This window comes from Microcebus murinus, chromosome 8 (assembly GCF_040939455.1).
Source record: "Microcebus murinus isolate Inina chromosome 8, M.murinus_Inina_mat1.0, whole genome shotgun sequence".
Lineage (NCBI taxonomy): Eukaryota > Metazoa > Chordata > Mammalia > Primates > Cheirogaleidae > Microcebus > Microcebus murinus.
The window spans coordinates 102,351,997-103,421,118 of NC_134111.1; the positions used below are offsets into that span (position 1 = coordinate 102,351,997).

Sequence of the window (1,069,122 nt, forward strand, 5' to 3'; positions counted from 1 at the left end):
CAGACTCCAGAGCTCCAGTGCTCTTGAGGAGAGGCAGGATTGCCCACCAGGGGGAAGAGAAAATTTTCTGAAGTGATTGAAATATTTTACATCTTGATTGGGGTGTTGATTTCATGTTTGTTAAAACCATCAAACTCAACACTTAGGATCTGAGCATTATGCGATACACAAATTTTCCCAGAAGATACTAAGCTATATTTGGGGGGATGTAAAAGTCAAAACCAGGAAAAGAGTTCACCAAAAAACAAGAGCAGTGGGCACTCCAGAAAGGAGGCAGGTGTGCGACCAGAAAGGACACATGGTAGGGTTCCAGAACAGTCTCATTCCCTGCCTCAGACAGGATTGTTGGTTTTACGATTATTTGCTAAAACATGTATTCCTGTTTTATGCTGTTTTCTGTATGCATTTTATATTTCACAATTTAAAAATAATTTTTTAAAATATAATGGCAACATTCCAGTTCTTAGAAGACCTTCATCTATTTCCACAACACAGACTTTAGCAACACGCTTTACATCCCTCATCTCCTCTTAACACCTCTCACCCATTTTCACATAGATTTCTAATGAAGCAGACTAGTGATCTTTTTGTACCTTATCATCCAACGCCCTCAGGGGTTTAGATTTTCATCAAACAGTTTATCAAAGTATTTTCTTTAACAAAGACAACTCCCTTCCTAAGAATAATTCTGGTACTAGTCATAAACTAATAAAATTTACACCTTCTTACATATATGGGAGATGAGAGATGATAGCTAGATAGATGATAGGTAGATAGAGACATTCCTTAAGAACACTGCATTTTCAGCATCCTGGGATAATATGAAACTAATTATTTTACTTTCTGTGAGTCAGAATCTTCTAGTTTCTATGGTGATGCACTACCTCCAGCCATGCTTGACTTGTTCTGAGATCCTTTATAATTGGACTATGACATCCTCAATACACAGCTGAGTGAATAACCCATCATTCTGAAATGCATTTTACAATGAAACTCAAAGGGCTATGCATTCAGACTGCACATCAAACGCATTTATGTGATGTTGAATATTCAAAAAACAGGAATGCAGAGTTAGCACTCTTCAGAGCTCACTCAGAGTAGTGGTGGCCATAAACAGTATCCATCTCTGAGTCTATTTTAGAGGGAAAATTCCTGGAAATAACAGAGGGGCTCATATTTAAAACTTGCTTCTAATCATGATCCCAAATCATAAAGCATATTACTATAATAGAACAGCAACTCCAGTATACTTAGATTTATATTCAGCCTATTTTAGGAAACAAAGTAGGAGGAATCACGAGCATTTTGTAATTTGCTCCTGATCTGCTTTCCATTTCTGTAGAAAACGTGTTCATCTGTATGACTTTTTGTCACTAGGGGATTAAAACGGAGAAAAGAAAAAGCACAAAGCTCAGGTCTCAGGCATCTGCAATAAGCCTCCCAAGTTCTTGAGCTAGTCCTTCAGGAATGTGCCCACGAGTCCCATGCCAGATTTGGGAGGTCACTCTGGCATGAAAGACATTCCCCATGTTATCTGCCATTCTCTATAGACTCTCCTATAAAGCTCAGGGAATGATAAAGGACCAACTCAGTAGAAATCAGCATGTCCATCAGTGCACATGGCTAAAGGCTGCCAGTGGGCCTGGCCTGGCCATATCAGATCCTTGACAGCAGGTGAGTGAACAGCCCCTCGTTTCAACAGTACAATTTACCATGTACCTCCATGGCCCCAATCATTCAGAGACAAACCAACAAAGGAAAAGAACTGAGCCGCTTTGCCACATCCTTAAGTGTGACCCAATGAGGAACTAAGCTCTGGAACCCAGTGAAGGAGGGAAACAGTATGGTGTTTAGCCTCCCATTCATCTGAGAAACTCAAATTGTTAATGCATCCAGGTTCTTCTGCAACATCATCAAAGTGGCCAAAGCTAAAAATAATAATAAATAATAACAGCAACAACATATTTCCATCAACCAAGCACAGTCAGGAGGTGATGTTTTCTGAACCCTTTTTCGAGAGTGAGTCCTGTCTATACAAAGGGTAATGATGGTATTTAATGTCGATTGAATGCTGCCAGCATGCCAGACACTATGCCATACTCTTTTCATTTACTATGACCTTTGTTGTGGGCAGAATTGTGTTCCTGCAAAATTCCTAATCCCCAGTCTCAGAATGTGACTGTATTTGGAGGCAAGGCCTTTAAAGAGGAAATTAAGGTAAAATCAGGTCATATGTATAGGCCCTAGTCCAATACAACTGGTGTGCTTATAAAAAGAGGAGACTAGGATAAAGACACAGGTGGCTCACACCTGTAATCCCAGCCCTTGGGGAGGCTGAGGCAGGGGGATTGCTTGAGCCCAGGTGTTTGAGAGCAGCCTGAGCAGATCCCGTCTCTATAAAAGATCCCGTCTCTACAAAAAATAAATAAATAAAAATAAAAGACACAGGGAGACAATCGTGAAGGCCCTGTAAAGTATAAGCCAAGGAGAGAGAACTTGGAAGAAAATAGCCCTGCCAGCACAGTTTGATCTCAGACTCCTAGTCTCTAGAATTGTTATAAAACAAGTTCCTGTCGGTACTATGTTAAGGCAGCCGTAACAAACTAACACAACACTTAACTATTTAGGGGAAACCTTATAAGGTAGGATTGCTATTATTACCCCACTTTCCCAAAGAGGAAGCTAATGCCTGAAGCCACACAGGTGGGGAACCAGGTGATGGGCAAGCCCCAAGTCAGGCTTCACACCAGAACTCTTAACCACCACACCATACTGGCAACAAAAACAGATTCTGGCTGATTTAAGCAGAAAACTCATTTACAGAAGAATATAGGGAGCCACCAGCAGACAAGCTTGGCTGGTGGGCACAGAACTGGTACCAATGGCCCGGATCACCCTGAGAGGACAGGCCTGTCACTGCTTCTGAGCCCAGGACCCCAAATACTTCCGTAATTATTTGGAAGTATACTTCCACTGCCTGGGCAGAGCATCCTGAAGGTCCTTCTGTGCATCCCAGCTCAAAGCCCAAGTTGGTCATGTGTTGGAGGAGCCTGCATTACACCCTTGGGCACTGGCTTTGAGGGGATAAGAAAGCAAGAATTGGTTTGGAGCAGCCATCCCCAAACTTTTTGGCACCGGGGACTGGTTTCATGGAAGACACTGAGGAGTGGAGGGGAGGCAGAGCTCAGGCAGTGATGTGAGTGATGAGGGAATGGCTGTAAATACAGATGAAACTTCACTCCCTTGCCCACCACTCACCTCCTGTGGTGCAGCCTGGTTCCTAACAGGCCACCGGTACCACAGAGGTACCGGTCTGGCCTGGAGGTTGGGGACTGCAGGTTTGAAGGGTCGAAAGCTGCTCTATTTGCCTGGGTTCAGTTTTTGTAGTGGAAAGTAGGCTTGTTCTCCAAAAAGTATTCCTAAAATGGGATATTCCTCATATATAAAGAGGAGCTTCCAACACTGGGCAGCCAAAAGAAAACCAGGCTTGGAAAACCTTCACCGTGTTGCAGCCACAGGACAAGTGGACTTGGAACGATTTCAAACAGGGTGGGCAAGACAACCTGGTCTTCAGTGAGCCCAGGACAGAAAGGATGTGGGGAGGTGATGATGCCTCCCCTCAAGCAGGAAAAGGGCTCTCATCAGAAGAAGGAGGTCATAGTTTTGTATATGCCCAGGAGTCAGTCAGACACAGCCCCGATGCTAGCAGTCTCAGGGAGGTGAACATCTGGTCAAAGCTGGTGACAGCTGCCTCTAACATGCCCAGACCACCAGGGACTAAGGAAACTCTCACCTCTGCAGGAGTGAAATCTGAGGCTGGCCAGGGAGGTGGGAAAAGGGACTCAGACTCTGAGGGTGTTGCCACAGGCGACCTCCAAGAGTTCTATGAACTTGTGATCTTAAAATCTGTTTCTGTTGCTCTTTCTGAGACAAGGGCAACAAACTGAATTAAAATGTATTGAACTGTATATACTCTACATGGACCATGTTTTTGGCAAAACAGATGGCTCTAGACAGTAAAAGATATAGTCACTATAATTGAAAAGATAAAAAACACACATGCTAAAAGTAGAATAATTAAAATTCTTAATAACAGTTAAAGGTAACAACTGGGTGGTTAGCATACAGCAGTTCAAGAATAATTACCAGGTGAATTTTAAAGATAAAATTGCTATTCAAAGAAAATTGAATTTTAGACTAACTCCCACAGACATCTGGAGAACATATTTTCCAGCAGGATGAATAATCACGGCCAATCTATTAGGAGGTCAGTGTCACTAAATCTTGGTGACATCAATTCTTATTAATACCTTGATAAATTATTATATCTCTGTTTACTTGGACACAGTGTTGGGTTTTGTTTTGTTTTGTTTTTAACCAATACTCAATAGAGGGCATACAGATTATCCAATTTGTGGATTATGACAATAAATACTAAGTTCTGGGCTTCCTTTTTAGCAATTTGGGAGACATTTCCCAAGATTAGCTGGAGTTTGCTCACCACAAATGAGCATTCACACTTAGCATAATACTGGCCTAAGAAAACAGAACTGGGCAGGGCGATTGGTTGGAGACACACAGACACACACTCTAAAGCTAAAAATAAAGACCATTAGGTTGTGGGCCCATTTTGCATTATCATTACCTCTTCTATCAGCACAAATAATTTAGTTTTATAAAGTACATCAAAACTCTTAGGAAAACGTGAATCTGTGATAAACTATTTCCATTATCTCTACTTAAAGATTTCCATTTCCAGATATAGAACGCCTTTCCCAGAACTGTCTCTTTCACTTTAGAGAGAAAGGAAAGAGCTGGAAGTGTTTTTTGAAAACAAGTGACATAATGCAAAAAGTTCCGTAAGCCACAAGTGACCAGATGATGCTCACAGGTTCGACATAGTCCTGGGGAGTTTGCCGGGACACAGGGGCAAGCTCCTGCCTGCTAGCTGTCAGTCACTCCAAACCTTCTCCTTCATCCAATAAACCACACAAATGCAAGCAAGTAAGGATGCCATCAGGGAGGTAACAGCTCTAATTTGTTTTAATTACTTGGAGTAATACACCAACCATGTAGAAAACACCTGTACACTGCAACACCCCAATTGAGAAGAGCTGGCATAAGTGTATAATAAAATAACCACCACTTTTAAGTAATACACTCCCTCTCCAACACCCCCAGCAAAAAAGGTGGCATTTATTTTGCACACTAACTATATACTCAAAACTTGGGTCCACCTCTCCAAGGAGATTTGTGTGCAAACTTGCTTGGGAAAACCCATTCTTTCTTACTAAGTGCTGAAAAGCACCAGTTATGTTGGATCACAGTTTCTTAGCCAAAAACTGGGAAGAATCTGCTACATGCTGTCAGAAAACTGCCTAAATATTTAAATATAATATAATATAAAATTCAGGGGGTGTTTTAGTTGTGCTGTGGCAGAGAAACTATGCTGCTCGACCAAAATGGGGACACAGGTAGACAGTTAGGAATGGTAAACGCTCTGGAAAGGTGGAGAGGAAACCAAGGAATTGTCCTGGATATGTGAGGACATGTGAGAGTGTGTTTGTGTGTGCCCTGTTGTCTAGTGATGGGGACAATGGGCATGTCTGTTGGCCTTCACCAGCTGTGAACCAAAAACAGGGGTCCCATCTGTAACTCTCAGGCTTCACACTCCTGTTTGGGACTGCTACAGCTAAGTCCCCCCCTTGCAGAAAATTCATATGTATCTATTCTTGGATAAGTGTTTTCAACATTAGAACCACACAAAACATGACTGAATCAAATCTATTATTTCCCAGCAAAGCCAAACAAGTATTCACTGTTGTTTTAAAATTACCCTAGTCCTGTGAAGTAAGAGTTGCTCTCACTTTCTCCTAGCGATTTCATAAACAGAACTTTCCAAAAGTGTCCCAAAGAAGTAAATATTTAGAAGGCATGTTTGGCCGATAAAAATATTTCGTTAATAAATATTTAGGGAAAAGAAAGTGTTTCTCTAAATGGTACCAACATGAGCGATTCCTACATCAAGAAGAAAAACGTTTTTACTCAGTAATAAATGGTGAATCTATTTTAATTTATTTTCGGAATCCAAACTTACTCAGCAAAGTTGAAGGAATTCCAAGATCAAGATCTTGGGGAACCAAAATGCATTGCAAAATTTAACATTTTGTGAAGAAAACTAATGGTTGCAGACAACTAAAAGCCTACGGGGGTGCTTTGAGGAGATAGAGGCATCCCTGAACAGTCCTTGTAGAGAAGGTGGCCAAAGGAAACACCACACACACACACACATTTTGTCATTTTAAACTATTTTGTAAATGTATTTAAACAAGCAAATTATTTGGAAGTTGCACATTCTGATGTTGTTTTGTAGCACATGAAGGGCCTTGACTATTACGCTTGGCCTGTTTCCCAAATACATTTCAGAGTTAACAGCTCAATCATAATTCCGGGTTAAAACCATTCTTCATCCGAGAGTCAGAAGGTTGTAGATGAGTTCGGCTAGCTGCTTCTCTAGCGTTCCTGGCTACTAAGGGTAAGGTGCAAATGTAAACCTTGGTAGGTTTCTTTATTCAGGGGCACCCCCATTTCTAGCTGGTGGCAATGAATGAGGAAGGGGAAGGTAAGGCCTCCAAAGATGCTGGCAGACATTAATCCAGATGTGGTGCCCCAGGGAGCAACAGTTGCACCTCTGGAGTTTGTTCCTTGGTCCCTTCCTATCTCCCAAGTATTGAGAAGCCCCTGCTAAAACTTCTCTTTCCACCCCCTTACCCAGATGATTTCTCAGCATTCCCCTGGGTTCATCATTCTATAGAGATCAGACTTTCTGGGCCCTCGAGTGTGGAGGAAATCTATTCATTTATTCTTTTATTCTACCAATACTGATTCAGTCAGTGGCAGACACTGTGGGCAAGGGTGTGAATACAAAGGCAAATAACCCCAAACACAGTTTTTGCCCTCCTTGTACCAGGAGATAAAGGAAATGGAAATGGCCTGGAATTACAGTCTGTGCCTAGCAGCATCGAGCAGAGCAACAGGATGTCCTATTCTCTGGGACAAGAGGGACTCGGGCTGACCAACCATCTGGGTCTTCCTGGGACTGTCCCAGATTATCACTGAACATCTCATGCCCCTTGAAATCCTTCAGCCCTGGGCAAACTGGACTGTCGGTCACTCTTGCAGGAACTTGAGTCAGGCAGAAATGGGAAGCTTCCCCCCAGGAAGAGGTGGTAAGCAGATATCTGGACCTGGGATATAGAGGCAGCAATTGGATCTGGGCCTGAGATGTAAATCCGGGGTCATTAGCATATAGATGATAATTAACTGTGGGAGTGTGGAAGAGATCCCCTGGGGAGCGGGTGTTGATTGCCTGTCTTATCAATCAAAGCAGCTGACCTCCTGCCTTCCCAGGGATGGTTTTCCCTTTGAACTCTTTGGCTGATACTAACTCGTCCTTCCTCACTTCCCTTTTGGTTCTCACTTACCTGATGCTACATGGTTGCCTTGAATTACCTTTCCCTTTGTCATCATGTTGTAGGCCTGACTCATAAGCAGCCTGTCCCGGGATTCTGTGTTTTCAATTCAATTTTTTTCATTTTACTTGCAGAATTAACCCATTTATACTCATCATTATTTCTATTTGGTTTTGCTCCTGTCATCTCGTTTTATGCTCTTTTGTTTGCTTTCTGGTTGTTTCCTTTCTATCCTATGTTGTTTTGTTTGGGTGGCGTTTTCTTTTTCCCCTTTTTCTTTTGCTGCATAGACTTCAGTAGTGATTTGTAAGGCAAATATTCTTTTAATCTAGTCATTGTTACATGAAGAGTGCATTCTTAAACTTAAGGGAAACGGTCCAAGACAGCAAAGAAACAAGCTTTGTAATATCCTTCTACAAGGAAAATGGTGCATTTGGAGATTTTCCTACTGTCCCTGCTCCCCCCCCACACACACAGCCTATGACAAATTAATCTGGACCTATATATACCATTATTTTCATCTTATCCTGCACATCATTCCTTTCAACAACATCAAAAAATACGTTTTAAAATAGTGTTTGAAAAACGACATGGCTTTACCTTGGTCTGCTTACCTGTACTCACCTCCGGCCCTCTCCTGCCATACTTTCCTGGCGTGGGAGTTCTGTTCCACGGCTCATTTGCAGTTTATTCTACAGGGGTTTTTGTTTTGTTTTTGTTTTTTGGAGTATCAGTTTTACTCCATCTCTATTGTGGACTCTCCTTCTCAAATACGATTTTTATCACCATCTTCAGAGCTGTCCTCTCTGTGGTGCTTTGTTCTCTTGTCGTCTACACTCGCTTGTCTGGCACGACACAACCCGCTGTGGCCCTCCTGTCTGCTCCCAGCAGCTCTGGGCCCGGGTTCCCCAGCCTGAGGGCTGCATTCCTGCGTCGCCTCGCTGGGCTGCCTCCGATTTCCCTTCTGTCTGTGTCTGTGTGTCCCGCAGACGACGCTGAGAACAGACGGGGACACGGACGGCGCCGGCGCTCACTGGTCACTGGGCCGGGCAGGGTCCGTCACGCGTGGCACTGGCCTGGTGTCGCGGCCTCCGCTTCCAACCTCCCCTGGCCGCGTTGGCCTGGACCAGCAAGAGGCGCCCGCGTCCCCACAGCCACGACGCGCGGCACCTGACGCCGCTGAAGGAAGGCCAAGCCGTGGTCCGGCCAGGCAGGACTTCCGGCTGTTCCAAAGTGTGAGGAGAGAGAGGCGGCCCTCAAGCAGCGCGAAAACTCAGTTCCGCTACCAACTGCTACATGCAAGACACTAAAAGAGACACTCACGGAGGCCGCTTTTTATGTGAGGAAAGCCGGGGCTTTTTTAAATTTTCTTTATTTTTATTTTTTATGTGAGGAAAGTACGTGAGGAAGCCAGGGCAGCGGGAGGCGAGGCTGAGCCGGAAGCCCGTGGGCGGCCGCCCGGGAGGTGGGGGAGGGGAGGAGGAGGCGGAGCCCGCGCGCAGCCGCCCTCACGCAAGATGTGGCCCCTCCAGGCCACCCTTCAGCCTTCGTCTTCCCGTCTGTACCCCCAAACCAACAGACAACGATTCGAGAAAAACCAAAAACTCTTGGTCCGCTCCAGCCGCTGTCCCGTCTGTATCCTGTCATTCCCAATTTCCGGGTCCTCGCACTCACCTCACAGTTCCCGCTCTTTTCCCGCCGCCGCTGCCCGCTGTCGTCGCCATGGCCGAAGCGGCCGGTGACCCTCCTACTCCTCTGCTCTTCGCTTTTTCGTCGCCTCACTGGAAGCTGAGGTAACTGTCCCTTCTCTCCTCCCTGACACCTTCAGAGGCCCCAGCTGCCCCGGCGTCCCGTGTTTCTCTCATGGCCTCTTCTGTGCCTTCTCCCAACGCCCTGTGATGCCCAGCTGTTTGCCAGGGAGCGTCGTGGCAGGCCCCGCGGGGACCGTAGTGACAGTAGTCTCTCCTCTGGTGGCACTTACATTCCCATGTGGGGAAGAAGGGAGGCAGAGCAAGGAATGAGTGACAAATAAACGAATGGTTACGCGGACCACAGGGTCGAATGCCAGTCAGCACTGGGCAGTGAAACAAAGCGAGGCAAAGCTGACGGGAGTAAGGCTAGGAAAGGATTTAACTGGATTAAGGTGACCAGAGGGTGACAGGGGTGACCAGACACTGAATGGCACAGGGAGGTGGCCCACGTGAAGGCCTGGGCTGGGGCGTGCGCCTGGCAAACGGGGCAGCAGGTCCAGGGATCCCGAGGCAGGTGCCTGCTGGGTGCGTTCGGGAGCAGAGGGGTGCGGTGGGAGGAAGGGGTGCACGGAGGACCGAAGCCGAGGTGGCCAGGGGCAAATGACGGTTTCCACCATTGTCCCCATGAATCTACAACATCAGCCCACGCCTCTCAGTCAAGACTCAGACCCCTGTAAGGTAAGACATCTCTATTTGGATGTCCCATACATATTTCAGACTCACCAGGTCCCAACCTGACCTTGTCATTTTGCCCAGAATGACCCACCATCCTGTGAAAGGAGACAGTGCCCACTGAGTCAGCCAGGCCCACACTGCGGTGTCATTCTAGACTTCTTTTCCCTCGCTTCCTCCACACGGCCACAGACTGGACGTCCCCTGCCTCCGTCGCAGCCTCTCTGCCTGTGCTCTCTGCTCATCCGTAACCTGCCACCACCCATGACTTCGTGGGACAACCATTTCACTGTCCTCCCTGACCCGAGCCTTATCCCCTCCTGGTCTATCATCCATGTTTTGGACAGAAGGGACTTTTGAAGAACTGAAGTCATCATGCTCCTCCTCTGCTTGAAGTCTACAGTTTTCAGTCAAAATCCCTTGTAAAAGTGATCTGTCCTTCATTTGACACTCTTGGGTCATGGTCTTCCCTAACACACACACATACTACATATGCACTCCTCTGCGCTGCCCACCATGGCACCTGCTCTGCCTTGCAATGTCCCTGGCTGTCCCACATCACCTCATCTTCCCACCAGTTCACTCCTCTGCTTAGATCCCAGGAACCCCTTCCATTAGTTTATGCCTGTCGTCCTTCAGAACACAACCCACTTTGTTCAGTCAATTTGGACACATACGATGAAACACTCTCTCTCCATGAAAGAGGAGGTGGCAACACTCTGTCAATTGCTTCAGAACCATCTCCAGGATGTTCTGTTTATGCAGAAAGCAAGGTGCAGTATGGTGTGCATGGGAGGCTAGCATTTGTGTTGAAAAAATACACTATTAGAAATGTAATGCAATTACATTACATAGAAATGTAATGTAATCGGTAGAAAATTTGGAAAATAAAATGGAGGCAGTACCTCAAAAAAGCAGAGCAAAAAGACAAAAAGACAGAAAATAGGTGAGAAAAAAATAATGAAAACAGGGCATCAATCTGGGGAGGTCAAACAGCCAAAAAATAAGAGTCCCAGAAAGAGCAAATAGAGGGGCTCAATTTATTTTTTAAAAATTTCAGGAAAATTTCCTACAATTTAAACACACATGTTTCCAGACTGAAAGGCTGTTAAATTGTCCGTCACAAATCACAATAGATGAAAATAGAAGACAAAGAAGCATCTCAAGAAGTTTCATAATCCTGGGAACAAACAGAAATTTCCAAGGACATTCAGAGAGAAAAAAATCTATTCCTAAGATGGGCTCTGCATGTTAGATGTGAAAAAATTAGTCTTTCTGGATGAAGTGATAAAATTCTTGTCAATAGATAAAAAGTTTATTCATAACTTATTGTGTTTACTCTTTTCTTTGGTTGCCAGGGAGCTCGGAGTTAAATTATATGCTCAGTTGTAGGCATTGTCTTCAGCCAAGATTTGCTGGGGTAAATCTTTAGTTCATGTTACAAAGCTCTGAGACATTTTTTTTTCTTTTTAATGGCTTTGTGGACTTTGTATTATTTACCATAAACTGTCCAAATCTTCCTGGAGATACATGGCATGAAAACAAACCTAAAGAGTCTCCTCTGTCCTCCCACCTCTCCAGAAGTGTCCAGCACCAGCTGGTGCTTGAGGCTCAGTTGCACCCTGGGATTCCTGTTTGTGGTGCCAGCCTCCTCTCCTTCTGCACTGCTCCTTCTTCCCTTGGAACTCCCGATGATCTTTCTCGATGATTTCCATGTTTAGGGAAAGGAGAAAGGAAAATGACTCAGATTTTTTATATGACTATTCATTGTCTGTTTCCCCTCCTCAATTTTAATTCTAGGAGAGCATGCCCACTGCTGTATTCCCTGTGGCTACAACAATGCCTGGCACATAGTAGGCTCTTAAATATTTATTACAGGAATAAATGAATCTGGACTGTGGGGGATTGGGAGGACTTCAGTGATGGTCCAGTCCATCTGCTTATTTGACTGAAACTTAGAGAAGAAAAGCAATATATTCAGGCTCACACAGGTAGCTGTAGGCACACCTAGGATTATCTGGGCCTTACCTGTTGGAAGCAACAGAAGGTGCCAGAGTTGCTGGTGAAGAATATTTGATGCTAGAGAGATCTGAGTTCTAGTCTCTGATGTGCTACTACCCAGCTCTGTGTGATATTGGGCAAAAATATTTAATCAATGAGAATGACTTCTGTAACATGAAAATAATAGAAGGCAACATATGCAGCATAGCATCAGCCTCACCAGCAGCACCCAAGGACTGTTAGTTCAAGTAGACTCAGAGTTTCTGGGGAAGGTGCTACCCTGTATAGTACTCATGGAGATCCTAGGATGACAGGCTGCGCCTGGGCCTGACTCTCTCTGCAGCTGCCCAAGAAGCTAGACCCAAAGGTCAGAGAGCCCTCAAGCCCAGGGAGGGTGATCCACCTGCAAGGTGCAGAATGAAATAAACCGCAGGAAGTGCTTCTCATGGAAACAACTGACAAAGACTTGGAATCCAAAGATCGCATTTTGAACAAGTGCATAAATAGCGTGCCAATCACTGGGCCTGGGAGTTCTCTTTGGAGAGATGCAGTCACAGGTCCTTGTGCAGGTGAAATAGATCAGGTTTCAAAGGACTAAGAATTGGCCCAGAAACCAGCATGCCATTCATTTGCTGAAGTTCTGCACCACTGCCTCTGTGAGGAGGAGCTGGAAATTGATATCAGAAACCAGAGGAAGGGGTTAGTGTGCAGTATAATTATACATTTTTAATATGTTACAGTTCTTTGAGAACCAGTCCCTTTGTTGCTGTCTAAAAGAACTTCTCACATATTAGACATCAGAAAGAGATGACATCCCTCCCTGCCCCTATCTATGAGTGCTGATTTTCTGATGCTCAGAGGGGAAATTAAGGAAGCCCCTCCCCCTTATTTCCAAGCATGTCTGGGCAGAGAGCCTGTCTGATTATGCCCCCATGGCAGCCCTCATCATGCCAGTTACATGGAGAGAGAGCAGGTTACTTCCTCAGACCATCTGCCACCTGCCTACCACCCTCCCCTATCCCAGAACCTCTGGGAAGAGTGGCTGATGCATATAACAGTCAACTCCAAGGGAGGCCCCTGGGGAGAAACCACCCCAAAGCTGACCAGAGGCCACCCCTCAGCACTGTCTCCTGCTGTAGGGGATGGTTCCAGCTGCTGCTCCCTGTTGACCAGAGGGGAGGGGCTGCCTGGCAGCTTCAGAATTCATCTCCAGAAGGGGGCTGTCTGCTCTCAGATGACTGGGGTTGAATGAATTGTGAGGTCCATGTCAAGACTGTCTTGGAGTCCCAATAAAGTGTGAACTGTCCTCCACACCGAGTGGGCTGGAGAGATGGGTCCCTGTGCAAAACAAGCATCCCCACACCTGGGCATGAGTTTATTCTTTTCTTTTTCAAACTATCTCTCAAAGGCACCTGATTCACAGGTAAATGTGAATAAGCAAATCATTTCCCTACTCTTTGCTTTTATAATCAAAATGAGATGGAAATAAGAAACTGACATAGTCCCGTGCCTGCAATTTCCAGGTAGCCTCAGAACAATGGCTGGAAGCTCCGATTTCGGAGTGGGCAGACCTGGCGTCAAGTTCTGTCTATGCTAGCTGTGATCTTAGGGGAGTCCTTTGAATTCTCTGAGCCCTGACTTCCAGACCTTCAAAGTGGGGATGATGGCAGTTATGCCCACCCCAAAGGGTGCTGTGGGGATTGAGTACAGTCACCCACATAAGGCACCTGCACAAGGTCCCTGCCAGGACTTGCTAATGGTGGCAATTAATATTGTCATGATCACATGGGGCCTCCCACATCCCAGGGCTGCAAATGATGCTGCTGGGACATGCCTCTTTCCCTCCCAGACTCCTCTTTCCCCACTGTGGGCTCAGGTGGGCCTCCCCAGGAAATGACAAGATGTCACCAGCCTTCTGTGCAGCTTCTCTTCCAGCAGCCTCCTGAAAAAGTCCCAGATTTGTGTCCCATTGGCCTGATGTGGGTCAAGTGTCTATCCTGAAGGTTCATACGGTCCAATTGTCTGGGGTTGAGTCAGGAGCTGTCAGCCCCATCAGAAGCACACACAGGAGAGTGTGACTCCCTAAAGGAAAACTGGGGTACAGTACACGAAGAAGGGGGGCCGGATGGCAGACAAGGCAATCCAAAGCACCCCAGCAGCCAGTAATACAAAAGTCCCTTGTTAACTTTTTAGACCTTAAAAATTAATAGAACCCAAAACACCACACACTGATTAGAATGTTCCCTCTCCCCAGTGAAAAACATGCTATTTAAATAGCAATATCAAATATATTCTTCCCTGACGCCCAAAAGGACAAGGAGGACAGAAATGTGGCTAAGGAGGCAAAGAAGTAAAGGGAGTTCTCATTACGTGAGAATAGAAGGAAAGAAGGAAGGGGAGGGGAGAGGTGGAGAGGAGAGAATAAAAGAGATGGAGCATGGGAGGGAGGATGGGACAGAGGGAGAGAAAGAGAGAAAGAACACCCTCTCCAACATCTTCTACACAGAAAGAAAAGCCCATTCCACCAGAAGACACAGCAGCAAAAGAGGAGAAAAACTTATAGGTTTGCTATGGAATCTGTGTCCATATCCCATTTACATTCCTGAAAACACCAATTTAATTTTTTCCCAATCATATCTAATTATCGTTTTTTACAAATTGACAAATTATAGTTGTATATATTTATGAGGTACATAGTGATGTTATGATTCATGAATACAATGTGAAATAATTAGATCAAGGCAATTAACATATCCATCACCTCAAATACTTACCACTTTCTGGGGCGAAAACATGAATTTTACTCTCAGCAATTTTGAAATGTATAATATATTACTATTTACTATATTTACCACACTATGCAAGAGATCTCAAAGATTACTATTCCTCCTGTATAACTGAGGCTTTGTACCCTTTTACCATCATCTCCCCAGTCCTCCACCCTTCAGCCTCTGTAAGCACCATTCTACTCTCTGCTTCAAAGACTTTGATTGTTTTAGATTCCACATATAAGTGAAAACATGCAGTATTTGTCTTTCTGTGCCTGGCTTATTTCACTTAGCATAATGTTTTCCAATTGTCAAAAATGATAGAATTTCTTTTTTTTTTTAAGGCCAAGTAGTATTCCATTGTGTTTATATATCACATTTTTTAACCCATTCATCTGTTGATGGACACTTAGGTCAATTCCACATTTTGGCTATTGTGAATAATGCTGCAATGAATATGGGAGTGTAGATATCTCTTCAACACACTGATTTGAAATCTTGTGGATAAATACCCAGAAGTGGGCTTGCTGGATCATATGGTAATTCTATTTTTAGGCTTTGGAGGAGCTGGTTTACATTCCTACTAACAATGTACAAGAGTTCTCTTTTCTCAACATGCTTGCCAATGCTTGTTATCTTTCGTCTTTTCAGTAATAGCCACTCTAACAGGTGTGACTTATTATAGCATCATGGTTTGCATTTCCCTAATGATTAGTGATGTTGAGCATTTTTTCATATAATTTTTGGCCATCTGTATGTCTTCTTTTGGGAAATATCTATTCAGGTCCCTTAACAATTTTTTTTTTTTTTTTGAGACAGAGTCTCACTCTGTTGCCCGGGCTAGAGTGCGGTGACATCAGCCTAGTTCACAGCAACCTCAAACTCCTGGGCTCAAGAGATCCTCCTGCCTCAGCCTCTCGAGTAGCTGGGACTACAGGCATGCGCCACCATGCCCAGCTGGGCATGGTGGCGCATGCCTGTATATATATATATATATATATATATATATATATATATATATATATATATACACACACACACACACACACACACACACACATATATGTGTGTGTGTGTATTTAGTTGTCCAGCTAATTTCTTTCTTTTTCTTTTTTTTTCTAGTAGCGACGGGGTCTTGCTCTTGCTGAGGGTGGTCTCAGAACTCCTCAGCTCAAACGATCCTCCCGCCTTAGCCTTCCAGAGTACTAGGATACAGGTTTGAGCCACCATACACAGCCCCCCTTAACCATTTTTAATTAGATTATTTGTTTTATTTTTATAGAGTTGTTTGAGTTTGTTATATATTTTGGATATTAAACCCTCATTAGATATATGGCTTGCAAATATTTTCTACCAATCTGTAGTTTGTCTCATGGGTCTGTTAATTGTTTCCTTTGTTGTACAGAAGCTTTTTAGTTTGATGTTATCCCATTAGTCTATTTTTCCTTTTGTTACCTGCACTTTTGGAATCAAATTTTAAAAATCATTGCCCAGACTAATGTTGTGTAATTTTACCCTATGCTTTCTTTTAGTAGTTTTACAGTTCCAAGTCTTATGTTTAAGTCTTTAATACATTTTGAGTTGACTTTTGTATATGATGTGAGATAAATTTCCAATTTCATTCTTCTACATATGAATGTTCAATTTTCCCAGCACTATTTGTTGAAGAGACTATTCTTTTCCCATTGTGTAGTCATGCACTTTTATCAAAAATTAATTGGCCACACCTGTGTGGGTTCTCTATTTCGTTTCATTGGCCAAGTGTATCTATTTTTATGCCAGTACAATGCTGTTTAATTACTACCACTTTGTAGTATAGTTTGAAATCAGGTATTGTGATGGTTTGTTTGTTTGTCTTGACTATTTGGGGGTTTTGTGGTTGCATATGAGTTTGAGGATTGTTATTTCTATTTCTGTGAAACATGACATTGGAATTTTGATAGGGATTGCACTGAATCTATAGATGGCTTTGGGTAATATGGACATATAACAATATTAATTCCTCCAATCCATGAAACTGGAATATCTTGCTATGTATTTGTATCTTCTTCAATTTCTTTCATCAATGTTTTATAGAGTTTGGGTCTTTCACCTCCTTGGTTAAATTTTTTCCTAAATATTTAATTTTTTTAAGCCATTATAAGTGAGATTGTTCTCTTGATGTCTTTTTCAGAACATTTATTGCTAGTGTCAACAAATCAGTAGAAACACTGCTGATTTTTGTGTGTTGATTTTGTGTCCTGAAACTACCATATTCATTTATTAGTTCTAGTAGTTTTTTGGTGGAAAATCTTTAAGATTTTCTATATATGGGACCATGTCATCAGCAAACAGCAATAATTTCACTTATTCCTTTCCAATTTGGATGCCCTTTATTTCTTTCTCTTGCCTAATTACTCTGGCAAGGAACCAACACTGTGTTAAATAGAATTGGTGAGAATAGGCATTCTTGTCTTGTTCTGGATCTTAAAGGAAAGGGTTTCAATTTTTCACCATTGAGTATAATGTTAGCTGTGGGCTTATCCTATGTGGTCTTTATTATGTTGAGGTGCATTCCTTCTACACCTAATTTGTTGAGGGTCTGTATCATAAAAGGATGTTGAATTTTGTCAGCAGAGTGGGGGGCGCTCCCTGTCAAAATATTTTAGAACTGGAAGGATAGAGGCTTCCCAGAATGGCAAACAGATCACCCAACATTTTCTGGCTAAAAGAGGACTCTCTCTCATAGGTAGTGTCTTTCTGAATTCTGGCAAAGCAATGTTTTCTGAGCTGCCGGGGAAGCCAGGGAAGGGACACAGGATGGGACAGCATCTGCATGGCCCAGGACTTCCCATTTCCCACAAGATGGCCTTTGACTCCCAGCTCTTTTTCTCTCCCCATCTGGCACCTCATTCTTTTCTCTCCAACCTCACCAGTGTCATTTCAGTTCCTTGAGGGTGCAAAGGTCTTGAGAGCCTCTTCCCACATGCCCCTCCCTATTCCTTTCCCTTTGGGCCTAATGTTACTTTCACTAGGACCTTCTCCAGCCCTCCCACAGGTCTCTCTTATTGCTCTTGGGCACAGCCTCTGTGCTTTCTTTTGGGGCACTCATCACCACCTGCAGGCTTGTGGCTCTCCTTCTGTCTGACACTACACTGGGCTCTCTGCAAGCAGCAGAGCAGAGCTCTCTGTCTTGGGGGGGTACTCCTGCTCTTGGGGCCATGCCCAAGGGCTGGCACATAGTAAATGTTTGATACATATTTCTGGAACACATGCATGCCATTCTGCAGGCTTGTGAATCATGTGAGGAACACCTTCTTCCTCGATGTAAACCCACAGAGGGGTGTGTATCCCAGACGGGTTTTGCCAACATCCCCTCTGCATATTGTCAGTCAGAGACAACAAACTTGAGATTCCATCTGCCCACATTGATGAATCAATACCTATTGCTATGGATTCCTTTTGAAAAATATTGTGTGCCTTAAGCTCTTCTTTGCTCCCTTAGCTGAGTTTTGTATATTTTTATTCTATTTTCCCCCTGACATGAGCATCTTGATCATTATTGATTTCACTTCACTTCACCAATATTACTCTTTTTATTTCATTATTGAGAATGTCCTTGTACATAGAGAGATATTTTCACGATGGGCTCAGATGCAATTTCTATGTCGTTATTTCCTAATGTGAAGTGTATTTTATAGGTAGCCAGAATGTTACGACATATTAGAGAGTTTTGGAGAGTTCAGGATAGTATATGTCACTTGGGAGTTATTCTTGTCTGAGTTGCTGCTCCTGGGAGTGTTGTATGGATTCTGAGAAGCCTCTAGAATGAATCTTTGGTGGTGGTGGTTGGTGAAGATTGAACTATCACTGGTTTTAATAACAGACATGCTGTGTTGACAGTCAAACCTACCCCACTCCCTTCCTCTGTCTTCTCTGTGAGTCTTACATTTCTAGCCATGGGAGATTTCCTAAAATGTCACTTTTACTGTTCACTGAGTACACACCAACTCAGAGGAGTCCATGCCCATGGAAAGACTTGCCAAGTGGCATCCTTTTGTGAAGTCTAAACTTCATCATCTTGGACTTTCTCATCTACCCTTTTTCGGGAAAGCAATGTGGACAGCCTCTTGGAAAAAATATTTCTCCCTGGAGTTTATTTTAAAACTAGGATCATTCTCTTGGGTTTTATGTGAACCAAAGAATAACTTGGGAGTATATATATATATATATATATATATGTATAAATAATAATGATAATAGCTTATAATTATAAATGATGTGCTGTGTGCTTGGTGCTATGCTAAGCAATGTCCATGCATTACTTCAATTAATCCGTGCAAGCATTGTGCCCATTGTAAAATGAGAAAATAGGCACAGAGTGGCCTTGCCTTATGTTACTCAGCTGTCAAGTGGTGCAGATGGCATTCAAAGCCAGGCAGCCTGATTTTGGAACCCACCACAGTCTTTCTCTATATGTGTCTGTGTATGTATATGGACATATACATTCACATTACACACATATGCATCATATATACACATACATACTCATTAACACATATGTAAATGCTTGCAGATAGGTTGTGGACAGACATACAATCGCTGTTAACTGTGGAATCTGGGAGAGGATATGAAATTAGGATCAATGCTTACTTTTGACTCTACACATTTCTCTAATCATCTTAATCCTTTGAAACAAACATGTATTATTTTTGTACTAAAAAAACAAGTTATTGATTTTGCTGTATGTGTTCCCACTGGAAATGTTTATTGAATAATGGAATGTTATGAATAGCTCCTGTTTTTCCTTTTCTCTTACAGACCTTTAGAAGGGCAAGTAACAAAACCTGGTTGACCGAGAAAACATAAATTCAACAGGAAGCATCTAGAGACCCCCTCGCCTTCCAGGACACAAAAGAGAAACCAGTTCACAGACAACTTACACCTAAACACGTGAAGTTGTCTCCCCAGTTCATGTAAGCCAAGAATAATGCAAGTTATTATAGTAAGACTATAAGACAATGTTTTCTTGTCTCTTTTTTATTTGTCATTCTCTTTAAACATTCTGCTCTCTGTAAATTCCTTTCCTGGGATGCAGCTGGTTTGAAAGTGCTCGTGGCATGCCTACCTCATACTGTGCATAATAAGTGGACACCGCAAGGCATGCTCTCTACTTCCCTAGGCGACATGTGCAGATGCTTTGTTTACACACACATGCTTTGTGCCTGGACTGGACTTTGGTTTTCTTATTTGCTGTTTGTGTCTTGCCCTAGCTCTCTCATTAGTGTAGCCGAGGAGCTAATCATGCTTTGGGACATTCATGGTATTTCAGGAATTGTCTTTTCATAACTTTTGTCCATTTTCTACTTGGCTTGTCTTTTTCAATGTTTTATAGGCATTGTTTATAACATAGCATGGATGTTCAGTCATCTGGGATAGCAGTAATAATAGTAGCTAAATTTATGAAAGCTACTCTGTGCCAGGCACTCTGCTGAGCACTTTACATGCTGCATTTAATTTTCATATTCATTTAGGAAACTGAGTCACAGAGAGGCAAAATAACTTGGCAGATATTCAAGCACAGTAGGCTGGCTCCCGAGTTGTTGCAAATGTGCCCCCTAGAAACTCTGTCCAGAGGCTTCTCTGCTTCCTCCACTGGCCCAAAGAGAGCGGCCAGACTTGAGATTTTTTGAGGATTAAGTGTGTCAGTCATGGACAGTGCTTGCCACACAGTAAGTGGTGCATTCATTCACTGGGCGTTTATTGAGCACTTACTTGATACTATGTACCAAGCATGCATAGGCGCTGTGGACCCAGGGCCCACAGGTCAGACGGACGGAACCTGCAGGATTCTGACCTGTTCATTCAACTCTCATGCCGCTTAACAGAGGGCTCTTTTAACTTCTTGCTTGCCCCAACGGCCTCGCCCTCCCCCTCCTGCTGCCTGGCAGGTGCGTGGTAAGAAGCCTCAAGAGGAGGCGCGACCCTCCATGCCCCGCCAACGCCAGCCCAAGGGCCGAACCGCCCGGGGGCCTCGCTGGGTTCCTGGCCAAGGGGTGGGAGGACGGGCGTGCGGGGTACGGCAGCGTGGCCTGCACCGGATCCGCTCGGGACCGGGGACCAAGAGCCGGGCCAAGCCGGGCGGCCGGGATCCCGTTAGCCTGGACGGCGCCAAGAGGAGGAGGAGCGAGAAGACAATGAGGTACGGGGACTGGATCCCCGTAGAGCCCGCAGATACGGCGCAGCCACCCACTCACCAGGCTGCCCCTGCCCGGCCCCGCCCCGCCGGACTCGCCCCGCCCCCGCGCGCGGACCACCCTCCGCCCGCGTCCCGGCCGGTCCCGCCTCCCGCAGCCTCCGCTCGGGCCCGCCCCGCCGCCCGGCCCCGCCCCGCGCGGGACCACCCTCCGCCGGCGAGGCGGGGGCCGCGCGCTCCAGGCACTTTCGGCGGTCCCGGCCCCTCGCCGCCACCGCGGCGGCGATTCCCGCGGAGCCGCGCGCGCCCTCGGCTGGGCCGAGCCACCGGACAGAGAGTGGAACCGCGGGAGCCCGCGGGGACGCCATGCGAGCCAGGTAGGCAGGCGGCCGCGCGACCTGATCCCCTGCGGCCCCAGCCCCGCTGCCTTCCTCGGTGGCTCCATGCCCCGCACCCGAGTTCGGGGCCGTGGGGGTGCCTGGGTGCGGCTGGCGCGGGGCGGTTTCGGGGAAGCCTCGCGCGCCCCTCGCTGATTCCCCGGGCGCACGGGGCTCCCCGGAGCTGGCGGGCGGGGGCCAGGGTTCCGAGCGCCTGGCTGCTCTCTGATCCCCCCGCGTGCGCTTGGGCCGAGACTCCCAGTCCGGGCGGGCGGCCCTGCTGGGTGGCCCCCCAGGCAACCGGGCGCGTCCTCGGGGAGCGAATGGGGGTCGCGCTACGCTCGCTCACGGGGCCGTGGGGGCGCCACCCGCGCGCGGCTCTGGGGAGAAGGGAAGGGCGCGAGGTTCCCTGTTAAACTTGTTGGTGACAATGCATATTTCAACTTCTTCGAAGATCCCTTGTTTAAGGATGGGATTGAAAACTCCGGTTTCTGGCTTGGCAGTCGGGTGCCCAGGCTGCCGCGAGGTGACAGCGCCGGCGGGTGGGGACGAACTGGGGTGGAGGCACGGTGTTCTCGGCGACGTTCACTCGGCAGCCCGCGCCGCGGGTCCCAGCCCTGGGTCCCGCGGCTCCGGGCCCAGGCTGGCCCTTCCCGGTGCGGGGCGCCGGGAACGTGCCGCTCGGCGCTTGGAGTGGAAGAGGGTTGTGGAACTCACGGATCAAGGCGATGTGAAAAGGAATACTATACTGGATTTTGTTCGTACCTATTCTTTCCAAGCTAGTGCAGCCAATTGGTACTGTATGGCTTTTCAGTGATAATAATAAAGTTCGCATAACTTTTGTTCTGATTACAAAAACAATGCATGCTCAGAACAGAAAGCGTGGAAATAGGAATGCAAACAGCAAGACAGAAACCATCCCAAGATCCCACATTTCCTGCCAGCCTTGTCGTAGCCTTGCATGTTGAATCATTGGGTTAGAGCTGGAGTCATTCCTTTTTGCAGCCCTCCCCTCCCCACCCTGCTAAATGTGATCGTCTCTGAGCTCCAAAGTTTGGGTTTTTGTCCTGGCTCCCAACCCAGTCCCTTCCCTTGGGCTGGGGCTCTTCATGAGGTCTGTGGCCCAGATGGAGCCGCTCCTCCTTGTGTGGTTTTGGTTCCTTGCCTTGTAAACATGAAGGTAATGATTCTCAATCTGCTTCCTGGGCCACCGTAAAAATTAATGGGTGGTTTCCAGAGCGTTTGACATCCGTGGATGGACAGCGGCTGTACTTTAGGGTGCTGGGGAGCATTTTGCTGGTTCATGTTGCTGTGGTCATCCAGTACAACAGGCTACATCTCACCTGGCTGTCCTGCCCAGGAAACAGATTCCAGGAACGTACAGTGAAGCTTGAAGGAGAATATTCCTGGGTCTCTGCTCCAGGCCAAATCCCTCAACCTGGAGAGCTTGGAGGGAGCCCGCACTCTGAAACCCCTCTCCGGGCCTCTGCTTTCTGCATGAGGGGGATTTCCTCAAGTAAGGGAGCATTATCAAGGCGGGCCCCAGGTTGCACATTCATTGCCCGATTCTTGCGTGTCTGGAATGCCGAGGCCGTGCTGATCTGGGAGGGAACAGTTAGTTCTGAGAGGACACTTGAAGTGAACAAAACGGGCTTCCTAGGGATTTGTTTTATGCTCACTTGTTTATTAAATGAACAATGACCAGCTGCCTGAGAGAGTTCTGTGAGCTTTAATTTTTTTCCTGTTGTCCCAGGAGTTAGGCACTGCACTTTAGTGACCTTATAAAACAATTAATGGGGACCCATACCATTTGTTAATCCCAGATACCACAAGCCCAAGTGGGGAGAGGAGCCTCACAGGTTGCCTTTTGTTCCTGAGCAGCCCCCTCCCCCAAGCCACCGGGGTGGAAGATCCTCTTTCCATAACAGGTCTCCTGGGCTCCACCAGTTGTCATTTGATAGTTTCATTTTTAATTGTGGCTCCCACCAACACTTCGGTCTGACAAAGGTCTTGCTGCAGATCACAGCTAAGACAGGGGGTTTGGAAAGACCTAGAATGTGGGGGGATGAATTGCTAATACAGTGCCCTTAACCTGCAGCAGCAGCATCTGTTCTTATATTGTGCTCTTAATTTTCTCAGTGGAGGAGGAGGGGGAATCTTCCTGTATTTTCTCCTTTGCTGTTGTTAGCTCATCGGGCAGCTTGGAATTATTTCCCTTTGGGCTGTTTGAATAGACTTCTTATTCTAATGCTGGTTTCTAGTATGATAAGTTATGCTGCAAATGGGGAATTCGAGTTTATGCCCTTGGATCCTGAGAGGTGCTTGCTCCTGCTTTTAAATCCTCAGATCCTGGCCAGTTAAGAGCTCTTGGCTTCCCCAAAATTTAGTGGGAGGTATGTGTGCTCTCTTTTCTTGGGGAGCTTCTTACTGGAGCCCTTGACCCAAACAAGGCTGGGAGCCACTGAATGTAACCCTGCTGACCTCTTCCCTGGCTCTCTGCTCTAGGGCAAGCCACCCATTTTGAGGTGCCAGCCTTGTTTTGACCATGTAGAAGCTGCTGTTTTGCGAGTGGCCAGCCAGGTGGGTTTACCTTGGCTTTGTTATTTTCAAACTAGATACCTGAATTAGGCTGTGTTGTGATATTTCTTCTGAGAATTGGAGTCAGGCTCCTGGGACATATCCCAAGGCCCTAGAGATGGGCACCAGGACTTCTTTGTCTGAGGTCACTGCCTGACAGCCAGGAATCAGGAAAGGTCGCTGACCGGCTTAGCTCCAAGCAGGGAGGAGCTCCAGTGTTTACACTTAGCTTTTCAGGAGCTGGGCTGGGTCTCCAGGCTCCCCAGCTGTTTACACAATAGAAGCCCCACATTCTGCCCCCACCCCATGGAGGAGTGACAGAAAAATAATTCACTAAGCCCCAAAACACTCAGGGAACAATCCAGCTATTTTATTGCACGTTCTCCAGGAAGCCTAAACCAGCCACTCCATGGGCCCCCGAGGGCATCCGCATATTACATAACTCAGCACCTGATGCCATCGCTCTGAGGGGAAGAGTGTCCATAATCAGTCCAGAAGGGGAGAGAATTGAGAATAAAAGGTGTGTGTGTGGTGTGTTTTAAGGTGTGAAGGGTGAAATCCCTATTAGAACATCACAGCCACCCACCTGCCAGGTGAACGGTGCCTCCTTAAATCATCAATCAGCATATGGATTTGAGGGAAGAGGATGGTGTACTGAGTTTCTCTAATTTAATGGGAGATTTGGGGCATTTTAAAGGGTGGCAATAGTTGTCAACATAGCAGGCCCTGTGTGCATACTTTTTGAATCCCCACAAAAACTACAAAGGGTTTCATTTTACAGGGAAGCTACAAGAATTTAAATAACTCCTCCAACCTAATAGTTTAATGAGTGCTTGAGTTTGGTTTTGAACATGGTTCTGTCCAGAGCTCTTAATCACATCTCCCAGTGTGCCGAAGTTAAAGAAATAAGCAACTCTCAGTCACACATTTTGGGAGCATTAAGACACAGGCATGAAAATAGCAGGGTGCCAGCCTCTCTTACCTAATTATAAAATAGCTTGTATTCTGAAGGTGATGAAATCTTTAAAACTTGTGAAACCTTCTCAGCCTCTATGGAAGGCAGCCAGTTTGCACTTTGGTTCCTGAAGCCACTCACCCTGTCTGCAGGGTAAAGCTTGATTTATTTGGAAGATTATGATTTTGAAGACAGGTTCTGCTATGAAGACCGTCCTTGTCCCAAGGAAAGGGTATTTTGGGCAGATGAGGTCACTAGAATAAGATTATAGGAAAGTTGTTAAGTAAATGTATAAGGGTTCCACCTTCCTCTTCACAATCAAATAAATGACTTACTAATGAGATTATTCTTATCTGTGCAATAAAAGCTTGTCTCAGGGGAACTCGATTTGCTGGGACCTGTTAGCCCAACTCTTCTGAACAGATTGAAAAGAATACTTCCTTTGAAAGGACTTATTGGTTCCCAGTTCTTATTAAATCTCACCCCCCATCTTTCCCTGCCCCATTCTTTCCAGCCTCTCCAATGTAGGAGTTCTCCGAGATGGTAGTGTGCTGGTACACCTGCTCTCTGAGGAAAAAGCAGAGCCTAGATTGTAGTATCTACCAATTTCTGTGGTGTAAACACTCCCTCCGTGGCTGATTTCAAGCTACCAGTTTGGGTTGGCAGCATTACTAAATATTTAACAATCTGTGAGCCAATAAGAACTAGCTCCAGCTCACCTTTGGTTGCACGGACCCTGCCAACCCAGCCCCCTTACAGAACAGATGAAATAGTTGCCTACTGCATCTGCTTGGACCATGTCTATCTGGGAGCAGTGCTGAAAAAGTATTTGGACATCATTGAGTAACCTAATTTGGCCAGCAAGAGTAGAGTGTTTCAAAACTCAGACTACGTATTAAAATCATATGGGAGCTTAAAAAAAAAAAAACAAAAAACCCCAATAAACTTTCCAGGCCTGTCTCAGTTGAATCAGAATCTCTGGGTGTGGGGGCCCAGACATCTGTAGGTTTCAAAAACTCCCCAGGTGATTCTAATGTACATCCAAGTTGGACACACAGATACAGGGATGAGTTTGTGTAAGAAGAGAGTTGGGGAGGCAGCTTCAGGCTGGGCATGGCAGACCCTGTATTTGAGGCCAAGAAGGTGAGACTTTTCCTTTGCAGAGCAAGGGCATGTTTTTGCACAGAAGGTTCTGGACATGTGAGGAAGTCCCAGGCTCCCTGGAAAGGCAGGCAATGTCCATTTTCCCAGCAGGCAGTGTCCATCTTTCTCTAGTGGCCCTTTTCCTCTGCAGATGGATAGTAGTCACTTACCTTGCTTTGCTTTGGTTGCTTCTTTGATCCAGAAAGGAGACGGGTCATCATGGAAGGAAAGAGGAGCAGGATGAAGGCAGGCATGTGGGTGAATGTGATGAACTGCTCTCTAATGTTAAAGCAGAGGGCAGAAGTCCCCAGGGGCTTCCCAGGACCACTCAAGTGAAGAAAAGGGAAACCTTACTGCTCATGGACCATGGCTGAGGGTTGGGTGCACACATAAGCTGATTATTTTTTTCTCCATCATAATTAGCAGTAAAATTATTTTAAAATGTGAAAGCTTCCTTTGGAGGCAGTAAGCATGTGGGAGGAAGCATCATTCAATCCCAGAGCCAGTCCTTCTACATGAGCCAGTTGGCTCATGTAGAATGCTGGGCCCAAGGCTTGTGCCCCAGTGCAACTCCGTAGCTTGTCTGGAAGGTGGTTATAGGTAAAATCACAGTGTGGTTCTTACTGCTGTGGTCTGGCTTTACTTTTCCTCCTCCTCATCCCTGTCCCAAACATCCCCTTGAAAAATTTGTGTTTTTGTTTTTGTCTTGTGGTTTCGGAAATCAGGATTTAAGGTGCTTATAAGAGGAATGGTCTTGTACTAATGAGCCGCCATTGGATATTTCATCTTGATAGTGTAGGAGTAGGAAGCCAACACAATTTCACATTTTGGTCCCATTTCAGGCCCATGTCAGAGTGCTGACTCTGGGTGACAGCAGGAGACCAGCCTCTAACTAGTCCTCAAATGAAATCTCAGACGTTTACTTAGTACACATTTTTTGCTTATACATGTATTTTATTGGAACCACCTGTGATTTCAGAACTGTTCAATTGGGGAAAGTGTATTTCACTGTTTGGGGACACACATGCACGTACCTCACTTGCAATGCTCAGTTGCAGTTTTTAACGTAGAGATTTTTCTGTGGTTTCAGATTCTCCCTGTATCTGTTGAGCTTTTCCCAGCCTATCAGACACTGTGACAGTTGTGGAAATAGCTGTTTCTTTGCGGTCAGTCAAATATGAAACAGCCTGATTTGCACAAGTGAAAGTCATTGTATGGAAGAAAATCCTTAGTGAGAATTTAGTGACTGAGCATCGATCTGTCACCATCTATTACGTTCTTCTAATATACTGGTTTTTGTACCTAAGCCATTGTTGGGGAACAGTAGCTGAAGTGACATTTTCACAGACTGGAATCTGAGTCATTCCTTTTTCCAGGGGCTTCTCACCTGGCTCTTTGTTGGGACCAGTTTCATTCTTGGCGGATAGCAGTGGGAAAGAACACACCTGTCTGTGTCCAAATCTTTGGCTTCTCTTTACTTCCTGTTTTGACCTTGGGCACATTTTTGGACTTCTTTGAGGCTTAGCCTTCTGACCTGTAACATGGAGATCATAGTACTTAGCTCCTGGAGCTGGGAGGTTTAAATGAGGTCAAATAAAGTGCCAGCCCATGGTTAGCTGTGCATCTGGCTGCGTTGCGCCAGTGTTGGTTTGGGGCCACATTTATCAGCATGGCGTTCTTCATGACCTGTGGCCTTTTCTGAGTTTTGTGTGCCTCTACTGTAGTTTATTTTTAAATAGTGAGTAAATGGAGAGTTGTGATGTTCCACCATCTGACTTGAACGGAGTATAGGCGTTCGTTACTTTTAGGTGTTCAATCTGACCTTTAAAAAGCATACCAGTGTGGACTAGGGGCATGGAGCCATCCTAGGTGTGTCCAGATAAGGTTTAGGGCCCATAGTGCTGACTCAGCCCGGTTCCTCTAGGGCTTGGAGGGGGTGGTGGGGAGGAGGAGGATGTACATGATGAGACCCAGTCCCCAGACCTGGAGTCCAGTGTGGCTTTGGATGGTAACGTAGAAGGAACATAAAACAGCCTGATTTGCACAACTGGAAATCATTTTTATCAAGGAAAATCCTTGGTGAGAGTTTAGTGACAAAGTAGCGATCATGTTCTTCTAAAATATTGTGTTTTTTGTAACTTTATTTGTACCTGTGCCTTATTTGCAAGAGATCCTTACCTGCCCTTGGGAAAAGTGGCAGGTAGGGAGCAGGTGAGAAGCTTCTTTTGTTCAGTATAAGTACTTTATAGATAAATGCATTGTTTTGGGAATAGTTTCTTATGATTTTTATTCTTTTCTTTAAAGAAAAAAAACCTTTCTCCTTTTTTTATTACCCAATTAATTACATATTCCTTTTAGAAACACTAGAAAATGTAAAAGGAGAAAAAAATTCACATCAGTGGAATTCTACCACTCATGATAACCACTGTGGATGTGTGTGTGTGGTGTCTTTCAGATGTGTTCACACGTAAACATAGAGCTTCCAAACAAAAACAGGATAATACAGTGAGGACTTCACTATGCACTTGACACATAGTAATTTTTCAGTAAGTATTTGTCGAATACTGTGTTTTCTTAAAACAGCTTTTTATCCAAAACTGTTGATATTTTCAGATCAATAACTACAAATTTGCATCCTTACTTTTAATGTCAGATTTGTATAGGTGTGAGCACTGTTATTTAACAGGTGCTTATGAACAGGTTGTTCCCAGTTGTTTTGAAATGATAAACATCACTGCAGTGAATATCTCTGGTACATACATGTTTCAATACATGTTAAGTTCCTCCTTGGAATGACTCTTTTATTGTGTTTGAAATCTGTGAAGAACTTATAGTTATATTAATTGTTGGGTGAATGTATAATCACTACTCAGAAAAGCACCTGAAAAGGGATTGACATTAGGAAGAGTTTCTAAGTCTGTTTGAAACTTGTGAGCTTTAAGATCAGCCTTACTCCCTGCCGCCCATTTTGGGGGCATTGATTTCTGTCCAGATTCTAATGTGCGTTGAACTTTGAGCCTTCAGGGTGGGAGATTGGGTCAAAAGGAAGGGTTCATCCATAACAGCCTACTTCAATTTTAGGATGGCGCCTACATGGCAGCTTTGGAAACATTAGCATGTAGGGGAAACTGTGTGTCCCAGAACCCAAGAGGTGTTTCTGCGGGAGGTCTTCAGGGCCCACTCCCCTCAGAAGGGGGCAAATGATAATTTCCATGTGTTTGGCTTCACAAATTTCTCCAGGGTCGTGTCATCGAGGTTGATTTGTGGGGCTGTGTCCCTTGGTCTGCTGTAACAAGATGGGCTGCTTGGGGATAGCACCCTGTAAAAGCACAGACTTGGTTGTCAGGACCCCGGGTTCATTTAAAGAGAGTTCGTCATGCCGTCTACTGATGGTAAGGCAGTAATTTTGATCTCCAACTGCGGTCTGTGTCACAGCCCTTCTTCATCCTGGCAAGAGAGGAAAGCTAATTCATGGACGGAATGTTTTTTGGCCCATCTCCTGAGAGTGGTTTTGCAAAGGGGCCTGGCTGCCTCTCTGGTCTTGGCACTGCAGTATCTGTGAGTCATTCACCTAATGGTAACATGAGGCAGCACTTTCGGGGCCTTGTGAAACCCCAGCAAGGCAGGTAAGGGATCCCCCAAACACCCAGGCACCCAGCCTGGAAGCAAGTGCCACTCATGAGTTCTGGTTATTTGTTCCGAGCGCTGGGGACACTGTCACAGGACTTGGGGGAGGAGGCCTCGAGATTGCATCTGAGAGCTGACCTGTTTGTAACCCTCTGGGACCTTGTCCTGGCCCTCTTCCCATCTTCTTGTTAACTCTTGTTTAACCTTGATTCATTTCTTCTCTGACTCACAACTGAGTCCCACTCTGTGCCAGGTGGAGGGGATGGGACCCCACCAGGGAGTTTGACAAGGAGAATTCAGGGTTCATGAGGTTGTATGGGGATCGGGACAGGCTCCACAAAGAAGCCCCACTAAGCAGGAGGAGCAAGTCAGGAATCTTGTGAGTGCCTGTGGGGGCGGGGGCTGGATAAGTCCAAGGAATCAAAAAAGGGACACAGTGAAAACTTCCTGGGAGCACCTGGATGGGAAGCCAGAGGCAGGTGGCTTAATGGGACTGGTCCTTCTGGGCTTCCGTCAGCTTTGAACTTTTATCTAAGGGCCCTGGGAAGACTTGATTAGATATGTGAGCATGACTTGAAAGGGGCCGGGGAGGTGACCCATCCAGGAGGGTGACCTGTCCAGTGAGGGTGATCCAGCCAGGGAGGTGACCTGGCACGCCACATATCACTCTGGATCCCATTCTCACAGCCTGGCACCCCTGTGGCTGACCAGGGGTCCCATGACCCTGCATGTGTGACCCACACGTGATCCCTCCAGGCCTATTGCGAGGTTCTTATAAAATCATCTCCTAATTAAATGACTGCCCTGTACAGTTTGTAAAAGTTACTTTTATTACCCAAAAGGACACTTCAGAAGCTGAGCCAACAGTTGGATAATTAAAGGAGTCACAGCATGTTTATATTCCTGAAAGAAAAGTATTGAAGAAGCAGAGATTCTCCAGCTAAAACCACATCAGGGGTGTCCAGTGAGAGACCCAGCATCAGAACACCCGCTGTGGTCAGCTGAGCTCCCATCCTTGGAACAAGGCTATCCCCCTTGGGGGAGGTCAGCAGTCAGGATATGCCCTGGCTTTAATTGTCAGTTCCTGTCCCCTTCTGAAACCACCTTCTCTGCACCCCACCAAACTACCTAGAAGTTGCAGCTTACCAGCCATCCAGAGAGATTTCTGTGTTTAACCCACATTAACCTGGCTAATCCTGTCTCTACTACTGGGAAAACTTGAATACAGCCTGCTGCTGCAATGGGAAAACCAGCTGTCCTCAGCACCCTCCAAGGAAAACCATTATTTTTTTCAAGATTAAAAGGAAATAATAGTGAAAAGTTGGAAAATGATGTCATAAGCACCAGTTTTTTTGTCATTATTGAAATTGTCTAGAAATTTGCTGCTTGCTTAGTCAGGAGTCTGATCACTGTTCTGGGAAGAAGAGGGGCTTATTTTGACAAGCAGGAAAGTAGGAGCATAGCAGTGATTCCCACAGTGCAGGCTGTGTTGGAGGGCGGTAACAGGTGAGTACCACACTCAGGACAGAGCCGGTTTCTGCGCAGCAGGTAACTGTCAGTTAGGCATTTGGGGGAAAACTTGCCCGTGTATGACTCTGCATATGTCAAGTTGTTTGTGGTTGTCCTTTGCCTTCAGACTGGGCTGCTGGGAATTGCAAATGGACAGCTGGGTAGAGCTTTGCAAGTAGGGCTGGGAAGGGAATGTACAAAAATAACAATCGTTGTTTGGGTTGAGATTTGTCCGGTGAGGTTCAGGATGGCCATCTCCTCCTGCCCACCTTTACTCCACCTCCTATTGTCCTTAGAGAAACAAAAACCCATAAATTTAAAACAGTTGGGGAGAAAAAAAGAGGAAGGGAAGTGGTTGCTAAGACTGTACAGCACCTACAGGCAGTCACTATACTAGATTCTTTCCCTTATTTAATCCTCAGGAAAACTCAGTGTGTTAAATGGCGTTCACATTTTATGATGATGAAACTAAAGCCGAGAGGATAATTAATGTGTCTGTGGACACAGCAAGTGTCTGAAACACAAGGAAGTAAAGTGTGTGTGTGTAACTTAGGTCTGGATATTAACTGAGGGGCTTATAGACAGGGGCTCTGGCATGTCATTTAATGTTATGCTGAGTCTATTTCATACTCAACATTTGAGGGCGCCTGTGCCTTTGATACCATTTTGACTTTCTTATCTTCCTTTGAATTATAAGTGTCCTCAGAACTGCAGAAATAGTTATTTTCCTTGACAGCAAATAGCCCTGGTATCAAACAGTTGTGAACATTGCCTGTCTGGCAGAGAAGGTATAAAAGCTCTGCTTAATTAAACCAACATTATGCTTGATAATAGAAGTCTTATAAAATATGTAATCCAGCTTCACTTACAGAGCATGTTTATTCCCTCTCTCCTTCATATTCCAGTTCAGTGTTCATGCATAACACATATGTTATGCTTACCTTAATAATAATAATAGTTACAGTGTCTTCAGCACTTTACCTATAAACTCTTCATCCTGTTGACACGTAGGAGGGAAGGGACTCTCAGTATTTCTATTTAATAGATTGGGAAACAAAGGCACCGCTGGGTAGAAGGGACTTGTCTGAGCTGGGCCGTGCGGAAGCTAGGGTTTCAGTCCAGGCAGTCCCAACCATCATACTGCTCTGTCCCACACCAGGTGCCAGGTCTCCAAATTTCAGGGTGAGCAAGGCACCTGCTGGAACCAGACCAAGGAGCACTGGGGGCGGTGCTGTGGGGAGTCAGGGAGGGATGTGAGGGTGGGTGTGTGAAAGCCAGGTGTGTAGGCAGGGGGAGAGTCCAGTCCAGCAGCAGGAGCCAAGGTGTGGAGGATGGGAGAGACTCCAGCGCCAGGAGGGGGTGGTGCCGGGGTCTCAGTCTTCTCCCCATCTGCACCCTGGCACTTGGGTACCGTCTTCTCTGCCTCCGTGGGAATCTCCCCAGCGCAGTCACTAACTCTCTTTCCAGCCCTGCAGCTTCTGCCCTGTCCTTTCACGTCTCTACACTTGCATCTGAGCACAGTGGTATTTGTTGAAGCTGCCCTCGTGGTGCGTAGCAAAGAGTTGTTCTGGTGGTCCTGTAACCCGCATCCAGCAACCGCACATCCTCTTACCCATCCCTCACTGGAGAGGTGTCACTGAAGCCCGGTGACGCCAGGCCCTCCTCTGCGAGGTGTGCGCTGTGGCAGAGGCACGGATCCTCACCACCGAGTGGCAGGTGCTTTAGAGATAAATGGGCACCCCAAGAAGCTTGCCTCAGATGTCTCCCCTTTGTGGTGCTTTTCTGATTAGTTGTTGTGTGTTCCACTGAGAGTTGATGCTAGACGGGAAGCTCCCCTCCCCGAAGGCGCCTGCTGGCTTCCCGCCACCAGTGGAGACACCTACTTCTCCCCTGGCCAGGTGAGGCAGCCATTTCCAGGTTTGCCTGATGGGTTGAACGGTGGGTGGGGGTTGTCTGGGCTGGAGCTGGGTGTTCAGGGATCAGGTCAGCTCAGTTATAGCAGTCATGACTGGCGGAGTGTTCTTTCTTCTTCAAAAAAGCTTGGACTCTACTCACAGGGAGTATTGGGCAGCAGCGACATCAGTAGAACCGTGGCGTGGAGGACAGAGGGATGGTGTTCCATGCTGAGGCACCACAGAGGCACGTCACCCTGTGCCCCTGTGAGTTCATAGAGCCAGATGGACCCTGGGGTGTCCTCGTTGTACCTTCTAAGGAGTCTCTAGTTTTAATGTCCTCTTTAATTCAAGACGGTTTTTTAAAAAATTCTTTATTTCTCTTATTTTCTAGTTAACTCCTAGTATTATTGCATTGGGGCTAGGTAGTGTCCTATACAATTTTTTACTTTGGGGAGTTTACTGGCCAAGAATTATTCCTTGGATATTTGCAAAAGCAATTGTATTCCTGTAGGACAGGAGGTTTGATGTAGATCAGTTAAATTAAGCTCCTAGGTTGTGCTCTATTTCACGTCACGTGCCATGTGTCTTGTCTAGACTGTCAGATCTCAAGAGACAGATTTACGCTTCCTAGAATGACTCCACACGAACGGTTGTCTTCATATATTTCAGTTGTTCTTTCAATATATAATTGGATGTTTGGGTGCTTTACAGTTTTTGTCAGTATAAAAATCCTCTCGTGTGCGTATTTAATGTTTTTGGTCGTGAATTTTACTTTCCTGATACTTGTTTATCGTCCCCCTTTCTGGGCCATTTTGTTGTTGTAGTTTTATTTCATGAAAACAGTGTCTAAGTGATCTTTCTGCTGAGCCACAGCCCCCCTTTATGGGTTTCTAATGTTTGGTTGTTTTTATCGTTGCCCTTTTATTTTGAAGACTTTACTTTTCATGCCTTCTTGTCTCACTTCCCTCCTTTACGATTTGGAAGTTCGGCCAGCCACCGTGGCTCCAGCCACTTAGCTGTTGGCTTTAGACAAGGAGGAGAACGTTTGAGCTTATCTCAGCCCAGAGCCACTTCCTCCCTCTTCCAGTCCTAGCCACAGGGGAGTGAGTGTTCCTTGAGGAGTTTCAGTTTTGTATTATTGAAGCTGCCAATCTTGGTAGGCGTTTTTATGTTGTTTAGGATATCCAATTTGTTGGGGTTTTTTCCAGTGTTTTGTACGTGTGGTTTTGATTTCTGTGCTTACTGCTCTGATCTGTGGGTGGCTTCAGGGAATGGTGAGAGTCCAGGTCTCAGGCCCCCACCTCAGCCCATTGCACAGAGTCCCCTTCTCTGGAGGTGGCATGTCATTGTGTTGCTCACGGGTTTGGGTGGGATGGCAGCGGCTGTGAGTGGTGTGGCTGTGTCTGGGAGGCCCCCACCCTGGTTCCTGCTGCCCATTCATTCGTTCACGTTTCTCTCAGCAAGCACGCGCACAGTGCCTTTAGCACACTGGACACGATGCTGCCATGGCCTTTGCGCTTTGCCCTTTTCTGAGAACTGAAAACACAGATCTGATCATGCTACTTCCTGACCCGCAGACTCCTGAGTGCTTCCCGGTTTCACAGAGTGAGCCTAGAGTGCCACGTGGAGTCTAGCAGGCTGGACTGGGAGCATTTTGTCTCTAGCCTAGCCCTGTCCTGCACCCTCCAGGCTGGTCCCTAAGATGCCTTGCTGGTCCCCTCTGTGAAGCATGTGTGCACCCTGGGCCTTCCTCCTGCTCCTGTGCCTGGCGAGATCCTCGTCTTCAGCTCTCAAGCTAAATGTCTCAGGCACACACACCTTGTACTCCCCAGTTGCTCCCCCTCCGTCCCCAAAGTGTTTCTGCCTTAGTTCTAGCAGCACTGGTCAAAACTCAAAACGCCTGTAAATGCAGATGCTGAAGGACAGGCCCAGGGTGTCTTGCATTTAAGGGGCTTCTTGGCCTATTTCTTGGCTGGGCTTCTCCTCACTCTGTGGGTCAGAATCACCTGTGAGGGTTTAAAATGTTGCATGGTCTCTCTCCTAGAGATTCAGCTGTCCTGGGGTCATGGCTCCCAGCTTTTTAATTTTAAAAGCATCCTAGGTAGACTCTATATCTGAGATTGAACATGACCAGTTTAGAGTTTCTCCCACTGGAATATGTGTCTTGAGTGGTATCATTTCTGAGATAGCAGTTTTTCAAAACTTTGGGTGGGCTTTAGTCTTTTTATTATAGAGGCAATAATGCCTTAGTAACAGTGACAAATACTGCAGACACGTAGAAAGTGAATTGTGAGTCACACCTTCACTGGAGCAGTCGTTCCTCAGCCAAGCTGGCCTTGAATTCCTAAGGCTGATTCCATCTGATGTGGCGTGTTCTGCCGACTTCTGTCGCTTAGGTTCCGCGTGTGTTTTCCCAGAGGGGGCCCAACTCTCCTTTTCTCTTTTGTTTATCAGCTCTGGAGATGGGGATCGCTTGTGGCCTCATAAAGCAATTGGAGAGGGGGTGACTTTTTTTTCTTAACTGGTTTAGAACTGTTTTGTGGGTTATCCATCCCGAATTGAGAAGGTAGATGTGGGGACTGCTGCAGAGTGTGTTGCCAGCCACAGATTTCTTTAGAAACTCCATGAAGAAAACAAGATAGGCTACTCTATGTAGCTCCCCCTTTCTATTTAAAGCTTTTAAGTGTGGTAAGAGGCATATAGTGTAGATTTTTACCATGTTAACGATCTTTAAGCAAGCAGTTCAGTCTGTTGTGTCACAGAATCTTCAGAATGTTTTCATCTTGCAAAACTGAAACTCTCTACCCATGTTCCCCTCCCCTGTTCTCTGGCAACCCCCATTCCTTTTCTGTCTGTGTGACTTTGACCACTCCAGGGGGTCATAGGGAGGAATCATGTGGCTTTTGTCTTTCTATAACTGGCACATTCCACTTAGCAGAGTGTCCTCGGTGTTCCCCCTGCTGTAGCATATGATGTTACATTTTAAGGCTGAATAATATTTCATTGTATGTTTATATCATTATTTTGTTTACCCATTCACCTGTCCAGGAACATGTGGGCTGCACCTCTTGGCTATTGTGAGTAATGCTGCTATGAACAGGGGTGTACACACTATCTCTTTCAGACCCTGCTCAAGTCTTTTGAATATGTACCCAAAGGTGGAATTGCTGAGTCGTATGGTAAATCTATTCTTAATTTTTTGAGAACCCCCCCATATTGTTTTACATAGCAGTCACTGCATTTTACATTTCCCCCAACAGTGTGTGAGGGTTCCAGTTTCTCCACATCCTCACCAGCGTTTGTTGTTTTCTGTGTTTCTGGGAGTAGCTGTCTTGATGGCTGTGCAGTGAAACATGATGAGTGATGCTGAGCATATATATATATGCTCGTTGTCTGGCCTCCCTTTTTAAACAGCAGTTATGAACTTCGACTTTCTGTAAAGTTTTTCTGCTGGGCTTTTTTCTTTATGGGCACAGCAACTATTTACAATAAAAATGGAAACTCAAATGAATTGTTGTAGATTATCATGTGTTTTCTCTCCTTGCACGTTTGTTCTGGGGAGCTTACTTTGAAAAGACTACGTACAAGGAGGAGTTCCCCCCACGGAAAGTGGGACCGAGCCTTCCTCCCAGTGTTACCTTACCCCTTGCAAATTGTTAAAAGAGTCGACCTAAAGTGTGTGGTGATGAGTAACAAAATATAAGCATCCCTGTGCAGACCTGAAGTCTGAGACCAGATGCCTCCTGGTGACTCTAAAGCATGGCCAGTGCATGTCATTTTGTTTGTTTATGACTAGTACATGTGTATACCAAGAAGATTTAGGAAATACAGCCTGTAGACAAAATTAAAAATCCTCTTGACTGCCTGTAACTCCATTACTGTGAGATAAATCACACAGACATTTGTTTTAAAATGGGGTCATTCGTGCACAGCGCTGCAGCCTGCCTCCTCCACTGGGCAGTCCCCATCCAGCTGTTCGCCCTCCCCACAGTGGTAGGTGGAATGCTGTCCCCTGGGAATTGCTTTTTGTGTGGCTTTCCTACCCCTCCTTGATGGGGTTCACCTGCCCTTGTGCACTCACAGTTCTAACATTTCCCTTTCAATCTTCTCTTCTAAGATTGGAATTTCAGCAGCATCTCTAAGCGAGATAGACAGCTTCACTTTGCAGAAGTAGTTCTGGCACTCTGTCCTGAAATCAAATCACTGGGGAGTCATTGACTGACCACCTTTTACGTGGGAGGCACCAGTCTGAAAGCGACCTGCCTTTCTGGGGAAGTCGTACATGATAAATACTCTCTTGAATAGACGGTGAGTGCTTTCTCTTCAGCTGCCGGCTCCTGGAAAGCTCTTCTCTCCTTTCTGAAGCCTGTATTCTTGGGGGTCTGAAAGGCCGGCTGTGCTGCCAGCATGGAATGTAAGCCAGTCTCCAACTGCTTTTCCAGGTCTAGCAGGTCAGGGGAGAAGTTTCCAGAACTCCTTAGCTTCTCACCACCCTCTGGATGAAATTATCCTCTAGAGATGCATGATGGTCGTGAGCTTCATCCCATTTTGCTGTCTTTGGTGGAGTGGGTGGGGGGAGCTGCCCTGTGGGCCCACTTCCCTGGAGCCAACAGGAATGCCCCGAGTCCCATTCTGGATGTGCTGAGCCCTCTTGGAAGCCCCGGGAAGCATCTGGAATGTTTAGCTTCTGACTCAGCCCTTAAGCTCTTGCCTTAGTGCTGGGCTCAGTGTATCAGTGAGATTGGGGGCCCAGTTCCCTGGCTGCATTTTATAGTAGCATTTGATGTAGCCCACACCTCAGGGCATTGACAAGGTTTCTTAGCTCAGAGAAAGCCAAGGATCTGATGCCAGCTTCTCCATCTCCTCTCTGCTTCCTCCCTTCCCTCCGTGCCCTGTCTGCTCCCTGGCTGGTGGTGGTGGCAGCGGTGGTGGTGGTGGTGGTGGTGGTGGTGGTGGGGTGCTTTTTGGCTAAGAGTGGGAGGAAGGGAAGGACTCTGAGCTAGCCAGCGCGTGCACACCACAGGCCCTGCCTGCCCATGACAAGTGGCGATTTGTAATGGGGATCATAACAAAACTCAGCCTGATCAGAGGCACGTGTGAAGTGTGCCCAGCACATGCCTCAGTCCTGTCCTGGGAGCAGGCTGGGATTTCGCAGCAAGCAGCTGCCTCGCAACCCCCAGAGTTCCAGGAGCTGGAAGTGGGAAAGTTGGCGTGGAATGTATTTCTCTGAATTAGTCTGGTCAGGAATTGAATATTCCTGGTGGAGTTGAGCAGGTGGAGAGCTGGGTTGGGGGCTGGGCATTTGTTCTTGGTTGGGTTGTTATCCCACAACGAATTGGTTTCCTGCCTCTGAAATGGCAACAGCAGCACAGGCCAGCGGAGGCAGCGCCCGGTGCACAGTGCTCTGCCTGGACCCGCCACCATTCTCCCTTTTGCAGGTGGAGAAGCCAGACACAGGGAGGCAAGGTCACTTTGCTGAGGTTGCAGTGACAGGACATGAGCCCAGCAGTTTGGGTGCACCTAAGCAGGCTGTCCCTCCCATCCAGCATCTGAACCTCATTGTCTACTGGGGCACCTCACCTGGGGAACTCAGGACTAATTCTAGAATGCTACTTGTGAGCCAGGCGCTGTAAGCCTCTTTATTCAGCATATGGGGAAACTGAGGCACCAAGCAGTTCACCCAAGCTTTGGGAGTCAAAATTGAACAAAAGTAGTTTGACCAGGAGTATTCAATCTTAACTCCTCCTGCCCCCAGCGGCTTCCCTGCTTCTCTGCTTAAGAGGGTGTTTCTTTCCTCTGGCCTCATCCTCCTATCTGCCGGCCTGTGTTCCCAAGTTCCTACAAAAACTCCGAAGTGAAGGCCGACCCCAGAGTGCAGGGGTCTGCAGCCAGGTTCAGTGCCCAGGATGATGTGGGGGGGGGGCTGCATCTCCTGGCACAGGGTCCACTGTCACCCGCAGACCCCACAGCCGCTACGAAGGGCAGCTCCTGCAGGGGCTGAGGTCACTCCAGCACCAGCCACCTGGCCAGGCTTAAAGGGCCCAGGCAGGGCAATAGTACCTAGGCCCTTCTTCTAGAAATTGCCTTTTTATAAACACAGGCCAGGTTTTCACCTTCACTTATTTATTTATTCAGTCACTCTGACTTTAAACTCGTATTGAGCTTACAGTTAGCTGGTGGTTCTCAGTAGCCAACTTAAAACCTTGTGGAGTGACGGGGCAGGGGCGAGCAAGGTGAGAATGCCTCTCTTACACGTGGCTGCCTGCAGTTAAGCCAGGGCCACTGCCCCTTGGCCCTGGGCTTCTTGTTTTGTACTGAGTGGGCAGTGAGCAGAGAGGGAGCCACGGGGCCTGGGGAAGGGGATGAGAGAGGCTGGCCCAGGTGAGCAAGGTCAGTGTCACAGTGCTAAGTCAGGTCTGCAGCCAGGTTGATGGTATGATGTGATGAGAAGGGCACGTCCCCTCCATGGTCTTCCTCCAAATAACACATAACCCCAGACTAACAGGGAGAAAAACATCAGATAAATCCCACCTGGGGAACATCTTACAACATACCTAACCAGTCCTTCTCCAAACTGTCATGGTCATCAAAAACAAGTGATTTCTGGGGAAATGTCACAGATAAGAGGAGCCTAAAAAGACATGACAAGGAAATGTCATGTGGTATCCTGGGTGGGCTACTCCAATAGAAAAAAGGACCTTAGGGAGAAACTAGGAGATGTGAATAAAGAATGGGCTTTATTCTTTGATAATATCATAGTGACATCAATTCTGACAAATGTGCCGTCCTCATGTAAGATGCTCATGGGAGACTGGGCCTGGCGCTCCGTGCTCATATCTGCCCTGTATGGTGTGACTACGGCTGGTGTCCGGATCCCAGTGCCTCGGGCGACACGCAGCACCCCTGCCAGGGAGGAGCTGCTGGGTCCCATGCCCTGGCCAGCACCGGCTCTTCTCTATGAAGCCTCGCTCGGTGGGCCACGGTGTTGAGGCCCAGCCCTCTCTGCTCTCGGCTGAGGCCTGTCTTGCTTCCTCAGTGTGTTCTTTGTTCTTTCTGGCCATTTAAAGATGAGCCGCTCTCCTGGCCTGTGAGGAGCTTCTGAACACAGACGCGGATCGTCTTTTTGCTGAGTGAACCTGAGAAACAGGGCAGAGCAGTGGGGACAATGGTGCATTATTAAACTGCTCTGAAATTCAGAGCCCAGAGCAACAGGCTTTGGAGAGACTGGCAGGTGTCAGACCTGGGCCGAGGCCCCCACTAATCCCGTTAGCGGCTTAGGGCTGGCAGATGGAAAACAGAATGAGATTGTGTCTTCTCCAAAGATGGCCGATTAAAGTATGTACAAATATTCACTGCCACACCAAGGTGCCTGCTTGCTCGGATTTTTCTGCTTATGCAATTAGTCACTGCATAGAGTGAGCCCCACACGAAGAAAGTAACTAAACACGTGTATGCACGTGCACACACGGGGTTCCTGCACTTGTCTTTCCAATCTCAGGCTAGAAGAGTGTGAACACCAGGGTTTTGCCCTGCTGCTGCAAGTGGCAACTCTGTCTCTCCCAGATGGTCTGTTTATAATTTGGCATTTCCTCACCCCATCTGGAGAAGTGTTAAATTTTTTCATTCATTCATTCAGCAAGTATCTGGCAGCCTGCACAGCGGTGTGTGGGTGCCGAGTGCTGGGTGAAAATGCAGGGTCCCTGCCACTGTTGTCCCTGCAGGGCTAGGTGCCCTTTCCCTGCCCTACTGGCTGTCTGTCCAACACTTGTGCTCGCTGACCAGTGCAGTGAACCCTGGCTGGGATCCTTCCTTGCTGCAGGCATCATGTCTCTCCTTTAAGCTTGCGTAGAAAGTTCTTTTGTCCGGGCAGCACTGGCATGATTGAATCACTGCTGTGGCCAAACAGGATGTGGTTCTGGGCGACTCCCAACTTCCAGCAATCGATTGTTGTTGTTTTCGGCAGCCTCAAGAGGGACAGACCCCCCAACAATAGGGTGCTTCAGGGTCCTGGAGGGGAGCCCTGGCCCAATGAAGAGAGACCGGTTCTGCAGCATTCAAGGCCTGTGTTGGAAACCGAAGGGTGGAGGTAGGGCAAGCTCCCGAAGTCATTCTCCAGCCCAGAGGAGCAGGCTGAACCTCTTGGAGGAAAATCTTTAGCACTGGGTAAGGCTGGAGGCCTTTGAATTCAGTTTGGCAAGGAGAGAGAGCAGGATTTCTGGGTGGTGACCCTGCTTCTGGGTCAGACCTGGTCTGTTTCTTTGCATGGCAAGGTGGGCGGGAGGCGGGGATGCCCCAGAGGAGTCCCACAGGGTGCAGAGCACCTGTCCTCACTGTTTCATGGGGTGCCAAGGGGCCAAGCCGTGTGGTCCCTAAACTCTGCATAGGTACAGACAATATTTGAAAATATTTGGGGATCATTAAAGAATCACAGAAACAACAAACATTTGTACAGACTTGTGTAGCCACAACCCAGGCCAGGAAACAGGACGTCACCCTTATCTTTGACATTCACTGTGCTCCTCGAATCTCAGCTTGTCGTCATCCAATGTGTTTATCTAATATGCCTGAAGTATTTAAGGTATATGGTCCTGAACTTTGTGGTTGTCCTTCCCTACTATGTTTTAGTTTTATTACATAGGTTGTGTTCCTAAGGAACATCATTTGTTTTTTATGTTTTCAACTTTTATATAAATGGAGCCACACAGTTGCCATTTGTGGCCAGCAGACTCTGAGGTAGCCCTCGGTAATCCACACCTCCTGGTGTTCACACCCCGTGTGCTCCCCTCCCTTTGATGTAAGCTGCAGCCTACTTCTAACTAATAGAATTGATCAGAAGTGCGTGATTAGGTTACATAAGATTATGACTTCTTCTTTGATAACAGACTGTCTCCCTTGCTGGCTTTTGTGGGTCAGGTGGCCATACACAGGGGTCCACGTGGCATGGGCTGAGTGTGTTCTCCCACCATCAGCCAGCACAGAGCTGAGGTCCTCTGTCCCACACCCACAGGGAACTGGATGCTGCCAGCAACTGGATGAGCTTGGAAACTCTCCCCAGTTGAACCTTGAGATGAAACCCCAACCTGGGCCAAGACCTCAATGGCAGCCCTGTAGAGACCCTGAAAAGGCTATACCTGATTCCTGGCCTACAGAAACTGTGAAATAATAAATGCCTGTTGTTTGGGGTGATTTGTTACACAGCGCTAGGCAGCTAATACATATTCTTCCCAGAGTTCTTTTTTGGCTAAACATTATGTCCTTGCAGTTCATCTGTGTTAATATGTATAGCTGTAGTTTATCCATGTCATGACTGTGTGATTTCCCATTGTAAATTCCCCCTTTCTAAGGAGGATACCTTCCAAGACGCCCAGTGGATACCTAAAACTTCTGGTAGTACTGAACCCTATATATACTATGTTTTTTTCCTATACATATATCCTATGATAAGGTTTAATTAATAAATTAGGCATAGTAAGAGATTGACAACAATAACTAGTAATAGAACAGTAATAACAATATATTATAATAAAAGTTATGTGAATGTAGCTCTCTCTCTGTCCCTCCATCTCTCTCTCTCTCTCTGAGTATCTTACGTGCTATACTCACCTGCTTTTTGGGCAAAGTTGGCCAAGGGTAACTGACACCGTGGCATTCTGTGTCAGGGGCGCTAGTGTATGTTAGTGCCCTAGTTTACTTACTCCTGTTCCTGAACGACAGTGGGCTGTTGACCGCCCTTTGCTGTCACAGACCACACTTGCTGTGAAGGTCTTTGTACATGGCCTCCAGCTCAGTGTGCACCTGTTTGCAAGGGAGCGCACCTGGGCATCAGCCCCCCCACCCCCACCCCACAGCGGCGTTCAGGCTTGCCCAGGTTCCTCCCTGTCCTCGTGGCAGTCATTGTCGTCTGCCTTTACTAATTTTGAGAGGATGGCTTGGTGGGAGTGAGATGGTATTTGGTTTGTTTTTCATTTATGTCCTTCTGATTATTAACCACAGCCTAACGTTTATTGACTGTTCTGGTTTCTTCCCATGTGAAGATCCTTTTCGTGGGTTTTTGCCCATTTTTCTTATTGAGTTGTAGTAGTGTTCTGAATTTTCTGGAAAATAAACTGTTCTTAGTTATGAACACTACAAATGATTGCCTCTTAGTTTGTCCCTTGCCCCGTAGGCTTTTAAAATCAAATGAAGCACATTCTGAATCCTTCTGTCCCATTGGGTGAGGATAATTTACAGAACTGTGCTTTCGAGGTGTTCCCGGTCCCGGCCTGTGTACCCTCCTCTCTGGGCCTGGGCTCTGTTTGTCCTCATTGCCTGGCGCGGCCTTCCTGAGGCGGAGACTGCTCAGGGCTCCGTTCCATCCTTCGGTGGCGCGCCCGCTGGTCTGGGAGTGCCTTCCTGTTCAGATAGCTCCTCTCAGCCTCTTAGTCACTTTGGAAATCATGCGGTGAGTCAGCACAGGACCTGGAGCCCGGGGACCCCATGGCCAGACCGGCAAGCGTGAAATCCCAGTTCTGGGCTCTGGAGGTGGTTGCTTGGCTGCAAAGGAATTCGTGGTCTGCAAGGGTCTGGGGAGAATTGGCCCCGCATGTTTGGATGGAATGCGTTCCTGGAGAAAGTTAAAATTAGAAAAAGCTGCCACATTTCCTGCCATTCAGTCTCAGTTGACTGGTGTTTGTTTGCACAAGGATTCTTTGGGAACAGTCTATACTGGGTTTCTGGTGGAATGTGAGGTGAAGTCATGATTTTGGGGATGGAGGTGAGCTGTTGCCATGGTGAGCTTTGTTGTGGGAGTCACTGCTTTGTTTCTGAGTTCTTGCAGAGTTATACTGGAATGGAAAATGTTACTGAAACAATCCCTTGTGGTAGTTAGCAAGAAAATTTTTATTTTATTTATTTATTTGTTTTGGAAAGCAGCTCTTTAATGGGAAGCAAATATCACGGAGCGCATCTCTGATAGTGACCTCCCCCCATCACTCCTGTGAGGCTGGAGTTCTAGGGAAACCCTGTCGGACTGGCATAGCCAAGAGGGGTGCTGGGTTTTGCAAATGAAAATTCAAGACACCCAGGAGGATTTGGGACCTATGCTAAAAAATCATTTGTTATGTACCTGAAATTCAAATTTAACTGGGTGTTCTGGATGTGATCTGGAGACCCTCCCCAATGCCCCTGGCTGTACTTTGCAGTCCTCCATTCTGTTCTCTGGGGGCACCCAGGCCTCTGTCAGGTGAGAAGGGGTGTCACGTGCTCTTGGCTGGCTGGTGGCACCAGTGGACACGTGTGGCTTCTGGATTTTGTTCACTTCCCTGTTGGCACACCTCCTTGTGCCGGTGGTGGGCCGGTGGCTGTGGGTCGCTGTGTGCCCATTTTATGGATGAGGAATGGAGATGCGTGGAGGGTTAACAGCCTGTCCAGTACCGTGCAGCTGGTCAGTGGTAGCATTGGGGTTTGAACTCTTGGTCTGTAAGAATCCACGCCCAGGAGCTGGAGGGCACAGGAGAAATGTGTAACCATCATCTTCCCTGGAGAGCAAAGGTGATTGTCAGAAACTCACCTACAGGGAAGAAGTGCCATGGGACTGTGAGTGTGGGTGGGAGGGGGCTGTCACTGAGACCTGGGCTTTGTGGAAGCCCCCATGTGAGCTGGGCTTTGAAGGAGAGGCAGGGAGGGGATGAAGGAGTCTTTCCCTACAGTAGGAAAAGCGGGAGGAGGTGGCATGTGTTTAGGAGAGTGTCAGGGTGGGGCGGTGACCTGTCCAGAGTGAGGACTTGCCAGTGGATGCTGAGGAGGCTGGACACAGGAGTAGGGCCAAACTGAGGAAAACCCCTACATGGGGCAGGGAAGCCTGGCTCCAAAAGGGGCGGGGCAGAGAGGAGCAGGGCACTTGGTGTTCATAAGCCGGGTATGCTGCACTGAAGATGAGGTGGCAGGACCATAAATTTGGTGGAGGGGTATAGCTGAAACCAGCTGGGAGTTAGTGGTTCAGTGGATCCCAAATTGGGCTGCAAAATACGGGTACCTGGGAAGCTTTCTTTTCTGTTGAGGCAACAGGAAATAGTAATGCGGCATGCTTCTGCGTGCAGGGCACAGGCCTAGGGGCTGGGAACACAACAGTGTGCAGCACAGGTACATCCCTGCCCTGAGGACCACATGGTCAGCTTGTTGAACATTGGGATGCTGGACACAGGGGACTTCTAGAGCAACTCCTTCAAGGTGCTTCTCATTCTGCTTGTCCACACACTGGCATTTGAGAACCTCCGAGTCTGTGTCCTTTCATCTGCATTTGCACCTGGACTTTGTGGATGCCCTAGAAGTCATTCATTCGACACACATTTTCCCAGCCTGCTGTATCCCAGGTGGTTCCAGGTGCTCAGGTGAACAGGACACAGCCCTTGTCTTCGTGGAGTGTTTATTCTGGTGAGAGAGAAAGGAAATAAGTGAATGATCGATAAAAGCATGTCCAGAGTGGTAGATGAGCCCTGGTGAGGGAATGAGTGGAAAAGGGACACTGTTTCTGATGGAGTGTGTGGTCGGCTGAGTTATCCCTCCACACACACAAAAATATTCATATCCTAATTTCCAGCACCTGTGAGTATGACCTTATTTGGCAAAGGAGACTTTGTGGATTTGATTAATTTAAGGATCTTGAGATGGGGAGATAACCCTGGATTGCCTACATGTGCCTAAATGTGATAAAAGGTGTCTTTGTAAGAGGGAAGCAGAGTGAGACCTGGCCACAGAGGAGAAGGCCCTGTGAGCGACAGTGCTTTGAAGATGGGGGCAGGGCCTGGAGCCAGGACACATTGCCCACTAGAGCTAAAAGGGTCAGGGAGACAAATTCTCCAGAAGGAGCTTCCAGAAGGAACCAGAAAGAACCAGCTCTGCCAGTGCCTTGACAGATTTCAGATTTCTGGCCTACGGAACTGTAAGAGAATAAATGTGTTTTAAGCCACTAAATTTGTGGTAATTTGTTACAGCAGCGACAAGTAATGCACTAGTCCCCCCTTATCCTTGGGAGATGTGTTCTAAGCCCTATAGAAACTGTTTTCTCCTGTACATACATACCTGTGATAAAGTTTAGTTTATAAATTAGGCACAGGAAGAGATTAACAACAATAACTAATAATAGAATAATCACAACAATATACTGTAATAAAAGTTATATGACTGTGGTCTCTCTGCCTTTATTTTTGGGATTTTCCATTTAGTATTTTTGGACTACCTTTGATGCAGAAAGCAAAACCGCAGACAAGGGGGACCACTGTCCTCAGGGGGCATTCAAGGAGGTGACGTTGGGGCAGAGCCCTCTGGCACATTGCAAGGTAGGCTTCCCTGCTGCCATCTGGGCTGGGACCACGGAGCCTGAGCCCACCCAGATCAGGGCCCCGATAAGGGTCAAGAATCCCTTGGGAACTGTGAGCTCTGCCAGCTGCCCTCTGCCTAGAAGTGATCCACAGTGAATTTATATATTTTTAATGTAAAAATGTCAGTTGGGGTATAAATAACCTTTGCTTTTCTCCAGATTTAGCTGAGCATGAATGTCACTTATTAATGAAATGACATATTTGCTTGGCTTTCTAATTTGGGAATTTCTAATAATACAAAATAGCCTACTGGCTTAGGCCAGAACTTGCCAGGATGGCTCATTTTTTGTCACTCAGCCTAATGTTTGTGTCTGGCCAAGAGACTCAACAGTCGAAGCTGGTTTTACATTTGCCACCTGTTCCGGTTTGTGACCCCCGAAAGCAGAGCCTGAGGCAAGGATGTGGGTGCTGATGTTTTGGGGGAGGTGATTGATCCCAGCAAGCAAGAGATAGTACCGGGAGGGTGAGAAGAGGGAATACATAAAGCAGGTCCAGGGGGAGCTCTTAAGCTGAGGGCCACCGTGACTGGCCACTTGGGCTCCATCATGCCGAGGACCCGCTATAGCAGCAGTCCCCAACCTTTCTGACACCAGGGACCAGTTTTGTGGAAGACAGGCTTTCCACGGATGGGGGGAGGCAGTGGTACCACCTCGGCTCCACCTCAGATCATCAAGCATTAGATTCTCATGGGGAGCACGTGAGCTGGATCCCTTGCGTGTGCAGTTTGCAGTGGAGTTCACACCCCTTCGAGGGTCTGATACCCACGCTGATCTGACAGGGGTGGGGGCTCAGGTGGTGATGGAGCGTTGGGGAGTGGATGTGGGTGCAGGCGGGGCTTCCCTAGTTGCCTGGCTCACCTGCCCAGCACACTTGCGGCTTGCCTCCTGCTGTGCAGCCTGAGGGTTGGGAGCTATCGCTCTAGAGGACCAAGAGAATATGCCTTAGGAGTGTCCCTCTGGTGGTGGGCAGGCTGGGGCATTGATCCCAGGGCTGCCCCGGCAGGTATTTCTCTGCAGCCCGTCCTCTCTGTCCCGTGGGCCGAGCCAGGGCTCACAGCCGTGGTGTGCTGGGGTGGGGCACACCAGCAGATGACACCCAGCATTTGGAGAATATCTTGACAGTGCAGTGACGGGGTAGCTGATTGTGCAAGTGTCCACTATGCTGTGGCCTTCTATGCGCCCTTACTTTGTGACTGTCATGAGAAAGGTGAATATTTCAGTTCCTTCCACCAAAAGTTGAGACAGCTACTGAGGTCTGCCCTAATGACTACAAACCATCCGTGTGGTGGAAGATGTTAGAAGAACATCAGAAAAGTCAGAATCTATGGAGAGTGATGGGGTCACAGAGATGACAGGGATCTCAGCGGACAGGGGTTTATCACTGCTTTATACATAGCATCCTCCTTGATGCATGCTCAGATCCCAGTCGGCCCAACCTGGCCCCTTCTCTGAGGCACGAGTCACTTTCCTCCATCTAGGGCTTGTTTTTCTATCTGGTTCTCCACTTCTCTGAGCAATCTGATGTCTTGGCATCTTCCACTTTTTATTTTGTCTTATATTTAGATACTTGCTTTCTCTTCCAACTTCTAGAGTGCAGGACCCGGGGTTTTTATTTCTCTTACCAGTCTCTCTGTACCGTACAAGGAGTGAGGATTTGCAAGATGACCGAGTGATGGGTTGACGTTCTTTAACCTCATGTCCCTTTAAGCTAAATAAGCACCAGCCATGTGACCTTAAGCTGTGTTTATAGTTGTATTAACCTTTCATGCCTAATTTATTGTTACTGATGACAAAGAGAAGAATAAATAAATATCTAGAGCAGTCACCGGGTGGAGAGACTAATCTGTGAGGCTCCAATGGCTCTGTGAGGCATGGTAGACAGAAACTGCCTTTCATGTCCCCAAATAGCCACCTGGACTGGTGTGTTCTCAGCAGGACCTGAACTGTAGTCAGGAGGTTGTGGAATCACTAAGGGAAATGACTTTCCATGTAGCTGTGCCCTTTGGCCAGCCCTGCTCGTGGGATGGGAGATGTTGGACACCCAACTCTGTGACCACCAATTGAAACATCTCCCAAAATGCAGCCACTCCAACAGGCAGCTGGCCACTGGACTGGCCTTTTTCAAGTTTGCATTTAAAAAAAAAAAAACACCCTTTTTTGAAGATTGCATTTTTTTTTAAATGTCTTTTTTAAAAAGTAAGATGTTCCTCGAAGTTGTGGACTGCCTTGCATTTCTGGATAATATATTGCACTCATCTCAGCGAGGAGGTTTAGAAACTGAGGATTCGTTTTGGGGAAATATGTTAAAATTTCTTCTGATAACTTCACTCAGTCTTGGGCTTCAGCAGATGCTCCAGTGACTCCCTTTCTGACCCAGTCTCTCCACGTGCTCGAGGGCAGGACGTGTTGTCTGAAGGGGGTGGCCTGTGATATGCCATCAGGCTAGTGAGTGATAAGTCACTGGATGCTCTTATAAAGCAAGTATTCCACAAGCTGGCTTTCTAACAGTCCAGCAAGAAGGTGGGGGCCCCTGTGACGCCCTTGCAAAGCTGAGTATTCAAGAAGAGGCTCTCAGTCTGTGATGAGTCAGGCGTGGAGGGGAATTTGGGTCAGTGTGAAAGGCTGATTTGGTGGCTCCGGGCTGCGTTTTCCCTCTGGCCTCTTCACTGTTGCAAAGGTCGGAGGTTGCCAGGGTGAAGATTTGACTGGCAGGAAGGAGAATCCAAGAGGTCAGATGGCTGGGATGCCCTGCCAGCCCTGTCTATCCTGGTGGTCCTTTGTCTGTGACAGCTCTCCATGCGGTCAGGGAGGGGTGGGCACACGGCAAGGACAGCTCTGAAGGAGGCATTAGCCGCATGGGGCCCTGGAAGAAAGGAACCAGCACTCAATGCAGGGACCGTGGCGTAGGTGTCATCTCACTTACTACTCATAGAAGAGGCCCAGCAATTCCCTACCCACCTAGCATTGAAGAAGAAGGATAAAACTTGCCTGTGGTAACAGCATTCAGTGAGAGAGCCAGGATTTGAGTCTGAATTCAAATAAGGTCTGAGTCTTCAATACACCAAGTTTTTCCAAGTGTTTTCAGCCCCTGCAAGATATGTTATGAGGCATAAACTCTTTCAAGACTCAGACACAAACTCTTCTTACTCTGATTCAGGCAGGATTTCTAGCTTCTTCCTGCTCTTAAAGACTTGGGAGGTTTTACAACCTGCCATGAAGAAGGAAAGAAGGAAGGAAATGCAACGTTGGAACCCAGTCTTCGGTTTTATGCCCTCACTGGTCGACATCCTGTCTCACTGCACCCTGTTTTGTGTTCACATTGCTTTCCCAAGTCTTTGCTGTCACTCTGTATATTAAGGTTGATGCTGCTGGCTTTGCAAGTACACTGGATTGTGGTCCCAGCTTCTCACTTTTGATCTCAGGTGAGTCTTAGAAATCCAAGTCAGCCTCAGTTCTTTCATCTGTCAAATGGACATGATGATACCTGTCTTGCCTACCTCATGGGGTTGTTGTGATAAATAACCAAGGTCTCCAGTGGAAAGGCACATTATCAGCTGAATATGTTATACCAGTGGCTTTCAAGGTGTGGCCCCTGTGCCAGCAGCATTGACATCACCTGGGAACAAGTTAGAAATGCACCTTCCCAGGCCCACCCCAGACGTGCAGAATCAGGAACTCAGGGTTGGGCACAGCGGTCTGTGCTGTAATGAGCCCCCCAGGTGAGTCCAGGGCACACTAATGATTGAGAACCACTTCTCTCATTTAAAGAATTTCACAAGTATTTCGAGAAGTTTCTGCTGTGTATTTGGCACTACATGTCTGCTGTTTTATATTTCAAAGGAGAAAAAGACAGAGTCCCTACCCTCAACACAGTCAATGGGCTAGTAGAAAAAGTAAAAGAAAAAAAACCCATGATCATTGGATATACCCTCCCATGGGGTAGAAAGCCCTGTTTTACAGTTGAGGGAAACAAAGTCCAGAAAAGTTAGGTAATTTAGCAAAGGTCATGAAGCTATTCTGAAATGTGACCCCACACACTTGACTCACGGTAATATCCTGAGTCCTCTGTTTACTGAGATGTCTCCCCATGTAATCACGGGAGACAGTTGCGAGGTCAGACGCAGAGCACAGGACTCTTCCTTGAGAAGGTCTTCTTCATTACCTTTGAAGCAGTGATTGTTGAAATGTTGGATTCAAACCTTTCACCCTGCTGGTGGATCCCAAAATTATGAACTGGGTCAGACTCTGAAGGCCTGTAAATAATTGGTCATTGTGCTGAAAAAGACAGTCCAAGCCTAGAAGAATAATATTTTAAAAAATTGAAAAAAGCCAAACATACATGTATCTTCCAGTGTAATTGCTGGGAAAAGGTCTTTCCTGGGTGTGGGTGTGATGACAGAGTTCCTCGTGTGGACCGCAAGCAGGCTGCAGCATCTTTCACTTCCAGTCTAAAGTGGACCACCAGCTCTAGACAGGGGGAGCAGAAGCTCAAAGTGGGAGGAGAAGGCAGCCTTAGGTGCGGCAGGCCTGTGTGTCGCTGTTCCCTGTCTTCATACACAGAGACAAACGGGGGCCTCCTTTGCCACTCTGCCAGAGAGGAAGGGCGTTCAAGAAAGGTGGCCACTCAGTGTAAACTAAATCATCCACTTGACACTGCACAGGTGCCAGGGGGGAGCTGCACCATGTGTGGTGTGGGTGGATAAACGTGGATGAAACCATTGTGGGTGCCTGGTTGTCACTGGTCTTGACAACCCTCCCCCATTTTGTGCTTAGTGTTCAATATTGGTTTAATACAGGTACGAGGAAGGTTGCATCATGTTCCTTGTTGCTTTCTCATCTCTGAAACTTTATGTAATTATTGGAAAGGCAAATGAACCGGTTCTATATTCCGCATGAGAAAATACAACCATATGCATCAGGTGACATTTCAGACACTTTCACTTGCCTGCATCACTCATACTTGCCTAAATACTTTTTAGTGTCTGTTAACAGTTTCATAGTGGGGATTTTGATACCATTCAATATAAAGGCCTTTGGCCAACTACCAAAGCGTCATTTTCTCAGTTTTGTAAATTGGTTGTCTCAGAGTGGTATAATCTTCCCCCATAAACAGTGAAAAACGTGGGGTAAGTTCAGGTGAGGCTGTGAAATCCCAGTGCAGTCTTGGACGTCACTTAGTGAGGACCGACTGTGCTACCTGCACTAAAGGAGATGGGCCTTACCGTGCTGCCGGTGGAGGGCCAGAAATGCCTCCCTTTTTTTGAGGTTGGAGCTACCTCTAGAAACAATTTTGAAATTGATGTTGGGCTCATTCTTTCCTCCCTCTCAGACTGCACCTACCACTGGTTTTCTTTCCTTCCCTGTTGCTATCTCTTCTCTCTTGGCAAACCCTGTGGCATCCAGCCATGCACCCAGGTGAATGCCCACTTCCCTCTGCCCTGAGCCTGATCCCACCTGGCCCTTTGCCTATTGCATGAGTAGGGCTGGTAGAGAACACAGATTGGCAAATGTTTTTCTGTAAAAAGCCAGAGAGTCAACAGTTTCGGCTTTATGGGCTGTAAGATCTCTGTCTACACTACTCCTTTGTGATAGCAGAAGAGTACAGTTGATGGAATGGATGGGACTGTGCACAGTGACACATAGTTATGGACGCTGCAACTTAAATTTCATATAATTTTCACATCATGAAATACTACTCTTCTTTTGATTCCTGCCTCCTGACTATTTAAAAATATGAAAACATTCTGTATTCATGGGCCAAAGACAGGTGACCAGGTTGGCTTTGACCCTTGGGCCATGGTTTGCCTCTGATATAGGACAAGAATTCATAAGTTGAGCATCCCTAATCTGAAAATCCAAAATCCGAAATGCTCCAAAATCCAAAACATTTGAGCACCGACGTGATGCTGTGAGTAGAAAATTCCACACCCAAACTCATGTGACAGGCAACAAAATCCAGTTAGAACTTTTTTTCATACAAAAAATTATTTAAAATGTGTTATAAAATTATTTTCAGGCTACGTGTATAAGGTGTATATGAAGCATAAATGAATTTCGAGTTTAGACTTGGGTCCCATTCCCAAGATATTTCGTTGTGTATATGCAAATATTCCAAAATCCTAAACACTTCTGGTCCCAAGCATTTTAGATAAATGATACTCAACCTGAATTTAGTTCTGTTCCTTTGGCACTTGTGTGTGGTGGGAGTGAGGATGCGAGAGACTGGATTCCGTCCAGCTACAGGAGATGCAGGATGCAGAGGATTCTTTGACCTGTGGACCATAGATGTCTACTCTGGCGGCTCAGAAACCTAAGGAATAGACCTAGGAGTTTTCCAGTTTTCCCAAAAACATCCTAAAATGGCTTCACCTCAGCTCTTCACAAACTACAAACTATGTGCTGGATCTAACTATCTGGTCAGACCATTGAGCCCATACTGAAGTTGTTGGAACAAAGAACGTTTTGTGTGTTCATGGAGGTCAGGAAGTCATGCAGGTCTTGCCCTAATAGGCTCAGCCGAGCACAGACCAGGCTGCAGGACGAGGTGGGTGAGGAGTTTACAGAGCATTCTCAAATCTATCACTTCCTCAGTAGCCTCTGAGACGGGCAGGGCCGTGAGAATTCCTTTTCCCATTTTGCAAGTGGAGAATCCGCAGTATGGTAGAATAGTTTGATCAGGCTGTTGTTGGAGAACCACAAACTTCTGGGTTGCTTGAACGATGGAAATTTATCATCTCATTGTCTCACTGTTCGGGAGGCTGGAAGTCCAGGCTAGAGTGTCCGCAGGTTCCTTCTAAGGTTGTGAGGAAGGCACTGTTTCAGGCCTTTCTCCTGGCTGTGGGTGGTTACTGGCAATTGTTGGTATTTCATGACTTGTAGAAGCGTCACCCCTATCTCTGCCTTCATGTTCACATGGCCTTCTCCCTGAGTGTCTGTCTCCCAATTTCCCCCTTTTATAAAGTCACTTAGCCATATTGGATCAGGGCCCACCCTCATGACCTCTGATGTAGCTTGATCACCCCCTTAAAGACTCTGTCTCCAAATAAGGGCACATTCCAAGGTACTAGGGGTTAGGGTGCCAACATGTGAATATGGGGGACACAGTTCAATCTGTGACATATGGGAAGTGGAGGGAACAGCCGACTATCTTGTTGGTGACTGTCCTGGAACGAGGATTTAAGATGCAGTTGTCATCTTTGTGTGTGAATGTGGTTCCCTGTCTGAATTTAGTAGGATGAAGACCAGGACCAAGAGCCTCCTACCACTGATCCATCGGCTTTCTGCCTGCTCCGTAGCTTTGTTGTCAGCTGAGATTGTAAGCTGCTATGAAAACAGCTACTCAGGTGCATGACAGGGACATAGGTGCTGTTCTCCTTGGACCACAGGAGAGGACACCTGTGTTTGGAGTTCCCAAAGACAACAGGATCTTGCCTTCTTGGCATTATGGTTTGTGGAGATTTCCCACAAATTTTGCCTTATGACAATGTTGGTGTTTCTTGAAATAACCAGAGAATTAAGCATTTTCTAAATTTTATGCTAACTTGATCCATCCACACCAAATCACGTGGCTCTCTTTTGAGGGCCACAAGGACTGATGGGCTCACACTAGTGTGGTGGCTCCCGCGGGAGAACAGTGCCTGGCCGAAAGGTCATGCCCCCTCCCTTCTCTTCTCAGGAAAGCTTGTCCTTGTCCGGAGACCTCAGGCTTCCTGAAAGGTCATGTAGGAGTTGGGGAGGCAGGAAAGAGCCAGCAGTCCTGGGTCCATCCATCTACCCCAGACCTCCCCAGCATGACAGTCACAGCCAGATGCCCTCCTCCCCTCCCCTGCACTTGGCGCCAAGTTGGCAGGTGGTGCGGGGGGCACACCTGTGCCTGCCCAGGGTCCAGTGCGGATGTCACTGAGTCCGCCTGGCTGGGCAACACTGGGCCCTTCCACATGTAGGTGAGAGGTGTGAGTTTACGCCATCGTCCCCCGGGGATTTATGTGTTTATGAGATGAAATACAAGTCGGCTTCAAGACCATGGGACCGTAAGTAAAGGCCTTCTACCTAAAGAACCTGCCAGAATGAATGCATAGAAAGCTCCCGAGGTCCTACAGGGCCCTTTTTCAAAAGCACTAATAGAATGAGTACTCAAAGCTGCAGTGAGTAAGAGTGTTATAAATGCAGCCTCTCTGTTCATAGAGAAAGAAGCCTGGCAACTTTTTGGAGTTAAGACAAGGTGGCAGTCTGGAATGTTCAGCCAACATTTATTTTATGCCCAGGGGTGGGAGTTGAGCAGCCTGGGCGCAGGGGCGAGCAGTGACAGAGATGTCTGACAGAGGCGCTTGACCACCTGCAGGTCATTTCCTGTGCTCATGCAGGACTGCTCTCGGGGAGCTCTGTAGCCAGGTCAGTTGCCACGACAGGGGCCTCTTCCTCAGCCTGACGACCTGTGGGATTCCTCCACAGGCCCACAATGGCTCGATTACTGCCGTCTAGATAATCTGGTGCGGTGGCTTAGGGGACTTGTGGTGGCATCTTCTGTCACTCCCCTCTCTGGTCAGTATTGGTACATTCTGCTGTCACAGACAGAGGCCCTGTAGTTGTGTCAGCACTGTGGGACAGGAGGAGGAGACCCCACTACTGTGGTGCACCTGCAGCTCGTCTTCGGGGTTCAGCTGCTGAGATTATCCTGTTGCATTAACACTGCCAGTTGTTGCAGCATAAGTAACAGTAGTAAGGGGAAACTCAGGTTTGGGGGTGCAAAATGAGCTGTCGTCACAGGCTGAGGTTTGTGAGGGAGCACAGCAGGAGTGGACAGGAGGACAGAGCTGGGATCAGCTCTACACAGCCCGTCTCTGACCTCACAGGAGCTCTGGCCTGGGCTGGCCTGTCACAGTGGTCATGGGGGCAGCCGGCCTGGGAAGGGGCTGACTTGACCTGGAGTAGGTCTCCTTTGGGAGGCAGCTCTGGGTAGGCCCCCTGGGAAGGTCTTTCTGCACCACACTCTCACTGTGGGATTTGAGGGGGCCTGGAGGCCATATGGCAGCCACCCTCACCTGCCATGGAAATGTGCTCAGAACATAGCCACCTTACTGGCATGTGGGGCTGTCATGGAGGGAAGCACAGACGTGAGTCCTTCCCTGAACAAGACTTTGAATCTCACTTGAGTTTCCTTCCTGTCTGGCAGCCCCTCCCCCCCATCCCGGGTGCAAGGCCAGGCTCTTCCTCTGGGTCAGGCACAGGGCGGGGCCAGGCAGGCCATGCAGATGTGGGGTGTGAACGGTTCCTGCACCTGGGCCTGCCCTGTGGCAGCAGCTGTGTTGTGAGCTGTGTGGGGATACTGGTCCCAAACGCATGTAGAGGAGCCGCAGGAGGGAGAAGTCACTTCCAGAAGTTTCTGGTGACACTTTCTGACCTTTACAGGCATTGCAGGCAGCTCCCTCATGGCTCTCTGTTCACATCGTCAGCCCATAGTGTCGTCCCAGCTTGAGAAGGTCAGCTGCCATCGGTGTGATGGCTCAGAAGCCTGGCACTGGGCATTCCCAGAATAGCCCCTCATCCCTGTTTGTTTTCAGTGAATTCCTTTCTGTTGCCACTATGGGATTGTCTCCTTTGCTGAGAAACCGGACTGCCAGCTTGTCCTCTCCCGATAGCCGTGGGACAGAGCCCAAGTTGTCTGTCCTCGTGTGGGCACAAAGGAACCACTGTTCTCCCGAGGGAGGAGGTCACCGGCGACGAGATGGGGCAGAGAGTCCATTTGGCCTCGTGGGTGCAGGTCCCCCACTGGGGTTTCAGGCACATTTGTCCTTGGCATGCGATGGCAGAAGAGGAAGCGCTGGCTGGTGTTGAGGAGGGAGACCTGGATGGGATGGTTTCTGGTAAAGTGTTCGCAGGTATTTTCGTGGCTGCTCTTGGTCTTTGTTGTCGTGGCTGGCAACAGAAGGAATGTTATCCGTGCATCACGTGGTGTGGCCTTCATTTGTTTAAAAACAACAAAGGAGTCTTTCCCTACTGAGTAGAAGGATTGGCTGTAACTTAACGTATCCTCTGGACACTCAGGGCCAAAGAGGGGCGCTGAGAAGCCACAGTAGGGTGGGCTTCCTCTTAGGGTCTTGTCTGAATTTAAAAAAATCAAATGGAACAAGCAGCTGCTTGAATTGTTTCAGATTCTTCTTTAAATCCTTTACACTAAGAGCTGCTGCTTGGATTTTGTTTCTCTTCTGCCCACCTCTGTGTGTCGGAATCTTGTGTGTGCGCCAGGATGGAGAGATGGTTGGGGTGTCTGCAGTTAAGATCGGGGCTCTCATAGCGAGGTGATGATGCAGGAGCTTCCTGGTCCCAGGGTCAGTCCTCCACCTGTGGAGGCCTCGGAGACTTGAAATGCTTCTGTCCAGGAGTGGCCACCAGCAGGCTTTGCCTTATAAGTGCAGCCCCTTGCCAAGGGTGTTTGGGTTGTGGTGAAACCTACTGAAAGGCATCCACATTCCTAGCATTCTTTGGGCCTAGCCTGGCCAGAAATCTAGGGTTTCTGAGATCAGATGGCAAGCACTGCAGCTCTGTTCTTCTCTCCTCTATAAACCTGGTAGATACCGGTGGGTGGGTTGTGCACTGTGGCTCAGTGTGTACCCATTGTGGTCTCACCTTTCTGGGCTTTGGATTTGGGGTGCAGCTTGTCAGGAGCAGGCCCCATCCTGAGCAAGGCAAGAGGAAGTTAAGGAAGGAGGGTGACCCTGGCTCCAGCAGTTCCCTAGGTGGCATGTATGTGGTTTGCTTTTTCTGGCACCATGCCAGGATTACTGTGGCCACAAGATGTCCAAGAAGAGGCTCAGGAGGGTGGGACAGGGTTTTGCCATCTCGAGATGAGCCTGGTGGGCACACAGGCTTAGGGGAGCTCAGTGAGGGAGGCTCGCCTTGGAGACAGCAGGTGGACCATCAGGGGTGGACACAGGTCGTCACAGCACTTACAGAGACTGTCATCCACTGGCTGCGACACTTTGGGCCAACTTTTGCTTTGGCTTTTTTCCCCCAGAAACATAAAAGCCCACAGGGAACCTGGGAATCCGGGCAGATGAGTATGAAATTGGAGCCATACTCCTGGCAGCGCATTAGACTGAAAATGACATCTGCCTTCTGAAAAGGCTGGCGTTTGAGCCTCACGCCTAGCCTGCCTTTCACCCTTCTTAAAACAGGCACGCCTTGAGAACAGAGGAGGAATTTTTAACATACTTGAGGTTTTGGGGATAAAAGGTGTCAGTGGAAGAAAGATTCCCCTATTGTTTATTTCAAGAGCCTTCCAATCCCTTGCTGAAACCTGCTTGACTTTGAAGAACCTTCCAGTGTAATCAGAAAAGCCCTCATTTCCCTATCTCCGTGGCTGGAGTTCCTCCTTTGTTAGTTCATTATTTAGAGTTGGCTGAGCAGACTGCAATTTAGGAGGGGCACGGGGACATATTTCACTCTTGGGTCAGAAACATACCTTTTATACAAAGCACTTATAGCTGTAATCTCGTTTTCTGAGTATAGACAAATTTCAATTATGGGCATAATAGCATGTTGCATAAATTAATTTCCTTAAACCTTAGTTTTCTCATTGGCAAAAATGGAATGAGTGTCTCTGAAGGTTCTCAAAGACTGAAAAGGAATAACATAGGTCCTTGGAAGAAGGGGCAGGATTATTGGAAAGTCCAGAAACGGAGCACAGGGGTCCTCTCAAACTCTGAGAAATGAAACTGCTCTTCAGAAAAAGTGTGTCCCCCTCACCTGTGTACCTGTCACCTGGCCCAGAAATGGCCAGCAGCCAATGCACAGCAGCTCTTGGCTGGACCTATCCCAGGGCCACTTTTGAGGTTCCAGGTCCCACTTCTCAGAAGCAGCTGAGCCGTTCCCAAGCGCTGGCTCACCTGTACCTGGCCTGTTTGCTGGTCCATAGGGGGTTCCCACAGGGGCCTCCCTGGGGGTTGTGCCTGGCCAGGCAGCCACTGGGACCCCCAGGCGGTGTAGGAGGTGGTATGCTCCCTCTCACCTTTCCGCCTTCCCTCAGAATTCCCCACATCCCCGTCGATTTTTGCAAGCCCTTCATTTCAGCCTCTCTGGGCCTCACTGTTCTCGTTTGGTTATTGAGGAACCTCACCCCCACTGAGCGTCAGCTGTGCAGCTTCTTTGTGAGCATATGATCGATGGGACCAGGGGCTGGCCCATCCCTCACGTTTTCCCAGGCAGAATGCCCTTCTGATCTGAGGCTGTCCTTTTGGCCCCAGGGGTCATAGAGGTCAGACGAGGGCTTAGCATGATCCCCTGGCCGGAGTCAATAACATGAGGCCCCTCTTTCCAGGAGGGGAGCAGAAGGCCCGGCAGGCAGAAGCAAACCTGGGTCTTGGGGCCGAGCTCTGATGGTGTTTGTCTCTGAGTTGCTGACAGGTAGGACACCGAGCTGCGATGCTTATGCCCCCACTGGGTAGAGGTCGGTCTTGGACTCCCACGCGTGGTATGCCTGGGATCTCCTCTCCACTCTGTCCAGAACTAGAAGGGACTCCAAAGGCTACAGAGCCACGCTGTGCACTTGGCAGAAGAGAAAGCAAAAACATGAAGGCTGGGGTCTTGTCCCAGGTCTTGTTGTGTTGTGCTGTGGCCACCACCGTTTGCTGCTCCAGACCAGGGTCTGTTACCTGCCCCACGCAGGTGCTGCCTGCTCTGCCCCTGTGTTCCCATCTCCCCACTGCTTAAGGGCAGGGATTACCTTGTTCTGACATCCTGGGGCAACCCTGGCCTTTGCTCTTAGTATATATATACAGATTGATTTTTTTGCTTTCTTTGTCATTGCCTGTTAATCTGTTTACACATTGCTTATTTTCTGTGTGTGAGCTGGATTGTAGAGGCTCCTGTCTGCCTTCAGTTTTTGATGAAATTAATTATAAGCAGTGTTGACAGAGGCTCCAGGGTGACCTGGGGTGGCCACTGCTGGAGCACCACAGACACTGGTCCAGGTCCGGCTTTTGAACATAGTTATTATCAATAGCAGAACAGGTGTATTTGTCCTGGGCTCGTGGCCCTTTGAGAGGGATCTGTGAAACCCTGGCAATATGCAAAATTTTATAGTTATAGCTGGTTTTCTAAAAAGAGAGAGAGCCCACAGCCTTGACCAGGTTCCTCAAAGGATTTGCACCCTCAAAAATGTTCACAGCCACTGACTTGGAGAAGGGCCTGAGCTGAACTTATCAAACTCAAGATAAGATAAGCTGAGGCAGGATCTACCGGGGCTGAGTGTCTTGGCAGGAGTGCTCAGCCGCAACCCAGATGACAATTGACAGAAACCAGTAAAACTCTTCTTCCCTTTATTTATTTTTTTGTTTCATTTGCTTTTCATTAAGTCCAGATATTGTTTGCTCATTTGCAGAGTAGGGAAGACCTGGCTCACAAAAATTATCTTTGGGTTGTCATCAAACTTGGTCTTACCCTGTACAACACCTGAAAATTGAAGGTGGAAAATTGAAGGAAATCCAGGGTCCAGGCTAAGGGGCAGTGTGCAGGTAATCTTTGGACAGATGACTGGAAAGAGTCGTCCTGGTGAGCTGTTTGGGCCTCTCAGCTTTCAGGCCTCAACTTGTTGCCATTGCAGGGGGGATTACAAGTTGGCTCTCAAAGGAGGGTGGGTTTTTTTTTTTTATTATTTTTTATTTTTTGATTTTTTTTCTTTTTTTTTCTCTTTATGACCCAGTCTTGGGGATATGGAGGGTGGGTTTTAAATGGTGCAGTTCCGGGGCCATAGTCAGACTTGGCATAGAGGAAACTGAGGAAGGGAACTGTTACTACACGATGTGTGAGGAATTATTCTCTAGGCTTGTTTCATATTTAAATCTTGCACAGTGTTTTACAGATTGCAGAGTCTCTTAGGTTTATATCTTGCATAATCTTCTCAAGGACAGGTGAGTCGAGCCCAGTGTGCATCAGTAGGCTCCTTTTACAGGTGATGAAACTTGGGCTGCAGAGAAACTGAGCAGCAATTAAACCAAGGTCAGACGCTTGGCAGGGCTGGGCCAAACAGGACCTTTCTGGCCCTGGCACCATCGCACGGGGTCCCCAGCGCAGATGGACTGGGCTCAGATGATGGGGGCCAAACAGGGTTCTGGAACCGTCCTGCAGAGGAGGGAGCTGCCCAACAGTGGCAGAATCCGAGGAGGGTCTGGGTGCAGCTTTGACAGGAAAATTGAACACCAGATTCCCACCTGTCTTTACTATCTTGATTTCAGAAGGACTCAGTGTAACCTGAACCTGGCCTCCACCTGCCAGGGCGGGAACATTGGCCAGGGAGCAGGTCTATGTGTAAGTCACTGTGAACTAGTTTGCCCAACTTGGGACACCGGGTTCCTGTGAAAATCTTCAAGCCTCCACACATGAATAGGTTCCAGGCTGAATGAGACTGGGGCTGCCCTGGGCGGGACGTGGCTGGGCGGCAGGGCTGGCATGACCCAGGGGGACGCTCCCCTGGCAGGGTCTGGTCCTCACACACTGGATTCTGGGGTGCACTTAGATCCCATAGACCCAGGCCACAGAGGCCAGGATACCAATTTTTTAATTTGACATGAAGAAGAGGGATAATTGAGGGTTCAGATAGTGTATCCTCATTACAGATGGGTAGGGGCTTGAGCAGAATGAGGGTTATCCGTGGGATGGAACTGCTGTTTGTTCTGTCTGCTGAGAAGACCACCCCCTTTTCTTCTCATTTCACCTGTGCAGTGCTGATGGTATGTAGCCTGGACTCTGGAGCTACACTGTCTGGTTTGAGGTGGAATCTTGGTGGCTGACAGCTGTGTGGCTCTGCTGACCGAGCTCTGTGGTGCCTTAGTTTGCCCATCTGTGCAATGGGAATGAGAGGCCACAGTTGTGGGTGTGTAGAGCCTTCCCAGTCATGCCCACACCAGGAGATGGGGGACGTGCAGGTGTCCCCAGGGCTAGCCCCACCTTTGTTCTTCCATCAGGTTGATTTTGGGGATCCCAGTCGGTTCCTGTTTTTGCTTAGCCAATTTCAGTTGGGTTTTTGAAGTCCTTAAATTCACCAGAAATGGCCCAAGGCACTGTTCCTGTGGGGGTGCATTGCTCTGGGGACCCAGGGCTCCGAGGCCCCCGTTAGCACCTGAGCCCAACTCCTGCTCCGCTGTTCTGTGGGTGGCGTTTGCCTCCACTCGTGTTCATGGCTTTCCCTTTGCCTGGCCAGCCCCTCTGTCCCCTAGTAGTTTATTCCTCGTTATGACAAAAATACACTCTCAGTGTATACAGTTTTCTTTATGAAGGTATCTTCTCAGATGTCTCAGTGCATATACATAATAGTATCTTAGCCCCAAATGGGTTTCTGACAAGCACGTTCTTAAGTTTGGCCTGTTGCTGCCTGAGTGGCCTCTGGGTCACTGGGCCTCTAAAGGGAGACTTAGCTTCTTTACGGGGTTTCATTTTTTTGTAGAAAATTTTATTGAGTTGAAGGTCACATAACCATATAATTAGCCATTTTAAGGTGTCATGATTCAGTGATATTTAGCATATTCACAAAGTTATGCAACCATCACCTCTATTTCCAAAACATTTTATCAACCCAGAAGGAAACCCAGGAGCAGTCACTGCCCTCCCTGCTCCTGACAGCACTAATCTGCTCTGTCTCTGTGGGTTTGTCTGTTCTGGATGTTTCTTACAGATGGAATCTGCAATGTGTGGCCTTTTGTGACTGGCTCCTTCACTTAGCTTAATGTTTTCAAGGTTCATCCATGCTGCAGCAGGTAACAGGATTCCATCCCTTTCTGTGGCTGCATAATGTTCTGTTGGACAGATACATCATGTTTTGTTTATCCATTCGTCCACTGGCGGACACTTGGGTGGTTTCCACCTTTTGACTGTTGCGACTAGTGCTGCTAGGATTCATTGTATTTCAATGTTCTATTTTTAGTCTAAGAGCTGTCTTCTTTCATTTCCAAGTTCTTTGAGAGCCCTCCAGCTTTTGACTGCCTCTCCCCCGACGCCTACATCCGTATTTTAGGGTTCTCTAGGGAGCCAGCTGCTCACCCTTGGCTTGGACTGGCATCGGTCACTGTCACATAAGGGCCTGAGTTTGGTGCCGTCCCCGTGCAGATTGGCCTATGTGTGAACAGGGGAATGCCAGGAAGTGGTGAGGTCACTGCTTACAGAGAGAGGGGCAGTCAAATGCAGACCTAGGCCAAGCGATTGCCCAGTGTGGATCCCTTGATCACCTATGTCAGGATCACACAGGTGTGTTGTGAAAAGCAGCTTCCTGGGCCGCCTCTGTGCTGGTCTGTCTGTCTGCCCGTCCAAGCCTGGCTGCGCCTGCTGTGGTGCTGGTCCAGAAAGTGGTCTGGAAAGGCTGTAGCGTGGGGGGCTCCCCTGCCTCCTGGTTAGCAGGGGAGAGCAGGGGGGTGGGGCAGCCCCTCCCTGCAGCGTTGCCTGGGGCTGACTCTGGTTCTCTGAGCTGAGGGTCCCTGTCCCCACCAGGTTCCAGTAGAAGCTTCCTCCTCCCACCTCCCTTGGTGTCACTCCTCCACCCCTCGGTGTCCCTACACCCCATTCACTGTAGTAAATTATCCCTTGCCTGTTGGGACCTTCAGTGATATCCTGTCACTACTGAGTCTCTAAGGCAGGGCCTAGGAACCTGCATTTTAATGAGCTTCTTCTGACACCCTGAGCTGCTTAGCGCTGGTGGGCCCCCTCCCAGAGTGGTCGTTGACCTTCTCAGCTCCCTATGTCTAGGCGCCAGGCTGGCCTGGCTTCCGCAGTCTACCTTTTAGAGCTTCAAGGCAAGCAGATGTTACTGAACCCTCCCTGGGATCCAGGCTTTGCATGTTCAACACACGTCTTCAAAGTGTGGTGGGGGCAGAATAGGACGAGAGGCGGAGCATTTTGGCTTTGGGAAGGATCACCCATTCCCAAGCCAGCACTGGCTGCCCGGGGTCCCAGGCAGGCCTGCTTGGCAGGGTGCCCCAAGCACTATTTTAGCTCCTGCTAAACAGTGGAATCCCACTGTTGTGTGCAGGCCTGGGTTCCTGGCCATGGGAGGTGCCGCAGCGAGGTTTGACCCCTGTGTGGGTGGGGTCTGGCCTCGCCCCTGCAGCTGTCCAGCCCCAGCCTTCTGGCTCCAGCCACTAATCCTGTGCAGTATCCACCCGTCCTGGCATGTGCGGGGCTGGCTGAGTGGAGGGACCTGGGATGGGGCCCCCTCTGCACTGGGCACACTCACTGGCCAAGTAGGGAGAGGACAACAGGTGGGGGTGGGGGAGGGTGGTCGTCTTCATCCCTTCCTGCCTTGTTGCAGCAGGGCTGTTTCTTTCCTGTCCTTTTCCTTTGGGCTAGCAGTGGGTGTTTCCGGGAAGGCTCCGAAGTGCTGCTGGCTGCCCGGCAGAGTCACAGCAGACTGGGTCTGGTAAAGACTGGGTAAGTCGGAGATCTGCGGGGCAGGTTTTTATGGGAAACAAAGCATATGGCTTTTATTTCTCATGGACTTTTAGCTGTGATACAAACATTCCAGATAGGACATGGGCGGCAGAGGGTGATCAGGATCACAAGATGCACAGAGCCACAGTGTGTGGACTCAGCCCACCGCACTCTGCTCAGCCAGCGTTTCTGCAGTGCCAGGGTCCCCTAGGTCTGCGACCAGGACCCACAAGGTCAAAGGTGCAGGCCTGGTCCCGAGTGGGCGTGCCCGTCTATACTGCCAGGTAGCCGCCAGACCTACCCTCCAGCTCCCACCCTCCTCTGTGCTCTGCCCATGGGTTCAAAGAGGGCTGGTTGGAGGGAGATGGGGTGCTCAGTGACAGCGGCAGCATAGCAGGGTGGTGCTGTGGTTAATAATGAAGGCTGGGTGCTGCACAGCATCTGTGCACTTGGACAAGTTCCCTCTCCACATCCATCGTCTTCACTAACCATACCTGCTTCAGAGATTTAAATTAGCAGGTGAAGCATGTGGCATAGGGCCTGGCCACAGTGAACGGTGTCACCTCCCTAGTCAGAATGGAAATGATTCCGTCTTCCTGAGAAATAAGGAGAGGGGCTGATTGGAGGCAGCTGGGGGGTGGGCCAGATGAGACAGGTGAGTCCCTGTGCGGGGCAGAGTGGAGCTGGCCAGAGGGACAGATGGCAGGTGGAGTCCAGAGCATCCCCCCTTCCTTCAGGTTCCAATTGAGAGCAGATGGCCCCAAAGCCACCAGTGCTCACTCTGCCCCTTTATAGCGGTGGCTCCCACCTGGGGTGACTTGCCCCACCGCCTCCCTGTGAAGTCTGGAGACATGTGGTTGTCACAGCTCGGGGAGGAGAGTCTAGCAGGCGTCTGGTGGGTAGAGGCCAGAGACACTGCTGAACATCCTACACACACAGGACCCAGGACAGCCATGGCAAAGACAGATTCTCTTTCCCAAAAAAAGGTTGCTGTTTCAACTAAAGAATTGATGGCCTTTTTAGGGAGAAGGGAGGAGTTTTGGATGACAGTTTCCAGGTGGTGCCTCTTGATAGGATGGGGAAGATGGGTGTGTGGGGCTTGAGGGGCTGTGGCCATCAGAGCCAGGTGTGGGGGCAGCTGTTAGGAGCATGGTGCTGGGGGGACAGGATAAAGACACAGGTTTCAGCATTGGCAGAGACTAGGTGGCCTTTATCCCATTCCTGAGATGGCCGTGGCTGTGACTCAGGCCCCCAAGGAGAATGCCCAGAAAGGGGACCAGCAGAGCAGGGGTGGACATTGGGGACACTGAACACCGAGAGCGGGCAGAAGAGGGACAGCTCTGAAGGAAAGTGAGAAGGACCTGCGAGTTGTGCCCTTAGGAAAAATGGAACAGCCACAGCTGTGTGGCTGGGAGGTCCCAGAGGCTGTCAGAGGTGCAGAGGAAAGCCCCTGGGTGAGAACGGTGCTGCGCTGGAGGTGTGAGGTTTGCAAGCTGGAAGGAAGGAGGCCCTTTGCCCACCTTGCCTCCTGGGCCAGCCGGGGCTCAGCCCTGGGCTGGGGCAGTCCCTCTGTGGGAAGGAGGCCCCAGCGCCGCTCTGGGCCGGGTGGTCATCTATGTACATGATGCTCTGCACAATGGCCTTCCTGTAGCAGACCTGAAGGGCCAGGGAGAAGATGCCAGGAAGGACCAGCCAGAAGGCTGCTCAGGGGCTGTGACAAAATAAAGCAGAGGACAAAGAGACGTTGGAGGTGGAGGTTCTTGTAATGTTTCTCCTTGCAGGTGGTATTTTCTTCTCCTGGTTCTTTTTCTCACCCATTGTATAGAATAATGCTCCTCTGGTAGTTTTTCGTTGGAGACAAGAGAAGCTTCTCCAAGTTACCCTTGGTTCTGGCTACGTCCCCTGGCTCTGGGTCATAAGCTACTACTCTTCACTATAATAGCTATAATAACACCAAGGAGAACAAGCCAAGAATTATCCTAAGGCCACAAGCCTGGTGAACTCACTCTCCCCAAGCGAAACTTGTCGGGTAGGTTGCGTTCCATGTTGTCTCTGGTACGGACACGCAGCAGAGGCTGTACTGAAAACACAGTGATTCATACAAGATTTGCTTTCATGCTTTGCTTTAAAAAAGAAAAAATGGGAACCTATGGCTGCCTGGTTTTGTCTGACGGTCCTGTTAGCTCTGCCTCACCAGCAGGGCTCTGGGCTCCACGAACTGGGCTGAGGTTTGCCCTCTCGGGGCAGGTGGAAGGACAGCTTGTGGTCTCTGGGATTGTCTAGATATCAGCTGATTTGCATAAGACTGTTTCCCCATAGCTGAGAGCTTGGTCTTCACAACTGACCCATGGTTGGGTTTATTTACATAGAAATGGTTCCGTGTATGATATACCTGCCTCCTTAGCACTTAGGGACTAATACTTAGGGTAAGCCCACACCCCAGGGTGCTCTCTTTCCCACCAACCCAACTCTGCGGATGATATCTGTGTGTGAGGATGCACGTGTGTCCTGTCTGCCCTGGACCTCCGCTAGGCAGAGACACTTGGCCCCTCCACTTCCAAGGAACAAGACTCAGAGGCTCGCTCCAGTAGGGTGGGATTATTGAAAGGACAGATGTGCGGCTAAGTGCACCAGGGGTAAAAGAATCCAGGGAATGGAGGAGAAGGGGCCATGAGGTTGGAGCCCTGGGGCGCTGCGTCCAGGAGTGCTTTGGGGCATCGCTCCTTGCTGTGGTCCACTATTATTTCTCAGCCTTTCTCTTCCCCTCTCTCCACATCTTTCTCTGTACTTTGCTGGTTGGCCCACCTTTAGTGGCACCTGTCCTCTGGGGTCCTGCCCGTGACCTTGTCTGTGCCCCATGTCTTTGATCACATCTCCTCTCTGTACAGGTATCTCCCAAGTTGTCTACTTCAGACCTAGCCAGGATTTACCTGTCACTGCCACAGCGTGTGTATACTCCTACCCTGTGGACACCCCAGGCTGGCACCTCCAGGAGAACCTCCGCCTTCCTTTATCTCCATGCTGCCACCTTTAGCCTATGTTGAGGTCCCAGTTTACAGCATCCCTGTTTGGGAACCTCCTCTCCCCGGCCTCTCATATACCCCCTGAGCCCTGCCTCTTGCACCTGGAAGAGCAGTTAGCTGTGCCTCTTCCGAGCCCCCTGACCTGTTGGAGATGTCAGTCCTCTGCCCCAGGTGAGTGGTGAAACCTCCTGGAGGGTCTTCTTGCCTTCGTGGTCACCTCCTGCCTACCTACCTTTCACCCCTCCCTGAGATTCCCCCCACGCTGCTTAGTTGCATCACCTCCCCCAAAATCCCCACCTGTAGCCTGATGTGCAGATTAGAGACCTCTCCTGTGATGTGCACAGCCCCCTTTCCCCATGTCTCTCTAAACCTTGAGGTGAGCAGCCTCCTCCCTCCCAGAGACGATGGTGGTCCTATAAACCTCCCTTTGCTGCTCCCTGGGCTTACCCCACCCCAGCTCCACCCAGCCGCCTGAGTCCTGGGGCGCTGACCTCCTTGTGCTGGGCTCTGCCTGCTTGGAGGGGAGGCCAGACAGCGTGGGGTCTGGACAGCAGGCCCCAGGACGACCTGTCGCTGCCATGCAGTGGCCAGAAAGCCTTGGACAAGTGACCTGGCTCCTCTGAACTTCAGACTCCTCGTCTGTAAAGTAGAGGTAGTAACTCTGTATGTCTCATAGGCACTGTGTTGCGTAAATGCACACACGGAAAGCCCTTAGAGGGTGCCTGGCACACCCTGTATCCCACAAACGTTGGACGTACTGGTTTCCTGGGTTTGGGGCAGCAAACTACCTTGGACTGCATGGCCTCCAGCAAGTTCATTCTCCCGTAGCCCGGAGGCTAGAGCCTGACATTGAGATGTGGGCTGGGCCGCGCTTCCTCCTGGGGCTCCAGGAAGAACCCTCCGTGCCTCGTTGGGCTTCTGTAGTCGCCGGCCATCACCATGGGTTCCAGGCTGCCTCGTGCCAGTTTCCGCCTCCATCTCATGCAGCCTGGGTGCTCAGGGATGCTGACAGCGGCTCAGAGTACCCTGAGGGACAGCGGGCCGAGAGCAGAGGCAGGAGCACTGACTGGGTTGGGAAGGGCGGGACCAATGTGCACACAGCGCAGTTCAGTGATTGGCAGCCACAGCAGTGACCCAGTGTCTGGACCCCACGGGCAGGTTGTGCTGACAGGCTCCATCTACGCAGGGTGAGACTCACCACTATGGTCTGTAAACCTCCATAAACCCGAGTTATCTGCCAAGATTTTGTCCTCACTGCTGTCGTGTTTGCATACATGAGTGTCCCACCTGAATAAAGTGCACCTGTGTCGGAGCAGGAACTGACTCTCTGCGCTGCAAGGGAGGGCCCTCCTTTTATTAATACTTCCAGGGACCCAAGTGCCTGTAGGCCTGGCCGGACCCCACTCCACACTGATGGTTTCTCTCTTTCACATGCCTGCCCAGCGGGGCAACGTGCCCACAGGCTGCTGTGGCGCAGCCTGCAGCCCTCTCTCTCACTGCCTTCCTTCCTCTGTGTGCGTCCACACTCCCATCCGGCTCCAAACCCGTATTTCCTTCTTTGTGCCGTGCCACCTCCCAGCTTAGTCCTTGCTGCAGTCCAAGGAGCAGGAGGAAGGAGACATTGACAAATTTTTAATATTTTAGCAAGGATTAGGTGAGAAAGCCAAGAACTGCACCAGAAGGACGTGAAGGGCCGGGGGAGCAGGGCTGTGCCTCTCTGGGCCTCAGCCTCGGGGCCAGGCAGGATGCTGAGTGCACGCTCGCTAAATGCAGGTGATGACATAGCTTACCTCCCGGGCAGCAGAGACGGCCAGCCCACTGGGGAGGAGGCTCCCAGGAAAAACAGATGCTTCCAAAACAGCTTTTCTATTCCCTGGTCTCTCAGAATTACTGTTTTTTGAAGACACGTTGAAACTCTAAATGTGGATTAACAGGGCATGTCTGGCCAGGGTGGGAGGAAATGAGATCTCAGGCCTCTGCTGCCCGAGTGGCTCTTCCTGGCCTGCATGATTTGCTGTGGTGCTTTCCCCTTCCCGCACAGAAGGTCCAGCCCGTTGTCTCCACCACCCAGCAGGAAGCTAGGATGTGGGGCTGTTTCTTCCCTGAGTCTCTGGGCAGCCTGGTGTCCTGCCCTCAGCTGGTTTTCCACTCAGCTTCTGCTGGCTGCTGGACGTTTCTGTTCAGGGAAATTTTTGATCTTAGCACTGTGACTATGTATGGGAGTTTATTTGCATTAGTAATTATTTTGTTAGTTGGTGCAGACTGGTTGGGCCCCCCTCAGGAATTTGACTTTCTGGCAGGGTCAGCGCTGCCTCGAGACCTCCCAAGGCAGCTGCTCTGAAGGGCTGAGAGCCTCTTCTGCCTTTGCCCACAGTTACTAAGCAGGCCCCGTTCTGCTTTGTCCCATTCTTGTCCCATCCTTGTCCCATCCCAGGAGAGTTAGTTAACCACCATGTTCAGATAGCTCCAGTATCTTAGTGACGATTTGTTTGAGAGCCCCAGTCATTCGGTTTCCATGAAGAAATGCCTTTGCGTGGCTCTTGAGGTGACGTGTGAGGTTTTGTAAATCACACCTTGGCTGTGGAGCATAATCACCCGCTGCCTGCGAGGTCAGAGTCATCCTTCAGGAATGTGAGCGGGACGGTGAGGTGGCTGGAGATCTGGATCGTAGGGAAGCGTGGTCAGGTGTGCAGGCAGTTTGGGAGGGAGGGTCCCCTGTGTTTCAGGTGCTTGCCTTTTAGGTGCTGCATGGGGTCCCTGTCGTATTCACTGTGACCCAGCGCAGGGAGTGGCTTGCGGGGGCAGGGGCCACACACACTGAGGAGGCATGAGGTTCCCAGAAGGTGGATCTATGTTCAAACACGTTTCTGTTTTAGCCTCTAGGGAGGCATGAGAGTTTCCTGGGGCTGCCACAACAAAGTACCACAAGCTGGGTGTCCTGACCTGTGGAAATTCATTGTCTCACAGTTCCGGAGGCCAGAAATCCAAAACCAAGTGTCGGCAGAGGTGGCTTCTTCTGAACCTGCCCCACCCTTCTCCCCTTGCTTCCAGTTCCTCAGGCCTCCCCTCTGTGGTTCATAGTTGGCCACCTCTCTACTCCTTACATCACCTGCCTTCTGTACAAGTCTCTCTGTGTCCACATTTCTGCCTTTTATAAATGAAGATTCCAGTCGTCTTGGAGTAGGGCCCACCCCAAGCACTTTACTTATCATCTGCAAAGGCCCTATTTCCAAATAAGGTCCTGTGTGCAGATATTGGGGACCAGTAAGGTGCACTGAGCATCACTAAACCATCACTACACGCAGCCTATGGTTGTCATAACTACCAGTGGAGGTAAAACTTATGAAGTGATCAGTGATTTATAAAGAAATCTGCTACTCTGTTTAATGAAGCTCCTGTAAACCCAACCCAACCTGGTTTAATTATTTGCTTTCCAGACTACAGTGGGGCACTTGGGAAGCAGAAAGGCATCGTAAAAATAAGGGTGTGTCTCAGGCAGACTCAGAGCACTTGTTGAAGGAAAGTATGGGGCCCGTGTGTGAGCTGGGTCACAATGAACAGCTTAACTCTGACCTCTGTGGAGTAGTCACTGTGCCCCAGGCCTCACACTGTGCCGTGTCATCTCACTTGGGAGCCCAGCTGCTCTTGTTCACCCCCCGGCGGGTCAGGACAGTAAGCCACAGAGGTCAAGTGCCTTCTCCAGGTCACGGAGCCAGTAGCTGCAGCGCTGCCCTAGCTCCAGAGACCTGCGGCAGTGCTCTGCAGCCGCCCTTGGCAGTCTGAGTCCTCTGCAGGGCACTGGGGGGAAGGCAAGGATGGTTTGAGTCACCAGTGACATAGTCATAGTCATACAGCATCACCAGTGACAGTGTATCAGCAACCGTGGCAGGCACTGTCCTCTCTAGAGGACCCTGAGTCCTCCACGGTGGGAGGGGGGGTAAGGAAGGTGGGGCAAGAAGAGCTGGAGAGCAGCTTCTTGGGGACCTCAGTGGTGGGCACCAGGACGATGGGGCGGGCTGAGAGCAGACAAAGGTGCAAGCTGTCGGAGAGTCCATCATGTCTCGGGAGTAATGCCTCGTCCAGGACAGCTCTTCCTCGGGTGCCCTCACACACTGTTGCCCAAGAGAGACCACAGCCGGACTGTGAGCTGTGCAGGGGCAGGGAAGGTACAGACAGGTGGGCCCAGAGGGGTCCCTGTGCTCCTCAGTGTCAGTCACATAGAGGGCACATTACAGGGATTTGAGGGGCACACATTTGGCTGAGATTAGAAGATGAACTCAGATTAGAGCAGTAGTTTGGGGGTGCCCCACACCAGGGGACATTTGGTAAGTTCTGGAGAGGTTTTTAGTCATCATAACTGGGGGATCAGGACAGGAGCAGGGTCAGCGGCCTCTGTGTTGGGCCTGGGGAGTTTGCTGGGGTGGACGCACCCACACGGACAGAGGCTTGGGCTGAAAACACCAGTGCATCTGAGGAATAAAAATGAGATGTGCCTTCATGTTTGCTTCTATGTGTAAGAAGAGATTTGGAAGGCCAGGCAAAGTTACCCATGGGTTGCTTGGGCTCTATGCTTAGCTGCCATGAAATGTCCTGTTGTGCTTGGAGCGAGACACCTTCCTCTGTGAGCAGCTGTCCAGTGAGGCTGGAAGTCAAGCATGGGCTGGGGGGCTGCCCACCCTTGGCACCACCCTCTGCACCACCATCCACCCATCCTTCCGTTCGTCCATTCCTTCAGACTGGGCACAGAGGCAAGGTTTCTGTCTATGGGGGAGGGGTATGCCACCTAACATTTCCCTGGGGGGAAAACACATTAACTTTGGAAGATCTAGGGAACACAGAAAAAATTACAAGTAACAGCCTAAATTACCCAGGTCTCACTTCCACAGCAAGTTTCTGTTTGCCTTTTGTGGGGGTTATATGTTCTTCTCATGCCCAAGAAGAAAATCGAAACTATGCTATATATTGTTTGGTAAAATACTTTAAGACTTAACACATTAACGTGTCTCATGTTTTAAAATCTTCTCTTAAGACCTATTAATGGCTGTTTGGTGTTTTGTCATCCATAGATCGGAATTTATTAACCCACTTTCACCCTGGTGCACTGGGCTATCACTGGAATTTGTGTACAACCCTCCCCATAATTCTTCCTAGAATGAATGGCTGGATGTAAATTGCTTTGTTGATATAGGTGGCTTTCTGCAAGCTGCCTGTGGCCACCCCACCCCTCCAGAAGGGCCATGGTAATTCAAACCTCCTGTGGCAGTGTGGGGGTACCACATGCCAGGTCCCCCTCAAGTCCCCCGCTGCCTTTTCTAATGGGCAGAGTCTTGCCTGTCTGTCCCCTGCTTTAAAAGCTCTCTTAGGAAATTATAGGCAGCACCACATTTAAGAATAGGTCTATAGTGAATTATTTTAGAATGTGGGTTTTAGGTTGGCCCATATCAAATTGCCAATATTCAATTTATGGTTCTTTCTGAAACACAACAGTGACACTCCGTGTGGTCCATTCGAGCAGAAAGCACTGGGTTCTGTCAAACGCCATCTGCGTAGAAGTCTCCTGTGTGAGCTACGGGGTCTAATTCTGAGAGTGAGCTACGGGGTCTAATTCTGGGGTCCAAGGCCAAATCTCGGTGGCCCAGGGAGGGTGGGGGCAGAGGAGAGCTCACAGGGTCACTGTGTTCATGTGTCTGGGTAGTTTATGTTACTGCCAGACCCTCAGTGGGAGTGTGGGAGGAGGGGAGAGACAAGGGAGGTGATTCTTCCCTATCATTTAGATCAAGTCATGTCCTTGAGTTCATTCCACAAGAGTTTGAGTGCTTGTAAGGGTGAGGGGGTGAGAGCAACTCGTCAAACTGCAGTCCCTGCGCCCCTTCGAGTAATGGGTAATGGGGATGGGACAGGTCAGTCCTCCCAGGTCAGCCTCTGGGCAGATGGAGGCAAAAAGCTGCCTGCCACCTTTCTCTTAAATGCCAAAGTTACCGTAGCCTCTAATGCAATTCTGGGGCAAGCTTGCCTCCTTTGTTGAATATGAAAATCATTCCTTCACCCCTCCGTGATTTTTGTAAGCAAACATTCCTGACATTTTTAAGCAAAAAAAAAAAAAGATATGCATCTGGCTAATTTAGATGGCTTTTGATAGTTTCCATTAGTGAAGTACTTCTGGGACAAGGGAGGTCAGAACCAGGTGTTCCAGAGACGCCCGAGGTATGGGATACTCTTTTCAAGTTTCAATTACTCTTTTTAACCCGTCTTCTGTAGTGATTTAAGTCATACCTGGCACGCATCTGGGAACAGGTAGAGTGTGTTTATGGGGCTTACCTTCCAGAGGGAGTCGGGAGATAGATAAGACCTAAAGACAAAGGCGATAGAGTCAAGTACCCTAAAGAATAAAACAGAACAGGGTGAGTGTGGCTGCATTGGTGAGTGGTCAGGTGGGCCTTTCTCAACGGGTGTCATCGGCCTGAGAGCTGAGTGGCAAAAGTCAGCCAAGTGAAGTTCTGGCTTACCCGCCAGAAGGAACAGCCAGTGCCAGGGTCATGGGACAGGAAAGAGTTAAGCTGTGCACCAAGGAGGAGAAAAGGTCATGCAGGGCCACCAAGGCTCCAGGAAAAGGGTTGGGGGCATGGGTGTGGAGGGAGTGGAGCCAGGCAGGTGAGGTGAGAGATGGGCGCTTAAGCTGGGACCAGGTGGTAGGGAGTCTAGGTTGGACTGAGATAACTGGAGACGGCACTGACTGAATTGATGGCTGGATTTGGGGACAGAGGGGGAAAGCGTCTTACGTGAGAATGATGGGTTGATGGCAGCAAGGATGAATTTTGTTGTCACCGCGCTCTGCTGCTGCTTCTGCCATCTCATACCAGGAAAAGGCCTGTTCCCTGGCGTACAGAGATGGATGCGTCTCGAGGACCATGTCACTCAACTCCCATTTTCCAGATGAGAGTTCTGAGGCCGGAGGCCCCAGACTGTGTTCTCGAGACTAATTTTTTTTTTTCTTTTTTAGAATAGAATTTTTTAAAAAGAGAAAAATAAAACAAGTTAAATATTCTTTTTGGAAACGTTGTTGTGGCATTTGATATTTTTAATTGATTATTATGGGAAAAAAAGTAAAGGGGAAGTTTTCTGAGGGAGACCCTCTTGTTTGAGACAGCGAGAAGGAACCGGAAAGGCAGTGACACAGATACTCCCTGAGCTGGGCTGACTCTGACGTGCCCCAGAGTGGAGGATGCAGGTTTATAGGAATGGGTTGTCTTTAAAACAAGATTTTAGTTGCTGAATTTAAAATGCCTAGATATAGAAGTAAATCACTTTGCTTTTCTAGCAGAAAAAATCCCCTGAAAATATAATGGGAAAAAGACATGGCATTCACAATGATGACAACATCAAAACCCAAATTTGAAACTTTTTAATCTTCTGGAAATATTTTCTGGAAAGAAAACACTTAGAGTTCTCTTCCTTCATCTCTTCCTACCACTGCTGAGACTGCTGCTGCTACAGTTGTTGCTAGTGGAAGTGCTGGTGTTGGGCAGCAATTATTGTTACTGCTTTTAGTTGACATTGAGGAGATGCTGATAGTGCACACGCCCTGTAGTGAGTGCCTTTCCCAACTGTATTATCTCATTCCATCCTCATAATGGATCATTGTTTCCATTTTGCAGTTGAGGACACCTTTTCAAGGTCAAGTGGTTTTTGCCCTAAGCCACCGAGCTGGTGACTGGTGGTGCCAAGCTCTGAGTCTGCCAGCCAGACTCCAGACAGAGCCTCCATCCTCGTAACCTTGACACCAGAGAGGGGCAGCCTGTGGCTCACCCTTTGCTTCTTTTATAAATAAGGTTTCATTGGAACACGGTCACACCCATTTACTTAGTGTGTTTGGTCTATGGCTCCTGTAGGACCGCAGGGCATTGCCGAGTCTTTGTAACAGAGAATGTGTGACCCCTAAAGCCTAATTTACTCTGTCCCTTTGCAGGAGACGTTTGGCAGCCTCCACCCCACACTGCTCTGGGACTCATTTCTGAATCAGCGGAGACCTGCCATGTTTCTGCAAGAAAGGATGAAAGGGTATAGAGATTGTTCTTACCAATATGATACCCCAAAAATCCCAGTGGGATTACCTTTTTGAGGGAATCAAGTGGTGGCAAGACATTTTATTACATTATTCTGAAGTTCATTTGGAAGAAAAAATAGCTAAAAATAACCTGTGGGACTTTGAAATAGATTGGTGCATGGAAACTAGTCCTTCCATGTAGCCAAACATGGCAAAACTACTGTAGTTAAATAAGGGTTAATGTTATAAAAATAGAGAGACTAATGACACAGAACAGCCCCAATTCAGACCTTACTGTCTATACTCATTTAAAATGCATTAAGATGACATCGCATCAATCAGAGGACAAATTGTTCAGGAACTCATGCAGGAGTAATTGCTTATCTGTTTGCTAATTTATTTTGTAAAGTTCCTCACTGAGAAGCAAAATAAATTCTTTGTACATTAATGTCAGTACACAAACCATTTTTTAAGTAAAGGAGAATATATGTGAATATTTATCAAATTTTTCATTAAGGGAGGCCTTTCTGTGCTTCCAGAGGAAATCACAAAGGAAAGATTGATAGGGTTACATAATTGAGACTTTATCGAGTTAGCAAATGGATTATGGTGGAGACAGAGTTGGCAAGATATTTGCTGCTGATTTGATGAGGTTTTAGAATGTAATTGAGCAAAGGATTCAAAATTACAGTCTATAAGGTATGAAATAAGTAGAGATTTGAAAATTTTCTGACTAATGGTCAAAGAAAACTAGATTTAAGCTTTGATATTCTGTCCCCCACTTGTCAGATTAGCAAAGCGTCTCTTGAACTGCTGGCCAAGTGTGGGAAGTGGACACCTCTTGCTGTCAAGTATAAATTGCCACAACCTTCCAGGAAAGCGTTTGGCATACTTCATACTGTACTAGAAAGTTGTCCTAAGAAAATAATCCAAAATGCGAAGTAAGGTTAGCTATAAAGATGATCACTACTGTGCCATTTATGGTAGCAAAAATGTTGGAAGCCTGCTGGGAGGAGCAGGGTCTGGGAGGTACTTGCTTTGCAAAGTGGCAGGTAAGGCCCAGTGGGTGTGGCTGGGCCTGGCCTTCCTGCCTCACCTCTCTACCTGGTGGCCCCTGTCTCCTACGTAGTGGATAACAAGGCCAGTAGAAACAGATATACCTTTCACTTTCATGTAATGATACAATGACTTGCCCCAAATCACAGAGCTGGAGCTGGGAAGCCCGGATCGAGGTCTGCTGGGATTGATGCAGCATCACACAGGTGCTCAGTCAGGTGTCTGAAAGCATCCAGAATCAGATGGCATTCCTTTTCTTATGCTCAGAAGAGGGCCTGGCAAAGTTGCAGAGAACCTGCTGGAATCAAGCCTTGATGTTTGGGACTAAGAATGGGAGTTTGTTTTATAAATGTGTTTCTTTTTATTATAAAGAAATAGAAAACTTAGGAAAACTAAGAAAATTTTAAAGAAAAAACATTTTTGTATACTTGCCACCTAGAGATAATGCAAGCATTTAGTGTGAAATTTACTCTTCTTTTTCTATCAGGTGTTCTTGTTTTTTATTTATTTATGTTTATATGTATGTATATATTTATTTTTAGAAATGAAGTCTCCATTTGTTGCTCAGGCTGGTCTCAAACTCCTGGGCTCAGGTGATTTTCCCACTTCAGCCCCTGAATAGCTGGGACTACAGTCATGTGACACCTTGCCCAGCTCAGATGTACATGTTTTTAAAACAATGGAAGAAGATTTTATTATAAAATTTATGGATTTAATTTTTTTAATATCACATTGTGTGGACTTCACATTCTATTGACTTGTCTAATAAAATATATTTTTATGGCTACGTCGCCCTTCGTGGAAATACATACAATGCCCTCAAGCTTGTGTGTTGCGTAATTACATTGCTTCCATTTTTCTATCATTGTAAACACTTTATCTGCATCTTTGAGTTCCTAAGGACAGATATATTTGAGAGACAGTGGGATGGAAGGAGGGACAAGAATTCTGTCCCCTTAATGAATGTTGGTGAAATATAGATTTGTGATTGGTTTATTGCTCTAGGTATTTTGGTTAGTGATTCGTGAACATGGTAGCTCTTTAGAAATTCACTCATTCATCCCACAAATTTATTGAATGCTTACTGGGCTGGATGCCAGATCCTGGGTAAACTGGTGGGTAAAATTGCAATTGTTCCTTTCCATTGCGGCCGAAGGTCTGGCTGAACTAAAATGGTAACTAAGGGAATCTGTCCTTGCAGAGTCCTCTCTCCTGAGCAATCCCTGAGGCCACCGACAGTTTGCATGGGGTTAATTTAGTATGTCAGGCCTCCCGGGTGTCTGCTGGCTCTTTCTTAGCTGTGCCATTGGGTGGGCTTGGCCTGCTCTCTGCCTGTGGGGTTTGGGAAGGGCCGTCACACACACGCATGTCTGCTTTGGTTTCAGGGTCTCCTGTCTTGTCACGGTGTTAAATTCCTGTCTTGAGCATGAGCCTCAAACATGGCATGTGTGTAACTACCGAGAACTGTCAGGAGAATTGGGGATAGCATTAACCCTAGAAGCTGCTCCCCCTCTCTGACTGGTCCAAGTCCGGAATTTTAATCTGAGTCTTACAAAGGAAATTTAGGGAAGACCCATTTTAATAAGAAACAAACCTGTTTTCTCATTGGTGGAATGAGTGGGGCCGGCAAGCTCTGCGTCTCCCAGGGTGGTATCTATGAAGCACTTAATTCTTTTAAGTTAACATTACAACAAAAGATTTATCAAGATAGTCTATCTAAGGTAGTGATAGAAAGCTTCCTTTAAAGTAAACAAGTTGTAAAAAGTGAGTTGATTTAAAGAGAATTATTAAATATTTCATTTCTTTGGTTCCATACAAAGCGTAAAATTATTTTTTCTATATCTGTGAAGAATGCTGATGGGATTTTAATAGGTATTGCATTGAATCTGTAGATCAGTTTGGGTAGTATAGACATTTTGATGATATTGAGTCTGCCGATCCACGAGCATGGTATGGATTTCCATCTGTTTACATCCTCTGATATTTCCTTCCTCAGTGTTTCATAGTTCTACCTGTAGAGGTCTTTTACGTCCTTGGGGAAATGCAAATCAAAACCACAATGAGATATCACTTAACCCCAGTGAGATTGGCCTTTATCAAAAAATCTCCAAACAATAAATGCTGGCGTGGTTGCGGAGAGAGAGGAACACTCCTACACTGCTGGTGGGACTGCAAACTAGTTCAACCTCTGTGGAAAGCAATATGGAGATACCTTAAAGCGATACAAGTGAATCTACCATTTGATCCAGCAATCCCATTGCTGGGCATCTACCCAAATGATCCAATGACACTCTACAAAAAAGACACCTGCACTCGAATGTTTATAGCAGCACAATTCATAATTGCAAGGCTGTGGAAACAGCCCAAGTGCCCATCAATCCAAGAATGGATTAATAAAATGTGGTATATGTATACCATGGAGTACTATTCAGCTCTAAGAAACAACGGTGATATAGCACATCTTATATTTTCCTGGTTAGAGCTGGAACCCATACTACTAAGTGAAGTATCCCAAGAATGGAAAAACAAGCACCAGATATATTCTCCAGCAAACTGGTATTAACTGAGTAGCACCTAAGTGGACACATAGGTACTACAGTAATAGGGTATTGGGCAGGTGGGAGGGGGGAGGGGGGCGGGTATATACATACATAATGAGTGAGATGTGCACCATCTGGGGCATGGTCATGATGGAGACTCAGACTTTTGGGGGGAGGGGGGGAAAATGGGCATTTATTGAAACCTTAAAATCTGTACCCCCATAATATGCCGAAATAAAAAAAAAATTAAGGACACAAAAGAAGTCCTTAAATATGAAAAAAATAAAAATATTTGATTTCTTTTCAAAAGAAGATGGTAAATCAGTGACTAGTATTTGTTTGGAAAGCACAAATCCTTCTACTGCTGACGCTTTGCGGTCTTGATTGATGTGTCAGGTGGGAGCCAGGAGCAGACTCCAGCCCCCTGGCCAGCCCCTCACATGGCTGGACCTCTCATCTTCGGAGATAATGGCACTGTTTCTTCCTGTGTCTGGCTGGGGCCCAGAGCTTTTAAATGTTTTTAGTCTGGGCTGATCACAAGGTCCCACTTCACAGCCTGTCTGCTGTCAGCCATGCCGCACGGGTGGGTGGGCTTTTCCATGTGATTCAGACCACAAACCATCGTGATGAGCCTCCTGCCAAGCCCCGTGCTTGGTGAGCGCTTGGCAGGCTGCATGCTGGGTAGTCTCTGAGCTTGCTGTGGTTTCAGCAGCAGGTGGTGCACAGAGGGTGCTGTGGGTGGAGAGCACCAACCTTGGCACATGATGGACAGCGAGTGGAGATGTCTGTGGGCTTTGGTCTCATGCACGCCCAGAAGACAGGCTGGGACTCCCACCCTCTCTCCCCTGTGGTGTCGGTTTCATGTGTGTTGTCTTAAATTATAAGCAGTGGAGGGAAGAGACTGGGTCCTGCATTCCCTTGTGGTTTTGGTTGTCTGTAGTGCACATGATGCTGAGTAAATGTTTGTAGGAAACATTCATCCATTCAACAGATGGCACCAGGCACCAGTGTGGGCCGTGCACTGGGCTCGTTGCTGGGAAGACAGAGCAGCCCAGCACCCAGCTTTCAAGGAAACAAGTACAGTCGGGGAACTAAGAAAGAAACAACAGCAAAGTAACAGCTATGATGCTCGGGGCAAAAGCAGTAAACGCCCAGAGAAGATGATGGTGTGTTGCAAGAGAGCTCAGAAAAGAGATGGACTCCACTTGCAAAGGTGCTGTTTCAGGGGGTCATGCTCAAACGGGAAGGCTTAATGGAGCAGAAACTGGGAGCCCTATTGGGTCTTCAAGAAGGGGAGGCCAGGAGAAGGACAGGCACAAGATCGGAAAATGTTTTGAAAGAAACAACAGGTGTGTTTGGCAAGCGTGCAGGGTATACAGAGGAAGGTGTGGTGGGCTAGAAACATGAGCCATGCAGTTTGGGTTGTCTCCTGCATGCTGTGGGAGCCTCAGAAGCGTCTGGGATTGTTGCTTTGAACTTGGGGAAGTGGTAGGATCAGTGCAGCACACTTGGAGGAACAACCCTTCAGCCAAGGGAGGGGGGAAGCCAGGTGAGAAGAAGGTCTGGGGGACAGGGATCCACCCTCCCTTCCATCCACTCCCTGACCTGCCTGGGAGATTCCCCAGATGCAGGTTTTCTCACTTTGTCACTGGCTGCTGAAAACATCCTAGGTCATTGCTCTCGACCCCTTCCAGCCATCTCACTCCCACAGTAGACAGACAAGGAACAAGGAGTGCCTCTTGTTGCTCAGGCTCGTGCCTTCTGTGAGTCTCTGTTGGGTTGTCTCCGGCAGAGATAGGTAAGCCTTGAACATGTACAGGTCACTATCCCAGTGCCCAGCAAATAGAACCTTCACTATTCTTCCTCTCCATGGCTCTCATTCTTTGTGTGTTTCTCAGGTACGGGTTCCTCAAAACCAACTCTTACATTTCTTCCTGTCCCTGGTGCTGAGCCAGAGCCTTGTTCCTAGAGATTGGTACTCGGTAGATATTCACTAAGGTGACGGCTGTGCAGTGGTCCCAGGTAGATGGGAAACCCTCGAGAGGCCCACCTTTCTCAGTCTTGGCCCTGGGTTGCACGGTTCTGCCTCGTACCTCGTTTCTTCACCCAGACGGCACAGCTGCCTCCATGCTGCTGCTGCCTCCTGAACGGAACTCAGTTGTTTAGGCAAGTGCACCCCACATGGGCACTGGTAAGAGAGTCTAATCCCCGGCGTGCCCACTGTGCCCTGCAATGGCCACGCTTTCTCCTCCCCACAAAGGAGGCAGCCCACCTTGGAGGCCATAGGACAGCCCGTTCCTCTTGTGTTCCAAGGTAGATAAAGAAAGGTTCTGGCCACCGGATTTCTGTGCCAGGGAGGAAGTGTCCTGCCAGTGTGGTGGGGAAGGTTTGAATTTCATTGTGCAGGTTGGTCCTCTCCCAGATTAGGGGCCTGTGCGTTCCTGCCAGGGCTATCCTAGAAGTGCCCTACAGAGACATCAGTCACATGGCAGCTCTCCACTTGGGTTGTTGCCCAGACCAGCCAGGTCAAAACCTGGAGGCCAGTTTCTGTGGCTTTCCTTTCAGAGTGAGAGAGGGATCTAGAGTGTCAACCCCATGGTCATCAGAGTGACTCCTTGAAAACCAGGTGTCTCTGCTGTCCCTTGTCCCCAAAGGCATTCCCAGTACAACAATTGTGTCCAAAGCCTAGGAAGTTGGGTTTCAGGGAGTTGCTTACAGGAGAAACAGTCAGCTGGCACGGGGATATCTTTGGGTCTTGGGGTTCTCTGGTGCACACTACAGCTGGGCAGTGAGTGGGGCAGAGCTGATAAGTTTCTGGCAACAGAGGCTGGTGGCTGGAATCACAGGAGCAGGTCAAAACTCGCCTTTTTTTCCTAAACTGGAGAAATTTGATTAAATCAACATGATACTCCAGCAATTATAATGAAATGTGGAGAATGAGTCATCTTAAGGCACGCACGGATTGCAAGGGAGGAACCAAGACCAGTATTTATGCCTGTTCCTCCCCCAGGCCCTGGCTTTCCTTCTGCAAGGTCATGGCCACAGCAGCCAGAGAAGCATCCAAACGTGCTCACCTTAGGTCGTTTTTTCTGAGTTGGTTTGTTGTTTATTTCTCAAGGCAGATCATTGGCAGCGAGGCCACCACAAGAACGCTCTGAGATTCTGGAATCTGAGAGTGTTGAGGCGGCAGCTGTGGCCGAGGGGTGTTCCCGGGTTCCCCGAGCTTGCACGGGAATCCATCAGTAATTGTCTCTGGGTGCAGCAGTGCCGTGCACTCAGAGGCTGACCTCCCGGGTCCTGGAGAGGAGCCAGAAGCAGCGACTTCTCTCTCTAAATGAAGCAGCCTTCACACAAGACAGGGAAACGCTCATCAGCTATGAGTAGGAGACAGGTAAGCTTTAACACCCTTCTGTCTTCCAGACCCACTCCCACTGGGAGAGTAGAGGGTGGCTTCCCCGCTACACGCAGGTATGGTCTGGAGGGGAGGGGACAGGGTTGCTGCTGGCTGCCCTGGAGACGTGGCCACTAAGACCTACTGAAAGGAGGGGCCAAGCCTGCAAGGCCAGGCTGTGCAGGTGTGTACAGGGTGCCCACCCAGGAAGCCCACCAATGTTGTGGGAATGTGTAGCTTAGATTTTAGGAATTGAGCAGAATTCCTGAATTCAGCCTGCATCAAGCCACTTCAGCCATTCAACTTCTTAGAGATTATCCCAGAGATACTACCAAAATTCCTCTGAACACTGTCATCTTTATTGAAATAGAATTCATTCATTTGTATTTGAGAGCCGATCATGTGCAAGTCCATCTCAGCAGTGGGAACAGAAACTGAACCCCATGCCCTCAGAAAGCTTGTGTTCCCATGGAGCAGTCAGGCCGGGGACAAGTGAGTGTGCGGTGTACCCAGTGGTGATAAGGTAGGGAGAGGATGGGGTTAGGGATGTTCCCGCTGCAGTGGCGTTGGGGCAGAGACCTGAGTGCAGTGAGGGACCGAGGGTGGTGGATGTCTAGGTTGCACCTTCCAGGTGAGGGGACAGCGTGTACAAAGGCCCCTTGTGCTGGCAGAGGCATGGTGTCTGGGGAACCGCGTGGAACCCAGAGCAGTCGGGTGGAGGGAGGGAGGACAGCGGGAGATGGGATCAAGACGCAAGTGCAAATAGTGTAGCACAGTGGAAGCCCCCTAAGAGCTCAGCAGCCTTTGGAGGGTTTTGAACAGAGTCCTGAGGGTGTCTGACTGACTTCAAAACATTGTGGCTACTAATTGAGGGGTGGATGCTGGCAGACCTGCTGGAATGGCGCCGATTACTGTAATTCAGCCGAGAGACCATAGTGGTGTGGAGGTACTGAGAAGAGGTCAGACGGGGGTTATGTTCCGAAGTGGAAGTGGAGCCGCCTGCCTGTGTATGCGTGTGCAGGGTATGTTCATGTATGTGCATGTGCAGGCTGTGTGTGCGTGTGTAGGGTGTGTGTGTGTGTGCAGGCTATGTGCATGTGCAGGGTGTGTGCATGTACACACCCACATATTTGAGAGAGATTGGGGGAAGATCGGGGAGGCTTTGGGGCTGGTTTAATGGAGCTGCCCTAGCTGAAAAGGGAAAGTGGCGGGTGGAGGTTTGAGGCACTCCCACAGTTGGCTTTTGGCCCAGAAAGTTTGATATGCCCGTTAGGCACTGAAGGGAGCTCTTGGAGGGCAGGTGGGTATCTGAGTCTGGGTCACCTGTCAATGGAGTGGGAACCCAGCCATGTCCACCTATCTTTGAGGGGCCCAGGCTGCCTGGGCATTTGAGTTGATGGCTTCTTAGGGGTTTTCCTAGTCGAGGAGAGATACCCACACTCACACATATGGTAGGTGGGTGGGGCCCCTTATGGAATGATCCATAAGGTATGGGGCACTGGTGTGCCCCAGTTGCCTCTTACAGCTGATACCTCCTGACTTTTCCCTCCTTCTCTGCCGTAACCCGTTGCTGACTCCCAGAGGCATAGTCAGCCTGAGACTCTGCAGTAAGAGCTGTCATTGTCACATGTGAAAGTCCCCCGGGCCAGCACAGGTTGTGGGTTCTAAACTGTCCTTAAGCTCCCCTCCTCTACCTGCTCATACATGGCTGTTTTCTGTCTACCTTGGTTTTCTCCAGTAAACAATACTGACCCTTTTGGACCAGAAGGTTTTCATTCCTGTCTCTCAGCCTGGGGAAAGAGTGGGATAGGCACAGCCCAGGTCCCCCGCCCCATGCAGAAACTCCACAGAGGGTGGTGTCAGGGCCTCCAGGTCTCTGCATGGCAAAGGCAGCATGCCAGGTTTGAAGCCACGGTTCCAGCTGTCACTGGATAGAGCAATTGAGGGATAAGGAGCCTCAGACCATCTTGGGTGAGCCCAGTTATTTTGGGGTGGAGTTGGCCTGCTCTCAGGTCCATGTGCTATGCGCCAGCTGTGGACAGGTGTGGCAGTGTCTGACCCTTTCTCTTGGATAGCATGTGAAATTCACCTCTTTGAAATTGGCTCTCAGCCGTTCCTGTTTCCTGCCCCAATGAAGGGTCCACTCAGAGCCAGTTACCTCATTGTATCTAGAACCCCCCAATGCTTAAGTCCTGTCTGTGTGTCCCTCCCAGGAAAAAGCAGAGGCTTTGGGGGTGATCCTTGTGCTGTCTCCCACAGAAACATCTTTGCTGGCTTCGTAACAATACAGTGGTTCAGTAAATATGCCCCAGGTGTGTCTGCATAAGTTACACCAGGAATATTTTATGGCCAGTCTGTATTGTACTCACAATGGTCTGTTTGGAGGTTTTTAGGAGGATTTTAGGAGCAGGTGGGCAGCCACATCGCCTCCCTGCCACCGCAGCAGGATGTGAGCACCATTGCGCCGAGTCACCATGATGGCTGCTCCTCCTCAAGGACCAGCTCTCTCTGGACAGACGGAGGCTGGCGCCTCCTTTCCCGTGTCCTGGGACGAGCAGTGTGCTTCCTGTGCCCTGGACGAGCAGCGTGGGCTGCACAGTCCCATTTTGTCTTCCTCTTTGACTGCAGTGAATGGGCTGGGCAGGTGCTAGAGACGATTTCACAAACCCCACTGTGCCCCCAGGAGGAGCAGGTGCAGGCGGCAGCCAGGAAACACTGCCCAGGCTGTGTGTGCCCAGGGAGCCGATGAGCAGAGCACAAAGTAGGCACAGAGGCTGCGGCAAGCACATTCTGCTCTCGGAGGCCAGGAGAGAGGGAGTGGGTCTGTCTTCACTGCAGCGGCCTGCAAGAAGGTGGATTCCCACTTCCCATAAAAGTACTGGTGAAGCTATGTTCCACTTGCTCAAGGGAAACTGTCTTTTCCTCCTTTCCTTTCAGGAGGAAGCACGTTGCCAGGTTGATGCCATCGTGCAGCGTGCTTGCCTGAGACAGAGGCATCAGCACCCGCTGGAGTAACTTCAGGAAGAAACATGAGGCCTTAGCAGCTCACGCAGGAGGCGAATTTCGAGATGGCGGCTCAGCGGATCCGAGCTGCCAACTCCAATGGCCTCCCCCGGTGCAAGTCAGAGGGGACTTTGATCGACCTGAGTGAGGGGTTCTCAGAGACGAGCTTTAACGATGTCAAAGGTGAGCATCTGGGGACTGAATTGCAGCTGAGGGAAGAGATGAGATTTGCAAGTGCCCTCAGACCTAGAACTTTCTACTTTAAAGACTGCCAGTTTAGCTTACAGACAATTAAATTTTAGCTCTCTACACTTCATCTTGTTGTCAATTCAGCTCTGGAACAGTAGTCACTTGTCTTGTTTTCTGGTGGGTTGGGAGGAGGTTTTGCATGTGTCGTTAATAATGAAGCCCCTTCTCTCTGAGGAATTTAGGTGACAGTTAGGAAGGGGTCTTGGTGGTATAGAAACCTAGGGGAAAGGAGAGGGTGGTGAGTAGTGACACGTTGAGAACACTAGAGAAAGTTCGGCTGGGACAGGGCTCAGCAAGCTTTCTCTACAAAGGGTCTGATTGTAACTAATTTAATCTTTGCAATCTCTGCCATGGCATTCAGCCCTGGTCTTGCAGTTCGAAAGCAGCCCTAGAAGTAGGCAAACAGACATGGTTGTGTTCCAAGACAATTTTATTCACAAAAACTGCCCGCCACCTTTGGCCAGGGGCCATGATTCACTAACACCTGGTCCAGAAGGCAGCCCCAGGGTTTAGCAACCCCTCTGCTCACTGCTGCCAGCGGACTCATAAAATTGGGTTGAGGAGAAAACCTGTCTTTTGGACACCAAGGTGGATATCTGTGCGTCATTCTCTTCCTAGAGGTCTACCCTGACTCGGCCATGCAGAGTCTGTCTTGCATGCCTTGTGCAGTTGCAGCAGCGGCAGCATCACCATCAATGCCATCGTTAGTTTGTTTTGTCATAGCATTTAGCACATTCTGTTGAAATCACCCCCTGTGCTACCTGGAGCACAGCTGCACAGGAGGAACTTACCTTTGCATCCTTAGCCGAGGCACAAAGTCAGTGCTAAATAAATGTTTCTTGAACCAAACCGCTATCCCACAGATAAAATTGCAGGCTCTCCCCTGTTATACTAAAAATCCTACATGGTATCTTCATGTCCGACTCATTGATTGCTATGCTTCCCATCTCTGGTTTGTGTGTGCAGTCCTGAGCATTGTTGTAAATGCTATTTAAGAGAAAAGACTAGTAAAAAGACCATGAGATTTTATTAATAAAGTAACAACAGAGTTATCGGGTGTTGCTATATATAAGTAACGGAAGCATTTATTTTTCAGGTTCCAGTAACGCACATTGTTTTCTTGCTTTATAGCCCAACTAATCAGAGTTAAAGCTAGAAAATGTGAGGGTAAATTATGCAGTTTGGGTCTTAAGGCCAGGGGCAGAGAGTTGAATTTTTAAAAAATAATGATCTGGGAGGAAATACTGGCTGTTATTTCTAAAAGAATACAGACAGACAAGACAGCCTCAAATGTGAGGAGGAGGGGCACGTTCGCCTGGGAAGAAGGGTGTTGGGAATCTGAGATTGGTGGATTGGCCAGAGACCCTCAGGACCTGACTGCCAAGGGGCAGCGCATGACCCCAGAGGCATCCCATGCAGCATCACATCCCAGTGATAGACAGACTTCAAGGTGGGAGTCTATTCCTGCCACAACATCTGCTGTGGAATCTTCTGCTCTGATGAATGTTTTGCCTGCATAAGAACTTAGGCAGAGAGATGGGAAATATATTATGCAGGGCTTTCAACTTCCTAACACCCAAGGAGGTTTTTTGGTATTAAAGTCAAGGTAGCTGTGAATCTGGGCTATGAGCCCCAGAATTCATTAAGGTGGAATTCAGTAGAGATTTTCTGGTGTTGGATGGAGCGTAAGCCCTTCCCCGGTGTCCCCAGGTGCTTGGTAGCAGTTGACAGATGGAGGTCCTCATCTCAAAGGGAGGCCACACCACATCCACCTCCTGGGGGTCCTGCAGGGAAGGGGGGCAGTTTCCCCCTTCCCTGGATGAGCCGGATACTTGAGTGAAATCTATGTGATCACTTCTAAGGAAGGTGCTTGGAATTTTAAGTAAAACCCTTGTTACCTTCAGTCTGGTAAAAACAAAAATAAAAAAGCTGAAATGATCATTTGCATTGATGTGTTCTAGGCTATGCACAAAGCATGCTTAATTGTTTTGATTTTTTTAATTTTGAAAATATTACTGAAAGGGAATTATTCTGGGGAAGCATCATAAGGATTGTTTGAAGGATTCTAATAAGATTTTAGTGGCTAGCAAGCTTTATTGAATTTTCATTTGGTTTTAGTTTTTATGTGACATTTCCAGTAGAGGATTCCCACATCCTTGTGTCAAGGATACAAAACAGTTTATGTTTCTGAGGACGAGGACTAGAAAACAAGTGGAGAGAATTGCTGGTGAATCCCAGCCTTGGCCCAGCCCACAGCCCTTCCTCCCGCCTCTCCCCCAAAGCCGTTTTCTTTCTCTGCATTGTTCTTGTTCACTCCTGTGCCATGCCAAGTGATTGTCTTATTGTGATTTCACAGCGTAAGGGCACAGCCAAGGGAATGCAGATTTTGCTGTGGCCGACACCATGATCCAGTGACATGGGTGTGGCCTCTCTGTGCCTACGAAGCGAGACCATTCCTCCCACAATTACTCATTGAGCCCAGGCCATGTGCCAGGCTGTGCGCAAGGCACCGGGGATAGAACAGCAAACAAAACAGGCTCTCGTGGTGCTTATACCCTGATGGGGAGATGGAGACCCTCCCCCCCAAATCAAAACAAATATGAAAGGTACATAACGAAGGGAAAATGTTGGTTTCTTCTACTCTCTGAGTTCTTGGCTTGGGCCCCCGCAACAAAAGATTACTGAGAGAAAAGCATGAAAACTTTATGAACATATGTTCTGTGTATTATGAAAATATGTATATATCCCTTCATAAGGAAATGAAGACCCAAAGAAACAGTTGAAACTGAGTGTTTTTATCCTAAATCTGATAAAGTGTGGAGTCACGGAGAAAAGTGACAGGACAGCAAAAGCCCCAGCCGAGCGTAGCGAACAAAGGGGAGCAGAAAGGGTTGTGTGTTCAGATTCCCTGTGTCCTTGGCGACGAGGGTACTCTGTCCTCCAGCTTAGGGAGGGCACCTCTCACGGTGTAGGGGGGGGCGGATCTGAGGACCTGCTCCAGGGGAAGATCGGGAGATCGGGGAGTCCTCCCTGCACCTACTGTTTCTCAAACTCCTTCAGCTTTAAAATATTCATGATGCCATAGTTTGGGGTAACATGTTCCAAATCCCCTCAGGTACATGACAGAGTGGCTGGTGATAAGAGCTATGGAGAAAAATAACATCAGGAATGGGGTGGAGGTTTCTGTTTTCACATGTTTTGTGAGTCCTTTTGTTTCATCCTCACCAAAGCACACAAGGAAAGACGCTTGTTCTCCATCATGAAGAATCTCGTGCTCCAGAGATCACAAAGCTTTTAAGGGCCTCAATGCATTCCAGATCTAGTGGTCCCAAAGCTGGGTTCTCCGAAACACTCCAGAAAGACGACATAGTTTTACAGGAGGGGGTAGGTGAGGCTTCAAGGGCCAGGTATGCCCCCAGCCAAGCACATCTCTGCAGCCTAATTAATGTAAATTAATAGAAACTTCCTGCTTGATTTCGTAAGACTTTGCCAATGAAATATAATTCAATTTTCATTATCCTTTTCCAAAGGGAAAGGAAACTGGCAGATGATTTTTTTTTTTTTTTGGAGGGCCAACTTGATGGAGTAGGATGACTGTTGACTTAATTACATATTGAAAAGATGTAGGTTTAGTTCAACTAAAAATTTAATCTTTTGTTTGCTCATTTGCATAGGCAACTTAAAAACAAGTTTCCTTTCTTTTCATTATTTGATGCAAGAAGACAGATACCAGCAAACTCTGTAAACAAGGCAATTGAGGTGGGGTAGGAGGTCCTAGGCAGAAGTGTTTGGGCTTATTTTTGCCAGAAAGAACTTTCTTTATCCTCTGAATACACTTTCTCATGTATGGGAGGGAGAGAAGGCTTGAGTTTTTACTTATATCCATTATTTTTTAAAACACACACCAGTTATTTAGATGGTTCTTTTTTGTTGTTTCGCTTGCTGTCTCCTTTGGTAACATACATAGTTTAATGCCAAGAACCATAAATTAACTCGATTCACTTTTTATACTGTTGGAATTCTCCAGACCGCTCACACACTGGTTTAATAGCATTGTGAATGACAACCAGGCATAATTTCTGATTTTCAGGGTCTGTGGATGGTCCGTTTTCATGTAGTGATTTTGAATGATTATTTAAAAGAGGTCCCAAGAGACTGACCTCACACTGTTTGTTTCCTCTAAAGAAAACAGTTTAGTTTCTGTGGGGAATAGGTTGAACTTGGGGATTTAAAAACCAGGCCTGTTTGTCAAGGGAGCCTTTTCCTCCGTGACATATTCCACGTTAAGGCAGAACTTGGAGTGGGCTCCTGCACATGACTGAGAGACTGTTTTCGCAGCTGTTCATTTCCAGTTCTGAGTTGAATGCAGTGAGTTGCCTAACTCATCACATCCCTTTGTTTTCTAATACATTGCATTCAGCTTCTCTTTTAGTGGTTATATTAAGAAGGTATGTAAAGAAAAATTGGGTCCTGTTGGTTGTTTGCCTGGTTTGTGGTCCACATCTCTCACACCACCTTTCTCCCTATTCTCTGAAGTGTCCCGTGGCACCCGCTGGCCTCGCCCTCACCCTCTGTTTCTCTGTTTACACAGTGCCTTCCCCCAGTGCCTTGCTAGCGGACAGCCCCACACCTTTCGGAAATGCTAAGGAAGTGATCGCGATCAAGGACTATTGCCCAACCAACTTCACCACCCTGAAGTTCTCCAAGGGAGACCACCTCTACGTGCTGGACACATCGGGTGGCGAGTGGTGGTACGCACACAACACCACCGAGATGGGCTACATCCCTTCCTCCTACGTGCAGCCGCTGAACTACCGGAACTCCACCCTGAGCGACAGCGGCGTGATCGACAACCTCCCCGACAGCCCAGACGAAGTGGCCACAGAGTTAGAGCTGCTCGGGGGATGGCCGGATGACAAGAAAGGGTTGGGCAGAACGTACAGTAACAACCCTTTTTGGAACGGGGTCCAAACAAACCCGTTTCTGAATGGGAACCTGCCGGTGCTGCCCAGCTTGGATGAGCTGAATCCCAAAAGTACTGTGGATTTGCTCCTTTTTGATACGGGCACATCCTCCTTCACGGAGTCCAGCTCAGCGACCACAAACAGCACCGGCAACATCTTTGATGAGCTTCCGGTCACCAACGGACTCCACGCAGAGCAGCCAGCCAAGCGGGACAACCCCTTCTTCAGGAGCAAGCGCTCCTACAGCCTGTCAGAGCTCTCTGTCCTCCAAGCCAAGGCCGACGTCCCCACGTCGTCAAATTTTTTCACGGGATTGAAGTCACCTGCGCCTGAGCAGTTTCAGAGCCGGGAAGATTTTCGAACTGCCTGGCTGAACCACCGGAAGCTGGCCCGGTCCTGCCATGACTTGGACTTGCTCGGCCAAAGCCCCGGTTGGGGGCAGACCCAGGCCGTGGAGACGAACATCGTGTGCAAGCTCGATAGCTCGGGGGGCGCCGTGCAGCTTCCCGACACCAGCATCAGCATCCACGTGCCCGAGGGCCACGTGGCCCCTGGGGAGACGCAGCAGATCTCCATGAAAGCCCTGCTGGACCCCCCGCTGGATCTCAACAACGACAAGTCCAGCAGCATCAGCCCCATACTAGAGGTCAAACTCAGCAACCTGGAAGTGAAAACCTTTATCATCTTGGAGATGAAAGTTTCAGCCGAGGTGAAAAATGACCTTTTTAGCAAAAGCACAGTGGCCCTCCAGTGCCTGAGGAGCGACTCAAAGGAAGGGCCGTATGTCTCCATCCCACTCACCTATAGCTACGGGGACACCATCCAGGTACAGCTGGACAACCTGGAGCCCTGTATGTACCTGGCCGTCGTTGCCCACAGCCCGAACATCCTCTACCCCTCCACTGTTTGGGACTTCATCCATAAAAAAGTCACCGTGGGTCTCTACGGTCCCAAACATATCCACCCATCCTTCAAGACAGTAGTGACCATTTTCGGGCATGATTGTGCCCCAAAGACGCTCCTGGTCAGTGAGGTCACACGCCAGGCCCCCAGCCCCGCCCCAGTGGCCTTGCAGCTGTGGGGCAAGCACCAGTTCATCTTGTCCAGGCCCCAGGATCTCAAAATCTGCATGTTTTCCAACATGACAAATTACGAAGTGAAGGCCAGTGAGCAAGCCAAGGTTGTACGGGGCTTTCAGATGAAGCTGGGCAGGGTGAGCCGCCTCATATTCCCCATCACCTCGCAGAACCCCGGCGAGCTCTCCGACTTCACGCTGCGGGTGCAGGTCAAAGACGACCAGGAGGCCATCCTGACCCAGTTCTGCGTCCAGACTCCCCAGCCACCCCCAAAAAGTGCCATCAAGCCATCCGGGCAAAGGAGGTTTCTCAAGAAGAACGAAGTTGGGAAAATCATTCTGTCCCCTTTCGCTGCCACCACCAAGTACCCGACCTTTCAGGACCGGCCCGTGTCCAGCCTCAAGTTCGGCAAGCTGCTCAAGACTGTGGTGCGGCAGAACAAGAACCACTACCTGCTGGAGTACAAGAAGGGCGACGGGATTGCTCTGCTCAGCGAGGAGCGTATCAGGCTCAAGGGGCAGCTGTGGACCAAGGAGTGGTACATCGGCTACTACCAGGGCAAGGTCGGCCTCGTGCACGCCAAGAACGTGCTGGTGGTCGGCAGGGCCCGGCCCAGCCTGCTCTCGGGGCCCGAGCTGAGCACCTCGGTGCTGCTAGAGCAGATCCTGCGGCCCTGCAAATTCCTCACCTACATCTACGCCTCCGTGAGGACCTTGCTCATGGAGAACATCAGCAGCTGGCGCGCCTTCGCCGATGCCCTGGGCTACGTGAACGTGCCGCTCACCTTCTTCTGCCGGGCAGAGCTGGACAGTGAGCCCGAGCGGGTGGCATCTGTCCTGGAGAAGCTGAAGGAGGAATGTAACAACACGGAGAGCAAAGATCGAAAGTCCTTCCAGAAGGAGCTCGTGATGGTGAGTGCTGGGCGGCTGCTTGGGTTGGCGGGGACGGGGCTCAGTTCAGCCTCTCAGACCCTTCCTGTTACACCTGGGTGAGGGACGTGGGGTGACAGGTTGCTGGGATGGTGTCTTGGCCGATGTTCAGCTGCCCGAAGTGCACAGACGGGGTTTGAAATGTACACCTGGAGGCAAGAGTCTACATGGGTTCCTGAGGGCATCCGGCAACCCAGAAACCCCCACAGAGAGGAGTATCCCAGTGTCTCTTCTCACTGACATTGGGGGTCCCCAGCAGTCTCAGAGTGGAACCAGTGGTACAGAGGGGCCTGTGTACCCACCGCCTCTGTTTAGGTCTCTTGGGAGCAGATTCATGGTTAGTCAGGTTCCCAACAGGATCTCTGTGAACCAAAAGCTTTTAAAAGCTACTGCCCCAAAGCCTGACTTTATCTCAGTGTAAGTTTTTCTCTCTTTTTATTGCCTGAAGCTTCCAACTTCTGTGTGTTGTTGTTTCCTCTCCCCTTCACATAAGTTTGAGTGGTTTGAGTAAGGAATGAAAATGGAGAAGTGAGTGTCACACCTGGGACACGCCCTGGCCCGGAGCCCCTGCTGTGGCTGTGGCAGGTGTCTTCTGCGATGGAGCAGGTTCAGCCCCAGCCTACTGAGGGGCACAGCACTAGTTTTAGTTCCCATGGGGAAGCCCTTGTCACTTTGCCACCTACTTTCTGTTCTGCCGGCCCCATCCAGCATTTCTTGCCTCCTGGCTTCTGTGAGACGTGATTCGCGGTGGCCCTGACTTTATGCCAGCTCTGCCACTCCCCTTCCCCACCCGACACCCGTGGTTCTGTGAGCCCACCATGGAGTGGTGAGCCAGGTACATGTGGGAGGACCTAGGATGTGCGTCTCAACACAGGGCCGAGGCTGAGGAGTCTGACTTCACACACACCTGTGTCCTTCCTGGCTGTCTGATTTGAGCTAGGGTGACGCGGACAGGTCCACCGAGGCACAGCTGCTGTGTGCAGTGTGTGCGTGGTGCTGCCTGGTGCGAGTGGGACATGAGCAAGACCCTCTGAGCACAGCCCACGGTAATGTGTGGCGCCAGACGCGTGCAGTGGACCAAGCCTGGTGTTGCCGGGTGGGGAGACAGGGCAGGAAGTGGCGGTTAGAAGGGGAGGTCAGTGTGATTTTGGCAGAGAGGAAGCGACAGGGCAGCAGAGGTGCCTCCCAAGGCCCCACGTGGGGTCCACCCTCAGGGTTGACTTGTGTCCCTCTGCTCAGCCACCTCCCACATGTGGTTCAGAGCACACCTCCTGGCCCACCTGTAAAATAGCTTTCCAAAAGCTGTGTGAGCCACATTGCCTGGTGTCCCCGTGGATGGGCCCAGCACGGTGTGGGAGGGTGGGCCTGCCTCTCGTGAGAGCCTTCGCCGGTGTGTCCACGGGTCAAGGCACTATGCTCTCATGGGCATGCCGAGTCCATTGTTCTTTCACTGTTTCTGAGAAAAGCTCACATGGAGAGGCCAGAAGCGAAATACACAGCGACCCAAGCAGCCCTGGCCAGCTACGGCAAAGCACTGAGGCGGCGGCTCTTACGGTCATTTCCCTCTAATGTTTTCCAGAAGACTTAAATGATCAAACCCTTTTTATTTGATGTGGCGAATCTTGGGAGAGGGCGTTTGGGTGGCTTCATTGGGTCAGTTGAGGCAGGGAGGGGTCCTGGGTGCCCCTCTGCCCAGGAAGGAGGAAGTTGGAACTTGTCCTTGGCCAGAAGTTTCCCTGAGGCAAGGTTAGCTTTTGTGGCAATAGAGTGAAACTGGCTTTGCAGTTTTCCCCGCCCCCACCCCTCGCCACGTATCTCAGTCATCGTCTTGGCCAGGCTTCTAGAAACCACAGACCATTTGAGGAGTCACTGCAAACCCCGTGTTTCGTTTCTACAGATTTGTCATCATTGAGCAGTCAAGTTTCCTACGGCCTTGGCCACAGTCCTCCCTGCCCCTTCCTGGCGAGTCTCAGCCTGACCCCCCCCATGTCTCCCCATCCTATTTTCAGAATAGCTTTCTGTCTGGTTGTTAGGACTCCTGCCTTGGAAACCAAGTATTTAATGCATTAGAAAAGGTGAAGGTTTGGGACAGTTTGCAGGGAGATGAGAAGGAAAGAGGAGTTGAATTGTCTATCTCCCCACTACCATGAGAGCGGCCCGGTTCTTGCCCCACCCCACAAGGCCCTGTAAGGCGTCGCCCTGCCCAGACCCAATTGAAAATAGTGCTCCAAGCATGACTGCACCGATGCAGGGGAAGGCCCCTGTGCTGTGGTGGGACCAGCAGGCTGGGAAACACTGGGTTGTGCACCTCAAATTTAAGAGCTTTTGAAGTCACATTCATGGTCAGAGGCAGGACAAGGCTGACTGGGTGGAAGGTCATGGCCGTGGCTTCTCAGCAGACCAGGAGTGGGCATTCGGCATCTCTACAGGGCCTGCCGGTGCTGCGTTTCCAAAGATAAGGCTTTCACCTGCAGAAGACAGGGAGTGAACCACCTTGGGACAGACTTATGAAGGGCCACAGAGAGACAGGCCTCCTGGGTGTGGGGGGCTGGAGCCTGGAGGATGCGTAGGAGCCACTCGTTGGGAAAGGCTGCAGGGTCAGAGGCACAGCATGGGCAAGGACCAGGGGCCAGAGGCACCATGGGTGATTTGGGGAGATGGGGTTGGAGTAGTAGAATGAAGCCTCCTGGGCCACGTAAGGCTTGTGCTTACCCTGTGGGCATTGGGAGGGTTTGCGGCGGTTAGGGGAGTGATGGGGAGCCGGTAGGATTCCCTCCCAGGCCAGCGGCATGTGAGCCCAGGGGTGTCTCTGCGCTGCTGCCTCCCAATGCTCAGTGTCTTTCCCGCCGAACACTGGGGGGAGCTGCAGGAAGGGGCTCGTTTTCACACTCATCCTCTCAACCCCGGATTCTACTCTTGCTCAGGCAAAGAGTGGGCAGTTCGTTTTTAGCCAAGGAAAGAGGTGAGAGGTGAGAGGTCCGGGTCAAATCCAGGGGCTGCCAGGTTGGGAGCACCCTGACAAGCTTGTGCAGAGACTCTCTTGGCCACTTCCCCTCCGCTAATTTCCAACCTGGCAGTCAGCGTCAGGAGGGACAGACTGTGGCCAGGCCTTCCGTTCTGGGTGCCTCCCAGCAGGCGGTGGGGAGGCACAGCCCCTCTGTGTACTCGAGCGCTGCATGTGCATCAGTGCTGGCTCCAGAGCTGCAGGATCTCTGGGTTTGCTCAGCGGCTTTGGCTCATCCCAGGTGTTGTTTTTCTCCAGGATAAGAATAATCTCATTGATTTATCTATTTGTAAGGGCAGCATATGCGTTTGCATCGATATTCTACAATACCGCAGAACAAAGGCAGAGAATAGAAGGTCCTCCCAGCCCCGCATCCCAGAGGCAGCCTCTTAACAAAGCGCACACACTGTGGTTGTCGACTGAGTTCAATGGGATGTGTGATGCCGCTGTCCCTAATCGGCTTTGCTGCACAGGAGTGTGCACAGGTAGCTTTGTGTGCGGCGGAGGCTCAGGATCTGCGGTGTGGGAAGCCCCCCATAGCTGGCTGCGTTGGCCTCTCACCGTCACCGTCCCTGCTGCGAGGCATGTCCCTGTCCTGCTGTCTCTGTGAGCTGCAGCCCACTCCGGAGACCAAGCCATCGACTGAGTACACAGTAACACGTGTCACTTACAGGAGAGCCAGGCCTCAGGGTGGCAGGGAATACTGGTGACAGTGTCCAGCGCTGCTACAGTGATTGCACTGAATCACGTTGGTGAGTATGCCCGCCTCGCTTCTGTGAGCCTTGCTTGGGCTTTGATGTCAAGACCTTTTGTTGTTTTTATAATGTGGAGAACCTACAAAATATGTTCTTTGTTTTTAGGGCATTGAAGTCCTTTAGTGTGTGTTTAAAGTACTCTGTGGGTCTTAGAAAGGGTTTTCTGTGTGCAGAAGCCCAAGTGGAAAACATACACATATTGATACGTATTTGTGCTGTGAATTAGGAAAACATCGAGTAAAGAAAACAGTTTGGCTCAAGCTGTGTCTGCACCTGTGCGGATTCGGGTGACGGCAAGAGTGTGTGTCTGGAGGGTGCTAGGAAGAAGGGTGAGGCAGACAGACCCTGGGGGACCAGCTTTTAAGAAATAAAAAGACAACATCCTTTCCATCTAAGAAGTGACTCCTGACTTTCGGGGTACTGTCACGAACAGACACAGACTCTGTCTCATGGGCAGGGAGGGGTGGAGATGACAGTCAGAGATGGGGCAGAAACACTCCATGGTTTAAAAGCCAGGGGATGCTTTACTTCAGGGGCCGGGCTGGCTGTCAGAGCTGGTCCTGGGGCCACCACCAAGAACAAAGCCCTTGGGCTTGGCCACCAGGAGCCGTTGGTGAGGGGGTCATAAGGGTCGTTTCAGTCAAGTGGTGGAAGGTAAACGGGGGTGTCATTGGCTCTGTGGAGAAGTTTCTATGATAAAGAAAGGGTAAGAGTCACTACAGGATGCAAATCAAGGGAGGGTGGTTGTTTTTAGAGTGGGGTGAGGGCTGAAATAAACCCAGAGAGGCTGGAAAACTAACAGAAATGAGGGGGTAGTGAGGGAACAGGAGACCTAGGTCTGGAGAGAAGGGTATGGGGGGTTCTCTGTTGGAATGAGAGAGAACCCACCTTGTCCTCCAGAAGAGGAGGCAGTTAGCTGACAGCTGGGCATTAGACAGGATCCTGGGGCTGGGGCCAGGGGTCCTCCCGCATGGCCCCAGAGCAGGGAACTCTACTCCTGTGGCTGTGCAGTGAAGAGAGGAGGCAGGTGGCCCACAGCCCCTGGGCGTCCCTTCTAGTGATTGAACACCTTGGGAAGGAAGCAGGGTGGGACAAACATACAGCAAAAATCTACATGTACTTCTTTGGATTTTCCTTCTTAAGAATATTCTTGACACAGCAGTTGGCAAGCAATGGCCCGTGTGCCCCCGTTCATGCACCTGGTGCTTGCTGGGATGCAGCCAGGCCTGTGTGTACATGTGTTGTCTGTGGCTGCGTCCAGGCCAGGTTGATAGAGATCTTGTGGCCCACACACCAGAGTATTTATTGTCTGCTCTTTATAGATATAGTTTGGTTACGCTGACTGAAATCATAGTTCTCACAAGTTAACAAAATTCCAGTTGAAATCAGCATTATGCATTATTTCACTGGGTATCTTCTGGTTTACCTGAGTATGCACAGACATTCAAGAGGAAGCTACAGGAAGAAGACTCTCAGAGCTAGATCCTCCTGCCATGACGTTTTTCTCTTGCTAAGACTTGGTGGGCACCCAAAATTTGCCCTTTAAAAAATGCATAGATTATCCCTGTTGATTGTGTGGGCAGCTCTATAGCAAATGGACTGGCGCTGGGGCTCAGTGAAAGTTGTGCAGTGGAGCCAGAGTGAGGGGGTGCAAGATGCCTCAGTTCTGATGTTGGAAATATCGATCTCTTCATTCAAGGAGTTCCGTGGAACTACAACCTGGGCTCCTCCACAGCCAGGGCCAGAAAGGCAGCCTGCATTTCTCAGGACTGCTGTGTCCTATGGACGGAGCAGTTTTGATTGCTTGTGCCAGGAATGACTCACATCAGAAGCAGGTGACTTGGACGTGTTCTCTTCCCTAGAAAACGAGGCTGTTCCGGAGCCAGGCAGCTGAGCACATGGCCACGCGGGTGTGTCGGGGGTGTGGTGGGAAGTCGCAGGAGACTCAGTGCTCAGCCTGCCATCTGGCACGCCCTCCCAGGATGGGGCTCCCCCAAAACTGGAGAAATTAGACTCTGACAGGTTTATCACACTTCTCTTTCCCCACACACATGAACATATACATGTGCACTCTTTAATTCTGAAGCACAAATCTAGTAAACATTTAATTTTTAAAAAGTAATTTTTGAATATATCCAAATTCGAATCGAAACAGGCCATTTTCTGAATTATATACATAGTCAAAAGTAAGCCTAATCCAGACCAGTATTTTATTTGGTTCTAGTCTGATGCCATGTGGTGCTCACAGACTTGGAAAGGCCCCTGGCCGAGTCCCAAGAAGTTTGCATCTGCCTCTGTCCACTCCTGTCACTTCCAGCTGTGGGACTCAAGCAAGCAACGGCCTCCCCAGTGTCACTTGCTTATCTGTAAAACCGCAGGGTAGCCTGGGGCAGCTCTGGCTCTGCCATCACTGGGTAGAGAATTAGAAGCCACACTTCCCTCTGTCATCTGTACCATGGGCTGACTCAGTGCTTGCTTCATGGGGTGGTTCTGGGGAGTGGACGAGCCCAGTGCCTGGCTGGCAGCAAGTGTTTGGGCACATAGTAGCTTATACCAAAACAGAAAAGGACCATGTGGTCCTCAAACCCCATCCTGGCCAACCACATTGGTAGCCGCCAACCTCTCTGATCCAGGGAGGCCTCAGATGGATCTGTCGTCACTCATGGGCTTTTAAAATGGCACAGATCAAGATGCAGGCCAGGATGCTGGTCCAGCTAAGGGTTTTGCCTCACCCAGTGCACGTAGCGAGTCACCGAAACATCTCCATTCCTCGTTGTGGTTAGGCTGCCCCAGGCAAACGTGAAGTAGATATTGGAACACTCAGCCCAGACCAGCTGTGCTTGCTTTAAAGTGCAGCCCAGCAGACTGTCTGCACACCACTAACTCTAGCCTGCCCTCCCGTCCTCACTGAGTAGCCACCCAAAGAGTGCTGGCACCAGATCTGCAGGGGGTGGGGTTGGGTTGTTGTCTTGTTTTTTTAAAACGCTTCTTCAGAGTTCTAAAATGACAACCTTTGGTGCTCGAACAGCGCATGGAGAGAAAGAACGCCAGGCCTGGTGACTTTTTTCTATCCTAGCATCTCTGTGGTCTTATCCTCACCTGTCCAGGTGTGCACGGGAGACTCGGAAACCATCTCTGTGCGTGCCTGGGAGCCCACTTCTCCCAGGAAGCCAGGTCTTTTCCCGTCTTCTCCTGTTGCAGGACAGCAGAAAGTGTTAAGGGGGAGGGTGGGGAGAGCTGCTCTCCTGCCTTCCTGGGGCTCCTCCTGTTGGGTGATGTCATCCTGGCCAGCTCGGAGCTCCATGCTCACCGTGTTTGGCCTCCTCTGTAGCTGTGATCAGCCAAGGCCGCCTGTGTGACACCCAGCACAGTCTCCTGGCTGAGAGTGGACAACTCACTCCACGTGGTGTGCAGACTCGCCTGCCTGCTGGCTTCTGCCCGCTGATTGGTGTGTTCCTTTAAGTCAGAAATGTCCGTGTGACCCCAGCTGGGCTTGCACAGATGCGTCAAGCTGTCGAGGCTTCTGTCGGGTGCCTGTCCGACCCAGCCCCTTTTCCAGATGGTATTGAGTACCAAGGCAGCCACGTGCTTGTTGGGGGCTGAGCTGGGACTGCACTGTCCAAGCAGAGCTCTGTCCTGTGGCCTCCTTCCCAGGTGAGGGTCATGTCCCCTGAGTCCTGCCGTAGTTATAACCCTTATCCTAAAGACACTGGAAAATTCTTACAGCATTGATGAGGGAGTATTGATTATGGAAGATGTTTCCTGTTGTTTCACAGTTCTGGGAAGGGTCTTCTTCGCTGGTCACTGAGGTGCTTGGTGGTGCCCCTCCATCTCTGCGTGGGCTACTTCTGTCCTCACTGTTCTCCCTGGGTGGTACCCATCTGAGCTCGCCCGTCTGAGGCTGGTCTAGCTGGCTGGTGGCGTCAGCAGTTCACGCTCAGCAGGTGTAGCTCCTCTGTCCTCTGGGCTCAGGCTGTATCATCTGTTTGGTGAAAGGATCTCTTTCTCTCCAGTGTCCCCAGTGGGAGCGGGAACAGGATGAACAGCTATAATCTATATTCACTACTTTCTTGGGGCTACCACAACCTGGGGAGCTTCCAACAATGGACATTTACTCTCTCACAGTTCAGGAGGGCACAAGTCCAAGATCAAGGTGTCGGCAGGTTCATTTCCTCTGGAGGCTCCGGGGAATCTGTTCCCGGCCTCCCTCCTAGTCCCTGGTAGCTGCATTGCTCCAGTCTCTGCCTCTGTCTTCACCTGGCCGCCTTCCCTCTGTCTCAGTGTTTGTCCTCTTGTAAAGACACCAATCACTGGTGACCCCCTGCTCCACTAGGACCTTATCTTAACTACTTATATCTGCAAAGACCTTAGGCCTTCCAAGCTAGGTCACACATTCTGAGGTTCCAGGTGCATGTGGGTTTTGGAGGAGCACAGCCCATCACCTCTTCCCTCCTCTGGGTCCCAGCTGTGCGGGACATCCGAGGACAGGCTTGAGATGTCCAGGCTAGGGAGCCCATCGCCCTCTCAGCACCAGCTGTGCATTGGAGTCCCCGTGAGTGACACCCACACTGTGCCCTGCCTCACGCTGTGCTTCCTCCTCAGGCCTTGCTGAAGATGGACTGCCAGGGCCTGGTGGTCCGGCTCATCCAGGACTTCGTGCTCCTGACCACGGCTGTGGAGGTGGCGCAGCGCTGGCGGGAACTGGCTGAGAAGCTGGCCAAGGTCTCCAAGCAGCAGATGGACGCCTACGAGTCTCCCCATAGGGACAGGAATGGGGTTGTGGACAGTGAGGTGAGTGGTGACCAAGCTCTATGGTCACTCGGCCCCTCTGTCCCCCTCTGTCCCTCAACCCTCATAGCTCAGTAATAAAAAGGTCTGCACAGCATTCCCATTAAGATGAGTTGGCACATGTGAGTCTGTACCCAGCATGCAATGCACCCTCACTGAGCGGGAGAAAGCCCTTGCTTCGGGGTGGCAAGCCATGCCCCCACGACACGGGAGGGCCCCCCCCGCCCCCGCACACAGGACTGCCTGTGTCGTACTGTTCTATCCTAAATTACCTTCAGTAAGGTTGAATAATGCACAGACAATGCTTTGTGACCCGGCCTGGGTCTCTACCCACGAGCTGGGTTGGAGCAGTACCTGGTATTCTGTAACCTTGGCCACACCCGTGCAGGTGGGCCTCCTGCTCAGAGGCTCTTGTGTTCACGCCTGTTGGTGGAGGTCTCCATGGTGAGCCTCCTCAAAAACATTCAGGCTTGCGAGACCTAGGAAGCAGGAAGTCTGAACAATAAAGGTGTCTTTGATTAGCACAGTGAATTTCTAAACGAGTGGCCCAGGGAGGAAGTGCAGCAAGGATTGTAAGGGAAGAGCAACCGTTTCTGTTTACACGGAGCCATTGGGCGCACACTTGCTGTCACGCAGTGTCGTCCTTGCCCCTGATGTGTGCTGTGCCTGCCCAGAGGCGGTTCCACCTGTTTCTCCTGCGGGCTTGTTTCACTCTTGGAAGAGTGTGGTGAACAGTGGCTAAGGCAGCTGTGGCAAGGAACAGGAGCAAATCTCTCACTGTCTCCTAATCTTCTGTCCCCCTCCCTCCTTTGTTTCTTTATGGCTCCACCACCCAGGCCATGTGGAAACCCGCCTATGACTTCCTACTCACCTGGAGCCACCAGATCGGGGACAGCTACCGGGACGTCATCCAGGAGCTGCACACGGGCCTGGACAAGATGAAAAACCCCATCACCAAGCGCTGGAAACACCTCACAGGGACGCTGATCCTGGTGAACTCCCTGGACATCCTGCGAGCCGCCGCCTTCAGCCCCGCGGACCATGATGACTTTGTGATCTGAACGAGTTCCCTGCCATCCCTTGCTGCTCTGGAGCACGAGCCCCCAGCTGCCCTGCTGTCACCTGGGGCTGGGACGGAGGAAGGGACAGCTGCTCAGACTGACCCAGGGTCCACCCGCTGGACCCACACCCAGGGACCACGTCCACGTGATGCTCCACCCTCTCCCCCATCCGGGGAGAGGCCCGAAGGGATTTTCTACTGCTGATCGTTGCCAATCAAATAGCTTTCTATTTGTTAAGTATAAATTTAAATGTAAAATCACTTTTATAAAGAATGGGGGGAGGGGACATATGAGAAAGGTGGTATCTAATTTTGTAATGGACCATAAAGGTTAAAAAACAATTTAATAGGGGCAGATGCTGTTGAGGTTTTTATGTTGTTTAAAGACCTTTTTAAATTATGTTACAGATGTATATAGGTATTTAAAGGTCATCGGGCGTTTCTGATTCCCAGACATACTTTGCATTTCAACACTGCACAGAAGGATCTTGTTCGGGTACTGGACCTTTCTCACTCCCTGCTTGTAAAAAGGTAAATCAAACGGGAGAAGCGGGTTTTCAGTAAATGGACGCAGCCCATACCTGTTCTTCCTGAGAAGCCCTAAGTCCTGCGCCTCTTATTTTAATTGTCTTCCGTCTTTGCCTCATGCTGTAGTCAGTGGTCATCCACGGAACATGTGAATCTCTGTGAGCGTTAGAGGGCAGGGTTAAGTCCCACATTAGCAATCAGGTGCTGGGAGGTGTTTCTGCCACCAGAGTAGAAGGCAGTCGGAGGTGACATTCTTCACAGCCCCTGCCTGTGTCACTCGCAAGAACAGTGCCATTGACAATGAGGTGGTCCCTGCTGCTCTCAGAGCCATCGTACTGTTTCTCCCTTTGGGACAGGGGGTGCTTCCTGCAAAGCTCACTGCCTCTCCTGCGGACAGGAAGACAACTTCACCACCACATCAGAGCTCTGGTGGCCACCGCTCTTCCCACACCCTTTGCAAATACCATGGTCGGCCCCACAAGCGACACTGCATGCTGACGTGCAGAGGTGCCAGCTGCCATTTGCCAAACTCTACATTTCATTTCATTTCATCTCATCTCATCTGAAATTTAATCCCTCTTCCTTCCCAGTGTACCTTCTTGAAAAGAAATAGTGTCAGTGAAACCATTTTGTGTACAACATAAAGATCATCTGAGCAACATGAACATTTTCTAAAAGTGAAAATGTTTCTCACATAAAATTGGGAAGTTGGCAAAGTGTTGTATTAGTAACCCGTAGGGTGCAGGCATGTGTGCCGAATTCTACAACTGCACGGTAGTGGTGGCATCTCAGACGGGAGCAAGAGGCAGGGCTGATACCTGGCCGGTCCGCTGAGTGAGGCGATTCCCAGGAACGTGCCGGGACATGCACCGTGTTTGTTGGAAGTGGAGCTGGGCCACTGGGGGTCCCTGAATCTCATTCTCTAAAACCGCTTCTTGCAATGTGTTAATTACTTAGTATAATCAATGTGTACTCCCTTCCTGGGCCAGAACATTGTTATATAGCTACTGATTCAGATACTGAAGACCAACTGACTAAAAAACAGACACTAGACGTTCGTGCTACAGGAACCAGGACACACAGTTCCCCACGCACCACACGTGACAAACTCGATTCTGCTTCCCAGAACCTCATGCCATCTCTCCCTTCTCCCCAAAGAAGAAACAAAACCAGTTGCACCTTAAAACCATGGATATTTTTCCTCAGGGGCTTTAAATAGTTTCCTATGCAACATGTCTTGTAGCACAAATTAAATTCTACAAAAGTTGCAGTAAATTTTATTTGGATATTTTAACTCATTAAGTGTATGTGGTTTTTTTTGTACCCAACCAAACTTTAAATAAAATAAAAATGAAACCTAGTGTAAGTATCTATGCATAGACCAGGGGCTGCTTCCCCTACTGGTATTTTCTGCTACAGGCTAGCAGGAATGGTATTTGTAAAGCTTTGCCTCTCTGAGGTAATATTCTGCCTAATGGAGGAGAAGGAAAACTTGAAGAAATTAATTGGTTGTGCCTGTGACTTTTAAAAAAATTTTTTTTCAGCATATTATGGGGGTACAAATGTTAAGGTTGGGTATATTTCCCTTGCCCCCGCTCCCTCCTCAAGTCAGAGCTTCAAGCGTGTCCATCCCCCATCACACTCATTGTGTGCATATATATCCATCCCCTTGTGACTGTGACTTTGTCTAAAGTCATCTTTCTTAATTTCTGTTTCAATTGGTTTACTTTTTTAAGGAATTAGCTCTGAAAACCAGGCTCCTCTGGAGTCTCTTCAGATGCCCCATCTGGCTAAAGGCCCTTCCTTCGTTTTCCGGAGGCCCTCGCCCCCCAACCACGAACATCACCTGAATCTCCCTGTGTCACGGCTGTGTGTTTGCTCTGTGCGCCCCACACTCTGACCTGGGCAAGGAAGATACTGCAGTGTCCGACTCACTCAGTAAATGCAAACTCACTCTCAGTACAGTCTGGGATGAACGACGGATTGAATGAAAACCGCGGGCTGTTCCTTTGTGGGCACAGAGGGCAGGGACTAAGGCCTGAAGAGTTTCGTGTATACTTCATAGTACTCTCTCTCTCAATCAAACAAACACAAGTCTTGTGGGGAAAATATAATATTCCATATGTGTAGCTCAGCTGAAGCTTATACTTTAACAAGTGCCTGCTCTAGTTTTCACACACCCACATATTTTTCTGCACTCCAAGTGCAAAATCAGTTCACACCCAAGGTGTAGATGGCCCCACTGAGGTGAGAAAAGCAGATGTGGGAGCACTTGATGAAAGTCTGCAGCCTCAGGTGAGCAGCCTGGGTGTTGCAGATTCTCTCAGGACAGTGGGACGGTCGCCCTGACACCCAAGCCCAGCCCAAGATGGGAGGAGGGGCGGGGTGGTTGCCTGGCAACTCCATCACAGAGTCGTCCTTGTCTAAAGGAGAAGAGATTTAGAGAATTGAGTCACTTTCATTTTTGACTCTGAGTTTGGTTAAAACCAACGCACACAGAACGAAGAATTTATAGTAAAATGCATGCTGATGGTTCAGCATAACAACCTGTAACACTGAAATATACAAATGCAGCCCTGTGGTGTTTATAGAGGTGCCGTATGGAGGTGGGTTCTTTGTGCAGCCAGTGAATTCATAAGAATATAATTATGCATTAAAAATCTCTTCAGAAAATCAGATTACAGCTCTCCAAGGCATTTTGCACAACACCTTATATATTCCTAATTATCACATTTTCCATGTGGTAGATGAGCTGAGAAATTAAAGACAGAAAAGGTGGCGAATGTGTTGAGGGACTCAGGGCACTTGACCTACTTAAAATCATTCGCACAAACCCTGGAGATTTATGTGTCACCTCAGGATCTGGGAGACAGCTGTCGTTTTTCAAATACTAGGTTTGTACAAAATGCATAGAGATACACTGAAGGCAGATGTCACCCTGCCATGCACACGATATCTAAAGCTATCAAAGCAGGAATAAATTTGTTTCGCATTCAGAGAATTCATACGCAAGTGTTTGTGACATGCATGTAACATATTCCAAAATTCTGCTTAAAATATTATTGGATGCGTTTGATAAAGTCAGGCAATTTTCTCTCCCTCCATGAAAGAACTTTTTTTTTGAGACAGAGTCTGGCTTTGTTGCCCAGGCTAGAGTGAGTGCCGTGGCGTCAGCCTAGCTCACAGCAACCTCAAACTCCTGGGCTCAAGCAATCCTCCTGCCTCAGCCTCCCGAGTAGCTGGGACTACAGGCATGCGCCACCATGCCCGGCTAATTTTTTTCTATATATATCAGTTGGCCAATTAGTTTCTCTCTATTTATAGTAGAGACGGGGTCTCGCTCTTGCTCAGGCTGGTTTTGAACTCCTGACCTTGAGCGATCCGCCCGCCTCCGCCTCCCAGAGAGCTAGGATTGATTACAGGCGTGAGCCACCGCGCCCGGTTCATGAAAGAACTTTGTATTATACTTACATTTCACGTCAAACAGAGCAGTTTATTGGTACCATTATTTTCAAAATGTCTTCAAAATATGTTTTCTTTACATTATTAACATTTTTATAAAACTGTCTAATTTGCATATTTTGCAAGTCAATCAGACCACAACAGAGCTCTGGCTGAAATATAATTATCTTGGATTCCCATATATTTTCTTAGACGCTCAGCTCTGGGAGGACGTAGACTGGGTACCAGTTTAGTAATCCGGAGAATATTAAAACATTCGACTATGTAATATCATCTTGAAAACATAACTGCTGTGACCACTCTCCTGTTTAAGTGCAGTCCGTGGAGCACCAGAGTAAAACTCACTGGGAGGAAGCGTATTAAATGCAGGTTCCAAGGCTTCCCAGCCCTCTTGAAGCTGATGCTCGTGGGGGCCCAGGAATCTGCATTTTAGCAAGTTTCCATCTGATACTTAGGTACCTAAAGTACGAAGACAAGCTCAATTTTTAATTTTACGGTAAAACACTAGGCAGAAAAGAAACAAATGATTTCCATTCCTGGGCAGGAGGGGACAGGTGCAGATTCTGTTCCGTGATTTCTAAATATTTCAGCAGCGGCCACTCCAGACTCTTCCCTCTGCATGGCCCAGCTTCCAATCGTTGTCCTGGTCGCAGTCCCCTCCTGCTGAACTTTAATTAAAATCCAGGCAGCTGTTTTCAGGGACGTCTTCTCTGATGCAGACTGTGCCACCAGGGCTTGTTGGGCTGTCCCTGCTGAGAGGGAGAAATGGACCAGGCGGGCTTAGCAACAGAGTGACCTCTATCCAGTGTCCATCTCCGGCTGGCTGTGCATTGGGAAAGTGACTTCTATCCTCTGCTGGAACCTGGCCTCAGGCCCCAGGGCCGTGTACTCAGGGACTAATGTCCCCGTGGAAGGTGCCTCGTGGGCAGACTCACAGTTGCCACCTTTGCCTCTTGCTGGTCCTCAGACTGGCCTGAGCAGAGGCGCCTCCCGCACACATGCTGGCTCACCAGGCCTGCGCAGGAACCCAGGAGGTACGTACGTGATGCTTTCTCATGTGCATGTGTACACGTGTGTGCACATGTGTGTCTTGCACTGGGGTCAAGGAGGTTCTGAGACAGGCCTGGCTCCTAGCGTTCCCTGCCTTGGGTAACAATCCCAAGCAAGCAACCCCCATTTTATTTCAAGGCCACCTGGACTAATGACAGCCAGGACTTTCTTAGTGCTTATTCTGAGCCCATCACAGTCCTAAGCACTTTAGAGATTTTAACTCGTTTGATCCTGGCAACATGCTATGAGGTAGGTACAATTGCTATCTATATGTTGCAGATGAGAATGCGGGGCACGGAGAGGTTAAGTAACTTCCCCAAAGTCACACAGCTAGGAAGTGTGGATCCAAACCCAGGCAGCCTGGCTCCAACTAAGGTTCTTGCTGTAGCCTGTTGCCAGCAAGCCCAGCAAGAGAAGGAAATGACAACAAGTGCTAAACCGCAAAAACTGTAATTCATGATGCGTTACCTGGAGAGGGTGGTTAGAAGTGGAGAAGGATTTGCCATTGGCTCTCTGTTTTTAATTTCCTTTGGCCGGGCAGATATAATCACTTTGTATTCCCTCCGCATACTCCAATGGCTGGCATGGAGACGACACGCGGGCCTCCAAGAGTGATTTTAAAATTTGCCACAACGTAAATGTCCATCAATGAGGGGGCAGTTAAATTGCAGTACATTTATACAGTGGCACCATCAAAAGGAAAAAGGTAGCTCTATAATTATTGGTGTGAAAGAACCTCCAAGATATAGTAATGGGAAAAAAAATAGAACAGTGAGTAAAAAATTGTTTATATTAAAAGGAAAAAATACAGCCATACACGAAGCACTTCTAGAATGACACCCAAGAAACGTGGCCATGGGCTTGCTGGGACCTGCACATCAGCATTTGGGAAAGGACTCAGTTTCCCTGGTGTACCCTTTTGCCTTACCATCTTACTTGTGCCGATGTTATTTTTATAATTCCACATATTTTTTTTCTCTACAGATAATAATTTACGAAATGAGAGCAATTTAGAATTGGCTGTGAAGTACCAAGGAATAGAGTGAATGCCCCAATTTGCAAAATTAAAAATCAAACAAGTACCTCATTTACATGTTGTTAATCAACAAAGTGGGCATACATAGGCAGATAATCAAAATGGATTGTGTGTGCCTACAACAAGCCTTTTCCAGCCAGGGCCCATGGATGGGCATTAGGGGGTCTGTGAAACCCTCAAAATGGTACACAAGTGTTCTGTTAATTTTGGCCTGTGCAGCTTCTGAGGAGGAAATCCTGAGTTTTTAATAGATTTTCATATAGATTCATGATCCACAAAAGTTTAACAACCACTAGCCTGGAGTCCAGGGAAGAGAGGATGTCAGTATGAAAGACTTTATTATTCAGAGCTTTAGCAAGCATTAGCAAGGGACTCTGCAACCCAACGCTAAACAAAAGTAAGGTGCAAAGCTCTTAGTCTCCAGGGACCAGAACACAGGCTGTGACGACCCCAGGAACCCCCTGCCTGGATGTTTTCAGCAGATACACATCAGATAGGTATGCCATGTCTACGGCATGCGTCATTCTACCAATCTGCAGGGTCGCGTTAGGCCAAGCACAGCAAGAACCTGACCTAGAACAGCCGTGCTGAGGAACTGGGTTCTCTTCTCACCTCACATGTCACCCAGGGTGGGTGCGTGGTCCGGGCAAGGCCTTTGCTCACGACACCAGCCTCCTGCACAGCCACCCTTAGGGGGTGGCTTTGTCCCACAGTTGAGATGGCTGCTGCAGCCCTGGGCGTCAGGTCCATTTTCCAGGCAGGAAGCAGGGGAGAGGGCCAAGGGTCCGGGGCCTGCCAGCTAAGTCTGCCTCTTTGTAAAAGGGAAACAAGAACTTTTTGGCCAATTGCTCTAAGACTCTCAGGAGGGTTCTACTGTGCTTCATTCCAGAATGGGCCACAAGGTCACCCCCTGGTTATAAGGGAGCCTGGGGCCGGGTAGGGAGCGTCAGGTTCACTGGTTGGGGACAATGTAGCCATAAACCACTGGTGGTCCCGTGAGTCCTAGGAGCCCACGGAAATTGTGCAGGAAACGCAGGGAGCTTGCGTGCATGGCTGTTTCCCCAGCTGACGAGCACCGACTCCCGGGGCCATTGGGCCTAAAAACTGGCCGAGCGCCCCCTTGTGAAAGCGCAGCCGGAGGGGACGACCGGACAGGCACCCGCCAGTGCCATCGTCATCCAAGATGGATATGATCACGTGATTTTTAACTATTCAAGTTTCATTCCGATAAAAGCCGTGACACAGCTAGGGTAGCATAAAGGATTCCTGGCGAAAGCAAAACGCATTTTCATAAAACTGAGATATCCGAATAAAGTGAATCAAACGACCCGAATAAATTGAGCGAGACGACCAGCTGTGCCCGATCCGCTTGCAGACGCAGCCCGAGTTCCCTTTCTGAGCGTGGCCTTTCTGTCCACCTCAGTTGTCACCGAAGACCTGATGCTCCTGCCCTGTATGCAGGTCGCTGCCCAGGCCCCTCACCATGAGAAAAACGAGATGCCCTTCTCCGAGCTCTTTCCTCCGCCCCAGGACGCCAGAGCAACGGGGATGGAGTTTTCCTAGGCTGCAGCAAGGAATGAGCCCGGTCAGCAGGGAAGTGTTTGGTGGGGAAGGGGGAGCAGAAGGGACCAGAAATAGTCTCGAACCAAATGACCCAACAGGTCTGGACGTGTGCAAAGAGTGACCGTGTGCAGAGGCAGTAGATCTCCATCTACGTAGACCTCGATCGACTTGCTCCTGTGAGTTTCTTGAATTCTGAGCAAAAGGCTTCTCCATGCCGGGTCCCCACTGCCGGCCTCCGAGGACCACACCCACCTCTCTCTCAGGTGCCCACACAGCCCCGGGCCCCGTCTGCACCAATCCAACCACCTGCGCTTCCTGGCTGAGCTATCTTTCCTCTGGAGAAGCGTTGGGGGGATATTTTTGTAATATGAAATTTTTGTAATATGAAATTTTTGTAATATGGTGTTATTTCTCCAAAGGCCAAGAACTCACTAATGGCTAGTGACTATTATGGACATAATCTTAAAAGCATTCTCTTCTTTGAAAATCTTTCATGTTCTGATTTATATTAATCCCAAAATTTTAATTTAAGAAGCTTGCATTTTAAACAGATGCTGGCAAGTGTGGTCTTCAAATTGTCCCTCTTGTTTATTACAATAGAATATGATGGTTGTACTGAGCATGGTGGAAGTTGTCAGGATCAGAATTTAATATAGGAGGAGAAATGATTGAGTATGTCCTTGCAGACACCCACAGTCTAAGAAAAAAAACATAATATTTCCTTAGTTTCCAAAAGAGAAAGCCAAAAATACATGGATACTTGCTAAGCCTTTTATGAGAAATTATTAGAGAATGATTTCAGATCACAGCTTCTCTTTCATGGTTACGCAAGACGGTATTTTTTAAATCATCCAAAGTACCTTTGATTTACGTTTTCTATAAACCCAAAGGAATAGCTGTAAGGCAATTCAAAAGCTGTAATTTTGGAAAATATCAGTCCTTTCATTAAGGCTCTGAGGATAAATTGAAATCCATATTTCTTTAACATATTCTTTGTTTATCGCAGCTCTCTCTAAAGTATTTTAAAAGAGGTATATTTCATGTAGTCACATTCTTTAGACTATCTTGAAGCATCCTCTGAACAGCCTGTAAATCTCCAAAATGTCCCTGTGGGGGCTACATTAAAAATCAAAGAGACATGCGATAAAAGGTGCAGGGCGCTGTGAGTGCTGCTGTTGAGGTCACCCAGCGAACTGTCTCCTGCGTGTCTGGCCCGGCCTGGTCCCTTGATAAGAGGCAGCCTGAAGGCCTTATCTGGATGGACAGGAGGACTCAGAACAGCATCCTGCCCACTGGGATGCCACCTCTTTAGCAGAGGCCTCTGGGAGGACGAGATGAACGGGTGGGTCACGTTTGACACCGGAAAAAGCACACCTGGGAGCTGCTCTCGGCTCTGTGGTTCTGGGGCCCCTCCTCGGAGATCACTCTCCCTCGTACCCCCTCCTGCCTCCTTCTGACGCTTCTCCAGGGGTGCCCTCCCGAGCCCTGGCCTTGGCCGGGTGTCTTTGCCAAATGCTCACAGGCCGGGGACCCAGGACCCTTTCTTCCAGAGAACCTACCTCACTTTGTGGTGACACCACTTTTAGTAGGGTTATCTCCTTGACGCTACGCCACCACGAGAGGGGAGGTGCCCCTCCGGCTGTGCCAGGCACTACACCCCAATGGTAGTCAGGATGAGGGCCGGCACCCCAAACCCTGTGGTAGCAAAGAAGGAAGGGAGGGGAAGGCAGGGAAGGCAGGAAAGAAGGAAGGGAGGATTCCATCGCTGGCTCATCCCAATTCCCATGTGGACAGTCTGGCCTGGCAGCCCCGCCGAGCTCAGAGCTGGAGCTGGGCACGGGGTTCGTTTTGCTGATCTTACCCCAGTGCAGACAGCCGGCCATCACGGTGTCGGGAACCCCCCGCTGGGAGCTGCAGCCAGCTGCTCCTCGGTGCTTCCCCTTTCTTAATGTTGCTTTTAAGCAGCATCTTCTGTTGTGCTTAGAATTGCTTAAAGTGACAAAACTGCCGTCATATTTTATGAAACCATTTCATACACAGGGACCTGGCTGTATGGTAGGCTCCTGAAAATTGCCTGCAGACGTCTGGTTCTAACGTCATTACCTGTGGCTTTATAGCCCAGCTTTGTCAAAACGAAAGGCTGCCGAAGACCACGAGGAGCTCAGCTGAAGTTCCTTTTAGTCTTCTAGGAAAACTCGTGGCCTTTAACTGCATTTACCACATTTTGCTCTGCAACAAATACAATATATCCATAGCTGGTTTTTCTTCCTGAGTTATGTATGCATATCCAAAGTTAAATGAAGAAAGACAAAACCATGTCTAACCTTGGAGACGTCACCCTGAACCTCACACGCAGGGAAAGATTTTGGTTCTTGGTGCTGCAGGCAGAGCCAGCGAGGAGGCAGGCTCAGCACGGGGGAGGGGAGGCAGCTGGCTGCAGTGGGTAGCAGCCTCTTGGCCTGAGCTTCCTTCCAGAACATTCCCTCTTCACCCCGGGAGAGCAGCCAGGCCAGTTGCTCCCCAGCACCAAGGGAAGCCTGCTTTGCCTCGCACCTGAGGGCTGAATGAGAGGGCAGGTGGGCAGTCTCCTTAAAAAAAAAAAAGTGTCTGGGATTTTAGTTTCCCTCCTCTCTGTCTCGGTTCATTGCTCTTGAACAGGCCCATTTGTTTTGAATTCACACTCCATGAAAGTGGTCTTACGCCAACGCCTATCCACTCAAGTACTGGGCTGGCAAAAACGCAAAGCCCCCCAAGCATGTCATGGGTGATGCACGTTTATCAGGTGTTGAATCCAGACGCGATGGTACCTGGGTAGTGGACCCCGGCCTCTGGCCCTGCAGTTGGGAGGGCTGGGGAGGGAAGATGCTGCAGCCTTTTGTCTGTTAACTTGCCCACTATTCATTCGGAACATTGAACTTCCTTACAAAGTCTCTCTGGCTGATACGCACCCGTTCTCTTGTTTATTTATTTTTTTCTTCTGTTTTTCCATGTGTTTTTTTCCTGCAAAGATAACCACTGAAGAAATAAGACAATATAATGAGTAATAGTCATTTCTTCCCTTAGGTATTCCTCACACTGGCTGAAAAACACTGATTCAATTTTTGTCAAAACCTAATTTCTGCTTTGATTCATTTAGTAGAAGTTTCTAGCCTAGTGAAATAATTTTTTTTTTTTTTTAAGAAATGGTAAAGTTGGAGTCTGGCTTCAAGCCCTGGAGAATAATAATTTCATCACCCCAGAAAGGCTCCTCCTGGCCCTGCCATCAGTCCTATTCCCCGACCCCAGCCCCAGGCAACCGCTCATCAGCTTCTTGTTAATACAGTTTGAAATTATCACTCGGAAATTTTATGTACAAGGAAACATTATTTTTGCTCAGAATAAAGTTTTTGAGTGTCACCCGTGTTGTCACATCAGCCCCTTTTTTTATTGGTTCGTCTTTGTTGATGTCCTTGCTGTTGCTCTGTCTGCACAGGCACATGGCAACGTGCTTGTCCCTTCCCCCGACCGGCCTTGGAGCGCTTCCGCGTCGAGGAACGGAGCCAGGAGCGGAGGCGCCAGGGACGCCCTCGGGCGGGTCCCTGTGGGCAGGCACGTCCCCCTCTCGGGCGACACCGGGGGTGGAGTGCGGGTGGTGGGTCCTGCCCTGCGCCCTTTTCACTCTCGCCCTCTCCTCCTGGCGGTGCTGCGAGTGGTCCGCCTGACGTGTGCGAGCCGCGCGGCGAGCAGGCGGGTCTCAGCCACGGCTCTCTTGGCGCGCGGCCGTGGGGAAACTCAGACCTGGTTTCTCCCACTGCGTGCGCACCACACACAGCGGCGCAGAGCAGCCTCGGGACACATTTCGAAGTCCCCTGAAAGGGGATCCGAGAGCCTGAGCTTGCATCGCGCATCGTCTTCTGGTTCCATTAGGTGGTGTGTGTGCGTGTGTGCACACACGCATGTGCGTGTGTGTGCGCGAGTGTGTGTGCTTGTGTGTGCGTGTGCATGCGTGTGTGCACGCGTGTGCGTGTGTGCGTGTGCATGGGTGTGCGTGCATGTGCGTGCGTGTGCGTGCGTGTGTGCGTGTGCGCGCATGTGTGTGCGTGTGCGTGCGTGTGTGTGTGTGTGTGCGCGTGCGTGCGTGTGTGTGTGTGTGTGTGTGCGCGTGTGTGTGTCCGGGAAGGGGTGCTTCGTGAGCTGTGAGCAAGGCGGTTTCTCTAAGAACACGTAGGATGACGGACAATTCTTGTTTAACCCCTTAACGCCTGTGGGACGTCACCAGCAGCCAGCAGCCTGTTATGTCACTGACCGCCACCCTGTGCATGCTAGCAGTTTGGTCACTAATAGTGTAATTGATCCCGCACATAATTAATTATTGAAAAAGGGAGCAATTCAAAGTTAATTTCACAAAACAGGGTCATTAGGAAAGATTCCTGTCTCTAAGGGAACAGGTACGAATAGAGCCTTCATAGGTCCTTGACTGATGTTTGAGTCACACTCGATCCAATCCCGAATTTTCACTGCTGCCTGAAAGACTCACAGATGCTTTTTTGTATGTTCATTCTGTATATTTTTAACAGTTTATTATTCACATATCACACAATATATCCATGAAAAGCGAACAATCCAATGATTTTTAGTATACGCACAGGCATGTACAACTATTAGTATCACTATAGTCAATTTTAGAACATTTTTACCACTCCAAGAAGAAACCCCATAAATTTTAGCCGTCACACCCTACTTGCCCAGGTCCCTCCCCCAGCCCGAGGCAACCACTAATCTGCTTTTTGTCTCCATAGAAGTGTTCTGCACATTTCATCGGAATGGGGTGGTATCATGTGGGGTCTTTTGTGAGTGGCATCTTTCTCTTAGCATCATGTTTTGAGGTTGGTCCATGTTGCAGCGTCAGTAATACTCGGTTGTAGGTTTGTGTTACATCGTGTTGATTCATTCGTCCTTTGGTGGACAGCTGGGCTGCTCCCACCTTTGGCTGCTGTGCATAAGGCTACTGTGAACCTGGGTGTGCTCATGCCTCTTGGAAACCCTGCGTTCTATTCTTCTGGGTGTGTACTCGGAAGTGGAATTACTGAATCATATGGCAATTCTATTTTTAGTTTTGTGGAGCTGCCATACAGTTTTCCATGCCTTCTGCACTATTTTAAATTCCCACCAACAGCGCACACAGGTTAAATTTCTCCACATCTTTGCCAATACTTTTACCATCTGACTTTTTTATTCTAGCATACTAGTGGGTGCCAAGTAGTATCTCTTTATGGTTTTGAGGACTCGTAGGCATTTTAAAACATCTATGTCCAAAACAGAACTTTTCCCTCCTAAAATCTGCTCCCCTCCTTGTGCCCCCCATTTACACTGTGGGCCTCAGGACTCCCCCGGATGTCCAGGCCACAGCCAGTACTCGCCTCTCTCTTACTGCATACCCACCTCTGTGCCTGAATTCACGCCGGCACCCCGCGCTAGCCCTGCTCTCAGTTTTCTGGGTGTTCAGTTAAATCAGAAAATTCTACGCCATGTATCTTCCATTATTTCCCTTTAATTACAATACACACTTATTGTAGAGAATTTGCAACTTTATATAGATGAAAATTTAAAGTCACCTATACCTCCCTTACTTAGAGAAAACAAGTAACCAGTGAGTGTAGTTCCTAGCGCTGTTGCCGTGTGTGTGTGTGTGTGTGTGTGTGTGTGTGTGTGTGTGTGTGCTCCATGCACAGGATTTAAAAATAAACACTCCAGCTCCCTTGCCCCTGCTAGAGGCGACTCTAAAGTGTGAGTGCTGCTGTCCCCAGAATTCTCCTTCAGGTGGAGCCAAAGTTACCCTCCAGGGCACTTTTCTGGATTCCCTCCCCCTCCTCTCCCTGGCCCCACTTCCCCTCCCCCAGCAGTCTTTTCAGGCAGGCCCTGATGCCCTGTCCTCACGTGAATCTGCTTCTCACCATCTGCTACAGCATAGCCCAACCGAAGACAGGTCCTTCCGCACCTTTGCCAAGCCAAGTGACAATTTGTTTTTCAACTTTTTATTATGAAAAAATTTCAAGCATACACAAAGTATAAAAGATAGTATAATGAACCCCCAGTACCATGGCCCACTCCAACGAGTCTGTTCTTCATGTTTCATCCGTCCTCCCGAAACTATCTTGTTTTTCTCTGGAGCATTTTAAACCAATCCCAGGCCAGAGCATGGCTCACACCTATGATCCCAGCACTTTGGGAGGCCGAGGCGGGAGGATCACTTGAGCCCAGGAGTTCGAGGCTGCAGTGAGCTGTGATCACACCACTGTACTGCAGCCTGGGTGACAGAGCAAGATCCTGTCTCTAAAAAAACATTAAAATAAATGAATAATAAATAAAACTAATCCCGGATATCATTTCACTCATAAATACTCCAGTGTTTATCTCTAACAAATAAGTGATTAAAGCTTAAATACACATGCACACATGCAATACCATTCTCACACCCAAAAGATTAGCAATAATTTCCTAACATTATCTAATAACCAACCTATCCTCAAACTCCTCCCCATTGTCTCAAAAATGTCTTTTTATGGTTCATTTACTCTATTCATTGTTTTTGGCAGTTACGTCTCTTAATTCTCTTGTGATCTTACAGTTCCACCACCTCCTCTGGTTTTTCCAAGCCACTTATTTGTTGGAAACAATCTTTCCAGGCCGTTTGTCCTACGCAATGTCTCACTTCTGGGTCCGGCTGGTTGAACGTTGAGAAATTGTTTCAGGCTTTCTTCCAACCCTCAGATGTCCTGTGCGTGGAGAGTTAGATCTCGAGGCTTGATTAGCTTCGGGTTCCGTGTTTAGACAACGATACGTCCCAGGTGGCCCTGGGGACTTCTCACTGCAGAGCGTCAGCAGGACGCGATGTCCGGTTGTCCCACTTTTGGTGACGTTGAGATAGACGAGAGGAGGCAGGCGTTGTCAGCCTGACCCATCCATAGGGAGTTTCCCGTCAGCTTTTCACCTAACAGTTCCAGCTCTCCCTGGGGGCTACAATTTTAAAATATCGTTGCCAACTGGATAGCTGGAAGACGGGGCGTATCTGTTTTAGGGGGTACACTTTGCTGGTTGCTTGTTTCTCAGCTCAGGGACCCTTCCCTGATGCAGCTCACGCCTGCTGGCCAGGCCCCCTCGCCAGGGCTGGTCCCATCCGCTCCTCGGCTTCCCACCTGGTCGAGCCCTGTGGCCTGTGCCATGCAGAAAGTGCCCCACGCGCGGCCCCCGGAATTGTGCCCCCGTTGCAGGCTACGGGGACGGGTGAGATGTCAGACCTGGATTCCAGCTCCCCGCTGAGACGTCAGCTGCCCTCGTCAAGATCAAGGACACCTTTGAAGCTACCTGTGCTGCAAGGAGCTGCTGAAGTCCCCGTGACGCCTCTGGGAGCTGGCCGCCACCATCCAGCATGCCCCCCTCTCCTCCTTCCTGCTCACTTGTTCTCACTTTGTCCTTTCAGGTCCCTCTTCCCAAGGCGTGGGCATGACCGTGTGCTGGGCCACCAAACAGTTTGTGGGGCAGACACTGTCTGTCATCAGAGCGACCCCTCTGCTCACCAGCTGGCTCGGGGCTCGCTGTGCTTGCCCTCGCTCCTTCCTCTTAGGATGAGCTACTTCCCAGGAAGTCTCTGGGCAAGTGTATGGTTGGTAGGGTCAGCCCGTGGGCCGTGTAGACAAGCCACAGAGCCCTGCCCAGACCCATCCGAACCCTGGGACAGGCACAGGAGAGCCCGGCCAGCTGGAACCGGGCCCCCAACTCACGGTGAGACAAGGCAGGGAGGTCAGGACCTTTGGACAGGTGTAAACAATGTGCCACCAAAGGAATGTTCTTCCAAAAGATTGCTAAAACAAAAATATGAACAATCTTTTTAGCAATCCAGGTACTTTCCTTGTGTACTATGTCGAACATCCCCCTGGGATGGGAATTGTGTGGGAAAGAGAGACTCGGACAGCGCTGCGGCACCTGTCTGCAGCCCCCGGGGACTGGGGACAGCTCTCAAAGGGTGCTGTTCCATTCAGCTCCCGATAAACTCCCTCCAGGCAGGGAATGATCAAGGACACCTCTTGGAGTTTGGTGTGTTTTTGACCAGTTTTTGTCATTCACGGAAGTGAGGAGAATCTCAACACACGGTCGCCCCGTTATCTCGCGGTGAGTCACTGGGAGGGACCCACGCTAGATCCGTGACCGCAGCCGCAGTGCCGTCTAACCGTGCATGCGGCGACTTCGGGATGCTCTTAAGCTGGAATTTTGCCTCAGCCCCGGATCCCAGACACCTCTCTCAGGAAAGTCCCCAAAGGAAATGTATTTATACCTTCAAAAGGAGCAAAATGAAGAAAGGCAGTATCCTCTTACTAATCATTCACATAATACTTTTGCTTTTGGAATAGCAATGTGGAGGTACGTGTTCCTATTTTGCAATTAAGAAACCGTCAGTTCCTGCCCTTCTCCTGGCCCCACAGCTGCATTGAGCCCCCTGGTTCCCCCACCCCCACCCCCACTCTGGCCTCTCCTCTGTCAGCTGCCCTGCTGCCGCCTTCTCTCCACCCCAGGAGCCAGTGGGCCCCAATGCAGTGGTATCGAGGTCGGCAAAGATGCTCTTCCTTCTCGTCAGAATGGATTCCAGGTGCATCCCGCCCATCTGCTCCCACTCGGGGAGGAGCTGCCGAGCCCAGCGACAGCCGGTGAAGACGCGTGAGGGGACGACTGTATGGCTTAGCAGTTCTCCACGTGAGGCCGGGCGAGAGGTGCTGGACCCCACTCTCAGGTCCTGTGGGAAGGTGACCGTGGGCACCAAGTCCTCGGAGCCCTCCAGGCCACGTGCGATGCTGGGTGACTTCTCAAGCCAGGACAAAAGCAACCACGTGGCCACACTCCCTGGAACGTTTGCTCTTAAAGTCTTGGCTGCCATCTCAGACATCCAAGTACTCTGAGGCCGCCATGCTCTGAGGAACCCAAGCCACGTGGGGAGGCCGTGTGGAAACTCTCTGGTCAGCCGTCCCAGCTGAGCCCAGCCGTGGAGGCACCAGCTTCCCTCTGTAAGGGAAGAAGCATCCAGAAGATTGCAGTCATTCTTTCACACTGTGGAACAGAGACAAGCCATCCTGACAGTGCCCTGCCCAAATTCCTGACTCACAAAACCCAATAAAATGGTTGCTGTCTTCCACCTCTAGGTTTTGGGGAATTCTGTTCCGTGGCGACAAACAGAACTGGAACGTTGCTCGACAGCTCTGCCCCCTGACCTCCGCACCGATGGAAAATCCTTATTTATCAATGTTTCCTTCTCGTTCACCTGACATTTATTATGTTGGGGGAAACCCTGAACTCTTCCAGTAGCTTCTGGAAAAGCCAAAGAAGCATCCTTTACTGTTGGTTAACAATAATCGCTCATTCGCAGGTCTGTACAGACGTGCCAGGTAGAGAGGCATGGAGGCAGGCGCGGTGAAGCTGGTGGAGGGTCTGCATTTAGCCTTTTGCTTCACTTACTCCAGTTTGCGATGACCTGTGACGGCACAGAGAGAAAGGAAAAGCGAATCAAATACGAAGGAGGATGCGTCATCAGGACACTCCTGGCAGGACCTTTTGCATCAACCATAAGTCATGCTGTAGGGCAGCGTACCCAACATTTTTGGCACCAGAGACCACTTCCATGGAAGGCAATTTTTCCATGGACCGGGAGTGGGGTGGGGTGCAGAGCTCAGGCAGTGATGTGCGGCCTGGTTCCTAACAGGCCATGGACTGGGGGTTGGGGACCATAGCTGTAGGGAGACCCCAGGTACATGGCTATGTCCACATGATGGAGCACCTGGCCACTGAAAATGAGGGCACAGAGAACAGATGTGCGGGAAATTGGCCATGATATTCATTTCTTGGGGGAAAAAATAAAAACAAGACATATGTGCATTGAAAATAGTTCTGGATAAAGTAACTTAAAAAGAAGAGAGACAAACCCAGGAGATGTCACCACATGCAACAGGAAACATGCACAAGAATGTTCCCTGCAGCCATGTTGGCCTCAGCAAAAACCCGGAAACAGCCTCACCCAGGCAAAGGAAGAGCCGGCAAGTGAACACTGTCACACACACAGGTAACAAAGCTGTACGGAAAGGCAAGCAAGGGAGTGGGGACCCGGGGTTCAGGTGATGATCGGCTCAGGTAGATGAAGGCAGGAGGGTCTGAGGGAAGGAGAGACATCTGGACACACGAAGGTCATTGTCAAAGTTGGAGCTTTTGTTTCAGGTAGCGACTCTGTTCTCTGGTTCTTAAAAATAAGTAAGTAAAAAAACCAAGTGTGGGCCATGCGTGGATCAGCAGTGAGGGCATGTGAGGAAGCAAGACTGTGGTTGGTCCGGCTCTGGGTCCGTGAGCTAAGACAGAGCGAGGCTGGCGGTGGGAGGGAACAGGTGCAGGGAGCAGGTGGGACAGCCCCTCCGGGAAGCCGCTGCAGAGCGGGAAGGAAGCGAGGGCAGTGGCCAGAGGGGCGTGCACGCATGTGTGTGTGTGTGTGTGTGTGTGTGTGTGTGTGTGTGTGTGTGCGCACGCGCGCGCGTGCATGTTTGGTTTATTTGCTAATGGAAACAACCCAGGAGCTGGAAGAAACGGATGACATGGGCTCGAGGGGGAGTTTCAGGACTGAGCTGTGAGGAGGGCAGGGGGAGTGTGACCTAGCACCAAATGAGCGTCCGTCTTTGGGGCCACACTTCCTCTCCTTCTCCGTGCGGGGAGGCACTGCTGCTGGCTCAGGAGTCATGTCCCTACCTGAAGCTACTTGGCAAGGCGTCGTCTCCGGTAAGAGGGACGTTGAGTGGCCGGTGTTAACCTAAGACGCCCACCTCGTACCCACCCGCACATCTTACAAACCCACCTACGTTCTTCTCATTTGCAGGGAAAGCCACAGACCCAAACTGTCCCCCTTTGCCTGCCTTTCTTCAAAATCCTGCCTTCGTCCCCATTCTCCAGGGAGAAGGAAGGTCCCCACGTTTTCCATGGGGGCACATTCAGCAGCCATCACGCCCCACTTGCTTTCTGGACTCCCCTGCCAGTCAGCAGTGGCCGGGGGCTCCCTGCACCTGCTCGGGCCACCTGTGGCTGCCACCTCCACAGACTCTGAGCTCCACATGGCTGGATGTTCAGCTCCCCTGCCTGATGACCGACACCCCCTGATGACTCATCTTTATGTGCCCAGTGGCAACCAGGCTCCCAAAGGCCTCTCTTGCCCTCCCGAAATCCCTGTCTCCCCTGAGAGAGGAGCTGGGGGACCAGGAACCCTGCCCAGCCCAAATCCAACCCATCAGGCCAAATTGAGCCCAAGTTATGCATAGTTTTACTTTCCTGGAAACCTTTGTACTTCCTCTAAAAAGTAGAGTCATGTGTTTGTGGGAGGACTCCACCCCGCGAGGCTACAAACTGATGACTCCAACTCCTTCTGGAATACTTGCTCTGGGCTCACCCTGGGAACACCCTTCCCTGCTCCCTATGGAGCCTCCACCGCAGAGGTCTCAGCCCTGCGCTGCTCGCTGCGCTCTCCCGCACGCACGGTTCTCTCCACCTGCCCCCACCCCCCATGGGACAGCTCTTCAGTGGGCCTGGCCCACCCAGCCCCTGGGACCTCTGCTGCATCCTCTGACCAGACGCTGACCTGGGGTGCTGCTCCCACTTCTGCTCCCTGGGGACTTGCGGGAGGAGCTGAGCCCTGGCCGGAGGGCTGGGAGAGGCCTCCCCTCTCCGGGCCAGCTTTCCTTTCCTCCCGGCTCCCCCAGGACAACCAGGGAGCTGGGCTGGCCACAGGGCGGGGGCGAGCCAGGTCCGCGTGCTGCGTTTCCGCTAATTACCTGGATAGCAGCAGCAACTGAGAAGAGAGAGACAGAGACGGAGACAGGGAGAGACGCACGGTGCTGCGCAGCATCTCGACTACTGCACGCCTGTGCACCCTCCGCGAGTTTCCATCTCCAGCTGCTGGAGGAGGCTGGCCTTGGGGCAGAGACCTCCCACCCTGCCAGTGGGGCCCCGCACAACAGGTGGTGGGCAAGACGCAGCAGGTGGCGGGGTGGAGACACCTGAGCATCCTCTTCTTCTGGGCTTATCTTGTCTTCAAAAAATTTTAGACACTGTTTTGCTCCTGGCATAGGAATCTTCATTCCTTCCAGTCCCGGAGCCAAAATAAGAGAGACGGGTTTCCTTGGCAACAGGGGAAACATCTCGAGAGAACGGTTATATTGTTGTGAAGTGTTTTGAATCTTATCAATGGTTTCCAGGGAAACCCAGGGTGATGAATAGAGGCCTTGCTAGGTACGTTTGAGAAGCAGCGTGGGGAACGCATTTGCATTCACAGCATATGAGTGTTCAGATGTTTATTAAGGGAGAAAAGTATATTTCACTCTCATCTGACACTTTAATTTTATTGCTGGTTCAGCTTACCGTAAAGTAACTCCTCGGGGAGGTCAGTGTTATTTGAATCATGATTTTAAAAATTACACAAAGTTTTAAAGCTATGGAATTTGTGAATCCCACGAGCATCAACATTTTAATTAATATTATGTATTACACTCAGGGAGAATAAAGATTTAAAGTTGCAGCTGAACTGCCAAACTGCGGTAGGAACAGTTTGTAAATCAAGGGGCAGCGGTGTCCGGAAGAGAGGTGGCCCAATGACAAAGAGGCTCAGCGGGGAAACGGACAGAACCCGGATGTGTCATAGCGGGTCATCCTCACAGCGCCTCTGACTCAGTCTCTCCGACCTGTTGGACAGTCAGAAAACACCTGGCAAGTCTGAATGGCCAGTGGACACCTGGCTTTCATCCTTTTTTGGTTGTGGTGTTTTGTTTTGTTTTGTTTTAATCTACTGCGGCCACCAGATGCTTCTGTGTTCCTTTAGCAGGCAATATTTTTCTTTTCCTGGTTGATCTATGATCATATCTCAGGGGTCCATCTTTGCCCTTATTTATGGTGTGACTCTTTAGGAGGTCTCTTCTAGCCCTCTAAAGGTTGCTCAGAAAAACAGTGAAGGATAATGAAAGTGTCATCATCCTCTAAGTCAAATTGTATAGCACTACATCTCTTGAGATGCATCTTCTCTTTAATTGAAATTAAAATTTGCATTTTAACACCTTGAGTATTATTTTCCATTGTTATAGTGCTCCATTCGTGCTGTGGATAAGGTGGCCCTCTTCTATTTTCCTTGGCTTTTGTTTTTGGAATCAAATACAATTGACTACAAGCAGAAACAGATGTACCTAACTGTATATCACATTGATATTATAACCACATGGGAAAATAACAATTCGAGTAACTTTTTTGAAAAGTTTACTCTGACTGTGCGCCTTCCAGTGGGATATATTTTAAGGGCAAAGGAGCCATAAATAAATGCTGAAATTTACTTAATAGGTTTGCTTTCATTAGTGATATTGGTGCAGTAATTACAAAACTATTTTGTCCGTATCATAGGATTGGCAAATAAATAAACATGTGGATGTTGGAAACCTGGGTTATTGTTGTGAGAGCAGAGAGACAAACTAATATAAGATGTGGGAATGTGAGCAAGATCCCACTGATGTTGGGCTGAAGGTAGGAGGTAAAGGTGTCATCATATGAACTCATGATGGTTTTTTTTTTTTTTTGAACTCATGATTTTTTAAAAAACGTGTTTATATCTCTGCCCAATGAAAGGATACGGAAACAATGGCATGGTGGCAGCAATGAGCACACCGGGCACCTAGACCTTGGCTTCTAAACACCACTGTCCACCAGAGGGAAAAATGATGATTCCAGCCCCGAAGCAGGGAAAATACCAGGTCAGTCTGAAATGGCTTTTAGTGTAGGAAAAGAGGAAATGCCCAAAGACTCACTGGGGCATGTGAAAATAGCTGACTTAAAGCCACTGGACAAATTTGGGACAATTAGAGTGTTTTTAAAAATGGAGTATAGCATATTGTATTTTTTTAAAGAAATATTTACAGATTCAAAATAATACTTTAAAAATGTGGTAAGGAGGTAAGTCTTCTTTACAGAATAATGCCAGATAATAAATAGAGAAGAAACAATAGAATTTAAAAAGCACCTCTTTGGAGGCACCAATGTAATAATATATTCAGGCAAGAGTCATGTTGGTGCACTGGGCGGAAGGCTGTTGAGGAATGGGATGGCCATGTGGACTCAGAATGTCCCTCCACGGCTTGTCTGCTACGGGGAATGCGTATTTACAAGTGGTGACGTGACGTCACCGGGATGGGACAGACTCACATGTGTCTGGTGTGCTTCCTGGTGGCACGCACGGGCCACACAGCGTCATCCAGGGGGAGTTCCTGCCGGAATGTTCACCCTCAGATCTGTCGTGAGAAAACAATGAGACAAACCCAATCCAAATTATGAGGCATTAAAAACAAGAGAGAGCCTGGTCTGGACTCTTCGAAACTTAAGTCGTGAAAGATAAAAAGCTAGGACTGCTTTAGATCAGAGAGGGTGAAAGACGTGGCAGCCAAAGCAATTCATGGTGCTTGATTGAATCATGGATTAAAAAAAAAATCTATGAAGGATATAATTGTGCCAACTTGGGAAATTTGAATATATAGATTGAATATTAAATAGTATTGTCTTAAAGGTAAACTACGTGGGTGGGATAGTGGCATGATGGTTATATAAGAAAATGTCCTTATTCTCAGTATTTAAGAGCATAGAGTTAGGTAATGTACAACTTGCAAATAGCTCCAACCTCCAACATTAAATTGTTCTGGGGGTATATATGTACAAAAATAAAAATAATATATTATAATGCATATTATCATATAATATATATCATATATTAATAATATACACATACATATATAATAATATGAGTACAACATATATGTATATATTATGAGTACAACATATGTATATGTATATGTTATGAGTACATGTATGTATATATGTGTTATGAGTACAACATATATGTATATAATATATATCATATATATTAATAATATGCACACATACATATATAATAATATGAGTATAAATATATGTATATATTAATACTTATATATGCATATATACACATATAATATGTATATATAAACATGTATTATGTGACTCTATAAACATATTATAACATAATTTTACATACTATAAATGTTTATATCTACTATAAATATACATGTGGATTATTATATACATAATATATGTATGTGAATATAATACATACATATACTATATGTGGCAATATATTATGATCTATTACATATGTATATAAGAGGAAGACAAGGAACAAATGAAATGAAATGTTAATCGACGAATCAGTACGTAGATGTGGAGACTACAGATGCTCATTGCCCTATTCTTTTAGCTTTTCTATAAGCTTTAAACCTTTCCATATGAACATGTGGGGAGAAGCTGAGAACTCTTTCATCTTCCTGTCCCTGCCACATCTCCTACAGGTCAGACTTGAGAAAATTCCTGCCATGGTTCAGAATTTTCGGCTCAGGAAAAAGCTGAGAAAGGAGAGAAGCTTCCAGGTGTGGCCCGGGCCTGCCTCCCCTGCTCTGGGGTCGCCCGTCCCCTGTGACAGGTGCCCAGCAGAGGCCGGCAGGTGAGGGGGCCAGGCGTGTGTCCAAGGCAGGCGCTAGGCTGACGAAGAGACGGAGGGGTGCAGGTAAGAGGTAGAGGCTCGCCCAGTGGATTCCTCTCTCATCAGAAAGAACAGACTTGGGCTTCCCCGTCCTGAGAGTCCGAAAGACAGGAGCTCCGTCCCGCCACATACGCTTCCAGGGCTTATCGCTGACAGCCTTCTCCTGGAATGGTTATTTTTCAGAATCGAGTCCTGACACTCAAGTTCAACAGCATGGAGGCTCAGTGGCCAGGCTACTGGGGCAGTGTGAAGTAAGGGCTTCCAGAGCAAATACATTCCCCGTTAGCCAGCACTTGGCCAGAAGGTGGGCACAGCACAGCGGAGGGCGGGCCTGGTTCTACACACCCCCAGGAAGGCACCTGCCGCAAAGAAGCAGGGCCTGGAGCGTAGGCAGAGAGTGGCTTTGCAGGGAGCTGCTGCTCAGCTCCGAAATCCCATAGTCTGTCCTCTCCAGGAGCGACCGCGGAGCCCTGGCCATTTGCCCAGGAGTGCGGGGGGTGGGGGCCCCCTCTGAGAGCCTCAGCAGGCAACTTCCAGGCCCACTCAAACCCCCACCACGACTCCTCTCAGTTTTCTTAGGACTCTGTGTTGGCAGAAAAGGGGCAAGATCTGGACACATAGTTGTTGAAGGCCGTGCACATTCCACAGGTTCAATAATTTTGCAAAGACTTGGACTTCCTATGTCGTTCATGAACACAACGCTCCTTTCTCCTCCCTTGCAACCCCCAGGATGGGCAGTAAAAGCCCATCACCTTTGCCGCTCTGTAGCTGCACATCGGGGTCAGGCGAATGAGGGGCTTGGGGCCCCCCCACCCCACAAGGAGCACTGGCCTTGGAGACGGGCCAGGTTCTAGTCTCAGCTCCAGAGTGACCTTGGTTGGACAAGCTTTTATTTAATCACTGGTGCCTTAGTTCCTCATGTGGGATGAACACTGTTATCTGCCCTTTAGGATGATTATGAGCAGGAAATGAAATTAAAAGTGTGCAAAAGAGTTTGCAATTGCTCCCTCCTCTGTAGCCAGGCTGCAGTGAAAGCCTGCCCCTGGCAAAAACGACAGTTAATCAGACAGAGTTTCCCTTACTTTGAAGGCTTGCAACAACCCACTGGGACTTGGGGGTAATTGCAAGTATTCTTCCACTGCTGGGAGCCAGGGTGATGTGACATAAAAAAGGAAAAGTGTCCTCTGGGTGAGCTGTTGGCAGCTGCCAGGCCGGCTGGCAGGCGCTGCCGTCTTTGCCGGGGCCCTGGCAGTTCTGTAGCCAGGCACGGCTCCCTGCGGGTGTGCTCCTGCTTGGGCACGAGGCGTTTGGATAGATCACTAGAGATCTGCCCATGGCAGTAAGAAAACAAAGTACTGTTATAAAAAAAAAAAAAAAAAAAAAAAAAAAAAAAGCACAGCTTCCTCCCTCCAAAGTCTGCATTTTTCGTTTCGGAAAGCCTGCACGGACGTCAGTGGAAACCTGGGATGCCCATCGACAGTGTTGCGAGGTTCCGCAGCTGTGCCAGCGCGGTTTTCTAGATGCCCCGAGTAGATCCGGGAGAATCCACACGCTGGACGTCATTAGCCACCGAGGCAGCAAACTTCAGAGATTTCCCAAAACATGAGGAGGAAGAGTTTGAGACATGTCAGAAGCCAGCTGGAAGTGACATTGGGGAACAAGGCAGAGGGGATTTTAAGGAACAGGAACCTAATTGATTGCATTAGGCCGTGTTGGAGCAAGGAGGGTGCTGGACACAGGCGGAAACCTAGACACAAACACTGGCAGAGCCCTTGCAGGTTCTGCTGGGGCCGAAGGGGGAGTAACTGAGGGGTTTCTTGCAGTCAAGCGTCCTTGTTCCTTGGTCTAAGCTGAGAGGAGCACCCTAAGACCAGCCTTCCTATTCTGTGTGAATCAAGCAGGGCTGTCATCCAGCTGTCCTGGAAGCCAGCCTACGGAATGAGAATGTGCCCGAGAGCAGTGTCACACCATCCTGTCCCTTCAACAATTGCACCTCTCCTTACTGATGGATAAATCGGCGTCAGGTTTATACATCAGTCTCTGTGAGTCTGGTGAACTTGCATCTGTCCTTGAAAGACAGAACCACCGTCAGGGTCACGCCAAAATCAGGTCTCTGGAAACCAGAACTGGGCTGCAGAAATTCACTCTGGTGGGAGCCCCCCAGGGGCGCCTGCTTGTGTGGCCAGCTCAGCTGCACTTGGGCCAGCTTGCCCTGAAGCTCAGGGTGTGTGGTCGCAAGCAGAAGAATCACTGTTAAAGAATTAACAGTGATTTTAAAGAATAAATTCTTTCTGTTACCATCTACGCTTTTTCTTTGCTACCTGTCTTTATTGTCTCCTTTATTTTTACTGTAAGTACAGATTAAATGTTCAATAAATGCTAATTTATTTGATAAACGGGAGGGTGAAGAATAGGCTCAATATTTTTGACTGAAGATGAATAAATGTCTATGAGGACAGAAGGCAGACTGTATGTGAAGGCACCGTAAGAGAAATACGCGTTATCGATCTACGGGGGTTGCAAATTGCGCAGGAAGGGCTAGAGCCAGGTGTGGGAAGCCCGTGGTCGTCTAGGGAGAAAGTGACTTTCACCTTTTACTTCAGTCTTGCTCCTTAGCAGGGTCAGGCCTTCTCTGTTCCTCAGTCCTCATGGTGTATAGAAAGCGGCTGTCCCCAGCTCCCAAGTTCACGGGTTGTAAGTTCAGGGAGAAACTGCCCTCTTGCATGCTGTTGGTCCCAGACCCAAATTCCCCAGGAAAATGTTCTGAACGGCTCTCTGGGGGCCGGTGCCATCTCCACTGTGGCCAGAGGACAGGTGCGTTTGGCACAGATAAGGCCAGGGCCCACCAGAGTGTGACAGTCTAACGGGGTCATTCTGAGCTGAACAGACACCCCCAAAATGTGTCTATCACAAAGTCTTTACAGCGCCTCACATTCAGTTCGATATCCTTATTAGAGCAATAGAATTAACCCCGTTTTCTTTTTCAAAAGGGGAGTCTCTATATGTTTCCAAGGGTCACATTTGAGAAAGATTTTCTTCAACAGGAGCTGAAACAAACATTTAGATTGGCTTTTATATAAAACCAGAAAATTGAGTCAATGAAAGCATCAAATCCCCAAGCATTCTGACAATCAGGGTTTTATTTTATTATCCAATCCAGGTCTATGCAAGCAAAAATCATACTCTTATGGATTGATAACAGTTGTTCACCCACAATCCCTTAAGCTATCTAAAAATCATTATTTATTATGTTGATAAAAATGATTTATCTGGTGACATGCGTAGTAGAATAGCACAAAGCCATTTTCCTTTAACAGAGAAATACTGTTTCTTCTTAGAGACGCACACGATAGTAAACACAAACATAAGCAGATTGTGGTTGCTGTCTGGGAGGTCTGCTGTCACAAGTGGGTCACTGCTGGGAGTCAGATGACAGTAACTTGAGCGAGAGACAACTGTGAGCTTCAGAGCCAGGTGTGAAGCATCAAAGTAAAGCCTATGAGACCGGGGACAGGAAAGCGGACTTCTCTTCCCTTGTCTTGTGTAAAAATCTCTTGGAGGAGGATTTCCCCTCTTGTAAGAGCATTTGTGGAGCCGAGTCACAAACACACACAGGCACCTGCTGAACAAATAAATAGGTCGCTGCGGCATCTGCTTCCTAGGTTGGGGATTTGTTGATTTAATCCTATAGTTGTGCCTCCTGGTGATTGTTCATCAATCAAGAGCTCTAGAAACAAAAGAACTTGCTATTCTTTAATCACGGGATTTTCAAAACATCAAAGTGGACAAAGAAGTTTCTAGAAGCTCTTTGATTCTAACCCGTCTTCCTCCCCTTCAGAGCATGCACCATTGAAGGTGGCTAACGGATGGTCAGCCCAGGGAGGAGGGGCCTGAGAAGCAAAGAGGAAGAGTCTAGAAGTTTCACAGACAATTTCACCAGCAAAGGTGGTGGAAGGTTTTTGGAAACAAGAGCTTTGGGCGAGCCCGAGAGATGTCTCTGCCAGCGTTTGGCAGTTGGGTGTGGATGATGTAAAATGGAATCACATTCCGAGCATGCCATTGCTGGTGGAGAGGAAATAAATTCAGTGAAGCCAGGTTCGAAGAGGAATCTGTGTCATGTCTGAATGAAATAGGGTTAAGTGGTGGTGAAATATCCAAAGGTCAACTTAGAGAGCTTTACAAATTTGTGTGCAGAAGTTCTGTTCATACATCACATAAGAATTGAACTAAAAAGAATTATAAAGAAATGCTATTGAACATGAATGGTGTGGCAGGCAGAATGCAAGGGCGGCCTTGGAGATTCCTGCCCCTGGGTATATTCACCTTGTGCCTTCCCCGTGAGTGCCACCTGGGAATGGGAGGTCACAGCACTCCTCGGATTAGGTTTTGTTGCATGGCAGGGGTGATGGGCTGGTCACTCCTGTGATTACGCTACGGCATGTGAGGCTCCAAGACCGGCTGGCTGGCCTTGAAGATCAACCACACAGCTGGGGGGTGAGCTACGCCGTCCTGACAGGGCCTCATGGCTGTGATGCCAGGGAGGCTGCAGGAGCTGAGAGCGACCCCCAGCTTGCAGCCAGCAAGAAAATGGGGGTCTCAGTGCCACAGCCGTGTGCCTCTGGATTCTGCCAACAGCCACACAAACTTGGAGGACCCTGAGGCTTAGGTGAGAGCCACTGTCCCTACACCTGAATTCAGACTGGGGAGACCCTGAGCAGAGCACCCACTTAACCCACCTGGAGACCCCTGACTCACAGCAGCTGTGAGATAGTAAATCTGCGATGCTATAAGCCACTGAGTTTGTCCTGATGCGTTACATAGCCGTAGAAAACGAATACAGATCATATCAGAAAAGCAGTATAATTGATCTCAGGATGTTTTTAAAATAAATTAAAATTGTATGCATCTATTGTAGCATAGAGGATCGCTGCCGTTGCATAAAGAACTTGAGAGACCTGAATGCATCGTTTAGAAGAAGGAGCACTGGGATGGGAGCCCAAGACTGTGGCCTGGCCCCGCTCCTTTCTGCCGGGCTAATGGGGCAGGTAACTTCGGTGTTAGTGTTAGGCCTTGTTCATTGGGGAGATGCAGCAAAACCGCTCCTCAAGTTTCCTGTTAGTTTTAAAACACTACACAAATAATTCCCAAGTTTGTCTCTTCCACTCTAAAAGCAGTCGATACTGACATTCACTTCCCTGCTTAAACACTTGGAGTAGCTGGCTTCTGAGGTTGATTTTCCTAAGTCCTAGTGACGTGGTCTTGTCAATGTCTCTGTCCTTTCTCCCTCCATTCGCACTTAAGCCAGCTAAGCTAACGGCCTGGGAGGGGCCCCCTCACACACCTGAGCATCCGCCACTGGGCCATGCACACAGCTAGTGGCCTGGGACGAGCTACCGAACCCCTCTGGGTCTCACCTTCTTCTCTGTGTAAGCCAGTGACAACGTTGTCTTATTATAGGATCCTTCATTCCTCCCGCACACATTTACTAAGGACTTGCCGGGTGTCAGCCGCTCTTCGGTTGCTGGGGATACAGCAATGGACAAACTGCACAAAATTGCCACCCCCTGGGCCCATGTTCTATGTAAAGTGGGCCACGACGCCTCGTTGAGCAGGTGAGATTCAGGACAAGACAGGAACGAAGTGAGGTCGGACACCTGGGTGGGAGCACCCAGGACAGGGGAACGGGGGCTGAGGCCGGGCTGTGCGTGGCTGGCTGGAGGCGCAGAGAGAGGATGCTGGGCAGGCCGAGGGCGGCGAGAAGCCGCGGTGATTTCCCGGGAAGCGGCTTAACTCTGTGCTGAGCACAGACAGGCCCAAGCACTGGACAACTGTCCTTGGCAGAGTGCTTATAATTTAAAAGGCCGGAGTCTGTGCATGACTTACTCTGTTGAGAGATAGTTTTAATGTTCAAAGGAGGAAAAGACAGCTTTGCCAAATCACAGGATGTGGTTCAGTCCTAAGCCATCATTGAAAGGCTATAATCAATGCCACCGGCTTGCTGTGCAACTCTGAGAATGGCACTCTGCCCCTCTGGGGCTCCTTTCTCATGTGTGTGAGAATTGGATTTAGTAATTAATGTTCAACCTGGACATTTAGGCCTCCAGTGGGTCCCTAAGGAAAGTAATGCAGGCAAGAGGCCAACTATCTATGTTGAAAAGAGCCATTGTCACTCCAAGGCAGTTGACCTAGCTCAAGGGGAAGCAAAAATCATATGTCCAGAGCTTCTCCTCCACCCCCATGGTTGAGATGGGGGAACGGGGTACAGGCGCTGTGCTAGGAAGGTGCGGTGAGGACCCCTCCTGCCCTGCAGAGCTTCAGATACGGCCTGGGCATGAGGGAGACACCCTTGCACCCCTGCATAGTGCTGCAGACCCTGCTCCCCTGTGGGGGAGAGAAACCTGCAGTTCCCGCTGCCTTTAGACAAACGTTTCTCTTCCTTAATGGGAACTCTAGACTACCTGAGTTCTGCCTTTCTGAGAGGGGTGTGTGTGTATGTGCATGTGTATGTATGCTATGCGTGTATTTGCATGTGTGTGACCACATGTATTTTTGCATGGGTGTATGTGTGTGTTACGTGCGTATGGGTGTGTACATGCATGTGTAGATATGTGCGTGCATGTGACTATGTATGGGTGTGGATGTGAGCATGCGTGTGTGTGTGTGTGTGCATGCATAGTGTGTGTTCGTTCCTCTAGTTGCCCACAAAGGACCAGGAACCAGAGGGAGATGGAGAGGGTCTTGGCAAACCTCCAAGGAGACTGGCCCTGGAGGGCCAGGCCGGGGAGTGGCCATGCGGCAGGAAGATGCCTCGGTGGATCCCTGAGTGTGTAGCTCAGACTCTGGGGCAGGGCTGGCGTGGCTGCTCCGGGCCTGTCCTGTCCCACAGGTGCAGGGAGGGAAGCTGCCCGAGGGCAATCCCAGCCCCAGAGGGTGGGAGGCGGCACATCCCTAAAGAAGGGGACAGTCTGAAAGGCAGAAGGGAGATTCCTTAAACTCCGTGAGGGCTGACCCATTTTTATTCTTTTCCTGGACTCTGGGGAGAGTTATATTTGGAATCCAGGCGGAAGTACTTTTCTATATTAAAAAGTCATCGCAGCACATAAAGTCTGCCACACATGCGCGGCCCAGTGTCTGTGATGCAGTGGGACGTGGCGAGGCCCGCCCTCCCACCTGCATTCATTCCTTCTACACCTGTCATGGAGTGCCCACTGCACGCCATGCTCTCCACGCTGCGAGGGCCAATCTCCATCAATCAAGCGCTCCAAGTGAGGCCACATGGTCTCCAAGGAGACCCTCCCAGAGCTCCAGGCACCCGGGCGGGGCTGAGCTGAGCTGGGGCGGGAGGGATGGGAGAAGGGCCACCTGAGCGCAGCCACAGGTGGCAGAGCAGGGGGCCCGCCCTGGCCTCCCCTGACACGCCAGGAGGCAGCGGCATCAACCAGGGCAGTCAGGCCCTGCACGTAACGCAGATGAGGACAGCCCAGTGTCGACAGCTTCAGTGTGGCGTTTGGGATATTTTTGGCTGAAATCCTGTCAACTCTCTGGCACTGGTTACCACGATCTTCAGCTGTGTGGCTGAGGAATTAAAGACGGGAAAGCAAGTATTCCTTAGTAAGAACACGTTTGCAGTGGAGGCTCTTTCCAAAGGGAGGCTCACGGGAAAGGGACTTGGGGATGGCAGGGCCAGTGAGGCTCTTAGGTCCCCCAGCCCAGCCGCCCCCTGGCCTCCAGCCTCAGGAAGAGCCGTCTGCTCTCCAGCCCAGCGCACCATCCTCTGAAAACACGTCTTAGTCCCGATGCAGATGCTGTCTGTGGGCCGAGGTACCTCCTTTGCCTGGAGGGCTTAGCTCCGGGAGAGAAGCAGGCACCGCCCCACCTCTGGACCTCGCAGGGGCTGCCCACACCCAGGGAACGCTGCTCTCTGGCCTTTAAATCCTGGTTTCTGCAGCGACTGGAGTCTGGGAAGGAAAAAGGAGGGACATTGCTTCTAAACGCCCTGCCCCTCTGCCTTCTCGACTTTCCCGAAGAGGCAGAGACTGAGAGTCCACTAGGGAGATGCCGCATCACCCCGGGAGTTGAGACCCGTTAGCAGGCGGTCTCCACGGGGCAGCACGTTCTGGAAGCGGCGGGGAATTGGAGAGACCCATTTCTGTCCCCAGGGACATTGTCACCTGCATTCGTGTTTCCTGGAAGATGCTGCAGGCTGAATCCTCTAGCCAGGAACACGATCCCATCTGGGAATGTTCAGGGACCATTTCTCTCGCGCAGCTTCCTACTCGAGCCAAGGAATTGCCCCAGGCCAGTGTTCTCTCTCGGGATTTTTTTCTCCGGTTTTTAGAAATTCTGTCTTACACTGGGCTGATAGAAGATTGAATCAGGGCCTTTCAAATGACTTCAAACAGCTGCAGAAATATGGGAGCCTGTTTCAGCTGCTGCCTGGGCCCTGGGCGAGGGAAGATAACATTTCAGCCGGTACACGCTGAAGTTTGGGCTTTGCTGATAAATGTTTCTATTTAAGGGAAGGGGCCATGGAGGAAGCCGGCAGCTACGGATGGAGGAGGATGATTGTAGAGCAGGAAACACATTTCCGAGGAGGCCGCCTGTGTGTGCAGCTCCCCGGGCTGTCCTTGGGACTCCAGGCGGCAGGCCACCGGCACACAGCCGGGAGCAGGGCCACCAGCTGCCACCCCAGCCCAGGGACACCCTGCCCAGGAGCAAACTCACAGCGCTTCAGCTTTCTGAACTTGCATTATCTGAACCCAACATGCTAGCTTTTCTTTCTCCCTGTCTTCATTTCTTAAATTGCTTTTCCAAAGACATTTTTCCTCCATGAACCACAGGCTGATATTTCTACTACTAAACTTTTTAGTCTTTTCCAAATTTTTTCTTTTTTAACCATCCTTTGAATGATCCACATCCTGGGTGCCCCAAATCCTCCGCACAGCACACGTTGGTCTACATGACATGTAGGAATCACAGCCATGTGCCGGGGACCCCTAGTTTGAGGCCCCGAGATCCACTACTGGAGTCCCTTGCGCAGTTCTCCAGCAGGGTCTTTATTTGAACCCCAGTATCTCAGGTAAGGCAACTGAGCCCAGAGATGTTAATTCCACAGCTAGTTGGTGGTAAGAGGTGAAGTCCTCCTCTAAGCAACATTTCTAAATTGGGGGGGGGGGTCCACAGACCACCTGCATGGGAATTCCCAGGGGTCCTAATGAAGCCAGGAATTTACATTTTCAATAAATTCCCAAGATGATTTTTAAATAACGTTTGAGTCAACATCCTAATGGCCATGCAACAATTAAACAACAGCCTGGCATACCCCACAGGAGAAGGGCTTTCAACTCCAGGCCGGGCGCGGCGGCTCACACCTGTAATCCTAGCACTCTGGGAGGCCAAGGCGGGCAGATTGCTCAAGGTCAGGAGTTCGAAACCAGCCTGAGCAAGAGCGAGACCCCGTCTCTACTATAAATAAAAAGAAATTAATTGGCCAACTAACATATATATAGAAAAAACTAGCCGGGCATGGTGGCGAAGGCCTGTAGTCCCAGCTACTCGGGAGGCTGAGGCAGGAGGATTGCTTGAGCCCAGGAGTTTGAGGTTGCTGTGAGCTAGGCTGACGCCACGGCACTCACTCTAGCCTGGGCAACAAAGCGAGACTCTGTCCCAAAAAAAACAAAAAAAAAAAACTCCAGCGAGCGTGCGGGTGCAAGTGTGGTGGCCGCTGACTGTGAGAAGCGGGTCATCTCCCTGGACTAAGTGGCACTCGAAAAACAACTTCTTTAAACAGGCGAAACAAACATGCCCATGGACTAAGTCAAAAGGTGCAAAAGAGAAAACGGCGGGAAGTCTGCCTGCCTCTTCTCGGAGCAGCCACCTTCCCTCTCTGGAGGCAGCCACGACTGCTAGAATCTGCTTAGGAGAAAAGACTTTTGAAAACTGGGGAAAATCTTGCAGGCCATGCCCAACCCGGAAATAATATTTTTATCATCTGAAGAGAGCGAGGTCCACAAAACCTCCCCCCAACCCGCCTGCCGGCAGAACGCCCTCCCGAGACGGCCACGCCGTGACCCACAGCACCGCGGGTGTGTGGCAGTGCATGGCAGGAGGGACTTCGCAGATGTGGTCAGGACCCTGCAACAGAGAGAATTCCCCGGACGCCATGAGCGAGCCCAGTCTAATCGCACGAGCCCTCGCAGGGGAGAAAATACAATTTCTTTTCTTTCTCATTTTTGGGTTCTAAGTTGAGATACTTTGCAGAAAATGAAAGTCAAATTAACAAAAGAAGAAACGAGCAGAAGTTTATCGCCACAAGCTGTACCCATGGGGACAGCGTGGAGAGGCGTCAGTTCACACGTGTTTCTCTCTCAGGACAGTGGCTTAGGGGCTCCTTGCCTGGACAGTATTTAACAAAGAGCCATAAATCCTGCGTGGTGACAAGACAAAAGAGAGAGCAGCTCTAATCTTGTAAAAGGCGGGAAAACGTGGGAAGACAATGAAATCTGTTCCCGGGTTCTTCTGGCGCCTTCTCTGGGCCGTTAAGCAAGTGACGTCTCCAGGGAGGAAGGATTTATGTCCTGCCATCGTGTAGACAGGGGCGTTTGCAGCGTCTTCAACTTAACAGTCCTCAATAGTTGGGGCGGAAGTATTTCAGTTTCCTTCACCCTTACAAGCAGAGACCTTCCTCCAGCTGCAGCTCAAAGATGCAGCCGTGGAGGAGTTTGGAGGGCTTGGAGCGTGAGAGGCACTGACCTGCCGTGGCTGGAGGGGAAGCCACGTGGGCAGGAGGAGGAGGAGGAGGCAGGTGGCCGCCCCCAGGACACTGAAAATGCAGGGAACACCCTGCCCAGGAGCAAAGCCTGGCCCCGAAGAGGCAGCAGGGAAACCGAGACCTCAGTCCCACGGCTGCAGGGAGCTGGACCCTCCTCCCACCCGGACGGGCTTGGAAGCCCAATTGCCCACAGAGCCCCAGGAAGGACTGCAACTTGCTGACACCTTGCTTTTAGGCTTGTGACACTCTCAATACCGCTGTCCTTGGCCTTCTGACCTATAGAACCATGAGATGGTAATAATAAATGGGTGTTGTTGTTTTAAGCCCCGGAGTTTGTGCTGCCGGATATGCAGGTGCACCCAACACGCGCAGAGAGGGTGGCCTTGGTCGTGAGTTGTCACGGGTGGCACCTGTTGCTCCTCAGGTGGCAGATCCAGCCTCGCCTGCAGGACAGTGGGGACGCCCAAATTTCCACGGTGCTCCTGGGGAGGGGCAAGGAGCAGAGCAGGGGGTGGGTGGAAGGGTTGGGCGGCGCACGTGCCCGTAGCTGGGCTTGAGCAAGCTCTGCTTCGGGCTGTGCTTGGTCAGACTGGACCCTGCTTGGGGACGGGATGCTGACGGAACGTGAGTGTGGTCGGCTCCCACCCAGCCTTGCCCCACAAACTGCGGTCCCACTGTCCCAGCCGTGCACCGCTGCTGTTGCTGGGGTCCTTGTCACGGCTCTCCCCACACGTGTGCAGGGGAGCCCTTAGCTTGTTCGGACGATGGATGGGCTTTGGAACTGATTTTAATTCTACCTGGGCCATTTAACCAAGTCCTTAAGCGCCGGTGACCTCACGTGTGAAATGGGGTGATCATAGAACAGGGTGTGTTTCACGGGGCTGGGCGAGGCCCCTGAAGAACACCTGTTTGTAAGGCACGCACCTGGAGCCGGAGATGGCGGGCACGGGGGGACACACACGATTCCTAGCACACCTGATGCCCTTGTGCTGGCGCGTGATCCTCAGTGGACCACAGATGCTTTCACGTGACTTGGGGCCCAGCTGGTCCAGAGCGTCCTAGGGGCACGCTCGCAGCCTGGCCTTGGAAGCCCAAACCCAGCCCTCACCCCTATAGGCCGCTTCGTCTTCCTATGAAAATGTTTTTTTGTTTTAAGTACTGTCTTTGCCTCTGTTTCGAGGGACCCCAGGAGAGGAGCTGCACGGGGCACTGGGGTCACACTGGCGGCCTCCAGCCCGGGCCCGTCTCCGGGGCAGCAGGGGGGAGCCCTGCCCGCCTTGCAACGTGCTGCTGGGAGTTCACAGGGCGCCGGGCAGCCTCGCAGCGGCGAAGTCCAGCAGGGATTTAAACCAGTCAACGATCTCACCCCCCCGTCCCCCCCCCCCCCGCCTTCCTTTCTGGGCTGGGATCTGAAAGTTACCCCGACAGCCGTGGTCAGGAGGTGGTTAGAGCCTTCGGTTGGAAAACGAGTGCCACCTGCTGGCCCCAAAACCCGCATCTTGGGTCGGTTTCTGTGCTGAGGGACAAGAGTCTGAGAGTCCCCCAACCGTCTAGCTCTCAGACTAAGCGGCTGATCGAGTCTGCCTTTGGCACGGGCAAGAGGAGCCCCTTCCTTTGGCACCGCGCTGTAGAGGGTGCAGTTGTTACAGACGCCCTCCCGGTGAATGTGTTGAAAACCACACAGGCTCCCCCTTTTGCAGCACTCGGCTCCGGCACAGAGTGACCCCAAACTCTAAACATCTGTTCTGGTGACAACTACCGTGCAGGTCCCAGGGAAATGTTTCTCCATAGGTCTGTGGCCTCGAGACCAAAGGTGGCTTCATCCAAAAGCTGTGAAGGTTTGCAGGTCGTGCAACTGCAGCTCTCGGAGATGGTCGCTGCACTGGGACCATTTAGGGCAGAGAAGACACAAAATAGTTCGCTTGTCAAAGTCTTCTTTGCAGGCAGCAGGGATGCAACTGATGCTTGGTAACCAATTGTCACTTCCCAGCAGTGCAGGCATCCAAATCCCCAAAACACGGATGAACAGAGTGCTCAGAACACTTGCACCCGGTGTCTGAAGAGCATTTTTGGATATTAAACGATTTGTGTCACTTTTACATTTATATATGCATAGGTCTAGATATAACGTGTGTGGCTCTAAAGCCAATTCTTTATACTTCTCTGTGAATCTTGATACTGCTTTAAAGACTAGAGGAAATCGTTAGCGGTGTTGATTTAAATGATAAAATTAAAACATTTTGTATTATTTCATGCTACAATGATAATATCCTTTACGCAGCCCTATTACAATGTTTGAGCAAGATATGTAAATTCCTGGCACATTTCCAGGCCTAAGTATTCCTCCAAGAAAACTTTTATTGACTATCGTGATTGCTTTTTATTTAGCAAATCAATGTTTCTTTAACATGAAACTAAGAAAAAACAATCTAAGTACCTTAGTGGCTCTAGAAAGTTTAACTCATCATTACTATGAGCAGAATGTGCATTATATGAAATTATTGATTATAACAACATAGTGTTTTTGCTGAAATGAAGAAAAGACAAAAATGTATGGATGATATGTAAATTATGAATTGTGTATGTTGCTATTTAATTACTTACTCAAACAGCATAGTCTATCCACATGACGTTCGGGCACACACAGTAACGATTAAACGCAGATGTTTTCTCTACATATGCTGCTCAATTTATGCTGTTATGAAGGTATGTTTTCAAGCTAGGGTGATAGAGCATATTTATTAGACTATATCTGCAATTTAATGTGTACTTTTTAAATACCCATCTCCTATGTTACCTACGCACACACGTACGCGCACTTTGTACCCTTGCCCAAGGCCCCGCCCATGGTAGCGGGAGCCTGTTGTTACCGACTTGTTTTTTATAGTAAAACTTGCTTAAGTCGACTTTAATGTTAGACATTCAGGTTTATAAAAATGTTGGGTTAAACACTGAGATTTATTAAAATGTTAGGTTAGGGGCACTATCTCTAAAGGGGACTGTCTGACTTGGGGACGAGAAGGCCAAGGAAGGCCAGCAAGACACTGTGCAGCTGACAACGGACAATGCCAGGATAAAGGGGTTCAATCAGTGGGGTGTCCCCGAGGGGAGTCCCTCGTGGGAGGCTGGGAGGAGGGGGCATGAGCTCTGCTACAGGAGCCTGTACTGAGCTCGGGAAGTCTCACATCAGCATGTGGGACGCTCTCCCCTCTTTTCTCAGCAGAAACGTGGAGAGCAGCTGACGCCAGCCACTGCTTCACCCTCCGAGAAGAGTACTCAGCACGGGAACTCGGTCCCTACCCCAAAGAACTCTTGGGGTCCAGCTCCTCAGAGGAGCACCCCTTCCTGAAACAACGTTCGTTCAGAATCACTTGTTACTAACCAGCATGATGGTGCCTCAGAAAGTTAGAAATAGAATTACCATTACGATCCCACAATTCCACTTCTGGGAAAACACAGCAAATAATCGAAAGCGGGGGCTCGCACAGATATCTGCACACCCGTGTGCGTAGCAGCGTCATTCACGGTAGTCAGCGGCGGAAGCAACCCAGCACCCATCCCTGAACGGATAAACACAATGCCGCCTGTGCAGACAATGGAAGAACAGTCGTAAGAAGGAAGGAAGTTCTGACGCAGGCCACAGCTTGGATAGGCCTTGAGGACGTTATGCTAAACGAAACAAGCCAGTCACAAAAGAACAAATTCGGTACAGTTCCACTTACAGGAGGCACCTGGTGTGACAGTTAATTTTATGTGTCACTTACCCGAGTGCAGGGGTGCCCCGATAGCTGGTAGAACGTTATTTTGGGTGCATCTCTGAGGGTGTTTCTGGCAGAGACTAGCACTTGGATAAGTAGACTGTGTAAAGAAGATTGTCCCCAGTGGTGTGGCAGGCAGCGTCCTAGCCCTGAGGGCTGGAACAGAAAGGAGGAGGAGGGTGAATGTGTTCTCTCCGCTTGAGCTGAGACATCCATCTCTTGCCCCGGGACATTGGAGCTCGCGGTTCCTGGGCTTTGGGATTCAGGCTGTGACTTATGCACCCAATGACCCTGGTGCCCAGGCCTGGCACGCAGGCTGAGTCACGCCACAGGCTTCCTGCTCTCCAGCTGGCAGGCAGCGGGTCGTGAGGCTTCTCCGCCCACTAATCACGTGGGCCCATTCCCATAATCAATCCCATCTATTTGATCTAGCATCTGTCTATCCTCACGGCTCTGCTTCTCTGGGGAGCACTGAGTAACACACCTGCAACAGTCACATTCACGGGGATGGACGTAGGGTGTTAGGTGCCGGGGCTGGGCGAGGGGCTGGGGGTTACTGTTTAATGAGTACGGAGTTTCAGCTTGGGACGAGGAAGAGGTCTGCAGACCGATGCGGGTGACACTTGCACAACAATGGAATGTACTCGAAGCCACTGAGCTCCCACTTAAACACGGTCACCATGGTAAATGTTATGTTACGTAGATTTTACCACAATTACAAAAAAAAACTACTTGCTACTAATTCACACGTTGACCCCCTCTTTCCTTGATCAAAAGGTGTTTTTTTTTACGAGGCCTGGTGGTGATCTGAGGCAGAGGGGTGAACGGGGAGGCCGGGCTCTCTGCTCCCACAGGCTGTGACCCCGTGAGGGAGATGAACTCGCAAGTGACAAGCGACCCGGATCTGAAGGTGAGGGATCGATTGGCTTCTCTCCAGGACCTAGAAGTGACCTCCAGGAAAGTCCGTTCTGAGAGCTGGGACTGGCGTGGTTTGCAGTCACTGGATCTCGGAAGCTGAGCTGTGAAGGGTCTGCAGATACTGCTCCTTGGATACAAGAGCCCCAAGCGAGCGGGCCTTGGCCCCGAAGTCACGCTCTCAGCTTCTTTCTAGAAAGGCATTTCGGGGTGAAGCTGGCATTTCAGCGTAGGCGGCCAGCAGTGATTTGTGATCTTAATAAAACCGAGTGTCCTTTTACTCCCGGGAGGTGGCAGAGATTTTTCTGGTGTGCAGGATAAAAATGCAAACGGCTCCTTTACACTCTCTTAAAATAGAAATTTGAGAAACGTATTCGGAAGCTGCGGCTGGAGCAAGCTTACCTTAAGCACAGCAACCCTCCTGGCGCTTTCCAAAATCCTTTACTCATTTTTCCTGAAGTCTGAAAATTATGAAAATTTAGACAGAGGATATGGGACTTACTAAATTAAAAAGGATCAAAAAGTGACTTTCTTCGTGTGATGGTTACTTTTACGTGTCAACGTGTGGGTCAGCGCATGGCTGTTGGTTTGCATATGAACTTCCGTGAGCAATGGTTGGGTGGTGATTTTGACATCGTTACTATCTATCAGGGTTGTCCTCCGTTACCAGGTGGTGGTACCAGTGCTGGACAATACGTGACAATCTGTCCTTGAAACAGAAGTCAATGGCGATAGATGCTGTTCAGAAGGCCAAGGAAGCTCTATGATCTGCCTTGCTGTTATTTTGAGAGAGGCTACTAAAAAATATTAATGATGCTGCTGAAAAAAACTAAGGTAGTATCGAGGTAGTTGAAGTATTACATTTAAAATATTATGTAATAGGCCAGGCACGGTGGCTCACACTTGTAATCCTAGCACCCTAGGAGGCCAAGGCGGGAAGATCGCTTGAGGTCAGGAGTTTGAGACCAGCCTGAGCAAGAGCAAGATCCCGTCTCTACTAAAAATAAAAAAAGTTAGCCGGGTGTGGTGGCGTGGGCCTGTAGTCCCAGCTACTTAGGAGGCTGAGGCAGGAGGATTGCTTGAGCTCAGGAGTTTGAGGTTGCTGTGAGCTACGATCATGCCACTGCACTCCAGCCTGTAAGACAGAGCTAGACCCTGTCTCAAAAAAATGTTATATGATAATGTAAGGGTAATAAAAAATTAAAATAGCATTGGCTCCATGGAAGATGCCATACTTTCTCTGAGTCAGATCCAAGATCTCATTGGTTGCAGAGAATTTAACAATGGTTTTATAAAGGAGAGAAACCTAAGGGAAGGTAGAAACAATGATGATTTACATAATGAGGAGCTGACAGGTGGGGACAGGGGAGCAGGAAGGGGGAATGGGTGGGTGTTGGAGAAGTTTTGGGGTTTGTAGAGAGGCAGAGCAAAGAAAAGAAGAAAAGCGATGTTAAAAAGGATTGCTGGGGTGAGTGCAATGTATGCCCCTAATGTTCTTCGAGAGAGGAGACTGTGGTTGGCATCAGCGTTACTTTGTATACTTTGGATGGCACCGTGGGGAGATGGACCACGTGGGGCACGGAGACATATTCGGGTTTCACGTGGCAGAGCACATCAGCTGAATAGTCACTGAGACCCGTGTCTACTCTTTCATGTGACTGGCCAGAGATGTGAGCATGAGAAAGCACTGGCTGAGCCTGGCTCTCTGGTTTGAGACTCAAAGATACTTGGCTCGATCCTCTCCCCGCCATACTGCCCACCTGATGCCACTGTCACTGGTCCACATCTGGCCACATCCTCCACCCCTGGCCGGGCCCTCAAGGCCGTCCACGACATGGACTGCCTCTGCAGGCCTGCCTCACCTCCCGTTGCTCCCCTCACACTGCGGTCCTTCCTGGTGCTCACGCCCACGCTGAGCCACCCTCTCCCGGGACAGGGACTTGCACCTGCTCCTCTGCTTCCAGCCACCCAGTGTCTGTCTTTTTGGTGACGACTCCGGCGCCTCCGTGAATCTGTCCCAGACACTTTGCTTTTTTCTTTCATTCCTGCCGCACTAGCTCAGGCCTTGACCGTTGGTGCCTGCTGGGCAGCAGCCTTAGCCGTGTGTCGTTTGCATTCTTCCCTCACGGAGCAGCGCTTGACAAATTCTAAATTACTTAAATTAACTTGTGAAACCCCCAATTACTATCATTCAACTCTGACGCCAGGCCAGTTAGCCTGGACAAATTGTAATTGGTTTTCGTTGAAAATGACGTGTATTTTAAAAAGAGGTAGTGCAAAGGTAAGGTTTCTGTCAATACCTATTTTATTTTTTTTTTCGAAATTATACTATGAAGTTTTTTTTCTAGAGAAGCAGGACAAGTTTCACTGAATTCCTGCACAGGAGTGTCTCTTCTCCTTGTCACGTGGTGCCGGAACTGGGCTTGAAAAGTTAATCCACGTGGTCTCAGAATTGTCTCTTCTCTACGCTCTCTCAGCAAAACCAGCAAACAAACAAACAAACAAAACACATTTTGAGTCCATAACTATTTCATTACCCTACTTGTTAAATTATTTAACTTTATTTGCAATGCTATACTTCCCCCTGGTGGAAGCAAACAGGCTGCACCAATTGTCATCTTTCTCTCCCCGAATCCATTGCAGCAGGTCATGGAGAGCCCAGGGAGGAAACGCCAGTCCCCCAGTATTTCCAGACTGAGAACTCCCTCTCCGTTGTTCCCGTGTCTGGAACATGTTTTTATTCTTTATTTTCCTTTCTATCTTGTGATGTTGTATTAATATATGGTCTTGCAACTTAAATTCTTTTTGTAATGTTATTCAAATGAAAAGGCATAGATTTTGAAAGATCTTTTAGCTCCTAAAATCTCATGTATCAAAGAATAAGGCTTTGACCATTGGGCGCCAAGTTTAGAGAGATAACCAATCAATCTCAGCTGATCAGCATCAATTAAATAGCGCCTTTGCTTGATGTAATTCTAGCCAAAACTAAGACACCTGCTGCTTTAGCCATATTGTGGGTATTTTTATTAAGAAAACAAAGCAAAGCAAAAAAGCCTAGTGGAATATATATATATATATATATATTTCTACCTTTATACTCCTAGTGATTGAGTCATTTCCCTGATTGATTTGTTTTACAAGGGACATAACTGAGGACTCAAAGCATAAGAGTCTTACCTGAGATGACGAAGGTAGTTAAATGATAGGCTGTGATTAAAATGTACGAATTGATTGCAAGGCAGGGAGCTGTCCCCAAACTACCTCACCTGAACCTTAGAAGGTGACACTAACAGACTCAGGAGTAGACTGTGTGCCTGGCAACCGGTTTTATATTAATAAATGAACCGTAGGTTCCTAGAGCAAATGGAAGAACAAAGAAGAAATATCAAGGTTACAAAAAAAAAAAAAAAAAACACAAAACCTGAAAAATTATAAGTACTATTTATTAAAAGGCAAGAGCTCACATCTTCTACTAAAACATAAAATCATAATGGACTGCTACTTAGAAGAGAACTTACAATTAAACAATATTAAAAGGTTATTACATATGGAAAATCTAGCTGGCAATGATGAACAAAATAGGGAAACATTTGAATGGTTTGTCAAAGACAGTAAGAAACAATGTGGTGAGCAAGTAACTCCCCCTCTACTACTGTCTCTGACAGTATCATCATCCCTATTTTTTTCTGGGCTATGAACCATCAATGAGATAAAGAAATTTTATGACAACAATGGCTATATAAAACACTTGAGACAAAATTGGACATTTACATTTATAGAAAGTGTTATCTACAGCTTTAAAAATACAGAATGCAAAAACTGACATACAAGGAGAAATTAACAGAAGCATGATAGTAGTAAATACATATATTTTTTTCTACTTCTATATACTATATATATATATATATATATATATATATGACACAAACATTGTGTTTTTCAATCAGGTATATAAAAAATGAGGCCATAAAAACTTTGCAAAATATGTCTAAGCAAGATAAATCAGATGTCTGGTTCCAGACATAATGTAGAGACTTAATTGGACTTTCATGCCAAGAAAATAAATCCTATTAAAGCTGAATAGAATATACAAAATGACTGCTTAAAGCAGTAGGCAGTAACTAACGTAGACAGTATCGAAGGGCACAATTGTGAGGGAAAGAAGGGACATGGGGTGCTTTTCACATTAACCCCAGTGCTTTCCCTGGGGGTATTTTTAAAAAAAAATTCTTGCATGAGGAATAGAGACCAGCTGTACTGAAGCTGAAAAATCAGGCCTTGATAAGATCAAGGTGTTCCACTGGCAGAGCACTGCCTAACAGAACAAAGACCGTAAACTTCTTTGAAGAAAAGCATTATTTTCGGAGCCTCTACAAGTTTTCATCTATCATGAGCAAAATAAAAGTTTAAAATCACAAGACATGGTGGAAAAAAACCCCACATAGGGACAACATAAATAAAAACTAAAAGAAAAAGTTATAAACATTCTATGTAGTCTCACAGTGGAGTTATAAAAGGGGAATTTTAAAAAATTGATTATCCTGTTCAAGAAAATAAAAGATAACATGGAAAAATATGGGAACTGTGAGGAACTTCAACAGAATTGAATGTATAAGAAAGAACTAACTGGGTAGTCTAGAACTGGAAAATACAATGTTTAAAATGAAGAATTATCAAGTGGATTTAGCAGCACATTGGATATAGCAGAAGACATGAGTAGAATTTATTCAAACTGGAGCAAAGGGAGAAAAACAATAGAAGAGCAATATGGAATAAAAGATATATATAATTTGTGCCCCCAAAGGAGAGGAGGGAAAAGAGCATAAACAATATTTGAAGCAAAAATGGGTAAGTATATTTTTAAAATAACAAAAGACATCAACGTGTAGATTCAATCTAACCAAACCCAAACTAAGATAACCAGAATAGGTATATCTTAGTCAAATTGCTGAAAACTAAAGACAAGGAGAAAATCTTAAAAGTGGGTGGAGGTGGGGGAGGGCACATTACTTCAAAGGAGCAAGAACAAAACATACAGCTGACTTTGCAATGTAAATCATGGAAGCAAGTAAACAATGGAACGGCAGCTATACAGGGCTGGGTGTCAGCCAATCTAAAACTCTATACACATTGAAAACATCCTTTAAAAATAAAGGCAAAATAAGGAATTTCCAGACATATGAAAGCTAAGAAAATTTGTACCCAGTAAACCTGCACTACAAGAAATACTAAAGATCAGAGAATATTTCCATGACTTTGACGTAAGGACAGATTTCTGAAACAGCACAAAAAGACACTAACCATAATGAACATAAGTTGATAAGTTGAACACAAACTGATAATTGACATTAAGCATTCCTGTTCATCAAAATATACCTTTAAAAGAATAAAATGCAATACTAACATAAATGTATATGTTAATATGTGTTAAGTGTGTAATTGCCCAAAGGCTTATATCCAAGATAAACAAAGAGGAAAATGTGCAAGAGATTTGATTAGGAACTTCCCAAAAGAGTATAAGAAGAACCTTAACTTCATTAGTTTTCAGGGAAATGCAAATTTGAAAACAACAAGGTACTACTATTTTACTAGCCAAATTCTTAAATACATTCTAGGTTAGCTGAAATTAAAAGACTGACTTCACTACATGTTGATGAGGATGCTGAGTAACAAATTCATGTGCATTATTGTGGATGTGTAAATAAGTTGGTGTAAGCACTTTGGAACTGTTCAGTATTTTCTATTAAAATTGAATATGCATGCACAGTTAAACCAAAATGCATGTGCACAAGTGTTCATAGCGACATTAGCCGTAAAGCCAAAAATGCAAAAGCATGCAAATTTCTTTAAAAGTAGGATGGACATATAAATTGTGGCATAGTCATACAATGGAATACAATTAATTATTCTGTTAATAATCCCAATAGATTAACAAAAGAGAAAATAAAATAAGCGATTTATTTTGTTTGGGAAAAAATAATCCATTCTTGATACAAAAAATTTGTTAACTAGAAACATACTGATACCTTTATTTTTCCTTTTCTTTTTTGGACTTCAGGGACAGAAGTTCAAGTTTCTTATCCTCTGTGGTTCAGGGCACAGTGTCACCATGACACGGCCCCCTCTTGGCATTTATTTATGCTTTCATTTATTCCCTTCTCCCTGTTCTCCAATTCTACATTGCTTACTCCTTTCCTCAGATGGAACTGCCCTAAATGGAACTGCCCTGTATGCTGTTGGAAAATAAGTTTGTGAATGTGTGCATGTGTATGTATTTGCATAAATTATATAGTTGCTTGCTTTAAATTAAATGTTTTTTTTTTAATCTTTTCATTATATCTTTTAAGATCTGTGTATGCTGCAGCCGAATTATCTGGCGCATGGTTACTGACCGCCAGCTGTTTCTTAGTCTGCCTCCACCCTGTTTTCTTATCAATCTCCCTAGTGATGAACACCCAGGGGGCCTCCAGCTGCTCCCAAGACACTGCCAAGAACATCCTGCCACGTGTCTTCAGGTGGATCTGTGTGGGAATCACGTTGGGATATATATTTACCAGTGGGATTGTGAGGCGACAGGGTGTCTGTGTGTGTGCACATGTGTGTGTAGCTTGGCAAATACTGAAGATTGCTTTTCAGAATGGTTACCTCCATCCCCATTTCATCAAGGAGCCCGGGCATGTTCCTCTTTTCCCACAGCCCTGCCAAATATAGATGTTATTCTACTTTGTCATATTCTCACAGCACTTTTTTCAGAGTTCTCATGTATAAGGGAATTCTTTGATATATGGCTTCGATACTGTTGTGAATTTTATCTTATTTTCCATTGTATTTTCCAGTTATATTTTACCTATGTAGAAAAATGCTCCTGAGTTTTTGTGATTTGATCTGGTATCTAGTAAACTTTATAAAGTCTCTCATCATTTCTAAATAATCAATTCTGTGTGTTGTTTTTAAGTATAGTGTCAAAGAGAAATTGTTCCCCAGACTTTTGATTAAAATGTCAGGGTAGATTATTTTATGCAGATGACTGCAGTAGGAGGGAGAGAATTCAGTACAGAACTGAGCTCAACGTGCCTGTGCAGAGGTGACCGGTGTTTTAAAGAAAGAACAAGGGAGGCAGGAGGGGACTAGGCGGAGGCTCCAGCTAAGTCAGGAGAGTGGACGATCACGGAGAGGGTGGGTGGTGGTGCTGCGCCGTCTGCGCCTGCGCACTGGTGCTGTCCGCCGCTGTAAGCTGCTCTCCCGCAGAGACTGGGAGGCAGAGGCTCCGTATTCCTGGCTGGTTACACGTCACGGGGTTGGCCTCCAGGTCCTTGAGAAAGACATTCCTGGGTTGTAGAAGATGCATCTCAAAGGAACTGAGACAGGATTTATGACTGCACGTTTCTATAGCAAATGCTCTGAGAGAAGGGAGGTCAGGTTTGGGTGGAACAAACAGTAAACCCTTTTGGCATGCGGGGCCTTTTCAGTCAGGAACCTATGGAGGCCCAGCCGTCACCCTGGGGAGACAGCCTTGGGCTGATAGAAAGTATGCTAGTGTTTGTTCAAGTGTCTTAGTGTGGGGCAGACAAAGCCGTTTGTGATGAGAGTTCACAATTCTCATAGGCCAAGGTCATGGCCAGGTAGAGAAGAGGGCTCAGAGGAGTCTGACCAGAGTCTTGGTACATGGGATCATCTGCAAATCACAGTTTGTGTCATCCCTTCCAAGTCTTACACCACTTATTTTTTATATTTGTCCTGTGTGTCAAAGCACCAGTCAATAGCAGTCACCCTTTTTCTGATCTATATTTAAAAGCCAATGTGTCTAAAGTTTTTACATCAAGTAAGATAAGATGTTTTCTGTAGGTTATGGAGTTGTCTACATTTTTTAGTTTCCTAAGAGGATTAAATAATAAATAATTGTTGAACTTTATAAAGGTGTTTTCTGACTCTATTGAGTTAATCCTAAGGCTTTTTTCATTTAATAATGTGGTGAACTACATTCTTAGATTTTTCCAATGTTGAACCATCCTTAGAAAGCTCAGATAAACTCACTTGATCAAACTATAAGTTTTAGATATCTTCTTAGATTAAGTTAACTGACATTTTATTTGGGATTTTTGCATGAGTATTCAGAAATGAAATGGAACTATAAGTATCTTTTCTTGTACTACCTTATCCAATTTTGGAATACAAGTTACACAAGCACCATAAAATCAATTTGGCAGCTTTCCATTTTCTAGACTAATTTATATAACATAGAAATTATCTATTTCTTGGAAGTTTTGTTACCTGTCAAATTGAAACCTAAGGATTATTTCCAGCAGGGGATGGTCTTTAGTTTCCATTTCAAAATTTTAAATTTTTCTTGTTCTGTTCAAGTTTTCTATTTTTTCTTGTGCCTATTTTCACATGCTATATTTTTTCCAGGAATTTACCTATTTTTTCCAGCTCTTAAAATTTATTAGAACACTGTTGTTCATGGTATTCTTTAAAAAAAAATCTGTAGTTTTCTATCTATTCATTTTATATATTGTTTATTTACATTTTGTCTTTAATTCTTAATTCATCTTGCTAAGGTTTATTTAATTTTTTTCATAAAACCAACTTTTTGTATGTTATTCTCTATTCTTATTCTCTATTTCATCGATTTCTGGAATTATCTTTATTATTTTGCTCCTTTTTGATTTGTGTTTGATCTGTTGTTCTTTTTAAAAATTTTCTACATAGAATATTTAACTTGTTTGTTTGCAATCTTCTGTTTCCTAGTAAATGAATTCACACATCTTTCCATAGTACGGATTTCTCGGATTTTTTAAATGTTGACTCATAGAGTCTTTATTATCATTCGGTTCTAAGTATTTCATTACTTTAAGGATGTTTACTCCTAAATTCAATCTTTATTTAGAAATATATTGCTTAGTTTTTATTTCTTAATTCGAAGTTTATTTCACTGTGGAATTTATGACGGCTTCTTTTTGTCTAAAACATTGTCAGTGTTTTTGTGGATATTTTATGGGTGCTTGAAAATAATGTGTTCTCCCTGGTGCTGGGGAAAGATTTCAAGCTTAATTGTGTTGTACAGCTCTTCTGATTAAATTTGACAAATGCGTTTTCCTTGTTCCCAAATCTGTTTTTATTTTATTGTACTTGTTATAATTAAGAAATTTATCAAGTAACCAAGTGAAATATGACTAGCAATATGTTTCCACGAAATCAAAGATAAACCCTTTAGACAGACAGACAAAAAGCAGTCTCTCTCCCTGTTCCCCATCGTGGCACAGGATAGGGGTGCAAAGGGGACCCCATACCCCAACACCTGTGGGGGGGAGAGTAGAGACAGACTGACCAGGCAGCCGCGGTATTGGGTCAGCTCACGGGCCAGACCCCCGTGCTCCCCAAAGCTGGATGCTCCCTCAGACCCTCCGGCATCAGCGGAAATGAGAATATTGCCGTCCCCCGCACCGTGGGCGCGCCCAGGCGGAAGAAATCCCGGGGAAAGGTCTAAAAGTGCGGGAATGTGAGTTTACAAAAAATACCCTCTGAGATACGGGAAACTTGGGTCGTGGGACTCAGAAACACATTGATCTGGGCATCAAATATGAGCCCTGCCTTGGCGTCTATGGCCCGGACTTCCGTGTGCTGCCGGGTGCGCTTCCGGGTCGCAGACTAGAGGCGCCCGCAGGCTGCAGTCCGACGGTGCGCGGTTCCGGCGGAAGCATGACGGCTCCTCACCCCGGGCAAGTACGTTCCCATTTCTGTCCAAAAGGACAATAAAAAAAATTTGCGGTGAAACAAATAAATAAAAGAAAAACAGATAAAAGTGACTTGCTTTATTCATGAGTGGATTAATAAAATGTGGTATATGTATACCATGGAATACTACTCAGCTTTAAGAAACAATGGTGATCTAGCACCTCTTGTATATTCCTGGATAGAGCTGGAACCCATTCTACTAAGTGAAGGATCCCAAGAATGGAAAAACCAACACCACATGTACTCACCAGCAAATTGGTATTAGCGGATCAACACCTAAGTGGACATACAGGAGTAACATTTATCGGGTGTTGGGAGGGTGGGAGGAGGGAGAAGGGGATAGGTCTGTACAACCACAACGAGTAAGATGTGCAACTTTGGGGGATGGACACGCTTGAAGCTCTTACTCGAGGGGGTGGGGGGCATGGGCAATATAAGTAACCTTAACACTTGTACCCCCATAATATGCTAAAATTAAAAAAAAAGTGACTTGCTTAAAAATGTATATGAAATTCAGTGATGCGGCATTAGTGAGATAATTGTATAAAGGCTGGGAGAAAAGTGTAAAATCTAAAAAGATTCTGAACTTAGATTTTTTATGAATGTCCTTAAGGACTGGCTCACCTTTACGGAAAACAAATGATACATAATAAAGAATGCATTCTGGGTGTGGTTTATGCAAGAAAAATGACTCAGGATTCCAGTCAGAGCTGAGGCATTGCATTAGAATATTCCCTATTTTAATTTATTATAGGTCTTAAATTGAAATGAAATATTTAATGTATATGTGTTTTAGTATTTTATACTTTCCTACTTTTAGTTTTTTGATTAACCAATTAAGTAATCATTTTAACTGTTTAGATAAGGGGGCAGCTACTACATATGCGTGAATATTAGTGTATGTGTAGAAAAGATTGTTGGTACATGGCCTAAAATGTTAGCAATAGTTAACAAACTTTTGTGGTAAAGTTATATTATTCTTGTAACTAGAGGGAAAAGTTTTTCAATCGAAGAAAATAAGGAATGCTAATACGGTGAGCAGTAGGAAAAGGAGGAGCTGGTGGACAAAAGCAGCGAAACTCACGGTACTTTACAGATCTGAAAGCGCTTTTATTTGGTATTCACAAACCCTGAAGTGCAGGCCAGTCCAGAAGATCCTTCCCTCTTTCTTTGTAACAAATGCAAAAGCAGGATCTGAGAAGATGGGGGGCCAGCCCAAAGTCCCCGTCTCAGTTATCTATTACCCCACAGCAAACCGCCTCAAAACTTAGCGCCGTGAAACAGCAATTTATTATTATTTCTCACGGCTTTGTGGGTCGACTAGGCTCAGCTGGGAGGCTCTCACTTGGGGGTCTCTCATGCAGGTGCCGTCAGGTGTCAGGTGGGGCTGTGGCCATCTGAAGGCCCAGTCCGCTGCCTTCAAGACGGAGCACCTGCGGGGCTGGCAGTAGATGCTGGGGCCTGGGCCAGAGAGCTCACATGAGCCTCTCTCTCAGCACGGGGGGGTCAGATTCTTAGCGGCAGACGACCACTCTAGAGCCTTCCAGGAGCCTTGGGCCAAAGCTATCAGACTTCTACGCCAGGGTCCCCAAGCTATGGTGAGTTGTATAATTATTTCATTATATATTACAATGTAATAATAATAGAAACAAAGCATACCATAAATGTAATGCACTTGAATCATCCTAAAACCATCCCTTCCCACCCCCAGTCCATGGGAAAATTGTCTTCCATAAAAATGGTCCCTGGTGCCACAAAGGTTGGGGACACTGTTCTAGGCTGTCCTCAGAAGTTCCAGAGCTTCATTCCCACCATGTTCTGTTTGCCTAGCAGCCACTAAGACCGGCCTGGATTACAGGGGAGGGGACTTAGAGCCCTCCTCTTGGTGAGGACATGAACGTCAGGACACAGAGGAGCATGTGGAGCGAGAGGTGCTGTCGAGGGTGTCTTTGGAAAAGAGAACCCACCTAGTCACACAGCTAAAGATTGCCCGGCATAGGATGACGTCTGTGTTCTCGTTCCTGGCAAACACCACCTCTCAGTGAGATTTACTGATGTGAATTGCATCACAATGTCTGAAACGATATGCATCTGGTAATGATTTTATTGAAAATAAACAATATTTGAGGGCAGTTTCCCTTTCAAATGTAGCATCAGGACTGGCGCTTAAAAGATTGCAAAGCCAACTGGAGCCTATTTATACTGTGTCAGGAGGCAGCAGTCTATTTACTGCCTATTATTAGCGGGGCTCAGTGGGTTGTGAACTGAACTGTCACTCCACGACTCAACTGTTTCTTTAGAGTAGAAGTCAGTCTGTTTTGGTTGCTGGTAATAGAGCTGTTTTCCTAGACATAAAATAAGACCTAGAAACTGTTTCCTATATTAAAGTTGTGAATTGCTCAGAGCAGCTTCCTGCCCCTCCAGGAAATCTAAAACAAAGCGCTGAGTGATTTTTATATCCTCCTTCTTCCCCCAGAGCCCACAAAAATTATTTTCTTCTCTTCTATCTGTTTTCTTTCCCCAGACCATAATTTGCAGTGGAAGCGTCTGGGGCACCCAGCTCACTGGAATATTCTGGAAGGCAGGGAGGACAGAATGTGGCAGTGCAAGGTCAGAGGTCATCACAGGTACTAAGGAAGTCATGGGCCTGCGACAATTGAGTGTTTTTTGCTTTAGAGAGGCGTCTATTTGCTTTGTTCCTCTTCGGTCTTACCATGATTAAAGACCACTTTCAGTGAGCAAAACCAGAATCTTTTTACAGATCTCACTGGTAAGAAGTCTCGCCAGTCATCTGCCATATTCTCTAGGACTTTAAATCATACTCAATATTTGTTCTATTCGTTACTGTTTTGGGTGGTTGCTGGATACTGGTTTGCCAATTACTTTTATTAACTGTTATTAGAATTAGAATTTCATAGTGGCTTAAACTCTATGCATGATTGAAAAGTAGCTGGATTCTTCCTTTGTCCAACCCCAGCTTGGCCAGAGCTGCCGTAATGGTGTCCTCAGCTGGCCTGCTAAGGACGCCTCCGTGCTTCCCTCAGACCAGCTGTGTCCCCTGCTCCTCGGAATCCACGGAGAGAGATGTCTAGGAGCGAGCAGGAAGTGTCAGGAAGCTGCGCTGCCCTGACCACCAGGAAATGGGCTTAACAGAATGAAGGGTTTGAGCCAAGTAGGTTTCCTTTTTTGGTGCCGGATGGAGTCACTGTAGGGAGGGTAAGAGACTGAGATCACGGCAAGAGCTGTGGGGAGCCAGAGGGGTCATAGAGGGAGGGCAGGACTGTTGCTGGGAGTTGGCGACACTATGGCAGACTGGGCTTCCCGGGGTCCCCCAGGTGCAGCCGTGCCTCCAGCACTGTCCTAGCAATGTGCAGGGCTCAGAGACAAGCCCGAGCTGTGGTTTGGGGGTTCCTTTAAGCAGCTGCTCCCTCTTGCTAGTGTCCCTGAGCTCTGCAACCCCTTTTCCTTGTTTGCATTGATCGATTTTTAGCCTGTTTATTCCTTGGTTTATTCCTTTTTTTTGGCCTCTTTTCCCTCTTGTACTGCCGCCTCCATTTCTGATCTCCCAAAAAACTGCCATCAGAGACTTCTTTCTGCTGACATTTTTCTGGATGCAGTATATTCTATTGATCAAAAATGATGGCAGCTCTTTTGAAAAAGCAAGCATGTTTCTTGCTTAAATAGCTTAGTGCCTGGACACTCAACAGTTTTTCTAGAAATGGATTTCAAATGGCTAAATTGATTAGCTCCTGGAAGCAGCTCAGCGCTGTGGAGGGTTATGTTACTGGGATCTCACTGCTTCGGGGGCTGGCTCTGTAATTTGTGACCTGTGGTTTGCTGTAGGCTTTGCTGCTAGAATACAGATGAGGCCACATTGACATTTATGTCCAGACTCTAATGGCCCCACTGGCACTTCTGAAATGGATCCAAGCCCTTTCTGAATATCTTTCTGCTCAGAGATTCCCAAATAAGCCTAGAGGTGTGTATGCAAGTCCGGGATCAGCCCAGCTTGCCACACAGGTGCCTGCTCTTCTCGATGGTGGAGTCGACCACCCCTTGCTATAGGTAGTGGTGGTTCCTCAGGAGGAGGAGGACATGCAGCCAAGGGTGTCCCACAGAGAAGCTGTGTGGGCCCCAAGGGCAACATCTCCTTTCAAGTCACCCTTGGACAAGTTCCTTTCAATTCACACTCGGACAAGCATCTTCTACCAGGTGCAAATGGTATCAAGGTGGCTGTGTTCATGTGGTGCCCCTTGTCACCGCCCAGCTGGCCCAGAGCTGGCTTTCAGACTCAGAGCTGCAGATCCAAACTGCACCCCAGCGGCCTTGGAAAACCCCAGTGAGTAACTGGGAGTTCTCTCGTTAGCTCCCGTGCAGAGTCCGATGTTTAGTGAAGTCTGAGCAATAACAAATGTGCTCATTTGAAGCTTAGATATATATTGTTACAACAATGACCGGGACAATCGTTTTCGACTTGGACCAAAATAAGATTTTTTTCATGTCGGAGTATTTTTACCATTGCCATTGTTTAGACTTGCTGGCACATGGGGAGGATCAAAAGCAGTCAGATTTTAGTGGAGTTTATTATTGTTTTTCAACTTGTTTCAGACAATCCCCAGCTGCCCTTATTGTCAGCACCCGGCAGGCCCCCCTGTGCCTTGGGGACGTGGCCTCCTGCTTTGTAGAAACAAAGGAACAAACAAATCAACATGAACCCGCTTGAAGGAGCTGGTGACGACAAGATTGCTTCTCAGTGTCCTGCCTGAAGGGGGCCTGTCGTTTTTAGTGTGTGTTTGTTTTCCAGAACACCAGGGTCTAAAAAATCCTTCCTGAACCTTCCAGGGATAATGCCACAGACTGTTGGCCCAAAGTGGTCACCACAGTGGCTCTTGAAATCGTCCCAGGAATTCCTTGTGACAGGTCTTCAGAAGAGGCTCCAGGCTCAGTTAATGTACTTTCTGCAGAGTTGCTGAAAGGCCTCATGTGACTGAACCCAACTGCTGTCCCCTCCCTGCCTCCCTCCCCGAAAACCCCAGGCCAGGTGTCCATACCTCCACAGTCTTTCCAGTACTCCCAAATCCCCACAAAACAGTAGCCTAAAAACTAGTCATCATTAGTGGCATATTGAATTTCTTTAGAATTAAAGCTAAACACAAGCTGGAATAAATTGTTCTAGTTTGGGAGACAGAAAAATAAACACCCAAGATCAAACTTTTTTTAAAAAAATTGAATCAGTTATTATTTTCCAAAAGTTGCACCAGAGGCCTTTGGTGCATAGAATAATAACCCCCCCCCCAGATGTGCACTCTCTAATCCCCGGGCTGTGAGCATGCAGGAGGCCGGGCTGGACTTCGGAGGACAGGGGCCAGCCCCGGGACCTGAGACCCCTCTGCCACAGGCAGGGAGGACACGGCCCTGGGAGCAGGAAGCCCGGACCACAGAAACAGCTGCACCTCCAGGGCCCCAATGCTGGGTCAGTGTCCCCAGGGTCCCTGGGTCCTTCCAACCTCACAGCGCAGGGAGTGAGCTGGATGGAAAGCCTCCCATTCCAGCCACTGTCTCTGCACTGCGGCTGGGACCAGTTTCCAGGGAGGGGAATGTCCTCAGTGGCTGGCAGTCTGGACAATGCACCAGCGCCTGGGGCCAGAGAGGAAACTCGATCTCCGTGAACTGGGAGTGTGGGACCAGTTTGGAGACGCTTGCCACCGTTCAGGTTAGATATTTTATACCCAATACGCAGGGTCATGTCAGTTGCCTGTCGCTGCCATGACAAACTACCACAAACTTAATATCTTAAAATAACACAAACTTACTATCTTAACAGCTCTGGAGGTCAGTCTGACATGGGTCCTACAGGTTAAGGTGTTGGCAGAGCTGCGGTCGTCCTGAAGGTCCAGGGGGAATCTGTCCCTTGCCTTGTCCTGCATCCCTTGGCTCATGGCCTCTCCATTCTACTGTCTTTGTCATCACTTCTTCTCTGACTCCTGCCGCCCCTTATAACAACCCCGTGATGACATCAGACCCACCCAGATGTCCCAGGATAATCGCCCCTTCTCGAGATCCTTAGCTTGAGCACATCTGCAAGGTCCAAAATATAAAGTAACATATTCAGAGGTTAAGTTCCAGGGATTAGGATGTAGACATTTGAGAAGCAGGGTGGTAATTCTGCCTGTTATTAGGCTGTCTTGCCATTTTTAAAAAATAATTTAAAATTTTGGATTTGGCTTGTTCATTTCTCTGTGTTTCAAATTAGAGCAATTTGTTCCAGTTTATGTTTAGCTTCAGTCCCAAAGAAATTTAATATGTAACTAATAATTGCCGGTTATTAGGCTAATATATCATTTGGGACTTGGCTCTACTTATTCACGGAACTAAAAGGCAGTGGCGAATCTGTTTGTTATTTTTATTTAGGCTCTGTGTAGGATTTTAAAAATGATTTCAGGCTGTTTGCAAACTTAGAATGAATAAAATTAAAACCCAAATAAGACTCAATTAAAGTGACAAGCAGATTTTACCAGGCACCTCGGACACAGACTATGGACATGGCTTCAAGGGGCTTTGGCTGGCTGGTTGTTGCAGTTTGGATTAAAAGAGGAACCGTTATATGTTCTGGTCATGCCATCTGACAGAGGGAAGTATGCACGAGGTTGGAAGGGAAACGTGTGCCCAGCCCCAGACTCTGGGGGTGCCTGTGTGTGTCCCTCTCGTGTGTTCTCAGGCCCCGCCGGGCCTGCCTGCAGGGACTCATTGCAGGTAAACCCACCTGTCTCCCCGCTGTTCCCAGCTCAGACCCTCCTCTAAGCTCTCTTCCGAGGCTGCCCCAGCTCCCTCCTGCTGGCCCTTGTCCAGTGTGACAGAGCAACACGCTGAACCCTCCTGACCTCCTTGCCGCCTCGCCTGGCTGCACTGCCCAAGTGGGTCCAGCACCTGCCCCCAGCCCCGCTCTTTCCAGTGGGGGCCCTTCGTTCTGCCAAAGCCCCCTGGTGGGGTTGGAAGTGAAGGATGGGAAATTGTCATCTTCCTGGCTTGATGTGGGTTCCAGATCCTTCCCTGCGAGCCCCGTGCTGCCTGGCAGTGCCTTGGCACCGTGCCCAGGGCCCTGAACAGGTCCAGTGTGCAGGGCAGAGCCCCTGCCGCATGCCTGCCTGCCGCCACCTCCCTCTGCCTGCGCTGCTCCTTTTCCCCGGCCTGGCCCGTGCCCTGCCCAGCCCACATCCTCGCCCTCGACCCATGACTCGACCCATGCCTCCCCACAGCACCCTGACTTCAGGCTGCCCAGTGGCTCGCATCACACCCAGGTGCGCTCATGCCCCCCCACTCGCCACGCTGACACCGAGGGGGGCCGCAGGGGGCCCCCGCCAGCACCGCAGCCCCCGCCCCCACTCCGTCTGCGGCTCTCGCCGCTCAGGGTGGACAAGCCGCTGCCTGCCCCCCCCCCAGGTGGCCCCTGCTGCTCCAGGCCTTTGCTTCTCCCCCATACCACACCCGCGTCCCCCCCGGCTCTCTCTGAGGACCCCACATCCGACTCCACAGGGAAATCCCAGACACGGGAGGATCGTCTCCTTTCGTCCCTAGAACCCAGTGTTTTTGTGTCCTCACGTGGCACCATCTGGGTAGTTCCTCTCACTGGTTCTCCCCGGCTCCCTGGATGCAGGGGAGTGTCCTCGTCACAGGGGTGGGCCTCGGCCAGTCCGTCGAGAGGCCTTAAGTTCGAAACTGAGGCTCTCCCACAGAAGAAGACACTCTGCCACATCAGCGTCCGCCTGAGTGTCCAGTCTGCCGCCCTGTAGATTTCGGATTTGCTAATCCCACAGTCACATCACAAATAAACCTCTTTACGTGACACACACATGCATGCATACATGTGCGTGTATGTGTGCATATGTGCGTATAGACAAAGGCTGATTTATATCCTACAGGTTGTTTCCCTGGGCAGCCGGGACTGACACGCCAGCTAAGCCCAGCGTGCACACGCTGGCGTTGCCTTTTCCACGTCCTGCTGTTTTTCTTGGGGTTAGTGATGGTCTCGGTTCTGTTTGCCTGGTTTCCGACGTAGGCAACTCGACTTTATCCCCACACGCCCCTTGTTGCACGCCTCGCGTCCGGGCTCTTGCACCCCAGCGTCCTCCCACCCCTGCCTGGTGCCCCTGCAGGGCTGCCCTCCCAGGCCCCTGGGGCTGCTCTGTCCCCCTCTCTCGTAGGACACCCCCCTCCAGGACTCCGTGCCTTCTCTCGGCTGCTTTCCTCCCTCGATTCAGTAGAGCATGTGCTTCACAGGAGCTCTGCAAAAGGCGACTATAAAATAGACTTTCTGAGATCTTTAATATCTGAAAATATCTTTTGCTCCCCTCCGGCTGAGGGCTGTGGAGTTCTAGGCTGGAAGCTCCCTCTCCTCAGAGCGTCACGGGCATTGTTCTGTTGTCCGCCAGCTGCCAGTGTCGCTCTCGACAAGTCCCAAGTGCGTTCTGACGCTGGATCCTCTGTAGGCGCTGTCCCTCCGCCTTTCTGAAAGCTGGGAGGTGCCACTTTTGTCCGTGAGTTGGGAAATTCCGAGGCAACGTGCCGGGGGATGTTTGTACCCACTGTGGGGGCCTGCCTGGATTTTCCCGTCTGGAAACCCACGTCCTTCCGTTCTGGACTTTCCTCCTGCCTTCCTTCGGTCTCCTTTTAAAACAATGTTTTATTGATACGTGATAATCGTGCATATTTATGGGGTACACGTGATGCATGCGTACAATGTGTCACCATCAAAGCTGGGTAATTGGGTATCTGTCACCTCCAACAGTCTTCATGTCTGTGTTGGGAACACTTCAAATCTTCTCTTCTGCTTTGTAATGTACAATAAGTTACCATTGACAATAGTCACTCTGCTGCGCCATGAAGCACGGGAACTTATTTCTTCCAACTAACTGTGTTTTTGTGCCCATTAACCAACCTATTTTTTGAAACTCCCACTATTTGGGTGTTGGCCCTCCTGAGCTGCTTCTAGAATTCTCTTATCTTTTCTCCCCTGACTTCCATCTCTTTTCTTTCCATGTTGAGCTGGGATTTTGTTTTCAAATTTTAATTTCAAAATGTTTACTAAGTGTTAAATTTCTACCATTTTTTTAAATTCCAAAAGCTTTGTTGTTCTGTTACATTATTTTTTTAAAGCATTATATTTTTATTTCATTGAAGAATTGCTCTTTAATCCTTCCTAGTATTTTGATAGTTTTATTTTTATTTTTTAGAGTTTTTGTCTCCCTGCATATTCTAAAAAGCTGGTGGTGCAGGGGAATGGGGCTTGGTAAAGCACTCGTTGTGGGTGTTCTGCCCAAGCTGCTCAATTTGGGGAGCTGCCTTCTCATGTCGATTCAGGTTTCCAGACTCCAGCAAACTCATTCCGGGAAGCGCAGAGCCTGAGGTTCAGGAAGATACGTGGCCGCAGCTGGGTGGATGCTGTCTTATTCTCCTGCGTGGCTTCAGGACAGTGCCCCTGCCCTGGGGGTGCTGGTTCCCCAGTCCAGAGACCTGCTTCCACTCTCTCCCGGGACGGAGGTGGGGTCAGCCGGCTGGTGGGGGCAGGGCAAGGAGATCTGGGGGTCTCTGAACTTTTAATCGATTTTCACCCCATCCTCCCCCAGAGCTTCCATGGTGCAAATCCAGCTACTACTTAGTTTTCCTCACTGACAACTGAGGTTTCCCCGTTCTCTCTCTGGATGGCTCAGTTACAACTGGTGCCTCTAGTCTTCAGCTTGCAAACCTTTTTTGCTATTGTTTTCTGTTCTATTTGCCTTTGGAGATTTATGACTAAAGAACAAATAAAACAAACGATGAAAGTAAACACCTTTGTGACATTTTAGTGGGGTTTCAGGAGGAAAACGGGGCAAGTGCACGCGTGCAGTTCTGTGACTTTTACGGGCTGCCTCCCTCGCCCACCACCGCACGCTCAGCAGCCCCGGCCTCCCGAAGCTTGTGCCTGGGGGTGGCCCCTGAAAGGACCCTGTTCCCCGCAGGAGAGCACTTTGGGACAGGGAGTCGCTCTGGATGCGAGGAATTCTCATTCCACCTTTGGGTGCTGGTGGCTGGTATCTGGGAGTCAGAACCTCCTCCTGTGCTGAGTAGCCATCCTGAGGCTCCGAATTAGCAATGGCTCAGAGCCCCCCACTGCTCCTGGGAGTTTGCTCCCCCTCAATCCGACCAGTTAATGTTCGATGCCTATATTGGGCCCCTGACTACGAGGGCGCCTCCCCGGATGTCTAGTGGGCTCAGCCGTGTCCCGAGAAGCGAGGGTCTGCCTATTAGTGAGAACGGGTCCCTCTCTGACTTAGGGATGCTGGGCGCCGTGAGCATCCGAATCAGAGCGGGCTGACCTCCTCGCTGCTGTGCCCAGGGCGGGTCCGGGCACCGGCCTGGCCGGCTGCACCCCTGCCTCTGGGTCCAGCCCGGGGGCACCGACTCCCATCCCCTCAGGCACTTCTCTGTGCCCTGGCGTTGGGCCCACAGGGGGCGTGAAGCGCCCAGTTCAGAGAGGGCAAAGGCAGCTCATGAGATGATCGTGTCTGGCCTTGGCTCGACTTCATTGTAACACGTGGAACTAAATTCCAAGCATGTAAGTTGTTTCTTGGAAAATCATTTGTATTCTTCCAAATCATGATCTCAAATCTACCCACACCTTGGCTCTTACTTAGTGTTTTCTGTGGTCATCAAAGTAGGTAAAGAGCGGCATAATAAGGGGGCCTGTGGGAAATGAATTTCATAATTTTCATTTTAACTGCTGTACAGAATTTTTAAAAGCTAGCTTTATGGATATATGATTTACATAGAATGAAATTCACCAATTCTAAGTGTATGCATGATAGTTTCATTACAACGGTATACAGTCATGGAACCAGCACTACATTCAAGAAATAGAATATTTCCAACCCTGGAAAAGTCCCTGGAGCCTCTGGTCAGTTCCCCCTTCCCTCACAGCCCCCCCTCTGCCCCCAGACAACCGCCCGTCTGCTTTCTGTCCCTGCAACTTTGCCTTTTCTAGATAAATGGAGTCATAAAGTCAGATAGTCTGGGGGCTTCCGCTTAACCAATGTAATGTTACATGACTGTATACTGTTGTCACAAAACTATCAGTGTATCAGAAGTATGTTTCTTTTATTTCCTTTTTTCTTTATCTTTCTTCGTTTTTTTGTTTGTTTATTTTTTGTTTCTTTTGAGACCGGGCCTTACTCTGTTGCTTGGATTAGAGTGCACTGGCGTGATCATAACTCACTACAGCCTCAAACTCCTGGGCTCTAGCGATCCTCCGGCCTCAGCCTTTTGAGTAGCTGGGACTACAGGTGTGCACCACCACACCCAGCTAATTTTGAAAGTTTTTGTAGAGCTAGAGTCTCACTGTGTTGTGCAGGCTGGTCTCAAACTCCTGGCCTTAAGTGAACCTCCTACCTCAGCCTCCCAAAATGCCAGGAGCTGATGTAAGCCACCATGCCCAGCCAGAAGTGTGTCTGTTTTAGGTAATGTTCCATTATATGGATATACCACAATTAGGTTTTCCATTCATCAGCTGACAGACATGTGCTTGGTTCCCATCTCTGGCTATTACAAATGAAACTGCTACAAACGTGAATACGGTTCTCTGAGTGGATCCTCACGGGCTCTCATTTCTCTTGGGAAGCACTGAGGGGCAGGCTCCCTGGCTAATGTGGTCAATGTGTGTTAAAATTCATAAGAAACTGCATAACTGTAAAAGTCATATAGATGACACATGTGGCTATTCATAGTTAAATTAATTTAAACGAAATGAAATTTAAAAGTCAGTCCCTCAGTTGCAGTAGCCACAGGTCAGGTGCTCAATAGCCACACAGGACTAGCAGCTATGCGTGGGAGAGCAAGGGATTTTCCGTCATCCCGGAAACTTCTATGGGACAGCGCTGGTGTAGCATTTAATACCTTGAGTTGCAGAATTTGATTTGGGTGCAAGGTTTTTTAAGAAGCCGTGGATACTCTTTCTCACTGTGGTTTTACATAAACAACAAGGTCCTTGCGAATCTAGGTAAGAGAGGAAGCGCCCATCCCGTGTTAGCTTTGCAGAGCAAGTGTTTGCAACAGCCCAGGGGCCTGGCATCCTGAAGAAGTCATTGCTCATCCTGGGGCGGCCGGCTGTCCATGTGGAGAAGCCACCCACGGGGACCTCATGCCCTCTGGTCTTGTGAAATTCCTTTAAAGGGCTTCAAGATCCAAGGGCTCTGCAGAACAGAGAGGGAGCTCTGCTCTTAGCCGGGAAAATGCCAGAGGCTCCGTGGAAGGTACTTAAGGAACAGGTTGGAGCCACACTCTCAGAATAAGTCCCCTCCCTTGCTTTGCAGATGGTCTCTTCATTCCTCGCTGATGACAAAGGGTGCAGAGCCCACCTGGCAGCGCAGAGTACTACGGCTCGGCACTTCCAAGGACTCCAGTTCCAGCGTCCTTGGCTCTCTTTGAGCAAAGACTGTGGGATTTGACAACTAGAATTTCTTTCTGACTGTGGCCCAAGTGGGCTAGTTTCACCGTGGCTTTTCCACGTGTGGTTCTGATTTCCTGCCAGCTGCGGCTGTGGTGAGGGATCCGGACCCAGGACAGCCGGGGCGCTGGCTGTGGGCAGGGCTCGGCGTCCTCGTGTGTGGTCTTTCCCAAGCAGGGGAGGCACACCGCTGAAGAAGGGTTTTGTGTTACCGCTGCGGCAATGTTGCATTTTGTGAAAGAAAGTATTTGAACCTCCGACTTGAACAAAGCCAGCAAAACAATAGTTCCTCTTGTGGTCTTAGCCATTAATCTTCTTTTATGCAGGGGGGCATCAGATGCCTTAAGGGTGTCTTCATTCGGCCTGGAAAAGACCCAGTGGCCCTAAAGGGTCCCATTGTTCCCTGACACAGTGGCTGAGGGGACCGCACTGGCTTTCACAGTGCCAGAGCGAGGAGGCCACATCTGCAGCTGGTCACGAAGAGACGTGGCTGGGATCTTAACATCGGGAGAACTCGCTGGAACAGCTTCATGGATGTGATTCCTCCAAGGAGGCTCCTGCACCTGTCACATGCTTTCCTGCCACCCCAAATGAAAAGAAATCAACGCTTTTCACGGTAAATCTAGCGTAATGTCCTGCCCACCCCAATCCCCACTGCTACTCCATGGTTCCTTCCTCTCTTCCCCATTGGTGGAAAGGTGATTTAGGGCAGTAGGGCCAGGGGGCTCTCCTATGCGAGGGGCCCAGAACCGTCAAGGGGAAGACGTGTGTTGTGGATACTCCACATGGGGCACTGAATGGCACGGCCAGCCTGCTGCTGGGGCTTGGCGGGAGGGAGGGCAAGAGCGAGGTGCTGTCCCTCTGGGAACTAAACTCTTGATGGCCTTTTGAGAACGGGCTCCTGGGGAGGGGGCAGGGAAAGAAAAGACACATGGGATAGAAAAAGGAGCTGTTAACACGTTGGTGAGTATCCCTGACTCATCTCACGGCGTACGGGCACTCACACAGTGTTCCTAAGTAGGATCCTGAGATTCAAATTTATGCCCTTTAGTCTTCTCAAATTACAAAACATCACAAGCTCATTGCAGACAAATAACAGGGAGTGTCTAAAGTCAAATCCTCCTCTTCCCTGTGACCGTGAATTTCTTCCAGGTCGTATTGTGACGCCGTCCCCTTTGTAACCTTGCTGTATGTCCTGTGTTCTAAAACACTAACCTGTTTCGCAGCCATAGCCATTTCACCACCCGGTTATCCCACGGAGTTCCTGTTCAGATTATTTGTCTTACTGTTTTTAATTTCCGAGAACTGTTTACTGTCTTCTCATTGATCATTTTCATAGTTGCCTTTTCTTGTTTAATGAATGCAGTATTGACTCTTAAAATTCTCCACAGGTATTAATTAGGCTTTTAAAAAACTTTTTTTCTCTTGTGTCAACCATTTTTCCCTTACAATCTGTTTGCTGTGCCTGCCACTTTCGGGCAGTTGGTTTTCCCTGAATGTCTTATGATTCTTGTTTGTGGGTTTAAGTCTCTAGATGAAGATCTAGATTTAATCAGTGTGTGCACCTTCTGAAAACATGACGGCCCCTGCTTCAGCTCTCCGTTACGGATCAATATATCCCAGGAGCACAACACTCGGCTGCATGCTTGGGGGTAGCTTGTTCGTGGCTGCAACAAGGCGATGTATTTGCCACTAGGGGCTTCTCTGTAGTTTGGGTGGACAGAGAAGTGGCTGGCGGACTGGAGAGGCTCTTCGGTGAGGAAGAAAGAGAGGAGGCATCCCAGGAGCGAGTGGGTTAGTTTCAGGGTCACGAGGAGGGTGTGTTACAACAACTCCGCCCGCTGGGCCCCACCTGCTGAGCTTCTGATCCAGAGGGTCTGGGGCAGGGCCTGAGAATTTGTCTTTCTGACGTGTTCCCGGCGGATGCTGATGCTGCTGGTCCAAGGATGGTGACCAGAGAGACACTGGGTCAGGGGACCTCGGGGCTGTGCTGACCCCGTGTGCTGGGTGCTGGCAGGAAGCTGCCTGGGGCAGCCCCCCCTTGCATGGACCTGATGCTCTCAGGCGGCCACAGACCTGCGGCAGACCCACCTGCAGCACAGTTCCGGGCCCTTCTAGAACCCGGCTGCCGACTCAGCCCCCGCCTGCTCCTGGCACCAACTACTTTGGAGTTTGAGAAGTTGCCGAGCCTGTGCAGCGCCAAGTGGTCTGCCCCCTCTCCTGTAGCCTCTGTTGGGCTGTGATTGTTTCGGCTCTGACCAAATTTCATCACTGCCATCCCTCTGCTTTACATCACTCACCGATGTCCAGGACGTCCCCGTGTTGCTGCCGCCCTGCCCGGCTTCCCGGCATTGCCGCGAGCATCTCCTCCCCCCCTTCTAATGTTAGTGTGCCATTTCCAAATGTGCCTGAAAGTAGAGAAAATAATATAATAGACCCCTGTGTACCCATGGCTACATTTGAAAGGCTTTTGCTATTTAAATATTTCTCCTGTCCTTTAAATAAGATTTGGAGAGGAAGGCTCATCAACCGAGAGTTTAATCTGCCATCTGGAGCTGGTACCCCTGGCTCTTGGGATCTTAATTATTATGCAAGCTTGCTTATAAGTTTCCATTCTCAGTGTTCCCGTGAACCGAGTTATTCTAGCCACATTGTGTTTCTAGAAAGTATTACCCATGTAGCACAGTCAGTTCTCGATTCATGAACAGCCATGAACAGAGCCAAGCATGTGACAAAGGAAACCAAATGGATACAAGAAGCACCATCTCCTCCACCAGCCCCACAAACCTTTAAACCTGAATACAAACATGAGTCCAATCGTGGATATTAGCATTAATATCGGTCACGTAGGAGGTCGGTGACTTGTTCATTTACAGGTGAAACTTTTTCCTATGCTTACCTGGTGTCTCCAGCCAGACTCCTCCACCTGTCCCCAGCAGGCAAGCCTGGGCCGTGTGTGGGGAAACTTCCAGGCGAGAGTGATTTACGAAGGTGGAGACCGACCGTGTTGACCTTATTGAGAGTCGATACTCTTCTGTATATGTAAGAAATGCGCAGCTGGACAAGGACAGCGGCAGTTTAGGACAAAGTTTTCCACAACCCCTGGTGTGTGCTCTTGGGCACGGCACTTAACCTCCCTAATTCTTGACTCTCTCACCTGTTAAAAGAGAACCCTAATGTCCACCTCACAGAATTAGTGGGCGGATCAAATAGGATCAGGCACGAAAATCTCACGGGGCTCTACCTGGTGCAGCACAGGTGCTCGATGGAAGGTCCCCCCTGCAACCTGGCCTGTGCCCTGGTGCGGTCACTGCACCTTGCGGTGCCAGGTGGGAGCCCAAGAAGGAGTTGGAAGTGCTAGAACCCTCTTTCCCATGCAGGTAACCAAGGACGAGGAAGACTTTGGAAAGCTTTCCCTGCAAGTATCAGTCAGGACACTTAAAGTTATAAATAACAGAGACCCAACTCAGAGTACCTGAAGCAAAAAGGAGAAATTTGTGGCTCTGGTGACTGGAATGTCCAGGACATGGGTTGGATCGAGGGGCCTCCTGGGCCTTAGCCCATCTCTCTTTCTGTCCCCGTTTCTCAGCCCAGCCTTCCCTTCCTTTTCCCAGTGCGATCTCACAGCCCTGGGCTGGCCTTATTTTCAGGTGTGGTCTCACTGCATGTTCCCCAGGTTTTCATCAGTCTCACGGATGACAACTGCAGTGGAACTAGCGGTTCCAACAGCGCTCCGGAGTTTGGGATCATCAGCTTGGCTTGGGCCGTGTGCCTGTCGGCAGCAAGAGGGATGGAACGCACCGGTCAGTCAGGCCTGCAACTGACCGGCCCGAACCACAGGGCTGAGACTGGAGTGTGTGTGTGGGGGGTCCTCCCAAATGGAAATTGACATGCTAAGGTCGGAACAAAGGGGAGTGGATGTCGGGCAGGCGAAATCAGAAGATAAAAGCTGCACTGAATGAAGGACTGTGCAACTGAGCACGGATCTATAGGGCAGATTATTATTTCCAAGTTTTGAAGAATGTGTCTTTGATAGTAAATGGAGTGAAACGTGTTACAACATCTTTTTAGGTTCCGTGAGGTTCGTTTCTGTGTTCCTTTCTCCTGCGCAGGTTGTGCCTGACCCTGTCACCAAAAACAGGCCAAGAACTTGGGCTAGCAGGGAGCTTGCCCACTGCCAGGGAGAAGGGCAGGGAAAGGCCACTGGCTCTCAGCTCCCGGGCAGTTGGCTCGTAGTTTCGATAGAGAGCAAGTTAACGTTCAGATTCGGATGGTCCAGCAGAGGGCAAAGGGAAAACTCAGTGGTGGGAGAAGGTGATGATTATTGGGACAATGACCTTGCTTGGAAGTGGGTGGGACATTCAGTGGATGTGTGCAGGGTGTTTCATTGTTATGTTAATTATTAGGGATGCTGAACATTTTCTGTGCGTTCATTTCTTGGTGTTTGAGTTTTCTGTTCATTCCTCTGCTCGCTCTGCCCGCTAGCGTCCGTTCCGATTGTCTACGTGGGTTGCGTAGACTAACCCATCTGCCCTCTGTTTGTGCCGAATGACAAGGCTGTTGTTTCCCTGTTTACGCTGTTTATTTGGCCACCTGGATGGTGAACTTAGCTACACTGGATAAAACAACATCCAATGCTGGAATGCTTTTGCTGACCTGCTTTAATTTACAGTTAAATTTATACATAATTTCTAATAGATAATTGTGTTCCTGAAGACCTTCAACCGTGAACAGGCCCCAAGCAGGCACCGTTGTGGGTTAGCAGTTTGTCTTCAGTGCCCTTTGGTCCATCCAGGCACTCTGTCCAGCCTGCCTGCAGCTTCTCAGGCCAGAGCCACGGGAGGCTGGAATATACGGTAGAAAACTGGACCTCACTGCTCGGACTCTGGGGCCCTCGCCTGGGGGCTGAACGAACGGTGCCCCCCAACATGCCCCTGCCTGAACCCCTGGCACCGTATGTTACCTTATGTGCAAAAGGGGACTTTGTAGATATGTGAGATTAAAATAAATGGCCATCCTCGATGATGCAGGTGGCCCCAGTGTCACCACAAGATCCTTAAAAATGGAAGAGGAGGAAGGACAGACCAAAGTGCAAGAGGGACTCAAGCCACTGTTGCTGGCTTTGAGGACAGAGGACAAGGCTGAGGGCCAGGCCCACTGTGGCCCTGAGAAGTGGAAACAATCCCTGCCCACAGCCCGCAGGAAAGTGGGACCCTCCATCCCACGGCTGTAACAAACCGGATTCTGCCACAGCCTGAATGTGCCAGGAAGCAGACCTCTCCCCCTAGAGCCTCCAGACTCAGACACGGCCTGCCCATACCCTGATTTGGGCCTCATGAGACCCTAAGCAGAGACCCAGGCAAACCCGCTGAACTGCGGCCCTGTGGAAACTGGGGATAATGAGTCTGAGCTGTTTTAAGCCTCAGAGTTTGCAGTGATTTTACGGCAGCAAGAGGAAAGGAACACACCTGGGGTCCTGGCACGGAGCTTCTCCGGACACAAAACACCAGCGCTGCCCTCCCAGGAATCCGCTCACGCTGCCAGGCAAACTCCACTGAGCGTCATTCCCGGCGGGGTCTCCTCTAGACAGCGCCACGCCCTGCCTGGGCCGGCACCAGAGTTTTCCGAGCACAGGCGCCAACAGCGCCGTCCAGAGTGGGGCGTCTGCTGTGAGCGGGGTGCAAAGATGTCCCTCCAACTGCCGCTGGTGGATTTGTCTCGACAAGCTCGTAAGTTGTGCGGAGGACTATTTAAAAAAAAAATTAGTTTTAAGGCTCCTGGGAGAAAGCAGGTTTTAATAGAGGAAGAGCGCTCTGCTGGGGCTGGGGCTGGGGCTGGGGCGGGTCTCATCTGCAGGTTTGCCTGGTCCGGCAGTCGCAGCCCCGAGCCCGGGGGTGTGTGCGGGAAAGCCAAGGGCAGCGTGGGCAGAGCCCGGACCAGCACAGGGAGGACCTCGTTATGGATGCTGAGCACGGGCTATCATTTCTCGATCATTGCTTTTTTTAAAAAAAAATATGAAGCTATTATTGTCCAATGCAGAGGTGTATTAAGTAAATATGAAAGTGCATCTTCCCAATCTTACAAACCAAAGAGCCACTGTTACCAGTTTATGGTTTTTCATTCCAGACATCTACGCATACAAACCTGCTCTCTTGCTCTTTTGCTTTCTTGCACTCTTTCTCCATCCTATAAAGCAGTACTATAGATATTTCCCCAAGCTTCGAGTTACAAATCAACATTCTTTCAACAATTGCAGAGTTTCCTTTACACAGACATACTGGCCGGTCGAGGGTCATGCATAGGAGGTTGTGGTCGTGTCTCTCCACTGCACATGTGTGTGAGTGCACCTGCGAGAGGAGCTGCCAGGTCGCGGGGCGTCCGCATTCGAGATTAGACAGATACGGCTGGAACGCCCCCACCACTGCTCTTCTGAGCCTTGGCACTTCAGTTCTCTCCCTTTCTGACTCCCTCCTGCAGGCTCTGGGCGTGTCACTCCAAGAGTGCCTGCTGGGATCTCCACTCGGACTCTGCTCTCTCATCCTCTTAAAACCTCAGATATGAAGCAGATTCCTACTAAGCTCCAAGCTCCATCCCATTTCATCCCAGAGGATTGCTACTGCCACAGATTTCTTCCCAGTCCGATGTGTCACCATCAGCCACTAAAGCAGTCCTCGCTCAGCATGCAGGCTGGTCTCCAGGCCTCAGGACCCCATTGGAAAGGCTGTCCCCATGGGCCACCAGGCAGGGCACACCTGCTCCTGCTGCCGCTCACACGTCACCTCCTTGGCTCCTGTCCCCGCCATCCTAGGTCTGCACTGCCTGGCACAGCACCTGCCGGGCTGAGCTCACTGCGGATGGAGGGCTGCACATTCCGGGGAGGAGGGACCTTCTGTGATGGCTACTCCAGGAGGCCGTCTGCTGTCTTCTGTGCCGCTTCTTCCCTGCGGCCAGAAGGGCAGTTGCAGGGACTGCCCAGTGTGCATGTGCGATGCAAGAAATGGGAGGGAGCCCAGTGCCAGCCGGCCATGTCAAAGGGCTTCTCCATCCAGAGGAAGGTGTGTGCATGTGTGTGTGTGTGTGTGTGTGTGCGTGTGCTTTCTCACACATAAACTCCCCCTGCTTCTATCTACCGCACTTTTTCCCCTGCATGGGCCACAGGGAACATACCATTCTGTCCAGTCTCTCACTCCCCTCTGTGCAGTCAAGTGTGTGTGCGTGCGTGTGTGTGTGCGTGTGCTTTCTCACACATAAACTCCCCCTGCTTCTATCTACCGCACTTTTTCCCCTGCATGGGCCACAGGGAACATACCACTCTGTCCAGTCTCTCACTCCCCTCTGTGCAGTCAAGTGTGTGTGTGTGTGTGTGTGTGTGTGTGGTCAAGGGCAGTGGTTTGCTGGTGAATGTCAACCAACCACCTTCCTGGGGTGTGGTGGGGGAGCCCTGATAAGCGTTGCCTATTTGAGTAGTGTAAGCACTTCCACCCTGGCCAGTTTCAAGCTACCAGCATGCCAGCTCTGAACTGGGAGTTGGGAAGGGTGCACCCTACTCACCGTTACGCAGGATGCCACAACGCAGACACAGATGCGAATAGTCCCAGGAGCGCTGGAATATAAGTAAGATAAGCAGGAAGTGATATCTTTTTGAGTATGTATTACTATATTTTTAATGTGATCTAATTCTAAGTCTATATATTTTCATTTTTAATGATGGTTATGTGTAGCAACTAGCTTGCAGATTTCCTAAAACTGTCACAGCCAGGTCTCAGGAGCTCATAAAAGCCAGTGTGCTGCTGAGTGGCCCTCAGCGGGAAGCAAAGGCCTGAGACATTTCAGGCATTTTCTTACACATTTGTGCTCAGCAGCTCCGCTTTGTCCTGCACGGCCCTTTGGGGCTGAGTGGCAAGGCCTCTGGGCAAGCGGCAAGTGTCTGGCAGCCGTGTCTCATTTCTGCACCGTTCCACTGCAGAATCCTGCTGTTTTGGTTACGAGCCCTCCCGAGTGCTCTAGAACGAGTGCTCCTGGGAGGTGTTTGCTCTGCACGTTCCCCACAGCGTGAAGTGGGCCTCGATTCTGACGCACAGACCTATGCTTGTTGTCTTTCCCCAGTCTCTCGAGTGCCTGCACAGAGAGCTCTCCGTGGGCACTTTTACGGAAGAAAACCAAGAGGGCCGGTTTCCCTGACTCCCGGGGAAGCACTTACCCGAGACCAGGGTAGAAATTCCGCAGCAGGAGAGTAATCAGTGAAGAGTCCAAGTGAATCTGTGGAAGGTTTTATTTTCTTACATAAACTCCCTAATTTTAAATTCCCAGTTAAAGGGCTAGAAGATCTCTTTCCACTGATTAGAGGTCCCAATCCAGTTTTGGTGTTAAATCCAACCCACCCATTTAAGTCTCCACATTGGTGCAATTCGCAAATTCATCAATAGTAGCCGCGGTGGCAGTCAGTAGCTGTGTATGTGATGCAGGACCCCTCGGGCTCGCCCACCAGGGGCCAGGCAGCGGGGCTTAACTCCCCCCAGCCCGCCTCCGTCCTTTGCAGCGGGATGTGCAGCTCTCCGCTGGCTCCCCCGTCTGTGCCCGCGCCATGCACTTCCCTCCGACGCCGTTTCGAGACCCCCCTTGTCACAGCCCTCCAGGGAGCAGCTGTCACCAGAGGAGGCACGAGGGAGGAAACAGATGCATGACCCTGCCATCACCAAAACTCACATGCACACACACACACACACACACGCACATGCACGCATGCACACACACGCCCACTTATATAACCGCACCACTTGCAGTCTGTGCTCTAGGAAACCTTTTGGCCACCCCATTTTTTGCCGTCCTGCCGCTTACCTCTATTTCTCCTGCCTTGCCAGCTTCGCGGGGGCGTCCTATGACGAGTTGCCCTGTTCCATGGGAAGATGTTTACGTGTCCTGGGTAATATCTGGGTTTGAGTGTACATCGACCAGAGCAAAGAATCATGGTTTGAGCATCACTGACCAATAGTACCTGATCTTGACTTTACTTTATCTATTCGATAGTAGGACTCCCCGTCACGAGGGCGGAGCGTGTTCCTGCGTGCACACGCAGACGCACGACCTTCAGCAGAGGAGCTGTGCCATGGGGGAGGTGCAGGAGCAGGTGCCACCTGGCGGGGTCTTCTCACGCTCCCCAGGCTTGGGGCACAGGTGAGTTCCCTGGGAAGGCGGGGGAGATGGGACACAAAGCCCCGGCGGGGCATGAGTCTGAACAGGTAATGAGACGACAGCGTCTTGGTCACCAGTCTTATTCCGGGGCCACTTGGGCGGGCAGGCCCACCCCCCACCCCCGAGGGGCGCAGCCCAGCACCTGCAGTGGAGCAGGAGGTGTTGGGGGCAGGGCCGCACTTCCGTGGTAACGGGCAAATGACTGACAGCTGCTCTCCAGAGGGGACAAAACACCCTGTGGTGTCTGCCACTTTCCGCGGTGTAAACGCCCTCCCCACGGCTGGTGTCAGACTCCCCGTGGGTGTTCCCTGGATGCGGAGCTGGGAAGAAACGTGCGTGGTCAGCTCTCCTGAGCCAGAGGGAGGGAACCGCACACCGTGAAATCCGCACTCTCCAGAGGGCTGTGCCCAGCCGCGCGGTCGCCTGGGCCTTTGAAGTGGCTGGAGTGTGAGGTTCCCAAAGGCTGCGAGTGGAGGGTGGAGGGCGGGCAGTGAGGGCTGGAGGCCACACGGTGCCTTCCTGTGTCTGCAGTGATGTCACCAAGGTCACAGCATGCTGGGGGGACCGCGTTATCCTAGCAAATAGCGGGCGTGGAGCTTGGGGAAAGGGGACTTCAGGGGCACACCCCTGCGGACTGGTGCTGAGTCTCCTCCTGGGTGAGGTCGCGAGAAGAAAAGGCCGGGTGCTGCAGCCCAAGGCGCTGCAGGAGCAACCGGATAGGCTGCACTTGTGTTTGTGTCCCACGGGCCTCTGGGAAGCATTTGGTGACTGTACTACATGCTATTTTAAAAACTCTAATTCCCTAATAAAGAATTAGATAGAAGTAACTTGAATTATATGGATTGGCAATTTTTTAAAAGAATGAATACTTCCCGATAATTTCAAAATAAAACCTCCCGAATAAATGCTTCAAATGCCTGGAAAGGTGGCTCCTCACGCCCTTTGACCTGCAGCATGCAATTCGCGATCTTCGCCGTGCTGCACTGAGCTGCGAATGTGTCCGTGGGGCTGTGATCCACGGCTTCCATCACCAGTCTTTCGTTATCTGACATTTCCTGAGCACCTGCGGCCTGTCGGGGCCTTGCTCACGTCGACCCATGTAATACAATGGTCGGTACAGTCGCCGTGTTGGGAGACAGGCCCTCAGCGGCGCACACGGACCGGCAGATCCGCTCGAGGCTCTGGGCCCAGGAGCTGCCCGCACAGTGGCTTCCACCCGGCCCTCGAGCTCGGAGGGTGGACATGGGTGCCTCTGCTTGGGGTGGGCGAGGCTGGGGTCTCTCCCCCCGTTCCCGCCCTGCAGGTCCCCGCAGGCCGGCTGTGGCCCCAGCTGTGGGGTGTGCTCTTCTCGCCCTCCCCGTCCGCCCCTCTTCCGGCAGCTCTGGCAGCTGCCCTCGCTCCCCGCTCAGGGCCTGGGATGTGGTTGGTGGCCCCCGAGCCTGTGCATTAATAAACAGTTCCTCCGCTGTGTTGGTTTCCTATCGTTGCCGTAACAAATCACCACGCATTTGCTAGCCTAAAAGCAGTTCGTTCCCTCACAGTTCTGGGTCAGCAGTCCAAAATCAGCACCGCCAGGCTGCAGTCCAGCGGTCAGCACAGCCACTCCCCCTGGGCAGGCTCCGGGGATCAGTCCCTCTCTTCATCCCGCTGCTGGGGGCTCAGGGGGTGCCCTGGCTCGTGGCCACCTTGCTCCAGTCTCTGCCTCCCGGCTCGCGTGGCCTTCTCCTCTTCCATCTGTAGTCCAGGCTCCCTCGAGCCCTGTTGTATAAGGACACTGGTGGTAGCATGTGGGGCCCACCAGGATAAGCTAGAATAATCTCCCCATCTCAAAACGCTCATCGCATCCACAAAGTCTTTGCCATGTAAGGCAACATGCACAGGTTCCAGGGATCGGGACCTGGTATCGTTGGGGACCGTTATTCATCCGGCCACAGTCATCATCCTGCTTGGAGCGGGCAGTCTGCCTCCCGCTGGGACTTGGCTCATACAGCCTGGGTCACTGTATCTGAAAGAGCACACATTCAAGCCACGTGAACAAGTTAATTGAAGAACTTGCACGTGGCTTTAAATACCCTTTACATGCTAATGCCTCCCAGATTCATGTCTCTGATCCATTCTTTTCTTCTGAGTTCTAAGATCGTATGTTCAATCAACAACCTGATCTTCCATTTGGATGCTCCACAGGCCCCTCCTGATTGGCACAGCAGGTCATCGTCGTTTCCTGCGTCCACCCTGCTCCTCCCTGTCTTCCCCATCTCGGCAAGCTGTACCACCCCCGCCAGCTTGCTCAGCCCCGTGACCTCCCGACTACACCCTCCGAACCATCCAGGGCTGCGTCCCTGCGAGTTCCACCTGCACGTCCACGCCGCGTCCCCACCGGCTCTGCCTCCATAGCGACCGGGGCTCCCTCTGCTCTCCCCATCTCTGCCGCCCCCATCTATGCCGGGCACCATTCACACACCTGGACGGCAGCAAAGAGCTCCTGAGAGTCTCCCCACCACCCAGTGCGGTCTATACAGCAGTCAGGCGGGTGTTCTACACCTGGGTTGGCATGTGTCACTCCCCACTGACACCCTTCGCTGCGTTCGATTGCAGTCTGGCCTTCGCCCACTGCCCTTTCTTCTGAGCGCGTGCTCCCTTCCGCCCTTCCCGCTGACGTCCCTGTGCCTGGAGTCCTCTGTCCCCCAGTCTTCCTCTCGCTGGCTTGTTCGGTGTTGCACACCCAGCACTTAGCACAGTTCTCCACGCAGCAGTGACTCCACTTCTTGATGGGACAAGCTTCGAAGTCACCTTGCAAAGGCGAGAGTGCCAGGAGGCACGAAGGACTGTGGCTGCTGGTGGGGTCTGCCAGGCGGTGGGCAACGTTGGGAACCAGGCCGACCTGGGGAAAGGGGCCCACCGTCTCTCCAGCGGTGTTAGGACCAGGAGACCGTCCAGGTCCTGCATCCGTCCTGGGCTGGTCGTCTGCCCCTCTGGGTCCCCGGGAGGAGTGACGGCCCTGCTCCCCCTGGGGTCGGGGGGCCTGGCCTGCCAGGGAAGATTCTGTCTGTGCCATTTCCCCCACGTGTCCCTGCTCAAGTCAGTGGGGGGGGGGGCTGATCAACAAAGGTGACATCACCGTCACTTGGCTATGTGACTGCTTGTCCCGGCACTCTTAGCTCCGTGTTCAGATCCCTGCGTCTGCTGTATCGGCAGTGACAGACAGCGGGAAGAGGTAGTGTGGATTCCCGATGGATGTCAGAGGAAAGCCGACCTGGAGTGAGTCACGAAATAAAAATTCGCACCTGGACGGTGCGAAGATCGCCATCACGAGCTGAGCAGGTGCAGGAGCACCTTCCAAAATGCTAGTGTGGCCAGAAGCCATGACCTGAAACAGTCACCGAGCACTTTAAAATGCCTAAGGTGGCCCCATAGCACTGAGAGAGGCAGGTGCCCCAGGCAGGTCGGGGGCTGGGGGGCGGCTGGAGTTGGGGTGCTCGTGGTGGGATGTCCCAGCTGGAAGCCACGTCTGTGTCTACTTTCTGGCTGTAAATGTCATCGTCAAGGCCTGTCACAAGCCCTTGGGTTTTTTTCCCTGTGGTTGGTCACTAGATGTCACTACAGGAAAAAATCTGACCAGAAAACAAATGCAAGGGAGAGAGATATTAATGTTTTGGGTCCTGAGGAAGTGGTTGCCTTGGCAACGGGGAGCACGTGAAAGAACTTCCTTCTCTACGGGCAGCTTGTGACTTGAGTGACCCTCCAGCCCGTGGCCAGAGGAGGAGATGCCGCGGGGCTGAGCAGGACAGGAAGCGAGGGGGAGGGAGTAGCAGAGAAATGGCGGGGGGCAGAGACCCAGAGCGCCTGGCAGAGTGTGAGCGCTCAGCAACCCTGTGTTGAGTCTGAGTCTGGATCCCAAAGACACCCCGGCATGACAACTTCCCTCCAGATGTTCATCTGTGAGCAAATCCAGCCACCGCCACGCCCACACTGCGGGGACGAGCCAGGGGACCCCACGTCGGCCACGGTCCAGTCTCCAGGGACAGGGGCCTCCAGGCACAGGAACCCGCAGAAGTGGGGCCACCGGTAAGGGAGTGGAGGGCGGGAACCAAGTGTCCCTCTCCTGCTTTCTTCACTGTCCCTCTGCGCTTTGCAGGAAGGATGCCACCGCAGGGTGTGAAGGTGGGAGAGAGAATGGGGGTGGGACGCTGGGCGTTGGGACGCTCCTGCCACAGTCGGGCATGCCAATGGAAGCCTCACCAGCCTGAATGGCAGGCCGCCAGGGAAGGCCCAGACCAGAGTCCCGCTGCCCTGGAGCTGCTCAGCACAGTGGTGACCGGGGCACCCTCGCCCTCCGCTCCTCTGCTCGCCCTTTCTCCTCCTGCTCCTGCCTCCCTTCTCTGGCGGTGCTGTGTCCTGGAACTGCCCCGCCTTTCCAGAACGACCATTCTGCTCGGGGCTTCCTTCCCGCACCCATCAGAGCTGGTTCCTGGGCCCCGTTGACCTTCGGATATTTGAGTAAAGTAACTCGCATCTGGGCATAGCTCTTCCAGGGATGTTAGCGTTTTGAAGGAGAGCCTCTCGTCCAAATGCATCCCCCATTGCTAGATTATTTGCAAATGGGAGAATGGAGAACTGCTAGACTGGGCAAGGCCTTGGGCAGGGGCTTCCATGAAGCCTGATTGGGGGGGGGGGGGCGCTGGCCAGGGGCCCAGCCTGGAACACGGGAGAGCGTGGAGGCACCGAGAGGGGCTGGTTTTCCTGGATGCTGTCAAGCAGGGGGGCCAAAAGAAACGGTTCCCCTGGGAGATCAGGACAAGTTGCAAAAAGGCAAGAGAAACGTGCTCTCGTGACTGGGGTCTACACAAAGCTAAAGTCCAGACCGTCTGACTGGATCAGCCACGGGCTGATCACACGAAGGCCCCGCAGGGGCGATGGGCGGTGGAGCCCAGGAGGGGCGGGAGGGGTTTCCCAGGAGGAGCAGGTGCGGGGTCCTCTCACGGGCGTCCCTGGGGACAGGCCTTCGGGGTGAGCCGCCGGGCCCAGGGGACCTGTCTCCTCTTTCGGCTTCTCTGTACTTTTATTCTTCTACACAAGCATTTGTTATTTATACTATTTTTAAAAAACAAAACCATTATTTGGGCATGTTTTGCACATAGCAACGAGCCGGTTTCCATGCTATTGCAAGTATTTGCTTTATTTCGTGTTTTAATTATTACTAAATCTATGTAAAATATATTAAGCTGCTGTTCAGGTGGCATGTTTTGGGCTCTGTCTCTGACACGCATGCATGCATGAGAACATCGCGTGCACATGCAGGGGAGGCCTGCGGTCTGGCCGTCGGGCCCGGGCTGCCATCTGTCACGTTTCAGGGGTCCCCGGAAAGGCCACCATCGGAGGGTTGGCTCCTGCCTGCGGGCTTCGGTCTGCCTCCTCCCCAGCCCCAGCAGGAGCCGCTTGGCCCACATGCACTCTGCTCTTGCATGGAGACTGGGGACACGGGTCCCAGGGGACGTGTGGCACATTTTCACCTGCATCTGCTCTGGGGAAGGGTCGCCTCTTTGGATACCAAGCCCCAAGACCATCCACGCTAAGGCAACACATGCAAATCAGGGAGAGATCCCACATTTCGGTTACTGGCAAATGTCAAGGCCTTGGTAGCGCTGCCTGGAAATACCGGGGGCCCAGTGCTTGACCTCCTTGCGGGATGTTCCAACTCGTACTCAAGGCTGGCGTGAGGGCCGCCCCTCCCCAGCACGGCAGGCGGGCAAGTGTGCTGGCACGATCTCTCCTCGACTCCCACTGCAGGCTGCCCCCCACCCAGCCACTCTCCCTTCAGCACGTGGCTCTCCGCACCCTGCCCACGGTGGAGCCGGGAGGCTTGGGGTCTCTCACCCAAACGCTCCTGCTGCACCGTCCTGGCTCTGCACCAGCAGCTCCGAAGTGTGGTCTGTGCATCTGCTGTGCCGGCGTCACCTGAGAGCTTGTTGGGGATTCAGAGCCTCAGGCCCCGCCACCCAGACCTGCTGAGTCACACCTGCTCCTTCACCTTGTGCCTAAGAGACACCAGTGCACGCGAGGCCGGCACGCTGCGGCCGCCTGTTCATTTCCGCAAGGCCCACGAGCATCGAACAGTCTCTACATCTCTAACTGGTTGGGGAAAACATCAGAAGACAAATAATGTTTTGTAATATGTGGTCATCATATGAAATTCAAGTTTCAATGTCTATAAATAAAGTTTTATTGGAACATGGCCCTTCCTGTTCCTATTGGAACACTCGTCCCTTCCCGTCTTCCTGCAGCTGCTTTCACACTGCCACAGCAGAGCGGGTCGCTGCACCAGGGACCACAGGTCGGCCGCCACGCCGGAGACATTCCACTACCCGGTCCTTCACAGGAGGAGTTCGCCCAGCCCTGATGGGTAGACTCCGCATACGCACCTCACCTATTTCCTGTGACTTCCTGAGACTTGTTCCCAGGAAAATGAAACTAGAGCTTCCCTCCCGACCCCCTCAGCCCATCCCACAACTAGTGTGACTTCCGCACCATTCCCTGCCCCCCGACCCGCACCCCACCTTGGATGGCGCAGGACACAGGGTTGGCCTTTTCCAGGGCTCGCCTCTGCCAGGGTCTCTCGCTGGCCTCGGTTTCTCCTTTTCTTAAGTCTAATTGCAGCCTGGTGTCAGGACGCCGCAGGTCACTGTGCGACCGGACTCGGCCCGGTTTTATCTGTGCTTCCGAATTGCTAGTCCGAGTGTCCGGACCGGTCCAGCTTTGTGACCCCCAGCAGTCAAGGCAGCCCTTGGCGCAGAAAAGGCACTCGGTAGGTTGTTTATTGAGCGAACGACTGAATTAACGGCCACACCATCTATTTCTGGGTGTTCTTCACAGGCTTGGTGCAGCGCAGGGCCCAACGCAGCGATTAATTGATGGATTGATTTTCCATCAAGAGGTCCGCAATGCCTGTCTCTCTCGTTCACCCATTTATTCTCTACAAATATATTAAGCATCGATGCTCTGCTAGTTTCTAGGGTTGCAAAGATGAATTCAGATAGAAACCACTCCTTTACCGTCTTATGAATCAGAAGAGGGAGACGTGGACTGCAAATAGCCCTGGTACTAGCTCCTTTCTGCTCCTGCACCTCTCCCCTCCACGCACCTCTGGGAGTCCATGATGGCCCATGTGCACACACAACGTATCCACTGCCAGGCTCATGGATGGGGGACAGGTGTGTTCCCACTGTCACCCTGCCGAGCCTGCGTTCCTGGCTCCAAGGTCCCTGCAGTGGCTCAGGGCCAGTGAGAGCCACTTTGCAGGACACAGCAGGTCCCATGTAGCCCTCAGGATTCCAAAGGTACAGCGGCTCTCTCCTGGTGGCTGCTCAAGCCTGGGATGCCTGGTGGCCTGGGGTGGTGTGATATGCACACTCCCCATCATAGAACACAGGAACTCACCTCTCTGAGTTTTAGCCTCTTCTCCTGTTAAATGTCATAATTACTCCTGTTGTATTGCCTAAAGGGTATTGTAAGGATAAAATTAGATTAGAATATTGCATAATACTTTCTAAATTGGCATAAATATAAAGGGGTATCAGTGATGATGATCTTGATGATGGTGATGGTGACGATGGTGATGGTGGTGATGGTGAGGGTAGTGATGATGGATGGTGATGATGGTGGTGATGATGGTGGTGATGATGGTGGTGGTGATGATGGTGGTGATAATGGTGGTGGATGGTGATGATGGTGGTGATGATGGTGATGATGGTGATGATGGTGGTGGTGGTGATGATGGTGATGATGGTGATGATGGTGGTGGTGGTGATGATGGTGGTGATGGTGATGATGATGGTGATGGTGGTGATGGTGATGATGGTAGTGGTGGTGATGATGGTGGTGATGGTGATGATGGTGGTGATGGTGATGATGGTGGTGATAGTGGTGATGGTGGTGGTGGTGGTGATCATGGTAGTGATGATGGATGGTGGTGATGGTGGTGGTGGTGATGATGGTAGTGATGATAGTGATGGTGGTGGTGATGATGGTGATGGTGGTGGTGATGATGGATGGTGATGATGGTGATGGTGGTGGTGATGATGGTGGTGATGATGGTGATGGTGGTGATGGTGATGATGATGGTGATGGTGGTGGTGATGATGGTGGTGATGGTGATGATGGTGGTGATGGTGATGATGGTGGTGATGGTGGTGATGGTGGTGATGATGGTGGTGGTGATGATGGTAGTGATGATGGATGGTGATGATGGTGGTGGTGGTGATGATGGTGATGGTGGTGATGGTGATGATGATGGTGATGGTGGTGGTGATGATGGTGATGGTGGTGGTGATGGTGGTGGTGATGATGGTGATGGTGGTGGTGATGATGGTGGTGATGATGGTGGTGATGGTGATGATGATGGTGATGGTGGTGGTGATGGTGGTGGTGATGATGGTGATGGTGGTGGTGATGATGGTGGTGATGGTGATGATGATGGTGATGGTGGTGGTGATGATGGTCATGATGATGGTGATGGTGGTGATGGTGATGATGATGGTAGCAATGATGGTAATGGTGATGATGGTGGTAATGATGATGATGATGATGGTTGTGGTTATGGTGACAATGGTAGTGATGATGGTGATGGTGGTGATGATGATAATGGTGGTAATGATGACGCAAAGGTCCAGCAAAGGAGTGTTTTCTTCTTCCTGCAAGGTGGTTTAGAAACCCTGGGGTTTCCTTCCTACCTCATTTCTTGGAGGACCACATCCAAACTGGGGCACTTTGGGAGTGTTATAGATATTTACACCAAGACAACAGAGCATGAACAGCCCTTAGTCTCACCTTCATTTCACCACAAATGAAAACACTGATGGAGTAGGCTTTCCAAGGGTCTCCAGACAGTGAGTACGGTTTGTGCTGAGTGCTCAACATTTCAGCCTGGTTTTAAATTTGGGTCTAAGATACCCAGAAAGAGGGACTTGCCGAGGGACACAGAAAGCCAGCCTGTCTTTCCTTCCGGGCTGTTGGGCCTTTCGGCTGAGCGACTCTCTCACGCTGCCCTTGATACCACGACCCAGAGGGAACTGACAGGTCGGCAAATGCAGGCAGAGCCGCTCTGCCCCCAGGTATTGCTTCCCGTCCATCAGAACGCAGACATCCACGGCTCGCAGACCCTCCCTGACTTTCATTCGGCAACTTGTGCCTCGCACGTGGAGGGAGAGGGGACCGCAGGGGCACCTCCCCGTCTGCAGGAGGAATGAGGGGTGAGCAGCACAGGACTTCCGCCTTGGGGGGTGAGGCTGGATTAAGCTGCTTCTCGAAGCCCGATCCACTGTGTGCTCCCCAGGGGCAGGCTCGATTTAGCCAGCGGAAATGGAAGCTGTGTTCATTGCTGAGAATTAAAAAGTGATGAGCAGTTCTCTGTCTTAGTCATATCCCTTTACCCCTGTCCTAGAAATCTGAGGCGTGTGAGAAGGAAAATGCTGCCACTCAATCTGCAAAGGCCTCAGCGCCTGACTCAGCAACTTCGGCTTCCCAAGGGCATTGAATCTTTTAGAGGTTATCACTTGCAAGCTGAATATTTTTGGTTTACTGCAACAAAAGCGAACTTCTGGAATATTCTTTACAGTCTGTTCTCTGAAGCAGGTTCAATCCAAGGAGGAGAATGAAAAGCAACTGTCTGATGACCCACGGTGAGCCATGAGTTAGGACAAACACACGTCTTGCGAAGACGGCAGACGAGAGCAGGAGTGCTTCCTTCCATGCAGCGAGCTCTCCCCGGCAGGGCGGGGTGCTCGGCCGTGGACAGAAAGCCTCTCCCAAGGCAAGCCCACGGGGCTCCGCGTCAGAAATCACACCGGTCACTTCCCAAGCTGCCCACCCCAAGCGGAAGCCCGGCCCACAGCATTTACAGTCAGGAACATTATTAAAAGTCGAACCAAGCAATTCTTGCCAACCCCCAGGAGGAAAGTTGCAGGGAATGAATAATCGGAAAAGATCCCGGGCATCTGTGTGCATTAACCACAAATGGCCATTAAAGTCGGAGAGCGAGGGAAGGGGGAGTCACAACTCTTCTCGCCTTCCGCCTGTCTGGGAGGTGCCCAGGCCTGGGCCTCCACCCACGGTCTCTGCCTGGGGGGCGGCCTTCTCCCACTTTTGATCTCTAGAAAAGAACAAGCAAATTCATCCTCAGCAATTTCACCAGAAGGCCGCAGCTGTCACTGCCTCGGGCTACCCGAAGGCCCCTGGGGCAGCCCAGGAGGCCGAGACTGCTTGCTCCAGCACACAGTGTCAGGGAAGAAGGAGCCGCAGTCTGCGCCAATCTGCCGTGCGGGGTGGAGCTCGGGCTTTGATCTGCTCCGGCCTGGGGTGGGAACACCATGCACCCGGGGAGCTCAGTAACGCCTTCCCCACCCTGCCTCTCGCTTTGCACTCCGCATCGATGGTCCCATTCTAGGTGTTGCCACATCAGCATGCCTTTACCTTTATCTTTACCTTTATCTTTAGGACATGCCTGTTACCTAGGCAATCTGAACCTCAGTTTTCTCATCTGTCAAATGGGAACCATCCTCTTCTGGTTGCAAAAATAGGCTCATTCAGGTTATGTCAAAAGAGGTAGGGAGACCCTTGGAAGTAAGGATGGCAGAACATCGGCCGTTCTGCTGAGAGAAGGACTCATGTGAGGCTTCAGGAGATAATTCTGAGAGTCCCGGAGCTCCAGGTGATGTTTCCTCACAAGGAGACATCTGCTCATCCCAGTCCTGTTGCTCTAGTCCGTGTCCACACTGCTTTGCTAAAATGAATCCCACAGTGTGGTGTCCTAAATAGAAAGAGAAGAATCTATGCTTTGAAAGCATTTTAGGTTAGTGGCTCATAACTCGTTGGGGTCACTTGGTAATTGGAATGATGACTTGCCTTTGAGTACTGGTGTCCCTCAGGCTCCTCAGGATGGTGTATGAACAGGTGCAAATGGGAGAAAGAGTCCAGGTCCAATTGCGTGAGTGAACCTTGTTCTGCTATTCCCTCTCCCACAAATAGCAGGGCTGAACTGTCCACACCCTCTGGATCCTAGATGCCTCGGTCCCCAAAGAATTGCAAGCTGCTTCAGAAATGTGTGTGGCTTAGACATTTAGCTGGTGCTGGGAGGGACAGACAGCCATCAGCTCTTAGAGGAGATCCTGTGGCTTTAATAAGTTGAACAAGTCGTAACCTGTTACCCCAAGGAAAAGGAAGGGACAGGACAACTGCTAGGAGGAGGGCTGCTGAGATGAGCAGACAGAGCTCTGGGTGGAGGATATGGAGAGGAGAGGGAAGGTCCACTGGGAAGGCTACTCTTCCCCCAACAGCCGAGATGACCGGCCCTGTGCAGCCTCAGGAGAGCCGGATCACAGCCTCAGAGCCTGCCGGGGAGGGGAAGGTGTGTTGGGAACCCCGCCCATCTGTGGGCAGTACGTGAGTTGGGAGCAAGTACCCCAAGCATAAAGGGATAGATTGTTGTGGTCTTTCTGGAGTCCACCTGTGTGCTGCATTGGTTGGGAATAAGGGTCTTAACACACACACACACAAACACACACACACACACACACGTGCACACACGCACACACGCACACACACGCAGGAGCACGCACACACACAGCAAAGCAAAGCCAAACAGAAACAGCTGCCACCCCTCGCCTCCATCCCCTAAGGAAGGGGCCAGCGGGAGACACTTGCCTGTCTTCGGGCGGAAGACCACTGCTGCTGCTTCTGAGTAAGGAGTCAAACCTGTGAAATGGTCCCTGACAGTTGGTCTCAGCATTTGATTTTGAGACCGATGAGCTGAAAACCGTGAGTTAAGAAAGCACCTGTTAGCAATGGACTCAGAGCTTCCATGAGCTCACTCTGCGAGTTGAGGTTTCCATTTTGTCAAAGAATTCCAGAATTCTCCAAGGCTTCTCGAGTTGAGTCCATGTTGCACCATCCCTTTGTCCACAGGGCAGTGAGGTCACGATTTCCTTGTCTGCTCTGGCAGAGGAAGGATTGTCCAACCTCATCTCCTCTCGAAGGGCCCGTGAGGACCGAAGTTGTCAGCAGAGTCCTGGGGGTTCCCTGTGCCCACAGACGTCTGCCTGCAGGAGCACGGACAAGGCCTGGTCACCCTCACTCCAGCCTGTCCCACGTCTACACCAGGACTGGAAAGTTCATCCACTCCCAGTCTTTTCTTCCAGAGGAGCTGCTTGACCAAAACATCTTATAATTTTCTAGTAGCATCTGTATCTCCTGCAAACTCTTGGTGCAAAGATTTCTCTCCCTGGTTTGTTCAAAAAGACCCACCCCTCCTCCTCCCCCTCCCCCGGAGTCTGAGCCGTGAATGAACGCTACGTGGTCTAACACGGTTTCCCGCTTTCTCTCAAGAAAAGGCAAGCTGCCTAAACCTGCACTGAGGGCCAGTTAACTACCTTCTCTTCGTCGTCCACGTGAGACAGGGTAAGTGGGGGCTGGGGGGGGGAGTGCCAAGGGGAAACTGCTGTTGCTGAAGAGGAGGGAGGAAGAAGAAGAGGAAAGAGGAAAAGGGCAAACAAAACGCAGCCGCAGAGCAAAGCCAGCCTTGCTGGCGTACAGATGGATGGTTAGCAGGCAATGATACAGAGAGTCGCACGCCTTTGGCAGTAACGGGATTGCAAAGGCTCGTTCGGCCACACGGTGCAAGGTCTCTGCTCTGGGCAAGGAGGGAACGCCAACCCCAAAAGCTTAAAATTCCACGGGCAGACACTGCCTGGCAAGGAAATACCTCTAGCCTCAAGATGATTTGCAATGAGCATTCTTTCCAGCGGCACAGTAACTGCTATGGAGATTAAATAAGGTACAGCTTGAGAAAGGCCCCATTAAACCGGAACATGCTATTCCATTTTAGGTATTGTTATCTTCACAGTCATCAAATAAAATTTGATTTGTGTAAAAAATACTTACTGCGGTCCTACTAACACGCCGGGTACCTTAAAGTTGGGATTGTATTTAATCCTTATGATGACCCTGCAAGGCAGGTATTGGTCCCATTGATTTTGTTTTTAAGCGAAGGTAACTTATAGCTTGTCTGTAAAAGATGTGCCTGCAAGTGTTTAGAGTTTGGGTGAGATCTCCTGTGCATGCAAAGTAGCTCTAAGTGTAACCCTTGAATACCATGAGAGGAATACGAGTGTAGAGTTTGGATTTAGCTGGACTGCATCGCTAAGCCTGGAGTTGGGTATCAAACACCTACGCCCTTGGATCTTTATGGCAGGAAGGGAGTTGGGGGTCAGCAGACCTTCACTCTCCAAGAAGTAAATACAGAAAGACAAGAGCGCACTCTGGAGAAGAGAGAAAGGGCACATTTCTCAGATTGCCTTGGCTGCTAGCTCCCACCTAATCGGCATTAATGAGAGGAAATGAGCTAGGTCTTCCCACGGTTGCTCTCAATCACTGGTCTGGGAGAACGGGAAGAAAGGCTTACAGTGGGGGTGGTATTGGGTGGAAATGCGGTGTGGACAAGGGCAAGATGATACCAGACTCCTCAGAGGAGCTGCGGGAGGCATCCCTTCTCGCATCATGGGCTCAGAGTGCCCTGTGCCAAAAAGAAGGTCCAAGGGGAAAGGAGAGAGAGAGAGCGAGCCAGGCTGGGAAGGACTGCAGAACGCAATCGCAGGAATAAACGAGGAAAATGTAGGCTCCTGGCTGACTGATAGGTATGCCTTTCCAGAATGGAGTTCACTTTCAGTATGGCACTAGGACTCCGAGTGCGGAAGAACTTGGGCCACACCCTGGAGGATTCCCTTATTGGCTGTGTAGGGTGGGCCAGGAGCTGTTCGAGGGGCTGGGATTTTTTTTTGTTTTTGATAGTAACATGTTTATTATAGCATCCAGCTGAGGATAAAAACACAAAACACTTCTTAATTCAAGGAGAATAAGAAAACATCAGGCAACTCCTAGAGTTCTACTACAAATATAGTCTTCAGCTACAGTAAAAATTAAACCATTCAACCTTTTTTGTCATCATCCCAGTCTTTCTCCCACTTGGAGTCTTGGGCCCACCAGCTGGTTTGGCCATGATGATCTGATCCACTCTAAGTACAGTGACTGCAGCATTAGTAGCAAGTGTGATAGTGCAGTATTTTCCCAGGTAAGTGTCAAGAATACCAGCTTCCAACGTGTCCTTTTACAGCAGGGATAGGATCCCAGCACCTGCCCTCACATTGGTCCCTAAAGGCAGGGAGCCAGATGGGTAAGGGTGGGTTATGGGACCAAAGGACAGAGCTCTGACAAGGAAGATCAAGACTCCGAGAGCCCCAACAGCCCAGATTGAGCCTGGCATGCAGCTGCCTTAGTACCTGGGCCACTGACCCCGGATCCCACCCCTCTCCTTATTTTACAGGCAGGGGAGGGACAAAGATGACATACAAATGGCCAACAAATGTATGCAAAGATGCTCAACATCTCTGATCATTAGGGAAATGCAAATCAAAGCAAACAAACAGAAAAACCCCAGAAAATAACCAGTATTGGTGAGGATGTAGAGAAAGTCAAAGTTTTGTGCGCTGTGAGTGGGAATGTAAAATGGTGCAGCCACTATGAAAAACGGTCTAGCACTTCCTCAAAAAATTAAAAATAGAATTACCATATGATCCAGCAATCTCATTTCTGAGTATATATCCAAAAGAATTGAGGCCCAGTATGGTGGCTCATGCATGTAATCCTAGAACTTCGGGAGGCCAAGGTGGGAGGATCACTAGAGGCCAGGAGTTCGAGACCAGCATGAGCAAGAGTGAGATCCCCCATCTCTCCAAAAAATAGAAAAATTAGCCGGGCATGGTGGTGCATGCCTGTAGTTCCAGCTACTTGGGAGGCTGAGGCAGGAAGATCGCTTGAGCCCAGAAGTTTGTGGTTGCTGTGAGTTTTGACAACGCCACTGCACTCCAGCCTGGGCAACAGAGCAAGATCCGGTGTCAGAGGAAAAAAAAGGCAAATGATAGGAAATGGGAACTGAAGAAGTTGGGATGCAGGACAAGGTGTCTTTGCTCACGGTGCCGTGCCTCTCTCCCCTTCTCCAGGGAGGAGCCCCACCCCCACCCACTGTGGGTGTGTCACCCTCCTGAAGTCTGGGGATGGCATCTTGGGGACTGCTGTAGGGGTTCATGTTAACCTGTTTTTCACGTGGACGAAAATGTTCTCCAAAGAGAGGCGGGCCACACAAATGATCTAGCGGGCCCTGGCACCCTGACCCCAAAGGAATGACAAAGACAGGTCTATGCTGATGGCTCCTCTGGCTCCCGCCGGGGGCCTGCAACCTGCAGTCAGGGTTGGTGACATCACACACGAGGACAGATACCCGGCGACCCTTTCCTTAACCTCCCCCGTTCCCGCTCCTTGGGGTTGTTGGAGATCCAGGGCTTTCATTACTCAGAGAGGGAAATGAACCCTGTCATTATTACATTCTGGCAATGACACATCAGACTTTCGAAAAGTCCCTGCTAGAGGACTTGCGACAGACCACAGTGTCATGTTACATGTGAAGAAAGACCACTCGGTTTCTCCTGTGCTGGAGGTAGGCATGTTCATTCGCCTTCGGAGGCCTTGAGCACTGAAATACACACATGGTTCCCTCCGCCCCTCCCTCCAGATGAAATTAAATCACAAAGTTGAAAAAAAAAACAACCACCCAGAACTAGTATAAGAACCAATGTTCTTATTTTTTCCCATGATAACTGCTTAGATGACCTTTTTTAAAAAATAATTTTTGTTTAAATGAATAGACTTTATTTTTTTTTTTTTATAGAAACATGCAGTGAAAAGTCCGGGTATATTCCTACGGCCCCAGGCACACGTAGCTTCCTCCCTTAGCATCCTGCGCCGGAGGGCCACATTTGTAACAGCTGATGAGACAACACTGATACATTATTATCAACTAAAGCCCTCAGTTCACACTAGGTTTCACCCTTTGTGTTGCACATTCTGTGGATTTGGGAAAACGTGAATCGAAATGCATCCGCCACTGCGGGCTCTTACAGAGTAGCTCCACCGCCCTAAAACCCCCACCCTCCACTTAGTCGTCTCCCACTTTCTCCCCCAAACCCCTGGAAACCGCCGACCCTTTTACTGTCTCCATAGTCCTGCCTTTTCCAGAATGTCTCATGGTTGGAACCATAACAGTATGTAGCCCTTTCGGACTCACTTCTTTCGCCTCCGCTGGGATTCCCGGTGGCTGTCATCCGCCCTCACGAAAGATGGGGTCCACCCGAATTATAGGAGGACGAAGCTGTTCACAGAATGCAGAAGCCGCCAGCTCGGCCCTCTCCCCTCCGGCAAAATTGCGCTTACATGAGTCTAGGGAGAGAGTTATGTATTCATTCTTAGGGAGCCTTCCGAGAATAAAACTCCACAACCTCCCTTGGTCACCGTCATCCTTAAAATTCTTACCTGTTACAAATGTCTCTGGATCTCACACGGGTTGAAAAGTCAGTTCATGGGGTCCTGGGGTCCCCTCATAGAAATGCTAAACAGCACCTTGAGGGTCAGCTGGTCTTGCCTCAAATTTGACAAATTAGAGGCTAAGACCCAAAGAGGTTGAAGAATGTGACCGAAATCACACGGCTAGTAGGGGGCAGGGCAGGAGGTCTCCCAGAGGCTACTTTCTGCCCGTTCTTCTCTGCCCCCTTCGGATGTCCCTGGCCCTGCCGTTCTGCCTGTTGACTGTAAGGAAATATTAGCAAAGGGGGTAACAGAAGCACGACATTTCCCTGCCCTGTGTGGGGCCTTGAAAGCACCCAGCCTCGAACATTGGCTCTGGCTCTCCCAGGGACCAAGCCTGGTTCGTTCCCTCCTGCCTCTATGTCGGTATAAATGTCACACGCATCTGTGCACGGCTCTGTGTTTCCCCCCTGAGTGGCAACGACACTCTTACTATCCTCTGGGGGAGTCCACCCAGATGTCAACTGGGTCCCCTACCCCTTGCCTCTGGGTCCGACCCACTTCCAGGGCAGGGAGAGCCAAAAGCTGCAGCAAATCTCCACTTTCTCCTCCTCCTCCTCTTCCTCCTCTTCCTCTCCCTCCTCTTCCTCTTTCTCATGCACCACCGCCATCCCTGTTCTGCCCTGTGGTCCTTCGGAGCCAGGCGTTTCAGGGACACGGGCTCTTTCCTGACAGCTGCTGGTGGCCAGGAAGGGCTCCCCCGTGGGCAGCTCCCCGACCCTCTCCACCCCACGAGTCTGTGCTCCCAGCCGCCTGGACACTGCTTTGGGAAGGGAAACGTAGGCTAATCCTGAATCTTTTATAACTGCAAGCTGCGAATTGGAGAATCCTTCCTCCTTGAATTCTGCCTGGGGAGGATGGGGGTAGGGTGGGATGGTGGGATGGCTCCCTCCTAGATTCTATTCCACAAACTGAGATGTGCATTGTGAGATATAAGGAGTAGCAGGAGGGAATCAGGCTGAATGTCTCAGCCCCATGAATAGCTAGAAAGCCACTCCAGTTGTGCAGGCTGAATACCCCTTATCCAGAATGCTTGGGACCAGACGTGCGTCAGATTTCTGATTCTTTTCACATTTTGAAATATTTGCATATACATGATGAGACATCTCGGGGATGGGACCCAAGTCTAAATATGAAATTCATTAATGTTTCATATACACCTTATACACATAGCCTGAAGGTAATTTCATAGCATTTTTTAATCACTTTGTGCATGGAACAAAATTTTGACTTCGTTTTGATTGTGACCTGTCACATGAGGTCAGGTGTGGAACTCTCTACTTGTGGCGTCATGTCAGTGATCACAAAGTTTCAGATGTTGGAGCATTTCGGATTCTCAAATTTAGGATTAGGGATGCTCAGCCTGTATTTTCTTCCTGCTGGGGGTCAAAGGTCCCGAGACGAACGCCGTGCCCCTGTCTGAAGTGAGGTGCAACTCCAGTTTCTACTCACTTTCCTTCTGCCCCTTTCTGCTCCTCTTCCCTCCGGGGGGATTCGACCCCCTCCCAGCCGCTGCTCTCCCGGTCTCCCGGCGCGGCACCCCCAGTGCAGGCACCCAGGGACTGCTGCTTCTCCACCCAGCCACAGAGCAGGGTCCCCATGAGCACCCATTCTCTGCAAAAACCCAACAGTGGACATTTCCTGTCACTCAAGGAGTAGGACCAAACCCTTCCTTTCGGCCTGGCCTCTGCCTCCGCCCACCTCACCCTCCAGTGGCTTCCCCTGCTTTGGCCCCAGGTGTCCTCCCTGGGTGACAAGCTCACTCCCACAGCAGGGCTCCGTCCCCTTCCTCCCAGGGAGCCACCGTGTGGCCTGTCCCCCCTTCCCCTGCTGCGCTCAGCTGCTGCCCTTCCCCACCGCCCTGCACCCTGTCTGTCTATACAGCCTCGTACACTCACACAGGTACGTGCCTATATGCATATCACCGAATTTCTAAAAATCAATGTATTATATCAAAACCACTGAATCGTATGCTTTAAAATGAACGAATTGTATGGAATGTGAATTACACCTCAATAAAACTGTTTAAAAAAAAAACAAAGCAAGGATTCTTACTCTCCTGAGGGTCATGTCCGCTCCATGAGAATGTTAGGGTTCTTGGTTTGTCCTTTGAAAGAGAACATAGAGAACTGTGTGGGCTCTCTGTGCCCCTCTGTCTCTGGGTGGCATATCTGCGTCCCACCCCGCTGGGGCACTCTGGCCATGTCATGTGATGCGCTTATGGCTCTGCCGAGGCTGGGGGTGCCAGCCGCCCTGCCAGCCGCCCTGGGAGCCACCCTGGGAGCCACCCTGCCAGCCGCCCTGCCAGCCGCCCTGGGAGCCAGATCGTGGGGGGCCCAGAGGTCAGCGCCAGCCCGTAGACCCCCCAAGCTGAAGCTCAGGCAGCCCTCGAGGGCAGGGCTATTTCACAAACGTGATTTCATTTCAGTGTTAATCCGGGGCTTAGACACCGCTGTGTTCCTTCTGCTGGTTCTTTCATTTCAAAGCTGCTCCACGCACTTTGATCTACAAAGGTCCAGTCTGTCCAGGTGGGAGTTGTTCATCTTAATTAATGATTTGCTCCTTCCTTGCGATTTGTTCTAGATTTGTTGGCTTTCAAGCTGCTACTTGGGCACCTGGTCTATTTCCGGCACGGGAGGAAGGGAAGCGTGGGTTATGTCACGTGGTTTCTAGGGGCACAGGACCAGCGGCTTCTCCTGACTGGCACCTTTTGTCTCTTTCTAAAGCTGTCCCTCAGGGAGCTGGAAGTGTGTCATAGGGGCAGGGGAGGACTGTGGACAGGAGGGCGAGTGACTGGGCGCCCACGCCTTCGCAAGGCCGGCGTGGCCTTCAGGGAAAGGCACCTTCCCAAGAGCGCGTTTAGCGCGGGAGTGACCTACGGCCCCGCTCACCTGCTCCTCCTCTGAAGAGCTACTGAAGCCAGTAGAGCCAGTGTTTTACTGAGATGTTTGTACTTACTCTAAAACACTCATTCTGGGGACAAACAGCCGTTTCTGGAGAACTTCCAATCCTCGCTAGCGTCGCACACCTCCACGGCAACCCTCACGAGGACACAGTGACACATACCCACGTGCAGGTGTGCTCGCACACAGAATATCCCCCAGCTTCCTCCTGTTCTTCCGAGATTGCCTCTGGCCCCCAAACCACCAATCCATCACGATCAGCCCCCTGGAAGTGGAAGAATCTCTCTCTACATCTGATTGAATTTAGAGCCTTTACAACAAACAGTGAAGCAGGCGACACGAGGCCCATTTGACAGGTGAAGACGCTGATGCTCAAAGAGGAGGAGGAACTTACTCAAGGCCACCAGGCTGTGGCCTGTGTACAGCTGTACAGCACACGCTCTTTCCGTGAAACCGAAATGCCTTCCCACTGGTGCAGCGAGGGACCGGAACCGCAGGGGACCAAGTACTACCCTTGCAGGGCTTACAGTAAGATACACGAGCATCCAACACCCAGCCTCTTGGCATAGAAATTAAAGTTCTGTTACTACGTGCCCGTGTGTCATCTCGTGTACAAAGCAAAGATACACTAGGTCCTGTGGGAAGATTAGTAACGCTCTGGCATAGCACCGTTATCACCGCGAACCGTGGCTTCACCATGGGAACAGAGCCACCCACAGAGACACCAGCCGTCAGGGACAGAAGTGTGGTTTTCTGGGCTCATGCGATGATCCTGGCAATTGGACACTTTATATCTGGTTGTCATATAGGTTATTATACACAACAGTATATGTGCGCGTGCGTGTGCGTGTGTGCGTGTGCGCGTGCATGTCTGCATGTGTGTGTGCGTGCATTTCTGCATGTGTGTGTGTGTGTGTGTGTGCTGCTACTGATCGGAACACTTGTATGCCTGCACCCACCAGTCCCCTCCTGCCTGGCAAATGCTGACTGCTTGGCTATTGAGGACCCATGCCAAGTGACAGGTCAGTCGTCGGAGGCATGGGCCTGTCTGATTGATCCCTGTTTATACGCTCAACACGTAGGATGCCTTCCTCCACAGAGACATCGGCAACGTGCCGGATTCACCGGCCTCCGTATTGAAGCTTGAGTTGGGGATCTTGGTAAACGTGCCCCAGGGAGGGTCTTCCGCTGTGTCCCCGCTTCCCTGTGCTCCACATGGTGGGCTTGGACCCGTCTCAACTTCTGGAGGCCCTGGGGAGGACTGGCACGCCCAGTCCTCCCTGGCGCGGTGCCCTGAGCTTGCAGCAGGCCAGGGGCCAGGGGGCCAGACCGTGGCCCCAGGTGCCAGCGCAGGTCTCCAGGCCAGCTGTCAGAGCAGACAGCTTGATTTCTCACGTCCCCCTTTCTGAACCCCGTGCCTGTCCTCCAACTGGCTCGGGATCTGACGTGAGCTAAATTGGAAAAGCGGCACGTGGGGCCAGAATTCGTGTGTGGAGGCGGGAGCTTGTGGCTGGGGCAGGGCAGTGGCTTTGAGCTTTGCTGCCCCTGATCTCGGTGGTGTCAGAGGGACAGTGCTGGGGTCACCAGTGACAGGCGAGGACGTGAGTAAGAACCCTGCCCCGGTCTCGCCTTGACCTGGCTCACCCAGGTCCGACTGTGCCCCAGCAGGGACTAGAAAGCCAGCAAGAGCCTCCCTGGCCTGGCCACGCGGCGCTGCCAGGTGTGGGCTGTCGGGCGGCGGCAGGCGGGCGCTTTTATTAGTTCTCCTGGTTTCACAGCCAGGTCATCATTTACACTGGGAGATATTTTGGTATTTTCCTCTTCATCGCGTCTGACCTTCCTCTAAGGTGAAGAGGGAGTTATGTGCCGTGATGTGGCTTCTCCTCATTCGCCCTGACATGCAGAAATGCTCTCACTGCGACTCTGGGTTTTGGCAATGAGAGCGAGGCTTTGCCCACAGGACGCAGATTTTATTTATAAACAAACGGAGCTGTGTAAAGAGCCGCCACACTGGAGGGAAATGGGGAAGAGACGAGTCGAGCGACATCCGTGTAAATCTAAAGGCCCAGATAATCCTTACCTGAGACTCACATCTGGAAGCTCCAAGCGTGGGGAGAGGGTGGCACAGGCTCCCGGGAGTCCGAGTGGCGGTTGGAAAGGCCCCGGGATGCGAGGGAACCGGAGGAGGAGACGACTCCAGGCCCAGCCCCTCCGGCACTGGACCTCCAGGTCTGCAGCGTCCATACTGAGAACAGGCAGGGCAGACGGCAGAAGCACCCGTCCCACCAGGTCACTGGCACGGCACAGCCCCAACAGCAGCCGCTATTCAGGAATCTGCTGAGGGCGATTCTGCTGTCAAAATGGATGCTGAGAAGAAGAGAGAAAGGAGCCTCCAAGAGTTGGATCCTACTGGCTAGTGCAGTTCTGCGGCAAGAGGCAGTGGCGGCAGCAGCAGCGTGGCCCCAGGTGCTGTCACCAAACAGCCCACCCCAGGCTCAGTGCAGCACCCAGGCGCCAGGGGCACGAGGCTCAAAGAGAAGTGGGAATTACAAGTCTTTGTATACTCGGAATGTGCAAAACAGAGCCCAAATGAACCTAAGACCTGGTGACTGGCGTCGTGTCATCAGAGCTCCCTAAATTTTGCATGGATATAGGTATATCTCAGATGTCACTCTTTGATAGAGGAAGCATCTGTGTTTGGCTTTTGTTCTTTGTATAAGACAGCTACTGCTGCAAAAATGCTGATTAAACGAGACCGGAACCTCAGTTCGTATTTCGTGTTCGCAGAGCCGCCTGCGGGTTTTGGCTCAGCTGGGCTCAGCTGGGATGGGATGGGCTTGGCTCTGGGCAGTGGTCTTGGCTCAGGTCTGCTCACTGAATCTCCTCATTCTGCTTGGAACAGCGGCTAATGGGGCATGTCCCTTTTATGGCAGAAGGGCAGGAAGCCAAGACAAACCATGCAGGCACTTGGGAGGCCTCTATTAGCATCTTGTTTACTAACATTCCATTGGCCACCAAAGCAAGTCATGTGGCAAAGCTCCCAATCAACTGGAGATTGATTATCCCCACATTTTCCACCGGGAGGCTCTCACCAATCACATGGAAAAAGTTCCAGACGTATAATCTATTATGGAAAGGAGGTAAAGGGTAATCCAATCTACCACTTTCCCAATAGATTTTGCCAAGCGTGTGGGGCTGTAGGCTCTCGTTATGCACACCTGGTCATGCACACCTGGTTACACACACCTGGCACAAAGGCCTGGCAAGAGCCAAGTCAAGAGCTTTCTTTCTGTCATTCCCTCTGTCTGTCCACCTTCGTTCAGGTCCACGAGTCTCAGGATGGCCTTTGCAAGTGCTGCTGGCTTTGCATTTTTGGAGCATCTTGGTGCAGTCTTCCGATCACATTGCAGAGCCTCTGGGGAGCTCTATCGAACGTCTATCTAGCCGGACATAATGGAATAGAGAGTGTATTTTCAGTCTAGGGCACAGTATGTCACGGGGCAGATTTGATTAATGCACTGTTCTGCACCATGTCACAGCCGTGCTGGGGAAGAGGCTAGACTGATCACCAGCAGTCCCTGGAGGATACACAAGGGAGAGTGGTTGGAATTAGGGAGTGGCCTAGAGGACATGAGAGGGCACTGGCCAGTGGCTCTTCTCTGGAGGGTCCAGCCACAACACCCTGGTGGACCACAGGCCAGATTGTAAGCCCAATAGGCTGAGAACACAACACGCGGGGCGAATGCCTGTTCTTCGTGCACCTTTTCACGGAGGGGAGATGCATCGGTCAGTGTGGGCTGTGTTACGCTGCAGTGACAAACAGGTACAAAATCTCAGCCTTGAGACAGCACAGGTGTACATCTCACTTCCTCTGCATGCCAGGCCAGGCAGCTGCTCTGTTCCACCTTGCCTTCATTCACTCAGGGGCCCAGGGAACAAACATTTCGGGGTGTGTGTCTTTGGCGAACGTTCACATGCATTTCTGCTGGGTGCCTGCCTGAGGGTGCGGTACTGCGGGGGAACAGGGTGTAACTGGGCACGTGGCCATTCAGCTCCAGAGTGGCCGCGTCCACTCCCCCTGGCAGTGCTCGAGAGGTTCAACGGCGCCAAACCCTCACCAGCGCTTAGTCTCTTACCTGTTGTTTTTGTTGTAGCCACTCTGTGGGTGTCTTGTGGTTCCTCAAGGACTAAGAAGGATGAGCACCTTCTTGTGTATGTATTGGCCTCTTTCGTGACAAGCTGGGTCATGTCTTTTGCCCACTTTTAATCGGGTTTTCTCTTTTTCTTATTGATATGTAAGAGTGCTTCATATTTTCTACATGTGAGTTCTATGTCAGACACACATCTTGCAAAGGTTTCTTCCACCCCATGACTTACTCTTCTCCTATCACCCTTTGCTTTCCCGCTTCAGCTAACGATGTCTCAGACAGAGCTAGCTACCTCCCCACTCCCTGGGAGTGGCCTCTATGCATGGGTCTCTGTGCAGCAGCTGTGGATTAATACCCTGGTCCTACCTTTTCGGGTTGTCACCCAGCGCCCTACAGATGGGTTTGCAGACAGGTGGGAAAGCCCTGGCACTCCTCCTGCCTCACTAGTTAATGCCTGTGGTTCGCTAAAATGTGTAACTGCCCGAATGGGAAATAGACCTCTACTCAAAGGCATCATCCGCAGTTCATATCAACCTGCCATCATCCAGGTGTCTTTAAAGATAATTCCATCGAAATGACTCTGTTTCTCTCACGAGAGGCTGTGAGGCAATCCGGATCACAGATAAGAAGGAAAAGCATTTCCCCTCGTTTGGAACCTTCCTGGAGGTGCCCTGCTCACCTGTAGGACCCCCAGGTCACATGCACAGCCAAAATGGGACGATTTTGGTTCTACAAGGGAGGGGCCAAGGAAGAAAATCATTTCCCTTATTTTAACAGCAGGCGGGAGCCACACAGGCTATTCGAATGCAGAGTGGGCGTCTGAACTTGAGCACTTTCCACGCTGAGCGTGGGGCAGGGAGCATTCCAGTCTGAGACCACTGTGCCTTTTCCGAGAGGGTCCACCCACTTAAGGAGTGTCGACTTGGAAGGTGACAACCGAGACAGCCACAGACAGCAGATAGGCTTGTGAGGAAAGTGGATGGACGCACAAACTGCCCCTTGGGGGTGGCTAGCAGAGGGGAGCCTTCATGGGGTGAGCCCGGAGGGCCGTGGAACACACCGGGGGCTCCTCCCCAGCGGCTTCAGAAAACCAGCCTCAGCCCCCGGGCCCAAGAGCGCACTTGGCGGCTGCTGTTCTGACAAAGCCCACAGCCGGTCCTGGGGATGCCAGCTGGAGGGAGTGCCGAGCAGATGTGGCGTCCCTGCCTTGGGAACTTCCGAGGCTCTTGTTTCTCTCCCAGGAAGCCCAAGACCCCCTGCCTGGGCGGTGGGTGTACCGGGCATTCCCCGAGAGACGGGGTGCTCCACCCCGGCCAGATCAAGGACACGTGAAAGAGGGGGGTGACCGGGCTGGTGCCACCCCTAAAGCTGCCCACAAAACGCTGCTTAGCATAAAAGAAAGACTGATTGAAAAGCCTACGCTGGGCAATACTCTAAGTGCACATGTGATTTCCACCTCCTATACAGACCTGGAGTAAATAAACAAACACATTGAATTGCCAAGTGTGAGGAAGTGGCTTTTGAAGAGTTCTCAAAGCAAGTCAGTGAGCCCTGGACGGAAAACGGTCTCTTTGGCTCCGCCGCGCCGGAGGCGTGTCCCGCTGCCACACACGCGGCCCCGGGTGGACGGGAGCATGCCAGGGATGGAGCGAGAATCGCACTGACCAGAGGTGCCTGGGAAACTCTAGGAAAGTGGGAAACTGAAGCTGCTGTGCCCGGGTTCCTGGGCCTGGAGCCACCGTGGGAATGAAAGGAGAGAGAAGGAAGCCCCCAGGGCGCTGGACCAATGGGTTCCTCGATGGAACGGCTCAGAAACGCAGCGGGAGGAGCAGATCAGCTTCTGGGTGGGCAGCCGTCCTTGGCCGGAGTGCAGACCTGTTCTCTCGGGTGCGTGTGTGTTCTGTGCCACGGGGCTTTGGCCGGCTCAAGTGGGACCTAGCTGACGTCTCCCTCCGTGAGTGCAGTTCCCTGTACCTGCAGGGGCTGCAACCCCAGGACAGGCGACCCCCGAGGGCAGGGGACCCTGGGCTGTCAGTGCCGCACAGCTCTCGCCCTGCCTCAGACCCAGCTCGCCCTCAGCTCCCTCGGGGACACTGCCTGGCGGCCTCACCGGAAGTCCCTCCGGAGTGACAGGGTGTGTAAATCCAGACACAGCTGCAAATGGACACTGGCCTGGTTTTACACGGCATCTGCAAATCCCCAATTAAGATTCTATCTTGGGGTTACAAATGACATTTACTAGAGCAAGAAAATAAGGAAACTAGATTTCCTTTGCAGATTTTGCACTTGGTGGGAGCCGAGTAGCAGGGGGGAAAATACGTTTTTGTCTAATCTAATAGAGGCCTTGATCCAATAATCTAGGCCCATCTCTACGTGTCACGTGGTCTCGGATGGTCCCTGGCTCCCTGACCCCCGGAAGGCTGTTTATGAGTATAAGGGTGTAAATGACACTGCGGCCTGGGCAGAAGGGCAGCCCAGGGCCTGGGGTGGTCCTCAGGGTGCATTGTCTGGTGGCCCCTGATGTGCGGTCAGCCCTGGCTGTGTCTCCAGGTGTTCTAACAGATGCTGCAGTCTCTGGATGACACAACCCGAGGTCTGTTCCCAGCTTGGCCATAGCCCAGTGGCTCTCTCTGCAGATGGTAACCCCTTAGCCTGCTCGGCATGTCCCCCTGGGTCTGACGACGGGGCACATGGTCTTTAGTTCAGGTGTTTGGCCTCGTATCTGCCCTTAAGGTCCTTTCGCCCCACTCTGGCCGCCCCTCTGGGAAACTTCCCGGCCAAACTTCAGTGACCTGTGAGTCCCCCCACAGGTGTCGACAGAAATTTCTAGCTGCCTTCCACACCTGGAGGGAGCCAAGGGCATCTGGGAAGTGTTGGTCTTTCTGGGGTCTTTCTCAATGTGCCCATACAGTCTCCTCCAAAGTCCTTAATGGGGAAATGGGGAGTGACAGGAAAGACCCTCTGCTTCTTGCTTTATCCTCACTCCTCACTCTCCTTTCATTCTTTCTTTTCTTTTTAGACAGGGTCTCTCTCTGTTGCATGGGCTAGAGTGCCGTGGCAACAGCCTAACTCACAGCAGCCTCCAATTCCTGGGCTCAAGCAATCCTCCTGCCTCAGCCTCCCAAGTAGCTGGAACCACAGGTGCGCACCACCACACTCGGCTTAATTTATTTCTTATTTTTTGTAAAGACAGGATCTTGCTATGTTGCCCAGGCTGATCTCAAACTCCTGGCCTCAAGCAATCCTCCTGCCTTGGCCCCCTGGAAGTGCTGGGATTGTAAGCATGAGCCACCGTGCCTGGCCCATCCTTTCTCTCTTAAGGACGTATGACCCCCACACCTCTAGCTTTAGTCATAACGCATATCTGACTATTTTGTTCTCCCCTTCTTGCCATTCTGGGGGGGGGCATCTACAGCAGAATGGCAGTGCCAGCTTGCACTGACTTGCACTGACAGATTTTTCAGGAATTTTGCAAGCTGGTTGTTAAACACAGGAATTATTAAAAAGTAAATTACATAAATTCACAATTAGATAAATTGTATTAAAAGCAAAGGCAATAAACACTTAAAACTCATCACTTCCTGATTTTTTAAACTACATTTTACTATTTTTTACTATTGCTCTTTAAGTTTCATCTATTGTATTAATATTAATATCTTGATGGTAGAATGCTATAAGTCAGGGCTTGATTTATTGTTTTCTTTATTGTTCAGATTTATGGGAACAAATAGAGGAAATGTTAATGATGCAGATTAGACATTAAAAGCATCTCATGTCCATAGCCCATTATATTGTGAATGGCACAAAAACTTGAGGATATATTCTTCCAATGTTGGAAAATGGAGCAATTCAGCAAAGAAGTCACTCCATTCATTCAAGCCATCTCCTGCCTCAGCCTCCTGAGTAGCTGAGACTACAGGTAGGTGCCACCACACCTGGCTAACTTATCTTTAGTAGAGATGGCTCTTGCTCAGGCTGGTCTTGAACTCTTGAGCTCAAGGAATCCTCCCTCCTCCGTCTCCCAGAGTGCCAGGATTACAGGCGTGAGCCACCGCGCCCGGCCTGATTATTAATTCTGATCCGATTACAACGACTGTAGTTCTAGGCCCTATTATATGTGCCTGTTGATTTCTTTTATGTTTTTGTGTTGCCTTTAATTAAATTATGCAAATAAAAGATTTACTTGTGCTTTTAGTTAAAATTCACATAATATGGAAGTGCAAAAGTGAAACTCTTCCTTCCCCTGTCAGTGTTAACATATTTGTGATGTTCTTTTCCTTGACTCGCAATAGTTGTCAAATGCATGTATCATAGTTTATTCAAACATTTCCCAATGAACAGACATTTACATGATTCCTGGTTTTTCACACTTACAGAGTTGCATTGTACATTTCTGTGCATGTGTTGTTTTGCACACATGAGCATTTCTACAGGGTATTTTCCTAACAGTAGAATTATAGAGCCAAAGGGTGTATGTCTTTAAAATGTTAGCAGATAATGCTAAATTGCCCCTTAAAAATACTGTGCCAATTTATAATCTTCAAACTAGAGTGCTTATTTCTTATATTCTGTTGGCTGTCATTGGATAAAATCAAATTAGATGAGCAAAAATGTTATCTTTATTCACATTCTTCTTATTTCTTAATAAATTTCCAGTTTTTGAATATTTTTCTCTATTTTTATTTTTCATGTTGCTTGTTTAACATGCCAAAGTGCTATTTTTCTTTTAATTTCTTCCAACAATGATGACATTTATTTTATTAGGTGCTTTATTCTCCCCTTCTATGATCGTATTTTTGTTTAAAAGATGACATATCTTTTTATCTCCTCAAAAATAGAAAACTACCCCTTTATAAGATTTTCCTTTGCTCCATGAAAGAAATTTCAGGGAGAAGGATGAATAGTTTCCTCTTGGTTGTCACAGCAATGACTCTTGTACGTTTCAAATATTTATCCTAGGCCCTGTATTGCTGTTCTCTGCTTGCCTCATTCTTAAAATTTGGATGTTTTCATTCATTCATAGCTTAGAAATATGGAACTGCCTGCTTGTTTTATTATGAAAACTATCAAACATCACTAAAGTGTCCCTACAAAGACCCTATTTACCATCACCCAGACTCAAATATTACCAGGAAATTGCCGTAATTCATTTATTCATTTTCCTCCCTCCCTTCCTCCTTTCCTCCTTTTCTTCCTTCTTTCCGAAATATTTTAAAGCAAATTCTAGATGTCAGACCATCTCATCCTTACCCTCTTCAATATGCATTTCTTTTCTTTTTTTTTTTTTTTTTGAGACAGAGTCTCGCTTTGTTGCCCAGGCTAGAGTGAGTGCCGTGGCGTCAGCTTAGCTCACAGCAACCTCAAACTCCTGGGCTCAAGTGATCCTTCTGTCTCAGCCTCCCAAGTAGCTGGGACTACAGGCATGCGCCACCATGCCCGGCTAATTTTTTCTATATATATTAGTTGGCCAATTAGTTTCTTTCTATTTATAGTAGAGACGGGGTCTCGCTCTTGCTCAGGCTGGTTTCGAACTCCTGACCTCGAGCAATCCGCCCGCCTCGGCCTCCCAGAGAGCTAGGATTACAGGCGTGAGCCACCGCGCCCGGCCAATATGCATTTCTTTTTTTAAAAAAAATGGGCATTTTCCTACATAATTAATAATAATTCCTTAATATTATCCAATACCCATTATGAATGTCCCTAATTGCCTCAAATATGACTTTTATGAAGTTGGTTTGAAAGGATCTGCTCTTAAAACCTGTTCCCGGTTGCCTGTTTGAGTATCCTGGGCTCTGCTGTGATGGTCCGGGACTGGGGAAGAAATTAAGCATGTGGACGGTCCCGCCCCCGATTCCAGCCAGCTCAGCCGCCGCACCTCTCTTCCTGTGAGTGAGCTGCAGAACAGCACTAAGAACGGTACCAAGTGCCCGGGGGCATTCCTAGGATGCATGTTCCGTTTGCCAGCTTCGTTGACTGAGTAATCCCAGGAAGCCGCCTCTGTCCCCGCTGCCCTGCAGCCCCACCTCCCCCCTCCGGAAAACCCGGCCACGTGGCACGCCCGGCGCTTAGGCTGGCGAGGATAAAGCACCTTTTTTTAAAAGTTTATATCACATCCGCTTAAGAAATGTCTGAAGGCTGGAAAACACTTTCATTGTGCAAAAGGTTAAGAATAAAGAATTCAGGCGTAGTAGCTAGCATTTTTCTAAGGAGAAAACAAGCCTGCAGATCAAAGGGCAGATTGTGCAAATCGTAGTCATGGACTTGGTATTTCCCGTGGTGATCACAGAAGCCTGGACGCGGAGAAAGGCGACCACGTGTCTGAAAATACCCTGATTAGGGACCGACAGTGTCCACGCAAGTAGAAAGGTATCACCTCCCTTAACCCACCGAGGTCCTTTGAAGATACCACTGCTGTCCGCAGCCGTGCTATGGAGCAGGGTGCTGGCGAGGGCAGGGGCCGGGCAGGGGCCGGGCAGGGGCCGGGCAGGGACGCGCCGCTTTTCAGAAGCATCGGCCAGGGCTCTAGCTAGGAACTAGCAGCTGAAACCAGCTGCAGTGAGGACCAGTTCCCACACCCGGAGTTGAGAGTTCCAGGTTCATTCTAGGCTCTGCCCCAGCCCCCATTTTGGTTTTAGACGCATCATTGGAATTCCTCTGTGAGTGTATTCCTTCTGACTCTACTTCCCTCTTGTGCGTCCCCTGGCCACCCAGCAGGTACAATGCCATCACATCCGCAGAACCCGGGGACCATAGCAACGCTTTTGTGAGTCTTAGGAAGTTTAACTACTAACTTGTTAAAATGCCGCTCTCTCTTTCCCCCATCTCTGCCTAATTAATTCGAGCAGATCTAATGGGATGAAGAAAGAACAAGCTTTTCCTGGGCAAATCATAGAATTCCTCCAAGTCCTTGCTCCGTTTTCTGGACAGCAGGGACAACAGTCCCTACCTTCCAAATTCTTCTGAATAGTAAATGAAATCCTACTGGGTGCTTGGTAATAAGCCCTGGTTCCCTCATTAGTTTGCTCTCTGCCATTTAACCTGGACTGCTCATAGCTCATGAATCTCATGAATCATATGAATCATTTAATTTCCTTACACGCAGGTGTCAGGTGCTCTGTGGCTCATCGTCTCTGTGGCCTTACAGCAGGGAAGCCAGGCCACCCAGGTGGGGACTTTCTATTATATTTGTTCCTGATCCCACTTGACCAGCCCTGCAAAGCCAGGGCCTCGTCTGACTTGGAGGTTTAAAAATATCCGCTGCCCTGACACTGCCCAGTGCCTCACCTGGTGCCCACGGGACAGCCAGTTCCACTGGTAAGAACTGTCCACTCTTGGTTTTCTCTTCCCGGGGGCTTTAGGCTGGGTTGGACCCACAAATCGAGACTGGGGGCATCAGGCAAATGTCCCTCAAAGGTTGGAGGGGGTGCAGACTGTAGTGTTGGTTCACGACTCTTTCTTCCCCTCCTGCCCTGGACAGCGTCCGTGGGTGGGATGTCCCTCCCCCTTAGCTGGGCTCAGCCACGGACTCGCTGTGACCAGTGGGACGTGAGCAGAGGCAACAGTGCGTCCACTCTGAGCAGAAGCTGTGGGAGGCGTGGGGTCAAGCACTGGCTTTCTTGCACCCCTGCAGTTCTCCTGCTGGTCAGTGTCCAAAATTCTCACACTGGAGAAAGAGCTCTCTGCCTTTGTTCAGACGACAGTTGCCACTTACAAGTTATCTGGCCCAAATTCAGCACCAACCCCCACTTTTTCATGCCCCTTGGCCTGGGTGGGCCCCACCAAGTCACCTCTGGAGTGGCTGGAACTTGAGCCTGAGGCCACCTCCCAAAGCCCTCTCTCCTTCTCCCTACCTCATCCCTGAGGCCCTGAGTGACCCTGTGAGTGACCTTATGATCTCAGATGAGGTCTGAGATACAAGGGCTCTTCCAAAGTCCTGTGAGGTTCCAACACCCACCGCCTCCTTCCAGCGGGCCACTCCCTCCCTGACCTCCTTTCAGTCGCGGACTCCGGGCAGGGGGCACTCTGTTCTGCCGGGTGACACCTTTGCCTCGTGCGGTCTGGGGCAGCAGAGTCTGGGTGTCTGAAGTGGGTCCTGCTAGGCTGGGGCAAGGGCGACTCCCAGGACCTGGGACCCCTTCTCCGGTCTGCACTGAGCTGGCTCTGAGGCGCTCCAGGCAGGGTCCCCTAATTCCTGCTCACTCACCCCGTCCTGGTCGCCCCACCCGGGACTGTGCCAACCCTTTCAGAAGCACGTGCCAGGTTTCTGGTTCTGCTTTTCCAGCACTGAGACTCAGAGGGCAACGTGGCACCGCAGCGTTGAGAGAATCACACACCACATGCCACATGCCATCATATGCCATCACACACCATCACACGCCATCACACGCCATCACACGCCATCACACACCATCACACGCCATCACACGCCACACTGCCAGGCTCCAGGCCGCCTCCTCCACTCACTGGCCGGGTGACCTTGGCTACCTGACCTCTCTCTGCTTCAGTTTTCTCACGAGTCCCACGGGAACCGTGATCGCAGGTAGAGCGAGCGGGTGGCCCGGGGCCGTGTCCTGCTTTCTGCCTGGTGTCCCAGCACGGTCCCTGAAAACCCCTTTCACGCTCAAGTGCACCTGCAGTTGTCAGCGGCCGTTAGGTGAGAGTCGAGGCCCCTACCGCTGTCTCCGGCTGGCAGGAAGGGCTACTTCCTTATCCCACTCCATCTTCGCAGAGCCTTAGGAGGTGAGGGTGCTGGGCCAGGTTGGACATCTCCCCTCGGAGGAGGACGGGAGGAGGTGCCCTGGCCCCTGCGTGCTTTTGTGAGTCGTTTCAATTATTTTCCTGCATGAATCCTAATTAAGGGAGTGTTAATTGGGTCTGTGCTTGGAAGTAAGCGGGCAGAAGAGGGACAGATTATTTGGGGCGTGAGAAGACGGGCAGAGGGGGCAGGGGCGGGGGGCTGCAGTGGACAGAGGGGCAGGAAGGGAGGAAGGCGGGTAAGCAGGCCGAGGACACACGGAATGCCATCGGCAACCGATGAAAGAGGACTTGAAAACCACCCCAAGTCACTTCTTTGGCTTGCAAAACTGTCGTAAAAATTGCCTGAAAGGAACTCGTGTCCAAATGTGTGCCCAGTCCCCAGCCTCGAGGTCGGACCCAAGAGGCACACCCGATGGCATTCCCAGTCCGGCCAGGGTCACCCTGGGAGAGGAGGGAGGCCGAGGACCACCTGCCAGGCCGCTGAGCAGGCGAGGACGTAGGGACTTCGGGAAGCACAGCCCTGGAACCAGGATGACAATTCACAGACACAGACGTGTCTCTGCTCCCCAAGAGAGCTGGATTCGGTCTGGGGAGAGGCGGCAAATCAGGAAACGAGATGCGTGTTCCGTTAGCAAGATCAGTCGTTGCCCACCTGGGCGATGAAGACCGAGGAACTCGTGCTCCGGGCGAAGGAGGGGTGCGGGCGCCTGGTTAACACTGGCAGACTCTCACAGGGTGGGTGAGCAGGGCTTCCTCCGAAGTCGCACCTTAGCGAGGAAGGGACAGAAGAGTTTAAATACATTTTAAAGCAATCTGTACTTAATAATAGTATTTTAACCCTTCAAAAGAAAGACAAAATATAAGGTTTGAAATGGGGGCAACACATAGGAAAAGTGCTACAATAATGAAGGCGACCTGAATTTAAAGGTCTGGTTGGTCAGCCCCTCCCGAGGCAGGGTCCTAGAATGCTGCTGTCGCACTGCTGTGACAGGATGCCAGTGTGGCACCGCAGTGAGCTCAAGGTCACCTTGACACTCTGCTCAGTAGGGGAAAGGCGCTCACCGGGCACCAGAGGCCAGGTGGAGAGGTGGGGTCTCCACTGTCCAAGGCTGAATCCTGATGCTGAGGCCTCTGTGGGCTTGGCTCTTTGATCTCCAGGTGAGGGGTGATGGGCAAACGTTGTGGGTCAAGGGTGATGGGTCATAGGTCATGGAGGTCATGGAGGTCTCCCAGATGACCCAGCAGGGAGCCGGGACCTTTTTCTCCCTCATTTTCTGTATATAAAGGAAAAGCCACATCGGAAGGGGACAGTACAAGATCTAGACTCAGGGTCTATATAGCTTTTAGGGAAAATCTCCTAAGAATTTCTCGAGACATACACAGAATTGGAATTAAAAGTATAAATGCTCCCACTATGTCTATTGCTGGCTATTTATTAACAATACAATTACGCTCTATGCGTAAAAGAAAAACAGCCGTTATCTTTGGTTCTAACTTGTAGTTAATAATTTTTCAATGTCCAAAAAATGCTCTTTTTTGATGTTTGTTTGCCTTCCAACATTTGATGTTTGTTTTTCAACATTCTCCATAATAAACAAGGACAATGGGGAATTATTTTTTAGAAAAAAACGTGGAAGTCATTGCCACATGCTTTTTGTTGTTGTTCTTCTGACAGTTCTAGGGAATTAGAGATTATTTGTGGTCTTGTCCTCACTGGACACCATTAAAGAAGCATATGGTCCACACTCACCGGCTGCCAAGTGCACCCAGTGAGACCCCCCCACACTTCAGCCATGGCAGAAATTTATATTGGAGGCGGGGCTCAGTGGCTCTCACCTGTAATCCTAGCACTCTGGGAGGTCCAGGTGGATGGATTACTCAAGGTCAGGAGTTTGAAGCCAGCCTGAGCAAGAGTGAGACCACGTTTCTACTAAAAATAGAAAGAAATTAATTGGCCAATGAAAAATATATGAGAAAAATTAGCCGGACATGGTGGCACATGCCTGTAGTCCCAGCTACTGGGGAGGCTGAGGCAGGAGGATTGCTTGAGCCCAGGAGTTTGAGGTTTCTGTGAGCTAGGTTGACGCCATGGGCAACAGAGTGAGACTCTGTCTCAAAAAAATAAAAAATAAAAGAAATTTATATTGGAGCTGACTAAGCCGCCTAATTGGCAGATTCCGCCAGTCACCGTTTTACTCACTGTCGCCCCAGACGCCGAGGAGACAGTGCAGAGGTGCATGGCCGCAGTGGGACCTGACTCTCCCTTAGACCCTCAGCGTCCCTTGTACTAGATGTTTCTTAGAGCTGACATGGGAGAGGCCGTCCTGAAAAGCCTCACAACCGGCCCAATAGATGGCGGAAGAGTGAGCACATCTTGGGGAGAAGTTTTGCATTTGGAAGTTATTATATCACGGATCTTGCCTCACTCAGGTGTAACTATAGCAACTGCCTGCAATTGCAGATCAGTGAGGAGTGATCTCCCGTGAAAATTTGCTTTGCCTTAGGCCATTTTAATTAAAGTATAAATATTTTGAGCAAGGAACAAGTTGGACTTTTTAAAAGGGGAGAGTACAAGGTGAAGTGTGTGTGTGTGTGTGTGTGTGTGTGTGTGTGTCTTTCTTTCTCTTCTCTTTCATGGGCCATAAAGCTAGGAAAACTTCAATATGAAAGAAAAACACATTCGGAAAAAGAAACATTTAATCACATTCATCTTTAAATGCAGTATTTAAAGACATAATATAGTTGTTCTTACCTATCTATGCATGGACTCCAGCTATTACGAGCGATACCAATTTGGGGAATGAAATAACATTCCCCGTTACTCCTAAGGATTGGGAGGCAGCGCAGAGTCTTCCGGGGAGAGGCCTGGCTGGTAACAGGCACGCAGCACTGTGGATGCCGCCACGGGGCTCCCATCCCACACCACCGACTACCGGCCAGGCAAGTGTTCCAGCTCTCCGAGCCTCGGTTTCCTTGACTGTGGGAGGAAGGGAAGCTACGGTGCCAGCTTCGCGGCAGTGTTGGTGGAACCCATGGAGACAGCGGGTGGAAAGTTCTCGGCACCGGGGGAAGCGCATCACGTTGGCTGTTAATGTGGTCACGGGAAGAAGGAGGGTTAGTGGTTTGGAGACTTGGGTCCTACTACACGTTGTTCTAGAACTAACACGGAAGTCTCTTCCCGCCTCTGTGCGGCAGCCCCCCACACACCTGCAGTCTCGGGAGATGGGACTAGGCAACACGTAAAGTCTATCCAACGACCAGATCCTGTGCTTCTAGCTCAGCCTCCCGTCCAACACCTTTGGCCTTTGTCTCCTTTACTTTCCTGAGAGCCCGATGAAGTGGAGGCGAGTGCATCTGTTTGTCCCGGGCGGGGACATCGGCGCGCACAGAGGGTCGTGGGGCCAGGCTGGGGAGGGGCTGAGCGCTGGCCCCACTGCTCCTCACTCCTTTCCGGTCCTCCTTCAAGTGCTGAGTGCGTGCAAGGACAGGCCACCCGAGGCTCCCCGCGCGTCACCAAGCCGAGGCCTCGCTCCAGAGCTCAGGCGGGCGCCCGGGAGCACGCTCCAGGGCCTGCCGCCCCCACGCCCCGTAATCCCGGCGCCCCCACCCCGGCACCTGCCTGCCTCCTTCAGCCTGGAAAGGACGCCCGGACGCTGACGTAAGGGGTGATTCCACCTGAGCTGCGGACGGTGGCTTTGTGGACACGTGCACCAATATTCGTACGAAAGAAGTTTGATTTGTTTCAGATTTTTTTTTAATCAAAATAAAATGTAAAAGAAATCACATCCTCCCTCCCCCAACACAATTGAATATTTAAAGGGCTAGGGCGGTTCCATTTATTCGAATCACATGGGGAAAATGTACTGAATCTGTTAAATTTATGGTTCTATTATGGGTTCTATTATGGATACATCTATTAAAGGAAGAGGAGGAAAATGTATCTCACGAAACTTCTAATTTAAGCCCAACAATTCCATAATATTTATTGAGAACGTAGAGTGCGCAGGGAAAATTAAGGCAAATTATTGCCCCAGAGTTTACGCCAGAGGAAGGGGCCGGGTGCCCCGTTGTCCCCTCAGAGCCAGCTCTTGCCTGTCGCCCAGGCAAGCCCAGGAACGGACGGAGTGACCAAAGGGCTCGGAGGGCGTGTGACTGCTGGGGGGCTCAGGGAAGCTTTTAGAAAGCACGAAATGTTTCCCCTGGGGATGAGTAGAGCTTGCAGGGTCAAGAAAAGAGGGTCTGATTGAAGGCCGTGGCTGCAACGCAAAAGTCAAACACATCCCGCAAGGGTTAGGGGGTGTCTGGGAAAGAGACCTGACAGGCTTGCCGGGCGGGTTCTTCTGGAACAGACACTCAGTTAGGAGCACCAGAGGGTGGTGGGGACGGCGTCTGGGGAGCAAAGAGACGGGATATCCGGCCGGGCGAGGAGCGCTCAGCCTGGGGCGCGGACCTGACGCTGCCCCTTCGCGGAGGCCACGCGGCCCCACCCCACCCACCACGCGCAGGCACTGTCTGGGACCTCCCTGAGGAGGTGGCCTGGATTCAGAAGCCAAGGTGGGCTCCAAGGAGGCGACAGGTGGAAGCTGTCAGGCGACCGGCCACCTGCTGGGGAAGGCGGAGCTGAGCGCGCACCTGTGTCTGCCACCGCGAGATTCTAGCATCAGTGACGGGAGTGGAGTTTACTGGGGGCACGTGTACTGCCCGCTGCTAGCACGTTACCTTGCTATTCCATCCCACCCTCGGGGCAGCCGTGGAATGGAAGTACTGTTGGAAATGCTCCCTTTTCCCGACGAGGTGTGCGGCTCAGAAAGGTAACGCTAACGGCCACGTGCAGAGCTGGTGGTCTCAGCAGTTCCACTGCTGACCAGGACACTGGTGCGGAGACAGACAGACCAGGGCCAAGCTCCCCAGACGGGAGGCCTGTCAGAGTGCTGTCCGTGGTCCGGCCCGGAGCAGTGGCAGGGCTGGGTACAGACGAAGGGAAGACTTTGAAAAGGCTCCCAGGGAGAACATGCCCAGCACTGTCTCCAGGCAGGTGCAGTAGGTAAGAAAGATGCATCACTTGACAGGGTGGAGATGCCTGGCAGGCTTACTCTTCTTTGATCAATTTTAGCAACTTATCATTATATATTGGAAAGATGTCAACCACAGCTGGATGCTTAAATGTATTAGCTTAAATTTTATACACAGTATATTGTATTTTATTTAATTTGTTGAATGAGTAATACATTCTCAAGTTTCGAAGGGGAAAAAGTGTATGTACGGTGAACACCTCCCTCCTTCCCATTTCCCACCTGATCAGTCCCACTGTGCCCTACACCCAAGCACATATCCAGTGCCAGCAATTTCTGACGCCTCCTTAGAGATTTTTGATGTATACGGAAGCAAAGAGAACAATTTTTTAAACACAAAGCATTCCATATACATGGTTCATAAAGATTCGTTCTTTTTCATGGCAGCGTACTATTTCACAGAATGCATATATCATATTTGATTTTCCTCTTGATGAATATTTACTTATTTTTTACTATTAAGAACACTACCACTATGAAAAAAATTTTTCCTTAAAAGTTTTAGTTTTACGTCTACAGTGAGATCCTTTCTAATTCCAAATGCTATATGTCTGAATTTCTTTCTTTTTCCCCCTTAACCACACTTCCTGAAAGTGTCTGTACTTTGTTAACCTTTCCAAAGAGCCAGATCTTGGTATTATTTATTATTTTAAATAAACATACATTTTATTTCTAACTTACTGTGTGTTTTTATCATGATGAATGCCTCTTTTGCTAGTTTTTGTTCTTATGTAACTTCTTGAGCTGAATATTCGGTTAATTCTCTAAAAAATCTTTCTTCTCTAATAGTAAGGGTTTTAAAGCTTTGACTATGAATTGACAACAACCTGTTTGCAGTTTTGATTTGTAGGTTTCATATGTAGTTTTCTCATTTTAATCAATTTCTAAACAATTTGGAAATTTACTTTGACAATAGATTGATTTACTCTTTGACTCAAAACTATTCGAAAGATTACTTTGAAAATGTCTGAGTATATTTAGAATTTATTTTTTAATTATTTGCATCCTCATTCTAGATTGAATACATTTTGATTAAATAATGAGACTAGTGGGATTTCTACCTTGAGCTTAAGTAATCAGGTTTTCCTTTAGCCTACATATAGCCAAACTTTATAAATATTCCATGACTATTTGGGAGGAAAGCCTTGTTTCTATTAGCAGGGTATGGAACTCAATATGTGTGTTAAAATAGACAGCTTAATTACAGTGCTCAGAACGTGTCTTTACTTCTTATCTCTGGCAAATTCTGAGTTGCACTAATGTCTTGCATTGTTACTGTGTTTTGAAAATTTCTCCTAGCAAGTCTAACAATTTGCAGCCAAGCATATTTCACTGCTGTTCTGTTGTGGAGCAAAAGGTTCATGCATGACTTGACACAAACCATAGCATTTTTATGGAGTATGAAAATAGGAGCTAAAGGGCAGTATTAGCTTTTCCTTATTTGTAGAGCCGGCTGCGGGGCAACTGCCTTGACTCCAGTATAATGTCTTTAACCACCAGATTTGACCAAACCACACATGATGCATAGATACCAATTTGCTCAGTAATTTCACTGATGCTTTCAAAAATTCGGCCAGTGTCATTTCCCTGAATGCAATTCAGTCATTTTGTGGAGCTCATTAACTCTTCCAAGATATTAGCTGACAATTTCTTAAATGAGGAGGTCCCCATGACAACAGGAGCAGGGGCTGGTTTGTACGCAGGCAAGCCTTTCTCCTCTTGGCAAGCCTTGCCCTTTTTCTTCCCAGAAAACTTACTACGGAGATGAAAAACTCAACCACAGTTGGGAGAAAGTTTCAAGTGAGGTCAAATCAAGCTGCAAATTCACATTTTGCCTTGCTAAATAACGTTTCATCCCACACAACAGGGGGGAGAAACTTAAACACATTTCAAAGTCTGGGTTCATATGTATCCGTATTCGGAATTTGATATTTTACAGAATTTGGAGAGGTAATAAAAGGGATTTTTTTTTTTAATTTTTTTTTTTTTTTTGAGACGGAGTCTCGCTTTGTTGCCCAGGCTAGTGTGAGTGCCGTGGCGTCAGCCTAGCTCACAGCAACCTCAAACTCCTGGGCTCAAGCAATCCTTCTGTCTCAGCCTCCCGAGTAGCTGGGACTACAGGCATGCGCCACCATGCCCGGCTAATTTTTTAAATATATATATCAGTTGGCCAATTAGTTTCTTTCTATTTATAGTAGAGACGGGGTCTCGCTCTTGCTCAGGCTGGTTTCGAACTCCTGACCTTGAGCAATCCGCCCGCCTCGGCCTCCCAGAGAGCTAGGATTACAGGCGTGAGCCACCGCGCCCGGCCAAAAGAGATTTTTTGTTTTCCTTTTGACATCCCTTTTCCAGCAAAATCTTTTAAAAAAATATCCTTATTTATATACCTGTATGCACTTGAGCTACCATTTCATAACCATAAACTCCTAGAATGGAATTCTCCTATTGACAGATGAGAAATTTAAAATTTAAGTTTTTAAAAATAAAATACATAATTAGAAATTGCTCTTTGAAAAGCTTATTTTAACGCACACATTTAGTGCATGACATGGTCTGTTCCCCACTCCCTGACTGCGCCGGATATTATCAATGTCTCACATCTCCAATCTGGCAGAAAAATGCTTCCTCATTTTCATTGGCATTTCTTTAATTGCCAATAAGCTTAATATTTTTTCTAAATTTAATAGCCATTTGTATTAGTATTTCTTCTGTCAGTTGCTTATTCATATGCATTGCTCATTTTTCTCTGGTATTAGTTTTTTTAAATTTCAGAGCTGTGTATAAGAATATTAATATTTTTGTCATGATGATGAGATTTTTAAAACTATGCTATGGTTTGTGTCAAGTCATGAACCTTTTGCTACACAACAAAACAGTCATGAAATATGTTTAGCTGCAAATTGTTAGACTTGCTAGGAGAAATTTTCAAAACACAGTAACAATGCAAGACATTAGTGCAAGTCAGAATTTGCCAGAGATAAGAAATAAAGACACATTCTGAGCACTGCAATTTACCTGTCATTCTATATGTCATGCATTCTATATTCCTTATGACCTCTCTGAGTTTTTCTTACCACTCATCTCTCAATATAAAAAGACATATTGCGAAGTAGATTGGCATTGCTGTTCTCACTTCACAAATGATAAGAATGAAACTCAAGGAGGTTAAGTGCACGTAAACCAACATAAAAACCAGGGTCATGTTCTGAAATTCCATCCATATTTTGTCTTCAGTCCCCCAAAGCCCTGCTGCACAACTCTGTTGCCAGAGCTTCTGTTGCCCCCGACTTTCATTTAACCCCCCAAAAAACCTACTGCTTCAAAAGGCCTGAACTCCTGAAATCCTAATCTAGGACCAACTTAAAGTCCTGCCTCCTTAAATTCATGGAATTTCAGTTTTCAAGAACAGCCATGCTCAACCTTAAAGGAAAATGTATGATTTTTGTTTCGGTTTGGTTTGTATTCGAGAAGCCAGAGCGCAGTCAGTTCTGCGGCCTGGGCCGGTCCCGAGAAAGTCTGGTGCTTGCCGTGGACACCGCGAGCTCTGACCCTGATCACAGAGCCTTCACTGCAAACTCCCCTCCAGAGACCGAGGCCGACCAGACACGCGTACCGTGTTATTAGCAGTCTCTCCCGATGCCAGCCTGCCGGACCGCTGCGGCGAGCAGCCGGGGAAGCCAGAACACACACGGTGTCCCCTTTCGCCGCCGGGGCACAAAACCGACGTCTCTCTTTCGGAAGCGCCGCGTCTCTTTGGTGATGGACGCTTGTGGACTGGGGGCAAGCTGCCCGCCCCGCCGTAGAAGTCAAGGCCAGCAGCCCAGTAAAACTGCAGGGTGGCAGCCCTTGTCCAGGGTGCGCAGGCCACGGAGGCGCTGTGTCCAAGGACCCCGTCTGTGGGCGTCCCTGCCCGGTCTCCAGCGGTAGGCGGTTTGGACCGTTCCCCAGGAGCAACCACTGAAGCTCTCCCCGACGTCTCGTCTTATGTGTGTTACTCTGGGCTTTAGAGACTCGAGGAAGTGGCCACAGTGAAGCAAGAGAGACTCCGGGCAAGTTGAATTTCCGCACGGCGCAGGCCACGAGTGCAGGGAGGAGTCGCTCCCTAAGGGAGCGGCTGCCCGAGAAGCGTTTGTTGAATTCAGTTGACTCTACGTAAGGTTTACTAAAGAGGCAACGGCATAAACTCGTGCATTAGAAAGGGGTATTGGGGGACAGAGATAGAGGCACGCATGTGCAAACCTGGAATCAGGGCGCCGGCCTGAGATGCAGGCTACACACTCACAGGGAAGTCTTGGGCAAGACGCCCCGGCTTCTGTTTGTACCTCAGTTTCCTCGTCCATCACAGGTCCCACCCCTGAGGATGAAACTGCATCGCACACTCAGGGCCCTGCCTGTGCCTAGCAAGCGTCAAAGACAGGCCACTGCCACCACCGTCACTGTTGCTGCAGTGCCTGCCCCTCACCGGCACCCGCTCCGTGGCATGGGCCCTGCCTTGCCCAGGCCTCCGCCTGCGTCTGCCCTGCCTGGTCCTCTGCTGGCCCAGCTCCCTTCGGCTCCAGGTTCGGGGCAATCAGACCCCCTCTCTGTTTTGCTTACAATCCATGTATAAACGCTGGGGTTGTGAGTTTAAATGATGCAAATTTGAAATTGCGTGCCGCTTAAATAAAATTTAAACATACGCGAAGATTCGAAACAATACAACTCCTTCAAGTACAAACATCCAAGAGACACCTAATTCCAAGGCTGGCAAGCTGGACTTGGGAGGCATGTCCTTGCCACCGCTGCACGGTGGCCCTGTGGGCTGGTGGCAGCCGCCCCCACTCCGCGCAGGTCACTGTGTCAGGCAGATGTCAATCACTCCACAGCTGGGGGTGCACCCTTTCCACAAAGGCCTCTTTCCAGCCTGTGTCGCTGTGGCTGCTCCTGGAGATGCTTCTATTCCTGCTACCGAGGCTTGGTGCGAGTAAGGACGCTTATGGAGCCATTACTTTGCACCAGGTACTGCGCCGGTTGCTGGAGGTGTAGCAAGAAGACAGACCTCAGTGGAGAGCTCGTGCTCCAAGGTGAAGAACGGCCATAAATAGATGGCCACGTCATGTGGCAGGTGTCAGCAGGACGCCCGCAGGTGGCCCAGAGGGGCTGCAAAGGCTTCCTGAGAAAAGGACCAAAGGGGATTAGCCAGGGGAAAACGGGGAGGCCAGAGAGGGCAGAGAAAAAAATTGAAGGCAGGTCTGATGGGAAAACAGGCTTTTCCCTATTATTACACTCAACACGGAACACTTTACCTCTGGTCCCCAAACTGTGTGTGGGGATTTTTCTCCATCAAAACCAGTTCCGCAGCAGACACCAACTGGGCGTCCTGTAATTCAGTTCAATTCGACACCGTCCACCTGGAGGTGGCATCGGACCCCACAAGACCGACCAGTCTCAGATGCCAGTCACAGGCAGGAGGTTGTCACCTGTGCTTCTGGTCGACCAGCTATAAACTGGGGTTCCCACGACCCCCTCCTCAGGGTCGGTTAATTTGCCAGCCTGGCTCACAGAACGTAGGGCAACACTAAGGGAGTCACGATCACCTACGTATTATAAAGGACATCACAGAGGATACAGGTGAATAGCCAGGTGGAAGGGACGTGTCGGGCAGGGGACGAGGAGGGGGCAGGAACTTCCACAGCCTCTCCTGCATGCCACCTTCCAGGTGCCTCGCCTGTCCCGCTGTCTGGGGGCTCACAGTCCTTTGAGGTTTGTGCGGGCTTTCCTCTCGAAAACTCAGGAATCAAGGATATTTTCAGCTCCCACTGTATGAACAAGCATGGCCTTCCAAAGTTCGAATTTTGTTGCTTTTTTTAAAAAAAAAGATGTTTAGCCCTGTCTTTCCAATCCCATGTAGGATCATTTTAAGAAAATGTACCTAAAAGCACACATTCCTGCCTGTGAGTCTTTAGGCAGCTGCTGCGTTCCATGCCACTGTGGGTCCCCGCGTGCAGCCTTCACCTGCTGGGCCTGGTGCCAGGGACCCACCTGAGATCCTCCTTGAGCTTCAACTGCAAAATAAAAATGAATCTCATGGCCAGGTGCGGTGGCTCACACCTGCAATCCTAGCACTCTGGGAGGCTGAGGCGGGCGGATCACTCGAGGTCAGGAGTTCAAAACCAGCCTGAGCAAGAGCTAGACACCGTCTCTACTAACCATAGAAAGAAATTAATTGGCCAACTAATATATATAGAAAAAATTAGCCGGGCATGGTGGCGCATGCCTGTAGTCCCAGCTGCTTGAGAGGCTGAGGCAGCAGGATTGCTTGAGCCCAGGAGTTTGAGGTTGCTGTGAGCTAGGCTGATGCCACGGCACTCACTCTAGCCTGGGCAACAAAATGAGACTCTGTCTCAAAATAAATAAATAAATAAAATGAATCTCGGGTCACAGATTTAAGAAGAATTAAATCTGAGATAACATCTGTGAAACACATAGCACAGTTCTTGGCACATAGTATAAGTAATAGGAGATGCAATGATTATAAATAATATTATTTTTCCATCTTTAAAAAATATTAAATATTTACATTTACAGCCTCTTCTTTTTCATATGGTACAGAGAGTTTTTTGTTTTGTTTTTTTTTAACAAGGTTTTAAAGAGTCTTTAAAGGAGTCATAGTGATCCTGGCCAGCATGGAGCACTGTCTCCTGGCCACGAGAAGTCCACTCTGATTATCCCAGTGTCAGCCCTCGGCGTCCGCAGTCTTGCCGGAGCATACGTGAACTGACAGCACTGCAGCTGTTTTTAGTAATAGGTTTTGCTAGAGTCCCTCCGAGGCTGGTTTCTGGCCCTGACGACCACAGATCCCATGGGGTCCGGGCCGCCTTCCGCCTCTCTCTCCCCCACACACGAACCACAGGGGACAGTCATTTTAGCCCCGAGGGAAGCTTATCAATGCTTTCAGATTGGTAAACCAAAACCACTTCCTACTCAACTTAGGGTTTTTACATGTGCCATTTCCTTCGAGTCTCTGGAATAAATAGGACAGCTTCGTTCTCATGAACAGACGAAGAAATCGAGGCAGAAGAGAGGTGTGAAGGCCCACCGCGCTGGGCAGGGGAGGGCTCAGGTGAGGCAGTCCCTGCCCTCTCGCCCTGTCCAGGTGTCGCTGTGAAGCTGCGGCTGCCTGGAGGTGAAGCTGGTCTCTGTCCGACGGGACGTGACCCGCCCAGCCACACCTGGGCCAGATTTTGACCTCAGGATTATGACGTGAAATGCAGCTTGGCTGGCCAGGGAGTGGCTGGCCATGCGCCTTGTGAAGGCCGGAGTGTTGTATTCCACGCAGGTGGGCCGGGGAAGCAGAGCAAGCCGTCTGCAAAGAGAAAGCAGAGGCAGCCCGAGGCCCGAGGGCAGAAGAGAAGAGCCAGGGAGAAGGTTCTCCCTCGCATCCCCCTAGCCCTGCACCGGCTCATCCCCGGCTCATCTCACTCCCGGAGACACCCCTGAATCCATATAATGTAACCCCACCTCTCTCTTAACCTATCTAAGTTTTACTTCTGATCCTTATAACTTAAGAACCTTCCACTTTCCCCTTAATCTACCTAAATGTATTTCTGGTGCTCATAATTTAAGAAGCTGAGCAAAGACACTATATGAGTTCCATATGATCTGCATGCCCCAATCTCCAAATATTCCATGGAGACCTTTCTAGTGCCCCTTTGGTGATTAGGGCACCTGAGGTTGCAACAACAAACAGGTCAGGCTTAGCTGATTCCGTCACAGCAAAGAATTACAAAGTGAAGCATTTGCTTTTCCCTATAGCACAGAAATGCAGACCCCTAAGACTGAGTAAATGATAATTATGAAAGAAAACTGGGGTCTCAGATGGCACCACCCCAGCACACACAAGAAAACAAACCAAACCAAATCCTGTATTGCCGTGTAAGTGAAGCAAAGTTCCAATTACACAACCAACTAAATACACAGTGCTGAGCCTTCTAGAACGATCTGATTTCTGGTCTACAGCAGAGACGCCAGGCTGAGCCTGGTGGGAGGCGTAGGATTCAGGTGGGGGGCGGGGCCCTGTGGGTGTGTCTGAAGCCAGCACAGAGGCGGCCCCGCCCGGGGACTGGGAGAACCCGGAGACCTGGAGACCTTTTCCTGTTGTTTGTTTTTTAATCTGCTGAATGCACAAACAAGAACACAAGAATGTAAACTCCACCTCGCTGATTATCTAAGTCGTTATTATTGCCACTTAATTTTCCAGGGCGGCCCTCTTGATCTCGAACCATGAAAATGCCAGGCGAGAGGGGGCAAGGCCTCCCCAGGAGGGGCCGGCTTCCTGCCAGATTCTGACAGCCTTCTCTCAACACGGTCCAACTCGGGACATGGAGGCAGAACCCCCTGTGGTCCACACTGGAGACCACCTTATCTCATGACCTCAGCGTTTTAGGGCGCTTGGACCCGGGTTTGGGAAACTCGGCTCAGGAGGTGCATTCCACGTTCATCCACATCCCCAGGCACCTGTAACAAGGGGCAGAGGCTCAAGGTTAGCAGGAGATGAAGATGGGAGGAAGGAAGAATTGGAAAGGGGTGGGAGAGACAGAGGACTGGAACGGGAGGAAGGGGAGCCGAGGAAACAGGACAGGAACGCGGGGAGGAGGCACGGAGGCTGCCAGGACATGCAAGGCCCCCGGAGTCCTCCTCGGAACCTCGGAAGCAAAACCTCTCTTCTTCTCTCTCCTTTCTTTCTTTCTCTTTCTTTTCCCCTCCTTCCCTTTCTTTCTTTCTTTCTTTCTTTCTTTCTTTCTTTCTTTCTTTCTTTCTTTCTTTCTTTCTTTCTTTCTTTCTTTCTTTCTTTCTTTCTTTCATATTTTTTTCCTTCTTCAGATCCTCGAGGAAGAGTTGGTAATGCTTCATCCTAAGGAATTATGATAAGGTTTAGAGCCCTTGGAATGTGCAAGGTTTCAGAAGCGCAAAGAATTTATCTATTTTCCAAAACGAAGCAATAGTTAGATCACTCCAGATAACTAATATCATGTTTTCAGAAGCTCTGAGTAGATGATAAACTAATATTTGTACAATTGACCTTAAAAATGGGACAGCTAAGAAGATCTTGGAGAGATGCCCAGAAAGGCACCGATTATTAAAGGATTTAGCCATGCTGTGTGGAAAGGAACTTTCAGGGTTCTTTTAAAAATACATTTTCGGATTTGTAGATCACTATGCTAGAGTAACTGTGAAATTATTCCATGACAGTATAATTATGTTTTAATTGCATAGCAATTATGTGTTCAATAGTAATTAAGGGGAAATACAGTACTTACCGTCCTGAGATATAAAGACTTTTCGGTCCACATGGTGGAAGATTTCTGTGTCCCGTGGCCATGCCAATCTTTGAGTTGTACTCGAGCATGTGCAAAGTTGCTGAGGACTCTCTGAAATGCATTTGAGCACTGAAATACCCCCAAAGAAACAGCCATTGTCTATCAAAAATATAGCTAGAGGCTATTTTACAAAATGTTCCAATGACAATTTTAGGAAAATATTTCTTGTTATGCAATCGGCTCCCATGGGACAACTCCGTCTAGAGAGAAAAAAGGAAGCATTTTGTAGGGGACCAGGGTGGGTGCAGGAACCTCATCCAAAATTCTCCCTGGATGGTCCCATTTAGCACTGTTCCTCCTTTCTTTCTGCTCTAAATGTTAAGTAATTCAGACTGGAAACCGCGTCTGGCACTAATGAGCGATGAAATGGTCCTTCATCCCAAAGATCTGCGTATTATTCACCCCCTCCCCCCCATTTTTTCACATTTTGTATTTTCCTCACAGATCTGCTGTCTGGGCTCCGAGGACTGTAAAAATGACAGACAAACCTTTTCACTGTAAGCTATTTTCCAAAACGCTAAGTTTCTCAAATACTAAATGTCATGTCTCCATTGTAACTTTTAACCCACGTGTAGGGATGTTCATTGCATCTAACACAGTAGTCGTGGCCTGTGGACAAACGGGAAGCTATTTAGAAAACTCGAGTCGGTTTTTATTATGGATCTGGATAGTTACTATGATAAATTAAATACTAACTGATCTATATTCTTAAGGGTAAGAGAAACAAGTCATTTCTGAACTTGAAGGCAGGACCAAACTAAAAACTCGTTCAGATGCCAGAGAAGGGGAAGGGATTAGCTGAGGAGGTTGTAGGTGAACTTGACCTCTCGAGATGATTTCAGCAAGTCCGGAGGAGGGAGCTTCTCGTTGCTGAAAATGTCTAACAAGCCAGCTGTCTGGGGCAGTGGGGGTGAGGGTGGGGCTCGTGTTTGCCAATTCCTGTGGTGTAAACACTCCTGCCATGGCCACTGTCCGGCTCACAAGGTGACACCACTGAGTGCTCAGTAGGAGAGAGATGCACCAGTTTGCTTTCACAAAACACACACACACACACTCCCTCTCTCTCTCATTTCTGGATTATCTGAGAGTGAGAAGAGAGTTTGTGTCCCCCTAAATGTTTCAGATCACCCTGTCGGATGAATTTTAACAATAGACAGCCAGGTATAATGTGCCCTTCGATTTTGCACTGCATGGGCTCCGTGACACAGCTCCTGCCCGTAGAAGGTCCCCGTGGTTACTGTGGCCACATAGTCTTACGTTACTGTGCACAGCAGCGGCTCGGGCCATCTAACAGCTGTTTGGAGAGAAGCAGTGTGTTTATCCTGTAACAGAAACGACGCTTTACAAAGGCAAGTTTCAGGGTTTTTACAATGGCGTGGTAGAGCCCCCCAAAAAGCCCCCCTGGTGTCTGTGGACCCCGAGGAAGAGTCCATTCTGCAAGCAGTTAGCGAGATCTGGATTGATAACTGCAAGCAGAGGCGTCTGAACTCTCCCACCTGTGGCCTTCCCCGGGGAGGGGGTAGCATTTATTGCCTGGTTGCTAAACGTGGCCGCCACGAGAGGGGAACATCAAGGACCTGAGAGGTTGTGTGACTGGGAACGTGTAGTCGTAGAGCCTGAGTTAAACCCGGATGCCTGGCTTGGAAGTCTGTGCCACTTCCTCTCTGGCAGCGGAGGATTAGCCGGACTTTTCCAGACTCTGTGTGTGGCGTTGGTGGGGGAGGGGACGGTTGAGGGGAAGGGTGTTGTTTTTTTATGCACAGAGAATGGGATTATAAACCAGGATGGTTTCTTTCTATAAAAAGCGATGAGGTAATATGCCACAAGGGCCCTCAGATTACCCACAGTCTTTGCCCAATTCTGCTTCCAGGAACCTACCAAGGGGACCCAATCAGAGATACAGTCAACGCTTTTAACTGCAAGGTTGTTTATTTCAGCTTTATTTATAAAAGCGAAAATTGGGAAAAACCCAGATAACTTGAAGGGTGGAGGTGATTGAAAAACTATAATGCTACCACTGTGCAGCCACCAAAATCCATGTTTTCAATGGCAGAAGAAATCGCTCACCAACGTTAAGTGAAAGAAAAGGACATAACACTCTATTCAGTGCATCCATTTTGTGTGAAACAGAAAATGTTAAGAATGACTCTCTCTGGCTAGAGGGATCATTGGTGATTTGCAGTGTCTTCCAAAATCTCTACAATGAGATTTTTGTAGAGAATCTATGAAATTCTCCAGTGCACATTGTAATGTATTAAAATAAAAATGAATGTGTGTAGTGATGAATCTATGTAGTCTGGATCCCACTATGAAAAAGAAAATGTTCCGCTAATATTGGCTTAAAAGCAAAAATAAGCCGGGCGTGGTGGTTCACGCCTGTCATCCTAGCACTCTGGGAGGCCGAGGCAGGAGGATCACTAAAGGTCAGGAGTTCGAAACCAGCCTGAGCAAGAGCGAGACCCTGTGTCTACTAAAAATAGAAAGAAATCAATTGGCCAACTAAAAATATATAGAAAAAAATTAGCCAGGCATGGTGGCGCATGCCTGTAGTCCCAGCTACTGGGGAGGCTGAGACAGGAGGATCGCTTGAGCCCAGGAGTTGGAGGTTGCTGTGAGCTAGGCTGACATATGACACCATGGCACTCTAGCCAGGGCAACAGAGTGAGACTCTGTCAAAAAAAAAAAAAAAAAAAGCAAAAATAAAAAACAAATTCTGCCGAGCCCCCTAACAAATGACCAGACACGCTGGGTAGAAACTCTGGAAAGCAAAAGGAGGCAGACGTCGAATACGAATAGAGGACAACGTGGAAATCTGCTCAGAAGAGGAACCTTATTGTGAGAAATCTCGTCATTTTAAAGGAATGAAGCATAGACTCATCAGGGCAGGACATCTTCAGACCTGTGCCCGGGGCGCCGTGGTGGCCAGCCTGGAGTTGTGGGAAAGTGGCTGCGAATTTGGGCTGGAGCAGTGACCTGCTGCAGTCAGCCAGAGGAGTCTGGGGACACCAGCACCTCCCTGCACCGTTTTCTCTGTCTCCGACAACGGAAATACCACCAGGGTCGTCGTGGAGTTAAATGAGCTGTGTGTGAAATCGCTCACACAGCAGTGCTTATAAACAGCAGCTCAATAAATTTCCTTTTTTTTTTTTCATGTGCTGAACAACATGGCAACGAAATATGTAAAGAAAAATTTATCGGCCGTAGGAGGGAAATGGACAGAAATGCAGTCGTTGCATGGGCGCGTGGCTCGCTGGTGTCCGTCAGACAATAGCGGCCTCTCCGATGGCTGTCTGGGGACCACGAGGGAGGCAAGAGGGTTCTGCAAACTGGGAGGCGGCAGGAAAGTGCTAGTTATTTTGCCAGATGCAACATGATATTTATGGGAAGTGATTATGTTTTTTTTTTCCTAAGGTCATAAAGAAAATTCGCAATACATTTTAAGGTAGAAATACATTGATCCATAGTTATAGCTTCAATATACTGTATTTTAATATTAGTCATTTATATTTAAAGTAGGGAAATTCCATCTTCTCTAACATTTTCAAGCATTCTCTTGAATAATACTCATACAACAAATGAAATAAAGAATGTTTAATAGTAAATTATTGGGAAAATATAGAAAATAAGCCACTATCTATGGAAACAAAATTATAATAATAAATCAAATTACACCTGAAAAAATGGATTTGAATATTAGAATTTGGATGCAGGATTAATTTATGAGCTTTGATGTAATAAAAAAAAATCACAAAGGGGATGTTCAAAAGATTTGGTAATAAAAAACGTTTAAAATATATACATGAAGAACAGGCTGAGATTAAAATGCTACCAGAAAATATTAGAGCCCATAAAGAACTCACAGAATTGATGAGAAGAAAACAAAAGACTCGAGATAAGTGGACAAAGGATTTCACCCCACGGAATATACTGTGTGATTAACAGATGCAAAGGTAAGCAAAAATATTTACTTAAATATTTTGAAAGTTGTCAGCATCAAAATGGAGTCACTAAATTGAGAAACCCTGACAAATAGAGCCAGGGAAGGACAGGGAGAGAGAGTTCTCATGCACGTACGCTTGATAACAAAGAAAGACTACCCAAACCACAACTTTGCACAAAGGTCCCCGCAAACTTACACAAAAAATACTTCTTCTGCAAAGATCTCTGCCCAGCAACCGCCCGTCCAATCTCGGGCTGGTGTCACCCTTGTTATTGGTCTTTGTAGCCAAGGATGATTATTTCAAAATAATTATGTAATTCTCACTTTTTCTAAAAGCCTTTGTCTTCCTTTACCTCCCTGAATGCACACATAGTTTTCTATGGCATGTGTATTCCCTCTGCAACGCCCGATTCCCATGTAAACACCTGTTCTTTCAGAGAGCCTCTGTCTGTTATTTAGGTTGACAGTAGCAACGTATTCCCCCATGTTCTGGGCCATGTTCTAAGCACTGGTGCGCTGGTTCCTCTCACCCTCACAGCAGTCCTTTAAGGTAGATAATGCTATTGTTCTTTTTTTTTTTTTTTTTGAGACAGAGGCTCGCTGTGTCACCCTGGCCTAGAGTGCAGTGGCATCATCGTGCCTCACAGCAACCTCAAACTCCTGGGCTCAAGCAATCCTCCTGCCTCAGCCTCCCAAGTAGCTGGGACTACAGGCATGCGCCACCACGCTCAGCTAATTTTTCTGTGTTTTGTAGATACATAGGGGGTGTCGCTCTTGCTCAGGCTGGTCTTGAATCCCTGGACTCAATCCATCTGGGGAAGTTAATCCCAGGGAAGTGAAATGGTTCAGCCGTAGTCACACAGCCCGGAAGTAGCAAACTCAAGATTCGAGGCCAGGGCCTGTTTTCTCTTGGTCACTTTATTACACAACCAAACTCAATGGTTGTGTAATAGCTGTGTCCATAAATATGTGAATACGGCAAGATTTATGGTGGTTAAAACAATAGAAAAAATCCCAACAATGCAGGAATGCTGAAATAAGTTATACCAACTGCAGAACGTTTATACTGTCACTAAACATATAATTAAGTCAACTTTGACCAGCATGGCAGATAAGATGTTAAGTGAAAAGAACATAACTTGCATATGCAATATGTTTGCAATAACGTAAAACATGCATGCATATAGACGGGTACAGGAAGGATGCACGGAAAGTGAAAACAGTAGATGTGATAAATTGTTCCCATATAATGTCAAATAGGGGTAGTGCTTGGAGGGGGAAGGTTAAGCAGTGTTTGAGACTCTGCATTTTCCCCGAAACAGCACCCCCTGTCTCATTGCAGAGGCTTCCTGGGGTTCAGGAGCCCGCTACTCATCCCCTGCTTTGAGGCTGCCTGCTATCCATGTCCCCTTTGGGATGACTTCCTGGCCATCCTCCGCGCTCTGCAGCAGCTGGCTCCTGCATCTGGCAGGGAGCCCCACTGCGAAGGGCAGGCCCTTTCCTCGCCTGCAGCGCCCAGCAGACCCTGGAGGCCGCATCTTCTCCATTGTGTGGCCTCAGCGCCTGCCACGGTGCCTGGCCCAGAGTCAGCGCCCAGGGCATATTTGTTGAGGAATGCAGACAGCTAGGGCCCGCAGATGAAGTTCTAATAGCTGCATAACATTCATGGGAAAATGCACAATTTCCCTCCCAGAATACTGCAGATTTCAACCCAGAATTCTGCATTGTAAGTTAAGCATTCCAGAGCATCATGCATGGGAAGATTGCTAGGTCATCTTTTCATACTGAAGGCAACGAAAGACAGCACCTGCCTGTTAAAACTGATTTGCACACTTTTCTAAATAGCAAATTTCGATATAAAACATTTTAGTGAGACTCTGATCTGTTAAATGGCCCTGGGAAGTACGTTTTTCACTTGTCTCATTTTAGGTCTGTGGAGCTGGGGGCTCAGGACGCTGTTATGGGTGGTGTCATGGGCCTCAGGTTGCTCAACTTCGGGGGGAAAAAGAAAACCCTTAGTATAAACCAATGGCACTTAGGGAAAGCATTTAGAAGTGAATTACGCAGAACGCAGATCACTCCAGCTCTTGCAGGGCAGTAACAAAATCAGCGGTGGTTCACACACGCTCGGTACTTGGTCATTTTCCAGGCGGCGTCCTGCGTCAGCTGGGTTTCCATGTGCAGCCTCTGCAGCATGGGGCTGCATCCACCTTATTTGGCTGGGCTCTGACGACGCCAAGGGGCTGGGAGCCATGCCCAGTGATCACATGGAGCCTTGCCAGGTGTCAAGCACGGCCCTCTTGGCTCTCCTGCATCCTCCCCTCTCATCTCACAATAGCACCTTGAACCGGGCGTGTTAAGATGCCAATTTTAGAGATGCAGGAAGGGAAGATGAGAGAATTTAAGTAGCATTCCTAATATCGCAAAGCTGGTAAACCAAGTTTACAGTTCTGGGTCTGAATCCGGAACGCTTGGCCACGAAGGCAGTGGTTCTCAAAGCGTGGCCCCTGCCACAGCAACACCAGGACCATGCGGGAACTTGCTAGAGGTGCAAGGATCCCGGGACCGCTGGAGGTAGAGCTCAGAAATCTGGTGATTTTGTTGTTCTCATCCAAATATTTATCTAAATCTGAATGTATATCTAGCTATGGTGCTCTTAACTGGTGGGATGAGGTCTCTAGCCCAGGTGTTTGGATTCCTGAGTCCATATACTCTTTCAACAGACTGTATCGGCTACTCTCAGTCCCCTCTGAACATTGAATCACTTGGAGAGTTTGAAAGCAACTCATCAACAACAACAACAAAAAAAAAACCAGAAAGAAATAGGAAAAAAACAACAAGCACAAAGAAACAAACGAAACTCATTGTCCAGACCCACCCCAGGACAATTATCTCAGAGTCTCTGGGGGTGGCACCAGGCGCTGCCTTTGTTGACAGCTCCCAGATGCCAAGCAGCTGTTTCCTCCAGGCTGTCTGATAATCCTTGGCAACCGGTTTGTTTCTATGCAAGAGCCAGGCCTGGAAAGCAGACTGCAGGCTCTCAGCGCTGTGTGGGTGGGGCTGCCAGCGGTGGGGTCACTGTGGGGATCAGCCTTCTCTGGAGGGTTAGGGCCTGGGCTGTGTCTTTGGGGAAACTCCAGTGTTTGCACCCTGAGTGTTGTCTCAGTGTTGGTAGCCTAAGGTGGATATTCTAAATATTCCCCTCTGGCTGACCAGAGTCCCTGGAGAAAGTTCTCCTGACCTCCTTCCTGGAGAAGGAATAAACCCAGGGCCTGGGGGTGTGAGCAGCCTGCATGAACACCCTTTGGGTAGTGTTCATGTTCAACACAGAGCCTTTGGAGCTACAGTGTGCATCAGATTGCTTCTCCGCTTCCCCTATAAAGGTCCACCCTCTTATACAATTCTATTGCTGTTCTGTCTTCTTTCATGTTATCCTTGTGGGTTTATGCTTTAAAAAAAAACACCTTTTTTTATTGTTTCAGTGGTATTTCAGGAAGGAGAGTTATTCAGTGCATGTGCCACTTCTAACCAGAGATCTGTACAAAACTTACCTCCAGGGTCCTCCTTGATCCCCTTATGCTCTAGACAAGATTCTTTCTACTCTCATATACTTATGTTGCTCTTTCCTGCCACAAGGCCTTTGCACACACTCCCTCTCTGTGAGGAATACCTTCCCTTTGCATTCTGCTTGCTTAACTCTAATCCTTCAGAGTTTGTTCCAAGATTTATTCCCTGATTGGAGCCTTCCCTGCAGCATCTGGAGCTGTGCTTGGTGCACAATGCAGTGTGATTTAATTATTTGATTAATGTCTATCTTCCCAAATAAACCATAAGTTCATGAGGCCACAAGCCTGGCTGATTGTGTGTACCATTGTGTCTATCTCCTCTATCCAATAATTACCTTTTGAATGAATAAATGAATGAATGGGCAGGCGGGAGCTTGAAGGTATCCCAATTTGGGCAGTAGTGTGAGTGTAATATGAACTGCCTTCTCAGGCTGGTGAAGCTGGCACATCCCAGAGCTGTCTCAGCAGTACAAGAGCTGTTCAGAGCTACCTTGATCTACAGTCAGAAACTGAAAGCAAACTAAACCAGGCTTTCAACTGAAAATACCTCTAAGACTAGAAATACGTGGGTAATTAACACCCTCCCCTTACACTCCTATTGAATAGTTAATTCTACCATTAGCATCCCAGGTACAGCAGAGAGTCAGGTCACCTACATGTGATCCTTTCTGTTACTTCTTACCAATAGCATGGCCATCTGCCATGTCAGGACCTCAGCGAGAAAAGAAGCGAAATCCACGGGGCGTTGGTGAGCTGATTTTTGTGGCAAACTCTAGGAACATTCAGTAAAAGCCGTAAAACAAATGAAGCTGAAGCTGTCATGGATGGGAAAATCCTGCCACTTGCAGTGATGAGCTGTGGGTGGTCGAACGCCATCCTCTGAGTTGACTTCCCTTGAACAGCATCCTGTCTAGGAAGCAGTGGCTGCAAGCGACGGCCCCGTTCTCTGATACAGACTGTGAAGGATTCCTCCATCTGCTGCAACGTTACATGCACACGGCCCCCGGGCAAGTTCTCTACGGCCAGCCTTCCTCTGGACTGCGCCCTGCCTCACCCCCGCGGCCCCCAAGACCGACATTCTGAATCTGGACCTTTCCCTAACAAAGGCTTCCTATTCTTCCACTTAGCAGCTAAAAGTAGACTGGACAAGAATCCAAAAACCTGGAATTGTACATCACCACGCTATAAGGAGTATGTATCAGTTCCCTATTTCTGCATAACAAATTGCCCTAAATCTTAGTGTCTGAAAACAACACACGCGCATTTCACGGTGTCTGCGGATCATCAGTCTGAGCACAGCTGTACCCAGTCCTCTTCTGCAGGGTCCCTAACCAGGTGTCAGCGAGATGCTCAGCAGTGCACCGAGGCCTGGGGAAGGCTCTGCTTCCAAGCTCACCTGGTTGTTGGCAGGTCACCTGGTGCCTGTGGCTCACCTGCTCCGGGCCTGCCTCTGCACTTACGGCCTCAGAATCTTCTGTGGCATGTGCCAGTGACCGTTGTCTGGAGGTCACTGTCAGTTCCTACTGGGCCTCTGCAACACGGCAGCAGCACGCTCCACCAGCGTGTGCCGGCTGAGACGCAGCGACAGTCAGTGACACGGCAAGGTGGGTTCATCTAACCCCAGCAGCTTTGCCACCTCCTATTGGCCAGAAACCAGCCCCCCAAACCTGCCTGAGGGTTAACCCTAACCCTAACCCTGGACTCCCCCCACTGGCTGCCCCTCTGGCCTGAGCCAGGGCACCTGCTCAGTAACCGCCATTCCTGTCTCGAAATGCTGTCCTGCCACGCTGGAGATTGACCACGTGGGATTCTCAGGGCTCTTAACCAGATGGGCTCCAGAGAGGGGGTTTCAGACGGGAGCCCCAGCTCTGCCGTGAACCCCATTTCCAGCGCCTCCATGTGGCACTCGGGAAACGACACGAGGGGACCGTGGGGAGAGCTCGCGTCCTTGGAGTGCAGGGCATGCCTCGGTGCATAAAGCGACGGTGCCGAGAAGGAAACGGAGTTAGACATCGAGAGCCGAAGGCACCTTCGGGACCGCCTCGTCTTACATTCCTGCTACGAGAAACGAGTGTGGCCGTCCCGGCACTCCCGTCTGGCCTGTCCACCCAGCCCAGACCCCAGGCTGCGGCGGGAGCCCCTCGCCCCCGACAAGCTGCCCCCACGCGCGGTCGGGACAAGGGGGCAGCAAAGAGAGACGCGGCCGTCAGACAAACAGGACTTGTCCTGGTCCCGGCGGCACAGATCCGCAAGGACATTTCCGGGCGTGTATGTAGATCAGCATCCCGCAGCACAGAGTGCTTTTCAAGGGCGAATTTCACAAAAACGCCAGTCCGTGCGGAGAGAACAGAGGGCTTTCAGAAAAAGAGGAAACCAGAATGGCTGAGCATCTCTGCTGCCTTTGAAAAAGCACAGAAGCCGCAGCGGGAACAAATGTGACAGCTGAAGGCTCTCTGCCAGTCGAGGGAGGAGGACAGAGCTCTCCCCTCTACAGCTGGGACAGAGACCAGGCCCCTCCCAAGGACGGGCCATTCCCACGGTCACAGAGCACCCTCGTCGTCCACGAGACCGCCGGGCGGCCCGCCAGCCTTCGGCGTGTGGACCGCCGCGGCCCAGAGCTGTGCCGCAAAGGGTCATTAACAGTGGGAGGGCAGCTCCATGTGATGTCACCCCGAGAACTGCTCACTCAGCTGTGACCATCGACAAGTGACAGCAAGAAATGGCATCTATTTGCTAAAAACTAAACAGTTTGTTTTTTTTCCTTATCAAGCTTTACCTGAAATTCAGTCCTGTAGGAGATGTAAAATATCTCAGGAGCCATACATTTGCTTCTAGCTCCTGTTGGGTGGGTTTTGGTTGCAGCCACTGGTCCCAGCCAGCGGCTCAGCCATGGTTTTGGCCGCTTGGAGGGCAGAATCCCAGGTACAGCCCTTGTTGATTAAGTAGCACCAACGTCCTCCAGCCCTACAGCTGGTGAGCTCAATTTATGAGCAGATTACCATGGCCGAAGGAGACCCAAAGGATATTTGGAGAAATGGCTCATAAAACACATTCAGATAAACTAGAAATAAAAAGATCCCAGGAACCACATTTTTTTGGAAACACCACCAGGAGGAAGGAAGGGGAGCTGAGCTGACATTTCACAGATTCACCCCTAATTATATCTCACATTGTTTTTTTCTTTGCACTTTTTTTTTGTTCATACCAACAGTAGTAATGGCTACAGTGTTCTCAGACAGAGAGATAATGATGCAGCTATTTTAAAATGACAATATATGTAAGAGAGCTTCAAGAGCATTTTATCCAGGTTGGACTACAATCTTGAAGACCCCTCTTTTGAGCACCAGTTTAACGTTGCAGGCTTGGAGAAAAAAAAAACATTAATAAGTTTGGGACAGTTAACCAAATTGTGTGTCCGGATCTCTCCCAAAGAAAACATGCTTCCATACTCAGCACCCCACATATGGTCACAGAATTAGCTTCAGACGGTAGCATAGAACAACAGTAGATTAAAGAAGAAAACAATATGTGATCATCTCAACTGATACAGAAAAAGTATTCAGTAATGCTCAATGCATATTAATGAGAAAAAAATTCCTAGCAATAAAGGAGAAGAATTGAACTTCCTTAACTTGATAAAGTTTTACGCCAAACACTTGGCAGCCAATCTTATTTGAGTTGGAGAAACTTTAGACACATTTCTTGCTCAGATGACAATACAAGAACGCCTATTTTTACTGGTTCTGTTGAAGCTATTGTCAAAGGCCCTAGCCAACAGTACGCAGAAAGAAAACAAATAAAGAATCTAAGAATGACAGAGCTAAAAACAATCGTCACTGACTGATCTAGAAAACCTAACCGACGCCTCACAGTATTAGCACTAAAAAGATTGACCATCAAATTTTTGATTACTTGATGAACCTTCAATAACGTTTCTCTGTTGTTCGGCAGCACAACAAAAAGTATAATAACAAAAAAGTGAATAGTCCATTCACAAGGACAGCACATTCTTAAGTATTTAGAAATTAGCTCACCCAAAGTTTCCGTGGTGAAACTTGAAAACTATGATGAAGGAAATAGAAGATGACATAAATAAATGGAGTCATGTCCTACTTTGGGGTGAGATCATTTAATGTCGTGAAAATGTCAAGTATCACCAAACTAATACATAAATGCAATGCCATTCCAATCAAAATTTATTTGTTGTTTTTTTCTAAGAGAGTCATTAACTTACTTAAAAATGATATGGAGAAATAAAAGTCCGTCAATATTTAAGTCAATCTTACAAGGGAGAAACCAGGGATTTGCCTTCACAGATATTAAGACATACTTCAAGGCCACAGGAGTGTGGGGTTGGCTCTAGTGTAGACCAATGTGTGAAACAGCTCAGGGAAACACAGTGCCGTGGGGATTTAATGCATGCTAATGACACATATCTGTGGAGAAAGGACAAATTCAGCAGACCATCCTGGGAAAACTGGCTCCCTACATGGAGAAAAACCAAAGTGGGTACCTAGATCAAACCACATTTGAGAGTGGACTCTACTCAGATTAAAAACCAGGTGTGACCGGTAAAATGATCAAGTAAATAGAAGAAAATGTAGCATGATATTTTTGTGACTTGGGTTAGAAAAATACTTCTGCAACAAAACTCCAAGAGCACACATTGTATGGCTAAATTGATCAATTTGAGTGCATCAGAAATAAGGACTTGCATTCACAGAAAGACAAAGTTATTTGATGGCAGAATTGCAATGTCTAAACCTGACAGGGGATGCACACGTAGAACGTACAAGGGATTCTTACAAAGCTAGTAAGAAAACGTGTCAATAAACAACAAAATGGCAAAAATATGAACAAGTAAATTATGAGGAGAAAACTTGAAAAGCTAAACAAAAAATATGATTGCTCACATGCATTAGCTTGTATCAGAAAAATGCCAATTCGAACAACTATAAGAAATCACTCTACAACTATATATAGATGAGCACACCCTAAAAGCTAAAAAATATGGGGTCATAGGGCCCTTGATCCGCCGCAGAGAGAGGGCAGAGTTAACCAGCCAGTTCAAATCTCCTGGCATTACCTGGTCAAATTAGACAACACCACACCATACGAGTCAGAAATTTAGTTCCTGGGCAGATACCTCAAAGAAGCCTTACACAGCTGTATGGGAGCACAAAGATATTCACTGTGGCATTACGTATGGGGTAGGGCTTAGGAAGCACCCAGGTACATGCACCCCTGCGCACATTACCCTTCAATGGGGTGGACAAAAAGAATTAGAAGAATATTTACTGACATAAATGAATCTTACACACATGAATCCCTGTGAAAAATAAGAAACAATATGAACATTACATCACAATACCATTTATACATACAGTTGGCACTGTGTATCCACGGGTCCAACATCCATGGATTCAACCAACCACAGATGAAAAATATTCAGGAAAAAAAAAAAGGTCTGTACTGAACATGTTTGGACTTTTTGTTCTTCTCATTTTCCCTAAACAATACAGTATAACAACTATGAATATTAACATGCCGTTTACACTGTACTGGGGTGTATAAGTAATCCAGAGATGATTTGAAGTGCATGGGAGGAAGGGCATAGGTTATATGCATCACTACCCTATTTTATATCAGGGACTTGGGCACCCAGGGGCTCTGGTTGCAGCAGGGAGTTCTGGAGCCTGTCCCCCAGGGACACCGAGGGTGACTGTGTTAAAAGATGCATTCACAGAGTTCACCTTCCAGCATGTTCTCATTAGGTTGCTTCAGGTCAACCACCCCACTGAGAAAGACTTTAACAGTTGAAGAAACATAGACACCATTTGTTTGAAGAAGGATCCAGGAGAACAAAGCCAAGAACGCTGAACCCAGCATTGGGCTGCATTTGGCCTGTCCAGTGAAGGCGGAAAGCTGAGACCCCAGTAGAGCTTTTAGAAGTCCCTCCCGTGCGGGGACACAAACTGGTGTTCTGGGCCTAACCGCGAGGAGGGACGTTTTTGAATACACCAAGCTTTCAGCTGGGACCCAGGCCTGCCCCTGCAGGAAACGTGAGCAGACAATAGTCAAGTTCGCACAGGTACTGCCCTCCAGCTCACAGTCCTCTTAATGCCTTGACCAGCCGAGGGAATGTGCTGCTTCTAGAAGCTAATCAGTCAGTCAGTCAATACAGCCATCTCTCTGCTAGGAGATAACACCGTTAAGAATTTAGGAATATGGTTTGTGGCCAGGTGTGGTGGCCCAGGCCTGTAATCCCAGCTGAGGTGGGAGGATCGCTCGAGGCCAGGAGTTTGAGATCAGCCTGGACAACACAGTGAGATCCTGTCTCAACAAAAAATTTAAAAATTATCTGGGCATGGTGGTGCATGCCTGGAGTCCTAGCTACTCGGGAGGGTGAGGTGGGAGGATGGCTTGAGTCCAAAGTTCCAGGTTATAGTGAGCTTTGATAGCGTCACTGCACTCCAGCCCGGGTGACAGAGCAAGAGCAGTCAGATTCTGTCTCTAAAAACAAATAAATAAATACCATTTGTTCTTTTTTTCTCAGATTTTGTTTATCTGGAAATATCTTCGTGTTCACTTTTAAGGGATATTTATTCTATTTGAAGAAACTCCACTTACACATGACCTTTATACCATGCCCCTGCTGTTTCTTAAAACTTTTGCTTAATGTTTTCAATGCTTTAACATCTATGTGCTTGTTCTAAATATTTTCCTCCGATCTGTCTTCCAATTTGCTAATTCTTTCTGCCCTTCAACCTTATATGTAGAATTCCGGTTGGCACTTTGAAGGTATTCCGTTGTCTTCTGCCTCTAGTATCAGTGGAGAAAGGATGAGTCAGAAGCAGTCCTACCTTCTGTTGAGAAGTTAGCAGTCTCATTTTTGCTTCTTTGAAGCACGTTTGTCATGTTTCTGGCTGTCTTCGTGCCTAAGGTAGAGAGTAAATAATTCCGTACAGAACTCAGAAGTGCAGGCGGGAATGCAGAACAATGGAAACGGTGAATAAGCAGGTAGATGAAGATGAATACTGACCGCATAAGAAAAAATGATTGTGGGTTTTAAAACAGATGTAGAAGAAAATATAGGACAGCAATAATGGATAGTGGGGAGAGTGGCAAATAAATTAGAGCATTCCATGGTCCTTACATTGTTTTGAAAGCACTAAAAATACTAATTTATGTTAGACACTAAAAAGTCAGGGGTGTATGTTGAAATCTCTAGGTAACTTTACAGTACAAGAGTGTATAAATAACAAGTTAATAGTGAAGAGAGGGAAAAAAATTTCAAATACTTAGAAAAGAAGAAAAAAGGAGAGAAAAAGGATCATGGGACATGTCGAACAAATAGAAATACAATAGTAAGAGGTAGAGTTAAAATGAAATATATGAGTAATTTATCGCATGCACACAAATTAAATACTGCAATTAACAAAGATGTTGAAGGCGGAGGGAGGGAGGGGGAGATGAGTAAATGGAATATACAGAAATTTTGAGTCAGTGAAACTGCCCTGTGTGATACTGTGATGGTGGATATGTCATTATACATGTGTCCAAACCCACAGGACATGCAACACAAAGACTGAAAATTATGTCAGCCCATGGATTTTAGTTCATAAGATTGTATGAATATTGGCTCACCGATTATAACAGGTGTAGCACAGTAGCTCAAGGTGTTAATAATAGAGCATACGAGGGCAGGCGGGGGGAGTTTGAGGGGGTACACAGCAACTCTGTACTTTCCACTCAATTTTCCTGCAAACTTAAAACTTCCCTCAAAGAATACAGGCTATTAAGACAAAGCTATTAAACTGGATAAATATCAAATGCTAACTATGTGTTTTTTACAAGAGACACATCGAATACAAAAACACACAAATATTGAAATTAAAAGGATGAGAAAAGATATAACCTGCCACCAATCAAAAGTAGGCTGGTATAGGTACCGAAAGAAGCCATACTATAAGAAGCAACTGGAGGAAAGTGGAGATAGTTCATAATGAAGAAATGTTAGTCCACTAGGAAGATACAAGCATCCTAAATTTGAAATATATCAGATAGCATAGATTCAAAATATTAAAAGCAAAAATTGACGGACCGAAAGGAGATACACACAATCCGAGTGGAACACTATAGAAAACCTTGCTCAGTATCTGCAATCAGACACACTCTTTTAAAACCTGTAAGGATATTGATTTGAACAATATTAGTAACAAATCGGAGCTAATTTATCCCAGCAACTGTGGAATGTATACTCTTTTCAAGTTCATGTGGAACATTTCCCAAAATTGACAATTAGCTGGTTCATAAAGAAAGGTTTAAATTTTCAAATGAATTAACTCATATTTTCTGTGCACAGTGGATTTAGGCTAGAAAATGGTATTGAGAAGATAACTGGACTCCTACAGGTTTTTAAAACAAGCAGTCCACTTCTACATAATCCAGCAGTCAAGCTAGAAGTTAAAATCAAAATCAGAAAATATTTTAAACTGAAGGTGATGAAAATACTACAGATCAAAACTTATGGCATGCAACTAAAGATCATCTTTGTGAGAAATTTATAGTTTTAATCCACGTATTAGAAAATCAGAAAGGTTTAAAATCAGTGCTACCGCCCGTCTGAAGAAGTTCGTAAAAGGATAACAAACTAAACCCCCCCAAAAAAAATAGAAAGAAGGGAATAATAAAAAGTATAGACATTAACCAACTAGGAAATAAGTGGGCAAGAGAGAATTGATAAAGCCATAGCTAGTTCTTTCAAAATATTGCTAAAGTTGATAAACCTGACCAATGCTGTTTCAGAAAGAATACAGGGACAGGGGGAGAGTAAGCAACACACACACACACACACATCACAAAGCAGAGGAAATCACTGTGGGAACTTCAGACATTAAAAAGATCTTAAGAAAATATTTTAAAGCAACTTTATACCAATACCTTCAAAAAATTCAGGAAAAAATTGACAAATTTCTAGGGGAGAAAAAAAACCACCCAAATCAATAGAAGGTAGAAAAAATAGAAATAATTTTCTATCCACTTAAGAAATATAATGCATAATTTTTAAACTATCTACAAAGAAAATTCCATTTTCGGATGGTTTCGCCAGTGAATTCTTCCAGACATTTAAGGAAGAAATAATACTCTACAAATTGTTCCAGAGAACAGAAAAAGAGATTTTTAATTCATTTTTGGGCCCAGCATAACCTTGATACTCAAACCTGAAGAGGGCATGACAAGAGTAATATTACAAGTCAATCTCACTCAAGTATATAGAAACAAAAATACTTTTTAAAGAAGTTTTCAAACCAACTATAGTGATTTTCAAAAGGCTAATGTATCATGGCCAAGTTGGGTTTATTCCAGGGATGAGTTTTAAAGCCTATGGGAGCACTTCACTCCATAAACAGAGTAAGGAGCACAATCGCGTGATCATCTCACTTGGAAAGATCCAACATTCATCCGTGTTTAAAGCTGGCATCAACCAACAATTAAGGAAACCTCCTCAGTTTTATAATCTACACACAAAAACAATTTAAAAAGAAAAGAAACCTTCTAAATCTTGCAGTTAAAGGTGAACTGTTGAAAGCTTTTCTTTTGGATCAGGAGCAAGACAAGGATGCCACTTGTCTCTCTAACCAATGCAATGCAAACGGGAAGTTCTAACCAATGCAATAAAACGAGGGACGTGAGGACATAAAGATTGGAAAGGAAGGTATAAAACTGCCATTGCTTGTTGACAACGTGATGCTATTTAGAAAAACCAGACTAAGTGTTAAAACTAATAAGCAAATTTATCAGAGTCATTGGGCACAAAGTCCATATTTTAAAACCCAATTTTATTTCATTCTGTCAATAGCAATTTATTAGGAAATTAAATTTTAAAATATTTTGAGTGACATCAAAACTAATAAATAACTAGGAATGGATCTTACAAAAGATATTCAAGGCCTTTATAATTAAAACTAATAAATACTAATGAGATACATTTAATAAAACACAAATAAATGGAGAGATATACCATGTTCATGTATTGGAAGGCTCACTATTGTAATGATGTTGGTTTAATTCAAACTGATCTGTAGAGTCAATGCCATCCCACTCCAAAGTTTAACATGTTGTGTGTGTGTGTGTGTGTGTGTGTGTGTATGTGTGTGTGTGTAAACTGGCAAGTATTTTTAAATATATATAAAGAGCCAGGAATAGGCAAAATAATCTAGAGTAAGGACACCACTGGAGGATAAACTTCACCATACCGAAGTAAGGAGAGGCAGAAAGAAAAAGGGAACCAAATAAAGAGTCCAAAGACAGATTCACACGTAGGAAGATACTTCATGTATGGCAAAGGTAGCATTACAGAGCAACAGGAAAGTGGGGGTCTTTTCACCGAATGTGCTGGATCAGTTAGATGCCTGTATGGAGAATAATGAATCTCCATTCTTTAACCATAACTTCCATTCCAGGGATTGTAACTCTGTGAAAGATAAACAATAAAACCTCTGAAAGAAAACAGAGAGTATCTTCATGATCTTGAGATTGCAGCTTTATTAAACAGAAACCAAGAAGCATTAACCATAAAGGAAAAGATAAATTACACTATCGTTTAATTCAGACTGTTATAATTCAACAACTGACACCATTAAGAGATTAAAGAGGCAAACCACCGAGTGACATAAAATATTTGCAAAACATATAATCGGCAAAGGGCTTGTATCCATAAAAATATAAAGTATTCTTACAAATAAATAAGAAAAAGACAAACCAAAAGAAAAATGAAAAGAATTTCAACAAACACTTCACAAAATAAATTATCAAAATGGCCAGTGAACATAATAACTAGGTTCTCATTCTCATTGGTTATCGGGGAAATGCAATTAAAACAACAATGAAATTTCACCCAACAGAATGGATATAATTAAAAATATTTACAGAACTGCTGATGACAAAGATGTGAAGTGATAGGGGGAACTCTCATATATTGCTAGCAAGAAATATAAATTCTACAACCACTTTGGAAATCTATTTGGCCATGCCCTATAGCAGTGAACATAACCAGTGATTGCACTTCTAAGTTTACATCCAACAGAAATCCATCTATATGTGTGTAACCAGACATTTCCAAGAATCTCCATAGCAGTATTATTTGTAATTGCCACAAAATTGTAACAACCCAAATGGCTATCAAAAATAGAATGGACAAATAAATTGTGGTATAGTGATACAATGGAACAGTATCCAGCCAGGAAAACTAATAACCTGTGTGCATCAAGATCAATGATTCTCAGAAACATATTACTGGCCAAAAGAAGCCAGCTGCAGAAGAATGCATACTGTATGATTTCACTTACATGAAACGTAAAAGCAGGCAAACTAACCTTCTGATATTGGAAATCAGGATAGCAGTTACCTTTGAGGACAAAGTAGGGACGAGTGATTCAGGGGGTCCCCCAGGGAGCTTCTGGGGTCAGGTAATGTTGCACTTCCTGACATGCTACTCACCACTTCACAAAAGTTGATTGAGCTGTGCTACACACTGAGGATTTTTGTAACAACAAACTGGAGGAAGATGTCTGCAGCCCACATACACATAATGGAGTGGAATCTAGAATATGTTTTTAAAATAACCCCAACAAATCACTTTGGAAAAAAATATCAACAACAAAAGAACAAAAAGGAAAAAAATACAAACAGACATGTCACAGGAGAAAAAATGGAATGAAATACAAGAACATAAAAATGTGAAAAGATGTTCAACTTTGCTAAGAAGTGCACTCAAAACAAAAATATGCATTTTCAGGAATACATGTGCACAAGAAGGTAGACATTGAATACATTAGAATGGTTGCTTATAGGAGGAGGAAAATGGGAAATTTGAAATGGGGATAAAAGGATAATAAAACAGGCAGTTTGCATGAATTAATAACAAAAATGTGCCACCATGAAGCAAGAAGTATTACTAACACTCTTGCCCTGAGGTTAAGAAACAAAAAGAAATCAAAAGATAACAGAGGACCTCCCTGTATCTGCACAATGTGAGCATCCACCAGATGCCTCAAACATCAGTAACTTGGTTTCCGCATCTATCACGTGCCACGGGTGGTCACAGACTTGTCACATCTCAGTTCACAAACAGTCACATCTTCCTTTAGTGAGTGCAATTTTTCATGTATTTCTTTATTCTCCTCTTCCAAAAAATAAATCGAGGTGATTTACCAATTACTCATGATACAAAAGATAAGAATAAATATTCGAGGAAGGTAAAGTGATTGTAAAATATAACCAGGAAGAGAATACAGATTATTGCACAAAAATACCACCATGTCCTAGTATGTTGATGGAGGTGGTCACTGATTTGGCCCTGAGCTTTTGGCAAAGAAAAGAGGAAAATCTGCCACTGCATACACAATAAAAATATAACTGTTATTCAGAGCAAGTCCAGTGAGGTTTTTTTTGGTAGTTACAATTCTATGAGATGGAAATATGCAAGTAAAAAAAAAAACCACTTAGAACTGTATATTGTTGAATATTCCTTTCCTTTTCAGTTCTTAATGATGTCTTCAACAGAGCCCAACACTTCCCAGTTGCTTTGGGGTATGAAAACTCAATCCAGGGTAAAGCCTCAGTCTCTGGCGGGATTCCCATCTTCTCCCCTCCCTGGGACGAGGGTTCGAGCCCACACTCTGTGGGTCTGGGCTGGAGGACAGGACGTGCTGGTGCAGAAGAAGAAGCGGTGACTCCTTCCCAGCTGTCAAATCCATGTCCGTGAGTGGCTGTCTCTGCTGGTTGCTTGTCACCGTGGCTGTTGTACCATCTGTGGGGCAGGGGTGTGAATCTGGCTCTCTCTTTGGGGTCCACGGCCTTCCTACACCATCACCCCCTCAGGTAGGAGTGCTGGCTCCCACTCAGCCCCCTCCCCACTCACTAGGACCCCCCAGCACCCTGCTGGGCCGCCCTCGCACCATGACCACGGCTGTCCCATGGATGGGACCAGAGCCCTGGGTGCTGGTAAGTGTTTAGCAACCACTCTCAGAAAAAAATGTATGAATACACACACATACGGTAATAATACATAAGGCTATTATACATTTTACTAATACAGATGTGTGACACACAATGTACAACACTAATACAGTATACAATACTCTTTATTGTACACTCTATGTAGTCTGTTGACCCAGACAGAACGCTTTCTTGGTTTCTGGTGAACTCTTGTATCCATGGCCAATCAATGCTTCAAGGGACAAAGCAAAGTGTTGTTTTGAGGTAAGTGTCGGTTGATATTTTCGGGAGCATTAAAGAATAAGACAAAAAGAAAACAATGCAGTTATAGTTTGAAACTTAGTTTGTTTGTCAATGGCTTGGGCATCCTTTCTGGTATTAAACACTAAAAGAACATTTTCTCAATTTTTTGTGCTCTTCATAATATAATGGCAACAAACACACCACACTTTTAAATTTATTCTACACCGTTAGCATATTATCCATCAATTTCTTAAGTCTAGACAATCAACAAAAGAGTAAATTAAGCCCTGGTTTGTAGCATTCCGCAATTTCCTCGGTGTAAATATCCCAACACGGCCAATGTCAAGGTACCCACCTGGCATAGCAAATGTGTTACTGGGAATAGAGGCACCAGTACATGGGATTTCTACCATGAGGATAGGGAATATCTATCATTAGGCATAGATATCAGTACAATGTAGTAAAATAATTATAAAATAATGAGCTTTGTGTGTTTATTACCTTTGCTTTTAATATAATTTGTCTTATTACAAATTTACATAATTTAATTTTTAATCATGGCTATATTTAATAATTGGCTCACAAAATTTCTGACAATTTCGCAATTGGTTCTCGTGAGCCCATACAAGGCAGTTCCAGCCCATTACTGGATTAAGCAACTGAGCGAGATGCATCCTGGCGTGCCAGCCTGCCCACACCCCTCCAGAGGCACTGTCCTATGCCACAGCCCTGCTGCCAATGGGGCCTGAGGGCATGCTGGGCCCCTGTGACACCCCCAGCCCAGAGCTGCTTTGATCAGATAGACGCTGAGAAAGAGTCTCTGTTCTGGATTAGAACCAAGATGCAGAGAAAGTGGCCAGCAGGTAGCAGGATAAAAAGGAGACCCATGGAGTGAAACTGAGTTTGTTAACGATGAAATGCCAGCCCTGGAAGGAAGTGTCACGAATGATCTTTGCTGAGATCTAAGGCAGCTGCCAGGCCGTTCACTTTGAGTCCCCTGATGCTGCCTGTACACAGAACGAGCAAAGTACCACCGCCCGGTTTGAGGAAGGCCCGTGGCACAGTCCTGGTGGAAACAACGATCAGTTTGATTGATATATGGGCTTATGTTCTTAGTCTGTGGGTCACACACAGAGCCTGACTGTATACACTGAACAGAGACTGAAATACAGCTCGCGGACAGGGTCGTGAGGAGCCGGCTGCCAGCCCCTGCCGTTGCAGAGAGCCTTCATTGGAAAGCCAGTGACATGTCAGGAAAAGCAGGACCACGAAGTTCCGTTTGGATGCCAAAACCCCAGGGCCAGGCTAATTTCAGGTAGACCACATGTTTCTTTTGTTCTGTAGCAGAAAGCATACAGCAGGCTCTGACTCCAAGAGGACATTTGACCTTGGTGTGGTTTAATCGAATGAATGAATCTGCGGTCAATTTTGTGCAAATCGAAAGTAGCTGAATGTCTTTGTGCATTTGCTTCCTGAAACTGCTTTCTTGGTACCACTTTAACCGAAGGGAACTCCACCATCCCAGCTCAGAGAAACTATCAGAATAGAAAGTAAACGTAGGTCAATATATGCATGTATGCAATACATGTCTGTTTCCTTCTCTGTAAAATGAGGATACCTCACAGGGAAGTTGCCAGGCTCATATAAGATCATGGGTTCATTCATTCATTTATTCACTTACTCATTCGCTCATTCAATACTCGGTGATGACATACTGATGTGGCACAAAGCCCTTGGCAGCTGCTGGGCTCCAGGCTCCAGGCGTGAAGAAGTTCTGTTAACTGCAGATCATGACGCCTGTACAAGGTGCTGTTTCTCATCATTGTTTCACATGGAAATAGGCAGTTTATAAATACTGTGATTAGAGAATAAAGACAATTTAGACAATTTGTACAATTTAATTGTACAAAATTGCATCACCCCCCTGGCCCAGGGCCTAAAGGAAATATGCCTTGCTTGAAAGCGACCGGACCTGAGCCCCCACGCTGAGGGACTCAAGTCTTGCCCCAAAGACCTGAGGCACCTGCCGCTTCCCAGACTCCCATCTCCATGGACACAGGGAAATCACACTTGTTGCAAAGTTTGGATTCTGGAAGGCCTTGCATAATTCAAGGCCAATTTTCTCACAAAAATGATTGAAAGAAATTATTTTGTCAAATTTTGTGCATAAGGTAAAATTAGACTTAATAATCTCATATTGTGCTACTCCAAATAAAATCACGTAATCAGATTTATGTAAAACGTCTCTGCACTTACATTGTCTGGTCCAGCCTCCCTGATACTGACCTGGGGGTGAGCCCTGACACCCCCCACCTCTGGGGGGCAGCCCTGCCTCTCCCGGCTTGGCCGCTCCTTCCACCAATACGGTCCCTCGCCCCTGGGTGAAGGACAGCTTCCGGCTGAGCCCCGGTATGCACTTTCTGGCCAGGGACCCATCCAGACTCTTCACCTTCTCACGCAGGTGTGGGTGGCTCTGAGTCTGTGTGCACACCGGGCTCTGTCCTGCCTGCTCAAAAGTACACTTGCTGGACACTGACCACCGCCTTCCTACCTGACCGTTTTTCAGGTCTTCGCCCCAGTGAGTAAGTGCAGTGTGAGAGGAGAGCCCAAACCCAGCCTGCAGTCGGGGGGGCTTCCTGGAGGAAGCAGCCTGGAAGCTCTGGTTTCAGTTTTAATTGATTTTTTCTTAAAAAAAAACAAAAATCCCTTTTTCAGAGCATTTTCAAATATGTGCAAGTATAGAGAGAACAATGTAATAATAACTAGGTACCCACAGTCCAGGTCCAACAATTGTCAACGATTTGCCAAGCTCTAAGGTCGTTTAATCCCCAGAGCCCCAGACCTCTCCGCCCCGCGCATCTCCCCCACTGCGCCCTGGTGACTCGTGGCTCCCGCAGAGCTCCGAGCCTGGACGCGGCCTCACGGCGGCATGCCGTGGCCCCAGAGGCAGACACGTCTCCCGTGACGCTGACGGCACCGTGGGCGTCTCTTCCGAGACCCGCAAAGGAGCCCTCTTTCCCTCCCTGCTTCAAATCCCCCTCGCCGCCCGCTGAAGGCCCTGCCTCCTCCAAGGAGCAGAGGTGACCGGTGACCCCGTGACCAGTGCAGCCTCCCCGCACTCGGCACCGGCTCTCTCCACTTCTTCCGGGAAGGGGGCACAGTCGCTTCGACCTCTCGGGAGGACGGGCCCGAGAGACTCAGGACGCGCCCGGAGCTGGCGAGGAGAAAAGATGCAGTTCAAATGGCTTGCCTGCGTTGGGGACTGTTCGGCATTCCGCGGCGAGCTGTGTTTTTCAGTTTACATGGAGACTCTGTCCGGGACCATAACCGCTCCCATTGCCTGAACGGACAGGAGCACTCTCCTGTGAGAGGTCCTTGTGCTCGCAGTTGTCATGACTGCTCGGGCGCCGCTGGCCGTGCCCCTCCCACCCCACCACGGCAGGACGGAGGGCGGGCGGCTGCCCTGGTCCCCGCGAACAGCTAATTAATTTGTGTCCGGCAAGGCAATGCTGGACGTGAAGCAGGGGGACAGGTTTGGCAAAATCGTGTTGATAATTATTGGACCTGGACCATGGGTACCTAGTTATTATTACATTGTTCTCTCTCTATACTTGCACATATTTGAAAATGCTCTGAAAATGATTTGGTTTTTTTTAAGAAAAAAATCAATTAATTAAAACTGGAATCAGAGCTTCCAGACTGCTTCTTCCAGGAAGCCCCCCCCCCCAACCCCCCCCCCCACCCCGACTGCAGCTGGGTTTGGGCTCTCCTCTCACACTGCACTTACTCGCTGGGGCGAAGACCTAAAGAACGGTCAGGTAGGAAGGCGGTGGTCAGTGTCCTGAGAGTGCTGGTGAGTTCTGAGAGGCTGCCGTCTGCAGCTGAGGGATCCAGGTGGACGCCAGGTGGGCAGGGCCAGGTGGGCAGGGCAAGCAGCTGGGGAGCAGAGCTGCCGCGCTGTCCGAGCAGGAAGCCAGCTCTAAGCGGAGTGGGGGTGGGCAGCAAGCAGTGAGAACGAGTGGGCCGGTTCTTCTCAGGGCTCCAGACAGGTGTCTGGACAGGAGCCCAAGCCAAAGGCCACAAGTTTATGGAGGGTCTTGCTGGGGTCTGGGGGGCAGGGAGGAGGCAGAGGCCCAGAAGAGGCACCAGTTGCTGACATTCTTGAACGTAATCTGAAAAGAGAGCAAAATATATTTATTTCTCATGTTTAAAGAGACATCTTCACATTTTACAAAAATTGGACAATACAGAAAAAATAAAGGAAATAAACAGTTCCCCGAGTCGGAGCCGTGTTCTGCCAGTCCTGCATGTGCACGCCCGCAGGTGTGGGGGACACTGAAGGCCGCTTTGTAACCCTGATTTTATAGCCCCAAATAGCAGCACGAGCATATTCCCAGTGCTTGCCATTCTGAAGCAAACCAGGATTTGCTTTGGAAGAAAGAGGTTGATGAATTGAGCTAGACGCTAATCTGAGATATAACTGCAGGTATCTTCAATTGAGGCAGTTGGGAAATCTCAGGGAACAAACCCGACAACAACAGAAGGTTATTGACAGCCCATGTATGGATATAAAGAATCGCGAACATATCTACTAAATTGCTAACTAATGCCAAGGCTACACAGCACCCTTGAAAACCCTAAATTTTCCACTCATATATATTCTAATCTTTTAGAATTCCTTGAGAAAATGAAGTAAATATTTTATTTAAAAAATAAATTCTGAGGTTCGAAAATAAAAGCAGATAATTTTCTTGGGGTAAAGAAAGGACAGTTTCTAAGATACTGAAATTTAAACTTTGGAATCGTCATTTCAAAGAGCGGAGAATCGAATAAAATATGTGTGAAAGAAAAGTGCTTTGAAAATATAAATTATATTCCGATATTCGTTTGCTGGGATCACTCACTTATTTACTTGTCAAAATAACTTTCCCAAGGCGGAGACTTTCACGCGAAGTTCTGACTTATTACAAGGCCCTGGTTTGATGTATCGGTGGATCCGACATGATAGAATGGCAGAGGTAACGCCGATGATTTAATCATGCCCCAGCCCGGTGAGTGAATTCACTCTCCTGTGACATGCATAATTTACAGTGAGTTATCAGGAAATGTTTGCCAGAAAAAAAAATTTACAGCTGGAAGTTAATAACTGCAGTCCTGCACATTAAGCATTTTAACAACGTGCAGTTTCTATAATGCTCTCACACAGCCTGGAGTTGACCAACCAGCTCTGCTTTGAAGACAAGCATGCACGCAATCCTTGAGGTCCTGCAGGGAAGCTCCTTGCCCCTTTTGTTATACAAGTGCAGAAACTTCTTGATGGCAAAATAGAGTACAAGCACACAAACCGCTATGGTTTATGTTTATAAATATTCTCTCCATTCCCTTATTTTTCTAAAGCAGGATGCTGCTAACCGGAGCTGCATGTTCTCAGAAGCGTTTGTGAACATCGTAAAAAGCTCCTCACTGAGTTGCGTCTACACTCGTGGCCGAGTTTAAACAGCTTCTAGACGAAGGCTCGATTGCGGCATCCGAAGCTGGTAAGTCCTGTCTCATACGCAGATCTCACTCTGATGTCCAAGGCCACCGGAGTCGCCGGGGCAACTAGCCTGGCTGGTAAGTCCTGTCTCATACGCAGATCTCACTCTGATGTCCAAGGCCACCGGAGTCACCGGGCGACAAGCCTGGCTGGTAAGTCCTGTCCCATACGCAGATCTCACGCTGATGTCCAAGGCCACCGGAGTCGCCGGGGCAACTAGCCTGGCTGATAAGTCCTGTCTCATAAGCAGATCTCACTCTGGTGTCCAAGGCCACCGGAGTCGTGGGGCGACAAGCCCGGCGTGGCTGAGAGCCCTTGACTCTGCAGCACTGCCCCTTGGACGCTTCTCTTCCCTCGGGCTTCTCTGCCGCCCCTTCCTTGCCCTCGGCCCTGCCCACATTTCGCTTGGCTCGCTCCTCCGCACCTCTGCCCACGCCACACGCGGCAGAACAAGGAAGCGGGTGCTCCAAAGGTGGAGAGTCCCGGCTGAGTCCCCGCTGGCCCTGGGCGGCCAAGAGGGCGTCCTGGTGGGTTCTCGGTATTTGCGGTAGTTACGGGCTATAAAGCCACGGTGGACACTGAGTTCACGAATACTGCACCACCGCTCCTAGGGAAGATGCGGGGTTAGGTTCCTGGGAGCCTCTGGTCACAACATTTTTTGCCAACCGATCAATATATAACCTTGTCTCACGTTTCTGTTTAAAAGACACCTTGTTTAGCATGCCCTGCTGACGCATTAACGCTGAACGCACAGCCCGCAGCGCTGCCATGCTCGTGGAGCAAAGCGTCCCTGACACACGGATCTCCTCCGTGCGGCACGCCACAGCCCTGCGCGTGGGGACGTGCGGCGGCATGGCAACGCTGCGCTTGGGGCCATTTTAACCGCTTCGGGACCAGCGTCGGCTGTAGCCGACAGCCACAGGTGAATGTGCACAGCCCGGCGTGGACTGTAGCCGACAGCCACAGATGGATGCGCACAGCCCGGTGTGGACTGTAGCCAACAGCCACAGATGGATGCGCACAGCCCGGCGTGGACTGTAGCCGACAGCCACAGGTGAATGTGCACAGCCCGGCGTCGACTGTAGCCGACAGCCACAGAAGGATGCGCACAGCCCGGCGTGGACTGTAGTCGACAGCCACAGCACACAGCGACTTTAGCCGACAGCCGTTATATGACTTTTCTAACTTTTCATTTATCAAAATAAAATTGTGAACATTTAAAAATAACATAATAGGCCGGGCGCTGTGGCTCACGCCTGTAATCCTAGCTCTTGGGAGGCCGAGGCGGGCGGATTGCTCAAGGTCAGGAGTTCAAAACCAGCCTGAGCAAGAGCGAGACCCCGTCTCTACTATAAATAGAAAGAAATTAATTGGCCAACTGATATGTATATAAAAAATTAGCCGGGCATGGTGGCGCATGCCTGTAGTCCCAGCTACTCGGGAGGCTGAGGCAGAAGGATCACTCAAGCCCAGGAGTTTGAGGTTGCTGTGAGCTAGGCTGACGCCACGGCACTCACTCTAGCCTGGACAACAAAGCGAGACTCTGTCTCAAAAAAAAAAAAAAAAAAATAACATAATGAAAACATATATGTATATGTTACCTATCCTGATTTACAAGTACAGCTGCCTGTAAAGTAAAACAAGCTTTCAGTGCTTTAAAGCTTTCCTCATCACACAAGAGCAAAACAGATTTGTCATCAATGCGCAGCACAAACTATCATGCGGACTCCCGAAGTGGTTAAACAGCAAAATCACCAACAAAAAGGACAAAGTGTTAAAAACAGGGCACTACCAGCTGAGTGGCGTGTGTGCCTGTAGTCCCAGCTACTCAGGAGGCTGAGGCAGGAGGATCCCTTGAGGCCAGGCGATCGAGGCCAGCCTGGACAACACAGCGAGAGATCCTGTCTCTCTCTCTCCCTCCCTCTCTCTCTCTCTCTCTATATATATATACATATATATTTAATTATATATATATTTAATTTTAAAAAGGTGCTAAGTAGCCTGTGAAAGGGACGCTTACTTCCAGTGTGAGAGCTGAAACAAGAAGGCAGCGTTGCCCCTTTCGCCCTTAGCTGGGAAAATGTGCACAGGACGACCCAAATTTGTCACTGCTCTGTGCCTGTCTGCCAATTACCAAAAAAGTGCTGGAGTCATTGATTTTAGGGTTACGCATACATTTTAGCAAGCAGGCAACTTTCACAAACACGGAACCAGTGAGTGACGAGGATCAACAACTACATTTCAGCGTCTTTACTTGCAGAATACACTGGAGGAGCAGGGAGCAGGGTGTGGCGCCAGATGGTTTTCAGACCGTGGTCTGGGGTCCCCGGGATGAGGGCCGGGAGCCTGGGGAGCCGGGAAGTGGGGAGCGCTACCACTCCTCCCTTTCTTCCCGGGGCAGCCCCTCCTTCCTGCAGAACCGCTTCTCACCTGTGCCATCCACGCATTGCACCGCACAGAGGTTTGCCGTTCACACCTCCTGCCGGCGGGGGCACCTGACCCAGTGTGAGCGATCTGAGGGGCCTGCCTCCCTCTGCTGCCGGGTAATTAGCCTGGGGGGGAGGTGGGGGGACAGCAATGCTGCAAACAGGGGCAGAGAGGGGCCCTGGGAAGGAAAGCCACTGTTGTTTTTTTGTCTGGATCTCACCACAAGGACATTGTGCGCCCAGCGACGCTGTCGGCCACCTCCTGCCTGGGAACGATGCCATCGCGGAGAAACCCGAAGCCAGCTGCCGGGCTGGGGGTGGGGGCGCGGGGCGGGGGAGGGGAAGCCCGCACAGGCGGGCAGCGGGGTCCAGGCCCAGCTCGGCCGTGCTGAAGCCAGTCGACCCTTCGGACTGCCCGGTAAACACATCTAAAAGAACGTTTCTCCTTACTTAAGTTAGTTTGGGATGCATTTCTGCCACTTGGAGAAAAGCGGAGCACCCCGCTTGCCCAGGGGGCTGAACACGTCGGAGCTCACTGAGGCGACTTCGTGACTCTTCCTCTCCGTGGTTTTCCGTGTTGCCTCTTTTTGGCCCCAGTCGCCCTTGTCTCCTTCGACGCCCACAGCGTGGGGTTGCGGAAGCCAGTTCGCCGTGTGTCGTGTGTTTGCAGCCGAGTTTCAAGTCCATTTTCCCCGTGTTGAAAAGCAGAGGGGCAAACGATTTCTCTACCTCCTTTATCAAAACCTCGGGAAACTGGATTCTCCTGGAAAGCCGTGGTTGATTTCTTCCTCCCCGCCACCACCACCACGGGCGACTGTTCTTCAATTTTTAAGCAGGCATGCAACAGCTATTTGCCCGTGTGATTAAAAAGAAAAACAATTTCCCGGCTCTGAAGGGCGGTCGGGGTGGGTTCCGGAAAGCGGCGGGCGTCCCTGGCCGGACCGCAGGATGCCACCGTCTCCACGTGTCCCAGGGGGCAGATGACAGCTGAGCGCCCGGCTCGCTCCTGACTCATCCTTCCTGCAACTCTCACGCCTCCGATCCCCGCGTGGCCCCTCCGGGCGGTGTCTTTCTGATGCAGGAGCCACGGATCCGGCGCGGAGCTTGGCGGCCGCTGTCGCCACTCGCTCCCGCGGAGCTGTCACGAGACCTGTGATTTGTCAGAGCCGCGAGCCGTCCCTCTCACACCGCTCCCTCATTTTTAAACCAAGGACTTTTGCTCATCCACCAAGGCTATTTGACATCCTCTTGTTGACCTGCCGGACCGGGAGGACCTGTGCTTATCCTCAGCAGACACGGGCACTAGGTCTCATTCACACTTTACCTTTTTTTTTTTTTAATTCTCTGATCTGCTTCTCACCAATGTAGAACAATAGCTACCATCTGCTGAGTTCACATGGAATATTAGATATACAAATTCAATCAATCATCACAAGCCACATAAACAGAAAGTATGTTTCTAGTACTTTAAAGACTAAAGTATTGAAGCTCAGAGAGGTGTAAGTAACTTTCCCAGGATCACACAGCTAAAGATGACAGAGCTGGGACTGCAACCCAGCCCTGCCTGACTCCAGAGCATACAAGGTTGGGCGACGCCACTGGTGCCCCCCCCCCCCCCCCGTGGACTACGGGGAGAACAATTGCCCTTTCGCTTTGAAGGAAGAGAATGGAAAACTTGTAGGGATGCAAAGAATTGATCTCCTAATTACATTTTTTTCCCTCAAAGAGGAAGAACTCAAGGTGTCCTTGTTTTCACCCTGGCTTAGCTGCTTGGGTTCCAGCACAGCCAGTACTGCAGGTTCGAGTCCCAGCTAGGTCCATTTCGTTGTTATTTGGTGCCGCGGGCAGGGATGGGGGACTCTTGGCAAGGAGCCCCGCTTTGAGAGTAGCCCAAGCAGAGAAGAGCAAGGCGGGAAAGTGCGGTGCAGAGGCAGGAGCAGAGCTGTGCCCGGGCATCCAGGGCAGCAGCCGCCAGCGCCTGGGGAGGCTGGACGCCGGGAACGTGGCTCGTGTTGCCCGTGTAGCCCACACGCCAGGCTCTGAAGACGTAGCACAAAAAAGAGACTGTAAACTATCTCATCAGCAACTTCTTTCTGTCGATTACGTGTCGAAATGATATGTCAGATACACTGGGGTAAATAAAATGCATCATTAAAATGAATTCCACCTGTCCCTTTTTACATTTTAATGTGGCTCCCCCTAGATGCTAAATTACATGTGTGGCCTCCATCTGAGCCTCCCTTTACATTTCCATAGGACGGCCTCGACCTAGACAGATAAACACGCCGAGCAAGGCAGCGTGACACCACCAGGACCTTCCGAGGCTTAGAGGGTTACAGGCTGCGGGAAGAGCAAAATTCAGAAGAAAGGACCCTCAGGATAGAATAGGGCACTTTTATGAAATTCTTAAATAATTAGACAGTATCAAATTCATAATATGCTCATAAGGCTCTGAGGAAGAATCTGTAGCAAGTTAGAATGAAATGCATGATTAACGTCAGAACCTAATTAAAGCTGTAAAATGATTGGATCGATGGCATAGCCCTGAAGGCTGCCCTGGTCTTCTCCCAGTGAGTCCAGCCCCCAATCTCCGCGCTGACTCTGCCCCAGCAGGCACAGGGAGCCTTGTCTCGCTGGGCCAGGTCCCCAAGACCACGGCTCCTGGCAGATGGCCACTCCTAGAGCCACAGCCAGCTCTCGGGCCAGTTCCTCTCTTAACCCCGGGGACCGCTGCCACACCTTGCTGCCCTCCCTGAATGCCGCCTGCTTCTCTTACGCTCCCCTAACCGGTCTCTTCTGAGCAGAGCACCGCCCCGATGGATTCCAAGCCGAAGACGGGGGCCCACGTTCATCTGGGGATGGATTCGACCACGGCCTAAGCAGACGAGAGAGGAAGCAGGCGGCGGGGGGGGGTTGCTTTGCAACATCAGGAGAGACCCCTGTGCAGAGTGGGGAGTGGAGGGAGCACAGAATGTACCAGAAAGGAGAGGGGTGGGTGCTTCTCGGCCCAGCACACTGGGGTCTCGGCTACACCGGCTGGGGCCACCTGTGTGACCATTTCCACCGCCCTGCTTTGGCCCTATTTCCTCATTTGTAAGATGGGGACCGTCACCTGCCACTCATGATGTGCTGAAGTCCCCATCAACTCCCCGTCAGAATGCTCTCAGCACCGTCTCCCTCACTCTCTTCCCTGGGCCACCCCACGTGGGCGCTGGCTGATGTCTCGGAGGCCCCTTCTCTCGGGGTTGAGACCTGGGTGTGTGCCCCTTCACCTTGACACATCCAGCCAGCGTCCCCCCAGCCTGGGAGGGGTGTGCCCGTCAGCCTCTTCCTCCCCTGCACACGGCTGGTCTGCTGGAGAGCAGCCGGCACTCGGCAACTCCCTCTCCGTGCCGCTGCCACCGTCATGCGGGCTGGCTCCGGCCCTGACACAGCCCGTCTCCTCCTTCCGTGAGCCCCTCCCCCCCAGGCACCCTCCCTCTGCGTCTCCACTCCCTACAGACGGGCCCTCCTACTTCACAGAGAAGCCGTGAGCTGGGGCCTCTGTGGGCGCCCCCTGCAAACCTACTGACCTGGCCTCTCCACCCCCCACCCCCACGTCTGCGCCCGAGGGGGCCTGCCCGCCCCCAGCCCTGCCCTGCCTCTGCCTTCCAGAGCTCCCCCATCTTTCTCTCTCTGTGTCTTGGCCTTCCCCACTGCGCTGTCCCCCGGGTTGTCTGAATCCGCGTATGACGCTCAAATCTCTTCGATCTCAACACGAAACCGCCACGGCCCCACCTCCTGCTCCAGCCCGGCTCCAGAGGAAGCTGTCGAGGGTCACCGACCGTAGCCCATTTGGGCAGAGCTGGAGGCTCCCCTGGGCCCCCCGGAGCCCACCTAGGCAGCTCTCTGTGGTCTCGCTGCAGGTGGTCACCTGAAATTCCGCTTCTCTCCGCCACCACCTGCCGCCACGCCCCAAAGCACCACCACCGTGAGGCCCACAGGTGTCCCCCACCCCAACATTCCCAAATCCCGTACTCCCCACCACAGCACATCTCTCATGACCATGTCCTCTGATGTTTTGGGGAGGCCTTTTCCCTCCCCTTCCCTCCTCTCCTCCCCACCCTGGACCTCCTCCCACCTGGGAGCCCCGGTCTCCCCAAGCGCAGGAGTCCAAGCGCAGAGTCCGAGGGACTGAAGGGCAGGGCTTCAACCTGGAATTCCGGTGGGCACAGTTCGGCTCATAGCGGATGTAGTGTCATTCCCTACCGCGGCTTCAAATACGGGTGGAGCCACTTGCTAATTGTATATCCATGGGCAAGTTCTTTACCCTCCCTGAACCTCAGGCCCCACATCTGCCAAGCATAGGTGACGACAGCCACCCTACAGGGCACGGAGAGGACGAAACGAGACAATGTGGGTGAAATGCCGGTGCAGCCACCGTAAGTCCCCTCCCTGCGACCCCTTCCCCCTTCTGTGTGTGTGCAGACCGAGCCTGCCTTCAGTTCTCACAGGGGGAGGGTCCCTTGTCACCACAGTGACAGGTTGCTAAGGCACACACACTCGCTCCTCCAGGTCTCTAACCCAGCTAACGACCAGGTCAGATTCCCCACAATTCAGTCCAAACTGCGGAAGGTCAGAGGGAAGTCGCCGCACTTTGTTAGGGCAGGAAACCTCGTTTACATTCTGGAGCTAAAGAGGAAAATACAGGCATTATTCTAAGTTCCTGTTACAAAATGCATGATACCAAAAATCCCCGCCTACTCGAAGTCACTGAAGGGTTACAGACAGATATTCTAGTTGTTTTTCTGCTTTTCCATTTCCCGGCTACTATTTTTAAGGTGACTTTTCTGTGTTTTCAGATTTTTCTTCTTCTCTTGGCTAAACATGTATCCATAATTCACAGATTCTCACTTAGCAGATTTATCTTTGTCAGCATTGTTTGTGTCCATCCCCTCCTCTGCTTTTACAAACTGAGAAATGAGATATTTTTTTCAACTGGTTAAAAATTATTTTAAGATTTTTATTTCACTACCATAATTTGATGTTTAAAATGTTTACCCTATTTTCTCCAATTCTCCTGCTTTGTTTTCAGTTTTCTTTAAATGGACAGAGGACTTTGAGAAAATCAAAATGTTATTTTACAAAGAATACAGTTTCTCCTCTACCCTTAACTACGTATTAATAGTATAACTTGCTTCTCAGGATCTAACTACTCTGATATGTTTAATCTTATTTCTACCTTTTAATAAATCCCTTCTGCCTGGGCTCATAAGCATTTCATTAGTTCAGTACATTTTTTACAGCACCCCACCTGGAAGTGCTGCGTGGCCTTGCTCTTGCATGTATGAGTCCAATCTGGGTCACTGCTAAGTAGAGACACCTGCTAGATGATCACTGTCCCTGTCCCGTGGCACCCACCAAAGACTCACCACAAAGATCTGTGAAGGGGCGTGATCCATGCGTCCAGTAGTACTTTGCACTAAAGGGCAGGGGAAGCTCTTTTCAGTCCTGGGGTTTCAATAGCCTATAAAATGCCTCACTGTCTAAACTAAACTGATGTTTTTCTTTGCCACGGAGTACGTCAATAATCCATTATCTTATGGTCCAATACTGCCAGCTTTTTAAGGTATTCAGCACCAAAACTTTCTTCCAGAAAGAGTAAGAAAATAATATTAACTAAACATAGAACAATTCAGCTTTAAAAATGAAGAAAAATTGCTTCCTAGGGCTGGGTAAATCCAATGACGTAAATCAGACAATTAAAAAATAGGCCATCAGGAGTTTTGCTCATGCTTCCAGTGATTCTCAGACTGCTACAGTGGAATTCAGAGGATGCGGTCCCAGGTTCGCAGGTAGTTTATCTCATCCTGCTAGACAGGATGGGAGTGCCTGGCAGCATCCCACACGGCGGGTCTCCACGACCTCATGCTCAGTGACTTGCAGTCTAGTTCTGATAGTCAAAATGTGGTAAGTAGGGCCAGGTGCCGTGGCTCATGCCTGTAATCCCAGCACTCTGGGAGGTTGAGGTAGGAGAATCACTTGAGGCCAGGAGTTCGAGTCCAGCCTGAGGGAGAATGAGATTCCGTCTCTACTTAAAAAAAAAAAAATGTATTAAGTGAATAGATGAAGGAGTGAATAAAAGCATGGTGGAGCAAGTGGCTCATGTTTGTAATCCCAGCACTCTGGGAGGTCGAGGTAGGAGTATCACTTGAGGCCACGAGTTCGAGGTCAGCCTGAGGGAAAATGAGATCCCGTCTGTACTTTAAAAAAAAGTATTAAGTGAATAGATGAAGGAGTGAATAAAAGCATGGTGGAGCAAGAGGAATGTTATCTCTCTATGTAAGTACGTGGGCCTGGACCTCCGCTGGACAGCATCTGCGTGTCTGTATCTTCTCCCTCTCTGGGAGACAAGAAAACTGAGACTGAAAAAGATCGTGTGACTCGGCTGCTGTCCACAGTGGCAAGGTTCTATTTTCTGACCCACGAGGTTTTCCCAACAACTCTATTCCCCGCTCAGCAGAAGGGAGCCCAGACCAGTCGTGGAACCCCAGCTCTGCCTTATCCAGTCCACACCAACCCCTTCCTCACCTGCAGATGGGACGAGCTGCCTGCTGCACCCTTACCTCACTGAAGATGGGGGCGAGGGGTCCGCCAGTGAGACCCCGGGGAGGCTTTGAAACAGTAAAGCAACATTAAACCCCAGATGCCCACGTTATTTTACTAGCAGCTGCTTTTGTGTCAACTTGAAGCTACTTAAGGTGATATTTCCTTCTTAATTTTAGTACAGCTGGGTATTTGTAGGGAAACTTCCTCCTGGTTGCCTCCGAATTCTTTGTTTCGTGTTTAAAGACCTAAGCATGGAAAGAATGTAGACTGACCAGTGAATGTTAACTTCTAGGGGCACTGTACCATAACCGGGGATGCCAGGGAAATTACAAAACAAAAGCTGTGGGTGGCCAGGACACCCGTCACAACCTCAGGGGCCAGCCGCAGAAACATAAAGAGTCTTGGAGGGAGTTAGATTTTGGTTACACATAACCACCAGGAACTTGGTACCACCAGTTGCCACATGGCTGTCATGCATCTATTAAGAGGCAGATTTTCTCCAGGACTCCTGAGTCATTGTCCCAAATCTTTGTTCTCCTCTTGACGGCATGTGAAATGAGATTATTTATTTATGTGCTATTCTTTTTTCTCTCTTTTCTTTCTTCTTTTCCTTTATATTTTTTGTTTATTTTACTCGTATTATTCTTAAAACTCTAGAATAATGGAGCCCATGCAAGGCGTGTGCTTCATTCACAAGCTTTTGGATTCCTTTGTCTGAGCTCAGTGCTGCCAACTCATTAGTTCAGAAAGCCTGAGCCCTTCCATGGGACTGTGTAAGCCCCACAACCCACCTCTCACCTATCAGATTGGCCAAAACTCGCAAACTTGACGATTCACTTTGTTTACAAAGCTGTGGGTAAATAAATGCCCTCATGCACTGCTGGTAGGAATGCAAAGATGGTGTGACCCCTATGAGAAAGAATTGGACAATATCCAAAAAAAAAAACTACCTATGCATTTGTCCTTTGACGCAGCAATCCCTAGGAATTTACCCTAATACACCTCCAAGTTTATTCATGGAAGCATTGGTTTATAATGGCAAGATATTAGAAACTACCAAAATGCCCAAGCGAAAACAGAAAAAATCTATTGAACCAAGGAAATTGGTTCAGTAAACTCTGGCACTTATATATAATGGAATAATATGCAGTTGTTACACAGTTGTAAAAAGAATATACGCATATATTTCCTTGCTCTTTTAGTCAAGAGAGCCCGGAAGCAATGACACTCCCGTAACAAGAGCATGCCCTATTGTCAGATCTTGGTTTATAATATTGTTATCCAGTAAAAGGAAGCTGCACTCCTTGGAGAAATGGCTGATTCTAGGACTGGGGCAAGAAATGTAGAAGACAAGCCTGAAACATCTTCTAGTGCCAGAAAGTAAGGAAGTGCTCAAAACCAAACACACACACACACACACACACACACACACACACACACACACACACACACACAGAAACGCCACCACAATAAGGACATGTCAAAGGGACCACCAGTCCAGTGCAAGAGCTCCCAATGACTAAAACCGGCATAACTTAGGACTAAACTATTGTAGTACTGGATTATAACCCAAGAATAAAATAAATATCCGTGAGTCCATTGCTTCATCGGTGGACTTGTAGGCAAACAACCGAATCCCTGCTCACAGATCCATCCCACTACGACCACAGCCCGTGGAAACTGCTCGGCCAGCAGGAACACCCGTTGGAAGTACAGGAAAGGATCAAAAGTTATGTCTGGGCCTTTGCCCGTAGGCACAAAAGTAACTTGGGGCCACTCACGTAACCCCTTAGCAGAGAGGCTGTGGATGCTGACCCCAAACAACAGCATCAGGACATCACGCAGCACTCCTGCCCCACGCGGATGCCAGCTGCACCAGGCTCCCTCCTACCCCCACGGGGCCACTTCTCTCCAGGACCAAGATCTGGTGCTCTGAGCTCACCTTTTCTTATCTTTAATTCTTGCCGAGAATGAAAACTTTTGAGATGACAGTTTCGATGTCGAAATTGAGTTATTTTTAGGAATTGGGTTATAGATTTATTTTATAATCTGAGATGTTTCGTGAAAATTGTAGTGTTTTAATTTCTCAAAGATCTTTGGGAAGCCACCCTTTTCTGAGAAATGCATACATTTCGGAAAAAGGATTAACTGTTTTCCAGGCAAAGCTATACTTTGGATAAAACAATGGCAAATAATTGTCTAGACACGTGTGAGTCACTCTCCCTGGCTCAGAGATTTTAAGGAGTCTGGCCTGTTTTATTCCTTCGGCTTTGCTGACGAAAGTCAACTTTGCTGTTTCTCTACACACTCACGCTGTGCAGCAGCCTTTCCGCCTTAGTAGAACATGTGCCAAGCGTGACTAATTAACAAAGAGTTTTAGCAGGATTTACTTCTCATCCTATTTTGCATTTGTTCTTAGAACTCCAGTATGATAACAAGGACATTTACTTTGCATAATTATTTGTATAGCCGATGATTAACTCTATGTTGCATGCAAAAGTGTTAGAATCAGGGCAGGGCCTCATGCTCTTAAAGTGGGAGGGGTGTGAAAACCTTCCCCAACATATCCAGGGAATTCAGGGTTTAAATGCTATGCTCAAAGGTGGACAAAGTCGCCCTATGTGTTATCCATGGTGGTATGACGAATTATCACAAATTTAGTAGCTCAAAACAACATACATCTATCATCTCATGGTCCCTGTGGCCAGGAGTCTGGGCATGGCTCAACTGGGTCCTCTGCTCAGGGTCTTACAAGGCTGCAATCAAAGTGTCAGCCCAGGCTGAGGTCTGGTCTGAAGGCTCAGTGGCAGGATGATACTCTTCCAGGCTGGCATGTTGGTGGCAGGAATCAGTTCCTTGCAGGTTGCCGGACTGAGGGCTCAGGGTTTTGCTGGCTGTTGGTTGGGGGCTGCTCCCAGGTCTTTGCCACATGGGCCTGTCCACATGGGACTTCATCAGAGCCAGAAAGGAAGAGTGTAAATGGAGCAAAACTGCTAGCAAGACAAAAGTCGTAGTCTATTGTAACCTAGTCACAGAGGTGATATCTCATCATTTTAGCTATATTCTGCTGGTCAGGAGCAAGTGAAAGGGCCCAGCCCACACTAATGAGGAGGGGATCACACGGGAACATCAGCAGGTGGCAATCGTCACTTAGTGGCCACCTGCCACACCCTCCAAAATTGCGTCTATCTGCAGCGTCTTTACAAGGAACCTGCAAGGTTGCAAGTTCTTAAAACTTACCTGTGGACTGGGATGGCTCTGTCCAGAGTCAGGATGCAAGAAACGGCAGCAAGGGTAGTGGCAGCCGTGGAAATGAGATCTGCTGCAGGGGGCGTGACTGCCCACAGGCCACCCCTCTGACCCACCGCCAGGTTCCTGTAGAAGCCACAGGTCCTGTGGCTGCTCCCAGTGACGGCCTGAGCACCGTGGGGGACCCAATGCAAGCTCCTCCCTGCCAGAGGTGCAGCTCCTACAGCAGTCACTGTGGGCTCAAGGAGTCCCCATGAGCCTGGCCAAATGATTCCTAGGACAGCACTGCGGTCCGGGGCTCTCCCCTGCCTGTCCTCCCTCCTGCCTTCTCCTTCCAGGGGGTCAGATCTTCACAGTGACTGATTATAAAGCTGCAGTTATATTTGGGGATCTTGAAAGGACTTGCCAGTACATACTAATATTTCCTTTTTTTTAGATTGCAGTAATTAACATTTTTGATGATGCAAGGGACTTCTAAACATCACACACCATAGGAAGAGTCTACTGCGCTCACAGTCTTGTTTTAAATGTGCTACACAAAATTAGCTTTTCACCTCCTCCTCAGTTTTATTTCCAAATAAAACAAGGCAGGCTGAAAATATCAGGCTAGTGTTAAGGAACTGCTAGCACTGTCTTTCCAGACAGTCCCGATGCCTCGGATCTTTCTGCTCTCAGAGTCAGCACGGGAGTCCACAGACCCAGGGTGCTGCCCTGGCCGGCGGCCATGGTCCCGATGAAACCCAGCGCGATGGAAAGCCTTTCGTCTGCGTGACTTGTCGGCAGAAACCACAGGTCAACAGAGCTGACAGCTATTGCCCTCCTCTTCCTCCCTTGCCAGCCTCTACTGCAGAGGCAGGGCTGGCTTCCTGGGTGTGCACCAGCGCAGTCACATGGCATCTTGTCCTCAGAAGGGACCCCTGCATGGGGTTTAACCTTCTGTGGTCATCACCTTAAAATGCTTAATAATTTTCTCTTTCAATGGATGTGTTTTGTGAGCAAAGTCCAGTGGGGCCATGGAACCTGTGGCTGGGGCTTAAAAGAGTCGGGGCTCCTGGGCTGCCCTGCCCCCGTCACCAGTTCTCAGCACCTTCTCCCCCACCCCGCCCAGCAACTGCAGCCGGGTAGCTGGGCTCGGGCGTGGGGAGGGCCGGGCAGGTGTGCCCCGCACTGAGCAGAGCCCGGGCACCAGGAGCACCTGCACTCACTCCACGAGCGTCCCCACCTGCGAGGGGGTGCGGCATTCACCTGCAAACAGAAACACCATGGCAGGTAGGGAGAGTGACTGCAGAAGAAAGGAACACTCTTCCCTTGCTTTTCGAGCACCAGGCCCTGGATTTTCATTTGGCATCAGGGCCTGCAAATTCTGTGGCCAGCTCTGGCCGTGAGTGATGTAAACTCTATATCCCACCCTTCCGCACAGCTCAGCATGGGCCGAGTGAGGCAGATCCGGCCAAAACAGCCCGTGTGCGGCACGTAGCTTCCTGAGAGCTAGAAATGTTTATGTCTTCTTCATTGCTAATTTCCCAGCGTAGAACAGAGAGCGGGTGCTCAGCATCATTTGATGGAACATTCACATTGTGTGTTGGTGTGCTTGCCGATATATTTATTCAAGGGTTCGCATCACCTTTTCTGTTTGATGTGTCCAATCTTGGCGATGAGGTATTATCTTCCAGTGTGATAAACTTTCACCAGGCTCTCCTTTTAATTCTCATTATGCTTTCTGTATTAGACAGCTATGTTCAATACAAAAAAAATTATATGCAAAGTGCTTTCGGATTGTACCTTTTATAAATATAAAAATTCCTTTATCCTTTTAATGATTGTTGCCTTAAATTTAGGGTAAAAATTTAGGGTAAAAGTTCTTAAATTCTAAGTAGAATATATCAAAATAGAAAAAAATATATATGAATGCACAGCCATGTGTGTGTTTAGCTCATTTATCTTTGTCCATTCTTCACTGGCAACTTCTTCATAATCTTGATGGGTCACTTATAAATAGCATATGGTGGAACTTTTATTTTTTTTATACCCACTGTGAAACTCTTTATCTTTCAACAAGGCAACTTATCTAATTTGCATTTATTATGGATACAGTTGTGTATGTGTTTCCTATTGCTGAGTTTTTAAAAATTGCCTCTTTTTCCTTTCCTGACTTTTGATGAATTGTTAAAAGTTTTTGATATCGAACTTTGCTTGTTCTTCCTCTTGTTTTACAAAAGTGTTAGGTCCTTAATTTTGTTTGCAACTTAATTTTTTACAAGTATGTACACAAAGTCTATCTTTCTCTTTTAGTATCAAGAATACCAATAACCTCCTCTCTTTGAAAGACAAATGTGTTGTCATAATTTCCTTTCTCAGTTTCCGAGCCAGCCATGTCCTTACTGCCCCACTCCGGGTTCTGTGGAAATCATCTGATTTTTACTGCAAGACTGATCTTTTTTTTAGTACTCTTCCTTAAAAATTGCATTATCAGGCCGGGCGTGGTGGCTCACGCCTGTAATCCTAGCACTTTGGGAGGCCGAGGCGGGTGGATTGCTCGAGGTCAGGAGTTCGAAACCAGCCTGAGCGAGACCCCGTCTCTACCAAAAATAGAAATAAATTAATTGACCAACTAAAAAATATATATACAAAAAATTGGCCGGGCATGGTGGCACATGCCTGTAGTCCCAGCTACTAGGGAGGCTGAGGCAGTAGGATCACTGAGCCCCGGAGATTGAGGTTGCTGTGAGCTAGGCTGACGCCACGGCACTCACTCTAGCCTAGGCAACAAAGTGAGACTCTGTCTCAAAAAAAAAAAAAAAAATTGCATTATCAAATATTATTTAGGCATTTATCAATTAGATTAGTTTCCTTGTTTATACTGTTTCTTTCATATTTTCTCCCCTTTGTGACATTTTTATTATTTATTTTTCATCTGCTTTACTGCTTCCTTCAATAGTCTTTTTATAACGAGAACAACTGTGGTGTATTTTCTGAGCCCTTAAATATTTAAGGATAACTGGACCTTCCATATGAACAATAATTAGACGGGGAATAAAATTCCAAGGTCACAATTTTTTTCCCTAGAGCCCTGTCAAAGTCACTATGTTTTCAATCTGTGTTGCAATTGAGAAGCTTAACAAAAATTTCTTTCCTTTCATTCCAAACAACCTCTTTTTCACTAACTGAAATCAAGACAGACTGTGTCCCTATGATGAAGAGATAGACATGTCACCAGGATGTGATTGAGTGTATCTTTCAAAAATCCTCACTAAAAACTTCTTTTATATGAACATTGCAGCTCCCACATCTCTCCCTACATTAGTTCGATATTTTCTTTGATGAATTTTTTTGTCCTTTTATCTTTCATGTTTAAGGAAATTTCTCCACTTACTCTTCTAAATTCTTAATTCGGTTTTGACAGTGCCCACCCCACCTACACTCTCTCGGTTGAGACTTTGTCCTGCTTGTAGTAAGCGATCCAGTGAGCTTGGGCACATGACTCATCACCGCTGTGTCATCCGCACCAGTGGGAGACTGCAGGCTTCCCGCCAGTGGGACCACACCAAACGCTGGAAGAGACAGACCGAGAGTAAGTTTACCTTTCCGAAGGTGTGGGTGAGCCGGGCGAAGGACATCAGGGTGTGTCACCATGGACCAATAAGACAGGTGTGTTCAGGGGTGGTTGGGTTATCAAGGTCCCTGCAAACCTGGTTTGCTACCTATGCTGAGTTAAGAATGCCTACGGGGCGAATGTTTCCATCAGCTGTTTCTATGTAGGGATTTAGTGGAACCCCAGAGGCTTTTTTCTTACTCAGCCAACCACAACCACCCCAGCCATCCCTCCAGCTTCTGGTGGAGGAAGTTTGGGTACCTGGGTCCACCCACAGTGGAATCACCAGCAGGAGAGAGCTGAGAGGGTGCATTCAGGCTGGGGGGTGCCGTTCCTTTGCCCTTCCTGGAATTTGCTCATTGAAGCCACAGTGAGTGGAAACAGCTGCCCTTCTTTTCCGTCTGACCCCATATTACAAATCTTTGCCATGGACTCCACCAAGCCCCACTTCTCCTTCCTTTACTCACCAAAAAGTCCACACAAAATTAATTTCGAGATCGTCAGTCTCTAGTGTAGGGCACTGAGGCTGTTCTCAACCTGAATCTGTCAGTCTTCCCTTCCAGCCCCTCTACTGCCCCGCCCTTGGTAAAAAGCTTGCTTCCCTGGACTGGAGGTTCTCTGGGAGCTAGCCCCTCACCTCTTAGGCAGGTGCCTCACGGGTTGGGTGTCTTCTCTATCCTGGAACATGCTTGCAATTTTATGTCATTCATTTCTTCACTGGGCGACTGATGGACACTTTCCGTCCCATTGACGAGTGGCCAGCACATGTGCCGCAGCTCTCCAGATTGGTACCCTTGGCAGACATCACTAATCAATCACCACTCACTTGGTCTGAGTCTAAACATGGCCCTGTTTTAGTTTTCTATTACTGCAATAACAAATTACCACAAACGTAACCACTTACACAGCATAAATGTATGAGCCGAGGGTTCTGTAGGCCTGAGGTCCAGCACAGAGCTAAAATCTAGGCTAAAATCTAGGTGTCGGCAGGCTGCATTCCTCTCTGGAGACTCCGGGGGCATGGGGGGGGAGGGGTCCCTGCTTATTCTGGCTGCTGGCCTGGCCAGAATTTAATTCCGTGCTGTTGCAAGACTACAGTCCCCAGCTCCTTGCTGGCTCTCAGCCGGGTGCCACCTTTGTCACTCAGTGGCCTCTCTCGGGTCCTAGCACACAACTCCCCACAGCTCAGCATCAGGGTGTCGAGTCTTTCTCACTCTGCCCTCTCTCTGACATCCTCTTTTGCCTCCTCTCCCGCTTTTAAGGACTCGTGTGATCAGATTAGGCTACCTGAATGATCCAGGAAAATCTCCCTTCTCAGGGTCCTTAATCACATCTGCAACGTCCTTTTTGCCATGTCACGAGTTCCAGGGGACTAGAGTGTGGACATCTTTGGGGGCCATCCCTCTGGCTACCGCACACCAAATCCAAATCCTTTTCAAGCTGCACTCCAGGAGATCACTGCAAATTGAATGATGCTGGCGCTGAAACGAAATCTCCTGGACACATTCGGAATACATGGATGGGTATGTCCAACCAATCGGCACCCTCCACCCAGCATGAACTTCTAGATGCTGATTCTTCCTGGAGTGAATTGTAAGAAGACTGACACTACCACGAAAGAAGACGGTAATTAGATGGCCCTTGTCACCACGGCGGCGCCTTTCTGGGTTACATCTGAGCCTTCTTGATTGGTGCCACCCCAGCTGGGAGCATCCGATTCCCACGGCGCCAGCTGCAGCTGCCAAGCTCCACTGACACTGCCTGACTTCGAGCCGTTTAGGGATTCGGAGACCATAGCTACCTGACATCAAAATGGCCCGTCAGTTTCAAACACTAATAAGCGAAACAATTATACACAAAACAGCTGTTTGAGCAACTGTGCTTTTTAATCCTTTAACTGATTGTTCTGTCCACTGACAACCTAGAAACAGCCTTTGCGAATAAAAGATGCTAGTTAAATAATGGATGTTTTGTGCTGGGAGTGACTTCGTGGATAGGTGTGATTGACACCTCCATGGCTCTCGGATAGACAAGGACGCAAACAGGAAGCCAGCTGACGTGGCCGACTAATCTCCTTCGCTTGGGAACACTGACGCTGGAATAATGTTTATTCTTGGCAATCGAACCAGCTTCCAAATGAATCATCTCCCTCACTTTTCCCCTTTGTCAGTGTTGATTCCTTCACACTTTTAGACATGATTTCTAGTACTTAGGCTTTAATGGGTTATCTATGAAGGGATTATGTATGACAATGAATCTGCATCTCTATAACTTTATGTCTTTAACCGATTTGTTGTTTAACAAAATAAAACCTGTGTTTTGGTTTAAAGAAATAAAAAAATTCTGCAGGGGTTCTAGGCAACAAACTCCTGCTCCATTCCTTCCTCCACAACTTTCACTCTGGAGGAAACATGGTTAACTTTTGTTCTTTTTTTTCCTAGATACTGTGCTTATACCACTCAGTCCCGCTTCATCCAACTCTCTCTGCCGGCGGCTTTCTGTTACCATGTAGCTCATAACATCGTCACCGTCCCCTCCCCTCCATCCCACAGAGTCATGTCACTACCATTGACAAGCATGACCCCCCGCCATGACCTCTTCCACTCCTACTTCTATCTCCTGATTCTGCCTCAGCCTCTGCTTCCCACCTAGCATGGTGGTGTCTGAGAAAGCAGGTGGTAAGGTGAGCTTTGGACAGGACGATCCAACATCCCGAAGATCTAAGTTCTCCCCTAAGCTAATTTGTAAATGTAACAAAATTCCAATAAAAATATCAACAGTTTTATGATGCTAGAAAAGTTGACACTGAAACACATACGGAAAAGTTAAACATGCAAGAATAGGTAGGGAAACGGAGGAAAAGGAAAAATACTATGATGAAGGTTTGTTTTTCCAGATATGAAAACACTAGAAGGCCTCTCTAAGTAAAACAGTGTAGCCTGGGGCACAAATAAGCAGCCAGACAGGTGGAATGAAAGTCCAGAAACAGACCCAAGTATAGATGGAAATTTAGTACATGATCAAGATGGTATTTTGAATCACCAGAGCAAAGATGAACTTTTCAATAAAAATGGTGCTAGGGCAGTAAGATTCCATTTTTCCATTTGGGAAAAGCTAGCATTAGACCCATACCTCACACCATATGCGAGAATAAACCCCAAATGGATTGGAGATCGGGATGTAAAGTGTGAAGCCATACACATACACGTGTAAGCATGGTGAACTCGTTAGCCGTGGTGTGTAGGAAAAGGCTTTCTAGACATAACACAAATTGAAAAAGCAATAAAAGGAAAAGGTGATAAATTTGATTCCATAAATAAAAAAAAAAATCTTTTGCACAGCAAAATCATCAGAAATAAATTGAAAAGGTAAATGACAATCAGGAAAATATTCACAACATCTATTAGGGACAAAGGGTAATTTCCCTAATATAAATAATTATTTACAATCTACAGGAAAATGACCAAAAAACTGATAGAAAAATGGGCAAAAGACATGAACAAAACAATTTATAAAAGAATATAAAAATGACCCACAAACATGAGATTATTTTCTTTGTCAATCATAACAAGAGAAACACAGATTAGAACTACACTGAGATAGTGTCACGGATGCATATGTCCAAACTCATCAAAATGTAATCATTAAATATGTGCACTTTTGTGTATCAATAAAGCTTATAAAAGAAAGCAAATTTTTTCCTAAAAATAAAAAATAAATAAAATTCCCTAATTAGTAGGGAGATATTAATATATCATGATCATGCATTGAAAACTCAACATAGAAAAGTTCTTCATTATCTCCAAATTCATCCATAAAATGTCAAAACTATATAGAAAGAGATTTAGGAAAGAATAACTAAAAAGAAGATACACTATGTTTAAGGATTTGAATATTTTATATTGTATATATGTCCACTATTTCTCTGTTGTTCTATGGAATCAATGCAACTATAAGTGAAATGCAACAATAAAAATAAAGAAATAGCATAAGTTGATAGAACCCATGGGATGATTTTTCTGATAAAGACAGAGTTCTTTAAATTTTTCTAAAAGGGTAGAGGAGTCAAAGTCAGATATTTTGGTAGAATAGTAATATCCACACAGTGAGAACTAAGGTTATATTGGAAAGAGGTAGCCAATTGAAGAATTGGAGGTGGTGTTCCATAGCCCTAAATGCATAACTGGAATGAATATTTGGGGGAAAAACACTTTTTAATTTGGGAGAAAACCTAATGGATTACCCATACAATTGTGCAGGGACTAAAGGGAAAACTGTTGAACCGATTTCTTCAAAATACATATCTAACACTTTGCAGCTCATAAATAGGGGAAAATTGGGACTCTCCCAAAACATAAAGAGGAGGAAATAAATGCTTTGTGATAAATTTAACAAACTGTGTGCAAAACTTGTACACTTCAAACTATAAAATGTTGCTATGAGAAATTAAAAATCCAAACAGAGATACACATTACCCTCCAAAAATAAAAATAAATGAATGAAACCACACTAAGATTCCACTCCTCACACATCAGATTGACAAAATTTCAAAAGCATGACATCATGTTCTACTGGCAAAACTGAAGAAACAGGCTCTCTCCTATATTGGTGACGAGAACACAAATTGGTACAACCCTTGTGGAGGGGAATTTGGCAATACCTGACGAAACCACTATGTGTTTATCTTTTGATCTGTAAATTCGAGGACACGGTTATTCATTACAGCACTGTTCGTAATGGCCAAATGTTACCACCTGAAAGCCATAGCAAAGACTGTGGATGCTAAACCATGGTACAGCCACAAAACAAAGCACTGTGAAACTGTGCAAAAGAAAGACAGAGATTTCCATAAAGGGATATGGAGAGATTCCCAGAAAAAAAAACAAAAAACATTATTAAGTTAAAAAAAAAAAAAGATAGAAGTTCAAAAGAGGACAAAGGGGAAAAGGGAGAATAGAATATACATATGTTGGCTCATTTGTGCAAGAAGAAACACAGGAAGGAAAAACCAGACACTATCGGCATTGGTCACATCCAGGGAGTGGGGCAAAAGGGTAGGGGAGAGAGTTTGCCTTCTAGAGTTTAGTTCTGACTTTTGGAACTATATTAATGTTTCATATATTCAAAAATCATTAAGAATGATAACAATGATGGCCACAATGAAACACACACAGGAACAAATAAACTTAATTACTATGTGATTTCAAATGAATAACGTCACCACCCCGAAGGAGGAGGAGGAGGAACAGATCCAAATAACATCTGGACCCAGTATTGGGTCCATGCTTAGGCTCGGGACAGAAGGAACAGTAAGCAGACACTGAACTCGAGCTGGAAGTTTGCTTTTTCTCAGTGGTATGGGTTAGCGCTTCTGAAACGACTATATTCCAGCATCGTGGGGCCACACAGTTCTCATTGTCTGAGAAGGAAATTGCAAGTATGGAGAGAGGGAAAGTTGGAGTGAACACTGGAGGAATGTACTGGAGGTTTCAGTCACATGATTTTTAATATAGATAGGTGGGTAGGTAGACAGATAGACATTGATATGCATATTTCTTTTTTACTGTCTATTAAGAGAACCTAGTGAGCAAATCCTAGATCTTGGTTTCTAAACACAAAACAGAAACAAAACCAAAACAAAACAAAAATTCCAGAGTGTCTTAGAGAAATGGCTGGTTTCTGTATTGAAGATGAAGAACTCTAAGCTCAGCCTGGAACACCTGGTGCCTGCAGGTAAGGATGAGAACGATGGGAACCTGTGAAAGGACATGAGACTACCTTGAAGGCTCTCCCCAGCCAAATCGGGGACAATGTGAGCATCAGAGCAAACAATGATAAAATACTAACATAAGCAAACAAACAAAGGGAGAAGAAAAAATAAAAAAATCTCTTCCTTACATGTAAAAAAAAAAAAAATCATGAAATTAGAAAACCGCCATCTGGGGACCATCATCATAAATCCCGATTCAGGATGTGACCAGTGATTTAATAGCCTGTGTCACTGCAGACGGAAACACCGCGTAAGCCGACGATGACTTACAGGACAGCTAGCAGAGCAAGACGGAGGCTCTTCCACGGGAAAACCCAAGCCGGGGCGGAGCGCGGCCTGACGGCTGATGGGAGCAGAGCTGTCTTTGTTCCCTGTACTCTCGGGTACCGCTCGGGGCCGGTCTCGGTCGGCCCGTCAGATGAGGTGCCCTACGTGGGTCTGAGGGAGTTGGGGGTGCGTTCACCCACGAGTCAAGGACAGCCCGGGTAGCAAGCTGGTGCGGACACGGCAGCGTCCCTCTGCAAGCCAGCAGGTCGATGAGGCTGGTGCAGCGGCCAGGCCTCCCCCTCGGAAACAGCCGCAGGGGTGCGTTATTAGCACCCGCGGCCTCGCCTGCCCAGAAGCACGAAGTCACGGCTCTCAAATCACGGGCTGTGCGTGCGTCCCCGCAAGCAGAGCCCCCTGTAACTCGCAGGGTCTTTCTTACGCTGGGCGTTGCTCCTCGCGGCTGCCCGAATGCAATGCTTCGAGACAGTCATGGTGTGGGCACCGCAGGCGTAGCGCCCCTGTCCCTGGCAGCCCTCCCGAGTGACACTAAGGAGAGCAACGACATTCTTGCAGACCTGGCGAAATCGTTTTAATCACATAGAGACCGTAAGCACCCCTGCTGCTAATCCCGGCTCTGGGCTTCCCTGCTTCTGAAGTCAGCCTGGTAGGGAATTCAATTAATGATCCACCCTGGCGGAATAATTTACTCCGTCGCCACATCTGGGGCAGGGACTCACAGCAGAGAGAAAGGGAAACTGTAGGTTCCGCTCAGCCCCTTTGTGCCTCCTGACCAGCGGCCCTGCCCCTCCCCGGAAGGACGGCGGTCCTGTCTTGGTTCCTTTCTCAAATCAAAATTCCCATTTTCTTGTCTATTCACTGGTTACCATCTGTTTAGCAAAGGGACTCTGAAGACTTTATAATCCCATGTTTCGTTTTTTGGGATGTTTATGTGTCTACTTAAAGAGTTTTACTTCTTAACTGTTTTTAAAGAAGGAAAACCGAATCTGAAGTGTCTGACCGAAGCACTTTCTTCCTAAATTATAGAAAGAAAAGCAATTCAAAACTTAAAAGTTTTTGTTTTAATGTAATATGAATATAGTTTAGAGATAGTATCCAAATAGACTCTCTTTTATTTAATGATCTGAAATCCTTTACCTCAATACCTTTTGAAACTGTCAGTTTTACAAATCTTATTTATTTCAGAAAAATTAAAAATGCTGGGGATTTTCCCCTCTCTTTTTTAAGTGAATGTATGGAATTCTTGGAAGAGTTGCATAACTACATTGGAGAAAACAGAGAAAATAGAAAATATTATCCACAGCCCCAATGTCAGAACACAAATGTTCGATATTTGTTAGAACTATTTTGCTCCAGTCTGTTGTTTTACCTTTTGATTTTTGCACTCTTTTACATTCACAGGTTTTTAATTTTTATTTATTTAGATATCACTTTTAAGCTTAGAAAGTGTTAATGAAAAAATCAGAGGCATGATAAAATTTGGAGTAAGAAGCAATTCATGCGTGGAAAGCACCAGACTGAAAGAGGTTTTGTGTTCCAATGATAAATTGTCAGGGGCAAGCATTTATGGGATAAATGTGGAAGCAAAGTAAAGAAATTATTTGATTGGTTTGCAATCACAAAATCGCCCTTTTTTTAGGTACATCACTGCAAATTCCCTATTCACGTCATCAAGCTAGTTGGCTGTTTATGATTGGCTGGCGTTTTGTTTGGTTCTAACATACTCGTTTTTTAAGAAATGGCCCAAGTTATGTTTCACTTATGTTTGCAATTTAACCAAAGTTAAGGTTATTTTTAAGGCCTAGTTGGTTTGGTTTGCTCAGGGATTTTTCAGGCCAAGTCTCCCTTTTACTTTTTTTTTTTTAAATCAATTCTCCCGTTTTGATCATCCTCCCAGCAAGCTGAGAGTATGACCAAATAGCCTGGCATTACTCTCAGTGACCAGAGCTGAGGGAGCCACTGGGACCAAAAGTCAGGTGGACCCTGTCATCATTGTTGAAAGATACTCTGCAGTCACAGGGCTGCTGCCAGGAATGACACAGTCAGCACTGATTTCCTCGAGTTGCCTGAGCCCATCGGAAACCATCCGACATGCCAGTGGCTGCTGGACTGCATTGAAAACGTTCGAGAGAATACCGTGCCCCGGGGGTGCACGCAAGAGCCAGGAGGGGAAGAACAGCCAGAGATTAGAAAACTTCCTCTGAGCAGAGATTTCCAGCAGTCAAGATTCACCCAACTGAATAAATCCATGGAGGAGGCAGTTAGAAATTTTGTTTTCAAAACAAAACAAAACAAAAAATCCCTTATAATCGTTCTTTAAGATCTTTTAGATTTAGAACAACAATTTCTAATTTATTAACATAGAAACAAGATTTTTTTTATCAATAAGAGAACAAATTTCTCCTTGTTAAGTTGTGAAGGTATCAAGAACTTCTAGTTTGGAGTACTATTGAGAAAAAAAGGAAAATGAACTTGGTGTTCAATTTCAGATTGTATCGCTTGAAGCGAATTCAAAATTTGCTGTATAAAAACAAAAGGAAAACAAAGGTTAACATTTGGAGCAAATTATGATCATTCTCAGCCTTTGATTCTGAAGGGCATCTCGTAAAGATTTTGAGTTTGAGTTTGAGTTTGAAGCATCTGTAGATGGTGGAACGAAGACAGCAGTTGAATGTTTCTCTAGATTCAATCCGGTTTACAGGGAGGTAAAATCTCAAAGGAAATGATCAGGACTAGAATTTGACAATGGTTGCACTGCAGTTTCTATTGAAATGCAATCTTCTTTATAGTTACTTCCATTTTTACCAAAAATAATCACAGTTAATTCTCTGTGAAAAGGGAGGTATGGATGGCTCCCATCTGTAATCCTAGCACTTTGGGAGGCTGAGGTGGGAGGATCACTTGAGGCTGGGAGTTCAAGACCAGCCTGGGCAACATAGCGAGACCCCATTTCTACAAAAAAAAAATTTAAAAATTAGCTGAGTGTGGTGGCACGCACCTGTAGTCCCCGCTACTCAGAAGACTGAGGTAGGAGGATCTCTTGAGCCCAGGAGTTCGAGGCTGCAGTGAGCTATGATCATGCCACTGCACTCCAGCCTGGGCAACAGAACAAGACACTGTCTCTAAAAAAAAAATTTGAAATAAATTCTGTGTGATATTAGTTCCCCTCTTACCGGCACATTCCCGATGGCCTTGGTGAACAGTGTGTTCCCTGTGCCTTCCCCTGGAACAGGGAACGTAACACTCCGGTGAGTCTTCTGTCCTCTGCCAACACAGCGGGGAGCTCATTAGAAGAGCCCCATGTTGGGCAGAAATCGACAGATCCTGGTGCCCCCGGCATGCTCAGTCGCTGGCTGGGGGCTGTGCAAGAAGAACACGGCCTTTCCTCCAACGCCCACGCAAGTCCTGAAGACGCCAACTGCTGGCGCCCAGCAGCCAGCTGCCCTGTGACAGCGAGTTCTTTCTAGAAGCAAAACCGAAGCCACACACGCTCCAGAGCTGCCACATGTCCGCTGTGATGACAGGTGTTCTCATAATTACCTTCATTCTTTTTGTAGTTTTCATGTGTTCTCAAAGAGTACGTGTCTATTCAGAAAACCTTACGAGCGCATTTTGTAAAAATCAATTGATCAGTTCGGTGTGTTTCCCACTGTACTTTGCACTCGCCGGTGACCTTAGAGAAGGCAGACTTGTAGGAACTGAAGGCGAATTAAAAGGAGCTGCTGGGCATCGATTCCTCGGTCCGTGACACGGCCGTGCCATTACTTCCTCGCAGACACGTGAGACATCCTGCGATCTCTTCCAGCGCCGTGACCTGCACGTGGCAGGTTTGCAGTGTGGGGTCGGGGAGCTTGGACCCCCACACAGGAGGGGACCCGGGCACTGGCGAGGAGCCATCCGCTATGCCAAGAGGGAAAGCCGACAGGGTGGGCACATGGCTGGCGCTGAGGTCTAGAGGAACTGAGATTAGATGGGGGAATCTCTGCAGATGCCCCTTGGGAGACGGAAACAACATGAACTACTGAAAATAATCATCATCACCCTGCAGCCAAGTCCCCCCTTCCCCTCACCGGTCTGGAGGGCTTGTCTGCACGGCGTCTTGCTGGGAACCCCTCGCGTCCCCGTCACTGTCCTGCCTGCGCACTCTGGGCAGCGGGCATCACACCCCCCTCCCTGACCTTCACTCTATGAACAGGTGAGCCAACGGAGAAGCACCAAGTCATCTGCTTAAGAACACGTGTTGAATAAGCCCCCGTGTTCCCTCCATGGCCACGTGGACATGCTACTGGTTCATCTCGGGTACACGAGTGGAAAATGGAAGCCCGCGTTCCCTTTCTGCTTTTGTGGTTAGGAATCTGCACGCCAAATTCAGCCCCCTCGGCCGTAGGGATTAATGCATCTCAGATTTTTATCTCCTGTTACATGTATTTCTAAATTTCTTTCTAGGTACTTATTTTGCCTTATGACTTTTGACTCTTAAGATGCCTTAAATCTAATGGAAGTAGGAGGAGTGTAATTCTCATTAAAAATAATAATAATAATAATGGTCTTCTGCAAGGAATATAAAGATTAACGACTTAATATTTACACAAAACTTTGAGATCGTTGGTACGTAGTATTGTTTAATATCAAACCATCACCAGAAGTATTGTAATATCCTCTTCCACTCTGCAAGCTGGAGAACCCTTGCTTGCTCATTAGTTCCCAGTTAAGGAGAGCGTGGTTTACACCTGTCACATTGCTCTGAGGCAAATTAAGTTTCCCTGGGAAACTTCCAGTGGGTTCTTAAAAAACATTCACACAACGACGAGGGAAAGAGCCATCTGACCGAGGTTTTGTCCCTCACCTAGGCATTGAGATCACCTGCCCATAGCAATGTCACCTGACCTGTGCTCTTCTTGGGCCGTGATCTCTCTGTCCCCAGCGAGAGGGCTGGGGAGTGGATTTTAACCGGTTTAAGGTCACATGTGTTGGGAGTACCCGATGAAAGCCACAGATCTTCTCCCACAGGAAACGAGACACACGGCATTTCACGGACACCACCAGGGAGCCTGCGGAACCAGGGAACCCGCTCCGCAATCCTGGCTGAAGAGCCCAGTGGTCGCTCGGGTCCCTCCCAGCTCTCCAGTCTTGAGATTCCAAGAATAACTCGCTTCTCTGGAGGAGGGAAAACAAGGGGCGTGTCTCAAGCATCCAGCTTCCCCGGGAGTACAGCTGCCCTTTTGACGCCTCTCCTGGGTCTCATTCATACTTTATGTTTTTCTCTAAGAATACACATATTCCCATATTTTGAAATTGTCATTCCTTTGTCCTGGTGTGAGCTCGAAGTGTCCCCTGGAGGTTATGCCACCTGTCATTGTAGTCACTGCAGTTTCACATCTAAGGCTTCCTGGTGGTCACAACCCTGGTTCTGTGCTTGAGTCCTTAACTGACCCCATGGATCCAAAGGGCACTGATTGGAGACAAGTTTTAGCCGATGGCTTTACAACCATTGCTCATGCAGAGCAATGTCACCCCTTGAATGTAGATCACACAGGGACAGCTTGACTCTAAAAGGGGGTAGGGATGTGTCTGCTCAGGCACTCTGGTGCCAAATAGAAGCAGACAGCTCTGGCATCTGGGGGCTGTACTCTGGGTCGAGGTTCCCCTCACTGACAAGACTCCTGGGATTATTCTCCTATCCTCCTTCGTAGGCATGACGGCCCACCCACTCCTGGCCCTCGGCACCCCCAATTTTCTTGTCCCACCCTCAACAATCCCGACCTCACAGGTGCACCACACGGGGCCCCTGTCGTGTGCCCTGGTGAGCAGTCCTCCTCTGGGTGGGGCTGGGGTCTTGCCCCGGACTAACCTGACATTGAATGTTTTGAAGTTTCAACAGTAAAAATTCTTTGGTTGCAAATAACAGAAACCCGACTCAAAGACATAAGAGAACAGGGGGATGTATTAAAGAATCCTGGGGTGTCTCAAGAACTCAGCAGTAAGAATCCAGGTAGACTCCAGAGCTAAATGCGTCTCAGGGGAACCGTACTCTCGGGAGTCTCTCTCTGTCCCTCACCCCCATGCCCACGTGGCAGAGGCCACAGTTGCAGGTGAAATCTCTGGACACCTGAAGGAGGCTGACTTCTCCGTCTCAATTCCAAGTCCAAAAGCCCCGCAAAGCCTTCTTGCCCACCTGAGTCAGGTGATCCAGGTGGATGGACGAGCCAGTCCATGCAGTCCATGGCGCCAGCGTGGCAGGCGCCTTGTGAAGTGAGAAAGGGCACAGAGGACAGAGGAGTGAAGTTCCCAAACACGGGGTGGGAAGGTGATGGATGAGGAACTCCCTCCTCCTCCTCCTCCTCCTCCTCCTCCTCCTCAAGTCCTGTAATCACCAACCCACTGTTCTTCCAACCCCCTATTTATAGTTATATTTATGTAACTCTCTTAAAAGAGGTTTAGTTCCCCCAAATTTGTCTAACTAGGACATCCCCACATAGACTATAATAATGGGCACTAAATAGAAAATCCAGGTTCGTGTACCTCTCTCCCGAGCAATGTCTTCATGCATGAAGGCAGCCAGGTGGCCCCACGGGGTGGGCTCTGCCACCTGAGCTGGCTCCTTTTACCCAGCCCTCTGCTCTCAGCTGGAAGCAGAAGTTTGGCAAAGGCCATCAATGTCGGAATGAAGGAATTCGCAAAGCCAGTGAAGGAAACAAATTCAAAGGAGACACTGAGCCATTGCCTTTGGCGGATCATCCCTGGTGCTTCCCCATGCTGAGCAGGTCGTGCTGTCCCGGCCACTGCCCAGCGCCCACCAGCAAGAGTCCATCCTGCCCCGGCGACCACACCCCACCCCAGGGAGCCGGCAAACAGCTCTCTCCAAAAGATGGACAGTGCGATCAGCGCCGCTCTGACTTCCGCTCTGGACAATGAAGTTGCCCTGACCGTGAGGCAGTTCACGGTTTCTCTGAGCAACAGAGAGTTTGCACACATGGCCCCTCTGCCATCTTGCTGGAAAAGACCCTCCAGGGTGGCAGCTCTTCACGTGGGATCTTCGCCCCACGAGGCCTCTGGACGGTGTCCCTGGGAACCTCGATACTGTGGCTGTTATGTTTAAAATCGTGCGTGCGTCTCTCTAGGACGTTCTTTGCCCTCGTCAGATTTTCAAAGTGATCCGTGCACCGTGGGCTTGGTCTTGGCTGGGACGACCACGGCCACCCTGGCCAAGCCCCAATTCCAATGCGAGAGAAAGAACAAGTAAACAGACTCACACAAGGCATAAGGGGTGGGCTGGGGATCAGAGGCAGCACCTGTTCTGGAAGCCTCTCTGAGAAGAACACTGCAGACAGAGCCGACGTTGGTGGGTGGATGCACAGGGATGCTCCGCAGGGCTGCTCGTGGGCGGACGTCGGTGTCCAGTCCCCTCTGGCTGCTGGTGGGACGTGGCCAGAACAGGCAGGAGCTGCCGCAGGGAGGCCAGGTGCAGGCTGGTGCCGTGGCCCAGGCCACCACCGGGGGCAGCCCGTCTAGTCCTGGGCTCAGGCCAGGCCGAAAACCGGCTCCCACCCTCCCTCATGCCTCCTGACATCCCAGCACTCTTACATTTTTTTTTTTCTATATATATTAGTTGGCCAATTGATTTCTTTCTATTTATAGTAGAGACAGGGTCTCGCTCTTGCTCAGGCTGGTCTCGAACTCCTGACCTCGAGTGATCCACCCACCTTGGCCTCCCAGAGTGCTAGGATGACAGGCGTGAGCCACCGCGCCCGGCTTCAGCACTCTTACATTAAACCCAGTCTCCCGATGACACCTTCTCCCCAGACCACAGCTGCGGCCTGCTGCAGACACCTGAAGGGAGGAGTTAGCATTCTGGGAAGCAGAATCCGGGTTCGAAGAAATCAGCTCTGAGACACCAGGCTGCCCTGCACTCACCGGCTGCGTCAGCAGCTACTGCCCCACACGGCCAACTCCCAGTCCCCAAAGAGCACCCCCAACGGGCATTTCTCTTTCCCAAACCTTCAGTGACCCAGTCTGTCTGCACCATCTCTCCATACACATATATTTGGGGACAAAGCAGAGAGCATTTAAGGGAAGATTTTGTTTTTAATCATCTGTGGCAGGTTTCATTTGTTAGCAATGATGCAAAAATCAAGAAGGCAGAATACAGACACAAGAGGGACAGTGTTTTCAGAAGATGTTTTATGAATTTAAAATCAATTTAAAAATAGATCAATTTAAGGAAGATCCCTCAGGCTGTATTTATGCACCAAATCCTTCATCTCTGTGTCATTTGATACCGACGGCGTAACTGTCATCGCCTGGAGTTTTGCAGGATAAGTGAAGAGAATTTCTTTCCTCCTCTTTCATTGCATATTGTTCCGTTCCAATCTGTAAGCACTGGAATATTGCATCATGGATGAAAAATGAACAGAACGATTTGCTTGTTTCTAGCGAGGAAAACTGCTCATGAAACAGCAGCACTCAGCTCTGCAGTGGGAAACAATACGAGAAGCTGGCTTTCTTAGCCACGGCCCTCTCTCCTCAGCCCAAACTATGAAGCTTTGAAAGATTTTATGTCTGATATTAATAAGCACAAAATACCCTGATTGACCAACATAATGGGGTGAAAAAATACTGTCTTGGAGTGCAAATATGTCAGTTACATAAAAAAACTTAGGTTCAAATACAGAGCCATGCTCTCTAATTATAAAATTTTTCTAGTGACCCTCCAAAAATAATTTCTCAAATTATGCTAAAGTTAGGCATATTTTTTTTTATCTCTCCTAAGCCAGTTTTCCCCCCTTTAATCCTGGAGTTCTAGTAAAACAACAATTTAGAAAAACGCTTAACTAATTTGAATAGAATCTGCTAACGAATTTAACTAGGTTGAACACAAAGTTTTCTAGAGGTTGAATTCCCTGTCTTCTTGGACACAGAGTGTCACTCTCACTCGCCAACGGGCATTTCTCTTTGGTCCCATGATCTATCTATCCCACGGGACACTGGGCTCTGTCCAATACTAAAAAATGAACACAGCCTCTATTAAAGAAAAGGGAAAGTGCTTCGTGAAGGGTGACGGTGAGGGTGGTTTGATGACCGGGGTGTTCTGATCAGGACGGGGAGGCTGAACAGTCCACAGCTGCCTTACAGCCTGGCGAGGGGCTGCCGTGAGCTGGGACGTCTGAGTTCTTGCCTTTGCTGGCCAGTAAAGCCATCTTTCCAGCCGTCATCTTCCAGGCCACCGTGGTTGTCAGAGCCACTGTCCGTGAACAGTCCATGCAGGGCTGCTGTGGGTCTGGTCTCCTCGGCAGAGTTTTGTCCAAGGTCTCGGCCAGCCCTCTCCCTTGTGTTCCATTCGTGGCTGGTATGGTTGGTGCTGATGACCGCTGGTTCATACTGGCAGGGTTTGCAGAGGGGGCTCTGAAGCACAGGGGCCGGAGAGGAGTGAGTGCTGTGCCGGACAGCTTGCAGCCGCTCTTGAGAGCCAATCTGCACATTTTCAGGAATTTTGCAAGCCAGTTGTTAAGCCATTGGTAGCTTGAAGTCAGGCACAGTGGAAACATTTGCAGCACCCAAATCAGCAAATGCTAACGATTAGGGCTTTGGTTGCTTGTTGTTGTTTTTCCCCTCCCATGGAAGCCACTGTTGCACCATTGTTAAACATTTACCAGCATACCACTGGGGCTGGGTCACGTCTTGGCTAAGGAAGAGACTGACACAAACTTCCTAATTGCTTTCTCAGGCTACCGAAAAGCCCAAGAAGAGGGTGCTGAAAGAGACCAGATTTCCCAGAAGAAAGTGCGATTGAAGCCAGAGGTTAGACCAGAGATGCTTCTCCGTTTGCCACTTGAAAAACGAGAGTCCCTTCTGCTGCCTTTCACAGAGTAAGCTTGCACAGTGGCTGTCTGGGACAGCTTGAAGACGGCATCTTCCTTTTCTTTCATTTTCAATATTGCTTCTCTGAGAATCTATGGGATGGCCTTGAAGGAAAAGGTGTCGTGGAAGTACACGGCTAACGAGGCCACTCTGCATTCCATTTCCTGGGAAAGAGGTGAACTTCTGGGTGAACACTTAAATGACACCAAGGTGAATCGCAGGAAAGGAGGACGGTGGAAATGCATTACAGGCAGACAGACTGTATGTTGCATGCTCTCACTGTCGGGATGCCCCACACCCACCCCATACAGCCTTGGACCTTACATTGCAGGGAACCCGCCTTACCTTTAACCCTGCAGCTGCATCTCTTTGTCTGAAAGCTTTCTGCTGGAAAGATTAAGCCCCCAGGGAGCAACCTTCTACCAAAGACTGATGGGAGTCGGTGTGCAAATACCCCAGCACCTAGGCTAGCATATCTCTGAGGCACATTCCATGCTGTCACTCAGGGTTTCTCAGCACATTGAAGGTCCCATAAGGTTTCGAGATACAAGATCAATTATGTTTCTTTATATTAGCAATGAACAATCCCAATATGAAATTATGGAAGGCAATTCCATGTACAATAGCATAGAAATTAATAAAATATTAAGAAATAAATTTAACAAAAGAAGTGCAAGACTTGAACACCAAAACCTATAAAATATTGCAAGAAATTAAAGAAGACCTGAATAAAAAGATAATCCTATGTTCATGGATTGGAAGATTTACTATTGTTTAAATAAATAATAAACAATAGTTTAAATGGCACTATTCCCCAAAGCAATCTACAAATTCAATGCAAATCTTATCAAAATCCCAGCTTCCTTTTTTTTGCAGAAATAGAAAAACTAATCCTAAAATTCATATAGAAATTCAAAGATCCAGAATAACTAAAACAATCTTTAAAAATAAGAACAAAGTTGGAAGACTTACACTTCCCATTTTTCAAAACTTACTACAAAGGGATAGTAATCAAAATAGTGTGTTTCTAGAATAAAGATAGACATATAGATCAATGGAATAGAATTGAGAGTCCAGAAATAAACCCCTACATGGTGATGTATTGATTTTTGACAAAGATGCCAAAATATTAAATGGGGAAAGCCTTGTATTTTCAACAAATGGTGCTGGGACTAGATATTTACAGGCAAAAGAATGAAGTTGGACCCCTACCCCATATCATATACAAAAGTTAACTCAATGTGGATCATAAAATTTAATGTGAGAGCTAAAATTATAAAACTCTTGAAAGAAAATATAGGACTAAATCTTCATAACCTCTAGTTAGGCAAAGAGTTCTTAGATAAGCATAAGCATAACCAACCAAAAGAAAAACTAGATAGATTGGACTTCATCAAAATGAAAAACTTTTGTGTTTCAAAGATCACTATCAAGAAAGAGAAAAGACCACCCATGGAATCAGAGAAAATATTTGCAAATCCAATATCTGATAAGGGTCTAGTCTCCAGAATATATAAAGAACTTCTACAACTCAACAATAAAAAGAAAAGTAGCCCAATTTACTTTTCAAAAGGTTAGAATGGACAATTCTTTTAAAAAGATGTACAAATGACTAATAAGCACATGAAAAAATGTCAATATCGTTAGTCATTAAGAAAATGCATATCAAATGACATGGCACTTCACACTCACTAGACAGTTAAAATCAAAAGGATAATAGCAACTGCTGGTGAAGATGTGGAGAAATTTGAACCCTCAAACATTGTTGAAGGAAATAGGAAGTGATGCAGTTGTAGCAGTTGACCCAATTTCATTCCTAAGTATACGCCTAAGAGAAATGCAAACGTACATCCACACAAAAACTCGTACCTGGATGTTTATAGCAGCACTACTCACACCAATCAATGAATGGATAAACAAAATATGGTATACCCATTCAACAGGATATTATTTGGCAATAAAGAATGAAGTACTGGTACATGCTACGACATAGATCAACCTTGAAAACATTGTGCTAATCAAAAGAAGCAAGCCACAGAAGACCACATCTCACATGACTCCATTTATGGAAATGTCCAGAATAGGCAAATCCATGGAGAGAGAAACAGATTGGTGGCTGCCTAGGGTTGAAGGCTGGGGAGAAGTGGAGAATGACTGGTAATGGGGGTGGGGTTTCTTTTACAGGTGATAAAAATGTTCCAATATTAGGTTATGGTGATGACTACACAGTTGTGTGAATATGCTGAAAACCATTACATTCTACACTCTAAAGGGATGGATCATACGACATGTGGATTACATATCGATAAAGCTGTGCTTAAAAGTGGAAGGACTGGGCTGCCCTTGGGGAGAGAGGTTCAAAGCATGCACGGGGTTCATTGCTGGCGTTGGAGGCAGAAGGATGCCACCGAGAAGGAAGGTAGCTCTAGGAGCAGGAGGCAACGCAGTGGGCAAGGAAGCAGGAACCTCAGTACTACAACCGCGAAGAGCTAATCCAGCCAATAACCTCAGTGATCCTAGAAGCAGATTCTTCTCCAGAACCTCTGTGGCGATGCCCTGACTTCTGCCTCCCCAGCCCCTGAGCAGAGAACCCCACTAGGGCCCCCTAGACCTCCGACCTGCAGAACTGTGAGTTAATAAACGAGCAGCTGTTTTAAGCTGCTGCATGTGTGGAAAGTGGTTCTGCAGAGACAGAAAACAACGACGACCTACTGTTCTATAACATAGGTTGTCTCTTTCCTTCAACGCATGTCTGCAAACCTGTGGACAGAGAGTTTTTACAAAGATGAAGCCGATCAGCTCAGAAAAGGCAACTTTAAGGGAGTACCCACATTTGCCAATCTGAAAATACATAAAAGGACATGACAGAAAAACAAAATTAGAATTGATGAAAAGTAAAGTCAGAAAAAGATAAGAAGTGTTACAGTGAAGGGGTAAAGGACAAAGCAGTAAAATGAAATTTAAATATTTTATCAGCCAATATAAGAATAATAAATTATGATATGATGGAAATCAAACAGAAAAGATTCTAAAGAATAACGTAGCATACCAAAAGGCAATTTTTAAAAAATTTACAAGGTATAAAAATCGACATTAAAAAAGATGACAAGAGAAAATATAAAAGAAATGGTTAAAACTTTAAAGTAGACCCATTTTAAAGGGAAGAACAGGAGCTCTAAAACTTCCTGGTTCAAAAATAATTAGAAGTTCAGTGAAGCACTCAGTACCAAATAATCAAAATCACTACACATCGGTGGAACAGTACGAACACCCCACAGGCCACTCAAGACTGAGGTCATTTTTTTTTATTTCGGCATATTATGGGGGTACATATTTTAAGGTTTCAATAAATGCCCATTCCCCCCTGCCCCCAAAGACTGAGATCATTGAAACCTACAACCCCAAGAGGACACTGGAAAGAGATGAAACCGAGGCAGGTGGAGGCTGCAGTGTGCCCGGCCCTCAGGCTGGGTACCCGCCCGAGTGAGGACCAGTGGGACCCTGACACCCAAATCCCCAACCATTTCCCTTTCTGGAACATTCCTGCCTGCTAGTGCAGGGTCGTCCAGGACAGCAGGTGCCCTGATGAGCCCTAAGTGCTCCGAAGAGTAGCTTTTGCGGTCAGCCACCCTGGGCCCAGCAAGGCCCTCACCGTCCCGGCCTCCACCGTAGCCCGGGGGTCTGTGTCCTGCTGGTGGGGAGCCGGGAGCTGTGCAGCACGTCTGTGCCCTGCCCTGAGGGGCGGCCCCCCAGCCCCAGGCAGGAATCTAGAGTCCAGCCAGCATCTTGCATCTGCCCTCACCCAGACTCCTCTGCTGAGGCCTCTCCTGTGTGCAGTCTCTCCCGCACACTGCCTGCCCTGGCATCGAAATCCTTCTGTGGGACTCAGACTCCCCTGGACACAAAATTCTCACTACTAACCAGGGCCTAACCCTGACCCCAGGGGCACTCAGACCATGCCCTCCACAGGCAGGAGGAGGAGGAGACCCAGAGACTTAAGGTGACCCAGACCCCCAGAATGAGCAGAGCTTGGTTGGTTTCCACGGAGTAAGACAGGACAAAGCAAGTCCACAGCTCTCAGTTCATCGCCACTGGGGCAGCCACTCTAGGGGAGTCCAAATCGCACGAGTCACACATGAAAATGAGCACGTGTGTGCATTCCCTCCCCACGCAGATGTCCATGTCCACAGCCCTGCTGGGTGCTCACTGGGCGCCCGCCCACCATCACGCAGTGCCAGCAGTGGGCCCCCCTCCTTGCTCTTGTGCAACCGTCCACGGTTTCCTCTTTGCAGGATCTCTGTGAGCAGCGGCAGAGGAAGTGGGGGAGCCATTCTGCAAGGTGTCCAAGGTCACAATCAGAGAGGGACCAGCTTCTCCTGCAAACGTGCTGGATCATTAACGACCAGCATGGGTCAGTCGGGGCGCAGGAATTGCCCAGCCCTGCCGGGCTCGGATTCTGCTGCTCAGGGCCATAGTCGTCAGGTGCCACCAAGCCCTGACCAGAGGAAGATAAAACTGTACTGGGCTGAGTATTAGACCCAGTAGACGCCCGATAGCCAGAGCTCAGCCACCTCCAAGGGGAGGCACTCAGGGTCCCGGCCTTCGCATGGGGCATAATTCCCAAAGAGGGAGGAGAAATTGGCACAAGAACAAAAGAACACAACCATGGGAAATACCTACACTGGGAGAAATATTTAAAACATATACATAATTACAAAGCAAACAAATGAAGGCATCCCCATCTCAGCAGCCAGCTGCCAACCCCCAAAAGTCAAATCACTTTTGTCTTCTTCTCCATCTCCCCAGTTCTTCATGCAAATAAAAATCTGGGTCAAGGCCTCGTGGCTGCGGGATGCAACCATATCACTATCGTGTCTGGAGACAGAGTCACCTTATCCGCGGTGGGCCCACGTGAGCCTGGTGCGGCAGAGATGCAGGACAGGATGAAAGACGAGCTGGCACTCTGAACGAGGTTACCGTGCCCTGCAGTTAATGAAACCATGGCGACTGGATCAGTCAGAGTCTTGGCAAGACACAGAGTCCAACTCAGATGGTTTAAGAGCAAAATGAATGAAGCTGCCGTTTACAGAGCTGCGGGCAGAATGAGGAGGCTCATCAAAGGACGCTGTGGCACCGAGCCCATCCACGGTGGGCGCTGTTACCATACGCCTGCCTGGGACAAGGGGACAGGGAGGACACAGTCCAGGTGTGGTAAGAGCCCAGCAAGAGGGGGAGCCATGGAGAAGGTGCTGCCCGAGAGGAACGTAACCTTGCAGGGCGCAGCCACTACCAAAGCAAGGCATCCGGGAGCAGGGTGGGAGATAGCCAGGCCCCCTCCCTGCTCCAGAGGTCAATTGCTGCCTCCCAAATGCCAGAGCGACAGCTGGCAGGGGACAGATGCTGCAGACTGCGTGGGGGAGAGGAGGCAGACCCACAGCGGTAACTCGTACTCAAGCCATTCCTGCAGCACGAGGTTTCCCAGCCACAGCACCCCGAACGTTTGGGGCCAGGCGGTTCTCTGTCGTGGGCATCATGGGGTGTTTAGCAGCATGGGATGCCAGAAGCAGCCCCTAGTTGTGGCACTAAAACTGTCTCCAGACATTGCCAATCGCAGTGGGGGGCGAAGTCACCCCTGGCTGAGAACTGTGGCTGTAGGGTCAGAGTATTCGATACAACAAGACAGTGAGGCCAACGCTTCCGACGCTACATCAGCAATAGGGAAAAAGACACCGCTGAGCCCCCCACCCACCTTGCTCAGTTACTGCATTTCAGAGAGATGACCAGAGTGGGACCTGGACTAAAGGCACTTCTGTCTCTGGCAGGACGGCTGACAGAGCGAATGTGAAAACTCTCCCGCTAAAAGTGCAAGAGCTAAAATGAAAAGCAAGCATGCCCAGCTAAGCCAGAACAGCAGCTGCAGGTGTGCGCAGGGCGGGGGCTGAGACGAACGCTGAGGCAGAGGACACGCTCCAGTGAGTCTCCGCGTGGGGTGACACAGGAGCCGAGACCCACGAGTCACGTCAGGGCTCTTCATAGGCGGCAGGAAAAAAATGTGCCACCACCCCGGGAAAGGACCGGGAGTGTGTGACTTGCTAGAATCTCCGTGGGGAGAAACGGCTCCCTACCTCTTCCTCCTGCTGGTTTAGAGTTTGGTTCCATAGTTACGGGAAACTCCAAGCTGTGACATTAATGGCTAAAAAAAAAAAAAAAAAAAAAAAAAAAATTAGTGCAGGGCCAGGGACACCCCTGAGGCTCTGGTAGGAACAGGAAGACCTCATGGCTGCCTGGGCCTGGGGGAGCAGGGAGAAGGTGGTCAGAGGGTACAGACTTGCAGGATGATTAACTAAATTCCAGAGGATCTGATTACAGCATGTTGACCATAGTTAATGACAATGTGCACCTTGCCTTAAATTTGCAGAAAGAGTAGATCTTTAATATTCTCACCATAAAAAATGGTAACTATGTGAAGTGATGGACATGTTAACTAACTTGATTGCGGTAATCATTCCACAGGGTCTACAGACATCAAACCATCACATTGCACACCTTAAACAGATACGATTTTGCCAATTATATCTTAACAAAGCTGGGGTTGGGGAGAATAAAGCCTCATGGATTCCACAGGAGGGAAGGAAAAAAAAAAAAACACTGAAAATGCATTTAGAACCCAAAAACTATAAAGTAACCTCCCACGATGGGAATTCAGCAATGGGCGTTTCAGCATCCTACCTCAAACCAAAGACGCAGTAAGAGCAAGAGGAGTCAAACTCATCAGGAAAGAACAAGACTCTGAAATAAAGAAAAACAGGCGTAAAGAAAGAAATGAGCTACTAGAATTTAATAATATATTTCCTGAAAATCAAAATTCCACAGAGAACTTAAAACGTAGGTTAGATGCAGCAGAAGAGCTTCACTTCTGAGCCAACTGTAACACGTCAAAGTTCAGGGGTAACTGATTTTATCACGGAAACACTATTACAGCAGGAAGGTCTGTTCCCACGGGGCCGGTGACGACTATTGGTAGAAAGGAACCCAACGCCAGATTTGATGAGCTATGGATTGCGCACCTGCCCCGAGCACAGGGCAAGGCTTTCTTTGTAGGGTCACGGATCAGTTCATCAGAGCCAACAGGATAACTAGTTGCACAAGGTTGTATTTCCTGTCCTAGTGAGGGTCCCTGTGCAGGGCTGTGTCCTTACCTGCCTGCTTCTCTTCACTCTGGGAAAAAGCCGCACACTTATGGGGTCAGACAGGTGACAAGGGCTTCATTGCCCGTGAATCCACGTGTCGCCTGATGGTCTCTGAGAACCACACCGACGCTCATTCACCCCACTGATACTCTCTGGGCATCCACCCCACGCCGCCCCCTCTTCCGGGTGCTCAGGATCCATCCGGGGCACATAGCTTCAGCTTCCCACGGCACCCCTGAGACGTGTGCGCCAATGTTATTCTCTCCTTCCAGATCCGAGAGTGAGGCAGAGAGACGCCAAATAACTCGCGCAAGGAAACACGGCTTGTCGTCCCGGGAACTGGAATTCAGACCCCGTTGATTGGACTCGCTCCTGTTTTTCATCCTTACACGATTCAGCTAACAGAAGAAAGTGTAACGGGAAGCCGCAATGGTCATAGTTTGTGTTTTAGTGAGAAAATCGGGTAATAAAACAGCATGCGCTGCATAATCTTAATCAAGTAAACAAAACTGTGGCATTTCTTTTCCCGATGTAATCCTTTTTCAAAATGTATTACCCCTTTATAGCACAGATAAGCCCCTGTCTTATACTTTGCAATGTCATGCACTTCTGAGAGTCGATGTCATCTCTCACAGGCACAATATCTGCCCCCAGGGTTCGGGGCAGGGGCCTGCTCTCCCCATAGCCTGCACTTCCCCAGCACTGTGCTGATGGACACCAGCATTTTAAAAGAGACTTGGGAGGAGTACAGTTCACTTCAATGCCCTCCCTTACACACTCTGTCTTTATTCTCTACTGGCCACGTTTTCGTAACCATGAACATAACTTACACACGTGCAGAGAGTGTGATCAAGTTCCAAAAAGATAAGAGCGTGTCATCAACCACCCACGGCCCGAGCTCCCTCCACAGCTCAGCCCCTGGGGTCTGACCTGGGCCTGTCTGCAATTTTAAATGCTCCCCAGGTGATTCGGAGGTTCACCCAGTGGGGAATCCCTATATTAAACTATCTCTGGGAGGGACACCCCTTCAAATGGAGGCGTCAATCTTCCAGAACCACCCCCAAGAGTCCTACGGCACAGAGGACGCAATCCGCTCGGCCTGCTGTTTGTGTGCAGAACAGCAGTATGCAGGATTTTATTCCTCGTGGGATTATAGAACTGCTTGAGGCAACTTCACTGCCCGGAGTTCTTTGGGGCTGTCAATGTCAGCATGGTACGAAAAGATGCTTCCCCACCTTCCACAGGTGAACAGAAGCAGATGTTGCCAGGCAGAGTTACCGTGGACGCAGTGGCATCACCGAGATCCACACTGATGGCCAGAAAACCCAGGTCCACGCTGAGTGAGCCCTCTCGGGGCCAAGGCTGAGGGCTGGGGAGAAGTGGACAGCACCAGAGACTCGGGACGCGGAGCCCTGCCCTCAGGAGCCCTGCGGGGAGCACTCTGCTCTCCGCTCTTCCGAAGCACTTGCATCGTGGTACATGGAGGGGCTGAATAGTGACTCACAAATTCACGTCCACGTGGAACCTCAGCATGTGGTCTCATTTGGAAATAGGGTATTTGCTGTTGTGATTAGTTAAGAAGTGAGTTAAGATGAGGTCTTAGTGGATTAGGATGGGGCCGAAATCCAACGACTGGTGTCCTTATAACAGGAGAGCACTCGCGGCGACACACACAGGTAGGGAGGCCACCTGAGGACGGAGGCAGAGATGAGCGTGGTGCGTCCCCAAGCCAAGGAACGCCCAAGCCTGCCGAAACCACCAGAAGAAGCTGGAAGAGGCACGGGATGGATCCTCCCAGCCCACCTCCAGAGGGACCAACCCCACTGAACACCTTGACTTTGGACTCTGGGCCTGCAGAACCAGGAGGAAATAAATCGCTGTTGCCTGAAGCCGCCCAGCTTGCTGCACTCTGTTACGGCAGCCCAGGATGCTGGCATGGCTGCGTGTTTTCCTAACTTCTCTCTGTAAACTGTCCACGGTGCCTGATTTGAGGTGTGGGGAGGGGCCATCCATGAACATTTGTGAAACAGTTGAGAGAAATAATTCTTCAAATTGCAGCATGTTCCAAAGACCCACAGCAATTAGTGGAGGCAGAAGGCAGACTTGGTTTTCTGTGCACAGAGCGCCTCTGCGCTGGTCTCCTGAGCCTCCCCGGGTCCCCAGCAGCGCCTGACACTGTCCCTGTCGCTGTTCCGAGCTGCTGGGGCTCCGCAGAACTGGGAAGCAGATAACGTGTAAAAGCAGCCTGAGTTTCCAGAAGGGCTCCGGGCTCTTGCTCCACGACAACGGATTGTGGATCAAGGTCACGGAGCGACTGTCCTTCCTCTGCCAAGGCCTGGCAATGGGGTGCCCACCGTCTGAGGGCTCCCCCCAAGAACCCCTGCAGGAGAGGGCACCTGCAGCCTTGGAAACGGGGGTAAGAACGCAGGAGAAATTAATTAGCAATTTCCCAAATGGGTCCAACATCTAAAAATCGACCATAACCCGAAGTGCTGAAAAGCCACCATCCCTTTTTTATGTCATCGTCGTGTTTGGAGAGGAAGAGAGCCTGAGGCACAGAGACCAACTCCGGCCCTCGGGGCAGCCGGTGTCTGCATTTACGGGACCCACCCGGCACCCGTCTGAGGGCTGACAGTCCCCGAGCCAGGTGTCGCAGGCGTAGGGCAGCAAGTTCTTGGCATGAGATTCTAGGGGGCAGTTCTCGTAAAGAACTGCTGGGAGACGTGGAGCGAGCGAGGAGGGAGAGTGCAGTCCCCAGTGGCAGGCCTCAGAGTCTTCCCCGCGGCCGTCTGAGGTTTGGCTGAGCCGCCGCAGCTTCCCCCTTGGTCTGCTGGTGGCGGCCCCCACCCGAGAACGGCAGCACCAGGCGAGGGCCTGAGAAGGCATCCGGCCCCGCCCACGCATCCTGGGGAGATTCTAGAACAGTACGCTTTTCTTCCATGGTGGACGCTCCCTTTCCTGGGAAGAGAAGTGCCTCAGACTCGGCAAATCGCACCTGTCAGGTGCCGCCGTGGGTTGAGATAGAACGCAAAGTCCCCCTCGTTTGTATGTCGACGGCAGGTTAAAGATGCCCACTAGTGGCCGGGCGCTGTGGCTCACGCCTGTAATCCTAGCTCTTGGGAGGCCGAGGTGGGTGGATTGCTCAAGGTCAGGAGTTCAAAACCAGCCTGAGCAAGAGCGAGACCCCGTCTCTACTATAAATAGAAAGAAATTAATTGGCCAACTGATATATATATAAAAAATTAGCCGGGCATGGTGGCGCATGCCTGTAGTCCCAGCTACTCGGGAGGCTGAGGCAGAAGGATTGCTGGAGCCCAGGAGTTTGAGGTTGCTGTGAGCTAGGCTGACGCCATGGCACTCACTCTAGCCTGGGCAACAAAGTGAGACTCTGTCTCAAAAAAAAAAAAAAAAAAAAAAAAAAAAAAAAAAAAAAAAAACCTGCTTAAAAAATAAAAAAAAAAAGATGCCCACTAGTTCTCTGGCACTTGATCTCCATGGGGACCAAGGAGGGCAGCTGTGTCCTCTCCCTGGAGTCTAGGTGGGCTCCGTGACCGCTCGAGCAGGAGGCGTGGCAGAGCAGCGCCGCCTCGTCCCAGGCTCGGCTTCCACGTCCCGTCCCGTCACTCTCCACACTGGCTGTCGGAGTCCCGCCACCTGCCTGTGAGACGCCAAGCCACGTGGAGAGGCCATATATGGACGGCCCTGACCTGCGTGGCTCCACTTAACACCACGCCGACGCTGTGATGCTGCGAAAGCCACGCCATTCAGTAGAAACCGTGCTTTGAGTTCCGAGCTTTGATCTCTCCCTGGCTGGCGAGGTGCAGCGTGATACTCTCGTTTTGAGCCACAGCTCCCGGGCAGCCACACGAGCGTCAGGGCAAACCACCACCACCGACGCTCTACGGCGTACTGCGTTGCCAGGTGATTTTGCCCAGCTGTAGGCTAATGCGAGTGTTCTGAGCACGTGTAAGGCAGGCTACGATGCTCGGTAGCTTAGGTGTACTAGGTGCATTTTCAACTCTTCGATTTACAGTGAGTTTATCGGGATGTCACCCCATTGCAAGCCAAGCGGCATCTGTACGATGCTGTAGCCAACAGCCCCAGTGAAGCCCCCAGCTGACAACCGGCATCAACCGTCAGCCATGTGAGTGTGAGTGTGCCCTCCTGCACGTCCAGTATAGTCAAGCCTCCAGATGGGCTGGGACCCCAGCTCCAGCCACGCAGACTGGAGGTGTGAGCCACCCTGCCCGGCTGGATTATGCATCTTTTAATAATTCACACTTTCATGTTTATTGCAATGATTGATATATTTTAGACTTATTTCTTATATATTGTTCTTATTTTTAACCATGCTTTTTTTTTTCCATTAGATAATTGAATCTCCTCTATATCTCCAAGTTTCTCCCCAAGCCTAGTTTTCTGCTTAAACATCTCCAGTTTAAGGCCATGAACCTGTATGAGAGATCCCAAGCAAGAACCACCCCGCTAAGCCCAGTCACCCCACAGAACTGCAGGAAATAATAGCAAGTTGGTGTTTTAAGCCGCTAAGTGTTGGGGTGGTTTGTTACACAGCACTAGGAACCAGAACAAGGGCCAGTTCCTGCATCCTCCATCCTAGAATTTCAGTACTCAAAAACATCTCAGGAGTCATTCCTTCATTCAGCAAATATCCACTCAGCACTAGCTATGGCCCAGGGAATGTTCCAGGCACTCAAGATTCAGCAGAGAACAGAACAAACAAGGTCCCTGCTCCCACAATATTTATTGTCTAGCATGCAGCAGAGGAGGAGAGAAAATATCCGTGAGAAGTGCTATGCAGAGAATTAATACAGGGAGATAAATGCAACCTTGGATTGTATTTTTTTTCTGGTATTAGTATTGTTACCTTCTAGCTACAAGCTAGTTGCTCTCATTTCATTAATATTTATTTGGTATATTTTTTCTACCTCTTTAATTTTAACCTTTTTGTGTCAGCTCATTTTTCACTCTTATAAACAACATTATTTGGATTGTGCATCCTTTTTTGTTTGTTTTCTAGAGACAGGGTCTCGCTCCGTCACCCAGGCTGGAGCGCAGAGGTGTGATCATAGCTCACTACAACCTGGAACTCTGGGGCCAAAGCGATCCCCCTGCCTCAGCCTCCCGTGTGGCTGGGACTACAGGTGTGAGCCATCCCACCTGGCTGCATTTTGCATCTTTTAATCATTGCTTTCACACTTTTCATGTTTGTTGTAATGATTGATATACTTTGGACTTATTTCTTCTGTGTTGTTCTCCATTTTTTAACCTTGGTTTTTTTTTTTCATTCTAGTGAAGTAAATCTCCTCTACATCTCCAAGTTTCTCCCCAAGCCTAGTTTCTGCTTAAACATCTTCAGTTTAAGGCCACGAACCTCACATGTAGTGGTTAGCTATTATATTGGTAAATAATCAAATTCCCCTTAATTTCCACCTGGTGGTCTCCATGTTACATCCCATAGAACGAGTCCCATCTGCCATCTACCTGACAACACGGCCGATGCCTGATAAGCCCAGCGTGCTCTTCCTCTGCAATACCTTCCGTTTCTCTGCCCCTTTCCCCCAGGACACAGTTTCAAGAACCATTACTCCATCCCCTTTAAAGTGCGGTGCCCACATCTGAAGAATTAGCCCTAGAGGGATCTGTCCCAAGAAAAATGAAATGACCCGTCCCTGCGTTTCAGACAAAGCCCCACCATGAAAGGGGCTCAGCCTTCCCCGGCCCCGGGGGAGCTGCGAGGCACAAACGCGCTGCCAACCAAGCCTCGGTCTCCCCTCTGCTGCGAAGCCAGGTCTCCTTCATCTCACGTTTTACAGCTGAGTCGTCCTAATGCGAGGACCCCACTGAGCAATTATCCCCAATCAGGCTTCATCTCGTTAGACTCCGTCCACTGCTCAAGGCTGTCAAGATATTTTTGGATTTCTCCCAACGTTGTGTCACCCCCAGAAGTAGATGTTTTCTTTGTTCAGGTTTTTCTCTCTGCAATTTCCATGGCCCCAGTTCAATAATATCCCTCATATTCCTTGTCTTATGTGCAACAACTAGTCATGTCTGTTGGCAGTTGGTGGAGGGGTGGGAGGGGAGGGGAGAAAGGTGACCCCAGGAATTTGCACTTGGGCCTCCCCTCTGGGCTCGGTTAGCAAAGCTCTCAAAAGAGGGGTGTGACCAGCCATCTGCAGAACAACAGGAGGATGCTAATGGGTGATGGGAAAGTTTGGGGACACTCAGAGGACCCCCATGGAAAGACATCTCGGGAAGGGAAGGCAGGACCCGCTCGTCTGTATGGGAGCACGTTTGCATAGCGAGGGCAGCCCAGCCACGGCCGTTTGCGGGGAGAGCCTGGATTCTTAGGACAAAGGCTATTGGGGTCCTGGATTCGATGGTGGTGTGGGCGGAATTGTGTAACCCCCCAAATTCATATGCTAAAGTCCTTACCCCCAAGACCTCACAACATGACTCTACGTGGAGCTAACGTATTTAAAGAGGCAATTAAGGTTCGACAAGGCCACTGGGGTGGGCCTTAATCCAGTAGGACTGCTGTGCTTATAGGAGGGGGAGTCAGGACACACAGAGCCAGAGTTGAGGCCGGGTGAGGACACGGGAGAAGGCGGCGTCCACCAGCCACGGAGAGAGGTCTCAGGAGAACCCACCCCTGCCAGCCCCTTGATCCTGCACTTCCAGACTCCAGGACTGGGAGAGAGTGAGCGTCCGCACTCTGAGCCACCTGGTCCGAGGCCCTTTGTGACGGTGGCCCCAGCACACTGGCACAGACCCTGACAACAACGGTGCGGTGAACGCACCACTGGGCACACCTGCGTCTGCATCCCACGGCCTTAGCTTCGGGTACAGACATGTACCAGCCTCGGAGAGAGAGCCAGTCCCGCAGCTAAGGAATCCCACCCCCGGTGCACTGGCAAAATCGAGTCTCTGAGCAAGTGAAGGACCAGCCCTGGATGTTAGTGAACCAGCCAAGATCCCTTTGCCACTTTATGGGACCATCTAAATGGCCAGAAGGTGATGCTCAAGTAATATCCTTCATCCTGTCACCCAAGAACTTAGAATGGCAGCAACATTGGTGCAACCTACAGGCTTGCTTCGTTTTTTTAAAAGCAAAAAGATGTGACAATTTAAAAATTCTGATGGACACTAGGCTGACTCCACGGCACTCACTCTAGCCTGGGCAACAAAAGCGAGACTGTCTCAAAAAAAAAAAAAAAAAAACTCAGATGGACATAAAGGGAGGGAGGGAGGGGGCCAGCGATCCGTGGCCTGTGGGTCTGTCTTGATGTCTGGGTCCACACCGAGTCCTGCCCGTGGCTTCCTGCAACTGGCCCAGTGACAGACACTCCTTGTCGCAAGGGTTCTGAGTGAAAGGAGGTCTTATTCGCTTGGTCCTCCTTTGTTTTACACAGTGAGTTAGAGGCACGATCGAGGTCAGAAGGTTTAGTTCTTTCCCTCTGGCTCCCCTCAGCCTCCAGGTGCTGGCAAGGAGGGGCAGGTGACCAGGGAGGCCCTGTCCCCAGCATGGGGCTGAACCCAGGGCCTTTGAGGAACATGGGCACTCTCTATGCCATACAACATCGGGTCCCCCCACCCCCTCCCCGGGCTCCTTCCTCCCTCTGGCCCTTCCTCACGGGTGCTCGGAGGCCTGGCAAGATGCAAGATGAGTGCATCAGTCTCACTGCCACCATCCCTGTGCAGACACACAAGACTCTCCAGGGCTTCCAACTCCTCCCTGTGGTCTGTGGTGCCCCACACCATCTGGCCCCGAGGCACACCCCCGTTCCTAAGTGGCTGTGGGTGGAAGCAATCGTATTAGCCCTCGAACACAGCTGGTGTAAGTGACAGCATCGAGAATCAAGGCTAATAGGGTGACAGTAAGAAAAACAATATCAAAATAAGCCAAAAAAAAAAAAAAGCATGATTCTCTTGATGGCCTAAGACTGCCACTGGACACACGGCACACAGCGGTGTCCTCAGGGCTATTGGCAGCGTGGAGATGTGTGTCCCCACACTGCACCGCCAGTGGCTGCTGTTTTTCTTGTTAAGTCGCATGATTGTCTCTGTTCTCAGCTTACAAACATAGGCGGTGCATTCTGGAAGGATTTCCACCTCAAATCATTACAGTGTTTTGGTGCTTCAGTGATCTAGAACAGGAATTGGCAAACTTCCTCTTTGCGGGCTATCCAATCTCTGCTGCAATAACTCAGCACTGCCACTGTAGCATGAAGCAGCCGCAGACTAAGTAAAGGGGCGTGGCTACGTTCCAATAAAGTTTTATTTACAAAACCAAGTGTTGGGCCAGATTTGGTCCATGGCTATCGTTTTCCAGCCCCCATCTGGAGCATTCGTACTGGGGTGTCAGGTGAAGTGTCAGGTGAAGGAGTGAGGGGCATCTTATTCTAGGGCCTGTGGGTGGGAAAGGGCCTCAGCTGTCATCTCACCAGCTCCCTGGGCTGTCCCTGCCTTCTGCACTCATGGGAGCCAGGGGTGAGGTTCAGAGACTCCTCCCTCTGCCCCGGCCACCTTCCCAGTCCCGCCAGGCCACGTGGGGTCCTCGTGAGTCATTGGGATGAGATCATCCTCGCTGCAGAGTCCGTCCTCTCCCAGAGGAAGCCCAGGGACAATGAATTGTGCACTAATGGGTCTCGTGCCTAATGAAGAGCGCTGCTCAGCTCTTAACAACACTGCTAATTAAAGCCAACGCCTCAGTCCAACGGAAGCAGCTTGTCTTGCCACTTTAACCACGGGCCTTAGTCTAAATGAAAGCTCCTCGCACGGAGAAGTGATGTGAAATATTCCTGCATGAACTCCTCCTGCTCACCCTGGCGAGCCCCGCAGCTGTTCTTGTCCTTTGCCGCGATAAGCCCCTTCCTCCTCCTCCTCCTCTCTCCCCTCTTCAAACTTCAAGCATCATTGCCAAGCCCAAGCTGAGGTGGTTAACACCAGAATTAATTAGCCGTAAGTTAATTGCCTTCCTAAATAGTCAGTTCTGGAAACGATCCGGTGGCCATTACATTCAGACTTGAACGGGGCTCTTCGAAGGCTGTGTTTTACGAGGGGATCGGAGGGCTTGGGACTGCCATCCGCACAGGACAGTGATGGGGCAGTGTCCCTCTCTCGGGCTCCCCGCTTGAAGACACAGCGAAGTGATCTGCGCTCTAACAGCAGAGAAAACATCGTTCAGAGAAAATTGCCGGGAGAAGCAATTTTCCGTTAGAGGACATGAGCCCCGGCTTTGGAATTCCGGAACGGCCAGGCCAGTGAGGCCTCACTGATGGTCATTTCTGGGTAGTTAATTTTGGTCTAGGTTTCCCAGAATATCTATAGTTCCAAGAGGACACATTTAGACAATAAAAGTCGGACTATTTTGTACGAGCTGGGGACTGGCATGAAGGAGGACAATGTCAGATTTATTTATTTATTTAGAGACAGAGTCTCACTCTGTTGCCCGGGCTAGAGTGCCATGGTGTCAGCCTAGCTCACAGCAACCTCAAATTCCTGGGCTCAAGCGATCCTCTTGCCTCAGCCTCCTGAGTAGCTGGGACTATAGGCATGTGCCACCATGCCTGGCTAATTTTTTCTATATATTTTTAGTTGTCCAGCTAATTTCTTTCTATTTATAGTAGAGACGGGGTCTTGGTCTTGCTCAGGCTGGTCTCGAATTCATGAGCTTAAGCAATCCTCCCACCTCTGCCTCCCAGAGTGCTAGGATTACAGGTGTGAGCCACCACGCCCAGCTTCAGATATTTGTTAATCAGATCTTGTCACAACTGGGCAATAAAATAAGTCAAACCGATCAATAGAGTTTAAAAGAAATTTAGGGTCATCCCAAGGCCTCTCATTACATGGTTCAATTGGCTATGAATTTTAAGACATTAAACTCAGCCACAGGGGCTTCTCTGTCTTCAGCACAGAGGCTCGGAGGGCCTGCAGAACTGACGCTGCTGCCAGCCCCGCTAGTCCCAGCTCTGCACGCTGGGAACACTTCCTCTGCACTGGAAATCAAATTTGGAAAGAAATCGGGATTTTTTTTCCTTCGGAACTATTTAGAGGAAAAATCCCAAAGAAAGAGAATAAATGTGGCTCTCCGCGTCCATCTGAGATGCAGAATGGTAGAAAGAGTGTCCCGCCCGCCCTCGTGATGAAAAAGGCCAGGCCAGTTACACAATCATAGCATTGCTGGACCTGTCAGAGACCTGTGGGTCCAGCCAACCAGGTGTCCTGAAACCCAAAGAAATGCAGGTAGCTCCAAGCCGGGACACAGCACGTGCTCACCTGTGGCACAGGGGAGAGGGGGAGGTGCTGGTTGTCAGGCAGGCAGGTAAGAAGGATTCTGCAAAATTCTAAGGCTGCGGCATGTGGGTTTGCAGGGGAATACGGAGCCCCGGCAGACACAGGGGAATCCGTGCCCGGTGGAAGGCTCTTTTCCACTGAGCTCCAGCAGACACTTAAAAGAAAGAACAGGGCTTGGGGAGATGGGAAGGAGCTTCCTCAGTGGTACAGGCCTGGAGAAAGGGAGCAACCACAGACACAGGAAAGATTTGCCTCTTCGAAGAAGATTGCTTCTGCCTGCACCAGGACCTCACTCCACTAGGAACAACAACAACAAAAAAAAGGCTTAAGCCTTTGGAGGAGGCACAGCCAAGAGCAACTCCCATAGAGCGCAAAAGGGGGGCCACGGGGGCTAGGAGAAAGGTGAAAACAAAAATCCTCTACTCCTCTCCTTCTAGGGAAGAGAACCGTGCTGGGCCCATGACCCTGTACCAATACCACTGAAGGCTCCCCCATAAAAGTCTCACTCACCAAAGACATGAAGCAGAACAGGCCACCATGGGGAGAAGGGACAGCATCACTTTGAAAGCCACAGACTAAAAACCCTGGCACATGCGCCTGCCTAAGACCGAGACTTGGCCAGGACAACAGAGAACACAATTACCACAATCACCAGGCTACCGAGCACCAAGAAACAAGAGTCCACCCTGGGAGGAGGAGGGAGAAGGTCTACTCTGGGAGGGCATGGAGAAAGACCCTGTCTGTAACAGAGACACAGAGAGAAGGCCTACAGCTGAACGCGGAGCAGGTACATTGAGAACAACTCTCCAGCCCCCAAGACCCCTCCATAAGTAGGAGGTAAAACTTAAGGAATTTAATGAGAATGATGGTACATTGAACATAACCACACCAAGAAGAAAACCCAAACCCAGCTCAACTTCTGACCACAGTGACTCAACCCCACATTAACACTGTAGGAGGAAACGTTTGCCCAACCCAGGCACAATACCATTTGCCTCAATCTCTGCCAGTCTACACATGATGCCCAGCATTAACACAAAAATTCTGAGACACGAAAAAGCAAGAAGAGGCCATCTCTTTCCAAGAGAAAAGAAAATCAACAAAACCAGACTCAGAAATGACTCAGATATTATTATTATTATATAGGAAATTTAAAATAATTATAATTAATAAGGCAAAGCTCTTTGCACACGTCTTCCTTTTATTTTCCCCATACCTTCTTTGCCCTTAAAAGCCACAATTGAAGCCAACCCAACTATTTCACTCTTCATAAAATTTAGATAGCTGTTGAAAAGAACAAATATTAAATATGTAAAAATGTTAACAATAAACCCTCTTTCTAGATAATTTTGCCTCTCTAAACCTATCATTCATTTGGTTTTGCATTTTTTTTCACCCTTAAATAAGATAAAACACATCAGCCGAGAGTTAATATTTACATCAGCACCACTCAATGATTGAACTGTACAAATGCCAGGTGGCTGCGTGTTAAATAAAAACCATTGAGGTGGTACCCATAAGATGCCAAGCAACCAGTTGTAAATTGACAAAACTTCAGTCTGTTCGCTTTGTCGGATGTAACAGTGTAAATGCCTGGGCTGCGTCTGCAGAATCAATGGGATGTTCTATCCTGATTACCCAGGAAACCCTCCCAGGGCGGTGGTACCCCATGCCACCCTCGTGGCTCCCACAGAGCAAGCAGGAGCAGAGTGCTGGATTTGGAATTGCACACCTAGTTTTTCTCCAGGTCTACCGCTCAGAGCTATATACCCCAGGCAAGCCACTTCCCCCCACTCAGACTCCACATCCTCATCTGTGAAATGAGGAGGCGGACTATACTTAAACATCTCAGCACCTGCCATCTGCTACACTTCTCATTTTTGGTGATTGGCCATTAGATTTTTTTGGATACGTTCATTCCAGGTTAGCTCAAAGGCGAAACGAGGAGAGTTTGCCTTTGGCTTCCCTGGTCTCCCCGTCCAGGCTCCGGTGACTCCCCCAGTCTCCAGCCCAGAACCTCTTCCCCCCTCTTTCCCATCACAACCTCTCTTGAGAGAGAAAGGAGGGGAGACTGCTGAGCAGCATCAGGGGCTGGGCTCGGAAATCAGAAGTGCCTGGGGCCCCTCTGCTTCTTCCAACTTATGCCATAGCAAGTCCCTTAAACACCGCGCCAACGTCATAGCACGTTAAGGAGGATTAAATGAGAACATGTATATAGAGTCCGTAGAACTATGTTTGCCATTAATAAGGACTCAACAAAAGTTAAATATTGTTAACGTGATTCCCTCTCAGCAAGAAGTGACCAAAACATTAAGATAATAGAATTAAGTTATTTGATTGCCCGAATTATCATTCAGAAATTGTTCTCTCTTCTCCCTTCATGCTGTGGATGGCGGCGCACGAAGCCCATTGAGCTTGGGCGTGGCCATGCACCTTCCTCTGCTCAGGGGGTTGCTGGAGGACACAACATGTGCATAAGCTTGAAACGTGCTTTCACAGTGTGCCTCGGCCTCTGATCTCTGCCAGGAGAAGAATGAGCCTCAGGTGGCCACCACCCACTCAGTCTGGGAGCCAAAATGAGAACAGATCCGAGCTCAGCCTGCAAAGTGTAGGAAAATATCCAGCCGAGCTGTCGTCAGCCCATGAGTGTAAGAGTAAACGATTGTTGTTTTAAGCTGCTGAGTCCTGGGGTAGCTTGTTACACAGCATTACTGAGCAATTGCTGACCGATGCATGTCACAATGAGTCAAAGCCTAAAAATAAGGGAAGCTTTGAGATGTCAATCATGCTTCCTGTCCTTATTTCCATGCATCTACTTCCTTTCTGGTCCTCTGAGCTTGGGTACCCCTCCTTCCTGACAATCTTCACTGCGTACCTCTGCCAGGCCCTAGGAATACAACGTAAATGACACGTTATCTTTGCCCTCTTAATGTCTAGTGAGAGCCATGAATAAGTTAACAAGAAATAGTAATTCAGTGAATCAGGGGACATTATAGAAAAATGCCAGAATGCTATGGGACCAAACGGAATGGATACCTGTCCCTAGGCTAGGAGGTCAGAGAAGGTGGCAAAGGATGAACGGAGAATGAGTAGGAGCAACGAGGCTCGGAGTAGAGGAAGCACCTCACTCTGGGAGGCACATAATGGGACACAAGCCCGCCGAGACCCCAAATCCATGCTTTGCTCCCCTGGTGAGCTGGGTCAACCACAGAGAAACCTGAAGACAGATTCGTGCTTGCCTCACTCTCCCCTGGGGAGCCATGTGGAAATACCCGTGCTGGGACTCACTTCTGGAAAGTCTGGGCTTGCACATCTTGGAAATGGCTTGGGTGATCTGCTTTTTAAATACGCTCACAGATGACGCCAGCACTCGCCCAGTTTGGGAATCACCGGTGAGCTGCCCTCGCCATCTCTCCCGCCCTGGGGGCCTAGAGGGGCCCCCCCACACCCACCACCCCAGGCCAGTGCCAGGGAGGAGGAGAACAGGCAGGGAGGCTGGGGACCCAGCACAAAGCTTCCTCCCCACAAAGCGGACAGCCCCCGAGGCCCCGGCGTGGGAGTGACCCCTGCTCTTCCCACCGAAAGCTCCCAGCAGGGGTGACGGAAGTTTCTGCCACTGCCAAGCTGCCCACTTCCACGGGGGCCGTTTGCAGCTGGTGTTTGTGGCTCCCACACGCAGAGCCTAAAAACAGAGTCTGGACAGGAAAGGCTCTGAATTGGGCTCGAGGGTGTGGGAAGACGCTAAATCTGGAAATCTGATATCATGCTGCCTCTGGGCTTTTAAACCCAGATTTTCATAGAGAACGTATTTTTGCAGATTTACTCAGACACATTCCTGGAAGCCAAAGAGTCTCCCTAAATCATTTAGGAAGCTGACTGAGCTCAGCTCTGTTCCCACACGTGTGATTACTGTCTCCCACACCCCTTCATCCGCCCGCACACTCGCACACACTCACACCCGTACACTCACACCCGTGCACTCACACTCAGGAGCACACTCACTCGGCTGCAGAACCCTGAGGAAGAAACAGAGGTCAAAGCTACCACTCAGCTTCAGCAAACCCAACATCTGCTCGCACCTCGGTGCCGGCAGCATGGATGGCCGTGAGCGCTGCACAGGGGCCTGGACGGCGAAGGTCTGTGGTGGCTCGGGCAGCTCCCTCTGGGTCCTGTCTCCCAGGGAGAGAGCAGTCACTCGGCGGCGCTACGCTGGACATCCAATTCCCGCGGGGCGTCTGGCTTAAGGGAGCAGGGCAGTGGGAGGAGCAGGGAGGTGGTGGTTGCATGTGGTGTGTCGTGTGATTGTGTGCGTGATTGTGTGTGTTTTGATACATATGTATGTGGCATGCTATCTGTGCGTATGGTATGGGATGTGTGGTGTGGTGTGTGTGTACATGCACACATGTGACTATGTGTGTGGTTGTATTGCGTGCTGTGGTATGTGTACGATTTTGTGTGTGTGACTGTGTATGTGTTTAAAATATATGCCTGTGGTATGATGTGTGTGCATGTAGTATGGTGTGTGTGGTGTGGTGCTTTATGTGTGCACATGCACGTGACTATGTGTGTGTGATTGTGTGTGTGGGTGTATGTATGTGATTGTGAGTGGTTATGTCTCTGTGGTTGTGTGTGAGATTGTGTTTGATATGTGGTATGATGTGGTGTGGGTGTGGACCACATGAGGGGTGCTGTCCTCTGACCCAGTGGGGCCGGCAGTGGGGCCAGGGCAGGAGGCGGGGGTGGACTCTGCTCTCTGGGCTGGTGTCACAAGGGCTGGCTGCCTCCCTCACCTGGGAAGCAGCCCCTTAGCAAACTCTCCCCCAACGACCCACCCTGAGCACACCATCCGCGTGTAGCCAGGACTCTCCCCATCCATCCAGGCTGCACACACTCCTCCTCTCTCAATTCTCCATCTTTCAATTTCCTTTTTGCCCAAGCTCCGGGACACACGGGCTCACTGAACCAACTCCCAGGAGCATGCCTCCACCTGTAACCCCCCAAACGCGCAAGGCGGGGGTCACAGCACAGCTGTCACCCTGGCCACCCCCCGTGCCAGCGTCTCCGGCCGACCCCTCCCTTTCTGCTCTGTCTCTGCTCCCCCAACACCCCTCCCCTCCAGGACTTCCCCGTTTTCCTTCTGGAACCTTGTTCCATTGAGAACACGTACCCCAACATCACCGTGCCCCGCAGAGCGCTCCTACCGCCCGGCTTTGGTGACACCCGGCTCCACAGACACACGGGCCACCAGCCGGGCTAGCAGTGTTGGTGGCCCGGTCCCCACCTCCCCTGCACACGGAACTGCTCTCGGGAACCCCGGTGGCAGCCCACGCCACCGTGTCCAGAGCCCAGCGTCCTCTCTTAAGGCAAGTCGCCAACCCTGAGCAGTCTCACGGATCCCGGACTTCGCAGCCAAGCTTCAGCCTGTCTTTGACAAACTCTCCTGGTCAAGTTGCATCCTTGAGGGTGGTGAGTCACCAGGCCCCGAACATGCCAGGGTCTGTGACTCACAGCCCAGCCGGGGAGCTCTGAAACGGGAGTCATTCAGCGCCCAAAGCGCCAGCTGAGACCCTGTTTAAGCATTAAATCAGAAGGAAACATTTCATCAACGGACTCTGGACAGTGTCAAAGGCTCGCTCCACGCCAGGAAACGAGGCACGAGTCAGAGCCTGAGAAAGAGATCGGCCGTTTCGGGGAACAGCGTGTTACCGACTCCAGACGGTCATTATGAATTTGGTTTAAGGTAAATGCCTTTCCTTTTATCTGGGATGGCGCCGCATTTAGGAATATCTAAAAATAAGATAAAAGGACAGAAGTTCCTGGTTTTATTGTTGGGACCGGAGCTTGCCATGATTTATTGTGACATTATGAATAAAACGATGCTTTGCCTTAGGAAAGCAATTTTTCTCCTCGTGCCCGAAGAGAAGGCTGTGCCGTCAATAAAGAAAGAAGAGGAAGGAGTCTCCGGAGTGGGCCGTGGCTCCTGGCGATTTGGAGAAGGTTGCCACCAACAAGCCCCGGCAGACGTGCAGCAGGGGAAGCTCGGAGCCCCTCAGCCCCACTTCACATTGTGCTTGCCGTGGAATCCAGGTCGGAAGGGTCTTTTATGGGTTTCGGTTTCGGACAGAAGTTAAGGGCAGTAACATTAATAATTACTGTCTACTGAGTACTTTCCACGTGCCAAACACTGTGCTGAGGGCCTTGCATGCCTCTTTCTCACAAAAACTCTTCGAGAGAGTTATCATCTTTAAGGAGCTGAGACTCAGAGAGGTTATGTAACTTTTGCAAGGTCACACAGCTAATGACACAGCAAGTACCTAAACTCGAGTCTGTCTGTTAAGACTGACGTCCATAACTACAACCTGAAGCACTAAACAGTCTCGAGACTCAATCCACACAATGTCGAGGGTGCTCCATGGCAATTATTTGGCATTCGTTCATGCGACAAGTATTTCTGAGGCCTATTACTCTGCAATGCGCCATGCACACGGCACAGCGAGTTAAGAAGCAGTGTCTGGTGCATAGACACCAGGAACAGAGGGCGTCCCTGTGGGTGGGTGGGCTGAGAAGTCCTAGGAGAGGGGGCATCTCTGCAGCTGGGAGCTTGGGGAGGGGGAATAGGGGAGATGGGAGGAGGGAGGCACACGGTTGGGGCGCCAGGCAGCCGAGGGGGATGGGAGATGGGAGATGGTGGAGATGCGTGGGGCATGCACAGGGCAACCGAGCTCCCAGTTGGCACCAGGGCAGCGTGAGTGGAGCAGGACACCCCGACATGGAAGGAGCACACCCACACAGGACCCCTACGGAGCTAAGGAATGGGAGCGTCACGTTCCTGGCAAGACATCTCTGAGCAGGGGAAACAGCTGGTCCTGAGCCTGCCTCCGTGCAAAACTCCAGCCAGGGAGTCTTCAAGAAGCACGGGTGGGGCCATCCCTACTCGCCCACTCTTGTCCTGGAAAACCAGCCGGACCCTCTGGACCTCAGTAAAGAGGGTGACAGTGGGTGAAGTGCAGCTGAGGGTTAAAGATGGCACCACGAGGTCTCTGATCCAGCCCCAGAGCTTTGATAACGGCCCGACGGCAGCAGAGACCCGGCGTGGGCGGCAGAGGGTCCGACCGCTGCGGGCGGGAGGGCAGCTTCCCAGCACCCGGCTCCCTCTCTCTCCTACGGATCTGCCCCTTCTATCACAACACTGATCGGCTGTTTAAATAATCAAGGAGAAGGGTAATCAGGCCAAACGTTCCCTCTCCCTCCTGCCAGTGATTGGAAGACGAGAGCACAGAGACCTCAACGGTTCCCGATAGGGCCCATCTCAGCCCCTCACGCCAAACAGCCCGACAGAGAGAAAGTGGTGACTAGCTGTGGGAAAGACTTTGCCAGTTCCAAAGGAAAGACCGAGTCCATCACATCCAAGCCCAGTAAAAGAGTTCCTGCAAGCACAAGAACAATTTCCTTTTATAAAACTCTAGTATTCATGATACAATTTGAAGGGACTTTGCATCCTTAAAATCAAAGCGGGCTCCCTTGACGGAAGAGTCACCTCAAATCAAAAAGGACGCCAGCGTGAAAATGTGATAGCTTGAACACTTTCGCTTCATGGTGGCGGCAGACGGTCGACTGCGTATTTCAGAAAACAAACGGCCACCGGAAAGGGCAGATGGAAAAATGCTTCCAGAACTGAAAAGAAAGAGAAAACGACGGGAATTGGGAGAGAAGAAATGAGAGATTTGGCCTACTCACGCACATGCAGGTAACAGACACCCAGGTGAGCACCCGCTGCGTCCCGGACTCTGTGCCGGGCACTTTGACGCATCAGCGGGCGCAGGAGACAAAGCGCCCCCGCCCCGCCCCCGCCCCTCCCCCGCCCGCACAGCCCCCATTCTGAGACCCCATTCACAGACCAGGAGGAGGGGCGAGAGTATGTTAGAAGTCATAGACTGTCACAGGAAGAGGAACCAGCAGGACAGGTGAAGGGACCGGGAGTCCCGGGGTGAGGGGGGCAGGCTGAAGTCATGAACAGGGTGGCCAGGGTGGGCCAAATTGAGGAGATGCCTTCTGAGCAAAGACGGGTGAGCTCGGGGTTATCCGGGCACGAGGATCGCAGGCAGAGGAGCGGCAGGTGCGCAGGGCCGGGCACAGTAAGGCACCGGGGGGTGGTGACGACGGGGCAGGCAGCCGACAAGGCCTATGGGGTGAGGGGGGCAAGATCCATGCTGGACCTCGGGAGGGTGGGGGAGCAGCATGAGAGTTTTGGCCTCTTTCCTGATGAAATGGGAAGCCACCACCATGAGTGCATTTTTGAGCCAAGGCCTGATCATATCTCATCTGTAAAGATCACTCTGTCTACCACGTTGAGAAAAGACGAGGGAGGGGCGGGGAGGGGAGGGGGCGGGGATGGGCAGAGAGGCCAGCCCAGTCACGGAGGAGAAAGACGGCAACACAGGGCCCTGACCTGGGAGTGATGGGAAGTGGTCGGGTTCTGGACCTGCTCAGAAGCCAGTCGGCCACCGGTAGGACTTCCCGATGGTTTTGGCGCACATGGAGGGTGACAGAAAAAGAGAAGTGAAGGAGGTTTCCGAGCTTTGTGGCAGGGGCCTCTGGAAGCTTCTATCACTGAGAAGGGGGGACGCTGGCAGAGCAGACTGAGAGGGCTGCGTCTGATTCGGTCTCGGACATGACCAGGTTGTGACGGCTACTGGGTGACCAAGTGGGAATGGCAAGTTGGAAGTCTGGAATTCAGGGAAGAGGTGGAGGCTGGAGATATGCACTTGGGAGTCTCAGCCTCTAGACAGACCTCAAACTCCCACCTGGCTTAAAGTGAGAGTGTTGTACTCTATGCTGTGTTATGGGAATATGTTCTATTTAATGAAAACATAGTCTACACAAATGCACAACTGGAGTCATGTTGTGCTTTGGGAACTTCATTTGCAGTCTTCTTATAATTGGATAGTGCCCATACTTACAAGAACCAATTATGAGCTATGCAAAATGTTTTAAATGCCCATGGATAGCATCACCTCACTGCAAGAGTGGCAACTGCAATCTACCATCTAAATTTGCATCTGGCCAGGTGTGGTGGCCCACCACGCCTGTAATCTCAGCACTTTGAGAGGCCGAGGCAGGAGGATCGCTTGAGGCCATGAGTTCCACACCAGCCTGGGCAACCGAGTGAGTCCCCATCTCTACAAAAAATTTTAAAAGGCCGGGCGCGGTGGCTCTCGCCTGTAATCCTAGCTCTCTGGGAGGCCGAGGCGGGCAGATTGCTCAAGGTCAGGAGTTTGAAACCAGCCTGAGCAAGAGCGAGACCCCATCTCTACTATAAATAGAAAGAAATTAATTGGCCAACTAATATATAGAGAGAAAATTAGCCAGGCATGGTGGCACATGCCTGTAGTCCCAGCTACTCCAGAGGCTAAGGCAGGAGGATTGCTTAAGCCCAGGAGTTTGAGGTTGCTGTGAGCTAGGCTGACCCACGGCACTCACTCTAGCCTGGGCAACAAAGTGAGACTCTGTCTCAAAAAAAAAAAAAAAAAAAAAAAAAAAAATTAAAAGACTAGCCAGGTGTGGTGGTGCATGCCTATAGTTCCCAGCTAATGGGGAGGCCAAGGCAGGAGGATCCCTCGAGCCCAGGAGTTTGAGGCTGCAGTGAGCTATGATGATGCCACTGCACCCTAGCCTGGGCAACACAGTGAGACCCTGTCTCAAAAATAAAATAAAATAAATTTGTATCTCCCGCCAATACTCAGAGCTTTGGTACCACAAGGAGAAGCACCTGTCAGCACTAAGCCACGTCCTGATGACACACGGGTTCTCCACTAAGCCAGCCCGACTACTGAAACTGCGAAAGAAAACTTGAGAAGAAACAGATCTGTCCGTTAGCGACTAGTAACAAAAAGAACAACAAAAACATCAATCGGTGGGGAAGAGGGTGATGAAAATGGAACGTTCCTATCGAGTCACACAACGGGACATTGTAACACTTGCTGGGTGGTTCGTGCCCGTGACTGTCAGAGCTCGAGCCCCGCCCGCCTGTGATGTCAGGAGGGGCCATCGTGAGCCGTCAGGACAGAGACTGTCGCTTCCAGGTGGTGCCTCGTCCAAGAGGGACTAACGCAGACTCTGCGCGGACTGGGAAGGCGGAGCAGTCTCAGCCCCACCGTGTGCCAGAGACCACGTGCGTGTGGTGCCACAGACATGAGCATAAGGATGGCCCGTCTCTCCCCTTGTCCCCCGTCCCTCCCGGGCTCCACTCGGACCTTTTAGCCCTAGAAGACTGAGAACAGATTCTCCACGAGGGGTCACACAGATCCCACATCACCCCTAAAGACGAGGAGGAGAGCTGCACACACCCTCCCTCTGTCTTTGGTCACTCCCCCCTGCCTTGCACTGTTGCCATCTAAATCCTGCAAAAATGATGCCAACAGATTGGCTCTATTGACCTTGAAACCTCCCTTTCAAGGGGAAAGGTAAAGGAGGGTGTCCTCCAAGAGCAGGTGGCCACCGCGGTCCAGAGCCGCGGTTCTGATCACAACCCCCTTTCCCCAGGGCATTCGGCAGTGTCTGGAGACCTTTCCGGTTATCTCAACTGGGGGTAGGGGGTGTGACCAGTGGGTAGAGGCCAGGGATGCTGCTAAACATCCCACAAAGCACAGGACAGCCCCTACGACAAAGCCCAAAGCCCAAAAAGTCACTGGTGCCGAGGTCCAAAGAGATTAAGCTGGACAAGAGATCAAGACAGACCCACACTGTCCCTGGGGAAAAGTCAAGCAAATGCTAATTCGCCAATACTGTATTTTCTGATGAACTCACTCAAGCATTGCTATTCTTGCATTCCTTAGGCCCACTCCCAGAGTCGTGGTGTCACTTACACGTGTGGCATGCCGTTCCACCTCGGCGACGACCTTGGTGAGCAGAGGTCAGAGTGGGGGAGGAGAGCCCGGCACACCTTAGGCGGAGCTTTTTCTGACCCAGCTAAGAGATCGCACTAGATTTTTATATAGACCTTCTGCCCCGTCAACTTGCATCTCGTCTCGTCCAGGCTGTTCTAGAAACGATTCTGCTCCCCAAACACAAGCACCGCCAGAGATCCACACTGTTTTAAAAGGAAAGCTGGCCAATGAAATTCTTTAAAGGATTAGTAAAAGAAAATACTACAGGCACACGTTTTACATAGAATAATGAGTAGAGAAATTGGTTGGACATTTTAATCAGATGTCAAGCTTGATTTTTTTTTTGAGTGTTTTATTGCTTCCACAATAAATGGAATCCAAATTAGAGTAGATAGAAAGCCAGAGTCGATTTTTACATTAAAACTGCTGTATGTGTTCAAAAAGCTCCTTGTGAAGGCTCCCGCCTCCCCCAGATATCACCAATGTAGGGGAATGTTAAGAGAGCATTTGACTGCGAAATTCTCTCTCCTCTGTTCGTCCTGCTGCCATTGCAGTGGCCCGGCCCCACTGTTCAGACAGTCCCGGTTATGACCCGTGCCTGGTAGTTTGAGGATTTTTTTTTTTAGGTTTGTGGGTTGTATGTGCTTGGTCTTGTCTTTCGATTTTGTCGGCCGTAAGAAATAACACGAATAGAAACGTAAAAGGAAACGTTTCCTTTGGCGCTGCCGGGGAGAGTGCCCTGTGTCTAGCAAGCGTCATTTGATGGCTCCCTTTCCATGGCCTGGGCTTCCCCGAGGGCGGGATCTTAGGGACGCGGTAGTGAGGTCCCATCAGGAGGGCCCCCGCACCATCCAGTGTGCGTAACACCAGCCCGGAGACAGGGCGGGGGAGCGTTTGCTGACAGGCGACAGCCCTCTGGCCCGGGGATGGGACCAGTGCTCGCTGTGCACGAACCGGAGTTTCTGTCTATGTCTAAGCTGTAGGCACAGTGGCTGCGGTTGTCGGCAAAGAACCACAGGCAAAGGACATGGGCTGCCAGCGGTCTGATCTGCACATCGTTTTCCTCTCTCCAAACACAGAGGTGACAACTATTTAATACAATGCATAAGAGAAGATGCAGGAAAGGCCTGACTGTGGGTTTCAAACACTCGAAGGCTTTGGGCTCTCACAGGAGGCCTTAGCCCTGGTCTGTGTCCCCTGGAGGCTGAGCTAAGGTACCAGGAGCAGATAAAGGGGGAGAGTTGCTTGAAGCAGGCAGACAGGCCGGGATGGAACCCAGCACCCCACTTCCCAGCGCGCGGCCCCGAGCCATTCCCTTAGCCTCGCTAAACCTCAGTGATTTTATCTGCAACCTGGGGGAACAGTGGTGGTTACTTCAAACTCTTGTTGCAAGGACTAGATGAAACAATTCCTGCTCTGGGTGTGTAACATCCTGCCGGGCAGCTGAGACGAGAGGTACCGAGGCCAGCTGTACCCCAGGAGGCAGCTGGGGGTCAGTAAGCACCGAGAGGGAGGGAGCCACTGCGACCACAAGCTCTGCTGCAACCTTCTCAGAGAGGCTTATCTGGCATCGAGGGCATCCAGAGCAGACCCAGAAGACGTGGAAAGTTAAGGTCAGAGGGCAGCACAGCACCAGGGTCATAGGACCTGGATGGATGAAGCCTGCAATTCAGACGGAGCTGCCCTGGCCGACGTGGCAGCCGCTCGCCCCAGGTGGCGACTGCACACCTGAAAGGCGGCTGGTCCAAGAATCCAATGTATACCAGATTTTGATGACTCGGTAGGGAAAAATGTAAATGTCAATGGTTTTACATTGATTACATTTTGAAATGACAATGTTTTAGACAGAATGGGTGACATATGATATATAATTGCATGTTTTATGCATAATTTTATAATATATAATAAAACATGGTATTAGAATTCATTTCACCTGTTTTGCTTTTATTTTTTTAAATGTGGCTACTGGAAGATTAAAATTGCAAACGTGGCTCACGTTTGAGGCTCACAACACCTTGCTACTGGACATCGTGAAGTCGCGATCATTCCTTCCGAGGCAGCACTTCCCAAAACGTGATCCTGAGACTACGAGTCCACAGGGTGTTCTCCACCAACAGGCTTCCTCGGGCAGGTAAGTTTGAGAAGCGCCGCGTGTCCCCTCCCTCCTTGGAGGATGCATGTGCGTCTGCAACAGCGAGGGCCCTGAGTAGTCCTGCCATGAGGAGACTGTTTGACCAGCAGGTCCCAGGTAACTGCACTTTCCTCTCTGTCCACAAACAGCCCCCGGAACCATGGGTGGCTCCGTGCTTTGAGAAATGCTCGGCCAGCCCCGCCACGGGGGGACAGGGCCCCGGGGCAGTGGAGACCTTTGCTCGGAATCCGTGAGGCTCCGTGCGCACAGCACAGAGGGGAAGGCGATTTCACCGCTCCGGGTCAGTAACGCCCAAGACCAGAGTTAACGTCCGTGGAAGGATTGATGACACCGGACAGATGTTCCAGCTCTTCAGTCACCAACTAAATTGCCTTAATACCCTAATCACAGCCTGCCTGTGCAATTTTCTTCCACGGGCAAGAAAATTACTTGGGGAGGGAGCGAGCGTGATAAACACTCAACACACTACGCAGGAAATAGCCACCTCTGCGGTTACAGGCTTAACATTGTAGGCCAGACATGGTGGCTCACGCCCATCATCCTAGCACTCTGGGAGGCCCAGGCGGGCGGATTGCTCAAGGTCAGGAGTTCGAAACCAGCCTGGGCAAGAGCGAGACCCTGTCTCTACTAAAAATAGAAAGAAATTAATTGGCCAATTAAAAATATATAGAATAAATTAGCCGGGCATGGTGGCGCATGCCTGTAGTCCCAGCTACTCGGGAGGCTGAGGCAGGAGGATTGCTTGAGTCCAGGAGTCTGAGGTTGCTGTGAGCTAGGCTGATGCCACGGCACTCACTCTAGCCTGGGCAGCAAAGTGAGACTCTGTCTCAAACATTGTGGCTATCTCCACTCATCTAGTAAAACGGTATTTGCTCTCGGAGGCCATCGGCTGCTCTCCAGCAGGGTAGGGCGTCTGTGACTTAAACGGTTTGTCAAGCCCTCGGAACTGTCAACTGACAACAGGAAAGTTAGCGACATTCCACTCTCTGCTGCCTGCTGTGGCCGGGGCCAGGAGGGTGGGAGAGGACCACCGTTAGCGCCACCACAGCTTCCCTGACTCGGTGGACAGCAGCCACCTCGGGCTCCCCGGACTGACTTCTTTGTCCTGGGGAGAATCACTCGCGTGGCTTCTCCCATGCCATGGAAATAGTGTCAGCAACCAGCCATGGCCTTGGGGGACGTGGCGGCGGGACCCTTCTGGGTGGCTTGATCGGGGCTGGGACGAAAGATGCTCAGACCCGGGCCTCTTCCCTCTGACACTCTGAGACAGCCACCAGCCACAGCGTCTGCCCGCCAAGGCGCTGTCTGCTCTCGGAGCACCTGTCGCATCGTCACAGTGATGGGCTTGACCGCAGCAAAGCAGACGTTTCTGGACACCACAGACAGAAGCCAGTTAAAGGACCTCCTCTGTCCCCCGTTTCCTATCTGGCAGCCACACAGAGGCTGACAACCCGCCCCGGCCTCTGCCCCAAGACGCTGGGGGTGGCCTAAGCCCCAAAGAGTGTCTCTGAGAGTCAGAGGCTGTCGCGCAGCAGGGGTGAGGAGGGGTGAGCCCCACGGGACGGCGAGGGTCCCCTCCAGCCACAGGTAGGGAGGTCCTGAAACGCCCCAGCCACGCCCTGACACAGAGGTCACAGGGCCATAGGTACCGGGCCAGTGGTCACTTCCTGGGTCCCTCTTTGGGATGCAAAAGATAAAGTTTTTCATAACCTGTCCGTGGAGGCGCCCATATAGAAGACAGGAAGGAAAGAAGGAAGGGAAGGAAGGAGGGAAGGAGGGAAGAAAGGAAGCCGGTCGTTTAAACACAGTTCCCTGCTTGGGGCACCTGAGTTCTGGGATGTGCTCGTCTTTCCTCGATTGAGACCCAAGCGGATGGTCTGGGCGGCACACGAGCTGGGCGTCGCTTACTCAAGACAGTGTTCCCACTGTTCGTCTCATCTGTCCCAGTCAGAGGGTAAAATGGAATACTCCAGGGGTCTCCTAAGTCCACCCCTCGTGCCCTGCCAAGGCTCCCCATCAGGGGCCGGGGAGGGGTGCGCCGTGGGGAGGGTCTGGGCCGGCAGCCCCACCCTGCAAGGAAGAGCTGTCTGGGAGGGCAGCACTAGTGCGGGAAGGTGCCCCCACCCAGCCACCAGGCAGGACAAGGGAGTGTGACACACAGAAAGGTGGAAGCCCACAAGCCCAGGGCTGGGCCCCACCAGCCAGACACGCTGTAGGAGGCAGGGCTGTGTCCCCGGACACACGGGAGCATGGCAGCCATGGCCAGGTGTGCCAGGGACCTGGACTTCCTAGCTTCCCTCCCTGGAAGTGTTCAGAAGCAGAACTGCAAAGAAAGCCCCAAGATTCTTGGCCAACACAAGGTGGAGGTCTACTTTCACTTGTAATGTAAGGATTTCTCAACTTCATCTTCAAGGCAAGTAGGGCTATAATTACTTGCCATTAATTATTACAGGTGGTTCCTGCCTGTAATCACAGCGCTTTGGGAAGCTGAGGCCAGAGCTCGGCCTGAGGCCTCGAGTTTGAGACCAGCCTGGGCAACATAGTGAGACCCTATCTCTATAAAAAAATTTTAAAATTAGCTGGGTGTGGTAGCACACACCTGTCATCCTAGCTACTTGGGAGGCTGAGGCAGGAGGAGACTTGAGCCCAGGAGTTGGAGGCAGCAGCGAGCTGTGATCATGTCACTGCACTCCAGCCTGGGTGACACAGTGAGGCCCCATCTCTAAAAAGAAAAGAAAAGAACCTAGGCAAATACTACCAGTGCTTTGAAACTTCCTTTTATACAGGGGACAATTCCCCCCAGAAGGTGGGACAGTGTCCAATTTGTGCCCCAATGTCCTCTTCTCTTGCTATCCACCAGCCCCGGACCTGCCCAGTGAGGGCTCCGAGGTCTGGGCCAGCCTGGAGCAGCAGCTCCTTCCCCTTGAACCGTAACCCAGCACCTGCGCTGCAGGGAAAGGACAGGAAGTCCAGGAGGGACTTGGCGGTCGTGGGACTTGGCCGGGCGGCCCAGGTGCCTGGCATGGGGGCCCCTGCACCTTGCCATTCGCAGCCCTGACACTGGGAAGTCACCCAGAAACTTTCTTTAGAACACTTTGTTTCAGAACAAGATGGAAGAGCAATTGACTACACGAGTTTTTAAAAACAGCAACCAAGCTCACCCTTTGGCCTTATTAGAAAATGATGGCTCGGGTGGGAGTGGGGAAGGACCAGGGGATGGGGATGGAATAAGCCAAGCATGTTCACACCCCAGCTCCTGGCTGACGCTGTTGCCACCTCACCTGGCCCCGTCACTGAACAAATCTTTCTGATTCTTCGTGGCTCCAACTCACACGCCTGGATCTAGCTCCTGCAACTCTCTGCTCCCAGGACGTTGAAGCGCCTTCTGGCTCCCCGTGTAGGGACAGCTCCTGACCACCCAGCCAGAAACAGAACAGGGACAGGGGCCGTCCCGTGCAGCCATCAGCAAGTTGGGAATGGGGAGGAGGGGGGTGCCAGCAGCCGGCTTTGCAAGGCCAGTGCAAACCCAGGACGCCCTTGGCACGTTGGCCGAGACCCCTGCATCTCCTTATCTGGGAGCTTGCCGCACGGAGGGAGGAGTCGCAGAAAGCAACCCATTGAGGGGCACGGAGGAGCTAATTGGCTGGCAGAATGCTGAGCAAGCATCCCCTGTGCTATGGTAGTCAGGGGGGTGTATCAGCTTTAACGAGGCGCCTCATTTAAGCCCAACAGTGCTAATTAACACTGTCCCAGTCAGGTTTCCTCAAGCAGGACCAGCACAGGCCACCAGGGGAAGGAAGCAGTGGGCAGGCCCGGGATGAGGGCCACACGCTTGATGACCTGTCAGCCTCCCCCCCCCCACCCCAGCCCATGTCCCTGCCCTGTGTGACAAAGCTCTCGGAGAGAGTTATCCATCCAGGTGCCTCTGCATCCTCACCCTCCACCCACTCTCCACCCCGTTCCGACGAGGTCTCCTTCCCATCACGCCACCAATGCGACCTCCCAAGCCACCAAGACCTCCATATCACCAAACCCACGGGCAACTGACTCCCACACGCGTGTGTCCTGCGCAGTCTCTCCCTCAGGTTTCCTAACACACATATCCAACGGTCCACTCGGGTGGGAGAGGGGAAGGACCAGGGGATGGGTCCTCAGCATCTCAGACCCACCTGGGCCCAACACAGACCCTTATCCTCACTCCTCTCACCTGCGTCTCCACCGGCCCAGCCCACAACAGTAACCAACCAATGGGGCCACAAAACAGCCTCCTCCTTAACTGTCTCTTTTCTGTGTCCAATCCCTCAGCAAAGCACGCCGGCTCGCCCTCCGCATTTACCCAGAACCAGAGCAACTCTCGCCCCCGCCCCGCCCCGCCACCCGCCACCACCCAGTCCAAAGCACCCCTACCTCTCCCAGCCTAGCAACACGCCCTCACTGGGTTCTCTCTGCTCTGTCCCCTACCATCGATTTTCAACTTAAATCGGATGTTACTTCCGTGCTCAAAATCACCGGATTTTAGTTTCTTCGTCGATAAAAAGGCTTCGTCTGTGTCGGCTCTAACAATGCAGAAGCTGAACATCCACGCCTGTGCTCTGCCCCACAAAAGCACTGGGGAGGAAGAGGAGCAGAGGAGATCACAGGAGGACCTAACGTTTCCTAAGTCTCAGCTTGACGGGCAGGTGACAAGGCCACGACAAGCCTGGTGACAAGTGGCACTCAGTGGTTATAAAAGCCACCGAGGGGAGTGCTAAGAAAGGAGACGACCCCGGCCAGAGTGGGGGACCGCTCCTCTCCCCCGAGTCCGCCAGCCAGGCACCGAGACAGAGAGTGGCGCATGGATGACGGGCCGGGGTCATTTTTCACATGCAGTTGAGGAAGTGACTTGGAATAAGGAAGGAAGTCACTGAGGAAAACGTGCTTCACTAGGTGTCAGAGAAAACACCTCGGGAAAATCTGCATAACACAGCAAGGAAAAGCACCTGTGAATTTCCACGGCTAAATCAGAAAATACTGTTTCAATTTTTGGAGCTCTGCAATAGATGCGTTTTTCAAGGCTGCGGCGTCAGTTTTAGGCTTCAGTTTTTGCAAAGAAACATAGCAGCAGACTAGATCTGTGAGAATTTGCACCGAAGCAAGAGAAAAGGAATTGACTCACTTGGGTCCTTGCTCATTTCACAAACTAGGAAGAGCGTGTTGTCGCGAGGGGCTCCAGGATCGCGGCTTAAACACACCCCGCGCTCCAACGTGGGCTCAAGGCAAAGTGAACTATCACATTTCCTTTCAAGAGTCATCACCGAGGGGAAGCGGAGGAATGCCGAAATAATCGAGAATAATTCAGAGTAGAATGAACAACTTGCCTCTCTGCTCAAAATTTGTAAATAAACTCTACTTGCACCTTACACACTTAGGCAGCGCCCGGGGCAGAGAGACACAGACGTCTCGTAATCAGCCTGGAGAAATGTAGAAGCTTCTCCAAACCTTCCTGCAGAGGCCCAGCCTTCTCCAAGCCCAGCCACCCCGACACCCTCCTCCTCACCCTCCCACGCTGCCCACCTACCGATGGCAGCTCCTTTCCCCGTCAGACCTCAGCCCTGTCCCGGGCAGTGTGCACCAGCCCCAAGGAAGAGCATGGAAATTTCCCTACAGACAGAGAGCTCACCCCAGTCTGGAAATAAAGTCAGGGATGACCCCTCCTCTCCTGGCAGGTGGGGGAAGATATGGAAGAGGCTCAGACAGAATACAATGGGGGAAAGGAAGGTTCCATTCGGTTACGGGGATGCAGGAAGATGACATGATGTCAGGGAGGTGACATTTGGACCGGGCCTTGGGGTTGTGAATGTCAGAGGTAAGGAGGGCTCCTGAGAAGACTGTAGCACTTGCAAAGATAAGGGGAGGAAAAGCACATTTAGGTGACAGTGGCTGTCTGGCCCCACTGGGAACATCAAGGAGTCAGACGAGAGGTGAGGAGGAAGAGGAACAGAAGAAGGCCGGGGGGACTAAATGGTGCAGTGCCATAGAACCTGGACCCAAAGCAGAGTCAAAAGGCCTTACTTCTCAGAGACAGCTGTCCGAGCACCCCAGAGCTTCACTGCAAAGGAGACCAGAGACCCCCTCCGGCATGGGGGGGCATCTCCACACTTCTGGGCCGATACTGACCCCAGCTCATGGAGCTGTTTCTTTGGCAAAACCTAAACTAAGCAGAAATCAGCCTTTCTCCTCCAAAGACCCAAAATGCATCCTATGTTAAGAGTTCCCCAAACCCTTTTAGGGGCACCCCCCACCCCTCCTGGCTTCCCTGGACTGGACGGTGGCGCTGCCCCGGGGCGGGAACAGACGCTGCGGTACGTGACCAACTGCACAACAGTCAATGGTAGGCTGTACCCGACTAACCTGTGATGCTGGACCAGAATAATCAAGGAAAGTAGAAACAATTATTTAGAGATTATGTTATAATTGCAGTAAGTATTGCAATTGCTCCCATTATTGTCACTTAATGAAACCCAAAGGCAAGAAGCAGCCCTGGAGCACACTGTGGGCCCCTGCGTCACCCGGGAGGTGTGAGGGGTGATGGAGCCCCACCAGGCCAGTCCTCCTCACCAGCCCACCTCCATCCATCCCCACAGCTCTGGTCCTGGCACTTCCAAACTTGCTGGCAGACCAGTGTCCCCCTGTCTCACACTTCCCTGTTAGGAATGGTGGGTCCCCATCAACTTCTCAGCTCCACTTCGGAGCCAGCCGGGAAGCCACAGTCTCGGGGCAGAGAGCAGGGCAGGAGAAAGTAGCCTCAGCTCAGAAGTTACCAGCTGCTCCCCAGCACCCTCCTGCAGACTCTGAACAGCCGCCCACGCACCTGCCACGCACCTGCCACGCACCTGCCACGCACCTGCCACGCACCTGCCACGCACCTGCCACGCACCTGCGGGTGCTTCCCGTGGGCTCCCCCACTTCTACCCAGCTCTACTCGACGCCTACTCAGCCCAGGGCCTCCCAGGGTGGGGACCACTCTTAGACCCAAATTGGTTTGGCCACATCATCCTCACCTTCCAAGGAAGTTTAAAATACAGACAGTCCCTGACTTAACGCTGGCTGGACTTGCGATTTTTTGGCTTTACAGCGGGTTCACCAGGATACGAAATCCATCTTCACCTTGCAATAGGTCTGCAGCACGAAGCCCCACCGCAAGTGGAGGAGCATCAGTACAGATCTCCAGACCCGTGAGTGCCACGGGTTGGAGCCCGGGGACCACTTCTTTCCCAAGCACCTGTCTGCCTCCGACCGGCAGTCAGGTGTGGGAACGCCGCCCTCCTACGAACCCTGGCTGCCAGGCCCTGTGCCCTCAGCGTGGCCGGGAACTGCAGTGCCACCTGCATCCTCATTTCTCCAACACCACGGCCCAGTTCTTTCTGTGGGCCAGGGGTGCGCTGGGGCAGAGAGGTGGGGAGGCAGGGGAGGGAATTTATGAGAAATTAGTAAGACAGGATCCCTGCAATTAAAATGCTCATTGTCAACTACAAATAACAGAAATATGAATAAATCATGACTGCTCCTCATGGAGCAGGTCTCCATGAACGTGCTACTAAAGTTCCATTACAGCTCAGCAAAGGGGAGGCTAATTCTGCCTAAAGGTCAAAGGTGGCTGCCCAGAGCTGCATCTTGAAGGACGAGCTGACCAAACAGAGAAGGAGAAGGGCCATCTGCTCGTGCCAGCCGGTTTCCTCCTACCGTCACTTTCAGGGCTGTAAGGTAGGCCGTTGCCAGGCTGGCTCACAATTTCTAAAATCAATTTCCTATAATCGCATATTTAAGTTACTTCTGATTTTTTTTTCCTATTTTAAACCTATTGCAAACTTTCAGAATTAAAAATAATACTTCTCCCTGGAAAATTCCACAACATACAACTGCCAGGTCAGAAGGTTATACTTGGTTTTAACATTTTTCCTAATCTGTGTCAATTTCAAAGGTGAAAATTTAAATACTACTTTAATTTGTATCCACGAGATGATTAATAAATACATAATTTTAGAAATGTTTATTAGCAATTTTTATTTCTTCATCTGAGAATTTTTCTAGTCTGTTGATCATTTGTCTATTGCAATGTTTGTCATTTTCTTACTAATTTCGAAGAGTTTTTTTAATCTTAGGAAGATATTGGCACTTTATTGCATTATATGTAACGCATATATTTAAATATTTTAAAATTTGTACACAATGTGTTTATTTTTATTTTTGTATATGATGCATTTGGGGACCTAAAATTTTTTATGTGTAATAAAATCTGCCAATATTTTTGCTTATGATTTCTGCTTTGGTTGGCAGTACCTCATAGCTAAATTACATTTTTAAACTACTGTGTATTTAATAGCTTTTGCTATGTTGTCCTATATTATATGCCTTATCAGTATATATTATAATTAAATATTGATTGAGCCCATTCTTCATGGACCATTTCAGTGCATCAAAATTTTTTATCACTGTGTAAGAAGCACTAGTTGCTCAAAGGAATCAATCATCCTACAAATATGAAAACACCTACCTTTCGGATGGGTTTAAGTCAAATGTCCTTTCTAATAGCTACAACAATCATCCTTAAAGAACGTATGCTTAAACCCATCAGTCTAGCAGAAATCTTTCTTTTTCCTTCTGTAATTGTGTTGCGGGAATGTAGTCACCATTCAGTGTAGCGCTCCGTGGAGAAAAGAGAACAAATTAGAGAGTCCTTGCCCCGCAGCTAGCCTCGTGCCCCTTGGTGTCAGAGCAGCCTCTCCTTCCCTTCCTGGCTGAGAACTAGTTTCTTCACACTCTCAAACCCACAAACCACTGAAATAGCTTTCCAATGACCAGACTCAGAAGGCGCGGCCCTGATCCGTCTGCGTTGTGTTTAGCTCGGCCGTCCAGTCCGTCCTCTGCCATTTCCCGGGTCCCCCCTCCTGGGCCTCTGGGAGCTGCTCTTGCTGGCTTCTTCCCTGCCCCTCCCACCCAACTGCATTGAAAGCCCTCCCCACCACCTCCCTTCCCCACCTCCCTTCCATCTGAGGATCAGAGCTCAGCTCCTCTGCTCTGCCCCAGCCGTTCTCCAAGTAAGGTCCCCAGACCAGCAGCAGCAATCGGGAGCTTCAGAGGAATGCAAATTCTCAGGCCTCACCCCAAACCTACGGAGTCCGAAATTCTAGGGTTGGAGCCCACAGGCGCTAAAGTTTGGAAACTGTTGCCCGCTACATAATCTCATGGAAATTTCCAAACCATTTTCTCCAGGTGAAATAGGTCTTAGGGGATCCAGACCAAAAAGCTAACACTCCCCACAGGATGCCTCCTTTTCTGATGTCTAAGGTGGGGCTGCGTGTGGAATCACGCCATCGTGTCACCCCCAGCCCACCACCCTTCCCACGGTTACCTCCATTGTCACCTTCCTGGGCGGGTGGCACCCGCAGTCTCCCTCCCTCCTGTCTGCTCATACCTCACCTCTCCTGGGTCCCGCCCCATCACTGCTTTTAAGCCGGCAGTCTGCTATCCTCCTGCCTCCTGTCCCGAGCCCTCTACCTGCCCGTTGCTCCCCCCGCAGCACTCACCACCCCTCTACACAGTCACCGCTTCGTCACGCTCACTGTCCCTTGTGGAGCACAGAAGCTCTGTATAGGGCGGGATCTTTGGATGTGTGTTCACTGTGAGCCCCACAAGCCCGGAACGGTGCGGACACCCGGGAGGCCTCGCTACCTGCGCGAACGAGCGAAGGAATCTGTCCGATTCAGACCACTTCCACCAAGTGCTTGCGGCATGAAGTCAGGCCGAGAAAGATGACTAAGGCCTGACTTCATGAGTTTCACAACGTGTTGCTGAGTGGGAAAAGTAGATCGCAGGACACTTCGCTTAATGTGACACATTCCTTTGCGATGTGTGCACAGGGAGGCTACCCGTGGCAGCCTTGGAGCCACGTCCAGGAGGAGCGTCACCAGAACATGATCTCATTCTCACTCCTCCTCCTGCACGCGGCCTCCAACCCCCACGGGGCCGTGAGCCAAGGGTGAGCCCCTCACCGCCAGCCCCTGATGCCACGGATCAGCTCCGCACCGCCAGCCCTTGATGAGATGCCCACTCGTTATCTCCAGAGTCTCAGCTGCCTGGCGTTGTCACCTCCTCTTAGAAACACCTGCGGGCTCTTTTCTCCATGGTGTTCCTCTTCCTTGGTCCCCTTCCTCCCTCCCTAGTGTCTGTCCTCCTCTGCCCCCAGCTCCCCCGTCACCACCCACTGACACCAGCTTTAAATGCTGGTCCGTCCTAGGGCCTCACCCACCCCGTGACCCTCCTGGGAAGGCCCACCTGTTCCAGAGAAAGCCCGGCACTCCCAGTTCTACCCACCTGCGAGGGGCCATCAGGACTGCTGGGCTGCAGCCTTGCGCACCCGATTCCTGGCAGCCCAGGTTCACCTGAACGCTCAAATCCGTGGGCACGAGAAAAACATTTCTAAAATGAAAATCGTTTTCAGGATGTTCCTGACTGTTCTTGTTTGTTTGTTCTTCCCAATGAACTTTATAATCAACTTATCTAACTCGGGGAGGGGGGAACTATGGTTATCTTTATTGGGATTATGTTAAATGTATAAATTAATATGTAGAAGTCTCATCTTTAGGTTGTCAAGTTTTTCTATCCAAGTAAATGTGCATCTTTCCATTCATCTAAGTTCTACTCTTGTGTTTTTCAGGAGGGTTTCAGGGCTCTCTTCGTGCAGGTTGTAGGTATTTCCTGAGTTTATTCCTGGCTGTTTCATTCTCCAGCTTGCAGTCACAAATTGGGTCTTTTCTCCCGTTATGTCTTCTGCCTCGTTCTGTTTGTTTATACAAGGGATTGATATTTATATGTTAATTTCAGAACTGGCTACTTCACTGAATTCTCTTTTTTATAGTTTCACCACCAATTATTTTGGGTTTTCCAGATATGAAAGCATATCATTTTATATGTGCTGGAAGATTTTTCTTCCGGTGCTGATGCCTTTTATTGCTTTCCCTTATCAAACACACGGGTTAATCATTTGACACGTTGTCAAATAGTAGTTAAAATAAGGCAGACTTGTCTTATTGTTCTCTTTAGTGTTTCCTAATTAAGTAAGGTGCTAGATTTGGGATACACACACACACACACTTATAATCATGTTAAGAAAATGTCTTTCAAGTCCTAATTATTGAGAGGGTATTGGCTTTTGTCAAATGCTTTGGTTTGGGTTTTGGTTTTGCATCTTTTGGGATGATTTTGTGGTCTTTTTCCTTATTTCTCTTAGCACGATGGATTATATTAATGGATTTCCTAATATCGATTCAACATTGCTGTACTAGTTATTTATTGCTACACAACAAATTATCTCAAAACTTAATGGCTTAAAAGAACAATAAACATCTATTTTCTCACAGCTTCTGAGGATCCAGGACTTGGGAGCAGGTTGTCCGGACCACGGACAGTTATCAATGTCACCGAAGCCGACCATCGGCACCTTGTGCCTCCCGGCAGCAGAGGACACCACCACCTAGTAGGAGTTTTGTTAAAAAGCTGAACTCAGGTCTGATCAAGTCCTGACCCAGCCAGCACTTTATGGGAAATGCAAAGGACAGAAGGACGTGTAAGCAACACCACAGGGAAGCAGTCAGCAGAGGCCAGACCACAGGGCACTGTGACAGGTAGTCTAACTTTCCAGCACACACAAGCATAAAGGAAAAAGAGAGGGGGGTGTAGGGAAAACCTGTACATATTATTAAAAAAGAGGTTTGAGAGACATACGATGCAATCACAATAAACGGATCATGTTTGGATCCTGACTCAAAGAAACCACAAGAAAAAAAATCATGAGACAATTGAAAGTTTGATCACTGGCTGAATATCAGATCAGATTAAGGAATCATTAAAATTCTTTTAGCTGTAATGACAGCATTTTGTGATGGCAACTTTTTAAAAAAACTTGTTATCTTTTAGAGACATGTCCTAAACTATTAAGGACGGCGGGCTGTGATGTCTGCGATTCGTTTTCAAATGCCATGGGGGTGGGAGGTGGACAGGGGTGGCAGAAGCAGTGCTGGCTGTGACTGGCCGTTGTTGAAGTCCAGTAATGTGTTCATGGGGCTCCGTCACCTACTCTGGGTCTCTCAGACGTGTGAGGTTTTGCCTTATCGACAGCTTTCTAAACACCTGCACACGCCATGTTCTCCTCCCATTCTGAACTGCTCCTTTCCCTGAAAGCTTTATTGCAGTTGATGGCATCACCTCCCGCCCAGGGGCCTAAACCAGAAAGCAAAGACGCCCACCTCTCCCTTCACAAAGTCCCCCGAATCCTGCATCCCGATGTTTTGTATCTTCTACGTTTTTTTTAATTGAGGTGAAATTCAAATAACGTAACATTAACTATTTTGAAGTGTGCAATCTGGTATCATTTAGCATTTTCACAATGTTGTGCGTCCACCACCTGTCTCTAGTTGCTAAACTTTTCATTGCACCAGAAAAATACCCTGAGCCCACTAAGTAACCGCTCCCGTTCCCCACTCTCCCCCTCCCCCGGTGACCGTGACCGTGGCTTCCGGCCCCACGGGTCTGTCTACTACGGGTCTGTCACAGGAAAGGGATCACACAACCTGTGGTCTTTTGTAACTGGCTTCCTGCACTTAGCGCCATGTTTGTGAGGTTCACCCAAGTTGTGGCCTGTGTCAGTACTTCTACATTTTCTTAATTGTCCCCTTTATTTTCATCCCTGCCCCCTGCTCTGTTTACACCAGGCCTTCATCCTCTCTTCCCTGGTTCATCTCTCTTCCCTCTGCCCTCACGGTTCCCCTGAACAGCCAGGTGGGCTCCCTGCCTCCCGCCTTTGCCCTCCAGCCTGTCCTCCCCATGTCCCCACCACGTCCCGCCTCCGGGTCAGCCAACCATCCTTCCTTCAACCTTCGTGCTTAAGTCTGCTTAAATTAAAACACTTCCCTCCATTGTTCTTTCTTCTCTCTCTTGCTTTCTTGATCACATTCAGTCTAACTCTTCTTTTAAAAAAGCCTGTTCCCCAGGCTGGAGCTCATGGTAACCTGGAACTCCTGGGCTCGAGTGATCCTCCCACCTCAGCCTCCCAAGGAGCTAGGGCTATAGGCCTGCACCACCATGCCCGGATAATCTTTTTATTTTTGTAGAGTCAGGGTCTTGCCTTCTTGCCCAGGCTAGTCTAGAACTCCCGAACTTGAGCAATCCTCCCACCTTGGCCTCTCAAAGTGCTGGGATTACCGTCATGAGCCGCCACCGTGCCTGGTCCGTTCTATTCTAACATTGTGGCGCTCCCTGCCACGTTCCTTGCAGCGTTGCTTTCATCAGCCCATCCACAGGGCAGGGTTGGAGCCGTGATATCCCGTCCGCAGGAGGGGCCGTGACACCCGTGCAGCTGAGAAAGGGAAAGAGGCTGGAAGAGACCGACTTCGGGAGCCTCCAGACGCCAGGCGCCGGGGAGAACGCAGCACCGCGCGCGCAGGCTCCTGCCGAAATGAACCGCCCGCCTCTAACAGTGAGAAACACCCAGACGAACTCCAGTCGAGAGACGTTCTGCAAAACAGCTGGCCTGTATGCTTAGAGGACGTCAGCATCATCAAACACAGAGAGAGGATGAGTGACAGCCCCAGGCTGAAGGACTAAAGAGAGATGACAGCCAAACGCAAGGAACAACCCGGGTTTGCATCCCGAATTAGAAACATTGATTGCAATCAGAAACATTACTGGGACAACTGGCGAAATACCGGTATGGACTACGTCATTAGATAGCAGTCTTCTGTGGGTGTTGAATTCCCCGAAAACGGTCTGTACTCTGCACGTGTAAGAGGACGTCTCTGCTCTCTGGAGCTACTCACTGAAGTATTTAGTGGTAGAAGAAGACGATGTCCCCAACTTGCTCCCAACCCGTGGCGCTGTGCGAAGCCCACAGCCGTTTGTGGGGGGCGGCTGGCCGGCTGGTTGGTTGGCTGGTGTGTTGTTTGGGTGACTGGGAAGTTTATTTTCTCAAAGCCGTGACTAGACTGTCTGTCCATCCCTCCCCCTTTGGCTCCGGCTCTCCGTATTAGAAATTTGGCATTTTCCCTGGGCGCTTTCCGCTTGCACCCTATCTTTCACGTCGGACCAAGGTCTCGGGGGGTCAGCACGTCAGGGAAGAGCACGCTGCAGTCAGACCTTTTCCCCGAATGCATCCGGAAACCCGAGCTGAGTTATTCTGGGAGCAAAGGGTAGCCCCGAGTTTCGGTCTGTGGCTGACATTGCTCACGGCCGGCGGGACGGGAGAGGGCGAGCGTGATCGCGCCACAGAGAACACGCCTCAGGCCGGGCTGTTGCGGTGTGAGTCCTACACGCCAGCCCGACCGGGCCGTGGGGCGCCCAGACATTTGGTCAGATGTCATCATGCATGTGTGCGAGGGTGCTTCTGGATGAGATTAACACCGCGCTCGGCAGACCGAGTGAAGCCTGGTCTGGGCCTCCCGACGCGGTTGGGCCTCGTCTAATCAGCCGACGGCCCGACCTCCCTCAAATAGGGGGGTTCCTCCTGCCTGGCTGCCTTTCAGCCGGGACATTTAGACTCAGACTAAGACATCAGCCCTGCTCGGGTCTGGAGCCTGCCGCCGCCGTTGAACCGGAACCGCACCCTGGGCTCCCCGGCCCTCCCGGGCTGCGGCTGGCCAGCGTCAGACCCAGGACCCTGTCAGACTCCACGGCCACACGGGCCGGCTCATTATATGCGTGCGCGCACCCGTCCGCTCTGCTTCTCCGAGGAGCCTGGGCCCACACGGGCGGCTAGAGGAAACGAACGCACTCATTCTGCAGAGGAGAGATGCGGTCTAGAAACGCACGGGGAGTCGGCAGCGCTCACGGGATTCGGGACCAGGTTACACCTGCAGGGCGTGGACTCCCCACTCAGTGCTCGTTCACCGCGTCACACTGCCGTCACTTCCTCGTCCGTCCTGGCTAAGGATCCATGTAAGGCAACCACTGGAAATGGTTTATACTAAAGGTGACGACAGGCCCAGTGAGAGAATGTCGATTTCCTCAACAGCGAAAAGTCCCCCACATCTGGGGGTGTCCTGATGTGCTGCAGAGGCGGGCGGCTCCCCACACCTGGCAGCGCCCTCCCTGCTTGTGGGTGGGGCAGCCACTCTTGCGCAGCCCAGGGTGTGCAGCCCCGGGCTTCTAGAAAGCACACGCGGGGCTGTCTCCTGCCTCCGGGACACCTGGTTCCCCGTCCCCCTCTACGGACTGTGCCTGTGGAGCCCTGTCCTTCCACCACAGTGCCAGGGACCCTGATGCACTCGGCTACTTAGCTAGAAAAGCAAGGGACCTGCTGTCCTGATGATGAGGGGCTGGTATCTCTTCTACCCTGTGCATCTCTGCAAGACGTGCCGGGTTAAAGCCCTCGAGGAAGGCCGGCAGTCCAGGGTCGCCGTACTGAGACCCTCCTCCTGCCACATGCCGAGGGAAGTCACTGGGAATCAAACCCTAAGGAGCCCAGCGTTGGGGAAACGCAGCATCTGTCCTCTGGGGCCGCAGCTGCATGGGTGCGCCACTGCCGGCTGGCTTCCACGGCTGCGGCGGGACACCGGCCGGACAGGGGCCGGTCAGTGCCGGTGTGCAGCGGCCGAGACACGGACAGTCCCGGGTCAGGCTGTCAGAGAGTGATGGGCCGTCTCAGAGAGGAGCCACCTCTGGGAAGAAAGGTCCCTGCCTGCCCCGGGGAGAAGGAGGGGGAAGGGAGCAGGCCAGACAGACGGTGAGCTGAAAAGGAATTAATTGCTTCTGAGGCCAGGGCACAGGCTGGGGCAAGACCCCCAGAAGGGGTCGAATTTTTCAGCTGGGTAAACCATTGGGACATGGGCAGAGAAGATGCATTATTGTTGACACAGGGGCAGAATCACTGAAACTCGGTGATAAAAGATCTGCCCGTTGCCGTAGGTCGGTGAGCGCGTTGCCTGAACTGTCTGAGTTCCGACGTCTTCAACAGTGACGTGGGCTAACAACGGCTCCTAACCACCAGTGTGGCTGTCGGGACTAAAGACGAAAAGTCACTTTGTAAACTATTATTAGATTGCCTCCGTTGCTATTAAGCTCTACTTGTCTGGCCCCTGGTAGAGTCCCGGGGAAGAGTCTGTTGAAGGATTCCTAACTTTCATTTTATTGAGGGCTATCATGTGCTTGATGAAATTTAGTCCTGCAGCCCTCCCATGAGGGGGGCGTTGTGAGCCCCTGGGACCACTGAGGCGGCCGTCCCTGAGAGCACCCAGAACCCGGCCCGTGAGCGCTGGCCCCGCCAAGGGACGATGGGGCCCTGGGCCCGCACCCAGCCCTCCCGCCCCGACCCGAGCCCACCCGCTACCTGGCTTCACCGTAGGCTGCTGCTTTCCATCCCCGCCCCTTCCCTGGGGAGGTGTGGAAGGACGCAGCCCCTGCCGGCTGGTCGCTGCTCAGGGAGGGCGTTTGTGCGCGGCCGGGCGCAGCGTGGCCGGCTTGCAACCGGGACCTTCCCAGCCCCGTCCTATCAGGGCCCCTCCGAGCCCCTCCCCTTCTTCCTCAGCATTGTCCCAGGCCGGGCAGAAGAGGGGCTTCCCCACGCTTCCTGCCGCCAGGGGACGTGTGTGAAGTCACCCACCTGCGAAAGAAAAGGCCTCTGTCTCCCCGGGCGCCGGGCTCCAGTCCGGGACGTGCGTGGAGCAGCTCCGGTCTTCGCAGATAAAGTCCCAACTGTGTGGTGCGTGTCATCTGGCCCGGCAGCTCTGAGCGGGGACGCTCCGTTTCTGCTCTGCGAGTTCCCTCCTGCCCCCGGAGCGGCTCTGGGGCTGCGAGGCCACACGATGACCCTGCCGGGATGGCGTGGGCTGCCAGAAAGGAAAGCCCAGGTCAGCACTTCCCCCTGCAAACCACGCCGTGGCGGGGTGTCCGCCGTGGCAGAGGGGCTCCTGGCAGCCGTCTGGGTCCACTGCGGCTCTCGCCGAGGCCCAGGCGACAGACACGCTCTTGCCTGCTGGGAGACCAGAGCCGTTGCCGGGTCTTGGCTCCCGGGGCTGAGGCCGAGGGAGCCGTGGGCGCGGACCTGGGGTGCCAGCCCTGGCGGGCCCAGAGAGGCAGGCGGAGGGTCCGACACCACGTCACCAAGCGGCCAGTCGTTGGGTCAGCACAGAGCAGGCGGCAGATCTCAGCGGGGCAAGACTGAGGCCACTCAGACCGAACCAACAATGACGGGTCGTTGCGTGAGGTCAGGAGTTTGAAACCAGCCTGAGCAAGAGCAAGACCCCCGTCTCTACTAAAAATAGAAAGAAATTAATTGGCCAACTAATATATATAGAAAAAAATATTAGCCGGGCATGGTGGCGCATGCCTGTAGTCCCAGCTACTCGGGAGGCTGAGGCAGGAGGATCGCTTGAGCCCAGGAGTTTGAGGTTGCTGTGAGCGAGGCTGATGCCACGGCACTCACTCTAGCCTGGGCAACAAAGCGAGACTGTCAAAAAAAAAAAAAAAAAGAAAAAAAGAATACACAGTCCTGGTTCCCATCCCAGGCCAACCTAAGGAAGCCACAAAGCTCTGGCCCCGGAACCCCGGAAGCAGTGTCGTAGGAAGAGCTCTGGCGGGACGGCTTGAGCTCACGGACACTCGAGCCTACGGGAGTGGATGCAAACTAGTTCTCGGGCTGCTTTTTCTGGGCAGTGGGGAGACCAGAACCTCCTACGGTATTAAGAAAACACCTCCCTTCTCTCATTTGACTGATTTATTTTGTCCCCCTTTTACTTCTCACGGCTTTAATGACTAGCGCCTCGAGACAGCGACTCTGGTCTCATTGTCACAAACGTCCACGCCCTGCTCCCTGGACCCTGGCGCCAGGCCAGGCCCTGGGTTCCTGGGTGTCCCCAGGTGCTGTGGGCAGGACGGAGGCAGAGGGCAGTGCCCGGAACACGGCGTGTCTGGACGGTGGCAGGCCCTTGGGAGTGACCTAGCATGACCTGTCTCTTTGCAGATGAGGAGCCTGCACCCCGGGAAGGCCCTGGAGGGCAGTTCAGTATAACCCTCTCAGCCCGCAGGCCTGTGAAGACCTCGCTCTCTGCAATTGTCTAGCGTGGCATCATTTTGAAAGGACATTTACTCGTTATTGCATTACACCCTGAGTACTTTCCGATGGAGCGTTCGAGGACCCCGCTGTTAGCTCCGTTCTAACGTGCAGAGGTGGCATGTGCTGCCCATCACCCCGTGGCCCGTGAGCGATGGGTGGAGCTGTGCAAAGACCTCAGGTCTCTGCCCTACACCCTGTAACGGTATCAGTCCGCCGGGTCTGGACTGTCCTGCAACACCCGACAGACAGGCCGGCTTAAACAACACACACTCACTGATTCCTCGCAGCTCTGAGGGCTGGACACCCGGGGTCAGGGCGCGGCAGGGGTGGCTTCTGACGAGGGCGCCTTCCAGGCTGGCACGGCCGCTCTGTCCCTCCGTGGTCTTTCCTCTGCGAGCACACGGGGAGAGCGTGAGCTCTGCGTCTCCTCCCACAGACAGGCCTATCAGAGGAGGCCCCACCCTTACGACTTCACCCAACCTCAGTCACCTCCTGAAGACCTCATCTCCCGGGACAGCCACTCGGGGTGGGGCTGCCACCCAGGGCTGGGAGGAGGGGCGCGATTCCGTCCACAGCACTGCTGTAACACGTCGCCACAGAGTCGGAAATCGGGGTTTCAGCAGGGAGGCCTCCCTTCTGGAAGCTTCGGGTAGAATCCACTTCCTTGCCTTTTCCAGCTTCCCGGGGCGCCTGCACTCCTGGGCCTGGGGCCCGCCCCGAACTCCTGTTCCACCGTCGCACCTGTTCCTCACTCTAACCTCATAAGGATGCCTGTGACCGCCTGGAACCTTCTAGATGCCCCAGGACAGTCGCCTGCATCTCCTTGGCCACGTCAGGGCGCGTACTCACAGGCGTGGAGGATGCGAGCTCAGACCAACGCTCGGCCTCCACCTTCCCTTGCCCTCCTGGACCGCACGTCTCTCTTCCGTAAGATGAGGACAGAGACTCGGAAGGCCCGGAAGGCCTCTAAGACCCTCGCAGACTTCCTCCCGCTCTGGCGTGTGGTCTGCCGTGCTCAGAAGGGCAGGTCCTCGTGTCCCTCACGCATGTGTGGCACCTGCAGGCTGTGCCTCCCTGGCTTGGCACACAGATGAGGTGACTGCTCTGTCAGGTCCGAGTCTTTCCCCGAGAACGGTCTTGGTGCCTCCTTAGGACTCCTCCGTGTCGACCCTCTCATCCTCAACGTTACCGTCCAACTCCAGAATGGGTCCACCCCAAAATGGGTGCGTGTTGCTCAAACGTTAGGAAACATTCCCAGCTTGGGAATTTCCCGTCTCTTCTGCAGGCGCAGAGGAGAGTGTGGGCGAGTTCATTGATGCCTTCTACAGCATCCACCAAGCGCGAGTTACCACACCAAGTGCTGGGCTGGGACACCCACAGGCTGCACAGGGACGTGGGGACAAATCGGACGGGGATCAGGGACACCTGGCGTCCCCATCTGGGAGATGGCAGGAAATAGGTCAGAGAAGAAACTCCAGGGAGAGAATGCTTTGCAGAGGTGTGGGCGGTGTAGGGGACCACAGAAGAGACAGTGGGCGCCCTGAGACGTTCCACAGCGGGCAGCACTACCGTCCCTGGGGCCAAAGGGACAAGGGAGGACACACTCGAGCCGGAACACAGAGGAGAAAGCTGCGTCACGAAGGGCCAGAGCTGCTATCAGAGACTGGATGTCAAAACAGGGGGCCGGTGGGATGCAGGACCCTGGCCTCCCTCTACCTGCCCTCCTACCTGTGCCGGGTCTCTCCCACCCGACCGGAAGCTGACGGGAAAGGGAAGCACGAGACGCAACTGCAGGAGTTGGTCTCGGGGGACAAAGAGCAGGCAGAGAAGGGGGATGGAAGTTGGTGGCTGAGCACGTGTCCCTCCTGCTCTCCAGCCTGGCTCTGTCGCCAGAGAGCTTTGCTTCCCTGGGCAAGTCATTTACTCTCCCTAGGATTTTTTTTCCCCCTCACCTAAAAATGAACTGCAGAATGGAAATCTTCTAAAAGATGGTCTCTACCATCTACTTCAACTTTAATAATCTATGGTTTTAGATGGAGACATAAAAATAGAAATACAAGGGTAGGCTATACATACATAAAATATATTCAACACTCGGCAGAGCCATATGTTTGTTTTCTGTAAATATATGCAGTGCTGTTAAGTCGCGTCTTCCTAGGCATCCTTGTGTGTAAATATAACGACTGGGTTTCCCCTGGTGCACATAATTTAAAGCCGGCTTCCACAGCCTAAGAGAAAAATAGACCAACTGCGGTGTATGCCAGCGTTCGGTCGGGCCAGATTTCTTTGGTGGGGGGTGGGACACTTACGTGAACAGCTGTCATAAAAAAATAATGAAGCCCGTGAAGCGAACTGCACTCCAGCATGACAGTGTGCTCCGCTGACAGGCCGGGAATTTACTGCAGGTGCACGCAGACGATTGCCAACGTCCACACGAGGAGGAGTTTTCGCAAAGCTCAGTGGTGGTGCGTGCCTCCCGGGGGAAAGGGAGTGAAACGGAGCCTCTCGATATGTCCCAGACAGGCCTCGGATCTGACAGTCACTAGCACGGTGCTGCTTCCATCCGTGTGATTGTCTAATGATGCCCTTGAACGGAGATTGACAGCCATTGCCACCAAACGAAAATGCCACGATGCATTTGAGGGTGTGATGGAAGCTGGCTTTCTGCTGTCGGATCATTTCCTCAGTCCTTAACCCTGTGGCCCTGGAGCTCCGGGCTGCTCCCCCTGCCGGAGACGCCTTCTGGACTCGTGCCATGTGGCCGTTGTCTTCCTCACCGTTGCAGCCGCGGTGTGTTCACCCCTCCCAGCCCGACGAGTGCGGCCTGCAGGGCCGGAAACGGAGGGATTGACCCCTGGGAGCCGGGACTTTGCTCTACTCTAAGTGACAGCACCCGAGTGTGTCTCTAAGAAAATGTCCCGGTCCGTGTGAGTCTAAGTCCTGGGCAGAACAGGACTACACACTGGGAAGCGAGGCTAAGTCCCCCAGACAGGCACGTAGCTGGAGAAAATGAATTTTTAAATATTTGGAAAGCAGTATTGTGGTTTAATGGCCGGCAGCAATGCCAGCTGTGACCACTGCAGTTAGAGAAGGTGACAGATTCAGAAAGAAAATCAACCCACAAGGGGAAGAAGAGAATTTTCAAGAGGATTCCTGGCAAGGACGGTCCACCAAAGGCTCTTCTCGCCGCAGAGAACATGACAGTCATGATGGGCACCGTGGCCAGGTTTTGAGACAGTTAACAGAGGCAAATATAACAACTGATTGAAAGGGGCTGGTTGTTAGATCAAAAAATGAATATATGCATGGAAATTCCTGGAAGGATACACAGGCAACAGCAAATCCCCTTTGCTGAAATGACAAGAGCTCCCAGGGGAAGGAAACTTGAAGTCTTGAGGTAGGAGGAGGAATTTTATCTTCATTTTATATCTCTTAGTCCCGTCTAAATTTTTGACCCATGTGTGTATGACTGTTTCCGTTACTAACACCCGTCTAAGACATCCGACCATTCCACAGGCTCCAGTCCTCAGATTTGCAATGAGAAGATGTTTGCTACAGAATAGTTTCCAGAGAATCTGCCATGCGTTTGCACATGTCATACAGCCCTGGTGAAGGTTTGATGAATAAGTTTGCTCAGAACTTATAGAATCAAAATAAATAAAATCAAAAGGCTGTACAACATCAAAAGAAAAGCCTCTCTCTGTGTGCTGAAAGGCACAGCTTGGGGCATCCGACAAGCTCAGCTTGCAGTGGCAACTGTTGACATCAAACAGAATAGAAGGTCCCGCCATCAATGAGCTGCATAGGAGAGAGGACTTTCTCTGGCAGGAGAAGACATTATTGGGGGCACTGTGTCCTCTGCCAGCTCTTCCCGAGATACACACGAGATTTCCGCTGGTGGATCCCTTCTGGTGTCAAAGCCTTCCATCAGCCCCCGGCATTCTTCCAAAGAGGAGAAAGATAGCAGAGGTGACCTCGGAAAGCCTGACCTTGGATTTGGATACTGTCTAGCATTCTCTCCACTACCTTATGACTCAGGGATGCCACCCACGGGACGGAATTTAAGGCTTCCAAAAGCCATGATTTTGGAAATACTGCACCTTGCCCATTTGACCTTTGTACCCCAGCCCATGGTGACCTGTGCTCAGAGGTGCCTCTGAACCTTTCATTTCAGGCCGAAATGGCCCTCTGTATGTTTCATTTTTATTCCAACATCCCAACTCCATCCTCTTTCCCAAGCTCACAGACTCTGGCTCCTGATCTAACGCTGGCATTTGGTCACCTTCTCTCTCTCTTTTGAGATGCCTCAACTTCTTGGAACAAAAGTTCTAAACCACCTGTCTTCCCACATCTCCAGCTGATCTAGCCAAGAAAATTCACTGGATATGATTTAGAAATTTTAAGTAAATTGAACGAGGAAAAAATTCTGAAAAAAGAAAACTGGTGCAACACACTCTTTGTGGTGCAAGAAAATTACCAATACTCAAACTATCACAGGCTCTCATTGTTGACAAAACTGTTGTCTCCACTGATTGACCGACTTGCTTTCCAGCAAATGGCTTTGAAGTGAGTTGTTTCCCGCTGTGTCATTTGTTATCCTGCCCCTCAGCCTAATCTGCACACAACTTTACCAAGTCACAGTTCCACCCAGAACGCTGCCTCCCCAACCCACCCAACTTTCCACTCCTGCATCTCCCCGTCACAAAGCACCCATCAACACCCGTCCTGTGTCAAGCCGGTAAGACACCCTACTGCATCCCCTCCTGTGGCTACACCCCTGCACCCCTCCTCCAGCCTGGGAATAAAAGCCCTATTAAGTCTCCACCAAGCCCCCTACGCCAACGCCCATCCTACCACCACTCTATCCCGTGCATTATTTGATTTCTCTCATTTTGGGGACCTTAACACCCTCATACAGCTGTACAGTTCTGAAGGTGGCCATCGAGGAACCATGGCACCTGTGATGCCTGTGCAGGGGCCACACACAACACCCTCCACCCTGCAGAACCTTCCCCAATGCGGAGGGCAGGTCCCAGAATCAAGACTTTCTGAAATGTCATTGAGGACAATCCTGTGGGTCATCACCATCTCATGGAGTGCTCTTCCCTCTGGTCTGTGATTTTTGTTGAGGGTTGGAATCCCTCTAGCATGAATTGAAAGCTAGAGAGTGAAAGTCATAGAGGAAAGAGAGAAAGGGAGATAGAAACCTGGATCATCGGAGTTTGTTTGCCACGGAATTTGGGACACACAAATGACCTGCAGCATCAGGTCCAGCTGCTGCCAACATACGATTTTCCTTACAGGCCCCTCCTGGCAGACCTGTGAGCTCAGGAACTCGTTTTCCCATTTCAGCACTTTCTGCTCTTTGATTCTTCATGTCTTACTTATTTTTCTCTATTTTACACTCAAAATGTTTGGGTTTTCTGTTGCAGCTTTTTGCCTTCCTTTTAGCAAATGCCTTTTTTTATTAACAATAGTTTCCTCTTGCACATTGAGTCTTCATTTCTACATATTACTGACGATTATTTTACTTGCTAGCTGCAAAAGCCTACTAGCTGAGAACAAAGGGAGAATTCACGGGAAGAACACTGTGGTGGCTCATGCAGGGGAAGGAGAGGCTGACCAGCTTGGGAAAGTCGGGGTACACCTGGAACTACCAGAACCCAAACCCAGATGGCCCGTGCCTTCCTCACTCACCCTCATCTCAGCCTCATCTCTGCTTCCCGGTTGCATCCCTTGGCCCATGCTGGCTTCCCGCCTGTGGCTGGAAATACAGCGGCCAGCGCCTACCGAGGTTGACTTCTTGGGTCTCCCACCATCAGAGACTCGCCTTGCAGGTGCATTATGAAAAGTCCTAGGGAGCTGTGCTGAGCGGCCTGGCTTGGGTCAGGTTCTCAGACGAGGTCAGTCAGCCTTGGCCTGAGCTCCTGGCCCGACTCCTCTAACTGTAGGGGCTCAAGCCCACTCACACATGGGAAGGGAAGTGCTATCGCCGGGAGAGAGATGGGCAGGCAAGACAATAGGTCTTCCCTACATAAGTGCACATTTTATGGAATAATCATGAGAATAGCTAGGGCCGCAGTGGGGAACATTGGCTGGCTAAAGCAGGCCAGATTCCTAGTGTAGACAACAGTGCCTTCTACCGGTATTATTGGCGTCTAGAATTGCACTTGTGTAGTATGAAAGGGAGAATAATAGCCCCCCGAAGATGTCCATGCCTTCACTCCCAGGACCTGGGAGTAGGTTACATGACACAGCCAGGGGGAATTAAGGTTGCTTACCAGCCAACCTTACAGTAGAGAGATTATCCTGGGTCATCTGAGTGGGTCTAATGTAATCACCAGGGTCTTGCGTTGAGTGAAATTGAAAGTGTGAAATTGAGAGGCAGAGGAGTCAGGGTCGAGTGACATGGTATGAGAAAGATTGGACATTGCTGCCTTTGAAGACAGAAGAGGACCACAAGGCAAGGACTGCCAATGACCTCGAGGAGCTGGGGAAAAGGCAAGAAAATTGGTCCTGCCCTGGAGGCTTCATAAGGAAAGCAGCCCTCCCGACACCCTGACCTTAGCCAGCGAGGCCCATTTTGGAATCCCTCTGCATAGCTTCTGGCATGTAAGAACTGTGAGGTAATAAGCTTGTATTGCCTTAAGCCTCTGGGTTTGTGCTCATTTGTTACAGCAGCAATAGGAAACTACCACAAGCCACTCCACAATGTATACCTGTCTCAAAACTCACATGGTGCACCATAAATATATAAAATTTTTATTTGTCAATTAAAAATATACAAAAGATACAAAAACAGGAATTAGTGCATGCAGAAGTAGGGTTACAGAGGGAAGATTCTGGTTCAGGGAAGAGGGTCTTCATAGCAGATCCGGTTCTGCAGCCCTGCCCTTTGGGGCCCTGTGCTCGCCCGGAGGGTTTGGGCTGGGAGCTGACGGAACTGCTCTCACGAAAGGACCCTGTGAGCCTCTGGGCAGAGCAGAGCAGGGAGACAAAGGAGGTGGGCGCAGGCACACAAAGCATGGCAAACAGCCTCAGGAGGAGCCCGTGCAGTCCTCCCAGCCCAGCACCCCAGAGGAAGAACCACTGGGACCCCCCTTCCTTGCATTCTCCCACCAGACCTGCTCCGATCGGTGGGATGCACACAGCAGCCAGAGAAGGAAAGCTGGGGGCCTGCTGAGACCACCACGGCACCCGCTCCGACTTTCTTTGCTTATCTCGGCCTCGATCTCATGCTGAACTCCTAATCTCTGGGATTTTAACGCTGCAGTCTCTCAACATTTATGCGTGGAGTTTAACCACCTGACCCCCCATCATTTGAATCTCAGTTTTCTATAGCATTGCCTCCAGTGAGATTCTGCCCCCTCTCCAATACGCTTCCCTGTCCTCAGACCCTGGACTGGTGCCCCAGTTCCAGGCAAGCCCAGCCCTCCCAGGAGATGGGGACTTGCAGTAATGAGTAGGCTTTGACCCAGATACTTGCCGCTAACTCAATTCCTGGAGCCATTAGAAGCAACGGGGAAAAAAAAATCGCCCAAATTTAAAACAGTCCACGACTTTCTTCTTTTCCAACAATGACTGATAGTATTAAAATATCTAATTTTAATTTGGTACGTTTATCAATATTTCTTAACTCTCATGAACCTATTCCAACCCCATTATGCAGAGACATAGATTAAAATACATCTCTGTAATTTACAACAGTTAATTCCTTCCTGAATCCCGTGCTTCGAGGCTAAACCTGGCTTTGTGATGTCAGAACCGATTAGTGACAGAAAGCTAATGCTCGCTAAGTATGAATATTTCAGTTCATTTCTGCAACTGCTCTCCTTGCCATTTTTATCGGAAATCATCTCCCAACAATTTTCCATTCCTCTAGGAGAAGGACTAACACAGAAAGAAAACCACAATCTTTGGCATCGGACAGACATGGGTTTGAATCCCAGGCCTGCAGTAACAGCTGTAGGATTTGGGCAAACAAGTTACCATTTCTGAGCTTCCTTATGTGTCAACGGGAATGTGGTTATTTGCCTTTCAGGACAGTAGCGAGACTTAAATATATCTGTGAGCGTCTTCGTCTTGCCAAGCTCGGTGCCCCATGTGTTTCCCACCTCCACGGGCCCTAAACCCACCCACTGGCTTTCCAAAAGCTCAGGCAGACTCCTGGTGGGGCAACCCTGAGCTCCACCTGGATGGCTTCCAATCAGAAGGAAAGAATGTTCTCCTACCCTTTAAAGGAATGCAGCATTTTCTTGCACCCATCGATCACTGCTGGGTAGATTCTATTAGAAACTTGATGTTCCTTAGCAACCCCCTAGCAACAGAACTTTACCTGACATTTCATGAGGCTTTCCAGAAACTGTTTTCTAAAAGGACGTTTATACCTTCCCAACAGTTTTGTTTTGCCCTCAAGAAAATAATTTCTCTTTATTGCTTTTCTTGATTACAAAAGCAATACAAACTTGCTTTAGAAAATTCAAGCAATACACACAGAAAGTAAAAATTCTTGACGGATACTACCCTCCTCCCCCACCCACCCAGCCCACCCCACCCCCAGGAAAACCAAACACTATTAAACAAGACTGGGGGGGAGGGGTTGTTTGTGTGTTTGCTTGTTTTAGTAGAGTTTAATTACTTTCATGAGCAATGGGTAACAAAACTTTTTTTTAGGTATCAAAAAACAGAAAATAACGTCTCTTTCTTTTTAAGGAAGTTACTACCAGAATGCCTGAATTCTGGGTCGTTTTGTTATTGCCGTTGTTTTCCTTTCTTTCCTGGACTACAAATATTTCCTTTCTCCTGAATTTCAATTATCTATCCACCAGAAGTTTTATTTAATAAGAGCAGATCAGAATGAGACCCACAAAAGCACAGGCTATGTTGAAAGACTGTGAATAAGCCTGTCCAGTTCTGGAAGCCGCGTTGGAGCGTGTGACAGCAGGGATTCATGTGACGGCCAAGATGACATGCCACTCAGCAGCTCTCGTGCCAGGAAGATGAGCTGGAAGCTTCTGTACCTGAGAACAACAAAGCTGCTTTTTAAACAGTAATGAGAGTCTAAATGGATGCAATTAAAGCTGGAAGGAAAATAGTTTCTCTCTACCTCACATACCTTCTAAAACACACCAGAGTTCCTCTCTTTCAAGCTTCAGGAAGACTGAGCTAGTGGAATTTCATATCAACTAGCACGGAGGAAATCTGTATAATCTATGAAGGTCTAGCCTCTGACTTTACCAAAACTGAGCATCTTAACTCCAATTTTTTTTTGTGTGTCCAAAATAAGTCATTTTGATGGATAGCTCCACTGGGGGAAAAAAAGATAAATTAAAAAAAAATAAGTCAATATTAAAGCTCATGTATTCTACATGAGTACGGACAAAACTGACATCATGTTTAAATCATCATAGATTTCTCAAAAGAAAGGAAAAAGCCTGCAGTCGTTCATTCGTTTAACAAATATTCTTAAGAATGAATTTTTGGTCAGACCCTTTGCTAGGCTTTGAAGATTCCAAGATTAATAAGAAGAGACAAATAGAAGATAATACTCCGGGCACTACTAAATACACGCTGCAGCCACTGAGTATTGTATCTGCAAGGCAGGGAGTATAGGCTCAAAGGGAGCGTAGACTGGCACAATGCACAAACCTCCACAAAGGTGTCAAGGTGCATTTTCCCGCTAGGAACGGCTGCACGTTCCTCCTGTACCCACTGGATGAGTGGATGCCTATAATGGCATCACATGGCCGCAGTGGGATTTCCTGGGCTTCCAGAAAGTCGAAGCTCTGGAGCCCTGCTCCTGCAGGTAACACCCACCCTGTCTCAGACCCGGCATGTTATCACATCCGAGATTCATTTCTTCTGGATCTTAAAGGCAACCGAAGTTTGAAACGCTCCTCAGTGCAAACGACCCTGGGAGCTGCAAGCCCCGAAATTGTGAAGTGCGGCCTCAGGAGGGGCTGCCGGGCTCGTGCTGCAAAAGGCCCTACGAGAGCCAGCAGAGAGGCCGAGGGCATGAGACTCAGAGGTTTCAGATAAAGTCCAGGAGTACAGATGCTACTATATGAAACACATTAAAAAAACAAAAAACAGGCCTGTCATATCGAAGCAGGTAGAAGAGTTTGTAAATCCCTCATACGGAAGAGAATAAACAGTATTTTTTATCTCACATCCTGACTCCAGCATTCGTATCTCAGGGCAGGCAAGTCACGTAATCTCTTTGGGCCTCAGTTTCCTCAGCTGTAAGATGAGAAAAATAATCTGTGCCTCCCAGACTCATAGGGTTGGTACAAAGCACGTTAGGTGCTCCGAATCTCGAAAGCACCATTTAAGTACAATGTGTTGTTACGAGAAAGGACTAGAGGGAACTTCATCTACTCTGCTGTCCGCCTGCAGCATGGTCAGAATGGGAAATCAGTTCGAGGACTTCGGAAACTCAGTCCCACTGCCTCCAGCATGCCTTACAGTTCTGAGATTGTGGATTCCTTCCCCGGGTGGAAATAATCCTTGTAATACCCACATCATGTTTAAGGCTTTATTCACATAGGTTTTGTATCAAAAGGAAATACCCTATATATGCTCATTATAAAAATTTCGGGTAGGACAGAATACAGATAAACGTTGACCAAAAGAAGAAATATTTTCCAGCTCTCACGAGTTACCTGTCCCAAAATTACTTTTAACAACTGAATGTTGGCCACCACGTCTAAACGTGTTTGAAGTGGCACTCGGACTTTCGCGTCGGAAAGGCCGTAGGCGGCTGAACGGCTGTTCTGTGCCGTCACCTTTGAGGGCCTGACACCACACTCACCCTTCCTGTGCCACGGAGGGGCTCTGGTCCAGGCCTCGTGTGGACGTGAGGACTCAAGTGAGGAGCCACTGGACGGCCAGTGACCCGAGGTTCTCGGAGGCTGGAGCGTCCTCCCTGCCCTCTGAATGCCCATGTGCATTTGCGTGGCAGCCGTGTGGAACCCAGCGCTTGACTTGCCAAACACGCGGCGGCCAGCACTCCATCCTGGTCAAAAGGCTTAAAGCCTCGCGCAAATGCTCTGCCCCAGCCTCCAGAAGGGAAAAAGTCTGCAACCACTGCAAACATGACTCCGAGTCACCACTCCCCGAGTGGACTCCAAGCAGGAGTGGTGGTTTGCAGTCACTGCCTTTGGTTGTCGTCCTTCCCTCCCTCCCTCCCTCCCTCCCTCCCTCCCTCCCTCCCTCTATCCTTCCCTCCCTCTTCCTCCCTTTCCTGTCAATCCAGGGGAATGCTTCCCTTGGATGAAAGCTTACGTGGGAGTCCCTCGTCCCTTCTTGCCTTCCCAATCCCTATGGGAAACACTCTCACAAGGACAGAACCTCGCTGGCCTGACGCTGAGTCAAAGTCATGCTTTAAGAGTTGGTCAGTGCACTCCCACTTAGAACTGGAACCAGACAATGTTGCCCACTATCTCCACTTCTGTTCAACATAGTGCTGGAAGTCCTCGCTACAGCAAACAGACAAGAGAGTGGATTTAAGGGAGTCCAAATGGGAGCAGAAGAGATCAAACTCTCACTCTTTGCTTATGACATGATATTATACCTAGAAAACCCCAAGGATTCAACCAAGAGACTCCTTGAATTGATAAATGAATGTGGTAAAGTCTCAGGATACAAAATCAATACACAGAAATCAGAGGCATTATATAGGCCAACAACAGTAAAAGTGAGAACCCACAGACTCAATTCCCTTCAAAATAGCAACAAAGAAAATAAAGTACCTTAGAATATATTTAACCAAGGAGATAAAAGACCTCTACAGGTAGAACTATGAAACACTGAAGAAGGAAATAGCAGAGGACGTAAACAGATGGAAGAATATACCATGCTCATGGGTCGACAGAATCAACATTGTTAAAATGTCTATACTACCCAAAGTGACCTACAGAGTCAGTGCAATCCCTATCAAAATACCATCATCATTTTTCACAGATATAGAAAAAATAATTTTATGCTTCATATGGAACCAGAGAAGACCCCGTATAGCAAAATCAATCCTAAGCAATAAAAACAAAATAGGAGATATCAATTTACCAGACTTCAAACTATACTACAAGGCTATAGTCATTAAAATAGAATAGTACTGGCACAAGAACAAGGACATTGACCAGTGGAATAGAACAGAGAACCCAGATATAAAACCATCCTCATATAGCCAACTAATCTTCAACAAAGCAGACAAAAACATACACTGGGGAAAATAATCCTTATTCAATAAATGGTGCTGGGAAAAATGATAGCCACATGTAGAAGACTGAAACAAGACCCACACCTTTCACCTCTCACAAAAATCAACTCACGCTGGGTAACAGATTTGAACCTTAGGTGTGAAACTATTAGAATTCTAGAAGAAAATGTTGGAAATACCCTTCTAGACCTTGGTCTAGGCAAAGAATTTATGAAGAAGACCCCAAAGGCAATCACACTAGCAACAAAAATAAACAAATGGGACCTGATCAAATTAAAAAGCTTCTGCACAGCCAAAGAAACTGTCAAGAGAGCAAACAGACAACCCACAGAATGGGAGAAAATTTTTGCAAGCTACACATCTGATAAAGGGCTGATAACTAGAATCTATTTAGAACTCAAGAAAATCAGCAAGAAAAAATCAAACAACCCTATCAAAAAATGAGCAAAGGACATGAACAAAAACTTCTCAAAAGAAGACAGAATAATGGCCAACAAACATATGAAAAAATGTTCAACATCTCTAATCATCAGGGGAATGCTAATCAAAACCACAATGAGATATCACTTACCTCCAGTGAGAATGGCCTTTATCAAAAAGTCCCCAAACAACAAATGCTGGCGTGGAAGCGGAGAGAGAGGAACAATCCTACGCTGCTGGTGGGACTGCAAACTAGTTCAACCTCTGTGGAAAGCAATATGGAGATACCTCAAAGCGATACAAGCAAATCTACCATTTGATCCAGCAATTCCACTACTGGGCATCTACCCAAAATATCAAAAGTCACTTTATGAAAAAGACAACTGCTCTCGAATGTTTATAGCAGCACAATTCACAATCGCAAAGCTGTGGAAACAACCCAAGTGCCCATCAATTCATGAGTGGATTAATAAAATATGGTATATGGGATACTTGAAGAAACAGCTTTAAGAAACAACGGTGATATAGCACCTCTTGTATATTCCTGGATACAGCTGGAATCCATTCTACTAAGTGAAGTATCTCAAGAATGGAAAAACCAGCACCACATGTACTCACCAGCAAATTGGTATTAACGGATCAACACCTAAGTGGACATACAGGAGTAACATTTATCGGGTGTCGGGAGGGTGGGAGGGGGGAGGAGGGTATGGGTATATACAACCACAACGAGTAAGATGTGCAACATTTGGGGGATGGACATGCTTGAAGCTCTTATTCAAGGGAGGAGGGGGCATGGGCAATGTATGTAACCTTAACACTTGTACCCCCATAATATGCTAAAATAAAAAAAAAGAAAAACAAAAAAAGAAAAGAAAAAAACCTGTTTGCCTCAGCAGTATTTCTGTCTATAGAATCTGAAGGACCTAAAGTTTCTTCCAGGGACCCCAAAGAGGCGAAGGTGTATTCACGTGACAACACTATGTAGTCATTTTAAAAATAGATCTTCATGGAAAGATATTCAAAATCTATTTTCAAAGTTAAATGGCAAATGATTGAAGACTATATTTAGGGTAATCTGAATTGTGTTTTGTGGGTTTTTTCTTAAAAGTGCTTATAACTGGAGAGAAGATCTGCAAGGAGAACTATCTCAGGACTTGAGCTATGTTTACGAGGGGAGGGTCATTTCTTCTTTTCAGGTTATTCCCTTCCACGCTCCAACGTGTTTTTGCCCTAAGCATGTGTTGATTTTACAACATGAAGACTAGTATGGAACAATCCTCAAGCCTAGAGCATCAAACTGTAGAAAATACATCCACTGATAGTTGGTACACTGCGCATGTTCTGTGTGTCCCACACTTCCCCAAACCCATCTCTGTAGGCAAGAAACCACTACCGTGTCATCAGTGTGGGGTTTTTTGTTTGTTTGTTTGCTTAGATAACACTTGAGGAATTTCAAAGAACCTGAATTAGTCAGGATGGACTCAGCTACGCTGCAATAACAAGCTCCAATACAGGCTGATTTCCGACAGTGCGGGTTGGGCAGCCCCCTAGCTTCTGTGGCTCCCAAGGTCATTATGGCAGAGGAAGGGAGAGAACTAGAGGATGTTCTTAAAGTCGTGCTTGGAGGAGGCTCATATAACTTCTGCCCACAGCCCACGAGCTGGAACCCAGCCACCACCTAACGTCAAGGAAGACTGGAAAGGTCGGGAAGAAGGATATTGGGCAATCGCTGACAGTGACAGCAGGGACACCCTAGTGGGTGACAGGCCATTTGCACCTGCTAAGATCCCTGCGAAGTAAAAGGAGAAGATGTTGTTATCCCCTTTTACAAAGAAGGAGCTGGGTGGTGCATTCAGCACACAGATGACTAGCTTGTCACATGCCAGAAGGTCTGCACCAGGGACCTGAAGTCTGGGACCTTGCGTAAGTCTCACGGGAGGCACTTTTCTTCTTCCCACTTTGCAGGGGAAGAAGCTTGCTCAGAGAGGCAGGAAGTTCCTGGAGAGTGGCGTCTGCCAAGGAGAGAGCTCTCATGAGCACCCTGGTCTCCAGACCCCTGGACCTGGGTGTGATCTGCCACTCCGAGTGGCCAGCCCCCACCTTCCCCAGTCACCTTGCAGCTGCCATCTCAGCCCATCCAATCCTGGCAGAGAAGAAGTTATTAGGGGCCTCAACCCTACCAGCGTGTGGGGAAGACACCTCCTCCCTGTCCCCTTCAGCCTTGTGACTAAGCAGCAGCCGATCTTGGTTTCCTGCTGGGTCCTGAGCCCGTCTCTGAGTCCCACCCAGGCTGAGGGCCTAGAAGCCTGTGAAAATCTGCCTGCCCACGACCCCTCTGCACACTCCCCCCATAACTGCATCTCTGGACAGGCCGATGGCCAGACCCCCCAGAGTCCCTGGCCCAGCAGTCCCCAACTCTTGACCTCGGGGTAACAAAGCCCCACCTCCCTCAACGTCAGCCCACAGGCAAGCAGGGGCTGTGACCTTTCCTGGGTGTGATCCATATCCCATAACCACATAAGGCTGGGCGCCTAGATGCTATGGAAGCAGAGAAATGCCCCTTTCTCCCCTCCCGTCTTGCTGACCAGCCCTCCAGGCTTACTCCTGGTTCCACGCCAGTCCACCGTGGGGGATGCAGGCCAACCTTGGATATGGTCTGAGATCTGAGATCTCAACACCCACTGTGTCCCATCGCTAGCTAGCCCTGCCCCTCCAGAGGGTCTCCGTGGAACCTCTACTTTTCCACGTGTTGCCTATAAAATAATCCACACTGCAACTCAGGAATTTATAAATCGCTAGGGAACAATGCACCTTTTCTTAAGGATGTGGAATGCAAAAAGAGTTTAGGGAAATTTGGTCAGAATAGTAAATGATCATTTACTGTTACTGAGCTGCGTGGAAAAGAGTTTGGGGACACTCTGGCGTGGTTGTGGGGAAGTGGTGTCCAAGGTGCTGAGGAGGAGCCGGGCTCTGTCCCTGTAGAGAGGACCCTACTGTCCTGTCTGCCCACTGCTGGGGTGAACCTGCCTTCTGCTGGGGCGAGCCCTGCGCCGTCTGTCTGGCTTCCTGTGTCACACTGCCGAGCACCTGACCAAGCCAGACCGGGAGCTCTCTGTGTGGGGAGCGCAGCACCATTTGTGTACTTAATCTCTGGCATTAAGGAGGGTGTGTTTAGTCTGAAACTTACCAGGATCGAGTCTACAAGTGCATGCAATCTGGAGGTGAGCCTGTTTCCATGTCAGCCTGACTCTCGTCCTGCCTGGAGCCACCTTGGTGGCTGTTGGGGACACCATATGGGGTCTTGATCACCAGGATGCTGGGTAGCCTTTCTGCAGCAGAGGAAAGGCTGAGGCAGGGACCCAGGAAGAGAAACCAGAGTCCCTGGCAGTGGTCGTCTGGAGGGTCCCATTGAGCTCCAGGGCCTGGCTCCGTTCCTCTCTGAAGCTCAGTAGCCTCCCAGGCCTTGGGCTCCTAGAAACCCCTACGTCTTTAGTGAATTTCTCCTCTTGCCTAAGCAGTCCACACGACTTTCTGTGCTTTGCAACCCAAATTCCCAAGGAATACAAACTGTAACTGAGGCAGGCCGGCACTGACCAATTTGCAATCAGAATTTTCTACCAATACTGTCAAGAACCTTCATAGCGGCGGTCCCCATCCTTTTGGGCACCAGGGGCCGGTTTCATAGGAGACAATTTTTCCACGAACTGGGGAGGGGGTGGTGCCATTGTTTGGGGTGGGTGGATGGTATGTAGCTCAGGTCATGATGAGCAGCCTGTTTCCCAGCAGGCCAAGGCCCAGGGGGTTGGGGACCTCGTGGCTTTATAGAATGTTCCTAAACTGTGATCAAAATAATTCTGCATTTAGGCAGCAAATATTTATACTCTGTGAAATTATTTACTACTCTGACCAAGCTTTCTCAGAATTGGCTAATGAATTAATTATTATAATTAATTATTCCATTAAATCAATTTCACTTACTGTACGGAAGGCAAATATATCAGTAGCATAAGCTAAGTTGCTGTTTTTAAGGTAATTGTCTTGATATCTCTGAGTAACATTTGGGTCAGTAACTACAGTTTTCACCGTTGTCCTCAGTAGCCCATGCACCTGCAGGGTGACCTCACGGGAAGGCTGTGACGGCATTGTCACTAGGTGACAGAGACAGCTATTGTATAAGTTAGAAAGAACCACGGGGGAAAGGCAGAAGAATTCCTACGACCACTGACAATTGAAATATTTTATCTTCTTTTAAAAAAATAAGTAAAGGAGAAGTATTTTCCTACCAGAGTCCTGACTTGCAGGAATTGGGGTAGAGCTTCCGACCAACGCATCCTGTCAGATAAGATAACGTTGCAGCTGATCTACCAACAGCACTACAGGGAGGGCGTCCTTGCTCAGCTGACAAGTCTCTGTCTTAAGGTAATTGCCTTTGACTTTTTTGGCATTCTACCTTTTTTTTTTTTTTTTTTTTTTTTTTTTTTTTAGCAGAACCTGCCAGTCAGCCTTGGTTAGTAGAACCCCCAGTTTCCTGAATCTCAAACGTGGGCATTATTTTTACCACCATGGGAACATGCACACCTGATCACTTGCCCAAAATCTAACAGGAAGGAGGAAATTGGCTAAAAAGAAATTCAAGGAATCCTGCCCTGGCTTTTCCCCAGGGACGAGTGTTTACGGGAGGTGCCCGGTGGCTGCGTGCAGCTCCCCTCCGCACGGCTCACCCCTCCCTGCCGCCCGCCGGGCTCCGTGCCAGCTGCCGGGAACCCGAAGACGAAAGCAGTCGTGCCCTGGCCCTGCCTGGGCCACACCGGGCCGCCAGGAAGAGGGACAGGTGGCCGGGAGCCGTGGTGCCGTGCGACAGGCCCAGAAGAGCTCGGTCTCCGGGCACGCGGAGGAGAGAGTGCGGCAACCTGCCAGGCCGCGCCGTGGAAACCGCAGAGAGGAGCGGGCGTCGGGGAGCTGGGCCTGCGGGCGGAAGAGCGGGTCTGCCAAGCAGACAGAAGTGGGAAGAGCCTTCCAGAAGGAACGCGGAGAACAGAAGCTCAGTGCTGAGAAGGGGCCTGGGAACGTGAGAAACGGCTGGAGGGCCCGTCTCCTGAACGACCTAGACCCCTGCCCCCTGTGAGGACAGGGACTAGAAATGCCTGCCTGCCGTTCTTCCCTTTCATTCCTTCTCCATCTCTTTTTTTGTTTGATAACAGCTTTGTTGAGTTCACACAACACAAAATTCACCCATTCCAGTGCATAATTCCATGCTTTTTTGGTACATTCATAGTGTCGTGCAACCATCAGCACTATCGAATTTAAAAATACTCCATCATCCCACAAAGAAAATCCGCACCCATAAGACAGTGAGAGTCGCTGCTCTCCATTCCGGCCCCCGGAAACCGCTCGTCCACTCCCCATCTCCATAGGTTTTCCTATCTTGGACATTTCATATACATGGGATTCTACAAATACCTGGCCTTTTGTGGTGACTGGCTTTTTCCACTTAACATAAATGTGTTCAGATTTCATCCATGTTGTAGCATGCGTCTGCACTTTATTTTTATCAAATAATATTCCATTGTTTGGATATATCCCATTTTGTTTTTCCACTCTTCCACTGATGGATATTTGGGTTGGTTTCACTTCTTATGTATTTGTGTACTTATGTATAAGGTAGGTGCTGCTGTGTACAAGTTGTGTGGACGTATGTTTTTCTTTCTCTTAGTTAGATACCTAGGGGTGAAATTGCTATGTCATATGATAACTCTATTTAACATTTCCAGGAACTGCCAGACTATTTTCCAAAGTGAGTGCGCCATTTTACATTCCCACCAGCAATGAGCAAGGGTTCCATTTCCTCCACATATTTCCCAATACTTAATGTTTTATTATTATTTTACTATTATAGCCATCCTAGTGGATGTGAAGGGCTATCTCATTGTGGTCCTGATTTGCATTTCCCTGATGACTAATAACATTGAGCTTCTTTTCATGTGCTCTTTCTTTCTTTTTAAAGTCCCTCCTTAAGTTCAGTAGGACTTTGAGGACTTTGAGCTGAGGGGCATCGCTTTAAAGATTGGGCAGTTGAGTTCTCACCGAGAAATTACGTGAGTGTTGATCACAGATGTCAAGCTGGGTGAAGACTTGCTGCACAATGTGAAGGAGAGAAGCTCTGAGAGCCCATTAATTAGAACCCATCGATTATCTAATTCCTGGTATTAAAGAGGATGTTTCTAATCTGAAGTTGGCCAAGATTAAACATCTTATACTTGTATATGTATAATGTGTTGGAAGGTCCTTTAATATATGAGAAATGGGCTAGATATGGTGGCTCATGTCTGTAATCACAGCACTTTGGGAGGCCAAGGTGGCAGGACCACCTGAGGCCAGGAGTTCAAGACCAGGCTGGGCAACATAGCGAGACCCCCATCTTTACCCAACAACAACAACAACAAAAAAGCATAGACTTAGAACTCAAACAAACCTAAGTTTTAGCCCTGTTCTTCCATGTGTTCATTATATGACTTTGGGCAAGTTATGGAATCTCCATAAAGCTCAGCTGTAATACAGGGAAAGAAATACCTGATTCACAGACTTACTGTAAAAATTAAATTAAATAATATATTTAAAGGACCTGTCACTTGGCAATCACCTAATAAATGTGGTCCCTTTTTCTTTTATCTAATTCTTGAGTGGGGACAGTCTTGCTGCAGCACGCTGTCATGAATCTCACATTTGTTGCATGTTTCATAACAGGAAAAGGCTCCCTTGGTCTAGGAGAGAGGAATTTCCTATCCTATTTGCTTAATCGTTTGTCGAGGGCTGATGCTGGGGCCGGGAGGGGCGGGGAGGCAGCCCGAGCCCGTCCAATCAGCGAACATTCCGGGGCCTCCTGGCCTGGCTCTCAGCAGCTGGGCAAGGTCGGGGAAGGACCTAATTGCTTTTTCCCCTGACCTTAAGGACCTCAAAATCTTAGTGTTGACAGCACAAGGAGCGGGTGAGATGGCTCGGATGGTACAGGGGACACGTGCCACGTGCTCGGGGAGAAGGTCCCTGCGAGCCCGAGTTTCCGGGAAGGTCGTGGCGAAGCTGGGAAGAGGATGGAGAACCGGATGGTTGATGAGGGGCGCCATCGCCCCCGCCCCAAAGAGAAACTGCTGTGTGACCGGGGCGTGGGCTGGGAAAGCGGTAGGGGGCTGTGGGCAGAGTGCACGTGGAACAGCGTGTGAGGTCCGGTGGCGGGAAGCAGCCTCTTCCTCCTCTCGTGGCTCCCTTTGATGAAATGTGGTTGTCAGGGGTGTCCTAGGTGGCCCTGCTGGTGCTCCCAGGGACTGTCCCGTGGACGGTCAACTCAGGACAGACCAAAAGAGCACGGACTTACCAATGCCCTCGTCCCCCACCACACCCAGACATTCTAGGCAGGTCTGGGGGGTGAGACAGGGGCTCCCCAAAGCTGGCCCTGCCGTCGGTGCCAGCCAACGCCCACTGCCAAGCCAGGACAATAGATCTTCGTCACTTCTGCTCCTCCAGCCCCTCTCTGCAGCCCCTGGCTCTGGCTGGGTGTCTGTTCCTGACTTTCCCGCCGGCGGGATTTAAGGCAACAGCCGAAAAACCACAGCTTTTGGAGTGAATATATATACAGAATATATGGTGTGAACTGAATATTTGTGTCCACCCAAAACCCATATGTTGATGCCCCACCCCCCAGCGCGATGGCGCTTGGAGATGGGCCTTGGGAGGGGAGCAGGGTTAGGCGAGGGTGGGGCCCCGTGATGGGATGAGTGTCCCTACAGCAGAGACACGAGGAGCCAGCTCTGCCCCCACGCTCACCAGGAGGTCGCGTGGGCGCACAGCAGGGCACAGCAGGGCGGCAGCTGCCGCAAGCCAGAGAAGAGGCCTCGGAGCAAAACCCACCTCCCCCACCTTAATGTTGGACTTCTCAGCCTTCGGAACTGTCAGAAATGCATTTCTGTTGTTTTTATAATTAATTTGCCAGCGTTTAAAGTAACAGTTAATTTTTCACGTTGCTTTTCGAGAAGCACATGCAGCATATGACAAATGACCTCTTCTGGGACCGCAGGACCGGGGCATTGAGCGAGTTGATGGCATACGCTAACATCACGGCTCCTCGCGTCTCAGATCTTCTGCTCTTCCACGCGTCTGCGGAACTGGCCTGCCTCGTTATTCCGAGCTCTCTCGCTCCGCGTGAAGCACTGTGCTTGTACTTACCTATCTGCACGAATGCTTCGACGTTTTTAGAATTTCAGAATATTAACGGGGTACAAAACACAGATACACTCTATAATGTTGACATCGGGGCTTTTGGGGCGCCCACCACCAGGACTGTGTTCATTGTCCCCAACAGGTAAGTTTTTAATCCCTCACCCCCTCTCACCCTTTTCATTTTTCTGTTTTTCAACTGCCCCCTAACTCCCAAAATGCTGTAATAATTTTATAGCATTTGGGGACATGTGTTTTTCCAAATAGGATAAATTTGTAAGTCTCCTGGCAAAAAAAAAAAAAAAAAAAAAGTTTTTCAGGTGAGTCTGTTTGCTGCCCAGCATGTCCGGGAAATGTTGAGCTGGAGACCTGTTTGGCTCCCTCCTTGTGGAGAAAATTTACCAGGTGGGAACAGAGGGGGGTGGATCGAAATGTGCCTCTCTGGAGCTATTTATGCAACATATCGTTTCCCGACAGGCACTGCGTACTATGTGAGTGTGAGCAATATCCTCTGCCTGGATCCAACACGTCTCATCGTCCGGCTCTCTGTTGACAGCAAGTCACTGGCCATGCACAGTTTACATCTTACTTTTCTAAGTACGTGAAGGTGCACGACACTAAACTTCAATGTCAAAGTCTTTGGCCTACTGCTTGTGTATAAGGAGATTTCCATAAATGCCTTCAATAGCTATGTTATTAAAATTATTAGAAAAATTATATAACTAGCCACCCTGATGGCTTGAGAATCGTGGAGTGCCGAGGGACTGGTTGTCCCTTCATTTGCGCCTCTCTGCTGTGCCAAAACCATTTTGCCAACGCCAGCCTGATGGAGCCACGTGTGGGCGCCCCACCCCCACGCCTTGCCAAGGCGTCCAAGTCTGCGTCTTGTTCCCTCGCTATTCCCGCCCTCTCGGCCACAGATCATTAGAAACCAAAGGAAATCCCAGACTCAAAGTGTCGGCGATGAAAGCGACCTCAGGGGTCATCTGTCCTACACTTTTACAGACGAACACATGGAATTGCAGAAACGTGGAGTGACCTGCCAAGGTCATTCAGCAAGTTAGAGACTGATCCGGGCCGGGCTCCCTCCTGCAGTCTCCCGCCCTCCTCCCCACCCTAAGAGGCCTGGTGCTGACTTTCCTCTTCCCATCGTCATGGCGTGGCACGGGGAGAGTGACAGGGGTCAGGTGCGGCCACGGCACCCTCAGCAGCCCAGCCCTCCAGCTCCTGTTACTTCCCCAGCAGCCGGCACAGGTGGGGGCATCCTCCCCACGAAGTTCCATTTAGCTAATAGCTGCGTTACTCACTTAATTAAGTGGGAAAACACAGCCGCCACCCTTGCCCTTCAATTACTTCAATGCATCCTGTTCCCGTGGTGTTTTAACACCTCCTCCCTCCCCCTGCTCCACCCAACACCCACGCCTACCTCTTCTGCAAGGAATAAGTGTACACACTGGAGCTGTCTTCCCAGGAAGAAGGCAGGCTTCGGAATGGGAGGTGCAGCGATTTAAAAAAAAAAAAAATGCTTTTGCCGCATAAGAAGAGCCAGAGCTAACACAGACTCAGGATTCATGTAGGTGATCAGGGAGCGGCTCTTGAATGAGATTTGGAAAGCGAAAGGAACAGTCCATTGTGAGAAATAAGAGCATTTCACTTTGGTTTTCCCGTTCGATCCAACAAATATTTAATTAGCACCTACTGTGTACAAGTCTCTGGCTGTTTGGGGGAAATAAAAGATGAAGATATATTATTCATATTATCTCTGGCTTCAAAAGACCATATAGTCTTGTGTGGGAAGAAAGCATATAAAACAACAACTCAAGGTATTGCTAAAAATAAAAAACGCATGTATGCAAGCAAAATGTGTTCACACCGTGCTCATCATGAATGTAGTCAGGAAGCATTCTCAAGCAAGCCGAGCGGCAGAGACGACATCGTATCTGCAGGATGGAGTTCCATGTCTGCGAAGGGCAGGACGAGGCCCTGCACCCGTGGGACACACGCAGTCTCCTCCGCACGGTGCTGAGCCCGGGTGCAGGTCCCCGGCCAAAGGCCCAGGTGTGGCTTCTGTGTTACTGCAGCACCCCTGTCTCCCACCCACTGTCACCATGGGTGGGAGACAAAGACATCATGGGCCCAAGCACATGGGTTTGGACACATCCTCTAGTGGCCACAGCAACGAATCCTGCCTGTTTTGAGTGCGTGTTTTCCATTCTTGATCATTTGGGGAAACTATGGGTATAACTTGGGACTCTCCTTTGGGGTCAGATTCAGGGACTGTGGGTGTCCTGAAGCCCCACTTGCATAAGAAACCCACAGTGCCAGGAAGAGCACCTTAGAGGATGTAGACCTCAGGTTAGGTCACCCGCATCTAGGTGAAGACCCCTCTGGTTTTGACACCCAGCAGGAGGAGATGGCCAGCTCCCAGCCAGCCCGGTGGGACACCTGGAGAAAGAAGGGGCTCACTCTGAGCGGGGGAAAGTTAGAGACCCACGTGCTGAGCGGCAGGAGCCCAGCGGCAGCTCTGAGGCCTTATACGGTCCACCGGGCTCTCTCCGACCAGCCGGTTTGCCCCTCACCCACTGTGCCCAGTGCCACATCGACCTGGGCCTCTGATGTCCCCTCCCACTCACGGAGTCCACCTCTGTCCCTCCCAGGCCGATCTGCTCGGTGCTCCTGACTGGCTCCAAATGCTCTGAGCACCAGCCTTGTGATTCTCGTCCCTACTGTGCCCTCCCACCCTCCTCCCCTGAAGACGCCCTGGCTCGAGTGCCAACTCTCAGGCTGACGACTCTGCTTTAACAGATTGCCGCGGTTGCAAGCGTCAGGCTATTTCTGCGTCCTTATAGCATATCAGCCCCTACACGTGCTGATTTCTAGAGAAAAAAAGATCAGCATAAGTGAGGCATAAGTGACCTGCAGGTGTTTCCCTTGGTGAAGGAAAAACCTAAATATAGAGCATTCGACTGTGAGAATGAACTCGCCCCGGTCGCTGATGTGGACGCGAGCAGGTTTTCTTCCTGTGCTATTTTTCAAGCGAGCCGCGCGTGCGGCGGAGTCGTCCGGGAGGCGGTCGGGCTGCGAGGTAGTTTTCCAGCCTGCGCTCAGCCCGCTGCCTGGGTTTCTGGGTCATTTGGCACCCGCATGCCCACGCCATCCTGCTGGAAGGCGCCCAAGGGAAAGGACCACGGTGGCTGGGCGCACAAAAGCCAGTCCATGCCAAGAACAACAAGCGCGCCCTTCCGACTGCACAGGACGCGACTCGGCGTGAGGAGACAGGTTTCTCCCCCAGAGAACACGGCCGAGAAAGGCGGGTCTTGCCCAGGACCCCCCGACATATTCCCGGGACTCCCAAAAATAACTCCCCCAAAGCTAGAAGGGACGTTATTCACACGCGAGTCCTGCTCCCAACTGAAAGTTGGATCTCAGCCCAGGACGTCGTCTCCAAAGTGACCTTGAAATGCTTCCTTGTACATTCACGACTTTTTTCAGGTTAAGTGGTTACAGGGGAAATGATTTTGTAATTTCCAAAAAAGAAAAAAAAAAAGGTTTACGTTGGGTAGCATAATTCAGTTCTAAACAGTTTTACCATGGTTTAAATAAGAATTATTCTCATTCTCCACCGCAGCGGGAGCTTGCATGGAAACTGTTGGCTGAGTCAGGCAGCACCGGGCGCGTGCAGGGGTGCCTGCTCCTGCTCCCGGAGAAAGAGCGGGATCTGATTTGCAGGGGGGAGGAGGGAGGGAGGAGAAGGCTGGCTCCAGGAAGTAAAGAGGAAGGGAAAGTACCTCGGGAAGCGTGGCCTTTCCAGGTAGGTGTGTGATTCCGTCGTATGCCTAAGTCACCCCACATCATACGTCCTAAGCCATCCTACGTCTTACTTTCTACATCACAAATCTGCCACAAAAGCAAAGTGTGCTCTGAAATACAGGGATGAGCTCGGCGTGCCCCAGGAAGAGTCTCTGAGAGCTTCCTAGCTGGTTTCAACCGCAAGCTCACTGCCGAGAAGGCAGCCAAGGCCACCAGAGGACCCGACACCGCTGGCGACAGGCTGAGCCACCGCGTGGAAGAGCTGGCTGAGTGACGCGGCAACAACAGGACCGGGAGACAGGCCGTCCTGTGTCCATCACAGCCCGGGGGTGCTGCACAGGGCCGGTTCCACAGCTGACCTAAGCTGAGGGACTGTGAGGAGGACAAAAGTCCCCAACGAGGGACAGACTCCTACTAATGAGTCAGGGGGCTTCAGATTGTTTAAGTGCTGACCAGGACAAGGTGAAGCGCGGCGGGAAACCCTCCCTTGTGTGCACGTTGTGCAAGTAACCAACATTCTGTGGGCATCATTTCCCAGCAGCTCTGCGAGATCGTATGAATATAACCCGGATCGCAGAGTGAGCTCTGTGCCCCGAGGATGTCATGAAGATTTCAGGAACCTCCTGGGGACATGCATGGGACCCCACGCTCTCCTCGTCTGCTCCCCAGTCTCCCTATCGGGTGTGCACAGAGGACCTGTTGTTATATTCGAGATTCGCAGGGCCACAGGACGGGGAGACAGAGTCACCGAGGCTGTAATTATCAAAAGGAGTTTTATTGTCTAGCTCGAGCTAGGGTCCGAGCCGCCAGAGCACCAGCACAGTGGCCTCTTCTTCGGGCAGGGACCCCCCTTTGTGTGCTAGCGACCCTTTTATAACTAAGCTGTTTACATACTGATCGTGCATCCGCCCCCACAGTGACTCTTACGTCATCCTGCCCCTGATAGGCTCTAACCTGTTCCGGGTCCTCGCTGAGAGACTCCGGTCTCCGCGTTCTTTGTCTTTCTCCTCTGCATCCCGTAATGTACTCATAATGCCTTGCGGTTAGCAAACAAGCAGTAAACAGAAGCTGGGAGGTGTCCATTGTCCTTATAGCCCAGTATCTTACACTGTTTGAAGAACACTCGCTGCTCCCTGGTGTCTGCCTCACAAATAACTCTCTAATAATAAGATCTTCGGTTTTGCAGAAAGCATGCTAAATTTTCTGCCATTCCACACCCCTTCTCTATTTCAGATGTTTTCGCTTTGTACCTTCTTCTGTCTTCGGGCACACACCCGTTGTCATCGTCACCTCCAGCGCCAGCCAGAGCAGCCCGTCTTCACTGCTGTGATGCAGCCCTTCGTTCTGCTTCACTCCCCTCCACGGACGCTGTGCTGAGGACAGACCGCATCGCCTGGTGCTGAGCTAGGATCTGGAGACAGAGGAATATACAATCAGGAGGCCCCGTTCTCCATAAACTTACAGGAGGGAGAAAGTCTCCGTGTACCCGGATGGGCTGTAGTCGGAGACGTGAGTTTCTGAACATCACTCGACATCTGGTCTTGGGGGGACATGCCCCATGGGGGACAGAGGACAAGACAGTGGCCAACATCTCAGCCTCCAGCTATTGGCATTGGAGTGGAAAGTTGCACCTGTGTGGTCCCCTCTGCCTGAGCGTGGGCAGCACCTGTGCCTTGCTTCCAACCAACAGAATACGGCCAAGGTGATGGATGTCACCCCTCCACCACACAGCGTTATATAAGGCTCCGTCTCAGCAGCCTGGAGCTGGAGACTCTCGTTAAGCGTTGGTAAAGCCCACATTGCTGGGAGCTTCCAGCTGGCCTCTAGTCGTGAGAGTGGCCTCTAGGATGAGCACAGCCTCTAGCCGACAGCCAGCTCTCTGTAAGGCTAGCCCCCTCCGCCCTACAGCCACAGGGAAACGAATTCCACCCACAACACGAATGATTGGAAGTGGATTCCTCCCCAGCCAGGCCTCCGGATGGAAACACAGCCCGGCCGCTGTCTTGATTGCAGCCTTGTAGAACCGAAGCAGGGAAACCAGCAAAGCCATGCCAGGATTCCTGATCCGCAGGAACTGTGAGATAGTAAGCCTGAGTTGTTTGAAGCTACCAAGTCTGTGGGATTTAGTTATGTGGCAGAAAACTGGTACACACACCTGGCCAGCATGAGGTGGTGACAGCCAGAGTCTGATAACGGTGTTGTCCTTCCGTTGAGTTCTTCTGTTGGAAAATCAGGAGTAGAGAAGCTCTGGTAAAAGGCTACCTCAGTCTACACAAACACACACACACACATACACACAAACACACACACACACAAACACACACACACATACACGCTACAACACAAACTCCTCCGTGAATCATTCTCTTTTCCATGGTGTGGAGGGGGAAGGGAACTAAAATAAAATCCTAAGCCCCACAGCTGACCGATGGACCCCTCTTGGCCGAGGGGACCCAAGGAGTACCCACAGCCAGAAGGGAGGCCAGACAGGCCTGGTGACGCCCCCTCCCTTCCTGGGGACGTCCTTTGTAACTCACTAACAGGCCTGAGCCTGTGCGAGACAGCGCTTAAACACACCTACAGCTCATCAATTTACTTAACAGATCACTTGAGTCTGTGTACCCTGACTCATCTCTGATTAACAGACTTCCTTATCTTAACTTAAAACATTCAAGCCTTTAGGCAAAGCTTCATTTCTTTAGCCAAATCAAAAAATCTTTAAATCCACCTTTAACCTGTAATGCCTCGAGAAATCCTGCCTTTTGGGGCCAAATCTATGTAGGCCTGCCGTGTATTGATTTATGACTTTACAAGTAATTCCCACCTCCCCGAAAGGTACAGAATCAAACCTTAACCCAACCACGGGGAGTCCACTTGCTCAAGACGTCTTGGGGGTGGCTCTCTGAGCCAGGGTCACATGTATTCACGTATTTGGCATGGAATAAAACTCTTTATTGTACCGAGTTTGGGTTCTTTTCTGTTGACAAGGGACAACACTTAACCACAGATCCAGTGCTATGGCATTTTCTCCAGAATGAGTATAGTATTGGGACTGGAGCTTCATGAAGCTCAGAATAAATCAACTGTCAGAGCACAGTGCTTTTACTCAAGAGCCGGAAGATCTGCTTGGACCCTAAACATGGGGTTTTTACATTTCTCTTGCTCGGATTTTGTTAGTTTCACCCATCTTCTAGTTTATTGGAATAATTTTAAAGCTCTGGTCATTCAACCAACCTCTCTTTCTCAGATCTGTGTCATTAGCGATGTGCAACTGGGAGTTTTCAAATCACCTCCACGAGTACAAGGTGCGCGACTTAGCTGCAGCTTACGTTGGAGTCGGCAAGTTCAAAGACAGGGCTGCCACGTACCCAAATATCATCTTGGGCTGTAACGACTGGAGTCCAGCATTCATCTCGTGGCAGGCATCAGTGTTTGGTGTGGTCAGACCACGCCTGCTCCGTGGGGCCTGTTCTGGGGAACATGTTTGAAGGGAGACATTGAAAAGGACCAAGAGTGTGTGCTAGGGAAATCCAACCCAAGCATGTGAAGCCTCCTTCAAATGGAAAATGATGGTTGGAACTTGTAAGAAACCAGGAAAGGACAGAGTAGCTCTCTTTAAATACTCGAAGGGCTGCTCTTAACGGTAGAAATTCCAATCACAGAGAAGAGACTGCCCGCCCAGGCTCATCCCCACCCTCGGCCATTGCACGTGCTCCCCTTGCCTGCAGCGCTCCTCCCCCACCTCCTCCAGACTCTGACCAAACGTCACCTCTTACTGATGCCTTTTCTGACCGTCCAGCCTCACGCCCTCCCGGTCTGGTACTCCCTGTCTCTCCCCTACCTTAAGGCCTAGCATCAGCTGCCATTCCAATGTTTTACATGCATATTCGTGTCTTAGCTGTCCCTCCTGAGCAGGGTGCTAATCCCCCGGGGGCAGGGACTCTGCCTGTTCACTGACATTTCCCCAGCACCTCCATTTGTTCACTGAGTGCATGTGGTGGGCATTCAGTAAGTATTTACTGAATTACTAGGCTAATTAATTGATTAATCGATATTATCAATAGTATCCTGACCTCCAATGGAGCCATTTGTCATCCTCATCTCTAGACTACAGCTTATTGAGGGCAGGGGCTATGAGGAACCTGTCAGATTCCCTAAGAACTTAGCAAACTGATGAAGGACTGAATGCATGAATGAGCGAAGAAATAAACCATCCAGGGTCCAAAAGGCAAACAGCTTGTTAGAAGAAGTGGGGACCCATTTGGAAGATTTTGAATAGAGGCTCAGAATTTCTTCTTCTTGTGGCTCACGCCTATAATCCTAGCACTTTGGGAGGCCGAGGCAGGAGGATTGCTTGAGGCCAAGAGTTTGAGACAAGCCTGAGCAAGAGCGAGCCCCCTTCTCTACAAAAAATAGAAAAAATTAGCCAGGCATGGTGGCATGAGCCTGTAGTCCCAGCTACTTGGGAGGCTGAGGCAGGAGGATCCCTCGAGCCCAGGAGTTGGAGGTTGCTGTGAGCTATGGTGATATCACCACACTCTAGCCCAGGTGACAGAGCAAGGCCCTATCTACAAAAAAAAAAAAAAAAATTTCTTCTTAAAGCAGCAACTTAAGCTTACATTCCAACTGCTCATAAAGGAGTGGGCCCAGCTATTTATTTATTTGTATTCACAAAAATGCAGAGTTTTTTCAAACTGAATGGCAATTCTTAAAGAAAACTTTTCCTAGAGTTAAGTAGGTTTGGAAAACTCTAGGTTTAACATTGCAAAACAGACTTCTTTGTAGCAAAACTTATAGAAGTCTTTAAAATGCTAATGCAACTGGCTCCAAGAACAAATTTCCCCCACTTGTTTTTTATACTCCTCTCTCCTAATTACTTGACCTTTTGTTTTGGTTTTGTTTTTTGGTTTTTGGTTTTTTTTTGAGACAGAATTTCACTCTGTTGCCCCGGGCTAGAGTGCCGTGGCATCAGCCTAGCTCACAACAACCTCAAACTCCTGGGCTCAAGCCATCCTCCTGCCTCAGCCTCCTGAGTAGCTGGGACTACAGGCATGCACCACCATGCCCAGCTGATTTTTTCTATATATTTTTAGATGGACAATTAATTTGTTTCTATGTTTTTAGTAGAGACGGGGTCTCACTCTTGCTCAGGCTGGTTTCGAATTCCTGACCTTGAGTGATCTGCCTGCCTCCGCCTCCCAGAGTGCTAGGATTACAGGTGTGAGCCACCAAGCCTGGCCTGACCTTTTGAATTGTTTCCCAGACTAACAGAAAGGAGCTGAGACTCAGAAGGCCTGGGGGCAGACTTTCTGATGTCAGGACTCACCATCCCTCTCGAACCCGCCCAGGGCACGTGGCCCCTCCTTAGAAAGCCCTGGATCTCCCTTGGTCAGAGGCCGATTTGAGGCAGCTTCTCCTGTTCCCCCAAGACGCCTGTTGTACTAAAACTTCCTTTCTTCCTTGGCAACCCTCATTGTCTCGATAACTGGATCTTGGCGTGATGAGCAATTGGCCCTAGATCACAAGCCCCTGGCAATTTTGACAACCCTAATCGTCCCTGTGAATGAATCACCAATATCACAATTTATTTCTAGTTTTTTTTAACCACAGGGTGCTCTGCCCCTGGGATAGCCATGAACACCTTCCACTCCTAGTGCTCCACAGAAAAGTGTTTGGGAAATGCCATTCCAATGTGCGGACTCTTTTCCTCATGGCCTTGTTAACTCTTCTGGCTGCAAAAGAGCTGCCGTGTAAAAGTAAAAAAATATAAAAAATAAAAAGACAACAAGATCTAGAAAAGTTATGGGCACAACCTCTGAATCAGGTGGTCAGGAAGAACCCAACACTATTTTTAAATAATAATAATAGTAAGCTTCTCAAGAGTCTGTAGACTTCCAGGTAAGTCATAAAAAATGCAGACAGTGAAGAAAGTCTGAGACCTCCGGGTACAAATAGGCAAAGGAAGAATGAAACCTCTCTCCTTTGAGGGTAGAGCATGTCTCAGGTGCTGGGGAATCTCTCCTCCTTCTCTTATTTTTTCTCAGGCTCGAGCAATAGCCAACGTGAAGAACAAGCTTCAAGCCCAGCAGACACATGGCTTTGCTTCAAACCTGTCTGTGCCCCCCTCAGATCCCACCAAAATCATCCCCAATACCATGTGGGCCCCCCCCATGCCACGTTCTGAGTTAGAATATGATGGCAGAAGGGTGAGAAATGAAAGAAAGCCCAGCAAAAGGTCTTTTCCCTCCCAACTGGTCATTAAAAAAACAAAACCAAAAACAACCAAGGTTCAATGTCACCGGACATCTTTTCCTGTTTCTACAGGGAATGTATTTTTGCAAAACTGTGTCACTTCCGGCACGTGGCTCGGTACTGGCACTGCCACCCTGCTTCTTTCCAGAGGGGTTTGAAATATCGAAGTCTGCCACCTCTATCGGGAGAGGGAGGCTTGGCTGAGTTCTTCTATCAAAAGCTTTAATCAAAATAGCACATTCGAGTTATATAAGCAGATATATGCAGAGAGTTTGGGGGAAATGTAAACCAAAACGCTTGCTGTGGTTTGGTGGTAAGTCTAAAGCTCTTTGGCGGTAAAAGCTTGTCCTGAGCAAAGGTACGGGGGAAGGTTCACAGGAAGCAGCCCCCTTGGGCTAGGCTGCAGAGGGGCCGTTAGGAAGCGGGAAAGGCAGGCTGAATCCAAACCAGAAGATTTGAGCTATTAGGCTAAAAGTTTGATTCTGTAATTTTTCCTTCTATCTCCTCTCCACACTTTCCACACTTTTGACAATGTGCATAGTCTGTTTCTGTATTTAGGGAGAAAAGAAAATAAGGGTTTTTTTGTTTTTTTTTAATTGGGAGGCTCAAACATATCATTTGTACAATAACAAAATAATATTTTAGAATAATGTATATACCATTATGTCACTTACATTCATTAGCTCCATAGTAAGCTCAGGAAAATTGACCTAGTTATGGAAGCCAAAAGAAATGCAATTATTCCTTGCATTTAATAGGTTTCCCGTATGCATCCTTGGCATCTGGGCTCATCTGTGGAGATTAATTAAAGTGCATAGTCACGCCGGTAGTCTTTTCAGTGGCACAGAAAAGACAGAAGGCACGAGCCCGTGTGCACACGTGATCTCTCCCAAAGAAGGGAACTTGCCCTGAAAAGCAGAAGACTGAGAAATCGGAGTGACGTCAGGGTCATGAGCAGGTGGAAGCACCTGCAGGGGCAGAGGTCGTGAGGAGGAGCCCCGGGGGTCCCCACAGAGATTGCAGGTGCCTGAGAAAGGGAACCCTGAGCTCATTCCTTCTTTGGACGTCTGCTGGTGGGGCAGGCCTGCCGCTCCCGCCCCGTCCACCCAGGAGGACAGGAGGATCAGGATCAGAGCGGGCGGGAGGGCAGAGGGGAGCAGCAGCAATTCTCCCGCCACGTCTCCTGGCAGGGTTGCCCCAGCTTCCTGAGAGCCAGGTGGCCGGCCGTCACCTGGGTCCTGCCGAGAGAGCCGCCTGCCCGAGAGGCTGTGAGGTGCGTGGCCCGGGCAGCCTCCGAGTGGGGAGAGAGCAAGCAGGAGTCCAGAGATCTGGGCAGTGGCAGGCCACAGCCAGACAACCCCCAACGTCCCATGCATGTCCCAGGAGAGCGGTGGCCTCTGGGGACACACGGGGTACCCACAGACCGCCAGTGCGCCCATAGCGGACCACGGCAGCACCAATGAGTGGAGAGACCTGGGCCCGCTCCTCCCTGCCTCCTCCCAGACGCACACACTGGAAGGGAAAGAGAGACCCGGGAGATGGTCCCATCGCAGGTGGCCCAGGACGGTGGCCGGCTGGCGCTGGAGCTGGCTGTGAGATTGCAGCTCCCCCCGGATATCTGTGAGACTGGAATGCCATAGGCTCGTCCCCAAAAGCTGCGGAAGGGTAAATCAACACAGGATACAGTGACCGAAAGTCAAACCAAATTGCAATTTGCCCTCAATATCACACTTCTTAATGTGTGGAGTGTGAACCTTGCAAAAGAAAGCCCCCATTCCTCTGTCCCGTCCCTATGCGCTTGTGTGTTCACTTTACTTTTTTTCCCCACATGCCACAAATACACAGCTACGTTGCTGCCATTTTCACTTTAGACAGTCAATTACCTTTTGGTATTGAAAAATAAGAAGAAAATTTCCTTTTTACTTTCATGTGTATTACTTTAGCACTCTTCATTTCCTCACAGATCCGAGTTTCTATCCCTTCGTGATCCTGTTTCTGCCTGGAGAATTTCCTTCAACGTTTCTTTTGGTACAGGCCTCCTTTTAATGAGTTCCCTCGGTTTTTGTTTTTCTCAAAAAAGTGTTTCTATCTTCTTCATTTTTGAAAGATATTTTCCTAGGTACAGAATTCAGGATTGACAGGTTGTTTTCTTCTCCTTCTTCTTCTTCTTCTTCTTCTTCTTCTTCTTCTTCTTCTTCTTCTTCTTCTTCTTCTTCTTCTTCTTCTTCTTCTTCTTCTTCTTCTTCTTCTTTTTTTTTTTTTCTTTCAACACTGCAAAGATATCACTTCATTATCTTCTGGCTTTCTTATTTCTGGAGAGAAGTCTTCCACAATTCTATGCTCTGTATGTGTCTCTCGCCCCATAGCTGCCTTCAATGTTTTCTCTTTATTCTGTAGTTTTCAATAGTTCAAATATGATGAGTCTAGGTGTGGGTTTTTGTCGTTTTTTTTTTTTTTTCATTTATCCTACTTGGTATTAACTCTGAGTTTCTCTGATGTTTAGATCTTTGATTGTTTGTGGAAAGTTCTCAGCTGTTATCTCTTTGCATATTTATTCTGCTCATTCTCTCCTCTCTTCTCTTGCTGGGATTCCAATAACACATGTGTTAGGCCATGTGTTATTATCCTACAGCCCTTGGATGTTCTCCCCTGTTTGATTTTTTTTCTCCCTGTGTTTCAGTTTAGGTTAATTGTTCTTAATTCAAAAACCTACCTAATGGGTACAATGAACACTATCTGGGTGATGGGCACACTTATAACCCTGACTCAAGCATAACAAGATAGATACATATAACCAAAAACATTTGTACCTTTGTAATATTTTGAAATAAAAAATTAAAAAAAAAATTCTTAACTTATCTCTAGGTTTACTGGGGTTTTTCTCAGCTATATCAAGCTGTCTGATGAACCTGTCAAAGGCATTCTTCACCTCTGTTACCATGGTTGGTTTTTCCCTGACATTTCCACTGGATTCTGTCTTATAGTTTCTACCTCTGTGCTGAAATACCACATGCGTTCATGTATGTTGTGTACTGTTTCGATTAGAACTTTCATGTGCTAACCATAGTTATTTTAAATTCCCTCTCTATTAGCCCCAACCCCTGGGATCATCTCTAAGTCTCACTTTAGTGGTTGCTTAGTTTCTTAGCAGTGAGCTCCTCTTGAATTTTTATGTGTCTTGTAACGTTTGGTTGAAAAAGGAGCCTCATCAGTAGCCAATGGAGACCGAGGCAAATCTTATTTAGGCCCTGAAATACACACGCCCCTTCTTCCAGGCCTTTGATGCGGGATGCTGAGCCCGTCTAGTCAGCTGAACTGGGTTTGAGCTTTGAGCCTTCTTGTTGCCATGGTTACCCTCCCGGGCACTATCGGCTTGGAGTTCCTCCAGGGTTACCTGATGTCAGGGTGCAGGCCAGAGAGTTTGACTCCTTGTTCCTGCTCCATCCTCAGCGGCAGGCTTCTCCTGCCAATGTGCCTCGCAGGATGTCCCCCCCTCCTCCTTCTCTCCTGATGTTACAGCCTGGGAAGGGAAAGGTATTTTGGTTGCCTTGGTTCATCCTCAGCCTTTATCAGACCCTGTGCCCTCCCACCCATTCTGGGGGCGTGCTGGGGGGCTTCTCTGCATTCCTGCCTTAGCCCCACCTCCTGCCAGGAAAGATCTCTTATGTTCTGGTCTGAGATGGTTTCCTGTCCCTCCCCCAGGGGTAGAGGGCTATTTGTTCCTGCCCCTTTCCTCCAGAGAAAGTGGGTCTCCACCTGTGCCCCAGGTAGCAGCAGCGTGTGCTGCTCTTCCCTGCAGTCTACAGCTCTCTTTCCCGTGTGAGAAGGTCCTAGGGGGAGGGAGAGGGGAGTCTTTGGGCCTTTCTCTCAGCGGCAGCTGCACCTACCGCAGGCCCGCACCTGATCCCCTGCCCTCAGCCCGTCCTGCGGTGCTGAGCAGCTGGTAAGGGCTGCAGAGAGCCTGCGTGGGCGCAGACTCGCCCAGGTGCTCACGCCCGCAGAAGGGCCCACACTCAGCCTCTGATGATGACTCAGAAGTTTTGGCTGGAGCCTTCTCTCCTGCTGGTGTGTTGGCCCTGTCCTCCTCCCGCGCTCTGGTTCGGGTAAGCGGTGCTCACGCCCGGGTCTTTCCTGAGATTTCGGGCTGGCTGTTTGCAATTGACCTCAGCACTCAGATAGGTTTGAGAAAAGCTACACTTTGTAGATTTACCCGTTGTTGGGGCGAGAGCACTGCTCTTCTTACCTTTCATCGTCCCAAGCAGAACCTGGAAGTCCCTACACCTTTTCCTGAAAGGAAAAGAAGTTCATTAAAAGGATTCAATGTAACACATTTCTGCAAGCGCTCTCTGAGTTTATCTTGCTTAGTTTTCCTTTTCTTGAATGTGATAGGATTTGGGGGTCGTGTAGCTTGTTTCGTATGATGCCTTTGCGTATCTCAAACAAAAATGCCGAACTCCTGTGTAGTGTCTTACCATTTACAAGAGGCCTTCCCTTGAGAACATCATCCGTTGATCTTCCCAGCAACCTGAGGGGCTGCTTTCTCCACCGTCTCACACGGGCAAGCGCTGCTGGCCCAGCAGTCCGAGGCCAAGTCCCGACTGCTGTCTCCGTAGCGCGCTCGTCCTTGTAGCAGCCCCGAAGGTGAGACCAGTCACATGCTATTTTTCTCATGTTATTGTAATTAATAAGAAACCTAAAGCAGCTAAGGTACTTGCTCAAAGAGCAGAACTGAGTTCAAGGCTGGCTCTGGGACCTCACTCTTTGATGAGCAGTGATGCATTGTGTGCCCTGTGCTGAGCATTGTCACGTTCAGAATTAGTGTTCACCGAGCCCAGCTTGAATTTGGGCATCGGCTAGAGTCTTTCACTGCCAATTCATTTCATTCCTAAAACAGCCCTATGTGACAGAGACCATTGCATCCACTTAAACCATAACTTTCTGTTTTTTTAATTTCTTAAGTAATGACCATTCATCTTCCGTTCCAATTCTTGTGTTCCATAGGTAACCACAAGTAAGTTATTTTTATTTTATTTTATTTTATTTTATTTTATTTTATTTTATTATTATTATTTTTTGAGACAGTCTCAATCTGTTGCCCGGGCTAGAGTGCTATGGCGTCAGCCTAGCTCACAGCAACCTCAAACTCCTGGGCTCAAGCAATCCTTCTGCCTCAGCCTCCCAAGGAGCTGGGATTACAGGCATGCACCACTATGCCCAGCTATTTTTTTCTATATGTTTTTAGTTGGACAATCAATTTCTTTCTATTTTTAGTAGAGATGGGGTCTCGCTCTTGCTCAGGCTGGTTTTGAACTCCTGACCTTAAGCGATCCTCCCACCTTGGCCTCCCAGAGTGCTAGGATTATAGGCGTGAGCCACCGCACCCGGCCCACAAGTAGGTTATTTATCCTACATGGGTTTCCTATATATTCTTCCAGATAATGTCTACACACCCAGAAGCATACCCATACATGAATATATTCATATTTAGTATATTTGAGTGGGTTGATACTGTTTTTCCACTGATTTTTCCCCTTAATGATACTTATAGGATATTTTCCTTCACACACAAATAAGCATCAATGTTATTCTTCCAAGTAGCTATGTAGGATTTCATTGAATGACTGTTCTAAATGACTGATTATTTAGCCATTTCCCTAATTGACAGCTATATAAGTTATCTCCAGATGTTGCAATTATCTCCAGTAATGTAATAAATTAGCTTTATGGTTTATGGGCAAGATACCAATCCCTCTGTATCTCAGTGTTCTCATCTGTATAATGGGAATAAACATAGTACCTCCCAATAGGTTGCTGTGAGGATGAAATGAGATCATGAATAGCACTCAGAACAGTGCCTGGCATGTTGTGCACACCCAGTAATTGCCAAATATTATTATTATTAACCGCCCTTGTGTTCTTTTGCAAGAATAAACAAAACATTTCTGTAAGTAACATTCATATGTAAAGGAGTACGTGTAGTTTTGATAAATGTAGTCAAATTGCCTTCCTAAACATTTACTCTAAAGATGTTTAATCTCACTCACAAGCAAATGCAATCAAAACAACAATGCAGTACCATTTGCTACCTACCTGCTCTCAATCTTTATTAAGCAGGTGGGAGATAGCCAGTGTTGGTGAGGATTTGGGGGCAGGCATCCTCATGCTAAGTGGCGTCGTCTGTAAGATGCTCCCTGCTAATTTGGTCAGGCTGTTCTTGGCATATCTACATGGTTTAAAAAAATAAAAAAAAAAACAATTGCGCAAAGTCTAGTCCGGCTTTCAGTGGTTCCAGCAGCTGACAGGGGCACAGGTGAGAAAGCCCCTCCCAGGTGCCCTGGGCTCAGTCCTGGAGCCAGGTGGTTCCCCCTGAGAGAGTCTCACGTGATTTCAGCTCCTATAAAGCTTGGATTTGCCATTCCAGCCACATGTAAGGTGCACATGCTGTAACATGGAAGGTGCACATGCAGTAACATGGAAGGTCCACATGCTGTAACATGGAAGGTGCACATGCAGTAACATGAAAGATCCACATGCAGTAACATGAAAGATCCACATGCAGTAACATGGAAGGTCCACATGCTGTAACATGGAAGGTCCACATGCAGTAACATGGAAGGTCCACATGCAATAACATGGAAGGTCCACATGCTGTAACATGGAAGGTCCACATGCTATAACATGGAAGGTCCACATGCTGTAACATGGAAGGTCCACATGCAGTAACATGGAAGGTCCACATGCAGTAACATGGAAGGTCCACATGCTATAACATGGAAGGTCCACATGCTGTAACATGGAAGGTCCACATGCAGTAACATGGAAGGTCCACATGCAGTAACATGGAAGGTCCACATGCTATAACATGGAAGGTCCACATGCTGTAACATGGAAGGTCCACATGCAGTAACATGGAAGGTCCACATGCTGTAACATGTAAGGTCCACAAGCTGGAACATGAAAAGTACACAGGCTGTAACATGGAAGGTCCACATGCTGTAACATGGAAGGTCCACATGCAGTAACATGGAAGGTCCACATGCAGTAACATGGAAGGCCCACATGCTGTAACATGGAAGGTCCACATGCAGTAACATGGAAGGTCCACATGCTGTAACATGGAAGGTCCACATGCAGTAACATGGAAGGTCCACATGCAGTAACATGGAAGGTCCACATGCAGTAACATGAAAGACCCACATGCAGTAACATGGAAGGTCCACATGCTGTAACATGGAAGGTCCACATGCAGTAACATGGAAGGTCCACATGCAGTAACATGGAAGGTCCACATGCTATAACATGGAAGGTCCACATGCTGTAACATGAAAAGTCCACATGCTGTAACATGGAAGGTCCACATGCAGTAACATGGAAGGTCCACATGCTGTAACATGAAAGGCCCACATGCAGTAACATGGAAAGTCCACAAGCTGGAACATGAAAAGTCCATATGCTGTAACATGGAAGGTCCACATGCTGTAACATGAAAGATCCACATGCAGTAACATGAAAGGCCCACATGCAGTAACATGAAAGGCCCACATGCAGTAACATGGAAGGCCCTGCTCTAGCGCCATGGTCAAGTCCATTTCTGATCAATTATTGCTTATGCCTTACCAAGGCTGAACAATTTGAGCCTGAGTCTTGCCTGTGTCGTGGGGTTATTGCGGACGTTTGGTGGGATAACATGCTGTGACCCCCTGGCACCTGGTACGAGGCCACCGCCAGTTATGAATGTGGTTATGACAGACCTGAACTCTTAGTAAAGAACAGAGACTAGTCCCGGTGGGAGGCCGTGCTCAGTCTCCTCCCTTTCTAGTTCCCAGGGCGAATAATTCTTGCTTGCAGTGCCTTGAAGGGAAAAGCCAAGGAAGCCGGAGGGTCCAAGGCAGCGCCGCAAAGCGGAACTGGACGGCAGGGGTGGGAAGCGGGGACAGAAAAGCGGGCCGGCCAGGTGATGGGAAGTAGCAGCATGGGGTTTAGGGATCGGAAGTGACAGAGAGCCCTGGTTTCAAGAAATGTCAGTTTTCACTTGAAGGGGGAAGCCAGAGGCCGGCGGGGTGAGGGTCCGGCCTGTTGGCTTCAGGGGCCCTTCCAAGATGCTGGGAGGAGCCATGTAGCGTGTTGACAGGGTCATAACATGTTTTTGAAAATTGTGCAAAAAGTCTTAACAGCAGCTGGTTACAACCACTGTCCCTCCCCACTGCCCTTCGCTCTGTCGAAGTCTCCTCGAGACGGTGGCATTAGAGTGCCGTGGGCAGCTTGGGGTCTGACTGAGAGCAGTTGCCTTGGTGATAGGCTTAGCTGGGCTCTGACGGATATATTAATCTGGGTCGTGGTTGCTTTCGTGTGCAGTTACAATACTTCCAGGCATCTCAGCGTCGGGCTGGCTGCCAGGAGTAATCCTGTCCCCCTCCGTGACTCACCTGATGGATGGACTGGGCGATCACCTTGAGGCATGGAGGTTTATTTGGTTTCCAGCACCAGGAGGACGTGGGCAGAAGAGTAAACACAAGTTTAGGGTAAGAAGCCAGTAGCTAGCGATCTGCGGCAAATCCAGTCATTACGGGAGTGAAATTATAAGCTGGGGGTTCCATTCTCAGGATGTCTAAAGTGGCAGTCCTCACTCACAAGGAACACACCCTGTCAATGGACCATATTTTTTTTCTTTGTTGGCGAATTGTGTAAACAGAACTTATCAGAGTTTGTGCAAGTACGCACCAACCTGCAGCAGCCATGCAAACAGTAGGCATATCTGTGTGTAAAGATGCAGCTGGTGCGAACTTTGGAATCGTGTTTTCACATACCTGACACATCCTGTCCTTACGAAGTCTACGGCTCCGGATGAAGCTACGTGCAAAATCGCTACCCACTCAGCAAAAGGGCCTCAGTAAATAAGGTTTTCATCAAAAAACATAATAGTTTTCTATAAGTCAGTATTGGTGGTATGAGAGCAATTTAACTATAAAACTACGTATAATCAAAAATCTATTGCAATTTCTTTACTCTTTTAAAGCATTCATTTTTAACCTAATTTTATATTCATAGCTTTGTTTTCTTCTTAAGAAGGCCCTCCAAAATTGTCTAAGCGTCAGGCTCTACAAATTGGGGTCTGCCCCTGAGTGAAGTCATGGGGAGAGGACATGTTTTCCTTTCAATTTTTTATTTTGAATTAATTCTAGACATAAAACAAAGTTGTAAAAGTGGTATGCTGTGCTTCCAACTTATGCTAGCAAAACCCTAGTTTGATCAAGAACAGGACATTACTATCGCTATGATATTAACTAAACTGCAGTCCTTATTAGAATCTCACAAATTTCTCTGTGAATGTCCTTTTTCTGCCCCAAGCTCTCATGCAGGAGCCCAGGCTGCTGCAGTCAGTTAATTCTCACTAGTCCTCTGCAGTGTGTAACAGTCTCTTCCTGTCTTTCACAGACTCGACACTCTGGGAGAATATGGGTCAGTTATTCTATAGAATGTTCCTCAGTTCAGGTTTGCCCAATAGTTTCTCATGATTGGAGCAAGGTTTAGCAGGAATGCGGCAGAACAACATTGCATTCTTCCAGTACATTTTACCCAGGGGTTCATGACACCGTGTGTGATACTCACCTTGATCATTTGGATAAGCCTGAGGCTTTCTCTGTTGTGAAGTTACTGGTTTTCTCTTCTTGGTAGCGGAGATACTTTGAGGGAGATAACGTTGAGACTCTGCAAACCCTATTTCTCCTCAAACTTTCTAATTTTACTTTAAAACTACTTAGTTTGGAAACTTCTAAGTTTAGTTTAGTAGCTTCTAAAACTACTAATTTTAGCATCAGTGGATCTTATCTGCAACAATTATTAATATTACTGAGATGATTGCTTAATGGTTTTCCTCTATTTCCTTCTTTTTCTCTTAGTAATCAAAATTCTATTTCTCCCCTATTTATTTGCTTATTTATTAAACCATTTATTTATACCAGCATGAACTCGTGATGGCTTTTTATTTTATTCTGATTATTAAAGTGTAGTGCTGTCATCATTTGTTTTGTTGCTCAAATGTTTCAGCGCGTTCTACTGGCAGTTCCTCTGGGTTGACTACCACGTTCTTTGGACAAGCTCCATCTTTTCCTGAGTGCTTTCTTACTTCCTGGCATCACAAGACGTTCTGGGCTCATCTCGTATTTTCCCTGCCCCAGCGCCACTTCCTCTGCTGCCTTTTGTTGGAGAATGATGTAGCGACCAAGATACAGGCACAGGCGTGCTCACCGTTACTGGGATGTCACTGATTCTAGGCTCTCTCAGTGGACAGAGCTAGGAAATATATACATGTGTACTAACCCGTGCATATATACACATTTATATTTCTCCATCCATCTATTATCTAGTGAGCTAGCTCTACAAAATCAAGACTTTATGCTGATATGTCTGATTCTAATCCAGCACCACAGAGTTCGTTGAGCCTTCTCAAGGTAAGTACATGGGGAAGGTACCAGTGTCATGGAAGTGACAGCAAAGCCAATCCTCCAGAAACCTCCAGTCCACCCTCTGGCCCCAGGGGCTCATGGACACCCCCCTCTCCCCTGGACACTTCACTTGACCTCCTCCTCTAGTGCCCCAGCTGAAGACAGGTGTAGGGGCTCAGCCTCAACTGGAAACAAGTATATAACCTTTGCCTTTCATTTTCATCATACAGCCAGGGACACAAAGAAGAACGACAGTGGTGATCCCATTACAATTGCCAATTCTCCAAATGTTATGACTGACAAAGAGTCAAAGAAATTAAGATATTTGTATGATGTTGAGCTGAATTTTATCTCTCAGTGGATATTAGAAATTATTAGAAATTATACTCTCAGTGGATATTAGAGCTCTACCAATCCACAGCAATTAATTGTGTTTCAGGCAAAGGGTTCTATATAATTTGAGCTAACACTTCATTAAGGGCGATTGGAAACCCTAGGGTTTAGATGGTCATGTGATGCTTACTGCTTGCGAGCTATTACAAGACTTGTCAACAATGACCCTCAAATAGTGCTAAAACTCCTCCTTGATAATAATAACAGCGTTTGGAATCTTCATGGCTACACTGGTTTCCATGAGAGGAACTCTCCCTACACACTCTGGTTCCTTGTCCTACCCCTTACTTTCCCCAAAGGAGTTGGGGTCAGGAAAGTCAGGGAAAGAGATTGGCAGTCATAGCTCAGCCCCGCCCCTCCGACCAGCAAAAGCTGACCTTTGGTCTGCACCTGCCAGCCTGGAGCTTTCCAGATTGCTGTTCTTTGTCTTTGGCTGTGGTTAAGCAGATAGCTCTAATTTCCAGCCTGGTGCTGCAGCACACCCAAGCCATGATTTGGTACAGCAGTCCTTTTGTGGGTTGCAAAAGGCACAGGTCAGCTGAGGCAAGGCCTTGCAGATTTTTGATATTAATGGTTTCTAGTAACTTCTGCATCCTAGATAAGCAGATATAAGAGAGTTCAAGTGAGATTTGATTTTGGAGAGTCACTGTAGCTTTGGGTAGTTTTGTTTTTAAACTGGAAGGACAGCAAGCCCTGACCTTGACCAAGTGCAGGCTACCCACACCTTAGCAAATGCTCCCAGTCTGTCACAGCCTAAGCAAACTTGGGCGGGTGGTATGAGCCACAGGGAAGCTGCACAGACCCTGGACTTAGCAAAGGAGTGTGCCATAGGGACCAAGCAGGTGCATTAGCCAAACACGAGGGTGGGTGGCCTTGGTGTGCCAGCTGCTATGGCTTGACTTTGAGCTATGCTGTGCAGACACATTGAAACATGCACATGGTGTCGCAGGTGAGGCTAAGGCTAGAGGAAGTCCTCCTTGACCTTAGTGGATGGAACATTTTCTGCTTTCAAACTGTGAGGCAGCTGAGTTCTGCCTTCACTGCACAGAGATAGTTCTAGCTTTGGAATGTACCCAGGTACATTCCCAATGTGCCAAGGGACCAGGTACCCAGCCTGGGGAGGTGGACAGTAATAGATATGCTGCCCGATTGCCCGATTCTACTTTGCATGTGTGGCCAAGGAGAAAACCACAGGGGTTAAGCTGAATCGTGGGCTCCTCCACAGGGTCTCAAGCTGGCTGTGTTCATTGCAAAACTTCTGATCTTGGCTTTAGACTTCAGAGACCCAAACTGACTCACTGTCAGGAGGTGATAGATTTTTAGTAATAAACAAATTTTAAAAAACCAAGGGTCTGTGTTATTATACACACACACACACACACACACGCACACACACATGCACACCTGCACATGCACACACACTACCATTTTGGGTTAAGGTAGAGAAACACCTTGTGAAACTGTTGCCAGACCAAAAGCTGGAAAGGCCTGTGCCTATAATGTGATGTCTCTAGGAATCGTATTTGCTCAAAAAACAGGAAGAAACCAGTGTGACACTTAAGAAAAAAAAAAAAAAAGCTTTAAGCTTCAAGTCAGAACAGCAGCTTTGGAGAAATAAAAATAAAATAAGGCTGATTGAGAGGATTCAACCAGAGACAGAAATTTCTTTATGAAACAAGGGAAAGGGTAGGATTTTAGCCAGACATCCAAAAAAATGTTACTGAAGGAAGAATTGAGGTCTAAGGTCTAGGAAAGACAGGTACAAACAGGAAAGAGCAGGTGTGACTGTTATTACGGGGAAAACAGGGCAGATGCTGTTGCTAACAACCTAATCTTCGTCACTACAGATCAGAGACAGTGATGGCGGCCATGAAGTCTAACCGCTCTGCACTCTCGGGGGCTGCGCTGGGAGGACCTCCTTTCCCGGGGGGCCACCTGGAGCTCAGAGTCTATGGTAAGAGCAACTGGGACTGCCGTTAATGTTTGGACAGCTGTTCCAAGTGGCTGCAGAAAGTCTGAACGGATTGGAGGGAAGGCCACCTCTGAGACGAGCGTGGGACACACACAGCAGCATCCTTAGGTGAATTTCGAGATGACACAGTCAGCCTGGTACAGGTCCTCCCTGTGCCCTGTGAGAAGAAGCCCCAAGAAGAAGCACTCTCGGAGCAGGAACAGTGAAGACGTCCTGAGCCAAGGAGGACCTTAAGAGATCAAGTCCAGGCCTGGGTTCAACATTCACTTTGTGGGAGACCATCCCCTGGGTGGAATTAGCCCACTCAGGAAGGGAGTTGCAAGGAGACTAGAGCTGTTTGAACAACGGATGGTGGTAAGAGACCTAGAACATTTTTTTTTTTATTTTTCACTATGGCAGCCTCACAGGGAAGAGTATGGAGGAATTAGTTAGAAAAAAACCAATGTCACAGGAAAATGGAAGGAGGGAAGGCACTTAGACCAGGCAAACGAGACTATCCTTACATGCCTTAATTTGGAAATTAAGAAAAAAATGAACAATTAAGGAATCAGAAAAAAATTAAGAGAAATTACATGCTTAATTTAAGAATTAACTAGCAATTAACTAGAAAATCAAGGGTGCCCTCCTGCAGGACTAGGACAGCAGCAGGAAACCACACCAGCCAAACCCTCGGCGGCCGGCCCTCGCAAAGGGAGCATGCGCAGTGGAGCTTGGGCGCAAGGAGAAGGCAAAATCAGAGCGCTCCTCACGCAGAACGGGGAGAAGAGCTGTCTCAGATAAGACTGGACGTGGGGTGTGCACCCGCTGTAAATGTGCAAGCTTTGCGGGAGGCAGCAAAGTCTCGGATGTGCAGACAAGGCAAGCACAGCATCATGCAACTGCTTTGACACAGGTTTCTTCAGAGGTCAAGGAAAGATTTGTGCCAAGTGCCATGGACTGATGGGCACTCTCAGAGGTGAAAGCAAGGAAGCTCAGAATGTGACCTTATTTAGAAATAGGGTCTTTGCAGATGTAATTAGTTAAGGATTGAGATGAGAGCATACTGAATTTTAGGTGGGCGCTGAATCCGATAGGAGTGTCTTTATGTAAGAAATGGAAAAGACACACAGAAAGGTGTGGGGAGGCGGAGGCAGAGGCTGGGGTGACCTGTCCACACCAAGGTTGGCCAGTGACCACCAGAGGCTGGAGAGAGACCTGGGACGGTTTCTCCCTCGGAGTCTCTAGGAGGAACCAATCCTGATGACATCTTGAACTTCTGGCCTCCAGAGCTATGAGGGAATAAACTTCAGTTGTTTCAATCCACCCACTTCGTGGCCCTTTGTCACAACAGCCCTAGGTGACTGCCCTCCGCGGCCGGGGTTGGAACCCTGCCCTTTCCTGCGGAAGACAGCCACCTGCACGGAGCACCCTGGGTCTACCTGTGCATCCGCCACGAGTGTTTCTAGCTGAGCTGGGGAGCTTGATGTTTGGTCTTCAATTTCTTTGACTTTTAACTCACAAGGGCAAAAAAAAAAAATTCAATTCCAACTTTGATTCCCTTGGACTGTTACTTCTTTGAACTTTAACTCGCGAGGAAACTTAATCTTCTGGTTTTAATTTGTCCCCAGGAACTTCCTAAGGAAGAAAGGGCTTGCATTCAACTACGAGGCAACTTGTGGCTGCCTCTTACATTCTGGAGCACCTTTGGGATGCCGTTTGATGGTGTCGCAGAGCCCCTGAGACGTGATGTCCAACAGCATGGCTCGCTATGATTCGAGATGAGACACAGAAGACAGAGTGAGGGTTGGGCCTTGGGGGAAAGTGACCTTGCGTGGATCTAACTCCTGTGACGTCCCGCCTGGCTTCAGAGCCCTTTGTTCGAGTCCCCGAGAGGCCAGTGCTGGTGCTGGTGGCGTCACACGAAGGTGGGTGCAGAGCCGCCCGGCATACCGCGGTCCGTTTGCTCCCAGAGGTGGGGTTTGCCCTTGGCCAACCACCGGCTTGATGGGGAAGCCCGGCGGGTAAAGAGGACAGGAGACCGGGAGCAGGGAAGCCACCCCTCCGGCTTTCCTGAGAAGGGTTTTTCCAGAGCATTCCAGGCCTGCTGCCCACCCACAGCCGCAGGGCAGGCTGCCCGCACGCAAGGCCCAGCCCTGCTGCTCTGCCGCTCGGAGCTGACCCGGCTCAGTCTAAGGCCCGAGCCTCGGTCTCGCCGCTTCTCCTCCACGCAGACCAGCGCGAGGGCGGGACGGGGTGCAGGCGTCGGCTGGGGGCGGACTCACTCTCCCCCGCAGGCCTGTGCTGAGCCTGGACTATGGGCAGGGAGCGAGCGGGCTGTTCCTTGGAGCAGGCCTGGAGCTCCCGTCTGCTGACTTAGTTTACTGTTGCTGAGAAGGCAAGGGGAAGGGGAGTGACATTTATTGACCCTGAAAGGCAACACTGCAGACGCTTACCAAGGGCCGGCTCTGTGCTGGGCTGTGCCAGGGACATAACAGGCATCGTTGTGCTGAGTCTTCCCTACCGCCTGAGAGACAGGCAACCCATCAGGGCCATTTCACAGACGAGTTGACTGAGGCCCGGAGAGGCTGAGTGAAATCACACCGATGGCGAGTGGAAGAGCTGAGAGTTGAACCCAAACACCAAAGTTCATGAAAGAAGGGCCCATCTGGATAGCACCAAACCCATTTTTTGGCAATACGTATCGTATGTATCTAGAATATATATATATAATCATATGTATGTTATGAGTACATGCATACTCATAAGTCTTTTGATACATATATACTATATAGTAAATATGTGTGTGTTTGTGTACCCAGCATTTTCTCTTTCAATAATTTATTCTAAGAAACAAAGAGCTACGTAAACAAAAATGTGCAAGGCTGTTCAGTTCAGCTTTGTTGTAACAAGGAAGGAAATAATGGAAATATCTAAAACAATAGTTGATCAACTAAATGTATGACAGTAGAGGCACACAACAGCAAAAGGCTTGTTTCAAGGCATATAAATAAATGAAGTGGAAGACCAGACAACCGCAGTAAGACGGGGAAGTTGGAAAACAGCCCGGTGAGTGGCGAAGACGCAGCAGAGCTGGGGAAACGTCTCCAATGAGGACGCTCAGACCCGAGGAGCAGAGTCCCCTAGAGGTCTGGGGACTGAGGGCACCAGGTGCCCCTGGACGTGGGGTGACCGGGGGCGGGAACTGTGGAGCTAAACCAAGGGGAACTGGGTGCGAATTCATGTAACCACCACTCCGCTGAGAAATGCCTCTTCCCACCTGCAAAGCCAGGACTGGGCGCACCTGCTCGGCCGGGGGCAGGGCCCCGACTGCCGTTTGTTTGGGGGACGCTGAGACCCCACCCCTTTCCTCTCTGCTGCAGGGCCCCAGCTCCAAGGGGGATGTTGGAGGCTTCCCCTCTAAAGATGGCGCAAGGATGCCAACATCAGGACTTCCAACCAAACCCCGCCGTCCGTCTGGAGACCGAGTCCGACAGTTGGGATTGAGTTACAGAAAAGGGAAGGAGAGGTGAGCTCAAAAGGACGGCTACCTGCCTGCGGGGGGCTCCTGGGTCACACCTGCCTCCCTGTTTCCCAACACTGGCCAGATTGAAGTTCTCAAACTGAACATGCTGAGAGTCAGACAGAGGAGCTGGGGCAGATGGAGGGTTCCATGAACACTGGTGGAGATTACACCTTCTCTGAAGACACAGCTCAGAGTCACGCTGCTGGGGAGCGAGGGTCAGAGACAAGCTGCTGGTCTTTTAGCACAGGAAATGGGATGGGTGCCAGCACCAAAGGACCAGGATTAAAGGGACCAGAACTCAGAAGAAATAAGCATGTGCTTTCATGGGGGAAATATGTCTCAGATTTATATCAGAAGGAAATAAATAGAGCAAGGGAACAAGTATCATAACTCAGGTGGACCAAAGGCCAGTGGTTAGAAAGAATTTGAGACTGTGGGGAAGAGATTTAAAAAGATCTTACTGCTTTGGGCCAGGCTTGGTGGCTCACACCTGTAATCCCAGCATTTTGGGAGGCTAAGGCTGGAAGATCCGCTTGAGCCCAAGAATTCTAGACCAGCCTGGGCAATATGGCAAGACCCTGCCTCTATGAAAAAAAAAAAAATTAGCCAGGAGTGTTGGTGCACACCTACAGTTCCAGCTACTCAGGAGGCCGAGGAGGAAGGATCACTTGAGCCCAGGAGTTTGAGGCTGCAGTGAGCTATGCTTATGCCACTGCACTCCAGCCTGGGTGACAGAGCAAGACTCTGTCTCAAAAAAAAAAAAAAAAAAAAAAAAAAAAAAAAAAAAAACCTTGCTAGTTCAATTACTAGTGTGACCCTCTCCATTTGCTTTTATGCATCAGTTTGGGTTTTGTGCGACCAAATGAAGAACACTAATTACAATCATTGGTCTGCTGTTAGCAGCCCAGGGATGCTTTTCAAGGGTACCAGGGAAGAGGTAGTGTGGGCTAGCTAGATATGGCCAGGATTCTAGAGAGCTTCCTTGTGACTCTCACAGTAAATATTCCAACGGTGGAAGCCAGGGTTGGAAGGTGTTGAATTGTGTCCACCAAAAAGACAGGTTGGGCTAGACACAGTGGCTCACGTCTGTAAGCCCAGCACTTTGGTAGGCCCTAGGCAGGAGGACCGTCTGAGCCCCAGGAGTTCAAGACCTGCCTGGGCAACATAGTAAGACCCTGTCTTTACAAAAAAATTTTAAAAATTAGCCACCATGCTGGCATGTGCCTGTAGTCCTGGCTACCTGGAAGGCTGAGCCAGGAGGATCATTTGAGCCTGGGAGTTGGAGGTTGCAGTGAGCTGTGATTATGCCATTACACTCCATCCTGGGCAAGGGAGAGAGAGACCCTGTCTCTAAAAAAACAAAAGAGAGGCTGAAGTCTTAATCCCTGGTCCCTGTGAATATGACTTGAATTGGAAATAGGGTCTTTGCAGATGTAATTAAGGTGTTAAGATGAGGTCATACAGGAGCAGGGTGGACCTTTAATCCAATATGACTGATGTCCTTGTAAGAAGAAGAGATGCAGAGACAGACACAGGAACGACACCCTGTGTCAACAGACACAGAGACTGGAGTGATGCACCTACAAACCGAAGACCGCCAAGGATCACCACTAGCAAAGCTGAGAGAGACATGGAACAGATTCAATGTCTGAGCCCCCAAGAAGGAACCAACCCCGCTGACAACTTTGATATCGGACTTCCAACCTTGTAATTAAGAGAGAATGAAGTTCCGTTGTTTTAAGCCACCTGGTCTGTGGACTTTGCAGACCAAGGGTACTAACACGAAAGGGCTCAGAGGGGGACCCAGGCTTGGAACCCACAGCCCCAGCCCCTCCTCCCTCCACCTGCCTCTGCTCCCCTGGGAGCCCCTTATCGATGCTTCTCCAGGGGGCTGGGTCACACAAAACCATTGCTCCACTGGAGAGAAAACACCGAAGCATGTGGATTCAAAGAACTGGATGTGAAACGGAGCCATGCTTGGGCATTCCGGCATTCACAAGGCGGCCAGGCCAGCTGTAGCTACAGATTTATATTTCTGGTACTTAAATACAACTCCAAACGGCCTCCAGCGTGGTTTTCAAAATCCAATATCGGCAGAGGGAAATCATCCTTTGTGTTTTATTTGCGCAGAAGATTTCTCTGTTCACAAGCAATTCAAAACGAATGTGGAACTGGCTGGCAGCTATTTCTCAAAGCCCCATTTCTGATTCTAACTGTGCTCTGCTGCTTGTCAATGAAGGACAGTCAGGCCTGCTATGACAGCGTGGTCCCTGAATAGCCATGGGTCTGTGGGACTCACTGCAGAGGCGCAAACTGGGCCTTCTTTAAATTTCTTATTAATTAGATACCTCTTATCTGAACACAGCGTAGTTTCCCCCTGTCCCCGTGGGAAGACCTAGCAGCTGCCCTAAGCATCTCGGGGTCTCTGCTGCCTGTGCCTGCAGTCTACGGGGCCGCGCCCAGGTGCAGCCACGGCCAGGCAGGATTCCCGCCGCGTGCCAGCCCGCTGGGACAGGGAGCTGGAAGGGCTGGTGCGAAGTCCACTTCTGCCAAAGAGGGGAAACCGTCCCAGTAGCGCTGCAAACTGAAAGAACTTCCACGTGAGTCTGAACACCTGCCAACTTCTTTTCTTTATTTCTCTTTTTATTTGACTAACTGTTGTTCCAGTGTTTTGTCCTAAAACAATCTCAGAAACTCTGGGGAAACATCTTTAGGATGCGTTAAAAGAACGAGAAGAAGAAAGGAAAAGAAATTAGGGACAATTCAAAAGCAGGTCCATTCTTTGAGTGGATGGAGGGGGCTCCCTGCCATACGTGCAAGATTCTTTTTCCTCTGTTGTCTAAGAATTTCAGGAACGATAGAAAATCAATAGCTTCGGGTTCTAAAGTACAGCTTCAAGACACATCCCCATGAGACTTAACCTGAGTTGATCGGACAGGTTCTGCAGCCCTCAAACTGCTCCTGCAAGCCGGCTAGCTAGGCAGACGCTGGAGTGTATTATTTGGAGATAGTTGGTAGGAATAAAAAACAAACTGCAGCAGGATGGGGGGATGCTGAGAAAGTGCTTTCCCATGACTCCCACCTCAAAGCCCAGAAGTCTCCAAGAGAACCCTCCTTACCGACGGCTGGTGCCATACCCACCGAGCAGTGGCTGAGCCCCAGAAGCTCAGGCCATCCTGGTGCACTGGGATGGTGCTTAGCTGGGCAGCCTGGGAGAACTGGAGTCTTCTCCCCAATGGAGGGCTCTGATGGTGGGGCCAGCTGGGGCTCTCGTGGCGGGCGAGGGGAGAGGGCGGCTGCACACATGCGCAGACCCCCGACATTTGATCTAGTAGGAATGCATGAGTTTGGGGGGTGGGGAGGCGAGTGGATGCTGAAAAGATAGGCTGATGGGAGGCGATGTAACGGGAACCCACGCAAGAGGGCAGCCCTTCCAGGGCGTGGGGACCTCAGCCGTGAGCGGCTGTGGGGTTGTGCCCTTGGGTGGGAGCAGAGGAGAGCAGCAGTGAGTTAGAGAACCGGCCCTCCTAAGAGCTACACCTGGACATGATCGAAGAGCCGGCATTTGGCTGCCTGCCATGGCCGAGGGCTTTGCAAGCCAAGAGAGAGCTACCAGAGAACACCTGCAAAGTGGAGGACTTAACGCCTTTCTGCCAGACCCTCCTCTCCAGCCCTGGACCAGAAGGCTCCGACAGGAGAACCTGTCTTGAGAAAGGAGTGGGAAGGAGGATAGGGCAGGGTTCGGCTGGGGGAGCCAGTTGGAAGTTCTGATATTAGGCTGGCCTGGATCGTCCAACCCTAGAGAGGGAATCAGTGCTACCTAAATGGGATGGCCAGAAAGCTGTGGCTCTGCCCAGCGGAGTCATCTAGGGCAGGGAGATGCGGTGAGGCAGGGCTGGGACAATAAAGACAGACAGTTCCCGATGCTCCCCTTGGAGTTCGCCCCTCCCACGTGCTAGCTACGTACCTAAGAGATGGACCTTCGCAGCAGACAACGGTGGCTTAACACCCCTAACTGTTGGTTGCTTCTCAGCGGTGGCACCTGAAATTCTGCAGCGATTTGTCTTTATCATCATTATGATGATGATGATAATAAAGCCAGAGGTTTTCTCCCCTTTGAAAATGCAGGTCACTGTGGGAGGGTGTGCAAGCTCACCCCTGGGGCTTTCTTGTGACAGGGAGTGAGGGGGCAGGGCAGGCGTGGGAGGCTCAGGGTGGGTGAGAGTCGCTGCTGTCTGGGCTGGGGTGGGCAGGTGCGTGGCTGGAGGGGCCAGCGCTGACCTCAACCCCAGCCCCGTTTGCCTGGAGCCGGCTCCCCACGAAACCTTTGGAAAAACCTGTGAGTGTGTAATGGGTGTGTGTGTGTGTATGAGTATGCGTTTAGTTCACAAACGTCACACATGTCAATCCTCCAACTGTCTTTCTATGTTCTCTGCCATCATTGTTAATTTGAGTTAAATATTAATGTCAAAAATAGAATGGGAAGTAACAAGGAAACAATTGCCACCTCCTGTGCTAATGTTAACGAATAGATGCTTCTGCCAAGTAATCCGAGATGCTATAACTAGAGAATTCCCTAAAAGCTCTCATGAAGATACAGTTTCCCTGCAATCTATGGAGCTCAGCAGAGCATCCAGAAATAGCCTCAAAGATGCATGGGGATTGAACCCAGGATAACGGTGACATTTCAAATCTAGGGCGAAAGATGGGTTCAGCAGGTGATGTGGGGACACCAGGTATTGGGGGCAGAGGGGGAGTGATCCTTACTGCCATCTTACCACCAAAATAAACTCAAGATGTGTGGTTTGCAATAGCGTAGCTGCTAGTCACATGTAGTTCTTTAAACTTAAATTAACTAAAGACAAATAAGAGTAAAAACTCATCCATTCAGTTGCATTAGCCACAGTTCAAGTGCTCAAGAGCCACATGTGGCTGGTGACTGGCACATTGGACAACACAGGACATTTCCATTGTCACAGGAAGTTCTACTGAATGAAACTGCTCGAGATGGTTCAAATGCTTAAATGTAAAAATGTACCTTATTAAAGCACTAGAAGAAAAATAAACATGAATTTTAAAATCTTCAAATGGAAAAGTAGCTAAAAATAACTCAATAACCTAGAAACTAGAGAAAAGGCATTCAAATTGCTAAATACAAATTTTAAATGTTCTCTATGTGAAAAATAATCTAATAAACAGTTTCCAATCATGAAAAACCAGAATATGTATAACCTACAAGCAGATTAAGTACTAATTTCCTTAATAACATAAAAAAGGACAAAAATTCAACAGAAAAATGTGTCAAGGAATAGACATTTTATAGAACCAAAGATATAAATGACCAAAAAGTATATTAAAAGATGTATAACCTCATAATTAATAAAATGCAAATTAAATAATGATAGTACCACCATTAAATAATGGAGGAGACCACTTTTCAACTATCATTGGCAAAACTGAACAGTTTGCATACATCATTAGCTAGAATGTGAAAAATCTGGTGGCTCTTACACTGTTAGTAGAAGAATAAACTAGAGCTACCTCTTTGGAGGCAGTTTGTCAGCAGAAATCAAAATTTTAAATGCATGTTACCTTTGACCCAGTATTTCCATCATTAAGAATTTACCCTATAAATATACTTGCAAATGTGCACAAAACAGTCACTTGCAGCTTCATTGGTTACAGCAAAACAAAGAAAAAAAAACCCCTGAAATATCTATTAAAGAGTCTATTTAAATAAATTATGCTATAGTCATAAGTAGACTACTTATGCACCCATTAAAAATATATGTGCTGATAAGTAAGATCCCCAAGACATATAATTCAGTGAAAAATGTAAAAGCTAGAACAGTGCATAGTACGGTCCTAACTTGGTCTTGTTTTTACGGTATATACAGAATATTCATGTAGATTCTGCATATATGCAAATACTGTAAACACAAGGGCACACAAGAATCTGCTAACAATTACTCCCAACGAGTAGAACTAGTGGGTAGAAGCATAGTTTTTGGTCTTTCTCTTTGGATCTTTTTGTGCTTCTTTTGCCATATGCATCCATTTGTTTACATTAAAGAGAAAACAGATTCAAAAAATAAATAAAGATGTTGTATAAATAGAAAATATTCATCACTTCCTTTTCAAATTTAATTCCAAAAGGATGGTGTGCCCCTGAGGAACGTAGATCAATAGAGACACCGTAGGAGTTTAAGGGCCGTGAGAGGGCCCTCTGCCCCGGGCACGTTGGAAGCAGGACACACAGCAAACCAGGCCCTGGGGAAGCAGGAGCAGCCCTGCTCCTGGTGTCGCAGTGTCGAGGCAACCAGACCAGGTATCGCCTACCTGCAGCCACCGCATACGCAGTGCGAGGGCTCAGCTCTGATTCAGGGAAGGATCTGGTTCCAGGAAATCCTGTCGTGAAGAGCAAATCACGTGACAGCTCAGTGGGAGAAACGCTGCTGTCCTGGGTAAAGCCGTGGAAATCCGTGTTGGTCTTGGCTCCGGGCTTCACAGAGGTTTTTCTATTAACCAGAGGCGAGCTCAGGTGCGAGGTTAATGGAAAGGTGCGGAGAAGGCTGCCAGGGACGGCAGTGACAGTTCACACTCTGTGCAGCTCCTGTGACAAGTGGATGTCCTCTGCCATTATCAAGCAGAGCCCCTGGGACCCAGGCATCAAAGGCCTCTTGTGTGCCTGGGGATGCTGAGCCCAGAGGCGACAGGGAGCCCGCGAGGGTCAGCCACGCTCTGTTCTCTGCAGAAACAAGGAAACTTCAATGCAAAGGAAAAAATGTTTAAATTCCCTAACATCCTAACTACCACCCTAAGTCAATTAATTTTGACACATTCTCTTCCTATCTTCCTTTACATGGGTACATACTTCTAATTAAAATACCCACAGCATGTACCATTTTGCCTTTTAAACCAAATAATATAAAATATATTTTCCACATCTCTGTAGCACCTCCTACTTACAGTTTTACCGCGGCAGAATTTTACCAGATTGACACCCTGTTCCCTGTTGTTGGCTAGTTCCGAACTGTGGGACACTTCTGATGGGGTAACCTGAAAAGATATTGTTCCAGTGAGCATCTCTTCAATGTATACATTTTTTTTTTTTACCTCCTGTTAAATCACTTTCTAAAAATACTCAGGACTGAAGTTGCAAGGCCAAAGGCATAAACATTTTTGCAACGTGTTCCCGCATTGCTTTCCAGCTGGGCTATAATAGTGTTTGGTGCCTATGAGTTGCTGGGAGGAATTGCTCAGACAAGGGTGGAGCCTCCAAGCCAGGAAGACAGGTAGCTACTGTAGTGAGCTTGGGCTGCTATCACAAAATGCTATAGACTGGGTGGCTTAAAATACAGAAATGTATTTCTCACAGTTCTGGAGGCTGGAAGTCCAAGATCAGGGTGCCCTCGTGGGTGGGTTATGGGGAGGGCTCTGTTCCTGGCTTGTGGATGGCAGCCTTCTTGCTGTGTCTTCACACGGCCTTCCTGGTGTGTGCACTCAGAGACACAGCAAGGTCTCACATGGGGCCACCAGTCCTGTTAGATTAGGAACACATTCTTATGACCTCCTTTTAACTTTACCTCCTAAAAGTCCTTTCTCCAAATTGGAGGTTTGGGCTTCAAGATATGAATTTGGGGGGACATGATTCAATGCACAGTGATAGTCCTGCCCACAAGGGAAGCTCCTGGACCATTTGAGCCCAGCTCCATCCAAGACTACACCACGGTACCAGCCCCTTCTCTGCAGGAAAGCCAGTGTAATGTGTGAAGAGGGAACATGAGCTCTGCACCTTTAACAGAGTTTGGGGGGAAATCAACAAAACACAGGGGTGGGCAAGGTTGGATTTCCATATTGAGATCAGGAGACCAGGCTTGATTGTAATCAATGACTACAGGCTATGAGCTCAGTTGAAGCACATTGGGGGTGATGTGATTTCATTCTAGACTGAAATCTGCCACTCAGCAATCACCTCCCAAGCTCCTGCCACCTCCAGTCTTTTGGGATCCTAGTTCAACCTGATACCATCACCAGGACCGTGCCAGCTTCCCTGGCATCCTGGGGTAGGGTAGCACAACGAAGACAGGTTTGTTTGTTTTAGAGAATCTCTAAGAGCGTTGCTAGCCTCTTGACATCTCCAGCACCTTGGAGACAGGTGATGCAATCCCTGAGGCTGAGCTCAGAGGAGCAGGCTTCACAAAGGCCGGTTCCTGTTGCATCACCTGCTCAGTCTTCACCCCCCAGCTCCGTCCTCACCCCCTCCTATCAGCAGGACCAAACAACCTGTTACCAGCAAGAGGCTCTTGTTTTCAGGCGGGATGGGGAAGTCTGCCTGCCAGCGTGCCCCTCCCCCACGTTCTTGGCCTCTGCAGTGCTGGGCGGCTCCAGGCGGGTCAGCACTTTGGCCAGAGGGATTCTTCCGGAGAGCAAACATACTGCACCTGAGGCCAGAATTGGCGGGTGAGGCTGCTGGTGCAAGCATGGCCGCCCGGAAGCCCTGCTCTGACCCCACCTACACACCTGCACGGGGAAGGCGGGACCTGTGAGCAGTGCTGCCTCTTCTGCCACTCAGCCTCAGCGCTCCTTCCATCCACAAGAAAAAATCCACATCCATGTCCAACGCATCTGCAAGCCATGTAGATTTTATTGATTTTCTATAGAAAGAAAAGAATGCCATATTTGTTATTTAAAAGGATCACATGCCATACAGCAAAATTTAATGAAATTTCCCCATTAGTCATATTGTTTCTCTCTTCAGGTTCTAGACCTGACTACCCATTGCTAGGTCTCTTCTCTCCCCATCTCTTCCCGCAGAGCCTACGGGCCCCACCTCTTAGCATCTGAGTCTTTTAACGCCTTTCTGCTGCAAGCATTTATTCCCTGTCTCCAAAACAAACAAAAACCCTGTCATTTGCCAAAACTCGACCAGCTTCTGCTCCTCGGTCCTGTCCCTGGAGCTTCAACTCACCACGTCCATGAAGGTCAAGGTCAGAGGGAAGTCTGGGTGCCACAGGGTAATAAATGCACGGACCAGAGAGAAAGGAAAACAGAAATCTGGCCCCAGACCCTTGGGCTGCAGACACCAAAGCAGACATAAAGGGTGACTTAACCTCAAGTCCACCGGGGCACACTCTTGGAGTTAGTTAATTAATGGTGAGGAAGTATTACCTTCCTCTCCATCCGCCCTGGCAGCTCTGAGCAGGAAGTGCCTCTTTCCCTCTCTTTTGCCATGGTCCCCGAGTCTCTGTGCCTCACACAAAGCAGGGCTCAGGAAACAGGGGACAGTTAGTGGACTGGCCCCATTGTTATCCTCACAACAACCCAGCCTAAGAACGTGCATACCTTGACAAACAAAATAAGATTCCAGAGGGCATATTCAACCTAAATTCAGTTAGATATACTTCGAGTTTGGGAATAAGTGTGAAAGGACATTAAACATTGTAATTCCATGTGTGCGAAGTCACTAATGTTGCTAATGAGATTGTGGGTGGGATCGGTTCCTAGAGACACAATGATAATTCTGCGTGGGGTGGGCGTGTTAGCGGCTCGAGGTTACAGAGGAGGAGATCAGGGCCTGCAGGGGAGAATGCGTTCACCCCGGGCCGACCACGGCAGAGCCAGGTTTGGAATCAAGCGAACTAGCGCGTGCAGCGTTCTGTTTGTGGCTCGACTTAGGGGTTCCGCCAGAGAGGGTGGCAGAGCAGTCATCTTGTCCTACTGCCACCTCTGCTGCTGACCTCGGGTGACCTGAGGCCAGCTCTGAGCCTCTTCTGGAAGAGCCGCACAGCTCTGGCTGTGTGGAACATCACAGCATCAGACGGGTTGGGATGACTTCACTTCCAGGAAGAGCGAGCCCTGCTGTGGCCCAGGCAACTCGGAGAGCAGGTGACACCCTGGAAGTCAAGGCCCACGAGGCTCTACTCCAGGTCTGGGGAAAGAGAACTGGCTGGACGTTCCCTCACCCCAGCAAGGACATTTCATTCCATAAACCTGGCAATGAAAACTGTCTGCTTCTAATCACCAGGCGGCCAGCGTGAGGCAATGGCACAATCGGGGCGTTGGATCCCAGAGAAATGCCTTTCAAGGGAAAGAAATAGGGTTGTGTTCATTTCTACGACACTTCTGGGAACTTCTTTGGTTTTCAGGAAGACAGGAAGCTTCCTCAGACAGGGCTGCGGTCTAAAACATTTTAGAGAGAAATTTAATAGCAAGGATTAGTGCAGAAAACCCATTTCCACTGGCAGCTCCGTAAGTCATAAGAGCCCGGTATCACCCTGCCTGACCGGAGATTTCTGGTGGACTGGCACCTACCACCTGGCTGCCCGAGAGCCACACACTGCCACCAACAGCCTCACTGGGAGCCTGTCAGAGGTGCGGAATCTCAGGCCTCGCCCAAGACCTACTGAGTCAGAACCTGCATTTTAAATAAGCCTCCAGGTGGCTTGTGAGCTCAGTGACGTCTAAGGAGTGTGGCCTACAGGTCCTCTGGTCCAGCTCACACTTTCCAAGTGAGGAAACTGAGGCCCAGAGAGGAAGTCATTCACCCCAGGGGAGAGGAAGTTGGTGGCCGTGCCAGGGTGTAGTCCCTCACCCACCATGGACCGGCCAAGGCAAGGGCCCCTGCGCCTCCCATCACCCCAGCACCTGCTTTGCAGTTACAAGACTCTTCTCCTCCTGCAGCCCCAGAGACGGAAGGGCTGGGCCGGCTGGCAGCCTCCCAGAGCAGCAGTCTGCGAGGGACACCTTTGTCACGAGGGCTTGGGGAAAGGCTGGACAGAGGCGAGAAGAAAGAGGCTGGGCCCGGCCAGGAGGCTGCAGGGTGCAGGGAGCACTCGGCGGGGGGAGCAGGGAAGGAAAGCGGCATTGGAGGGAGGTGTCAAAGGGGAAAACAAAAGGAGAGTCTTCCTCACAGATTCCGCTCTGCCCTGTCATTCCTTTACTCTGTCACCCTACGTGCCCAAGACAGCAAAAATGTCCCAGGTGGATGATGAAGAAGTGTCACGGGCTAAATGCATTTAAATATCTAGGCAGTAGTTTAACACCCAGTACTGGAAAGATTCTCTTTCTCCCCAGGTGAATGTAATGGGGAACCTCATATAATAATAAGATAAAAGTGGAGCTTTTATGTAAAGGGTGTCAGGGTGGCAGGGCTGGGAGCTGTCGAGTGGCCTTGCTGTAGGTACCCGCCCGCCGGAAATCTCTACCAAGGCAGGATTGATGCAGGAATGGGGTCTTCCAACCTACACAGCCGTCGGTGGGGAAAGGTTGATAAAATCCTCGCCCCCACTTTGCTCGGGCTCCCGGGCGGGAGGAGCTCCAGGGAACGCAGTTTGATGACCACTGTTCTAAGAAAAGGAGAAGTCCAAACGAACGGCTGCTCTCCCTTTCCCAAAGGCATGCACGTTCTGGGGCTGTGCGAAGAAAGTCAGCCAGCCTGCCGTGTGACGAGTGTGGCCGTGCATCGCTGGGAGGGGTGGGAGGAGGCGCTGGGGGGTCCGCCGCGGTGCAGACTCACAGCCTGAGCACAGGGGTGCGGTGAGCTGGCACGCCGAGCTGCGTGGGCCCTGCTTCGCAGTCGGAACCTTCGCCTGTGAGAGGAGAGAGCAAATCTGTGGGAGTCAACGCGCTCTTCAGTGATGCAGGAAACTGTGCACGTTAATCTGCGTGCGCTTTCTGATGGGCTTGTCTTCCCCGTCGCAGGAAATGTCTCTCTGATTATCCTGACGGCATAGCCCATGATGTTCTTAAAATTAGGAAAGACGCTTCAGTGACGATGGAAGACACGGGTGCCCACACTCAAAAAATCGGGCGTTAAATTCTAGGAGTGTCTTTCCGGCCGTAGCCTTGGGCAAGGTCGCTGCCCCCCTGACCTCCAAGGCCCAGGTGTGGACCGCAGGAGCCCCCTGCAAGGTCTTGGAAGGTTAAATGAGATGACGGTGAAAGCCCAGCATAGCCCTTCTCGGCAGTTCAATAAATATTTAAACTGAACCTATTTTTGGAAACCAGGTGAAAATTGAAGAACAGAAGAGCAGTCCTTTGTGGTAGTGGTTGTTTTGTGTATAGTCTACTCAGAGGATCCATCAGAGAAAACCCCAGCTTATCAAATGCATTAAATCCTGAAGTTTACCAATAACCCCAAAGATATAATAGCAGACAAGATACAAAGCAAGTGAAAGCTAAAGTGCAAGGACTTGAGCAAAAATATATGACAAATGTGCTGAGAAAAATAAAGCTGATAAACATTACAGAAACCCCCTGTTTTAGCTGCCTCAATAGATCCTTTCTAAATCAGTTTCTTGGTTTTCACATGATCCGGGAGACGATTATATAATTTCAAAAGTGTCTGTAAACTACTCATTTGCATCTGATTTCTCAATGTCTAATTTGTTCATCAGCCAAAGCTATGTGTATAAAACCAGTTTTTAATCAGCTCACAGAATGTGTATAAGCAAATTAATCTTCCATTTTATGGGAGAAGAATTCATACACTCAGAATTATCATGCATTTTGCACTTGATGCACAGAGGAAACGATCTACCCAATTGTGTTAGCGTGTGTTTCTATAAATACCCACTTTGAACACTGCTGCAAAGCCAAGGCGGGTGTGCAAATTACTCATGCATTTTAAGTTGCCCAGTGGATGGTGTCAACATGGACCGGTGTTTTCATGGCACACGCAGAAGGTGGTTTGAGGAGGCTGAAGAATAAGTCCTCTTTGCCCATGACCTTGATTTGAAAAGAGAAAAGGAAGCAGCGTCCTGCCTCAGTGGGAACTTTGCAGGGAAACAGTCCTTGCGTGGCCCTATTCCTATCTGACAAGGGACAGGGTCATCCCCCGCCCCCCCCCCGCGGTGGAATTTATTCATCGCTTTTTCCTCTTCCTCATCACTGAGGCTAGCACCACCCTCTGCCCTTGGTGACCGGACCCCACAAGCCTTTGGCATCTACAGCCAGCTGATTTCCTCCCTTGGTGGCTTCGCAGGCTCAGTTCTGCTCCTGGGTCTGTTTCTAACTAAAGATTGGTATGATGTTGGGTAAGCCACTTCACCAGAGGGCACTCAGTTCCCTCATTGGTTTAGAAAAGGAACTCGGAGGTCCCTTCATGGTGTCGATTCTGCGACACTCTTCAACTGAACACATCCTTCCACTCTCCCGCACAAATCTTAGGAGCTTTTACCCTGCTCCAAATGGAGATGATTTGGAGAAGCCAAGCTCTGAGGTGCCACTAAAAGGACTTGTCTTATCCAGCAATGTCACTTCTGGGTGTATACTCAAAAGAATTGGAAGCAGGATCTCAAAAGGATGTCTGAACACACATGTTCGCAGCAGCAGTATTCACAACAGCCAAAAGGTGGAATCAACTCACGTGTTCATTGACAGATCAATAGATAAACAAAATGTGGCGCACACACACAATGGAATATTATTCAGCATTCAAAAGGAAATAAATTCTGGCGCATGCTACAACATCAATGAATCTTGAAGACATTATAATCAATGAAATAAGCCAGTCACAAAAGGACAAATGCTGTATGGTTCCATACACATGAAGTATCTGGAATAGTCAGATTTATAGAAACAGAAAGCAGAATGGCGGTTGCTAGGGGCTGGAAATGGGAGTTGTTTCATGGGTGTAGAGTTTCAGTTTTGCAAGCTGAGAAGAGTTCTGGAGATGGCCGCACAATAATGTGAGTACACTTAACATTACCGAACTATACACTTATATATGATTAAGATGGTAAATTTTGTGTTATGTTCATTTTGCCACACTTTAAAAGAAAAAAAGGACTTGCCTTAGAAGACCCGAACCCTCTGCTTGGCCTGGGTACCCTCCTCTCTGCTGTGGCCTTAAAGCAAGTGGTTTGTGAACTTGAATGAGAAAACATTTACACCTCTAATTTCACTCAACTCTTATTGAAATGTAGCATTTCCTTCCATCATGAATGTAAAAAACAAACCACAGTATTAGCAGTATCTGCAACTTTTCACCAAGAGGAATCAGATATTTTCCTATGGGCCGGGCGCGGTGGCTCACGCCTGTAATCCTAGCACTCTGGGAGGCCGAGGCGGGCGGATTGCTCGAGGTCAGGAGTTCGAAACCAGCCTGAGCAAGAGTGAGACCCCGTCTCTACTATAAATAGAAAGAAATTAATTGGCCAACTTATATATATATATAGAAAAAAGTAGCCGGGCATGGTGGCGCATGCCTGTAGTCCCAGCAACTCGGGAGGCTGAGACAGAGGGATTGCTTAAGCCCAGGAGTTTGAGGTTGCTGTGAGCTAGGCTGACTCCATGGCACTCACTTTAGCCTGGGCAACAAAGTGAGACTCTGTCTCAAACAAACAAAATATATTTTCCTATCATGCTCAAATATTACAAATATCTTAAAATATTGTTTAAGCTCATCAATAATTCAAAGTTACAGTAGATAGAACAGCTGCTACATCTTGTTAATTAATTAGTTATTAAAGAAGCTCATATATTCCTGTATCGCAAATGGCTAAATATCTTGATAACTCCATTTCAGTATAATCGGTTTCCTTAATCATCCTATGCATTGTATTAAACACATTTTAAAGCATTAAATTAAATTAAATCCCTTACTTTAAATGAAAACAAAGAAATTCCTCCATGCTTGACTGTTCCACAGACAGGCTGGTTTTCGATTAGTCTGTCACCAAGTATGTGCTATGTGTGGCTATGTCCAGGGACCATCCCATGATGTCTTTTGGTGGCATATGCTAAGCCCATGTCTGTTCCTTTGTGTTCTCAGCATGAGTGGTAGACAGAATAAAGGCTCCCCAAAGATGTCCATGCCCAGGGCCTGTGAAAATTCACCTTATGTGGCAAAAGGGACTTTGCAGATGTGATTAAATTAGGACTCTTGAGGTGGGAGGTTATCCTGGATTACCCGAGTGGCTCATTGTAATCACAGGGTCCTTATGAGTGGAAGAGGGAGCAGGTGGGCCAGAGGGAGATCTGAAGTTGCCACGATGCTGTACAGGTGGGAGGGGGGACAGGGACATGAACTGATGACCTTGGGCAACCTCTGAACGCTGGAAAGAAAAACGGGTTCCCCGCTAGAGCCTCCAGAAAGCAGCACAGCCCTGCCCAGCACCTTGGTTTTAGCTCAGTGAGACCCACTTTGGACTTCTGTCTTCCAGATCTTTAAGATGATTAAATACGTATTGTCTCAAGAGACTAAATGTTCGGTAATTCGCGACCGCAGCCGTAGAAAAGTGATATACCACGGGAACTCCAGAATAGTTATCCTTAGCAAAAACGCCCAGGTAGAAGGCAGGGTGGAGGGTTAGCTCATATGCTTCCCCTCTGAGAAACGGTATTTCTTCTCCGTCTTGCTCAATAATGAAGTTTCGCAGAACAAGCGTTACTCCGCACTGTCCTGTCCTCTACGACGGGCAACACGCCATGAGCCCAGCCTGGCCTAGGTATTGATAGGATGGGTTCTCACCCTATTAACAAATTATGACCCACAATGGTCATCTCTGAGTAATTCTGCTTAATGTAGGAAAATCATAAAATGTAGGTGAGTATCATAAAAAAAAAATCATGGTTTGGGGCAAATTCCTTCTTGGTAGGTCAAGAGGAGGAAACTGGGGAAAGAAGCCACTGCTCTCAGGAAAAGGAAGGGGACAGGTCGGAGGGTAAGAGCCGGGTCATTGGGGCAAAGGTGAGGCATGAGATAGCTGCGACCAGATGGCCATGACTAAGGAACTTTCCAGAAAAGCAATGTCTAATATTTGGTTTTCATTTGCCCCTTCCATCATGAACTCTAATGTACCCTCACCCTACTTTCTGTTACCCTCTAATCCTTTCTAGGGGTCCTTAAGATTCACAAGCTCATTTTAGTGATACCTGAAGGAATAAAACTTGGATTTCACCCAGGCATCGTTTGCATTTCACAAGATTTTGAAAATCTTGATAAAAGCTACATATAGTGCATTAAAATAATTTTACAGATATCCAATAAATGTGAAAATATTTTAAAAAGTGACCTTGAGCTATATGGTAGCACTGCTCAATTTGTTTACGTTGCACATCAGGAAGATATTCTTTTAACCTACAGATGAGTACTGACTGACCTAAAAAGCTAAGTGCAAAAGAAATCAAAGCACAAAGGCTTTTAAAGCTCCTTGTGCTCACCTGTGTTTCCATTGCCATCACTTTGGGCTGGACACCGAGGTCCTGCTGTGGGATTCTGAACATGTTGGTGGAAGGTGACTTACCAGGTCACACAGAGAGTATGAGCTCCGAAGGGTGGCCTGGCACCAAGGGGTAGGGGGTCCAAGGCTGATTCTGGCAACCCAATGTTTCTTCTGAGTGTTCTTCTAGTTGTGCGTAGATGTGGACTGAAATGCAACTACTGTCACACTGGACAACACCAGATAGTCAACAGGAAATGCACATTGGACGGTGGCAAGAGTTTATTAATGTGTCATAGGCAGAATAACGGTCCCCCTGCAAAGAAGTCCACATCCTCATCTCTAGAACCCATGGGCATGTGACCCTCCATGACAAGGGGAATTAAGGTTGCAGATGAAATTAAGGTTCCCAATCAGATGACCTTGCCACGACGGGGTGACTACCCAGGATTATTAGGTGGGCTCGGTTTAATCGCAAAGGGTCCTGGAAAGTGGGCCACAGCCAAGGAGTGCAGGTGGCCTCCAGAAGCTGGACCGGCTGGGAAGCAGAACCCCCAGAGACCGCAGAAGGGAACGCAGGCCTGTCACACCTCGGTTTTAGCCTGGTGGGCCTGGCGACAGGCTTCTGACCTATAAAACTGCAGGAGACAGACCTACAGAGCTTAAGCCACTTTGTCTGTGGCAGCAACAGAAAACTAATAATACCATTTCAGAAGATGAGGATGGGTGTGGTGGCTCACACCTGTAATCTTAGCACTCTGGGAGGCTGAGGCAAGGGGGTTGCTTGAGCCCAGGGGTTTGAAATTGCAGTGGGCTATGGTGAGCTATGACGATGCCACTGCACTCTAGCCGGGGTGACAGAGACCCTGTCTCAAAAAAAAAAAAAAAGAAGAATAAGAAGAAAGAAGAGTTTGGCCATCAGATAAAGGCTGCCTAGAAATGACAAGCAGAGCCAGTGTAGGAAACAGATTCTCTCTTAGGGGGTCCCTTATTTGGGGTAAACCTGTGGCCTATTACAACATGCAAAGCTTGATAAATCAAGAAGTAAAGATGTCTTACACTTGCAAATACTCTCACACATACCCCACAATTTTCACAGGGTTCCAGGAACACTATTAATATCTATTACTGTAGAACAACAATTATTCCAACAACTGGCGGCTTAAAACAATGATAATTACTTATCATATCTCAGAGTTTCTATGGGTTGGGAAGGAATTCAGAGAAGGCCCAGAGGGGACAGTTTGTCTCATTCTACCACGTCTGGGGTATCAGCCGGAAGACTTGAGGCTTGGGAGCTGGTATCACCTGAAGGAACTTTTACATACAGCCTCTCACGTAGCTTGGGCTTCCTCACAACATGGTGGCCATGGGTAAGTACAGAGTGTGCGGGGGGAGGGAGAGAGAGAGAGAGGGAGGGAGGGAGGGAGAGAGAGAGAAGCTGTATCACTTCATGTGCCCCACATCATTGCTTTTGCTGCATTCTATGGTTGGAGAAGAGACGTGCAGGGAAAACGTGGACACCACCGCTCTACTGCTTCCCGTAAACCATAAAGAAGTGGAATAGAACAGACAGGGAATCAAATCCTAGCTCAGGCACGTATTAGCTATGCGAGTTGGGGAAGCTGACGGCAGCTCTTTAATCAGTAATAATTGAATGTTTTAGGTGCTATGCTCTATCCTTTACACGTCAGAAAGCTGAGGCTTCAAGGGCTCCATAGCTGCAGTGCTGGGATAACGTCTCCAGTTGAAAAAGCATCAGCACACACGTGCCGTCCAACGCCACCCTGTGAGATGTCATTGCTCTTTGCAGTGGGCTGAAGTACTGAGTGAGGAACACGGTTCCAGCTTAATGGCTTACGTGCACGGCCAAGGACGGTGTGACAGCCTGGCCCGGCAGCCGGTTCTGCACCACCTCTCAGCAACAGGACCATACACCCACGCCTTTGCCGGGTCACTTCCACAGGTCCCTCCGCCATAACGGGACGCGCTCCCCTCCCCCTGACTCTGGGCCCCATCTTGTCACTTGCTTTGGCCAAGGGGACATGGGCAGACAGGAAGGGTGCAGACACATCGAGGTGTGTTCTCCTACACTTCCGCCCTGCTAAGAGACGTGCAGCCTGAGAGAGGCAGGAGCAGAATGAGGGCTCCACGAGGCGCAGCTGAGAAGCCCAGCAGAGCCCAGCCCAGATCAGCTGACTCCCAGCTGGCCCTCGAAGTGTGAGCAAGACGAATGCTTAAACCTGCTAAAGCTGCGTGCTGCTGCTGAGATTTTTGTGGGTGTTATGCGGCATTTTAGGGGAAACGCTAATGGATGCAGATGGCTTGTGATACCAATACCTAGTCAAATGCCCAAGCCACAAACGGCAAACACACACTGTGAGTGTGTCTGTCTTCACTGCAAAGTCATTTCTCCAAAGAGGGGCAAAATGCGAGAGAAGGACATTTTCTCTGTGGCACTTTCTGAATTCTTCCCCCTTGCTCCCAATCCCTCTCCTGCCCCCACATGAACCTCTCCCCTTTACCAGGAGCCCAGAGCCTTGATGAGACACCGGGTGGCCAAAGCTGCCACCTCCGAGCTTCCCCAACCCAGTGAATCAAGCTCTGGCCTATGACAGTCTACATACGTGTCAAGTAAAAGTCTCATGGAGCTCTTCAGCCAAGCGTGGAAAGGAGTCTAAGGAAATCAGTGCAAGCTTGGTCAAACAGATAAAGCACACAGAAGTCCACACGCTCATAATGTTTCATGTGTTTTCTAAAGCACTTCTTAGAGACCGTTTAGGTGGAATAGCTACGTAGCTGTGTATAAGTGCAGTTCTTCTGCTTTGGGGAATGGGGAGCGTTTTGATGTTTAAAGTAGTGGCCGTAGAGTATTCCTATGAAGGACACAACTCACCCTGCTGTGCTTGAGGACTGTGGTCCCTAACTCCCAGGCTGAAGACCGCTACCAGCCTGTGGCCTGTTAGGAACTGGGCTGCACAGCAGGAGGTGAGCGGTGCAGGTGAGCAAGTGAAGCTTCATCTGTATTTACAGCCGCTCCCCACCGCTACCATCACTGCCTGAGCTCCGCCTCCTGTCAGATCGGCAGTGGCGTCACATTGAACTCTCACGGGAGCTCAAACCATACTGTAAGCTGTGCCTACGAGGGATCTAGGTTGCAGCTCCTTACAACAATCCAATGCCTGGTGATCTGAGCTGGAGCCGAGGCGGTGATGCTAGCTCCGGGGAGCAGCTGCAAATGATTAGCAGAGAGGTTTGACCGCACAGAGACCATATAAATCAATCGCTTGCAGACCCATATGAAAGCCCCATCAGTGAGTGGCAAGTGACAATTATGCTGCATCTGGTGGAGGGTTTTACAGTGGCGAGCGAGCATCATACGTCGGTTGTGCAGCTGCACCTGGTGGCAGGCTTTAGGTCAGAATCTGACACCTATTTTAGTCCGTGCATGACCTGCCCATTATTTTATTTAGCACTTCTGTCCGTGCCTCTTTCCCATACTGTGCACTTATCTCAGCCTCAGTTTTGATAAGCCCCAAAGCTAACCCTAGCAAAAATGAGTGAAAAACAAACGTCCCTGGAGAGCTTCTTTGAAAAGGGAAAAAGAGTCAATGACGAGACAGCAGAAGACTCTAAGACTGCCAACAAAATGAAAGCCGCATTTAAAAGAAAATACCAAGAGTCCTTCTTGCATTATGGGCTCATTGCAGCAGGTGATTCACACTCTCCAAGCCTGCTTTGTATAATACATGGCTACTGGTTATCCAACAAAGCCATGGAACTTTCAAAACTGCTTCGCCACATGGAGACCAAGCACCCTGCTTTAAAAGATAAGCCTTTGAAGTTTTTCAAAAGGAAAAAACATGAACATGAAGAACAGGAGCAATTACCGAAGGCCACCACTTCATCAAACGTGTCTGCACTGAGAGCATCATTCTTTGCGGCTAACCGCATTGCTAAAGCTAAGAAGCGGTTTCCTATTGGTGAAGCGTTGGTCCTGCCTGCTGCTAAGGACAGTTGCTGTGAACGTTTATAAGAGGCTGCAGTTCAAAAGGTGGCACGTGTTCCTCTTTTGGCTAGCACCATAACTAGACGAACTGGTAAAATAGCAGAGGATATTGGGGCACGATCGTTAGAGAGGACTAATGAGTCACCACGGTACGCAATCCAGGTGGAGAAGTCCACTGATGTTGACAACAAGGCAACAGTGCTTGTTTTTGTGCCGTGTATTTTTCAGGAGGGTGTGTATGAAGGTACGTTATGTGCACTTTTGTCGCCAACACCACAGCCGCAGAACTATTCAAGTCTTTGAACGATTACGTATCAGGAAAGCTGAATTGGTCGTTTTTGTGCCAGTATATGCACGGACGGAGCGGCTTCGCGGTTTCACTACTCAGGTCAAAGAGGTGGCTTCTGAATGTGGGTCTACGCGCTGTGTCGTCCATGCAGAAAGGCTGGCGAGGCGAAAAATCTCACCTGAACTAAAAAACGTGTTCGCAGGATGTGATTACAAGTACCAACCACATTAACGCGCGTGCCCTTAACTCGCGTCTGTTTGCGCAGCTCTGTGAGGAGGTGGACGCGGGGCACACACGTCTTCTCTTACACACAGAAGCGAGACGGCTTTCTGAAGGTAGATCACCGGCCAGCGTTTTTGAGTTATGAGAGCCACTTCCAGAGATCCTTTTCGAAAAAAGCTGTCGCTGGCAGCGCATTTCAGAGACGCAGAATGGGCCGCAAAATTTGCTTGCTAGCGTGACATATTCAACCTGCTCAACGCGAGCTCAATCTGTCATTTACTTCAGGGGAGAACGACAACTGCGTTCAAGCCAGCAGATAAAGTGGCTGCATTCAAAGCCAGACTGGCATTACGGGGGCGGCGAGTGAACACTGGGGTTTTTGACATGTTTCAAACGTTAGCGGAGAGTTTGAAAGAGACTGAGCCAGGGCCTTCTTCCTCCCAGTTGGTGCATGATCACCATTTCAGCTTTCCCAAGACTTTGAGCATTACTTTCCCACCACAAAAGACCCCGGACTGGCAAGGAATGGATCTGCGACCCATTTGTGAATAAGCCAGGTGAATCCACTTGATCTGTGTTAGAAGACGATCGACTGCTTGAGATTCCAAATGATGGTGGCCTTAGATGTATGTTCGGGACAACTTCAAATCTCTGTATGTTCTGGATTAAAGTCAAGGCAGCAGAATATCCCGAGGTTGCCACAAAAGCACTGAAAACCCTGCTTCCATTTCCAACATCCTATCTTTGTGAAGCAGGGTTCTCTATGGGGACAGCAACCCAAACAAGATTATGGGGTAGAGTGGATGTAAGCACTCTGCCCTGTGGGAATGGGGGCTCCGTGAACTGGTGCATGAAAATGCTGTTACTTTGGCTGCTGTTACTGCTATGAATAATAAAGTCCTTTGTTTCTGACCCAGGAGTCTCCTGTCTTCTGCCAGCATCCATGACATCGTGACAGGCTAACTTGCCGGCTTACAAGGAGGGGGGAAGCTGAGCCCCTGCACAGCTCTTGATAGAAGCTTATGCCTGCAGAGCTTTGGAGGCCAGATGAGATGGGAGTCATTGGAGGGTTTTGAGCAAAGGCATGACATGCCCTGACATGTCTTATAATTGTCACCAGGGGTGCCTTATTGAGAATAGAACAGGTAGGGAGGGAGAGATCAATTGTTAGATCAATTATCCAGCAATGCCCCAGGGGCAGAGTGGTGAGAAGTCCTGTGATTTCAGATCTTTTGAAGGCGGGGCTGACATTATTTCAGATAGGACAGAATGACAGGCAAAAAGGAAGGCACCAGACTCTCAGCCCAAGCAAACAGAGGCCTGAAGTTGTCCCTGACTGGGATGGAGAGGACTTTCAGGAGAGACAGGTGGAGTGGACAGCAGGAGTTCAGCCCGAGACAAGCTGGGTTTAAATCACCAGTTGGGCATCCAGAAGATGGGAAGGAGGCAGGTGGGTACAAATTGGTTATTCAGGCATGAGTTCTGGGCTGGAGATAGAAATTTGAGGTTCATTAACCTGTACATGATATCCAAAGCCATAGCACAGAGAAGATCACAGCAAACAGCAAAGACAAGAGGGCTAATGAGGAGTCCGGGACCTCTGTAGTGAGAGGTTAGGGGGGGTCAGGAGGGAACCACAAAAGAGGCTGAGAAGCCCAAAGTGGAGCTGGAGCACCTGGTGAGCACGTTATCCCAGCCACCAGGAGAAGAAGGGGTTTCAAGGAGGAGCAGTGATGAGTTGCTGCTAATAGGTCACGTAAAATGAGGCCACCTGCCCACATCTCGGTCACTGCAGTCACTTACAAGTGTGAAGCCAGAGGCATATCACGGATGCCTGTGTGTGCAGCAGGATGTGAGGACAGGCCCAGAATGCCATTACAAAAATGTCAGCACATCTCTCTGGGAAATTGCGGACCCCAGAGGCAGGAACTCCACCAGGCTGGATCCCAGAGAGTCTAGGCCATAAGCAAGCTGCGTGAGAACCAGGTGAAGACTCAGCAGGCTTTAAACTGGGATGCCCCGTGGCCGAGTCGTTCCAAAAAGACCGCTCTGTTCTTGTCCTTTGCCCACTTTTTAATGGGGCTGTTTGATTTTTGTTGTTGATTTTCCTGCGTTCTATTAATATATAGATTCTAGTTATCAGCCCTTTATCGAATGTGTAGCACGGAAGTATTTTCTCCCATTCTGTAGGTTGTTCTGTTTGTACCCCCGTAATATTCTGAAATTAAAAGAAGGACCACTGTGGTGGCTGGGGCAGGAACTCGGCCAGCGCGCACAAACCAAGGGCCCTGCGGGGCCACCCTGGTGCTTATGCAAACCCGCCAGTCGCGTTCGCCCCCTGCTGCGGGACGTGCCCTCCACGGCGCTGGGCCGCTCTGCAGTGTTGTCCAGCTCTGCGGGGGCCCCCGGGGCTGAGCTCGCGCGGGGACCCGCGCGGGGCGGCGGGCAGGGGTCTGTGGACCCCGAGGAGCAGGTGGTGGCGCTCAGGACGCAGCAGCTTGAGATCCACAGCTTAGGGATTTAAAAAAAATTTTAATAGAAAAAGGATGCCTAGGAAGGCTCCGTGGCATTTTGCCGCACCTCGCACCCCTGTCTCAACTTCAGTTTACTGGAGGAGTGGAAGCCCCACGCCACATGGGCTCAGGGGGCTCTTCGCCTTTGGGAAGAAATCTAATTGATTCAGAGGAAGCGCGCGTGCCTCTTTCGGAAAAGGAGGCCGAAAGTTAACGAACGGCGGAGGGGGGCCGCCGCCACCAAGGCGAGGTGGCGGAACGCCGGCCACTCTCGGAGGCTCCTTTGGCCGGAAACAGACGGAAGCGCCGGCGGCCCGCAGCGCCCCGCCGCCCCGCGTGCGCGCCCGCGCGTGGGCCGGAGCGCCGAGCGCACTCTCCCGCCGCCCGGCGGGCTCCGGCGCGGCGCGGACTACAAGTCCCAGGAAGCCCAGAGGCGGGCGCGGGGCGGGGCCTGGCGCAATTCCCGGGATCTGGCGCGCTGGGAAGCGCCGCGGAGGACGCAGCGGCGGCGGCCGGGGCGCGGGCTCGGGCGCAGGCGGGGGCGGGGCCGACGTGGGCCGGAGCCCTGCGTGCCAGGGAGGGGGCCGGCCGGGCGGGCGGCGGGCGGTGCTCGGAGCGGGCTCCGCGGCTTGCACGGCGCCTGCGGCTCGGTCCCGGCTCGGCAGGCATCGCACGGCGGGCACGGAGCGGGGGCCCCGCCGCGCCGGGCGGCACAGGACGCAGCGCGCGGACCCTCGCCGCGGCCCGGCGCCCGGAGCGGCGCGGCCACTGCCCGGGGGCCGGCCCTGGGCCCCGGCGCTCGGAGCGCGGCGGCTGCCTGGGCTTTAATGGCTGCTCGGCGGAGCAGCGCCTAGGGTGGAAGGCGGCTGCGGCGGAGGAAGGCGCCCGCGCTAGCCGCCTCCCGGGCCGGCCGCGCCCGCCGCGGCGCGCTCCATGGGGGCGCGCTCCCCCTGGGCGGCCCGCTGACCCGGGGCGCCGGGGCCCGCTCGCTCGCCCGCCGCGCGTCCCGGCCATGAACTGAGCCCGCGGGCCAGCCCCGCGCCTGCTCCGCCCGCGCCTTTCTTCTCGCGCCTCCTCTGCCCGTCGCGGGCAGGCCCGGCTCCCCGGGGGCGGCGTTGCCCCGGGCTCGGCGGCCCGCGGGCTCCGGGGCGCGGGGCGGCGGCGGCGGGGGGCTCCCGGCTCCGGGCGCGGCGCCTGCACCATGAACTACCAGCAGCAGCTGGCCAACTCGGCTGCCATCCGGGCCGAGATCCAGCGCTTCGAGTCGGTCCACCCCAACATCTACTCCATCTACGAGCTGCTGGAGCGCGTGGAGGAGCCGGTGCTGCAGAACCAGATCCGGGAGCACGTCATCGCCATCGAAGGTGAGGGCCGGGCCGCAGCGGGGCTTCTGGAAGGCGCTGGGGAGCGGGCGCCCCCGGCGCGGCGGGGGTGTGCGCGTGTGTGCGTGCGTGTGTACACACGCGCCGGGCCGGGGCGCGCGGCTGCCCCGCCGGGGGAGCACTGCGGTGCTTCTTGCCCTGCAAGGCCGGGCGAGTGTCGCCTGCGCCCGGCGCGCCGCGAGCTCTGCCAGGAAGATGGATCTTAAGCGTTAATTTGATAATGGACAATAGAGTCTCTCCCGTGAGAAAGTGGCTCCGAGCCGCCGCGTCCTGGGCCACCCAGTGTCCCGGCCCAGCTGACGCCAGGGGCAGATGGAAGGGGTTGGCGCCACCCGACCCGTGACAGGTTGCCAGGCCAGGCCCTGAGCGTCTTGCTGGACGTTGAAGGTGTGTTTTGGGAAGCGCTGCTGCGGGGGCTGAGGCTCTGGCCAGCGCGTCGAGGCGGTGCAGGGTTGCTCTCCTTGGAGTCTCTGCCCAGTTCAGGGGTACAGCGGAGACAGGTGAACTTAGCCACACACAGAGCCAGTTAGGGCGGCAGGAAACATGGTGTCCAGTTGCAGGTCCACCTGCCCCTGGGCAAACGCTGGCCTCCATAGCGTGGTTTGTATCCAGAGTCCTGGCTCAGATTAGAAGAACCCTACCAGGAGTGTTTAAACCCTCCAGTTTAAGGGTCTCACTTTCATATGCCTGGCACTTGGGGACCTTGGGTGTAAGCGTTTGGGGAGTAGGGAGGGAATGAGGAGGGTTCAGGTAGAACAGCCCACACCCCGCAGTGCCAGGCAGGGCGGAAGCTCTGCAGGAGAGGGGCGGCCACAGTCTGCCTTTCCTGGGCTGCGTCCGCTCTGGATCACCAGTGGCTCTCATTTCTCTGATTCTATACTGTTTGCTTGCTTTGTCCCTTTGGTCCTGCCAAGACTCACCTGGGGCACCAGGTGGCAGGTAAATGGGGAGTGTGGAGTTGTACCCTAGCCACTGTTGATTAGCACTCTCCCAGCATCACAATTGGCCAGTGACGGCACAGGCTTGCAGGGTGGCTTGTCCGGGATGCACACCGTCCCACCCAAATACCAGTAAGACTTCTACTGAAGAACACTGAGAACGTTCCAAGGCCTCAGGGCTGTGTCCAAAAGCCCGGTGTGGGTGTTGCCCAGCTTCCCTCCACCTGTGAGTGAGGGCGTCAGCCCACAGGATGGCTTTGTCTTGGCACTATGCACTCTGAACTACTAACCCCAAAGTGTTTTGGTTTGAAACTTGGCCAGTTAGGTGGAGAAGGTGGATGTAGTGTTGCTGATCCCTTTGGCATTTGGCAGCCCTGTGGACTTGAACCACGTCCCAGCCAGGCTGGCTGGCTGGCTGGCAGAGTATAACCGTAGGGGACTTGCTAATTCCAGGGGACGATCCAAACAGAGCTCCAGCCTTACAGGGGACTAGCTCTTAGCGTAACTCGCTCCCGGACCCCCAGTACACCTGGCTGCCCTGTTGGTGACTTAAGATGCTTCCGGATTCCTCAAGAGGCAGAGTCTGTGTGTGCCTCCAACAAGACGGCGAGACCCGCACCCATCTGCTGGTGTTCGGGCCGTGCTGCAGAAGGGCTCCTCCAGGGCCCCGGCTCTGGATCTGCGGCAGCGCTGAGAGGTCCACTGTGCTTATTTCACATGTCTCGTCCCAGCTCTCCGGTCGCATCCGCAGAAGTCTGATGAAACACTTTGAAAGCCGGTGCCAGGCATTGAAGGCACCTGGCTCAGAGCCTTTTTGCTGTGTGGAGACTGCTGGCTGGGTGCGACTCCCGTTCCGAAAGCCGAGCTCTGGGGTCTCCGGTGAGCGCTTCCAGCAAAGCAGTGTGACTTTCTAGCAAGAGGATGTGCTTACATGTCTTTCCCTCTTTTCTCCCTTCCCTTCCGTTTTCCCTTGTCTCTTTCTTTCAGTGTTTGTGTGGTTCCTAGACGATGGATGGTTTTGATAGTTTGATGGTCTAGCCTTTGGGTGAGGCTGGAGGCCCCTTCTTGGGTAGAATCCTTGTCATTTTTTTTATAAGGCTGCAAATCAATGGGTGAATCCTGTTTGGGGCTTTGAGGATGCTGTCATTTAGGAGTAGAAATGTCTACAGCGTGTCAGGGCTGTAGTTACTTTAGTGAGGCTTAGGAACCATTCAAATATGCCTCCGTGCTTTGCACTGTAGCCAACAAGGAGACCACCTTTCATTTGCATAGAACTTTAACGAAAACACTCTTGCGTTCATAATCTCGTTGTGTGGCTGTGAGAAAGGGTGGAGCAGCTTCATTACCCTCATTTTACAGAGGAGGGGGATGGTGAGCCCCCCCAAACATTTGATTGGGATTGTTTACAGTCAGGTCGGGACCAAGGGACCATTCGAGTGGCGTGCAGGTCTGCAGACTGCACCTGCATTGTGGGAACCCGGAGCTGGTGACTCAGCCTGTGTCTGCAGAGTCACATCACTGTAACCGAGGTGGGCTCCACCCCGGGAGACTTACCCACATCTCTGCCCCTGCCTGTGAGGGAAGCTTGGAGGTGTGGATGGTACGTAGCAAAAACCTAAACCTTTCCAAATTTTAAAATAGAACCATTTCCAGTCGGGAAAGTATATGCACATCACAGCCATAGTTTGAAAATCCCTTGTTCCACCAAACAGAGAAAACTGTCCTAATTTTAGAGGGTACCCAGCAAGGGTTTCCCCCCCATCTGTCTCTACATACACAAAATTGGGGTCCTACTTACAAAGCTTCTTGATTACTGTAATGCGAGCGCTTTTTTAGTGTTTTGAGAAACTTTTGAAGATATGATTTCTCTTGTTGGCACAATATTCCAGCATTTGGCTGTTCCATAATTTATTTAAGTTTCCCCTGTCTTCTAGCATCTTCAGGAATTTTTGCTGTTGGAGCGAAAGGAGAGGTTGTTTTGGCTAATGCCGATTCCAAAGCGTGTCGAAGTGGGTCTAGGTCGGAAAAATCTCTTAACGATGGACTACATTTAATTTATTTTAGTTGGAAGAGCCCACCAAGATTCCCAAAGAAAAATAGGTTGGTAATACTGTTTGTAGGCATGGGATATATGTGATTTTGCCCTCAGTCTTGTTTTAAAATATTAGCTTCTCAGAAGTGTTTTTTTTTTTTTTTCTTCCAGATCTTTATTTTATACTTTGAGAGATTTATTTTTTTCCTCTAGACCTCTGGAGTTTAAGGAAGCGTTGCTGATTGATTCAGATTTACCTGATGAGCTCTCTGGGATGTCCCATGGGGTGTGGCATGCTGGGAAAGGCAGCCACGCAGCTGGGGCCGTCTCCTGGGCCTTCCCTGCCACCATGCCCAGAAAGGAGCCTGGGACCCACCCCGCTGCCAGTTTGAACAGTGTGCCTGAGACTTCCCCTCCAGTTCTCCTTTAACAAGTCAGTCTGGGGTTGATGGGTTTGAGGTAAATGAGTCAGCTGCCTTTCTTCTTAAATAAAGCTTGCTCTTCTTTCAAGGATAAAGCCTCTGTCGGCAATCGCACGCTGTAATCCGGGTCGCGGGTGCCATCACCCCAGCCAGCTCCTGCAGCCAAGGCGGGGTGATGCCCAGATTCCCGGGCACCACCGTGGAGTCTGGCCTTTCCCCGAGGCTGAGCCCCCGGCCAGTTCCATGCCTCCATCCATCCTCACCTGCTGGCTGGTTTCAGAGGAAACCCAAGCTCTCCACTGGCCCGGCCTGGTCCCTGGAAGCAGAACGCTGCCCTACACCTCTTGAGGGCATTTTCACTGGGGAATGCAGGGGGCTTCTTAGTAGCCTGGGAAGATGGGATGGGGCCGCTTAATCCCTTGGTGTAGCTGCTTTGTTGAGACTCTCTGCCTGGCAGAGTGTTCAACCTGCGTGTCTCGGTGGTGATCACGGAGGTGCCACTGCTGAGGTCCAGAAAGTGTAGAAAACTTGCCCAAGAGGGGTGAGCTGGGCCCATCCGCCCTTGTGCTAGCTCTCTGTCACCCCTTTAGATAGAAATGGGGGCCCCGTTATTCGTGGTTCCCACAGGCCGTATGCGCAAATCATCCCAAGCTTGTGTTTCCTCGACCCAAGATGAGAATGCCCCAAATAACCCAAGTATCCTCTTCTCTGTCGAGTTGCTTGCCTTGGCCAAACTTTTTATAAGAGTTTGTTTCCGTATAGGAATTTATATAGTCTGCTTTCTGCAGGTGCGTGTGTTTAGGGAAACCAGTATCTTCTTCCTGCCATGGATGAGTGTCATTTTTCTTTGTCACTATCAACCATGTTGGTAATATTTCACGTTTACCCAGAGGTTGGCAGCTTGCAGCCTCCTCCTTAAAACTGAGGCTCAGTTGGCTGTGAGTTGCCTCCAGGTCTCACACCTCACTGGCCTCCAAGGCCCTCCGCCGCCCGGCTGCGCCTGACCAGTCCAGCCTCGTGCCTCTTGGTTGTAGCTCGTGTGCACCTTTGTAATGCTGCCTCTTCTGCCTGCTGCTCGTCCTGCAAGGCCTGGCTGTGTCCTCTCACCTGTGAGGAGCCTCAGCCCATCAGCATTAGGCCTCCTGCTCCCCCCGCCCCCTTCTTACCCCGCCCCAGCTGGAGGACTGGCAGGTCTTTGTGGGCAGAAATCAAGTCTGTTCATTTTTATATCCTCAGTAGTTCACTGGATCATGTCTGGCCCTTGAAGGTTGCCCAGGAGTTGTTTGTTGGCTGATTTAACTTGCCGGAGGGGCTGAGGTTTTCCCTTGAGTGTTGGTTGGTCCTTTTGCTCCTCACCCTCATTGGCAGTTGAAGCAGTGTTTGTCCTGTGGCAGAAGCGAGGGCGTTTTGAGACTTGTCTCCTGGGCACAGAAGTTCGGGCTGGGCTCTTTTGCATTTGGTGGGTTAGCTTGGATAGGTGCTCGATGTCATGTGGTATTTGGGGTGGAAGTGACATTTTCTTTCGTGTAGGTAGAGGAAGAAAAAGATCTGCTTGCTGAATCTTGGCAACTCTTTCACGTCAGCTAGCTGCAAAAGGTTGGCGTTTCTTTGTGTTGGGTGCAAGTGAGTTTCAGACATAGAATCAGTATCATTGAGAGGAACAAGTGAGTGACAGACTGCGTTGCTGCCATAATATAGTGCCTTCAGCGTCGTGCTGAGAGCAGTGATTCTCAGACTTGAGCATGCAGTCAGATCGCATCGAGGGCTTGTGGAAACAGATTGCTGCCCCTTGCCCCCAAGTTTCTAGTTCTGTGGGTCTAGAGTAGGGCCTGAGAATGTGCGTCTTTAACAAGCGTCCAGTGGGTGCCGCTGCTGTGGTCCAGGGACCACACTTTGAGAAGCATTTCTGCAGAGGGCAGGGTGCGATGTCTTCTCCAGGTGACCTTCATGCACGTTCACAGTCAGCAGGAAGGGTCTCCTGTGAGCCTTGTCCGCAGGTTATGGGTGAAGGCGCCAAGGACCAGCGGCGCAGGGAGTTGGTTATGGCCACAGTTCATCCCTCGTGGAGGAGGGATTTAAACCCAGGCCCGAATGGCTTCAACTCCTTGTTCACGCCACCTGTGCAGTGCTGTTCGAAGAGGAGCTGAGCACCTGTGAGGGCCGGTGTTTCTGGGGGGTGGTCAACTGGCGGGTGGACATTGCCCAGGGGTCCAGGCGGGAGGTAGAGCCAGCTCGGAAGTGTCAGTGTGTGCTTCTGCAGGTTTTCCTTCCCGGCTTTTTTGGAGATCGTTGGTATTCTGTGTAGTCTCACATGTACTTAGATGGGGTCTTCAGTATTCACTTATGATAACCTGGCAGATGACTCGTTTGGCTGCTGATGCTTCCAGGCTCACAGAGCGTTTCTGTGAGGGGAGGAGCTGGAAGTTACCGGTAGCTTAAAAGAGCTGCTGGAGGAGCCCGAAGGAAATGACTCAGGAGGGAGAGGAGCGGCAACAGCAGCTGCAGAAACCTTCAAAACAAAACCTGTGGCCCTGCCGCTACCTCCTCTGTGTTTTCTCCAAGGCAGACTTTTTATTTTGTTAAGACTGAAATCCACAATTTTGCATCCTCTTTTTTTTTTTTTCCTGTGGACCCTGCAGGTGTTTATAGTTTGTGAGTCTTGCTCTGGCTTGTTTGAACCCCTGATTTGGTTTGGTCTCCTGTTTCTCGACACTCAAACCTGTGTCCCCCCTCTCTGCCCCCCCCCCAATCCTCCAGAACCTCCCAGTCCTCAGCTTCAGTGATTGAGTTGGCAAAGCGGATGAGGCTTAGCTATTTTTAAAATCCAGGGTTTGAGGTTCTGATCTGGTGCTTAGCTACATAATTCCTCCCCTTTGTTAAGTACCTTTCTGTGAGAAACAAAATGCACCCTACAGATGTTAATCTCTAATCTCTGCGGCATCTGTTATTGTTGTTCAGGGGTACGAGTGCAAAGGCTTCGTGTGTGCTGTACAGTAAGCCCTGGCCTTCTGGAAGCTCTGTGCCTCTGACGGTCTTGGGGTCCCATTCGGTAGTGTGGGCAGCCTGTACCCAGGTTTGTGCCTTTCCCGAGATGCCGTGATGTGACCCATCTGAGGGCAGGGCTGGCATTATCCTTTGGGTCCAGTCCTTCCATCTTCCAGAGCTCTTTACTCGGAACTGACCAGGGTCCAAAGTGGGTTATCTTGGCTTTGTCTGGGGTCTGGGGAGGGAAGGAAAACAAATACCACCCCCTGCAGAAGAGATTGTTAATGGATCCTTTGAATAACCAGCCAAATAGCTTGTTTGTGTGTGAGGTCGGGACATTTTCCATAAAGAGCAGACACTAAATATAGGGCTTGAGGGTGGGGCCCAGGCCCCAAGAGGGGGCTGTCACGTGCACCAGCATTGTTTCTTTCGTTGGTAATCAGAACTCGCCACCAGCCCAGAACAGGTGGCCACCCTGAGCTCTCTGGGAACAGATTGGTGTTTTTGTTTAACCAGGGGCTCATTTGCAAATTTCACACTTCTCCCGCTGTTTGATAGGGATTGTCTTTTTTTGGGCTGCAGTGTTGGAGTATTTGTACAGTGTTTCTACACAAGCAACTGTCTAATCTTTAAAACTGCTCCTGCCGTCTGGTTGTCATTAGCATCATGGTTAGAAGCGCTTTTTATTTTTATTTTTTTTTTTAAGGGTGGGAAAAGACTTTTCATGGTTGTGGGAGAAGAATTTCAAATAATTACCGGCCATGTTCACAAAATGATTTATGTTTGGTCTGAGAAATGTCAACATTCAGCAGGCTCTAGCAAACAGAGCCATGTTGGTTTCCAGCTTAGGACATGGCCTCACGGAAGCTACTGTTACCAGATTCTCAGATAATAGTCTTAAAGGGAGAATAGTGTCTTTGGGAAGTGAATTTGGTTTTAATTCTGTGAGTTTTAGTTTTCGTTGTTACAGACTTGCAGCATTGAGGATACTTGAAAGGAAGAAGTTAGAATTTTTTTTTTATTTTATTATTATTATTATTATTTTTTTATGAATGCCTATAGCAAATAACCACAAGAACTTAACTTCATTTCATGAAAGGGTTTTTACTTCTTAAATGTCAGCCGGGGCCATGCTCTTGGTGGCCTTTATTCAGCAGGTTGGTTGGTGTCCCTGGAAAGTGCTCGCTAGCTTTTGTAATGAAAAAGAAGCGGATCTGGAAAGAGCTGATCCTCTGAACTTCCATGCTGTTTGCGTGTTAGGCTGCCCTTTTCTGGGACGGAGGATCCGCTGTGTTTTCCGGGAGGGCACTTCCGGAAGCCGCCTGCCCACCCTCTGTTGTTGTTTCAGAGGTCGGGCGCTGCTGGGAGCTGAGATATACTCTCTGCTCCTGTTCCGACGCTGCTGCTGGAAGTTCAGGCTGGTGAACTTGATTTTTTTTTTAAAAACACCAACATGGTTTTAATTTTAGCTTCAACAGGCAGGGCTGGATCTCTGGGTATCCATGTATCATTTGAAGTTGGAGTTTGGGATTGGTGGGATCGAGGCCACTTCAAACGCCCTCATTTTTTAGGAACTCTTTTTTTCTTTTTTTTGACATATAACATCATTGGGGGAGAGATACCCAGGTCCTAAAGGAGGAAGTTTTCACAAACCAACCGCCGTGTGTGCAACCAGCATCTGGATCGAGACATGAAACAGAGCCGCACGGCGCGAGACTCGTCTGTAGCGCCCGCGGTTAGAAATTACTGCCTTTGTCTGTTTATCTCCGCTGCTGCTGCTGGTGGCGGGCGTCAGTGCCTGTTTGGGCTGTCACGAGCCGCGCCGCCGTGCACCTTCCAGTCCGTGCCTCTTGGTGCCCGCGTGGCCTGGTCCCGCCGGGTCTGTGCCCGGCGTGGAGCGCTGCGCTGCGTTGCCTTTTCTCTCCTGGTTGGACGTAACCGCTCGTGAAACTGCTCCACCAGGCCAGAGGCCTTCATCTGCAACGACTTTTCGTTGCTGTTCAAGGTCCACTTTATGACACTCAGGGTGGCGGTTTAACACGTTGCATACGGCTCTGGCGCTGTCTTAGAGACTAGGTTTTGTAATTTTAGGCTTGTCTGCAGGCTATTAATTCCTCGTTAGTTGAGCTCTGTTCCATGAATGGAGCTGTGTGAGTAGTCCTTTCCCTTAAAAAGTGGATGGTGCAGGTCCCCTGAGACTGGAGCTCGGGGGAGCCCCCCGTCCGCCGTCCCTGGCTCCTGGCGGACATCCGTAGGCACTGGGAGACTCTTTCTGGCTGAGCCGGAACCAGCCCCAGATCCCTCTCTGCGATGGGTTTTAGATAACCCTGTGATTTGCCTTGGTATTTGAAAGGAAACTGTTTGATGGTCTTAATAGTTACATATTAGCCCTATTCAGTTTCTGCTGTTTGTAGCAATTATGCCGAAGACACAAAAGAAAAAAAAAGAAAAGCTAAGCGTTGCCAACTCTGCTATTCCCAAGGGGTTATTTTCTTTGTTCCTGCTGCTGCGTCCTGGGAGCTGCCCATCCCCCTCCAGGGAGGCCAGCGCCAAGCAAGGCCAAGCCCGGGAGGGACTTGCAGGGCTGGGGTCTGGGGGCTGTGTGTGCGTGCGTGTGTGCGTTTCTCTGGTGGCTTTGCAAAGGCAAGTGTTTATTTTGAGGGATGGTGGCGGGAGGGCCGAGTTTATACGCACTTTGTCTGGTGTGGGAAGTGGCTAACTTGAGAAGCAATGAGTGATTTTTTTCGGGCCCTGCGCCGCCGGGCAGAGCTGGGAGGACACGCAGATGTGTGGGACGTTCAGGGCCCTTCAGATCCCACCCAGGAGGCCGCCGATACACAGAGGCCGGCAGCCCTGCAAGGCGGGTGGGGAGGGCCTGAGGGGTGGGGCTAACCAGGTGGGTGGAGGTCCCTGAGGTCAGTCTGGGTGGGTGCAGGAGGGTTTTCCAGGCCAGAGTGTCATGGGAACGGAGCATCCCTGGGAATGCAGCATGCCTGGGAGCGAGCCTCCCAAACAGACTCTCCACGGCTCGAGGGGACCTAGGGAGGGGGAGAGGCCAGAATGATGGGGAGAGCCTGACAGCCTCATGGGAGCCTTTTTATTGGGCAGAGCACCGGGAATTGTTGGTTATGGATTGCGGCTTGGAGAGGGTGTGCTTTGCCGCTCAGCTGTGCCGCGTGGGGTACAGAGGTGGTGGCTGAGGGGCTGGGTGTGGTGGTGGGGAGTGGCAGGGAGCGTTTAAAGCCAGGAACAGCATCAGGGCTGTTGTAGGGGGGTGGGGAATGGGTGGGAGCCTGAATGGGGGGAGGACTGGGAAAAGAGGCAGCCCCAGAAGATCGCAGGGAGGTGCAGGCTGGATTGCAGGTGAGCCTCAGGGTGGAGGGAGGAGGCGCTGAGGTTTTGTCCTGGGAACACAGGAGTGGGGGCCATGCAGGGGATTCCACCTTTGGATGCCCCGAGGTTCGGGTGGACATGGTTGTGCAGGACTTGTAGAGGTGGCCCCAGTCCCCGTGGGATGAGCCTGATGGGTAGGTTCAGGAGTTCCCCTGTCTGTCGAACCGACTGAGAAGCAGGCACGGCAGGAACAGTGTTACAACCCCTTCCCCATTTGCACGTTCTTAAAGGGGCGTCCGAGGTATACATCAGTCTCTTGTGAGCGTGGCTAGTGTGCGTCTGTCTCCAGGGGCCGAGTCAGCCCAGAGGGGACTTAACGTGACTGAGACTCTGCATGCAGACGCCGGACTGATGGCCCCTGAGCTCCTGCACTCCTGCTCGTGTGGCCAGGTTGTCTCCCGGCCAACTCTGCCTCCGTCCGAGCAGTGCGGAGCGCGTGCCCCGTGCTGTGTGATCGGTGCGCCTGTCTCTGTAGCCATCTGTTAGGTGTGTGCGTACCTTCACATAGTGGCTTTAATCCACGAAGTCATGGAACCAGGTGCTGGGACTGCGGAAGTGGACAGGCCTTCGCCCTGCAAGGGTAGGGCAAGTGCACGCCTGGTGCCAGGCGTGTGGTGGGCTTGGAGGGCGGCGGGGGCTGGGGAGGGAAGAGGCCCCCGGGGGCTCCTGGAGGAAGCCCTCTGGGCCCCAGCAGGAGGGAAGCTTATGTCGTTGTGGGGTGGTGACAGGCACCAAGCATGCCACCTTGCCTCCTAGAGAGGCTTGGAAAACTCAGCTCTGCCCGAGGAAAGGCCACCGTCTTCGTGCAAAAAAAAAAAAAAGTCAGTTTTCGTTTTTTTTCACTTAGAAATTTGAGTTTTACCCGAACTGTCTCAGTCTGTACTTATCGTTCTGGTCATCTTATGCTGGGGAATAAAAAATTATACAGCATATTGCTGTCTGCCCATAGTCTAAATCTAGACGGGTTTTTCCCTCCCCCGAACTCCCCAAGCCCCGCAGTCTTTCGCAGACTTCCGGCCTGCCGGGAGGGTCCGAGGTGGTGCTGGGATGGGGGCGTTTGCGTTTCGTGCATCTCCGTGTGTGTCTTGCTGCCCAAGTCCACCTGCCTGGAGGGCGAGCCGGGCTCGGACTCAGTGGCTGTGCTGCTTTTCCTGAACACAGTTCACAGTCAGTGGAGCCGATGTGTATTTCTAGAATCCCAACTTCCTCTACTTCCGATGGGATAGGCCGGGCTGTAGTGACGCACCTCAGATTTTTGAATTCGCGGGCTGCCTGTTTGGAGGTTAAAGAATCTTAGAGCGATGCAGTCTTACTCATCTGAGAAGACCTCACTGACACAGACATTGGGGTGCTCAGTGCTGGTTGGGGCGTGTTCAGGGTGCCCTGCTCACCTGAGCCAGCGGAGCCCCACCCACCTGTGTGCAGCGCCAGGCGCCCTCCCCAGCACCCGCGCCTGGGCTGGCTGGGCGGGGGCGGGGCGGGCGGGGGTGTAGCGTGCCACTCGCCTGTGCTTTGGGAGTTGTGTGAACTAGAAATTCACTGCTAAAAAGAGGTTACATTTGCTGGTTAATCCAACTGGAGGGGACCTTTTTGTCCCCCCCTCAAACTTTTATAATGAAAAATTTCAAGCATGCTGAAGGATTGAAAGAGTGTACAGAGTGAACTCTTACATACCTCCCACTTTGAGCCTGCATGCCAGCGTGTTGTATATCTCCCTGTCCACCCAGAGGATAATTCGACTAGCATTTTCAGTGAAACGCAAAGTTCTCCAAGGCTGATCCAGTTTGGCTTGGAATTCAAAGGGTTTCTAGAGACGGTGCAGTTCAAGGTGTGGTGGTGTCAGATCCCAGGTGGCAGTGTGAGCAGCGTGGGGACAGGTGCTTATTAAGTGTGTGTCGAATGTCACCGTGTCTCGTTCTGTAGGAGATGTGGGTTTAACTTGTAATTTGGAAGAACAGCTTTTTGTCTTGTTAATCTTGATAAGAGTTCAAAAGTCAACTCAAAGGGAAAATGTCTAGCTTGATTGTTTTTATGGCCCTGAATGTATGTGTGTGTCCCACAAAGTCCTGTGTCCCGGGACTTTGTTTTTAGGGATGATGTATTGATACGGAACACAGGTGTTTTCTTGTCATGCTCTGATTTCTGGAAGCAGAATGGTGTGAGGTGGGATCGCAGCCTTGCTGACTGTGTGTCCTGTAGGGACAGAAAACCCTGGCCTGGGATTCGAGACAGGTTCCTGCCTCACTAACCTGCCACAGGACCCCTGGGGAAAGTGCGTGTCCCTTTGGGCCTCCATTCTAGTCTAGAATTTGTGGGGCTGAACTTTGGTCTCAAGGGTCCTCATGACTCTAAAGTGACTGCCACTGCTCCACCCATTACTCCTCAGTTCCTGAACTCAGGACCAAACTGACCTGGTCTGGGCAAGGAGGAGAGTAGCAGTCAAGGTCAACAGAGCCGAGATTGCCCCAGTGTATTTTATTAAGTTGTTTCACTCACAGTCCTCTTCCTTCCGACACATGCCTTCAGAGAGCGAGAGAGTCCGCTTAGCAGAGTGAAGAGGAAGGAAGCACATTGTGTGTCTGTAATTTGTGTAGTGTGTGGCTGTTGTGGTACAGTGTGTCTTGTGTGGCGTGCACACGCACCTGAGCATATGAATGGGTCTCCAGGAGGAAACTCCCGGACGATTGTTGCCAAGTGACACACTGGTCCCACCCAGATATAACCATGGATGGTAAAAAAAAAAACAAACGGGTGTGAACTTACCTGTCCGTGACCCCAGGCCTGGCGTTCATGTTATCCACAGGGCAAACACTAGGTAGCAGAGGCCCCTTGACTTACAACCGGGTTGTGTCCTGTTGACCCTTTGTGAGTTGACAGCATCGTAAGTTGAAAGTGGATTTAATGCCCCAACCTACTGGACGTCACAGCTTGGCCCCGCCCACCTTACACGGGCTCAGGACACTTAGGTCAGCCGACAGGTGGGCAGAGCCATCTGACACGAGGCCTGTTTTATGACGGAGAGTTGACCGTCTCACGTCATTCTTGGACTGCCGTGCCGCACGTAGGAAACGGAAGGGTCACACAGGCAGCGGAAGCACCGGTTCCTCCGAGTGCTCATTGCTTGTGCTCCGACGCAAAGACTCAGAATTGTGAGTCCAGGACCGTCTGCACCGTCAGCGAATCTGCCTTGCACGTGCCTATGGTGTGGACGGGGCCGTGAGGCAGACCCTAGAAGTCTAATTCATCCCCGAATCGTGTCCGCGGTTCACCAGTTTTAGAGCGTCGGCCTCCACGCCTGTTGCTGGACTCTGGCGCCTCTGCAGTTGTGACTACAGGGTTCGTCATGGGACCCGGTGAGGCCCACGTTCCTGTGCCCATACCTGACGCAGACGGGGCCCGGATGGGGCACATCTCCCGGGTTGCCCTTGGGCTGGTGAATACCTCACCTCGGGCTGGTAGTCCTTCACCTGGGCCCTAGGGCTCTCCCCGCCCTGGCCAGCGACGGCCTGTGAACAGACAGCCTTTCTTAGTGGTGCAGGGTGGGGCGGGGCGGCACTTAACTGGCAGCATCATCTTGCGTGTCTTTGCCGTGCTCCGTGCTGCTGTCAGGCATCTCCCTGGGACCCCAAGCCGTGCGCCCCGTCTTACGGCCAGTGGGACCCCCCCTGTTCCCCACAGCCCAGCCCATGCTTCAGCACCAGATTTCCATTTGAATGGGCTTGTGGGTCTAAAATCTTCAGCCAAAGCCAGGCCTTTTAATTTGCATGTTGTCATGATTATCTCTTCAAAGTCCAGGGCTTTTTAGCTGAGGGGCATCTATGGGAAAATCGTTTCAGTTGTCACCTCTTTAATTGCAGGTAGGGTTCCCATCTGTTTCTGACAGGTCCTGCCTCAGAGTGTCTTCCCGGTCCCCACCCTGCCCTCTCACTTTGGCACGATTGGCTGCCCTGCCCCAAGGTGAGAAAAGCTTAATTTTTGATCACAGCATCTGCTTCTGAGACAGGATCCTCGCGTTCCGACAGTTCACTTTATTTTAATAAAAAAGCGTTCCAGCCTCCTCGGTCATGCATTTTCATGGTAGAGGGAGTCATCGGAGGATTTGTGTGTCCTCAGATAATTTCAGTGACAGGCGACCAAAATTCTCCTTTCTAGGTCCTGGCTTTCTCCAAGTTGTAAAAGTCCCCCAGGGAGGGCACCTGGGCGTTGGCCAGCCCAGCTAGCCGGATCCCTGTTCCTTCTCATTCACTCCCCACCCAAGCCCCCGTAGAAGCTTACCGTGTTGATGATCACATGTGTGCATGTGTTAGGATGTCTTCCCCATGAGAGGGGCACGTCTCTCTTGTTCTCAGTTTTATCCCTGGAGCCTGCCCCAGAAGCCTTGGCAGATGCTTGTTAGCACGTGAAGAAATGCACGACCCATCTTGGTTGGGGTTTGTACCTTCTAGTGTTAGGGGGCAAAATTCTCCATCCTGCTGCGACCACATGTTGATTCACGTGGGCTCTTAACACACAGCCCCTCCCCCAGAAGTCTGTAGGAAGACACCGTGCAAAGCTAATTGCGGTGAACTTCTGCAACTTGTGTTTAGAAGATCTATTTTCCATGGTTACTGTTACCTTGGCTCTTATTATATAACCCATTAGATTCAGATACTGTTTTTTTTTTTTTAATCTTGGGTTCCAGTATTTTAAAAAAATCTCACTGAAACCATGATGACTATGCTATTGTCTTTTGGGGGCATTCTGGACATAAAAACATGAATTTTACTTACAAACGTGAGTTTATTTGACCAGGATTTTCTCTCTCTCCGTTTGACAGTCTGATGTCACTGGGAACGTTCTTGGTCAGGAACCTCCAGAAACGGCGTTTATATGAGCGGGACCCCTGGGGCTCACAGCCCAGCACGTTTTTGTTTTCTTCAACCCAAATCCATGCTGATCTTCTTTCCTCTGTGGACAGTTTACAAAAGTGAGAGGAGGTGAGGGCCGGGGTGGGCAGGGGAGGGAGGCGGCGCTGATGGAACAGCACGCACGGCCTGCCCGCAGGGCAGCTGGGTAGGGTGCTCGCTGCTTTCCTGCAGACCTTCAGCACGAAGCTCTCCAGCAGGACTGCAGCCCTTCTCCCCAGCGGAGGACGCTGGAGTTGGAGTGGCCCTTGGGTTCCTTCTCCCTGAAGCCCTGGGGGCAGCGGATCACACTTGTGCTGGAGAGACCCTTCCCTAACGCTTCCTGCTCTTTCCTTGGGGCATGCTTTGCTGCAACACTACTGGCCTGGTTTTTTTTTTTTTTTTTTTTTTTTTTAATGCTGAGCTGCCGTACCTGGGTGGCTCTGAGTGAAGCAGCTGCTCAGAATCGGTCTTGTCATCAGCAGAGGGACAGCTGCCAAGTGTCCTGTGTGCCGGCCGGGCCCAGCAGCTGATGCTGAGCCGCTGAGGAGTCATCCTCTCCGTCCCCTGCACTCCCCTGTCCTTCCATTCTGATTTCAGTTTCGGGTTCATGTTTAGGAGGGGAGGACATGCGTGCTGAGGAGGGTGAGTGGAAGGCTAGCGGGGGGGCCCCGGCGGTGACGGACGGGGACTGCCGGCAGGGGAGTCCAGGGTGCCCGCCGCATTGGAGAACGGCTCTGTCCCAGCAGCCCCCGTGCTTCTGCCTTGTACATGACACCATTGCCGGCAGGCATCTCTGACAGCTGCTCCTGCTCCAGATTCCAGAAATTTCTGTTCAGCACTTCACGAGCCATCCTTTTGGTTTCTCCCCTTCCTGCCTTTGATAAGACCCATAACAGCACCTACTGTGGATTGAGCGTCTGCCAGATGTTGGGATCCCATGCTGAGGGCCGGGCACACTTTGTGTCCTTTTGTCATCCTGGTCACCCCAGGGCAGCGTGGTAAACTCCTGTTTTGCAGGGCAGGAGCCTGGGTTTGAAGCCCTGCCCACATCCACTTACTGGTGCCTGAGTCAGGATTTGAACCCGGGACCCACAGACATCGGCCGCTCACCGTTTTGATGTTTTCAGAAAGCAAAAAGGGAAGCCTCTGGGCTCAGCGCGAGAGTCTGCGGAGTACTCGGAGAGTTCTCTCTGCTGTGTGCGGCTCTCCTGCAGGTTTCATTTCATGATGTGAAACTCACCTTCACACTCAGTCTTTTACTCAGCAAGGCTATAAAGAAAGGAACAGCTGCTGGCTCCCTTTTATCCCCTTGCTGAGGGTTGGTGGCGGCTGGACGCTGACTGGGGTTTGGGTTGCGCGAGGCGGCTTCTCGGGGCGCCCCGGCTGCCTGGGAGGAGGGAGGAATTCCAGACAGCGTGACTTTGAAATTTCACCTCAGTTTGAAAAATCTGCAGCACCTTTAATCCTGGCCGGCTGAAAATACAGCTCTGAAATTTAAGCCACACAAATTCTGTGACATTTTAATAATGGAGATGCTAGCAAGCAGTTAATTTTTTTACATATATAAATAGAAGTTACTTTCCCCCTATGCTATAATTAGCATAACAGGGAGAAATTGATGCTCTGAGAGTCAAAGTGATTTGCCTGAGGTCGCACGAAGGACGGTGGCAGAGATGGGAGTGGCAGAATCCCGTGCATGACATCAGTGGGAAGAGGAGGTGGCGGCTGCACCGCCCTGTCCTCACAGTGTAGGGAGTGTGGGTGCTGCCCAAGAGTGCCCACCTGGAGCAGGGCTCGCCTTACCTGCTTGAAGCAGGATTTGCCTGGAAGGTGGTGTGAACGCCTGTGATGCCAACCATCACCAGCGTTACCATCTGAATTGCCGGTGAGTTTTATAGTTGCACTGCTCTTTCTGCGCTCACTTGATCTTTTTTTCCCCTACAACTTTATATAGAGGTATGGTTTGCAGAAGGTAAACTGCAACGATGGAAAGTTTACAGTTTGATGAGGTTTGATGGACGTGTGCACCGGGGAAACCACGACCGTGCCCATCACCCCCCAACATGTCCTTGTGACCCTTTGCCACCCCCTCTGCCCATGTCTGGTCGCGCTGGTCTGTTGCCTCTCGCTGTGGATGGGCTTGCGTTTTCCAGAATTAAGTAAAATGAGATCATGCACCAAAGGACCCTTTCGTTGTCTGGCTTCACTCCCTCGACATCATGGTTTTGAGCTTTCGTCCAAGTTGTGTGTCGGTCAGTAGCTTGTTCGTTTTCATTGCTGAGTAGTATTCCATTGATGGATTTACTGTCGTGCGTCTGTCCTGTTGATAGATATCGATGGGGTTGTTTTCAGTTTGGGGCTTTCACAAGTAGAGTTGCTGTGAGCATCCACATAGCAAGTCTTTGTACAGGCATGAGCTTGCATTTCTCTCAGCTGGATACCCAGGAGTGGAGTGGCCTGGAAATGTGATCGGTATATATTTAACTTTTTACAAAACTGCTGAACTGTTTTCCACATCAGCTGTTTGATTTTACACTCCCAGCGGCAATGTGTGAGAGTCTCTACTTTGGGTCTCAGTTCAGCAGGCTTTTGGCAGAGACTGTTTGGGAGCAGGTGGCACCTGTCCTTGAGAAAGAGGGTTTGCTGTGCGCGTCCCGGGCTGCGAAGGGGAGCGGTGTGGGGGGCTGCAGGGGTGAGGCTGAGGAGGGGAAGAGGTGCAGACTGAAGACCATCTCAGGGTTGCAAAGCCCAAGGGAGAGGAGCCAGTGCCCCTCTCAGTGTGACCCCTGGCCTCAGTTGCCCTGTCTGTAAATCATGTGCTTGGCCAAAATCATTGATTTTCAACAAAGTGGGTTTGAGGGGAGAGCAGTCACTCTTGTCCCCAAAGGACACTGGTGGCGTCTGGAGAGAATTTCCCATTGTTCCAGCTGTGGGGGAGGTGGGTGGTGGTTGCTGGCGTCCGGCGGGTGGCGGCCAGGGGTGCTGCCAGGGGCTGGCCCGCAGTGCCCAGGGCAGCCCCGATCCCAGCGGTGCTGGGCTGAGGGGCGCAGGTCAGGTGGGCCCTGCGGCCCCCCTGGGCCTCCGCTCTGCAGCCCAGAGCCCTGTGCTCCCCGAGGGCTTCTCTGGCATAGCTTTCTGTTTCCAGGGAACCGGTGGAATGATCTATAGGAGGTGTGTCTGCCTGGGTGTCCAGAGGGACCCAGCCCTTCTTGGTGAGCAAGGATGCCCGTTCTCCGCAGGGAGGAGACCAGGGGCTGCGTGGGGCTCAGTCAGCTCTGCTCCCCAGTTCTCTAGGGAACCAGCCCCTCCTCAGTGGGGATGTGACCTCCCCCCCCCTCCTTCAATGGCCCAGTAGGCAAATTCCACCTCGCTTTTTATGACCAACCGCCAGCAGCCTGGGCTCAGGGCTGTTCTTAACGAACTTCTTTGATTATTAACCTTTGCATGGCGCAGGGAAATTACTTGTTCTCTGGCCAAGAGAAAACCTCCTGGAAACTTTTATGTATAAATCTTTTCGACAACCCCACATTTAAGAGAGTTCCCCTGGCAGTTCTTGTACTTGCAGGGTGGGGGTGAAAAGCCCCATGTCATTTCCCCAGACTGTGGATTTTGTTCCTGCAAAGCTTTCCACAGAAGTGCTCACAGTGGGGTCGAGGTTGTGTGTGTGTGTGTGTGTGTGTGGGTGACAGTCTGTGTGGTGTGACTGTGTGTGTGTGTGTGTGTGTGTGGGTGACAGTGTGTGGGTGTGAGTGTGTGTGTGACTGTGTGTGTGAGTGTGTGGGTGACAATCTGTGTGTGGGTGTGTGGGTGACAGTGTGTGTGTGTGTGTGTGTGACAGTCAGTGTCCACATCCACACATGTGGCCGCTCCTTGGCCCGACTCCGCATCAGCGAAATGCTGGAGGCTGACTTGAATCTTGGGTGGGCGTTCAGGTACCTGGGTTTTTATTTTTGGGTCGGGGTGGGGGAGAAAATACCAAGGATGGGAGATGCCGGTTTTGTTGACACAAGAAAATCTAGAACAGGCTAGGCTGGTTTTAATTAAAAAATGAAAAGAAAAGAAAGATCAGGAAAGTAATTTGTACACTTTCTCCTCCATCCGTGCCTCGGTGTCCCTGTTAGGGCTCGCCATAGTGTGCTCGGCTGAACCAAAAAGTCGTAGGTGACGCCCTTGCTGGTCCTCCCGCCCTGCCGGCCCCTGCTGAGCGGCTCCTGGGCCCTGCAGGCCACGTGGCCTTTGCTCAGCGGAGAACCTGCACTTTGCCTTCCTCTCCAGGAAGTTGTTAAGAGACTCGAGTGAAAATGTTATTCTTTTAAGTGCTTTGGATGGCATCAAAAGGCACGCTGTGCCGTTAATAAGTGCGCAGGGCTCCTGGCTGGCCGGGCCCCTCTGCGGGCGGGCGGCAGCGATTGTCTAGAGTTGAGCACACCTCGTTCTGGTCAAGGCTATTTCTCTACTCACTTTGTGTCAATTCTGGTCCCTTTTCAGAAAAATCTAGTTTGCTGTTTTAGCGGGCCACTTTTTGCTTTTCTAGTTCAAATGTGATTTTGTTAGCTTTTTCTTGATACCGGGTCTGTCTTAAAGGTTTGAGATCAGGGGTTCAGAGACTCCAGCCTGCCCCGGGGCCACCCGGAGGGTGTGTCAACACACACATCCCTGGGCCCCACCCCCAGAAGTTTGGTGGGTCCCAGCTGGGGCCTGAGGACTTGGCTTCCTGCTGAGTCCCCCGTGCCTATGCTGGCTCCGAGAACTGCTGCTCTAGGGTCTCCCCACCCAGGTGTCGTGGCATGAGGAGCGGTGAGTGAACTGAGTCCTGGGACCCGGACGATCCCCGTGGACACATTCCTGGCAGGTGCAGAGGTGACCCTCCTAGCTGAGTGCCTGGCAGGGTCGAGAAGCGTCAAAACCGATCTGTTGTCACAACGCCCGTGAGTTTGGATCCCTCTTTGAGCTTTTCTTCATTAAAAAAACCAAAATACCCAATGAGACCCGGCCGCCTCTCGTACCCCACGCTCAACTGACTTCTTGGGACTGGTTGAGCGCTTCCAAATAAATGGTGATTTTGTGGCTTTTCAAGTTTTAACAGTTTGATAAGCTGTCGGATCTCGTGGAGCTGTTTCATGATGAGCATCCTAGGTTGTGCGCCTCCCCTGTGTCTTTGATTCGGGTGCTTCCTGAAGTGTGTTTGTGCGTTTATGTGACGAAGGGCAGGCGACCCTGAGTCTCACCTCGGTGTGTGCCGGCGCGTCCCCCGCACGCACAGGTGGACCTCCTCCTCCTGGAGAACGACCGTGTGGCAATTTGTGTGTTTGACGGCCTGGTTAACCCGTAAATCGCTTCCAAAACAGAAGTCTGGCCAGGCCTCGCCCTGCTTAAGCCTTTGAATGGCTCGCTAGGTCTTTCAGAACGGAGTTGGAGTTCCCCCGAGCCTTTGTAGAATGAGTCTTGGAGTAGATGAAGAAATGGAGAGGCAGTTCTTCCTTTCAGCTCCACAGCCCCTGGCGATGGGCCTGCAGCTCTGCAGCCTGGTCTTGCCCGCCTGTGGGTGCCGTGGCTGCGGAGGGCGCCGGGCACCACTGACCCAGGGTTCCTGGCAGGCCGGGCATCTGCCGGGGGCCCTCGGGGGGCTCTTGGGGGGCTCAGTCCTGCTGCTTCTCTTAACCCAACTGACACCTTCTCAGTGCTTCCTTGAGGCCATTCCCATGGCTCCCGGTGGTGACGCCAGGCAGGGCCTTTGGCCCCGTGCACTTTGCACCACCAACTGTGGACTCACGTGTCTCTCTCCAGCACATGGTCTAAGCGCTCAGGGACTGTGACTGTGAGACCAGACCCAGGATCCCATCCGGGACGGGACGTGCGGTGAGAGCTCCGTGGAGCTTGACTGCCTGAGAGCCGATGGCCGAGCTCTGGCCTTGAAGGCATTTTCCCTGGGATGAGTCTGTGTATAGCAGCAAGGAACATGCCAGATACTTAATGCAGATATTCAAGGACTGCGATCCCAGAGAAGAGGTCCACGGCTGTGACACTCAGCTGGCGAAGCCGGGTACCCAGGCAGTTGAGATTGCCCTGGCCACCATCTGGGGTGAATCCTTTCTTTGGAAATTACCATCAGGATTTGAGACACTAAAAATGTCCTTCAATTTAGGTGATCTTTGCCATAAGCAGGTGGTCTTTGCCTTTTAGAACTGTCATAATTTGTTTTCTGTTCAAGCTGGGGACTGTGGTAGGTCTGCTGTTTGGGTCCTTGGTTGAAAACATCAGAATGTGGTTCTGGCTAACCCCAGCAGACATGGAATTCATCAGAAGGATGTGGCGGTGGCTTTGAGCATGGAAGTCCTGGGGACGGGCTGAATTCGGGGGTCCAGGGCACAGGCACAAGTTGCTCCTGTCTTCTGGGCACCACTTGGGTTCCCATTCTGTCACCTCTTGGCCAGGAGAGGGGCAGGTCACTCAGATTGACAGTCCCATCAGGATGGTAGCAGAGAGAAGAGAAGCAGACCCTCAAAGGAAAATTGCAAAAGTTCTCTGCAAGACGGGGGTTTAGGTACTGTGTGGGCCAGAATGGCACCGGGCCACCCGGGTGGGGAAGGCACACGGGCTGTTCTGCCAAGTGTTCATGGGGAGTCACGGGTTTCACTTCATGCCTCTGCCCTACTCCCGCCTTTCCTAGTAATTCTGCGTGAAAAAGTCTGCTTATTGTTGAGCCAGACATTTTGCAGTATTTCAAAGAGGAGGCGATGCATTCGTTGGTGACTTTTGACACAGATGCCAGTCTTGAAGATGTGCAGATACCATGTGCAAACTGAAAGATACTTCGAACATTTTGAATGACTTTTTGCAGGTACGAAGGATGGAAATGAAATGCACAGACAGCTGGGAAAACAGCAGAGGATGGTGTTGCCTTTTGAGTCTTAGTGGAAATGAGATAGTTTTTGTGCGGGGGTTGCGGTCAGCGACAGAGTGACATAAGGGCTGGCTACGGGCAGGAGAAGTCACAGGGCTGCGTGTGGCCCCTGTAGCCCAGTCGTGCTGCCCGTGGACCCTGCTGTTGCTGACTGAAGCTGGGTGGCTCCCACGGGCTCCCCCTCGCAGGCCCTGCAGGGCAGAGCCCCTCGTCGAGGCAGGCTGATTGGCAGGGGTGCTGTGTGGGCAGTTGGCTCAGGCAGCCATCACGAATGGTGCAGACCAGGGGCTCGAACAACAGAAGTGTGTTTTCTCACAGTTCTGGAGGCTGCAAGTCCAAGATCAAGGTCTTGGCAGGTTGGTTTCTTCTGAGGCCCCTGCAGATGGAGCCTTCTCACGGTCCTCACCAGGTGTCCTCACCTGGCCTTTTCCCTGTGCGTGCACGTCTCTGGTGTGCCTCTCCCACTTGTGTGAGGACGCCAGTCGCCTTGAGCTAGGCTCCTTCCCTCATGACCCGATTGCCTCCTTGAAGGCCTTGTCTCCAACTGCAGTCACTTTGGGGTGTTAGAGCTGCTTTATTTTTTTTTATTTTTTATTTTTTTTTTTTGAGACAAGAGTCTCACTTTGTTGCCCAGGCTAGAGTGAGTGCCATGGCATCAGCCTGGCTCACAGCAACCTCAATCTCCTGGGCTCAGCGATCCTACTGCCTCAGCCTCCCGAGTAGCTGGGACTACAGGCATGCGCCACCATGCCCGGCTAATTTTTTGTATATATATTTTTAGTTGGTCAATTAATTTCTTTCTATTTTTGGTAGAGATGGGGTCTCGCTCAGGCTGGTTTCGAACTCCTGACCTTGAGCGATCCGCCCGCCTCGGCCTCCCAAAGTGCTAGGATTACAGGCGTGAGCCACCGCGCCCGGCCTGCTTTATTTTTTTTGAGACAGAGTCTCACTCTGTTGCCCAGGCTAGAGTGAGTGCTGTGGCATCAGCCTAGCTCACAGCAACCTCAATCTCCTGGGCTCAAGCAATCCTCCTGCCTCAGCCTCCCGAGTAGCTGGGACTACAGGCATGCGCCACCATGCCCGGCTAATTTTTTTCTATATATATTAGTTGGCCAATTAATTTCTTTCTGTTTTTAGTAGAGACGGGGTCTCGCGCTTGCTCATACTGGTCTCGAACTCCTGACCTTGAGCGATCCTCCCGCCTCGGCCTCCCAAAGTGCTAGGATTACAGGCATGAGTCACTGCACCCGGCCTGTTTGAGCATCAACATAGGAAGTTGGGGGGTGCAATTCAGTTCATACAGTGCCCCCCACGCCTCTGTATCACCCGTCTCTGACATGGCATCATGGGTGTTTCGTTGCTCTCCCATCCTGGGGCTTGACGACATGGCTGTGCCAGGTACAGGTGGGCACGCAGCCATTTAATTCCAAGGTGAGAGGAGATAGGGCGTAGCCAGTTTCTGACCCTGAACTGAACTGTTTTGTTTTATTTTCTGTGTTGGAACTTCTTACTATTTTTATTTCTCTATATTGTTTTCATATTATATATTCATTTTACAACGTCTGTATTTTTATATCTTTAATTTTACTTCGAGGTTGCAGAGACTAATTTTCACTGGGGAAAAAGGATTAGCCGTGAGGTTACTGCTTTGTGAAAAATGGAAAGGAACCTGTGTATACATCAGAGTAATGTTGTTAAAATATAAAACAGATTATGAAAAAGTATATAAGATTTGGTTTAAAAAAAGAAACCCGATGAAGAGTGGAAATAGCAGCTGACATGGAGACTTATGTCGCAATGCCCCACTCCGTGCTCACGCTCAGGGTTGCTGGCCCCACTCGTGGATGAGGATGGGGACCCCCAAGCAGGCCGAGACCCCCGACATCACGAAGTGGGGACTCCGACCCAAGAGCTGGCCTGGAAATGCCGTCCTGGAAGAGGCAGCAAGGTGTGACTGTCTTCCCTGTGCCTTAAGGCGACTGTTCTGCCACATTCCTTTCACTGTGTGCTCGGTTCTTTTTGTAACTCTGGCTTTCAGTCCAAGCAGAAACAGTTTAAATGTTTATACCGTTTGATGGATGGGCAAGGTAGTATCCAGAGTCTCAAAACACAGCTCTGGGCAGCCTGACGGCCTTGACTTCTCCTTTGTCCGCTGGCAGCGATCTTTCAGTGCTCTTACAAAGGTTTTTAGATAAAGAATATACAAAGTGGCAGAAATAAAATCGGCAATCAGGCAAAGCCCACACCTCCAAAATGACCTCTTCTGAGGCTTTTTTTTTTTTTTTGTGACAACGTGTGCACCCCTCCCCACCTTGGCAGATGGCTTCAGAGAGTTTGCTTCGATTTCCTTTTTCTGACATAAGCGCCAGGACGGCCGTTGCAGGTCAGCAGTGTCAGCTGCTCCCCATGGGTCGGCTTGGGAGCCCGGGAGTGGCGCTGAGCTGTGAGCCTGTCTCCGTTGTGCTTCTGCTGCAGTACAGAGAGAAAGAACGAGCACGTAAAATTTTGAATGTTTTTATAGGAAAACGACCTCCACTTGCACACTAACCAAGAAAAAAAAAATTAACAATTGGATATCACTTTTTAATCCTTAAAGTAATATTAACTTTCTGTATGCTAAAGCAGAGGGACATCATAAACCAGAATCCAACATCTCGAGCACACTGGGTGGTGCCTGCAGGTCCTTCAGCGGAAGGGTCCCCCGTCCCTGGGCCTCCGAGACCGAGTAGCAGCAGGAGGCCATGGCTAGCCGTCCCCACACCGTTTTGGGACAGCAGAATGGTCAATGAGCATTGACACGCTTGAAACAAGAACCGTGTATGACAGCAATTTGCAGGGTATGTGACAAGCTTCATGTTAATTAGTTTATATGTGTTCTTTGGTCTAATCCTTGCAGTAATTTAAAGATATAATTCCCAATTTATAGGCCTCAGAATTCGAGACAAAGGGCACTGAATGATAAACAATGTATTCCTCACCTCTCTAGAAAAAGTTCTAAGAATAAACATAGAAAATACAGAATTTTATATATGTATGTTTGTGTGTACATGTGGATTTGTACTGTGTGTGTGTAGAAAGTGAAGGCAGAAGAAACATTGAAGCTTGAATTTTTTAAGCTAAGAATTATTTTCTGAAAGTTACAAAAAAAAAAAACCCAAATGTGTAAGTGTATATAGAATAGTGCAACGACCTCCCGGGTACACATCGCCCAACCAGCTTCAACAGTTACCAACCTGTCCCAATCTTGTTTCCTTTATACTCTGCAACCTACCAGTATTATTTTGAAGTGAATTCCACTCTACCATTTCATCTATAAATATTTCAGTATCTATTCTAGAAGATGGGAACTTAAAAAAAAAACAACCCACACACATGACCACATTACTATTATCACACTTAACAAAAGGAACAATTCTTTAATATCATCAAATGTCCTGTCCGTGTCCAAATTTCCAACTGTCTCATGATCATCATAATTTTTTTCTTGAGTTTGTCTGTTAGAGTCAAGATCCAGATAACGTCCACGAATCGCAGTTGGTTGGTACTTCTAAATCTCTCCTAATGAACAGGTTCCACAACCATTGTTCTTTTCTTCCCAGGTAATGTTATTTGTTAACAAAGCTGGATTGTGTTCTTGTAGTGTTTCCTGTCTTTTTTTTTTTTTTTTACTGTATCTCCTTGGAGTCATTTAGCACGCTCCTTTGTCTTCTGTATTTTCCTATAAAATTGGTGGTTATTTGGAGGCTTGTTTGGACTCCAGGGTTGGTTTGTTTGGTTAGACTGCTTCCTGGGTGGTGGCGTGCACTTGGGGTGTCAGGAGGAACGTACCTTGTGTTTGTCTTTCTGTCGATGTTAGCAGTGTCTGACGGTTGCGATCCGGACCGGTTAGTGCGTTTGCAGCATGGTGATTTTGTAATTCTGTTGTTTATTATTTTTTGTTGTTTGTTTAGGATGAAATACTTCTGTAAAGAATACCTCTCGGGTTACATAGGAAAGGCAAGGGGACTCCCTTTATTTACTAATTTTAAAAATAACAAGTTTTGGTTTAGTAGAATCCTCCTAAGAGTGGCTGATTCATTCTATATCATTATGAACTCACACAATTAAACATTTGATGCCTTTTAAATGAAGTTATTGTCCTTATTAACGCTCAGATCGTCCCATCTTTGGCCCATGGAAGCCTTTTCAAGAAGGCTCCAGTGTCTGACGTGACGTTGACAGCTCCCTCACTTTCTGATGCTCCAGGTGGGCTGGAAAGATGTTCCGGGCTCATTTGGTACGAGGGCCACTTCTCCCCAGAAGTCAGGGTCTTCAGGAACATGATTCCTCATTGGCTTTGGCCTTCCCCACAGACAGTCTCAGCGTAACAATACCAGCACAACTACCAACAGTGCGATTACCAGAACTAGTTTAAACTTTTTTTCATTTCTTTTCATCTTTGGGGTGTATCTCACTTTGGGTTATAAAACTGCAGTTAATTGAGTTTAAAGTCAACTGTAATCCATCTTCTCTGGGATTATGTTATCCTGGTGGGTGTGTACTTGGGTTCATTTCCTTAATTTGTTCTCAATTTTTAGGGATAATTTTTAAAACAGTCATATATAATCAGGTAAACTATTTATGCGGCATCAATGTCAGATCATCAAAAGGAATTCTAAGGATCCAGGCTTTGATTTTTAAAGCCTGAATTCAGAGAGTCCATCTTTGGTCACCTCTCCACCCTATTTTCTTCCCTTCACCTACAAATAAAATATTTTTAAAAAGCACTGTTTGTACTTATCTCTTAAAATAAGCAAATATGTGTGTGTGGGTAGTCATACAGCCTCCTCTTAGATGAAGGTAGCTTTCCGTGTACTTGCTTTTCATTTGCCTTTTTTTACGTAGGAGCGTGCTCTGGGGACCATGCTAGTCCAGGCTCCAAGGCCACATGGGACCTCCAGATTCCCAAATGTGGCCCTGTGACTAAATCCGAACTTCGCTTATTATTAAAAGGATTTGTTCTATAAAATTTGGATTCGGTCAAAGGCCTCCGTCAAGGACCCGGAAGGCCACAGGTGGCCCCAAGGTGGCAGGGTCCCGACCCCTGCTCTGGAACATGCCTCCTTGTGAGACTGCTCCCAATTTATCAACAGGTGCCCTGTTGATAGACTTTGGGATATATCTGGTTTTCTGGTTTTTTTTTTTCCCCAACTGCTTAAAAGTAGTGCTGTATAGGGCACATTTGTCTTTTTTGTATTTCTCGTCAATACATTTTTGAGATAGATGCCCAGGGAGCGGGATTGCTAGGGCGGAAGGGCCGAGTGCCTGTCGTTTTGCCCGAGGCTGCCGCGTCCCACCCGTAACTGGCGGGCGGCGGTGTCTGTGAGCCCCTGCCTCCCGCAGCAGGGCGTTGTCAGACTGCTGGGCGTTTGCCAGGCGGAGAGGCTTGGTTTTTGAACGCGCCGGATAAAATCAGGGCGTGTGATCTTTTCAGTTCCTGGAGGTAGGCCGAGCTCCGAGCAGCCTGCGACGTTTCTTCTAGAAGCCCGTGTCTCCAGGCGAGACGAGTCTCCCGGCAGTATCAGACGTTGTTCCCGTGTTCACCTCCTGCCTGGCTCCGTGGTAGAGGCCGGAGATGTTGTCTGCAGGGAGCCTGGATGGAGGGTTGAGGGTGTCGTCGGGGTGGTGAGGATCCCAGGTGGCCTTGGTGAGGGCAGGCGCAGCGGCTTTTGGAGACGGTGCCAGCCGAGCGCAGCTTGTGCCCAAGCAGCAGGGTATGGCCTCGAGGGGTGAGGGCTCTCGGTCAGACCTCCTGGGCTTCTGGCTGGCGGGACCTGTTCGAGACCCCTCTGCGTGGCAAGGCGTCAGCCCCTCCATGCCATGGGGGGGTGCGTTGATAGCGCAGCCAGTGCCAGCCTCGCTTTGTCCTGTGAGAGGCGTGATGTGCGTGGTGGTGAGGGTCATGGCAGTGGCAGTGACGATGACAGGTGAGGCGGAGCCGCAGGAGCAGCCGAGACCCCTGAAGAAGCAAGCTGGGGAGGAAGGCAGGTGTCTCAGGTGGGGGAGCCCTGAGCCCAGGGTGTGCTTGGCGAACGCCGGTCTTGGCGAGGGAGAGGTTGCGGGGATGGGGGATGCTGGTCCAGTGGACGGTGTGAGGGTCTCAGGACGCTGGCTACAGGGGGGAGGGTGCACCGCGCTGGGAGGGGCGTGCGAAGAAGGCCTGCCAGGTGGGAAGGCAGGCAGAGTGGGGGGTCCACGGCCTCCGAGCCTGCACCTCTTGCCTCTGGGAGGCTGGAATGCCGAAGGTTATGGGCTGGCTGCCCGGTGTTGCCGGGGTGATTTGTCCTGCGTCCCTGGGCCTCTGCTGGGCAGAGGAGGAGGACGGATCTTCCTGGTTTCTTTTGCGATTGTCGGTCGGCATGGTGGATGGCACATGGGAACAGGAGGGTGACGTAGCTCATCCTGCTGCAATGAAATACCAAAGACTGAGTGGCTTAAGCAACAGACATTTATTTCTCCCAGTTCTGGAGCCTGGAGGGTCCGAGATCAGGGTGCCGGCGTGGTCGGGCTCCAGTGAGGGCTCTCCTCCTGGCTTGCAGACGGCCGCCTTCTTGCTGTGTTTTCACTTGGTGGAGAGAGAAAGCTGTGGTCTCTCCCTCTTTATGTAAGGACACTGATCCATCGTGGGGGCCCCGCCTCGCAACACCATCACCCTGGGCGTAGGGCCTCAGCACATGGACTTGGGGGGCACAGACACCCAGCCCCCAGGGTGGGGTGCTTCAGGCGGAGCCTTCCCAGGAGGCTCTTGGGAAGAAACCATTTATTTCCCTTTGCTGGTCTGGTCTCTGCACATCTTTGGAGAGCTGTGGTTGTTGGTGCATTTTGGGGGGGGGGCAGTCTCCTGCCAGCACCTGGGACAAGGGCCACACCCGACAGACGGCACGATGGCGGTGGCCCTTCAGCATGCAGGCTGTCTGCGGCACTCCCTCGCAGCCCTGCGTGACCCCCCCCCCCCCCCCCGTGCTGAGCCAATTGGGAGAAATGCTTTATCGAACCCAAGGACGGAAGAGCATGTGTTTGTCGAGCCGCGCGTAGGGGAGGACTGGGCGTCCGCAGGGAGGCTCCACGTGGGTGTGCACACGGAGGCTGGGAGCGGTGGTCACATGGCCCCGGGTTGGGCGGCCCTCTGCCCGCTGTGTGACCTGGCCAGGGCGTGGGATCATGTTCTCCTTCCCCATTGTCCATCCAGTGGGGATGTTGCCACTCACTTGCCCTGATACCGTGGCGAGGTTGAAAGGGGTGAGTCACTGCAGACACTGTTCCCGATTAGCGTTGTCACCGCAGACGTCCTTGGAGCACCGTGCTCACGTGTCCTGCCCGAGCTCGGGTCCCGGTGGCGAGTGCCGTGGACCCCAGACAAACCCAGTGACAGCTGGGAACTCCAGCTCTGATGGGAGTGAGCGGGTCGTGTCGGGGTCAGGTGGTGGTGGTGGGGGGTGCACAGGCCTAGTGTGGCCCCAGTGTCACTTTAAGTCCCTTTTCACTTTCCGGTTTGGCAAGAAAAGTACAGGGTGGTTAGCAAACTGCAGTGTTGTGGGAGGTGAAGTATCCATTTGTAGCCAGCGATTCTGAGCTGGGCTGCGGTGGGGGCACGTTTAGAGGTTTCGAGCTGAGACTCCGCAGAGAACAGTGGGCGCAGGTGGGCAAGTGCTCATAGCTGGCGTTAGAAGGGGGGCTCCAGCCGGCTGCCCCGTGTAAGTACGAGCCCCCACCCCATTACCTTCCCCTAAGGCCTGCCCCCAGTGGGCCAGCTGGGCTGCACACAGCCCCACACCGTCTTCCAGTGGAAGTACTTATCCTGTAAAGTGGGAAAACAGAATCTCATCACTGGAGAGAATGTTTAACAACCGTTCTTGCTCCCGGAGTCAGAGAGGGACCCCGTACCCAAGAGAAAGCCTGGTGGCAGGTAGCATGCTGCCCTTCCTTTTTAGGGACCCTGTTGGTTTGCCTTGGACCCGAACATGATGAGTGGGGGTGGCGGGTGGGGAGAGAAACTCTTCAGGGAGCAGGTGTCTTGGGGCGATTCTTGGGTGTTGGTCAACTAGTTATTTCATTGTAGAAAAGTCTAGATAAAATGTCTCCGCCGCAAATGAGAGTTTTCATTAAAAAAGGTTTTAAAATGTATCATTTGCTCCTTAGTCTGCAATCACCTTAAAATGTCAATGTTAAGTTTATCAAGGTTAGTAGATGAGGCAGTCATGAAATTTGGCAAAGAAAATTGAGATTGATTTCTTTTATTTACTTTCCCTTTTTTGGAGTGGTGAGTATTCTTTGTTAAATTTGTATTTTAGGTCAGTGCCTCCTTTGAAACTTGAGAGTTTGATGTGATTTTAAGCAAATGTCTCTGTTACGAGACACTGGATTATAAAGTGATTAGACTGAAAGGCAGTTATCTCTGTTTTTTTTTTTCTTTCTTTCTTTTCTTGGAGACAGAGACTCACTCTCTTGCCTGGGTTAGAGTGTTTTGGCATCAGCCTAGCTCACAGCAACCTCAAACTCCTGGACTCAAGCGGTCTTCCTGCCTCAGCCTCCCGAGTAGCTGGGACTGCAGGCATGCACCACCATGACTGACTCATTTTTCCCGACTGATTCTTTCTATATATTTTTAGTTGTCCCAGCTAATTTCTTTCTATTTTTAGTAGAGACAGGGTCTTGCTCTTGCTCAGGCTGGTCTCGAACTCCTGAGCTCAAATGATCCGCCCACCCTGGCTTCCCAGAGAGCTAGGATTACAGGCGTGAGCCACCGTGCCCAGCCATGTCTCTGGATGGCTATTTTTCAAAGTTAAGGCCACTCAGCCAAATGAATCCAGATGCATAGCTGGGTCCTCTTGATTGACAGGAACCTGTGGACCTGCCGTGTGCTCTCTGTGCTGTGCCGTCCGTGGGGAGGGGCGTGGGAAGGGCTTTGGTGCCTCACACCTGTCTGGACCTGTCTTCTCCCGTGGGAAGGTCGGGCATGGCTGTTGCCTTTGCTTATGATTCATCCCTGTTTACTTGGAGATTGTGAATTAGATTTTCATTTTTGCAGCAAGAAAATCACTTGAAATTGCAGACTATCCCTTGCAATCCTGTTACATAACAAGATTTAACAAGCTTCTTGTGAATAAGTTAAGGTGACAGGGAATGAATTATTTGGAGATGAAAAAAGCCTTAAAAATAATAATAATAAAAAGAGCCTTACAAGCAAAGGGAGTTTTTACAGGATTACTGTGCATACATGAACGTCCAAGCGAGATACAGATGAGGGCTTGAACAATGTGGATCATGTGGAAAAGGTCATTGCTGTCCTGAGGTTGGACATTGGAGGCGCTTGTTTCTTTAGGTTCAGAATAATTACGATTTATAATAAACCTAAAAGTTGAAGTGACACTGTTTTCTCTCAAATCACAGGTGAATGTGGGTGAGTTGTGTCCAAAAACCTTCAGGCAAACTTCCACAGATGGAATGAAACGGGAACAGATAACTGTGGTTTTTGTTTTAGGAAGCAGTTATCTCTGTCTGCACTTTTGGGGTGGAGGTGTTCTGGTCTTGTTTTTCTTCTGAAATGGAAATACTGTCATGCTTGGAGTCTTCCATGAAACTGTATCAAGCAAAAGTGAAACAGTTGTTCTGCGTCCAGTTAGTATTTATCCATGACGAACAGTGATCGGCAGAGACAGATATGGGACGAGATACCGGGAAGTCCCCTGGAAACAGGAAATGGCGGGTGCTGTGTGATCAGAGGAGGAGGAATTGGGGAGGAACGCGAGGAATTGGGGAGGAACGCGAGGAATTGGGGAGGAACGCAAGCCCTCGGCCAGGCATGCTTCTCAGTGTGGGGGTGTGGCTGGCTGTACATTTAAATTGACCTAAACCAAGGAGTTATTAACAAGTGGGGAAAATGCCTGAAAAACAGCCCTCACTTGCTATTGTCTGTAAGGGCTACCCTATTATTTTAAAACAGACTTTCCTTACTTTAAACATCTATAATTTGTATTCATCGTAGGATTATTCAAAGTAGACAGGAAAAAAAAGAATGCATGTAGCCTGGCGTTTCAAGATGCGGTATTTAGGTTTTTGTGTGTGTCATTTCAGATGTTCTTCACTTCTATTCACATCTCGCAACAAAGCGGCTCCTTTGCATGAAGGTGTGCAGAAAGCCTCACCCGGAGCATTCTGCCTGTGTCATCATTTTGAGTGAATGGGTGTTGGGCATTTGAGTTGCTTCTCAGTTTCTGCTCCTGTGAATCCTGCAGTGAGGGCGTTTTCATCGTAACCTCACCGAGCCCTTCTTTGTGATGTTGTCCTGGTGGGTAACCGACCCGTCAGAAATTTGTCTTTGATAAAAATAATACTGTCGCATTAGCTCCAAAACGTTTGTACCAGTGTACCCCTGTGCCCCCACACTTAGGGGTGGCACTTCAGAGGGAAGCCGCCCGGGTGGCCGTCACTCCCGCGCCATGCCAGGCACCTGGGGGGTGGGGGGTGGTCGTTCTTTAGCTAGCCGGTCGCTCCTCCATCTGTGCACTCAGCCCCTACCTCTGCCACCCCTGCCTTCCACTGGCGATTTTTATTTCTTAGGTTTCATAAGGATATTGGTCATGGGCTTTCGGTTGCCTTCAGATCTAGATAGAATTAGAGAGAGATGGAAGAATGCCAAAAACACCGGGGAAAGTTGGAGTGCAATGTGTGGGAGTTGCATGCAGAGAGACGCCTGAGAGATTGTCATTTTTTAGTCCGTTAAAAGACTGGCTTCTCAACAAGTGATGTTTGTCAGCCTTACATCATGCAGTAGCTCTGGAAGAACACACTTTTCCAGCCTTCACTTGTGAGCTCTGGTGCATGTGATTCATTTTTTTAGAGTCATAGTTTGGCTACTGGTTATTACTTGATCATCCAGTGCTGTGTTTTTTGTTTGTTTCCTTATCTGTAGTGCTGGCTGTTTTCGAGGGCCACAAAACACCCAGTGCCCCTGCTCAGGAATCTAACTGTGTATGGGGAGTGGTCCCCAAGCCACAGCTCTGCTGGCTGGTGGCTTTTCTCACTGCTTTCTGGGAAAGCCTGTGTGTGTGTGTGTGTGTGTGTGTGTGTGTGTGTGTGTGCACGTGTTGCCTTGGTGTAGGTATGGCACCCGCGTGTGGTGGAAAGCAGATTTTTCTAAGTCCTATCAGGGAACTAGTCATTCTAGGGCTCCAGAGGCCGTTCTGTGCTGGTGGGCATCTGCTGTGTGCTGAGACTTTCATGTACGTTGGCCGCCTCTCCTAATAGTCTGCAAAATCCATGCTATCATTGCCATTACAGGGATGAAGAGACTCACAGTGCGGACCTCACTTAAGGCCCTGCAGGTGGCAAATGGTGAATCCAGGTGTGGTGTCCAGGCATGCCTGACCCCAGAGCCTGTGGGCGGGGATTGAACTGGCAGGAGCTGCAGATCGTGCAAGCATGCCGAGTGTCCTCGGGGCAGGGGCCAGAGGCGTGTAGCCAGCGTAAGGCTGGCCAGCTCCAGGGAGTCAATGCAGAACACGAGAGAGCTCAGGCTCCCCACATCGCAACATCCGAGATGAGAAGGGGAGCGAGGAGTCTCTGCACTTAGGTTATCTTTGTCGCTGCGTTAGTTTGTCTCCACCTGGGTGATCCCCTATGAGAGATGCACACGTTTGTTTGTGTGTGAGTGCTCTTTGGGACCGTTGTGCATTTCGTCCCCTTGGCCTAACCTGTGAGCCAGGGCTGCTGGGCAGTTTGGAAGCAGCGGTCAGGCGGGTGAGGAGAGAAGTGAAGCCCAGTAGGCAGAACTCCGGGCCCCCGGCCTGTCTGCGCAGTTGGGAGCAGGCGCGGCGCCGGCCTTGTGCAGGGAGCGGTCGGGCTGGGCAAAGGCTGCGTCCACCTTATTGGGGGTGGGCATGGGATTCGAGAAATGAGGCTCTCTGCAGCCTTTTCAGTCTCGAGCCTCAGTGTGGTTTTGGGGTCGAAGCTGGGCTGGAGAGGCAAGAACGAGCCCACAAACACTGAGAAGAGAAGGCACAGGGCGGCTTCCTTCCCCCGCTGTCCTGAAACTGACAGAACCGGCGAGCCGTGTACCACTGGCCACCACAGTGCCACCAGGAAGAGGCGTCCAGAAGATGCAGGTCACGTTATCGCCGGGTTAGGGGACTGACCGAAGCAAACCTCTGCTGGGGCAGAGCCTGTTCCCGGTCTCGGTGTTTCCGAGCTCGTTACTGACGGGTTGCGATGCTGCACTGTGGATTTGCCACGGGCAAAATGTAACATCCCACGAGACCGTGCTTGTGCTTCATGTCCAAAGGTGCGCACAGGGTCCCCTGCGATCTTGGTCCCTGTGTCAGTTTCCCTATTGCTGCTGTAACAAGTTATCCCAGGTTTAGTGGCTTAAAATAACACACGTGTTCAGTTCTGGAGGTCAGAAGTCCTAAAGTCCAGGTGTGAGCAGGGCGGCGTCCCTTCTGGGGGCTCCGGGGCAGCGTTTGTTTCCGCGCCTTTTCCAGCTGCTAGAGGAGGCGGCTGCCGCCCTCCTGGCTCGCGGCCCTACCTCCGTCTTCCAAGCATCCTCGAAGCATCCTCCAGACTCTCCCCGACTTTGCTTCCGTCCTCACATCTCTCTTCCTCACTCTTCTGCTTCCTCCTTCCATTTCCTAAGGGCCTTTGTGTTTGCACGGGGCCCGCCTGGATGCTCCAGGACCGTCTCCCTATTTCAAAATCCCTGACTTCATCGCATCTCCCAGGCCCCTTTATCTCGTAAGGTCACGTAGTCACAGGCTCTGGGGATTAGGACGTGGGCATCTTTGGGGGGCCCTTGTCCTGCCCGACTCAGTCCCCTTCCTCTGTGTTTCTCCCAGGGCCGATGCTTCCCTCGCCGTGGCAGGCCGTGCACGCCTGTCGTCCCTGGGGCCGAGCCAGCCCGCACTGGTGGGGGCCAGAGGGGCGCGGGTGAACCTGAAGCTCTCTGGTGGTCATCACCTTCTTGCACTTCGGTTCAGGAAATGCGCTTAGAAAGCCAGCAGCTGAGTAAAGAGCTGGGGTATTTGCACAGCGCTGCTAATGCACGTGTACACAAAGCTAGACTCAGCACGAGGGGCCGACACCGGGCTCACAGCTTGTTCTCCGGGCCGGAGCGATGCCTCTGGGCGCTGTCCTTCACCGGCTGGAGCTCCCCTTTGTGTGGCGAGGCGTCGCGCCCTCCTGTGATTCGTGGGGCTGCTGGCCCTTTTGCAGCCAGCCTCATGCCACCGAGAGGTCTCGCTCCTTCCCGCCGCTTTCCTAGCTGGGCAGGCTCTCCGTCCGGCCTGGGAACATGGCCCATCCTTTTGGCCCTGTGCAATGGCTGCAGCCCTCGGTCCCGTAGCTGGTGAGTCCCCTCTCCCACATCACCTGCCACTTCAGAATTGAAATTCAGTAACGATTCATGCATATGTCCTTGTTCATGCACATCCACCGTGGGACGAGGACATTGGGAGACTCCAGGCTCTCTGCTAGCTATTACCTCTGAACTGCAGGCAGGAGCCCCAGCCCAGAAAAGGGGCTGCCTCCACCGGACAAAAAGCCTGGCAGAGGCTTGCCAAAGTTTTAGGGTTATAAAAAGCAAAAAGAATTCAGGAGAAAAGGTGGAGTTGATCATAAAAAGTAGATTCTGCAGGAAAGAGTTCAGCTCTTTTAAAATTATTATTAATGTTTTATGAACTAATACAGAGAAATGGGAAACTGTAAAAAAGGAAAACAGTCACCCGTAATTCTTCCATCTGGAGGCAACTGCTGTTACTCTTGGGGCGTTTTCTGTTTTCCCACCTTTGTGTTTCATGAGGACTGAACGGTGGTTTGTCCAGGGTTTTACCTACTTCATCTTTGGTGCAGTGACATTTTCCTGTGTCCTCTCCTTTTCATAAACTGTCTTTTTTTTTTTTTAATGGCTGCATAATATTTAATCATATGGATGTTGGGATTGACTCATCCTAAATTAGATTTTTTTAAAAAACTTTTGGAATGTTTTAAATAAAAATGACAGAAGTTAATGTTTTAAAAGAAATGAAGAGAAAAACAAGTGCCCCTGCCCCAGCTTACCTGTTATTTTGTGCCTGGGTGCAGCATGGCTCTGGGGGCGGTGGCCTGTGTGTTGCCAGTCCTTCTGGCAGCTGGTGTCTGTCTGCCAGGACCCTTGGTATTAACTGTGGACGGCCGAGGTCGCTGGGGCATCCAGCTGATGCTGCTTTTGGAAGCTAGCAAACACGGGTTCTGCTTTCCTTGGTTGGATTCTGTCCTTGATGTTTCAGACTAGTCATGGAATTATCTTCACATAGTAAACCAATAAATTGCTTTTGATTTTTAGAAAGAAAAAAACCCCAGCCCATAGCCACATGCGTGGTGTTGGCCATGGTGGGAGTGAGTTGGTGTAGAACAAGTCACGACTGTGATCAAGGCAAGAGTGTCAAGGGTGTATAGACTTAGAGCCCGCTGTGGGTGTTTTTGTTTTAAGAAAAAGAAAGTTGTTTTTTTTTTTTTTTTTAACCTAGTAATAGCTCATTAAAATCCAGAAATGATCAAGCTCACTAAAAACCACACACTAAAAACCTTCCACGTTCTGATGGAAGGGGTTTTGACTTCCTTCTTGTTAGAATTAATGAAGTTTCAAATGTTTGGGGCAGGCAGGAAATCAAGCGGATTTTAATAGGAAATTATGTAAGAAAGCTTAATGACTAATTTTTCTGGATCAGACAAGTGGAGAACCATCTTGGGGAAATGTGTGCATCCAAGACTCATCAGTTTACTATATTATAATTACCGTTGTATGGAAGCATGTTAGATAATTAGGAACCGGCAGCATTTTGTGCTAAGCGTCAAAACAAAGATTTTACTTGGAATGTCGAGTGAAATTGTGCTCTGGCTGAGATGAAATGCATGGCAAGCATGCGACTCCAGTTTTTAAAGTCATCAGCTAGGCTTTATTGTACTCTCTTGTTCTTTTGTCTTTTGCTCTAATGAAAAGGAATGCTTAGAAAATGGCATTGGGAGGCCAGCAGGAGGGCTTTTCGCATCTGTGAGGGACTGTTACTGCTCCTGTCCCTTTGGGTCCCTCTTCTGCCCTGCACACAGGGGACCCTCCCCACCTGCCCCTGCGTGTTGGAGGCATCTTTGCTAGGCTTGGGGCCAGGGATGAGAGTTGGTTGGTTTGGGCTGCGGGCCGGGGCAAGGGCTAGCTGCTTAAACTGTGTTGACTGTGGCCTCTTACCTGCTGGAGCAAACCAACATTGCATGCAGAGAACTTCTCTGGGGAGCGAGTGAGTGGGTCCAGGTGGGCTGCTCGGGCAGTCCCTAACCTACTTTTCTGTAGCACTTCCTTGGAGCCTGAGGTTCTCTCTCCAGACATCATCGCCGTCCACGCCATAGCAGTGCTGTGGACCGCAGAATGGACACTGTATGTTCTCGGTGATTTTCCGTCTGCCCGTATGTTCGGATTCCAGCCTGGTATGTTTGGATTCCAGCCCTCCCTGACCCCCTGGGTGGCTTGAGCGGAGGGCTTAGCAGAGACTCAGTGCTCTTTGCAAAAGGAGACAGATACGTGCCAGTTGTGGGGAGCGGAGATGAGAAAGTGAAAAAAAAGTACCTGCTGCCGAAGTACCTGTGTGCAGTAAGTGTTCAGTGTTACAAAGGTAGCTGCTCTGATGATGACGGGGGGCTTGGCAAGACATTTCTACTCTTCCAGAAGCAGCACCCCTCTGAGGGCTCGTCTGATGAAACATGCACCTGGAAACAAACGTGGCCCCCGCGCGCAGTGCCCGAGGCTGTGCCGCTCCCAGATCCGTGTTTTCTGAGGATGCACTTTTGGTGGTTCAGCGCTGGGCGGGTATTTTTGTCTCTGTAACCTGTTTCAGCTTCAAGGTCGTTTGCCTTCTCTGATCAATGCTTGAAGCTCGATTTAATCAGAAGTTTATTTATATGTGCACATTCATTACTTAGTTTGACCATAATGTACATCCACTGGAAGTCATTTCATTTAATGTCAGGGATGTGTTGTGCCTCAGTTTTCTCATTCGGTAACAGGGGTAGTAAAATAGCACCTCTTCAGAGCAGCGCCGGGAAATTGAAATGCAGAAATCCACGCACGTGCTCACAGCGGCCGCGTGCGTGGACAAGTGTCTGAGGAATGGTAGGCGGTCTTTTACTTTCCTCCGATTGTCAGGGCATTTCGTTTTAGCCTCATGCTGCCCTCTCTGGGGCTGCTTGGATGAGTTGACAGTTGTGTTGACGTTTTCTTCAGCAGTGTCACTGAAGTGAGTGACGGTGGGAAGCAAACACACCGGCCCCTGGGGAGCACCCGGGAAGGCTTTTGCCTGCCGGTGCCTCCCGCCCATTTCCCTGCACCCCCCGCCCCGACGTGGCCGGTGTGGCCGCCCTGCCACCCAGGTGTGCAGATTTCTGCCGGGGTGTGTGCAGGAGCCCAGGGCAGCCTCCTGCCGCGGGTGCCCAGGCTGGGCGGCTCCGCGTCCTTGGCAGCAGCGAGAAGGCTCTGGAAAGCCCGGCGGTGCCTCCCGTTTCATGTGTTCGCCGTCGCCCGGCGCGTGTGCACGGGACTGCCGGGCGGGACTGAGTGCGGGAGAGTGGAGTGCCGAGCCGACGGGCGAGTGTGTGAAGAGGGTGTGGGGGTCGCGGAGCCCGACCCTCGGTATGTGAGCCGCTGCCAAATGAAATTAGAACCGCGCTGTCCGTCTGCCCCGCCGAGACTCGGGCGGAATTGATCTTAGGACAGCATTTTGGATTTAAAAAGCCACATGAAATGAATCCTCTGACCTCTTTATCCTCCCCTCTCTCTGTTCCGCTCGGCGGGGTGGAGAGGAGCTGCGTGGTGGCGCAAGGTTTCCTCAAAGACCCTGGGGGCCGGGCGGGGCTGGGAAGGCGCCAGCCCTGCTCACGCGCCTGCCCTTTAATGCGGGCTGCCATTCAAGCCGCCCGCTTTCATTTCTGCAGACAGGCCTTTCTGCCGCCTTTCGCTAAACTTGTATTTTCATGCCTGATAAGTGAGCGTGTGACATGCAGCGGGCTCAGGCAGTCTCCACATGCCCCGCTTTCCGGAACCTTCTGGGAGTGGGAGGCTCGCACTTGGAGCCCACGCCCGGCTGTCCTGGCCTGTGCCGCTCTCCCGGGTTTGGCCGCCGAGGCCCTTCCCACCCCGTCCTGCAGACGTGGCGGCCTCTGCCTGCCTCTCTGTGCCGTCCCTCTCTGTGCCGTCCCTCTCTGTGCCGTCCCTCTCTGTGCCGCCCCTCTCTGTGCCGTCCCTCTCTGTGCCGTCCCTCTCTGTGCCGTCCCTCTCTGTGCCGCCCCTCTCTGTGCCGTCCCTCTCTGTGCCGTCCCTCTCTGTGCCGCCCCTCTCTGTGCCGTCCCTCTCTGTGCCGTCCCTCTCTGTGCCGTCCCTCTCTGTGCCGTCCCTCTCTGTGCCGTCCCTCTCTGTGCCGCCCCTCTCTGTGCCGTCCCTCTCTGTGCCGTCCCTCTCTGTGCCGTGCGCGCGCCCAGCCGGCCTGGCCTTTTCCAGCTTACGTTGCTGAGCTGGGTCTTGTTTCTCCTCGCTTGTGACGTTTTATCCTTCAACCAGAATAATCTTCCTTTCCATTAGTTGGAGTCCCGATAATCTTTTAAGGACAGATCAAATATTAACTTTTCCGTGAAAACCTTCTCCGTTAGCCCCGGGGGAGGGTGTCTGCCTTCCGGTTCTTTCCTGTGACTTCCCCGCAGCACGCACGGCGGGGACCTTGGCGTGAAACCCCCGGCCAGCAGGTCTGTTCCCGGTTCCTCCTTGCTCCCCGTGCTGTATGCACCCTGGAGGTGTCACCGTGCAGTGACGGGGCAGCTGGGCATTCGCTGGGGAGCGTTTGTTTGAGCATCACAAACTCTGAGGCTGGTGGGTCCAGTTTGAGCGTCATCTTTCCTTAGCTCCCAGTGACGGTTTCTTCCCCGTTCTGCTCCTGCATGCCTGCTCCCACCTCCTGTTGGATGGACCAGCAGCTCCCAGGTCCCATGACAGAGGCAGGGGTGGGAGCCTGGCCTGCCCCTCAGTCCGTCTGTCTCAGTCATTCATTCCTCCGTAGCTCCGCAGGTCCCTGTGCCGTCTGTGCCACCCGGGCTGGGGGTTGTGGTTGCAGTAGTGACCGAGAGAGACACAGACCTGCCTTCTCAGAGCAGATGCTTTTGGAGACAGGTGGAGGATAGAAACACGAAACACAATTCAGCAAGATAGGTATGGTATGAAAGCTAGCGAAACCTGGCAGGGAAAGAAAGGCAGCAGGGGAGGGGTGTGCGTGCGCATGGGTGTGGATCTTGAAGATACAGGGGGACCACGGGAGGCCTGGCTGAGAAGGGGCTCCAGACTGCAGGCTTGCAGGAAGGGAGGGTACCAAGGATGGAGCCATCCTGGCTGGCCTGGGTGGGGCTTCCAGGCCAAGGAAGAGGAAGGCAGAGGCCTTGAGGAAGAAGGGAGTGTGCAGGCAGAGGGCTGGCATCAGCTCAGAGGAGCAGAGCAGCCGGCTGTGGGGCCGGTGGAGGCTGGGAGCTGAGGACGCTGGGCTGCTTGGGCTGCGGGGAGAGAACAGCACCGAGTTGAGCCTACACTTGGGCTCGCGCACAGCTCAGCGGCCCCATTGCCGGGCACGTGTGAAATAGAAGGAATCTTAGACGGTTGCAGCTGTCCATGTGAAAATTATCCATTTGATTCTTATTACTACTGCTAGTAGTATTGCTGAACCTGTAGTGATTTCATGTCCAATCGTCGAGCTCTGAAGCCTGCCCAGCAATTGTCTCAGCAACTGAGATACCATTGGCTGTGGGTCATGGATGTTTTCAGGCTAAAGTCACCGGGTGATGTGAAGGACTTGCTGTTGGCAGTCACTTGGTGTTTTTTTGTTTTTTTTCTCTTTTGCCCTCCATTTTTCTGTGCAGTATTAAGTCAGCCACATTTTGAATTTTGTGCTTCTGTCATCAGAATATCTGGCATGCTCTCCCCTAAATTGCAGGCTGGAAGTCTTTTTCTCACATTTTGTACCAGCCACACTCAGTGGCTTCATGTTCTCTTCTAATTCGTATTTTCTGGAGCTGCTAATATTTCTGATGCAGCCGTAACTGTTGCACAGTCAAGATAAAAGCTAATCTCAGCTTACACCCTGTTCTCCCGGGATATATTCAGAGAATCACTATAAACTCTAATCCATATTGTGATGTTGCTGAAAAGAAAATAGGGTTTATGGGCTTTATTTGGAGCCTTTGAGTGTTTATGGTTGTACAAGTTGGGTGTTACTGACTTATGATGTAAAATTTGAGTTTCCAGGGCAAGGACAAGATTATATTTTGGCTGAGGCATATACTGTGTCTGTGGGACTGTTGAAGGAAAAAAGAGCATTTATTATTTTTATGTGGTTAGTGTTGTTGGATCCCAGAATCCACCGGATTGTCTGAGGATGTGCTTGCCTCTCCCGGGCTTTGGAGACAGCTCCTTGGCCTGTGTGTGTGCATGTGTGTTTGTGTATGTGTATGTGTGTGCATGTGTGGGTGTGCATGTGTGTGCATGTGTGCATGTGCATGCCTGCGCACCTGTGTACAGACGGTGGGGAGGGGGCTGCACCAGGGGTCTTGTTGAGTTCTCTGCATAGGTGTCCACATGCCCTCTGTCCCTTCTGAGGGCGTGGAGCACATTACCACCTGGTAGTCCTTCCCTCTGCAGGAGACCACACTCTGCCTCTTCCATCCAGACCGAACCAGTTTGCTCATCTCGCAGAGTCCCTGCTTTCCATGGGTGTCCCCCGTTGAGGACATTTAGAAGTGTGTTGTCCAAGACAGGATTGTGTATGCCAGAGCAGGGCTTGGGAATCCCAGTGTGGGAGAATTGGATTACCAAAAGGAAAAACTAAGAGGAAAGATGATGGTCTTACAAACTTACTTTATTACAGCATCTTAAAACGATTTTTTTTCCAAGAAAGTGGAAAAATGTTTTTTGAACCTGTTATTACTTTATTATAGCATTTAGAACCTCCCCCCCCCGTGGGAGGCAGAAAGAAAAACTCGGTCTGTCTCATTTACTCCTTTCTTTAAGTGAGAGTTTTATATCATGCTTTGTTGTGCACAGCAAAGTAGCAGCTACATTTTAGCATACAGACTTTCGGACAGAGTAAGGAACCACAGAGGAGCAGTGCTGAGATGGTGATGGGTCTTGCTCTGGAAGACCCGGTGCAGCACCGCAGAGATTGGTGTGTCGGCATCCACTTGCATTGGGTAACTACTCTTTCTGTAACCTCTGCTAGTAGGAGACTTTGTGTCAGGCATACTTGTCTTCTATGGCTGCACTTTTATGACACACTGGATTGTCTCTGCCTTAGAGATATCTTTAAGGGTGTAGAGCAGTAAGTCTTACAATGTGCCAGGTAGCTGACCTCTTAGGGAGTTTGCTGATTGCATCCGCACCCATTCTTGAGCTTTGGGGAAGGGCAGTGGGTCTCGTCCCTGTCCAGTGGGGCTTCTGGCCCGATGAGAATGAGGGATGCTAGTCTCCTGCCTCCGGGTTCCTGCCCCTTTTTAGGAACCATGCTGCCTCCTTCGTGTTGTGTCTGTTCAGTAATTTTTCTCTTCCACCCCCTCCCCACCTGAGGAGACTCAGGTGTGAGGTGGCGCAGTTTGCTGGTGTCCCAGAAGTCCTAATGAAATAGGGATCGACTTCTCTTCCCATCGGTCGTTTGTTTCTGAGAGGAGAGGCTTAGAGGAAGCTGCATCAGGGAGAGCTACCTGTGGGACCACGTTAGTTCTGGGTGCCAGTGTTGGGGACGAGAGGGGCAGGGAGGATGGGAATGAAAATGAAGAGGTATTAAGGGAAATTTAGGCTTCCTTTCCACTAGTGTTTTGGACATAGGAAATTAAGGCCTTGTAGTCTGGGGCAAGGAAGCATTTGTGCCTCCCCCTGGTGATCCACCTGGGTCCCCTGGGTCTCTGTTCTGGCAGATGGGACTGTGGACCATGCAATCCTGCCCAGGGAACCAGGCTCAGTTCTGCTTCTGTCCTTGGGAAGTGGGGTGGGGGTGGGGCAGGCAGGGGATGGGTAGTAGCAGTTGGATGAATGGGTAGTAGCAGGTGGGAACACTTCCATTCTCATCGTCTTCCCTCTCAGTCCATTTCTTATTTATTTTTTAGAGACAGGGTCTCACCTTGTCACTCAGGCTGGAGTGCAGTAGCACAATCATAGCTCCCTGTAAGCTCAAACTCCTGGGATCAAGGGATCTTCCTGACTCGGCCTCCAGAGTAGCTGGGACTGCAGGTGTGCACCACTGCACCTGGCTAATTTTATTAATACTATTTTTTTTTTTTATTGTGGTGGGGTCTTGCTATGTTTCCCAGATTGGTTTTGAACTAACTCCTGGCCTCAAGCAGATCCTCCCACCTCAGCCTGCCAGAGCGCTGGGATTACAGGTTTGAGCCACCATGCCTGGCCTCAATCCATTTCTTTATTCTTATTGAGGAGAGAACATTTTTTTTTTTTCATTTAATAGGATCAAAAAAGAGAAAAGAGCCTGACTGTCAGAAATGCAAAAGAACTGAAGTTTTTGAAGATGCTGGAAGGCTCTGCTGACTCCCTGGTCCTCTCTCTTTGGAGGGTGAAGACTGGAGAAAATCTTTAGAAAATCTTCTTACAGTGGCTGGGAGAGAGCAGAAGATAAGCAAATGTGTGTTGAATTGAAAGAGGCCATTATGGAGGGAGGAAGCACTCGGGGATACAGGGTTGTAGGCAGCCAGCTCGCCCCCCTCACCTGGGCAGTACAAAACGTGAGGAGGAGGCAGTTCAGGGCTGCTGCCTGAACTTCATGTTGGAGAAGGAAAGGATTTCTGGTGTTTCGAGGACCTGGAATTAAAAAGTTGCCGATTTGGGGGGGACGTCTGCTGCCGTTTTTTATCCAACAGGGTTTTCTACGTGGTCATTCAGTTGCTTGCACAGGGTCTAGGTAGGCACAGACTTGAAGAGAATTATTTATTTATTTATGTATTTATTTATTTTTTGAGACAGAGTCTCGCTTTGTTGCCCAGGCTAGAGTGAGTGCCGTGGCGTCAGCCTAGCTCACAGCAACCTCAATCTCCTGGGCTCAAGCAATTCTCCTGCCTCAGCCTCCCGAGTAGATGGGACTACAGGCATGCACCACCATGCCTGGCTGATTTTTTCTATATATATTAGTTGGCCAATTAATTTGTTTCTATTTATAGTAGAGACGGGGTCTCGCTCTTGCTCAGGGTGGTTTCGAACTCCTGACCTTGAGCAATCCGCCCGCCTCGGCCTCCCAGAGTGCTAGGATTACAGGCGTGAGCCACCATGCCCGGCCTATTTATTTATTTTTTTAAAGAGTAATATTTGCTTATAGTAAAAAAAAAAAAAAAAAGGGAACATAAATATCAAAAGCAATTATAGCTAATGATTTTGGACCATTGCAGGCATTTTCTGTTCTTATGTGAGCATGTATTTTGCCTACTCCAAGACAGTGAACAGTGATTGTGTTTAATACTAACCACTGGGCGTGGCCCTGCGCCACGTGGATGCACTCCTGTCGCACAGACTGGCGTGAACACAGTGTGTGCACCTGCCGCCGCCTCCCTCCGCAGAGGAAACCGCCTTCCCGTGTCTTCTGATCATTGTTCCTTTTTTCCCCACTTACAGTCTTAACACTTAATATACGTGCCCCTGAAATAGATATTGCTCAGTTTTGCCCGTTTGTGTCAACTTTGCATAAATGTGATTTACCTGTATATGGTTCCGTGACTCGCTTTTTTGGCTAAACATGATTTTTGGATAATGAGTGACAGCTGTAGTGCATTCCTTTTCACTGCTGTGTAATATTCTGTTCAATGAATTCCACGGGATGACCACCCTTGGTGTACTTGTCTTGTTCTTCCCAATGGCTACAGTTATCTATTTTTTTTTTCTGTTAAAACTGCATATTATCTTGACATTTTTAATTGAATAAGGGCCTGGACTGTGAGTCATCAGTTCGTTCCAGGAATGAAGTTGGGGTTCTTTGTGAAAGCAGAGAGTTGTGGCTCTTCGCGCCGGGACTGTTTGTGTGCCGGATCTCTTTTGCTTTCATTTCTGGCGGCAAGACTTCCGAGCGGGGCCAGGGAAGCAAAGGCAGTTCCAACAGTGGGTCCCTGGGGGGCCCAGTCGTCAGAGAGCCTGGGGCTCAGTGTTGGAGGCCAGCGAGCAGAGACCCACCCGGAGCACGGGGCCGGGGCACGAGGTTCTCGGCCGTGGCCTTCAGGGAACCCTCCCTCATGTGCACGAGTGGAAGCGGATCCTTAGATGAAAAGCGAGCAACCAGTGGAGCTCACTTCCTCCTGCGACTTCAGGGCAGCGCCGTCTCTGTCGGATCAAAAGAGCTCGTCGACTCACAGCCTCCGTCACTGCGAAATGAGACCTCGCTGCTCTCAAATACCGGGAAAAATCCCCAGTCTGTAAATCCTCCTTACCTACCTGATACTAATACACGAGTTTGATGTGTCCATTCAGATAAAAAAAAAAAAAAAACTTATGCTAAAACTACATATATCTTACATATGAAGTCATTTTTAAAAAGTACTGTTCTGAGAATTTTTTTTCAATAGGATCTTAGAAAGATGATTTTGACACTTTTAAAAAACCAGTTTATCACATTTGCTCTGTCTGCCTTTATGGACCTAAATTTACATGTTGTTGCTAAACTGTTTGGGAAGCTTGCAGGTGTCGTGCTACCTGGGCCTCAGGTGTTGCTGCTGCTGCGTGGATCTCCTGAGAACGAGGCCCCTCTCCGTGACCGCTGACCCTGGGACGCCAGGCCAGGGCCCCTGACTCCTTGGCTGGCCCAGTTCACACCCCTGGCTTTCCCAGTAATGGTCCCAGTGGCTTTTACAAGAGACTTTGCATCTTTCACCTGTGTGGGTGGGACCGTCAAAGTGGAAGGGCCCAGTTGCAGTTGGGATTTTGTGCTTTTTCCCCGATCCGGGATGCTCTCTTTGGACTCCTCACCTGGACGTCCTGTGTGCCGAGGGGGCTGGCTTTCCTCCTGGGCCCGCTGGGCGGGCTCCCTGGCTGTCGTCTGACCTGCCTACTGCGTGTCCAGGAGCCCAGGCTGCTCCTTCCCCGCTGGCGTGCAGGCCGGTTGTCATGACAGCCACAGTCACTCAGTGTCACCTGCAGGTTCCTAGTGGGGATTTGACTGAGCCGCGCGGGCAGCGGTGTGCTGAGGCATCAGCACGACATACCTGCAGTGAGAATGTAGCCGTGCTTCTGGACGAAAGTCACCTCCTCACCGCTGTTCAGTTTCCGTGGAGTCTGCTCTGTAGGGAGTCGTTACATCCCAGCCTGGAATCTTGGCGTATGTTCTCTGTCCCAGTTATGGGAAGAGCTGCTGGTGACGTGCCAGAGCGTCCTGACAAGGAGTTGGGGCTTGGCTTGGCCCCGCAGGAGGAAGGATGGTGCTGGACTGGGCTCCACGGCAAGGGCTGTGGTCGCCCGCGGTGTTTTCCGGGCCTCTCTGCAGCCCTGTGCTGTGGCCCCGGTGCCCGAGGACAGTGGAGGTGTGAGCAGGAGGGCAGGGAGGGGGTCGGCCTTGCCCTCTACAGGGGTCTTTGTGTCTCCTGGACCCCGACCGTGTAGAGCTGGGAGGCTGGGCGCAAACCACCCTGTCGTTGGGAAGCCTTGCTTATATGTCTGCAGGGTCAGTGGTGGGAGGCTTGGTGTGAGGGTGTGGAGGAGGCAGCCATTCTGAGCCCACGCTGTCCGAGGGGTGTACCTCAGGGTATCCAGAGGCGAGACGCGCCCCCCGAAAGCATAGACTCAGAGGGAGTCGCAGGATGATTCTGCGGTGACGTCTGGCCGGGGGTTGCTGCAGATGGGAAGACCCCTGTCTGCCGCTGACGAGTAATAGCTCCCACGTGACTTTCTCTGGTTTTCAGGAGGGGGCTCCCCCTGTCCGGCGGTGCAGCTGGTGGGGGGCGGGGGGCGGGATTGGACAGTGTGGCAGGGACCAGCCCGCAACTTCCTTTTGTTAAACGTGTGTGAGAACCTGCACCACTTGGGTTTGTGCCGCCTGGCATTGCCTTACAAGGTCCTGAATTCCGCAGGGGTTGACTTTCTTCCCCTCCGGACGTGCCTCCGTTTAGTCTCTGCCGTGTGAGTTTCGGGAGGAAACAGATCCTCTCCGGGACCCTCCCCTCCCCTCGGGGTGAACACGTGATCCTTCCCCAGTCGCCGCGCCCGAGTCGGCTTCCGTCCCCGGAAGTCCAGCTCTCAGCGCGTGGTGCCCTCCGGGCCGGCCACGTGAGCCCCTTGCCCGGTCGGCTCTGGGTGAGGAAACCCAGGAGTCTGTGGCCCACCAGGGCGGGGCAGTGGGTCCTGGGCCGGGCCGGGGTGCAAAGGCCGGCTGCACACCCTCCCCCATTGCAGGTGCCCCAAACACAAGGGCTCCTCTTCACCCCAGCCCTGTGCTTGAGCACCCCCCCCCCCACACACACACACTCTGCAACTGTTAAACTCGAATTTCCAGTTGATCGAACGGGAAAATCTATCTCCTTACTGGAATGTCCACTTGAGGGAACCTTTTGTCTCAGTTTTCAGAAGTGCTTTGTTTCCTCGTGGTTAAGGCTGGTCCGACGTCACTCATTGAGTCTTCTCAATTGTCTCCTATTCTGTGGGTGGAAGTTTTTAAATTAAATTTTAAGCAGTTTTTAAATTTTGGCTCGCGTTAAACAACATTCTGACGAGGCAAGCAGTCAGTTCGACATGGTGATCGATCTTCCACGCCTTTTGTAGTGGAGTTACCGATTCCCTAAACCTTCCCTCCCTCGCCCTGGTCCTCGCCAGCCGCTCTGCTGCTCCGATCACGGTGTGTGTCGGGGGAACCGTGACTCCAGGCAGGGCGTGGACACGTGCAAAGCTGTTCTAGTGACAGCACTTAGGGTCAAAGGGCATGTTAATAACAGTGCCGTTGGTTAAGATAGTCCTGGCCGTCACTTCCTTTTCATGTTGAAAATAGTGGAAGTATTGAAGGATGCTTGGCGGAACAACTTAATTCACCCATGTAGCCTGGGTGTGGGTGAGTTGCCCTGGGGAGGAACGGTGATTATTGCCAGGCTGTAAAGTTCCAGAGAACCTCGATCCGTCCCGGCTGCGGTTCTGCGGGGCCAGTGCATGAAACCGTAGCTGGAGTTTATTTAGAGGAAGTTTGAGCCACCACCTTTCTGGTCTCTTGCAACTGCAGAGAAGGAAGCAGGGTAAACAGTGTGCGGAGTTCTCTGGGCCTAGCGCACGGGCAGGTTCGGTCAGACTCCACCGGCGTTTCCCGAAGCCATGTGCGTCCCAAAGGCGCTGGCTGTCTGGCTGTCCCGCCGTGTATGTCACCGCCCCTGGTGGGGTTCTCTCCTGGCAGCTCTCCCTGCTGCATCAGCGGCCCCTTGTGCTCCTCCTCCGCTCACCTGCAGCAACGCTTTTTACTCTGGGCCTGCCAGATGTAGATTTATGATGCACGGAGCTGGACTCTGCTTTGGCTCTGCTGGCCCTGCAGGTGCCCAAGGCCCAGGACCAGCGTTTACATGCCCCGATATCTGCTGGAGCACCCAGCGTCACTTGGCACTTGCTGAGGACTTGTTGGACGATTGGCTGCTGGGCACAGAGGAGGAGGGTCCCAACACAGGTGGGGCAGGCAGGGCCCACAGGGAGGCAGCCCCTGGCCCCAGAGGACAGGCCCGGCCGTAGATGGCAGGCACCCGCCAGTTGGCAGAGTGAGCCCCGTACTTGCTACTTCAGCCGCTCCAGCTGTTTATTCCTTTGTACCTCCCATTCCCAGCGGGGCCGTATCACCCCTAAGGAAGCAGAGCTTAGTTCTCCGGAGGGAGAAAAAATCCTAGGTGATACAGTGGTTTGCGGCCCTCCAAAGGGCCCAGGACATAAACAGGTGTGCAGTGTATCTGTGCTATTAAAATTTCACAGAGTGGGGGAGGAGAGCAATCAGGAAGAAAGTCTGCAGAGGCTCCTTAGGGCAGGTGGTAATGAGAAATAGGTTGAGAACTCTGCTTGCGGCCAGGTGAGTTTCTCACCTGTAGTTTTACTCACCCCTCCAGGCGCCCGAGGGCACCTGCCCTTCCACCCTCATGCTTCAGGATTGGGCCCAGCCCTCGCCTTCTGAAGGGAGCAAGGTGGGTTCTGCAGTGCCCAGTTCAGCCGTGTGCCGCGCACACTGGGCTGTGACTGTCTGCGAAGGAGCAGGGGTCAGAGGGCAGAAATTCAGGGACGTGGGAACAGCTGTCACCAGAGCAGATCAAACCAACCCGGGCTGTTCCTCCGGAACTCGGTTGATTTCTCATCGTTATGTGTGCATGCCGCTCATCGTGCCAAGAGCGCAGTGGCAGGAACCCCATGTCCGAGAGCCCAGCGGGCCCACAGCCGCCCCCGGTGGAGGCCGCCCTGCTGCTTCAGGGCCTTGGCTATCCCGAGAAGAGAAACGGCTGGCTTAAGTCTTTTTCAGAGTCAGAGGGGACAGGAGAAGTGGAGGCTGCAGTCTGGAAGCAGCCTGGCTTTCACTTAGCCAGGTTGAACGCCTGGTGGTTCCTCGCGTGCCGTGGTGGCCCCAAGCCACGCCTGGTGTCCTCCCAGGACTGAGGTTCTGCAGTAGCTGGTGGTGACGGGGGTGGGGGGTGGGGTTGGGTGGCGAGCATGGAGGGGTCGCTCTGAGACCTCTAAGCTAGCGAGTTGTTTTACCTCTGTCGTCTTCGGTTTCTTCCTTGACTTTATCTAGGTGCTGCTGTGAATCTTGAAGCAGATTAAAAGGAGGTTAAGGAAAGCTTGTGGAGGCGGACTGAGAAGGCAGCTTCCTGTAGTACTGGGCTCGTGATCCGTGTGGACCTGCGGTGCCAGCCGTGCTGCTGTGCAGAGGGAGCCACTTAAGCAAAAAGACGCCACCCACAGAGATCTAGGAGCCTTTGACTATTTATGTGGCAGGAAACCCACGCCTTTAGGATGGTGCTGTAAGGCCCTGCAGCAGAGAGGTGCTCCCTCCCCTCCCACGCGGAGCAGGGGCCGGCAGTGGACGTGGGACATTGTCAGCTGCAAGGAGGTGGCTTCGCCACCTGGCACCCGCTTAGAGTCACACACTGTTCCTTCCTGTGATTCTTAAAGGCTTTATGAAATCTTTAGCAAGTCTCTGCCTCTCTTAATATTGTTTTTCCCCCTCTCAACACCTGAATAAAACTCCCAGCAGTAAGACACTACTTACGGTGCCTTTCTGAACGGTTTCCCAAACCCCTGTCGCTCAAGAGAATGTTCCTGGGCTCCCTTTTCCCCCTGGTTTCGATGATCTGAACATTGTTTTTCTGCTTGGGGCGTCTATAAAATAATAAGAGGAACAAGTCCCATCCATCCTTTCTGCACTTCCCTTCGGCCACCGTAGGGAAACTAAACAAAGGTAAAGGAGATGTAAGGGCTCATGAAGTCAGATTTTCAGCCTAGCACGGCCAAACCCGTGGCTGCTATGAAAATCTATTACCACGTAGATGAGCGAACTTTCGCTGAGCATGTCCTGAAGTGTTCCGTCTCCTCTGTTCCCGTTGCCTCCCTTAATATGATTTGTATGTCTCCCTCCACCCCCGCCACCGGCTTCCTTGCAAAAGCATGTCGGATGTGCTGAGATTCCGCACGGCGCTGGCTTGAAGGGGTGTGACAGTGAACACGTGTCTCGTGTGTTCTGTTGAGAAAGGAATCTGCTTCCTCCAGGATTTGCACGGGTCCCTGTGATGCCAACCCCCCGACACCTCATGTCATCGCTCTCCCGGTCTGTGCGTGGACCGGGAAAGAGCCCGGTGAGATTCCAGCCTATCCGGGTTTAACACCCTGTTCTTGAAAGGGCTTGAGAACGCCTGTGCAGTGGCAGCAGGTGAGGTAAACATTGGTTCGCCAAGCCTTGGGCAGATTAGCCTGTGGCTGCCGTTTCTCCCCAAATGTCGAGAGAATTGGGTATGATCGTAAATAGAGCAAGAAAGCAAACAGCATGATTGTCCACGGTTCCTGTAGTTCCAGAGCGAAGTCAAGCCCCTGGGGCTAGTTCAGTGCTCGGCGGACTGACTCTTGTCTCCCCTGGAACGGTGATGGCAGGTGCTGCCTTGTCCCCGGGGTGGGCCGTCCCCCGCAGTCCTGCTGTTCCAGAGGTGCAGCGGGTGTCGTAAAACACGCTGGGGCTGGTGCCTGCTGGGCTTGTTTCTCCCTTTTCCTGTCTCTCCACTTTGACTTCTTTCACCTCCCCCAGCTTACTTTCAGAAACACTGATACGTAAAGGCTCCTCATTTCTGAGCACGTGCACTTGGGACCAAGATCTGAGGTGCGTGTGGGGAGGCTGCTTGCTGTCGTCGCGTGTCTGTGCATGTGAAGGTGCACGTTTCACCGCACACACGTCCGTGCGTTTGATTAAGGTGCGCTCCAGAGTGGCAGTGCCCAATTTTGGTGCTAGGGACCGTTTTCATGGAAGACAATGTTTTCCACGGACTGTGGGGGGAGTGGGAGTGGAGGGGGTGCTTTCAGGATGATTCAAACGCATTACACTTACCGTGCACTTCATTCATTCATTCATTCATTCAGACGCTGTCTCACTGTGTTGCCCAGGCTAGAGTGCTGTGGCATCAACCTGGCTCACAGCAACCTCAAACTCCTGGGCTCAAGCGATCCTCCTGCCTCAGCCTCCCGAGTAGCTGGGACTACAGGCATGCGCCACCATGCCTGGCTAATTTTTTCTCTAAATATTAGTTGGCCAATTAATTTCTTTCTATTTTTAGTAGAGACAGGGTCTTGCTCTTGCTCAGGCTGGTTTTGAACTCCTGACCTTGAGCGATCCACCCACCTCGGCCTCCCAGAGTGCTAGGATTACAGGTGTGAGCCACCGCGCCCGTCCTATCGTGCACTTTATTATTATTACGTTGTAATGTGTAATGAAATAATTGTACAACTCACCGTAGGTTGGGGGCCCCCCACTCTAGAGTGCGGGTCAGCAAACCTGGGCGCACGGGGCCTGCTTTTGTACATGAAAGCACAGGGACACAGGCACCGTGTGTTGAATGCATGTTGCCTGTGGCTGCTTTCGAATCTGGCCCTTTACAGAAAAAGCGCCTCCACCCCTGCCCTAGAGAGAAGCTGCCATGCCTGCGAGGTGACCCACGTCTGCCTGGAAAGGGGCGTGGTGGGCCTTGCGCAGGAATGTGACTTTTCTCTGTAGAGAAACAGCCTCGGGGTCCTTGGAGCTCGTGCTGGCGGCTGCAAGTATTTCAAGGCTTCCTGTCATTGCTCGGAGTTGCATTGCTGGTCAGTCGTACGCATGTCTGCGTGCAGCGTTTGTTCCTTTGGATTTTTTTTTTTTTTTAAACTTCTTTCTACCATCTAATTAAAAAAAATGAGCCTGATACTGTTTACATTTTGGCACCTGGTGAATAACATTAATAGTATTGACATTTCCATATCAATACTCGCGAGTCCATTTTAGGAAAGCCCTCAGCAGTTCCCGTTCTATATAGAACCATTTTTTAAACCACTCAGAATGGTTAGTTCAAGGGACAAGGCAGGAAATACGGACAACCCCCTGGTTGCGTCTCACGGCGGCCCCAGTGTTCTCTGGGAGCATTCGGGGCGGTGGAGGGACTGTTCCCTGCCCAGGTGACGAGGCTAGGGTGGGGGTGGGTTTTCGGGGGTCCACAGGTTGAAGGGGACCTCGTGATGGAGGAGCAGGGTGGGCGCGGCCCTCGGCTTGGCTCTCGTGGACGCAGCAAACTCTTCGGTGCTCCGCAGCTGTGCACATTGATGAACGCCCTTGTATTTGTGTTTACGGTGCTGTGTGAATTTTTAGGGAGGACTGGTAGGGCTGCTGCCTTAGAGATCCGGTGGCGTGGCCCAGGAGGGGCAGGACCAGCATCCCGACCGCACCCCTGCGCACTCTCAGCCCGTGTGGGTGGCAGGTGTTGCAAATGGGTCATTACTGCTGCGCACACAGGTGGCCCGAGAGACACGTCCTCACCACAGTGTTCTGGGCAGCCCCGGTCGAGTAGGCGGGCGAGGCCCCACATTTATGCCCCACAGTGGGGTCTGCTCCGCGTTGTTCCCGTGGTGCTCTGTGGTTCCGTTGCCTCTCCGGCCCTCTACGAAGCTGCTGCTGGTGCCGCCTCCCCGGCCGGCCGTCAGTAGGAGTCAGCTGAGCGTGCGTGAGGGCCGCTCAGCTCCTGGTCCGGCTCTGCCTTCTTCACCCCACAAGCCGTCCGTGGCAGCATGGCGCCCCGGGAGAGCGTGGGGATGCGGTTCCCGGCCCCACCCAGGCCTGCGCCCCGGGGCTCTGCGTGCTGAAGCTCCCAATGCTCGCGCCGGAGAGCCGCGCACAGACGGCCTCAGCGGTGGGGTCGGCCTCCTTCCCTCCCGTGCCTGAGACGGGGAGCTCGGGCACGGTGCTGAGTCGGGGTGAACCGTGAGGCTGCTTGTGGCCCAAGAGTGAGCTCTTTGATGCAGGTGAAATAGCGTTTCTTAAAAGCGAGTTTGCGGGAAGAGAAGCGGCAGGCTCAGGGGCCGGGGCCGGGGCCCGGGCTTGCAGTCCTCCGCGTCGCAGCAGTTGATTCTCTGGGGGTGAAGAGAGAGGAGCTGGGCAGGTTCTAGGGACCCCTTGTGAGATGAGTTAAAATGTGTTTTCTTTCCAGGGTACTCGGCAGGTGGTTGCTGCTTACTTCCTGGAGGGCCCGTGCCCTGCACTGGCGAGTGGGCACTTTTAGGGAGAGCAGGACACGCTACACGGGGTTTCTCTGGTGTGGCCTTCACTCTTCACCTTGCCCAGCTGTCTGGGAGGTTAGGGGGTCTCTGGAGAGCGCAGGTGAGCTTTGCTGAGTACTGGAAGCTTCACGGGGCACCAGAAGGGGGCCGCACAGTCCCCAGCTGCGAGGAGCCAGGAGGTACCCTCCTGGGTTGTTTCACCTGCTTTTAAGAAGATACAGGTAGTTTGCAAAGTTTCTTGAAAGAGCTCGGGTTGTGCAGTTAATGGCTTTTCTCTGGCCGCTGCCACCCACCCACCGAAACAGGACTGTGAGGAGCTGTTTAAGTCACCGTCCCTCTGGGCACGCTCCTCTGGACGTGGCTCCCGGGTCTAGCAGCTGCAGATCTGTGCGTTCGTTGCTGGGGTTGAGGAGTATAGTTTCTTCGGGAAGGGGAGAGACGGTGGTGCAAAGAAATTCTATCTGGGGGCATTTTGTAACTTGGAACGCTTCACTCGTGTCCCCATAATGCAAGTGGGATTTCCTTGTGTGCGGAAGGCTTGGCGTTGTTGGGGTTGGGAAGACCACCTGGGTCAAGTAGAGCCGGGGGCTGCTTGAGTACAGTGCAGAGCACCGGGCAGTGTGGAATTTCCCCCATCACCTCTTCATTCGCACCTTCATTCAGGTACAGTCTTCAGCGCCCTGGCAGCGGTGGAGGCGCGGCTCCCGCATGCCAGGAGGTGGGGACGGGCAGGTGCGCACACCTGGCAGAGGTTTGGAGATGGGTGTCGCTGAGAGGTGCGGAGCTGCCGTGGGTATAGAGAGGCTCAGCCCCGTGAATGGGGGACGAGACACGGGGACAGTTCAGAGAGTGCGGGGAGAACGAGAGGAGGGCCGAAATAGTGAGTCGTTTCAGGAATCAGGCTGCAGGACGCAGTGCCCGATGGAGGGCGTGATGGGCCCCGTCCCCCTCACCCGAGCCAGGTTCTGGCTTTGCGGAGCGTCAGGGCCTTGCCGTGGACGCAGAGAGGCAGCCCCGACCTCAGTACTGATTGCTCTCTCTCTCTCTCTCTCTCTCTCTCTCTCTCTCTCTCTCTCTCTCTCTCTCTCTCTCTCTCTCTCTCTCTCTCTCTCTCTCTCTCTCTCTCTCTCTCTCTCTCTCTCTCTCTCTCTCGCGTCTCACTGTGTGACCACAGCGAAGCGTGTGGGGACAGCCTCCTCTGGGTTTCACTCCGTCCCTAGCCCTGTGTCGTTCCTGTGAGCCTATTTTACTTAATCTGCAAGTGGCATTAATACCTGTCTTGCAGCGTTGTTAGGATTAGTTCAGAGCTGATCTGAGGTCACTGGCACACGGTCGGTGCTTGGTGAATGGCCGCTGCTGGGATCCCTGTCGTCTTCACCAGCGTTGAAAAGGCGGGTTGAGTCCTTGGTGTGACTGAGCGTCTCCTGTCTGGCTGGTTGACGTTTGGAAGCAGCGGGGTCGGCGGCGTGTGAACTGGCCAGCCCTCCGGGGCCCCTTAACTGGGTGCACACAGGCTTGTTTCCTCTGAGTCACCTCTGGCCAGAAATTCAGGGCTCTGGGGAAAGCGATCTTCAGAAACAGAAAGGTTTACTGGAGGCAGGGCTTTGGGGAGGAGGAGGAAGGCGCCTGTAAGACAGCACACTAATTTGGCAGGTAATTAGGAGCCCTGATCTCGAGCATCTCATTTTAATTAGCACGGTCCTGCCTGCCGTGCAGTGTCCACGCTGAGGCCGGGAGTGTGGCCTGCTCTGCCTCTCCTCACCATATATTTGGGTTTCGTGTGACATTTGTTCCGGGACCCATCCCCAAGGCACTGGGTGTCAGGAAGCACAGCCCCAGGTAGGGGTGGGGCACCAGGGCTCTGGGAAGGAAAGGCCGCCCCCCCCCCAAAAAAAAAAAAAGGCTCGGGCTCCAGCTTTAGGGAGGGAGCAGCCTGTGGTGGGAAGTTCCAAGTGCCTCATAAAACCCTGATGCCATTTGGAACTTTCTCCAGTTTTCCAAACAATGCCTTGTCTCCAGCCAGTAAAATCGGTTCAGGAGGGGTGGTGGGGCTGTTGGCGTCTCAGCCTCCTGGACCTGGAGAGCCAGGGAGAAGGTTGGGGGCCAAGAGCCCCAGTGCCCCAGGCAGAGCTGCAGGGGCTGCCGTGACCCTTCTCCTCCGTGGGTGTTTCCTTAGCTGTCTGAGCCAACAGCAGCAGTGTTTCTTAAAGGAGCCAGAGGTGTGCCTGCTATGTAAGGCCACTCACTCCTCTCGCTGTCCCGCCCCTTCTGGGATGCAGAGAGCCCGCTGGCCTGCTCACAGCTGCCGTCTCCTTGTGCCCGTTGGACTCTAGTGTCTGCATAAAGGCCAGCCCCAGTCCAGTCTGCGGCCATGCGCACAGGGAGGTGCTCACGGATGTTCGGCCTCTGCCCTGACACACGCAGAGCCCAGGGCACAGGCGTGTGAGGTCGGCGTGCTCCGCAGGTGCATTCAGGGCCGGAGCCAGAGCGCTCGCCAGCTGCAAGCCGAGAAGAGACAGTCACGTTCAGAGGCTGCGCTGTGCACGAGCTGTTCATCCTTGGCTCTCTTCGTCAGATTACTTTTGGCAAAATACGAGGAGTTGACCCAAACCCCATTTGTGAGCTTCTGCTTTGATCTTGGCGGTCTCCCCGTGTGATCTGCACCAGGGTGAGGAGTGGAGCCACGCCAGCTGGAGGGCGCAGGGGCAGAGAGCTGGGAGCTCCCTGGTCAGGCATGTGCCCTGTGTCTGAGGCCAGTGCTGGCTGGCGTGTGAAGGAGACGGTGGGTGGGTTTGTTGATTATGTCAGGGAACGTTCGGGGCGTCCACTCTGTGCACCTATTACAGCAAGGCAAAGCAACACAGGCCTGAACAACAAAGCCACGAGGGACCTGGCCGCTGCGTCCTTGTGTTTCTGCCCATGGCTCAGAGGGAGCTAGGAGGAAGAATGGCGTGCTGCAATAGAGCCTGGGTGACAGGCTGTGGCTTAGCTTCTGGAAGTTTCCCAAAGGACGGGCAGGTGGACTGAGACCTGGAGGAGGGTGCGTGTGTGAAGGTGGCAGGCGGGGGCAGCCTGGTGGGGCCGCCCCTGCACACCTGCGCTGACCAGCTCCCTGGAGCTGCCTCCTGGGGAACTTGACCCATCATGGGGAACTCCTGTCCAGCCCGGATGCAAGAACAAGCCTGTGACAGCCAGGCCCCCTTCGTGCTTGACCTACACCCACCTTCTGCACTCTAAGGGTCACTGCTACTCCAGGGGCTGCAGAAAGGGGTGGGGCAGGCTGACCCCAAGGCCCACACTGGTCTCATCCCAGCTTCCCTCCTAGGCCTGCAGGCCCCAGGCTCCTTCTGTAGGCGAGCCTTGGGGAATCTGTGGCCACATAAACCAGAGAAGGGCTTCAGTAGAGAGGCCATGGGTGCCTGGACTCTTCTTACCTGTGCCCCGGGCAGACTGGGCACCTGGGCCTGCCCTGACCTCTGGCTGGGGGGCAGTGTCTGGAGCCTGCAGCTGAGTTCAGTGGGAGGTGGGCTTTGTTTCCAGTGCTTTGGTCTCCCTCCCCCTGTGTGTGTTTAATACAAACCAATGTGTATTAGTTATATTAATATAAATTAGTTCACCAACTGCCTTAGAAAGTGCAGTAAGGTGAGAGAGTATTGCAGGTCACTCTACCAGACCATAAGGTCCAGAAGCCTGGACTTTAGAAGTCATTTCTCGTGCAGTCGGGCAGTGGCACTTGTTTACCCCTGAGTGAATGTGTTTCTGGAAGTTCGTCTTGGCTGGAACTGGGACACAAGCTCATGTGGTCTTTTGCTCTTGTTCACTGGGAACGTAGCAGTTAATTTCGAACTGAGGGCTGTGTTATTTTGGATCTGGGCTTGACCCTTTTCCGGGGGCAGTGGGCATTTAGTGGCCCTGTTGTTGCCCCGGGGCCTTCTGGAGCTCGAGGGTCAATGGAGACGGCCGGGCTTGTCTTCCGGGCTGGCGCAGTGACCCAGGGTCTGGGATGGGGTCCTGGGGGAAGGTCTGCCTCCTGCTTTCAGAGCAGAGCCTCAGGACGTGAAGCCCACCTGTTCTGCTCCCGAGAAGCAAAGCCTTGAGAATGTTCCCACTCGGGGAACTAGCCAGCAAGGTGGGAACCGGGCGGCCACGGGGACACCCAGACCCTCCCCGGATCCTTGCTCTTCCCGTGTGATTCCCAGACGCCTCTCCTCTTGGATGCTGCTGTTTGCCGTGTGCTGGTTTTATTCCGGGCTGGAAAGCCTTGCTCCTTACTGCAGCTGGGGGGGCCAGTGGGGGAACTACAGGAGTTAGGAAATAACCGAACACTGTGATGCCAGGTACAGCCTTGGGGTCACTTTGATTTGGTAAAGGCGAGGAGTCTGAATTCATTCCACAGATTCTGGCATTTGAGAACTTATAAAAAGAGAACCCATGGAAAATGAGAAATGATGATGATGTCAGTGAAGATCTATTGTCTCTTTCTCTGTGCCAAGAACTCTAAGTGCTTGATTTAAAGAAGCCCATTTAATCCTCCCAGCATCCTGTCCTAGAACTTCCCTGCTGCCTTGGTAAGGAAACTGAGGCACGAACCTGCCAGGGTCCTGAAGGTTCATGAACCTGCCAGGGTCCACCCAGACAGCCTGGCCGCAGAGGGGGCACCCAGGTCCTGCCCGCCTGCGTGCACCCTCGTGGTGTGTGTTGGGCTGTACTTTGTAGAAATGACTGACTCGGCTGCATGTCTGAAAGGCAAAACATCTTGGGTTTGCAGTTAACACTGATGGCCACATGCCCTTTGAGCAACCTGTGGTGCTTCCTTTCCCCATGCAAGTGAGGCTTTGCGGCCCTGGGTGGGCTAGTCCCCCCTCCAGAGGCCACCTGTGTGTAAAGTGACAGGTTTGGACTAACAGGTGGGGTCCTCTGGGACAGATGTGCTGGGGCAGAGTCCCAGCTTCACCTGTGTCTGTGACTGTAGGCTAGATGCGCAGCCGGGCCGAGCCCGGGCCTCCCGTCTGTAGGTGGGAGGGGCACGCTTTGCCTGACGGGGCTGCGGGAGGGGTGAGGAGGAGGAGGAGGCAGCTGAAGGCCTTCCCTGCATGGAAGGGCCTAGCTCTGTGCCTGGTCCACTAGGGTGTGCAGTGAACGCCCACGTTCATGGGGCTCCTTCCATTCCAAGGAGGCCCCGTGCGTGTGTGTGTGTGTGTGTGTGTGCGTGTGCACGAGTGCGTGTAGAGGGGTTTGTGGTGGGCGGTGGAGATGGGCCAGGGCCGTCCTGTCCTGTTGCCTGCTCCTTCTGTCACCTCTTCCTTGTTACCATGAAAACGCATTTGCTGTCTGTCTCTGACAGCAGAGTGTTCTCTCTGGACCTCTGTGCGTCTCCCTGGCCTTGGTTTCCCTCCGTCCCAGGATCTCTGATGCATAGGATGGAGTCTGAGAATGAAGTGTGACCAGGAAAACCACATGTTTTGAAATCTGACCTTTCAAGCCCTTGAAAATACTCAGAGCCCTTCCAGAATGTTCTCACGTCTCCATCAGCTTCCTCTCCCTTTCTGCTTAACCCAGCTACCCCTCCAGCCTTCACCTTCTGGAGAAATGGAGAGACCCCGGAGAGTCCAGCCCACTCTCCCCCACGCTGAGTTCCGGGAAGCCTGGTCCCGTTTTCCCATAGGAACCCTGTTACTATGGGCCGGGGCTGCATTCCTCGCCGGGGGCTCTGCTCGCAGTGTTCCATCGGAACGACGCAACCACTTTCGACTGCCGACTGTGCAAATTGATTACACGAGGAGCCACGAGGTGCTGTGGGCAGGAGCAGAGCACACACACATTGGAGCTCTGTGAAATAATTGCCATAGCCTCAAACAGGTCTGCTTTCAATAAGGGTAAAAAAAAAAAATTCATTACACATTTCATTCAAGATATATATATATATATATTTTGATTTGCAGCTTAGACTTAGTAAGACACGATGATGGGGTGATTTGGGTGTCCCACGGCCAGAACGTTGTTCATGGGAGCAAGAGCTGGTGTGTGGTGTCCTGACCCATTTCCCTCCGGCAGGCTGAGCGGCCCCGCACCGAGCACACCTTCCGGTTGCTGGTGGGTGGTCATGTTAGTGGCAGGGTCTCCCTCACTGTAAACATTATTCTCTAAGATTTTAAATCACTTTCTCATTATGAACATAATGTATACTCACTGTTAAAAAAATGAGATAGCACAGGAAATACACAGCTAAAGAATATACCTTTTCCAAGTCCCCAGATGAACCACTATTATGTGGTTATGAGTAACGTTGGATCCTTCCAGAAATTTCCTATGCCCATGAAATTCAATCTGTAATCTTTTACTCTTAAATTTTAATTGAAATGTAATTAATACACCATAAAATTCACCCCTTTAAGGTGTGCAGTTCAGTGATTTTTTTTTTTTTTTTGGATATTCACAAATTGGGCAACCATCAACCCTATCTAATTTCAGGACATTTTTGTCACCCGCCCCCAAAGAACCCTATATCCCTCAGCACACACTCTTAATCCCCCCTCCCTCCAGCCTTGGCAACTTCTAATTTTATTTCCGTCTCTCCGGATTTGCTTATTCTGGTCATTTCATGTAAATAGAATCATAGACTGTGTGTTCTGTCGTGACTGGCTTCATTCGTGTTGCAGCATGTGTTAGAATTTCCTACCTCTTTAAGACTGAGTGATGTTACGTTGTACGTACAGGCCACATTTTGCTCATCCATTTGTGTGTGGACGGACACTTGGGTTGTTTCCACCTTTTGGCTGTCGTGTGTAAGTCCCCACTGGCAAAGTATGAGGGTTGCAGTTTCTCCACGTCCTTGCCAGTCTTGTTACTTGTCTTATAGCCAACTTAGAGGGTGTGAAGTGGTGTCTCATTGTGGTTTTGGTTTGCATTTCCCCGATGACTAACGGTGTCGAACATTTTTTTAATGTGCTTGTCGGCTATTTGTGTATCTTCTTAGAGATATGTGCCTATTCACATCTTTTGCCCATTTTTAAATTGAGTTGTCTTTTTATTGTGATGTGTAAGAGTTAATTATGTGGTCTGGATCACAGACATGTCTCAGATATATAATTGGCAAATATATTCTTTCATTCCATCGTTTGTGTTTTCATATTCTGGATAGTGTTTTTTGATGTGCTAAAGTTTTTAATTTTAATGAAATCTAGTTTACCTATTTTTTTTCCTGTGGTTGGTTGGGCTTTTGTTGTCCTATTTAAGAAATCACTGCCTCGATCCAAGGTCACGAGGGTATAGTCCTCTCACGTTTCATTCTTGGAGTTTTATGAAAGTTTCTCTTACATGCAGGGCTTTGATCTGTTTGAAGTTAATTTTTGTGTATGGTGTGAGATGGGGTAGTTCTTCGCTTTTCAAAAGAAAAATGAAATCCTTTTAATATTGTTTTACAGTTTGGTGTTTCCCCTTCGAGGTATGTTTGGCCATCTTCCACATGAGTATGCTTAGATTTTTTTCTTTCTTTTTTTTTTATAGAACCTGTGCCTTTCTGTCACATGGCTATGCCATTGTTTGTTTGACTGGACCCTCTTTGAGAGCTGCTTGCTCCGTTGCCCCCCGTTTTCTCCAGTTACAAGCGGTGTAACAGGACTTGGACTTGAGCGTACGTCAAGAAGTACTCTCAGGTGTGAGAGTTACCCTGCTTTCTCCCCGCCCCACTCTTTGTGGCAGAACAACGGCCCGAAGAGATGCCCGCGCCCCAGTGCCCGGAACCCGCGATTATGTTCCACGGCAAAAGGAACTTCGCGCGTGTGATTGGGGTTAAGAACTTTGGGATGGACGACCTCACGGGCCCCATGTAGTCACGAGGGTACTTAGGAGTAGAAGAGGGCAGGGGGGGGAGAGGCAGAGAGGGAGCCCTGACTGCGGAAGACCCTGTGGGGCTGGTGAGCTCCAGAACCGTAAGGTGGGAATGAACGCTGTCCCCAGCCACTCGGTTTGTGGGGCTTGATCACAGCGGCCGCGGGAGATGAACGCACGCCCTTCTCCAGTGCTTTCAACTTCAGGTGTGGCGTTCTCCACCAGGCCAGGTGATGCTCCGGGAGACCTCTGGTCACGGCTGGATGCTCCGTTGCAAAGCCATAAAAAATGTAGACCAGACTGTCGGCACAGACAGAAAACACCAGAGCGTTTCTCCGAAGTGCGTGCTGCCGCCTTGTGTTTGGGCTGTACGGGGAAGGCCCGTGGAAGGACGGGGACCCCGGAAGGTGTGTTGGTGCTGGGGCGGCCCCACCCGCGGTCCGTATTCTGAGCACCCTCGGGGGGTCAGTTTTCCGAGTCTCACCGTGACTCCACTTCTTAGTCTGTGTTCTGTACATGAACACGGTATTTCCGCGTCTTTGTGGGTGCAGGGGGTTCAGCAAGATGTCCGGGACCTAGTCAGTGTTTCCAACATTAGTGTTTCCGTGGGAAAAGCATCCTGAATTCCGAACCACCAACAAACATGTGACCTGTAGAAACCCTATAGGTGGGGACTGCCAGCATGTGCGGGGGAGGGGCAGGGGGCTTAGGAAGCTGCCACTGATTTAGGGGTGAGTGTGGGGGGTGTTTCCTGACATGATAGAATCTTTGCCAATTCCTGCCAGTTGATTCAGGTGTGCAACTGCTTGCACCTTTTACCCTGGGCTTCCGCTGGCTGCTGGGGGGCTTCTGCGGGGTGGGGGGCTGCTGCGGGGAGAGGGGGCTGGGGCTGGGCCTGGGTGTGCCTGGCTTCCCTCTGCGGCTTAGGGTCTGACCCCACAGGCGCGGGCGGCCCCAGGCAGGCGTTCTTCGGGCTCAGCCCTATCTGCCTGGCTGGCGGGACGGTGAGGGGACTGCACAGCTAATTCAGGATTTGGGAAACGTATCCGTAAACTTAAATAAAGGCCCATTAAATGCCTTTTTGGATTAGAACTGTAATTGGCTTCGTGTTTAAGGCGGAATCGAAGGCCTTTGATTTAAAAAACTGTTGACAGATTTGAGCCTAAGCTGCTTCTGTTTGTAGAAGAAAGCCGCTGACTTCCAGTCAAGTTGAAACATAACTTCCTTTCTGCCCTCCCGAGTTTGAGTTTTGGCATATTTTGCAGAATATTTTGCTTTTAATTTTAACTCATATTTCTGGCTCTTCCACGGACTAGCTTGAGGTTTTTCTCCAAAGCAAACTAATACCGTGGCGTTGTCAAAATGAGCGGAAACACAAATCTCAACAAATGATGATAAAATATTTGAGCTGAGAGATTGGGGTGTATATATAGTATTTACATTTGTGCATCTATCAGATCATCTCATGCAGTCTTCTTAAAGGAAATCAGTGTTTAACCTTTAAGTCTATTCACCATGATCTAAAGTGGTTCCTTTATTCATCTGTTACGTTAAGAGCAATTGAAACTGTGCCTGGATGTTCTCATGCCCTAATGAGCTGCAGTGTCTTGAATCCTAAAGTATTGGGACTGTAATCAAGCGATCATAGCGTGCGATTAGCACTGTGGGGCTTGAGGGGTGGTGAGGGACGGTAGGTCTTCTCTTACCCTTGGCCACTCACCGTGGGGAGGGGTGTCCCCTGAATATCTCTCCCTTCTGCATTTGGAGCAGAGGCCACTGCTTTCCGGTAGCATGGACTGTTGTAGGTACCCAGAGCCTAGCGGCATGTGAGGATCAGCCTTCCCCCTCCTGCAGCCATCCCCTGTTGCTGTCTCCCCTGGTCCCCTTCTCTACCTCAGTTCGTTCTTTCCTGCCCCTCCTTTTTTCTGTCTCTGGTTTTTCTTTCTTTCTTTTTTTTTTTTTTTTGAGATAGGGTCTTGCTCTTTCTCCCTGGCTAGAATGTAGTGGTCTCGTCACAGCTCACAGCAACCTCAAACTCTTGGGCTCATGCAATCTTCCTGCCTTAGCCTCCCAAGTAGCTGGGACTGCAGAAGGGCACCACCATGCCTGGCCCAATTTTTCTTTTTTTTTTTTGTAGAGATGGGGTCTTGCTCTTGCTGGTCTTGAACTCCTAGCCTCCAGTGATCCTCCCGCTTCGGCCTCTCAAAGTGCTAGGCATGAGCCACCTCGCCCAGCCTGTCTCGGGTTCTTTTGTCGCTTGTCCTGTCTGGAATCTGTTGCAGCCCCCGGGCCCTCCTCTCTGGGCAGCAGCTTTCCTTCGCACTTGCTGTAACTCTTGCCCAGATGACTGCAGCGGCCCCGAAGGAGCTTCCCGAGTCCTTGCTAATAATCAGTCCTGGTATCCTCCGCCACGGCAGAAACTGAGATGCTTTGGCTGCTTCTCTGTAGGAAATTCATGCGTTAATTGGATCCAGGGTCCTTAACGAACGCTGTTCTACTTTTATAATCGGACGAGAAGTTGTAGTTTTATAACTTTCTCTTGTGTAAATTATAGCCCCGGGACTTGGATTGTTAATAAAGCAATCATCCTGTTCTTGGGTAGAGTGATTTTTGCTTTCTGGGTAAATTCTAGGAATTTGCTGCGTTCTCTTGATTCTAATTAACTTTGCTGCAGCTTGGGAAGGGGCCTCCGAATGGAGAGAGAGAGAAGGAAACTCGAATTTATTGAGTGTCTGGTATGTGCTAGGCACTGAGCCGGCTGCTTAACTGTGTTGTTTGATTTAGTCCTTGTCATGACCCCTGTGAAGTCAGTATCGTTACCCTGTCTGACACATGAGGAAACTGAGGCTCCGGTGGGTTAGGCAGCTGCTCCGGGTCACATGGCTATAACTGACTGGGAAGCTAGGCCATGGGTAGGAGTCTCCGATTCCCAAACCCATGGTCTGGGGCTAGGTGCCTCCCATAGCTGGGCCTCTTCATGTGTGCGTCATTGCTACTCTAGCTCTCCATTTAGGGGAAATTATCTCTGGAGGAGTCCAGAGGTCTTCCTCTTTGCAATTACCTTTTGTTATGCACATTTTTTCCCCAGCCCACACAGCCTTTTAAAATCTATTTATGATCATGACCCTGGCCTGTATCCATTGAATCTTAAAGTGGTCCAGCTACTAATGACCAACATGTGACAGCACGTGGTGCTTTCCTTGAACCGATAAACCTGATTTAAATTAAAACCGTGAGCCTTGCTTTCGAGCGGTCAGACTCTCGGGGGGGATGCTGTTACTATTACTGAGCGCCGTTTTCCACGGACATTGATTCCGTCTGACATACAGTAGGCCGTGGAGGCCTCAAGGTGCCTCACGTGGGGGAGGGATCTCAGTCCGGTTGCTCAGGCTGGATACCTGCGACCAGCTCCCAGCTCTCTGCACGTTCTGTGCAAGCATTGCTGCTTCCGAGCACACCTTCAAGTGCTGCTTCTCAGTTTAAGGTTCTTGCACCTTCCGGCCGTTTAACACGTAGTTGAGGACGTGCCCACCTTGAGCCAGACACAGGGCCCAGTGGGCGCCTGGCGTTGGCCCCCGGCTGCGTGGAACTTTGTGCCCCTTGCCAGGATTTAAATGAAGGTGAAGGGGGTTACTTAGCGTTGCAATGTCTGTTTTATGGGAATCAAGAAGATACTTTAAAAGTTCATCTTCTGCGTGTTCTCTTCACTTTGTGTTGCAGTTGCACAGTCATGCCTGATTTAAATCAGCGTGATTTACAGTGTGACATACAAATGGGGTGGGTCAAAGGAACTAACCAGGGATTGCTTCTTGTGTTTGAATGTTATTAGGGAGACACTTTCCCTAGTTATTTGTAATGAGAATGACCTAAAAAGTCCTGTTTTAAAGTATAAGTAACAGGAGTTTCTCATGCTACTGGTATTTAAAAATCCTGTAGGCATCTCTTGGGGGGTACAGGAGTTCGAGACCAGCCTGGGCAATACAATGAGACCCATCTCTAAGAAAACTTTAAAAGGATGTTTTGCCGTTGAAATATTTTTTAAAGCATTTTATTATGAAACATTTCAAACATACAGAAAAGTGGGAAGAATTTTATAGTGTGCACTTGTACCCTGACTACCTACATTCTACAAGCAATGTCTGACTGTGCTTGTGTTGTCTCTTATTTGTCCATCCCTCAAATTGTTTTATTTTTGTGATGCTTTTTAAAGTCACTTGCAGACTTAAGTACTGCTGAATGCATATCGTCTGTCTGTTATTAACTGGGATCGATACCGATTTCCTGTTCTGCTTTTTTCCCCCCGAGATAAGCATTCATAAACAGTGAGATGCACAGACCAGGAGCGCGCCGTGAGTTTTTACCGCTTTATTTTGTGAAACAGAGGCCTGGATTCTGCGTGTTGCGAGTGAGCAGGTGCTGTTTCCTGCGTCTCGTGTGTCGTGTGCCCGGCACTTCCTCACCCAGCGGGGCCCAGCAGACCCTCGGGGAGAGATGTGGTGCATGTCCAGGCAGGAAGTTGTTACCATCAGACACGAGGGAGCCCTGGAACTCCCTGCCCACAGGGCCCCGTGTTAGTTTCCTGTGGCTGCCACGGACAGGGAGGCTCAGGGCCCTTTATTCGCTCACAGTTCTGGAGGCCACAAGTCCAAGGTCAAAGTGTGCACAGTGCCGTGCTCTGTCCGGAGGTCCTTTCTTGCCACTTCCAGCTTCCAGTGTCTCCCAGCAGTCCTGGGCGTCCCTTGGCTTGTGGCTGCATCACTCCCACCTCTGCCTTTGCTGTCCCATGGCCTTTGTCCCTCTGTGTGTCTTCTGGATGGGTGGGAATTTGGGGAGGAACCACGCTGGCAGTGTGCCCACCCCCAGGCCAGCGGGCAGGCGTTGGCAGAGAGAGTGCTCAGAGCTTGGGTGTGCGGGCTGGGAGTCTTTGCTTCTCTGCTTTCCTGTTAGGGCTGAGGCAGAAGGGAGTTCAGAAATGCAGATCCAGGAAGGAGGTGGAGAAGTGATGTGGAGAGGCCTGCCCTGCCAGGTGCCCTCAGCTGACCCACCGCCCTTTCCTTTGGAGCCCTGTGGCTCCCGCCCTCAGCTGGGTGATGGGCAGCATTTGGCTTGTCCCACCTGTGCCCACCCCTCCCACCACACCTGTGCCCACCCCTCCCACCACACCTGTGCCTACCCCTCCCACCCACACCTGTGCCCACCCCTCCCACCACACCTGTGCCCTTGCTCCTCCTCCCTCCGGTGTTTTCACACTGCATGTCCCTACGGGGCTTTGTGAGAGGGAAACTGAGGCCCAGAGAGACCCTTGGTGGCCCCCTAGGCAGTAAAGGCAAAACAGAAAGTGACCTTGGCATCTCATGTCTCTGAGTCTGGAGTTCTGCCCTCCTGCCTCCTGAGCGCAGCCCGTGAGCAGACCTCTCTGTGGATGTTCTCGGGGGGTCTGGGGCAGCCCTGGGGGAGCTGTGCACAGGTGGGGTGTGTTTGCTGCGCCGCTGCGCAGGGGTTTGCCATCTCACCTTAGCTCAGCCCTTCTGGGTTCCACCCGTCACAGGACATGCGGGTCTGTTTGTGGAGCCTGTCGGTTCCGAGACTTGAGCCACGGGCAGCTGTAATTTCTCAGGCTTTCCAGAATTCTCTACAAGTGCCATTGCTAATCAGTAGCTGAAAGTGCAGGCTGTCATTTTTCGGATTCATGGATCCTTTACTTCCTTCGTCAGACAGTATACATTCGTCCATGTGTATAGAATTGAACATTAAAACCAGATTGTGCGTCTCAGGGAAGAACGGTTGGGTGGCCCTTGTTGAAAGATACTTGGAGCCTGTCGTGCTGGCTCTCGTCTCTCCCAGTCCTCTTCTCCTTTCTTTCCTTCTCTCCCATCCTGTTAGTGTGTTTGCTTTCTAAAGAGAAATCCAGTGGGAGACTCTCATTTTGTCCGGAACGAGTCCCCAAGGCTGTGCTTCCATTCAGCCTTTGCTTTCCTTGCTGGGCTGAGCCCGATCAGCAGGGACTGTGACAGTTGTTTTCTTCCGGAAGCCTTAATCCACGCTTTCGCCCCTGGCGGGGAAGGCTCGGGCTGCCTCCTGCCAGCAGCTGTTGCCACGACCAGCCCCTTTATTTATAGGGCCTTGGCGGGGGCTGTAGGTTCCTTTCAAGAAAACAACAGCTTTTTAAATGCTGGCCTCTCCCTTGCTGGCCAAAAGGAACCTTAAAACTAGATCTTTACATTATAGTTGTAATGGATGAGAGAGTCCCTTAAGGGGACGAGGACAGTTTGGTGGCTTTAATGTGGGAAGCACGTTTCACGCAAGCACCCACTCGGTCCCCGTGTTTCTTTGCGGAGACTTTGAGGAGGAAGTATTGCGCTAACTGGGAAGGGTTTGTCTCCCTTTCTAGCTGTCATAGTGTGAGGTCAATGTTTTAGCGCTGACCTTTGGCCAATGCATTATAAACTAGTAGTTTTTTTTTTTTTTCAAGTTGATTTTCTTCCCTATGATTCTTTTAAATCCAGCGATGATTTCTTCACCTGTACAGTGGAGCCCTTGGCAGACAGCTCAGGGCGTTTTCATCGGGAGGAAGCGTGATAATGCGCAGGCGGTTAGGGCGGTGACTGGCAGGTCCTGCTGCTCAGGAGAGCCTAGGTATCCTGTCCTTGACAGGAAAACGCTTTACACGTGATTACCAGTGTTTCGTAGCTCTGTACCCTCCAGCAGGGCAGCCACTAGCCACAAGTGGCCATTTAAAGATTGAATTCTTCCAGCCAGCCACGTGTTTCGTCTGACAGCCATGTGTTGCTGGCGGCTGCCCTACTGGACGGTGCAGGTATGAGACATTTCTGCCCCTCCTGGGAGTTCTGCTGCACGGCGCTGGTCTCGCTAAGGTTAAAATATTAACTGCCTGCACTTCCTTTTTGCCTAAACCCATTTCCTTGGCCCCTTTCCAGTACTTACTCTGCTTGGATAGCTCTGTGTGTCATAGGGAAATTGGGGATCTTTGTTTTAAAGGCAGCTCCTCTGGAAGATGTGGATTGCTTGAAGGGAAGAGGCAAAAACACGCCCCACTGTGTCGCCAGCGCTCGGGGAAGGAAAAGGCGCTTCCTCTCGGTCCTGCAAGTCCGAGGGTCTGAGTTCTGCTCGCTGTTCTGCTGCTGCTGGCTCTAGTGGGGTTAGCCTCCGTCTGCGTTTGAACTGTACTGCGCTTTGCTGGCAAGTGCAGTGAAGACGCATCAGCCGCATAGCACTGCCAAGACCGCCGGCGGGTGAGGGAGAGCGTGCAACGTGCCCTGTGCGTGTGTCTGGCCCTAGCGTGTGCCGCGTGGCTCAGGACTTTCCACATTCACCTGAGTCCAGGAGTGACGTTTGGCGCACACGGAGCTCCCTCGTGGACCACAGCCTGGGGGCCTCCCTGGGTGTCCTGTCCCTGAGGGCCGGGGTAGTTCCCTAGGTAGCAGGGGTCCCGCCAGCCAGGCTCTGCCACTGGGTACCGCTGTCCTGCCCGGCTGGTGCTCCTGTGCCCTCCAGGTGTCCTGCACCTGCTCGTGTGCTTCCTCACCCTGGGGACTTCCTGCCCTCTTCTCTGCACCTGGGCTTCTGCCTATGACACATCTCGCCCCTGCGGGAAATAGTGACCTCCTTCCTCATCACCTTGACCCCAGAGCAAAGCAAAGTCACATCTCAGCCTTTGCAATGCCATGGCAGTTGCCCCTAGAGCCCCCACATCCCTGCCCGGTTGGCTGCCGTGGGCGTCACTGCACTGGCTTCAGCCCCCCAGCAAGGACTGCCTGCGTGCCGAGCAGGTGCCGGACCCCGAGGCTACACAAGTGAACAGGACAGAAGCCCGGCCTGAGGGAGCTCCCAGGACTCGGGGTGGAGGGAAGGCTAGCTGACGCTCTGCCCGATCCTCCTTTTGGAACATGACTAATTACATGTGAATAAATGAGAAACAGCATAACAGCTGCTGTTGGACACTCCCTCATCTTTGGAGTCGTCTTGCACACACTTTCCTAAACATTTTTTTTTTTAAAAAAGGCAACTTGATTGAGACTTCCCAAAACATTTAACTTGACTTTCATAGGAAAAAAATCTTCTCATTTAAGTTCTTATTTAATCAGTGTGTGTAATGTTTAATGAAATGATGTAATTATAGTTACTCTTATTAAAACTCCCATTTAATCGATCTATGTGATATTTAATTAAGTGATGTAATTGCAGTTACAAGTAATCGGGTGGAAGGAGGTTTGGAAACAACACCGCGGGCCCTTGAGGGCTGAGTTCCCTGCTGGTTAGAGTGGAGGTGGTAGGTGAGCCCCCCCCCCCCCCAGCTCCAGTGTGGACGGCGTGACAGGTGTGTTTTAGGAGAAAAACACAGCCCCAGCTACCCTGGAGAGTCAGGTTAGGGGGTGGTTGGTCAGGACAGCTTTGCCATATGGAGTGTGCACCCCTAAAATCTAGACGCTTCCCTCATCCCCATCCTCAGACCGGCCCGCAGGGGCTGGGGGCCCCGGGTGTTCTCGTGGTGGCAGCCGTGTCCGGGCAGGACCTTCTGGCTGGTTGGCATTCTGCTCTGTTGTCCTCGCTGCTGGCACCATCTCTTCATTACTCAGCTCTTCCTCTGTTGGCCAAGAGCCCTCCGAGTTCCCCAGGCCCTGACTGTGGCCTTCTCGTGAAGGCAGGGCCTGGGGGCCTCCGGGCCTGGTGTGGCAGAGAGGCCCGTGACCTGCAGGGACGTCGTCTGAAAGCCTCCGTCACCTTCACGGCACTCAGACTGAGCTGGGCGTTCAGTCTGGGAATGGGCTCTGCAGCCCAAAGTGTGTTTGGGGCTGCAGGAACCCCTTCAGATTCTCAAATGTAGCTGGTAGGATCATTAATCTAAAAGTACCTATTGAATCCACTCCCCACTCTTGCTACCAGGTATTAAAATCCTCTGAACGGAAAAGCTTAAAAATGTCCCCTTAGTGAAAAGGCCTCAATAGATTGATTTAATTGCATGTATGAAGCATTGTTTTTTCCTTAGCTAAACACACAAACTGTTTAACAAAATGTAATCAGTCAAGGTGCGTTATTTGAAAAAGCGAATTTCAGCCACTGCTCAGGAGCCCTTTATGGCGGTGTGGTTTCTCGTTTCCATAGCAGCGATCAGATCGTACCTTTAAATCTCTTTGAACATTTCCCACCACTGCAGTCTGTGGTTTCCTTGATTTGAAAGTTCATATCAGGCTGTTCAGAAAGCCAAGCAACACCCTTTTGGTTCCTTTCTGGTTGTGGGTGACAGTTACTGGACAGTGGTGCGTGTGACCCTTCTAGCGAGGGTCTGTGGCTCTCAAGAGACTGTACCAGAGCAATAGTGGCCTAAGTAAACAGGGAAGGAAGGAACAAGAAAAAAAAAAAATCAAACAAGACCAAATAACCAATTTTGAATGTTTTCTGGGATCTTTGGCTTAGAATCTAAACTTCAGATACGTGACGTGAAGAATAAAGAGATGGTCTGGACTTTTGGATTTGTTGTTTTTCCAACTGTCTGATAGTTGTATAAAATATAGCTTGGTGTGCTTGGGTTTTCCTAAATGGGTGTTATGTGCGATGTTTTTTGATTACGTTTTAATGTGTATTAGGAAGACATTAAAGGTGTGAGTTTGTAAGTATTATTACTTAGGGTAAACTTAAGGTTTAGAAGAACTTAAAGTTGCTCTGAAGAGAGATTGAGCAGGTGACAGTATAGGCCGGCACTGGTACGGGGCCTGTTGGGACCCGGGCTGCACGGCAGGAGTTGAGCGTTGGTGGGCCAGGGGAGCTTCACCTGTGGTTACCTGCTCCCTGTCACTCACGTCAACGCATAAGCTCCACCTCCTGCCAGATCAGCGGTGGCATTAGATTCTCACAGGAGGGCAGACCCTACTGTAAACTGCACCTGGAGGGAGGGATCCAGGTTGCACACTCCTTATGAGAACCGAATGCCTGGTGATCTGATGGATCAATAGATTGATTGAGCGGATCAATAAATTGGAGCGGAGGTGGTGATGCTAGCACTGGGGAGCGGCTACAAATACAGATCATCGTTAGCAGAGAGGTTTGACTGCACAATAAATGTAATGTGCTTGAAATCATCCAAAACCATCCGCTTTCTCCCCCCGGAAAAAATTGTCTTCTGTGAAACTGGTCCCTGGTGCCAAACAGGTTGGGGACCGCTGGCGGCGGCGGTGGTGTTTGAATGTGGCAGAAACGACAAAGGTGGCACATGAGTGCTTGAGGTTTGGGAAGCGCATCCCAGGGCACTTGGTTCAGGCTTGGCGCTTGGAGGACCAGGGTGAGTCTAAGCCGTGAGGGCAGTGTCTAGTAGCTCTGCGTCCCCTGGTGAGCTGTGCTTGCTGGTGACCAGGCGTTTGGTAGCAGCAACCCTGGGACACGCTCAGACACACGCCCTCGAGCCTGTTCTTGCAACCTGGGAGAGTGGGCTGCCTTAGGGGAAGGTGTGAATGCGCATCTGTACATTTCAAGTCATAGGAGTTTTCTGTATCAGAAAGGTTCTCTTTAGCTTTTTTCTTTTCAAATGTAGATTTATCTTTTTTTTTTTTTTTTTTGAGGTAGGGTCTTGCTCTGTTGCCCAGGTTGGAGGTCAGTGATGACGTCATAGCTCACAGCAGCCTCAAACTCTCGGGCTCAGGTGGTCCTCCTGCCTCAGCCTCCGGAGTACCTGGGACTACAGGTGTGCACCACCACGCTGGGCTAATTTTTAAAATTTTTTTGTAGAGACAGGGTCTCACTGTGTTGCCCAGGCTGTCTGAAACTCCTGGCGTCAAGCGATCCTCCCACCTCGGCTCCCAAAGTGCTCGGATTACAGACGTGAACCATCGCACCCAGCCTTGAATGTAGATTTATCTTGACTTTCTTCTGTTTCTGGTTTCCTGTTTCTTTTCTGTAAAATAACTCTCTGCTGAGATTGGGAAGCAGAGTCTGTCTCCTTGGAGTTCTCTCTCCTGTTGACATAAGGTAAAACATTCTCTTCTTTCTGTTCTCTTTTCAAAAGAAGAGAAGAGGTAGGAAAATGGCATGTTTTATAAGACAAGTTGTACCTTCACGCAGCTCCTTGGGCACCTTCCCTGTGTCCTAGGGGCCTAAGTTTCCTCGATTGTCACTGTGCTCAGCCTGTGATAAGCCGCTGTAATGCAGAGACCAGCAGTGGGTGATCTGCTCCCGGAGCCTTGCCGTGGCAGGCAGAGCGCCAGTGTGCATCCAGCATGACCTGGGCCTCAGGCCCCCACTGGCAAAGGCAGGACTGGGGCTTTCTTGCTTCTGTGCTATGAGTCTTTGTTCAGTTTGTCAGTTGCCATATTTATTTTATTGTGCAGTCTTTCCTACTAAACTGCTGTTTAGGGGCTGGGAGTTGGGAACTGGGTTTACTAAGAGTTTATCAAGTGCTTCCAGGTGTGCTGTGCCCTCATTGGCCGTTTCCCCTGAGGTTTGGCGACCACGATGTATTCTGTCGTGGAGGCAGACAGCTTCGGGAGTGTTTGCTCTCTGCATGCCCCGGAAGCAATGGCTGATATTGATGAGTTGACTTAGCATCTGGTTTTAAGCACTTTGCTGAGTGTGTCATTGACTGCAATGTTCACAGTGGTCACCCTGCGCCAAAGGCTGCTAGAATCTCACAGGCCATCGAGGGCTGGCTCGACCACTGTGGATGTCGAGGTAGAACTCTATAGAGAGGGGAAGGACGGCCCGCCAGTCCCCCTCTAATGACCGTTGCCCCAGCTGCGGGGAGCACCGTCGACTGTGGCCCCTTCGGGGAGGGATGCCCGGCTCAAGGGCACATCCTTTCATGCCCTCCTGCAGTGACTGATTCTGCCAGGGTGTGACGGGCATGCAGGGGGCAGGGTGGGGGCATGCAGCGGGCTCTGGGGGGCATTCCAGCCCACCACGGGACAATTCTGGTGGCCACTCATGCTCAGAGCTCCCGGTGGTGTCCTGGGCCTGCACCACGGCTCAGCCTGTCTCTGGCCAGTGCTGCTTCCTCCCTCCCTCCTTCCGCAGGGATCTGCCTCCCGGTCATGCTCGGAATGCCAACCTCCACCTCCGCATCTGCACCCGGGAAGGAATTTCTGCTGTCATGAAATATGGTCAGGACTTTCTCTAGGTCCCCCAGCACCCCTGTCCGGTGGAAACAGATTATAAGCCGACACAGGTTGCTTAAAATGTTCTGGGAGCTACATTAAAAAAGTAAAAAAAAAAGCAGGTGAAGTTCAGTCCTACATAGCCGCACCATGGTCCTCTCCGTTGCAGTTATGCGGCATTTTTTGGCGAGGTGTGTGACATTCCTTTTTGGTGCTAAGTCTTTGGATGGTGGCGTGTCACGTGCACTCGCAGCGAAACTCGGACCAGCCACGTGTGAAGTGCTCAGTAGCCACACGTGGTAGCGGCTGCTGGGCCGGACAGCACTGCCTCAAGGTTTTAATTTAAACCCGGTTCTGTTCTCTTTTTGGGACGAGACGTTGCCTTTCGCCAAGTGCCTGCGTGGGGTGGAGTCTGTGTGTTTTGGGAAATCGTCTGAAGTTCCCATGTCTCTGGCCGCTTGCGGAGGGTTGTTGGTGGCCAGGAGTCAGTCCCTCGCTGCCCAGAGCGGGGCTGTGTAGCTGGTGGGCAGGCCGCGATCTCCGTCCCCTCCTCCCCCGGTTGTTTTTGTTTGGCCAGTTAACTCTGCGCACTCCGAGCACTCGCTGAGCGCAGAGCGTGTGCCTGTCGTCCTCCCCTCGAAGGCTCCGCTAATTGAGCTGGTAAACAAAAAGTGCATTCAGCACCGGCCTGTCTGCTGCCCGCCCCCAGGAGAGAGAGTAGGTTTGCTATTCCTGAAATGTAATCCCTCTTTCAGCCCTGCACAAAAGCCCCATGTCTGCGGGCTCGGACCTGATAGATTGCCTTTGTACTGATGGAAAAAAAACCAAAAACTGAGCCTGGTCTGAGCAGGGCTGTTCGAGGGGGCTCCTGTTGCAGAGAAGGGGGGTGTGCAGCGTCCGCAAAGGGGCCCGGACTGCACCTGAGTCCATCTAGGTGCCTGCGTATGCTGGTCCCTTCAGCCGGGACTGTCCTTTGTGAGAAGCGGGGTTCTGCTGTTAGCTTGCCCGGAGGAGGCCGGGGGGGCCTGAGCACGATGGGGGTGCAGCAGAGAGCTCCAGAGGAAGCCTCAGTCGTGGGACGGCCGTTGGTGGCTGGAGCTGGGAAGGACACGCCGTCCAGACAGGACTTTGTCACTCCCTGCCCCAAATCACGAGGCCACCACTGTCAGAGCCAGACGGGGCCATGCGATGCCCAGTGCCCGTCTCCTGCCACTCGCACTGTGCCCCGTGCCTTCCTCAATGAGGCCCTCTGCTTCCTGTCCTGCCACCCAAGGACAATGCCTGTCCCCCTCACCACCCCCAGGCGTTTGGGGAGACATCAGTGACATGATTAAGACCTTTACAAATTATAGGAAGCAGACAACAGTACGAATGCACTTGATGCCACCAAACTGTGCAGTTCAAAAATAGTCAGAATGGTAAATGTAACGTTACGTGCATTTTGTCATAATTTTAAAAAATTATAGTAAGCTATTTAAATAAACATTCGTGTTATAGCGCAATAGTTTTTCAGCGTTTAGGGTGGAAACGACACATCTGTCTACCTGCCTACCCATCTGTCAGTCGTAGAGACGGATGGAGTGCAATTTGAATAATCTGTTTCTTTCCTTTGATAGTCTAAGCCTTGGGAGAATTAAGGGTTTTATTATTACTGGCCCACGTTGAAAGGTGCCCAGTTTAATAATCTTGGAAAGAAAATCAGGAAACAGAATTATCGTCATGCAACAGCCTTCCTCAGCTCTTGTCGCGGCAGAGCCCTGGTTCTCGTGGTTGTTTACCGTCATAGAACCTCGTGTGAAGGCGCGCTGTGTCCGGGTGGCCCGGGGAGGACTTCGGGAATGAAAGGTCCTTCTGTTCACGCCCAGCTGGCTTCTGGCGCACCGGGCCCCCTTCTCCTCCCGGGGCGGCATCTGGGGAGCCCCTCAAGGTCCGGCCCTGGGGCCAGATGAGGAGCATCCCGGGGCAGTCGGGCCACTCGCTGAAGCAGCCCTTGTCCGTCCTGGAGGGTTTCCAGGTGGTGCTGGCGGGTTCCAGTCAGTCCTTCCTGGCAGGGTGACCTTTCACTGTCTTTCCCAGGCCCCCCGGGCGCCAGCCTTTTCATTCAAAATATCTCCTCCGGGCACAGCTGGTCTTCGTGGCCTTCCATGAAGCTTGTGGGCTGGGATCCCCCGGGGGTGAAGGGGCCCTTTTTTAATTGTCATTTTTAAGGACATTATTATTGAGGCGAAATGCATATAACATAAAATTAACCATTTTAAACAACTTTACTGGCTTTTAGTACATTTACACTATTGTGTAACCACTCACCCCTGTCTACTTCCCAGTTTCCTCATCCCAAGAGACCACGGACCCATGAGCAGTCCTTCCCTGTTTGTCCCCTCCCCAGCCCCTGGCAGCCACCAGTCTGCTTCCCGGCTCTGTGGAGCTGCCTATTCTGGACATTCCATATAAATGGAAGCAAACGGCATGTGGCCTTTTGTGACTGGCTTCTGTCACTTGCCGTCCAGGCAAAGGTAGCTTCGTCAGTGTCCGTTCCTCTCCGTGGCTGGCCGGCGCTGCAGAGTGTGGAGGGACCAGGTTGTGCTTCTCCATGCCTGGGTCGACGGGCACGTGGCTGTGTCCGTCTCTTGGCTACTGTGAACATTGCTGCAATGAACACGGGTGTTGAGTCACCCGTTTTCGGTTCCTTGGAGTGTATCCTTAGGAGCTGAGGGTTGGGTCATGTGGCAGTTCTGCATTTTTTGTTTGTTTGTTTGTTTTTAAGACAGAGTCTCACTTTGTTGCCCAGGCTAGAGTGAGTGCCATGGCATCAGCCTAGCTCACAGCAACCTCAAACTCCTGGGGTCAAGCGATCCTCCTGCCTCAGCCTCCCGAGTAGCTGGGACTACAGGCATGCGCCACCATGCCTGGCTAATTTTTTTTTTCCTATATATATTAGTTGGCCGATTAATTTCTTTCTATTTATAGTAGAGACGGGGTCTCGCTCTTTCTCAGGCTGGTTTCGAACTCCTGACCTCGAGCAGTCCGCCCGCCTCGGCCTCCCAGGGTGCTAGGATGACAGGCGTGAGCCACCGCGCCCGGCCACAGTTCTGTGTTTGGCTGTTGGAGGGGTCGCCGCACGGTTCTCCTCATTGTTTTTGTTGGTGGTGAGGGTATATGTTAACAGACATGCTGGCCTTTCGTCGGGTTGATTTCTCTCCTTGTTTTGCTTCGTCTCCTTCATGGCGGCAGCAGCTTCTGCACCCGTGCTGGGTAGCGGCGGTGGCGGGGCAGGTGCGCTTCCTACTCGGGCTCTCGGGTGTCTTCTGGAGGCCGAGTCGAGTGGGTCCCAGGGTGCTTCGCTCTTGGAGTGAATGGCACTTGCATTTTAAAGAACAGATACTGGTGTGCCTGCGTTGATGGGCATTTTCAAGTGCAGGAATCATTTTGGGGAGCTCATCTAGAACGGTTTTATTCCTGGATGATAGCTATCGTTTGGGTTGATTTCTTCTTGGCTTCTCTGGCCTCTAATATTTTGACAGTGGTACTTAGATACCAACCAACAGTTGCAACAGCAGACGAAAACCACATAGCTCAGCTGCAGGGTGGAAGGCAAAAAAATCTAGAGAGAACCTTGGAGTCAGCCTGGGTGTGGGAGGAGAACCACCCTATTTCTGAGCAGCGGGTTCTTGCTCTAGATTTTTTATTTTTAAAATTTTTCTTGGTCTAGATCTTAATGGAGTAATATAGTCCCACTGCTTTCATGGTGACTCACGACTACTAACTGCCAGTGACAACATGACTTTCTAGTTTGCAAAGCACTTCTGTGCGTATTGTTGCATCCTGTGATCCTTAAAATACACCTGTGGGGTAGGGGTGAGGATTTCCTATTGAGAAACTGGTGCTCAAGGAGATGAGACTGATGTCACACACTCTAAGTGGAGGTGCTAAGACTGAAAGCTTGTTCTTGGTCTCCAGCTTTATAAGAATCTGATCGTGCAATAAGATTGCTTACACTGTTCTGTTTTTAATGGATCGAGTGTGAAACTAATAGAAGTACAGCCATGGAGGCCATTTAAAAAGAAAAACAAGAGTGAGGTTACCATGGATATCCTGCAGTCACACGGACATTGTTGAACATGACAGTGAGTGGTGTCAGAACCGCAAGCATGCAAGAAAACTGTGGACTGTGACTGTTTGAGTAGCATGCGGGGGGGGGGGTAGGTATTGTCCAGTGTCCACCCCAGGGGATCCTTAAGGCCAGAGACCTTTAAAGCAGCCTCGAGGAGACATAAAATGTTCCTTCCGTCCAAGGAAGACACGATGGCAGCAGCCGATGGTGATGCCATGGCCCCATGGGCTGACAGGGACGTGGGCCCAGAACTCCCCATTGTGGTTTTGATCCATTTTGGCCCCACCCTGAGCCTGACCTTGGGCAGGTTGAGGAGCGGGCTGCACTTTGCGGCTCGGCGGGGTGGTGGCGCCCTCAGAGGCAGTGTGGCAGGGCCAGGATCTCCCGACCCTCGCCGCGTGCCGGACGGGCTGCGCCGTGGAGAATTTTCCTGCCCGGAATGGCAGAGGTGCCTCTTTGAGAAACCTGGGGTGTCTCCTTGGGCACCCTGGCAGCTCGCTGCACTGACAGAGCCCTCTGGGGTCGCGCCTTGGGGTCAGGCAGGTGTGTAATTACATGGTTTAGGTTTCAGTTGGCGTCTTGTGATTGAAGGGACACCAAATTTTTAGCTTCTCAAATAGAAGGGAAGCATCCTTTTGGGAGGACCTGTGCGTATTTCTCAAGTGCGATCTGTCACAGAGGCGTGGAGTGGACTTGAGGAGGAGGAAGTCAGCTGCCGGAGCGACGGGCTGACGAGCCCCAGAGATGCCAGGAGGAGCTGGCTCATGACCCTCAGCTCGTCTCGCTGTTGCCGGGAGTGGGGGCTGGCGCCCTGCCCTTCCTCCCAGCTCCGAGCCCCTTTCCTACGTTTGCTTTCTAGCACTGATGGCCCCAGGAGGCAGCCGGCAAGGGTCTGGGTAGGTCTTTTGATGGAGTGTGTTTCTCGAGTTAGGTGGAGACATCTAAAACAGCTTTCTGTTCATTTTTCACGGTTGGGGGTTTGGCTCCGAACCTGCCCAGCGCCTCTGTGGCTGTAAGTGGAGATGGTTCTCTAGTGACCTGGCCGTCTCCAGATCCACTTGTGCGTCTTCCGGAATAATCCGTGTCTATCCTTGATTCGCAGGGTGAAAGGCCCCAAGCCGAGGGCCCTGGGGCACCTCCACGTGGGTCGGGGTCAGGCGGGCGGCCCCCGCCTGGGTGTCGCGGGTCTGTCCCGAGCCTCACGGTTGCACAGCCCCGGCCAGGGGAGCGTGTTGGGACGCACGTGACTGTTGCAGACTGGTGGCTATCAGCCAGGAAGAGGGCAGGGCAGTGTGGCGCGGACTTCTGGCCTGCGACAGGAGCTATGTGGCACTCGCTGTCCCCGCCCCCTGCCATGTCCCCCTGGGGGACCACCGAGCAGAGCCGAGGATTTGTCCTCCTAGTTTCCTCTAAGTCCCCTGGCACCTCCTTTTCCATCCCAGAAAGTCCAGTGCTGGGTTTCACGCAGGGCCCTGTTTTATTTATTTATTTATTTTATTTTCCAATCATAGTATTTTTATTCTTTAGTTACTTTTAAGTTTAATTTTTTTTTATTTCGGCATATTATGGGGGTACAGAGGTTTCAATAAATGCCCTTTCCCTCCTCCACCCCCCTCAAGTCTGAGTCTCCAGCATGACCATCCCCCAGACGGTGCACATCTCACTCATTATGTATATATGTATATACCCCCCCCACCTGCCCAATGCCCTATTACTGTAGTTCCTATGTGTCCACTTAGGTGCTGCTCAGTTAATACCAGTTTGCTGGTGAGTATATGTGGTGGTGCTTCTTTTTCCATTCTTGGGATACTTTTTTAACCGTCCTGTTCTCCATGCTGAGTTGGGGGATTGGGAGCCCAGGCATGTAGTGCAGCATCCTGGAGGGTGTGAACGTGGATCGCGACACACTCTGGGCCAGCCCTGCGCCTTGTCCCCTGAAAACGAGCGGTGTGACTTCGATAGATTATTTCTTTCCTGTGGGTCTCCGTGAGGGGTTGCAAAGGCCGCGTGTCCAGGCTGTCCTTGCAGGTAGAAATTAGAGTCACAGGTGAGTGCTTTAAGCACGAGTTCTTCCTGCACCCTTTGTTCCTGGCAGTACAGGGGGAGAGAGACCGTGTCCCCCTAAGAAGCTGCATTCCGGCCCTAGAACCCTGGTAGCCGCGCGTGTGACCTTACTTGGAAGTGGAGTCTTTGCAGGTGTCGTCAGTTAAGGTGGTAGACTAGGGTGGGCCCCAACCAGTGATCAGTGTTCATCTAAGGAGAAGGAGATTGGGACCAGGATGCCGTGGGAAGGGACAGGTGGTGATGGAGGCAGAGTCTGAAGCCGGGCAGAGGCCAGGGGGACCCTCCCTGAGAGCCTTTGTGACGAGCACAGCCCTGCAGACGCCTTGGTTTGGGACTTCGGCCCCCAGAACCGTGAGAAGGGGGTGCATGTTTATTGCTTTAAGGCCCCTGGTCTGTGGAGCTCTTTACAGCAGCCGTAAACCTGCGCAAAGTCACCCCAGCCTCTGCATCCACCTCTTCTCCGCCACTCGCTCCTCCCGTTGGCTGTGGTCTCTGCTTTCATCACTGTTCCCGGCGGAAACTTTGAGGTCGTTGGCTGTGTGGTCACCACGTCCACCATGGCTGGGCCATGACTTTTTTTAAAAAAAAAAACAAAAACAAAAAAACTCCTTGCAGACATTTTTTTTACCCCCGTAAGTCCAGTGCTTGTGCTAATCTCTCTGGCTTCTTTTCTTGGAACCTTCTTTCCGGTCCCTTGGTGGAGACGCTGATGGGTTTCTGTAGCTCTGGCCCTTTTCCGCTCTGCTTTTTCTCCTCTTTGGCTGTGTGTGTGTTTCCTATGGCTGCCCCGTACCAAATTCCCACACACTCAGTGGCTTAAAACAACACAGATTTATTATCTTAAAGTCCCGGAGCTCAGAAGCCCGACGTGGGTCTTGCAGGGCTAAGATCAAAGGCCGCGCTCCTTCCGGGGGCTCCGGGGGAGATCCGTTCCCTGCCTTTTCCAGCTGCTAGTGGCCGCCTGCCTCCCTTGGCGCGAAGCTCTGCGTCCCTCTGCCCTGCCACCTCCTAGAAGGATCCTGTGGTCACGCTGGGCCCACCTGCATCATCCGGAATCATCTCAAAACCCCCATCGCAAAAATCCTTAACTTGATCACACGTGCAAACCGTCTTTGCCGTGTGGGTATCACTCACAGGTGCCAGGAATTAGGGCTGGGGCTGCTTTGGGAGGCCACTGTGCAGCCTGTTCTCCTCCCCCAGGGCTCCGTGTTTTGTCTTGTCTTGTATTTCTGCATTCAGTTAGATTCTTAGATCATCACCTGGAGGGAATAGGTAGGCGATTTTCAGTGTAGGGTTTGGAGGAGTAACTTAGAAGGATACCACAGAAATTTGAGCCCTGTCTTTACCTAAGTGTACTTTTACTTTTCTAAAACCATGTAGGTGGAAATCAACAGGTGCATTCTCGCCGCTCACACACCTACTTTGAATGTCCACCGTGGTCTGACTTTCTGCAGCTGAGTTGGCTCATTATTTTGTGTAGTCCTGAAATAAAGCCAACGCCATCATTTCTGTTTAATTGGAGAGTGTCTTGAGATCGCAGGTGAGTTGTTAAAAAGCTGCCACTGAATGCCGCACGGATTTGCAAACCAAACTAAATGGAGGGATCGGTTAAATGCTCAGGTTTCCAGATAGCAGCTGCCACGGAGGGGCGTATTTGGACAGGCTCTGGCACCGGATGAGGTGTGGGCTTGAGTGCGAAGGCGGGTTCCAAGCTTAATTGGCTAGTCAGAGGCAGGTTGTGGAAGTGGTAGCTGAAGAAACGCCTCCTGGAAATAACAGTGGAAGTAAGGGTTTTAGCCGACTCTGGGCTCAGGGCGAGTTGACACTGCAGCGTGGGTGTGTTCGGTGTGGGTGTGTACAGGTACGCGCACACACAGGAGTGGGATGAGCGCTCGGCTGCTGTAGGGGCGTTATCTAGGGGAGGGTGGGGGACCCTGTGCTGCCTCAGGCCAGGCCACCCACACTGCCCTCTGCAAACTCACTCCAGGAAGGATGCAGGCAGGCAGGCAGGGATGGCGGGCTCAGCCCATACAGCCCCGTGGGTGTGGAATTGGGAACAGGATGTTGAGGCTGAAGGACAGGCAGGCTGTGACCTCCCCAAATACTTGGGCTCTCCCGTGGGAGGCAGATTCCGTGTGGTGCCCGGCCTCGAGTTCACGGCAGTCAGGGCTGCCTGATGGGGACCCGGAGCAAGCGTCTCGTGCTCTCTGCGTGGCCCTGTGGAGTCTGGACGCCAGAGGACGCTGTGCATGGGACAGCGTGACCCAGAGGCCCTTCCCGGCTGGGGCTTCTTGGTGCTACGTTCCGTCCTGAGTCCTGGCTTTGCAGCCTTTCTGTTTCGTGTTGCCCCAGTGAGGCTGTGCCGGACTCTTCGTGTAGAGTATGATTTTTGTATGTGAATGGAACAGACCACTAGCAAAGGAGGGAGCAGTTGGCAAGGGATGACCCAAATGCTGCTTTTCTTGGGGACGTGTTTGGTTGGAGTGTAATTCACATACAATGCACAGCTCGTCAACATACAGCTGGAGGGAACTCACACGTGTAGCACATGTGTAACTGGCATCCAGAGCAGGACGCAGGGAATTTACTGGGTGATACTCTGGAGTCCTCTGAAAACAGACGTGTTGACCGTGTTGCGTTCCATCGCTAGTTCGTCCTTGCGCGGTTTGGGGGCCAGTGCTCACTAAATCCTTACTTGAATGCATGAGTCAGTGGCTTGAATTGATTTGTTTTCGAGCCGTTTGTAGGGAGCAGGTAGTACCCAAATACAACACGATAGACTCACTTTCACTTGTTAACTAGGCAGACACCCGTTAGCCCCTCATTCCGTGCTGAGCGTTCCGGGTGGAGGAGTAGGGAAGAGTTTGTGAAGGAAGGAGGAGCCCACGTGGATGGAGGGCGAAGGAAGAGCAGAGGGCGGCTTGCCTTCAATGCGCACCTGCCTCGTAACAAGGGTCTCGGGTGCAAAGCTGAGATTCGGGACGGCGGTCAGTGGGTGCTCACCGTGTGCTTGGCGCACTTCGAGGGACAGCAGGCGCATCATTTCCTTTAAGTCCCAAACTGTTTGACCAGAGGCTCGGGGTGGGGGCACCACGGAGGTGGGGGCTCCTGCCACACACCCCACCACCTGCACCTTCCCAGGAAATGAGGGAGGTCTTGTGCTGCTGGGTGTTAGAAATGCTCATTTTGCTTCAGCGATTTTGTTCTACCATTTTTTTTTTTTTTTTTGGGTAAAGTTTAGCAGGCATTTATTTTCTTCTTCATACATTTTATTAATGAGTTTTGGGGCTCGGTGTTGGATTCGGGTGTTGCGGTTGGCTGTGATCGAGGGACAGACGTGCGGCGTTAGAGTCGGCCGTAGACCACTCCAGAAGCACCGGCAAGCGTAGGTGGGTGCCGTCGGTACCCGTTACCTAAGATGGGTTCTCTGGGTCCTGTTTTTAGTGTATGCTGGGAATACTTACCATGGATGTTTTATTCCATTATGAAGTCATTTAGTCTATCTAGAGTCAACTTGCTAAGCAATCTACACAGCGCACACTGGTGCCTTGGGGCAGGTGTAGAGACAGCACCTTCACCGTTAGGCGGGACGCGTGTGATGGCTGTTGGTTCTCTCTGCGTGGTGGATGCCTTCCCTCCCCCTGGGCTGATGGGGCATCAGCCCTGTGCCAGGCCTCTTACCCTATCTGGTAAGGAATATTCTTTTTTTATTTTTTAAAAACTTCTTTCCATTTATTTTTTATTGTATATACTCATGGGGTACAAGTGCCATTGCGTTGCATTGATGAGTTGCATTACGGTAAACTCAGGGCCTTCAGAGCATCCATCCTTGGCAAGCATGCGTTGTATCCACCAAGCAACCCCCCATCCTCCGTCCCCCCATGCCCCACTGTCTCCCACTGTTAAATGCAGATCGTTACGGGGAGGGTAGACCTCAGGATGCATCATGGGTAGAATGTCACAGTGCAGAGGGGAGACTGGCGTTTCTTTTCCTCCTACCTCTCCTCCACGCTTCACCCCTCCGCCCTTTCTCTGTTGAGTGCCAGCCTCACCCCTGCGCCAGTCACCTTCCCAACCCTCGATGCTGAGACGTTGGACCCCCTGGGAACCCGTGGATCGCTGTGGCCGATGCACCCCAGGCCTGTCTGGCCTCTAATGCTTAACCTCTACGAATAGTAAAATGTGGACAAAAAATAATAATTGGCCTTTTGTAGAGCCATTAACAGCCCTCTGCAGCCGAATTATTAATATTAGCAAATTATACTGTGCTTTGATTCCTAAATTCCTTTTTGGGACAATTTCTGGATTTCCTTAAATTCACAGAGTGACACCAGTAGTTCTTTTTCTGTTCCTTTTAAATCCTCCTTTCATTTGGAGATTAGTAGTGTTAATTATAGATCAAGAGTACCAGACATAAGCTGGGTGTGGTGGTGCACACCTGTAGTCCCGGCTACTCAGGGGGCCGAGGTGGGAGGATCGCTTGAGCCCCGGAGGAGCATGAGACTAGCCTGGACAACATAACGAAACCTCATTTCTTTTTTTTTTTTTTTTTTAAATTGCCATAAATGTTGTTATTAATTAAAATTAACTGACAGACTCTGCAAACAGTCGTGCCCCCTGTACTCAGAACGCTGGGGATTTGTTACTCCTGACGAGAGCTTTAAGGGTCTCAGGTGTTTTCCTAGCTCATTCCAGGACTTTAGCTGGCCCTGGGTCTGTCAGCAGTTTGGGTTTCCTCCTGTCGTGCTGGTGCTTGCTTGTTTCCCTGTCGAAACGCAGCTGCGTCCCACTGACCTTGAGCATCCATCCCTGCGGCATTTCCCAACCGCTGCTTCCTCTGGGAGGCCCTTCCCCGGCCCCTTTTGGGAGGCCGGGCGGAAAACCCACTGTGAGATTCTGAGAGGCACCTTTCCATCGTGGTATTTCTGAATTTTCATTTTCAGTCCCGCGGAACTTTTCAACTCCTGGCTCTTCAGGAGCAAGAGGACCCGTCGCCTGCCTTTGGTGGCGTGTGCTCTTTGGGAAACCTTTCTATTTTGAAATTATTTTAGCGTGGAGATGGCGGAGAAAGAGATGGCCATTTTCGTGTTTGTGGTGTAGCCAGGACAGAGGAGGAGGGCAGGGCGTGAGCTGGGCGCGCTCACGTGGGGCAGACAGGATTCCCGAGCACCTGCGGCAGGGAGGAGGCTGAGTCGTGGGGAAGGGTTTGGGGATGGGTAGGAACATTTCTTCTTTCCTCTCATGGTTACCAGCTCTCGAGCTTTTACTCAGTGGTAACTCTTTTAAGGTTCCAGCTTCAGAAACTAGTTTGCTTCATTTTTCTCATAACACAGACGGAACTAGAGACGCCCATAATGTCTCTGCCCAAAGATGATGATGATGATGATTAACCCTTCGGTGCCCATCGTTTACGTGGGGTGCCGGGTTGGCCAGGGAGTGCAGCTTCTCCTGGGTGATAAGGAAGGAGCCCCGGGCCCCGAGGGTGGGGTGGGGTGGGGTGTGGGGTGGCGTGGGTGGTGGTTGAAGCCGGAAGGGAACGGTCGTGGATAAAAAGTGGCGCGAGGCTGGCGCTGACCAGTGCTGGTGTCAGGAAAGCTGAGCCTGGCTGAGAAGCTCGGAATGATTTTAGGACCAGGACGTTCATCTGTTGCTTTTGGAATAAGATGCAAAGAAAGGGGCAGCCGCCTTGCACAGGGCTGCTAGTGGGTGATGGAGTGGCAGCCCGGTGCCCGCCGGCCCCTCACTCTCCAGGGCGCCGGAGTACCCTCTGTGTCTCTTCGAGCTGACACTGGAGGCAGGGACCAAGCCTGGAGTCACTGCAAAGCCCAGCGCTGCACCCTCAGCCGCAGCCCGCCCCCGAGTTGAAAGGTTGCAGCCCCTGGCAGGGTAGGCTGCGCTTTTTTTTTTTTTTTTAATTAATTCCATCAACAGCCCCAGGAGTGACTTGACCCAATGGGATGGAATGGAGTAGCGAGCAATGTGCCGCCTGGTCTTGGGTCTAGAACCCAGCGGCCCGTGCGAGAAAGGCGCGTGGGATTGGGTTTGGGTTTAGAAACTTAATCACGCTTTTTCTTAGCGTGCTGTGGTTCTGAAGAAGCACATGTGCCCAGGCCATGCTGTTGTTTGGCCTCGAGTCTGAGATGAGAGTACAGCCGATTGCTGCAAACGGAGGTGGCTCCAGTTCCCAGGGGCCCAGGCCTGGCTGGACAGTGGGCAGCTGGGGGGGTGGGGGGCAGGACTTGCACTGAGCAACCCCACTCTGGATCGGGGGAGGCCCTGCCCTCACCGCCGAGGCCACTTGGTGTTGCATTGGATCCTGGACACCAGGCTGCCGGAGGGGATGGAGACTCGCCGTAGTTCTCAAGGGGGAAATGAGTGAGACGCAGACCCCGAGGAGAAGATTCCGCCCTCCCAGGCTTTCGGAGGGCCGGCCTCCAGGGCCGAGAGGGGGCTGGGGGGACGTGCACGTGCACCCCGAGGGCCTCCAGAAGGAAGCAATCTGTCCACAAGGTGATTTCGAGCAGGCCCCCCCCCCAGTTTGCAGGCATGACAAGCCTGGGAGGGGTGTAGCAGGTAGAGTGACCACATCGGAGTGGAGGCAGCAGACACCTTCACTGACCCGCCCGGGGCGTCCGTCCGGAAGCCGGCGTCTGGCCGGGGTCGTTTGGGGCCGTGATGGCAGGAGAGGCCGTGCCCTCGCAGGGTGAGGGTGCTGGGAAGGCTGCTCACCTGGGAAATAGAAGAGGGGGTGGGCATCTCCTGCTGGCCTCCAAGGACGTGGGCCTCCCAGGGAGGCACATTGTGTCTCAGAGAGAGGAGAGGCTGACAGCTCCAGTTAAGGATGATCAGGTGTCCGTGAGGGTGGCCTTGTCGAGGGCTGCTAAACTAGAATAATCGTCAGGTGGACCCATTCTGCCTTGGGCCCCTGTTCACCTGGCCAGGTGAGAGGTGGCCAGAAAGGGAAGGGGGCATCCTGTGTCGGGATCAGCCACCCTCGGCCTTCGGCGCGAATCGGAAGTACCTGTGACTGCCACGCTGGTGCCCGGATCAGCAGCTTTTCCTGAGCTCCAGGCGGGAGCTCTGTGCAGCTGACGGGAGGTATTGGATGCAGGCGTGGGCTGTCCTTGTCCGTGGATGGGTGGCATCCCTCCAGAGACACGAGACCCATCACAGTAATCAAGAAATGGAGCAGAGCAACAGCCTGGTTTCAAAAGCAGTGGCTTAAAATTTATCCTAGAATGAGTTACAGTGATATTAATGAACTTTCGGGGAAGGGCAGAATTTGTTTTAGACCACAGCATTTTTTTTTCTTGCTTGATTTACGTGTTAAATGTTTCTGATGAAGTTTGTTTAAAAAAAGTTTTCAAGGTTTTTGCTTCATTTAAGCAAATGATGGATGCTAGCTGTACAAAATAAATGGGCTTTTCTGCGTATGTGGACGTATACTTAAATATACGCACTATGTGTTTTGGCTTTGAGGTTTTCAAACAATGTGTATTCAAATTGTGTGGGGAAGCACTAGGCTCATTAAAAGATGAATCAGAGTCCAAGGTGAACTGGAGTTTACATAAATTAAAACTATTTTGTAACAATCACAGACTCACAGGAAGGATAATTTTCCAGTGAGACAAAAGAAGTGGAGATTGAGATGTTTAAATGGAAATTTGTAGGTTTTGAGTTTTGCGATGGACTTTCAGCATTTGATCTTCTTACCCTTAAGAGACAAAAATGTTCTCACATGGCCTTTAAGATGCCGCCCCCTTCTGGTGATTAGAAAGATTCTAATATTACCTGTTCTTCATGGCAAACAGGCATTCTCGATTTTGTTTTCATATTTAAATATTTTTATTGTTAAACCACAAAAGCAAAACAAGGATCCAAGGTGGTCCCCTTGCTTTGTGTCTCTCCTTTTCTAACCTGAGACTCAAACTTTCAGGTCTTCCTATTGCTCTGGGTTTCTTAATCACGTTTCCTTTCTTCCTTCAGCTGGTGTGTTGGAGCCTCTTGGGGTGCCAGGCACCGTGTTTGGCATTCCGTGAGATTTAGAAATTTTGCTACTTTAAAGAAGAATTGAGAATATGATGTGTAGTTTTCCAGATTGACATTTTGTTTTGTTTTGTTTTCATGATATGAACATGGTAGTAAAAGCATCAACCTATTTTTTTTAAAAGAAAATCTCATCTCACCGTCTCCAGAGGAGACATCTGGAGTCAGGACACTAGGTTGGCACTGACCGAGAGGAGAAGGTTGCATCCTAGGCCATGGAGGGGACAGCCCAGGTGAGGCAGGTGTGTAGCCAGAGGGGGGACCTATTTCAGGCCGCAGAACTGGCTCTGATTTCTCCAGGAAGGGGGCAGCCTTTAACAAGAGGCTCTGGAGAGAAATGGAAGTGCAGCCTAGCATCCTGGGGAAGAGGTGGAAACTGAGGCTGTGTGAGGGGCCTGGCCGGCGTGGTCCTGACACCTGGTGGCACCTGCTCTGTGCTTGTCACTCAGCACTGAGCATGCTCCGAACGGCAGGCTTCTCGGGGCACTTGCCCCTGTAGGGCCAGAAATGGTGAAATGAACCCACGGCACCTGAGGTCTCGCGTCCACGGAAATACCTCTCAGAAAGTAAACGTTACTGGCGTCCAGAATTCACCTTTTCTCGCGCGCGCTGGTCTGCGACTGCCTCCACGTGGCTGTGACTTTGATAAGTAAGCACGTTAAATCACGTTAAATCACGCAGCTATTTATAGCTAAGTGAGGCTGTGTCGGTTTGTCAGTGCCAATTATTTAAAAACGGAAGCCTGGAGTTTTTTGGAGCCGCCAGCAGGTGGAGGGAGTGAGACGCGTAAACAAACTGGCCGGCTCTGCTGGGTGGGGTTTGTGTGAATCCTCCCCTAGAGCTGGCCGGCTCGCCAATAAATGCCCTGCTGATACGGGCGGGAACGTTGATAGCTGACGATTGATGTGAAATCAGTGAAAACTAGCCGTGGACAGCAGCGTGAGGTGGCAAGGGCTATTTAAGAATGTCTCAAGGCGCCTTTGAAAATTAAGGAAAATGTATACCTTTACTTGCTTTCTTAAGAGCCATTTAAGAATAAATCAGCATACACTAGGGTAAGGTTATTAAAATGTGATGGAGAACCTCAGGGTCAGAATGTTTGCGATTCAGAAGGAAACGGTTCCGTGTTGCGGTGGATGGCAGGTGTTCGCCACGCTCATGAGGTTATGTTCTTGGAAGTGGTTGTGAAAATCCCAGTGGTAGGGCCTCATCTCCTGCTGTGCTCTCAGAGGGGGGCGTGAAGGCTCCAGACTCGAGGTCTGGAGTAGGGTAGGATGTCCCTGCAGCCACCAAGGCCGGGGCCGCCGTGGGGGTCCCCTGTCAGGCCGGTCTCCAGCCTGCAGCGCAGAGCTGGGGCGTGGCAGGTGCTCGGAGCAGGCGGGGCGGAGCTGGGGTGAGCGGGCTCCGTCCTGCCTGCAGGTGCAGCTCCCAGAGGTGAGGACGGGTGGGCACGGAGTGTCGGCGCTCAGTGCTGAGTGACAGCCACACACCTCGAGCACCCAGCGAGCCACCCTTGCTTTGCTGCTCTTCTGGTCACTTTCGTTCCTTCTACTCCGCTTCTCCTGGGAGGAGAGTCCCGAACCCTGGAATGGTCCGGATCCAGAGCGGCGGCTGCAAGTCCCAACGGTGTCTGTTCCACACGCCTCGCCGCACAGTTGACCCACGTTCTTGTTTTATGGTCACTTAAAAGTGTCCAGCAGGGTCCCGACAGTGCCGTTTTGCTATAATGTTGAAGAGAGGGGAAAAAAAATCAATTCCCAGCCAGGGCCCACGTCTGTGTGGGTTTTCTCTGGATCCTCCACCTTCCTCCATGTCCCCAAACTGCCCGTTGGGCTGTGTTCCTTGACGTGTATGATTGTCTCAGTCTGAGTGTGCCTGGGGGTGTGTTTGAGAGTGTGAGTTTCAGTGTGTGAGTTTGAGTGTATGTGTGAGTGTGTGTGTGTGAGTTTGTGTGAGTTTGAGTGTATGTGTGAGTGTGTGAGTTTGTGAGTTTGAGTGTATGTGTGTGTGAGTGCGTGTGAGTTTGGGGTGTGTGTGAGTTTGGGGTGTGTGTGAGTGTGGGTAAGCGCGCCCTGCCATGTGTCCTGGCCAGGGCGGGTTCTGGCCTGGGGGCCCTGAGCCGCCAGGTGGTCTCCAGCCACCCTAAGCCTGACCTGGAATAACAAGTAAATAGCTATCTTACTTGTTCTTATTAATCATTCCCACATGTGTCTATAGCTCACATTTATTTCAGCGTTTAGTATTGGAAGTTTGATGATGTTTTTGTGACCAGAAACCTGCCGCAGGAACTTCACTCTTGTTTATCTCAGTTGGGCTGTGACATGAAATTGGTTCTGTTCTACGTTGTTTTGCTTCAAGTCACCGTTGCCAAGAACCTATCCACGGCGTTCAGGGAGGACTTGACTGTGCTACGTAAGACTAGCTTTAACTTTCTTATACTCATCGCTGTTGGATGACTCAATTAAAAGCTCAAATTTGCCAAGTTAAATGCAATGGCATGAAAAGGAGCTTCTTTGTCCTAAATGTGACAGGTGTGTTTTTGCTGTCACGAAGCCACCCCGTGGGTGGTGACTGTGGCTCTCAGCATGGTGACCCCCGTTGTGTGTTTGGTGCGCTGTGGGACGTCTTAGTTCCATGCTACCTCTGTTAGACTCATGGCAGAGTCTTTAGATTTTTGAGATAATTTTAAGATTCTAATCAAAATGAAAACATATTTTAAGACACACATAACCCCCGAAGGCTGTTGAGACGGAGTCTGCCGACCATCTTTTGAGAAACTTTCTTTAGGGAACTTCCTGGGTAGCGTGGATCAGTCTTCACTCCGAGCATTGCCCCGTTAAAAACAGGGACCATGCTTCAAAAATAAAGTTACAGGGGGCTTGGGTGTGGCAGTCCGAGACGTTGCATCGGGACAGAAGAGCCGTGGAGTGTGAAGCCCCTAAGGAGGGGAGTGACATGCTCCTGGTAGTTACGAGGAGGCCCACGTGCATGGCTTTTGGGGGGTGTCACCACGTGCAGGTGTGTCTGGGCTGGTCTGGGGGGGTCTCAGTGCAGCTGAGGAGTTGGGGCGTTTTCCTGGGACAGGTCAGGAACCGTTAGCTCCCATCGGGAGGCAGGTGTGTGGCGGTCCGGGGCGGGTGGGAGAGACGCATCAGAGTACCCTTGGCGTCCCTAGAGAGCAGTTCTCCCTCGGTGAGACGCACCTGCCAGGGGAGGGAGGAGCGATTGGTCATTGCTCACGGATGGTCAGCGAGAGGAGCCGGGCCCTGTGCCCACTCTCTCGCTCGCTGTGTGCACCAGAGTAATGGTGTTATTTAGAAAGCACATGAGCAACTACTGATCTAAATATTTAGGGCTGTGGCTGGGCTCAGCTGCTTTAAATATTTGGCTGGGCGCAGTGAGTGGGAGCCTGTCTGCCTCTTGTTGACATTTGCCTGCGTGGTGGTGTACACAGATGAGCTCACTGTTTTCCTCGGCGCAGGTACAAGTGCACTTACTGGATGCCTTTGCATGCACGTACTGACTCAGTTTGAAGTGCTGCATCTAGTCTCGCTGGTGAGCTAACTTAGGCCAGGGTGGGGATCTCTGGCGGGCTGTGGAGGGCGCCACAGCCGCGGGAGCCTCGAGAACGCGGCGGGGATCTGTTTTCAGAGACCGTGGGCCTGTGGGCTGGGGTGTGCGCTAGGCCGTGTGGGGCGCCCAGGAGGAGTCGGGTGATGGAGAAGGGGGTGGGCGGGGGAGGCTGGGGAGACGGGCTGTGCGGTGGGCTGTGGGGGGCCCAGCAGGTGGTGTCGGCTGGAATCGACCCGCCAGACATGGCAGCAACGTGTGCCGTGGGAAGTGACCACGAAGTCATGTCACTCTTCTCCTTGGCTACAAAGATAAATTTAGAAACAGCCTGCACCAGGTCAGGTCTGTGCAGAGTGGTCATTCTGCTTTGGAAACCGCACGTGACCGGCGATGCCCTGCCGTGGCTCCTGTGTGCCCGGAACCTTCTAGAAGTGGCTCTTAGAGTTTGTTCGCCATCCTCACGAGGGGCACTTCTGGGCCGTGTGGGCATCGCTCCCGCTCGGTCTCCACTTGATGCCTGATGATCACGTATGTGCTCCCTGGGCAGACGCGGCTTAGACCGGGGCGGCTCTTCCCCGGGACTCGGCCGACCGAGGGAGCCCCTGCCAGGGCTGGCGGGGCCTGTGCGCACAGACAGACCTGCGGGAGTCAGGCCGAGAGCGTGGGCCGGGGTCCCGGGGCCCGACTGCACCTTAGCCATGGCGTGGGCCGTGCAGGAGGAGGAAAACAGTCGTGTGCAACTGACTCCGGGAAGCCCCTGTGTTCAGGGCGAGGGGCACTGCCGTCCAAAAGCAGGTAATTCCGCCCGACAACTTGGAGGACCAGTCGGTGCACGCTGCAGCCACAGCGAACTCGGGGTTGCCGACTTCAGAGGAGCATGAACAGCTCGGGGAGCCCCCTACAGCCCCCACCTTTGTGGTCCTTCAGTTTTTCATTCTGCAAGTGCAGTTCAGGTCCCCCATTCAAAGCACAAAAAGCTGTGACCGTGGAATATTCTATAACTCATTTGGCTGCAAGCCAGCACTGGGGATCTACCACTTACGGCCTCTGTTTACCCACCTTGATGTGGACATTGACCTTTCCCTGCTATCGCGTACTTGGTCCCCGGGGGCTCCCTTTCTGTCTTCATGCGACTCTGCGAAACGTTGAGCAGCCACTCAGCGAGCCCCCACGTGAAGCCCCCACTCCCCACCCCGTGCGTCCCACCTGCAATGCCCCACCCCGGCCTCCTCCCCCCATGGCAGGTGTCCTCACTTCATTTTCACAGTCAAGAGTCCAGGCCCCCGAGCTCAGCACCATCCTTAACGCCTCTCCTTTTGTCTCCGCCTCCCGTGTGCCCTCACGCCAGGAGGTGCCGGGGTCCCGCCGCCTCTCGCCACCTGCGTCGCACGCCCTTGCCCTGGTCCACCTGGCGACCACGACACGAGACCACCTGGCCTGGGAGGCGTATACAACAGAAATTCATTTTCTCATGGTTATAGAAGTTGGAAGTTCAAGACCAAGGTGCCGTTTCTGGAGAGGCCTCTGCCTCTGCCTGGCAGGCAGCTCCTGTCACCGTGTCCTCACATGGCCTTTCCTCTGTGCTAGGGGGAGGGGAGGAGAAGGTAGATCTGCCGTCTCTTCCTCTTCTTGTGAGACTGCCGCCAGCCCTGCCAGATCAGAGTCCCCTCCCCCCCACCCTGGTGGCCTCGCCTAACCTTATTTACCCCCCTAAGGTCCCCGTCTCCAGTACGGCCACACCAGCGGCCTGGCAGGGTTCAGTCCCTGGCAGTCACCGCATCTGACCTCCCAGCTGGTCTCCCTGCTTTCCTCCCCACCCCTAACCCGACGGCCCCTTCTCAAAGAGCCCACTCCCATCACTGTAACACTCACAATAAACACCGAGGGCCTTCCCGCGGCCTGCAGGGCCCGAAAGCAGGCGTCAGCAAACTATTTGGCCCCCGGGCCGGATCTGCCCTGCCACCTGCAATGCGTGGCTCTCCAGCTAAGAACAATTTCTATGGTTTAAATAGTTAGGGGGAAAAATCAAAAGTGTAGTTGGTGGTGCATGAAAGTTATGTGAAATTCAAATTTCAGTGTCCATAAATAAAGTTTTGGTGGCTCACATCCGTGCCTGTTCGCTCACGTTGATGGCTGCTTTCACGCTACGTCGTAGAGTTGAGTAGTTGCTACGGAGACCTACGTAATTCCCTTGTTGTGTCTCTTGGTCTGTGCAACCTAAACTGTCTACTCTCTTGACTTTTGACAGTACAACTCTGCCAACCCCTGCTTAGGTCCCTTCCTCCCTCACTCCCTCTGCTCCAGCCCTTCTCACCTCCCTGCTGTTCCTTCAACAAGCCAACCACAGGGCCTTTGCACTGATTGTGCTCAGGCCTGGAGTGCCCGTCCTTCTCCTGTATCTTCCACTTCTTTCAAGCCTTTGCTCAAATTTCAGCTTCCCAACAGGGCCATCCTGTTCAGCACTGCAATGCATCTTCCATTGACCCCCACGGTTCCTCTTACCCCGTTTCTGTTTTCCGTAGCAGAAAGTATGGGCAGCCAGCATACTTCTTACTGCATTGGTTTCTCGCCTGCCGCCACTGCCAGAGCACGGGCTCCCAGAGGGCGCTGGTGTGTGCCAGACACCAGGATCAGGATGGGTTATGCTGCAGTGCTCAGTACATACTTGTTGGATGACTTAATGTAGAATAGATTATCACACAATTTAGGTGCTTAGAGGCAGTATGGAAATCAGAGCAAACTCTTTTAAAAAAACTATACACCAAATCATGTCCTTTTTGTGAGATACCTTCTCTTTGGTGTGTAAAAAACATGATAGATGCTGTTAAGTATGAAACTTTCAGTGACTTGTTTTTTAAAAGAAGTAGCTTTTTTTTTTTTTAAATCTTTTCATCTTAATGGTGTTTCTCTGTGTGTGAAGTATTGTCTTCTCTCGTATTGTGAAGTCCTGCTTGTGAATGTTTTGGCTGTGAAATGTTTTGTGGCCGTTTGAGTGCTAGAATTCTTGGTAGTTACTTAGGTCGGTTTTATCCTCATTTGTCAGACAGAAATGCATGCAGTTGGTTTCCGTCTCTGAGTCACAGGTGGGTGTGCGGAGCCTCAGCACACGCGTCCATCAGAACAACACGCACTGGCGTTCTGGTTTTTTTCTGGCATGCGGGAGATGGAGGTTTTGTTTCAGTGCTCATTCCCATGTTGATTTTTCTTTTGCTTTTGGAAAACTTAATAGATCCCTAATCTAAGAATTTAGATGAGAAAAACCATTGCATAACAGGTGGATCTTGTCAGAAGCTCTCTAGCCATGCATTTAGTTTATATTTGTTCATCTTGCCTTTTCCTTTAAGATTATGGCCCTCAGAACTGATGCAATTTCTGAGGCATCAGGAATGGAATTTAAAAACTTCTTTTGGTTTACATGTATCATTCCTTCTCTGGTCGGTATGCATAAAAGGAATATTGCTTGCCCCTGCACTTTGTATGCTGGTTCCTTTGTTTTAGTTTACACATTCATCTCTCTCCTGGCAGCTAATATTTAATAATAATAAGTACATGGGGCTCACACTGAGTGCTTTCCATGTGCCAGGTGCTGTGCTGGTATGCGTTTCACGTTTATCATCTTCATTAATATTCTGTTATCCCTATTTCATGAATGAGGAGAGTCAGGCTCGGGGAGTTTGTGACTGTCCACAATTGCACAAGTAATAGCCGAAAGAGCAGAATTTCTGCACCTGCAGTCTAGTCCCAGAACCTGTTCTTGACCAGGTGATGCTAGCCCTCCATACCCTGACGCTTGTATCGCTGTATCATTTATCTTCTCCTTGCCCCGTTGCCAAGGTAAGGTGTGGGTGCATGATAGGGAAACCCCAAATATTCCAGACACACCTAAGGGAGAACATGAGGAAAGCAACATTTAAGAAATGTAAGTTCATACGCAAAAACTAAAAAAATTTTAGACTCACTTCTCCATCAAGAAATGGGGAGGTCTTTGAAGATGCTGCTTTTGTAAACATTGCCAGCTCTACCTGAGCCGCACGGTTTTGTTGCCTAACATTTCTTCTCAACCAGCAATTAGTCAGTGACTCCGGAATTTCAGCCGCAGATCTGAAGCATGCAGAGGATGCGGGGCGCACCCTGCGTTACTACGGCAACGCAGGCTCGCAGCATCCCCTTCCTCCCGCAGCTTCAGCGTGGTGGCTGAGGGAGCTCGGGTTGTTTAAACGTTCTCTGCAGACAAAAAAGGATGTGTCTGCCTGGTGGAATTGCAATGTTTTTCTTTCTTTCTCTTAAGAATTTTCTGGAATTTGTCTAATAAGCGTGTCTCATGATGAAAACGACAGTCAGCAAACGTGTTTGCGTGTCTGCAGAGAAGAGGGGTTCTCGTGGGCGTGACGAGTGTTCCTTGATTCCCGAGGTTGGCCATTTCTCAGCCTTTTCGTGGGTGCGAAGTGAGGCTTCTGCTCTGGCGGCGGCTCCCTTGCCGATCGTCACCCTTGACATTGCCATCCAGATGTGTTTGCAGCTGCTCTGCCAGCTCCCCTTTTTAACCTCTTGGGCAACCTGGTGTAGGAGGCAGGAGAGAGCAGTCTGGTTCCGGGCGGCCTCTCTGGGAGCCTGTGGGCCTGGCTGTTCACCGTTGGGGACGAGAATGACCCCGGGACCTCTCTCAGCCTTTGCTCCTCTGTATTCCAACCCTTGCAAGACCCCTTCAGCCTGCATGCTGGGGGTGGGGGGCAGTTTTGAGTCCCCTTGGGGACTCCATGGACCCCGCTTCGAGCGCAGGTTTGGGTGTGGGAAGCTGCACGCCAACCTCCCCGGCAGCTTCCTGGAGATAGAAGGGCGGGAGGATGGGAGACGGCTGTGCGGGGGGAGGTTCCCAGGCCCCAAGACACCATAGTGGGAACATTCTTTGAGGTTTTATTATTAATAGCATTTTATCATTTTTTAAGGATAGATAACATCTAGATGTTGTGTTCCACCAAAACAAATATTGTTCTTTTGAAAACATGTTAGACTAGAAAAATGCACTCAGATCTTCTCGTTTTGACTTGGAAATGCACGGAGTGAATGCCCACTGTGTCCCCCACAGCAGGTGGCCAATACGGGCTGCCCTCATGCTTTGTAGGGTGCCCTGTCGTGGGGTGTGGGCAGGTTGGCATCTGCTGCACGTAGACCTTGTAGTTTGTAGCTTTGCTCACTTTTTGGCGTCCTGGCTCTGTTCCTCCGTTACGTCCCCCTGCTGAGCCTCGGCGTCCCCCGCTGCCTGGTCCGCGTCTCGCGTGCCTGCTCCTCCTCGGTCTCACGGGAAGAGCGTTGGCAGGCGGTGCCGGAGACTGTCCGAGTCGGAGCGGGCCGGTCTCCCGGCTGTATTCTGTAAAATTCCGTTGTGTCTTTTTTCCCTCCCCTTGTAATCTGGCTCTGGAAAGAAGCCTGCTGGTCGCAGACCAGCCGAGAGGGCTTGGCTGGGATCCGCGGGGTGGGGCCTTCGGGAGGTGGAGCTGTCCGGGCCTCGGAGACCTGGAGCTGCTCGGGGAGGGGGGCTGGTCTGGCCCTGGGCCCCTCGGCCTCTCCATCCGTGTGGCCGGTCCTGCCCCTTGGGTGGACGTGTGACAGCCGATGGGGCTCAGAGGTCACGTGGACGGGACTCACCTGGGCCCTGGACCCAGAAAACAAAGCCAGGAGGGGGGACAGGGGGTCCCCTGCTGCTACTTGGCCTCCACCTGAAAACAGTTGTTGTACTTACGTTTTTAGCAGGAGAGAGAAGAGCAGTTTTCCTCGAGGTGTGACTGATGAGAGGCGTTGGGGTCAGTCTCTTGGAGGCCTGGGGCAGCAGGGACGAGCATTAAACCACTGGAATGGGAGTAGCATTCATCGGGTGTCGGGAGGGGGAGGAGGGGATGGGTCTGTACAACCACAACGAGTAAGATGTGCAACGTTTGGGGGATGGACACGCGTGAAGCTCTTACTCGAGGGGCGATGGGGGCATGGGCAATATATGTAACCTTAACACTTGTACCCTCATAATACGCTAAAATAAAATACAAAAAAATAAATAATAAAAAAAACCCCCACCCCACCCCCCAAAACAAAACAAAACAAAAACCAGTAGAATGTCAGGGAAGGCTTGGCCCGACATAACCTACCCTGGGTCATAAAACCTTTCAATGTTCTCCTTGTTTCCCCTCCATCCCAAACCCTACGCAAACGATAGTGGTAGCAGTGGCCATGGTGGTAGTGGTAATAGTAATAGTAATAATCACAGGAGAGCTAATGTAAGAGACCAGGGAGGAAGGAGGCGGGGGGTGAGTTCTGCGTGGAAGTGGTTTTGCACAGAGCTGTGTTGTTTTGGAGGATGCTTATGGCAGAGTTTCTTTCTTTCTTCCTTGCCTTGCTTTTGGGGGTTTTCTTTCCTGATGGATGATGGGCACGGAGAGAGAGTTTGTGACCCAGGTCCTAGTGAGGAAGTTCTCCGAGCACTGTTTCTTGATTGCTTGTTCTCACCATAAAGCAAGCTGTGGGAGGGGGAGGGAAAAATCCAAGTGGCCAGCGTCACTCGGAAGGGAAGACAGTGGACTTGAGTCCCCGGGGAGAAGCCTACGTTGAAACGGTGGAAGGATCGGGACACGGGGCAGGGTGAGCTTTGGAAGGAGCAGGAAGCCCCAGCTGCAGGTGGGCTTCCGGGTCCGGTGACTTGAGATTTAGAGAAGCAAGAAGAAATGGGGGCTGGGGGTTGGGTGGGGCAGTGACGTGGGGGAGGCCGTCAGGGCAGGGCGGGCTGGGTGGCTGCGGGGACGGGCCGCCTCCACGTCTGGGCTGGGCGGCGCGGTGTCTGCGTTTGTGCATGGTGCTGAGGACAGCAGAGGGGCTTCTCCTGGCCTTGGTCCCCGGGGTCCCAGGCTGCCGGAGCATCTTCATTTTCAGCATCCCCGGTGCCGTGCCAGAGGGAGGGGCTGCAGAGGGCCTCGTGTTCGCAGTCGGGAGGGTGTGGAAGCTTGGAGCATGGCAGGGTTGGCCGCAAGACTCCTGGCCGCCTGTTTCAGACGTGGGCAAATGGGGACTCGCTCCCTGGTTGCACGAGGTGGAGCCCCTGGGCTGGGGGCAGGAGATAACTGGCCGCTACCTTAGCGTAACTGGACATCTCCTCCTTTGGGTGCAGGTTGGCATTGGGTGACACCGCCATTTACCGTCAGGGTACGATGATAAGCGTTAAGGTGTTAGCAGGAGCAGTGCCTTTCCTGCTTTTCCCTGAATGTGCGCAGGGCCAGCACCTTGAGCTCTAGGTCACAGATGGTAGACGGCGAGAAAGACAGGGCGACAGGCTCATCCCCACCTGTGGAATACGCCTCAGCCGGGCTCCTGGCCGCTGATCTGCGCTGACGTCCCTGCCTGACGGGACCAGCTAACCCTGGGTGCCCTGCGAGAGCTGGCACGTTCCCACGTCCGCTGAGCGCCATGCAGGCTTCCTGCGTGGTTGGGCGGGATCCGCCCTGCTCTGACGCCCCATCAGCTCAAGTCCTCCTCCTGTTAGCTCGGGCTGCTGTCACAGAGTGTCACAGACCGGGCGGCGTAAACAGCAGACGCGTGTGTTCTCACAGTTCTAGAGGCTGCAGGTGCGAGGCTGTGCTGCAGCTTGACGGGGCTCCGGCGGGTGCTCCAGTCCTGGCCTCCAGACGGCCCCCTTCCTGCTGCGTCCTCGAGGGGCGGGGGGGGGGAGGGTGAGAGAATGAGGGAGTGCACAGTGCTCTCTGGTATCTCTCCTTTATTTTTCTGTTTTTAAATTTACATTTAACGCATTATTTTACTCCCCCACCCCACCAGGGACGGTATCCCTTCTCATAAGGGCCCCAGTCCCATCACGAGGGGCTCACTCTCATGACCTCACCTAATCCTAATTGTCTCCCAGAGACTCCATCTCAGATGCCATTGCACTGGGGGTTAGCGCTGCAGCACGCAGTTTTAGGAGGACCCGATTCAGTCCGTAGCACAGCACTTCCCGACAGACACACCCATGCAGCAGGTCTGACTTCTCCAGGCACGCTGGGCTTCCCTGGGCTCCCTGCCCTGGAGCTGAGACCAGGGCATGGGAGGAGGTGCCCTGGCCTGGGCTGCAGGTGTCCTCTGGCGCAGAAAATTCTTGTTGTCCTACTTCCTGCTCGGCCCCTCCCCTCCAGCCTTCCCATTCTTGTCCTGTTGCCTGTTCTCGCCCCACCTGCCCCACCTGCCCCACCTGCCCCACCTGCCCCCTGCCTGGTGTTCCCTTCTCTGCAGCCCCTCTGTAAGAGCCACTCAGGAGGGTGGTTGACTGACTTTCCCTCGGATTTCTTCCCAAGGCCATCTTATGGCTCTGAACCCAACGTCACCTCCTGGGGGCCACCTCCCTTTGGTCCTGTAGCCAGGTCAGCTCGCTGGACGTTGTGTCCCCCGTGGGCTAGTGTGCTCACCCGTGTTGACGAGGGGAGGACTCTGCCCTTATTCGGGCCTCCCACTTCCTTTTGCCCATTTAATGCTCCCAGGCCCAGCTCAGGGGCCACCACTTCCACGCTGTCTTCCCAGAGCACCTTCTCGGGCAGCCGCAAAGGTCGCTTGGTTTGGTTCCCTGGTGACCCGTGTGACACTTGGTCTGGAGATGAAGTCTCTCCCTTTCAGACTGCGAGCCCTTTGAGGGCAGGATGCGGCAGTGAATGTGGGACTAAAGGATGTTCCCATGTCAAGGTCATGGTCTTCTCCAAGGCAGCCTTAAGCATTTTCATAACGGATAGTTGTCTTTAAGGAGCTGATCTTTGCAGGAGGGGTTCACCTGCAGTTGCACCTGTGTGTGACAACACGGGGGAGGGGGGGGGATGGGCCGAGGGAGTCCTGATTCTTGTCCCGAGGCTGTGATTTATGAGGCCTGTGTGCTTGGCTGCGGTGCTCAGTTCTGCAGATGCGACTGGAGTATAATTAGGGAATCCCCCTCCATATGCGTTCTCTGAGCCAGGCGCCCGAGGGTGCGTGGGTCTCCCGATTCATAAGCAGGGTACTGAGCCAGTTGTGAGGAACATCTGTATGTACATTACAGTGAGAGCAGAAAAATACAGTCCTGAGTTCCTGCTAAAATCTAGATTTGGCATGAATGTCTTCTTTTCTTTAAAGGGCATTCACCAATTATAAATATAATTTGAACTTCATACCTTTGTAGGAGTGTTCGTATAAACATGTTTACATATGAGACAGAGACATCCTCCTCTGCTCCAGTTTTGGAACATGTGGTCACCGTCCCATGTCTGGAAGCGCTGCCGTCTTGCGTGTCTGTGGGTACACCTTGCGGGGGCCCAGGTCACATCTGAGGCCACGGACACACACCAGCACGGCAGCTTCCCTCCCAGGCAGTCCAACATCAATATTGACGTTAATAACTATGTAAAATTATTCCAGCCTGCAGCCTCACTGGAGAACAATCAGACTTGCTTTATTTTCTAATTGTAATCCCAATCCGAGCACGGTTTCAGGGCTTTTGTTTTCCGGATTGCTTATTGTTTCATACGTTTGGGTGGGTGGGGGGGCGGCTTGGCTGTGCTGGAAGGGAGGTTGGGCAGATTTAAGACCAACATTTATTTCCTCATGTCTCAGCGGGGGCTTGTCAGTTGATTGCACCTCTCGTGGGGCGCAGGGGTGGTGCCTCTGGCTTAGGTGGCCTGGTTAAAGTGGGGCCCAGTTGCCCCATTCCCCACGTACAGTGCGTGTGCGCAATCAGAGGGCCAGGGCTGCGGTGAATAATTCATGTCAGCTGGGGCTCTTGGCTCTGGTAATGAGCTCTCAGGGGCAACGCCTTGAGTGCCCGGACCCTTCCAGATGATCTATGGATTGGTCTTTGCCTTTGTGCTTATTCAAACTGACAAATAAATACATCCTTAATGGCTAATTGTATCCGGGTGCTAAGGGGAAAGCATGGCTCTGCGTGGGCTTCCCTCTGACTCTTTGGAACCTACAAATGCACGCAGTTAGTGTGAGAAGAGTCGCCGTTCAGACGGACAGAGTTGGGGAATTCTTGACCAGTGCATCCAGGGTCACTTGGGGGGTAGTGGCCACTCTGCACTGGGTGGCCGGACAGCCACGTGCAGGTTTGCAGCGGGGGACACACTCCCAGCCCCTGCTTCCGGGTTGTACGGCCACCAACATTGCCATCTTGTGGAAGGTCCCAGGTCCTGGCGTCTGTCTGCCTCCCTGTGAGACCCTGAGCTCAGGCCATCTTGGTGAACTGTCACCTTTCACAGGTGAGGCGTCTCTGACTACGGCTAAAGGTGTTCTTCTGTTGTGCAGTTGACTCTTGTTTCCCAAGGTGAGGTTGGCAAATGAATGTAAATTGTAAGGAAACAGTTTTTGCATTTAATACTCTTTATGTGACATTTTTTAGGCAAACGGTCCCAGGGTTCTAAGTACCTTATAATTTGGCAGCTTATTTTATAAGAAAATGGGCTCTACCTTATAATCTAAACTTGTTTACACTTAATGCATCTGTTCGGAGCCCTGTGTCCAAACAGTGCGGCTTCCTTTAATTAGAAGTATTGTGTTTATTTGAATAGAAACTGTGAATTCAGAAACCAAATACTGTGTTCCCTTTAAGGAGATGAAAGGCAGGGTGGGAACTCTGAGCTAAATGCTAAAGTGTTCTTGCCTCTGGGCATCCCCTTTCTCTCCCCGTTCTCCCTAAAACCTGCTGGAAATTGTAAGGAAGGGGAAAATAAATCCCAGGTAAATGGAATCACTTTATTGCTTATTATTCCAGGTGATCTGCTGATAAATGAAAAGAAGGATTAAAATAAACTGGTAATTACTTTAAAATATTCCTTTGTGAGTGTGCCTAATTGGTGCAGCCCTCCCTATAGGGTGGTGCTCCCCCTGCAGCTCTGGGGGGCGGCTGTAATTAACAGTGAATTAGCATATAGCCAGGCTGGGCAGTCCGTGGGGTGGCCTTGCCCATCTGCTGTGTGGGGAACTTGGGTGACACCTGGCTAGCAGTGATGTGCAGGGATCCTTTGTTAATTGGGAATGTTATGGATGAGTCAGAATCTTTGGTATGTTTTTTTTTTTTTTTTTCCCTTGCATGTGTGTGTATTCTGGCCAAATAATCATAAAAGCACCTAAGTTTTCTCTCTTGGTGCCTGTTCATTTATTCACTCGTCAGATATTTATTGAACATCTACCTACTGATGCACAAAAGCAAGTGAGGTCTTTGGCCTCTGGGCACTTGGAGTCTAGGAGGGTAGGTGACATTGACCAGGGTCACCGCAGTAGCCGTAATAAAGTTAGCAGCGGTCAGTGTCGCTCAGAGGGGAGGTGGCAGGTGCTGGGCTGTGTGTAACAGAAGTGGCCGGGAAGGGCTGCAGGGAGGTGGGAGTTACCTAGTGAGCTGCTGCTCTTCCCTCAGCGGGGGTCGGAATGCGTGTCATCTCCAAAGGGGAACAGCATGTGCAAGGGCCCTGTGCTAGGATGGATGGATGCGGGCAGGTGGAAGAAGACTACTGCAGCTCGAGGGAGAGAAGGAAAGGAGAAGCATGGTGAGGGGTGAGGGGCTTTGCTGTGTGGCCCACGAGCAGTGAGCACTCACTGCAGGATGCTGGCGTGCAATCCTTTGTCAGTTTCGCTTACCTCCAGAGCACCCAAGGTCCCCGCAGGCATGCGGATCAGCTCCCCCACCCCCGTGGCAAACCGGTTGGCTTGGGATTCGGGATGTGCCAGGCTCAGAGGCAGACTCCTTGTCCACACGGCTGGGGAGGAGGCTAGACTGGGAGGGCCAATATTCACCATGAGTTCTTTTTTGTGAAATAGACCAAACTATTGGGTGCCAAGAGGTGTTATCCCATTTTCTTTGCCTCTTAGGGAATATCTTCCATTCCATGGCTATTTGTTGTTGAGTTCAGATGTCTTCTCTGCTTAGAGCGCGATGCCATATGTGATATTTTGGAACAGATTTGGTTCACTGGTGCTGACTTGGAAATAGTCAAAGCCCAAGTGCACGTCTGCCTGTGTGTAGTGTGCTCACATAAAGACTGCAATTTGAAGAAAGTGGTCTTTTGTTTTTTTTTAAAGTTTAATTTCTAATCAAATGCAAACGGTCTTGAGCCTCTTCCGTGAAGAGTACCAGTGTCAGTGGCTCCTCCCTGGGGGGAACGCGTAGCCTCTGCTCCTTGGATCATCACAGCGGCCCACGGAGGCTGGTCTTGTCACTTCCACTCTGTCTAGCTTGCATGGTCCAGGGACATTCCAGCTTTAGTTGGATTGCCCGAGGTCACGGGGCTGGGACTCGGAGAACCGGACTTCAAAGGGCATCTGACTGCAACGTAGGTCCTCTCTCCGCTGCCTCGCATCGTCTTTTAAACGGGCCCCACGGAGGAGCTTGCCAATGTTGTTAAAAGTGGTGGAATGATCTAACACGACCGAAAGTTGGAATGATCCCGTTCTTTTACTCACAGCCTGAGATAGTTTTTCAAAGCATTATCTCTCTAGTGTTTCTAGGCAGAGAATTTATTACATTTTGCCTAAATTTATCTGCAAGCGTGGATCAAACGTACATCTGGCACTATTCTCGACTCTGAGCCATTGTAGCCTATTTTCTATGCCAAGGAAAAGTATTTTAAGGAAGCAGGGTCAGCCCTCCTGCTCCCCTGACTTCACAGGATAGCTATGCGATCTGCCTCTTGGGGAGCTGGGTTATTGTGAAACTAGGTCAAATTATTGTTTTCTCTTTTTGCCTATAACCATTCCAAAAACAGAATTCTTTACTCAAAAAATTGAATCTTTTTGGATGTTCATATATTCTTGGGGTGGACATCAAATGCAGAAAATAAATGAAAGAGGTTGCTTTGACAGCATCTGAACAGCACGCTTTTTAAGCAAAATTAAAAGGCCAATAAAAAAATACCTATATGATGGAGGATTGTCTTTTATATGTAAAGAGTTCTTATGAAACAAGAAAAACAAATTCCCCAGCAGAAGGAGATGGGCACGAAATTCATAAAAGAAGAAATAAAGAGGCAATTGCGATGTAAATATGTTTGGCTTCATTGATTAAAGAACAACAGTTAAAATGATGGGGTGATGTCTTTTTACCTAGCTAAGTTCAGCGTTAAAAACTAAGACCCCATATTGGCAAAGATATATGGAAATAGGTCTGCGTTTATATTAATAGAAGGAATATAAATTGGCGTAGCCCTCTAGAGAGAAATTTGGCAGACTGTAATAAAAGCCTTAAAAAGGTGTTGGGCCTTTGACCTAGCGATTCCGTTTCTGCCCATCTACTCATAGCCCTAGATGAATTCATCCCATTAAAGAAAACGTGTATATGGCTTCCTGACCCACCTGAGGTTTCATCCTGCCCAGTTGTGTTGAACTTGAAGACACTCAGTGCTTAGGTGCCTGGCACAGAGTAGACCTTTAGTTAATTTTTTTTTTTTTTTTTTTTTAATTTAATAGTGAAAAAAGAATTCCGAATGTATAATTTAAAAAATTATTTAGTGGCTTACCAAAAGCTTGGGAAAGATGTACTTTCTGTTGCATGGTTGAAGTGAGGGGGATATATTGTGTAACTTTTAAATGCCATTATTAACTTCCCTAGAGATGCTTGTAAAGTGAACACATGTGAATCTTTATTTTTAATTTTTATTTTTTTTTTGTTAGCTTCGAATGAATGGAAAAGTCAAAGTCACACCAGCTCTCCAGGGATTGGGCTGGGCTCACATTTTATGAATTTGCAGTGAAGAAGGGAAACATTTGCTTTCAGTTTTGGTGTGCTGAAGTGGCCTTACCAGGGGATTGTAACTTTAAGGATGAGTTGTAATGCAGGGGGAAGGACATTTTTAGAGAACAAATATGTTCAAGTAGACAAGGAACAGCAGTTAAAATAATAATTTTTAAAAACTAGGTTAAAATGTCCAGAGAATTAGATTTTGTTCTAGCCAAAGCACAGCAGAGAAAGAGTATTTTCTACATACATTTCTGAGAATGCTAGATTTTTTTAAGAGGAAGGTGAGTATAGTGGTTGAAATTATTAAGCCCTGAAAGCTTTTTAGGTATAATCTCTATTTCTGTGACCTGGTTAAAAGTTTCCATAAAAATCTATTCAAGAGGTTTTTTTTTTTTTTTTTTTTTTAAACACTCTGAAAACAGATGTATTGAAGTAATGCAGTGAATGCAATGGATAGTTTTAGGGTATGCATGCATGCACCTTTGAATGTAAATACACAGTAAGTTGGGGATTTGGGGACCTGAGTGTCCTTTGTGGTGTGTGGGTTGTGGGGGGGGGGAGGGGAGCGACTTCAGTGAAATGAGTTGAATAACCAGCATCCCACGGAGTATCATCTGAGAGCCTACAGGTTATCTAGTTTTGAGAAAATCGGCCTTGGGAAGGTTCCAGTCTACATGTAATCATGCATACGTGTTTTGGATGGTTGTATGCAGTTGGTCTTGGATGCACACCATCTTTGCTTCCTTTTACGGGTACCACAGTTGTGATCTGTAACTCATCATATCTATTAGTTACTGGGATTTTGGGCTTCTGTTCTGGTTGGAGCTCAGAGCTCCAAATACACAGGGTGCTAATAATCGGTCTTGTTACTAAACCACAGGAGCTGAAACATTCCAGTAGGTTTTTGTGGGTGATTTTTGGGAGCAGGGGGCTTTTTTAGCCTCCACACCTCCTCTGCTGGGTGAATGTGGGTGTGTGTGTTCTGCAGTCATGGCACCTGGTCTGTTCTGGCTATTTGAGGCCTGTGTCTGCTCAGCTTAATTGGCCCCCTGCAGGTCTGGTCCCCTCCTTCCCTCCCTCCCTTCTTCCTTCCCTTGTTTTATTTCTAACCTTTACTTTCTGGTAGACCCATTTTACATTTGCATTAGCAAAAATTTTCAGGCTCAATTCGGGGACAAAGCTTCAAGTTAAGGATTTATACACTAAAGTCGCTTTAATTATTTTATCTTTTCATTAATAAGATCCACCCTTAACCTTGTATTTAGATAATGTGCCATAAAAGCTTAAAATTAGGAGACTTTACATTTTTAATAGTGACTGTTAATCACTATTAGTAATAAGCTCTTGCTCATAATATTTGAAGTTCACCGAGCTCTTGTTATGTGTTCGTATGTAATCTTATTTAATCCTGAGAACAAAAGCAGAAAACCTGGGTGGGTAGATACGGGAGACAGAATAATGGCCCCTAAAGATGTCCCCGTCCTTATCCCTGAGCCCTGTGGGTATGTCACCCTACGTGGCTATAAAGGGATTACGTCAAGGGCCTTGTGGAGGAAGATTATCCCGGATTATCTGGGTGGACACAACGTAATCACAAGAGCCCTTGTTGGGGGAGGCGTGAGAATCAGATTTTGGTCGGACTCAGAGGAGAGATGTGAAGCCGGAAGCAGAGGGGGGTGAAGGGGCCGCAAGCTCAGGTCCCGGAGCCCGTCTCGAGAAGCGGGAGAAGGCGAGGAGTGGATCCCCGAGACACCGGTGTTGATTTTAGACTTGGGATGCCAATTGCGAGATCTGTGTTGTTTTAAGCCGCCCAGTTTGCGGTGATTTGCTGGAGCAGCAATAGGAACTGATGCCGTGAGCACAGGTGTCATCCCCCTTTGCAACGAAAGGAAACCAGGTGAGTGATGTGCTGAGGTCACCCGGTGTGTTGTGCCGTGGAGCTGGGATTCAGTCCTGGGGCTGAGCCACCCTGGGGGCGGGGGTCGCACTCTGTCTCGGAGGAGGGAAGAGGCTCAGGGCCCACCAGGCAGTCCTCCTGTCCCCAGCGCCCACCCCTGATTTTGTGGGTATCCCCGGCCGGCTGCTGGCAGTGCTCCAGACTGCGGCCAGGCAGGCAGCACCTCTGTCTGCCGTTGCTGAGACCCTGCATGCGTCCTGTCGGTCAGCTCCGGCGTCCTGTCCGTCGGCTCCGGCGTCCTGTCCCCTCGAGCTCAGACGTGCAGGTGGTTCTTGCTGCAGCGCGGCCAGGGCCCCCGCTCTGCGTGTTTTCTGTGGGGCTCGTCCGGCATGCGTCGCTGGAGTCTGTGCCGGACATGGTTTCCCTGAGATTTGGCGGCCGCTGGACCCCCAGTCCTGGGCTGGTTGCCGAGCTGTGGCACTGCCTTCCTGGGCTTCTGCAGCACCTGCCCTGGGCGCTTACCTGACACACCTGAAGCCCTTCCACGCTGGAGATTTGTCCCCGTTCTGTTCTGGCAACAGAATCACCTTCCAGGAATCAGCAAATCCCCAATTCTGCCTTTGGAAGTGTATCCCGAATGCGATGGCGTCATGCCGCCTGGGCCGTTAGCACCCTGGCCGAGGCAGCGGTGGCACTAGGTGGGTCACTGCTCTTGGCTTCTAGGTGATGCTGCTGCCCTCTCGGACGGTCTGCTGCTCATAGCAGATGGGGGGGGGGTCCCACAGAATCTAAGTCAGGGCGTGGCACCCTCTGCCAAGACCTCCCCTGGCTGTCAAGGTGTGCTGTGACCTCTGGCCCCGGCACTCACCTCCGGCCACTGTCCCCTTGCTGATTGTCCTGCTAGTCCTTCGACAGACCACAAAGCTCCTGCCCATCGTGTCTGTGCCCTGTTTCCTCTCCCTGATGTCCCCGCACCTTACGGCTCAGCCCTCACTTCCTCTGGCCTTGGCTCCAGTGTCATCGCAGAAGCTGCCACCTCCACACCCAGCTCTGCCCCCCCTCCCCCCGCCTTACCTGCGTCCTCTTTCTCCATCACACTCACAGCCGGACGTGTCTTGTTTCTCTCTCCCCCCACGGGACGGGGTAGGGCCTGTGAGGGCTGGTCACGTCCCCAGCACCCAGACCAGGGGCCGCCACAGCAGGTCTGTGAGTGTTCGTTAGGCGTGCAGGTGAGGAGTCACCTGGAGTTTGCTCTGGTTTCCTTTAAGTCATTGTGAGTGACACCCGAACTGTAGCTCTCCAGCTTTGATTGCTCCATTCGAATCTTGACTCCACTGCTGAATTGGCTGGGCGACCTCGGAAAGCCACTTATTTGCGCCTCAGTTTCCTCATCTGTTTCAATACAACAGGTATGCTGACAGCCCACCTCCTGGGGTGGTCGGGAGGATTAAATGAAGTAAGCGTGTGGAACAGTGTCAGCTACTTGGACAGTGCTCAGGGAGCCAGAGCCTCTGCTGCTGCCATGTTGTTGTTATTTTGGGTGCTTGATAATCTTACGAGTCTGTCATGAGAGTGTTTGAGTCCGGGGATCCCACCTGAACCCTCAGGGACCTTCTCATGCCTCTGGTCTGGCCTCTCTGGCCACTGGCTGGGCTGACCCCGATGGTCCCTGACCATTGTGCATTTGGGGGCTTCTCTGCCCCTGAATGTGAGCAACCCTCCTGTTCTCTCCGGCGCAAGGGGAGAGAACGTGTCCGTGTCCGTCGCTGGTTCTCGTGTTGGAAGTTGGAGTGCCTGCTCTCTGCCCCGGGTCTGCGTCCTGAGGACTTGGTGGTGGAAGAGCCATAGCTGTTGCTTGGGAGGTGCTTGAAGTCTGACAGGAGGGAGCACCGTGATTGACACACCCCTGCTTTCTCTGGCCAGGGTGGTGGGTGGCGCAGGGGTGCGGCCTGAGGGGAGTGTTGCTTGGACCAGCCCGCAGGGTGGACTTTTCCTATCCTTGGCTCTTACAGAGCCTGTTCCTTTTCCTGCAGCAGGTGGAGTGAGATTTACACACCTCTAGCCAGCGGGCAGCTTGCTGCTGTCCAGCGTGAAATCACGCTCGGCACTTGAGGATGTTTTAGCTCTCCTTGTTGTGTTGTGCATAGGTTACATGTAGACAGAAAGCCATCCAAAGCGATTAAGCTTTTTTTTTTTTTGGCTGCACAAAATTAGATTTAAAGAAGTTTGGGCTGGGCGTGGTGGCTCACACCTGTAATCCTAGCACTCTAGGAGGCCGAGGTGGGAGGATTGCTCAAGGTCAGGAGTTTGAAACCAGCCTGAGCGAGACCTTGTCTCTACTAAAAATAGAAAGAAATTAATTGACCAACTAAAAAAATATATACAAAACATTACCCAGGCATGGTGGCACATGCCTGTAGTCCCAGCTACTCGGGAGGCTGAGGCAGGAGGATCGCTTGAGTCCAGGAGATTGAGGTTGCTGTGAGCTAGGCTGATGCCAGGGCACTCACTCTAGCCTGGGCAACAAAGTGAGACTCTGTCTCAAAAAAGAAAGAAGTAGTTTGGGTTAAAATCTGGTGTTCTTCATGCTCTTCGCAATTTTGGGAAAGCAATTTGTCGTCTTTTGCTTCCTAGGAGTGGCTGGCGTCACACCAGCCCTCACGCTGCTGGCTTTATAGTGTTCACAGAGGAACGGAGGGTCAGCAGGCCCTGGGATGAGCTAAGCATTGTCACATCTTGGGTGGTCTCTGGCCAGCCAGTGCTCTGTAGCCCCCTCTTCCTTCAGAGGTCCCTTGGCCCCGTGGTGGGTTCTCTCCTCAAAGGTGTGCGCCGAATGGGTCTGGAGCTTGTGCCTGGACTCGTTCTGCAAAGCCAGGGTTGTGGGACCTAAAGACAGTTGTTGGGGAGGACACTGTTGGCTCCTGCTGTGCTTGCTTTAGCTGAACTCTGGTGGCCCAGTGGTTCCTATTTGTGGACTAACAAAGTCAACTTTGACCCCTGTAGCCAATGTCAGTTTTGAAAACCTGAGCTGTAAAGTTGGGACACCAACCAGATCTCAAGCAGGCTCTCTGCCCACGGTCACCTAGGTGTCATGGATGGTTTGGCCCACGGTAGCTAATGTCTGTTGAGCACTCACATGTGCCAGGCTCTGTTCTTAGCATGAAGCCATCTACCCCAGACCCTGCTACACGGTGAGATTTCAGGGAATCTCACACGCACACTGGACAGTCATTGTGGGAAGTGAGTCGTGGTGTTTGTAGTCTCTTCTGGTAGTCAGCATTGCTTCAAGGAAGAGGATATAGGACCAGTGAATGCATGAAGTCATGGTGGCCTGGGACCCATGCTCTGAGCCCTTCCCACCTGCACCCAGAGGGAAGCAGGAGCGGAATCAATAGAACGTCAACAGCAGTGACCATCCCTGGATTTGAGTATAGTCAGGGGTTGAAAAGCAGAAGAGGTTAGAAGTCAACGTGCACATCCTTTTGGGGGTAACCAATGTCTTTCTTGCAGCCCGTTTTCCTGTTGATTGCCTGATGGTCCCCAGGCTGCTGCAGCTCTGATATTTTAAAATAAATGAGCCTTTCCTTTCTTTTGGAACTTTCAAAGCAGCTGCAGAAACAATGAATGCATCAGAACGGAAGGAGTGCTTTGGGCCTTCGCGCACGCTCTGCGGGCTGACCTCTGCGTGGAGACTGCAGCGTGTTGAGCACAACAAAGGAATCCATGGGCGTCAGCCTGCAGACCAGGGTTTGCTTTGCTTCGTCGTGTAAACATTAGCAGAGCGTATTTTGGAGATGGAAAATTAGTTAATTTGGAAATGGTGGGTTATTAGACTTCGCTTGTTCTGCAGGCGGTGACTCTGAGATTTGCTGCTTCAGGGTTTCAGGATGACACGAGCCATTTGGTGCAGACCGTTCGCCTTTGCTCCTCCCGCCATGCCTCTCCCTGCACTGCCAGCTCCCGGCCCAGCTGCCAGCTGCCAGCCAGTGCCGTGGGCTCTGGAGCCGGGCTGGGAGTGGGTGGAAGGCGAGGGCGCCCGTCTCAGGCCTGCCACGAAATTGCGATGCATTTCTTGACTTTTAGATCTTGATGACTCCCCTCATTTTAGACGTTTTCTCAGAATGAATGACACATTTTTTTTGCTTTCAGCCAACCCTGTGCCATTAGTTTCCATGTCAGATTTTTTTTTTAACCTTGTAACTTTTTTCAATATTTATGCAACACTTAGTATTTATAATGTAACAAAAGATGATATTTAATAAGGTATAGTGCCCAAGAGGAATATTTTCTGTTTCCGTCTTAAAGATGGTTTCAATTTGAGCTGTCTCATGGATAAGTCAGATCACACCCAGCGCGCCTGTAAGCGGCCTTGGGGGACCCAGCGCAGCTGATGACTAACAGAAGGACGCCCGAGCGCGGCCAGCCTGCTCCCAGGTGGGGTCCAGGAGCACTGAGGGTCCGGTGTCAGCTCTGCACCCACCACCCCAAGTGATGCTGTGCTGAAAGGAAACTTCTCACTGCTAAGTGAACCTTTTAATGGTTGAATGCATAAAATGCTTCCAATACTAAAAATCAGAGAGAAGACCATGATGGACAAATGCCATTTCTTCCTGCTTTAACATTTGACTATATCATCTGTATGGTGTGTGTGTGTGTGTGTGTGTGTGTGTGTGTGTTTACGAAGGGAAACATTACAGATGAGTGGGAGGCCCGGCACTGCCTCCTCAATTCTGTTGAAGATGGTTTGCATCTTTCACCGGGATGACTTGAGCGTGTATCCTTAGGCAATAAATGGCATTCTGTCTGTGTGAGGGGTCGGAACCTACAGTGGGAACGTCCTGGGGAGGTCCTCCTGCAGTTTGCATGAAAAGAAAAATTGTTACGTGTTGCTCCGCTTCTTTCTTTCTTTTACCTGCTGTAGAATATTCCAGCTATAACTTAAAATATTTTTAGATCCAAGCATTGTGTTTTCCGCTGCATGCGTGCGCCGTATGTACAGTGTGCGTGTGTGCACGTGTGCTGGTGACCGTGGTGCTGTTGGTGCCTGTGTGTCGTGGGGAAGGTGCAGGGGTTCCGCCGCAGCCCCCTCTGGTCGAGGCAGGGCAGGTGTGGCCATCGGAAGGGCAGTGCTGCCGGAATCGCCCCCGGCGCTCGATCCTGACTCTTGACGCGGCTGCCTTTTCCTTGGTGACCCTGAAACCTCTGACCGCGGCAGGCAGTCGGCTCGACGCAGACCCGAGCTGCTTTGGGACACCGCACGGGTCACTCAGACCCTCGGCTCCGGGGACGACGCCTTTATAACAGCCGTGAGCGGAAGGCGACTTGTGCCGACTTGGAAGAGGTGTGAGGACCTGCAGGCCGTGCACAGTCGGACGTCTGGTGGAGACAACTGCAGGAAAATCGTGGGGGTCCCAGGTGGCTGAGGTCAGGGCTGGCTGCGTGTGTGGTGTTGGGGAGAAAGTTGCGTTTCCCCTGGTGGAGGGAATGGCGGGCTCGGATGGTCCGAAAGGGAGAACTGTGCTTTGTGAATTTGCTGTTATTAACCCGGCTGGACTGCTGATTTTGCAAGTCCAAGTTGCCAAATATTAGTTCTTTATGAGCTTCAACCAAAAAAGGGAGTTAAAAGATGACAACATAAACGAGGGCGGGTGTGTGTTCAGGAGGTCCTTGTACTGTGTTTCTAATGCAGAGTTGGCGGTGACTCATTCTGCTCGAGATGGAATAGGTAGTAGTCCGACAGACGTCATGAGGTTTGTTTTTAGCTTCGGCTGGGTCTTTTCATTGTAATCATGGCTTAATGAGGTTTCCAATAGAAGATTATAATAATTTAGGAGGTTGTCACATACTACTGGTAGGAGCATATGTTGCCCAGTCCATCTGGAAGGCATTATGACAACATGCGACCAAAACATGGACACTGTTCCCATATTCAATCTAGAAATTCCACACAGAGAAAGGTTTGATGGGGAAGTAGAGCATTAGCAGAGGTGTTTGCAAAAAGAATGCACAGGTATTTGTTGCTGCATTGCATAAGAGCAAAAAATTGGGAAAAATGTAAATAACTCGGTTGGTTTCCATCTTGTGCAGTGGGCAGGGATAACTCAATTTGGCCAGCACTGTCTCTCGTAAGTTGGTTTGGTAGATTATTGGGGAGACCCAGGGGAGGTCTGGGGTACAGTGTCTGGCACATGGCAAGTATGTGGCACAAGTTAATGCCAGTGTTTTTTGAAAACTGTCTATGTGTATATTAATAGACACCTGGAAAGACGTATAGCAGAACGTTTAGGATGTGACAGTGAATTTTATGGGTGATTCCCCTCCCCTCCCCTCCATTCCTCTTCTCTTCCCACAGGGTCTTGCTCTCTCACCCGAGCTGGAGTGCAGTGCCATCATCATAGCTCACTGTAGCCTCCCTCTCCTGGGCTCAAGCTTGTCCTCCTGCCTCAGCCTCCTGAGTTGCAGGAACTACAGGTGCATGTCACTATACCCTGCTAATTTTTGTGAAGGTGGGGTCTTGCTATGTTGCCCAGGCTGGTATCAAACTCCTTGCCTCAAGTGATCCTTCCACCTTGGCCTCCCAAAGTGCTGGGACTACAGGTGTGAGCCACTACACCTGGTCCTTTAAATTTTTTTCATATATGTGTGTATATTTCTCTTTTCCTCATTGAACACATATTATTTATATAAACAAAGTTATTTAAATAGAAGTAACTTGAGTGATATTAAAAGGCTATTTTTGAGGGGGAAAGTGTAGTTGAAGGAAAAGATTTTGTGGAGAGGTCGGCACACCTTTCTGGAAGGGCAGGCAGTGAATATTTTCGGCTTCAGGGATGGTACGGTCTCCCGTGTTGTAGGGAGAAACACACAAATTGGCATGGGTGCGTTTCAGTAAAACCTTACTTGCAAAAAGCCACACGGTGGGCTGGGTTGGCCCCCAGGCCACGCTTCTGACCTTGGTTCTAGCATGTTCCACCGTGGACCGTAATACTTGAAATCCCACTGTACTGGGCCAAACTAGCACGTTCATTTTGTTATTTTGTTGGGTTTGTTTTCATTGTCTACATGAGGTGAATTTGAAACTGAACTGTTGAAGAGTAGGAAACAACGTGGGTCGTTGTTACTTTTGTTATCTCATTGCACACTGTGGTGTCCTTTTATCCGTAAGGGACGGTGGCACCACCCTCTGGTCTTCGTGCGCTAGCCGGGGCCGGTTCTGAGTTCTGTGTCACGCGCTGTCCTCCGCAGCCTCAGGTTCTGGTCGTCGCGGTTCCTGGCGCCGTGCGGTGGGCAGCAGCAGCGGCGGTCCCTGCTCTTGTGGTCCGCGTTCCTGAATTTCCCGGTGTGGTCACAGCCCAGCGCCCCGTGTCCGGCAGAGCCTTCAGTCCCCCGTCCTGGTGTTCCCGTTTGAACACTTGACTCGCTATTGGGGCTCACGCTTATTGCAGAGAAAGGGAAATGGCTTTTCTTGGCTGTTTTCCTCAGTGGTTTGGATGTTATTGTTGAGTTCTGGCCAGAGGGAGACGGGACGAGGTCAGAACTGGGAAAAATATGTCCTGGGATCTTATCGAGGGGAGAGAGGGAGAGGTTCACGAGGAGCGTGAACTTAGGAAAGGAAACGGTGTGTCTGGTGGAAGGGGGGTGGCGGGAGTGCCGGCTCTGGACTGATGCAGGGAGGGGTCCCGGCCCCCTGCTCGTTGACTGGGCGGTTCTCCGAGGCAAGGCAGGTCTGCAGGCGGTGGGAGGCGAGGGGAGGCTCAAGACCCACAGGGAGCCAGACCCATCCGCTGCATGGGGGAGCTTGGTCGTCTGGGGGTGGGGGAGGGCAGAGCCAGCCCTGGGCACCTTTGCGTTTCGCCTGCGGTCCTTTGAAAGGCAAGGGGCGGGTTGAGAGCCCTTCACTTGCCCGTGGTAGAGCAGCTGTTGGAGCAGGGGACACTGAGCCTCACCGCCACCCGGTGCTCCTGCCTACGTTCCTAGGGGCACTGAGCAGGGGTGCGGGGGGCAGGGAGGGGCTGGAGAGGGGGAGTTCTTGGTGTGGATCTCTGGCAATGGGCTTGGCAGAAGGGAGGCCTGGCAAGGAGCTCCAGGCATAAGAGCAAAGCAGCTGGAAGTGCCCGGGGCCTGGAGAGCCCAGTGGAATCTTTGAGGGAAGGGGGAGACAGGCTTGGGTGGGGCCTTGGATGCTCTGGAAAGATGAGGGAGCTGCCATGCGGTCACACTTTCAAGGGGGTGGGGAGGCAGGCAGGTGGGTGGGGTGCTGGGGCTATAGGCAGATGCTGAAGGCCAGGAAAAGAGCAGGACAGACGTACAGATCAGCAGGTGAGCACCACTGTCCAGTGTGGGGACCAGGTGTCCAGCCTGGGGCCATATGAGGATTTTCAGGAGTAGGAAATCATTGTGGTGTCTGATGCCTGTCATCCCAACACTTTAGGGAGGCCAAGGCGGGAGGATCACTTGGGCCCAGAAGTTTGAAGTTATAATGAACTATGATTGTGCCCCTGGATTCTAGCCTGGACAACAGAGTGGACCTTGTCTCTAAAAAAAAAAAAATCACTAGCGATAATGTGACATCAATAGGCTTCATAGAAGGCAAGAAACGACCATTCCTCAGGGGATTTTTTATGACGTCTTATTAATTAAAAGCATTATATTCCAAAGCAGGTATTAACCACTTCATCACTGTATACAAAATACCTGATTGCATTTTTTTCCCCAGCAGGACAGTAATGTATGAATATGAAGCTTCAGAATACCTAACTATAGAAAGATTTTGTGCCAAATGAAACACACATTGTGAGGAGGGGATGATTTTTTTTTTTTTTTTAAATTTGGGAGTCTTATCACACATCCTTATTAATACTGTGGTGGAATTCCTCCTAAACGTTTTCTGTACATTATTTTTTAAAGATGTTTGAGTTCATAGCCTGATGGCACAAGCATTTTCCCACGTTGTGTTGCAATGTAGCAAATCCATGTTATTCGGGAGCTGTAAGAATCAGGGGCTGGTTTGGGGGAGAAGTGGCAGGTGCATGCTTCCACTCCCGCGGCCATGACTGCGTCCTTGGCCGCTGGGTGTGCCGTGCCGCTCATCACGGCTCAGGTTCGGGTTTGTCCTTCGTTGGAACATGACCACCTTGCCTTGCCTTGCTGCCGCCGCCGCCATGGCAACGCTCAGCCCCGCCGCCTGCATTCCTGGTCCCTCCTAATTATTTGAACCGAGGCCTGTGTGCTGGCCCAGCCCGGTGTGGGTTGCATAATGTATGGACGCGAGCGACGACAGCCAGCCGTAGCCCGATCAAAACAAAGAGCCGCCGTGGCGACGGGCAGATTGCGGAAGCATATTGCGAACACGTTCTCTGGTAACTGTGAACCACATCGCAAAAACGCATCTTTGGCCTGTCAGGAAATATTTTGACAGGGCCCGCAGTCTAGCTCCTTCTCATGCAAATGTGCCGGGAAAGCCTGGGTGCCCCGGTGACAAGCCCAGGGGAAATCCACGGGGCGGGCGGCTGACGTTGCCGGGGTTCATGACTCCTGCGGGTAATAAGGCACGCCGGAAACGCCGCTCCCCGTGGGGCGAGCACGCCCGGGGATGCTGGTGCCCTCAGATCCCGGGGCGGGAAATGGGGGGCCCCGGAGGACTTGGGAAGGCCGGTTAGGAGAGTCACACGGAAGCACAAGGAAGGGCGATGGCCGGGCCAGCCCTGACCGCTGGCTGTTGGGGTAACCCAGGAGAGGCGGGGGAGAGGGGACCCAGGGAGGAAGGTGCCCAGCGGCTGGCTGGTGGACAGGGAGCCTGGGTTCAGTGTGGTCCTGGTTGTGCCCGCGGAGGTCGGTCTGCCAGGCCCCTCTTTGAGGAGAAGGATTCTCAGGGCATCCCCCACCCCCCTTCCTAGCACCTGCCTTCTGCTCTCTGCTGCTTCCCAGGAGGGCCAGCCCCGCTGGGCTTGGTTTCTGTGTGAGCCTGGGCGAGTCACTTACCCTCTCTGTGCTTTGCTGCCCTCAGATGGAAAAGGGGGTGGTAACAGCTGGTCCACATGGTTGAGGTGGAAATTCACCGTGGGGACGCCTGTGGCAGGTGGGGATGCTGATGACATTTGGGTTGTGTGTGCCGGTCCTCGGCCACTGTCAGGTGGGGCCACTCCTGTGGGATGATGCACCTGTAGGTGTTTGTGGCAGCTTCTGCAAGAGCTCATTAAAAGCCGATGGGTCCCTTCGCCCCTCCCCCTGCTGCTTCCATCTGCTCCTGCACACACGGCGATGGCAGCCACCGTCCCAGTGAGGGCCACACTGGCCTTGGAGGGGGTCCGGGTTTGTGGAGTTGCCCGCCTCCAGGGACAGCCCACCTGGAGATTTTATTAATGTCTGAGTGAAATACCTCCTCCCTTGTTTAAACCACTGTTCAGGGGTTTTGGTCGTATGTGGCCAAATGATCCTCATTAATACTCAAAGCGAGAGTGTGTTATCTGCAGGACCCGAGAGCTTAGCCGCCCTGGCAGGTAGATGGCTTACGGGGAATTAACCAACTGGCTTCCTGGCTTCACATCCCACCACCCGAGCGGCGGTCCCAGCAGGCAGCCCAGCCAGCCGCGCCCACGGGCTGGAGAAGCCAGTTTCTCAGCTCCAGAGCCACTGGCCTTCCTCTGGGGTGGGGAACTGTGTCGGGCAGAGCCCCAGCCTCCGCTCCGCCTGTGCTTTCTCCACCGCAGTTGCAGCAGTGAGCAGTTGGCGTGGCGAGCTCTGCGTGCCTTGTGGGCTTTGGTGAGCCCGAGAATCTGAGCTGCACCTGGGGTCACCTAATGACCATCTGCTGATGGCCAAGTTTGATACGGTATCTTTCCTGAGCTGAAATCAGGTGGGGGTTGTGGCTGCAACTGGGGCACGTGGGCTGCATCAGGAGCTCGGTTTGCCTAGTTCCACCTGGCCTCTCTCTGGGGATGGCCGCTCTGTCGCCGCTCCTGCTGTCTCAGTGGTCGTGTTTCCCGTGCAGAGCGGTGCCGGCCGATTTAATCAAGACCTGCTAGCGGCCGCGGCATTCGGCTGCCCGGGTTTGCTTTCCTGGCACCTGGTGGCGTGTTGGTGTGTGGTTTATAAAACGTGATCTGTCGCTTTGATTTTCCTGCTTAGATTTACATAACTGTCCCAGGGAAGGTGTGGGGGCTTTGCTGCTGGAAAAAGGGGGGCCAGCCGCCTTGGCCCTAGCTTCGTGGGCGGGGGTCTCAGCCTCCTTAAAAGCCAGAAACCCAGGGTGCAGCCTCTGAACCCCTTGCTCTGGAGAGCTCGGTGAGCTCTTTTGAGTTCTGCTTTTGCTTGAGGTTATAGGGGCAGAGGGAGTGACCCCTTTCCTCTCCTTCATACAGGTCACGGCTGGCACCCCACAACAAAAGACAGGTTAGCAAGAGAAAAGCATGACAGATGTACTTGATCATAATTTAACGTGGCGCAGGAGCCTGCAGAATGGGGGCCCAGAGATGCAGAGGCAGCCGTCTGTATGCAGGGGTTCTGCCAGGCAGGGCCAGCGTGCACACCTGCAGCTGGACAAAAGGGGGTGGCACTAACGGCAGCAGACCGAGCGGGGGACCCCCTCCAGGCCTGTCTGTGCAGATTCTTCTTGGCATCTTTGCTGCTGCAGCATTTCTTCCTCCTTTTACGGGGTGGGAACTCTCTGGAATGAGGGTCTTAACTTTTTCATGGCCAGCTGTTAACGCAGGAAGGAAGAGGGGGAAGGTTGATATTTTAGGCTTTATGTGACTGGCTTTGGAGAAAAGAGGTCCTGGTTTCCGTGACCTGCCTTGGGGAAGGGGAGTTCTAGTTTCTGTGGCTTAAGTCAGGGGAGATGGGGCAGGAGAGGGCCAGAGAGAGACTTCGCTCCAAGGCTGCCTCTGAGGGAGGCCTTTGCTTTGGGGTGTCGTTTTCTGAGCCCCACAAGCTGCTCCCTGCAGGGCTGCGCCCCGTGCCCTGACTTTCTGGAAGCTTCCGGTAGGCAGACCCCTGGGTGTGGGATGGAAAGCTGGAGCCCGGGCTTTAAGGCAAGTTCTGGGGCTTCTCACTTGATTTTCCCACAGTCAGTCTCCTGAATTTCTTCTTTGAGCCCTGGGTAATTGTTTGTTGTGTGTATTCCAAAATACATGTTTGAGTCTGTATGGGTGCATTTGCTAAATAATGAGAGCTCTGCTTTTGAGAGCTCTGTGTATAAACAAGGCAACTGTTTATCTGTGTGTGTTTATGTTTCATCTACACATCTTTTGGAGTCTTCGACATGAGCACTGTAACAGTCACATGCCCCGTGTGTGGCACTGTTTACTCTCAGACGTGAGATTCCCTGGGGCGTCCCTGAGATGGGGCCCTGTCCTGCCACAGGCAGCGTCAATCGGAAAACTAGTTTTTGTGGCAAAACTGAGCCTCTCGGGCTGTGAACTCAGCATGTCTCTCATCGGCTCAGCGCCCCGCCCCTGTTGCCCACCGGTTGTGCCGGAGAGGCCGGGCCGTGGGGCGATTCGGAACCACCGGCACGTTCTTCCTCAGCACCGCAGTTTAGAATGAGGGTTGTGTTCTGTGTTTTTGTGGCTTTTTCCTCCTCAGATTTCTCCACGTTCCTGCTTTAGTTTGATTCAAGACTGAGCACGCTGAGCACGCTGTTTTTTGTATGTGTTTTTTTTTTTTTTTTGGTCAAAATACTGTCGTCTTTTCAAAGTGTTGAAAAGTTTGATTTTCGGCAAGAATCGAGCTCACGTCTGATGGGGGAGGAGGGTTGGTTTGGCTCAGAAACACTGTTCGGCTGGTTGTGGGTGTTGAATGGTGTCTGTGTCCTGTGGCGTGGGTGGAGTGGACAGTCCCTCGTCCACCTTCCCCCCACCTCGCCCTTGCAGTGGTGGCCAACCGTGTGTCCTCAGGATGCATGTGGGGTTTTCTGTGGCACTTGCCCAGCTTGGGGACCAGTTTCCCTCTGACGCGTGGACGGTTCTTCTCCAGCTGGGAATCTTGCAGGAGGTTCTGGCCCAGGCCTGGTGGTCAGGAGGTACCTTGGTGGCAGGACGTGGAGACAGGTGTCCCAAGGTGGAACGTGCCCCTGACCCTGCCGTGTGGCAGTGGGTAGGGCGGGCAGGCCTTTCCAAGCCCCCCCTTCCTCGTCCGAACGTGGAAATGAGGACCTCTGCCAGAGAGAACCCGGGAAGGAAGTGCTGTTCGTCCACGAGCGAGGCGTGCACGCCGCCACCCCCCCGCGATTGTCCTTGCAGGACGTGTCTTCCATTTCTCCTTCCCACTGTCTCGCAGGATCGACTTTCACCTTTGCTTGCTTTCATCCACCTGGGAAAACACGTTGCTCTGAGAATTTATTATCTGGGTCTAATAGATTTATTCTTTTATCTATCGTCGAACAAGTTCCGTCGTCTGAGATCATTCAACACGATCTGAAGACCACGGGTTAAGTCTCTGGGGAACAAAACAGAAGAAAGAATGCACTTTGGTTTTATTTGGGAAATCTGCTAGATCCATCTACGAGATCGACGACTCTTTCTGGGGTAGAGATCGATTATCCGTGGGGTCTTCTCCAAAGCTGAGCCGCAGAGCGCCGTGGTTGCCGAGAAGTGTAATCGCGAGAGGCCGGGAAGGTTGGAAACTGGAGATTTGGAAGGTTTCCCGACAGATTGTTCTGGGTGGGACACATGTTTTCCTTTCAGTGCTTGGAAAGTCTCATCTTGTGGGCAGAGGAGTCTAAAGAAAAAAGCTGGTCCTGAAATTTCATCCACCTCAGTTCTGTTTTCTTCTTCAGTGAGTGTGCTGTCCTCCCACGCCCCCCTTGGGACACCTTTCCAAGAGTTTACCTGGCCACGTGCAGAGAGACGGGATAGTGTCCCCTGTGTGGTGGTTTTTTTGGGGTGACCTTACTACAAAATGAACTCACCCCTTCACTGAGTTTTTGTGGGGTCACTGAACTCAAAGAATGTGCACCAAGGAGGAAGCTCTTGGCTGTGGGAAGGGAAGTTGGACATCCCGCCTCAGGCTCTCTGGATAAATATTGGGGACGTCAGGAGCCCTCCCCTATGGAGGCCCCAGGCACCCACTCCTAGACACCTCCCGCCTCGGGGACCCTCCACGCAGCTTTGGGTGACATCAGGCCAGACTCTAGCTCTTCCGGGACTCTGCCGGGTGGGAGGGGAGTCGGCCCGACCAAATGCTGTGCCATCACTTGTGTTGCGTTATCCCTCCTCCACATTAACATGCTGCGGTCCTAACATGCGGTCCCTCAGAGTGTGACCTTGGGATGTCATTCTCAGAACGGAAATGAGGTTGCTGCAGAAGCCGTTAGTTAGGATGAGGTCATGCCGAAATAGGGTGGTCCCCTAACCTGTGCCCTTATAAAAGGAAGTTTAGCTGGGCGTGGAGGCTCATGCCTTTAATCCTAGCTACTCGGAAGGCTCAGATGCTGGCCCAGGAATTCAAGACCTGCCTGGACAACACAGCCAGACACTCTTTAAAAATAAATTGACCAGGGGTGGTGGCTCGTGCCTGTACTTGTCCCAGCTACTCGGGAGGCTGAGGCAGGAGGATAGGGTGAGCACAGGAGTTTGAGGCTGCAGCGAGCTATGGTTGTGCCACTGCACTCCAGCCTGGGAGGCTGAGTGAGACCCCATCTCCTTAAAAAAAAAAAAAAAGTGGGGGTGGGATTTAGATGCAGATACACTCAGGGAGAGCGCCGTGTGAAGTCAAGGCAGAGACTGGGGCTGTGTCTCCACAAGCCAAGGATGTCGGGGATCACCAGCCACCACCCGAAGCTAGGACAGGACTGCAACAAGACTCCCTCTCGGCCTCGGAAAGAGCCAGCTCTGTTGGCACCCGGATTTTGGAGTTGTGGCCTCCAGCACTGTGAGAAGATATGTTTCTGTGTCTTAAGCCACTCAGGAGGTTGTGTTTTGTCACAGCAGCCCAGGAAGCCGAAACATCCCCAGCTCATGGACGGACTCGTTGTTGTACATGGCAGCTCCCCAGATCCTATCTGTGAATTGAGGATAAGGACCTGCCTCGTAGGGTGGTTGTGACGGTTTGCCCACTACCCTGTGAGCACTCAAAATGTAATTTTTAGGAGGAACGTGAAGGAAGGTGGACAGTCTGGAGGGCAGTCCATTTCAGACCTTTCCAAACAGGCAGAGGAGGAGGAGGTACCAGGTTACAGGAGGCAGTGAGTGTTGCAGCAGTCAGGTTCTCCAGGGACTCAGAGCCGGTAGGAGACGTGTGCATGGGAGGAGATTCGTAATGGGAACCGGCTGGTTTGGCGATGGGTGTTGAGAGGTCTGGTGATCTGCGGTCTTTGGCCTGCAGAACTGGGAAAGCTGTGGTAGGATTCAGTCTGAGTTTGGAGGCCCAAGAACCAGGAGCACTGACGTGTGAGGGCGGCACAAGGTGGATGTCCCGGCTCAAACAGCGAATTCACTATCCTCCACCTTTTTGCACCTTTGGGCGCTCACTGGGTGGGATGAGGCCCACCCACATTGGTGAGGGAGGTCTCCTTTTTATTTTTTATTTTTTTTGACACATAGTCTCATTGTGTTGCCTGGGCTAGAGTACCATGGCATCACGCCTCCATGCCCGGCTAATTTTTTGTATATATTTTTAGTTGTCCTGCTAATTTCTTTCTATTTTTAGTAGAGACGGGGTCTCACTCTCTTGCTCAGGCTGGTTTTGAACTCCTGACCTTGAGCGATCCACCCGCCTCGGCCTCCCAGAGTGCTAGGATTACAGGCGGGAGCCACCGCACCTGGCCGAGGGAGGTCTCCTTTACTCCATCTGAAATGCTCTCTCTTCTGGAAGCACCCTCACATATTTCTGCACGTGCAGAAATATCGTTTTACCAGCTACCTGGGCATCCCTTGGCTCAATCAAGTTGACACGCAAAATTCACCATCACAGGTGTGGACAGACAGGAGGCCAAGATTCTGGTTGGTTTTGTCACATGCTGTAGCCTTATGGCCTGGGTACATTCCTCTCCCTGGGCCTCAGTGTCCTTGGCTGCAAAGTAGGAGGTGAGACCAGATGACCCTGTGCAGCCCCCGAATGTCATGACTGTGAGAGGCGAGTGCAGCCCCGTCCCAGCCGCACGCACTCTTGAAACGGCAGCCGCCCGGACGTCCCAGGCCCTCGTCCGGTCAGTTGCTCTTCACAGAGCAGGTGTCGTTTAAGCACGAGCTGAAACGGTGAGGAAAACTGGAGCGTGCTTCAGAAAAAAAGTTGTGAGTAGAGACCGGTTAAAAATAAACATCAATGTGATGATGGAAAATATTTAAGTTAAAACAAATGACAAAATAGGTTGAATATTATCTCAATTTCGTAAAACAAACAAAAAAGTAAATACACTTTTTCTGAAAAACTGTTACTATATATTCGCCCAGAAAAAAGGCGGGAGGAAGGACACCACAGTGCCGATGGTGGTTGTCAGTGAGTGTGGGTGTTGCGCGTCACCGCTTTGCTTTCCAGGATCCAGGGAGGAGTAACATCTGGGGGAGGCAAATGACAGCTCTGGCTTCCCTGTGCAGAGCAGGCGGGAACCTGCTAGAGGGCAGGTGTGGGCCTGGGACAGGGCTCTTCAGCTTCGGCACTGCTCACGGTTTTTCCAGATGGTTCTTTGTTCTGGGGAGCTGTCCTGGGCACTGGTGGAAGTTGAGGAGCGTCTCTGGCCTCTGTCCACTGGGTGCCATGTCCTGATCACATCTCCACCGTGGGCACAGTCGCCTGTTGAGAGCCACTGGCGTGAGATAGGGGCTGTAGGATGGACAGAGGGGCCGGCGGGTTCTCAGAGGCATTCGAGAGGAGGCTTCTGCGGGACTTGGGGGTTGGTGGATTTGGTCGCCCGAGGCCGGGTGGGGTGGGTGTGGGGCTTGGGGCGGGTGGTGGTGGGGTGCTCGGGTCAGGGCCGGCACCCGGATGAGTTGAGCTTTGGCCGTGCTGCTGTCGTGCAGCTCCTGTTGCCTGGGAGGCTGCGGGTGGGTGGCTGCCAAGCTCAGAGCCGGGCTGGGGCCTCCCTTTGGGGGTTATCTGAAGAAGGACAGCACCGTGGGGGTGGCTGAGCATCCAGCTGCTGTGTGGCCGGGCGTCGGTCGGGGAATCCCAGCGTTTCCAGGGTGGGCAGAGGAAGAGGAGGCTGAGAAAGGGATTTCATTCTCCGGCCAAGGCTGTTGCTCAGCGGTTCCTGGCCAGCAGGGACGAGGCTCTTGAGCAGATGTGGACACTAGCCGAGGGCTGATCTCATTCGGGTGGCACTTGCCCCGTTACCCGCCCCGTGCACCTCCAGCCTTCACTGGCGGGGCTTTCTGCCGTGGTTCCGGGGGGTGGGGGGGGTCTTCTCAGGAAGAGTCGCAGGGAGTCTCTTTCACTCTTCCAAAGCGGCAGAACTCGGCCACTACACCTGCAGTCCCACGTGCCGGGCACTTCCGAGTCTCAGAACTGTGGGAGAGACTCGAAGTGCAGGTTAACCTGTTCCGGGACTTCCTTTTTGGATTATTTGCAAGGTCTTGAGGGCTCCAGGCACCAATAAGGTCATCAGGAGTAGACAGTTTCCCTTTTGGGAAATCCACATCTTCCTGGTGGGATTCAGAGACCCACAGTGGCTCAAAAGCGGTCCCTGTTTTCCCTGGCACGGGGATCCCCACTGGTGTTTGGTTTCCCCTTAGGTCTTGGCTATCAGCTCCCAGGGCAACCCGATTGCATTTCTCTGTTTACAAGCACTTGAGCTCCTCCCTCTGAGGGGCACACGAAGGCCATCGGTCATTAATACTGTCCATCTCTGGGGGAGGGGGTGCTTGTAGTTGGAGACTCACCTTGCTAGATTCACCTCAGCTAGATTCCCAGGCACGGAGGGACAATGTGCTGTGCAGGCTTAAGACCCTATCGCATTCCCTGCCCTCTGGTTCAGACTGGCCCATCTCTCTAGCTCTGGCTGGTTTACCCTGCCATTAAAAAAGAAAAGTGAGTTAAAAAAGAAAAAAAAAAAATGATTGCAAACATCCAGACGGCCTCAGGCGGGGAGGGAAGGTGCTGGCCCAGCCCAGCACAGGGCAGGACTGTCTTCCAGAAAAGGAGTGAACTATGCATCACCCATCTCAGAACTTAGGAACAAGGAAATCCTAAAACTCCAAAGTACCATATTTTTCCATTGACAGGCCCGGCCTAATTAGAGACCAGTGAGGAGTTGTGTTTCCTGGTTGTTTACTGGCTCTTTTAGTCCATAAACAGCTCTGCTCTGTAATTAGGCTGTCTGATTGGGAGTGACTGTGGGGAAAAGCCAGGATGGGTCAGGCTGGCCTTCCTCTCTTTAACCCTTCTGTCTGCTCTCTGCTACCTGCCACTGGATTTCTTTTTCTTTTTTTTTTTTTTTAGTCCCCTGTCATCTTTTAAGAATGTCTTGGGGTCAAATTCCAAAGAATAGTGGCAGGCAAACCTTTTGAACTTCACGTTGGTAAAAACCTGCCTGAGAGTGAGTCTGGGAGGCAGATTTCTTTTCTTTCCACTTGAAGGAGAAGTGCCAGGAGCTTGGTGGATTGGAAGAGATTGGAGAGGGAAGTCCTGAACTGTTTAACTCGATCAAGGTGGGCCCCCAAGCAGTTCTGACCACTTCCACGTGTTCTCCTGCCGAACAGCAGTGTCTCCGACTCTTGCCTTTTTGCAGTGACTGGCCTTACGCCTTGGCCGACAGTAGTTCTTTTTTCTTCTGGGAGTGTAACGCAGCTTATGATTGGAGGGTGTTTCCCGTAAGTCGCCCACGCACGTGTCCTGCCCACCAGCCCATTACAGAAGTGCAGTTGGGCAGACCTACCTACACGTTGTCTGAAACAATGTATAATGGGAGTTTCGAACTCCAAGAGGGTGATCTCGATTCTTAACGGATATAATTCAGGCAAATAAAACCGTGCGGAAGTACGTGTAGGTCCCCGATATATGGGATAATTCCTTTTCTAAAAAAAAAAAAAAAAAATGTGTCCTGGTTGTATTTCAGAGAAATTTGTGATTATGAAAGAAATGCCTCCACCCCCGGCCCCCTTTTTGGGTGGAAAGCCTGCCTTTCCATTCCAAGGCAGTACTTCCAGCAGCACTTTGGTAAATGTCAAAAAGTTGGAGCCGCGGAGTCGGCTGCGTCGCTGCCCGTCTGTGCTCGTGGGGCTCCTCTCCTGCCCGGGCCGCTGCCTGTCTCGCTCAGGGGCCTGCTCTGCCTGTCTCTGTCCAAAGGCTTTCTGACGTCGTCTCTTAAATTAAAAAAAAAAATACTTTTTATTTATTTCATAAACAGCGTTATTGCTGTAATACGTTTACTGCACTATGGGAAATAATCACTAAAGAATGATTTCCTATGATCCAGTTTCAACAGATGACCTGTTTCCCTTGTTCTCTGTCCTCTTCCAACCTTTTTTTTCTCTGTGTAGAGAGGTATGTATGACCTTAATCGATGCCTTTTAGGAATTGTCGTTAGCATTTTCTGCGTTCAGGATTATTTTAGTAGCGGCACAAGAGTCTCTCGGATTGTTCTTCCGTCTTCATTCTCCTGTTGTTTTTAGGTCAGGCGTTCTCCAAACTGCGGTCCGAGGGCCACATGCGGCCCGCTGAGGACATTCATCCGGCCCGCCGGGTTTTTTTGCCGCCGCTGCCTGTCCTGCTTAGCAGCCGACTGGTCCCGGGCCCACGGTGCGCACGTGTGGAATGTGTGCCGCATGCTCCAGCGGTCTGAGGGACGGTGAACTGGCCCCCTGTTTAAAAAGTTTGAGGACCCCTGATTTAGTTTGTTTACTGCTGAGCATCCGTTTTTTAAGGTATCTTCTTACATCCTGATTTTTCACTCAGCGTGAAGCCCCGGAGTTGATTCCTGGGTCTGAGGCAACACACACTCCTGGGTTTTACGTTGCTTCCCAGTGGCTCGTCCGAAGGGTGCCCATTCACGCAGTATGCCTCGCCCACGTGACCTGGGCTCATTCCTGCCACTGGAGAGTCACCTCGTACGGCTTGCTAGCCCATTGCAGGTGCAGTGAGATCTGCTTCCTAAGTGTGCACTGGTTTCATCGCTGAGGTTTAGGGCCGTTCAGTGGGGAGGATTTGCAGAGAATTTGACACTGGGGGCCTCCTGCACCCTCCTGGGGCCTTCAGGCTGTGACCACCGGCATCGTTTAGGAGAGAGCCTGGCCCCAGAGATCGTAAAGAGCCTCCTGCATTTCCCTGCTGGGACTGTCCCTAGTGGGTCCAGGAGAGCCTTTGGACAGCAGCCACCCGGAGGAGTTGGATCTTGGTTTTGCCGAAGCTCCCAGCGGGCAGTCTGCCCGGACCTGCCCTCCCCGTCCTCCGTTTGTCCCAACAGCTGTTGGGAGAGGCATCCTCGGGGGCCAGCTGTCCGCAGGCAGACCCGCCCTGGCCAGCACTGCAGCCTGGGGTGAATCATCGGGTGCCCTCGACACCACTTTCCCAGGATCATTTTGCTTCAGGACGTCACAGCAGTGGTTGAGGACTGTGTGTGTGAGGGAAGTGTAGCCATAATTCCTGCTTTTAGAAGGAGGGGGGAAAAAACCAGGAAGCCCCTAGAGAGGTAGTAGCCACCTCACTGTCTTGGAATACAATCATTTTGCTTTGCAAAGCTCAGGCACATCCCAGGTTGCTGGAGTTTGGCAGCATCTCCCGTGGCCCAGACTCTGGCGTCTGGGCTGCCGGGATGCGCTGCTCTGCGGTGGTGGTGGGGCTGGGTGAGCTTCAGGGTGTGGGGGTGGGACTCGGGGGCTTGGTCTCAGCTGTCCAGCAGGCTCCTTCGGGGGACTCAGAAAGACATGGAGTAGGGATAGGCCGTAGAAACCAGCTTCTTCCCACCGCCTTCTGGTGCAGAGCAGGAAACTGAGGCTCAGGGAGGGTGACTGGCCAGGATTATGTGGGATCTTTGAAAGCGTAAAGGGCACTGAAGGCTTCCCCAGGGTACCTCTCAGTGTCTGTCAAGGGGCGGTGATTGCTGGGGCACAGGGGCGGTGGAAGAAATGGGAACACCCCCTCGGTTCGACATGAAGGATTACGGCTAGCTGTTGAGTGTTGCCAGAGGAGACTCAGAACATCTCCACGGGGGAGGCCATTAGGATCTGCGTATCCATCTCCGGGGGCCCAGGGGGAGAACCTTATCTTGTGTTTGTGTGTCCATCTCAGCAAAGCCCTGTTTCTCTTTCTTTGAATAGGAAGCCAGAAATTGAGCTGCGCACTGTTGAAACATAGCTTAGTTATAAGTTTGTTTAAAAAAAAACAACAAAAAAACACTACTTTCCCATTATGCTATCTATCTCCTAATAGGGCCCCTGGTATCTGAGCCAGGACACACATTTGGTTCTTCTGTGTCCTATGATCCCGCTCTGAGTGAAAACCGATTATCTAATCAAAGGAAGCAGATGACAGAGCCCCGTGATGTGCGCTGCCCTCGCTTCTCGCCTCTGCAGCGAGGGAGGTCTGGTGGGGAGAGCAGAACGAGGGCTCCCCTGGCCACAAAGGGGGTGGCCGCAGGACTGCAGAGCGGCCTCAGGGTCTGGAGATACAGGCAGCTGCGTGAGCCGCAGAAGGGCAGACCCGCAGGCCCGCGGGCGTCACGGGGTCATTCGAGCTGCTTCCGCTGCAGGTGGCTGGGAAGTACCGGGTGGAATCCTCGGAGGCCAGATGAGAGGATGGGAGAAGAAAGTCCGGAGGAACCGTTAGATTTCTTCCCGATTAGATAATAGAGTGGGAGGGAGGCCGTCGAGCCTCTTGCCAGTACGGCCTCTTCCCCGGTTCACCGTCACTTGGCCTGCTCACAGATGCGTGTCCGTGGGACCCCTCCGAGAGTTGCCGTTGCTGTTTGTCCCTTGGACGCGCTGGTGCTCGCACGTGCGTTTCCAAGGAGTCTGTCCCCTGAAACCACAGAGGAGCGTCCCTGCTCATCCGAGAGCAGCTGGCCCTCGGTTCTCCGCTCTGGGATAAACAGCCGCTTGCAGGATCTTAGTCTGCAGAGTTGGTGGCCGACCGCCTGTCTCCACTAGCCGGGGGTCACTCGGACGTCCTCGTGGCGTGAGCGCGAGGAAGGGCTGTCAGAGGCTCCAGCCGCTAGAGGAAGTTGGCCGAAGGGCTGCGGGCCGCGTGGCGTAGCTGACACGCGCCACGGCGGTGACCTGTCCGTCGGCACACCGCGAGCTGGTGGCGGGGGACGCCTGTTTCTCGTGTTTCCACTCCCGGGGAAACGCTTTGGAACGTCTGTCAGCTTCGCTCTCTTGCAGGCATGACTTGCGTGGGACACGCTGAGGTCTGGCGGGGCGGCGGCACCAATCCAGGCGCGAGACTCCCAGCCTTAGACCCTTGCGTGTGCTGCCATGAGCAAGCAGAGTCAGAGTTGAAAAGCAGCTGACTGTGTGTGAAATAAAAAAATACGAGGCGGGCGGGGGTGACAGTTTCAGAGTCGCTCAGGAAGGCGGATTTAGCCACCCTAGTAGGGGAGGTTAGGGGACGGGGTTCGTGAGAAGTGAAATCCCTGGCCTGGAATTTATTAGGGCACTGTTGTTAGTAGCAGATAAAACCCCAAACCTCAGTGGCTTGGCCAGACGTGCTGATTGCGCTTCCACGTCAGGTGTGACAGAGGCGTTCTGGTTTGGTGGGGGCTGCTTCTGGGATTGGGCTCGGCGGTCAGGGTCACCTTGAAAGGAGAAGAGGTCGGGGGATGGTGCACTGGAGGGTGTTATGCTGCAGGCCTGAGGGGCACACAGCACCTCCCCCACTGTTCCATGGGTGGGACCGGCCAGGTGACCCCCTCTCCCTGCAGAGGGAGGCGGGCAAACACGCTCCCAGGGTCCAGGGGAAAGAGGAAGCAGGTGCGGGAACACCTAGCCAGTCTCTGCTACCTGTTTACTCCCTTCATCATGTCAGAAACGTCAGAATTTATGGGACGGTGATGCTTTAACTGGCTTTTATGATTTTGGGGTGATGGTCTGGTCCGAAAACGACGGCTCAGGGTAATAAGGGCTTCCAAACCCAACAGTTCTTCGCTCCATCGCTGCAGTTTCTGCAAACCGGAGGTGATGCTCTCAAGCTTCTGGGTTGACGTCTCGCGAAGGTGGTTCTGTTTGGCAAACAGAAAAGGATTCATCGTGAGGTAAAGAGTCTTTATCTAAAAATTTGTGAATGGACGCCAACAAGATGCAAGCTTAATGTATTGAAGGAACTAGACGTGTTTTCTGTGCCAGCTTATTAGCAGAACTTGGGGTACAGGTGATTGAAATGCAAGGGATTCTGAGTTTGTGCCTTGGGAATAATTTTATTGACTGAAACCAGGCGTTAACTTGCACTCCGGTCGATTAAGTCTTTCTCTCCAGTTTGGCACGGGGGGCATTTCAGTTATTAGCTGGGTTCTGCCTAGCAGAAGTTTAACGTGATATGCCTGCTTCTCCTGCGTGGGGGTGTTGGGTCCCCCACGCAGACTTTTCTCCCTGCCCTGTGACGTCTCCATCTCTCGTTCTCCTAAACCACGGCAAGAGATGTGTTAGGAGTCGGTGCTGAAACTGGGTGAACGGCCACCCCCACGCCCTGGGGGCCGCAGGCGGAGGCTTTGCACACACGCCCCTGGCAGTCTGGAGGGGCTGGGCTCCGAGGGGGACAGGACAAGGTCAAGTTCATCCTCTTCCCGCAGAGTCCGGGGTCCTGACTCTGGCTGTTGTCCAGGAATGGGAACGGCAGCTTTCTGTGCGATTTTTTTTTTTTTTTTTTTTTTTTAGGGTGCCAGTGAATTGTCTGGTCCAAAAGGTTTTGTGATTATCATGTTTACAGTTGAGCCCAGTCTACTCACCATTAAGGTATTTGAGTGACCTGCTGAGCCGTCTACCTGAGGGCACCTGTGAACCGGGACTGGCTCGTGTCTCACAGAGGCCTTTGAACTTGCTTTGTAGAGGTTTCCGGTTAAGGAATCACGTGTTAATAGCCTAACAAAAAACCCTAGTCTAACATTGTAGACTTTTAGGCGTGGAGTGAACGTCTGTGGTGGTTCTAGTCTAATGTCGCTGTTATTTTATCGTCCAGGCTCACGGCTGACCATGACCCGGGAACTGGGGTGGGAACCTGGGGGTCCCCTCCTTGACTCGTAGACCACCACACTGCCACTCCCCTCCCCCACTAGTCTGGATTAGAACTCACTGCAGTCATTTCGGATAAATTTTAAACCAATCGTAGAAGGAAGTCAGGAGGATTGGGGTGATGGAGATGAGTACACGTGGATTCTTACCTTAAGGACCTCCCCTCCCCCATTATTATTGGAAAGCCAGGCAGCTGTGGGCTACTATTGCAAAGCTTTTGCCTTTAAATAGCGGCAATATGGGAGAGACTGCAGCGACTGCAGTGTCGATCCCGTCTGCTCAATGCCAAGCCCATCTCCTTCTCCTCCTCCTCTTCTGGGCGGCTTCCAGGTTGCTCGGCACCTGCCCCTCTACCGCCTTGCTTTGTCCCGCTGGTGTTTAGGGTTGTGAACTGGTGACACTCCACCCATCCCTGCATTTGGCTCTGGGCTGGCCCGGGTCCAGCTTGTGTTCCCTCCCTCATCGATGGAGAGGTGGACAACGAGAACCACTCCCCCACCCCACCCCTTGCACCATGAGGGCTGCAGATGACAGCCCCAAATTTGCTGGAGTTCGACTGCCTTAAGTCAGAGGCTCCCTCTCCCGCTTTGTGTTCTTCCCGTTCTTTCCGTCCACGTTGCGCCTTCAGCCACAGCCGGGAAAGATGGACTCGTAATCGTGATCTCAGTTCCCAGGACTGGAGAACCAGGGCACCCTCTCCTGCACCCTCGGCCCCACCCGGGAGGTTCTGATTCTGTGGGGCTGGGGTGGGTAGACCCCGAGACTCCGTGTTGCTGTCATGTCACGGGCTGTGCAGATGCTGCGGTGCGGGGACTGTCCTGGAGGGATGCTGTGCTGTACGTGCTGTAATCGTAAAGGGACAATGACCGAGACAGGGCGTCAAGTGTCACTCGTGTAAAGACCTGCATGTGCCTGGTTGTCCTGGGGTCGATGAAAATGAAACCAATTAGAGACGACTTGGGCTCCTCCATCCAAGCATGAGCCGGCTTCTTGTATTTTTACTGTGGAAGGGTCTTCTACATCACAGCAGTGGCTTTTAAACATCTAGTTTGGGTTAATTTATGGCATTTCCCAGGCGACAGAATTCAGTAAATCAAACTGGACCAACATGCTGTGTGATCAGAAAAATATCTTTTTAATTGGAGGAGGATCTTTGGATGGAAAAGATAAAAATAAGAATGGATTAGACCTAGGGCAGCGAGGAGGTTGGGCGGTAGCCCCTTGCTGCTGGGAGTTAGGTCTGCTGGTTTGTTTCCTCATCCTTCCATCTGCCCTTCCATCCTTTCACCTGCCCACGCATCCCTCCTCCTCCTCTTCCCTCCACCCACACGTCCATCCCTTAGACCAGGGGTCCTCAAACTTTTTAAGCAGGGGCCAGTTCACTGTCCCTCAGACCATTGGAGGGCCGGACTGTAGTTTAAAACAAACTATGAACAAGTTCCTATGCACACTGCACATATCTTATTTTGAAGTAAAAAAAAAAAAAGGGCAAAAACACCCGCAAGTGGCCCGCGGGCCGTAGTCTGAGGACGCCTGCCTTAGACGTTAGTTGAGCTCGTTCTCTGTTTTGGTCCTGGGCCCTGGGCGTGCCGCAGAGAAGAAAGAACAGGACACCCTGCACTCTGCGTGCCGTGCCCCAGCACTCGGGGCCCTCTCAGGTCCTGGGGCTGCTTGCAGGTGAGCTCGCCGCCCTCCACCCTGTTCCGCCGAGGGAATAAACCTGGGCACATGGGGCACAGACCCTCAACGTGAAACTATGTACCCGTTTTCAGAGCAGGAAAAGGCATGGCTTTTGCAGGTTACAAACCTACAAGCTTAGCTTCTACGAAGTTAAAAGTCCAGAAAGACGTAGTAAAGGAGTATTCCAGGGAGAGAGCTAGCGTGTGCTGCTCTGGAAGAACCGGGGCCGGCAGACCTGCCGCTGTGACGTGTGGCACTGTGGGGAGACGCGGAGGCAGAGACGTGTTTGCGGCGGCGGCTGTTACGGCCAAGGACTCTGGTGGGCGAGATGGAAACGACTCCGTGGATGATGCCAGGTGGGAACGAGATCCGGTGCCGCTGAGGAACCCTCGCTGCAGACACCTGCTTCCGTAGTGTCACGGCGCTCTGTTGCTGATGAACTCCCATCCCCATTCTGGAGCGTTTGAGGGAAGCACGTTTGCCGTGAATGTTATTAGACACGTGGCTATTCCTGATGGTTGAAGACCTCGTGCAAATAGATTTCCAAAACACAAAGATTCCCGTGGGCAAATAGACAGAACCCGGTTAATCCCAAATGCTGTTACTGTACAAATAAGCAAAGATTAATAAGTAGTGATGGGGACGTTAGCAATATCCGGTCCTGTGGCGACAGGGTGTGCATGACGTGGGCTGTTAGCGGAAGCCTGTGCACTGGTGGGTAGGCGGGGGGCGGGCAAAGGTGAGCCCCCTGAATAATGATGGTGGGAATGGAAACCGTTGACCTTTTCTGAAAAGCAGCTTGGAAACGTGAACGTATGGAAGGTTCACGTACTGTGGCCAGGAATCGTGCTTCTAGGGATCTAAGCCAAAGCGATCTCCACAGTGATGGGCGGATTGGTTTATGTTTATACCCGGCCTTGTTTCAGAAAGGGTATAAAGCGGACCACAGGGATAGACAGGTATCTAAGGGCAAGATGCTCTCTCTGAAAGAGTTTTCTCTTAATGAATGAAAAGTAGCCACGTGTCACACAAAGTGTCTTCTAGTATGAAGTTCTTAGGGCTTGGGGCATCCCTTATGTTCTTGGAACTCTTAATTGTTTAATGGTTATTTAATTGAGAGAGAAATACAGAATGTTGCTAACCACAGATTGCACCGAAGGGAGTGGGCTTGCTTTCATTTGAAGGGCCACCTGGATTTGCAGGAGAGCAGCTGACTGGCTTTCCAGAGGTGTAGAAGCCTCGGGACTGATCTCCCGATTGCTGTGCTGTACGCGTGATCCAGCCTACAGGGTCCCTCTGGGAGCAGCCTACCCGGCACGGCTGTGGCCCCTCCCACAGGGCTCTGGCTCCCGTGGCTATCAGGGGACACAACTGTGGCCATGTGGCTACTCTCCAACCTTCTGCACAGCGGCCCCGAGACCCTCTTGGGCCACCAAGGCCAGCAGGTGACCCTCTGGCCTTGCTGTGCTACCTGAGAGAAAGGTGTGCAGACTCACGGGTGTCGCTCCGGTCTCCTCTGCCTGGTCCATCCCAACTCTCTTCGTTACCGGATGGATTGAGTAGTGATGGGGAAGCTTTCCAAGACAGATTGAAACATGGTCAGCTTGGCCGGGCGCCGTGGCTCATGCCTGTAATCCTAGCACTCTGGGAGGCCCAGGCTGGCGGATCGATCAAGGTCAGGAGTTCGAAACCAGCCTGAGCGAGACCCCGTCTCTACCAAAAATAGAAAGAAATTAATTGACCAACTAAAAATATATATACCAAAAAAAAAAAAAAAATTAGCTGGGCATGGCAGCGCATGGCTGTAGTCCCAGCTACTGGGGAGGCTGAGGCTTGAGCCCAGGAGATTGAGGTTGCTGCGAGCAAGGCTGATGCTACGGCACTCACTCTAGCCTGAGCAACAAAGTGAGACTCTGTCTCTAAATAAACAAACAAACAAACAAACAAACAAACATGGTCATCTCTGAGTAAACCACAGAGAGAGATGTAAAGATAGGTTTAAAAACATCATTTATATTGTGCTGGGAACAAAAACAAAATTCTTGAAAAAGCCAGTCTACATGCAAGTTTAGAAATTAAAACTATCCTTTTTTATTAAAACCAACGCATGTGAATCTTAGGATATGCAGACCAAGAACCCGAAGAAAAATCTCAGTCATTTAGCGGCGATGGCAATCGGTGTCTGTAGGTCCGTTTGTTGCTTATGTCAGCCTGGCCTGTGCTGAGGTGATGAAGCACAGTGGGAGGGGACGTCATTGGCAACCATGGATTTAATGTCATCTGGGTGTTTGCTTTCCCCCCCGTCTCTGTAGCATGTGAAGCCTTTGACAGGAACCCCAGTGGATCTTCCACACTGGGTGATGTGTTCACTGCCATGGTATTTCCTGGACAGCTGGGGTTGCTTAACCATGTAGCTGCAATAGCAAGATAAAGGAAACGGATTTTCCAATCGAATATTTTAATAAATGATGGATTGGAAAAGGGCACAATATTGCACGCTGTGGATGCCGCTGATGGAATGATGACGAGAAATATTTTAATTAGGGGCATCCTTGTCCCAGCGTGGAGACAAGGAAAGAGTGGTCCGTCAAGGTGAAGGTCATTGCAGATATCCCTGGGTGTCTGTTCCTGGAGATAAAGTGATCTCAAGACGGTGACACATTGAAAGTGACATGAGCTGGATCATTAGCAGTCGGTAGTCCCCCCCGGCCACTCCGAAAGAGGACGTGCTTCTAATCATACCCACAGGATTTTTTTAAGACCCCTTTTTTCCTCTTCATAAATGACAGTGCTTGACGATAATTTCGTCGGAAAGGTCTCCGTCCTGACTCTCTGACTCTCGGCTTCCTTTTCCACGTAGGCAAATGGTCTCGAGAAAACTGAGAATAAAAATATCCAAAACATTCTATCAGCATCTCTGAATTGTTCGTTGTTCTCAGGATGGCTGGACCCAAATCTAACAATTAAAAGGAGTAAGCGGTATGTTTCCAATCCGTATGTTGTCTTTGTTACCATGATTTGCATTCATATGGGATGCCCCGCAAACCCAGAAAGAGAATGACTTTCTGATTGAATCATATCATTTCAAACAAAGCTCTTTCATGAATAAAGCATATTAATTAGTATGTCCAGAATGATCCTCGTTTTTTTTTGGAGTTGTGTGTTAACAGAAACATTTGTGCGTTTGCTCCAAGGTCAGCATAGATTTAAAAGCAGACGTAAGCTTTGAAAATGTATTCCTGCTGGATTGAGAACATGGATTAATTAAATGTGCAGAAGCTTGGAAGGTAGATGGATTGTCATCTCCATCTTTTTAAAGCACTTTATTGGGAGATCACCATTTGGTAGCCGGGTATATGCATTTTTTTTTTGTGGTGTATGTTAATAAATTGAATAGGTAAAAAATAATAGATATAAAGTTGGAAAGTGCTCTGACCTGAATTTCTTTCTAGGTAATTTTAATATTAATGATGCCCGGGGATGTCTTTCAAAGTTACAGAATGATACCTGGACAGCCCAGTCGCCAGCCCTTAATTGCATGGCGGTCTCCCGTGTCTGTAAATGTTGGTCCCTTGTCCTGTGTTTTACCATTACTGTGCTTCCGGCACCCGATTTCCAAAGTGAGCATGGATGGGGACATCGGACCTGTGTCGAGTGCTTTTGTCTGATCAATTAGCAGCGACGAGAGTGTTTCTCTGGCAAGGCCGCCTGGGAGTTGGATCCCAGCTGAGCAGTTGCATTCCCGCAACGCAGGCGCCTTCTGTACTTCCCTGCAAGGCGCCTTGGAGCAGGGCTCCTCGTCTTGTGAGGGAGGAATCTGTAGTATCATGCATGCATTTTTAACACACTTCCCAAAGTGTGATTTATTCATGCTTGAATTTATTCAATGCAGATTTCCAAGATTTTTCTTTTTTTTTTTTTTTTTTAAAGTGAGGCAGCCTGTCCCGCATGCCATGTGCCGGGTGTCTGGGTTGGAATGAGACCCTGGTTTTTGATCTGGAGATTTATAGAAAAGGGAGGGGACGGGGACAATGCATGCCGCATGCAGCAAGGCGGTTATTGGAGCTCTGATACTTCCAATAAGCGACGAGCAGGGCTGCACAGACTCTACCAGGAAAGCCAGGAACATGTGGAGTCCAGGGAAGGCGGTCCATTGTGCTGCTTCTCTTCCTTCTGTGCAAGGACATAGTGCTGCCCTTCACCCGGGACACTGCAGACCCCGGCCGACTGGCCTGGGGGCTGCTCCTGCTGGTGACTGCTGATGAGGGCAAGCCGTGGAGAATATTGCGCTCATTCATTCTGGTGCTTTATGCCCCTGTGGAAGCAGATACCGGGGTTTCAAGAAGACACCCCCTTTTTTTTTTTTTTTTGCAGGGCCAGGCGCGCATTGTGTGCTTGTTCTGATGCTACTCTAAGAAGAAAAAAGAACAAGAAATAACAGTTTCAGTTCTGAGATATTGATTTACAGGAAACTAACGATGCAGTCCTTTAACATAATAGTTACAAAGGAAAAGGAGAAGCATCCCGTCCAGTTTTGCGTCAGGGTAATCTTAGTTGAAATTGCTGACCACGGTCTGTGATTTAGTATTTGAGCAAGACACGCATGGTTTTAAGTGAATCCAGTACATATTCCATGCAGATGTGGAAACCAGAGGTTACAGGTAAGCTGACCCCAACCTGCACGTGTGCAATTAATTCTCCTGCTTTCCCCAAGAGTTGGACAGTGAGATTAGGCCTCGAGGGACTCCGATCTTCCCAGTGGGAAGAAGCTGGACTTCATCCTTAGAGGTTGGAAATCTTGCCTCTCTCAGTCCTGCGTGTCTCTCCAGCTACTGATTCCAGTTGCAGGGTGCTGGGTAGCTCAGGAGTTGAGCTGTGCAGGGCAGGACCTTGTTTATGTGGCTGTTTCTTTTTTACTGAGAAATGGGCCTTTTGTGAGTCCAGATGTGGCAGTCGAACACCGAATGCTCCCATTACTTTAAGAATAGCTGCTGTTACCCAGTGAGCTGTGAAGATGACTTCAGTTGGCTAAGTCTGCGTCCCCCAGAATTCACAGGTTGAATTTCTTACCCCTGGTACCTCAGCATGTGAGTGTACCTGGAGATGGGGGTCTTTAAACTCGTGATGGAGCTAAACTGAGGTTATTAAGGTGAGCCCTAATCCTACATGACTAGCATCCTTATAAGAAGAGGTTGGGACACAAACACAGGGAAGAGACAGCCATCCACATGCCAAGGAGAGAGGCCTGCCCACAACAGGGTTGACCAGCCCTGCCAACGACACCTTGAGCTCAGCCTTCCAGCTTCCAGAACTGTGAAAAAATCTGTTGTTTAAGCCCCCCAGCCACCCCCAGCAAACTCATACAGTGATGGCTTCAAATATTACTATGAACATTCAAGTTTTTCTCTTGATAGTCAAAGTCATTAACACCTTGGTGGCCAATTAAATATTTATGGAAATTTTTGTTACACTTTTCTTGATCTCTTTTAAGAACATTTTTTTTTTCTTATTTGTATGTACCTTTTCCTGCTAGCCAAATGTCTTCCGTTACTAGGAATGACTAGATCTCAACTTAGAAATAACACCCCTTGGAAGGTCTGGATGTCATGTAAGAAAAAGGCAATTTTTCTAATGCCCAGGCCTTTGTACTTACCTAATTATATCCGGAATGCTCCTGATGGTAAGAATTTATGGCTTTATAAGTGAGTATTTCCGCTTTGGGGAAGGGAAGTCTACAATTGAAAGACTTCCCTGCTGCCTTCCAGGGTCAAGGTCAGGATCCTGGGAGGAGGAGGAGGAGGTGGAGGTGTGGAGAAAGGTAGCAGGTGGGGCTAGGAGGCTGGGGGCATGCACTGGGCAGGCTGGGGGTGGGCACAGAGACTGGGCAGTGGACTTGGCCACTTGGAGCCACTGTTGGGCTTCCTTGGAGTCGTGGGGGGGAGCAGAGCCAGCCCGGAGTCAGTGTGGGGCAGAGGAGGGAGCCCCGGTTTTGCTCAGGCTTTGGGGAAACTCTAGGAGGAAAGGGGAGAGGACTGAGTCTTAGGGGTGGGGCTTGGGGGGTAACCTGGGTCTCTGGGCTGATGCTTTGTCCTTTGAGATTCAAATGAAATGGAGCCTATTTTACCCCAGTCAGCCTTGAGCTTTTAGCACCCTACCCCTTGGAATTCCCAGGAGGGGCCTTCTGTTTTTGTTGATCCCCACCTCCCGCCCCCACTCCCTGCTTTTATCCACCATTTCTGCCCAAAGCTCCTGGACCACTTTGTGTTTCTCCCTTGCTCCCCTCCTCGAGACCCCTTCTCTCTCCACATGGAGCAGACTCTGGCTTGCTTTTGCACATGCCTTCCTCGTCCCCTCCCAGTCCCCACTTCCATGCCAGCCTTCCCCTGCTGGTCCTGGGCAGGTGCCCAGCTCTCTCTGGAAGGCCCTGGGGCTGCCCCCACCTCACCCCTGGCCGGAGTCCCTGCTTTCCTGTGGCGGTGGGCTGGTGGGCTGGTGGGCTGTGGGCTGCAGTCCAGCCCTGCTCTCTCCTGTGAGATCCAGGCACTCTTTCTACCTGGGACTTACTGTTTAAAATAGGGTGATAGTGGTACTTACCTCACCGGGACATTTTGGGGATAATGCTATGCCTGGCCATGGCACATCCTCCTCAAGCATTGGCCTTGGTTGCAATAGGAAGGGAGCCTTGGACTGGTCAGGCTGAGTCACCTTTCATGTCCCCAAAATTCTGACAAGTGTGTATTGAGTTCTCAGTCAAGGCCGGGCCTCTGCAGATAAGCCCTGCACCCTAAGTGCGAGTGAATCAGCCAGCCACCTCCGATCGTGGGCCGGTCAGGGACTCTCGGGTGAGTCAGCATCTGCCTCCCTTGCATGGGGGCCTGGCGGGGGCCCAGGCCAGCGGGGTGGGCAGGGAGGAAGCAGCCCCTCAGGGGACTTCTCCACCAGGGCCTTTCCTGAGATGCTGGGCCTCCTCCCCTCTCACCCACACCCACTCCCTGGAAGGGAGCAACTGCCTTAGGGCGTCCTCCCCAGGCAGGCACATTCTGGGGAGCCCACGGCCCCCCGACATGCAGGGTGAGCCTGCTCTCATGTTTTCCGCTGAGGGAGGGAAGCACAGCCCTGCTCAGGGGGCGGCCACCCAAGATCAGCTGCAGCTGAGGATTTTTGTGGCCAGGGGAAGAAATGAATCACCCTGTTCCCTGTGTCTTTCCCTGACCGCTGGAGACTTCGTAGATAAACTCGCGGGGAGGTGTGGGCGGCACTGTGTGGCGTGTATCAGTGTAAACGGGCATCGTCCGGGTTTAGCGCAAGTCAGACACGACTGAGACACTGTTCCTGTCTTCCAAATCTCAAATCAACTACCTGGATTGATAGTCAGCGCTGGCAGCATTTATTAAGCAGAAGAGCGATAAGGGCTTGGGGTTTAGAGATAGCAGTTGCCGTCCACCGGGGGAGGTGGTCTTGAAGGTGGAAGTGTCAGGCAGGGTGATTGATGCTGAGAGGAGTGCCCAGGTGTGCACAGGTGTGTCCAGGTATGGGGGGCGGGGCTGAGGCCAGCAGGGAGAACATCAGACTGGGGACTCCGGAGCCCAGGCCCCAGTGCTGTGTAGGGTTTGGTTTCATCCAGCTGGTCCCAGCAGGAGACGGAGGTGAGACTGCGTGTGGCCTGGCGGGAGCTGGAGGGGAGGTTGGTGTGTCCCAGGGAAGAGTCTGGGATGCAGCAGACAGCACACGTTTGTTTTTAGCACTGGAGCCAATGCTTCATACAGGCCGTCACATTTGCTTGTCACAACGACCTTGTAACCTGACACAGAGGCCCAAGGTGACTCTCCTGAGGTCATTCCCCGAGGTCGCACGGGGTCTGCAGCATGCAGGCGGTACGGAGCCTGTCGGCGGCCTTGAATGCTAGTTAAGGAAGTGGACATTTTATCCTGCCCGTGACGGGGACTCGCTGAGGGGTCTGATTGAAGCGTACCCTAAAACTCCATCCCAGGGTGAGGGTGGTTTCCGGGGAGCAAGCCACACCTGGGAGTGGGGCAGCCGGGACCTGTCTGCTGGGGGTCCAGGTGCAGGGTGAGGAGGGTGGGAAGGAGAGGAAGGAGGTGGGATCTTGGGGAAGTGCAGATGCCCTGGGGGCCGGGGGCGGGAGACTGGCCTTGCAGGTAGAGCAGAGGCGCCTCACTGTTTCTCATTAAATGGGACATCACTGAGTGTTTGCATGTGCTGGTCAAAGGAGAGGAGACGATTGTGATTGATGGTGCAGGGTCCATTTGCCAGCTCTGAGTGGGATGTGGGCAGGAGACCTTGAGGCCTTTGAACGCAGGGCGTGAGGTTATGCTCATGGGGGAGCGGGCAGTGATACAACAGTTTCAGGGAAGGCAGTAGGATGGGAAATGGGCGGCCAGGGCTGCGGCGGAGCCATTCCCAGCGTGTGAGCAGCTGCCGTGGGACCTGGTGGTGCAAATTGGGTGCTCCCCACACCTGTGCACACCCGGGAGCCTCCAGAGATGCGGGGCGGCGGGGTGGGGGAGTGGGTCAGGCTTCTAGGTGATGGCCATGCTGTGCGTGTGTCCAGCACTGACCCAGTGGGCCGGAGCGTGGATGGACCCACCTTGCGGATGCCCAGGTGTGGGGGCTTAGAGGAGCCGGGGCGGGCGGGGTAGTGTCTGTAGTAAACAGGGTCGTCCCTTGGTCTTTGCTGGACAGAGAAAGAAGAGCCAGGAGGCGGATTGGGATGGATGGAAAAGATGCTTGAGTGTGAGCCTCCCAACAGCTGTAGGGAAAATTCTGGAAAGGAAAGACGGCCAGCCAGGGAGCTTGTGGGCAGAAAATGGGCTATTGGAGGCCAAGACTGCAGGGTGACGTTAGTCCTGGGTAAGTCAGGGTGTGGCAGTGGGAGGAGGCCCTAGGAACTTGGTGAAAAAAGACCACTGGAGCACTGGCGATGAGGCAGGTGTGGCTGGGGGGCGAGGGGGGGTGATCAGGAAAGAAGAGACCCGGGGCAATGGCACGTGAGCCCTGGCTTTGTGCATTCACTCATTGCTAAAGCCAAGTAGCAACACTGAGATACATTGTGATGGGGCTTTCTAGTTTAGAGTCTTTTCAGACTGCCCCGATCCCCTGACAGTGCCCAGAGCTGGGAGATTAGCAGTTGACCCATTTCCAGATTTGGACAGTTTTGTCTTGGTATGTGAGGAACCAGGTCACCACCTTCAAACCACACTCCTAGGGGCAGAACGCAGCCTGGGAGGGGAGGATCTGTGCGGGTTTTGCAGTGCTGTGAATTGCGTGGCCCTCGCAACTGAGTCCATTGCCCCCCTCTCGATGGACGATTCCAGGGTTGGTCGTGTATTTTGAAAGGAGGCAAAGGTAGCTCATCACCATAGCGCCGTCTGTGAAGGTGCCCAGCAGCAGCTGCGGGGGTTGCCTGGGCTGCAGGTTGAGCCTCTGTGTCCCCCACCCCACGCTCATCCGGCTGCGGGAACACCACACCCTGCTCTCCGCTTGCCGGCAGCTGGCGGCCAGTGCGTGGCGAGCGGGAGAGAAGACGTGGATGTTTTATCCCATTTGCTGTGTCAGATGTGATCCCGGGGCCCCGGCTCTGCTTTCCCGAAAGCCCCGATGCAGATCGGAGCTACCAAGCGCTGTGGCACCGGCGGCCCCCGGTGTGTTTATTCTCAGCCTGGGGAGCACCGAGCAGGTGACAGGCTGGCTCCTCGAGGCCGGGGAGCGATCACGTGCCTCCCTCCCCCGAGACAGGAAAGGAGGGTGGGGTTGGGCTTTGAACAGGCACCGTAGACATTTTGTTTCTGACATTTAGAGGGGGCAGAAATCACATATTCCAGTCCCCTGGGCACAGATAAAAAGATTTTTCAGATATCTCTGCAACCAAATCCCGAACGGATGCACAAGTGACAGCGATGCAACAGAATGCTTTTCCAGATGCTGGGATTTGTAGCGGGGCCGATAGAGTCCCAGGGCAGCATGTGTGGCCTTGATTTCGATTTTCATGTAAGTTATGGGTTTTCTAAATCTTCGGGGTCAGTGGTTCTAAAGAAAAGCTTGGCAAACAAACACCCAGATGTTGTCAAACACACTTAAAGTCATTGTTCTCTGGCAGTCCGTGGTGGAAGTTTCCAGTCCAGGAGACTGTCAGGGGGACCCGAACCCGGCTCCTCCTTCCCCGCGCTTGGACGGGAACGTCTGTGTGGGGGCGAGCGTGTAGCTGTGATGATCAGAAGAGTCCCCTCCACCGAATCCCGTGGAGGGAAATGTTACCAGATAAGCCCGGTCCCCATGCACGCACTGCAAGACGAGGAAGATGAGGTAATTCATGGGAATTTCACGGCTTTTCTGCACACGAACTCTGGGGCCGCTTCGCAGCTGTCTAAAGGACAGATGCAAAATTGTGTGTCGCCCTTGACCAAATCCCGCCAAGTCCTGACTCTTCCCTGGGTTGAGGTCGAAGGCTGGGTGGAGGAAGGGAGGCATTCTCTGGGGATGCCCTGGCTGTGGCCAGTGCCCGGCACCCAGCGAGGGGCTGTACTCGGGAGCTGCCGTGGCGTGTGGCGTGGCTGCCAAGCGTTTGTACACATTCCCATAAAGTGACAGCTAATAGATCTGATTTTAATATCGTAAGTCACTTTTGACGCTTAGCAAGAACAGACACCAAGGAATTTCTGACATTTTCCCTTGGGAGTGAGAGTCTATTCGCAGTGGACACTTACCTGGGGTATTTTGAAGCCGAGACGTAGACTCTCTTCTCGCTGACCCGCTGCAGAGAATGTGGAGTTTCGGCGCGGGTGGAGACACTTCTGCTGGCGCGTCCTGCCAGCGGGACTACATTGGCAGGGACGACGTCTCTGTTGTTGCCCATGCACGGGTCGGATTAACGTCCCTTCCTCTGTGACGTGGCGTTTCCCTGGCACAGAGGCGGTCTCTGTGCGAGCGATGCCACCTCGACCTTGGCCAGGATGCCACCTCGACCTTGGCCAGGATGCCACCTCGACCTTGGCCAGGATGCCACCTCGACCTTGGCCAGGATGCCACCTCGACCTTGGCCAGGCGCAGGAGTAAGGTGGGAGCAGGCTCGGCGGGACTGTGCCCGGGGGGGTCCGTGGGCAAGCCGGGAGGCCTGGCTGCGCTGCGCTTGGTCTCGGGCGCTCTTGTTGCTGGTCGCTCTTGGCCTGGCCGTTCCCCAGTGTCACGTGGCACCTTCCTGTACCTCGCTTGCATATATTTTCTCTGTAAGACTCATACAATGTTGCTTTAGGCGTAGGCATTCCCCCCCACACTTGCAGCCTTTTAATCGTGTCCATGATGTTGGCTCATTTAAAACAATTTTAACCAATGACTTGTCTGTCACAGAATGAGGACTGACAGGTGGCCTCATCTATAACTCTCGCTGTTCTTTCTATTTTGGGAAGGATTACTGGAAATAATTGCTTCTCTTCTTATGGAGAGACCTTCTGGAGCTTTTCATTACTTTATACAGAGGCGGGAAGGGGATGGTTGAATTTAAAGAAACAGTAAAGTGGAAAATGGGGTGTGAATGGCTTTTCATTCCCATGTTTTGGCGGGGCCGTTGGAGCAGGGGTTCCCCATCTGTGGCAGTCTTGCCCTCCAGGGAGCATTTGGCAAAGTCTGGAGACATTTTTGTCGCAACTAGGGAGGATGCTACTGGCACCTGGCGGGTAGAGGCCAGGGGTGCTGCTGAACAGCCCGCGGGCGGTGCACAGGACAGACCCCACGGCGAAGATTTACCCAGCCCCAAACGTCAACAGCACTGAGGGTGAGGCAGCCTGCTCCCAACACTCCCTCCCTTTGTGAAGCCTTTTTTGAGTGTTTCAACTAGAAATAGTTGTTTTTGGCTCTCTTCTTACCTGCCGCCTCCTCACCTTTCTTCTGGGTGTTGGTTATGTATGGCACAGTTGATGCCAGCTCCCCCTGTCCGCGAACAGGGAGATCCGGGCACTGTCGGTGCCTCCCACCCCCGCTCACCTGCCGGACCCCAGGAAACGGCACATGCGGGCGGGCTGCTTGTTGGAATACTGAAGTCGGCGAAACCTCAGGATTCCCATTCCTGCTCTGCCTTGCAGATCAGGTAAAGGGCGAGGGCCCCAGGCTGCCGCTCCACACAGGTGTGTTTGCTGATTGTCAACAGCACGTGGCAGCTGTCTGTCATCTAGGAATTCGTGGGAAGGCCTCCCGGAGGAGCCTTCTGACGGCAGGATATTGAGCTGGACTCAGGGTACCGCTGGGGGTGTGGGGAGGCTGAAGCAGTGGGTCCCCCACTCCCCGCCTGCCCTGCCTGCCAGGGCACCCGGCTAAGCCCTCCTAGATCCATGGACGCTGAAGATAGGATCTGGACGAGGACTCCCCCTCTTCGAGGTCATACCACGTTCAGTTTCGATGAGTATTCCTGACCTGCTGCTGTTCAGTGTCTAGAATGTGGAGCGAAGAGTGCTGCCCGAGAAGCAGGCGACATCGTGGGCCCTCCTGTTAAAGCTGAAAAGGGCGTGGAGGGTAGGCGCTCCCTCGTGGCACCACGCCCGCGGCCGCTCTGTTGGCAGGGATGCTCCTTACTGGTCCCTGGGGGGATGCAGAGGAAGGATGCAGGTGTTCAGAGGACCTTCCGGGTCTGTCTGTCTTGCTGGGTCAAAAGGACAGCAGCGTCAGCCCGCCCTGGGGGCAGAGTATACTTGCCCTTCCTCGACTGGCAGATGAGGGTCAAGTCCTCATCTCTGTTATAGCTCCACTTTTAATCTTCAGCTTTTAAAATAAGAAAAACGGGGTCCCCAGTGAGTTCGCCTGGAGTGTCTCAGGCGGAGTTGTCTGTGTGTAGGAGCCGAGTGTCGTGGTGAATCTCAGATCAGAAACCCTACCCCAAGCTTAATGACCCTGTCTGAGTCTCACCCAAAAAGGTAAAATATAAAATTATTAATAAACCATCACTGTGGTTTCTTTTTGGTTCTTACATGTGTGTGTCAGTCACCCGGCTCCCAGAAAACAGCCTTCAGAGCACCCCACGGCGGGGTTCCAGGCCGGCTCCTCGGTGGCATGGTAGGGCCGGGGCAGGATCAGTGGTTGAATGGTAGGGCCGGGGCAGGATCAGTGGTTGGCTGGTCTCGGTCCTCAGCAGATGTGGCTCTGCTAAGATGCGGGGAACGTGATTACTAGCTGTCAAGTTCTGTTATTTGGAAAGTCGGCTTTCACAGCAGATGGCTCTGCTGACTGACTACCAGAAGTTTCCTTTAAATGAGGCTTATCAGCTCTTAGTAACACTTGCGAAATAATATTCTCATGGAGCATGTTTGATTTATAGGTAGCTAGAAATGGTCCAGGACGGAGGATTCGTGGGAGGGTGGCCAGAGAATCTCATGAACTTGGAACTAAGGGAGTGAAGCCAGCTGCGGAGGGGACAGGGGTGGATGGGGTGAGGGGGGCTGGCCCTGCACCCACCTCCGCAGTCCTTCCCAGGGGGCCGGGGAGGGAGCCCCTGCAGCACGAGGCACTGCCTGGCTGCTGCTTGGTCCTGATGTAGCAGCGAGCTCAGCCACAGGCTTTTTGTTTGTTTGTTTAAAGCCATAATGGTGATGTACTCCATGGCATGGAAAAATTTAAGAGCCGATGGTCTAGTGGGGGTCAGTTTTAAAAGCCACAGGAAAATAAAGCTTAATGCCACCTGAAGATAGGTATTATTATTATTATTATTATTTTCCTTTTCAGAAAAGGCAGGGCTGGCTTTGTAAAGGGATCTGGATTTTGGAGTGACAGGTTCTGGGGCATGTGTCTCCTTTGCATGGTAGAGCCCATGTCTCCAGGGCGGTGGGGAGAGGCAGTTCTCGGCCACCAGGCTTTTCAACCCTGACAATCGGGCCTGACTCTGGATCACTGTGATTGGCGTGGAAAGTAAGTGCTTCCTTCTGAGGCGGGGAGTGCTGAAAGATGGCAAACACACTGGCTATGCCTGAAAGAGGTTCCCTGGAAGATTCAGTGTCATCTAAGGTAGATCAAATGGATTCTTCTACTCTGCAGCCTGCATCCTCGTATGGCAAAGCGCAAAACCTGGGGTGGATTTCAGACAAAGGTACGGCAGCCAGCAGATACTAACAGTCCAGTGTTGGAGTTCTAAAGGAATGCTGTTTTGTTTTATTTTTTTTTTAACTTTGGGCTCTATGAGTGGCTCAGATAACAAGATAAATTGACATATCTTAATTATGGACCAGTTACTTTCACATTACAGTTTATCTCAGCATTGGAAAGTTGCTGCCGTCTCAAATAGGGAGACTGGGTCCCCAGCTAAGTTAAGGAGCCCTGGGTCTGGTCCCATCATTGCTCCTAGCAAAGATCTCCGCCTCCACATGGTGCCCAGTTTCCATTTCTCAGCTTACAGACCCGGTGACCTTTAGGTGGATGGACCTTCAGCTGTGAAGTTTTAGACTGTCCCCAAATCTTAGTGGTGCTTGTTCATTAGACAGTGCTGGGCACTGCAGCCATCTCTGGGATTGTCACCAACACTTTTATCTCCCTTACTGTCTTTTTTATAGTAAAATTACAGCCTTAGCGGTTTTTTGAGAGTTTGTGAATTCTTTGAGGACAGAGGCCCTCCCTTGCCACTATATAGCATTGCAGTAGGTACACAATGTATACTTTATGAATAAATGGGCCAATAAGACAATGAATAATCAGTGCACATTTGCTAAGAATGCTACACGGTAGTGGAGAGAGATCAGTGGTGCTTGATCAGCCTGGAGTTCAGTAATACTCACATACTTGCCGTGCTCTTCGTTCCCAACAAAGCAGAATGCTGATGCTTACTAAGAGGAAAGAAACGACGTTGCGGTGCTGGGATAGGCAGTGTGACCCCCAAGACCCCAGGTTTCGCTCTCACTGATGGGCTGTGCAGCCTTGGGGGAAGCGCCCACCCTCTCTGAGCCTCTGCATACCCCTAACCCAACGGGCTGTAGAAATGTCGCCCTGATAGATGATTTTAGAAGTTGGTGGTTCTTGGGTCTCATCAAAAAGGGCTTCTTTATTGAAACTCAAAAGGTAGGACGGTTCTGTCGTGGCCTTTCAATGAGAATATACCGTACATTTCCAAAGCCCTGAAGTTTGAGGAGCAAGTGGACCAAGCTTGTGGCCCTGTGATGGTGGACATTATGTTGTTGAGGTGGAGGCCACTGAGGATGGTCCAGATGTATTTTAAAGTATCCTAAAAAAATAAAATGAATCACCTAGCAGTCTCTCTGATTTATTTCTGAATATTTAATTTTACTCAGAGGTAAAATCCAGAATTCCCAGGCTATATCACCTCTTTCAAGAGACCTTACCTGATTCATCTTTATGCCACTTTCTGTGCCATGCACACAGCAGGTACCCTATGATGTTTGTTACGGGACTAAAGGAGGGAGAACTGGCGCTTGACCGTCTCTGCCTGCAAACGGTGGCCACCAGCATCTCGCCTAGAAACAGCCTTCAGCAATCCTTGGCATTTCCAGGCCTGGAAAAGGCCGTGTAAGCGTCTGGTTCTATTAGTGGACATTGTATTTACTATATTTTCCTTCTGAAACTTTTAATCAAGCAAACTCTAAAACAGTAGGTCTATGTTTGGGACAGCATGAGGGACCAATATGCTGATCAACTTATGTACAAGGATTATTCTGCATCAGATAATATCCAAGACCAGTCAGTGTATGTCAGGGTCAAGAGGTAGCAAGTGGGGAAATTTGATGGAAAAGAAATTCGCCTTTCAATACAAATGGTGAATATTTAGTGCTGACACAGAATGCCCGGCATGTAGTATTTTAACTGGTTTCCTCCTTACTAGGAATGGTCAAAGTGTAGGTGCTATTATCTTTATCCTTGTTTTACAGGTTGAAAGACTAGTGGGCAGTAAGTGGACAAGCCTGGCTTGGATGGGCAGGTCTGTCCTCCTGCTCTTACCTGTTGTGTTTTCCATTCTGCTGCCACGGGTGGCAAGTGCTTAGCCATCCGCAAGGAATGTTTCCCCACACATTGAGAAAATACCCCTGATAAGTTATCTTGGGAGAGGAACTGTGGTCCTCCACTGGGAAGGCACTGGCATGCACAGCACCAGCCGGGTCTTTGTTCTTGTCTTCTGGAAGCCCACGTGTTCTGTGTGAGGTTGGGGGGAACAGGTACCAAGGATACCTTATTTCTCAAATGAGTCATTTGAGTTGCGTCTTCAAGGCTGCACGGTTGGGAAAGATGCCTCCGATAAACCCGCAGCTGGTGAGAGATGCCCCTTGTTTTGCTTTTGCAGGCCAGGCCTGGGAGTGTGTGTAGGCTTAGGGTGCAGGCGGGCGCCTGGGTAAGCCCCTGGAGGCTCCGGTCCGCGCACCGGCGATCCATCACGGCGCTTGGGCCTGCCCGCCGGCCGCGCTCGCCGCCGCCGCCGCCGCGCTCCCGGGACTCGGCCGCCGGGCTGGGCGCGCGGCCCGCGGTCCCCGCACGCCGGCCCCCGCCCGTCCGCCCCGCCCCGCCCCGCCCCGGCGCGCATTTCCATTTTAAACCACCGCCCGCCCGCCCCTCGGCCGCAGCCGGCGCAGCTGCCCGCGCGTCCCTGGCCCGGAGGGTGGCGGAGGCTGCGGAACGGCCGAACTGTGCAGGAAGGGGCCGAAGATGCGAACGGGCCCCGCACCGTAGACAATGAAGCCGCGGGCGCCGCCGCCCGCCCTGGACCCTGTGCGCCGCAGCCGCACCTGCCGGCGAGCCCGCCCCAGCGCCTGATCGCCCGCCCGCCGCCCCACCTGGCCCCAGCCCCGCCGGCCCATGGCTTGGCGCCCCGTGCCCAGACCCTGGCACTCGGGTCGCGCGGCGCACGGGCCGGCGGGTGCCAGGGGCGCCGTTCCCGCTGCCTGAGCGCGGTCCTTGCTGCGAGCGGGGGGCGTGGGCCACACTCCCGGCCCGCCCGCTGTCCCCGCCTTGCCCGGCGACCGCCCCGGTCGCGGGCTCGCTGGATGCGGCGGGGCCCCGGTGGGCGGCGCGGTGGCTGCGGCCACGACCTCGGGCGACATGTACTTGTTGGACGGCAGCGGCGAGCCCGCGTCGCCGCCTGCAGACGCGATGCCGCGCGGGACGCCCCCCAGGAAGACCGTCTACCGCATTTCCGTGACCATGGTTAGGAAGGAGCAGCTGGCAGCGCCAGGCCCCGGCGGCACCGACCTGCGCCCGGCTCGGCGGCCCCGGCCCGCGCGCTCCCCGGACGCGCCCGGGCGGCTGGAGGAGGAGGAGGAGGAGGCAGAGGAGGAGGCAGCGGACGCTGAGGACCCCGAGGGTCGCCAGCCCCACGCCTGGGACTTCCGCACCTTCCGCGCGCGCAGCACCGGGCAGCTGGAGCTCGGGCGGCTCCGGCCATGCGCACGCGGCCGGGAGCCCGCGGACCTGGCCGGCAGCCCCCCGGCTGTGGAGGAGGGACGCGGCTCGCCCGCGCCCAGCAGCCCCGACGAGGAGGGGGCCCTGGCCGCGCCCCTGCGGCGGAGCCTCAGCTTCAGGCACTGGAGTGAGTCCGAGGCGCCGCGAGGCCTGGCGCTGGGCGGTGGGAGGCGCCACAGCAGCTCCGGGACTCTGGCCTGTGCTCCGGGCGACGAGGCCGCGGCCGGCCCCGGGGCCGCCCTGGAGCCCTCGGCCGCCGCGCAGCCCGCCTCGGAGAAGCGCAACACCCTGGACGTGGGCGAGGTGCTCAGCAAGAACGACGCGCTCTCGGACCTGGAGCGCTGGGAGCGCAGCAAGAGCAAGAACCGCACGTTGGACAACAGCGACCTGCAGCGGCTGGAGCGCGCCCGGGCCGCGGCCGCCGGCCCCGGCGCGGCCTCGGAGCACCGGCTGCTGCGTTTCTTCAGCGGCATCTTCGCGCGCAGGGACGGCGTGCCCGGCGGCGGGCCCTCCCCTCGCAGCGGCGCCTCGCGGCCGCGCGGCTACTTCAGCCTGCGGCGCGCCCCGGCCGACGCGCACTCGTCCAGCGCCGAGAGCATCGACGGGTCCCCGCGCAGAGGTGGGCCGCGTGGCCTGGGGGCCTGGGGACGGGAGAGGCGGGCACCGGCGGGCTCCGCGGGCGCCTGCTCTGCTGGGCACGCTGGGCTTGGGAGCAGTTAAGGGACACGCCCTCCCAGGTCACAAGTGACCCCGTGGGGGTGAGCTCGGTTTTCCCCAGCGATGCGCGGCGGTCTTGAAGCGCCTCACTGCTCCTGCCCCCCGCCGTGTGCGGTGGTGCCCCTTGGGCCCGCCATCTCCCCGCTGTGGCGAGCTTGACTGGGAGAGGTGGCTTGCCTGACCGTGCCTTCCCCGGGCAGGTGCCGGCTCGGCCTTCTCCAGAGCGGGCCCGTGAGCCCAGGGCAGCTCCAGGGAGCCGGTCTTGGCCCTGTAAGCTGCCGCACAGGTGCAGCTGCCTGGCGGGGAGAAGCCGGCATTCATCCTGGTTTCTCTTCCTGCCCAAGGCCAGTCTCCCTGTTGGCGCCACCGTGCGTGAGTGGCTGTGGTGCGGCCTCAGCCCACGGTACAGACAGTTCACTGCGGTGGGGGTGGGGGACGAGGGGCAGGGAGTAGGCCTTTCTCCCCACAGCTAACCTGCCGAGTGGCATCTTAACGGGGAAAGCAGGTCTGGGGCAGAATTCTTAGTAATGTGGGCCGGCAGACAGGCAGGAGGGTCACAGCACCGCAGCCCGTTCTGAAACCTCAGCTCTCTGTTCTCTGAGTCCTCTGACAGGGACCTTGCAGGGAAGGCTCCAGAGGCCGGTACGACGGTCTCCTGCAGGAATCAGTTAACCTTCTGGTAGCATTCCGTGATTAGAGGCTCCAGAAACAGCAAGGCATGGCCCCCATCTCCCCATGCCACCCCAAAGGGAAAAGGCTGGGGGTGGGCAGTGGGGCGGGATCTTACAGCCTGCTCACGTGGGAGGGTCCTGTCTGCCTAGAGGGATCCTAGCCGCAGACATGTGGCCACATGTTTTACCACTCACCAAAAAATCATTAACCATACTTGTTATCCTAATGACCCAGCTCTGCTGCTGATTAGGTAGTTGAAGCAGGGTTTCGGGCTTTTGGTTAGCGGTTCTCACCTGCTATTTTGCCATCCCTGGAGAAGGATTCTTCCCAAGTGGACTTAACAGGTTAGCTGACTGCCCTGTATACATGTTAAAACCAACCAGGGCAAATAAATGACTGCCCTTATTTTGTTAAAACAGATGAGTTATTTTGTTAAAACAGTTGGCTTGCACAGAGCTGCTGCTTGTCATCATTTGTGATCAGAGGAAGTTCCAATCCAAAAGTCCCAGTTCTCCCTCTAATAACAGGCTTACGTCCTTGTTCTTGTGGACTTTGTAGAAAATAGTAATTAGCTGCCTGGGTCCCAGACAAGCTCACATCACAGAGAGCGATCCACAGGCACGGTTTACAATGAGCGAGTTGCATTGTGGTACTTATTGATTCAAGTTAAAAGCATTTGGGTTTGGAGTATTCTCTGGTCAAATAGATTGATAGTAGATTTGGAATAGTAAAGGTGTGAAGTGTGCTGGCATTTTCCCCTCTAGGGCTGCATAAAATAATAGTAGTAGTGGTAATAGTAATGTTCGGTTTTGTCCCTGTGGTCATTCCTTTTCAGGGTTGAATGACTTTGGTCTGACACATAACAATACTAGTAGCTTTGTGGGTTGTGCAGAAAAATGGAAACTTGATGAACTAGGTTACAGCACCCAGGGTCAGAACTCTAGGGCCTCACTTGATTCTGAAGTTCTAGGTAATCACACAAAAACAGCTATGTGTTTCACCTGGATGAAATCTTTGCTTTTGGCTGTAACGTCTGCAATGTCAGTGTTTTTAGGATTTTGGTAAGGTAAAAGGTGTAGTCCCACAGCTCTTACAACTTCTTATTTGATTATACTCCTCTGGTGTTCATATATTTGCTTCCTAAGGCATAAATTATTTAGAATTCAGGTGCTCTTTAAATGAGATTTTGAATTTTTATAAAAGTCTCTAAGGTCACATTCGGAAGCATCGGCCATGGGGTGCAGGTTCACAAAGAACTGCCCAGACCACTGGGGCCAGGTGGGTTTGCAGGACTCAGAAATTTTGGATTTTAGGGGGGTGAGATGGTGTGTGTTATAGAACATCACCTGTGAGGTTGGGCAGCTCCCTGTAATTACATGATAGAATTTTGCAGCAAAGCCTGAGATATTTACACTCAGTGAAATAAATAGTGATTAAAAATAGCCTCCTGCCAGTTCAAGTCTAGTTTTGCCACCAAAACCATTTGCCACACATTCTCAGATCTTTTGGGATTTCAGAATTACAGACAAGGAGTTACAGACCTGAAATGTGACATACATCCTGGTGGGGCATCACTGGCTTTCTTTATATCTTGGCCATCATGTATTAAAATTTGGAGTTCTTGAAAATATAAAGTAATTAGAGGTGACATCGGCTTGAGCAGGTTTTCTTTCTGTTAGAATCTTTCTGTCTTTTAAAACAGCTGTTATTACATGAAATAGTCTATTTGGCTTGTTAGAGTTAAATGCTTAGTCTTAGACAAGGTATCTCTGTTAGCATAGGGAAGCAAGATGGCTAGAGTCTTGTCTTTTTTTTTTTTTTCTTTTTGAGACTGAGTCTCGCTCCTTTGCCTTGACTGCAGTGGCATGATTATATTACAGTTCACTGCAGCCGCGAACTCCTGGGCTCAAGCAGTCCTCTTGCCTCGGCCTCCCGAGTAGCTGGGACTACAGGCGTGTGCCACCATGTGGGGCTAGTTTCTCTTATTTCTTTTGTAGAGATGGGTCTTGCTGTGTTGCCCAGGCTGGTCCCAAACTCCTGGCCTCAAGGAGTCCTCTGTCCTTGGCCTCCCAAGGAACTGGGATTACCACGCCCGGCCACAGAGTCCCACAGATATACACCTTTGGTTTTCCTGTGTTCTTAACTCAAGGCATTTAGGGTGAAAGGATTGAAACAACTACCTTTGCAGGATGATTCTCTTGTACTTTCTAATCCTTGTTGGAATTTGTCTACTTAGGCTCTTCCCAGTTCTTCCCCCTGATGTGTAAGGTCGCCTCCCTGAGTTCCAGGGCTGATCCTTCTCTGTAAGGCTCACAGTTATTAGCGAACCAGCAAACATCTCAGAGAGACCTGGTGTCAGATCAAGGGCAGTTTCGTGTGACCTGATACACATGTATTATGGCAGAGTCTGTTGACACAAGTATAATTTAATACAAGAACAGATCACATAGTAAATGATTAATGACATCGTAGGGTGTCACTTTCCCATAGTGCATGTTCTCTGCATCCCGGTGGGTGCTGTCTGAGCTGGCCAGCTAACACTCTTAGAACCAGCCGCTGGGTGCAGTGAAGCCAGTACCTGCATTGCCAGTCCAGAGCTTTCCCTGTCTCTAGGGTATTCTCTTGCTGTCTGGGAGGATTGATTACAGCAATAAAGTGATTCATTGGTACCTCTTACTGAGGTTAAGTTTAAAGTAGCAATTTACAACTGATTTTTGACAGCATGTTTTATGAGTGCCTTCGTTTTTTTAATTTTCAACTCCCTTGATTTGTATCACTCAATTATTGTTGGGTGATGATGGACTTTTTAAAAAATATATATAATTTAAAATACAAACCTTCGGTGGAGAAAATGAGGAAACAGCAATTAGATGAAAAAAAATTACTGAAATAACTTGATACATTTTTATTTTTAAACTTGATTTGTTACTGAAAAAGACTGGTAAATTGTAAAGAAACTGTGTAACTCAGTGTCGAATTTGAAACATTTTGAACTGACACATACTGACTCTTGTTATTAAAAATAAATAAATCCTGCAGGAGTGGTGGCTCACACCTGCAATCCTAGCCCTTTGGGAGGCCCAGGTGGGAGGATCACTTAAGCCCAGGAGTTGGAGACCAGCCTGGACAATAGAGAGATCCAGTCTCTGCAAAAAAACAAAAACAACAACAAAAAAAACAAAGCCAGGTGTGGTGGTCTGCACCTTGTAGTCCCAGCTACTCAGGAGGCTGCGGCAGGAGGATCACTTGAGCCCAGGAGTTTGAGGCTGCTCTGAGCTATGATGACGCCATTGCAGTCTAGCCTGGGCTACAGAGCAAGACCCTATCTCAAAAAAAAAAAAAAAAAAAAAAAAAACCAAAAAAATCTAGACAAAGCTTGCTTGCTTTTTATATAAGCGACTCCAGATAGCAATTTAGGAAAGTCACCATTGTTTTTGTGGGCTTAAATGCCTCTCCTGGAGATAGAGCAGTTGCACTGGGGTACAAGAAAGATCTGCCCTGAAAGTCAGCCAGGGAACCTTTTAGACAACCACTGGGGGCTCAGCTCTGTCTTGCTGTGTTTATTTCCTCGGGTTGGAGCCCAGGTTTCAGCACAGGTCACCCATTATCTAATCTTTCTTCATGATGAGCCGGGCTGGAATATCCTGTATTCAGAAGTCCGTCTGCTGCCAGCGGCCCTCCAGTTTTACAGGCACATTGCAGCAAACAGTTTGCTTGTATATATAATTAGCAAGTGCCTTTTGTTTGGAAGTGGAAGGCCCAATTATAAAGCACTGGTAGTATTTTTTTTTTAAGTCATCTTACTGGTGTTCCTAAGGCATTAACAAACGTTTATGGAGTTTCTCTGGTGTGTTCTGCATTTACTAGGCAGCGGGGAGCTAGAGCTAACTAAAGCGCTGTTCTTGTCTTCAGAGGTCAATAGCTGCTGGGGGAGATGGAGAAGTTCCAGTGACTCACAACCTCGTGGGGTACTGGGGGAAGATATGACTGTAGTTCCCTGCACGGTGCATCTCCATTAGAGCACTAATCCCTGTGTGTAATAACAGCTGCCTCCACTGTCTGCCAGTTCTGACAGTCCTTCATGGGCACGAAGCATGTATTATTCCTCTACGTACCGCAGAGTTAACCCTTTGCGCTCGCTGGCTGTTTTCTCATTATCCACACTCGACATCCGAGTGTAAAGGGTTAAGGGCACTGTGTTTGGCACTGGACTCTTTGTAAATTTTTATGGACAGAATTAGTGAAAAAAACTTGGGTGACAGAGAAGATGGAGCACATGCCCTTGAGCTAATGGGAAAGAATTAAGGAATGCCTCACAGCCGGGTAAATGAGCTGGATCTTGCAGGTTCAGTAGGAGTTTACCAGGTAGAAAAGACTCTCCACCAGCAAGTTGGTTGGGATTTCTGTAGTTAGCTGCTAAGAACTCATTTCTGTTCCCTAGATCTATGTGACTAAGGCCAACACTAAGCATAAAACAGGATGTTATTATTTCCACAATGAGCTTTTTTTCCCCCCCTGAGAAAAAATATATTTTTAACATAAGGCTTTCGTTTCTAATATGAATTGTCATTTAGGCTAGTGTAAATTTTTGTTTGTAGATTTGAAGCCGTTACATTAATTTAAAATGATGTCACGACGAGTAAAATAATGAAAGAAAAGGTTTTATTTATTGAGGGTAGTCCCATGATGGAGATAAAGTATGTTCAGCTGTGGCGATATGTCCCGGTGATTAAGAGCAGAATTGGTATTAAGGTCAACAGATTAGCAAAAAGAGGAGAGATTATTGTCTTTTCATTATTTTGAAAGAAGTACCATCTGCCCACGATCGTTTTGGCTTAGGTTTTCATTCAGTCCAAATTAGAATCCACTGTGGTGTTGATTTTTACTTGTTTTTGTAGGTGACAGCTTTAGAGTTCTGTTTCTTTTTATAGATTTAAGTTGATTCATGTATTTATCTCTGTTCTCCTGTTAACTGAACGCATTAATGTAGATGCTCCTGTCATTTAAAAAAGGTTAGTACACACATGTTCATCGGGCTAATTTTAATTCAGAGAGGGTCTTGGCTCTTTATTTTCTTATAATCTCTCATGATTGTCATGTTCCTACTTGATTTTCAATTGTCACATCACTCACAGATCTGAAGACACAGTTTACCAAAGAGTTAAGCTTCCCTGGCTCAGAGGGCGGGAATAGCCTGCTCGCTCACTCGGTAACAGGGCGTACCAGTGAGAGCCTTGCAGAGGGATCGTTTTGGCTTCTCCTTATCTAACAAATGAAGATAATTTTACGATGTGCATTTTGACGTGCGGGAGTGAAAAGGAAGACGATGGTTGCTTCCTATACTGTCCTTTGCTGGGAATGGCTAAGAAGTACTGAATCCATTCCTGGTGTAATCCTTAGGTCGAAGATTTTACATGACGTAGCGTGCCGGTTGTTTTGGTCTTTGTTCAGTGGACTGCCCTTGGGGACCAGCAGAATACAAATTCATTTGAGTGGATGTTCATTTGTTTGAGACGGTTGTCAAAGGGAATCTTGTGTTCCCTCTTGCTCTGTGTGCCTGTCGTCGCAAGGGCTTCTTTGAGAGGGTCTTCTGACTGTCAGACACTTGAGAGCTGACTCTGAAAACAATGCCACCAGCCTCTCTGGTGCAGCCCCTGCCCTCTCTCATTCTTGCACAAGATCAGAACTACTCTGATGCCACTTCTTCTGTTGGTGGACACGAGGGAGGGATATTTATCCAGTTTTTTGCCTCTGTGCTCCCTATTAGCTCAAAAAGCAAAACCAGTCCTGTGAAATACAGAAAGCATGATTTTGATCTTAAGGATGCATGTGTGTCTCTTGCTTTCCCGCCACTTAAGTCCTGCGGCCTTTGGCAAAGGGCACAGTGGCTTGTGGTGCTGCTCCTGGCTTGTGCCACGCCAGTTCTCTCTCCTCCGGTGCCGCACAGCCCATCGGAAGCTCTGGGACACTTGGATGTTTCATGGATTCTGGTTATTTCAGTTTCCAGACTAGAATCCCAACTCTCTGAAGGGTCTGCTCTCTTTTGGGTTTATGAGTAGGTGCCTGATCTGGTTCACGGCAGACTCTGGAAGCCAAGTTCATAGAAGACACAGGGATTTTTTGATTTGGAAGAGAACACTGGGGACTCGAGGGACTTCCCTCCCTGTATCTGAGAAGCAGGTGCAAAGGGGACGCAGCAGTTAGTGCTGACTAATGAAACTTAAAGGGAAAGGGATTTTGACTCAAAATTAGGAAGTCCTTTCTAAGAAGCAAAGCCACCGCTTTGGAATAGGCTGGCATCTTGGGTGGAGGGTTTCTGAGTGCTGGGGGCTTCGGGGCACATACGAGTCAGGGGGTGTTGGGAGAGGCAAGGTGGTGGTTGCCTGGGGGAAATTTCATGGTCTTCAAATCCTAGCTCGGTTTTTCAAGGTCTAGAGTCCTTTCCAGATCGAGCATTTTGAAAATGTTTGTGCCTACTCTTCTCCCAGGGAGTTGCTTTCTCCTGGACTTAAAGGTTAAGGTACATTTGTCTAGAATTTCTTTGGACTGTCCTCGGGCCTCCCTCCCGGCCCCACTTTTGGATGTGGTCTTATTCTGCCGGCAACTCTGGGACTTGGGGTTCTGCTGCCAGCCGGAGGTGCTGGTGGAGTTAGTCTGCGCCTCCCCTCCCACGGTCAACAGCTGCCCCCAGGTGGTGTGTCCTGGGCTCCCGTGTGCACATGAAGCCCCTCCCAGCACTGATGCCATTTGTTCTTTGGGCTTCCAGGTGGTGGGGGATGGCCCGGCATGACCTTAATCTGATTTTCTTACAGCCTTTCGTTGGATGATTTCTGGTAGTGCTTTGACTCCAAAACTGGTTTCAAGTGTGCAAGGAAGACAGTGATGGGGGCGGGAAAGAATGTTCTTCTGTTAATGTGGGGACGCTTTTAACTTGCCACGTGGAGAAGTGGAGGAGCGTCTTGATTCGGTGGAGTGGGCTTAGTCTTGGCTGCAACACGTAGGGTTAGCAAGGCGACCCTGACAAGTCGTTTCGCCTCCCCAAGTCCTGTCTCCCTCATGCGTTTAAGGAGGTGTGTTTCACTGTGCACCTGGGCGGATTCCCCAGAAGGTGCAGGAAGGACGCAAAACCAAATTCTAACCTGTCGTGTCTTTGCTTTACTTTATTTACCTATAATGTGTTTTGCAAGAGACCTGAAGCCAGAAACATCTACTCTGTGGCTGTGCTTGTTTCTATAATTACTGTGAGGTATACATTTGCCCAGGTGGTTATCTTATATCCTGAAGCTACAAGTATAAGTTAACCTTGTATTTTGTTTTCACTACTTTAACCTGTATTTTCCCATCACCTTTGCTACTTCTTTTAAAATTGTTAACCATTTTTACCTTAAAACTATAAAAGGGGAGAATAGAGTCATCTTTTTCCCTTTTGGCTCAGGCCCCTTTGTTCATGTAACTCGAGGAGCGGCTGTTACCTTGCAGGATATGGGTCCGTGGGGCAAGCCCAATATGCGTGCATTTCAGAAAGCTCGTCTGAGCGCCACGTCCTGACATTACCTTTCCTAAACCCGCCGTGCTTTCTTCCCGGAAGGATGGCAGCCAGAGAGCTCGCTGCCTGAAAAGCTCAGTGATCAGTGTGCTTCAGATTTTAGTGAGCAGTGATTGATGCTCCTTGCTGGGAGTGACTTGCAATATTCAGAGTAATAAACTATCACCGACACAATGTATTTATCAAGTTTGTTCAGTGAAGTGTAATGAAGATCATTTGGTGAATTCCACATTTTCAGATATTTAGGTTTTCTAATGTGGTGATGCAAGTGGTGGTATTTGGATCTGTGTTTTGCGGAGGCTGAAATGGGACCGTTGTTTGTATGTGAAGTACTGCGGAGGATGAAAGCACCATTGAGGATAATGTTATAAACCCCTGTTCGTTGTCACACCATCCAGTCACCCGAGTGGGGGGGACTCGAGATTTACACGTGAGAGGTCAGAGCCCAGGGAGCTGGCCCCATGACTGGGCTTCCCTGTGGGGTCCCAGCCTCGGACTGAAGAGTGACGATTACATGTATTCATAGAAGATTGATGAAATCTGCGTTGTCATTGGAAAGGAGCTCAAATACTAAGAATCGAGCATCTTTGGGCAGGATCTGGGCTTTGGTCTGGCTGCAAGGAGAAGTGCTGGGCCTGAGCTCTGTGGGAGTGGGGTGGGGCTGGGGTCTGAGTGCGAATGCTGGTGTCCAGAGGGGTGGGGTCCCCACATCCCCTCCTGGAAGCTGCAACTTGGGAAGTGCCCTTGGGTCCGTTTGGACCAGTCTTGCATAATTCGATAAGTGATCTTCCTACCTCTTCTCCGTGGCTCTCTGTGGGCCAGTGAAAAGGGGACCCAGGCAGCCTCTTGAAGCCATATATAGAGCCACCGAGGCTGGCTTCTCCCAGCTCCTTGTCTTTGGAGGGGCAAGTCACGTACACTTTGGCAGGTACTGACATGTGCAGCATGCCTAGATCAGTGCATGCAGCTGGCTGTAACCTTCAAGCAGCGTCCCCATGCGTGGCACGTGTCCCCCACTGCCCCAGCTTCAGCTTGTTGGGAATGTTATCTTTATGCAGACCCTCATCTTCAGGCCTCATGGGGAAAAGTGCCTGGCTTCCTGGGAAGAGTGGCTGTGGGCTCCCAGAGGCTCGGCTCAGGGTCACAAGCTCCCCGTCCATGCCCTGGGCCGAGAGCGGGACTGTGAGCCCGGATGGGGTGAGCCGTGCCCACGGCTGCCATTCATGCGCAGGCAGCCGTGTTTTCCCGCCCTCCCTCCAGCCGGGCAGTTGGCCGGCCTCAGCACATTTTAGCCCCTTCCCCACTTACCGCGAGATTTCACAGGCCGCCTCAGTGGAAAGCGCATGCTGGGGCAGAAGGGAGACATTTCGACCTAATGCTTTGGTCCTGAGCTCGTCTGCACTCCACACTAGTTCACTGCCTTGCCTGCCCGCCTCCCCCGAGACAGCCGGGCACGCAGGCAGCCGGACACAGCTGCTGTCAGCACCGGCCCGTGCTCACCGTTAGCTGGCCTCGTGACTCCGACGTGCTCTCTGACTTTGGAGCCTAGCTGGTTACTAGATGACCAGGTCCAGAGTTACGGTCGTGGTGGAGTTTACTCCCCCCCCCACGTGTGCACGGTAAGTCCTGTCCTAGGGAGGGACTCATTTAGTTTGCATGCTTTACACTGACACTGCATTGCTGGGTTGTGTTGGTTTTTTTGTTTTGTTTTGTTTTGTTTTTGAGACAGAGTATCGCTTTGTTGCCCAGGCTAGAGTGAGTGCCATGGCATCAGCCTAGCTCACGGCAACCTCAAATTCCTGGGCTCAGGCAATCCTGTTGCCTCAGCCTCCTGAATAGCTGGGACTACAGGCACGCACCACCATGCCTGGCTAATTTTTTCTATATACATTGGCCAATTAATTTCTTTAGTAGAGATGGGGTCTTGCTCTTGCTCAGGCTGGTCTCGAACTCCTGGCCTTGAGCAATCCGCCCGCCTCGGCCTCCCAGAGTGCTAGGATTACAGGCGTCAGCCACCGCACCCGGCCAGTTGTGTTGGTTTTAATGTATAAATAGCCAGAAATACACTGTGAACTCCTCCATTCAAGGGGGTCATGATTCATTTTCACTCTGAAAACCCATGTAGCTTGTTGGCTAAGAATGAGGCATTTGGAGCCAAAAATCCTGGTTTTGCCATTTTCTAGGTATGTGACCTTAAGCAAGTTACTTAACCTCTGTGCCTCAGTTTCCTCATCTGAAAAACAGGGATTAACTCTAGCACTTAGCTCTGGTGTGACATGTGGGTGTGTGTGCTGGAGCGTGCGTGTGTGCACATGTGACTCACGTCAGCACGGGGCATAAAGGAATGTTCTGTACACATTGCCTGCCGTGCCGTGCGGTTTTACGTTCCTCCTTGCTGGTGGACTCATCCCACCCCCCTCTAACAGCAGGAAATGTTCTGGAAGGAAGTGCTGCCGCTCCAGCTGGCTTGGAAAGCTAGGTCCTACGTGTGTGGGAAGTCCTCCTCTCCTGGAAAATGAAAAATAATTTCTTCCCTTTCAGGCGGAATGGGGAAAAATAATGATCCCTTGGAGAGAAGTTAACTATTTTGGATTCCATTAATTACTTTTTTCTTTTTGGAAATGTACTTGCCTCTCTCCCCAAATAAAGATTTTTTATTTTTATATATATATATTTAAAAATTCAATATATTAAAATTTAATTTGTATTTGGCATCTATAAATTACACAAATACATAAAATTTACAGATTATAAAATAAATTTAGTATCGTTAATATTTAAATTTGCTAAATTTAAAGTTTTAAAATTCACGGATAGCACATCAGGCGCGGAAGCTCTGAATGGAAGGTGCTGTGCGCTGAGGTTTAGCGTCTACCTGCTTTCTTTACGGCCCCCGTGACACCACCTCCACCTGGGCCTGATGAAGAAGAGGTCCTAGGATTTGCTCCCAGTTGGGTAAAACTAGCCACTGTCCAGGAATCTCCTTCACGTAGTCTTAAACGTAATTACGGGGAGCTCGGGGTTCTCCGAGGCTCCCTTTTGAGGATTTGGCGGCTGCTTATGTCACGGGGAGGGGGGACCCTAAGTTTTGCAGCAGCTTCCGTTGTTTGCATTTGTCAGATTCCGAGCAGCATCTTAAAAATGAGCGAGTCCCAGAGATTTCTCAGAGCCTGAGTAGTTGGTGCACACGTTTTTCTCTCTTTCTGAAGTATAGATGGGGAGCCCTGGCAGAGAAACGAAAGCACAGCCTCTTTTTTCTATGAAAGAGGCCATCGTTTGCTATGCATTTCTGCTTTGGGTATCAATGAGACCGTCAGCGTCACCTCTCGGTGTCAGAGGCCCTGTAAGAGATGAGGGATGTGACCCAGTCCAACAGACTAGTCTGTAGGCACTACCTGGGGATGCCGGCCGTGGGGTGGCGGTGTTATTTTGAATCATGCCGTGGTGTTTAAATAAGTCATTAGACAGTCAGGGGCCCGTCTGGTCTGGGAGGACTGGTGTGCATGTCACTTGTGACCGTCATGTAGCCCTAGCTCTTGGGGACCTCGTGGCCCAGGCATGGCTGGTGAGAACCTTCAGAGGCCCCAGGGCGTGTGAGTGCCTGGGCCGTGCGGGCTCTGAGTGGGCCGGGTGTAGAGTCGTGGTGCTGAGAGGACCCCCCCTGCCTCTTGCTGGGGAACTCACCGCTGGGAGAAGGCCTTTCTTTGTCGCCCTGTTAAGGACAGAGAGTTCCTATGAGGAACCCAGAAATCCCTCTCCTGGCCAGGTTTGGCCATTGTCTGTCTTGCCTCGGGGCGTTGGTTCCTGCGTCTGTAAGTTCATTCGTTCAGCAGATACCCGGCAGCGCTTGCCTTGTTCAGGGGCTCAGTGGGGTTCTCATCTCTCTGGGTCGTGCTGAGCCCAGTTAACCCGCTGCCATGTGCCTGTCTGCCCACCCCCAGATGCCCAAAAGTGTATGGGCTCCTCATCACCTTGAGAGTCCTTTCCTGTTTTCCTTCTGGTTTTTAGAGGCCCCCGTTTCGTAATGCTCCCTGCGACCTGGCCAGGGGCAGGGTGATACGAGGCCCCCCAGGACCCTGGCTGCACCCCGCTTAAGCAGGGTACTTGTGTCTGGACAGCTGAAGGCCTGTGGGTGTTATGTTTTCATTCTGAAAAAAATGACCGGCTGTGCCATATTGTTAGCGCCATTTGGTCTTTTTCATTGTGAAATTCAGAATGAAAATATTTACCCCCAGATCTCTTTTTAGGACGTTTAAAGATGCATTAATAATCTGGTAAAGCAGAGGCCCCTGCTTGTAGCTGACATAGACCGAGCCTCTGCTGTGCTGGGTCCCAGGTTGGGGGGGGAGGGGATGTCCAAGGTGCACAGAAGGTCAGACGGGCCATGACAGTGCCACCCGCTGCCATGGTGGTGGGTGTGACTTTAGTAACAGAATTCGTTCAGGAGTTTGTCTTTGTCCATGGTTTGGGAAGCCATACATTCTGTATTGGAAAATCTTTTGCTTTCAAGAATAAAGATTCTAATGCCACCTGCATTGTATCGTGAGGATTAAAATCACCACACCTGTAGCTAGACCCAGGTGCTCATGCTTGGACACAACCGCTGACGTATTCAGATTCGACATCCAAATGCTGATGTAGAGGAAGGCATTTCGAGTAAGTGTCTTCCTCTTTTTCCTTCTGCTCAGTGCTCGTGCAATCCCAGTGAAACCCGCGGACTTTATCACGTGTGAGGTTGCTCATTTCTCATGCAGGTTGAGGACCAGGTTGGCGAGGGTCTGTGACACCCTCTCTTGGCCTCAGTTTCCTCATGGGTTCGATGGAGGGAGGCACTCTAGCTCTGAAAGTGAACGTTTTCTCAGCAGAAGAATCTGGGCGTGTGCTATCAGAGACATCGACATCCTCGAGGCAGCTGATTTTCCACACTGCAGGAGAAACTTGTGGCTTTTCCCCTTGCGTTAAAGTCTGAGATGGGCATTGATCCCTTGGGAGGAGGTTAAGTCCTCGGGTTCCGTCAGGTGTAATGATGTCAGTTTGAATGCTCCAAGGTGGTAAGTGTCAACCAGTACCTTTTGTACCTGGGCGTTTCATCCCCATGCAGAACTTTGGGACTTTATTTGTAGTTGGCGTGCCTTTGGGGGTGACAGGCTCATTGGTGTACAATAATGCCAAGTAAATCGTGACATTCATTCACCTTAGATATCAGTTTAGGATCCGTTTTAGGTTGAGTTTCCAGGTAGATTTATTGGACGTGTGTCAGTTTAATGTGACAAAACATGGGGATGAAAACGTGTTATATTCAGTGTCTTTTCTTCACACGAGGTCCAGCGTTTGAGAGGAAGGTTGTTTATGTGACCTGCCAGCTTTTCATTTCATCTGTTTCATTAGATGGGAATGCCCCCCTCCTCCAGACCAGATCTCTCTTCATTCACAGGACATGGCCAGAGATGGCTCTGGGGTGTTGGCAGGCGTGAGGACAGGCAGGTGACGTGGGTCATTCAGCGTCTCTTCTGCGGGGAAAGCACACGCTTCCCGGGGAACCCGGCGTTCTGGGACAAGGTTGCTTCCTGGACTTCTCCTCTCAGCCTCTGTCCTGCTCTTGGGCGGCCAGGCCCGGACCTTGTGTTTACCTCCTGGTCTGTGGATGGGCGCAGGGGCCAGTGTCGTAGGCGTCCAGCTCCTCGTTTTGCTTCTTGGCATTTGGGGTGCTGAGTGTCAGTGGAGCCCGTGCGGAGGGAGGATTCTGCTCCTCCCACTGTTCCCATCCCGGCCTCGCCCCTGCATCCTCTCTAGGGGGTCACCAGGGTCCCCACAGCTCACATTTCCAGCCCCTCCACCTCAAACCCACTTCCAGCGCTTTCCGCCTCTCCCCGGGTCCCTCGCGTGTCCTGCACATGCAGCCGCTTTCAGGAAAGGCCAGATCCCCCACGTCAGCGCCTAGCCCTGCCAGACAGAGTCTGCTGTGCCCAGTGTGTCTGGCTGCAGGTGGGAGGGACGGGGGAACTGGCCTTTTTCCCTCTTGTGGAGATTCTTGTCATGAACGCGTGCACCCCTGTTACACAGCTGGACAGGGGCTCACCCTGAGGCAGAAATCATTGCTCATTTCATTGTGCGTTGGAGGAAATGGGCGCTGGAGAGCTCTGGAGACGGCTCCGGGGAGCAAAGTGGGGGAATGGCAGGGCCAGGCCTGGGTGCCTTGTCCTGTCCCCTCTGTCACCACGGTGCTATTGAGGAGTGGAGCTCCCGATGGCAGTGTGCACCACGGTAATGCAGCCGCCACACCTGTGTGACGCTTCCCCGGCCGGGCACTGTTGGAAACGCTCAGCACACATTGGTGTGTTGGTTCCAGCAACCCCGTGTGGGGGTTATTGTCCCATAGGTCAGCGGGACGGAGTGGTGGGGCATAGAGACACAGGTACAGGGACACATGTGTACAGAGAGAGCAAGGAGTGAGCCCCGGGCCACCCATCAGCCAGGAGCTCCAGGGCTCCCGCTCCGCCTCGGGCACTCCGCTGCCCTCCCCGGCCCCAGACGGTCCTGGGCGCTCGTGGTGGAGCAGGAGGGATGGAGGAGCGAGGTGCCGTGTCCACACGCCGCTGCAGGGCTCATCGCTGGCCCGGCTGGGGCTCACCGCCCTGCACGGATCCTTGGAGTCTCCGGCACGACGGCCGGCACCTTCATTAACGAGCAGAAATTACTGGACTGATGATGTTTCCATACAGCCGCAGAGCTCGAGGGGTTTGGGCGTGGGGGCCGCTGGCCTGTCGTGGCCAGGTTCTGAAGGTCTCAAGTCCGTTTCGCTAGCCCTTCCCCCTTCCGTTGTCATTTCCGACCCATAGTTTCCGAGGGACTCACACTGGCGGGCCACCCCAGGGTAGGGCCGTCTCTAACCGTGCCCCCGAGGCATTTCCACTCAGGTAAGACCCCCGCTTTGCAGAACCACGCACCTGTGCCTGAGACAGGGCCAAGGCGGGTCCCGAGAGGGCAGCTGGACCGAGAGTGGGCTGTGGTCTTGCACCCCCTTCCGGAAAGTTCCCGTGGTGTGTTGAGTACTCACTTCGGGACCTTTCGTGGCAGTCACTGCTTTTTTTTTTTTTTTTTGAGACAGAGTCTCGCTTTGTTGCCCAGGCTAGAGTGAGTGCCATGGCGTCAGCCTAGCTCACAGCGACCTCAAACTCCTGGCTCAAGCAATCCTCCTGCCTCAGCCTCCCGAGTAGCTGGGACTACAGGCATTCGCCACCATGCCCGGCTAATTTTTTGTATATATATTAGTTGGCCAATTAATTTCTTTCTATTTATAGTAGAGACGGGGTCTCGCTCTTGCTCAGGCTGGTTTTGAACTCCTGACCTTGAGCAATCCGCCCGCCTTGGCCTCCCAGAGAGCTAGGATTACAGGCGTGAGCCACCACGCCCGGCTTCAGTCACTGCTTTTTAAACAATGCTTCTCCTTTATTTTGCATGGAGGAATTTCTTTCCGATGGTAGATTTCTCATTGCTGCATGTATGTGATGAAAACGGTATCATAGTAAACGCAGGGGTGACGGGGAACCCCAAGCCAGGGCCTCGCTCCTCGCGGGTTTTCACGCAGTGTCGACGGTGACTCTTCCCAGGCACTGAGGGGCCGGAGGTCTCGACCTCTGTCCCTCGCTTCTGCCACGCACAGGGCTCGGTCCACACTTCTAACCAGCGGCCCCGGAATGTTGAGACACTCTGACCCTCCCCACCTGCCGCTTTAGGAGAGCTGCCTGGGGGGTGGGGTGGGGTGGGGGGCTGGGGCGGCCGCAGGCAGGGACAGGAGGGGACCCGTCCCAGGCACCCTCACCCCAGGTCTGGCTCTTCAGGGTAAATTTTGTTCCAGAGGCAGAGCCCACCCTGGAGCACTGGGTGTTGTGCATTTGAAACATTCAGCTTCTAGTTTAAAATAAAAGTGATGACCAAGAAGAACGGCGTGGTGTGATCCCAGCTTCCAGGTGAGGGAGGGTGACCAACTCGGACACCTCAGCTCACAGGTGGGGTGCAGATCCCGAGGCAGGACAGCTGTTAAAGTCCGGGGATCTCAGCGGACGTTTGTCACTGGTGGCCGGGTGCCCCGGGGCAGTTACTGTCCCTGGCGGAGCTGTGCCACCTTCCGGGCTAGTGGAGGAGTCACGGCTGTTGGGGGCGGGGCGTTGAGCTCGGCCCTCTCTGTTGTTCTTCAGTATCTTTGCGTGAAGTCGTTGTGTTTCTTCGAGATTTATTTTTTCCTCCAGTCTGGTCCGTAGTGTTGGTTTTGAGAAGTTGAAATCAATGGTTTTTTATTTTCAGAATTCTAAATCCAGCCATGTAAAGACTCTGGGTCTGGGCTGAGGGTTTGGCACAGATCTGTGCCTGCTATTTTGGATGTGCCAGGAGCCTTCTTGGAAGTTGCTCACCCCCAGGTTTTCTCCAATTAGGCTGCAAGTTTTGGGTTCTAGGAACACTCAGATTGGCACCAGGAGCTCTGGGAGGTGGCTGTGGACGAGAAGATTCTACCTCCACCGGATTCTGTTTCCTGGGCAGGGGCGGGGCCCAGCAAGGAGCTGGTCCTGTGGCCTCCATCCCTTTCTGAGAGACCCCGGCTCTGGGATACGGGGCGCTGGGTGCCTTCCTCCCCGCCGGCACCCAGTCCAGCGCTGCACCCAGCCGAGGGGCTGTCGTGCGCTGCTGTCCATTGGGTGGGGAGGGGGACGCCTGTTTAAGGTCCTGTTGTTGCCAGTGCTGTCTCTCAGAGGTGGGGATTGTCACACCTTTCCGTTGCAGTAAGAAGTAAATTTAACACATCTTACAAATGTGCTAAAGACCCCACATTAAAGGTAATCATTTGAGATGTGCCAGCATTGGTCGGGGTTCCAAGATTGGCTCCAGTTCCCTCCCCTTCCGCATGGCAACACTGTTCTAAGATGACCACGTGACCGCAGTCTTCTATGAATGTGACCGCAGCAAGGTCACATGTCGACAGGTGCTGGACAAGGGCCCCCCAGGGAGGCCTCGGTACGAGTTACCTGCTGCTCTGGGCTCACCCATTGCAAGGGCTCCGAGGGGACAGAGCTGTGGCTCCCCCTCCCTTCCTTCTCTGTCCCGGATGGGGGCTCCGTCTTGTCGACCCTCCACCCCTGCCCTGACCCCCTTCATCCACCGGGATGAAGCCCTGGCTTAGGGATAGACTTGGGGAGGACGGCGGTGACCTCTGGGAGCGGGCACCTCGGGGCAAGGTGGGGACGCACAGTTCAACTGGTAGGGACACACGTGCAGTGTATGGTGACACTTCCCGGAGATGAGCGTCAGGGCAACTCGTTATCCGGTTGCTAGTTATCAAGTTAGCTAATGGTAAAGTAAGGTCAAACAAGTTACTATTTGCCTTCTTCAGAGGATAAACCAAATAAATCTGTACCCCAAGTGTGCATATTGGGTTTGATTTTGAATATCCATCTAAGAAGCTCTTATGTGTTTTGTGTGTCCACAGCCAAAACCAAGGGGGGCATCCCTGGCGGATGCCCCTGTGCGCCTAGCGGTCATCTCCTGTAGGTGTAGACACCCCACGTAGTTGCCCCTGCTGCCCCGCCCCCGCTCCTCTGGCCTTGTCCCCATAGCAGAACATGGCGCCAGCGGGCACCTGGCCTCCGAGTGCCTCTCCCCCATGCCAGCTGCTTCCCCACCCGGGTCCACCTTGCATCTTCTCTAGCTCAGCAGGTGGGCCTCCCACACCGGCCAGCAAGTGTGACTCATGTCGCCTCCCTCCAACCCTTAAAAGCCACCAGGTGACTTTGCTGTCATTCTAATAAAGCCCAAACTCTGTACCCCATCGTCAAACCACTCTCTTCCTGCGCCCTCTCCTGCCCTCCTCAGTTGCCCCCCTCGGCCGGCTGTCCTTTCTGCCTCAGTGCTGGCCCTCCCCTCCCAGGTCTCAGCTTTTAAAGGGCAGTGCCTTGGAGAAGCCCCTAACACATGACCCCCCTGGCCACCTCCCCCAGTCATCCTTTACCGCCATCGCCCTGTGTTTCTCGCATGGCATTCGCCCCAGTCTGCAGTCACAGATCCCGCTGTGGGCTTGCTGGCCGCACGCTCCGGGCTGACGCTCTGCAAGGCGGGGGTCAGGCTGTGCAGGTCACGGATCTCTCACTCGTGCGTGGCACAGCGCCCGGCTCCGGAGAGGCGCTGCGTGAATGCGCGAACACTGCCTGCCGCCGTGGGCGGGTGCATCGGTGGGGTTGGCAGGTGCGGTGAGTGGCAGATGCCGTTGCCTGCAGGCCGGTGGCCAAGACCCGGTAGTCTGTGGACTGTGGGATTCAGATGCTCTCCAGTTTGTGCTGCTTAGGCTTCCTGTCCTGGGAGACTTCCTGGTGGTGGTGGGTGGGGAGGAGGGCTGCTCTGCAAATGCTGAGCGGCAGTTACTTTTGGGAAAGGTCGTGCTGGAGGTCAGCTCCTCAGGAAGCAAGTTCTAGAAGGACAGCGTTGTGGGCCCCACAGGAGGGTGCACGCAGGATGTTTCCTGACGCAGGACTGAGAGGAGGGTGGTTCTGGCTGCAATGCAGTCTCCACAGAGGGTGCAGGGACCCTGAGCTGGTGGTGGGGACTCAGGAGCTGGGTTAGCTCTCAGAGCTGTCCCCAGTTAAGCAAGGGGGGAAGGGGTGGGACTCTATGCCCGTTGTCCGCTGGAGGTGGTCTGCACTCCAGGGCTCTTGTCCTTGGGCTGCACCACTCCTCAGCCCGGGCAGTCACTGGGAGGGACTCCGCTTAGAGGGGCCAGTCACCAACACTGCTTGTGGCCAGGCCCGAGGGCTGCAGCCGAGCCCACCAAGGCCTGGGAGGGCATCGTACGGCCGACACTAAAAGAGCATTAGGAGCAGTAGTACTTGCCATTCCAGTAGGAGGATGTAGAAATTAAATAAAAAAGTTAAACTTAGAATGGATTTTAATTAGCTTTTATTCACACACAAAATCGTATTTCTGCCAGAAATAAACTTGATTCCTCTGCCATATGCGTTGGTCCCTGGCACTCTGTAGTTAATGGTGTTTCCCTTTGAAAAACGTGACCGTTTCAGTGGCTAATTTTGCAAAGCGCATAGTGCACATTTTATAAAAAGTAAGAGAAATCACCGTCTGATTTGGGAGGCCTCATGTGATGGTTAACGGTCTGTTTGTCTTTAAGTTTGGCGATGTAAAGAATAAGCAGTAAGGACACTGGGGATTTGCTAACTTCTTCCTTCCCAGGGGCATTTGTTCCTCTTCATCTGTCTCAGGCATCTCCTCGGGACCTCGGGGAGCATGTCCTGCTGTCCCCGTGTGCCTTGCTTTGTAAAGACGGGGGGGGGGGGGGGGCGAGGGGGGGCGCTGTTCTCCCCTCCTGAGGACTTACGTGTGATTAGAAAACAAACTCATCTCAGAGGGGGAGAACAAACCGCTGGAGGTGAAGGAGGCACCAGGATGTGTGTGGGGGCTCAGGTTTCGCCTTCTGGTTTGGCTTGAGTGGTGGTGACAAGGACACCTGGTGGGAGGTGGGAGATGCTGGGCCCCCCTCCATAGGTGGGGAGTATGCTTGTATTAAAAAAGCATGTATATTCATGTGTGTATGTATATAACATGTATTTTACTGTTAAATAGACCCTGTAATTTCAAAACCACGTAATACTCTTTGACATGCGTGATGTGCGGAAAGAGAAGTAGGAAGATGATGGGAACGTTTTCCTTGTGTTTCCTCCTTGATTATGCTTTTCAGTGTTTTTAACGTCCAGGCCGGCCTCTGCAGCCGGTCACCAGGTGCGCGAGTCATCTCACACCGTTCCGGTTCTTAGAGGCATAAAAAGGAACTACTTTTGTCCATGAAAGTACCTTTATTGCCTTTTCTTTCTTCTAAAAATAGTAGATGCTCTTCGTACAGACTTAGAACAGGACGGAAATTGATAAAAGAGAGAAAGAAACCCCCCCAGCATCCTACTGCTCAGAGCGAGCCGCTGTGGTGAGGTCGGTCGCCCGTTCTTCCAGCTTCCTTGTGGTCGTTTACACACTAATTGATAATTACTTGTTGTGCACACATGGGCTCAGGTTTTGCACATGGTCTGTACCCCAGGTTTTGGGCTCAATACGTTATATACCGAGTCTTCAGACGGCTTTGCCGGGGCGTAGTGTTTTGCGGGGGGCGAGGCCGCCTCTGGGGTGTGCCTGCCGGCAGAGCCTCGTGCCGGGCGAGAGAGACGGCGGGCGGGTGGCAGGCCAGGCAGGGCACAGAGACCAGGTGTCTGCGCGGGAGCGTTCTCGCACCACGCCTAGGCGGGGAGCAGGTGACGTGGGCTGGGAGCAGTGACTGTCCTCCCGAGGGGCTGGAAGAGCCGTGGACGGACGCCATGCTGTGTTGCCGGGGAGGTGCTGGTGGTGGTCGAGCCTTGCCAACCCCTCTCTTGTGCACCCCGGGTTTTATGCACCCCCTCCCGTGAAGCAGAGGCGACTCTGTGGGAGAGCAGAGGCGGGCAGAGGAGGGCCTGGCGTGGGAGTGAGGGCTGAGTGGCCGTTGCCCTGACTGCAGCCTGCAGGGCTGTGTGTTCTGCAGTTTTCAGCCTGTGGCCTGTGAGCGTCCGCGACGGGGACCCCAGGAGTTCCGTGAGGCCCCGGGGTGCACGGTGGACACTGCATGTGAAGGACAGAACTGGTGTCTCGGCTTCTGCCCAGCTCCCGCCTGGGTCACTGTATCTTGTGAGGCCACAGACCAGCCCCGTGGGACTGGGGGTGGCAGAATCCACCTGCTGGGGGTGGTGCGTTAGGTTTGTGGGCATCACAGCCCAAGGGGCAGTGTTTGTCTCAGTCGTGGAATGCAGCCACAAAATCACCAGCAGCACAGTGAAGTCACCACCCCTTTCCTGCGCACGGGCTGCAGATTTATTCGCTGACTTGAAAAATCCCCCCCCCCCATCCTCACCCTGTAAAGGAAAATATCCTAACTTTCTCTGTTTTTATTTGCATACACCTACATTAAGTCAAGGGTTGTTTGGCTCAAGGCCCATGTAAGGCCGTGGGAAGGAGCCAGGGTCCCTGAAGCCCTGTGGGCAGCGCCAGCCCGTCCACCAGCGAGAAGCTGGGGCTGCCCCAAGCACCCACCGGAAGTGTGTTCCTACTAGGAAGAGGGACCGGGTGCAGCCCTCCCCTTTCACAGATGAAGAGATTGAGGCACCAAGAGACCAAATGACTCGAGGAAGGCTGCCCAGGTGTTCCACGCAGAGCATGGATTGGAACAAGCATTGCCGCATCGAGATGGGGAAGTTTGGTTTGCTTACTGAGTGTCTTGTGTTTGCATGTAGCTGGTCCCCATTCCAGGTCTGCAGAAGTAGTTCAGCCACACCAGCACCCACCTGCCCGCAGGGCTCCTTGCAATCCCAGCTAAAACAGTCCTCTGTGATTGACAGCAAGGTGACTGAGACCTAGTGGACTCTCTGTTGTACCCGGGGGCCCCTACGGACCACGATGCCTCCACACTCTCCCACCCCACTATCTTCTTAACACATTGACTGCCACACACACACAAAAACCCAGAAACTTTTCCTTGGTTCCACAGTGTTTTATTACAAAAATAGAAAAAAAAAAAAAAAAAAACTTTGAGTGTAATTTAAAGGTTAAACACAAACAGAAAAACAAAATGTATTGACTTCTATTCATTTAATCCACGTTTTTAGAGTGAAACTGTCAATAAGAACATTGACAAGGTTTTGCACAGAACTAGATTGAGTTAAATGCAAGTCTCATGGCAGTTAACGTGTTAATCTGCTGTTTTGGCCAAAATTCAGGGGCAGCAGGAAACAAGTCAATGCTGATTGCTCTTTCTGTAGCAATCTTCTGTATTTATTTTCCTCTATTATAGAGCCATCCCTTATTATAAACATTAATTTCACCATGAATTAAAAAATATTACTGACTGTGTTTATAATTCTGTATGGAACGGAAACTGTCAGGTCCAATTAATATCTAGCACATGACTGACAGAAATTGGGCACATGAATTGTAAACATCTTCTCTCCCATTTTCTTTAGCATTTATTTTAACCAGGGGAAATTTTTCTTGTGTATTTCAGCCTTAACTTCTACAGAATGGCTCTTACATACCCCTGGCATCTACACTGCATAGTAGAAATTGCTTTTTAATATGTATCTCCACTCAAACTTCAGTAAGACAAGTGGCTGTCTACTCTTCACATCTCAATAAAAAATGGCTGTGAATTTAACCTGCAGGTTTTGTTTTCTCTAGCAATTTCTAACTCATTCTGTTTCATGAAACACCGTTATTTGAACATTTTCATTTTTAAGATCTCCACAGTTTCATTTTAGATGTTAAAATGTTTTAAAAAATTATTAAGATTTATTTAAAATTTTAAGTCTTATAAAATTTAGGATTCTGGCTTTGGTCTAAGGTGACAGTGTTCTGCTGCTTCCTGGCAGAAACCCCTGGCAGGAGGCTGAGTGTCCTTAGCCGTGACAGCTGGTGGTGGGGCTTGGTGTCGTCTTGTGACCACTTCCTCAGGTACTTGCTATTATAGCAGCTTTGTTGGTTTGTAGTTGTTAATCACGCCTGCCATAATTCTGTAATTCTCGTTACTCTTCCCAGTTTATATATAGAAACTCACTCACTCCGGGGCTCAACAATAAATCCTCTTGCAGTGCAGGTTCAACACCTTCCCCGTGGTGGGCTTTAACAGGCTCTCAAAGGTAGCTTCTAGAGAACAGAGTGGAGGGGGCATGAGGGAGGCCCGGCCCCTGCATGTGGTCTGGCCCCAGGCGGGAAATGGCGGCAGCCTGGACTGCTGTGACATCGGACAAGCCCTGACCCCTGGCTCACATGAGAGGGATAGGAGGATGGGAGAGAGACAACTTCAGTTGGACAAGACCATCCCAGAGCCTCCGAACTCAGACCCCTGCCCTTCCTGCCCCTGCAGATACTTCTTTCTTGGGTGGGGGTGGTCGTGGGGGGGGAGGTCAGGTGTTGCTGCCTGGTCATGGGCACTAAGGACAAGCTGAGTCAAGCTGGTTTGGAGCCGAGGGTCTGCAGACACAAGCAAGCAGTACCTTAGGCTTAGGGGTGCCGTGTGATCAGAAGGCCTGCCACGTTTATGAGAAGATTCAGGAGGTTCCAGGTGACAGTGATCGATTGGGTGGTCAGTCACTTTAGCAAGGGAAATTGGGGCTGCCTTTTCATGACATTGTATCTCACGATACACCTTTAAAGTTGAATGTACTTTTCTCCACTGGTTCAATGGGCTCCTCAGGTACTTACCCCTCCTGGAACATTTCATGGCTAAAATTGACTTTTTAGAGTCATGACATACCCTCTAAAAAGTGAACAACCACATATACCGTGTTTCCCCGAAAAGAAACCCTACCCATAAAATAATCCCTAGCAGGATTTCTAAGCACTTGCACAGTAGAAGCCCCACCCCGAAAATAAGCCCTAGTGACAGGCGTGGCCACGCAGCGCATCCGCACAACCCATGCATGTCGTCGCGGAGCGGGAAAGAACACGAGCAGCCCTTCTCATCTGCCCCGTGAGAGCTCTAGTGCTCGACGTGAGAGATTTGAGGCCAGTGGTTCTAAAGGAAATAGAGTCACAAGACATTCAGGATGGGATTTGGGGTTTGGAGAGTTATGATGATGTTCCAGAAGAAGACGACTTAGCTACATTTGAATAAATGTGGATTGTTGTACCGTACTTAAAAAAAAAAAATAACACATCCCCTGAAAATAAGCCCTAGGGTGTCTTCTTGAGGAAAAATAAATATACGACGCTGGTCTTATTTTCGGGGAGACACAGCGAATGAAAAACACACCTTCGGAAGCCTGTCTTATTTTTGAAGCGGTAGGGCTTGGAAATGAAAACCGGAAGTGAGACCATGGTGTAACAAGGAAGCGGTGAGGTGTGGGGCTTTGCCGGAAGCGCCAGGGGTCGGCGGACAGTGTTTCGGAGGCCTGCTCCGGGGCGGCTCTCCCGGGGACCTCGGCGTGGGGAGGCGGCCCGTTAGGGGCGTGGGGTGTCGCCTGCGTGCATGAAGCGCTCGTGTTCTGTCACTTGGCTGACAAGCCGGGCTAGAAGGTCATGCTGCGCGTGGACCCAAAACCTGCCCTAGGAAGGTATGTGCAGCAAAACCCATTATCGCTCGCCTCGGTTTTATCACAATGAGATGGAAATCGGATGGAATTAGGACACGGGTTTCAGGACTCTCAAGTTATTATTTGTGAGTAAATTACTCTGAAACAGCCTCAGCTAAGGAAACGCACGTCCTTGAAGGAAATGCAGGACAGGAGAACCCCAGTGCTGCACGGGAGAGAGAGTCGGCGTAGGGTGTCCTTGCCTCACGGCGGCAGGTGGGCCTCTGCGTCCACATTTTAGGAAAGAAAGGGAATTTTCTTCCTTTCTCACTCTCAAATCCTCACACCGCCTGCTTTGCTTCTCTCAGACACGAATCCTTTAAACTATTCCTTCCACACCCACGGCAACAAGGGTGCTCCGGGGATCACCGTGGTTCTAGAGCAGGGGGCATTGGGAAACTCTTAGGAATGTGCTCTAACAAAATGCAGAGAAAAGGAATCCCACATCCTCTAAGAAGTTTGACCTTGCAAATCCTCAGAGCTCATCTGGGTTAGCAATGGCCTGCCTTGGGCTGTCCTGAGGGGAGGAGAGAAAGGACCGGGTTAGACACTGGCAGTGCTGTGGAGGATTCTGAGTTTCATCAGCTCTCAGGGAAGGACGCTTGGGATCGCAGGGTGGGCGTGGTGGCGCCTGGGTGGCCTGGCGTTAGTCCCCCTGCACTGAGAGGGCCTTGTGAATGTCAGGGGTGTGGGGTGGGAAGGCACCTTGTACGTGGATCTTTGGGGCCCACTGGAAGGCAACCTAAACTTCCAGGGAAGGACTGAAACTGATGTGGAATCCCAAAGGCTTGTGCTGTACTCCATTTATCCTAGAAATCCGAGGATTTTCAGATGGGAAATTAAATCATGCCAGTGAAAACCACGCCAATGAGCTTCTGTTAAGTCCTTCTCTTGCAAGTCCTCCTCTTGCAAGTCCTCACCGTGCTGTGTCGTAACTGGTTTGCAACGTGCTTTTCTCCTGCTGCACCGAAATGGATTTATCGGCACGGAACCGATGTGGGTGGCCACAGGGGCCGGCGTGCCCTGCCTCGGTGTGGACGTGCGTTTTTCCCACTGTTGTTTTATATTTGGGGACTTTAGGTTGCATTAAACTAAAAATAAATGCCGCCTCACTTTTCCGTTGCTAAAAAGAGCAGTTTCTCCCCCTCCCCCCCAAAGGATCCTTGAGAAATTTTAAGGTTTTCACAGAAATTGTCCCAATTCCTGAGATAATAATATGTTGTCTTAAAAGTTCCACCTGTAATTTCAGGTTCCTTTTTGACCCTTGTGTATCGCGTCGTCTGTTTTGTCTGGAGCGTGTGCTCATGGTCGGTGGATAATTTGGGGGAGGAAGTTGGAGCCCATGGCTGTCCCCGCGAGTCAGCCCCACCGGCTCGTGAGGGCGGGTTCGATATGGGGAAGATGTGGTTTCGGCGCCTTCACCTAACGGAGGATGGGGAGACCCTTTACCTGCGGGTTCTGAGGCCCTGCGCGGGGACAGGGTGGGGCTGGGGCCTGATTAGAAAGTCACCTCCCTGGTCCCTTCATAGCCGAGATCCTACAGGCTGGGAAGGTGGAGCGCTGTCTTCTCAGTTCAAGTCCTCTGAAAGACCTTTTCGCTTGTCATGGTCCCCTGGCCCCAGTCCTTTGAAGCTGCCGGGTTTTTTTGCTAAGATAGGATGCTAAGATAGGCTCAGTGGAGGCATTTTCAGGATTATTTTCAACTCTGTAGAATTTCTGACCTATATTAGCAACCAGACCACATGGATGACTTTTTTTTCTGTGCATACTTATGTGCTGTGGGTTGAACCGTATGAAATTGCTGTTATTCAACCACTTACCGCTTTCAAAACAGCGAGTCGGTGTGGTTCAATGTAATAAATTGGCCTCGGATGAAAACTGACTCCAGTAATACCTTCTATTAATAGCTTGTTTTGCTCCCTTTGGAGTTAGTGGGTCTCTCTGAACTGAATTTCTCTCTCTCTCTCTCTTTTTTTTTTTTTTTAAATTTGCGACAGTCTCACTCTGTTGTCCCGGTTAGAGTGCAGTGCGGGCGGCTAGAGTGCATAGCTCACTGCAGCCTTGAACTCCTGAGCTCACGTCATCCTCCTCCCTCAGCCTCCTGAGTAGCTGGGACTACAGGCACAGGCTACCACACTTGGCTAATGTTTCTTATTTTTTTAGAGACCGGGTCTTGATATGTTGCCCAGGCTGGTCTAGAACTCCTGGCCTCAAGGGATCCTCCCACCCCAGCCTCTTAAAGTGCTGGGATTACAGGTGTGAGCCTCCACACCCAGCCAGAACTATGATTTTCGGTGGCTGTGATGTGATTGCTTGATCAGGACTTCTCGGGCGTCTGTGATTGAATACTTGAGGCTTGCCTGCGTCCCGTTGTCACCTGTGGCCCCAGCCCCACAGTGAGCTCAGGTAGCGTGTGCCCACGTGTCTCCAAGCAGGTGCAGAGCACCCAGGAACCAGGGCATCAGATGCCTTGCTCTTTAGTCTCACCCTCAAATGCAGGTGAGACCCCACACCCCGAACGGGCCGCCTCCCCACGCCGAGGTCCCCGGGAGAGCCGCCCCGGAGCAGGCCTCGGAAACACTGTCCGCCGACCCCTGGCACTTCTGGCAAAGCCTCACACCTCACCGCTTCCTTGTTACACCATGGTCTCACTTCCGGTTTTCATTTCTGAGTCTTGACAGCAGGGGAGAGAGTGTAGCCCCACCCCTACTGAGAGACGTTGGGGAAACGTGGTCCTCGTGAAGCCCGTGGACAAAGAACGGCGAGCCCACCGCGTGGTCCAAGCGCTACCACTTCAAAAACAAGACAGGCTTCGGAAGGTGTGTTTTTCTTTCATTCACCGTGTCTCCCCGAGAATAAGACAGGGTCTTATGTTTATTTTTCCTCAAGAAGACACCCTAGGGCTTATTTTCAGGGGATGTGTTATTTTTTTAAAGTACGGTACAACGATCCACACTTATTCAAATGTAGCTAAGTCGTCTTCTTCTGGAACATCATCGTGACTCTCCAAACCCCGAATCCCATCCTGAATTTCTTGCTACTCTGTTTCCTTTAGAGCCACTGGCCCCGATCTCTCATGTCGAGCAACAGAGCTCTCAAAGGCAGCAGGACGGCTGCCCCTGTGCGTGGTCCGGCCCTGTCCCAGGCCCCAGGCCGCGTTGTCTTGAGACCTCCCGGGATCCCTAGGGGAGACAGACTGCGGTTTTGCGGGCAAGGAAATTCAGTGTTAGAGACCAGGAAAGTTACCCGAGGTCACCGTCAATCCTGTGGCTCCTGCCTTCCGGGTCCCTCACACGGGTCCCCTCTGCCTGCTCTTGGCCTCCCTGGGCCGTGGGCCCGTGGACACTGGGCAGAGAAGCCGGGCGCACGTCCGTGGTCCGTGTTACAGTCTCCATAACTGCAGCACTGTTGATGACAACCCACGCTCCTTTGTCACATTTCCTGAGAAATTCCTGCTCTCGGGATTGCACCTTTGCACTTAGCACTTAGCAAATTTTGAAACACGGAAGGCATATAGAGTGATGGGGTGTGGGTAAAGGCATTCTTTGGAGCTCTCCTTAGAAGTGCAGATTCCGAGGTTCTCGTCTCTGGAGTCCTGGCCGGCGCTCACCTGTTGCCAGCCCAGCCTGGTGGCCCAGGTGAGTCTGGGGCCTGCACACTTTGAGAAGCACAGCAGGTAAAGAGGGAGGGATTTGGAATCTGGCACTGCTGGTGGGACCTCTCCCCAGTGGCCCACTCCAGGGCTGTGGTGGTGGTGACTGGGCTGGCAGCCGTGAGCTCTCAGGAGATGACTGTTGGCATCACCAGGGTCCGTCATCAGACACACTGAAACGTTCTGGACATGGGGGCGTCTTCTGTGATACTGTATCGTGGCTGGTCCTGTCCTGGACCACACGCACGCACGCACACACACACACAGCTTGTGTGCTCACACTGGCACACACACATTCACACACGTGCCCAGGGTGTTCCCTGAAGCACGTGTACACTTCAAGTGTCCCTGCCCCATGGAGCTCGAAATGAAACAGGGCACTGGCCAGGCCGGGTCCCTGGCACTCTGTCCCCATTGTGGTGTGATGTGCTGGCCCACGGAAAGGGTGGGGTGGAGGACTGTTCTGGCGTGTAAGTCTGTTGCTGAATGATTTGTTGTTTTTCACGTACCCGTGTGTGAGGCAGCTTTCCATTCTAACTGGGCGATGATGGAGGAGGTGAGAGTTTTTAAGATATATTCTTTCTAGTGGAAGATGAAATGCTTCTCTTGCCAATTAAGTCAAGCGTTTATTTTATTAATCTAGTTGCCATAAGCGTAAATATATTCCATTCAATTGAGGATGCATTTGAAAGTAAAAAGATGTGACACCTTTTTCCAGTGTTTCTGCAATCATGCATCTTTGTTTAATGGGGCCCTGTTTCATTTACAACCAACGTTTAATATTTGTTGTTATAAACTTCATCTTTTGGTGGTGTGTGTTTAAAAATCAGCAGTGCATTAATGAATTGACCTCATTTTGATTCACACTTTACCCTCTTTGTTTTACTATTAAGGTTCATTTTTCAAAACTACATTGTTTAATTTCTCACATGCCAAATGGTGTACAATTTAAAAGGTACCAGAAGGTAGCAGTGAAGGGAAAGATGTCTCATCACCCCGTCCTCAGCCACCTTGCTCCCTAACCCTAAATCAGCGACTGTTAACGTTTTTAATCTTACCGGAAATGCTCTCAGTCTCGACAAGCTATGTGTGCATTTTACACATAAGCCTTCCTCCCACCACACCCTTAAAAAAGGTGTGTGTTCGGATCCTGTACGTCCGGGTCACACCTTACTGCCATCACTTGGTGTTAGCTTGGGGGTCCGGGGGCTGGTTCCGCTTCACACGCTGAGACCTCAGTCGGTTTTATTGCCTGTTTAGTATTGCGTTTGTGGATGTATCCAGCTTTGCTTCACCGGGGCTGGCGTTTGTTAAAAGTGCAGCAGCAGGGTGACCTTCTGAGAAGCTGGGCATTGTCAGGACATGCATTTATGGAGGGTGACTGTCATTGGCCTTTCAGTCTTCCTGGGACCAGCAGGCTCACTCTGCAGACCCAAGGGCCATATATACCCATTTTCTCTAGAGAGCAGTTGGCGGGCGGATGATCAGTGGTTTGCGACTTGATTGGCAAGCTTACCACTAGTGTTAGAAAACGATGTTGTGACCATGGACCGAGCATCTACTGCGTGTCCGGCCTGTGCCCGGCAGCGGCCTGTGCTTCGTCTGTTCACGGGGATGTTTGGTCTGTGGCGTGTTAGGCGGGTTCGGCCGGCCACAGGGTGGATGTTCAGGGGCACAACTTAACCCGTACCCCCGGCATTCAGCCCCGAGGAGGAGTGGGGAGGGGTGATGAGTGGGCGTCTTGGAGGACAGTGCAGGGGGACGCCGCCTGCCGGCCGTCTGCTCAGGACCCTTGATCTTGCTCCCAAGCCCCTGTGGATGGGCCTCTGCAGCTGAACAGGAGTTTGTTTCGTGCCCCAGAAGTGCAGCGTCTCTGCTCTGGGACACCCCTCCCTAGCAGCTTGCAACTGACCCTTCAGGATCATCCAGACTTCTTTATTGTCCTGTGTCACTCCCAGCTCCCTAAGGCCAGCCGGTCTGGCCTACCCCGCTGTCCCTTCCCCCAGCAGGAGCGTCCTCCTCTGGGGCGCCTCACCTCCTCAGCATCCGGAGACCTTGTCTCGGTCATTGCAGCATGGTGGCATCTGGTGGGCTATGGTCACCCACCTGTTTTGTGTCCCCGCGGGCTGTGGTCCCCTAGCCTGCCCGGCCTCCTGGATGCGTTTGTTGTCCTCCTGCGTCACGCGCGTGGTGGAGCCACGCAGCCAGGCTGCCGGCTTCCGTTCCTGCGTCCCACGCCTGATTTGAGTGTCACGCACCTGTTTGAAGGTGACGGCTTTTTCCTTTGACCTTTAGATGGTTTGTCAATCACGTTACTTCTTGGACATAATGTAAACAAGTGTCAGCATTCGAGGAAAATGTGTTGGAAAGGGAATGCCATTTGGAAGAGGCGTTTGCTGTCCCCGGGTGGGGTCCGCTGCCCTCTTCACAGCCCCGCACCCCGTGCTGACGGGGCTGCCCTGTGGTCGTCAGGGCGTCTCATGGGTGTCACTGTGGGGTCTCATTCGTGATAGGAAATGGCACGTGGGGGACGTGGAAAATCAGATGGGGAGTGGAGCCGTGGTTGTTTGGGTCATCTGAACCGGTGGGTGCCCTGGGGAGGGCCGGTCAGTGGAGGTGGGGCACACGACCCCACAGTGCCCGGGACCCCCGTCTTGCTGACAAACCCTGTCCCGGCTGGATCTTCAGCGTATAATATCTTTGTGAGGGTGAAATTCCGGTGCCAAGTCTGTCTTCTAAACCCTAAAGTGTTGCTTGTATTGTGACCATTTAGATTTTCAGAATCCAATCATCATTTCTCATACTTTTTTTGGTGGGATTTCTGACAAGTGACTACGAAAGAAAGAAAGAAAGAGAGAGAGAGAGACAGAGAGACAGACAGAGAGAGAGAGGGAGGGAGGGAGGGAGGGAGGGAGGGAAAAAGGAAGGGAAAAAGGAAAGGAAGACTAACCACAAGTTAATACCAGGGTCACTTCCAGGAAAGCCAGGCGCCTCCTTAAAGACCCCACGCTTGTGAACGGGCGCGGTGAGGAGGGCCTGAAAATGCACGCTGGGCAGCAGGACGGCCTGCGGCCTGAGCCGGGGGACGGTGGTCAGGCCGTTCACAGTCACTGGATGGAGCGTGTGTGGCAGACCAGGCGTGGAGTCGGGGCGTCAGGCCAGCCTCTGGCAGAGCTGCGTGACCTTGGGTGAGCGGTGACCTCTGAGTTGGGAGTGACAGGGGGAGGCTCGTCTGCACCGTGTCCAGTGGCCTTCCGGTTGGAAACATGGCGCGTTGGGGACATTTGGACTCTGCCTTTCGGTGAGCCGTGGCGTCTGACCGTTTTGCCTCCTCTCTTACAGACGCCTTTGTGAACAGCCAGGAATGGACGTTGAGTCGCTCTGTCCCGGAGCTCAAAGTGGTGAGTGCTTCCTTCCGGCCTTGCCGGTCGCGGCCCCCCACTCGCGGGGAGGGAGGGGCTCTGCCGCATTCCTGGGCCTGGTCCTCCCCCGGGCCCACAGGTGATGTGCGGCTGTGGGTTTGTCCCTGGGAAGAAGGGCCAAGTGTAGCTGATGGTTTGGGGCTGGAGCCCCGAGGGTCTGTGACAGCCACAGCAGCCGCCCAGCCAGGGTGGCGTGTGTCCGTGTGCAGGGCAGGAGCCATCGGCCTCCTCTGTGTCCTCCCTGTGTGTGTGTGTCTGTCGCTCCCTCACTTACACGCATGCACACGTGCACACTCACTCACAGCCACGGGTTTATTCACCCTGTGCAGGATGTCATGGAAGGTTTCTGTAATGAGCCGTTGAGCTTTGAAAAAGTGACTGTTTACCTGTTACGGAGTATTATTGGCATAAAATTAAAAGAAGAGTTTTGTCTTTTATTATAAAGTTTATCTTTTCAATGAAATTATTTAAAGCTTAAAATTGGTGTCAGTAAAAAGTGGTCTAGCGCAGCCGCCTCTTGGAGCCCCTCCCGACTGCGCTACCCCTCCTTACGACGGAAGGGAAGATGCAGCTTCAGTAATCATATTCTTTCTATGAGCTACGTGGCATTTGTGTGTGTGCGTATGTATGCATGTATATCTGTGTGTCTATGTACATGTGTATGTGTGTCTTTATGTGTATATTTGTGTGTAAGACTATATGTGTGTATGTGCATGTGTATGTCTGTGTATGTATGCATATGTCTATATGTTTGTGTACATGTCTTTCTGTGTGTATATCTATATGTGTGTATATGTATGCCTCTATATGTGTATGCCTCTTTATGTGCATATATGTCTATATGTGTGACTATATCTCCATGTGTATGGGTGTGTATGAATATATTTGTGTATATACACATATGTTTCTGGATGTGTGTATGCATATGTATATATGTATCTGTGTATGCATGACTGTACGTGTGTATATTCCTCTATACATGTGTGCATATGTCTGTATGTATATGCATGTCTATTTATGTATGTATATATTTGTGTGTCTCTATATGTATGTGTCTCTATTTGTTTATGTCTATATTTGTGTATGTATGTGTCTGTGTATATGCGTATGTCTATATGTGTGCATGTCTGTGTGTATGCCTGTCTGTATGTGTGTGTGTGCACATGTCTGTGTGTGTGCATATGTCAGTATGTGTGTGGTATGCATAGGTCTATGTGTGTGTGCATATGTCCGTAGGTATGTATGCATATGAGTGTGTACATGTCAGTATGTGTGTGGTGTGCATGTGTCCATATGTGTGTATGCATATGTGTATATGTGTCCATATGTGTGTATGCATGTGTCCGTGTGTGTGCATATGTCTGTATGTACATATGCCAATATGTATGTATGTGCATGTCTGTATGTGTTTATGGGTGTGCATATGTCAGTGTATATGTGTATGTCTGTGTGCATATATGTCTCTATATGTACATGCATGCATACTTACTTTCTGTTTTGCTGAGTGAGGGGCCCTGACTGTGAAAGCACGGCAGATGAGCTCTTGTGCAGCAGATACTGATGAAACGTGGCTCCGGTATGTCCTGCTTAGTCCCAGCGTCTCTGTCCCCTACATTTATGTTCACGGCTGCAGTCTGTCTTCCCAGCAACCCAGCCGGGCCCCTGGAGGCCGTGGACTTCTCCTTCCCTCAGCCCCAACTTAGAGAATGGGACAAGGGCCTGGGGACCACTCAGGTTTCTCACGTCTGAGGTGGATATACAGAACTCTCAGGTCTTTGAAGAGAGCATATAGGACTTTCGTCACCAGGAAGAAGACATGTTTGTAGACCTAGGAGATACAGGATGATGAGTGGGGGGTGTCCTGAGAGGGGAGGGCGCTGGACCCCACCGGTGTCTCCATCAGCCTCTGGCAGGCCCGTCCCCGCCACGATCGCTGGTGCCAGTGCCTGCCCCCCTCCTTCCTGCTCCCCCGTCCCTCCTCCTAGGTTGCTGCCTTTTCCCCGTGGCACCTCCCAACGGGCTCCTTGTGGGAGACAAAGTGCCCGTCAGTGCCCCTGCCCATTGCAGAAGCTTGGGGTCCCGAAAGACTGGCCTAGGGACAGCACCTGTCTCGTGTGTGCTGTGACTGCTGTGCCCACGCAGTGTTGATCCCACGGGAGACATTTCAGGAAATACCCGCCCAGTGGATGGTATGAGGTTGGCAGTGTTGTTACCGGGCGGTTTTCACGAGATTTGTCAGTTTCAGATACGCCCTGTTGGGACAACTTGAGTACCACTCAGGTCCTGCGTCCGGCATAGAGCGGCAGGAATAGTGTTTCATGGATGGTGACAATGTTTGTGAAGCACCGATTTTGTGCGGAGGCACGTTCTGAGTGTCTTACAGAATTATCTCCTTTAACCCTGAAAACCACCCCACAGGTAGGGACCGTTATTACCCCCCTTTCACAGACGAGAAAACTGAGGCTCGGTGGCATTAAGAACTTGCCCGGGGAGCCGCAGCAAGGAAGTGGCAGAGCTGGGACTGGACCTGGGGCTGGAGCTTCCACCCCGGCACTGCCAGGAGAACGTTCTCAGCAGCGGAAACCTCCTGTGTGCGCCGCCCGGCGTGGTAGCCGCTGCCCCGTGTGGCTGTGCAGGGGCTGCAATGTGGCCAGTGTGACTGAGGAGCTGAATTTTAACATTTTATTTAAGTTTTTTTTTAAGCTCAGACAGCCCTGTGGGGCCAGTGGCCACCCGTTGACAGAGCCTTGCAGACCGACTGTCCAGCATCAAACCTGCCGATCTAGACCAGGTTTTGGCCACTCAGGGTGTCGTGTGTTCCGAGAGGGCCCATGGGGTCATCCCAGTCCATAACGGAGGATGCTTACTAGCTTCTCAGCCAGGGTTTCAAAAGCATCTAATTTCTGGAGTGTCTGCACAAAGGAGCGAGAGGCGGCCACATGCACAGGCAGCGTGGGTCCTGGAGGCGTGACTGTCTCGGGCTCGCTTGCATTTGTGCAGGGTCACCTCCGCTCACGGACAGCTCGGTGGTCACAGCCCTGCAGTGCGCTAGGAGGAAGAGTCCCAGCCCCTGACCTGTGCATGGACATGCAGGACCCCGGCAGGACCCCGGGCCGGCCACCCTCCCGGCGTGGCGCCCGCAGGCTGCGTGCACATCCTCATCGCCACCCTCCACCGGTCCCTCGCGTGCCGGGAGCACTGCCGGGGTCAGAGGAAAGTGCCCCTTTGTTCTGCAGGGCAGCCCCGAGTGCCCACAGGGCTGCGACTGTCTCCCCCAGCGCAGCACCCCGGGACAGGTGGCCCCTTAGGTCAGCGCCGCAGAGCCCCTGTCTCGCAAGCCGGCGACGGGTGAGGTCATGGCCGCCCGCAATGGGCTCTTTATGCAGCACTTCGCAGTCAGTCTCCTGGAACCCATCAGAGAAAAACAAGTTCAGTGTTTGGTTTCTTACGAAGAGTGGCAGTGCCATCCTTATGTTTTCTGGAGTTGAGCTGTGGCCCGATTGTCCGTGGCCAGTCAGTTGCTTTCGGAGCTGCGGGGGGTCCCGGGGCTGGGCGCTGCAGCTGTGCCCGGCAGCCCGGGCTCCACGCGTCCATCTGTTGGAAAGAGCAAATGTGCCTTAGACATCCTACCCTTTAGGGGACCTGGGGCGCCAACACCTCACGCCCCCTGTGTGTGTCTCCATTGAACTCCCAACTGGGATTTTTACTTAAACCCTCAATTTCCTTTCCAACTATGCTCCAGTTTAGCAGGTACGTGCTGGGGTGTGGGGTGCCGGAATGAAGACACCACGCTCCCTTTCGTCCCGTGACACGGAGGTGCCGGGCTCGGGCCCTGACCGTCCGTGCCCCTGCAAGGATGGCGCGGGGTCCGTGGCGACGACCGCTGCCACCCAGCACGCAGTTCTGCAGGTCTCAGGGCAGCTCGTTCCCCCCAGAGCCCCGGGCCTGTGCCGGGTTCGTACCCTGCTCTTTGCTTGACGTCCAGCGTCCGTTCCCAGCTTCACAGCTTAAGGGACATATTTTGGTCCCATATTTTATCTCCTCCTCACAGTCAGCTGTTCGCTGCCACCAGTGTTTCAAATGAAATAGTGCTCATCGTGTATGGATATAAGGTGGTCTGTGAGGTGGTCGTTCAGACCGAACAAAACCCCTTCCCGCCCCGTCCCCAGGCCGACGCCTCCCCTCTGAGCAGGGAGCCAAATCCTCGCCCACCGTCTACGCGTCTACACGGCAGAAGGGAGGGATGTTGCTCCCAGAGAAGGCGCAAGGCTGAGCAATGTTTGATGGCTGAGCATTTTCTTCTTTGGGAAAGGAAAGCTCTAATCTTAATTAAAAATTTAATTCTGTGCCGTACTGTTGTGGATTTTCTCAGCACGAAGCTGACACACAGCAGGTGCCCTTGAGCAAAAGAATAATTAGTAGGTAGCAGTTCTCAGATTATAGAGGCCCAAGGTAAAAGAAGACGTGAGTCAAATCGGGAGGAGAAACAGCTTTATTTAGGATCTGTCCACGGAGCCTGGCTCTGAGCCCGGCTCTGCGCCGTGGCGGTGAAGCGTCTCATTCATACCCGCTGGGCGGGCACCAGGCGTTCCCTCACTCACGTGCTCACTCTGCCCGTGCTGTTGAGCGTCCCCCGGGGCTGGGCATGTAGGGAACAAGGTGAATAGGACCCTGTGTCCCTGAGAGGCAGGTTGCTGTCCTCCCCATCTGGGTGCCCCTGCCACCCCCCACCCCACCCCCACCAGTTCTCTCCAGCCCACTCCACTGCTCCTCTGCCCCTGCCCGCCGTCTGTCCCAGCCACAGCCTCTCATGGTGCAATGCGCCAGGTTCCCACCACTGTCCCCACGTTTCTCTGCACCTCCATCCTGTGCCGTCTCACCTGGCGCCTCCCTCAGCCTGGGGGCGGCCCACGGTGAATGTTGGCGGCTGACTCAGCATACACGGCCCCCACGCTAGCCGTGCCCTTGTCGTCTGGGTGAATGCCCAAACAGGTGTGCATGCCCGCAGTCCCGATGCCCTTGCAGCTGCCAAGGCTGGTGAGGACCTGAGATGCTCTCTGAGGGTGCCGGACTCCCTCTCACCCCAGCAGGAGTGTTTACTGAGCTCGTTGTCGGCCTTCCGGCCAGTGCTTGGTCATGTCTATGTTTAGGGTGGCTGTGCATTTGAACTTCTGTTTGCAGAATGCCGGAGAGAGCCGTCTAATCATCCGTAACGCTTGTCCGCTTCTCTGTTGCAGGGCATTGTGGGTAACCTGGCCAGCGGCAAGTCGGCGCTGGTGCACCGGTACCTGACCGGCACCTACGTGCAGGAGGAGTCTCCCGAAGGTATGCCGTTGGGCAGGCGCTGCGGGCTCAAGAATGTAGTGTGCAGAGCGTTTCCTTAGCATGTTCCGAATCATCACTTTGATGAGTCACATGTCCAGAAAGTGATAACACGTACCAGGCAGTGAAAATCCTTAAGTATATTGTCTCTCCTGTAGTATTTTTAGCAAACCCATTATATTCGCTTTGGCATTGGGAGTGAGTAGAACCATGGAATGCTGTTGAATTTATTTCTTATCCAGTAGTTCTGTCCTCTCAAATGCCCTTTTTAATCCACCGTTAGCCCTTTAAATATTGGCCGGACATTTCTCTGATCTGGATATTGAACGTAGACATAAACACGTGTGTGATGTTACTGAGTCATACATAGGCAAGAGCTGTTGCAGATGGTTCTTTGAGCTCACCGCCACCATACGTTTGAGCATGTTTCCCCCTTATATTGTATTATAAACATTTAATAATCATCTTGCATGAGAATGAGATATTTCTTTTGCCATTAGGCATTTACTTCTTCCGTTTAAACATATTCATGTTTTGTTTTTTGCTTTAAATAAAATTATGGTGGTGACGATGATGGTAGGAAGCCATTAAGTCCCTATGTCCCCTGATCAAGGTGTAATTCACCAGCAATTTTCTGTATTATATTTTCTCTCCGTGTAACCTTTTTGAATCCAACTTTGAGACACTGAATTTCTGGTTCCTTCTTTTTCTTACTGGCTGTTCCATTCTCTGCAGACATGGACGCAGGTAACTATGCACTTCCTTCGTGGCGGAGCTTGTCTTGTTTTGGAGAGAGAGGAGAGGCGCAACTCTGTACTGTAGCGTTCCCTTCCCTCCTCGTTCTGTGTGCCATCGGTTTTGTTTCATTTTATCTTTTTTTTTTCTTTTTTTTAAGTTAAACATTTCACCCTGTTTTGTCCCTTAGATGTCTTCTTAGCAGTCAGTAGTCCTTGAGCAGCTTCACATGTTTCCCGTAACACCTGTTCTGGTATTTAACTCTGTCCCGGATGCCGTGGAACCATCCAGAAAAGTTCGGGATTCTCTGGCGGGCTTTGCGCGTGGGGCCGGGTCACTGTGTCGCAGGATTCTGTAATCGTGCAAGCTCCTCATGGTGATCACACCAGGGGGAGGCTTCCCTTTTTTGGTTATCCGTACTGCAGTGATGATTTGGGAGGATTAGAGGGTTAAAATTAAGGGCTTGGCTTTCCCATGAGAAATATAGGCGGGTGCAAGAAAATTGCATGGTTTGGAGAAGCGAGAAAAGGTGGCATTTCCCCCGTTGTCGTTCCAGCTCCTTTCCCGAGATCTGTCCCTGGTCTGTGCTGGTTTTCTTGGTTCCTTTGTATCTGAGTATGAATTTTAGCCACAGCCAGTTCGATTGCATGTGGAGATTCAGAGGCTCTTTCACGGGTTGTTCACTTACAGCTCAGGGCTAACTATTGCAGAGGTCATGTAGAGGTTAACTCAGCTGCAAGGGAAAGGATCTCCTTTTCCAAGCACATCTGGCTTCAGGCCCCACGATGTCTCTGGATTTCATTCTGGGGTTGCGGGAGGGCACGTGGCCGGGCCCCAGGTTAGGGTGCTGCTGCTCTGGCGTCCCTCGCCCTGGGGTTCGGGAGTCTGGTGTGGGTGGTGCTGGTGTCCCTGGCTCTCTGGAGTAGGAACAAGGACCGCATGTCACTCAGGACATCCTTGCCCCTTTGCTGTGTTTTTGTCATTATGGTGGCTTTCTGCAGTTTTTCCTTTGGGCACTCACAGTGTGTTCCGTCATATTCGGGCCCAACTGTGGTCTCTCTATGACACATGATGGGCCCTTAGGTTTTGATTAACACAGAGGCCTTTATTTCCCTTGAATGCTCACACGTCGAAAGTAAGAATTGTATCCATTTTACAGCGCCGACATTGCATAGTATCATATATGGCTTTAAAATATGTTACTTTTAAGGGTAGGAGCATAGGTGAGTGCCATGAAGGACACTCCTTTCTTCACCTGCAAAGTGGGACTGTCTCGTCCCTCTGTGGGACCCGGTGCCCCGGCCTCCTGGTTGGGGATAGGATCTCCCGTGATCTTTCCTCACGCTCTGCAGGAGCTGTCCCTGGCGCTGTCCTCTCACCCTGGGACTGGAGTAGAAGGGACCGTCCGCGGGGCGCAGGGAGCTTACAGCAGGACGGTGCTGTGGTGCACAGTGGTGTGCGCCAGGACCCGCCGGTGCTGAAAGAATTGAGTCCAGGCCCTTCGCAGGCCGGGTGCACTCGCGCTAACCGGTGCCGAGCCGCCTGCCTGGAACCAAGCTGGTGCCACCGTCTTTTTCTGTCTTAACCAGACCACTCCACGTCCACGTGGCCTGTGAGTTCCGTGGCAGTGGCAGGAGGCGGCCGTAATTGGCTGTTTCGGAAAGAAAACAAGTGAGAAAAGCCACCTCGATCTTGCCCTCCTGAAATTCTCCCTCGAGGTCAGGGAGCCCGGAGCTGGAAAGCGATTTCGGTGCTTGTAGAAAGAGCAGATGTGAACCGACGACCTGGGCTGGTTAATTGCGAAGCTTTCTGCGTGGGGTGCTGCGGGTTTGGGGTGTGATTGACTGTGTCGTCATCGTCCCGTGAATGGAGACTCAGGGAGACTGTCCCGTGAGTCACCCCAGGCTGCAGCCTGGCCTCACCTGTGCTGGTCACCACGAGGACACGAGGGCGCGGCCGGTGGGGGGTGTGGCTGGCGCCTGGCTGAGGGCCGGGGTTTTGAGTGAGCGGTGCGAGCTTTCTGCTCTCGGTGGTGGTGTTGCCCTGTGATGCCCCCTCCGCTTCTCTGACGGCTGCCGGAGTGACAGGGGGCAGCTACCTCCAGGGAAAGGCATTTTGCTGCTCCCGTGCCGGTGTGACCTGCCTGTGCAGACGGCTTCTTGGCTCCCCCTGCCCTAATTAATGCCTGTGCAGGACTGTTCTTCTGACCTAACGACTGCGCAGACACCCTCCGTCGCGGTCCCGACGGTGGCTGCCTTGCTGAGATGGTGGGGAGGGGGTGGCGGGGCGGGCCGTCCTGTCTGCAGGGAGAATCCTCTCTGGTGGAAACACTGCTGGTGCGGAACCGTCCCCATACCCGAGCCTGCGTTTCACCAGATACCTCGGATGCATTTCGGCTCCCTCCCAGAGGGCAACATCTGTTGTCTTTTAATTGTGTGCTACGTTTCGGCTGATATTTTATCCTTGTAGGGAAGAGAGCCAACTCTCAAGATTCAGATAGTTTTAAAGGTGCAGGTCAAATGAGGGAAGGGTTTAAATATTACGTGTTTTTCGGTTAGCGAATTCACAGTGCAAAAGTGGGTAACTCAGTAGGGGGCCTGTGATTCCATGAAAAGGCAGATAACCTGTTAACTGTGTGTGCTGTGTATTACATGCATGCGTGTTGTGTGTGTACACGTGTGTGTACATGCATGTATGTGGTGTGTGTGTGAGAGAGGCAGGCCTAGGTGGTGCCGTAAAAAGCACCACAAAACTGGGTGGCTTTACAACAGGGATTTATTATCGTCTCTGGGTTCTGGAGGCTGGGACCTGAGCTCCAGGTGCTGGCGGGGTTGGCTTTCAGAAAGAGTCTCCCGGCGTGTGCCGGAGGTCAGCCTTGGCCGTCCTTGGCTTGAAGCCATCTGACCCTGGCCTCGATGTTGCGCTCAGAACTGGTGGCGTCGGCCCAGTCGCTTCTCGGCGGTCAGGGCTCTCGCTGGGGACGGCCCCGCGAGCTCTGCGTTATCTCGGAACCTCGCAAGGACCACATCAGCTCGAGTGTGACCTCCGGACCTCGCGTGTGACCTCCGGGGTGCGGAGGAGAATCTCACAGCCGCCATTCACTTCCCGTAGAGAGAATCAGGAAAATCGCTCATTCGCCATTCGTGCCCCACAGTGGCTGCGGTTGGGGTCGGGAGTGACGTTTCGGGCATGTCATTTGAGTTTCCCTTCCGTGTGTGTGTGTGTGTGTGTGTGTCTGTGTGTATGCGCTCGGTGGTCACCGTGCGCCCTGCCTTCCCCCACACAGACCCCCTGGACACCCCTTGGTTTTTAACTCTCCCTTCAAGTGAAAAAAGTCAGGCAAAGGGAAGAAAGCCAGGCTGTCGAGGATCGATCAGTACGGGGGAATTTGATAGGCGATGGGGACCTGCCCTAGATGCTGCCCCTTGCCAGTGGGGACGCCCTGGTGTCCTCTGGAGATCTTTCGAGCCGCAGTGCTGAGTCACCGCTTCGAGACCTTACTCCCAGGGACGTCTCTTCCTTCCTGTGTTAGCGCCTGGGCTCCCGTGCACCGGGGGTCGTTGGCCCCACCGAGCTGAGCCCCGCAGCCCGTGTGGCAGGCGGCAGGGCCTGGGACCAGCAAAGCCGAAACCCAGCAGCCATTCGCAGCTGCCTTGATGATGACGGCAGCGTATCTAAATTGGGCGGGAAGGCAGCTCCCCCCGCCAGCGCTCCAAGACGTCTTTCTCAGACGGGACTGGGCCGTACGGGAGATTGAGTGCAAGATTGTAAGGTTGGTGGAGATAAACTTAAGAATGTTCATGGACCGTCTTTCCAGTGATTATAAAATGAACTGCTCGTATCTTAATTTTTCAGGCAACCGAGGGCTACCAAATGGGGTTAAGAGTGCCGGGAAGAAGTTGTGCCGTCTGACGGCCTCCACTCACCCCAAATCTGAAATAAACCCACGTCCAGGTGTGAAGGTGCTGAGAGGTGGGCAGGGGCCTGCCTGCCACCAAGGCCCAAGGCCGTCCGGGAGAGTCAGCGAGGGAGTGAGGAACAGTGAGGGTTGGAGGTGGCACCTGCTGCAGCCACTCGCAGGTGTGCAGGGGGAGGCCTTAGCCAGGCGTGGCTCTGGAGCCATTGGCTCTGTCATTCCCGGGTCCTCCCGGGAATCTATCAGGGCCTCGTTCTTTCATTGATGGAATCTTGCGTTTCTCTTTGGCTCTTATCCAACTCAAATTTTGGGGCAAAAAGCTAGCTCCGAGACCGTGGTGGCCCTGAACCTGTATAGGCCGGCAGCCGGCGGGTCCCTGTCCAAGAGCCCGGGGTGCCTGTGGAGGCTGCCCTGGACCTGCCCCTTCCCTCGGAGGGTGACGCTCCAGCCCCGCGGCCAGGCCCTCCCCTTCTTCCCAGCGGTGACCACACACGGGCCACAGCACCCTCTCTCCCGGAAGTGGAAGCTACTGACCGTGACCAGGAAGCGTGCCGGTCCTCGTTCACTCTGCCTGTGGAGTAGCCTCGGACAGCTCCAAGAGTGTGGGAGAATTAAGGCAGACCTTGTGCTGGGAACTTGCTGCAGAGCAGAGGGGGACCCAGCGCCCTCCCAAGTGGAAACGGCACACGGGAGTTTTTCCCGTATGAGAGAAGCGCCCGAAATAGATGAGGAAACCCGCGTGTTCCGTGTTAGGTAGGAGAAGTTTTAGGAGGAAACGTCAGGTGCTAAGAGTGACTGTTACTGCCAGGTAGGGACAGGTTTGGGGTGTGGGAGGTGGGTGAGGCGGTAAGGTAGGCAATTCGTGCAACTCGAGATAGGAGAGTGGGGCTTTGGGGCGTAGGTCATAGGGGATTCTGAAATGCACTTTCGCTTTGTGCCTGGGTAGCATGAAAGTGCAGTGGACGGATGTCGTCTTACGTCTCTCTGAGAGAAGCCCAGAGCTCGCCTGCTTTGCTTATTTGGTTTGCGTCAGAGTTGGATGAAGACTTGGGGTTCTGAGGGAAAGTGGGGGTGCACGCTCTGGGGGAAGGCGCTGTCAGGCGGAGCCTGCTCTTTGAGGACGGGGCACTGTGACTCCGTGTGGAATTGTGACTGGTTCCAGGAGCTGGGCCTGGCAAGAGGGAGACAGGGTGGTGCACGGTGAGCTGGGAGCAGCCTGCCAGAAGGTTCCAGAATCCTGGAGTGCAGGTTCTCAGGGCTGGAGAGGCTACCCCCACCTCCACCCTCCACATCCCCACCAAGGCTTTTCCTGCCTGGACTTTTGAGGTCCCCTGTGACGGGCTCAGGCTGGCCTGGGCCTGTCGGAAGTCGGGGCTCCCAGCCTGCCTCAGGGACTCACTGGTCTTGTGACCCCGGGCAAGTCACCCGTCCTCCTGCACTATGCCGACTGTTCTCTGCCTCGCGGTTGTTGCAAGGGCAGAGTGACATAATGTGCGTAAAAGACATGGCATCAGCTCCAGGCAGTGAGGTGTAGGGCTCAGTGAGCAACACCTTTGGGAATATTGCTCCAACTCGTCAGTCTCTGGGTAGCAAAACGTGTCCCCTCCCGCGTGTGGGCCTGCCAGCGTGGCCGCCACCGAGAGTCCTGCTCCTTCGCTGCTTCACATCTTCTCCACCCTCAGCTGTTCCCAAAGTTACGATGTCAGGTCCCGGTTCCTCTGCTCTGACCATGTGGCGGGTGTCTGTCCCAGGACCCCAACACAGAAAAGTCAACACGCGTGAGGCCGCCTCTGCCCGTCAGCGTGGTGACTCCCGCTGCCCAGGGCGAAGCTCTTATCAGTGAGAGCAGAGCCTGCACAAGGTGCCCGGGCCGCAGTCGTGTGATTGACGAACCAGAGAAAAGAATAGAGCGTAACGTGGGCCCACCACCCCCTCATCGGTCTTCCTAGACTGGGGCTGGGCTCTGTGGGGTTCTTCCCATACCCCTGGGGTTTGGGGTGCCGTGGACCCCACCGACGCCTGTTGTCAGGAGGTGCTCTGGCTGGAAGGGCGCTGAAGGCCGGTGCTGGTTGGGCCACTGACTTCTGGCCGCGGGGCCCCGGGCTGCGCAGCCCCTGCCCCGTTGGCCTCGTTCTCTGCAGGGACTCGGCCCGGAACTGGAAGTGAACGCGTTCTCAGAAGCACGTGTACCTTAAATATTTTGTTTAAAGAATGTTTGTTTAGCTTCCTAGAAACAAAACCATGTGGTAAACACCCAGCCGTATTCCCAGAGACACGTGAAATGCATTTGAGCTGTCAGCTCCAGAAACCCTTTCCAAATCAGATAAGCTTAAAAAAATTTCTGTCAGCTACCACTGCTTCACAGATGTTAAGGCTTATTTCTGAAACCGTTCTTGGGTGCTGTTTAATGTTTCAGTGAGGAAAAAAAAAATTCCATAAGACTCTAATAAAATCTGATGAGTTTTGAAATTTAGCTGTTTAAATTTTTCAGCATGAATTTTTACCGTGTTATTTGCAACCAAGTGATTGTTAACCACATGATAATTTTTTTTTAATGAGGATGATCTGTAAACCTCGAGATGACGAGCCTGCTGGCGCGCGGGCCGCGCAGATAAAACGGAAGTCGGTTCGGCCGCCGTCTCCGGCGATGTCAGGTGTGAGCCCGATCTCTGCCGCGGAGATGCCGCCTGCCGTCGTTCCTGTGACATCACTAGCTCCACCCCTTGCCACGGAAGCCGTGGGAGGGTCAGGCGGTGTTGTCTAAAACAGGCGAAGGATTCTAAAATTATTGCCAGAGCTTCAAAGAAGCAGTGAAAGGGAAGCATGTTCTGTTTCATTGTGAACAAGGGGGAGAAGCTGTAAAACCAGAGTAAGTAGGCTGTCATGTTTTTGGCATTGACAGACTTGGCAGGACAAAATGCGTTTTCGAGTGGGTTGTTTGGAACCCAGAGCTCATCCCCGCGTATTGTTGTGATTAATTCAACAGGAAGTCCAGGGCTCACCGAGAGCCAGGCGGTGGGGCGTGCGTTCCGGGGAGAAGTTTCTGAATAAATAGCCGTGAATCGAGGCAGCGGCGTCCACCCGGCCCGTGCGCACCCTGCCGAGGGCAGGCACGCGGGCTTCTGCCCGGACACTCCAGCTTCTCGGGGCGCCCACGGGTGCTCGTTTGCGTCCCGGAAACAGACAACACATGCTGTTGGCACAGCCGTAGCTTTGCTAAGAAACCTCATGACGTCAGAGGTTTCAACAGAACCTTTCTTCAGTGGGGAAAAAGGAGACTAGCGTCTCGGTTTCACCTTTGCCGTGTACAAGTCATTTTTCCTGGAGACATCTCACCGTGAAGGTGTTTTAGAGCCGTACGTGCGTCACCTTTTACTGCAGATTCACTAAGAGTCATTCGCTGTGTCTCAGCCGAACCCTCCGTGGGGGCTGTCGCCTGGGTCCCTGGCTCGGTCTGCCCGTGTCTTTTGGCCTCGATGGTGCCGTCTTCTCTGGAAGCCGGGGTCCAGCTCCGGTCTGCAGCTTGCCAGGCAGCTGCTGCTCTGACCTGGAAGCCCCAGGCCACGTTCACCCTGCAGACAAATACAAGGGTGGTAAGGAGGAGCTGACCAACTGAAACCAGCTTAAACAGAAAGGAGGGAGATTCACTGACTTGCATCCGTGGAGCAGCTCGACGGGATGGAGTTAGCTTTGGAAAGGCCCCAATCGCCTGGTGCACTCAGAGCTCACGAGGAACCCTCTCTCCCGCTTCCTGCCTGTGCTGGGCTTTATGCCCAGCCAGGCCTCCCCAGTTGGTGGCAACCCCTTCATGGTGGCTTCGTGACCACACGGATGGTCCTTAGCGCTCACACGTGATGCGGAGGAGGAGTCGCATGCTTTTCTCGGCAGCTTTGCAGAAGACTCACAGGCAGCTCCTGCTGGCCTCCCTTGAGGCTCGCCCTTCTCCCCGAAATGGCCAGTGTCGCCAGGGCCTGGGGGGGAGGGTATTCTGATTTCCAGTCCCTTGGGTGGGGTAATGAGGTCAGCCTGATTGTTACGGACTAGGGCTGGGGAGAAGGTGGACCCCTGAAAAGGAATGGGGGGCAGGTCAAACCCTGTGTCCACAGTATCTTTTCGCTGTTGTGTTATTTTATTTTATTTTTTTGAGACAAGAGTCTCGCTTTGTTGCCCAGGCTAGAGTGAGTGCCGTGGCGTCAGCCCAGCTCACAGCAACCTCAAACTCCTGGGCTCAAGCAATCCTCCTGCCTCAGCATCCCGAGTAGCTGGGACTACAGGCATGGGCCACCGTGCCCGGCTAATTCTTTCTATATATATTAGTTGGCCAATTAATTTCTTTCTATTTATAGTAGAGACGGGGTCTGGCTCTTGCTCAGGCTGGTTTTGAACTCCTGACCTCGAACAATCCGCCCACCTCGGCCTCCCAGAGTGCTAGGATTACAGGCGTGAGCCACTGCACCCGGCCTAATTTCTTTCTATTTATAGTAGAGATGGGGTCTGGCTCTTGCTCAGGCTGGTTTCGAACTCCTGACCTCGAGCAATCCGCCCGCCTCGGCCTCCCACAGTGCTAGGATTACAGGCGTGAGCCACCGTACTCGGCCTCGCTGTTGTGTTTTAACTAGCAGGGCCGTGTGGTGCTGATCTTTCCCCTAAGTGACAGGGCCCAGCAAATTCCCTGGCGCTGCAGGATTTGGCTGCTATACAGGAAGGGCCTGGGGCACTGTCTCAGCTCTCCCCAGAGCTGCCTCTGGGAAATGTCTCTCTGTGACTTTTGCAGTTTCACTCAGGCTGTGGACCTCTGACTTTTTTAAGGCAGTTTTTTCCCTTCTTAATCTTCAAGGGTGGAAAGCGCTTGGTCTTTGGAATGTTCTGCATCATTTGGATCTGAAAATGTCAGCTCACAAAATTATTTTGCTGCATTCTCCCCCAGCATCGTGTTTGCTCGCCACCGCTCCTTCCCTCCACCGGCCTAGTTTATTGGTCCCAGGGACGGGGAGAGACCAGCTGCTCAGAAGGCACCTGTGCTAATCCTGACATAGCTAGTCCAGCCAGCAGGGTGAGAGGTTTTCTGTGGAGGGCAGCATAGAGCGGAGGGAGCCGGCCTCTGGATAAGCCCCAAGCAAAGGCAGGGTGGGGATCCTGAGCCGGTGGTGAGATTTACATTTCAGAGGAGTCCAGAAATTAATTTGAATGTTTGGAGTACACATTCTAGTCGTGCCTGGTTAGAGGTGGAATTGCCAAAGTTCTCGTGCCACACTGTAGATGCGTGAATACTAAGTGCAGCTTCCTCTTGGCTCACGGCAAACTCCCAGGGGCCGGGACACGGAAACAGGAGGTAGACGTTGAAAGAAAGCACCGACAGCAAATTAGGTCAAGTGCCAGAAGGAATTACATAAGGAGAATCTGGGATGGGAGGAAAGTGCCCGTCCCTCCATCCCATGTGTTCCTGCGGGAGTCGGCCGCCAACACCGGAGAGTGAGGCCTTGGTGGGTCCCCACCGTAGGGTCTGAGGTCTGGGCCAGACTGCGTGTGTGTGTGTGTGTGTGTGCGCGCGCGTGCGTGCTGGCGCCAGCCGAGTCTGGAAGCTGCTGGTGGTCTGTTCGTGCGGCCCGAGGGCAGCCCGTGTGGCCAGCGTTTGTGACCATTTTCTGAGCTCCATTTCTTACTGTTTTGCTTATTTTTAAAAAATTGCGACAACCACAAACAAAAGAAGCAGAGAGCCCAGCGCTAGGTCTGTGAGGACCAGGTGCTGTTGCAATGAAGAGACGCACACAGTGGGGCCGCTGGGGCTCGGGAGGGGGAGCCAGCCGGGCGCACCTTCGCCTCTGGACACCAGGAGGAGGGGAGAGGGTTTAGGCTGCGTGAAGAAGGGAGGCTTGCAGCCTGGACGAGAATGGCATGTGGGGAAGAGCTGTCAGAACCGGGCGTGGTGTCGCCGTGGCTCCTGGAAGTGGGGCAGGGAGAGGAGGAGCCCAGTGGGGGGCTGATAGGGGAGGCCAGGCCAGCGCTGGCTTTGGAGGAGACTTGAGCGGACAAACAGGAGGGGCCCCCAGGCCACCTCTGGACCTTGGAACTGACTTCCACAGTGGTGGGGATGAGCTGCTGGGACCCTCCACACCCGGCTCTCCGTGCCCCACTGGGAGTGGCAGCTGCTTATCAGGTCTGAGAAGAACTGGCTGCAGGGAGTGCTTGGCCGGGCAGGGCCCTGTGCCGGGAGGGTCTTGGTTGGGGGGCCCCGGGGAGCCTGGCCGAGCAGCAGCAGCAGATGCAGGAGGTTCCTGGAGGAGCAGTAACCCCTCGCCCAGCTGTGGTGGGAGGAGGATGGGGTCTCGCTGCTTTCCGGCTCAGGGCGCTGGTCCACTTGTGTATTCTTGGGGACCAGAATCCCCACTCGGATGGAGGGAGAGGCCTGGAAACAAAACCTGCAGGACTCCTTCCTCTAGAGTCATTGCACTGTTACCAGAGTTTTGTAACAGTTACAGGTGCATTTCCCAGAGCCCCAGGGGAAGATGGAAGATGGCAATTAGGACAATAATGTGCAGCATCCACAAAAGAAATATCAAAGGTGAGACTACAGCTCGGATCTGTCACCTCACCTGTGTCATTACTGCCCATGAGCTAAGGAAGGTTTTCACATTTTTAAAAAGGGTTGTAAAAATGAATAAATACAAAGAAAAATGCTGCCCACAAAGCCTAAAATATTTGGCCTTTAGCAGAACAGTTTGCTGACTCCTAGTCTACAGTATGGAAAACAACATGGAGTAGTAAAATTGCACAGGATTTCTTGGTTTCTCTGTATGCTCTAACAGCAATACCCTGTTCTAGTTTCTTGAGAGAAACACCTTATTTATAGTCAGAGAACTGTATGTGAACAAACAGCTTGTAAGCCATCACTTTTACATATTTACTTCCCAGAATTGCAGATACAAAAATAGCGTTTATATAAAACCCATTATTTTTTAATATGAAGTTATTTTTACACGGGGAGCCCTGGTTTAGAACAGTAAAATCAGAGGGAGTAAAAGCCCATTCGCCCTCCTGTTGGCAGCTGAATAACTGGCCGGCCGGGGGCTCCTGGGGAGCGCTTGGCGGACTCGCTCTCCTGTCGTCTCCGTGGGTCTGCTGGGCGTGCGTCTCTGGCCGTGGTGGTGTCAGTTGTCAAGGAGGCCTTCTTTAAATACCCTTGATGAGAAGTTAGGCTCTTCTCCCAATCCTGCAATACTCTTTAGTTTACTTTTTTTTTTTTAATGCTTAAAATAAATGTGCAAAGTATTAAAAATAAACAAATAAGCATAGGTACCTTTTAGAACCAAATGTACAGGACTAAATATATTAAGTTTGCCATGCAAGCTATTTCAGAGACAGTGGGAGATGCTGAAATATTCAAGTACAACCACAGTGGTAGGTGCTGGAAGATTTTCAATCAGCAGTTTATTTATTTGGTCGTAAGTTAGATGTTATTGGGTGGGGCCCATCGTTTTGTGGTAACTGAAAACCAGCTCACCCTGTTGCTAACTATTCGTTGACTGGTGGTTCAGATGAACAAGATTTTCTTGGCCCAGTGTACGGTGGGACTAGGGAGAAGCTAGCCCTGGGCCTCATGGCATAGTTGAAGACAAAGAGCCCACGTGGGAATCCGCTTGCTAAATATTAATACTGATAAGAACTAAACTGTTTGATTGGTTGACTATAGAGCAGATATATTCCCTTTATTATTTTATCACTTATCTCTGGAAACTCCAGTCTGAGGTTAGAAACATGCCATGCACTTGGATAAACACTGAGACTCCATTAGTAGAGACTGTCAGTAATAGAGACTGCCTCCCATTTGGGAAGCACTTGTCCAGGCTTTCATAGGCTGTCTTGTCTTGGGGTGGGAGGAGAAGGAGGATCCTGGATCATCCAGAAAGCATAGAATTATGACTTTAAGTACTAGAGAAAGGCCCGGTTTTACTGTGGGAATTTGAGTGAAAGACACCCATCTTTCATTATCTGGTCGTTGCAGTCTTGGTTCTTCTCGTTCATTGAATTGGTGTTTTGAAACTCTCCTGTTATGTGTGAGTTTGCATTTGGAAGTGATAAAGTTGACCTTACAACATGGCGATCGTTAGATTTTTTTTTTTTATGAGCCTCTTGAAGCTGGCTGACAGCTGACATGGATTAGCACATTTTCACCTAAGGAAACTGAGGCACCAGAGGCCACGAGAGCTACTCAGGGTCACCCAGCCCAGAGGTGTGGGCCCGAGGTTGGCCTTGGAGGGCAGCTCTGAGCCTGTTCCTCCCCACTGCCGCCCAAGAGGACCACCACTTAATCTGTGGGCCAGCACATGGGCCGAAGGGGCTCAGAAGGACCTCTGCTTGCCCGTGGGCTGGGGCTGGACTCAGGCACTGGGCCGTGCAAGGCTCCAGAACAGCTGCCGAGTTATGGAGAGAGTGTGAGTCCTGTGGCGTGTAGCATGGGGGCTCTTTGGGAGTCTGGGGCTTCCTTCCATCAGCGGACTTGCCGGAATTTCGCAGTGGGTGAAGCTGGGGCACCCGAGATAGCCAGGGGCTCCCAAGGAGGCCTGCTGGGAGCAGAGGTGGGACCCTGTGGCAGGCAGCAGGCCTGGGCTTAGCAGCCCAAGGAGGTGAGCGGTCTTTCTCAGGCAGGTTTCTCTTTCCAGAGGGCATTCCCTTGTTTTCAGGCCCTCACTCTCAAAGTGAAGTCCGTGCAACTTCACCAGAAAAACAAATGCTTTGGGCTCTGTGCACGCTTCCTTCTAAGGGTTGGCGCTGATGCAGGGCATATTATATTCTTTGCAGTGCAGTCATGTGCCACTTAACAACGGGGACACATTCTGAGAAATGAGTTGTTAAGCAGTTCCGTCCTCGTACGAACATCATAGAATGTACTTACAGGACCCTGGACAGCGCAGCCTGCTCCACACCTTCGCCGCACACCTGTACAGCGCGTTACTGTACTGAATGTTGCAGGCAGTTGTGACAGTGGGAAGTGTTGTGTGTCTGACACATCTGTACGTAGAAGGAGGGCAGTAAAAATACAGTATTGCAATCTTATGCAGCCACCGTCATCTGTGCTACCATTGATGAAACGACAGGAGGAGGCACGTGACTGTATCTGAGATTCTGCAGCTGCTAATAGAGAATGTTTTGTTCAGATAACGGTATTTTATAGTGATTTTAGATAGTGTTTTTTATAGGGGGAAAACCTCATAAAATTTAGTGAAAGTGAATTTGTTTTTGCTGACAGTCGAATGTCTTTGGATATTGATGTGAATATTGGCCCACGAGAACCAGCCTAAACCACTTAACCGGAGTTTTTATTTTAGTTTTAAAAAAAAGACATTATTTGGAGGAGAGAGCTCTTCATGCATTTTATGTGTTAAACTGCTAATTGATGTTTTCCTCAAAGTTCTTGGAAGATAAAAAGAAATGGGATTTAACTGTTTTTTCTAGTTTCTTTTGTTTGAGCAGCAATGTCATATATTTCAAAAATACTTTAAGTCAATCTCTAGTACCTAATGATATTTCATATAAAACTTTTATAGGTTCTGACTTACACATTTCTGACTCATTGCTTATAGAAGATGACAATGAAGGTACTTTTATGAACACAAAATAGGACCTTAGGGTTCCCCAAGTTTCTGTTTTATATCTGCTTTTATACCTAGTTAATTTCTATTTTGTTTACTTGGTATCAAGAATGCCTGAGCTTACTCAAGTGAGTCCTCCCCAACGTATCAGCCTAGTTGCAGTTTCCAGGTACTCTTCAGTTAAAGTAACAGGAGTAGTGGGACTTCAGATATCCCACGTTGAATCAGTAAAAGCAACCACTCCTGTTCCTGAGAAGTTTTTGAACAGAAGGGTTCTAAAATCCTGGTAAGCATTAAATCCACGGTAACATACTCCAAAGAGTCAGCTGGTTAGCAGTTTAGTCAGCTGCTCACCTGACTGTGTCAGGTCACACGGAGAAGCTGAGTTGTCACGCATGGAAAGTGGGGTGCCTCCCATAGCAGCGTGCTTGTCTGCGTGATTTTCGGGTGCAAACAAGGGCAGGATGAGGTGTGGTTAAAAGGCCAAGTTTAAAGCTGCAGCCTTCCCAACAGTCCAGCCTAAGCCACGGCAGGTGGGTTCTGTTTGCACAAGAGTTTCCCTGACACAGCCATGTCCACCTGTTCTTGGTTTCTCATTTAGTGCGTAAGATACTTGTGAGTACGGGGTGGTTTCTGTTATAATTTCAAAAACAACTATACAAAATTTAAAAATATTTAAAGCAGCCATTTTTTAAATTTCCTGGAGGAGTGTTCCTTGGAGCACGCGTGGACGCCTGCCCCAGACCCGGGCAGCTAAGAGGAAGCCCCACCTGGGCCGGCAGGTGCGGGTCTCACCAGGCCTCGGTTTTCCTGTTGGGTGTATCACACGCCTTTCGACCTGAAGGTTCAGATCTTCATGCATCTCGGGAACAGTCGTTTTTGTCTTTTATCTTTGAATCGTCTTTTGTTCTTTTGTTGAGAGATACCCTTTATCCTTTTGTTTAGGTCCGCTGTCTGGCAATGAACTTCCCTCTTAGAAACTCCCTCTTTCCTGTTTTTGACTGTGCCCGCGTCAGGCCTTTCCTCTGTGTCAGAGACTCGAGGGCAGCCTTGCCGCTCCTCCTCACTGTTTCTGATTTCATTCGTTCGTTCCCCAGTGTTGGGTCCTCAGTTTCGGAGGTTTCCTCTTCATCCCATGTGGTTCCAGACTCTCATCCGGATGTCTTCTCGCATCCATTGCCTGTTCTCCGTTGAGTGGCATCAGAGTGCTTTTGGGGATTTCCTTCTGCTCTTTGGGTTCTGTCTTCTTCTCCATCAGCTCCTTGCCTCTTGTCTGTCCCCTTTGACGCCCCCTCTTCCCCTGGTCCCCTTTCCCCTCCTGTGGCAGCTTCGCATGATGTCCTTACTGTTTCTCTCCAGCTTTCTCCGCTTGGATGTCTCTTCCCAGATGTTCTCTGCTGAGACTGGTGCTGGCCGCCGGGAAGGTTCCTCACTGGCCCTGAGTCAGATCTGGGCTGGAGAGGACTCCCCACATCTTCTTATGGCAGGAGAAAGTGGGGTGGCGGAGGTGCCCATCGTCTGGGCGCCCTGGAGCTTCAGGGCCAGGCCGTTTGCATTTGCTGCACTTTGACCCCCGACCCCTGACCCCCGGTTTCGTCAGCCATAGGGAGCACTTGGGCTTCTGCTGGGCCTCGCCACCCGCATTGCAGGACCGGGAGCATGATGTCCACCCCTGGGGAGTCCAGCGTCTAGTGAGTGTGTCGCGCCCCTCTGGTCCCTCTGTTGTCTGAGGCATTGGCTCCAAACCAAGGTGGTCCGCTCTTGATTAGGGACCACTGACCGAATGAATGTGTGTCACCCATCCTGGAGGGTGGGGTGCACGTGTTATTATTCCCCTTGGGGCGCCAGCTGCAGGGGGCCACTTTTCCAGCTTACCCAGAGAGCCTTCCCTGGCTGCTCACTCCCAAGGCTTCATACTTTCCACTTCCTGGTCAGGAGAAGTGGGCCGTGTTTTCGCCTTCTGTTTCTTCCCTGCACGCTTTGGGGTGACTCGATCGGGAAGCTGTGGGCTCAGCGTGGGGGTGGCATGAGCTCCCGTCTTCCCTTCTATTCCTCAGGGGCGGCGTTTTCTAGGTTGATTGTGTGAAGCCATGCCCCTTTTTCTGTTGGAAGATGAGTTTTCTTGCTTCTGGATTTTATTTTTCCTGCCCCTCATTTTACTAGGAATAGAGGGAAGGAAATTCAATTATAGTGAAGGTAGCATCTGCCGTCTTAACCTGGAACTTTGACTTTTTCTTTCCCATCTTCCTTTTTTGACTTACTTGGGTCTGGGTTAAATGAAGGAAGCCAGGGGAGACCATGGCCTGCCCAAGGGAATAGCGACTTAAACGTTGTTTCACCTCAAGTCAGAACCGGGGAGTGTTTCGCCCAGAGATAGTTAGCAGTTTCCATGTGTTAGATCCTTACTCACCATTAGAATGTTTTTTAGAGTAGTTACATTTTATTTCACAATGTAAGTTTAAAAAAAAAACAACTGGCAAAGGAAATGAAATCTGATTCAGTTAAATTCTGTAAACTAATATGTTACCAATAAAACCTTTTTCCCAGTGTAAAAATAATATGTGGTCCAAAATTCCTTTTAAATGTCACAATACAAAACTTTTCCAAAACCCCAATGTTAATAAGTTACTGGTTTCAGTATTTTTTGCCAAAGTCTAAAAGGCTAAATTAATTTTTTAAAAAAATTTCTGGCACATTGATGATTACTTTAAAAAAAATTTTTTTTTCTCTTAGGGAGAAATAAGGTTCATAGTCCTTTTCACTATATCCCTCTCCTTAACACTTTGTAAAAATAATTAGGAAGCCGTAAAGTTTGCAGAGGTTCTTCCGGTTTTGTCACGGCACCATGTACGAAAGAAGAAAGGTTTAGGTGAATTTTGAAAATGTTTTCATGGAAGAGAATCTAACCCATGACCCGAGGAGACCCCCACCTGCCATTTAGTCTCTCTCCTCTGTCTCTCTCCCTGCCAGCCTGAACCCACAGCGCTGCACCCCTACAAGGCCCGGCCGGCCTGCACCCGCCCAGGGACGCCCAGCTGCACTGCCTCTGGGTCAGGCGCAAAAATAACGCCCCTCCGCTTTCCAATGGAGAAGGGAAATTGTGTGCTCTACAAACGCAGTTTAAAACCCAAGGATGATTGTCATCCTTTGCTTGTGCACAAAAAAGCAAAGAGAAAAATCCACAGTAAAAAAAAAGAAAGTTCTAGGCAGGTGTCTTTCTTTTTGAGCACAGTGATGCTCTTTGGAGCTGAAGATAGGGGCAGCCATTCCCCAGCTGCGGGTGGAATAAGGACAGGACCAGCCCTGGGCATCCTCCGCGTCGGCCATGTGGACGCTGGACGATGACTCACTGCGGCTGCTTGCTGGCCGGGCGTCTCGGTCCGCGTCCGAACTTCTTTTCCTCCTGACAGCGACGTTTGCATCATCACAAGGTGTGTGGTGAGGGGTGACAGCGATGATATGGGAAGGAGAGTGACACTTTGTAAACTAAAGTGTCATAAGCCATGCCATCATCGCCATCGCTGTTGCCTGGGCAACTGTTAATGATACGTTGATAGCTTTCAGTCCAATTAGCCAACATGACAGAAACAGGAATGTCAAACATCTGTTGCAGTGTTTACTCCCCGAAGAGCTCTTTTTTTTTGGAACAGGAGAATGCGGTTTGCTCTTTTTCCCCCCCTACTACAACAGAAATGACAGCGTAGATGAGTCACTGTCTGTCTCTGTGTAGACAGCACTTGTATTCTGGAGGGCTCCACTGCAGCTCCCACCTTGCTTGAGGCGCAGGGCGTGAAGGGATCCAGTTGGGTTGCTTCTCCAGCGTCCCAAATCTGACGCTGGTTCCCCCAGCATGAGGCCAGGACTCAGAACGGCAGCCTTGAAATTGGCTATGGGTGGACTGTGAAGGACACCCTTAGGACTTTAAGAAAGATACTTTAAAAGCAGAAGAGCACGACTCAATCCTTTTTTTCCTGGTGTGCTGTGGGTGCTCAGGGAGCACAGCCACTTCAGCGTCGTGGCGGGCGTGTTCGGTACCACCTCTCACACGCCTTTCTCTCTGCAGTGCTGGCTTTAGAGACACATTAGGACCTTGACTTACTCAAAGATGCAAGCTCAAGGGCAACCAAAGGCAACCAGGGCAGTTTTCAGGTTTTCCAGGAACGCTGAAAGCTTGCCTTTCAGGTAAACCAGACACCTAATAAATTGCACTTGAGGTTGAGTTCAATTAAGAAGTCTGCACCGCTCTGTGCTGAAGTAGCTCAAACGAGAGGAAAGCCCCTAATTCTGCTGTGCAGTGGAATCCAATTCGGAAAGTCCAGCCCAGAGAGGGTGCTTAGTTCTGTTCTGCACGGACCTCTGCCTGCACGCAGGATGCTCAGCGTGGAGCTGTTGGTCGCTGGTGGCCTCCCTGCGTCCTGGGGAAGCACAGGTTTCAGTTTCCCCGTTCCTGGTACCACCTCAGGGTGGGGCAGCCGCGGCCCGTCTGTCGGGTTCTCCGGGCGGAAGGCCAGCTGTACGGGGGCGGGGGGCTCTGCATCTCCAGGGACAGCCTGCCCAGCTCGCCTAACACCTACACACAGGTGTGCCGAGCCAGGTGCGTGTCTATGCCTCCGACGCAGAGGTCAGGTTTGGGGAGACTGACCACCCCTTTGGAAAATAAAATTATCCCTGATGTGATTTAATGTTAAGTCATGATGATTGGCAGCAGAGGAGGGTGAACGTCACCCCTGGGACAGGTTGACAGTGCGGGCCGTAGGCAGGGCTGTGCATCAGGTGCTGGGAACACATAGTTGGGGAAAATAGACCAGGAGGGTGAGTGGCAGTGGGATATATAAAATAGGCATTTAAAAATCTAATTTAAAAATGAAATTGGATGTGGAGCGTGGTGGTGTCCTGTCAAATTTTAGTGGGGAAATGTGGTTTTAGAATTGGGAGAGGCCTTTTCTCTGGAAGAAGGAAACACCCCTCCTTTCAGAGGTGATGAAGGTTAGGTCTGGGGTCCTTTGCTCGGGGTCACAAAGCCAGAGACCAGAGGAGAGAGTGAGTGAGGAGAGCTTGGTGCCTTCCCAGGAAACCTGTCCTGACTTCAGTGCTGCGATTCCACCACCCAGAAATACCACTTGTGTAGAGGATTCCGCAAAAACATGTCGGAGGAAACGGACGTGTCAAATTCATCCAACTCGTGCTTGCCCGGCTCCCGTAAGACGGGTGGGGGTGCAGAGAGGCGTGGGAAGAGGAAGAGAGCCACCCTACATGGGGTCACTGTCATTCCAGGAGAGCCAGGTGGGGACGCCCACCAGGTTCCTGCCCCCCAGAGAGGCGGGGCAGCCGAGGATTCCCCAGCTGTGCAGGGAACTGGGGTGGCCCCAGGGCCAGGCTCCACGCCTCCCCTCTCCATTTGGAGGTGACCCAGTCTAGCGATGGAGGGTTGGGGCCTGGGACCGGCACAGCCTCATCGAGGTGGAGCCCAGAGTCCCTCAGGCAGGGATGGGGCCTCCACCTGTACCTGTGTTTGGGGAGCTGCTGGGAGGGCAGGGCAGGAGCGGGGGCTGCCGGAGACATGGTGTCTGGGGGTACAAGTGTGTGTGGGGGGCTCAGGACACCGGTCAGGGTGGCGTCTGGCTGTCGGGGGCCAGGGGGAGGGACCAAGCCTGGGAGCGAGTGCAGGACAGGCGGAAAACCTGCGCAGACACCTGCTGGAGAGATGTGGTTGGTTTCGCTGAGTACAAGCAGGAGGGAGAGAAAAAGGAAGAATATGAGAATGTTCTGGAAGTCAGATAGTGGGGGTGGGGGCTGGGCTGGGGGCGGGGACTGCTATGATCTGAGCTTGCTGTGTCCTCTGTGTGCCAGGCAGGGTTCTGAGCGCCCTTTCTGTGTTAACTCATTGAACAAAGCTGGATGTGTTCTCCCCGTTTCCCAGGCGGGGAAACAGAGGCCCACGTAGTCCAGTGGCTTGGCAGAGGCCACCCAGCTGGGAAGGGCTTGGCAGGGCTTCACACCTGTGCGCTGATGCCCGTGCAGGGCTGTGCTCACTGGGTTGCTTATGAGAGTGAAGAAAGGATGAAGCCCCCACCTCCCCCAGCCACCTGCTGTCCTCGTCCTCCAGGCTGGTCCCTCGCCCCGGCCCCCACCCTCCAGCCTCACCCAGCCCAGCCACTCAGCCCAGTCACTGCCCCCCACCCAGTGCCTCCTTTTCTGACTGCTGCTTTGCCAGACATCTGCCCCAGCGAAGCATCTCCAGATGGGCCTTCCAGGTGGAACTCACTCCTGCGTGCCCCATCCCTCTTTTCCTGGGAGTATCGAAACTTCTGCCTCCCCTGTGGGACTTTGCAGATGGCAGGAGCCCATGTTCCTGCATACAGCAGGCGCTCACTAAGGGAGTGAATGTGTACACAGAGCCGTGGGCCTGGCTCGGGCATCTGGGTGGGTAGTGGAGTCTCCATGAGAGGTCAGGATGGCCAGAGTCTGGGACGGAGATGAGGTCACTGTTCGCGGGATGTCCGGGGGTCCCCCGCCCCAGTGGTGTTGGTGACCAGATGTAGGGGCTGGCCGCAGCAGCGCTGACTGGGAGCCGAGGGCCTGCGCGGCTGGGTGGAGGCCGTTCCCCAGGCAGCTGCGCCGTGGCCGTCACCTGACTCAGGTTCCCCTCAGAGGTAGAACTCTCAGACCGAGAATGGTCGGAAACATTTTTAGACCTTTGCACAAATTCCTGTGGCTTTCTCCTTGCTCCTGGCAGGTGTGACTAAGCACACCTCTGGGAACAAAGTGTGAAGGGAAAGATTTTCCCCCAAAATAAAGAGAAAATGAAGATTTCCTTTTCAAATGCCACTTTTCCTAAAAGGTTGAATTCAGTCCATCTCAGCAAGAAAGAGCAGGTTTCCAGCATCTCTTTTTTTTAGAAGAGCTTTTAGCAAAGGATGACAATGTCAGTTACTGTCCTAACTTTTGCACATTTTCCTGTTTCGAGCAGGCTCGTTAAATATTAAGTGCGTCTTGGATAGAAGCGCATGTTCTGAGCAGCACTAGAAACCCCTGCTGGCGTGGCTCCCGTGGGCACCTTTCGGGGTGCCATGTCTGCTCCTCCCCCCGTCCCACTCACTCGGGGGACACAGCTGGGAGAGGCCGCACAGCCGTGGGCTCACACCACTCATTCAGACGGAGCTGGGCCAACGCCAGGGGACGACTGTCCGGTGGCCATCACACCCCAGGGGCACGTCTGCTGCCTGTCACACGCTTCCCAGCTTATTTCATAGTCGCGGTGGCTCTGCTGGAGGACGGGGGTGTCCTCGCCTTTTACCCGAGAGGGGTCTGCGATTCAGGATCCTTAAGTCATTTCCTGGTCCGGCGTGTCTGGGCCCGGCGGCCCGGCCGGTGGACCCACCTAACTGTTGTCTGTGGGCTCTGCCCTCTGTTTTCGTTGATGGGGACGCCAGAATGTGAGTGTACCTGCAGCATTGGAAGGTTTTCTGTTTTTGTCACCGAGCGAGCGGAACTCCGGCCACAGCAGGTGCGGTAGCCCGTGCCGTGGGCGTAGGCGTGGCGCGTGCGTGTGCGGGAGAGCGCGGAGAGAGGGCAGTGTCCCAGCCAGCCCTCTCTGCCCGCGGAGGGCAGCGCCCGTCTGCTGGGCCAAGGGCTCGTCTTCAGGTTGGGAAATGGTGGGCCGAGCACTCGAGTTTCTCTTTCGTGGCCACTGACGTGGCCCAGACCCAGGATGCCAGGACGGGAGGTTCGCGTCGCAGGGCAGGGGGTCAGACGTGGCCCTGGGTGGCGGGTGGCAGAACGGCAGGCATTGTCCTTCGCAGCCCAGTTATCTGGGGTCTGGGCGGGGTTTCTGGAAGGCGTTTGCATAGAGCAGCTGAAAACCAGGGCAGGAACTCTACGCGTTCTTCTCTCAAAACTAAGAATTGAGCGTCACGTGAGGGTCGGATTCCCGACGGGTGGTTTGTCTTTGGAGGTGGCAGAGGACGACCCCAGCGCAGAATCTTGCTCGCTGTGCAGGAAGGAGAGGGTCTGGCGGTCCCACCCGGGGTGCCGTGGGCGGCTGGGTGTCCTTGCACCCCTTGCGTGCCCGCCCGCCCGCCTGTCTCTCTGCCCCCCGTGCCAGCAGGGTCCCGGTGGTCCCGCTAACCCCGTGTGGTCTCTAACGCCCCTTGTCAGCCGCTGCCCTGCTCTGTGTCGCCCTGTGCCGCGATCCCATCCAGTAGTTTCTGTGTAACCCGTGTGTAGTAGTGAGCATCCTCCCTGCCCGTGACCTGTGACTGCAGAAACGCCATCCTCATGATGTTCTGTGTTTCCCTTCCAAGAACTGGGTTTCTCTTGAGGAGAATACAGGTCTCAGCCCTTTAATTTGCCAAGCGGTTGCAGACGAGGGCCCTGTGGAAGCCTGGACGGTTCGTTCCGGCTCCGTGAACCCGACGAGAGAATGACGAGTCTCGGTGTTCTCTGTTTCCCAGCGAGTGAGAATCCCTGAATTCGCACGTAAAAGCCAGCACTCGCAGATCCCTCCCCTCCTGGCCGTGAGCGCCCGGCGCTGCGCGGGAGGGAGGCGGTGCCTTCTAACTGGAAGTGAACACGGTGCCTGAACACGGTTATTTAAATCTGAGTCCAGTTCTTTTAAAATGCGGTGGTTGCTGCAGACGTGGAAATCCACTGCTAAATACGCACAGCTAGCTCCCTCCAGGGCGACGGCCCAGGGTGTATTTTTCCACAAGCGAAGCCCACGTCTGTTTGCCCTTCTTCACGCTCTGTGTTCCTTTTGTAACGAGGTTCTTTCTGTGTGTGGCAGGTGGCAGGTTCAAGAAAGAGATTGTGGTGGATGGACAGAGCTATCTGCTGCTGATTAGAGATGAAGGGGGCCCCCCGGAGGCGCAGGTGGGTATTACGTGGACGCTGGTAGCTGGCTCTTTTTTTTTTTTTTTGCCTTTGTTTTTCTTTTTAAGGTTCTGATTGAACAAGTGGCTCTAGAAATCATTGAAGCGCTTTCCAAACAAAAGGGGAAATCCCATAAAAGCGCTTTCTATAACTGCAGTTTTTCTCATCTCTAAGAAACAAATTCTATTGGTTTTTTTTTCAGACTAAATCCTAGAGAGAAGTTGGGTCTATGCAGCTGACTTTTTTATTTTTTACTTTTTTGTGTGTTTTTAAGAAGAAAGGAAGAGCAGGCTCTGCCCTGATTTGTCGACCCAGTTTTTGTTGGTTTTTTGGTCTTTTCCTTTAAGTAGTTTGCTCCCTAGAGCACCTCGGAAGTGTGCCGGGTGGAATTTGGGGTGACGGCAGTGGGCGCCTACGTGCCACTGTGGCCACCTGGGCCCAAGGAAGTCTCCGCTGCAAACTGTGCGGCCCGCTGCCATTTCTTTGGGAATTCCTTGAACAGTGGGCATGCTGGAAATAAAAAAAGCACAAGTGTGGAAAACCTCTTTCTTTGGTTTGCTTAATGCAAACCAAATAGTAAGCATTTCCCTGGCATTCTTTCTCGAACTTACCTTTTTGTGGAAGCAAAGCGTAGGATTATAAGACGGTGAAAGTAAAAGGCACTGCATATAGGGACTGTTACGTACCTAGTACTCCTCACAGTGGAGGACTGCAAGCCCTTCAGAGAATGTCATGGATTTGCCACGTTCCGCTGAATCTAAAACACCACTGCTTGTAAGATGTACCGGCATTTAAATGAAAAATGCTGCCAGCTATACTGTGAGGCATCAAAGTTAAGGTGTGTTCTGATTTCCAAGATGTTAAAGTGTGAAAAAAAATTTTTTTTTCTTAGCATTGACCATGCCATATACTTCGTCATGATAAGGAAAGATCTCGAAGACACATTAAAAGGGGAAAAGGTTGTTTACAAAGAAGTTCGAGCCCAGGAAATGCATCTTTTATAGAGCCCGAGATGCTGAGAATATGTCATGTCATTTGATAAAAATAACATTTTCCTACCTTTTCACCCACTGGGGGTGGAGCCAGGACCCCCAGGATCCCACCCGGCCCCTGGCTGGGAGAAGGCGTCTACTCCCTCTCCCAGGTGATCACCTTGTTCTTGCAGAAGCTTGCTTGTTTTTAAAGCGCAGATTTCTATTAAATACTTCGGGGAGTATCAAGATGAAGCTTTTCGAAGCTATGGACGGGATTCCTTTCTTTCCATTATTACAGATCATTTAATACGGTCTACCTAAAGACACTGACTTCACAAAAGACGTCGCAGGGCTTGCGGCTACCACTGTCATTTTAGGGTGGTGTAAAACTCTGCCAATTAGCTGGCAGTTTTCTTTCTTTCAAAGCTTTAGTTTTCTAAGGAAAAGGAAGCCATGGGAGGGGGGCGTTATCTGTTGATGCCACCACCCACGAGGTGCTGGGGAGGTCACCTGCACCCTCAGGAGAATGGCTGTGCTCCGAGCATCCTCTCTGTAGGGTCAGATGTACCCCAGCTTCCGTCTTGGGAGTTGAGTTCTGGCCCCGGGACAGGACAGCCGGTGCAGCTCTGATTGCCCCGTTCTTGGAAGAGACGTTCTTGGAAGAGACGGGCAAACATCCCTCCAGGCAGAGAAGAGGAAAAGGAGAGACTGCTGTGGCCCGGGCGCTGTGCTCCCTGGAGGAGCCCTCGGGTTCCTAGGTCTGCCCCAGGCTTCTCCTTCCTGAGCTCTCTTCCTCACTTAGTTTTATATTTATCATTCGAACTTCAGGTTTTTTAAAAGTTTTATCATGTAAATGTTTTACGTATAACCGACTACCATTTTCAGTTACATGTGGAAGTCAGAGTTTAACCCATAAATAATTTGCCCGCATGTATTCATGATACCTTGGACATAAAAACTTATCTAGGAACTGCGGAACTGCAGCTGCTTTTAGAGGAAGCAAACGGATACGTGTTTTTTTCCACTTCCACTTGGAAAGAGAAGGGTCTTGGTGCCACACGGATCTGATCTCGAGTCCGCCGTGCCGGTTGTAGGGAGAGCGCGGGAAGCTGCTCACCTGCAAGGAGCTTCCGTTCGCTGAGCTCTGGCTCTGCAAGGCGGTTTTCAGTGCTGTTAATAATCAGTTCACACACGCCTGACCGCGTGGGTCCTTGTCAGGAAGGATTTGGTGTGGGGTTATGCTGGGCACGTGCAAAATAAGAGCAGAATAGCAAGAGCCAGGCTGCTGTGAGGTTTCCCCCCTAATTTTTGTTCATCTCCCTAAGAATAAGCAGGCTTCCCTGGCAGGGCGCTGCAGGAGTCTGTGTCCCATTGGCGACACACTCCTACAGCGTTGGGCCGGCAGCCGGGGTGGGGCGGGAAGGATGGTGGGGGGTCCCTGTGCTGGCTGGGGGGCCCAGCAGGGTTCCCGGAGTGTCTGCAGAGGAGGCTGCATGTAAAACAGAAGGCTTCTGGGGGTTGAGAGGCTGTGCTGGGAGGGGAGTTGGCCTTCTCTCTGCAGGACTGTGGGCACCGGTGTCAGGGCAGCTGCCGTACGTTCCGGGGACATAAAGACAGTAGCCCGGTGGGGCAGCATGAGGGCCGGTTCCCGAGGGCGACACGGAGGCCCTCGGGGCCCAGGAGGAGGGTCAGTGATGCCGCAGTTCGTAATAACCGAGGTCAAAGGTCAGCATCGGGCGGGTCCACCCGGGCCACGCCGGCTGCGCTGCTCTCGGGGTGGTCCGGGCCCTTCCCGCCGTCTCCGCCAGCCTCACTCGTCTCTGCCCTCTCCTCCCTGCAGTTCGCCATGTGGGTGGACGCCGTGGTGTTCGTCTTCAGCTTGGAGGACGAGATAAGCTTCCAGACCGTCTACCACTACTACAGCCGGATGGCCAGCTACCGGAACACGAGCGAGGTCCCGCTCGTGCTGGTGGGGACGCAGGGTGAGTGGCGACCGCACGCGGGTCCCTCCCGAAGGGCTCGGATGGCTGGGCAGTCACCGCACTCTCGGTCTGGGTTTTTGGCAGGGAGGGATTTAAGAAGGGTTCAAGGAAGGAATAATCGCCTGCCGAAGCCTCCCTTTCTACCACGAGAATTTATGAGACTGAAATTAACTGTCACGTTTCCTGACTCGATTCTGAAACCACTCGACAACCTGAAAATACACACCCCCCCCAGTACTTTAGAAAAATAAGATCTGTTTTCTCTTGTTTTCTCATCTACATTTTGATATTTTTAATTCTCTGTTGTATAAAATAATGTGTAAGCAGTCGGAAAGCTTATTTTAACTATTGGTGCATCTTTTAAAATAGTGTTGATTTCTGACATACAGCCGAGTTTCCTTGTGTTGTGTTCTGTTCTACTTGTCAGTGTCCTGTGATCTGTATCTTATTTTTAATCTAGCAGGTCCCTTGGGATAGAATAACACTGGGCACGTTTCTTGTTTTCTTCTAGGTCACTTAAAACTTCTTCTTAATAAAGTGACCATCACATGGGATCAGAGACAGCACCCTTGTTCTTGGTCACGCAGTCAATTTTATCTGGGTGTACCATTGGGGTCTCACTAAGATCTCCCAGGGAATGTTTTTAAAAATGTTTTTAAAAATCAGGTGAAGCTTAACTTTAAAACTGTTTTGTCAGAAATATGGATAACTTCAATAAGCATGTCAAGAAAAATTGTATTATCTCTTTTTTTTTTTTTTTTTTTTGTTTTAGTTACTGCTAGTAACTCCTCTTGCTAGTTCCTTCAGAATTAGCATATCTAGTATGCCCTTCCCAATGTAAGCCTTTTCTCACTAAGAATTAGCTATGTGGGGCTGGGCGGGGCGGCTCACGCCTGTAATCCTAGCACTGTGGGAGGCCGGGGCAGGAGGATTGCTTAGGGCCAGGAGTTCCAGACCAGCCTGAGCAAGAGCAAGAGAACCCTGTCTACGAAAAAAGGAGAAAAACTAGCCAGGCACAGAGGAATTTGAGGTTGCAGTGAGCTACTATGATGCCACTGCACTTTAGCTGGGGTGACAGAGCGAGACTCTGGGGGTAGGGGTGACACAGGCATTGTACTAATCGATCAGAAGTGTAGTGAGCAAGAGACCAGGCTGGGCAGTTGGCTGCAGAAGCCCCAGTCGCGGAGGTGGGCGTGTATGTTGAGGGAAATAAAGTAGCGTGAAGTAAACAAAAAGCATTTTCTCAGTGTGCTAGACGTAACATGTTAGAGCTTGGTTTTCATGGAGAGCAGCCCCCTGATTTTGAAAGCAGACACGTCGTGGCTGGTGGTCACTGTCATTCCTGCAGCCTGGGAGCAGGAGGCGTGAACAGGCGGACAGGTTGGTTCCTAACCTGGGCCGAGCACAGGTTCTTTGTGCCTAGAGCGCCCTCTAGTGGCTACTGGGAGGCAAGGCCACACAACAAAAAGTCCTTGGTTCGTTCTTGTTACAGATACACAGAATTGTCATATTTGCGGAGGCGTCTTGCAGATGCCTAGTAAGTAGTGTTTTCAAGTGGGTACTTCTCTCAGGCGGATTCTGCTTAAAGCTGCCTTGCAGTTGTAAAATTAATTCTAAACAAGCGGCTCTTGCTGCGGCTTGCCCGAGACATTTCTGAGCAGAGTCAGTCGCCGTGGAGAGTGGCAGTCACCTTCCGAGTCTGGGCTGGAAAGATCCGCTTTGATGGGTGTGTTCTCTCAGCGCCGATTGGGGCCACCTGCACCTGGGTGTGACCTGTGCGGGCTGTGCGACCTTGACCTCTGCCCCTCCGGGCGCTGGTGGGTTACATAGAGGAGCTCGTGGGGCCTCAGTGGGCCCGTGACGGTGTCTGCCGCGAGTTGCTCTTGCTCCTCATCTTCCAGGGTGTGCTTTCCTGAGGTCCTGCTCGGGCTGCAGAGCACGGCTCTCCGTCCCTGCCCCAGAGAGGAGGGAGGCTTGTGAATGCGGAGAGGAGGCCACGAGCGGCTCCTTAGGGACTTTGGGGGAAACCCTAATGAAACTGAGGTCCCTGAGTTAAAAGAAATGGCTCCCTTTCATTTCCACTAATTCCCCGAACATCTGTCTATCAGCTGTGGAATGCCCGGGGAGGCCCCAGGTGAGGCTCTGAGTCCGGCCACCCCATGCTCGAGGATGGCCCTCCCTCCCGGAAGCCTGGATGGCAGGAAGGTGGGGTGAGCGTGGCCTCAGGGGTTCCGCGTGCAGGTGCTCGATCACGGTGAGACCTGCGTTCTGGAAGCCTGTGCGTTCTTGCTGCTGTTGCACCTGCTTCTCGGGGTGCCGGAGACGAAAGGCAGGCCAGGGTGTAGACGGGACCTGCGGTTTCCCTCCCTGCTGGGTGGGGTAAGTGGCTTTAGGGGTCAGAGGTTATCGGATGGGAAGGAAAACGGAGATGGGTTAAGTCCCTTCCTTAAGGACGCCTGGCATGGGGCCAGGCCAGGTGGGGAGCGGCCCGCAGGGCGAGCGCCCATCCCTGCAGTCCTCAGGGAGCTGCCTGGACGTTCATCGCTGGACGGGAAGTGACTGGTGAGCCAGTTGTCTAGTGCTTGTTAAACAGGCTCTGTTTTAAAGACTTGCAAACTAAATTAATTTGAGGGCACGGCAGTATCTATAGACAAGCTGCAGAGTTAAAAGTGAAATGAATGAAAAATGAGACTGATATAGAACTGAAACTTGGAGCACGAGTCTAGAAGTCTGTCTCCTTGCCCTGACAAAGGCGAGCTTAGTGCCCCTTGGAGCCAAGATTTGACAAGTGGGGTCCCACTGGGGACGGAGGGCCTGCGGGATCGCTGGGGCCCAGGTCAGGATAAAGGGGGCGCTGTGGGCCCGGGCGTCTCCACATTGCGCTAAAGCGTCGAAAGGTTGTGGGCGTTTAACTGTTCTCCTACAGTTTTCTTCAAACGTGTTCATGCCTTTAAAAAATACTGATATTCCTTAAATGCTGTGAAATGCAGGTCAGATTTACTAATTGGGAAGACAGGAGGACGTGCTCTTTGACCCTGTCCCCCTGGTGAGGGGACAGGCGTGCCGGCGCTGTCGGTGAAAGAGCCATGACTCGCAGAGTCAGTACACCTGCGGGTCATCACGAAATGTCAGTTCAGACCCACTTCACAGGGTTAAAGGGGAAAAACATAGGAGAAAAGGGATGATGGAGGGGGAAAAAAATGAATCAGTTATGTCCCCAAGATGTCACTTTTTAAATATAGTTCAGACACTGGAGTGCGGAATGCCCTTCCCACGCAGAAGTAAATGAGGTTTAAAAGGTTGTTGCTCTCTCGTGTCGCTATCTCATATCACCTGTGTTGTTCTTCCTCTGAATAACAGGGAAATCTGTTGGTGGATTTTTGTTTAAAGAATTGCTGTTTTTGTCTGCATTGAGGGCCTTCGAGCCCTCTGAACAAGCCTCAGGTTGGAAAGTCTCTGGCAGGTGCCTGGGCGCAGCGCCGTGGACATTTGTGTGCGGCCCGGTCGTGGTGGGGCTGGGGCAGTGGCTGGTGCCGAGACATCGCTGTGCACAGATGCACCCAGGTCACCTGAGACCCCAGGAGTTCTGTCACAGCCTCAGGGGCTCACCCCACACGTGCTGGTGGCCCTCGGGGACTCCCCCTCTGCACACCTCACTCCCGCCCCCTCCCCCTGCATCTCCCTGAGACACACCTATCGCCCTGCGTCCCCTGCCTCAGGTGCTCCTCCCAGGTAGTGCCCAGCCGCTCTCACCTGCTGCAGGTGAGGGGGTTCCTTGAGCCCTTCCTGCAAAGCCAGAGCCGCCCCAGCCTTCGGAGCGCCTTCCCTGCCTCACTGAGCACCACGCGTCTCGTCCCTACTCACGCATCACACGTGGCTCGCCTGGGCTCTGCCCCCTCCCTGGCCAGCGGGAACGTGCATTCCGTGACAACACGGTGCTGTCTGTCCTGTTCACTGGGCCATCCTTGTGCACAGAGCAGGCCCAGACTCCTGTTGGGGCCCGGCGAGCATTTATTAAAAGGGTCACTGGATAAGGGCCCACACCTGGAAGAATACGCCCGAGTACAGAGTGCATTTAGCAGGGTGCTCTGCGTAGAAGGTGACCTGAAAATAACGACTGTGGTTTCTTTCTTTCTATTTCATTTAAGTAGTTTCCTCTAGAGGCAAATTCAGCTCTTACTCCTACCTGCTGGCCTTTCTGGACGTTGTTTTATTTCAGTTTTCAGAAGCTCTCCCCTAAAACAAATTTCCACCAATAAATGGACGACTCTTCTGGTGTTCCGGACTATATGGGAGCTAAACTGTGTTTTAGAAACCCCAGATTCACAAAAGAATCGCGTCTCTGCCGAGAAGCGGGCAAGTTTTTTTGCGACTCGGGGACCTGAAGTCGTAGGAAGTGATTAGAGCTGTTTGCTGTCACCGTGTTGTGACTTTTGGGTCTCCTCTTCCAGATGCCATCAGTTCCACCAACCCGAGGGTCATCGACGACGCCCGGGCGCGGAAGCTGTCCAACGACCTGAAGCGTTGCACCTACTACGAGACCTGCGCCACCTACGGGCTGAACGTGGAGAGGGTCTTCCAGGACGGTAAGTGCTGGCCGCCGTGAGTGCGCTGTGACGTGGGGGTGCAGGTGGCGACGTGGGGGTGCAGGCGGCGCTGCAGGGCAACAGTCCTCCTGCACGGGAGCGGCAGGAAAGTCGTTGGGCAGCGGGCTTAGGATGGAGATGTGAGCACTCCCTTGGAGGGGCGCTTGTCAGCTCTGTTCCCTGCAAGATGGCATGCCAAGCGGAGACAAGCAGGCATCTGCCTTAAAATGACCCTGTGGTGGGGTCTGAGTGTCGAGTTACGTGAGCTTTCTGTTTGCAGGATGCAAATTCTAGAGTATTTATTCGCCTGCTCTGTGAGGCCTGCACATACATGGCCATTGCTTTATTGTCGTCATCATTTATCCAACCCTGTCTTTAAGAAGCATTTACATATCTGATGTTAGGCTTTGAGGAGAATAAACTGAAGGGAGAGAGAGCCAAGTGGGGACCCTAAAAAAAGAAAGAATCACAGGACTGGACTGGTGGCAGAGAGCGGCGATGACCAGCACTTAGGAGTTGTTTCATGTTGTCGTGTTCCTCATCGACCGCCCGCTCCGGGGACCGCTGTCCCCCAGGCAGGAGACTCTCCTAGCGGGCGTGAGGCTCTGCAGCGGGGTGACACACGTGCGTGGTTGCCATGGCAGAGGCCAGGCTGTGCAGGGTTTGCGCAGGGCTGTGGGGTGGGCTGTGCGGGGGGTGGTCGGGGGCAGGAAGGTCCTGGATAAAGTGGCTGTTTCAGAGTCGGACACTGGGGAGAAGCCTGCCCCTGGCAGAGGGTCCTGTTTCTGATGGGAGTCACGGTAAACCCGTGGGGGCAGAGCCACCTGTGTGCCCTGCTCTGGTGCCAGGCGGGCTGCCAGGGAGCGGAGCGGACAGCCAGGCTGGGGCTCTTCAGAGGCTGCCCAAACCGCTCGGAGGTGATCAAGGCCCCCCTGCACCGATCCCAAAGACGATTCGTTAATATTAAAGAAAACACAGGCTGTAAAGCTGCTCCTGGTGGGACTCCCCCCAAACTGGGCAACCTGTGCTTTGCTTTTAAACATGTGAATTAGTTTTCTGGTGAAATCATAGGCATGCCACATTTTCAGTATTTTGCTAACGATCGTGTGGGTGTTCAGGCTTTGCGTTTCCTCCCCTCCTTTAGCCAGCCAGGTTCCTTTCTCTGCCCGCCATCCCTTCCCGCAACTCCGCGTCCCGGGCGGTTACGTGGTTTCCGCACGTTCCCTGTGGATCCCTTCTCAGCTCACCTTTCTTCTCACCTTTCTTCTCACCTGTCCCAAAGCCAGGTCTGAGGCAGAATGAAGTCCCTGGGCTCCTGCAGCCCCTTCTTCCTCCCACTTGGCGTTTGCCCCGGCCCCTTGTGCCGGCAGCACTGGGAGCGCCCCGTGGGTAGCCGGCCCGCCTTCCAGCCTACGCGGCTCCTCGACCGTGGCCGGGACCGGTGGAGCCACGTGGGAGGAAGCACCTGGCGTCCCCGGGAGGGGCCCTAACAGGGCAAGGTCACCCTTCGTGGTTGCGTAGCCCGAACCCAGGGGGAAGTTGCAGTGAAGTGTAGTAGACGAAGGGTCCCCAGGCTGGGGCCCACCGACCAAATGTGGCCCTGCCCGTCGTTGTGAGTACACTTCCCTGCAGCACAGGGCCCGTCTGTCACGGGCCGCAGCTGGGTCCAGGCTGCTCCCCGTGACAGCGGCAGCGTCTCGAGGTTGTAACAGGCTTTACGGCCTGTGAAGCCCCAAACAGGCACTCGCTGGCCCTCTGCAGAGTGTGCCCGCCCCGATGTGGGTGGGCGAGCTGAGCTGTAGGGACGCGTTTATTCTCCATGATCACTGGCTTCGCTTTTACATTTATCGTGGTCAGCAAATACGAATTTTCCACTAATAAATGAATTCGTCTTGTCAAAATAATCACATAAATTAATACTGGGGGCTGGCGAGGGTACAGCGCTTGCCTGCCGAACGTCCTGTCGTCTTAGCCCGTTCTGGCCGCTGTGACGTGTGACCATGGACTGTGTGGCTATAGCAACAGAGATGCGTTTCTCACGGTTCTGGGGGTTGGGAAGTCCAAGGTCAAGCTGCAGATCTGGGGTCTGGGGAAGCCCCCCCCCCTTCCTGGTCTGCTGTGTGTCACGTGGTGGGAGCACGGGGCGGGAGGTCCCTGTCTCGTTTCTGCTCTCGTAAGGCCACGGGTCCCATTTGAGGGGGCTGCGCCGTCATGACCTAATCCCCTTCCAGAGCCACCGCTGCTAACACCGTTGCACTGGGGGTTAGGATTTCAATATACGGCTTGGAGGAGGGAGGAGGGGACACACAGACATTCAGTCCGTAACACACCCAGAATGTTCCAGGCAGTGGTCAGGCTGTCAACTGTGTATTGGAAGCGTTTCATCGCCCTGTTCAGACTGGGGTGTTGGCAAGAGGAGGGGAGTAAGGAACGGCACTGCCAAATGTCATCGCTTTAACGTATTAAAGTACTTCCCTTGCTGGGGTAGCTCACGTGGCGATGCTTTGATCAGTGGTAGCTTCAGAGGCTCGGGAGGTTTCCATTTATTATTTTCTTATTTTTAAGAGTAAGACATTCCCGTTAAATATTTGGAATTTATAGAATCTGAAAAGAAAGTGTAATACCTGTGATGCTGCAGGCTTCTGGGATTCTTGTGATTTTATTTCTTCTTAAAATATTTTTATTTATATGAAGATAGTTTTCATCCTACATGTTTTATGTATTTCCTTTTTTTTTTTTTTTTTAAATTTAAATCACAAAGTCTTTCATTGTCAGTGATCACAGTGGTTGCTAACGAGGCAGGGGCTGTAACCAGGACTCAGCCATCCTTAACAGTAAGTGTCCTCAAGGGGAAACTCTAAGGTTTATGGTTGAAGAAATGGAGGCTCGGAGAAGTTCTGGGACTGGACAAGGCACAGAGGCTGGACTGCGTCCTCCGTCGGGACCTGAGCGCCTGGCCTTGGCCACAGCACTGGGCCGATTTGTCGTTAAAACAGAAGCGAACCGGGTCCTTGGGCCCTGAGGATGTACCAGCCCTGCCTGCAGGCCGAGGGTGCGTCTAGCCGCAGGGTCACTGCCCACTCACAGTTAAGTTTATTTAGATTTTGACTTTGATTTTGGCTTCTTTTATGTTCTAGGGCTTATTTGTACTTACTTTTATATCTTTCTCTTATGTCTTTCTTTATATCTTCTCTTAATCTTTATATCTTTCTCTTATCCTCTTTCTCTATAGAAAGAGAAATAAAAGGTGTGTTACTTCTATGTAACATTTAGCCTTATATATAAAAGAAGAAAGCAAGCCAGGTAGCCCCTGGGGCATCCGAGCTCCTAGTGGCCGGCCACCCAGGTTTACTTTAGGAGACAAGGACCTCATCATTCTTTGCTGCTTTAACTTTTCACTTCTTAGTGTCCCACAGCAGAAGGAAAATTGTAAAATCCATGGGGAAGCGTAGCATCTGTTTCCTTTTCTTTCGTTCATGGGGTTGCCAAGTGGCCACTGGCACGTGGCTTTTGGGTCCCTCCCAGGGAGATGTCTGTTGGCGTCCCGGGTATCGAGACACAGACGGGCAGGCTGGGTCATCGCCCACTCACTGGTACGTTTGCTCGTCTGAGCACCAGCTACACGCGCAAGTGGGTGGGAGGTAGAGGCAGATGGGGAACCACAGGTGAGCTCTCACCTTCCACGAAGTGAAGGTCCACTCCGTTAACCTGGAACCCACACACAGAGACGTGAGCTCGTGTCTCGCCCGAGGGTGGAGACACCGCGTGCCGGACCAGGCTGCTTTCTGGTGGTCCTTCCCATCAGTCTGGGGGCGTCCTCCCTCCTGCCCGCTGCCAGTCTGTGTGGCTTGCAGGGCAGGACGGTCTGGTCTCCGCAAGGAGGTTCCTTTAAATAAGATTCACCTTTAGAGAATTCACGGACTCCCGGTTTCCACTTGACCTGGGCAGCAGACTCTGACTTGGGACGTGGTCACTGTCTGTTTGTCTGGGTCCCCAGCAGAGCGCTGGGGGCGGTGGCAGGCCAGACTTGGGAACTGCGGGCTGCGGCGCCCTCGTTCCAAGACCCAGGCAAGCCACTGTCTCAGTCCGTCAGATTCTGCACAGTGCTGCTCACGGTGTCTGGGAGATGAACTTACACGCAGGCTTCTATATTTTCAAAGCTAGAATGCTGATTACTGTGTTCTGCATTAAATTTCTTGAAAGCCCCTGGTCGTTTGTCTCTTAGAGCCAGGGTGCAGGAAGATAAAGGATTTCGGAAAAGAAAGTTCATTCTTGTGGACGTTGTTTCTCTGGTGCTGATTTTTTTTTTTAAAGACAAATTTCTCCCACTTTCTGTAAAGGAACCAGCTTTCTGAGTGGCAGGGCTTTTCCGGGAAGCACGTGTGGGTCCTGGTCGGGTCTCTGGGAAGGCCAAGAAAGAGACTGTTGCCGATGGTATTTTGCATCCCGCCTGTTCAGCAGTGACCTAAAATAGTTGTAACTTGGGGACAAAACTAACTTCTTGGGTGGGGCGTGGTGGCTCACGCCTGTAATCCTAGCACTCTGGGAGGCTGAGGCGGGAGGATCGCTCAAGGTAAGGAGTTCGAGACCAGCCTGAGCAAGAGCGAGACCTCGTCTCTACTAAAAATAGGAAGAAATTATCTGGACAACTAAAAATATATAGAAAAAATTAGCCGGGCATGGTGGCGCATGCCTGTAGTCCCAGCTACTCGGGAGGCTGAGGCAGAAGGATCGCTTGAGCGCAGGAGTTAGAGGTTGCTGTGAGCTAGGCTGACGCCACGGCACTCTAGCCCAGACAACAGAAGTGAGACCTCTGTCTCAAAAATAAAAAAACTAAGTTCTTCCCAAGCCCCAGGCGGTGCTAAGGTGGTAGAAAGCAGCCGGGTGCCTCGGAGCCCTGCACACGCCTGCCCCGGCGGGAGAGACTGCGCTCTGCCCGCGGTTTCCTGCCCACGCCCTCAGGATTTCGGTTCCCTGCAGTTAGATTCCTAGGGGGTGTGAAATTTAGTCTCTTTTCAAACGCTTTAGAAGTTCTCCCCGGACCGAGCGCGAGTGTCGGGGGCTTCTTTGCTTCAGGTGGCGGAGCTGTACAACGGACACGGGTGAACGCAGCGATTGGCGTCACAGTGTCCCATTCGACCTTAGGATGGGACAGAGTCTGTTCTTTTTTTTTTTGTTTGTTTGTTTTGACATTTTGTGGAGTAGAGCCAACAGACCCTGGGCTTTATTGGGGATGCTTTGCGACTGTTAAACTGTGGTGTGGGTGGGTATCGGAGGGGTGTGTGTGTTCCAGAGCCCCCAATGCCTGAAGCAGAGTGGGTTCCCGTTCGCGCGGCGCACGGGCGGAGTAGAGCCAGGGAGGCGTGCGGAGAACTGTTGTCCACGTAGATTTGTCTGAATCGTAAACGGTGTTGTTTTACTAAGCCTCCCAACATCAGTTTTGTATACAAAATTTGGTATTCTCATGTACATTGTCAGCCGAAAAAAAAAGCCAAAGTCTGTAAAATAATTTTAAAGAGATTTATTCTGAGCCAAATTTGAGGACCATGACCCGGAGCCACTGCCAAGAGGCCTTGGGCAAGTGGGCTCGCCGTGGCTGGGTTACAGTTCAGTTTTATACATTTTCAGAGAGACAGGGGTTACAGGCAAAGTCACAAATCAATACATGAGAGGCATATATTGGTTTGGCCCCAAAAGGTGGGACATCTCGAAGAGGGGGGGCGAGGCGTGTGCTTACAGGTTATAGGTGGGTTTAAAGATTCTTTGGCTGGCAATTGGCTGGGAGAGTTAGCCCTTATCTAGAAGACCAAAAAGGATATACTTATTCTAAGATAAGGGTGTGAGCACTCTGGGAGGTCCAGACAGGAGGACGTTTTAAATTTACAATAGGCGCCTGCTAGGATGCTTTAAATTTATGATAGGCATCTGCTAGGATGCTCGAGTTAAGACAGGGGCTTCTTATCTTTTAGGTGATGTTCATGCCATACCCGAATCAGGTTGGCAGGTATCAGCTTAGTGGGAATTTACCGTTTTTGCCAGCCTGACCCAGCCGGCCTCCTTAGGAAGGAGTTTTTAGCAAAAGAAAAAGACCAGAGTTCAGTCCTCATCAGCATGTTTTAAAAAGTCTAGTTATTTGTTACACCCCAATTTTTAGCGTCACATTATACACGTGACAGGCATGCTCCCCACTGAAACTTTAACTTCGTAGCTTCTTACGCTTGTGTTCGTAGGACAGTGGGAAAACCTACATGCAGAATTTTGCTCTGATGATAGTTGTTAGATCACAGGACAGGTCTGTGTTACTTATATTGGGAGGAGTAGGTGTGCGAGGGGGGGAAGCTGGCCGCGGGGTCAGCAGGGTTCTGTGTGCCCGTTGCTAGTGGGGCCCCAGCCCTCCTGATTATTGGGGTTTCTCTGACTACACGTCACGGGCACCACCCTGCGGGACGGGCGTGTCTCTGGTAGAGTGGCCCCTGTTCTAGAAGATCTGTGTCGCTCCTTTGACGCCATCACCTCGGCTCTTCGTGTTTGTGTTGCGATTAACATTCTAGGAAGCACTTTTATAGAAGCCATTCCGTTTGGTTCCTACCCCTGCCCGGTGACGGCTCACCTGGGCGTTTCTAACCCCTGCCGAGAGTCTGAGTTGGGGCGAGGTCACGCGGGAAGTCGGAGAGCCTCAGCTCGCCCCCATCCTTCCTTTCCGAAGGTTGAGATCCTGGTGTGCAAAGAATTTCCCATTAAACGTCTGCAGCTGCTTGGTGCTAATTACAGGAGTGCCCAGAACAAGGGTAGCTGTAGTAATGAGCCCGTTTGTACAACCTAATTGCATGTGCTGGAGCATCATTAAATGTGAACAGTCTTCTGGGATTTTTCTCCCGAGTGCTGCATCATCCCGTACCATTTAGTTTTGCTGACACCGCAGTCTTTTGTTTGTGCTGTTAAAAGATACGTCAATTAGGCCTATTCTATTCTTTCCTGAAACCGGCTTTATTTTCATCGTTGGGGTGACCTTCTTTATTTGTTTTTGTTGCTGTTCTTTTTCTCCCTTATTATGTTGGAGATTAGATTGGAGCTAATGTGTGTGTGTTTGGCTAAGGAGTGCTACCAAAAATGAGATTTTGCACCTTTGAAAGCAAGCCCTATGCGTGTGTACATTAGGCATTGGATATAGATTGAAAAGGTGAACTAATGAGTGTTCATTAAGTGTTAATTTTTATCACTTATAGTAATGGCTAATAATTATATAGTAGTTTAAGAGCTTAAGATGTAGGACAGTGGATCTTATCGGGCCAGTTTACAGCTAGAAACCACAGTGCTGGATGGGGTTTGCCTCCCAAAGTCCCAGAGTGCGGCTGGGCTCGGGTGACGCCAGCACTGCCAGTTGCCACCTGGGATTTTCTCGGTGCACCTGTCCATGTCACTGTCGCCGTATTCTACATCCCCTGCCCCCACTGTGTTAAAAAGGCTCACTTCTATGACCTCCTGGCGCAGATGGGTGGTTGGTTTGTATTAGGACAGTGCAAAACAGGTTTGGCTGCTTAAATTATATTTTGTTAAAGGAGTTTTATATTTTAAAACTTTCTAAGAACAAAGATGACATAAAGTAAGGTACTCATCTATGTAGGGCTCCAGTGGCACTTGAGTGGTGGCTGTGCTGACATGCAGAGAGAAAGAAAGTGACCACTCCTTGGCCTGGAGCTGTGGCTCAGGCCTGTAATCCCAGCACTCTGGGTGTGTGAGGTGGGAGGATCGCTTGAGGCCAGGAGTTCAAGACCAGCCTGAGCAAGAGCGAGACTCTGTCTCTACAAAAACCAGAAAAATTAGCCGGGCGTGGTGGCGTACGCCTGTAGCTACTCGGGAGGCTGAGGCAGGAGGATCACTGGAGCCCAGGGATTTGAGGTTGCAGTGAGCTATGGTGATGCCACTGCACTCCTGCCCAGGTGACAGAGTAAGACTCTGTCTCGGAGGCGGGCGGGGGGTGGGGGATAGTGAGCATTCTTCAGGTTTCTCTGAAGTTACTTGTCTGAGTCTCGTAAGGTGGTCTTGATCCTGGTTGGAGGGCCTCCCTGGTGTCAGCATTAACTTAAGGGTCATTGGCTGTCCTTGCCTGGTAGCTTCTAATGTAGCATAATCCAACGGAAATTAGAATCTGCAGGTTGCCTCCAAAAGGGCCCCATCTGGCCCCTGGCTTATAATCTCTCAATAAATGGGAAAGATAGCTATCTGGTGTTGACATCAAGTAACCTTTGATTCAGCCTGTTGATGAGGGAGTATGTGTGGTAGATAGGGTTTGTGAGGCTCTCTGTGCTGGAGTCCTGGCTTATGTTTGGATGGGAGCGTGCATAAATGTATTATAGTGATTACTTTTACAAAGCATGACATTGCCAATACTCTTTGCATATGCATTTTCAAATTCACTCAATTGCTTAACCAAACAAGTTTCTTTTATAACAGGGTTAAGTCACAAATTGAAATGATACCAAAACTAAAATAAAGCTTTTTGTTACAGTAAACCGTATATTCAGAGGTTTTAAACACACACACACACACACACACACACACACACACACACACACACAATGAAATGAAAACACTTTTCAGTTGGTATTTTTAGAACTACATTAGTCTGGGTTCAAACATTCTTATAGTTGTGAAGCTGCAAAAAGCACATGGCTTGCAGATGAGCCACACATCTGGCACATAATCGGGGACAAAATCTTTCAAACACATTCAGTAAACACAAATATATTAAGATGAAATTAGTTACTGAGCTGCACCAAACATTTTCAGGACTAATTCGAGAACGTGTTTGAGATGATTATCCTTGAATAATCCAAGTTTTTTAAAAAAATATCACTTCAGTTATTTCATATTGCAAATTAGATTTAAGATGCACTTAAAATCACCCCTCTAAAATGAAAATTTTTAGGTCGGGGGTGAGTCTGAATTGTCATCGTGCTCCATATTCTGCAGAATGCCAGCGGCCTTAACGACATGGAGTCAGGTATGAAACTTGGTAATTCTTGAAATAGCCCGTGATGCAGATAGAAGGAACGTATAAGGAAAGGCATTTTGATTCTTTCAAAAATAGGAGGAAGAAGTCATCTTAAAATTGTAATCAAGGTGATATTACGAACGCCCAGAGACGACAAGTAATCTTTTATTTAGTAGTGTTGTAGAATATTATGTTAATAGAGGCTTTGATCTTTTCTGGCAGTTTCTTACCCTAAGTCTGGGATCTTTCACGCTGCGCTTCTCTTCCTGGGAGCATTAAGTGTGCATGGATGCTCGTACGTGTGCACGGAGATGCCCGAATTAACTCTCTCACTGCCAGAATTAGATCCGTAAACACACTGTTAGTAAATGCTCTCTGTTTTGATTTTCATGTTAAGACTCATCTCTTTTGCTCATAGAATTAATTTTATCAATGACACAGAAAATGGTTGTTTTAATACTTTCCTGCACGGTGGCATCCTGGCTGTGTTTTGCCCCAGGATCCCTCTCTAATGACTTTAGCCAGCTTGAATTAGCTTGATGTATCATTAATGCATACAAATGGCTTTTATTTTTGTTCATAATCTGTTCATAATGCCATGGCATTCTGCTCTTGCTAATGTTTTTAAAATGATTAAATGGTGATGTACTTTTTGACCTATTTAACCCTCCATGGAGCCTTTGCTTAAAAGAGTAAGACAGTATCACTTAACTAGGATAGTCAGAAGTTGTCACAGGCTATCGCGGATGTTTCCTAGTTATTTTGAAGTCTTTTATAATTTTTTCCCCTTAGATAATGTGGACATAGCCATATTTTGAGTAACTTTCACTCATTGTTAAGGAGCTACCCACAAACCACTAGGTGAGCAGCACTGAATTTTGTTCAGTTCATGAAAGACTAGTAAAAGCAGTCCTTTTAAGTTCTTTGACATGAGAAGGGGTGGCTTGGCCCTGTGGACTTTGATATGTTTCACACGTTACGTGCAGGGGGAGCCTGGCCAGGCCTTTGCTCCAAGAGTACTTGGGGGAGTGAAGCTCGGAGCAGATTGGGGACTTCCCTGAACGCCAGGCTCTGAGCACTGAGCTTAGTTTGTGTAACTAGTGCACAGCCATGGGAAATGAGGTGACAAGGAGAGCAGTTTACTAACAGCCTTATCAGTCTTCCCTGATGTAGGTAAAAGTGAACTGTGAAGAGTGGATTTCAAAATCATTTGTCTAAAAGAAAAGTATATTGTGAAAACTTGGAGTCAGTTGGATTTTTTGAAAGTTGCCAAAGAGAAGAGAGCCATGATTTTTAAAGGATATGAAATATGGAAATAAAAACGACTCATATAACACTACCACCCGGTGGCAATTAGTGTCAGGGCCTGGGTGTGTGCGCCAGCCACATGCTTGAAAGTGACGGCTTGTCGTGATGGTCAGTTTTACAGCCGCCTCTTTTACATACAGGGAGGGCAACCCTCCTCCAAAAATCCATAATTGGAAATGCTCTAGAATCTGAAACTTCCTGAGTGCTGACGTGATACTCAAAGGAAAAGTTCCTGGGAGCATTCTGAGCTTCGGATTTTCAGTTGAGGCACGCTCAACCTGGAAGTAGTCTGCAAATATTCCCAAATCCAGAAAAATCCCAAATGCAAAACACCTCTGGTTTCGGGCATTTCAGATAAGGGATACCCAACCTGTAAATACTTTTTCTGCACTATGTAATTACTGATTTTTGCATTGCATCTCACTGAGTAAATATAACAACTTTTTGGCCCAGTCTCCTATTAGACATTTAGTTGGGTTCTTCCCCTGTATGTTTCATTTAGGACTGGTGCATCAGTGCATGGCTTTCTTTACAGATATGTCAGTCCTTAATCATTTCCTCAGATAGGTCTCTAGAAAGGAGACTGTTGAGTCAAGGGCTTGCATAATTTTAAGGCCTTGGATCCTTGGTGTCAAATCGCCTTCTATGAGGCTGTTCCAATTCAGGGCTCCTGCAGCACCTGGACACACTAGGTATTTTCATTTTGAAAACCTTTATCAGACAGGAAACCTTTATAGACAGAAAAAAATCAAATGTTATTTTAAGTAGGTCTTCGCCTAATATGAGAATAAGTTCACCTTCTGCAGACACCAGTCTGTGCCAGGTGGGAAAAGTTCCGGCATATTGAGGACACGTGGGGACCAGGCGGTCCTCGCTGCTCTTACAAACATGCCTTGTTGGGTTCATCCGTGGGTTTGCTAAGGCTGAACAGCCCGGCCCCCCGTGCGAACGGCCCCCGGCGTGGGTCTTGAGGTCTGTGCGCCACTGTGGTTCCGGGCGGTGAGCAGAACCAGAAGCAGCTTCCTTCAGCTCTTCCAGCTCTGGGGCGCGGTCTGATCAACACAGTGCTTAGTGTCACCGTAGACCAATTTCTGGGGTGAAGTATGTCCTGAGGGAAGCAAAGAGAAAGCAAAATTCCCGGTTCCCTGAGTTTGGTCCTGCCCCATAGCTATGCAGCGTGCGACAGTGCTCTTGAGGGCCTGAGAAGTCCTCTGACCTCACTGCTCATTTCCATGCACAGAAACCGAGTTCCGGAGAAGGGCGGTGGCCCGCTGTGGTCGCCGTGCATGTCACTGGTGACCATGGCCTCAAGTTTCCCCGGTGGCTCACCTTTCTTCCTTTTCTGGGTCTCCATGCCGCCCATCTGGACACGGGGTCCTGGAAGGTCACCTAGACCCGTGTCTCCCGAGCACTTAAACATATCCCCCCTTTGGTGAACATACAAATCGCAGTTTGAGCCGTCTGGGTCACTGTTGCCTTATCAGCCCGGGGGGGGGGGGCACGAGCACAGCAGGGCAGGTGGCACCCGGTGCGCCCCTTGTCCCTGGGCTGAGGGGTTGCGTCCCCAGCAGAGACGCTCAAGGCGGTGTCACTTGCAGGTGTCTGCATCTGCAGTAGGGGCTGAGAATTATCCCCAAGTGCAGCCATAGTTCAAGGGAATTTTATTTTTTTTTTTTGGTATGTGAATTTTGGAATTTCAGAGAACTCCCTCATATTTAGTGTGTAAACTGTAAGAAAACAATACTGAACTCCGATGCAGTCATCTGCATGCCAAGAGATTACCCCCATCCCTGCGCCAGGATTTTGATATTAAGTGAAAAATCCAGGTAGTGCCTGCATGTACGTTGCTTTCCTGCCTGACCGAAAGACTTGGAGAGTTTCAGAGCTGGGAGCACTGAGACCCTGTCTAGCTCGAATCCCCCATCCACAGAGAAGCAGACGGTCCCAGCAGAGAGCCATTTGGCAGCAAGGCTGCTGCTAGAAATTAGGTCTATATCTCTTGACTGCACAATCTTATCTCTGTTTTGTAAATGTTATACTTAAAAGGCATTGATTGCATTTTAAAACCTGGTAGTGAACTAAAATGGTCTTTTAAGTTATAACTATTTTTAATGCAAGCCATTTTAACACTGAGGGTTCTGGAGTAAAATGCAATACTGTAGTCAACATATAGATTATTTCTGATAAGCTACCTAATAAGATCTCACACACACAGACTATCTTCTTCCTGTGATAAAATAAGTGGGTCACCGAATGAGGTATGTTGAAGTGCTTCTGTAATTCAGCAAACAGCCACGAGGGGGCAGCGGAAGCCCTCGTAAGGCGTATTCTCATTCCCCATATTTTTTTCTTTTTGCTGTCACCATGGAGAATACAGATATAATAAAACTAACACCCTGGTTTAAGAGACCATCTAGACCTGTAATAAAGCACACTCCATAAAGCGTGTGAAGTCACTGGATCATCAGCACACACACGAATGAAGAAGTAAAAAAAGTTTAGCTGGAATTGGGGGTGGGGGGGAGGACAAAATTCAAATGATGAAATGACACACTCTCTGGTTAAAGGGTTATGGTCCAAATTCCTTCTTCCTCTTGGCTCTGCAAAAAAAAAAAAAAAAAAAAAAAAAAAATCAAAGAAAATTTGGCCAAAGGTATTTCCTTCTAGAGTATAATGAATAGATTCGTCATAATGCAGTGCATCACTCTCGTATAATACAGCCCACCGAGTGTCCCGCTGGCGTGGGCGGCGGCCCAGGCCTCCTGCTCCAGTGTCTGCATCCCGGACTCCGAGGGCAGGCGGGGCACAGGCCTCTGGTCCACGCCAGGGACCCCCGAGGCCGGCAGGGAGGCTGTGTGGCCCCGGGCTGGGGCGTCAGCTATTGTCCGTCCACACTGGCGGTGGGCTGGGGCCCAGCAGAGGTGAGACTCGTGTGTGCTGTATTTGGGTAGAATATGCTGGGTTTTTTTCCTTTTCCCTCTTAGTTTTGTTCCCCCTGAGACGGCTCCTCCCTCTGACGCTTTCCGTTTTTTTACTTTTTGTTTTCACTCCTTGTTTTTTTTTTTTTTTAAATACATGAAATCCATTAGGATTTCAGAAATTGTAGCATCTCAGATTTAAAAAAAAATTCAATTTATTCATAAAAGGGGGCTAATTACACTTTTTGCTACATCAAATGAAAAATATATCAAATCACAAACTAAATATTTTAAAATCAAGTTTTCTTTCCTGGAATACTTAACAAATTGGTCGTCTAGATTCAGAATTTATAAGAAAGGAAATATGTTTTTGGGGAGCTGTACAGTTGTCAGTCCCTGGAAGAGTGAACAATTTGGCAGGGAAATCCTGAGAAGGAAGAGGAGTGGTGCAGCGGGTGGTTTCGTCAGAGCAGACGGGGACACCCCGTGGCGAGGCAGGTTTCACACGGTGGTGTCTCAGTGCCACGGAAGAATGTTGCACCAGCCCCTGGAAGTCGGGACGTGGAGGGGAGCCCCCGGGCGGAGCCGTGGCCCCGGCTCCGGTGTTTCAGTGGAATTCGGGGAACACCGACTTGTTCAAGGACGTGCCAGGCACCGAGAGGAGCAGTCACGGACCCGCAGAAGGTGAGGTGCCCCGCTGTGGGACGAACACCTGCTCTCAGCACCACGGACAGTGTCCCCCGAGCACTTGGGTTAGGAGTGGGGACGAGGCCGGGTCAGCCAGAGCGGCTGGCTCCGCCTTCCGAGTTCCCCGGAAGAAGAAAAGCCTGCTGCTAAATGGTTTTTTTCTTTCTTTCTTTTTTTTAATTTTTTTTCTTTAATTTTACTTAATTATATTTTTTTACTTTTTTTTCATATTTACACCTGTACTTCTCAGTTCTACACTAAATGGTTTGAAAAGTCATATGACCCCCAATTACAGCCCTCAGCAACTATCCCAATGTTAATAATTATACTAAAATGTACTAAAGACACCAGTCATTCAGAATAAACGTGAGTGAAAACTGTAAAATCAGATCAGAAGTTGACAGCATCAGATCCTTTCCTGGACATGGTGTTTTCCTGAGTGTTTTCCCTCTGGGCTCTTGGTGCACCTGTCTCTGTAGCTCCCCCCAGCCTGTCTTGCTGCTGCCTGGGGTTGGGGGCGGCGATAGGGCAGACCCTGCTCTCCTGCACACACGGAGCAGCCAGGTCTGTCCTGTCACCCAGGAAAAGCAGCACCGCCTGGCTGCTGAGCAGGGCGAGCCCAAGTCTTTCCGCTTCGGGTTTTCTTCTTCCTTCGCTAACGGCAAGGTTTGCCTTATCTTCGCCCCTTTGCAGAAGATCGTTTGCCTTGAGTCACTGTCCTGTGCTGCTGGCTGGTGTTTAAAACAGTAGAGCTGTGCGAGAGAGGGTGGGACAAGCCACCCCTCTCCTCTGTTTTCTGCCCCCTTCCTTGGCAGGCTCTTTGCCTGCGTGGTGGTTAAAGAAACACAGTCAGTGGTTCCAGTTCACGCTCTTGTGTGAAAAAAAAAACAGTTGGGAAGCTCTTGAAGAAATTTAATGAGATAGAAAGGAAATCTTTGCTGCATAACATATAATTGATTGAATTGCCATAAAATAGGGTCAAAATAGGGGCGAGGTGGAAAAGCCAGTGCAGTGAGGAGAGGGTGGGTACACATGGCGTGCCCTGGCTCGTCACTGTGGAAGTGACAGCGGAAGTCACTGCAGGCTCCGTTTGTCCCGTGGCCTGGCTGGCTGGCCAGGGTGGGTGGCGCAGAGGCAGCGTGGCTCGTGCCCGAGCGAGTTCTGCCCTGGCGTGCAGGACAGCCATACCTGGGCCTGCCGAAAGGTCACCCAGTCCTGTCCACGGACTTCCCTTTCTCAGAGGTTCACAGTTCACAGCTATTTCTGTTAAAATATGCGCTTGTGTATATTTTGCATGTTATCTACTTACCTGTATTTAAACATTCATTTTTGATTTAAATGATATGTTTGTAAAAGTACAGAAAACTATAAAAAAAAAAGCCAGTAAAAATCACCTGTGATCCCACCTGCCAGCGATAACTTTTTATTATAGATTTCTATCTAGTCAGTTCTCAAACTTTTGATGTACAATTGGGTCTTTATTCTCTAACCTTTTTAATAACTTGCTTTAAAAGGGCCTGAGACTGCTTATTTAATGTTGGCTAGTTTCCACTGGAACCTGTTTCTGTGACTTCATAGTGTCTGCGGCCATGCATGTCCCAACCCCAGAGGCGGCTTCACCAGATTCCCTCTGTCCATCCTTGAGCGCCTGCCGGGGGTGGGGGGTGGGGGTGGGCAGGGCGCCCACCTTCTGCTCGGGCCCTTACCCTTCGGCTCAGGCCCGGCCAGCGGTGCGCGTCCTGGGCCTGCACAGAGCATCTGCCACGGGGAGAGGAGCCGGTCCATGGAAGTCCCCCCCCCGCGGGGTGCTGCCGTGGCCTCTCGTGGCTGCTCTCCTGCACCCCTGGTCACCAGGGAGCTTCCAGGTCGACTTTACCGCAAGGAGAGGTTCGTAGCCAGAGGATGGTGGGATTTCTCATCGGAAATAGTGGAGTCGGTATGATAAAACACACACACATTTGACGAAGGTTACCCAAGACCAGGCAGGCTTTTTGTGGGGCTCCACCTTTTGCCTGCAAATTACACGACTAAGCCAGATTTTGTGATGACCCACTTTCAAATCCGTGTATTTACCCGATAATAAAGTCACTTAAGATTTAAATAACGTAGAAGCTTAAATTGAAGAACAAGTCTTCAAACACTCAAAATCATTTAAGAATTTTATTAAAACTACTTAGAAAAGCTGATGGATTTAGAAAAGAAAATTGCCTTCGGTGGATTATCACAGTCGATGCCAAGATAATTATTCTGAAAGTGACAGATTCCAAAGCTCTTCAGGAATGCCTGATCCCTGTAACCAAATTGATGGTGGTGGGGGGAATGGGCCCCCAAGAGATAGTCATGTTCTGATCCCTGGACCCTGTGAATATAGTTCTTTTAGGGCCAAAAAGAGGGTCTTTGCAGACTTGATTAAGTATCTGGAATGTGTCGGGCCTGGCATGCAGTCCCACGTGTCCTTATACATGGGGGCAAAGGCAGCTTTGTCACACAGGGCGATGTGGAGGTGGAGCAGAGAGATCCCAAAGATGCCCTGGCGAGGGTGGGCGTGATGTGGCCGCAGGAGCACCAGCAGCCGCTGGAGCAGAGAGAGGCAAGACTAGATTGTCCCCGAGGCCTTTGGAGGGAGCTGCCAGCACCTTGATTTCCGCCAGGCGGGAGAGATTGTTGACTTCAGCCTCCAGAACTGTGAGGGAATGGTTTCTGTTGTTGGCGGCCGCTGGTTTTGTGGGAACCTGTTAGAGCAGCCTGGGGAAGCCAACACAGACGGTGAGAGGCAGGGTGGTTCGGGAAGGCTTCAGGAGGGTGCCGGTCTGAGGGCTGTGCCGCAGGTGCAGGACAGACCTGAGCAGCTGTGCGGCGGCTCTGGGAATCCTGCTACGCACGGGACACCGGGAGCAGCCACACGGCATGGGGGGGGGGGGCAAGAGGCTGCAAGTCAGGGTGAGGGACTGCCCAGTGGAGCTGGCGGCTGGTGCTCACGGAGACCGGGGGGCAGCGGGAGAGCTCCCTTTGGTCTGTCTGGCCTTGCCAGGGGCACGGGCCCAGCCCAGAGAGCTGAAGCAAATGGGGGATGCTGTGAGCCCACCGGCTTCCTTCTGGCAGTTTCTGTCGATCCCCTCATCTGGGTCAGTTCCCTCTTGTTCGGTCAAGGAGGGGTCTCCCTGTCCCGGTTCCTGCCTCTCCCTCTCCCTTCTTAGCTCCCCGCTCCAGCACTACCCGTCTCTCCCAGCCTCGCCAGGGACCTTCGTCCCTAAATCCAGTGGCCCCTGTCCCTCCCGCCGCCCTCACCCCTCAGGAGACCGTGTCAGGCACCTTCTCCCTCTGAGCCGGCTTGTTCTTCTAAACCAGGGGTCCTCAAACTTTTTAAACAGGGGGCAGGTCACTGTCCCTCAGACTGTTGGAGGGTGCGCACTGTGGGCCCGGGACGAGTCGGCTGCTAAGCAGGACAGGCAGCCAAGGCGAAAACACCCGGAGGGCCGGATAAATGTGCCAGGCAGCCCGCATGGGGCCCGCGGGCCGTAGTTTGAGGGCGCCTGTTCTAAACCCAGGGCAGCTGCTTTTTCTCCCCCTTTGTAGGTTTCTCCTCCTCTTCCTGGCCTTTCCGGGATGGGATTTCTCGAGATCCGGTCCTAGGCGCCGGATCTCACCCTCTGCAGTGGTCTCAAACAGAGTCCACATTCACGTCAGTGATCTAATACGTTTTGTGTGCACAGAACCCCGAAAAGTGCTTCTGCCGCGCAGCGTGGAGAAATGCGGTAGGCCCGGCCGGCCCCTCGGCACGTGCCCGCCGCCCTCCTCCATGCAGCAAGCATGCGTGTACCCCTGTGTGCCCGCCGCGTGACACTGCTCTCGTGTCTGCAGCCTAGAGAGGGCAGGCAAAGGACTTAGGCTCAGGTGGCATCGGCCCTGAACGACACGCTCAGCCTTACTGATGCCCCGCTGAGCGTCGGCCCCTCCAGCCTTTGCACAAGGGGTAAAAACCACATCGAAACCAGAGCAGCTGACTCCAGGTCCTTGTAGACCACTGGAAAAATACTGACTGTGAGTCCGGGAGTCAGAACCTTTCCTCGCTTCCTTGTATGTTATATGTTACTCAGCCTTTCTGCTTGTTTCAAAGTAAGTGTGACAGAAGTGGAAACAGATGCAGCCAGGTTTTCGAGAACTAACCTCAGGTGGAACGATTTAGCCGTTCTAGTTAGCACATAGTCGAAGTCAACGAAACACCCCCCAAAGCCCAGATGATTCCTGTAACTTTGCTAATGGCAAGGCAGGCTGAGCCAACGCTCATGACGTGACGCTGAGAACCTCTGATTTCTGTCGAGAAGCTTCCGCACGGACAGCTGTGACCCAGTAGCAGCGGCTCACCGGGAGGCAGCGGGATTCGGTGCTCACCAGATCCGCATCTCGGACGTTGCTCGGTAGCCAGGCAGCCAGCACGCCCGTACCTTAGCCCGGGGATGGACAGATGCTGGAGGACAGAGTCATCGATGATTCGTGACGATTCAGCGTCTCACTTCCTCAGTTTACCCAGATGTGAAATGGAGACCTCCTTCTCTTTATTTCCTCCTCCTGGGAACGCCCATGGTAGTGGAAATGCACCCGTAGCCGGGGCCCGGGAAGGCGGCGTGAGCAGAGCAGAGGCAGCGTCGTCACGGGGTGCAGCAAAGCCGAGCACCCGAGATGGGCCTTACGCCAGAGCCAGGCGGGGGCCGCCCGCGGGGAGCAGCCTCTGTGCGCTGGCCCTGCTCTGCCCCTGGGGAGGTCCCCGGGTCCCTCTGCGCCTCAGGCATCCCTCAGCTGTCAGATGAAGATGTTGGAATGGCTCCGCCTGGTTCTGATGGGTTACAGGACAAGAAAACACCACGTCCTTTACAGCCACTTTTACCCCTCTGTTAGGAAGCCGATTAACTTATCATAAAGTCTGATCCTTTTAAACAACAACACTGGCCCGTTCATTAAGAACAGTTGCCGGACCTGTTAGGTGAACCGAGTGGTCAGTCACGTTCTCCTGTGTCGACGTTCCCTGCGTTGGCAGGGCAGGCTGTCTCTGCAGAGCCACGGTTGATCTGCTGATTGATTACTCGAGTGCCCTTTGTTTTCCTTGTCCTTGCCCCTGAAAAAGAAATTAAAATTCTTCTTGAAAATATCGCCAACATTCATTCACGAGATAATTATTTTCCCTGCTTGAAGACGTGTTTTCTGCTTGGGGACAACCATTTCTTCGTCTAGCCTGCCGGCCAATTCAGCCACTCTTCCCCCCAGGATTTTTAGTAAAAAGAAACAAGACCAATCGCTAGCAGTTACTCGTGACTACTGTTGTGACTGCCGCGAGCCGATCTCGCGCACGTCGTTTTAATGCCCCGATCCAGGAGCCAACTATGTTGTAGAGAGTCTTGGAAGTTCAAATGATGGACAGATGTCTTCATTCCTAATATCGCATGCATTCCCCCTCCCAGTACGGCGTACGTCTAGTTAGGAGTCCACATGGGGAAAACGTGTAGGGCGGAAGAAGTGCCAGCTGCCCTGGGCACAGCCTGGAAGGAGTCCTGGCTGTCACTGACTCCGGCCTGGGCTGGGAAGCAGAGCCGCGTTCGAAGGGGCTTCCCGGAACTCGCCTGCCCCGGCGCTGCGGAGACTCGAACCCGCCTATTCCGGTTTTTATAAAGGACGGTGTCTGTCGCGTCCAGTGCTTCCCTTCAGTTACCGCAGCCCGTCCCCCAGAAGCAGTGTGGGTTTGGGCACAACAGGTAGGCTGATGGGAAAGTGAGAATCAAAAATCAAAACCTGCAAGCTCAGTAGCCTAAAAGTTGCCGACAGCAAAGCGATGGAGGGCTGAGAAATGCAGCGTTTAAAGTGGAACACAGCCCGAGCTCTGAAGCGGAGGGGCTCGGTTTACGTGCGGTAGTTGAAACTGTTGTGAGGCAGCGCTCTGTCGTCGGAGCCACGGCAGCCTTTATGTGCCCGGCGGCGCTTTGATTGCAGTCAGATTTCAGTTGAACTTTTATCTCGGTATTTCCAGCACAGTCTCAGGGTAGAAAACAGATGCAGTCCCAGGGTAATTACTAACCATTTTCATCCTGTGAAAGAGAATTAAGATGAGAGAGAGGCGTGTGGAATGAGAAAAAATCCCAGTGAGGGGATCTGAGCGAAGGGAGGCGTCCGTCCGTCCGTTCGTCCATCCATTCACCTCCTGTGCTTGTCCCCGGCTACAGGGTGACGTCACCGCCGCTTGTTGGTGGCCTGCTGACACGTAACAGTGACAGTCTGGGGTGAAATTCAGAGCTGCTTTCTGAGAGTCAATTTTTTCGTGGAAGGGATTGCCTGGTAAATTCTGGGGGAGCTTGAGAGAAAGTTCCAGGAGCAGTGCTAACAGTAAACAGGGGGTGCAGGAGGGGTGTGGGAGTCCGTCTTGCCTGCCTGCAGCCTGGGGGTGCAGTGGGACCAGCGCCCACTGAGCTGCGGGTGTCCGAGAGTGCCCCGGTGGCGAGATGGGGACGCAGCGTAAACGTGCATTCCCACCCCACACCGCGCGTGCCCTTCCGCTCGGGACCGGTCTGGGCTGGGTCACCCTCAGCGAGAGGAGGTGTGCTCCATGCAGCCCGTGTTTGGTGCACTCAGGACTGAAAGTGTCGTTGTGAGAGTGTTCTGAGCCTGCAAAAAGATAACTTTATGAAGGGGGAAAGAATACAAGCAATTCTCTTAAATCATGGCTGTAGTGACCTTCTTTCCAGCGAAACGGGAGCATCCTCTTTAGGGTCTGAGCACGGAGCGGGGCGAGCTGCCGTGGAGGCTTGATACAGTGTACTCTCCTCTTCTCGTCAGCCTGGGTTTCCCTGTCGGGATAGATGCTTAATAATTCAGGGCCACCGAGAAGTGTCACAGTCCCTCTCCCTGCCCTGCCGCCAGGGCGTTAATCCCGGAGCGTTCCTGGCTACGCTCCAATTTGATAATGATCGTGCTTTGCTGTTACCAGTCTTCTCCGGGGATTTGGGGGGATGGAAGAGCCTTTACTTTGTCTTAAATTCTACATACATGCAATTAATCAAGACATTGATTAATACTCCTGGAAGCATTTCAAAGATAGAAAAAAATGTTAGAACTTTAGGGATTCGACTCAGTTTTTCTAGCAGGTGCTGTCGGACCGGGCTGGCGATAGGAGCTGAATTTGAAGGCAGCCATGGATTGCTTTTACGCTCGTAAGTTTGACCGTGCCTGGCATTGCCTTGTGGGCGGCCGCTAGGTCTCATCCTTTGAAGGTTTTCCTACAGTGTTTCCTTAGTTTCCTAGAAAAGTGTAGACACGGGACATTGTACAACTTAGGAGACTGCGTTTTGTTTTGAATATATATTAGACGGGGGACCCTCCCTCTTAAGAAATGATTTTACTTTGACTAGACCTACAGGGGCCGAAAGAGCGTGTGTTTCAAAGTTCTGGTCACACCGTCTGGCACGTGGTGAATTCTCCATAAACGCGGTTTCGTGAGAATGACAAAGGAGGAGGGGTGCCGAGGCCATGTGTTGGGGGTCAGGGCGGGTCTGTCACCCTCCACTGGTGGTCCTGCCTGCAGGACACACCTGCCTCCCCCCGACTGTTGCTCCGGACCCCCTCCCCAGCCTTCCCGCTGGGAACCTCTCAGTTGGGCTTGCTTTCCTGCTCACCGGTGACAGAGCTCAGGTAGGATTCGTTCCCGCTCCGGGGCCTCTGTGACCCCCTGGCACCCACCACAGTGGCTTCCAAACTTGTTTTTGGCCTCGAACCCGCCGCCAGGGTTTGCTAAGTGGAAGGCCAGTGCGCGGGGCAGCAGGCCTGAGGGGAGCCCAGGTTCCTGCCTGGCTGCAGCACCTCTCGCACGAGGGGAGTCATTCATTCATTCATTCATCCACCCAGGGGCTCTCCAGGGCTGCCTGTGTCTGGGTGCCCTGGCCCCCTCGCCTCCCCCATCGGGGCAACAACCCCCCTACCCCCCAGCCTCCCCGCCTCCCGTCCCCTCGCCCCTCCCCTTGCACACCTGGCACTGCAGGTACACGCAGCTTAGCCCCTGTCGCCTGCTCCACTGAGCAGGCCCTCCCCGTCCCCTGGGCCCCTCCCCAAACCCCGGGTTCCCCGGCCTGTTCTTGGCCCAGAACTCCCTCTGCCTTGGCCACCGAGCCGGGAGCAGCCTCGGAGCAGAAGACAGGGCTGTGCTCACCTTTGCTCCCCTGGCCCAGCGAGTGGCAGGTTCTCGGCGCGTTTGGTTACGTGCCTGCTCTCGGGAGAGGGCGGCCCGAGTCCCACAGAGAAACAGGGAAGTAGAGACAAGAGTGATTTCCTGAGCCGCTCCGACGGGCAGCCGGGAAGAGCCCTCAGCTGGGCAGGCCCCCCTGCAGACACAGATACACCTGGGCACAGGTGGGCGCCACCACGTCAGGTGAGAAGCCGCCACTGCCCACCACCAGCCACGTGCTGGGTGTGCTCGCCCCGCCCTGCCAGGTGGAGGACGCGTCCCTGCTGTCTCACCTGTGCGCCCCTCCCCCCACCGTCTCAGACCCTGACCCCAGCACGACATGCTGTCCGACACGTCCAAGCGTCCCCTCCACTGCGCCGTTCCTGGGGTGTCCCTGTCACAGCGGTCACATGGGTCACATGTACCTTATAAAGGTACATGTTCAAGTATTCAGGGCCCAGATGAAATATCTGTGACTTAACTGGATAGCTCAGCTAATAAAGACAGAGACAGGCCGGACTCGGTGGCTCACACCTGTAATCCTAGCTCTCTGGGAGGCCGAGGTGGGAGGATCGCTCAAAGTCAGGAGTTCGAAACCAGCCTGAGCAAGAACAAGACCCCGTCTCTACTACAAATAAAGAAATCAATTGGCCAACTAATATATATAGAAAAAATTAGCCAGGATGATGGCGCATGCTTGTAGTCCCAGCTACTTGGAAGGCTGAGGCAGCAGGATCGCTTGAGCCCAAGAGTTTGAGGTTGCTGTGAGCTAGGCTGACGCCACGACACTCACTCTAGCCTGGGCAACAGAGTGAGACTCTGTCTCAAAAAAAAAATAAAAATAATAAAAATAAAGACAGAGATAAACATGGAAACCTACTTGGATTTTTTGAGGCAGGTGGTGGGTTTATAGGTGTTCTCTGCACCGTGCATTACATTTTTCATCTGTGTGAGGTGGTCGGGGGCAGGGGCTTCTGGACGACCCATCTCCATCTCCCCCACCTCCCCCCCGGGCCCAGGCAGACCCATGGTGCCTTTCACCAAGGCGCTCGGGTTTCTGCCAGCTGAGATCACCTCTGGGATCGAGCTGCAGGTATCAGCTGCCTAGTGGACGTCTCCGCTTGAGGTGACCTTCGCGCCTGGCCCCTGCTGGGTGAGGAGCAGCTCCCGGCTCCTCCCCCTAGTTGCGCACGAGGCCCGAGACCTCACATGACCCCTGCCCCAGCGCCCTGGCCTGACCCCCCATGCCCCTGCCTGGGTGTCTTTGTTTCTGCAGTGGGGACCACCCAGCACGGTGCTGGTGATAATGGTGAAGGTGATGAAGATGTGCCGTGTGCAAAGGGCCCTGAGCTTGTGGGGCTTACCGTTTAGGCCGAGGACAGACAGGGACATCGGACAAGTCATCGCCAAGCCATGCTGAGGCCTTACCCTGTGCGCGCACCTGTTTCAGGTGTTCAGCGAGTGCTCTGGCGTCAGCCCGGCTCCCAGGTGGGGACCGGGTACTGCAGCCCTGGCCGTACGTACTGGGGTGTTTACATTCAGGTCTGATCAGAAAACACCTCCTTAGGGTCTTTCCTAGACCCCCCTGCTGTGCTCAGGTGGAGACCCCACTCTGAGTCCTGAGACGTGCATTCCCGCTCCCGTGTCCCCGCCGCATGCCGCCTCTCCGTCCTTAGAATCCGCGTCCCCGTCCTTCCTGCCCCATGCTCGTCCCCCTTCCCCAGGCTTCTCGGTCGCTCTTCACCCTTGAGGCTGCAGCTCCACGCCTGGGTCTCAGGACGAGGTTTCTTCCCTCCTCTCCTCCCACGTTCAGTTCCTGGCTCTGACCTGCTGGCCGCTGTGCCGCTCCTCGCGGGGGCTGCGGCACCAGGTTCCTCACCTGTCCACAGCCCCTGTCCTCCGCCTAGACGGTAAACCCCACGAGCCCAGGGACCCTCGCACGTGCCACCACGTCTTCATCACCTTCGTCTTCATCATCACCTGCACCGTGCTGGGGGGTCCTCGCTGCACGAGGCCGGCGCGCTCTCTGTGCCTCCTCCCCCCAACACGTGTCCTGCGTGTAGCGCTTGCAGATAAGGAAACTGAGGCACAGAAAAGCCAGGTAACCGGCCCAAGACCCTGAAGGGCATCCCCTGCAGAGCTGAGGAGGGAGCCCCGGCACCCGGCTCCTGCGTTCACACCTGTCCCTCCTGCGCCCCGGCCCAGGTTAGGGGACCGAGGTGGAGTCACCTGCTAAGATCCTCAGTAACGTGAGCCACAGGAGTGGAAGCACTCGAGAAGAAAGTCCTGACGGGAACGTTGATGGGTTTTTGTCTCATTTTGTTTCTTAGGTAACGGCTTTATTACTGAGATATAATGCACATACCATCAAGCTTTTATGATTTAATTCTGTTTTTGAGGTTTGTGTTTGGCTTTTTATTTTTTTCCCTTGCCTCAACTTCTCTTGGGTTGTTTGCAATCCGAAAATAATTTGTGATTAATGTCGTTGACACGTCATGCCATATGGAGCAAATACTCTTCTCCACGGCTTATTCCCTTCGGACTCTTGAAATGCCGTATCTGGCTGTGGGGTTTTATTCCAGAAGATGTCAGAACCCAGAACCCAGAACGGCAGTTCGCCGTTTGTCTCCTGAACGCTGCCCTTTAACTCGCGAGTACCGCCGCGGTTCTCGGGAATGCTGCCCGGCGCTGGGCCGCTCTGGGGGGAGCCGGGAGATGGCGCCGGGGCCACTAGGTGGCAGTGCTGTCGTGGCTGGCGGTGCCCTTGGGCCAACATTCCCGCCGCCGTTTGCTTCAGGTGAGATAATCAGCAACCTATAGGCTTGGCGACTGAAGGTGGTAGCGAGTTAATGTGCTACATCAATTTTCATTTGAAAGACACAATTAATTAAATTAGGCATAAAGTGGATGTGATGGAAACCTAGAAGCTCATGGCTGAAGCACGGACACAGGATGGAATAGCACAGCCCGAGGCTCGGCTGCTGTGCTGCCTGCTTGGTAACACATAACTGGCTGCAAAACCCCGCCGGCTGCTCTCCGTACAACGTGAAGTTTGCACTGCTCGGAAAATGCATAAGGAGTCTGTGTTTCGTTAAAAAAAAAAAAAATTGGGCTGCACAATCTCCTCAGAGAAAATTTGATAAAGCTGTTCATATGGGATTCAGAGTGATGTTATCGCTGTGTTAGCCTTGGAAAAAAATGTTTGGAATAAAGGGGAACATTCCTGGAGGGGTGTCCCTCCCACACACCCCCATTTCTGCCATCTCTTGATAGGGTTGTGCCCAATCTTATTTCAAAAAGAAGATAGTGTGTTTAATTTTTTTTTTTTTTTTTTTTTTACAGCTTTGAAAGGTAAGTCGAGGAATTTAGGTTTAAAAAAATTAATCGCTACAGGTAACTGCAAAAGATATCGGCAGATGCAGCAAAAAAATATATTTCCACAGAAAATTGGATTTCGCACATAAAACTTAGTAATACTAATAAAGACAGGTCATTACCAGTTTTAAGCCAAATAAGCAAACTCAAAGAGATCTGCTGTCAGTGTGATTCTTGGCGGTGGTTTATTTTTTGGGGGACGTGTAAATCAGCTTTAGTGTTGGCAAGCGCGCTAGGGATTTGCTCCAATCACGCCTGCCCCTTCCGACGGTGGGTAGAGTTGCTCGGCCGGGTAATTTACAGCCCCGTGGCAAGGTGTGTTTATGTTTAAGCTGTGCCACGGTGTAGCTAATGAGAAAGATAAGAAATTTATAGTCGTTGGTGATTGATAGGATTACTGCCTGGGCATTAATTGAAATCTGAGGGATCACAGCTGTGGGTTTAAGTTGGGGGGGGGGGGAAATTACTTCAAGTGAAGGAAAACTTCTAGATTTGCTTCTTAACGTTTTAAAGAGGGTTTTCCCGCTGCCAGCCTGGTTGGTGGTGAGAGCAGCTGACCCTCACCAGGGCTGGGGGGTAATGACACTGAGATTATGACGGTATTTGCTCTGTCACCTCCCCGTGGTAGGTGGTTTATAAGTGTGGGGAAAAAAAAAATTAAATACTGTGAGGTTTTTAAATGGCTTTAAAATTTTACATGTGTAACATTATAATAAAATTCTCTGTGGCTACTCTTTGCTAAATATTCTCTGGACTATTATTTAAGACATTCAGGGAAGGAAACCCAAACTAATAATGACAGAGGCAAGCCTGTGATAATAGTGATTGCCTTAAAATTCCCACTGATTGCATTTAATCTGGGTATGTCTACAGTCATCTCGAAGACCTTTCCCTACCTGTCATTTTTTAAATGTACCATTCTTGTTGAAGCTCAGCCTTGTGAAAATGTCTAAATTTTCCCATTAAGTGCTTAAAAAGTAATAAAACTAAAGTCATTAGACTTCACTCATCAGAGCTATATCAGGAGAAATATTCTTTGGTGCAATAAATCTGACCAAGGGTTCGACATTCATATCCTTGGATTCATTCCCTGGAAATGGACGTTTGAAGGTAAATTGCTTAAGTAGGGCAGTTTAAATTTTTAATACAATCTTATTGTAACTGTTAGCACATGATTAAAGTGCAAAGGGGCCTTATATGTTTTGTAAGATTTATAATAAACGTTCCGTGATGCCTTTTCTATGCTGAGTTATAGATGTTATGACAGTTAAATGCTTATAAAGGCCAGAAAGGCACAAATGAAGAGTTGAGTCTTTATTGGAGACTAAATCATGCTTTCTGAATGCAGACGTTTTTTTCATTGGACACCTGTTCATTCCTGCGTTCGCAATCTCTTAGGCATCTCTAGAAGCTCTCATAAGCCAAGCAGTATCCGATGCCTCTTTGTTCTGGTGCAGTGGGCTCTGGAAAGGGAAGACCTGAGCCAACGGAAGCTGCTTTGAAACGTACCCAAATAGCAGTATACTGTGTCCATCACCAGTTGGCTGTTTTAGGATGCAAATAATCGTCTCATCAGATAACTTTTGTCTAATGGGATGCCTCCGGTTTGCAAGGGGTTCCAGCATTCCTTTCGTAGGGTCCAGGAGACTGTGTCTTTATGAGTCACGAGGGCTGTGATACCTTTTCACTTTCAGTGAAGCAGCGTGTGATTCCTTTGATCGTCTACTCTTTGGCCACAGTTGACTGGATTTGTTGTTGTAAGGCCTGTACCTGGGCAGCAGCACTAGCTCTTCCTTGGGGAGGGAGGGCCTGCAGCCCAGGCGGGTGATGGGCTCGGGCAACTGCCCTCCCACAAGAGGCTGCAGGCGACGTGCGGAACACTGAGAGCATCAGCTTCTGCTTCCGAGCTTTGGTCGGGTAGGTTTTTAATATATTTAGAGGATAACGTTAACTACTGTGTGATATTTACACTCCTGCCCATTTTTTTTTTTTTTTGTATTTTTTCCATCATAAGAGAAGTCTGTTTTGAAAACAAAGGCGATACCTTTGTCTTCTTTTCTTGTTCATATATATTTTTTCCCCCGAGGGAGGACATAAATGCCCAATTTTCTAAACTTTGACAGCGTGGGCACTTGCCACATTAAAATTTCCAAGCTATCATCTGCCTTTTTACGAATGTGACTCACCCACAGACATACTTAGGGTGTCTGCAGTGTAGCACCACTTCCAATTTACACCACTTCCAAATTACTTTCTCTAACTCTTAAGATAGATGCTAATGATTTGGGTTATAGCAAAAATTAGAGTTCTTTTTATCTACCCCTGTTGGTTTTTTGCCTTTACATGAATATCCAAAAGCTTCACTAGGAAAGCTTATATATACAAACATATGTATTATTAAGAGATAAAATGTGATGTATAGCAATATAAGTGGAAGAACCCCAGACCCCAGAAGAAAAATCTACCTTATTTCAATAACTTAATTAAAAGTCATAATCAATTATTACTTCTTTCCTTTTAAGTTTCACCCTCAAATGGTGTTAAAGTAACAGTATTGCATGCTTAATTTTCACAGTGTTCGATGTCGAGGTAAACCTAGTGCCGTGTTGGAGTTGAGGTGTACCTTTTGCAAGTAGCTGTGCACCTGGCAGTGGTAGGATAGGCATCTGTTGGTATACAGATGATATCTTTGTGACTTGGAGAGGTGTGTTTCTGTGTAGGTTGTGCTGTGAGGATCCTCATCCCTGATTGTATGACTTGTTTTCAAATTGTCCACCATGGAATTTTTTTAATACCATTTTTCACAGTGAGTTTGAACCATGGTGTCACCATATATACAATATGTATTCCTCAGTTGTTGTTAAAGAAGGATATTTTTTTAGGGTAGATTAAAGCAAGATTTTGGGGTAAAGAAGAAAGGATTTTGAACTTAGGCTCTGAAGAGTCGTCATAAACTTATATCTACAGCTAACACTTGTATACCCCAGGTCAAATAAATTTAGAAATAGCCTTAATGTTCTAAAAATAAGAGCACCTTGTTCCTTTCTCATCCTTGGCAGGACCAGAGAAGTTATTGGCAACCAAGTATTACTTTTATCATGCTAGATCACCATGTTCTCATAGAGTCCTGTTAAGGAGGTGAAGGACTGCGGTGTTTCACTGGGAAGAGAAAAAGACATCGTAATGTCCCTTTCATCGTATGACTTTAGTATCTCGGTGTGCCAGTGGTGAAGTTAGTATGAAAACTTGTTATTATGGGTGTATGTACAACACGCTGTGCTGGTTGAGAAGAGGCATACACAGAAAAGAGAGATTCCATTTATATGAAGTTCCGCAATGGGCAAAACTGACCTGTGATGAAAACAATCAGAGGAGTGAGGGGTGGAAATGGTCTATATTTTTATTGTGGTTTGGGTCGCACAGCATTTGTCAAAATCCATGGACTGGTACAAGTAAGATTTTTGCATTTTGTAGTGTGTGTATTTAATCTGGAAAAAAGAACCTTGAATAGTTAATGGACTCCAGTTAATCCTGTGCATGCCGGAATGTGTACAGGTGAACTGGTGCCCGCACCCTATTTGAATTGCATCAGATAATGAGCCAGAGGGATGGATATGTAACACAGCAAGTGTATGACAACATGTTACAATTATAAAATCTAGGTGGAATGAAAAGGAATATTCACTTTCAGCTTTTATGTATGGCTAAAATATTGTGTTGTTAAAATTTAGGAGGAAACCAAAATAATTGTTACTGCGTTTAAAATTTCATTGTAAGTATCTTACATTAAGATGGGCCCTGATAAACTCAATTTAATGTGAAGTACTTTCTCACTCACAGGTGGAAGTGTATGGAATTATTGTGAGCCACAATTTTTAAAAAAACGAGACTAACCAGAATTAAAAGACACATACTATACGTGATTCCTCGAAGAATTTCACTAATTCATAGAAACTGCAATAAACAGAAAGGGACCTTTGACTTCCTCACTGCTCCTGAATCACAGCAGATTACAAATTCAAAATCAATCAGTATTCTTTCCTGAACTCTAATTAACACTTAAACATTATTAGTCACAAATGTGAAATCTTGATCGGAGATGACCTCAGGTATTCTAAATGTAAATAAAATTAGATTTAGATCCCTTTTAATTACCCGAGGTGCTGTGAGTAATTACAATGGCAATTGATAAACTTAATTTCTTATTAAAGGGGAAAAAAAAAAAAAACTTAACAAAGTTTCTCTCCACTGTGTACTTAACTCTTTGGTAGCCACGGCCTATGCAAAAAAAAACCAATTATCTAGAGTTATGTGTTAATTATTTAGAATTATTCATCACTTTAAAATTTTTATTTGGGCCCTCGAATTCATCATGTATCTCATAACTTGAATGGCTGATGCTACTGTAATATCACAAAAGGCAAAACTTCTCCAAAGACGTTTTGCGCATTAGAAAAGGTAGTTTCTGGGAGGTAGTGGCAGTTAAATAATAATGGATGGGCGGTGGGGAGAGTGTTACAATGACTTAATGCACAAAGCCCTCTTGAAGACCAAGTGGAAATCTGTTTTGTCATCTCATCCTTCTTCCTAATTGCATCACAATACATTGTATAATTCAACCTGTGTGTCACTGTCACTCCCTCAGAGGCCTCCAGTGCATGGGGCCACCGCTGCTGGCTCATTATTAACAGGGCCTGGGAGGAGAGGGATAATCTTCTCAGGTTCCAACCAAGACGTCTTCTCCCTACTTTAAGGGGAAAATGTCTTTTTTATGGAGATTGTTGTAAGGATAATTATTTCTGGGAATAGGAAAACAGCTTCGGTTGTGATAGATAAGTCCATTTCTCTTGAAAGTTTTAGAAGATATCCGCAGCAAAATACGCTTGACAGATGGGAAGATTAGAGAAGTTTTTTAATCCCCTCCCCCCTTTTTTTTTGTTAGCATGTGTATCTTAAAACAGGAAGCAAATTAGACCTGATAAATTTGGTTAAGCCTATATTAATCAAACTACATTAATTTTTAAAAAAGAAAACCAATTATTGTACTTAACTGTATCTGTCTCAAGGTTCCTGATTTCAAAATCTACTTACGGCTGTTTATGTCTTTTGTATTCTCTTGTTTAGGACACTTGCCGTCTTCCGTTCCTCATTTATCTTGATCGTCTCATCTATTTTTCTTTAAAATTTAGTTCAATTTCTTTAGCTTGAATAGTTTAGTATAATCAGTTTGGTACTGTATCTTTTTTGTGTGTGATATCTTCTCTTTTTGTGTTTTAATATCCTCATTGCAGTCGCCTTTTCTCTATACTGTCATGGTATATTTTATTCATACTCTGATTCAGTCGCTCCATTTACCTGTGTTTATCTTAGGTATTTCTGTCATTCCACTGATAAACCGTGTTAATTTATTCTGTAACCCATAATTTGGCCTTTTTAAAAAGTAGTGGGTCAGAAACGTGAGTCCCGTAGCCCTCCCTGGTGTGGAAAGGATGGTGAGGGCCTCGCCGTGCAGATTAAAGAATCACTGGCAGAGCCTTCACCTTCAGGGGGTGTCAGAAACATTTCTGCTCCAGAATCATCAACTTTCTCTGCGAAGACAGCTTGATGAGTTGAGAAGAAGTGACAGGTTCATTTTTCCCCTCTTTGGTTAAGCCATTTATCTTTTAGATCCTTGCCTGCCATCTAAATTGTATTGCCAATTTATTGGGATATTCACTTGCTCGTCTTGGAAGACGCTGATTTGCATCCAAGTTGAGAATAAGTGAGAGAGAAAGTTAATCATCTCCTGGCCTTTTGAGCAGATTTGTACCAGGTTTAATTGTAGCCTTTGAAATGCTACGTGCTTTGCAGTGAAAGTCTCTACTCAATTCCACGTTAACCTGTTATCACGGCGAGAATGTGTCCTAATCCATAAAGCTTTGCTCTTTGGAAGATCTTTAATCTATATTTTTTGCATGTCTTTATACTTCAGGTTAATCTAAGCTACGTTAGCTGCTTTTAAGCCCTGCCTACTTGTTTTAATGATTTATTCAATGAAGTAGAATAATTAATGAATGCTAGCTGGACACTGAGTGAAATGATACTCTCAGCCTTCTCATTGTACCATATGATGAGAAGAGTAAAGCCCTCTTACTTCTGAGCTGATGGGGTCCTGAAGGAGCAGCCCATTTGTCCATGAGGTCCTGGTGACCCTCTGGAGTTCCAGCCAGTAGTAGGAAAGCATGTTCCCTGAGTGCCATGCCCTGGTCCTTCTGGGCTTCAGCACCAAGCCCGCCATTTGCTTCCTTCCTTGTTCTGTCTGTCTTATTCTCTTTGACATCTTTCCCCAACATATTTTTTCTTTCTTTTTTTTTTTTGAGACAGAGTCTCACTTTGTTGCCCGGGCTAGAGTGAGTGCCGTGGCGTCAGCCTAGCTCACAGCAACCTCAAACTCCTGGGCTCAAGCGATCCTCCTGCCTCAGCCTCCCGAGTAGCTGGGACTACAGGCATGCACCACCATGCCCGGCTAATTTTTTCTATATATATTAGTTGGCCAATTAATTTCTTTCTATTTATAGTAGAGACGGGGTCTCGCTCTTGCTCAGGCTGGTTTGGAACTCCTGACCTCGAGCGATCCGCCTGCCTCTGGCCTCCCAGAGTGCCGGGATTACAGGCGTGAGCCACCGCATCCGGCCATCCCCCAACATATTTTGTCTATATCAAACATCTTTTGAGGGAACCATTGCCCCCATCAGAGTCTTGGCATCTGTCAGAAGTACCAGCTCCTGCCACCTCCACCTATGCTTGCACAGTGCTCGGAGTTGAGCTGTCCTGGCGCTCAGGGCCACCTGGGCTTGTGACCAATGGTTAGCAACAGCTTTCTACTTCTTGCCTTTTGTGTGCCTGTGCAATATTCATAATTTCTCAGTATTTCCCTCATGAAAACTACTCCTATTTGTTTCTATCTTAAAATTTGTTCCTTTTTTTATAGCACTTTGTGTACTGCCACATGTTGTCACTTAAATGACACATTGGGAGGGGAGGGGCCAGTACCTGGAATGAAGCGTTGAATTCTAAAACAGGTGAAGAAGAGTGAGAGATTTTGGGGTTCTGAGCCAAGATTGATGAGTGCTGCTTCTTGAAACCTTAGTAAGGTTTCAAGTCCTGGACAGTAGTGTGAAATGTCTCTTCCACAGGGTGCTTTGACAGGGAGGGTGGGAGGTGCACTTAATGTTCTGGTTGTTTGCAGCCGGCAGCTTTGTCTGGATTTCACAATCTCTTCCATCTCGTAAGTTGCCTGGCACGTACTAGTTACTCAATAAAGCAATGAACGAATCAGTGAATGAGTGAGTGACAGGTGGTGTAAAGCCTAGTAAAGCAGCCTCCCTTGACACATTAAAGGGAAAAGCAGCCAATTTCACATTTTAACATAGAATGGGTGGCAATCTGCTTGTTTTCTTTGAGGCCTTGCTTACTTCTGGTCACTGACCAAGAGCATTTGGGACCCTGGAGCATGACCAAGAGCATTCTGGGACCCAAGAACATGACCAAGAGCATTCTGGGACCTAGGACATTACCAAGAGCATTCTGGGATCAAGAACATGACCAAGAGCATTGTGGGACCTAGGACATTACCAAGAACATTCTGGGACCAGGAGCATGACCAAGAGCATTCTTGAAGCAGGAACATGACCAAGAGCATTCTGGGACCAAGAACTTGACCAAGAGCATTGTGGGATCTAGGACATTACCAAGAGCATTCTGGGATCAAGACCATGACCAAGAGCATTGTGGGACCAGGAGCATGACCAAGAACATTTGGAACCAGGAGGATGGCCAAGAGCATTCTGGGACCAAGAGCATTTTGGGACCTTCCTGAGTCATTGGCATCAGTGCTGTACCCTCTGGGTCGTGCATGCCTTGTAGACATCATCCTGACCTAACCTGCACCTGAGGTGTAGGTTAGGGCACCTAACCTCATCCTTCTCATTCTAGTAGAACAAGAAGTTTAGAAAGGACACGATCATACACAGTAAATGGAGCACCACGCTGGGAACCTTCCTGGACAGCAAGCCAGAGACACAGGTTTTCAGACACAGAGGAAAGTCCTGCAGGCTGCAGTTCCACTTATATGAACAAACTTATTATCCTTACGGATAGTAGAAGACCTGGAAGATTTGAAGATTATTATTATCTTAGAGACGGGGTCTTGCTATGTTGCCCAGGGTGACCTTGAACTTCTGGGCTCTAGCGATCCTCCTGCCTCAGCCTCCTGAGTAGCTGGGACTACACTTGCACATCACCACGCCCAGCAGATTTTAGATTTTCAGCTGGGGAAGTATGCAGAGAGGAAAACCAGCCAGGTATGGTTGGGTTGGAAAACTGGAGACGGCATGAACGTGAGTGATGCTGACGGCGGGGAAGGGGAGGGGAGGGGAGAAGAGTTGATTGGGGACTGACATCTAGGGCATCCTTTTTAGCGTGTGGGGTGGCCCAGAGACCCTGGAGGGGACTTGAGCCAATATCGATTGGAATGCCCTCTTTCCTCCCCACCCCCCAAGTGGGAGAGTTGCTGACGGCAGCAGAGTGGAGCCCAGGGAAGGCCACGTTCAGACCGGAGTCAGACAGACCCCTGAAGGGCAATGCCAAGTGCGGGCATTGTGAAGCTCGTTTTTCAGAGAGGTGAATGTTGCAGTTTGGTAGGTCTGGACAGTGGGATCCTGCATCCCGGGTGACTGCGGGAATCAAACATTCCTGATTTCTGGCAGCCCAACTTTGGGATTCAATTTTAAGGAACTATTTTGCTGTGAAGAAATGCATAAAAGCGAGAGGGATGCCCATTTCCCGCAGCATGATTTAATCTCCCCCTTGCCACGAATAATAACTTTATATCAGAATTGGATACACGTATAAAAAATGTCGACTAGATGATATTTGCTTTAGCGCTTTTTTTTTTTTTTTTTTAAACATTTTATGTTCTTTCCCTTTTTCTTTGGAAGGAAAAGGGAGATCCAGCTGCCTTGGACACGGTAGAAATTTCCCCTCATTCTAAAATTCTGAAATTAATGTCCCAGCCTTGACTTTGCTCCATCCTGAAGGTAACTGTTTATTACAGTCGGCATTTAAATCCCCCGATTAATAGGAGCAATTAAACAATAGCTTCATTTCCAGCAAATTAACAACCCTAATAGGTAATTGCGACATAAATGAAGATAAATTTGTTTTAATACAATGAGATAAAAAGAATACAGACAGGAACTGAATCTCAGATTAAGAATTCAGACTTCATTACTTCAGGGGAAAACTTGAAAGCCTCCCTAGAAGGAATTAAATAAAGCAAGTTTGGCTTTTTAACCCTGGCCTGTCTCAGATTTAGGGGGTTGCTTTAAAATATATATATATGTGTGTGTGTGTGTGTGTGTGTGTATATTTGATAGGAATATTGTTATATTTTATGCTAAGATACACATAAGGTAAGTCATCGAAGAACTGCCACCCACCAAAACCTTTCTCTAATGACTTGCTTGGGGCACGGCGAGTCCTAATGACGTGCTTGGGCAGTTGATTCTTAGCCAAGGCCTCTCATTAAGTTTTCACTGACAAGGAACCAAAAAGCAAATGCACACAAGAGCATTTCCTATTTGCACACCCCTAAATTAAATTTATGGCCTGTTCCGTTGCAGGATGTCTTACCTTCCTTATTAGTATTTGTTCTAATTGGAAAATTATTCTGATGGTTTATAGTTTGTTCTGTTGAAATGTGGAAGTGACTGGGCCAGACCTGATTTTAGAATGATAAACATGGTGTCTCTGCAAAGGATGGTTTGGAATGGGACGAGACTAGATTCAGGGCGAATAACTAAGTGCTGATTTTAAGATAGTGGCCACAAAAAAAAAAAAAAAAAGGATGAAAGCGTATTCCAGAACAAAGATAATGAATTTCTCCTTGTGGGGTCACTGTGCCCAGGGGAAGATCAAACATATGTTAAAGAAACTGTTGGGGTTTAGCTAAAACTACGTCATGGAGCTTGTATCACCTTATAAGAACTCTTTTTGGTAGCTTTGAACGATCAAATGATGTGTAATCAGCCTAGAATTCTATAACCCCCCCCCCAAAATATTAACAAGCGTAAGGGTGTGGCAACAGCAGTCTTAGATACGGGAATCCCAAAATAAAATACCCGGGCGCCATGGGAGTCGGGCTCCTGCGTCTACACCCTGCAACTCTGTCTCAGCCTCCCCCCACCCCCGCCCCACACGCCGGTTCTCAGCTGTCCAGGGAGATGTGACCTGCGTCTTGCAAACCGCAGCAGGTAATTTTCCAAGGCCCAGATCTTGTCACTTGAACAATTTTGATGGCCCCCTATTGCCTTAAGGATGTCCCTCTCTGTGTCCCAAGTCCTTAGAGATGTGTTTCCAGTTGCCCTTTTCAGCTGCTCCTCCCGGGCCTTGTCACAGCCATGCCTGGTCCCCACGGGTGATTCATCCGGTCACTCACCGGCCCAGTTGGTGTGAGCTTGTCGAAGGCCCCAGGAAGGTAAACGGCGTGGCCTCTGGCATTTCCGGAATAGTTCCCAGCTCCATGGAATTGCCCGGTTGTCGTAGAACATGCGCTGACTGTATTTTCCAGTGGACAGCACGATTTGGCAGGATGTCCCTGGGTGTTTCGGTGCTGGGCGGTGCTGTGGGTCCCATGGTTCACAGATGGTCATTCAGCAACATGTTGTAGCCAAACAGCCCAAGAGACCTCCGAGAATGTGTGTGCCTCCCCACAGTCTGTCTGTGTCTGTCTGTCTGTCTGTCTGTCTGTCTGTCTGTCTGTCTGTCTCTCTCTCTCTCTCTCTCTCTCTGTGTGTGATTTTATTTAGTTTTTCTGGTTCAGTTTCCTTGACACTCAAAATATAGACAATATGCAGACACATCTAGGAGGGTGAGTTTGGATTAACTAACAATACAGCCTACACTTCCTTTTAACATTCATTAACTTTGGGATTTTTCGTGATGAGGAAAATTTCCACTTCAGAGTTCTTTTCATTCCGAAGTCACACACAGTCTGAACTATGTGGATAATTTAGTAATTAATTTCTTCTTAATTAATAAGATAGTTTAATGATCACTGTACTGTAATTTAAAACTGAGTCGAGACATTAGGGGATCTTTTATTTGTTGCTGGAAGATTTACGTCTGTCGCGGTTTCCGTTATTTATGGGAGTTCTGCAGGTAGGGCCCGCGCTTCTCACGGGGGAGCCTTTCTGCGAAAGGTGCAGGGAACGTCACCTCTGGGTGGTCACGTCAGGCCAGAGATGGAGACAAAATGTGTAATGACCCTCACCTTCATACATCGTGCTTTTAAAGTGTTTTTGAGCAGACTCGTGTTTTCGTAAGTGTGTCCGTCATGGACATTTTGAGTGCTGTTGCAGAGCTGCCCATCGCGCGCTCGGTCCCCCCAACGCTGCCACCCAGGGCCGCCCCTCCTCCCGGGCTGCTGGCCGCAGTGCTCCGGCTTCCCCCGTAGCAGAATTCTCTGCCTCAACCTTGGCTTGGTTTACACTAAGTCACCAGTTGGCATCTAATTGTGGCTCTTCACGGTCACTCAGACCAGTGCCCTTTCCGCATTGCCGTCCTCAGCTCCCTGCCCCCCACTCTGCCCCCCGCGGCCTCTGGTCCCCAACACAGCTCGGACGTGGGACGCACCTGCGATCTCTGCTTACCTAGCCGGGTCCGCGGCGCCTACATGGTGGTGCTGACGCGGGGTGACCCCCGGAGTGCGGAAACCATCCTAACAAACGTGAGCGAGCCCCGTGCTGCTGGGGAATTTCGGGTTTCAGGTTCAGACGGCAGGACTGTGAGCGGGGCGCCGCGATACGCCTTGCCTTTGCCAAGGGCGCCCTGCTGTGCGTCCGGGTGTTTAGGCTGCCATCGGGGGGACTTCTCTGGAAGCTGCTTTGGTCACCAGCCACGGAAGGAGAAGTTCCTGTTCCTGGGTCGAGGCAGTGGCAGGGAAGAAGAATGCAAGAGAAATCCTGGTGGTGGGATCAACGATCTGTCACGTCTTCCCTGCCCGTAGCTTAGGGGCGGGTTGCAGTGTCCACTGAGAAGGGAGAGGAGGCCCAGGCCAGCCGGCGCGGCCGTGCCATGCCTCGCCCTGTGTGTCCGCGGGGAGGTGCCAGAGCGGCCACGGGACATGCGGCTCCAGGGCGCAGGAGGAATACACGCCAGGGCTGTTCGGGGCAATGCTGGGAGCCCCGGGCGTCGAGGTGGCCACTGGGACAGTGGCGGGCGGGGAGAAGCTTGCCGTAGCCGCTGGGCTGGGCCCTCCTGGCGTGACCCACGGCCGTCCTCCTCCTCCTCACTCAGTGAGAGCGGTTTAGAGACAGGGCGAAGGTAGGAACTGGGCATTCGGTCGGGATTGAGCTGAGAGTCTTGTCCGCTAATTAGAGGTGCCATGTATCTTCTGTCCAACAGAAAATCTAAAATTCGTGGAGAAAATAAATGTATAATGCACTTTTTTAGTTGTATAAGTTCTTAAACTTCTTTTTGATGGAAGAATGGAAGCTCATACATTGAAAGCATAGTTGGGCTTTAAAAAGTATCACAAAATCATCCCCATGCCAAGAAGAGGCTGTTTCCTGCCCCCGGAAGACCCTTGTGCCCTCCCCGAAGATGGGTGCCCTTTGCCCTCTGACCTCAGCAACTGGGCTTGTTTTTGAACTTTATGCAGCATAATTGTACATATATTCTCTCTCTCTCTCGATTAAAGGGGCTAATGAAAAGATGCCTTTTATGTTATCCAAATAACTATTTTTAAATAGTAGAGAAAGTGACTTTTAAAACAACACTGAGCATTACCATGGAAGTACCAGGAGGGCAATTAAATCGGAACCGTCACCGGCAAGAGAGCAAACATTTCAGCGCCTACTGGTGACACCATTGTGGATTTAGGAGGAGCCCCTATGGCAGATTCATAGTAAAGCGTGCCCCCAAATTGGAGAATATACCAAATCTCAGTAATGAAAGATCCCAGATTTTTCTGAGTGAGTTCAGGTGATTGTGTTTCTGATATACATGTTTACATTAAACATATGTGCGTTTCCATATGTATTTATGTGAAATAGATATAGCAAATTCGTATTTGATCAAATAAAGATAAAACCCGAAGGGTCGTAAAAATTGCCCAGCCAGCATAGTATGGGGTGATATTCATGTTTTAAACCCATTGACATTTAAATGTTCTAAATATCATGAGTAATTAACGATTATAGTTACAGAAGAATAGCTCCCTCCTCAGCATTCCATTTCCTTTGAGTGTTTTTTTTTTTGGGGGGGGGGAGGGGTTGTGAGGGCGTTTCATCTACCCACACAGACCTTCCCAGGAATTCTGAATTCACCCAGACGTTTGCATGGTGGTGTGAGGCGTGGGCCACCATACTTTCTTAGATGGCGGTTGTCACTCTAGTTTTTTTCCCACCCAAACCGTTCATTTAGGGATGTCTTAAGTGAGGTATCCAGAGGTACAACCCCCTCCCTGGGACATAAGTAACAGCAGCAGTTAGCAAATCTGTGGCTGTTAGTGAGCCTTTGACTCATGGGGGGGGAGAGATGGAGAAGACTTCCAAAACAGTCCCTCACCCCCTTTCCTCTTCCTCCTACTCTTCCTCTTTAAGTCAACTACTTTTTGTTTTTCGTTAAATAAGTTTTCCCTTATTCTTATGGAGTATCCTATGGTTTAAAGCAGTCTATATATTTTTGAACAAAATATTTATAAATCATTTTCTTTCCTCCATTTGTGTAAGGGGGTAGGAAAGATGTAAAAATTATGGGCAGAAGGGAAGTAGGACAAATATGAAAAAAAAAAAAAAAAACCCATGGTAAAGTAGAAAAAAATGCTACCAATCACTGGATGTTGTGACTTCATTTTTTTGTAATTAATGTGGTAGAACAATAAATGAATGGACAGGAGAATTTTAGCAATTAACAGGTGGCTCATGCTTTGTATATCCTGTCTGTAGTTCACTGAGAGGCTTTGTTGTGAAAATATTCACTTTACTCATGAATTTGCTCTTCCTGATCTCCAAGTAAGAAGGACAGAACATTCACCTGCATTTGAAGTTTCATAAGATGAGTGTTTTAATAACGTCTTTGACTTGTCTTTGGGAGTTTCTCAAATCTTCCCTTAGCATGGGAAACATTTATAGAAAATGTCTACAAAGCTCCCAAAGCATGCGTTCTAGTCCTGTTTAATTCTGACATTTGTGCATTTCTTATGAGTTTAAAGGTTAAAGTCAGTGTGGCCATCGAGCTGAACAGGAACTCTGAGGCTGGAAGCAAACAAGAATGCAGTATAGTTGATAATCAAAAATCCCTTTTTGCTATTTAAAAAAAAAAGAAAGAAAGAAATTGGCAATCACCAAGCAATCAAGATTTTCAGTTATAATTTACCTTTGGTCTTTGGAATTTCAGTACACCTATGTGATGCTTTTTGCCACACTGTTGAAATCTGATCTTAGATTTTATTTTTGAGTTCACATAATGATTTTTAAAATATTCTAATATACGTCTTCAAAGACCCAGATCAATATGCCAATGGTTTTGAAATGACAGAGTGCTGCGATATTCCTCTGTAATTTAAACATGATTAGCTGATGAAGGTTATGATCAATACACTACGGGAAGATAAATTAATTGATATCATCCTTTCAGGATGATAAGGAGCCTATTGGAGGTGGGGTGTAACTAATGAAGCTGCTGCTTCGTCTCTGTGAGCCATTTTTTACATATTGCATTTTCACTTAATCATATTTATACCGTCATTCATTTACATGAAAACCGTAAGCTGCGGACAAACCAGTTCCTTATTAAAATTGCGTTCATTTGGAAAAGGAATTATCTGCAAACACGATGTGGGCTCCTTCCACGTTATAACCTATTGCTGGGGAGAGATGATGTGTTCCCGTTCGTGGGCATCTTTGAAAATAGCAACGATATAGGCCAAGGCAAGGATTGAATATCACTGCGCTTAATTACAGCTAGTCCCCGAAGACACACATCTATTCAAATAAAAACTGTAGTTATTCTGCGGCAGTGACACCTATTGGTGTAGGAAGAGTTTTCTAATCGTTGACTTCCTTTCCAATTAAATTCAATATGCTTTATCAGCCAGCCTATTTGCCAAGAGAAGTTATGGCTGGTTGAATTTAGCTTTGTATTGATTAAGATAAACTTCCAATGTGTGTAGTAATATATTTAAATAAAAAAAAAAAAGGTCTTTGATATAATTACACATCCCTGAATATAATTCTACACGATAGCTTGTGTAAGAGTGGAGAGTAGTTTTTTTAGGCTTTGCTAACAAAAAGGATTTTTTGGCTTTCATAGGGGTTTAGTTAAATTTCCCTGTCTTATTCAGGATTATTTTTGCTCCAGGTAACTGGGACAAACGTCATTTTATAGGAATAACTTAAAGGAGACAGGTGTGTGTTTTGGGTTTCCCATTCCCCTGAGGCCTCCGTGTAGTCAGGGGCTGGCTCCTACACCCAACGTCACCTCCTGGCCCCAGGTGGCTGCAGGTGACCTATAGTGCATTTCAGGCAGCAAGTAGGAAAATGACAGAAGAGATGGGCCAAGGGCAGCCTCTCAAGGAAGGGTGCGAGAAGCTGCGGCGTGGTCCTTCTGCTGGCGTCCCGCTGGCCAGAGGAGCTTGCCCACACGTCCACAGTCAGCTACGGCAGGGTGGGGGTGGGACAAGGGTCTGGGAAATGTCATGTTTATTCCGGTGGTCATGTGCCCAGCTAAAAATCAGGAGTTCGATTTGACTGTGAAAGAAGGGGAATATAACGGATTTCAGGAATGACCAGCGGTCTCTGCAGCGTTCCTCATGTCTGATATCGGTTCACACTGATTTCTTTTGTCTCTCTGCCCACTAGTTGCCCAGAAGATTGTTGCCACAAGGAAGAAGCAGCAGCTGTCCATAGGACCCTGCAAGTCGTTACCCAATTCTCCAAGCCATTCCTCTGTCTGTTCCGCACAGGTGTCCGCCGTGCACATAAGCCAGGTACGTTGGGTGACGCGAGAAGTTGGGCTGAAAGGCACGCTGGAACCAAGAAGCAGGTGTAGGTGATGTTCACAGACAAAGCCTAAGTCGATTTTTTTTTTTTTCTTTTCAACTTAATAAATAACAGCATGTTGTAATTGCCTTAGCATTTCCTTCAGAAACTGCTGTGGCCAAGCGGTTTTTATGGGAATCCTTCTTTAATGTTTTCTGTCTTCATGCTGCCTGGGCTGCGGGGCGTGCTGGCTCTGGTGGCGCGGCGGGTGTGTGCCACGGGCTCTGCTGTCCATTTAGATCCCCCTGCTCTGGTCCTCGTCCTAGTCTGCTCGTAGGTTGGACGGTTGTGAGTAAATTTTAATGGCTGATCCCACTATATGCTTAAATTCCGTGGCGGCACTCAATTATAATTGCCATCTCCCTTAGGTCCCCTAGAAACCGTTGTCTTTTTATAACAACATTTTGCTAAATTATTTACTCAGAAGGAAACAAAATAATCGTCACTCTTAAGAACCCAACCCAAAGCCCGGTAAGGAAATGGTTGGCTTTGTTTTGCCCATACTTGCTTTGTGATGAACGTTTCTTGGGCAGTAGTCTGTTGGCACTTTTCTTTTTCTTTTTAGCATAGAGTGAAAAGGTTTGGTGTCACGCTTTCAGTTTGATTGGGAAGTCAATCTAAGTTTTTATTTATTTGTTGTCAGGGCCTATGCAATCAAGAATGTTAATGTCTTCACTCTTGGTATCTTTAATTGTCTGTGACTTTCGAGGTATCCAGAAGCCCTCACGTTTTCAAGGTGTCGGTTTTCAGGATGGTAGTTGTGGTTCCGCTGGGCGAGCAGCCCTCTCTGCGCACCTGCTCTAGGGCAGCGAAGGAGCCAAAGAATCCATCCGGTTTAACCAACCCCTTTGCTTCTCAGAGGAGATAGAAAACGACTACATGTTAACACTCACAGATTTTTTTTTGAGTTAAATAGTAGAGACCCCTTTTCCTTAAGCCACTTTTCTTAGGCAGAACAGCGGGAGGAGGTGGCGGGTATGTTCTAGAACGAGATGGAATACTTGGCGCTAATACAGCTGGCAGAGTTGGAGAAGCTGCCTGGCTTGTCAACCCCATGAATCTCCCCCGTGTGACTCGCTAACTCGTCGGTTGTGACCCTGCTGAAGTGGTGGCCTTTGGTTCCCGGAGCATGCCGTTATTAAAAACTTTGGTTTTTCAATCGTTGCAGACAAGCAACGGAGGTGGGAGTCTAAGCGACTATTCCTCCTCCGTGCCGTCGACTCCGAGCACCAGCCAGAAGGAGCTGCGGATCGACGTCCCTCCCACTGCCAACACGCCCACGCCCGTCCGCAAGCAGTCCAAGCGCCGGTCCAACCTCTTCACCGTGAGTGTCAGCCGGGCCGGGGTGATCTGGGCGTGATGCCGGGGGGCGGGGGAGGCTGCCGTGGGTACGGACCCCGGGCCCAGACGGTTCGATGCTATTTGCAGAGTTCAAACTAAGTGAACGTGAATAGCGTTATTTTCTGCGGAAGTCTGAGAAAATTGGGAGCAGCAGCAAAGATTTGGCTATCGAGTAGAATGGGAATCTCTCAGCGTGGGCAAGTACTGACCCGTGTCAAAAATGAAGAGGGAGGGGCGTGTTCAGAGGTATTTGTAATCCTGTGACTTTTGAGGTCTCTCGCTGAAGATGTGTTGCCTCAGATACTAAGAGGTGACATGGCTCTGCCAGGATTCCCACGTGTTAGTGTAGCTAACCCTTCAGGGGAAACGTACAAGCCGGTACGGCCCACGGGCCGCTGCTGCTCCCTGGCTGGGCTGCCCGGGGACTCAGCTTTCGGGGCTGGAGGTGAATGTGGCTTGTAGCACCGAGAGCCTCTCGGGCCTCCTGGAGGCTCGTTGTTGGAGGGGAGGGGGGCTTTCTCCTGGGTTTTTGCCAGAGCCGCCTGTGGAGCTTTTCAAAACCAGAGATGGGATATCTGGGCTCAGATTGGTGAACCTAGACCCGTGGCTGCAGCCCAGGTGTGTGGGGCTTTTAAAGCTTCCTGGCGACTGAGATGCAGAGAATCCTTGACCCGCAGAGACAGCGGGAAGGCTGCCACCCTGCCCCTTCCCTTACGCACAGCAGGCATTACCAGTCGATCACGGGGTCTTCGAGGTTGAGCCCAGAGCTCCAGGCAGCGCTGCTGTCCTGAGACTGAAGTCATTTAATGAGAAGAACGCTCCACCACCCCCCTCCCCCACGCCCCCAGACCAGCTCTGTGGATTGCAAGTATGTGCTTTTACACAGTGGTGCTCAACCAGGGTGGTTTTGCTTCCTAAGGACGCTTGGCAATTTCTGGAGAAACTTTGGGTTGTCTGGGTGGTGGGGTATGTGGGAAGGGCACTGCAGGCGTCTAGCCAGGGGTGCTGCTAGCATCCTGCAGTGCACAGATCAGCCCCGGATGTCAGTGGTGCCCTATTTGGTTGACCCCTGTTGACTTAGACACAAGGAAGTCTAATATTTCCTATCTTGAGCTAAAGGAGGACTCCAAAGGGGTGGCCCGGAGTCTTTTATCTGATCCGCCGCCCCTATTTGATGACGGCGTTCTTGGTGCTGTGGCTCCCGCCTTCCCCCGAGCCTTTCCCGCCACGCCAGGCGTCTCCCATGGGGCGGCCATCACGTCGAGGCCTGTTGCCAACAGCACGCTCTTTCTCCTCCCCACCCTCCCCTTCGCTGGTTGCCCGGCGCCACGCCAGCCCCCGCAGATGCTGAGTCAGAGCGGACGTGACTCACACACACCAGGCTCTGACCCCGACCCCCACCACTGCCAGCTGCTGTTTGACCTTACGCAAGTCACGTAACCTCTCTGAGCCGGAAACCATAGTACTGCTGCGAGGGGCAGAAGAGACTTGGTGCTTCCATTATGACAATGATCTCTGCCAGTGTTAGGCAAAAGTAGTTGCAGGACCACTCGAAAGACTGGGAGGTCAATATTTAGGTTTCTGCAAAATATGGGTGAAAGTCTGATACGCTTAAATTTGTACCTGAATAAAATGTTTCCTTGTGGGACTTCTTCAGACACTCACAGACTGACGGCAGCCACCCGCGTAGCTATTACACTCCCCGGCTCTGCCGATCCCACCTGCAACCCCCTGTGTACACCCAGGCCGGGGGCTTTCGGGTGAGAAGGGCCAGCTTGCAGAACCGGTTGCGCACTCACTCATGACTCAGTGGGCTCGAGAAGCCAATTCCCAAAGATGCCGAGGGGGGGGCAGAGGGTGGACTGCTGCTTGTTACCGTGGTGACGAGATTGTCCTCTGTGTGTGTCATTGCCACCCCGTCCCAGCACCTTTCAAGGGCCACATTTACTTTGCTTAAGTGGCTTTAGTTTCTATTCTAATGCGATAAATAATAAACCAGGAAGTATTTTTAAAGTGGGGCCGTTTAGAAGGAAGCCACGGCACATCCTCGTCCTACCCTTTGTAAGGGCAGCTCTGCAGTTGCCACCAGCCAGGTGATTCTATCCTGGACCCTGCCCAAGGTGCCGCTGACAACCCAGGGGGCTTGCAGAGGAGAACGCTTTGAGGCAGAGAGAATCAAAATAACAACTCGGTGAATAAATAAATATTTGCTTAACCTCCGCTCTCCGCAGAGCCCTGGTTTTGCTCCGTGCCCAGGAGGGACACTAGCTGCCGGAGTCAGCCCATACTCAAGGACAGTGGTTTAGGGCCGGCGTGGTGGCTCACGCCTGTCATCCTAGCACTCTGGGAGGCCGAGGCAGGTGGATTGCTCAAGGTCAGGAGTTCGAAACCAGCCTGAGCGAGACCCCATCTCTACTAAAAATAGAAAGAAATTAATTGACCAACTTAAAAAAAATATATACATATACATATTATATATATACACACACACACAAAAAAAACTAGCCGGGCATGGTGGCGCATGCCTATAGTCCCAGCTACTCTGGAGGCTGAGGCAGGAGGATCGCTTGAGCCCAGGAGTCTGAGGTTGTTGTGAGCTAGGCTGACGCCACAGCACTCTAGCCTGGGCAACAGAGTGAGACTCTGTCTCAAAAAAAAAAAAAAAAAAAAGGACAGTGGTTTAGAGGGAAAGGAGAGGGGCTCTGCTGAGAGGGGGCAGAGGACTGAGAGATGAGGGGGCCTCTTCTCGCTGACTCAGCGGCAGACGCGCGAACGCGTGCGTGCTCGTGGAGTGGCCCAGCGAGAGGGCCGGGAAGCCTGCAGGGCAGGTGCAGAGCCAGCACAAGCTCACTGTCGTGGTGATCAGATTCACCATTAATTACATGGTCGTTAACGTGTCTTGTGGTATGATGGCCTGCCCGTGAGCGAGCGTGTCACCGGTGTTTGTTCTCTTTCTCCTTGATCTTGGAGAGCAATCTGAGAGTAAACCATCACGGAAATGGATGCCAGCTGCTCAGATATCATCAGTGGGGGCGGAAATGAGGGTCAGGAAAGAAGCTGATGGCACGATGGATTTGCACTGTGGCGGGTGAGGGAAAGACGGCCACAGTCCCGGGCAGGGGCCCCGCGTGGTGGCCGTCACTGGCTTGACATTGCACAGAATGATGGCGGCGGTGGCTCTGGGCAGCCGTGCTGGCTGTGGATGGCGGCGGCGGTGCTGATGCGTGAGGTGTGTTTTTAAGTTGAAGAGCTTGGAAACATTAACTCCACTAGATGTCAGTGTCATCCAAGGAATGAAAAGAAGGCAAATTAATTTTGAAGTCATAGCAATTAAGGAATTAAGTTCTTTCCCTTACCAGTTTTCTCCTGTTCTTAAACATGTAGAATTTCATAGACTCTCAGTGCCTGGTGACCGTTGGTGATTATTGTCTTAAATTGTCAAAACATGTATTTTTTTTTTAGGAGTGTCCAGTAGGGATTCAGATGCACCATATTCTGACAATCTTAGTGAATAAAAATTCGTATAGACTAGGATTGTAACACCCAGATACCATAGGGCACTGTCCACCACGTTTATTAACCCTTTGCACTCGCTTGCTTTTTTCTCGTTATCCACTCGACATTATCCACACTTGACATCCGAGTGCAAAGGGTTAAACCATCATAAAGAGGCCATAGTTAATTAAGTAGTACACATGTCATTTTTCAAATATCGTTCTTATACATTTTATAAAGTAGACCTGTAATATACCAGTCTGGGCTAACACTTTTAACTCCAAATGTTTGTTTCCAGATATATATATTTGTAAACAAAAAAAAGTCACATGTACTTTTTACAAAATATTACAAACAAAATCTATGTCATAGTCTAAATTATTTGTTATACTTGCAGCGAGAATTATGCTTAACTAATCAAAAGCTGAATTACATCTTATTTCACTTTTTTATCTGAGAAATCATTGTTTTGGGCAAATATACATTAAAAGACTATATCCATGTAATCTCTGGTTTTATAATATGGGTTCTTAGAACTATTGGTTTAGTAGCCCTAGTTGACATGTGGTTACAATGTTTCCTTAGAAAATATTTCCGAACACACAGAGAGAAACATGCACACTCACCGTGCACCGCACCACATGCAAGCCTTTTCCTGCCACGCCAGTGCCGTGACTGCTTGTTGGAGAAATAAGCGAATCGTCAGCTGCAGCCTCCACATGAGCCTCCCACGTGCCTTCTCCGGCCTGTGTCCAGCGATCAGCTTTCACCTGAATTTCACGCATCGCATCTGCCTCCCCGTGTTTTAAACTCAACTCTAGCGCGTGTCCTTAAATTGTGCATGGCATTGCTCTGCCCATTTTCAAGCTAATATCATTGACGTGATATTTTGGGGAAGCTTACTGAATATTGCTGATAACCATTAAATAGAGCCAGACATACCCAGCACCCAAATGATACTGGGTGTTACTGTGCATAAACCTTGCCCAGCTCACGGAAACTCGCAGTGAAAATAAGGCAGCCAAGATCACAGTATAAATGGAATTGTTGGACGGTATTTTGGGTTTCTTCAGAGGAAGGGTGCCTGACTGCCTATTGTGGTGCGTTCCAGCAGCCTTTGGTTAAAGGGGGAAAAGCAGGTTTCTGTTTGACAGTGAGGGCTCTCGGGAATGGTGCTTCCGTCCCCGTGAGCGGGTGGGTGCTGGGGGTGTCCCTATGGCTTCTGTCTACATGTGGCAGGGAGCTAAACATTTCTGTTAACCAGGTGCTAATTCGATCATCTCAAGCTTTCCTTCCTCTGTATCCGGTGTTTGTGGAGGCTGAGCAGTCACTCGTGTGGCGTGTTGTGCACGGACGTTGTGTGATCAACTCTTGCTACCTGTCTAGCGTGCGAGGCAGGCCGGGCACCACGGACATCGTGCCTGACGTTGTTGGTGGGTACCACATTATTGGCGGGTACCACATTGTCGGCGGGTACCATGTTGCCAGTGGGTACCACGTCCTCGGTGGGCACCACGTCCTCGGTGGGTACCACGTCCTCGGTGGGTACCACGTTGTCAGTGGGTACCATGTTGTCCAAGGTGGGTACCACGTTGTCGGCGGGTACCACGTTGTCGAGCAGGTACCACATTCTCGGTGGGTACCGGGGCTGCTCCGTGTCTGATGACTTCACGGCCGTTTCCGCAGTCAGGGAAGGACGCGCCGTTAGTGACGAAGTCTCCAAAGTTGGCAGAACAACAAGGAGACCCCACTGGGAATTTATATGCGCTGCAGTGTTTTACCTCCAGTGTTTGTTTGTTTTAGTCTAGTTGTTGGATGTCGATTTTATGGGTCCAGCCTGTTGTAGAGCAAGTCGTCGTGGGGTGAGCCGCTACAGAAAACCCTGTCGCCTCACGGCTCGCGGCTGCTCTTTCCCCGATGCTTCCGTCTCGTGGCTCTCTCCACCGAGTTGTTAGGGTTGTCAGGAAATGTTTGTTTTATTTTTGCAGTGAAGTCTTACCTGACTCCCAGCCGCCTTTGTCTCGGAGTGTGTGGCCGCATAGCGAGCTCGCTTCTCCGTAGTTGATTCCGAGGTGCTGACAGCGGCGCAGTTGGCCGCTTCTTCCCGTCCCCTGTGCAGTGGGAACCTCTGCTCGGGGAGCAGGGCGACTGTGGGGACAGATTGCCGCCTTGAGGAAGATGTTAATTTTTTTAATGTTTGTTTTGTTAATTCCGGTTAATAGAGAATAATGAAGATGGATCTTCAAATTTAGAGATTTAGCATTCGTAAAATTCCCAAAGTGCCGTTCATATTCTTTGTCAATTAAAAAAAAAAAACATTTTCAGATGTTATCGCTGTGAGCTTTGAAGTTTGTTTTACAACTAGAAACTCCGAGTGCCAGCTTCCTCGTGAATCGAGATGTGAGGAAGAGAGGATTTGAGGCTACTGTGTGGATCTTACGATGCATTATTAATTTGAGAATTAATTAAAGGGAAAAGTAAGCCCCCAAGCCCTAGCTAAAATTCATGACAAGGAGTTGATAAATACCTCTATTTCCCTCCTCGCCCAAAGAGATAAGCCTTATGTTTTATATTCTTCTACAACTTTCTATTTGTTGCTTGCTTTATTTCCTGTTGTCTCATTTCTGCGTTCTACCATCGTAAAGGAAAACTCGGTGCACAGTGCCTGGCACATAGCAGGTGTTCAGTAAGCGCCAGCTCTCGGAAGCGTCCGCAAAGCGTGTTTCCTCGGGAGCGCACCTGTTCGGGAGAATTAACACCGTTTGAAGTACTAGATCTGAGTGTACGTCGTGGGGACTTTTCTCCTTGCCCTCCTCCCTAATTTGGGAGGGTGACCTCTTCTGGAAGCCTAAATCCCGCCCCATAAGGCCTTGTTTCCATTATGTCCCGTGACATCGCCCCTTTTAGTAACTAAGAAACAAAAGTCAGCCGCTGCGTCTCGCGTCCCTCTGAATCCGATTCCGTTAGGTTTTCATTGCAGCCCTGGACACCACAGAGCCTTTTCATTTCATATATCATCTCAGATTTGAAAAGCACATGAAAATGTTTCTCCATTTTCAATATTGCGTGAGTAATGTTCCCATTGAAAAGTAATGGAGTGAAGTTGTCACTTGTCGGCACAGTTATTAAGGAGGACGAGTCTCAGATCTTTCTCTCATAATAAAATAAATCTGTCAGGAAACCGTCGAGCTCACACTTTCTCATGCCGTCGGGGGCTGGCGACTTGGACGGGGAGCGCCTCCCGTTTTCCCCAGGCCAAGGTGCTTCTGCTCCGGGCTGCCGTTGTTTGAGGAACTTGGCAAAGAAAGCTGCCCATTATTTCCCAGATGCTGACGTTTTTGTCAGAAGGGTGTCTTCAGTTTCTCCCTTCATTATTTTTTTTTTTGTGGTAGTGAACACTATTTTGTGAATTTGCTATTTCCTAACAGTCCGGAAGTGCAATAAAAGCAAACTGTTAACTGCACCTTGACACTAATCAGGGGTGTACCGTGAAATCGCACAGCTGACTTAGTTAATGGAATTTTTTAAATCATTCAGATATTAATTAAATATATACATTTATGTAGTAGGTTTCCAAGTAAATGCTGAGGATTCCTTTTCTTCCCCGGCTGCATTAACCGCAGCTCTAGAATGGCGTTTTCCTGTTGGGCGTTACTGTCCTGTATGGTCCATTGGTTTCTAGTAATTGAATTTTGAACCCTTTAAAAAAGAATTAAAAAGATAATTTTGCGGTGGAAAAGTCGGAGAAAGTTTAGAAAATTTTTCTTTTAAGTGATGAGTCCGTGGCGATCTGCTTAGTGGTCTGCTTGCAGGAGGACGTGTGTGTGTGTGTGTGTGTGTGTGTGTGTGCGCATATACACACATACGTGGTTTCTCTGTGTGTGTGTGTATGTGCGCATATACACATATACGTGGTTTCTCTGTGTGTGTGTGTGTGCATATACACACATACGTGGTTTCTGTGTGTGTGTGCCCGTGCGCATATACACATACATGGTTTCTGTGTGTGTGCGCGCGCATATACACATATATGTGGTTTCTGTGTGTGTGTGTGCGCGCGCATATACACATATATGTGGTTTCTGTGTGTGTGCGCGCATATACACATATATGTGGTTTCTCTGTGTGTGTGTGTGCGCGCATATACACATATACGTGGTTTCTCTGTGTGTGTGTGTGTGTGTGTGTGTGTGTGTGTGTGTGTGTGTGTGCATATACACACATACGTGGTTTCTAAGCATGCCCGGGCAGGCGCTGTGCAAACGGGCAGGGCCCCCGTCTGTGAACTGCAGCCCTCGCCCCAATGCCAACTTTCCTTTTGCTTTGCAGTCTCGGAAAGGGAGCGACCCGGACAAAGAAAAGAAAGGCCTGGAGAGCCGCGCGGACAGCATCGGGAGCGGCCGAGCCATCCCAATTAAACAGGTACGCTGCCCCCCACCACCCCCCCGCCCCCACCCCCGTGGCGGGGGACACAACTCCGGTCCTCCTCGAGATGCTGCAGGCTCGCGCGCCGAGGTTTGTTTGATGTGCTCTGTTGATGAAGGTAGAAGTCACTCACTTGACATCAATTAGAAGAGGTTCCTGTGTGCATTAAAATGGGATCATTAGAATAGGAAGCAGGAACGGCGACAACAGATCTAATGAAGTGCGGCCTGCCCGCCTGCAGATGGAGTGTGTTTCGAGGCTGAGCTGGCTTCAAAGGCCGCCTTTGTGGCACGGCTTTGATTGGGCCGCGGGCCGCCGGGCCACAGGGGCGAGTCGGATCCCGTGTGAGCGCCTCTCGTGATCACGGGAGTGGCCCCGCGTGGCCCTAATTTGCTCTCGCAGACGGACATCTGAACACCGTTCCAGGCTGGTTCGCAGCAACGAGGCAATTAGTTGTGATAATCATGGCCGGTGTGTCAGCTGCGCGCTCTTGTTTGTAATTTGCTAATGAAGGAATTGTAACTTTGATTAGGTTCAGTTTCATTTAGACCTTATTATATAAAGGAACATTTACAGCTGTAATGTGGGGCCTTAATTAAACTTCCTCATTACACAACAGGACTTGAATTCAAGCATTTGTTTTGGCCTGTGTTGCGAGCCTGGAATAGGTTTTCATTAGCCCTGCAACTGGATATTAAATTACTTGATGTCGCAAGCGAAAAAACGCTGGAATTCACAAGTGACGTATTCTGGTGCTATATTTCCAAGGAGAGTAGAAATAAAGAGTTCAACCCTGCATAGTGGCTTCTGGAAATGTCATCTTTTAGTTGGACGCCAACTGATTGAGCATGCATTCTGCCCGAGCAAAAGCGACACTGTGGGCAGGGTGACGCTCTGCCTCTTAAGGACGCGGCTCAGGACCGATGAGCTCCTCGGGCTCCTCTGGCTTCTCTGCTCTGTCCTGCAGGCACCTGGACTCCATAGGTACTAGCTGCCCCTAAAGAGGGTCGAATCTTTCCGCAAACACAGTTAGATTATTTCGTCCGTGCACATTTCGCCCGTTTGAGACCTAAGAACGCAGCGTTAGCAGGGGCTGGGCCATTTGGGCGTGAAGCTGGGGGAGAGAGGCACGGGTTTAAACAGGGCCGTGTCTCGGGTAAGACCAGAGGAGGAAGTCCACAGGTTTCCTGGGAAGTTGGGGAACTGCAAAGACCACACCTGCTCCGGCAGCATGACCGAGCCTGCCTGCGAGTGAGCTTCCTGCCTCCTTGCCCACAGGGCGGTCATGCCTCTGCCAGGCGAGGAGAGATTGGTCTGAAAGTAGTAACCAAGCCGCCATGCCTCTGTATAAGACACGCATTCAGCTGCTGGGCCACAGGTGTGTGCATTGGCGTGGGGCGTCTTTTGGAGACATTCTCTTCCTGCCATATATTTTAAAGCAAAACAGCAGTAATAAACAACTCTCACCTTTACAGGTGGGTGGTGTTTTCACTATAAAACTGTTTCTTTACTTTAGAGGTCCATGCACATAATTGTTTGTTCTTCCTTTGTACACTTATTTATAACCTCTCTGAATAAGTAATTGTAAATGTATAATTTTTATGCTGTTGACGCTATTTCAACTGGAATTATAAAAATTATTTGTTGTTGTTGTTTTTCGTTAAACAAACTGGCATCAAGACATTTACTTTTCAGAATGTTAAAACTTAATAATAGACCATTTCCTTAATTCGTGTCTGTTGTTGATTTGGGTGGCAGTGCTAGCACGAGCCCCTCTGTACAAACCAGGCAGCCCCCCACCCCCGCCCGTGTAATTGAAACCTTCACTCAATTTGTACCCTGCTCATCTGTGGAGGGGGCTGGCTTTACAGGCTGGATTTTCAATATGTGTGCAGATTGGAGTTGACCATCAAGCGTAAAATGAGTATTATCCAGTCCTTGGAAGCCTTTCGATTGTGAATGTTCAAAATAAGCTCGCTGAAATCTAAATCATGCTCTGATTTCCCAGTGACTCCTGGGCACAGCAGCGGCCTGTCCCCCATCATCGCTCCACCCCCACCCCACCTGCAGCCACAGCCCGGCGCCTTCCTGGGGTCCACACCTGGCCCAGCGGAGCCCCACCGCGGCAGGCTGTTCTGGGCCTCGGGTTCCTCATCTGTAAAATGGGGAGCTGCGTGATGTCTGAATCCCTTGAAACACTTAGAAGTGAAGGGTCCACGGAGCATTTTTAAGTTCTAGCAAAACTGGATTTTTAAGTTAGTAGTGTCCAGGGAACCCTCGTCAGAGCCTTGCTGCTCTTGGCGAGGATGGGTGCGGGTTTACAGATGGTGGCGTGGCTTCATCTCGCGTCCCTGTGCGTGCCACGCTTCTAAAGGAGCATGGGTCACTGGACGTAGTCTGTGTCTCTACCCTCCTGGTGTGATGACTTCAACGTGGAAAGGACTTGAGAGGATTGCAGGGGACGGAGCTGGACAGGGTACCGCCTGCCCGGCATATTCTAGAAACTCAGCAGATTTATTTGTTGACTAGATGAACTATCAAACGGGTACTTACCATGTAAGTGCTTTTCATGCGGGCTCCCATGCAATCCTCAGCATGGCTGCAGTGAAAGGAAGCAGCTGTGTCACCCTTGTTCTAAACAAGACCAGCGGGTGTGAGGGTTCCAGACCGGGCAGCTTGGGACCGACAGGGCAGGCCATTGGCCCCAGTGGTCTGCTCTTCCCACTGCCGCCGACGAAAAGCCTTCAGAAAGCTTAGGAAGCAGAGTTACGTGTTTTCAATTAATTATGTGAGCCCTGACAAAATATCTTATGACCGTGTAAAGAAACTTCTGAGACTGGTGCCTGCAGCAGCCTGTCTCTCCGGGGCTCACGCAGCCCTGCTCAGCTGCCCTCTGGGTGGGAGGGGCCGTTTCACTCCCACCCGGATGTTGTTGGCCAGATCCATGTCCTCTGCCCCTCTCACCAGCGGCAGAGGACTTTGTCCTAACGCTCGGACCATGCCAGAGACCCGGTCCGCGTGATTGAAGCCCCACTCGCTGGCCAACAAACCCTTTGCCTGAAGGCAGAGGAATCGCTTTAGAACCTCAGCGGCCTTCTTGGAGTTGGTAATGGTGATCCATGGTTTTGGGACTGTCCCCTGTTTGATCACTGCAGACGGCCCCCACCCACCACAGGAGCCTTGCAATGGGTGGCTTAGGACCCAGGCAGGGCGGTCTTCAACACTGCCTGCAGCCTAGCTCCTGTTTTTACAGACTGCGCCCATGCCAGTGGGTAATGTTGACCAGGTTGCTCTTCTTCTCGCCCATTCACTGTGGGCAACAAGGCTTCTTCCCCTCTGTGTGGGAGCTAGCCGGATCAGGATGGTCAGGGACTTTATCTTTCTTTTTCCCCCTAATTAAAGATCTCTCACCAAGAATATGACTCATTTCCTGTAATGTAACTTCATTTCTTGTGGACCTGGGTCCACTGTGCCTTTTTTGTCCTTTCTGGGGTCTTGGGGAGGAGATTGGTTCAGAGAGTTCTGTTTCTTTCTTTCTTTCTTTTTTTTTTTTTACTAATAAGATAAGGTCTATTTGAATAAAAATTAAAAAGCAAAGCTAGAAAAATAAAAGCCAGAGGCCCGGCTCAGCGGCGAGTGGGCTTGTCACGTATTAATTTTTCATTGCAGTGGAGAGTTGTACATACATAATCACTTGATTGCAGTGGGAGTAAGGGAGCTCCTATGGTGTCATTTGCATAAATCTTGTTAAGTCAATGGCAGTTAATGAAGTACAAATGAGCCCGGAGAAGGTGACATGCAAATCGTGGGTGGCAGATGGGAGGTCTGTTTGGGGGACAGCAGCTGTGTGCTCTCTCCTTTCTTTCTTTCCTTTTAGCATTTTTTAATCTCTATATTTGAGTGCAGATATACAGCCACAAGCCTGGGCCTCCCCCGCCCCGCAGGCTCCTGGCCGGGCCGGGCCCTCTCCTCCCGCCCCGGCGCTCACGCTGCGGGAACAGAGACCATCCGGCCTCACCTGGCACTGAGTGGTCTATGCTAGAGCGTATCTGAATTAAAAAAAAAAAAAAATCTCGGTCACTTTATCTTGTCATACTTGCACGACTGGAAATGTCTTATTTTTATTTGATGGGGACAGACAGAAAAAGCCCCTGCACGCTAGGGGCTTTTGAGACAGTGTGTTTTCTCGTAAGGGTTCAGAGGGTGAAAGTGAAGAACGCCATCGCAGCTTTGCTGTGCTTCAGTTTGGGGGCCTCTTCTTCCCTCTTCTGGCAGTCGGCTGTGTGTAGCCGTCGTCCTCCACCGACTCGTGTTGGACGACCAGGGGACGGCGCGGCCAGGGCCAGAGAGGACTGAGAAGTACCGGAAGTGTCCGGGGCCCGCCGTGCATGCCAGGCTGCAGCAGAGACCCCTCCCCGTCAGTGCAGACCCCTCAGAAGGGGCCCCCGGGCCTGGCTCAGCTTTGACCAGGCTGCCCAGCGCTGCTGTTTCGTGCTCAAGGATTGAAGTGCGTGCGGTCCAGACTCAGAGCGACCTCTCGGAGATCCACGCGCAAAGCGCCGCCTCTGCCTACCACTTGGGAAGTCTCCTATTTGTCTATCTCATCCCCTGGTTGATATTTTCAGAGGAACAAGTCTCTGTCCCCAGAGGCGTGAGCCGCCATGATAGCCACGAGGGTGACGCGCTTGCTGAGGGTCCCTCCTGTCTCACGAGCCACCCTCTCCGTTCGGTTCTTACTGCGAGTGCAGGTGCCGGCGACTCGCCGGTTCTCGGCCCTTGGGGCTGCGAGGTGCAGTCGGGGACCTCAGGTCAGGCACGCTTACCTTTGTGACTCCTTGTGGTCGAGGCACCGGAGCAAAGTTGGCCGTGTAGGTGGGTGGCCGCGCGTTCCGTAAGAAACACGCAAGACGCTTAAGGAAATGACTTTGGCCAAAATGCAAAGTCCGTCCCTTGAATACAAATCTGGGAATCAATTTAAAATACTGCTTCCCTTGGTCTTGGTGATAGGGAGTAAGGTGCTCTGGACACCGTGAATGCCACACCGACGACGTGTTATTTCCGAGAATGGAAGTCAGTTTTGAGACCCACTGTGTCCTCTGTGTATCCATCACCCATGAGCTGGGATAACACCCAAGTGATTTGTTTCGGCAAAGTATTTATTTTCTTTGAAAGTTCCACAATGATGTTGAAATCTGGTTCCCTCTGAGCCTAGAAATGGAAACCAACATACAAATAGAGGAAAGTTTCTGGAAGCTAACGTTGGCATGTAGGGCCAGGATTTATTTTTGCCTTGAAGAATCAGTAAGATATTTATTCCTGGCATTATTTCTTATCAGACTTGCTCAGCTTGTAACAACTGGGGCTTATCCTTGTGTGGACATGCCGTGGGTCAAAGGTAGCTTCTCAGGGCCGTGGGCAAATGCCAGGTCTGCAGCTGGGAAAGACGGGGAAGAAGCATTGTCATTCAGCAGGTGCCCAGCAATTCCATCAACTGGGCCCCGGGTTGCTATGATAATGGCCGTAGTGCTGTGTGTTTATTAATTTATGCTGAATATAAATGGTGATACCCAAATAAACACATACTTCCTTACTGAAAGATAGGGCAGGAGCTCAGAGTCCCCATGTCCAACTCGTCAGGCCTTTCACCTTAAAGATTACAGTCCCAACACATGATGACTTGCTATAATTACCTACCGTAGTCTTCACACGTTTGTAGATACTGCATGGAAACACGTTAACCAAGACTCCTGAGCAAATCGTATAATTAAAGTCCTACTTCATTTTTGCAGTATTTAACAGTTCCCGATAGAAGACTCAGTTTCTCCTCCTTTAAGAACACAGGCTTTGTAGAGTATGACGTCTTCCAGGCTGGGCTTCGGTCTTTGCGAATAGAGAGTTTGAAAGCACCTCGCCCTGCGGCAAGAAGAATCCCACCGGCTGTCACGGTTTCCTGTTTTGTTCGGAACCAGCAGCAGTGGAGCTGCCCGGGGCATTCGGTGTGGCTCTTGCACTGGACACTTTCTCCCAGAGGTGGTGGGGAGCCCACACCTGCCCTCTGGGACAGCAATTGCTGCAGGCTCCGTCCTCGTCACTGTGCACCCTTCCTGAACGTGGTCCACCTGTTGTCTGCCCCAGAGCCTTTCGCTGCAGAAGCAGTAAAGAAAATGGCATCTTAAGAATCCTTCACAGTCCTCTTTTTATAGGCTCTTCAGGAAAGTCACCACACAGTGACATTTTTATCAGACAGTTTTGAGTAGCAAAAACACATTTTCCTTTCCTACCTCTCACTAAGGGAATTTATTTTCAACTCACTGATGGCCAAGTTTTAAAACCAAAGCCACCATAGTCCCTTGGCACCAAAGCTGATAGCTGTCACTAAATTAGTAGAAACTTGGTGAAATAGAAAATAGGCATAAGAGAGCCTCTTGTTTGGGAAATGCATTCACGGTTAGAGATTTTCTATAAAATACCTAATATGATAGTTACGTTTGCAGACTGGTGAAAATGGAAACATTAAAAAACACCACTAACGTCTTAGGACCATCCCGATTCTAGTCTTCCCAATACAGTCAGACCTATGTACTGTCATATTTACTTCCTAACATTTCCCTCTGCTTAAAAAGTCATTAAATTAGCCAAGTTACTGTGTGAGCTTTATAAAAAGAATGCTGGCAGGTATGTGCTGAGTGCTTGTTCATTCCATTAGATGGTTTGGTAACAGGGGCTTCATTTAATTCTCTACCAATCTGAGATACGACTTATGCCGTTTTGCGGAAGAAGAGTCTGAGGCTTGGGGAGGTTAAGTCACGAGGGCAATGTTACAGAGCTAGTATAAGTGGAGAAGCTGGGATTCAAATCCGGGAGTCCTCCAGAGTATGTTCTAGAAGTCTTCCCTGTTGCATTTTCCCCGATTCAATCTGTACTCACCACGACTGTCTTTCCCTCACAAGGTTAGACATCAGGGACATGGTGCGCTCTCCTCGAGGGGTGCCAGGGGGACGAGTGTTTCATGGGGGGGCTGTCCTGGAGAGCCCGGCTGTCGGGCACCTGGACCAGATGAAGTCCTTGAGCTTTGGCGTGCATCAGGGCCCCCTTGTCGTCTCATGAAATTGCATGTCTGTGTTCCCATTGGATGTCCTTTGCTGCAGTCCGGGAGCCCTGCTTTGAGATCCCCGGTCTAGGCACATGGGGTCGCTTGGGGCTTCTTCCCTTTCCTGCCTCACGCATAGATGGCTCCTGACTTTGGCTGGTACTGGTCCCTGTAATCTGTGCCTGTCAAAAGCTTCCTGTCCTCGAGGCACAAGTGAAATGCCTTCAGTTCAGGAAAACCTGCCTATGCCTGACACATACGGCGTCCTCCCTCCTCCCTCCTCTGGTGCCATGTCTGGTCTTGGCGTCGTGCTCGTCTTCCCCGTTGCATAAACGTGTGCGTCCTTCACGCGTCTCCCCTTCCACGTGCTTCCCCACGGTGCACACGCTTAGATCGTGTTCTCTCTTCCAACGTGTGGACAGAGCAGGGAAGGTCAGTGAGACGTGGGGAGGTGGGGGTGGTGGTGATGATGATGATGGGTGCGGCAGTAGTAAAACAGTGTGAAATATTTTTTTTCGCGTAAACAAGTTTTATGTTTAAAAGAATATGCTGTGTTGGAGAACTTGCACTCTATGTTAAGTTACCTTTTAAGAAACAGTATAATGTTAAATTTGATAGCCTCTAAAGTTAACTGCTTCATGTATATCAGGTACTATATTTAGGTTACACAAAAGGAGTCACTTTTTTTAATCTGGAAAGAATAAAACCTTTATCAATGGCCCAAAATCGTTTCAGAAAACTGGGTTCTTCTAAAAACTTCTCTACTCTTCAATATTCATATGAAAGAAGTTTCATCTAAATATCTTCATTGTATGTGATTTTGTTTACAAAGAACACTTGAATATTAAACCCACAAATTCTAATAACACTGGACTATTTTTGTGATCGCCAAATTTTCACTCCATCATTCGATATATATCAACCACAGTCTTTATTATTGTAATTAGCCCTAAAAGCAAGAATATATTTATTGTCAAGAAATTCTGTAGAAAAAAATTATTTATGTTTTTCATGTACAAATTAATGTTACACAGATAAATAAATATCAGACCAGCTACGCAGAAATACCAGTGGAGATGTGAGTAATAACAGAAAGAGATAGAGATAAAGAGCAAATAAACACAGGTGGATGTCTGGCCTTCCTTCACTCATGTCTAAGGCAGTGGAAATTTAAGACAATGGGAAATCATTTTATACTAAGGTTTATCATTAGCAGAGAATGATAAAATCCTTCTCCAAGGAAAGTTAGGAGAAACAGAGTTTTAGAAATGTACTGCTCTAATACTGCAAATTGACCCAGTCTTCTTAGAGGATAATCTAGCAGCAATATGTAAAGGACATAAAAGATGTGATTCTCTTCGTCCCAGAAATCTGTCTCCTAGAAATGTATACCCAAGGTAATAATTTACTAGGAGAAAGGGAAAAAAAAAAACCTTAAGTGTAAAAAAAATGTTCATCTGAGTGATCTATAATACTAAAATCTCTGGGAGCTACAAATGTTCAGCAAGCAAGGAGTTTAATTAGTGATTACTAACTGAATAGTATCAGGATGTACAGCTGTTAAAATGGTCCATTCGAATACTCTCTAGAGATGTAAAAGTGTTTCTAAAATAGTATGAAAGCATAATAAAACTGTATATTTATAATAATTAGAACATGAAATTTTGTGTACATTTGGCTTGAAATTGGATAAATAGAAACATAAACAAGTGAATTGGGATAGGATTACAGGAGAACTTTAAAAATTTTAACTTTTTGTTTTGAAATAACTTTAGACTTGAAGGAAAGTTGTGAAAAGTAACAGAGAGAGAGTCCCCACAACAGTAGAACAGTCATCAAAACCAGGAGATTAATACTGGTGCACTGCTAGTAACTAAACTACAGGCCTTAAATTCAGATTTCCCCAGTTTTTTCCTAATGTCCTTTTTCCTCTCGGGGTCCAACCCAGGGTCTCTCCTTCCATTTCATAGCTTTGTTTACTTCACCTCTGCCCTGAGACAGTTCCTCAGCCTCTCTTACCTTTCATGAGCTTGACACTATTTTAGGAATATGGGTACGTCGTTTTGTAGAAAGGCCTTCAATCTGGGTCATCTGACGTGTTTTCCTGAGTAGACTGAGGCTGTGCATTTCTGGCAGAGACACACAGATGCAGTGTGCCCTGGGCACTCTCAGCCGGAGCCTGGTGGTACCCACCTGTCTTACTGTTGGTGGCTCAGCCTTGGTTATCCGGTTAAGGTGAGGTCTGCCGGATTTTCCCCTTGAGTTACTATTTTCCTTTCGTTGAGGATATCTTGGGGGAGAGACTTGGAGACTATGCTGATATTCTGTAAATCATATTTAATGATATAAATTATATTCAATAATAAGTAGGCTTTAAAAAAATGGAAATGGTTTCCTTCTGATAAATGTGCGCAGTCTTAAATGAAATGCCCTGGGTAGCCTGCGTGTGCATGCACGCGTGTGCGTGTGCGTGTTTGCTTTGAGTAGAGCAGAGCTTATTTTCCCCTCTTCTATGCTGGGTAAATAGAAGTCTCCATACCATGAAAGGCCCCTGTGATCAAGGGAATGTCAAGAGTGGTTGTTACACATAAACTAGTATTTTTAACCATTGATCAGGTCATGTTGCAACTCAAAAAGATTTCATAGCCTGATTGTCCCAGTGTTATTTTTTTCTTGTTGCATTGATCTCTCAGAGAATAAATATATATATATAATGTATATATGTATATATACATGTGTATTTATGTAATAGACATGTACTCCTGATTCTATAGATTAACCATAAGATTTATTTTTCCCTGTGGGCTTCCCATGTTTGACCAAATAACCAAATGCTCTCCTCTTGTGTTCATGCTAGGATTAGGGTCAATTTAGCCCAACAAGCGTGTCATTTTTAAAGCTGGAAGGGATCCTCAGTTGATTCACCGGGAACTTAGTTACAGGAAAGTGGAAGAACTTGCCAAAGGTCCTTCCTGGGTGGCAGGATCCAGAGCCCATCCTTTCAGTAGGGCATCCCAAGGTTCTGTAACTCTTCTCGGGCATTTTCTTCTTCCTTGTGCACTTTAAAAATAAAAATAAAAACTAATGTTTGCTTATTATTTCAACCCAGATATTTTAATTGTGTTGTTACTGGTCAGGTTTTTTCTAAGTTGACTCTTTAAGCTTCATACTATTTTATCTGTTTTTTTTTTTTTTTTTTAAAAAAAAACTAGGAAGGGAATAATAAGAAGCATTACGTTTGAGAGGATCTGGTGCCTAAGAGTAGACACAGCTGTTGTGTGTTTGTTTATCTGGGCAGCCTCCCTGATCTGCCAGCAGCCTGTGAGCTGGGTGGCATCATTCTTTACATTTTACAGATGAGAAAGCTGAGGCTCCCCTTGCATGATGTTATGGAGTCTGGAGGAGGCAAAGATGAGATTCAAACCCAGGTTTACTTGTTCTCCAAACCTGTGGTGTGCACATTGAAGGGCCTCATCTACTGCTGAGCTCCCAGTTTGACTTAAAATATATCAATATTTTAAAGATATGTTAAAAAACTCAGGCACGCGACAACACTCAGAGACTGCTGCAGAAATGTTTAGTGCCAGTGCCGAGGGGTCTTCGGTTGGTGGCATACGTGTTCCGCGGTACAGCGAGACCTTCTGCAAGATCTCCTTCCCCTTAATGCAGAAATCCTCTAAGTGTGTCTCGACAGCAGTTGTTTGTAATTGGAGTATCTGGAATTCACTGTGGTTTTAATTAGTTGATTACTAGTTCTTTAAAATGTACTGTACTCACTGAGGATCTTGCAAATTGGTAACTGGTAGCTACCAGTATAATTAAATATTTCAGAGCACTTGGCTACAGTAGCATTGAACTGTGAAAAAATAATGTTGTATAGCCAATCAAAAAGAGATACTTGTAAACTCATTTACAGCGTCAGTGTGTGTTAGGACCATCATAGAGATGCTTATTGCAGGAGAAATTAAAGATACAATTTTGTGCTAAGAGGCAATATAGAAATTAGTTCCTGAATTACTTGTTAATTGATTTGGTAATTCCCTGGGGTCTGCATGCTCTTTTTTTCCCCCTTTTTGTTGTTGCATTCAGTTAACAGTGACTATTCCCAGAGCAATAAAAATATTTTCCACACTTAGATTGGATGTGCCCTCACATCAGACTGCCCACATTCGTATTTGCGGCCCCAGAAAGTACCTGCCTTAAATACAGCTGTTCTTCTCAGGCATATTGTTGTTTTATGTACACCCATCAAGGTAACCGGTGGAAAGAATGTTTTTATGTCTCATGTTTACAAGCACTTCCCTGATTTTTTTCTTTTTCTAATGGAAACCTTCCTTTTTACCAACAATGGAGGAGATTCAGTAGACTTGATTTATGGAAGTCTTTTCGTATTGTTTGCAATTCAGCAAGAATAACCATGCAAAAGACCATTTGTAGGAAAGTGCAAATTGCTACTGGAAATGATATTGGAAGAAAATGAGACCGGTTTCTCCTCGTTGAAATCGAGTGTGGATAAGAGAAGCCACAGTGAGCCACAGGCTGGTCCCAGAGAGCCCCCGGGCCTGGCCTGCCGGCCGTGCTGCCCTCTCCCCTCCCCTTCCTGCCTGGTGACCGAGGGGAAGTGACATGGAGTTCATGCATACCTTGGTGCAGCTTATGTGAGGGACAGAAACTGTTAGCCTTCTGAACTTTTGAAAGAAGATCAAACCACCCTTTGGTCAGCCTAGTGGCCTTGGTTCCATTTTGAGGAAGACATTTCTAACACCTTGTTGGCTGCACTTGTGGCCTGAAAAGCAACATGAAAGGCTTTTTGTAAAATGTCATTACGTTAATTTTACGCCGGCCTGTTATTTTTTTCTACTGGCCTCCTGGAGATCACTTCCATGTATAAAATCATTGTGTCCGGGGTTAATTAAGGCACTTTGTGTGCATTGTTTCAGTGTCCACTTTTAAAAATAGGTGGTGATATTGTATTTTCAGAAAATGTATTCACCAATGTCTATTAAAAAGTATAAGGTTCTGGCTAGAACGAATTCTTTTTAAATGCGACACAACTATTCATTTGTGTATCGAGTGAATATCAGATGGTCAGCGTCCAGGAATGGAGGAGGGTGCTCACTGTGCCGAGGGGGCACCGTATACGCCCTTTGGTGAGAGTGCTGTGCCCGGTTGTTGGCTTGGGACACAGAGAAGGGACGTGCTGCTCCCTGGCAGTGGTTGGTGGCACTTTATTACGGACAGATTCCTCTCAGCTGCACCCAAATGGGGTCACTTAGTTTCCTCCTTAACCTGGGTTGGTAAGAGCCCGTGAAGCCCAGCCTCTGCCGGGTCAGGCAGACTGCTCGGGCAGGTGCAGTGTCCGACCAGGGCAAAGGAAAGGTGAGCATTGCCTCACCATGCTTTTTTTTTTCTTTTTTTGAGACAGGGTCTCACTTTGTTGCCTGGACTAGAGTGAGTGCCGTGGCGTCAGCCTAGCTCACAGCAACCTCAAACTCCTGGGCTCAAGGCATCCTTCTGCCTCAGCCTCCCAAGTAGCTGGGACTACAGGCATGCGCCACCATGCCTGGCTAATTTTTTCTATATATTTTTAGTTGGACAATTAATTTCTTTCTATTTTTAATAGAGACGGGGTCTCGCTCTTGCTCAGGCTGGTTTCGAACTCCCGATCTTCAGCCATCTGCTTGCCTCACCTCGGCCTCCCAGAGTGCTGGGATCACGGGCGTGAGCCACCACCCCCGGCCTCACCTTGCATTTTGTTTTTATTATTCCGCTGCTCCACATCCTCTTATCTTTTTTAGATGCCTTTTCACGGAGCTAGCTCTCCCGAAAGTTACTTCACAAAGTTCCTATGGAGAGCCCTTTCTTCATCACTGCCCCCTACCGGAGGACTCCAAAAGATCAAAATTTAGCCAAACAACCCCAAAAGCAGTGGTTTTATAACCCTCCCCCACCCAGTTTCGCTAACAGTGATAACATTAGGTCAGCGTTCCTTCAGTTTTCAGGTGACATGGGTGGTGGGTCCCCTTCTCGGGGACTTCACGCCAGACCTAACCCTAAGGCGGCCAGGGACGCGGCCCTACAGCACTGGGAGGTTTTATAGTCCGGGCTTAATGCTGCTCACCAACTGCCAGGGTAGAGGAAATAGTTCCCCTTTCAACATTCAAAGGACACGGCTGTAAACATCTATTTCAAAAATATATGTGACTGTTGCCTTCTGCTCCATAAACATAGTTTGTGTTTGAACACCCTTTCTGCCATTGATCAGTTAAGTTGCTGATTGTTTTTCTCTGCATGTTTGAGTGGAGCTGGGTCCCCGAGATTCCTCGCTCAGGCTGTGGTTTCCGGGCTCGGACCACAGGGCGCGTCTCCTGCCCCCACGGCCGAGGGGCTCGCAGCAGGAGGTGAGGCTTGCCATGGGAGCTCCAAGGTGATGGGTAGTTCTACTTGGTATTTCTCACGATATTTCTGCACTTTAATGACTATTTCTACTAATACTGGTACTAATAATTTTTAATGGTTCGCATGGAGTAGGTGACATTTTGATACATTAATGAGCCTTATCAGTGACTTCTAAAAGTTCTTTCGTGTGCCTGGATACTTTGCCGTGGTCCCCCAAAGGAAGGGGAGAGGGTGTGGCCGTGGCCACCATCCCTCCCCTGCTCTGTCTCGGAGCGTCCGTCAGGGGTGCCATTCCAGAGAGGAGCGTCCATGGCTGAATCATGTCACAGGCGTTGGATGACACTGCCAAGGTTTGCCGTGGGGGTTTCCCTTCAAACGGTTTGCCTGCACTGAAAATCTGCCAGAGTACTTGAGAGATGTGAGCCTGGCAGGTGGAAGGGTGCTTTCAGCGGTGGCCGCAGCCCGTGCTGGGATGCAGAGGACATTGCTAGCCTGGCTGGGGCGGGGCCGTGAAGGAAGAGCTGGAGGGAGGCTGCCCTGGCTGGCTGGAAACGCTGCCCCCCGGACCGCAGGCCGCCCAGGCCTCTGTGGGTCCAGAGAAGCGGCAAATGCAGGAAGGATGTGGGTGTTGACAGCGTTGCGACAAGCGTCCCCAAGACGGACCAGAGCGGATCGAGACCTTGTGTTCTGGTTTCTCAGGGACAAGTGTTTCTGGGTTATCTTCAGGTTTCTGGGAATTAGTGGCCTTAATTCAGGTATCTTTCTCGGGTGCAGGAATTGATAGGAGAGGATGCGTTTTGAAAACAGTGAAATAAATGCTAATAATTTATGCTGCGTTACCGTGAGCCAGGCCCTGGGCCCATCCCCTGTGGTGTCGGGCCGCTGACTTGTAAGCACCACTAGGGCCGGGTTTGTTTTTTATTTATTTTTTTAATATTTTTGGCTGTTGGTATATTCCAAGCCCCTAGAGCAGCTCTCATTAAGTATCGTTAAAATGAGAAACTTCAATTCTTAGAACCACCTTAGGGGAGGGATAATAGTGTGATCCCCATTTGACTGGCAGAATGCAAGCTCAGAGAAGTCGAGCCACATGGTTCAGGGTCACACAGCCTGGAATGGTGAAGCTGACATTTAAGCATCATGTGGGACTGCCCGAGAGTCACATTTGTTCTGGGAGAATAGCAGAAAATACCTGGGGAGGTGTTGCCGGTGGAGTCTGTGTCTTCAATGATACACTTGTGAAATTGGAAACCTAGACAATAGCCTAGAGTAGAATTTAGGCACAAATTTACTTTGAGGTCATATTGTCCTAAGAGTGGAAGGTGAAGGAGAAAATTCCAGAATGTTTCACTCACCCAGCATTTCTCAAGTACACTCTAAGAATGTCAGGTCCACCCGCGACTTGGGTGTCACTTGGTGTCCCCAGTCAAGGACGTGCTGGGCTGCACAAAGATCGCAGGTGACTTTTTGCAGGACTCGTGGGATCTTTTCCATTCTAACGTGCAGCGGAACCTCCGAGAAAGGACAGAGCTCACGTTCGCTTTCGCCAGACACATCTCTCAGAGGCTCTGGCTCCGAAGCGCTGATCCCCAGTTTGGGGGATCAGGTGTCTTTGTCTTAAGCTGCAGTTTCATGGCCTGGTGGGGAGGTCAGTTTAAGGCAAATGCCTCCAGTTTGTTCCCTGTAGTCATTCAACATCTGGGCCACTCGTGCATTGTCTGTCCTGCCACGGGGCTGGAAGCAGAGCTGGGCCATCCTGGCCTGACGTTGTCGTGGGCCTTGCAGAAGCCCTGGCTCTGCGTCCCGCCTGCCCCGGCCTTGCTGTTGGTGACGGGACATTTTATTCTCTGAACAGAGCGAGCTGGACTGCTGTGGCCTCTGTCCGAATTTCAGCCTGTGGATCAGGAATTCATTTCTCCATGTGTGTTATACGGGGGGTGGCACTGGCAGTCTGCCACCTGGATTTCCAGGGACAGAAGCAATTTCCCAGTGGGGATACTCTGGTTGTGTTGACCAAGGTCTAACTTTAATAAGAACTGTGAGACCTTGTGAGCAAGAAAGGGCACAGTGTTTGACGTCTGAGTTCATGCTGGCCACATACCGTGTTCCCCCGAAAATAAGACCTACCCATAAAATAAGCCCTAGTAGGATTTCTAAGCATTTGCACAATATAAGCCCTACCCCAAAAATAAGCCCTAGTGATGGGCGTGGCTATGCAGCACATCTGCACAACCCATGCATTTCGTCTCAGAGTGGTATAGAAGACAAGCAGCCCTTCTCATCTGCCCCATGAGAGCTCTATTGCTTGACAGGAGAGATCGGGGCCAATGGTTCTAAAAGAAATAGAGTCGCAAGAAATTCAGGATGGAATTCGGGGTTTGGAGAGTGATGATGATGTTCCAGAAGAAGATGATTTCACTGTATTTGAATGAATGTAGATTGTTGTACTGTACTTAAAAAAAATAACACATCCCCTGAAAACAAGCCCTAGGGTATCTTCTTGAGGAAAAATAAATATGAGACCCTGTCTTATTTTCGGGGAAACACAGTACATACAGAATTGCTCCTAGAGAGTACGTTCATATTCCAGGTGAAGCCAGTTTGGGAGTTTTTCCCCCACTTTTGAGAAATTAATCATGATTTTAGCTTATTATATATTATGAAGAGTTTTTTTTTAATGCGTTTTAATCGTTTTAGACTCTGTATATTTCCACATGGTTTTCTTTGTGGGAAATCCTTCAAACTGCACGATGGTTTGTTCTCTTAGCATGACGGTGAGTCCGTCCTTGCATTTCAGGGTGGCCACTTTGCACCGGGCCGTGTGGCAGACACAGGTGGACAGGAGGCTCCTTGGCCCCTCTGAGCTTGCCATGCAGCGGGGGTGACAACTTGCTCAGAGCCACCGACGCGTGGGTAGGCGGGAGGGGAGGGGAGGCGCCGTGTCTCCCCGAGGGGCCAGAGAGGGCAGCGTGAAGAACTGGCCGAGGAGAACGGGTGGGACTGGGCTGGGGCAGAAGGAGCTTCAGGAAGTGACAAGCAGTTTGTGGGGACAGGCACATCTGGACTTGAAGGACAAGAAGAAAGGTCAGGGACTGTGCTTAGGACCGTGTCTTGCAGAGCTTCGGCGGCTGGTGGAGTGATGCCTGCTTTTGAAGACATTGTTTGGGGCCAAGGCCATAATTTGCAGTGCGGGGCCACCGTGACCCAGGCCGGGGAGGCCCACAGAAGACGTGGGCAGGAGAGGTCTCCATGCGGTAGGGTTTCTCCATGACACGCGGTGGACTAGACCCGACTAGAGTCTCCGTGTGGGTGCCCGTGGTGGATTGGTTTGCTTAGTAAATTAGTTGTATTTAAAAAGTCTGCTTAATCATTTAACAGGTTGATTTTTCTGTGCACTTGGGTAATCTCAACGAGGAAATACATGCTGTCAGTTACCAGCGGTTGCCTTTCCTCAAAGCAAAGCCGGCCGGTGAGTTTTCTGGTTGCAAGCACTTTAAAGCAGTCTATGCCATTCATTGTTTGGCTTTCCAAGTATTTGTTTTATTAAAGATCTAGTAATTCAGAAAGCCACTGGCAAAGCGTACTTCGCTCAGGTCCATGCACGTCGGGGAGTTGTCTATTTCGGAGGTGCTGCGTGCCGGACGCTCTCTGTGAGATGCTTTGGGGGCTCAGGAGGCTCAGAATCCATTTCTCGGGAGCAGTGATGTTGGGAGGAGCTGGGGAGGGGCGTCTAGGTTCCAGGTGAGCCCAGGCAGGTGTGCTGCCCCCATCGCTAACAGGGGGCTCCCAGTGTACCTCACCGCAGGTTGGAGAAGCCACTTACAAAAACACTTCTTCCTTGGAATGTTTTAACCACTTCACTCCTGTCGGAGGGTGTTGAAGCCTCTTGCTCTCAGGTGCACCTGTCGGCGAGTCCGGTGGTCGCTCCAGGTAGAGCCGTTATCAGCTGGTGAGGTGTCTACAGCTAAATCCCAGGGGACTGGGCGAGGGGACTGCTGATGGGAACCCCAGTGGGTTCTGTGTCCTCACCTGCCTCTCCCAGCAGGGAGTCCCAGGAAGCACCCCCCCCCCCCAGCTGGCCTTTCCTAGGGTTATGGGATGTCCTGTGCGTGGCGCGGGAGCGTGCCCAACAGGAGATGCCAGCGGTAGGTACCAGGGCCTCCTGGATGCTCTGCGGGGTCACAGCTATTGGCATCACATTCAGGATTTGTTTGATTGGTCCGGAGTGTTTCATTCTTTCATTCTTCCTCTTTTTTTAAACTTAATAGATGTTATTTTTTAGAGCAGTTTTAGGATCACAGCAAAGTTGAGCAGAAGGAACAGAGATATCCCGCAGGACCCCACCCCCACATGCACAGCCCTCCCCGTTGCCAGCATCCCCCACTGGAGTGGTCCATTCGTCACCACCAGTGACCCTGTAGCAACACACCAACGCCACCCCCAGTCCCTAGTTTACACTAGGGCTCACTCCTGGTGTTGCACGTTCTGTGAGTTTAGACAAATGTGTGATGACACCTGTCCACCGTTACGGTGTCATACAGAGTCACTGCCCTGGAATTTCATGTGCTGCACCTGTTCCGCCCTCCCTCCTCCTCAACCCCTGGTGACCGCTGGTCTTCTTGTTGTCTCTGTAGTTTTGTCTTTTCAAGGATGTCGTGTATTTGGAATCATATGGTGAGTAGCCTTTTCAGATTGGCTGCTTTTGCTTAGCAACGTGTGTGTTAAGTCCCTCCACGTCTTTTCATGGCTTGATAGCTGATTTCTTTTTAGTGCTGAACAGTATTCCACTGTCTGGATGTGCCACAGTTTGTTTATCTATCCACCTACTCAAGGACATCTTGGGTGCTTCCAAGTGTGGGCAATCGTGATTAAAGCTGCTGTAAATACACACCTGTGTGTAGATTTTTGTGTGGACCTACGTTTTCCATTCATTTGTGTAAATACAAAGGAACGTGGTTGCTAGGTCGTATGCAAAGAATAATCTTAGTTTTACAAGCAACTGCCAAGCTTCTTGTTCCCCAGCGGTGCAGGAGGTTGGTTTCCTGTGGTTCCACGTCCTTGCTGGCATTTGGTGTTGTCAAGTGTCAGATTGGGCCACTCTGATAGATGTGTAGAAGTGTCTTCTTGTTTTAGTTTGCAGTTACCCAATGGGATAAAATGCCGAACATCTTTTCATGCGCTTACTTGCCATCTGTATATCTTCTCTGGTGGGATTTCTGTTCATATCTTCAGCTCATTTTTTTAATGGAGTTATTTATTTTCTTATTGTTGATTTTAAGGGTACTTTGTATGTTTTGGATACTCTTCCCTTTTCCTTTACCAGATATGTGTGTTGCATTTATCTTCTCTTGATCTGTGGTTTGTCTTCTCGTTTTCTTGATAACTCTTCCTTTTACTTCTAACAATTTCTCTTCTTAAGTGTTCTGAACCGTATTTATTGGTGTGTCGTTTAACTTTGATCTTTGGTTTGTTTGATTTTGCCTGTCATATTTCAGTCCCATTTTCTTCAACATTTCGGTAGAATGACCTTCAACCAAATATTTCTATATTGTGCTCACCTTTTGAGTGAATATGTCCTAAAATCATCAACTTTTTGGATAAAATAATTGCTCAGGAGCATATACATTTCTTAAAAGCACTTTTTAACATTGTATTAAATTTAGGATAGGGCAGGGCGCAGTGGTTCACATCTGTAATCCCAGTGCTTTGGGAGGCTGAGGCAGGAGGATCGCTTGTCTCTTTTAGAAGAAATAAAGTTTAGAATGGTTGACTCATTTTATAAGTCATATATTATAGACATTCTGAACTTAATTATAGTTAATCAGCATTCAAAATATGTGAAGTTCTTATGAATAATAATTCTCCCTGTTCTGTGTCAGTGCTAATAACATCTGTAATTCACAGCTGGGGGGGGGTCATCACCTGTTGGCTTCTGTATTTCCTGGCTGCAGTGCAAACCAAGCCCACCTGAGCCTTGGGGAGGCAGGTGTGAGGGGGGATGTTCACCCACAGATAAGAAGGCAGGTGGGCAGCCGGCACACACATTCCAGGATCAATACGGGGCGGGGGTTAGACTGGGTTGCCAGGAGGCCGCCACCCAAGGCGGTAAGTGCCCTGTTCTCCTGGCACTGGCCCAGGACTGAGACCTTGTCACATCTGACTGCCAAGGTATGAACCTCATGGCAGGAAGCAAGTCCTGGGCTTGCTGACGGACTGGGAAAGGTGGTAGGAGAGAGAGGCAAGCCAGAGAGCGGGTGGCTGTACAGGGAAGGGTAGAGGGTGCCGGCAGCAGCATGCTGTTGGTGCAGGGGCTCTCCCTTGGAGCAGGGGCTCTCCCTTGGAGCAGTTGGAGCAGGCTGTGGGCACCGTAAGGGCAGGGCAGAGGCTCACCTGAGCATGGGAGAGGGACCACAGGTGGCTAGAATGGGCGGGAAGGAAGGAGCTGGGCAAGATTGCTTTAGAAACTTAGAAAAAGTAATGCCTGCTCATTGTAGCCAAATTAGAAAACATGCATGGACAAAAATGTGAAAGTCACCCCCATAATGCCATTACTCTAAAGCGGTCACCCCCATTTTTGGAAAATATTTTATCTGGAACGTCAGTTTTTTGGGTGCTGTCTGCTGGAGTTTGAGTTCATCTTCACCAGTTATTCACTTAGCAGATTATTATGAAGGAGGTCCCCAAGAGAGGATAGGAAAATGTCATTTAAATAGGAGGTCACCCAAGAATGAGAGGCTCTGACATCAGTCAGAAGCCTGCTGTGACAGGAGGGCTGGCTTTCTGGGGACCCGTGAGGATGTCCAGGCCTTGCTACAAGCCCTGGAGGCCTCGGCTTCTGGCCATGGAGCGAGCCCATCTTAACCCCGCTGAGCAAGCGGGGCAGACTCGACTCGGAAAACTGTAAGAACCATTTACGTAGCCTCACAAGAGCATTTGATTCGTAAGTTGAACACTAATGACCTTCAGAAACTGGAGCTGAAAGAGCCTTGCAAAGCCTTGGTGACGCCTCCCCTCCCTCCCTGACTGCACCCCTCCCTCCTGTGCACACCTGCTGCGCCCCTGCCTGGGTGGACAGTGTCCCTCTGCGAGGTTCCCACGCTGAGGTCAAAGGTCGCTTTCAGTGAACACCAGCTGGATCCTGTCACCACCCAGCCCAGGCTCTTCAGTGGCTGCCCACTGGCTGCACGAGAATGTCCAAAGCCTTCGGCAAGCACAGGGCCCTCCGCGGGCCAGCCCTGGTCTGGCATCAGACGACCGCCCAGAGCTCCTGGCCACCTGGGGTCGTTTCTCGGTCTCCAAACACTGGGTCCTGGTGCCTCCACACCTTCCACCGCAGGGAGGTCCTTCAGCTTCCAGCATGTTCCTTCCTTCGTCTCCCTCTCGTCTGTCCTGTAAACTTCTCGTCCTTTCAGCTGCTGCTCATGCCAGCCCCTCCCTGGGTATCTGAGTCGTGGGTGGGTGGCCTCCTGCAGCCTGCCCAGCGTGGCTCTCTTAGGCTCCGTGCATCCCTTGGCTACGTTACTCGGCGCGTTGCATGAACGTCTCAGGGCGTGGGAGAGGCTCACGTCCGCCCCTCTCCGCGGACAGTGAGCTCCTGGGGATCTCTGGGTCCGTGACGTCTCGTTTCGCTCTGTGCTGGGAACGCCGACACAAGATCTCATCTCCATTACGGAAAGTTTGCATCGTGTTAAATTAAACGTTGTCAGTGGGGTTTGCTAATGAGTATGTATAGAAAATTAAGGTAGAAAGTAATGACTTTGACACCGCTTCTCCGTAAGACAGAGGAGCCGGCTGAGAGCAGCCGGCCAGGGGCCGCAGAGGCTGGGCTGTCGCCGTGATTATTAATACGCAGTGAAGACGTTTTGGGGATTCCGCCATATTTTGTATGGTTGCCAACAAAATGTTGACAGTTGTATTGTGGTTAATAAATTCATTTAGATTTATAAGCATTGTTTACAGAACCTGTTCGCCTGCTGAAACTCTAACAGCATCTGTTCCTTCTTACTAATTAACTGCTAATTACGAATGAGCTTTGTGTGTTTGTCAGTATAACTGGCTCATGCATTTTGTAAGGAACATTAACAAATTGATTTACATAGTGGCAAAGCAATCAGAAGAGTAAACTGAACAGCACGCATCTCGAGCCCTTTAGCCGGTTTTCGAATGAAGCAAACTTTTGATGCTGTAAATACTGTCATAGATCTTCCGTTACCTCGATTCCTTGGTGAAGGTACAGCCATCAAAAGCAATACTGAAGGAGCAGTAGTCAAATTAGAGCGATGCAGCAGGTGGCTAGGAGCGCTGGCAATGGCAGCCTTCGGATTCCTTGAGGGGTTGACAGAGAAGAAAGGTCCTAGGGAAATGTACCAGTCCCTGTGGGAATCTTGCTGATTTCTTAAAAACTTCATTCTTCGAAGAGATCATTCCACCAGTGCTTGGGATTGCTTACGTTCGGGTTTGCATTATAATCCCAAAGTAAATGTTTCATCCAGGGGTCTGCTAGGGGCTTGGCCAGAGCGTTGAAATCTGGTGTCCATCACACACTTTTTTTCTCCTCTTGTGTTCTCAGATTTCAAGCCATCTCGATATGCATCATATGCATCATATGCGCAGACATTTAAAATGAACCAGTTTAGATGGGCAATTCCAAAAGTCAGTGCTCAAGAGTCTGCAGGGGGGACGAGGAGGAGGAGGCAGGTCCCTGCCTGGCTGGGCCTGTGTGTGCCCCCTAACAGCCCCGAAGAGTCCGGCCCCTCGGGGTGTTTTCTAACGCTGCCTGTTCGGCTAGAGCTAAGGGACAGAGACATGAACCGAGGCAAGAGAGACTGGAGCACACACAGAGAAGGAAGAAACCTGTTGCGCTGCCACACGTTTATATTCATGGTAATGGTGCAGATATTTCTGAACACCTCTGTACAGCTGGAGATCACGATCCGGGCAGGTGGATGGGTGGTTCAAGGGTCTTGAAATGGCTCAGGTTCAATGCGGGTAACGGCGGTTACATTAAACAAAGTACTGCTAAGTGTTTACTGAGGTACAGCGCTTACTGTGACGGACCCGAGCACACAATGCTGGCCTTGGCACCCGTGTGCGGGGTGGAAAGGGCTGCTGGTTACAAGACCCTGAGCCTTGGAAGGAGACCCTACTTACCAGCTATGACCGTGCACAGACCCCAACCTCTCAGGGCCTCAGTTAGTTCATCTGTAGAGAGAGAACAATAGAACAGCCTTCTTCTCCAGGACAGTTGGGTGGATTAATAAGATACTAGATAACACCTGTGAAGCAGGTGCACATAACACCAGCTCAGTAAATGCAGTTACTGCTGTCGTCATCTCTGTGAAAAGTAGCCATGTGTAAGCACTGTACATTGAACTTCAGCTCACAGAACTCCATGTGGGAGGAGGGTCTCCTCATCAATGAATGTATTAGTCTTAATTCAAGATAAAAGTAAAAAAAATTAAGCTTAAAAATGGCATAGGTGTGGAGTGCAGGCATAAATAAAGCGTTAGAAGGGAACATCAGTTATTTTACAAAGCTGGGTGTTTGTTTAACACGTTTAACTGACAGATGCGCTATCTGATGAGTGTAATTAAATGGGACTGTTGATGAAGAACAGGCTGACATTGGTGAATATTTACTTTTAAAATAATTTTGGTAAAGAAAAAATTATTTCCTGTAACATTTCATATGGTAGGAGGAAGAGCAAGAGCCATGCTGTCTGAAGTGTCTGTTCTTCCTTGGAATTTGTCCTAGGAGTAAGTGTTCAGAAAATGTAATGAAGTCACAATAGTCTGTCCCAAAATATCAAGAAATGATTAAGTATACTATACAAATCATGTCACCTAACACTTGCGGTGTGAGCCACTATCACCAGTTGCAAAAAAGTTGATTTGAATGAGATACAGTCTACACCCTAGGAGCTCACAGCCCAGCAAGAAAATCACACTCGTCTCAGTAACTCCAGGAGGTGTGTGCCGGGCAGTGCCAGGGAGCCCAGAACACTCCGGTTCCGTGTATTGTGTCCTCTGTCCCCAGCATTTGATTGTTTTCCGTAGGTGGCAGTTCGTAAACAGAAAGAGTTTTTCTTGGACCCTAACTGCTTAAAGACTTAAAAAGATAAAAATTTAAAAAGCGCAAAATTAGAAGTGAATATAATTTTTTGGACTTGTAATGAAAATCCAGTTTCTAAGACATTCAGGTTATTTTGCCACTGGGGAATTTGAGTTTGAATCATAAAGCCCTTCTTCCTTAAGCTAACTCAGATGAATGTAGGATTTATTTAGAGAAGAACCGCTGACGTTTCAGTATTTAGCCAATCAAACACGTGGCATATTTAATGGGAACAGAGGTCTAGCTATCCGAAGACATGCCCGTGGGACTTCTCCCCGCAGGGACCTGAGTCTCCCTTTGGCACGACGCAATCTTTTATGGGAAAAACTTAACAGCAGTAGAATGAATTTGAAATAAAACGGTTGAGAACACAAGGCGGTGCTTTTCCGTTTAAATATTGCAAAAGCCTTTGGGCCAGTGGTTTCCACCCTCGGGTGATCCCCATGTGCACATGCGTGTGCACACAGGCAAAGATACACGCTCCACCTGCGGAGGGTGAGGTTCAGATCCATTTGGCCTGGGCGGGGTCTGGGCACCTGTTTAGGTGTTTGTCAGTCACAGGTGTTCCTTGGAATCACCTGCAGTGCTTAAAGAAGCAAAACCGAAATGTGTTGTCGGGTGAGCAGACCCCAGGCCCTCCCGGGTGGGGCAGGTTTGTCTAGAAACTGGTTTCCCAGCGAGTCCAGCTCCACGCCACGCCGTTAAGAGCCACGACTTCGGGGGAACATCAGACAAGTGTTGGGGGGCTGCTATTGCTTCCCATCTGGGAGTCAGAGGGAAGAAAGGCATATTTGTCTTTTCATACATGAGATGGTTCCTTATTTGCAGATTATTATCATTTGAAAGACATTTTTGTAGCTTGATTTCCACTCAGAAATAGATGTCACCAACACAGGGTGGGAGAAACTTATAAAGAATTATGAACTTCTTTTAAAATGAGAAAGTCAATGAAGGGAGGCGGCATACCCAGAAAAGGGGAAAATTAAAATCTGAAATAATTTATGAACAAAATAATTTTCTAGCTAAGAGTATATTAGCTGTTTACTCAAAACATTGGAGAGGAATGTTTGTAATTGGGTCACGCTGCGATCTTTGGGGGAGTCACTGTCTCCCTGCAGCCCGCGTTTTCCGTTTTTTCCCTTCCCGGACTTGGGGTCAGGCACCCACCAGGCGATTCTCCATGGAGGTCACACACCCGTGACGGCCAGTCTTCACGACAGCAGATTGCTCTCCAGTGGCAGCCCCTCCGATGGCTTCAGCCATTGCAATGGACATTTAAGAGGCGGCTTAGGGACACGGCCCAGTGACAGTTATGTGGGAGAGAGAGCATGCCGATCTTCCTTTCCTGTATCTTCGCCTTCGCCCAGAAGGAACTGGAAGCGCTCCTCTCTCCCAGCCCCTTTCCCAGCCCCCCTGTTCCAAGTCCTCCCTGCAGAGCCGTGCACTGTGGTGGGGCAGACCTCAGCAGGCGCCGGGCCCTGTTGTCCCAGTCGCATGCAGACATGATGCTTCAGAGCTGTCCTCTGGCCGGTCAGAGGCGGGGACCGGTCGGAGGAGGAGGTCAGGAGAGCAGCCGCCCAGGGGGGACCCCTACCGGGCTCTCGAAGACAGCGGCCGCAGGAACAGGGAGAAGAAGGCATACGTGGGAAGGTTTAAGCACGTACAGTGGACAGGACTGGTGGACGGCTGAGGGCGAGGGCGGAGGAAGGCGGAGCGGCTGTGGTTTGGGGGTGGCCGGCTTCACGTAGCTGGGCCCCCCGTCCCGAGATGCGAAGCGCGCACAGGAGGGGCCGCAGGGGAGGACTGCGGGGTGCTGGCCGCATCCCCGCCGGGAAGAGCCTGCAGGAGCTCCAGATCAGGCCTCCGCGGGGCATTTGCATAGACGGGGGAAGCCCGGGCTGGAGGTGTGAGTTCGGGGGTCATCAGTACAGAAACGGCCGTCGAAGACACGAGAGTCTGTGAGATCCGGAACCGCCCAGATAGACAATGGGGGCTGAAGGACGCTGAAGTTCCAGGAGGGGCCGAGGAGGAGGCGGCACCTAAGCACAGGGCCAGGACCAGAGAGGCGCGGCCACCTGGGAGACCGCTGTCACAGGAGCTAAAAACAAAGAGCTGGGCTCTTTAAAGAGGGAAAGGACTAAGAAGCATCGGTTGGTTGGGGGTCAGCGAGGTCGCTGTGGCGTCCGTGAAGCGATGGAGAGGAAGAGAGAAGAGAGGCTGCTGGCGGCTGTGGGCAGGAGGAGCCCTGGGTCGGCACGTGCAGGCACCACCCACGAGGTCCTGACCGCGGCGGGAAAGCGGAAAATAGGCGTCGACGTTACTGGCCGGTGTGATAGACAGTAGATGACACAGTGGCCAACTGTTGTGACTTCCTGTTCCGAAAAGCAGTCACTACCCCTCTTGCTCACTGCAAAACCCTTGAACAGACAGACATTTGTTTTAAGATTACTAATGTAACTTGCTTATCATTTAGCCGTTTGTAAATGATTACCGGCATTGATGGAGCACTTGCTACGCGGGAGACGACGCGATTTGGCCGTACCTTTGTGAATGCATTCAGTTTTCACCAAGGGCCGATTCCTCCCGCACAGCTGTGGGTTTCTGTCGTCTTCTGTGGTCAGTCGCTGAAAGAATTATTCCAGGCGTGCATCCCTGCTGACAGGCTCGGCCAGGTGTCATTTCCTGACAGTTACCTGCTTCCTCACCCAGGTGCCCACTGCTCTCGTCCTTCCTCAGAAGCTCTGTGAACTCTTGCCTGCACGCTCCTGTCAGTGAGCTAAGGAGCTTTGACGCACCTCCGTTTTTAAAAGAAACCCTAGGGTCCCCACTCCGCGTCGATGCTTGGATGCTAATGCTTTTATCTGCCCCTTCCTACGAGGTGTGGCCGGCGTGGCGGAGGAGCTGTTGTTGGAGCCCAAGCTCACCCCACGGGTGCCCTTCTCCCATCCGCCCAGCGTCGGGCTCGTCTCCTCTTCTTGACCTCTTCGTTCCGGAGCATAGACCACACATTCTAGAGCAAGAGTTCTTCGCAGGGGTTCTGTAGTGTACAATTCAGGGATCCACCGATGTGGGTAAATCCGCTTGCATTTCCACTAACCTCAGCTGAAATGGAACATTCCCTTCAAATATGAATGTAGGCAACGGTCCACGGTGGTGTTAGCGGAACCTGTGACTTTGCCACCCACAGAAATCAGGTATTTTCACGGTACGTTGCAGTTGTCACAGGTAATTTAATAGGTGGCTGTCACTTCACTGTTTGGAAATATGCTGGGTGTTAAATTTGCCGTTAGGTCTGAGCATGTTAATAAAGAAGTGAGTTTATTACTCTGCACAGGTATTTCTTGTATTTTGATTATTGTGTTTCAACATAGTGGGTCCTTTCATGACCCTATGAATTCAAAGACAATATTATGAGAAGGAATCCTTTGGGAAGTAGCAAAAAAAAATACCCAGCTGCAGCAAGCCTCCTAATGGATTTGAATTTCCTACCCTATCAGTTCTATTAACTGAATGATTTCATGTCTTACAGAAGATTTTATATGAAGTTGAGGACGCAAGTCTTCAAAACTGAGTAGAAATGTGCATTGCCCTGTTGTCACCGTCTCAGGTTTTCACCACAGAGCCCTCGTCTGCCAAGTCACTGTTGATCCCCCGGGCTCCCTGCACCCCTCGGCTCCCGGAGCCAGTCACCAGCCCCCTCCTCTCGGGGAGCAGTCGGGGAAGACGCGAGCTGTGGGCCGCCACCTGCCAACCCGCCACCGCCCGATTTCTCTCTCGACGGTTCTCTCTGTCTCCTCCCTTGGTCCCATGCTGCCCCCCATTCAGAATTCCTCCCACCCTCCCTCCGCCTCTTCCACGTCCCCCCCTTACCAGCGCGCTGACATCAGATGGGTCCCGCTGTCTTAGTGGAACCACATTTCCGGGGCCAATGAGTGACCTTCCCATTTCCAGAAAAGCAGTGATGCTGTTGCAGCTCCTCCTGGGAGGAGACACCCTTCCTGCTCCCGGATCCCTCCGTTCTCCACCCAGGACCCCCAGGTGCCGCCTCCCTGCCAGCGTCACCCTTCCCTGCTCTCTTGCCCCCTAAACGTCGTCATCTTTGGGCTTTCTGCGCACGGGCCTCTCTTTCCCCTGGATCTGAGATCTCAGTTTTGGGGCCTTCTAATTCTTTCTAGATCCATAGCCCGTTGGGGCCCTTTTTAATCTCGCAAGTGCAATTCCCTGTGGGAATCTTTCCATCAGACTTTCCAGGATGTCGGTGGGCAGGGTAGACCAGGACAGGGCAGCCTCTGGCCAGGATCAGGAATCGCTGCAGCTTTTGGTTGCCCTTTTGTGTCCACACTTGGCCAGAATCCTCTTCCCGAAAGCCTTCTGGGCTGCTGCTGCCAGTGCTGTGGCATTGGCAGACGGGTGGAACCTGCTTCCCAGCACGGCCTCATGCTGTGTTTGTCATCGGTGTCACTCAGGACCTTGCCCTTCAAGTGGCCTTCCTCTGTACCTCTCGCCCTTGCCCACTGCCCTGGCTCAGGGGGAGAGCTTGAGCCTCCCCTTCCGAGAATTTGGCGGGTGTCCCCAAATGCCGCATGGCCACAGTCTTAGCCTCTTCCCTGCTGAAAGCCTGTCTGAGGCCATGTGCTGTCTGCACACAGAGGCCTCCCCTGCGGTCTGGCGCTCCAGGTCACGCAATTCCCCATAAGCTGACTGCTCCATGCTACGGCTTTTAAGTAGTGCCATTCCCCCCGACCCCCAGTCCATCTTGAATGTTCTAAAGCATGAACTAAAATGTATGATTTTACTGCAGGAGTTGCAAACACATGCATTACAGGTGCCCAGCAGGTACTTGTGATGAGTGGAGTTGGGGAGATACGGGTTTTGGTGAACAGGGAGGGCAGCTCTCACCCACGGAGACAGCTGTCACTCACTCCCACGCTCCTCACGCTCAGTGGCTCCCGTGTTCCCAGATGGCCCTAGTGTTTGAGGAAAGCCGGGAATCTGGAATTGCATATAAAATATTGGCAACTATTCCAAAAATTGTTAAGCACTTGTAGGGCTGATGGAAATGCTTCTCCAGCGTAGATACGGCCCCCAAGTCAGCAGGTGGGATCCATGCATAAGCCCCGCCCTCCACACCGCGACTTCCCCAGCAGCTCATGCAGCCTGGCACGGCATTTAGGGCTCGGCTTGACCTGTGCCTGTCGCCCTGTCCCAGCATCTCCCCCAGCCTTCCTGTCCCATCCAAGCCCCATACCCTTGTCCCTAGATACCCATGTGGCCTCATCTCTGGGCCTTTGCATGGTGTTCCTTGACCTTCTCACTCCTCCGGGCCTGGCCTGCTGGTCCAAGATGCAGTGTAGTGCTGCCTCCCCCCAAAGCCTTCCTGGCTTTCCTCTCCATGGCCCAAGAGGGGCCTCTTTTCTGGGCCCACCCCTCAATTCCCCAAATGGGCTTCTGCAAACTGACACTTTAGCACTCACCACACCGTGCAGTGATAATCTAGTACCTTTTCCACCTCCTCCACTAGATTGTGACTTTGGCACAAGCAGCAATTATAGCTTCCTGTTCAACATGTCCCAGGACCTAGGGGGTCCTGGGCCCTGGGCTTAGCGTGTGTCGCATGACTGAGTTGAACAGTCAGCAGGGCAGCTTCCTGGCCACGAGTCCAGTTTTGGCAGGTCACCCAAACAGGGACAGAGAAACATGGACCGGGTGGGCTAAAGCTTGGTCTCACGATGGAGCATGTCAGGGAGACCTGGAGCAACAGCTCGGCCATCCCAGCAGTGAGCTGCCTGGCAGTCGTGAGGCTGGTTCTGTAATTATTCCAGCTCAGACCATGTTTATGATGTGTTCAGGGGCACCCAGAGCCAGGTCAGATGCAGGTGTTTGCAGACATGTAAGCAGAAAATCATGCAAGGCCCTGATATTCCTGAACATTATAGAAAAGTGGAGTGGGGGCAGCTCAGCCAGCTGACAGTCTCTCGGCCTGGGCTTCCTGGGGACACTCCTGTCCTTAGCTGCGAGTTACCACCAGCCACTTCTTGCCCCACCGATGTGCAGTGGACCTTTTCTCCTTCCTGACCTCCCAAATCTACTTGTCTTTGCATCTCAGCGGCATCGTCCATGTCACCAACATCGGACTCCCCTTGGTCTTGCAGATTGTCCTTCCCCACCTGCTCCCCAGACCTCCAGGATAAAGCGCGAGCTCCACATCCAGCCCCTCCCTCTCGTTCTCCACCTGTGTCTTTGGGCCCTGGGGCTCCTGAGCTCTCCTGAAATGCAGCACTCGCCCTGTGCCCTGCCAAGCCCCCCCCTACCTGCTGCCCACCTGCCCTGCTCCCAGCTGACTGTGCAGGAGGAAGGTAGCACCACGGGCCTGAGACTGCTGTCCCTGGAATGGGCTGCTTGCAGGGTGGCCCTCTGTTGGCATCTGGGAACTTGGATTTGGGGCGGGCTTGCCCATCATTCCCTGAAATGGTAAGTGTCTCACTGTGCCTAAATTCTTTGTCCAAGCAGAGTAGTTTGGGCTGAATACCTGATTTCCTTTTTAGAGTCTGGAAACGTGGTGTGTGCCAGGCAAAGGGTGCCTGTGGGACTGTCCCAGTGAAACTCCGAGGAGCCTCCCTGGTAGACCACATGGTACAGTGTTGTCACGACTCGCTGAAAATGAAGCACGCCCTTGTGGTGGCTCTGCTGGGGGGGGGGGGGCCTCGCACGCTTGTGCCGGGCTCCCCCAGGTTCACCTGGCACACCTTCCCCTTTGCCGATGGGGCTTTGCATCCGTTTGCTGTCGCAAATCCTAGCCGTGAGGACAGCTATGTGCTGAAACCTCGGCAGCCTCCTAGCGAGGACAGACTGGGAGTGGTTTGGGAGACCCCCAACACACCAGCTCTTTCCAGACTAAGGCCGGCTTTCTCTTTTCTAGCAGCTTTTTCCGTATGTCACTATATTCCCAGACTTCTCGCCGTTGCACTTACCACGTTTTATTGGCGTCTTTCTTTCTGTGAGCTGGTGAGTTTGAAAGAGGTGTCCTGTGAAATAGTTTACTGGGTAGTTGGAAATTTGGTTCTAGGACTCAGCAGTTACCGGAGAGTTTGAAGAAAGCCATTTGTAAGTTCTTGCCCTGAAGTTTATAGTCCTCCTTGCAACCTCCAAAAAAGAATGTAAATGTTCATACCTACATCTTGGAAGAGGTTCCACAGTTGGGAAAAGGGCTCTCGGCCTTCCCCTCCTCCCCACTCCGAGAGGTTAAGAACCATGGATTGCTTTACATTGCCCCACAGGGTGACAGGAAGCTCTTGCCTCTAGGGGCAGGTGGGAGTCAAGCAGGTAGACCGGCACTCCAAGACCCAGCGGATTTTTGGATACGGCGGTTTAAAGGTGGAATGTATTATGAGACGTTAGGTTTGAGAGTGGGTGTCTGTAAGAATGGTGGTTTCAGCAAGCCAAAAAAAAAAAAAAAGAATGGTGGTTTCATTATCAGACTAGGAAACCAAGGAAGAGAAGATGGTTCAGTTCAGGAAAATCATTGCTTTGGAAAGGAAACTGTGATTGGAAAGTGATCGTCCTTTTTTCTCTAGAGGGTGGACAGTTCTGGCCTTTGACGGTACCCGAAATACAGAATGCCGTTCCCATTCACACGACTCTTGCTTTCAGTTTTGTCCAAAAGAAAAATGACTCCCAGCAAAAACGATGCTGTTGCACAATGTACATACTCTGTATTAGATTCATAAGTAATGGGAACCACTTCATAAATTATTTAGCTCGAAGTTCATTTTGTACAGAAAATTACATCTTTGAAAAGATATGACAGGGTTAAAATGAATCAAGTTTATCGTAAAACTGTTCTAGCCGTGGTAATTTAATCTGTGTCATTTTATCAAACAAGAAGAATTTTCAATATTTTGAATACTCATCACTCAAGTAGATCAGCTGTTATTATTACTGAAGAGATCGTTCGTTCCTACCATTTCTGTTACGTCCGTAGGTCCCAAAACACATGCCTTTCTGTGCGTGTTTGCCGTGACAGTCACTCTCGTCCACTACTCCTGTCCTGTCCTGTCATGTCTCATATGGGAGGTGCCGCCACTGGAGCCCAGTGTCATTGGGGCTCTGCTCTCTGTTTCTTCTGCCCATGGTGGCAAAATCCCCATGACGTAACCTTGCTCTTAGCATGGGTTCTACAGGATGGCTTGCTTTTATCATGGGGCCTTTAAAGCCACTTCCCTCCCCAGTCCTGTATTTTTTCACAGCCTGGTCAGTACAATGGGGACAAACTGTTAAAACCTTTAGTTTTGCATGGAACGATTTTTGGCCAATCGTGTAAGCAAATGCTGCACAGAGACTCCTGTGTCCAGGCAGCCCGTAGCTTCTGGGTGTCCTGCGTGGGGGAATTCTGCTGGTCGCGATGTTTCTTACTCTTGATCACCCTGAGACGTGTATTTCGACAAGCCATGGCTTCCCCCAGCTGTCCCCAAGGTGGGTTAAGGGCCCTTGCCTGGCTCCGCCCAGCGCCCTGGTCTCGACCTGTCCTGGCCTTGCTTCCACTGACCTGCAGGTGTCTGTCCCCCTTTCAGAGTGGCCCACCCAGCGTCCGGCCTTCTCAGGGGATGGCCTATGTCACCAGGTCTCGTCCCCACCCAGCACTGCACCGGGACAGAGTCCACGCCTGGTAAATAAATATCACATGGTGTCATACTCGGAGGAAATCGCTTCTTTCTAATGCTGGGCGCCATCAGACTGCCTGTGCGATATCAGAACACGGCTAAGAAAAAGAGGGAGAGAAATTACTGTCTAACAAAGATTTGGATTTAGCAAAAAGTGGAAATAATGCACAGCCAAACTAATAATCCATTGATTGTGATGTCCGTGGTGAGCTCATTACTCTTGAGAATGATTTTCAAAGTGCTTTTATATTTTCCAAATCCTGCTGTCGTGGCAAAGTGTACAATCACCCACAGCACCCAGATAATCAGAGGATTTTCCTGATCCTCTTAGCAAAAGAGAGCGAGTGAGAAGACACACTTGCACCTTGATATTTTATTTCTGTAACTTTTTCCCCCAGCCTGTGAGCGTTTGAGGAGTTTCTCTCGTTTTGGGCTGTCAGTGTTTTTTCTGCGTTGGGGAAACTTTGGGAACTTGCACCCACAGCTTTCTGCCCCCTCTTCCACCTGTCAGAGTTTGGGGTCTGCAGCATCCTGGGACCAGCTTTTCTGTCCATCCCTGGGCCGTGGAGGTATCCTGGCCATGTTGTTCCTTAAAGCTCTAAGTAAAAATGACTTTGTTCCATGGCGCTATGTTAAATTGGCTGGTTAATTCTGGTGTTATTTACCCTGTAATTCATTAGCTTCACCCCACCATTGGCAGCTGACAGGCTGTAATTTCACGCCTTGCAATAAAAGATGTCTCATAATCTGCTTCATTTAGCAGCAAGAGAATTTAATGAAATTAACTGCAGTCCTAATTATGCCAGTGAATACTAAAGACCGCCATCAAGTTTTCTCAGAAAAGGACGAGGTCCACCTCGTGAAGGATTTAGAATATAATTTCCTGGGAAAAGTTGCAAATGTCTTCCTTCTATTGGCCAACAAGGGCCAATTACGAGTACACATATGACTATAATTAACTTTTTTTTCCTGAGTATCTCTGCAAGTATTCACTGTTTCCAATCAAATTTAGAAGCCATTCCTCTATCAAAGTGGTATAGATCTGCAGTCTCCAGCCCCTGGGCCACAGCCTGGTACCGGCCCATGGCGTGTTGGGCACCGGGCCGTGCGTCGCCCCCTGAGCTGCACCCTGCCACCCTCATCCGTGGAAAACTTGTCTTCCATGAAACTTAGGAACCTGGCCGCACAGCAGGAGGTGAGCGGCAGGCAAGTGAGCCTTCATCTGTATTCGCAGCCACTCCCCATCACTCGCGTCACCGCCTGAGCTCCGCTCCACGCCCCCGCCTCTGTCTGTGGAAAAGTTGTTCCGTGCAACCGGTCCCTTGTGCCCAAAAGGTTGGGGATCGCTGGTATAGATGACATAAACAAGCTAACGTTGGGTTTTCAGTCGGTGGTCCTCCCCCCGTGGTGGCCGTGTGTGCATGTGTGTAACGTCACAGTCTGGGAGCGGGTTTTCCCTGTGTGGTTCTGGAAGGCTTCCTGGGTAAGTAGAGGCACCGTCCTGTCTTTCTGCCGCGTGCACTCAGAGCCCAGCCTCTGCGGCCACGACCTCTCCCTGCTGTGGGGGTCCCAGCCCTGGCGGGGGTGCTGCCCGGCTGCAGGTTGCTGCCTGTTGGGTGTGATGTTTCCAGCCTCCCTGACCCCTCCCCCAGCCCTTGTCCATTTCCCAGGGCCGCGCCCCCCCCCGCCCCCCTTTCCAGGACAAATTGTCTTTCCCTGCTTCACCTCCCACCCCCGTCCCTGGAGGGGGGAAGACAGGTGTGTTGCAGGTGCCCAGGGCCCCTGCCCTCGGCCCCCACACGTGTGCCGCCCAAGGCCCTCCCCTCGACGTGCTCCTCTCTTTCCTCCCTCGGGGTGGCCTTTCCTGGTCCTGCCTTTCTCACTGCCCCCCAGTCTCCCTCCCGGACTCTTCCACGGGGGGCAGGTGGGGAGCCCCCCGAGATGCCCCCCGAGAAGGCCCAGCCCGGCGCCCGCCCACTGCCCCGGGGTCCTGGAAACTGGCGCTGCCGTCCGCAGGGACTCTCACCAGGCAGCGGACAACAAGCAAAGCTGGGTTAGTGACGCCGTCGCATGAGAGACAGACTGTGGAAATGTGCCGAAGGAACGGAGACCCGGGAAAGAAGAAATGCGTGTTCTAACCCTGCGCAGAGAAACAGCCGGCCTTTGTGGAGGGGGGGGAAGTCCTTGCTGTTTTATTAAGCACCATAGAAATCTCAGTAGCCACAAGTTATAGACTGATAGACTGCTCTCTGTCTTCCGAACCTCCTTTTACAAATGAGTGGCCCTTCTTGAGTTCTGAGAATAGTGGCTTCCCCAGAGGCAGCGCCTGACCCGGTTTTCCCGGCCCCGGCACCTCTGCATCACGGCCCAGCAGACGTCAGCTCACTGACTCTGCCACGGGCATTAGCGTCCTCGGACCTCGGCGAGGAAGTCAGCCTATGGTCTGATGTCGGAGTCCCCGTTTGGAAATGGTGGCGTGGTGTTTCTTCTTCGCTGCTTAGGCTGCTGGCCAGTAGGCATTTGTGGAAGAAACACTTTGGGCCAATTTGCACAGTTAGCCTCTGTGTGTTCTTACAAAAATAGCTTGTTTGCAAAGAATATTCCTGTTCCTGGTCACCGTTGGTCTTCATGCTGTCCTACGTGATGGGGGTGATGAATTCGCAGTTTAGATTTGAAAGAATAATGATTGTACTTTGAAGCTGGGGGGTTTCGAGGCCCAGCCCCAGCCATTCTTGTAAGTCTACTCCAGGCACCAGTGGATTTCCAAGTCCATTTTGGGGACTGTAGCCTGCTGGGGGTGTAGGGGCTGCCTGACCACCCAGGGGGTTCAGCAAGGTGACAGAAGCACCAGGACCTGGCCCAGGGTCCTCCCTCTGCGCACAGCCTTCCTGCACAGCTTGTAGCGGGGGCTCCCAGGCTGGCGTTCACTGGGTCGTCATTCACAGGAGTCTCCCTGCAGTAGATGCTGGGCCGGGAGGGAGCCAGGAGACCTGGTTTCTAGGCACAGCCCCGTGTCCCAGACCTCTGAGCTCACGGCCTGGCCTCCATTGCAAGGAGCCAGTGGCTCCTCAGAAGCACCCGTCTAGGTTGTCAGTGCCGAATTTGTTCCATGGACGTCCACCTGGTGCTACGGCTGTGGGGCTTGGACCTGGAGGCCATGGAGCCACGAGCACACCAGGGAAGGCCGGCTCCTGGGCGTGGCAGAAGCAGCCTGACCGTGGCTCCCATGTTCCAAGCGTCCCCACCATCACCCCCTTTCCGTTATTAAACCTTACCCCTCAAACCAGGTGCGGAGCACAGGTAGGCAGTGGGGGATGGCACTGGCTTCGGAAATTTTTTTTGAAGGCAAGGTGTGCCGTATGTCCTTGCAGTTACCTTGCTGCCGGCACCGCTCCGTCTCCCCACCTTGGGGGACGTGCAGCTGGAGGCGGGATGCGCGCCGGGCCGGTCTCCGTGTGTGGCTCTGAACCCGGAGACCGCCCGGGAACACCAGCGCAAGGAGCCCGGGAGCAGAAGAAGGAAGGGGATGGGGAAGCACTTCCCGAGCGCTCGCCATAAAAATAATTGCGCTGATATTAAATCCGGGGGTTTTGGTAACCTCCTGTTAGGGGAAGAAATAAACCTCAGTGTTTTGATGCACAACCCGCACATCTCATCTGCACTACGCCAGAGGTAATTTTGGCGACAAGCAGTAAGGAAACCTGAAGTATTTCTCTCCCAGACCCTCCCAGCTTATTAAAAGAACTTATAGACATGAAAATACATTAAAGTGGGCAAAGCGGAGAGAGGGTGAAAGAGATTAACAGCCTTCCCTGAATAGAGCCTATTGATGAAGCAGGCCTGTGAGCTGCTGCAGACTCTGAAACAAGGTGCTGGGAGCTGAAAAAGAAGGTCAGGCCTGTCCAGAATTTAGGGGGGGGGGAGAGGAATGGAAATTGATATTTAAAAATAATATATGCCAGAGCGCTCATTTCTTCCCTTTTTCTGATTGGAAAAATTTGCTCGGGAAGAGGAGAGACGGTTCTGCAGCGGATTACCCAATGTGAGCACCCAAATTAAAAGATTCACTTAAAATGCAGCAGTTAGGAGCAAAGCAGCGGAAAGGGGCACGCGTGTGCATAATGTCTATTGTCTGCGTTTGCCTTTTAGTGCCGGGGCGCAGCGTGGGAGCGGGGCCCTCCTAGCGTGCGCAGAGGGGGCTTTGGGGGGAAGGGGGGACCCCGAAACAGGCCGTCTTTCGACAGGCCCGCCTCGCAGCTATGGGTGCCTTTGGAGATCTCTTTAGGAAACGGGGTGCCGAGAGTGTAAAGGGAAGCGAGCCCGCCGTGCGTGTCTGTGTGCGAGAGAAAGTTAGCTGTCAGTCAAGTTTTATCTCTTAATGAATAGAGACTGCTGAAGTAAGGGTTAGGTAATTGAGTTTATAATTAATTAGCCATAACCCTCATCAGATAAAGCAGTTGTGGAGAATTTTTTTTTATCTCCTTTCTCTCCCCAGGGCCTGCCCTTCTTTGTCCTTGCGCTGACAGGCAGCACTTATCTGGGGCCGGAGCCCGTGCCCGCCAGCCCTCCCCCGGGCCGGGCGGCGGGGTGGTCAGCCGCCCGCATTGTGCCGGCGCCCACAATCAGCCCAGCTGTCCGGGCCATGATGAATTAGCGGTGGGAGTGAACGCCGGGAGCCGCAGATCTCCCGATAGCTGGCAGGCGCCGCGGCTCGCCCGACTTCAGCCCGTCTCAGGCAGACCTTTGACACCTCCCGACAAAGAGGTTCGGGGAGGTAGCGCCGGAACCGAGCTCCTGGAGGAAGTTGGGCAACTTACAAAAGACCCCTTAATTTCTATAGCGGGCAATTCACTCGACAAAGGACTGAAATCAATGAGAGTTTGCGCTCTTCCTTTGAGGAACCCTTTTTTTTAAAAGAAAAACGCTGTTTATTGGAGCTTTGCATGTGACGAGCACTAGCCGTGGTGAATACGGAAGGAAGGCAGTAAAATCAGAGATTGAGGAGCTCGGTCTCGACTGCGTTTGACAGACTGAGTCAGGCTTCCCCTGCTCTGTTTAAATATTTGAAATCTGATTTAGGTAGATTCGGTGAGGAATTACTGTAGGGACAAGGTTGTGACTTTATGACTTATGGCTTATGATACTGGATTAGGAAAATTCTGGACTTACAATGTCAACTTCCTTGTGAGGTTAGTTGTTTCTTTCTAATTAGCCCCCAGGCAGGTGCTGATAGATCTCTCAGGTCCCCTGGGGATGTGGGAGAGTGTGCGTCTTCCTTTTCTTCCTCTGCAGTTGGTATCTTAGATAGAGTGAATGCCAATTTTGTGTCTCCTTTGTTAGTGAGTCTAGATGCCACTTTTCGAGACTGTATGGTAATTTTGGGGGCCCTCAAAGCTAGAATGTTTTATCAGACAATAATGATGATTTTGAACGTTAGTGAAAATTTAATCACGAACATATTATGCAACTCACTTAGGGAGGAAAGCATGATAAGTGCGTTTACAAGTGCTGGAATTTGCAGAGCAAACTAGGGCGTTGTGGTGGGGAGTAAGATGAGCAACGGGCAGGCGCACGTGTCATGATGGGGGAAGGATGGTTGTTGGTTTGTTTTGGTTTGGATTAAAAGTAAGTGTAGACTGTGCCCAGTGTGGTTTGGGAAGAACCGTTATTAGTGAAAGTTCCTAGCAATTGCAGACTCTCTTCATCAAGCTTCTGGTACAGAAATACTAGACGCTGTGATTGAGCCAGACCTAATGACTCCAAGTTGTGAATGAAGCAAATACAGTGAATTTGCTGGTCCCGGGCTTTCTTCGAGTGGAGAGAAAGGAAGTAGCTGTGCAGGCCCATAGAATGGTGGAGCCGTAGACGCGAGTTGGAGAAAGTGAAATTGCAGCATCTCCACCCACTCGGCTTCCACTTGGCTTCCAGGGTTGGCGGGGCCACCTCCCGCAAACCCAGCTTGAAAACCAATGTCACAGCTGGGAAAATGTAGGCTCCGTTTCCTGCTCAAGGTCACACGGGTAGGGAATATTGGGTGGGGGGGGACCCTGCTCCTCCTCTGCCTCCCACTGGAAGGTGCACTGGGGTGTCACTGGCTGCCCCACGCCTCGTGCTCGCTCCCTTTGGGTGGGGTTCACGAGGCTGGTCTCCACGAGGTGCAGGCAGGCCGCCCCGCTGGTTGCGTGGCAGGGTGCTGCAGAGGACATCTACCCTACGCTCTACCTCCCGTATTCGTTACTCCTGAAATCTTAATGTCAGTTGTTTTGAACTAGGATGACCCACGGACTCCAATTTTATGAAAGAAAAGTAGAAAAGGTTTAAAGGAAGAAAAGATGAAGGTATTTGCGTGCGGTGATTAACAAACCGGCCTTTCTGGGGCTCCAGGTGGAGACTTAACGTGGCTGACACGTGTGCTGGCGTCCCTTGGGGTGCCACGTGGATGTAGGAAGGTAAGATGACCCATGCAGTGCGTAGCAAAGGGCCACCTGGAAAATGGCTGCTTTGATTTTTCAGGGAGTTAAGTGTGTGGCAAGCGTTTCACAATCAGTCATTGGTAGATGGATTCTAAATTAAATGTCAACTAAAATGTTAAGTTCTCTTTGCTATACTCTATTTAAATATCATCCCCATGATTTTTTAGACATAGCTGTTCAAGTCGATTACAGATTCAACGTTTTTCAAACCAAATTCTAGACTTAGGTTACCGTGGGTATGTGTTTGAGGTCATGAAAGAGGTGCACTAAATTGCAGATAGGGCCATCCTGGTTTGGATACAAGTTGTCAGTCTTTCTTTCCTTTAGATTCAGTGCCCCGAACTTCTGAGTGTTGTGCTGTAAACGTGCACCCCCTTGTATATCCCCTCCTCTCCTGTCTAGAGCGCTAGAAAGACGCAGCAGCCCAAGCGGCCCTGCCTAATCCAAGTCAGAGGCTGTTCGTTGGAACTGGAGGGCCGGGGTCTGGTAAACGGATGGCAATGGCAGCTTAGGAGGGCAGGACACGTCCTCGATCCTCCTGCCTTACGGGGATGTCTCGTGCATCCTTCGGGGTCTCTGGATGCACAGCGGTGCTGCATTCCCAGGGAGCCTTGTCTCAGAAGTGCCGAGAGCATTTTTATTTTTTTATTTTAATTTAGCGTCACTGAGGCCATGGCTCCTCCTTATCGGTTTGTTCTGATACCTGTGGTCTGCCCAGAATTTGGGTTTTCCATATGAGAAAGCCAGGCCTGGTATCAGGAAGGGAGGGGTCTCTGGTCCATGGAAGCCGAGGGGTGGCCCCGAACAGTAGCATCAGGAGGCGTTTCTAGAGTCATACGTCCTGGTTGGGGCCACTGTTGAGATGTGCACATTCTTATCATCTGTGTGCCTGGACTCAAGCACTCGAGGTTTGTGTTCCTTCCCGCATCTAAGCGACAGACTCAAACCAAAGTCCGGGAAGTGTTTCTGATTAGTTGTGGGCAGTCCCATGTGGACCACCTGCCTGTCCGGTACTGACCCAGTCCCTGGGCCTGGGGCCGAAATGGGCTGGTTGCTTTGGCCTGGGCCACGTGTGGACCCAGAGTATGCAGGGCAAGGTGGGGTGGCCAGCTTCCCACACAAAATCCCACACCCGTGACCTTGGGCACAGGTGGTGGATGCAGGATAGTCACAGTTAAGGGGCCCCTGCCCTGTTATCATTAAATTTCAAAACTTCAGGCGGTGCTGCCTGCTGGGCACTTGCAGACCCCCTGCAAGTACTGGCTCGTGCTGACCGCCACCATGAGCTCAGACATCTGAAAACACACTTGGTTCCTCTGGTCTCGTCTGGCCGAACACGGTCGACGTGAGAACAGCGCCCAGAAGAACACTCCTGTAGAGAAACAGAAACACACACAAACTCCGCCGTGCCGTATGTAACGGGCCCGGATTTGCTTATGTGGGAGCCGAGCGCTCCGTGGGAAGCACCCTGGCTGGAGCCCACCCAGGTCACGATTAAGGAGACCGTCACTCAGACAGACCCAGGGGCGCGTGTCCCTGAGGTGTGCTGCAGTTTGGAGCTTGACATGAGCGTCTCCAGGGGGACCTCCGACACGAGTCCCTCCCCTTTCCTGTGCCTGACTCCCCCAGCTTGCTCAAAGCATGCCCATCCACCAAGGAGCCTTCCACCCTTACTGCAGCCGTGACTGTTGAAAGAGAAACCGCAGAAGTTGACATGCACACAAGCATGGATGCAGTTACATCACACATACGTTGTTGTTCCACGCATACGCCACACAGAGATGACACAGAAGAGCACCTCCTAGGTTTGCCAACTTGCTCTTGGGGAGTAGCAAATTCAGGGTCGATTAGCAAGAAGGAAAGACTGGAAGCAGCTAGTAGACAAGGGTTTTCTGTGTGTTTCTGTAACTGATTTCCCAGAATGTAGCACAGTCAGCATTTGAGAATTGGGCATAAAGAAAGGTTTTCCTGGTTAAAAGCACTTGAAGAACCCAGAGTATGCTGAATACACGCTTCACTCTGAGCCAAGTGTTTTGCCAGACTGTCCGAATGTGTTGGGTATGTGAACCGCACTTAGAACTGCTGCCTGGTTTTCTCAGGGAATTTTCACGCTCTGGCACGGGACTGGAGAGTTTGTAAGACACTGTGACTTTGCAGCATTTCATTTAGCGTTGCCACTTTGAGAAAATGTGTATCTTAATTGCTAAAACCTTTAACTTTGTATAATTTCAAATCAAACATAATCCGGGCTGTACAGCAATCTTTAACGGATTCCATCATCAACATTACTACAGAAAGGGAAGTTAAGCTGTGCATATAAAATTGTAATCCATTAAATTTTTTCTTAGTTGGTAAGCAAATTACTATTCATTGCTAAGATGCATTTTTATCCAGGGTTTTGGTAGCATTAGTTAAAAAACGTAAAGATAGTGCTATAGAACAGGAACATAACATTTTTAGAGAAATCATTGATCAAACCTTTTAGTTGCAAATTTCAGAAGGGCTTTTTACTGATTAAAAGCATTTTTTTTCTATAAAAAGTAAGGCTTATCGTTTTAAAAACAAGACACTGAGCTTTCAAGGTGGCAAATTGATGAGTAGAACATATGTATCCTATAAATCCCTACTTGAATCTGTTTCAGATATGGTGGTTTCAGGGAAAATTATTTTTAAACTGTATAAAATTTAGGAAACAGATCTTTTAAGTAATTATGATTGTTATCTGAAGATGATAAAAAAAAATAATGTGAATTAGTTCACAGTGAATTATGTTTTGTGTGCGTGATTGTCTGTAATCATCACTTGGTGTGTACTTCCCCTTTGTCAAAAGTTGTAACGTATCCATCTACCCTGAGAAAGGTCCGTAGAACATGAAAGGTGGTTTCCCTACAAGCCTATGAAATTGATGAGTTGATGAGCTGGGAGAGACTCACTCATATTTTAATGCCAGCGGTAACAGTGCTCACACCCAGAGATCGGGCATCAAAGTTTGTGGTAGCAAGGAGTATTTGCCGCTGTAATTGACAAATAATACCCCTCATAAATACTGCCAGTCTTTTCAATTAGTTTTCATCTAAAATTCGGGCTACAAAATGATGGCCTGTCAACTGACAATGAATGGCAAAAATTAATAAATTGTCTTCTAAATAGAACGGACACTTAAGAAAAATTGGGCAGCCAATTTAGCACAGCATGAAGCGAGGGGAACCTTTTGTACTGGTGCCGGGCACTAATGTTGTCTCGATCTTTATTAATGGTGCTCGGCGGCTGCTGACAGTTTTGTTGCTACTGGCAACTTTCTTCATTAAAATTAAAGCCAGCATCAAATTCCATTAGCCGTACTCTGGGCACCTTGCATTTTTTTTTTTTATATATACATATTGTTTCTTTTATTAACTCCCTCCCCACCTATAAGAAGTTTTAAAAGAAGTTGAATGGGAGGAATTCTTTGCTAAGGCCAGAGAAACATTCTCCGTTGCTGGGGGGAATGGCCGTTACTGGCCGGGCTAGAGCCACGTCCTGAAATCTGCAAGCCCCTCTATCTGCCCCCTCCCCTTTCAAAATGGGACTACATCACCTCTAAAATCTATATACTATTTTGGGTCTGCCAGCTTTCAGATAGGAACAACTAATTGGTATCAGGCCTTCTAGTTTCTTATTTTTTTTTTTTTTCTGAGCAGTTAAAAAAAAAAAAAAGAAAAAGTTCTGGCTTCCCGTTTCTAACTGTATTTCCATAGCCGACTGTACCTTCACACAATAGTAACTTGATGCTCAGAGAGGACTTGCGTTTGTCAGGAAGGCCTTAGAGTTATTTTCCCAAAGGCATTACTTTTATCTGTAGAACAAATTTCAACCTTTGAAGGGAAAAAAATCGAGCTTTGCTGAATAAGTTCTGAACTATTGTCTGAAAAGCTGTTGCCTGCCCTTCACAGCACCGTACGCGGTTCAAAAGACTCTGAAATGCCTAAGCCCTGGAGCGGCTCCGCTTTGGGCAGCGAGAGGCAACAAACAGCTCGGATTCTAGGACAACTCGGTTCTTGCCTGTGAGTAGCACCGTCCACCGGCGAGCAGAGGTTGCCCGGCTGCTCCGGTGCCTCTTGAAAAGGACCTGGGCTGGGGTCCCATCCCCATGGGTCCCCTTCCCTTCCCAGCCCACTCTCGTAATTGCTTTCTTATGTCCTCAGTAATGCTAAGTTTAGGGGCTAAACCTTCATCTCCGGTGTGTGTGTGTGTTTTTTTTTTCCTCCTTCTCCTTTCAACCTTGTATCTTAACGCTGAAAGAAACCCAGAGACTTGTTGAAACAATAAAAAGTTAAGTGTCCAGCAGCAAAAGAAAGGGCATTATACCAGGAAACACACACTCAGAAATTAAGATACAACTCGGGTCTGAGCATCCTGGCACTCAAGGCAAAAAGGAAAATAATCGTTCTGAGCTCTGCTGAAGTTACTGAGCTTTCTGTATTGCCTTTTGCTAACTTGAAACTATGGCTTGTAATTACTTTGTTGTTTTTTTTTTGCCTCAACAAAATGGTTTATGGATTCGATATGTGAGAGTTACCTTTTTCCAACTGCACAGGTTTCAAACCTTCCAGGGACCACCGTCTCCCCACACCTTCTGGTCTCACACCACCGAGAAGTATTTTATGAATATCATAGTATCTAGGATGGTATCAAATAAAAGGGACTCCAACAAGTGAAATATCCTTCTCATCTATCTTTCTTTCAATTTTGGAATTTTTTTTACCTATAACAAGTGACTGAGATTCTCAACAGCTCATTATTAAAGACTGCAGTTTTTGGCTTTGCAGAGAGAGGTGGGTAGTAGTGCAGACTCTGTTTTTTCTAATAAATGTTTCTGACATTCTAGTGGTGGATGGGAATCAATCAGGTAATTGCAGGAAAGGCCCTGCTCTCTAGTCGTCCTTTTGAATAAACCTTAAATAATTAAATGAAGAGCAACATACCAAGTGATGGTTCAATTAGCTGTGTATAAAAAAATAAGTTGTTTACTGAGATCACATTGCTTGCTAAAATAGAGATGGGTGATTGTTTAATAACGTCGACAGACCCTTAAAACGAAGAGTACCGGATCTCTCCGTGTGTTTGGCGACAGCCTTCCAGGGCTGTTGTCCCGCTGCAGCCACCCCCGCCCCCTGCAATATGGGAACCAGGCAAGGAGACAATTGTTACTTGATGACTGAACCCACTAATATGTTACAGCAAATGGGGCATGAAATACAATACTTTGTATATAGTATATACTAAGTGATTCTTACACTGAAACAACAAGGCCATTTTTAACTTGCTGACACAATATTTGCAGTGTTTCATCATTAAATTGTCCTGATTAACCATCAACTTCTATAGAGGGACCACTCAAGTAGTTTTTTTAAAAAAATGTGATGAATCAGAGGATTTGTTAAACACTTCATCCTCTTTTTTAAATGGTTATTGGCATTTGAGGACTTTGGGTGAAATAAGGTGTGGTCTGTTTAATGCGGTCATTTCCAGAAGCGCATTTTTGCTGCTGTGAGCGTTTAGATTTTCTTTAATTAGTGGAGTGTCATAGGCATCATGTCCCTGAACTCCGTGGTCAGGGAGCACGTTCCTGTGGTGGCAGCAGCATGCAGTCCCTGTCACATCCTCCGAGTTGGAGCAGAGGTTTTCGTAGAGGACGTTTGGTACAAATGGAGCACATCCAAGCTGCCCCACGTTAACTGTCACCTGCATCGCCCACTTACTGCTTACGTCTGGCAGGGTAGTGTCCGCCTGCAGTTTGCAGGGCGTGCCAGCTGACGGCTCCCTTCCCTCTGTTAGTTCCAGGAAAGTCCAGACGGATGAACTGACCATGTGTCCATAAGCACGACCCACCCATGTCCCCGGCAGGCAGCTGGCTCCTTGGCTGGTGGGTACCTTGGCTCCTTCTCCTCAGGGAGTGATTCTGTGTGTGATCCTTCACCTTCTGTATACGCGTCTGTCTTCGTTAGCGCTTATATCCATTTGGGCACCATTTCCAGCAACTTGGCATTTCCTCAGTTGAAACGCTGGACTCCGTAGAAAAGATCTCTCTGATATTTTAGACGTAACACAACTTACAGAGTCCCACTTGGGAGGAAGAGAACCACCAGGGACCCTACCCGTGAGGGTCCTGAGTGCCCTGGGGACCGTTTGAGCTCACTGCCTTCCTTGGGGGCCAAAGCAGGAGTGCCTTCTTCCACTCAGACTATCTGATGGCTTAGCGCCTTGCAGGTGACCGTCTCTAGAGGGAAAGGAATACAGTAGCGTAGTGGACCACACAGGGCCCCGCTGCCCTGGGCGTTCACTGACAGCTTCATGTACGCACCGCCCAGGAACATGACACTGAGTAGGTTCACTTTTGTGTTCCAGAAGCACAGTCTGATTTTTTTTTTTTTTTTTACTTCTCATCAGTTCCTGGTGGCATTTAAATTTTTAAGAAATTCAGTAGTTGTAGTAGCAGCAGCAGTAGCGGTAGTGGTAGTATAAGGAAATATCTGCTTGTTCAAAAGAAAATTTCACATGTCGTGTTTCTGGAGGTCGGGCTTAGCGCTGTCGGGGTCGGCTGTGGGTTTCACCGCCGGTGCCGATTCTGATGGGTGGCGGAGGCCTCCTGGAGCGCTGTGTTGAGAAGGCTTCCGAGGGTCAGCCCTTGCAGGTGCCGTGTGCCGTTGGTGCGGGGAGGAACCAGAGCCCACTTGCCGTGTATGCCAGGTACCTTTTAGCTGTCCCTGGTTTAAGGTCGTTAAGTCTAAAGTTGGCACATGGCTAGTTGTCTGCACAAACCTTTTTCTATTCTTAACTGGGAGGAAAGTGAGTAATCTTCCCTCTGTGGATTTCTCTGGTGTAACCTCTAATCCACTGTTTGAATCGCTTTCATCTGGCTGTGTACACGTCTGAACTTCCGTAGCAGACAGGAGAGTCCTGAGGGGCAGGCTGGGTGTTGTTTTTCTTTGTGCCCCTGCTCCCAGCCAGCGTGCCCTGGAATACGTGCGTCAAGATGGGTTGGATTGATTTGTCTCTGATGACGTCTCTGTGTGCCCGCTCTTTCTAACCTACTGTGGTATGTGTGCCCAGTAGCGTGTGCGCTTTCCATAACGGGATGTGGGGCCTACAGACCACACGGATTCAAATCCGGTCTTACTACTCACCAGTCTTACTACCGTGCCACAGTTATTTAACTTCCGTGAAACTTTTTACCATTCACGGCAATCGTTCGGTAATGCATTCGTCAGATACTTCCCGAACACTTGTTATTTGCCAGATTGAGGGGATACCGACACGGGCAAGGCAGGAATGGTCCCGGCCGTCCTGCAGCCAGTGATCCGGAAACCGCGGAGCCGGACGGTAGGGGATCATACTTTTTTTTCAGCTGGAAACATAATGCCAACCTCATGTAATTCCCAGGTTCCGATAGGTATGTTAGTAAACGTAAAAAGAAACAAGGGGCAAAGTAAATGTAATATTTACTTTAATATTTAATATGCAATATTATTTGATCATTTCATCATGTAATCAGCATAAAAAGTTATGGTTTGTCCTACCCAACTTCGAAATCTGGTGTGTGGTTTATGCATACAGCGCATCTCGGGACTGGTCACCCGTCGAGTCCTCAGTCCTCACATGTGGCCCGTGGGGCCCTGTTGGTCGGTGCAGGTGCGGGTGCAGCCGCCTCCCTGGGCATTTAAGCTGACCCGGCGCCACCGGCTGAGGAGGTGGAGGCAGTGTGAGGGGGGTCCCCTGGGGCTGAGAGCGCCGAGGTGCCGGGCTGCAGCTCGCTCGCCAACGCCAGGTGGCAGTGCGGGAGGAAGCTGTGTGCGGGATGAGGGTCTGTCTCCGTGGGGACAGGTTGGGGGTGAGTGACTTCAGGGACACCGGGCAGTGATGTCTGCGGACATGGGCGAGATCTTCTAGGGGAAGAGTTAGCTTGAAATGAAACAAACTCCGAGCGCCAAAGAGTCAGGTGGATGAGAAATTGCCGAAAATGGAAAAGAGAAACCAGAGGGAAGCAGGAATAGAGTGTGTTCTAAGAGCACGCCGTAAGTGTGTGTCGGGGAGAAAGGACACATGCCCCTTGCGGAAGACGGCTCAGCGTGTTATATAGATACCCACATCGCCCTCGTAGCCTTGCCTGACGTCCTGGCTTTTGGCTCCTGGTGGCCCTGGCGCTTGGGCGCACAGGCACGCCGTCCCCGCGGGGTGGAACAGACTCCTGCCACAGCAGGTGTAGTGCTTGCAGTGGTGGCTGTCTGGAGGGACCGTGTGCCAGAATAAAGCAGCAGCAGGTTGTGATGGCCGCTGCTACAGAACCCGTCCCCGCCACGTGCATGTGCCACACTGTGCGGTCCTGGGAACCGTTTGCGTTTTCGTGAGGTGCCGCGTCCCAGGGAGGGGTTGGGCCCCCTCCGTCCCGGGCCTGGCTGCCGGCCTGGGCGCCTGGGCGCACTCCCCGGGCAGGCGGTGGCACTCAGTTTAATTTTCTTTAGCTACAGGAGAGATGGAGTCCATTTGCAGACCACAGTAAGTGCCCGTTGGTTTTGTCTGCGGTCCGCGCCTCCGGGGGTCTGGCGGGGGGAGGGCGGGCGGGCGTGATCGAGCGGTTCTGCTCCGCCGCGTGGCCCCCGAGCCCCCGCGCGCCGGTCGGCATTGAGGGGCGGCCCGCAGGGGTGTCACCCAGCAGCCATTAAGTGCAGATATTGTTGTCCCTGGTGTCCTCCCTGAAAACCCTGTGACAGGGAGAGACAGAATGAAGGGAAAGAAAAACGAGGCGATCAAGAGATATTAACTAGAAAAAAATCAAGAAGGGATCTGTCAGTCCTGGTGTAAAAAAAAAAATTGTTTTTCTTAGTTTCTTTTTCCTTGCTTTTCTTTCCTTTGGATAGAGGAGATTTCTTTGGATTTTTTTTTTTTTAGTATCCCAATATATAGTGTTATTAGCTTCAGTGGGTTTTTTTTTTTTTCCCTGCCCATATTTAAAATTCCTTTGATTAGCATTTGGTTGTGGTTGGGACTTAATAATGCTAGCCAGACCGAACGTGAAGTGCAAATCTCTTCGGGGTTACCGGTAGTCAACATGGTTTGTAAAAAGGGAAGGAAAAAAAAAATACAACAAACTTTTTTTTTTCCTTCCCTGTCATTGTTCTTGGTCTTGTTACTCGGTTGACGCCGTATTAAATTGGATTCTGTGTCCATCATTATTAAAATGTGAAGTGTGTCGGTCACAAAACATACATTTCGGGGCAGTTAGCTGAATAATTCTTTTCTTTATTATCCCAAATTACTGCTGAGCTCTGGAGAGGGGAGCAGTTTAGCCAATTATTGCCATTTGAGCTGGATTTGTGGGTGATTAGCTCCTGGCCGAATCCAGTCCCGGCCGGGGCTTTGAAGCCCGTGCCGTGTGATTTTCTCAGCGGTGAGGTAGGAATAGACGCGGCTAATGACAGGAAGGTCGCGCGGGTGAGCTGACCTGTGTGTGGCACAGGTTTGGGCTTCGCAAATAGGGCATCCACAATAACAAGTGTGTCACTAACCCCGCCGTGCATAATCGGGGCTTTACAGGATTGCTGGAGATGCTGACAGCTCAATTAAAGTGTAACCCTTTGTACCCTACAACCTGGCAGAATGACAGAAATATTACTAACCAGAAAGGGGAGGGGTCACCAGGGAGCTGGTTAAAGATCCAGAATCTTCTCCTTATCCCTTTGCCCCTCCCCCAGCTCCCTCCGCTGTGCGGAACGAGCTGGGAGAAGAACCTCCGCGAGTAAAATAATAGGTCCCTCGGAAGAGGGGCGGGTGGCAAACACGACTATTTTTAAAAAGCTCAGTTAAGGGGGGATTCCTGCTGTTTCTATGGAAACACTTTAAACTAGGTAGCAAGTGGAAAGGGTTAGCCGCGGCAGCGCCTGTGTCCGCTGGTTGAATTTTCTGGCTCGTCTCCTTTTACCAAAATCTACATCCGAGCATCATCCCCGTGAATGTGCCGGAGGTTTTCCAGTTGGGCAGGGTCTGGGGAAGCCAGTTAATTGGGGTTATTTTTCCGGCCTGCAGTGAGTGGTTTCTGTGTGACCGACTCACTTCTTTCCCTAAAGAGCGTTTGCTGCACCCCGAATGACAGCCGCCTCCCTCCACGGTAAGTCTGTGGCCGCGTCATTTGTGCCACAGCCCCGCACCCCGTGATGTGGGGGTCGCTCATCCGGATTTGCTCAATGCCATTTTAATTATTCACCCCCTCCCCTCTTCTTTATTTTTGTTTTTAGGTTTTTAACAGTTGGCGTTGATTTATTTTTTTTTTTTTTTTTTGAGAACTAGAGATGTCTATAAACTGGCAGGATCCTTGTCTCAGGACGAACCACGTGCCGGCTGCCAACCTGGAAACCCGAGAGCCTGGAAACCCGAGAGCCAGAGCCGCCTGGGTCCTGACCCACCAGGACCCCCGGCCTGTGGGGACGGCAGCCCCTGTGGCTGGCAGGGTGTGCCGGGTGCAAGGGGCCTGGCAGGTGCTCAGAGGAGGGTGCCCAGCAGGGAAGGAGAATGAGACCCCCCGGGGCAGTGAGAGCTGAGACATCGTGTGACACGGGCACCTGCAGCATGGACATGCTGCGGTGGGCTGGGCTCTGTGCGCCCTGGGCCGGCGCAGTGGCTGTGCCAACAGGGGACACCAGCTCTCTGTCCTAGAGCGGCTCACGCCCTATTCATATACCCCCGTGTTCCTCTGCTCAGGCCGCCGCGACACAGTGGCTTAAACAAAAACTGCACTTTCTTGTAGCTCTAGGGGCTCGCGGTCCTGGACCGAGGTGTCCATAGGTCGGCGTCCCCCGAGTCTTGTCTCATGGCTTTGGAAATTGCTTTCTTCTCCTGTGTCTTCACGTGCTCTGTCTTTGTGGATGCTTGCGTCCTAATCTCCCCTTACAAGGACTGCAGTCCTGTTGATGCAGGCCCATCCTAGCAGCCTCATTGTCACATGGTCAGCTCTGGAAAGGCCTGTCTCCAGACAGAGTCACCTTTTGAGGTTCAGATGCAGCCTCAGAATTTGGGAGCGGACACAGAGTGGCCTGTCACTGCCACCGTGTGAAGGACAGGCTGTGCTTGTCCCAGCAGAGGCTGTGGGAGCCCAGGGCCCGTTGCCCCCACAGCCCAGTGTTCAAGGCTGAAGGGGTATGGACCAGGCTGGCTGGGAGCAAGGGGAAGGATGGGAGAGGGATGTCGGAGGGAGAAAGAATAGGCTTTGCCAATTAAAAATACAGTTGATGGCTGCTGATGGATGCTGCGTGGTTTCATGTCCTATAGCAGGACCCAGAAATCTTTTTTCTACAAAAGGCCGGAGAGTAGATATTTTGGGCTCCTCGGGTCATAGGTTCTTTCCTGCACTACTCACCTCTGCCAGTGCAGGGAGAAAGCAGCCGTCTGGGCGCATGAACTTGGCTGTGTTCTGATGAAACTTTGCAAAAAGAGGCAAGAGATCGGATTTGGCCCACGGGCAGGAGCTTTTGGGCCCCAGTCCTGTAGGGTCCCCCGTGCTGGCAGTCTGTACTAGGGTACGCAGGCCCTGGGAGTCCCTGTCAGTGCAGGAATGTGCCGACTGCTCGGGACCACACGCCTGACACCCGTGTTGCGGCGTGAGAGTGCTGGTGCCGGCGCCAGTCCTGAGCGTGAACTGGGCTAGCGTCCGGGAGCCGTGCCCATGCTGATGTCACCCCCACACGGAGCTTGGGGCCGGGGATTTCCACCACGCCGGGTCCAGAGCTGTTCCCAGAAGAGCGTCGTCTGCAAGGTGCAGCTTAGCGTAATGAGAGGCGAGAACAGGGTGGAACGAGATTTCATTCTGGAAGTGTGGGCTGCCGGGACAGACTCGGCAGGGAGCGTCCTCCAGACGGGGCCTTCCCTCGTGGAGCAGGTGCCACGGGAGAAGAGCCCTGGCTCCCTTTGGTGCTTCAGGTTCTACTGGTGAAATTCTTGGCCGGGCGCAGTGGCCTGTACTCCTAGCACTCTGGGAGGCCAAGGCGGGAGGATCGCTCAAGGTCAGGAGTTCAAAACCAGCCTGAGCAAGAGCAAGACCCCTGTCTCTGCTAAAAATAGAAATAAATTAACCGGCCAACTAAAAATATATGGAAAAAAGTTAGCCGGTGCATGCCTGTAGTCCTGCTGAGGCAGGAGGATTGCTTGAGCCTAGGAGTTTGAGGTTGCTGTGAGCTGGGCTGACGCCACGCCACTCTAGCCCGGGCAACAGAGTGAGACTCCGTCTCAAAAAGAAAAGAAAAATTCTTTTCGCCTACGACCCACCTGAATGCACTTTTCCAGTTTTTTATTTTAAAGTCAATTTGGTGTAAATCGGCCATCATTCTAATACATGTTATAGGAAAACTCTTCATGAGACTAAATGTGCTAAGTGCACATGTGAAAATTGGTTGATTGGTGTTCGTACTCTTTGGATCTCAGTCAAGGAGGCCAGCTTTTCTGTGAGACATTGTAGAAATTCAGAGAATCCTGCCCTTTCACTGCTACAGGTATCTGTTCTACAGCGTCACGAATGCGCACAGTAAAACCCTCAGGGAGAGATTAGCAGGTGTTCACCGGAGAACCACGGAAGTACTCAAACGTCACTTGTTTTTAGCAGCACAAGCATTAAACATTTCTGAACTTGTGTGGATCTTTTAAGCCGGGAAACACTGTTGTCTTTTTAAACTTGGCAGTGGGGAAACCGTCGGCACCTGCTCAGGCGCGGGACCACGCCTTCACGCGTCGCTGCCGAATCACGCACAGACGCCGTCCTGTGCTTTCGGTCAGTTGCACGCATGGCCCCCAGTGTCTGTGAAAGCAGATGAGAAACTCGCTGGCGTGCCTGGCGACAGTCTGGTCTTCACACGGAACAGCCGTGTCCCCGTGTCACGGCCACTGCCCGTCGCCACGCAGAGGAGCCCAGCCATTCAGTGTGGCCTCCCTGTGTCACGGTGGTCCCCGTGTGAGCAGAGCCCGTGCCCGCTCGGTTCCCCACACTCAAAACAAAGACCGATTTGCCTGGTTGAGACCCCCAGTCTCTAATGCAGTCAATAAATCTTTGTTGGTAAATAATTGCTATCGAGCAGAGTTTTAATATAAATTTATGAGTGGTGTTTTATCACAGCTTGGGGCCGCAGCAAACACTGAGTGATGGATTTCGGATAGCACTCACATTCATTACGTTAACTTTGTAAGTTATTTAAAGCTTGTACACTTAACATTGCTTTTGGCTTTCGATGACCTCTCGGGACTAGACAAAGAATGCACATGACGGATAAAGAGATCGCGGCCAGTAGATAATTCTGCGCTTTGTTCCACTGTCGGAAAGGTTCCTTGAGCGAAAAAGCAAGACGTGCCTGCCTGGAATCCTGGTATTTTGGTGGTAGATCATTAAAATCACAGTCTTTCTGATGTGTCAGTAAATTAACTAAGTGGTAGCAATTAGAGCAAGATTTGCCATTTCCAAGTAAGATAAGAAGAATAATTTGAGGTGCCACAAAGCCCTTTAAATTTCTTGCTATGCAAACAAGCAAAAGATGTTAAAGTTTTAAAATTGGTCTGGTGGATGAAATGATTCACAGAGGAGCATCAGAGGAGCTTGCGGGCCCCAGATGCCTCACAGAGGAGCATGCTTGTCACGTAGCATCCGTGACAAGTGCCAAGCAGTGCTTCTGCTTCTGCCCCTGACTACTGTTTGGTATCTGTTGCCAGGTAACTAACCCAAATCATAGTGGTTTAAAACAGTACCATCTTATTATTTATGGTGATTCCGTAGGTCAGGACTTTGGGCCAGGCATATTGGGTCAGTTCGTCTCTGCTCCGTAAGGTGCCTTCTAGGCTCAGAGCGTCCAAGGTCATTTCTTTGCTAACATATCTGGTGCCTGAGCACAAGCGGCTCAAGTGGCTGAGCACGGACGTGAAGAGGTCATTAGCGGTCACAGATCTGACGCCTCACTTCTCGCTCATGCGGTCTCAGCGTCTCTCCCTGTCCACGCAGTCTCCCCAGCGGGATGGCCTGGCGTCCTACGCAGAAGCTCAGCGTTCCGGGGGCCTGAAAGCAGGGGTGCCAGGCCTTCTCAGACTTAGGCCAGAGTGGGGACTGCATAATTTCCACCACATTCTATGAGTTAAATTGAGTCCCAGGGACCACACGTGGCATGAGCCACAGGGGGACCGGTTTTTGTGGGTCATCTTTGGAGACTAGCTACTTCACCCTCTCACATGCGGATTACCCACAGCCTGTCCCCAGACCCCCAAAGGCTCAAGCCATTATGGCATCAGGCTCAGGCTTGAAGTTCGTGATCTTGTCGTCTACGCTAAGTACACATGTAGATAAGGCTGCCTGGATATGGTCCTCTCCATCTGAAGACTAGGGACAGGAGAACTGCAACAGATGTCGTTATCCTAAAAAGGTGGAGGGGGGACAGGAGCCATGGAGAAGTCACTGATACAAAGCAATTCTGAAATCCAGCCAGGCACTGTTGCTGACTCACCCTGGTCCGGGCATAGCAGCTGTGTATCTTCTCCCCTAGAAGTATCCTCCTTGGCCCTTGGCTGTGCTCTCTTCCCTCTTCCTTTCCCATAGGAATTGGCCCGTGTTTGCCACTGTGCAGCTTTCTCGGGCTGCTTCCTGCTGCACTTAAGGTTGAGGGCCCAGAGGCCGTTTTCATTTTTAGCTTTGTCTATGCATTTTAGACCAAGGCGGTGAAAGTCCTTTAAAAATCTCATGGGTGTCCTTTGTGTCAAATTATAATGCATTCCAGTAGACAAAAGCCAATGCACAGAGCTCTCTCTCATCCACAGATCCGTAATCCGGGCTGTGGGGCACTGCCTGAAGTCTGGGTTCTGCAGCAAAGGGTCTGACTGCCACACCCTGGGAGGGGTTCTCATCCTGAGGTCACAGCTACTGGCATGCCCTGGATTTGACCCTGGTTCTGCGGCCAGTTCTCACCCTGAGAGTTTTTTGCTATCAGGAGAAGCTGAGAATGAAAAACTGTTTTATGATCAGTCCAGCAAGGTTTTGAGTTGGAAGTATTTTCTCTGATTCAGCTTGAAACTCTCTGTAACTCCTCTCCCTCCCGCCGTACTTAGCAGAGCCTGTAGCACTTGTAACATGCAGCGCGGCACCTGTGCGCACAGGTGTGCGGGCTCACGGGGCACCCTTGCTGCACGGCAGGTCGCCGTGGCAGTGGGTTGCTGGTCGCCCCGCCAGTGTGTGTCCTACACCCCCACCCCCATCCTTGGGGAGCGTTTTCCTCCCTGTCCTCACAACCCCCACTCTCGCCTGTCGGTCCCTGCCAACCGTGGCCAACTGCCTGGTCCCAAAGCCACTTGCCACGTTTTTTCTCTTATCTGTTGCTTCATAAGAATCCACCACCCCAGAGCTCAGTGCTGCGAGAAGACAGTCACCGGGTTATTTCTCATAGCATTAAGGCTGAGCACTGCGGACAGAGCACAGCGGGGCCAGCTCGTGTGTCAGAGGTCCCCACGGCGGAAGCCACCAGGCTCTCGTGAAGCTACATGAAGGATAGATGGCATCACTCCCACTGATGCTGTTGGTTAAAGTGAGTCTCGCAGCCCTGAGTCGGCATGGGATGATGTTTTCACGGTGCACAAACGCCACAAAGTGTGGACCCTGAGATCGGTTACTGTGCACGTCGGAAGGTGCGTACCCTCTCTGCGTTCCAGCGGCCTCGTCTGTGAAATGAGGACCATCACGGTAGCTACCGTCCAGCTGTCGTGAGCTTGCGGTGGGTTAACAGCTGTAAGTCACTGAGAGCACCACCTGGCTCTGAGTGAGCCCAATATTATTCTGAAATCAAAAGGCTTTAAAGTAAATGTGAAAGCCATCTAAGCCACACAGAACACGAACTGTGATCGACGCCTACACATCGTTTGTACACGTGCAGAAGCGGCATCCGAGAGAGACAGAGCACGCATGTCAGTATTCTGCCACGCGGTCTCGCCCTGGGTGGCATGGGACCAGAGAGGCATAGAAGCCCGAGGTCCGTTTGCACCCACTGGTGGGGGCTGCCTGCCTGCCTGTGCATCTCAGAGAGCCTTCTGGCCTCTGCCGTGGCTTCGTGTCCTCTAAAAGTTTCAGACGAACTGTTCTTAGGGTTTCCGTGTCTTGGGTACTTAGAGAAGCGTGTGAGTTTGGGCCGACAGGAGCACGGGAGACGCCACCCGAGGGCTCGGCGTGCGGCAGTGGGGGTGCCGGGAGGTCAGCGTGGGTGCCTGGCTGCAGCTCCTCCTAAAGGAAGGCGACGGGCTCACTCTCTTCCCAGCTGGTTTCCATGGATACTCAGTGTTAAGAGGAGCATCCCACAGTGGCCGAGGACCTGGGACCTTTGGCTTTGGAAAGAGTCTGGACCAAGAAGGGTGTTGGCTTGTGCAGCCACACGAGAAGACGTCTCACAGGGCTTTGCCGCAGCTCCCCTTGCTCTGGTTTCAAAGGGCAGCGACACCTGCCCCACAGGGAAGGTCACGCGGGCAGCGCTGGCTGGCGAGACCACGGGCCCCGTGTCCCCGGGGACGCATCCACGGGCTGGGGACCCTGGGCGGGGCCGGGCAGAAGTAGTTCTGTAGCAGGCTCGGCAAGTCAAGCTAAATGGCTTGACTTCTACAGTCGCTTTAGACTCTGAAATTCTGTGATTCTCACTTGGTACAAACACTCTCTAAACATCAGTGTTCAGAATTAATTTAAGCTGTTTCCCAAGTCTCTCTTTTGTAGTTCAGTTGAGCCTCTGATTACGAAGGCTCGTCTCGCCTGCGCTCTGGAAGCTTCCGCCACGTGCCTCAGCCCATCAGAGAGCTCCGTCTAACCATGCTGTGGAGGAAAGGCCTTTTAAGATTACTTACAGAGAGACGATACGGAGTTCTGTGGTTTCTCCTAGGGTCTGAGCAAACCACTCTTGAAGGGTTTACACGCGTGAGCGCGGAAGCGGGCTGTGCCGTGCGCAGTCCGTGGGCCTCGAGTCCACGGCCGGGGCGCCCTGGGCTTCCCTGGGACTGGGGCCCTCCGGGGAAGTGCCAGTCTGGTTAATGGGGGGGGGGTCCGAGTAGCCCAGACGTGGGAAGGCCAGTGCCTTTGTCTTGTCCCCATGTTGGGGGACATTGATGCCAACCCAGAACCACGTTCTGGAGCTGAGCTGCTGGGGTTGCCTGGTGATGTAGGAGGAAGGTTCTTTTTTTTTTAATAATTATGCTATTTTTCTACATCTTATCATGTTTGCCATAGCTGACTTTGTTTTTTCAGCATATTATGGGGGTACAAATATTAAGGTTATATATATTGCCCATGCCCCCCCTCCCACCTGCCTGACACCCGATAAATGTTATTCCTATGCGTCCACTTAAGTGCTGATCTGTTAATACCAATTTGCTGGTGAGTACATGTGGTAGGAGGGCCCACAGCAGATTCTCAGATGGGGCTGCCCTCACCCCTTCCTGAGGGATGCGGGGTGGGGGGCTACAGTTGCTCCCCATCACTCCGGGGGCTTCTTCCTATGCAGAGAGACCGGCGTGCACTTTGCAAAGCCCGGACGTACCTGTACGGGGGCAGCCTCCTAAACGGCAGGTGGGCTGGGGTTTGGCCAGGGGTGTGCCCCAAGATGCTGTGGGGTCACCTGCCTTCACCTGCCCTGGGAATTGCCAGGAGAACCTGGAAAAGTGAAAGCAGAAGAGTCAAGCGTGGAGCTCATCACAGCGATAGCATCGCTCTTAGAAACAAGATAGTGTGCGTGTGCGTGTGCGTACATCAAGGCAGATAGGATGTGCTTAGACAGAATTGTGGTGCTGAAGTACCCACTTTCCAAAGGAAAATGTCAGTAGTCAACCCCGAGTTTCCATCGGGCGAGCAGCAGCCTGGTGAGATGGAGGCACGCCAGGAACGGTGGTTACAGGCACGAGCAAAAAGGGAGAACTGGAACTTGCTGGCGACCGCATCCGAGAAGACCCTGGAGGTCCCGGGACGGGGAGCCCTTCCAGCCCCTCTCCTCCAGCGGCCCTTGCTGTGAGGAGGGCACCTCTGTTTACAGCTGCGGTCGCTTCTCGGCCTCGTTGCTTCCTGGCCTGCCCTGTTCTGCCTCTGCAAACCAGGGAGCAGCTCGCTGTGTTTGCGTTTGCTCTTTTGGAATTCCTGGCCCTAGCAGTGGTCTCAGTAGGACTAGCTGGTGTTCTCAGTCGGGGCTGCACAAGCACCGTCTGTCCTCGCGTGTAGCCATCGTGCCCCCCCTCCGCTGCGTGACCCGACGCCCACGTGACGTTTGCCACGGCTAAGACCCGTCGGCGCAGGTCTGCTGTGCCCTCAAGGCTGTGCTGCTTAGGGACAGGTAGTTTTGTTGCTGTTGCTGTTGCTTTGTAATTGGCGTGATGTGCTTACTGTGTGGAACACCTGTGTTGCGGTGGCTGCCACTGCAGCGTGATTCCCGGAGTGTCTCCCGTGGTTCCACCTTGAAGTCTCGCCTGGAGACGGAGGTGACCTGCTTTCCTTGGTGTGCCTGGGAGGGTGTGGTCTCACGTTGCCCATCCGTGTCTGCTTACCTGGCTCCCGGAAGCCAGCGCAGAGAGCAGCCCGATACTTCCATGCTAGCCGTGGGCAGATGGACACACATCTCCTTACCCGACAACGTGTGCAATTATTTTTGTGACTTTCTGATTAATGCTGAGTAATCAGACCAAAAATATCTTCTAAAATACATTATAATTGCACTAGGGACTTCCAAATTTTTATTCAAATGGTAAATGTCTTTTTATTGCGTTTTAAAAACTCGGTGCATTATTTGTCTATATTTAACAGGGATTCATTCAGTGAGAATTAAGTTTTCCCATATTGTGGACTGTCAGACGCAGGACGAGATCTCGTCGCTTGTTTCTGGAGTCAGGGCGTCTCACGCAGATTAACTCTTCATCGGCAGTAGAGGTGTAGGGTGCTCTCTCTGCTCACGTCCCTACCGCATGTCTTCCTCATCTGAAATGGCAGATACTTCTGTCTGCTGTTTTCCTAAAGTGTTCAACAGGATGCTTTTTACTATCAATTGCTATAATTTTAGAAACATTTAAAACATTTTAATTTGTTTTTAAAGAAGGAGAATGAGCTAGTCACCCTGTTACAAGATGGCATCATTATTTTAATGATTCTCAGGAAACTTTTGCTGCCCCTTGGATGATAATTCTGCAGAGTGGGATTCTGGTTCTGTTTTCGCCGATCAGATTATATAGCCCAGCCCTGGAGCGCTAAACCGTAGGTGTGGTCCTTCCTCCCCTTAAGCTTCTTCCTCTCCCTCCTGCTCCCCTTAAGCTGCGCCTACTGTCACGGGTGTGACGCTCTGCACAGTCTGCCCGTGTCGCCTGCTGGGCCACAAGCACCTCCAGCGCCGTCCGGCTGGTCCCTGGTCTTCCTTTCCCTCCTCTGCCCTCCCCTCCTGGCCAGTGTCTCCTGTGTCCCATAGCTCAGCGACTGACACCGCAGGGCCACTACAGCAACAGCCTGGCTTCTCCCAGGCAGGGCTCTGCATGTCCCTTGCCATCCCCGTCTCATCCAGCCCCTCGTCCCTATTTCACGTGCGGAGTATCTCACACTGTCTTCTCCTTCCCACCCGTCCCAGGCCTCTCCGCCCCAGCTGCGTCCCTGCTCCTGTCTGCTCTAGGCCAGGCTTTCCCGGACGTGAGCAACGTAGAACCCTTGAAAAGAACAGAAATCTCACGGATCCTCCCAAGATTGACTTACATTGTTTTCGTGATAATAACACATAATTATGTGCAAGCATAAAGCTAAATTTCAACTCCCTGAGTTTGTAGCTCTTAAATAAATATAAAACCAAAGATAATTGAGTTAACTACAACTGATGATTTTTTTTTTTTTTAAGAATGAAATTTGAATGAACAGCATTAAATGAGCTTAACGTGAAGGATGATATTGTATTGTGGAAACGATTGCCACCGTCACAGGAAGGTGGGGACCGACTGTTGCTGTGTGGGGTTTTTGTGGGTTTTCAACTCGCCTCTTGCCCGTGTAGTGTGGCAACCCCAGTCCCTCGCGTTTCTTCATTCAAACTGAGAAACCGTTCCGTTTTGTGCAGCATGCAAACCGGGTTTCCTTGGTCAAAGAGCGAGTTATTTACATCTTACGTTTCTCTCTCCAGCACCGCTGGCGACCTTCGAAGTTGCAAATGTCAACTCAGGCAGTGAAATCCCAGAGCAGTTCTCAGATGGCTTTTTAGGCACAGTCATGAAGATAAAAACTCAAAACTTAAAGAATTTGCTTGGACAAGTTGCTGGTTCCTGGGACAATGTCAGACTTCCAGTGCTTCCCAGACTTGAACGTGGGCTCAGGTCGCCCGGGCAGCTCACCAAGCTCCCGAAACTCGCCCCTGTCCGTTCATGTTCTGCAGGCGAATTGGCGTTTCCTGGGAGTTGGAGAACATCCTCTGCGAGCCGTGCAGTGCGGCGTGAACACGAAACGTGAGCGGCCGTGGGCTCTCACTTCCCTCTGGGCGGGGGACGCAGCATACAGAGGTCCTTCCAGACGTATCCTGTGCGACCCGCCCCTTGGTGTTTTGGAACTAGGAGCTCATGGTTCAAGACTGAAGGCGTTGGGTCAGGCAGTGGCTGGGGGTGCCCGGAAGTTCCATCCGGGGAGCAGGTCATTGCCCACAAGCAGGAACTGAAGTCAAGATTGAGCAATCCGGCGTCAGGGCAGGAGTGAAGGAGGCAGGAGGGGTGGCCCTGCCACTTCCCGTTAGGTAACAGTTCGCTTGACTTCTGTGGCTCAGAGTTTAGTTGGTAACTCAAGACTCTGGCAGCCCAGCCAGCGCCTGACATGACACCTTCAGTCTTGAACCACAAGAGAGCCGTAGCCCTGTTGCTTTGGGGACACAGGGAGACAGTGAACGTGCCGTGCATGGCGAGGTTTAGTGCTCAGAGCATTTATAGAAGAGGGCCCCATCAGTGGCCCGGCTGGGCCACTGGCATGAGGTGGGGAGCAGCGGGTGGGGGCTCAGGTAATAAACTCAGCTGAGGCCTGGGCTGCCCGGCAGAAACACGGCTCCTAGGACGCCAGGGTGTCCTGCAGGCCTGCTGACTTCTGCAGCATTTGAACACTGCATGTAATCCAAGATTATCCTCCTAGGTGGTGAGCCATAGGGTTTATTTAAGATTGTCAAGATTTGGATTTTCCCTGCACCAAGACATTAAGATTCCTTACCATCGGAATAAATCAGCCTGGTTTATTAATAGTTCATCAGAAAACTGTGATGCCATCTCTTCACACACTTCCTGATTGGACTGTTTCCCTTGTTTCCTGATAAATAAGTCCTAGTGGCCTTCACTGGGGAAGGGTAATTTCATTAAAGTGCCCACAAGCCACCAGAAGAGCTGCCTAAGTCCCTCTTGCAGGCCGCTTGGTGTGAGCTGGGGCTGGGGCTGGCCCCGGTGGGCAGGGGCAAAGCTTTCTGAACAGAGCCGGGAGTGGTTCTGATCTGCCCGTGACACCAGTGCCCCCGGCCCTGGCGTTGTTGGCATTCCGTCTGAAATGGAAGATGGGAAATGTGAGCCCACAGGAGAACCATGTGAGGTCTTGTTGTGCTAAGTTCTAAAGTTCATGAATCCCACTGGGGAAGGATATTTCATGATGTGAAGCAACTGCTTATTTATGATGGCATCGCTAATGGTAACTGTCCCTCTCCCACTAATTCATACCAGGCCACGAGGCTTTTATTTTACCTTAATTTGTAACTTAGTGACATTTTCCTATGGGCTTGGTTCAGTGCCATGTTTGGTTCACATTTGTTTAGGTTCCAAGGCATCAAGGAATGCTGCTGCATGTTGCCACATTTACCTTAAATAATAAGAATTTGCAGAGAAAGCATCTTCCAAAGGCTCGTTTTTGAGTTGTCTCAAACTCTTTCTAGTATTTTCCTCCCAGCAGCAATGTCGTACGGTGGTCAGAGCCCCAAGCTGCCTCATAACCTGTTCTATTCGTGAAACGTGGCTGTGATCTGAGTAAATACAAAACAGGACTGTCACAATGTCAGCAATGCATCGAAACCTGAACTCAATTATAGCACAGGCTAACACCGAATGTTTTCTCCTATGGTGATTGCTAAGGGTGAACAGGATTTCGGAGGCTGGGGGAGGCGACTCCCAGGGGTCTCTGCTTTCTCGAGGTGTCGGGTTGTATTTCAGCCTCAGCCCCGGGACTAACTGCCATTCGTCTGAGGCTCTCCCTGTCCCTATTGTGGTCAGGGAAGCTCTTGGACGGGCGGCAGCCAGAGGCAGAGCAGAGGAGAGTCTTGCCTTGTCCATATTCTGCGCGGAGAGGAGTTCAGAGGCGGCCTCGGGGAGCAGAGCAGAGGCTCCCGGAGTGGAAGCGGGAGTCGAAAGGGACTCTCGGCTGGGAGTGTGGGAACGCCGGGAGCCGGGCGGGTGTCAGGCCTCCGTGTCGGCCGCCAGGAGCCTTAACCCGGGAGAGGCCATGAACAAGGAGGAAGGCTTGCTGGGAAGTGGCGGCTGAAACAAGAAGACATTCTCACCAGCCGTTCTAAAAACAACCGGATTAAACATGGCTTCCAACATGTGTGGGTTTCCAATTCTGAGTGGTTTTCAAGGAGCCCTAATATGATTTCATTAAAAGTGGGTTAAAGCACGTCACACACAGTTCTTATATTAAATAATGTTACTAAAATTTTGCCGATGGAATTTCAGGTTTTAATAAGTTAAAAGTAGGAAGTGAAAGAAACTGCAAAGTAAAATATGCTTATTTATAAAATATAAGGTGAGAATACAGTTAATGTACTATTTTCAGGAAAGGAAATTAAGGTTTCTTTCTTTAAAACATAACACCTTTAGGTGTTTCCTCTGTGCTTATGACATAGCTATGCAAAAGGCCTAAGGTAGCACATCATGGATGTTTGGTGTTAGTTGCATTTGCTGAACTAATGGGCACATCTTTTAGCATTCACCTGCATCGCAGAGCTCTGCACACACACACGCACAGAGAAGTTTGTTGAATGTGTATGTTGTATGTAAAAGGAGAAAACCAAATTAACAACCTAAAAATAGGTGTCATCTACTTAAGGTGGCAAAGATACAAGGAAAGATTAAAAATGTAAAAATTACTTATATACCCACTTTCTCTCTCTTTTTTTTTTAAATTTACGTAAGACTTTCTGTTTGGCTGTGTTTCCTCGTAGGGCATGCTGTTGAAGCGGAGTGGCAAATCATTGAATAAAGAGTGGAAAAAGAAATACGTCACCCTGTGTGACAATGGCGTGCTGACCTACCATCCGAGTTTGCATGTGAGTATCGCCCCCCCGGATCGGTTAGCAGGCCACGGGCCTCAGCTAAACACTGGAGAGGGGGCGCTGACAGCAGCCGGGCCTCTCGGCTCTGTTTGAAGTTAAAGTCATGTTTGGTGTCTGCCCACTCATGAGATAAATAGCACTGTCCCTCACGCTCCATGAGACCACAAACCACATGTCTGTCCCTTTCCTCTCCTCCATAATAGTCTGTGGCTTACTGATTCTGCAAATTACCATAAAAGGCACAAAGTAAAATTTTAAATGAGAGCAAAAAGACAGGGGCAAGGATTAACAGAAAGGAGAAAGAAGAGGGATCTGTCTGAACATCTAGAATGAAGGAAACAGTTACACCGAAAACCAGGATTCAGCTTTGGAAAGCTAAGAGCAAACACAAGACATTGAATGCAATTCATGAGTCGGTCTTTATTACCAGATAAGAGCACGCTCCTGTTCACATAGGGCATGAGAAACTTTTCTCTCTGTGTTAATCTGTTCTATTGGTCATTTATATGAGACAGATTTTTTAAAACAGGATAAACTTTATTCTTGGGGGGGGGGGGGGAGTATAGACACCCTACCAGCAGTTATTTCTTTTTGCAAGCCTTGATAAAATTTAAAGTTAGAGTGTTAATTATAGTTCCATAGCAACATTCCATGAATCTTGCCTGGTGCAGAGAAATGTGTAGGTTAGAACATACAGCGTTTGTTGGTGATAATCACAGCCATCCGTTGGTATTGGCAGGGGACTGGTTCCAGGTTCCTTGCAAATACCAAAATCCAAGCACGCTCAAGTCTCTTGTGTAAGACGGCCTGGCATTTGCATGTAACCTGCGCACATTCCCCTGTATACTCTCAGTCATCTCTAGGTCACTTATAATGCCTCACACAGTGTAAATGCTGTGTAAGTAAGTAGGTGTTATACTGTTTGTTTGTTTGTTTTTTTTTAATTTGTATTCTTTTTATTGTTGTATGGTTATTTTTTATTTTTCTCGTTTGAATATTTTCAACCCGCAGTTGGTTGACTCTCTAGATGCAGACCACAGATATGGAGGGAATATATCACTGTTAACTTTTAAAAATTTGAAATGCTTTTTAAATTTTCACAGTTATTGACAATAAGTTAGAAATAAGCATATTGGAGAAAATTAACATCCCTCCTAAAATACCACCTAGAAAACATGCCTGTTAACATCTTGGGGTGCATATTCCCAGCTATTTCTGTGCATAGGTGCTTTTCCCTTCCACAAGCGTGTGGTCACCCCGCATACTCTGCCTGCAGCCTGCTTTTCTCACTGATGGTCGGTCTTTCCATGTCAGCAGATTTACCTGCACACCACCATTTTAATGGCTATATAATATTCCGTGGTGCAGATAATGCCTTTAAGGGATTCAGCAGTATCTCAGAAATGGACATTGGGCAAATAAATTTACTTTGAATTTTTTTCCCCATTACTCTAATCAATGTCCCTCTGTTTATTTCTCTGTGCCCTTGTCCATTTCCCCAGGATAAATGCCTAGTGGCCAGCTTCCTGAATTGAAGGTTATGTGTGCTGTTATGGCCTTTGGTGTATGTTGTCAGATTCCTGGAAAGATCGTATCAGTTTCTCTCTTCCAGCAGCATACACAAGAGGGCTTTTTCCCTGCATTCTCCCGTACACTTATCTTTAAAAAAAATCTTTTCCAATATTATAGATAACAAACGGTATCCTTGGTGTTGAATTTGCTTGCTGGTGTGAATTGCCCTTTGTCTTATAGCAGTAGCTACACCTTTCAGAACCATGTCAGAAAAAACAGGTGTTTCATTAGGCGTCTCTGCCTTGTTTCTGATGTCAGTGGAAATGCCTCCCCTGCCTTACCGTTCAGTAGGCATTTGAGATATAGGCATATAGACGTAGGTAGATATATCCTTATACAGAAGCAGATACTCTTTATTGTAGTGGCCAAATCCCTTTGTGCTCGGAGCACTGCTAGTGTATTTTTGGAATAGAGTCGGGCTGGGTCACCAGGTGGGCTCCATGTGAGAAGAGTCACAACACCAGTTCCAGGAGGCCTACCTGTGACCATGCCGCACACCTTTTCCAGGACTGCCACACATTTAAGTCTTTCTAGTTCTGCACCCCCAACCCCACACGCCCGGCTTCTATCAGAACACCAGAGCGAGCCGCCCATCAGCAGGGGAGGCTGCCCTCTTGGCGACTTAGTTCTTCCTAAGACCCTGCCAGGGAGCAGAGGTCTAATTATTGACCCAGTTGCTTTATGTAACTTAGAGAGAGAAGTGTAAGCAAAATATTCTCCTTACTAGGACTCGCCATTAAAAAGTGAGATCTGATTGATGATACATTTCAAGTCCCCGCATTCCCACCCGCTGAGCCCACGCTCAGGCAGAGGGACGTTTGCTGCTTCTTGCCAAGGGGCTAAGACGGTAACAACGGTGTGCACTGGCAAATTCCTGTGGGCGGGCTGATGCCTGCTTGCTTTTCATCCCAACCTCTTGGTTATATAATCACAATCAGTTCTTCAAAAATTCTTCTATTCCCAGGCTCTTTCCTGTGTTTGCCAATTCCGTCTTTTTTTGTTGTTGTTGTGAAAGCATGCATGTATATTATTGGAGCACGGAAGGGGGGCTGGTGGGGCTTTGTTATATATTAATAATTGTGTAGCAAGCAAGAGCCAGTGTCATTTTCAAATGCAATTCATTTCAAATGCAAGCCACTCTCCTGGGAACTGAAATTCTTGATGCGGGTACATAGTTCCCTAAGGGAGTGGCTTAATCCAAGAATGGATTTGAATTACTAGAGCCTGGAGAGATGTTACGACCTCCAATGTAATCCTTCGCTCATTTTATTTTCACAGCCAAGCTTTGGATAAAAAGTTTGGAGGGGCAGTGAGTCCCAGGTTTATTCTCTGAACGGTGTCTGGAGTGGATCTGTTCTGAGCTGTGAGGGGAGCTGCGGATCCCACCAGCCCGGTGGGTCTGGCATTCCCAGTTCAGAATGGCAAGAGGTGTTCAGGGGACACCCGTGGGCAGAATCCAGACGTTCTTCCTTGATAAGAAAGTTGGAAGTATGCAGATGTCTTGCTAGTTCAGGTCCTAAAATTCTGCACCATAGAGAGTGGCCCAGCTATTTCAGTCTGGGAAGTTTTCAAAGGCAATAGAACCAGATGATCCCAGCTAAACACCCATCTCACTATAACACCCACATCCTAGGTTCCCTCCAAGGTGTACTGTGGCAAGGAGACCACTAAGGTGGCTGCACAAGCCATTGGCCACATGTGATAATGGCATAAGTGCTTAACTATTGGGGAAATTTGCCAACATTGGTGGCTTTGGCCTTTCAGAGTCATTGTCATTGGCCATGGCCATACCGCTGGCCACACTATGGGACGCAGGCTCTCCTAGCTCACCCTGATAACACTGTGTTGTCTGACACCAGACGCTGCTGCCTTTTCTGTTCTCTGTGGTTAGGGCCTGTGTCTAGCCTCCTTAGACTTACGCAGGTCAACAAAAGTGGACATTAACCTGTCAGTGGACCAGAATGCCTCCCTCTTTTGTGCTACAGGGAAGCGTTAGTCTAGTTAGTGGGAACACCATCCTTGCCCACCATTTCTCTCCAAGGCAGGCCGGGTCCGGGTTCTATACGTGCTCCTGGAGCAGGGCTCTGCGTGGATCTCACGTCGCTCAGCCTGCAGCCCATTTCTTTCCATGGAACCAGGGCAAAGACTGGACTAAACCACCTGATATCTTTTAAATAGCGTTTTCTACAAATACGTGTTTATAAAAAGTGAGATAACTGTGCCAGCTCCTGGTATAAACCACTAACTTAAGAAGCTTAGGTCATTAAGTTGCCAAAACGGAAACTAGCATGGTTAATACTTCTGTTGTGGGGTGGGGGCGAGGGCTTGAGAGTCCTGGCTTGAGGACACGTCGGACACTAAAGATTCAGACGGAGGTTAGGTGGGGCCACGCAGCAGCCACGTTGAGACCAGCGTTCACACGTGGCTGCGTGGCCGTCTCCGTGCTGGGACAGACGCTTATTTCCTGACCACGTGTGTGCTGCTCACTGTCCCCATCAGCTGGACCCTGATGCTGTCACTATCCACCTTCCATTCGGTTATGCTGTTCAACTCGAGGAGCCGGAGGGGAGGGTCTTGCACACAAAGGATTGGAGCAAGACCGAACAACCGAGTCACGTTCAGAGGGAAACAGGCCAGTGGCGGGGATGGGGCTCACGGTTTATGGCAGTCCCTTCGCCGTGGCCCCTTCACTAAGGATGCAGAGGAATCCCAGGGTGCTTTGTCTGCTCTTCAGGATCCAGCCCGGGAAGTGGCACCATGGGGTCTCTGCCACCTTGTCCTCCTCCCTCTGTGGCACAAGGATGCTCGGGAGCAGTGTGCGGTGTCAGAGGGTGGCCTGTGTGGGATAGCAGGGCTGCTCTGTGCTGCTCCCGTGTCAGCCAGGTTGAAGTCCCAGATGAGCTCGTCAGCCAGTGCTCCGAGGGCAGACGGGCAGGCCAGGGCCAGGAGTCGGCAGGGGCAGGTCCAGAGTGCTGTTGGGGGGAGCGGCCACCCCAGCCACTCCCCACGGCCGCCTTCCCCGTGGCCGCTACACCCCCTGCGGCCCGGCGTTCCCCTACATGTGCTTGGAGAAGTTGCCCGAGCAGCGGTGGGCTCGAGCCTGGACCTCCTCTGGGCACTGTGGAAGCAGAAGGTAACCGTTTCCCAAACGTGCTCAAAACTCCTGGGGAGGATTTTAGATGTCGTCCTTGGTTGCCCTTGGGAAAAGCTCTCCCGGAAGAGGTCAGTTGGATTCCTTAGGTAAATGAATACGGTTTGCTTATTGGGCAGGTGTCCATGGGAGTGTTTATGTAAAAGATCATCCTCTGGACACGAACCCCGAGTTTCAATCCCAAACAGATGTGTTCTATATACTGGTGTGTTAGAAAACACACCCGGTCTCGTCCCAAAACAAACAGTCTGTGTGTGGCCCCAACACGTGGAATCCTAGCAGGACGACTTGCTCCTTGAAGCTGTGGCTTCAGAAACAAACAGCCAGTCACGAAATTGGGGACACCTGGCCTTGCAAGACACAATGGGGTTGGTGTGAAGCTGAAAGGTTTCCCGGGTGCCTAGAACGGGTCGGATGACAAGGAGGCTCTCAGACACCGGTCCCCACGGACTGCCCGTCTCCCGCAGAACTCAGGCAGGTTTCTGCACACAGAAGGTAGTGGCAAGGGACCTCCGCTGGCTGGTGGCCCCTGGTGGCACTGTCTGTTCATCACAGTTCCTTCACATTTATCGCCCTTTCCCCTGGTCACATCTCCTTCCTGAGCCCTCAAGTCCTGCCCACTGTGTAGCGTCGTCCCCTGGAAGAGTCTCTGTTCTGTTCCCCTGAGCCCCAAGTCCCACTCTCACGAAGACTATCCCTTGACGGCAGCTCAGCCTCACCCTGTCCTGTCCTTGGCCCAAGCAGACCTGTGCCCCCCTAGACCACAGGTGGAAGGTATGGAAAGAAACCTCCCACGCCAGGTCTGTTTGCTGCTGAAAACCTTACATCTTTTTCTCAGGGAGGCGAGAGCCTCTGATTGATTGTAAGCAGTGGAATAGAATTGCCTGTGAGTGGCGAGATTATAAGAAGTGACAGTTTCTCTGGAAATCAGAGTGGAAAATGGGCAAAACATTGAGCCAACTTAGAAAGGTCCCTGGACGTTTATGTTCGTGCCACCTCCATTCCCCACATCTGCTCGACTTGGGTTCCATGGGGTCTCGATCCATACCTTCCACTCACTATCATGTCCCCAGCCGCCTCCGGCTATTCCCCAGGCTGAGAAGGTGGAGCATGGGCTGCCTTGGGGTGACGGGGTCCCTGCACCCCCATGCTCTGGAAGTAGAGAGGGGGAGGTGTGGAGAAGAAGTGATGGTGGGTTTCAACTCTAGGGGTTCCTCGAGACCGGTGGTTCCCAAACTGGGTGCCCGAGATAGTCACAGGAGTCTGCTGGTGGTGGGCAGGATAACAAGGACAGTGGCCAGAACCAGGAGTGTGAATCAACAGCGCTGTTCCTGGAGCAGGGCATGTCCAGCAGCGGCTTGCAGGGGACTTGGGCTGCCCATCCCGACCGGAATTTGGAGCGTGCCCGTGCAGCTCGTGCATCATACATAGGTGGCCCGGTACGATCAGGCCACATGCCATTTCTAGTTGGGACAGTTGAAGGTAGACATTGAGAAACTGGCTGGAAGATACCTGTTCTGGAAACCTGGAGAGAGGATTCTCTTCACTGGGCAGGAAGTTTAACGATATTGTCTTCTGGATCTCTTCAGACTAGGAAGAGAGTGTGCTCTGTGAAATGTTCACCAAAAACTCTTAGCAAACTAAAGCCAGTGGAGCTAGTTGGACTATTAAGGAAAAACCCATCCTGGGATTGAAGGTGCTAAGCGGTTACTAAGACTCAGGCCCAGACCACCCCAGTCTAGTTGATCCATCTTTCTCGAGATGTTGTTACTTAATTAAGTGACGCCTGTAACAGTTTAGGTAGCAGATGGGAAGCCCAGCCAAAATAACAAATGAAGCTGCTCTAATAAGGTGGTTTACCCAGGATGAGGGACTTCCCAGGGTGCAAGACTTTCACCGCTGAAATCGGGGAGGTCCCTGGCAACCTGCGCCCAACTGGTCACCCTTGAGCCGGGACCGACCCACCTAACCGCTCCTCCTGTGTCTCCGCTTGGCATTTTGCAAGGATGACGCTGCACGTTTAAATGAGACTGAAATGGCACCAAGTGAGCGTGTCGGCTTGTGCTGCTGTTCTGTGGTCTTATGTTTTTGTTTCTTTGAAAAGCTGTACATCTGCAAAACCTCTAAAAAGCCCTAAGTGCTTAGCTTTCTCGGGGGGGACCCGTGTGAGTGTCCGGATTCCAGCTGGGGCGATCGATGGAGGGCGGCCTGTGCCACGATCCTGAGATTCCCTTTCCGTGCACTTAAACGTGAGCCTCAGGGAGCACCTGAGTAGAAAAATGAAGGGGATAATGAGAAAGAACTGGGACCCCAGGGCGTCACAGTTGAGCGTGGCTACCTATTCATCTTCCGTGTCCAGAGTGCAGCCGTGGAGGGCGCGGCTGAGGTTCCCGCTGACAAAGGCATGCGCGGCGGGATTCCTGAGTGGACCTCTAAGAAGGAGCTCAGCGGCCACCTGGCTGGGCCGAGGACTGTACAGCAGCCGTGTCCAAGAGGGCTACTCTGCGTCCTGGCCCTGGCTCTCTGGGTTCCCTGCAGGGACGTTTGGCAGGGCTGGTGGACCCTCCGCTACGGCCTCACCTGGCAGGTGTGTGCTTGGGCTGCCCCTGCTTTTACGAGTCTCCTCCTCTGGTTTGCGTCCCACTCTGCACGTCGCCCACTCGAAAACGTCTGTGGCTCTGTCGTTTCTCCCTCACTCATGAACTGGACTTTCCTTCTTGAAGGACATTCGTTTCTAGGCAGATCTGTTTCCAATCGAGCAGCTTGGACGCCGCTGCCACACACAAGGCCTTCCATTCTGGTGTGTTGCCGGGGCTTGGTTTTCTTTTTTTTTTTTTTTTTTTTTTTTTTTTTTTTGGATTCAGCAGAGTCAGACTTGGACTCTCTAAAATTGACATCAGAAAGCAGATTTCGGACAGTTTCTAGTTTCCAAATCGGACAGAAGGTCCACTTCTTCACTGATACAAAAACAGCAGAAACATCTGAGATGATTCCTAAGTAGGTATTCGCCTCAAAAGAAATCATTCAAGAAAAAGAAGACATGTATGTGTGAGAACCGCAGCGCTTAACTGGACTCACTGCTAGCAATTGCCGTTGCAAATACACGTGACGTAGGGACGTTTTACCTGAGGACTGAGGGGTCACTACGAATCTGATCAGTCCACTCACCCAGCCTCTCGCGTCTGCTAGGGGACCTCACATTTCTCCAGGGGATGGACATTGAGAGACACTCGGAGAAGCTCTTCAGTGGCTTCCCCAGAACATCGAAGATGGCAGAAGGCTCCTGTCTAGGTGGTTAGATCGCCAGCTGCACAGCCCAGCTTCCAGGTGTGAAGCCGACCGAACCAGGGAATGGCTGGTAGCCCTACAAAGGCAGGCCTCCCTTTCTCACCGAGAAGAGCGTAGCCATTTCACGTCTGTGGCGCGCTGCCGCGGTGAGCATGTTTCGCCTTGCACTCAGCAGCTGTTTTCCCTCGCTCCCCTTTGGTGAGCCGCAGTGCTGGAAGCAGCCCCCTGCTCTTGCCAGCCTGGTGCCTGTGTTTCCATGTGCTATACCTGTGGTGCGGTGTGCCATGTCCCCTGCAGGCAGGTGTGCTGTGTCCATCCTGCAGGTGTGCCTCCATGGCCTTCTGCAACAGGCCCTGCTGAACCCCAGGCCCCATCTAGTGGACCTGTTTGAGGACAAAGGCTGTGTTCCCCCACCCCCACCCCCGTTTGCCCAGGGACTGGCATGTGCTTGGCACATGGGTATTGCTGAGCACTTGCAGGTCACAGCGACTTGAGTGCGGCCACACCAGAGCATCAAGTCACATGACTCCCGTGGTATCTTTGCCCCTAGACCACATGGGTGCTGAACCTCACCATCCACAGTCATGACTGTGCTTTAAAAATCCTGATGAGATTGAGACTGAGAATACTCACTGCATTGCACAACATGAGCCTCCTAAGGGTAGATCAGGTTAGGCAGGGGGAGACACCACATACGTGTGCATGTACACACACACACATACACGAGGCATTATACAAATACAACAAAATCTTGAAACTCTACTGGAATCCAAAAGCACAGTCCATTTAAAGGTATATTAGGAAATTATATGTTAAGTATCAAAGAACAAACATCTGGCATTCTGTGGCAACAAGTCAACATTTCTGTTCTAGTCTGAGCCTCCTGCTCACTGCTGCACTGGGAATGGGGTCGTAAATGATACGTCAAACCACAGCAGGTGTCTCTTCTAGTTTCTAAGCCTGGCAGGAGTCAGCCCTGGGGAAGCAGGAAGAGTCCGAGCTTGCTGGCTGTTGCTGGGACGTAAGACGGAGCCTTGTCCACACGGGGACGGAAGCCCACGCACTGCAGTCTGCGGGTCTACTCGGCTTCCCTGGAAGCGGCCCAAGTCCTGTTATCCCAGTGAGTCCTGGCCCCTCCAGCCAGTGGCGCGAGTGTCACCTTAGGGACCTCGAGGTGTAGATACTGTCTACTGTAAGTCATATGTGATGCTGCACCTTGGATTTGAGGCAGCTCCCAGCAGACAGTTGATGTGACAGTTTACCGTGGACACACTCGTAGGACCACGCGTGCACAGGAGCACGCAGAGCAGCGGGCACAGCTTCATCACACGCTGTTTCATACGGAGAATGAAATAATGGTGTTGGATCTCCGTGACCCCCAAAACTTCATTACCTCCTTCCGTCTTATGATTCCTTGATTTCCAAGGTGCCCGGTCGGCTCCTGCAAGCTGACCGCTCCCGGCGTGCAGGTGGAGGGAGCACCAGGCGGCCGTCTGCAGCTGCGGTTTCAGGTCCTGCCACCACCCCACCCGCTCCACAGTGGCCTCCGAGGTGGCCGGGCGGAGCCCTGGACTTGGGGCACGGTGTGCCAAGTTGCCACGCCTGTCTCAGTCATTATGGGGTGGTTGCTTCCCTGGCTGCTCTTCCTCCATCTCGACCTTGGCCTCTCCTGGCCGTGTGTCACCTTACAGAGGTGGCCTTCCCAGCCCAACGACTGCAGACCTGCCGCGCTGCTCGGCTCGGCCAGAGCAGGGCCCTGCGCGTAGAGTGCTCCAGACCTGCCGGCGGCACAGAGCAGCGGTCCTCCCCACGCTGCTCCGTACCGTCACCTCCTGATGCTCGTCGTGTTTGCGTCTCCCTCCGTGTTGTTCTTCCCAGGATGTTTTGAAGATGGAGGAGAGTCCTACCTTGCCTGCAGATGAAGTCCTTGCTCCTTGAAGTGACGTGTCGGGCGCTGCCTGCCACCCGCATCCTGGGCCCCATGCCCACTCTCTCTGTTTTCTTTTAGTTTCTCCGTCTTGCCGTATCCTGGGGCCCCGGGTCTTGGCGGTGCGGCTGCCCCTGTTCCTTTCTGCTTCTGCTCCACCTTCTTGCCATGCTAGCTCCTCCCTCCGGGCCCGTCTTCAGTGTCACTTCCTCTCTCGGGAGCTCCCTCCCCGAGACCCGTCGGCACCTGCCTGCCCTGTGAGCCCTGGCGGGCTCTGCGGGTCGGTCCTTTCCGTTCTTGGCTTATTTCAAGGCCCGAGTCTCCCACAAGACTGAGGCCCTGTGGATCTTGTCACCACTACAACCCTAGCATCTGGGACATGGTCTTGTTGCTTGAATGAATGAATGAATGAGGGCACAATCAGAAAATACGCTTGGCCTGCTAGAATCTGTAGGGCTAGAATTCCCGAAACCACGGGAAAGGGATCTACCAGGCGATGCTCGTAAGCCACGGAAACACGCCCCAGTCGTGTCCAGGCTCCATTTTGCTACAAACTGAAGAAAGGATCTCCATGGTGTGGGAGGTGCTTGTGGGGGGTTGTTGTTGGGGGCTTTGGGGGGGTTTTTGTGTTTTGTTTTTTTTTTTACTTTTTGATTGTGGTAAAATACTCGCTACATAAAATTTGCCATCCTAACCATTTTAAATGTATAATTTGGTAGCAGTAAGTATACTCACATTGTTGTGCAAGCAATCTCCGGAAGCTTTCCATCTTGCAAAACTGAAATTCTGTCCCTATAAACACCAATTCCCCTCCCCCTCCTCTCAGCGCCCCGGTAGCCAGCATTTCACTTTCTGTCTCTATGGATTTGTCTCCTCTGGGGACCTCACACGTGGAATCATACCATATTTTTCTTTTGTACGACTGGCTCATTCCACGTAGCATTATGTCCTCAGGGTTCATCCGTGCTATAGCGGATGTCAGAAATTCCCACCTTTTTAAGGCTGAATAAGAGTCCATCGTATGTACGTATCTCATTTGGTTTATTCACCCGTGGATGGACACTTGGGCTGCTTCTTGGCTCTTGCGATTAATGCCGTTGTGAACATACGTGTGCAGACACCTCTTCGGGGCTTGAGGTTTTAAATGCAAAACCTATAACATGGGAGAGCTATAGGGGAGGGCTGAATTTTAAAGCTGCCCAGCCTTGCCAGGGCCCTGGTTCAGAGAAGCCCCTGGAACATTTGCTGGGCCCAGTCACGAATATGGAGAATTGTGGGCGCGTAATGACCTGAGTGACGGTCGGAACCCGTGCGGCATGGAAACAAGCGCCCGGCAACCGTGTGGCCACTTGGCTCTCCCCGAGTTTGCCGAGCGCCCGTCCCCGGGTGACTCTGGACGCATTTTTGTGATTCCTCCAGCCTGTTTGAGAGAGTATGATTAATTGTTTCTGCCATGTGTCAACGCTTCCAAAGCCATGGCTTGATACTGCCGAGATAGTAGAAATATTTTCAGGGAATCTCTACAGCTTTTGTTGGGGAAAAGTGACTACTCAAAAGCTCATTCCTTTTGCACATACGCACAAAAAGTTAGATCCTTTATCAAAGTCTTATTTCTGTCTAAAGAATTCCTTGTTTGCTCTGTATAGCCTCCAGGGTTTGGAAAGTGTTTCGGATTTAGAAATAAATAGCCGAAATGTGTCCTCGCTACATTTCAAGTTGTCTGGATGCAGATAACACGTAGTGAATGGAAGTAGGGCGAGACTAGTCAAAGTAATGTCCTCATGTTTCTATAAAAATTAAACCGCCAAACAGCCTAGCTAACCTATTTTCTACGTTGGAACACTCTGCCTTCCCGCATTTCTAAATGAAATGAAAAAAAAAAAAAAAATAGAGCATATGTGTGTGTATGTGTGTGTCTCTATAAATGTACAGATTGAACGGCGTAGCTTATGGGCTGAGTCTCTAAGCTTCTAGCGGAGTCCGTGGGAGGTTGCTCTGTCCGTACACAGCACGGCGTTTCCGAGCGTCGCTGGCCATCCTGTGTACCCGACTGATGTCATTTTCCATTTCTCAGCCTTTCAGTGTTACTAATCGAAGCCAGAAATTCCTGCAAAAAGGTAAATAAATCAAAACCCTCTGTTTTCCTCGGTGACAGTTAGCCACAACCCAGGACTCTGTGGGAGAGGATGGCGGTGGGGGGGATGGCGAGGAATAGTTTTCCACTTCTGCTAAGAAATGGGATTTCATTATCGTATTTTATAAATATTTTCCCCCGTGGTTCGCACCCTGATTGCCGGCTTGTTGCCCAGGCCTTGCGAGGCAGGGAGGCGGAGCCGGGGAGGCCTGCCTCCTCTCAGGTGTGCCTGTGGCCCCAAACGGAAACCAATCAAGGTGCGATTTATGTTCATTAAGTGCTTGTCAAAACTGAAAAATTTTCTAATCAACAGCAATCTAGCTGCGGCCCCCTCAATGGCTGGGAGGGCCGCCTCTGCTGCATCGGCTATTTGCCTGTTACAACTCTAGGCTAAAAATCCGCTGATGATTACATTAGGCTAAGCTGCGAAGTAAATGAACCATGTCTTATTTAGGTGCCACTAGCTTCAGAGTAGTCCTGCCCCGCAGGGCACTTGATAGCGTTTTATGGCTTTAAAATTAGTGTAGCTTCCCATTTGCTGCAGGGTGCTGCATGTTATGCCTTTGAACTCAATAAGCAAAGGGAAGGGGGCCTTTTGTTTTTCCCCCTTATTTTTTTTTTTCCCAGCAATTTTGTTTTGCATCTTTTCCAGACGGCATTTTGCAATAAAAATGTCTGACTACCATAGACGTGCCTCCCCCACCAAAACAAAAAAAAAAAAGAAGAAGAGGAGGAGATTGAAAAAGGAGAAAATGTCATGCATGTGCAGAGGGCCAATTTTTCCCCCTATGCTGCAAAGTGAAAAATAGCTTTGCAAGTCAGCCTTAATGGCTCATGATGTCAGAATTGCTACCTCAATTGGGAACAACACCTTTGGCTCATGAAATAGCCACCTAAAGTCAGAGGAAAAATATTTTCACTATTTTTATTGGACAAGAGTAGTAAGAGCTAACATTTATGGAGCCCTCTGGTGGTCTCTTAAGCGCTTTATATATTATCTCAGTTAATCCTCACAACAATAGCATGAGGCAAGAACTATTATTCTTCATACTTTTAAAGAAGTGGAAATAGATACCCAGAAGGATGACATAACTTGCCCCAAGCATGCAGCTGCTAAGGGAGTGGAGCTTGAACCCCAGGCTCTTTGACTTTGAGGCTCCCTCTCAGACCAGGAGCAAGTTGAGTTTTGTCTTCCGAAGTCGTCTTTAGGAAATCAGAAAGTCAACAGGTATCAGTGAACTGGCTGCTATTCATTTGAACCCCATCTGATACAAGGTGAAAGACATGAGCTTTAGGAAAATAGAATAATTACTGTAAAGGCAATGCACGGAGGGCAAAATGTAGGCAACTTCTAAATAGGCCTAAGTGAAAGTTTAAATATAAGAAGTACTTAAAATTTGAGATAGGCAAAAACTCAAGTGGGAATTATTTTTGTGTTTCAAAGGGCAGAAGGCAAGGCATCGCTGTCTTTGGTGCCCCCAGAGAGCAGATGTGTGTGCTCTACTGTCTTAAAAATGTACTGTTTCTTTTAGTGACACTTATTCTAGCAAATTCATCCAAAGACATCTAAAGTTTTAAAGAGATACAGACAGGTAATACCACTATGATGAACATTTCTACACAACTCAGAAATTTCCAGGGTCTGGTCGTTTCCAGCCAAATTTAAATATTAAATCACTAGGATAGCAACGGAATGGTGCTGGCTCCTTGAAGTTCCTTGTGGTGAAATTCCACTCATGCCTGCCTCCGGAAGAGGCCTACAGCGACTGAAGACAGGCAGCCGTTTTCCTACGCGAGGCATTCATCTTGTATGGGCTAGGTTTGAGCACGCATGGGTTACAACTGGGTAATATTCAATTTAACCTAAAATGAGAAAAATCTTTCTTGCAGTGTATAAGCTCAATACATATAACAGCAGGTCAATCAAGACAGATACAATCAAGAAGCAAAGGGTACATCCATAATTTGATTTGGAGTTTTCTCCTATTTTGATTTATATTTTAATAACCCATCCCCCTGGGCTGGTGTTGGACAATAGCCCAGAGATATTGGATGCGAGCGGCCACGGCACATGGGCTGGAGATTTCGGCTTTTGTTGTGGTGTTGCAGCTTTGCGTTGCATGTGAAGCCACCACGGGTCCCGGACAAGGCTCCCCCAGCCTCCTCTTTTACCATGTTTTCCATAGTTACCCAGACCCAGTGAAGCACTTACCAAGTAAAGAATAGCCTCCTAACCGTCGGCCTGTTCCTGCGTCACCATTAGACCTGTCACCGTTAGACCTTGTCCCTCTGCTGGCCAGTGGTCACTTTCACAAGCACTAGTCGGTCAACTGGTCTTTCCCAAGGCAGTTCTGCACGCGAGACGCCGGGATTCTGTTGGCTGTCTTAGGAAACAAAATTATTTCTCATAGGACTTTGCGCTTTGAAGCTGCCTCCTGCCTTGCTATTGTGACTGCCATCCTTTGGAGAGAGGGAGAAATTGTCTTCTTTGAGTTCTGTGATCTGAAAGGTGGTGGCCAGAAGATTTTTCATAGTTTCACAGTGTTTTCAGGAGTGTGACTTTCTTCTGGGCCTGTGACTATGTATGAGGCTATTGTTTATTATTCATGAATGTTGGGCTTGAACGTTTGCTTGATCTTTTTGAATGGATGGTACTCTATGTGTCTTTATAGATTAGTTTCCTTTGAAAATAATATTAAATGGAGTTTGGCAATAGCAATGCATCTTAACAATGGCTTCTCTTATATACTTTTTTTTTTTTTTTTGAGGCCAAAAGTGAGGCTTTTTAAAAATAGAACTTAAACTACTGCTTCCTTTTTGAGCCAGGACATTCATGAAGGACAGTGAAAATGGGGAATAACGCGTCATTCTTTTCCACCAGAAGACAAACAAATGTGAAAAACGTTTACAATATCATTGCGAGGTCCAACACTTGGTTCTTCCCCCAGTCATGTGTATGCAATCACATACATTAAGGTAGACCAGCGGTTCTCAAATCTTGTGGGCTCTGGACCTCTTTACCTTCTTAAAAGCTACTGTGGAACCCCAAAGAGCTTTTGCTTATATGGCTTTTATCTGTTGATATTTACCATGTTAGGAATTCAAATGGAGAAAAATCTTTAAATGTTCTTAGAATCCATTTAAAGTAACAGCAATAAACCACCCATTCCGTGTGAATATAAATACTATTTTTATGAAAAGTATACTTTCCAAAAGAAAATCATGAGACGAGACAGCATTGTTTTATATGTTTTCAGATCCTTCTGGTACCTGGCTTAGTAAGAGAGTTGGATTCTCATATCTGCTTCAATCTGTTGTAATATGTTGTTTTGGTGAAAGTATGGGAAGGAAGTCTTACCTCAGACAGACGTGCAGTTGGAAGAGGGAGGAGCATTTTAAAAGACATTTCTGATAATTGTGGATATTCCCCTTGCATACTTCACCAAAACTCAACATGTGGTAGTTTCTTAAAGCTTAGTGATACCATATGGAATCACATATTTTTTCCTTCTCTGCTACATTAAAATCCATCAAACTGACTTGTACTTTGAATGGTATTTTATTCCTGTTTTATCCATGCATGTGACATCATGTGTCTGTCATTTCAAAAATACCGTGTTTTAGGCCAGGTGTAATTTCTCACACCTGTGATCCTAGCACTTTGGAAGGCCAAGGTGAGGAGATCACTTGAGACCAGGAGTTCAAGACCAACCTGGGCACAGGGAGACCCCCATGTCTACAAAAACTAAAAAAGTTAGCCAGGCATGGTGGTGGCACATACCTATAATCCCAGCTGCTCGGGAGGCTAAGGAAGGAGGATACCTTGAGCCCAGAGTTTGAGGTTCCAGTGAGCTGTGACGGGGCCACTTCATTCTAGCCTGGGCGACAGAACAAGAACCTGTCTCCAATAAGTAAATAAATAGAACACTGTGTTTTGAAATGAAGTATGCAGATTTCCAAATGGCGACACTTTTTTCCATATAATATCCAAAAATTCCATTCATTGACATCACCACCAATCTTGTCAGAAAAGTTGCTGCTAAGTCTTTGGAGGGTATCAAGCTCGTGGTAAGAGATGCAGATGTTTTAAATTCTCATTTTCTCCAGACAGCTCAGATGTCATCACTGGCTGTGAACACTGTCAGCTGTTTCCCTTGAAGTGCGTGCTTTGTTTATTTTCAAGACAATACCTGCCAGATACCCAAGACTGAGTGACCATAGTTGGTCTACCTCTGGCACAGTCTCTCTTTCAAGTAAAAATATTGTCCCACCAAAAAAGTGGCATACTTCCCATGTCATAACCCAGAAAATTAAAGAGATGTGTACTCAGTTGTTAAAATTTTTAAAAATAGCTTGTTTGGGTTTATTAAAAATTTGTAAGTGGAACTGGTTTTATTTGTTTTTACTCAGAAATCATGATAATGAATAATGACAAGCATTGCAGTTCGGGGCTACCGCCTCGATTCATGCTAAGGTGTCGGCATTTTTACCCATGATCACCTTTGCACCAACAAAACAAATTTCAACACAGCGATAAAGAGGCAAATAATGCTTTAGAATCGTTTTGAAAATTTTATGGAATCAGAAACCCCCTGATAAAGGTGTCAAGGACCACACTTTGAAGATTGTTAAGCTATTTTATGCAAAGAGGAAAAACTCAATTACATTGGCCATGTCAAAAAAAAACCCTAACGAATTTCAGTAAGTCTGAAGAGTTATCTTAGTCAAAATATTAAATAATAAAATAAATATTAAATTTATTAGCATATATGTGCAATCAGAAACCAGAACTTATTGGGAAAACCTAACTGGGACAAAGATTTCTATTGTTTTTTTCCATCACTTAAATTATGGAGATTAAGAAGTATATGTAGAAATGGAGTGTGTTTATCACATTATCGATACTTGAAGAGAGTGGGGCTTATGCACTGACAGATTTCCAAAGCCTTGTGCTTTTTTTTTGGATGGTCTAATTCTGAGGTGCCAGTCATATCATTTATGCGTTTCAGCTTAGCTTTAAGATCTTGTTAACTGCTTTTGGTACCCCTATGAACACATCAGCAAACCATCTTTCACCAGACAGCCAAAGGTAACCTCTGGACGCAGGCGGTGAGAATCAATATACTAAGAGTATTTTTAGGGACTATTGATGGATTGCTGTATTTTGAGCTTAACTTCAAGTGCCAAATGCCCCAGAGCTGACTAAGATGAACTCACCATTTACTGAGAACCGTATAGGCCATCAGGCATGGAGAGGGCTCCGGGATTGCCAAGACAAGATGTACGCACCTTTTCCCTTTGTGGTTTTTGGGGAGATTTCTTGTGTGTTTTTTAGTAGCCTGATGTGGATTTGAATGAGGACTTTGCACCACTCCTTGCTGGAGCAAAGTGTTACCCGTTGGACAACCTCACAGTCCTTCCTGGGAACACATAACTGTGAGGTTCTAGGGCAGCATCGTACAGCAGCAAGTCAATTAATTCTGCGTATCAGGAGTGATCTGGTACACCGAGGCACTAATGATTCCGCGTCCTGCTCGGAAGGCAGCCCCGCGGAAGGCAGGAGCCAGGGTAAGCTGTGCTGCTGTCAGCAAGCTGAAAGCTGTGGGTCTCTGACACAGCTCTCAATTGCTAGCAGGTTTCTCTCATTGCACCTCATTTGCATCTGGGACATCAATTAGCATGTTTGTTGAGGCTAATTGAATGAAACTCAATCATAGCTCTTAATTGCTTGACTATGTGAAAAGAAATCACATTAATGCAGCTAATTAAGTGTACGGCAATAGATGCAACATAATTAGGAGCGAAATGTAAAAAACAAGGGATGGCAAAGGTGCCTGCGTGGGGTTGCAGGGGGACGGCAGGGCTCGGTTACCGAGCGATCGGCGCGTTCGAGAACGGGTCCCTCTGCTCCGGCGCCTGCTTGCAAAAAATAATCCGCATGATGAGCATGGACAACTTGAGAAGAAAAATGCAAATAGGTTTGCAATTACTACTTTTTCAAGCTGTTGAGGGGCAGGAGATGGCACCTCTGGGGGGCTTGGCTCCTGAGTGGGCCCCGGGGACTTGTTAAGTGCTGTTTAAAAGTACTTGGCTTTGAATTACCCTCATGCCTTGTTAAAGGGTTTTTTTCCCTCTTTTATCTTCCATCAGCATTTTCCACAAGAAACATGGAGAAGGGTAGTGCCCGTGGCATTTGCACATCAAAATCGAGCTTGCTGTCTTAATTTCACCCGGGTCCCCAGCTCAGACCCATCAAGGGGCTGCACATCCCACTTCTGAGGAGACGACATTGTTTCGTGGTTGTAACTTTAATTCCTCAATAACCAAGCCGAGGAGAGATGAAAAGGATGGGTTCTTTCAAAACCAGAAAGCTCAGGGCAGCTTCTCACGGGAGAAACTGGCAGCCGCAGACCCTGTGTCTTTGCACCCCCCTGTGCAGAAAGCGCTGGGTTGGAGGGCTCGTGGCGACTAGGAGACGTGTTTTGCAGAGTTTTAAAATTTTTTTCAGTGGCTCGAAACATAAGAATTGCCAAATTCCTATTCTGATTTTTTTTTTTTTTTTAGAGCTAGTTCTTGTGAAGTTTCAGCGCCTGTAACTCAGGCAAGAAAACAGATCCGCCGGCCCATGCTGCGCTCAAGATAAATGTGTTCCCTTGCCACATTCCAGTCCAGAGAGCAGACACCGGGCACATTTCTATAATAATTTTAAATAAAATATCCTGGTTATTGTATGTTAAAACATGCCTATTAAAAGAGCCCATGCTGAGGCTTAGTCACTATCTGATTAGCCTCATTTTAGAGCCCATAAGCAATAAATGCTCAATTACACTCCTGTTATTGTATTTTAATTTGTTAAGAATTGGCATTAAAGAAGAAAGTTATAGCAAGTTGATATTTTTAAAGGAGTAACTATGCAAGAAGGAATTCATTATTTACAAGCATTAACTTTCGGTTTTGAAACTTGGGTTTGCTTGTTTTCGGTGGATATCAGTGGAAGTAAATTCGAGATGTTTAAGAACAACCCTTTTTAAAAAAAAATGGCCTGCGCTAGCCAGAGATCACTTTCTTCTTCCATGTGCGTTCGTTTGCCGTCCGCAACACGTACCACAGTCGTGAGAGTCCCTCTCTTCCAGCCTGCCTCTTCCTTCGCTCTAATTTAGTATAATTAATTTAATAATAACTCTGTGCCGTCCTTGGCCCCCATGCTTTCAAAACCACAGCTTGCTTCACGGTGGATTGTAATTCGGGGAGTTCACCGGAGTCTTCTGTCAGGGGCGGGCGAAGTCAGATTTGCCGTGCCCGGCCTGGATACAGCCTGCCCCTTCCCCAAAGCCACAGCCAGCGACTGCCCTGCATACATTGGAGGTTCTGGGCCTCTGCCGCTGGCCTCCGGGCTAATGTCAGATGGGTGCCTGCCGGGGCTTCCTTCCCCGCGGTTATCCTCTGCGGAGGAGCGCCGGCCTCGCCCCTGCTCCCCCGAATCTGCCCCACTGGGGCGGCTGCTGGGCCTTTCTCCCCTTGCCCTCCGCTGGTGGTTCTCCTCCTGGTCCGACTCAGACTTTGAGCCTCCGTGCTGCACCAAGAGCTGGCGCTTGAGGTCTGTCCTCGGGCAGTCACGTGGACCCTGAGGCATCGTTTGCTCCCGGGTGCTGGTGTTGGCGACCCCCTTCTGGGCTTGTGTATCCCTCTGTCAGCATGTCTCCCTCCCGGCATGGCTGTGTCCTCACCGTGTGCACTTCCTCCTCCCGCCCCCCCTTCTTCCCTGGTGAGATGTCCTACACCCCTCGTCCTGGAGTCTGGGTTGACTCCCGCGTGGCCCCCTCTCACTTGCTTGGGTTGGGGGAAGGCCTGCGCTGTGGACACCCCGTCCCCAGCCCCCGCACGCGCTCTCCCCTCCTAGGGGTGGGTGGGAGAGAGCAGCCCTCTCACCGTCTGTCCTGCAGGGCCACGTTTCCATCCCCTGAATTGGAATCTTGTACTTCTGGTTCCTTCTATCAGCAGACTTCCTGCTTGTTGATGCACCAGGGACCCCATCCCAACCCCTTCGCCTGCCAGAGTGTGGGCACTGTCCTGTGGTTGAAAGAGGAGTGGCCTGTTTCCCAGGACCCGCTGGGGTCCTTCTTCAGATCCCCCCTCCCAGCTCTCTGTGTCCCCTGCAGCCCCCTCAGTGCACTCTGGCCGGCTTTCCTCGTCCCACAGACAGGGGCCTCCAGCCCGTGCACTTGGCTTCTAGAAGGAACTTCATCTCGTTGTCTGTCTGCACCACTAACTGTGCCGGTTGGCAGTAAGGAGCAAGCATCTCACTTTTCCAACCTGCCTGGGTCCCTTGCAGCGGGCACGCGGGTTTGTTCGGCAGTTCTTCTAAAATACGTTGACCTGGACTTAATCACTTACAACAAATAACAAACTTACTGGTATTAGAGACTAAAGGAAATTCACAAGATACTGCCAAGGAAAGAATGTGTTTATTCCCACTTCCTGCTTAGCATTGAAACCTTGACATGTGGTTTATCCAAGAGTGGTATTGTATGCAGTTGTCCCTCGGTACCCATTGGTGGCTTGGCTCCAGGACCCCTGAGAATACCAAAATTCTCAGATGCTCAAGTTCCTTATATAAAACGACACGGTATCTGCATATAACCTATGCACCTCCTTTCATAGACTGTAAATTATCTCTGGATTACTTGTAATACCTAACGCAATGCAAATGCTATATAAAATAGTTGTTACACTGTGTTTTTTATTTGTATTATAATTTTTTGTTAGTTTTTCTGTTTTTGATGTGTTAGTTGGATCTGCAGGTGTGGAATGAACAGCTGTGGAGGGCCAGCTGTATATTCTTTCTTAATGTGAAATATCAATTAATGTGTGTGCAGAGTCCTTAGAATACTGTACTGGCAGACAAGGAGGGTTGCTACCAAAAAAATAAAATAGTTGCATTAAAGGGTCAGCAACTCTCAGTTGGTCGTCAGGCACCTCAGCCTGGCTCTCGGTGCCTTTTGCCTTCCCCCTTCCCTGCTCATCAGCCAAGTCTTAGGTGGCATTTTGCTCCACAGTGAGTTGTTAAGTGACCAGTGCAAAGAACTTCACTGTCAACCTAGGCTTCCCTGTAGTTCCCTGATAACTGTTGGTCATTTGCCTCTAAGAGGAGAAAGAAGAACAGTCTTTTTAGGAGGGCAGTGAACCTACTTGGAGAAACATGATACTTGAGTGCCAACTAATGCACTTCTTTCTAACATTGCGCTTTTGCACATCCATCCCAGAGCTCTGTATTTTTTCAGTGCCACACCACGAGCCTCCCAGACATCGTTCTCATCTTTAATAAAACACTTGACCTTTGCCTACAGTTGTCACCGGAATTCCCACGGAACAGCTTCAGTCTTGTCTAGATATTTCCTGGTATTCCTATCTGAGACAGAAAGGTTTTTACAAAATAATTTCCTACTCCATGCATGGAATTTTACCTAGAATTTACAGGAGAAGCCCAGGTTCCTCACGTGCCATGTCATTAGCAAGAATTCAAAAAGTAGGACTTTATTTGCATACTTATTTTCTGATCCCCCATGAAGGAGACATCTACCGTGTCTCCTGTTTCTTCTAGTGCCTGGGTTAGTTCAGGACACAGAAGCAAACTATGATTTAAATATGATGGTGATGCCACCAGTACTAGACACATAAAAATCGTAGTGTTTTTAACGTGATTCCCACAGTGGAAGGGTCTTAGGATTACAACTCATGATGTCTGATAGAACCTTTTGTCCTAGATTGTAAAAGGTCTTCGTGTTAATCTCTCTTGGATGTTTAACGTTTCAAACAGGATTACATGCAGAATGTTCATGGTAAAGAGATTGATCTGCTGAGAACCACTGTGAAAGTCCCAGGGAAGAGGCCACCCCGAGCCACCTCAGCCTGCGCGCCCATCTCCAGCCCCAAAACCAATGGCCTGTCCAAGGACATGAGCAGTTTACACATCTCACCCAATTCAGGTAAGCTCACAGCACGCATGCTAGGAAACCAGGTTCAGCAGCAGTAGCAGGTACCTGGCTTGAGGACAAGGTGGAACTCTTACGGTCAAGTAGGCGATGGTAACTAGCGCGTTGTAAAGTTTGGGAACCTCGTCCCTTCTGTGGCTGATTATTTCCTCCATATTTTTGGGTTCTGTGAATACTAACAAGCAAATGGTGGTGCTTTGAGTCACAGCTGCACAAACCAAGCATCTAGGCTGTCCCAGGGCTGGGGGGTTGAAAGTAGAGTTTTATACGTGAATGGACATTTAAGGGCCTTATAGAAAACATGAATTGACTGTTAAAGTATCAAGGAGTAATGGATTTCTCCTAACTATGTATGTGAAATTGGGAAAACAACTTGGAGCAAGACTCAAAGGAAGCCATTTGACCTACATAAAATTTAAATCCTGGGCTGAGTACGGTGGCTAAGCCTATAAAGTCAGCACTTTGAGAGGCCAAGGTGGGGGAATCACTTGAGCCCAAGAGTTGAAGACTAGCCTGGACAACATAGCAAGACCCCATCTCTACAAAAAAAATTTTTTAATTATCCAGGCGTGGTGGCCTGCACCTGTAGTCCCACCTACTCAGGAAGGTAAGGATGGAGGATTGCTTGAGCCCAGGAGTTCAAGGCTGCAGTGAGCTATGACCACTGCACTCCAGCCTGGGTGAGACCCTCATCTCTAAAAAACATAAAAATAAAAATGTAAATCCTCTCAGTCTTACATTTTTAACTGTCATCTGTCACTTTGTTAATGCAACTTTAGTTTTTATTCTCTTTTAAAGGAGAATTTTTTTCATTCAGGATTAAAGAAAGAGTGTTGTCTCAAAATTTGATGTGTTTAGAAATCCTTGGCCTCTGCGTCCAGTGCAAGCCATTCTGAGTGTCATCGATCACTTGCTTAAGAGTCTTTGCACGTAATGGCACTGTGGCCTCAAGTGACTACTTATCAGAGAAAAGGTATTAAAGACCCACCTGAGTCCTCCCACCAACAATCGGACTCCTTCCACATACGGGTTCCCTTCAAGACTTTTTGTTGTTTTCTCCCGTAAAAAAGTCACTTTCTTCTCTCCCGCCTCCATCCAGTCTTCTCAAAACATTTCTTTTCTTCAGTAGTTTCTAGCATGTATCTCTGCCTCTCAAAGATGCTGCGTTTTCCCTCTTCTGAAACGTTAAGTGCTTCTGAAGAGGGTCGTGATGCTGACTGCACAGTTCCGTGGCGTAAATGACGTAGGTTGGCAGGAGTGAGGGTTTGGGGTCGACTGTGCTGGGCTCTGCCATGCGGTTTTGGGTCACGAGCTGGTTCTTTGCCACGGCGTTGGGCCGATCTTGCCCGTCTGTGTTGCAGAGAGTGGTGTCAGGTAAGGTAACATCAGAGTGCTCAGGAAACATAACACATAACATATGGCACAAATGCAAGCTGTAGCTACCAACTTAAAAATTGTCCTTGTGCTGAAGGCAGCGTGGTCTCCTGGGAGCCTCTGAGCTTCATTCTAAGACTCCCGTGCAATTGCCCTTGTCCGGGTGGGGTGCTGACTCTGGGGTAGGGACAGAGGAAAAAAGTGCCCAAGAAAGAAAAAACATCTGTAGTGAATAAGAAGCTAAAGTCTTCATTACTTTATCGTGTTCCATTATTTATTCATTTATTCAAAAAATATCTGTTGAGCACTGGTTTTGTGCCAGGAAGTGCACTGTAGACATGGAACCCCTGACCTCTGAACTCCTGTGCAGGGCAGTCACCAGCTAATGTCCCACCTCCTCTTCTAGCCTGTCTCATCACATCTACCCATGTATTTATTTAGTGAGTTCTGTTTTTTAATTGACAAATAAAACTAGTACATATTTATCATCACAACGTGATGTTTTAAAATACGTACACTTTGTGGAATGGCTAAATTGAGCCATCTGTGGAGCTTCTGAGCTTCTAAAATGGGCCAGCCACTGCCCTGAGCCCTGGGGTCACAGGTGAGCAGGATGTAATTCCTACCTGCAAGAACCTCACTCTCTCGAGGAGGAGAAAGACGATGAGACAGCTGCAGTGCGGGTAGCAGGCTGCAGCGGGGAGGCTCGCTCAGGGGGAGTGTGAAGACTCACGACAGTGTGGTCCGTGGTCTGTGGTCGGTGATCCGTCTGCCTGGCTCTAGCCCTGGCGGTGGGGCCAGGCCTCGGGGAATGGGGGTGTCTATGCTGAGTTTTAAAAGAGGGTGAGGGAAGAGCTGCGTATGCGGAGCAGCATTGAATATGTAAGAGTAGGATTTTGAACTTCCTCATCTTGAGACTTACGTTCTTTGGTGCCGATGCCACTTGTTGTCCTAAGGAAAATATAACGGGTGATTATGAATAGAAAACACAAAAGGCCGCCTAAACCGCAGGGCCCCTCCATTTGAGGGGGTGAGTTTTGTGTGCAGTGCTCGGTTTTGTTCCCTTTAAGACCCTTGCTTGTTGGGCGCATGAGAGAGTTTGGGACAGGGTCGAAATGCCTTTCCGTGGTCACACCCCTCAGTGTAGGGACGGCACCTCTTTCCAACCCTCAGCCAGGTTAACACCGTGTCAGGAGCCTGTTTGTCCTTTTTCTCTGGAACCTGAGCAGGGGTGTGGGCTTAGGGGTGTGACATTAGCAGGACCACAGAGCAATGTGGGAGGAGAAAATGCCCCCTGGTCACTCACAGGAGTGCTTGGGGACGTGGCACCCTGACCCAGCATGCGGGGAGGTCACGGCGGGTGTCTACGAAGAGCGCAGGGGCTCTCAGATGACCACTCCTGTTGCTTCTCAGCTCAATCCTCAGGTTATGTGGCTGAGCCGCGGGGGAGGCGCTTCCATGAGAGGCGGTACTTCATTAAAATATCGCAGAATTTAATCTGCATTGACCTCCCCTAAACATGCACATTAATCTGTAAAATGACATGTTCTTTCTTGCTTAAGAAATTAAAGCTTTTGGGGATTCGAGGTTTTATCCTCTAAATTACTCTTTGGAAATTGAGTTTCCTGTATTTAAAATCATTATTCATAAAATGCTCTGTCATGTGAAGAATTCAAACACAGCAGATTTAACTGAAATAAGTTGATGCTACATTTAAGTGATGGACTCTTAGCTAAAAATAGGTGTTCGTTATTTTAGAGCCATTTGCCAAAAAATTTAATATGCAACTTAACCTTCTTATTCTTCACTCTCGACTGCTTTGAATTCTCCTATTTTGTTTAGAGTTCTAGGTTAACTGGAGACGTTTGTTTCTTTTTATGTTTCCTTTTTAAATTCATTTTCTTATCTTTTTGTGATTGAATTAGATCAGTGTTTTATGCCTCCCCTTCTAGTGACTTTTTCATTTGCATAGACCTGGTATATATATGTATGTACCTGAATCTTTGTACAAAACACTTACTAGTGCTTTAGAATCAGTGTCCGTAAGTGGAGTGACTCAATCAGCAGATATAATCATTTGTAAGGTTCTTGATATATATTTCCAAATCAACTTCTAGAAAGACTTCATATAAAATACTCTTCCAAGCATAAAGCAAGTGCCCATTTCACCACATACACTTGCTAGTGCTGTTATTAAATAGTATTTTTAGAAGCTAAGCTCATCTGTGGAGCAATAAAAAATACATCGTGCTTTGATTATTTGGAGATTTCTTCAATGAGTAGTTAAGGTGAACATCTCATGTTGACCATGTGTATTTTTCATGTTGTGATTGTTCAGAAGTATCCTTGGCCCATTTTTATACTAGGTTCCTGTCCTTTTTTTATTGATATGTAAGAACTCTTTGTATATTTAGGATGTTAATACTTTATATTTTACAGATAATTCCCCAGTTTATTATTTGCTTTTTAAATTTTGTGGTCTTATTTACATGTGTAATGTAAGGTTTTCCCTCTTTTTTATTTATGATTAAATCATATCTTTTACTTCTGTGGTTTCTACTTTAAGCTATTTGCAGAGTTTTTAACAATTCTGAAATTACATGACAGTTCATATGTGAATATTTCTAAGTTTTATAGTATCTTTATTGGTTTTCAGTGGGGTTTTTTTTTTTATTTTATTTTCCTTTTTTTTTTTCTTTTTCTTTTTTAAATATTTATTTTTTTAGTATTTAACCCCTACTCCACCTTTAATTTGTTTGGGCCTACTGTGTGTGACAGGAGATCTAATTAAATTTTTTATTCAAATAAATTAACCAATTGTCCTTTTGCTCTTTTTTAAATTTTTTCTTTCCCTGTTAATTCTATGTGTCTCCTTTGTTGTACAACTAAATCATTTAATCACATTGGCTTTTTCTGGGCTCTCAAATCTTTTCCACTGACCCACTGCGACTACATTGCCTTCCCTTGTGTGGAGCATGGCTCAATTTATATCTGGTAGCATAACACAGTTTAATACTTGTTATCTTCCAGCTTTTCTTGGCTGTTGCTACCCATTTATTTTTTTCAAATGAACTTCAGAATAACTTGAAGCCTTCCCCTTCCCATTGTGACCTCAATTGGCACTGTTCTGAAGCTGTCGGTTAATTGCGTTGGAACTGACACCTTCGCTATGTTGAGCTCATCGTGGGACAGTATTCCTTCTCAGTTTATTCAAATTTTTTTTTACCCCCCGGAGAGTTTAGAGTTTTTCTTCATGTAGATCCTGGATGTATCTTGTTAATCCACTCTGTTAGCTTATAATTTTGTTGCATCGCGAGGCTAATCTTTTTTGGAGGGGTAGGGTCTATTATCTCATCTAATCGGTAAGAAGTAAGAAAGCTCTTGATTTTTATGTTTTGTGTATCCAGCCATCTTACTGAACTCTCTTTGTTGTAATGGCTATTTGGGTGTTTCTCTTGATTTTCTAGTATATGGTCGTAATGCATTCTATATTTCAAATATTGTAATGTGGATATTTCAAATATATTTCAAATGTATTTCAAATATTTCAAATATTGTCGATGTGGACTTTTCATTTCTATCAACCAGTTCACTGACTCGGATACCTCATTGCAGTGCCTCTTATGCTGTCCATTTTCCGTGGCCACTGACTCCACCATGCACCTGTCCCTGGTTAATACTGTGGAGGTTCGGGAGGATGAGGAGCAGTGCAAAACCGTCCCTGTAGCAGCCTTACACTCCAGTGAGGGTGGAGGAAAGTCAGAAGATGAAAACACACATGAGATCATTGTAGGCAGTGATAAGAGCCACAGGGACAAATGGGGCAATTGCATAGGAAATTCCCATGTGTGGAAGTGTTTTGTTATTCCTAGAATTCAGAAGTGGTTTACCAGTATTGAAATAATGACTGCATTTCACAGGTTAAAATGCTGAAAATGTGGTGATCTTAATGTCCGTTTTTGCCATGGGCTTCGGCAAGAGGAAGAAAAATGCTTTGTCAGTAGGACACCTACTCTGTGTCCTACTGACACCTACTCTGTGTCCTACTGACAACTAAGCTCGTGTCTCACTTCTGGGCTCTTGCAGTGACCAGTGCAGAGCAGCTGGTGGGGGGCGGGGGTGGCACCAGCCTCCCCACAACTCCCCACATTGTCGGTCTACACTGGAACCTACCAGTCAGCATGGGCCACACAGCTGCTCCAGCCTTCTGATTCAGGAAGGAGTTGTCCAACGCTGCAGAGAAAACCCCTTCATCTGCCTCATCAACCCACGTGCTCTTATTCATAAATGTGAGTGGACGACCAAGATGTGTGTGGAATCCAACAGCAAAAATGTGAAGGACCGAGATGAACAAGAGGGGACAGTTGATCTCAGAAGAAAAAGTGTGACCATTTGTGGAGAACAAATTTAAAAGGAAATTATAACTGCTACCAGAAAGATTTAAAAGGCTAGTTATCATACTCATAAAGTGAAGCAAAGCAAAAAATACTATATGAAAAGATTATAGGAGAAAGAGTTCTTGGAAATTGAAGAAAAAAGATTGCAAAAATGAAAAATTCAATAGGTTAAATACCTAAAGAAGCAGGTGGCTAAAGACAATGTTGGTGATCGAAGATATAACAGAAGAAAATTTGCTAGGGGTGAACAAGGACATCTGAAGAGTCAAGTGTCAAATTGGATGGGAGAGGAAGCTCTGTAAAAAAATAAAATAAAATAAAATCCTAAAAAACATCCAAAATAAAAGAACAAGGTTATGTGCAGACAAAGAAACCTGACAAACTGCAGGTCTCTTAAGAGCAACACGGCATGCTCAAAGATAATAGAAATATTCCTTTCTAAGGACAAATAATTTTGAACCTAGAAGCCTATGCAAAGCCTATCACCAATCAAATGAAGGTAGGAAAAAAAGATGTTTTTAGATGACATACACGGCTATAGGACATTTCCCTCTTCAGGGGTCTTTGAAAAAATTACTTAAGGATCTACTCCAGAAAAAAAAAAAAAAAAAAACTACTCCAAACTATGTTTCTTTATTCAGCCCTGGTTAAATCCTGCCTTCCTCATCCAAGGTCTCCCACTCCTCAGAATGTCCGTGGCATTATGCATTTCCATAATTTCTTTTGGCATGGAACCTACGTTGTCTTCACGTTGCCATTCTAATGAGGATTCACCAGGAGCCACATTTCAGAGCATCTGCCCAACTTGAATTTCAAGCATACTTCCAGAGAAGGAAGTAAAATGCCCAAAAAGTATTTTCTGGTGTGAGTTTTTGGCAAGGCTGGCTTGGAAAAACTATATCCACATATAACAGAATGCAGAGTTGTTTTAGCTCTGACAGTTATTTTGACATACATGTGTATAGCAGAGAAATCATAATGGCCAAAGAGTAGGGGCCTCACAGTCAGAAACACCAAAGTGACTCCCCCGCCCCCCATCCTGGGGTCTTACGAATTTGTCTCTCTAAACCTCAGCTTCCCTGTCTTCAAAGTGGGAAATGGCGTCTGTCTGCCCCTTCACTAGAACTAGTGAGAATAGCACATGGCGTGCCTCTTAAGAGATTGGCCCAGGGTGACTTTTCAGGATTACATCATTAATTCATCATCATAGTTACGATAAAAGCAAGGAAGGGGGGAGAGAAATTATGTTTTGAATTAATTTTCCAAATGCAATAAAGCATCTGTGTAGCCTTTGAGCAGATAGAATGAGCATCTCTGGCTTGGACTCCGTACACCCGCGCTCCCCAGCAAACGGCATCGACTGTCATGGCAGTGAGCGGTGCAGGCAGAAGAAACGCCCCTCGGGACTTCCGTGCATCTCCATGGAGCTATCTGCTCCGGTTCTGTGTCCTGTGGTCACTTTATTCTATTAACTCCTGGCTGCGACATTTTTGTTCTAGGATGACAGATATCTTCTTGTCTCTAAAGTGTGTCTTCGTTGGGTTTTTGCAACTATACGGGTATGTTTTTATCCTAAACCAGATTGATGCTTCGATCTTTGTGAAAGGAAACCTTTCCCCTTCTCCTCCACATCCCACCCCCTCAGCACCGTGGGCCCCCCGTTGGTCGCGAAATATTAAAGCCTTCGGGAGGGTTGGAGCTGATTTTCCGTGGCGGGGGTGCGGGGAGGCGGGCACAGCAAATGTGTTTGGAGTATTGAACTGCGGTTGACATCTGAAGCCTCAGCCATGCTGTTTTCTCCACACTTCAGCAATCAGGACATCCAGCAAACCCATAAAAAAAAAAAAAAAAAAAAAAAAAAAACCAAACTAATAGCATGAATATTCAGTGACCTAGAATACTAATTATCGTCATGAATATTAATGTGATCGGACTTGCCTTTTCCTCTCTTCTTTTCTCCCTCGTCCTCTTTCTCCCTCTCTCCCTCTCTCTTTTTTTCCACTTAGCCAGCTCTAAAGATGGGTCATAATGAGAGCATTTAAGAGGGAGCGCTCTCCGCCGTGACAGGGACCGGGGTAATAAGGAGAGCTTGATTAACGCGGAGCACTTGGGGGAGAGATGAGAGGCTTCACGTGGGCCTGTTCGGGGGAGGCAATGAGGCACCGGCGGCTCTGTTGCTGCTCCCGGAGATTAATGAGGCCTAAGAGTGCATTAGGAACAGTGACAAAGGTTTGATCTAATGGGCTCAGTCATTTTTCCTTTGAGTGACAGACGCACAGAAGTAATTGGCTGTGCAGAATGGCAGCTCATTGGCGGTACTTAAGGATACATTATCCCCGTTGTGTGGCCCGCAGAGGCTGTTTATCAAAACTGCTCACACTGCACACGCAGAGTCGCGAAGCTGCTGTTACAGTGGTAATAGCTATTAAAAAAAAAAAAAAAATAACGCGACATCAAAACTAGATCCGCTGTTGTCTCGTGGAAACAAAGTTTTTCTTTGTTTAGTTTCAAATGGTCTAGAAAACATGTTAATAACTGCAGAGTCTGCTCCGCGCCCGGGATGTGCGCCCGCCGATCCACGCGTGCTCGGCGGAACATGCCGGAACACCCGTGTCGGCCGTGGTCACCTGGGAATTACCCACACTGTGGACCTGGGCTGCGACGTCCAGTTCTCTGATGTGTAAACTGGGTGCTTCCCCTCAGTACACTTCTAGCAACTGGGTAGAACACTCGCAAAAGGGAAGCCTTACTGGGTGAGAGTTATTTTTCTGAAAAACTAATCCCCAAATTAGTGTCATGTGTTACCTGCTTCTGCAAACCAAGTTTTATTGGAATGGATTGTGATAGACATTTAATAATTGTCCTAGGGGGAAAAAAAAACCTAATGTTTCGTGAGGTTTTCTCTTAGACTGAAATTTCAGGAAGTTAGCTAAATCTGAAATTAAAAGACACTGAGGCTAGTATTTCATCATATGTAAGAGTTGTAGCATCTTCAGCCCTGATGAGAAATGCATTCTTAGACTGTTAGTTGTTTCGGTGTTGATACATTTCTCCCACTGAGGGTCAGGCAAGTTTGTTTTTCTCTTGTTTCCATCACTAAATTGTATACTCTTCAAGGCTTAGGCCATTATTTCTATTTCTTTGTTATCCTCTTTCAGTTTCGTGACCTGGCAATTATTTTTTCATCGAGGAAATATTGCCGAGTATTACCCATCACGTGAAACCTAAGTGGTAGATACCGAGGATGAGGTTAGCCTTCTCCTTTCAGATGGCAATTCCTCCCCAGCAGCCTCGGTGGCCAAGATCCACGGACAGTCCAGAAATAAGTGAGAATCATACACCCGATTTAAGGAACGCTTCAAGTATTTGAACTCTAAATGGAGCGTTGTTTTCTGTAAGAACTCATAAAAAAGCAGCTTGATTCTTGATGATTTCAGCTCAAGGCACAAGAGGGGCGTTGAGGAGCTGAGCCGGGCGTCTCTGTGCCTGCAGGCGCACCTGTGAGTAAAAAGAAGTTGCTTGGAGGACTTTTTCTTTTCCTCTCTAAAGTGTGTTTGTTGAAGAATAGTGTTTCTGCTGCTGAAATGGTGCTTTCGAGACAGTGACAGGGTCAGCAGGGGAGGGGCTGTAAGGAAGCCACAGCGCCGCCGGGAAGGATCTTGGCCATCCTCCCTGCCCTCGGCGTGCGGGGAACCTAACCGAGCTCGGGCAGGAGCTCCGCCCTTCCAGTCTGCAGCCGGGCCTGCGACTTGCCTGCCTTCTACTGTCCGAACCCACGTTGGCAGAGGAGAGTGTTTAGGGTGGTCATGATGTTTTTCCGTCCCCAAACCTGTGGTCGGTCGCTTGGTAGCGACCACTCAGACTGAGAACGTTTGGCTTTCTGGAATATTCCTAATGGGCAGTAAAACCCAGGAACATTCCAACCGGCAAACAAGTGACCCACCTTGTGTCACCAGGCTTCTGAGCAGGGGCCTGCTTAGTGCTCCGTGTTTTCTACGTCATTGCTCTGTGCAGTCGTGGGAGATCGTTTTATAAGAGCTGAAAGGGAGGGAGAGAAAGAAGCAGAAGTGGCCATTTCTGAGGGTAGAGCCATGTGGCCACCATGGCCTCCTCCCCGAACGGAACCATAAAACTCAGTAACAACCAGAGAAAGCACCCCTGAAAACAGTATGGTCAAGGCAAGATGGAATTTGTGTACAAAGTACCTATCGTGTTTATCATATAAAGGAGAAAGAATATTTGAAAGATGGAACCATTATGCATGGCAAATGAAGAGGGTGAAGAAACAAGAACTCCTTAGTTTTATCCTCCATGTCTATGATGTTGTCATGCCTCATCATCACTGCACTGCATGTCTACAGTTCACGCAGCCCACACCAAGAAATGATTGTGGCCAAGTGACACAGTGGTGTTCTCTCCCTGAGCACCTTCAGAGTCAGTAATCGTGAGATAAAAATGGGAAGGTGAGACGTCATTGTGCAAAACTCACTATTGCAAAATAAGAATAAAATTAGCTATTTTCACACTTTAGGAAATGTCGGTGAACTGTCTAGATCCAGGATTTTTAATTCTGAGCGTGGCCACGTGGCTGTATTTAGTGGGAACTACATTCGCCGTTGGGTCCGGGCTCTATACTTTCTTTTTCTGTTCGGTGTTGAGCTGTATGGCAGTAAATGCTTATAGTTATTTCTACATACAATCACTTCAGTGAGAACCTACCTTCTGATGCGCTTTAACATTTTATCTTGAATTGTGTCCAATGCCACGTTGTGTCCACCCCCAAGACAGAGAGCAATGCTCCAGTGCTGGGCCGTGAGCCACGATTCTAGTTCTCTGGCTCACCGCCACCTGCCGCCAGGTGATGAATGCCCTTCATCTGCATGCGTCACGTCCCAAGCACGTGGTTTCTTTCCTTTCTCTCCTCCCTTCCTTTTGTAAACTGTACCTTTAACATTGGCGTAACTCTGACCATCAGACCTTTGGAATTTTGGAACGCTGGGTGTCGGCTGAGTCGGCCACAGCCCTAGCTAGCGCTTCTCTGGCTGATGTCAGGTGCTCCGCAAACACTGGCCGAGTGGATGCCTGGGCCCCTGCGAAGGGATGGCAGCGCCAGAGCAGACAGGCAGGAGGCAGATGACATGCAAGAGTCACACACGAAGAGACCCCACTACAAAAAAACACGAGGAAAACATTCAGACTCTTTAGATTTTAAAGACAAACAAAATTAGCAGTATTCCATTTTAAGCGTCTGCTAAAAAAATAAACTATAGAGAAGAGGAAAACCCACTGTTGACGAGATTAATAACAACTGATGTCTGCAGAGGCTTTGCAGTTTACAGAGTGCTTTACATAATTTGATCATTATATTAACCACATGGGGCACATTATTATCATCATTATTATCACCATTTCTTTATTATTATCCATTTTACAAATTATGGACTGAATTGCTTTAAAGATGCCCAGGTTCCATCTTCTTTTAGCCACTGGTCATTAAGAAAGTTAATTGGCAACATTTATTATGAATCAGAGAGATATATATGCTGTTTGTCTCAGTAGTAACTCTTCTGAGAATTTATGCTAAGGAAAATTTAAAAGTAGAAGATGTCCTTTGCAGTGTTGTTTATGATAATGAGAAGTTGGAAACAACCAAAACTATCCAGAAGTAGGAAAATGCTAGTATAAAAATGTCTACACTAAATCAATAAAATGTTACATATTTAAAATTATTGTGAAGATTATGTAACACCGTAAGAGAACGGCTGAGAAGTTCTTATTGAAGCATAATATAAAATTACATCTTTACTATGGTTGTAACTAAGAAAAATACATGCAAATATTCAATAACAAATTGATCTATTGGTTGGGATTTTATTTGTCATAATTTACATTATTTGTATATATCCGTATAATTTTGCAAAATAAGTTTTAAGACGTTTATACAACAAAATAGAGTCCTGTTATTTTTTTTTCCTTGACATGATAATTAAAATGGGAAAAATCACAATAAAATGAACTATTTCCACATTTTAGGTAATAACCGTGAACTATCTAATTCCAGCATTCTGAATTCTGAGCTTAGCCACATGCTGTATTTAGTAGTAGTCACATTTGGCATTGTGATTGGGTCTGGACTCTGCAGTCTTTTATCTCTGTTAGACAAAAGGTAGAAAATACATGGCTCCAAAAAGTACAGTATAGGGAGACACCAGATTCGATTCTCAACAGTAGGCGTGTTGAGCTGCGCTGTCGTCCGGAGCGCGTACCATGGACGTGGTCCCGGAGGCCCGCACGTTTAAGATGCCAGATGTGTCCTTGGAAAAGATCTTCTTAGCCTGAGATCCCGGATACCAAAGGCGGGGCCGGTTTCCAGTGCAAAACGCTGACACGAGCGGGCCCTGCTCCCGGCCACCGAAGTCGCGTGCATCTCGCTTTGCATGGTAGTGTTGTGAACTGTATTCTTCCTGGGTGTATAGCGAGAGTGCGGAACAGACGCCGAAGGCCTGGCTTGGAGCGACGTGACCGTTCGGGCAGCCTCCCTCGCCCGGTTGCGAATCAGGGGAACCCGGTTTTCTCCACACGCTCAGAACGGGGTGCGGCACAGCTGCGGGTTTGCGAGGCAGCTGCTCACGCTGAGTTTTTGTGACATTGGAAGCTACATATGGACCTAAAAATCTGCATGTTTCTAGATTTTTCTCTGGATGTTTCTAAAGGCAAGGCCTCTGAGAGGGGAAGGGTGAGCTCCTATCAATCATGTTCCTGTCATTATGATTTTTTTTTTTTAAGTTATATACGGTTCCACATGGGGATAAATGTCTGTTTTACACTGAGGTTCTCACAGAATTCTCCTTGGGGTCCCCCACCCCTGCCAGTGTTCGTGAAAATTCGGTGTCACCTAGCGCCAGTAGTTACTGCGTTTTTCGGGGTTATTGAGCCAGCAAGGCAAACGCCAAATCTCGTCTTCCTACCTCAACCCTTTGGTACAGTTCAGTCTTGTTTGCAAAGACAGGCCAAAATTGGAAGGTGCCGTGAACAAAACTTTGCCTTTTAAAGGAAATTATTGTTGTATCTTTATTTGAATGCTATGAAAAGTCATTTCAGAGTATATTTTTAAAAATCAGAGCAGGCTATTTTTAATGTAATAAGCCTATGGCTTAAAAGAGGAATTCTGTCTTTGATGTCATTTGGTGGATGAAAACATTCTTGTTCAATAGAAAACCAGCATCTTTTTTCATGCTCATTTGAGATCAGATCAGGCAACATACTGATGTGCATTCAGATATAAATGCCATATTCACTTTGAAATGCAAATTGTTTAAAGAAAAATAGCATATGGTGGAGGTAAGTACCTTTTCAAATCAACTCTTACACTTTAGGGATATAAGTACAGCGAAAATTATTCTTTGGAAAGATCTGGCGCTTTTGACACATGGAAGCTTGCACTAATCAAGGCGGCGCAGTGAGCACACGCGAACATCCACATCAAGGAAATGGCGCTGGGCGGACGCGGATTAGCATGGTAATGCGGCCGCCCCCCGCTAATCTGGGCGAGTGCCAGCTGGTCCGGAGATGCCGTGTTGGGGAAAACACTCTTTCTGAGTTCGTCAGGGGCCAGGTAGTCAGCCACGTATTTCATGGTATTGCAGAAAATACTTGGGGGGAAAGACGAAGACAAATGCCACATAGGTCCTTTTGTGACCGCCTTCCTATGGAAGCTGGCGTCCCGTGCTGTTTAGGGTGGAGCCACGCTTTAAGGGCAATAAAAAACTGCCAGCTCGCCCAAACCGAGTCCATCTCTTATACCTCCTGACCTGACCTCTGCATTTATAAATCATCGAAATGACATTTTTTATCTTTTAGGGGGAAATTTTACTGATATAACATACATGCAGAAAGCACAAAATCCTAAGTGATAGCTAAGTGGACAGGTGGCCAGCCCCCCTCCCCGGAACCCCCCTACGGGCCCCTTCCCCTCACTGCCTACTACCAGCCCCACACACAGGTGTGATCATCTGATTTCTCGCTCTGGAGACGGCTGCACCTGTCCCTGTGCGGGACGCTCACAGTTGGGGCTCTCGTGTCCGTCTTCTTTTGCTCTGCGTTCCGTCTGTGATGTCCACTGCCGTGGTGGCTCAGGTCGGGAGTCCGTCTGTCCTTGCTGGTATGTGACGTCCCACTGTACCACGGCGCACCTGGGGCGAGTAGGCATTCCAGTCGTTCCCAGCATGGAGCTGGTACGAGCAATGCTGCTCTGAGCATCCTTGTCCATGCTTTCTGATGGACATGTTTATGGACATCTGTCTGATTCTCATCTGGAGGGATGTGAAATGCAAAGAATCTTGAGAAAGGAAGAAATAGATGGGACCGGAAATGTCTTATGAAAGCTTTACATCTGGTAGGTCAATGAGCAGAGCAGTGTAGGTTGTCCTGGGATAATATAAAGTAGCATCTCCTCTTCCTACCTGTTCTTTATCTAGATGAGTCTAGTTCCACAGTCTAAAATACATCTGCAGTGTCTCCTGTACCTTCCAGCAGGGTGAGCTCCCTGCCCCTCATACTTTCTTGCGGCCCTTGCATTTTGGCTGCATGCAGACTAGCCTGCTACCTGCTACCAGACCAGATTGTAGGTGTGCTGAGGGCAAACCCTGGTTGTGCCCAGCGCAGCAGGGGCTCCAGGCCATGGGGCAGTGCGCTCTGGAGGGTCAGTGTTACAACAGACGGCAATCACCGGGCAGGGTCCGATTCCCCCTGTGAGCTAACAGGTTAGCCTGCCACGGGGTCCTGGGTGCTGAGACTCTTGGGTCAAGATGAAGGTCAGTCTGTTGCAGCGGCAGCAGCCAGAGCATCAGCAGCAGCATCCTGCACTGCTTCCCTAAGCACCAGTTCCTGCGAGGTGACACCAGCACACACGGAGGCTTCCACTGCAGGAGAAGAACCCCGGGCTTAGGAAAGCCCGGCCTTTTATAATGGGATGTAAGCAAGCCTGCCCAACCTTGGCCGTGGACAGTGACAGTACCTTTATCATCCCAGACAGCAAACAGATCTGCCCTCCTCTGGAGGAAGACACTGTCCCTGTCACCCAAGTCTGTCCACTCTGGCTACATCTCTGAAAAGATAAGAGAACAGAAGGGTGCCAGCACCCATGCTCGGAAGACGTGAAGAAGCTGAGACCCGTGGAAAGCTGTCTTCGGGCAGCAGGGTGGGGGATGCACCGGCCACAGGGACAGCGGAAGGGAGGGGTGGGGAAGGGAGGGAAGGAGAGCGTGGAAGGACCCACCGCGAGGAGGCCGCTGCCCTGTCCTCATCCCCGGGGCAGGCAAGTTTGCCCTCGGCTCCCGTGAGCAGCAGCTTCCCTTCAGGGCCTCTCTCCATTGCCCCTGACTGCAGGTCAGTGAGTGGGAACCAGCTGTCAGACCCACTTCCCCCGCACCGGGAAAGAGGCGTGCTTGCAAAGAAGGAAATTCCTGCTATGGCGCTAAGAGTTCCTCCACATCTAAACCATCCAGCTTCATCGTTTATTCCTCAGACACACAAATGAAATTCTAAAGCAAAACAGGAATGTGTCTAGGGGGTCCCTTGCCAGGGACAGAAGCAAGAGGCATTCTCTCTGGGCGTTACTAGGGCCGGGGCCGGGGCGGGCTTGTTGCAGACCCTGGCATTTCTGGTCCGTAGCTCCAATGCTACTTACTGGCCATCGTGCACTTGAAGCTCTCCTGGCTGGTGGCAAGAGCCGGGGTCTTCTCTTCAACACACCCTTCAGCTGTCGGGAATAGAGGTGAGAATTCGACTTAACCAATTAATGCAGCAGCGGCAGAGCCGGGTGTCCTCACCGACTGGTGGTGGCCAGCTGGGTGGGTCCCCAGCCCATCAGCCTGCCTGCCGGGCACGGTGGCCCCCACGCGGCAGGGCTGTCTCCAGCTGAGCCAGGTGGCCTCATGGGTCCGGTGCACTTGGGGCCGACCTTGACCCAGTTCGGAGCCGTGCTCGGGCGCACTTGTGTCTCGGGTGGTCTCGGTGTCAAGATCTGCAGCTCTCAGGCAATCAGACAAAGTCGTCGGCTTCCCGCGCAAGTGAGGACTTGAGATCCTCGGTCTTAATTAATAACTCCTTCACGCGAGAGGAATTACCATTCGGCGAAAACCCCGGCCCTCAAGTACCGTGAGCGGGAATGAAGTGCTTTTAAACAAAGCGTCTCCCTTTTATGCTTGAAGGTGTTTCCAGAAGTGTTGGAAACTCCCTGTGTGGTAGCACACGTGGCAGGTATTGTAGACGCCCACAGAGAAAAGACTGGAAGCAGGCAGGGGCGGCATTATTTGGCCAATGAATGAGTGACGTTCATTCAAGAACAAAAATGACATTACATATTAGACTGTGTGTGTGTACGTACAGATAAGCATCACAAATTATGACCAGCTGGAATTAGGTGGGAAATGTTTGCATTATTAAAAAATATTCCCTAAACCAGGCGTCCTCAAACTACGGCCCGCGGGCCATACGCTGCAGGTGTTTTTGCCCGTTCGTTTTTTTTTTTTTTTTTGCTTCAAAATGAGATATGTGCAGTGTGCATAGGAATTTGTTCATTGTTTTTTTTAAACTATAGTCCGGCCCTCCAACGGTCTGAGGGACAGTGAACTGTGGCCCCCTGTTTAAAAAGTTTGAGGACCCCTGCCCTAAACTTTTGAGGGTCGCTTATTCCCTTGACTGACGATTTACTGAAATTAAGCATAGAAACGCCCAGAAGTGTGAGCACGAGCCTGCACAGCTCACACTGGGGAGAGGGCTTCACAGCCCTGTGACACCAGCACGGCGGTTCCCTGGTGACACGGCTCTGTCCGTGGGCCACTGGTTTGCCTCCCAGTCCAAGCACGGGTCTTCACGCATTTGCATTCCAAGGCAACCTGTTTCTGATCCCTCAACTGTATGCTTAGGGCAGAAACAAGACTTCTTACCCTTCGTAATTTTTTTTTTTTGCTTTCAGTTAAACGGATACATTTGTGCGTCGTCACAGGAAATACTTTTGTTTCCTTACATCAGGATTAGTTTGGTTTTTCCAGAAAAAAAAAATGTAAAACAGATATAAAATAGAGTGAATGCGTACATATGAAAGAGATTTACTCTGTTAAAAGAAAATTGGAAATGATTTTGTTTCTGAAACGAGAATCTTCCTATGCATATTTTTGAAAGGTTTTGTAACTCAAGGTAAGCAAAGATCAGAAGCAAGGTGGGCAGGTTGTGGAACGCGGTGGGTGCAGGTCGTGGGCAGGTGTGAGCCCTGGAGACAGGGCTGTGGGTTCAGATCCCACTTTTGTTAACTATGTGTCCGTGTACACACCCTGAGTTGGCCAGAATTCATTCGTGTAGTTTCTGTTTTAGTCCCCGGTTGGGAATCGAGTGTGGTTGGGATAAGGGGACCCTCACAAGCCTCAGGGATCGAAATATCTGCTCTCTGCGGGGACCAGGCTCAGCTGTTTTCGATTCTTCCATCTGGACACCAGGAGCATGTGGTCCTTCCAGGAGGTTCTTTACCCCAGAGGTCCTAGTTTGGCTCCTTGGAGACCCTCCCAGAAGGCAGACTCTGAACCGTACCCCAGAGCTGCCCCACCAGCATCTTAAGGTGTTGGACTCGTGCTTGAATTTCATCGGACAAACAGCCACAAGTTTGGAAAACAGTGGACCAGCCACGAATCCATGAGCAGCAGTACCCTGTTGTCTCTCAGTGTGTACGTTTTGAGGAATCGCCCCCTTCGTTCTGCCCCGGTGTGATGTTTGGCCTCAAGATGAAGATCTTATAAAAAGTAAGATGAGTTCTTTTATCAGTTACCTCCCTCCGAACATTTTACATGCCCCCTCCTTGAGTTTAGATGGATTTGGACATCACTACGTGCATCTCGATGCTTGTTTCTGGAGTTTTATTTCAAGCAGTGAGCGATAGATGCACTAAAGCGACTTCCTCTGCCTTTTAAAGGAAATCATTTTGGAAGGTTTTTAGACTGGTTGTCCTCAGGGAACCACTCTCTAGGGAGAATGAGGAAGGGAATTGGCGCTATATTAAGTGCCCTGTTGTCATTGTCAAAGCAAAGATGGATGGATGGATGGACGGGCAGAGAAATTATTTTTTGGTTTTCAGGTATTTGGACCTTGTGTGCCTAAAGCTGGTATAAGATGAAGTTCGTGGACGGATTCCACAGTTGATAATGACTTGTGAGAGGTCCAGATGGGCATTATAGTGAGGAAGGAATCATCTCCTTGTTGACATTTTAAGCACCTGGCAGGTGTCCCTGCCTGCAGGTGGGACGGGCTCAGAGGGGCTGCATAGCAGTTGGTCACAGCAAAGGTGGTGTCTCATGTGTCTTGCATATATTTTCTCATTGTTCTTTTCCATGATTCTATTTCCTCCTTTCCCATTTCCTTTCACCCGTGAAAATGTTAGCAGTGTCCTGGAGTCCTGTTTGCTTGGAATTCAGGTGATGAAAGCAGGAACAGGCCACAGGAGCCCTGGGAGCCACTCCTGGGAGGCGCCAGTTCGCTTCAGTGAGTGGGAGTATGGTGTCAGGGTCCCCGTACACCTGGGGAAGGGCCGCGTGTGGGACAGTGCAGCAGCAGGGCTGGCAGAAGAGGTGCTGGGACCACCCACGGGCCAAGGAGAGAGAGGGGCACGTGAGCAAGGCTGCGCAGGGAGGGAGCCCAGGCACCAACCCCCATCTCGCTCCATTCCCGCTGTGCTCCCCGTCGCTTGCGCCCAGTGAGAAGCCAGAAGGTTCTGGAGCTGTTGGGTGACTGCCCCTCATCAGGGTGCCTGCCCGGGAGGGGAGCAGGCCAGAGAAGGGGTGCAGCAGGAACACGGGGGCACAGCTGCAGGAGGGGTCCCAGCCGCGCCCTGCAGGTGGGAGCATCCTGTCTGCCCCGCAGGGCTGCTGCCCACTGTGGGGTCTGAATGCCCTGTCGTCGTAATACGGACCCGGCCCAGGTGCCCCAGACCCGTAGGGCGGCTACTGGGTGGCCTCCGTGGTGCACGTGGAGAATCTGGGAGGAACGCACGCGTGGTCGTCTCCTAGTGCCAGGCTCCTCGCCCACCTCCCACGGCTGCTGGGGGCTCGGTACGAGCACAAGAGCGGGAGCATCCGAGCAGGCCCGCCACGCTGACGTGGGACTCGGGCCGGCCCTGTGCGTTTCCAGGGTTAGGGCTCGTCCGAGCCCTCGAATCGAGCTCTTTAAGCATGAGAGCCGCGTGGGGTGTGAGGGTGCGATGGGGGATGAGCAAGCACCTGAGCGGGGGCCAGACCTGACGCCGTTGGTAAAGGCGGTCCGTGGTGGGCCAGAGCTTTGGTTGGTTGTCGTGCCATCTCAGTAGCTGTTTTCTGGTTTGAGTGCTCGTCGTTTCAATTAACCTGAGCTCTGTAGCACGTCCTCTCAGACCCCAACGTGCACGCGGTGCCCCTGGGGATCTCACGAAGAGGCAGGTGCCGGGATTCTGCGTTTCCAGCGCGCCCCTGCAGTGCGCTGCGGGTGGTCCGGGGACTGCTCTCTGGCTGGGAAGATCCGTGGCCTCCCTGGGCACCACTTGTGGCTCTTTTCTGGAACCAGGTAGACCACCTACGAATAATTTCCCTCCTGACATTCAGAATGTACCCAGTCAGACAGCAGCATAAAACAGGGCTCTTTTTTTTTTTTTAAGGTTAGGAATGTGTTTTTAAAAGCTAGACCCTTCCTTCTCGTCAGTCGCTTCCGTGCTGTACTGCTGGCATACGCGCGTCGGGGCCCGGTTCTGTGGCTCCCGGCGCTGCGCGGGACTACAATGAGGTCGCTCGTGTGCGGGGAGCCCTGGTCCCTACCCCTGGCTGCTCCCCGAACCGCCTGAGTGCTTTTGAAAATGCATATTCTCCCCCAGCCCCAGATCTTCTGAATCAAAATCTGTATTTTTTGAAGCCTCTATTTTTTAAAAAAAAGCTCCGCGGGAAACGCCGGTAATTGGCCGCATTTAGGAACAGCTAATGTGGCTGCGTATTTAAAATCTTGTACTGTGCAAAACTTCTGTGGAAACAGTTTAGAACTTAATTAATCCTGGACTAAAAACAATCGGAAGAAAGTCAAAAATAAAAAAAAATAAAATAAAATAAAAAGCCCTACTACCGGTCCTTGCCTGTGAGAGTGGCCACTGCGTTGGTGCTCTGGGGCTTGGACCCTGGCTAGCCAGAAAATAAACCTCCTCTTGTGTGATTGCAAAAAAAAAAAAAAAAAACCCTACTACCTCTGAAGATCTGCATATGGATCTAACAAACTAATTCCCCCCCCCTCCCCGGCAGCAAGGTGTGACTGGCTGGGCTTTAGAGAGAGGCACTTAATTATGTTTTTGAGTCTAAAATTGGTGTGGCCAGATAATAACTCATTTTGATGTTGAGCAACTGATTCAAATCATTAAGTATACAATGGAATCATTTTTCATCACGGCCCATGTGCGCTAAGGTTATTTTTCCTCTGCTTAGTCCTTCCAAGGTTAAGAGTAAACTTGTCTGGTGGAAGAGCCTGCGTCCCCTCCGTGCAGTGTCCGGGGACTTTGATTTGTGTGGACCGTAAAGTCTAGCCTCGCCAGGAAAGCAATCCGTGGGCACTAGGCAGGTGACTCCGAATCGGTCGGTGACCATTTTCGGCGCCATCCATAAGGTGACAGCGCCGGGCTCCCGCCTCGCCCTCTCGCTGGCCTGCGGGGTGCTTTTCCCAGGACGGGCGGGGCCTTGTGTCTTCACCTGCAGGCGGTTTAGGGGCACGGCTGGGCCGCGTGTCTCTGTTTGGGGTTGTCTCGTGTGCAGTCACCGGAGCTTCAGGTCCCCTCCCCTTTGCCCTGTCAAGCGCCAACGAGATCTGTGTGGCCCTCGCGCTCCTCTCGGATGCTCTCTGTCTGTTGCTTCCACCGCCCAGGTAGGCAAGACGAGGGCGGCTCTAGGGGCTCTAGGGGCACGCAGAGGCCCCAGACTGGCGCGTGCTGGCGTCTGTGCTCTGCAGTCCGCCGTGGTGTTCACCCGACTTGTTTATTCCTAGGGAATGTCACTAGTGCATCTGGGTCTCAGATGGCAAGCGGCATCAGCCTGGTCTCCTTCAACAGCCGACCCGACGGCTTGCACCAGCGCTCCTACTCAGTCTCCAGTGCCGACCAGTGGAGTGAGGCTACGGTCATTGCAAACTCGGCCATCAGCAGCGGTAAGAGGGGGCACAGCCCCACGGACCCGCGGCCACTCCAGCGTCCTCTGTTGTCAGCCGGGGGCCGGGCGTGAGGCCCCGAGCTCTCGTGCTCCACTCGGAGCTCAGCGCCTGCCGGGCACGTCTCGTCTCTCATCCGTGGCGCTGTCTTCGCCCACCTCGTCATCTCATGTGTTTCTCTCTAGTGCAGGCAGTAGGCGTTCATCCCCATTTGACAGATTTGGAAATTGAGGCTGCACACGGGGCACGTGGCTTATTTACCCAGGGTCACACGCTATGGAGGTGGTGGGGGCTGAGCAGTAACATCCGGAGTTACGTCCCCGATCACGCTGGCTGCCCTATGCGGCGTGGCCCGCACTCACCCTGTTAGCGCACATCTTATATCGTTAGGGTTAATTCATTCTCCTTGTCCACTTTCCAGAAATTCCTGCATGCCCTCTACATTCTGGAGAGTCCCCTCGGTAATCCCTCGGCCCTAGACTTCATCATTTTTTCCCCCCTGAAAAACGTGGCCAGCTCCTCGGGACACGCACGTGCACGCCAGCAACTGTCTGGATGCGTGTGTGCAAACACGAATTAAGCAGCGTCGAGGGCACTCTGGCTGGCTGCGGCGTGCTTTGCCTGTGGCGTTTTGTCTATGGCCTGTTCACCGGTATTTAAAGGAATTCCCACTGTTGTCTGTAATCTATCAGACAGGGTTTGAGAGTAATCTCAGCATAATTTGTTCTAATTAAAAGATTCAGCATCAGGTCTTCCCTGTAGACCCACCAGCTGCGGCAGCAGGACGTTTGCTCTGGGTAAACATCATCCTTATTTCTGGTTGCTCCGCTCTCCTCCGGCAGATGCTGCCGCGCGAGCCTTAGAGGAGGCCGTCTGTCCTCCGAGCGAGGCGGGCCGCGGGGCGGCGGCTGAGGCTGCCGTGCGGCAGTGCCGGTCTGGAGCGGCCTGGGGCTGGGGGCGAACCTGGGCGTCGTCCGCTGCACTGGGCCCGGCCGGTGCCCGTTGCCAGCTCCCGCTCGAAAGACAGTGCTTTGGCAGGTGGCAAGGGTCTGCCTGCAGCCTCCTCTCTGCCTCTGCAGGCGTGGTGATGCCTGGAGAGCCCCCGTGGAGGGGATTTCAAGGCGTTATAAATTAGCCTCCTACAGTTTACACCCTTCATAACCCTCGCCTGCCCCAGAAGGCCCGGCCCGCCTTTCCTTCGCCCCCTGGGTGCTTCAGCCACAGCCCCTACCCACTGGCCCACCCAGTAGCCTCGAGCAACAGCCCTGACCTCCAGGAGCCTCAGTTTTCTCATCTGTTCAGTGGGCGTGTTTGTCCCTCCCTGGAGTAGTCATTGGCCATGTGGCACGACACACACTGCGTGGCTTCCTCTGCCTAGTATCAACTGTGAGTATTATCACAGTTACTATTTTAGGAAGAGCAAGGAGTTCACATATTTAATTATTTCGCTATCAAATACTTTATAATATTGGTTATTACTCGATATTGCTAGTAAGGTTTACTTCTGTCACCACCCCCCTATGAAGGTGCACTCACGCCGAGCCCAGTCCCAGGGCGTTAGGTTGCCGCAGGCCCGGCCTCCCCGGAGCCTGATGCGTGTGAGGCGTGGACCAGTCCCAGCCTTGCCAGGCGGCTTCTGTGTGCTAAGGCTTCCTCCTCGCAGAATCTCCGAGGCACTATCACAGTCTGACCAGAGTGACGGCTTTTGGTTCTGCTCCTTTGTGCTACAGAAATTATATTCAGGAAGGGGGACTTGAAGAACAAGTCCCTAAAAGCGACTGTCACCCCGAATCTTTGCTTCCTGCTCTCAGAATGTTTTTATAGAAAAGGCATTTGAAGTAGCATATTCATCTAAAATGCATTCTGTACAAGTGTTCCTTTTTGCACACTCCTCTCTTAGATAAAGACTCATCGGATAACTTTTCCTCTACAGCCCTTTGTGTCTAGCGCCACATGTAAACAGTAGGCATTTCCCCACCGACAGATCATGACTGCGTTATTTCCAGACCCTGGGTTTGCTGGGTAGTCATCTTGCACGAAAGCGGACTGCAGAGGTCTGTACTCAAATATTTCTGCAGAGCCCACATGAGACTGAAGGCACCTGCATTTGGACGCTGTTTTTGTATTTACAAAGCAATTTCTTGTCTATTAACACACGTGTGTGTCCATTAAAGACCAGGCTGCTCCCTGACCTCACAGATCTTGAACCCTGAACGCAGGAGATAAGGAACACGCATGCGTACACGAGTGCGTGCCCACCCCGGGGAGGCAGCCCCAGCACGGTAGGGAAAGCCCAGGGCTCTAACTGTAGCATGAGGACTGATAGAGGTAATCAAGGAAAACTTCCCAAAGAGAATCAAACTTGAGCAATGCTTGAAGAACCAGATGGGGGTTTTTTTTGTGCGAAACAGCGGGAGGAAGTTATTATCAGCATTGGGGCAATTTGGACAAAGGCTTGGGGAGGAGGGAAGGGAAGTGGAGCCACGGAGGAACCCCAGCGCGGTGGAAGGTGTTGGTTTGGGCGCCGCACAGCGAGGAGAGATGAGAAGAGATGAGCGAGGAGAGGCCAACACTGCCAAACAGGCATCTTATTTTAAGACTCGGAGCTGACATTTTAAAGAACAAAGATCCGGAAAGACAACAGAGCGGCACACAGAAGTATAATATAACCCCCTTCGGTTGTGCAGGGAACTTCCTTGGTGTCTGCATTTCCTACTGACTAATTCATGTCATACCCAGAATATTTTTGCAAAGGGAAACAATGACAGTAATAGCAGTAATAGTGAGTTGATATTTGCTGAGGGCTTGATGTGGATGATCTCACTGGATCATCACAGCGTCGGTCCTGCCGTCGGCTACATTTCACAGGCGAGGAGGTTCCCGCAGAGAAGGGCTGGATATTGCTCGTCCAGAGTCACGTCCTGGTAGCGTGCCTGGCTCCAGGCCCCACTGTCCGTCACAGCTCCTCGGGGAGTGCTCCCTGGACAGCAGCGGCAGTCCTGGGAACTGCTTAGAAATGCACGTTCTCGGGCCCCGTTCCGGACCCGGCGTCCAAAGCTCAGGTGACAGGCCCCAGCGGCGGTGAATGACCAAGCCCTCTGTGGGATCACGTTGCACGCCAGCGTTCGAGAACCGCTGCTCTGAACCCTGGCTTCCCGAAGTGTGGCCCGCAGACCCGGGTGCGTCCGGCAGCCCCTGGGACTCAGCTAGAAACGCAGAGCCCCGGGCTCCAGCCCGGCCTGCCCGTGCCAGGTGTGCTGCCCCGGCCTCTCTCGGTTAGCACCGGCCTTGCCCTCCGCGAGTGGCCCAGCAAGTAGCCCCAGCCGTTTCCAGTGAGCACCAGGGCGCGGGATCCAACGCGCAGCTTCAAGAAAACGTGTTTACAAACGGGTTTCAAGACCTCAACTTTGGCGTCGGCATTCCCTGCGGTGCTTAGAAAATAATCACAAAAGGAGCAAACGTGATTAAGGGCTTTCTGTCATGCTTTTTCTTTTTCAGTGGCAGTTGATACATGCCCCCTCCCTTCCTTTTTTAATCATTTTGTCTCCGCCCCCCACCCCTGCCCAATCTCGGGTTTGGATTTCGGAGTCTTGCAAAGCTCGCTCTACGACGAGCAACTGAGAACACCGGTGCCCACGTTCTGGCCCGCGTGCCTTCCCGTGGCCGCATGCTTCTGTGCTATAAAGCATGATGATAGTGACAACATTACGATCCAGCGTCTCCTCGCCCCCTTGTCCACCCGAAATTAAGACTTTGGCTCCATAGAAGTCTTCAAAGTCTTCCTCCCTAGACACACCGGTTCCCCCTAGGGCGTCTGTCTTGCAGGCCGCCGCGAGCGACTCCCAATTAGATAAATTCCTTTGTGGTGGGCAACCCACAACACAGGAGGTGCCGGTTAAATTAAGGGGAGAAGAAAAGAAGACCCCACTCTGCGAGACGGAATGCCCCCTGCTTTATGACTACTACTGCTGTAAGGTTTCACATCTGAGTACCTGAGGTTTAAAATTAAATGTCTAATATAATTTGGCGTTGCTAACATGAGGCCCACATCTGCCCTTAGAGAAAATCCAGACAGCTCGGTCCAGGGTTTCAAATTGCTGTCTGTCTGCTCTGGGGATGGGGTCCCTCTTCCACTGAGCACCACATGCTGCTCGGCGTAATTTTTTAAGTGCAGAAACATATTCATCTTGAAGCCGCTGCATTGAAAAAGGCTGTTCCAGGAATACATGAAAAATTAATTTTTTTACATTTTTTCTCACTCTCCTAAGTGTTTGACAGAAGTAATTTTTGCAGCAAGAGAGAATAAAAACTGGTGGCTGTAAATTCCTGTCCTGGAACCTCTTGTGTAGATTCTTTATGGAGCCAGAATTGATCTACATGTCAAATCCTGTTGTGGTCTAAGCTGTTTATCACCGTAATGGCAGTAGTGAGCCCGTGAACACCAACTTATAATCCCAGTGAAAGAAATTGGTGTTCGCAGTCAATGAAGGGGCAGCTTGGGTTTATTGATAGATTCAGAACAATTATCTCTGCAACAACTATTGGCTGAGGGTTTTCCTGAATCTTATTGGAAGACTGTGATTTTTTTTTTTTTTTGATTAATCATTTTCTCCATAGGTAATTTTCTCCAGAAGTGTTAGCCAAGAGTTAGCATCCCTGTGAGTAGCAGAGGCTCTCGGGGGTCATTTGTAGCATACTTGGTTGTCATCTCTCTCTTCAAGGCAAGACGCATGTTTAGACGCATCACACCTGTGCCGAGGGACCAGGCTGGTGCCGCGGGCCCGTGCATCTGTCTGCCTGCCCACCTGAGCGTCTGGGCGAGCCTGGCCAGCCCTCCCCACCGTCTCCCGCAAGTGCCAGCCTTGGCTGCAGCCTCAGCCCTGGCCGTTGCTGCTGTCGTGGCAGCCTCGCTCCCTCCACCTCTGGACTGTCAGGTTGTCCTGATGGCTCCGCCCCTTCCCTGATTGCTTCAATCCAGCCGTTTATCTTCTGCCGCGCCGACCCGCCGTCACTGTTAATGTTGCATCTCTTCACATGACTCTTCCGTGAGCTCTTCAGCCTCCCCTCACCCGCCTCCCCCAGGCCACTGTGCAGCCGCGCCAGCACCGAGCACAGACACCGGATTCATCCTTCGCTCTTCCACATGGAAGACGCGTGTCACACTTGCACGTGTCTGTGTGCGTGGGTGCGCGCGCGCGCCTGTGCTTTGGTTCCTGCTTCCTTCTAACCATTGCCTCATGTGTCTTCCCACTAGACGCTGTGGTTATGGCACAGCCAGTCCTAAATTGAAAGCACTGGGGTTTTTGCTAACTGTCAGATATTTTCTTCCCATTAAAAATTTTTTTGCACGGCTGTTTTAATGATGGAGGGTTAGAAACATGAGTTTCCGTTTTGGTAGCTGCCTGTCCTGTACTTCCTTTCATTGCTCCCATCTGCCGGCCAACCCAGAAAGGGTGGACAGCCCTGCATTTGAGACCACAGAGTTTACAGCCCTCACACTGTAGCTGTGGCTTCCCAGGATAATGACCGTCAGTTCATCAATTTCAGTTTTTATATTTTGAGCATTTTTTTTCCTCTCCTTGGATGTTATGCTGACAATTTTAGGGCATGACCAGGAGGTGGCAGTAGTGTGACACTACTGCTCCCTGACTAGGAGGCTTAATTTGTAGGAGGATTTTAATTGGCTGGGGGCTGGGGGTCGGGGAAGTGCCTGTGTCTCCTGCCTCCCTTGTCTCGGGCTTCTTGTCTCGTGCTCCTGCCCTAAGAATCATCATCTCTGATGACTGAGGTTCAAAAAGGCTGAGAAACTAAGACCACACTTGTAATAATTAGCTGAAGTTCGGACCCTGGTCTTTCTGATTTCAAAGCTTGTAGTCTTCTCCTCTGCTGTTTTTTTTTTTAAAGGAGAAATGGATGCTTAGTATTAAAACATTGTATCATGAAATTTACTCGTCTTTTTGTAGCACTTGCTTTTCAAGGAAGTACATTATAAATACGGATGCACATTTTCTCCCCTCGCTGATCCCGAAGCTTCCTGTATCAATTCCTCCCAAATCTTGGCTGGCATTCAAAGAGCCTTCCCTGGGGTTTGTCCTCAACCTCAGCTTAGCCTGGTGCTAAAGGGCCCCGGGCTGTCATCCCTCAAAGCGGGCCCTCCCTGTCTCACCGCCGGGGGCTGTTCCGCGCTCCAGGCTGGTCGGCCTAATTAAAGGAGCGACCCCGGTTCCCTTCTGCGCGCGGAGCCCGCTTTGCTCTCTCTGCGTGAGGCCGAGGAGGAAGCAGAAGCGTCCTGGGGTGACTGGACACGGGGGGCGAAAGGTGGTTTTCTTCCTCCCCATCAGAACGTTGTGACTTTGTGCTTCGCTCGTTCCCGCCAGCTATTTTCAGCAGCAGCTGCTGACCAGGAGGAGCAGGCTATCGGTGCTGCCCTGGCGAGCAGGGCCGGGCCGTGGGTTGCGTGGCTGAAGGCAGTCACCCCATTGTCCCTGGGGCAGAGATCTGGGAATCGTCGCGAACAGACGGCAGAGCAGGGCGCTGCTGCCGGGGCACCTGGCCGGGCCCCTTTGCCTCCTGGCCCTCGGTGTGTCTTCACCTAGACCAGTGCTGCTCAGCCAGGGGGGATTCTGACCCCCAAGGGGACATGTGTGATGCCTGGGGACACTTTCGGTTGTCACACGGGGGAAGAGAGTGCTCCTGGAATCTGGTGGGGAAGAGCCACGGTTGCTGCTGAGTGTCCCACAGTGCAGAGAGGAGCCCCCTGCAAGCAAGGGTTACTCGGCCCCAGACGTCACGAGTGCCACCGTCAGGAAACCCTAGTCTGGACTTTGGTCCTGCGGCCCCTTCCAGCTGCCCTTGCCACCTTGCTCCGTGAACTAACTAAGAGCCCTTCCCAAAGAGAGGGAAACCAGCTTCCTTTTCCAAGAAGGTTACCGTAGACACCCCAGGTCCGTGCCTTGTCCACAGGGCTCCCCAGACGGTCCACCCCGGCTTGGGGCACAGCCAGCCCCAGGCAGTCCTGCTGCTGCTACCAGTGATGACAGACGTGGCAGTCATTGGACACTTGCTGCTCGCTGGCACAGCACCCCACGAGATGAGGGCCGGCGTGACTCCCGTTTCATGCGAGGACAGGAAAGTAGAGGGCAGTTATGCTCAGCGCGCCAGGTCACTGGATTCAAACAGGCTGCGTCTTAACTGCCACTCAGCTGTTCCCTCGGTCCCTCTGCCCAGCTGCCCCCAAGCGTGCGGCGGGGTCAGGCAAACCCTGCAGGAGACCCGTCTGCTGCTTCTGTAGGAAACGGAGGGCGAGGGCGCCAGACGTGTAGACTACACACGTCGAGAGACATAATCTAAACCTCCAGATTGAGAGAATACAAAATGGGTTGAAACCAACAAAGTGAAACTTGGAGATAAAATCTTGAATTCAGGCTCAGCAAACCAACCGTAGGAACGATGGGACGGGATGCTGAGCGTTGCCCGGGGGAGGCCCGGGCGCAGCTTGTCTGCAAAAGGGATGTCAAGGCTCAGTCTTCACCACGAGGGTGAGAAAGGCCTCCCCGTGCCCTGTGCTGACCGACACGTGGGGCCTGCTGGCTGCTCTCGTGGGGCCAGGTTTTGGGGAGGACGTTGGCAAGTTGGGAGTATCCGCTGCAGAGGGCCGGGGTGTGGGGAAGGGTCTGAAACACACGTCCAGAGCGATTGGGAGATTAAGGGGAGGAGCCCCTAGGGGAGGGGTTCTCAAGCTGGCTGTGCTTCGTGTCAGTGCTCTGGGGGGTGATTTTTAAAAGTGCCAATTCCTGGGGTCTCCAGCTAGCGACGTGATTCGTTTGGCCCGGGCCGGAGCCCCACAGAGGCATGTTCCCCTGGGGTTTAGAATGTGCGGCCAGGGTCGAGGACCCCTCTTTCAGAGGGACCTGGATGATACATGCTAACGGTGGTCGTGAGTATGAAATATCAGCCTTATTTATTATAAGTCCAGGGAATCGAACTAGCAGCAATGGATAGAAGTTGCAGGAAAGACGATCTTAGCACAAAGTAGCACACAGTAACGTGATATGATGTAGTGTTTCAAATTGCCCGCTTCCTGCTTTTTCCTCTGGTGTCTTGTACTCTCCTGCTCACCTGACGGTCCTCTTCTTCCTTCACCCAGGAAACGGGAGGCCCTCACTGTCTCCTATGCCCTGACCCATGGTCCACCGGCGTCTGGAGCTACTGCATTGCTCTGTGCTGGCTTGTACAAGGGGCGGGGACCCCTGCCCTTGAGGAATGTGCCCCTTCCACCCCTCAGCCCGTCACTGCGTCTTCCAGGGGACTCTGCTTCCACAGATACGCTCTGTCCTGTCCCATCGGCTTCTCCCAGTCTCCAGATTGCTCCTTTCCATGCACACACCTGCCCTCACAGCGCTCGTCCTGACTCCTTGGCCCTCTGCAACTTCCATCCCTCCCCTATCTGTGCTCAGTGTCTCCGGCTACTCACCTCCCACGTCCTCCCTGACTTGTCCCTGTCTGTCCTCCACGCCAGCCTCCACGAAGGCCGCTCCCGTCCTTGTCATCCCCGTGGGCCTGGGCATGCCTCAGTTCCTTGGCAGTCTGCTTCCTGGCAGCGGGGGCCCTGCTGACTGCCCAGCTCGAGGGAACCCTCCCTGCTCCAGGGTCTCTGGGCTTCCCTGTTGTTCTCTGGCTGCCCCTCCCTGTCCGCTTCCTTCACTGCCAGACCTCAGGTGACAGACGTGGCCCAGCTCTGTCCTCTGCTCCATGGACTCCTCTTGGAGTAGGCCGGACCACCCATCTAAACTTGGGAGACTCCCGAGGTCATGTCCCCAGCTGTGACCTCTCTCCTGCTCCAAGGCACACATGCAGCCAGCTGCCTTCGTGGAAGGCAGCTGGGCAGCTCACAGTCAGTATTCGAAGTAGCACTCAGATTTCATCCTGAGTGTCTGTTTTCTCACCTGCCTTTCACCATCTGCCCTCCGTGTTCAGGACACAGACAGAGAGAGTCGCTCATACATCCTGTGACCTCTCCCCGCAGAATCAGTGCATTTGCTTGGTTTGCTCCGTTGACCTCCAAGAATGCAAGCTGGGTCTGCCCGTCTGCCTGCATCTCTTCTGTGTCCGCTCTGGCTCTGCTCCCTCTCTGCCTGCTGGTCCCAGCGCCCCTCCTGGCCGGTATTCTCGATTCCCTAATGTCCTTCCTCACCTCGGCCATACTCACCTTTAAAAAAAAGAAAATGATGCGTGATGAGCCAGAAACAAACGAGATTGCCACCTCCCTATACCAGCACAGGGGATATGTCCCTGATGCTTTATTCCGCCGGACGAGGCCCGGCTGGTCTGGCCTGTGTCTCCCCATCCCCTGTCCGTGGCTCCAGCCCGCAGCTCTGCTGAGATCTGGGGTGAGTCATCGCCCGGGTCATCCAGGCTTCTGCTCAGAAACAGGGTCTACGCATCCAGGCCACCTCAGATGGCCCCGTCGGTCCCTTCCTGGCTGCCCAGACTTTGTTGTTCCCCAGCATTTGTTATGTCTTGGCTCACCTGGGACACAGTCTTGTCTGTCTCCTACCCGGTCAAAGTGGTCCCCGTTCCCCCGCTGTGTTGTCTTGTTCTCCTAGTACTTGTCCCCGGCTGAAATGATCCCGGCCTGTTTTCTTATCTGTCCTCTCATGCAGTAACATCACCTCCCCGAGAAGAGAGGCTCCGGGTCTTGTTTGTTTCCATGTTCCTGAGCACCCGGAGCCGTGCCCTGCACGTTGTCATGGTGTCATCACTCAGTCATCGTGCTGGGTCAGCGAATGAGCAAACCTGGTAGTCACTAGAGCATCCCCAAAAAGGAAGGGGCCGTGTGGTGGTGGGCGGGGGGTGACCTGTCACTTGCAAAATGAGCGCCAAGGCCTCTGCCAGTTTTATGGGATATAATTCTTTCAATTTTTAAGAGTAAGTGTCTTAATGCCTTGCGTGTTGCTTTGGAATCTGTTGTGTAGCCGAGCTGGTGGCCCTTAAGCAGAACAGAGAATGCTGGTCACAGCATCAGCGCCTCCTGGCAGAAAACTCAGATGGTGGAGCGTTGGCAGCATGTTTTTAGAATCAGTACTGGCAGTTGGAGTCGAAACTGAGTTTGCTACCTTAGCTTACCCCAACCCGTTTCTGAATCATCAGTAAAGTCATTACTAAATTAAGTAGGGTTATCTAGGTCAGGTGCATCTCACAGCAGTGATTTGACTTCATGTGTAACCTCATTTATTCCACAAGAATTTGTTGACCACCTACTGTGCGCCACCCACTGCCCTGGCCCTGGGAGTGGAGCAGGGACCCGGACGGAATTCCTGGGTCTCCCTGGGTGGGGAAGAAGAGGCAGATAATCGATAACTAAATACATTGAAGTGTACTTTGTCAAGCAGCGAGAAGTAAAACGAGCCTGACAGTAGCCAAGATGCGTGTGTTTGTGTTGTGAGATCAAGCCGTGCACAAATGGGTGAATCCCTGAGCGTGTTTTCAGCTGCGACGATCACAGCAGCTCACCTGTTCATTCATTTGTTCATTAGATGAATGGTCAGCAAGCCCTTTGCCATGTGCAGTGGAGCCCCACGTACATGTGGACACGTGGCCCCGGAGGAGCCGGACACACCAGTCGGGCCTGAAATGCTGCCAGGAACTCGGTAGACTCAAGGGCACGTGGCACGCACGGGAAGGGACGAGTGCATGCGAAGGCCGGGGAGCACTCGGTGCACCCGTGGAGCTCTGTGGGGGTTACCACGGAGCGAGGCGTTGGAGGAGGGAAGGGGGTGACAGCCGGCTCACAGGGGGTGAGAAAAGGAGCCTACAGAGGTTTGCTTGAGCCCCAGCAGAGCGTCCCCCGGCGCCCAGGGAGGAGAGGGTGCGATTTGAACGGCTCGCTCTCCGGTCAGCGCGGGTTGTCCTGCAACTGTGGACAGACCACAGACCGGCAGAGGAGGGCTAGGAGAGAGTGGGGCGGTCCAGTGCAGGCAGCCGTGCTTGCCCTCGCTGCAGGCAGTCTGAAGTCCCTGTAGCACGGTCCCCTCGGCTCACGTCTGGTCCCTCAGTCCCCCTGTCCCCGTGTGCTTGGCCCAGTTTTCAGTCAGGCCGTTTCTCATTAGCCTCAGTGCAACGTTGTGCTATTAACTTATGTTTTTAAAACTTCCTAGAATACAGAAGTCTACAATTTTACAAAATTACTTAGCATTTTATTATTATTTTTTTAGTCCCTTTAGTCCCTACATTATTTTCAGCTGAAAATTTTCGATTTTAGAGTGATTTTTTTTTTTTTTAAAGATAGAAAGCATCATTTACTACCCTGGCATCACAAGTAGGTAGCGTAGGATAAAAAGATTTGTCGAATATGTATGCTGCTTCTCCAACTGCAAAGAAAAGTTTGTGATCTTTTGTATTTGCAGCATTGAAACATGAGCTTATAATGTAGGTTCTTAAGCGCTATAGGGCTTTTCCTCATGGTTTCATACCACTCTGGGGTCAGGAATATATATTCGCTTTGTCTTTCTGTGGTTTGCTCCGGTCCTCAACCTAGGAATCTGGGAGATTAAGAAACTGCAGTCATACTGTCTCCCTAGTGACTCTGTCAACTATCAGAATAAAATCAGTCAAATCTTTTTCAGTCCCTCCCTTGCATCCTATTGTAGAATTGGTAACTCCATGCAAAAAGGGAAAGACCTCAAGGGCTTCAAAAAAGGTTGAGGTACCAAGAAGAAAGAAAGGAGCAGATGTGGGAAGAGTGGCATATGAAATGGACAAGTCCTCGTGGGATGGCTTGAAGGAGTTGATAGAGACAGACACACATCCAAAGACGGGTCCCAGACGGATTCTCAGGAAGCTAGTTGTGCCGTCCTCATTCACGCCGTCCGGTTTCTCCTGTAGTATTTGTGTGTTACTTTGGTTTTTGCATCTTAAGCTTCTTTCAGCGAACACATCTTACGTTACATCTTTGCTTTATTATCTGACAGATAAGGTTATTAACAGAAAGCGATATTAATATTAATTATACAATGATACTAAAAATTTCATATCACAGAAGCAGATGGTTATTTGAAATGACTTAAAATTTTACTCTTTTATGTGAAGAAACATTTTAAACATATTTAGTTATAAATGCTGTTTTAATTGCAACATTATTTCTGCAGTGGGATTTTCAGAATCGCATTACATTTGCAGGGGAATGTTTCTGTGTATATTTCAGAGTCTCTTAAAATATGTTCTTATTTACAGCAGTTATAATTACATTTGAGAAACGGAACTGGAGGGGGGTTAAAATTGTGGATAAATGCATCGTACACTTCTCACACCCAATCTTTTCATCTGGTTCAGGAATTCAGCCCTAACAGGAGAGTTGCTCTCTGTTAATGTTTGTCAAGTGCCCACTTTTTAGGTGGGCACTCTGTCTTTCACAGTGTTTGTAAATAAACAGTCATTGCTAGCCTCCGAAATTATAACTGGCATAAGCATACTACTCTAGAATTATTTCCTATCTATATCGAATTCCTATAAAATTATAAAACAGAATTACTTTATGTACTTCCAGATTTTAAGCTTCATTTCCCAAGATTGGCAACTGAACTTTAAACCAGCTGTTGATCCATTCTTCATTTCACATCAAGCTTTGCATTAATGTAAAAAGTCAAATAGGCATGTCTGCTCCCCAGAGTCACACCTCTGAAATCATCTGGCCAGCCGTTCCTTTCCTCTGTCATCAAAATGTCCCGGAAAGCCTGGGCCCAGAAGCGGCGCTTCAGCGTCTCTGCGCAAGGCGCCTTGATGGGGGTGGTGCCGGGGGCGGGGAATTGGAGTCTGGGGCACGCCAGGCCCCCATCAATCAGAAGGCAGTGGCAGCAACGGCCAGACAGGCGGGTCAGGCCCCCAGATGAGATTTGTAAGGCTGTGGCATCCGTTCAGACCACAGGTTCTGGGAAAATTATCACCGGACGCCACAGTCTGGAGCAGTCAAGGTTTGGGTTAGCACTTCAGCCTACCCCCAACTCTTACACATGCCTTTCTTCTGGGGGACACTGGCAAGATCACGCTAATCCGCCTTCCTGGACAATTAATTTAAAAAAAAAATGATTTTTCTTTTTAAGTAATTTTCCATTTTCCTTAAAATTGTGTCTGGTTTTCATTTTTAATTTTTTTTCATTTTTAGAAGCATGGATAGTTGTACTATGGTGTCTGTGTCCCACCAGTAAACAGACGTCACACTATTTGGAACGCAGTGTGGCGTTAGCATCAGTTACGCATATTTTAACCTGTTTCAGTAAGTCTGACTTCTTTCTTCTAGCAAGTGGGTTAACTGCCATTTCCCTTTGCTTATTTTTACAATATCTTTGCTTTTTTTCCCATAGTAAAAAAAATTGGATTTTAGAAAAATTAAAAATGCAAATAAGCTTCTTGCTTTTTAAAAAAAGTCGGTCTGTACAAAGCTGTTAGTTTTGGAGGAGTATGGTTATTTGTGTATGTGTTTTTATTTATTCCAATTTGTGTGTGTGTGGTTATTTATTCCAAATTGTGTGTGTGTGGTTATTTATTTATTTCCCCAAATTGGATTATATCATAATGGGCTTTTTTCACTCAAATATATAGCCATTGAAAATTTTCACATCATAGGATATTATTCCCATGTACTTATTTAATGTTATTTAAAAGAAAGGAGCTATAAATAAATTTCCACACACTCTGAGAACAGTTCAGAAACTAGAACCAACTTACATGACCACAAGCAGAGGGCTCATCACTCATGGGCGACTATGCAGGGGGACTATGCAGCCGTTAAAACGTTGGTTTTTGGTGGTAACTTGGAAAGATGCCCATAGAAATCCCCAGGTGGCATCGTCCTGTGTACCAGCTTCAGCAGCGTGCTGTTGTGTGATCTCACCCCTCTGACGTGGCAGGCATGTCCCTGCCACCCCAGGGTCTTTTCACACGCTGTGCTTGGGGACCTCTCCCCATACACATGTGGCCTCCTCTGTCCTCATGTTCGACCAGATATCACAGTCCCAGTGAAGCTGTTCCGAGCCCCAGCTTAGACCTGGCCACATTCCTCTTCCCCGCTTTACTTTCTCTAAACCACTTACCATTTTCTTACAACCCTTGTCATTTACTCATTTCTGCTATTACCTGTCGTCTCCCGCTCACGCACCAGAATTCAGGCTTCTTAAAGGGAGGGGGCTCTGTGTTGCTTACCTCTGTTCTCAAGGCCTAGAACAGGGTCTCCATCAGGAGGGCAGGGTCCGTGTCTCCCGAGCGCATTTTCCAAGTGTTACACGCTGGTACGAGGAGCCGGATGTCACTGAGTACTTGCCGTGTGCTGAGCCCCGGGTTAAATGCTATAATTATATGCATCACGTGTGAAATCTGTGCCGATATCCTCACTTTTAAGCGAGAAAACTGAGTCCTAGAGAACTTGAATGGCTTGCCCACGGTCCCACAGCGAGTGAGGATCGTGGGGGGGGGTGCAGCGTGAAGCCTGAGCTGTGGGCGGGGCGCCCCGCCCCCCCACATGCAGGTGCTCTTGTGAAGGCCACACGAATGAAAGGACATGGGAATCATGGGAGATCTTACCTTCTTTCAGCCATGAGTACATAGTCATCTAAAAATGTTTTGAATGTGTTATTTTCAAATACAGTTTCCATAGTTAGAGCACAAATTAAGAGGTGGATATTTGCAAATTTCCACTTGAACTCTGCCAGTAGAGATATTCAGTTTGAAACTTTAATTTATCAAAAAAGCAAGTGCAGCGGGTCTTCCTTTGTGGTGCTGGAAAGCAGTCTTCAGCTGCCCAGGACAGCGTCGAGACGGACAGGGCAAAAGGCAGGCATTCGAGGCTCGGAGGGGCTGGCGGGGAGCAGATCGATGCCCGAGTCAGGGCAGGGTCAGGACATTGGGTCCCTGCCCCTGTTCTGCCACTTGCCACAGTGGAGAAAAATACAGGTGTACGTTAAGACCCGATTCGATACAGAGCTGCCAGGTAGAATCGCGGTGCAGTTCTGTCTGCACGCTTTCTGGAGTAAAGCGTGCAGATCCCAGCGCTGCGTGGAACTACTTACAAACACGCCATGTCCGCAGTCACATGACCCACAGCTTAGAGCTGAATTGGACTGGGCACATTACCATTTTTGACAGTCAGTGAATATCCTCATCTACCTGGCTGAGGAGCAAAGCTCTGGATCCAGGTGTGCCCCAGCCCCTTCCCCGAGGGACTACTGACACACTTGAACCAACAGGTCTGGTTTTGAGAAGTACCAGCTCCCTACTTTCATCCATACAGGATGAATACTCCAAATCCAAACATCCCGGATCTAAGGTGCTCCAGTGAGCATTTCCTTTGAATGTCAGTTGGTACTCGGAACACTGTGGATTCGGGAGCATTTGGGATTTTTGCATTAGAGACACACAACCTGTAATTTCGTTTATACCTTTCCATGGAAACGTGTATAAGGGTGAATTCGTGAGAAGTGCAGCCACACCATTTAAAAGTGGGAGCGATGGCAGGGCTGGGCTCTTCCAAAGGAGCCATGGAATACCATGAAATTGCTAATTATGCCTCATCTCGGCCTGCTCCTCTGCACGTGCCTCCTCCTCATCATCATCCTGTTCTCTTTCTTCACCACTGAGCAGAGCTGCTCAAATCCCCGGAGAACCCAAAGCTCTGTGGATCTGCTGCTTTGAGCATGCCTAGCGAATTCCGTTTTTGTGTCCATTTCGCATAGTAAGCTTACGAGCACCCCGCTCCTTCCGCCAACATCAGCATCCTTTTTCCATCTTCCACATGTCCTCGTAAAACAAGAGCAAAATGCAACGTGCCGCTCCGGCCGCATCGCCACCCTGGCAGGACCGAGCGCAGCCCAGCCACACTCCGCCCGCTCCCCAGACCCCCGCGGGGCCGACGGTCACGTTCCGCAGAAAGGACAGAGACCCTTCACCTAGGAAGAAGCATCCTGAGATCTGGAAATGGGAAACCAACTAGTAGCGTTTCGTGGAAGAAAATACACTTGTTAATTCCTTTTCTGTAGCCAAGGCGGGGAGACACGAAAAACGGGATGAAGCTGGAGCCCTTCCCCGTGGGAGAGGGAGGGCGAGGGGGCTGCTGGTAAAAGCTAGCGAGGAAGGGTCTGTGCTGGGGCGTGGGGAACAGGGAGTATGCGGATGTTATAGCCCCAAGGTTATAGCCCTGGTGGGCCCAGGTAGAGGGAGCGAGAAATCCCTTCGAGCCTCATGTCCAGAGTAGCTCGGGAAAGGTCATCATCCCCGTGGTGACTCCGGGGTTCCTCCAGCCCAGCGAGGGATTCGCTGGCAAACTGCAGCATCCCAAAGATGAGCAAAGCCAGCCAGCCGGTCCCGGCCACGGCTGGACTGGAGCAGACGGAGGGGTGAGCGGGCAGGAACACGCGAGAGCAGATGGGAGAGAAGATTCCGGGTTGTGGGAAGCCTGCAGGAACGGGAGATGCAGGAGCGATGTGCTCCTGAGGCCGGCAGAGCTGCTGGAGGCAGGGAGGGCCCCTGTTCCGGCTGGGAGGCTGGTGGGTAGTCGCTGCTTTTAACCTCACCCCGGGGATCAAAGGCAGCCGTGGGGAGGAAGAATAGCAATGAGCTGGTCTTTGATGGAGACAGCCCAGGCTCCCACTTCTCTCTGCACCCACCACTGACCCTTCCCGCAGCCACGGGGGGCTGGGGGCTCTGCTCCAGGAAAAAGGGAAAAATCTCAGTTATTATGTTTTGGAACACAATCTTATCTTTCATTTTATTTTAAAGCAATTTCCCCCAAAGATCCACTGTAGTATCTGACCGAACTATATTGACAAAATTGTAGCAGTGCTAAAGAAAATGCTTTAAGCTCACCACAAATCTGACTTAGAAGCTTCAAATAATATATATATATATATATATATTTTTTTTTTTTTTTAACTAGGACAAAGCCCAAATTCCAAGACAGTGGTAGAAATATTATATGATGAAACTCTGGTGGTATAAACAAAGTCATTTTTTTAAAGAGCGTTCTAACATTAATGCCGAATTATTGATTGCTTTGTGGCAGAAGCGTAATCCTAGTTTTTAAACATCGTTGTTAATTCCAGGGATCCCCCTGTGAATGATTTCTCATCTTTGTTGAAAAGTCAAAATAGGAAAGGCACATTTGGTCAATATTATTGGACTATTTTAAAAGGCTGTCCTTTAAACGACACTTCAGAGATGAAACGATCTTTGGTCTGCGGTTGTGAAATGTTATTTGTGGTGTCTTCATCGAGGAAGGTCTTGGTGGGGACGGTTATCCCAAGCACAGCGCTTGACAGATGTCCAGGCAAGTTCAAATAAATTATCTGCCGTGCTACAAACTTTTCCATCATTTCCCAGTCTCGGGCGTGTTTAATGATAATGCTCTCTGGGCCGTCATGGGACCCAGTAGCCTCAGAAATTTAGAGCAGGTTCTCCGAGGGGCCTTTGCGTTTTTATGAAACCTCTTACTTGACTGAAGCTTAAATAGTCAAAATCGAACTTTGCTCTTCTCATCATTTTTGGAGTGATTACAGGGCCAGGTTAAGATTGACTATATGAGACTATGGTCACAGTGACTATATGTTAATAGTTACACTGGGAAACAGGCATAGACTGGGATTGTCCCAGCTGAGACAGAAAGAATGTCACCCTAGTGAGGGTGACTTTTGTCCGAGTACCCTTACCCTTAGATACAGCCTTTGTTTCTCACCGATGGCGTCCCTGGGACTCACTTGTGTTCTATGCTGAAATAAACATTTCCTGACACCCTGGAGGGTCCAAATCATGGGCTGCAGCTACATCGCACCACGCCGGCCTGCCAGTCCCTTCACGGGTGGGGCAGTTTGTACACTAGCAGGACACAGCTTGGCAAATGCAGGAAACTGTCAGTCTCCTTTCCAAGAGGAATTCTTAGCTGCAGGTTTTTGGTGGAAACCGTTGGTCCACTCCGATCGACTCATTTAGCACCTGGTTTGGGGAACTTTCCATCATCCTACCTCTTACACATGTGTGACCTGGTAAATTATTTTAAATACAGTTATTTAATAGCATAGTCAAAAATGAAAGGTCATCAGCCTCATTTTCTCATTAACGCCACACCAAATTGATTCCAGTATTCGATGCACAGACGACCTCAGTGTTTCACCTTCTTTATTCAGATGAAGGTGCTGAGCAGAGCTCACCTGCCACTAGTCAGAGACATGAGTGGGTTGGTAATATCTGGTTTCCAGGCAGAGGAAGTTCGAGGTTAACACCAGCCTTGAGATCTACATAAAATGTGCAGCACAGTCATTAGTCGTTAGCAGCAGGTTAGCAAAATTCTAAAACAGCAGGAGAGAAAAATATTCTCTTTTTGATAGCTGTCAAAGAAGTCATCACACATTTTTTTTTTAATTTCATAGGACAGGTCCTCAAACTGAAATGTGGGGGTTTTCCTATATTTTTATCAAAAATGTTTATATTGTTAACAGGTTATGCAGGTATAAAATAGGCACCCAAGGCAGCTCATGATGCAAATTTAGGTGAATATCTTTGTGCCTGCATGTCGATCTGTAGCAATATAGAATTAGGACTGGATTAGTTTGTTAGGTTTTTGTGCTGTAAACTTTACCTGTTTTTTTTTTTTAAACCTGAAATGTCACTGTTTTGTTCCACTACTGTCTCCCCAGGCCTGTAACAGTGCCACCCACTGAGCGGCACCAGGTGGTTTTTTGTCAAATCATTAATATCTGGTGTTTTTACACATACAATCCTCGATGTGCTAAGTCCCTGACACTGGGCCTCACTGTCCTGGGGGTCCTGAGTGGTTGCTGGTCTCCCCTTCAGCTCCGGGGCTTTCTGCTCAGGGTCGTGTGGATGAATTACCAATGGAACCCAACCCCCCCCCCCAAAAGCATTCCTAGGGCCTGGGGACTCCGGAGCTGGATTCCTGCTGAATGACCTCCAGCCCTTTGACCGGGCACTTGTTAGAGCCAGGTGTGGTGGAAGGACCTGCCTTCCTTGTGAGGCACCTGATACTCCGATGCTATCACTCCCCTCCGACTGGGCCTGGCCACCCACCCTAGTAAAGGCTTGGGAACCACCAGGATCCCTTTTCAGAGTCAAACCTCCTTCCCCACAGTTAGGAGGGAGTCATGAAATCATATGGAACAAGAAGTATTTCAAACATTTTAGGTGTTTACAAGATACTATTTCTATGAGGACAGACCAAAAAAGGAGAGGGAGCAGACTTTACAAATTAGCATTTGATTTTACCAAAAAGAAAAAAAAATCTTGATGTTTGCCACAGGTGACTTAAAACATAACAGAAGGTTGCACGTGATGCCCAAGAAAAAAGAAGGTATAATTTATTGTCATAATATGTTGATCATTTACTCCCCGAAATGCTCAAGCTGTAAGGATACGTGATGCAGAGTTTTCAGCTAGTGTTTGAATAGTATTTAAAACTCCTAGGTCTCAAATGTACAATTACAGGGATGGTGGATTTTTTTTTTCCCCTTCAGCACTTCAAAGACTTCACTCAAATTTAGTTCTTTTTCTTTGCACTGCGATGGCCCTGGCTTCACCTATTCTCTTTTTGACTCTTTTACCGACCAGCTGTTCTGTGTTTGGTGCCTACTTGCCAATGGGCGTACATAAGCAAGTTGGAAAAAATCCCAGGGACACAACCACGTAAAGAAAACGGCCACAGGACCAAATCAGAGCGCACAAAAGGCCATGAGGGGGTGCAGTGTTTGGGGGGAGCTGAGAAGAGGGGTGGCCTCCTCCAGCGTGGGGGCGGGGAGGGTCTCCTCTCGTGCTGAAGGGCGGCCCGTGGGCCGTCGCCGCGGGGATGGGTGAGCTGTCCATCACTCTCACTGCGGTCTGTCCACCTTTCATCACGGCATGTCTAAAAGTCAGTTTCCCAAGATCTTCTCTGATAGTTATCAGGACTTTTTCCCCTCAATGCCTACTTTTCTCTTGGTATCAGTAATGTATGTTCTTTGTGTTACAGTTCTCTGCTGAAAGAACTCAGTTTTGACCGTGTTGGGTGATGGTTGCTTGGAAAAGCTGGGTTACCCCTTGCAGCCGCGTGTGCAGGGCCTTCAGGAGTGAGGGAGGCCGCGTATGCCAGCCCCGTGCACGCCGCCACCTGCCTCAGTGCTGCCCATGGTTGTCGCTGTCCCTCTGATACCTGCATATGTCTCTGACGTTGAGTCAGAACATGAGGGCTGCAGGGCAGCAGGTTTGTTTTATTTACTGCTGTTTTACAGCTCCAGTTAGAGTGCCTGGCTGGTGACCGGGCCTGTCTGTCCATTTGTTCGTCTGGACGTTGTCTAGCCCCACAGAGCAATGGAAGGTAGAAGGGAGCCCCTGGTACCACACCGTCTTGGAACGGCGGGCAGGGCAGAGCGACCTGCGTCAGTCCTTAGTTCAGCAGGGGCTTGGCCGCCTTAGTTGGCCAAGACAGAGAAGAGAGCAGGTGTGAGGTGAGGCGCGTCGAGAGTTGGGGTTCGGGATGCTGTTTTGCCCGGGAAGAAATTGAAGTCAAAAGAGATGACTGGTCGGGCGCGGTGGCTCATGCCTGTAATCCTAGCACTCTGGGAGGCCGAGGCAGGCGGATTGCTTGAGGTCAGGAGTTCGAAACCAGCCTGAGCAAGAGCGAGACCCCGTCTCTATTATAAATGGAAAGAAATTAATTGGCCAACTAATATATATAGAAAAAATTATCCGGGCATGGTGGCGCATGCCTGTAGTCCCAGCTACTCGGGAGGCTGAGGCAGGAGGATCACTTGAGCCCAGGAGTTTGAGGTTGCTGTGAGCTAGGCTGACGCCACGGCACTCACTCTAGCCTGGGCAACAAAGCGAGACTGTCTCAAAAAAAAAAAAAGAGATGACGTTCCCAAGGTTGCGTGGCCCGGTGGCTAGGCTGGGATTGGAGCTGCTTTTCTGATGCCACGCTCTGTGGCTGCTTGTCATGGAACCCAGCATGTCGCTCTGTCCCGGCCTGGCTCTGCTTCCTTCCTGCACCTCTGGCTGTGGCCATCCTGCGGGCCGGGGGCTCCCTCTCCAGGAGGTGGGCAGGATGGGAGCTGGGCTGAGAATCAGCCGGCACACCGTGTCCAGGCTCCCAGGACAGGACGGTTTGGACGTCCTCACACACGGTTGGCGGGAGAAGCACAGAACTTGCAAGTACCCGGAGCCCTGCAAGTGCCCGTTTCTCCTTGCATCCGTATCTTGAGAACTGCCCGAAAGTAGTAATTCCAAATATAGAAAATAAACAGAAGTGTTGACTTAAGGTCGAAAGTTTGAAATCCATCTAAACAGTAGGGAAATAATTAAGCAAAACCAAACACATCCTGTTCTTTATGAGGTTAAAAAAGGAAGGAATGCCTTTACTTACTTTTTTATGATGTTTAACCCTGGATTGATGGGGTACGATACGTCACAACGAAATTAGCTCCTTCTTAAGTCGGGTCTTCTGCATGTCAGGTTTTCTAAAGGCTGGGGACACCATCGCTCTGCCTGTTCAAACCGCACGGAGAGCAGGGCTGCGCTGGGGAGGAGCAGCCCGGCGTCCGTGTATTTCTGTGCCTTGAGCAGAGGGAAATGGCCAAACGCTTTCAGGACCCTGGACAGAGCCCTGCGCGGCCTGGCCTCCCCAAGGCCAGCCTTTCCGCCTGGGACAGGACACCTTCCTGTGCGGCTGTTGGTGATTCGGCTGCACGTGACTTCTCAGGGAAACAGCTAAGTTTCTAAAGATGGGATATTTATGTTATCAGAGACGGACCGTACATCTAATTAACTTCTTGATTTAATTGATTTTCCACAAGGCACGCTCAGTCTTTGCGCATGCAGCCTGCTCAGCGCAGCCTTCCTCGTGAATCAGAGTCTCTGTAATTTAGCAGCTATGAGCGCCAACCTTGAGGAACGGCCAGGCCTGATTACGTAAAGGGAGATGAGGCAGGAGAGAGAAACGGGAGTCTCCTGAAATGATTCCGTTTCCACCTTACAGGACTGCTCAGCGTGCCTTTACATTTTTCGAAGTGCACTGGATTGATTTAAACTTCGAGCAGCTTGCCTTCAGCTGAAAATCAGCGAGAGAACAATGTGGGTTTTGACCCTTCAGTATAAAATCCCGACTCGCGTACCCGAGGGCCTTCCTCTCTGGCACGTTCTCCCACCGGCTACCCCAGGCTTTCCGCCTGCCCTGACCACGCCACGTTCTTCTGTCGCTCCCTGAAACCAGAGAGTAGCAGAGAAAGTGACCAAGAGGTCTGAGAGCAGGGGAACGAGACTTGGGGCGGGCGGGGGGGACCCAAAGGAGCTCTTGGAGTCCGGGCTATTCCACCGGGGCACATGCTCTGCTCCTGGGAAGAGCCGGGGACGCTGCCTCAGCAGGCGCTCCCCGAGAACTGCCATCGGCCAGCTGTGCAGAGCCGGTCCCCGGCAGGTGGCTGGGGGCCAGGCAGTCACGTCCCTCCCCCATCCCCACACTCAGTCTTGTGGTGGCCGTTGGTGTCAGTCCCCGCATGTCCCCCTGGCCACTCCTGCCCTACCTCTGTCCCCTACCCCCTTGCCAGGCTGCCCAGTGGACAGACTTGTCGCCTTTGTTTAGTTGCTTTGTAGCATTTAACACAATGACCTTGCCCAACTCTCTCTCTTTTTTGTTGTTAAAATAGCTTTATCGAGGTGAAATTCGCATAACACACACGTCACCCATTTAAAGCGTGCGATCCGATCGTTTTTTAGGACCCTCAGGGATGCGGGCAGCCGTCGCCGGTCAAGTTCAGAATATTTCCATCACTTCCCAAAAAGAAACCCTGCGCCCTAATTAGTGGTCAGGACGCGCGCCCGTTCGGGGACGCTTTATTTATGCTTCTGTGCATGGGAAGGTGCGTTTCAGGAATCAAGGGCTCCGTCTAAAGGAAGATCAGATTTCCTAAATCCCAACTTGCCCGGCTCGATTGTTAGAGGTCTCTTGGTGTCGCTGAAAATGGCCCAAGTAGGAAATTCTTCTCCCCGGTGTTTCCCCTCAGTTCTGGCCCCTCCTGTTGTGTCCTTTCCTCCCCGTTTTTGTAACTCAGTCCAGCGCTGTGTTGTCTTTTCCTTTCCCTCACACCTGTCATCTTCCCCGGCCCCCCGCCGCGTCCCCGCTGCCCCTTCTGACATTGTGTACCTCCGTGTGAGCGGCAAAGGGAAAGGGACAATAATGCCAGTCTCTGAAACATCTTCAGAGATCGGGATTCAAGTAAACCTCCTCCCGCTGAAAGCTCCCGTCAAAAGAACTGTGAGAAGGGGTGAGGTTTTGAACTTCACTTCACACTCACCTTTCAACAGAGACCCAGGATGTTGTGATTTCCTTGGATGGCAAAGGTGGCCTGTTCTTTATTTACCAGCCTACACATCTCTGGGAGCTTCAGAAAGAACAGAGCCCTTATTAAAGATCCAAATTAGCTTTATATGCCTGGCCTTGTGTCAAAGGAAGTGTGTTTTAATTTACTAGTTCCTGCAATGACTTCATCTTGAGTTTATGGAAGGTCTTAGCCCTCCACTGATTTTCCTCCTGGCACCTACAAATGGCCCTGTCTTTGATAATTTTGAATTCTTTTAATACCGAAAAAAAGGGGGGCTCTTTAGTAATGTATTGTACCTGACACTGCCAGAGAGGTAAGTTAAGGTACGTGCAGAAGCGGGAGAGGAGGGCTGATATACTTATGCCTGGCCTCTTCCTTTGTCTTTCCTGTTTTGTTTTGTTTTTTTTGTTTTTTTTCCCCCACATAGATGCATGCTACTTAGGGACCTGTGCTGTAAAGCATTTTGTTTCTTTAATGAACACACAGAAAATTAACAGGCAGCCAACCCTTCGGAAACCCTCGGCGGCTCTTGCCAAGTGTGGGGGGGCTCCTTGTAGCAAATCCTTGATGTCTGCTCCCCCAACCAGGCCCACCGAGGAAGAGAGGGTGCAGGGGGAGGGGTCCCACTGGACAGCCCAGCACTCTCCAAAACACGGGTGCGAGGGTCAGGGAAGGACTCCACCTCACGGGGGATTGTGGCCATTGCCACGGCAATGCTTGCGGGGGTCAGCGTGCTATTCCAGGGGACACATCTGAGACCCTTGGGGGCAGGAGGGGCACGGGAATCACGGGCACAGAGCCTGGTCTGTGCGAATATCACCGGGGACGTCAGGAACCGCTCAGCGCACCTGGCCCTCTCGCCGAGACGAGCTCCCTGCACCAGTTCATCAGGAATTGCCCTGCTAATGATCGGCTGGGCAGATAATCGGGGGAGAGTTAATTGTAAGGTTCGATATGGCATCTTGTCAGCAGAGATAAGTTGTCACGTTTTCCACTTGAGCTGAAACTAAATGATTGTAAAATAAGTTATGAGTGTCCTTGGGCCTGTCTGCCGGAATGATAGCTAAGAATACATTCCTGGCCCATCAGTCTCAAGCAGGCTGCTTGATATTTATGCGGACGGAATGTTATTTTATTCCCCCTCTAGTCACGCTTGTCAGCCCTGCGAGTGAAAAGTGAAACTGCTTCTTTGACTCATGCTTCACGTGCCGAGGCTCGGAGAGACTGCAGATTGCGATCATCACTGTCCACGTTATATATTCTTTGGGGTGTGCGTTGAACATTGATGCCCGATTGGGAAGAACTAATGGCCGTCGCTGAACGCGCGGGATGGTGGCCGGCCCATCCCGGCCCCGCGCCTCGCGTCTCCGGACCCCAAGTCCCTCTGTCAAAGCTGCTTTGGATGTGGAGTAATGAGGCGCTTGCTTTTTTAATTTGGCGTGCCTTTCTTCCCTTCTCTTCTCCCCTCCCACGTCTGTCGACAGGAGTCGTCCGGCCCGGTGCCCGGTAATTGATACAAAATAAAACGCGATGCCGCGTGCAGGCGGGAGGAGCGGGCTGCGGCGGGGGCTGCGGCGGGAGCTCATTTGCAGTGTCTCGGGCGGGGCTGGGGGGGCCTCTTCAGCTTGAGGGACACCTTGTCAGGCGAGAGGAGTATCGGAAATGGAAACGCGCAGCGTGGAAACCCGGCGCGTTTTGATTGCTCATATTTTAAAGCAGGGGAATGTTAAGCAACTCCTCCTGAAAGGGAGGTCTCAAGATCTGCAAGCCGGGCGTTAATACCCCGGCGGCGGAGCTCAGCGCCTGCAACTGCAAACCCGAGGCTCTCTCCCCATGCCCCCCGAGGGCTGCAGGGCGGTCAGGACAGGCCTCTCTGCTGTCGAGCCCCAGGCCACTCTGCCTGCCACGCACCCCTGCCCCTCCTCCACCCTCACCCGAATTCCCCACCACCTTGGCCTTCTCTGCGCCACGGCTGCAGCTTCCTCGTGCAGCTGGCGCTCCTGCTGCCGGGCACGTGCCTGGCCCCGGCGGCAGAGCCTCCTCCTGCAGAAGGAGGGCTGCCTGCCCTGGCGGCGGGCACCCACTCCTGAGCCGTGCCCACTCCTACCCGCCCCCGCCCGGGGCCTGTGGCCTCTCCAGGTGCCACGTGCCTCCCTTCCGTAGCCCATTGTAGACACCTGGCCTCTAAGCGGTCACGGTGCCGCTGGCTGGTCCCCGCCAGCCAGACAGTGGGGGTGACGTGCCCAGGGCCCAGGACATAGCGTGCTGGAGTGTCCCCATGGCTGAGGGCTGGGGGTTGGGGGAGGTGGGGAACGGTGACAGGGGCGGCCCCACCCTCCCCTGCAGCCTGACCCGGAGAGTCACTTACTGCCTCAACGTGCATCTCTAAGCTGGGGCCAGGATGGCTGTCCTGGGCCCCTTGGAGGACCTGGGCCCTGTGAGCGGCGAATCAGAGGATGGGCAGGCTGTGCCGCGGGGACCCCCAGGCGCTCTGTGCACCCCATATCTCAGGACAGATGTTGGCCTTGCCTTCCGTGTTCATACTGGAGACCACCATTGTTTTTATTGTTACGTGACAGCCCTGTGTCCTAAAAGCCTCCGTCTGCTCCTCGTTCTCCAGCGGCCAGGACAAGGCTCACAGCGTCCTGTTCTCCCTCCCCAGCCCGCTGCTGGGCCTCCTCCCGGCACCCCGGTGACACTGGCATCTCCCTATTGGTCTGTTTCTCCCGGTGGCCACAGGCCGGCCGCATGTGCTCGACCTGGTGAAGGTGGCCGTGCACGAGGCTCCCTGCCGTCCGCAGACCCGTGCCGCCGACACGCCAGCACGCCTGCACAGATGTGATCCGCTTGTTCCGCAGCAGGGCCCACGAGCACAGTCTCTCACTGGAGGCAGCAAGCACGAGACCAGACGGGCATTGTTTTCACTCCCTAGAACCACTCGGGGGACGGAGCTTGCCCTTCGTCCTTTGCACGCCGTGGAGCACGCTCAGTGCGTGTGTGGGGTGGATGTGGGGGGACTTTCTCCCTGTCAGTAGGCTTTATTCACGGACTTAGCTGTTTACCTAAAAGTAGATCCCAAACAGCTGGGCACTTACAGGACAGTGGTTTGGCCCAAAGGTGTGCTTGTGGCTAGTTTTAAAGCGAAGCCGCCAAGTTGACAGCATTCCTCTGTTATGCACCAAAAAGCGGCTCCGTCCACCCGTGTAAGCACCTCTCGGACGGGCAGAGGTCAGCTCCTCAGTATATCGAGCTGCCTTCATTCACCCCGAACACGTTGCAGGACGTGCCCTGGGGAAGAGGATGAGCGAAGCCTCCCTCCAGGAGGCTCACATGCTCGCCGGACGGCGTCAAACAGGTGCACGGGGAGCCAAGTGTCCCCCGAGGGGCTGGGACGCCCAGTGGAGCAGGGCTTCTCCTGGGGCCCCCTCCTTCGGCTTCTGAGGCCCAGAACTTCCTGATTCCCTGCACCTGTCAGTACCGGACCTCCCCACGAACTCCCGCCGGGGCCGGGGTGGGCTGTGTGGGTGCTGCCAACCTGATGCGACCCCACCCAGACTTTTGTCCGACATCCCTGGGGAGGCCACAGTGGCCTAAGCCAGGACATGCCGGCGGCTGGTGGGATGTGAGCCGGAGAGGGGTGAGATGGAGCGTGAGCAGGAGTGAGGAGGGCAGGTTTGGGAAGTTGGGCTTTAAAGAAAGGCAGACATCGCCCAGTGCAGGGTGGGGACATGGGGTCAGAGAAGGGTTTGCTGACAATGGGAGATGATACAGCGTGTCTGGTGCCAGCGGAGAGGGTGTGAGATGCCAGGGCCAGAGGCCCTGTCCGAGCAAGGAAGTGGGATCCAGCCCAGGGGCCACGGGCTTGGAGGGGGTCCGCCCTTCCGGGGGATGCCTTTGTGGGGTTTCTGTCTTCGGTGAAGTGAGCAGTGAGGTCACCACGGGGGTGGAGGGAGGTGTGCGGCGTTTGGAGAGGGAGGAGCAGCGGGCAGACAGCCTCCCGGAGAGCGAGAAATGGATTCAGGGCAGAAACGCGGCAAGACGGAAGGGCAGGCCCATCCCCGAGAGTTGCAACCTCGTCCAGAGGAGGCTGCACACGGCGCGGTGCTGCCCCCAGCCCTGCGATTCAGGGCGCAGAGCAGGCGGAGGTTGGAATGAGGCTGGGGCCTCCCGGCCAGGAGAGATGGAGGAGAAGGGAGCAGGTGCAAAGCTCCGTCCTCACCCACCCTGGTCAATATCCTTCTACTGACACGGATGGGTATACAGAGGTGCGTGCTCAGAACCGCCGAGAATAGCCGAGACTATTGTGAAAAATAACCCAGCGTAGCCGTCGGACACAGATGGACGAAAAGAATAACGGGTTAGAACAGAGCGCCGAGCGCTGGGCCCGGCACACGTGTGTGGAACCTGTCACACCGACAGCGTGTGCATGTGTTCCAAGTGTCTTAGAAAGAAATTCTGGTACACACTGATTTTTTCCAAAAAGCCCACTGGGCAGTGGCGGTGGCACGGAGTCGGCACGGAGGATGTGGGCGCCGGGGACGGCCACGTGGGTGAGAGTAGATGACGACAGACAGAACGCAGAGGCCCCGGCTGCGGGATCGGCAGGACTGCAGGGCGAGCGATGCCAGTTCGGGATGGAGCGTTCAAACGTGAGCCACAAGGGAAGTTGGGAACCACCGAAGACATTCAAGGGACAGAGTGAAATGACGAAAGGGCGGCCCCAGGGCAGCAGGCGGTTGTGCTTGCCCGTCCTGCCCATCGGCCTCCAGGGCTGGGCCTGCACCTCTGAGCACAGGGACGGTCACGGCGACATTGTTTTCCCGTGTCCTGGCCCCACGCCTGGCACCAAGCCGGCTTCTAAGCCCTCAACAGAGAGGGTGGGACTGAGAGGGTGAAGACTCGAAACCTGGGCAGGAAATGCTTGAAAGGAGAAAAACATTCAGTACGGGGTTTGCGCCCTGACTAACACGTAGAAGGGCTGTTTTAGGAACAGGTGATGATCTTGGGGTCTCCAAACCACCTCCCCCCGGAATATTGCGTGGCTTCTAAATGCTGTGAAATCATACATAAAATTTAATTAGTCTAGCCTTTTTTTTTTTTCCAGGATATCTATAGCTTTTATGTGATATTCAGTGGGATCTGGTGTTTTTTAAATATATGCAAGAACTACTACCTTAAAGAGATTAGTGTAACCTGGGGCCAAGGCAGGGAGGAGCCAAGGCTGGGGGCCGACCTGTGGCCTGGGTGTCGTGTACCTCGGGAAGGCCCCTTGGGCGCTGGGAGAAGACAGCATCTCGGGGTCAGTACAGGAAGAAGTTAAGGGAACGGGAAGATAAAAAGGGCTTTTGGCCTCGGCACAAAGGACATTACGGTAAAGCAGTGACGAGGGAAGCCAGGTTTCGAGGAGTCAGGAAGAAAACGGATGTGTGAACCACCTGTCCAGATAGAACTCTCTTCTGGAGCAGGCAGTCTAGAGGTTGTGAGCTCGGGAGCCAGACTCTAGCTTTGTGACTTGGATGAGTTACTTACCCTCCCTGTGTGCCTCGGTTTCCTTGTTTGTAAAATGCAGGGGATAAAATAATAGCACATACTTCAGCGGGTTGTTTAGAGGACTAAGTTAATGTATGCAGAGAGCTTAGAACAGGACCTGACTGGCAGTGGCTTCTATAGGAGACTTTGCTGTTAGCACTGTAGTTTACAGTTAAGGAAATACCTTTTTGAAGAATGAAGTTAAGGAAAGGGTGTGGGGAGAGGGATGGATGAACGTAAGTGATCTTGGGGCATCCCTACACCCCAGGCAGAAAGGCTGGTGGAGAGGGAGGACCTGGCCAAGATCACTTAGAGGACAGGGGTGGGGCCAGGACAGGCGGGAAGGTCAGTGTGAGCAGGAGAGGGGGCTGTTCCTTGAGGAATGGGGCAGAGGACAGCTGGAGAGAGGTGGTGGTGGGGGACCTCCATGGGGGCACACGAGGAAGCACACGGCCAAATCCCTGCTATCGACGCCACCTCCTGTCCTGCCACCGTGACAGTAGCCCGTGTGCATGGGGACTGCATCTGAGGACGGAGGTCACGCACGGGTATGAAGCCCAGTCTAGCCTGGTGGAAGGAAAGTCACTAGGACAACACCAAGTTGCCACGGTTCCTGCAGCTCCCTGAAATGGCCATCAGCACTGCTACCTTTTGTGAGCAAGGTCCACCCCCAAGGCACTCACCCTGCTGTCACAGTCTTGGGGTCTTGCTCCAGCATGTGCTGCCCAGGCTGTCCCACAGGAGGCCCAGGCTGTCCCACAGGAGGCCCAGGCTGTCCCACAGGAGGCCCAGCCTATCCCACAGGGGGCCTAGCTTGTCCCACAGGAGCTCCAGGCTCCCTGAGGTCTCCTTCCTACGTGTGTTGGGCACGCAGAATGCAGACTGAGCCTTCCCGCTGTGCAGAGAGGGGCAAGGGAGCTCCGGTCCTAGGATGGCCGCGGAGGTACATCTGGGGTGTTCTTGAAACCATATACATGTCTCAGACACCTTCAGCTGTGTGTTTTTACATTTCTCAGTACGTGATAACGTTTTCTAGAACTTCACAAAGTAAAAATATTTTAAATTCAGTTTGATGTCAAGCGTCTTAATATTTGAAATCATGTCACCCATCTGCTCATAACCCTGCAGCGGCTCCCCCTTTCCCTCAGCGTAGGAGCCCCCTCCTCTCTCCAGCACCGTCTCCTGCCCATGCCGCCCTCCCCCTCCCACCCCTGCCCCAGCCACCCTGGCCTTCACTGCGTCTGGAACTCACCGGGCTTGCTCCCTCCCTAGAGACCTCCCTAGTGACCTTCTCACTCTGTTATCATTGTCATGTCTCGGTTCAAATGTCCTCTTCTCAGCAAGAACCTACCCTGCCCACCCTATTTAAAATGGTCCCTCCTGCCCAGCTTCCCAGCCTCCACGCCACCCCCCACGCCACCCCGACAGGGCTCTTTGTCTTTCCCAGTCGGTGATGGGTGCCAGGCATCTACATAGAAGGGCTGCCGGCCCACAGCAGGTGCCCAGAAAATACCCGTGGAATGAATGCGATATGCTGCATAGAACTCTGTGTTTTGAATGATAAAGATGCTGAATTGCGAGGGTAAAGAATTTTCAGGGCTTTGGAGGTTTAGACCACCCGTGTTTCATCATTTTTTTCGGTGTAGTTTTCTGTTCTGGTTGAATTACAGGTTCATCCCTGGTCATTTAGTACCACTTCAGCCTTGTCTTTGATAAAAATAAAAGTAGACATAATAAATCGAGGGTTTCACTTGTAGTGAATAATCACATTTGTATACTGGTTTTGAAACCTTTATCAGTATCTTCAATGAATCAAAAATTGGCGGGTCTGTGACTTCTAAACCCTGTTGCCGGACATGAGTGAGAGAGAAAGTGGAATGTAGCATTTCACCGATAATGAAGTGAAATACAGTTACAGTCACGTGCGATGTCGCGAGGAGAATAAGGGAATCGGGAATGCTTTACCTGAGCACGCACAGAATCAGACCCTATTTGGGGTGACACTTCCCTCTCTGTCCTTAAGCGTCTTTATTTTATTTCTAAGATATCAAGGTAATTACGGGAAGAGAAAAACAAACAACTAAAAAGCCTAAACTCACAGCTTTCCTTCTGCAGACTCCAGTCCTGCGAAGTAGAGAATTTTAAATTCTCCGCAGCAAAAGGCGAGGTAGAAGCGAGTGCGGGTTTGACTGTCGGGCGGCACGAGAGCAAGGGGCGCGTGGTCTCCGGTCCCGCCGTCCCGCGACAGGACGTCACCCGCGGGGCCGAGTGGGATCGGAGGAATGTTGCTTTGGTGTTTCTGCAAAACCTGCTTTCTGCGTGCTCACCCTGTGCATTCTCTTGCCTTTTCCGGTCCGGCGCAGACACGGGGCTGGGCGACTCCGTCTGCTCCAGCCCGAGCATCTCCAGCACCACCAGCCCCAAGCTCGACCCGCCCCCCTCCCCTCACGCCAACAGAAAGAAGCACCGAAGGAAGAAAAGTACCAGCAACTTCAAGGCCGACGGTCTCTCCGGCACCGCTGAAGGTAAGGCTTCCCCGGGACGCCCAGGGTGAGGGTCCACACTTCTGAGTGCTGGGTTTCATGTTCCAAATCTGTGAAACCAGACCCCCCAGCCCCAAGCCACGGATGCACGGCAACGCAGGGCACCTCTTGTGCCTTCTGTCTGCACGGTGGCACACGGGCCCTTGGAGCCTGCTCATCCCTGGCTGATTCTCAAATCACGCAACCACGTCCTTCCTCTCACCTCTGGCAATCGCCGCCGGTGGGTGGCGATGCCGGTTTCCCATCACAGGCCTGATCGGACCCTGTCGCCTTGCCCGGCCTCGGCAACCTGGGCCGATGGCGTCCTCGCCGGCGAGGGGGGCCGTTGTCGTATTACTCTGATAAAAACCATCCCCTCTTCTAACTTGAGAGTCATCTCTGGTATTGGCTAGTCTCAACTCTAATGAGGTAGCTGCCTCGATTCTGGCTTTTAGCGGCGCGCTACGATAAGCACCTCTTCTGTCAATACCCGCCACCTGCTCTTGTCCCGGTGTGCTGTCGACATCCCGGCTGTCACAGTGTGTCTCCGTTCCCTCTGGACTTGTTGAGTCCTTTCTTAGTTTTCATTCCCAGGGACGGCCGCTCGTGATCTTTCTGACGTGGCTCCTTCAAGTGGAGTTACTGTTTTCCTGCCGCAGGTGCACGTGGAGGTGCTCGAGCGCGCTTGCACGCGGTAAACTGACTGCATTCATTTTACCTCTCCGGTTAAAGAAATGCTCCAGAGGAAAATCACCATCTCAAGGCATTGTCGTCCTCGCGAGCACTATTACTTGCGAGACCAACAATGGCGAGAGCGTAGCCTCGGAGAGGGTTCCGCGTACTCACGGCCTCCCTTTAGTGCTAGCGTCCTCCTTCCTTCTCTCTTTTTCTGAATGCTGTGCTTGTTTGAGTGTGCAGAACGTAAACCGCACCTTGCAAGACGGCCGCGTTAGAGACAGCGGCTTGTTCCCTCCTGACGCCCGTGTAGCTCGCCAGGAACGAACGCCCTTCTCCTCCACGTTCCTTCCCGTTGCTCCCGTTCCTTCCTATTCCATCCCGTAAGCTCCCTGGCTAAGAAGTTTAGCCAGTAAAAGCCGATTTCCTCCTGTTGTGATGAATGAGGATGGTTCTGCTATGTCGGCAGTAGCGGAAAATAACGGTCATGGGTCAGAGCACCCACCCCGATGCCACCGACCTGCCCACTGAGAGGGGATTTGGCCGCAGATGCTGAGCGTTGCCGAGACGCCCGCAGAGCCACGCCCCTCCCTGACCAGAGGCCGGGGCAGAACCGGGCGGCAGCCTGGCCTGTCCGCAGGCGGGCAGCGCGTGCCCAGCACACGGCACGCCGCACGCGCAGGGGAGGGGCGGGATTCCCTCTAGGGAAAGGCCACGTGCGCGTTTTCACAGATAAGTGTCTTCTGTAGATGTCTTTGTGTTTCCAGCTGATGCCTTCGGCTTTCTTTAAAAAAACCCAACCTGCTAGAAACTGATTACCAAGTCCACCTCTGACGCCTGCGGACGTCTCGGTCATCCCGCCTACCTGTGTGGACTGCCGCGGAAGGCGCGTGGGCGAGGCTCAGCCCGCCCGTAAGTTGGTAGCAGTTGCGCGTTTAGCTGGGCAGCTGGTCACACCCTGTCACATTCAGCCAGCAGGGAGTGTGACGGAGCTTTGGGAGGTGACCGTGAGTGTTTGGACTCCTGAGGTGTTCGGGGTCCGCTTCCTGAGTGCCTACACTGCGTGGGTGACAGGTGGCAGCGTGTGTCACCAGGCTGCCACAGGGAGGGTCTGTCTGAGCAGCAGCCGTGCGCCCGTCACTCGGGCGGCTTAGTCTTCCTGCCCAGGCGGTGACGCCAGCAGACAGTCAGGCTCCGGGCTGCTCCGGGCTGGCTCCCGAATTAGAAACCACAACACGGTCCCCAGCGGGGACAGGCGCGTGGGTGACATGTTCGCAAGTTCAAGGCCAAGCTCAGAAGGGAACTGCCGCCCGCTCTCTCATTAGGAGTCTGATCTCGGTGACATCGTGGCCATGACATCCTGGGGACAGAAAACAAGCAATGAGTTCTTTATAAAAAGAGAAAATGTATCATCTTTTTCCCCCTCCGAAAAGTTACATATCAGACTATACGTGAGTCATTTCTGTGAGACTCTCTGTATTTCAGTAGTCGAAGGCATAATTTTTCCTCACATTTTAACACTTCTAAAATCAGAATAATACCCTATCATTCGTGTCATTTCAGACGCAATGATAATATGATATTTTTAATAGTCTTAGTAACTGTTAATTCCTTAAAAGTGTATTATATAAACCAGCAGTCCCCGACCTTCTTGGCACCAGGGACCGGTTTCATGGGAGACAACTTTTCCACGGATTTGGGGGGGGGGGTGAGAGCAGAGCTCAGGCGGTGATGGTAGTGATGGGGGGCGGCTGTAAATATAGACGAAACTTCACTCGCTCACCTGCCACTCTCCTCCTGCAGTGACCCCCAAATTTCAAGGAAGACAGTTTTTCCATGGGGTGGGGTGGAGCTCTGTGCCCAGGGTTTGGGGACCGCAGGTATAACATCAGATTAAACATTCTGTTGTTAAAATTAAATCCAGTTGTTTATATGTTATTTTTTGAGGATGCTGCTTAATGATAAGAAAATATTTCTGCTTCTCTCCCCTGCGAGGTACTCTGGTCCAGTGTGTTCTCTGTGGTTTGACTGGGTGCCGAGAAGCCACCGCTGCAGACACCAATATGAAAAGTTCTGTAGACGCTGTCTGTAAAGTAGTTGAGTTTTATAGCTTTGGCATGCCCTGTTGGAGGAAATGACCAGATTCGAATCTCTTTATCATGTAAGAAAGTAAAATGCCACTGAAGGTCAGCTAATCCAATCAGGGTCCCGGGGACCCGGGGCTCCCTCAGGCTGGGTGGCAGAGAACAGTCTCCACCAGGACTGTCTGCAGAGGTGCAGGGAGGGCCACAGGTCTGGCGTGGGACCCAGGGGTGTGACACGGTGGAGAGACAGGCACTGTGACCATCAGCAGAGGGACACATCCCGCCGTGGTGACCTGGAGGGTGGGGGCCCCAGGGAAGCACCCTGACCTCGCTCTCCCCGCTCTGGTCTTCTGCTGCCCCTCCACCCCCGCCAGCCCCGGCCACATCCAACCAGAAGCCAAAGGGCCCGAGAGCCCCGGCTGCGGCTATAGACGTCTGTTCCCAGGGTGGAGACGCTCTGCCTTTCGTGGGGCAAAGCCCCGGGGAGGTCTGTGCCACAAGCACGGGCCAGAAGGCTCCGGAGCCCAACCCAGCCTGCCGCGGCAGCCCTCGAGCTCCCTGGGTGGACTTCCGTGGCCCGCTAGCTGCGGGGGACGAGGGGCCAGCACACTGCGTCTTCCTGGACTCCCGCCGAGCGCAGAGGTTCCAGTGCCAGGTGTTTCCGCGTCTGGGGCGCACTTGTTCCGGAAGGAAAGGTGAAAAGCACCTGTCAGTGCTGGTGTGCTCAGCCCCGGGACACTCTGTCCCCACACAGAGGCTGAGTGCGGCTCACGGAGGTGGGGTGTCCCTTCCGTGGGGGCTCCTGCTGCGTGGCTCCCCGTCACGCCCCGTCACCGAGGCTCTCTATGCGGAAGAACAGTAGCTAAATTCTGCGCTGTAAGGCAGAGGATGCCAGAAACTAGCTTGAAGAGATCATTTATTTTTTTTGAGACAGAGTCTTGCTCTGTTGCCCAGGCTAGAGTGCCGTGGCATCAGCCTAGCTCACAGCAACCTCACACTCCTGGGCTCAAGCGATCCTCCTGCCTCAGCCTCCCGAGTAGCTGGGACTACAGGCATGCGCCACCATGCCCGGCTAATTTTTATATATTTTTAGTTGTCCAATTAATTTCTTTCTATTTTTAGTAGAGACGGGGCCTCGCTCTTGGCTCAGGCTAATTTCCTTATGTTTAGAATTTTAAATGAATTGGATGAATGTAGTCAGTTACAGAAGCAGAGGATTTCTTATCTTTGGAAATACGCTGGCTTCCAGCGTGGTGGCTTGATTGACGCACGTGTCTGATGATGGACTGAGATGTCGCAGGATCCGGCCAGCCACGGCTCGCTCTCACGTATCGAGGTCCGGGCGCTGTGCTTGGTTACGACTGTGGATCAGTGGGCGGGTTTCAGGTGTGACCAGGAAGGGCGGTGCTGGGGCTGGAAGCCCACTCCTCGGAGGGGACCAGAGGTGACAGGGCAGAGGAGTGTGGCGAGGGCTCGAGCCACGGCATTGCCGCTAGTGACCGAGCGGTGCAGGCCTCACTTGTCCTGCCTGGCACAGGTGGTTTCGGAGGGACGGATAAGTGGATGCTTCAGAGAGATGGATTTTGTTCAGGTTTAAACGGAAAACTCGAAGAGCCAGGGCTGCCCCAAGAGGGAGTGACCCTGGCCCCGCCGGGGTGCAGCACTGGCAGGGCCTTTGTAGAGGACTTCGGCACCGAGGCCCTGGATTCCTGGCAGGACCAGTTTTAATTATACGTGCCAGGCACGGCTCTTGGGCAGCGTAGACTTCCCAGATCTTTAATGACTTGTCATCTTTTGGCATTGTCTTTGAATTGCAATGCTTTCTGGGTATCTTCTTATCCGGGGTCCAGTGTTGAGGTCGTCATCGCTAAAATGAAGCAGCAGTCCCGGCAGCCCCATTCCGGGGCCCCGGATCTGGTGGCTCTCGTTAGTTTTCTAACATTCATGCAAGTTTGCATCAAGTGCTAATTTCCCTGTTTCCCCAGTGAAAAGGCTGAAGTAGGGAGAGGTTAAGTGGCTCTCTTGTCCAGGGTCATGTTGCTGGTAGGTGACAGAACTGTCTCTTAATTCTCTACCGCAAACTCTTTCCACCAGGCAAAAAGCAAGTCTTTGAGGTATGTGGAGCGGCTTTTGAATCTAGGAGTGGGGCAGACTGAATAGCTTCCTTGATATTTCTGAGATTCCATGTAAAGACACTGACTTTTATATGGCTCATAACATCTCCAAGTTGTGTAGCAAAGATCTTTCTTTTAAAAATTCAGGGCCAGTCCGGATTTACCCGATCTTATTATATAAGAAGGCATGCAGAAATCCTGGTGTGTTTTTCCCCCACCTGGGTCCGTGGCGCTCTGTTCTAAAGGTCTCCGAGGGGAATTTATTTCATCTCTCTCATCTTGTTCCTTTGCTTGTTCATTCTGGGTCTCTACCAGACCATTGTGTGGTCCATCCTGGACGGATATGGGAAGATTATCTTGCGGATGGTTAAGTTACCAGCCGCCTTCTTTCTGTTACGGCAGAAAATGAGCTGCTCGTCACAGCTGCCCCGGATGGCAGCAGGCAGGGAACTGTTGACAAATTTCGTCAACTCCAGAGTTATAAAGGTGTTACCCAGGACTTAGGCTTCCTTCACCCTTTCAAAGGAGAACGTGAAACTGTGGACCATTTTATTTTTTCATCAAATGTTAAGCAGCCACCACAGGGAAAGCACCATGTATTTAGTGTCATGGGAGAAACTGGGAAATAGAACTCAGTTCCCGTCTCTCCCCAAGACGTGCGGAGCCTTAATATGGAGAAGAGACACACGAGGAACTACACCGTGGATGCCAGGCAGAGTAGCTAAGAAAGGCATAGGTGTTCAGAAGAAGGACAAAAATGCATTGAATTGTAAACGTCAGGGAAAGGTAACCTGTGGCAGAGTTTAATTTTATATTCTGCAGATTTAGGCCATAATGATTATCTTATTTAATAAGACTGCAGAAGGCATCACTTTTTCATTAAATGCGGTCTATTTACAACTTAAAACACCAGTGGTGGCGAATTAATTAGTCACAAAATGGAGTTTTTGTTTTCACTTAGATGCTAAGAAACAGATGTTGCTACTCTTGATCAGTTACCTTTTTTACCTTAGGAAATTTTTTTATTAATCAGTTGATGGTTTGGAAGACACTTTGGAGAGAAAATAAAGAATTGTGCATGCGTAACACACAGGTTTTATTTTTCCCGCATACTCATTTATTACAAAAAAAAGCACTATGTAGGTGCATGCAAGCTCTCAGTTAATCTGGAACCATCCGGCTGTGTTGACTGTCACGCAGTTTAAGCCATCTTTGGGTGATTTGGGGGTTTTGCATACCATGCTTGGGAGGCCAGCGTGTTTGCTTTTTTATTTGGACTGCATAACCAGGCCGTGAGTGTCTCATTACCATGAGGTTCTCATCTCTCCTCACTGCTTGGGCACAGCCAGCATGCATGCATGGGAGGGTGCACGCATGCACATGTGTCAGAAGTCATGGCCCAGGAACTGTCACCGTCAGGGTTTATTTCCTGCCCACAGGGGCTTTCTCATTTAATTCCTCGCTACTTGGAGGTGGCTGGAGGGGAGCGGGAAGGAGGATCTGTGAGAGCTGGTGGTGCCCAGGTCCCTGCCACTCGCCACACCTGGGTTTCCTCCTGGACGGCCGCCATCTCCCCACGTGCCCACTCCTTGTCTTCATTTTGGCCACAGCCCTGCACAGGAAGTCTCTGCAAACAGCTCCACGGAAACTCCATGATCAACAGGAATTTTCGGTACAATAAGGGCTTCTTAATTAAACTTCCTTATCATTGAACAGTTGGTTAGTGCATCTGAATAGCTGCCTTGAGCAGTTCATTATAGTGGATGTGGAGAAACCACGTATCAGAACCTCTTCGTGTAAGGTGCACCCGAAATGCAGTAATTTTGGCTCTGCCGGGGGTGTCAGAGGAACTGCCCCGGGTGTTGTCATCCTTGAGCTGTCGGTGACAGGAGGCCCCATGTATCCTGATGGACTCCATCCCCACAAACCCGATCACTGTCCCAAAGAGAGTGAGTTCCCAGGTGGTGTGGACTCCAGCTTCCGAGAGAACTCGCTTGCTGAAATTGAGTAGATCCGGGTTTACTCTAGACATTGACATTGTAGATTAGGCACAGTTGACTCAAAAGCCATCCTGCCGTGTACAGTCCGGCCGCCACAAACACACGCAAGCTGTCAGCGCTCTCAGATCCTTTGTGGAAGTCGGCAGGTCGGAAATAAACAAAGATGAGTCGATGGCAGCAGGGGCAGCCGGAACAGAGGATTCCCATCATGATGCACTGACGGACAAGAGGAGGATTTGAGTAGTTGTGTTTTTTTTTTTAAGTACACGCAAACTAAAGACGTTAGACTCTGGTCCACGAAAGTATGTTGAGCACCCACTGCATGCCACGAGCTGTGCCTGGTCCCGGGTGTCACGGCAACGGGGTGGCCCGGCCTCCACGATGCCCTTGGTCCCGCAGAGAAGGCAGGTGGGCAGCAGGCTGGTGCGGGGAGCACTGGCTGCCTGAGAGCCTCTCGGGGAGGCTCCAACGAGGGGCCGGAAAGCGCGCATCTCGTTCTGTGGAGAATGAAGTATCTGCTGGTCCAGGAAGAAATCCAAAAAGTTGAGTGCAAGCTAAATCTCATCACGAGGTGGCCTAGAGCGCCGGCCGGGGCCCTGAGGCCAATCCCCAATGCAACAGGACAAGCGTTCGGGCTCCCAGGCCCCCTGCCCTGCAGAAGCGTAGACTCACCTCTGAAGGATGCAGACTGCCTGCGAGGCTCCTTCCTGCGATGCAGGTGTGTGAGGGCCCCGGGCGCCTCCTTTACCCGGAGAGGTGCTTTTCCTGCCGGCGCGGCTTGGTCGGCACGAGCCGCCCACGGCCTCCGGGGTCCCGCCACAGAGAACGTGGGACAGCGTTCCTCCGCCCTGGGGTGGGAATTCGGCCTCGCGTGGTGGGGACCCTGAGCCGGCTGACTTTCAGGAGAGCCTAGGATCTGTCTCTTGCTGGACTAAGAATGTTTGAGCTCTCGGGGTCTCTGAGTACCAGGTCCGCGATGAAATCGTGCCTGACTCAGACCAGGGTCCAAAGCTGTGAGAGGCGGAACTGGCTGCGGTGGCAGTGCTGCTCCACGCATGTCTTCTTCCTTCCTGTTCTGATCCCCATCTGCTTTCCATGCTCCCCCCGCCGCGTGTGTTTCATCACGGCAAGTGCAGGGGTGCAAACCGAATCACAGCGTTGAGGAGAAAGGTGTGATGCCGTGTCCGAATCTGGCGTGTGAGGATGTTTTGTCTCGGCCTTGGCAGCCCCCAGATGTTGGTGTGTCCCCGTTGGACACGTATGGCCGGGGCCTCGGGCAGGAGAGATGCCGGGGAGGTTTGTGTTTTCACGTGCTCTGGCCGAGCACGCTTCGCCTTTCCTCCCCGCGCTGGCGACAGTGAAAAGGGGCAGGGTTTTATCACACGCTCGGCGGAGACTTCGTGCCTCTTCCTAAAGATGGAAAACTAAAGGACATGTTGACGAAAACAAAACTTGGTCTACGTGAAAGCAACTTGGAGAATAGAAAGGATAAAATAAAATTGCACGCACCTTTTCTCTTGGCATAGGAGGCTACGTCCAGACCCTGGGTGGCTCGAGCGGCAGAAACGTATTCCTGGTGGCTCTGTGGGCTAGCAAGTCCAAGATCACCGTGCCGGCCAAATCTGCTCCTGGTGAGGGCTCCCTTCCTGCCTTGCAGGTGGCCTTTTCCTGCTGTGTCCTCACATGGCCTTTCCAAGGTGTGTGCACGCAGGAAACTAAAGGGACAGTTAGAGGGGCCCTGCCATCATGACTTCCTCTAGCCCTGATACCTCCCAAAGGCCCAGTCTCCCAATACCATCACACTGGGGCTTAGGGCTTCAACACATGAATTTGTTGGGGGAGAGACCAGCATTCAGTTCATAAGACCATGGAACTTTCTGTTCCTGTCCATGGGAGTTAATGCGCCCGTGGCCACCACCCACCCACCCTGCGCCATTTACGGAGAATATGTCATGCACTGTCCCTGGTCAGAAACTACGGAACAGATTGAGACTGTTCTGTCCCCGCCACTCTTTCTTCCCCGGGTCTTGGATTCGTCGTTAGGATATGTCGTCAAACAAAAGGAAGGAAACCGGGATTGGCTCACTGTTCTTAAACCTGTGTTATCTCATTGCATCCTCCAGACAGCCCTGTAGCCTTGGCGTGTGAGCAGTGGTGTTTCTGTATCCACAAATGAGGGGAAAGGTGGAGCGAAGTTGAGTAATTTGCCTGAGACCAGCAGTGAGCTCAGGATCCCCACCAGGGCCTCTGGGACTTGGAAGTCTATGTTTGGCTTTGTACCTGCGCCATCCACCTGGACAGGCTTCAGGGCCTGGGGCGTGCAGAGGAGCCGTCTGCAGGCTGGTGGCTCTCAGTCCTGCAGCTCCCAGAGCTGCTCCTCCCTCTGCACCCCTGTGTCTCTGCAGCACAGCAGGGCCATGCCCACGGCCCCCCGCCACTGCCCTCAAGAACTGGAGAGTGGGCATTCCTCTCGCCATCCCTGGCTGGTCTTGGCCCCCTTCTCAGGAGCCGTGTTGTGGTGTTGCCATGGGGCTTCTTTGCAGACAGATTTCTTTCTCTCTTGCAAGTGCATGCACACTCGATCATTCAAAGAAAAGATGTGATTCTCTGCTTCAGCCACTTTGCAGACAGTTAGAACATCCAGGATTAGACAACAGACTGCGTTACAAAGGGACATCTCTCCGGAAATTTTGGGGGGCTTGTGGATATTTAATTCAGATATAATAAAACCCAGTTTTGAGGTTTTTGTGTTCGTTCTAAGACTGATATGTTTTCTCTTTTCTTCCTCTTTTTTTTTTTTTTTGATGAGGCTAGTGACATTTGTCTTTTAGAGACGGGGATCTTCCTATGTCGCCCACACTGAACTCGAACTCACAACCCTCCCCTCTCAGCCCCCCCTAGTAACTGGGATCGCAAGCGCACACCACTGCGCCCAGCTAGAGTGAGCATCTTTGAGGGCAGTTTGAAGTTGGAAGGAGGAGGGTAGTGATTGATCAAGCCGCCATCGTGCATTTGAATCCTGCATTGCTGATTTCAGTATTCATCAACCCTCCGACCCTCTGGGCTGCCGGGGCTGTGCGTGGTTACCGGCTGGCTCTGGTTTTATTGAGATGTGTCATTAGTGCCCTGGAGAAGGCGTGGTTTGAGACGAGCGCCGCGTGTTTGTTTAGTAGTCTTTGCTCGTCCCCTCCTGCCTTCCCAGTCCCCTTGCTCCTCTCAGACAGGCCGTGCCAGGCGTGGAGCCCCGGGTGCGCGCGCCGCAGGCATCGCCGTGCACGCGTGCAACTTCACGGGGGCCTCTTGTGCACGTGGGACATAGGGAATCGGCCATTTGTCTGTGGGGTAATGGGCTTTGCCGCAATATGAAAATCTATCAAATGGTTAAATTCAATGACATTATATCAGAGTTCATGAAAAGTGCCTACTGCACACAGTTTAATTCCATTTAATTTTTTTAAGGGAGAAAAAAAAGCAAAGGGAACATGTTTTAGTTTTCTCTTAAGCTGATTTCTCTCTGCTTTTTCTTAAAAGTGCCTTTCTAGTTGCCACACAGTGATGTGATCATTATCTGCTACCTCGTCGCCTAGCTGCCTCTACATGCAGTAAAATACAAAAAAAAAAAAAAAAAAGAGAGAGAGAGAAACCAGGGGAGCTTGTGAAGTATGACTCCCCATCCCAAGACTCATTGCCTGCGATTCGTACCGCTTGACAGTAATGATCTTATTACAGTACTGTGGACCTTGAAGAGATTTCATGAGGAGAGTGAAAGGACGAACCTCCGTGTAATCAAGTGGCGCTGAATATTCCACGCGTTTTTGATCACACACTGATTGGGCACAGTTTTAGCCCATCTTCTAGTCAATTATGCATGGCCCCTGTGCTCCTCGGATAGTCGGAAACATTGATGGCTGTTGTCTGGGTTTTGGCAGGCGGCCAGGGGTTTGAAGTGCCTTGCACACCGCCATCCCGGGATGAGTGCTTTTTAGTTGGAATTGATTACCTTCCTTTGGGTCTTGCTTAATGGCAAAGCCACGTTTGGAGAGGGCTTCAGGTGGAAAACGGGCACGTCAGCCGCCGAGAGCATCCGGACTCCTAGTCAATTTTTAGGTTTCTCTTGTTTCCGTCTAATTTCTATTTAACGATACGATGTTTGATGATGTTTAAGGTATCTCACCGCATTTGCCGCTGAGCACACATGTTGAGCGTCGTGGGCAGGTTCAATTATGTGGCCGCCATGTGCAGATTCCCGGGCGATCCCAGGGACGCTCCGAGCTTTGAAGAGATCTGCCGCCGGTTGGTTTCCGTCTTGGCAAAAGAGCTTTAATTATCTGAAGGCATGTTCATCTGCGGGGACATCGTGGATGCTTCCGACCTGGAGCGGCGTGGAGCACGTGTCGGCGTGGCTGGGGTCGGGCTCACGCTGCTGCCGGACACCCCCAGGGACTGCCACCTCACAGCTCGTCCCCTTGTCTGCTTCGTGCACTCGGTCTCGTAGTCTAGACATTTGAAAGGGTGGGCCCTTTCCTCCCGGAACGGTGCATGTGCATGATGCCGCCCTTGGTAAAGATCAGGCACGTAAGCAAATAACAATATGTGTAAGAGAAAACTGTCGTAAACCCGAGATTTTTACTTCCTCTTATTGTGCTCAGATTCTTTTCTTACAGACTGTCTCAGAACCATTAGATAGGAAAATTTCTAAGTTCTTTCTTTTTTGCCGTCGTGTGCAAGGCCAAGGACCTGGACTGGAGGAAGTGAGCGCTGTGAGTGGTTTCTGGAAATCTGTCTCGAGAGCATGGGGCGTGGTGGCATCCGGCCACGGAGCGGCCACGAGGGACGGCAGCCCTGGCATTGCTCCAGCGGCTGCTCCAATGACCTGACTTGACTCTTCCTAATTAAGTTAAATAGCTACATTTGTTCTTTTACTTGATTTTCGTGTGGGTCTGTCTTGCTTTCTGCGGGAAGGAGTCATGCCTCCTTCAGCTGGCTCTGCAGAATCCCTGGTCTGCTGTCGGCATGGTTGCCAGACAGCCCTGAGAGAACCGACCCGAGTTGCTAGCCTAGTCTTCCGTAAACACGCCCACTGTACATACACAGGGTTGCTGTTTTTCTCAGTTTCATGAAAATATTTTCTATCAGTCTTTAGGATTAGCAAAGCCTCTTTCAAAGAGGAAATCAGTCTATTACTAAGACCTTCTGTTAGCAATGATATTGCCACCAGGTGTTGGCCCTTGCCACGTGTCGGGCTCTGCGATTAAACGCTTTGCGTAACCCTCATAAGGACCTGTGGGGTGGATGCCTCATCCCCGTTTTTCATAACTGAGGCAACCGAGGGCCGTCAAGTTTGACTACCTTGCTCAAGGCCGCAGACGTAGGAAGCAGCAGATCCGCCCTCCATCCAAGCGAGGGGCACCGTCACCTGTCCCCACGGTGACCTTCCTCCCTTGGAGGGTTGTGTTTGTCTTTTCATTGGTCGTGGCTCCAAATATGGGCTTATCGAGGACTTTTCCAGTTGACCAAAATTTATATAAAATGATTTTATAATAGCTTATAAATTTTATAATAGGTTACCCGAAGGATATTTCTTAATTTTTATGTTACTATTCAAACCATAAAAACTTTTGACGTTTTACCCATGGCTGTGCTTCAACAGATTGACAAAATGTATTTTTACAACACTGGGAAAACATCAAACCCACAGCTAACAAATGATCGACATTTGAAAGGCTGTCATTGTAGAAAGCTGGCACATATAATGATGATCTGTTTACTGCCTGGTAATTTTACCTGAACAAGTAAATCTATTTCTCACATTTAGAGAGAGTCAAAGAGTCAGAAAACTTGAAGGAACGGTTTTATCTGCGAATGCAGAATACTCGTAATGAACATAATAATTATCCCGAACAGGCCCAGTAATTAAACAGTTTAAGATCTGTCAGTTTGTTGACCTCCCCACAAGGTGACTTGATCCCTGACACGAGGGACATCAGCTAGGAAGACCACAGCCAGAGGGGGGAGGGAAGTTTTCATCTGCCCGCACAGGTCTTGGTCACACACTTGGGTTAGTAAGGAGCCACCACTGTGGTGTGGTGGTTTGAAGCAGTTGTCTTGGACAACTTGGAAACAGTGAACATCACCTGTGTTGCCATTGGCTCCAGGGACGTGCTGGGGACAGGTGTTCTCAACCTCCCTCGCCCTCCTCCTGCTGTCCCAGGCGTAGGGAAGGGGCAGAGTGGGTTTGGGCCCCACTTCCCTTTGGACAGCACAGAAACACCCCACCCAGCCTGCTGGTGGACGGGTGGGGACAGAGCCAGCCCTTGGCATCATCTCATCCAGACTTGGCACTGTCTTATCCTGAGTGGTTCCAGAATGTCATCCATGAGCAACTGATTTTCTTTCATTCCGCACATTTGAAGATTAAAATGAGGCCAGGCACAGTGGCTCATGCCTGTAACCCCAGCACTTTGGGATTCAGAAGGATTGCTTGAGGCCAGGAGTTCAAGACCAGCCTGGGAAATAGTGAGACTCTCTCTCTGCAGAAAATTAGAAAAATTAGCCAGTCATGCACCTGTAGTCCCAGCCACCTGGGAGGCTGAGGCAGGAGGATCACTTGAGCCTGGGAGTTGGCAGTTGCAGTTAGCTTGGGCAACAGAGCAAGACCCTGTTAAAAAAAAAAAAAAAAACTTTAATAAAAAAATAAAATGTTACTATCAAAAATGACTTGTAACCTTCTATTTACGATTGCCAGCTAAGCAGCTGAGTTTGCCCAGGATACAGGATTTGAAACCCATTAATTTATAGGCCAAATGTAATTCTTGCTTTAATTTTTGTCCCAACCCCTAAAAAGTATTTCAAAATACTGCTCCACACTGTCAGGATCAGTGACTTTTAGCCCTGTTTTAGGGTACAATTCAGTAGCAGACAGAACATGCCGTGAGCCGTCCGGGTCTGGGTGAAGGTGCTCACTGCGGCAGGACCATTAGCTCAGAGTCGGGTCTGCCGGGATGCTGGGACTGGGGGAGACCCCAGGGGGGCCAGCGGGACAGGGCTGCAGCAGGAGCTCGGGTGCTGGGGTGGCGGGGCGCCGGCATTGCTGCGGGGCGCAGGGCTGGGCGGGCCCGGGGTGCCTCCCCTCCAGTGCTGGTCTCCCCCCTGCGCCCCGAGCCCTGGCCCCCTTCCTCATTCAGTCTTCCTTTCCGGTTCTCCTTTTTTCTCTAAGACTTTCTCCCATTTTCTCTTTCCTTCTTTGCACATCCATACCTTAATCTTTTTTCTCCGTTTCTTATTTTTTTTTCTTTTTTGAGCTTTTTAATTGTGTCACGCGCCACATAAAGATCTTTCAAAGGTGGCCCACACGTATGATGGTGGTCCCATGAGGCTGTAAGCGCTTTCACTGTACCTTAGGTTAGTACAGGTGCGCAAATACGGAGCCACTGTGTTGCCGCCGTCTGCGGCGTTCGGTGCGCTGCCGTGCCGTGCGGGCGTGTGGCCGCAGTGGGGAGGCATGGGACCACACCATCTCGTGGGTGCGAGTACACTCTGTGACGTTCGCACAACAGTGAAATCGCCTGAAGATGCCTTTCTCAGAACCACCCCCGTCATTAAGCAACTTGTGACCGTATATGACATGACATTTGCCATTTTAGCCCTGTTTTTAGGTACAATTCAGTAGCGTTAATTATATTCACACATTCTCAGTGTTATACAGCCATCGTCACTATTTACTTCCAAAACATTCTCATGCCTCCAAACAGAGATTAACCTCCCAGTCTCGTCTTCTCCCAGCCACTGCAACCTCTAATCTGCTTTCTGTCTCTGTGAACTTGCTGGTCTGGGCGTCTCATATAAATGGAATCACACCGTATTTGTCCTTTGTGCCGGGCTTCTTTCATTAGCACAGTGTTGCACGTCGTAGAGTGTCTCGGGACGCCCTTCCTTTTTATGGCTGAATAGTATTCCATCGTGTAGATTTAACACGTTTTGTTTATCTATCTATTGGTGGACACTTGGATTATTTCCACCTTTGGGCTATTGCGAATGATGCCGCAATGAACATTGGCACACACGTATCTATTTGGGTCCTTGTTTTCAATTTTTTTAGCGCATAGACCTAGGAGTGGAATTGTGGGTCACGTGGTAATTCTGTGTTTAGCTTTTTTGATGAACCTCCAGATTCTCTGTTTTCTTACATCACTGTCTGACTTCACTTATTCCTCATCCGGAATGTGGAATTAAAGAGGCTCCTATAACTGAGCAAATCAACTCTTAGGCCCCCCCCATTAGTTACAAAAATACGTGACCTAAACACGTTAAAATTTCCTTTCCAAAAAATAAAAACAAAAAGTGCTAAATGTTCTTAGTTACAACTCCTTCTTATGGGTATGTGAGTGACGACGGTTCCTGCCTGAGCTGACCCTCAGAGTTTCCCATCATCAGATGCTCTGAAAGCGGTTTCTATACTTGCGGGTAAACGTTCTCTGCAGAGCGCGGCTGTTTTCCCCGAGCGTCAGTTGCTTAGTCGGGGCACGTGGGCATTTCTCATTGTTTTGGTTTGCCTGCAGAGGTCGGCTTTTTTCCATTGTCTCTGAAACACTTGCATTTTTTCTATAACTTTCCAGTAATGAGTGGCCCAGTGGCTAAATGGAATCTTAGAGGTGAGAGATTATTATTCCTTTTTTCTGCCGACTCCACTTTGGCCGAGATGAGCCTCCCGGATTTCACTTTGGAATCTGTGGCTGGCATTCCTTCCCTGGACGCCCCCCCCTTTTTGATGTGATCGACACGCATTTCCCAGATGGGGTGTTACTGTCGCTACCCCAGTTTTCATCACTCAGGTGATTTTCCAAAGGGTGGTTTGTTGTCACCCAGGGTGGTGGTGGTGCTCTCGTGCCCATGCATCTTTGCCAGGGGGGTCCCACAGGCATTAGTGCAGGTGTCCTGAGGAGCAGGTGCAATCGCCGTGACCATGTTCCATGGCTTCCTTGGCTGATGATGATTGTAGAGTTTTTCTAATTTTCCTGTTCCTGAGAGTTTGCATCCCTGGGGACGTCCCTCAGATAGTGCTGTAGGGTAACTGTCATTCAAGACGTAGGCAACGCTAGATCTTCATAGCTTGCTACTTCCTTGGAATTGAGGTATTTTTGACTCAAGCTGATAACAAGCATCACTGGCCGTGCACTACACAGGGGACACTGCTGTGCACTGCAGCCCCGCCCACCAGGGCTTGCGGTCCAGGAGTGTGGCAGTGATGCTGCTGTGTGCGGCTTCACCAAGTTCCTCGGCACTTCCGGGGACTTTGCAAGCCAGGACGTCCTGAATAAAATCCTGGTTCCTGAGACCTGCTCCCAGCTGGTACCGCGGGGGTGGAAGAAGAGCAGAGCCAAAGAAGACATCAGGATGGTCCTCAGCTCAGCGGTGATGGGTGTGGGGGGAGGTAAGGGAGAGGAGAGGACGAGCTGGGCTGCAGGGAGAGTCTGTCCCGGGCACAGTGGGCGGCGTGTGGCTGGGGGTGGCCTGCATGGAAGGAGGACGTGAGGCTGCGCGTGGAGCTATCGGGGAAGATGCAGGAGAAACGGGAGGGAGCAGGAGAGTTAGGCTCCGCCGGCTCCTACGGGTAGGTTGGAGGAAGAACAGTGAGTCCAGCAGCCCTGGGGGGCGGGGAGGACCCAGGGGAGGACTGAAGACACTGGCAAGCTGTCAGTCCCTGCAGGAAAGGCCAAAGAGTGCCAGGGTCAGATCAGCCACCCATGGGGAGGGACAGGCGGAGAAGGGGAACCGCGTGTCTCCTCTGGCGCAGAGGGCAACGAAGAGGGGGCGAAGGGGTGGCTGGCTGGCCAGCTCCCAGGATAATGTTTAAACCACTGATTTAAAACTGAGATGTGGATTCATTTGGCCTCCGGGGTGAGGGGTAGCCTGAGCACCAGGGGATTCAATTGTGCAGCCAGGGTTAGGATCCAGTGGTTTGGGTTAAGGTCGACAGGACTGTGGACAGGACCAGCAGGGCCAAGGGCTTGAGGCCCCAGAAGCTATGCTTACGTTGCCCAAGGCTTCCACCATGGGATTCCTCATCTGTTATGACCTTTTCATGTTTTTACTACCTTGTTTTGTTGTTGTTTTGAGACAGGGTCTCACACAGGCTAGCGAGCAGTGGAGTGAGATCATAGTTCACTGCAACCTCAAATTCCTGGGCTCAAACGGTCCTCCTGGCTCAGCCTCCCAAGTAGCTAGTACTGCAGGAGTTCATCATCATGCCTGGCTGATTTTTTAATTTTTTTTTTTTTTTGATAGAGATGGGATCTCACTCTGTTGCCAGGACAGATTGCAAACTCCTGGCCTCAAGTGATCCTCTCAGCTCAGCCTCCCAGAGTGCTGGGATTATAGGCATGAGCCATTGCACCCAGGCTGTTTTATTGGGTTAAATCAAATTTCAGACAGGGAAAGCTCAAATATCATTATCTGTTCTGTTAAAACAAGATACAAAGTTACTATTTGAACAGTAGCTGCTGCTTTCAAGACAAGTCCTCCTCGAAAAGCACCCATCCCCCTCCACTGACACGTGCCGCTGTGTCCAGCCGTGCAGACCAGCAGGCGTGCGTCCATCCGCCTGTAGAGCAGAGCTCCCCCAGAGACGTCGCCCACAGCCTCTGCGGGCCAGGAATTAGGACGGTGCAGCTGGGAAGGCTGCTGTCTGCTTCAAGGTACCCGCAGCCTCCCTGGAAGGTTGAGAGGCCATGAGCTGGCAGCGTGGAGAGTCCCAGTCACTCACGTGTCTGAGTATTGCCTTCTGGGTGGGACCTCAGCTGGGGCCGTCACCCGAAACACCTGCATCCGACCTCTGCGTGTGGCCGGGGCTTCCTTCCAGCATGCTGGCCGTGCTCCAAGGGTAGGCATCGCACGGGGGAGGCCCAGAGCTGGGTGGAAGTTGCGTTTCCTCTGTGACCTGCTCAGAGGAGGTGTCTGTTCACCCCGCATGTAGTCAGCACAGCCGTGGAGTCCACCTGGGACCCAGGGCCGCAGAAACAGACTCTGCCTCATGGTGGAGCGTGGCAGGGTTCTGCAAGAGCGTGTGGACCTGAAATGTCGCCATGGCCATTCCTGGAAAATATAACTGGACGCAAATACAGTAAGAAAATATACAGCTAGGTCAGACCGTGATGAATGCAGTGGAACAAAATAAAGCAGAGTGAGAGGACTTGGGACCACCAGGGTGGACGGGGTGATTTTCTGCACAGGCGGCGGCCAAGAAGGGCTTACTGAGGACAGCGTGGAGCAGAGACCCCAGAGAGGCGAGGCTGCGGCCAGGTGGGCCTCAGAGGTGGGCACCTTCCTGCCAGGGGAACTGTGTTTTCCCCGTAGCTGCGATGGCCACGTCACACTTGGCTCTTGTCCTTAGTTAATGTCATGTGCTGTGCACTCATTTGTGTTCTCCTGTGTTGTTCAAAACAAGCTGACTTTCACCTTGATTTCTGTGTTGTCATTGTTCTCTGATAATATCACTGGAGGAACATTACATTTTATTTTCAAAGAATTATTATTTCTTATTTCTTCATCCTTTAACTTAGAAGGGTCAGTATAAAAGTATTTCTATATCTTCTAACTTGTTCTCCACATATAATTATATTCCGGTATGTATAGGATTCGTTATATCCAAGCAGGATGATGAATCAGAAAATTGTATAGCTTTAAAAAGGGGTCCAGAGAACCATCAAATACAAAGGGATGCTAAAGAAAAATGGATGTTTTTATGGGTATCACTGGCAGTTTAAAGGGAAGAAGGTCTACTCAGCCGGCTGAGCGGGGAGGACCACGCAGTGAGACCCCAACTCTTTAAAATAAAAAATGAAGGTGAAATACAAAAAAGTTTTTTTTAATAATTTCATTCCATATAGTTATTTTCAAAGGTTGGTGAATGGCATCAGAATTTTCCAAAAATTGAAAAAAAAAGACATGCACATTTATTACTGGTTATTCTCCTTTCTAGTATACTCTTAAAATGAAGGCAATCACATAAGGTTATCTTGCTTCATGGGTAATTAAGGCATTTCCTTCTGCAGTTCCCGATCCTAATGAAGAAGAAGAGATTTCTCTTTCGCTGAAATATTTCTTGTAAGGGTTTTATTTCTTCTCATTGCTCTGACTTCGGAAAATGTTCTTTTTTACCTCTGATTGTCTCCTATAATGTCTTCTTGAATTGTGAGTCGGGGGAAAAAAAAAAAAAAAGAAAGTGAAGGTTCTCCACAGATTCAGACTTTTAAAAAATGTCTGGAATCTTGCTGTCCATGAAAGTGAGACACCCAACCATGCGAATGTCCGGCTTTCTCCCTCATCTCTCGGGGTCCAGCAGGAATCTGCTCACCTGGCGTCTCCTCTGTCCACAGGACGTGGCAGATCCCAGGCAGGTGGCCGTCAGTGGACAGCACTTGTGATGGCAACAGGAAATTAGGCAGGTAGAGGCAGGGTGGCCAGGCACTGAGGCTTCCTGGATTTGATCGCAGCTTCACCTCCTACTACAGGGTGGCCTGGGTAGGTTCCTCACCTTCCCCTGCCTCAGTGCTCTCAGCTGCAGACTGGGAGCAGTTGGGTCCTCTCCCTCCCGGGACTGCCGTCTGGTTCAGCGAGCTCCCATGCTACGCACACGCGCAGGACGGGGCCTGGCGCCGGGCAGTGGTGGGCCCTCCACATAGAGAGAAAGCCCGCCACTCATCCCTTTCTCGGGATTCAATTTGTGTACACCGAAGTATCGTTCTTGGGAGCCAGACTGCATGCAGTATATTTACAGATTTTATTTTCCTGCCTAAGAAAGGCTCGGGGACATCGTTGTGTTCTGACATAAGAGATCACTTGTTTAAATTGTGCTTTTGGAATGTTGAAGACAGTAATCCTCAGAGATTATGCATTAAGTGGCATTGGACCAGATTTTTAAGGTGACTCTTCAATTCACCCAGAGCATCCCGGCCACTGGGGTCCTGCGCACCTGGGGACAAGTCCGTGTGGCAGGCATCCGTGGAGGGTGCAGGCTGTGGGGCAGACGGGCTTTTCCACACAGACACAGGGCACTGCTCCAAGACCCTTGTCCCGGAGCTGATCTCAGCCTCCTGACGGTCGGGTTCCTGTGCACGCCTCTCCTCCAGACCTGCTCTGGGCACTGGAGGGCCTGCCTGGCCACGTAGTCAGACTGGAAACGTCTTTGCACTACCGGGACAGCCTCTCACGCCGAAAGTGCCCTGGTAAAATAGTAGCAAAAGTTAGTTCTCGTTATAAGTGAAGAAAAACCACTTTATTTTAAGTCATGATTCTTTTCATACGTGTGGCCTGAAAATGACTTTAGCAGAGGCTCTAGTTAATTTCTGAAGTTCTTTTTCCTAAATATGGATAGGATAAATAGGATATCTACCTGTTTACCGTTGTACAGTAAAACACCTGACTCTTTTTTGCTGGGGTGGTTGACAGTACAGATGATAATTACGTTATTGGGGCAGCCTGGTCTGCCTTGTATTGTGACATGCTACAGTTGCTTGAAACATTTTGCTTGGGTTTTTCTTTACTTTTCAACTAGATTGGAAGCCCAAAAGAGCAAGAGACTAGTCTCATACGTCCCGAAAGCCCAGCATGGCACAACACACACGTGGTGTGTGCTGGATGGGTACTAGTTCTCAGAGCAGAGGAGGAAGGGTGCCTCCATGAGCCCACGTGGGGGTACTAATTGCATTTCCAGTGTATTTCTTTTCTACAAGTGTGGTTTTATGTGATATAAACCAGTGTTTCCAAATGTTTGCATCGTGGAAGCAGAATCCAGCAAGGTACTCGGAAAGAAAATGTTTGGAGAATGTTGCATGGTCTTGTCTCCCTCTTGGAGCTTTAGATGTTCATTACCAAACGAAAGGCTCCGAGAAGCGAGAAGCTCTCCGCTAAAAAAACAACACTCGTTTACCTTACTTAAACTCTTTGTTACCAAACTGGTTTGCCAGTCTGCACCGTTGCATTTTCAAACACGCTTTGGGGAATGTTGGGGCCACCAAAGAACACCGTGTTTTCGTCACTTACCCGGTTTCCTGAAACCTCCTCGCCTCTCATTTGGGAAAGAGTCAGTGGACAAGTGGGATTTTGCTAATACGGAAACCCGGCATGTTCCAAATGTCTGTAGGTATGTAAGTCTAGGTGGCGTTTCCAGCTTAGACAGTTATGATGAACCTTAAGGTTGCCCCACGGGACTGCTGCAGTGCGGACAACTTCCTGGGACCCCAACCAGACACCCACTCCCCAGCCTCTCGTTGCTGTAGAACTCCAGGCTCAAGTTAAGACACCCTTGGCATATCTCCAGAGTGACGTGTAACACGGTTTCCATGGGTCCTTTTTAATAACCATGTAGCTTCATTTTCTCATGTCAGCAAAACAGCATAATCTTAGTGTCTAAATCCATTTTTGTTGGAAATCCAACGTATTGAGCATTTTTTCCATACCTGTGCTTTACGCATACCTGAAAGTTGGTTATATTTAGGGATGATCTCTGTCATTTTCATGCTGTACAATAGTGGATGAAGATAATGTAATTTATAGGGCACAACTCCATGCTTCTTTCTTTTCACATAACTGATGTCTTTCAGTGCCCACACTTGAGTGGGTCTTGAATCCACCTGTGGATACAACAGTAGTATGAGTAGAGGGTTGTTCCTTTCTATCTTGAAAGTTGAAGAGTAGGTCCTTACCGTCATCATCCTAGCTAGTATGCATCGAGAGTTTACTTTCTACCAAGCTGTGTCCCAACCGCACCCATGCATTATCTTATTTAATCCTGACTTCTGCCCAACCCGATGGCCTACGAACCACACAAGAATAAAGAGCTCACATGCCAAGTTGTTTTGGTTTCCACGTTGCATGAACTTCCCGGGGGAAGAGCACAGTGAATTTAATTGATTTCTTTTTTTAAACCAAAACTAGAATAAGATCCAACATACAGTGCCACAGTAGGAAATGTGTTATTTGGAGTATTGCTTATAAATAAGTCTTTAATTTACTCCAAGCTGCACTACCCACCACATTCCCACAGTAAAAAGAAACAGGTCTCCTCGGAGAAGAAATGCACTCTGCGCATCCTGGGTGGAGGCAGGTGTGCCGGGCACGGCAGCCCTGCACGGGGGGCTGACCGACAGCCTCCACGGCACTTGGGGCGGAAGGTCAGATTTTGCCATAAAGAAAATCTGTGAGCCATACAGAGCCAGCCGGAAGTCATTTCTGCTTTTCTCCTGTTGGTCATTCTTTTTCTCTGTCTTAGAACCATGTTCTGCATGCCTAACTGCAAGCTGTGGCCTTAGTGTCTTTGGTGGTGGTGGCGGTGGTGGTAGTGGTGGCACGAGTGGTGGTGGTGGCAGTAGTGGTAGTGGTGGTGGTGGTGGCAGTAGTGGTAGTGGTGGTGGTGGTGGCAGTAGTGGTGGTGGTGGCAGTAGTGGTGGTGGTGGCAGTGGTGGTGGTGGTGGCAGTAGTGGTGGTGGTGGCAGTGGTGGTGGCAGTGGTAGTAGTGGTAGTGGTGGCAATAGTTGTGGTGGCATGGTAGTGGCAGTAGTGGTGGTGGTGGTGGCATGGTAGTGGTGGTGGTGATGGCATGGTAGTGGCGGTAGTGTTGGTGGTGGTGGTGGCATGGTAGTGGCGGTGGTGGTGGTGGCATGGTAGTGGCGGTGGTGGTGGTGGCGGTGGTAGTGGCAGTAGTGGTGGTAGTGGTAGTGGTGGCAGTGGTAGTGGTGGTGGCAGTGGTAGTGATGGTGGCGATGGTGGTGGTGGTAGTAGTGGTAGTGGTGGCAATAGTGGTGGTGGCATGGTAGTGGCGGTAGTGGTGGTGGTGGTGGCGGTGGTAGTGGTGGCAGTGGTAGTAGTGGCGGTAGTGGTGGTGGCAGTGGTAGTGATGGTGGTGGTAGTGGTGGCAATAGTGGTGGTGGCATGGTAGTGGCGGTGGTGGTGGTGGTGGCATGGTAGTGGTGGTGGTGGTGGTAGTAGTAGTAGTGGTAGGGGTGGTGGTGGTAACGGTGGTGGCAGTGGTAGTGATGATGGTGGTGGTAGTGGTGGCAATAGTGGTGGTGGCATGGTAGTGGCGGCGGTGGTGGTGGTAATGGTGGTGGTGGCGGTGGTAGTAGTGGTAGGGGTGGTGGTGGTAACGGTGGTGGTGGCAGTAGTGGCAGGAGTGGTAGTGGCGGTGGTGGTGGTGGTGGTGGTCCTCTTTCTTTCTTACCTCCGGCTCTTCTCTTCCTCACACATTGCCCCCCCCCCAAAAAAAAAACGCATCGTGCAATGCATCTGGAGGCCAGCCTTGATGAACTCCCCGTTTGCAGCCCTGGCCGCCCGAGTGCGGTGTCATCAGCGATTGCTCATGGTTTGCATGTGCGAGTCGAAGCCGCCACGGCGGGCTCGGAGGTGTGCGGAGATTAACTGGAGGCTTGCCAACCGTTTGTCACCCAAATAGCAGTGCCAGTAAACTGAGCCACGATAAATCATTTTTCTCAAGATTGAAATCTTTTGTCTGCGTGTCAGTTTCATTATTCAATAAGCGATTAGCAGCAGCCATTGTCATGTAGTTCCCCGTAGTTACAACACGGAGCTCCTGCTGGCGGGCAGCTGCTGACCTGCACGGCGCTGGAAGCCCCTCTGCTGCCCAGCGCTCGGGGAGATTGTGCCGGCCTCCCCGGCCCTGCCGCTCGACAGGCCAGAGCTAGTACCTGACGGGCGTCTTCTCTAAGTTATGCTTTGACACACAGTTAATGTCTACTGTAGTTGTGAGAACAGTAAATGAGTGGGCATTTTTCTTTACCTCCTACTGGGCCTTTTATTAAAATATTTTTGCCCTTTAAATTCCAACCGTCTTGATCAGAGAAGCACCCAAGTCCCACCGTCAGCACGAGCTCGTGTGAGAGCCAAGCCCGGCCAGCCCTTTGGCCACCTGCTGGGGACCTTGTGTTCATCGTAAAGCCCAGCTCACCTGGACCACGGGAAGAGGGTGGAGTGACAGCCCCCAGCTCTCAGGTGGCAGGGCTCAGGAGATGCCCAGGCCTGGCATCCACGTGTGTGTCTGTGTAGACAGAAGTGCCTGTTGATACTGCGATTAATGGGAAACAAAGTCATTTTAGAATGTTGCCAAATTGCAGTCATCAAAAGATGCCTGGTTTTTAAAAAAAATTTTTTTAGAGACAAGGTCTCACTCTGTCACCTGGGCTGGAGTGCACTGGCTGGTTTGATCATAGCTCACTGCAGTCTTAAACTTCTAGCCTCAAGGGTTCTTCTGCCTCAGCCTCCTGAGTATCTGGGACTACAGGTGCACACACAAAACTCAGCTAATTTGTGTGTAGGGTGTGTGTGTATACATACATATGGACACACATATTGCCTTTAATGAAGACCTTTTAAAATATTATAACTCATAATTTTATAAATCATTCTGAATTGTATTTCTAATATTTTCAAACAGTATATATTTCTGTACTATCTTAAAATTAATCTTCTGTATTTTTTAGCTTGTAATACATTTTCGTCAGGGCTTGGCCATATCTCGTGCCTTCAGTTTGTGCCACATTTTGTGTCGACGGTGTGCCGACTGCCACAGTGTGTGGCAGCAGGTTTATCTGTGTCGATGCCTGTTAAGGTGTCAGAGAAATCGTTTTTGAGAGCTGCTGAGCTACCCTAGCTTCCCAGTGCAGTCAGTCTCCCGGGTAACTAATAAAGATCTATCTTCTTGCCAACTGAAAAATTTGAAGTTCATTCAAATGGAAGGTTCTGGTCTGCCCTTTTAATCGTAGTGGCTCAGTCCGTTCTGTAGGAATCCTTTTTTAAGGGAACCCCTGAGTGCATTTGTTTATGGGGCCTTCCCTGTAAGCTGTCAGCCAGGGTCGTCTTTTACACGTAGCACTCCAGGGTCTCTGAGGCCACTGTTTTACATGACAGCCCAGCAGTTTGGGCACGATTACTTCGTGATTGCTTGTTATTAGCTAAAAGTGGACCCGGGGCATTTTTAATTTCAAGGATTAACAAATCATGTTAATGAATTGGGGGGCTAACTTCATTAGCCAACTTTTAGTTTCGCCAGGCAAGGATATTTCAAACAACAACCGCCATCTAGTGTCACCATCGTTTCATAGAAGAAAGATGCACAAGCACCAAAAGCGGAGGAGGGACATAAGCTCTGGCTAAAGTACGGTTGACAGGCTGATGGGGACACTGGTCAGGAAACTTCATTTGTATTAGTATTTAGGAAGCTCTGCTCTGTTACCCCTGGTGGAGAAGGAGCTAAAGATTACTTGGGGCGTGTGTAGAAGCTCCCGCGACTCCAGGGACAGGAATGAGAAGACAGATGTGTAGAAGGCAGGCCAGCAGGCTCTGGAGTCCATCTGTCAGGGCCCCACCCACCTTCAGCACGTGACAGCTGTGGGGCTTCAGCAGAGTCCTTCATCTCTGACATGGAGATAGAACGAATGGTCCTTCACTCGGGGGAGGCTGGGAGGGTTGGATGAGATAAAGCTGCCGTGTGTTCTCAGCACAGTGCCTGGCTCAGCAGAAGTTAGGGGTGGTGGTAGAGCTGGTGGTGGTGGTGATGGTGGAGATGGTGGTGTGATGGTGATTATGGTGTGGTAGTGATGGTGATGATGGTGATGTGATGGTCATTATGGTGTGGTGGTGATGATGGTGGTGGTAGTGATAATGGCAGTGATGGTGGTAATGATGATGGTGATGGTGGTGATGATGGTGGTGATGGTGATGGTGGTGATGGTGATGGTGGTGATGAAGATGGTGGTGATGATGATGGTGGTGATGATGGTGATGATGATGATGATGGTGGTGATGGTGGTGGTGGTGATGATGGTGGTGATGGTGGTGATGATGATGGTGATGATGGTGGTGGTGATGATGGTGGTGATGGTGGTGATGATGATGGTGATGGTGGTGATGATGATGGTGGTGATGGTGGTAATGATGATGGTGATGATGATGATGGTGGTGATGGTGGTGATGGTGGTGGTGGTAATGATGATGGTGATGGTGATCATTGTGTGGTGGTGATGCCAGTGATTATCATGTTCAATGGGAGCAAGAAATTATGTGCAACCTGCACCTTTATAGTTCCCTGAATGTTGGGGTCAGCTCTGAGCTGTGCTAAGCTGGGCAGCTTTCTGACTTATCATTCACTTCAATGTGTATGTAATGATTTGAGTGCGTTTTTGAATGACCTTGATGCATGCCCAAAGTAAACTTCGATACAACGAATATAGTTTTATAGCTGTGAATTAGGAATAGTCTTATAGACCATCATTCCTGCCTCTCATTGCCATCAGAAATAATGTGTAAGCCAACTTCTAAGTCATTGTCACCACATGCAGATGTCCTTAAAAGTTAGTTTACAGCCATGAATTTATTGTGCCCATCAGAAAGAGACACACCCATCTAGGTCAGTTTTCATGCCATGATCACTAGAGAATTGCATGTTACATTCTTTTTTTTTTCCTTTCCAATGATAGTAAGTCCTCGTTTAACGTCAATAGCTTCTTGGAAACTTCAACTTTAAGCAAAATGACATATAACAAAACCAATTTTTTTCTCATCAATGTTACCTTGAAATAATGTTGAAGGAAACTAAGTTGCTTAAAGTTGAAGTTTCCAAGAACCTATCGATGACATTAAGTTAGGACTTACTATATAACTTTTTCCCAGAGAGTTCAGAAAGAAAGAACATGAGAAAAACCTGAAATAATACATATGTGGTATAGATTCATGTATTAGAACCAGCAGGTCCTGAACTCAGTATTCCTGTGGAACCAGGCAGTTTCTTTAGTATTTCTTTTCCTTGCAATTTATTTTGGGGGTTTGTAGATGAAATGAGCTTTGGTGGAAATAGTTGATGTGCACTTCGTATCTTGTACCCAAGTAAGATATTCCTATTTCAGACAGTTTTTTTCTGGATGTGTTAGTAGCTATTAATACAAGCTTTTTCTTATTATATAACTTTATCTCTGTTCCTCTCTATTTAAGGAAAGGTGCCCATTTGTCCCTGCCTGTGGCAGTTGGGGGTCTGGAGGCCATTCCTGGGGTCAGACCTTCCCAGAGGAGATAAGTTACCACAGGTGTGTCTCAGGGCATTTCGTGAAGCCAGCTTAGCGTGACTCCAGGCTTCGATTCTACTGAACTCTGTCACTCTTCTTAAAAAGATGTTTCTGCACTGATTAGAAGCTGGGATCTAAATCCAACATAAGCACAAACATTTCTTTTCAGTGGGTCAAAGCTCACTTCTAATCATTAAAAGCCGATCCTGAAAATTAGCTGAAACTTCATTCAAGCGCAGTACGTTTTGGTTAGATACACACTGTGATCTGTTAAAGGGGGGAAAATAATTTCAGGGTCAACAATTTCAGATGAAACACAAGGAGATAACACAGTATCCAGAAGAACTGGCGTTGATAAATTATTGCCTCCAAAGAATATTAGTTAGCAAACACACTCAGAAGCCGGTCTTCACAATCATGAATTAAACAGCACGTCTTTCAGTCACAAATAAATTCCAGCTGGGGTGGCTGTTCTAAGCAGTTCTGTAGCTCATGACATATGCCGTGTATGCCGTGGTAAGACTTGAAATTGTCTCAGATTTGTAAAATTTTATGAGAAGAAGAAATGATGCATCGTGACAAGATAGTAGTTTTTTCTTTTTATGCTCCAAGCTAAAAAATATTCCCAGCCTCTGATTTGCCACTGTTACTCCTGGCCATTTATTCTATGGAAACAGTTAAAATGAATAAGAGAAAAAAAAATCATCTTCCTGTTCAAGATGCTTATGGTAGTGTTTTTCATAGACTTTATTTTCTAGAAAAGCTTTGGATTTATGGAAAGCTTAAGGAGGTGGCACAGATAATTCCCATATGCTTGCCTCCCACACAGTTCCCCGTGTCGTTTACGCCTTTCCTTGGAATGGTACATTTCTTACAATCGATGAACCAATATTGACACATTGTTGTTGATTAAAGTCCATACGTTATTTGGACTACTTAGTTTTTACCGAACCCCCTCTTTCTGTCCGGGGACCCACATCGCAGTTAGTAGCCGTGTCTCCTTACGCTCCTCTCTGCTGGGACGTTTTCTCAGACTTTTCTTATTTTTGATGACCTTGACAGTTTTGAGGAGTGCCAGTCAGGCGTGTTACAGGGTGCCCTCGGCTGGAATGTGACGTTTTTCTCAGGGTTAGTCTTGGGTCGAGGGAAGAAGGGCACAGGGGAAAGTGCCACGTGTGTCACGTCACACCGAGGGTGTGCACTGTGTGGGTAGGATGTAGGGCTGCTGGTGTGGACCTCGGTCACCTGGCTTCAGGTAGTGCTTGTCGGGTCTCTGCACTGTGGAGTCATTCTGCCCCTCCTCACCCCATTCCGCACTTCCGGAAGGAAGTCGCTGTGCACTTAAGGAGCGGGGAATTTACTCCTTGAGGGTGGAGTATCTTACTTGGAATTCTTCTGCCGGGGGGGAGTTGCTCTTCTCCTTCATGCATTAAATTATTCCATCATTTGCTTATACCTGTGTGGGCTCATGGGTATTTAGCGTAGGCTTTAGGCCGTGGTCCAGAACTGCTTGCTTTCGTTGCTCAAATCGTTCTCGCCGCGGCCACTGGGAGCGCTTTCCTTTGGTGCCTGTGCCCACTGGACACGCCTCCGTCAGCGTGGGTTTTCTTTTGTTTATTTCGGAGCTTTCTTTACTTTCTGGCACGACAAGATGCTCCAAGCCATGTCGTGTCTTTCCTGCCGTGGTCCTGGAATCAGCCGTGTCCTCGAGGAGCTCTGGTTCCTCTCACTGGGCAGTGTCGACAGAAGCCGGGATCCTGGGGGAGGCGCGCTTGCTGCGGCCAGGGTTTCGTGTCTTCTCGGCGCTCTCAGCAGACGGCGAAGGAAGACTTATGTGTACGCTAACCTGGGTCCACACACGTATCCACAGATATTCTGATACGGAGCCGTCTGTGTCTGCATTAAACAGATCACAGCATTCTTACTGCCATAGAGTTGGAAGTAATGGTTTTAACATAAAGATATCATATACCACCTCCACGATGCAACTGTTAAAAGGGACAGTTTGGAAAACAATGGTAACACAACACCTTACATCACAAAGTAGGAACGTCTATACTGGAGTTATACTTAACAAGGCGAATCAATAGATAAGAAGTTTACAGGAAAAGTGGAGAGAGAGATTAGCCATGGTTTATTCTCAATATGGAAGTAATACCAAATTAACTTTGCTTCTGCAATAGTATTAGTCTTCCACTTCTTCCAGTTAAATAGTTCTTGCCGAAACCCGAGTGAAGTTGGTATATTTAATTTTAAGTGAAAGCAACGAGATATTTTTTATTATTTTGCTGGGTAGGCACTGCAGGGCTTCTCAGAGGCCCTGCCTGGTTAATGATGGCCTTGTGTAATCGTTCGTAATAACCAGGGAGCACGCTACGAAGTTGTGAAGTTAGGGCCAAAGCAGTTTTATGGGAGAAAATCTGTTAGTGCTTAAAGGAATGTGTTTCCATAATAGCAAGAAGAGTCTCAAGTTTGGAACTCTCCTGTTGCTTTTCCACTCTGATCTTTGTACTTGATTGACTAAATAGATACCGTGGATCTCAAAGTTTCTGTGATTTCTCAAGCCACAGATCAGGACCCTCTTGGGAATTCCCAGAGAAATCCTTAAATGGAAAAGGCAAAGATGTTTCTAGTAGGCATTTCACCAGTCTGCTCAGGTTCGGATGACCGCATAGAAGGGGGGACGTGATTGACTGAATGACCCTGGAGTGTATCGTTTCACCCGCGGCAGCTATCGGAGCTCCACCACAAAGATGGCAGATCAAATGCTTCAAGAAGGGCGGTTGTTTGCCATTGTGGAGGCTGGTGGTCCAGTGATCACAGCCCCTCAATTACAGCCCTCCGAGAGAGCACGAGCAGCGGTCATTAAATAATTATGCCTTTGATTAGTTGCTTGAACTGGCCATTGCCTTTGAAATACGATAACACAATTTGAAGTTTTATTAAAAAACAATTTTTTGGGAATTGCTAAAAGATTTTGTGTTTTAGGGGAAAAAAAAAAATCAAAAAAGGCCCGCAGTATATTCTGTTGGAGGAGATTGAGAAGGAAAAAAAAAAAAGAAGAAAGGGAAGAGGGGGGAAAAAAAAGAAGAGATGACTGTTTCCCATTATCACTCATTTCTGTCTGAGGACGGCTAAGGTGGCCCCGGAGCTCCAGCCTCCTCCTCCTCCCAGTGTCACCAGCCCCCGCCTGCCACCCGCCTCACGGGGCAGGACGCGGGTCCCCAGGGCCGGGTCTGGGCAGGGGCAGGGGTCAGGGGACCCGCGGCCACTCTCAGGCACTGCTGCTGCACGGCACACACAGTTGCGTGACCGCAGTCGAACCAATCTCAGTAAGGGCACTTTTCACCACAACCGCTCGGCCTGGAAAGACCGATTTCAACCTCATCATCTTCTTAAGTGAGACTCGGGTTTGCTGTGCGTGCGTGTTTTGATTTCCAACACGGAGAGTCCAGTCCTGCGGCGTGAGGTGGTCAGAGCACGTGGAACTCCGCGCAGCCGAGTGACCAGACCGGGAGGACACGGTGCTCCTCCTGGGGCGGGGACGGGGGGCGAAGTCCTCATCCGTTTGCGTCCCCACACTGTCCTCACAAATGCACACAGAAGACAGCGAAGCCAGGGGCACAGGGAGCCCCGATTTGTTGTTGTTGTGTTTTTCTTGAGACAAAGTCTCGCTTTCTTGCCCAGCCTAGAGTGAGTGCTGTGGCGTCAGCCCAGCTCACAGCAACCTCAGACTCCTGGGCTCAAGTGATCCTCCTGCCTCAGCCTCCCGAGTAGCTGGGACTACAGGCATGCGCCACCATGCCCGGCTAATTTTTTCTCTATATATATTAGTTGGCCAATTAATTTCTTTCTGTTTATAGTGGAGACGGGGTCTCGCTCTTGCTCAGGCTGGTTTTGAACTCCTTACCTGGAGTAATCCGCCCGCCTTGGCCTCCCAGAGTGCTAGAATTACAGGCATGAGCCACCACGCCCAGCCAGGAGCCCCAATTTTAATTCCCTGGTAAGCCATCCTCCAAAAAAGGTTCCTCTTCTCAAAATGAACAAGCCGCTCCATGAAAACACGGAGAGAAGTTTCCATTATTCACTGATGTGTTTTTAATCACTATCTGAGGGTGCACCAAACTAAAAATCTACATGATAAATTTGTCATGGAGGTACGGTCTAGTTTAACTTACTTGTGATAATCCCTGTTAAAAGTTACTGGCTCGGCGTTGTACTGAAATACCCGGTTTATTCGGGGTGTGCTTGAACCCTTGGTCTCCAACTCAGTATGTTTCTAGGCCAAAAGGAAAACCGACTTTCTACCTAATTGGAACTTCTGGTTTTATTGCACATCCTGGAGGTTTTGCTTCGTTTTGATTTTCACTGTTTTCTGGGGTTAATGGTATTTCCTACGTGCGTCTACATTAGCCCACTGTGTAGAAGCCCTTGGCGATTTTCAAATTGTAAGAACTCTAAGAAGCCACCAATGTGGGAATGGTATGTGCTGTAAAAAAAAAAAAAAAAAAAGCCATAATGGGTTATTGGAAATTAGATTAAAATTTTATAATTAAAGGTTGATTACTTATTTCATGGGTTTTATTTAGTTAGGTATTGTGTCTTCTGTGTTCTGTGGCTTCAAATGACAAAAAAAAAGACTACTGGTCTTGCTAGCAACTGATAACGACAAAGTTATTTTGCTTCCTGAGCATATGTCCTATATATTTGCTTGGCCTCGGGTTTTGTTTAATCCCTTCAAAGGCCCTTTGAACCGACGTTTCAACACGACTACTTCTGTGTGAGGCGGCCTCCGGGAAGCGGCCGTGATGTCAAGCCCCCTCACAGCTAAAGTAGTGAGTTCACATAGTGGAAGAATCTTCTGGGTTGCATCTTATGGGGAAAAAAAAAAAAATCCACTGCCTTTTTGTAAGAGAACAGAACATTTACACAGTCTCGTGGAGCAAATGAACGTTCATATGGCCAGCACAAAAGAAGTCCCCAATCTCTAACCTCACAATGAAATCGCCACGGACAAAAGATCACGGGATGCCGGGCACACTACACTGGAAGTGACACAGAACCACAGCGGAATCCGGTCCTGCCTGCAGAGGCCCCTGGAAGGTTGGTCTTTGTGTAAAGGGTCCTGGTGCCACGGTCAGCCCGAAACACACTTGAGGGGCAAAGGCTCTCCCCTCTGCACCGGTGGCATTTATTAGACCGATGGCACCTTTAGCGATAGATTAACGCGCGTCTGATGTGGACAGGGAGTAATGCCGTCTGACAAGGTCACCGTTTGACTTCTCTTAGAGGTACAAGCGTACACTCCCGCGTGGGAATGGAGAAGTTTGTTTGTTTCACTCGGAGACAAGGCGCTGCTGGAACTGAGTGGCACACCCCTCCAACCCAGCCCCCTCCTCCGCGTAGGTGAAAAGATCCGGCGAGTTCTCATAATCGATTCTGAGGGCCGAGGCGTGCCTCATTTAGCCAGCCCCGTCCGGCTCACGCCGGGGGTGTAACTCATGCACACGCCAACGTCCAACGTGGCTGACGGGCCTTGGACACACAGCCTCACCGCTGCGTCATTTTTTAATCAGCTACCTGAAGAATATTTGTCTAACCAACAAAGAGTGCTGTCAGAAGGAGACTAGAGGTGACATTGATAAGTCTGCGGTTTGCAGGTGCGATGATGGAGGACGAGTTTGGGATAAAGCCCTGCTCGTTTGAGCATGCCCACAGACAGAAGAGTATTTTTATCCCGCTTATAAAGAGCCGGCCGGAAGAGTCTCATGTTGGAAATCTGCTGTCTGTGATTGGTTTTTAGGCGTTCACATGCTATGGTGAAATGATTTTTGTTTTGTTGTGTTTAGAGAAACAAATGAACAGAAATTTTTCTTTAAAAATTTAAGTCCCTCTTGATGGCATGAACCCATGTGAAGAGCTATCTGTCCCTTCCAGAGATAAGAAGTTGTGTACTAATTGGGAGTCGCTAGCTCCGAATGAGTCCAGCTACTCTGACTTAGTGGAAAGTCGCAACGTGCACGTTTTCTTTCTCCCTGTCTCACTGCGGAACGGTCACTCCTGCCTGCTAGTGATTGTGAGGAGTTGGCAATGTCATGCCATACCCGATTTGGTCATCCAGACACAAAATTTGCTGCTTATAACTGTCAGACACCTTAAAGAAACATTCTGCAGATTAAAGCTTCTATCAGCCTTTCTTCTTTCAACGCGTGAGTCGGATGTGCGGCATTTCAGACCCGCCTGGGCTGGGTGACATCCGCCCCGTCTGCAGCCTGATGACCTACTAACATCGACAATAAATAAATAAACATGGACATCACACTTGTCCATGTTAATATTTTGGCACCAAAAGGTGCCACAATGATCTCTCTTTGTAATTCAAAGACTTCCTTATAAATTCAGTTTACTAACACCTACAGTGTTCATAAGAGGGGGTGGGCTTTAAAATTAAAAATTAACTTTATTAATTTTAATGAAAAGTAACAAGATCATTGTTCTTTAATATTACATAGTGGTAAACTTTTTGTCTTCTTAGAGTTCAGGGGTGAGTCTGCATTGTCTTAACCTGAGTTTTGCAAAGTTTTGATCCTTTTAATCCTTAGAAAATACATTACAGCCAGTACAATGATGAGTTTTTCTATCCCTATTTCAAATTCTCAACTGTCCTCTGTTCCCTGGTACTACTGCCTCTTGCTGTGGTATTCCTATGTAGCACGCTTGCCTTGAGCCTGTGTTCACGTTTTGGCACCAGGATGGGCACAGTGCTGTCCTGCTAATGATTAGCCTCCCTTCCCCAAGTTCGCTGACTCTCCTGCAAACCCCGATCGGAGTTCAGAATATTCCATTTAATTTGCAGCTAAAGTGAGAAGAGATCGGCATCGCCGTCTGCACTTGAGCTGACAGTTTGTGCCAGACCTGAAATCATATGTCATGGGACTTTAAGTCCATTGAGGTTTGCATTTAACATTGGCGACAGTGCTGAGACATCAGGCCATCTAAGTGGCTAGATGAGGCATTGCGGAAAACCTGTTTACAGAAAAGACTTTTGCTGATGCAGTAAGCAAAGTGCGGAATGGAAAACACTGGCGGCATACTCACACCCTCCTGCCTTTTTGCTCAATAATAACAGGTGAAATTCTGATATTAAAATAATAGTCTTGTGAGAAATAACATTAATGACAAAATCAAAATGTTTAAGCCTGTGTTTAAAAGGAAGAAACTATATTCCTGGAAGTAAAACAAAACACCTAAAAATTTTAACCGGAGATAACCCAGAAAATTTAGTCTTTTGGGCTAGTACCCACAAGGTCCTCAGGAACCCCTTCCTAGTCCAGAGGCCCGAGACCAGAGGGACACCACGATGGGGGGCGATGGTTGACACAAAGCATGTCATGTTGGAGCACCCCTGGTTCCATTCAACACGGGGTCTCCGCATCCCCTGCAGGTGAATCCAGGCAGCACCATTGCACCCAGACTGGGATGTTATTGATGATAATATGATTGTATTTTCTCACTGAGAAGCTTCTAAACAAGGAGACTTAGAGCAATCAATGCCCCAGGAGACGGATGCATGTATCAGGGCCTTGGTATCAGCCAGAAAACATCCATTTGTTTAAGAGGAAGAAAAGGCATGACATTTTACACATTAAAATTGATTATTTCATCAATAGGTTAATAGAAAACCAGGCTGCAAGTTCACTTCCTGCTTATGCATCCCTATGGTGATGGGAGAACCCGGTATGACAAATGCAGGGCAAAAGAGCAGGTGGGGAGAGAGGTTTTCTGCACTAGAGCATCCCTTCCGGAGGGGGCCCAGCCTCCATCGTGCCTATTTATATGGAAATGTTTTAGAAAGAGGTAAGTTTTACGCTGAGCGGTGCAGCTCCTTAGTGACTGCTTCTCTCTGGAACTTGGGAAATACAGACCAGGACCCCAGAGCTTCAGCTGTTGAAAAATTAAGGACGTGGCCAGGCATGGTGGCTCACGCCTGTAATCCTAGCACTCTGAGAGGCCGAGGCGAGTGGATTGCTCAAGGTCAGGAGTTCGAAACCAGCATGAGCAAGAGTGAGACCCCGTCTCTACTATAAATAGAAAGAAATTAATTGGCCAACTAATATATATAGAAAAGATGAACCGGGCATGGTGGTGCATGCCTGTAGTCCCAGCTACTTGGGAGGCTGAGGCAGGAGGATTGCTTGAGCCCAAGGAGTTTGAGGTTGCTGTGAGCTAGGCTGACGCCACGGCACTCATTCTAGCCTGGGCAACAAAGCGAGACTCTGTCTAAAAAAAAAAAAAAGAAAGGAAGGGAGGGAGGGAGGGAGGGAAGGGAGGGAGGGAGGGAGGGAGGGAGGAAAGGAAGGAAGGAAAGGAAGGAAAGGAAAGAAAGAAAAATTAAGGACGTGATTAATTCTACAAATACATCATTATACCTGAAGAACCTGGTAAATACCCATCAGACATTTCTAAAGTAAACATTTGAAAACCATGACCAGTTTGGTTTCCTTCATTTCAAAGGCACAATTTTGTACTGATTGGTACCTGAAGATCCCTTTCCCAGGTGTGGCATTACCTGGGACAGATGCTTAGGCAGGACCTGTATAGGCAGTGAAGAGCCCTTGAAGATAAGGGAAACTTCTCCACCCATGAAAAATTAAATGTAGACCCATAAGCTATAGAAGAAGGGCCTGTCACCAGCCTTAGATGCCTGCTAGTTTAGAGATGACATTTCTTTTTTTGAGACAGAGTCTCCCTCCATTGCCCCAGGTAGAGTGCAGTGGCATCATCTTAGCTTACTGCAACCTCTAACTCCTGGGCTCGAAGCGAGCCTCCTGCCTCGGTCTCCCAAGTAGCTGGGACCACAGGCGCACACCATGATGCCTGGCTAATTTTTCTGTTTTTAATAGAGACAGGGTCTCGCTCTTGCTCAGGCCAGTCTCAAATAGAGATTACATTTCTTATTAAAATTATTTGTTGATTTTCACACTGCAAAGTAATTGCTAGTTGTTTAGCAGTTATAACGACTTTTTATCATCTCAAGAGAAGCTAAATCACAGCTAGTTTTTACTCTTGCCATTAGTGTAAAGTTTGTATCTCATATCTCAAAAAAATATGCAGTGCTAGATTTCAGGATTGTGTGTTTCTCACATGTATTGCATGTTGCCACAAAAGAAATCCAGTTTTCACAGAAGCACCTGTGGTTCGCTTCTGCAGCAGAACTGGTCATGAGGGCGCGCTCATCCCACGGGGTCATTTGTGGCCCAGAACGTGGTGCACACGCAGAGCCCCCAACCAGGGCCTAACTGCACCGCTGGGATTATTTCGGCCCGACCCTGCAGCAGCAGGCAGGAGGAGTGGGCCGTGATAAGTGAGGACGGTGCTGGGGTGAGAGAGCTGACCGTTCGGCAGGTCACGCCTTGGGAGCCGAAGGGTCAGCCGGGCTTCCCGCCTGTGAGCTTCAGCCCTGCCGGTGGAAGTGCGAAGGCCGCCCGGCCCTGGGCGAGCCCTGCTCACCTGCGCCGAACAGGCGGTTATCCCAGCAGAGCCTCACGGGCGCTTGGACTAGTGCCCCTTCCTGGCTGTGGAAGTTGAGAGAGGCAGGTGGTCCCGTGCGGCCCCTTCCGGAGCATGACTGGCTGTGACCGTCACCAGTCATATTGCTGTGTCTCCCTGCATGGCAGGCCTGTCCCTTTGACCTGGGCCTGTGTCTTCAGCTACGTGTGCCTGGAGACTGCTTCAGTCTTTATAAAGTGTCTGCCGCAGGTGGCACGAACGCCTCAGGTGGGCCGCTTCTCTGCCACAGGTGTGGGCAGTCCCGAGTTGATGGTTGGGGGGCGGGGCGTGGAGGGGGCCATGGGGAATGTGTCCCCGGGGAGGCGCATCTGGGAGGGTGGGGGTCCCATCCCTGACCCGGCCAGTCACTGCACACAGCGAGGGCATGGGGCCCGCTCTGCCCATGTTAAGTTCTTTCTTCTCCACTGTGGGTGACTAGGTATTTGTCTTTTTTGCTGGGAGCCTCTAGGGGCATTGACTTTTTGGGTTCCTGGGAGCTCTATTCAGGGCCTGCAACGTTCCCGGGTGTGAAAAAGAACAGGCTCTGCTCTTGAAGACAGCAAAATGGTACCAGGGCTTCGCTGCCGTGGCTTACTGCCCAGATCAAAATCAGCTTCTATTTTTAGCAGCTCTTGGTTTTAAAGGCCTGCCCTCTACAACCTGCAGCCGTGAACTCTGCTACTAACCAGGGTCCCTTTTGATTTGACGTGCTCCTAAGACTTTGCCAAATCTAAGGGCTTGTGGCTGCTGGCATCACAGCTCCTCCCAGTGCTACCGCGCCCTGGGGCAGAGGCCGATTTCCGCACCGTTTGGTGGCCCCGCGTCAGACCCAGCAGGGCGAAGGGTAGGGGATGCATGGACTTCATCTCTTTGACTGTGCAGAACTAACGACAGGGGCACGCCTCCCGCCTCCGCCCTCCCTGAGCCCCTCTGTGTTCACACTGGGGAGTAGAGGGCCGGGCCGGGGGGCCCTGGGGTGCCTGCCCGCTTCCCCCAAACGGACGGCTCGGAGGGGAGTTCAGTGCTGCTTTGACATTTCTTTTCTCCCCTTTTCATTTGTTTTCTTTTCCTTTTTGTTTTCTCTCTTTTCCCCCCTCTCCCCTTTCTGCTCTCGGGATGCAGCCAAACGCAAAGCATGGAAACTAAACCGTGTTGGTAGCCTGCGAAATATATACAGCAGCAGCAGCACCAACACCGAAGGTAACACCCTCGCCTCCACCGCCCCCAGCCCTCTCCTTCCTTCCCCACGCAGACATGGAAATGCGATGATGCCCCCGCCGCATGCTCCCTTATTGTGTTTGCAGAGTCATTCCTGTGGTCTTTTCATCTTTTTGTTTGTGTGTTTTATTCTACCATTCATGTTCCTTTCAGCTTACTTAAATTTTGACCTTTCCCTTCAGTCGTAGAGTAGTGATGTTTAAATTACTTCGGAAACCTATTTTCTCCTCTTTTTTTCTTTCCCTTTATACATGTGGGCACTCAGTGTAATATTTCCCAAGTTATTACAGTTTTTAAAAGTGTTAGTATCAGGTGTAATGATCTGTAGCCAAATACAATAGTGTGCCGTGACATTTAAGTAGCAGTCTTAATTTGTTTTGTGGAAGCATTCTCCATAATGCTCTCTGCAGTCTAATCCAGAGGCAGGCAGGCCCGGGCCATTTGCATGGGCTGCTACTGCTTGTAAATTCGGTATATTGTTGTGTTTCTAAAGGTCGTCCGGTGCCAAAGTTCACAAATTGACTTGCGTTGCTTTTTTCATCGAAGACAGCCGTCATTGCTTTCGTATAATAGCAGATTGAATTTTTCCCCCACCTTCATTTGAACAACACAATTATAAATTGCCTTTTTTTTTTTTTTATGATTACAAATGTCAAGGGTCAGAATTATTTTGATGCCAGGCAAGGGAAAACCACCACCGTCAGCCCGAGCATACGAACGGGAGGCTGGTGTGTGATACGTGTGATGCAAAATAGGTCACAATCCAGCAATCTTGGTATAATAGGGGGAAATTTTTTTTCACTTAAGTGCAAGCCAAATGGGTCAAGTAATCGCAAGCTCGTGCCCTAACACTAATTGACTTATTTGGGGATGATTATAACTGTAATATTTTTCTTAATGTCACTGTTTTCTGGGCTGTTGATTTTAGCGATTGCCAAGCAGTGGCATTAAATCTCTTGTAAATTTTAAATTGCACGCTATTTCTGTAAACAAGTCCCTCTCTTCACATCCCGGTCATTAACCTTTGTTGATTTATATCACCGTCCTCTTTTTCTTCCTTTCACAATTATTCCTGTCTCGCTGCTGAAAGCCCTGCTCTCGGCCTGGAAAAAAAAAAAAATGAATCTGGAAAACAAATACCTACATTTTCACTATGGCTTGTTAAAGCGCCATTTTTTAATCATAATTTTTTTTCATTCCTCAAGAGGAAATTGTTGTCTGTTCAAGTGCCAGTGGGGCTTGGCCTCTTCTTTCAAGGCATTCAAGAAATACCAAACTCAAGAGGGAAAAGAATAAAATTTAAGAAACGGTCACGTTCAGTATCATGTTTTGTTGCATTTTTAAAGGCTATCAATAAACTCTCTCACTATTTTTTTTTTAAATGTTTTTCAGCTTAGCGTGCATATCATTTCTCTTCCCTTATCAAGTGTTGTTTTTCTTCTGCATGCATGGAGATTTTGTCACGACAAATTCCTTTATTGACTACCAGCCTTCAAAAGGAAAGACAGACGTGAGGTCTGGTTTGAAATGCAGCTGTGAGAGAATTGGGGGACAGTAAGGAGGCATACATGTTGGTTCCCTGAGCTTGAGGGCAGACAGCTCCCACCTGAGACCTGCTGCCAGGCCTTGCTGGAGTCGCTGGTGGGAGACACGGGACCCGAGAGGGGCCAGTGAGGACTCGCAGAAGCGCAAGCTTTCAGCCCTAACTAAGCAGGTCACAGGCAGCGCTGCCACGCCCAGGGCGCTCCCCTCTGGAATCCTCACATACTGGGGAGCGTTGCAAACGGGGGGTCCCCGGTCGGCTGTCAGCAGGTAGCAGGTGCAGTCCGGGGATGCCGGGGTAAATAATGACGGCACAGCCAGTTCTCCTTCACCTTTTCTTTCATTTTTCTCAGTCATAGTAAGTTTCTGTTCAGTGTTCAGTTACATGTATGAATGTTCAATTAAGTGACATGATCATTCCTCATTTACTTCGGGTTTAAGATTAATATCTGTACGCCTACGATCCCATTTCATACGGCTTTTAATACCGTATGATGGAATTCATACAATTATAGAAAATAAATTGTCGAAATGCCTTTCCGATTTCCAGCCTTCTTGATGTGTGCTGTTACCACATGGTCACTGTCTATAAAATGACCCTTTGTGAAAATCCGTGTCCTGAACATTCTAACATTCTAGCTTTAACCTGAGGTGTTGAATGCCACACTAAATGTACCCATCCCCAAATGGAGCATTGTTTAAAGTGGTCCCCACTTTAGCAATTTATCCAGTGATTTATCACTTTAGTGATTTATCCAGAGGTACCAAAATAAGGTTGATAACCAGAGTTCCCCGTGGACGGAGTTGGAGCCTGAGTTTTATAGGGGAAGGCCACCCCGTAGGAGTAGGGCGTGCGGCCCAGCCGTCCTGGGACCCCCGGAGACTCAGGTTTGTGGGAATCGGACAGGGCTGAGACTTGAGCCCGAGGATCTCTCTCTCTCTCTCTCTCTCTGAAGCCTGTTTTCTTCTAAGTCTGCTCTCTTTGGCCCCCGGACCACATTATGTCAGTAGTCCTCGCCGTACCTGCCAGGTAGGTACCGTGTTACAAAGGGAGCAGTTGACGGCGAGATAAGTCAGGCGACTTTCTGCAGAACAAGCCAGCACACTGTGGAGGCAGGACCTGTGCTCGCATCTCTCGGTTCTGGGGCCTTGTCCTGGGTCTGCATAGAAGGGTTGGTGGATGGAGGTCAGGAGCGAATGAATGAAAACAAGTTCACCAAAACACACATACGAGATTAGAAGACAAGCAAAAATATTTTATCTTCTTTTGTCTGTCCGTGAGGGCTAGTTGTCCCTGACACCACCACGATGGAGACTTACTGTGTACACATGGCACTAAATTTCAAACCTTTGTTGCTTCCCAGTTACCAAGCTCTCTCTCATTGTTGGTGAAATGCCACTCCTTTCGGCAAGAATGCAACTGGAACTTCCCCGTCTCGGAAGCCTGGTGACGGCGTGGCCCTTCCCTCAGCAGCTGCCTCCCAACCCAAGGGGGAAAGAAATCTAAATCTCTGGTGACTGAGACTAGGCTTGAAAATGTTCAACTCTAAAGTAAATTTTTGTCCGAGAAAGGACAAAGAGAACTGAGTAGGGAAAGGGAGGCCTGTTGGGGTGCCTGGGCGGCATCCCTCCCGACACCGGGCCTGCGTGGAGGGAGTGGGTGGGCTGTCCCAAGGGTGTTGAGCTGTCTCTATTCCGCAGAAGAAAAATACTTCCAGGACAGGTGATAAAGGATAAGCGAGGCGTTGGGGGACAAAGGGGCATGTCTTGGGGTGCCAGGCCCCCCCCACATTATATGAGCTGTACTGCCCACTCACAGACAGCAAAATGAATACTTAGGACAGGGCCACTTTGCACAATTAATGATGCTTGGACCCAAGTATTAGCCAGAGTCAGGATTGGCCCAAAGTCCCAGTTCGACCTTGTTCTGTTCTGCTCGGTCGACAAAGATCCGGGTTTCTGCGGATTTAGAATTTGCCCCAGAGACGGGCCCGTGAGACGCTGCTTGCTTTGGGGACATCCCGGTGCCACAGTGGCCCATGATAGGGTCAGGTGTCTTCCGCCTTACGGCGCAGACTGTTTCTCTGAGCAAGCTCGAGCTGGCCTAAGTCGTGGGCGGTTGCTGGCACCATCCACTGTTCCGAGACTTGTAACGCGCTCAGAGCTCAGTTAAGCAAGCTGTACGCGTGTGCCCGGTGGCTCACACCTAGGAAGGACGAGCCTGCTGAGGGAGAGTGGGTAGGCCTGTCTCTCGCTCATGACTCCTGGGCCCTGCTGTGACACGTCATCGCTGGCGGTGGGTCCTGGTCTAGCAGAGAGGATAGGGGTGCACGCACGCGGGGCCCTCGGGGAACGTACAGAGACTCTAGTGCAGATCGAGGGCAGGCGAGCTCCAGAAGGGGCCGTGGCAGCGTTGTCCATTTGATGGGGGGGGTTCAGGAAAGGCTTCGTGGCCTCCAGGAGTTGACAGTAGCCGTGGCGGCCGCAGCTCAGTGCTGAGCGGTTTGCTGCATCCTGGCTTGCAACTCCCCAGCAACCCTGGAGGAGGAGGTCTTCTCCTCCGCCCTTTATAAAAGAGGAAACTGAGGCTGGGAGAGGAGCCAAGGTGAGCCCCAGGGGTACTCCTCATGGGGAGATGGAGCAACAGCCCGAGCCTGGGCGGTGCTCAGCAGAGAGCAGACGGCAGCCTCGGGCTGGAGCCAGGGTGCAGATGCCCCTTTGGGGACCAGCAGAAGGGACGGCCAGCATCACTGGCAGAGGAAGAAGGCTGCCCTGCCCTGGCCTGGGATGTGGGACCAGTCCTGCTGGCTTTATTCTGAAGGCTTCACCGCAGTGTCTGCATTGGGCCCCCCTAAAGGCCCCGTGAACCTGTCGGACAGTGCAGGGCCCACCATCTGAATCTGCCTTCCGGAACCTCAGCAGTGACCGTCCCCCAGGCTCAGACAAGGCTCCGTTTCACTCTGAATCATCTCACATACCTTGGGGCACTTACTCTCATTTGCAAGAGGCGGTGTGGACGGTGGTTTGGAGCCCAGACTCTTGGGCCAGATGGCCTTGGGTGAGTCCAAATCACCACTTTGTGGCTCGAACCGAGCTTCTTGACGTGTCCTCTCTGTACCTCAGTTTCCCCACCAGCAGACCGCTGTGACAACACCCCCTGCACAGGGTCACGGTGCGGGCTCAGCAAGCTAACGTCTGCAGAGCCGGGTGCCATGGTGCCCACGGGAAACCGCTCACCTGTGGCTGCTCGCCAGGGTCAGGGGTGGCGCTGCCCGGGCGCCCATAGATGCCCGTCGCTCAAAGAAAATTCGGAGTCTTGAGCCTCATTTACATCACGAGAAGCGGAGACCCCTCGGGAGATGGTGGCCCTGGAAGGGTAAGAGAGACTTTAAAAATCAGACTTACTCTTTCTCCCAGATTTTTGAACCTGTCCTTCCACGTATTGCCACGCCGGAAAGAACCGTCAGCGGTGGAAATCGGCTGGCGGCCGAGCTCCGGGTCGGCCCCGCCGCCTCCCCGCCGTGGGATCCAGCTCCCGGCCTGGCCGTCCTCCGTTTACTTTTCTTCTCTAACACGGAGACAACAAAACCCACCTGGAAGGATAACTGAAGAAGAAATGAAGTGAAGCCCGTGCTGCCCTTCCCACAGCACGTGGCCGGGCTGACCACGGTGGTGGCTGTCCCATCGCTGCACAGACGTATTTAACAGAAAAGTGACTCTCAGGCTCCACGGAGAATGTCCGAGGGACGGTGTGGTGGCCCGAGGTGTCGGTACAGGGCGGAACAGGCCACAGCAGCCACCCCTAAACGGTGGACGGCACAGATTAAGAGCTAATGCAGGGTTAAAGACCCCTTCATGGGAAATAAGTCTGGAATTGGCCTTTTGGGGAGAGGAGCCAGGGTCCTTGTTTTCCTAGCCCCTGACTGGAGAGAATGACAAAACTTGGGATCACCTGAGTGCTGGCCAGCACCAGGGGGAGGAGGACACCTGTTGGCGGTGAAGGGCACCCCCAGAGGCCCCCGTGGACCTGGGCGGCCGTCCGATGTCTGGGCCCCGGGCCTGCCTGGCCTGACGGTGCGTAACCGGGAGCCCGAGGGGACCTTTGAGAAGTGAAGACCTCGTCGGGATGAGGAACCAAATGGTAAATACTGAGCGGGCTGCTTGGTAGCTAGATAAATTACGACACATGCCTCTGGTTCTTCTTCCTCTTTCTAAACCAAACGCTTGGGCCAGGAGAAAGTGCGAGGGACAACGTTAATACGAGTCTTCCGCGTCCCAAAATGTTGGCCATTTGGGGTCAGTCTGGCAACTAATTTTTCTTAGGAGCTTTGTTTTAGACACTTTCCTTGATTTAAGAAATGCCTGGCCCCCTGCAGTGGGCTCCGGGTGCTGCCGTAGCTCTTTATAATGTGTTTGGGAGATAAAAACCTGTCTGTTTCTTAAGAACCTTCCTGTGGCAGTATTAGCAGTGAGCATTCCTAGCTGTGATTTCCCTTTGGGAATTTGCTTCTTCCCGGAATTAATCATGTTCTTGTCCTAAATGAAGCCACAGTGCAACACCTTGTTGGGCTCTCTTGCTTAAACAAAAAGGTGTTCACCAAATTCAGAGCTTCCAAAAATACCCGAGACCCATGAACTTGCATGTGTTTATAACGATCTTTTCTTTTTGTTTGAAATTAGTAACTTCTCAAGCATGTCGGCGGGGTATTTTTGTATGTATTTTTTTTTCCGTAGTCCTTCATTCTGCACAAGCCTGGGCCATATATTCTGCAGGCTTTCTTCCACATCCATCTTTTCCTACAAAAATGGGAGAAAAATGGAAAATAAAACCTGACTTATTTTAGTGGGTTTTGGCTGACATCTTAAATGTGGCTTTCATCATAATTGGGTAAAATATGTAAACCACATGCTTATTTCATATGTGCTTTTAAAGCAGAAATATTGAAGTATTTTACGACATGTCTGGGGCTGTGTATGCCATTGCCTCACGTAACCTCGTGGGGCGTGGGAGACCTGCAGACCCCACAGAGTGGCAAGTGCGTTCCATCTCGGGTTCCTGCTCTGATAACTACATAGCGGCTGCCTGGAGAATTGTGTTAAGGGGGATTCTGAGACTGCCAGCTGGGAACATCTTTCCTTGCAAAAGGAGGAGACACAGCATACCTTTGTCATCCCTGGTCCAGCCCACTGCCTGCCCTGCAGGTAGAGCTGAGACCAGAAAGCTGGAACGGCCTGCTCATGGGCTCCAGGCGGCAGATGGCAGAGCAGGAAGTAGGTTCCTAGAGAGAGAAGCCCGAAAATGGGAGCCCCAGTTCAGACAGAAACTGAGAAAAGTCCTCACTAACACTTGCTTGTTAATGGGTCTGGGGAGGGAGGCGCACCTTAGTCAAAGGTAAGAGTCTAGTAAGGTATTAGGGTATTGTGGTATATCCTAAAACAAAAGTCCCCATTCTCGAACTCCTGACCTTGAGCGATCCTCCTGCCTTGGCCTCCCAGAGTGCTAGGATTACAGGCGTGAGCCACCACACCCAGCAAAAGTCCCAATTCTTATACAACAGAAGTCAAGAGCAGAGAGGAGGGTCATTTTCCCTGTGGGTCTTGGCTGTTTTATTGTCCGATCATTTTTCAGTGGTGCGTCTGGAAGCCAGGCGTGGAGTCCGGACTCCTATGGGCGCAGTCTGCAGTGAACGTGGCCTTGGCCCACATGAAAATTGCCATCTCCGCAGAGTTTCAGTGGCACATCTCATTTTCATCCTGTGTTTGTCATGAACTATGTCAGGAAGGACACCTTAGCCTCGTGGATAGAACAGCGGCTGGGCATTAGGGGGCTGGATTCTGTGCTGGAGGGGACCCTGGGAGAGTCACCTCTCTCTCCAGGACTCAGACTCTTGGAGGCAGTGAAGAACTTGGAGCAAACGACCTCTGCATCCTTCTGAGCCTTTCTCAGTGCGGAAGAGACCCGGATCCCGGCGGCATCATGCCCATCACACCTGCACACACAGTTTTGAGCCATTCTGCATCTTAGTCTGGGACAAGGACCTAGATCGTGTCCCCTCCCCGAGACATGTATGTCCCTCTGTTCCCCTCTCCTCCCCTCACCCACACCCCCAAGTGCATCCTTGCCAGGTGTCGACTTCCAAATGCAAAACCGCTTTCAGCTGCTTTTAGCCCTTTAACCCTTTGTCTGCTAGGATTCCGCAAAAAATAATTGATGACTGATTGGCCCATTAACCTTTAAGGGGAAAAAAAGTTTGACAGCCCAGACTTGTGTAATGAGGAGGGATTCCTTGTGAAATCAGTCTGATGGCTGAGTTGCTTGCCCCTGAGGAGGCAAAATTAGCCCCATGGGGCCTCGTCTGCATAGAAACTGGACACAATTAGTGTAATATCCGGTGTTATTAATGTCGTTTGGAGTAATTGGGCAGGTTGATTTCGACAGGTTCATGGTGCTAAAATACTATTATAGTGGACCTTTCCACAGCTAACCGTTAAACACAGAAAACTGTTTAAATCCCTGTGAGCCCAATCACAAAACTTTATTAAACAGCTAAGCCCTGGAATGTCGCACTGCGAAACAACACCGCGCCTGCTACATCGGGCTTTGGGGCGTGGTGGCGTTTTGATTTTTCATGAGCCAGGGACTAATTTTCCTGTGTGTGTGTGTATCTGAAACTAAGAACACGCTTTTACTATCCACACCGTCAGGAATTTCTACAACCTGAGCTCTGTTTTTACAGAATGAATTAAATATAAGCCACTACAATTGTCGCTAATGGTGGGTTTGTGTTAGTGAAATGACAGCACTTGAGACGAGGCCCCAGCGTGGTACGCCCTGGCTGTTCGGGCGCTCGCTCCGCACGTTTTAACCGAGGGTGACGGTGAAGAGTGGTGCCCGGCTCTGTCTCTCTGACCGATGGCCCCCCACTGCCAATTACTGTTTTTATCATTTTTTTTATCTAGTTGCTGATAACTAAAATATCATCAGAGTATCACTTCCTAATGTGCTTCGCTCCTCTGGGCCACTGGTGATTTGAATGAGGCTCTGTCATCTGGTAAAAATCCTTCTTTGAACATTAGGAGGAGCGTGTTAATGTTCTCCCCACATGGAGGAAGGGAAAACATTTGGGTCCAGAAATCTGTTCACTGTTTATTTAATGAGAGGGAGCAGTCACTGCAACATACAGGAGTGTGAACACAGGTTAAAGGTGTATATTTGCCAGGTGTTGACCTAAGAAGGTGACCAGAGCAGCACCTAGCAGATACCCACGAGGGTAGGTGTTCTTCTCTGCACTAGTCAGGACTGGGTGTAGTAGTGGCAGGAACCCAGTGTAAAGGGGAGAACAGGTTGTCTCATGGAACCAACTGCAGGATGGGTGGGGCGGACTGGCAACAGGGACACCTGCACCCAGGGGGCTGGCACTTCCCCGTCTGGCTCTGCAGTGCTGGTCAGCAGCGTTTTCCTTCCCATGCTGTGGGTTTTCCTTCCCATGCTGTGGGCAAAGCCACCTGCACCTGTGGGCCACGTCCTGGCAGGTCCCAGATAAGAGGGGAAGGGGCTCTGTGGCCCCGACTCATAGGTGAAACCTGGATAAAGACACGTGGAGCACATGTCCCCCACCGGATCTGAAAAGAGCGGGAGCATCACGTACTCGGATTGGCCGGGCGTAGATGGGCCCATCCGTGCCCCCATGCTGGCCAGTCACTGGCCAGGGAGCCAGACGCCCCGGCACATGGCACCTGGGAAGTCCCCAGCTCGTGACCAGCACACCCGTGCTCTGTGCCCCCCACAGTTCTCCAGGCTGGCCTGACCGGGTGGCCTGACAGCAGTTAGATCAGGACACCAGTGACTGGCAGGTGACGGATTTCTGGGGAAACTGCTTTCGAAAGACCCAGCGTTGCTCTGACTCGAGGAGTTGGGGGAAGTAGCAGGAAGGCCACCAGGAAACCCTCCGGCTCCCGCTCCACCCCCTAGGAGAGCTCCTTTTTTTTTTTTTTTTTTTTTTTTTGAGACAGAGTCTCACTTTGTTGCCCAGGCTAGAGTGAGTGCCATGGCATCAGCTTAGCTCACAGCAACCTCAAACTCCTGGGCTCCAGCGATTCTTCTGCCTCAGCCTCCCGAGTAGCTGGGACTACAGGCATGTGCTACCATGCCCATCTAATTTTTTACATATATATATCAGTTGGCCAATTAATTTCTTTCTATTTATAGTAGAGACGGGGTCTCGCTCTTGCTCAGGCTGGTTTTGAACTCCTGACTTTGAGCAATCCGCCCGCCTCGGCCTCCCAAGAGCTAGGATTACAGGCGTGAGCCACCGCGCCCGGCCTAGGAGAGCTCCTTTTTAAGGGTTTGTCTATTTTTAGGAATTAGAGGAAGAAGGCTCCTTGCCACTTTAAGCTAAAAGAAATAAATAATAATTAGAGAAGGTGACACCTGTAAAGTTCTGGCCTCGTCCCTGACGCAGAATGGGGACCCAGCGGCATTGTTCTGTGTGCCTGTTACGCCGTGCAGCAGATTTGTTACAAAGAAGTGAATCACTGCTTCGTGGAAGGCGTATGTGGCATGACCAAATACGCCGTGGCTCTGTGATCCTTGTGCTTAGCTGTTTTTTAATCTGGGCGGAGGCAGAGAATAGTCATGTGACAGGTAGAATTCAGGTCTGAAACTCTAACCACGGGTGTTCACATGCTCTCTCCCCGCCCTAAAAATAATCCACGTAGAGACAGTGTCCTGGATCGCAGGTGGCCCTGGCGTAGGCGGACGCCACTTGGCAACGTCGGTGCAGAGTGACCGCAGCCGGGCTCTGCGCTTGGCTGTTGGGCCTTGCTCGGGAAGCCAGTCCCGGCTGCCCAGCCCCTTGTCTTGGATTTCAGGGCCTGGAATCCAAAAGCAGGCTGAGGGGGCAGCCCTGCCGGGGCCTGCCTGTGCGCCGAGTGCTCAGGGCTCCGTCTCCCCTCCTCCCTGTCCCTGGCTAGCAGCATGGAAAGGAGGCAGTCACAGTGGGTATTCTTGTCTTAAGCACCCTGCAACTGCGTGTTCACAGGAGTGCTTCCAGCCTCGCACCCTTAAGAATAAGGGTGCTACGGGGTTTAGGGGATAGAGCCCTCTTTGTCCAGGGTAAGGGAGTTTCCGTCTATTCCTAATTGGCTAGGAAATTTTAATCATGTTTCTTTTCTTTATTAATCTTTTTTCCTCTTCTAGGTGGGAAACTGCGCACTCTGCTTGTTTTCTGGTAGAGGTTAGGGCATTCCTAACGTGAGTTAGTTCCTACCTCCCCCCAGGAAACAGAGCAGGGCCCGTGGGACATCTTAACATTCTCGCACTTTGTACCTTCCACATGTTAGACATCATTATTAGAAGTTGTAGTTAATATAACATTTCTTTAGTTTATCTGTATGCTTATCAGTTCATTTGCTCACCAACCCTGCTCTCTCAAACCCTAGGATCTTCCTGAAGTGTAAAGTGTAGCAGTTCCTCTAGTGAAGGTCTATTAGTAATAAGCGCGTTTGATCCTTTTGCATGAAAATATCTTTATTCCACTCTAGGTTTTGAAAGAGAGTTTTTTTTCCCTGGATCTCAGTGCTGGCTGATGTTATTTTCTCTTGAGGACATTATTCCCCAGCCTTACGGCTCTGATTGTTACTTTTAATGAGTCTGTCATTCCTTACTAATACTTGTTTAAGGGCAGTCTGTCTTTTCTTGCTGGCTAGTCCTGAGATTGTCTCTGTCTTTGGTTTTCTATAGTTTTGTAAACTTTTGGTGTGGTTTTCTTCATTGTCATCTGTCCGGGTAAAGAATGCACTTCCTACGTCTGTAACCCTGTGTCTTTTCAGCAGTCCTGTAAAATTCTGTGCCCTCGGGCAGTTAGACGTATGTTGCACCTTCCAGCTCTTCTGCACGGGGAGGCATTTGTCTGTCACAGCGCCCGCCCTCCTTGTCACTTCTCCAGATCTCTCCATGCCCATGTGACAGCTCACCGGTTCTGTGCCCAGCTCCTCTTCTAACCCCTCCATGGCGGGTTTTGATTTGTTTTTTAAACAGCTGTAATTTATATTTCCCAGAGACCTTCCTTTTTTCCCAATCTGCCCGGTCGCTCAAAGGTCTCCTATTGCTTGCAAATTTAGGAGATTACATTTTCTGTTTTTAAAAACATTGCATACACAGTTATTTTGAATTCTGTATCGGTACTACTTTGGATCTAAATCTGTTGTCCTGTCTGCTGTGTGTCTGGTGGTCTCTGGTTTTGAGTTCACAGGTGGTTGATCTTTGTCCTTGGGAAACCTTAGAGAAGGCGCCAGGAGCCGGGGGCCGGGGGAGGGTCTGCGCACCTGGGCCCCTCCTCCTCTTCTCCAGGGCCGGGTGCAGGACTCCTAGGCTTGCTCCCACTCTTATTGTGGCCTTATTCGTTGTGCCGCCGAAGGTGCTTGCCCCTGGGAGCAGCCCTCACTGGTGCAGGTGTGCAGCACTCAGGGCTCGCAGTCCCAGTTTAAGCTCATGGATTTGGTTTGGGGAAGGAGGAGGAGAAGGTCGGGCTTGAGGCTTGGCGGTTATTCCCCACTGTGGAGGCCGTACTGTGAGGCAGGCAGGCTGGAAGGAAAGCCGGGCCCTGGGGACGCCGCAGAAGAGCTGGGGTGTGGGTGAGGGGGTGACGGCACAGACTTGTTACAGGCAAACCCAGGGAGCATCAGGGCTGGGCCGGAGCCAGCGGAACAGGCGAGGGCTGAAAGCAGAAGGAAGTCGGGAGAGAGGTACGCACTGGGGGATACTGCTGAGCCGTGTTGTGACCGATCAGATGGCGGTAGGAAGAGGGAGAGGGTGGAATCCGGGTGATTTTGAGATTTTATGATGAGAAAATGCATTGAGACCATTAGCAGAAATAGGGAACCCAAAGAGTAACATTTGAAAATCACGGCAAATCTATTTTATGCCTATTAAATTTGACATGAGGAGTACAAAATATTTGAGGAATATCTATAGACATTTTAAAATCCCAAAATGACGAGATGTTTGGATTGGAGGTGCAGATTTGAGAATTGTACATGTGGAAGTGACCGGCTAAGCTGTGGAAGTAAATGGAGCCCCAAGAAGGGGTGAGGGTGTAGGGAGGACCAGGAACTGAACTTGGAGGCTCCCCTTACTAAAGTCCGCATGAAGAGGAGCAGGGAGGGGAAAGGCAGCGGCGATTAGAAAGCTGGAAAGGAAACTGTGGCTGAGCTGAGTGAGCAGGTGGCAGGTGCCCGCAGCCCCCTCCTCGCCCTCTGGCAGACGTTGCTAATTGATCCTCATTCTCCTGGAGCCTGGAGCGGGCCTGGGAATACTCGAGAAGCAGCCCCTGCAGCTGCTCACAGCTGCCCCCTGCACAGAGGAGTTGAGAACTACCTTGCGGCACTTCCGCAGAATCTCGGAGTCGGAAGAGCCCTGCTGGTCATCTCTGAGATGCTGAATGCCCAGCCATCTCCCTTGCAAGGGCCAAGTGACAAGGGTTTGAAACCTACAGGAGGGCAGAACCCAAAAGTTCCACCAGTGGATAGTTGTGAGTGGGCAGAATCTTCCACCTGTGAGCCCCCGTCTTTTTTTCTGACCAGGGTTGACCCCCCCCAGGGCTCCAAGAACAGGTGCCGTCACCCTGCTGGCAGGCAGAGCTCATGTGGCTCTGGCGAGATCTCCCTGGCAGTGCTCTCCCTTGGTGCTCCCCGAACTCCTCCCCCTCATTGTCAGTGACACTGGTGGCTGTCACTTTCACCGAGAGCCCCGCGTTGGTCTTGCTTTGCGCTGTGGCTGCCCAGCCTTTTCACGTTTGCAGCTGGCAAGCAGCGTCTCCCCAAACCTCACTTGCCACTGGGGTCCAAGTGGAGGAATTTCAGCCACGTGCGATGTGTTTCCCCACCTGAGTTCTCAGCCCGGCTCTGAGGTCCTTCTCTCTTTAGACCCAGGAGAGGAAACCCTAGTTTAGCTGCTCTCCTCCCCAGATTCCCTCCTGTCAAGATTTGGTAAGCTGACTGCATGTCTTTATCCAAGTCATTCATTGAAATGTGGAACAAGACAAGGCAGAGGTGAAAGTCCCGTGGTATGCCACTCACTACAACCTCCTTCTGGGTTGTGGTGCCTGGTACCCTCTGGAAGGAAACTTCAGTGAGTTGTAGATCCGTGTGACTCTACTCACATCCCTCTTGTTCGCCCTGACAAATGCCTTGCTCACTTCAGGTGAGAATTCAAGGAGACTGAGCAGCTCAGAGGACCAAGAGGGGAAGAGTTGCAAGATAGCAGTGATCATTAGTGTCAGACATTCTAGAGAGGAGGGGACCAGCGAGGAAGAAAACAGAGAAAAGGCCACGGGCCCCAGCTGGTAACTCCTCTGTCATCTCCCAAAGTGAGATTCCAATAGGATGGATAGTGGGGCAAGTATCAGAGGAGAGTGGCATGCACCAGTGCATGTCCCTGCTGTGCAGGCTGTGCCAGTGACAGGTGAAGACAGGTGACCTCTCAAGGACAGAATGAGGCCAGGAAGTCTGTAGAAGGGGCCGTTGAGTTTGGGATAGAGTGAGGAAGTCGTTTGCCCTATCCAGGTCTCAAGAAGGTGTTCTTCGGGGACCAGGCAAAGGAAGCAGAGATATACGGGGGAAGAAACGGCACAGGAACTGAGAGACAGAAATGTTTAGTGGACACGGAAGTTACTAGAAAAGGGGATTTGTGTCAAGTATAAGGAGAAGCCAGGTGGTGGGATAGATTTTGAGGTGTGTGGTAAAGCTGTAGAGTAGATATTGTAGGGTGGTATACTTGCAAGAAATGGATTCCGATGTTCCAATGAACAGTTAAATGTATTTGTTCTGTTAAGTAGATTTGGCATGCATAGGAAAATTTTGTTTGCATAATTAATAGGGTAAAGCCAAACTGTACTTTAGCAATTTAATTTGAAAGTTTTGTCTTTGCGTGAAATACTGAGAGTATCACAGTGGAAGATGCCCAGTAGCAGCTACTGCATTGGAACAGGGCCAAAAATACTTTATTCGGGCACTTTATTCAGATCTCCATCGCTGTGTTCATCGCTCTGTGTTCCCTCATCCGCGTGTACGTGTGTGCCTGTCCCCACCACGTGGAGGCATTTAGGGAGCACAGACTGTCTCCTGCATGCTGGAACCCCTTCCACCCGGCCAGTGCCTGGAACGTGGGGAGGGCGGCCTAGGACCAGGGCCTGAGCCTGTGCCCGTGCAAAGTGAATGCCGCTCTTCCCCTTTAGTTCCGAGATTGTAGCTCGCGACTGGCCAGATGTTTGAACAGGGAGGGTCTATGGTGAACCAGTTGTGCAGGAATTTAACAGGAAAGCTAATTGTCGTAACTTTCTTCACTAGAAGGTCCAATAAATCCTGATCAGAGGGAACTTTGACATGTGCATTTGAATTTCACAGATTTTAAAAAGTGGGAGCCTGTTCAGTAGGTCTCTTGGTGAAAAAGCGCCACGTTGTACCCACAAATTACCGAGTTTTCCTTATGGTCTGACTGTGAATTGAGTGGTTCTTTCCTGCCTCACCTACCAGTTCCCTAGGATGGTTTTGCATAAAATACATGAATTGGGGCACTGTCTTACAAGAATCCATGCGGAAAAGGTTGTAATTCATAGCATTAGGACATAAAAGCCCGTGCATCAAGAAGGCGGACCTCTTAAACCACAGGTGCAGCGGCTCAGCCGGTAACTGCAGGTGTAATTGTAGGTCAGCCGTGGAGAGACCTATGTGAAAGTCACAGGGACTTCTTTTTTTTATGAAAAGCCCAACAAGTCCCCGACTGTCCAAGGGCATTACTAGGGGTGGGGGAGGGGCCCACAGACACCACCTCCACCCCCACCTTCCTTTCCACGGCAGGTGGAGCTTGTGCTTCTGCTTAAATACAGAGGCCATTTGTTCTCTAAACTCAAGAGCTCAATAGGTTGCAGTGAAACTCCTGATAAATCCTCACTCTCTGACCTCTTATCCCCACTCTCCAGAGTCAGGAGGCAGGGGGGGGTTCAGAGCACCCAGGGCCCACACACACCTGCAGGCGGGCTGAGCACGTGCTCCGAAGGCTCCTCTCGGGGTCCATGGGGCGCGCCTGGCCGGCCCCTTTCAGAGATTCGGCCTCGGCCCAGACACCACAGGCGGGGCCACAGACAGAGCCCAGGGCTTCAGGGGGGCCTGACCTGCCCCCCACCAGTGCATGCACCGCAGCACATTCCCGCAGTCCCCGAAGAGCCCCTGCGTGGTGGCTGAGACGTGTAGACCTGGGGAAGGGTGTGGGGCCAAGGACCCTCTCGGCAGAGACGGCATTTTCCGTGTTGGAGGAGAAGCCAAAGGCTTTGCGAGTGGGCATGCCGTCTGCCCCACCTTGTGGGCGCTGTTCAGAGCAGGCTCCACACGCTTAGGTCCAACTCAGCAGGCAGTTAAATTCCAAAGGAGCCACAGGGCTCGCTTGACACAAAACACAACACACTCGGTCCTCCGTATCTGCAGCTCCACATCCTCAAATCTAACCAACTGTGGATCTGAAATATTCAAAAAAAATTTAAATAATAATAACAATACAAATAAAAATATCGTATAACACCTATTTACATAGCATTCACGTTGTGTTAGGTATTATAAGTAGAGACGATTTCAAGCGTACAGGAAGACCTGCGTAGGTTATATGCAAATATCACACCGTTTTATAGCAGGGACTTGAGCATCCGTGAACTTGGGCATCTGGGGAGGTCCTGCAACCAGTCCTCCATGGAAACCGGTGGTTGGCTGGACCACTGCTTTCAGGGTATGTTAAGATTTCACAGGGAGGCGGCACGGCCTGTGTCCGTGGTGATCAGCGGTGGTTACTTACGGAAACGGTGCACTAGGAAGGACGTGAGCATCCGTTCTCGGGCGCTGTCCGCACTCCCCGGGCCTGGCAGCATCCGTGGGATCCGGTGGACAAGGTCTCTCTCAGCCAGGGGCTGGGGGGCTGTGTGTCTAGCGGGACTAAAGGGAACGAGCAGAGGATGGCAGGAGAGGGCTGCGGCTGCCTCGGAGACAGAAGCGGGAGATGGGACTAGAGAGCATCCTGGCGTCCGAGGCCACGGAGCACGTGTCGAGTAAGGGCCTCCGGAGAGCCGGCCCCGGGCAGGGGAACGTGGCGCGCGGAAGCTGGGCTGGGGCGCGGGGCCTGGCAGATCAGAGGTTAGTGCTGAAGACGGGAGCCAGAGGGAGGTTGCAGATGAGTGAGATCATGAGTAAAATGGGGGGCAAGATGATTGTCATTACGAGTAACAGTTGGCCGACAGGTGATCCCGAGTCACAGGCCAGTGCCGGGAAACTGCCAATCAAGTGGGATGCACCCAGAAGCCAGCGTAAGACGTCTCGAAGGTGATCTGTAACTGGTTAGGGTTTCTGTAAGTGGCAGGAGCTGGGGGCTGGGAGTGGAGACGGGAATGGAGGACAAAGCCCGTCGTACACTTACGGGGTGTCTTCCTCGTTCCAGGCCCCATGGCGGCGTGAGTCACACACTTGGTTTAGCTAGAGGAAAGCACTATGAAACAGGTGCCTTTTCCTCCATGTCATGGGCAAGGAGCACGAGTCGAGGGTCTTGTCCAAAGACTCAGACGTGGCCAGTGGCGCCGTGGGATGTAAACCCTAGTCCCTCTCCTCCCGTTCCAGATGGTTCTACCATAGCAGCTGCCGAGTGTGGGGCCTGCAAATCTCGGTCCAGGCCCTTCTGGGTCTGGGGAGATCCCCTGCGCTGTCTTTATGTGAATATTGTGGGAATCGGAGCTTTCCTACTGTAACAGGTCCTCCTCCACCGTAAAAACAGAGACCTTCCGGCATCGTGTGTGCCTCGGTGCACCTGTGGACCTGCCCGCAGGCACGTAGAGGGAAGTCGGCGCTGCATCCGAGATGAGCAGCACCCACTCACTCACTCTTCGTCCCACAGATGAGGGTGGGCAGCTCTGAGTCGCAAAGCTGTTCTCCTGAGTTGCTTTGTCTGTGGCCAACACAGAGACACACCACGTGCTGACTGTCATTTTCCCTTGGTCCCTGAGCGTCGATTGAAACCTGGCTGAGCCGTGGTGGCTTCAGGAGCATTAGGGAGGGGTGTGGGTTCGGATCTCTGCTGCCGTAGGCGTCCGGTCCCGCGTGTGCCGCCGGCCCCGTGCAGGTGCGGCCGAACCCAAGGGCACAGGACCGGCAGAGGGGCTGCCACCTCAGCAGAGCTAATCTCTTCGTCCCCACCACTCTGTGTTTCAGAACAAGAAGAAAACTTTGAGTTTATCATCGTGTCCCTCACCGGCCAGACGTGGCACTTCGAAGCCACCACCTATGAAGAGCGGGACGCGTGGGTCCAGGCCATCGAGAGCCAGATCCTAGCCAGCCTGCAGTCCTGCGAGAGCAGCAAGAACAAGGTGAGCCCCCCCACCCCCGGGTCGCGGGAAGGGAGTGGGGACCCCAGTGACACCTCTGGAGGGGAACGTACACGATGCGTGTGCGGGAACGGTAAGACCCTGCTGTTCTCTGCGAGAGAAAGCGCAGTAATTGGAAAGATACACGACGTTCTGTGTCTGCGTGCATCCCGCCTCCTACGTGAGTCTCCTGGCTGGACCACGGCAGGACAGCCCACGTTAAGTCTCTACTTACTGTGAGGTCTCGCTCAGCTAATCCCAGACAGAAAGCACTGGCCTTTGGTTGCAGATGATGGAATCTTCTGCAAAATTCCATCATCACATAAGACACAAAAGTGTGTCTTATGTGTCTGCATTTATTTTTGTACTGGACAGGATACACTCAGGAAAAGATATTAAGACTTAAAAGATGCACTGTTACGAACAGTTCTCATAAATGCCCCAAATTCAAATCCGTGCCACGTTGGAAAACCTGCTCTTGGCAGACACTTCAATGAAAAAAAGAGATGCCCGTGTGTGAGCACACAGGGAGTTCGGGGAAGATAAACTTACATTTTCTAAACTACCGACAAAGCCTCATATGTTTTACTTGATAATTAGAGGTATTAATAATTCTTTTGCAGTTGTTTAGCCAAAAAAAAAAAAAAAAAAAGATTTTTATCCTGCATTTTCTAGGCTACTGCCCAGTGATATTCCTTATACAAAAATCATTTTTCCCTTCAGGGATTCCTTCAATTTTATTATTTTAATGCTTGCATGTTTTTAATTTTTGCTGGGACAGTTTAGACTTCTGGAGAACATTTTGGTTTTTCCAGCTAGAAACCAAGGGAAAGGACGTCACCCACCAACTTGAAATTTCATTTGTAGCCGTTTAAAGAAATTTCTGCCAATGATTTATGTTCAGCCTTGTCATTAAGAAGGGGGTCTGTCTTTCAGAAAGATAGAGTGTCTTATTTTATTACCCTCTTTAACCAGGGTAAACCAGACCACAGTCGTCATTATTATAATGTAATTTGCTTCCCTTTTTAAAAGATGTTTTATACCCAAGGTGGGGGCGCCACTGCCTTTCGTTCCGAGCACCCCGGCTTCATGGGGTCACGTCCCCACACTGCCAGGCCGTGGCTCCTAAGGCGAGCATGGGGCCTTTTGGGGCTCCCTGTCTGTGGGAAGCAGTAACACGAGCCGTCATCAAAGCCGGGACCTCACTCTGAAGGGGGCGGGGGCCACATGTGGCTGAACAGACTACTGGTAAACCACAGTCTCTCACGCCAGACTGAACCAAGGCCACCTGGGCCTACCGAGGATGACCTGGGACGGCGCCAGACTTTCCCACTCCTCACCTTTGCCGGCCTGTTCCCAGCTCCGGTCTGAGCTGATGCAAACACTTACGAATGCCACCTTCAAATGCCAACCCTGGGCTCTCACTAGACAAGTGTGCGACCGGGTACTGCTCCTGGGACACCTGGTCACCCTGGGCACCTGCTGACAGGTGCGAGGGCGTAAAGCACCTAAATACTGTCCCCCAGGAAGGCAGAACACGGGCTCAGTTGAGGGCCAGCTCAACGGTATTTCAGCTGCCTGTGGATAATTCAGAATTGATAGCGGGTATAGACCTAGATAGACAGACCAACCAACCGGCCAACCACAGAAGTTACACAGGTACGCAGGGCAGAGATGGAGCAGACAGACATAGCCCTCTGTGTGTGCATGTGTGCGTGTACACACGAGTGCACTCCAGACCAGTATACATTGTCAAAGATACTTTGAATACCTGGGTATCTGACTAAAGGGAATTAAAAGCCAATAATGCATGATGCTAAGTAGACAGTAGTAATTAAGAAATGTGCTACTATGTAGTAAACAATAAATTGCTTCACATCAAATAATTTGATGAGATGGTTTCAGTTTATGAAGAATTCTTGCATAAAAATCAAGCTTATTCTAAGTGTCCTCTGAAATTGATCAATTTTTGTTTTGATCATAATATTAAATGCATATTTAATACATAAGCCTTAAAAACTGTACATATCCTTTCACCTAGCTCCTCTCCTTCCAAGGATCCATCCTTAGTAAATAATCGTGAATGTGGGCCGGGCGCGGTGGCTCACGCCTGTAATCCTAGCTCTCTGGGAGGCCAAGGCGGGCGGATTGCTCAAGGGCAGGCGTTCGAAACCAGCCTGAGCAAGAGCGAGACCCCGTCTCTACTATAAATAGAAAGAAATTACTTGGCCAACTAACATATATATATATTTAAAAAAATGAGCCGGGCATGGTGGCGCATGTCTGTAGTCCCAGCTACTCGGGAGGCTGAGGCAGGAGGATGGCTTGAGCCCAGGAGTTTGAGGTTGCTGTGAGCTAGGCTGATGCCATGGCACTCACTCTAGCCTGGGCAACAAAGTGAGACTCTGTCTCAAAAAAAATAAAATAATCATGAACATGTGTGAAAGTATAGCAGTAAGGATGTTCCTTACAGCACTATTTATGATAGAGGGAAATTGGAAGCCACCTAAATGCCCGTCAGAGAGCTTGGCCAGTAGGTCGTCACTAAATGGAATACTATGCAGCTATTTAAAATGCTGAGGCCAGACACTGTGATGGCATTGAGTGATAAACAGATAATCGTTAGACGAAAAGGGCAGATTCCCAAGCAGCAATATATGTCAGGCTGGCTTTTTAAAAATACACGTATGTGTGTAAATGTGCTTTAGAAAAAAGGCTAAAAGAATAGACATCAAAATTTTAATAATGTTCAACTAGAGATGGCCATATCCTAGTTTTTAAATTTTTATGTTCTTTTTCCCTCTCTTTGTTTTCTAAACCTGCTGCAATAAGCAAGTACTTTTAAAATCCTTCTTCTTTTTTTTTTTTTTGAGATAGAGTCTCACTGTGTTGCCCAGGCTAGAGTGAGTGCCGTGGCGTCAGCCTAGCTCACAGCAACCTCAAACTCCTGGGCTCAAACAATCCTTCTGCCTCAGCCTCCCAAGTAGCTGGGACTACAGGCATGCGCCACCATGCCCGGTTAATTTTTTCTATATGTTTTTAGTTGGCCAATTGATTCGTTTCTATTTTTAGTAGACACGGGGTCTCGCTCTTGCTCAGGCAGGTTTTGAATTCCTGACCTTGAGCGATCCTCCCTCCTCGGGGTCCCAGAGTGCTAAAATCCTTCTTAAAGACCATAAAGTATAAGTTTAAGAATCAGTGCCCCTGTCCCCGCTCCCACGAATGACTCTGTTGCTGTGGCAACCGAGACAGTCATCCGATGAAAAGCGACTATCGGGGCCGAGATGTGTGGTGCGGGTAGGGTTTTCAGACGAGGAGCCATGAGCTGTGTCTTGCATTGCTGATTGAGCCCTGACCCTTAGCTTATAAACAGATTATTCCTTTCTCATTCTTTAATCTTCATACCCAGTGGACGCGTGGCAGAAAGGGGACGTGAACCGACCACCTTCCCCAGGTGGCGGTGGGTCCTCCGTTCATTCACAAATCATCCGGAACCTTCCTCCCTGCTCATTCCTGGCAGAGTCCATCTCAGCTGATAGTTCCCAACACAGGACGTCGCCGGTGCCTGACGAGGTCTCCCTCGGTTACGCTCCGCCCTGAAGACGGCAGGAGAGGGGCGCGATCGAGGACTGCCCTCGTCCTACCTGCGCTCACGGCCTGTGTGATTGTCCCCTGACGCCACCGGCAGCTGTGTGCGTTTCCCCCGGGGTCCTGGGACCTCACCTTTGTGTGTCTTGCTCTATGCGCAGTCCCGACTGACCAGCCAGAGTGAGGCCATGGCCCTGCAGTCGATCCGGAACATCCGCGGGAACTCCCACTGCGTGGACTGCGAGAGCCAGAGTGAGTGCACGGCTGCCGGCGGCACGGGACCGGGCTCCGGGCGGGAGAGGGACGGCCCCACCCGGCCCGCACTGCTGCGGCCCCACGTCTGTCTCCTGTGGCAGATCAGGGTTAACGCCTTTTAGGGCATGAAAGTATTCTTGTTTGCGTTTTATGGCGACACAGTGGCCTGCCCGCGAGCCTCGCCTGTGCCGTGCGTTCGTGCGGGTCTCGCTCGTGCCCCGGCATCCTGATGCGTGGCGACTGCACCCCGACACCCGCACCCCACGCCGTGTCTGGGAAGCAACCTTCTGTGTGATCGGTGGTTGCTTTGTTTGTTGTTCCATGAAAACAGGGTACAGTTGGTTCACTCCCGCCCGAAGATTCTGCTTTTCGTGGTTTTTTTTTTTTTTTTTTTAATTTCAAAATCATGTGTTCTGGGTTTTGCCATCAAATGACGTCAGAATCTTTTTTTTTTTTTTTAAGTCTTAAATTCATTGCACGCCGAAGCGTTGGATTGAACCGATAAAGTTCGTGGTTACTGCTTTGCTCTTTGGAGCAACCCTGTTTATTTATTTATTTATTTATTTTTGAGACAGAGTCTCGCTCTGTTGCCCAGGCTAGAGTGAGTGCCGTGGCGTCAGCCTAGCTCACAGCAACCTCAAACTCCTGGGCTCGACCAATCCTTCTGCCTCAGCCTCCCGAGTAGCTGGGACTACAGGCATGCGCCACCATGCCCGGCTAATTTTTTATATACATATCAGTTGGCCAATTAATTTCTTTCTATTTATAGTAGAGACGGGGTCTTGCTCTTGCTGAGGCTGGTTTTGAACTCCTGACCTTGAGCAATCCGCCCGCCTCAGCCTCCCAGAGAGCTAGGATTACAGGCGTGAGCCACCGCGCCCGGCCTCAACCCTGTTTATTTCACGCTTTCTGCCGTCCGGCGCGTCATACTGCCTCCCCTTAGAGGAAGTTGGTCCCCTCCGTGAGGGCAGGCACTTGCTCTTCATTCTTTAAGCCCCAGCCCTGAGCACAGTGCTGGGGACATTCAGTGCACTTTCCCATTCAAGTTTTTTGTTACGCGGAGTTTGGGAGGGAAGGAACTCTCGTTCACACGAGGTGAGAGGTCCCGGCCGCAGGCTAGGTGCTCTCGGGAAGCAAACACGGGTGACGCGGTCGGTCAGCTGTCCTGGAGCCCACAGCCCACGGGCACGCGGTGGCCTGGTGACCATGCGGCCTGGGCGCCGTGCAGAAGGCCCATCGGGGCCCATGGGGTGTGGCTCCGAGCAGGCGTCATGTGGGCTGACCCGGGAGTGGGTCCTGCAGGTGGGCGGGACGGTGCCAGGGGGTGGCTGGAGACCCCGTTCTGAGTAAGGGAGCAGGTGCTCGGGCAGGTAAACCAGCTGAAGCCAGTGGGGCTGCTACGCGGAGGGTCTTGGAGCTTCGTGCCTCGCCTGCGAGCACAGGGACGTCCGTGGAGGCCCAGAGCAAGGCGGAGTCTCTGGGCTGTGCTCGGCGAGAGCCTGGGAGGCAGAGGCAGAGCGAGGGGGGCTGGCCGTCCCCACAGGAGGGAGGTTCCCCAGGGAAGGGAGGGAAGGGAAGCGCCGCTCCGAGGCCAGCTCAGCGGCAGGCGGGCTGGGGAGAGGCCCAGAGTCTGTCCTCGGCCTCCACGGAGGCCTGTCCTGCGGGCAGGGAGGGGGTTTCGTCTCCCGGTATCTTGAGGTGCTTCTTCAAACTATCTTCTTTTGTTTGAATTTCTGAATCTTACTTCAGATGTGTGGCGGAATGGGGTTAGAAGACAGAGCAGTCATTTGATGTGTGTTTTTATCAAAAAGTTTTCAAAGTAAGAGCTTTCTTAGAAGCACAGAATCTGAGAAACACTAGGGCCTCCATTAAGGGAAACATCTGCGATTTTTTTTTCCCCGCCGTGCGTCCAGAGATTGCTTTGGCAGGCACGAGCCCGTGGCTCACAGGGGCCGCGGCGTGCGGCAGACCGGAGGTCGCAGGTCCCGTCCGGGGTGAGGGTGGAGAGGAGGGCGGTGGGAAGGGAGGCCAGTTCGGGGGAGGCTGGGAGGACAGTTTGTTTAGCGTGAGACCACGTCACGTGGGCAGGTGTACAGGGTGGAGGGGAAAAGGCGGAGTTTGACAATTCAGGAGACAAAGGAGATGACAAGCGTCCATTCGTTACACGCCTTGTCTGTGTCCGGCACGAGCCCGTGGGCCCCAGACTGGCACATGGGTGGGGACTGGCCCCCCGCCAGCACGACAGCCCCCCAGAGCCTACAGCAGGAGCACATCCGGCCTCTCATTTCTTCAGCCCGACCCACAGATTAACCTCCGTCCCCATATCCCCGGGGTCCCCGCCCCAGCGTCACCCCCCATCGAGCCTTCCCTGGCCGCCAGGTCTGACGCCGCACGTCCCTGCGTTCCGCTGCGCGGTGGCCCCAGGCTCTGACGTACCTTGCGGTTGTCTTATTTCTTGTCACTCTGCCCCTGTAGCGTCCTCACCCTGCATCCCCGCGGGCAGCGATTTCCCCGTTCTGTTCACTGCTGTATCCCCGGAAGCTGGGGCGTTGACACCGGCTGAACACGGGAAGGAACAGGTGTCATTACGGCAATGCCTGACGCCGTACTTCCCGGGCGGCAGTCGCTGCTCTAGGTGCCACGCAGCGCTTAGTCCTCGTGACAAGCCCTTGGGCATGGGCGTTATTGGCCTCACTTCTCAGGGGGAGCCAAGGCCCAGAGAGGGAAGGGGACTCGCAAGGGGCAGGCAAAGGCAGAAAGGCAGGCGGCAGCACACGCCCCGGCGTGGAGGCCCCAGAGGGCAGGGCCCCCGGGGCTGCAGGGTCACCGCACGCGAGAGGGGCTGGAGCCAGAGAGGAGGCAGGAGGCGGTCCAGGGCTTGGGGGTTATGCTAGGGGGTTGGGACCGGCCAGGCTGAGGTTCTCAGCCCCGGTGCCGAGACACGACGGAGCATCCCAGTGAAATTCAAGGCGTGTTGGGGAAATCGCAGCTGGTGGCGCTTCGATAACACTTGCTCCTCTCTCCGCTGGAGCAGAAGCCAGGCCGCCCGGAGCGAGCGCCAGTCTCAGCTGTGTCGCAGTGCGCTGCGCAGTGGTGAGCCCGGGACGCAGCAGCTCTTTCCGCCCTCAGCGCGTTTGCTTTCCGTGGACAGCTGAGTCCTGTCGCTCCAGCGTGTTCCACACACGCGTGTCCACCTTCAGTTCTGGGCCGGGACCGTCTAGGCCCGCGCCGAGCGCCAAGCAAGGCGTCAGCGTGACGGGCTGCCGTGCCCGGACCATAGCCCATAAAGGCTGGGGCTGGGGTGGGGCCTGAGCCACACGGGAAGTTCCCGCAGCGGTTCCGGCGAGCGGCGGCAGGACCCGGTGTGAGCAGTGACAGTGGGGACAGCGTGCGAGAGCGTTCACACGGCGCTCCGTGACCGGCTGCGGTGGGGGCGGCAGGGAGGGGACGGGGTGCGGTGGGGGCGGCAGGGAGGGGACGGGGTGCGGTGGGGGCGGCAGGGAGGGGACGGGGTGCGGTGGGGGCGGCAGGGATGGGACGGGGTGCGGTGGGGGCGGCAGGGAGGGGACGGGGTGCGGTGGGGGCGGCAGGGAGGGGACGGGGTGCGGTGGGGGCGGCAGGGAGGGGACGGGCTGCGGTGGGGGCGGCAGGGAGGGGACGGGGTGCGGTGGGGGCGGCAGGGAGGGGACGGGCTGCGGTGGGGGCGGCAGGGAGGGGACGGGGTGCGGTGGGGGCAGGGGCGGCGGAGGATGCCAAGTTCAGCGTTGACGCAGCTGAACATACGCAGGCCTGGCATCCCTGGGTCCCCACGGATACCTCCCGGGAGCTCTGCTGTAATACGCGGGCTCCCCACGCCTCGAACCCCAGCACCAACCGCGGGGCCCTCGTCCCTCTTGCAGGTCGGCCCCCCAGTGGGGGTCAGAGCGTTTCCGGGTGTTTGCCGGCCCCCTGGCGTGAGTGGACACGTGGCCTTGGCCGAGGGCGCTGGTGTCGCGGGTGCGGCCCCACAGCCGGACCGAAGCCCCCTGCCACTTCCCAGTAAGCCTCGCCCCACGCTGGCCCCTTACGTGCGTCCTCCGCCTCAGCCCAGCCGCCCTTTCACTCGCCTGCGAGCCACGTGCGTGGCAGGCCCCGAGGAGACAGAGCACATGAGAGCACGTGCTCGCAGCCGGGCCCTGCCCTCCTCAGGGAGCAGGCACCCTCCACGCCGGGTCCCCGGCAGAGCACGGCTGCCGAGAGCCATCAGCAGGGGACCTTGCTCTCTGCGCGGGGCAGGTGGCCGGCGAGGAGGACGTCCGTGGGGAGGAAGACTTCGGCTGAGGCCAGGGGAGGAGTAGACGTGGGCCGGGCGGAGGGCCGGGGGTCCAGACAGAGGAGGGGCGTCGCGCACAGGGGCTTCAGGAACTGCGGTGCTCACATGAGGCAAGGTGAGGACGGGGGTCTGGGTCCAGTCTTGCGGGAGGGATTTTGGACGTGATCTGAGTGGTGTATGGCGGCCGTGGGTGGCTTTTGCGCAGGGACATGACGTCACAGGTACCGTGTGTGACAGGCCCCTGGCTGCCGCGTGGAGAGTGGCCTGCAAGGGGGTGGGAGGTGGGACTTCCACACCCCTGTTGGGAAGGTGGCAAGGACACCCAGGGAGGGTGCAGAGGAAAGGGCTGGACTTGAGAGAGGCGGGAGTGCTGTGGCCAGACGTGGGAAGATGGAAGAACTCAGGTGGGCGCCCAGGGCCCTGGCTGGAGTAGCTGGGCCAGTGCGGGCGCCGTTTGCTGGCAGGAGAATGCAGGGCGAAGCGTGGACGGGCATCTGCAAGGCGCCCAGACGGAAAGGCAGGTGGCAACTACCGTAGCTCGGGAGTGAGCAGGAGGTGGCGCGGCAGGCAGCTGTCCACGCTGGGGCGTAAGCGAAGCCGTGGGTGGCGTGGGGTGTGCCTGCAAGAAAGTAAAGAGGCAGAAGACAGGACCCTGCAGGACCCGGGTAAGGGGCAGATTCAGGAGGAAGAGTCGGGGGAGAGATGAGGATGGAGCAACCAGAGAGAGGCAGACAGAGCCAGAGCGGCTGTCGGCCTCAGAGGCATCGAGTCAGTGTCGTGAGGAGGGAGGGAGGCAGCAGGCACCACCAGGGGTCAAGTGACATGACGGCCAGAGGGTCATGCTGGACGTAGCCCTGGAGGGGCTGGTGCTGGCTGCCCGTGTCCCCGCGCCTGTGGCCGGGCAGAGCTGGGGCCCGGCTGTGTGTGACCACGAAGGGCAGCAGCAATGGGCCGGTGGGGACACTGGCTGTGCGGGGTGTGGACACCGTAGGGAGGAGGGGCTCGTGCAAGCGGTTCGCCGTGCCTCCCTCCTCCCTAAATATGGCTCACATGTTAAAAATGGCCAGTTTTCTGATTTCTGATGAACTGGCATAAGGCCATTCCCAGTCATCTGCCATTTGGGGAACAAAGGATGTCTCTCCCAGCGAGTTAAACGTGACGTCAGCTACCTGGTGTTTTGTGGACTCTTCAGGTGCACCTGGGGTAAACACTGACCGCCCCTACGGGAGTTAGCCGTGCTTGCTCCTGTCCGTGGGGGGAGCGGTGGACTGTCAAGGGCAACCCCGTCTTTGCAGATCGGCTGTAGATTCTAGCACGAGGGCAACCCTGAGCCCCAGTTCTTGGTCCTCTGATGATGCCAGCGGGTTTCACACAGCAAATGGTCCAGCTCCAGGGTCCTGATGCCATTCTCTTTGTCAGCTGCACAGTCGTGTGCCTGTCTAATACGGCAGCCTGCAGCATGTTACCGCCCGTTCTGCAAGTCGGGGCTGGGGGACCCCACCGGGCGTTGCCAGCAGGGAGGGACAGAGAGCTGGGCAAGAGTTGCTTCAGTAGCGACCCTCCCATAAGGTCCCTGAAAACCGCGTTCTTCCCTGTGGGGCATGCCTCTCCTCTGTCTTTGAAATTCGCAGACATGCTCGTTGTGAGCCTCAAAAATGCTTGGATGTGCCCATGGCTGTGGGGGTGGTTTTGAGGGACACTGGCTTGGGGAACGGCCAGAGCCACGGTGTCACCCAGCTGCCCCCACACCCCTTCCTGCTCCCTCCCACGAGCAGCTGTCCACAGTGGATGCCACGTCATGTGGGACTTTTTCCACATACGTCATTCCCCTCTAGGTGGATGGTGCTGGTGGAGTGTGGAAAGTGCACCTTTCTATGCGAACCTGCACTTGCACTTGTTTATTTTGTGGCAAATCCCAAGGCTTCGGCTTAAGCCATGTTTTTTTGTTTCTTTGTCTGTTTTTTGGCATTCCTACCAACCGCCAAAGCTTTCAAGACGCGTCGAACAGCGCTGAGTACTGGCCAGGGAGCGTTTTCTAGCCCTGCGGTTCTGGGGAGGGCCGGCCAGGTGCGCAGTCGAACCGAGGGGTGGTTCTGTCTCCGGGGGCAGCTGGAAGGAATGATGATGGTCTGATGGCGCTGGGCCTTCCCTCCCTCTTCCCGCAGATCCCAACTGGGCCAGTCTGAACTTGGGAGCCCTCATGTGCATCGAGTGCTCGGGGATCCACCGGAATCTCGGCACCCACCTCTCCCGAGTGCGGTCTCTGGACCTGGACGACTGGCCGATCGAGCTCATCAAGGTGATGTCGTCCATCGGCAACGAGCTGGCCAACAGCGTCTGGGAAGAGGGCAGCCAAGGGCGCACGAAACCCTCGTTGGACTCCACAAGGTAGGAGCGCCGGAAGACGTGTAGCTCCGGGTGCGAGTTGCCAGCAATTAGGCAACTGGAAATGACCTTAATGACAGCCACAGTGGGAATGGCCCCGGCCACCTGTAGGAATGCTGATTAGCCCAGCGTGGAAATGTCTATATTTAAAATTGGTCTTAAGCGGACGTGGATAATTCAGCCTCCTTAATTTTTTATGTTTGTTTTTAGGCCTTGGGGATTTCTTTCCCCCTCTTAGAAATGTATTAAGCTTCTAACCTTATGAATATATTACTTTAATTAATACATTTCTAATAGGCATAAGCTGTGCTGTTAACACTAATTATGAATTTTTGATTCTTTAATTTTGTTATTCTTGTATCGTTGATAAGCATCTGTTCCGTTGGTACACACACACACACACACAAGTGACTTCATGGTGACAAAATATATCTTATTTTCTAAAATATATTTCTCACACATTTCATCCACCAAGTTGGGCATAATATAGTATAGCGACTCCTCATTAACGTTAATTGTTACCCAGTGTAAAAAACGCATTTATTTTGAGGCCATTTAGCGTCTCATTTTTCATTTACAGCTATTATAACCCGTTTTTGAGCACACATGCATATTTAATGTTGCCAAGAGGTGATAAAATGGCGTGTCTCCGGAGGAGGAGGATTTCACAGCGGCGGGCCGGGCCGCTTCGTGCGCGGCGCCGCGTGTGCCCGGCCTCCCCCGCGGGAGGGGCCCGAGGCCTGCTTTGGTGTCCGCCTCCCAGGCGTGCGAAGGCATGAAGGCAGAGGAGCTGTCTCCGTCACTAGCACCTTCCAAGATGGCTCTGGTTTGCTTTGCTGGGGGCGAGGGCCGACGCGAGTTCGCGTGGCGACAGTCCGGCTCAGCCACGGAAACCGGTCCCCGCCGCTGAGCGGCGGCGTGAGAAGGGTTGGCGGACTTCAATTCGTTAACACTGAAAGCGGAATTTGTGGTGCCACCTTTGGTTGGCTTTAGAGAAGGAGGCTGGTGGATTATTAATCTTGCTCTTTCTTAGGCACCTGTCACCTGTGGGGCAGCGGGGAGGGGAACGGGAGAGGTCCCGCACAGAGCGTGCTTGCTTAAAATCGTGTGGGTTTTATGTGCAAGCTCGCTGTGAGCTACAGTGTATCGTGGAAATACTGGTCACAACCTGAAGAAATGATACACTTTAAAAATTATTTCTCTGGATTGAACACTAACAGAAGCCAGCTGAGTCATCAACTGTGAGCATTCTGAAAAGATTTAATTCATGTTTCAATGTCTTTTTTTCATAGATGTATCGTTGAAGGATATTTGGGTCTGAAAATGAAAAGTGATTGGGGATTACATTGCGTTTAATGTAGGAAGGCAGGAAACGCTGAAATAAGTTGCCATAAATTAACTTTGTGCATCTTACTGTTGATGTATAAAAGAGACACATACCTTATTTTTAATGTCACCAATTAGAGAACTTTGTTCAATCTGTTGGAAACTGGAATGATTGAAAACAAAGACGCAGGATAATTTTTTAACTGATAGATATTTTACGTTAATTTCATCTTCGTTCATAAATGAAGACTGGGCACAGGTATTGTACAGAGCTAATTTGTGTATTTGAGTTAAGCTCTTGTGTGTACAGCTTTCTCTTCTGTCTGGTCTTAGGTGCGTCACATCTTTACATTTTAGAGGCACATTTCAGAGTCTTCCTTTCTCACGCGTGGAGTGGTTATTGCAGTTAAGTTCCGTCTTTTCTCTGTCCACACTGGCTTTCCTAAAGAGCCGTTCTGACTGGTAATTCCCCTCCGGGTGGCAATGGTGATGTGGTTACCAGCCATTTCCAAAGGTAACTTTTGGGTTTCCGAATTCTCTTCTAAGAAGCTCAACACACGTAAGAATTGAACGTTTCTTTGCGCCCTTCAGTAACTCGCTCAGGGAGTTTTGTTTTTCATTAAGGTCAGCAGATACCCATTAGGCGCTTTTTCATAGGGGAGAAACGGTGAGTGATGGCTGTAAACTCTGCAGTGATGGGCGAACGTTCTCGGGGCCAGGGGAGGCTGCCAGGGCTCGGTAGAACTCAGAGAGCGGAGGGGCGCTTACGGGAGGTAGGTCTCACTGCAGAGATGGCGTCAGAGCTGGACTCTAAAATCGGGGTCATTTCCAAGGCCGGGGGAGGGGAAGCGTGTTGGAGGATGGGCACGGCCTAGGCAAAGCCAGGAACGTGGCGGAACAGCTGGGGGGACATATGCACGTCAGCAAGTCCCTCGCCGTGGGGCTGGACACTCCGGGAACGAGGAGGAGCTGGGCTGGGTGAGGCCCTGGGAGGGCCTTTGAGCCCAGGGCGGTACCATAGGAGCCGCCCTGGGGGCGGTGGAGGGGGACTGGCCTGGTCTGTTGGTGTGTTCTGATGGCTGCCTGTTCCCTAGAGGACTAAAGGCAGCCAGCAAGGTCGCTGGAAGGGACAGAGACAAGAGGCAGGAGGCCAGTTTGAAAGGCTGTGGTCCTGGTGGGAACACATGGGAGCCCTGGATACACTGTCAGCAGCAAAAAACAACCCAGCCTGATTGTGCAGTAGAAATCCAAGCACCACCACCTTCCCACGCCCTGTGCTCTCCCCAAACAGCAGCGGGGAACTGAAAGTCCGGGCTCCCGTTTCTGCCAGGACTCCCATCCGTGCTGTGAGGATGGATCTCCAGTCGGACGGGGCCCCTCTGAGCCACTCCCACCCCTCCGCGCCCCCACCCCTCCGTCTCGCCGCAGAACCTGTGACTGTCAGTAGAAACCGCTGGAAGGTTCTTTCAATGTGGCCCTGAGGCGATACCAAAAAGAAATATTTTAATAAATTTTTATCTCTATCCAAGGAAAAGCCAAGTGCAGTATATTCAGTCTGATTCTTGGGGGAAAGGCCCAGCTGTTTTCCCGAGGAGCTCTGGTCCATTCCGTCTCGTTCAGAAGATTCATTCTGACAGTGGAACGTAATTAGAAGTGTGCCGTGGCCCCGAACACACACGCCCTCGCACGCACGCGCGCGCGCACACACACACACACACACACACACACACAACGTGGGGAAGCAGAACACACCAGATCTTCCTCCACAGAAACAACGGGTTCCCCCAAGCCACCCTGTAGGGGAGTCACCCAGACCTGCAGGCCAGCTAGGGAAACAGGCGCCTTTGAGCAGCTGGCTGGCCTTCTGCTTGTTGTCCCTGCACCCCTGATTAGGGCAGCTTCGGACGGCTCATAATTGGTTCCAGCGATTCTCAGCCTCCCTGAGAACTGCCGTTCAAACTTGAGCAGCGCTGTGATCAATCGAAGCTGACGGCGGCTGAAGCAGTATTGACTTCCCATTCCTAAACAGGGGAATCATTAGTCAAGAAAAGCATCTTTTAATTACTCCTAGGAAGGGGAAAAAAAAAAAAAAACTTTTTGGATGGATTCTGCAACAGCTGCCATTTTTTCCCCAGCACATTCGATATGAAATTTATTGTCGCAGGGGGAGGGGAGAGGGTGCCCTTCACCCCCCGCTGTAATGGGGGTTTAATTTGGAGAAAGCAGCACGTTAGGGGAGAGATCGATGCTGTAACAATTAACTACGTCTGGGGTGGAATCAGAATTCCCCTCTCTAATTGCTATTGATACCATTTAAGCACACACTTAAAATATTGATTTGAAGTGATGCTGTAGATGCGGTGTACAGTAGTGACGGTGGACAGAATTAACTAGATTTTAGGGGCTTAAGGAGGGGGCAGTTTGCTGTCAGTGGGGCCAGGAGCCCGCGACACCCAGCGTGGGGCTTTGTGTGTTGCGTGTTCCATACCATAGTGTGCTGTAGAACCCCCGGCAGCTGGGCCTGGCACCACCAGGCAGGCAGGCCTCTGGGTACCAGAGTCAGGACACAGTGGCCCTGCAGGGAGAAGTCGCCGAGCTCCTTGGTGACCCTTCCAAATGCGAGAATAATCAGCTCAGAGGGAAAGACGGCAAAACAGCCAGGTGAATATTGCTCGAGAGAATGAGTGATTGGACAGCACATTTGTGGCACCAGCGAAGCCACCCCAACCAGCCTGACTGTGCGTCCTGCCCCCCTCCCCCGCCACACAGCGGTGTTTCGGGGCTGCATGGCAGGCCGCAGCCGTTGTTCCATATTGTCATCCCATTTGGCTCAGAAGCGTTTTGGGCCGACTGTGCCGAGCACGACGTCCTGCAGGACGGGCAGAGCCCTCTGGTGCCTCCGGCCTCTTGGCGGAAGCCACGCTCTCCCGGGCTGTGCTGTGCTCTGCTCCCTTCATCTCCCACCTCCGTGTGTTGGGTCAGGGCGTCCGGCCCGCGAGGTTCTGCAAGGACTAGTTGCCGTCTGCGTTTCGGCTTGGGCAGCCTATTTACATGGCGGTTTGGGCGCCCGCTGATGTGGGCCAGGCAATCAAAGGAACCCGGGAGTGGGGAACTGTGTTTTCAATTCCGTGAAAGAGCTCTTGAGAGGAGCTCTGAGCGCAGCTGAAGTCACCCATCACCTCTTTGATGCCTCTTGGAAGGGAACCGAGTTTGCTGATTTAGTACGCATTCTTTCCCCTTTTTTTAGCATCCTTTTTCTTTATTTGTAAGTTCATCTCCGTGCCTAAACTCCCTTCTTGCCTCCAACCTATAAAAAGATGTCGCCTCCGATAGGAAGATGTGGGCCCGACATCAGAAACCTGCGTGGGAGAGACTGGCCGTGCACTTCCAGATGGAGCAAGTCTGCCCAGTGATGTGAGTTCCGTCCCTTTTTGATTCCGGAACTCCACTTTCATCTTATTTATGCACATGGAGATATTGATAAAGGGGAAATGTATCCAAACTGAAAATAATTGGATCCCTACAGCTATCTCTGAGATATTAAAAGCAGTACCACTTGGCTGCGCCTTTGTCTTGTTAGGTTTGATCATAAGATCACAATATAGTAATCTCAGGCTCAAATTTCTGGCATAAAGATGCACTGTTCCAAATGTGGCCTCAGGGGACATGACTGCCCACACAGCCCCAGAATTGTCTCATCTTATTATTTTTCAACAGTTCTTGGCCTGCTGAGGTCAATGTTTTGTCTCTTTTGAGTGCTCCTCTATGCTTGACACCTTTTCCTATTTTCTTTCTTTTAAAAAAAAAAAAATGAGGAGGGGGAGAAATAGGGGGAAAAAAATGAAAAAGGGCTTTGCTGTGATGACCAGTCCATCTGCAGTTGGGTGGCATCTGCTCCCCACATGTCACTTCCCTCATTAACAAGCAATTGAATTAATTAAATGCTACTCAGAACACGCATAACAAGCTACCGGCAGTGTCCAAATTAGCACTGATAATCAAGGATGATTTCCTTTATTATCCTGCTAAGTGGTGTGCAGACTCTGATCTCCCTGTCTGCCCTCATCTATTTACATACCCCCAGCTCCTGCCTTTGGAAGCGGAGGTTATCTTACCTAGTTAATTTGCCACGATCACCGAGCATGGCGGATTGATGCCCTGCCCCCGCCGCCACCGCCAAGCGCGGGCCCCCCTCCCCGCCGGCCCTCCCCCAGCCCCAGCCTTTGTATCTCAAGCTCACTGATAAATTAAAGGCCACCCCTGTGGTCTCTCAAGTGAGTAATAGAGGCAGAAATTTCATTTTGCAACTGGCTGATTTAATGATCCAAAGGGTAATTAATGGCCTGATTATCTTAATGTTAAATATGTCCGGCAGCAATTACTGTGACCTCCCGCTTGTCAAGGTCCGGGCTGTGCTCTTCTTTCAATTAAGTTCTCTGGGGCTTAATGGTATGAATAAACTCCTCTGATTCTATCATCCCGGACGCAGAGGGTTCAGGGAGCTGGGGGCTCGTTTGGAGTTTTAATCAGCCTGTCTTCTACTCCGGCGATCAGAGTTAACAATTATAACAAGGACAGTTTAACTTTCTTCTTCCCTGTGCAGCGCCCCCATCCCCACCCCACCCACTCGCACACTTTTTTGTTAGGTTTTATTTATGCACGCGTGTGTGTGTGTGTGTGTGTGTGTGTATGTGTGTGTGTGTGTGTGTGTGTGTGTGTGTGAGTGCATGCTCCGAGGGAGAATCCTGTTTGTGGAGGGAGCCGCATGCTCTGAGAGGCTCGTCTCTTCCAATATAAATTATCATGTGAGCGCTGCGGTTTTTCTGTTTGACAGGCTTAATTAATTGGCAGGAGCCCCCGAAAATGACAGTGCCACTAATTGCAACTCAAAGTGAATTTCTGTCACCGTGGCGTGCCTGTCAGCGGGCATGCCCTGGACCCGGCTATATAGAGCCGGGTCCACCCTCCCGGTTCCCCGTCCAGGCGGGGACCGTGCTGCTGTCCCGCCCGGGCCACCGCGGCGGCAGGCCCCTCCGAGGAGCCGTGGGTCTGCAGGCAGGCCGCCTGCTCTCGGCGCGGGAGTGACATTTACTGCCAATAAAGTTTATGCATCCTCGGCTCTGCAAACGCAACAGCTGCTCGGGGACCTCGGCTTTTACTTAAGATGTTTTAGCAACTTCTCTTAGCAGGCCGAGCTGGAATCAGGCAGAGAGGACCGTAACTCACTTAGCAACCTTTCATGACTGGATGGTCCTCATTAGCACGTTGCTAAATATGCTTGCGTTTACTGGAGCTCTGGGCCCGGATCAGAAATATTCTACTATAAATATTAAGCCAATTAGGAAAATGTACAAATGAGAAGTACATTAACGCTGCCTTAAAAATAATACCTATAGATTACAGTTGACAACAGACACGGCAGTTCATCCAGTAAACCCTCGTCGGGGAGCTCGGTTGGTGGGGATTCACGCTCAGCTGCGATACTTTTGGATTAAGCTCTCCGTATAGGCCAGCTCTAATGATAAGAAAGGTGGTTTTAAGAAGACTCTCCATAAGGTTAAGCATAATGGGGCCCTCTTTGTAAAGGGTAACTGTACTTACACGTGTCTTTGAACCAGATGGGCAACATGGTGCTGTCAGTTTATGATACTGCCTGCCGCACATGGACGCTGGTTATTTATTTGATCCTGCAAGAAAGCAATGTGTGCTGGCAGCCAGCGTTGCTACCAGAGAGCTGTCTTGGGTTGAATATCATTTGCTCTCAGAAATGTAGCCATGGTGACGATTAAGGAGTTCCTGATTTTTAAGAATTGTCATTGCCACTGTTAGAGGAGAGCGCAGGTCCTCAGCAAGGGTCAGCTGTCTGCTAGGTTGCCTGACCACGTTTGAGCCTGCTCCCACTTGTGAGAGTGTAGGAAGGAATGGAATAGAAAGATTAACCTTTTTAGGGGCTTGAATTGTATAATACGGACCCATAAATGCTGCCTGTGTTTTGATTCCTCCAGCAGTGGAGGATTTTCCAAAGGGCCATTTCTTTCGGTGGTGGTTTGATTATTTCGAAACTCTCTCTCCTCTAAGGAACCTTCCTCTTTGTCCTTCACAGTGAAGGAGCGGGAGACGCAAACAGGTTCGCAGTGTGCTTTTCCTTAGCGTGGAGCCGGCCCTTGGGCCGTGATCATCCCCACTTTCCAGAGGAGGAGGAGAAGGAGTTGAGATCCTCCGGTTGGGTGCCAGGGCCACACGGGAGCGTGGGACAGACTGCCGGAACCAGGGTCTGACTCCGGATGCCCCTCGGCCATCCTGCTGCTCCTGGCCCATCTCAGCGCAGCGTCTCATGGCCAAAGCCCGTGTCCGTCGCCACGTCTACAGAACAGTTATGTTCATCAGTGTCCTTCCCTCTCCTCCTGGCCCACTCACTCCTGGTTTTCATTGCCTTGGCCATTGTGTGTCTGCGTGTATGGTAGTATAAATGTATTATGGATAGTGATGTAACTACAGTGCCTTTCCACTTACAAAGTCTCGTAGCCTCGCTCACAGTAACGTAAATACCGTGTTTCCCCGAAAATAAGACCTGCCCATAAAATAAGCCCTAGCAGGATTTCTAAGCATGTGCGCAATAGAAGCCCTACCCCGAAAATAAGACCTAGTGATGGGCGTGGCTACGCAGCGCGTCTGCACAACCCATGCATTTCGTGGCAGAACGGTAAAGAAGACCAGCGGCCCTGCTCATCTGCCCCATCGTGACAGCTGCTATCCCAGAGGTGACTGGAAAGGTGCGGGCAGCCCCACCAACAAGGGCGGCTCCCCCTGTCAGGTCCCGGCCATCGTGTGTGTGCTGCAAGCTGAGGGTTTGAGGGGAAAATAACACATCCCCTGAAAATAAGCCCTAGGGTGTCTTCTTGAGGAAAAATAGATATAAGACCCTGTTTTATTTTCGGGGCAACATGGTAAGAATAATAAAGCATCATTCGTTTTAGTTTGCATTCATGTGGCAAACCCTATCTTTTAGGTCACACAGCCATGATTCTAAAGTCTTAATTCTCTGTACTTGAGTGCTAATCCTGAGACCTTCTACAGAAAACAGGCTGAGGACTGCACACCTCTGGTGGGCCAGCATAGGCACAGGGTTCAAACCCCAGCTTTCCACGTGACCACGTGCACCTGCTCCTGCCCGAGCTTCCCCTGCTCGTGTCCCTGTCCTGTCACTGCTTCTTGACAACGTGGGACCTGCATTTCCGAGACCTCGCAGTCATGTTTGCTACCTGCAGGGTGAAACATGGAGCCTGCCAGAGCACTTCTGCTTCTGCCAGAAATGGTTCCATGGCAGCATCAGCTGTGATTTTGATTTTAAAAACAGGGTAATTTCTCATTTGTAAGATGAAACTAGTCATTATTTCCACCCACTTAATCGTGTAGAGTTAATGCTAAAAAAAAAAGTAATACGTACGAGGTTTCCTGGGCTCCTTTTTATCTGGAAAACGCAGTCAGTTTCGTACCTGGTCACACATGCTGGTAGTAAGAGGGACAAGTGGCCCATGCCCTCCCAGTGGCTGGGAAGGTCCCAATGACATAGGAGATGTGTTTGCGTGTGTTTATTTTGCTTCGTGTGGATATAGAGCAGACATCCTCAAACTATGGCCCACGGGCCACATACGAGTGTTTTTGCCCGTTTGTTTTTTTACTTCAAAAAAAGATATGTGCTGTGTGCATAGGAATTTGTTCGTAGTTTTTTTAAAACTATAGTCCGGCCCTCCAACGTTCTGAGGGACAGTGAACTGGCCCCCCTGTTTAAAAAGTTTGAGGACCCCTGATACAGAGGTTAGTTACAACATCAGCGTCACATGGAAAGGCATATTCTGAGCCCACCCCAAGCCTACCCAGCCGGTATCCGTGGCGTAGGGCCTTGTGAGGTGTTTTAACTAACCTATGGTGAGTTGTATAATTATTTCATTATATATTACAGTGTAATAATAATAGAAATAAAGTGCACAATAAATAGTGTACTTGAATCATCCCCCAAACCATCCCTCTCCCTGCCTGGTCCATGGAAAAATTGTCTTCCATGAAAACAGTCCCTGGTGCTAAAAAGGTTGAGGACCACTGCTCTAAATGATTCTTTTATTATTATTATTATTTAAACAGATTTAGGGGGTACAAATGGTTCTTTGTTATATGCATGAATTGCATAGTGGAGAAGTCTAGGCTTTTGGTGTACCTGTCACCTGAATAGTGTACATATTTCCCAGTAGGTAATGTTTCATCCCATACCTGCCTCATACCCCCGTTCTGTGCCTAGTGTCTACCATGTCACTCTGTATGACCACACATGTCCACTGCTTAGCTCCCACTTATGCATGAAAACATGCAGTGTTTGATGAATTTGTTCCCTGGTTACATTCCGGGTGTTTTTTATGCACATTAAAGATCAAAGAGCTCTGGTCTACACGAAGTAGAAACAAATGCCCACAACTCTGCCTGTGGACTTTCTGCCTCAGCCCAAGTCCCTGGACTGCATTCCTCACTTCTTGAGACCCAAGTTTTCTGTTTTCTTCCTTTACCAGACTCTCATCTGGCCTGGTAAATCGTTTACCATCCTAGCAGGTGTTACCACCAGAAAGCATCTCTTTGCCCCATTGCAAGAGGATTATACTCTATGATCAAGTGGCATTTCCCCAGAAATGCAAGGTTGGCTCAACACACAAAAATCAATCAATGTAATACACATTAATAGGATAAAGAGGTCGAGAAAAGACGTAGTTTTCTCAAGAGATGCAAAAATATATTTGACAAAATCCAACACCCTTTCATGATACAAACACTCAGCAAACTGGGAATAAAAGGAAATTTGCAGAACCTGATAAAGGACATCTGTCACAAACCCACAGCTAATAACATCATACTTGATGGTGAAATACTCATGCTTTACCCCTAAGTTCAGGAAGACAAGAATGTCACCACTTCTATTCAGTATTGCACTGGAGATCCAAGCCAGGGAATTAGGCAAGAAAAAGAAACCAAAGGAAGATGTAAAACTGTCTCTATTTGCAGATGGCATAATCTTCTATGTGGAAAATCCTGAGGAACCCATAAGAAACAATTGGAGCTAATAGACACGTTCAACAAGATTGAAGGATACAAGATCAATATACAAAACTCAATTGTATTTCTATACACTAGCAATTAATCAAAATTAAGGACAATTCCATTTACAATAGCATCAAAAAGAATAACATACTTAGGAGTAAACTTAACCTGTACATTGAAAACTACAAAGCATCATTGAAAGAAATTAAAGGAGGTCTAAATAAATGCAAAGATGGTGTCTTCATGGATTGGAACACTCGTTGCTAGGGCGGCAGTACTCCCCAAATTAATGGGCAGATGCAACAAAATCCCTTTCAGAATCTTAGCTGCCTTTTTTTTCTCTTTTTCAAAAATGGACAAGGTGGTCCTGACTCCCTAATTCATAGGGAAATGTAAGAGACCCTGAAATAGGCAAAACAACTTTGATTAAGAAAAGCAAGGTTAGAGGACTCATACTTCCTGACTTCAAAACAAAACCACAGTAATACTAGACTGTGTGATAATGACGTGAGAATGGACACATGGGATCAGTGGAGTAGGCTGGAGAGTCCGGAAGTGAGTCCTACATCTGTGGTCAGTTGATTTCCAACAAAGATATCAAGACAATTCAATGTGGAGGAATAGTCTTTTCAATAAATGGTGCTGGGACAAGCAGACATCCACATGCAAAAGAGTGAAGTTAGACCCCTACCTCACACCATATATAAAAATTAACTCCAGAATTATCAAAGGCCTAAGTACAAAAACTGAAAGTGTAAAATGTTTAGAAGAAAACATGGAAGTAAATCTTTGTAACCTTGGATTAGGTGATAGTTTCTTAGATAGGATACCTAAAGTACAAGCAATAAAAGGAAAAAAAATAGATAAATTGGACTTAATCAAAATTAAAATTTTTATTGCTTCAAAGGAATATTTAAAAATCATATCTAATAAGGGTCTAGCTACCTTGAATATATAAAGAAGACTTAACAACTCAATAATAGAAGACAAACAATCCGATTTAAAAATGACCAAGAATCTGAATAGACAATTCACCAAAGAAGATATAGAAATGGCCAATAAGCACATGAAAAGATGCCCAATATCACTACTTATTAGGGAAATGTGGATCAGAAACACCCGGAGACACCGTGTCACACCCTCTAGGACGCTGTGGCGGGTGTTGGTGAGGATGTGGAGAAACTGGAGCTCCCAGACACTGCTGGGGGGGGAGGCTCACGGCGCAACCACTTTGGGAAGTAGTCTGGCACTTCCTCGAAAAGGTAAACCCAGGGTCACCATCTAACCCAGCAGTGCCTCTCCTAGGTCTATACCTGAGAGGGATGAAAACACCCATACAAACATTTGCAGGAGTGTTCCCAGCAGCGTTATTCATAACAACCAAAAAGGTGGAAACAGCCCAAGTGTCCATTTATAGATGAATAGATGTGGCCTGCGCACACAGCAGATTATTATTTAGCACGGAAAGGAGCAAAGTGTTGCAACGTGGAGGAACCTTCCAAACCCTATACTAAGTGAGCTGAGCCAGGCGCAGAAGGCCCCGTACTATGTGGCTACACTTATTTGCAATGGCCAGCGTCAAATTTAAAAGAGAAGGCAAGGAGGAATTTCCCAAGGAGAACAGCTGGGGCAGGGCACTCCCTGAGAGAGCAGCTGGGTGGAGGTGCAGAAGCACCCAAATGCATGCAGGGTGCCAAGGCCCGGGAGGCGGGGTGAGGGCAGCCCCGCCGGCCTGTCCACCCCTCCTTGGGCCTGGGAAGCCAGGGAGGGGTTCACCCGATCAGCGCTCTGAGCTCTGCGATGTGCTCTGCGGCCAAACCCCCGCCCTGTGGGCTTTGGCGCAGTGGAGGGTGAGAGCCGGTGCAAGGTGGTGCCTGTGTCGGTGATAATTGCCTCTAGATACCGAGGGCCTTTGAGGGCCCTGGGAGAGGCCAGGCACGTGGCAGGCCCTGCCTGGTGGAATCCACACAGCAGACCACACCACTCCCCTGAGTCTCACTCAGCCTTGAGTGTAGGAGCCGGAATCCGTTCCAGATCTGCTCTCCCTGGGGGCAGCTGCGGCCGGGGCCTTGGGGAGAAGCAGCCTCAGGCCACTGGGACCCTCGGGGCATACTCAGGGCTCTGACCCAAACCGGACGTGGGCTGTGGGCAAAGGCAAGCCTCCGTGACGGTGGTGTGCTTGCTTTCTTGAGCCACGGGGCTGATGGTGAGGCCTTTAAATGGCAGCTGAAACAAACAAAAGGGAATTCTAGTTTTAAAATCCTGACAATTAGGCCGGGTGCGGTGGCTCACGCCTGTAATCCTAGCACTTTCAGGGGCCGAGGCGGGAGGATCGCTCCAGGTCAGGCGTTCGAGACCAGCCTGAGCAAGAGCAAGACCCCCATCTCTACTAAATATAGGAAAAAATTAGTTGGCCAACTAAAAATATATGCAAAATGTTAGGCCGGGCGAGGTGACTCACGCCTGTAATCCTAGCACTCTGGGAGGCCGAGGCAGGCGGATTGCTCGAGGTCAGGAGTTCGAAACCAGCCTGAGCAAGAGTGAGACCCCATCTCTACTATAAATAGAAAGAAATTAATTGGCCAACTAATATATATAGAAAAAAAAATTAGCCGGGCATGGTGGCACATGCCTATAGTCCCAGCTACTCGGGAGGCTGAGGCAGGAGGATCGCTTGAGCCCAGGAGTTGGAGGTTGCTGTGAGCTAGGCTGACGCCACGGCACTCTAGCCCGGGTAACAGAGTGAGACACTGCCTCAAAAAAAAAAAAAAAATCCTGACAATGTAATTTTCACGTTAATGAAGGTAGCTGTTGTGCACTCCTGTGCCGGGGATTTTGACAAGATGTGTGACACTCACCCAGCACCGCCGAAGCCCGGCCTTGCCTGTGTCATCACGGCTTTGCGGTGGGGTCACAGGTTTCAGCACCTGATTATCCAGGGCTGGTGGGACAAGGCAGGCCACCCTTGGCTGCAGAGCCCTGCCTTCTTCACAAAATTATCTGCGACCTCAGAGAGTAGGAACAGCGGTGGTGACACAGTTAAAGCTTCAAATAATTAAGTGGCATTTGCCACGGATCCAGCACTCCATCAGCCCGGTGTCCTGAGCACACACCGCCCCCTGTTAGGGTTCCGCTCTTACAGAACGCACCTCCAACGTGCATGACCTAATGCAAGTGACCCCGGAGGACAGATGCTCAATCACGATGACTTACCTGCCAGTTTCTCCTCAAGGACCTCCGAGGGCCGCCACGGTGCCTTCGCGCCGATCCCAGCCGCCTTAATGAAATTAGGAGGTAACTGTTTGAAATCAGTTATCGGATCTGAAGATGACACCCCGACAGGGAAAATGACTTGCCTATAATTTAACTCGGTGGCTGGGACCAGGCCTGGGTTAGCCTGTGCACCTGTCGCCCGGAAGCTCCTGAGAGCAGCCAGCAGCGAGGCTTCGGGGCACAGAGCCACGGCTGCCAGTGGCCTTCTCTGGCCACCGGCAGTTTTCAGCCTGGGATGCCGAGGTCCTGGGCGCTCCTGCACAAGGAAAACTTGCTTTGCCCACAATGCCGGGAGCAGCACCCCTGCTGAGGAGTGTGGGAAAAGCCCAGCAGAAACTAAACCAAAGGCCTGGAAAAACCCTGGCACCAACCTGCCCGGGAGATTTCTGTCGGGGCGTGGGATGGATGAACTGAGAAAGATAGGAGTATGTTTTCATCTAAGTTGTCAAACTATGCCTTTATAAATGCAAAAATGAAAACAAGAGTAAGCACATGTTCTGTAACATTCCAGAGATACCATAGTAGATGCTCAATAAATATCTGAGAGATCATGTTACTTTTTAATTGCTTTTTCCCCCTAAAACTAAAGTTAGGGCCAGGACCCATGATTGACTGAGAAAAAAGAAAGTGGTGGCCGGCCAAAGGCCACACGGAGTATAGAAGACTGTGTATACAAAATGCAGCGAATGTGAATACTAAGAGAGGGCGATGTGCGTGATCTGAAAAAGCCGTATGCACAAGCTGCTTCCTACTGTGTAAAACCAGAGCTCATTTAAAAGGTCATAAGACAGTTCAGATAACTTTAAGGCACAGGGGACTCCGGGACTCACCGTGTACAAAGCAGTGTTCCTAGGATAAAAGTAGGATTCCTATTCTATGAAAGGCCTCTAATCTAGCAGGAAGGCAGACCCCACACGGCTGAAATAACACGAGCATGATGAGGATGGCACTACAGCAAAAATACAAAACAAGAGTGGGGACGGAATGCAATGTTCTGTCTCAGGCAGCCTTATCGTTGTTTTTTAAAAATTAGTTGTGATTTCAGAATTCTCACTCCTGCCATCGCAGTCATGTCTACAGGCAATTTTGTTTCATTTTATTTTTTTAATGATGTTTCATCTTGATGAGGCATATGTGAGATTTTTTTTTTAAACCCCTGGAATCAACCCTGTTTTCCAAAGAGCAACAAAAACCAATGTCTGTGCCACGCAGCAAAGTGACAGTTGGGCTTTATTTCACCCCCAGTGCAAGCAGGACGTTTATTCCTCGGATTCCTGGGACAAGGCAGGAGGCCCCTTTCCAGGGAGTGACGCCCCAGAGGATCAGGGCTCCGTGGCGGGGCGGGTAGCCGGAGGGGCGGAGGTGTAGGCCTGTTGCCGTCTGGAGGCTCCTGGGGAGACAACAAAGAGCCGGGGAGCCAAGAAGCAGTGGAAGGAAACACCCACAAGACAGGAAGAGCTAGAATGTTCCATGAAGTCAGGTAATGTCCCGCAGTCGGAAAAAGATATAAAATGCCCCGGTTGAGCCCACGTGTTTGGTGACAGCTGTGAATTGCAGTGACACGTGAAGGCTGCTGTGACCAGGGGCCCCTTGCAGCTAAAGACGCTGTCTGTGCCCCACGGCACCTGCAGGGCGGAGCTGGGCCTGGTCTCCGTCAGCTCGGGCTGCCCCCGACACCAAGGTGCCCAGACGGGGCAGCCTCACCCACAGGCGATTATTGCCCACGGTTCTGGAGGCTGGAAGCCCAGGAGCAAGGTGCCGGCTGATTCGGTTCCCGGTCAGCGCTCTCTTCCTGGCTTCTCGCTGTGCACCACGTGGCGGAGAGAGAGATCGGTGTCTTCCTCTTCTGTAAGGACAGCAGCCCCATCAGATCCGAGCCCCACGCTTATTAGCCCATTTGACCTCCCTCACCTCCTCCCAGACCCTGTCCCCAAATACAGCCACGTGGGGGGTTATTCGGGCTCCAGCACACGAGTGCAGGGGACCCCAACGTTCAGTGCACGGCACCTCCCCCCCCCCCCCCCGAGTCTCAGGCACCACATTGTGAGGCTGGGGCCCCTCCCATCCATAGCCCTGAAGACGTCAAGGCCAGCAACAAACCGAGCGGGCCCAGAGGTCTGCGGCTACGGGGAGCGCGGCCTTGAGTACATTGCCAAGGCCAAGGTGTTTGCCTCGAGACTCTAAGAGCGCGGCCCCTAGGACCCGAGTAACCCGTGGGTGCGCCGGGCCGTCCAGCGCCCCTCCCCCTCCCGCCAGCCTGCACGCCAGTCGTGAGGTCTCCTGGGAGCCCCGATGGGAAGGTGCAGTTCCTGTGCCTGTGTCACAGCTGGGTACAGGGCAGCCGCTCAGCAGGCAAGTGGTGACATGGAGTTTGTCCCGGGAGCCTGTGCCCAAAGCCCGCACTCTGAGCCTTGGGGCTTTGCTGCTTTGCTGCTGGGGGTCAGTAGTGGCAGGGTCTCTGTGTGTGACGCTGGACAGTGGTGAGGAGACCTACAGAGGCAGCAGGTCGGCAGGACTCAGGCTGCCGGGGGACAGGGCTGTGGGTCTGCGCCTGGCTCCCCTTCGTCTCGCCCCCGCCCCCGACATTTTGTCGTCTTTCGATGCCTGGTGACCATAGTGGCGTCCGAGCACTGTGGGGAACCGATGGCTAAAAACCTGTTCGCCGAAATTTTTATTTTACGTTTGAGGCTCTCCAAACACTTGGGAAGACGACTCGTCACTCTCCCAAGTCCCCGGCCTTGCTGCGTCAGGTTCTGTCCCCAGCTTCAGGTCGTTTATACCAACACGTCCCATGGGGCGCTCCCTTCCGTGCCACCTGCCTGCCGGGAGGGCGCTGTGGGGACCTCTGGGGAGAGTGCTCGGGCCGCGTGGGAAGTGGCTCTCGGGCGCGGGGTGGGGCCACAGAGCTGGACGGATGGAGTCCCCAGTCGTTGGTGTGACAGCTGACACCTCTTGCTCGGCCCGCGCTCACCTGTACCCGCTAATGACGCCGCCCTCCCCGAGGCCCTTCGGGCTGAGGCTGCTCTCCTCACCTGAACCGCGCTGCAGGACGGAGCCTCAGGTGGAGCCAGCCCAGGGCTGGTCCCAGCACAGTCCTCCAGGTGACCAGGGAGCGCACAGAGGGTGCCTCGGGCCCGGGGGGGGGCACAGACTCCCAGGCCGCAGAGGGGCCAAGCGTGCCCCGTGGCAGCATCCCCAGCACCCTTCCCGGGCTTCGGACTCGCCGTGTCCTGCGGGCTGGGATCGGGACGCTTGTCTCCGTAACGTGCTGGCGCGGGCGGGGCAGTGGCGGGAGCCGCTGATCCGAGGTCGGAGGTCTGCGTCCCAACCGCCTCGCCGGCTCGCAAAACCCTCCCGGCTGCCACGCCGCGTTGAAACAGGCTCTGTTCCTGATGTTCCCACTTGTGGTTTTGAAATTGCCAGGCCCGGGGAAGTTGAATAACTTATTCAAACGCCGGGAACGCGTCCGCGGGCTTTGAGTTAGGCGTGTTGGTGGCGGCGGCTTCTGCTGCTTGGTCCCCCATTGTTGCCGCCCGCTTGTTACCGCGCGTTCGACTGGGTGCATTTTATTTCTGAAATGCGCTCCCCCCGCCGGCCGGTTTTCATCTGGCTGTGAAGCCGCCATCAAAGCAAGCTACCCTGAATGTTCTGTTCGCAGGCAGCCTAGAAACCTTTCTGACACGCCGCTCACGCTCCGCCGGGCTCTCTCCGGAGCAGCAGTGGAGCTCGGCCGGCCCGCGGACAGTAGCGCGGTTATGGAAAGGGAGGCTCGCGGGGGCCGGAGAGCACACACAAAAGGGACAGCGCTCCTAAACACGCGTGTTTACAAAATCCTGTTTCCCGGGGCGAGGGAGTGGGGTCTCGTTGTCGCTGGAGCAGTTCGTCTCCCTGGTCCTTTCAAAAGCAGGGGTCTTTGCTGGCGGCCTCGTGTTGCATTCAGGCTCCGTGATGCCCCGTGGGCTGCCCCGTGGAAAATGAGGCTGTAGGACCTGCATTCTAGCACCGGCTTCTGCAAAGCCTTCCAAAGCCCTCCGTGCTGTCAGGCTGCTCATCTGCAGGAAAACTCATTGTGCTATTAAACGTGAAATTTCGAGTCACCGTGGCTTGTTCCCATGGCTCTTCTGCTCAGATTCCAGGGAGCAGCCGTCTGGTGGCCAAGGTGGCCCCGTGGTCTGCATGCATCCAGCACCGTCAGAGTCGCCCCCCGGGCCTGGCTGGGATGTGCTCCCGGGCACGGCTCGACTGTGCAGCCTGAACACCCTTCTCCCGCTGCTTGTCCCATGAGGGCCACCCTCTGCCAGTCCTGGAGGGGCCACTGGCTTGGCAAATCCATTCGCTACAACGTGGGCCTCAAGAACTTCTGACCTGCAGGCTAAAGTGGAGGTGCAAAGGCCATTTTACCAGGAATTCAAATACCTTGTTTCTAAAAATCTAAATACAGTGCCCTCCTTTTGAGATTGTTGAGATCAATCATGAACTCTTAACAACTGTTGGGTGATCCAGGGGTGGTGATATGTTTTTCTTTTAGATTTTCAAAAAAATTATTTGGAGGTATAACTTGCACCCGTGATACACTCAAGATGTTTTGACAGTTGCATGCGCCTGTCACTCACGTGTTCATCGTGTGACTTCCACCGTGCCCCGGCAAGCTCCCTGGACCCTTCTGTTTATTCTCCCTGTTTAGAAGCAACCATGGATCTGTCAGGACAGGGTAGTTTTGCCTCTTGTAAAATTCATATAAATGGGACTATGTGGTATATACGTTTTTGTGCTTGACTTCTGCCGCTCAAAAAATGTACATGAAAAGCGTTGTGTGTCTACCAATGATACCTTTTCTGCATTTCTTATTCTTACAAGGGAGCAGCTAAAAGTATCAAGTCCTACCAACCAACTTTTTACCACCCTAAGGCCTGAGAGTTCACCGTGTGTCAGATGCCCTCCGGGTGCTTCTGGTTCTGGAGTGGGGGTTCCAAGTCCCAGCTCGGGCCAGATCTGGTCTTTATCGTTGACTTGCTGTGTGGCCTGGGCTGGAGGTGGGACCTCTCTGTGCCTCATTCCCCAACCTGCAAGTAAGGGGCAAGTACAGTGCCCGCCTCAGTACAGTGGCTTTGAGAATTACATAAACAACACGCGTAGCACAGTGTTGACTCCCACTCTTCCAAGTAAAGGTCTAAATTCTAAATAAATGTCATCTATTAATTTCTTAAGGAAAAACCACCAAGCTTGCAAAGGGGAAAAATGTCTAAGAGTCAGACACTTTGGGCAAGTTCGGAAACTTCATTTAAAAATTAAAATGAAAAAAAAAAAATCATAGTGTCCACACATCCTATTTGCTGTAATGTTCTAAATCAAGTGTGGCCACATTTCAACAGCAGCTACAGAAATACCTAGCACGGAGCCAACCCCTTTGGGAAAGACAGGAAGGACGTCTCTGGGAAGAGAATCCAATTATTTCTTATGAAGTGGTGTGAGATGATATATATGTTACCGTGCATTAAAGTGCGTGACTCAGGCTGAGAGTAGCATGTGTCTGAGGAAGAGAATGAGGTGGTATTTATTTCTCCGAGTCTGGGAAGAAACCTCGTCTCTGTTTTAAGGGAGACGCCGTGCACATCGTTTTCGACATACGTGTCATGTTCACGCGAGGTGTGACTGGGAATAGTAAGTGTTTTTTGCTTGGGACTCACGGACGCCAAAGGGGAGTGACCGTTCCCGGGCATTTTGCACCGTGGTCTAAATTATAGCCGCCGCATGTTCAGGGTCAGCCAGCGGCCCTGTGCTCGCCGTCCTGGCAAAGGGAAGGGTATGTCCTGTATGTTCCTGTAAAGTGGGGTGGCTCTTACTGAAATCAGAGAAGTCGTTGCAAATCAGTGCAACACGTTTGATGTGTACATTAGATAGTTTTGTTTCATAAAATAATATTCCTTAGTGCTGGCCAAGGTTTCACGGAAATGTGTCTGTGCCCCCCCCCCTGCTCCCCCGCTCCCCCAACACTGCTGGTAAAAGTAATAGTTGGGAAAACCTTCCTGGAAAGAACTTTGCAGTGTTTATAAACAGCCTTTAAAATGACATGCTTTTTGACCCAGCAACTCTTCTCTTAATATTTTTCTAAAAAGCGAATGACATATGCAGATTTACTTGCAAAGGTATTCAATTGCATCGTTGTTTGTAATTGTTAAAAATTTTAAATAAAGCAAAAAATCCCCAAATAGGTGATTAAATAATCATTTAATTTCACATATGAATAATGTATATTCTTACATTATGTAAAATGTATATGTGATTTTTATATAGGATCATGTATAATATACATCATAAAATCATATATACACATTTCATATAGCGTAAGCATCTATATAATATGTACATTTTATGTGAGGCCTATGCATTATTTATATATATAATTGGGGTATAGACACTGCAGCATTTAGAAGCCATTAATTATTTTGCAGCTGAAAATGTAATAGCATGGAAAGACAGCCGTAGTATGTCAGAGAATCTTATAAATTAGAATATATCCCACATTGTTAGTTGTGACTATGTGTAGGGAATGGGGTTCTAATTTATTCTTATTTATTGCTCACCTTGATTTTCTAATTTTCTACCATTTAAAAATTTTGGCTAGTTTTCTCACGCCTGTGAGATCAAAGCCTTAGAGGGGCGGGGGATGTGTCACTGACGTGAATGACGTGACCTGCCTTCCACCCAGTGTGTCCGTGGCAGGTTGGCGCCACCCTGGGGCACACTCGTCAGCTGCCAGTGGCGCCTGGAGCCCTGGCGCCCGCTGGCTGTGGCCCCGTGCCAGGAGCGCTGAAGTGGGGGCAAGGCACGGCTCTCGGGGGTGAGCCCTGTGCAGCCTCCAAACGTGCCCTCCCCGGGCCTCAGTTTCCTCTCTGGTAAGAGGACCTGGTCGTTCTCCTTTTGTTGCCGCAGGCTGGATGTGGTGGGGACAGCCAGCGGTTGCGGGTATACGCTCGCCCCCGGTGTGACACAGGGAATGAGCCGTGCTCCCATCGTCAGGCTGACTCTGAGGGGCTCTTGGCGGGCGAGGAGCAGCTGTGGGACCGTGAAGGTCACGCATGAGGAGTTACCGTTTGACCAAGCGATTCACTCCTAGCCATAAACACGATAGCAATGAAGACACATCTCCGCAGAGAAACTTGCACGTGGATGTTCGTAACGGCGTTGTTCATGTCAGCCAAACAGGGGAGACAAACTGGCGTGCCCACCAGCCAAGGCATGGACAAGCACCACGCGGCCTGTCCACACAGCGGGGTATCGTTCAGCCGCAAAAGGGCACGGAGCACTGGCACATGCCACAACACCACGAACCTTCAACATCTGCCCAGGGAAGGAAGCCGGCCACGCAGACCTCGTACCGTCTGATGACATGAAGTGTCCAGAAGAGGCAAATGCATAGGCACAGAGGAGGTCCACGGCTGCCAGGGCCTGGCCAGGTGGCCGGGGAGGCTTCTGGGAAATGGACAGTGACTGCTAAAGGAAGTGGGAGTTCTTTCTGGGGCGAAGACAATGTCCTAAAATTCATTGTCGTGATGATTACCTGACTCTGTGAAGAATACCGAAACCACTGAATTATACACCTGGAGTGAATCGCAGGGTCTGTGAATTATATCTCAATAAAGCTGTTAGAAAAAAGAAAAACTATGCTACACATTTTAAGTGGTGAGAAAAATGGAAGACATCATGCTCAGAAATTTTAAATAAAGCCGTAGAAAACCGTGTTTCCTAGACCGACAGTGGGTTTTACGGAAACCCACGGCTTTGCCAGCGTGGAGAGAGAAGGCAGGACAGGCCTGTGCCCGTCGGGCTTGGAAGGCAGCGCTGCTCTATTTCTGTGACATCTGTGGCTTTATCCCTGCAGAATCCTTCCTAGACTATCAAAGAATCGCTCAAGCTAAACATGGCGGGATCTCTGAAGTGCCCCAAAGATTTGGGCTGAGGCCACAGGAGAGGCGTGTAAACTGTCAGGACGGTCAGCGGCAGAGTCAGAGCCCAGCTTGCCCACGAGTAGCGTCCTGGGGGCGGGCACCCCGTGGTCCTGGCTCTTTGGGGGTGGGGGGGGGGTCCCGGCACAGAACAGACCGGGGCTGTCCAAGGCGGTCTGAGGGCAAGGCCCGGCCACAGGGATAGTACCTTCTGGAACATTTGTTCCACAGTAAGTCTCCCAGAGCCACACGGGGCCGTGTTATCTGCAGGCCCTTGCGAGTGTTTTGTTTGCCGAGGGGGCACGTGTTAACCTGTCTGGCGGCAGTTGAGACTCTGCAGTGGCCCCGGGGGAAGCAGGAAGTGCCTCGAAGGGACTCGTATGGTGGGGCTCCTTTGCGTGGAGGAGCCAAATCAAAGGTGAGAGTTCTTTTGAGACAGAGTCTCGCTTTGTTGCCCAGGCTAGAGTGAGTGCCGTGGCATCAGCCTAGCTCACAGCAACCTCAAACTCTTGGGCTCAAGCAATCCTACTGCCTCAGCGTCCCGAGTAGCTGGGACTACAGGTATGCACCACCATGCCCAGCTAATTTTTTTATATATATATATTAGTTGGCCAATTAATTCTTTCTATTTTTAGTAGAGACGGGGTCTCGCTCTTGCTCAGGCTGGTTTCGAACTCCTGACCCCGAGCAATCTGCCCGCCTCGGCCTCCCAGAGTGCTAGGATTACAGGTGTGAGCCACCGCGCCCGGCCGAGAGTTCTAATAAATAATGGAAATAAAGAAAACACGGCCGGTGCAGGCGTGTTCCCCGGCGTTGCCGTGGAGCTCCTCTGCCGCTCAGCCCCGCGCAGGGCTCTCTGCGCCTCCGGGGACAGAGCGGGCCGGGGCGCTGCTGCAGGCCGCATGTGGCTGGCACCCAGAGTCCTAACCGTTCTCAGTTTTGAAAACCAAGCCAGATTTTGGAGTCACCCACCGTTGTTGAAAACTGAGACTTGTCCCCAGACACCAGGTGATGTCCCTGGCCACCTCCAGGAAAGAACCAAATGTTTTTAGAAACCTCAAATGCCCTGTGGGTTTTTCATTGCTCAGAAAATGTTTTCAGGGACACGTTCTATTTTATAGGATATATCGTGTTGCCCAGTTAAAATACTAAATGTTTTAAATGTTCTCTACAGTAAGAGTCTTTGCCTACGTTTCCCCTCAAATGTCTACACCCGCCGATCCCCCAAACTGGCACCAGGGTCATCCAGCCAGACTGGATAACGCCAAGCCACGTGTGTGGTTTAAATTTTCTAGTACGTGTTAAAAAGTCTCAAGAATCTGGTGGAAGTCCTTTTAATAATACAGTTAACCCAATATATCTAAAATATTATTTCAACCCACTAATCAATATAAAAAAGTATAAAGGTGATATTTACTTTTTTTTATAGCAAGCCTTTGGATGTCAGTGCTATTTCACATGACACATCTCAATGGGCACAAGCCACATGTCATGTCCAGTGGCCACGTGTGGCCCGTGACTACCATTTTGGGCATCTTGGGTACAGACGGCTTGTCGGGACAGGAGTGGCCTTTGCCCTGGCTGGGGAGTGGGGGTGTCAGGTGGTCCCTCCTGGTGTTAGTTGGTCTTTAGCAAGGACCTTGCACTGATGCTCACGTGTGAAATAATGCATAATTATAAAATTACCTGAGAACGATCATTAAGCAAACGAGTCTCAATTCCAGGGTCCACTGCAGCAGCCGTGAGCGCGGAAGCCACTTAATCTTTTGGAACTTGCCTGTCCTCGCTGGCTAGTGGGGCAGATCAGGCTGTTTACCTGGGCAGCAGACACGGCTTTGCCCTCCAGGCACCGGTGGGCCTTTTCAAACGGGCTCAGCTTCTCCGGCCCGGCCATGCAGTCTGTGGGGGCCTGCAGCCCCTCCCCTACTCCCGGACTCAGACTCTGCCAGCGTGGCCTGGACGCCCCCTCCAAGGCGTTCCCACCGCACAGCCCAGGTCGAGAACGCCACTCTGGACGCCAGGGCCTTGCTCCTGAGCACACACTCTCACCTGGGCTGACTCTGTCCTCCAGGGGACACTAGGAAACATCTGGAGACATTTGGAGTTGTCACGGCATGGTGGGGAACAGCGCTGTTACTGACGGCCAGCGGCCAGAGGCCTGGGGTGCTGCCCAACAGCCTGTAATGTACCGGGAAGCTTCCCCGCAGCGGAGAGTGATCCAGCCCAAAATGGCAGTAGCGGGGAGGGTGAGAAACCCTCCCTAAGGCTGCCATCCTCATCAGAATCACCTGGAAGGCTTACTGAAAACCCCGACAGCTGGGCCCCACCCCACAGGCTCTGATTCTCTAGGCCTGGGGGATTTGCATGCCCAGCGGGTTCCCAGGGCTGGAGGCTCAGCCGGACCGGGACCACACTTGAGGATGACTGCTCGCTAGAATGTCCTAGAAAGCTCTGAGGAATACCAGCGCCCACCCCAGCCCCAGAGACTGTAATTGGACAGAGGTGAGGGTTGGACTTCCAGGAGTCGCTGAGGTTCCCCAGGTGATTTGTGATCTGAGCAGATCAAGGTGGGGAAGCTGCACCTGGCACAGGCTGAATGAAGGTGAGAGAAGGCGGGGCAGGGAGCCGAGGTCCGGAAAGAGGCTGCACGGGCGAGTGGCAAGCCACACCTGGCCGGGAAGCAGCGGGGGTTGCCTGAAACCCTGGCAGCCACAGCCCTGTGGCTCTGCCCGAGATAAACCAGCCACCGGAGAGCCTGCAAAGTGGGTGTGCACGATGAGGAGACGAAAGTCAAAGCCGGCCCTGCCAGGCTCCCCCGCTTCTCACCTGGGACGAAGCCAGACCCTAGTAAGGAGGGGTTGAGAGGGCTCTGGGCCGACGCTCCAGCACTTGCTTTTGCTGCCTGGGACGGTCCCGTGTCATGTTATTACAGACTCCAGCTCTGCCTGGGTTTGAATTCTCCCCCCCACCCCCCGACGCAGAGAAGGCAGAGGAAGCTGCGGAGAAGGTTATCGGCTTCCCCAGGAACGGATAGCCCCGTGAATTTTGACTTCCAGACAGTCCTTCGTCATAGACCCTCCTTCTCATTAGAGAAGCAGTGACAGCTTTCATTAGAGGTTTGTCCTCAAGTCCTTGATCATAGTCCTTTCCAAACTAGTCCTTCACCTACCAGCCAACTGCAAGGTGGGGAGCAGCTTGACGTCATGGGGACCCCAGTGAGGAGCCGTGGATTCCGGGCCCCGTCGGGACACAAGTCAGTGTCAGTCAGCGTCTCGTGACATCGGTACCCTCTGCTAAGGGTGAGGCTGAGCAAGCTGGCTGCCCTCTTGCTGGTCCCTTCTAGCTTGGGAGGTGTGTGATTCTCTTCATTTATATTGTACACACACACACACACTCACGATCAACTGCAAAAGCGTTAGCCCTTCCTTCGGTGCAGGGTAGACCGGGCATAGACTAAAGTGACCAGAGACGCCACTTCTGCGTGCAGTCCCCTAAGACGCTCTGCAGACTGGGGTGGCTTTGGGTTCGCACGTAAAGACACTGAGGGGTTAATGCCCAGCGTGCGCGCTGGGAAGTTAATGACCAGTTTTTATCTGGCGCGGCACAGGCTGTTCTTAATTTTCATAAGTTTAAACTCAGCAATTTCAGGTTCGTTTTAACCATCCAAAGAGTCCATTTGCTCTTACTAAATAACAGTCTCCATAAAACCTAACACCTAAATACAGCAGGTGTTTCTGAACCAAAGTAGATGCGCAGAAGTGTTATGAAACATTGAACTGGTTGGACAGCGACCAAAGATTTCTTCAGTTCAGAGCACTCTCGGATTTGTTTTTTGTTTCTCATTCTTGTTTTCATTTATTTAACAGCCTATAGAATAAACATAAAGGCTGAGTTCTCAGTGGAAGAAGCCAGACCCACATGTCACGGGACTCTGCTTATGCAGAATAGCCAGCACAGGCAAGGCTGGCCTGGTGGGGAAACGGGAATTTAGAATGGGCAGGAGGAATCTTTTAGGGATGATAGAAATGTTCTAGAACCAGACTCTGGCAGTGGTCGCACAGCTCTGCAGATTTACTATCAAATAAAAGTCATCGACGTATAGCCCTAAAAACAGGCGAATTTCGTGGTATGTAAATTATACCTGAGCTATTTGCGGGGGGAGAGTATTCCCCACACACACACACAGGGACTCCCAACTGATTAAGATAACTAAACCCAACCCAACACGTGAACACATTTTCCACTGTCGCTAAAGACTCACACACAAGGCAGAGGGGGTCAGAAGTTTTAACAGGTCTCAGGTTTTACCTAATCAGGAGTTGGCCGGTTTCATGGAGCTGGTTAAGACACGAGACTGCAGGGTCAGAGACAAAGAAGCGTCTGTTTTGTCAGTCGCAGTGGCCAGCCTATCGGCACTTGTGTCAGTTTCCAGCCTCCGGCGCCCATAGCCGTGACGCGGCCAGGGCCCTGAGACAGGTGCGGACGTTGTGGGCGGCACTGCAGGACAGCAGCCCGGAGCCTAGAGAACCAGACCCTCCATGGTGGGCAGAACAAAAGCACATTTGCCCTGTGCTCCGAAGGAAGATGCTGCCCCTGTCATCCAAGGCTGTTTGCTGTGCACACTCCTGGAAAGACTGTTGGGGACAAAGGCAGGCAGAGCCTCTGCTGGGAGGGCGTGGGGACACCACGGGAAAGACCACTGAAGAATCGTCCCCCAACGGGAGGAGGGAAGGCGGGGGTCAGACGGCCTCTTTCGCCAGGTCTCCCGTCTAGGTTCTGTGAGAGTCTGGAACCCGTGGGGAGGAAATAAGGACATCGGTTTGCAGTTCAACAAGTTTGGAGGCCTGTGGAATTCCCAGGCCAAGGGAGTAGGTTTCCAGAGACTACATATATGGCCAAGAGGGACTGATGCTGCCAGACGTCGAGTTCAGTAGATGCCACCAAGGCCACCAGCTACTGCGTCATCTTGTACTTGTTCCTTCCACCCCAGCTCTTGCCTTCTCGGTCCCTCTCTTCCTGCTCGTGTGGGCAGGAGGAGACTCCTGTTGCTGCTGTGGCTCGCCGCCACACACTTAGTGGTCTAAAGTACCACGCATTTGTTATCTTACAGTTCTGGAGGTCACAAGTCCAAACCAGGTCTACATATGGTGTGTCCCTCCTAGAGGCTCTAGGGGGGTCCATTCCCTTGTCTTTTCCAGCTTCTGCAGGCTGCCCGCTTATCCTGGCCATGGCCTTGCGTGGCCCTGACCTCTGTTTCTGTCATCACATCTCGTCTGACCCAGACCGCCCTGCTTAGAAGACCCTCCCGCAAGGACCCGTGTACGCTGGCCCACCTGCATCGCCCGGGAAAATCTCCCTCTTGGCGTCATCACATCTGCAGTGACATCGCCACGCCAGGTCCCATAGTCACAGGTTCTGGGGGACCAGGACATGCACATCTTCAGGAGCCACCTAGTTCTGTCTTCTCTGGGTGGCCTGGGCCCTCATCACCAAACCCCCACGACCGTCACAGCCCTGTGCACGTATCTTCTTCCACCCAGAGGTGAGATGCTCTGGTGCATCTCAGTCTAGGGTGCAGAGGGAGCCGCTGGAAGGAAGACCACGTGGAATCGGGGAGGGGAGGCTCCTGGCTAGAGTGAGAATGTGGCAGCAGAGCAGGGGTCCTGTCCTGCCACACTGTTGACCACCCCCAGCCTCAACTTTTGTATTAAAAAGAAACAAAAACATGAGAATAACCACACTCACCCCCCACTATGCCCTGGCTTGTTGTGAAGCTCGGGGGAGAAAAATGCCCGGGGTCCGTGTCTGTACCACACTGCAGGGATGGCTGACGCTCTTTGTGCCACATTTTAGCAGCTGCAGTGTTTCCTGCACTTGACTGAGAGCTGCTCTGTGTGTCAAGATTAGGGTAAATTATTATTGACCAGTTGCAGACAGGAGCCACACCTCCTGGTCCAAAGCCACCAAATCATTACTTTTCAAAGCTTTTCCTGTAGAGATGCATGACTTTTGCCTTGAAACAACTTACTAGTGAAAATATGTGGATGGCAGAAAAAAGTAATGTTTCCGTCTGCTGGAAGTTCTGCAGTTTTTTTTTTTTTTTGCAGGGCAATTATCTGTATAAAATACTTTTTTTTTTTTCTTTCAAGTAGAATCCTATTGCTAATGAAACCATATTTTGAACATGAAATTGTTACAAAGACGAAAAAGTGTCATTATCCAGAAAAGCAGCAATAGCTCATGCATTTGATGGTCTAAATAGAACATTTTTCTTCTCAGGGAGATGAAAGTGGTCCCCTCCTATTAGCCTATGAAATTATTTTAGAATTGGGTTTTAATCCCTGGAACGAGAAAGGGGGCTGGAACCCTAACACAGGTTCCATGCATGGGAAGTCAAACCTGAAATTTAGGGGCAGGATATATAGGATAGCACGCCTAGTCACTAATCCAAAAGAAATATGAAAAAAAGAGTTGTTTTAATGTTGGAAAAAGACAGCTTGAAAGGCAAGGCTTCCTTCCTGCAGTTTCCTCTGCTGCCCTTTTCCCCTGATCACATTTGCTAGATGTCCATTTCTGTAAGTTTTCCCTCTAGAACAAACCTATCATTTTTCACCACAGGATATTTACAGCTTCAATCAGTGCCAAATCCAACTGGCTTCTGATCTCATCGCTGGAAGTTATAGATGCAGATATTATTTGCACTGCGGTTAATTATGGAGCAATCAAACTTTGGCTTTTCCACTGTAATTTCCTCTGCCAGCTAATTTAATTAATCACCCCCAGCTCAGCTCTTCCAGCTGCGACCAGCAGGGTCATTAATTAGGCATGTGGCGGAGCTCACCGACCAGGTCCTGCTAGGGGCTGCTGCCCATTTGATCTCTCAGGGAGGGAGAGCTTTTCCTAAGCTTCTGGCCCCTCCAGAAAGGAAGATGGTTCCCCAAAGGCCTATCAGGGGCAAACAGCTTACCTGCGGTGGAGATTGGTTTATGAAACTCACATAAAGGAAAGAGGCCTCACCCTCCGTTTGGACCGGGGCTCCTGGACTTGCAGAAGAAGCGGCCATTGTTAGTCGCCGCGGCTGTGGTCTTGGGTTTTTCAGGTCAGCCTGTGTGTTCCCAATAATGCAAAGGTCCATGTGAAAGCTTGGCTTATTACAAGGAAGTGCTGTTTTCCTTATGGGCTGGTTGCATTGACACTGGGACTTGGAGGCTGATGGTTTCTCTAAAGGAAAGATTAAAGGATTGTTTTCATTTTGTTAAACAGATTTTTTTTTATCTGAACCCATCGAAATTGGTGCCTAAATGCTGCAAGTGATTCTCCTACTGCTTTATTTTAAAGAGCCCGTATATTTTCAAGCAGTTACAAGCTTAACTTATTAAGAAATCATCCTTGGAATTCCATGGAAATGTGTGTGTGTGTGCACACATACGTAGAGAAATAACCACTCAAATTGGAGAGGCTTTTTTTATACTCATTCTTAAATAGAATTTCTTGTCTTAGACTAATGTGAGGTTTTTTTTTTTGTTTTCGTTTTTTACTTAACCTAGGAAGATCTTTTAAAAATACTTTAAAGAAACTGGATATGACGTCTGGGTTTTTTTTTTTTTTTTTTTTTTTTACAAAAGGATAAATTGATGAACAGGTGTTTTTAAGAGCCGCAATAAATAAATCATCCTAGAACAAGGAATGCCTCTTCCGAGATGCTACCCAATGCCCTGCCCTCAATTAAATGAATCAAAGAGATGAATGTGGATGCGCGGGCACACACACACGGGCACACACAAAGGTTCTAGGTGAGAGGGAGCAGAGCGGCCCAGCTCAGTAATTAAAGGGATAATAAGGACACATTGTGTTCCAGGTGGAGGAAAATGTGCGGGAGGCCTCTCGGCGTCTGCAGGATTGGCTCTCTCTGTCCAGCCGGGCAGGAAGCACCCCCATCATAAAACCCCCATGGCCTGTAAACACCGAGGTCCCCTCCCACCTTGGAATGGGGCTGGGGAGGCCCCGGTGGGTCATGGCTCTAATGGTGGTTGGCTTTAGTTGTGCCTTCCTGAGGAGGAGGGGGTCTCCGAGGCCGCCTGCAACTTAAACAAGTGTACTCAGTCTTGACGGCCAGCCCCGTGGCCCGCTGGCATATTAAAATTTAAGTGCACGGTACATTCATTCATTTCACGCCGTACGGATCATTCTGGAATGAACTGTTAAGTGGAGGTTTCTCCCTGACATGCCTGCTCCACTGTTGGAAACACAGGAGATTCTTGAGAACTAACTGCACAGTAGCCACAGCGCAAAGGGCTTCTGCCTATTCCTGTTCCCTAAAGACAAGGTAACATGCAAAAAAACAAAACAAAAAAAAATAATAATAATTCCTTTTTCAGGCATTTTCTTTCAGGAAAAATTCCTGTTTGGGATTCAAATGATTGAAACCCCGAAACAGATCTTTCTATTCTCAACTCAAGTGTCGATGACAAGAATCTGCATCTGCCCGATTGCATGGCAGCCTGGACTGGCCAGCACTAATAGAGAAGGGGCGGGAACGCTTGGCTCCTTCCGGAGCCCTGGATCATTCTCTTCAGAAGAGCACACCGGAAGAAAGTTCCTTTATTCCTGCAGCTCCCCCGGCTGTCTGGGCGGATGTGCTGGGGAGGGGAGCCCTCTCCAGGGTGTTTTGTTCTTGTCCAGGTGGTTTTCTCCCCTGCCGACCTCTCTTCCCCGGACCCCATGGGTGACGGGACCAGCTCACGGCTCCCGGAAGCCCTGGAGGCTGCGGCCAGGCCTGGGAGGCTCAGGACTTCTTCTTTCTCATCTCTCTCCTCCTCAACTCCTGACAGTTCACTGTCAGTGAAAAGAAATGCAGCCCCAAGGAGAGCTGGGGGCTGGAAGAGGGCTGCGGGGTCCCACTGCCTAGGGCGTGAGCTGGGCCTCCGTGGTGGCCCCTGAGGGCGCCCGTGGCTCTCTTGGCCAGGACCTGCTCTGCTCCTGCTCTGCTCCGTGGGCCACCCCAGGATGTGGCCCAGTGCCGCCTTTGTGAAGGCGTGCCAGCGGGGAGGAGGCTCCTGGGGGATTGTTTGGGCTGCCGGTGGGGACAATGGTTGTCCGTCAGAGATAGCAGCTTCCAGCATCCTGGCCCTGAGTTCATTGGGCCGGTGGGGCAGGCTGATGGCAGAAAACCCTGATCTCACTTGTCACCTCTCTGCTGTTACCACGGCCTTGGAGCAGGACAGGGTCCGTTTCATTTACTGCATTTTTAAAAGCTGCCCTAATCTTCCCTCTTGCCCTCATCTTCCTTTTCCTAATGCCCTTTTTTTCCTTCTCCTGCTCTGAAACAGGCTCTGACAGTCCGAATGTTGGAAATAATTGGATTCTAAATTCTAATTCATCTGTAAAGTATTCGGTGATTAAATTAGCCTAATAGATATTATTTCTTACATGACTGCATAATTTTCTCCTGATTGGCTCTCAGTGGCGCTGACGTGCCCCCCAATTTACTATTGACTTGAAATTCTCAGAAGGCGAGACATAACTCTCTGTCTTCTCCGGTCTGTTTTCCCAGGTTAAAAGTTAAGCTGATTGATGTTTAAAGGAGACGGCCTTACTGCTCAAGTGCGGTTGCTCGGTGTATGTTATTCTTTAAGAAGAGCCGCAGAAGGAAAATATTATTGTATGTAATTTTGAATCCTCTTTTTCTGTTCAAAAACCAAAAGATACACTGACCTTTTAAAGTCTTTCGGCAGCAATTTGATTACAGGTTGCGTGGGTTCTTTTAAATAGTTGGAAATGTTATCCAAGCAAAATTTTGATCATCACTCACAACGTAGACCTTGTAAGTGTTGAGAATACATTCAAAAATTTTGTAATATTCTTAGGCTAAAATTTTAACCAGGGCGTCTTTAGCCACTTGTTATAGAGCTGGTTAACTCTGGAAAGGAAGGCCGGCGTGGGGGAAGGGCATGGACCCCGAGTGACATATCAGAAGGGCACCCCCTGGCATTTACTCCTGGGCCTCATTTCTTTCTTTCTTTGCATGAATTTAATTTCTTTGAGTATGTGCCTCTCCCCTCCCCCACCCGCCGCCGCCCTGCCTCCCTCCCAAAATCTGCAAATAAAATTCAGGGCTGCCTCCCTGGTTCAGTAGCTGGAAACAGCTGGTGGGTTTTGTGTAGCGACTGAACAGTAGGGGAAAAAAGTTTTGGCAAACACTGGGGAAACCCGGGGCAGAGGAGGTAGGTAAACTCAGGAAACTGTTTTCATGAGTAAATGAAGGAAACAAAGGCCGCCCAGCAGGAGGAGAAGGGACACACACTCCCTCTGAATAGCTCCCTAAAAACGGAGCTGAAAAGGAAGAAGGCCCATTTGCTTCTGGGAATCCAATAAATTGTTTCAGGAAGTGAAAGTCTGTCCAGGCTAATGGAGCTGTGATTGACAGCTCTTCTCATTATGGAGCCCATCAGGGGACAGGGCATTCCAGTGTGTTTAGGGGGCGAGGTGGGAATGAGAGGAAGCCTGAGCCCACAGTGGGGGTGGGGTGGGGTGGGGGTGTCATCCTGTGTTCACTGCAAGAGTCTGGGTCCCCTAACCAGCCCCCCTCCAAGAAAAGAGACTCTCATCTTGCAGGAGCGTTTACCTATATATAACGACCCCATCCGTCTCTCATGACTCTAGCGAACCGTCTTCCCAAGAGAGCCTGTCCCTGAACCGCGGCCCACACCTCCCCAGGGACGGCCACTTTTACCGCTTATACCCACCTGCCACCAGTCTTGATGTTCTGGACAGGGATCCTTCTGTAAGCAGGATAACATGGTGACTTGGCATTTGTAAAAGGGTTTTTCTGTTTACATGTGGTGCTGTGGATGGTCTGTTAAGGCCGGTAGATGACAACCAGGGGCATACCCATTTTCTCTGTCCATGAAGCACCGCATAAGAGGAAGCTGGCTTCAGTTACATTAAACTCACTAATTGTTATCACAAGGCTCTAGAATCGGCAACGGGGGTAAATGGTAGACAGAGGTCTTGGAGAGGAGGGGACATTCCGATGGTCCTCTGTGGTTGACACCTGCCATCTGCTTGAGGGTATGTAAAGATCTTGAAGACTGTTCGTCTTGTTCTTCTGGGAGGCACAGAGAAAGGTGGCCAAGTGTAGTAAGTCGGATTAAACATCAGCATCCAGCACAGCCCGGGGCGGGGAAGGGATGAGGCGTGTTTGGTGCCCGTGGTCCAAGGGATGGGTTATGCAGTTCGTTGTGTGTCGATCTGGCAAAACTCCCCCCTGGTGCAGGAAAGACCTCAGTCTCCTTGATGGTCATTTCCAGAAAGGTGGGGACTTTCACCAGGATGCCTCCCATTTTGAACCTCACCTGCTGCACTCCAGGACAGCCTAGCCAGAACCCCCACACCACCTCCATCCCCAGCCTTGTCAGGTGTCCTTGATCAGCGGTGTCCTTCCCTAACCTTCCTGAGAGGCCACCAGTATTTTCACTTCAAAATTGGCAAAAGAAAAGCCTTCTCATGCAGCGCTTTGGTTTAATGCACACTGAAGGAACAGCTAGATGACTCAGCTCTGCTGGGCAGTGCAAAGGCCCATTAAGCAATGACAGCATCTGCAGTTTGGGTCTTGGGTTGCCCAAGACCAGTGTCCCTGTAACCAGCGTCTTGGAGAGTAAGGCGCTGTAGTAGGCATGTCAGTTGGCTGGCATCTGTGAAAAGCTGTCTTCACGGCTGGGCTGGCAGATGGTAGCTGTATCAGGAGGTTGGTACCCCCGTGAACATGACGCCTGTCCCAGTGATTCACAGGCTCTCCACAAATCTGTAGATGCTCTAACGTTTCCTGATACAGTGTGTGTGCTTAAGCTGCAGGCAATAGTGGTAATTCTTTATCTGGGTTTAACAACGCTTTAATTTTTGTAAACTAAATCTAGCGCGGTCTACACAGTAAAAGCTAGGATCACTTGGGTTCTCTTGGTGTGTTTCATGCTCCTGAATTATAGCTGCTTACGCCACAAATGTAGCTCTTTTTTCATTGTCACGAGTTTATTCATCCCTCCTCCTCTGTTCACCTGCGTCCCAGAACCTGCCAGGTATCGATGGAGCGATACCTGGCTCCTCCTAAGTGCCTAGGTGCTATTTCTCGAAAGCATGAATACCCAAGCAGGGCATTAGATGGCAGTGGGGGTTGTAGTAAAGACATACGGGGCTGAAACCAAATTCAGCAAACTCACTTAAACTAAGAGAAGGAAAAAGGGAAGAATGGGCTTGTATGTTTCAAAGTACAGAAGCGGCAGGTACGTCACCGTCCCTCACTCGGAGGCGTAGAAAGAGTAGGAAGGGTGGGACACCACGCTCAGGCAGAAGACACCTGAAAGGGAAGGGTCCAAGCCAGACTGCTCACACGGGCGGCAGCGGCCACATCCAGTTTGTACATTTGTACATGGGTGGCTTTTTTCCAAAGAGCATGCGCTTCAATTGTGATTTTTGGTTTTCCAAAGAACAAAATGGAAAGTGAGCCTAGGCCATTGCTTTAACACAAAGTGCAAGCTCGCACAGTTCCCCTGGGCAGCTCCGCTGTTCTGTAAAGGGCATATTTACCTCGGTTCTCTCCGTCTGCCAGTTGCCAAGATGCCATCTCTTGGCATCTTGGCAAGCAGAGGTCCTTGCAAATGACCACGTGCTGGAGATCAAGCACACCTGCCAGGCGGCCGGGCACCAGCAGAAGAGAGTGTGGAGCCAGATTGAGCACAGCGACATCACCAAACCAGAAGCTTCTCAGCTGCGCCTGCTGCTGTTGATGAGAGGTGCAAAGTCGGAATGAACCTGGTTCCATGCTGATCATGCCCATCTCACAGTGCTCTTTTGCCACGGCAGAGCACAGAGGGTTTGCACAGAAGAAAAGGGAGGTTGCTTAACCAGAAAGGCCCTCTGCAAATGTTCGGACTCCTGTACCACCAGCATGAATATGCTGCTTTTCACACTTGCACGTGGGGGCGGGGGAGTGCACAGGAGAGCGTGGGCAGCAAAGAGTGCATGCGTGGAGCGGTAGCCCGACCGGCACCCCTGCCTCTCCAGTGGCTGAGAGGTCTAATTGGCATAGCATGCCCTATAAATTTATTAGTGTGCCCCACGTCTCATTGGTGGATTTTCTACTGTTAACCACCAAGAAATTACCAATTTTCAGGAGTTAGTCACTCAAGTCGCGCTGTAACTAGGTCTAGGAAAAAAAATCCTCACTGCTCCTGTTATAAATCAGGCTGGTGCCTGCACAGCGGCTCTCCAGCTGCAGATGAGTCACTTGGACGGAGAAGTTTGGGGTGAGTGGAGTTGCAGGGAGGAGCCCCTGTTTGCCGGGAAGCCCACCGCTCACTCCCCCTCACCCCGCACCCTGGAGCCCCTCCAGGCCGGGCGACCCGTCCTCGCCTCTCACCCGCCTGCCCGGCTCCAGCTGCACAGGCCCCGCACGGCCGGGGAGAAATGGCAGTTTTGTGGCTGTTCCCGTCCAGGGCTTTGATGTCCATATTGATACATTCAACCCTCGGGCACATCATGCAAAGAGGACGTACCCACCCTCTCATTTCAAGAGCATAATAGAAATATTCAGGAGCAGACATAATTATTTCAATTACTTCTCTCTGGTTTTTGAGACGTACACTCAAGAGTCACAAATTAGAAAATAATATTCACATGTTTCTTCTAATTGGTAACAGATTAGAGGCATTTTACCTTTTTAAATAATTCCCAAATGTGCCCCCAAAGAGACTGCAGCGGGAGGGGAGCTGGTGGAGAAGAGCAGACACCTCGCCGGGACACCCCCCTCCCGCAGCCCGGCTGCAGTTGTGCAGACTTCCGTGTTGTCTTCATCACTGTTTCTGTTGAAAGCTGGCGCAGATGGGGCCTCGCGTTTCTGCCGACCCACTTGCAACCTGATCCTTCCTCGTGAGGCTCCCTCATTTCTGAGCACGTCAGCCCCACGCCTGCGTTCCGCAGCCAGGTCTCTGCGCACACACGCTTGCGTGCCTGTTTCCATTTCTGTGTCCTATCTACTTCCAAAAGTGGACTTGAAGTCGGGCCGGACGCGGTGGCTCGCGCCTGTGATCCTAGCACTCTGGGAGGCCGAGGCGGGCAGACTGCTCGAGGTCAGGAGTTCGAAACCAGCCTGAGCAAGAGCGAGACCCCATCTCTACTAAAAATAGAAAGAAATTAATTGGCCAACTATATATATTTTTTCAATATATATAGAAAAAATTGGCCGGGCATGGTGGAGCACACCTGTAGTCCCAGCTACTCGGGAGGCTGAGGCAGGAGGATCACTTGAGCCCAGGAGTCTGAGGTTGCTGTGAGCTAGGCTGATGCCACGGCACTCACTCTAGCCTGGGCAACAAAGTGCGACACTGTCTCAAAAAAAAAAAAAAATGGACTTGAAGTCATCTGTGCCTCTCTGTCTGTCCAGAAATTTTGGAGGGATGAAGACGGAGGTTGCTGCTAGTCCAGGTGGCTCAGCATACATGTTTTTGTTTAAATGCAGGGGATAGCACGTCCCTCTAAATCATAAGGGCCCTTTTTCATGTCATAGTACCTTTTCCATACTGCAGTTTGGTTTTGTCAAATACTATGTTCAAACATTGGTTGCTTCTTGTCTGGAAAGCAGTTCAACAGTTTCTTACAAAACTAAATACTCAACTCCCTTATTATGCAACTGCAATCTTGGGTGTTTATCCCAGGGAAGTAAAAACCTAGGTTTGGGCCGGGCGCGGTGGCTCACGCCTGTAATCCTAGCACTCTGGGAGGCCGAGGCGGGCGGATTGCTCAAGGTCAGGAGTTCAAAACCAGCCTGAGCGAGACCCCGTCTCTACCATAAAAAAATAGAAAGAAATTAATTGGCCAACTAATATATATATAATATAAAAATCAGCCAGGCATGGTGGCTCGTGCCTGTAGTCCCAGCTACTCGGGAGGCTGAGGCAGGAGGATTGCTTGAGCCCAGGAGTTTGAGGTTGCTGTGAGCTAGGCTGACGCCATGGCACTCACTCTAGCCTAGGCAAGAAAGCGAGACTCTGTCTCAAAAAAAAAAAAAAACCTAGGTTTGCACAAACACCTGTACGTAAACATTTTTAGTGGCATCTTTCATAACAGCCCAAACTGGAAGCAACTGAGATGTCCCTCAAGGAGTAAATAAATAAACAAGTTATAGTGCTTCTGTATCATGGAAAACTACTCAGCAATGAAAAGGAATGAACTGTTGATACACACGACTACTTGGGTGAATTTACAGGAATTATGTCCAATGAAAAAAGACAATCTGAAAAGATTACATGGTGTATGATCCCATTTATGTAACATTGCTGAAATTACACAATTATAGAGATAGAGAACAGGTTGGTGGTTGTCAGGGGTTAGGGATAGAGAAGATGGGTGGGTGGGGGGATGGGAGTGATTATAAAAGAGCAGTAAGAGCCCCATGTTGGAAACATCCAGGATCTTTGGTATTAGATGCATGAACTTACATGTGATAAAATTGCATAGAATTAAATACATGGACACACAGACACACATAATTACAAAGGATTACAAGTAAAACTGAGGAACTATAGACAAAAGGAGTGTATTGTATCACTATCTTAATTGTGATAATGTACTATAGTTTTTCAAGATGTTACATTTGGAGGAAACCAGGTAAGGGGTCTTGGGCATCTCCCTGTATGAGTTATTTATTTTTATTTATTTATTTTTTATCTTTTGAGATGCAGTCTTGCCTTGTCACCAGGGCTAGAGTGTAGTGGTGTCAGCCTAGCTCACAGAAACCTGAAACTCCTGGGCTCAAGTGATCTTCCTGCCTCCAGCTCCCAAGTAGCTGGGACTAGAGGCGTGCGCCACCATGCCCGGCTAATTGCTCTGTTTTCTGTAGAGACAGATTCTCACTATGTTGCTCAGGCTGGCCTCCAACTCCTGGGCTCAAGTGATCCTCCCGCCATGGCCTCCGGAAGAGCTGAGATTACAGGTGTGAGCCACCATGCCCAGCCAATCACATATGAATCTACAATTATTCCAAAAAAATTTTACCAAACAGTGTAAGTGAAAAAAATAAAGCAAAATAAAAGGCGGCTCCGCTTAAAAGAATCAGGGCTGCTGGGGAGAAAGGACTGGTCCCAGATCTGGCCGGAGGATGCTCAGGCTGGCCCTGGAGCGGCCGCTGTGCCAGGAGGAAGGCGCGGAGCCACAAGGCCATCGGGGACCGAGGGGGACGCGCCACACGGATTCGGGGGCAGCTCCGAGGGACCCCACTGACCAAACCTGGAACAGTTTAAGCTTCAAAGAGAATAATAGTCTTGGTAATAGTTTACAGCACACCTTTAATTTTTTAAATGTCTGTGGGTCCGCAGTGGCACTCCAAAAAGGCAGAGGGGGAGAAGCTCCTCTTTACAGAAAATGTCAGCTAATAAGCAGAGATGTTGGGAAATCTCCATCTCCCAAGCAAGAACGCAAAAGCTGGTTCGGCCGGCGATCGCCATTGCCGCTGCAATTCCCGAGGGGAAGGAGCAAGGTATTCACAGGCTCTCCGTGCCAGCCTGTGGGTCACTTGGTCATTGCGAAGGGAGAAGTCGCCTGGCCAGAGGTCCGGCCTGGCGACCGCTGCTTTGTGCGCTCGGACTCGGGGAGGGACAGCCCACACAGTCTACCTCCCGACGTGCTGAGAGGGAGGCGCGTGGCAGCTCCGTGGTCATAGCGTGACCCAAATGGAGTCAGATAAGCACAACTGGGGGACATTCTACCATAGAAATAGTCACATCACGATGAAAAGCTGCTTTTCTACTTTTAGGACATGGCTCTCCTTGGAGGATACCTTCACGTTCATTTTGTACGTTGTTGCGCTGCTCTTTTTGAAATTCTTCTACGGTTTGATACACACCGACATGAGCACTTCCCGCTAAAGTCCATCTTCCGTGCCATGCTTCCGGGCCGTTGGGGTATTTGGAAGTCCATTCCACGTGCCCCCGTATACAGACCACAGACCTGGCGGAAACAGTACCGGTGATCAAACAGCGACATCGCTGTGTGAGTGTCCCATCCTGCCACGCACGTAATTACTTTTGAAGCAGTCAGTGACTTCACTGGCTTCTTCAGGCAGATGCTGCTTTGATTCATTAAAAGCTCCTGGAATGTCCCCAGCTGGAAGGAATGCCAGTGCAGACACATGACGCATTTTTAAACTGAGGCTTTTGTTGCTGCCATATCAGGCGGCCGGCCGATCCACTCATCTGAATTTTCCACCAAACACATTGCACTGAATGGAAAAAAAAAAAACAAACTTTATTGTAACACCTTGAAATTCAGTTTCAGAAGCCTTGATCACACCCAATTCCAAATCTGTCATTATGCCCTGGGAGTTCATTTGAAATCCATTTTCTTCTGCGTTTGTAAAGGGCTTCACTTTTTTCAGGATTCAGGGTTGTCGAAGGGGTTGTGTCTTTGAGGGTTAGGATCTGAACCGACTGCCGGTAATAATATTGTGTCAGTTTTTAAGTAGCTAGTGTATAATAATGTGGGCCATCCAAATGCTGGCTTGGAACTCTAGAAGCACACAGTGGTACCTGTTTGAGGGAACAAAAGAGTGCTCAGATTCTGGATTTTTTTTTAATTGCGGGAAAATATACACAACTTAAAATTTATCATCTGGACCATTTTTAAGTGTGCAGTTCAGTGGCATTAAGTACGTTCACGTTGTTGTGCAACCATCACTACCATCCATCTCCAGGACTCTTCCATCTGAACCTCCGTGCCTGATAAATACAGTCTCCCCACTAGCCCCCCCCTCCCCTGAACCCCGGCACCCACTGTTCCCCTCCGTCTCTGTGAATTTCACTACGTAACTCATATGAGCGGAGTCTTACAGTGTTTGTCTTTACATTGTGTCTGCCTTATTTCACTAGCATAATGCCCTCTCAAGGTTTATCCATGTAGCATGTGTCAGAATGTCTTTCCTTTTTATTAAGGTTGAGTGGTATTCCATTGAATGGATATACCACATTCCGTCTATCCATGCACCTGTCGAAGCACACTCGGGTGCGTCCCTGTTTCAGCTATTGTGAATGACGCTGCTGTGAACATGGACGTACAAATATCTACTCGAGTGTCCGCTTTCAGTTCTTTTGGGTTCGTACTTAGAGGTGGTATTTTAGCTAGATTCCGTGTTTAATTATTTGCAGAACCATCATAGTTTTCCCAGATTCTGGATTTTTGATTCATTTAAAATAGCGTTGAGTTTCTTGATGAAGTCCTTTTTTTCTAAAGACCTTTTTTTGAAGACTTTCAGAAGTCCTGGTGCTGCAGTCCCCAACCCCTGGGCTTGGGACCTGCAGCACTAGGACTGGGACCAGTCCACGGCCTATTGGGAATCAGGCCGCACAGCAGGAGGTGAGTGGTGGAGAGTGAGCTACGCTTGATCTGTATTTACAGCTACTCCCCATCGCCGGCATCACCACTGAGCTCCGCCTCCTGTCCCATCAGCACATTAGATTCCTACAGGAGCGCAAACCCTGCTGTTCAGTGTGCGTGGGAGGGGTCTAGGTTGCAATGAGAATCTACTGCCTGATGACCCAAGGCGGAGCTGAGGCGGTCGTGCTGTAGCACTGGGCAGCGGCTACAAATACAGATTACCATTAGCAGAGAGCTTTGACTGCACAATGAATGGAATGCTCTTGAATCATCCCAAAACCATCCCCCGCCCATCGCACCCCAGTCCGTGGAAAAGTTGTCTTCCATTAAACCGGTCCCTGGTGCCAAAAAGACTGGGGACCCCTGCACTACATCAAGGGACAGAGAGGAAGGAGCCGGGCTTAGGACAGGGACCGGCCCCCATCTCTGCTTGGGCGGAACCCTCTCTGCAGGAGGACTAGGGTGGGCTGGGCTTCTCAGTTAAGTCAGGCTTTAAAATATATTTGGGTGGCTGGTTCTTCATTTTGCCAAGAACATTAAATAAATCATTTACTGTCACCATCATTTCATAAAAGGACGTTGTAACATAGAGAAGTCAGGGAGGACATGACATCAGAAGAACTGCCCTACAAATTCAAAATTTTAGCTTCACGAAAACCTCGCTACGTGGTTTGTGTTTCTGCCATTTCTCAGCCCACTGGCCACGGCTTGGCCACGGGATACTGGAAAGCAACTGGGATAGCCAGGACCAGCTGGAGAATTTGTGGGGCCCCTGCTCAATAACTATCAAGAATTTCATGTTGGCGACAGCAGGACATTAAAGCGAGCTCGAGGCCCTGTGCAACCTCGGAGGTTGCACGCCTGTGCCTGGGGCTCTCGGACCCCCGAAGCCGTTCTGTGCCGGTCTGCTAGGACCGTTGTCGTTACCTTGGAATGGAATTCGTCTGGGCCGTGCGAGTGGCTGCTGGCCGGCCGTGAAGATGTGTCAGTCGAGCTGCTGCTCGGATCTGCTGCAGGCCCTTCCATTAGCTTCCGGGTTTTTTGTTTTGGAGACAGGGTCTCACTCTGTTGCCCGGGCTGAAGTGCAGTGGTGTCATCATAGCTCACTGCAGCCTCAAACCCCTGGGCTTAACTCACGGTGATAGGGGCTCTGCCGGGTGCGGCCGTGCTTCCTGCCACGTTTCACGGAATCTGGGCCCGCCTCCCTCCCCCCACCCTCCCCACCCCCGCACAGAGTTACGGGGATTTATGCCTTAAAACAGTTCTCCATGTTTTTTACTAACATTGAAGTGTAGAAACATCCCCTGCTTGTGATTAGCATAGCTTAGCTCTGTGACTGTGCAGACACTGGCGATTTCCTATGAACTCACAAACTCGACTCACAAAACTAGCTTTGAGCAGAGTGATGAAGGCGTCTGGCCTAAAATTCCAACTTAGCAAAGTACGTCTGCAAGTGGAAGACGGTAGGAAAGGGGCTCAGGGACGCTGAGAGAGCTTGTGAGTTGAAGGGGCCATGACTCTGGCGCCTTTAAATGTCCCTTGTTTTGTCGGGTTGATTTACAATGAGTTAGGAAATGGGGAGAGAAATATTAAAAATAAAAATATCTTGGCTGCTTCTGGAACTATCTGGATGTTTTGCCTTTCTCTAATAGGATAACAGTTTTTCAGAAGTCATTTTCTTGGAAGTTAGACTTCTAAATCGCTGCAGTGCCCGTCAAAGCCTCCTGACCACCTACCTGTTCCCCTGCACCTGGCCTCCCGGGCCCCGTCCCCAGGGACAGCTCCTGCTACTGCCCTCACTGTCACCATGGAGCCCGGGAGACACAGCCTGCTCTGTCCTGATAGCGGAGGGGTCTCCCGAACCCCAGCCTCTGTCCCTTTCCATTCCCTGCCCCACCTCGCCCCAGCGCCGTCCAGCAAAAGGACAGAACTCCACCTGCCAAGGTCACTTGGTTCGGTCACCCCAGGTGGGGTGTGGTGCCACCACCCGTCTGAAGCCCCAAGCACCCAGCCTGTGCGTGTGGCCCCCAGCAGGGCAGAGACGGGCACCCACGGGCGCTGCTCTGGCCCCAGCGGGGCTCCCCCGTTGGTCTTTGTAACCTGAGTCTTTGTGGCCTGAGTTTGGATTTTCTAAGTGGCCAAAGAACGGTGGCTGCATGGGATTCTGGCGGTGGGCCGGACCCTCACAGCCCTGTGCCCCGGCGGTGAGAGAAGGGACAGTCAGAGCAGGGATGGTCGCCTGGTGAGGCTGACGCAGTGAGGTCCCAGCCTGTCGGGGGCACGGCTCGGGCCCTGGGGAAGGAACAGGCTGGGTGCTTGGGGGCTGGACGGCCTCGGGGAGCTGGCACCCGCTTGTGTCAGACTGGCCGGGCTGGGAACCATGTCACGGAGGCCCCAGGGCAGGGCTGGAGCGGGCACGCGGCAAACTCGCAGGGAAGCCTCTTCTCCTGGAGGCCCTACCAGAGCTCCTGGGCCTCTGCCCACGGCCCTCGACTTCAGTGCAGCCGGAAGTGCTTAAGGTGTTTGATCGCCACAGGCCCGGGTTCAGTTTCTCCCTCAGACGCTGCAGGGTGATCTCGGGCAGCTGGGCCTTGATTTCCTTATCCGAAAAACGGGGACAAGATCAGAGGAGGTCCTGCAAATTGTGTGATGCCCGGTCAGCCCTCAGTGACACATGGGCAGGGTGGGGACCGGAGCCAGAGGGCATGGGGTGCTGACAGGGGGATGAGGAGAGAAAGAAGGACCGGGGCTGAGGCCAGGGGGCCGCCCCGCTGGGTCAGACTGCACAGGCCAAGGCCGAGGACCAGGAAGCACAGCTGCCCTGCTGGGGCCAGAGCAGCGCCCGTGGGTGCCCGTCTCAGCCTGCGCCTGCCTGTCTGCCCGGGTCCCGCCGGGCAGGAAGATGTGGCCAGGTTCATTCCCCATGGGGAAGACACTCTCTCACCTGAGGAAGTGGAAAAGGGGATTCGCTTCCTGAGCCCCCAGGCCAGCAGGAAGGTGTCATCCACCTGGGTCCCCTACAAGGAAAAGGAGCTAGACTCATGCAAGTGGTTGATTGATTGTTCTGAATGGAGAAGTATAAATATCCCACTTACCCGTTGTAAAATTAACAACAGGACCATGCAAACATTCATGATCAACCTCACTTTTTATCGTGACAGCCAGGTAAGGGGGAAAGACGGGCAGGACAGGAAGGCTAAGGACAGGGAGGAGGACAGCGTGGCCTTGGCACTTGGTCCCAGTCCGTTCTGGCTGCAGTAACAAGATGCTGTAGACCCGGTGGCTTGCACAACAGAAACGTTTTCTTCACTCTTCGGAAGTCTGGGAAGTCCAGGATCGAGGTGCCGGCTGATTCGCTTCTGGTTTGGGCCCCTCTTCCTGGCTCGCAGACGGATGCCTCCTGCTGAATCTTCACATGGGAGGGCGAGAGGTCATCTCCCTCTTGCGTCTCTTCTTAGAAGGGCACAGCTCCCATTCCTGAGGGCTGCACCCAGGACCCAGTCGCCTCCCAAAGCCTGCATCTCCAGGAACCATCACATCAGGGGTTAAAGCTTCAACATAAGAACTGAGGGGCGAGGGGAGGACACAAACGTGCAGTCCATAGCACTCCTCTCGTCCCCGCTCCGTGCACCTTCCACTGTAGCAAATACTTGTTTCTTCCCTGCCCTCTTTCTGTTTGCGGGCTGCAGCCTTGTGGGTGCTGAGCTTCAGGACGTCCGCTCTGTTCCGTTTCCGGGTTTAAACACGCAGTGCAGCGGGGCACGGGGCTCTGGGCCACCAGGCACCTGTGTGCGGCCAGCTGCACATGTGATCCAGCCAGCCCCTGTGCTTCGTGTGTCAGGGATGCTCCCAGCCTTCCGGCCTGGCGGCTTCCCAAGGGGGCAGTTACAGGGCTGGAGAAGGTTGGGCTCTGGGGGCCGTGCTGTGACTCCAGGGTCGAGAGAATTGATGTGAGCAAATTCTTTCATTCTGGGGCAAATTTCCCATGAATGGAGTCAGAGCAAGCAGCTGAGGTCACCACGGCAGGCTGGTGGGTGAGACTCTTGGAGGGCCAGGTGCTGGTCATTCCACCTGCGCTTGTCACGTTGCTAATGGCAGCAGCATGGTGTCTGCAAATCACTCAGGATTAGGCCAGGAGGACCTAGGAGGGAGAACCCCAAGGACTATGGGGGCTGGGGGTTAGCTGCCCTGGTGCGTCACACCTTTTACAGGCTTGTCAAAACGGAAGTCAGGGAGGCCTTCCTTTGAGCATGCCCAGGGAGAGGGAGGCCACCCAGCTGGCCCAGCAGCTCAGACCTCCCGCTGCCAAGAGCTCTCCTGTCCCCCAGGGGCAGCAGGTGCCTCCTGTTCTGCCTTTACCTCCCCAGCGGATCCTCCTGTGGGACCCAAGACGTCAGAGGCAGTGAGCACTTGAATGATCTGGCCTCTCTCTAAAGGGGAAACCAAGGCCCAAGAGAGGTTGGGTGCCCTACCCAGGGCCCCTTGGCCAGCCGTGTCCCTGCCCAGAGAGGGACCCGTTATCCTGGGCCCGTTCTCTGTGTGCTGGGTGCTTTGCGAGCCCTTGGCTAGGTTTGAGCTGCTGGGCGGCCACGTGGGTGTCCCCTCACTCCCAGGCTGGCATCTCATGCTGCTTTCCACTTGCGAGTGACATGCGTGTAGGCTGCCTCCAGACTTCAGCTGAAGGATGTTGCGTTTGCATCATTGCGTGTACGTGGGGACACTTTGCTACTTGGCCTGGTCGGCGCCCACCAGGCAGGTGTTGGGAGGGGCCCAGTGCTAACGACAGCAGAGCCGCCAGGGCCCCGAGTCTCAGCCTGAGCCCGAGACCGCGGGGAGGGGCGAGACCACACTCAGCTCAGGCGATGAGCCTCTCACCCAGACAGACACCTGCTGGGCGGCCCAGGCTGAGCGGGCCGGAGCACCTGAGCACCCTCAACCTGCCGGGGCCCCACACCTGCGGCCGGGCACGCTTAACTGCAACTCTCAGAAGTAATAAGCCTAATACGGTTGACTTTATTTAATTAATAATGATCCTGTTCTGTTCCTCCGTGCTCATAAAACACCCTGCAGGTTGGCAAAAACACTCATAGTATCGATCAGAAGTCAGGCGGGATATTTATTTTATCTTTGCCCCGCAAGCATAAATCCTTGTCCGTTGCCTCCCGCTCCCTTGCACGCGGGATTTACAGTGGCCAGCTTCTTAAAAGCTTTCAGTAATTAAGGAATAAATATCCATCGGTCTTTGTTGCCCTCGCTCTGTCCCGAGGCCTGACCCCCTAGCAACGCTGCGGGAGAAGGCATGCGTGCCAGGCAGGGTCAGCGCCTGCACGCAGCTTGCAGCGGGCCGGGGTCTTCCCCTGCCGAGAGAGGAAGCCCCTCTCTCTCCCTGGCATATTGTTCCAGCGCCCTCTTCCATGCCTCCCCTCCCAGTTCCTGTTTTGCTTGCGGCAGGAAGCACTTTGGAAATTCCTTGCTGCTAGCTTTCTTTTCTCTCCTCCTGCCTTCCTGTCCTCCTCTCTCTGTTGCAAAACCTGCGTATGTGTCTCCTCCAGTTTCTCCGAGCCCCAAGGGTGTTCCCCTCTCCCATGTACTTCCATGCAGAATCTCTTTTAAAATCAGGTTGAAAAATCCTCTCCAATGTGTGGGAGTCAGGGAAAAAAAAAAGAAAAGAAAAAGGCATTTCCAAAAAGAGCAACGTGACAAGTGACAGGCACGGAAAACAAATTTCTTCTTGGCCTCTTAACATTTGAGGGGGAGGGGTTCCCATAAAATGAGCACATTAGACTGGACGCGGCGTGGACTTTCGGGAAGGGCTGTGGCTCGTTGCTCGGGATTTTGTAAAAGTGTTCAGAAAGCCACATCTGTGGCGATTTGAGGGCCGATGACAAAACCACCGAGAGACAGTTTTTCATGACACCCCGAATGTCCTTGGCTCTGCCGCAGACAGTGGGTCCCCCCTCCCCAGGACTGAGCAGGCGTCTGGGCGCCCACTCCGGGTCCCTGTTCTGCTGGCTGGTCTCCTAGGCTGCCACGAGCTAGTGTTGAAAGCCAGTCAGGAGCTTGGTGGTTAGTTGTTGAAAACTTTCTTTTCTGGGAAGCCATCCCATTAACCTCACCGCCCCTTGGCAGTGTGCTGAGCCCGCCTGCCGCACCCGGAGCACAGCCGGCGGCGGCTCAGCCTGCCCACGTCTTCGCAGCTCTCCGGGCAGGAGCCAAGAAGAACAGGGCCTTGCATCAGGATGGCATCTCTCTCTGGAGGGCGGAGGTGTCTAGGGGCGACTCTCCCTCTGCCCTCCGTACGGGTCCCGGGGGTCTTGCTCTGCCCTTTGCTGCTCACTGATGACGAGATTTGCCAATGCACACGTGATGATGATGATGCCACCAGCAGTGACCAAGGCTTGCTCTAGGACCGGGTTGCCTGGCCAACCTGGGCTCCCAGCCACCACATAACCCTTCTCTCCGGGGCCCTGGCACCTGTATCGTTTGCCTTTTCCCTTAGTTTTCCCCCCACATTACCGGTTTCCTTTCTCTTCATTCTGTAATTCTTTAATTGTTATTGTTTATAATTAGTCTACAAGTAATCTTTGTAAGGAAGAACAGTGGGCCGGGCATGGTGGCTCACGCCTGTAATCCTAGCTCTCTGGGAGGCCGAGGCGGGTGGATTGCTCAACGTCAGGAGTTCAAAACCAGCCTGAGCAAGAGCGAGACCCCGTCTCTACTATAAATAGAAAGAAATTAATTGGCCAACTGATATGTATATAAAAAATTAGCCGGGCGTGGTGGCGCATGCCTGTAGTCCCAGCTACTCGGGAGGCTGAGGCAGGAGGATCGCTTGAGCCCAGGAGTGTGAGGTTGCTGTGAGCTAGGCTGATGCCACGGCACTCACTCTAGCCTGGGCAACAAAGTGAGACTCTGTCTCAAAAAAAAGGAAGAACAGTGGAAGTAAGAACTATCAGGTCATCCGGATCCATGTGTCCTCTTCCGAGGCCGACGTGTCCACATCAGCGGCCACGGAAACGGTCTGGATCTGGGCGGCCCAGGGTGGCAGCTGCCGGCCACGTGTCTGTGTTGAGCCCTTGTAACGTGAGGGACGCGTCTGAAGGAGCCGAGCTTTTGTCCTGTTTTATTTCACTTAATTTCAACTTAATCAGAGTTTAACGCGCGGCTGCCCCTTGGTGGCACAGCTCTAGGGTCTCTGTCAGAAGCGAGTCACAGCAGCCCCTCTCCAGGGACAGAACAAGTGTCGCGGTGGCCAGAAGGGGAGGGTGGGCGGAATGGTGCCGTGGACCCCCCTGGAGCTTCCTGCTTTGGGAGGCAGCAAGGCCCTGAGGAAGAGGTCACAGGGTGCCACGGTGGCCGGCCACTGGGGTGTCACCTCCTTGCGACTCACCTTCTCTAAAATGGGGGCAACAGTAGGACCTACCTCAATAGGTGTTGTCAAAATTAAACGAGATGATTGTACAGCGGACTCAGCCCAGTATCAGCCCAATAGCTGGTGCATCATAAGCACTTAGTGAGCATCAGCTGTGAGTTTTTTTTTTTTTTTTTTTTTTTGAGACAGAGTCTCGCTTTGTTGCCCAGGCTAGAGTGAGTGCCGTGGTGTCAGCCTCGCTCACAGCAACCTCAGACTCCTGGGCTCAAGCGATCCTCCTGCCTCAGCCTCCCGAGTAGCTGGGACTACAGGCATGCGCCACCATGCCCGGCTAGTGTTTTTCTATATATATTAGTTGGCCAATTAATTTCTTTCTATTTTTAGTAGAGACGGGGTCTCGCTCTTGCTCAAGCTGGTTTTGAACTCCTGACCTCGAGCGATCCTCCCCCCTCGGCCTCCCAGAGAGCTAGGATTACAGGTGTGAGCCACCACGGCCAGCCCAGACAGGGTAGTTTCTAAAGCCTAGAAACGTATTATTCGCGGTTCTAGAGGCCGAGAAGTCCGGGATCAAGGCACTAGCGGGTTCCGTGTCTGGGGGGACCTGGCCTCTGCTTCAGATGGGGCCTCGTCGCCGGGTCCTCCCCTGGGGGGAGGGGCTCACGATCCCTGCCAGACCCTCCCCCCATCTAAACCATCGCCTTGGGGGCTAGGATTTCAGTGGATGCATTGGGGGGACACAGACATCAGACCGCAGCAGTGGCAGAAGCGCAGGCTCTGTTGAGGGCAACGTCCTGGCGAACTCTTGCAGGGCAGCAGCCCCTGCGGTGTCCACACGCTGGGGCGAGAAGGGGCCCGTCCCGGTGCCGGGCAAGCGCAGCGCTGGGAGCACGTGTTACAGCTCCGCCCACGCCATCCCAATGATGCTCCGTCACGTGAGCACAGACACACCGTCGGGGCGGCGGCCGGTCGTCCTGGTCGTCCTAGGCAGTGCTGTCAGGCGGCTGGCCTCGGCCTGGCCCGCCTCCCGGCGCTGCAGTGAGGACTCCCGCCTGGCCTCCGGCGGGCGCAGGGCTCGCCCCGGCTTGGGCCTCCCTGCTCCTTGCCGTGGAGGCTGGAACACAGCCCTCGCTCCCCACAGCCCTGGCCCTGCGAGGGTTCTTTTGCAAACGTGCATGCTCACTTCCATCCCGCCCTCCCTCCTGCTCTCTCCGTCTGGGCCCGCGAGGTGGAAGGGGACGCAGCGTCCGTCCTTTTCCGGAGGAGAGGGCCCAGGCCCGGCCGGCTGCCCGCGTCCCGCGTCTGTCCCCAGGCCCGTCTTTAAGGCCGGGGCCGAACCGGGAGCCTCTCTTCTTCCATTCCGCAGCCCTGAGCAGTCCGGCAGGCACCGAGTTCCCCAAATCTCAATCCTTCTTGCTCTGTCTCAAAGAAGGAGAGGCTGTGTCTGCCGATGCCGGGCTCTTTTCCCCTCTTTTGAAGCTTGCAATACGATTGGCCCGCCTCTGCTTCCCTGCAGCCCTTCCTCCTCGCCATGATTGCCCAAAACAGGGTCAGGACTCTGCAGTTTGTTTATTGAAAAGTATGCACGCTGCAGGGTCCTTTTAAGAGTCCCGTTAATCAGGAAAGATCGGGAAAGCCGGTTGCTGTGGTCACACCAGGCACTCCTGTCGCGTGGAGACTGCACCCTGTCGGCTGGCCCCTCTGTATTTCCTGGCGCCTGCAGTTGGCCAGCACTAAATCTGCAGGTGTCAGACACGGGGTGTGCCCAAGGGGACGGTCTTTGGGGTGGGCGCACAGAGCCCACCTTGGCCACGGTGTCAGCCCTTACAAGGGTCAGCCGTGGCCCAGCCCAGCAGGTCTGTCTCCAAGCCCAGAGGACCCCGGAAAACTCAGGGACTCCCAGCCCCTGTGCCCTGCCCCCACCCCCCGTTGTCGGACCCCAAGTCTGGTGCTCAGCCCCGGGATGGCCCCGTGCCTGCACCAGGTGGTTCCCTGCTGAGGCCCCCGGGGGGGCGGGGGGAGGCCGCCCTACATAAGGGGTTTCATTTGGGGCAGGAAGAGGAAAAAGAATTTACTGTGGCACCTTTGGATGCATCTCTTCTTTTTATTTGGGGGGATTGGGCCCAAGTCTTTCTTCTGATTAGCTGCCCGTCCCTGGTTTTCCCTCACTCTCCTGCAGCTGATTTATTCAAAGGTGTGTCAGCACCGAATCGGGTGGGGAGCGGCCCCCTCCTTTCTGCTGACGGCAGGCTGGGCCAATAATTCATTTTTTAGCTCATTAGCTAACAGAGGCTGTGAACAGTGGTCCTCCAGGGGATTGGAATGAGGTGAGGTGATCTACTGCCGGCTCCCTGCTCTTGAACTGGCCTTCCTTGGGGAAACGAACGCCCCGGCCAGCACAGGCCGGGGCCCCGGGAGCGAAACCGGGACACCACGGTGACAGTCCCAGGGTCGGCGCTTCGGGGTCAGGGTTGCTTTAGGGCGAACGGCCTTAGACGGGGTGTTCTCGTGGAAAATAACCCGCTGCTGGGGTGTCCCTCTGTCGCGCGGTACCTGTGTGTGCAGAAGCCAGAGGGGAACGAGGAAGGAAGCGGCTGTCCTGGGTGTCAAGTCGGCTCGGCTGCCGCCGCCAAGTGTCGCATGTCGTGAGTCAGGGAAGTTGATTTCTCACAGATCTGGAGGCTGGAGTTCAAGATTAAGGTTCCCGCAGGGTTGGTTTCTGGGGAGGCCTCCTTCCTGGCTGGCATTTGGTGGCTTCGCGCCATGTCCTCGTGTGTGTGCGGTCTCAAATCCCAACACAGCCCTGGCTGGTGTGGATGTTGCTGTACCCATTTCACAGATGGGGGGGGGTGGTCCAAGAAGTTATTAGAAAGGTGAAGTCAGCTGGGTGTGGTGGCGCACGCCTGTAGTCCCAGCTGCTTGGGAGGCTGAGATGGGAGGCTTGCTTGACAATTGAAGGCTGCCGTGGGCTAGGACTACACCACTGCTCTCCTGCCTGGGTGACAGAGCGAGACTCTGTCTCTGGAAAAAAAAATGAGTGAAAGTCCACCACCAAGGAGGAAAAAGCAGACACATACACCCCAATCTCTCTAACGCTGAACACTGCAGCCTTTAGCCCGGCATCCATGGGAGAGTGTATTTCCCTCCCTCTGGCCCCTGCAGAAAGTGCACAGAGCTAACCTCCCCCTCCCCCGCCCCATTTGTCAGGGGGGGCAGCAGCCGCAGGAGACGGGCTCCAGGTCATGGTAAGTGGTTGAACATGGAATGATGGGGTTGCTGAATTAGCACCCCCAAAATTCAGTGCCCATGTCTGAGTCCTGTTTTCATACTAGCTGGATTTCAGCTGCTAAGAAGGGCCACTTCTGATACAGACACGAAGCCCAGGGGCCGCCCGGAGCTTTCCGGCCACGTCCTGGTGTCTGAAAACGCTGGAATATTGCAGCCCCAAAGGACCCAGGAGTCGCGTTGAGAGCTCCGCTTTTAAGTAGCACGCGGAGTTTGAGTGAAGAGCCTGGTTCTTCTGCCAGGTGATAAAGACCACAGGTACAGACCTGGGGGTGTCTTTGGGGAAACGTGAGGGGTCACCTGGATATGGGGCCGGGGAGGCCCCGCCAGGAAGCCTGCCTGGGGACTCGGCCCTTGTCCCCTGTCCCCGCAGAATTGTGGGGTAATAGTTATCGATTCAAGCCTGTTTCTGTAACTGAGTCATAGACTCGGGTTTTCAGCCCGTGTGGACAATCTGTTCCTTCTCTGACCGGGAGCCACCAGGCTAAGGAAGCCGGGGCCTGGGCCCCTCTCATTGTCCCGCCTTGGGCCCTCTTTTTAATCTCATGTACATAATATTTGAATCTCCCTCTTAAAGAAGGCTCCCAAAATAGTACGCATTTTCAGCTCCACAAAACCTGGACCCACCTTTATTATGTATTATAAGCAGCACTGATTTCTAAAAGCAAAGAACGGCTCCTTCAGACATGTGTTGGTTTGAGTCCCTTCCGATGAGCTTGCCCTGGGATGACCAGACCCGGACAGAGTCCCCGGACGGAGCACACGAGGGTGACAGGAAAGGGTGCAAGAGCTGTGGGTCCGTACTCATTCTTTGGCCGGAGTATTTGAATAATAAAAAGAAAATTGAATAATTGCAGTTAGGACTGTAGTTACTATGTAAATTCTCGGGTTTATCCCTGGATGATTTAGCAATGGCTATTAAAATCAATCGGAGCAGAATAAAACAGTTGTGATTTTAATGCCTGCCAAAAAAATGAGAGTTAGCTAATCGGAACTTGGAAATCTGGACATACCCTTCACTACCAGCCCTTTTCATTTAATTCATGTTTTGCTCTTTCTCTCCTGTGATTTATGGGACGCATAACAAACATTTAATACATTTTCCATAAGGCTTTAAAAATATCCTCAAAACCACTTTTTGGCTTTTTCCTTTTCTTTTTTTTTTTTTTTTTTTTTTTTGTCTTTCTCCTTACCTGGTATTTCCCAGGCATCACCAGCACTTGGGTGCACGTGTTTTTGCCCAAGTGGGGTGGGAGGGCTGCCCACCGCTGTGTTTGTGGGTTTGTGGGTGTCAGTCCCCCACTGTAGCCCAGTGTTTGTCCTGGAAGTCTCCGAATGAAAAGAGTCAGGGGTCACTCTGGGGTCACTCGCATGTACCAGGAAGTGAAGCAAAGCTAATGCAGATTTACTCCTGGAAGAATCTGTTTGCCTAAGTATTTAAAAACAGATTAGGGCTAACCCGACACTAGATCACCGGGAGCAGTGTAAACACTGGTAAAAGGTGTACACAACGCTTTTACTCTGTGCCTCGGAAGCAAAAATGTCACGGGTAATGAGTTTTCTTTCTAGACTTTCCGTGGAAGCCCTGAGTGATCTCTCCAAGAAAGTTTGTAGCTATGTGTACTCTGATTACGCCCCCGGAGAAACTTCTGGATTTTAGGAGAGGGCAATTGAGAATCAGTGTGTGATTTCAGCCTCTGTGGGTAATCACAGCCCCTTCTCGCACGGTGGGCCGAGGAGCACACCCTGCCGGCTCAGCTCCCTGGCCGCCTGCAAAATTTCAAGAGCTCCTTGTGAAATCTCACGTTGTTCTTTTTAAATTTCTTGCCCCCCCACCGCCCCCCCTCTCCCCCACACTTTCTCTGAGTGGTGCTGCCGAGTCTTGGGGAGCGCCGAGCTTTCAGTGCTTCTCGCACCCTTTTTTGAGAAACAAAAGCCAGAAGCCGTCACGAGCAGCCACAGAGTCTGGGAGCAACTTGCCCTGGGTCCCTGCTCCGGGTCAACCTGAACACGCTTCCTTCCCCCTTCCTCCTTGGCCCCCCTCCAGATGTCATAGGCAGGGTCCCTGCCCTCTTTAGACCCCCGGGGGTGGAGCGGTCATCACACCCACTGAGCTGTGCGTGCTCAGTCCCAGCCGGGTCATGGGGGGGAGATACCCCCAGCACCCCTCCCCCTCCGCCCCGTCCCCAGCCTTATCCTCTCTTCTGTGCCCCTGCTCATCCACGGCCTCAGGGGGCCCACCTGGAACAATTCCCCTCTGAGAACCTGCTGTTCATTGTCATTGGAGGGCTCCCTGACATCCTGCCACCTGCACTTAAGCCTTTCCCGGGTATCCTGAGAGGTTGCAGAGGTGCACGCAGTGACTGAGCTTAGCTTGTGTCTCTTTTCTAAACCTCCCCGTTGGAGTCTCTGCCCTTCCCAGGGTGGGTCTTTGGCCGTGTTTTCTTCAACTGAAAGTGTCCGGAGACCCCGGGGAGATCGCACACCCTCCCATTCCCGGAGGATGAGCTAAGAGCACATGTCACCCCCAGGTGGGGGAGCCCTGGACTGTCCTGCCCCCAGAGTCTAGGCGAGTGTCCTTTAACCCTGACTCACAGTGTCTCTTGCTTGCAGTAGAACTGAGCTCTTGGCCTATGGAGGCTGTCCTTGCACCCTGCCTCTCCGATGCGTCTCGAGGCGTGAGAGCCACTGACCCAAGGCCACAGCTCCTGCACTGGAAGCAAAAGCAATCGGGAGCTCCGAGGCTGTGAGCCTTAGATCAGTGGTTCTCCCACCTTGGGTATCGGAAACCTCTGCAGGGCTTTTTTATTTTTATTTTATTTTTTGACACAGAGTCTCTCTCTGTCGTCCCAGGTAGAATGTAGTGATGTCATCATAGTTCACTGCAACCTCAACCTCCTGGGCTCAAGCGATCCTCCTGCCTCAGCCTCCCGAGTACTGGGACTACAAGCGTGTGTCAGGACACCAGGCTAACTTTTCTGTTTTTTAAAAGAGACATGGGGTCCCGCTCTTGCTCAAGCTGGTCTTGAACTCCTGAGCTCAAAGCAATCCTCCCGCCTCGGCCTTCCAGAGTGTTGGAATTGTAGACAAACAAGAGCCACCACTCCAGCCTGCAGGGCTTTTTTAAAACACCCCCCCCCCAGGTTCTGATTTGGGGCGAAGGCCTGGGGGGTGGAGAATCCGCATTTCTGGTACGTTCCCAGTGCTGGCGGGGCGGTGACGATACTGCTTTCTGAGCACGGATCAGCCGCACCCCTGGGGGCTCCCGTGCTGGCAAAGACACTTATCTCCAGTTACAACCCCCCCCCAGTGCCTCCTGGCCCCGCAGCAGGGGCTGTGGCCCGGCTTGCCCCGCCCATTGTGACCGCACCTGTCTGGTGGCTCTTGCAGGGAAGAGAAGGAGCGGTGGATCCGGGCCAAGTACGAGCAGAAGCTCTTCCTGGCCCCGCTGCCGTGCACGGAGCTGTCCCTGGGCCAGCACCTGCTGCGGGCCACCGCCGATGAGGACCTGCGGACGGTCATCCTGCTGCTGGCGCACGGCTCCCGGGACGAGGTGAACGAGACCTGCGGGGAGGGCGACGGCCGCACGGCGCTGCACCTGGCCTGCCGCAAGGGGAACGTGGTCCTGGCGCAGCTGCTGATCTGGGTACGTGGCCCGCGCGGGCGTGCGTGATGCACATGGTGCGTGCGACACTGATCGCTCGACGGCCGCGTTTGGTTTGCCCGGCCTGCCCGTAGCAGCATGCCACACGCCAGGTGGCTTCAACAGCAGGCCTTTTATTTTCTCCCGGTTTCTGGGGGCCGGGAGTTCAAGGTCAAGGTACCAGCAGGGTTGGCGTCATGGAGATGGCGCCTCTCTGTGCCCTGTGTCCTCACACGGCCCTTCCCGCCTCCCCTCTGCACTCGCTCCCGTGCCTCTTCCTCCTCTCACATGGACGCCAGCCCTGCAGGATGGGGCCTCGCCCTTACGACCTCGTTTGACCTTATCTACAACCATTAAAGGCCCCATCGCCAAACATAATCGCATTCTAGAGTGCCGGGTGGGTGCGGGGCTTCCCCGTGGGAATGGGGCCGCGGGCACGGTTCTGCCTGTGACCAGTCCCTGGCCGTCCTTGCTCATCACATTGGCGGAGAGCCCCTTCGAGGGCTCGGGGCTGTGGAGCGAGCGCTCAGGCTCCCTTACGGGCAGAGCCAGCGGAAGTGGAGGTAGGCCCACCCTTTTCCCATGAGCGAGAAACTTAAAAACGTTGTGCACTTTAACCGAGTGCTTCCTCCTCCTAATCATCTCTCTGACGATCAGAGATCCTGAGAAAGGTTTGATGTGAGGATACATATCGGCGCACTAGTTTCTACCAATGACAACTTTTGGGCTAAACGTGCGGCCTTTGAGGACAGAGTGACTGGGCTATGTCTAATACTAGATCTAATACTAGATCGCTATTATATGTCATGCTTTTGAGTCATTTTTAATGATGTAAGGAAATGATCACAGCACAGTGTTCAGCAAAAAAAAAAAAGAGAGAGAGGTTAAAATGACTTGTATGGTTTTATCTCAATTATGCACACATACATTTAGATTCAGAGAAAACCCATTAAAAGAAAACACACTAAAATATTAACAAAGGTTATCTCAGAATGGCAACATTGTAGGTGATTTTTTCCTGTTATGCTCTTACGCATTACTTAAGTACTCTCTACGATACAATGAGTTGCCTCTGAGATTTTAAAAAAAGTGATTTTTTATTTTTACAACTGGGAAGTCAACATATAAATGGCAAAAATAAAGTTATCCCTGATTCCTTGATATTGCACAAAGGAGGGGTTTTAGTTGAGAAAAGCGTATTCTGCCCTTAAAAGAATGCCCTGGCGGGGAGCCGGGCTGTGCCTCCAGCCCCAGATGGCCCTGGGTCCCCACCCGGTCCTGCCGTAGCCGGCCCCAGGCAGTCCGTGTCGGGGCACAGGCCGCCAGGTGCAGGTGCGCCTCCCTGCGTCAGACCCCAGGATGCTAACCCGAGCTCTGTTGCCTCCGCAGTACGGGGTGGACGTCATGGCCCGCGACGCCCACGGCAACACGGCGCTGGCCTACGCCCGGCAGGCCTCCAGCCAGGAGTGCATCGACGTCCTGCTGCAGTACGGCTGCCCCGACGAGCGCTTCGTGCTCATGGCCACGCCCAACCTGTCCAGGAAGAACAATAACCGGAACAACAGCAGCGGGAGGGTGCCCACCGTCATCTGAGGAGCGGCCGTGCCCACCCACCGCCCCGCCACGCCCGGGACGCGGCAGCCCCGCCGCCGCGCACGCGGAGTCGCAGCACGTGAGTCCCGCCGCGTCCCCTCGCCGTTCCTGGTGGTCACCTCCCGCCCGCCCGCCCGCCCACTCTCACCCAGAACGAAATCACAAAGCCTGGACGTCCTCAGAGGGCGAAGAGGAGGCCGGGAGGCTGCAGAATCGATCCCTTTTCACACACTCCCCCCACAAACAGCAAACAGGAGAGAGCGACGGGGCCTTGGTTCTTTGATGATAGCACACGGTGCGGGGCCCTTGTCCTGGTGGCACCAGGGACGGGGGCTCGAGGGGGAGGGGAGGCGAGGAACAAGGAGAAGGGGCAACTTTCCTTAACTGGCAGTTAAGCACATCAGTACATTTCACCTCTACCAAACAGAACACTTGGATTTCATCTCTTCTCCGAGGAGCTTGACGGCATAAATCAGAGGCAAGCACAGAGTTTGTCAGGTCTGAAGCCCCTATGATGGTATGTGTCAAATCAGTTGTAGCTAATCTGTCCAGGGAGAATACTGGCTTCATTACACTTGTATAGTTGAGTTCTTCCAGCATTACCGCTGTTTAATAGAACATGATTAGTCATCACCGAGAAGAAAGCATATTAGCCGAGGAGGTAGTTACGCGGCACGCTCCGGTGATTGCCACGATGTGATTGCAATACTCTTAGAAGCATCATATTATCCCAGACATGTTCTTTCAAGCCCTTGGAGCCCTCCTTTCTAAATTCACTGTCATAATTTAGTATCTGTTTAATTTTTCAGTCCAAAGAGAGGAAATCAGTTGCTGAGTATTATTTGACTGCAGTCTCCTTGGTGCAAAAACAAAATGGAAAAAATAAATAAGAATAACTCAGAAATTCAAAAGGAAATCGCAAATTCGGCTAATGACAGCATTTTGAGTGCATTTGGTAAACCGAGTAAACACGTAGAAGGCTATTTTTTCCGAACGTAAGAGATATTTTATGTCCTTTTGCCAAGGTGGATGTGTTGGGTCTCAGCCACTCCCGGGCCACGTTGGCCAAGTCACACAGGCTTCTGTATTGTGTCTTTAGATAAGATGTGTGAAAATCTATTTGAATAAAAGAAGTTCATAAATATGCATTGATTTTTGTACAGACAAATGGCACCTCTGTTAATTTATAAATTGAACTGGATGTGAACTAATAATGTGCAACTAGTTGAGATAAGAGGGTTACAGATCGTTGTACATGGAAAATATTCCCAGCAGTAAACACTTCCATTAACGTGATATACAGCTTTTAAAAAGGAACATATCAGAATAAGATGGTGGTACGATTTGCTTATTAAAATTGAGAAGGGGGGGAGAAAAAGACCCTGGCGCATATTAGAATGGGGGGGTGGGGAAGAGGCATGTGATTTCTCGTGATTGAAAGCATGATTTAATTCCGACACTACTTTTGCTAACCAAGACCGAGGGGCTCTGGCAAGACGGAGTGATTTTCCGAATGCGGGACCCTTTTCAGAGGCAGCTGCGGGTTGTTCTGAGGCACCTGCTGGCTGCTGAGATCCCACACCAGCTGGACTTAGCAGCCAGGCCCCGCGGGCCAGCACCTCACCTGATGTGCCGTTGTCATGGTGTCGTCAGCCACCTTCACTGTGGCGGTCAGACGCAATAAACCAGATGCTGGCATCCCTGAGGTTCGAAAGCAACGGAGGGGGCGGCTTTGCCTCTGGCAGGGTGATGGGGAGGAAGGGTTGTCGCGATGGAAGACCGAGGACACCGGCCTGCCGTAGCACAGAAAGACAAAGGCACATTACGCGGCAGCCGCCGGCGAGTTCTTTGCTCTCGTATAGTAAACCTTATATTTTGTAAGAGTTTTTCCTCTTCTTTCACTTTTTAAAAAAAAAAAAAAAAATCAAAGTAGGTGGGGAAAGAAATAAAGCTTTGCACAGACTTTATATGTGGGTAAGTGTTTCATGGAAATTTCTAGTCTTAAGTAAGCTCAGTGGAAGTCACCAGAACCCAAAAACACAAGTTGCAGAAGCCACAAGTCTGAGAACCGTGACGACAGTCCCATAGCCCATCCATCCGAGTTTTAATTCTGCGTTTCATCACTGTGTAGTTATTTTAAATGTGAATAGAGAAAAATAAAAGTCATTGCCTATTTTTGAAGAACGCATTAGTGCTCTCATCCAGCCATGCACATTCAGCCCCTCACAGCCTTGACCGTAGACTTTCTGTAGTGAACACAGATAGAGTATAAATGAAATTCTTAAATTATTTCATTGTAGTTAATTCCCACTATAGGAATGCTTTATCATAGTGAAGCCTTCTTTTGAAAAGAAACGGAATTCCTTGTAAGGCTTCTCTTTGGGATGTATATGAGTGTGTACATATTATTCTATGTGTTTATAATATAATATTTTCCCAGATGACTTCTTGTTTCCATTCGCCTTCCACAACCTGAATGCTAGATTGGTTCCCCCCTTCCCTGCCTCCAGCATGGGGATGTCCTTGACTCCTCCTTAGGAAACAGCCCCTCCCCGACCATTTCCGGCCACGTTGATCTGCTCCAAGACAGACCCCACTTTCTTGATTGAGCCCAAGTTTTGACAGCAGCAGGAAAGGCGGTAGTGGGGTTTCAAGGGTTTTCTTTCCAAATAAAACTGGTGGCTAATCTGTTCGTGTTTCCGCGTCAAACCAGGAATCCTTCCTTTGCTAACAGCGCTGTCATTCCCATTTTCAAGCTAACTGACGCCCAGGCGGGGAGAAGCAAGGCCCAAGAGCAGTGTTAGAGAGAACCGGTTTGGGAAGGGGGTTGAGTTGCATTGTTGATTGTTCTGTGAAATGACGAGGACAGGAGAGGTCGCCACTGCAGAATCCGCATGCCCTTTTCTGTTCAGAATGCAGCGAGCTGGGGTAGCCCAGGTGCAGGCTGTTGTACCCCCGGTAGCCACGTGGGTGGTCTGGACACCCCCTCATCCCCATGTCCGGCGTCGTGGTTACTGAGGCGCGGGTGTGTGTCGCAGAGCCAGCCGATTTCGCTAGTGGCCGAGGAGACCCTGCAGGGAAGGGTGCTGGGGTCCTGCCCACGCCCGGGCAGCCCTCCAGTACTGGAGAGGGCAGGGGGGCTCCTGAGCCCAACACCCCAGTCCTGAGCCCCGGTCACTCTTGGCCGCCCCAGAGCAGCTGAAGGTTTGTGAGTGACGAGTTCATGAGTCATTGGTCCCGAAACCAGATGCAATGTTGTATCTCCCAAGATGTACTCGCCATGTTTGTGCACCCCGGAAATAGAGGTGAAGGCAGTGGGTGCCCGTTGGTGACGGGGTTAAGAGACACAGAGGGGAGGGTGGTTTTACTGAATTACGTGCTCTGCAGGGCTGCGGGTCTGCCAGCCAGTTCCGGGCTGTGGCTTTCCAGCACAGCATCTTGCGCTGAAGCTCCCTCTTCTGAGATTTTTCCCAGCCTAATGAGGTCTGTTTGGATCCAGCCTCGGCCCTCCAGTGTAGGCACCAGCCTTGCTAGTTTTGTGACACCCTCGCACAGTTGGGGTCGTTTCCTGGGTCTGCGTAGGAGCCGTTGCTGACTTCACGAGGGAGAAACACGACCCAGCGGGAAAGACAGCCCTGGGCGCTGGCAGCCCTGAGCTCCCCTGGCTCTGCCGTCCCCCAGAGGGTGCCGGCGCAGCCCCGGGCGGGCGTCCGGCTCCCTGGACTCTTGCTTTCCTCATCTGTGAAGCTTGCAGGGTGCGGCGAGGTTTGGGACCAGTGTGATGAACGCCAGCCTAACGCCTGGCCAGGGACAGAGGCTCAGGAAATGGGAGCGTTTAACAAGAACAGAGACCCGGGTAGGACCGAAGCCAGAGCACACGCCTGCAAACCTGTCCCCTAGCCGACACCACGTACTGGAGCCAGCGTCCTGGGGAGGCAGTGATGGGCACATTTGCCAGCCGCCCCCCCCCCTTTGTAGCCCGTAGCCTCCTCTCTCTGCTGAGCCGCTGCTGCCCTTCCCCAGCCCCTGCGTGCCGGGCGCAGGGTCAGAGGAGGGACGAGCCTCCCTGGGGCCCCTGATCCCAAGAGCCCCTCTCAAACCTGCTCGCTCACCGTGTCGTCAGCCCTTGCTTCACACGCGTGTCCTCCTTTCATTTAGCCTGAGTGTGGTTTTCCAAAGGCAAGAAGGGCTTGGACTCTGCCCTCGTGCCAGTGGTGTTAGCTAAGGCCCAGGCTGACCCTGTCTCTGTCCTACATGGTGCTGGCTTGGCCAAGCCCCACCACCACCCCCATCATCGAGGGCCGCTGCGACGCGTGCATGTACGGGGCCTCACCTCCCTGTGCTTTCTCTCCTCCTTTTAGCCATCAGACCTTGCTGGGGAGCACCCTGGGTGGCCAAATGTGGCTTTAGGCTCTCTGGCCTCTCTCCCCGGCTCCCTGAGCTCGTGCGACTGGACACCGAGTGTCCCTCGCTGTCTTCCTTGTTGGGCTCCGGCCCTGCCATCCAGCGCATCTCACGCCTGAACGTGGGGAACTTGTCTTCCCCCAGCCTGAGCTGTGCCCATAGGTAGGTGCCAGGGTTCCCTGTGGCACCCGGTCTGCCAACCCTGCATTTGGGACATTCTAGAAAGGAAAGGAAAGGGGAGAACCTGCAGCAACCAGGCAACAGGGAGGATGATCAGGTCTAACAACTACTCGGGAGGCACAGATACTTGGAAAGGACTCGCACACCTCCTGCAGGGCTGCTCCCCTCCCCCGCCCAAGGCTCCTTTTCTCTCCCGCCCCCCACCCCTCCCACAAGGTCGCTGAGACTGTTCTAGAACTCCCCGGGGTTGTATTTATGGCCTTCAAGCAAACAAATTGAAAAGCAGTCAGGAAGGAATTCAGACAGAAAAGTGCTGGAGACTCACATCTTTCCTTCAAAGGAAAATAATAATTTATTTCCAGCTGCCTCTTCCGACTTGGGTTTCACGTGTTGTGAAGTCTCGTCTCGAGTGATTTTCACCCTCATCCTTCACCAGAATGCTACACAAGGGCGTTTGGCATCCAGACTTGCATCTCTCACTTTCTGTGTCCCTTTTTGGATTCCTAAGTGGCTTTCTCCAGGAAGCCCCGGGAGCATGCGTCTCTAACCTGTCCCCCGCCCCAGCCAGGCCCCGCCCAGGCCCAGTCCACCCCTGCCTGGCTCTGTACCCCAGACGACAACGGCCTTTGTCCTGCAAGCATCTGAGTCAGGTTGCCTGCCAGCCAAAATGTCAGATTTCTTCCAGTTCTGCAGAAGAGAGAAGGGGAGCAAGTGTATCCACCTGGAGTAGACGGGTCACTAAGAAACAGACTTGTTTCCATCACCTCCAGGAAGTCATCGCTGGCCCCCGAGATGCTGTGACATCTTTGATTGGAAGAATAGTGAGCACCCGGGTCAGACTCCTTATCTCTCATTTCTGGAGGGGAAAAAAATTAACATTTAGCAACTTAGACATTGGTATTTCCAAACAAAAATATTTTTTTCCCCTTAGAGAAGAAATACTGTCCTTACATAGATTTTTTTTTTTTTTAATGTGAATGGATCCCTTGTTTAACTCATATGTCTGCTGCTTTTTAAGCATGGGTTTGCATCCTATGTCAGAGTTGAAATTAGAGGACATTCCATCAGTAGATGATTCTGGGAAGGGATTCTGTAAAACCAACAAGTGTTTTTTCTGTGATTTTTTTTTTTTTTGAAAGGCCAGGTTTTAGAAGTATTTAAGTTTCACCAGTGTAATAAATACCTGCCCCAAAGCAGCGGTACAGCACATACACACTTGAAAACCTGTCCTTATCGCCTGGTACCACAAGGTGCTGATTTTGCTACAAAATGACAGTGCTTGGTTTGGGGGCCGCACCTGTTTGGTGGGACTCTTCTTGGGCGAGGCCCTCACTCCCTACAGGCCGGCCTCTGGGCCTGGAGGTAGGCGGGTCCATTTAGCAAAGACCTGCAGCAGTTCCGAAGGCTCCAGGGCTCAGGCCAGAGGCTGCCCAGGAGATTGGAACGGACAGCTCTGGCGTCCAGTGCTGGGCACCCACCGGACGGGGCCAAGGCACGATGCCTTGGTGAGTGTGAGAGAGGTCAGCTCAGGCTCCTTTTTTATTTTGGCCTGGCGCAGGCACCCCTGTGGGTCAGTACAGACCTGCCCGGCTAGGAGCCATCCAGCATTCAGCGTGGGGAAGTGCGGGGCCTCTGTCCTGCCACGCAGGTGTAAAAAAAGAACCAAACAAGGTATGAAGGCATTGGGGAATCTTCTAGATGAACAAACCCCTTCATGCAGCAGCTGCTGGGATCAGCTTACCCTAAAGCAGACTAGGCCCCCTGCTCCCTGGTGCTGGCCGGTGTCCACACTGGCCCAGAAAGCTAACGTCAGCGCAGGTTCAAGAACTGTTGTCAAAAGCAGACCCGGGGTGCCGACTCAGGCAGTGGCTGGTCCTGAGCACGGAAGGCTTGAGTAAGGACATTGCAGGTAGACTCTTGAGAGGCCTCGGGCAGGGACGCCAGCAGGGCAGCCCAGCCAAGGCCCTGCACTCAGCTCTCCTGGGATGGCGAAGACGTCATCTTGCCTGGGTTTTTCAGGGCCGGCGACAAAGAAGGGCCCGAGGGTGTGGTGAGCCGAGGCCAATCTGGGGGTTGGCTCCCATATGCTGCTCATGCAAGCGTATAGGGCACCCCCTCCCACCAGGGGTCCCCAGTTTTCCCACCACACTGGTCTGAAGGTAACACAGGTGACAGGAGTGGGGTCAGGGCTGTTGGGAGGTGGGCAGGCGAAAGGAGCGTTGAGAAGCTGCCTCATGGCATTAAGGGGGACAAAGACCAGCACCGTCACGTCAGAAGTAATTCCTTCTCACACGCTTGAACAGCATCACAGTTTTTCCCTTTCAACCAAATTTAGGCGGCTGAATTACATCCAGTTCTTGAGGTTGCAGGTCCCTCCCAGCCTGAGGTCCTGGGGAGGGGAGGGTCGGTCGCATGGGGTCTCCAGGGGCAGCTCTCCCTCCCACCAGCTCTGAGCTGGGGCCTCCTCGTGCCGTGGGGTGTGTTTCCAAAAAGGGGGCCGGACAGGTCAAAGGTGACGGCTGAGACGCAGTTCCAGGTGGGGCAGGAAGGCCGGGAAGGCGGTTTCTGTTTCTGTAAATAGCGATGTATAGAAGACAGAGGATCGGCGGGGGCTTATGCAGAGACGGTTTCTGGCTTTTTGTTTGTTTGGGGTTTTTTTTGTTTTTTTCTATTACCTCATTCAGCAACTCTGTGTTTCACAATGACTCAATGACGCTTTATTTATATTGTTTGTACTGTAATTAAAACCATTGACAGACATTTCACTTTGCTTGTTATTTCATATGATCTTGTTTTGGATCCAGTATGCCAGTTTGTATTTCCTGCCTGGGGATGATTTTTTTGTGTCAGCTGTACAGTATTCTAAGGGAAAAAGAAAAATGTGTAAAGTAACAGAGAGAGGTGGCGAGAGTGTAGAGACCTCTTTCTAATAAAGAAATGAAAATATGTGTATGCTGCTGTCGTGGAGTTGTTTTTTTGTTGTTGTTTTTTTTCTGGTGGTGCCGGTCATTTGTCACAATTAATTGGGTTTCAATTCCCAGGCAGGGTAAATCAGAGAAAAGGGGCTTCGGCTGCTCGCGGGAGGGCCGGGGAGCTGGCCCCCAGCTGCAGTCTCGGAACGGGGAGGTGGCAAGGAGCGTCCCTTCTGATTCTTCACTCACAGGGCAGAACCTCCAAGAGGTTGTTCTCTCCCCAGCCAGGGCCGACTGGGCCCAGACCTCCCAGATGCGCCCGAGTACCTTTGCACCACCCACACGTGGCAGGTGGCCAGGGAAGAAAGCCACTCTAGGACTCCATTGTTAATACTGCTAGTGCCATCATCAGTGTGATTGTAATCTTTACATACTGCGAAATACAGTATTTTACTCCCCCCAAATCAGAAAAGCATAAAGAAGGCAAAACTCGCCCAAAATGCCACCACCCAGGCCTGACCTAGCCAGCGATTCGGTGCACATGCCTTTCGGACGCCTCTCTCGGAAGACACTAGGGTGTCCTTTCCCCTCCTCTTCCACGTTGGTACATGTACAGCCACGTGATCTGATGGCGTGTTCATATGGACACTTTCTCCTGAAATTTTCCCGTGGTGTGGGAGGCCTACCGCGCCACAGAGTGCCTTGGGGGCTGTCCCAACACAGCATGTGGCGCCGTGGAACTGTGGCCTGGCCAGGCTGCACACAGTAAAACCGCATTTCTGCAAAGCCACAGGGGGTTGTGTGCAAAGGCTCTGAAAATCGTCCCTCTGCCTGGGAGTCCAGCGCCCAAACCACACCTTCATCCCAGCAGGGACTCGGTGTTTGCCGGCCCCATGAATGGAGGCAGTGCCTAGCAATCTGGGCGAGGGATGACGTGAGTACTTTGACATTTGCACAGATGTGTTCACGACTACGGGGTGCTTATAATGACAAAATATTGGAAATATGCTCAAAGTCCAACAAGCGGGGGAGAGTTAATTTGATTATGGCACATCTATAAAGAGTAAGATCTTTAGCTACTTATCACATGGGGAAATTATGTAAATAAAATTTAGGATACAGATGTGTGTATAAGTGATCTCTATTAAATAAAGATATTTTTATATCCAGAAAAAAAGTCCAAAATGTTAGCAATGATGTCTTGGGGAATTCTGGGTGGGTTTTAATTTCCTTCTTTATACTTCTTTATACAGGGTGGGCATCCCTAGTCCGAAATCTGAAATACCGCAAAATCCAAAACTTTTTGAGGACTGACATGGTGCTACAAGTGGGACATTCCACCCTGATTTCATGTGACGGGTTGCAGTCAAAGGAAGGCTGAGGCAGGAGGATCTCCTGAGCCCAGGAATTGGAGGTTGCTGTGAGCTAGGCTGACGGCACGGCACTCCAGCCCAGGCAACAGAGTGAGACTCTGTCTCAAAAAAAAAGAACTTATTCCAGGCACAAAATTACAAAAATAGTGTATAAAATTACCTTCAGGCTGTGCATATAAGGTATGTGTGAAACACAAATGAGGATTTTTGTTGTTGTTTGAGACAGAGTCTCACTCTGTTGCCCAGGCTACAGTGCCGTGGCATCAGCCTAGCTCACAGCAACCTCACACTCCTGGGCTCAGGTGATCCTTCTGCCTCAGCCTCCCAAGGAGCTGGGACTACAGGCATGCGTCACCATTCCTCAGCTAATTTTTTTCTCTATATATTTTTAGTTGTCCAGCTAATTTCTTTCTATTTTTTAGTAGAGACGGGGTCTTGCTCTTACTCAGGCTGGTCTCGAACTCCTGAGCTCAAATGATCTACCCGCCTTGGCCTCCCAGAGTGCTAGGATTATAGGAGTGAGCCACCACGCCCAGCCCACAAATGAGTTTTGTGCTTAGACTTGAGTCCCTTCTTCAAGATATCTCATTGTATATATGCAAATATTCCAAAATCTGAAAAAAATCCAAATCACTTCTGGTCCCAAGCATTTCGGATAAAGGATGCTCAACCTGTATTTTAAAACGTCATGTTTCTGGGCTCAGTGGCTCATGTCTATAATCCTAGCACTGTGAGAGGCCAAGGCAGGAGGATTGCTTGAGGCCACGAGTTCGAGACCAGCCTGAGCAATGCAGCGAGACCCTGTCTTTAAAATAAATAACGTTTTTAAACAAGTTACATTGAGGTATGTGTCGAAACTCACAGTTTGCCATTGACTTTGAAGAACATGGTCGGGTTTTTTATTAACATACTGTTCACTTATACTGAAATTGGAGAAACGATTGGTTAATCGATTGGTTAACTAATTTGATACTGAAACGAATTGATTAAAAATTAGGAGGCATTCAGGTAAGCCAACTGGAACTTACAGAATCTGAGGGATCAAAGTTCAAACTGACACCTCCACCCTGGACTCAGGACACACACAGCGGGGAATCTTCCAGAAGACTAGGGCTGCCCCCCCCCATTTTTTCTCTCACACCCTCCTGGCCCCTCCAACCCCCCAGGGGACCGCCAGTTCCAGAACATTCTCCCCTGGCCCACACTGGTCCCCCAGGCCTCCTCTCCACTCCTCTGATCCTTCTCCCAGGGATCTGGCCCTGCTGTCCCCTGCTGGAGCTCCCCTTTGTTCTGACAGCGCAGGCCAAGACCCTAAAGGTGGCCTGCGTGCCCTCCCGCCCCTCCCTGCCCCAGCCACACTCCCACCCCCCGGCCTCTCCCCGTTTGTTCACCTTTTCCTCCACCTGGGAAGTCCCCACTCTCTGTGGCTGGTTCCTTTTTGCCTCTGGGGGCTCTGAGGGCATGTCCCTTCCTCAAAGAGGCTTCCCCGGCCCCAGCCCCGGCTCCGGCGGGCCCCCTGCTCTTGCATTTGACCGGCAGGTGCTCATCCCGGCTGGTCAGGTGTTTCCGGTGGGGTCATTCACCCCTTCTGCCCCTCCCCTGGGCTCCAAGGCCGTGGGTCTGAGTCACCCCCAGAGCACAGGGCCCAAAAGTCCCCTCGGAAATGGGTGAAGGAACAAAGACCAAGCGCTGGCCCCTCGATGGCTTTGCCTTCCCTGGAGCATGTGGCTGTGGACTGTCCAGTTGCAGCGGCCATTGTCGTTGGGTCCCTCTGCTTTTCAGGAAACCCAGCCCCACCGTAACTGTGCCAGGGCTGAGGAGGAAGCAAGTGCGCAGGAGAGCACCCTGCCAGCTCCCAGCCGGCCGGCCTGTCCCCAGCAGGGCTGCACTCGCTTGTCCTGCCCTTGCCCGTGTCCCCAGCGCCTTGGTGGAAACTCAGCCGCAGCCCGGGTCCTGTGTCCCACTTGCCGTGTGCGGACTGTCCCCCAGCCCGGGTCCTGCAGGCCCCCACAGCCCCGAGCCACCCCTGCCCCGAGCACGTGGGGACGGACAAAAGCCCGGCGTCCACACCGCGTGAGTGGGGAAGAGTGACGCACGGCCCCACCGTCTCCGGCACGTTCTGAGAAGCCACCGAGCCACAATCTATCACCACTAGAGTCCGGTAAGGCTCCTAATTGGCCCATAAATGTGGCCAATAACCGCACCTGACACCCACAGACACTGCAGGCAATTAGCACTTATTTATTTGCATACGGTATTGACCAATCTCTAGCCGCACTCGCTCTCCAGATCTGTTTATTTTTAAAGCTGGAGAGAAAAAAACTCATTTACTGCCTTACAAAGGAGCTACCGCCACACACACTGTACGCACACACACGCCACATGCACACACCATGCACCCTGCACACCACAGACACGCACACATGCACACACATGACACGCACACACCACATGCACACACCACACACCCTGCACGCACGCACACACACGCACGCGTGCACGCACGTGACACACACCACATGCACACACCACACACCCTGCACACACATGCACGTGTGCACGCACGTGACACACACACACCACATGCACGCACCACACACCCTGCACACGCACGCACGCGTGCACACACGTGACACACACACCACATGCACACACCACACACCCTGCACACACACGTACCCGTGCACACACGTGACACACACACCACATGCACGCACCACACACCCTGCACACACACACACACACACGCATGCACGCACGTGACACACACACCACATGCACACACCACACACCCTGCACACACACACACACACGCGTGCACGCACGTGACACACACACACCACATGCACACACCACACACCCTGCACACACACACACACGCACGCGTGCACGCACACACGAGCATGGATGCTGGGACTTGGCATTGTGCCGCTCCTGGCTAAGGGCGCAGTGACACTCTGTGCGGGGCCCTCTCTACATCGTGCAAATCGCTCCTCAGGCTTGTCCCGCTGCAGCTGGTGGCCGACAGCCGCAGGCTGGGGAGGCGGCGGCTACCGCGCAGGACTGTGCCCGGCCTGTGGGCTTCCACACGTATGGCAACGTGCTCTGCCCCACCACCCGCGGGAAAACGCCCCCCACCCCCGAAGACAAGGCTTGTCCGCAGACGCCGCCTTCTCCAGAGAGCCGGGGCAGCCGCTTCTCCCAGCACCTGAGCCATCAGGTATGGAAACATCTAACGTCACCTTTTGTCAGCAAAATGTCGTGCTCCTGGGCGAATCCGCGTGGTTTACGGTCTGTGCACCCACAAAGCTCGGGCCGTCTCGGTCCTCTGGCTGCTCACCTGTGAAGAGGGGGCAGCTCCTCGGGAGCCGGAGGGCGAAAGGCGCCACCACCCGGAAGGACGTAGAGCCACGCTCAGCCCCGCGTGAGCTCGCTGCGCCAGGAGCTGCCATTATCGTCGTCACGGAAACGTGGGCCATTCGAATAAGGGACACCATAGGTGACACTGAAGCCTCCCTGATCCATTCCACGTTCCGTCATTTCTGTAACTATTTTTACTTCTTTATTTTTTTGAGACAGAGTCTCGCTTTATTGCCCAGGCTAGAGTGAGTGCCATGGCTTCAGCCTAGCTCACAGCAACCTCAAACTCCTGGGCTCAAGCGATCCTCCTGCCTCAGCCTCCCGAGTAGCTGAGACTACAGGCATGCGCCACCACGCCCGGCTAATTTTCTATATATATTAGTTGGCCAATTAATTTCTTTCTATTTATAGTAGAGACGGGGGTCTTGCTCTTGCTCAGGCTGGTTTCGAACTCCTGATCTTGAGTGATCCGCCCACCTCAGCCTCCCAGAGTGCTGGGATTACAGGCTTGAGCCATCGCGCCAGGCCCCCTTTAAATTTTTGTTCTGCAAATTTTCAAGCCAACAGAGAAGTGGAAGAATGAAAAAGTTTAGTGAACACCCAAAGATGTCTCGTCTGTGTTCACCAATTGTTAACATTTTAACGTGCTGGCAATCTCTCTCTCTCTCTCTCTCTCTCTTTCTCTGTAGCTACGTAGATATGGATAGATAGGGAGACAGACATACAGACTACACAGATACACTTTCATACGCTGAACCATTGGAAAGTAAATTAGCCACATCACAATTTTTCACCCTTAAATAAGTAAATAAGCACAAGGCCTTTCTCCTCCATGACAACAGCGCCATTGTCACTCCCAGGATGGTCCCCTCTGATGCCATATACTATGCAGTCCGTATTCAAAGCGCCTCAGTTTCCCCAGTAATGTCTTTTACAGCTGATTCCCCCCTTATCCAAGATCCAATCGATAGAATCCTTAATTCTATCCACACAGGATCCTTAATCGTCATGACAGCCTACTTCTCTAAACTTAAATGAGCACAAACAACGTTTCATGTCAAAAAAAAAAACCACAAAAACAGCTGATATGATCTAAAAGCTAACATCTGGGAATGAGGCTCTTGTTTCCCATACTTCCCCAATGTGGTGCTAACATTTTTTTTTTCCAACGCGAAAGGCCAAAAAATAGGCTCTCTTAGATAATCTGCATTTTATCCCTATTAAGGTCAAACATGTTTATGTTTAGTGGCGGTTTGTATTTCGTCATCATGGTTGTTATTACCCTGCATATTCTTTGCTCACTTTTCTTTTGGAGCATTTATCTTTTTATGACTGATGCGTATAGAGGATACTAACCTTTCATGTAGGATAGCATGTCATAAAATTTTTCTCGTTGTTTCATTTCCTTTTTAATTTTATGATTCTTTATTTATTTAACTTTAATTTTTAATTACCATGGATACGTGATGGTTGTCCATGTGTATGGAGTGCGTGTGATATTTCGGTGCAAGCCTACAGTGTGCCGTGATCAAATCAGGGCAGCTGGAGTCTCCAGCACCTCAAGCATTTATCGGTTCCTGTGTGAGGAACGTTCCGACTCCACCCTTCGCTTGAAACACACAATTGAAACACACAATAAATTGTTGTTAGCCATAGTCGCCCTACTGTGCTACTGAACGCTAGATCTTACTCCTTCTAGCAAACTATATTTTTGCACCCATTAACCATCCCCTCTGTATCCCAATGTTATGATTTTTAATGTACACAACTTTTAACACTATGTCCTCAAACCAGTCATGATTCCTGCCTTTGGTGCTGTGCTTATTACAAAGTCCTTCCTCACCCGAGATAATACCATCTCTCTTTAGTACACGTCAATTATTTTATGGCATTTTATTACATTTACATTTTTAATCCATCGTCCAGTTGTGAAATTTTTATTTTTTTACAACTCGTTAGCTAATTGTACCAGTTAGACAATAGGATGGAAGCCTTTTTTATCCATGACACATAAGTGATGGCATATTCGTGTAAGGCCAGTGTTGGCCATTGAGCCACAGAGACCTGTGTGTCCTGACGTGCGAAGATGTCCGGGATACACTGTTACGTAAACAATTCGAGTTGCTGAGGATGGTATGGACATGTAGCACGTGACCCCTACAGCAAAGGCCATGTGTGCTCACACGTGCACACACACATACAGACACATGCACACACGCACGTACACGCAGCATTCTGCTGTCCCTCTAGGTCCAGAACCAAAGCAAGAGGCTGACCTTGTCCTGCAAAGTCCCACATGTCCTCACCTGCCTCGCTCCTGCCCTCTCTCCATAGACGCGCCGGCCTTGCTCATCTCCGCTGTCCAGCTCCTCAGCCAGTCCTCCCGGGGGCCCCTCCCGCGGCTCCTCCTGCGGCCCCTCCCGGGGCTTCTTTACATCTCTGCTCAAAGCTCACATCCCCAGAGAAGCGTTCCCTGGCCGCCCCCACCTCCAGCACTCTCCCCTTATTCCACCGGGTTTGTCTTTAGGGCACTGCCCACTGTGGACATTATGTCACACCTCAGCCGTCACCTGTGGAGGTCTGCATCCTACGGCGCGCGGAGCCCTCAGCACGCCTCACCCCGGCCGCTTTCCCCAGCTCCCGAAACAGCCCCTTGCATATAGCGAGTGCTCCGTAAATGTAATACATCGAGCAGAACAATTTTGCCCTCTCGCTGCTTAGGGAACTCATTACTACTTAAGCTTAATATGCCCTCCCCAGCCTGGGGCTCGCCACGCAGAGCTGCCCAGGTGAGGCACAGCCAGACTGGCCACCGGCACCTGGACCGCAGGATGGCTGGGAGGAGGGGCTCCCGCCGGGCGCAGCCTCTGGGCTCCTCTACCTGCGTGTCCTGCGGAGCACGAGAGCGGCGCTGGCCTGTTTGCATCCGGTCCTCGGGCCTGGTGGTGACCAGCTCTTGCGATGCCCCAAGTCCCAGATGACGTTGGTGTGCATCAGGAAGCTGCCATTTGAAGTCTGACAATCTCAAATGTCCCTTCCAAACCTTTCCCTGTGACACACTAAGAAGTAGATTCCATCGTCCTTTGATCTGTGTGGATCACGTGCTCCCGACTGTCGCTGCTCTCTGGAGTCGCTGGGGAGGCTCTGAAGAGTACGAATGCTGGTCTCATCCCTGGACATCCCGGGTTTGTGCCTGGATTTCTCCGCGCAGTGGGGGTGGGGTGGGGCGGGGACCTCTCACAGACTTGCTCTGTCGGGCAGATTTCAGACAGGATGCCAGACCTGGAAAAATGCACAACAGCGGTGGTGGTTCCAACACGACAGAAGTTTGGATGCAAGTTCAGTCATTCATCATACAAAACTCAGGAGCCTGCCGTCCAGGGCCGACGTGGTGGCCCTGCTCCTGGAGTCCTTGGGGACCTCTGAGCCCAGCACTCCGCCATCACTAGGGTGTGCCCCTCACTCCCGTTAGGTTGGGACAAGGAGGAAGGGGGACAGATGCTGTGTGTAAGGGGTTTCCACTGAGGAGCAGATGACCCCAGGAGATGCTTTGTCTACAAACGGAGGAACACATTGACCAGAGGGGGCTTCCAAGAAAGAACACATGACACATCAAGGGGGCTTCCAAGGACTGGACAGGTGTTTGGTCTACGACAGCAGGTCTCCAAGCACTGACCAACCAAAAAGAGGGAGAAAGACCACAGAGTGGAGCTATGACCGAGGCCACGAGAGAGGGTCTTTGGAGCACTCATACAAGTAAGGTGGCAGTATCCTCAAGTGACCTGCCCTCATTAACATAGTAAAAATCACACCCACCGCTGCCATGACAGTTTACAAATACCATGGCAACCCCCAGAAATTGCCTTACTGGATTAAAAATGGGGAGGGTTCCCAGTTCCGGGAATTTTCCACCCCTTTCCCAGAAAAGTCATGACTATTCCACCCCCAGCTCAACTCCTGACCTTGAGCAATCCGCCCGCCTCAGCCTCCCAGAGTGCTAGGATTACAGGCGTGAGCCACCATGCCCGGCCTGTTTTTTTTTTTTCTTGAAATCATATTTTCATTCCATTCTCCCCTAAAATTTTATCCTAATAGTTTTTCCTTAAAGGTCATTTAAAGTTCATATTCTCTGCAATATAAATACGTAGACAATATGAATTTTTAATTTGTTTTAACTTTCTGTGACCTTATTTCTCTATTAAACATTATTTTTAATGAGATGCCAGCTGATAACTCTATCAGTTCCTCTTCCATGTCATTGAGAACAGTGCATTGAAAACTACCTGACTTGCAATAAATTTAAGAGGCAATCATTCATCATTCACTTTTTCAATGCTGACGTTGGTATCTCTCACTGTACCTGTGTCTGACATTCTAGAACTTTCCACAACCTGCAGTGATGCACCAAAGAAAATATTTGGGTGTGGGGAAAGGGAAGTAGGCAAAATTTTTGTGTCATTTTTTTTTTTTTTAATGGAGATGGGAGTCTCACTCTTGCTCAGGCTGGTCTCCGACTCCTGACCTCAAGTGATCCTCCCACCTCAGCCTCCCAGAGTGCTAGGATTACAGACATGAGCCACTGCACCCAGCCCCACAAGTAGGAAAATTGTGACTTGTGAAAGGAGAAATGTAGAAAAGAGGGCATTTGAAAGTTTGTCTGGGTAGATTGCCTGAAAACCATCAGTTTCTTATAACTCCTTGGAAAGTCATTGCATGCACATTTGAGACCAGAATACCCACTTAAAAGTACACTTGTAATGTGGTAAGATATACACATGTTTGACTTAACAATATCACGAACCGTTTTCTGGTTGTGCGAGTTTACACCCCACCACCCATGCATGAGAGTTCCAGATGCTCCACATCTTTGCTCTCATTTGGGACTGTCAGACTTTTTAATCTTTGCCAATCTGATGGATGGAAAATGGTATCTCATTTAATTTGAATTTCCCTAATTACAAATGTGGTTGCGCATATACTCATAAATGTACTTGCCAACGAACAATCATGTTTCCTCCTCTATGAAATGCCTATTTGTTTATTTGTTCCTATTTTCTACTGATTAATCTGTTCCTTTGTCCATAGTAGCAGTTCTTTTATCATCTTTTATACCAATTTCTTGCGAAGATTTTCTTCAAGTTTGTGGCTTCTTTTTTATGCTGTCATGTGAAGAAGGGTGCTTTTACATCCTGTAAGAAATCCTCTCCCTAAAAAATACATTCTTCTGTGTTTTTTTTCTAAAGTTGAAGCAATTTTGTCTTTTACATTGATGTCTTTAATCTATTTGTGATTAATTTAAAATAGGTGTGAGGGAAGCATCCAGTTTCATTTTTTTTTTTACCCCCTGGGAAGATAATCCACTGCCTCAGCAATATTTATTGAAAACTCTCATAAATCAAATTTCCATAGATGCATGTAGTATATGTATTGGGCTTTCTCTTCTGTTTCCTTGTTCAACTTGCCTAATGCATGTCAACGCTACAATTTCTTAATTACCAGAACTGTATAAGGCTTCATATGGTGTATGTTATACCTTCATCATCTTATCTTCCTCTTCACATATTTCAAAGCTATTCTTAAGCCAAGTCCTTAAAAAATCCTCATAGTGTTTTGATTAGAATCTTAATGAATCATATAAGCCACTTTGGAAATAAACGATTTGCTTATGACCTTACATCTTCCTATCCACGATTATGGTGTCTGGCGTTCTTTAATTTCTCTGAAGGAAATGTTGTAATTTTTCCTAAGTACCATCTATTTTTGTTGCTTTTAAATGTATCTTTCATTAAGATGATTTTACTCTTTCCCTCTTTATCCTGTGCCTTTTATTTACTTTTCTTATCTTACTGCTTTGGTTAGCACTTCTAGTTACAATGCTGAATAAAAGCAGTAATAGTAGTTTTCCTATAGCTTTTTTTTTTTTTTTTTTTTTTTTTTTAATGCCAGTCAAGTGAAGCAGTGGAAGTAACAGTGGAGAAAGAACAAAGAAATCTGCAACTGGTCATGATCAATTCATTGTAAACACCAGACTATTCCTGTTTTTGACAGTAAAGTCTATTGCTTATTGTTTAACAAATATAAAATAGATGGAGAGCACATCTTTGCCCAACCTCCTGAACACAGATCCCTTGTCTCTCTTGTTGGCTGCTGTCTCCCCAGCCCCTCAAAGATTGTCTGGCTCATGGTGGCTGCTCCATGAACACTCAAGGACCAGAGGTACTTCCTCCAGCCGTGGATGATGGCCATCTAACCATGCTGTGTCATCAGTGTCTGCTCTTACAAAATGTTTGGCACTTCATTTTGGTTTTAGTTTGTATCTCTTTGAGTTTGAACAATTTTATATGTTTATTAACACTTTTTTAAAATGTGTTCCTCTGTTCTAACCTCTCCAGTGGCTTCCTGTATTGCTTGAAGTAAAATTCAAAATTCTTCCCAGAGACTCCAAGCTTCTCCTTGGTCAAGTGCCTGGCCACCTCTGTGAGCTCATCATCTCTTCTATCTCCTCCTTGCCCAGATTGCCCCAATCACATTAGTCTCGCTGTCCCTGCTGCGGTGTTCTTCCCCAGATATGTGTACTTCTTGCTCCTCTAATTCTTTCAGGGAGTTGCCCAACAGCCACCTTCCCAGCAAGGTGGTCCCTGACCTCCCCATCGAGAACAGCAGCTCCCACTCCTCACCTCCTCACCCTGCCTTGTCCTCACGCCCATCACGCACCTGCGTCCCCAATACCTGGCATTACATTACCCACTGCGTGTGGGTTGGCTCAGTGTCCGTCTCACCCTATAGGAGGTGAGCTCCCTCCCCAAGCCCAGAACAGTGTCTGGCCAGCAATAAGTGCCCAATAAATATCTGCGTTTGCTTTTCACCTTCCACGAATTGTCTACCTCATACCCTTTCCCAACTTTCTTTCCCTTTTATTCCAGCTCTTTATGTGGAAACATACTGATCCACCTTGCCGTGTTTCTGACAAGTATTTCCCCCATTGTTCCTTATATCTTTGTTTTTTATCTTTTTAATGAACAAAAGCTTCCATTTATTATGTAGATGGCCTTGCTGTTCTCTCCTTGTATCCTCTCCACTCAGCAGATAATTGTTCAGCTAATCCTCTTTCATAGCTTTGAAGATTTCCTTTTATACATCGAACACTTTAATCCATCTGTAATTGATCTGTGGCGAGGTGGGAGGTAAGAGCTGTTCTAGCTTTCCTCCCAATTAGCCAGTTTTCCCAAATACCATGTAGGAAACGGTTCTTCCTTTTCCACAAATCTGTGGAGTTTTTCCTACCATAGATCAAATTTTCATGTGTTCTAGAGTCTATTTCTGAGTGATGTAATCTGTCGATTATATAATATAGTCTTGCAGGGACAGGCCCTGCAGCCAACCTGTCTGGGGTTAAGTTCTGGATCTACCAATGCCTGGCTGTGTGGTCTTGGGCCAATTGCTACTCTCTCTCTGTGCCTCGGTTTTCTCATCTGCAAAAATGTGGATGACAATAATATAAAACTGCCGTCTTGTAGGTGTCAAAATCATCAAATACTAGCAATTTCATATGGTTAAAGGTAACACCTACCTCCTAGGGTTGTTGTAAGGATTCAGTTAATTAATAAGTGTCAAGTGCTAGGAAGAGTGCCCTTCACCCATGCCCATTAGGCGATGGCTCCTATTAAAGCAAGTACCCCCCGCGTTATGCTTCCCCTTGAAGCCTCCCCGGCTACATTCATACATTTGTTCTTCCAGATGTACTTTAGAGCCATTCAGTCAAGTTTCTAGCATAACCACTGGGATCTGATGGGGACTGCATGGAACTAACAAATTAATTTGGGAGGTGCTGACATCCTTCCAGTCCTTGTCCTCCCACCCAGCACGTGCTGGTCTTGTTGTTGACTCCAGTCTCCTCCAAGGTCTCTGCAGAGCTGGGTTCACCTGTCCTTGGAGGGGGAGGGAGGGGGAGGGCGGTCAGGGCAAAGCATCCGTGTCTGGACAGGTTCAGACGCCAGGGCTCATCTTACTAAATGAGCATTTCAAGACAAAGGCCACCTGGCCAAGAAGAAACCATGTCAATGAAAAACTTTCCAGAAAGCATCAACCAACCCCTCCCTCGGAAGCGATGGAAGTGCAGGGAGCTAGCAGGCCAAGGGCCCAATGTGCTGGGTTACTTGGAAGTTGTGGACTCAGCCTCACCAAGGACTCAGCTAAATGACCCCCAATTAGACTGTGAACCCCTGTTTCCTTCTCTGTCTGGTGGCCGGGGCTACATAATGTGGGGAGGAAGGATTATTATTATTTACTGTCACTTAGCATGCATTCATTCATCATCTTAAAGCATTCCAAAGGCCAGGTGGGGAGCAGGGTCAGCACAGTCACCTCAAAAGCTCTGGGCCACCCAGGGAGACCACTAGGAAGGCCCTCGTGCCCCCAAAATATACCAGAGGGTCCTAAGCCTGAGGGAGAGCACCTTGCACCACGTAAGTACTGTCCAACCTCTGCAAAGCACAGTGCCCTGAGAAAGGAGGGCGCTCCCCGAGGTGGGACTGGCTGGGCTCGGCCCTGGGGAACTTCCCTGTGTTCAGGGTCAATCAGAAGCCCACGTGCCCACGTCTGTGTGTGCCCCTCCCCCGCTGCTCCAGCTGTGGCGATGGTGGTTGCTGAGTTGGAATGTGCAACGTTGCCCCCATAGCTTCAGAGGCAGAATGAGGCCCCCGGGGAGCAGGGATGCCAGAGCCAAGGGGCATCTGAGGTAGGCACCAATGATCTCGCATGGCAAAGTCATTCCGTGGGGCTCTGAGGGGCCCATCCTGGTTCCGGCAGGGCGATGCCTGCTCATATCTCAGCCTCCCCCCAGGGCTACCCTGCCCTGTGCAGCTTTCATGCCCATGCTGGCTGGGGATGAGGCCCTTGTCATGAACCTCTGGGCACACTGGTCTCCCCACATTGGAGCTACCTGTCTTCCCCTTTGGCTCTGAGCACCTGAGGCCGTGTACTGCACACAGGCACCAGTTGTATCCCATGCCTAGCATGGTGGCAGCGGAGGACACTCAACTGGGGACGATTCTGCTGTCCTCAGGGGCACTTTTGGCTGTCACACAACTGGGGCACCCCTCTGACAGCCATGGGCAGTCCCACACCACAAAGAATCGCCATGTGCCAGTGCCCACAGCCCTGCCTGAGAGTAGTGCGGGGTAACCACAGACAGGCCCTGAGCAGCTGCGTGGCCGCCAGCCTCTCGGGACCAAGGGCCCTGCCACCGTCCACCCACCGTGTCCCCGAGGCCTCTAGTTCACTGCAGAACTGCCTTCTGGAGGGAGAGTAATTAGAGGGAAGAATGGAAACCTCCTGACTTTATAAATGTGACTTTGCAAAATGAGGCGGGAAGACAAATCTGTCTTCACTACTATTCATTAGAGAAAGTCCTTTATAAATCCCAAATTAACAATTTCTCATTTAAAGATGGGCGATTATCATTCTTTTCTGGCAATTTATAGCTTTCAAAATGCCGAAATATGAAAATTATTGGGGGAGAAATTCCAGCTGTGGTCATAGAAAATGGAAATCCACTTCAAGACTATTGATAAACATATTTAAATGATCAATAATCTGCAGCTCAGAAGCAATCATCACAGAACATGTATGTGAAACGACTGCTTGGGCACTAGAAATGTTCCGAATGGTCACATTAAGGCCGGCTTTCTGGATCCAGGTGGCAGAGGGCCCCGTGTTACTGGAAAACCAAGTGATTAGTCTGGTTGGATCTCGCCCAGCTCAGAGATTCTTTGGCTGAGGGTGGTGACAACATGGGGTTTAGATTCTCGTTTTAGTTTTTACAATGCTTGGGCTCCTGCCAGGCTTCTAAATAGTCCCACCAGCCCCTCGGCAGGGAGATGGGTGAGTCTGAGCAAAGGAGGAACTGTGCAAATATTAGGAATGATATTTCTGAAAGGGGACCACTGCATTATTCATAATGTACACACACATCAAGACCAGCCCTGCCAGGTGGGGCCACAGACTAAGAGCCTGATCCCTGATTGACATCACGTGGGCCCCTGGAACCCCTGCCTATGGGTCTAGGGTACCAAAGTTGGCCTCATAAGCTAGAACAGGAGGATGATTGAGGCCATTTGGTTTTATGGGGGAAAAGCTGAGTTGAGATGGTCTTCATGGGTTAAAGAGCTAAGCAGCCATCCTACTGAGGCCTCTCTTGGCACCGTGGTCACTCCTCCCACAGACCTCGGGCTCCTTGAGGGCTGAGGGCAGCAGTGCAGGACTTGACACCTGTTTGCCAAGTGAGTGAAGAGGGGGCTACTGACTCCAGACTATCTCCACAAAGGATGGAGCTGAATGACGTGGCCTTAAAATGTGGCAAGACAAAGCTGGGTTGGGCAGGGGGACGGTTCTTGTTGAAGAACCTGAACTACACACACAGCGAACTCTAACCAAGACGGAGTTGCAGAGGAGGAACTGCCTCGGGGCCCTTGTCTCTGCTCAGCCATCCGCAGAGGAGCCAGCCCCAGGTGGCTAGTGATGGAAACAGTGGCTAGTCTGGACGGGCACTCACTGTGTGCCCAGCTCTGCACACCACCCTTTGCTTGCACTGGCCCAGCTGCTGCTGATGGGGAAACTGAGGCTCAGAGAGTCAGTGGCCCAAGGATGGGAACTCAGGTGGTCCCAGTCCAAAGCTGTGCACTGGGCCCTGAGCAGGCTGCTCTGGTGGCTCTGATGTTATTATCCACTCCACCTACGTTACATCATTAACCTCCCCCAAACCAAGCCGTCTCCAAAGGTGGCCCCTGTGCTCACTCATCAGGTGAAGCAGCAAAGGTTCCGGGGAGCGAAGCGGTCTGATCAAGGCTGGCTAAGGGGATCGCTATTAGGATCAGACTCCTCCTTCAGCCCCTTGACACTGCCGTGCTCCCTCTCCTACAAGATCTACCCAATTTCAAATAGAGATGACGGAGCCTGCTAAGAGAAGAAAAAAGGAAAACTTGAAACAAGGGTCAAGTGTCTGCACCCTCCCACCCCCATCTCATACCCCCCAGCAAGGGTGTTCAAAGCTCCCTCTCACCTTTTCCCAACACTGGCTTCTCTCTCCCCTCCCCTCCTGGCCCCTGACCCTGGGGAAGAACTTGGTTCCTGTGGCCTTGGTGTCAGAGCCTGAGGCTTGTGGAGGGGGTCAGGCTTTGGAGAGATCCAGGCCCTTCTCCACGGTCACTGCTGCAAGAGGGACTCTGCCCAAGTCCCCTGCCCAATTCTGGCTGCTACACCTGCAGAAAGAGAGCCTCATCCTTGCCTCCTGGGGCCGTGCGATGAGAGAGGGCAGGCCCCACGCTGGGAACAGGGACACCCCTCTCCTGCTTCTGTTAGCACCCCGGGCGCCAGCTGCATAGCTGGGTGGGTGGGAGAGCTGCCTTGGAAGCCTCCTGGCAGGACCACCAGGAGCGGTTTCTGACGGTTTGGACTGCACCCACCTCTGCTTGCTTGGAGGCCCATCCAGGCTGGTGTGGGGGCCACCCCTCCCTTTTTTCCTTCCTTGCAGGGCTCGGTTTTTGTAATTCAGAGCCTGGGCCACGCTCCCTTCCTGGGGTCAGGCGGCCACTTCCAAACCCCCATGGCGTTCAGCTCTCTGCCAGACCCTGGAGACCAGGTGCATGGTCGGGAGGCGGGGAGAGGGGCAACAGGAGGGGGCGGGGTGGGGGGCGGGGTGGGAGGCGGCCAGGCCCAGGCCCGGGGGCCAGCCGCTGCCCGGCAGGCTTAATAGGATCAGATCGGTGTAATCCCATTTTGGCCATTGTCATTCAGGAGGCCGAGGGCCCCCGAGCTGGGGGTCCGGGCCCTTTAAGAGGACCCGGTCACCAGCATGACAAAGGCCTGGAGGGGTCCAGTGACAGGAAATAAAGAGATGAAGGTTTGGGGGTGGGCGCCCGGCACCACGTCCGCCTCCCAGGCCAGGCCCTGCCCCAGGCTTTTGCCTTGGCCCAGCCAGGCCGCAGCTCTCCGGCGGGCGTGGGCGCGCCCGCAAGGGCGGGGGCCCCCAATTTGGGGCTTATGCCCACGGATTACCTGGAGCCAGGTCGCACAGGATGAGCCACCGCCCCACCCACTCCCTGCAGCCCTCGACCCGCCAGGCCTGTGGCGCAACCCGGCCTGCTGCCTCTCTCCCTCGAGGCCCACGGGGCGCGCTACGGTCCCGGCAGGACAAGGGACTCTTCGTGGGCTGGCGGCCTCCCCGGATCTCTCCCGGCCTCGGGTTTCCTCTTCCATACCCAGCAAGTCGCGCAGCTCAGGGCCGTGCCTGTTCCAGACAGGGATGGAGGGTGTGCGGGAACGCGACGGCGAAGGGGGTGGACAGGGTGTGGGGGGAGACCAAGAGTCATGGACACGCGTGGGTGTGGGGGAGCCTCGAGGTGAAGGCCGGGGTGTTGATGGTGGGCTGCGCGGTGTGGGGAACCGGAGCAGCCCAGAGGCCAGATTCGGTAGAGCTCAAAGTTGGGGTGCACACGTGGGCTGCAGACGGGGTCGTCCTGGAGACCGGAGAGCGGGGTGCTCCGCGCGGCGGAGGTGGGAGGTGCGTGGGGAGAGCTCAGTGTGCTGGGAGCGTGGACTGCAGGATGGGTGCGGGGGACAGAGACCGGACTGGGCCCTACGCAGTGGGGAGACAATGGAGGCGGGCTCCCCGCAGTGGCAGGGATACACCGCGAGTGGGGGGTACCGAGGAGCAGACTCGGGTGCACATTGGGGGCTCAAGTTTACTGCGTGCCTCGGGTCGCGTCTTCGCTCTGACAATGGGGTCGAACAGTTGGCTGTTGGGATCCAGCATCGCGAAGAAACCCGGCAAAGAGGACTTAGACGTGAGGGACTCGCACAGCCACTGGCACCAGCACCACGTGCTCGCGCGCGTGCACGCACCAGCGCCAGCACACCCGCGCGCGCGCGCACTCCCCCCTGGTCATCACGGGGCCAACTCCCGGGGGAGGGAGGCGCTCACAGGGACCCTTGAGCCCACGCTAGAAAATGGAAGCGGCTTCCGGGGCAGCAGTACCAGGACCGCCCGGAAGGGCCTGGGTCAAGGGGCGGCCTCTCTGGCTGTGAGACCTGGGCCGAGTGCCCCGGTGACATTGGCGCCCCAGCTGCGTCCGAGCTCTGTGGGCCTCCCTTCGCGCCCCACCGACAGCGGAGGAGCCGGCGTGTGCTGCGGCTCTAAGTGCGCTCTCCGCCTCCCGCACTGCGCCAACCAGGCCCCACCTTGGCGTGGACCGGAGACTCTGGGCCCGGTGACTCCAGCCTGCGACCTGTGGAGGGGAATGCACTCCCTGACCTTTGCCCAAAGCCAAGGAGGGCGAAAGTCAGCTTAGGTCCCCACTCCTGAACTGTTCAAATAGGCAATCAATTTTTATGATGTAATTTATAATTTATGCAGGTTGTCTTCGTACATATGGTGTTGCTTTTGTGTGTCGGGGTTTCAGGTGCTTTATTACTCTGACGGTATGATTTGCATTCATGTTGGGTTAGCAAGATCATATTTCTTCTGTTTACACCATGAGGGCCTGAAATGAAGAATAATGCCACCTCCCTTTCTCCGGGCCAGTCCCTGTGGACCCCAGGCGGAGGCTCCCCTTAAGACCCCAGAGCTTGGTTCCTGCAGGGCCTGAGCTGGTGGAAAGAGGCTGTGCCATGCTGGAGCTTTCTGGGTAGCCCTAGAGCATGAGAAGGTTGGAGCAGGCCATCTGCTCCAGCTGTGTGCCCAAGCTTGGGGAAAGCCCAGGGTCTCTATGTACACACAGACATAGGTGTGCGTACACTGGAGTTTCCTTCCGGGGGAGGTCATGGCTGGGTGCAGGCGGGCCACTCGGCTGTAGCCCAAGTCCAGCAGGCAAAAGGAGAGGCCATTGAGGCTGGCTCTGCTGCCAGGGCTGCTGACCTCTCAGGCTCCAGCCACTTTGAACAGTCCCTGGGAGCTAGGAAGGGCCTGAGGCAAGAACTAGGTGGTGACTGGATCCGAGGCTGAGGAGCCAAGGTGTCCCTCCAGGCTTTTCAGGCCATCCAGAAGCGCCTGCCAAAGAGGACAGCACGGCGGCTCTGCTCCGGACAGGCTCAGGAAGCAGACTTAGAAGCCCTGTGCCAGGCTTGCTGCAGGCAGCTGAAATGATTAAGCCAATTAAGCTCATACAAACAGAAACAAGACGGTTGGGTGCTGACCCCTAGAGAAAGGGTGCCCTGGGACGCAGGTGCTTGCATCAGGTAGGTAGCAGAGAGCCACAGCCTCAGGATGGACCTACAAGGCAAACCAAGGCTTGAAAGGGCCTGGAGACACGCCCCCCCCAACACACACACACACACACACACACACACACACACACACACACACACACACACTTTTAGCTGAAAAAGTGCCTGCAAAAGAACCACCCTGGGGGCTGAAGACTGGGAGGCTAAGGTTGGGTTTGCAAATATGCAGTAGTCTCAAAAATTCCACAACAGGGTGAGGTTGGAGAAGGCCCCAGTGCAGGTGGTCCAGGCTGCTCCAAGGGTACCCCCAGCCTCTGCAAGGAGCTGGAAGAGGAAATTGCTTGAGGCCCAGGACCAAGCTAAAGAAGACCCTGGCCTGAGAACACCGAGATGGCTGTGGATTTTCAAAGTACCCTCAATTTTCCAAAGTGGTGGGGGCACCTGGCTTTCTGGGGAGTGAGGGGTGGGGGTCTCTGGGTCAGGTGGGTGTTCCTGTGGCCCTGTTGGGACCTCTGCTTGGGTTGGTGGATGTGGGGTACAGGCGGCCCTGAGGCGCCCCAGCGAATGGCTGGGGGCGCAGGTCCGAGATGCTCCCAAGCGTAATTATTTGATCTGCAGATGTAAGTGGAATTTATTGTAACAACAAATATAGTGATGTCAAAACCCAACCTTGGATTGAAGCCGGCAGCCAAAGGGGAAGTGTATTAATTTCCAACAGCATCTCAGGCCAGAGCCTATTAGAACAAGCTATTCTTCAGGCCCCCCCATCAGAATTAATCATTGGGAGTTAATTTGAAGCTCAGACAAGTTGCTGTTAATTTAGTGCAGGGAGGATGGGATGGAATAAAAAGCTGAGGTGCTGGCCGAGCCTCGTGGGTCTCATTAATCAGCCAGCTGAGACGGCCTGGCTTGATTACAATTTGCAAAAAAATTCATTAGGGCCCGGGCGATTGACAATTTTTCTCTCTGCCTGTGATGTGACTCATTAGGCAGCCAAATGAAAGCCATGATGACGGCCATGATGACAGCGGCCATCAAGCGCCGCTTGTTTATCTTCCTCCCCTGGCCTGTCTCCCGGGCCTCGGCCTCCCCGCCAGGCTCTCCGGGCGCCCCGGCGCTCAGGGGCTGGGGAGGAATGGGGTCAGCGCCCCCCGAGGGCAGGAGGGCCGGCGGTGGCGCCGTGTCCGCCAGGCTGGGGAGCCCTGGCCCTGTCCTCATGCTTCCCAAGGGCAAGGACCGCGGGCCTGGAGAGGGCCCCGAGCCCGGTCGGGGAGTGGGGCTCCCTAAAGGCCGCCTCCCACTCCAGGGAGCTTCGCTTCCCCGCAGGGTTTGTGTGGTCAAGGCTTCGGGTCCCTGTGTGCCCCTGAGCTCTGCCATGGCTTTTGGAGAAGACGGCTAGGCGAGGCGTTACACCTGTTATGGTGGAAGGGCATATGGGGGGCACTCCGGGATCGGGATCCCAGGGAGTGCCCGCCTCTCAGTGCGTAGGTTGGCGCGGGAGGCCACACTCCCCCGTGTTCTCTGGCCCACCTCTGCGCCACCGGCCACAGTCCCCGCCGGGGCGCACATCCGGCTCGGGGGCACACTGGCGCGGTGGGGACGTGGGCAGCGGGGGAGGTGTCCCAGCGGGCCTCGAATGCCCGGGCCACGGCATGTGGCCAGTGGGGTCCTGCCCCGAGCAGATGGCGCCCACTCGGGACCGGTGCCTGCGCGCGCTGGCAGGCGGGATCCGGGAAGCGGCCGGGCCTTGCGGACCAGGCGCCGGGACAGGGCGCAATCCGGCTCTCCCAGGCTTCAGGGCGCCGGGTGGATGACGGCCAGGAGCCGCTGCAGCTCTCCGCGTCCCCCAGAGCCTGCAGAGGCCCTCGGAGGAACGGCCGCTCGGTTTTATTGTGTTCGAAACCCAAGCCTGGGCCGTTTTCCGCCACCGGAAATGTTGGGAACGCGGCGGGAAAGGGTGACTTGGTCGCTCCCAGCCTTCACCCTCCGCCTCAAGCTTGGGCGGAGGTCTGGGTTCCCAGGCCCTTCGGCTGCAGGGAGATGACGGGCTGTAGGTGGTAAAAATCAAGTCAATATTAGTATCGACCCACGGCGACGCGTTTCCCCCTATCAGGCTGAGAACCGCGCCGAGGGCCGACGCGACAGCTTCGCAGCCGGCTCCCCGGCCTCCCCTGCCTTCACTCGGAAGGCTGAGCTTTGGCGACGCCCCCCGCTTCTCTCGCTCTTCAGGCTGCTGGTTTGGTGGCCGCAAGGGCTATGCACCACGATCACCCTCGTTCGCCAGCTCCACGCCCAGGGGACCCGCGCCTGTCCACCGCCGCCTCCGGTGGGCCGGGCCACTAGCGTCGGGCACGGGCTTCGGGGTCGGGAAAGCAGCGGCGACGCTGGGGGCGCAGAGCCGGGGTGTGGCAGGAGCGAGCTTGGGGACCGGGGCACGCCCCTCCCGCGCGCCGAGACGGGGAGGCACCCAGCTCTCAGGCCCTTGCCGACCGACCCTCCTTTCGCCCTCTCCCCTTTGTGGCGCAGACTGTCCCCGCGCCCTTGGGGTGGGGCGGGGGGCGGGTCCCGCCCCCCTCCGACCCCGCCCGGAGGGGGAGGTGCCGGGCCCGCTGGCGCTCCGGCTCGCCTCCGCCTCCGAGCGGAGTGCCCCCGAGAAGCCCGGCTGGCCTTGGCTGGGTTTCTGCTCCTGTCGGAAGATGACGCCTGCCCGCAGCCTGATTTATGGACCCTCGGCTCTGCCGGCGAAAGAGCTCCGCTTCTTTTCGGGTCAGGCATGTTATAGGGAAAGGCGTTCCCTCCCGGCCCGTAGTCGACTCCGGGCACCGGGAGTTGGTGCAAACCCACCAATACCCGCACGCGCGTTCCCTCCTCTGGCCACACGCTGCCTCCTCCGGCCGAGGTTTGCCAGCCTAGTAGGTATTGATTAGGCTGTGCAAAAGGGGGACACGTTAGATTTCTAAGGTGAAAATTAGGTTTTCTTAAATTCATAACCCTACTGGAGATCTTGCCCTCCTAGTGAAAACCTGGTAAGGTGCTGTGTGGCCAAGTCCGGCCAGCCTGGAGACTTGGCCAGATGTTTACCCAGCACTGGTCTCGGACCAGTTGCTCGCCACACCCTGGCAGTGACCCCCCAGGACAATCAAATTCTGGACACACTTATGAGGCCCAGGGATTGGTCTCTTTTTTTTCCCCCCTCTCTCCTTTTTATTATTCACAAGACTGAAATTGTTTAAATGTCATAACTTATAAGAAAATAAGCTACATTGAAATAAATTAAACACAACAGAGACGTGCTTCAGACATGGCTCAGATAGGATACGCAACCCCAGGGGAAAAAGCCAGGCAAAACCAAAGCAAAGCAACGCAAAGCAAATTTCCAGGCTGCCCAACAGCGTCTGCTTTTCAGTCAACTCAAAAAAGCCAGATTAGAAACAAAAATAAGTTTAAAGCCCCAGTGGTTTGTTCTTGTGTTTTATGGTTTACCTTTGGAAAAGTATGGAAAGGTGGCGGCTAACCAAGGCAGATTACAGCAGACGTTTTTTGTTTTCTTCTGGAATGTGAGTGGAGAATATCACTGGGTGATTTTGGGTCCTATAACTTTCAAAATACTGCAGCTGATATCCAGTCTATATAGATATCTATGTACAAAGTAGGATAGTATAATAAATATTTCGTGTGTTTCCGGTGTGGCTGTAGCCCCTTCAAAAGCAGTCTTTTAAGCCTGTTTACTGAATATATTCTCAATTCTCTTAGGATGTCCATAGTAGGGGTGTGACTTTGAGTTTTGCTTCACACACAGTGGAGTCCACCACGGGTGCCCTCGGGCGCTGGGCCTCTGCGGGCGGGCCCTCAGGGCCGGGCTTGCTCCAGCTGCTGGTGCTGACTTCTGATAGCGAACCTGCTGACGTGCACCGGGATGGGGACGACGATCTTAGGGTTCCGGGAGGGCTCCCCTGTCTTGGAATTGGCATTGCCCGCCTTCACCCGTTTCCACTTGGCCCGTCGGTTCTGGAACCAGATTTTCACCTGCACCTCGCTGAGCTTGAGGGCGTGGGCGATCTGCGAGCGCTCGGTCAGGGAGAGGTACTTTTTGCAGTGGAACTCCTTCTCCAGCTCCAGCAGCTGCTCGCTGGTGAAGGCAGTCCGCCGCCGCCGGTTCTTGCCCGTGGACGTGGTGCTGCCCGCGGCGCCGCCGCTCGGCGGGGCCTCCTCCAGCGGGTGGCCGGGCTCTTCCTCCTTGTGAGCCGCGGGGCCGGTCAGATTGTCATCCGAGCTGTAGTCCACATCGCTCTCCAGCGAGAAGCTCTCCTCCTTGCCCTTCGGGTCGTCTTCCACCTTTGACTCGTCTTTCCCTTGCCCTCGGACAGCCCCGACTGAAAGCAAAACCAAACGGCGTTTTATTACATTTCGCACACTGGCCTTCCTCCCCTCTTCCCGCCGTCGCCTGGGCATTCCACCCCCACGCCCCCCTTGGCGGATTGTCTTTCTATGACATTAACACATTGTGATTTCCTGGCCTTTGAGGAGCAGAGGAGGGGTGGGGAGAGCGTGAGAAAGCTCAAAGGCGAGGAGGCAGCTCAGGCGACGGCCCTTTGCCCAGAACCATCACTCAAGGGGCCGCCAGGCCTCCTCCGCGCCCTCCCTGCCGCGGGAGCTTAAGGGGAAGTAGCAGGAGGCGTGAGGCCCAAGAGAGCATCGTCCCTTTATGCCGAGGTGAAGGCAGGGTGAGGACGGGGTGGGGGTTCACGGTCCGTCCTGCCTCCCCACAGTGAAAATTTAATGCACCTAAATTTCATCGCAGCAGGAGCGGGGGCTTAGGGACGTGCAGAGGCCAGAGCGCATCTTTTCTGAGACAGATGTGTTGGTCAAAGTGTGCGGGAAGCGTTCTGTAGCCTTGTAATATCCCGACACAGAGGCACACACACCGCCTCCCAGGAACCCAGCTCTCCCGGGCAAGCTGCAAGCCCGGTGGTGAAGGGGTTCGGTAAGTCTGGGCGCAGTCCCACCCGCCTGCCCTGAAGGCTGCAACTTACCCGGGACAGCCCAGGTCACCGCTCAGAGGGAGAGGCGGAGTCCGCCAAACGCACCGCCACTCTGATTCGCGGTCCCGAGCAGCGGCTGTTCCCGGGGCGCTAAATGCTCCCCCGGAGACCCCGCTTGTTGCGTGGCTCTAAATGCCCCCGGAGGCCCCGCGGCGCAGCCGGGCCGCGTCCTCCCGCTGCTCTGGCGGGGGTCTGGCGGGGGCGCGGCCTCGCCCCCTGGGATCCCGCGGGAACCCAGAGCCGGCCCGCCCCCGTCCCCTCCCGCCCCGCGTCCGGGCTGCGCGCGCCGCCGACTCACCGAGCGACGCCTGCACCGCCTCGGCCGCGGAGAAGGCGAGCAACGAGCCCTCCTTGGCCAGGAAGCCTTTGCCGTCCTCAGCGTCGGCTTGCAGCGCCTCCGCCTTGTCGAAGTTGCCGCCGCCGGGCAGCGGCTGCGGCGCGAACTTGCGGGCGGCGGCCGCCTCCTGGTGCTGGGGCGACGCGGAGAAGCCGCCGGGCAGCGTAGCCATGAGCGTAGAGGTGAGCGCCATGCCCTGCGCCAGGCTGGAGCAGAAGCCGGTGGGCAGGCTGGGGATCTGGTGGTGCGGGTGTGCGGGCGGCAGCGCGGGCTGCAGCGCGGCCTGAGGCAGCGCGGGCGGCGGCGGCGGCGGCGGCGGCAGCACCACCGGCCGGTAGGGCATGAACATGGGGTAGCCGGTGTAGACGAAATGGCCGGGGCTCGGCTGCGGCGGGCTGCCGATCAGCGAGTCTATGCTGAAGGCGGTGCTACTCCCCAGCGGGCGCTGCATCATCATCAGCGACGGCGGGAACGCTGCGCTCATAGACGCGCTCGGGAGAGGCCAGCGAGAGGCGAAAAGTCCCCGCGCCGCCGCCGGGAAGCCCGCCGGACGCCGGGAGCACCTCCAGGAGCGTCGGGCAGGCGCCGCGCCGGACCTGGAGAGCACGCGCCGCCGCCCCTCAGTCCTGGGCTCGCTGCATGCCTGGCGGGCGCAGCGCGGGGAGAGGCTGTGCGCCCCGGAGTGGAGAGGGCGCCGGGCCCCGCGGGCTCGCTGGAGCCGCCGCCCGCCGCCTGCCCGCCGGAGCCCGCGCGCGTTGCGTCTGCGGCCCTCGGCCCCGGCTAGCAGCGGTCCGTGCGCCCGTCTGCCGGTCCCGCCGTCCGCTGCCCACCGCAGGCCGCTGGGGAGCGCGCGGACCCAGCACACTTGTCTCCGGCGGGCGCCGCCAGCACCTTTAAATCGCGCTCCTCTTTCTCATTCACATTTTGCCTGCTGCCCAGCCGGGCTCGCCTCACGTGGGGCTGGGCGCCGCTGCCCATTGGCTGCGCCGGGCGGGGGCGGGGCGAAAGCGGAGCCCCGCCCCTCCACCCGCGCCGGCCGCTAGCGGGCTGCGGGCGCCACCGCCGGAGCGCGCGGGCCGGGGAGCCGGAGCCGGAGCGCCGGGCCCGCGCCGCGCAAAGTTGAGAAGGCGCTTGCCACCTCCGAGGCTCGGACGCCGGGCCCTGGCAGCTTTGCGGAGGCTGCCTCGAAGGGCGGCTTCCCGGGCTTGCACCCCCGCGGCTGGGCCCGAGGCGTTTATTCTTCCACAGTATTTGCCATGGAACAGACCTGCCGGGCTCTGGCTTGCGCTGGGTGCTCCAGCTCCGCCGAGGGTCCGGGCGGGTTCCCGGAGTTGGGGGCAGAGTCCTGCTCCCCCAGACCCGCCCCCAGGGCGACGGCTGGGAGCTGGCTGCCCCTGCCCGCTGCGGGGAGCCCGCCAGGTTGCTCCGTGCGCCCCTAGGTTCCTGGTGGGGCGGGGAGGCTGCTGGTTCCCCCATCCCGAGCTGGGCTCGCGCGTGAGCGATCCCGTCTCTCATTTTTCATGACATTCTTAATCATCACACCTATTTACACACTTTGCCAGCGCGCACCAAAATAACAACCACGATAATTATGATAATAAAGAGAGTCCTTTATCTGCTTCATCCTCGGGGAGGAAAGGGGGAGTTGCTGTGCCTCCAGATTGTATAACGTGAGGTTATCCTGATGAAAGCTTTATGGTGTTTGCTCAAATAAAAGCTGCGTTTTGTAAATAGGCGCTAATTAAGCACGTTGGGAACGGAGGGAGTGCTCACCCAGGCGCCGCCGCCCGGTTTCCAGCGCGAGGACCCGAGGGCTCGCCGTTCCCCTTTGCTGACTGCAGGATGGAGCCGAATCCCTCAAGATGTTCCCCTGTTCTCGACAATGGTAAAGGCCCCAAAATTTGAGAGTAAGGGGACAGGGGCGGAGGGGGGAGGTGGAACTACGGACCCGGGACCCGTCCCGCATGTTAAAACAAAAACTTTCAGCTCTTGTGTACCCTTTAAAAATGGAATCGTGTCTTGGCAAGGACAGACCGTCCAAAGCGCACCGGCGCCCGCGGGGCTTCCACGCGCCTCCAGGGCCTGGGTTTCCACGTCCCGGGTCTAGATGTCGGCCCTGAGCAGCCGACAGCACCGGGCCGGGAGGAGAGAGGGCATTGTTGCCTCGGTCATTAAAAATCAGCTCACGCCGAGGAGCTAGTGGTTGGGGAGTTGGCCCGTGTTGGACGTGTGTTATGTATCACTTACAAGCACATTTAATTGGGAGATAAAGATAAATCGATCTTTATGAATTTATCGACCCGATTCTTTAAAGCTCTTCTTTCTCGTTCTTCCTCTTTCTCTCAGCCTCGCCAAGGTCCCCCAGGGACGTCTTAATCCCAGACCACCTCCTCAGCCTGGTGTCTGGCCGGGACCCACCGCCCCCGCAGCGGGCCCTAGAGGCAAGAGGGGAGGGTGCGTCCTCGGCGCCCGGGACGCTGAGAAAACTCTCCGGGCCTCCGCCCGCCGCTCTCCCCTCCTCCTCCCCTCCTCCTCCTCGCCTCCTCCCTGCTCTCCAGCACCGCCCGGACAAAGCGGGCTCGAGCGCGTTCCCCCACTCCAGGCCGCAGTAATAGATAGCTCGGCAGCAGGCGGTTTGAAAGGAATTCATTAGGACGCTGCCTGCCCTGCCTCCGCGCACTTCACGCCCAGACCCCGAGGTGGCTCCGGCGGTGCGAGGGAAGTGAATTCCCGTTGGAATCCACGGGGGAGGAGGTGTCTGTGGGGTCTCCAGGCTTTTCCCCTCCTTCCTCTACTCCCACAAAAGAAGAAAAAGAAAAGGAAAATAAAAAGATCGAAGACCAGGGCAAAAGGCTGATTTCTTTATGGGCATAATAAATACTCCCTCCCATTATGAGATAGTTACAGTAACACAGTCTGGGGTGCCATTACCTTGTTTTTTTGAATCCTAAGGAAAAAAACGGCCGACTCCTTCCTTGATTTACGCGGCTGCAGCCGGGGCCCTTCGCCGCCGGCCCTGGCACGCCTGTGTAAGCTGTTTCTCACTTCGCCCATCCACTTTGCTATTTTGCCGCAAAAATATTGTCCTAGGGACTGATTACCCTCCGAGAGAGACCGGGATTCCTTTGATTATTTTGGTGATAATTCAACATTTAAAGTTCAGCAAGAAGATTTAGGTCCGTTGAATTATAGCCACACTTGAAATAATTTGATGGCATATTATTTGCATCCATAAATTGCGGTGGAAAGTATTGACTGCAGGGGTTATAATACTAATCTTCTTTTATTAGTGAGTTCAGATAATTCTCATCAATATGAATTTTATTTACTAGTGTGCTTTTTTTCTCGAATGCAGTGCAGTTATACTTTCTCATCTAATGCTTAACTGCTTAGAAAACGACTGCTCGCGTCGTAAAAGGATCCTTGTGTTTCGGCGTGATTAACAAGACTCATTCGGGGCACCTCAGATACCTGCCAAGCGTTGAGAGCGTGGGGACTGCGGATAATAAAAGCCTTTAAGAGTTTTTCCTCGGCTCCTTGGGGAGATTTATGGGCAGGTACATGGCTTATCCATCCTCCAGACTCACACCTGCTTAGCTCGGAACTGCTTCAAACTGCAGCGCCCTCCGTGACTCAGCTCGGCCCAGGCTGCGCGGGGAAAGCGCCGGGCGAGATCCTCGCAAGTTTGCTTTGAGACCCCTCCCCCTCCGATCAGGAAAAAGGGAGGGGGCGCCCGAGGGTGGAGCTGGGTCCTCCAACTCCAGTTAACTTCCCGAACTTTCTCCCGCCCGGGGAACCTCCGGCCAGAGTGAAGATTGTTCAGCCCCTGGGCACTTCACTTGACAGGTGCCAAGTTAGTGTCAGGATCATATTAAGCCACTTAAAGCCTCTGACACTCAGTAGAAGTGGTGGTAATTAAGTTGGCCCCTCGCTTCGGGGCTGTCCCAGTCAGAGTTAGTATGCAGGTGTGTGAGGGCTGAGTGTAAAATAGGAAACGCACAAGTAAATGAATATTCATGCAGCAAACTTGCCTTGGCCTGCCAAGCCCGGCCCGGAGGAGGGAACACGGCCAACCGGGCGCTTCGCTGCCGCCGCCAGGGTCCAGGTCGCGGGTGGTCGTGGAGAGGGGGCGGTGTGGGCGCCTCGGGTCTTGGTGGACGCGGGAAACATGCGGGCCTCGCCGGCCTGGTAGCCCCGCCAGCCCCCCAGTTCCAGGCGACAGGCTGGTTTCTCGGGCAACCGGGTTGTTTTTATTTACAGGGATTTTGAGCGTCCCGATCGTTTGGACATTGCCGCGGCAGTTGGGAAATAACCTGGGATGGGTTTTATTTATGGAAGGGCAATTGGGATTCACACCCAGCTAACCCAAAACAGTCCTCCCGAGCCCAAGACGCACTTACAAAGGGGTGCTTGTGTAAAATTTCCCATCAGACACACCAATTTGCAAGTAGCAAAAAGCATTGAAGCCTCATCTTTTTAAACTATTTTATTCAGCTTTTTTTTTTTTTTTTTTTTTTTTTTTTTTAAATCTGAAAGCCCAAAATAGACTCCATGTGGTTCTAAGTGAAGTCAGCCCCTGGCTGGCTTTGAAATAGCTCCTGCAATTATGTAAAAGAGCCATTCACCAACAGGACGGAATTAAAAGGGATCTCGCCCGCTTCCCTTTCATTGCCAACCTCTCATGTTTGGCTTTTCAAAGCACTTCCAACACGATGTCTTTCTCCGGGACAAAAGGCAGAACAAAAAAAGTCCCCAAACTTGTAAATTGAACGTCAAGGGAACTTTAAACAATTTAAAGCCCATAAATAATGATAAAGGGAACTGGCAAAAAAGGCAAACCCATTCAATTAATAGAGTTTCCCAAGCAAAGATCAAGTGGTTTATAAAATAAAAGTCTTTGGTTTCATTATTCTGCTCCTTGGCCATGCAGAAAGCAGGACAGGGGGTTTTCTAAAGCGCCCTGAAGAAGAAACACTTTGCGGGGACCGTGTGTGCCGCGACATTCTTATGTAGAAAAAGTTTGCTTTTTGTCCCCCACCCTCAAAGCAGAAACAAAACAACCGCAAACCAAAAATGTGAAGGGGAGGGGCCTCCTTTTTTTTTTTTTTTTCTTTTTGGGCATTTGCTCCGGAGAGTTGGAAAGTGTTCTCCGCAGGCCTAAAGGCCAGGGAACGTGACCCTTCGCACCTGCGCCGGCCGCTCTGCTCCTCTCCGCTCCGCTCCCGCGCCAGGGAACAGGCGGAGCCACAGCCCCGTGGCCCGCGAGGCGATATCTCGTGGCATCCAGGGACCGGAGGGTGGGGGTGACATCCTGCACAACCCGGGACCCCCAGGTGCTTGGGCGCCGTCGCCAGAGTGCACCCAGACGCGCGCTTGGAGCCCCGGGTTCCCCTGCACCCCACGTGGCCTGGCTCCCCCGGTGGGGGTCCGGATGTGTGAGGACGCATGCGGAGGAGGTCCTAGTTCTTTTTCCGAGCAGCCCTAATGGTTGAGGCTGGGGAGTTCGACCCTTCGCCCGCGAAGCCCCACGCTCCCGCGAGTCTCCCCGGGAGCATCAGCGTGCGGCGCCCGCCCCAGGGCTCCCAGCCTCGTAGGAGGGGGCACTGGGCGGAGGCGGCAGGAGGCTCAGGCCCCAGGGCTGCACTCGTGCGTGCGGAGGCCTGGGGTAGGGGCGAGCGGAAGCACCAAGGGCTCGGGCTTGCGGGAGCTGCGGCAGTGGCGTTCACTCCTGTCCCGCCCTGGTCTGGCTCTGGCTGGGGTCTGGAAGGGCTCGTCCCGTCCCGTGGGCGAACCCCAGCTCCTGGGGTGTTGGGGAGGGAGACGCGGGCCGCAGGCTTCTCACCTGGCCTCGTCTCCTCTCAAGTGCCCCCTCGGACTCCCGAAGCCCCACCTTTCAGGGACTTCAAACACGCCCTACCGCCCGGGCGCCAGGCTTTCATCTCCCGCACAGCAGGCATTGTTTACGGGACTTCACAGAGATGCTAATCCAGGGCCCGCTTGAACTTCGGCCTGAGAGGCTGGCAGAGGGCACCGAGGGGTGAGGGGTGCGCTGGCCCGCGCTGGGGGCCTTAGGGACTGCCCCACTGGCAGCCCTCCTGGGGAGCCCGGGTCTGCACCGTGTCACTGCCCGCATCCAGCCTGCCTTATCCTGGAGGACGGTGGGCACATGCTCCTGATGAGCTCAGGCCGGACGCAGCAGCGTCCAGCGCGCGCTGCAGGAAGAAGGGCAGGCCAGTGAGGACGGCCAGGGCCCAGCTGTGGGCCCGATGAAACTTCCACTTCTCACCAGGAGACTGTGCTGTCTGCTGACGGGCAGGCCACGGGCCTGGGTGCTCTTCCCTGGCGACTGGAGCCTCTTGGTAACCTCTGGATGCCCCAAGCCAGGGCCTCAGCTGCTCCCTCCAATGGCACAACCCCCTGCAGAGGCGTCTTTTTTTTTTTTTTTTTTAGGAGGACTCGGCTTGCCTGGAGAGCAACAATTTAACCCCTTAGAAACTTTTCTGGAGGGAGCAAGAGGGTGTGGGTCAAAAGCCACCACATCAGGGCTGCCACTCCAACTTTAACTTCTTTGAGGACCAAATGAGAAGCAGTGATGGCTATTAGTGAGAACCGGTTTCTTCTTCCTCCAAAAATATCTGCCAAGCAGGGCCCGAATTTCCTCTAGTGATTGCCCTGTCCGATAAGAAAAAGTGACCCAGAAAGGATGTAATGAGACAGGGGCAGGGCTCTGGGTATGAGTAGAAAGGAGAGACGTTGGCTAAGTGGGGGAGGGAATTGGGAAGGCCTCTGTCTGTCCTAACATATGCTCCAGGTAAAATTTCCAGGGAAAGGTCATCGTAAAAAGTTCACTCAGAAATAAGCTCACCTGGAAAGCTCCAGAGTAGGGATGTTGGGAACTGATCAATCTGGCCCCATTGAGGTTGACCCAAAGGACCCCTGTGACTGTCAGAGAAAGCTCCTTAGGGATGTCACCCTAAGTGATGGACTTGCCCCAGGAGAGAGCAGGAGGGGCGTATGTGCTGATGGGGGTGGGGAGGATGTCCACTGTATTAACAAGAAAATGAAAGAAGCAACAGATGCTAGCCCCCTTTCAAAACTGAACCAGGAATGCTTCACTTGGAGCAGAATCAGAGAAAAACAAGAGTGCTTACTCTGAGCCCACCCGAAGTAGGCACATTTCCACAGTGGAGGAAAACCTCAGGGTAGATCCTGACTCTTTTTCAGGGACTTGAAAGCCACCAAGAACCAGAGCCAAAGAGGACAGTCAGTCAAGACTGGCCACAGGATTCGACTCCTCCACCTCCCCTCTATGCTGTTGGAACCCTCGCTTACCCTGGGCTCCAAGGGTGGGACATAGGTCATGATCTCACACCGGGCCGAGCCACAGGGAGGCTTGAGAAATGCTGGGGCCTCCCAAACGGTTTCATGGTTCAATCCTAGGCAGCCACTGTCCTGATCACTCCCTGTCACTGCCTGAGAAGGGCAGTGGGTGCAAGGGAAGGACAGCCTCTTTCCTTTGAGATCTGAGATTGTTCCCACTGCCTCAGCTTCCTTAAGTATATAGCCCCTTTCTAGGTGGTGACTGCAGAAATAATTGGGAATGGTGATTTCGTAGGCCTTTGACACAGAAGAACCTTTGAGTTTCTTCCATTTGTCATCAGAAAAAATACAGAGGACTCAATTTGCATGACTTTGCGGCAAACAATTACATCTCCCTACGGGTGTGGCCTGAAGTTCCCAAACTTTAGAAAAAGCAACCAGGAGCAAACAAACCCTGAAATCCCAAAGTATTTTCAGCTAGTGGCCAGCCTGCTAGAGCACATGTAAATTAAATAGGAAGCTGAGGAGTAGGGGAAAGAGTAGCTGTGAGTCACAGTGGAAAGAATCCAGAAAATTTCGGAATACTGTCTGTCACACATTCCTAGGGGACACTTCTGGTTTTGTGGGAGATGAAACATTTTGCATGGGGCATGTTATGTGTGTGTTGTGTGTGCGTGTGCGTGTGTGTGTGTGTGTGTGTGTGTGTTGAGGGAGTGTTTTTCTTTCTCCAAATAATGAACACAGAGTTAAAGAAAAGGTGTTCATCCTTTGCTGTCTGGTATTTATTCTGCACAGTGACTTTAAAACACCCCTGCAGGGGGAAGTCATTCAGGAGGACTGTATGTCATTTCCCTGCGGTTCCTTTACACCCACACACGGAGGCGGCCACACTCAGGCAATTGCTACCTGCCAGAGAGACAGCCACTGACACCAGAAGGGAGGTGGTGGGGAGCGGGCTGGTTCTGGGGGCTCCAGTGGGTATGGGAGGCCTGTTCTGAGCAGGCCACAGCAGAGCAGCCATGGCTGGCAGTGATAGGCTGGGTAGCGGGACAGAGGCCGGCACTCTGTGAAGGGACCTCTTCCAGGACTTCTGCCTTCCAGCTCTCCTGGGCATGAGAAAAACTAGTCTCTGCTAGAAATGAACCAAAGCCGGAGGCAGTCTGGCTTGTCTCCACCCAGACAACCTGGTCCCCTAAGTTTGTGGTAAGAATGAACTTGAAGCTTTAGGTGGAGCAAAAGTTGACCATGATGGCTCAAACAATGAGAGTGATTGGATGTCATGTGACCTAATCTGATGCATTCATTGAGTTTAGGGTCTTTCTGCCTCCCCTATATACCTAACCTCCTTCTTCCCTCCCCTGTATTTTTAGAAGTTGGGTGTTTTAGAATATAATTGTTACTGTGATGTTCCTAATCTGTCTCTTGGCTGTTATAATTTTCCCCCTGTTCTCAAGTTTCTTGCAGACCCAGTGAAACCGCACACAAAACAAGAAAACCCCAGAAACCTTAACAGATGAGACACTTCTTAAAGTTTAACTTTATTATAACCAAAAATGCTTCAAATTAAGTTCATTCTGTATGTTGTAAGTTATTTTGGAAATTTATACTTTAAAATGTAATGAACTGAATCATTTTTTTTAGAAAGCCAAATTTTACATACTTTTATTTTAATCATCTAACAAGGTTATTTCATATCTGTAGACAGAACTCAAGTAAGTATTATACATTTTAGTGACTTTAGTGAGGGAATGACAATAAACAGTTTTATTTAAGGCTTCACAATTTCTGAATTACTAGCCTGAAAAGTCCGGTGGGTGTGCCCAAGGTTCGGAAACTAGAGCGCCCCCTACAGACCACGTATAAGTAAGGGCATCTGCGTTAGAGCCTGCGGGGCTCTGGGGTTGGGGGAGTAGATGGATCCGGGTTCGCCCTCTCCAGGGATCAGAAGGGCTGAGACATCTGTCTTTTTCACGCCTATAGTTGCACTAGAATAAGATTCCCAATTTATCTTCATTTTTTAACGCCCAGGCCACAAGACAAGTCTTTCTCCAAAACGATGGCGAAAAAATACATCAGACCTCCCTGATTGGACCAGGTGTAAGAGAACGATCAGATTTTGGAGTGATAATGGAGAACCCGCCTCGGTTTCCTACAGAATCCATGTAAGGTTCTCCTGGACCTGAGTCACCCCGAGCAGGTCGTGGAAGCGATAGGTAGGAAACCCTCTGACATCTGGGCCCAGGGCCCTGGGCGCACTGCTGAGCGCACGCGGGCCTCTGCGGTTCCATCTGCTCAATGGGCAGGAATCCCAGCTGCCGCCCACCGGGGGCCCGACCTCCTCGATAAAACCGGATAATTAACAGGCTCTTCGGTCTCAGACTGCTGTCGGGACTGAACTGGGTGGCGGCGCGGCAGCCTTGGCCAGGCACCCGGCCCGGAGCGGGCGCGCGGGGCAGCCTGGCGTCTGGAGCGCTGAGCGCGCGGGCCGGCTCCGGGCGGGAGCCTGTGGCGCGGAGTGGGAGCGTCAGTTTGCGGGCAGCCTCTGAGCACGAGGCGTTCGAGCATTTAGAGACCGAAGCACAGGCCGCCGCACGGAACGGGGTGCAGTGTGGCGTTGAACCGCGCACGCCGGCCCCGGGGAGAGAGCGGTTCTGGGCGCGGCTCCTCGGTGGGCGCAGCGGGGAATGGGCGCGGAGACCGTCCCGGCCTGGAGAGACCTCTGCTGTCTGGTTCTTCGCCCCGGGGCTTTATGTCGTTTCAGATTATCTTAAATGAGAGATCTGCAAACTGCGTGTTGAATGCATGCCTCCTGCGGGCAGAGACTAGGCCGCATGCGCACTTTGGCCTCTCGCCTCCCCCCACCCTTCATCTCCCCGGGGCCACCCCCACCTTCTGATGTTTGGACACAGAGGGAGGATGGGGGGCGCGAAGCGGGTTGGGGGTGTTGCGGGATCCGAGCTGCTGACCAAAGGCCTAGGGCTGACCCCGCCCCTCCCCCCACGCAGCCCGTCTTGCTGCAGGACCCTGGCTCGGGGGCGCCCCTGCAGGCAGCTCGAGGGACTTGGGCCGCCAGGGCGGGACTCGAGGGCTCCCCATCAAGGTCCTCTGGGAGGGGCTACGCGCCACGATCTCTGCGGGGACCCGGCCCCGCACCCCCAGATTCCCAGATTCCCAGCCTCTGACCAGCCCCGGCTTGGTTTCCACGCGTGCTTTCACTGCTCCCCTCCTCCCCAGCTTTTTTTTTGAAAGGCGCAAACATCCCCAGCTTTAATGCGGCCCAATTATCTCCTTTGCACGACTTGAAATGTTTCTCTTTAACTCATTTCAATCTAGTAAATATGCTCCAGCAAGTAGCTAATTTCTCAGGGATGGCTTCGCCTCGCCATTTGCATATAAAGCGCGCCCGGGGCCGGCCCCACCTCGGGCTGCGGGAGTCCCTTCTCCAGGTGCGCGGGTCGCAGGCAGCCGGACCTCCTCCTCCAGGGAGGGCTCCTGGGTTTGGCGTTGGGAAGGCGGAAGCGGGCATCCGCGCTAGTGCGGGGGCCAGCCGGGCAGAGGGGCCGCCCTCTGCTGAGCGCGCCCCGCCCCCGCCTCTGCCGCCCCCGCCTCCGCCGGCCCGAGGAGGGGCAGGGGCGCCCGGTGGGTGCGGCGTCAGCGCCAGGCTCGGGGGCGCATTTATCCTCAAGTGCGTTTATTAAATCGCGCCTGGAGATGGATGGACGTGGGTACAGGGGAGCAAATCGCAGGGCTCAGTTGAGCAATCTTCTGGCTTTAAATTCCGAATAAAAGTCTCGAATATTCCCGGGTCAGGGGGGCACTGTCTCATTAAAACCGCTCTCGTCCTGAAACTGCAATGCAGACATTAAAGTGCAGTATTTTTCAATTAGAGCTGACGAATTCAATCAAAATTCCATAGATTAGGATGAAATGAGGCATGGGTCATTTACAGGGGAATTTAATTGCCGAGCCATTAGACAAATAGTATACTAGCCGTTCCCGCGTTATCCATCATTTCCGACATCAATACCGGGGCCGCGTCGCCCCGTCCCGCGGCCGCCCGGCGTCGGCTGTAAACACTCCCTTCCCTGGATCCTCTGATTGTATCTGATTTCATTTAGGGCCACGGGGGATTATAAATGTTCGCGCAATCAAGTTCATTAGGACTTCAAATCGCATTTCTGATTGGGATCGCTCCGCCGCCGTCCTGAGCGCCTTTCAAGCCCCAGCGCGAGGCTTTCCAAACATCTTGCATTTATAGAGCCTCGCATCCTTTTGTCTTCCGACGCCCCTCTCCGCGCCCCCCCAGCCCCGCGGCGCCCCGCGCTCCTGAGCCTCCTTCCCGGACCCGCCCTGGGCCCCCATCGCCCGGGAGCCGGCTGGGGCGGTGGGCCGGCCCGGCCCCAGGCCCGCGCGGTGGGGGCTCGCAGGCTGCCGCAGAACCGCCCCAGCGGACCCCGCGCAGCCGCGGGCGCTCGGAACCCCGGGGCCTGCAACGGGCGCCGAGACCCGCCCCGCGCGTTCGCGGGTCGCGGGTGGGCGCGGGCGCCACGTCTCCCGCCCCGGTCGTGCGCCGCGGGGAGCAGGCCGAGCGCCTCGGGCCCTGGAGTCGCGTGGCCGCGGGCCTCTGGGCAGCGATCGGGCCGGCTACCCACGGGGACTGACGCCTGGGACCCCTCCTGGGCCGGTCCCTTGCACTCCAAAGACCTGGGTGGGGGCGGCGCCCAGCGGAGCGAGTCTTTCTTCCTATTAGCAAACCCAAGAAACAAAGGAGGAGGCTCTTAGGGGAGATGACAAGAGAGGTTCAAGACATCCCTTCCAGCACAGTTGAAAAATAATAGCTTAATATTAACTGCTTCTCATAAAAATATACTTTCACAGAGATACAGTTACAAGAAGAAAACCCTCATTTCATCCCCGTACTTTGCGCTCATCGCTGTTAGCTGCCTCAGTAATTTAATTGGAATGGAACGTGAGAAATGTGTCATTTTTGAAGAATTTATGCATCACTTCCTAGAAATCTCATTGTGTTAACTAGGAGCCTACTGCGTTCTGTTTAGAACCCATAATCACATTTTTATGTGTCTGTATTACGGAGTTAATGTGACCTCCTGTCTTTAGCAGATAAAAAAAATGTTCTCTTGCCATAACATCTGTATCAAACTCCAGCTTTCATCAAATGCACGGAAACCCTGTTTTTCCAGTGTTCTCCAAACTTACCAACTTTCTTAAGAGCAGGGAAAAGAAATGTGAATGGAAAAAGTGCCTACCAATGAATAATTACACACCAAATTAAAACCCTGCATTAAACATAGTCGACAGCACACACTGCATTTTCAATCATGTTTATTGCTTACAAATTGCATTACAAAGAAATCTACTCTTTTTATTGGCGTGATTAAGCCAAGAGTGTTAGGACTGCAGAAATACCATTCTGGAAGATTAGATGCAGGCTGAAAACCCAGCTAGTTACATTGCAATGGCAAGTGTATAATTTTGCTAAAGAACACGTTTAACACACAAATGAGGTTTGGGCTGTCATTATGGCATCATAAAAGAGTCAACTGAAAATTATATTTATTTATAAACACATTGCCTATAAAATGCACATATTTAATACAAAGGAAGCCGGCAACTCCATAATCAATATTTTAATTACTGAATTTTTTATTATGGCAGCACAATTCTGTATGATACTTGACGAATCTATAGTTTTCCTGTGCTCTCCTTTCCTTTATCATTTGGGCTAAAATCTTTCTTCCTGTTTTCCTTCCCTTTTAATTCTGGGGAGAGCAGGTTGGTGGGCGAGGGTAAGACCGTTTGCTTATGCCGCCACCTGCAGGACTCTATGAAAATGAATTTCAGTACTTCTGCAATATTCCACAGGGCTCTAGATGCGCGATTTTATTAAATTAATTTTTGTTTTAACATTAGGAAGACGCTAACAATTTCAAGACACATCCTGGAGCTTGAAAAGCATTTTGATGCTCCCAGACTATACGTAAATCCCAGAAATAAAATGGAATATTGATCACAGTTGAAACTTTGGGGCCTCTGACTATCCCAGCTACACATAGAAAATTTGACTGAAGAATAATTTATCCTCGAAACGATGGAACAAAAGATACAATGCTCCTGGTGTGCCAGTTGGTCCTCAGGCAGGCCTCGAAAGATAGAAAAGCACTTGGCAAGATAACAGCATTCGGCACTGTAGTGATTGGACTGCTTCTTAGATGCTGCATGTGGGCAGGAGGCTGGGCACTGGAGTGGGGCCCGGGCATTCTCCAAGCCTATATTTTACACCGTTTCTGTAGAAGGTTAAGTGCTCTTTGCAAAAGTTCAACAGCCTGCCCCATCAGCATGTGTCTAAAAGGTTATTTCAGAAATTGGAAACTGACAATCATAAACAGTTATTGGAATTAGCAAATGCTCCTTAGACCTAAAAAGTGTCACTGGCTTTGATTTCCTTCAAGCCATGCTGAACTGATCATTATCAAGTAATTTAAAATTAAACCAACACAAAAACACCAAAAAAGACTGGCCCAATGCAGGGTTCAGAATTTTAAACGTAACAGGTCACATAGTGCCTGGTCCATGTACTAACCGCCCGTGGGCTGTGGATTGGGTCTGGCAGTCCAGCTGTGACCATTTCATCCTGCCCCAGGGATGGCTGGTGTGGACAGAACCCAGGACCAAGCTTCCCAGGACCTCTGTTGGTGGAGAACCTCATTTGTGTGTTTTTGAATTCTCTGTTGGTCTGATGACAAGTAATAATCAAAGATATTCAATAAAAGCTGGAGGAAAAATATTCTGCTTTAAAAGTAGAAACAGCAGATAAGAACATAATTCACCCTTTCGTTGCCTTCTGAATTTTGAGCCACGTGAATGCACCATTCAAAACTAAATTTGAAATTAAAGAAAACGATTTAGGCCTTATAGAGTTGAGTTTATGTAGTATACTCTATCAGAAAAATGACGTTCAATGTGAACTGTACATGAAAGGAAAATATTTTTAGACCCTTTAATAAAAAAAATAATACCAGGATATATTTTGTTCAGTGGAAAAGAAGTGAGCCGGGAGAAATTCTAGTCCCAAAGTGGAATAATTTTGCAGACATTCATCTCCACTAACCGACCCCCTCCCTCTTTCCTCTCCCTGCTGCCCAACTTCCCTCCCCTCTGAGTCTTGTCTTCTGCTTCTCCTTCCTCTCCTCCTCCTTTCCTTTCTCTTTCTTTCTTATCTGTGTGGAACTGTGCAAGTCCCTTAATTTGAGAACTTCCAAACACCCGTAGCACAGAGCACAGCCAGACACGGTCACTGAAACAACACATTTTTGGGCAGTGAGTTTATTTTTTTGCCTTCACAAGGCAAATGGCTGGCAGTGAATTCTACAGAACTGTGAATGAATTCCACCTCGTCTGGTGATTAGGACAGGCGCAAACAACCACGCTGGTCATTGTTTATGCCACAGTCACGGCCGTAAGCCAGGAACGGCGTTCAGCACATCTCCACAGCCACCAGAACGCAGGTGACTCAGAACTGGTTTCTAGTGCAGACTTGTTCCTTACTAATGCTCTTGCAGCCATGATGTCATGTTCCTGGGAAGCTGGGGGCCGGGTAAAGGATGCCTGACACCTTAGGAGGACTTTTGCACCGGGGTCCATGTGGACCAAGAGCGCTAGGCTGGAGGTCTGGGTGCCGCATTCCGTATGGTGTTGACTCGGTGGAGCGGGGTGGAGGGAATACTCATGGTAGAAGTCACATGACTGCCTGTAGGACACTGTGATGCAACTGGCCAGGGAAGCCTCACAGTGTGCAGACTGCCACCTGCCCTGGGGGTATGGGAGCCCATATTCCACACAGAGAGGCAGCCAGAGAGAAGGTGGCCAGGGTGACAGCCCTTCCTCCCCAGGCCTCCCTGATGTGCCCCAGTTCTCCAGCAGCTCTGCAAGGAGTTGTCCTTCTTCACTCGGCTGTGGGCTCCCTGAGGAGGGGGCACCCGTCAAGTCTGCCTTGCTGATGGTGGGGCCCCGGCCCTAGCACTGGGCTCCACCACACGCTCAGACCTGCAGAACTGCGCCCACTCCAGACCTTTGAAGCCTGAATCTACATTTCAACAAGATCCCTTTAGGGCTAGAGAAGACCTGCCTTATGCCGGATGTCCCACCGATTCCCAACTGAGTGGGAGGGGCCAGACACTTTCACTTCCCAGGTAAGCCAACTGAGCCAATTTCAGCTGAGTAACTGTTCTTGTTGCTCTGTGGAGGAGCCTGGTTCTGAACCCCTCTCCAGGGTGTTACCTGGGGCTGCACCCACCTTCCAGTGCACTGCGTCCCTTCCCAGGACAAAGCCATCTTCCTCGAGTCCCACTGTGACCACACCCGAGACCTGCAGTGTGGCTCCTCGTGGTCTGTCCAGTGACCTTCAGAATCCTCGGTCGGGAGGCCGAGGCCCTCCTGAGCTGCCCCCCCAGGCTCCCCAGCCCTGCCTCCCTCCAGCTGCCAAAGTATGGGGACCCTCCCCTCCAGGAGGATGAATCACTGCCCCTCCCCTGAGCCCTGCGCTTTCCTGCGCCCCTGCCTTTGTTCAAGCTTTCCCCTGGATACAGTGGGGACCCCTGAAAGTCCATGCAGGAGGGACTTGGGGAGAGTCCTGTGCCTGCGGTGGGGGTATGGTTGTGTGGACACTGTGTTCACATGGCCCTTTTGTAGGACAGGCCAACTGTCCATCTCAAAGGGCGAGTGCGAGTGGCTCAGCTGGCGCTGGGGATGGTGCCCCTGCCTTGGCAGATCCACTGTGTTGAAATCTGACCACCCCCAAGGTGCAGCCTGGCTTCCTCCTTGGTGACACGCACCCTCACTGGGTGGCCTTGCAAGGGCCCCTTTCACTCCCACAGGGGGCGTCACTCGTGGTGCACACAGCATCCTGCCTCGTGCCACAGTTGCTGGCTGGGGTCTGAGCTCCCCTTCCGGGCTGCACCAACGGGAGGACGTGCTTGTCCCCTCTGAGGCTCACCCTGGCAGCACCTTGCCCTGGAAAACAGGGAGCCGCTGCTGAGAGCTCCGGCCACAGGGCATAGTAACAGAGAGTCTGACGTCTAGCAGAGCCAGCAAATCGGGAGACGACTGCCACTGAAAACACAGTTTATCACTCACTGGTCCCAAGAGGAGGGGCATGCCATGCCACAGGGGGCCACGCAGGAAGGACCAGGGTTGACCAGGAGGTGGGGGGAGGAAGGACAAGGCAGGATAAGGCTTAGGGTTGGCCAGTTTGACTCACGTCAGCAGGCTTTGGGGCACAGGGCTGTCCCGAGTTGCCTGGCACCTGGCTCTGGGGTGCACAGTGATCTGGAGTGTGACAGCCGGGTGACAGAGCTGGGTGTGAGCTCTGAGCTCTGGACTGGTTGGTTTATGTTTGCAAAGCATGCCCCGTGTCTGGTTGTTTACTGCCTCCAAGAATTGGGTAGCTCGGGGAGGGGCAGTCCCTCCAGGGCCAGCGGGGCCCCAGATAGCGACGCGTCAGACAGAGACAGCAAGAGGCAAGATCACCGCGGTCCGCGCCGTGCAGAACATCTCTCTGCCGCGTGATGCTCAGGTTGAGCTGACGGCACCCTCTACCAGCCTGTGTCTGTTCCTGGCACCTGGCGCGCGGGCAAGGGTGTCAGACAGAAGAAGACTGGTACGGGAAGGGAATGCCCAGCTCACCGCCCGCCCGTGCCTCCCGGGGAGCTCTAGGCTGTAATGTGCTCGCAAGCACAGCGGGCCCCCGGAAGGCGCCCGGGCTGTGGACCGGCGTCCTCCCCACGTGCAGGCCCGGCTCGCTCTGGGGACAGAGGCTCCCCAGGTGGCTGTCCCCAGGAGGGGTGAGAGGCCTCTCCTCGGTGGGCAGAAGGCCTGAAGGCTTGGACAAATAGGTACCCAGCAGGGCCTCGAAGAACGTCATTTCTTTCATCATCACTTTGTTGTCACATCAATGAGAAATAAAATCGATTCCTGAGCCAGCCAATGAATCTGCTTCCTTGAAAGTGTTTCTGCAGAAATGTTTAAGAAGCTGGTGATAGCACAGCCATGTTGTGGGCCTTAAGGACACTGAAGTTGTTAAGGTCCCTGAAAATGGCCACAGCAACAATAAAAATCGACTCCTGGCCGGGGACGCTGTCTCTCCAGCACCTCCCAGCCCCGAAGCCGTGCATGTGAGGTGGACTGGCTTGTCCATGTGGTCCCGGTCTGAGTGCGGGCGTGCATGGCTGTGCCTTGCGACGGAACAGTGTCCTGTCGGGGGTGGGGGGCAGGCTCCTACCTTGTGCCCTGAGCTGCCAGGATAGGGTCCAGCCACGCACAGCCCCGAAGTGGGATAAGAGGGTTGGAAAATGAATGAATGGATGAATACAAATTGTTGTAAAATAAAAATTTCCAAAGCCTATGATAGTCATCCAGATGCATGACAACACGTGCTGCAGTGTGACAGTGCATCGCCTGTGACTGTTTTTGGGTGTGTGGCAGTAGGGGGTGCTCCCACAAGGTTCCCTGTGCCAACATTTATTCCTTGACTTAACCCATGCCCACCGCTGTGGCTGCCGTCACTCAGCAGTGCGCTGAAAACTGGGCAGATCATCTTACTTGTTGTTATTAGTCTTCCTCAAATGCACGTGCAGCCCACCATCTATTTCGAGGGTTACTACCAGAAGTGTTTCGAGTCTCTCTTTGTACGTTTGCTGAGATGGCTCTGTGACCAGAAACATGCTGCAGGCGCTTAACTCCGGTTTATGGAGTCAATTAGCCTAGGTAAAGCTGTTTTGCTTAAAACCGCAGTGTCGGAGACCCTATCTATGGTGACGATGAGGGCTCACTGTGCCTTTTAGTTTAACCTTCGTCAAAACGCACTTTCAAGACCGAGCGAGCACCCTGGTAGCCCCGGTTTCACGGGTCCCTCGCGAGCAACCCGGGAGGCAGAAAAGGCTTTTTTGTTTATTACCAATCCCACCTCCACGTGCACCTGAAGCCCAGCGAGGTTGGCGCTCCCGTCAGTCACACTGGAGCTCGAGGGGGACGGCGGGTCCCACCCTCACCTGTCCACACTCACGGTCTTCTGCACGCAGCCTCCACGGACGGGCAGACAGGAGGGCGAGAGCCGTGGCTGCCACGTTCTGGGTTTCAGTGCAAGACCCCTTCCGGCTCCAAAAGCAGGTACCTCTGCAGGGACTTCGGCAAGGGCAACAGGGGAATGAGGTCCCAGCACCGCCTGCCAAACAGTCTGCGAAGGGCACAGCGGCAGAGGTGCTGCAGGCAGCGGGGGGCGTGGGCCGAGGCGAACAGGGACCGGTAGAAAGGCTCGTGCATCTGGAAGAAGGGAAGGCAGGCGGGGCACAGTCTGTGTGCGCGTGGGGCCAACACGCATTTCCTTCCCGGCTCCCCACAGCTGCCTGGTCCCACTAACCACGCTGGGGAGAGAAGCACCATTCTGGGGCAGCTGTCCTCCACCAAAAGGGTCTGGGACTTTCCTAAAGCTCAGTTCCTGCCGGGTGGGAGGGGGCTCTGTTTCGGGTCACTTCAGGTAACACAGGTAGTGTGCTAGGACCCCACTTTGCTCCAGCCGCTTTGCACAACAGCCCTGCAGCTGCGGGCGTGGCCCAGTCGTGGCTCAAGTCCATGACACAGGAGGGGAAATTTTTCTAGAAGCTTCTGGAAAAAAAGTGCTCTCACTTCTTTTTAATGGACAGTCACTCACTGCGGACTTTGCCGTGTGTAGACGTAATGCCCACAGCTGCCGTGGGCAGATCTTGAGCCAGGAGAAGAGGACGCTACACACGGGACCGGACTGGCGCATCCTGGTGGAGCCAGAACCGTGGATTCGGGGGGCTCCGACGCCCACCTTTCTTTGGACGCCAGCTGGGGAGCCTTGACCTTCCTCAGTCCTGCCTGCAGCCGACAGCACCCCAGCTGTAGTGGCGGGCTCCCGGGTGGGCGGCTATTGAGGCTCCCATGCAAATACGCCCAGCTTCCCTGTCTCCTTCCCACCTAGGATGTTTTTTTTTTTTTTTTTTTTTTTTTTGAGACAGTCTTGCTTTGTTGCCCAGGCTAGAGTGAGTGCCGTGGCGTCAGCCTAGCTCACAGCAACCTCAAACTCCTGGGCTCAAGTGATCCTGCTGCCTCAGCCTCCCGAGTAGCTGGGACTACAGGCATGCGCCACCATGCCCGGCTCATTTTTTCTATATATATTAGTTGGCCAATTAATTTCTTTCTATTTATAGTAGAGGCGGGGTCTCGCTCTTGCTCAGGCTGGTTTCAAACTCCTGACCTTGAGCAATCCGCCCGCCTCGGCCTCCCAGAGAGCTAGGATTACAGGCGTGAGCCACCGCAACCGGCTCCTCGGAGGATTTGTATTTACCCGATATCAGCAGTTTCCTCACCTGAAATACTTCTTCCGGAATCACCTCCCTCCAGGACTCCGACACGCGCAGCTGAGGGTAGGAGTTGAAGAGAACCTCAATGACCGCCGGGGACGGGGCACAGGTCTTCAGTACCTGGTTGGGAGAGGCCAAGGCCAGCATCGGGTGACTGGGTTTGGGGTGCAAGTGGGGGAGGGTGGGCAGAGGTGGGGTCTGTACTCTCTAGCCGTGTGGCCTCACCGTGCCCAAGTGGCACAGGGCACAGCGACAGCCACGGTAGGACAGGGCTGCTGCAGGGGTTGAATGAGATGAGTTCAGGCACAGAAGGACACAGGTAACAGCTCTGCCAGGGGGCCCTTCTTGTCCCCACGGTGGCTCCTGTGAGAAGCCTGGGCAGAGCGCTCCAGCATTCTAGTTCCCAGGGGGATATGCCCAGGGCTGGGCAGGTCCGCTTTGCGCCCCGAGGGCTGCTCAGAAAAAAGGAAAGAAGTTCTGCTGGGAGGAGGTCTGGCCCGAGGATGATGTTCCCAATTCTTACCTCAATTTTCTAAGATGTCAGGAAATTGATGGTTGGGGGAAAAGAATTGTTTTGCTGCTGAATTTCCTCTTGACTTGGCCTTTACATTTTATTTTTGCAGTCCCCACTGGCAAAGATTCCAATTTTCTTTTAGTTTTTTTAGAGACAGAGTCTTGCTCTGTCACCCAGACTGGAGTGCAGTGGCACAATCATAGCTCAGTGTAGCCTCCAACTCCTGGGCTCAAGCAATCCTCCTGCCTCAGTCTCCCAAGTAGCTGGGACTACAGGCGTGAGCCACCACACCCCAGCTAGCTTTTTCTATTTTTCGTAGAGATGAGGTCTCCTATGTTGCCCAGAGACCTGTTTGTCCTGGACTGATCTCAAGCTCCTGGCTTCAAGTGATCCTCCTGCCTTGGCCTCCCAAAGTGCTGGGATTATAAGCATGAGCCACTGTGCCTGGCCTGATCCTATTGTCTTTGCAAATTTATAATTCAAGTCTATCAGCTTCATCATAAAGATGGGAACACTATATGCTTTTGTAAAAAAAAAACAAAACCTTTTTAATTATGGAGAAATTTGAACATGCACAAAAGTAAACTGAATAGCACAATAAATCCCTGTGTGCCGATCATCAGCCCGTAGGCAATCCTGCCAGATCCACTCCCCCAGTATTATTTTAAAGCAAATTTCACGTATCCTATAGTTTCATCTGCAAATAGTTGAGTGCATCTCTTATAGAGCCTTTAGAAGAAATATAAAGACAATATCATTATAACACCTGAGAAATTAATAATAGTTTCTAAATATATCTAATATAGAGTCAGGGTTTAAATTCACAAATTTCTCTTAAATGCTAGTATGTTAACAAAATATTTCGTTTGTTTGAATAACAATCCAGATAAGCTGACACAGAGGGATTGGGTGACACGACTGAGTTTTAGGTTTCTCTTTTTTGTTTCACGTGATTGATGTGTTGTAGAAACGGGGCTGTTTGTCCTGTAGAGTTCTCCCTGGTGGGGTTTTGCTGATCGGGTCCTTGTGGGGTTCGTGAACATGCTGCTCTCTCCCTGTTTCTGCAAATTTGTAGTGAGATTTAGAAGCTTGACCAAATTCAGATTTGATTTTAGAGAGGGGCAGGGCAATTTCATAGAGACTTTTTTTTTTTTTTTTTGAGACAAGGTGTTGCTAGAGTACAGAGGTGCCATCATAGCTCACTGCAGCCTCCAATTTGTGGGCTCAAGCAATCCTCCCACCTCAGCCTCCCAAAGTGCCAGATTACAGGAGTGAGCCACTGTGCCCAGCCTCTTTAAGTCTAACATTTGCCAAGTGTTATAGAATTGCTTTTCCTATTTCTTGGTTGAGAGAGCTGAAGTTATGGCAAATTTCTGAGACCAGCCACCACATATCTGCAGCATATGATGACCACAGCCAATAGTGAGCCGAGCTCTCCAAACACCGAGTCACAAGGAAGGAGGGATTGAAACCACTCACGGCCGCTCACTCTGCCACGCGCCTCCCTGCTTCACAGTTCCAGATCAAACCCTCTTTAACATGCAGAAAGACAAAGTAAAAAAAATCATATTTTTTTGTTCAGAGATAACCACTATTAACATTTTGCGTATGCTGATGTGTTATGCATTTAGACAAAAAAAATTAGTGTCCAGTACATACCAAAAATGGGTGAATGCTTTGCAAATAATTTCGAAACTTGATCTTTTTTCCACTCAAAATAGATTGTGAAGAATTAAAAAATGAGCATTTTGAATGAGGTGGAAGAGGAGGAGGAAAATGAAAGAAGTGAGCATTTCAAGATTTTTGTAGCTATATTTTATTTTATGAAGATGTCATCATGTGTTCAATGAATAAACTACTGTGAGTTGCCTTAATATTTTTTGATATGATAACAATGGACATCCTTGCATATAATCCTATCTCTTTCTCCCCCCAACCATTCTTATTTAAATATCTACTTGAATTCCTGGAAATAGAATTGCAAGGTCAAAGACTACGTACATTTTAAAGCTTTTAAAACATACCACCAAATTGTGTGTGCATAAATTGGTGCACTTTTTAAATAACTGAGTATGAGAGGGCCTCTCTCTCCCACCCAAAGTATCTCACTAATTATTTAAATTTGATAGGCTTAGTATAGAATATTTACTTTTGTTTTGGTTGACCGTTGTTTTTCTTCCTTTGTAAACTGCTAAATTGTATCTTTTGCTCATTTTTCTATTGGTGTGTTCCTTTTTTTCATTGATTTATAAGTATACTTTATTTATTAAATTTATTTTTCAGGTAGGTAATCATTTTGCAAATAATGCTAATTTTTCTCCTCAATTTTCATATTTCTTATTTTATTACATTGGAGCTTTTTTTTTTTTTTTTTTTGAGACAGAGTCTCACTTTGTTGCCCGGGCTAGAGTGAGTGCCGTGGCGTCAGCCTAGCTCACAGCAACCTCAAACTCCTGGGCTCAAGCGATCCTCCTGCCTCAGCCTCCCGAGTAGCTGGGACTACAGGCATGTGCCACCATGCCCGGCTAATTTTTTATATATATATCAGTTGGCCAATTAATTTCTTTCTATTTATAGTAGAGACGGGGTCTCGCTCAGGCTGGTTTTGAACTCCTGACCTTGAGCAATCCGCCCGCCTCGGCCTCCCAAGAGCTAGGATTACAGGCGTGAGCCACAGCGCCCGGCCATACATTGGAGCTTTTAAGTTCAATGTTAAATAGCAACATTAATAGCAAGCACGATCACCTTACTCCTAATTTTAGTAGGATTGTCTGTAATGTTTTGCCATACACATAATCTTAGATATTATTAATAGTTTCAGCTAGATACTCTGTTCTATGTCGAAGAAATATCCTTTAATTCCTAGGTTACTACAAAGTTTAAATTTTATTTTTTGCCTTTTTCTAACAAAGTTGACCCAAAAAGATTTTCCAATGTTGACCCATTTTTGCCTTCAAAAAACAGACCCTATTTGGCTATTCTTCTGTATAGAACTTGCATATTATAAATTTAAAAAATATAAAAAATAATTATTTTATCATTATGTGTGTTAAACATATTATATAGACCATGAAAACACTACATAATTATTATATATAATATAATGCCAGATTCTGTTTGCTAATATTTTTGCATCTCTTTTAATAACTAATATTGGAGGGGAGAGATCTCCACTGTATCTATGAATAAGCACCCTTTTCTCATTTGAAATGCACTGTAAGTGTATCTTCAAAGTTTTTTTCTTGTTTAGTCTTGTGGGAGGTTTGTCTATTTCATTTTTTTTTCTCCAAGAAATCGGCTATTGGATTTTGTTGATCAGTTCTCTTTAAAAACATTCTAACCCATTACTTTTTGCCTTTATCATTATTAATTCCGTTCTCCCATCTCCTTAGGTATGTTCTGTTTCTCTTTCCAACTCCTTGGATTGACTGCTCAGTTAATTTGGTAACATTTCTTTTCTCTCGTATCATAATAAAAGGAACTTTTAACATCATATGGATTTTCCTTCCTTTGAACATAGGTATGGTCATAGCCACAAGTTTTAAGGCACAGTTCTGTCTTTATTAAATAGTCTGCAATTAAATAACTATTGATGCAGTAGTTACTTGGGAGTGTGTTGTAACATTTTTAAATGGTTAAGTTATTTATTTTTATTTATTTTTTGAGACAGAGTCTCACTTTGTTGCCCAGGCTAGGGTGAGGGCCATGGTGTCAAGCTAGCTCACAGCAACCTCAATCTCCTGGGCTCAAGCGATCCTCCTGCCTCAGCCTCCCGAGTCGCTGGGACTACAGACTACATGCGCCACCCTGCCCAGCTAATTTTTTGTATATATATTTTTAGTTGGTCAATTAGTTTCTTTCAATTTTTTTAGTAGAGACGGGGTCTGGCTCAGGCTGGTTTCAAACTCCTGACCTTGAGCAATCCACCCGCCTCGGCCTCCCAGAGTGCTAGGATTACAGGAGTGAGCCACCACCCCCGGCCTATTTTTAAAAATGAACAACGTTTTACTACTGACTTTCACGTGTGTTGCAATGTGGTTCTAGGCAATGTCTGTTGGGTGGGCATGAGAAGAAGCTGTATTTTGTTTAAAGTTCAATACATACTTGTCACATTTCTCATTTGGAGCTTCTGCACTTTTTTTTTTTTTTGCCTACTTGATCTGCCAAAGACTGAGATATGAACTAAAAATCACCTAGGATTATTTTTTCAGTCCATTTCTTTATTTTAACATAATCTTTTTTGGCACATAAAGTTCCTAATGGTTATCTCTTCACTACAGACTATGTCCTTTGTCGGTATCAAACAAATCTTTTCCCCCTCATTTTGTGTATTTCTCTGGACTTCTTCTATTTGCATATTGACATAAAAATATAGTTTTTGGTTTTTGCCAGAATTCCTCTGCTCATTTTTAAATTTTAACCTTTTTTTTTTTCACTTTGTTTTAAATGTGTTTGAGAGTCTCTGTATTGGTAAGAGGGTACTTTAAGCAACTCATATATATTGTTAAAAATAATTTATTTGGTCTTCCTTCTATCTCATTTTATTATTTTTTATGCTTCTTTTGTCTTTATGCTTCCTTTGTTTTCTGGTTCTATTACATAGGTCTGTGTAATTTCTTTGCATTCATCTTCTGGATTTTGTATGTATGTATGTATGTATGTATTTTCTTTAAAATTATACTGGTGGTTGCCTTCAAAATAAAAAATATCGACCTGTAGTTCTAACATCTAAACAATATCTTTTGTGTTCCACAGATGCTATTACCCTTTGTCTTGTCTCTCTCTCTTAACCAGTTCTTCTCCTTCCTCATAACATCTGGAGTTTTGCTTCCAGGTTATGATTATCATATGCCTGTATTTTGTGTTATGCATCTCTTTCAGTATTCATTTTGGTATCTGCATTTAGTTGCACAACCAGCTTTACAGCGATTGAAGTTGACTCTTATCGTAGCTGGGCTGCATGCTCACCACTGTCCTTTGAGCCATTTATTCTGCAGGTATTTGTTGGGCTCCTACTAGAAGCTGGGGGTTGCGTTGTGTCTGCGTGTTACCACGGCAAGCTGCCCCTTCATGGAGAGTTACGGTCCAAAACAACAACAGCAACGACAATACAGGTGCTATGGTCATATGGCGGGGCGACTCCAAGGTGTTGGAAACGGCCCTAAACTCAGCTCGGGACTTTCGGAGGGTGGCGAGCTGGACAGGGAAAGGTTTCTGGAGGAGGTGACGTCCAAGCTGGGCCCCGGCTGTGGAGGAGGCGTCAGCAGGCACACAAAAGGCACAGAGGGTCCCCAGGACTCCAGTGTTCCGGGCAGAGAAAACACTGGCCGGTGTGGGAGGAGAAGATGAGCACACGGTGTGGGCTGGGCGTGGGGCGTGAGGCAGGGAGTGGCGGGAAGGGAAACAGGAGCGGAAGCCGAAGCGGGCAGATTAAGGGGGGCGTTACCCGCCAGGGTGAGGAGGCTTTTATCTTGCAGCACCGGGAGCGCTGGGAGCGTTGTGAACGGAGGGTGGTGGGATCCGGTTTTAATCCGGGAATGCCCCCACGGCTGAACGTGCAGAGAGGCTGGTTAAGAAGATGTCTGCACAACGCAGGGCAGAGAAGCTGGGGGCCTCGCCTCGGGTGGTGGCAGTCAGGGTGGAAACAGATGGAGAGCCACGTAGGAGGCAGCGTTGAGAGATTCCAGCACCATCTCCCCATTCCTGAGCTCCTCTGAAACGTCGTCTGTCAGCTGGAGGACGCCCAGCCCAAATTGCCGCTCCACCCACCTGCCCTTGCCCCAGCACCAGTGATGTGGCCGCAGCAGGTGGGCGCGTCCGCCCTGCGCCACCTGCTGTGTAGCCTCATCTGACGCCATTAATGGCGTCTTCCACCTGACACCTCCTCGTTCTCTTATGTCACTGGTGGGAACTGCTCAGCTTCCTGGCCGCTTTGTCTCTCTGTCTTCCTGATGCTGGCATGACCCCGCATTCGGCCCCTGTCCCTCTTGTGTTCCCCGTTTACTCTCACTCCCTGGGGAGCTACCGCCCTTGGCCCACCGACCCTCAGAAGTTTGTCTCCAGGCCAGTCAAGTCTCTCTCTCAGACTCCAGGCTGGAACGTCCCACCGCTTACTCACGGCTCCTCTCCGCTGTGTCTCACGCCCAGCACATCAAGGACCGAGGGCCCTGGCTCACCCGGTCCCAACCTGCCACTCTGCCATCTCGGATGATGCCACCCGGCCTCCCAGGCTCTCCTCCGAAACCCTTGCAGGCCTGTTCACTCCTCGTCTCTCGCACTCCACGCCCAGTCTGGTATCTGCTAAGGAATCCTGTTGGCTCCACCTCCAGAACACAGCCAGGATCAGGTCACCTGCCCCGTCCTCTCCACCGTCACCCCTCACAAGGGCCACGGCAGCACCCTCCTGACTGTCCTCTCCACTTCTGTTCTCCGGCTCAGGCGCTCTCCTGCCACAGCCGCCAGAAGGATCCGTCCTCACTAAACATTACCTGGGTCCTGCCACCTCTCTGCTCAAACCCCCCGGAGGCCAGAGTCATCGCACCGTCCTGCGAGCCCCCACGCCACCCTCGCTCCCTCTCCTACCGCCTCTGTTTCACCTCCTTCTACCGCCCCGCTGGCTTGTTCCACTTTCGGCCGTGCTGGTCCCCTGACCCCGAGCACAGGACAGGCCGGTTCCAGCCGCAGGCCACGGACTGCTCGGCTGCTGTCCCCAGACACCTGCACCGCTGCGCCCTCACCTCTCTCAAGTCTTGCTCAGAAGTCACTGACCTGACTGCTCTATTCAGAACTGCAACTGCCTCCCACCCCCTTCTTTCTCCATAGTCCTCGTCACTTTATTGGTCTATTTATTATGCTCCATTTTTTTGGAGCAGGAAAAAACCCTGTTTTATGACACAACGGAAGCAGAATATGATGTGCGTCTCAGGCAGTCTGCTAAGAGACTGCAAAGACAGAAAGGAAAGTTCCCACCCTTAGTCCTCAAGTAGACAGCATGACAGCGCCGTCTGTCTTGCACAGTTCTTCCTAAATCCACCCAGTAATTGGGGAGGGTGCCTGTGTCTGCTGATTGGCTATATTTAAAGGGAAAATAAACCTCCCACGTTTTCATGGCAGGAAGTAGTTCTGCAACTGGAGCCAGATGCTTGCTAAAGGCAAGCTCTGACTCCCCAGTAGAAACCCGGGCAGGGCACTGTCGTCTCGGCTATTTACATTTCAGTGCCGTGGTTCCCCACTCCTACAGAAAGACAATCCTGAGTCAAAAAGACAGAAAAAAAAAAAAAGACAAAGACCTATTTAGCCATTAAAATAATTTACATGTATTTCAAAGAGGCAGAAAAAATTTACATATAGAAGTTTCCTATGTTGAATCTTTAAGAAAATGAAGGGAACAAAATCTCTTTCCTTGTTTTCAAGTTGGAGGATTCAGTTTCACATTTCTCGTTTGTCTTTGCTCTTACAACCACCAGGCGTAGGGCCCTGGTCTCGAACTCACGGACACCAGAGTTCAGGAGGATGGTGCTTGGATTCAGACACCTGAGGGGTGGCCTTGGGCACACCGTGTGCACGTGAAGAAGGGTTTGTGGGGGGAGTAAAAGGCAGAAGAGAGAAAGGTGCTGTCCAGGGCCAGGGGTGGGGACAGTGCAGGGGTGCTGGGAGGGTGGGTTTGGGCTGCAGGTGTTGCAGGCCCGGGCGGGCTCTGCTCTGGCTCACTCCTGTGTCCCTGCAGGCAGGTGAGATGATGCCCGGGTGGTCCAGAAACCTGGGTTCACGGAGGGGCCAGGTGGCGGCTGCAGATTCGCTGTCTGGGTGTGGGGATAATCCAGGAATCCTCTCGGTACCTATGTAGGTTTTTGGTGGGGAGCTCCAGGAGCAAAGGTGCTGTGGGGGCCGTCCTGAGTGCTGGCCCCAGTCTCGAGAGGGGCTTGGACACATCACTGCCTGGGGCACATGTGGGTGACGGGCAGCAATCGATCGCGTGGGGGCAGCAGGGTTGGGGGGGCACTCTGCCCTCAGAACTCATTCCCTCTGTGTCCTGAGGAAAGAAAAATAGCTCACAGCTACCCGAGCTGTGTGAGGTATCAGTATGCTCTGTGTTTAACGTCTGTCTTCCCCCTTAGCACGTGGGCTCCATGTGGGCGGGAATACTGTTTGTCCTCTGATCGGTTCACCCATGTATCCCAAGGGCCTAGTACGTTGCTGGTACATGACTGGTGCTCAATAAATAGTTGTTGAATAAGTAATTGAATACAAGTATGTTTTTTTCCTTTTTAAAAAAAATGCATTAGAAAGGCATGTTTGGGCATGGTGGCATGTACCTATAATCTCAGCTACTCAGGAGGCTGAGGTGGGAGGATCCCTCGAACCCAGAGGTTCAAGGCTGCAGTGAGCTATGACCGTACCACCGCAATTCAGCCTGGGTAACAGAGCAAGACCCTGTTTCCAATTTAAAAAGGCATGTTTTACGAGCCCTTGATATCTAAAAGTATCTTTCTTTTGTTATCAAAATGAAACTATTTTAGGGCCAGGTGCGGTGGCTCACGCCTGTAATCCTAGCATTCTGGGAGGCTGAGGGGGGTGGATTGCTCAAGGTCAGGAGTTAGAGACCAGCCTGAGCAAGAGTGAGTCCCCGTCTCTATTATAAATAGAAAGAAATTAATTGGCTAACTATACACACACACACACACACACACACACACACACACATATATATGATTAGCTGGGCATGGTGGTGCATGCCTGTAGTCCCAGCTACTCAGGAGGCTGAGGCAGGAGGATCGCTTGAGCCCAGGAGTTTGAGGTTGCTGTGAGCTAAGCTGATACCATGGCACTCTAGCCCAGGCAATAGAAGTGAGACTCTCTCACAAAAAAAAAAAAAAAAAAAGAAAAAGAAAGAAACTATTTTAGCTGAGTATAAAATTCTAGTGTTCAAACTTTTCCTTTCAAAATCCACAGGTGATATTTCATTGAATTTTATGCTAATATTGCATCAGAGTCCAGCCTGATTTTTATTCCTTATAAATAGCCCGTTTTCTGCTTACTCTGCAAGACTTTTTCCATATCTTTTTAGAACATGTTTGTTAGAATGTATATATAGGTATGTGCCTCCCATCATTGATTGGCAGAGAACACCCATTCAACCTCTAACTACAAGTTAAGGCTTCAGTGCAGCTAAGTTTTCTTCTATTATGTCTTTGGTTATTATTTCTGATTCATTTGTTCCAGTCTCTTCTACAGTCACATGGCTGATCTGTGGGTTGGCTTTCTACTCTCTGTCCTTCATGGCCACCACTTCCTCTTTTAGCTTCTTAGTTTTGTTCTCTTCTTTTGCACTTAAGGATGATTTTTAACATTAGTCCTTCTTTATAGTGAACACTGAGGTTGACTTCTCCACAGTGTAGATGATTAGTTTGATCCAATCATGGTAATTCCATCCCCCTTGCTAGTTACTGCTGCAGGAAGGGGCAGGTTTAAACCAACTGGGACGCTCCCTCGGGGCTTCTAGAAAACTGGATATGAACAGGAAGCTAGTTGGCCCAGTTGTTGCTGGAAGGCATCCTGAGGACAGAGCTGACTCACCGAGGATGGCACAGCAGAGAGTTACAAAGCACCCGGCTCTCTGACGACGTCATGCAGACACTAAAACGGCCAATCCTGAAGGCTGCTACTTCTGCACTTCTTGTTATGTGAGACAACAAGATAACTTTCCTTCTTTAAAACTCTTTGAATTGGGTTTTCTGCCACTTGCAACTGAAACCATCTGCAAAAGCGTCCAATCAGGCAAAAGACATCATTCTAGATACTTGGACCAGAGACAATTTAACACCTGGAATTGATTATACAGGTAATCAAGCAGCTGAGATGTCCACAAGGGGAAGGTGAGGTAGCCCAGAGATGAGCCAAACAGAAAGCTGTCACTCTTAGAGCGGGTAGGCAAGGGGATGAGGTGGTCTTGTCACAGTCCAGAGACCAGGGCCACCCCGCGGAGGTGGAACCAAAGTCAACTCAGGGGCTGCCCAGCGGGCGCGGGGGCCGTGAAGGGAGGAGCCGCCTGGTGGGTGTGGGGGTCGAGGAGGAGACGCAGGTGCTACACAAGGCGGAGAAAGAGGCGGCTTGTTTTTTCATCCACACTCCAACTTCCCCTGGTGTCTGCCATTGGCTGAACCCAGCCAGAAGCCCAGCTGGGGAGGGAGTCTGAGTTCAGCTTGAAGGGAACAGCTCTCTCCCCCAGCCCCAGAATGCAGAACAGAACACAGGAACAGCAGGGAAGGACAAGGGTGTCAGCACCCTAATGCACGTCACCAATTTGATTCTTTACCTATGAATCAACCCTGCCTTTTCCTTCTTCAGTGCACTTTGTTGGTATAACTGTATCTCCTCCATCTTCCTCTTCCTGTCATTCTAGTGACTTTTCATCTTAACGTGCTGTTTTTATGGATCACGGGGGCTATGTCTTCTTGCACTTCTACGGCACTCGATCTCTGAGATATTCTTCTGGATTGTATGATGAGAGATTTGGGTTTCCTCTCTAGTTTTGGAGGCTGTCCCATTTTTCTTTGTCCCCTTTCACTATGGATCCATTCACTTTTCTGTTTATTCATCTTTGATGAAGGCAAGAACCAGACGTGAAGTTTGTCAACACAGGGGAAGTCCGTGGTCCTGCTCTCCGTCCACTGGGAAGACCGGAGAGGCAGAGGGGACAGAGGGGGACGAGGGCTGGGCCCAGCTCCATCCCCAGGTGGAGGGGGCCCCTGCTGGACCGAGCTCTGGCCTGGAGGCCTCTTGCTGCCACCGTCTTCCTGGCAGAGTTAGCAGGTCCCTCCAGTTTCCACCTCTGCCTGTCACTCCATCTCCTCGAACGCATGTCCTCAGGCAGCCTGCACTGCCCACTACTCTTTTGGTGACATCTGCCCGATGGTCGAAAACTTACAGCAGTGCCGCAGGGGGACATGGGGCCTTCCGAGACCCAGACATGGGGTTACCTTGCTGTTGCTGTGTTTCCTTTCTCTTCCTTCCTCTGGTTCACGTCTTCATAGACATTTTTAAGAGGACAAGAGCAGCTGCTCTTTATAAACTGAGCATCACACGGACATTCTAAGCATTATCACCTCTGGTCTCTTCCCACCCCAAATTTGTCTGTTTGTTTCCCAATTTCATTGCTGTCACCAGGTCAGGCCTAAGCAGGCCTTGGGGAAGGAGCGAGGCCAGGCTGCAGAGGGAGCGAGCGCCCAGTGGGCAGGTCCAGGCCGGCACAGTCAACCACGAGTCCTCCCAGCCCGGCCTGGCCAGCCCTGTCCCCTCACCACCCGACAACGAGCTCTTGGCGCTTGGTATTCCTGGCTTACGCGAGCCGCGCCAACAGCCCTTTCCTCCTGCACGCCGGCAGTCTCTGATTTCAATCATCTCCCTTATGTGTTGGGAGAAAATCACGCCATTAAGAACAGCTCACAGCGGACCCCTCCGGGTGGAGTCTGGCTGCATGTATATGGCACCCTAGGCAATTCCTGCTTCCTCAGGCCTTGCTGGCCGTGACCCTCCAGCGACCCTCGGGCCGGCTCTGCCACTTCTCTGCAAAATGCTAAATGGCTCCCAGTGACTGCACAACGCAGGGCCTCCCCCCACCCAGCCCTGAAAGAGCTGCCCTCCCCCTCCCTCGGAGCAAAAGCACCGCCCCTCCCCCGCCCCTCCCCCCCCCGGGTCACAGACTGTGACAAAGTCTTATTGCCTGTCTCTGGGAATTCATTTTCTGTCTCTCCTCTGTTCCACCTCTCTGGGGCTCCCTGCCCCTCCCCAATCCCTCCGCACTGTGCCCCTCGCGTCTGCCAGGCAGCTGGCCGCCTTCATTATTTTTACGCCAACACAGTTTAAAAATCTCGGCTGCCTCCTTGCTGTCTGCCGGGAAGCGGCTGCCACATTACGCTGACATGCTGATGTCATTAGTGTCCACGCACACTCTCTCCGGCTAATGAGGCGGCAGAAAGAAAATTAAGGGGAAAAATCACACAGGCACATTGCTTTATATGTAGATGGAGAAATAAAACAAGAGCAAGAAAAACAGAGGCGCGCTATTTACGAGCCCTCATCTCCTCCTCCCGCTGGGGCCTGGGCACACACGCCGCTGGTGAAGACAGCAAATGGGGCCCTGGGTTTTGACTACTGCTACCCCAGGATTCTCCCACTAAAAACCTGGTGACATTGGGATAGATGTGTGAAGTCGCCTTACCTAATTCTGGAATTAGGTAAGAAGAAAAAAAAAAAATGAAAACTTTAGGTCCCTATTTTCAGCATGGCTAATGCCCAGAAGGTGAGGCTAGACCAGAGACCTGCAGATGTTTCTAGAATCTGTCATTCTTGCCATCGACCTCCATCCTCCGGTGCGAGCTGTCTGCACCCCTCACCTGGACTGCCACGACAGCCTGCGGTTTTCCATCAGCCCCCCACTCTGGCGTTTTCTCTACCCTTGAGCAGACACATCATTTCAATACGCTCTTTCGATCATCTCCTTCTCTTAAAACGACGTAACAGGTCCCCACCGTTCCCAAAGCGAAGGCCCAGCCCCTTGGCGTGGCCCTGCCTCGCCGTCCAGTCTCAGCCGGCTCCTCCTGCTGCTTCCTCTCCGGTGACCGGGCCACTTTTCCGACCATGCGTGCTGCGGTGCTTGTTCTGCCCTAGGACACGTGCCCACGCTGTTCCTTCAGTCTGGAATGTCTGTCCCCCCTCTTCAGCCTTCAGGTTGGGGCTCACTCATCACACACACGGGGGAACCTCCAACCACCGCGGGTAAGACCCCCGTGTGGCACTTTCCGGGTGAGGCGAGCCTTGGCTTCGCAGCGCTTCTCACACCAAGGCGACTTCGCATGGGTGTGTGTGCCTGTCCCACCCACGTGACCGGCGGCTGCACTGCGAACACTCCTGTTCCTCACTGCAGTCTCGGTGCCACTTGCAGGAGGTCCCAAGGGATGTTTTCGGAATGAGTAAGTAAGCACTTAAGGGACGCCCAGAGAAGCCCGGCCAATGCCTGTGCGGTTTGGGGGACACTGTCATGGCTGGTGGTGTCCTTGCATGTCCCCAAGGACTCGTGGGCAAGTCTGGATTTGAATTATTCACGACCACCTGCAGGTACATTTCCACCCTTGCCCTGACCGCTGCTCCAGAGGGAATAGAAGTGCCTTTGGGAAATAGGGCAAAGTAGGGACAAGGTGGGAGGGGCCGGAACGCGTCAGCTACGCAGATTGCCTGGGTCAGGTGATACCAGGGAACAAACCAAGCCGGCCACTGAAACCAAGCAGCAGGTGGAGGACGCACGGGAGGGCAGTGGTGTGAGTCCCATCCTGGTGCCACTACCTCCCAGCCCCGTGACTGGGGAGGTCATGTCCCATCTCGGAGGGGGGGTGCTCCAGCATTTCCGGGAATGTGCTCTTCAAAGAGGTGGGATGAGCAGAGTAGTGCCTCCTTCCTGTCGCCCAGATTGCCTCCCAGGTTCAGAAGGGGCAGGAGGAGGAACCGGAGCGAAGCACTTTATTCCAGGTCAAGCATCCAGCCCACAAAGTGCACTTGTGGCAGGTGCCGAACAAGCGCCCTCCACGCGCTGCCCCGGGGCACGGCCCCCTCGTCCTGACACCTCCAGAATCCGGCCCAGGCTGCAGCTGCTGCGGCGCCCGCCTCTGGCCACGTCTCCCCGCCTGGTGCCCGCTGGGCCGGGCACCGTCAACACGCGGCGTCCCAACCCTGACACCCTTATGTATTTTCGCTGCATGGACGCTGCCTGTCCCCAGCCGCGGGGATGGAGCCTTTGTTGGGCACGGGGACAGTGATTTATGTCCCAAGCTTGCGGTGAGTACTTTGCCTCAGTGACCCTGCGCCCCACAGGCGTCTCTCGGCGTCTGCGTGCCCGCAGGCAATGCGACATCGCGGGTGGCCCCCGCCGGTCTGTCCCGGAGAGTGGCGCGGGTTAGAACCCCTGGGGGCAGCGCAGGCTGGCGAGGAGCGCACAGCCCCGGCAAGTCCCCATCCGCCCACTGCGCCCGCGGGCGGGGCGCCCCTGGAGGGCTGCGGGGTCTCAGCGCGCTGGTGGAGTCCTCCCTCCCTCCCAAGGGTGTGAGGCAGCCCCGCGCCTGGAGCCGCAGGAGCGAGTTGCAGGTCTGCACTGTGCCGTGTGCCGTGTGCAGGGGAGGCCATGGTGGGCGACGCTTTTTGGTGAAGGCCTCAAAGAATTAAGATTTTTAAAAGGAGACTCCAATTCTTTCCACAACAGTGCGGGACTGGCTGGAAGTTCGTTGGTAAGAGCGTCTCCTGGCCTCTTGGCAACCCCTTCCCCCATTCCCCATGTCCCCCAAACCCAAACCCACCCCCAGTCTGAACAGAGGATGAGCTGCCCTACTGACTGCGTCCCATTCCCGTGTGTGGCCGACACGGTATTGGGGGTCCCAGAACAGGAGACCCAGAGGGAGGCCGGTGCCTTGTCCTGCATCTCCAGGGCGAGGTAGGGTAGTTGCCACCGCCATGGAGACAAGAGATGAGGAGTTAGAGGTTTTGTTCCCAGAAATGGTGCCTTTGGGGCTGCCCCTGGTACTCAAAAACTTGGGCAAAGATCATTCAAATTGAAATGGTATCAAGGGTAATGAAGGATTATTGCTAGCCACTACTGAAATATACTCATTCCTTTTTTCTTTAAAAGAAATTGCACCAGATATTTTCTACTTGAGGCCCATCCTGTAAAGTCTGTTTCTCTTTTCATTTTTTTCTCCCTCAAGATACAGGGTCTTGCTCTGTCACCCAGGCTGGAGTGCAGTGGCACAATCATAGCTCACTGTAACCTTGAACTCCTGGGCTCAAGTGATCCTCCCGCCTCAGCCTCCCAAAGAGCTAAGGCTACAGGCATGCACCACCACACCTGGCTAATTAAAAAACCCCAAAATTTAGAGTTGAGATCTTGTTTTGTTGCCCTGGCTGTTCTCAAACTCATGGCCTCAATCCATTCTCCCGCCTTAGCCTTCCGGAGTGCTGGGATTACAGACATGAGCCACCACACCAGCCTTCTTTTCACTCTTTATGTAGTTTCATGACGAGGGTTGCAGTGTGCATTTTGGTTTAATGCAGACACTGTGAATTGCAGGGCAGTGGGTGAGTCTTATTTCCATGTTGTAGGATCATGAACCAAGCCTGCTAATAATGAGAAACATTAAAATGCAAAGTATGAACATAAAAGGTAAGTGTTACAGAATGTAAAAATGCTGGCATTTCTCCCCTTTGAAGAGTCACCATATTGAAATCACTGCCTTCGTAGAGCACCACCAAAGAACTACTCGAAGACAGGGTGCCAGGGATCAGAAAAGTGTCATCGTGTTTGTCAAGTAAGGAAATGGTGGATGTTCTGTGGTCATCTAACCTTCTGAGGACACATCTGTACTCTGAATGCATCTAAAGTGAAAAGTTAGCATTTGAGAGAAATGTGTGAATTTCACTCTTTCAGACCATCTAGAATATTAGCTTTTCAGGTGAGTCTTGAATTTTTTTTTTTTAATTTCGGCATATTATGGGGGAACAGATTTTAAGGTTTCAATAAATGCCCCCCCTACAAGTCTGAGTTTCCAGCATGACCATCCCCCAGATCGTGCACATCTCACTCCTTATGTATATATATACCCGCCCCCCGAGTCTTGAATTTTAAAGGCATAATTTTTAAAGGATAATTTTAAAATTAAACACACTCAAATTTTACATCAGATGGAATGACTTCCCTTCAATGAGGTCTTTCTGGGAGGACGTCTCTTATTCCAACCAATATTTTGGGAACTTTTCTTCTGGAAATATTTTCAGTCTTTTGGGTATTTTTTTCTCTAATGAGAAAATGTGCTTCGTCATAATTATTTCCGGGTAGATCTGACAGGTGGAAAAAGTGACAAGTGGCTCAGAGTCAAGTCTGCCAGGGCAAGCCAGCAGAACGGGGGTGAGGTCCCGACACATGGAGACCTGCACCGGGCACTTCGCCTGGCTGAAGCCCTGGTAGAGTAAGAACATTTGCCGGGCGGATTCTGCAGCAGTGTGGTGAGGACTGAATGAGAGAAATTTGGAAAAGTGCAAGTGTTATCACGAATAGGATGATCAGATCGGGTAATTTTGCTTCAGATCAAATGCAAGATGAGGCAAGAGACTGATTTTCATCGTTCTGAAAATTACGCCAAAAGATGCGCTGCCAAAATATTTTGGGCCATGACGGCGTCATCCGAATCAAGTGCTAGGCGTCCCCAGGTGACTACTTTGAAAGGATACATTCTGGTATGCTCACTGACATCCAATGTCTGAATTTTCTAGCGACTCTAGCCAGGTTTCTAGGCCCCTGCTCCTCAAAGTGGGTTCCCAAGGCAGTAGCCTCACCCAGGAGCTTGTTAGGAATGCAAAATCTCCCACCCCGCCCCCCTGGATTCGAATTTGCATTGTAACAGGTGCTCTGGGGGCTCCTGGGCCCTTTACCGTCTGAGAGCAGCATGCACCCCGGCTCCCACAGGCAGGGTCCCTGCGCTGCCAAGCTCCGGGGCGCTCCTCGGCCACCTGTGGCGCGTGCCAGCCCGCGGGGTCCCGCCTTACCTTGGCGAAGGCGTCGGGCCACACGGTGGGGGAGCCGTGGTTGAGCAGCGCCTGCACCGTGCGCCAAGGCGCGCTCCCGGGCGCGCAGGCGGCCGTCTGCAGCACGCGGGCCAGCGGCGAGGCGCCCCCGTAGTCGAGCGCGCTCGCGTCGGCGCCGTGCCGCAGCAGGAGGCGCGCCAGGTCGGGCTGCGCGTGGCCGCAGGCCTTGTGCAGCGGGCTGCGCTCGTCCTCGTCGCGCGCGTCCGCCGCCGCGCCCCGCCGCAGCAGCAGCGCGCACAGGCGCAGGCAGCGCGCGCGCTCGTCGGGCCGCAGGGCCGCGCCGCACGCCGCGCTCAGGGCCGTCTCGCCGCGGCCGTTCCTCGCGTCCACGCGCGCTCCGTGGCCCAGGTAGAGGCGCGCGTGCTCGTCCAGGCCGCGCTGCGCCGCCACGTGCAGCGGCGTGTCCCCGCCCGCGCCGCCCGCGCGCTGCACCGAGGCGCCGTGCTCCAGCAGCGCCTGCGCGCACCTGCGGGGAGGCCGAGGGTCACCGCGGGCCCGGGCCGGGGACAGCCTGCACCCCGCATCCCGCATCCCGCACCCCCGACAGGACAGCCCGCACGCTGCTCCGTGGCTGGCGTTTATCGGGCGCGTTGGCTCCCTAAAGGGTCTAGGGCGACTCCGAGTGAAAGCGCATGAGTTCAGGTCTCCCGTGCCAAGGCTACAAACGGAGCTGGCATGTCCTCATGTGGGAGCTAAAAATGGGCATCCCATGAAGTCAGACTGGTGGTTACCAGAGGGCGGGGCATCGAAGGGAAGTTGATTAATAGGCACGAATACAGGGTTTGATGGAAGAAGTAAGACCTAGTGTTAGGTAGATCATTAGGGCGACTACAGTTTACAGCAGCCCGTTGTACATTCCAAAATAGCTAGAATCATGCGAATGTTTAAAGTGATGGCTATCCCAAGTACACTGATTTTATGTTTACAGATTATATCAGTGCATTAAATCATCACGTGTACCCTGAAACTGTGTACATCTTAAAAAGAAAACCTCAATAAATATTAGAAAAAGAAAAACGCTGAGTTAAGAATGATTATGGCAAGCACTGAGGCCACGAGCCCCACCGGTTACCGAGTGGTGGAAATCGCCAGCGCCCTGCTGTAAGAATCCACACGCAGAGTTGTAACTTATCACAAACTGTAACTGCTCGGTGCTCCTCGGGAAGGTGAGGTGGTCCAAATGGTAGCGCTCCAGGCTCCGGTGACCTGGGCGCCTGTCCCGCCTAGAGGTCGAGGCTCTGGCAGGCACGGTTCTAAGCAGAGGCCCTTGGAGGGTCAGGCTGTTTCCAGCCGTGTGTACCTGTCCTGGAAACCGCTCAGCTTTGGTGAGAAGGGGAGGCAAGCCTTGCCTTGTTCCTCCCTGGTCACCTCTGCCTCACTGCTGTCAGCTTTGGAGTCTGACTTCAGACCACAGCCTCCGTCCCCTCCAGCTTGCCCACGCCTGTGGGTTATGGGTCATCCCTGCTCCGTGGAGACCCGAGTCCTTGGCCCCTCATCTCTCTCAGCCCCTCCTGGCTTCATTCCCCCACCCCGGGCAGCAGTGCGGTCCTTTTCTCATCCACACTTTCTTTCAGTCCCCTGGAGTGGAGGGGACGATGGCCAACCCCTACTCAAATGGCCAAGTCTTCCCGTGGAATCCAGCCGTGGCCTGCCCCTCTGCTCCACGTGGCCGCGGAGCCCTGTTGGAGGCAGCGCCATTCACGAGGCTGGCTGGGCTGCGGGGCCCTTCAGCGGAGGCTGACCGGTGCTGAAGGCCAGCTCCGCATCCCCGGCTGTTCAGCACGTAGCCACTGCCGACGCTGAGCGTGGGCCTCACGCTCCCTCCCGGGTCTGCTGTCCTCCCTCCCAGCAATCCACTCCTGCTGGACAAAGCCCACGCCCCTTTCCCCAGGACACAGGACACAGGGAGATCCAGCTCCTGTGGGCCCCACCAGTTCGCCTCCTGAGGCCCCACCCCCGTGCTTCAATCCTACCTGACCAGGTGTGGTTCTTAGAACGCACTTGCTGTTTCATGCCCCCATGCCTTGGCTGGGCCCCTTCCTGGGACACCCTGCTTCACCCGAAAGCCTGGATGTTTCTATCCTTCCCTCCTCTTGGAAGCCTCCCCAGCGCCAGCAGGTAGAGGGGTCACACCTCTGTTGTCACATGCCTTGTTCATATGTGCCTGGGCGTGACGTTTGTCACGGCATATTTCAAATGTTTGTTGGCACCTTTGACTCCTCTTAGACCGTTGGCTCCTTGAGCATAGAAATGGGGGTTTATCTATCTCTGATTCTCAGTGCCTGGCCCACTATTGGCATTACCCAAAAGTATGTTGAACAAGCACATTCCCTTAATTAACATTGTTCCGCTTTCCTCCCTGTTGCTGTTGTTTTTCTGATTATTTACCTAACTGGGGCTCTGAGCGAGATCATCCACTAAGGGTTTCTGAGCTGACAGCAGCTGTCCTTAGATCCATTTATATTTTTACCTAAGGGCTGTCAGTATTTTTAATTCTTTCTTTGTATTTCTCTAGCCTATATATCAGCAGTGTCTTGAGAAGTAGTCTGTCTTGGGTGAAAGATCTTTACAAACAAGTACAGTTTGATGTGAAATGTCCTTTGGGACAATAACCGGCTAAGAGAGAATGCAAATTTTACAATCAGAGTGCTTCACTTTGCTTCCCACTTGCCTCTCTGGGAGGAATTTTGAACAGTGCAGCAGGAGGTTAGAAATCAAGGGTTCCGTCTCATTTTGCCACTGAGCCTGTGCGCGCTTGCAAACAATTACAAAACATCTTCTTCTACTTTCTTTCTTTCTTTTTTTTTTTTTGTAAGCAAGCAGCTCAGCTTCTGTAAAGAAGTCCACAGGGAAATGCAGCCAGGCCTCTTTTCCACGTGCACAGCCTAACTGGCTAATGGCCAGGTTGCTATTTGCGACACGGACACCTTTCAGAACAATGAGGACGCTGGCCCACCCTCTCAAGGGCTACGGATGCCCTTTTCATTTTTAATGAAGAGCTTCTAATTGGCTAAACCTTGGCACTTTCTTAGAGTGGGCGACGGTTTGAGTTGCAGGACCACAGGCGCGAGAGAGAAACAACACAACAAGCCAACTGGGCCGCGTCTTGCCAGCCGGCACTGGCGGTCATTAAAAACCCAGTAGTGAGAACCTATTTAATGACACGGAAAGATATTTACAGTGGATCTGCGAAAAGACCAGGTTGCAGAACGGCACTGTACGGCCCTATTTTGAAAAGGCACAAATATATATCTATGTGCATAGAAGGAAAGCCTAGGAATCTGTAGGGCAGTGTTTATCTCTGGATAAAGGGATGTTGGGGGCTTTTATTTCCTTTTCACCTGCCTGTATTTGCAAATTTTCCAGAATGAGTTGAGTGATAGTTTGATACAAGGCCAACAGCAGAGGTTATTAGTAACAAAACCACCCCCCCCACACCAGCCCCAGCAAGAGCGCGTGGATGCTAAGAATGTCCCCTTAGCTTTGGGGGTTCCCAGAATTCTCTCGAGTTTCCCACTGATGGGTTCAGGCGTAAGCAGTGGTCTCGGCAAGTGTGTATGGCCAGGCCCACGAGGAGGTGAGCAGAGGAGAAGGCTGGGCTGGGTAGGGGGTGCCAGTGACAAGCAGAGAAATGGATAACACTCTTGAGGACTCCCGGACCGGACCCCAGGCCCCAGGCCCATCCTTGAGACACCGCCCATCGTTTCAGTGGTCTGTGTGCACCAGTGTCCTCAGCCCACGGAGAAAAGGCCCCGTCTTTGCAGGCCTGTGCAGGGGAACCCAGCCTCGGCCGGGCCCTTTATAAACTCCTAGGTGAGACTTCGTGAGCCGGTGTCCTGCCGTCCTGATCACAGGCAGAGGTCAGAAAGGCCCGGGGTCCGCGTAGAGCAGACCCTGTCGGGATCCAAGGGTAGAATTCCCATCTGAAGATGTCAGAACGACTCTGTCTCTGTCTCGCAGGGATTAAGGAGACACGGTGTTGTCTCAACAGCCTCTGATGGGAAGCAACTTGGACAGACACACCCCCAGACCCCTCCTTCCCATCTCTGATAATGACCGTGGTGACAGGCTGCTACAGGGGCCCAAGGTTGACAGCACAAAGAAGACCAACTTGAGCCAAAAGGCAGGAGTTAATCGAGATAAGCCCCATCAAGGGCTGTTGAATCAATGTCATTTTAATTCATGTCTAAAGGGGGAAGTAGGACTCTCCCCCCAACCCACACTGCTCCCATCCATACACTCCAGCATCTTCCCGAGCACTTCCGAGTCGGCGCCTGGGCCGGGGGTCCGAATGCCTCAGCCTGGGCTTCCCAACGTTCGCCTCTCCCTTTGCCCACCTGCTCTTACCTGCGCCCCTCCTGCCTGCCGGCTTCCATGCTCCCTGTGCACCCCCCAGACGCCCTGCTCCAGGTTTTCTCCACCCGTCTTCCCTGCCTCCTGTTCACCCTGTTTATACCGAGCCCTCAAGCTGGCACTTCACTGTCTCCTGGGTCTGGGCTGGAAGGTCTTTTGGGTTCCCCAGTACTTGGTCTTTTTTTTTAAACAAATGTTATTGTTATCTTCAGTCTTTGCAACAACTCCACATTGTAGGTGGAGTTTGTAGTTGGGGAAACTGAGGCCTAAAAGAGGACCAACAGCTGGCATAAGGCCACACAGCCAGGAAGTGGCAAAGCAGAGGCCCTGACTGTGCCGCGTGGCTTCTAAGCTGTCTGCCGCACCAGCCACCGGCCGCCCCTTCCACTGCTATTGCTTGCCGAGCACCTACTGTGCGCCAGGCGCTGCTGTCGGCATTTTCCATAGGTTGTCGCTGAACCTTTTTCATTCATTCATCCATCCATTCAATAAGTAGAAAATACGCCCCATGCTCCTTTCAAGGCAGAGAGAAGTGTTTCCTCTCTTGCCATTCCATGGGAGCTCCTGGCGGGACTCGCCGACCCGGCACTGAAGGCAGGACAAGGGAGGGGGCAGCCTGCCCGTGGACCTCATGCGATGGGCGGCACCGTGACCCCACTCTTACCCAGCCCTCCCGGCCGCCCTGCACGGTGGAGTCCACGCTCCCTGGGTTTTGGTGAGACTTCATCTTTGAGTTTAAGCAGTGGTCTAACGGGTAGGGACCGGGAAGATGACGGTGGCCTCACTGTCATCTGAACTCCAGCCACCACTGGGTTAGACGATGATTCAACAACCACCAAAAACGATGCTGTCCAAGCAATGTCACAACAACGACAAGTATCCACCAAAAAGAAGGCTAAATTCAGGATTCCAACGTCACTTAGTTTGTGTGTGGGGGGGAGAAAAGGACGTTGCTTCGTGGACACTTTGTTGGAGGTGTTCGGCATTCGTCTCTGAGCAGAGGTCGCTCTCACTGGACGCCGCACGAGTCCTTGGACGTCGCCAGCATGCCCTTTGCCGATCCGCTCCCATGACTGCTGCTGCAATCCCTTCTGACAGACAGAAGGGGCTTACCGCTGCACAGCGAGCTCGGGAGGGGAATGGGTGCTACCGGCTCGTCTCGTTGAATCATCGTTACTGCGACTCTGCCTCTTTGGACGCGGAGGCACAGGGGCTGTAGACACGTCCCAGGGGGAGGGTGGCTGCAGCCGCAAGGCTGGGTGCTGGGGTGGGGGGGCGGAAGGGCTGTCGGGAGCGGGGCATGTGCCAGCCTGGGGGGTGGGCAGAGGCAGCGGGAAGACTCGGGAGAAAAATAGGGCCGCGTTTTCTAATGAAGGTGTTGCAGGAAGGTTCCCTCCTGTGGACTGATTCCCTAGCTGGCTCCGAATGAAGGAGGGGGCAGCCCGAGACTCTGATGGAGCAGCAGTTCCACGTCATCTCCCTGGACCTTCTGCTGAGGCTGTCCTCTGGGGACCTGCCGTCCGCCCCCTCTCTGTCCCGTGCTTTCTTCTCCCTCCCTTTCTCCCAGGACTCTGAGCTATGAAACTGTCGCGCACAGACATTTATAACTGAAACGGCTGATGTGAATGGACACACCCTTCAGGGTGGCGGGGAGACTGAGAGACTGGTTGGCCATTTCTACCCTCACGACTTCCCCCGGAGCAGTGGCTGCCATTCTAGGGTTTTCTGAAGTGTCGGATGATTGTGGTAGATGATGATAATTTGGGCAGATTCTCCCCTGATTGCGAATGGAGCCCTGTACCTTGGCAAGCTGAGAAATGATTTAGTAACCAAGATGGGCAGAGCTAGTTCCCCCGCTTGCCCCACACACCCAGTAAGCAGCATCTGACCTTCTGGAAGCTTCACTGGGGTCCCTTCCTCTCCTTCTCTCCTCCCCTTTTCCCAATACACTGGATGAACAGGAAGACCCAGAAGCAGCACAGGGAGAGGGGAGAAAAAGGAGGGAAAGGGAAAGAAAGGACTCTACTCTCTTCTTGGGCAGGGGTAGGGGCGAGGTGGGGAGAGCTGTGAATCAGGTGAGAGAAAAGTTGCACGTATGTATTTTTAAGGTAAAATTTACATACAAAAAATATGCAGGTCTTAAGAGTACAGATGAATGAATTTTGGCAAAGGCATATACCTGTGTAACCAACGCCTTGCTCAAGACGTGGAATATTTCCGTCTCGCCACGAAGTCCTCTTGTGTTTACTACCGGTCAGTCATCACCCAGGCAGCCACTGTTCTGACTTCTCTCACCGTGGGTTGGTTTTGCCTTTTCTGAAGTTTTCTACTTTTTTTGTGTCTGGCTTCTTCTGCTCAAAGAATGGTTTTTGGCATCCACACATACTGCTGCATCTACAGGGCAACTCATTCTTTCCTTACTGCTGAGTCCTAGTCCGTGGTGCGGATATACCGCATTTTAAATCCATTTTCCCACCGATACTGATGGACAATTGGGTGCATCCATTTTTTGACTATTATGATAAAAGCTGCTACGAACATTTTTGCGTAAGTCTTCTTGTGGACATACGTTCTCATCTTTCTTAGGTAAATACCTAGAAGTAGAATTCCCGGCGGGCATATATCTAAGAAACTGCCAGTTTTCCAAAGAGATTATTTTACCCAACAACAATGTATGAGAGTTCTAGTTGCTCCACATTTTTGCCAACATTTGGCGTTGTCAGTTTTTGTTGTTTTGAACCATTCTAATGAGTGAGAAATGGCGACTATTTCGTTGTGGTTTCATCTGCCATTCCTTGACGGCTCATGCTGCTGAGCACCTTTTCATTTGCTTATTGGCCATCTCTGTATCTTTCATGAAGTGTCTGATCAAGGCTTTTGCCCAGAGGATAACATTTGATCTGGTCTGGACTGGCATTTCAGTGCTAAAATGGGACTTGGCAAGTCATCGGAAAGCTGAGGAGTCTGCTGGGAGGCCACCAAGGGGCAGGGAAGGGACAGGCACACCTGTCATAGAACATGTTGAAAAGGAGGTGGTTAGAGATAAGTGGAGCTACTTCCTGGTTATAGACAGACTTTGGGGGAGAATTAGGTTAACAAAGGAGAGACAGTTTATCACAACCCTTGGCTTGGGGTCCTGGCTTTGCCAATTTTCATTGGTGCCAATTTTCACTTTACTGGCAAAACGTTGGTCCTCTGTGAGCCTCAGTTTTCTCATCTGCAGACTGAAAGTGACCAGGCCTTGCAGGCCTGGGAGGACTGTAGGAAACAGCCATTTGCAAAACCCCCAGGAGTGTGCGGAGTTGTGCAAATATTACGTCATCGAGTGGGGGCCTCTTCTCTCCGATGCCTCGTTCTTCAAAATACCTCCAGATGCCTTGAACTCCTGTCGAACAAGACCATGTTTTTTTTTTTTTTTCTCTCCTCTGCTTGAACGATGCGTGGAGGGAGCTGACTGTCTTCTGGATTATGTATCGACGCCCGTGAGCCTGGCGTCTCCGGCAGGTGGGCCTCCTGTTACTGGGTGGAGACTGCGGGGTCCCCTCGCCCCCCCAGGATAATCATCTGCTCTCACAGGTCCGACTCCAGCGCATGAATTACTTTTTTATTTAGTCAAATCCGCACAACTGGGACAAGAAAGTAACCTCGCATGCTTTTTGTTAACATGCTCCATGAAGGAAGCGAGTCACCCTCACTTTTGTTTAAATCAAGACAGCTACAGACAGGAAAAAGAATAGGGCCTCAATGAATGCTTTTTTTTTTTTTTTTTTTCATTTTAATTATCTCAGAGTAAAAAAAGAAGGGCCCAGGAGAGGGCTCTGGTAATAAATCGGGCGCGGCCGGCATGCGGGCTGCTAATGCGAACACAGTAACTTCACTGGAACTTTTCTTTTTGGGAAAATCTCTTCAAAAAGCTCCAAGATTAAAGCTCTGATATCCCTTTTCGCGTGTTGAATTCTGAATCCTGAAGCTAGCTGGTTGGAAGGAAGCACAGATAATTTTTTTTTTTTTTTTTTTAAATCCCAGGAACTCAGAGACTCAAAGGTTTTCAAGTCCTGTGCCCATGGTGAATCGCCGGCTAAAAGGGGACGGAGCAGAGTGGGGTCCCCAGGTGCGGAGGCCATTGTCACCAGGAGTAGGAAAATGAAATGGCTCCGTATGTAGGTCAGCGACCCCCTCTCTACTGGGAGGTAAAAAAAAAAATTAAGGATGACCTAAAATCTACTATGTATAAAAAGATTCCGGAGAAAGTAGCTCTTTCTTGTCAAAGTGATAAATGTTTATACTACCCGAAGCCAGACCTCCTCAGAGTGTAACTTTAGGGGGACTCTTTGGAGCTGAAAAGCCATGGTCGGAACCTCAAGCCCTTTCTGACATCTATTAACTTTTTATCCCTCGAGGTAGTTGGCTGTGTTATTGTAGAGGTGTTCAGTGGGGCCCGCCAGCGTTTTCCCTTACAATCACTGGCAGTAGAGGGGCTCTGAGTCAGCTGTCACGCAGTCCCGCCTGAACTTCTGGTTTACTCCTCAGTCCTCTTCAACTCCCTCCCACCCCCCCCCCCATCACCAGGATTTGAATAAGCCAAGACCGTCAATCAAATTGGACGGCCACGGAGAAAGACGTGAGAGAGACGCAAAGAAGAGAAAATGAGGCAAAAAAAAAAGGAGAAAGAGGAGGAGGAAGACAGAAGAAAAGAGGTTTAAAAAAAATCCCTACTTTAATACAAATATATTTCAAAAGTCCTTATTAAACAATGTCCTGGACCTGTATGATTTTTGAAAAATCAGCTGAAGCCAGGAAATCGGCTTTCTGCACACATCGTGTAAGCTGGTGGCCTGGCGGTCCACACGTGGGCGCGGCACCTCACCATGCCAGTGGAGGCTTGGCGGTTGTTGTCAGGATTCGCTGTGTTTTGTGTTCTGAGCAGGTGCTGCATTCTCATTTCTTAGTAAAAAGCAATATATATATATGTGTATATATACACATATATATATATTTTATATTGTAATGTGGGGGGTTGGGGCCCAAGGTATGAAGCAAACTTGATTTTTTTAAAACCTTTTTATTTCAGCTGGGCGCCGCGGCTCACGCCTGTGATCCTAGCACTCTGGGAGGCCGAGGCGGGCAGATCATTGGAGCTCAGGAGTTCAAGACCGGCCTGAGCAAGAGCGAGACCCTGTCTCTACTAAAAAAATAGAAAGAAATGAGCTGGACAACTTAAAATATATAGAAAAAATTAGCCGGGCATGGTGGCACGCATGCCTGTAGTCCTAGCTACTCAGGAGGCTGAGGCAGGAGGATTGCTTAAGCCAGGAGTTTGGGGTTGCTATGAGCTAGGCTGACGCCACGGCACTTTAGCTGGGGCAACTGAGTGAGACTCTGACTCAAAAAACAAAAACCCCAAAAAACCTTTTTATTTTAAAATTATTTTAGATTTTCAGAAAAGTTGCAAAGGTAGTACAGAAAGTTCCTGAATACTCTTCACTCAGTTTCCTCTGAGGTTAACATATTATTACGGTTCATTTGTCAACATTAAGAAATTAATATCACTACAAGTCTGCTAACTAAGCTTCAGACTTTTATTGCACTTTACCAGTTTTCCCACTCGTATTTATGTTCTTTCCTAGGATCCAATCCAGAATACCATGTTGCATGCAGAAAACTTAACTTTAAACAACATTAAATACAGGGATGCCTTTTTTGGGGTGGAGGACAAGGGTATATACCTAGAAATGGAATATCATCAAATGGGTTATATTTTCCATAGGAATGGGACTTGTATTCTTGACTAAGGACATTACAGCAAGTAAATCATAGTTGAGCAGGGAATACAGAGGTAAAGAAAAGAAACAGCAAACCCTCAAACTAACTCCAAAGAGTGAAATATTGTTTCAATTCCCATAAAACAAACATAGTGATTATACATGAGGCTCTCACAATTGCAGTCGGCACCTACATAATTCTCACTATCTGCCAGGTGCTCCCATAAGCATTTAACCTATATCAATTCCTTTAATCCTCATAACTATCCTATGTAGCACGCTCAGTTGTTAACCCTATTTTACAAATAAGAACACTGAGACACAGAAAAATTAAATAATTTTCCCAGTGTACACAGCTAGTAAGCGTTGTAACTGAGATTCAACTCACGCTTCAATGTGGTAAAATTTGCAGAGATGTAAAATTGTATGGTATAAAAATATGATCAAAACTGAATGCAATCAATGTACAATTGATTAATAGTTTTGCCTGCTGTGTTAGTATAGAGAAAGACTTTTGCAACTGATTGTTTGGCTTATGTCGATTAATGAAGCTGATGTGTCTTTCTGTCCTAGAAATTTTTCAGTAGAAATCCACCAGCCCTCACTCTCACACCATGCACGCAGCATATTCTGTGTATTTCTGGTCCAATGTTGAACACTGCTGTACCTTCCTGTCCCCTGAAACTGCAAGCACGTTGAGGGCAGGGACCATGTCTAATGCAGCACAGCTTCAGCACCTCACAGCGTTCAATAACTGGTGATTTAATGCTTGCAGGAATGGAGTCATTGTTGATTGATCTTGGAGCTGTGCATGTCAAAAGTAGATGGAATTTCTATAACCTTGTCACAAGACAACATCTTTGTATACCTCAGCAAATCATCTGCCAAATGAGTCAAGAACAAAAATTGGAAGTGAATACAAGAAATCAACTCCACGTTTACTTAATATTAGAAAGAAAACTTCCCAGTGGAGAGTAAAGGATGCTTGCAGCCGAGGACAGAAGCAATTTGAGACCCTGGGCCACAAAGTTTGAGCTCGTTCCCCACTATGATTGGCAAAACCGAATTTCTCAACCTCCCAAAGGACCTCTGGGCCCCCAGACTGGGGTGCTGTGAACTCTCTGAGTGGAGCGGATGGAGCTGGCCATCTAGGGAGGCCGAGGCATCTGGGTTTGTGGGGCAGGGTGGAGTGGTAAGAGCTCCACACAGAAAGAACTTTGCAGAGGGCGCCCTTGGGTATTCAGCTGAGTACTAATTAGTATGTACTTATGAGGAAACTAGTCAAGGCTGGAGGAAGAACCACCTGAAAGGATTTGGGAGAACAGGTCCCACAGTATGCACAGGCCCAGGAGAAGTGCCTGTTCTCAGCAACCAAAGTGTAAAACCTCATAAATAAATGAGGCATGGACTAGAGTACTAAGAAGAGTGTTCCCTCAGTAGTGGAGGAAAAAATTAACCTTAGTCTAAATACTGCTTGAATTTTGACCAACAAAGTTCAAAACCAGGACTCAAAAGGATCAAACTGTTTCCAAGTAACTTTACATCCCAGAGCAGAGATAAAGAATATTGATAGGAATAAAAAGAATTATCCGGCACACAATGAAATCAAGAGAAAACACAATCAAACAAATCTGACCCAGAAATGACACATAGAAATGACAAACTGTAGACTCAAAATTCTTTACCCAGCAAAAAGTACCTTTCAAACACTCAGGTTTAATAAAGATTTTTTTTCAAACATACAGAAATATTACAGAAAATGCTTCAAGTAGGAAGAAAATGCTACCAGATGGAGTCTTGGATCTACAGAAAGGAATGAAGAGAAGTGGAAATAATAACTACATGAGTAAATATAAAATATTTTTCTTAGTATTTTAGTACATTTAGAAGATAATTAACTGTTTAAACAAAAATAATAACAATATGTTGTGGGACATGTATTGATATGTATGTATACATGTAACATGTATGCTATCAATAGCACAAAGGCTGGAGAAGAGAAATGGAAATATGCTGTTATATGGTTTTTATAATACACATGAAGTAGTATAATATTACTTGAAGGTAGACTGTGATAAAGTAAAGATGATACTATAACCCCTAAAGGTACCAATAGAATAACACAACAAAATGTTATATCTAGTAAGTCCCCCTAAAGGAGATAAAATGAGATTGTGAAAAATATTCAGTAAAAAGAAAAAAAGAAAAAGAAGATAGAACAAAGAACAGATAAGCCAAATAGAAAAAGATAACAAGATGTTTGCTTTGAACCTAACCATAACAAAATCACATTACATGTAAATTATCTAAATAGCAAATTAATTATTAATTAATTATCTAAATAGCAAATTAGAGACCATCAGATTGGATTAAAAAAGCAAGACCCAATTATAATCTGTCCATGAGACATTCACTTAAAAAATAAAGACATAAATAAGTTAAAAGAGAATGGATAGTGAGGTAGGCAGCCTCTAGCATGGTCCCCCAATAATTCACACCTTCAGGTATTCATGCTCTTATCCCTTCCCCTTGAGTGTGCTTGGGAACTTTGATTTGATTCTAACCAATAGGCTATGGCAAAGGTGATAGAAAGTTATTTCCATGAATAGATTACAAAAGACTATAGCTTCCCTCTTGCTAGCAGACATTCTCTGTTGTCTTCCAACTTGGACACTTTGATGATGCAAACTGCCATATTAGAGGTCCACATGGCAAGTGCTATGGTCTGAATGTTTGTGTTCCCCCCAAATTCATGTTGAAACATAATATCTAAGGCAATAGTATTAAGAGGTGGGGCATTTAAGAAGTGATTAGGCCTTTAGGAAGTGATAAGGCCATAAGGGTTCCACCATCACATACAGTAGTGGTACCCTTAAACATTGGCTTAAGGGAGCGAGTTTGTCTCTTCCATCTCTCCTGTCCCTTGTGCCATGTGAGGACACAACAACAGGTGCAATTTTGGAAGCAGAGAGCAAGTTCTCACAAAACAATGTATTCTGTTGGCATCTTGATCTTGGACTTCTTAGCCTCCAGATTGTGAGAAATAAATTTTCATTATTTATAAATTTCCCAGTCTCAGATATTTTGTTATAGTAGCAAGAATGGACTAAGACAACAAGGAATTGAGGATAGCCTTCCACCACTAGTTAGCAAGGAACTGAGACCCTCAGTCCAATAACCCTAGAGGAATTGAATTCTGACAATAACCATATGAGTTTGGTAGCATATTCTTCCTCAGATGACCCTCCAGATGAGACCCTAGGCACTGTTGTCACCTAGACTGTGGTCTTGTGAAAGACCCAGATGCAGAAGACCTAACTAAGCCATGTCCAAACTTCTGACTCACAGAAACTGTGAGATAATAAGTGTGTTGTTTTAAGTCTCTAAATTTGTGCTGATTTGTTACACAGCAATAGATAACTAATGCAGCTAGGAAAAGGTATACCATGCTAATCAAAACAAAGCCATATTAATACCAGACTGGCTATTTTAATATCAAAATAGAATTTAGACCAGATAATATTACCAGAGATAAAAAGAAGATCATTTCACTATGGTAAAGAAGTCAGCTCTTCAAGAGGACATAACAATGCTAAACATTTATGTACCTTATAACAGAGCATAAAAATACTTGATCCCAAAACTGATAAAACTGCAAGGAAAAATAGACAAATACACAATTATAGTCAGAGAATTTAATACCTTTCTTTCAATGATTTGTAAAACAAATACAAAGAAAATTAGGATACAGAAGCCAAACAACACTATCAGGCAACTTGATTTAATTGATATTTATAGAATACTCCACCCAACAACCACAGAATACACATTCTTTTTTAGTGCACATGGAACATTAGCCAAGGTAGAACATATTTTGGATCATAAAACAAGTATTAGTAAATTTAAAAGTAGTAAGTTCTGTAACCATGATGGAATTAAATTAGAAATAAATAATAGAAAGATATCTGGAAAATCCCCAAATATTTTAAAACTAAATAATATACCTCTATATAACTAAATAACATACCTCTGTATAACCCATGATTCAAAGAAAAAACCAAAAGGAAAATTAGGAAGTATTCTAAATTGATCGAAAGTAAAAATACAACCTATTATTAATAAAATGTGGGATTCAGCTAAAATAGCATACAGGAGGACATTTATAGCACTAAAGGCATACATTAGAAAATAAAATTATCAAATTATTAAATCAATGACATTAGCTTCTACCATAAGAAACTAGACAAGAACCAATGAAATCCCATATGAGCAAAGAAAGGAGAATAATAGAGAGCATTGTGGAAATCAATTTAATAGAAAACAGAAAAACAATAGAGAAAACCAATAAAACCAAAAGCAACACTGATTAGGGGGAAAAAACTGCCATATTCTAGTATCATGAATGAGAGAGGTGATATTACTATAGAATCTACAGCTATTAAAATGATAATAAGGAATAGCTTTATGCCAATAAATTTAACAACTTAGCCAAAAGAGACGCATCTCTTAAAAGAGCCAAACTATTAAAGCTCACTCAAAAAGAAATAACCTGAGTAGCTCTATATCTAGCAAAGAAATTGAATTCATAGTTAAGAACCTTCTCACAAAACTCCACACCCCAAATAACTTCACTGACAAATTCTACCAAACATTTTAAAAAGAAATATTAACAATTTTACAAAAGGTATTCGATAAAACAGAAGAGGAAGGAACACTTCCCAAATCATTTTTGAGGACACCATTACTTTGATGCCAAAACTGGATAAAGACATTACAAGAAAAGAAAACTACACATAAATATCTTTTGTGAACATAGATGCATATATAAATTTTTTTTCAGCAAGTCAAACCCAACAATATAGGTAAAAGGATAATATCTCACAACCAAATGTGGTTTATCCCAGGAATGCAAGGTTGGTTTAACATTTGAAAATCAATCAGTGTAAATCATTGTATTAAAAGACAAAAAAGTATCATATGATCATCTCCATATATTAGAAAAAGCATTTGAAAAATTCAATATCCATTCATACAAACTCTCAGTAAGCTAAGAATAGAAAGGAGCGCTATATCTCTGAAGCAGGGAATCTACAAAAATTCTACATCTAATATCATACTTAATGGTGAAAGACTTAATGTTTTCTTCTAAGATCAGGAATATAAAAAATTGTCTGCTTTCACAACTTTTATTCAACATTGTACTTGAGATTTTAGCCAGTGCAATAAAACAAGAAAAAGTAACAAAAAGCATCCAGATTGCAAAAAATAAAATAAAATTGTATTTATTTGCAGATGACATGATTGCCTTAGTAGAAAGCCTATGGAATTTACAAAAAGCTACTAGAACAATTAGTGAGTTTAGCGAGGTTGCAGGATATAAGATAAATATACAAAATAAACTATTATCAATTTTATATGGTAGCTATACACAATCAGAAATTAAAATTTTAAAATACTATTGATAACATCATCAAAATATGAAATAATAAGAGACAAATCTCATAAAATATGTGCAAGCTCTGTCCACTGAAAAATATAAAACATAGCTGAAAGAAATTAAAGTAGACCTAAATAAATGGAGGGCTATACCATGTTCATGGGATGAAAGCCTCAATATTTTTGTGATGTCAACTTTCTCTAAATTGATCTACAGATTTATGGCAACCCTGGTCAAAACCCTGCAGGCTATTTTGTAGAAATTGACAAACTGAATCTAAAATTCATATGGAAATGCAAGAGAGCTAGAATAGCCAAAACAACTTTCAGAAAGAAGAACAATATTTGATAACTTACACTACATGACTTCAAAATGTATTATAATGTTACAGTATTCAAGACAGTGTGGTATAAGTGTTAAAATAGACAAATAGAGCAAAGAGATAGAACAGAGACAGTGGGGGCGGCTCTGCCATGGCATGCTGCTGGCTTTGCACCTAGGCCACACAGGCAAAATTGGAACCATTGCTGAATCGAAGTCTCGGCAGAACACCCTGTTATCCTCCTGGACTGGAAGCTTGTAAGGAGTTGCTACAAGGCCACTTCCCATTTGCCTTTCTATGTCCTCCGGGAGGCTGTCATGAGACTGTTTCTTATCACGCCTGCATTCTGCTAAGGTATGGGGCTTCCTGTCTCACCCCGCCCTCTCCCCCCTGAGAATAGAGCTACAGAGCATAAAACTGCTCAGCTCAAATCTAGATCTGAGTGCTTATCAATGGGGTGTCCTTCAACTCATGTTGACATCCTCCAGCCCCTTATGTGTTGGTGTCATCCTTTTCAGAGTGTGGGATGATATGAGGAGCCAGCACTGTTGGCTATTCTTCCTCTCTCTATTTAAGGAGGTTCCTTGTGTATTTACCCGTTGAGCTGATCAGACCGTACCCTGTCTTGTGCACGCTTGACAAAAGGGTCCAGAAATAAACCCACACATATGTAGTCAACTGGTATTCGACAAAGATGGGAAGGTGATTCAGTAGAGAAAGAAAAGGCTTTTCGACAATTAATGCCAGAGCAGTTGGATATCCATATATTTCTCAAAAAGCTTAAATCCATACCTCCCACCACATTCAGAATTTGACTCAAAATGGATTAGACTTAAATGTAAAATGTAAAATTAAAAAGACTTCTAGAAGAAAACATAAGAGAAAATATTTGTGATCTTGGGTTAGGCAAAAATGTTTTAGATACAATAACCCAACACTATCTCTGAAAGAAAAGAAATTGATATATTGGACTCCATCAAAATTAGGAACTTCTCTCCTTCAAAAGATACTGTTAAGAGAAGAAAATATAAGGCAGAGACTAAAACATAATACTTATAAATCACATATCTGACCAGGGACTTGTATCTAGTAATAGCATATATAAAGAACCTCAAAATTTAATAAGAACACAAACAACCCAATTTGAAAAATGAGAATACTTCACCAAAGAAGATGCAGTCATGTCCCTTACAACAATGTTTCAGACAACAAGGGACTGCATACCATATACAATGAAGTTCCACAAGATTATATTGTATTTTTACCATATCTTTTCTATGTGGCAAATACTTACCATTGTATTGTAATTGCCTACAGTATTAAGTACAGTAACGTGCTATACAGGTTTGTAGCCTAGGAGCAATAGGCTGTACCACACAGCCTAACTGTATAGTAAGCTATTCTCTCTAGGTTTGTGTAAGTATACTCTGTGAGGGTCACACAATGATGAAACGGTGCATTTCTGAGAATGCCATCTCCTTTGTTAAGTGACACAGGACTGTGTATGTACGGCCAAAAGTACGTGAAAAGATGCTCAATGTCACCAGCCACTAAGGATGTGCAAACCACAACTATAATGAGATACTTCTACGCACCTATTAGAATGTGTACAAGTACAGACTGACCATACCAAGTATCGGCGAGGATGTAGGCAACTGAACGCCGAGACGTTGCTGGTGGGAATGTAAAATGGTACAGTTTTGGAAACCAGCTTGGTAACTTCTTAAAAGGTTGTCTTCTCAATCTCACCATATGATTTAGCCATTCCGATCCTAGGTATTTGTCCAAAAGAAATAAAAGCATATGCCCATTCAAAGGCTGGTGAACAAACGTTCATAGCGACTTTACTTGTAGTAGACCCAGAGCGAAAGCCATCACGTCTGCTCCAAGCTATGAATGAATAAACGCACTGTGGCACACCCACACCGTGGAGCGCTGCTCAGCAACACACAGGAATGAACTGCGGGCACACGCAACAACACAGAGGCTCAGAAGAATTATCTCTAAAGAAAGACGTCAGACAAACCGACAGCACACTCCATTTCTATAAAATTCTAGAAAATTCAGACTAAGCTCCAGGGATGGACAGCAGGTCAGTGCTAGGAAGGGAGGAGGAGGGAGGGTCTGTGGCAGAGATACCCAGGAGGCACTGGATGCTCCTTCTGGGCGCCAGGCCGCGCTCACCCCGTGGACTGGGAGGAGGGCTCATGAGCGTGTATATACCCCAGTTTCCCAAACTGTACACTTTAAACACGTGCAGCTGGTTGTGTGTCGACTACACCTCGGCAAAGCTGATTTTAAAAAAATATTTCTAGAGCCTTGTTTCCGTCAGTTTCTCCCAAGACGAGAGCTGGAGCCTGAGCTCCTGGAGCGGCCCTCGGACTGGGGTGGCCTTTCCCAGGCTGCGCCCTGCCTTGGTCGCCGGGACTCAGTGGCGCTGCCCGCGGCCCCAGCCACCCGGGAGCAGGGACGACTTGGAGCAGCTGCTGGAAAAGCCGCCCGGGGCCCACCGTGCTCCAACCGCTCCACACGGGCGGTTTTATTCTACCTTAACCGCACAGGTAGCGGCCCAGCGATCATAGCCCCGACGGCGGCGGGGGCTGGAACCTTCTGGCTACATGAAGTGTCAGGATGTCACCGCGTAAGCTGGGGAGAGGGAGCGCTAACCTTGCGCAATGACACGCGGCCCCGCCAGGGAGGTGGCTCTCCGTGGACAGGGACAGACCAGGGACGGGACACACCAGGGAGGCGGCTCTCCGGGGATGGGGACACACCGGGGAGGTAGCTCTCCGGGGACGGGACAGACCAGGGACGGGACACACCGGGGAGGTAGCTCTCCGGGGACGGGGCACACCGGGGAGGCGGCTCTCCGGGGACGGGACACACCGGGGAAGCGGCTCTCCGGGGACGGGACAGACCAGGGACGGGACACACTAGGGAGGCGGCTCTCCGGGGACAGGGACAGACCGGGGACGTGCAGGCTCCGCGCCTGGGCGCTCGGGTCCCCGAAGAAGCCGCGACAGCTCCGCTTCCGCGCGGGCCTAGGAGCCCCCGCCCAAGGAGCCAGCCATTTGTGTCACACTGTGACAATTATTCTGCATAAAATTATCATTAAAAACCCTAATTTTTCAGCCTCCAACCCCGCCAGTGGCCTTTTAGCATCCCCGGCGCCGGCGTCCGCGCAGGATCCGCGCGCTCATTACCGCGGCGTGGCGCCGCCCCCCGCGCGCGCAATCAGGCGCTAATTAGCCCCGCGCGGGCCGGGCTTGGGGCGGGCGCCCGCGAGGGTCGGGGTCTAGGGTCCGGGTCCTGGATCCGGGTCCGAGGCAGGGGCCGGGGGAGGGGCGGAGGCGGGGCCTGGCCTGGTTCCGGGTCTGCCGGCCAAGGGCGGGCCTGGGGTCCAGGGTCGGGGGTCCCGGTCCAGGGCCGGGTCCGGGGCGGGGCCGGGGCAGAGGCCGAGACCGGCTCGGGGTCCGGGCGGGGTCGGGTTGGGGGCGCGGGTCGGGGGCGCGGCGCTTACCCGAGCGAGGCGGCCGAGCGGCAGAGGTGCAGGGGCGCCAGGCCGTCGGCGCTGAGCAGGTCGGGGTGGGCGCGGTGCCGCAGCAGCAGCCGGGCGCAGGCCGTGTGGCCCCCGAGGCAGGCCTCGTGCAGGGCGCCGCGGCCACCGGGGCTGGCGTCGGGGTCTGCGCCGCGGCCGAGCAGGTGTCGCACGCAGGCCGTGTGGCCGTGGGCCGCCGCGATGCGCAGGGGCGTGGTGAGCTCGCGCTTGTACTCCAGGGTCCAGAGGCCTGGGGGCGGGGGAGGGACAGCGTAAGGAGGGGACCAGGCGGGTGGCAGTGTTCATTAAGGCCGAAAGAGGGTGACGCCACCTCTTGGAAGTAGGTACCTGGCGCATGTAGGGGGCCATACGCGAGGGCATGGAGTCAGGGGCACACACAGAGACAGAGACAGGTGGAGACAGAGAGGGAGAGAAGAAATGAAAAGGAGAGATTGAACGGGCTGAAACTGAGCCAGAGACACGCATTGTGGGGTGTCGAGAGGCAGAAGGATCTGCCAGCTATGGGGGTGACTGGGGAATGGGCCAGTTAAAAGCTGACCCAGCCGGGTGGGCCGTGGGGGAATTCAAGTGAGGAATTCACAATTTCCAGGCTGGGAATCAGGGGCAGCTTGTGGGAGGAAAGTGGGCTGTGGAATTTTCCAGAACCCAGCCCGGTCTTGGCTGAGCCCCAACTTATCCTTTTATGGTTAAGAGGAGACAACAGACAAAACAAACTGACCCACACATCCCCAAGGTTGTTGAAGAAAAGGACTCAGAGAAAGTTTAGCTCGCTTGCAAGTGGCTGAGTTTTAGAAGCACGCTTTGATGTGGCGGTCCACATTCAGCACAATTCTGGTTTGTTTCTTTCGCTTTTTAGGGTTGTGTGCGTGCGTGCCGTGTGTGTATAGGGTTGCTCTTTCTTGGGGGATGAATGGAGCAGGTGCTATACATTTTACTTCTCTGAAAACTTTGGCACTTTCAAAAAGCCCGTGGAAGGTTGTTAGCGGCCGGGAGCGCTGGTGGAGACGGGGGAGCAGTCCCTGGTGAATACACTTCAAGGGGCAGGATTTCACATGGCGGGAAGGCCTTCTGATAATGATGGAAGAATCGATACCGTGGCTGTAATGAGCTGCAGAGGAGACCCTTTTCACGGGCCACCTCCTTCCCGGGACCCATGCTGAGCGGTCTTGAAAGACCATTCATTAATGACCTGCCTGCACGTGGTGCAGAGTTCCAGCCCAGTCCCAAAGGCCCGGCCTGGGCCTTGCGTGCTGCACACTTGGTGGTGGAACCGGGGTCGTCCCTGGTGTGCGGTGGTGGTGGCCAGAGGCCCTGGGGGCATGGGCCTGCACGAGCGGGGGCCGCCCTGTCGGCGCAGACCGGGTCTGATTGGGAGGGGAGGGTGGATGCGTCCTTAATGAAAACAGTCACCCACATTCCCGTGGGGGTCCACTCTCCCTGCTCCCATTCTCTTCATTTTCCTGAGATACGAAGTCTGCTGACTGCCTTCTCCAGGCCATGCTACGTTCCCAAGCCAACCCTCCCCTCCCCCGGCGGCTCTGCCCATCCACCCTGGACTCCCGAGTCTCCCGTGGACTGATGGGAAGGGGCCGGGGGTGGGCATCTTGCTCAGCCGCAGCGCAGGGCCAGCACCGTGTCCGGGTCCAGGGAGATGCCGATGAGCTGCTGTCAGGCCTTCAAGCGAAGGCGGCTTCTGAGGCGGCTCTCGGTGGGTGGGTCGGAAAGCCTGCATCACCTTCCTGTCACTCCAGCCCCTGGTCCCGGTTCTGCCACCAGGAGGAGCATGGATTGCGGCTCTTCTCTGTGGGATGCACCCCTCTGAACGTCAGCTCCCAGTGCCAGTGCTCCCGTGGACTGTGACTGGGTGGAGCGGCAAGCCACCATGGAGAGCACCCAGGCGCTGGCCCCTGGGAACCCGCAAGGCATACTCGGACTGCTCCCTCCCCCATGGCCCCAGGGAGCCGGAGAGGGCAGAGCACTTGGGGCCGAGGCCCTGCTGCAGGGAAGCCAGGCTGAGCCGCATGCACGGAGCCAGGCAGCCCTGAGCGCTGCCTACCCTCTCCCCAGCCCAGGTGGGGAGGTTAAGGAGGAAAAAGGGAACCAGACTTTGGATCCAGACAATGTGCAAAAGTTGGGGTAACACTGGGATCTATTTGAAATGGCCACATTCGAGCATGTGTGAGCCTGTCCAAGCCTGAGAAGCATGTGAGTTTTTAAAAAGCGAACATTAATTGAGCATCCAAGCAGATGGCGTTTTTGGTCCAGGACAGGCGGAGCCCAGACTGGAACCGACACTCTCCTTCCCGCAGCCCTGCCACCTCGCTGGTTGCTAGGAGCCGCTGAGCCCTCTGCAGTGTTTTGGGTTTATTCCCTTCTCCCAGTGTGAGGTGTAAACAGAACTGTGTTGGCTCTTTGGAAGTTGGCCTTCCGCATTCTTTGCCTGCCAGAGCTCATGAGTCAGGGACGTGGGCCGCTGGTCGCTGGCCGTTGGCCCACTGACCTCAGATTCTCGAATCCTCACAGACCGGCGGAGCCGCTGCAGGTTCCGAAGCACGAACCCTGCTGGTAAACATGTTGCATCTGAACCCGTGGCGGCGGTGGGTGCCCGTGCAGAGTGCCAGCCCAGAAAGCCCTGGATGCAGCCTGGCGGTCCACGAGCATCTGCACATCCTGGGGCGGGGGCGTGGGGGGGTCTCTCCAATAGGGGGTTCTGCCCACAGGCCCAGCACATAGTGACCGTTGTCAGGCAGCAAAAGTCCCCCTGGACACGTATGGCACAAGGACCTCTGCTTCCTTTCCCTGTCCTTCCTGTTCTCAGGCTTGCCTAGACTCCGGGTTGGGGGGATCTGCTGGGAGCCCCGTGGCCTTGCCTCTGTAGAGGCTGCTGTGCCCCAGTCACCCGCTGTGGCTGTGGCGGCACGGATTCATGGAAGGACCTTGCGCAGGGACTTTTCTTCTTGGCTCCCGCCGCCCTGGCTGCCAAGTGCGGGCGCAGGCGGAGCAGCACCCAGACCAGCGCTGCGTTCTGAAGACAGGAGCCCCGTCCAGCGTCATCGGATGGGCGTGCCCACCAAACAGGCTGCCTTCCCAGTTTGGTCTCTGGCATGCCATCACCTAGAGCCTACACCTCAAAGCTACTGCAGACCAAAGCTCATTTACAGACGCCCTTTCCTCGCGTATGTTAAACCCAGTGGCTAAGCACCCAGTCTGCACGCAGAGCCACGCATGCCGAAAGAGGGTTAGTAACCCCTTAGGGACAAATAACTCAGCTTTAAAGGAACAAGGGTACCTGACAGTCCAAACGTGGCCGGGGACTTCACCTGCCATTCCATCTCGCCCCTGTTGATCTCAAACACCACGTTGGCATCCTGGAAGAACTGGTCCATGAGGGGCTTAAGGTGGCCCAGGTCTCCTGTGACCAAGGCGGCGTGGCACTGGAGCACTGGGGACCCTGCCCTAACCTGAGGCCCCTTTTCCGTCTTCTGATAGATCTGCAGTTTTCCTCTCACCGGCTCTGGCCGTCTCTGCATTGTGATGCAGCTGATTTCAGAAAGGTTCTTCAGGAATGGGAAAGATGGTCTTATGGAGGGAGAGCTATTTCTATTGTCATTACTCAATTGTCATCCAGCATATTTATAACTGCTGTGGACTCCGATGTGATAATGGTTACTTGATATGGCCAAGGTCATGTGACCACGGGGGTGCCACAGTGCTCAGTCCCTTGTGATTATAGACATGCGAACTCCAGAGACGGACACGTCCGTGCATCTCCCAACAGCTCTCCGTGCACCTGGGCCGACACCCGCACACACGTGGCATCAGGATGGACTCCTCTCTTTCATCCTGCTGTTTGTCCGGGCAGATGATTCCTCCGCCTTAAGGAGCATTGCATTTGCCTGTTTGTGTAGGCTAAGTGACTAACGTCTAAACATGATGTTAGTGACCACAGTACCTAGCGAATAAGTAATATCCTTCCAGGTTTTAAAAAAAAATGTGCTATATTTAGAGTTACGGAATGAAAGTTTTAAACTCAGAGGAAAGAAACAAACATTTAAGACGCACCGCACCGGATGTGCACCAGTTGTTTTTTTGCACCAGTATTATTGTGTTCACTCCTAGTAACAACCGTGCGAAGGCAGCAGCGTGGCCAGGGCCTCTCCGCTAGTCAGCGGCCGAGCTGTGCCTGGAACCCATGGGTGCCTGTCTCCAGAACCCGCCCTCTGTCGGCCACGCCGCGCCGGCCCGATTCTAGGTGCATCAAGTAGGACCCCCTCAGAACTGGGCCTCACTGTCGGGAGCCACTTTCCGGGGAGGTTCTTTGCTGCCAGAATTCAGGGTCTCTCCCAGGGAGGGTGGTGCCGGGCCGGTGGGGCCAGCTCTCGGGACAGAGCTGAAAGGGCGTCTGTCTGCGGCGGCTAGTGGGCGCCCTCCACTCCTGGCTCTCGTAGGGCTTGGGAGCCAGGGACGATTTCTACATGTGTAAATGCCTGGAGAAAAACCAAAGAAGAAGAATATTTCATGACACGTGAAAGTTACATGAATTCAGATTTCAGTGTCCATAAATAGTTTATTGGAACCTTACCACGCTCGCTCACGTACATATCGGCTGCCGCCGCTTTTGAACGCGTAATGGCAGAGCTGAGCCGTCCCGACGGTGACCACGTGGCCCCAAGGCCGGAAGTGTTCATCATCCAGCCCTTCACAGACAAAGGTGACCCCCGGCCCCGAAGTCCAGAGGCTTAGACGTGGCAAATTCTTGTTAATAAGTGATTGCTACCCAAAATAAGTTGGCTTTCTCTTTCTTGCTGTGAAGAGTGTTGTTTCCTTCTGTCCCCTCCACATTCCCTGTGGCTGTGCCCAAGGGTGACTGGTGCCTGTGCTGAGGGCTGCAGTGGCCCCGGGGATGTGCCGGGGGTGGGGGGTCCCAGCCAGACGCTGCACGGGAGCAAGTTCTGCTGAGTGTCCCCGGAGGGAGGCTCCTAGGACAGACCAGGTCCCCAAACGCATCACTGGCGCTGCGGTGGCCTCTGAGTGTCTGCCCGTGGCTGAGAACTGATCCCCAAGTATGCATCCCTTGCTGGAGAAGAGACATGTCACAGTTTTTAGAAAATGAACGGTAACAGTTCTTTATTAGTAACTTACTGGTTATTTACTGTAGGTTAGTTTAGGGCTTTATTTTATCATAGAAAAATTAATAAGCTATTTTTTTCTTGTAACATAAATAAATTCTCCCTGCTCCTCTCCTTTTTTTTTTTTTTTAACAATCCTTGTTTCCCCCCCACCAGGATGTTGGAACCGGCGAGTGGTGTGGTGGCTCACGCCTGCGATGCTAGCAGTTGGGGAGGCCAAGGTGGGAGCATTGCTTGAGGCCAGGAGTTCGAGACCAGCCTGGTAGACACTGTCTCTTAAAAAAAAAAAATTAGCCGGGAGTTGTGGTGTGTGCACCTGTCGTCCCAGCTACTGGGGAGGCTGAGACAGGAGGATTGCGTGAGCCGAGGAGCCTGAGGTTGCGGTGAGCTAGGATGAAGCCACTGCAATCTAGCCCAGGAAACACAGCCAGACCCTGTCTGAAAAAAAAAAAAAACCCAAAACAAACAACAACAACAAAAAAGAAAAACCCCAGCAAAACCACCCCCAACAAAAGAGCCCCTCATGGCACGTGTTTTGAAGTTTATCTCCCTTGTGCACATCATCAGCGGCAAAAGCTGCTCAGCAGCGTCAATGACAACAGCAGAGTTATTTTAAGGCCCCGTTAGGTACCTGGGACACCAGGGCGCTGCGGGGAAGGCAGTGGGTTAAGGAGGTACAGACCGTGTTTGCAAGGAGCTTGCAGCCCCGATGCCCTCACATACATCAGCGCAATGGAGACCGTTTCCCTTCTCGAACGTACGCCGGGGTAAAATTCCGGGCTTGTGTCTCATCTGCTCCTGCCCCCTTCATGATCATATCCTGTAGTTGCTCTGTTCATTTCAGTAGCAATATTAGGCTCTTTGGATAGTTCATTTCTCTAAGCATAGCCATTTTGCCATCTTATTTTTCTCAGGCTGATTGTAATTAGATAAATTTCTGAAGGACTCGCTCATGCACAGCTATAATAGGATCCAACTTGAGCTCGTATTTCCACTTTCAACTGGAGAATTTTTTTTTTTTTTTTTGTACCTGATGTATTTGTCATGGGTTATTTTTTACAAGGGGTGGGGCACTGGAGGTAAGTCCAGGGATGAAAGCCATTCCACATGGCACCGCCATACGCTAAATTTAGCTTTCCAAGTGTTATTTGTCAGCAGCTCCTTAAATACCCCAGCTTGAGTTTGGTAGGCAGGGAGTAGGAGCCAACAAACAGACTTGGCTTTCTGGGAGACCTTTAAAAATAGCTCGTGGTAGATGGCATTAGTTCATAAACAGGACGTGTAGATTGCTTCATGAGCACGGTGGGGAGCCGTCTTTATTTTTTGTTTTTTCAGAACAAGAAAAGCCACATTGTTGCCTGTGGCATTAAAACGAACAACCTGAAAACCAACCCTTTCATTCATTTATTCATTCAATAAACATCTATGTAGTCTTTATTATGTCTCAGGGTGTGTAGTAAGGTTTTGGGGATTTGGTGGCAAAAAATAACAGCACCCCTGCCTGTAGGGATCACACAGGAAGAAGCAGTGACCAGAGGACCCCAACAGACCGTGGGTCTTTAGCCTTTTCCCCACCAGCTGAACCATGTCCTGTAGGTAGAACTCTGTTTTCTTACCCAGTGCTCTTGACTGGGCTCCTTCCTGCCTGCTACCTGCAGCAATTCTAGACTCTTCCATACCTTGCTTGAGTCAAGAAAGTTTTATCTCATTTTTGTCATCCTCACACTTCTCAGCTCAGTCAAGGCCAACACACAGACTCAAGATGCAGCTCACGTTTTATCTTCTCTGCCAACTGCAGTACATATAAATGTCCCACTTCTTTCAAGAGTGAATTTGTGCATGAGGTTGCTGAACAATGGTTCAAAATCTTTGAGGAATTGTGATAAAACAGAAGAAGGATCAGAAGACTAGAGTTTTAGTTTCCAACTGGGAAAAGAATCTGGATTCCTGAGACTCATGAACTTGATGCAAGTCCTGGGAAAGATCCCTAAATGGATGATGAAAGAGATGGTTTGAGAATAGTTAGAAAAAGGTCTGTGAGTCACAGGAACAAGTCAGAGTGGACTGGAAGAATCTTCTTTTGTGACATCATTATTCATCAAAATGCAGAGGGGATGCAGGCAACAAGTATGAGTACTGCAACCTGCGGTGCAAGGTTTCATGAAAACCTTTTGGGGAAAACAATGTGGGTCTTTCATTAGGAAAATCCGGCTCTATAACTCAAACTGGAGAAATAAGACATATGATGTTTCTGAAGCTGTAGTTCAGGGCTGGATGCAGTGGCTCACGCCTATAATTCTAGCACTTTGGGAGGCCGAGCCCAGGAGTTCAAGACCAGCTTGAGCAAGAGAGAGACCCCACCTCTACAAAAAATAGGAAAATTAGCTGGCTGTGGTGGCGTGTGCCTACAGTCCCAGATACATGGGAGGCTGAGGCAGGCGGATCGCTTGAGCCTAGGAGTTTGAGATTTGAGGCTCCCGTGAGCTCCGGTAACACCACAGCACTCTAGCCTGGGTAAGAGAGCAAGACCCTGTCTCAAAAAAAAAAAAAAAAAAAAAAGCAGTAGTTCAAACCTTGGCTGCAAAAATGAATCACCCGAGGAGCTTTAAAAAATATGCTGCCTGGATCCCACCCTTAGAGTTTCTGGTGTGATGGGTTTGGGGTGTGGCACGGGCATCAGGATCGTAAGAGACTTCCCGGGTACTTCTAACAGGCAGCCGAGGTTGAGACCCTCTGCTCTACAAGGAAGCCGTGGAATCTGCCTCCACCCTCCCCTTGTACAATACACTCACTGGTGATCTGAGTGAGCATGCGCGTGGAAGGGTGGCTGTCAAATGCGTGTCATGGAGCACAACTCACTCAGGATTCCACAAGGTCTCAGCAGGCCAGAACAGGAGGCTGATTCCATCAACACCTCGAGCTGACACTAACACCCCAGGCACTGCTGTCCTTGTGAATCATGTGGCCTAAACCGCCACTCACTGCCGTGGATTCGTGTTTGGGGCACAAGAGGTTTCTTTTTCTTGTTTTTAAGTTCAGAGGGTGTTGGTTCTATGGATCCACTGATATTTGCATCCAAATTTAGGTGGCATAAATGCAGCCAATTATTTGACGTTATTTTAAAACATTCGGAGCATGTCTGTACAGTAAGAGTAACTGTGTCAGTTAGGGGTCAGCTTCCCTTCCCCACAAGAGCCCTCCCCAGAATTCCCCAGAGCACCTGTGCTTTGCCTCCTGGGGTTCCTTTTGACCCCTGTCTTTGTTGGGACTGCATGTGTTCTCCCCGCCCCCACATTGGCACACACAATTAGCTTGTTTGATTTTCCTTGATTTGTTTGTTTTCAAGCTAGCTCACTAACAACATCACTTAGCGAATTTGGTAATTATACTGAAGATGTGAAGGGGTCCATCACAGTTTGCACAGCCTCATTCCACCTTTGTCCTCCATCTCTGCTTCTTTTCTCTCTGGTGCAACCGTTAAAATCCTCCCCCTTTCCCTTCCAGTGTGGTTGCGTGCGTTTGCAGGCCCTGCCAGGTTTTAGCTTCCACTCCAGGGAGCTGGCTGAGTTCAGAAATGCTTCTGAACTAATACAATGCTGTTTTTTGAAAGAGAGGGATTGTGACGAATATAATTTTCTCCAAATCAGTATATTCAATATTTTTAGTTCTTCAGCTGAACTAAAAAATGGCACCTATTTGATGGAGGAACCTCATTTGTATGGGTGCACCGTGGCTGAATACTAGACAAATGTTAATAGCCGTGGCCTCTTATTGCAGAGCATGGAGTGAATTTAGGAAAAGGAAGACAAAAATCCAAGCAGGAGAGGATTCTCAGCTTTTGTCAGGATGACTGAATGAATAGACCACGTTTCCCCAATACTAGCCAGGTAGTCAGTTGGATTTAAATGTAATTTTGCAAAGAATATTTTTGAGACTTTAATAAGCATAATGTTTTGTCTGCGGGAGACAGAAAAACTGGTCCTTAATAACTGAATCCTGTAGTGTAGGTAGCTAATGAGAGGGAGTTTTTGCCTCCAGATCAGATGAGATGAAAAAGGTAAAAGCCACCTGGAAACCGTAGTGGGATATACGAACGGTAGTGTTTGAATGGTAATTATTATTTTCGCGTAATATCGGGATCGTTTCTTCCTGCCACTGAGTTGACAGATGATTAAATTCTCCTAGAAGCCTCTGAGGATTAACTCTGCTGTTGCTGGAATAATCCAGTGGCGGCTGACCTGTGGGGCTGGGGGGTCCCACTGCGGGGCCAGCCCTCTCCCCACAGCCGCAGCCTCCCCTGCGTCCAGGGAGGGTTTCCAAGGCTGCAGTTGGCCTCTGCCCTTTTCTCATGTTCTTGGGGAGGCACAAACATTTGATTCTTTCCTAGGTCATCGGCAGATGTCTAGCTTGTCCTGGGGTCACGTGTCCAAGTAAACGGACAGACGCAGGCATGTGAACACTGTGAGATTCTCTGCACGCTTTTTCTCAAATATGCCAATGTACATGGTAGACCTGGCCAACTCTGTGCTTCCCAGGTGAACTCGTCCCGCAAATGGCCAGGTACTGAATCCTGTGAACTCCAGGATAATGAGATCACTACCAGCTGGCACAACAGCCCAGCCTTTATGTGGGTGTACTTCAACAGCCCTTTTTGGTCCTCATTCTCCTTGTTTTCATTTCTAAAGCCTGTCCTTCCTCCATCCCCACTCCCTGCAGGGTTTTGTTTTTTAACTTAAAAAAAAAAAAAAATTTTTTTTTTAGAAAATGGGAAGCTGGCAAGTGTTTAAGGTTCTGCTGTTAAGAGTTGCAGGACACACCCGCCCATCCACCAGTTAGTCACACACACATTAATATCGAAAACGTTAAAGTGTCTTAACCTCCTCCCCGAATAACAATGTTAGCACAGCACACCTCATTTAACAAAACATTAAAACATTTTACTTCCTCAGATCAAGTGTATCTATTAATAATGACTTAAATTGTCTGTACTGATTTCACATTATTAAGAAATCTCATTCCCATCATGTGGAAGAACACAGTTAGGGGGGAAACCACCTCGCTAACTTATTTTCCCGGCGCCGCTACCGAGCCCAGCGCAGACAATGCGAGACAGCAAAGTTACTTCTCATTACTACCGCGATCTCATCCAAAGGTCAAGTGCTGCTTCCTTGGCAGCCCAGGAGGGCTTTTGTGGAAGCTCGGAAGCAAGGTGCCCTTGAGCCCAAGGTATCTACTGCGGTTGGGTGTGGAACACACCAGCCAAGCCCTGCGCGGCCACAGCCGCGAGTCAACAGCCCTGGGGGGACGTTTACAGACTCTGGGGACATTGCTGGAAAGCGTGTCACTGCAGCTTTCCCTGATAAAGGTGACGAAGTTTCTTTACAACTGTCATGGGGATTTAATTACATGATAAAATTGCAGCGCCTGCCTCTTGAGACAAATTGCATGTTCAGACTGATTGTTTTTTATGAATCTCACACAGGGAGCAAAATACTTCTCTCTCCGAGTTGGTCTGGTCTGATTGTCATGCCCTGTCATCCTTTGTATTTCCTCTACAAGCGAGGAGTTTACTCCCGATCCTGCAGCCGAGAGGGGCCGTCTCCCGGTGGACAGTTCTGGTCCCCCTGCGACTCTGCGTAGAGCAAAGCGAGGCCAGCGTTGTCCGGCGGAGTTAAAGCTTGTTGCACTTATTTTTTTGTATCGGCAAAAAAAAAAAAAAAAAAATTAGAACTTTGAACTTCCAACAGGAAAATACGCAAAATTATAAGAAATATGAATGATCGTTAAATGCAGACACAATGTCCAATTTTGCTAACTTAAAATGCAAGTTAAAATAACAGGAGATCCTTTTTTGGTTATTAAATTGTGAAAGATCTTTTTTCAAAAAAATCAAGTTCGGGAAGAGTTCAGAGATGCTGACGCTCTCACAGTTTGCAAGCGGGAGGGTAAATTTCTGTTCAACCTGGAAACACTGTAGACTGAGTTTGCACGCACAGAGCATCTTTTAGGCACTAGAAAGCACATAGAGATAAGGGCAGATCCCTGCCTTTTACGGGGGTTAAATTTAGCGGGAGAGGAAGACATGGCAGCCGTTACCTAGCAGGTGGAATTCAATCACTGCTCTAGGGAGCTGCTGTTGTCATGATGGGGAGGCGTCAAATAAGGGGCCAGAGTGACAGGCAGTAGGGCTAGGACAGGCGTCCCTCTGTCCTAGCATCTGGGCTAGGTGGCATCTGAGCAAAGCAGGTAGGGAAGGCAGGACAAAGGTGGCTGGCATCTGAGCAAAGCAGGGAGGGAAGGCAGGACAAAGGTGGCATCTGAGCAAAGCAGGGAGGGAAGGCAGGACAAAGGTGGCATCTGAGCAAAGCAGGGAGGGAAGGCAGGACAAAGGTGGCATCTGAGCAAAGCAGGGAGGGAAGGCAGGACAAGAAAGGCATGTCTCTTCCCCAGGGCGTCTGTGTCCTCCCCTCGACCTGTCCCAGGGAGAGCTATATCCTATTCTGGCCCGAGCAAGAGGGCAGCGTCACTAGTCACAGTGCTAGGACCCTCAGCAGGCCTGGGGCTCAGAGCTGAGGGGAGGCCAGGGCGGACTCTGAGATGTGCCACCCAGACCCCACCTGTAGAGAGGACTTGTCACCCGGCCTCAGCTCCTTCAAGCTTGCCTCGGCTGCAGAGAGCTGCCTCGTGCAAGAGCAGCCTACCCCAGGCGGCCAGGTTCAGCGATGGGTCCGGGTGCGGGCCGAGAGGTCCTGCCGTTCTGACCCGATGCCGGAGAACCGTGGCAGGTCATTGCAGCTCCAGAGCTGCCTTAGGGCTGGCCGAGGCACGGTCGGGGCTGTGTCAGGGATCGCCCCGTACCTCTGCCCGTCTAGGTATCCATCGTAGGAGTGACCCTGCAAGGCAAACTCTGCTCAGCGCCCATCCGTGCGCCCCTGGCTCCCGAGCCACCTGGAGGAGGGTGGGCGTGTGGCTGGCACAGGTGAGACGGGAGGGAGCCGCGCCGTGGCTGTGCAGAGGCCGGAAGGGGCCGGGGATTGAGGCTGTCGTTGTGTTTAGACCAGAGTTTCTCAACAAGCTGAGGTGAGGCACCAGCAATGTTCTCTCTCTCTCTCTCTCTCTCGGTCCTGAATTTGTTGCAGACTGATTCTCTTTCAAAATACAATGAAAATTAATTACTGGGAAAAATAAAACGGACAACAGACATATCACTAAAAGTCCTCGAATCACACGCCTGCATGTTACGTTAATGTGTCCGATCGCTGTAAGCATGTCTAAATGCTTGCTGTGAATTTAGGCGAAACACTTCCCAGAGCAGCACCTGCCTCCCACCACGCTCAGGTAGTGCTGCGACTGCTCAGGGTCGCTGGAGTGCAGGGAGGGTGGCGGGAACCGCAGGGCTAAGTAGCTCAGGGCACAGCTCTGGCCCTGGACCTCCTGCTGTGAAATATAGCCTGTGTGTTGTCGGAGAGGAGTGGCCACACTTTTCCTGTTAAGTGCCAGCTAGAAACATTTTAGGTTTTGCAGGTCAAATGGTCTCTAAGGCACCTGCCCAACTCTGCCACTGTTGCAAGAAAGCCGCTGTGTAGACAATTCCTAAAAGAAGGAGCGTGGCTGTGTTCCAATAAAACTTTATTCATAAACTAGGCAGCCAGCCCTCAGCCCACAGTTTGCCAACGTTTGCTGTGAGCCATTGCAGGTTTCTGGGACGGACACGACTCACTTCCAAATACCAAGCCTGGTGCATCCCCCTCTCTGCAAACTTCTCAGCCTTCACCCCGGTGAAACCTGCTCTTCCTTCTGGGGGCAAACTTCACTCAGCAGCAATGGAGCACCTGGCGTCCAGGCGCACCTTCGACTCCGTTCTTGCAAGTCTGCTCTGTGTCAGGTTTGCCGAACCTCTTGAATCTGTAAATCTATGTCTTTCACCATCTCACATGTGGGGAATGTTTGCTAGTTGTTTCTTTAATCATTGTTTTCTTCCCCGTTACCTTTCTGTTCTCTCGGACTCCAGGTGAGCATGATACACTTTTTGTCTTGTCCCACTGTCTCCTGTTCAGTTTATTTCCCGGCATTCTGCTCTCTGTTCTTCGGATCGGATCCTTCTTATGGATCTGCTTTCGAATGTGCTGGCTCTCTTCTGTCGTCTTGGTTCTGCTGCAAGCCCACTGCTGGCTGGAACAAGACCAGCCCCATCTGCAAGGTGGAGAGGTTTCTGTTCCAGGTGGGCCTGGCGTATTGCTATAGGGATTCTATTGGTGCAGGGGGCGGGCAGTGGGTGCGAGTAGACAGCTGGCAGTGTCCCCTGGCCCCGATCTCTTCTCCTTTCTCTTCCCTAGCTCCGTAAACAAGTGTTATCGTCTTTCCCAAATTAGATCATCTCATTCCTGAGTGGACCCCTCACTGCCTTTCCAAGTGAGCGTAAACACCTCTGTCTAGAGTCTGTGGCCTCACATGATGTGGTCCCAACTTCTCTGCCTGGGTTCTCCTCTCCTCTGATTCACACACCTGAGTTCTGGCTGGATCCCACCTCCCTGTGCCACCGTGGCCCCTGCAGTCTATGTTTGCTGCTTGGCTCCTTCACCTGGGTCCCTCCTTCCCCTTCACCTGGGTCCCACCTTCCCCTTCACCCGGGTCCCACCTTCCCCTTCACCCGGGTCCCTCCTTCCCCTTCACCCGGGTCCCTCCTTCCCCTTCACCCGGGTCCCACCTTCCCCTTCACCCGGGTCCCTCCTTCCCCTTCACCCGGGTCCCTCCTTCCCCTTCACCTGGGTCCCTCCTTCCCCTTCACCAGGGTCCCACCTTCCCCTTCACCCGGGTCCCACCTTCCCCTTCACCCGGGTCCCTCCTTCCCCTTCACCTGGGTCCCACCTTCCCCTTCACCCGGGTCCCTCCTTCCCCTTCACCCGGGTCCCTCCTTCCCCTTCACCCGGGTCCCTCCTTCCCCTTCACCTGGGTCCCACCTTCCCCTTCACCCGGGTCCCACCTTCCCCTTCACCCGGGTCCCTCCTTCCCCTTCACCCGGGTCCCACCTTCCCCTTCACCCGGGTCCCTCCTTCCCCTTCACCCGGGTCCCTCCTTCCCCTTCACCCGGGTCCCTCCTTCCCCTTCACCCGGGTCCCTCCTTCCCCTTCACCCGGGTCCCACCTTCCCCTTCACCCGGGTCCCACCTTCCCCTTCACCCGGGTCCCTCCTTCCCCTTCACCCGGGTCCCTCCTTCCCCTTCACCTGGGTCCCACCTTCCCCTTCACCTGGGTCCCTCCTTCCCCTTCACCTAGTTCCCACCTTTCCATCACAGACTCTCCAGAGCATGTTCGTCTCTCCGGGCTGGCCCAGGAGTTTTCTACAGTGTCCTCCTTACGCCATTGGGTCCACAAATACTTATTATATGCCTAACAGGCACCAAGACAAACCCAGTCCCTGCTCAGTACCCAGGTGCGGAAGTTGGCATTAGGAGACAGAGGAGAGCTGGCCCGGGAGGGTAGAAGCAGGCTGCAGAGAGTGTGCCCGCCATTTCCAATGAGCTCCTTCGGAATGTTTGTTTCCCACGTAGAACACTCGGCTGCAGAGCCACGGTGCTCTTGGAGAGGGGGAGCAGCCTCTTCACCATTATTCTCGTTCTTTTTGTTCTTTCGAAACTCTCCAGCGTGCTTGGGAGTGATGCTAATAGAAGTATGTCATCAGCATACATTATTTCTTTATTAGCCCGTTTCTCAATTTTGATTCTGAAAATATCCTGATTTAGTCTAATTGCAATTTCGCCGTGTTCCACAGGCAGTGATGGTTCATACGGGGGGAGCCGAGACGCGACCCTGTAGGATTTGTCTTCCTGCCCACATGCCTTTGAAGCTGGACCATTAGCTCTAAGGCATGCATCTCATCTCATCACAGTGTGATTCAGCCTGCTTCTGGGAAAAGGAAGAGCCTAGCGTGTGTGTCTTGCAGAAAGCAAAGAAATATTTTAATTTTAGGTGGTAGGAGCTGTTTTTCTGTATCTAAAAGCAAGGGCTGCTACTGCAGCCATTTTATTCCTAAATAATTTAACTATATTCAAAGATAATCTGATGTTATTGTAGGAAAGTGTATTTCTAATAAATTCCACTTGATCTGGGTGAATCAATTCAGGCAGCGCATAATTGAGTCTGTTAGCAAGGACTTTAGCAAGAATTTTGCAATCAGCGTTAATTAAGAAGATGGGACAATAATTTGTGCATAATTCCGGATCTTTTCCTGGCTTGTGAATCAAAGTAATAAGAGCAATGCTCAGGCTGGTGGTGGGATAGTGTCATTAGGTGCTGATTTATAAGTACTTAGGAAGGTTTAATTTCATTTTGCTTCGAGCAGGGTCTCCCTGCCCCCACTTGCCGTGGGAGGGTGAGCAGAGAGATGGCAGAGCTCGTCCCTCTTTCCTTCCCTGCCATGGGTGACCTCCTGCCTCCCGTTTCTGTTTTTATTCTCCAGCCATGCACCCCACTCAGCCGTCCATTTTTTTTTTATTACTTTTGCTGAATTATTTGAAGCCAAGGAGACTTGCAGCCTGTCCATATTGTGTGTGTGTACACATGTGTGTTCGTGTGCACATACGTGTGTGCATAATGTCAAGCCAAAGCGTTGCACACGGCTTTAGTGGGGACATTTTTTCATGGATCTCTTGCAAAATGTGTCTTAGTAAGTCTGCAGCAAGAGCCCTCGACTGCAAGTCAGGAAACATAGCTGGTTTCTATTCTGCTCCCAACCGGCTATATTGACTGGTAAGTGAACACACGTGAGCCTTGGTGTTCCTGTCTGCAAAACGCAGTCACAGCATGAACGACAGGCGACATGGAACGCTGGGAGGAGCACTAGACTTACGTCACCTACTGTCTGTGGGACCTCAGGAGTGTGATGCGACCTCTCTGAGCCTCACTTAGGGACAGCAGGTCCTTGCTGCACTGCGGACTCCTCTCTCTCTGCCTCCACGTAGGGCCGGATCTAGTTCTAACGTGCTCTGTTTGGGGGACTTCCTCTTCCTAAGCCCTGAGCGAAGCTTCTGCTCATTCCTTGCACGCGAGCCCCTAAACCAGTCGCTGCCAGCCTGCCAGGCGGTACTGCTCTGCCCACCTGACCTGAAGCCGGCCGAGGGAGCCCTTCCCCTGCAGGCAGGCCCCCGTCAGGCTGCGCCCCTGTTGCAAAGGCAGCTAGGTCCCGGGGGTGTTGTTAGTCTCCCCCACAAACTCACGTTCTTGGTCTTAAGAGCCCCAGTTAGTCCATTTTGTAAAGCTGCTTGGAGATAATGCACACCAACCCCGTTTGTTAGAACGAGGAGATTAAGGTTCAGAGAGTCGGTCTGACCTGTCTGAGGTCACACAGGTGGTGGTGGAGCTGCTGCATCAGCGGCAAAATCGGTAAGGCAAGAACCTGGTTGTCTTTCTGTTAGTCTCTGGCCCTGCCCGTCTCACCACGTGTCTCAGAGCCACTGTCTATGCACACGCTCTTGTCATGGTGCTGGAATATGATTTCTCTAAGGCAGGCGCTGTGCTCATCTAACTTACATGCAGCGGTGTGGTTTGTCCCGAGTGATGCTCCTATCCATGCATCCTCTCCAGGGAGGGATGACTGGCTTGGAGGAGCAGTGGCTATGGCCCGTGTGTCCTGGTGTGCCCTGCGTCAAGCCTTGGGTGACAAGTCTAATTCTGCGAACGGACCCCATGTTCGTGTGTGTGCACATGTCCATTGCATGTTCACCCACGTTAATTCGCCACCTATACATGCTGCTGGCGAGGTCTCTTAATAAAAACCCAATTAGTATTTCCTTAACTTTCCTCTGGATGCTTAAATACCATTACCCCAAACACAACATAAAGCCTCTATTTTTCTATTTCAATCAAGAATTCAAGTAGCATCTTGACTCGTATATAATATATCAGCGGCAAAATCATGGAATGCTGACATCCTTAATAATAGCAATTAGTAATCAGTTGTTTCTTAAGTCGTTTGATTACGCCAGTTACCAAATTGTACAGTTGATGCATTTGGGAGCGGCGTGGGTCTTGCCACCCCTCCCCCAGCCGCCCTTCCTCTGTCTGTGTTCTCCACGGCTGGAGAAGCAATGGTACGGAAAAGGGCACGGACAAACAACGCCATCGTGGCTGACATTGAACAGTAGACACCGGGCTTTAGCAGAATGTAGCATTGAATGTTTCTTTGCAGAAACACTGATCCCGGTGGTGGTGTCTGTGGAAATGCAGCCTGTGCCCGCCCAGCTGAAGGTGGGCAAAGGACTGGGCCCATCCCTGCCAGTCGCTGCACCCAGAGTTCCAGCCGCCTCTCGTGGCTGAGGCCCCGGGCCGGGCTCTGGAACAAACAAGTGTTAGGAAGCCTCTTGCCCTGGAGGAGGTTGTATTTGGTTTGAGATGTCCAGCGGGTCTGGGAAAACCAGCCCAGTAAGGCTGTGTGTTTCAGTAAGGAGTGGAGACCGAGGGCATTTTGCTTTCAGGGAGGGAGGAGGTGGGCTTGCTGCCCAGGTGGGCGGGCGTGGCCTTTCGGAGGAAGTGACCTCCTCTGCGTGGGTCCGGGAGGGAGGGACGCTGAGGGTGAGCAGAGGAGGCGTGGCCTGGCCAGGAGGCTCCTGCTGGGACCAAGGCACTGGGGGCTCAGCCTCACGGTGCCCTGCCTGCTGCTGGCCTCCCAGCCCGTCCCTGCAGGGGAGCAGGTGCGCCGCCCCTTTAAGGGCACCCTGACTGGTGGCCATTCTCCTGCCAAACTCTCCTGGCTCCGGAGGAGGGTACATCCTGCACTTCGCCCCATTATCTGCTGGGGCCAAATCTTTCAGTTCCTTTGACCTCTGCCTGCACCAGGGGCACAGGTGCCCCTGGGGGACTTCTCCAGAAAGAGCCGTTTCCACCGTTTTCCCAGCGAGCGCCTCTGTTTCTCTGTGCTTTTTTGTGATGCTGACGTGGATGCACCAGAAATAAATTATGTTTCCTTCTGTTCTGTGTGGTGGGAGGGATGTGTTCACAGGCCAGTGAGCCTGGAGGCTCCACTGCAAGATGCAAGGTCCTGTTGTGATGGTCACGGCTGCAAGTAGGGAGAGTGGTTACGTTTCTTTTTCTTAGTTTTGCACAATGTTGTCTTTTGAACACTATCCAGAATCCTGTCGACCAGGGTTGTCCTTGGGACGGAAGCCTCTTCTTCCCCAGCTGCTTCGGCCAACACGACACACGGCCAACATGACACACGGGGCTCTGGCTTCCTCCCGACCCGGGGGGGCATTCCCGCCCGGCCCCTCACCTGGTTTCCTTTGTGTTACCATCCCCTCAATTCCAGGCAGCGGCCATGCCCAACTCGGGCTGCGTTTCAAGGTCGTCCCCACAAATTCCAACCACTCTGCAAAGATTTTAAAGATTCCGCGTGTGCATTTGAGCCCAGACAGCTTTGCTCCCTCAGGTGTGACACCCAGGGACCCACGCTCACCTCGAGAAAGGCCCTGTTCGCTCTCGCGCTCGGAGTGAGGGAGCCCGCGCCCACCTGAGTCTTCGGGACCACGGGCTCAGAGAAGCGCAGAGGAGGAAGGAACCTAAACAATGGTCCGACCCGCGGGTCCCGGGGAGCGTCTGCAAACGGCCAGTTCTACCTGCTGTCAGCAGACGTGAGGGTTCCGGGGTGGGAGGAGGAAGTACCCCAAAGGCAATTACAGCCCTTAGGTCCTCGTGCCAGTCTCTGAGAGGGGACTCAGCACGGGGGCCTTTCCCAAGCTCATCCCACCACGGAGAGCCCCACGGAAGCTTGCGGATCTGTCTGGAGAGCACCTGCCTAGTCTCATACCCTGTTAACAAGAGGAGGCATTGGCACAGAGAGGGAAAGTGACTTTCCTGAGGTCACACAGCTCAGTGGAGTAGAGGCTCAACACAGTGTCACAGTCACAGACCCCTCTATTGTCTTTCTCAGCTGGTGGCGCTATCCTCTAATCATCACCACGGCCTTCCCATCGGGCCTCCTACGCATTTCTCATCTTGGTCCCTGCCTTTGTGTCCGTCCTCCTGCCTCGGACCCTTGCCATGTCCTGCCGGGGCAGCTGCCTCACTCGGCGCCCAGCCAGACTCGCTCTCCCACCCTCTCTTTTGGTTTCCTTCACGGGCGGCACACCCGGCATGCCGGCCGCTCCCTCTTTGACCTGCAGCGCAGCCGCTTTCTCTTGGCTGCACTTTGACCTGCAGTGCACCCTGACTCAGTGGATCCGTCGTGGGAGGGAGCGCAGCTTTCCCAACAGACATTTCATTAGGTAAAGTGACGGGGACAGGAAAGATCTTGCAGGGCAATCAGTGACGTGAAGCGAAAGGACATTTTAGCCCCAGGATTCCAAGTGCACACGTCTTAACCGGCCGGGCCAGGCTGCGACGGGAGTGGTGCAGGGCGACCCTTGCTCCAGGCAGACCCCCGCGGGGCAGACGCAGGACCACGGGCGCGGCGGGCAGGGTTGAGGGAGACCAGCCAGGGGGCAGCAGCTGTCCTGAGGCCCTTCCCACCGCCACACCTGAGGGGCCGGCGAGGAGGGGGCTGCTGCCCGTCCGCAGAAGGGGCCCCCAACCCGCAGCGGCGACCTGGCAGGGAGGGGTCCCGGGAGCAGACACCCGCCCGCCCCTCTGCTCCTCTCAGTGACTGAGCCCAAAACAGGACCAGAGGCCGGGGTGGACTCAGTTCCTGGGGACCGGCCTCTCGCGGCTGCCAGGCAGGGGCGTCTAGTGGCCGATGCAAGATGCACAGTGCGACGCTCTGAGCAGGCGCCATCTATGATTACGGAGTCTCCCCTCCCACCCCCGGGGCGGCCTCCTGCAGACGAGGCAGGTGCCAGGTTTGGGGTCACCGCTCCTGGGCCCACGGACCTCAGGTATTAGGAAAATGAAGGTGAAGAAGAAGCGGGGGTCAGTTTCTCCCCCAAGCCTGAAGCACATTGCTTCCGCCCCCCAGTGGGAGGCGGCCCGAGAAGCACACCCGGCCACGGGGAGGGAGGGGCGGAGCCCCCCCCAACCCCAGTCAGTGACTGCTCTCTTTGTCACCTTGCAAGCTCTGTTCCCTGGAATCAATGTCCCACGCATGTTCCGTTTCAGTGCTCTTTCTGCATGCTGCACACACACGTGTACATGTGCACGTGTGTACGTGTGTGCACGCTGGGGTGCGTGCGTGTTCATGTATTGGGGGGCAGTCTGTGGGGGTCAGCAGCCCTCAGCCTCCCGTAGGGGCCAAGACCAACACTGGGGGCACCTGTGACAAGCTGGAAAACGGCACAGGCCAGGGCAAACACCTTCAGCAAACACGACAAAGGGATTATACCCCACAAAGTGACAAAAAAAGATTCAAAGAGATGGGGAGACAGTCCTCAGGGACCCCAGAGGCCTGCAAGGAAGCACCAAATCCTACGGACAGGACGTCATGCTGCGCGGCGCGGAGAGCACGGGCAGGCAGGCAGGCGGCCGTGCCCAGCAGCCACCGGTGGTCGCTTGTTACACCTGCAACCCGGACACGGACACTCACAGCCGCCACGCTTGCGTTGGTGAGGCTGTGCCGAAACAGCCGCCCCCGTCACAAGGAATCGAAATCCCTTTGGAAAACAATTTGGGGACGCACGTCAAGCAAACTTTATATTCTTGTCCCAGCAATTCTGCTGCCAGAAATGTACCCTGAGGCCATGACCCCAAATACGAGAACAGCCGCATCCACGCCGAGAAAGACGCTCACCGCGGCACCGTTTACGGAAGGAACGGTGTAAACAACCGCGCTCCCTTTGTAAGCGTCCGGTATTTTGTGATTAACCACCTCCACAGGCGATTGAAATCCGGAAGACGGCGTAGCAAAATGGAAAATACTAGAGGGTTGGACTTCTTACGTCCCGAGAGAGCAGAGCACGGAATTACGTCTATGATCGTTATACGTGGGTGAAATTTACACATGCAAATGGATGGACCTGGAAAAATAAATGGAGCCACGAGAGCAGCCAGGGTGTTAGAATGCGGGTGTCGAGGGTTCCTGTTTTGTGTTGCGTAGCACGCACACGCACACACACACGCACACACAATCCCTGCAGTGCGTGTGTCTGCACATAGGCACGCAAGTCAGATGTCCAAGCACACGCCATCTGCCTTCTCCAGCCACCTGCCCCTGCCCCCGGGAACGTCGCCCTCCCCTCCATCAACGCGACGCAGCGGTTTAGCTCCCGACCGAGGGGCAGCCGCCGCCCCGTTACCTAGCAGCGCGCCGGGGGGCAGCGGGGCCGCGGGGTCCTTCATCCAGTCGTCGTTGGCCAGCTCCATCACGGCGTCCACGGGCTGGACTTCGGTGCAGATCACGCTCCTCACGCCCTCCTCGTCGCGGGCGTCCAGGGCAGACTTCAGCCTCCTCACCACGCCCGAGCCCAGCGGGTAGTCGGGGAGGCGACCGGAGCTGGACATTGCCGAGTCGCTCGTGGCCGGCCGGCCTCCTCCGCTCTTCTGCAGCCAGCGAGCCGGGGGCTGGCCCCAGCGCGGCCGGGGCCGCTATAAATAGAGGACACTCGGCTCCCGCCACGGCCGGCCAAGGGCCACCCGCCAACCGCCCGGCCGCCCGCCCTCCTGGCAGGGAGACGCGAAGCGATCTTGGCAGGGATTTCTCCAGAGACGGGGCCGGAGCATGTCTGTGGGCAGGGCACGCGGGACGGCATTTCCAAAGAAAGCTCTCGCGGGCATGGCTGAACGACGCCTTCCTTCACCGCCAGTGAGGCTGGGCCGGAAACTCTGGAAAGCCTTCCCCGAGGCCGGGCTTGCGGCGCACTCTGTGGAGGGGGCGGCTCCCACGCCCCACCGTCCCCTCGCTTCCCCGGAGCGGAGCCGGTCGCCGGCAAGCTGGACGCGCCCCCAGCAGCGGCGTGGAAGGATCGGGGCTCTGGTCTCCAGATCTGGGGGTGGCCCGGCCTGCCTCAGCAAGACAAAAGCATCAGGAAAGCGGAAAAAGAAAAAAGGTAACCTGAATATCGGCCTCGGCCTCCCCGCCCCTCGAGGCTGGTGGCCGGGGTCAAAGCGCGCAATCCCACGACCCGTGGGAGGGCAGAGCCCCCACCCCCGCCGCCGTGCGGACTCCTGGGCACTCGGGGGGAGGGGGGCTTTTTTCTCACGGTGACCTCTGTCGTCGCTGTCCGGGGTCCCCCGTGTCAGCCTGCACACGGGCGCAGCTGCGTGAGCGGTTTCCCTGCTAGCGCCGCGGGCGCTCGGGTCTCCCGGCCCAGGGCTGGCGGGCGGCTCTCCCAGGGCCTCCCCCGCCCTGCCGCCCGTCTAGCCTCCTTTTCACTTTTTCAGTCTCTCTCTTCTCTTCATGTGATTCATTTCACGTGTCACTCTGGTTAGGCGATGGCGCCCAGCTACTTGGTCAAGCATTATTCTAGATCTTTCTGTAAAGGTGTTTTTTTGGATCAGATTAGCATTGATTATTTATTTATTTATTTATTTGTTTATTTTGAGACAGAGTCTCGCTCTGTTACCCAGCTAGAGTGCCGTGGCATCAGCCTAGCTCACAGCAACCTAAATTCCTGGGCTCAAGAGATCCTCCTGCCTCAGCCTCCCAAGTAGCTGGGACTACAGGCATGCGCCACCATGCCCGGCTAATTTTTTCTCTCTATATATATTTTTAATTGTCCGGCTAATTTCTTTCTATTTTTTTTTTAGTAGAGACGGCGTCTCGCTCTTGCTCAGGCTGGTCTCTAACTCCTGAGCTCAAATGATCCGCCCGCCTCAGCCTCCCAGAGTGCTGGGATTACAGGCGTGAGCCACCGCGCCCGGCCCAGATTAGCATTTTTTAAATCAGAGGACCTGGAGTGAAGCAGGCGGGCCTCGCTAGCGTGGGTGGGCCTCGTCCAATCAGGCGACGGACCTCCCCCCTCCCCCGGGCAAGAGGGACTTCTGTCTGCAGCAAGTCCAACTCTTCCGGGGTCTCCAGCCCAGCCGCCCACCCTGCAGATTTTGGATGTACCAAGACTCTACAAGCACGTGAGCCAGTTCCTTAAGATACATCCTTCTCTCCCCCCAGCCCCCTTTTCTCTCTCTCTATCCACATCCTGTTTCTTCTGCTTCTCTGGAGCACCCTGACCAATACACCCCTCGTCCCCTCCGCTCTAGTGTGTGGCTTTGCAGGTTCTGTTCCATCTGCATTTGAGGTGCCAGACACTGCACTTCTTGCCCCACATCCATTCTTCTTCCACCTGCCCAAGAGAGCCTGGATTTTCTTGGCTGTGGCACTGTGCCAAGCTCCTGGGATGAAACTTGCCGATTGAAGTAAAAAACAGCAGCCCTCGTCTCCTTTGATAGCTATGCAACGTCCCAGCCTCTCTTGCAGCCCGGTTCTGGCCGGAGAGGGCAGGCATGGTCTGCGCTGCTGTGCCTGGGAAGGTACTTGCTTTCCTGATTGAAAGAGTCAGACGTGGCTGGCACCTCTCTTTCCCTTTCTTCTTTCCTGGAACATGGACATGATGTCTGGAGCTGTGGCAGCCACATCACAGCCATGAGGTAACAGACAAGAAAGGAAGGATCGACACACTAAGGAGAGTGGAACAGAAAGAGGGAAAGGGACAGGAGATGCCATTTCTGAACTTCTGCCCCATCTCTGGGGTGCCAACCTCCAGACTTCTTGTCTTTTTGCCTGAAGCACTTGTGTATCTTCTGTTACTTGCAGCTGAAGGCATTGATACAGGTAGTGTATTCAATCTGCCTTTACATCATGGGAGTGTCCTGGTTTCAGGTTACAGAGATGTACCAGGAATGGCCCAGCCAGTGATGAAGAACTTGAGTTAATCTCCCCAAGCCTTCTATTCTTCTATAATATTGGCTGCCTGCCTTTTACAATAAAACCCCAATGGATTTTGCAGTGATAGCAGCCAATTCCCGACTCCCAAGGAACAACGGCTTCGCGGGCTGGGCTCGTGAATGAGCAAGAGCCAGAGCCACTGCCGTGACTGCCCTCCAGTGTCACAGACACTGAGAAACGGACCCCGCGGAGACATTCTTGGGATCCCTGGCAATGGACTCTGCCCAGGGAGGAGACCCGATCCCAGAGGACCTGTCCCAGTTCAGATGTCTGGCCAAAGTGCAGAGCATGACGCTGGTTCATTCTCGGCCAAAGAGCTAGGGCTTTGGAGAGAGATTTTTGAGCTTAAATTTCCTAGGACAAACATCATCCAGCATCAAATGCCTTACATTTAGAAAGAAATCTAGCACTCGCACGTTCGTATAAATACAACGAGAGGGAGGGTAGTGACCACAGGAAAATTATCAGCGTCCGGGTGAAAAACAGAACGGGAATTATTAGAGACTGCCATCAAACTTCAAATCAGAAGGGAGGTAAAGATGAGGCACTTGTTAGGCAGATAATAAGATGACAAAGCCTCAAAATATGGCACTCACTGATCTTAATTACCACGCTATCTGCTGGGGGCTTAATCAGCGGCACATACACTATGCTAATTATTCCGGCTAATTTTGTTATAATGTAATTCTTTATCAACCCTGCTATGTATAAATTAGGAATTGAAATGTAACTAACACAAATTATATTTAAGGCAACATGAATTTCTTTATTTCAGTATGAAATCTTCTGATCTCTATTTCTTTATCTTTCTTTCTTTGATTAGCTAATGTGACCCCCTCCTCCCTGTCCCAGTCCCTCACAGCCTGAACCGTCACTGGGGAGAAGGGAACCCGGCGTCAATATTTCCCCCTTGACTTCCTGCAGGTTGCATACTCGGCTTTCTCCTTCAGCCAGTGTCCTTGAGAGGTGCGGAGTGTGTTTGAGCAATCAGTGGCAGACAGATCCCGGCTTCCTCCAAATCAGATAAAGGTCGTCTCATTGTTCCCTTTTAACTCTTAAATAGTCATTGGAGGGTGCCATAAATCATGCATTTTTGGTGATATGTTGTATGTCACTTACATCAAGTGATGTTTGCAAATGTGTTTGGGTGAGGACTAACGACACACACCTTAGAGAGAAGCATCAATGTTACCTGGAAATTTCTGTCGCGTGGGTTTGCACCCGGCGAGGCCGGGCTGGCGCAGAGACCGACCGCAAGCCTGGGAACATCTTCTCTATCAGTACTTTGGGTTTTGAACAAATTCAAAGCAAAATAGCAATGCCTAATGAAAAGATGGATACGACTGGGGTCTGATGTAGGCTCAGCACCACGTCAGCCGCCGAGGGAAGATCATGGTCTGGGAGAAACGGACAGCCCCTGGTGTGGCCTCAGAGCACGGCACCTGCTCTGACTCACTCGCAGGGACTGTTGCGCGGTTCTGCACCTGGACCCACTTCTGGACTCAGAGCCTGAAATGTCTCTGCTTTTCCCCGAGTGTCTGGAGAGACGCTCCTTCACCTCGCTGGCCCCCCTGAGAACTCTGGGCGATTCTCACCTCCAGATCCAGAGTGGGGCCCTGCCAGCTGGGGCGCACACGGGGGCTGCGTTCCCAGGCCAGGGGCTGCCCTCGCCTCTCGCCGTTCTCTCTAACGCCCGGGGTCTTTATTATTATTATTATTATTTTTTTTTTTTTTTTTGAGACAGAGTCTCATTTTGTTGCCCAGACTAGAGTGAGTGCTGTGACATCAGCCTGGCTCACAGCAACCTCAATCTCCTGGGCTCAAGCGATCCTCCTGCCTCAGCCTCCCGAGTAGCTGGGACTACAGGCATGCGCCACCATGCCCGGCTAATTTTTTCTATATATTTTTAGTTGGCCAATTAATTTCTTTCTATTTATAGTAGAGACGGGGTCTCGCTCTTGCTCAGGCTGGTTTCGAACTCCTGACCTCGAGCAATCCTCTTGCCTCAGCCACCCAGAGTGCTAGGATCACAGGCGTGAGACACCGTGCCCTGCCTACGCCCAGGGTCTTACTTTCGCTTCTCCTAATTCCCAGCTCCGGTGACACGGACATTTCTCCCTGTGGCCGGAAGCTTTTCAACTTGGCTGAAGGTTCCTTTGAATTCCTTTCTGATGAGTCTCTTACAGCTTTTCTGCCTCGATGGCTTCAACCAAGACGTTTGTGGGGATGCATTGACTGTTCGGTGGCGGGACTGGCTCACCTGTCGCCCTCCCTGGCCACGGGAGCCACGTTGATGGGCAGCTCTTTGAGCAACCAGAGAGCAGGGCTGTGTTCATTTCCTCTGGGTCTTCGTGTCCGCGGGAAGGGATGCGGGTACGAACTAAATATGGCGAAAGTCCTCGACAATTCTAGCACGATGTTTTCCTTTCTACTGGGGCCGTGATTTGTGATGGCACAAGGGTGGAGTCGCAGTACTGGAAACGTGGACATTTCCCATTAATGTGACTATCAAAGGCAAAATAACAAACAAATGAATTCCATTTGGTAAGCACCCTTTGAGCCCCAGTTTATGCCAGGCCCTTCCCGGCGTGCGGAGAGTGTGGTTCACTGTACGTTAGCATTGTCCCTGACTCCGTAGCTCGCGGTATGTGCCAGGCACCCCCGTAAAGGCCATTTCTCCCCTCGGCAGTCCGCGGGCCAGGTGCCACCGCTGCCAGCACTTGGCAGACGCGGGAACTGGGTGGGGGTGGGGGGTAATGTGCCCGAGGTCGCCCGGCCGCCAAGTGGCCGAGCTAGGACGCGGTTGCGCAGCCTGGCTGTGCCCTCCGTGGCGTCTTCTTGGCGTCTGACCCCCCCCTGGGCCCGGTCCCGCCTTCTCGGAGTCAGCTTCTTCCCCTTCCTTCCCTTCTGTTCTTTTTGAGATGCCGTATTTCAGGAAAAGACCAGGGAGGGCTGGGAGGGAGAGAAGAGCGGTGAAGGCAGGGACCAGGAGAGTTTGGGGGACTTTAGGAGAAAAGTCCCGAGACTGTGTGGGACTTGGGTCAAGAAAGAAGGGCAGTTAGTCTGGTGGAAAGTCTGGTTGCCGGATGGTGTTTTCTAGTCCTGGCACTGTTCTGAGACTGGCCCGCCAGGGTCGAGGCTTTTTAAGAGTCACACAGCTAACATGTGCATCCGTGTCCGCGACCGGGGGCAGCGTGAAGGTCTGATCGGGCCCAGGGGTGTAAGGCGAGAATCCGCCTTCCGTCCACGCAGGACGGTGTGAAGTCACCGGAGGATGAAGAAGAACAACTGAAAACAGTCGTCTGCTTCCAGCTTTTAATCCCTCCCATCACAAATACTCTTTGAAATAAAGAACAATGAGAAAAATGGAGAAAATCTGTGCCAGTGATCGAACTTGCGGCAAAATGCATCCCTGTGCCAAGATGGTTGAGGAATTTGTGGGAGAAACAGGGCAGGCACGGCGGAGGGGGGTGCCCCGCTCGCCGGGCAGCAGGAGATGCCGAGGGGGCCGGGGGCAGGGGGGGGGCGGGGCTGGCGCAGATCTCGCCCCTTCGGCAGGTTCCGGAAGGCTCCGAGCGCCCCAGGTGCCCGGAGTGCCAGCGTCTCGCGTCACACTCAGCCCCGGTGGCTGGTCCGCAGCGCAGCGTGTAGCCCTGGCAGGGGCGGCAGGCTCCGGGTGTGTGTGTGGGGGGCAGTCACGCGTGTTTCAGGAAGGGGCACTGCCTTACATATGGTTATCTATTAAAAACAAAGTAAAACAAGCAAATACAAAACAAGAAAGAAACACCTTGCCCCACCCTGGTGAAGCCCCCTGGCCATCTCTGTTGCTAATTCCTTCCAATTTTCTACACCTTTGTTCTAGAAAAGTAAAGTGTCTATAAAGTTAGAGTCTGTCCTCTGTCTTCTCTTAGTCTGGGTCTGAAAATATTTGACCACCGCCGCACAGGATCCACGACCTAACCCAGCTGTGGCGGGCAGCCCCGACGCCCCTCCTGGTATCGGGTTATAAAAAGATGTGGCTGCTGCCTCGGGTCTCTCTTGAGCTCTCACTTGAGCTGCTCACCCTGGGGGCAGCCAGGCTGCCAGGCGGCCCCATGAAGGGTCCCTCGAGTGGGGGGGACTTGAAAGTGGGTGCTCTGAGGCTGCCGACAGTCACCTGAGGGGCTCGGCAGTGGAACCTTCCGCTCCCGAGAGACTTTGAGCCGGAACCACCTACCTGAGCCATGCCTGGTTTCCTGGCTCACAGAAACTGTAAAATTATAAATGTTTGCTGCTTTCAGCCATTAGGTTTTGGGGGTAATTGGAGGTAATTTGTTATGCAGCAATAGGTAATTAACACATCACCTTAATTGCCATTTGAAGAAAGCCACGGACCTTATCCTTCCCCACTTAAAATCAAGAAAAGTGCAGGCTCTGATTCAGTAGAACAACAGAACAGATTATTTTTCGTCATCAGAGGAAATGTCTTTTTGCCAAACAGTTTCCACGAGAAACTAGAGAAAATTTGAGAAAAATATCTTCTAATTCATACCACTGCTGAGAATCCAGGTGAACACTAGGCTGAAAAAGGAATGGTTGGAGATCAAAGAAGAGTCCTCTGAGACAAAAATCATATTTCAAATTTTCAAATAAAATTGATGCAAGGATTGGAGGTTGCAGAAAATCGAACCAGTGATTTAAAAGATCAGACACAGAAATTCTCTCAATCTCAGAGTATTAAAGGGACAAAACGATGCCCATAAAGCAAAGCAACATTGAAGACAGATTTGGGTAATTCATGTGTATCTCAAGAGAAATAAGAGCAGAGAGCAGATAATAAGTAAACGAAGAAATACAGGTACAAGATCCCTGTTGCTGTGGACCGAATTGTGTCCTGTACCCCATGTCTGAGCCCCTCCCCATGTGACTGTATTGGGGACAGGGCCTTCAGCAGGGGATCAAGGTTAAATAAAGTCATGAGACTGGAGTCCTGATCCTGTAGAACTGATGTCCTCGTAAAAGAGGAAGCGACATCGGATCTCTCCGACGAGGGCGTTGAAAGCCCAAGCTGAGCCCCAAAGCACGGAGCACCCCAGTTCCAGGTGCAGAGAGCTGCGGGCAGCTGGGACTCAGCCTATTCCTGCTGGGGGGTGCTGCGGGCGGCCCCAGCCGGCCCTGAGATCCCGTCCCTGAGAGGGGAGAGGAAGTTGACCTTTCACGGAGTTTGGAGTTTCAAGGAGGGAGATTACCCGTTATTCTTCCTAGAGAGGATGGGAGTGGCTGGGGGGGTCTCAGCGCGAAGGGAGGGTTTGCAAGGGAATCACTCAAAGACATTATGGGGACCTGCAGGAAGGAGGGCGGGACTCTTGCTCCCTGGTTATGCGTCTTTTTGGCCAGTTATTTGCTGATGTTCCCTGCTGTCACCCGAGAAGAGGCAAAGGGGGCAGGGAAGGTGTGGACCCCCTCGTCAGCCTGGCAGAGGACGTGGGCATCCTCTGAGCGAGGTGCAGGGTGGGCAGCGTGGAAGGGGATTCCGGGTGAAGCTGCACACATGTCGACTACAGAAATAGACACAAATGTTTCGAGAATAGTAAAACCACACTCGATACACACCAAGATGAGAGAACGAACTCTAATGGAAATTAAGACTCACTGCAAAGCCCTGCTTGTTAAGACCCCGTGGTACTGGCCAGAGTAGCCCAGCGGCCCCGCTGGACTCAGGCGCGTTGTGCCCCTGAGCGTGAGGGGGAGAGAACTTCCTGAAGCAAACCGTGCTGAGGTAGCGCCATAGCCTCATGTTAAAAACGAGCAAGCAAGCAAATTCGGCCTCTATCTCAAACCCTATGCGAACGATTTTTTCCCCCAGGTGGATTATAGTAAGAAGCTATAAAAGAGAAAAAAACAAAAACAAAAACAAAAAACAAGCTTCTATGTGATTAAGGTCACAAGTGACCATCTTCATTACCTTGGGTGGGGAAGGACGTTTTTAAACAGAACACAATACCTGACTAATCGTATTCGATTTAAATTAATAACTTCCATGCATGAAAAGATACTATTAAGAGAGGGAAAGGGCAAGCCGCAGAGGAGGGAAAGATATTTGCGACATACCAAAGCGACGAAGCTCACATTCAGGCCATAGAAAGAACCCTACAGATCAATAAGAAAAGGAGAACTCGGTAAAGAAAAGGGCCAGAGACTTGAGTGCACACTCCACAGAAGAAGAAATGTAAACAACAACAACTGCACGAAAGGGGCTTAATCTCATCAGTCATCAGAGCAATACAAATTAATGCCCCACTGAAATGACACAGTATTCAAGGCGCCATCCTGCACGCGGGACTCGGCCCCCACCAGAAAATGCACCTGCCAGCACTTGCTCTTCGACTCCCGGCCTCCAGACCGCAGAAAATGCACCTGCCAGCACTTGCTCTTCGACTCCGGCCTCCAGACCGTGAGATGGAAATTTCTGCCGTTTTTAAACTACCCGGCCTCGGGTATTTTGTTATAGCAGCACGAATGACCGAGACAGTGACATTAAAGTCATCAGAAAAAGAAGCATTTTCAATAAAGGTAGCATAAGTGAAAAAATAACAGTCTGTCATACTGTGCACCAAAGGAAATCCTGCATGATTTAAAAATGTAGACAAGGAAAATGAAATCAGGCCGGGCGCGGTGGCTCACGCCTGTAAACCTAGCTCTCTGGGAGGCCGAGGAGGGAGGATCGCTCAAGGTCAGGAGTTTGAAAGCAGCCTGAGCAAGAGTGAGACCCTGTCTCTACTTAAAAAAAAAAAAAAGAAAGAAAGAAATTAATTGGCCAACTAAAAATATATATAGAAAAAATTAGCTGGGCATGGTGGTGCATGCCTGTAGTCCCAGCTACTCAGGAGGCTGAGGCAGGAGGATCGCTTGAGTCCAGGAGTTTGAGGTTGCTGTGAGCTAGGCTGACACCACGGCACTCTAGCCCGGGCAACAAAGCGAGACTCTGTCTAAAAGAAAAAAAGAAAATGAAATCATACTACCACAAAAGGAGACTACAGACATATATGTTTATTATTTTGCAGTGAAGAAGGGCTTCCTAAACTTTAAAACAAAGGCAGAATCTAGAAGAAGATAGACTCGCCCATACAACCACTTTTAAACTTCCAGCTAGCGAAATCCCACCCAAAACAGATCGGAATAATAACGTCTGTGGGACTCGGGACAGAAGGTCAGACCTCCACGTGTCCAGGGCTTGTCAATACTCTCACTCCGCGTCTCCAGTGGCAAAAAGGACCGAGGACAATTACAGCCGATTCACAAAAAAAGAGTTAAAATGCCAACAAATCTCTTCATGTTTAGTCTCACCGATATTCAAAGAAATGCAAATTAAAAGAAGACGTTACATTGACAAAGCTTTTACAGTGTGTGTGTCTGTCTGTGGAGCTGACGGCAGGGCGCTCACCCACATGTCTGGTGGGCAGAACATTTCTGGAGGGCAGATGGTGTGTCCTGATTTTACTTTTCATAGAGTATATTCAAAATTCTGCTCACAGAAAGATGGGAAGGACAGGCTCCACATACTAACAGTGCTTACTCTAAAAGAGTATTTAAAATTTTTATCTATGATTTTTGTAATCACACTGAAAGCCCCCCCGCCTTTTTTTTTTTTTTCTTACTAGTTTAGATGACTTTGAGGAGTGAGGGAAGACGGGCTCTCTAGACGGCACAAAGCAGCAGAGACCGGAGCGTGGAACCGTGTGGGAATTCACAGACTAATGGAGCAGGAGAGATGGTCTAGAAACAGTCCTCGGTGGATAGTAGATCTTAAAGTTGTTGAAGCTGAACAACTGTCATTTGGAAGATTTCAACCCGTTTCCACGGTGGCATTTTTCTTTGGGAGGGGCCCCTTGAACCCTGAAAATTGGAAACAACCCAAATCTCCAACAGTAGGGAATTGGCACTAAATAAACTCTGGTACATTGATTCGACGGAGTTCTGCATGGCCATAAAAATGCTGTGTTGGTAGAACATTTAATGGCATGGAAATTTGTTTACAGTTTATTGTTAAGTGAAAATCTGTTTTCAAAATTGGATGCCTGTTCTGATCAATACTTGTAAAAGACATGCATTTATGTAGAGAACATACCTGAAGGATGTATTTTATTTTATTCTGTTGCCTTATCTACATTGTATTTTTTTTTCTAGAATGAGCACCTACTTCTTTCATAAGAGAGCTCAGCGTAGATGTAGTTTACACACAGGTTATAGAAAAATGTAAAAAGGGAGAGAATGGTTTTCGGGTCAGTAAGACTCCGTGGCTCTAAAGTGACTGAATGGATCACTACACCCAAGAAAGTGTCAACCAGAAAGGGACTGGTAAGCAGACGGTGAGAGACACAGACACTACTGGGGCCTCCCAAGTCCTGTCCGTGGGAGGAGACCTCGAGCCTGTGCACCCCAGAGAGTGAAATCCGCAGGCAAAACTGTCTCGTGAGGTGGGAGCTTGAAGCCACCGTCACGGAGCCGTGAGACGCCAGCGCTGCCTCGCCAGCTCCCGGTGTGGTCTCTGCGCTGCCTCCCTTTGGCCCTGGAGGGGATTAACGGGACTTCGTCTGGGGCAGGGCGCCAGCTGAGCTGTGCTTCTCCCGAGAGAGTTGAGCGAACCACGGCAGAAACAGAGATGATGCTGGTGGGAGCAGTGGAGAGCCACAGGGCCGCTTGGCTGGGGGTGACGGGCAGGGGGGACACCCACGAGAGGAGGGGACCTGCCCCGAGGGGGGAAGGGGGAGGCCAGGTTTGAACAGGTTTTGAATTGGGTCTTTAGGAACGGGCGGGATTTTGGGAGGTAGACAGGTTTCCACCCAGCTGGAGGAAGGAGAGTGAGCAGAGGCACCACCAGGCGTGCAGGCCATGCCGGCATGGGGGGCAGAGGTGGCTGGGATGGGGGGTTGGAGTCGGTGGTGGAGTCTTGGGAAGGGGGTGGGGCAGCCGGGGAGTCCCGAATGCCAGGAACCGGCTTTTAGTGAGCAACTATTGAATATTTTGGAGGAAGCTGGTGAAAGGATCAGAGCGTTGTCTTAGGAAGGTTAATCTGGTATCATTTATAGGAAGGGGAGGGACAGGGAACCCGGGACTGGGGAGAGGGCCACAGTGTCACAGACCCCTAAAGAGTGGCTAATGAGTGGCAAAACAATGGGATTAAACAATCCGTGTGATTATGCATTTAAACTTCTAATTTTAAATCCAGCACCCTAATTAAGCATAAATTATTTTGCCATTCAAATGTATTCTGGCTCGAAGCTTCCTCTCTGTTGGTGGCGAGAGGGAGGAGGGCAGAGGGGAAGTCAGCGCTAGTCAACAATCAGAGTTACCTGGAGTCTCTACTGAAGTCCTCAAGGCCACGCAGCCCCCGAAAACAGTGCTGGCCGCCTGCCAGTCAGGCCTGGCTGTGCCTGCTTTGAGAGGTGGCCTTCCTGGGGGTCGCGACCTCAGGCTGAGACCGTCCTTAGGCTCGCTCCCTCAGTTCTCCAAGCCTCTGGCCTGCAAAGGTCAGCTGGAGTGCAGTGTGGGAGGGTCCAGTCGCCTCCATATCTAGAATACATTAGAAGCCCAGTCGTCACCAAGAAGGACTCCCGGGCACCAAAGGAGGCTGCGTGGGACACCAGAGCTTCCCTCTGTGGCAGGCGGGGAGGCGGACGGCCAAGCCCCGCTGGGCAGGAGGTGCACGCACATTCCACGCACATTCAAACCTCCGTGGGGGACAGATGCCCACTGCAGGGCCCTGGAACTGGCCGGGGCGCCCGGGCGAGGGGAGCCCGGGGCCACGCACAGCGACCAGCGAGGGCAGCAGCAGGCAGGCGTCTCCCTGCCGGCCGGCCAGCCTGGCCTCTGCTCACACCATGCTGGGTGCACGCAGAGCCAAGGCCTGGAGGAGAGCCCTGGGGGTGCCATCAGGGCACACCCGTGGGCGACGGCGGGCGTGGCCATTCTGTGAGCAGGACTGGAGTCAGCCCTAACCGTTCGGACACGGGGATCTGGGATTTAAATTCAATCAGCTCGAGGGTGGGTAAAACCCCTTCCCTCCTTAGCCTTTGGAAGTGGTCTGGATAATGTCTAACCAGCCGTGCCCCTTGGGGCGTTAACTGATTTTTCCGTGCCTTAGTTGTCTCATCTGTAAAATGGGAGGAACATAACGCTTTCACGTGCATTAATGCACGAACCGTGCTGACCCGTGGCAAGGACCCAGTAAACACTGCTTTTATAATTGCGTGAATGCTTTTATAGTCGCGTGAGGCGCGAACGTGGCACCTTTGTGTACGGCAGCTCAGCCGGACCCTGCGACCACGCACGTGCCCTTGTGGGGAAGGACTGTCTCCCTCTTCCTGGTGGAGGAAGACGGATCCACTCAGCAGACAGCCCAGCACCCAATAATGTTCAATAATTATCCCTGGGCGGCCACGGGCAAGCAGCTGAGGCATTTTCCTCCAAGGAGCATTTGACTGCGACAACAGCCTCCTGCAGGGGAGGGGCAGATGGTGAGACACACGAAGCACAAAGAGCCCAAGACTGGATGTAGGTCCTGGATCCGTCCCTTCCTGCCACGATGGGTGGCCTCAGTTTCCCCATGTGGCCCTGATGGGCTTGGATTTAACTGTCTCTAGGGTCAGTTCTAGCTCCAAAGCCCTTGATCTCTGAACAAAGTCAGTGCGTAGACCCTCCCGAGGCAGAATCCGCCAAGTGTCTTCAGGACACGAATATTAACAAGTGTCTCCTCTCCCAGCAAGTTCCGGACGTCCCTTAGACGCCTGCTCCAAAGCGGTCCCTCCGGCGGCTGTGACGGGCGGAGGAGCATCGCCAGCTGAGGCTCATCGGGCTGGACCCGGCTGCTGGCAGCAGGAGAACGTTCTAGGCGCCGCACGGTAATGGGAATCAGCTGCCGGGCCGTTAAGCTCTGCTCTCTCCGGAGGTTTGGGAACCAAAGCGAGGCTGCCTCTGCGAGGACCCGGCCGTGATGGGGACCGAGTGTGTCACAGGTAAGAGCCGTCTTTTCTCTTTCTTAAGTTGTGGGAAAATAAGCACAACATGACACCTGCCGTGTTAGCCGTTTTTTACGAGTCATAGTCCAGGGGCTTTTCACGTTACCGGGAAGCCATCACCCCCGTCCGTCTCCGGAGCGTTTTCGCTTTCCCAAACGGAAACCCCACAGCCAGTGACGACTCGCGGCCGTGCCTGCCCCGCGGCCACCGCTCTGCCGTTGGCCCCCGTGATTCTGAGTGCTCTGAATACTGCACCTAAGTGGGACCCACAGCGTTTGTCCTTTTGTGGCCCGTTGGTTTCACTGAGCACGGTGTCCTCAAGGTTCGCTCGCGTGGTCGCGTGTGCCAGGGTCTCCTTCCTTTCCAGGCTGAATAACGCCGCACCGTGCGTGCGAAAACGCCCTGCTTATCTGTCACCCGCCAGCGGCCACACGGTGGCTTCTTCCCTTTTACCCGTTGTGGATGACGCTGCATGAACGTGGTGTCCAGGTGCAGAGAACACCTGCTGTGCCCTGGTCTCGTCGAGGGTCCCCGCCCCAGCTCAGGGGGGCCGCACACGCGCCCCCCCCCCCCAGGCGGGACTGCTCTCCCACAGAGCAGCGCCAGCCTGCCTGTCTTCTCAACTGCCCGAGGGTCTTTCGCGACGCTGTAGCACAGAGCAGAGAAGGAACGACAGCGGCCGGGGACACGGAGGCCAGCAGCTCCTCAATGTCCGTTTCTACCCGAATAGGGTCTTAATGCGATGCTCATCGCGCGGCGGCGTGTTAGGATTAGGACCGCGTCCTAATGCAGCCCCCTGGAGCCATTCGCTACGCTGCGAACACGCCCACCCCCCTTCAAATAAGTGGGGACATGGACCTGTCGGAGAGCATTGCACAGACATTTTCTCTGGCGCCCTCGGAGAGTCTGGCAGAAACAACTGTGGCTTTGGCGCAGGCTGTCTGGGTGCCTTCCTGACAGCAGTTGTTCAGTGCCATCAGCGATTCTTCTGGTAGTGCCTGCAGGTCACCATGTGATTGTTTGAGCATACTCATCTTCCCATTTTCCTGCCAGGGATTCATGCTTCCTGGTCCTCTTAAAGTCGCGCTGAATTGTTTAGTTGAATTTAGTTAAGAGGAGGGGAAGTGGGCAGAAGACACGAGCAGGCGTCTCCCAGGGGAGGGCACACGGATGGCAAATACGGGCACGGAGAGGTGTCCCGCATCTCGAGCCACCAGGGAAAGGCGAATTGGAATGACGGTGACATTTCGCCGCACACGGATCACACTAGCCGAAATGAGAAAGCGTGGCCACATCATGTGCTGGTGAGGGTGCAGGGAAGCTGGACCGCTCGTCCTATGCTGGCGAGTACTTTCCATCACTCTGGAAAAACGGTTTGGTGGTGTCTCGTAAAACTAGATGTGCAATTTCCATAAACCGAGCAATTTCACTCCTGGGCATTTATCCCAGGGAAACGAAAACGTATGTTCACACAAAAACCTGCACATGAATCCTTTACTTCTAATAACCCCAAACTGAAAATAACCCAATGTCCTGTAATGGGCGAATGGTTGGACAAACTGTGGCCTGATGTCCCATGGGATGAAGCCACTCTGCCACAGAAAGGGACTGTTGATACGTGCAGTAGCCGGCGGGGAGCTCAAGGGCGTGATCCTCAGTGAGAAAGGTCAATCCCCAACGGCGGCAAACTGCACGATTCCCGTTATAGAACATCCTCGAAACAGCAAAACCGTAGAGCTGAGAGCAGAGGGTGGTTGCCAGGAGTTAGGGATGGAGGGGGGCAGGGGGTGTGCTCATAAAAGGGTAACAAGAGGGACCCTTTTGACAGAAATGTCGTGTGTCTTGGCCACGGTGGTGGATTCGGGAACCTACATATGATAACATTGCACAGAGCTAAGTACACACACACACACACACACACACACACACACACAGACACACACACGAATACATGTGGAACGGGGGTGACCTGAGTAAGATTGGTGCACTCATCTTTGCTAATATCTCTGCGACATTGCACTACAGTTTTGCAAGATGTTACCATTGAGGGAAACAGGGTAAAGCGTTCACTCTTGTATTATTTATTACAGCTACATTTAATTATTAAAAAAGGGAAGGGGCGGAGCCATTAGGTTCCTTCCACTCCATTTGCGATGGGCCGTGGCCCCGCCAGAGGGCAGCGCCCTGAATCCTGATTCTCCAGGCACCCGTAAAGTCACTAAGGATCTCGGGAGGAGCCTGGTCACTGTCAACATTGGACTCAGCGGACGAGGAGGCGCTCCGGGCAGGTTGTGCCGGATGCTAAGTCACACGGGAGTGAGCCCTCTCTCTCTGGCGACGAGCAGCTCTGATCCACCTCTTCACTGACAGGAGAGGGGCGGCTGGGGGGGTCCTGGGGGTCTGTAAAGGGCTGATGGAGATTCAGCAGGTGTGAAGAACTCATGTGTTTTCTCCTTGTGGAAAATTATGTATTAATACCATTAATATTAGCATTAATACCATACATTCAGGTTCACTTTTTACCTTTGCTCAGGAGGCTCGAGGCCAAATCTGCGGCTCCACCTTTGTGTGTGCGGCCCTAGGAGCTGCAGGTGGCATCCTGAGTTTTCTCTCTCGGGTCTAGCTTGCAAGTTTCCTAGTTACCACTACATCAGCGTATGTATTCTTCCAGGTTACTGCAAATCTTCCTTAAATGAGGTGACGTAGAGATGGGTTGACAAGTAAACAGAGTAAACACGCAGTTGCAGTGCTGGGTGGGCACGGATGGGCACGGGCTTCTTCCCGTGGAGTGCTGGGACGCAAGAGCTGCGCGTCCGGGCTCCGAGTCCGGCTCTGCCACTTGCTCCCGTGTGCGCTGGGACAAGTTGCCGCAGCTCTCCCGGCCTTGGCCTCCTCCTCCGCAGACGGACAGCAGTATCACCTCCTGCACAGGCCGCCGTGAGGGGTGAGTGGTGTGACCCTTGGGGAGTGTGTGGAGTGGTGCCCAGTGTGTCATCAGGGCATGACACTTGTTGGCCATAACCGTCAACCACCCGCCCCTTCTGGGTCTCCATTTATAAGTGACACGGGCCAACTTGGATGGAGCACTGGGTTTTTTTCACCGAGAGCTGCCGTTTAAAAATTGCCAGGGTGGCGCTGTCTCAGGAAGTGGAGACAGCGAAGCCATCTGGAGCAGGGATTCCTGGTCTTGGGCAGCCCCTCTTAGTTGTGCTGGGGAACACAGCCGGGGACACGCGTGGCACAGCTGGTCACGGAGGAAGAAGAGAGAGCCCGTGTCTGGAGCGGAGAGCCTGGGTGCACAGGTGGGTTCTGCCAGACCTGTTCTGATGGGCTGAGGTGGGCCGACGCCTGCAGGCGGGGAAGCATCAGAGTCCCCCGTAGCAAGCTGGATGGCGGCCCCCAGACACGGCCCACCTGGAACCGTGAACGTTACCTGGTTTGATGGTCTTTGTGCATGTGATCGAGGCGAGGATCTGGAGACGAGGCCGTCCTGGATCACCTGGCTGGGCCCAAGTCCCGTGACGAGCGGCCTCCTAAGAGAAAAGAAGGGGAGAGACACGGGGAAGGCCACCTGGCCACAGGGGCAGAGGTTGGGGTGAACCAGGGAACAAGCCAAGGGACACCAAGGACCGCCGGAAGTGGAGAGAAGCCAGAAGCGGGAGAGAAGCTCGGAGCAGATTCTCTGTCCGAGCCTTCGGAAGCCGTCAGCCCTGCCAGCGCTTGACTCAGACTTCCCGACTGAAGGAGTGGGGGTGCGACCATCACCACCATCTAATTCTAGAACATTTTCCACTCTCCTGAAAGAAACCCCACTCACAGCCAGTCTTCACTCCCCTCCCCCTGACCCTCAGGCCCTGGCAACCACTAATCCACTTCTGTCTCTATATAAATTTACCTGTCCTAGATATGTCATATAAATGGAATCATAGGTGGCGTTTTTTTGCCTGAGTCCTTTAAGTTTGCATGATGTGTTCGAGATTCATCCATACTGTGGCATGTGTTGGGACTTCATTTCTTGGTCAAATAATTTCCACGGAGTAGATATACCACATTTTATCCATCCATTCATGAGTTGATGGACATTTGTGTTGTTTTGCTTTTAATAATGTGATACTAAGTAACATTATAAGTATATGATATAAAATGTAACAATTCTGCTGTGAGCATATGTGTGCAAGTGTTTGGTCGGAGGCATGTGTTCATTTCTCCCGGGTATGCACAGGAGTGGGGTTGCTGGTTACACGGTAACTGAGTGTTTAAGTTTTTGAGGATGTGCCGGATGGTTTCCCAAAGTGGCTGCTCTGTTTTCCACTCCCCGCGGCAGCGTGTGAGGGTCCCAGTTTCTCCGCATCCTTGCGGGGACTGCCACTGCCTGCCTGCCTGTCACGGCCTCCTGGCGGGCGCGCAGCGGTGTCTCTGCGGCCAATGTGCATTTCCCGGGTGGCTGATGACATGGGGCGTCTTTCCACGTGCTCGTTGGCTGTTTGTAGGTCCTCTTTGGAGAAGTGTCCGTTTAAATTCTTTGCCCAGTTTTAAATTGTGTTAGTTGCCTTTCCATTATTGGCCTTTAAGTGTTCTTCATGCAGTCTTTTATATATTCTAAACGTAAGTCCCTCATCAGATGCATGATTTACAGATATTTTCCTCTGTTCTGTGGGTCATCTTTTCCCTTTCCTTTTTAAGGAAATGATATTCCAAGTGTGTTTGTTTGTGATGACTTTGAAAGCAACAGAAAAACACCAAAATAAAAATTGATAACGTCATAAATGTCTGAGAATTCGGATTCTCAGACTTGGGATGAGTTTCGGACTAGCCAGGTGCCCGACTTCAGTGACCAAGAGGCGGAGGATCAGGCAGTCTGGCCTCGCCCCGGCCGCACCAGCGTGCGGGTGGCGGGGCTGGGATCCCTGTCCGGTCTTCCTCCCCCTCACTCGCCTTCTCGTTCCCTCTCTTTCTTGCTTCGGATAAAACATGCGTCCCTTTCATTTCTTACTAGTTTAGGTGATTTCCTTTTGCTGACAATCTTTAGGGCTTTGCTCAAACTGACGAGCAGGAAGGTTAAGAAACGCTTTTCGGGGTCTCCATCTGCGTCGCATCCCGCCCCACCCCCCCGACTGCTTCCGGGGAGACATAAACCAAAGCCTCCATACCGATTTAAGTTTTTTTTTCTTCAGTGTATTCTTCGAGTCGTCACATAAATGCAGATGAATTTGACTTGTCGGAATGAATTCCCGGAACTTCGTGTCACCACGTTCTGGGACATCCATGTTTTAACAAAAGACCTCTCTGGTTTCTTGCCTTTTTGCCTTCACGGGCCCTTGTGTGTTATTTATTATCCCCTTGCGTGGCCAGGAGGAATGGCGGAGACTCGTCTGATGTCGGTTTCTGACTCCGACCGCGGTTACTTCTGAGGAAGGGCGTGCCGGGTTACAGGGTCATGAGCGAGCTCGGCCGGTTCTTGGGCTCCAACTGAGCACCTGGCCTCGTAGATCGCCCCGCCAGCGGCCGGCGTCTGGTGCCTGAGCCGCGTCCGCAGCGTGGGCGGTGGGCGGGCAGCCGCTCTGTGGCCCTGCACGCATTGCTGGCTCTGTACTTATCAGGTGACCCGAGCACGGCCAGTCTCTCTACCCTGGATGCACAGATCAACAAGGTGGTGCAACCTGGGTAGATACGGGTTAGTGCCGAAGGAAACAGAGCCGTAAAGTTGGCACCGGGAGGAGAGTGAGGTGACCGCTGTTCAACTAGGTGGACCTAAGGTCTGTAAACGGGGACGGTGAGCAGGTGCAGAATCGTGGTCTGTTGGGAGTGAAGCTGTGATGATCCCCAAGGGCCGTAAACAGTTGTTCTGGAGCCTCATGGCGCCAGTCGCCACTTGGGCTGGCGTCTTCGCTCAATTCTACAAATATAAACAGTACCCACGAGCTCAGGCAGTTGCCCGCCTGCACCTCTGCTGAGACATGAGGACAGACTAGTGAACACCTGATCCCCGTCTTGGGGACAGTATTAGCAGTGGCCAGTGAGACTTGCGCACCTAGGCAAGCCCAGGTGTGTTTGGACATGCGGACAAAGACACACACATTTGTGCATGTGCATACGCACACATACAAGCTATTAGAACTTGGAAACATTAAACCTTAAACACAAATACAAATTTAAACATACTATATATTCATGGGAGAGTTCCGGAAAACATATAGAAATAGAAAATTATAAAACCACCACTAATGATCTTACAATCCCATAATAACCACATTAATGTTTTTTCCTTCATGATCTTTTTTTTTTTTCCCCAGAGACAAGGTCTCACTCTATTGCTCAGGCTGGAGTGTATTCAGTGGCACGATCTCTCAAAATCCTGGGCTAAAGCTATCCTCCCATCAGCTTTCCGAGTAGCTGGGACTACAGGTGTGCACCACCATGCATGGCTAATTTTAAAAATTTTGTGTGGAGGCAGGGTTTTGCTATGGTCTTGAACTCCTGGCTTCAAGTGATCCAGCTGCTTTGGCCTCCCAAAGCACTGATATATTTTATATATATATATATATATATATATATATATATATATATTTATAGGCAGGAGACGTTGCTCCTGGACCTTTTATGATATTTTCAAAGACAGCATCGTACCCAACATGTTTCATAAAACTCCTTTTCATTGAATAACGTATCATGAAATTTAAAATCAGTGGGAGAAAGGATAGGTAATTTGGTAAACAGTATTTGGATGAATAACTATTCGCTGGGAAGAAACGAATTAGTTAGATTCTTAACCAACACCACCCACAGAAATACATTCCAGACATATTAACTAAATTGTAAAGAAAACTATAAAAGTCATAAAGGAAAATGAAGGAGATTTTTTTTTTTAACCTTAGAGTGGGGAGGACTGTCAAAGCCCATTTTGGGAAATGAACAAATTGGACTTGGTAAAAACAGTGACAGATATCTGTAGCGTGAAGCAAACCACCTGTGGCGTCAGAGGACAAGACTGCTCGCATCACGAGCAACAGCCAGAGGGTAGTATGCTGAATGTGTGAAGAGAGGCTGTAAACCAACAGGAAAAAGAAAAAATAGAAAAACAGGAAGGATATTCAGATAATATTCCCAGAGCACAGGGAAAATGCCCAACCCCAGTGAAAGTAAACAAGAGCGAATTAAAACAAATTAAATTCTTGCTGCGTCAGCTTCTCTCTGAGTTTGGAATCCGCTGGGGAGGCCGCAAGGAGCAGGTCCTTGCAGAGGCAAAGTTCCCACAGGCTTGCACTTGAAGGACTGTTGCTCTATCATACCGTGTTTTTAAAAAGTCAGTTTCGGCCGGGCGCGGTGGCTCACGCCTGTAATCCCAGCACTCTGGGAGGTTGAGGTGGGCAGATCGCTCAAGGTCAGGAGTTCGAAACCAGCCTGAGCAAGAGGGAGGCCCCATCTCTACTAAAAATAGAAAGAAATTAATTGGCCAACTAAAAATGTATAGAAAAAATTAGGCGGGCATGGTGGTGCATGCCTGTAGTCCCAGCTACTCGGGAGGCTGAGGCAGGAGGATTGCTTGAGCCCAGGAGTTTGAGGTTGCTGTGAGCTAGGCTGACGCCACGGCACTCACTCTAGCCTGAGGAACAGAGTGAGACTCTGTCTCAAACAACAACAACAAAAAATGCATTAGAAAGGCATGTTTGGGCATGGTGGCATGTGCCTATAATCGCAGCTACTCAGGAGACTGAGGTGGGAGGATCCCTTGAACCCAGAAGTTTGAGGCTGCAGTGAGCTGTGATTGCACCATGGCACTCTAGCCTGGGCAACAGAGTGAGACTCTGTCTCAAAAAAAAAAAAAAAAGTCAGTGTTGAAAACGTACTTGAACCCTAAGCACAGAAGTTGGCACGTACGTGGCACAGGCGTGGGAGGGGCCCGCACACTGGCTGGGGAGGACCCCACCGTTGTCTCTGGGGGACAGCTGTCCTGAGCAGACCTCTGGTTTCCCCCAGTGCCGTTGACCCGGAAAGGGGTTTTAAATGGCAAGTGACACCAAGCTTGGCAGAACCTGCTTCCTCCTGACCACGGCAGCCGGTCCATGTGCGTCGGCTCCAGGCTCTGTGCCCGCCCTGGCAGACGCCTGGGCACCCGTGACTGCACTTGCCGTGAGCAGAGATAGGGACCGCGTGGGATTTCAGCTGTCAGCACAAATCCATCGCACTGCAGATGCTACCAGACGGATGGCTGTTGTCTCAGTCTGTTTTGTGCTGCAATATCGGGATGCCTCAGACTGGGTAACTTATAAGGACTAGAGGTTGGTTTCCCACAGTTCTGGAGGCTGGCAGTCCACGTCGAGGTGCCGGCGCCTGGCGCCTGGCGAGGACCTCCTTGCGGCGCCCTCCCGTGGGGGAGGTGGAAAGGGAAGTGAGACAAACACCCTTGGTCAACCCCTTTTTATAAGGGCCCCAATCCGATGCCGGTGGGAGGAGCCCGCAGGGCCTAGTCACCGCGTACGGGCCCACCTCTTAACACTGCCACGTTGGCAACAGCCACGTTCTAGAGGGGACGCATTCAGGCCGCAGCAGCCATCAAGCCACGGGCAGGCAATCGAGCCAGCAGGGCCCATGGGTGTGTGCTGCGTCCTGGCCACACCTGGAGGTGGTCCACTCACGTGGGCCCTCTGGTCCTCTGTCTGGGGGCAGCAAAGCCCACGATTTCATTGAATTTGCCAGTGCCTGAGGCTGGGTGTCTGAGTCACCTGGAGATGCCATAAACTGCAGATACACACCGTAGTTCTGGGGCGGAACCCCTGATCCTGTGTTTATTCCTAATGGTGTCTACGGGGAGCGGCAGAGTCAGTACCACCCGAGAACTCGTTAGAGGTGCAGACTCTCGGCCCCACCCCGGCCCACTGATAGAATTTGCAAAATAACAAGACCCAGGAGACTCGAGAGCACACCCGGCAAGAAGCGGGGTGCAGCGGCGCTGTCCCCGCAGGGGCCTGGAGCAGGCGACCCTCTCACGGGTTCTGCCAGGCGCCCTCACACGCCCTGCGGCCCCAGGCAGGGTCTTCCAGGCGACGTGGATGATCCGCTGCTCCCTCCTCATGGTGTGTTTCCCGACGGCGTCTACACCGGTCCCTGCACACTCTTTCTCGTCCATAGGCGTCTGTGTGGTGCAGCGGGCCTTCCTCTCCCCACTTCCTCGCCGCGCCCTCTCTGCAGTCCCAGGGACCCCGGACAAAGAAGTGGTCTGGCGGGCAGGGTCTGAGGACATTTTATTGACCTCCAGCTGCCCGAAGGCTTTCTGGGAGGGGACAGCGGGAGGCAGCAGCATCATGTTGCAGCTGCCGCCCTCCCCCACAGCAGCCAGGCCCTGGGCTCCTGGGGTGATGTGCAGGGAGGCAGACTCTTGGGAGGTTTATTGACCTAATAACGCCAGCAGGACAGCCGGGAGAAAGCACTGTGATGTCCCCACCTGCCTCCAAGAAACCAAAGTCAAGAAGATTTTATTGGCCCCCATATACTCATCTCTCGCCCCCGTCCCCGCCTGGCCCCCGCATCGCCCGGACAATCTCCATTCCAGGGGGCTCACCCCGGCAACCGGAGGGGCTTCGGAAAGCCCGTCCCGTCTGAGGGGCCTGGGCTCTTCTTTCCACAGTCAGTGGGAGCCATTAGGCTGTCACAAATTATGTTTGTCACGAGCTCCACATCCCCAACAAAAGCTAAACGGTAGACGTCGCCTGCAGTGCGTGTGCGCCCCTGGTTATGGCCGGGGTGGGGCTCCGTAAGGTGAACACAGCCGCGCTATTCCCATACAATCGGCCGGGACAGACAGGCACGGACAAGCGCAGGCGTGTCTGGCGTAGGGAAGGCAGGCCCGGGCCTCATTCTGATGAGGGAGAAGGAGAAGGGGCCGAAGCCAAGTTTCCGGTCATTTTGCTTTTCTCCCGAGTCCATTTGGAATGAAGCCCGTCTGGTTAACGTGGCACCTCTCGACACACTGGCTCTCTGCAGCCTTGCTTCTGTCATCCTGCGCGTACGTTACCATGGAGGCCAAAGCTGGGCATGTCCCCTCCCTACGGGCAACCCCCTCCACTCTGTACCCCTTTCTTACCACGATGCCGACCCCCACCCTGGCAGTAGGGTGGGGCTTCCTCGGGAGGGGGCTCACCCATCAGTGGCGTATGTCTCCTGTAGTCAGGGCCTGTCCTCAACTGAGTCCTCCCACCTGTGCACGCGTCGCTGCCCACACTGGGCAGTCGGGCTTTAGGGTGTCCAGGGCTCGAGGAGGAGACTTTGTGTGGATTTGTGTGTTCCTGGCTTCTCAGTGCTGAGGACCTGCCTCTTCCACACCTGGCACGAGAAGAGCCCCGTGGAGCACCCAGCTCACACGTCCCTGCCCACCCCACAAGGGCACGAGGGAAGGTGGAGCCGAGAGAAGCACTGTCCAGGGAGTGGGGGCCGAGGGGACACGGGCGGGGCCAGGTGCTGCAGACCTCTGCCCCTCGGTCAAGTCTGCCCGAGAGACTCCCTTTAAAATGCTATTTTTAGAACTTGCTTTAAGCCTCGCAGTGAATTGTCAAGACGGTGAACTCCTGGCTCCTTTAGCGTTAGAAGGCCTCTTGCCATTGCTCATTTTGATTTAAATTCTGCTGTTTTCCTGCAGCCCAGCTCAGCATCCTAGCAGGGGCATGCAGGGTGGCAGGGGTAGCCTCCAAGACAGAGTGTGTGCAGACACCCGCCTTTCAGCAATCTTCTGCAGAGCTGTCTTTCAGAAATGCTCATCCCGTCAGTCGGGGGACCCCTGAGGGCATTTGCAGACAGTGATGATTCACGGAATGTCCCTAGCCAGGTCTTGCTCCCCCGAGCCTGGCACACACCTGCCTGTGGACAGTCTCTCTGACAGCCGAAATGACTGACAGGCATCCCCTGCTGGGGGTCCCTCAGCCAGGAGACCCCACGCCTGGAGGGCTGGCAGGAGGCTGTGTCCCCTAGTCCCCAACACTACCTCGTGTGTGCGTAAACCTCCAGCCCAGCTGCGCCCGCTGTGGCCAGCTGACACTGTCGCTGCCGGGTGACAATGAACCCACGTGGCTGGGGCGTGGGCTCCGCCTGGCTCTTCCTTCTAGAAGTGGCACTCGGAATTTGTCCTTCTGTGCTTGACTTCACTTAACACAATGTCCTCTAGGCTCCTCCATGTCTTCGCAGATGCCAGGCCTCCATTCTTCTTCACGCTGAACAGTATTCCGTGTTGTGTGCACACCGCATTTTAAAAATCCATTTCTCTGCTGACAGATGCTTAGGTTGAAGCCGCACCTGGGCTACTATTTGTGACTAGCTCTGCCGCGAACACAGGAGAGCAGGCGTCCAACCGCCGCACTGCAGCCCATACACGTGTACGTTTATTGTGTGTCGATTAAAACAGAACTAAAAAAAGGAAACAAACAAAGAGAGGAGGAACATGTGGTTCTGCCGCCAGGGGGCCAGCGGGTGGTGGCCTCGGGTTGTTGGTGCCTTCGGGACCCTCCCTGGGCAGCACCTGGCCAGTGACAATGACCCAGTAGGAAAGGTTAGTGGCCGATGGCACGGCTGATGGCCGCAGGGGGACACCGGAACACGTTGCTAGTTGCGCTGTGCGTTCCCCGTGGGACAGGCCCGGGCTGGCGGAGGCAGCGGCAGATGCTCCCCCACGCAGCTCCCCGCTGCAGGCTCACAGGCCCCCGTGGCCCCCGCTGCCTCACGGGCCGACTGCCTCCTGGCCTTGCACAGGACGGGTCCACTGAGCGTGTGAGTTAGAATGCTCACCCTCCCTCCCTCGTCTGCCTTGCCCAGTCCCGCCCCCAGGTGTCCCCGCCACGCCCCAGGGAAGAGGCCCCGTTTCTTGCAGTGGTGGCCGTCGCCTGTGACTACGCGCAGACGGGCCAGAGGGCCGGGGCGGGAGGTGCGGAGGAGCCCCGTTTAAAGACTGACACTCTTTAAATATTCTTCCAACATTTACTCAGTTATTAATAAATAACTATACTTATCCATAAAACGATATGCCACCGTCTATCTGTTCCGAGCCAGAACATAACAGAACAAACACGCGCGGCCACCGTGGAGCATGTTCCTAGCCTGGAACCGACCCATGGGCAGCAGTGCCTGCAAATCTCCACTTGAGGGCACTGCGGCCCAGTGTTCTGCCCGTGCCCCTTTCCGCTGGACCCCCGGGCAGGTGCCCGATGGTCCGTCCGCCTGTTCCTCAAGCTCTCCCTGCTCTCCGGGAGGAACCAGGGGCGTTTCTGTCCTCAGCAAGGACAGAGGCCTTGAGCCGAGGGACTGGCCCTTCCCTGCTTGCTCTGTGCAGAGTGAAGGGTTCGGTGTCCTTGGCCACCGGGGGAGCAGTGCTGGCGACAGAGCCGGTGCCGATCGCCGCAGGGCGGCAAGCTCTCTGGCGCTGTGTGCACAGGTGCCTACCCCCAGTTCGATCCGTTATCGGTGGGAGAGAGGCTGGTCCACCTTCCCCACAGATCCCACGGTCTGGGACAGCCTGACCAGCAGCGAGGTCACCCCCTGGCCTGCAGAGCCAAGCCCGCAAGGCAGCGGGCGAGACCTTCTGCTGTCTGGTCGCCATGTTAGCACTGGCCGGCCTCTGGGGGATCTATTACCCCCACTTTCCTGGGCCCAGCAGAACAGGCAGGAGCTGGCTTCACTGAGGTCCAAAGCAGCCCGATTCCAGGTACTGAGCTTTTGGGGGATGGCACCAGCCAGTCTCTGCAGGAGCAGACCGAGCCCGGCAGTCGAGAAGTTTGTCCCCAACTGGAGCGGCACCACCGCACTCCAGGGACGAACAGGAAACCGCGACGATCCTGTTTTTCATCAGCTCATTATGAGAAGCATCATTTAATCCTGGTCGTGCAATAATCCCTTTCCCTGTGTATGTGTGAGTGTGCATTATGCAAGATTCAAAGTCACTTGATGTCATGAGGAAAATAAAAAAGATTCTCCACATAGAGCAAAAATAATTTGCACGGCCAACTTGAGCTAGAACATTCTCAAATGAACTCCAGTGGGTCCCGGGCTTTCAGAGGGCCGGGCAGGCAGCACCGTGGAAGGGCCGAGTAACAAAAGGCCCTGGCTGGGTGCATTATAATTTGCTCCAACCAGTTCCAAAGTACCCGTGTTTCCAGCGATGTGAAGAGCAATACTAATGTCACAGGGTGTGGGCATTGTGCTTAATATAAATACACACACAAAAGCTAGGCGAGGGTGTTTCGGATGTCTGGTTGGGGAGGACGTAATTAAATTTACCTTAGAGAACGCTTTGAAGTCTGCGGCTCACTGTTTTATATAAAAGTAATATTCCCTATCAGCTGATCTGTCCGTTGTGGAATTCTAGCAAATTGAGAAAGTTGCCGAGGCAGAATCAATTAGTTTCCACGTGGAGCAAAATCTGTCTTTCAAGAGGGAGGATGTCATGCCTGCTCTGTCGTTTGAGCCCAGCCCCCGTCTCACCTCCCGGACGGCATCGGCCGCGGACCGAGTGTGAGTGTCTGCACAGCCCCGGCCTGGCCCCGCCGCCCTGCCCCTCTGAGCCCCCAAGACGCTGGAGCTGGCCCGCAGGGGAAAAGCGCCACATCTCTCGGGTAGACGGCGGACGTCAGAGGCGGCTGCCGCTCCCCAGCGTTGGAAGTGGCGGGCGGCGCTGCACACCCACCGAGAGTCTCGCCCTGCCGGGCGTCTCGCGTCTCCCAGTTCCTCCCCATCCCAGGGGGGAGCCTCAGAGGGTCCTGCTCCCGCCTGCGTCCTTGCTGGCCTTCTGGTCAAGCGTGAGCCCGCCTGCGTCCTTGCTGTGTCACCGTCTAGACGCCACCTGACCGGCTGTGCTGGGCGTGCATATTCCCACCCGCCGGGGCTGCTGTGGCGGGAGAGGGTGGCCGCAGGGACGCGGAGGGGACGGTACTGGGCTCAGGGTCAGGGCAGCACGGAGGACAGAAGGAACAGGCTGGGGCTGCGGGGTCGGCCGGCCGGGTGGGGAGGTCTGTGGGGGTCACTGGGGCTCACACCGGTCTCACTGGGTCTCCCCTTGGAGACAAGCTCGGGCCTGGACAGCCAACCACAGGCCCTGGCGTGTGACGGCCCGGTACGCCAGGCCCGGAGAGGGCAGCGGCTGCTAACGGGGTGCAGGGGCGTCCCGGGGGGTCGGACAGTGAGGCTGCCTTTCTCCCCTCTCTCCTCAGTGCTTGTACTCTGCAGATGTGTTAGGGTGACAGTGTCCCTTCACTTCCCAGGCCATCGTGAAGCTAAGTACATACATGCTTTTTCCTATAATTTTTTTGGTCATTAATTGATTCCTTAAAACTCGTATTTTCCATTGTTCGACAGGCTATCCACCTTTTAAGAAGTGATCATAGGGTTCCAGATGTGTTCCCTAAGGACATACAGAGATAAAGTTTTAGTATAAAAACTAAAATGAGACACAATTGAATCCGCTTTCCTGCATCTATTAAATTTATGCAATTTTCAAAGCCACTTTTTCACTCTGCCCCATGCTAGCTATATCACACATAGCATTGCAGCGGGTCAAGCCTTCATTTTAAAACTGTGAACTGATTTCTTTTAATTCACACTTGTACATCAGAGTTCTTTATATATATGTATGTATAATTCTAATTGCGAAATTAGAGTAGTGTATTGAGTTGGAAAAGCTGGGCAAAAAATTAGAAAGTGACAAAGAATATAAGCATTAACCTCATTATCTGGAGATCACTGCCAATTTCGATATATGCTCTTCTCATTCTATATGCATATATAGATATATATACCCTGAAATGCATCATATTGATTATATTTCACATTTGGACCTACTTTTTTAGACTTGGTAACTATCAAGAGATAGAATTTCAGAAAAAATTGATAGTTCTAAATGTATATAGTGAAAATAAGAAAGGCTAAAAATTAATAAGCAAACTATCCTCAAGAAGTTAGAAAAAGAATAGCAAATTAAATAGCTAGAAGTGTAGGAAAGAAATGCTAAAGAGTAGAAATTAATAAAGTAAAAAATTAAAATATAAATGGCTATCAAATCCAGACACTAGGTCTTTGAAAATGTTTTTGAAGAAAAGGTAAAGCCCTAATGAAATTGATCAAGAAAAAAAGAGAATAGGTGTAAATATCAAGAATTAAAAATAAGACACCATTTTGGGTCTTACAGATATTAAAGATACATAAAAGGATATTGTGAACAACTTTATGCTAATAAATTTGAAACTCTGGATGAAACAGACAAATTCCCTAAAAAATACAACTTACCAAAACTGACACTAGAAGAAATAGAAAATCTAAATAGTCTCACAATATGTTAAATTAAATAGGAAATTAAAATCCTTTCCATAAAGAAAACTCCAGATAGATTCACCTGTGAATGCTACCAAACCTTTAAAAAAGTATAATGCTAACCTTACATACACAAATTCTTGCTAAGAATAGAAAAATAAAAAATATTTTGCTACTGATTTTATGAGATCTTGATATGAAAACCTAACAAGAATGTTATGAGAGAAGAAATTTATAGAACAGTCTTATTTAAGAACATAGATGCAAATATTCTAAGCCACATATTACCAAAGAAAATAAAATGATACATAAAAAAGATACTACATCATAAATATAACCCTGTACTTGAAAATGCAGCACTGGTTTAACCCTTATAAATGAATCAACTGTTATACACAGCCATAAGAGGGTAAATTAAAAAAACCAGAGCACAAACGCTAAAGAGAATGTGGAGAAACTGGATCACTCGTACACTGCAGTTGGGAATGTAAAACGGTACTGCCATTCTGGAAGTTTGATATTCTTGGCAATTTCTTACAAAGCTAAACATCTGTAGACCCAGCAATTGCATTCTGGGGTGCTTATCCCAAGTTTTCACTGGAAAACTTATGGTTACATAAAAAGTTATAGACATATCCTTGTTTTATTTTTTGTTTTTTTGAGTCTCACTCTGTTGCCTGGGCTAGAGTGCCGTGGTGTCAGCCTAGCTCACAGCAACCTCAAACTCCTGGGCTCAAGCGATCCTCCTGCCTCAGCCTCCCGAGTAGCTGGGACTACAGGCAAGTGCCACCATGCCTGGCTAATTTTTCTTTATATATTTTTAGTTGGCCAATTAATTTCTATTTATGGTAGAGACAGGGTCTCGCTCTTGCTCAGGCTGGTTTCGAACTCCTGACCTTGAATGATCCGCCCACCTCGGCCTCCCAGAGTGCTAAGATTACAGGCGTGAGCCACTGCGCCCGGCCTGTATACATATCCTTATAGCAGCTTCATTTGTAATAGCTAAAAACTAGATTCAGCCCAGATGTCCTTCGACAGGTGGATGGTTAGTAAACCGTGGCGCATACATACCATGGAAAACTATTAAGCAATGAAGAGCAATGAATCTTTGCTACATGCATCAACCTGGCAATTATTCCCATGGAATTATGCAGAGTGAAAAGGTATGCAACCTCAGGAGTCACCAGGGAAAAGAAAACGAAACCGTGTGTGATATCACTGCAGCCACTGCAGAGTGGGGACAGGTAGCACGGCCGACACGCCGAGTTGGGAGGATGTGGAGTAGCGGGAGTTTGCATGTATTGCCGGCGTGGGTGAAACGGGGACAGCCATTGCAGCAAACCACGTGGCACTGCTGACCATGGGTGGTGGGCTCTGGGTCGCAGCTGTTCTCCCAGGCGTGTCCCTAACAGCACTGTGTGCACAGGTGCGCAGAGAGACACGCACAGGTGTACACAGCATCATTCATATTAGCCCACACTGCAGAAAAAAGACAGACGTTTGTTGACAGTAAAATAAGAAAACCTAACTGGTTTCTGCGAGGGAATGCTATGCAGTGATGGAACTGAACGAACCGCCGCTGCCTGCAAGGAAGCAGAAGAGACTGACGAGCAAAATGCTGATCAGAAGAAGCCAGACAAGAAAGAACACACTCTTCCCTTCCATGTATATAAAGGTCAAGGCCAGGTGAAATTCACCTGGGGTGCTGGAAGGCAGGGTGGTTGTTCCCTTTGGGAAAGGGGAGAGGCCCGAGAAGGGCTCGCCGGGAGCTGGTGGCATCTCCACTTCACGTCCCCGCTGGCCAGCCCTTGTGTACTGATGTCACCATTCCAGAAAGCATAAATGCTTATACCCCTGTCGTAGATATCTACATTTTGATAAAAGACTTTTGGAAAGTTTTATTTCAAAACCACGAGTCTGTAATGGCATTTTCAGGCATGGTGCATGCTCTGGTTTGAGTATTTGTCCCCTCCAAAACCCATGTCCCAACTTATTGCCCAATGTGGGCGGCAGTATTAAGAGGCGGGGCCTTTAAGAGGCAGAGCCCTCATGAACGTATTAATGCATTCATTGATCGAGGGATTCGTGGGCTATCCTGGGAGCGGGGCTGGTGTCTTTATAAGAGGAGGAAGAGAGACCTGCAGGCCCAGCCCCGTTTCCGAGTGATTCCTGCGCTGCTCTGGGACTCTGCAGAGCGTCCCCACCAGCAAGAAGGCCAAGAAAACAGAAAGCAAGGTCACGGAGGCAGCAGCTGCTGCTGGGGACAGGTGCGACTGTGGAGGCAGGGCCGGTGGAAGCGGAGAGCTCACAGCCTGCCAGGCGACGACGCAGAGGCCGCCACCTCCCGGGGCTGGGACTGCCTCCCGCGTGGCCCCGCGGCGGCCTTGTTCAGATGGCCGCGCGGGCAGCTGGCCTAGATCAAAGGCAAAGACGGGGCGACCTCTGACCAGAGAGGGCTCTGGCTCAAACGCTGTGACTCTCGTGCTGAAAACAGGCCAGGGTGCTGGGGAGTCACATGCCCGTGGGGGCATCAGGCTCCGACCTCCAGCTGTTGACGTTTCGTAAGCACCGGGCCTCGCGTCTCTCGGGAGAGAAACTTCAGCAGGGCAGTGACATTCTCGTCTGACGCCTGGCTGTTTGAAGGCCTGGTGAGCTGGGCCACCGCTCCTCGTGCCACCAATGGCCCCAAGGACCGTCCCCAGCTAAGGGTTTACCTGTCCCTTGTATTTGGACGGCTCTGTCTGAAGAACGAGAGGAGCTTGTAGCCAGAAGGCTCTTCGTGGAGCTCCCTCCAGGTCTTTCGTGGACGAGGAGGGAAATATGGCTTCTCGGGTCCCCAGGGCAGACCCTGTCCCCCGTGTCTGGCCTCCCTCCTGCTGCTCGGGCACACGCAGCTCTCGTGGTTGGGGGAGCCGCGCTGTGACCTGGGAATCCCCAGCTGGTCGAGCGGAGACGCACTCCAGCGCGGAGACCGTGCACGCCACTGCCCCTCCCCCCCAGGTGCAGCCGTGGCCCTTCCTGCCCTTCTTGAGCTCTGGGTCTGCGCCAGCCTTTCCTGCTGCAGCCGGGGTCTCCTCTGACTCCCACGGAGAGCAGGAAGCCGGTGTTTTCCTGGCGTGCTCCGTGTAAACAGTAAACACACCCAGAGCACCTGCTCGGGCACCCCCTTCGTGGCTCCTGTCCCTGCTGCAGCCACGGGGAGAGGCCTGAGGCTCAGGGATGTGCCGGCCACGGGCACCTGCCACCAGCCCTGCTGAGGAAATAATGGCGGCTGTGGGACTGCAGGTGAATGCATATGTGCGTGTGTGCATGCGTGCACATGTGTGTGCATGTGTGTGGGTGTTTATACGTTTGCATGTGTGGGTTATATGTATGCATGTGTATCTGTGTATGTGTGTTTTTGTGCCCGTGTATGTGTGTATAGGGAGTGGCATATTTGTGTGTGTACCATGTGTTTGCGGGTATATGTACACATGTGTATGTGTGTAGTGTGTGATGTGTGCATATAGTTTGTGTGGCTTGGACATGTGCATGTGTTCATGTGTGTGCATGTGTGTAGTGTGTGGTGTGTATGTGCATGCAGGTGCATATGCTGTATATGTGTATGTGTGTGTGTGGCTGGATTGAGCCAAGTTCACTCAGAGGTTGGTGAAATTGGACCCAGCGCAGCCAGCGAGCTTCCCCTGACGCCATGGGCCTCCTGTTCCTTCCCCTGCAGGTTGGGGCAAGGCTGGCGGAAGGCTCCGGAGACAGGGCCAGGGGTATCTGAGAGTGGTGCAGCCCGAAGGGGCTCTAGCAGGGCAAGCAGAGCAGAGTGAAAGGGCTTGGGGTGGGGGGGCATGCAGAGGGTCCCAGCTTTTGCAGGGTCCCAGCAGGGGTCCGCCCAGGTCTCTTTGCCCAGGCCCCTCCCTGGAGGCAGGGAGCTGCCCCCCCCTCCCGTCACAGGGCTGCTCTTCCATTTCAGGAAGGGAGAGGCTACCGTATGGCACCTGCTGTGCCGGGCAGGGCCCCCTTGGGCACTCCAGGTGACTGAGCAGCAGCGGTGGTCACTGTGAACTTACCTGCGCAGGCACCGTACCAGGAGCGCTGCTTGTCACGGCTCGGTGTCCTCCTCGCAATGGCCCAGCGAGGAAAAGACCAAGTGCATGCCTGCGGAAAACGCTCGAGCTCGCTGAGTTTCTGAGTTAGGGTCAGAACCCTTGCTCTGAACCACTGGGACTGAATGCAGAGACTTTATTTCTAAGGCACTCCATCTCTCGGCCAAAAGAAGAGTGAGAAACTGGCTTCGCTGCCTGGGCAGCGAGTCAGGCGTCTGAAAACAGAGCTAGTCTGCAGTGGAGCAGCAGGACCTTCCCGGGTCACCTGCCCAAAGCTCCACAGAGGTGCTCTCCCGTTGAATATCTGCAAGGCAGTAAGTGCCTGCCAACTGCATCCCCTGTGCAGGCGCCTTAAATCTTGGGCGATTACGTAGGTGCTCGGTGCAGCTGTCAGGAAGAGCTAAAGAATCAGGCAGACTTGGCACTTATGTCACAAAGTCTCGGATTCTCCACCAGAAAAGGGTTCTTGCAGGAATGAAGCCAGCCTGCCAAGCCGGACCCGTCGGGCCAGGTGGGGCTCCCTGTCACACATGCCCCTGGCACCTACCTGGCCTTGCACATTCACTGGCATGAGCACGCTATCCATGTCGCCTCCCCCGCTAGACACGGGGCGCGGCCCGTGGCGGGTGGCTGACGAAGGACTTTGGGGAACGAGCAGAAAAGCACTGCAGTCCTGCAACTGTGCGCTTCCGTGACACGGGATTGTCCAGGATACCGCGGGTTGGCCTGGAGATTTCGGGTGCTTTGAGACACATGTTTCGGACCAAGGTCCTTTTGGTTTTCCAAATCTCGCGGTGTGGGTGGCTGCCAGCTTGGTTTTGAGCCACGTCGACTCTCACTGCTTCCTTGGCTTTCGTTAGCATTCACGCCTCTCTTGCACCAAATTCAAGGACACCGGAAGCCACTTATGTCAGTGGTTTGGGTCTCGTAGTGTCATGCGTGGCTACAAATAGTGTCACTCTTGTGAAACCGCCCTGTGACCCCTGCCGCAATCACTGCCTTTGTGTTAAATGTGGGCACAGGATTGGAAGAGTCTCAAAGGGAGCTTTCTTAGCATTAGGGTTTTAAACTTGCTACCTGTGAACACAGGTGTTTAAGCCCTGCCATTCTCAGGAGCATCTTTTAAGCAACGCTGTGACAGCAGGCAACGGCTTCGGGCCCGGGGCCCGCGCACTCCTCAGTGCAGGCGGAGTGCGGAGCTCACATTCCACTTTAATCAGACTCCATTCCGCAGAATGCTCCCTTAATGAGGGCTAATGACATTAATTACTGTCCCCTCCACTTAAGAACATGCTCAAGAGGAGCTAATTGTCACATAATGGCCCAGGAATGGCTGACGCCCTAGCAGAGCTCGAGGGGTCTGCGTCCCCTCCTTCCACTGCCCTCCCCCCCCCCCCCCCGCCTGCCCACCCGTGATCGCCTCCTTCCCATGTCCTCCCACGGGGTCGTCGTGTTTCATGTCTGGGTGTCGGTTACAAGGGGGAGTCACAGCACATGGCTGCCTAACCTTCCAGAGGGACTGTGGGGGCTCAGATCGCCACCAGGCTCAGGAAGTTGGGGGCCCGCTCTGCGGGTGAGCCCCGGGCCCTCTCCTACCTTCGCCGGTGGTGTGCTGAGCGCCTCTTGAGAGGAGAGTCTCGCAAGAGCTCCCGAATGCAGAACGCACAGGAAATCTGGCCCAGGAATTTATCCTGCAGAATTTTTTTGGTATATGCCCACAAAGAATATATAACGTCATCTACTGCAGCATGGATAGAATAGCAAAAAGGTGGAAATAATCTAAATGCCAAAGAGTGGACCGACCAAATAAATTATGGTATATCCGTGGGATAACTAGGTAGAGAATGCAAATGTACTGATGTGAAACAATATTGATATATTATTAAGTGAAAAGAGCAAGGGGGTGGAACAGTATATACGGTATGTTGCCACGTGTGTAAAAGAATCGGAATGTATGTGTGTGTGCATGTACGCACACACGTGCATTCGCCTCCCCTCCACACCCACCCACATGCAAAGCAGGAGGTGGGGACTAAATGCCAGCATGTCCTCAGCCGTGGTGTGTTGGGCTCTTTCGGGGTTTGCAGGGACGTGCCAGGGGTTCGGTCTGTGGGCAGTGTGCAAGACACGGTGCATCTGCAGCCAGGAGCAGGGCTGGCGGAGGCAGCCACGGTGCAGAAGGGGCCCAGGCACCCCGAGGGACAAGCGCCCAAACCTGGCACTGGGAAGGGCAGGAAGTCATCGTCCGGGAGAAAACAGAGTGGCCGGTGGAAGTTATGTCTCCGTGTCTGTGTGCTAGGAGGAGAGGAGCGAGCACGTCGAAAGGAGAGGTAGGCCATCTTTACCGATTAATGGTAAGACTCGAGTCACTCTAAAGCTGCGGGGTCCGATGCATTAGGCACAGCAGCCACGCGTGGCTGTTTAAGATGAAATCAACATTGAATAACATTAA

The 1,069,122-nt window shown here is 50.7% G+C and overlaps 4 protein-coding genes, 4 long non-coding RNA genes and 1 other non-coding gene across 16 annotated transcripts; 7 read left to right on the forward strand and 2 right to left on the reverse strand.

Annotated features, from left to right (window-relative positions):
* The first annotated feature begins 8,947 nt into the window (after window positions 1-8,947).
* Window positions 8,948-19,663, forward strand: LOC142872312 (uncharacterized). Its single transcript, XR_012920518.1, has 2 exons — window positions 8,948-9,265; window positions 19,465-19,663. It is a non-coding gene; the product is annotated as an uncharacterized LOC142872312 (long non-coding RNA).
* Window positions 19,664-21,018: 1,355 nt separating this feature from the next.
* SH3BP4 (SH3 domain binding protein 4) lies at window positions 21,019-110,131 on the forward strand. The gene is made up of 5 exons (XM_012753290.2): window positions 21,019-21,216; window positions 84,683-84,931; window positions 89,589-91,948; window positions 100,328-100,516; window positions 101,350-110,131. The coding sequence occupies exons 2-5, from the start codon at window positions 84,814-84,816 to the stop codon at window positions 101,572-101,574; spliced, it is 2,892 nt and encodes a 963-aa protein (XP_012608744.1). The 5' UTR covers window positions 21,019-21,216; window positions 84,683-84,813; the 3' UTR covers window positions 101,575-110,131.
* On the forward strand, window positions 32,309-78,033 carry LOC142872398 (uncharacterized). The gene is made up of 3 exons (XR_012920652.1): window positions 32,309-56,157; window positions 74,681-74,772; window positions 75,964-78,033. It is a non-coding gene; the product is annotated as an uncharacterized LOC142872398 (long non-coding RNA).
* Window positions 110,132-260,393: 150,262 nt separating the features above from the next.
* On the forward strand, window positions 260,394-263,280 carry LOC142872313 (uncharacterized). The gene is made up of 2 exons (XR_012920519.1): window positions 260,394-260,477; window positions 262,940-263,280. It is a non-coding gene; the product is annotated as an uncharacterized LOC142872313 (long non-coding RNA).
* Window positions 263,281-396,015: 132,735 nt separating this feature from the next.
* On the forward strand, window positions 396,016-931,779 carry AGAP1 (ArfGAP with GTPase domain, ankyrin repeat and PH domain 1). 7 transcript variants are annotated; one of them, XM_020288103.2, is made up of 20 exons: window positions 396,615-396,820; window positions 578,767-578,825; window positions 584,084-584,171; window positions 584,904-584,915; window positions 607,195-607,280; window positions 610,095-610,236; window positions 614,688-614,822; window positions 656,211-656,338; window positions 657,559-657,714; window positions 665,556-665,648; window positions 727,588-727,692; window positions 749,588-749,756; window positions 770,570-770,728; window positions 801,963-802,124; window positions 839,735-839,812; window positions 857,615-857,769; window positions 861,516-861,606; window positions 868,087-868,309; window positions 922,400-922,655; window positions 924,042-931,779. In XM_020288103.2, the coding sequence occupies exons 1-20, from the start codon at window positions 396,658-396,660 to the stop codon at window positions 924,243-924,245; spliced, it is 2,664 nt and encodes an 887-aa protein (XP_020143692.1). In that variant the 5' UTR covers window positions 396,615-396,657; the 3' UTR covers window positions 924,246-931,779. The 7 variants fall into 7 exon arrangements, with proteins under 7 accessions (XP_020143693.1, XP_020143695.1, XP_020143698.1 ...); XM_020288104.2 differs by lacking the exon at window positions 584,904-584,915 and having other exon boundaries at window positions 396,016-396,820; XM_020288106.2 differs by lacking the exons at window positions 584,904-584,915; window positions 839,735-839,812 and having other exon boundaries at window positions 396,016-396,820.
* A 22,087-nt stretch (window positions 931,780-953,866) lies between these two features.
* GBX2 (gastrulation brain homeobox 2) lies at window positions 953,867-957,026 on the reverse strand. 2 transcript variants are annotated; one of them, XM_012754506.3, is made up of 2 exons: window positions 956,035-957,026; window positions 953,867-955,067 (listed from the first exon to the last, which is right to left on the reverse strand). In XM_012754506.3, exons 1-2 carry the CDS (start codon window positions 956,555-956,557, stop codon window positions 954,544-954,546), a joined length of 1,047 nt encoding a protein of 348 aa, XP_012609960.1. In that variant the 5' UTR covers window positions 956,558-957,026; the 3' UTR covers window positions 953,867-954,543. The 2 variants fall into 2 exon arrangements, with proteins under 2 accessions (XP_012609960.1, XP_012609961.1); XM_012754507.3 differs by having other exon boundaries at window positions 954,857-955,067; window positions 955,971-957,026.
* LOC105865704 (uncharacterized) lies at window positions 955,239-958,950 on the forward strand. Its single transcript, XR_001151571.3, has 3 exons — window positions 955,239-955,407; window positions 957,808-957,958; window positions 958,420-958,950. It is a non-coding gene; the product is annotated as an uncharacterized LOC105865704 (long non-coding RNA).
* A 14,435-nt stretch (window positions 958,951-973,385) lies between these two features.
* LOC142872438 (small nucleolar RNA SNORA33) lies at window positions 973,386-973,515 on the forward strand. Its single transcript, XR_012920697.1, has one exon. It is a non-coding gene; the product is annotated as a small nucleolar RNA SNORA33 (small nucleolar RNA).
* An 804-nt stretch (window positions 973,516-974,319) lies between these two features.
* ASB18 (ankyrin repeat and SOCS box containing 18) lies at window positions 974,320-1,033,916 on the reverse strand. The gene is made up of 6 exons (XM_012754505.2): window positions 1,033,710-1,033,916; window positions 1,015,654-1,015,776; window positions 1,012,326-1,012,593; window positions 992,893-993,397; window positions 975,801-975,914; window positions 974,320-974,730 (listed from the first exon to the last, which is right to left on the reverse strand). Exons 1-6 carry the CDS (start codon window positions 1,033,912-1,033,914, stop codon window positions 974,545-974,547), a joined length of 1,401 nt encoding a protein of 466 aa, XP_012609959.2. The 5' UTR covers window positions 1,033,915-1,033,916; the 3' UTR covers window positions 974,320-974,544.
* Window positions 1,033,917-1,069,122: the final 35,206 nt, after the last annotated feature.

Excerpts from the sequence above, each read along its gene's own strand:
- AGAP1 (XM_076006074.1), top strand. The coding sequence starts at position 546,339 with ATGTACTTGTTGGACGGCAGCGGCGAGCCCGCGTCGCCGCCTGCAGAC. Across the intron at positions 578,826-584,083 it reads CTGTCCCGGAGCTCAAAGTG|GGCATTGTGGGTAACCTGGC; the intron begins GTGAGTGCTTCC and ends TCTCTGTTGCAG. Across the intron at positions 665,649-727,587 it reads GAGCCATCCCAATTAAACAG|GGCATGCTGTTGAAGCGGAG; the intron begins GTACGCTGCCCC and ends GTTTCCTCGTAG.
- GBX2 (XM_012754506.3), bottom strand. The coding sequence starts at position 956,557 with ATGAGCGCAGCGTTCCCGCCGTCGCTGATGATGATGCAGCGCCCGCTG. Across the intron at positions 955,068-956,034 it reads GGCGGTGCAGGCGTCGCTCG|TCGGGGCTGTCCGAGGGCAA; the intron begins GTGAGTCGGCGG and ends TTTTGCTTTCAG.
- SH3BP4 (XM_012753290.2), top strand. The coding sequence starts at position 84,814 with ATGGCGGCTCAGCGGATCCGAGCTGCCAACTCCAATGGCCTCCCCCGG. Across the intron at positions 91,949-100,327 it reads TCCAGAAGGAGCTCGTGATG|GCCTTGCTGAAGATGGACTG; the intron begins GTGAGTGCTGGG and ends CTTCCTCCTCAG. Across the intron at positions 100,517-101,349 it reads ATGGGGTTGTGGACAGTGAG|GCCATGTGGAAACCCGCCTA; the intron begins GTGAGTGGTGAC and ends TCCACCACCCAG.
- ASB18 (XM_012754505.2), bottom strand. The coding sequence starts at position 1,033,914 with ATGTCCAGCTCCGGTCGCCTCCCCGACTACCCGCTGGGCTCGGGCGTG. Across the intron at positions 1,012,594-1,015,653 it reads GGCCACGTTTGGACTGTCAG|GCCTCTGGACCCTGGAGTAC; the intron begins GTACCCTTGTTC and ends CCCCGCCCCCAG. Across the intron at positions 993,398-1,012,325 it reads CGCTCGGCCGCCTCGCTCGG|GTGCGCGCAGGCGCTGCTGG; the intron begins GTAAGCGCCGCG and ends GCCTCCCCGCAG.